At 45.8% G+C, this 982,258-nt stretch overlaps 4 protein-coding genes, 2 long non-coding RNA genes, 1 other non-coding gene and 1 pseudogene across 10 annotated transcripts; 6 read left to right on the forward strand and 2 right to left on the reverse strand.

Annotated features, from left to right (window-relative positions):
* The first annotated feature begins 76,435 nt into the window (after positions 1-76,435).
* Positions 76,436-76,507, forward strand: TRNAT-CGU (transfer RNA threonine (anticodon CGU)). The gene has a single exon. It is a non-coding gene; the product is annotated as a tRNA-Thr (tRNA).
* A 32,505-nt stretch (positions 76,508-109,012) lies between these two features.
* On the reverse strand, positions 109,013-280,560 carry LOC142566219 (putative sodium/potassium/calcium exchanger CG1090). 2 transcript variants are annotated; one of them, XM_075677058.1, is made up of 10 exons: positions 280,284-280,560; positions 250,979-251,079; positions 210,495-210,581; positions 194,460-194,560; positions 146,260-146,582; positions 122,183-122,242; positions 121,034-121,279; positions 114,307-114,408; positions 112,117-112,248; positions 109,013-109,531 (listed from the first exon to the last, which is right to left on the reverse strand). In XM_075677058.1, exons 1-10 carry the CDS (start codon positions 280,513-280,515, stop codon positions 109,332-109,334), a joined length of 1,584 nt encoding a protein of 527 aa, XP_075533173.1. In that variant the 5' UTR covers positions 280,516-280,560; the 3' UTR covers positions 109,013-109,331. The 2 variants fall into 2 exon arrangements, with proteins under 2 accessions (XP_075533173.1, XP_075533174.1); XM_075677059.1 differs by lacking the exon at positions 210,495-210,581.
* LOC142566192 (uncharacterized) lies at positions 184,794-188,005 on the forward strand (annotated as a pseudogene).
* A 21,296-nt stretch (positions 280,561-301,856) lies between the features above and the next one.
* LOC142565780 (uncharacterized) lies at positions 301,857-303,570 on the forward strand. Its single transcript, XR_012824880.1, has 4 exons — positions 301,857-302,067; positions 302,166-302,345; positions 302,542-302,687; positions 303,188-303,570. It is a non-coding gene; the product is annotated as an uncharacterized LOC142565780 (long non-coding RNA).
* Positions 303,571-329,813: 26,243 nt separating this feature from the next.
* Positions 329,814-577,736, reverse strand: Ide (Insulin degrading metalloproteinase). Of its 2 annotated transcripts, none has more exons than XM_075676326.1 (27): positions 577,361-577,736; positions 570,229-570,437; positions 567,942-568,018; positions 567,822-567,848; positions 562,580-562,683; positions 561,712-561,881; positions 549,454-549,576; positions 547,481-547,683; positions 542,589-542,661; positions 529,163-529,255; positions 523,379-523,551; positions 503,085-503,188; positions 492,012-492,114; positions 485,648-485,743; positions 470,730-470,756; positions 470,586-470,668; positions 436,432-436,576; positions 433,234-433,344; positions 428,007-428,127; positions 417,632-417,723; positions 394,370-394,481; positions 378,169-378,336; positions 363,745-363,869; positions 358,251-358,398; positions 347,555-347,616; positions 334,090-334,188; positions 329,814-330,014 (listed from the first exon to the last, which is right to left on the reverse strand). In XM_075676326.1, exons 1-27 carry the CDS (start codon positions 577,459-577,461, stop codon positions 329,898-329,900), a joined length of 3,066 nt encoding a protein of 1,021 aa, XP_075532441.1. In that variant the 5' UTR covers positions 577,462-577,736; the 3' UTR covers positions 329,814-329,897. The 2 variants fall into 2 exon arrangements, with proteins under 2 accessions (XP_075532441.1, XP_075532440.1); XM_075676325.1 differs by having other exon boundaries at positions 570,229-570,455.
* On the forward strand, positions 351,186-356,817 carry LOC142565792 (uncharacterized). The gene is made up of 2 exons (XR_012824882.1): positions 351,186-351,559; positions 356,358-356,817. It is a non-coding gene; the product is annotated as an uncharacterized LOC142565792 (long non-coding RNA).
* A 230-nt stretch (positions 577,737-577,966) lies between the features above and the next one.
* On the forward strand, positions 577,967-871,377 carry LOC142565900 (WD repeat-containing protein 11-like). The gene is made up of 25 exons (XM_075676487.1): positions 577,967-578,400; positions 578,686-578,755; positions 578,853-578,894; positions 604,140-604,293; positions 647,154-647,327; positions 671,882-672,065; positions 688,805-688,925; positions 698,298-698,445; positions 700,414-700,592; positions 710,571-710,751; positions 725,492-725,576; positions 730,924-731,106; positions 753,503-753,611; positions 759,662-759,777; positions 759,837-759,960; positions 764,572-764,678; positions 775,185-775,299; positions 804,970-805,141; positions 810,434-810,638; positions 823,872-824,013; positions 828,390-828,556; positions 864,225-864,417; positions 867,649-867,723; positions 867,786-867,924; positions 871,170-871,377. The coding sequence occupies exons 1-25, from the start codon at positions 578,270-578,272 to the stop codon at positions 871,352-871,354; spliced, it is 3,501 nt and encodes a 1,166-aa protein (XP_075532602.1). The 5' UTR covers positions 577,967-578,269; the 3' UTR covers positions 871,355-871,377.
* A 1,995-nt stretch (positions 871,378-873,372) lies between these two features.
* Positions 873,373-883,992, forward strand: LOC142565904 (uncharacterized). Of its 2 annotated transcripts, none has more exons than XM_075676491.1 (3): positions 873,373-873,520; positions 876,925-876,987; positions 881,995-883,992. In XM_075676491.1, the coding sequence occupies exon 3, from the start codon at positions 882,333-882,335 to the stop codon at positions 883,443-883,445; it is 1,113 nt and encodes a 370-aa protein (XP_075532606.1). In that variant the 5' UTR covers positions 873,373-873,520; positions 876,925-876,987; positions 881,995-882,332; the 3' UTR covers positions 883,446-883,992. Both variants share the same exon structure in this region, with proteins under 2 accessions (XP_075532606.1, XP_075532607.1).
* The last annotated feature ends 98,266 nt before the right edge of the window (positions 883,993-982,258 follow it).

Genomic DNA, 982,258 nt, shown 5'->3' on the forward strand with positions numbered 1-982,258 from the left:
CAACTAGGTGTGTGACACTGGAAACGTGCCGCTCTACAATGACGAAAAAATTACCGACGATTACGTTACTTCCTAATGCGAAATTTGAGCGCAGCAAATAAGCTGTTTCACCTTTTCGATAGATTGAGGCAAAGAAATCGAGCAACACATGTATGCGCTATCACAGAATTTTTTTTTTATATTTCCCGTACTCCTGGATCATCTCGACGGCGGCGACGGTAAGCTTCTGCTTCGGCGGCACGCACCTCTGGATTCTGACGGCGACGGCGCTGGGCCTCTGCTCTGTCAGCTCGTTTAGCAGCAGCAGCAGCAGCAGACGGATGACTTCCATCGGTCGTCTCGCTCATGGCTCAGAAAGAACTGGCAGATAATTTCGCAGTGGCGAACGGCAGCGGCAATTTCGGCTCGGGCGGTGCACATATACAGATCCGCCGCCACCGATCTGGCTCTCTGATTGCCACCGCACAGGGCGAACGGCAGCGGCAATTTCGGCTCGGGCGGTGCACATATACAGATCCGCCGCCACCGATCTGGCTCTCTGATTGCCACCGCACAGGGGTTGCATTGGAGGAGGAGCGAAGAAAGGAATTAAGTTCGAGCCGGCGCTTTGACAACCGGAGACTCGCAGGAAGAGGGGGGAGGGGGGCGGCGTGTACACCCAGCGGCAAACGATGGGGGCAGAAGCGCGCGCAGCAAGCGGACAACACGATAAAGGGAGGAGGGAAGAGATAGCAGCGACTGACTGAAGCCGCTGACGCCGATAGTGAGTCAACCCCAGCTGCGGAGTTGGTTTCAGGGACAACGCCGCCGATGCCGACACAAACAATATGATACCCTCGCTTCCGCAGCGCTAAGAACCAGCGGTCTAGCCGTGGGAAGGTGGTCACGTATTCGTCGACGTGCCGGGGCCTACGTGAAATAACCGGCGCGTCGGCAACTGAAGAGCACCCTATCCGCCACACAAGAACAGGGGGGGAGGACCCTTTCCTCCTCTTTCTGCATGGCGGCGACGGTATTCTATGCAGTCACGTTATCTTGACTCTCTAGCGGCGTCAGCGGCATCCAGCGGTATCAGTCGGTCGCTGCTAGCGCTGGGGGGATGAAAGGGGGGCGGAGCTGGTTACGAGGCCGACGACAACGCCGACGACGACGCGAAACCCAGGAACGGACGCCAAAGAGCTGCGCTCTAAAAGATCGCTTATACTTCTTCTATGCTGAATGGAATCAGAAACACGTCACAAGGGCTTTCCAAGGACAGAAATCCGACTCATTAGCAGGCTGCGCTATGAATGCACTGGGTACGTGCCGCTCTTCACTGAACCAGTCGCCAAATTGCGTCACTGAGCATGTGCCACCGCGTGTGCGCGCCAAGCGAGGGAGCAATTTTCAGCGTTCGCAGGCACCGGCACACCACGCTTCTCGTCTCGGATGCCATGCGCGGACTTCTCGGTAGTGCCACTAGATGGTGCCGTGTGTCCAGAAAGAAGCGCTTAACAGCAGCACGATTGCCACATGATGCGTTTTCAGCGTTCCACGCACCGGCGCGCCATTCATGCATTATTGACTGATTAATTGCCTGGACTAAATTTACTTCTGCCATGGAAGATGCTTGTCGAGAGGGCCTGTCCTCTGGATTAGAGGAAACAATCAAGTCTGCAATGCGAGACGCCACGCGGACGGTCACGGTTTCGTCGAAGCACACGGGTTTGGATATAGAGTTGGAGCAGCTTCGTGCACTACGTGGTCGTGCGGAGCGGCGATATCGGCGTACAAAATCCGTCGATGACCTTAGGACAGCCAGACGATTACAAAAGAAAATTCAACGTCGCATGGATAGATTGGCACCTCGACGTTGGACAATGTTTTTCCAGTCACTATACCCCCAAAAGCCACTTTCCCACATCTGGAGAACTATGCGCGGTCTGTGTTCCCTCCCTCAACAACGCTTCCCATTCAAAGCGCTGGCGCTCTTCCAGAGGTGACTGGATGCTGATGTTGCAGAAGAATTTTGTGGAAGGGTCGCTGTCCAAGCAACCAGTTCAGGCTCTCCAGCCCCCAGTGTCATTGATCTTCTGTTCACAATGGAGGAACTTGAAGCGGCTCTTGCTCTATGCAAGCATTCTTCATCCCCGGGACCAGATGGAATATCCTACCGCGCCTTGAACAACTTGAGTGAAGGCGCACGGAGAGAACTGTTAGATCTCTACAGTGTATGCTGGCAAGATGGCATGGTTCCCGAAGAATGGAAGGCAAGCCGCTTGGTCCCTCTCCTGAAGCAAGGCAAATCCCCACTTGAACTCACCTCATAACGCCCAATAGCGCTGGCCAGCTGTGTGGGAAAGGTAATGTAAAAGATCATCCTTGCCCGCTTGGAGGGGTACCTGGAACACTACAACATGTTCCCAAGTTGCATGGCTGGTTTTCGTCGTGATCGCTCATCAGTAGACGGTGTTGTTGATCTCGCTACGTATGTCCAGCATCACAAGTCACGCAAAAGATTATCTGCAGCTTTGTTCTTGGATGTCACGGAGGCATACGATAACGTATCTCAGGAGGCTATCCTCGATGCTCTTGAGATGGTTGGCCTAGGTGGTCGACTATTTCAATGGATTCCTCATTACTTTTTTATGAGATCGTCCTTTGTGTGTACCGGCGATGGTCAAATCGCACGACACTACACCTACCCAGGTGTTCCTCAAGGCGGTGTACTAAGCCCCACCCTATTCAACCTCACTCATTGGTCTCGTTGAACATCTGCTAGCAGCGATCAAGATATCAATGTACGCAGACGACATATGTATGTGGACTTCAGGTGTGACACGTCTACAGATACGTGCAACACTTCAGAAAGCTGCTACTCTGATACCTATATACCTCCGCAACCAAGGTCTTGAAATTTCGTCGGACAAATTTGCACTGATGGCATTCACTCGCAAACCAATGACACCTACACCATCTCAATAAATGGCCAGATAATTTCTTATGAGAAGTCTCACAGATTTCTTGGCATAATCATTGATAGAGATCTCTCATGGAGCCCGCACGTGACCTACTTGAAACAGCGCCTGACAGCAATGTCCCAGCTTTTCAAGTTTCTGGGCGGAAAGACTTGGAAATGTCAGTTCATGCAATATTGGAATTGTACAGGGCTCTTTTTCTGGGCTTCTTGAGATAGTTTGTCCATACTGACCAACACTCGCCAGACAAATCTTCGTGCTCTACCGGCTATACAAGCTCGGGCTCTCAGGGCTTGTCTTGGTTTGCCAAAATGTACATCGACAGTGGCGACTGTTGCAATCGCGCAGGACCAAACCATACAGACACACATGGCGGTGGAAGTGTTGAGAGTGCACATTAGGCACTTTGTCCATGCCCGTTCCCATCGCTTGGCAACGCTACCGTCAGAAAGGCCAGAGGCATCATTTTGTGCTACTACTTCGGGTTATTACACCTTCCTTCCAACAGGCTTCACCCCCGAAACTAAACCATCGATTCCTCCATGGTGTTTGGCTCGACCTGCAGTGCACCTCACTGTGCCAGGAATCAGGAAAAAATCTGAGCTGGCATCACCTGCTCTTAAACAACTAACTCTGCTCCTTTTGCACGAGAGGTACGCCGACCACGTGCATATCTATATTGATGGATCGGCAACTCCCTAGTGTTCCTCCGGAGCCGTGGTTTTCCCAGCGAAAGCCACCACCATCAGTTTCAAGACGTGTCACCCAACGACACAGACGGCTGCGGAACTTGCAGCTCTTCGCGCTGCACTTTGTCTTGTCAGCCAAGAACAACCTCGAAGATGGTAAATATTCAGTGACTCGAAGGCAGCACTGCAGTCTTTGCTATCAGCCCTGCGGCGTGGACTACACGAACAACTGGTATTCGAGATTAGAGAACTAATCCATACCTTGACTGAGAAAGGACACCACGTGACATTTCAGTGGCTTCCAAGTCACTGCGGTGTCATAGGGAACGAACACGCCGATAACGCTACTCGGTAGGCTCTTCAAGGCGAGGAAGAGGAGCTGATACCTTTATCAAGGACAGATGCCGCTAGAAAACTTTGAATGCTCACCCATGATAGCACGTTCTTCTTGTGGAACGCAGGAAGTTTTCAAAACAACCAGCTGTACAATTTAAACTCCTCTCTACGCCTTTGAAATTCCAGCTGGCCTCTGCCGTCGCGAAGCTACACTGCTTTGTCGATTATAGCTAAGGGTGGCCTTCACTAAGTCCTCTGCATTCCGAATCGGATGGGCCGACGATGCCTCGTGTGATGACTGTGGTAGAGAGGAGGCTCTTCAACTCCTTCCCTGTGACTTCCTCGCTACAATTTACAGAGACGATCGTTCGAAATCGCGATAGTGCAATTCGACCAAAGACCTCTAACACAGGTACTTATTTTAGAATGCTGAAATCACAAACCATCGCAGCGGAGGGCGACGAGGGCACTGTTGCACTTTTTAAGGGCAACAGAATTGGACAAGCGGCTGTAGCCTAAACAGATGTTTATAGTGCTGCAAGTGCTACTGTGTTGTGTGGTGACGGTATACAGTGACAGTATTCGACTGTGATTGTATGTCTATGCTCCTTTCTTTCTTTATCTCTACTTTGCTATCACTTTACTTCCCCTTCCCCTCTCTCCCCAGCGTAGAGTAGCAGACCGGATCAACCCATCTGGTTAACCTCCCTGCCATTCCCCTGTCTTTTGTCTCTCTCTCGTTTCGATGGCGACGATACGTTGTGCTGCTATATTGATTCAATGCCAAAAGTACATTACCGTCACCAGACAACGTGGGATAGGTTCCGATAAATCTTCTATAAAGGATAATATAAAAGCAAGCGCAACTAAACTAATGGGAAGAAGAAGCCGAGGTGCGGACGTCCCTCACATAGGCTCCGTCGTTTTTGAATGCTTGTGCAGCCATCTTTACCACCATCACGGATTCAAGCACATCACTGGATTTGTGAAGTCACCGGGAATTGGCGGACACCTTTCTTTATGGTGAGACTTCCAGGGACTTTTACTGGCCTTTCTTGGTGCAAGACCCAGGTAGGCCTGCTGGCCCCGCCGGGCCGCAATGGCGAAAACGCGCATGGAAGATGAAGACGCTACCGGATTAGAAGAGAATGAGGAAGATCTAGGTGGGCAAATTGTGACAAGCCGAAAATTTCGCTCCACCACAAGGATTGCTGGCGATGGGAAAACATCGCCGCCGAGCCAGCAAGAGCAAGGCAACAGCAGCAAGAACAAGGGACCTACAACCACTATGTTAAAGAAACCGGATTGTCAAGGCATGAAGGATGCCCCAATTGCCTGAGGAGCGCAGCAAAATCATCATCCGCCCACGCGGAGGTCTCCACTTGAGCAAAGTGAGCACCGCAGCGATAGGCGTGGTGATTATTGAAGCATCGGGCCTGACTCCGCAACAAGCCCGAGAGGATGTCGTTTGCCCTAACTTCACTCAAAACATCGTGGTGGTTAGTACACCAGATCCCAGTCATGCTGCCAGGTATGTGCGAATCAGGTCAATTATTATATTGGAAACCAAATATGAAGTTAACGCCTACGAGACAGCTCCACATACCACGTGCAAAGGGGTAATTCGGAGAGTTGACCTCAGAGGCAATCAGGCCACGATAGCGAAGAACATTGTGCATGACTTTAACTCAGTGGCATTGGCAGCCAAACGTATTAAATCGACGGGCTTGGTCATTGTTCTGTTTGATGGGCTCAAGGTACCCAATTATGTCAGATACGGGTCGACCCTTGTAAGGTGCTACCTGTATAGGAAGCAGTTTGATGTCTGCTATGCTTGCGGAAAGATTGGAAATTGATCAGATATATGTCCAACACCGGACATGGTACAGTACAGAGGATGTAGAACTCAAAACCCGGAGGACAGTCACATGTGTGTGCCTAACTGCAAATTCTGTGGAGGGGACCACCCAACTGGGGAAAAGACTTGCCGACAGCGGTACCAAATTCCGTACGTAGTGCGAATTCGACGAAGAGAACGCAACAGATCTGCATTGGGGGCGACATCAGCTCAGCTGCAATGGGATGCCCAAACGGGCACCAGGGGGCGCATGCGCTCAAGCAGCCCCACACGGTCAAGACGCCGCACGCGGTCGAAGGGCAGAAGCCGCTCCTGATCACGTGAAGTGCAGGTGCGCTTCGAAGGAGGAGGGCAAATGCCTGTCGACAAGATGACATCTGAAACAGCCTGGGCCGACAAAGTGAAAGGTACTGTGAGGGCTGCGGAGAGCGGTGTGGGGCTGCCGGTCGGAGATAATGATGCCAGGATAGAACAGCTAATTAAAGAAGTAACATATCTGAGAAAGGCAAATAAAGAACTTACTAAGCAGGTTGTAGAACTTCGCAAGAACTCGCAGACTAGCTCCACAAAAGTAGCAACAGCCAAACCGGTGAATAATGACAACAGTCACGATGGAGAAAACACACCAACTCCAAAGAAGCGGGCAATAAGCCCAGTAGAAACGACAGTGTGCTCTGCTTTGGAAGAGATCAAGGAGGTGAATAAACAACTTAGAGATGCCATAGATAAAACTACCTTGAAAGTTGATAAGTTATGAAAATGGAGACTGACGACTGAAAAGAGGCTTACCAAAGTAGAAGCGCAAGGCGAGGACGACGAATACCTACCCTCAGAAGCAGAAAGCGTCAGATCGCTCCCTGGCGCGTCGGGGGGGTTCTACGAAGCGAACTCAAGCGGGTAGCAGTAAGGCGGATTCCATAAGCAATGGCTAGCAGGGGCAGCTTTACCATGTGGCAATGGAATTGCCGAGGATTTTATCACAAAAAAGCACCTCTCATGCAGTTAATAAAAACCTCTCCAGACAAACCGAAAATAATTACGCTGCAGGAAACCTTGGCGGATGAGATCAGCCTATCGAGATACAAAGCGACATGCAGGGGCAAAGAGCCGGGCAGGGCGTTAGCCACGCTCATAGATAAGAAAATACCATACGTAGAAGATGATTCGCGCCTTGGATTAAACAAATTGGAATAATTACCTGTGGAAATAATTTTGAAAAGGAATAGAAGCGAACCACAAAGCCTCTTTTGTCTCAATGTTTATAGCAGCCCTAGCGACAAGAAACAGAGTTTCAGGGCACTTCTTAATAAGACTATGGCTGTTACTAAGCACGCTCCACTCATTATTGTAGGGGATTTCAACGCCCCACATCAAACCTGGAATATCGTTGGAATAGTAAGACAGGGGATGGACTCTGTCACCTAGCTACAGATCTTAATCTCTCCCTCATCCCAGACCCAGCTTATCCCACTAGGTGTGGTGCATATACATGCAGGGACTCCACCCCAGACCTTACTTTTGTATCAAACTTAGCGAACGCTGGCTGGAACAACTCCAATATTGACCTGGGTAGTGATCATTACATATTACAAATACTATTGGAAACGTCCAGTAATGAGATAAAGCACTTTAACTACATTGACTGGGATCTTTTTCGGAAAGCAAGGAAAAGCAGAGCTGAGACAGAGACAGGACAAAAGAAAACACTCCAAACTTGGACCACTCAGCTCAGGGAAGATGTAAAGGCAGCAACGAAGGATATTACCACAGAGGAGGATATCGAAATCATGGACAGTAGGCTGGTGCGCTTGATTGAAGCCAAACAATCTATGTTAAAAAGATGGAAAACACAACGGCTGAACAGGAGACTCAGGAAGCGCATAGCATTGTTGAATAGGGAGATTGAAGAACACTCCAGAAATTTACAGAAACGACAATGGGATAAGCTTTGTAATTCCATAGAGGATCGAATCAAACGTGGTGGAAATTGGAACTTACTTAGACATTTGCTTCATGAGAACGACACGAAATCTAATAGGAAAACAGCAGTAGCACGACTCGTCCATCGTGAGAGTCATGACACAACGGAGGAGGCCATTCTGGATCGGCTCGCAGCTAAGTATTTACCACTTAAGGATAGCAATGAGAGTACAGACGTGCCTGAATATACAGGGGAAGATTGTGAGCCTATGGATCAAGAGTTCACAGAAAGCGAAGTTCGCGCAGCCCTGTACGACCTCAACAGTAGATCCGCTGCCGGTCCAGATGGCATTTCCAATAGGCTGTTGAAAAATCTGGACGATGATTCTATAAAATATTTAACAGAGAATTTCAACGAACTCTGGAAAAACGGTGATTATCCGAAGGAATGGAGAATTGCTAGCACAATTCTTATTCCCAAACCAGGCAAGAAAATCAGTCTAGATAACCTAAGACCCATATCGTTAACATCATGTCTGGGCAAAACCAAGGAGCATGTCATACTCAATAGACTGACTAAGTATGTAGAATAGAAAGCAGAAATGTTCTTCCGCATAACCTGATCGGTTTCCGTCCTGGACTTTCGACTCAAGATGCAATGCTTTTAATAAAACATCAGCTTATTCTTGCTAGCCCGCTACATACGAGAGCTCTCCTAGGCCTAGATGTAGAAAAGGCCTTTGATCGCATCAAGCACAGGGCCATATTGGATATCCTCTCGAAGATGGGATTGGGTAAGCGATTGCACAATATAGTCAAAGCCTTTTTCTGTGGCCGTTCTGCTTTTCTCAGGTTAGGCGAACTCCAATCGACAACCCTGGAATTTGGGAATCGTGGAACACCACGAGGGTCTGTCCTATCTCCTATGTTATTTAATTTGGCAATGTCAACAGTGGCTCCTGGTCTCGCGCAGATTGAGAGTATCCACTTTGCAATATATGCATATGATGTAACAATCTGGAGTGTCGAAGGTAATATGGGACAAACAGAGACCAAAGTACAGGAAAGCATTTATGTGGTGGAAACTATACTTAAGGGTATGGGACTGAACTGCTCTGCTAAAAAATCAGAACTATTGGTACTACGGAGCAGTAAGCGTGGGCGCAAGCCGAACGGATATATCCCAGAGGAAGAACCCCGCATTGACATATACGCAAAGAATGGAGAACCAATCAGGCAGGTGGAGACTATTAGAGTGCTAGGACTTCTCCTGCAAGTGAATGGATCTAATTGCAGGATGATACAACATATCTCTAACAAGTCAGAAGAAGTCATTATGCTTCTGCGTAGAATTACCAACAAGCATAAGGGGCTAGGAGAAGAAAGTGCCTTGAGGTTGGTACATGCGTTCGCCTTTTGCCACTTCTCATACGTGGCAGGCATGCTACAATGGACACAGGCTGATAAGAACAAGCTAGACGCTTTAATCAGACGACTTATAAAAACTGCACTAGGACTTTCCAACAGCACGGCCAATGATAGCTTATCACGCCTAGGGCTGCATAACACACTAGAAGAGATAGCTGAGGCTCAACAGGTGGCCCACCAGGAGAGACTAGTGGGGACATGACCTGGGAGGGCGCTACTTGAAGAAATTGGCGTAGAAATTAACAACCACACCAACGAAGAAGAATTATTAACAGAATTGCAAGCGGGACTACGAGAAACAATAAAGACGACCCCCTTCCCTAGAAACATGCACCCGACACATAACCTCGAGAGACGCAAGGCAAGGGCGAAGGCACTCCTTCAAGACATAGATCAACATAAGCAGCAGGCGGTGTTCGTTGACGCTGCCTGGGTTAAAAATAAGGATGCGTATACCTCCTTTGTTGTAGACACTCAAGGTAACATACGGGATGCCATCAGCGTCTATACCAAGGACCCAACAGTAGCAGAACAAATAGCAATCGCCTTAGGCATCCGGTCTAATCGGTGGACACATATTTACAGCGACTCTAGAACAGCCATACGCAACTTTACTAACGGATATGTGACACGGATAGCCACAGGATTACTAGCTAAGGTCAACAGTGAGAGGATTGAAATCCGCTGGTTTCCTGCACATCCGGGGGTGGTGGATGGAGCTCGGAGAAACCTCAATGAGGTGGCAAATGAAGCAGCACGAGAACTTTCTAGCCGTGGTCTTCAAGGCCGAGCAACTTATACTTCACCCGGGTAACGCAGGGATCGATTATTAACATATAACGAAATCACGAAGCACTATTATTTAATCAGAAGGAAATACCCATTGCCGCACGGCAAGGTTTGCAGAGCCCAAGCGGTCACATTACGGTTGCTACAGACAAGAACATACCCAAGTCCAGATATAATTAACAGGATCTATCCGGAGAGGGAAACTCAAATCAACTGTATTAAGTGCAATTGCATCATTACTCTTGACCACATGCTTTGGCAGTGCCCCGGGGTCTTCTCAGACTGTGACAAGGAACAAGAATGGTGGCAGCAAATGATACACAGTGAATCACTCTGTGACCAATTACCGGCAGTCCAGGAGGCCCGCGATGTGGCTGAAGGGCTCGGCCTGACAGTCCCAACGTGGGAGCGGCCCGCGTCCACCTAGGGTTGACCTTCAGGACCCAATAAAATTATTCATACCATACCATACAAAACTAATGAACGCTGCCCAATTTTTGAGAGCGAGAGGACAAGCTATATCATAATAATATTATTATTAATACATCAACGTGGCATATGCCTTGTTTTCACCTAATACGTAGGAGAAAACGGGCACATAAATAAAATGTAATATATTGAGCACCTGCCGGCGTTGAGTGAACGAAGGCTTGTTGCTTTTTCAGTTGCCACGCTTACAAGAATACGACAGTGGAGCATTGCACCATATTTCCCGCACGCTGCATACATGTGAACTGCGCTGATGTGCCAGGAAGCGAATTAATGCAGCGATGACGTTGCCCTGCATTGTGAACATTGACCGGGTTTCCCCAGCTATTTTACGCTCAAAGAAGGGTGGTTGGCTCGTCTAGTTGATATTTCATTAACTTTATTGCAAGAGCGTATATTTGGAACCTGTAAAACAGGATGTCAACAGACAATTGTAAAATTGACCCAAAAATGGTTCCAATCTGTATGACAATTTACGTCAACAAGGGGCTTCTAAGATAAGGGAAACATCACACCTACTGCGATACATGCCAGTGTGCACTGCTTCTTGTACGTTCTTCCTTTGTAAAAAATACTACGGCAAACAAAGTAAACAAGGGATCGCCAAACCCGTCTTGATTTGCTCATTTAATACAGCGCAAAATACGACGTGGAGACACGAAACAACCTGCAGGCTCTGTGGACCATGTGTCATTTCTTGTCTTCCCTTCGTCTTCGTAATTTGCGCTGTTCTAGTTTTTAATATTCAAGACAAACTAGCCGAACGCGCCGTTCTCCTTCATTTGTTCTTCTTGTTATTGTGGCTTCCTTCCAACGTACCAATAATGGCTGACAATGAGGATGTGTAGAAATGCATTCGTCACATAATTTGCGACGAGCTCGTTTTCCATTGCATACTTTTGTGAGTGATTGCCTTGTTAAAGTTAAACGTTTGTGTTTAAAAGGAAGCAACTGCTTACGTTAATCGTTTGTAAGCCTTCTCTGTATCGTTCCAATTTTAGTATATTTTAGTATGGCTCAGTGTCACATGTGCGAAAGATTTCCAGATTATCTTCAAGTATTCACAGATGCATCTGTACACTGCGACGGTCAAGGCGCCTCTGCAGCTTTTTTTCTGCCCTTCAACTTAAGTACGGCGTATTTTTCAAATACCTCATCCAACTTCGTCAACAACTGCGGAGCTAGCAGCGATTAATGTTGCACTGAAATACGTGCAAGAGGAGTTAACTACATCGAAGGTTGGCATCTTTACGGGCTCTCGTGCTGCCCTTAGCAGGTTACAACGCAGTGAGATTGATTGTCCACTTGTGCGCAGTATTACCGACTCTGCGAGCAAAATTACATCACGTAGGGTATCTCTCGTTGCTTAATGGATACCTTCACACGTAGGAATCGCCGGAAATGAAGAGGCTGATCGGCTCGCTTCAACTTGCGCTCATAACAACTGTGACTGCCCAGAAATTTTGTGCAAGCTTGATGACGCTCGTCTGCTGATTCGTCGCCACCTACTCAAGCAGCATGCAGACCAGCGCGTCGCAAATGGAACGTTCCCGCCCCGTGTTCGCGGTCGAGGCTTGCCTCGTCGCGCTAGAGCGCAACTACTCAAGCTGAGGGTTGGCTGCGTGAATGTGCGCGAACGTTTATACAGACGAGGACGTGTGGCCAGTCCATCGTGTGCGTCTTGCGGCTGCTGCGATGCACTTCAGCACCTGATATTGTAGTGTCCCGCTTTCAGCGCGCAGCGCATGTCGCTAGTGAGAGGCTATCATCTCCTTGGCCTGCGGTGTACGAGACTCGACGAATGTTCGTACCCAAGTGGTTGTGCGCTTCAACGCGATCAGGCTCATCGCGCTGTACTTAATTTTCTAGAGTTAACTAACTTATGTTCACGTTTGTAGCATCGATACTATTTCTTCTATTTACCATTCTGTAATTGCGTGACCTTCAGTGACCGGCCCTACTGTGTGTGATCTGCACTGTGTGTTCTACTTTATTCTTTTAGATTTGTGCTGTTACTCTTTCTTTCCTCTTTCCTCCCCTCCTTCCTATCTTCTATTTCTGTGTTGCTATCACATCGCTTCTGAAGAGTAGGCAGGCGTTGTGCCCTTTCTGGTGGAAGTTGCCAGCCTGCTCCTCGCTTTGCCTTTCCTGTTAAATGTATATATGTTTTCAAAACAAAATAATAATAATTGTAAACCTTACCAGGAAAATCACAAACTTTTGGTCGCCATGTAAAAAGCAGAACATTCGATTTCTCTCCGGTTTTCCTCTGCAAGAATACCACTCGATTTTTACCCTTCGAATTATTATTATTATTATTAACGCGATAGCGTTAAGGAGCTCGTGTCGCAGAAAAGCCGGTGTCGTCGGCGTCGGCGTCCGCGGCGTTGGCCGTGAGCGATAAATCAAGGCAGGCACTTCATAAATAAAAAGCAACTTCCAAGATGGGCTGGGTGGGAATCGAACCAGGGTCTCCGGAGTGTGAGACGGAGACGTTACCACTGAGCCACGAGTTCGATGCTTCAAAGCGGTACAAAAGCGCCTCTAGTGAACGCGGTGTTGCCTTAGAAACGAGCTGTTTCTAAGGCTCAGGCGTGCGTCGCTTGCTCAGGCGCACATTTCGTTGTCGCGCCGAACGCTGCGTTGCTCGACGCTCACCGCGTCCGATGCGGGGCGCGTAGTCGCTGCGCCGTAGCCCATTGTCTTACACCCCTTGGCGGGTCGACGGGAACGCTGTCGCGTTCCACTCTTGAAGGCAAAGCTTAAGCGTCCTCCAATTTTTATTATTATTATTATTATTATTATTATTATTATTATTATTATTATTATTATTATTATTATTATTATTATTATTATTATTTGTTTTGAGCACATATACACAGTTAACAGGAAAGGGAAAGCGAGGAGCAGGATGGAAACTGTCACCGGAAGGAGCACAACGCCTGCCTATGCTTCTGGAGGGAGGTGACAGCAACACAGAAATGAAAGATAGGAAGGAGGGGAGGAAAGAGGAAAGGAAGAGCAACAGGACAAATCTAAAGATTAAAGTAGAACACAGTACAGATCACACACAGTAGGGCCGGTCACTGAAGCTCACGCTACTACAGGATGTTGAATGTTCACGCTACAGACGTGAACCGAAGTTAGTTAACTCTAGAAAGGTAAGTAGGGCGCGATGGGCCTGATCACGTTTAGACGCACAACCACTGGGGTATAAACATTCCTCGAGTGTCGCACACCGCAGGCCAAGGAGATGATAGTTTCTCACTAGTGACATGCGCTGCGCACTGAAAGCGGGACACTCAAATATAAGGTGCCGAAATGTGTCTCGCAGCAGCCACAAAACGTACACAATGGATTTACCACACGTCCTTGTCTGTAAAAACGTTCGTGCACATTCACGCAACCAACCCTCAGCTTGAGTAGTTGTGCTCTAGCGCCACGAGGCAAGCCTCGACCGCGAAGAAAAATATATATATAAAATTCCCAGAACGAAGGACCCTAAACTGTGTACCCTATTCTACACTCTTGCTGGTGTGCTAATGTTGATAAGTTTTACAACGTTCTCTGGTGCTTTCGACGAACTCGACGACACTCGACGAACTCGACCAACTCTGGGAAGATTGAATCCTCAGACTCTGGTCGACATCAACGTGGGTGTGAGTTGCTTTAAAGAAGCTTTTTGGGGTTTTGTCAAAGGGTTACGACTGGGCAGCACAGGTGCATTCGACCGATTCTTCAACTGGCCGGCCGGTCGGTGACTTCTTACAGCGCGAAGCCAGCGAAGCGATGAGGTCTGCAAGATTAGCGCATGCGCATCAAGTTTACTGGAAGCGCAAGTTTCGTCTGCTAAGCTCTTCCAGCTCGACACAGCCCCTGCCACGATTACCTCGGTGCAAGCTCCCCAGCTTATCGGAGTTCGCGGCTCCCAGTTGGTGCGCATGCGCTACTCTTGCTGATCTCGTCGCTTCGCAAGGTTAGAAGGCGCTAACCGGCCGGCCAATCACCCCTGACACGGTGCTGCTAAAGAATCGGTCGGCTGTACACTGCTTACAGACCAGCGAAGATGGTTGGATTGCAAGTCATGAGGATTAAAAACCATGAGACCTAGACTCGGCTTCAACGTCAAGTAAAATGGGCTTCATTTTCGCTCGCCATGCAGCGTGTTTGCGAATTCTAACAGGGTAGAGGCACGCCGCGTCCATATATAGTGCCAGTGGCAGGGAATTAGCTGCTCCTTGGGTGCCACAGCGGCAAGCAACACGACGATCAGGGTATAAGGGATTGGACCGGTCGGTCTTGCCACCTGAAGTGGTCATGATTTAGTTCTTGTTGCTCTGCTTCTTCATTGCGCCCTACGAGGCAAAAAGCCGTCGTTCCAAATAAACGTCGCAGCGGCATCATGAAACTTTCAGTCGGGAGTCACGTGCGCGATGACAGTGCAGCCGCTCCCATTAGGCCCCGCTCGTCAAGGGTGCGTCGCGCAAATGAAGACGGATGCCGAGGTTGCCAAGGGGCGCGATCGGTGGCCATCTTGGATGGGCAGACAAAAGGCCCTTATCAGTGTTGAAACAAAAGCGCCCGTTAACGAGACCGTCCGCGGCTGAATTATTCACGGGATGGAGATAGCGGCGGCCGGTCTGTCCCCGGGGGTTCCGCCTTTGTGGACAACTTTAATTGGCTGCGGGAAATGACGGCTCCCTTCTGGCGCCGGACACGCCGCGCGATAAGCGGCGCGCGGAAGGAAGCCGATATGCAAATGCTTCCCTTTCGGCCGAAGGCTGTCACGGCCCTTTGTCCTTGCTTCGCCGCTGTTCATCGTGTTCTTACGCTCCGCTTTGTTTAGTCTCTGCCATTGCTGCGGTGCCCGAAAATATGCCACCGTGTTGGAATTGCCCTCCAATGGAGATTTATGGGCGCAGAGGCGGCCCTCGGCGCTTTCCCCGCGAGGTTCGGCCCTTGAGGCGAGCGCGGCTTCGCACGTGAAAAACTACAGCGTCGCCAATCTCGGCTTGGGTCCGCCTCGTAAGTGGCTTTGATGTATGAAACGCGCCGCTTTGGCGCCCATTATTGGAGATCCAATTAAACTACATCCCGTAGGCGGGTGGCGTCTAGACCGCGATCAGAAATTGAAGGCCTCGGTGAGCCCGCCCAAACCGCGCACCAAACCGCGGCGCTGCGTCCCGCAAAAGTGCACGGCTTGCACCGCAGACAAGATTGACTCTCCGCCAAAGGCTGTTCTTTTTCATTGGACGGGAAAGCGCTCTCCTTCACTTCAAAAGCATTTTAACCCATTTTGTTCGACGCGGTGCCTCTTTCTGCTGCCTATTTTCGAGACACTGCAGAGTTAGAAACGTGAGTCGAACACGATAGAGCTGACGTCAGCTTTTGTTTACTCCACATTCACGCTCTCTTCGGTACGAGCAATGAAGTCGAGGGGAGTCGCAATGTCGGCTCGCCGGTACGGCATCGCGTTCGAGCCTCGAACGCTAACGAGGGTACGATGAGCTCACCGGATTGGCCGCAGAATTCCTCGATTATCTCGTTGACATCGCAATATCGAGCGTATATTTGCTACGTATTTCTTAGGCAGTGCGTGCTTTGCACCACGCATGATCACGTGATTTCAGCTATTCAGCAGTTACGAGGAACACACAGGCCATGGATATGATGCACCCTGAGGAGGTATCCAGAATACGTTTTACCACTTGGGTAAAGGTTATTCTTTGCAGTACTTAATAGTTTTATTTATAGCTAACACGTAATATTTGATAAAATTATTGCAATCACTGAACAATACAAAGTTTTCCCGCCGTGGTTGCTCAGTGGCTATGGTGTTGGGCTGCTGAGCACGAGGTCGCGGGGTCGAATCCCGGCCACGGCTGTCGCATTTCGATGAGGGCGAAATGCGAAAACACCCGTGTACTTAGATTCAGCTGCACGTTAAAGAACTCCATGTGGTCGAAATTTCCGCAGACCTCCACTACGGCGTGCCTCATAATCAGAGAGGGGTTTGGCACGTAAAACCTCATAATTTTTTTTTTAAGTTTATAGACTCAGCAAGTTCACTACGGCTCATACATTCCCCGTTGTTTGATGTCCCAAAAGCAAGGCAGGCTCTGTGGCGTTCAACCATAGTTTGGGTTTTTCTCGAACGCGCACCGTAAGCATGGTGAATACGGGCCGCAAATCCAACCTCCGGCTCAGCAATGCCTTCTCAGCGTGCGTGTGCGTGTGTACGTGTGCCGTACTGGCTGCAGTATGCAACGTCAGCGGCTCTCGCAGTTACGCCCTTAGTGTCGCTACGTGCTCCTTTCTTCCTTCCACTCCACCCAGTTTTCTATGCGAAAACGTGCTAGCAATAAACGCTCATCGTTTGCTGGTCGACGTTGTATCGTTCATTTGCCGTACGGACTTGGCTCTGGTGGCGACGGAACGGACCGCAATGAGCCACAGGCAGCGTAAGTTCGACCAAGACGGGTACATGTGGCAGTCTTATCAAAGCTCAAAGCTATGACGAAATTAATGATATTGAAAATAATGATTCAAAGAAGCGATTGCTGCTGGTTACCGCACTTCAAGATAGTCGATATTTTGCGTGGAAGGCTTGCGCCAACAAAGCCGAGCTCCGCGACGTACGATCAAGTTGTGAACGACTATTACGATCAAGTACCCCATGAGATTGTGGAAAGATTCAAGTTTTCCAGCCGGTGTCAGCAAGAACAGGCATTCATTGTACAAATCCGGTGGCCTGCACAACACTAACTTCGCCAAATGATGATTAATTTCGCTGTCCTTGGGAGTCATTTTTTTAATCAAAATTAAAAATGGTCGTCGGAAATGCCCGGCCGAACGTATCTGAACAAAGCAATTCCGCCTTGGCGAAGGAATGTGATGTCAAAGGTGCAGTAGCAGCTAGTATGAATTCAAGAAAGGGTTTTCAAAAGAACTTACTTGTACGGCTATATACATATTTAACGAGTACAACCTGGGTGTTGCCATGATGGGCTGTGGCAGTTGCGCGTGAGAACCCGCGCAAGAGCATCTCGGAAGTTGCGGCGCGTGCCTTCACGCTACCGCATGAGAATCCAGAGAGTATAGGTTCTACGCCCTTCCGGATAAAAGAGGCTACACCGTACCAGACCTTTGAATCTCTTTGAATCCGACAGGCTTGTCCAATCGCACACCAAAATCCTCTTGCCCGCCCTCCTCCTACCCGAGCCGTCTGGTCGCTACAGTTTTTGTAGTCGCCATCGGGTTGTCGCAACGACCAATCCATAGTTTTCTTCTGGTCTTCCTTCATCGTCTCACCGCATGTGAACGCAAACTGCAAGAGTTTCTGCAACCTGGTTGTGGTGTTACAATAGGCGAGGTTAGCCTGGCTGGCACTTGCTCCGCCTGATTGTCTCTTTTCGCGGTAAATGTCACCACGTGTCAATAAGGCCTGTCTTCTCTCGTAAAAATGTCAGAAGAAAGAGCGCCCTATTTTTCACAGCTTCTCCCGTATTTTTCTCCTTAACTTCGGCGTCAGTTGAGCAATAACAAATAAGCGTTCCCCACGCTCTCTTATGCCATGTGGTACTTGTGCTTTCGTTGCAGTACAGCCAGATACGGCCTCAACCGGAGATAAGGTGATCAGTGTCACGGAAGACGCGGATAGCCGCCGGTGGCTTGGGACTGACAGAAAATAGTCGCACAGAAACGGAAGCGCGTCGCCGGCTCAAACTGCTCTCGGCCGGCACAGTACCTCATGCTAGACAGCATTCCTGAATTTTCGCGCAGTGCGCACCTCGGCCCCAGCGCCACCGGCAAAAGAATGCCTGCACAGGTCAGCAGTTGTTCCAAAGCGTTCACCGGCGGCGCTCCTTGAAGTGGCCGATAATCAGATCGCTCGACCGGCGCGCTCCCTCCCCGCGTCACACCACCACCAACAATAGCGCGCCGTGTTGACGGAGCGCGCGCCCAAGAGCAGTTTTTACAGCATAATGAGAGCCCACAAAGCAGAACCCCCCTCCGGCGCCATTTCGCCCCGAGCTCTGCAGTGGAGGCTGCGAGCGGGACCGCCACAAATCGAATTGCATTTGAAAGCACACTTCTTTCATTCGATTATACGCCGCACGCCGCCCCAAAAAAATAAGCGGCGCGCTTTCTATGCCCGCTTTCCCCGATTCCTGCGACGAGGCCTTGAAAAGCGAGGAGGGCACTCCACGGAACGGCTTGCTGCCGAGCTGGTAATCAAAAAAGAAACGGGCGATGCGCCGAGCGAAGCCGCTTATTGGACGATTTAAAACGCATTTTACGAGGAAGGTCATTCGGTACTTTTAGTAGAGACGGGCTGTTTTCAATTGTTTGCAACATCTTATCTCGATATGCATAGTCAACAAGGGCTGATCGACTTGAATATGTTTGCCTCCGTGCGTGCCTGTGCTTCTTTGCTAGTTGCTTCAACTCATGCTGAGTCTCCCCTTCGCCCGAATGTGACCAAAATGGCACCAAATCCACATCAATCCACCATGTCATGATCATGTACTATAAGAATTAGTATTATGGTATTCGCACTACGTCCTGTGGAGATACGTGCCATGACCATTTCCACCGCACCTTCCGGTTATCCCTTGCAATTGTTTCAGTGATATGCTGCTTATGTAGCAAGGACACACCACGGAATTCGGCTCGACGCTTACAACTGTTAACAAGTTCCAGTCGTCGTGGTCTGCCTCAGGCCATTTGTACGTGTCTTCGCATTATTATATGACAGCTGTCACGTGGCGAAAATATCTCCAGCATATATTGCATATACCGTCGAAAACGGACCTAACTGTAGTGGATTATGCACTGTTTGTGTAGACGCGGCGTCGTGGATGTGCGTGATGTGCACGCTCCCACAAATCAGGAGCACATACACACCCATATATATATATATATATATATATATATATATATATAAACGAGAAGAAAGGGGGTTAACCGAGGGTCCCGATTTTTATTAGTCATATCATAAGAAGCCAACAAACAATGACACCAAGGACAACATAGAGGAAAATTCTTGTGCTTAATAAATGGAATAAAGAAACGATAAATTAATGGAAGTGAAAGTGGATGAAAAAATAACTTGCCGCAGGTAGGAACCGAACCCACAACCTTCGCATACGAAGGTTGTGGGTTCGCTGTGGGTTCGCTGAGGGTTCGTGGTAGCACGCTGGCACTCGCTGGGACTCACTGGAACACCAGTGAGAACGCTGGATAAGAGCTGGGTCACACTGGAAGAGACGCTGGTTCCACTGCCATGACGCTGGGGCGCACTGGTTTGTGCTGTACAGGCGCTGGTTCTCGTTGCAGTTCGCTGGTTCGCACTGGAAACTGCGCTGGTTGTGTTTGTGCCGCGCTGGTTCCAGTACGCAAGGACGAGCGCTGCTGAATATTAAATGCTTTATACAATTTCATCGCTTGATACTAGTCTCTTGTCCTAAATAACGCTATATCTTGGGGTTATAAAACCCTATTTCGTGTTGCAGCTTGGAATAAAGGTGCGTGAGCTGCTCTGTTTATTCATGGACATTTGAAACTGAAGATCACTTTCGCTTTTTTTTTTTCGTTTCTCCTTTTTACTGGGCGGATAGCTAAATTCTTGAATGAAACCACGTAAACGAAGAGGGCGCCGCGTTTTTGAGTAGTTCGCACGTAACATATGACTGGGAGTTGTCGCCGTTGTCGGAGTGTTGTGGAGTGGGCATGAAATGCAGAAGTCGTTCAGACGCACGCGAACTGACCCCGAGTTCGAAGCATATCGCTGACTGATATTATCGCACCGATAACAAAGCCGAGGTGATTCGTGCGCTTCCACTTTCCCTATTGTACTAAAAAAAGTTCTGAGGCTCAAATACACACATTTTAGCTTTCGCCAGCTACCCGCGCCGAGATCGGTCCCCACCGAAGCTTAGGCCTAGCGTATCCGCCGACTCCGTCTGCACGCTATCGGCGCGTCTGGGCTCAGGAATCAACAAGTCTAACAAGGATAAATCGCTTTATATTTCAGCTTTCGCATCGGTGTTCTTAAATAAAAAAAAATTTTCATGTCTACAGTGCCAGCACAAGAAGCGATGACCACAGATGTGACGCGTCATAAACACAGGTACATGCGCTATCGCCGAAGGCTCCCAGCACTAGCCTGCGCTTCTCTAACGAAGATATATGACTAGACAGGCATGTTGACTGAAAGGCATCACTGAACTAAGGAAACGTTGCATATCCTTTGCGTGAAGAACAAGAAACGGCTATCGACATCGGCAGTAACAGCCCATACACCGTCCCGGGTCGGCAGATCATTTAGGCCTTTTTTTCGAAGTTAAAATAACAATCGCAAGTGAAAATCGATGTTGTGGCACTTCCAAGAGTACTGCTGAATACGGACAGCAACGTTTTCTTTCTGGTACAGGCGCGAGTTTTAGTTGCTGCGCGATAGCGCATCAACCATATCTGCACGAGACGTAGCTCTGCCAAACAAACTGCTTCTCGGCTTTGACATGGCGAACTATCCATCTGCTTCTGTTTGCTGGCGTGGCGTAGCGGTAAAGTGCCGGCCTCGGGATCTGTAGGTCGGACATCGAATCCTGGTCGGAGCAGTTTTGTTATTACGTTTCTTTTTTATTGCACTAAAACGCTGTTTTATGCTTTGAGTATTCAAAAGAATATATATACGGTGTCTAGGCACCGCATATTTAACGCGCTAGAGCTGTTTTTCGCACGAGCAGCCAGCGCCCCAGCATCCAGCGCGCTGCACTGGGCCCATAATCCGGCGCACTGGGTCCCAGTGGCACTGGGTTTTGCAATAGGGTGTATATATATATATATATATATATATATATATATATATATATATATATATATATATATATATATATATATATATATATATATATATATATATATATATATATATATATATATATGTGTGTGTGTGTGTGTGTGTGTGGCACGCAACTTCAGAAGGCGAATAATGTTCAACGTAGGGACATATTTTGTTAAAAATATCATACAAACCTTATAACGAAGTGGGCACACTGCATTTATTGCAATTTTCTAAAATTCATTTATCCATCAAGAAAGTCGAAAATGGCTTGCCAAGTTTGACAAGGCAAAAGTAGATATTCAGGTGTTTGAGCTTTCGTGTACAGCATGTTTTCATGTTTTCAGTGTGTTTTCACAGATGAATTGCTCCCCAGATCAAACCTGCTATTCCTCACCAACTTTGATTGACCGCCATTTTGTGCCCCAAACTGGCTAGAAGTCGCGGCACATTGCTATTTCCTTTTGTTACGGGCTTGCGTGTGCGGGTGCTGGCACACGAATAATGAATTTCTTTTTAAACTAATTATGTTTAATGAGTGCTGCAAACATGCATGCACCTTCGATATGTGTGTCGCTTTTTTGTTTTATTCGTGCCCAACAAATTTGCTTATTTACGATTACATGTTGCCCGAAGCATTAGAAGCAACAAATTACGAAGCCTATAGTAGTACGCGCACGGTACAGGACCACGTCCAGAGTGTGACGTGCATTCATCGAATTCGTTGATCTCCACGTGCAAGCAAAATAAGAGGTGTTTCTCCAAGTATTGGCGTTGATAAGGAATCCGCCTAGTGGCGTATGTTGAACTCTAAGGTTGATCTTCATAGCAGGAGCAGCGCACAAGGAACGTCCCTGTCTCGGGCTGCCGTTCCTTTTGCGCTGCTTTCGCTACGAAGATCAACCAACCCGCCCAGTTTTACGCTCTATTTTCTCACTATAAGGTGAACGTGTCGTGGGTAAAGCGCACATGTGCCACATTTTTTTGTGGAAGCTGGGGTAAAGTTTGCCTAAGAAATGCGAATACTTGCACGTTGGCAACGATCGCGGGCAATGGTGCGTGCCTGGGTGGTCTAACTTGCATCTCACTTGGTTAAACTTATCGGAACGTTTTACCCCCAATTTAGTTTGCGGAGGCAGGCACGCTTACAAAGGCTTTCATATGCCCACCCCTCATGTAAAACCCCAAATGGGGCATTTGAGGTACCAATAAATAAATAAATAAATAAATAAATAAATAAATAAATAAATAAATAAATAAATAAAAACCAAGCCAGCACCGTTGAAGCCCAAGGTGGCGGATGCCGCATATACGCTCTCTTAATCGCGGGCGTGGTGTCGTGTAGGCCAACTTGGGAGCAGGCAGCCTGGCCAAGGAACGCTCGTACGCTACCTGAAGGCATCGGGGCTGCCACAGTCCATTTGCATTCAATGAGGAGCCCAGGAGCCACATTTTGGTTAGTCGCAACGGGACAATGACGCCAAGAAAAGTACAGGGGAAATTATTTGTTCTTTTTATTTCGAGTGTCCAAGCGATAAGTTGAACGGAAATGAAACTGAAAGAAAATTCAACTTGCCGCCAGTGGCAGCCAAACTGAACCGCACAATTTTTATTTTTATTTTCTGAATTCTAAGAGGAGTAATCCTAAACTTTTTGCTTTGAGGGCGGAGCATTATTGCCGTTATCTCCTAAGCATTGAGTTTCAAGTTGTATATAAGTGACCAGAGATCAGCTAAAGTAAACCCGATCATAACAAACGGGCTTATTGACTAATAATAATTAGATATATTATGCAATTTGGTATACCCAAAGTCGCCTGTAACAAGCATAAACCAAATTTGGTATTTGTTCATCATACGTAACAGCTTTTTTATCTCCAGTGGAGAAAAAATCAAGCAACGAATTCATTTACTGAACCCAAAACTACGCGCATAGTAGCCAGTGTTGAAATATCTGTTGTCTAATATCTTGGAAACGGCGGCCGCATTTCGATGTGGGAGAAATGCGAAAATACCCATGTACTTGCGGCAGTTAATTCCCCGAGTCATTGGGTTCGATATCGAGAATATTCGCTTTATCCAGGTTCCTTATATTTGGGTTCGGCTGTATAACCAAGGTATTATTTCTGTAGTGAAATATGTCAATGCCAGAAATTTCGGCAAGGAATAGACCGGTGTCATAGGCCGCAGTGTGCGGATTCGTAAGTGTTTCTGATTTGAGTTACACAAACAATGCGTCAAGTCTGAAGTAAGTGGCTTTATTGCAGATGAGTAGCCGCAGAAGACGACAAACTGCGTTCTCTGTTGTAGATGTGGTGATAGGAATGAATGAGCTGAGACCGGCGGATGCCATGTCGGTGAAGTAAGAACTTATCATTATGCAGTCTTTTCTGAAATTGCAAAATACAGGCAGTACTAAATTAGTTTTCACACTTATCTCGAATGCAATTATCTTGAGTTAAAGGCGCCAGCTTAGTTTATTTTTCCTGTACCTATATTGCACTGGGATTTTCATGATCTGGTGACTGGCAAATAATGAAAGGCTTTTAAACAGCCTTCGAATGTCTTCTTTAAGAAATGGGTAATACAGGCAAAGGGTGACATAAATTTTATTTCCATCATGCCTATTCAATAACACTTTTGCCTTATTATTGCCTCTAACGCAGGAATACTCCCGCTAAAAGACATGTTATACAGGAGCGTTGGACAATGTGAAAACCAATTTCAGAGATGTCCTAATTGCTTAACCGGCCTTCCTAATGCATACACAATTTTGCTACTATTTTTTTGTTAGTAAGAATACTAAGAACCTCACATCTCCACAAAGGGTAAAAAAGATGCGGTTTCACGCCACCTTTAGTAAACTTTAGGAGGTTAGCGCCTCCAACTTATTTCCAAATATTAAACTGAGTTCTTTTTATTTATTACTTATTTATTGTACCTCAAGGGTCCCTGAACAGCACATTACATGAGCCCTCATACGCCCTCTGCACTTTACCGTAATGAACCGAATAAACGAGAGAGAAAAAATTTTCCTACGCGGAACAGATTCTTTTGGCAACGTGGTTTCCATAAGACATCGCCGCCCTGGGATTCGTGGCTGCGAGGGACAGACGCTAAGCTCATGTTTCATCTTTTAGGTAGGCGATCTTTAAGTTGACTTGATCTGCTGCAATTCTCCGTTCTTTTGTGTCCTTGAGATGTGCAGAGGTGTGCGCGTGGCGCGCACGCTTCGGCTCGTGCTGCCGACGGCGAGAATGTTCGCGCGTGGATCGGCTTGCAGAAGGCTTCTCGGCCCCAAACCGGGGTCACTGATGCTTTCAAACGGCTCCTGCTGTGCAACATCGACGTGAGTGAGGTCCTAAGGCAGAGCACTTTCTTTCACTTGCAAAAGAATGCCGTGACCAAACATTAACAGACCCTCGTGTCCAACATAAAGACAAGCTTTGAAGCCATAGGAAGCTCTGTTCAAGACGCCAAGTGGAGCATTTCCAGAACAAATGAGACGCTTGTTGACATCGTAGAAGACATCAACAACCGTATGAGAAGAAATAATCTTATTATTAGGGCTCTTCCGGAAGTTGATAATGAAGGCTATGCCTAGTCGAAAAAGAAAAAAAGAACAAGCTCTAAAGAATTTTTTTAACCGCCTTAACTTGGAACTAGGAGGCCTAGAGTGTGGCCACCGCATCGGTCTTGATGATCAGCGGCCCATCATTGTCAAATTTTTAAACTTCGAGGCACCCAAGTTAACAGACATCGGTACACCTTAAGTACAGTTATCCCGGAAGCAGTTGCGCGATTTCCCCATGAGGAATCGAAAACGAGCCCTTTTCCCTACGTTACTACATGCTGCCTTCACTTTGAAGGCAACATTTTCCAATATGACGCGGCCTAAAACAAAGTTGTTCGGGTTGCTGCAGAGCACGGCCCTTCCGTCCGATGACAGAATTATGCTAAGCAACTGAAGGGATCATCATCTCGCTTCAATAATGTTTCGGTCCTTTTGCCGAACTTTGGCAGCGTATATACTCCGCACGATCGTGGCGTACATAAACGTTGCTTACTGACGACATATGCAGCAGTGAACGTAGCCTATACCGGTCTATGCCGCCATCGTTCTCTGATTTTCCTAAAGACACGGCCGGCTGCCGAGGAGCGGGTGTAATAATAGCCGCAAAAAATATGTATTATTCCTGTCCTATTGCTACGCAGACGACTTTGAAAAAAAATTATTTGTTTCCCTTAGCATAGGGCTTGTAAAGGACGTCATAAGTGCATGCTATTGCCCACCAGAGAGCCGCCCTAAATTTGTCAACTGCTTCAATGCGACAATCGAAGTAACATCAGGAAACTACCTTAGCTCATTCATTATTGACTTGAATCACTTAACGATCGACTGGTCACATGCATCTTTTACATCGAAATTAATTGAATGGCATGCCTCAAATCTCTTCATCATCAGCTTTCGCAAACCGGCACATGGGAGCCGTGTCTTGCATATCATTTCTACTAAACCTGATCTTGCAGGCACACGTGTCAATCAGCGACTCTTCGTTATCCCTGCCATGCAATAAGAAACCAAAAATAAAGAAACACATCTATGTCTACACCCACGCGAGTGTAGACAAAGTAAGTAACATGCTTTCTAGCTACTTAGGGGATTTCCAGAATAACTTCAGGAATCGCACAATGAATTCCAACTGATGTGCTTTCCGCGATAAATTGAAAGAAATTGAAATTTGCTGCTCCCCAAAACTAACTATTAGTTCCCGAGCAAATGAACCTTGGTGCACAAAGACATCATCATCATCATCATCATCATCATCATCGTCGTCGTCGTCGTCGTCGTCGTCGTCGTCGTCGTCGTCGTCGTCATCATCATCATCATCACCACCACCACCACCACCACCAGCAGCCCTATTTTATGTCCACTGCAGGACGAAGGCCTCTCCCTGCGATCTCCAATTACCCCTGTCCTGCACCAACCGATTTCAACTAGCGCCCGCGAATTTCCTAATTTCATCGCCCCACCTAGTCTTCTGCCGTCCTCGACTTTCCCTTCTCTTGGCACCCATTCTGTAACTCTAATGGTCCACCGGTTATCTAACCTATGCATTACAGGACCTGCCCAGCTTCATTTTTTTCTCTTAATGTCAATTACAATATCGGCTATAGCCGTTTGCTCTCTGATCCAAACCACTCTCTTTCCGTCTCTTAACGCTATGCCTAGCATTCTTCATTCCATCGCTCTTTGCGTGGTCCTTAACTTGCTCTCAAGCCTCTTTGTCAGTCTCCAAGTTTCTGCCCCATATGTCAGCACCAGTAAAATGCACTGATTGTACACCTTCCTTTTCAATGATAATGGTAAGCTTCCAGTCAGGAGCTGACAATGTTTGCCGTATGGGCTCCAACCCATTTTTATTCTTCTGTTAATTTCCTTCTCATGGTCGGGGTTCCCTGTAATTAATTGACCTATGTAAATGTACTCATTCACAGACTCAAGAGGCGGACTGGCGATCCTGAACTCTTGTTCTCTTGCCCGTCTATTCATGATTATCTTTGTCTTCTGCGTAATAATCTTCAACCCCACTCTTACACTATTTCTGTTAAGGACCTCAATCATTTGTTTTAACTTACAATGACAACAAGGGGTGCATTACTACAAAGAAAAGGCTATTCCGGAAGGAATCTCGCATTAAGGCACCCTGTTATCGATTAAGTCATAAAACAATTTCAAATTTATTTGACCCTAATATTCGCGATTCCGAAAATGCCTGCTTTCATTTAGCTCTTCCAAATATCTTAATAACTGATTCCCCAATTTTTTTCCGGAAATGCAATCCCTGTGAGCCGTTTATCACGAGGGATGATGGTATCACCATGTCAATAGCTGAGTACGCAGATGTATCAACGCTTCTCTCGGGTGTTTAGTGATGAATTGTCTGACTAATGTTTTAATTCTGAACAACCCGGTCGTTCAGATTCGTTATTATTCTATTGAAATCATTGTAAACGGTGTAGTTCGTGCCATTGAAAGGCTGCGTAATAAGACGAGTCCAGATGGTATTAGTGCAAAATTCTTAAAATTGACTTACCAGTTTTTATCTATCTTACTTTTATTGCAGCAATCCGTCGGCTCTGGTTTTCTCTTGATTATTGGAAGATGGCTCATGTAACGCCCGCGTTTATGTCTGGTCATGAGAATAGCCCACCTAATTACAGGCACATTTAATTTGCATCAACCAGCTGTCAAGTATTCGGAAACATCATCTACTCACACATTAGGGCCCACCTGAATCACAGTAGCTTACTTCTTGATAACCAGCACAGCTTTCGACATAAACGACCCGACCTGGCGCAAGTATTCCATCTCATTATGAATCTTTATTTCTTAGTGCAAATGTCTCGCTGGATCAATGCGGATTTCGTCGACATCTCAAAGGCTTTCCGCAAAGCACTTCACAAACGTTTATTATTAGAAATTTGAAATCTTGAACTTTACAAACGGACCCAAATTAGTAACGAACAATTCCTATCAAACCGTTCTCACTCAGTTACGCTGGATGATCTCCTATCAAATTATATTCCAATTATGTCATTGATGCCACAACGCTCTGTGTTCGAACCACTTTTCTGTAATATACGCGAATGACATATCTAACTTCAATTCGTCAACACGCCTCTTTGGAGACGATTGTATCATCTATCATGAAATATCAACAAAATCTGGCGAAATTTAACTACAGTCTGACCTGGGAAAATTAATTGAATGATTAAATTTTTTCGTTCTTGGAAGCGGTTAGGAGCTCCTCGGATGGCGCGATTCAATTGGACCAATCGCGTGGCTCTTTTGTTTAGAAATATAATTAATCTAGTTTGCGTAATTACTTATCTTATTACTACACCGAAACATTTCCAAATCTGTGCCTCGGTGGTAAAGGCAACCCCTAGGAAATCATTTAATTATCTCAGTTTCCCTAACTTTAAGCACTTTCGAGCGCATTTCGTGAGAAACCCGGTATTGCTGCTGTTGCGGTATAAAACGATTACAAGGTGAGCAAGTTAGCTCTTTTATTGAGGCACGCTTACATGAAAACAAGCACGATAGTTCCCACAAAACGGCATAATATTGTTAGACTTTGGTTCTCTCTGGTGGCAGAACTCGGCAATGTCTCAAGTTTTTGCAGGCCCTATAATGCGTCGTGATACCAAGAATATTGCTACTGGCCAAGAACCGAACAACAGGGATTGTTTTTTCGCCGTTCGCGCGCACACATTTTAGCACGTGCCGAACTGATATTCCCTAGACTACTTAACATCGCCTTTAATTCCAGTGAACCCCAGCTTGTTCGTCTCATGATCGTGTCAGGATATTTGAGACATACGACGTGGTAGTATGATAGTAGGAGAGTTTCTCTTCAGACGCAATGCTACATAAGCGGCAGGAAGCGTAGCTGCATGCAAGGAATGAATACAGGTCGCTCCGCGGAGTGCCGGCCACCATTGGTAGCGCTGCATGCCAGGGGAGGGGGGCGCTCCCGACGCGAGGGGTTGTCCGCCCGAAGGGGAGCTCCGGCCGGCGCGCAGGGACGGTTCCCCGGGGACTGTCGCGGGCGCAGTCCCAGAAGAGCGACAGCCATCCTCTCCTTCCAGCGGTAAAATAGAGTGCTGCGTGAGACGCAATGCTCGACTCCTCGGTGGCAGCTGTATCTGCCTGACAACGTACAAAACTCGCTGTCGTTTTCTCTCGTTGTCTTTCTTCTTGCGTTTTTACCGATGAAATCTAGAGAGCCACCACCAAAGCGGCCAGCTTTGAGGACTGGCGTACATGTAGTGACGCGTTTTTTGCCTCATGTTTTTCGTACTCGTGTTTTGTTTAAGTAAAAGAAAATGCAGGACCAAGAAACAAAATACAGCCGTAGACTTGCCACACTGTTCGACGTAGTCCACATTCTCCCATTCACTTCCAGTGGTCATCTCGTACAAAATCAAAAGCATCAATTTTCTCTAGCAAAAAAGGCAATGCTTGACAGCACCCGCAGGCGACAAGACGCCGTGACTTGTACATCGCTGATCCGACCTGCTGAATCAGCTGCGGAGCTTATTTTGTATGCGGATTATTCCATTCTATTTGTTCTTTCACAACCTTCGCATCGAGCGCCCAAGCGCGGAAACAATGGCGGGGCGGCGAGATGTGCTACCATGCAACAACGATGGGCAAAAACAAACTCGGCAGGTTTGAGCCGTTTTCCCAACTCACCGAGCATGTTCTGAAGAACAACTCGTGTGTCATGCACAGCCCATCACCTTCGTCCGCTACAGCACAGCCTGTTGTTTACACCGAAGTATACATGCATCGAGGTCACCAGTCTCAGAATTGGTGTGGGGCGCAACCGCAGGAGGAAAATACTAAGCGCCCAAGCTACGACATAGCGCAGGGGTTCGAGATCCGAGCTGCGCATTTTCGCGGATCGGTTTAGCGAATGTGATGAAGATTGCCTGACGGAGTCACGGGAAGTATGGACCCGGCAAACTCAGTTTCGAGCTCTCAATTACGATCGCAGTAAAAATAATATAAAAAATCTCATTGCAATATTCCGCCCCAGAACGCTTATCTTTGGATGACTAGACATAGAACACAAAGGTCGAAGGACGATAAAAGGCAGAATATTGGGGCTGCTGGCTGTGGTCTGGTTTAGTAAGCACTTGGGTCAGTGTGAATGTTCCAATGGCTATATGGACAAATGTGGAACTTGCTGCTCGCGCAGGAGAATGGAGAGATGGGCAAATTCCTGCATTTTTGGATAACTAGAAATAACGCACAAAGGACGAAGGATAGTTAAAAGAACGACACGGGTGCTGCTGGCTGTGGGCTGGTTTAGTAAGCACTGAGGTCAGTGTGAATGTTCCAATGGCTATATGGACAAATGTGCAACTTGCTGCTCGCGGCAGGAGAATCGAGGGATGGGCGAGTTCGTGCATTTTTGGATGGCTAGAAATAACGCACAAAGGACGAAGGATAGTTAAAAGAACGACACGGGTGCTGCTGGCTGTGGTCTGGTTTAGTAAGCACTTAGGTCAGTGTGAAGGTTCCAATGGCTATATGGACGAATATGCAACTTGCTGCTCGCGGCAGGAGAATCGAGGGATGGGCGAGTTCGTGCATTTTTGGATGGCTAGAAATAACGCACAAAGGACGAAGGATAGTTAAAAGAACGACACGGGTGCTGCTGGCTGTGGTCTGGTTTAGTAAGCACTGAGGTCAGTGTGAATGTTCCAATGGCTATATGGACGAATGTGCAACTTGCTGCTCGCGGCAGGAGAATCGAGGGATGGGCGAGTTCGTGCGTTTTTGGATGGCTAGAAATAACGCACAAAGGACGAAGGATAGCTAAAAGAACGACACGGGTGCTGCTGGCTGTGGTCTGGTTTAGTAAGCACTTAGGTCAGTGTGAAGGTTCCAATGGCTATATGGACGAATGTGCAACTTGCTGTTCGCGGCAGGAGAATGGAGAGATGGCGAGTTCGTGCATTTTTGGATAACTAGAAATAACGCACAAAGGACGAAGGATAGTTAAAAGAACGACACGGGTGCTGCTGGCTGTGGTCTGGTTTAGTAAGCACTGAGGTCAGTGTGAATGTTCCAATGGCTATATGGACGAATGTGCAACTTGCTGCTCGCGGCAGGAGAATGGAGAGATGGGCGAGTTCGTGCATTTTTGGATAACTAGAAATAACGCACAAAGGACGAAGGATAGTTAAAAGAACGACACGGGTGCTGCTGGCTGTGGTCTGGTTTAGTAAGCACTGAGGTCAGTGTGAATGTTCCAATGGCTATATGGACAAATGTGCAACTTGCTGCTCGCGGCAGGAGAATCGAGGGATGGGCGAGTTCGTGCATTTTTGGAAGGCTAGAAATAACGCACAAAGGACGAAGGATAGTTAAAAGAACGACACGGGTGCTGCTGGCTGTGGTCTGGTTTAGTAAGCACTTAGGTCAGTGTGAAGGTTCCAATGGCTATATGAACGAATGTGCAACTTGCTGCTCGCGGCAGGAGAATCGAGGGATGGGCGAGTTCGTGCGTTTTTGGATGGCTAGAAATAACGCACAAAGGACGAAGGATAGTTAAAAGAACGACACGGGTGCTGCTGGCTGTGGTCTGGTTTAGTAAGCACTGAGGTCAGTGTGAAAGTTCCAATGGCTATATGGACAAATGTGCAACTTGCTACTCGCGGCAGGAGAATCGAGGGATGGGCGAGTTCGTGCGTTTTTGGATGGCTAGAAATAACGCACAAAGGACGAAGGATAGTTAAAAGAACGACACAGGTGCTGCTGGCTGTGGTCTGGTTTAGTAAGCACTTAGGTCAGTGTGAAGGTTCCAATGGCTATATGGACGAATGTGCAACTTGCTGCTCGCGGCAGGAGAATCGAGGGATGGGCGAGTTCGTGCATTTTTGGATGACTAGAAATAGCACACAAAGGTGTGTGCCGAGCACCGACATTTTGCCCTCGCTGACTGACCTTCGCACAACTAAGGGCTCCTCCTCCAGCGATTCCCTGGTCTCCCGAAGCTCAAGCTGCTTTCAGGACTGCTAAAGAAGCCATCGCCGATTGAATATTTCTCCTGCACCTGAGGACTAACGTGCCTACTCGCATCTTGGTGGATGCTTCCAGCGTTGCCATCGGCGCTGTTCTCAAACAGAAAATTGACTGTGACTGGCATCCACTGGGTTTCTTTTCCCGGAAGCTCCAATCTGCCGAGACTCGCTACAGCATTTTCGGCCGTGAGCTGCTCGCCTTCTACTTCACCATCCAGCACTTCCGGCAGTTGGATTGCCAGCCATTTTAAGTTCCAACTGATCACAAGCCTCTCGCGTACGTCTTTCGTACGAGGTCTTCCAAGTACGTCGCAGGTGAACTTCTTCAAATGTCGTATATGTCCGAGTTCACAACGGATGTCCGGCATATCAATGTCCCCGACAACGAGGCAGCTGACGCACTTTCACGCATCACCTCCCTTGGCCCTTCTTTTTTTTTTCTCAGGTCGCGGGATCGAATCCCGCCCACGGTGACCGCATTGCGATGGGGCGAAATGCGAAAACACCCGTGTACTTAGATTTAGGTGCACGTTTAGCAACCCCAGGTTGTCCAAACTTCCGTAGTTCCCCGCTAAGACATGCCTCATAATAAGATCGTGGTTTTGGCACCTAAAACCCCGTAATTTAATTTACTTTTTTCGCACTTCTACATCTATTGTGAACGGGGATCGCCTAGCTCCGACGGAGATGGAAAACCCTGAGTTGCAAGCGCTGTGCGACCACCCCGGTTGCCTCCGTCTGCGACTTGCTCACCCGTTTGTGTCTGGCCCACTCTGGTGCGACATGTCGGTGGTTGCAATTCCCCTCTTCATTGCGGCTGCCTTTTGTCGTAGAGTATTTAAATAAACTCATGACATCTGCTATCCCAGCATCCAAGCCATGCAGCGCCTCGTTAGACAACGGTACGTCTGGCCGGGCAGCAACACCGTTCGCTTTGGTGCCGCTCGTGTCTCGCTTGCCAGCCCGCCAAAGTGACCCACCACACGCAGACTCTCACGCAGTTTCGCTTGCCAGCTGTCTGTCGCTTTGACCCCTTCATCTCTCCCACGACTGCCGGTAGATTCCGACAATGATTGACCGCTTCGCCAGTTAGCTTTGCCGAAACGGTTGTCAAAGCCTTCGTTTCAGCATCGGCTTCCCGCTTCGGATGCCCCATCATTGTTACAACTGACCGCGGCCGGCAATTTGAATGTACTCTCTTCCCCTCCCTCAACCTCCTGCTTTGCCCTAAACACCGCTGTACCATGGCATACCATCCCTGCGCCGACGGCATGGTTGAGCGGTTCCATCGCTAGCTCATGGCTGCCCTCATTGCGGGCCTGGATCGACAGCTCTCGGTCGACCACCATCGTATGGTGCTTCTTGGCCTACGCGCCGTCATTCGTCCCTACCTTGGCTTTTCTTGGTCGAACTCGTCCACGATGCACCCCTGCGGCTTCCTAGAGACTTGGTCGCTCCATCGGCCCCCTCGCCCCAGCTGCTGCAGTACGTCCAGTGCCTACAGGACTGCATTCAGCAACTGCGCCCCGTCCTGCCTCGACCTTCTGACCACGCCATGTTTATTCATCCGGACCTTGCGTTTTCGACGCACGTCCTTCTCAGACGAGACACTGTAGAGGCACCTCTTACGCCCTCCTACGATGGGCCTAGCGTGTTCTTCGGAACACGCTGAAGTCCGTCACTATCCTATCGAATGGTCGTGATGAGGTCGGCTCGTTAGACCACCTCAAACTTGTCTACCTCGAGACGCCTCCGACGGAGCTCCCTGCGGATGTCGTTGGCGTATCCACCGATCTGCATGTCACCAAGACATCACCGTCTCTGACTCGTCCGCGGGTACATTTCGCCGTTCTGTCTGGCCCTGTTGCGCTTACCGACGCCACAGCACGGGCACGCTAAGGTCGGAACTCTCAGCCGGCGCCTTGGTGCCGGCTGCGAAAGACGAGGAAAATGCACATGGGCCGCGTGTGCCCAAGCACGGGCAGTTCTGTACATGAAGCCTGCTACGCTGGTCCGCTTTTTCTCGCGCTCCGCTGCGACCTCTTGGTTCCTCACATGATTACAGCCGGTCACTATAATTGCAGACTATTACAGTACAGTATCAGTTGAGAGAGATGGAGGAAGACAAGGACCACAGACAAACAATCAGAGCTGGTCACTATAACTGCACACTATCACAGTACAGTAAGGAGCAACTTCGACTAAAACTGAAGCAGCGAGAGATTTCTTCGACGCCATCACTTTAACTAGTTTCAAATCAAATCCTACAAAATTTTGTGGCGTAATTTCGCCTGGAAAAACAGCATGCCAATCCTTCACAAAAAATTATATATCCCCTAATGATCCTGATGTCATTGCAACTGCTTTCAACACGTATTTTCACTCAGTGTTCTCAGTAGATAACTTCAGTATTCCTCCTTTCAGTTCCGACTCAAGGTGCGTAATTAATAACTAATGATTAAGGTGCAGATTTGCCCGCTGTCTCAAACATCGTTTTAAACTTTAGATTTTGAAAACGGTTGTGGTTTAGATAACATTTATAATTGCTTTCTCGTGCGTTATGTGCTTTGGTTCAGCCGCTTCCTTACAGTGATGGTTCATAAATCCTTACACACGAGTTCGGTTTCTTCAGCATGGAAAGTAGTGAAGGTAAGTCCATTGCACAAGTCTAGGAGTAAACATTACCTTCCCAACTATAGACCAATTTTTTTGGCATCTAGCTGCAGTAAACGGTTAGAACATGTAATGCACAAGTATATTATTGATTTTATTGAAGCACACAATATTTTATGAGTTTATCAGCATGCATTTCGCAATGACCTCAGTATAATTACGCAATTGACTGAGTTTGCTCGCGAAGTCTGTCATTCTCCAGAGCTAGGTACTCACGTCGAAGCCATACATGTAGATATTTCTAAGGCCTTAGGTACAGTTGTACATTCTAAGCTCTTGCATAAACTAACTAGTAGTTTAAATAACCTTAGCTCAATGACCTGGATTTCTAGCTTTCTCTCAGATAGGTCCAATGCGCGTCGTTCAAATCAAACAAATCTCCTGCGGTGGCAGTCAGCGTTCCGTATTAGGCCCACTTCTCTTCATCTTTTACGTCATGAACCTGCCTGTCAAGGTATCAACTAAAATACGTTCGTGATGATGTGGATTGTGTGGCCGCGACGATCCGAAGACGCAACGGTAGTGATAATGTGCATTGTGTGGCCATGGCGCGAGGAAGAGAAAGCGCGTGAATACGAGAAGGAGAGCGGCATGCGGCTCGAGCGAATCGAGCATGATGTAAAATTTCGTGAAATTTTGAGGGGCGTGAAAGAAACTGGTTTGTTTCATGTTTTCTTCTCGAAAATACCAAAAATTGAGGAGGACAATTGCGCATAGAGCTATGAAAAACCCAACACATTTACTTCTCTAACACTAAAAAGAATATAATTGTTATTTTATTAAAACACAAAAGACCCCGCAGAGCTTCCGGATTCAAAATATAGGCACGATTTGACGTCAAGGCATTGATTTCACATCAAAGCGCCAAGACGAGCATTTGTACCAATCAGTGTCCGATTCATTTCCGCTTGACCGTTCACTGTGCAGCGGACGAAGCCTTCCGAACATTGAGGTTCGAGTGCATGTACGCAAGTTTTTGCACGCGATCCCCTGCGAGCCTGTTGCCTAGCTTGGTGTGCACATTTGCAAACTCGAACCAGTTTCTTCCACATGTCGCACAAGAAGGGGGAATCTGCAGTACGTGACAGGCGAGGGGGCTCAAGGGTTGGTTGAAACAAAGCGCTTGCCACCACGTGAATGGGTCCAGGTGCTTCGCGGACTCGCAAGCTCCTTCTTTTGAGCCAACATTTAGATACGTCAAAGGGAATTGCATCGCAGCAGAAGAATTTTGCGGAGAAGGTTTCTTTTTCTTTTTTTTCGATATCTTATCCTGGTTGGAAAAAAATCCGGTTTCCGAAATTTTCAATTCTTTTTTCAACCGCTTACATATCTAGGCTCGATTTAAAGTGCAGTTAGCTGACCGACGGTTCGAGTGGCGGCTTTCTCCGACTGGGTGTTCTGCGGCCATGTGGACTGGGTGAGGCCGATGTCCCACTCGGCGCTCGCAGTACACCCGGCGGCCTGCTGTCCGGTCAACCCGGTGCCGTATTTGATGTGAGGGCCTGTTGGCCAGCGGTGTTCGCGGCCTGGGGCCAAGGAGGCACCCGCCTGCGTACCAGGTGATTCGATGTGCCCGCAACCTGCGGCAACAGTATAGCTGGCTAGCCAATGATCTCTACTGCAGAGGCCTGGTGTTCTACCGACCTGCTGTACACTGTAAAAAATATTTCCTAAAAAAACAAATTTCCTGGCAGCTGCCTTGCCAGAAAAGTTCTGTAAAGCTCTGTTTTCTATTTTTGCTTCTTCTGTTATTTAAGAAGTTCTTTCTATTTTACAGTAACAGAGATTTTCTGTTTAAAGACAGTTATCTGTTTTGTATTACAGCAAAAGTTCTGATTTATGTTTTAAAAAATTCTGTTATTTTAGTAATATTTTCTGGTTTATTTTACAGAAAATGTATGCGTAAGACAATTATCAATTTCGAGGCACAGAAAAAGTTCTGTTTTCTGTTTATATTTTTCTGTTACTTCACATTTTTTTCTGTTCCACTGTATCTAAATCTGATGTGTGTAAAGACAATTTTCTATCGTGATGAATAATGGGCGAACCAGGATTTTCACTGAAACCAACGCTTTGAAAGGCCCTCACGAAGAGAATTTTCTTTGGCAAAACGTTGACTGCAGCTGATATTCCTTTTTCGACCACTGTTTTTCACTTCTACCTTCCATTTTCATGTGAACTTCTCTGATGTTTGAATTTCCTATCGCGGGTCACATAATCATTATAAAATAACAAATATCATATAAACATGCAGCTGGACTCAAAACGAAAAATAGCCTGTGTGGTCAACTCTGGAAATATTCAACGGTAGCGCAAGAAAGCCAAAGTTCACACGTAGCGCTCGTGTCTATCTCGGTTTTCACTTAGTTTTCTTGCGCTGCTGTTAAATATGTGTCAACACATTTTCTCTCAGTGGTTGTAAAAAATTATTTCCAGTTGAGAGCATTCTAGGAGAAAATTAATTTCTGTTTTATTTCATGAAAAGATCACTGGACAGATAAATATGAAAGCAGGTATATATGCGCATTAGCTTCAGAAAACAAGCAGCGTGGGTTTCCTTCCAAGTGTTATAAGAGTTTGTGTCAATTTCCCAGGCTATAGATAAGCTTCCGCTTGCCATGTATCGCGTGCGTACGCAGAGAAGGAAGAACAAGAAAAAGTACGTGCCCTTTCAAAGAAAGGCAAGCGAAGTAAGTGAATACGCACGTATTTGTGTAAAATAGGTACTGATGGACATAACTCCCCCGACCCTGTCAGTAAATTTCTTTTGAATTAGTCACGGCATACCGTCATGCACAAATTTGCCCTCCCCCCACGCCCCCCCCCACACACAACAGACACACACACAACACGTACAAAACATACATACACACAACGCACACACAACTCCCTGTCGGTGGTTGATGTTTCTTTCAAAAATGTAGAAGCCCATACAGAAAATTGCACGGACAAACTTCATTTTATTATTGTCAATATGCACTAAGCTAGAGGATGTGTGAACCTGAGGTTAATTGAAGCGTCTGTGGTTTTCTTTATTAAGTACAGCTCAGCATACCAAAGGAGACACATTCAGAGTGACTATTGCTTGATTTCAAAGGAACAACAGACAATGAAGACAAAGAAAGAAAGAAAAATATCAGGTTGGTCTCCACCGGTTCGTCTACAAGTGCAATTACAACCCTCCCGCTATCTTGGCCGTTTTGTTGGCTGCTTCTTTTTGCGTGTCAGCTGTTCATGACAATGTGAACATACCGTTTGTGCAACTATCGTTGAAATATGTTTTGAACCATGGAGCCAGTTACAACGCGATATCAAAAACGTATATGCACATTCTCCCATGACTTCCTCTTTTAGTCTTCTTCTAAACTAATGGTGCCATTCATTTGAGGGCACATGTTTAAATTGCGGAACTAAAACCTATCACTGGAGAAGTGGTACAATGACTTCATTACTTCTTGGCCTTAAATTCGGAATTCTTACATCTGCTTCAAATAGAATACTTATGAAGTTATTCCGTGAATGGTTTTAATTAGGAAACCGAAAACTGCAATCTGTCTTTGAAGTAAAGTCCACTTCTTCATGTAATCCATATCAATAGGCCGAATGGTGTTATATGCTCCATGAACTTTTTTTTTATTTTTTCAACTAAAAGAAAAGCCACACTTTCGCCCGAAAGGCGAAGCATCGATTGCGATAGCAAATTAGCAGACAGCTGTACGAAGTAAGGATAGTAGCATTATCGGCAGCATAAACTTGGAAATATTCGCTTACTAACCGAAGTAACAAACACGAACACATCACACTCGATGAGCGCGGACACTCGCCGTCAAAACGCTGGTGCGAGCAAGCGCCGCAGCAGCAACGAGCGAAGTGGCCTTCGTGCGATCTATGGGCTCAACGCAAGTGCGGCGAGAACACGGCGCGCACAAAGGCACGAGCCGCCTGCGCACCCCTGCTTTCAAGACAAGGCGCGCGCAAACGCGCGCGGCCGGAGTCGAAGCCTCCCGCACTGCGCCCGTGATTGAGCCGCGATGGTCAGCTCCCCTTGCGCCCAGTCGCGAAATGCGAAGTTGCTGCCGGGACGGAAGAGGGCGCGCTTGCTCTGCGCTTTCTTCTTACGCGCGCGCCACATTGCACCGCGACGGTCGGTTTCCCTCGCGTGCGTTCACACGCAGCATACGACGCGCGGCGACTGCGTTGTCGCCCTTGGACCAGGCTTGGACTTCATGCGGAACATCGCGGCGATGGCGAAAATGCGCCTGGAGTGTCCATATAAGTGCTATCGCAATCGAAGACGAAGAACACGGTATATCCTCTGCATAAGGGCAAAGCTGGCTCTTTCCTGCATTTTAAATATAATACGGGAAGTTTGCTTCCGTGAAACGCCGGATAGGTGCGGTCAAAACATGCCGCAGCCGGCAAAAAGGCACGCATGCGTCTGCACGACGCGCGGCCACGCGGAATGCGTGCACACTCCGCGCGGGGACTCGCCGCCGTCTTCACTCCATGGATGGAGAAGCCCATAGAGCCTACCACAAAATCTCTTCCGCTACGGACGCCTGTGCTATCAGCGCTGGAAATGACGTGCAGGAGCACGGGGCATGAACGACTATTTTCACCGTGAGCTCCTCGTAATACGAACTCCCGTGTGTCGCCTGCTATACGTCTCGTCTACAGTACGGTTGAACAGCAACAACGCAAAAAAATTCAGAATTTACTTCCGTATCAGATATTTACGTCAGTTGCTATACGAAATACCAACACGACCCTTGGAGTGCCCCGTACGTACGTCGCAAACATATCACGCATCAGCTATTTTTGTAACAACGTCAAGCAGAATGGCACAAGGTGGAAAATAGTCCTGATAAATTAAACTGGTGGACACATTACGTTAACTGTATACGCCATTAGTTACGTGAAACAATGGCACATAGCTGCATTTTTTACCTTCTTTACTAAATATTATGCTGCCTTTCATTTATGCAAAGTTGGGCCGTTTTTTTGTTCTTTTTTTTGCGGTCCATCATTCCTGCATTTATTTATTCTTTGTCAGAGTCAGGAAGTGAGGCTAGCAGACAACGTGCGAGCGATTCTTCGTGGCCACGAGCGTGACGACACCATATCTTCGCGGCTCGGGTGCTGGCACCTTCCGCGCTGTGCTTTTAAAATGCACAGAAACTACACCAAGCCACACAGTCCAGAGTTTCCGCTAACTATTTTCGAAATGAAACGACGTATTCAGTGGCCAGGCAAAATCATTCCCCTATACGTTAACGCACCAAAACACTCGAACCGCAGCTAACGGAGCGACAAAATCAATAATAGACGCCATGGGCCCTCATATGCGGTGGGCTGATATGCCAGAGTGAAAGCAAATAAAATATTACACAACAGAAAAAAAGCGACATTTTCCGGTAACTTCAATAAACTAAACACTTGATTGTAGCTAAGAGCTAACGTCGTTGAGCGAGCTTTGTTAAGACCTCACGCATACTTTTTTTTTCTCGCAGACACAGCAAAAACAAGTACTTTCCGAAAGGCAACAATAGACATGATACGTTTGTCAAGCCGACTGGCTAGCCCTTACGTGTGCTATAATAAAAAAAAACTAAACCTAAAATTAATACCCAAAGCACACATTGCCTCCCAAAGGGCAACATATGCTGAAATGTCCGAACACGTAGTTGCTAACTTTTGTCACTTCCCGCCAGAATTTATCTTGCGGGATATATTCTAGTCCTGTTCTTTGTCATCAACAGGCGGGAAATATTGGGTAAAGTAATACGTCGTGCACGTTTTGTAATGTTCTTGAAAAGAAAACCACTCACCTCTTACGATTGGCTAAAGAAGAAACGGAGCAGTGCCGACATGCGCTGACTCGAAGAGCAGCCATCTTGATTGTGGCACGGGACATCAAAGGAGTAGCGCAAACAGCGTGTAGTGCGTGTTATAGACAAAAAAAAACGGCTTGTATGAAAAAAAAAACAAAAATTTTATTTTCTAGTGTGTTTATGCACTTACAATAATATAGAACGGTTATATTTTCGTTTTGACTGTTTATAGGCTAGAGACCAAGAAGAACAGGAACAGAAAGTTTCTATTTTTTTATTTTAACAGGTTTCTGTCACAGAGCATTCACAGAAAACTTATTTTACTGTACAGAAAGTTTCCATAAATTGTATTTAAATTAACAGGGTTTTTTTAAAGTGTACGATTCCACTGCTGCTGTTACGTCACGGTACAAGCCCCTCGGGAGGTGCTGGACACAGACTGCCTCGCGGAGCGGCCACAACGACAACAGCCACGGCAACACCGACGACACACCGGCGAGTAGGACAGTCGATGTGTGCTTAGGGGCGATAGGAATTCCAGACATTCTAGACTATTATGATTGTCATTGTTCTGTCGTTTGTTGAGCGTGTAAATTATCGTGTCTGTGGAGTATAGTCTGTGTTGTCCGTACAAAGTGCCTGCATAGCAAAAGAAATTCAACGAGAGGGGACACTCGGCAAAAACGGTCAACAGGAAATACGCGTAACGTTAATGCCATCCCTTAGCTGACGCGAGCATCGGAAGAAAAAAAAAAATGAATGTGAAATTTACTTTGACAACGTTTCATTCTTTAAATCTTTCCCCCTAAAACGAAAAAGTTTTGCGTGAAAATAAACTTATACTTTGCGACTTACTTGCGTCACTTAGCCACAAGCTAGCGGCACGTCAGACGAGCCACCGAAGCGAGCGGGGCCGGCTGCTCATGTGAGCGTTGGCCCGTCTGGCGACCCGAGTGCCTGTTTTTCTGTCTTTTTTTTATTTAACCTGGTTTGTTGGGCTCCCGGCGCATTTTTGTATTCCTTATGCACTTCGACACGGCGCCACTGCACTATTAAGGCACGTCCCCACTTGCGGAAATAATCGCGCGCAAGGCGCGCTTAAAAACGCGCGCCGCATTCCGAAGGCCACACCACTGCGCCACTGCGCATTCGCGGTCGCATAGTGCGGCGGGCAGGCGAGAGCTCTCGTCCTCTCTCGAGATGACTCGGGAGCCCGCGAGAATTCCCGCGCGTTTCATCAGTCCTTCCTCCCGGCTCGCTCGGGTTTGCAGAAACGCGGTGCCGCGAAAAAATTGGTTCGGGAGCCATCCTCGCGCGGCAGAGAATTCTTGCCGCGAGAGTGCCTTTTGCGGCGCGCGTTTTTAAGCGCGTCGTTTTGCGCGCGCTTATTTCCGCAAGTGAGGACGTTCCTTTAAACTGCGGCAAGGTGAGGAATTGTGTTTGACAGTCTGCGACGCATTTCAAGCACCTCAGGCTTTTACGTTACAGAACCGAGACTTGTGACGCAGTTAGCGAAAAATGGCTCATCGTCCTGCGCAGTTAATTTGAGTTAATGAATCGTGCTGGGAGGTGTTTGCGACGCTCTCTATCAGCTAACATTATTTTAACGTTTTTTTTGGTAGTTTTTAGGCACGCTCGCGGCACCCTCCTTTGTTACGCAGTTAGTTTCGCGTGTATACTGAATGTTACTGGGACAAGTTTCGGCGCTTTCTCTTCCCCAACATTATTGTGACTAATTTCGTTACTTTTTATGGTACCCTAAGCACAGTGGCCGCGCCCGGCGTTGTGACGCAGTTAGCGGAAAGCAGCTCGGCCGTGTGGCGCAGTTTTGCGTGTACTGAATCTTACTGGGACCAGTCTTGGCGCAATCTCTGGCCATGAACATTATTGTAATTAATTTCTTTACTTTTCGGGATAATTTTGAGGCACGCTCGCCGCATCTGGATTTGTGACGCAATTAGCGAAAAAGCAGCTCTGCCGAGTGACGCAGTTAGTTTTGCGTGTACTGAATCTTGCTGGGACAAGTTCGTGACGCATTCTCTGACCCCTAACATTATTGTAATTTACCCACCGTTGTTGCTCAGTGGCTATGGTGTTGGGCTGCTGAGCACGAGGTCGCGGGATCGAATCCCGGCCACGGCGGGCGCATTTCGATGGGGGCGAAAACACCCGTGTACTTAGATTTAGGTGCACGTCACAGAACCCCAGGTGGTCAAAATTTCTGGAGTCCTCCACTACGGCGTGCCTCATAATCGGAAAGTGGTTTTGGCACATAAAACCCCATATTTTACATTATTGTAATTCGTTATTTACTTTTACAGTGGAGCTCTTATAACATTGCTGCGTTTCTTTTGACGTTCGCCGCTTCGCCGAGAGAGAGTGAAAGCAGAGTATAAAAATAGCATCGTGCAGGACAGCAACGCGGCGAGGGTGGGTGGAGCCTAGCAGGCGGGAAGGAGCGGCGCGGCGGGGACACAGGTGGTGTGACGTCATTGCTCGCCAATAAAAAAAACCGCGCGCTCGCTTCGGCGGATTTCGAGAAGCTACCAGATACACCAATACACGGCGTCGGAGCTAACATGCATCAGAGCTAGGGCGCGTCGGTGCAGCGTCTGGCACACGACACCGACGCATGTGGTGTTTCAACAAATCGCTTCTGCTTCGGCAGGTGCCTCGAATGACGCGCCGTTCCAAACGAAACCCCCCACAGAGGGAGACAGCATGGATTTTTCTGAAGCCTTAACTTCCCCCAGCTCCGCTGGTCTCTGGTGTTTGCGATAGCAGAGCCACACATATCTTTTAGGGGATACTTTTGAAGTACGCTCACCGCACTTGGCGTTGTTACGCAGTTAGCGGAAAGCAGCTCGGTCGTGGTGAAAAAGTAAGTTTGGCGGGACAAGTTCCTGACACTTTTTTGTAGCCCCGAAATAACATATACCTCCTTTCGGTAGTCACGCTTGCGAAAACGCGACGAGCGATTGCCAGGAGTGATAACACTAGAGTGGGTTGCTTGCGCTGGCAGAACGCGCAAAAGATTTGGCCGGAGAGCTCAAAAACCAGGAAGTAGAAAATTCTGTCTTCTGAACGACTAAAAGCAGGTTCTGCACCCACGCATTTGTCTTGATTACCAGTAGAAGGCCTTCTGCAAGCGTCTAGCATGATCTGGCTGAGAGCTTGTGTTGTGGCCACCTCTGTGTACTTGGCGTACCATCGCGCCGACTGAGGCCAAGTTGTTTTGGAAACGCGCAGTCACACGTATATATGTGCTCTTAAAGTGCGGGAAATAATGCCCGGGATGGGAGGGATGCTTGAAAATCAGATCTTTTCTTTATATTTCATGGAATTGTTTGAGAGGAGTCTATTTGCTATGAAATGTATGTAAAAGTGAATTTATCTGTAATGCTACTCATTCGCCACTTACGCACGTTTCGCCTCTACACGCAAGATTCCTGTTAGGTCATTATCCCAAAATGATACATGCTTGTAATTAACTTTTTTTCAGCTGATGGCATCCGGTGGAGCTTCGTACGGCAACGACTGCTGCTTACCTGGTTAATGTTTACCTTGGATGAATGCACAGAGAGCCCGGAACGAGCATTTATATAGAGCAAAATAAACATTTCATAATTTCAGAAGACTTCTTGCGTTCACTTTATGAAATTGCACGTGGTGCAGATTCGGTGGAGGCTTCTAAAGATCATTCGCAATCATTTTTACTAAATAATAAAACGATTCCGCGCCAAGGCCGCGCGTTGTTCAGCAGTACAAGCGAGAGAGAGAGAGAGAACTAAACTTTTATTTTACGAAACGGTAAACCGAGTCAAAACCCGGTTCACCCTAGGTGGGAGGATTCCTTATTCCAAGAACCCTCTGGCTTGGGCTGCCTCCTTGGCCCGGGCGAAGAGCCTGCGTTGGTCGTCCAGGTCATCGGAGGAAAGCTTGGCCTCCCACGTTTCAGTTATCGTATGGATCTGCGGTGAGTTGGGGCGCTCTTTTCGTGCTTCTATGGGGCGGCTTTCTTTGGAGTTGCCTTGTGGAGCTTGTGAGGTAGGGTCTGCGGATGTGTCACGCAGTGGGCAATCCTGGACCATGTGCTGCAGGGTGTCTGGAACGTCGCAATGGGAGCATGTGTACGAGTACTGCGTAGGATACAGCCTGTGCATGATTATTCCATGCACGTAGGTGTTGGTCTGTAGGCGGCGCAGGATGACTTCTTCCTCTTTGCTCAGATTCTTGTGTGGTGAAGCGTACGTTCTTCTGCTGAGTCGGTGGTGTTGCAGAAGCTCCGAGTACTTCAGGGTGATGTCATCAACGTTGGTGGCCGGCCTAGTGTGGGATGGCAGGAAAGCCCGGCTGGTATGCTCGCGGGCAGCGGCGTGTGCCGCCTCATTTCCTGTCATGCCCTGAGGGCCTGGAACCCAGTTGATGTGGGTGTCGGGGAGAGGCGCGCGTGCGATATGATTTCTTAGTATTTTGAGCGCGGTTTCTGATATGCGTCCTTTTTGATAGTTGCGAGCTGCTGCTTGGGAGTCTGTTAGTATTACTGCGACTTCAGAGCAAGTTGTTATTCCCAGAGCGATTGCCATTTCCTCTGCAGTCTCAGGGGCTCTTGCTCGGATGGTGACAGCTGCAAGTTCTTTGCCTTGGTGATCAGTGACGCTTAGGGCAAAGGCGTTTCGTTTAATATACCGGGCAGCATCGGTGTACCTCGTATCAGGGTCTCTCCCGTATTTCTTGCTGAGGGCGCGGATTCTGCTTTGCCGACGCTCCTTATGATAAGTTGGATGCATTTTGCGCGGTATACTTGCAACGCTGATACAGCCTCGGACTGCAGGTGGGAATCTTGCTTTCTGGTCTGTGTTTGCAATGAAGCTTTCACTGTAGTTGAGGTAGCGCAAAACTGCACGTCTAATCGGTGTGAGCTTGAGCCTCTCTAGCTGGCTGATCTTATGAGCCTCGACAAGCTCTTCCCACGTATTGTGGACGCCGAGCTTGAGGAGCTTCTCCGTTGATGCCATGGGTGGGAGGGTCAAGGCTACTTTGATCGCCTTTCGAATGACAACATTCAGTTTCGTGATTTCTGCCGGCTTGAGCGTCAAGTAGGGAGTTCCGTAGGTGATACGGCTAGTTAGGACAGCTTGAACTATGCTTAGTGTGTCGTGCTTCTTCAGTCCGCTTCTTTGGTTTGTGATCCTCTTGACGAGGTGCGTAACTTGTGATAGTGTGCGTTGGAGACGCGGGAGAGTGGCCGCCCCTGATCCGTCCTTGTGGATGGGAAGTCCGAGTACGCGAAGAGAGTCGACTGTAGGGATCTTGGTTCCGTTGAGCGAGACGCTAGGATCGGGTTCAATATAGTTAGGTGGTCTTCCTCGTGTCCGTGCTCTCAGGACGAGAAGCTCCGACTTTTCGGGTGCGCATTGGAGACCGCAGTCTCGGAGGTATCTTTCGATAGTGTCGACGGCTTCTTGCAGATTGCGTTCTTGTTGTCCAGTAGCAGGTGCTTTCGTCCAGAGCGTGATGTTGTCGGCGTAAAGGGCATGGCATAGATTTGGGATGGCGTTCAGTTGTTTCGGTAGCTTGATCATTGCGATATTAAAAAGGAGGGGTGAAATAACTGATCCTTGTGGGGTTCCTTTGTTGCGTAGCCGAAATTTATCGCTGCAGAGGTTGCAGACGCCTACTGTTGCTGTTCGGTGTGTCAAAAAGCTGCTGATGTAGTTATAGATCCGGGCTCCGCAGCCTGTATCTTCGAGGTTGCGGAGAATGGCTTCATGGCTCACGTTGCCGAATGCGCCCTTTACGTCGATTGCCAGGATTGATGATTTGCGCCTATGTTCGAGGTAGTCAAGCAAGTCTTCTTTGAGGAGCAGGAGTACGTCCTGCGTGGACAGATGTTGTCGGAATCCAAACATGGTGTGCGGCAAGTGTCCGTTGCCCTCGAGGTATGTTGTTAACCGGTCGTGCACCATGTGCTCGAGGAGTTTGCCCACGCAAGATGTGAGGGAAATGGGACAGAGGTTTTCGATGCGAAGGGGTTTGTTGGGTTTGGGGATCATGGTGACCTCCGAATGCTTCCAGGCTGCTGGTAGGTCTCCCTTTTCCCAGCAGTCGTTGTAGTACTGTAGCAGTGCTGTAGTGGCAGATTGCGGGAGGTTGCGTAGGAGCTTATTAGTTATTCTGTCCTTGCCGGGACTGGTGTTTCTTGTGAGTTTGGCTAATGCTGCGTGGAGCTCTGCCTGGGTGAATGGTCGATCGAGACCTGGGTTTCGTGCACCGTCGTACATCTTTCCGCTCGCTGATGAAGTGGGCTTGTGGCTGCTACGTTTTTGCTGAAGCTCAAGAAGGAGATCATCCTCCGATCCAGCATGATTGTGGATCAGTCTGCGCAGATCTTGCCTCGGTTGCGTTTTGGTGCGATCGGTAGCTAAGAGAGCGCGTAGGAGATGCCAGGTTTTCTTGGTGCTGAGTGTCCCTTGTATGCTGTCACAAAAGGCGTGCCAATTTTGCCTGCTAAGTTGCTCCGCGTAATCGTGGGCCTGTAAGGTGAGAAGGGCGATTCGTTGCTTAAGTTTTCTATTCAGCTTTTATTTCTTCCACCTCTTTAGGAGTTCTTTTGGCCTCCCAGAGATGAAGGAGATGCGGGTCGACTGCGGGGGTGTTGGTGCTTAGCTGGATGCTCTTGGTGTGGTTTTCTGCCGTGATGAGAAGGCCCTTGAGCCAATGGTCGATTTCGTCGATTGTTCTGTTGCCGCTGAGGTTGTCTTTGAAGGACTTCCAGTCTGTTAGTCGAGCAACTCCAGTGTTGGTTGGTTTCCGGTTATGGGCGATGTCAAGTTGGATAATGTGGTGGTCGCTTTCGAGTGTCTCCGAGAGTCGAGTCCACTCGGCCCAGTGGACGTTCGCTGTGAACGTAAGGTCCGGGTTTATGTCCCTGGAGACAATGTTCCCGACTCTCGTGGCCTGCAATGGGTCGTTCCAGAGGGTCAGCCTGTGTTGTTGAGCAGTTTCGTGCACTCGCGCTCCCTTCTTCGTGGTGTTTGGATAAGCCCATGCTGTATGTGGGACGTGCAAATCTCCCATTACAACTTGATGGCCTTTCGTGCGTTTCCTGAGTTCACGTACAAAGTTGTCGAATTCCGGAAGTTGATCACGAGGAGGGCTGTATATGCTGGCGATAAAGAGGCTTTGCTGCGTTTTTCTGTTTGGTATGATCTCCACTAGGGTGTGTTCGATGGGAATGACTTCTATTTCGTGTTCCTGCGTTGTGAGAGTTTTCTTCGTAAGGATGGCTGTGCGTTGAGTTTGTGTATGAGCGGTGTATCCTTGAAGTCGGACGTTGTGGGTATTGATTTCCTGTACGGAAATTACATCAAGGGTGGTCCAGTTTGACGAGTTCTTGTAGGTTTGCATACCGGGGACGGAAGGATCGACAGTTCCATTGCCAAATGCGCAGAGTATTTTGCGGGCTCTTTGTTGTGGTTTTAGGTGTCGCCATCATGAGGCTCTTCAGCTTCACAGGCCGCTTCATGGTTGGGTAAGATCGAGCGGGAGGCATTGCGACTGTTCGTCCGAGCCTTCTTCCTACCCTGCTCGGTCGTGTTGAGAAGGCTGTCGAGGTAGGACTTGGTGACATAATTGTTCTTTGCGTGTGCTATGAAATTGTTGACCTGGGCTGTTAGGCCGGTGCCCTGGCTTGTGAGAGTGGCGACTTGATTTGCGAGGGTGGTGAGTTGGGTGTTAAGGGTCGCAATCTTCTCGACGATAGGCTTGGTGATGTTTTCAATCAGGGCGAGGATCTTCTTTGTGAAGACGTCCTCAAAAGCCTGGAGGTGCTTCTGAACTCTAGCTTCGATCGCGGAATCAACTGCCTCCGTGTTTAGCGCTGTAAATGGTTGTTTGCTTCCGTGTTAGTATTCTTTGCATCCTTGGAATAGTCTGTCTATGAGACTTTGTTGATTTTGTAGCTTGCTCTCCAGGGTTCTTACGGCTACAGCTTCTGCCGATCGGACGCTGGCACTGCCTGAGCTGCCGGCCACTTCAGCGTAATTCACGCGTTTTCGGGAACGCCATCGCGATCTTGACGCGGGTCTGTTACTTCTTGTGGTGCTACTGGAGGCGTTACTTGAGTTGGCGGCGCATCCACTGGCCGCTTCAGCGTAATTCACGTGCTTTCGGGAACGCAACCGCGATCTTGATCGTGATCTTGACGTTGGTCTGCTAGTTCTTGCGGTGCTACTGGAGGCTTCACTTCAGTTGGTGGCGCATCCATTGGCAGCGCCTAGTTCACGGAACTCATCGCGGTTCGAGCTCCATCGACTGTCTCGTTCTTGGATCCTGTTTTGCCATTGCTGTCTTACTTGGTAAGGTGGTGGGTTGGGCTTGAGCTTTTTCTTGCATTCTTTCCCAGCCGTTTCGTGTCCTTCTCCGCAAATCTTGCACGTGGGATGGCAGTCATGGTTCGGGGGTTGGTTTGTTTTGCCATATTTGTAGCAGAAATTTGGGGTTGGTTTTGGGCAAACGTCTTGACGATGTCCGAGGTTGCCACAGGTTCGGCAATACTGAACTGATTTGCGGTAGGGCTTGCATCGGTAATCGCCGCTGTGATAAATAATGCTGTAGGGGACGTGTGGGCCCTCAATATAGATGACCGCCGGGGTGGACTGTCCCAGCATGCGGGCGTTGAGGACTGTGCGGGCTGGCACTCGAATTCCATCCATTAGTTCCGTCCTGCAAGTCCCAGGCGTGATACCGGAGATAACACCTTTGCTGACATCTGCGGGTAGACGCAAGTTGGCTTTTACGTTCTAAATGTTGCGTCCAAGCTGTATGTTTGTGACCTTGGCTAAGTTTTGAGCGTAGTTCTTGTTTGCTGTACTCGCAATGATGAGGTTTTCTTCTTTTTGCATTTGTACTCGCACGTTGTCGTGGAATTCTTTTTGTAATATTCCGCTGGATCCTCCGACTACGTGAGTGACTGCGACGAGTGACCATTTGGCGAGTTCAAGGCCAGCTTGTGGGCGGTAGACAATCTTGATGTCGTCCAAAGGTAGCGGTGGCATTCTGGATTTGCGCTGCGGCGGCGGCATCGCTGGATGTTGTGTGGATTGGGTCACTGCGGGGGCTTTGATGCGCGTGATTTCCTTCTTGCCTGTCCTTTTCCATGTCAGCCATTTGTCGTTGAGGTCTATAGTTCTGCCGCTGTTTTTATCGTAGGTCCAAGATTGCGCGACGTCGGCTTCTTCCGCTGAGTCTGTATGCATTGCGCTGGTTTCTTCTTGTCGTTCGCTTGACGTCGCGTCCGTCGCGGGTGTTTCTTGGCTCATCTGAAAGCCTGCTTGTCAGCCGCATGGCCTGCGAGCGCCGAGCCTCCTCTTCGGCTCATAGTGCACATGCAACGCACGTGCGGCAGCGAGCGCTGTCGGCCTCCTCTCACGCGCACCGTGTGTCTGTTGCACGTGCGACAGCGGTTCTCCCCGGCGGGCTGGTGGGGTCTCGCGTGGCGTTAGGCTTAGCTAGGCGCGGGATGGTCGGTGAAGATGAAGCTCAAAATCTTGACCAAAACGCACTCACTTTTAAAGTAGGTGGTATCCGCTGGTTCCTTGGAGCTTGCCGATTCTGTCAGTGCAAAATGAAAGGGGTGAGTGGCCTTTCTGTAGAAATGAGCGCAAGACCAGCAGTACAAGCGAAAAGAAAATGCCGCGGCCATCAGCGGAGCCGGCTTGGCACGTACCAGCTGGCGTTCAAAACGCGCGCCCCCAAAACCAAAACTGGAAGATGTTAACCCCGTCCACTTGGTGCGCTACAGTCACTTCGGCCGCTGGGCTCTATGGGACTATCCGCTCTTGTGGAATCTCTTTCTCTATGCTCCAAGCCTGGAGATGTAGTGTACTGGGGAGGGAAATTCGAATTTTCCACCTTTAAAAAGAAAACGCGATGATTCCAACTTCTGACTGTGGCAACCGAGCATCCAAGCTAGCTCAGTCAGAAAACCCTGCCGGCTGTCAGGCCACCTCATATCGGAGAATTCCAGCCCAGACGATACTACGCGCCTGAAAACATGCTTGAATTATCTGCTGTATACGGGTTTCGCTGATCGCAAGAGGTGGCACAACACAGTATCTCTCAATGTTTCTAACATCGCGGCCTCGGAGTCTCCCGTATGCATGCGGCCATATATATATATATATATATATATATATATATATATATATATATATATATATATATATATATATAGTAATATCATAAGGAGCCAACAAACACTGACACCCACGACAACATAGAGGAACTTACTTTTGCTTAATAAATGAAATAAATAAGCAATAAATTAATGGAATTTTAAGTGGATGAAAAAACAACTTGCCGCAGGTGGAAAGCCAACCCACAACCTTCGCATTTCCCGTGCGATGCTCTACCAATTGAGCTACAGCGGCGCCGTTTCCCCATCCGCTTTCTTGGGTATTTATGTGCCATAGTAGAATCCAGGGAGTGTTAGCCAGCGCCATCACTCACATACCTTGGCGTAGGACGTGGGACGTCCTTTTTGCCGCAGGCGTCACGAGAACGTGATCTTTTTTGCTGTAGGCAACTCGTAAATAAACCCACACATGCAACCTGAAGGCATCAGTGTTCCCGGATTCGAGAACCTCATCATCATCATCATCAGCCTGGTTACGCCCACTGCAGGGCAAAGGCCTCTCCCATACTTCTCCAACAACCCCGGTCATGTACTAATTGTGGCCATGCCGTCCCTGCAAACTTCTTAATCTCATCCGCCCACCTAACTTTCTGCCGCCCCCTGCTACGCTTCCCTTCCCTTGGGATCCAGTCCGTAACCCTTAATGACCATCGGTTATCTTCCCTCCTCATTACATGTCCTGCCCATGCCAATTTCTTTTTCTTGATTTCAACTAAGATGTCATTAACTCGCGTTTGTTCCCTCACCCAATCTGCTCTTTTCTTATCCCTTAACGTTACACCTATCATTCTTCTTTCCATAGCTCGTTGTGTTGTCCTCAATTTGAGTAGAACCCTTTTCGTAAGCCTCCAGGTTTCTGCCCCGTAGGTGAGTACTGGTAAGACACAGCTATTATATACTTTTCTCTTGAGGGATAACGGCAACCTGCTGTTCATGATTTGGGAATGCCTGCCAAACGCACTCCAGCCCATTCTTATTCTTCTGATTATTTCCGTCTCATGATCCGGATCCGCCGTCACTACCTGCCCTAAGTAGATGTATTCCCTGACGACTTCCAGTGCCTCGCTGCCTATTGTAAATTGCTGTTCTCTCCCGAGACTGTTAAGCATTACTTTAATTTTCTGCATATTAATTTTTAGACCCACTCTTCTGCTTTGCCTCTCCAGGTCAGTGAGCATGCATTGCAATTGGTCCCCTGAGTTACTAAGCAAGGCAATATCATCAGCGAATCGCAAGTTACTAAGGTATTCTCCATTAACTTTTATCCCCAATTCTTCCCAATCCAGGTTTCTGAATACCTCCTGTAAACACGCTGTGAATAGCATTGGAGATATCGTATCTCCCTGCCTGACGCCTTTCTTTATTGGGATTTTGTTGCTTGCTTTATGGAGGACTACGGTGGCTGTGGAGCCGCTATAGATATCTTCCAGTATTTTTACTGGCATTTACTGGAATTCCAGTATTTTACTGGAGAACCTCGTCATGTAATAAACGAGAAGAAACGGGGTTAACCGAGAGGCCCGATTTTTATTAGTCATATCGTAAGAAGCCAACAAACACTGACACCAAGGACAACATAGGGGAAATTACTTGTGCTTAATAAATGAAATAAATAAACGATAAATTGATGGAAATTTAAGTGGATCGTTATGACGTACAAAAATTACAAAAATATATTAGAAAGAAGAAAGGAAAGAAACAAACAAACAAGGGAACAGAGTAAATCATCATCATCAGCCTATTTTATGTTCACTGCAGAACGAAGGCCTCTCCCTACGATCTCCAATTACCCTGTCCTGCGCCAATCGGTTCCAACTAGCACCCGCAAATTTCCTAATTTCGTCGCACCATCTAGTCTTCTGTCGTCCTCTACTGCGCTTCCCTTCCCTTGGTACCCATTCTGTCTCCCTAATGGTCCAACGGTTATCTCTTATCTCTTATCTCCAATTTCCCATAAAAAAAGCATATTAACATTCGAAAATATATTTTATAAAAAGCCAGGTACAGTCACCTACAATCAAATTAAATCGAACACGGATATATTTCAGGATACCTACTCCCGGAAAACATACACGTATAATCTTAGGAAAACCACCCATTACAGTGAAAGGATTCGAACCAACTACGGCAAGCAAAAACTAAACACCTTATTCCTTCTTTTTTAAACTCTAACATGACGGCTATGAGCATAGCGAATGAAAACCGATCAGTAGCAATTTAAAAAAAAATACAAGCTTATCTAATGGCGCTTCAAACATGACTTTTTTTCTTCTTTTTTTTCTCTTTCTCTTCCGTGTAAGACTTGCTTATATTGTATACTTTCTTCCAGAACTGTATTGTGCCTCAAAATTCAGCCATGAAAATTTCTTGTCTATAAGCTGTTCATATCAATTGTGTTCTAGTTCACTTATTAAAACCACGGCTTAGTTCTTTTTTTTCCTCCACTGCATTTTTGTATTGCATGATGTATTAGTGTTACAGGATGTATTATTATGTAGTATTATATTTATGTATTGTGTATTACAGGCTGAGTATACTGCTATATTTTTGTTCTTTACTTTTTTTCCTTCTTTACTACATTGATGTCTTACAGTGTGACACGCTGAATGTTGTGCAATATCGTGGTCTGGGCGGGGACTGGTGCATTGTCAGGCATTCAGTTGCCTTTTCGCCACCCCTTTCCGCTGTACCACTGGATATGTATGCTTGAAGTGATGATGCAAAATAAGCCATTCATTCATTAATTCATTTATTCATCTGATCTGCGCATTACAGGACCTGCCCAGCGCCATTTTTTTCTCTTGATGTCTATTAGAATATCGTCTATACCCGTTTGCTCTCTGACCTAAACCGCTCTCTTTCTGTCTCGTAAAGTTATGCCTAGCATTCTTCGTTCCATCGCTCTTTGCGCGGTCCATAACTTGTTCTCAAGTGTCTTTGTCAGTCTCCAAGTCTCTGCCCCATATGTCAGCACTGGTGAAATGCACTGATTGTACACCTTCCTTTTCAGTGATAATGGTAAGCTTTCATTGAGGAGCTGGCAATGTCTGCCATATGCGATGCAACCCATTTTTAGTCTTCTATGAATTTCCTTCTCATGATCAGGGTTCCCTGTGATTAGTTTACATAGATAAACGTATTCCTTCACAGACTCTAGAAGCTGACTGGCTATCCTGAACTCTTGTTCTCTTGCCCGGCTATTCATCATTATCTTTGTTTTCTGCATATTAATCTTCAACCCCACTCTTACACTCTCTCTGTTTAGGTCCTCAATCATTTGTTGTAACTCGTCTGCAATGTTGCTGAATAGAACAATGTCATCGGCAAATCGAAGGTTGCTGAGATATTCGCCGTCGAACGTTACTCCTAAGCCTTCGCAGTTGAATAGCTTGAATATTTCTTCCAAGCGCGCAGTGAATAACATTGGAGAAATTGTGTCTCCTTGTCTGAACCCTTTTTTATAGGTATGGTTTCTACTTTTCTTATGTAGAATTAAGGTAGCTGTGGAACCTCTGTATATATTTTGCAAGGTATTTACGTAAGCGTTCTGTACTCCTTGATTACGTAATGCCTCTATGACTGCGGGGATCTCTAATGAATCAAATGCTTTTTTGTAATCTATGAAAGCCATATAGAGAAGCTGATTGTACTCTGCGGATTTCTCGATAACCTGATTAATGACATGTATGTGATCCATTGTAGAGAATCCTTTCCTGAAGCCCGCCTCTTCCCTTGGTTGATTAAAGTCCAGTGTTGCCCTTATCCTATTGGAGATTTTAGTAGAAATTTTATATAATACTGGGAGTAAGCTAATAGGCCAATAATTTTTCAGTTCTTTAATGTCTCCCTTTTTGTGGAATAGTATATTGTTTGCATTCTTCCAGTTTTCTTGGACCCTTGCAGTAAATAAAATAAATCATACCGTAATTATTTAATTAAAAATGGGTTTTAAGTGTTTTTTTCAATGCAGTAAGATATGATGATGTTTTGATGGGGTCGGGATGTGATTATCACATTTTAATAGCGCTGACTGATGCTGTAATTTTACCGTTATTAGTAAGAGCTTTAGGTAGGAAGAAATTATTTCCCTGAGCAAAACGACTAGGGTTAATAATCTTCACGGAATCTAAGGAAATAGAATTATGTGTGAGATCTTTATTAATCAATCTAGAAAGCATAGTAATGAAGTTGAGTGCGAATAAATCAGTAGTTGTCAGCAATTTATTCTGTATGCGTATGATATTATTATTATCTCGACTAAAGTTGCAAATAATGCGCAGAGCTTATTTTTGTATGTGCTGATCAGATGCTAAGTGGCACTGATACTTGTTGCCATAAGCAGCAATCCCGTAATTAAAATGACTATGAATGAATCCATAATAAAGTGAAAAGAGTGCAGGCGTAGACAGACAAGATCTAGCTTTTATGAGTGCTCGTATACCGAAAGATGTTCTTTTTCGTAACTTGTGCGATATGCTTGTGAAATTCTAGTTGTTGATCGAGATAGATACCAAGAATTGATACACAGTCGCTAGTAGAAATAAAGTGCGAGTCGAGGAGAACCTTAGGTGAAAAGGGTAGTCTTCTGTGAGGCAAGCCAAAAACCATGAATTTAGTTTTCTTTGGATTCAAAATAAAGTGCTTACTGCGGCACCAAGTAACAATTTTATCTAACGCACTGTTTATTTTATGAGTTAACGATGTTAAAGATATATATGAATCTGAGACTGCTGTGTGATCAGCATATAACATGCATTGTGAGGGTGAAGCGTGTTGCGGAAGGTCATTTACGCAGAGAATGAATAATAATGGTCCCAAATTGGAGCCCTGTGGCACCTCATGTTGGTGTCTGAAAACTTGACCGATAAATAAACTTAGTTTTCTGTTCCACGAGTAGTTTCTCAAAAAGAGTAACGCTGGATCTATTATTCCATACGCTTCTAATTTTTTAGTAACATATCGTGATTAATTGTGTCATAAGCTTTCTAGAAGTCTAAAAATACAGAACCAACGATAAGTCCTTTGTCAATAGAATTCTTAATGTAGTCTGTTAATGAGATTTCCGCGAAGTCAGTTGAGCTACCTGAACGAAAACCAAATTGGGACTTATTTAAGAGATTAAATTTTTTTCAAATAATTATTCAAGCGACTAAAAAATAGCTTCTCAGTTATTTTGTTAACAGAGGATAAGATAGAAATAGGTCGGTAATTATAGATAATAGACCTATCACCTTTTTTTAAAAATGGGTGTGACTTTTGTGTTCTTATGTGTGCACGGAAAAATTCCAATTTTAACGATGTGGTTAATTATGGTGGCTAACGTTTGAGAGATTATATTACTTATCAATTTTAAGTGGCGTGCTTGAATGCCATCTAATCCGGGCGAGGTATCCTTAAGGTTGATAATCGCGGTGAAAAGTTCTTGTATTACCGGGAAAAGAAAAAAACGAGAAATTAACGCGATCCATGCTACATTCAGCACCTACGTGATGCTGATTGTAAATTTCAAAAAAAAAAAAAACAATTCACTAGAAGGATTAGCAACTTGAAGTACTTCTTCGTGTGCAGTATCATTACAATTAATTTTACAGACTGGAGTCTCACACGTTGTTCGGTTTAAGAATGCGTTGAGCAACTCCCATTTCTTTTTAGAATTGTTCTGGCAGCTCACAAATTCCTTATAAAAACTTCTCTTAGCTTTCTTCAATAATGAATTCAGATTGTTGCAGTTTTTTCTGTATCCTAATGCCAAAGTTACATTAAATGGCTGTTTTGTCTATGTATAAGTTATCTTTTTTACGCCTACTTTCAAGAAGCTCCTTAGTTACCCATGGACATCGAGGTGAATGGTACCGCCGTTTACATTTGCTATTAATAGTGTTACGAGACATGGCTTCCCGAAATAAGTCACAAAACCTTTCAAGTGTGCTCTCAGGGTCTCGCACCTGATCAATTTCGGACCAATCAATATTATTTACGTCTTCTATAAATTTAGTCTTATTGAAAACTTTGGATAGGTACCGTGAATTATCCGAGCTATTGAACGACTTAAAAATGGCAAAAATAGGATAATGATCACCAATGTCAGTTTTAATCACGCCTGAATTAGGTGTAGGAGTTATGTTAGTTAATGTATGATCTAAAAGTGTTTCTGATCCATGATTAGTACATGATGTTGGTGATCTTATGAGTTGCTCATACCCGAATCCACTAAAGCAGTCAGTGTAGGCTGCACACAGCTTCCTGTCGATATTTAACAAATTGATATTAATATGACCCACTATGAGAACATGCTTATTTTCTGAAGCTAAAATGTTGAAAATGTTATCGAGGTGAATCATAAATTCAGATGAACATGATGACGGCGAGCGGTATGTGCACAATTTTTTTTAGAGTCAATGGACAAAAACGAATGATCTAGTTCAATCCATACCGATTCACACTGCGCAATAGGTATAGAAATGTCACGCCTACTAGTGTAAGTCATATTATTGGAAATGAATGTAGCTGATCCAGCGTGATAATCATTTGAACGGGACCATTATTCTGAATGATAAGACGGAAATCCAAACATGTTATTTCATCAGCACAAATCCATGTTTCCATGATGCATATGAAAGAAAATCGGACAGAAAGGGAAGTAAGAAAGCTACTGATATTATCGTGATTACGTCGAGGGCTTCTTGCGTTGAAGTGGACAAGGCAGCGATTATTGTTTGGCATCAAAGATCGAACTTCCGTAGGTGACAGAGAAGCCATGTTTTCTTTATATGCTCTATGTCACGAGCATCTACGAAAAAATGCGCAGATCTGATTCAGTCAGAATGCGAAACACCCTGCTGTCGTTAGTCTTTCGTGCCTTTATTTGGAAGTTTTCTGTCCAGTGAAAGGACCACTTTTTTCCTTTCTTCAACGCAAGGGCCCTAGAAAACAGTTGTTCGTTCTCAAGGGTCAAGTGATCATTCACACAGACAGCCCGATAATTTGCACCCCTGATACCGATCTGGGATATGTGAATTCGTGCTTCGCGCGCCTTCATAACGAAATCATTTTTCTTCTCGTGGCAAACAAAACGAGCAATGGCATTTTTTAAACCAGATTTTTCAGCAACACGGTGAACACAATCAATGTCATGGGGTGAAATAGGACAGTTAATTGCCTGCCCAACCTGCTTGAGAATGGCAGCGCATGCTTCTCCTTGAGTACTCGGAACGCCCTTTAGTTCAACGTTCTTCATCCTGGAGCACTGATCTAGGTCTGCCAGCTTTTTTTTTTAAGGTTTCATTTTCAATGGGAAGGGATTCGTTTGCAGCAGTGAGCTCGTCCTGCCTCGCACGCATTGCATCGTATTCCCTACAAAGAGATTCCGCTGTGTTACAAAGCGAACCCTGTTCGTCGATACAACGGTTCCCGATGTTTTCCAGAAGCCTTCCTGTTAGGTCATTCATTAGATCTTCCAACTTCTTCTGAAACTTTGTCTCAAGTGAGTCGACCCTCTTTGCACGTTCAGCGTTTGAGGGCATTCTATTAAAGAGCCAGCTTATGGCAAGCAAAATCGAAGAGCAAATACACAATGTCTCAGCAGCAATCCTGTGAAGTCATTACCGAAAACAATTTGAAAATGGAACGCAACCAACCTGCGGACACAAGAAGATCAAGCTTAGGTTGATGTTGGCTTGGTCGCGGACTGCTGCTGAATGTGGCGGCGAAACTGTCCACGGCGCCCGATATATGACCCCTGTGAAGAGGCTAGCTGACTGCGCAGGTCCAGAGTCACGCCCACTGAGGCCTATCAGTCGAGCCGAACACCCCTTCGTCCACGTGGAAACAGATGCTTTCTTTTTTTCTTTATTCCTTTATTCAAGACATTTCTTACAGAAATGCTTGGGGGACGCGAAAAAAGGCACTGAACGTGCCTGAATGGGCCGCGCCACCCTTGGCAGCTGCGGTCACACAAGAACATAAATTATTAACAAAAAGTATGGAATAGAAAAGCGGCAATTTGAGACACGGTAAAACTTAGACATCAATAACTGTTCTTTCTTTCTTTCTATTACATCAATATCATAAATACAGATACAATCAGATACATGATACAGGTATATCGAAGCAGCAGTCGTCCGGGTACAGAAAATATATCCGACTTTCACAATGAAAATCAAAGACTCGCAGAGTAAGCGGAAACCAACTAGGATCAGTCCGGCACAATTTTTAGTCTGTATTAAGATACAAATTTCTGAGCATTTTTCTGAAAATCTGCACCGAGGGAGCTGTAACGAGTGCTTCAACTATTTCCGGATATTCGTTTAGTAAGTCTGGTATCATAAAACTTAGTTTTTGATCGCCATATTTTGTGCGGGAACGTGACCTTGGTATTAAATTCTTTCACAGGCAGTATACAGACTGTCAAAGCGACACCCTGCGTATTCAAGAAGATCAAGCTTAGGTTGATGCTGGCTTGGCCGCGGACTGCTGCTGAATATACTAGTAATTACTAGTAATTACTAGTAGTTCATCCCTAATTCAACTACTACCAGGTTAAGTTCAATTACACTTTTTTTTCGCATGGATTCATATTAAACATTGGAAGCGCGTCGCCCTGCAAGGCACTGAATTTTGGATTAAGCTTTAGCTCATTCCTTCTCGCGCCATACATATGGGAAGAGCCGAAGCGCTCTCACTATACTACCGAACTTAACGTATTTCCATTAACTACAGCACTAGAGGGTAAAAATTGCTTTCTAGCGACTACTAGTAGCATACTTTTAATTCAGGCCATCAATATATGTAACATAAGTTGCCGTAACCACCGACTTCCACTGCACACTCCTTAATGATGCCCACAATATTGTCGTTCATTGCTTCAACACTAAGGTCCTCTTCCTGAGTTAAAGCCGAATACCTGTTCTGTAGCTTGATCTGGAATTCCTCTATTTTCCCTCTTACCGCTAAATCATTGATCGGCTTCTTATGTACTAGTTTCTTCCGTTCCCTCCTCAGGTCTAGGCTAATTCGAAAGCAACATTGGAAGAAAAAATTCAGCCCAAATTACATTATTTTGAATTAATACATGATCCAAATTCGGCAAGCGACATTTTCTAGGATCTCTAAAGCAGCCAAATGATATTATACAGTTACATTTTTTTGCGTATGATACCTTTGCAAGGGCTCACGCAAACAAGGTAAGGATTTCTAGTGAACGTAAACTAACACCATAATGTTATCTGCTGCTTAGACGTTCGGGGAAAACCGTTGCATGTCTATTTTAACGGGGACATCGTAGTTGCCAGCAGGCTAAAAGCCCCTTATGAGTTCAAACACAATGTTTGCGAGGTCACAAGGGGAACGATGGGTCAGAGTTATGAAGGGCGACTTGAACAAAAGGTGGGCACTACAGGTGCGAAACCTGCCGCAGCTCGTTATGTAACGTGTTGTTGGGCTAAGCTGGTCAAACATCATTAGGTATAACGGACACGCACAATAAGAAAGGCATTGACAAAAACTCACTGCCAACTGTTTATTACGATCGGACGAAACCATGAACCACTTCCTTGGAAACCCTCTTGCGCAAGCGTTAGAAAGGGTTCACGGTTTTGCCCCTTGTGCAATATTTCTTCCTTTCTTTTTTATGTGCGCGCTAGTGCGTCTACTTTAGCGCTGAATTCTATACCTAATCATAGCTTAAATACCGGCTGGCGCTACAAGAATTCCGTCTCTTGCAGCGTGTTTTGTATGTGGCCGTTATATGCCCTTCGTCACCCAGAGTGTCATGTCGTCCGCGCATAGAGCGTGCTGCAGGTTAGGAATAGTGGCTAATAGTGGTGTTCTTTTTTTTTTTTTTGACATGGCTATAATAAAGAGCGATAGGGACCGAACGTTGCGGGGTGCCTCTAGGGTCGAACGCAATGCGAGACCGCTACCGACACTAGTGATCCTGAATGCTCATACAGACGCCCTAGCCGGCACTATATACAGTAACTCTAGCCGGCACAAGAAGCGAGCGCCCCCTGGCTTTGGTGTCGGAAAACGGTGCAATACGCAGCGATGTACAAGTGCAGACGCAACATGTCTCACAACGTAGGGTTCAGGCACACTGCTCCACAGAATGGCGGAGGATACAGAACAACCTCGAGATGTGATCGGCTTGCCCAAAGGCCAAACGCACTATTCCAGTCGAAAGCGAGAAAATAGGACAGCATCCGCAGGCAGCTGCGTCGTTGTTGAAACCTCTGTTGTTCCACAACACAGATGTAGATGCGCTAGTTAATCGTGTACAATCTTTGTGGAATTCACCAGTCATACTGCGCGACGCCGATTGCACAAGTAATTTCCCTCGGAACTACAGGAGCTGTCATTCCAAAGAGCGCAGTATCCCAAACATGTCATCGCACTCGAAAGAACAGCGCTACCTTCATAATCTTAATGCGATCTTTTGCCTGCCATACGCGCTTACGAAGAGGGCACCCTCATTGCGCCCGTGCACCGCCGTCAACGCAAGGTGCATCGTGGAGTGTAGTGACGTTCTCAGTGCGCGTGCCTTCAGTATATATTTGGAATACTAAAATTATGATGACCGTGTCACCTCGTTGTCTGCAACGCGCAGGCTTCGTGTGATCCTGCACAGCATGAGGCGCTGATGTTTCATTGAAGCAGTGAGAAAGGTACGAGTTCTCTCCCGAGACCGAACTCATTCACTGCCACATTCCTGCGTCTTCCCTCGAGGAAGGGGCGCGGCAGCCATGTTGGCGACCGAGAGCAGAGGTCGCGAGGAGGAAGGGCCCTCGAGGAGGGGGGGGGGGAGCCAAGATGGATGGGGGCGCCGAATAGCCGACCGGCGAGCTCCCAGGTGGACTGTAAAGCTTCCAGATAAAAGCGCTCTTGCGGCTAATGGCACGAAGGGGGGAATTTGTCTGCTGCTCCCCAGGGGTGCTTTCCGCACCAAGTTTGCCCATCGGCCGCGATCCGGCGCCCGTATTTCACCATCGCCTCCTTCGGGCCGGCTACCCCGTTGCCCCGCATACGTTTGATTACTTCCGCGCCTCCCGGACGGCGCCGCTTGCGCACTCGCCCCCGCTGCCCGATTTATATGGGCTGCGAAAGATACACATTCGTCGGCGAGGCGCCCTCCCCGGCGCGCGCGCGCGCTTGTAAATTCTCGTCGGCCGTCCCTCCTCGTTCCAGTTGGCGGGCCGCCCGCTTTTATTGCGCGCGCCCTCTCGACGCACGTTAGCTGGCCGCCCATTGGCGCGCACGCAGCAGATCGCCTTCCACACTTGTCGCCGCCGGGAAGCCCTTATCAGGCACCCCGCCTAACGAGGTTATCCTGGATACGTGTGGCGGCAAAAGGCTCGTCGTCGCCTGCCAAGGTCGAGCGCGCCGGCACAGTGCGCGCAGGCAGTCGTCAAGGGCGACGCAGTCGGCAGCTTTCATTCGGCGATATGTCAGACCGCAGCACAGAACCGCAAGAGTGCTCACCGCTCGCACTAATCTCGCAACATGGCGACAGTGATTTGCCAACTCGCGACCGTTTCTTACGCTGAAAACGAACCAGCCGTTTTAGGAAACCCCCGAGTGCTAAAACTATAACCAGGCGTGAATTCACTTGCCAGGGCCCCTATTCACGAAAAGTTCTTACGCTAGTATCCTTCTCAGAGGAAATTGTAGCTAATCTTGAAGCTGGGTTAGCGAAGGCGTCAGAGAACACTTGCAAACGAAAAGCTTTGTGAATGCCGGCCCTGATGTCCATGAATTCACGTATAATGTTGCCAACGAGTTGGACACTGTTTCGATACAAACGGAACGAGTATAACTAACCCCATATCGGTGTAGAGAACTTCCCTATTCTACCATTTTCCTGATGTTAGTTTTGTTATTGTTTTTCATCGCTTTTACGTCTTTCCTTTCCTTCGCTTCGTGTATACCTTTCTTCTTAGATTACATTTCACTTGGGATAATCGCCTCCTCTCACTGACACTGCCCTGTTTGCCCGCACCTGCATCGTTGGTGTTTAGAAAGAAAAATGACTCGATCGTCGTCTTATTCCCAAGGTCACGCCATCGATTGGGTCGTCTACGTGTTGATAGCTGGCGTTCTGAAAAATGAAGGTTGGAAGCCTGCGTCCTGCCTCTTTGCCATTACCATGCCGCTAAGTTACCACATGCATTTGTGCGGCAGCTCTTGTTTCTGGAACCAAAGAGAGCGTTTTATTTTCTTGGTTTGTCATCTATTCAATACAATGCATTACAAGGTAAAGCTATGGAAACGAAGGCAGTGAACGAAACAAGCAGGAAGCGAAACAGTCCGCGAGGGTAAAAATAAAAATAAATACAATGAACTGAAAAAGAACGGCCGATTGGGCGAGTAGGTGGTTTTCCGTAATGATTAAAAACAGCGCTAAACACGTACACCGGACAACAGAATAGAGGATGGGACACACGCGGCGCTGACTTACAACTGCGTTTATTGGAAAAAAGTACGATGGCTTTGTGAAGCCTTACATCAAGCTTACGCGCACACTCCATAATAATAAAAGCACTTGTCATTCCCTAAACATTCCCTAAACATTGCCTAAACATTGCCTAAACATTACTTCAAAGTATGCCACATGCTCTTGATGTTCTTAAAAAAAACAGTCCCGGACTCAAATTCACGCATGAAGTCCCAAAACATAGCATACTGCAATACGTAGATTTAAAGCTGACCTTATAGAACAAGACCACCTGTGTTGGCACTACTCCCTTAGGAGCGAGAAGCCCCTGTTAAACTACAGGTCATGTCACTCAGGACTTGTAAAAAATAGGATAGTAGCCGGCTGCATGGGTATGCCAGCCAAGAAGTCTTGTCGTCATAAAATGAGCAGTAGTATTGAGGCACGTGTAAATCGATGTACACGTGCCTGAAGGACTCGGTCCTTGTCTAATGTGCAGGCAAAATCCTCAGGAAGTTAAAACCCTCCAAACGGCACTTGGACCAGCATAGTGGCCTGGTTGAAAGCAGTTAAAAAGTAGCGGTAGTGCCCTACGTTTATCTTCTTTCACACAGATTAAAAAAGTAGAGGCCAGATATGGCGTCAAAGTTTTGTTTTAAGTTCCTAATAAAGTTGGTAAGGTGGGAGGAACTGTGCAAAGAAAGAGAGAATGAATAGGAACGAACACAGGCTGTAAAATAAACCATGGAAGGAAGCCTGTGCCCTGTAAGGTTGTCGTTTACCAAGTACCTTTGTCCTGCGGCCTTTCGTACAATAGGGCAGACAGGCCGATACATTTATGTGAGGATATGGGAGCACCGGAATTATTTCGACAAGAAATCTACAAACCTGGCAAAGCACTGTTTGGAATGCGAGTGTAAACAGTTCTTTGGTGACAAAAAATCATGTTTGTGCACAATGATAGCAACACAAGGGAAGTGGCGGAAGCATTTCACATAATTAGAAAAGGTATTGGGTGTGTTAGTCGGCCTTCCGTATCCTTATCTTTGGAGGAAGTGGGCTTGTTGAACAGTGGTGAACAATAGTGTTAATCTCACCCGCGACCACGAGGCAATGTTTAGGAAATGACAAGTGCTTTTATTCACACGGAGCGTGCGCTCACGCTTGATGTGAGGCTTCACAAAGCTATTGTACTTTTTTTCAATAAACGCAGTTGTAAGTCAGCGCCGTGTGTGTCCCATGCTCTATTCTGTTGTCCGGTGTACGTGTTTAGCGCTGTTTTTAAGCATTATGGAAATAGAATGACTTTAGTGAGTGAAAATAACATGCCTGATAAACAATTATATTGGCTCTATAGTGCCACTGTCATAAATGTTAAATAGTGGATGCCGTTTCAGTTGAAGACGCTGTTTAAGAATGCGTTTGTTCATTGCAAAGGCTGAGACGTGTGAGTTATCCTGGTGATTTAGTTTGGAAACGTATTTTTGACAGAAACATTTCCTACCCTTGCGCTGCGGTATCAGATAGAATCTCTGCGGAAGCCAATTAGGATAGCACCTTGGTCATTTTCGGGATCAAAGAAGTTCGCGCTCCATAAATTTTTGCGCTGACTTGGCTTTGTCCTTCTTGGGTTCAGCTAATCGGCATAACCAGAAATAATCCAGAATAGAGGCTTTTTCGTTGCTGTACACGAGATGCAATTGCAGATTATGTGCATGCCAACAGCTGTGATTGATTTCAGCGGCCGGCTTGAGGACCACCTTTAGAGATAACATGGCTGACCTCAGACCCGCATTGGTTTCAAGCTGGCGAACATATCCTTTCTTGTTCCTGTGGGAAGGTGCGTGGAAGGTTTTTGAACCTGATAAAGGCGTTTGATTCGATTGACCATTATATCTTAACTGAAAAATTGGAAAGATACGGAGTACGAGGCGTTGCAAATGACTTGATAAAAAGGTATATATGTAATGGAAAACAATTCGTGCAGCTGGGAACTACTGCATCTGACATGCTTACCCTACATCAAGGTGTCCCACAAGGTTCAAAGTTAGGACCGTTACTATTTCTAATTTATGTTAATGATGTTACAGATTTACCAGGTTCACAAACGTTGGCAATGTGTGCAGATGATACAAATGTGTTCTTTACAGCTGATAACACAACAAAATTACAGCAGTGTGTAAACTAATATGCAACTTTGTTATCTGACTGGTTGGCGACGAACAAACTCCAGCAGAACGCAACTAAAACAACCTACATTATATTTAGGGCGCCTAATAAAAGAATTGAGGGTAGAATACAAGTAAAATTTAACAACTACCTTTTTAAAGAGGTCAAACAACAAAACTTTCTGGGAATACATTTCAGTGAAGAATTGTCATGGAATACACATGTCAATTCACTTTGCGGTGAATCGTCAAAAAACATCGATGTAATCTATAAAATTGCACACCTGATCCCTCTATGGCTGAAAAAACAGCTGTATAATGCACTTATTTATTCAAAGCTTTGATACGGGATATTGCTTTGGGGTACAACCACCAGAACAAATTACACGAAATTGATCACCTTATAAAAACGAGTTATCCGCTGATATGCAAATTACTATGGCCGTTTTTCAGATCTAAGAACCGGTCCACTACTCCAAAGATATGATATGCTGCCTGCGGACAGGATATATTATATGCAAATTATTCTAGGAATCCAAAAGAGAAATCCAAGCGTTCACTGTAGTGAATGTAACCTCTCCGGATACTCCTTACGACACAGCTCACGACACACACCAAAAGCAAGGACCAATTACAGGAAACAAACATCTCTCTAACAGTCCACAAAAATAATGAACAGTTGCAGTGCATCTGTATCCTTAAACACTTCTTTACAGACCTTTAAAGAAAGAATAAGATATTAGTTAGAGAGGGAAGACATATACTTTAAAATTGAATAAATGCTTGTAATAAAATGAAAACTGTTTCTGCCATGAATTACATATTTTTTTTTCTTTTCAGGATTCACATACGATTTCATTTAATATCTATTGCTGGGTTTTGTATTAACACAAATATGTTTGCATCCACGAGCTGTTCACAGTTTTTTATTATTTTTGGCACACAATTAGGATTTTTTTTGTTTTTTGCGCATGTTGTTGCTTTTATTGCTCCATGAATTCGCTGACGTTCATTTCGTGTATAATTGTACAATTTTAGCGTACCATTAGAATCTCAAATGCTTACTTGTACTTAGCCGTTGCTGTACATTGTACTATACATTTGAAGAATCGAATGTCCATGGACATTCCGACCCCGAATTTTCTCAACCAACGCTGTTGTAACGCGCAAAGTTGTGCATATGTGTGTGATCTGCTGTCAAACCTGTCGTTCGCGGGGGCTGAGACCTTTGTCAGTCTTTATGCCTTTAGTTTCAGTCTACCCTCGTTTGAATGAACGAGAAATAAAATTCAATTCAAATTCAATTCAATCGTCTGCAGGATTTCGCGTTAGCTGCCATTGATGTTTTCGATTTCCGCCATTGCTAAAACTTGATTCTTGAGTTGGGTCTTCTTCTATATTAACCTGTTTCACCGCTACATCAAAATATAAACGTGTAGCCTGGTGAACCCTTTCATGTCCTATGTTCCCTTGATGTCCGGGCATACGGGGAAGTTAAGTTTCATTACAAGAGTTTAAGATAAGTTTGGACATAGTTGTGATGGTTTTGACTCCGTTATTCATGGAGTATCACATGCGGCATTTTTGGCATGTGACATTTTGCTATCTGTATTTAGATTTCACTGATGCATAGGGTGCCCGTTGCAACGGTCTGGACGTAACGGGTGGCTTGAAATATAGCTTCCGCTTTGGGGCCCGAATTCACAAGCTTCTCGTTAGTAAATGATTTTTGCTAATGGCCGGCCGCCTTTTCTAATGATATGTCTAGCATCAGGATTGGCTTAAATTTTCTCTTACGAACAATTCTATCGGAATAGCCTTTTGTGAAAACTGGCCCTGTTCTTTTCATTGCAGCACATAGGGCAAATGGCAAGTTCCTTTGTATATTCATCGTCAACGTCTTACCATGCAACATGTGTTCAGCTAGCTTTCTTGATTGCACCTGTGTAAATAGAGTGGACGTTGGGTCTGCTGCTTGCTGCTCCACATTTATGACAGTCTACGATGTTCTCCTTTCATAGTGGTAAAGTTCCATATGGTTCGGGCACCTTTTGTCTCTGGCCGCGTTGACATGAATGGTGGCGCATCGCACTTGTAGCACTTCGCGTCCATGTGAACGGCCTTAATGCGCTAGGAAGGCGGCAGGGATCGAGAAGTCGTCTCACGCGGTGCATCGCAGGGGGCAACACCGAGGCGGCTCCACTCGCCAGAAACAGGCTCCGGCGGATGAAGCGCGATGTGTTGTCGTATTGGCAGCTACGCTGAGGAATACGACACGCTCGCGTTCACGGCTGCTAACCTGTAAAAGAACGGAAATCATTATACCTATCCATACGCGAGAAAGTAACAAAGAAAATGTCACTCGGAGTCGTCTCGCGGTCCTTGGCAAACAACGACCAGGGGAGGAGGACGCCCTGAGCGGCGGACACGAGACCAGCCCGGAGGACGCTGCACCTCGGCCGCACACTGATCCGCCCGGTCTTCAAGGTTTGAGCTCTTTATGCCAAGGGGCGTCGCGTTACCGAGGACGCATGGAGGTGATTTTCGTCGGAAACATGTAATGCAGTTATAGTTATCACAATAAAAATCGGGCCCCTCGGCTAACCCCCTTTCTTCTCGTTTATATATATGTATATATAATTCTATTCTTCAATTTTTAATCTTCCATTCTATTTGTATTCTATTCAGTGAAGCATAGAATCCCAGGATCCGGCACAGAAATAGTTCAAGGTATAGAAGCCCGTAGGAAAAATAACATGACTTTATCAACGTTTCGGCCGGGGTCCGGCCTTTCATCAAGAGTCTTGATGAAGACTCTTGAAGAAAACTCTTGAAACCCGGACAAATTAACATGTATGTCCGTGAAATTGAGAATCGCATTTTTGTTGTAGTCATTGACACACACGCATGACACATGCGTACACTCCGCCTTAAACGACTTTCTCGTTGTTGACGTGTCATTAACCTAGGACGAGTGTTGTTCACAAATTATTGTACCCGCCGTGGTTGCTCAGTGGCTATGGTGTTAGGCTGCTGAGCACGAGGTCGCGCGATCGAATCCCGGCCACGGCGGCCGCATTTCGATGGGGGCGAAAACACCCGTGTACTTGGATTTAGGTGCACGTTAAAGAACCCCAGGTGGTCGAAATTTTTGGAGTCCTCCAGTACGGCGTGCCTCATAATCAGAAAGTGATTTTGGCACGTAAAACCCCATAATTAACTTCTTTTTCCTTATCAGGTTGTCTACTTTGACTGCGCTAGCTCGGCCTCCACTTGTGCGTGCTGCTCGCCTCTTCTCAGTCGATTAGATAAGAATAGCATGTCAAGATAGGCAATTCCATTTGCTTTGAAAGCAAGCAAAAGGGAGCTCCCATCAACCAGGCGAGAATTTCATTGGCCTGATCAAACAACGCCGCGGGTGACCCAGATGCTTGCGTCGGTGGTTACGTAAATTCGACGTCAGGAGATTGGAATAAACACAGATTGGAATAGTTTTACGTCATAGGGCCCTAGGTGTGATCAGCGAGAGGCATCAGAGCGCCCTTCTACGCAAGCGCGTCGCCGGCATGGGCCCAGTTTTGCTCGGCCGCCAAATGGCACCGCAGCTCGAGGAGCGCGATGAATCGCCGTAATGTAAGGCAGCTGTGCCCTGGAAGGCGCACGTGTGGTGCAGCGAAGGTAATCAGGTATATGCAGATAAAATCAAGCTGGGTCGTCCACCTGTGCAGTGTGTCAAGAAACTGCTGCCTCAATAGGAGGAGTTGTGGAATAACGCAACTTTGCAGTGTTTATTAGGGCAGTTGGCCTTCGATAAGCCAGCACGAAAGATTCTAAAAAAAAACTGTTTTCAACGCAGCTGCAGGCTGTGTTCACTACGTTTCTTTTCTCTTTTTTTTTCTTTTTTTGGGGAGAAGTCTGTAGAATCTTTCTAACTGGCTTAACTCGAAGGCCAACTGTGCTGTATTGGCTGCGATTGCATTACTGCGTCCAAAATATTATTGCACCATCACCAGCGGTGAAGCAGGATTCGCTAAGTTCAACCATTAACACTTGTGATGAAGCCAGCGTTAGTTGGGTTTCGTTTCTACGAATACTGGGAGCATAGCGAGTATCGAAGACAAAAAAAATACAGTGTTTCGACTCGAGGTGCCAGCGTAATCAGTCGGCAGTGACCGAAAGAAACACGAACGCCACGCTTCGAGAAGAGCTCGCCGAGAGCCCGCTTGACGAACACCGGGGCACGCGCGCGCCTTGCCTGCCGGTCCCGTAAAAACGTCGATGGCCAGAAGCGCTTTAACGGGGCAGCAGTAAAACGGCCAAGCGGGTCCAATGACTGGAATCTACATTTATGTGCGCTGTAAAAAACTCAAAGGGCATCAGTATGCGGAACAACGTTTTACGCGCCGCGTTCAGCCGGGTTCACTCACGTCGTCTCTGACTCGACGCGACAAAGTAAAACGCGAGGTGGGATTCCACTCGCGGTCACATCCTACTTGTTCGCATCTTCAGGGAAGGCAGCTCTCGTTCAGGCATGTAGTTGTAATAAGTTGATTTTGAATAGCGAAGACTGCAAGAAGAGCAGTGTCTTCCTGTTCAATATGAAAAATATCTTGCTTTAAACAGGTCTTTAGGCAAGAATTCAGTGTGTATACGTTTCAAAAGTCAACAAATAAATAAATTTGGCAGTTTCACCCTAGGGGCAAAACAGTGAATGTGATAGGAAGGCGCTGAGCTTCCCTCGACGGTGTCCAGCCGGTAGACACGCGGGGGCGACATGTTGGCGCCAGAAAAACTGTACATATTTGTGTTATCTGCGTGGGTAGTAAGTTTAGGCAAGTCCGGAATGTTGCAAAGGTCATTAATATAAGTTATGGATAATAGAGGGCCCAAAACTGAACCCTGAGGCAACCTGTATTTAACACTTATTGCTGCGGAGTGTAATTTTCTAATCTTTACACAATGAGTTCTGTTAGTGCAGTAATCTTCTGTTAGGTTGAAGGCTGTGCCGCGCACCCCGTAGTCAGATAACTTAGCTATCAAGGCTGACAGCGTCGAACGCTTTTCTTAGGTCAATAAATATCCCTATCGCGAACAATCCCTTTTCAAAGTTATTCAGTATGGTCTTTACGAGGGCTAACTCGGTGGGTCCGCTTTTTCTCAAGTCAAATTGTTCATCTTTGATAACGTTGTTCTATAGTTAAAAAAATGCCTTCAAGGCTATCGTACAAGTCCCTTTCAAATACTTTAGTAACCACTGTCCTCTATATGCTGACAACTATCTATGTCTTATTGCAATTTGCTTTATGTAGTGCTGTAATTCTTATAATTGTATCGTTATTCGTAACCAGTGTTCTCTACCGACGAATGACCATATTTTCCGCTACAGTTGTTTTTTGTGCTTGTGTCTAGCGTGCCATTAATGGTTTTTGTTTTAGCATTGCATGATGAAACAATTACAAGCGTAGTCCCTCACCACTGCCTCCTGTACAGGGGGCGGGAACGTCTTAACGCATTAGGTAGTCGCTCTGTTTCTTGCCTCGCCAATCACAATCTTCAGGGATGGAAATAAGCCTTGTTGTTGTTGTTGTTGTTGTTGTTGTTGTTGTTGTTGTTGTTGTTGTTGTTGTTGTTGTTGTTGTTGTTGTTGTTGTTACCTCGCTTTCGCACCCATTTCTCGCTTACTTCGCCCTTTGCTGTACATTCTGTCTTGTCCTATTCTTTAAGTGCATCTGTATACGAAGGCTTGATAGCTGTTCCCACTGAAACAAAAAACGATTCGTTGATTGATTGATATTATTAGTTTAGCGCGATTATCCCCTCTTACTGTAACATGCTCTGTAAAATTTGATCGGAAGGGAAGACTATGACGCAAATGTTTGGTTCCTTCTTTCCCCAATTAGCTAGGCTGGCATGTCATCCATTTCATGGAGCATTCACTCTAAAACTTCTATATCGAGACAGCGCAGCACTTTTCGTTAAGCGCAGGAATTGCATGCCTGGACGAGGTGCACTAAATCACACAACTTGGCCACGAGACCTTACCGTCAAACAATGGCAATTTCGGACAAACAGTCGTACTTCCGCTAGACCAAGTTTTGCGCAAGAAAGCATGAACGCGCATCCTAGCATTCACGCCGATTCCGCTCGATGAAACGGGCTCTCGGCCGACTTCCCGCCACTGGCACCTAAAGAAAGAAATGCGCGCACTGGCTCGCTTATTTCATTTCCCCACTGAGACACGAAAGAATATAAGTTAAGCGTGAGGGAAATGTGAGAAAGAGAGAACACCGCAAAAGATAAGCCCGAATTGAAGGACCCTGCCGAAACGTACGAGAGCGAACCAAACCAAAGGCTTTCACGCATTATCACCTTTCAGGCGTCAGCGCTATAAAGCGAAGGGCCAAGACGATCGTATTTGCGAGGGAGGGAGCGGCCGTCGACTCTGGCTGCAACAGGCCAGACGTCTGATGGAAGAGCCTTCGGGAAAAAGCCTTCGTGTGAAAGGGGGGAAGCATCAATGTACTTACGCCGCTGGCTGCGCCTTGCTGGAGTCGGACAGTGCTCGGCGTTGAGTCGGTGAATGCCCTGAGCGTTAGTTATCATTGACGATAGCTAAAATATTTTCCTTGATCTCTGTCAATTATTTAAAACCAATGTAGGTTAGCTTTTCCTCTACACGGAGATGTGGAGACAAGAGTACTGACATTTATTATGCAGACGGGACGTATGACAAAAGCTCTTTTTCTTCGTCTATTTTATATGCCAAGCACTCTTAGCCTCTTCCGGCACTTTATAGGCCTAATCTGAGCGCCATCGACTGCGCAGGCGCAGACTGACGCCCGTCATGGTCCGTCCGCATGTGAGCGATCGGGGCGCTGCGTTTTGGCGTCAGCCTGCACCGCAGCACCTTTTGCTAGACACATAGGGGCCGAATTCATAAAGCTTTTCTTTCTTAAGTATTCTTCGCCAATGGCCAGCCGCCTTCGCTAATATTATGTCCAGCACCAAGATTGGCTGAAATTCCCTCTCACGAACAATTTGAGTGTAAGAATCTTTTGTGGATATGGGTCATGGCGTCGAGCCCCAATTTTGAAAAGTACAAACTCAAAATGCTCCGCGAAATGTATTTAGTTCCAGTGCCAAAAAGTACAGTACAGGAAAATTGGCACTGAAACAGCAATGCATTTGTTGGCACCATTTTGAGACCGTATTTCATTTTCATTTCATTTATTAATACTGTCAGCCTCATTCAGGGGCTGTAACAGGAGTGGAAAAAACAAACCGAAACTGAAAAGCAAAATAAGTAGTACAGAACATATTGAAAACCATAGTTATACATTAGTTAAAGAAAAAAAAAGATCATCTCGTGAAATGCACACATAAACAAAAACAAAAATGCATTACTCAGAAATCAGAACAGCAATCTTATACAGCAGCAATCTGACCTCATCGCCCTATGCTAGTGCCATAGATGAAGTTATCTAAGTGGCGTAGAAATTCAGCTAATGATGTCGACCGAACAGCAGAATCTGGAAGAGAGTTCCAGTCCCTACAAGTTCGGGGAAAATACCTAAACTTGAAACAATTATTTCTTATAGTCGGTAATGGGATAAACTTACTATGACGATGCCTTGTTGTTTCATTAGGTTTGATCTCAAAGTAATCCGATTTAATTATTTTAAGATAATTATTGATAATGAGGTAAAGAGTTTTTAGTCTTTCATATCTGGTTCTGGTTTCTAGCATAGGTAGTTGGGCTTGTTGGCAGAGTTCTGTTGAAGAATTGTTCCGGCGGTATTTATTAAAGATAAACCTTACAGCGAGTCACTGAATCCTATCACGCTTGTGGCGATTAGTTGCTGTGTGAGGATCCATATTACTTTAGCATATTCGATTATCGGCCTGACTAGGGCTTTGTAAGCGAGGCACTTTACATCCGGAGTAGCACTGTGCATAGTGCGTCGCAGGTACCATAGTGTTTTAAAAGCTTTGGAAATGACAATTTCAATGTGGGTATTCCATCGTAGATCTGATGTAAATGTTATGCCTAGGTATTTATACTGATCGACTCTTTCAAGCATATAACCGTTGATTTGATAATTGTAATCAAGAACATTTTTCTTTCTAGTTACTGACATAAATACAGACTTTTTTAAAGTTTAACTCCCTCTGCCTGTCGTTACACCATTTCACTATCCTTTGCAGGTTTAAATTTAATTTAATCTGATCATCAGCTGTATTTACGGTACTGTACATCACACAGTCGTCTGCAAAGAGTCTTAATGGAACATCAATGTTACTTTGTAAATCATTAATAAAGATCAAAAATAGGAGTGGGCCTAAGACGCTACCTTGCGGTACACCAGAAGCAACGGGAAGTATGTTGGATTGACAACCTCTAACAGTTACACACTGTACACGGGAGGATATATACGCAGAAAACCATTGTGTGAGTGTTTGATTTTTCAAGACCGCATTAATCTTATATAACAGTTTTTGGTGCGAAACTTTATCAAATGCTTTTGCTAAGTCCAGGTAGATAATGTCTGTTTGACCACGTGAATTTATTGTTTCTGCGAGGTCATGAACTATTTCTATCAGTTCGGTAATCGTGGACAGTCCCTTTCGAAAGCCATGCTGACGATAATACAGGATATCATGCTGGTCGAGATAGCCGAGCAGGTGTTTGGATATGATGTGTTCAAGTAACTTCGAAACTGTACTAGTGAGCGAGATCGGGTGATAATTACTAACGGAATTATTTCCGCTTTTATGAACCGGTACAACTTTTGCTCGCTTCCACTCAGTTGGAAAGCATCCGCTACTAAAAGAAGACTGAAAAATTTTGGACAAGTATTTAGATACCCATTCAGCGTATCTATATAAAAACTCATTAGGGATACGATCTGGACCTTGGCTTTTCTTAATGTCAATATGTAATAGCTGATTTAGAGCACCTTGCTCGTCAATCTGTAAATCAGCAATAGGAGGTCTTTCAGTTTCAACATTAAAAGGAGGCAGTATACCATTATCACGTATGCAAACAGATGAAAAATACAGATTAAAATCTTCGGCACGCTTATGGGCGTTCTCCTCGGTCTGAGCAGGATGCAGAACTTGAGACGGATTTATATAGCGCCAGAATTTGTCCCGTGACTCGCGAAGAAATTTTGTGAGCGTCACATTATAGAATATCGCTTTTGATTCCTTAAGAAGTCTCTTTAAATCCTGACTCATGCGGCGAATACATAGTTTACTTTCAGGGTTTGGGTTGGGTGAGTAAGCCTTACGTTTGCGTTTAAGTCTTTGTTTGAGATGAAGTATATCTCTAGTCATCCAGGGATTCTTTTCATTCGTGCGCTTAGTTTTCTTAGGAATAAAGTGATTAAGGCACCGTTCTGCTAATTCCGAAAAGAATTCCCATAGTTGGTCCGTGCTAGCACCTAAGTCATACAGCTGCGTGAAATCTGAATATGAATAATCAAGACAGTCTATCACAGCAGCGTCATCAGCGTCATGAAAATTAAAGAAACTTTTTTTGAACGAAGTACTTATGACATCTGGTGATGCCTTTAATGACAACAAAACTATCCTGTGATCTGACAAGCCCTCCAGTGATTCACATTCGCAGACAGAACTTCGTATTCGTTCGGAAACAAAAATTAAATCAAGTATGGATGATGTTGTAGGACATATCCTTGTGTAATCAAACACAACTTGAACTAAATTATGACAAAAAGCCAATTCAAGTAACTGCTCACAACTAGGCACTTCTCGTGTTCTCGTGCACTTCTCGATGCTGGGCATCCCAGCCCGCATTCAGAAAGCTTTTCGTTGGTAAGCGTTCTTTTTCATTGGTCGTACGCCTATTCAAATGATATGCCCAACATCAAGATTGTATAGCATTCCCTTTTACGAAAAATTCCAGCCTGAGAGGTTTTTGTCAACAAGGGGCACCGTTTCAAGCAAAATGCTACACTTTGAGCACTGGTTGAGTTGAATTCTGCAAATACATGTCCCCTAAAGCAACCATTTTAAAAAGAGCTTATTTAATAACACTTTGTGCATTAGTGACCGTATTGGCATCGACAACAAGGAAGGATTGTAAACAACCGAGAAAACGCTACGTCACGAATTTTCGTTGGCTACCAGGCTGCTTTCATGTGCTCTTCTTCTCACTTAACCATATCATGACAAGCCAACAAAGACACCAACGAAAACGTAGGGGAAATTACTTATATTTACCAATAGAATAAAAGAAATAAGAAATTAATGGTAATGAACGTGGACGAAAGAACAACTTGCCGCAGGTGGGGAACGATCCCACGTCTTCGCGTTACGCGTACGATGCTTTACGAATTGAGCTACCGCGGCGCCGTTTTGCCATCCACTTTCTGGGGTATTAATGTGTTACTACGACAACTAACCCTGGGAGTGTTATGGCGGAGGATGGGGAAAATCCTTTCTGCCGCAGGTGTCACGATTACGTGATCTTTAAAAAAAATAAATTATGGGGTTTTACGTGCCACAACCACTTTCTGATTATGAGGCAAGCCGTAGTGGAGGACTCCAGAAATTTCGACCACATGGGGTTCTTTAACGTGCACCTAAATCTTAAGTACACGGGTGTTTTCGCATTTCGCCCCCATCAAAATGCGGCCGCCGTGGCCGGGATTCGATCAAGCGACCTCGTGCTCAGCAGCCCAACACCATAGCCACTAAGCAACCACGGCGGGTTACGTGATCTTTTTGGGTGACGGCAACTGGCAAACACAAACACACACACACACACACACACATACATACACGCACACACATACACACACACACGTGCTACCTTAAGGCATCAGTGTTGCCGGATTCGATACCCTCGCTATGCAATGAACACGAAGAAAGCGAGTTAACCGAGGGACCCGATTTTTTTAATCATATCATCAAGAAGCCCCCCCATCAAATAAAGACACCAAGGAAAACACAGGGAAGATTACTTGTACTGACTAATTGAAATAAAAAAATAATGAAATTAAAATTGGATTACAAAACAACTTGCCGCAGATGGGGAACGATCTCACGTGTTCGCATTACGCGAAAAAAGGATGTTACACGGCAGAAAGTATGTTCCACATCCGCCGCCAAGGTCTGTGAGTGGTGGCACTGGCTAACACTCCCAGGGTTACTTCTAGTAGTAACGCATAAATACCCCAGGAAGTGGATGGGAAGATGGCGCCGCGGTAGCTCAATTGGTAGAGCATCGCACGCGTAATGCGAAGATGTGGGATCGTTCCCCACCTGCGGCAAGTCGTTTTTCATCAAATTTCATTAATTTATAATTAATTTATAATTAATTTATTTCAATCCCCGGGGAAACGGGAATAACTGGGCAGTTAGTCCTATAAAGCGCGCTTTCGTCCCTCAAAGGACTAACTGCATGAATGTGCGTGTCGTGTGCAAATTTCGGAGAGTAAGTGTTTAGTCCCTGGTCGGAAAGAGAGCAATGGGAGGACGAACGACAACAGTTACTCCCCACGCATTCCGTTGTTTTCGTCCGTTTCGTGGAGTGATGCGGCGAAAACGGTATTGTCTATAAATTGTCAATAGTTCGAAGTTCATGCACTGTCTATTGAATGCAAAGCAGCACTTTGCCTCATCGTGAGAAAATTGGGTGAAACATAAAAGCTGGAATGTGAAGAGTCATGCCCTTTGTGCGAACAGCATAAGTGAGCGGTACACATTAAACACGCGAGTCATCGATAGACTGCTAGATTTTCTTGGTCAACACTACCTAAGTGCTTTCCGTTCCAAGGAGATTACGAACTTAACTGAAGCGATGTGTAGCTCAAATGGGGCACGCTAAGCGACAGAGGAATTGGCCTTCTCTGTTGTCTTGGGTGCCCCCCGTTTGAGCTCGCTGCGTGTATACATCGCGAAGTGCCTCAGTTCAAGTCACCCTAAGAATATTCGGGCTGATTTGTTTTCGCAGTCGCTTATTGTTGCTAGTGCACGCAGTGTTAGACTCTCCCCGCGTAGCACGCACAAAATGCCGAGTCGCTTTTATATTGCCCCACCTGTGTTTCGCTGCTGATAACCTTGTCTTATTATGGTGTCGGGTCAACCGGCCTGCCGTGGTGAAGTGGTTAGAGTGCCTAACTTGCGAGGGCGTGTGTTCGAACCCCGCTTTTGGACGCCTTTTAGTTCTCTTTTCTTTTTCAGGTCAGTAATTTTTTTATCAGGGTATAGATGCCTAGTTTCATTAATTCCACCTTTTCGGAGCATCGGAAAAGGGCAACCGTTAGTCCTCGAAGGAGTAACCGCATGGAAAGTAACAGTTCATCCCCTCGCACTTACCCCCTAAGGGGAGGAACCATTGTGGCAGATCAGTTCGTCCCCTAAAGGAGTAACCTCAATGCCCGATTTACTCCTTTCCTTCCTAGAGTTCTTAGAGGCAGTGCAAACGTCAATTCGCTCGCTATAGCGAGCGAATTGGGGGCGCTGCCCCTCACTTCAACGCCAACGAAGCGGCGAGAACACAGCCGTCTCGGAGCTCTCAGCACACGCCTCCCTCTGTCACTATCGCAGATTCTTTTCAAGATACGGGCCCGCGCCGTCCCTCTCCAACACTAAGTAAGCGTCCAGAACACCGCGCGCGAAGCTATGAGCAGAAGGCACTCTTTGTCAGCATCGCAGATGGCTCTCAAGGTGCAACATGCGCGGCGGTGCCATAGGAAGCCGCCGCCTTTGTGCGTTTGGTCACGGTTCATAATGGCTCGACGCGGATGGATAACGCGCTAAAGAGCGATAACGACTTACAATGATCGGAATGTCATGAGCGCACTAGGTGCCGCCAACTGAGGTACCTTGCTTGCTTCATCAATGCCACTTGCGCCGCCGTCGGCACTATAGCTCGTGTCGCCACTGCGCTGTCGATAGTACTGGCCTGATCAAGTTTCATAACACTGACAATGACATTGGGCTGCATGGAGATGAGCAAGTGGCACAATGCTTACGCATGCTTAGACAACTCGGAGAGGAGTTCCTGCATGAACTTTTTTTTTTCATTTCTCGCGAGTAGTCGACGTGCCTTTGCACAGGCGCCACACGAGACTTATTGAAGGCCAAACTGCGCGAACACTTGCCGGCGCGCGATAGCTCGCGCTCGCGCGCCTTGCGCTTGCCGCGCCTCGCGAGGAATGGCGGTTTCAAACTACAAGACTCGCGGCAGCGCGCGCCCATTTAGCTCATCATTTTCTCCTTGGTAGACATCGTTTCGTATTTTTTTGAGGCAGCCATAGCACCGATATTTGTCTCGCGAAGAAATGTGTGCTCACACCGCGTTTCGACGCGTGCGATCTGTCCCGCACAATCTGCGCATGCGTAGGCGCGCGGGCGCCTACGCATGCGCCACTGTCACCAGATCGATTTATTGGCTACTTCACGTTGAAGGCTCTTTCGCTCAAGCTGTTTTACAGTTCTTTATTTTGTAACCCTTGATGCCCCGTAAACAATGCTCAGAAAATCACACCGCGAGAACATTAGGAGCCCGAAAGTTAGCAAAACGTGTTTCCTCGGAACTTCGCAAGTTATGTCGACCGGTATGTACGCTGGTGCGGGGAACCACATCGCGCACAGTGGCACCTTTGATTACTGTCACACGAGTGATACTATAATAGAGTAATACCTTAATAGAAATACAATAGTAACGCACGTATGTTAGGTATGGACACACTGTAAAATAATTTACACCCTAAAAGTGAAAAAGGGTGTAAATGTGTCTATAACTCACACCCTTACGTGTCCGTTATATAGATGACACCCTAAAGGTGTGAGCTATAGACACATTTACACCCTTTTTCAACTTTTTAGGTTGTGAATTATTTTACAGTGTGTCCATACCTAACATACGTAAATTCGTAAATTGCAATATATGCCATAAAGTGATTCATTAAAATCTTACCCGGTAAATTTTTGTAAATTTGTTTTGCATTTCTAGTTCTCATGCAACTAATATCGACCTCTATGAGTAACCAAGCTCAATGGCCAGAATAATCATCGAATAGTGCCAGAAGCGACTAGAATCTAATGGAATGGCGAATATTTTACATATAGTTTTAGAATAATAAATAGCTGTTATCAAAATTAATATAAAATTATGTTCACATCCCAGTATTTTTATAATTGGCAAGTTTCTGTCATTAAATAGTGCGTTGTGAAGCGTTGTTTATTAACAGCCCAAACAGAGTATTAGGAGCAAACAAGCGAAGGCACAGGGCTCTTCAGAGAGCGGTAATGATCGCAGTACAGCCTATGAAGAATGGCTACCTTAGTGACGTAGACTGTTCCACTAGGCAAGTTCTCAAGTTTTTTGCCTATACTATGCCCGCGGGGGTGAAAACTTACCGTATTGTTGCTCCAATTTTACGTTTATTTGGGCGCAGTTGATGTGTTTACATATTCAAAAAGTATTCGAAAAATATTCGCGCTTAGGAATACTCACTATTCGATTCGAAGGCCGAGTCGAATGGGATATTATGCGATTGGTCACTCAGAAGTTTCGAATATTCCCATACCTCTAAAAAAAATGTCGTATTTCCGCCCGAAAGGCGAAGCCTCGATTGCAATAGCGAACTATTGGACAGTTATACGAAGTAAGGATAGTAGTTTTTATCAGCCGTGTGAAGTAGTAAACATTCACTGGCTAGCTCAATTAACAAGCACGGTGTGACGCGCGCGCAAGCAAACATGAACGCGTCTCTCTCGATGACCGCGCAGACTCGCTGGAGTGCGCGCCAGCAGCAGCAACGAATCGACCTCTCGATTCGCAGCCAACCAAGCGGCACGCAGCGCGCACGCAGCGCTCGGCCGCAGTCGAACCCTTCGCATTTCTGAGCGTCTCTGGAAAGAAGCGAGCGCCAGTTTCGGACTTTCTCTGCGTCGCTGCTGCGTTGGTTGCGTCCACAAGCGCACTCACAGGACAGCAGTTGCGCTGTTGGGGCTATTGACGACCCGACCTTGCGATGGCGCTTGTATTAGCTGGCCGGCTATCAGCTGCGACTGTTGTTCTTGTTGCTTTTTTTTTGTACGTGAAGCAACTGAGTAATTATCGGTGCCAAAGTTTCTTTTGAAATTTAAATTGTTTATTTGCCATCCTGTACATTTACAGATGGAGGGACTGCAGAAAAAAAAGCTATCCTTCAACAGCTCGACGTGTCTACATACAATCCCTGTTTCTGCAGCACAACATATGCGCACATACATATACATACATATATATATATATAGCTGTATACATAACTTCACTGACATGTTTCTCAGTGACACTTTGCTTCATGGCAAGAAACAAATGCAAAAACACAGACACATAACGCTACCAGATATTACATCGAAACCGTATACATCAGTCTCAGTTCCTTGGATGATGACGTAAAAAGATCAAATCAGACCGAATTATAGTAATTTAACAGTGTTGGTATTATGTATTTAAGGCATTGTTTCCCATAGTTTGAACGCGGTGTTGGTACTAACCAATCCTCAAAGTGTCTTGTGACGTAATTTGTAGATTTTCTCTGAAGTTGGGCTAGAGTACGCAGGTTGCTGATATTTCGATGGATTTCCAGTTTGTATACATGACTCAGACGATATCTGTATAGATTGTGAGCTGGGATCACACCAGAATTATTAAAGAAGGTTATTGTCGATGCTGTCCAGGAAGCGTTATATGCGTGGCGGAGATACTTCTTTTGTAACAGGTGAATATGTTCTAAATTGATGGATGTTGTGTTACCCCATACTAAGTGGCAATGTTTTAAATCTGATGGAAATGTGAATTGTAAAGCAAGAGTTTAATAAGTGTGAAAAGAATGTATCTCATACAGCCTAATACACCAGTTATTCTACTTATTTTGCTTAGAACGTATTTGACGTGATTGTACAATGACATTTTCGCTGAAAAGATGACAAAGAGACATTTCAAAGTCCCAACTATTTAAATAGTCCTTGAGTTTAATACAATGTATTGATGGGGAGGTATTTTCTTGTTTTTCGGTCTGAATACAACTGCTTTTGTTTTGTTTTAATACATTGTCATTAAATTTACTTTCTACCATTCCGCTAATGATTTGATTGCATTGTTACATTGTTCTATAAGAACATGGATATTATTACCAGCGAAAAAAAAAACTCGTGTAGTCAGCATAAATAATAAACGTTGCCTGAGCGTTAATATTGACGATATCATTGAGATAGATATTAAAAAACAAAGGCCCTAACATACTTCCCTGGGGCACTCCACAATGGACAGCTCTAGCCTTAGGAGTAAAGGTGTCGATTTTCACAATTTGTGTTCTATTAGATAAGTAGGATTTGACAATAGATAATGCCTGTCCTCGTATTCCATAATAGTTTCATTTCTCTAATAAAATGTTATGATCAACTAAATGAAAGGCCTTAGAAAAGTCTAGGAAAATACCAACAACTCTAGCTTTGTTTTCAAACTCTGTTAATATATATTCTTTATATATATAAGTTACTCGGCCCCCTTCTGGCGGCGTGGATGTGATGCCCAGTAAGAAAGTATTTAAAGCAATCCTCCGCGCTAACGTAAATGCTTGCAGTAGCTTAGTCTAGCAGTCTTGCCTCTGGTCTATTTCCTTTCGAAGCAACCTAGCCACAAAAAATAGGTCATCGGGGCAGATTCTTCGATGGCTCTTGCATTGAAAATGTCACGCCGGAACAAGCGGACACACGGGCGACCTAGGCACTTTTGGAATATTTGATTCAAGCTGCGGAGTTAAAACAATGCGTGATGTTACAGTGGGGTTCCAAGTCACTGGGGGGAACAAATGAATTGAAATAGCGGAGGCGATGGCTAAAGGTGATCGTCACAATTCCGTGTCCAAGTTTGACACACGGATCATATTACAAAGCCTCTAAAGAGAACTGTAGTTTTCGACTGCTTCACAGAGATCAATCAGGAATCAGTGTTAAGTTGACCGACATCTTGAGTACCAACTAGATGCTCTGCTTCCACGACGCATCGATACCTTCTCGCGTCGTCTGCGCCTCGGAACTGCATACACCAAGTACTTTCTATTTTGCATTAAGTGTGTGTCCTCTCCAGCATGTCCGTAAGGCAAGAGAGAGAGAGAGAGAGAAGGGAAGAAGGAATGGCAGGGAGGTTAACCAGACTGAGTCCAGTTTGCTACCCTACACGTGGGGAGGGGAATGGGGAGTGAAAGAGAGCGAGAGAAAAAAAATTAGGTGCAGGTTGTCTATAGTCGGGAACTCAAGTCTGTTGCCTTCAGGTAGAGAAAAAGCGCTCAGACTGCTTTCGGGGCTAATGAACTGTGGGGCCAGCTCCCAAGATCTTCGTTTCCGTAAATGGCCTGTCATCCAGTCTATTCAAGGCACACTGGAGAGTCTGACGTTGATTATCGAAGCGAGAACAGTGGCACAGAAGATGACTGATAGTCTCTTCACACTTGCACTTAGCGCACATTGGTGAGCCCGCCATTCCAATACGATACGTGTAGGAGTTGGTGAATGCCACTCCTACCCACCACCGACACAGCAGTGTTGCGTCACGTCGTGAAAGGTTCGCTGGTAATTTAAGTTTCAGTGATGGAACGAGGCTGTATAAATGACACTTAAAGTTCTGTGGTGCATGCCAGTAACTTAACGTGACGGTACGAGCGAGACTGCGAAGCTCTCTTGCAGCGTCTACTCTCAATAAAGGTATAGTTAGTGTCGGTGCGCCAGCCTGGGCACGTCGGGCAGCGTCATCGGCGAGGTGATTACCAACGACGCCCCAATGTCCCGGCAGCCACTGAAAGATGATAACATGTCCTCGTTCAGAAGCGCAATGGCAAGAGTCGTTGATTTGTGACACCAGCGGTTCATAATTGCCACGTCGGAAACTCCGCAAACTCTGGAGGGCTGCTTTCGAATCACAAAATATTGCCCATTTGTTGGGCGGTTCTTTTTCAATGTATTCGACAGCAGCGCGAAGAGCGGCCAGTTCGGAACCTGTAGATGTCGCTACGTGTGAAGTCTTAAACTTGATGACAACCGGTTGAGATGGAATAACAATGCCGCCCGTCGAATTTTCCGAGAGGGAACCCTCCGTGTAAACATTGATTCGGTTAGCGTATGAACAATGCACAGTTCCAATGGGATCTGCTTGAAAGCCGCGGTGGTCAGGCTAGTTTTCTTCACTATTCCTGGAACAGCAATGTACACAGGAGGCTTTTTAAAGCACCGCAGAGGTTCTTGTTGCGGGTGAGTGCCTCAAAAACAAAGAGTGCCGGTTAGCCGCAATTGATCTGGAGAACGTTGCCTTGGGTCTTTTCTCAGGCAAGCGAGCGAGATGGTGGTCAGGGACTCTGGATATATGGCGAACACGCGCCCGGAGTGCGGCGATAGCTATATAGGTCATTATTGGGTGGTCTCTCGTGGTGGCAATTGTTGCTACGGTTGAAGCATTTCGAGGTAGCCCCAGACATGTTCGAAAGGCTTGGCCTTGAGTGCTCTCTAGGAAATGGATGTTAGTTTTGTCAGCATTGGACAGCACTGGTGTGCTATATCGCAAGTATCCTAGGAAGAGCGTCCTATATAGTTGAAGCATAGATGTCACGGGTGTGCCCCACGTTTTAACGGCAAGAAACCTTAGTATATGGGAGATGGAAGTAAGCCTCTTCTTCAAGTATGAGATGCGGGGGCTCAATAAAAGGTCTATGTCGATAATAACGCCTAGGAATCGGTGAGTTTTTGCGTAGGAAATTGGTTGGTGGTAAATAGAAATGGCGTACCAGGTCATGGGCTTGTGGGTAAAAGCGACTAAGCCGCACTTCTCGGTCGAAATGCTGAAGCCTTGAGCACGCAGGTACGATGATGTTAGGGTTACTGCTTTTTGAAGCCGTGCACGCACTTGGAGACGTGTAACTGCTGAGGCCATATGCATATGTCGTCAGCATATATGGAAAGGTTTACTGTATGTGGTAAAACGTCGGCAAGTCTAAGGATTGCAAGGTTGAACAAAGTGGGGCTAAGAACCCCACCCTGAGGGACGCCACGGCAAGTGTAATGGTCAGCGGTTCGGCCATCTGCACTGTGCACAAAGAAGTATCTTTTGAATGGATAGTTCGGAATCCACCGAAACATGCGTCCACCAATTCCATTATTTCCCAGGGCATCAAGGATGGCTTCGTGCGTTACATTATCATATGCGCGTTTCACATCGAGGAATAGTGCAACCGATATACGCTTCTGGTGTTTTTTTGTTGTACAGACGTGACGAGGTCGATGACGTTGTCATTAGAGGAACAGCCTCTTCTAAACCCAGCCATGGCCTCGGGGTATACGTTGTGGCGCCCAAGATGCCACTCTAGGCGTGTGAGAATCATTCTTTCCATGACCTTCCCAACACAGCTCGAAAGCGCAATGGGTCAGTAGGACGCTAGGTCAAGTGGCGACTTTCCAGGCTTCAGGAGTGGTATCAAGTGGCTGGACTTCTACTGCTCAGGAACGACGCCATCATTCCATGACTGGTTATAACATTCCAGAAGTCTACTTCGGCCATCTTCACCTAGGTGGCATAAAGCAGCGTAGGTGATGCCGTCTGGTTCTGGCGACGATGAGCGCTGGCATGTGGCCAGAGCAGCGTCCAATTCTTCAAGTGAGGACACATTCACTTCTGGGAAGCGTGTCGCAGGAACCTCACCCAGAATTTCGATATTGATGGTGACCACACTGCCCGCAATATTCACACAAATCTTCGGCTGTATCAACCTGCGAGCGGCCTTGATGGAGCGCTAGGGCTGAGAATGGGCGTCGTTGCTGTGGAGACGAGCCAGGGCCGCGCACCGTCCCCCATATGATAGACAGTGGCTTGCGGGGACCAAGTGATTCGCAGGACGTCTTCCACCATTCTTCCTCCAGCCTGTCTATACGACGTTGGATTTCCTTCTGTGTACGTCGAGCGACTCTAAGGTCATGAATTGACTTGGTGCGCCTGTATCGCCTCTCGGCCCTTCTGCGAATCGTTCGAAGTCGCTCAAGTTCCATGTAAAAATCCGTACGTTTTTAGCGGATCTAAAGGTGTACTTACACGATTCCAGTACACTTGTAATAAGGTTCTCAATGCTGCCGGTAAAACCTTCTTTGCATGCGTCTTCCACCTTTGTCTTATATGTTGACCACCTTACTCGTCGGGAAGTAGAAAAGGAGAAGCTTCCAAATCATCATCATCATCATCATCATCAGCCTAGTTACGCCCACTGCAGGGCAAAGGCCTCTCCCATACTTCTCCAACTACCCCGGTCATGTACTAATTGTGGCCATGTTGTCCCTGCAAACATCTTAATTTCATCCGCCCACCTAACTTTCTGCCGCCCCCTGCTACGCTTCCCTTCCCTTGGAATCCAGTCCGTAACCCTTAATGACCATCGGTTATCTTCCCTCCTCATTACATGTCCTGCCCATGCCCATTTCTTTTTCTTGATTTCAACTAAGATGTCGTTTACCCGCGTTTGTTGCCTCACCCAATCTGCTCTTTTCTTATCACTTAACGTTACACCCATCATTCTTCTTTCCATAGCTCGTTGCGTCGTCCTCAATTTCAGCAGAACCCTTTTCGTAAGCCTCCAGGTTTCTGCCCCATATGTGAGTACTGGTAACACACAGCTGTTATACACTTTCCTTTTGAGGGATAGTGGCAACCTGCTGTTCATGATTTGAGAATGCCTGCCAAACGCACCCCAGCCCATTCTTATTCTTCTGGTTATTTCAGTCTCATGATCCGGATCCGTGGTCACTACCTGCCCTAAGTAGATGTATTCCCTTACCACTTCCAGTGCTTCGCTACCTATCGTAAACTGCTGTTCTCTTCCGAGACTGTTAAACAATACTTTAGTTTTCTGCAAATTAATTTTCAGACCCACCCTTCTGCTTTGCCTCTCCAGGTCAGTGAGCATGCATTGCAATTGGTCTCCTGAGTTACTAAGCAAGGCAATATCATCAGCGAATCGCAAGTTGCTAAGGTATTCTCCATCAACTTTTATCCCCAATTCTTCCCACTCCAGGCCTCTGAATACCTCCTGTAAACATGCTGTGAATAGCATTGGAGATATCGTATCTCCCTGTCTGACGCCTTTCTTTATAGGGATTTTGTTACTTTCTTTGTGGAGGACTACGGTGGCTGTGGAGCCGCTATAGATATCTTCCAGTATGTTTACATATGGCTCATCTACACCCTGATTCCGTAATGCCTCCATGACTGCTGAGGTTTCGACTGAATCGAACGCTTTCTCGTAATCAATGAAAGCTATATATAAGGGTTGGTTATATTCTGCACATTTCTCTATCACTTGATTGACAGTGTGAATATGGTCTATTGTTGAGTAGCCTTTACGGAATCCTGCCTGGTCCTTTGGTTGACAGAAGTCTAAGGTGTTCCTGATTCTATTTGCGATTACCTTAGTAAATACTTTGTAGGCAACGGACAGTAAGCTGATCGGTCTATAATTTTTCAAGTCTTTGGCGTCCCCTTTCTTATGGATTAGGATTATGTTAGCGTTCTTCCAAGATTCCGGTACGCTCGAGGTTATGAGGCATTGCGTATACAGGGTGGCCAGTTTCTCTAGAACAATCTGACCACCATCCTTCAACAAATCTGCTGTTACCTGATCCTCCCCAGCCGCACTTCCCCCTTTGCATAGCTCCTAAGGCTTTCTTTACTTCGTCCGGCGTTACCTGTGGGATTTCGAATTCCTCTAGGCTATTCTCTCTTCCACTATCGTCGTGGGTACCACTGGTACTGTATAAATCTCTATAGAACTCCTCAGCCACTTAAACTATCTCATCCATATTGGTAACGATATTGCCGGCTTTGTCTCTTAACGCACACGTCTGATTCTTGCCTATTCCTAGTTTCTTCTTCACTGTTTTTAGGCTTCCTCCGTTCCTGAGAGCCTGTTCAATTCTATCCATATTATAGTTCCTGATGTCCGCTGTCTTACGCTTGTTGATTAACTTAGAAAGTTCTGCCAGTTCTATTCTAGCTGTAGGGTTAGAGGCTGTCATACATTGGCGTTTCTTGATCAGATCTTTCGTCTCCTGCGATAGCTTACTGGTTTCCTGTATAACGGCGTTACCACCCACTTCTATTGCGCACTCCTTAATGATGCCCATGAGATTGTCGTGCATTGCTGCAACACTAAGGTCCTCTTCCTGAGTTAAAGCCGAGTACCTGTTCTGTAGCTTGATCCGGAATTCCTCTAGTTTCCCTCTTACCGCTAACTCATTGATTGGCTTCTTGTGTACCAGTTTCTTCCGTTCCCTCCTCAAGTCTAGGCTAATTCGAGTTCTTACCATTCTATGGTCACTGCAGCGTACCTTGCCGAGCACGTCTACATCTTGTATGATGCCAGGGTTCGCGCAGAGTATGAAGTCGATTTCATTTCTAGTCTCACCATTCGGGCTCCTCCACGTCCACTTTCGACTAACCCGCTTGCGGAAAAAGGTGTTCATTATCCGCATATTATTCTGTTCTGCAAACTCTACTAATAATTCTCCTCTGCTATTCCTAGAGCCTATGCCATATTCCCCCACTGACTTGTCTCCAGCCTGCTTCTTGCCTACGCTGGCATTGAAGTCGCCCATCAGTATAGTGTATTTTGTTTTGACTTTACCCATCGCCGATTCCACGTCTTCATAAAAGCTTTCGACTTCCTGGTCATCATGACTGCATGTAGGGGCATAGACTTGTACCACCTTCAATTTGTACCTCTTATTAAGCTTCACAACAAGACCTGCCACCCTCTCGTTAATGCTATAGAATTCCTGTATGTTACCAGCTATTTCCTTATTAATCAGGAATCCGACTCCTAGTTCTCGTCTCTCTGCTAAGCCCCGGTAACACAGTACATGCCCGCTTTTTAGCACTGTATATGCTTCTTTTGTCCTCCTAACCTCACTGAGCCCTATTATATCCCATTTACTACCCTCTAATTCCTCCAATAACACTGCTAGACTCGCCTCGCTAGATAGCGTTCTAACGTTAAACGTTGCCAGGTTCAGATTCCAATGGCGGCCTGTCCGGAGCCAGGTATTCTTAGCACCCTCTGCAGCGTCACAGATCTGACCGCCGCCGTGGTCAGTTGCTTCGCGGCTGCTGGGGACTGAGGGCCGGGGTTTGATTGTTGTATTCATATAGGAGGTTGTGGCCCAGTACTGCACCAGGGTGGCCAATCCTGCTCTGGTGAGAGAGTGCGTTACCGGTTCTGGTCACCGGGATCAGGCCGCACTCCAGGCCTGTTTGTGCAATTTTCTCAACACACGTTTCAAGTGATTCTTAAGTAGGTGGGAATATGTTCACTGCCATGAGTATCGATGTCAGACAGCCATCGAACATTTTGACCAAGTTGCCGTGACACCAAAGTCAAATCTAAGCAACTGGTATAGTTCGAACCACGCAAGTACGTCGGACTGCTATCGTTCATAATGCTGAGTTCGTGGTCGGAAGCAAATTCCACTAGTTTCCGGCCCCGGGAATATATTCTGGAGCTTCCCCAAGCCAAGTGATGAGCATTAATGTCTCCCGTGATAATTCAGGGTCCAGAAGTCGCCGTCAGGATGTCTCTCAGTCGGTCGCCGTCGAACCGACTATATGGGGAGATGTAGGCGCCGATAAGGGTGAAGGCCACTTTGCTCTTTGTAATGCGGAGACACACGTATTGGTTTCCATCATGAGGCTGCACTGAGTGGGAAATGTAAGTTAGTTCTGTACAGATGTAAACAATTACTTTGCAGGATTGCCCGCACGTCGATGCCATAAAGGCTTCGTATCCGGAGAGCCTTAGCGCTTTTGAAACGTTCGGTTCCACTGGAAAATCGTCGCACTACGCACTTCATCACGGAGTGAACGCAGTGGAAAAGCCACTGTGCTTACGCAAGATTTGCAAGCACTGGGCTCAGGGCATCCAACACTTGCACTGCGCTTCGAGCTGTTGGCATATTCGAGTTTCCCACAAGCGTGCGAATCGCATTTATCAAAGACTTGGGCATTGTTACATTTCGGCGGTCATGCTCTGTCAGCTCATCTGGGTGAGGGGATGAGCATTGTGGTGCCTCTCCTTATTGGGGTTTTTCCACAGGGCTTATCCTTGGCAGTGGTCGTAAGAATGGCCGTAAGGAAAGGTCGAACGAGCACCTATACCATCTCAACCCTTCGCCAGTCCCAAGCAAATTACACCCCACAGACAGCGCCTTAAATAAGAAGACCGCATCTTTTCAATAATAATCGGGAGGATTTGCCGCAAGGCGCATGTGGAATAAAGGAAAATCAAATGACATCTTCCAACTCTGCATCGTGCAGCAACTCCAGTAATGTACCTGCAAACTTACTGTCCATCACTCAACGGTTATAACCTTCAGGTAGGTCTGGCTTCAGTCCAGCTTTTATTAAAATATGAAGCCTGATCCCCCGCCTTCCAAGGCACATCCAAAGCAGGTGTCGAGCATCTGACGTTGCCACAGTGGCCGAGCAGTTGCGGCATGTTCCTTGGTCGTCTTTTGTCGATCTCCAAGCCCAGGCAAAAGATAGTGTAAGTACCACTCCAGCCTGAAGCCTCCGAAGAGATAGTTTCTGCGCCTGGGTAAGGTTTCGGGGAAGGAAGCATACGCACAGGAAATTCAGGGCACGTGTGTCCCGTCGGAGGCGATATTTCAATGCTCGGTGGAGGGCGCGGTGATCCGACTGAACGGATACAGGTGTCTCAGGTGAGGCAGGTGATTGAGCCAGTTCTACCATCTACATAGCCCTTATCAGCCTTCTTCACGTGCCAAGATACTGAGTCCATGACCATCAAAATTAGTGCACCACATAGTAGTAAGTGCATTTGAACGCTTCCTTGACCACATTGGCCACTTTAATGAGTACACGGCGCCGTGTGTGTTACATTGTGCCCCTGCGGGAAACCTACCTGTGTACTTCTGACAACAGTGGACTTTGATTCAACGTAACCTTATCTCGAACACTTCCACCCTTGCGTCGCATCATTTTCTTGCTTTATTTAAACATTACAGTGCAATAATTTATGTTTATTTGTTTATTTATTTTATTATTTCTTTAACCAAGTGAGAATGAGTCTACGACCAGTGACTACCATGCATTTTCATTGCAATAAAAAGACAACTGAGGTACGAATGTGCGTACCAGAAAAAAAAAAGGAGGGGGTGAGCAAAATAATGGCTGTAGTCCGCGAAATGTCTCTCCTACTGTTTGCTTCCTTCCACGCAGCGCCCATTCGGATGGCGGCTCGTCCCCCGCGATGTCAAGGTGACAAGCTGTATACGCGGGGAGGCCAAAAGAGCAGCTCGCGGTGACGCAGCAGGGTCCGCTTAACCTCGCTCCCGCGCACGGCGGCCATCCCCCGCCAACAACGGCGCGAAGGGCGCCATTGTGCTCGGTATGATCACCCGCACATCCCCGACAGCAGGGTGGCTGCGACGCCGCTCTCCCGATAGCTCCACTCTACCCGACAGATGCTCGCCGCGCGCCCCGCACTTGTTGAGATGGAAAACTGATTTGTGTGCTCAGGTTAAAGCCATACGCGCGCCCCCTGCCGCCTGTGTCGCCGCCGCCCTGCCAGCACTCCCTTCGGCAGATCCGGACCCCCTCTCCTTCCACTTCACGACGCATATATGGCTGTTGAATCCACTGTTTTCCTTTCAGATTTTAAAACAATCAAGCCATGCCGCGACCGCACGTCCGACCGGGACGGGTTTTATGCTCCGCTGGAGTTGTTTGTGCCAGGGCATTGCGCCCGCAGCCTGGCGTCTCTTACGTAAACAAAGCACGAGCCCAAGGCTGGTAGAGGCGCATTTAAATAAGACAGAAATGTGGCAACCAGTATGTGCGCACTTAGTTAATTCTCCGATAACGTTGGCTTTTCTTGGTGTTGATGGGAGAGTGAAGGGATCATTTAAAGAAGGAACACCGCATACTGGACAGCAGGAGTACTTGTGAGAAAAGAACACAAATGGCGCTTTCATAAAGATGCGTTAACAGGAAGAAAGGTCGGCTGTCTAAATTTCGACCATTGTCTGAATGCCGCGCGCTTCCCAACAATTGTATGCTAGATTTCCCGCAGTCAAACTGATGTAGAACAGACGCGGCGTTCCCCTGATCGCCGTATGACTTATGCAGGAAATGTATTCAAATACATAAACAACCACTACGATGAACAGCGCTTCCGAATGGTTTGCCTTCTTGTGCGCAGCTTTCCTTTGATGCTGCAGCGGAATCGCAATAATAGTAATCCACAGTTGCTCAAAGACTATCTCTTGTGCCGGGGTAGCTGCTGTCTTTCGCGCCTGATACGTTAGCGTTGTTCGGTAACGAGTTGGAGTCGTTTATGTGTGGATCTCGTATCTGTAAGAACAAAAACATACAAGCAGATGCAAGAACAAGAAGATAGAAGCAGATGGCCAGAAGCAACCGTAGAAAGCGGCATTATTGTAAGAGCTAGGTTACATGGACTTAAGCACTGAATGCATTAAAAAGAAAGAAATTGGCAGTTTCGCCCGAAGATAAACCATGAAAGCGATAATAAGGTTTAGCTTTGCGCAGAAGGCGTCCCAGAACGCTGGCCTCATGACGAGTGCCCTCAGTGATGCTGCAGGCCTAACCCCTCGATGGTTGATGAGACCAAGAGGAAACCGTCGGCGTTAATTACTACCGAGTGCCATATTAGGCAACGCCCAGCTTGACGCTTACTGTCCGTTCCACCCAGCGTACACGCAGCTGCTCAAATCTTGCGTGCTTATGGTGAGCGTGCGCACAGCGCTCGTTGGAGCAGCAGTGAAATTTCTGCGACAAATTGCCAATAACTGCTGATAAGCGTAGGTATGATGGAATACACTGGAACTATGGCAGAGTCTCAAGCTCGACTGACATCCGCTCGACTTGCGTGCAGTTTCTTGTATGCAGGCTAGTGCTGCCCTTTATGTGAATGTGACGGGATGAAAAATAATACAAATCATGTGTTGGTGTAATACTGTACACGTCCCAGTAAACACGCACACACGAGTTACCTGAAGTGAAATGTTACTTCTGCAGGTTAACAACACCACCAGGTATGCAACGTTGACAGAAACAGTAAGTGTTTCACATGCGGATTTCATTTTTATTCGCTCATTTTATCGTGCGTACTGGTAAAAAAACGCCCTAGCTTGTAGGAGCCAATAGCACGGCTACCTTGCTGCGCGCATAACACTGGCAGCACACACCAGATCAATTCCACCGCGTAACATGATCAGCTGCAGCTATGACTTTAGTTGTGCAGCTTTTTTCCGTTAAAGGGACCCTGAAACGATTTTGACGATCTTGTGCAAACGTACTGAGTCGTAAGAGCAGGTCTTTCTCATCATTAAATGACGCATCTAAGTGCTCCCCGTAAAGCGTTTAATATATTATAAGGTTTTAAAATTGTACATTGCTGCCGATCGCAGCACACTGCTCGGCAGAATTTTCAGCCGCCCCTACCCATATGACGTAAATCACCTAATTGACGTCAGTATGGCGAGCTATCCGATTGACTACCCAGGGCACGTCATCGATAATTTTTCCACCTTTATGGAGAACAAATCATGTTCATAATAGTTGGAATGTTAGTTAATATGTTTCTATAAAAAGAAAGTGACAGAAAGAGAATGACCAAGAACAATTTCTCACTACACTTCAGCACTTCCGGCACACAGCAAGCGTCGTCTACTTGTGTTACAACGTACTCCCTTTTGACGAGAGCTCTGCGGTCACAGTCGATCTCATGCTTTTCGCGAGCACTATGATGCGACTATCTATGAAAGCCTCTAACCCCACAGCTAGAATAGAACTGGCAGAACTTTCCAAGTTAATCAACAAGCGTAAGACAGCTGACATAAGGAAGTATACTATGGATAGAATTGAACAAGCTCTCGGGAACGGAGGAAGCCTAAAAGCAGTGAAGAAGAAACTAGGAATTGGTAAGAATCAGATGCATGCGTTAAGACACAAAGCCGGCAGTGTCATTACTACTATGGATAAGACAGTTCAAGTGGCTGAAGAGTTCTGTAGAGATTTATACAGTACCAGTAGCACCCACGACGATAATTGAAGATAGAATAGTCTAGAGGAATTTGACATCCCACAAGTAACACCGGAAGATGTAAAGAAAGCATTGGGAGCTATGCAAAGGGGGAAGGTAGCTAGAGAGGATCAGGTAACAGCTGATTTGGTGAAGAATGGTGGGCAGATTGTTTTAGAAAAACTGGCCATCCTGTATACGCACTCCTTCATGACCTCAAGCGTAAAGGAATCTTTGAAGAACGCCAACATAATCTTAATCCATAAGAAAGGGGACGCTAAAGACTTGAAAAATGGTAGACCAGTCAGCTTACTGTCTGTTGCCCACAAAGTGTTTACTAAGGTAATCGCAAATAGAATCAGGAATACCTTAGACTTTTGTCAACCAAAGGACCAGACAGGATTTTGTAAAGGCTACTCAACAATATACCATATCCACACTATCAATCAGGTGATAGAGAAATGTGCGGAATATAAGCAACCCTTATATATAGCTATCATTGATCACGAGAAAGCGTTTGATTCATTCGAAATCTCAGCAGTCATGCAGGCATTACGGAATCAGGGTGTAGACGAGCCGTATGTAAAAATACTGAAAGATAACTATAGCGGCTCCACAGCCATTGTAGCCGTCAAAAAAAAAAAAAGCGACAAAATCCAAATAAAGAAGTGCGTCAGACAGGGAGATACGATCTCTCCAATGCTATCCACAGCGTGTTTACAGGGGGTATTCAGAGACCTGGATTGGGAAGAATTGGGGATAAGAGTAAATGGAGAATACCTCAGTAACTTGCGCTTCGCTGATGATATTGCCTTGCTTAGTAACTCAGGGGACCAATTGCAATGCATGCTCACTGACCTGGAGAGGCAAAGCAGAAGAGTGGGTCTAAAAATTAATCTGCAGAAAACTAAAGTAATGCTTAACAGTCTCGGAAGAGAACAGCAATTTACAATAGGCAGCGAGGCACTGGAAGTCGTAAGGGGATACATCTACTTAGAGCAGTTAGTGACCGCGGATCCGGGTCATGAAACTGAAATAATCAGAAGAATAAGAATGGGCTGGGGTTTGTTTGGCAGGCATTCTCAGATCATGAACAGCAAGTTGCCATTATCCCTCAAGAGAAAAGTATATAATAGCTGTGTCTTACCAGTACTCACCTACGGGGCGGAAACCTGGAGGCTTACGAAAAGGGTTCTGCTTAAACTGAGGACGATGCAACGAGCTATGGAAAGAACAATGATGGGTGTAACGTTAAGGGATAAGAAAAGAGCAGATTGGATGAGGGAACAAACGCGGGTTAATGTTAAAGAAATGGGGCATGGGCAGGACATGTAATGAGGAGGGAAGATAACCGATGGTCATTAAGGGTTACGGACTGGATTCCAAAAGAACGGAAGCGTAGCAGGGGGCGGCAGAAAGTTAGGTGGACGGATGAGATTAAGTTTGCAGGGGCAACATGGCCACAATTAGCACATGACTGGGGTAGTTGGAGAAGTATGGGAGAGACCTTTGCCCTGCAGGGGGCGTAGCCATGCTGCTGCTGCTGCTGATGAGATGATGATGATGATGATGATGATGATGATGATGAGACTTTGTTGCGTTGTGGACTGCAAATGTAGGGGCTGGTAATATGCCAAGCTGCGGCATCATGTCCCTCTGCAGGGAAGCAGACGAGTGGACTGGCTGCAGCGCATCGGACTGCCGCTATCCGATCGGCGCCAGGATTTGCGCGTTTGCGGCCGTCAGTTTACACCGGAAGATTACTAACGCAATAGCCTTTCTCGAGTACGGTATTAAGGTAAACGCAAGCGCGAGGGGACAGGGTCTGGCCGTTTGACCGTATCGTTTCACGGGATGAGCAGAAGAGCAAATGTGAATGGTCTGCACGGTGCAGCCATTTTGGCACAGAGCTCAACCATAGACAGTAGCAGTAACAAAATGCATTCTTCTTTGCTGCTGGTGTGCATTTTTCGCAGGAGTGTAATCGTTAACACGCTGTTTTTGTAAATGTTTAAAATGTTTTACATTTGGTTAGAACAATATTAGCGCTTTGTTTGGCTGGTTAAGCTCTGCGCCAACAGGTGGCTGGAGCATGCAGACCGATCAGGCCACTCACGTACGTCTACGCTAATGTTCCTTCATCAAGTTGAGTTTATACCTCCAGCCATCATTCGAAACGCCCAGCTCGCCTGTGGTTACCGGAATATCAGACATGTTCGGCGCTGCGACAGAATTCTCGCAACGCGAGCTGCTTCGATAGCTCTCGCTTGGGGTCAACTGCCAAGCAGCTGGCGGAGAGGTTGGAGCGGCTTCGCTCGCTCGCTCCTAGAGTACCAGAAGTCAGCGTCACGACGTGCCATCATGACGCAGAGGCAGTGAAGGCGGAGCTTGGCCCCGATCACTCGGCGAACGAGTTGAGGAGAAATGCATGACTATGAAGGAGAGTAACTTGTAATCGTCCGTAGCTCTCTTAATATGAGACGCTTCACACAAATTGTGGTGCGAATGATTAACTGTAGCAGTACCCTACACGTCTACAAAATTTGTCCGAACCGTTTCAAGGACCCTTTAACTGCGCTAGCATTTCTGCACCAGTGAGGGACAATTCAAAAACTTGCAGTTTCGCTCGAAAGGCGAAGCATCGATTGCGATGGTAAATTAGTAGACAGCTATACGAAGTAAGGATAGTAATTTTATCGGCCGTATACACTTGGAAACATTCCCTTACTAATTGAATTAACAAGCATGACGTCAGCGCGCACAAGCAAACATGAACACATCACACTCGATGAGCGCGGACTCTCTCTGTAAAAACGCTAGCGTGAGCAAGCGCGGCAGCAGCAGCGAGCGAAGTGACCATCGTGCGGTCTGTCTCTTCAACGCAAGAGCGGCCAGAAGACAGCGCGCATGAAGGTATGAGTCATCTGCAGATGCTTTTCAAGATACGGCGCGCGAGTCCGCGTGCGGCCATGCAAACTGCCCACTTGTTAGCGGAGTCGAAGCCGCCTCCCCCTCTCCCTCCCGCGCCTTTCCCCGCTTTCCTCCATATATGGCGCGCGAGATTGAGGCACGCGATCGTCAGTTCTCCTTGCGCCCGGTCGCGAAATGCGCAGTTGCTGCCGGAGCACAAGGCCGCCCCCCTCCCTCCCACCCCCACGGCCTTTCACGCGATGGAAGACGGCGCGTTTGCTCTCCGCTTCCTTTGCGCGCGCCAGACTGATCCGTGACCGTCGGCTTCCCTCGCGTGCTTTCACTCGCGCACACAGCATACGACGCGCGACGACGCTGTTATCACCCTTGGACTTCATACAGAACATCACGACGACGGCAAAAATGCACCTGGAGCGTCCGCATAATTGTTATCGCAATAAAATGACATGGACAAACATGTACGCACGATTCAAGGCGCTCTTAGTAAACGAAGACTATTCAAACTCCGATTGAACTCGATGAAAGCCTTTCTGAGCGAGTTCGGGGTGGCATAGGGGCGGAGTCACTGTGCCCTGCACTCATCGCGCCACACCACGCGTTAGGGGCGTAGGAAGACTACCGAGCTCTTAAATTTCTTTGAGACGGCACTATTTTCGGAATGCGAACACATTTTGGCGTATGATGACGTGTTATGTAATTTTAAATAATTTCCGGGGTTTTAAATTCCAAAACTGTCATCTGATTATGAAGCACGCCGTTGTAGGGAGGGGGGTGGCAGTGGAGGGGGGGGGCGTCCATGGCGCTGTGGTTACAATATCGGGATTCGGTGCTAGAGGTTTCTCTGAATCTGACCACCGGACAATTTTATTGATTTACTTATTTTAAAGACTGGCAGTTTCGCCTGAAACCATTGACAGCGATTGCAAGCTTCAGCATTGTGCTTGGCCTCCTCGGCCGGTGTTCAAGTATATGCGGGTGTGACATCTCGGCCCGACGTGGTACTTAAGGGGCCCCCCTGAAACGCCGTTTTCGGGTCACTATTTGCTCTGTATATTCTCGGCATGTCATAGAACACACAGCGAAAGGAATTATAGAAATTGACACACCCAAACCAAAGTTGTCAGTCAGAGGAAATTCGAAATATAAGCAAAATTGGAGTTACACCTCGACTCGAATTTTTGCAGCTTTAAAATGTACATTTCACTCTCTCATGACGTACCATATGGTGCCACCCAATCAGCAACAGGGCATTAGCTGAAGTCGGCGCGGTTGCCAATTGCCCGCTCAGCCGGTCGATGGTGTTCGCATGGCCTCCGCGTTCGTTGTAATGTCGAAGGCCACGGCATACTGCTTTTTCTGGTTGCACAACAGCTTCCGCGAGGCCGCCATAGGCGCGACAAGGTGCTCGGCCTGTGGTGCGTCCTTCACATTATTGCAACACCAGGCCGTGGCTCTGATATACTTAAAATCGTTGTAAAACGCAATGCCTTAGCTTTTTTTCGCAGTGCTGACAAATATCCTCCGAACGCGAATTTCACATTACATTTTCAGCCAGTCATCATAGCGGCACTCTTTCACGTACGTGACGTCCTGTCCACCAAGTGCGCAAAATCGCCGAATCGATGCAATGCCACCGGTGCCGCTCAACAAACTTTGCCTGGCGCGTTAAAGCCCCTTAAACTTATGGCGCGTTGCATGAAGGCGACTCCAGCTGGACAGAAGTGTAAGCTATGGAACGTATGGCAAAAGTGGTGGCTGCCAATGATGTTGCACATCGACGGTGCACGAGGTGAGACCGACGGGAAACCGTACTAATGGCGTTTTTCACTGGTCGATCTGGAGCAGCCGCCTGAATCCTCGAGCGAGCGCTCGGCTTTCACCAATCCGAGTCTGCCAGTGGAGCGCACGAACGCTCCGCGGGAGATCACACAGGAAGTCTGCGTGCACGTGACACAAACCGGTTCCGCAAACTATGCCCAACACAATGTTGTGCGTACCGACCGGGCATGGACCGGGTACCGATTTCGCTTGAAGACGGAAGTGACGCCATGTGACGCGTTCTATTTCCGCCCGAATCCGCGTCTCGGCGGCGGAGCAAGTGAGAGCGATCCGGCGCGGAGCGAGTTGATCCGAAACGACCAGTGGAACGCGCGAACCCGCTCCAGATCGACCAGTGAAATGCGGATTCGTTGCCGCGGAGCAAAAAATCCTGCTCCGAATCGACCAGTGAAAAACGCCATAAGAGTGGCGACGTGCTGACCTGCACGGGATTCTCCATTCTGCCCCATGAGGTATGCCTGTGTGGCGTAACGGTTAGAGCATCTCTGCTGGCAGCACCGTTATCGAATCCCACCGGCGGACATTTTACTTTGTTTATTCAATTATTTATTTCAACACATACAAACACTCATATATATATATATATATATATATATATATATATATATATATATATATATATATATATATATATATATATATATATATATATATATATATATATATATATATATCCCATGTGTTAGCATTACGCGTGCGATGCACTACCAATACCGCGGCGCCGTTTTCCCATCCACTTTCTGAGGTATTTATGTGTTACTACGACGACTAACCCTGGGAATGTTATCCAGCGCCACCACTCACACACCTTGGTGGCGGATGTGGAACATACTTTCTGCCGCAGGCTTCACGAGTACGTGCTCTTTTTCAGTGATAGCAACTGGTTAATAAACCCACACATTCTACCTGAAGGCATCGTGGGATCGTTCCCCACCTACGGCTAATTGTTGTTTCATCCCATTTCATATAATTTATCATTTCTTTAACTGAATTAGTAAGTACAAGTAATTTCCCCTATGTTGTCCTTGGTTTCATTGTTTGCTGGCTTCACATGATATGATTAATAAATATCGGCTCCCTCGGTTAACCCCCTCTCTTCTCGTTTCTATATATATATATATATATATATATATATATATATATATATATATATATATATATATATGAATTATGGGATTTTACGTACCAAAACCATTTTCTGATTATGAGGGACGCCGTAGTGGAGGACTCCGCAAATTTCAACCACCTGGGGTTCTTTAACGTGCACCTAAACCTAAGTACACGGGTGTTTTCGCATTTGGCCCCCATCGAAATGCGGCCGCCTTGGCCGGAATTCGATCCCGCAACCTCGTGCTCAGCAGCCTAACACCATAGCCACTGAGAAACCACGGCGGGTTATATATACACATACATACACATATATTCTGGGGTTCATGTGCAGGGTGGTCATTTAGGAAAGGGAACAAACGAGCGCGTGGCCTGTCCTCTGCGGAGGTTGCTCAGAGCGCCAGCAATAGGCAGCAAGGGGAAGCACGTCCGCTTGTAGCGCCATCTATTGGCGGTCAAAATAACCAGACGCGGCCAATAGGCAAGCGGCTGTGGACTGCCTCCCACGCCAGGTGGATGCGCAACAGGAGGAGCCTGCAGCCAATGCAGCGTCTGCTGCTATCAAAGCGCACTTAGTACGCTAACACATTGGAAACGTGGAAGGACCAACATTTGCCCGCTAGTTAATAGGCATTCCCAGCGTATTTTAATGCGTTTAATGCGTTTTAATGCGTTCTTTGGCGAGTACCGCAGCATGATCTGTCCGCCACGCGAAAAGTGCAATGCCTTGTATCTGCTCCAAAATGCGTAATGTGCAACGTTACGACATTTAATCATTATAATAGTGTAAATGAAGATGATTGGTAGCTTTATAAGCGATGAGGAACAATTGAAAAAAAATGATTAAAGAGAATAACAATAGAGATACATAGGGTCCACAGAAAATGCATGGGGAAGCCTATAGTAGGGGTGGGCCAACTGGAAATTTGGGTGTAGGCCAACATAACTTTGGGAGTTGGCCAATTTAAATTTCGGGATGCGCTATGGGCCAACTTGAAATTTGGGGCTGGGCCAACATACATTTGGGGGTGGGCCAATTTAAATTTCGGGCTGGGTCAGCTTAAAATTTGGGGGTGGGCCAATTTAAATTTCGGGTTGGGCCAGCTTAAAATTTGAGGTGGGACAACTTGAAATTTTGGTGGTGGGCCGACTTGGAGTTTGAGCGTGGGTCAACTCAAATTTGGTAGTGGGGCAAGTTGAAATTTGAGGGTGGGCCAACCTAAATTTGAGGGTAGGCTTATGCACACTGTGACAACTCCAGTAGAGTTTCTGCGTACTTTTTTGCAGTGCGGAGCCCTGGCTAACCACTCGCTGGCTGGCTGCCCAAGACACTACGGACCAAGTTGCTCGTACCTTCGCCGACTCGGCAGCAGGACGGCGCGCGCCAAGCAAACCTGCAACACAGTCTCAAATCGCGCGTCTTCAGCTATAGCGGACCGTGAGTTCATGAAGCAAACGTGTAACTGCTTCTGTGAAGACAGGTTTCAGTTTCGTATTCGAGTACGGTGAAGCGCGAAAGACGGGACAATGCGAGACGAGACAGACGAGACAAGCGCTTATCCTGTCTGTCTCGCCTTGTCCGGTCCATCGTGCTTCACCGTACTCGAATATGCATCATCAACTGGCCCAAAATCCCACTCCTTTGAAATTCACTTTCGTATTCTACCGATTCCTGTGAAAGAGAGATCTACCATGTGCTGTTGTTTTTTTCTTTTCATTGAACCGGCAGTTGAATATGTACCGGTGCGCGCGGGTCTCTTCTTCGTTCTCGAGCGCCATTTTCGCCGCGCTTCTTGTCATCACGCTTATAGCGTACGCCAACCAGCCCAATTTCCAGTTCCTTTAAGTATGCCACCATATCTGGACGTCCGGTGTGCTTCGAGAGGCCCATACAACGCGCAGCGTGCTTGTTCAGGCCTCTCAGTAGCACCGTTCATGTACTTCTCGTATAATCCTTGGTATGAAGTTATGAAGCATTTCAGTTTTAATTGGGCTTTTTATTACGATGCACACGAGTCTTCGAAACAATGTTGATTATAAGTTGTAGTTGGCATTATTGCAAATACGTCTTGACAATTTCCAGCAGCATTTCAGCCTCAAATACTTCCAAAAAGAAACCTCATACTTGAAATTCATTTCAAAGCGTCATACGACGGTTTATACACATCGTAAGCTCCATAAAACACCAATCCGAACAACTGACTCCTTGCAGTGCTGCTAAATCTACGAGCCTTGTCAGCTAATCAGGGAAGCGAATGCAAAGCCACCCCCTTCCACGGAGTGTCGCTCAGCGGCCATGTATTCATGTCAGTGAATACTCTGCGTCGAACGGACTCCTTCCTTCCGCGGGAAAGAATAAAGGACGCTTGCTCCTCGAATTGCGTCATTTCGTATCATTCATTGAGCGGCAGTGAATGTATAGCGTTGTGTATGTAGTTGCAAAGCGTTATACATATAGTTGCACATTGTCCACTGACTCCGCCAATACAGGGCGTGAACACAAGCACGGTCCTTTTCTTCCTTTCTTTCTTTTTTTCTTCTTTCTTTCTTTCTTTCTTTTTTTGCGTGAAGCGTCTTTAAAATCGTTAAGAGGAAAGGGGGGATGTTTTTCTAAAATCACATGTAATAATAACATGTTATACTATTATCTCTTATATCACTGGAACCTTACTACCAATGTGCTTTACTTTGATATCATTGTGTACAGGAAACAATCGATCATGCATGTGTCGCGTGCACAAATGGCGCTATTGTCGCACCACGCATGGCGCAATCAGAGCTCAATTTAGCTTTTCCCTCGGCATTCAGAGGCATATAGCTCGGTAGTACGCTTGTGGATACGAGTGGGAGGGGTCTCGCTTGACAGAGATTACCCTACCATAGTAGGTATAAGCAGTCAAGCTGAAACCAATGGTCATCAGGCGTTAAACCAGTGCTACAAATGTGCACTATTTTTCCAGACATTTCACCCTTCTTTTTTTATGGCGCGCCCACGTTCGACGCGCTGGGTCCAGAACTAGCGTGAAGAGACTCGAACAGCAAGACGCAGGTTTGCCGATTCGCGACCACCACCTTTGACCCTGCCGGGCCCAATACAGATAGAGAGCGAGCAATGTTGCAAGGTTACACCGTAGGACCCCTAGCTGTATCGGAAGCATGCAAGCATTTTAATGCGTGAATAAATCAACATCATCATCATCAGCAGCAGCAGCCTGGTTACGCCCACTGCAGGGCAAAGGCCTCTCCCATGCTTCTCCAACTACCCCGGTCATCTACAAATTGTGGCCATGTTGTCCCTCCAAACTTCCTAATCTCACCTGCCCACCTAATTCTCTGTCGCCCCCTGCTACGCTTCCCTTCCCTTGGAATCCAGTCCGTAACCCTTAATGACCATCGGTTATCTTCCCTCCTCATTGCATGTCCGGCCCATGCCCATTTCTTTTTCTTGATTTCAACTAAGATGTCATTAACGCGCGTTTGTTCCCTCACCCAATCTGCTTTTTTCTTATCCCTTAATGTTACACTCATCATTCTTCTTTCCATAGCTCGTTGTGTCGTCCTCAATTTAAGTAGAACCCTTTTCGTAAGCCTCCAGGTTTCTGCCCCGAACGTGAGTACTGGTAAGACACAGTTGTTATGCACTTTTCTCTTGAAGGATAATGGCAACCTACTGTTCATGATCTGAGAATGCCTGCCAAACGCACCCCAGCCCACTCTTATTCTTCTGATTATTTCACTCTCATGATCCGGATCAGCAGTCACTACCTGTCCTAAGTAGATGTATTCCCCTACCACTTCCAGTGCCTCGCTACCTACCGTAAACTGCTGTTCCCTTCCGAGACTGTACAAAATTACTTTAGTTTTCTGCAGATTAATTTTTAGTCCCACCCTTCTGCTTTGCCTCTCCAGGTCAGTGAGCATGCATTGCAGTTGGTCCCCTGAGTTACTAAGCAAGGCAATATCATCAGCGAAGCGCCAGTTACTGAGGTATTCTCCATTTACTCTTAACCCCAATTCTTCCCAATCCAGGTCTCTGAATACCTCCTGTAAACACGCTGTGAATAGCATTGGAGTGATCGTATCTCCCTGTCTGACGCCTTTCTTTATTGGGATTTTGTTGCTTTCTTTATGGAGCACTACGGTGGCTGTGGAGCCACTATATATATCTTTCAGTATTTTTACATACGGCTCATCTACACCCAGATTCCGCAATGCCTCCATGACTGCTGAGGTTTCGACTGAATCAAACGCTTTCTCGTAATCAATGAAACCTATATATGATGGTCGGTTATATTCCGCACTTTTCTCTATCCCCTGATAGATAGTGTGAATATGATCTATTGTTGAGTAGCCTTTACGGAATCCTGCCTGGTCCTTTGGTTGACGGAAGTCTAAGGTGTTCCTGATTCTATTTGCAATTACCTTAGTAAATAATTTGTAGGCAACGGACAGTAAGCTGATCGGTCTATAATTTTTCAAGTCTTTGGCGTCCCGTTTCTTATGGACTAGGATTATGTTAGCGTTCTTCCAAGATTCCGGTACGCTCGAGGTCATGAGGCATTGTGTATACAGGGTGGCCAGTTTTTCTAGAACAATCTGCCCACCGTCCTTCAACAAATCTGCTGTTACCTGATCCTCCCCAGCTGCCTTCCCCTTTTGCATAACTTCCAAGGCTTTTCTTACTTCTTCCGGCGTTACTTGTGAGATTTCGAATTCCTCTAGACTATTCTCTGTTCCATTAGCGTCGTGGGTGCCACCCGTACTGTATAAATCTCTATAGAACTCCTCAGCCACTTGAACTATCTCATCCGTATTAGTGATGATATTGCCGGCTTTGTCTCTTAACGCATACATCTGATTCTTGCTACTTCCTAGTTTCTCCTTCACTGCTTTTAGGCTTCCTCCGTTCCTGAGAGCTTGTTCAGTTCTATCCATATTATACTTCCTTATGTCAGCTGTCTTACGCTTGTTGATTAACTCGGAAAGTTCTGCCAGTTCTATTCTAGCTGTAGGGTAAGAGGCTTTCATACATTGGCGTTTCTTGATCAGATATTTCGTTTCCTGCGATAGCTTACTGGTATTCTGTCTAACGGAGTTACCACCGACTTCTATTGCACACTCCTTAATTATGCCAAAAAGATTGTCGTTCATTGCTTCAACACTAACGTCCTCTTCCTGAGTTAAAGCCGAATACCTGTTCTGTAGTTTGATCCGGAATTCCTCTATTTTCCTTCTTACCACTAACTCACTGATCGGCTTCTTATGTACCAGTTTCTTCCGTTCCCTCCTCAGGTCTAGGCTAATTCGAGTTCTTACCATCCTATGGTCACTACAGCGCACCTTGCCGAGCACGTCCACATCTTGTATGATGCCAGGGTTAGTGCAGAGTATGAAGTCTATTTCATATCTAGTCTCGCCGTTCGGGCGCCTCCACGTCCACTTTCGGCTAACCTGCTTGCGGAAGAAGGTATTCATTATCCGCATATTATTCCGCTCGTGAATAAATGTCATACGCTTTACTTCGGTATCGTTGTGTGTGGAGCAAAGAAGCCATTGCTCGATCTTGCAGTTTTCGCTTGCGCAGATGCGCCGTCGTCGCGTCACGCATGGCGCAATCGGAGCTAAATTAAGCATCGCACGCCATGTTTAGAGAGGCACAGCTCGGCAGTACATTTGTCCATTCGAGCAGGAATGATCGCGTTTGAGAAAGCTCGTTATGTCATAGTAGGTATAATTTATCAAGCTCGTAGTCGTACTCACCAGGTATTATAAGTCCTACAAGCGTGCAATTTGTAATGCATCATGTAACCGCGCAAACGACAACGGACGAGGAAGGAAACAAACAGGATAATGTGCAATTTGTCGCAGAAATTTCATAGTTGTGCGGCTATGCACCCCCTCCGTTCGACCCTTATACAGTGCAGAAATGGTGCGAAGAGGCTCGGGCAGCAAGACAAATGGTTAATCAGCCCCTTTGACCACGGCCGAAGATGTCCGTCTCGGGAGCGCGAACGCAGAAGCTCCAACCATCTACGAATTCGGCGGGCTCGAGCAGAGCAGGGCAGTGTCGGGCGTCGCCGGGGGATTGTTTCCTTAGCATAGTGCCCAGACACCATAACATTCCTTAACATAGTGCCCACACACACACACAAACACCCATGTGTGCGTGCGTGCGTGCGTGCGTGTGTGTGTGTGTGTTGTGTGTGTGTGTGTGTGTCATGCGCTCTCAAGGCAAATGCTATGCTGATAACCACTCACCGAGTCGCTGAAAGTTCATCGTTTCCCACCTCGTTCCCCCTGTAAATGGCATCAAATCCGCGGCCATAATTTACTCAAGCGCTGATAAAACTTCAGCAGCGCCACTGAAATGGCGCTCTGACATTTTTGATAAGCAACGCTCGGGTTGCTTAAAACAGTGGGTTTCTGCTCCTTCGCTTAGTTTTATTTTTGTTGTCACCGATGTGCGTATAGTTCCCTTCTCTCGCAGAGATGCTCCGAAGCGCACGCGCCGAAGCGCGTTGGCTCGGGAGAAGAGAGAGAGAAAAAAAGAAAGAAAACAAGTTGCACGTAAACGAGCGCATTCCAGCCGGGAAGGGGCAAGCACCATTCGCAACCGCCGGGCAGGCGCGCAGAAGTGCGCTGCGGCGATAATGGCGGCAACGCACAGAAGCCGAGATGCCTGCTCTCGCAACCACGAGAACAAAATTCACCGAGGCGGCGACGCTGTCTGGGCCGTTCCCCTGTTTCAGCTCGTTATCTCTCGGGACGCTTTCTTTTGCACGCGCAAGGAAGGCCCCTCGCGCGGCCGCGTTGCGAGCCCCGTGTCCCCGGAGACCGAAGGAGCCGCTCGGCCGGGAGCAATCGCGGAAAGATCGGGGGTGGGAAGCAGCGGGGGTGGGGCCATGCGTCTGTCATCCGCGGCCTAGATTTAATACGTCTAGTGGGAGACTTTATCGTGTCGTCGTAGGGAAAGCCGTCCCCCAGCGTCATGGGGAGGACTCCTGAGCTGCTCCTGGCGGCGGGACTCAATTACAGGCCCTCCACGACCCTCGCCACTGCTTTTGTTCTCTTGGAAACATACGTCCCGCTGCGCGACACAAAGCGCGTGTCGCGTGCCGGGTGCGACGCTTCTTCAAACAACTGCTCGCTTCTGCCAGTCGGAAATAAACGCACCCACCGCGGCTTCTTTACTATTTCAGTCATGTAACGAAGCGTGAGGGAGGGCACGAGTGCGTCGGTGAGCGTCTTCGTTTCTCCGTCCCAAACTCGCACCTGGTGAGAAGAGAGCATAGGTGTTGCAAGTTGCAGACAGACCAAGCCTGCAAATATCCGGCGATTCTCTCGCCCGAGTGCCAATTGTAATACGGTGCTGAGCAGTAAGCCAACATAAAAGCTAAGAGAGCACGAACTAAGTATGTGTCAAATGCGCATAAGGAGACCTCTGGAACATGAGCGGCAGAAAGGTAGCGAGTGTTCACACAGGTCCCCCGTTTACGACTTGGAGTACGCGCCACGGATTACGACTCTACCGAGCGCCATGGCCCGACGAGTGTGCGCTCGTGTTACATGGCAATGGGCGAAGGCGTTATTGTGCCGTGCCTTGACCGTAGGACCGTGAACTTTGCTTGAGACAGCAGTGGATGAACTAAAATGCCCGTCTATCTTTAAAGAAGGGGTATAGGGTCTGCACAATGTGAGCATCGTGAAATGAGCAAGTTCCATCAATCCCAGTCGCTCCACTCATCACTGACATGCCACAGCCAGCTTTCTCAGTGGCAGTCTACACGAGAAAAAGGGTCTTCCGGACATGCGCACGGACTCCGAGATCGGACAGCGCACGGTGTCGCGCGCGTCGCGCTATCTCGGAGGTAGCGCTTACGGTAGTGCTGCGCCTTCTCCACTTTAGCGGCTGCGCTGGGGTCCGTTCTCGTTTAAAGGCCAACTCCGATGAAATTTTGCAGTGCGCAAAAGCGTAGTTTAAGACAGTGTAGATATAGTGAAGCCTCCGTGCTAAACTTCACGTTTCGAAAACGAACTGGAGCATCACGAAAACCTCAGAAAATTATCCGTTTTTAAAACTGAAAAAAAAGAACACCGCCATTACCGATCGCCGTAAGTGACGCATGACCTAGTGCGCAAAGCTCCTGGCCATAACCTCCAAGATATAGGCAGCGCGCGCTAATATATCTTGGAGGCGCTGTGCTGGGACTCATGTTGCAGCGACAACCACCAGGAGCGCGATCGGGGATCTTTGTTCGATATGGGTTCTGTTCGGTTGCTGCAACGTCACAAAGTGGCAGTGTGCAACATTTCTGAGAATGGGGCGGAGAGAGCAGCCAATCCGTAAGCGGTGAGCTCCCCGGAAGTTTACTTCCCTCGTTTGTCGTCTCCTGGCAGACAGTATACTACAGAACGAAATATTTCTCGTATTCCAATGAATGAAGTCTTTATCTAAAAAATGTATTTTTTTTCTTCTCAAGCTTAAACACGTTTTCAAATACTAGTACGTCTGACTACTACAATTTATAACTATTAGTTACTCTGCGTCATCCCTAGGTGGTTTCGCACACAGCGAGGTGAAAAAAGAAAAAAAAAAAAGAAACGACGGGAACAGTGGCGCACTTTTCAAGAGGCAGCAACAACATTCCAGTAACTTGCTGGCACCGATGATGGGGTCGATTTCACTGTACAACCAACGCACTATTTGTTCGAGAAACGAAAGCGACGCCGTAATTCGATTTCTGCCATTTCTTCAAACGCGTTTCGCACCGCCACCCGTTCTCCTTTCCTCCTCGAGCAACGCCAGCGCAACAACCTAAGTTCCCAACGCAAGCGCCATTTTTCTCGAATTAAAGCATGGATTGGATCCGAACGTGCTATTCAGCTGCCGAAGCCGCCGTTTGGATCCAATCCAATCCACCAGACGCGCCATGCGAAGCCGGTCTCGAAACGAGCGATGATCGCTCCAAACTTCCCAACTCCCGTCGCGTTCGGCGCCTAGCAGACGACGTGCTCGGTGGCAAGATGATTGACAGGAGCGTGTCGTCATCTTGACGTCACCAAAAACGTGGCCGCGCCCCGCGGCTGGCGACTTCGGCGCAGAGTAGGCCAATCGCGCGCGCCGGTAACCGAACGAACGCGCCGAAAAACGACCTCCAATCGCACCCCAGGTGCTCGCTTCGTCTATTACGTGTTGTTTCAAGGCAGCTAACAAGAAAACCAAAATTACCAGCCCTGCGGTTTTGCCAAGATAGCTTCAGTAGTATATACTACTCCTTTAATAACAAATTTAGACAAGGTGAAATTTCGTTGGAGTTGGTCTTTAATGTCACTGGAACTGAATTATCGATTAGTGTCCGTGCATATACAGAGATACTAATCACGATCGAGTCGAAGAAGAGCGCAGAGTCAAGGGTCGTTTGTGAAACCTGGTGGCCCTGTAACAAGGAACGCCCCCGCAGCTACGAGAGGCACTGTGGCTGAAACAGAATATGCAGCAAATGGGACCGCAGCGCATTCCCGGCTGATATTCCAGGCCTCCCTACTTCCTCCAGGCCGACAGATACAATGCGGGGCACACGCATAAAACTTCGCTTTAAACGTAAGACCCTGCAATGATCGATAGCATTTCGATAGGTGCTTTCTGGGACTGTGCCTCGTCACTACGACCTGATAATCAGCAGGAATAGCAGCGCGCTTAGGAAAGAAGCCTGACGAACGACAATTAGCGTTTTCGCGTGGGCGACCTCTCACCTGTTCCATTGCCGTTCCCCGTCGCACAGTATTAATTGGCCAGTCAACGCTCACACGTTATTAAAAGAACTAGGATGGTGCACTTTATTGACGCATTTCGTGCTAGAGTGTTGCGGCCGCTTTCGATTTCATGTGCTCACCAAGTTCTGCGAGCCATGCTTCCGTGCTGACGCGTTAAACTGACACCCCCTAGGTACGTTTCAGGCCTACCCGTCGCATGACATGACTGTGGTTTGCAATGAAAATCATGCTATGCAAAAACATGCACCCGCCAAGCGTCGTGACGCCACTGTGCGGGACGCACAAGAGTTGCCTCGCAGGTGTTTGTTAAACACGGCACACTTTAGCGCCATGCACTCCATAGTTGCGTTGTTACTCAATAATCACTATTGCAGGAAGGAGGATTGATGTATCCGAAGACGTTGAGCTCGTGGAGGCAGGCTACCACCATAAAGGCCAGGTACCAGCCCATCAGGATGGCGCCGTAGGTCTTGTTCATGCGCCATTTGTTCAAATGCGTCAGCAGCAGTAGAAACACAACAGTCGACAGCAGGCAGGCGGTCGAGTAGGCCAAACCTGCAAACCGCCGGCATCATGCATGTGCGTCAAAAACTACGCAAGGCGCAACCATGGTTGCACGGGCGTGCAACTTCTCAGACTCGTTGGGTCGCGAGCAACGACTGCGGTAGTTGGTTTTTACGCAGGCGAGCTACACAGTCTAAGCTGAGCACTAAGTGCGACAATAGAACGAACCTGGAGGGGCGGGCGACAATTACTGCTCACGTACTGTAGCCTAACAGTCCTTAGCTTTTCTGAACCAGTTCCGGCCACTTTGATTTAAAAAAATGAAAACTCGAGCCCTACCACAGTGCTACTTATTTCTTTTGTTTCAAGCGACGTCGACCCAGGTGGCACTATAAAGGAAAGTGCTCATTTATAAGTTCGAAAGATGACTGAAGGTTGAACCTGGCGCAAACTTTTTGACAGAACTTTTTGACCTGTGCAAATAAGTTACGTGGCCAGGACACAAAGTGCGATGATAATTATCACTGTCAGCAGCCCAATTAAATGAAATTAAATAATTAACTTTTTGCTTCTTAACTAGCAACAAATTGTCGTCCGCATAAAATAAACATGGAAGCTGCCGCTCTACTACCGTACCCGCCTGTCTGTATGAGAGATTAAAGCCGATATCACTTCCTTCTAGCGCCCTCTTCATCCTCACCATGTACATCATAAACAGCAGTGGGGATAAAGGGCACCCCTCCCTCAGTCCCATGTTGATATGAACTTTCTCCTCGCTCCTCATCTCTTCCCATTCAACGCGAACGGTATTTTCTAGGTAAATCTCTCTCAAAATCTGTAGACAATCGTCATCTAAGCTTTCCCCTTCCAGAATATCCCACAAGATGTTGCGGTCTACGTTGTCATAGGCTCCTGTAATGTCTAAAAAGGCCACATATAACGGTCTGCTTTCTACTTTTGATATATATATATATATATATATATATATATATATATATATATATATATATATATATATATATATATATATATATATATATATATATATATATATATACACTGATTTTTCTACTATATGTGTATATATATATTCTTTTACCCATGGTATTTCCTGGCCCTGTATAGCCACTGTCTGTTCACTGTTTTCATTGAATACCCTAGCTGGCGCCATCTCGTAGCCATCGCCGCCGCACCAACGCTTTTCTTTTTGCGCTTTCGCCATACCCTCCTCCTGCGCTTTCCTCCTCAAATCTTTTATCCCCCACTGCGCTCCGCGTTCGTTCTTTCATCCTTCGCTGTTCTTCGCTCGGCTACGCCGACGCTCGCCGCAGACGCTCTAAAATGCCGGTTTCTCATAACATTGTGTTGAAACTAACTGGCTCTTTTTCAAAAATAAATACATGAACTGATAAAAACTTACATACCTACGATCACTGTAACCGGAAAACACTCATCGCCGTGGTTCATCACGGCACTAAAGCTGCTCAACGAGTAAAAGAAAAGGCTTTCACAAGCTGCTAGGCATTCTGACTCTGAGTACACATGGCTTAAATACCACACCGCTGAAGAAACGTACCTATCCCTTGCTAGTCAAGCAAAATGCTCTTAATTTCTTCGACTACTTTACCAAACATTCTGCAAAATAACTCTAAACAATCCTGGAATATTATAAATCTAAAGCGTTCACACCCACTTGCACTGTGTGACTAGGAAAATAAGCCTATTCCTGATCACGAAATCGCCGAAGTGCTTAATCATGCATTCACTTCCGTGTTTGCTAATGAACCCAAAGGTGAACTTTCTGAATTCCCATGTTTAAGCTACCGTCCCATGCCCGCAATCACCTTTAGTTCTGATGGAATCAGGAAATGTATTGATTAGTTGAAGCTCTCATTTTCACCTGGCATGGATGGTATTAATTCCAAAGTCATTAAAAAATACTAAATATGTTACTAGCGAGATTTTATGTCATATTTTGCAGGAATCTTTGTCGTCAGGAATGGTGCCGGGTGACTAGAAAGTGGGTAAGGTTATACCAGTCCCGAAAAAAGGTCCTTCGTCATTATGTAGTAGCTACCGCCTAATTTCTCTAACCAGCGTCTGTTCGAAATTAATGGAACATGTACTTTACTCTCACATTGCTACATTCCTAACCTCTGTCAGTTTCTTCCATCATAACCAACATGGTTTCCGTAAAGGTACATCTTGTGATACCCAATTAGCTCTGTCTATAAATGACATATGCTCTAACCTTGATCCAAACATCCCAGTTCATGCCCTCTTTTCAGATTTCGAAAACTACTTCCGAACCACTGCGCACCTTCATTCCCTTTTGTGAAGGCTGCCCGAGACCGGAATGACCTTTCCGCCAACACCATGTCCCAGTCCAAACCACATCATATCAAGGCTGCCATTGAATCCACATTTCACTGAAGTGATCAGCCATCTCTCATGTAATACCTCACACCAGAGCCTGTGAGGTAATAATAATAATAATAATAATAATAATAATAATAATAATAATAATAATAATAATAATAATAATAATAATAATAATATGTCGCCTTGAATAAGACAGGTCGACTTGTCCAAACGTTGGCTCTCGTTTTGCATAAGATTTGTTTATGTGCGCTTGCCTTTCCCGTGTACGACGGCCGGCGTCCCTGGAGTGAGCAGAACGGTCTTGATAAACCAGGGAAGGCCGAGCCCCACCAGAATCTCGAAGATGTTGCTGCCAAGCGCGTTGCACACCGCCATATCACCGAATCCTGTCAGTGAAGGAACACAGACACGGTCGCTTATCATGCTCAGATAGTAATGAATTCGGAGGAATATATCATCACCACAAACTCAACATGAGTGCCTATTTCTGTGACCTGCATGCTCGCCAGTATTTACGACATCGGCTCCCGCACACCTCAGCTTGTGAATACAGCGTCGAATGCAAACATTTAGCAATGACACGTGTTTTCAAAGCGGCTGCACAGAGACGCGTCACACCTGTCCGGGCTTATTTTACAGCGTCAGGTACTGCGAGAACTGAGCCCAAACCTCGCCTTTCACGTTCACTACGCGTTTGCAATTTCGGTGCCGCGTCGCACGTCCAGCGCCAAGCTCCTTTGGTCATTTCTCTCTGCGTCAACCAACGTATGCACCCTGAGCTACAGTTATCAAACGCAATTGAACCAGTCTCGATACTGTGGCTGCGTCAATTGCCAAGAGGTCATCCACGCTCGTGAAAGAGGGTTGGATTAAGGAGGCCAAGGGAGATCGCGGAAGTCTTAAATAAGACCCCCTTCATCTCAGGCGTTGGGGCGTGGGTATCCCCCCCTAATCCAGAATACTCACGGAACCACAAGTTGATATTTAAACGATTGCCGTAACCAGTCGAGAAGACGCATCAAGTTAAACGTTGCAGGAACCGTGTAGACATTGTGTATACACTTAATGGCGAGGGGAATGGTAAAATATTTCAGTGTGCGACCAATTACCAAATGAACCTTGGTAGAGCGGGTGGCCGGACGGCCTTCACAATGTTACAATGGCATTCATTGAAGCTTCTATAGACGTGACTGACCTCTGTAGAGACATTAGATTGTGTGGTTTAACGCGCAAAAACCCCAATCTAATTATCGGTCACGCCGTAGTGGGGGGCTAGGATCAATTTTGACCCCCTGTGAATCTTTAACGTGCATCCAACGCATGGCATACGCGCGTTTTTGCATTCCACTCCCATCGACATGCGGCCGCCGCTGCCGGGATTTGATCCCGCGACCTCTTACTAAGCAGCGCAACGTCATAGCCGCTAATCACTGAGGCGGGTTCTGGAGGCATAGCTAAAGGTTGTACGTGGAGATCTTCGCGAGCCCTTAAAGTGTTCGCCATCAGGTGGCACTGCTGCTGGTCAATTTAGTTGGGGATGGAGTGGTTGGAAGCCCGTACTTCCTGTTACTTCAATTAACTTTGTCATTGGCGAAGGCTAGTTACAAGCGGGGGAAATTGCTCTAAGAATGCTGATGGCATGGAGGAAAAATTAGGAAGAATTAAATAGTGGAGGGTGTCATGTCACACTAAAGCTCAAGGATAAAAAAGGAAGTTCGGACGCATGCGCACTGCTACCAGTTTGAGGCTAGATAGCATGAAACAAATAAATTCCGCACAACATGTCCTCGTTGCAATGTCTGAGAAGACCGCTGTTTGGGAATAGTCTCAGAAAAGGAAGCGCACTATCTGACAACTTGAAGCGCAATTCTAGCCTTTCCTGGGCGTAAACCGCATCTATGCCTACTAAGAGTGACGAAGAGTTTGCATACATCTGATAAAGTATTTTTTGCATTGCAGTTTATACTGATGAAGCAAGCACAACAAAAAGAAAGCGCTTTTTTTATAATGCACAACAGAGGCAAAGTTAGTGAATAAGCAACCACCTGCAACTAGCAGCTTCAGTTCAAAAATCGCACACATATACACTGAAATACAAAAGAGGTGAGGGGACCTATCATCAAGAATGACGAGGCGTAAGGCGGAAATGCAGCATGACTATTCACGTGACTTCAAGTGTATATATATATATATATCCTCGGGCGAAGGAATGGCAAAGTAACGACCCGCGAAGCGATCATAATATACAACCGATGACTTGCAAGGTATGCACTGAAATGCCACCCACAAAATTGTACGTTAACTGATTTCCCGAAGACAAGCCCCCTTTCTTTTCTTTTTAACTGCAATGTCGTTCACTTGCGAACTTTGTGCGAGGGAAAAGCACGATGTGAACTTTCGTCAGAGATTCGCGTAGGAATGCTGCGTCAAAAGCAGCCGCTCACCCCTGCGCACCACCAACAGGCTGGCAACCACGTCGGGAAGTGTCACTCCGATCGACAGGAACGTCAGCCCCATCACGGTATCTGAGATGTCCAGGGTGAACCCTGTAGGAAAATCAACGTCACGCTCACTGGGCATATTGGAGTCGCATCGCTTCACCAGCGATCTCGCACCTAGATAAGCGGCGGGTCCGCTCGAACCATGTGCTTTTTACGACATTTTCATTTCTGCCGATAAAGCCGGAAAAATAGTTTGCCGTCGATAGTAATATTCGTTTAAGCTGGATTTGCCAAAGTGCACCTAGAATATACCAGAGAGGTCAGCACAACCTTGAACGGAGGCTTGGAAAATAGAGAAAAGTTAAAAACAAAAAGGCGCGAAGCCACTTTGAAGTGTGTGCAGTAGCTTCCAATTACGCCATAATTTTTGACAGCGTCTACTGGGCGGAGGGAGGGGGGGGATGAGGGAGGCTATAGTTAATTATGCAAACAACTACAAGAAATGGTTACGTTAGAGTTCAAACAAACCTTAGACTCAACTTTGCCAATCGTTTTCTCCGTAACCTCGCTTCTCTCGCACAAATAAATGAATATACAGTCGTGAAAGAATATTTCACCCGTTTTAACTGGTCGAATGTGGCTTTTTTGTGCCCCCTTAAAATAAAAAAAAAACGAGAACGTTTGAGTTGTTGTTATGGCTCGGCACTTCAACAAATATATGTGGCTTTTGAAGATCCCAATTATAAGATCACCAAACACAAAGCTTATGAAATTATCATGCCCATTTAGGCTGCGGCAATTAACGTTTCTTTTTAATTTTTGCCATCGTGAGTTGTGCTTTTTCTTTCGTTTTGGCAATAGCTGGCTAAGAGTACCTTATTTAATAAAGCCTTGGGATGGGGGGGGGGGGGGGGGGGGGCATCAAGGGAGAAAATTTATTCCATCCAAATCCGCCCAAAGTAATTCAAATATATGGGAAATGCAGAAAAGCCCTCGTGAAGCAATGATTTAACCAATTTGTATCAAATGCTTTCCATTTCATAGACAGGAGTATAAGTATATATTGCGGAGGGCAGATTTTTACTTAGGTGATGAAATCACTTCCTAAAGATCAAACAAATTCGCAAAGAGCTTTCATGAAACTTACCTTACAACTTTGTAACTGTAACCAAACCGGCATCATAATACTGTACGTCAATACTGATTCCTGTGTTAAAGGAATCAAGATTAGTGTGCTAATGCGCAAATGACATGAAGTTGTCGGTCCTTGCACATGAGCTTGTTTGCTGTTTGTTTACTAAATAAGAATGTAACATGAGAACATATGGCTGAAAGCCGCCCGCGCCGTCGTCAGTGCGTTATCGTGTGTGTCGTTTTAGCAGCACATCAGCCAATGTAGGCCAAGAAGCAGATATTTCGAAGCATCGAAATCTGTGCGCGCTTGGCTTCCGCAGCAAGACCAAGAATTCCCCAGTTTGAGCCAAGTCCTCATTTTTCCGTTTCAAGTACTATTTCCGGCTCCGCACGTGCTTTCTTATTTTCGTTTACAGATGAACTGTGTTGTGGTTTTCTTTTTTTCACAACTATTTCAATTATTTCCTCCCTGTCTGTTTGTCTCACGCTGCGCGCTTTGGGCGCGCAATGCCTGTCAAGCAGGACGGTCAGGAACGCGCAGAGCAGGCAAAGCCGCTCGTACCTTCCCTCCTCAGCTTTGCTGTCAGCACACTCAAGTTAACTGATCTTTAGGAACGTGTGCCCACCGAAAAGCGTCCCTCAATTATCGCTAAACAGAATAACGCAAATGTGAAGCCTGATCAAGGCTTGATCGGCGCCACACGCGTCGTTCCGTCGCCCTTCCTACTGCTTGTACACATCAGGCGATAACTGGAGCAGCCTGTCTGCGTGTATTGTGTAGCGTGCTTGCGTCCTGTCTTATTTATTTATTTATTTATTTATTTATTTATTTATTTATTTATTTATACAATACTGCAGGCCCAAATGAGGGCCCAAGCAGGAGGGGCAGAATGCATAAATATTTACATATGTACGTATATATATACGTACACACGCACACATGAAAAAAGAAATACAAAAGCAATGCAACATATGTAAATATCAGAAGAAAACTAAAATGAAAGCGACGACTAATAAGATTAAGAGAAGATACACTGAAGGAAGACAACCCGACATTAGAACAGCGTCACACGCATATATGAGCACTTGCAACCACTATCGAGAGAGAAAAAAAAAAGTATAGTGCTGCCGTTCATTATCTGCATATGTGCGCCTGTTGAGGGCTCGACTCCCCGCTGAAACAATAGTGGTGATGCTTACTAGAGTTAGCCTTTCACTAATTCCTGCCAACGTCCATCACAATCACGTACAAATTTCTGTTATTTAGAACATAATACAAATTGTACACTATATAGGAAGAGTTTCCACACTGCATGGTGCCGTATTCTAGTTTTATAATGTGCAAGAACACTTTCATAATTGCATGATGTTATAACGTTCGCACGAAATTTAACTTAAGCGACGGGCATCCCAACTACGCGCTCAAAAACTGTGCGACGCGAAAGTAACGCTGATAGAGGCGAGTCATTCGTTTCTAATAGAGTTGCACCGTGCGTTAGTGCTGGTTTAGAATATTAACACGCCCTGAAAACAATATCACCGAAAGTGATCGGGAGTTAGGCTCCTAGGTCGAGTATGTCCACATTTATTTTTAGGCCTGACACTACTGAAGAAAATGCGTTTTGTGATCTAAAGTTACCGGAAATTTTGTAAGTATGGGAAACAATCATGTAAAACGCTTTCCTCCGGTAAAGTTGGGAAAATATCCGAAAATATCCGAAAAAATTTCAGCACAGAAAAAAAAAGACCTGACTTTGAGGGTCCATAGAAGCGCCGATGGCAGACCCTACTTCTCTTGTCGACAAATTTCAATACCTTGCAGCGCTGCGAAAAGGAGAATTCGCTGCGATGGCTCCCGTTCGCTTCATGAACACGTTTGCACAACAAGTTAAAATGAAAGCCGCCTTTGTACGATATCTTTGCCACGCGTGTTACGTGGTTTTCGGACATTGAGACACACGGGAGCGATCACATCCCTCCTCACTTACCTTGAGATCAAAGGGCTGTCTAACACAAACTCGCCTAACAACAAACTGGTAAACTGATGGGACTGCGTTTAAAATCATAGCGTAAGACACGCTTGCCACAAACGCCACTAAAATACCCATGTGCTCGCTCACGTTGCTTCCCAAGACATTCGAAATCAGACCAGAAATTGGAGCAACTTTGTGCGATCCTTCATCGTGCCGCACCACAATACTCACGCACAAAGCCCGCACATGACTTATGAGGATAGCCTGGCGCTTCCGAAAGATACAGCCTCAACGGTGGACGCAATTTTGCCAGCACCTTGAGCTCCACAACAACTGCTGTCTATTGAAGACCCGTGAGAGGCCTGTTTTAGTTCGAGGTTAACGCTTTACGTTCGAAGCATTGGTACTCGTCAAACGCAGACAACATATCGGTATAGCGGAAGATTTCTATGCTATGATTGCGGGCCAACTAAAGCCCACAGCTTCTCGTATTTGTAATTCCATTCCGGACTCATCGGATCTGCATTTCACCAGTGGCCCGGTGCTCGCCTTGGGTAATCGGTCGTCGTCGCCTGGACTTGATCTCATATCATAACGTATATTATGCCTCCTTGGTGACCGGGAACTAAGTGCGCTGCTAGACACTTTCAATTAATCCTGGCAGGATGGAAACGCTCCTCCAAATTAAAAGACCAACTACCTGGTATCGCTCTTCAAACGTGGCAACCTTACGTAATACCATCTCTACAGTATCAGACAATATACAGGGGACTCAAATATGCCGTCAACATAATGATTCAGAGCAAAAGCCTGCGCATAGATTAACCATATGCCGACCAATCACCATGACTATTTGCGTAGGGAAGGAGATGGAATGAATTATCCTCGGCAGATTTCGGTGGAACCTGCAACCTTACAAGATTGACGTTGACGCCAGTTTTCAACGTCACCGCTGCTCTACTGGCAATGTCGTCGGTATGTGGTTGAACATTAGAGGAATATTCAGTGTTTAAAAACAGCGCCAGCGACACAGGACACAGAAAAGAGGATGGGACACACACAGCGCCGTGTGTGTCCCATCCTCTTTTCTGTATCCTGTGTCGTTAACTATGTTTTTAAACACTACGGAAAACCACGAACTCACCCAAGCTGCCGTTCTTCATCAGAGGAATATATCTGTCGCTATGTTGGCTGGTGTATAATGATCGTGTGACAATGCTGTTCATGACACGACACCTTGAGGCTTTTCAATCAGTTGGTCTTGGCGGTTGAGTGTATCTTTGGATTCACCGTTACATATGCGGTTTTTTTTTTGGGGGGGGGGGGGCGGAACACCTACGAAGGCCCAATCTGTCAACACTAGTCGCGCCGTGGAATTCTGGAAGGTGGTAAGCCGCGCACTCTTCGACCTTGTACTCATCAGTATCAAAGAATGTCTAACAAATTCTGTCCAGGTAGCAATGCACCCCGAGTACGTCTGCGTCTTGGTGTCCTGCGCAACACTACTTCTGAAACCCAATATCACTTTGGGTTATCACTTTGGGTCGGCTATCTACGATACTGCTAGATTGTGTAGCCCAATATCTGCAGAACTAACCCCACTACAACCGAAAGTGCTCAAGTCCAGGCGATCGAGACTTGTCTTGAATTGCGAAAGTTTGTGCGCTAACAGTACAAACCATTCAATGCTCACGACTACCTAGTCCCGATTCATATTGTTACGGAAGCGCTGAGAGCACACGTAGGGATAGTCTGGCGCATGCGAAAGATACAGCCCCAACGGTGGACGCAATTTTGCTAGCACCTTGAGCCCCACAACAACAGGCACCTCGCTCACACCGCTTAATCCCACCAACTCTCCCTACTGCCAGAAGGCCAACCCCTACCTCTTCCAGTCAGGCGATCCTGCCTTATCGCGTATGCCTTCCATCGGATTATACAGCTACGTGGAGACTTCCTGTTCCCCACTGTCGCTTGGCTCAGCCATAAATTCGGTTGACAGTATAACAGGGATTCGCACGAAAGCATATATTTTTCATCACCAGCTTACTGCTGTACGAGGCTTGCAACGACAACAATTATAATTACACGGATAGTTAGACCACCATGGGCGGGACTGCATGATGTGTGAGAGTCCACGAAAGAGCCATCACCATAAAATTTAAGACCTGGCACCGTACAATACCGACAGCTACGAAGACTGCTGCACTTCGTAACGCACTTGATGGATTTGTAAAGAGCCACTCTACGATAAAGGGTCTTCAAGCAGCTCTACAGTGTTTGCTATCCGGCTTATGCCTTGGACCATACAACGAACTACGGATGGAAACTCGAGAGCTCATTCCTCACCTCACCAATAAAGGGCGTTAGGTTTCAGTGGCACCCAGGCCAATGTGGCATAATCGGCAACGAACATGCCGATGAAAAATGACGTGCAGAAACATATCCCGCTGTCAAAAACAGATGCAGCAACAAAACTGTGCCTGCTCGCGAACGATGTCACAGTCCACATGGAGCGCCCCATGTTTCCAGTAGACCCATCTGCATCAACTTGACCCCTCTCTTTCATTATCATATTGACTAACACGGGTGCTGCACAACACCCTACCGCACTGTCCATTCGCCATCTTATCAGCTCTGTCAAGACGGTTACGCCTTCCCTGATTGGCTCAGCATGGCGGAATTTGACTAGTGCCCACAATAGGTACTTTGCCGGCTCGGTACAAGTTTCACATTTGCTTTCCGCATCGGAATGGTCGAGAACTGCTGCTTGTGAAAAGACTGCGGCAGCCAGGAAACTGCCGAGCACGTTTTTTGCCATTGTCCTGGATACCCGCAGCTCGCTATGATGCTAGATCGCGACCGCGTTAGCATTTCTCAGTGACCGGTCACTTTCGAACCAGACAACCCTGTAGCGTAGGCCTATAAAATCAACACATCAGAAGTGCATCAAATTGCGACTCAAGTTTTTACGCCCGAGCAAACTATTGGATAGCTCGGATACACCAACTTTCCCTCCCCCAGTTGTTTCGTGTACCGTCTCCTATTTGTTATGTACACAAATGGCTGAAGGCCCCAAACACCCTGCAGAATGCTACCGCATTAACCCTGTAATACCACGTTATCATTTATTCCACACTCAGTTTGATACCTCAAATGCCAATTTAAGCACAGAAAACAAGCATAGCCTACAATAATGTTTTGACACGTTAGAGTCAGTTTTCAGTTGCTGGCAGTTTCAGCGAACCAATTATTACTTATTACTACACTACTTGAGCATTTAAAAAAATTCATTTCTCTGTACAGATCTGCTCTTCATGATCACAAATAAAGTTGAACAAGTTACTCTGATTTTCCTTGATGTGTAAATGCGTTTGGGCATTACAGGGTTAAACAAACAAACCTGCAATTTCTTCTGAATCCACAGCACAGAAATAGCTGTGGTACCGTATCGTGCCCTTCTGCATCCAAATAATTTTATAGTAAAAATTTAATAACATTAGGATTGACCTGTATGAACTTTGTGACATCTTGGTATCAGCCTGCGCGGCTGTTGTCGGTTGTGTTCAACACGACGCCGCGGAGCTTGTACCAGCTACATATGTAAAATGCGAGGTACTCGCCTATGATGGTGATGATCCAGACGAGCAAGTACGAGAAGACCGAGATGTACACGGTGCTCATAAGGAAGGTGAGTGGGAACCAGTTGCGCCAGCGATTGCGCTTACAGTCTGGCACAGTGAAGAACAGCAGCGTGTTGAGCGGCAACAGCACAAGCCACAGGAGCCGCGGGAAGCATCCACGGGGGGGCGCCAACGCCGAGGAGGCCGGTACGTTTGCTCGGCGTGCCATCTCCTCCAGCGCGGCCACTACATGCAATCAATAATGAGGGTCACTTGCGACGAGTATTAATCAAACACACACCAGGTTGAAATTTAGACGAGTAACTTTCAATAGCGTCAGCGCCACGAGGACGACGAAGGGAAACACAGACGCCGCGCAGACTCTCGTTTCTGTTCGACCGTTGTATCTTATGACACGTACCTTAAAACCAATGCACGCGACGTGATTCACACAGTCCAAAAGATAAAATCAGCGGTAAGCACACGAAACCAAGACGAAAACGACGGGTGAGGCTGGAACTTACAACATATGTTATATCCCCTGTACCCACCCCTCATGTAATATGCGTCTTACGGGACCCTTGAGGTACAATAAATAAATAAATAAATAAATAAATAAATAAATAAATAAATAAATAAATAAATAAATTTTTGACTGTAGAAAGACAAAATGTACCTTCCGGCAAGCTTCGTGGCACATACGCAAGCAACCACCGCAAAATTGCCTAATCTACTTAAACTCCCATCGCACCGCAAAGGAAACATCTTTTTCTCACTAAGGCTCAAATAAGTGTCACTGACGTATCTGTTCATTAGCCTAATTATGTGGAAGGACCCCATAATCTCTCTTTATGCATTCGTTTTCCCGTCATTTATGTCGTGCTTTTTGCCCGATCCGAAAAACAAACGAACTCGACAAATAATGAAACGACGCGACTACTTCTCCTTTACGAACTCCTGCAGATGCGTTTAGAACTAATCAACTTGGCGAAGCGGTACGTTAGGACAAGGCCTGGGCATCCTGTGCGCCTTTATAGCGGGAAGATGTTCCAGGGCCCTTCTTTGGCACACGGCTGAACCAACGCTTCCTCAAAAGCAAAAAAAAAAAAAGTTATTCCCCCGAACATGGTGTGAAAAAACGCTGCTTACCGTGGTCACCTTGGGCGTCCGGAACGCCCTTGCTTTCGGCCTCCCGCTGATCGCAGCTGGCTGAGGGAAGAACAAAAGGTGGTCAACGTTATTTCAAGTCGCTCCTTTTCTGGAGAAACGAAAAGTGTGCGTTCTCAACAGCTCAGTTGCTAGCGACGGAATGCCAGAGATCCTGTAAACAAGTTTCAATGGGCTTGACAAAGCTTGTTGGTCAGCACAGCCCTCCCGATTTGTGTTTTAGCAAAGCTGCTGTAGGCGCTGTAGTCCAATTTCGTAATTATGTAAACACGTAACTGTGGAACTCGTACAAGAACAACACGATCGTATGTGCGCGGCGCAGGTGCCTCTGTCTTGTGCACTCTTTGGATTCATGGGCTGCAAAACCCAATTTAATGTACAGTGACAGTTCAGCAGTGTCGCGATGATTTGTGCCCATCTGTAGCGTTCAAACGCGGTCCGCGTGTGCGCCTTCGTGGTTGCGTGCCTGCGTTATGTCACAGTTATTCTGGCGAATGCCGAACACTCGCCGAAACGTCAATAAATCGCTGTATACGCTCGTCTACTTCACCGCATATACAGGATGTACCAGCCAATCTGTGTTGTTCCCATTTCCTTTCTTTAACGCTGCGAGCCCGGTACTTCCCAGTCCCGAACGGCATGCGCGTTATCAGCATGACATAGCATTCCCGACAGGAAAGTAGCGGGCGCGGCGTTTTCAAGAAAGTAAACGCAAGCAAGGCAGATGACGATTATCGTTGTGTGGCAGAGATACACCCCAAAGGGTGCAAACACTTTAGAGTGTTAAAACGGTTGCACCCTTTGGGGTGTATATTTGTCTCACAGCGATAATCGTCATCTGCCTTGCTTGCGTTTCCGTTCCTGAAAACGCGGCGCTCGCTACTTTCCTGTCGAAAATGCTGCGTCACGCTGATAACGCGCATGCCGTTCGTGACTGGGAAGTGCCGGGCTCGCAGCGTTAAAGAAAGGAAACGCGAGCAAGACAGATGACGATTATCGTTGCGAGGCAAATACACACACCAAAGGGTGCACAACTGTTTCACTCTACACTCTTAGAAGAATTTACACCCTTTGGGGCTTATCTTGTCCCACAACAATAATCGTCATCTGTCTTGCCCGCGTTTCCTTTCTTTAATGCTGCGAGCCCGGCACTTCCCAGTCACGAACGGCATGCGCCTTATCAGCGTGACGCAGCATTTTCGACAAGAAAGTAGCGAGCGACGAGTTTTCAGGAACGGAAACGCAAGCAAGGCAGATGACGATTATCGCTGTGAGACAAATATACACGCCAAGGGGTGCAACCGTTTTAAGAGTGTAAAAACACTTTGCACCCTTTGGGGTGTATATTTGTCCCACAACAATAATCGTCATCTGCCTTGCTTGCGCTTCCTTTCCTGAAAACTCGGCGCTCGCTACTTTCCTGTCGAGAATGCGCGTTATCAGCATGATAGCATTTTCTGTCGGCAATGCTATCATGCTGATAACGCGCGTGCCGTTCGTTACTGGAAAGTACCGGGCTCGCAGCGTTAAAGAAAGGAAACGCATCATTGCAGATGACGATTACCGTTGTGTGGCAGAAGGGGCACTCCAAAGGGTGTAAACTGTTCTTAGAGTGTAACACACAAATGGTGTCATTCGTATACAAGATTGGTTTTAACTTGGTGCGTGATAGCTGGGAAATCCTGTATAAGCCACCCGCGCTCGCCAAAAGTAATAGTCTGGCAGCTCTTACGTAAACTTAATTTTCCTGCACTGGAAGTTGGAATGGATAAATGACGCGTAGCCCCTCCCGCGCCATCCCGGAAGATCAATCCAGTGTCGATGCGCTGCGTGAGACGACAAGCAGAGCGTCCTTGCTCAAGTCTAAAGAGCCACGCAACACGGCGCAAATCTAGCCGCGGCTCACTTTCTCGCACCATTGATTTGCGATATTCACGCGATAGCGTTAAGGGCCCCGGGTCGCAGAAAATCCTGCGTCGGCATTCAGCGTCGTTTCAGCAAAAGCTTTTCTAACCCCCCGCCCCCAGGCTCTCCATGGGGCGCAAGGAAGTGACAATGACGGGTAAGTTACAGGGTTGCGTAGCTTTGGTCTTCTTTACTGCGCCAAGTATTCCGGCAGCGTTTTGACGGGCCAGCGTTAAGGAGCTCGTGTCGCAGAAAATCCTGTGTCTGCGTTGGACGTCGTTTCAGCAAAAAGATGTTCGAACCACATATACCCAGGCCCTCCATGTGGTGCAAGGAACTTACTGAAGTAATTGACTTTCTCAAGCTAAAATACGTAAAAAAATCAAAAAGTACGACTTACACACAACCTAAAGACAAGATAGCGTCGTATTGTAATCTGAATATACCAGAAAACAATTCTGTTACACGAAAATTCAAACCCCTTTTGCAGCGTTTCTACCATTCATAGACAGGTCACGGCGTCCACCATTTGCGCGCGCCGGTGCGCGAATATCTCGGAGGCCATGTAGCGGCGCAGCCGTTTCCTTGAAATACTTCCATATGGCGCTCGCCTCCGCCGCATCGCGGCCCACGCAAGAGGCCGCGTTTCTACCAGAAAGCCCGCCTTCGTGCATAGCATTCGCCGCGAGCGTTTCTCGGTAAACATTACGGTTACGCTGCAGTTGTCGGCAAGCGTGAGAAGCAGCCAGGGATCTTCGAATGCTATCGCGTTCCACTCTTACAGGCGAAGCTTACGCGTCCTCCGAATTTTTCTTCGTTTCTGTCTCCGCTACCACTGGACTAGCCATAATCGGCCAGTCCAAGCTTACAACGCTCCACCCTGATACGTTCAGGTAATCCTTCTTCCCCAACGTAATTGAAATGTGGAATAAGTTACCGATGTGTGTTGTGGAATATATTGATCTGTCTACATTCAAACAAATTCTGGATGACTATCTGTACGAGTGTGCCGCTTGATTCCGATGTATTCTTTGTTTGTGAATATTGTACATTTTTCTTTCTTGATTTCATCACTCTCTCTGTAAAGACCCTTTTGTGAATTCCCATTTGTGAAATACCCATTTGTGAATTCTTTCGGTAAAATGCACTGCGAACAGTACTTTACAAGTATACTACGTTGTATACATAGCAGTCAAGGCTATGGAGGCTAGAGAGATTTCTTGAAATGATTTTGTTCGCAGTTGGATATAGTTGGATGTTTTGTGACCGCAATTGTGTGCAACTGTTTTTATATAGGCTCAGCAAGGAATGAAACAAGTTTTAATTCTTATAAACAGACACACTGTGGTATACGGATTCTAATGCGTTGTTTTATTTTTGCTGTCCTTTTCGCGTTTTTTTTTTCATTTGCAACCCGTCACTAGGAGCCTCACGTGCATGCTCGCGTGAGCAAACGCTGTTGGCGCGCAGTTAAGCATGGACCGAGAGCGCGAAAATAAACGTTTATTGTAGTAGAGGTTGTTCGGTTATGGCGGGTGGAGCCCCTCTTTCAGGGCCCCACTGGTTACAGTGGCTTGCCGGGCCTGATCAAGGGTCGCCAGTGGGCTTCCCAATTCATTTATTCCCCAATTCCTAATTCCTTACCAATTCCTTTACCACTCCTTTATTTGTGCAAGTGAATAATAAGACTGTGTTTGTAATTGCCTAAGTGTAACTGCTTGTGCTCTGTTTAGCGTAAAGTGAGGGGGTGGAAACTCCCTCCTTGCCATGTAGTAATGTGTTCTAAGTTCATTGCATGTAATGAGCATATCTCTCTGTAGGTTCTCTAATCCAGCAGTATCAAAACCATATGTAAAAGCGGCCCGGTCTGTAAGTTCGCGGGCGACGCTGTTGGCCGATTCATTTGGATTGACAGGAATGCCATCAAGTGAACCAAGGTGCGCCGGGAACCAATAAATGTAACGTGTAACATTTGTTTGCCTTATGTTAATTATTCTCGCAGCCTGTGGGGCAATCTTTCCCCTATTGAAAGCTCTAATAGCTGTTTTCGAGTCACTATATATTTCTGTAAATCTATCGTCTGTTAGTGCCAATGCAATGGTAACTGGTTCAGCGACTTCAGGTTTGCTAGTGTAGACCGTGGCGCAGTTGGTGAATTTGCCCTGGTGATCCACTACCGCGCCGCGAACTTAGTTCTATCCTTGTAGGCATCCGAATCAGCAAAGCAGGCTCGTCTGCCCCCTTTATCCATTTTCTTGATTAACGCCCTGGCTCTTGCAACTCTCCTGTTGATGTTATGTGTAGGGTGCACATTCTTGGGTAGTGGTGCGACAATTATGTTGTCTGCGAATTCTTGATGAACTTTAGTGTACTGTGCTGGATCCGTAATGGGGTTGCCCATGATCTTGTCCGGTATTGATCTTTCCGTGCTGGTTGTAGATAGTCTCGCTATTTGTGATATTTCTTGAGCATCTGCGATCTCCATGGTCGTGTTGTGTATTCCTAACTTGAGCAATTTTTCAGTGTTGGTTTGAATTGGGAGCACCAATGCGTTTTTAACAATCTTCTTGACCGCTGCGCCAAGCTTCTTCAGTTGAACCTGCGTCCAGTTGTACATGGCAGGCGGCGTATGAAATAAGACAGAATACGAAAGAGTTGATTAGCCTGATGAGGTTATCTTCTTTCATGCCCTTGTGTCTTCCTGCCAGACGTCTGATAATCCTGTACGCGTTATCCGTTTCAAGGGTGATTTTCTTGAGCTCCGTATGGTTTCCACCGTTTGCATAAATGAAAAAGCCTAGTACCCTGATCACGTTCACTTTGGGTATATTGACACCATTTTCGGTAAGTAGGTGTACATCGCTTTCCGATACAGATTTCCAGCCCTTAGGCCTGCCCCCTTTTGAACGTCTCAAAGTAGCAACTCTGATTTATGTGGGGAGCACCTGAGTCCAGTGGGTCTCAGCTATTCCTCCACCATCCTGATCGCTTCAGTCAGTGCGTCCTGTATGTGCCCTTCACTGCCACCAGCACACCATACAGTGACATCTGACATCACCAGCATATATGGTATGGTCAATGCCCTTAATGTTGCCCAGTTTTCAGGACAGACCAATCATGCACATGTTGAAAAGGACGGGAGAGATCACGGATCATTTTTTGGGGAGTTCCTCGATGGCCGAGCTGAACCACTTCCGAGTTTGTGTCTACGACCTTTATCTTCGCCGTGCGTGCTTCGAGAAAGGATTTGATGTAGTTAAACATCCTCAACCCGAGTACAATGTCTTCTATCGTTTTGAGGATGTACTCATGCTTGATGTTGTCGAACGCTTTTTCCAAGTCTAATCCAAGTATGGCCTTGGTATTTCTAGAATATCCGTCGAGTAAGTGGTCTTTGATTTGCTTCATGGCATCCTGCGTGGAAAGTGCGGACCTAAAACCCAGCATATTGTGAGTGTATATACTATTGTCCTCTAAGTGGTCTTTCAGCCTATTAAGGATTGCGTGTTCAGCAACCTTTCCCACGCATTATGTAAGTGATATCGGCCGTAAGTTGTCCAAGCTTGGAGGTTTACCCGTTTCGGTATTAATATAACTTGTGAGGTTTTCCATTCTTCTGGGACTTCGCCTGAGATCCATGCATCATTGATGAAGTCTGTCAGCGATTCAAGTGACGGCTCATCGAGATTGCCAAGTGATCTGTTTGTTCCTCCATCGGGATCGGGGGCTGACTTTCGATTTAGTTCACTTATCACCCTCCGGATTTCGGATGTGGTGAAGGGTTGGTCGAGTTCAGGTTGAGCGGCTCCCCCGTATTCTGATGGAAGTGGTTGGTCCTGCTCATTTGTGACTGGTAGGTATTTGTCAATTAGTTGTTTGCTAACTGTTTCGATGGGCTGATTCTTAAGGGCTATGTGTATAGCTCGGGCAAGGTTGTGTCTATGATTGGCTTTAGGGCCTTCTTCATCCAGCAGATGATTGATCAATTTCCACGCCTTGCCATTCCTTATTTGCCCATCGATCTATTCACAAAAACTCGTCCCACTGTTGCTGTCAGAGGGTGTTACAGTGTTGTTGTATTTGTTTGTTCAGTTCTGCGATTCTTTTTCTCAGGCGACGATTTAGCCTTTGGGCCCGCCACCTTCGGGTTATGGCTTCCTTGGCTTCTATTAAGTGGGCAAGTTTCGAGTCCATTGCCTCCACATTAGTGCCTGTAACAATCCTTTTGGACGCTGTCTTGGTGTCCCTTCTGATGCCCTCACACCCGACTCTGACATTGAGTTTGGTGGTTTCTTTTCCGCTTTGGGCTCTTACGAAAAAGTTCCCAATAGTTTACGACCTCGAATTCTCGAGTTCGGCCTTTCTCAACTTCCAGTTTGACTTCTATTACGTAATGATCGTTGCCAAAATTCATGTTTGTGTTAGTCCATGAAACATGCTCTGTGTTTCTGTGTTCTTAATGAACGTAAGGTCAGGTGTGGCGTCTCTGCAGACAGAATTGCCGACCCTTGTAGGATGTGTCTTATCCGTGATTAAGACCAGCTCCAGCTCATCCGCGTGGTTCCACTGATTCCTGCCCTTGACATTCGTCGTAACGTAGCCCCATAGCTCGTGGGCTGCATTGAAGTTTCCTAATATAATCAAAGGTCTGCTTCCAGCTAGATTAGTAGCCTTTTCAAATATTCTCTTGAAGTGTTGTTTCTGGTGTTTCGGATTGCTGTAGATGTTGAGTACGAATAAGGTATTGTTCCTTTGATTTTGTGTGAAGTTGGTATTACAACCTCAACGATGAGGTACTCTAGGTTTTTGTCCATGATGCCTAAGTCATGTGGGATGTGTGTAAGCTGCTTATTTACAAGCACGTACAGGCCCCTACCGTACGTTTGACACTCTATGGCCCTGTATCCAGTGAGTGTGACATATTCATATCCTATCATAAGGAGCCAACAAACACTGACACCAATGACAACATAGGGGAAATTACTTGTGCTTGTGCGCGCGAAATGCGAAGGTTGTGGGTTCGCTTCCCACCTGCGGCAAGTTGTTTTTTCGTCCACTTTAATTTCAATTTATCGTTTCAATCATTTATTAAGCACAAGTAATTTCCCCTATGTTGTCCTTGGTGTCAGTGTTTGTTGGCTTCTTATGATATGACTAATAAATATCGGGCCCCTCGGTTAACCCCCTTTGTTCTCGTTTATATCCATATCCTGTCTCTAGAAGTGCGATAATATCCGGTTTAGACTGAAGTCACCTAAGGTATTGCTGGATGATGGTACGTTTGTTATTGTACCCCCCGCAGTTCCACTGCTATATTCGAAATTCCCTCTAGTCTGAACCATATTGCATATTCACATCCCCCGCCTGGGGACTTAGTGTAGCTCTGAGGAATGACGACCCGCATTGTTCCCTTACGTCCATTGACATAGTCATAATTTCCAGGGTTGTGATTCTTTCGCCAAAAGCCTTCAGCCACTCCTTAGGGTCATTCAGTGCCGTCTGTATTTGGCCAGCATTCATTGTCAACTGTAAGACACTGTCCATAAGCCTCTGCATGTTGTCTTTGAAAGACGCCAGTGCTGGTCTGTCTCCCTTCTTCCGTGTTTCAGTGTTCTTGAGCTTACTTTCAACATCCCTACGCTTGGCTGACATCGGTCCCTCACCAGCAGGCGCGGGGACTGGGGCTTCTTTGCGTGCATTCGTGCTGTCTTTGTTTTCTGCTTGTTTAGCCTCGCTTAAGAGTTTCCTTTTGCCATTATCTCTATAATCATGTTCTGATTCATTTCCTTTAGATCTGCATTCTCTTTCTTAAGTCTTTCTATTTCACGATCCCTACTTTGCTCTGGGGGTGGGTCACAAAGCATGGCATTTACCGGATCGGTACGCGCGTCGTCGGCCCAGACAAGTCTTGTTTTATTGGTGTCCCGGTGAGGCGGTGTTTTGTCCGCTATGGCCAGTCCCTTGACTTTGTTGGCACACGTGTAACCGTTGCTTCCTTCCCCGGGTTTGATGCAGCCTGTTGGCTCCGATCCGGATCGCGCCCTGGATTGGGATCTGGATCTGGGTCGGGATCTGGACACGCTTCTACCCCTGGATCGTGAGCGACTGCGGGACCTGGACCTGCCGCGGGACCTTGATCTTGGCTGTGGGTCGTTATTGTCCTTGTTGACGTTGGTTGCTAGTGTTCTTTCGTTTCTCCGTTTTCTGACCACGTATGCAGTCTTATAACGCTACTTACTCATTTTGTCCGCCGTTGGGTGTGGGAAACCGCACAGTTCACAGCTGGGTTGGCACTCATGTTCCTGAGTCGGATTCACTGCGCCACAGCCTCGGCATATTCTCTCTTGCGGAGACGGGCATACGTCAGCTCTGTGACCAAGCCGACCGCAAGGGTAGCATACGTCGACTTGTTTCTCGTATAGTGAGCACCTTACAAGGACCGGGCCGTATCTGACGAAATTCGGAACCTTGTGTCCATCAATGACGATGATCACCGTACCGGTATTCTTGATTCTTTGAACGGCGAGAGCCAAAGGGTTTCTTGGATTGACTATGTTATTCTCCAGCTCCGCCGGACCATCCGCTAAGTCAATGTTCCTTATCACTTTCTTGCACGTGTTCTGTGGTGCAGCCTCATATGCATTGTATGAGCTTATTTCAGTGCAGCCTAACAGCATAACACTTAATTCTCTATAACACAACATAACACTAAGTTTTATAGTACTTGCTGTACAGGATCTTTTCTCAGTGCAAGACTTCTTTTGTTGTTGGTTGCATTTCTGAACGTCTCAAGTAAAAGTTTTGAGAATTCGAGCACTGTATCGGAAGAAGTTCCCTTAGTATTCGAAAATCACTCGAAAAGTATTCAATTCGCATTTGAATTCGATTCGATGTCATTGGTGTGCGTGCGTGCACCTTCAGAGTCCTTTGTATACGCAGCCAGATCGTACTTTACGCGATACCGATGCAAACGTATGCGAGACCCTATCCGTAGTAGCCGCGATGACATAGGATGGTGTCATATATCGGTAGCGCACCGTTCACTTAGTATGAGGATAATAGAGAGTTTTATGTCAGGGGGACGCAAACGTTTGGGGCCCCCTAGCGCATGCGAAGATCGTCTGCGCATGCGCAGTACCGTGGCCCCAAGGGCGCCCCAAACGCTTGCGTCCCCGTAATCTAAAACTCTCTAATATGGTGCTCTCCATAGTTTGGCTGCCAGCGCTCAATTGAAGCACCACGTAGGCGCCCTCCTGGACATTTCTGTAAATGCCTTCAAAGCAATGGAAGTTGTTCGCTGCCAAATAAATGGTACTGCGTAATCTGAAAGCACTGAACGCTTTACAGACGCTTTCTCCTCGCACAATGAACAGGTGTCCCTTCGTGCGTTCGTCGCAAGGTAATGCGCCGAACCGGCTTCTTGAGCGACTGAAGAGCACAATGTGAAATAGATTCGCCCTGCACGCTATCCGTACAGCCGAAGCCAATGAACACCCACCGCAGCCATCGCACGGACTCGCAGCGAGAGAGTGCATGTACACCAGTGCACGATGGTGTTTTTATTTCCATTTTTCTTCTTTTAGGATTTCTCTGCAGTTGGTATCTGCCGTGTGTTTCTGTCTTTTGGTTGGAGAAGATATATTCAGATAACCTCCTGATATAAAGCAGATAACCTCCTGTCCTGCGTAACAAAAAATAATAATAAATTCCAACATAACACCTGAACAAACAATATCGGCGCAGAGCTGTCTCTGAAGCACACCGACCTGTTAATGGAGCATATTTAACGGGTATGCTTTGATTTACTTTCTTTTCTTTGATTTAGCTCATTCGGCATGTGTTACTGGGTGTGCGCTCATTCTTGGCCTGTCCTCCCGAATGGGTATGTCCCACTGGGACACAAGAGGTGCACCCTCTTGTGTCCAAAAGCCCGTGTCGTCGTTTTGTGTTCTCTTCCCCTGTCTTCGTCTTTATTAGCGGTCAATATTATGTGCAGAATCGCTAAATGTTGCTTGATACGTGTCGTATTTTTCTGTGCATACACGCCTGTCTACGCCATTATTTCCTCGACGAGCGCCACACGTGACCACCGTCCTCGTGACATAGATGCATAGACGTCTCAAGCTGTGCGTTCACCTGATTTGGACTTTGCGTTATGGTACAGCTTTTGAGCGGTGTAGTGCATAAACATAAAAAACTGCATGAGAGTAAAGCTGACCTTTGTGGTGGATAAACAAAAACATCGTATGAGAGTATACGTTGCATAAGATAGAAGTAAACAAAAGTTTTACGCATCACAGTTAGCTGTACGGGATTTAAATTACCGCTTTACGAATGCATTGTTTCACGTAGGGTCGAAGATGTGCGTTGAATTTGAATATTTCTTTTTCTACAAGATCGCGTGTGAAAGATGACGCAATTGCGCCTGTTCAGGTGAATACCTGAACAAGTAGACATTGCTTTCGCCATGAATTGACACTTTCGAGCAGATAACTAAAACGATTCACTCATAAACTTGTCCAAAAATTCACTTGTTAAAAATACAAAAATGAAACCGATAACTATCAAACTCACATTAGCTTAACGGAAATCATGAAGCCATTATCATTTTCGAAATATCTGTAACTCAAAGTTATTAAAGCGTTGCTGTATCGTTGCGGATTGTTACATGGAGGGTGTTAAGAAACCGTTAACAGAAAGCTGAGATATCCGTGTCCAAACGCGCACCACTTTTTGTACACGGATATAACATAAGTGGCGCTAGTCGTAGGTTTTAGCAAACAGACGTAATTTTCATTCCATTCAAATTAACGATTTCAACACTTCGCATGAAGTGAATAATTAAAAAGGTAATTAGCGAATATTTTTATTAGTCACCTGGACAATGCGACTTATCGTGCAAGTTAAGTCCGTGTCTGCAGACAAACCACCAGAACAGGTTGTATTGCGATCTCAGAGACGATTCTGAAAAATCGCCAATCTATCGCCCATTACCATTCTATGTAAAGAAGAAACAAATCAAAGCATTTCATATTGCACGAACGATGCATATGTGGCTACTCATAGGAAAAACAGTGGGACAGAACAGAGCGGCTGAGCCTACGAGGGCAGCGACTCCGTCTTGAGCGAGCATCTAAGCCAGCCGAGCTGTGGCATTCGGGAAGCCTTTTGTGTATGCGCGCTTCGACAGCCGATATTCACGGACGGCGAAAGCAGTCCCCCAAAGTATGTGGAACAGGCGCCGTAGCAACCGATTTGTGACACTGCAGCTACATCACTAGGCCATCATAGCTGGGCAATCCCTTGCAAGTGGATACCCAGCCGCACCGGTATTTCAGGAAACAAAAAAGCCGATGAAGCTGCCTGAAATGGCCATCAGTGCACAAGTTTTAGAATAATTGTGTGGGTTCTCTTTTATTTCCTCTTTTTCCTTTTCTTTTTTACAAAAGGTGACGGCTTCGAATATGGTAAGAAAAGATACCTATATGAAGAAAGGGGTGGCCTCCGCACTCTGCCCGTTCATCAAGATCATTTCCTGCGATCGGGTGACCCCGGAGTATGATCAAGAATTCCACGGCTACTTCGTCGTCAGTCAGAGACATTATACCATCGGCTTTGACTGAACGGAGCATTCACCAAGTCGTATCTACCGCACAGGGTACCCGCCGTGGTTGCTCAGTGGCTATGGTGTTAGGCTGCTGAGCACGAGGTTGCGGGATCGAATCCCGGCCACGGCGGCCGCATTTCGATGGGGGCGAAATGCGAAAACACCCGTGTACTTAGATTTAGGTGCACGTTAAAGAACCCCAGGTGGTCCAAATCTCCGGAGTCACCCACTACGGCGTGCCTCACAATCAGAAAGTGGGTTTGGCACGTAAAACCCCAGAATTTAATTTTTATCGCACAGGGCGCACCCGCGAACCCTACTGTGGTAGCTGTGACAGTGTACAGAAAGTGCAACACATAGTACGTAATGTCCCGCGTATCGCGAGAGATCTTGTCTTCAACGCAAAATGGACATTGTCAGGCTCCATCAACGTTACATCGCATCGTACAGGTTCCATGCCCTGCCCTTCAAAACAGCGATGGGCCTTGAAATGGTTGTTGCGATACCTCTCTGAAATTGCCCTAAAACGAGTGAATTTTCGAACGACAGAAAGCTGAGCTAGTTGGTAAGGAGTCATTATGCAAAAGAGAGGTGAGGCGTGCAGACAGGACACAAGAGTAGAGACGTGGACAACACGAAGGTTGATATCTTCGTGTTGTCCACGTCTCTACTCTCGTGTCCTGTCTGCACGCCTCAACTCCTTTTTGCATGCTGAATTTTCGCTGTCGTTGTACCTATCAGATTGACTCGTCATTGTATCTTTATCTTTTTCCCACTATGTTCTGGAATATTTTACTCCCCTCTCTATACAGAGTCGCATGTCAGCGGTCGTATGCACGACAGCAAAGGTTCTGCCTTCCAACAAAGCTGTTTTCTCGCTCTCTGACATTAAAATCGTCTGCTCTTGTCCCGCTTCCCACGCAGGTTTTTTTTTTTATCATGCATGCGCGGTATATAAATCACGTACATGTTTGCACTCTGCGCTTTAGGTGACATCATACGAACACTGCACCACAGTGCCTATAAGGCTCGCATGGCGGGGTTAAATACCTTCGTTCTTGGTTCTGCTACTCTATTTCCCACGCGGCCAACACGGCAGCTATGTCCACGTGATATCTCAGGCATATGTCACGCCGACGGAAGCGCCGGTCCTTCTACTAGTGCTCCCAATGTCATGCGTCTGACCTAAAAAAGAAAAAAAAACGCACAAATTCTCTGCAAGGATCTCCTGTCGCATTTATTGAATCCCTAATAGGAAACAACGCGGCGTCACGGGCACCTTGCGTTTGGCGACGACAAATTGAGTCTGGAAACCCCAATGCGGCCCCGGCGCGACTGGCGTTCCCGTCCCCGAGCACGTCCTCGCTTCTACATACAAACACATTCACCGCTTTTAAAAGCGACGGCTTTCTATGGCTCCTTCCCACACTTTGACGATGTGTTTCAATTTCTGGCCGTTTATGTGACCTTGAAGGTAACCTTTACACGTGCTTAATTACATGACCGATGGTTGGTTTCGAATCCGGTTCCCCAAACGCAGAAGCCCGATGCTCGGACCATTGTGCCGCGAACACGTGCCTGACAAGGCGGAATAAAGACCTTCAACGATTTCTCTCGTGCAAGCCAGCGCTTTACGATTTCTCTCGTGCAAGCCAGCGCTTTGAAAGGCTTGGCGCGTAAGCCGCGTCGCATGCGAGCAATTTATTGGTAAAAAGTGAGCGCGCGCGTCTTCTGGCTGACGATGAAGGAAGAAGAGACGTTTGTCATCGTTGCGCGTCTCTCGTCCTCCACTGTGGCCACCAGGCCGAGCATTGCGCCGTGCTTTGGGATTCAACACGCTTTAATGCAGAATAAAATTTGGCGCGTGCTCTGCAACATCCACCGCGGTGGCTGAGCGACGCGTTCGTCGCTGACATCTGCAGCGCGTCGTAATGCACCATTCTGCCTTGCTGGCGCATGGAGGCGTGCACCTATTCCTTAGGTGCGTGGGATCTGTATAAGCGTTCGGTGCTTTGTTTGGGGTAGCTGGTGTAATTCTCAAGCAATGCACTCGATTATCGTGTATGGCTTCAAATGAAAAGAAAAAAGCGATCTCTGGTCTTTTCTTTTAACGCGAAGCTGGTTGTGGCTTGGCTTCCGTGCATTTTTTTTCTTCTGCGGCAACGAAAACTATCTGCATCAGTAATTGCTCGTCCCCCTTTAAGCAAGCAAAAAAGCAGTGGCTCATTCCTCTCGTCACGCAGAGGATATATATATATATATATATATATATATATATATATATATATATATATATATATATATATATATATATATATGTATGTATAGTCATATGACTAAAAGCCAATAAACACTGACACCCAGGAAAGCATAGGGAAAATTACTTGTGCTTAATAAATGAAATAAATAAATTACAAATTAATGGAAATGAAAGCGGAAATTGAAGTGGATGCGAAGGTTTTGGGAACGTTCCCCATATGCGGCAAGTTGTCTTTTCATCCACTTTCATTTCCATTAATTTATCGTCTCTTTATTACATTTATTAAGCACAAGTAATTTCCCCTATGTGGTCCTTGGTGTGAGTGTTTGTTGGCTTCTTATGATATGACTCATAAAAATCGGGCCCCTCGGTCAACCCCCTTTCTTCTCGTTCGTGTTTGTGTGTGTGTGCGTGCGTGTGTGTGCGTGTGTGTGCGTGCGTGCGTGCGCGTGCGTGTGTGTGTGTGTGTGTGCGTGCGTGCGTGCGTGCGTGCGTGTGCATGCTGTTGGAATCTCAGCGCTGACACCCGTTGTTGCACATGGGTTGCAAGCCCCAAGGGTAGCGTTGGCCTGGCGGCCTGGGGCACAACTGGAAGCATCCGAAGGTCCCGGCAAAGCATGAGTCGACTGGTAACAGAACAACTTGTTTATTCTAGCATCGCAAAAGAGCGGGCGGTCAGGTCGACCGAAGTGGAGAGACGGGAGAGCACGTAACTCAACTGAAGAAATCGGAGCCTCCCTCGGCGTCCGGGAGCAGCTGCTTTTATACTCTCGCAGTTGAGGGCAAGAAGGAACGCCTCGATAGACGCGCACGTGACGGCGCCGCTCGGGCACGTTGAGACGAGTAGGTGACGCATCCGCCGGGCCGGCGTCGATCAGACCTCCTCGCTTCACAGTTGGGGGAGCTCCTCTCCCCGGCTGCCGCGCTTTGACAAGCGTGGGCACCAACATGCACACACACACACACGCACACTTGAAGACACGTGGCATTGAAACATGCCTGGACGCGTTTGTCGGGGAGGCGTATCGGCGGCGCTGAACGGGCCAAAATGTCTGCCGCTTTGAACGAAGCCCCGGCGTCCGTTGCATCCGCGCCGGCTATACCGCGCGTTGTAGGCGAAACGTAACAGTGCGTGCGTGCGTGCGTGCGTGTGTTATATAGCTGTCCATGCAAATGTAAATTAATAAATGTGTAATAAAGGAAGATACCTATAAAGAAAGGGGTCACACAAGGAGACACAATCTCTACAATGTTATTCAATGCGTGCTTGGAAGAACTATTCAAGCTATTCATTTGGGTCGGCTTAGGGGTAAGGATCAACGGCGAATATCTGAGCAGCCTTCGGTTTGCAGATGACATTGTTCTATTCAGCAACACCGGGGACGAGTTCTGACAAAGGAGCTCGAAAACAAGTTAAGAAACGCACAGAGAGCGATGGAACGAAGAATAATAGGCGTAACAGAAGGGTTGAAATCTGGGCCAGTTGGTACATACTTGAACGAAAAAACCAGTCAAAAACACAAAGGACAAGAGGAGAGGTTCACACCACAACGACTGGACTATCAACTGAGGTTTATTAGAATTGGTGTTGTCCCAGCAAGGCCAGCAGAGCATGCGCAACTGCATCATCGCTAATCACATAGCATGAAAAGACAGAAAACGCTTCTATCGTGACCGACTTAGAAATTCAAATTCTTTTTCAAGTAAGTGCACCGAGGTTGTACTAACGCAGTCATCACCTAAAATAAACTGATGTAGTACGCTTCCAAGATTTCTCGCTCTTCTTTGCCCTTGCCCCTACCAAGAATCGTCACATTGCTAAACAAAGGATAACAACCACACTCATTGCAATGGCGAGGCAAGTTTGCACTGTTATCTGACCCCAGGGAGGAGTGGTGCTCACGCAGGCGGTCATTAATACATCGACCGGTTTGGCCTATGTAAAATCTTTCGCACGTGAGAGGGAACTTATAGGCAACCCCTGCAGCACATGCCGTAAAACGGTTTTCATGCTGCGTTGTGCCAACGTGGTTCCTTGCCCTGCTTCGAGAAATGCGCGGGCAGCAGACCCGAAAGCTTACAAGGGGCAGAAAACACAACACTTACTCCCTGTTGGCGGCAACCTTCTTGATATTGTGGCTCACTTTATGCACATACGGCATGACTTCAAGTTTCCTACGTTCAGTTGCCCCACTATCTACCAGCTTCGTACGTTCCTTCTTTAGCCTCTGAAGCAGCGATTCAGCCGCCGCTTTCAAAAGAGGCGGAGGGAACCCTGCGGCCTCTAAACGTTGGGAGTGTGCGTCAAAGCTACTTTTAATGGCGTGGTGACAGCTTCTTTCAAGTGCATTGCGGAAACAATTGATTGCAATCCCTCTTTTTACAATCTTCGAATGTGCAGATCCAAATGGTAAAAGAGCTTTCTTGCCCCTAGGTGAAAACATCCAGCACAAATGCCCGTCATCAAAGAATGTTAGTTGCAGTTCTAGGAACCTGATGGAATGATTGCTAGGAAGTTCATGAGTGAAATTAAGAGTGCGTGAAGAAGCTTTAAAAGCAGTCAATACATCGTCTACTGCTGCCAGTCGTTGTGGTGTGAACCTCTCCTCTTGTCCTTTGTGTTTTTGACTGGTTTTTTCGTTCAATAGGCGTAACGTTGACAGGAAGAGAGCGGTGTCGATCAGAGAGCAAACGGGCATAGCCGATATTCTATTCGACATTAAGATAAAAAAAAACGGAGCTGGGCAGGTCATGTAATGCGCACGTTAGATAACCGGTGAACCATTAGGGTTACAGAATTGGTGCCAAAGGAAGGGAAACGTAGTCGAGGACGGCAAAAGACTAGGTGGAGTTACGAAATTAAGACATTCGCAGGCGCAAGTTAGAATCGGTTGGCGCAGCACAGGTGTAATTGGAGGTCGGAGGGAGAGCCATTCGCCCTGCAGTGGACTTAAAATACGTTTATGATGATAATGAAGATGGTGTATGCATACCTTTCGTGACGATAACCACCGATAAAGACAATAAATGCGCTCGTACGTTTGTTCAAAATTCTGTGTGGCTTCTGCGCCGTGTGCTAAACAGCTCCGCTGTCATCCACCTTCGCACAGTGGAATGGCTCATGAACGTTTTTATCCAAAATTTACTACGAACATCAACCAGATGAACACACTTGGAACAATCCACAAAAGCTACCATCGTAAAGCATGAATGTTCTTATAACGACCCCGCTCTGACCACCTTTATTGCCAGCTTTATGCTAAGTGCTGGGGCCGTATTTTGCCGCACACCATTACATTTTTCATTCGTTTTTTTTTTAAATCATCCGTCAGGAATCGATCTCGGCGATAACAGCGGCGTATTTGATGATGCCGCTGTTATTTGATGACGAACCTCATTTTTCCAATCTTGTTGCCCTTAGTCATTGCCCCTGTTATCGCCGAGACTCCGCAGGAGCATTAATGTGAACGGATAATGAAAAGCGTCTCTACAACAAATTAAGCGGATCCCACGCACTGTGGGAAAATGTTTAAACAGAGACTTGCGTTTACGTTCTCAATTGGAGTCGAGTCTGCAAAACGAAGTTCCACACTCGCGGCCAAGCCGACGGGCACGCGTGGCGCTAGGTGTTAAATCAATCTGTTTACAACGTCACACGTTGAAGACAATATTCTCATTTTAATCACTTAAGCAAACCTCCCAACTTTGCCACGAAGTAATAGAAGAGCGTCGTTATTGCTGACAACCTTACTCCTTCTCCTTCATCGCGTACCGTGGAAGGAGACGCAAAGCGTGTACCAACTACTTGCGCACTGGTACGTGCTCCGCCACCGTAAAGTTATTAACGTAAGCGTGTGGCGCTCCGAGTGATCAGAAACGGCCGACCTAAATCAGAGCACACACCGAAACGAACTCATTCCGAAGTGTTTCTCCAAACACTTGCCTGCAGGACACGGTCCGTTGCAATCTCATCACTGCGTATCGATGTTGCCTCGCTTATGAGAAAGTGTTCATCTCGCCTTCCAAGTCACCCTTCGCTGCGTATCGACGCTGTAGAGCACTGCACGGGCCGGGGCCTACCCGAAAGCTAGGGCACGACCCGGCCCGCGGGCCGAGCCGGGCCGTCGGAAGCCTTTTTCGGCGGGACTCGGGCCCGCTCTTTAAAGGGCCTAAATCATGCCTTCGAGCACACGCGAACTTTATGCATTGCATGGGCCATGGAATTCTGTGTCAAGCTGAAGTGACACATGCAAAGGGGGTTGCCCCTTGGTGTACCTTAGCAAAGAAAACAGAAAGACAGATGGAGTTCTGATTTTTTTTCTTTTCCACAAGAACGAACATTGTTTGGCCGTAAGGAAAAATAATTTATACAAAAACCGCTCCTCAAACCACTTCCCTATTACTGCTTTTGCGATTGCCAATCTGAATAATATTATATGATTTTAGCGATATATATATATATATATATATATATATATATATATATATATATAGTGACGATCAAGTTAAAAGGGTGCGCACCCGCGGATAAATAACAGCATAGGCAATGGGCCAGATCGCTGATGTTCCCGTGAGAAAAACAAAGATTTCGGTCTTTTATTGCTTATATACTGTAGCTGCTGGACCCCGAGAAGGTGAGGCTGACACATACGGTACAATCTGGAAGTAGCGAACGCAATTTTAGAGCAGCTATGTACGCGTACTCCAAGAGAGACGAACCTGCTTGAAGCCGGAGAGCCTGGACAACCTGCCGTTTTTCGCACAAGAACATGGACATTTTTGCCTTTTGCTGGCTTTCGCACACTCCTATTTCTGTGGCATCGTTTTCGGGTGCAGACTTTTTGGGTCACTGCGTGTTACTTTAGGCGTATTTGCTAACTTTATTTCATAAACGAGGGAACAACCTTTTATCTGGGATAGCCTCAAGCATGGTTATATGATTTCTATTGTATTTCGTGATTACGTTCTCGTGTCGAAGTCAGAATATGAACGATTTACATTTCATCTGCTTTTTCTTGCAGTTCAACATATATTACAATAAGCTTCTTATCTTTCTGCAGCAAATTATTAATCGAAAGCCTCTTTTAAAAATTTGTGCAATCTTATTATTTCCAACGTGAAATGTAGACTAGAGCCCTAAAGGGAATGCCCTGCGTTTGTTTCTATCCACTTTTTCATGTCAGTTGTACACTTTGTTTCAAAAACCTTTTTGCTACGTCTTATTCTCGCTATACTTTTATTGTAATGAGTTTTCATGTACCGCATAAGCAACATTTCATTTATATTCTGGCGTATCACATGCCAAAACCACGATATGATTACGAGGCACGCCGTAGTGGGGACCGGATTAATTTCGGCCAACTGGAGTTCATTAACGCGCACCTAAATCAAAGTCTACCAGGTGTTTTCACCGCCATCGAAATGCGGCCGCCGTGGCCGGTTAACGAACCCGCGTCCTAGAGCATAGCAGCGCAACTGCTTAACCACGAAGCCGCCACCGCGGGTAAAGCAACAGTTCAATGCATGTACACACCTGATTTTCCGTCTGATCGCCCGCTAGAAACGGCAAGGCACGAATGATAAGAATCATTATCAACAAATTTCCTCCAGCGTGCCCCGGGCTGGGCCAGGTCATGCACACGCGGGCCCTGGCTAAGCTTAATGATGAACAACCGGGCCCGGGCCGCGGGCCCGGGCCGGGCGCGCGATGGGGTAAGTCATGTACGCCACGGCCCGGGCCGGACCCGGGCTTGGTATCGCGGGCCCAGGCTGGGATGCGGCTTCATAATGCGGGACTGGGCCGGGCCCATGCAGTGCTCTAATCGACGCTATCAGCTTCTTGTTGACCACACTGTGCTCATCGCCCCGCAATGCGAAACCACAGAGCTCGCAGCACGCCGCAAGAAACTGAAATTATATAATTTGCCTAAATGCATCGATTTAATAAAAGAGCACCATTCTTCCAGATGTAGAAACCAGGCCATGAATGAAACGCGGTTACTCTATTCTAATCTGCTACTGATTCCGAGAAGTAGTCACCTTGCCTATGGAATGCTACCACTGGGCGCCTGGGCGAAAAGAAAGCAAAAGTATACAACTGCAGACATTTCCCAAAGCGACAACTGCTTCCATGATCACCGCGGTAGCTAGAATAACGCAAGAAGAATTGCTCCAAATAACAACGAGTAAAGAGGCAATTAAAATCTGTGAAGCAGTACTCCCGAATTGGATAATCTGCGGGTTGTCGTACATCCTAACAACATGACTACGGCTTAGACCCCACAGTACTCCCTATCAGTGGGTCCACGCTGACGCATAATCGAGGCGACGGTGCAACGATATTCATTTGACACGCTACACACGAACAGCTAGACACCCACATGCGTCAGAAAAAAAAAAAAATCCTGCAAAGCACTAACTGAGATGTTGCACGATGTTGGATGCCCGCACTGCAAATCAAAACCCTACAGAGGGATAAGTATAAGAAATATCTTCACTTTTTCGATGCAAATAACACGGGTAACTAAATACGCAAGCAGAAAGAGCCAGTACTGCCACAGCAGAAGTAACTTTTGCCGTTATAAGGGCGTTTGCAGCGAAATATTAAACGAAATACGTGAACGTAGCCCATCACGACACTAGCAGACGATAGAAAATGATGACCCCAAAAACGTAGAAACGGAGGAACGAAGCGCGAAAAGGGGAGTAACCACGCCCCTCTACAGACAGACAGCGTCGTTGAGGCTCCCGAACCCGTCTATATTCCAGCGTGGTAGAGAGCTACTAGGTAGTGTAGTGGTGCACTTGTGTATACCGCAAAGAGAAGCAGATGAAGCAAAGTGGAAAGATGACATGTGAAGGATGATGCCAGATGTTGATGTGACTTCACTCTTTAGAACGGGCGAGCACAAACGCTGCGCCCTATCAGTGATCACTAAAAGTAAAACAACAAAAGAAGAAGCAATGGAACAGTCTAACTTCACTTCGTGGAGCGCTGCTCGCTGGCCTCCTCCACTGATGCAGCCTTTTCCTAACGGTGGACACCGCCGCTGCGAGCAGGTCTAGCGCGTCATCGGATTTCTCACAGCCGTTGCTCTTGCGGTGTGGCAACGAGCGCTTGTGGCAAGGTGGTGCCCTCTATGCAGCGCGGCGTCAAGCATTTGGATACTCCTATAGTTCCCAAACTTCTCGCTCCTCGCATGGGTAGCAAGCGGCTCTAACTTTAGCGGTTCGCTGCCATTCACGCCACCGTAGCGCTGCGGTCGACCTTGGCGCTAAGTGCGGGAGAGTCGTCTGCTGTAGCCTGGCGCGGTTTTGGTTGTTTGTCGCGGCGCTCATGAGGCTCGCTGATTAAAGGAGCCGTCTTGCTCCACAACTATTTATTCTCGTATATACGAAGAACCTAACTCGGATGATAGTACACGAGCTGTATCTCGCTGAAATCTTCATAGAGGCGGTGGGTCCTGCAGTTAAATGTCCTTCTTTTAGGTAAAATGAAAGCTGTTTTCGGGAGAGATCTTCGACGCTCCGCGCTTGAACCGTGTAATGCGGATAAACACCTCATCTTGCAGTGACATAAGGCTGTAAAATCAGGCCTTTGTAGTCGCATTGCTACACGCAACAATCATCAATTAGCGCATAATCGGCATAAATCAGAACCTAATTCAATGTTTTCGACTCGTCTTTCTATGTCCTTAACATACAGCGTGACCGACAATGACGACTGACGGTATCCTTGCTTCTGTACTCGATGAATTTCCACTAGCCCTGTGCATTTACAGCCTTCCCATATGATTTGTACTCGGTTGTCCCTGTATGTGTCCCTCAGCAGCCCCACGAAATCGCCATATATGCCCTAGCGCTTCAGGTTGTCCCATAGCAATTCCCTGTATATGTTGTCCTTAGCTCCTTTAATATCTTAGAAATGCTATCAGGAAAGGTCTCTCTTGAGGCATTGAAATCTCTATGTACAAGTTAGTACAAATATTTTGTCTAAGCGTCTGCATGGCTTGAACCCATTCTGTAGTTCCCCCAATATCTTTTTTTTTCTCCATTCACTTCAACAGGTCTGATTTTATGGCTTGCATTGCCATTCGGTATATCACCAAAGTTGCTGCAACTGGCCAGTACGCGCTCGTCTTACGCTCACTCATCACCTTTGCCTTTACAATAGATAAGCTTCATTCTACTTTCACATCACTCAATCGGAATGTTTCTTTCAATTCCTTGCTCGATGGCACTTGTCAGTTGTGTCTTTCTCTTTGTGCCCAGCTGTTTGATCAGCTGTACTGAGATTATATTATTATATTACAAGGAACATATTATAAGGAACATTTTCTTCAGCTTTCTTGCAGCTAAAGCTTACTACGTTAAATTTTGAGCTCCTTTCTGTTGCTGGATCTGATTGAGTATAGGCTACGCTTTCTTTTTTGCCAGATTTATCACTAACAACATCCCTCAGATACAGCAGCACGTCGTCTATTTCAAAGATGTTACCGTCCTCAACCATTCTAGCCGTTTTCGGATCTTTAGTTGCCGCTGCAAATGCTTTTGCGTGGTTCCAGAATGATTCTGGTGCGCCTTTGTCTCTTTTGCGAATTTCATGTACCAAACGTCCACTTCTATCTTACAATTTTTTTTCTTGCACCACCACCGTTTTCTTTTCTGGGTGTTTGTTCCATCTAAGCAGTGCCTCTTCTTTTGTAATCGCAACTTTTTGGCTTCTCCATGATCCCTAGACGCCTAATTAAGCTCTTCTATAGCTTGCTTTATTTCTTTGTTCAACCACTTTCGTACTTTCCTCTTTCCACTCTAATATATATATATATATATATATATATATATATTTGGCGCGTTTCTCGTACTACTGCTGCATGACGCCTATTAGTTCCTTATATTCTCAGATTGCTGTAGGAAGCCCCTCCAGTTTCTCCTGTATGTTATATGTGATCTGATCTGTGCTATGTGTTTTTCATAAAATTTCAGCTTTCTGCTGATAGTGGTTACTGTCTTGCGTCGGTATCCCTTCCCAATTTTAAGGTTATACGTTTATGATGGCTACCGCTATTCTTTCATTGTTTATCTATCATGATTTGGTCTGGTCATTCGTTAACAGTTTCTGAAACCAATGCGTAGTCGGCACATGACTGCCTATTTCCACATTGGCACGCTGCGTTGCCCCCCCCCCCTTCCACATCACACTGTGGAATGTGGAAGGGGGGGGGGTGCAAAAGAAACTTTTTGTTTCACAAACAGCCATTTCCTCCATTCCTTTCTGGAAGGCCCGCATCAGTTTGCCAAGGCCGTTGCAAGCGGCGACGTGACTGTGATGTGTGTAGTGCGCGACACGGTGCGGAAGCTGGAGAGGACAAGAAGCAGACAAGTAGTGCGCGCGCCGAGGCGAATTCCGTGCTGGATGGAAAACGACAACGCCGAAGAGCGTCCGGCACGTGAACACGCGGCGCAAGAAAACAGAGAAAAAGCCAATCCAATCAGAAGAGACCGCGGAACTTCAAGCAGCCAATGAGCAAACGACGAATCGGCCAGAGCGGCCGAAAAGCGAGGCGCTCTGGCAGGAGTGGGGGGAGACGCAGATAAAGTTCCAGGAAGCGACGCCAGAAGAAGGTAGGCCACCGGACCGGGTGTTGAAGACAGGCCGTCGGGTTCCGGACCCGAGCCACCAAGACTTCACCCGACCGGGGCCTCCTGCCAACCCGTTCCTGTGCGTTGCCTCTCTACGCGATCGTGAACTACTGCCGAAGGCAGGCGAGCTTCCGCGCCCGTGCGCAGGACGAGAACAGTCGGGCTACGGGCCCGTGTTCTACGCCCAGCTGCCTGGCCAGAAAGCCGCCGCCGCCAAGCCGCCGACTTTCCCTCGCCAAGCCAGAGCTGTCGCGCTCTGGTCGTCCGATCAACGGCCCAACACCCCGACCTTTGGTGAGACCAGCGCCACTTCTCTCGTCATCTTGTCGCCGCTTCTCCACGTTGGGACTATTATGCGCCCTTGCAGTCGTGGTCAGCCCGGACTCGCGTACTGTTAAACACCATCCTAGCCCTATATGCGTTTCTTGCCGTGATGTCTCTTTGAATGTTTTTTTTTGTGTGTGTGTTTTATCCTCTTTTTAGTTTCATTAAAAGTTTGTGTGTGCTTTAGAAACAAACGGCTTTGTCCTCAATTGGGTTCTCGGAGGCTCCGCCTCAGAGAACCGTCAGAACCTTTGAACACTTCTTTAACATCGCAATGACAAAAGAAGTCCCAAAAAACAAAGCGAGCAGAGCGGTACTTGCCACTTCGGCTGCGCAGTGATATGAGCGACAGGCGGTGCCGGTTAGGGTCCAGCGCGAGGCTGCGCCGCGGCGGAGGCGGCGGCGGCCTGGCGCTCTGCTGCGCGTCCAGGCTGCGCGCCCGAGGCGCTGCCGACGCCCCGCTGCTGAGCACGAGGCCGCGGCTGGCACGGCGGCGCACTGGCGCTGGCTCGGCCGGACTGGATGCCGGGGGCTCGTCGCGCAGGAAAGGCAGGTGTCGCAGGAAGAACGCTTCAGCTTTGCTGTCGAAGCACATGAACACCGCATACACCACGTACGCAGCTAACAATAGAATCGACTCCACTCTGCACCAAAGAACACGGCAACATGAACATGAGCGTACCGCATAATTTGGTTTGGATATAACTTTTTTCCGGCAACGATAAGAGAGGAACCAGATGTTAAACCAGTCATCGAAGTAAGCAAAACAATGGGCAGCACGCAAGTTATTCCGAGTTCAATCACTATTAGACTTAGACTTGGCATTCACTAGACTTAGCAATGATAAGGGTTGACATGATAGTTCAATGCATCAATCATGTGCTGCCAAAAGAAAGCATACACCCACACGTAGCGGAAAGGTTTGTTTATGAAAAGCAGTCTGCACCGTTTTTAACAGCCGATTGTTTCATGGGGTTCGATATCCCACTGCGGCTGTATGAGAGAGGCCACAGTGAAGGATTCGGATTAATTTTGACTGCTTGGGCAAAGTGTAAGCCGCACTTGGTCCCCATAAAAACGCGCCCAGCAATTAATGCCAAGACTGCGTACTCAGCAACACAATACCTGATTACACGTATCCCAAACTCGGTCAGGTGACTGTTGACGTCGCTTTTTGTCTCCAGCATGACAACAATCATGTATTGTGAACAAAATAAATAAATAAATAAAAACAAAGTATTTTAGCGTAGCCAGATATAGAACTACACATTAGGGTTTACATGCGAGGATATGTATTCAGCGATTATGCGAAGATGTCGACATTGTATAACAAATGATCTTTCTTTATTTATTGAGAGATCATCCATAGCTTTTGGAAAATTCTCTCACCTACCGACTATGCAAATACTCTTTTGCTCTCTTATGTATGTAGAGAAGGCTGGTGGCGCTTCCTGTATGCGCTTTTGGGCACTTTAGCTATACGGAACAGTTTTACAGATGCTACGTTGTCAATTTGACGCTTTCCGAATCACGATGGCGAAAACTACAGGTCAAATGCCTGCGGGCCGTTATGGAACGGTGCAAGAGAGGCAGCCATCACAAGCGGAGAGTTCTCATTTTCGCAGGAGGCGGAAGGGGGGTGCAGGGAAGGCGGTCCTGGGGACCGGCAAGCTTTCCAACCCAATCATCTATTATGTGTATATATCAGGCACGCACCCAAGGGGGCCCGCCCCCCCCCCCCCCCCCGCCCTCCTGAAGGGGGGGGGGGTGCCGCCCCGGGTCCGAGGCGGCACCCTCCCCTCCCCGCCCACGCCACCACTCCTTACACACATTCCTAAAGCGCCGCCAAATAAATGTTGAGACTTGACATCTATTCGACGGTCAACATTTTGCTGCCTTTCTCATTCCTTTTGGATGACGATAGTTATCGGCATCTCGTGGGGTGTAAAGGCCAGTTTTCTCATAGATTCAGTGCTCGCGCGATTAACTCGAGATGCGTTCAGTTGTCAGCACCTACTCAATGGTCACGCGCATCGCTCTTGCTTCTAGCTCTATTTTCTTTGCTTAGACTGATCCAGGGACCAGGAAAGGGGTTCGGTTCTTAGTCAGCTGGTCATATGCTCGTGGTACGAGTTGCGGCCGGAGAAAACGCCAGTTACGTTTAACTTTTCCTTTTGCTTCATTATTTCCTCGAGTGACTGCTCGCCGCGACGCTGGCAGATCCCCGGTACCATATAACCAGCGATATGGGTTAGATAAGGTGTAGAATAAAATAATGCGGAACAGCGCCCATCATCAAACCCTGCAATAACCGTTAAACCCATGAGCAATATATGACTGTCACCCGTTACCTCGTGTGGTTTTTCCCTAATTGTACAGCACTTTTCGTGCAAAATTGGCAACTGGAAACAAGAGTCGCAAGGAGTTGAGAAATTAAGCGATCTCCTATTATCGGCGAGAATTTGGAGTGGCGCCCTCTCGCGAGTGACGTCAGGCCAGGACGCCGCTCGCTCCGGCTCACTCGGCTGCCGCGCGCGCTCGTTCCCTTGGTGTATGCTTGGGGTGTGGGCGGCTCGAGCCGTACTTATTGAAGGGAATGTCGGCTTCTTTCTGCTGCCATGCCTGAACCACAGTTCCTTCTCCTAAAGCGCGTGAGTCAAAAAAAATGGGCGGCCTGGATATCGCAAGCTATGTAGCGTTGAAGGAGTCTACTGGCATTGCAATGGATATATGCACCGTGTCTGTCCATAAATTTTGCGTAAAAGGAATGTCTGCAAATTCAACACACGAAGTTGTGTATGATGCTTCGATAAACACTTCACATTCCCTTAGTATTTAGCTATGAGAGACGTTGCATTTTACATGGAAAAAAAAATCTTGATAATTGGCGTCAGCATGTTATCCGTGTTAGACACTGCCCAGCGAAGCTGTCATCATGTTTCTTATTACTCTGGTGAGCTGTTCTAGTCAAATATGGCCATTTATTAATGCGTAGAAGAAAGAGTTAGGCACGCATTCCTTATGAAAAAGTTTGCTGTTACTTTAACCCCTGTCTGAAACAGGCCTCCAAAAAACGAATTGCTCATGGCTGCTAACACTATAGCGCGTCATGTAGAGTGTTTACGTAGTTAATTCACAAATACCATAGTAGCAATCATCTGAGAGAAAAGTTTCGTTGCTAAGATCGAGAACCAATCAATTGGAAGCGAATAAATGTTTCATAGTAGCCCTCAGTAACCTTTATCGACAATATGGCACACCCCTGATCACGCTACGGTAGCAACCGACTGTCGGTATGGCGAGGCACGCTTTGTTCGCGAAGCTCATCAGTTCACTACAACTTCGAATTGAAATCATAAAGCATTTTTTTACAGTGCCAATTGGAATGGCTAAAGTATTTTCGAGCTACCACAGCGCAGCTTAGATTGCCTAGAAAAGGAAAATTCAAGCACTTTCTGTCTCACCATGTCTTGATCCAGCATCGTCTAATTATACAAACGGAGAACTATTCGCTTCGTCGTTATATAAAAGAGAACCTCGCCAAACTGCAGGCAAAATAAAGTTTGCTCCAATCCAATCGCAAACATTTATAAAGAAAACACCACAAGCCTTACATATATTTTCACTTGATTTTTGACCCTCCACAGGGGGGAATTATGATATCTTCAATATGTCCCATAATGATTGACGCTTCGGCTTCTTTCTGGCTGCAACCGTGCGGTCCAACAGGCATATTTCACAAAAACATTTAGTCCGAGCAGCCTGTGTCAGTTCGCCAAATAGATTCGTCATGTATATTCCTCAAGCAACAGGCACCAGTAAATTTCTCAAGTGAGTTGAACGTGTAACCCAGAAAAGGGAATATATATTGGCACATTCCTTTTTTGTATTCTGTAAATAGCTGTGAGCTTCATTAGCTTTACTTCAAATTATCGCCGTTTAAAATAAACACTTGAAGAACCGCCTAATTTTGAAAAGCAGTTAAAGAAGCAAGTGGTGCTTGTATAAGCTAAACTGCAGTATTAGTTAAGTGCTCGTGTTACTGCTGAGCGTTTCTGTGAAAAAATGCAAAAGTTTGATATTATACCATGAACTACTCGTCGTGAGCAAACCTGTTTTAGCGGATTCAAATAAACGTAACTGTTGTAGAAGTCATATATAGCCAGCGTTTGTGGCATACTTGTTGCATCGCGGCAGGTATGGCATCATAACTGGATTCTTATGTGCTATGCTTTTGCGGTTGTCGATCCGCGCATGAAAAACCCGCAGTTCGCTGGTCTGCGCTCCTTCGGCTGGCACTGTAGCGTTGCCTTTGAGAGCTGCATTATCGTCTAAGAAATAAGCTCGTTGAATAAATTTTCGCAAGTGCAGACGTCGCAAAAATATATTTGAAACGACCGCCGTAAGTATACAAGCAGAGAGAACGAGGGCAAACAAACGAAAACACCGCAGAAAGCGCCTTCACACCGCCCGAACTGTAGCAGACGACAGGCACGAGTCCGTGCCCTGACGTCACGCGAGTGGCGCTCGCAGCGCCCCTCTAGGTCGTTCTCGGGGCTAATAGGGAGAGGGCCGAGGCCACAGAGTTTCTCACTACATTACCTAGAGGGAAATCTGGCGCTGCTGCGCTGTGGTATGCATGGGAATGCCGGTATATTGTGACTTCGGATTGGCATCGTTCTCGGAGATACAGAACACCTTGAAGATGCGTTTGGCAAGCACTGTTCCGTCTGTCACAATGATTCATTTTCTACTAAAACAGCACGGGAAATGCTGTTTTGGTTTTATTATTACACAAAAACATGTTTTGTTTAACTATGAGAACTTGTTATTGCGTGTACGATTATATGATCCGTAAAAAGTATCAGCGGGCCGCTAAAGTTGGAGGACAGACGACAAGGTTCGCGATCGCCTTGAAACAGTTTGTCGTCTGTTCTTGCTTTTCTTCGCTTGGTCATGCAGTGTAGGTGAGTAAAGATGTAATATGCGTGAATGGAAACATTTTATAAAGATTTTACTTTGAGAATGCGTTATTTGTGTAGCCATATCCACGTTTTAGACGAAGCCTCGTACAACACCAGCCAACACGAGCCTCGCAGACACATATACCGTCATTCCCATGACGGCACGGTGCCCCCTTAAGAAACTCCCATAGACGGTGGCGCCAGATTTCCCTCTAGGTGTTATAGTGAGAAACTCTATGGCCGAGGCAACAGCCAAACAGGAGGGAAAAGCAAGAATTAACAAATTTAACCGTTGTTTATGAAAACAGTTATGGATCAACATCTCTATTTAAAAACGAAGAAGAGAAAACGCCGCCGCATGTGATGAACAATTCCGTGTTTTGAGGGACACTTCTACAGTTATCGGTTGAGCCGCTTGACGTACCCACTTCTCTGCTGTGCTTATGGATGTGTTTTTCTAACATTCCGCGGTGGGCGCAGTACGTCTAGAACCGTAGCGCCCTGCGCTCTACGCGCTTGTACGGAACCGGCGGCCACGCATCGTTACACAACTTCCCAAATAACATTACGAGCCGGTTTTGGCACTTAACTTGGTAGAGAAGTAAACGAGGGATCCGGAAGAAGTGTGAATGTTAAAAATGTCATGTACATACGATGCAGACCCCAATCCCATACTCATGTATGCCCTGAGGCATGTACCCTCGCATTAAAAAAATAATAATTCAGATAATAAAAAAGTGTGATTGTTACGCAAATATAAACATCTCTATAATTCTTCCAGAGCAAATTAAAAAAGTAATACTTATAGAAATCTTTATTTTACACTTTCGCTTGTTTACTTATTCTCGGCAGTCTTCTTCCTGCACTTCTTTCTTGCGTGAGTCCATTTGATGTCGTTCCTTGTTTGTCAAGCGAAGGAGAAGTGTACCTCACAGGCGTACCTGTGAGATACACCTTATTTCATTTCCCTTTGCGGGTGTATGCATGTTCATTTGGCGTCCGGGGGAGCTGCTTTTATACTCTCGCAGTTGAGGGCAAGAAGGAACGCCTCGTCAGAGGGGCACGTGATGCGCCGCTCGCGCACGTTCAGACGAGTAGGTGACGCATCCGCCGGGCCGGCGCCGGTCAGACCTCCAAGCTTCACAGTTGGGGGAGCTCCTCTCCCCGGCTGCCGCGCCTTGACAAGCGTGGGCACCAACATGCACACACACACACACACGCACACACGTAGACACGTGGCATTGGAACATGCCTGGACGCGCTTGGCGGGGAGGCGTAGCAGCGGCGCCGAACGGGCCAAAATGTCCGCCGCTTTGAACGAAGCCCCGGCGTCCGTTGCATCCGCGCCGGCTATACAGCGCGTTGTAGGCGAAACGTAACACCCGTCATTTGCATAGAAAGGTTACCTTGGGTGCCCCCCCCGGAAAAAAATTCCTGATATATATATATATATATATATATATATATATATATATATATATATATATATATATTGACACGTGTACTTAACTTTATCGGGCGACCACATTTCGCCGCCTAACAAATGTACTCGCATAGCGCCGGACGCGCCTGCATGTAAAAGAAGTTTCTGGAATGTTATCGATGGTTCCGTCCGCTGTCTTTCACCGCAACTTAAGTAATCTGATTGCATATATGCGCGACGCGAATGGTGTAGAACTTTGTGGAAGACACGCGGGTCCCAGCGGTTAATGTGGAACATTCGACGACCGATCTATAAAAGCCAACGCGCTTGACCCGCTGATTAGATTTTCGACGATCACCGACCGTGTTCGCCGCTATCGTTGTGCTATAAGTGTAGCCTGTTTTTGTGGGCACAGGTTCGCCCAATAAAAGTTTTGTCTTTCACAGTATTGCTACTGTGTTCTTCAACGTCACCATCACGTGGCATCTGGTGGAGGTGCTTGTGCGTTCATGTACCGAACGTCCCCGCAAAGCCGCGATCCAAGCTCGAAGCCCGAGGACAAAACCAACATCGCCCAAGACCAGCGTGCTAGCCGCCGACTGCAAGGACTGCCCCCAGAGCACGGACTTCTACCTGAGACGAGCAGGAAGATTGCCACCAAGTCCACCCCAATGGCAGCCCCAGCGTCCCCCGTCGTGCTGCAGCAGCCGACGGGGCACGACGATCGCATACATCGAGGAAATTCTGGAAAACAGCAATGCGTTTGTCCTCTCGGATTCTTCCGCATCTACCCCGACGACCGTAGTTCCCGAGCCAGACTTCGACATAAATCCAAGTCTCCCCACGATTAAGCAACAACAGCTCAGAAGTCTACTTCGACGATACAAAGAGTGCTTTTCGACGTCATCAAGGATTCGACGAACCCCAGTCGCAAAGCATCGCATAATAACCGAAGAGTGCAATCGACCTCTCCGCCAGAGCCCATACCGAGTTCCAACGCGAGAACGTGAAGCTATAAGGCACCAAGTCGACGAAATGCTGCGCGACGACATCATCCAGCCGTCCAAAAGCCCGTGGGCATCTCCTGTAGTCTTGGTGAAAAAAAAAAGGACGGAACCCTACGTTTCTGCGTCGATTATCGTCGTCTGAACGAGATCACGAAGAAGGACGCATACCCCCTCCCACGGATAGACGACGCATTGGATCGGCTCTGCAACGCTAAATACTTCTCGTCGATGGACCTCAAGTCTGGCTATTGGCAAATAGAAGTCGACGAAAGAGATCGCGAAAAGACGGCCTTCATCACCCCAGACGGCCTCTACGAGTTCAAGGTTATGCCATTCGGACTGTGCTAGGCGCCTGCAACGTTCCAGCGCGTGATGGACACGGTTTTAGCAGGATTGAAGTGGCAGACCTGTCTCGTTTACTCGGATGACGTCTTCGTCCTCACCGGAAATTTCGACGATCACCTGAGGCGGCTTGCGACAGTACTAGAGGCCATCAAGTCATCAGGGCTCACTCTGAAGCCGGAAAAGTGCCGCTTCGCTTACGATGAGCTTCTGTTCCTAGGCCACGTAATCAGCAAATCTGGTGTCCGCCCAGACCCGCAAAAGACAGCTGCCATCGCACAGTTCCCGCAACCCATCGACAAGAAGGCAGTGCGTAGATTCCTTGGCATGTGTGCCTACTACAGGCGCTTTGTCAAGGACTTTTCACGCATCGCTGAGCCGTTGACACGTCTAATTAAATGTGATGTTGAGTTCAAGTGGGAAACGCCGCAGTCCGACGCATTTGAAGAACTCAAACGACGCATGCAGTCGCCGCCGGTACTTGCGCACTTCGACGAGTACGCCGATACAGAAATCCATACTGATGCCAGTAGCCTAGGCCTCGGTGGCGTTCTAGTCCAGAGGAGAAACGGAGTCGAACAGGTGATAGCTTATGCTAGCCGGTCGCTGTCAAAAGCGGAAGGCAACTATTCTACGACCGAAAAGGAATGCCTCGCCATCGTTTGGGCTACAGCTAAATTTCGCCCTTATCTATACGGCAAGCCATTCAAAGTCGTCCGCGACCATCGTGCGTTGTGTTGGCTAGCGAATATAAAGGATCCTTCAGGACGATTGGCGCGGTGAAGCCTCAGACTACAAGAATACGACATCACTGTAACCTACAAGTCCGGACGAAAACACTCCGCTGTCGATTGCCTATCACGCGCCCCCATTGACCCGCCGCCGCAAGATGACGAGAATGGCGAGAATGACGACGAATTCCTTGGAATGATAAGCGCGGAAGACTTCGCTGAACAGCAACGGGCAGACCCGGAGCTAAAAGGCGTCGTCGAATATTTGGAAGGGCACACCGACGTTGTCCCCAGGGCATTTAAGCGCGGATTATCGTCCTTCACGCTTGAAAATGATCTACTCGTCAAGAACTTCTCACCAGTCCGCGCCAACTACCTTCTTGTTGTTCCGTCGGCGCTGCGTCCCGAAGTATTGCGCGCCCTACATGACGATCCGACCGCCGGGCACCTCGGCTTCTCCCGGACGCTATCGAGGAAAAAAGAAAGGTATTGTATTGCTGGCCGCACCTAACAGCCGACGTCGCCCGTTATGTCAAGACATGCCGAGACTGTCAGCGACGCAAGACACCACCGACAAGGCCAGCAGAACTACTACAGCCGATCAAGCCTCCTTACCGACCTTTTCAGCAGATCGGGATGGACTTGTTAGGACCGTTTCTGACATCAACTTCCGGAAATAAGGGGATCGTCGTGGGACGGACTATCTCACCCATTTCGCTTAAATTAAAGCTCTACCGAAAGGCAGCGCCGCCGAAGAGGCGAAATTTTTCGTCGAGAACATCCTGCTGCGACATGGTGCTCCAGAAGTCCTCATCACCGACAGAAGAACGGCTTTTACAGCAGAGCTCATGCAAGCCATTCTGCAATACAGCCAGACAAGTCACAGGAGGACAACTGCCTACCATCCGCAGACGAATGGTCTCAAGGAGCGCCTGAACAAGACCCTCGCCGACATGCTTGCAATGTACGTCGACGTCGTGCACAAGACGTTGGGTTGCGGTCCTGCCGTACGTAACATTCGCTTACAACACGGCGGTGCAAGAAACAACACAGATCACGCCATTCAAGCTGGTTTACGGCAGGAACCCGACGACGACGCTCCACGCCATGCTGCCGCACCTCACTGACGAGGAAAATCTTGACGTCGCTACCTATCTCCAGCGCGCCGAAGAAGCCCGACAGCTCGCGCGCCTGAGGATCAAGAACCAGCAGAGAATCGACAGCCGACACTACAACCTCCGACGACGCTTCGTCGAGTACCAGCCCGGCGACCGTGTTTGGGTATGGACCCCGATACGCCGACGAGGACTCAGTGAGAAACTACTCCGACGCTATTTCGGACCCTACAAGGTCATCCGACGTATTGGCGCGCTGGACTATGAGGTCGTGCCAGACGGCATTTCGCATTCACAGCGGCGCCGCGCACGATCTCAAGTTGTCCACGTGGTGCGCCTTAAACCCTTTTACGGACGCTGACGAACTTCCTTATTTTTGTTGTTTTCTTTGCTACGAGTGCTTCTGTTTATTACTTTCCTTTGTTCGCAGCAGCGGGTCGATGCTTTTTAAGAGGGGGTAATGACACGTGTACTTAACTTTATCGGGCGACCACGTTTCGCCGCCTAACAAATGTTATCGCACAGTGCCGGACGCGCCTGCATGTAAAAGAAGTTTCTGGGATGTTATCCATGGTTCCGTCCGCTGTCTTTCACCGCAACTTGTGTAATCTGATTGCATCTATGTGCGACGCGAATAGTGTAGGACTTTGTGGAAGACACGCGGGTCCCAGAGGTTAATCTGGAACATTCGACAACCGATCTATAAAAGCCGACGCGCTTGACCCGCTGATCAGATTTTCGACGATCGCCGACCGTGTTCGACGCTATCGTTGTGCTATAAGTGTAGCCTGTTTTTGTGGGCACAGGTTCGCCCAATAAAAGTTTTGTCTTTCACAGTATTGCTACTGTGTTCTTCAGCGTCACCACCACGTGACATATATATATATATATATATATATATATATATATATATATATATATATATATATATATATGACGAATCCCACAAGGACGGTACGGTGCACTAGAAGAGAACTAGGTAGACGAAGAATGAAAGCAGTGTTAGGGCGACCATGTTTTTCTCCGTCCGCAACCTCCTGCTCGCGTTACACAAGTCGACAGGGTAACGACCTGGCAGCCACCTCATCAGCCGCACATCAACATGGAAGTACTCAACACGACGCCTTGAACCTAGGGCGCACAGCTCCACCACCGATACCGACCAGTATCATGACCGCATCACCACAAGCCATGGACATACCCAATACACCGCAACAGCGGACGATGATCCGGTGGAAGACTGGTTTCGCCTCTTCGTGCTCCACGCATCCGCTGCATCATGTTTAGAACGCGATATGGTCGCCAACTTCCATGACTACGTCTCCAGTGAGGCATTTCGCTTATACCTAACGCACATATTTGATAACGATAATTCATGGGAGAAAATCAAGGAAGAGATGATCAGTCGATTTAAGGTGTACACTGCAGACTCCCTCATTATCCAACAGCTTGAAACATTGCAACTGGGTCCCCGCAGTCACCCGCCGTCTCCACGTAGAAATCATCATCAGTTCCAACCAGTCACGTGTGACCAGAGCGTCGACAACTTTCCCATGTAATGATCCTACCGAGAAGAGGGCCGCAAAACGCATTCCTTGCATAATGATGACGACCGCGGAACCATCTTCACCAACTACGCTCTCGAGGGGAGGAAGACGAAGTGCCTTTCAGGCAGAACACCGAGGCTTCCAGCTCTACTTATTTTGTGGATTTTTTAGACTTTGACAGTGAACTGCTATCTCCTCCTTAACTGCGATGGAGATGGAGTCTCACGCGCGTCCGCCGGAGTCGGCAGTGCCCGCGGCGGCTGCCTCCAGGAAGCGCAACGGCACCGAGAGCGACACTGACAGCGACGACACCATGCAGTACTATGTCAGCGGTGAAGATTCTTGTGACGAAGCGTTCGAGCTGGTGCGGAGTCGTAAAGCCAAACGAAGGTTTCTCAGCGCATCCTCGAATTCGAGTGAGTCCACCGTGAGATCTTCGCGGAATACCGAGGAGCTCACCATCCTGTTCGCGCCAGTTCTCGCTACTGACAACCTGAGACGCCTCAACAGGCAAGCCGTGTCTTCACATCTAGAGGCACTGGTTCCGAATGAAATCAAAGACATCAGAGTGAATACCCGTAAGAACGTCCTAGCGATCGACGTAGAACACGCAGCCGCGTTGGATTCTTTGCGCAATGTCACGGAACTTGACGGGATGAAAGTCCGCCCTCATATTCCGCTGGGCAAACAAACCAGTAGTGGCGTAATTTACGATGTTGATGAAACCATTGTCGACTCCGATCTGTCGATCTTAATCAAGCCAGCTACAGAAAGCACCATCATTGCAAACGCGTTTCGTCTCGGCACGTCACGGTGTGTCAAAATCATATTTAAAGGCGAATCGCTACCATCGCATGTCAAAGTGGGCCACTTCCGACACGCAGTTCGCCCCTTCATACCAAAACCGCTGCAGTGTTGGAAGTGCATGAAGTTTGGGCATGTGAGTAGTGTGTGCAAGAACACTACCGTCTGTTCTCGCTGCACTGGGCCCCACACCACTAACAAGTGCGAAGCCAGTGTGCTGAAGTGCACAAACTGCAGCGGCCCTCACGATGCCTCCTCGAAGGAATGCCCTTTAATTCGCAAGGAAATGGCAATATTGAGGAAAATGGTTAGAGACCACTCGTCTCACCGAGAAGCAGCAATATCCATTAGGCGGCGACGATCGCGTCGCCGACGGCGATCACGAACCTCAAAAGCCTCTGCAGAGCGCCAGCCACGTACACTACCGCCCACTCTTCCGCCCAGGCCAAACGCAGTCAGATCAAAGGAAGAAGATGCAACGAACAGCCCTGCTACTGACGCGTGGCCTGCACTCCCGAGGCTACACGCTCCTACTGAGCGAAATCAGACTTCTACAGCAAGGGGCACTTCGACTGTTCCTGATAAACTGACGGACCAAGATCAAGGCATTGTTGTCATGATCAGCTCTCTGGTGAGTGCTATTCGTGTTTTTCTGGACAAGATACAGACACCAACAGCTCGAAGTGCGTTGCAAGTGCTGGATGCCATCAATCCGGTTCTAGCGAGCCTTCAGAAGTCCAGTGCTTGAGAACTTCTACAGCAGAACCATGGCTCATCGACAGCAACAGCGATCGTTCCGGGATGATGTCAGAAGTGCCTCCATATTCCAATGGAATGCGAGAGGCCTAAGGTCACGTATTTCAGACTTTCGACAGTTCGTGTTTGACTACCACTTTCCTATACTTGTGATCTGTGAACCGAACTTATCAGCCTCCATAAGACTATCAGGATATGAACCTTTTGTTTCAACAACGTGTGTCCGTAGTAGTAAGGTTCTGGTTTACATTCGCAAGGACCTAACGTATTTTTCGCAACCCGTAGCGCCACACGACGGTAACCAATACGTCTGTGTTAGTGTGAAAAAGAAGAGGCTGTCTTTTACTATTATTGGAGTCTACCTATCTCCAACAAGTCAGTTTGACAGCAAAAGACTAGAAGATATTATGGCTACTACTCCCGGTCCTTGGATAATAACTGGGGACTTCAACGCTCACCACCATATATGGGGAAGCTCCATCATAAATTCGAGGGGCAGGTCACTCGTATCCTTTGCATCAGGCCACAACCTGTGTCTTCTAAATGACGGAAGTCCGACATTTCTGCGAGGAACGACGTACAGTAGCTGCCTTGACTTGACTTTGGTGTCACGTTGCCTGACTTCGAGCGTGCAGTGGTTCACTGATATTGAAACCCATGGAAGTGATCATATTCCGACCTATGTGAGAATCAATGGTCTAGACGCCGCATTACCGGATGTATCTCGCCAAATTGATTGGTCAGTCTTTCGAGATCGAGTAGAAGACACCTGCAAGAAACATACCGCACGCAGATTAGAAGACATCATTGCAGACGCAATGCAAGATTGCACGCGTTGCTTCACACATTCGAAAAAGCGTACAGAGAATGACATTGAATTGGAAAGGCTTCGTACAATACGTCGCCGTGCTGAAAGGAGGTACAGGCGCACAAAGTCAATTCTTGACCTCAGAGAGGCTCGGCGCATGCAAAAGAAGATAAAACGCCGAATGGATAAGCTAGCGGTCCAAAGATGGAAATGCTTTTGCGAGTCACTGGACCCCCGCAAGCCATTGTCCTGTGTGTGGCGTACCCTAAGAGGTCTTTGCTCAAGACCCCAACAACGACACCCTTTTAACGCCCTTGCTCTCTATCAAACCCGCCGTGAGATAGACGTTGCAGAGGAATTTTGCGCCCTAATCGCCGGCGGCACAGTTTTAGTCCCTGACATGACTTTAGGCGACGTCCCCGGTCCACGAGATACCAGTATGGAGGCTCCATTCTCCATGGAAGAGTTAGAAGCTGCTATGGCGCTCTGTAGGTGTTCGTCTTCACCAGGGCCCGATGGCATAACATATACTGCTTTGCGCCACCTAGGCCGAGAAGCACGAAGAGAGCTCCTCTGTCTTTTCAATAGTTCATGGCAAGATGGTGTCGTCCCACAGGAGTGGAAACGCAGCCGCCTGGTACCGCTACTAAAAGCAGGAAAGTCGCCGCTCGAACTGGCATCGTATCGGCCTATAGCACTTGCCAGCTGCGTCGGGAAACTCATGGAACGCATGATCCTCATGCGTCTCGAATGGTACCTAGAACACCACAAGATTTACCCTGATTCTATGGCGGGATTTCGACGAGGCCGTTCATCGATTGACAGTGTCATCGACTTAGTGTCATCTGTAGAACAGCAAAAATCTTGGAAACGATTATCAGTAGCGCTCTTTCTGGACGTGAAAGGCGCTTACGACAACGTTTCCCATCAACCCATTCTAGACGCACTTTTGACACTTGAACTAGGAGGGCGAGTATATCGATGGATCAGAAACTACTTGACACAAAGGTGCTTGTTCGTACGTACGGAAGATGGTCCGACTACCGACCACTACATATACCGAGGAGTTCCCCAAGGTGGGGTTCTAAGCCCTATTCTTTTCAACCTCGCGCTTCTTGGGCTGGCCGAATCCCTACCGGAAACAGTGAGTGTCTCAATCTACGCCGACGATATCTGCATCTGGTCGTCAGCGGTCACTCGTCTGCAGGTTCGCGCAAGGCTGCAGAAAGCAGCAACACAGGCATCTCACTATCTTCACACACAAGGCCTTACCATCTCAACAGAAAAATGTGCGTTAGTCGCTTTTACACGAAAACCAATGTCTGGTTATCCAGTATGCATTAATGGCCAGCCTATCTCCTACAAGAAAAATCATCGGTTTTTGGGTGTCATTGTGGACCGGGACCTCTCTTGGAGCCCTCATGTTGCCCACTTGAAGAAGAAGCTCACATCTATTGTTCATGTCTTCAGGTTTATCGCCGGGAAAACATGGGGATCGTCAGTGGGCTCCATGCTGCAGTTATATCGAGCACTTTTTATCGGATTGCTACGTTATAGTTCTCCCGTGCTTGCTAAAACATGCAAGTCAAATCTTCGAGAACTACAGAGCGTGCAAGCACAGGCACTACGTGTTTGCCTAGGACTTCCGCGGAGCGCCTCAACAGCAGGAACCATTATAATGGCTCGAGACCATCCGATCACGACTTACATTAGCATCGACACGCTTAGGGCCCATGTTCGTCATGTTTCACGCATGCAGTCAAGCTCTCTTGCCTGCCTGCCAGAACGACGACCACAGGCGTCCTTCTCCAACGAGGTCAGCATCCATCGTGCCTGTCTACCATCGGGCTTCACACCCTCAGCACGTTCAACCTCAGCTTTGTGGTGTTTAGAACAACCTCGAGTGCGTCTCACGGTTCCAGGTATAAGAAAGAAGACCGCCCTGCCTACCTTTGCCCTGAAGCAAGCAGCTCTGGATTGTTTGAACACTTTCTACTTTGACCGAGTCCACATATATACGGATGGCTCTTCCACTCAGACCAGCTCCACCGGCGCAGTGGTTATACCATCACGATCAATTAGCGTCCAATACAAGATTTCTCACCTGACAACATCGACCGGATCGGAGCTTGTTGCCCTCCGAGGTGCCGTTGATTACATTAACAACCAACCCGCTAATCGGTGGGCAATATTCTGCGACTCGAAGGCGGCCTTACAATGTCTTCTGTCATCTCTTCGTCGCGGGTCGTGTGAACAACTAGTGTCGGAGATACGAGAAGTGCACCATCATATGATAGCGAAAGGACACGACGTCGTGTTTCAGTGGCTGCCTAGCCATTGCGGTATCTCCGGCAACGACCTCGCTGACGAAGCTGCCAGGAAAGCGCACGAAGGAGCAACCCTTGTTTCTGTACCTTTATCGCGGACCGACGCAGCCCAACACCTAAGCAAGGTAGCGCACCGTATGACATTACAGAAGTGGCACACACCTGAATTCACCCACGAACGATTGCATTCCCTCGACCCCTCTATGCAACTGCGGCTGTTACCAGGACTTCTGCGAAATGAAGAAACAATGCTGTGCCGCTTACGCTTGGGCGTCGCATTCACCAATGCATATACGTTTTTGATTGGTATGACTGATAGCGCCGACTGCAATGCCTGCGGTGCCGAGGAAACTATAGAACATCTACTGTGCTACTGCCCATCTTTTCAAAACGAAAGACAACACCTCTGCACAGCTCTCAATCAGCTCGATAGAACACCGTTCACCTTGAAGAAGATCTTGGGACCATGGCCTCGCATATCGCAGCTACAAAAGGCCACAAAAGCTCTGCTGCGATATTTGAAGGCTACTGGATTGAGTCAGCGACTATGATCCAGACTGAGTGACTGAACGATATCCCCGGTGGACTTTCTCTTCTTCTTTTAATCTTTCCGTCCCCTTTTCCCTTTCCCCAGTGTAGGGTAGCCAACCGGGCTCAGTCCTAGTTAACCTCCCTACCTTTCCTTATCATTTGCTCTCTCTCTCTCTCTCTACGCTCTCGACATTTAAAGGGGTTGAGACACCAAATTTTGAGGCTATAAAAAGCATGTTGTAGGCTGCTTCCGTATGCAAGGACACCCAGAACGAGGTATTGGACGCTGCAAACATTTCGAAATAATTTTAATTGAGCTCCAAAGAGTCATTAAAAACTCCTTCTCGTAGTCGTGACCCATCGCTAGCGCGGCAGTTACTACGTCACAGAGGAGGAACGAAAATATTGACGTCATAGCACACCAGCACAAAAACGTGACGTATGATGAGTAGCGATGAAATGCCGATTACGGAGCCTGCTGAGCCGAGCAACCGAGCATAGCCTCCACTACGACCGAGCTACAGGCATATAGAAATCCTTTCTTAATGCAAAGAAGGGGCAAGGCGTCCAGACACGGACACAAGAGGAGAGAAGTGCACAACACGAACGCCGCACGCCGGCCCGCGAACGGCAAACTGCGTGCGGCGAGTTGCCCTGCGGACGGGCCTTTACACGTTTGAGTGTAACACTAGCCGGCCGACTCCGAAAGGGACCAGGATATGCGGCGTTCGTGTTGTCTGCTTCTCTCCTCGTATAGTCGCGTAGTTCGGCAGCTCGGAGCGGACTCTCCTTCGCTTGGCCTTTCCACGTTACCGGCCCGTCCACGTTACCGGCCCGTCCACGTTACCGGCACGGAAACTCGCCGCACTCCGTTTGCCGTTCGCGGGCCCCCGTGCGACGGCGGTTTTGCTAGCGAACGGCGAGATTTCCTTGCCGTAGAGAGGACGGGCCCGGGACCCATTTGAGCCGTACGGCGAAGCGGCCAATCAGCGACCGAGGAGTGGTCGCTCTGGCATCGACGGCAGCTTCACCGCCTCGGATCGTTCGGCGCCGCCGATATCGTCGCTAGGCCTTTTCCGGTTCACTTCAAAGCTAATGCTTACGGCGCTTCGGAATGAATCACCGACTCTCACAAGCCGCAATATTTTCTTACCGTTGTTGTCGCTCTTCGCAATAATTATAATAATCGCGACATGCACTTCGAATCGCCAGTGGTTGACCTCTGCTGGCAGAGCACGCGTATGCGCGAGCAGACGACGCAGCATAGTTTTACGTCACTATTTTTTGTGTGCCACGTGACCAAGCCATGTTGCGTTTCCTCCTCTGTGACGTCATAGCATCCCCCGGAGCCCAGAAACCGAAACCGAAATCGCTCGGTATAATAATGCTATTATTAAATTATTTATCGGATATATATGAATCCCGCTGTGTGTATCGTGCTCCCTGAAGCATGACGCAACGTTTGAATCAACAAACGCATGAACGAAAATTTTGATGTCTCCACCCCTTTAACGCACTCACACCGTTCTCTTGTACGCGCGGTCCGCCGCCGGGTTTCTCGTCACGTGACACTCCACCGGCTGTCAAACAAAGGCCTTTGTCAAGCGCAGCTGTTACTTATTCCGATAAAACGAAGTCAACTTGCTTACTGCCAGGACGAAATCAGAATACAAGTGCCAGCACCAACGCACATACCTTTCAAGGCGAAGACAATTTGGAGCCATATACATCTAGAGATCCAGCTGCTTCGCGACTCTCAAACCTTCTGCGTACTACACCTTAACAAAACGCTACGTGTGCAGAAGTATCGCACACGCAAAGCGGCATCGTGCACTGTGGAATTACTGAAACGCCCATTCCTCATGTCGTTGCGGCAGCCTCAGAAAAGCCTTCTGAGAAGGCTGCCACACTGCGCTCACCTCCAGACAATTCTCACAAAAAGGAGCAGTGTACACACTTTCATCTCTACGCCAATTAGTGCCAGTAATCAAAGGCATATTCCGATAGATACGCTACCTCAACAACTGTCGCAACAACATCACAAAGATCAACGTCCGCAACTTCAAGAACTTCAGGGACCGAGAAGACAACTTCGACATGGGCGACGACGGAGAACGTCGCCGAAAGCACGGATACAAGGAAAACATCAGTGCACAAGGCAACAAAACCCGAGGCGAACGCAACGAATACGACGTTTTGCAAGAAAGAAACGTTGTCGAACACACCTTCAGCACCACCTATCAGGACTGCTCCCACGCCAAGGATTCCCGCGACAACGCTGTGCACAAGGACCAAAAAGACAGGCATTTTCTAAGCGTACTGGACCAACAGAGACGTCGCCTTAATGACCCAGTCCACCGAAGGTTCGAGCAGGAGACATCGCGTGTCTCCAAGTCGCAACGACACCTGAGTTCCCACGACTCCCATGCGTCCAAACCTCCCTTCATCGGTGCATGCATATGTCGTCCGGAGTGCAACAGTCAGCCTCGGTCACCTGAGCACTGCTGGACGTCACCAGACTGACATAGTTCATATGTGAGGATATTATCACGGTATCATCCGCCCTTGTACTTACGACTCTCTCGGCGGGAGGGGGAAGCGTGTGACGAATCACACTAGGACGAGGTACTCGAAGAATAAAAGCAGTGTTTGGGCGTCGATGTTTGTTTCCGTCCGCAACCTCCTCCTCGCGTCCCACACACACATTATATATATATATATATATATATATATATATATATATATATATATATATATATATATATATATATATATATATATATATGGTGTCCCAGCTACTTTTAGTCATGCGAAAAAGAAGAAATGCGGTGCAAACACCATCTTAAGACCTCTGGTGTTCGGTCGTCATACCTCTGAAGACCGCAGGTCTTATAATTGTATCTTCCACTGTGTTTTTAAATATTTTCTTCGTTGAACAGTTAAATCTGGCTAAAGTAAGCTGGGACACTATGTATGTATGTATGTATGTATGTATGTATGTATGTATGTATGTATGTATGTATGTATGTATGTATGTATGTATGTATGTATGTATGTATGTATGTATGTATGTATGTACCGGGTGCTTCTACGAAAACATTAATAGAGAATTTTAGTGCGTCCGGTATTCTGGCAAGCGTGGGCGGTTTGACGGATAAGCGGGGGCGTAAGCGTGAGCGGCCAGATTGGTGGCGCCAGCTGGTGGTTCACAGCTCAGCCACACAAACACAGAGCGAATTACTATATTCTACTTAGATGCTGGTGTAAACTTTCTAAAGCGGCATTATCGTGTTCACAATTACGTCGCTGCCGAAAATTTGTACCAGCAACGAAGCAGAATACAGTAGGTTGCTGCAATTTTAGCTCTGTGTTTGTCTGGTTGAGCTCTACGCCACCAGGCGGCTGCACCACTCCGGCTGCTCACGTTTACGCCCAGACCATCCGGTAATCTGCCCAAACCACCCCCGTTTGCCGGAATAGCGGGGGCGTAAACGTGAACGGCCGGAGCGGTGCAGCCGCCTGGTGGCAGAGAGTTGCAGTAACCCACGATATCAGCGAATTGCAGTAAATTGCAGTAACCCACGATATCCTGCTTCACTGCTGGTGCAAATTTTCTGGAGCGGCGTAATTGTGAACACGATTACGCCGCTCTCGGAAGTTTACACAAGCAGCTAAACAGAATATAGTAGTTGGCTTTGTGTTTGTGTGGTTGCGCTTTGAACCACCAGCTGGCGCCACCAATCTGGCCGCTCATGTTTACGTCCCCGCTCAACCGGCAGACCACCCGCGCTTGCCGGAATACTGGACGCGCTAAAAGTCTCTAATATTTTAAAATAGCCGTTGTGAAATAAAAGGAACGTTCACTTCGGTGACACGCGGTCAGCGGGGCCGACCATGGGGCGAAAGGTTACACGTGCCGTAGTCGTGAATTAACAAAACTCCAATAATTAACTTTTAGACGTTTAGTTTCAGTTGGCTCGTTGTAATTGGGAAACTGAGGCAAAGCCTCCATACAAACCGTACCAAGTTTTCGATCTAGAAAAAGTCAATTACCCGCGGAAGTGTAGCAGGACGATGTTCGGCTATCAGAGCGCGCGAAACCGAAACTGTGAGGCTGCAGCGAGTGCTAAGCCGCACCGCTCGAGTCGACCTTCTGCTTGCGTCACCCAGCAGCGGGCAGCCAGCGCGCTGGTTTTTTCTCGTTTTTGCCCCGTCCTTTAACCATTAGGCCAGGATCGCACGCCACAGCGACCCCTTATTAACCTGTCATGAGATCGTCTCCCACTACAAAGAGGAACGCAGGCGCTTCCCGCCTCCACACCCGAATCTATGCAGATATCAATCGATCACGCTCAGGATGCTTCAGACGAGGTCATATGCCTCGCGAGGTTTCAGCAGGATTTACCCAGAAATTGACCCACAGTGCCCGGATTGTGGGGAGGAGGTTAGCACTCTATCTCATATGCTCTGGCAGTGTCCTGCGTTACGGGATACGTCCTTCACCAGCGAACGGGACTGGAACGAGGCCACATCTAGTACGGAAATCAAGCTCCAGTCCATGGCCGTCCAGAGGGCCCGTGAAAGAGCGGAGAGGCTTGGCCTCCCGATTCCGACATGGGAGCAGCCAGCGGCGAGCCGGGGGCCCCAACGGGTCTCCGGCGGCTAGTCCCTCAGGACCTCAATAAAAGTTCACTGTCTGTCTGTCTGTCTGTCTGTCTGTCTGTCTGTCTGTCTGTCTGTCTGTCTGTCTGTCTGTCTGTCTGTCTGTCTGTCTGTTGCCCCGTCCTTGAGATAACACCGCCGCTGCAACTATACGGACTGCAATATACGGACTTTGTCCCATGCTCGACAAATAGCTCAAGAGCTGCCTTCGCAGCTACCGAAATATAGTCAGATTTTCTGGCTGTGCTTCCGACGAATTCGTATCATCATCGTGAGTGCCTCAAGGTCATTGTTGTTTCTTGTTTTTATCAATGCTTTGTCGATAAATGTTATGAATTCGAAGATTTTGTTTTTGCGGATGATTCAAAATTATTCTGTAAGATTGAGAATTTAAAGGACTGCCGCGGTTTGTTCGTTTGTCTGTTTGTTTCTTGATACTGTCAACCCCCGAAGGGTCATTACAGGAATGGAGATACAGTTAATATTTACAAATGAAGAATCACACTCGCAACAATGAAGGTAATGATAATAATACAAATGAAGGCACTGTTTTTTCACGTATATTCACAGAAGTAATAATCCGAACACAATTGCACTCGTCGCCCCCACAGCGCGGTGTTATTGATCTGGCGAATCAGAACACTTCTTGACCTGAACAAAGAAGAGTCTGCAGCTCGTCCAGAAATGCACTTAAAGAAGAACAGGAAACCAGTGAATCGGGCAGCATGTTCTATTCCAATTACTCAAGGAAAATAACCATATTTAAAAGTGTCATTTCGTGTTAATGGTGGCTCGATATACATGATATGTCTATGTCGGAAGCGTGCGTTGGGCGACAATTTGAAGTCGGACCCGTTAACTTTAAGTTTACTATGAATGATGAGGAAGAAAAATTTTAATCTGTCCACTGCTGTCCTAACTTCTAAAGCAGGAAGATTTGCGTTCCGGCACAATTCGCTAGGGGAGTGACCATAGCGACATGTGTTAAATATGAATCCAGCAACTAAACGCTGTACTCGATCTAATTTGTGACAATTTATTGCCGTGTGTGGGTCCCATACCATTGTTGCATATTCTATAATGGGTCTTATTAAGGTCTTATATGCCAGTTTTTTTTTATTTTAGGTGTACCACAGCGTAAGTTGCATACCATATCAATGTGTGCGTTCCACCTGAGGTCTTCGGTAAATAGTACACCTAAGTATTTATGTTGAGTTACCTTTTTTAATTCAGTGTCGCGAATTTTGTAGCTGTTAGCATGAATAACCTTTTTTCTCGTTATGGACATAGACACAGATTTATCTGGGTTCAGCATCATTTGCCATTGGCCACACCATTCCATATTTTTTTTTATAAACTAGCCTGTATTTCCAGTTGATCCTCTAGTGACGTTATCTTATTGTATAACACACAATCGTTCTCAAATAATCGCAATGGAACAGTTGTACAATTTGCAAGATCATTAATAAATATTAGGAATTGGAGGGGCCCTAGTACACTGCCCTGGGGTACCCCTGACAGTACTGGTATACGAGACTTGATTTACAGCCACCTATTTCAACGTATTGTTCTCGAGACTGAAGATAACATTTGAACCCGTTAGTTATATTAAAATTTTCAAAGAAAGCATCAATTTTCGACAACATTTTTTGGTGGGATACTTTATTAAATGCTTTGTAGAAATCTAAAAAGAAGAGATCTATCTGTCCACGGTCATTGATTGTTTTAGAGAGGTTATGAACTAACGCAACAAGTTGCGTTATTGTAGCCAGACCCCTGCGGAACCCATGTTGAGTTGGCGACAATAAATTGTGTGTTTCGAGATAATTTGAAAGGTGTTCACTAATAATATGCTCCAGCAACTTAGAGCAGGTGCTCGTAAGGGAAATGGGCCTGTAGTTCCCTACGTTTGTCGTGATGCTAACCTTATGAATAGGAAGAATTTTGGCGTGTTTCCAAGCTCTAGGGACGTAACTTCGGTTAATGGATGATTGAAAGATAATCGTTAAGCATTTAACCATCCACTCAGCCTACCGGTATAAAAACTCATTGGGAATGTCGTCTGTACCGAAACTTTTAACATTAATACGCAAAAGACGGTGTAGGACGCCTGCTTCATTAATCACCACATTGTCAGCCGAAGGACGGTCAGGAGAAACAGGCAAGATCGGTGCCGTTCCGTCGTCACGGGTGGATACGAAAGAGAAAAAAGAATTAAAAGCGACTGTGCGCTCCCTTGTGACTTTTTAATTATGTGAAGAATAAGATTTAGTTGATGGGTTAAGATATCGCCAGAACTTAGCAAGTTCGTCCGAGAGAAACATTTTCAGTGTTATGTTATAGAACTTATGCCTCGAATCCCGAACAAGACAGTTCTTTTTTCATTTGTCGTAGAGTATTCAACCTTTCGGGGCTAGAATTTTTGGAACATGCTTTCCTTTTCCGCTGGATTCTTCGTTTTGAATGAACTATATATCTGTTTATCCATGGATTGTTATGCTTTCTTTTTTTTGTTTAGGAATAAAATGTTCTTTGCAATGAGCCACCACTGACGAAAAGTGTTCCCACAGGCGGTCCGTACTAGCCTTGGATTCGTATATTGTGGAGAACTCATCAAAGGAATGTTCAAGATAGTCCAGTATGCTAACATCATCCGCGGCATGGAAATTCAATATCTGCTTCGGTAATTCCTTATCCAAAGAGAGCAGAGACAAGTTAAAAGAAAGCATAACCATGTATTATCAGCTAAACCTTCATCAACTTCGCATTCATTTATATAGCTAGTTTGAAAATTAGGCATAAAGAAAAAATCTTGAATCGAAGATCTTGATGCCCAAATCCGCGTATAACCATTTACGACTTGTACAAGGTTGTAACATAATATTAATTCCAATAATTGTTCACCGAGTACCACGTTTGTTTCACCAGGTAAATATGAGTTCCAATCAATATCCGGAATACTGCAATCGCACAGTACTTTCACCCTGTTTAAAATTGGAATCCATGAATTTACCAAGTTGAAGAATTTGCTCTGTCGTCGTATTTGGTGCTCTGCATACGCCTCCGATAAAAACACTGCGATTACTTAACGTTGTCTTGATCCAATCGCTTTCGATATCACCTGGGACTGCTATAATAGTGAAGAGTATATTCTGTTTAATCAGCACTGCGACGCCTCTTCCGGATCGGTCTTTCCTAACTACGCTATACCCCGGCGGCGTAACTTCTACGTCAGGTATATGCTGTTGTTCAGCCATGTCTCCGTAATCACGATCAGATCGGGTTCATACTCCAAAATTATCAACTCTAGTGCCTCTCCCTTATTTAACATGCTTCTTGCGTTTAGACTGATTATTTTGAAAGATCGACGTTCTTTATGCCGGTGTCAGCCACTGACTATTCTTGGTTCGCTATCACACTTGTATCTTTCGTTCTTTTCCTCCTCGCCTATGTCAGATTTGTAACCTGACATAGGCAACATGGAGAAATGGTGCTCGATGAATAAGCTTAAATTGAACATTAAGAAAACTTCTGTTTTGTCTCTTACTAGAAAGCACAACACAGTTATGTTGACACAGATATCTCGCGTTGCCCATGTGCGAGATCTTGGTGTTATTGTTGACTCAAAGCTAGATTTCCGATTGCATGTATTGAGTTTTTTTGGGTGCATTGAGACATATTGGTATTATTTTTAGGTTAACAAGAAAATTTTCACGATACAAGTGTCTGCGCACTCTTTACTGTGCTCTCGTGAGACCACACCTCGAGTTCGCGTCAGTAGCCTGGAATGAGGTCTCCGTTAGCTATTCTAATCGAACCGAAAATGTTCAGCGTAAGTTGGTACGCGGAGAGTATGATAGATATATTCGTCGCCGTCGTTTTTATAACTATGATTCTCTCCAAGCAGACCTTAGTATGCATGCCCTTCATGACAGGCGACTTGTGTGCGACATGCAGTTCCTTCACAAAATTGTGCGTGGCTCCATTGATTATGACCAGTTATTGACGTCACTGCGATTTCGTGTGCCTCATGCAAAAGCCGCCAAACGTTGTGATAGATTTTATCCTGAGATGTGTGCCATTTGTCCCAGACTTGTTTGCAGATCACATATATAATTAATCCTTTCACAGAACGAACATACTTGCCTACACTGCTGTTTCTCATCGCTCCTTTAGGTTAATTGTTTTATTGTCTATATTGTCCTTGTGATTTTCTTTTTTCTGTAATGTGTCTGTTTCGTGTCATGGTGTTTGTACCTGACATAGTGTGCGCTCGTTTAGGCCAATGGCTGTTGAGACACATTCAAAATAAAATCTTGTTACGCCTACGAAAGGCGGTTATTGACAAGCCGCGTATAGTTTGACGCGACGGCCTTGATCAGCTGCATAACATGAGGCAAAGCGCCAAAACGCGCGAGAACTACAATCTGATTTTGAGTCGCGCCTGAGAGAGGGCCTCCGGAATAATTTCGACAAACGAGGCTTCTTTAAGGCGAGCGCAGTGGCCTGTTGCGTTTCGCCCCCCCCCCCCCTCCATGGATGCAGCCGAGATTTTATCGCGCGACCTCGCGCTGAGCAGAGCAACGCCAAAACCACTAAAGCAACCACGGTGAGTGAATTTTTCAAATGGTCCATCAAAAAATTAACAAGTGAAAAGTTAGAGACAACTCCAAAGAAACATCAAATTTGGGCGACGGAAGCCTGACAATGAAATTGGGGGACGGATCCACAGCATCGCCAAGAGAGAGGGGGCGGGGTGAGGGGGGGGGGGCGGCGGGTCGGCGCCTATTGAAACCATAATTGGATTCTGTTCCATGATCGAGCCTCTTGAAACATCCCAGTTTTAAATTATCCAAAGCATTATTTCCTAATTATTTTATTCATTTTACGGGACAAGCTTGATAAACAGAAGCTGTAACCGAAACTTATTTTATGAATTTTGTGCCGAAGCGTCAACCTCGGTACGTAAATGTGACGTCAAGAATTTATGAAGTACTTTCTTGTATTTCTCATATTTTCTCGGCTATTTTGGCGCGGGAAAAGTTATCAGAACGTGCTAGGCTGAGTCTTTGGTACTCTCCCGGCGTTCTCCTTTAATGATTCGCTAGACTCGTGCTATGAAATTCCATGACCGCCACAACCAATTGGTGCAGGGCAGTGTCGCCACTCGCCTTTCGTCTTACCAAGAATCTCCACAAGTGGCCACTGGGGCAATGCTGAAGCGTAGTTTGCCGATGCGTCTAAATTTAATACCCTTCTTTAATTTTTCTGTAATACTTCGGAATTGCACGCCTGACATCGAGTCTAGTGGGCCGAATTATTCCATCGAAGAATCATTTTGAAAATATAGCTCGAGGAGTGCGTACAGCCAGACCCCCTGGAAGACGACAACCTAATGCTTGGCGGGAAAGTCAAGGGAAGGAAATTCAATGGAGGCTTTCTTTGATATAACGAGAGGGTGGGAGAATATAACGATTCTATTTTAACGCTATGCCTATACTCGCGCCTTGTCATTGGTCTGAGCAGCGATCCGCCTACGTCATCACCACGATTGTGGCAGGTGGACTATGTGTGTTCTTACGGTCTCACAGGAGTACCGACCACCGCGGGTTCGAGCTTAGCGAGCCACAGGGCCGCGCCAGCCGTCAGCCTCTAGCACCGCCGCGCGCGAGCTCAGGCCACAAGGGCTACCGATAGACGCACGCAAGAACACAGTATTGCCTCAAGTTGACGGAAACCGTTTATTGTATCCGACGGCACCCGACACTACACAAACGCCCGGTCCCGGGGCGGCGGGGAACCAAAGGGGTCCCGCACCAAGGGCGGAAAATACAGTCAGGGGCGCCTGTAGCCGTCACAGCGAGAGCACAGGCTCCCCCCCCCCCAAGCTGGGACACGCCACTAGGAAAAGTCCCGGCGGCTCTGCTACTTGCTCTAGCGATAACCAATGGGCCAACTCGCGAGAGCTCGAGCAATCTCCTTCGGCTTGGGCCTCCGATTAATGCGGCTCGGCGTGGTACAACCTCGCGCGAGCACTAGGCACACGTTCTTCGGCTTAGCGTCGGGATAGGATCAACACGAGGTACGCGCTCCCCGCATGGGCAAAGGCACAGTGCGTGAGCTCAGTCCTGGTTACAAAGGTGTCGGCGGACGAGAGGAAGCATGTACGTACCGGGCGCCGTCCCAAGGCGAAAGAGAGACGCTACCATCACGACAATAGCCACCAGGGGCCGCTTCGTGACGTCATAGCTCCGCCCTCACCGCGAACCATCGCGAGTGGAGCCTGGTGGAGCGCCACCGCTGACAACTGGTTCGGAGCGAGGAGACCGTGTGGCTTAAGGACTGCGGAACATAGGTAAAATGCGCCCGCGCAACGGCGCGTCGAATTCCCCAAATCTCCATGTCCTCCTCTCCTTAATTTCCCCCCTACCAGTCGGGCGAAGAAGCTGGTAGGGGCTAATGCACCAAATAGAATTGAGCCTTTCATGCACTATAGCTAATTGCTACCTCCGCCCAGCAAGTACTATTAACACTTTCATGCGCACTATATATACAAAAAAAAAACATGCAAGGATAGTGGTAAAATAACAAATAAAAGATATCATGGTGCGAAGAGAACGCGGCGCGTACAGTTCTGTGGATAAGGCGGTGGCCGCAGTCGCGAGTGTTGAGAGCGTAGGCTTGATTGCAGGTCAGTTAACGCAGGAACGGGCTCACCGTTGGTCCATCGAAGATGTTGGCGAGCTCGATGAGTGCCGGTTTCGTGGTGGCGGTGGTCCCGAACTCCAGCTGAATGGGGCAGGACGCTGCCAGGTCAGCTGGCCACGCCGCCGTAGGCAGGATGAATGGGCAGCCACAACGGCGGCTGCCGGGCGTTCGCAGGGCGTCGGCGACTGAAGAGAGCCGAGCTCTTGGTCTGATGTCATAAGGTCGGTGACCCCGTCCACCATCGGTGTCCACGCCGATCCGATGGAGATGGTGCGGCTCCTACTGGCTGCTTCAACGAGCAACAGGCCCCACGCACGCAGGCACGCGCCCGCACGCACTCTCCTCGTGATACCGTCCTGGCCACGCATCACCCCTTGCCGTCCGCCATGCCACACGTCGTTCACAACGCGCCGTGCCCTGGCAGGCGTTTTCCTCTCCCCGCACCAACGAGTCAAAGGGATCATTGACCCCCCCCCTCCCCCGCACTGCGCGACACGCCAATTATCGACCCCCTTCTTGGCAAAAGAGAACAAAAAAGCGAAAACGATGAAAAAAGAAAGCACAAGAAAGCAAAAAAGTTCAAAGTCTATGTACAAGTAAAACAATGAACTATACAGCTGCACACTTATAACATTAAAACAATAATTACACTCAACGTGCGTACAAAAAATTAAAAAAAATGCACACTGATACAACACTAGCAGAAAGCTCGGCTGGGGCCAGCTTCTTTTCGTGCACTGGCCGCAAAGAAGCTAGCCCACTGAGGCTTAGCAATATTACTGAGAGCCTTTGGTGGCGGAAAGAGTCCGCCGTCAGGCACCAAGTCACACAGGGGACGACGACTTCCACAGGTTATACCGGTGCGTGGTCCGAATGCGGTCCGACGCCCCGGTTGTGCCCTGTTGCTTGCGGGTGGTGCCACTGGACACCGGCGCGAGCTCGTCGGACCGTGACGCAAAGGCCTTCAGGTCGGCGATATGGGCACGGCTGAGTTTTCCCGAAGGGGAGTCCTTCAGCAAGTACGCGAGCGGAGACCAAACTTTCTCTACTCGGTTCGGACCAAGCCACTTAGGAGCGAGCGAGGCTGAGAACCCCTTGCTCGCGTCGCTATGAGCGTGGTTTCCTTCAGGACTAAAATCACCTACCTTAAATGAAAGATAGAAATGCCGGTCGTACTGAGCCTTCTGCTGGGCCCTGGCCGAAGTCAAACTCTGCCTTGCTCTACACAGAGCCCGACAAAGCCTGTTCCGAAGTGCTGAAGCGTAAGCAGAGCAGTCTTCCGGTGCCTCCTCGTCCCCGAGCTGGCATTGAATGGCACTGGTCACCGGATTTGCCAACTCCCTTCCAAAATTGAGGAAGGCGGGAGAGAAACCAGTCGAGCGATTCTCGGCGGTTCGGATTGCGAACGCGAGCCCACTCAAGTGGTCTGCCCAATTCTTTTGACTTATACGGCAAAGGCCGCCAACATTGATTTGAGGGTTCTATTGAACCTCTCCGTTAAATTGGACTGGGGATGGTAGGGCGACGTGGTGCAGTGATTAATTCCCAGGGAACGGCCCGTAGCACCAAACACCCGAGCGGTGAAATAGGGCGCATTGTCCGCAATCAGTCTTTTCTGAAAGCCGAATTGACAAAAAACTTCCTGTAGCCTCTCCAGTACCGCTCGCGCTGTCACTTTCCGAAGCGGAAACAACTCCACCCTCTTCGAAAAATAATCAACGACTACCATCAGGTGTCTGAACCCCTGCTTGCTCCTGGGGAAAGGCCCCATAAGATCGCAGGTGGCCACTTGCCACGGACGCTCAGTGTCAATTGGTTTCATCAACCCGGGCGGCTTGCCACCCCTTGATTTCACCGTTTGACAGACATGGAAGGAACGGCAATAGCGAAAAATGTCACGCTTTATGCCAGGCCAGGTCACAGTTTGGCTTAGTTTCGCAAAAACTTTGGAGCCACTCAAATGACCGGCCAAGGTTTCGTCACGAGATGATCGCAACAGTGCGCTTCTCAGACTCTTGGGGATAACCACCTTAAACGGGTCCACAGCCTCGTCATCGGTAGCTACGTATATCAGCAGGAGCCCATCGTGAACCAGCAAATATGAATCCGCGGGGTACCCAGCTCACACGCTGGTTCCGGCCCCCCTGCGCGCCCGCCGCACTACCAGCAGCGTCTGGGCGCTCCGACTCCCTGAGACCGTCGGTCACTCTGCGACAAAACGGATAAATTTTCTGAGCCTTCAGTAGCTCCTGCCTGCTGAATGCGATTGCAATTCTCCCAAAGGGGAGTCTGGTCTCGCCCCCACACAGGACTGCAGCCAGCGGCGTCATGGGTTTGCTTTCGAGAAGCTCCTCCGCTCGCTCGTTTTGCGGCGCGCTGCTTGCCTGGAAAGCGGAATGAGTGGTTTGCCCGCTTGCGGACTCGCCTCTCTCTCTCCGCTAGTTTCACCCCCGACGCTTGCTGGCGCAAAGGCACCGGCTGTCATACCCGGAGGAATGCTCCTGGGGGGCAATGTGGCACGAGATAGCACGTCAGCTACCACATTGGTGCTCCACTTTCGTAGACATCGAATTTACGTAGTGAAAACACGATAGCGAGGCACTCCTTCTCGGTCACGGAATAGTTCCTCTCTGCCGGAATCAAGGAGCAGCTGGAAAAGGCCCAATGGCTGCAACACACCATCGTATTCCTGTAGGAGGACTGCTCCTAAACCCAGATCGCTCGCGCCGGTCTGGACAACGAACGGTCTGGTCAGTTCGGGGAGTCCGAGATGCGCTGTCTCCGCAATGGCGCTAGACAGTTGGCAAAAGGCCTGCTGCTGCTCAGGTCTCCACTGCCACGCGGCCGACTTACCCAAGAGCTTGCTCAAGGGTGCCTGCACTCGGGCACAGGACGGAATGAATAACCGGTAAAAGTTGGCCATTCCCGAAAAGCGGCGAAGGCCACGTACGTTCTTGGGCGCGGGTAAATCGAGGATTGCCCGAGGTTTCTCCCGGTCCGGCTCAATGGAGCTTCCGCCCAGCGTAAACCCCAGTAACTGAACTCGGGTTTGCGCTAGTTGTTCTTTCGCAGGATTCAAAGTCATCCCGGCGGCCCTCACCCTCTCGAGCACATCGGCAACATGGGCCAACTGTTCTTCGAAGGTTCGTGAATAAATCACGATGTCGTCGAGGTAGCACATGTAGTATGACCACCTTGCTTCTCCGAGGACGCGGTCCATGAGTCTCTGAAAGGTCGCAGGACCATTGCAAATACCAAAGGGCATACGAGTAAACTCAAATAACCCTCTGTGGGACGTGAACGCGCTCTTTCAACGGTCACGCTCATCCATCCGGACCTATGGTAACCTTTGGAGGTACCCAGCGTAGTAAAGTACCTCGCACTGCCCAGGGTTCCTACGATGGAGCTAATCGTGGGGAGCGGATAGGCATCCTTACGAGTCACTCCGTTCAGACGGCGGTAGTCTACGCACAGGGGATGACTGCCACCTTTCTTAGGCACCAACCCAATTGGAGACGCCAAGGCGCTGGACGAGCGGCGGATATAGTGTCGGCTGATAGCATCTCGTCCAGGAAGCCAACGATCACCTGCCTCTTGGCCAGGGTGACGGGCCGGGGGTTACACTTCACAGGAAGCGCGTCTTCAGTTTCGATCGCGTGGCTCGCCAAATCGGTACAGCCAGATTGATCGGCGAAGAGCTCTTCGTGCTGGCATAACAGTGCCGACAAGCGAGCCTTCTGTATTGGCGGCGAGGAGTTACGGAGTCGCCATCTATCGGAAGCGCCTCGCTGGCGTAGTATGAGGGATCACGTGGCGCGCTCCTCATAGGTTTTGCTGTCAGCGCTCACTGAAAACACCACGCGCGAGCTCTCCCGGACATTTCTGTAAGTACTTTCGAAACGAGAGAAGTTTCTTACTGTCTAAATAATAATCTTGGGCAAACTGAAAGCACGCAATCGTTTACAGACGCTATCTCTTTACCGAATACGTACAGTGAACGCCACTGCGCGCAGTCGCCGCGATGGAGTCTCCCGAACCGGCTTCTTGCGTGAAAGGTAGGTAAACGCTGAGAGCTAACTATGTGAAATATGTTCTTATAGTGTTTGTATAACTAAATGGAGCGTAATAGAATGAAGCCTCAATGCAGCGATCGTACAGATTCGCAGCGACCGTCTGCGCGTCTGCATGCATGTCCGCGCACTGTTTCGCTTTCTCCGCGCGCGCGTTTTCGCACCGTTCCATGAGCTTTAGGCCGCAGAATATGAGCATTTGACAGTATACAATTAATCAACCCTTGTTGCGTGGGCGCTATCAGAGCTGTTCAAGAATAATTTCATTGTAGAGACTTCGACGCCTACGGGGACTGTGATGTGCCGTCGCGACGATTCAATCTTTTTTTTCTACTAAATTCTTTGACCTTTCAATACTATTTCTCGAGTTGCGTCGCACTGTATGTTTATCGGTGTTCTCAGCGTGCAATTCCCCGCTGCTCCTTTTTTGTAATCCAGTGCATTAATTCATAACACAAACATGACCATATGCCATGCTTTTTTTAAATGTGCTTCTCACCGCTGCCTTTCCACTCCACTGAACTTGCCAGTATCTATAGCATCGACAAGTTCATAGACCAAACCGTCATGACATTAGTCGGGCAGCGGACTCGGGCGAGCGTCTCAGTGCGCGTTTTCAGAACATCACAGACCGGGCGCCGTAGCAGAAATCTTTCTCGCGTCTGTGCTTGCTGCATACCCGAGTTGTAGCCGATGACTGTTTGCCGGTATTATGTTTCGCGAGCTAAGCTTCACACAGCTTCTTGTCCTGCGGACGTGTGAATAAGGCTGACACCGTGCTTCGTCGCGTGCGTCCGGCATTGCGGCACCGAGCAGTAGCCTACCATGTTGTGCGCCTTCAAAGGCAGCCACTACCTATTGTAGTGCTTTCAAGCGTTGTAAAGGAGACACTCGAAGCGGGAAAATCTCGACACTAAATGAGGACCGCAGCGTACGAGGGAATTTAAACTCTCGTTTTCAGCTCGCTTCGGCGCGCCCAAAGCAGCCGACGCGGCCGCTATGTCCACATGATCCGTCCTAGCACGTCACGCCGACGGTGGCGCCAGCTTTTCCAGTGGTGGAGCTCGAGGCCAATATCATCCAAACGAACCGCACAGGCTGCCAGACTGCCAGAGGATGTCGTGCCGCTTAGTGCCGTGTCGCTAGACTCCAATGGGGACTCGACAAGCGCATAGAGCAGAATTCGGGCCTTTCCTCGAATTCTGCGCGCGACACGGTTCGTGCCGTGCCTCTCGTTCCCAAAGGGGAGTCTGAGCAGGCGAGCGCACCGATCGAGGGCTTGCCCTCGAACTCTGCGCGCGACACGTTTCCGACGCCTCATCTGCACAGGCAAGATCGGACGCCGGCGGGCTGATGAACGGCTTTAGCAGCGTCAACGGCCCGTCGCGATAGCCGCCATTCGCAATGTCCACAACGATTCCTGCTTTAAGGAGAAAGTCCCTTCCGAGAATCACGGGAACACTGAGCCCGAACGAAACGCGTCCGCCTCATTCGCTCTCCCAACCTGACAGTCAGCCTTTGGGCATCCGCCGAATGGGTCACGCCTTTCGCAAGATTGTATGTCGTTCGGCAATCCCGCAAGCGCACTGAGTACTTCTGCAAGTGGGACAACACCTGTTGGCCGAACAACGAAGCGCTTGCGCCCGTGTCCAGCAGCACCGAAAATTCGCGGCCGACAATGGTCACCGGAATAAAGGGCGCGCGCACACCAGCAACACAACCTACTCGGTACGCCGAGGGAACAAACAAAGATTCGGTCACTCGTGCTTTCACGAGCGACCTGCGCTCCAGTTTGCCGACCTCGCAGGAGGCCTGGGCGCGGTGCAGTACCTTGCTATGTGCCCTAGTTGTTAGCGAAAACAGTGCACTCCGCCGCGGTACCTTTCCCGAGGCGGAGCAGCCTGAGCTCCCTGCCAGGGTCGACTCACTGCTTGACCAAAGGGCCTGTTATCACGAGCGGCCTCTGCGATGCGTTGGGTCGAAGAGCGTCCCTGCGCCTGCGTTTCGGGCGGTGGCGCAGCAGCGCCTGCCCGCCTCCCGTACGTGTAGGGATCTAGAGCGCGCGCGCTCAGCTCCCAAGCACACCCGCTTGTAGCCGCAAAGGCAACTTGGCCGGGTCGTTGCCGTTGGGGGAAGGACACAGGTCCTCCCCACGCGCAGCGTGGGTCAAGGGCCTCGCTGGCGGTGGGCGATAGGCGCGCGCGGCGAGAATGTTGCCTTGAATGCGCTTTGCCTCGGCGGCCAACTCTTCTAAAGAAATCTCGGAAGCGGCCGCCGCGCAGGTACGCCGAAAAGGTCGGATGTGTCTGTCTGATCACCCGCTCGACGCGTTCCTCGTTCGAAGCTTTGGGCTCGGCGACTAAGAAAAGGTCTTGCATCACGCGTACGTACTCCTGAAGTGACTCGTCAGGAGCTTGTGTATACCTGTAGCTCAAGCTCTCGCCGCATTCTATATACTCTTGTAGTCAGCGGGTAGGAATTCGCGCAGGAATGCTGCGCGGAACTCCTCGAGGGTTGCTGCATGGTGTCCGGTAAGCTGGTACCACCTAGCCGCCGTGTCAGTAAGTGCTACGGGAACGACGCGTTCTATCACGTCCTGATCCTCCAAACAATGAGCCATCTGGTAGCGTACCAGGGAGTCACAATAATCCCTGGCACTGAGCAGATCACCGTATCCGCTGTAAGTCGGAACTGCCAACCGTACAGGGGTACGTGCGCGCATTTCGGAACAGCCGAAAGCGCCTTAACTGCCCCCGAGAGTGACTGAATCATTTCTGCGGCGTTTTACAACAGCGTCTGTGCGCTTGTTCCAAAAGGAACCGTTGGCGCGTTAGCGGCGTGGCCGAGCAAGGGTGAACAGTCGTCCAGCTCGATCAACGGCGTGGTTTCCACAGGGATACCGGCCGACGCGCTGCCAGCCCCAGAGCAAAACAGGCTCCTAGCGGGGTGCGCCTGCTGTCGTTCACAGCCGCCACTTGAGGCAGCTATACGTGAATTGCTTATGTGACTTGCAGCCAGCGTCGACAACACAGGTGCGTGCGCGAAGGTTGCACCACTGGGCCCTACCGAATGCACTCCAAAGGGAGCCGTGGCAGACGAATTTGGCGGTGTGCACCGATCGGGAAGGGCTCTGGACCCGTTCCCAAATAACGCTACATACTGCTCCAATGGGAGCTGGTACGTAGCGCCTCGTGTTGTCTCCACATCCAGGGGGCTCTGACAGGCGAGGGTGCATGCGTTCGCTGATCAAGGGAAGCACTGGCCACGTTATCGAGCAACCCGGTGTCTGCTCACGTTAACAAAGGGCAAAAGTCACCTATAACAAATGACAACGGTCACTAGGCCTAGCAGACATGACGCGGCGAGTATAATTTGCAAAGGCGTACTAACTCGGCTAAGCAAAAACAAAGGCTTAATGAATCTTTGAATGCGCGTTGTTCGGCGCCAGTGTGGGTTCTTACGGTCTCACAGGAGTACCGACCACCGCGGGTTCGAGCTTAGCGAGCCACATGGCCGCGCCAGCCGTCAGCCTCTAGTGCCGCTGCGCGCGAGCTCAGGCCACAAATGCTACCGAGCGACGCACGCCAGAACACAGTATTGCCTCAAGTTGACGGAAACCGTTTATTGTATCCGACGGCACCCGACACTGCACAAACGCCCGGTCCCGGGGTGGCGGGGAACCAAAGCGGACCCGCACCAAGGGCGGAAAATACAGTCAATGGCGCCTGTAGCACGTCGATGCGAGAGCACAGGCTCAACCTGGGACACGCCGCTGGGAAAAGTCCCGACGGCTATGGTACTTGCTCTCGCGATAACCAATGGGCCAACTCGCGAGAGCTCGGGCAATTTCCTTCGGCTTGGGCCCCCGATAAATGCGGCTCGGCGTGGTATACGACGTCGTGCGAGCACTAGGCACCCGCTCTTCGGCTTAGCGTCGGGATAGGATCAACACGAGGTACTACGCGCTCCCCGCACGGGCAAAGGCACCGTGCGTGAGCTCAATTCCGAGTGACAAAGGTGCCGGCGGACGAGAGGAAGCATGTACGTACTAACCACCACCGCATCTCCTCGCCGCGCCCGCAGCATGTATGCGGCCCGCCTCTGTACCCGCCAGCGCGGCGCTACTGTCGAAGTTTGCGCCAAGGAAGCACGTGGTCTGCTACAGGAGCGTAACGTTCCGTTGTGCTTTCGCACGGCGCTTAACTGAAGGCACTTCTCACGCTTTACGTCGTCATTACTTGCGCTGTACAAGCTTTAGGAGTTATCCCACGTATGCGTACGAACGATCAGTGATTTAGAAACAGGTGGGCATTGGCGATTACATTTCGTTTTCGGCATAATAGTCGCTTTCATGCGTGTGCATTAGGGGATTTTGGTTTTTAATGCGTGTAAATGCTCTAAACTTGCTGTAGAAAACTATCTCTCGCATATATGGCGTATTAATCAACGTTTATTGATCAAAACATCTATAAACAATGGTATAAATTGTGTGAATCTCATTGATCGTCTGTGCATCACGGCGATGGCGTTTCATACCTTCCGTATCTGTATGGCGAAATGAGGAATTTACTTTGCGCTTGCGCTTGAAAGGTGACGCTACCTCTCCGTATCACTCACACTGATTGCGAGTAATTTTATTCCCGTTTTCCGAACGCGAAATCGCGCAAGTCAGGATTTACAAAAATTGAAACAACGAAACTTGAACCTTTCCCCTGATTTTATTAAGGACGAGATGTACCCTCCAGGGTCGTCTAAAGAGGTTCCCATAAAACGACTTCTTAGTTTTCTTATACCGGCGCCGATGGCACCGCTATTCGCCGAACGCTATCATGTGGTGCAAAATGAAGTCAAAAGTTCAACTGTGCCTCTGCGAAACCAACTTTACGGGTGCGGCACCAACTCGTTTCCGTCAGTGCCACCGAAATTGCTATCAGTGGACCGTCGAGCGTGCGTGGCACCAATGGGCTCCAGATTTCAGGTACGGTATTCGCCGATATTAAGTTAATGACTTTGGCGAAGTGATAAGGAACATCATTTTGAGACTTGTATTCCAGTATGACGGGGTGCAAAGCACCCAACTGCACAGACCGCACTGAAGGTGGCAAAGCTTTTTACGCGGTTCCACGCGGGTGGACGAGACCGGCCGCCTCTGAAAGGGACCAGGATATGCGAGGTGTGTTCGCCTTGTTTACAGATGCGAGTTCGGCTTGTTCACACTAAGGCAGCATTTATCTCTAGTAACACTCCTGTACGCGCTGAAATGGGTACGCCTGGCGTGAGAGGTCGTTCGCTTGTGCAGTTTTGGAGTATATGTGCAGCGCGACACAGATGTGGGACAAAGAATGAATGACACGTCTGTGTCGCGCTGCACATATACGACAAGAATGTTAACTTACCAAATCGCCCAATTCACTGCATTGCTTATGCGATTGTTCTGACTATGCGGGTCTAGAACAGCGTGTTCAAAACAGTAAATACTAGCAAATACAATTTTCCCGCTGCACCCTGGTTTTTCTCTACTGTTATTTTTTAATTTTTTCGTCGGCGTTCTGATTTTTTATGTAAGGTCGAGTGATGTGCTGGCGTTCATTGTTTTGTAGTAAGCGAAAACATGGTGCGCTCCCGTTGATGAGACAGCTGTGATAGCTTCAGCATTTACAGCCCGCAGTATGTTGCTTGTTCGATCAGCCTTAGTCGACGTGAGGAATGTAAAATTCCTTTTGTACGTTTAATAAGCACTGCGTTATACTAAATTGACCTGAGTAGTATGAAGAGATAAAGAAAAATGTGTGCTCATATTACAGTCTATAATGTGTGAATAATTACTTTAAAAGTTTGCCATCTTATGTGATAATTGCAATAAAAATAACCTGTTGTTACTCTTAATAACTTGTTGCCTTTCTTGTGGCTTTGAATTTTGCCCCCCGAGGCTCCAAGAACCAGCACTCATCCCCTGCTGCCACCAGCCATTGCTCATCCATTCCCTTGTACGAAATAAATTTGATCTAGAAGCTCGTGCATCTTTAATCTTTTTCCACTTGTAGATTTGCTGCTGCGAAGCTGCTGTTAAGTTTGCGGTATGAATAGTAAAAATAAGCTTTGCATACCATGCGCGCATGTGAACATTTGAAATGCGTTTAAATCTAGGTGTCTGCACCACATACATCGAAAACGTGCAGCTGCTGTGAACGACGGTTAGTGATGAATGACGGTCACAGTTAACGGCCACTGACATAACAGCAGGCACGATAGTTCTCTTGGCTACGATCATTATTCGTCTGATTTCGGCAGCCAAAATGTGCTCACACAATTGTCTACCACACGTGTGTGAATTTTTCTTTAAACACCCTTTAAAACATTTCTTACCTTCCGGCCTCCGCTAGAAAACTTCATATGTATGCTGAAGAACATTGCACCGCTTTTTGTTGCAAGGTACTGCGCGTTTACACGCCAACTTTTGAGCTGTTCGAGCCACGGGCTTAGTGATGATTTTATTTCGAGGGATCGAGGAGAGTCCGCCTACTCCTTATATGCACGTTCGTGCGTGTGTTTGTATATGTGCGTGTATATATGTACATACAAACTAAAAATTTCGGGGGGTTGGCACCCGTCCGGCTACGCCAATCGTTCGAGCTTAGTCTGCATTAAAAAGTGCCATCTTACTCAGCCCTTGCGAACAATTTCCGCATGTAGCTCGCGACCAGCAGACAAAAAATCAAATGGAACAGCGCGCGGCATTTGACTCCTGCGCGCGCGAAGAGTGGCTTCACTGCAGAGCTGGAACATAAAGCGGACCTATGCCCAACTCTGCTCCCTACGGGACCATATTCGCAACTCCAGCAATTCATGCGACACCTAGCGGCAGTAGGGAGAAACGCCATACGGAGGTCCAGTCGCCGTGTGTGCCGTAGAGGCTGCTGTCGCGGACGGAAGAATGGAGCTGCTAGCAAAGAAAAAGCGAACGGCCAAGCAGTTATGCTGTGTTCCTCAGTGCGTGCCAGCGAGATGGAAGGACAGCGATATTTCCGTTCACGCATTTCCCTCCGAGTCGAAAGGCTGAAGCCGCAGAACCAGGTGGATCGCTAACATCCGCATCGGCAAGGCTGTGACGCTGACAGTGACTGTTTGCTCACGGCATTTTGCACGGGATAATTTCTCCTTACCAGGTGAAACACTATTGTGAGCTTTTGAACTCGAAACTAATGGATGACCATTGTGCGTGGCCATTATACATGTCGCTGTGTCACCTTATGTAAACACGTTTCACATTGCGAGCACTGGCGATTGGGCTATGCATTATTTGCTGCATATGTTAGCCGCAACGCGAAATTCGAGCACAGGTTCGAGACTTGTCACAGCGGTTTCTCCGAGGAACGTCTCCTCTGCACTCGTTAACCACATTGGCTGTAATTAGAGCTCATGTTCGACGCTTCACAGCGGTTTCTGAGAGGAACGTCACCTCTGCGCTCGTTGGCTACACCCGGCTGTAACTCGGGAGGCTTTTGATGCCCAGCACGTCTCGCGCAACTTATACGGGCGTCGGAGATTCAAACGTTTACGAATGATCTACTAGCAAGTTCGGGAAGTGTTGAGTGCAAACGTTCCACGTATGTGGCATGCTAAAGCGGAATAAATATCATGCGTGGCGCGGATGAACTTGCAGCACAGGCGCACTGCACACGGGCACTTCCCAGCGCGACTGATTACGAATTTGCCACTTGCACTTGAGAATCTCCGACGCGCTCAAGAGTGGCCATATGACACTGGTATTTCGCACCGACAGCGAGCCTATCACGTTCATTGCAGAAGTTTGCCACTTACGCGACAGCCACATGTCAATTTTACACGCGTTTGCTAGTTGCGAGGAAAATTTACGGCGTCCGCCGTCTACTGACGTGTCGCATATGTATGTGCAGTATTAGTACCTAAGCTAGCTTTATCTGTGTTATTAAATCATCCCCAAGTCAGTGGCAAAACTACTCTGGTCATGTGGTGGTGTTTGCACCTGTGTACTTTGAGTTATGAGCATCTTTCAACTACGTTTTGCAGATGCTACATTCGGTATACAACGTTGCATAGCCTTGCACACTCAAACCGTGCTTCATTTCCTTGCAAATGCTTTCTTTATAAATATTGTGGCCTTGTTTCTGAGGTAAAAAGAAAAAAATTCTGGGTGCAGCCCATATTGAGGCACAATAAAGCATAAACAATTCATTTATTTTTTCAGATGTAGCATGTCAAAGACAGCGGCTGAAAAAAATGCAATACCAACTGAAAACCTACCTAGGACGTCATGTTATGATGAGAACAAGGATGCTCATATGAAAGAGCTTTCACTGGCAAGACTTCGCCGACGTGCGTATCGGTCAGCCAGAGTAAGTTAATTTGACTGCATGGTGCAGCACTTATATGCTTATGGTACATACACCATGTCTACAAGCATGCAATAGATGTCAACACCTTTTATAGCATTACAGAATGAATCAAGCAAAGAAACTGCTGCCTCCCCATTAGAAGAAAAGGTGTTGCTCCATGCACCTGTCAGCACGACCACCATGGTAAATTGGCTGCCTGCAAATTGTGCACACATTGCTTCGCCACTAATTCCTTGGGATTAAACTCTGACATTGCAGGACGATCTCCCATCCCCTGACAGCAACAGCATGGACCAAATAAGTGACAAAGGAAATATGGTAATTTCTTTTTGTATATGTATGTGTTGTGGTAGCTGTCTTTACCTAGACGGTGGCATGCTTTCTGGATTTACATCGTAAAAGCATTGTAGCACGTGGTGTGTGATGGGTGCATATTAAATGCAACTTCTGCACACATTGCTTAACCACTGGTTTCTTGAACTGAACTCTATCTGACATTGCTGGGCGATTTCCCATCCCCTAACAGCATGGACCAAAGCCTTGCAAACACCATAAGGGACAAGGACATAGCAAATATGGCAATTTATTTTTTCTATATATTTGTGATGTGGTAGCTGTCTTTACCTAGCCGGCAGCATGTTTTCTGGATCAACTTCGTGAACGGATTGTGGTGTGTGATGGGTGCAAATTAACTGATGCAAAAAGCCTGGCTTTCCTACTTCCAACATTGAATTCCAACACATTGACATGCATTATTGGAATGACAAAAAGAAGCTGCATCTCGCGTCAGATATGTCAGACATTATAACTCTTGCTTTTGTTTTGTGACAGGAATGTGCTTGCCAACCTGGCCCCCGGACATTAATGGCAGAGTACTGAAGAGAAGAAAAAGACGTGGCAAATTTCCTACTAGAAATGGCTTCAAGGACAAGGCTTACAGAAAGCAAGGCTGACCAAGTGACATCGGGTACTTTTCCACAGAAGTTTGTGAACACGATAAATAGTAGCAACGTAAATACATTCACAGGCCTGCCATCATTCGATGTTCTGAATGCTCGTGTGACGTGCTACACAAAAATTCATCCACTTTCAGGACGGCACCAGTTATGTGTAAAAACAATTGCATTGACATTGGTGATATTGAAGCATAATATTTCCACTGCATGCTTGAGTCACCTTTTTAACTCTTCTCGAACTACATGTAGCAACATAATTGCAGAGACTGCTCAGTTGATGACTGAAATTTTAAAAGTAACTGTGGCTGTGCCACCAAAAGATGATGTTGAACATTTGCCTGTCTGTTTTAAACACTTCAGTAATGTGCGTGTCATTGTAGATTGCACCGTAATTCCTATTAGCCAGCCCAACTGTTTGCGATGTGCATTACAGACCTACCCCTTCTATAAGAAAGGTTTCACGGTTAAATATATGGTGACTGTTACAACAAGTGGTCTTAGTGCCTACATAAGCCAAGGATATGGAGGCCGCACCTCAGACAAGGCCCTGTTTGAGCAAAGCTGCCTCGTCAAGCAACTAGACCCGATATCAGATGCCATAATGGCAGACTGTGGCTTTCTTATTGATGACATTTGTGCGGACAACTTAATTGAGTTAATCAGGCCTCCATTCAGAAAACAAAAGCAGATGTCAAAGGGTGATTCACTTAGGACACAAAAGATAGCATCAGCAAGAGCTTATGTAGAGCGTGCTATGCAGCGAATCAAAATATTCCGTGTTGTCAACAAGAATCCCATGGAGCATGGTGGGATTACTTGACGACATTGTCATAATAGCTGCAGGCATCACAAACCTTTCATCACCGATTTTAGCAACACATCGATTTTTGTGAGTCCTGCATCAATACATTTCCCAAACGTATTATGTGCATCGTAAAAGTGGTTCGTTCTTTCCACGCAAGGAATTTTAAAAAACTTTACAGGAGTGGAAGCGCCATGTTCCTTACCAGCAGAGGTGAAGCCAGAGCTTGCCCTTATTTTACATTTGAAATAGACCTTCGTTGGGTTGTCCTCTTACAGATCAAGTGGTTTGGCTCTGGTAATGTAATTGCGTGGCTAATTAGAAACTAAAAGCATGTTGTTCCTGTCAGAAGTATTATCTTCCTCTGAGTATTGATTACGTTATTTCTGAAACAATTTACCAAGAATTTCAGGCTTCATCTTAAAACCAGTAACACTAAGATGCACGTCAGCCAGTCTCTGTATGGCAAAATAAGTCACGTTAATGGGGTTGAGACATCAAATTTTTGGCTTGCGCGTTCTTTGTTTCAAACGTTTCTTATTGCTCCAGGAAGCATGGTGCACACTCGAATATTCTTATATTCTCAGTAAATAAGTTAATATTGCATTATTTATGTGAACAATTTTCAGTTTCGGTTTGTAGGCGCAGAGTTGGACAGTGATGTAAATGTCTAGAAAGCTTGGTCACGTGGGCCCACCAAGCTGTGACGCGCACACTGCTGCATCATCTGGTCTCGCACACACATTCTGTACCAGTGCAGGCAAACAAAACCACGCCGACAGTTGTCTGGGCTAGCTGCAGCAGCTCCAATTATGACTCTACGACTGACGCTGCTCATTGCCCTCTAGACTCAAGCCTCTCTAGGCTTGCCAGGTGCTGTGGGTCACCACTCATTGCATGTCACTCTAATGTGGTATGGCGTCACTAAAATTTTCGTTGTGCTTCCAACACAGTGACATCGGTGTCAATCGCGGTAGCGATGGGTTTCGATCACGAGAACGAGCATTTAGGCACTCTTTGGAAGAGAATGAAAACATACTTTAAACTTTTCTGTGTCTAGCACTTCATGTTGAGTGTCTTTGCATACAGAGGAAGCCTACAGTATGCTTCTTATAGCCTCAAAATTTGGTGTCTCAACCCCTTTAAACTAGTGGGAAGTGTGAGGAAAGCACTTCTTTTCCTTCATTGAAAAATAATCTTTTATAGTGCTCCTCCTAAAATGGTGTTGTTGGTTCACTTTTGGCACATAAATTCCCCTCCAACAATTTTTTTATATTCCTTGTTTCCATTGTGTACTTCCTTACTATAGCCTGTTCTAATGTTTTGTTTGCATTTTTTTACATCTCCACAATCTTGTGTATTGTTGCAGCCCGTTTGAACTTAACATGTGTTGCTACGTTGCCCGAGTTTATTTTTCTTTGTTAGGAAAACTTAATTGGTGCATGGCCTCGTAAGGGCCCCTCACCAGGCCCTATTGCAAATTTTGGTTATACACTGGTATATGTAAGGTGTCGTCTAGAAAGCCTTTTTTTTTCGAAGATTTTCAAATTAATTAACCCGATAATTCACTTGGACAACCTTGGTTTCTGTAAGCCAAGTACCTGAAGCCATTTCTAACAGGAAATTTGCCACATCTTGGGAAATGGAAGAACCTGTCCTGTTACCATGCTGCCAGAAGGCAAGCGTTACTACCAGCAAACATTTTGTCTCTGCCTCGACTAGGGTGCGCAAGTGTTCTTTCCCTGCCTTCTCCAATACCAAAGCGAAAAGACCATGTCACATGAATGTGTCGTACCCCGCATTTTTAAAAAATTCTTCCCAATTCCAGTGGCACGTTTGCATATTCGGCATTAGGTGATTCACCTGAAGTCATGTGCCATGGCTGGCGATATTGCAAGTAGCCTGTATTGCATAGAGGCATTTGTGCGTGTGACCTTGGCTCCATCAAAGCGTGGCGGCCTTGAGAGTAAGTGCGGTCTTCTGTTTGGAAATTCAGCATTTTTTATGCCACTCAGCCATTTCATACTTTTCAGACACCGTCGTTGCCATGTGATCTACATGCTGCACTTGTTTGCATTGGCCAAACCTGCAGACTTCAACTTCAACACACTTTTTGTAAATTAGCAATGCACATTCTTTTGCAACTTGTATTCTTCATTGAAGTGCTGATTTACGCTACGCATTCTGATGCAAGTTTTCATCTTATGGTATTCCGAGATATTTGCAGTTCACTTATGATCTGTGTGCATAGAGTTGTGGTTATTCTTCAATGGCTGTTTGTTGTCCCTTGCCTTACTTGTATCTTTTCACAAAATAAACCACATGCACTCAATATTTTGTTCCCTGTACTCTGTGTCAAGGTGTTTGCCTCATACGTTTTACTCAAGCTCATTTTTGTTGCACTTTTTAGCATATGAGGGTATATCTTGCCAAACAGAACATGAGAAGTAACATGGAACAGTGTCAAACCTGCATACGATGAGTATTTAAAAAGTTTGGCCACCAGAGTTGAGTACCCTGAAAGAATGGTTTGATTCAAATGACCCCAGCTGGTATATGTACCATAATTTATGCTTCTTCCCAATTTGTTGAATACAGTGCAAATGGCTGTCCTGGGAAGCATAACTAAACCACTGGTAAAACAACATGGGGAGACACTTGTGCAGACTTAACATCAGTGAATGATAATTATTGACCTCCATAGAGCATATAGAGCTGTCCTTACTATCAACATATCAATAAATGGAAAGTAAGTGACATAAAAGTTTAACATGCACTTAAAGCACTTAACAAACACTTAAAGGGGCACTGAAACACTTCCGACTGATCATAGTTACCTCACTGCAAAAGGACATCACCTGCTGCAAAAATTTTTCGAATCACTGAACTGTAAGCGGAATTAGCAGTTATTGCACTGATGCATTGCTTTCTCCTTTCGCCTCAGCTAGTGTGCTGGAAGCTACACGGTGCATGGCAAGGTAGCAAGGTCCTGGTCAAGTTTTTTTTTTTTACACATTGCTACTTGTGGTTCAGGCATGTGTGGCACTCTCTAAACGCGAGATGGACGCCTGGAGCTACATCACTTACAGAGACCAATAAATACACACGGCTGTCTGATCGTCCTGCGAACAGAGCTTGTGGTGGTCGTGGTATCTATATTATGCAGCATGCCAGTTTCAGGGCCCCTTTAAGAAGGGCACAAACAAAGACAACAAAAGTTGTTTCATGAGTTCTGCCTGAGTCGCCACTGATATCACGCAGTTGCTCGTGCACAAATTGTGAAACAATAACGTATGAGCCATAGGAGAACAGTCATGTCGGCAAAAAAAAAAGCAGGATATGTATTGTGATAGGTAACCTCAAGCGCCACAGCACAAGGTGAAGCTAAGTTGCAGTTTGGCACATAATAGGATCTCTTCTGCTTACAACGGTGCACGCACATGAACATTTCACTTTATACGATCTTTGCAATATGAACAGCATTGAAACGCAATGTAGAGATAAAACATTAAAGGGACTGACAACTACACCAAATGTTCCAGGATAAGGTGCCAGGAGAAACAGCCGAGATGTGCTTGCACTTTTGCGACAATCCAGCAGTGCACGAGCACTTTGCCTCCACGATCGATGGGTCCCGGAATGCGTCGGCGATTCTCACCACAATATCGTGCGGGTCCGCTGTCACGCCGGAGGTTTGCACACACGCGCGACCACTTCTACTTAATCACTCACTGTACCACTGGTACCGACTAAAATGAGGTGCTCGGCGTCCACTACCCGTTCTCCCCCCACAAAACAGCGCGAATTAACATCGCAGTGCAACAAACTTAATATTTTCACCAAGGACAGCGTACGCGGGGACCTCCGTAAAGCCGCCATACTGCACAGTGTAGCCAGACCGGGCCAGGCTTCGCAGCGCCCCCTAATGTTGATTTGAGTTGCGAATACAGGGACACTGTGGTGCGGTAAAGCCCCTCAATTTTCCAAAAGTAACGCCATTATGAGAACAAAGAAAAACTGCGCAAAAAAGAACAAGACAGAGAAAGAACCACACGACACAGGCGCACAGACACAGGCGCCTGTGTCGTGTGGTTCTTCCTCTGTCTTGTTCTTTTTTGCGCAGTTTTTCTTTGTTCTCATAATGTCATACCAACTAACCCCTCGCCGTACGCTTCTAGAGTAACGCCATCCTTAGATCTTTCCGCCATCCCGTTCTCTCCGACGTTTCCTCCTCCACGTCTCCTGTCGCCCCAGCCTCCTCCGCTACCCCATTGGCCAATTTGTGTCACGTGGAAGCAGGCGCCGCGCTTTTCCATATATATATTTTTTCTTTCCAGCGTGCTCCGACCGCCATTGTTGGCCCTGCGCGACAAAAGTACGCGCAAACGGACTGATCGAGTGCGTTAGCGGAACAAATCGGGTGTGTTAAGGACGAGAACTTAATTGTGAAGTCGTGCTGCTGCGCCTTCGGTTGCCGCAACCGACACAGCGACAGCAAAAGGCTTCTTTCTTTACCATCCAGCGAGCCCAACGCACAAAGAAGAAAAGTGTGGATACATAGGATCGGGCGGGCTGACTTCGAGGAAGTCGCAAAAAACGCACGGCTTTGTGAAGTGCCACGGTTCCTCACAAGCTCTTCTTTTGAGGTTAGTCCACGCCTGCCACTTCGAAAAAGTGTATGTGTTCAAGCTGTGCGTGCTTTTAGCACGTTTAAGTAGACTCTCTTTATTTCATGTAGTTTCGTCTTGCGGCGAAAGTATACGCATCTGCAGCTGACCTGTGACATAAAAGCGACTTTATTCATGCTATGTTTTGAGCTCCACCAGAAGTTAGCACATTCTCGACTCTTTTGCAAGGCTCACCTTGACTTACGGATGCAGTCGTTTAGCTTCGAATGTACGCCCGCATGTGTTGACTTGATTTGTGGTGATTAACGTTTTTAACGTCCCGAAGCGACTAAAGCTATGAGAGAGGTCGTAGTGGATGGCACCGGACAACTTTATTTAGGTCGCATTGGGATGTTTAACATGCACTTTGATCGTAGTTGTACGTGGCCCGGTAAGTTCCTCGTTGGCGTTTCGCAACTCTCGCGCGGGCGCGGTAGCGCGGCGCCAGAAGTTGGCGCCTCTGCGTGATTGTATTTCTTTATTAGATGTTATTTACTAGTTGTAACAACGTGTCATTATTTCGTATTATTGACGGTGCCTCCAGGGCGCCAAAGCGGCAATGGGAACACTTATAATGTCACGTGCTCTCCAGAGGCCTCTGTTAGACGTTACATGTGGCCTCCTGGAGCAGTACTTGTAAAAAAAAAACACTCTATGGTCGCGATTATCAAAGAACCCCGCAATTAAAAAAGCGCCCCGCGACTGCTGCGACATACCGCGCCCGCGCGAGGAGAATTACGGAACACCAACGAGCAATCTCTCCACGGGCCTCGTGCATTCCGCCTCCATTCCGGCTGCAGCCGGTCGCATCCTCAATATTGGAGGCATGAGCAGGCCGATAAAGGCCGCAAAGGACCGCAGGCCCGCTGATAAGGATTAACATTTTTACGGCTTACCGTTAACAGTTTTATGCGTCCGATTAAGTAAATGGGTATCGCGTGCGTCATATGCCCTGTATGTGAACCTACGAAACCAGGTACACATACTTTCGCTCTGTCAAAACCTGAAGCTCCGGTAATTACACGCGTGTTTGAGCACACCGCGTGCGTGCGTCGTGTTTCAGCAACACGAACTTTCAACGTGCGTGTGCTTTACGCCTTAAATAATGCTCCTTTTCTCTATTTTTTCCGCAATTCCAACACGACATTCTAAAGGCCACTTGCCGACTGACGAAGCAAGATCTCGATAGAAAAAGCTGCTCTGCTGGGCTCGAAAGAACTTCTCCGCAGATTTCCTCCGGTAGCGTGTTAGCCGTCGTCTGCTACGGCAGGGCCAGCACAGGCGGCGCCACCGTCGAGGCCGCGCCGAGCGGAGGGGGAGGGTAGTGGTTGGCTATACTTTTGGAGATTGAAGGGTTTTACGATGGATGGATGTTATCAGCGTCCCCTTTGGAACGGGGCAGTGGGTTGCGCCACCAAGCTCTTGCTATTATATTGCCTAATGTCCTACCTAGGTTAAACAATAAAAAAGAAAAAAACACCTTGGAACTTCTTGGACCCTCTTCTGTATATCCTTCTTGTAATCATGCTTTGAAAAAATAAATAAATTTTTAATGAACTTGTTTTTTAAAGGCTCGAAACCTGGCATAGTTGGTATACCATCTTGTAGTGGAAAGGGCGCGAGAAACGAGGCACAGAACAGGAGCGTGTCCTTGTTCTTCGCGCTGTTTCTACTACAAGATACCGCTGCGAGAGCAGACATACGGCATCCACGTGTAAAATCTCAAACGAGGAAAAAAGGACGCCTTATAAGCATTCTAGATGTTAGAACCCTCGGGAAAAAAATGCGCCCGCACGAAAGTCACGGATCGGACTACGATGGAAGCTTGCGTCTCCGACCCTGCGCTCAAGCGACGGTGAGGACCTGAGCAAGCGTCCTATGGGGCAGCCGCATAAAATGGTTACGACCACTTGACGCTGCACTTACCTGCTGATGGCTTCGTCCTGCAGAGCAACCAAGAGGACAACGACGCTTGCGAAGAAGAACACGCTGTCACGATACATTGGCCAGCGGTGTAGCACCACCACCTGGACACGAACGGCATGCGACAATTCATGTGCAGCTTTTCTGGACACGTACCAACTAGCGCTCCAAGCGGCCGCGGCACGAAGCTATAGCGCGTTTTCAATAGAACGAGCGGGTTTTTCGCGAAATCTTAAAGCTGAAGGTGGATTATTGAAAAAGGCAGGTGACAGACATGTTCTAGAAAACAATCGACACGAGTCAAATGCAATGATCACATTGTGGCAAGCTAGAATTTTGTTTCCAGAGTGGGTAAAGATTCAGCAATGGAATCCTATAGAAACGACGAAAATTTGTACTCGATTTTTGAGACAAGAACGGTACCTGAAATGAAACTGCGCCTGCTATCGTAATAGCCGCTAAATACTGTGAATGTAGTCCGGAGACTCAGCTTTCGATTGATGCCTATCGCGACTCTCTACACATGGCGTAACACTGTTAACAAAAGCTATTTTTGAAACAAAGTCGTGCAAACTCACGTGTTATCTATAAAAACCTGAGCGTATCACTGCGGCAGCGTTGGAAGCCGTGGCCGAGTACTTTAATCGCTTGCACCTATCGTTCCACGTCATGCTGGCAGCGGTTCGATACCGCGGTGCGTGATGTTTTTTTAACGCCGCGTATATAGCTAGGCCTGAGTTCGACAGTCTCCCACCAGATGGCCGGAACACAAAACTCGATTTGGTTTTGGTTTCTTCAGGAGTGCTCTTCAAATATTATATTTTCCATTTTTACTTCCTACAATGTAGCAATGGGTTGCTCATTTGTTAAGTCATCGCTTTTGTTAGCGGATTTTATTCCTTGGACAACATAAGAAGTATGCGAATGTCTTTGTGTTAAGTTCAAAAAAAGAAAAAAGAAACTGTCGTGCCTTGTAGCATGGGCATACTCAAGAATTCTGGACATTGCAGCGTCACCATTATCTGGAACTTCGCGGCCATGCACATGCATAACTGAATGGGCGAAATTTTAGAAAATTTTATTCCAATATACATCGGCCGAGTATCAGCAAGTTTCAAATGACTGCGCCGCGAAGGTAGTCCCTTGTAACAACATATACCTTTATGGCACTTAGTCGGAACATTGGTGGTGCGTTAAGGCAGTGTTTTGGTCGGGAATGGGCGGTTATGTCACACGACAGGAGCAGATGGTTTTGTACCCTATGGGCCGAGGGCACATTGACTTGAAGAAGCGCCATATTTAAACCGCAAAGCAATCTATTACAGCTGGAGTATAGAGAAAGAAATCCTACAAGAGGAGACACTCGGCGAAAACTGGTAACAGGAAATACGTCACAACAGTATTAACGCGGACCGTTTGCTGCCCCGAGCATCGAAAAAAAAGAGCATGTGAAATGAAGTTAACAGATACTGTTTCGTTTTTTTTATTGTTTCCCAGCAAAATTAAAAATATCTGCGTATAAATTACATTATACTTTGCGGCTTACTTTTCTTCCGTTGCCTAGCGACAGGCGAATGACGAGCCAGATGCATGCGTCATTCGTCAGACACGCCACCGAAGCGAGCGAGACCGGCTGCACATCTCAGCGGTGGCCTGTTCGGCGACCCGTCTGCCTGTTTTTCTATTATTGGATTTAGCCTGGTTTGTTGGGCTCCCGGCGAATTCTTGTGTTCTTTCTGAACTTCGACACGGCACCCCTGCACTATTGGACTACGGCAAGGTGAGAAATTTTGTTCGACAGTCTGCGACGCATTTCAAGCAATTAGGCTTACGCCACGGAACCGAGACTTGTGACGCAGTTAGCGAATAACAGCTCAGCAGTCGTGGCACAGTTAAGCTGAATTAATGACTCGCACTGGGAGATGTTTGGAGATGTTTGGAGATGTTTGTAGATGTTTGGAGATGGCGATGTTTTCTATGAGCCCAAACATTATTTTAACATATTTCGGTAGTTTTTGGGCACGCTGGTCGCACAGGGCGCTGTGGCGCCGTTTCGCGAGCACTGAATCTCACTGGGACAAGCTTTGGCGCTTTCTCTAACTCCCAACATTATTGTAACTGATTTCGTTACTTTTTGGAGTACTTTTCAAGCGCAGTGGCCGCGCCTGGCGTTGTGACGCGGTTAGCGAAAAGCAGCTCGGCCTTAGTACGCAGTTAAGTTTCGCGCTTTAATGCACTGACAAGTTTGTGGAGCTTTCTCTGACGCCCAACATTGTTGAAAATTATTTGCGGTACTTTTTATATTGAGGCACGCTCGCCGCGCCTGTCGTGACGCAGCAAAAAGCAGCTCGGCCATGGTGACACAGTTTGGCGGGTACTGAATCTTACTGCGACAAGTTTGTGACAATTTTTTATGGCCCGCAACACTTTAAGCCTTCTTTTGGTACTCACGCTTGTCGAAAACGCGACGAGAAATTGCCAAGAGTGATAACACGGGAGCGTGTTGCTGCGCCGGCAGAACGCGCGAAAGTTAATGCCAAGGAGCTTAAACGCCACGAACTTGTAACTCGAAAAATTCGGTCTTCTGAACAACTGAAGACCGGCTTTGCACGCACGCATTTGTCTTGAGTGCGAGTAGCAGGAATTCTGCGCGCGCACAGCATGGTCTGGCTGACAGCCTGTGCTGTGGCCACCTCTGTGCATTCGTAGCGTACTATCGCGTCGGTTGTAGCAAAGTTCTGGAAACGAGCAGTATATAGCCGTGTATTCGTGCTCTTAAAGTGCAGGAAATAAGGCCCGGTAAGAGGGGAATGCTTGTAAATAGGATGTTTTCGTGGTATGTACGGCATTGTATGGGATGAGTCGGGTATTTTCTACGCTGTGTATGTAAAAGCGAAGTGCTTTTGTGTGTATCACTTTCATCATCACTTTCGCACATTTCGCCTCTACATGCAGTATTCGTGTATGTTAATACCAAAAAACACTTGCTTGTAATTGTTTCAGCTGACGTCGTCCGGTGGAGCTTCCGACTGGAACTACTGCTGCTTACCTGGTGCCACAATGTTCAATGCACAAAGCCCGCAACAGCATTTATATAGAATAAAATAAACTTTCCCTCATTTCAAAAGGCGTCTTGCGTCTTTATGAAATTGCACGTGGCACATGTTAGATGGAGGCTTGTAAAGATCGTTCGCAATCAATTTTAATAATAAACCGATTTCGCACGAGAACCGCGCGCGATTGAGCTGTAGAAGAAAAAAAAACGGCAGTGGCTTAGCTCGGATATGGCAGGATATACGTAGCGAAAGCTAAGACATAGCATGGTTAGCGTTGGTTACGTCCAGGTTAGTCTGGTTTAGCTATGTTGCGGCGTTTAAGCCAGTCGTTCGGAGCGCTGTTCGTCTGTTTCCTGGGCGATTCGTTTCCTCTTCATCTCGTTCTGGTGTCGATTCCAGGCCTCCTCCTGCTTATCGGACTTGTCGCCGTCCATACTGCCACCTCAACTGTGGTTGCGGCGCACGCGAGCTCTCCTTTTCAATCCTCCGACATGTTATCAGGCATGCGACGCAGTTGGCGAAGCCAGCGGAGGCGAGCGCAACGATGAGGAACGCGGTGTGACGTCATGCCGAACGGCAGTCGCGGAAAGGCGCGGCGCTGCGGCGGAACACTCAGCTCGGTGCTACTAGTGGCGCATGTGCAGTAGTGACCAGGAAGCGAGGGAGAGAGAAATGTCCGTGGTGAGGCGCGCGTTGTGACGTCATGTGCCTCCTCAGAGCACCGCCACGGCGAAATCGCAAGTTCGCGGCCAGTAAAGCTTCCGCTTTTAAAAAACCGATCAGCGCAGCAGGCGTACCAGCGAGCGTTGAAAATGCGCGCGCCCAAAACCGAAACCGGAAGTCTGTTTGCACGCGCATGTTTTTGCGAGGCAGTAGAGAAAACGAGGGAGTATATATGCGTGTACACGCCTTGAGCGTGCCTGCGTGTGTACTAGCATTTGCGTGTGTGCGCGTGTTTGTGTCTCCGCATTTGAATATGCATGCACACGAGTGCGTGTATGCGTGTGCGAGCATACGCGCGTTTGTGTGCGCGTGCAGTTGTGTGTGCCTGCGTGCGTACATTTTTGTGCGTGTGTGCACGTGTGGACGCGTATAAATGTGAATGCGGGCGAACAGGTATCGTATCTGTGTGTGTGCGTGTATGAGACAGCATACTCTCCAGGATAAATGGGATACACATTTTCAACCCGTATTTAAATCTACGAGACAAGAACGAATGAATCTGCATTTATAGCACTATCTCTTTCTGAAAGCGAAATCAACGAAAAGAAAACCGCCTGAGCCGTCAATATCGCCGCCCAGATTTCGTCACGATGGCACCGTCACTATCGGCACGGCTCCGTGAGCAGCTACCAAGCTGTTCACCTTCGTTATCTTCGTTTCCACGGCAGCAGCTCGTTGTCTTCAAGCCAGCGATGCGCTAAACCTGTACCATCATTGCGTCATGCGTCGCTTCTACGACCAAGCAAGCTTTCGGCGGCACACGTTCGCTAGTATATTGATATTAAAACTGAACTGCTTGCGTTCGAATAAACCGCGGTAATAAAAATCGAAAGCGGCCTGGCCACCAGGAACACGCTCACGGAGCCAAAGTAAGGACGTCACAAAAGGCTACGTGCGGGCAGGTTGACTTTACAGACTTTCTTTTTCTGCGTCAGTTACGCTTTCCGAGACCGTTTCATCGGAAAATATTTGTTTGCATAGCTCTTACAGAAGCATGTTTAATCGAAATGTCTTCGCTCGGCTAGATAATCTCGAGGATGGGCTCCAAACTACTCATTTTCTTTAGCCGTTTAAGATCAATACTTGTAAATATAATTAACGTAGCTTCGTTAATTAGGCATACGTCTCAACTTACTCCATATCTAAAGGTAACCAATATAAACACTCGTATGATAAAATGATCTCACCAAGACTTATATTGGTTAGTATTTTTATTTGGTGCAGTTAAAAACAGCCGGCATATTGATAGCGCAGTAGGCTTCCTATGAAGCAAGTGTGAAAGCATGGACAGGTTTTCTTGACGCAAATCAGGTTCATGAGCTTAAACGCACGTGCCCAGCCGTGCACTTCTGCCTTTCGGATGGATTTTTCTACATTATACAAGAAGCACCTCAGTGCTACGGTACATCACAGAAGGTGTGTGAGAACATTGTGCGCTCTCCCGATTATATTTCTGAGCGTTGCTGGCATCAGTCTCGATTTCCTTGCGTCATTCGGAATAAAAAGTAGGGAGACGCTTAAGAAGAGGAGGAGGAAAAACATTTATTAAAAAAAGAAACGACATGCAGGTGTCTTTCTGCTTGTGCGGGAGGCGCCCTTAGTCCAGGGCTCTTGCGGCTATTGCTTAAGCTTTGCCATTAAGAGGAAGCATTAGCTCGGGCCCAACTCCGACGCGGCCTATTCAAATACATGTAACACGCAAAAACTTTTTTCTAAGATAACCCCTCGACCGATTTTAATTAAATGTGTTGCATTTGAGAGAGAAAGTTCAGTTCTAGAGACTGTTAGAAGCTGAATTTTGATTCAGGGCCTGAATTTTGTTAAAAGAATTTTCATAAATTCGAAGGTTTGAAAAAAATATAGAAGAACGGAGTTTACAAGTTAATAGCTCTGCCTCAAGAACAGATATCGTGGTTCTGTGAAACGCAGCTCATTAGATCACTGAAAGCGGACAAATTTGATGTCATTTTATATATTACGTGAATGTGTTACGTTGTTCACAAGGGTTCTGCAAAGTATCTCCATATTACTAATTTTTTGAGATTCACGTGTAACATATAAATTTTGTCCGCTTTAGATGTACTATTAGATGGAATTCACAGAATTGTGGTATCGTTTTTCCTTGCTGAGTTGTAGAGTTGTAAACTTGATAGTGTCGTTTTCTGAAAATATTAGATTTTTTCCAAATTTTTAATAAACAATTGACGACGTAGATTAAGAATTCGAAACCAACAGTCACTAGATTTGAAGTTTTTCTTTTAAATGCAACAAACCTCGTCAAATTTGGTGCAGTGGTTGCTGAGAAAAAAGAATTCTCCTTTTACATGTATTTAGATAGGAGCACTCGAGCTAAAGCTTCCTCTTAAAGAGTCGAACGCGATAGCATTCTAAGATCCCTGACTGCTGCGCACGCTTCCCGGCAACTACAGCTTATGTAACTGTAATGTTTGCCGCGAAACGCTGGCGGCGAACGCTATATATGCACGAAGGCGGGCGTTCTGGTAGAAACTCGGCCTCTTGCGCGGACCGATCGCGGAGGTAGTGCACAGCCGCGCCAAGGAAATTACATCATTTTCAGGTTTCTGGCGTTATTTCGCACTTTTAATATTTAAGTTTTAGGAGATTTAACATAAAAGGTATGCGCTGTCGGTATTTTGTTTCATGGCGTTTGTTTGTGCGCTGTCAGTCTCAAAGTTCCGTGGAATAACGTTGTCAAGACTGTAAGCCAAGGTATGAGCAGCTTTAGTGATGAAATGTTGTGGCATCATAACCCGCATATGCCGTACGTCACCTAGCAAGGCATGGCATATACATATGCCTAAACGTGTACGAAAATTTTTGCTCACTGACAACGCCGCCGACACGGGATTTTCTGAGACACGGGGCCGTTAACGCTTTCGCGCTAAAACCGCTGCCTGGGGAAATGCATTGGATGTATTCTTAAGTAGTTTGCAACAGATGGAGCAGCGCGGACATGTGCGTTAGAATGAAAAGTACTAATGTATTAGGATGAGTGTTCGCGGCATATATTTGGCTGCCTAAGGTTAAGACCTAAAAAAAGTAAATACAGTGATTTTGTGACAGTTATTGCTGACGTAAGTAAAGTCATAAGGTGTGCGAGAACATTGTCCGCGCTCCCGTTTAGATTTCTGAGCGTTGGTGGCATCAGGCTCGGTTTCGTGCCATCATCAGGAATAAAAACAGCTGCCTTGGGGAAAGCATTGTAAACATTTTCAGTACTTTGTAACATATGGATCAGTGCGGACATCTACGTTAGAAAGAAAAGTAGTGAAGTATTAGGATGACAGTTTCGCTGCATGTATTTTGGCTGTCTAATGTTAAGATCTAAAGAAAAAATACTGTGATTTTGTGACAATTAATGCTGACATGAAATATGAGCTCCGACACAGTGCCCGTGATGGAACAGTGCCCTGAACTAAACAGAACCCACAACCTTCGGATTCGGTTCCCACCTGCGGCAAGTTGTTTTTTCATCCACTTTGATTTCCATTAATTTATCGTTTCTTCATTTCATTTAATAAGCACATGTAATTTCCCCTATGTTGTCCTTGGTGTCAGTGTTTGTTGGCTTCTTATGATATGACTAATAAAAATCGGGCCCCTCCCTCGGTCAACCCCCTCTCTTCTCGTCTCTCTCTCTCTCTCTCTCTCTCTCTCTCTCTCTCTCTCTATATATATATATATATATATATATATACTTTTCTAAGCGGTCCCGTCTCCTCTCTACCTCTCCCACGTGACCAGCTTCCTAAACTGCACACGCTTACACTTTTTTCTACTTTCACCATCCTAATGCGACGTATTAAGATATCAACAGAGAGACAAAAAGAACGCAGAGGTAGCGAGATTGAACACTGCAGTACACACAGTGCAGGGACTTTCAAGAAGCACAGTTGGTCTTTTGTGGCCTTGTGAATCGAATAATGCTTCGACCAAGTTCCCAGGATATTTTTCTCCGTTAGTGGTCTGCCTTCGAACCAAGTAATGCTCACAGAGTAGAGTGTTGAGTGTGGAAGTAGCAGAGAAGGGGCTCTATACTGTCTCGTCACCCACCGAAAATTGCATGCGCGCTGCTGGACATTCCTAGAAAACTGTATATGTGACGTCCAGCCATATGCAACATAGCAGCATTGTTTTGCGATGGCAGATTCCAGGTGAGAGAGAGAGGATGATTATGGAGATGAAGAGACGCTATCTGCTGCAACAATTTAGGATTAAATGAATGAGTGAATGAATTCATTTAAGAAAAGGAGCGCCGAACGTCGGTGGAAGCACGTCTCCGCACATTGGGAAAGGAGCGAGGAACAAGAAGAGAAAAAGAATAGAGTCCAGGTGGCAGACGAAAGTTTAATTTCAGTGTAGATGTGTGATGTAGGGAGGAAATGATTGGAGTAACCATCCGGCATCCATCCTTTAAGGTAGTATAAGCACCCGCCGTTCTTGGTAATTAACGTTTACCAAATAGCAATCTTGGCAATCACGTATTCATCGGCCATACCTCGCCGCGTATCCCTTGTGAAAGGATCTGTGAATTACAGCTGCGCTGTCGCGACAACTTGCGGCTATACCGTCAGTCTTGTGGCTACAGTTGCCATATACTCGTGACCTTTCCGTTTGCGGGAATACTATAAACATCTGTTTACTGCACAAATTAGAGAACAGACAGTTTAGAACAGCGTTTCTTGCCTTACATACGCTCAACGCAAGCACCATTGCAGCACGTTGCTGTGCGCGTCCCTTCAAGACAACGGAGTTACAGCTCAGCGAGCCAGCAGACCAGCGTGCCCAGTGGGCTAGCGTAGACGCCAGTGCGCATGCGCGCTACAACATGCCCAGTGGCGTCTACGCTGGACCGCTGTGGCCGGTGGCTCGCTGAGCTATTACTTTCTAAAGACGCGAACGCAAACATAGAGCACGTTAGAAGACAGGGTGCCGTCTTGGGCCTCGTGCCAAACATATGCAAGCCAACAATCTATAAGCAACCATGCTGTCGTTTCTATACAAGGAGGTTATATATTTAAGATTCTGGAGTGCAAGTCCCAGCCGTCGCCTACGGGAGCGCGTTGTTAAGAACGGCCAGCTGCAGTGCAAGTTTTGCCGGCCAGTTGCAACAGTGGCGGCAACTTTCCTGGAGCGTCGCCGCAAACCTCTAGCCACGGCATGACTAAGTCGACTGTGTGTGAACAACAATACGTGCTTTCTGGACTCTCCGTCGCTGGAGCCGAGTTTGACGAAGTCGCCATTGTGACTAAACGGGCTCGGCGGACCAACTATTGTTACTGAGCCCGCGGGAACGTCTACTGAGACCCCACGCGCCGACCAAGACGCCAGACAATGGGCAGCCGGCGGGCGCGCTGCAGCTCGGGGAATAAATGCCCCTACAGTGCCGGGTCGTCTCACCTACGGTGCCTCGTCAACTCGCCTACGGTGCCTCGTCAACTCGCCTACGGTGCCTCGTCAACTCGCCTACGGTGCCTCGTCGTCTCCGCTACGGTGCCTCGTCTGCCCTACGGTGCTTGAACGGCCGTTTCCGTCAACTCGGTATCGAGGGAGGACCGAGTGTTTATAAGCCGCTGTTGTGCTGCTGCTCAGGACACTCTCTCTCAAGCAGTCATGTTAGACTGATGTACTTTCTCAAGCAGTCATGTTAGACTGATATAAATACTGTAAATAAACCAATATTCCTCGTTCTCGATGAGAAGCAGTCCTTCCCTTCCTCAACGTCCTCAGCGTGGATAAGTTGGACGATGGCATGGGCCAGCTACCTTCTAATTCATGCCCGGCTCCAATCTTGACAACTGATCACGAGCGATGGGATTGAACCCCCAATCATAACAGCGTGAAGCCGCCGGGAGCCATATTGCCCGAGGAAAAAGAACGCGGCTCCAGCAGCGCTCCCTGCACTTGCGGTTCCGCGCTGAGAACTAAAATTAAACCCCTTTAAGAGGTTTTGAAGAAGTACTTAAGAGGTATTTAAGAAGTATATGATAAATAAATATAAGTCCGCCATTGTGCGTCGCTGTTGTAGAAAAAAATGTGTCATGGTGGCGGGTGCCTTGTGTTTAATAAGTTGCAAGATCTGAAAAACAGCCATATTTTCTGTTTTCATGATTCAGTAACCTGCCGCGTACATCGACAGAGTGATGCCCTTTCGTCGATACGTGGTGCCGGCCCGTAGAGGCAGCGACATCACCTCGAAATACAGCATCTTTATGCCAATTCTCTTAAGAGACCAATTTCTGTAATTGAGTGTTCAAGTCGCAGATGATGAAGCTGTTGCTGCTTTAACGTTAGGAATGAGCGTTCTTGATTTAAACCTAAAAGCAAGCAAAAATACAACGGTATGTCTCATTTTTGTCCAGCGTTTCAGTTTTAACAGGAACGATTCAGTGAAAGCAAGTTAACATAAACCTAAGGCGATAATCTGCATGCAGCCGCAAGCCCACATGCGCTCCGATGAGAGTAGCCTGCCAAAGTTAGTCATGTGTTAAATAGCCGCTCAAGCAATCTTAACTTTTTTTTCGTTTCTGCATCCATTCTGCCTGCGTCAGCGATGAAAACGCGAAGTGGGAAGGCCGATAAATTGAAGGCAGCAGGGAAGGCGGTAGCGTAGCGGTTAGCGTGCCAAGCTCTCAAATGTAGAACGCTGAAGATACAGGGGCTCAAATCACATGGCTTGTTTGTGAAAACACCTTTCTGTGCTCTCTGGTGATGGCGAAGCTGATAATTAGGTGGGCGGCCTGACGACAACGGTCGCCGTCAGCGTAACAGAATAAGCGGGCGTGAAAAGTCACATCTAATGCCGAAAGTATATTCAGAGAAAATACAGTATGCTCCTATCGACAAAATAACGTGATGAATAACGAGCGCTGTTGTTGAGCGAGGTTGTAGACCGATAATGTCACCAAAGACAGGGTAGCGTTCCTATCCCGGTAACTAGAGGAAATGTACATCACGAGCATGTCAACTAGCGTGTAATTGATACTTAATTAAGGTCGTTGCGTGTTTGTGTTGCGTGCAGCACGAGCGGGTAATGTGAGAGATGACACTGAAGAGACAGCGGTGAGGCGAAGTCCGCGGAAAGTAGTTGAGGACAGCCATATTGAACGTCAGCGCCGTGTTGGAGAAAGCCTGCGACTTCAGGTGCTCAGGTCGCCAGAAAGGCTTGAATGGTAGCATACCGTTGGGTGAATTTGGTAACCACACTTTGCGAAAACGAAAAGAGGAAAAGGGCCGAGTGAGTTGAAAATTAGATTAATGAGAGAACTCGTGTGGTGTATGAAGAGATTGAAGAAGACAATCAGGTTAGATTAGCGGCCTTTTCAAGCTAATTAGTATATGCCAACCCAAATGAATCAGCGTTGTCATACTTGCGCGACACGCCATGGTTGCCTGCCACCAGGACACCATGGAGTTACGGTGATGACAGGTTGCATTGGGTGCTTGAGAATAAAAATGAGCACGTCAGAGACGTCCGAGGGACGTTTCTAGGGTACAAGATCACATCCTGAAGAAAAAAAAAGCTTGCGAATAGCGGCATAAAAAATCGAGTACTACGGCCCTTGTTGATTTTGTTCAGGATGACGTCAGCGTTTATTTCTGAGAAAATGAATTCAAGCTATGTTTATTTGCATTACAATGCGGGGCGCAATCAGGCAAAAAGTGAAAGCATTAGAAGGTGCCTGAGTACTCTATGTAGATTACGTACGACAACGATAGCAAGAATACAACATAAGAGAATATATTTCAAAAACAAGTTCACATATTAATACAGTGCAGTAAAAAGGAAGTGCATCCGCAGTATACCTGTGGATGACGCAAATAATGAACATACTGAAAAAAAATCTGATAGGTCTGTAGTAAACTGGATAGAGCATTCGCGTCTTTCATCGCGTCACATGTGCACAGTGCTCTCTGGGCGTCGTTATATTAGCCTCTTTACAGCTGTAATTATCTGTGACCCCCCGCAAAATCATTGTAGAAACCGCAGCGCTTACCGCTCTTCTAACGTGCAAGTCCTGAGGAGAGGTAAATAGAATGGTAGAGAGGAAACACGGAGATGAGGCAGAGAATGGGTAAAACCAACGGCAATTGCGAAACGAGTGAGTAACAGCCTTGCCACTATTCGCTCGCAGTTCCCATACAGGAGGGAAGGTCGTGAAAGTGAAAAGGTTCTGTTATGAAAACGAAGATAAGAAAACGCTACTACTATAGACATGACAACAGCTGGGGGACAAACGGAAGGTAAGGTACTGCACGTTTCTGCTATTTCTCAAAAATAAACACCACGCAAATTCGTCAAGTGGACTATTGACACAGGGCGTGCAGACGCAAATGCACATTTAATCACCGTAGGGTCTATGCAACACTAAGGAAGCGGTCGCACGTCAAATCAACGCTTCTGTGCCCGCCGCAGTAGCTGTGCGGCTATGGCATCGCTCGACGTCGTGGTTTCGATTCCTACTGCAGGAGCTGGATTTCGACGGGAGCGAAATACAAAACAGTCTTGCACTTAGATTTACGCGCGTATTAAAGAACGCCAGTGTGTGAAAATTAATCGGCAGTCCGCCACTACGGCGTGCCTCATAATTCCATTATGGTTCTAGCACGCAGAGCCTCATAGTTCTGCCAGTACTTCTGCCGCGATGCGATGTGCTATGTGAAGCAATGACAATGCTCAACCCTCCCACAGGTTACAAGCAATGGCGCACAACAACGCCTCAAGCAAACACGTCTCGCTGTATGTTGTGCACTACGTTGACAAACAGCAGTGATGCACGCAAGGTAACATTTGCCATCAACTCGCTACTCTCGCGTTGCACTAAACGCTGAGTAAATTATACATTCGCAGTCAGCATTACCGCTAATTATCGTCAATAAAAGCAAACAACACAAAAGCTTCGCGATTCCCACAGTGCATGGGATCCGCATAATTTTTTAGGCTGTGAATTTATATGCCTAAGATTGGCGCTCATTAAGACAATATTTTCATTCGCAGTGAGCAAAAGCGGCTGTCATCTCTACGGTAAAATTGATTTAAACGGCTTCAATCCCATGGCCATTACATCATTGCCAACGTCCGTGGGATTGTAGTCGTCGAAATGGGATGTAAGTGACAAGGAAATCAGGAAGTTGATGAATGGCAAGAAGGCACAAGCTTGCACAAGACTTCAGAAAAATAAAATGAATTTTTAAGCAGCATTGTCAGGGGGCCGTGCTATGGTTTCAACGTCTATTAAAAATCCCCCAAAATATCAACAGAGGCCGACAAAACTGCAGGCATATTGAGAAAGGTGAACCCGCTGGAAATCCCAGGACAGTATACTAGCTTAAATAAAAAAAGACGTCTTAAAGATTAAAAGAAACGTAAAGTTGGTAGCCAAAATTCCGGACAAATAAATTGGCTGTTGAAGGAGTTCAGCCGAAACCCGATGGTGCGAAATAAGGCGAGAATGCCGGCAAGTGTTATGGAGAGGTCAAGTAGGTCCTGTGGCCGACGCCAACGCCCGGCAACTGTCAGGCGACTGCACATATAAGCGAGATGCCTCGTCATCAGTCGTTACAGGGTGATTTGGGTCTGAAATATTGGGCTCGGACTCCATCACATGAAATACAGTGCACTCTACGGCGTCATTCTTTGACGGCTGGTGCCGATTATAGGGCAATGAGGATGAGAAGAAATTATATCACGTGCCGACTGTGGTATAAAGTTTGTAAACAGGGATAAGGTGCCTCAAAAAGGCTGGCCAACGTTTCGATAGAAGGACCTATCTTCGTCAAAGGCGGCCTCGTCATCCTCGGCATGTTAGTAAACAGGGATAAGGTGCCTCAGAATGGCTGGCCAACGTTTCGATAGGAGGACCTATCTTCGTCAAAGGCGGCCTCGTAATCCTCGGCATGATGCCACAGTGCGCTATTCCGTCTGTCAGCCCCTTTCTTGTTTTTGAATCACGTGCCGACTGTCACTTTCCTCGAAATGCCAAGATTCCTTACCCGCCGTCGTTGCTTAGTGGATATAGTGTTCGGCTGCTAAGCATGAGGTCGCGAGATCAAATCCTAGCCACCGCGGCCGTATTTCGATGGGGGCAAAATGCGAAAACACCCGTGTACTTAGGGTTAGGCGCACGTTAAGGAACCCCAAGTGATCCAAATTATAACGGAATCCCCACTACCGCGTAACTCATAATCAGATCATGGTTTTGGCACGTAAAACCCCATAATATATTATTTACCATTTCTTAAGGATGTCCTTGGGAGTCGCACAACTCTTGAATACAAGTAAGTGTCAGGAGTTGTGCGCGAAGTCTTTGAGTATGTGGGTAGCCATTTTGGCGTTCGATACCTGCTAATCTACATTGAGGCTATATTATATAGGCGGAACGGGAAACATGGTAGGCAATATGGAGCACAGAGAAATCCCACATATATTACTGCGCAATAATCTTAAATAACGGTCTTCTTTCACGCACGTGGATAGCCGTGACAGGACAGTACTTTCACAACTATCTGCAAAAACTGTATATGTCATGCCCAAAGGTATACCTGGCCCGGTGGCCAGTAAATGGGACGCAATATTGTGAGCAGCGTCAGCAATAGCGTGTTAACGGACGACCACACAGACACAGTTTGTACAATTCTTGTGTCGTGCCTTTTGCCTCAAGGTGCAAAACCAAATTATCCATGTATCCATTGAAATAGTTATGCACATCTCGACTTGCAGCTGCTGCGTCAGCCCATGAGTGCGGATAGCAAAGTCGCTAGGGAAATAATTGGGGGCACCTTAACGAAATCGATAAGTCAAAATCAAAACCGTCCACGACGGCGTCTCTCGTAGACGCTGTGCGATGTTCGGACATTAAGAATATGTGTCGACTGAAGAAAGCCTGCCGCGGGGTGCTTCCGACAATTACCCTAGCTTGTTTACTCCGTAGCACCAAAAAGAAACATAAAAGAGAAATAAATAAAGGAAAGAACCGCATCAGAAGCACAGAATCAATCACCGCTCTTCGCGACTAAACGCTCTTAAGGCTGATAAGTCATTTCCAGTCGACGAGCGGCTACGCTTTATCAAGAACGCTGATAACCGGCGGGGCAAGCATTGCGGCAAATTTCAGTGAGCAGGGATAGTTTTTAATTGTTTTATTTTTGTTTTACTGACGTCATCGCTACGTCACCGCGGGAAGTTTGAAAAGTTTAAGGTCAGTAGGCCACGTGGTGGCACTCACGCGAAGTAAACCCTCATGTCCAGAAAAGCTGCATACCGTGTGTGTCAGCATCGAGTCGATGCTCTTCCGATGGGAGAGAATAATGGCACACATTTCAAAAGGCGCCGCAGAATTAGAAAGCAGACGAAGACGCGTGCCAGTGCAAGCGCCACGTACCGGCACCTGCTTTGACGGACGCCAGTGAACACTCCAAAACAAAATTACACCATTTGGGTCGTATCTTGCCACACAACGATAATCGTCATCTGTCTTGTCCGTATTTACTTTCTTTAACGCTGCGAGCCCGGTACTTCCCAGTAACGACTGGCATGCGCGTTATCAACATGACATAGCATTCCCGACAGGAAAGTAGCGGGCGCGGCGTTTTCAAGAAAACGCAAGCAAGGCAGATGACAACTATTGTTGATTGATAAAGGGAAAATCAGACATCCACCCGTTCGTAGCAATTGCTACGAACGGGTGGATGTCTGGTGGACTTCATCAAACAACTAATAATAATAATAATATTTGGGGTTTTACGTGCCAAAACCACTTTCTGATTATGAGGCACGCCGTAGTGGAGGACTCCGGAAATTTTGACCACCTGGGGTTCTTTAACGTGCACCTAAATCTAAGCACACGGGTGTTTTCGCATTTCGCCCCCATCGAAATGCGGCCGCCGTGGCCCGTCAAACAACTATTGTTGTGTGGCAGATGTACACCCCAAAGGGTGTACCTTTGTCTAAGAGTGCAGAAGCAGACGAAGATCCTCCGATCCACGCGCCGGCGGTTGAGTATATTGTGTGCTTGGTTGACGGTTATACTCGGGCTCAACGCTTCATCTAAAGTTCGCCTGTTTTCCTAAAGCCTCTGAAAGCGAGGCAATATTTAGAAAACGCTAGAAAGCAAGTTTCTGTTTTCAGGCTTGCACCATGTATTTTTCTCCCCTGTGCGTAGAGCGTTTATTAGCCGCGTCATGCTTGAGTGACATATATGCATAAACAACTCGTAAAGTGCACAGTTCCAAAACTTACCTTTCCAGCAAAAAGTGCGCTCACACTGATGACACCTGCGGCATTCAGCACGGCCGAACCGAGTGCTGTGCTTACACCCATTTCGCCCTGCAGTGGGAAGTATAAAATAAGTGACGTCAAGCATGAGATCGTACACGCAATGCAGGCAGTTTTTGTTAAGACTGTACAAATATTTTAATGAAAAAGCTAGGAGCGTAGAAAAAGTATAGCTTTCGCGGTGGAGTTCTAAGGCGAAGCGGACATAGTTTGCCCCTAATAACGTGAGTTTCTAATGACTAATTACCGAAAGATTGTTAATTAGCTTCTTTTTAGAACCTTGGGGAGCGTCGTTTATTTGAGAATTGATTAAATCGCCACTTAATTCATCCCGCCTTTTTTTTTCTTGTTTTGATGTTGGAGATATTCAGAATCGAATTTCAACCCCATCCATGCAACATAGAAACTGAGCGCGCCACAGAGTGCAGTAAAAGTTGCCCGTCATTACCGCAGACAAAAACGCGCGGAGACGAAGTGCATCACGAAGTTTTAATGATGGCATGTCACGGACAAATACTGGCGTGGCAAGTCGCGGCAGATGCTTGACGGGAAAAAGGTGCCATATCAATCGGCTTTGTCGATTTCCAAAATCCGCTGGCGGTCCGCGGACTCTTCGCTGACAGAAAATTACGCCACCGTCACGCCGTATCTATGTATGGGGGTATGCGCACGACGGCATCCGCTAGGAGCGCTAGCGGCGTCCGCCATAACTTCGGTCGCGCTGCCTACGCGAGCAGGCATGCGTCGCCAAGCAGCTTCCAATATGCACGAACCGTTCTTTTCCAGGTATCTTTCTGACTTGGCCATCGAGGGGTTCGTCATACGTCAACGATGCGTGTGTGGGTTGAGTGAACCAGAAAATGCACGCTACAAAAAGAAAGCGCGCTTGTGCGACTGTGTCGACCCGCTCGAACTCAAAAAGATGATCAGCTTCGGCGCGGTGTCGGACTACTGTCTCGCGTCGACCTCGCAGGCATCAAGAATTACCGTGTGAATGCAACGAGCTTCGTGACCCGCGAACAAATGAAAGCCTCGATGGAAGGCCACAATGATCTCACTAGCGGCTGGCTGCAGCAGCCGTGCGTCAAAGTGCTCGCGTAACATGATCGCCTTCATTACGGAATTTACTGCATGTTGTCCACTCGCGCCGTTAAAGGTAGCGTTAACGTTGCTTCACTGATAACAAAAAGTGGTAGGTGACCCCAATCTTTCATTTAAATGTCTCTTAGTGGCACTCGCGCCTTGGCGTTGGTGTTCAGTTTAGGCGAACGCAATGCACGAGCCGAACTCGGAGGCAAATGTTTTCCAATAATTAGGCGGTTAAATACCATGCCACCTTCTTGTGCGTGACGTCATTAGTGGCGTCATTACTTTCGCTTTATACTTCCGGTTTTCCAGGGATTTCGCCAAATTCGTACCCCCACGTGGCGGGTCTCTAATGTATACAATTCTGTGCTTTGGTGTGCGGTGATCAGTGATTTATAATTATTTCTAATTATTCCAGACATTTCAGTAACTCAACGTGTAACTAAACTTTCAATCTATAACGAAACCCACGAATTTTTCACTGTACTATTTTTCTTTTCTTTTTTTCAGGTTTATTTTGAATTTCCTCCCCAGTCGTCTCGGGAGGTAAGCCGGAAGTGCTGCGCCACAAACAGGAGTGTCACTCGATGCTTGTGCCACTAAAAACCCGAGAACGAAACACTGCGATTACACGGCCTTCGTAATTTTCATGATGCATCAATTCCGCTGGTCTTGCTAAAACTTCTTTTTTTGCCCTCCCAGTTTCTTCATTCACAATCATTCAATGAAAAGCCACTCACACCATGGCTTCTTGTAAAAGAAGACGGTGAGGTGCTGGCTGCTGTTAAGGACGGCCCAGCTGAGGTGCAAGTTTTGCCAGCCAGTTGCGACAGCGGCGGCAACGTTTATTGGAACGCCACCGTTACGCTCTAGCCTCCTCGCCGTTGTGACTGAATGCGTTCGGCGGACCAACTATTGTTACTGAGCCGCCACCGCCGCCCTGGTCTGCCGCGAGCGGGGGAGTGCTCGTGGGAACGTAGTTCGAGGCTCCTTCCCACGCGCCGTCTAAGACGCAAGACAATGGGCACCCGGCCGCGCTGCGGGGGTCAGCTCGGGGAATAAAAGGCACCTTTCCTGACACAAGCCCCGAGTTCTACGAAGTCCGTCTGACGTCGGCTCCGGACCGTGAACCTCGCGCAAGGAAGTGTGTGTGTGTAAGCCGTCCCGCAGAGAGGCGACTGTTTGAGATGACTGGTCGGCCGTTTCCGTCACCTGGGTATCGGGGGAGGATCGTGTGTTTATAAACCGCTGTTTTGCGGCTGCTCAGTGCACTTTCTCAAGCAGTCATGTTAGACTGATGCACTTTCTCAAGCAGTCATCTTAGACTGGGGCACTTTTCTCAAGCAGTCATGTTAGATTGATGTACTTTTCTCTCGCAGTCATGCTAGACTGATGAAATGCATGTAGATACTGTAAATAAGCCCATATTCCTCGTTCTCGATGAGAAGCAGTCCTTCCCTTCAACAACGTCCTCAGCGTGGATAAGTTGGACGACGGCATGGGCCAGCTACCTTCCAATTCATGCCCGGCTCCAATCATGACCACTAGTTACGAACGGTGGGATTTAGCCCCCAATCCTGACACTGCACGCTGCAGCTGCAAGGCAGGCCTTGCAGAGGCGTGCTCGCACGTAGCTGCTGTGCTCTTTTACACTGAGGCTGTAGTGATGAAGATGGATAACCACGTATCGAGAAGGACCCAATCTGGGCAAGATCCCTATCGCCGGGCTTCTTTCTTGTGCGATTGCTGCAGCCAGACACAGCACAGTTCACCATGACACCGAAGCACAGTTGACGCACGCCCACGGCGCGCAGTCTGTTCGGATACGCAAACACTGTACGTAGAGCTGCTCAATAGACAAGTACCAACACCACTGCACACGAAACACTGAAACGTCCGTGCTTATACAGGGGGCGAGCTCCACCACTGGAAAAGCTGGCGCCGCCATCGGTGTGACGTGACACGTGGACACAGCAGCCGCGTCTGCTGCTTCGGAAGCTCCGAAGCGAGCTGAAAACGAAAGTTTAATGTCTCACCTTCGCTACGGTTCAGATTAAGTTGCGAGATTTTCCCGCCTCGGGTGTGTGCTTGACAACACTTGGAATGCCTTTAAAGGCGTCCAGCATGGTAGGCTACTGCTCGGTGCCGCAGTGCCGGACATACGCAACGGAGCCCAATGTCAGCCTTCACACGTAGCCGCAGGACAAGAAGCTGCGTAAAGCTTGGATCGCGAAATTTAAAGCCGGCTAGCAGCCATCGGCTACAACTCGAGAGGGCAGCAAGCACTTCCGCGAGGAAGATTTCTGCTACGGTGTCGGGGCTGTGATGTTCGGTGAGTAGCAGAGTACGCGCACTGAGACGCTCGCCCGTGTGCGCTGTGCAGCTAGTGGCATGAAGCTCTAACTTGTTGATGCTTGATACTGACAAGTTCACTGGAATGGAGAGGGAACCGTAGATGCAGATTAAAAATGAAGGCATGGCATATGTTCATGTTTGTGTTAGCACCAAACAATGAATGTACTGTATTACGAAAAAAAGAAACAGTGGGAAATTTTTTGCTGAGAAAGCCGCTAAACATACAGCGAGAGGCAACTTGAGAAGTAATTATATAGAAATGTTCAATAGTTTAGAAGAAAAGAAGATAAAAAGATTGAATCGTCGCGACGGCACATCACAAGTCGCCGTAGGCGTCGACGTCCCCAATTATAAGAAAATTATTTTTTAACAGCTCTGATAACGTTCACGCAGCAGTGGTTGCACGTGCACTGTCAAATGCTTATATGATGCGGCCTCAAGCTCACGGCACGGCGCGAAAACGCGCTCACAGCGAATATGAAACATTGTGCGTCGACATGCATGCAGACGAGCAGTCGGTCGTCGCAAACCCGTGCGATCGCACCATTGACGATTCATTCTGTTATTCCCATGCATTTGCTTATACAGACAGCCTACTATAGCAACACATTTCACATAGTTTCCTCTCAGCGATTGGCTGGCTTTCACGCAAGAAACTGGTTCGGGGGACTTCTTCGTGGCGACCGCGCGCAGTGTGCGTTCACTGTATACGTATTCGGTAAAGAGATGGCATCTGTAAGCCATTCGGTACTTTCTGTTTGCTCAAGATTATTATTTTGACAGTAAAAGACTTCCCTCCTTTCGAGAGTACTTACAGAAATGTTCGGGAGGGCTCCCTCGTGGTGTTTTTATTGGGCGCCGACAGCCAAACCTACGAGGAGCGCGCCGCGTTATCCCTCTTGCTACACAAGTGAGGCGCTTCCGACAGATGGCGACTCTGTAAGTCCTTGAGATTTTTTGGCGAATGGACGTGCTTTTCGGGGCTCCGGGGCGGCGACGAAATAAGTTTTTGAGCATGCTTTTAGCTTGTTTCTGTTTTTGATTTGCCGTTTTTTTCGCCTTTAAATAGTAATTGGGTGGTTTTCCTTTTTTTTCTTTTTTGTCTCTCGTATTTCGGGTGCGCGGGTGTGTTTCGTGTACATTTGGTTTTGCAGGATGGTCAGAGCGCCCTTTCGCGCCACGTGCTTCAACACGTGCAACCGGGTGGGACGTTGAGTTATTAGACTAATAGCTATTAGTAATAGTCGAGACTACTAATAGCTGAGTTGACTACTAATGGACTACTGGTGGTTGAGCCTAATAGCTATTAGTGGTTTTACTGTGCTTTTTTTCGTAGAAAAGTGAGAGCGTGGGCGCGTGGTTGAGCGCGTGCGAGAGCGTGTCATACCTTCGGTGTCCGCAGCATTGATTGCTTTTGAAACAGTGGTGAGAGTTGCATTGCGACATCTTGAGGATTTGGATCCTGTGCGTATCGGTTTTTGCTAAAAGGCACGTACTCTGCATTATTATATTATTATAGTATTTGCATCAGAAAAAGCCGCGCAATACATGACAAGAAAGCCGGGAAAGCAGGCAGTGCGCGGGGGGTCTCTCAAGGCAGATCAGGGCACGAATGAGAATGGAGAGGGACTCTAGTCAACCGGCAAACATGGCGATGTCAATACTAGGCTGCAGAAAATGGAGGCCTTCCAGGAGGAGCTTGTCAAACAGGTGGAACATCTCAAAAATGAGGTAAGCAGGGAGCGTGATGCGCGGAAGGTAGTTGAAGAAAGAGTTGAAACAGCGGAGGAAAAGCTGAACAGGGCCGCCATTGTGAACGAGAATGTGCGTGAAAATGGATCCCCCGACGTGATAGGAGAGGGAGTGCTAGTAAAATACGTGGAATGCGTGCAACATGGTGAAGGGTTAGCTGGAAAGAGCGGCACCTACCTTGAGGCTGCCACGCGGAAAAAGCTGGGGCACGAGACAATGCCCCTTGTCAAATCGGAACACGCGGAAAAGGACAAAGGAAAGCAGGGAGAGGTAGGAAAGAGTGAAACGGTGATTATCGCTGGCGACTCAAACCTGGCTGGGTGCTTAGAAGCAATTGTGCAGAGGGCGAAAGGCGATAAAAGCGTGGCGGTAGGGACATTTCCAGGGCGGACACTGGGGTCTGTCATGGATCGAGCAAAAGAAAAGCTCGCGGAAAATGACCACGTGCGCAACCTTGTCATAGTAGCAGGTGGGCTAAATGACGTCCTAAACGGGAAAGGGTTAGGACTAGCACAGCGTTTGGCGAAGGGGTGGACGACTTGCGCGAGCTATCCCCTCAGGTGCAGATCGTGGTGTGGACGGTGCTGGAGGTGCCTGTATGTGACAGTCACGTACGAAGAGCCGTAGTGGCTGCTAATGAGGCGATATGGAAAATGAGGCGAGAGAAAGGCTTCGAGGTTGTCGAAGTAAGCGGGGAAGTGAGAAGGTGTGGAGGTTTTAAACGAGACGGGGTCCACTTCAATTACAGGCTGGCACGATAAGTTGGCTGGCGACTTGGTGCTCGCGCTGTTGCTTTTTTAGGGGGCCCACGGGCGCTCAGGAGGCCAGAGTAGGTAGTAATGAAGAAGGTCCCCTAGGGGAACCTCAGTAGAGCATCGCCGTCGATAACAGAAAAAGCAGGAAAGGAAGAAAGAGAGCTCGCCATGCAATAGGCTACATAAACATGCAGGGCGGCAGAAGAAAGGAAAAGTGGGCAGAGATTGAGGAGAAGTTAAATAGCGAACAAATAGGAGTATATGGGGTGACTGAAACGCACCTTAGAGACTCAGAAGAGCGGCCAGTAATTGAGAATTATGTTTGGGAAGGGTGCAACAGAACTAAGCCGGAAAGAAAGCGAGGGGGAGTCGGAATGCTCATCCATCAAGGAGCCAAATGAAAAAGAGTAAATTCAATATGTCAAGAGCATCTTTGGTTATCAGGTACAATGAGTGGGAAAAAAAACTTGGCTGGGCGTTACGTATTTGTGGACCCGAAATATTGCACAAAAAAGAATAAAGGGTTAGTGGAATGCATAAGATTTAAAGGTTTCGGGAATGGTGCTGAAATTATTTTATTAGGTGACATGTCATGTACTAGCACCACCGACGGAGGGCGCGATTCTCAGGGCCGTTCAAGCCTCCTCTCAGCCTAGCCATGGATATTGCGGACGAGAACATTAGTATCTGGCAATGGAACTGCGGAGGGTATCCCAACAAGAAGCCGCTTCTGCAGCAATATTTAAGAACTTTCACGGTTAAGCCCCAAATCATCGCTATTCAGGAAGTTGCAACTAGTACTCCTATCAAACTCGCAGGTTATCTGGTAGTATCCTCACATTAAGGAGGTAGGGGAGTTGCTACCCTTGTCAACAAAAGGTACAATTGCCTCTCTCGCGACCTCGGCGCAGTTGATGGCATCGAGTACGTCATGACTGAAATCCTCATGAACCCACGCAGAAAGGGCCTCAGAAGAAACAGCCTCTTTATCCTCAACGTATACTGCAGCCCCAGCTACCGCAGGGCGAGGGCGAACTCTCTCCTCAAGAGGGCCGTCAGCCTGGCCGGTGGGCACCCCCTTGTCGTCGTCGGGGATTTCAACGCCCCACATAGGGTGTGGGGGTACACCCATGACACGCCCAAGGGACGCGAACTTTGGCAGACTGCGATGGAACTGGACTTGACCCTTATCACCGATAAGGATTTCCCCACTAGGAGAGGCAACTCCGCATGCCAGGACACTACCCCAGACCTCTCTTTTGTTGAGAACGTAGGGGAGGTCAAGTGGGTCAACACGGCTCCAGACCTCGAAAGTGACCACTACGTCATCGAAGTCTCCCTCCCGATTGCCCGCTATAAGACGAGGAAATTCAAGCTGATCGACTGGGAAGTTTTCCGCAAGATCAGAGCCGAGCGCGCACCGATGGCCGAGACAGATTTTGAAGGTTGGTGCAAAGGAATCAGGGAAGACGCCGCGGCGGCAACCAAGGCGGTCGTCCCTGAGCTCGACGTTGACAGGATGGATAGCAGGTTGGCGCACCTGCTGGAAGCCAAGCAAGCCCTCCTCACGAGATGGAAGGGGCAGAAGCATAACAGGAGGCTCCTCAAGAAGGTTTCGGAGGTTAACAGGGAGATCAAACACTGCAAGAACCTGTGTAAGCAACAATGGGATGAGCTCTGCGAATCCATCGAAGGTCAACTCAAACACTTTCTCGATGAGGGCAGCACCAGATCCAGCCAGAGACGATCCCTCCCGCGAGCCATCCACCTCGCTACGGACTATCCGGACGAGTCGATTGTCGACAGACTCATAGACAAGTATCTGCCGGTCGCGGATAGCTCTGCCCCTACCCAGTTCCCGGACTACGCGGAGTGCGCGGTGCCGGAGTTGGACAAGGACTTTACCGCGGCCGAGATCCGAGATGTCCTCTTCTCACTCAACGTCAAATCTGCCCCTGGCCCAGATGGCGTCACTAACAGGATGCTGAGGAATCTCGATAATGAGTCGATCGACTTCCTCACTGAAAGGATTAATGAAGTCTGGCGTAGTGGACAGGTTCCCACACAGTGGAAGGCGGCCTGCACGGTACTCATCCCCAAACCCGGTAAAGCACCAGGAATAGAGAATCTAAGACCAATTTCCCTGACGTCGTGTGTCGGTAAGGTTTCAGAGCATGCCCTGCTCAACCGGCTCAAGGTTCACATCGAGGCCAATGACATGTATACCCACAATATGATTGGTTTCAGAGCCCGCCTCTCGACACAGGACGCCATGAAGCTGATAAAGCATCAGATCATCGACCGGAGCACGGGTGATACCAGAGCCATCCTTGGATTATACCTGCAGAAGGCGTTCGACAACATCTCACACGAGTTCATTCTCCAGTCTATTGCCGGCCTCGGGCTCGGAAAGAGGGCCTACGACTTCGTCCGATCCTTCCTTAGCCAGAGAACTGCCAAGCTCAAGATCGAAGGATACCTTTCGCAAGAGATCACCCTCGGTTCACGCGGCACGCCTCAGGGCTCAGTCATCTCGCCAACATTATTTAACATCGCAATGATCGGGCTTTCTAAGGAGCTCACGAAGATTCAAGGAATCAACCATACGATCTACGCAGATGACATCACCATCTGGTGCGTCGGCGGGAGCGACGGCCAAGTTGAAGCCACCATGCAGAGCGCCATCGATGCGACCGAGCGCTTCCTCCGCCCCACTGGGCTCAGATGGTCTCCATGGAAATCTGAGCTACTTCTCCACAAGAAAAGACCCAGAGGCGACGGCCATCGTGATTGGAAACCGGCGTCCGAAAGCGAAATACGGCTTTTCACTGGTGACGGGTCTCCGGTGCCCAGAGTGGACTCGCTCCGAATATTGGGGATGTATATCAAGTCTAACGGTGCCAATGGAATCGCACTCAGAAAGATCACGGCCAAGACGGAGAGTGCTCTCGGCCTCATTCGGAGGATCGCCAACAGGCACCGGGGAATCAAGGAAGACAATCTCATTCGCACTATACATGCTTTTGTTCGCTGCCACCTTTAATACTCGGCGGCCATGCATAATTGGCATGTTGCAGTGAGGGACAAGCTCAATTCACTCATCAGAAAGGTCTTTAAGCTTGCCCTCGGCTTACTTGCAAGCACCCATACCGAAAACTTGTTGAAGCTCGGAGTCCACAACACGCTCGAAGAAATTATCGAGGCACAAGAGCACTCACAGCTGCTCAAGCTATCCGGCACCCCGACGGGCCGCAAGTTACTCGGCGAGATGGGCCTCAATCCTGTCGACCAGTGCCCCGACGCCGTGCGGATTCCCAGCGACATCAGGTCTAGCCTGCACATCGCGCCCCTTCCCCGCAATATGCAACCCGCAAACAACATCGGCAGACGTCGGGCCAGGTGTACAGCTCTACTCGAGCATGTACGCAATAACCACATTGAGGCAAGCTTCGTGGATCCCGCCGCATATGTCCAACAAGAGGCATTCGCCGTCTCCATCGTAGACTCCTATTCAAGGCTCACTTGCTGCGCTACGGTACGCACTTCGAGGCCCGTGGTAGCCGAACAGGTTGCAATCGCGCTGGCTGCTCTCGATGGTCGCAGAGAGGCAATATATGATTCCAAGGCAGCCAATAAGGCCTACCAAACCGGTATGGTCTCCCCCCAGGCCCTCCGCATTCTCCAAAGCGCCAAAAGTATCTCTCCGCATTCTCTCATTTGGTTTCCCGCTCACTTGGGGTCGATTGAGGGTTCTCCCTCTAACCCTAACGAGGGCGCACACGAGGCCGTGCGAGGACTCACTGACCGCGCCGCCTCAGCAGACCCCTGCCCCGTGGGGAACCCTTGCTTACGTTTAATGAAATCACCACACACTACTATCTGTCAAGACGGGTATTCCCCCTCCCGCACCCCGCCTTATGCAGGGTGCGGGCGGTTACCCTTCGACTTCTACAAGCCCGTGCGTACCGTAACCTCGCGGTTCTTCATGCCATATACCCTGAAAGATATCCCAGTGCGGACTGCCCTGCATGTGGATTAAGGGCAACATTGGACCCTGTGTTGTGGGAGTGTGAAGCCATCGGCTCCTCCTTTAGCGAGGATAGGTGGGCTGCGCTCTTGGGCAGCCCCGAACTCAACGACCAAAACCTGGCCGTCCAGAGTGCCCGCGATCGTGCCGTCAAGTTCGGCTTGGCGGTCCTTACGTGGGACTAGCCGGGTGGCGCGGGGTCTTCCCTGCGTCTTCTCTGGACCGAAATGAAGTTACTTCACTCACTCACTTAGGTGACATGAATGCCCATATACAGCATTTAGATGGCGATACCGACAACAACGGGAAGTCAATGCTAGACCTCTCTGAGCAACATAACCTCGTTATCGTGAATACAGGAGCTAAATGTGAAGGGCAGATCACGTGGGAAGTGGTAAACCGGCAATCAACCATTGATTACTCTGATGACAGAAGGAATTAATGATAAGTTGAGAGAAATTGCAATTGATGAGGAAGGGTATAGCAGCATAGGGAGTGACCATAAACACATCATTTTGAAAATGGGATATGTAGTTGGGAAAGAGAGCAAGGATTGCAAAATGACCACTCCAAATTTGAACGCAGAACAAATAACAAATATAGTCACTAGAGTCGAGTAAGAACTTGGCAAATGGGAAAATAAAGAGTGGGAATATAGTGACCTTCTAAGTGTAATAACGACATAAATACGGAAAAAGAAACAACATGTTCATTGGAAAGGAAAAAAGAAACCGAAAAGCTGGTGGAACAGGGAGATACGAGAAGCTATCGCCGAACGATAGAAACCACCTCGACAGCACAGGCAGGCAAAGAAGGCGCAGTTTCCGCAGGATGAAGTAGCCAGTAAATGGTAAATATACCGGGAGAAAAAGTTTATGGTTCGAATACTGGTGCAAGCAAAATTAAAAGGTGAAAGTGAACGTTGGTTGTCAGAAATACGTGCGAAAAAGAAGGCCGCACCTAGAATATTTTCGAACATAAAATTATTAGGCAGGAAGTCAACAAAAATACAACATATCATTAACGAAGATGAAAACAGACTGGAAGGAGAAGCGGCAATAAATTACATCCGAAAAATAGCAGCCGAATCTTTCCAATGCAGTGACGAGGTTGTATCCGAAGTAAAAGAGCATGAAAGAGACCCAGGTGCAAAAGGAGCTGGTGCTGACAAATGTCAACCGGAAGAAAGCCGAACAGAAAATTCCTAAGCGCACAGTCACAGGGCTAGACGAGGTTCCCGTTAGCTGATTAATGAACCAAAAAGTAAGGAAGCTCTGGTGAAAGCAGTGGAATAAACTTTAAAAGATAGACGAATACCAGGCAGTTGGCGACAAAGTAGAATGAATTTAATTTATAAAGGCAAGGGGGAGAAAGAATTCACTCGTGTAGACCGTTGACCATACACATCGGTAATATACAGGCTAGCAATGCAGGCAATCAGGTTAAAGCTTCAAGCATGGGCTGAGAATAATGGCATTTTGGGAGAACTTCAGAATGGCTTCATAATAGGTGGGCGTTTAGATGATAATTTATTTCTTCTTACTCAATGTATTGAAATGTCAAAAGTAGAAAGCAGACCGTTATATGTGGCCTTTTTAGACATTACCGGAGCCTATGACAACGTAGACCGCAACAGTTTGTGGGATATTCTGGAAGGGGAAGGCTTAGGTGACGATTGTCTCCAGCTTTTGAGAGAGATTTACCTAGAAAATACCGTTTGCGTTGAATGGGAAGGGATGACGAGCGAGAAGAAAGTTCATATCAACAAGAGACTGAGGCAGGGGTGCCCTTTATCCCCTTTGCTGTTTATGATGTACATGGTGAGAATGCAGAGGGCGCTAGAAGGAAGTAGTATCGGGTTTAATCTCTCATACAAACAGGCGGGTACAGTAGTAGAGCAGCAGCTTCCAGGTTTATTTTATGCGGACGACATTGTGTTGCTAGTTAACAAGCAAAGTGATTTGCAACGTCTCGCTGATATTCGCGGACAGGAAGGCAACAATTTAGGTTTGAAATTTGGTGTTAGAAAATCAGGTGTTATGGTATTCAATGAAAACAGTGAACATACAGTGGCGATACAGGGCCAGGAAATACCTCGGGTAACAGAATATAAATACCTTGGTATATGGATAAACGAAGGCAATAGATCTATGGAAACGCAGGAAAAAACAATGACAGTAAAGGGGAAGCGAAATGCAACCATAATGAAGCACAGAGCGCTATGGCGATTTCAATAGGTACGAGGTGCTTCGAGGTATGTGAAAAGGTGTGATGGTTCCAGGACTTACTTTTGGAAATGCGGTTGTTTGCTTTAAATCAGGGTTAAATCAAGCAGGACTGGATGTTAACCAAAGGTCAGTGGGTCACCTTGCATTGGGCGCTGACGGGAAGACTACAAATGAAGTTGTGCAGGGTGATATGGGCTAGACTAGTTTTGATGTGAGGGAAGCTCGCAGTAAAATTGAGTATGAAGAACGACTGAGGAATATGGAAGAAAGTAAATCAGGTACAGCGACGTTCCTGATCTGGAGTGCACATATACAGGGAAGCACCGGATTTGGCACGTCGCTAAATCTACTCTACTAAAAGTACCTGCTTTTGCAGTGACAACGAAGGGAGCCATATCTCGGGCTGCAGCTGATCCAGGGAACCAAGTGTATCTCGGACTGCAACTGCGCTGTTACGAAGCTAGCGCCGCAGATCGCCGCAAGGAGCACCCTCTGTTCAGCGCATGCCAGCTGATCAGTGTGACAAGCATCGATCAACCAATCGGCGTGGTCCAGCTGTCATCCTGGGTCTTTAAAAGCGACCTCGTCTGTCCTTTTAGTTGGCAGCAGTGCGCAGGCCGCGCGATAATCTACTAAAATATCTGTTTTTGCAGGTAAGCACCCGCTGAGAGCAATTTCTTGTTCTTTTTGCGCGCTGCGCACTGCTGCCACACTTCTTGCAGTTCTCACTTTTTATTGTTCAATTTGTCATTTTTTTTCTCTAATATGTCTAAGAATTTCGCAATAGTTTTCGACGATTTTAAGCGTGAAATGAGATTAGAACTTCGTTCTGTGAAAGACAGCATGAAATTCTGCAGCGACACTCGCGATGAGACAAAGAAGATCACCTCTGAGGTTATAGCACTGAGAAAGGAAGTCAGCGAACTTGTAAAGTGTAATGAAGGTTTGAGGAGCGAGAACAAGCGGTTGACACGACAAGTTGAAGAGCTACAGCAGTACACGAGACTCAACAATTTGGAAGTAAAGGGTGTCAAGGGGAATGCAGAGCCCGTTGACGTCATAAAACAAATTGGTGAAGTTGTTGGCGAACCAGTCAGTTAATTAGACATCGATACATGCCACTGCATTCCCACTCGAAACTCGGATGACACGAACATTATAGTTCGTTTTGTTCGACGAGAAAAAGGAATACGTTCCTTTCTAAGACAAGGAAACAGACTTAATAACAGTGTGCTTGGTTCCTCGGATGGAGGGGCTATCTATGTTAATGAGCATCTATCTCAGTTTAATAAGCAGTTGTTAGGTGCCACCATAGCTCGTAAGAAATTAGTGTCATGGAAATATGTCTGGACTGGTGGGGGGTAAAGTGTTCGCACGTCAAAGTGAACTGATGGACGCTCTGAGGATCACTGATCACGGCGATCTGGAAAAAGTGATTAGGTAAGGTCCGTTCCCTAAGATGGACTGTCGCACCGCCATGAACTGCGAGCCAACTTGTGCTGGCTATAATGTTGAAGGTTTCAGAACGAAGCTCGGCTTTCTAGAGAAAGGGCTCAGGGCTATTCATTTTAATTCTCGTAGTATCAAACACAAGGGTGACCATCTGACCATGTTTTTTGCTTCCATAAAGCATAAATTTGATTTATTGGTGTTTACAAAAACATGGCTAACATCCCATGAGGATCATCTCCACTTTGACAATTATACTTACAATGGATTATAAAGGCTTCACAGCAAGGGTGGTGGTCTCGCTGTGTATATAAATAAATTGTACAAACACTCTGTAATAAATGAATTTAGCGTGATAGATTCTAATGTGGAATGCATTACTGTATCTACTAAAACTATAGTGGTCGTTGCAATATACAGACCTCCCACCGGTAACAAACGGCACTTCGACTTCCTAGAAGATTTACAGGTGTATCTGACGTCTACCGGACGCGTATTTATCATTATGGGTGACATAAATGTTAACTTATTGTCGAACGATTCATGTGCAACGCAATTCAGTAATACCATTGCATCTTTTGCCTCCTGGAATTGCATAACTTTACCCACAAGGGTAACTGTTGAAACAAGTAGTCTACTAGACGTATGTATTACAAATCTAGTGTCTAATAACATTCTCTCTGGTGTCCTGTCCTATGCCATCAGCGATCATTTGCCAATCTTTTGCTTCCTGCCGTTCATGCACAACATGGATGAGAAGGTCCCACGGTTATACAGAGTAAATAATACTGACACGACGATTATGTTCAAAACATTAGTCGAAAGTTCACATTGGGATAATGTGTACGATACAACTGACGTAAACAAAGCATATAATACATTTATTCAACAGTTTTTTTTGGTGCTACAACAATGCCTTTCCAATAAAAGAAAATAAAACTTGCAAAAAGTTTAAGAAACCTTGGATGACACAGCAACTATACAAAAGAATTAAAATGAAGAACACCCGCCGCGGTTGCTCAGTGGCTATGGTGTTAGGCTGCTGAGCACGAGGTCGCGGGATCGAATCCCGGCCACGGCGACCGCATTTCGATGGGGGCGAAATGCGAAAACACCCGTGTACTTAGATTTAGGCGCACGTTAAAGAACCCCAGGTGGTCGAAATTTCCGGAGTCCTCCACTACGGCGTGCCTCATAATCAGAAAGTGGTTTTGGCACGTAAAACCCCAAAATCTAATCAAAATGAAAAACCATTTGTATCACAAGTTCATCAAGAGCCGTGATTCCAACTCTCATTGAATTTAAAAAATACAGAAATAAACTTAGCCAGGATGTTAAAATAGCTAAATCTATTTACTATATTGTTCGGTTTGCCAAAGTACATTCTGACAGTAGAAAAGTTTGGCGTGAAATCACCTTTTTAACTAATAAATGTATTCCAGACCCGCCGCTTACTATTATGACAGTCAATGGTGAACTTACAGGCTCTGATTTCGGAACCTCTTTCAATTATTTTGTCATTAATGTAGCAGATTCTATATGTACATCGGGGACCACATCAATGCCAGACGCACTTTCTACTCCCTTACAAAATTCTATTGCCCTTATGCCAACTACTACTCATGAAATAGCTTCATTAACAGATAAGGTAAACAATTGCGCTTCACCAGGGCATGATGGTATACAAGCAGTACCTTTGAAGCGCGTGTCTTCTTTAATATGTGACGTCGTAAGTCACATCGCAAATCGTATGTTAGAAAGCGGAGTGTACCCAGACCAGCAGAAGATAGCACGTGTATGTCCAGTTTACAAATGTGGAGGAAAGAATAACATGTCTAATTATAGACCCATTTCTGTTCTACCCGTTTTATCAAAAGTCTTCGAAGGTGTCATTAAATCTCGTCTCGAAAACTTTTTCCATAAGCTCAATGTTATTACTACCTCGCAGTATGGATTTCTGAAAAACAAATCAACAGAGCAGGCCCTATTAACAGTAAAAGAAAAAAAATTAAGAATATCGAAATGAAACAGCACACTCTTGGTCTTTTTCTAGATTTCCGAAAGGCATTGGATTGCGTTCATCACAACACCCTGCAAGCTTAACAGTTACGGAATACGTGGTATTGCATCTGACTTGCTAAGGAGCTATTTAAACAACAGATTGCAGTATGTTCAAGTTAACGGCGTACCCTCAGAGAAATTGGCAGTTCAGCATGGTGTTCCTAAAGGATCAATATTAGGACAATTATTGTTTTTAATATACATAAATGATATCGCTAACATATCCGAATCGCCTAATTTGGTCATGCACGCTGACGATACAAATATATTTTTTTATCCCACTCCTTGTCCCAAATGGAGGCTACGGCAAATGAATATTTAAGAAAGCTACATAACTGGTTATTGACCAATAGGCTAAGCCTCAATTTATCAAAGACAAACTACATTATTTTTCATCCTATTAATACAGTAGAAAGTATCACTCGGAAAATTTTCTACGAGCATACTGAAATAAAGCGAGTTTCAAACCAGAAAGTTCTTGGTGTTTGGTTCAATGACAGACAGACAGACAGACAGACAGACAGACAGACAGACAGACAGACAGACAGACAGACAGACAGACAGACAGACAGACAGACAGACAATGAGAATCTTTCTTGGAATTTTCACACCACCAAATTAATGTCTGATCTAAGTAAAACCGTCGGTTGTTTGTATATCTCATTTGTTGCCCCCTGCAGGTTAAAGATTTCCATGTATTACGTACTTCTGTACTCAAGGTTATCATACTGTATCCTTGTTTGGGGAACTACGACGTCCAGCAATTACCTTAAATTAATTTCAATTCAGAAACGCGCTTTGCGTGCTATTCAGGGGTTTCATGGCAGACCTTCAGATTTACCTACGTCACCGCTATTTCAGAAACATGGCTTCCTTAAAGTAAAAGAAGTATATAATTTCTGTCTGCTTAAGCACATCTATCACCATAAATTGTTTTTTTCTTGTCCAGATAATTCCAGCATCCGATATGCTTTTCGGACGAAACGTAATCTTGTTCCAATCACACGCACCAATTATGGCAAGCAAACACTACACTACCACATTCCCACGGTAATAAATCAATTCCCCTTTGAAACTCAATATTCTTTTCCACGGAAACGTTTTAAATCTACAATTAAAAATACCTATCGGAACAAACTGAATGAGATATTTATTTAGTCGACAGACTTTGTATTTATTTGTGTTTATTTTACTACCTTTCAAATGTTTTTTTTTTCTATAACGCGCATGTTGTAAGCTTTTTGATATTGTTTCTGTGTTATAGGACTGACAATTTTATGTTTGTAAAAAAATTATGTATCTTTATACCGCTCATTCAATAAGTTGTGTATGCGATTTATTCTTTTTTAGTACAAATTTCATGCAGGTTAATTTACTGTGTCTTGCTTCTTACAACGCTTGAGAAATTCATTGTGAACTTGTTGTGAAGTGCTAGTGCACAATGCCAGCTGTTCTTCGGGTAACCAGGACCTTGTCAGGCTCTCTCCTTTTGTCTTGGCGCCCTCTTTTCGTTGAAAAGAAAATAAAGTTTCACTTTCACTTTCACCGCTGAGGTTTCAACCCGAAGGGACTGCAAGGGAAGAGTCAAGATTGAAAATTACCTCTAGGATCCGCATTGTTTGGCGAGTACCCCAGCAATTTGGTAGCAAAATCGTGTCTGTAACGCCAAAAATCTTGACGCATTTCCCATATAAATACATAGGTCTTCATAAAAAGGGTTGGGGTGGCCAACTTGAAATTGGAAGTGGCATCAGCATAAATTTGGGCGTGATACAGGGATGGGCCAAGTTGAATTTGGTAGTGATATGCGAGTGGACCAACCTAAATTTGCGGTGAAATGGTAGTGAGCCAAGCTGAATTTTAGGCTGATATGTGGGTGGTCCAACCTAAATTTGAGGTGATATAGGGGTGGGTAAGCCTAAGTTTGGGGGAATATGGGGGGTCCGCCAGCCTGGATTTGGGGATGATATGGGGGTGGGAGAACCTAAATTTGGGAAGATATTGGGGGTGAGCCGCCCTAACCATGGGGGTGATATGGGGCTGGGCCAAGCTGAATCGGTGATATGGGGGGTGGGTTAACCTAAATTTGGGAGTGATTTGTGGTGGGCCATCCTAAATTTCAGGTGATAGAAGTCTGGGCCAGGCTAAGTTTGGGGCTGATATGGGGGTGGGTCAACATGGATTTGGGGGTGATATGGGGGTGGGCCAACCTAAATTTGGGGGTGACATGGGAAGGGGCTAACCTAACCGTGGGGGTGATGTGCGGCTGGGCCAAGCTGAATTGGGGGGGGGTGATATTCTTCTTATCTTAGAGGTCTGATGAACAGCGATCGGACATAATCTGGCAGAAACTGAATTGCTTATCATCATCATCAGCCAGGTTACGCCCACTGCAGGGCAAAGGCCTCTCCCATGCTTCTCCAACAACCCCGGTCATGTACTAATTGTGGCCATGCCGTCCCTGCAAACTTCTTAATCTCATCCGCCCACCTAACTTTCTGCCGCCCCCTGCTACGCTTCCCTTCCCTTGGGATCCAGTCCGTAACCCTTAATGACCATCGGTTATCTTCCCTCCTCATTACATGTCCTGCCCATGCCCATTTCTTTTTCTTGATTTCAACTAAGATGTCATTAACTCGCGTTTGTTCCCTCACCCAATCTGCTCTTTTCTTATCCCTTAACGTTACACCTATCATTCTTCTTTCCATAGCTCGTTGTGTCGTCCTCAATTTGAGTAGAACCCTTTTAGTAAGCCTCCAGGTTTCTGCCCCGTAGGTGAGTACTGGTAAGACACAGCTATTATATACTTTTCTCTTGAGGGATAATGGCAACCTGCTGTTCATGATTTGAGAATGCCTGCCAAACGCACCCCAGCCCATTCTTATTCTTCTGATTATTTCCGTCTCATGATCCTGATCCGCCGTCACTACCTGCCCTAAGTAGATGTATTCCCTTACGACTTCCAGTGCCTCGCTGCCTATTGTAAATTGCTGTTCTCTCCCGAGACTGTTAAGCATTACTTTAGTTTTCTGCAGATTAATTTTTAGACCCACTCTTCTGCTTTGCCTCTCCAGGTCAGTGAGCATGCATTGCAATTGGTCCCCTGAGTTACTAAGCAAGGCAATATCATCAGCGAATCGCAAGTTACTAAGGTATTCTCCATTAACTTTTATCCCCAATTCTTCCCAATCCAGGTCTCTGAATACCTCCTGTAAACACGCTGTGAATAGCATTGGAGATATCGTATCTCCCTGCCTGACGCCTTTCTGTATTGGGATTTTGTTGCTTGCTTTATGGAGGACTACGGTGGCTGTGGAGCCGCTATAGATATCTTCCAGTATTTTTACATATGGCTCATCTACACCCTGATTCCGTAATGCCTCCATGACTGCTGAGGTTTCGACTGAATCAAACGCTTTCTCGTAATCAATGAAAGCTATATATAAGGGTTGGTTATATTCTGCACATTTCTCTATCACTTGATTGATAGTGTGAATATGGTCTATTGTTGAGTAGCCTTTACGGAATCCTGCCTGGTCCTTTGGTTGACAGAAGTCTAAGGTGTTCCTGATTCTATTTGCAATTACCTTAGTAAATACTTTGTAGGCAACGGACAGTAAGCTGATCGGTCTATAATTTTTCAAGTCTTTGGCGTCCCCTTTCTTATGGATTAGGATTATGTTAGCGTTCTTCCAAGATTGCGGTACGCTCGAGGTCATGAGGCATTGCGTATACAGGGTGGCCAGTTTCTCTAGAACAATCTGTCCACCATCCTTCAACAAATCTGCTGTTACCTGATCCTCCCCAGCTGCCTTCCCCCTTTGCATATCTCCTAAGGCTTTCTTTACTTCTTCCGGCGTTACCTTTGGGATTTCGAATTCCTCTAGACTATTTTCTCTTCCATTATCGTCGTGGATGCCACTGGTACTGTATAAATCTCTATAGAACTCCTCAGCCACTTGAACTATCTCATCCATATTAGTAATGATATTGCCGGCTTTGTCTCTTAACGCATACATCTGATTCTTGCCAATTCCTAGTTTCTTCTTCACTGTTTTTAGGCTTCCTCCGTTCCTGAGCGCATGTTCAATTCTATCCATATTATACTTCCTTATGTCAGCTGTCTTACGCTTGTTGATTAACTTCGAAAGTTCTGCAAGTTCTATTCTAGCTGTAGGGTTAGATGCTTTCATACATTGGCGTTTCTTGATCAGATCTTTCGTCTCCTGCGATAGTTTGCTGGTATCCTGTCTAACGGAGTTACCACCGACTTCTATTGCACACTCCTTAATGATGCCCACAAGATTGTCGTTCATTACTTCAACACTAAGGTCCTCTTCCTGAGTTAAAGCCGAATACCTGTTCTGTAGCTTGATCTGGAATTCCTCTATTTTCCCTCTTACCGCTAACTCATTGATCGGCTTCTTATGTACCAGTTTCTTCCGTTCCCTCCTCAGGTCTAGGCTAATTCGAGTTCTTACCATCCTGTGGTCACTGCAGCGCACCTTGCCGAGCACGTCCACATCTTGTATGATGCCAGGGTTAGCGCAGAGTATGAAGTCTATTTCATTTCTAGTCTCGCCGTTCGGGCTCCTCCACGTCCACTTTCGGCTATCTCGCTTGCGGAAGAAGGTATTCATTATCCTCATATTATTCTGTTCCGCAAACTCTACTAATAAATCTCCCCTGCTATTCCTAGTGCCTATGCCATATTCACCCACTGCCTTGTCTCCAGCCTGCTTCTTGCCTACCTTGGCATTAAAATCGCCCATTAGTATAGTGTATTTAGTTTTCAATCTGCCCATCGCCGATTCCACGTCTTCATAGAAGCTTTCGACTTCCTGGTCATCATGACTGGATGTAGGGGCGTAGACCTGTACAATCTTCATTTTGTACCTCTTATTAAGTTTCACAACAAGACCTGCCACCCTCTCGTTAATGCTATAGAATTCCTGTATGTTACCAGCTATATTCTTATTAACCAGGAACCCGACTCCTAGTTCTCTTCTCTCCGCTAAGCCCCGGTAGCACAGAACGTGCCCGCTATTTAGCACTGTATATGCTTCTTTTGGCCTCCTAACTTCACTGAGCCCTATTATATCCCATTTACTGCCCTCTAATTCCTCCAATAGCACTGCTAGACTCGCCTCACTAGATAACGTTCTAGCGTTAAACGTTGCCAGCTTCATATTCCAATGGCGGCCTGTCCGGAGCCAGTGATTCTTAGCACCCTCTGCTGCGTCGCAGGTCTGACCGCCGCCGTGGTCAGTTGCTTCGCAGCTGCTGGGGACTGAGGGCCGGGGTTTGATTGTTGTGTTCATAGGAGGTTGTGGCCAAGTACTGCACCAGGGTGGCCAATCCTGCTCTGGTGAGGGAGTGCGTTACCGGTTCTGGTCACCGGGATCAGGCCACACTCCAGGCCTGTTTGTGCAATTTTATCAACACGCGGATTTTTTTTTTTTTTTTATCCGGTGGAAAATTGCCGGCACCGGGATTCGAACCACGGACCTCTTGCACGCGAGGCGGGTGTTCTACCTCTACGCCACCGCGGCACCTATATGGGTGAGCTAACCTTAATTGGGGGGTGATTTGCGGTGGGCCGTCCTAAATTTGAGGTGATCGAAAGGTGGGCCAGTGTTAGTTTGGGGCTGATATGGGGATGGGCCAACCTTGATTTGCAGGTGGTATTGGAGTGGGCCAATCTAAATTTGGTGGTTTGTGGAGGCGGGCCAATCTGTATTTCGGGGTGATATGGTGTTGGTCTTACCTAAATGTGGGGGCAATCTCGGGGTCGGCCAATATGAATTCGGGGGTCATATGGGGGTGGGCCAACCTAAATTGTGGGGTGCGTCGACTCAAAATTTGGGGGGCGATTTATTGAAATTCGTGGGTGCACCAACTTGAAAATTAGGGGTGGACGAATTGAAATTTGGGATTGGGCCAACTGAAAGTTTAACACCCGTGTCACACGGGCAACTCGGATCTCCTTCAAACTTCCTTCCCTTAAAGGACCGCAAAGGAGTTTCACCTCAAAGGAGTTAGCTCCGTCTCACACGGCCTATAAGCGAGCTTTTGAAAGCTGCCGCTGGGGGCCCATTAGGCGCTGCTCATCTCGTACGCAGTCATGAAAGAAACACGTTATATATTGCTAAAAAGTTTTGGTCACTTGTCTTTTCCTACAAAATACAATTATTTATGCATTGCATTTTAAAAATGTCATCTATATTAAAGACAAAAAATTCCGAGAACGCCCGGTTCGAGAGTCGAATGTAGCTGCTCAGCTCAAATACCTTTGACAGTGCTCAAATACTATATTATATGCAATAAAAACAGTTATAATTGCTGGTAAAAGTGAAATTAATAAAAATGAGGGCGATTTCTTGACTCGAAATTCAAGTACGCTGGGAACAAGAGTACATCCCTTCAGTCTGCAAGGGAGATCTTCCGTCTCCTTTCGCTAGGAGCTTCCTTAAACTTCCTTTGCTAAAGGACTGCCGTGTGACACGGCGCGCATCTCCCTCGAGATAAAGACGTCCTTGGTTGAAGGGAGTTAAAAGGACTTTAGCCGCGTCCGTGTGACAAGGGTGTAAGGCTGGGTGAAATGAAAATCGGGCGTGGCCGACTTTAAACTTGGGGGTGGGCTAATTTAAATTTGAGGGTGTGCCAACTTGAAACACCAGTGGTGTTTCTGCATCCTTTTCATCATCGCAGAGTACGTATATTAATAATTGTTAGCCAAGACCCCTCAAGGTGAGCTACCACTCGAGCCTTCCCAGCCCACTGGGCTAATAATGTCACAAGAGTGCCCTCATCATGACGACGGCGACGTTCAATGTGGAGATCCACAAGAACTTATCACAGGTCGAACTGACCATTTTCACACGAATGTCATCGCTAACACTACTCGCTCGTGCTAGACGCAACACAAGCTTACAACGATCATAATTTAACTTTCAATCGCACGCTAGTCGACACGCTCTCAGTGCACAATTTCGCCAATCATCTGGATAGGAACCTTGCTGGATGTTTTACTCTTATGTTCCGTCATTTTTCACGAAGGCCTTCTCCCGCAAAGTGAGTACATTTTTGAGATTGACGTGGCAAGCTAGTATATAACTCATACGAAGAAAATGTATAAAGGGTTATTTATAGTGATTTTTCAAAAAAAAATATAAGTAAATAAGATTTCAGATGGTATTTTTTCGACCGGCCATAACAACGATTTCTTCCCGCCTGTTACAGCGCTTTGACCGAAAACCTAATCATTTTGCTCAAACGTGTTGCCCAAATACTACATGGGCTAAATGTACAAAAGTGCGGTGCGTGGTCACAGCTTCAAAGCCAGTCTATTTTGTGTACTGTTGTTGATATTGTAGTAATGTGTAGTTTTCCTCGTGATAAGAGCACAGAAAGAAAAATATTACAGTTGGTAGCTAAGCGCAAATACATTGGAAGATCTGAAACCAGCGATTTTTTTTTTTATTTGCGGGTTGGTCTTCTCGGCTGGTAGATCGCTGTCCGATCACTTCAACGAATTTTGTTTTTGTGCAACTGCAGCAAAAACGTCGATACTACCATTTCATTGCCAGGACCTTTGTGCCCTCCACATACACAAGAAGGACACCCGATAATTGGCACACGCACTTTTATAAACTTATATTGTTTTGCTAATTTCAATGTAGCGAGGTGTCTGCCAATGGAGCATTTTCTTAGTATCAGTCCAGTGTTAGCAGTGAGAAGCAGTTCGTTCGACCATGCGCATGAGGGCATACTAGCCATTGTAACGCTTTACTATAGGACAAGGGAAGTGCTAAAAACTTCGTGTGCCTTACCCTTTCCGCAGGTCGTCCATCCATTATGTTATGGTGACGAGCAACGTCAGGCCTCCTCCTTATTTTTAGCTTCACCATCGCGAGAGCGGACAGAGAAAGGAAGCTTTCTTCACAATCAGCCCCAGCGGGATTCCACCACTCGTAACTGCTGCAATTTGCATTCAGTGACTGGGCATGCTAACCACATCCTTAGTTTCACAATCGCTAGAGCGCGCAGAAAAAAAGAGAGCTTTGGTCGCCATCCCTACCATGAACCCATGTCAATGCAGATATGATTACGTGCAGGGGCTGGCATGCTAACTTCTGCGCTACCACCTGCCGCCGCCACCTTAGATTTCCCACGCATACCTGCTTCTTGTTTTCATCACAGACGCATGCAGGACAAACGCGGATAAGAAAAAAGTATAAGTGCCCTTCTACTATGTGAAGAATGATGACCAGCAAAGCTGTGTATGTGGGCCCCGTAATGGCGAACTTCACATCCGCCGCGGGTCGGCCCGCCATTGCACTATCTTCAGGATCGGCCCACGCATGGGGAGTGCTTAACGCCTTCTCCACCTCCGCCGCGAGTCGATTTTGCACAATTTTCGGGATCGGCCCACGCATGGGGAGTGCTTAACGCCTTCTTCACCGCCGCCGCGAGTCGATTTTGCACAATTTTCGGGATCGGCCCACGCATGGGGAGTGCTTAACGCCTTCTCCACCTCCGCCGCGAGTCGATTTTGCACAATTTTCGGGATCGGCCCACGCATGGGGAGTGCTTAACGCCTTCTTCACCGCCGCCGCGAGTCGATTTTACACAATCTTCGGGATCGGCCCACGCATGGGGAGTGCTTAACGCCTTCTTCACCGCCGCGGCTTAGGCCTTCGTTACGTCAAACGATTAGTTTATTGTCACTTCTGGCAAAGCTACTTGGACACCTCTGAAAAGTCTGTAATCGTATTATCTTTCTGCAAGCACGTGGTCAAGGCGCCTAAATATGTAAAAATAAAAGTGAAATAATAAACAAGCGGCATTAGTCCAGCTGTGCCGTCGTTTCGTGTTCTCCTCCCCTGTCCTCGTCTTTATTAGCGGTCAATATGATATGCTGTAGCCAGTGCATCGATTCGCAAGTAGAGCAAGGGACCCTCGGTGCGAATTTTGTTATTTTGTTTGTTAGTTCGACAGTGCACCTAACCTGGTATGGATGTAACTTCAGTATAGTGCGCCAGTTGCCCCGCCCAGTGGTCGACGCACTTCATGTGACGCTTGGTGGCAACCTCTGGCAGCGCAACTCTCAGTTAAACCATAGAGAAATAAATTCAACAAGAGCGGATACTCTCAGCGGCCGAATTGACTGTGGCCCACCAAGCGGCTGGCATTAAAACTTGAACCACACTTCCGATTTCGGTTTTGGGCGCGTGCGTTTTGAACGCGAGCTGGTAAGCATTACGCCGGGTGCGCAGATCGATCGGCATGGCATGTTTTCGCATCAACCGCACGCTGTCTCGGTGAGGAATTTCTTTCTAGTAAAATATGACTGCGAGTGATCTTTACAAACCTCCATCGAATCTAGCTGTCCTCTGTGTCAGTTTGGAATTAACACCTTATAGAAATATACTGCGTATAGAGGCGAAACGTGCTAAAGTGGTGAATGGGTGGCATTACAAACAAAACAAATTTGCTTGTACATACTTGGCGTAGAAAATACCTGACTCATCCCAAACAATACCATACACAAAATATGACGAAAACATCCGATTTCCAAGCATTCCCCCTTTCCCGGGCCTTACACTCTAAGAACAGTTTACACCCTTTGGCTTGCCCCTTCTGCCACACAAAAATAATCGTCATCAGCCTTGATACGTTTCCTTTCTTTATCGCTGCAAGCGCGGAACTTTCCAGTGACGAACGGCACGCGCGTTATCAGAAGGGGCACTCCAAAGGGTGTAAACTGTTCTATGCTGATAATGCGCGTGCCATTCGTTACTGGAAAGTTCTGGGCTCGCAGCGATAAAGAAAGGAAACGCATCAAGGCAGATGACGATTATTTTTGTGTGGCAGAAGGGGCAAGCCAAAGGGCGTAAACTGTTCTTAGAGTGTAGTTCCTGCACTTTAAGAGCACAAGTACACAAGTACATTGCAGAATAACTTCGCCTCAGCCGACGCGAGGGCACGCAACGTACAACACTCACATCTAGAACGACGGAAGGTCGCGCTCGGCACTCCGTGAGCGACGTCTGCAGCACAGAGAAAGAAATTCAACAAGAGGGGAAACTACAAAAACTAGCAACAGGAAGCACGTCACGCCTAGTTTCAACTCCATTCGTTAATTGACGCGAGCATCAGAAATAAAGAATGTGAAATAAACTTACAGACAACGCTTTATTTTTTATTCTTCACCATTAAAACTAAAAAAAGTTTTGCACGTAAATGAACTTACACTTTGCGACTTATTTTTCTTGCGTTGCCTAACGACAAGCTAGCGGCACGCCAGACGCGCATGCATACGTCATGCTCCAGACAAGCCGCAGGAGCGAGCAAGGCCGGCTGCACATGCGAAGCTCGCATGCTCGGCGACCCGTCTGTTTTGGATGTAGCCCGTTTATTGGGCTCCCGGCGTTCTTTTGTGTTCCGTCTGCATTTCGACATGGCACCGCTGCACTACTGGACTACAGCAAGGTGAGGAATATTGTTCGACAGTCTGCGACGCACTTGGAGCACATTTAGGCTTACTGCACAAAACTGAACCTATATATAGTAACGCAGTTATCGTAAAACAGCTCCGCCGTCCATGCCTAATTGATTTGAGGTAATTACTCGTACTGGGAGATGTTTGCGACGCTTTCTATGAGCCAAACATAATTATAACTTATTTCGGTAGATTTTGGGCACGCTCGCCGCGCCTGGCTTTGCGACGAAAAGCACCCTGGCCGTCTGACGCAGTTTCGCATGTACTGAATCTTACCGGGACAAGCTTTGGCGCTTTCTCTGATCCAAGACATTATTGCGACTAATTTCGCTACTTTCTGTGGTACTTTTCAAGCACAGTGGTCGCGCTTGGCGAAGTGGCGCAGTTAGCGAAAAGCAGCTCGGCTGTGTGCCGCAGTTAGTTTCGCGTGTACTGAATATTACTGGTAGAAGTTCGTGACGCATTCTCTGACCTCAAAAGATATTGTAATTCATTTGGTAACTTCTTGGGATACTTTTGAGGCATGCTCGCCGCGCCTGGGGTTGTGAAGCTGTTAGCAAAAAAGCAAGCCGGCCGTAGTGACTTAGTTTTGCGTGTACTGAATTTCAGTGGGACAAGTTTGTGACGCTTTTTATGGCCCTGCAACAACATATACCTTATTTCGGCACCCACGCTTGTCGAAAACGCGACGAGCGATTGCCGAGAGTGATAACACGGGAGTGTTGCTTGCGCCGGCAGGACGCGTAAAAGATGACACTGAGGTGCTCAAGAACTTGACATTTCTATATACTGAGCGACAGAAAACGGGCTTTGCACCCACGAATCTGTCTTGAGTACGACTAGAAGGCATTCTGCGAGCGTGTAACATGGTCTGGCTGAGCCTGTGTTGTAGCCACCTCTGTGTACTTGGCGTACCATCGCGTCGACTGAGGCCAAGTTGTTTTGGAAACGCGCAGTCACCCGTGTAATGCCCGGGAAGAGGGGGATGCTTGAAAATCGGAGGTTTTCTTCAGATTTTATGGCATTGTTTGGGAGGAGTCCTTGCAGCGAAATGTACGTAAAAGTGAATTCATCTGTAATGCCGCTCATTCACCACTTACGCTCGTTTCGGCTCTACACGCAATACTCCTGTTGGGTCAATATACCAAAATGATAAATGCTTGTAATTTACTTTCTTTCAGCTGATTGCATCCGGTGGAGCTTCGTACGGCAACGACTGCTGCTTACCTGGTGCCACAACTTTGGATGAATGCAGAACCTCGGAACGAGCATTTATATGCTCACTTATATGTTCACTTGACGGCAGCCGCGGAGCGCATCGCACACGTTTCTAAACTGCTCTTCTGCAATTCTCAGGTTTTTCGCCACGGACTTACAAGCAAATGAGGAGCGTACAACGTTTGCGGGACTTAACCACGCCGGCGCCAAACCACGCCGACATCGCGCGGACCAGAGGCCTTTCTTCTTTGAAATTGGCGCGGCAAGAAATTGGACACTGACGTGTGCATCCCCTGCTGGCGTGGATCAACAATCTTGATCATTTCGTGGGGCGTTTCCCTTCACTTGACGGCAGCCGCGGAGCGCATCGCATACGTTTAGTTTCTTTCGTTTTTTTCGTTTTTCGTTTTTCGTTTTTTTCCCCTCTTTCTTTTTCTTTTTTTTTCATCTTTCTTTTACAAAGTGTTTCTTCTACCGAAATCTGTGCTTGTTGCCTTCAGTCATTTTTATTACAATATCATGTGTGAATTGTATCCTCCCCTATGTAATGCCTCTCGGGGCCTTTAGGGTATTGAAAATAAATAAATAAATAAAATACGTTTCTAAACTGCTCTTCTGCAATTCTCAGGTTGGTTGCCTTACCTCCCCCTCTTTTATTTTTCTTCTTTTTTGCTCCGCTGCTGCCGTCGAAGTGTATCAAACGTTTGAACATTTCAACGTGTTTTTGTGTCTCTTGAAGTGCCGCAGTCTTCTTCCTTTGTAAAGTGCAAGACGTGAGAAACGGGCCGTTGTAGTGCTTGCCGAGTTTCGTGGGACGATGCTGACCGGGTTCTAGTTTGCTCTGAGTGCGAGTTTGTTTTTCATGTAGGGGATTGTTCTGGAGTATCTGAAAAGGCGTTTAAGAGCAACCGCGAGACATCACTGAAAACGTGGAAATGCTTTTGTAAGCCTGTAGGCGGCAAGAGCCATGTTCCCGCTGCAAATCAGGCATCTGATAACAACATCCTTGTTAAGTTGGCAGAAATTGACCGCAAGCTAAGTTCTCTTCTCGAGCTTCCGGCCCAGGTTTCATGCATAAAAAAATCTGTTCAGGTCTTGTCTGTTCATCTCGACGCTAATTAACAGCAGCTGGATACTCATGATAAAGATATAAAAGACGTTAAGAGCCGGTTGGAGAAAATTGAGAAACAGGGCGCATTTCAGCAGCTTTCACAGCTGGAATCTGATGTTGAGGATCTTGAGAGACGGAGCAGGCGATTAAATCTGGAAATTCATGGTGTGACTGAGGATGACTGAGAAGACCTGTTGAGTAAAGTAAATGGAATCTCCAGAAGATTACAGGTTGCTTTGTTGTGCAGGCAAGATGTCGTAGCCCTACACAGGTTACCTGGAAAGCCCGGGAAGCCGCGAGGAATCATCGTACGTTTTGCACGCCAGGAATTGGCCGCTGCTTGGCTCGCTAACAAACGAAACCTGAGAAACAGTGAGGATAGGGTTTACATAGCTGAAAACCTGACCCTTCGTACAAGAAAGCTTCTATTTTTTGCTAAAGAATGGGCAAAAAGTTCTGGCTATAGGTATGTTTGGTGTTGTAATGGGAAAGTCCTGGTACGTAAAAATGGTGGTGATCCTCAATTATTATTTGTTTTGAACACATATACACAGGTAACAGGAAAGGGAAATGCTTCTTCTGTGATTCTCAGGTTTTTCGCCACGGACTTGCAAGCATATGAGGAGCGTACAACGTTTGCGGGACTGAACCACGCCGGTGCCAAACCAGGCCGACATCGCGCGGACCAGAGGCCTTTCTTCGTTGAAATTGGCGCGGCAAGAAATTGGAGAATCTGCAATCTGCGAATAATAAAACAGAACTGGAAACCTTCTTTTCAGACATAGAAAACTTGTGCGATGTAGTTATGCTTACTGAAACGTCGTACACTGACGCTAGCAATATTTCTCAGTTACCTAATAAGAAAATTTTCTATTTAAAGGGACACTAAAGGTTACCAGATAGTCAAGTTAAAGTGGTAGAGCAATGTTCTAGAATGTCTAAGGCGTCAATGTAATCGCAAACAGAGCTTTAGTAACCGAGAAATTGAGGTACATGCATGACACGATTTGAGACCCCCCAGCGACATTCCGGTACTAGCCCGATGACTAAAGCACTCCTCATAATTTGTGTTACTAATGCTCAACTGCTCATATTGAAAATACCATTTCATTCGATTATAAGACGGAAGAAAATGCTTCTTGTCTACGTCTATTCGATTCTAAGAAAAAAATATTTTCACGTTACCCTTCTGTAGTATGGGTGGTCGAAAGGTTTCGTTTTCGCTCGGCTCTGCGCCGCGCACGCTTTGGAGTTTCAGTAGTTTCGTTATCGCGTCGTGCTGTGCGGGTTCTGCTGGCTCGCGAAACTTTCATTTCGAACAAGCAGTGAGAATGCCACGTCCTTGTGATGTGGGAAGCCCTCGTTGCTTTCCCGCTCCGGAGAGCCAGTGTCGAGGCCGCCGTCGTAGTACGCAACGACGCCGGCAGCGCGAGCCCTCAGCAGCAGGTCGCGCTCGTCAGTGCTCAAATCGCTGAAGTTGAGCCCAGCATCGCGAGCCAATTTGTCGTTGTCAGGGTCCATTGCGAAGAGCGTCGAAGTTTGCGTCATAGAATAAAGTACCAGCTTATGGTCGCACGTTTCTCCTTCCGCTGGTCACCATACTCCCGCTTTCGCTCTGCTGTCGGCTCTGTCTTGGCTCGGTTTCTGGCCGCGCGTTTGCGTTTTGCGCGGACGCCGTTCTACTCACCGATGGCGCAACGTCACTATGAGACCATGATGTCAGTACTCCTCGATCGGAGGGCAGGCAATTTGAACTGCGCTAGAGGTACGCGGACGCTTCAGAACGCATTTTCTCTTAAAATAAGTCTCTCCTTGGCACGAAACAAGCGTTTCGAGGTTTCTGGGATGGTATTTCAACAGTCCACGTTCACTTAATAGTAACCTTTAGTGTCCCTTTAAACAGAGAATCACGGCGTGGAGGAGGTGTTTTCCTGTTTGTAAATGAGTCTATATCATGTGATCTATCTGGTCACTTTTCGTGTACAAATGAAAATATTGAGGTGCTATGTGTGGAAACCAATCATACGTTATTTGCTGTTTGTTACCGACCACCTGATGGCAGTTTGAATGCTTTTTTCATGTTTATGGATAATCTGTTGTCATTTGCCAGTGAAAACCGAAAATGTGTGGTTATTGGTGGAGACACGAATATTGATATGGGTTCTGAAAACGCAACGACGCACGAGTTTGTAAACACATTTGTCCAGAACGGTTGCATTAATGCCATAGAATCAGCAACTACGGTTACAGCTACAAGTGAAACTACGCTTGATCTCCTTTTTGACAAGTTATCATCCTTCATGTATTAGCAATTGTGTTTTGGCGCATTGCATGGGTGATCACATGCCAATTTGTATGTACGTTGAAAGTGCACATATCGCGATACGTAGCAACGCATCTGACATATTTTATCAGGACATTTCTGAACAAGCGCTGCAAGCATTTCAGGCAGAATTAAGTGAGGTAAGCTGGGATAATATCCTTCAGGAAAATAATGCGGAAGTGGCTTACACTAAGTTTATCACAATGTTTGTTGATGTGTATTCAAAACACTTCCTCCGCAAAAAAAGTAAACATAAAAATTTCAGAAAGCCTTGGCTAACAAAATACCTGTTTAAGAAAATAAAGAAGCGTGACCAGCTTTATGGCAAATTTGTAAAATACCGTGACCCTGCTGACCTGAAGGCTTTTAAAAAGTATAGAAATAAACTAACCAAAGAGTTATGAAAAGCAAAAGAAGCATATTATTTCCAGATGTTTTCTTCTTGCTCTCAGAGCCATAAACTTTGGAATAACCTGAATTTTGTATTGGGGCGACAAAGAAGGAGCGAGTCTATAGAACAAATTGCTTACAAAGGACAGAAGTTATCACGGCAAGAAATGGTCGAACAGTTTAATAAACATTTTGTGTATCGCGATACCTATGTTACTTCTGCAAAACTTCCTGACCTTACTTTCCCTCCAAATCAAAACACGCTCTTTTTCCAGCCTACAGATGTTCATGAAGTGCATAGAGTATTTTCTAGTTTTAAAAACTCGTCATGCATTGATCCTGATGGGATACAAATAACACCCGTAAAATTTGTGCTACATAAAATCACTGAGCTACTTGCACACATATACAACTTACGCATCTAAACTGGTGTTTTTCCTGCAAAGATCAAGAGTGCGAGAGTAACAGTACTTCATAAGAAAGACAACAGGCTAGACATAAATAATTACCGGCCCATATCTGTTCTCCTTATCTTTTACAAAGCTTTAGCGAAAATAATATTTGTACGTTTAAACTCATTCTGTAATAAGCACAACTTAATTAGCGAATCTCAGTATGGGTTTCAAAAAGACAAGTTTACAGAGAGCCCTACTGCATCATAAAGAATATATCCTTACCAATTTCGAAAACAAGCTCATAACTCTCGGTTTATCTGTAGATTTTAGTAAAGCGTTCGATTATATTAGCCACAATATTCTTTTTCATAAGCTCAATCGTTATGGAGTTAGAGGACTTCCTCTTGAATTTATCAAGTCGTATTTTCAAAATAGACGCCAACATGTACAGATAAATAATTTCAGGTCCCAAGAGAGGTTTATACTTTCTGGAGTACCTGAAGGCAGCATTCTAGGTCCTTTGCTTTTTAATCTATATGTTAACGATATTGTAAATATTCATTTCAATGTAAAATTTTTAATTTACGCAGACGACACCAATATATTTCTAACATCACGTTCTTATACCGAGCTTTTTACATCAAATGAAGTGCTCCTGACACTTAGTACATGGTCTAAGCAAAACGGTTTATGTGTCAACCCAACCAAAACGAAAGCTATAATTTTTCGTGCAAAAGGAAGCACCTCCAGTTTACTACATGGCATAGCCTATAATAATGCTCCGATTGAATTTGTAGAACGCATCAAAATTCTAGGCGTGTATTTTTCTTCATCGCTGCTATGGAATGACCATGTAAACTTTGTATCGCAAAAACTGAGTCAAATAACAGGTATAATAAGCCGTAACCGTTACCTTCTTCCTACATCAGTTAAAGTACTATTATACAACGCCTTATTCGCCTCTCATCTCAATTATTGTCACCTCGTATGGGGCACTACAACTGATACGAATTTAAACAAATTATTTTTATTACGGAAAAGGATAGTACGCGTCCTAGCAAATGTTCCGTATGATTCACACACCGAGCATTTATTTGACAAGTTTAAAATTATCACAGCTCACGAAATCTATAGGCGTCGACTTTTGCAGAAGTTTTATTACATGAACAGGAAAAACGATCTATCCCTTGTTAAATTATCATGCTTAGAAGAACGTGTCCCCTCACGTTTCACAAGAAACACAGAACCCTGGACTGTGCACCATTTTAGGACTAATTACAGCTCACAAATGCTAAAAAACAACTTACCAAGGCTTTTAAATGCTTACAACAAATCTGGCATTGATATATGTGCCCTTACCCCATCAGAATTTTCTCGACTAATTCAGTGTGACTAATATTAATGTTTATATGGCCAGCTATTTTCAGAAGTGCAGATTAGATGAGTTTACAGCTTTTTGTTCACATTTATATTACATATATGCGTGTATATAGGTCTTCTTTTTTTTCATCTGTCATATGTGAAACGTTTTGTGACTTCATTACGCGCAACTACTCACTTTTCACTGAGCGCTTCTCATGCATTCTTGCAAAACTGTGTATTTTTGTATTGTCAAAAACACGCGGCAGCTCCGCGCTGCCCATGTCTTGTGGTCACAGGGGGCAGGGTGTTTTTTCAAGCTGCACTTGCAGCTTTTCTTCCCTGTCTCGCCCAATCTGTTGGAAATAAAGATATATTCAAAATATAGACCAAAACAAACATTTCATCATTTCAGAAGACGTCTTTCGTTTTCTTTATGAAATTGCACCTGTCGGATTCGGCGGAGTCGTGTAAAAGTCGTTCGCAATCATTTTTACTAAATAATGAAACGATTCCACGCCAAGGCCACGCGTGGTTCAGCAGAAGCGAAAAAAATAAATGCCGCGCCGAAAGCGGAGCCGGCGCGGCGTGTACCAACTGGTGTTCAAAACGCACTCGCCCGAAACCGGAAGATGTTAATACCACGCGCTTGGTGTGCTACGGTCAATTCGGCCGCTGGGCTCTATGGGAGTGTCCGCTCTTGTTGAAATTTCTCTGTCTGCAGTTTGAAATAGGCCACATCTGAGCATGCGCGGTGCCAACGGGGCGCCGGCCTTGCAGTTTTTATCCTTTACCATCGCGGCTGCAACGACTGCGTCGGCCGTGCGCTGTCGACGGTGTAGCGCAAGAAAAAACGCAGCGAATCGTTCTTCTCGGCGCCCAATGCAAGCTATGCTGTAAACTCATTTTTCCGGCAGCAGATTTACACGCACTTGTCAGATGAATAAAATTTCCCGTGGTTTTTCGCGGCTGCTCGGAAGCGGGTGCTTGGCCGCTCCTGAATTTAGCGTTGGGAGCGTGCGCGAGTGGGCCAGCTGCTGCAGCCATGCCTACATATTCTCTATGCGACTTTACTGATGCTGCACTTCAACAATGGCACCGCGCTTGACACTCGATGAAATAAAAGCCATCACGGTGATGGAACGCACGATGACTCAAAGAGCCATATTAAGGCTACAAGGCGTCGATTGGCAACTCAAAGTGCTCCGAGTTTTTACAAGGAAGATAGGCTTGCTGATGCTGCCTGTCGTCGACCAGACAGGGCTACAACCGATGAAGGGGGCCGAATGATCGTAGCAGCGTCTGTTGAAGACCCCTTGCCCGGGAAATTCAGGATATTCTGGGATCGAAGGTTTCCACGCAAACCATACGCCGGAGGCTTCATTCAGCCGTGATAAAAATCAGAATTGCTGCTCACAGGACCCAGCTTGAAAAAATGCGCAGAGATCGGCGCATGGACATCGCTTCCGTTGCCAAAAACTGGACAACTGGCGGGCCATTGTATTCAGCGACGAAGCCACCTTCTGTACACGCCGGGACCACAGGCAACGTGTGTGGCGTCCAGAGAGCAGCCTGTAATATTGGTCTTCCAGCGCGCGTTATGCTGCAAATATTCCTTTAGCGCGCAAAAATTGTCCGCACAATGTTCGAGACAGAGAGATAGAGAGTGAGAATTAGTATGTTCGTTTATGAAAGACAAATATTACATACAGCCATGCTAACAGCGAGACAGATTCTTAGTACTACATAAGGTAACTAATTAAAATTTCACATTAATGACAATATATGTGTTTAGGTTGTATTTGGGTTTGCGAATGAGGAATTATGATGGATACGCCTCTGAACAAGAGTACTGTAGCAACGTTAATTAAATGCTTGGCATTCTTCCAATGCCGCGGTTTATCAGTGCTGAAGGCAAGTTTTAATTTTTTTATTAACCGAGTACGCTTTATCACGAAGAGATGACGAAATATAAGTCTGGAATGTTAGCTCCAGTGGGCCCACGTCAGTCACCGTGTGGGGAGCAGTGAGTTATCAAGGCCTAGGACCGCTCCACAGGCTTAAATGACGGATGACGGTAGTAGCCTACGCGGAAGTAATAGAAGCGGTGCTTTTAACTTATGTACTGGACTCTACCACTTTCAGCAGGATGGGGCGTCCGTCCACACAGCCACTAAAGTTTGAGAGCTTCTTGACAGCCTCGCCGTAATGCCCTTAGACTGGCCTGCCAGAAGTTCGGACCTCAATATTATTGAAAATGTATAGGGTATGATAAAATATCGCCAAACAGCCTGGCCTGACAAGACGCAATTCACACGATCTGTGGGGGCGCTGTTAAAAAGGAGTCTGCGGAATGACCCAACTCGTGTGGACCACCTTTACAAGTCTCTCCCTGCGAGAATTCAGAGCGTACAGCTGTCTGGTGGAGCTGCAACGGAATATTAGTTTGCCTCACTGCAACCTTCTGCGGCAGCAATGATAAACACTATGACGAGGGTTCTGCAGTGTAGTCGCCTCTTCCTCGAACTTTGCAGTACTGTGAGCATTGACAATGTTCGCTCACGAAACGCACAAGGAAATGCTTCCGCTTACCACTCATGTATGTTGTGCTTACACTTGACAACGTTTTTGAGGTACCTACATGTGTTGATTTCAATAAATCGCCTAAGTTCAGGATATCTAGGCAGAATTTTTCTGTATGTGCGATCGAAACCTACAATTATTTGCAATTAACGCATCGTTGGCTAGTTAGAGACCAATAAACGATCAAAGTAGGTTGGTAAAATTCACTCCTAACAGACGGCAATAAGCGCAATGCGCTGTGAAAAATACACGGCGCGATGCGCGAGATATGTGTGCGACGCAATAGCGGTGTGATGATACCGCGAACTGAGAATAAGCCTGCAGTATAAGGGCTCCGAGACGGGCGAATCCACGCGTTTCTTTCTTTCTTTTTTTTTCTTTTCGGCGCTACACCATTGACAGCGCTTCTGACGGCCAAAGCAGTTGTTGCAGCCGCGGCGATAGACATGGTGAGAAAATGCTGGCACCTCATTGGTGCCGCGCAAGCTCTGATGTGGCCTATCTCAACCTGTAGATGTCGCTCGTGCAATCGCGAGCGCGACGCTCCGATGTTCTAGACATGAGCGTTTACCTCTGCACACAGAGGTGGCCACAACACTTGGCTCCCAGCCAGACCATGCTAGACGCTTGCAGAATGCGTTCTACTCGCACCCAAGACATATGCGTGGGTACAAAGCCTGTTTTCAGTCGTTTAGAAGACAGAATTTTCGAGTTGCAAGTTACTGGTTTTTGAGCTCCTCGACCTTATCTTTGCCGCGTTCAGCCAGCGCAAGCAGCACACTTCCGTGTTATCCCTCTCGGCAATCACTCGTCGCGTTTTTGACAAGGGTGAGTACCGAAAGGCAGTGGCGTCGCAACACGGGGGGGGGGGGGAGGGGGGGGAGACCGTGGGGCCGTGGGCCCCGGGTGCAAGAGGCCAGTGGGGTGGGGGGGGGGGGTGTCATATACGCCTGAAGACACCCCTCTTTCCGCCGGCTTGACCGGGCGCAAGTTGCGAAGAATGCTCCGGCATCCAGTAGCCCGAGCTCATGCACCCGATGCGTTGCGCCGCAGAATTGTCGGCTGCAGATCTATCAACACCCCACGAAATAATTGCACGAATGCGCGGGCTAAAAAAAAAAATTAATTCGCGAAATGGTCGCTAAACTACTCGCCTTAGCGGAACGTTTAATGTGGGGTGCGCTCATGCTGTGCGTTCATGCTGGGAGCAGGAGTCGCTAAACATACAGTGAGGCGTTGTAAGGCGTTGGGGCTCTTGGGTCCCTCTTCCGTTCAGAACGCGCAGCGAAGGCGAACAAAGCAGCAAGAGCGCGTTCAACCAGCACGCCCGGCGCTCGCGTTTACGGCGAAGCGTTCGTTGAGAGCGACGTTGCATAAGTGGGGCCGTCAAAAGTCGCGAATGGGATTCTCTGGATCGTCTTCAGACTCGGTTCGGCCGAAGAGTTTGGCGGCTTATGACTCGACAGGCTGTAATCGCGGGCCCGCCGCGATATCCGGCTCGCTTTTACTTCCCCTCTCCCGCTCGCTCCGAGAAGTCGCTGCGAAACCTGCCGTTATGTTTCACGCGTTCCTTCTTACCCTCGAAAGTTTCAGAAAACTGTTGTTGTTGTGTGACTTCATGTCACAAGTACAGTGTCCGTATCAGCCGCACAGAATTTTATTTTTTTTTAAAAAGTGAATTTTGTAAGGATATTTCCCGATCGAGATTCTATGAAGTTATGTCTTTTTGTGATTACGAGGAACTCGGTAGCGCGAAAAATATGGCAGATAAGTAATAACTATATCCTTAATAATCCCGTAATTAGTACTTATAGAGGAAGCACTTCAATTCGAGAATTGAGGACTCAAAGTCATATTATTAACTCAACAAAAACTTCTTAAACAAAATCGTTTTGGGTGCTACAACCTCCAGTAAATCCGTCACAAACTTCGCCTCGAAAGATTCAATCAGCGCGAAACTAACTGGGTCAGAAAGGCCAAGCTGCTTTTCGCTAACAGCGTCAGAACCCTGGATGCGGCGAGCGTGCCCTAAAACAGCCGAAATAAGTTACAATAATGTAGGGGCCCACAGAAATCGTCGCAAACATGTCGCAGTACGATACAGTACACGCCAAACTAACTGCGCCACAACAGCCGAGCTGGTTTTCGCTAACTGCGTCACAATGCTCGGTCCCGCGCCGTAAGCCTAAATTGCTTGGAATACAGGGCAGACTAGCACACAATATTTGTTGGGCTGCTGAGCACGAAGTCGCGGGATCGAATCTCGGCCACGGCGTCCGCATTTCGATGGGGGCGAAATGCGAAAACACCCGTGTACTTAGATTTAGGTGCACGTTAAAGAACCCCAGGTGGTCGAAATTTCCGGAGTCCCACTACGGCGTGCCTCATAATCAGAATGTGTTTTTGGCACGTAGAACCCCATAATTTAAATTTAACAATATTTCTCACCTTGCCGTAGCCCAATAGCACAGTGGTGCCGTGTCGAAGTGCAGAAGGAACGCAAGAATACGCTGAAAGCCCAATAAACCAGGCTACATCCCACCCCCCCCCCCCCTCAAAAAAAAAATAAGATAAGACAGACGAGTAACCGAACAGGCGAACTCTATAGCATGCTCAGCCGGCCTGTCATTGGCTGGTCGCTAGGTAACGGAAGAAAAATAAGTCGCAAAGTATAAGTTCGGTTGTACGAAAATCTTTTTCAGTTTTAGCGAGAGAGAATAAAAAATCAAACGTTGTCAGATTCGTTTCACATTCTTTTTCCTCCAATGCTCGCATCAGCTAACAGCTGGAATCAATACTAGCGTGACGTATTTCCTGTTGCCAGTTTTCGCCGAATGTCCGCCCTTGACGAATTTCTTTCTCTATGGTTAAACGTTAAACGTGCTACTTACGGCGGGGACGCTTCACGCCTGGGGAAACTTGCATCATCACCGTCGGCATCAGGGGATCGTGGCGGCGCTGCAGGTTATATGGCACCGCGTTCCCTTATCCGAATGCCAATGCACGTTTTGTTTTTTTTTTCTCGATAATTGCGTTCATCATCATCATCATCATCAGCCTGGTTACGCCCACTGCAGGGGAAAGGCCTCTCCCATACTTCTCCAACAACCCCGGTCATGTACTAATTGTGGCCATGCCATGCCTGCAAACTTCTTAATCTCATCCGCCCACCTAACTTTCTGCCGCCCCCTGCTACGCTTCCCTTCCCTCGGGATCCAGTCCGTAACCCTTAATGACCATCGGTTATCTTCCCTCCTCATTACATGTCCTGCCTATGCCCATTTCTTTTTCTTGATTTCAACTAAGATGTCATTAACTCGCGTTTGCTATCTCACCCAATCTGCTCTTTTCTTATCCCTTAACGTTACACACCTATCATTCTTCTTTCCATAGCTCGTTGCGTCGTCCTCAATTTGAGTAGAACCCTTTTCGTAAGCCTCCAGGTTTCTGCCCCGTAGGTGAGTACTGGTAAGACACAGCTATTATATACTTTTCTCTTGAGGGATAATGGCAACTTGCTGTTCATGATCTGAGAATGCCTGCCGAACGCACCCCCGCCCATTCTTATTCTTCTGATTATTTCCGTCTCATGATCCGGATCCGCCGTCACTACCTGCCCTAAGTAGATGTATTCCCTTACGACTTCCAGTGCCTCGCTGTCTATTGTAAATTGCTGTTCTCTTCCGAGACTTTTAAGCATTACTTTAGTTTTCTGCAGATTAATTTTTAGACCCACTCTTCTGCTTTGCCTCTCCAGGTCAGTGAGCATGCATTGCAATTGGTCCCCTGAGTTACTAAGCAAGGCAATATCATCAGCGAATCGCAAGTTACTAAGGTATTCTCCATTAACTTTTATCCCCAATTCTTCCCAATCCAGGTCTCCGAATACCTCCTGTAAACACGCTGTGAATAGCATTGGAGATATCGTATCTCCTTGCTGACGCCTTTCTTTATTGGGATTTTGTTGCTTGCTTTATGGAGGACTACGGTGGCTGTGGAGCCGCTATAGATATCTTTCAGTATCTTTACATACGGCTCGTCTACACCCTGATTCCGTAATGCCTCTATGACTGCTGAGGTTTCGACAGAATCAAACGCTTTCTCGTAATCAATGAAAGCTATATATAAGGGTTGGTTATATTCCGCACATTTCTCTATCACCTGATTGATAGTGTGAATACGATCTATTGTTGAGTAGCCTTTACGGAATCCTGCCTGGTCCTTTGCTTGACAGAAGTCTAAGGTGTTCCTGATTCTATTTGCGATTACCTTAGTAAATAGTTTGTAGGCAACGGACAGTAAGCTGATCGGTCTATAATTTTTCAAATCTTTGGCGTCCCCTTTCTTATGGATTAGGATTATGTTAGCGTTCTTCCAAGATTGCGGTACGCTCGAGGTCATGAGGCATTGCGTATACAGGGTGGCCAGTTTCTCTAGAACAATCTGTCCACCATCCTTCAACAAATCTGCTGTTACCTGATCCTCCCCAGCTGCCTTCCCCCTTTGCATATCTCCCAAGGCTTTCTTTACTTCTTCCGGCGTTACCTTTGGGATTTCGAATTCCACTGGACTAATTTCTCTTCCATTATCGTCGAGGGTGCCACTGGTACAGTATAAATCTCTATAGAACTCCTCAGCCACTTGAACTATCTCATCCATATTAGTAATGATATTGCCGGCTTTGTCTCTTATTGCGTTAGCACTCTTCAATGCTCACTTGCGTGTCGACTCGCAACAAGGCAAACAAGCAGGCGGACAGAGCGAAGTTAACGAAGAGGAACGCGAGCTGTTAAAGCCTGTGCGCTGGCAAAACTGGATTAGAGCCCAAGTCTACACAGGGCACGGCACTTGCCTTGGCCACCATGATGGCGATTATGGAGGCGGCTATGGCGGGAACCGAGCTGGCCGCCGCCATGAACGTCGCACCAGCCACGTCCGGGTCCACGTGCAGCACTGCAATGGTATGATTATCATGCATGGCGGTGTAGCACTGCAGTGGGATGATTATCATGCATGGCGGCACCGGATACCTCGTGTCGTTATTGTTGTTGTTGTTGTTCTAACAATTATATGGGCACTCAGCTGCATTTCTTCCCTCGTGGTCACCGTCGCCATGATGTTCAGTATAAAGTCCAAAGACGTTCTACACCGGCGGCTGCTGCATATGGTGCGGCCGCGCGCGCCCTATCATGAAAGCAATCTATGATGGAGACAGTGTACCGACCGCTGATAGCTTCGTGTGTACTGTGTTTTCACCGCTTAGTTCGCACTGAAGCGAGAGGCAACGCGAAGGTCCATTCGCTCGCTGCTGCTGCGGCACTTCCTCACGCCAGCGTTTTAACAGCGAGTGTCCGCGGTCATCGAGTGAGTTGTGTTCATGAGTGCCTGTGCGCGCGTGATATTACGCTTGTTAATTTATTTAATAAGTGAATGTTTACAAGTTTATACGGCCAATAATTCTGCTATGCTTACTTTGTATAGCTGTCTACTAATTTTCTCTCCCGATCGATGCTTCACCTTTCAGGTGAAACTGCGGCTTTTAAGCGAGGCTGTTAAGGGCTAGTTCCTCCAGTGGTGCGATATTGTAGGAATTCTATTACTTTTTTGTGCCTTTCCCGTCCATCACCGCGCTGTCATTGGTCGGAAATGACCGCGCCGAGCTCATTGTGTCTGTCAATCACGCGATGTCAGGAACCCGCAAAAACCTGAAACGCCAAAGTGACGCTGACGCACTCATTGTGCGTCATCGGAATAGAAATAGAAAATAGGAATAGAAAATGGCTGCCCCTCTCATCGCTATGGCGGTGGCTCTTTGCCGTCGCTGACGTGGACACGGAAAGCTAGACGACGCGTTTGACGTGCCGGATGACCAATTTCGACGTCATTTTCATATCTCGAAGGAAACGGTGCCGTTGTTGTGCGAGGAGCTGGCGGGGGAGCTAGAAGCGGTGCGAGCGACGGGACTGTCGTTGGAGCGGAGGTGTGTGCGCTGCGCTTCTTCGCCACCGGGAGCTTCCAAACGTCCGTAGGGAGCGACGAGACGATCCATGTGTCGCAGCCTACTCTGAGCATGTGCGAGCGACGCATGGCAGAGGCTGTCGTAAACGCGGGGGCTCGCAACAAGTGGGTCCATTTTCCGAAGACGGCAGAGGAAAAGGCAGCCGTGAAGGAGGGTTTCCTTCGGCGCGGTGCTGTTACCGGCGTTATCGGATGCGTGGACGGCAGCCTCAATAGCCATTGTCGCAGCCAAGGGTGAGCGCAAGGCTGCATTCATGTACCACAAGGGATACTACGCCCTCAACTGCATGTTCGTAAGTGCACCTCACGTTTTCTTTAGTGCCGATACTTTTTGACAGTTACGTTGCTCTTGTCAGCGGGCACTTTCTCTGTTCACATATTTCCTCAGATCTGCGACGCGGACATGAGGATCCTGGCCGTGGACCCTATACGACCAGGGTGGGACCACGACTCGTTCATCTGGCGGACATGACTGTGCCAGCGGTTCCAATTCTGGGGATACCTCCTCCGTGAGACGAAACATCTTTTGGCGCAGTCACGCTTCAGTAGCGAACAGAACGCCGTGTCCGCCCCAACACAAACTTTTAACTGAATTACAAGCACATGAGCAAGTTCCAGGAGTAGAAAAACTGAAAGCATTTACTGCCACCATTGGCAATGTTCAAAGTTTTAAGTTACAAGGATGTTATCAGGTGCCTGCCAGGAGCAGACGAAAGTAACACGTATTAGTGCTGCTACTGTACCTATTGTCTACCAAAAGCAAAAGAAATTAACACACATTAGTGCTACTACTGTGTCATTGATAACACCAACAAGTGTCGATTTCTTCTGCTTCTGGCAGGCACCGACTGGTGCGCTTGTAAATTGATTAACAATTTGTGTCGGGTACGGACATGCCCAACTAATGCTTTTACTTGGGACTCACGACCTTTGAACTCTACCTTTGTTGAATGATGTTGTAACTTTCCTTAGTTGCCAACTTGCCTCTTGTCAGAGGAGTACTCAATGCACTATATCCATCTTCGTGCAGGTGACAGAGGCTACCCCTTGGAGCCATGGCTCCTAACCCCAGTTCGCGGCTACCCTCCAGTGCAGATAGCTGAGGGGACGTACAAAAAAGCACACGCCGCCATGCGTTCCGTGGTGGAGAGGTTCATTGGGCTGAGCCGTTTCCGCTGTCTGCAGCGGTACCGCACCCTCCTCTACGAGCCGGAACGTGCGGCCAACATTGTTGCGGCATGTGCTGTATTGCACAACCTTCGCCTTTCTGAGGGCGATATAGAATCAGACGATGACGACAGCAGCAGCAGTAGTAGTGAGCTCGACGGTAACGGCGACCCCATTCCACGCGGTCTGCCCCAAAACACGGCGTCTAGAATGCATTATTTGAGAGGGCGGGCTTTTCGAGACACTGTTATTGGCATGTTCGGCACAACTCGCGCGCAGCATATGCGTTACTTGAGGAGTGTGGGGCGGCAGCTGCGACGTGTATACACACTGTTGTAGTGTCAGTAAGATGTGGTGGTCTAACAGATGCCAAATAATTGCATTGTGCATTTAGTGCTGTGAAATTGGTGACACATTTTCTAGACTCAGCTGTAGTTGGTGTGTACGTAATGCAAAGCATTCATGATTTTACGGGAAATGTTAAAGCAATTGTGTAGTGAAGGCTTATGTAAAGCCTAAATTTATAATAAGTGAAACAGTATCTTTGGTGGTGAGATATAATATTAAAAGCAAGCTCAAAATTAAGGGCGTTTTCATAGTGTCTGCCATGATATGCTTGTTGCTGCTGTCGTCACCTGGATTCCCTGTGTGCCATGCATGTAGCCTGCAGTTCTGTAACTTTCATTCTTACTCGTATCGCTGTGTTCTCTTGTCCCCTTGCGCAATGATGGACATCAGCGCCTGTCTCCTCGCTTTCTACCCGCGCAGAGAAGTTCACAAAAGCCAAAATGCACACTGCACGTCACACCTTCCTCTCCATTGAACGTGCTGTCACACCTTCTAGGTCCTCCACCATTTTGTCTCAGAACAACCGCAAAGTTCCTTTCTAGTGACGAAAATGCCGTCCAACTGGTCATCCGACATGTCAAACGCTGCGGCACCCGTGAAGTGTGTGCACGCATGAACAATTGATAGATTTCAACAAAGTACCCTCGATTGTAAATAGCAGAACTCAGTAACTGGAATATTAACAGTATAATATTTCTACAGTGCAAGCTAGCGCTACAAATGTAAATAAAAGCACTAGAGGAAAACTGCAGCTTTCTGTACTATTTCAACCTTCAACTTCATTCAGACCTTACACGTACTTGTGCATGAAAATGCTTCTTCCTAGTATGATAATGCATAAGTCTGCCCAAGCTTTTGCTGCATAGCAGTATGAAAGGAACTTGGTGGGGACATCATAAAAATAACATGCTCCTTGTGGGCGGACAAATACTTGGGCACACCACCATCTGTATACCTTATATATGCATTTCAGGCAAGTTTACTTCTCACCCTAATACTTCGTTAGCATTTTTGTAATTGTTACTATATTTAATTTTTATAGCTCGGTCCAGCCATAGAAAGCCTCCATGTCGGCTAACACTGCCCACGACCCTTGATGTGATGGAAGACGTTATTGGAAAACTTCTTAAGCAATTTGTCTCCACATGTCTCCGCATCTATCTGCGATGGCTTAACACTACTGAAAAGCCGGCTGAGTGTTATGCTAGCAAGACTGTAGCAGGTACGAGCCTGCACTAGGGTAACCACACTTTAACCAAATAACCTCGCTGAAAGCTTATAAAGTGAATTAATTACTGCTTGCTTTTGTAAATAAATTGTGCTTGATTGTTGAAAACTGTTCTCAGTGCATTTTTTCTTCTTCAGTAGGCACCTGAATTGCTGCAGGCCTACCCACGCGACGTCTCCCAATTTCTTTTACTACTTTCATAAATACGATAGGAAAACCATTAGAAACAATATTACTATAAAAAAAGCTTCAAACTTAAAATTTCATCCAAGTGTACAATTCCAGTAATATTTGTGGGACGTTTACGAATGAAATGACTAAATAAAAAAGGGGGTAACCTCGCGAACAAATCATGCCACCCTCAAGGTGCGATACTCGCGAAAAGTGTCGAACAGCCTCTTTCGATTTGACGTAATAGTTCTGCGGAAACCCGCAAGGTGGAGGGAAGTAATTAATAAAGAGAAAATGAGACATCCACCCAATCGTAGCAATTGCTACAAAGCAAACCCTTACGCGTTCCTCGAAAGAAAAGCCCTGCCATTTGCTAGCCGCGTCGTAAGGTAAGATGGTAGAGCGGATGCCCCGGAAATGCGGCGGTCCCGGGTTCAAGTCCCAGACCAAGACGAATTTTTCTTCCCCTGCCAGGCTTTTCTTCCGAGGAACCCCTATGGGTTTCCTTTGTAGCAATTCCTACGATTGGGTGGATGTCTCATTTTCCCTTTATTAATTTCTTTTGAAACGAGCAATTTATTCAAGCAAACTGCTTATCAGATGGTAAAGCAGAAAATCTGCATTTAAATCACGGCGCTATCGCGCTTAGCACGCCCGCCTTCCCTTTCTTTCTGCCCGATGGTTAATCTGCAGCCGCCACACGCCCAGCGCCTCCGTATTGGAAAGAACCAAGATGAGGTGTCCCCACCTGAAAGAGGCCCTATGCATCGAGGAACCCTACCTGGGAGTATTAGCCAGCGCCACCACCCACAACCTTGGCGGCGAATGCAGGACCTCCTTTCTGGCGCAACGCGTCACGTGATACGTGAACTTGGGAGAAGGCTGCAGCGATGGCGTAGAGGTAGCGCATCCGCCTCGCTGCAAAGAGGACCGTGGTTCGAATCCCGGTGCCGCGCAATTTTCCACCGGATTAAAAAAATCCGCGTGTTGATAAAATTGCATAGACAAAGCCTGGAGTGCGGCCTGATCCCGGTGACCAGAACCGGTAACGTACTCCCTAACCAGAGCAGGATTCGCCACCCTGGAGTAGTACTTGGCCACAACCTCCTATATGAATACAACAATCAAACCCCGGCCCTCAGTCACCACCGGCTTCGAAGCAACTGATCATGGCGGCGGTCAGACCTGTGCCGCAGCAGAGGGTGCTAAGAATCCCTGGATCCGGACAGGGCGCCATTGGAATCTGAACCTGGCAATGTTTAACCCTAGAACGTTATCTAGTGAGGCGAGTCTAGCAGTGCTATTGGAGGAATTGGAGGGCAGTAAGTCAAAATACACTATATTGATCGGCGACTTCAATGCCAAGGTAGGCAAGAAGCAGGCTGGAGACAAGTCAGTGGGGGAATATGGCATAGGCTCTAGGAATAGCAGGGGAGAGTTATTAGTAGAGTTTGCAGAACAGAATAATATGCGGATAATGAATACCTTCTTCCGCAAGCGGGTTAGCCGAAAGTGAACGTGGAGGAGCCCGAATGGCGAGACTAGAAATGGAATAGACTTTACACTCTGCGCTAACCCTGGCATCATACAAGATGGGGACCTGCTCGGCAAGGTGCGCTGCAGTGACCATAGGATGGTAAGAACTCGAATTAGCCTAGACTTGAGGAGAGAACGGAAGAAACTGGTACATAAGAAGCCGATCAATGAGTTAGCAGTAAGAGGGAAAAATTGAGGAATTCCAGATCAAGCTACAGATTAGGTATTCAGGTTTAACTCTAAAAGACGGCATTAGTGTTGAAGCAATGGACGACAATCTTATGGGCATCATTAAGGAGTGTGCAATAGCAGTCGGTGGTAACTCCGTTAGACAGGATACCAATAAGCTATCGCAGGAGACGAAAGATCTGATCAAGAAATGCCAATGTATGAAAGCGTCTAACCCAACAGCTAGAATAGAACTGGCAGAACTTTCCAAGTTAAACAAAAAGCGTAAGACAGCTGACAGAAGGAAGTATAATATGGATAGAATTGAACATGCTCCCAGGAACGGAGGAAGCCTAAAAGCAGTGAATAAGAAACTAGGAATCGGCAAGAATCAGATGTATGCGTTAAGAGACAAAGCCGGCAATATCATTAATAATATGGATGATATTGTTCAAGTGGCTGAGGAGTTCTATAGAGATTTATACAGAACCAGTGGCACCCACGAAGATAATGGAAGAGAGAAAAGTCTAGTGGAATTAGAAATCCCACAAGTAACGCCGGAAGAAGTAAAGAAAGCCTTGGGAGCTATGCAAAGGGGGAAGGCAGCTGGGGAGGATCAGGTAACCGCAGATTTGTTGAAGGATAGTGGGCACATTGTTCTAGAAAAACTGGCCACCCTGTATACGGGCCACCCTGTATAACGCCAACATAGTCTTAATCCATAAGAAAGGGGACGCTAAAGACCTTAAAAATTATAGACCGATCAGCTTACTGTCCGTTAACTACAAAGTACTTACTAAGGTAATTGCAAATCAAATCAGGAACACGTTAGACTTCTGTCAACCAAAGGACCAGGCAGGATTCCGTAAAGGCTACTCATCAATAGACCATATTCACACTATCAATCAGGTGATGAGAAATGTGCGCAATATAACCAACCCTTATATATAGCTTTCTTTGATTACGAGAAAGCGTTTGATTCAGTCGAAACCTAAGCAGTCATGGAGGCATTACGGAATCAGGGTGTAGACGAGCCGTATGTAAAAATACTGAAAGAGATCTATAGCGGCTCCACAGCCACCGTAGTCCTCCATAATGAAAGCAACAAAATCCCAATAAAGAAAGGCGTCAGACAGGGAGATACGACCTCTCCAATGCTATTCACAGCGTGTTTACAGGAGGTATTCAGAGACCTGGATTGGGAAGAATTGGGGATAACAGTTAATGGAGAATACCTTAGTAACTTGCGATTCGCTGATGATATTGCCTTGCTTAGTAACTCAGGGGACCAATTACAATGCATGCTCACTGACCTGGAGAGGCAAAGCAGAAGAGTGGGTCTAAAAATTAATCTGCAGAAAACTAAAGTAATGATTAACAGTTTCGGAAGAGAGCAGCAATTTACGATAGGTAGCGAGGCACTTGAAGTGGTAAGGGAATACATCTACTTAGGGCAGGCAGTGGCCGCGGATCCGGATCATGAGACGGAAATAATCAGAAAAATAAGAATGGGCTGGGGTGCGTATGGCATGCATTCTCAGATCATGAACAGCAGGTTGCCATTATCCCTCAAGAGAAAAGTGTATAACAGCTGTACCTTAACCGTACTCACGTATGGGGCAGAAACCTGGAGGCTTACGAAAAGGGTTCTACTCAAATTGAGGACGACGCAACGAGCTATGGAAAGAAGAATGATAGGCGTAACGTTAAGGGATAAGAAAAGAGCAGATTGGGTGAGGGAACAAACGCGAATTAATGACACCTTAGTTGAAATCAAGAAAAAGAAATGGGGCGCATGGGCAGGACATGTAATGAGGAGGGAAGATAACCGATGGTCATTAAGGGTTACGGACTGGATTCCAAAGGAAGGGAAGCGTAGCAGGGGGCGGCAGAAAGTTAGGTGGGCGGATGAGATTAAGAAGTTTGCAGGGACGACATGGCCACAATTAGTACATGACCGGGGTAGTTGGAGAAGTATGGGAGAGGCCTTTGCCCTGCAGTGGGCGTAACAAGCTGATGATGATTATGATGATGATGATGATGATGGTGGTGGTGGTGGTACCTGAAGGCAGCAAAGTTTCCGGACCCTCGCATGTAATGAACAAGAAGAAAGGGAACCGAGGGGCCCGGTTTTCCTGAGTCACAACCAATTGAAACCAACAAACAATAACAGCAAGGAAAGCATAGTATGTCTGTTTAATTTGAGTTAAATAAACAATTAATTTCCGCTATGTCTTCCCTATTGTCATTGTCTGTTTCATTCATGTGGTTGTTACTCAACTAATAAGTGCTATATTCATAATTTAGCACCATAATAGACAAATCAGGCCAAGTATATATATTGCTTCTTAACTTCATTAAGGCTTTTGATAAAGTTCCGCATAACAAACTTCTTTCAATCTTCATTTCATGGGATTACCCACAGATATCATAAACTTGATTGATGCTTAACGCACCAATCTCAATTTGTGGAGATGAATGGTGGTTGCTTGCAGACTGTGTCTCTTCCTGCATGCCTCAGGGTAGCCTACTATGACCTTAGATTTTTTTTAGTGCATGAAAATGACATTATGATTGCCATCGGTGAAGATGTAATTATTATTTCTGCGCAATGTTGTATAAAGAAATAGGCTCAGCTTCTGACCAACTTCCTGCGTAACAAAGCATTTAGCAAAGCGTCATCCTGGTGTTCAGTCAACGGTACGGTAATTAACGAAAAAACTGTTTATATGAAAATAACAGAGAAGAACCCACTCGTCGTGATTGTTTAGGGATTCTACTTCCGGCTACCGTTCGGTGCGGACGCCGAATGTGTTGCTCCTCAGGATCGGTTACGAAGGCCCAGCTGGGTCACGGCATCAGGTAGAGCGATACGACAACACAAGAATATCAGATCATTTTAACGCAGTTGCCTTCAGGTACTACCGTTACTACTGTTCTTTTTTTTGCACGCTGATGCAAAGGTAAGGCCACATCGAATCGAGCATTTCCGAGATGCTTCAGGCCGTCTGCAGCTCATGCCGCAAGTTGTGGCCCTTGGGGCCTATCAAATAAATCACGTCTGGACGATAACATTCCAAGACGGAAAAACCAAGCAGAAGATTTTGTCAGCCCCTGCCTTCAGTTTTAAGGAGCACCGGTGTGTTGTGGTAGACCCTTGAAACCAAGACATCAGGATGAAGCTGTACTGGCTTTTGCACACCACCCCGGACGAAGACGTGAAAACAGCCCTGGCGCCCTACGACACTATCACCGATATATCGAGGGAGAAGTGGCGTGTGGCAGGTTGTAATGACAAAGCTTCTCACGCGCGTCTATAGTGTACCTGCGCCTGAAGGCTGCCTACACCGTGGAAGACCTGCCACACCAGCTCCGCGTCGGTGAAGACCATGCACTAGTGCACGTACCAGGCCGACCAGGCCGATTCAATGTTTTCTAAATCAGCGTCAGCGCTTCGGATAGGTACGCTTAATGTTAATATAAGAGGGTTAACGAAAAGAAAGCGACAAGTACAGTTAAAGCGACTGTTAACTGAAAATGATATCGACATCTAAGCGTTACAAGAATCAAAAATTCAGAGCGAGGAGCAGGCTGGGACTGCATGGTTGATAATTATAAAGCAGACGTTAATGTCTGTGTATGCCAAACCATTGGAAAGTAGAGAGGATGTGATATCTTTTTAAAACGGTCTCTTGGCATTATTGAAGAAAGTGTCATAACTTCACAAGGTGGCAGATTAGCGCTTGTAATTTTTCTCTGCATAGTAAAAAATGGCGAATTATTTGTCTATACGCACCTAATACATGTTCTGACAGATAATGCTTTTTTGCTTATTTAGCTATTTTCCTAAGCTGTGGCAGAATTGTCGTGTTACTTGATGACTTTAACTGCGTTTGCATGCCTGAAGACGCGGTTAGTAATAATCCAGTTCGTGACAAAAGTACACTACAGCTTTGTACTTTAACAGAGGAATGTGATCTTGTGGACGTTGATGTTCTTCGCTGAAATCATGCGCAGTTTACACACTTTCAGCTTCAAAGTCACGCTAAATTAGATCGCGTGTACATTTCCCAAAATATCTTGGCTTTTTGTAGCAACTACATAGTGGAGCACGTTAGCTTCAGGGACCATATCTTGTAATGTTCCAAATAGGTAATAAAGGAAAAACGAGTGCACTTAACTGAGATCTGTGGAAATTAAACGAAAACCTTTTGAAAGACGAAGCGTTTGTTAAAGTGGTCAGCCAAAAGTGTAAAGAAGCTCTGCCTAATGGCACCACAAGCTTTACCGCGGTTTGGGAGAATTTTAAAACTAAGGTAAAAATGGGCGCAATTGAGAGGTCACGCATCTTACGATACTAAGAAAAACAAAAAAAAACGAGCTACAAGTCACACTTGACCATCTTTTAAATACCGATAGCACGATATCCGCATTGTTTAGAAAATAAATTAAAGAAGTGAAAAGACAAATGGAATGCATTGCTGAGGAAAGACATAAAGGCGCCGTGGTAAGGGCACGTGCGGAACGGTTCTTGATGGGAGAAGCACCCACCAAACGCGCGCTACCTGAAGAGGTATGCTACCAAAAAGAAGATCAAAGAAATACGGTATCAGGGCATGGTTTCGTCGGACCAGAAGGTTATCGAACTGACTTTTCTTGAGCGGTATAGGAGCTTGTGGGGCAGCGAGGCTGAAGTGCAAGGTGCTTAAGATTTTCTGTCACTTATGCTCAAACTGCATGAGCACGTTAAAATCAGTCTTGAAAGACCAATAGCAATAGAAGGAGTTCAGCAAGCTTTATCAATGGCAAGACACCTGGACCAGAAGGCATCGGGGCCGCCTTTTATAAGTTTCTCGAGGCAGAAATTTCAGAAATGCTTCACCGTATTATAACGGAGGCATACGACGTTAAACAAATGCCGATAACTTTTAGGAAAAGCCATATTATACTTATACCGAAAACTGAAGACGCTGAAAGATTGCAGTTGGTGGAAAATTATAGGCCCATAAGGGGGGGGGGGGGGTCTCACAAATGTGGACTACAATGTGTATATGAAGGTTATTGCAAAAAGACTTCAATCAGTAATTACCGATATTGTTGGCGCACACCAAACGTGTGGAATAAGAGGAAGAAGTATCTTTAACACTATTCATACTGCAAGAGCGATTTTAGAGTTCTGTGATGCGTCATGTGGCCGTATAGTCATGATTCAGTTAGATTTGAAAAGGAAAGCATTTGACAGGGTGTGTCACAACATACTTTTTGCATTGCGGGATTACGTCAATGTAGGCGCGGTATTATGAGATGTGTGAAATAAGAGTGTGAAAACGGCATGCAATAATTGCCAGGCTAAACTCGTAATTAATAGAAAACAGCGAAGATATAGCCGTGCGTTCTAGTGTCCGTCAAGGATGTCCCGCCTCAGCCTTGTTGTTTGCAATTTACTTAGAGCCCTTTTGTTTGACAGTGTTTAACAATGAAATAATAACGGGTTACCAATTTTTATCGCATGAAATAAAAGTTTTGACCTATGCAGATGATAACGCGATTTTTTGTGAAAATAAAGAGAGCATACAAGAGGCAGTCAGTGACGCAAGAGCCTTCTGTAGACTAAGTGGAAGTGGCATTAGTTGAAAAAAGCGTCTAGGGGAGTGGGAACATGGGGGATTCCAGACCAGAACAGCTTGAAGGGATCAACTTCTCCGTCCAAGTATTTTGGCGTCCCTTTAGGGTGTTATCAGGAAAATACCGAACAGTGGACTGATCAAATGGAACACGTTAGGACATAGACAAGAAAGTAGGGCGGATGTGACCTGTCGATACTTGCGCGCGCAACAGTTTGCAACGTGTTTCTCGTGGCGAAAGCGTTTTATATGCTACAGGTGCTATGCATGTCGCGAACGTGCGTGCAAAAGATGCATATAATTTTTGCTATCTTTATCTACCAAGTGGTCCACTTGGTAGAGGACTGGCAGAATAAATCTGTTCCATTCTGTCAAGAAGGTTGGGCTTGGCCTTTCGCACTTGTTCCTTAAAGGGACACTAAGGGTTACTATGAAGCCAATTTAAAGTGATAGAATGTCTAGAATGCTCTAGAAATGCTCTAGAATGTCTAAGGCGTCAATATAATCGCGAACAGAGCTTTAGTAACCGAGAAATCGGGGTAAATGTATGGCACGATTTGAGACCCCCCTGCGACAATCCGGTACCAGCCCGATGACGAAGGCACTCCTCATCATAATTTATGTCACTACTACTCAACTACTCGTATTAAAAAGATCATTTCATTAGATTATAAGACGGACGAAAATGCTTCTGGTCTACTTCTATTCGATTCTAAGAGAAAATAACATTTTGACGTTACCCTTGAGTAGTATGGGTGGTCGAAAGGTTTCGTTTTCGCTCGACTCTGCGCGCTCGACTCTGCGCCGCGCGCGCTTTGGAGTTTCAGTTGTTTCGTTATCGCGTAGTGCTGCGCTGGTTCCGCTGGCTCGCGAAACTTGCATTTGGAACAAGCAGCGAGAACGCCACGTCCATGTGATGCCGTGGGATGCGCGAACGGTCCGCGGAACTTGGCCAAGGGCAGTTGCAGCGGCGAATCCAACCTTACTTATCACTGTGTGCTAACGAGTGAACCTCTCCGTTCGAAGTGGTTAAGTGCCGTACCTCTGCCACAGCGCGTTGGCAAAGAGCCGACAAATCGCACAGTGTGCTCGCTGCACTTTCGTCCAGAGGATTACGAGTTCCACGCCGACTTACTGAAGTCGTGTGGAGTGCCTTTCAAAGCAATGCTTTCCCGTAGCGCTGTTCCGTCGGTCTTGCCTGCATTCTCCGACGCGCAAGAACAACTGCAGGTCGAAGACGGGGCGGTGAGTGCGACATTTGGTTTCCACGAAGGAAAAGCTACAAATGTGCGAATATGTACAGCCATGACATACAGTTGCCGTCGTAGTAGTACGCAACGACGCCGGCAGCGCGAGCCCTCAGCAGCAGGTCACGTTCATCAGTGCTTAAATCGCTGAAGTCGAGCCCAGCATCGCGAGCCAATGTGTCGTTGTCAGGGTCGTCCATTGCAACGAGGGTCGAAGTTGGTGTCATAAAATAAAGAACCAGCTTATCGTCGCGCGCTTTCCCTTCCGCTAGCCACCATAGTTCCGCTTTCGCGCTGCTGTCGGCTCTGTCTTGACTCTGTTTCTGGCCGCGCGTTTGCGTTTTGCGCAGAAAAGCCGTAGCGCCGTCTGCGGGCGCCGTTTTACTCACCGACGGCGCAACGCCACTATGAGACCATGACGTCCCCACTCCTCAATCGGAGGGCGGGTGATTTGAACTGCGCTAGAGGTACGCGGACGCTTCAGAACGCATTTTCTCTTAAAATAAGTCTCTTCTTCGCATGAAACAAGCGTTTCGAGGTTTCTGGGATGGTATTTCAGCAGTCCACGTTGACTTAATATTAACCTTTAGTGTCCCTTTAAGCAAGTTGTTCCGCGATATTTTTTCTTGCGTGATCAAAGTGACGGCTTTCTACGTACGGTCATGCAAGTGCGCCTGCGTGATGCACTAACAGAGTGCATTGTACCGTCATTTTACGCACCACATGTAGCGGCAAAAGCATTCTTGAAGGAAGTTGTTTATGCTGCTCGTTTTCTTGAACTGCGTTTTTCGATGGATCATTTGTCATCAGTAACCAAAAAAAAAAACAATTGTATAAGGTTTTAGTTGATGCGCTATGCCCTTCACCTTTATATCGTGCAGCGTATGCATTAGGACCCGAACGGGATGTACTGAAACGCGTAAAGAAAATGCCTATTAGAGCGTCAACTAAAACTTTTTTTACTTCACAGTGGCACACTCCCTGTTAAACCATGGTTAAAAAAAAAGGTATCTACCTGCCTTGGGGTGTAAATTACATGATATGTAACAAGCAAGAAACAATTTAACATATGTTTTTGGATTGCTCTAATTCAATTTTCTTGTGGGACGTCTTACAGAGGACGGCTAAGAAGGTTTTTTCTCTGACGCCATTCGCAATTCGGTTCTTGCCTTTTGCACAAAGAGGGGACGTGCCATCTGACGTCATGATGCTGGTTACAATGCACAGTGTCTGGAAAACAAGAATGGATGTCAGACCCGAGCATGTTCATCCCAAGCTAGCCAAAATATATTTTGCTGAAAGTATTTCATCTGTCAGAGATGTTCTAAAGGCTCTTAACGAACCCCCTGAATGGTTACCCATGATTGAAAAATTATTGGTGAATAAATCTTACTAACCAAGCTACACGGGACGACCTGACAGTCCCATTTTTAGTATGTATCGAGATGTCTCCAGTTATGTTGAATTCAGAGATACGAATTCTTGTGTGACTTCTAATTGACGAAATCAGGAAATAAATAAAAAAACGTGATTGTTTAGTGGCTATGGTGTTGGGCTGCTAAGCACAAGGTCGCAGGATCAAATCCCGGCCACATTGGCCGCATTTCGATGGGGTTGAAATGCGAAGACAACCGTATACTTAGATTTAGGTGCATGTTAAAGAACCCCAGGTGGTACAAGTTTCCGGAGTACCCCACTACAGCGTGCTTCATAATCAGATCGTGGTTTCGACACGTAAAACCCCATGATTTATGATAGAATGTGTAAGCGCGACTGAATGAGGATGTAGAAAGAAACAGGCACACAGAGACAGCTATACTTTGGACTATAGGTTTTATTTTCGCACGCATCAATAAATATACACCGAACGAGCGGAAACATGTCGATGAACCATACACGTGCCTCCGACATGATCAAGACATACACTGCAATAGTTACAGCGATAAACCGAGGAATCGCATCTCTCTCTCTCTCTCTCTCACTCTCTCTTTCTCTTTTTTTTTTTGAAGCCTTTTCTAGATCCCTCGCAATCAATCTCCAAGCGCACGCTCCTGAAGTTTACTTATCCCTCCTTAGGTTAGTTCTCACGCTCAACTATTTCGAATTCGATTCTATTCATTACCTGCAAACTTTCGGCACTAGCATGGGTACGCCATTCACTCCCACGTATGCGAACATTTTCATGGGACAGCTTAAATCAGACCTGTTGAAATTCTACCCTTTAAAACCCCACACCTATCTTCATTACATTGACGACATATCTATAATATGGGAACACGGCACAAGTGCCTTAACGGGCTTAATTAGCCATTTCAATCGCTTTCACCCGGGTATTAAATTTACTGCTCACCACTCTCCTAGTGAGATCAACTTCCTGGACACGACAGTCTACATAGAAAACGGAAAACTGAGAACGACACTTTACCGGAAGCCTACGGATAGCCAGCAATACTTAGACTACAACAGTGATCACTCCGCGACATTGCAAGCAAGGAATTTTTGACGGACAAGCGAAACGAATAAGAAGAATCTGCACCGAAGACCACGATTATATCCACCACCTAAATGGCCTTAAAACAATGCTAGCAGAAAGGAACTACCCCCAAGTTGCTCTCGATAGAGCTTATGATGCCGCGTCAAGATTGGAGAGACAGTCGGAAGTGGCGAAGAAACAGCCCACACTAGAATCTGACAGACCGCCGGTCTTTATAACAAAATATTCTAATGCACTCCCAAACATAAACAACATCCTACGAAAATACCACCCAATATTATCAAGTAACGGGCGTCTGAGAAAAGCGTTCCCGGATGTACCTACGGTTACCTATCGCCGAAACAGGAACTTTAAAGACATGTTAGTGCACGCGAAAGTCAGCCAACAGCATTCCCCCGCAATAAAAGCATGTTGTCGTCCCAGGTGCAAAACCTGCCGGCAGCTTCAAAGTGACATTAAAATCAGAAGCACCGCAAATAGTTATACACATGAAGTCAAATCTAGCTTCACTTGTACAAGTTCAGATGTGATAGATGTGATTTATATGCTTGAATGTTCCTTTTGTAAGAAACAATATACCGGTGAAACAGGACAATCAATGAACGTCAGATTAAACGGACATCGCGCGGACACAGCTAAAAATCTTCCCAAAGCCGTCGCGAGCATTTCAACCAACCAGGTCATAATTATGATCAACTTAAACTCTACATCCTACAATCCAATTTCCGTTCTGAACGAGAAAGAAAATACAGAGAATCATACCTTATCCATAAGTTCAAGACATTGCAACCAATAGGCATAAACGTTTCAAAGGGAGCTTTAGAATCTATTCGCTATGCTAAATTTCAAGCTATAGGCAACAACACTAAGTTTGGTTTCTTGGAGTATCCTTTTTTTTTTTTCCTTTCCTCTTTTTTTTTTTCAGCCGGCGTGTCAGACGCCGTTGACACGCCGGCTAACACGCGGGCGTTGACACGTGGTTGACAGACGGATGAGGGGGGGGCGCTGCCCTGGCCTTGGCCTTGCGCACGGCATTCCTTTATTCTCAATTCGACACGCTAACATACCTTCCCTCGTTGCCGCACCCACCCGCCTTACACCCTCTCGCCTTTAGAAGAACTCCACCTATAAATATTGTGGCGAGGAAAGCATACGTCGCCTTGACGAAGACAAGTCCACTTGTCGAAACGTTGGCTCCTGCTTTCACCTTGTTCTCGTTTTGCTCATCGTCTTGAATTTCCATCTCCCGCATTCCCCGTGTTTTCCCTGGATTTTTTAGATAGCGACACTCATGGCTTGCTCAGCGCTTTCTCATTTTTACACTTTCACAAGCCTTCACAATCTCCCCTGTCATCCTTTTATGAGCCCTATACAAAATAGGCGTACATTCAAACATGGCTTTGCAGGGACAATCTTGACAATGAATGCCCAATTGGCCCGAGATTGCTCTAGTGACGTTACATTAATGCTCTTTTAGTCTCTGATTGATGCATCTGCCAGTATGACCCACATACGTTCTTCCGCACGATGCAGAATGGTATCGACAATGTTACGAGTGCAGAGGCCATATAACGTAAAACTATTCCAATATGTTTTTATTCCAATCCCCTGACGTCAAACTTGCGTAACCACTAGCGCAAGCATCGGGCGGTGACTCTCAGGGTTTTCTAAACGGACCAATCAAATGCTCTCCTCGTTTATAGGAGGTCACTTTCGTTTGATTTAACAACGAATAACATTGCCTACACTGAGTGGCTTATCTAATTGGCTGATAAGAGGCGAGGAGTACGCTCAAGTGGAGAGGGATGCGATGGGGCCGAGCCAGTGCACTGAAAATTGATAACCGGATGAATAGGGTGGTGCCGGCGTCTGCGATTGGTCCGTTTTCCCTTACTTAGCTGGCGGTGGCTGGTCGAAAATCGCGGCGGCATGCAACGGAAGGTTAAGAATGCCGCTAAAGAGGATCCTCAGCAAAGCAAAGCTGGCTGAGCGAGGTCGTAAACGTGGCGCATGTGCTCGAAAACGCTACACGGCCACGCAAAAAGGTTTATTGTATGCAAACCCATGCACTCCGGTAGGTGCGAGTAGCCAGTGCCTGAGCGATCGGCGGCAGCCATCTTTTATTCCTTTCGGGACGGGGCAGCCTGCGGCTATTCAGAGAAATATTCAGTTTTGTTCAGCACAATAATGCATTTTTAACGCGTTCACGTCACTTCTACGCGGTGAGTTTTCGCGGTTTTCTGACGTTAGGCAGGTGAAGTGTGTGCAGCCCGAAAACTTTTGACCAATAGCTGGGGCTAATGGTTAAAAGGCGTCGAACCAGAAATAACTATTTTTCTTTTGTTCAGTCCAATCATGCATAATCAGACTGTACACGCAATATCAGATGGGGAGCTATCGCTATTTCCGTGACGTCGCGGGACTGACAGGCGACTTGGGGGTGGCCCAAAAAAGCTTTTGACCAATCGCGGAGGGCTGATTGCCGAATTGGAATATAAAAGTTTGGAACAGCTTTACGTTATAGCGCTCCAGGTTACAAATTGTTTGCGATGTTGAGTAGAAAATGCGTTCGTTTTGTTATTCTTTGAATTAATTTATTTCCGTAGCTTCTATAGACGCTCAAGGTCAGAGAAAACCACGTCCACATCCGACTTTGGCGCTATTCTGAGATTCTGTGAAATACAATGACTGTGTGGTACCACAGTAACCTTCTTTGCTCAAGCAGTACTACTGCTTCCCTGTCATGCGTTTTTATACTTCCTGCTCAAGCCATCCACGACCCATGTGAGCATGCGCATGGGCTAACCAGAATCTCCCAGGCGCTCTGTCTGATCCCGCACTATTCACTTCAATGCCAGGGTAGGCAAGAAGCAGGCTGGAGACAAGTCAGTGGCGGAATATGGCATAGGCTCTAGGAATAGCAGAGGAGAGTTATTAGTAGAATCTGCAGAACAGAATAATATACGGATAATGAATACCTTCTTCCGCAAGCGGGATAGACGAAAGTGGACGTGGAGGAGCCCGAATGGCGAGACTAGAAATAAAATAGACTTCATACTCTTCGCTAACCCTGGCATCATACAAGATGTGGACGTGCTCGGAAAAGTGCGCTGCAGTGACCATAGGATGGTAAGAACTCGAATCAGCCTAGACTTGAGGAGGGAACGGGAGAAACTGGTACATAAGAAGCCGATCAATAAGTTAGCGGTAAGAGGGAAAATAGATGAATTCTGGATCAAGCTACAGAACAGGTATTCGGCTTTAACTCGGGAAGAGGACTTTAGTGTTGAAGCAATGAACGGCAATCTTATGGGCATCATTAAGGAGTGTGCACTAGAAGTCGGTGGTAACTCCATTCGACAGGATGCCAGTAAGCTTGAGAGCCATTATCGCAGGAGACGAAAGTTCTGATCAAGAAACGCCAATGTATGAAAGCCTCTAACCCTACAGCTAGAATAGAACTGGCGGAACTTTCGAAGTTAATCAACAAGCGTAAGACAGCTGACATAAGGAAGTATAATATGGATAGAATTGAACATGCTCTCACGAACGGAGCAAGCCTAAAAGCAGTGAAGAAGAAACTAGGAATAGGCAAGAATCAGATGTATGCGTTAAGAGACATAAGCCGGCAATATCATTACTAATATGGATGAGATAGTTCAAGTGGCTGAGGAGTTCTGTAGAGATTTGTACAGTACCAGTGGCACCCGCGACGATAACGGAAGAGAGAATAGTCTAGAGGAATTTGAAATGCCACAAGTAACGCCCGATGAAGTAAAGAAAGCATAGGGAGCTATGCAAAGCGGGAAGGCAGCTGGGGAGTATCAGGTAACAGCAGATTTGTTGAAGGATGGCGGGCAGATTGTTCTAGAAAAACTGGCCACCCTGTATACTCAATGCCTCATAACCTCGAGCGTACCGAAATCTTGGAAGAACGCCAACATAATCTTAATCCATAAGAAAGGGGACGCTAAAGACTTGAAAAATGGTAGACCGATCAGCTTACTGTCCGTTTCGTACAAAGTGTTTACTAAGGTAATCGGAAATAGAATCAGGAACATCTTAGACTTCTGTCAACCAAAGGACCAGGCAGGATTCCGTAAAGGCTACTCAACAACAGACCATATTCACACTATCAATCAGGCGATAGAGAAATGTGCGGAATATAACCAACCCTTATGTATAGCTTTCATTGATTATGAGAAAGCGTTTGATTCAGTCGAAACCTCAGGAGTCATGGAGGCATTACGGAATCAGGGTGTAGACGAGCCGTATGTAAAAATACTGAAAGATATCTATAGCGTCTCCACAGCCACCGTAGTCCTCCATAAAGAAAGCAACGAAATCCCTATAAAGAAAGGCGTCAGACAGGGAGATACGATCTCTCCAATGCTATTCACAGCGTGTTTACAGGAGGTATTCAGAGACCTGTATTGGGAAGAATTGGGGATAACAGTTAATGGAGAATACCTTAGTAACTTGCGATTCGCTGATGATATTGACTTGCTTAGTAACTCAGGGGACCAATTGCAATGCATGCTCACTGACCTGGAGAGGCAAAGCAGAAGAGTGGGTCTAAAAATTAATCTGCAGAAAACTAAAGTAATGATTAACAGTCTCGGAAGAGAGCAGCAATTTACGATAGGTAGCGAGGCACTTGAAGTGGTAAGGGAATACATCTACTTAGGGCAGGCAGTGGCCGCGGATCCGGATCATGAGATGGAAATAATCAGAAGAATAAGAATGGGCTGGGGTGCGTATGTCATGCGTACTCAGATCATGAACAGCAGGTTGCCATTATCCCTCAAGAGAAAAGTGTATAAGAGCTGTGTCTTACCAGTACTCACGTACGGGGCAGAAACCTGGAGGCTTACGAAAAGGGTTCTACTTAAATTGAGGACGACGCAACAAGCTATGAAAAGAAGAATGGTAGGTGTAACGTTAAGGGATAAGAAAAGAGCAAATTGGGTTAGGGAACAAACGCGAGTTAAAGACATCTTAGTTGAAATCAAGCAAGAGAAATTGGCATGGGCAAGACATGTAATGAGGAGGGAAGATAACCGATGGCTGTTAAGGGTTACGGACTGGATTCCAAGGGAATAGAAGCCTAGCATGGGACGGCAGAAAGTTAGGTGGGTGGATGAGATTAAGAAGTTTGCAGGGACAACATGACCACAATTAGTAGATGACCGGGGTAGTTGGAGAAGTATGGGAGAGGCCTTTGACCTGCAGAGGGCGTAATCAGGCTGATGATGATTATTCTCTCCCGCAGAATGACGTGATGAAATGTGTAATTGATAGCACTGACAAGTGTCGAACAGTTCGATATCAAAATACTTCTCGTTTGACTTCCGACAAAATTCTGGAACTTCTTAGCTTTTATTTTAACTCGACTTACGCGTCTTGAGAGGGATGTGTTGTTAAAAAAGGAGATGGCACATGCATTGGGTCATGTATTGCTCCCTGCTGAAGTGACTTATATCTAGCTAACCATGACCAGGTTCTTAATGAACGCCTGAAAAATAACACGGATGTCGTGAAATTGTTCAGATTTTTTGAAGATTTCTTAGCTATTTTGAATAACGAATCGAGTAATTTTGAATCGGCAGTTTCAAAAACCCTAACCTCGTTCACTGAAGTATTGTTTCCTTTGTCGTTGACGTATGAAGTCCCCGTAGACAATTTCATAAGGTGTGATTTGGGATTGTACTTTTCACCACAAAATGTATGCTGGAGATATCAACCGAGAGGCAACAAGCCAGTCCTACCATTTCATTCCGCTCATTCAAAACTCGTAAAACGCGCAATAGTAACATCGCGTTCAATAATTCCCTCATGAAATCTTGTGACCACAAAGTGGGAACCAGTTTCAGAGATCAGGCGAAGCGCCTAGCAGATTCTGGTTACCTTATGCGTATGCTCACATGGGTCGTGGAGGGCTTGAACAGGAAGTATAAAAACGCATCGCAGGGAAGCAGTAGCACTGCTACAGCAAAGAAAGTTGCCGCGGTATCATACATTCGTTGTATTTCATATAATCTCCGAAGAATAGCGGCAAAGCCGGACGTGCACGTGCTTCTCTCTGCCCTTGAGTGTCCAGAAGCTGTTGTTGCGTACTCCAGGGTAGCGTATCGTACTGCTCCCGAGTTGTAGCGACGCCTGCCTATTGAAGCTCGACCGACGTTACTTATTGGGTAGCGTGGCGTTGTCGGCGGGCTGCAGGCATCCAGTAGACTATGGCCACGAAGCAAGGGCGAGACGATTTCTAGTGCGAAACTTGCACAATTTATTCGAAGGTAGATGGAGGAAAATGAGAAGAGCATGAAGTGATCAAAAGTACTTTTCGGAGCCCCTTAAATAGGCTCTCTAAAATCGTGAGCGGGATCATGCTTCTGTCGACGTCACGTGAGCGGCACAGAAAGAAGGCCCCTCCTACTCTGGTTATACCGAGCCTGCTGAAAGGAAGAGGTCATCCCGCCTCCTGGAATTGTAGACGCCTGTCCGCCTCTTCTGAGCGTTGCGGGTTCGTGGAAGTTCTCCTCTAGGTCCAATTCGAGAAAAGGGCCTCTCTAAACTCGCACATACACACACACATACGCACACAAAAGAGGCCTGTACACTGCGGGGCTTCCGGCAGACAGGCAGACACTCGGAATGGTCATGGCGAATTAGAAAGTCACGCTTCATTTCGACGAGGCCTGGTGGAAGAAGGTCGGGTGAGAGAAAGTTCTTTCTGGACGTGAAGCGGGACGCCAACAATAGCAGGCGAAGTCACGGCTCATTTCGACGAGGGAGGGTGAGATGGTCGGTTGAAATTCCTTTCAACACGTGGTGCCAGACGCCAACCCTAACAGTATCTCCGGCGGGGGAGGAAGATCCCGACGTGTAGGGACCAGCAGCCGCTGTAAGAGGGATCGGCGTTTCGGTAGCAGAATTCCCCTTAGAGGTGACGAACCCTTAGTTCATAGCTGGTAGATTCCTGGAGTTGTCATCAGACCCCGTGGCCGCTCTTGTGACTTTTCTCCCTGGTCCGGTCCGGTAAAACTGGTTTTGCAAGCAGGTCTCGCAACTTTTCGTCTCCTGCGAGGGCAAGCAATCACCCCAGAACAGTGCCGGACCCACAACCACAAAGCAGCGAGCACAAGGCCACCCTCCTCCAAGACACACCAGGCTTTAAAGAAAAAGAAAACCCGCTACACCTTTCCCATTCCTTACGCGCGTCCCTCCCCCCGGAACACTAAAAACAGCCATTTCTTGAAAGCGTTAAGACGTGGTTATTAAAATCAGCTAACAATCGGCTACACTTCGCAAAACGTACGAACGAACGTACAAATGCCACGGAAACCCGGGTGAGCATGAGGCTTTCGTTACTCTAGGGGCAACGACTCAAACCGTCGGCATTGCCGTTAAGCTTACCCTTCTTGTAGCGAATATCGAAGCTGTACTGTGGAAGGGCCAAGTTCCAGCGCAAAAGACGACCGTTTTTTGTAGACATGGACTGCAGCCATGTGAGGGGACAGTGGTCAGTCTCTATGGTGAACCTTGAACCAGCGATATAGCAAGCTAGGTTCTGCACCGCCCATACTACGCAGGCGCATTCCTTTTCTGATGCACTGTATGCTTCTTCACGAACTGAAAGATTTCTACAGGCGTACAGTACAGGGTGTTCGTCCTCGTCACCTCTCTTTTGACAGAGCACCACCCCCATACCCCTGTCGCTGGCATCACACTGAAGAATGAATAGCTTAGAGTAGTCGGGCGCCTTCAACACTGGCTGACTCGTTAGTGCGTTCTTCAGCATACTAAAAGCCTTTTCTTTTGCCTCATCCCACTTTACCGTTTGTGGTTCTGTTTTTCTGAGAGCATCCGTTGAAGGACTCGCAATCTCGGAATACCGCGGGATATATCTTTGGTAATAACCCGCGAAGCCAAGGAATGATCTGATGTCCCTCTTGGTGTGTGGTTGCGGGAAGTTGTCTATTGCGGTCGGTTTAACCTCGGAAGGCCGACGATGGCCTTGCCCTATTACATGACCTAGATAAGCTACCTCTGCGCGCCCTAATTGGCATTTGGGAGCCTTAACAGTTAAGTTGGCCTCTCGTAGACGACACAGCACGGTTCGCAGGTGTTGCATATGGTCCGCCCATGATGAAGAAAAGATCGCTATGTCATCCAGATACGGAAGTGCAAAGTCCTCCATTCCTCGTAGCACCTGGTCCATAAGGCTAGAGAAGCAATACGGCACATTCTTCAATCCAAAGCTCAGAACTTTCGGACGAAAGGTTCCCATTAGGGAAATAAACGCCGCAAACCTGCTTCCCTCAAGGTCAACGAAACCTGCCAATACCCTCTGACTAAATCGAGCGTAGAAATGAAATTAGCACTGCTCACTTTTTCAAGCCTTTCCTCGATATGCGGTATTGGATAAGTCTGGTCCTTCGTGATTAAATTGAGCCTGCGGTAGTCGATACATGGTCATGGCTCCTTTCCTGGGACCTTAACCAAGATAAGAGGCGAGGTATAATCACTCTCCCCTGGCTCGATTACACCTAGCTCTAACATCTTGTTTATTTCAGCGGTCATGACTTGACGCTGACGAGGCGAAACGCGATTAGCTTTCGAACGAACTGGGTCCGACGAGGTTAACTCGATATCGTGAACGTTCGCAGTGGTCCTGGCCGGTGTGTCTGAAAATACGTCTTTAAATTCAAACACGAGTTCCCTCAGTTCGGCCCTTTGATTGGGATTCAACTCCGCCTGTTCTACTAACTTGTCAGTGGTCTCGTGAATGTCTTTTGCGTCCGTCACTGCTGTTAACTCTGGAAAGTCGACAGGCATTTCCTCGGGTTGGTTATTCAACGAGGGTTTCACGATCATTACCTTTTCCCCAACTTCAAAGCGTCGCGTGCGAGCCGTCCTGTCATAGTAATGCTCAGCATTGCTTTGTGCCTTACGCATTTCCTGCTCAGCGATCATTGTGGCAGGGCTTACGTTCAATAACTTTCTGCATTCTGCCTCGCGAGACATTTCCGGATCCGCTGCTTTCCTGACCTTTTCCTTAGCTGGGGCACATTCCGCATTATCCCCTATAGGGCTGTCCTGTTTAGTGCTGGTTGAGGAATCCTCCGTCAAACTTGTTTCCTCCATCTCTGGACATTCGTACACTGCCTTGGCCGCGAGCTCCCTTACCTTGGAACGAGGTAGGGCTTGCACTGGTCCCTCACTAAACCCGATTCCCTTGCGTCGTAGCAAATCCTCTGATTTGTTAGAAAACAAATATGGATACTGAGGCGGGAGATGTGCCGAGACGGCGGCTTCAGTGTCCAGTACTCCAAAAGGGCCTTCGATACGAATCTTGCCCACAGGGAGACAAACACTGGAGGCCTCTACGGCTTGCCTTAGCGAAGCACATTCTCCTGTGAATTGGCCTTCCTCTACGTACGACGGATGCACTACGTCCATTGTTGCTGCCGAGTCGCGAAGCACTCTACACGGTTTGCCGTTTACCACGAGGTCTCGAATGTATGGTTCTAGCAAGTTCACATTTTCTACGTTACTACTTAGTGACATCAATACTAGTTTGGGATTTCTGCACCCCACGGAGATATGCCCCGTTTGTTGGCAGTTGCAGCAAACTACTGGTTTCTTGGCGTCGAAAGTTTTTTTCCTTCTGCCTTTCTGCGCTCCATTCGGGTGGTTCCTTTTCTCCCTCGCTTTCCTCGTCACTAGCTTTCATCGAATCTGACCTTCCCATTGTTTTATACTGACTCGACTTTGACCATCGCTGTGGCTTGTCGGGTCTGTATTTATTCCTCTCCTTCTTAGGAGCTTCGTTGCTTTCGTCCGCACGGCGAGTTATGTACTCCTCAGCGAGATCGGCCGCTCTCGTGATAGTGTCTACGCCTGTCCTATTCTGAACCCAATACGTGATGTTTACTGGCAGCCGGCGGTCGAACTGTTCTAAAGCAACGCACTGCATTGTCTTTTCAGCGTTGCCGAGTGCATCCCCTTCTCTGAGCCATTCCTTCAGGTTTACCTCCAAGGTGTATGCAAAATTTGAGTATGACTCATTTGGTTTTCTCGACTTCCCTGAATTTTCACCTGAATGCTTCTGCTGACAATCTATACTTTTTAAGCCGGTTCGCTTTACTTCATCGAAGTCCTCTGCTTCTTCTTTCCCCATGTAGGCAATAATATCAGCTACCTCACGTGGCAGTAACGTAAGCAAGCGTTGCGGCCACGTGTTTCTCGTGAATTTCGCCTTCTCACACGTGCGCTCAAACCGTACCAGAAAAAGACCTATGTCCCCTCCTACTACGTAGGGTGCCATTAAGTCTGTCATTCTGCGCTCGCTTTCACGTACCTCTGGGCTAGGTCTTTCAGAATTTTGAGCTTTCAAGAGCTCAATCTCTAGGGGCTTCATTTAGAGTGCGTCGCGGGCAACACGCTCTACGTTTTCCTCTAGGCGCTTACGCTCTTCTTTTTCCTCTTTCTCTAGGCGCTTACACTCTTCCTCTTTCTCCTCAATGCTCTATAAACATTCCGTCAGTTCATCGTCGTCTGCCCCGGTCGCTTCGATCGCCTCAATGATCTCCGGCTTTCTCTTTGATTCGGCAATTTGGAGGCCCGACTCTTTGGCCAAGCTCAAGAATTCCAGCTTCTTTAGTGCCTTCAAATTCATGGCTGCCCTTAGTGCTGCTAACTCTTCACTCTATAACAACCTTGACGTACTCAAAACTTCCGTCAACGGTTAAAGAAAAATCGCTGCACTGTACTTTCCAAAAAATACACAAAAGCCAAGTGATATCTCAGTGAAGAAAAGCCGTGCACTCACCATATGCAGTCATGAAACCAAACACCTTCCTTCCGAACGTTGTCACCAGGACGAAGAGGCCACGATGTCGTAGTTGTCGTCCAAGTTGGGGTCTCCAGGGTTCCGTATCCCAATCGCTGCCAGTCAGTTTGTTGCGTACTCCAGGGTAGCGTATCATACTGCTCCCGAGTTGTAGCGACGCCTGCCTATTGAAGCTCGACCGATGCTACTTATTGGGTAGTGTGGCGTTGTCGGCGCGCTACAGGCATCCAGTAGACCATGGCGACCAAGCAAGGGTGAGACGATTTCTAGTGCGAAACTTGGACGATTTATTCAAAGGTAGATGAAGGAAAATGAGAAGAGCATGAAGTGATCAAAAGTACATTTTGGAGCCCCTTAAATAGGGTCTCTACAATCGTGATCTTGCTTCCGTCGACGTCAGGTGACCGGCACAGAAAGAGGGCCCCTCCTCCTCTGGTTATACCGAACCTGCTGAAAGGAAGAGGTCGTCCCGCCTCCTGGAGTTGTAGACGCCTGTCCGCCTCTTCTGAGCGTTGCGGGTTCGTGGAAGTTCTTCTCTAGGTCCAATTCGAGAAAAGGGTCTCTCTAAACTCGCACACCCACACACACATACACACACAAAAGAGGCCTGTACACTGCGGGGCTTCCGGCAGACAGGCAGACACTCGAAATGGTCATGGCGAATTAGAAAGTCACGCTTCATTTCGACTAGGCCTGGTGGAAGACGGTCGGGTGAGGGAAAGTTCTTTCTGCACGTGCAACGGGACGCCAACAATAGCAGGCGAAGTCACGCCTCATTTCGACGAGGCAGGGTGAAATGGTCGGTTGAAATTCCTTTCAACAAGTGGTGCCAGACGCCAACCCTAACACTGTGCAAGCAAATTAATTCAGAGAATAACAAAAGGAACACATTTTCTACTCATCATCACAAGCAATTTGTAAGCTGCACTCATAACACTGTCAATGTCCCGTTAAGGGATCTTTGAAGTATAAGAAATAAATAAATAAATAAATATGCCAATCCGCTTTCATGCGGAAGAACATACGTTGGTCAAATTGGCAGATGCATCAATCAGAGAGTAAGAGAGCATCAATATAACGTTCCTAAAGTAATCTCGGGCCATTTGGGCATTCATTGCCAAGATTGTCCCTGTAAACCCATGTTTTAAAGTACTTCTATTTTGTATAGGGCTCATAGCAGGATGACAAGGGAGATTGTGGAGGCCTGTGAAAGTGCAAACATTAGAAGTGCGTGAGCAAGCCAACAATCTCACTATCTGAAAAAGAGATGCGATTCATAGGTTTATTGCTGTAATTATTGCAGTGTGTGTTTTGATCATGTCTTAGGCACGTGTACGGTTCATCGACATTCTCCACCGAACGTTCTTTTTTGTCGCGTTTGTTTTCGCTCTTTCGGCCTATATTTATCCATGCGTGCGAAAATAAAATATATAGCTGAATATAGCGCTGCCTCTGTGTGTCTGTTTCTACGTCCTCGTTCAGTTGCGCTTATACATTCTATCATTGACTAACTTGCCCGCCAACGTGTTTTAACCCATAACTAAATTTTTTAGGAACCCCTTCAAATTGCACTCCCACATTCTATCATGGATTCAAACCAACTAGCCTGCCAACGTGTTTAACCCATAATTTAATTTTTTAAAGAATCCTTTCAATTTTTTTATTCCAGTATAGTTCATCTATTGCCGAATTTGAGTTATAAGTACCGAGTACTAACTTTAAATTCACAGTTGAACTGAACAGATCACAAGAACTATATTACTTCAGGTGCTCCAAGAAATGTTGGCTTACTACTACACAAGCTAAATGTAGCGCCTAGCAGCGTGACGCTTTTGGCTTACAATACACTAATCCGATAAAAACTCGAATATGCTACAATTGTATGGGACCCCCCCCATTAAAAAATATCCTTTTGGAGATTGAAAAAATTCAGAGGCGAGCAGTGCGGTTGACTTCAACAAATGTAATAAAAGAAATTCCTTGTCTGCGTTAATGACCAATGACAACGTTGAGCCACAGCATCTCAGAATCAAAATAAGGATATTAGCCTTTCTACATATACTACTCCACATAAAACTGTAGGTCGTTCATTTACACAATTTAGCACACCTGCACTAACGACAACAACCCGCCGCCAACAGCTGCAACCTTACCACGCACATTGCAAGCACTAATGTACATAAGTTGTCTTTTTTTCCACGAACAAATGTTGAGTAGAATAATTTGGCAGAAGCTGCTGTTACTTTGAAAGCTTTGAACATGCACTACGCACCCTATTCAGTGTCCCTTCATATTAATTGAACTGATTGCATGTATACGAATTCTGCGAACCATGTCTTTCTTTTTGCGTGAATTAGTAATGTCATCTTTCTTGTTTCTGGCTCATGATAAAATTACAATGGTCGTGAATGTTCTGTGGATTTTGTAGTATTTTTTCAGCTGTCCCTAGGTCTTAGACTGTTTAAACCATGACGCATCGTTGTCATTTTTTTTAACCTCCAATATGCTATTTACAATTGAATCTTAGTGAAAGGTCCTCGTATTTTGTAAATAAATAAATCCTTGACAACGCTTGGGCCGCTGCATATGAATATTTATACATGTATGTTTCACATGTTTGAAGTTTTTCATCTGATGCAGGCGTGCAACTTGTTTCCCTTTTTTTATTGTATACTTCGCGTCGCTTTCACAGCGAATTTCAACCGCAGTTGTGCTCAGCTGTTCGAGCCTCAAAGTTCGAGCCAACAGCGGGAAAAAAATGTGGCCCAGCAAAAGGCAGAAAGAAAAAATAGAATACAGGGATGTTGGCCAGTGTAAGTATACCTGCTGGATACCCTGTGCTGGGGAAAGAGGTGAAGGGAATAAAAGGTGGCTCAGCGAAGCTTTCAAAGCAACAACATGCGATCTCGTTGAACCACGAGATATAAATATTAACGCGCGCAGCAGCGACTTGACGTGTTGCACACTTCAGTTACTCGTGCGACGCAACATACGGCACAGGGTATGCACACGTGAGAACACAAGAGATGGTTTCACTAGCTCTCCTATGTCCGCGTGTGACGTGACAGGCGCAGTAATGCAGGTTTGTTGTTACACGCGCGTGATGTGCACCTCGACGGCGTTCGCGGCAGGTCGAACACAGGCCCCAACACAGGAGTCCCCATTTCGAAACGCGAAGTGGTACGCTCGTAACATCTGCAGATAAGGTTTGGGACGACCGAGAGTGCTTGTTCGAACTGGTTGAAAGGCGAGCGAGCACTCTCCCTCGTGCAGTGTGTGAGAGAAAAACGCGTGGACCAACCGTCGCATATGACCTCCAGTGAAGGCACGAAGTAGTCCTCGCAGATTATGGACAGCGCCGCGAACATGTAGAGAGCGGCTAGCACGTGCACCACGATGCCTCCCTGCTTGCGCAGTTCGGGGCTCATGAGGGGCCGCGGGAACTGCTCGATGGCGGCCACAGTGCAGTTGGGGGCCGCCGCCGCCGCCGCCGCTGCTGCACACACCAGAGCCGGGAACAAGCGTCCGACCATGTCCACCGACCGCGCTCTCAGACTCTGTCATCGGCTTGACGAGTGAACGCTGCGCAGCAGGTCAGCTTATCAGTGCATACGTGCGTAAGTGATGGCGCTCATCAACCCATTACGGTTCAGCGCATGACCACCCGGCAATTCGTCCTAACGACGACTCCTTATCGCCTCGCCTGGGCCTTTGCGGGGGTACGCGAGGATCAAAACGCCGACGTGCTTTGTACACCTTCTTGTGACGACAATTTCTGCCGCCAAATCGTAAAATAGCTCTGCGATTCGAATGCGGTATCATCTTTAGGCCTGCAGAAAGTTAGACGAACCTCCTTTAAGCCAGTTCAAGCACCCTCTTCATGCTGGAGCAAGAAACGCTTGCTCGCTCTCTTCCCATCATAGAGAGGGCGCGCTGCATATGCCCACAATTCGCGAACCCTTGTTGTATTTCGTGGTTATCGATGTCTGCGCTGAGGCGTATCGCACATTACTGGCTATAGGATGCATGCCTTGGCCCTGTGATGCCCGTTATTGGCAATCTAAAGAAATGCCCCTCAATACAGCTGGAAATTGCTGGCCACGTAAGTTAGATATAATGTCGGCAATTTACTCCTTGTATATGACAGGAAAATGACAGTCAAAGTGAAAAAATACACTTTTAAGAAGAGGAGAAAGAAAGAAAGAAAGAAAGAAAGAAAGAAAGAAAGAAAGAAAGAAAGAAAAGGTAAAGCGAGGAGGTCGCTACCCCACACATTGAGGCAAGTGAAAGTGGGCAGCAAAAGAATCGGAGAAGGAAAGAAGGAACAAGTTATGCGGGCTTCCGCATAAGGGCGTTCACCGCGTAATCATAGGCGGTCGCAGATTCCCACTTCAAAAAGCACTCTGGGTACGGCTGCTCGAACAAAATGCGTTTTCATCGAGCGGCCGTCGTCTGAGTAACTCAAGACGAATAAGAACAGTACACAGTTGGTCTGGTTTGTCTAAGCTGCACAGCTCATTGTTAAAATTTAGTCCTAGTTACACGAACACATAGTACAACAACAGCCCCAACTAAATGTGGTCATGATAAATACTCAAAATATTAGTTAGGCATGGAGTGTGCAAGTCAATAATGAAATCAATAGGCTCAATTTTTAAGCAATTTATGAACTCGCCTTTAGTTCTCTTAAAGTTCTTAAATATGTTAATTCCACGTGATCGGTTGACTGAATGTACTTTTACAATGAATCTTTGAGGGCAGCAAGCAAACAATTCAAAGCCTCATGATCGTGAGCACTCTGAGACAGCGACACAAATAAACAATTACACTGACGTCGCCCGCTCTTTTGATCAGTAAAGTTTATTGCTACTACTGTTAGCAACCAAGGCTTTACCTTTAAGAAAACGTCATCTCAAGCTTATCTATGCAATAGGCAGGTCGGTCTCCTCGTGGATATGACGCAGTTTAACCTATTACACATTTGTTTTACCTCAACTATACCCTAAAACGGAGAAATAGTAATTACACATTGCTTCCCTCAGCATTTATACTGCGACAGCAATTGTGTGGCTACTGCAGGCGAATTTCCGTCGTCAGCGTCGGGGCCGCCGTGAGGGTGCGCGGGAAAGCATGCGAGAGTGAAGCCTGTTTCACATGATGCGATTTTCGTCGCACCGGAAGTGCAATTTCCGTCGTTTGCGACGAAAATCGCAGTCGCAGTGCCGACCCCCCGATTTTCGGCTGCGACCAACCGGTTGGTCGCACAATCGCACAGTCGCAGCGATCGCTGCGATTTTCCGTCGAAACTGCGTGAAGAGCTATTTCGCCGGTTTGTTTTGGGAAATGGCGTCTCGCTCAACAAGTGCAATGCGCGGAGACGTGTATTACCGAATTCGGTAATCGAAGGGAGAATAAGGGAGCGAAGGGAGAATAAGGGAGCAAAGGGAGAATAGAAAACTTGTACCGCAGATTCCATTCTCCCATTTCTACGCGTTCGGTGACACGCTACGCAGCAAATGAAGTGCATTTTCGCGTTTGCTTCGTACACCTTTGAGAGTTGCCACGAGACGACATGGCCTCAGGGGTCATCACAATTTTCTTTTGTTGAACAGCATACAAAAATCGCGCGGACGGAGCAGCTTAAATAATTTCAACCTCCGCAAGGACAAATGACAAGCCAACAAAGTACCCGAAGTTTCAACACTGTGCTGAACGCGGTACCGTTCAGTTGTATTTTCTTGACGGTTTTCAAGCGTGAATATCCCGATGCATTTGCCGATGGTAAGGCTACCTTACCCCACTTATTAAATTTGACAGAGCAAAAGTGTAGGCTATCGTAATGAATTTTCTACGATAGCATTAAATCCGAGGCTTGAATAAACAGCGTCGTTAATTTGTTTTCGAAAATTACATGCACATTAAGTTGCACCTCTTCGCTGGAGAATTTTTTTTTCTTGCACAGAAACCGATAAACATTGAATATGTTTCGGACTTTGTATCCTTACTGCACCTGTATTAACATTTGCTTTGAAAGGTAATTAACTCTACAGCTAGTAAATTAAGTAACTTATTCGCTTGCTATAGTGGCACAGTGACAACGTACCCTCCCGCACCGTCATGTAAAACTCGTTCAACAATGCGAAAAGCAGGCAAACAGCCTGTTCTTGTGGGGATGAAACAGTAGAAAATGACACGTTAAAGAAAAGTAAATCAAAACTGTACAGTGAAGTCGGCTAGTTGCATCCCTTGCTGTAAAACTTTGAATCTTTTAGGTACAAGCAGTTGCACGTTCACAGCTGGTCAAGTGTGCAGAAACATTCATGCCTTATATGTTTCTAATAAGTTTCTAATAAGTTTGTGATCAAATATATTAGTGTGTAAAGCCATATAACGATATCCGCTGTGATTACTATCTATATTAGTAATCAAATACCATGCTACTTGCAAGAACATATCACCTGGGGATTTTAGAACAAATTTCTGAATTTCAACTATATACAATATGTGGTTTATTCAATAATTGACCATAAACTTCTTTTTTGCAATGACAAACTTATTCCAAATTTTACTTGCATACAGGCAAGAAAAAAGATATATAGACAAAAATATTGTTCTTCAATTTATTCACCTGCTACTGTGGCTATAGCATTCTGCTGCTAACACAAGGCGAGGGGTTCAATTGCCAGCCATGGAAGTCGCATTTCGATGGGAGTCATAGGTAAAAAAAAGCTCTTACACTTAGATTTAGTTCACCTTTTACTGAACCCTTAAACTTCCATATACTATTGCATAGGGGGCATGCTTATGCAACATCTAAGACCAATCGAAAGCAAAGAGCACAATTGTAAAACAACCATCTTTCGTGACAATTCGAGGGTGCAAACATTCACTGCATCAATAGGTATTGTTCAAAAGCACTGTACAAATAAGCATAATCAGGTATATCAAGTACTCTGTCAGGAAGCTGGTTCTACAGATGTATAAATGTCAAGACATGAATGCTCATACTGCATCACACACACAGCACAAAAAAAATCCTTTTTGAGAGTTGTCCCTTCTAGCAGATATGAGTGGGTCATAAGCAGCAGAAACATTATTGCAGGGCATTGTGTAATACCGCCTATGAAATAATGAAGAGAGTGAAGAGGCTTTTAACAGCAGTACCTCATGCTACCCTAATAAGAGGGACGATGAGCGAAAAAAAATTTCTGGTAGAGCTCTTACGTTAAACAGTAACTTTTTGAGAGACAGAAAATTCCAGGTGAGAGCTGGAGGCATATTTGGCCCACCCACACCAACAACACAGGCATACTACGAGAAGTACTACAGCCTATGGTGTACTACAGTCTATGGGAAAGCTATCTTATACAGAAATCAAGAATGATGCACCAAGCTCTCGACAACACTGCAGATTTTCTTGGCCAGTTTGGCCCCTCGATTTCTGATAAGTCAGCTTACATCGACGTTGGAAAAAAGACTAGAACCAAGAACTACCCCAGATTACACATTGTGCTCCACTAGCTGGACAAACATACCCGCAAGTCAACATCCACAAATGCTCAGCTAGTGTAAGACCATGACGGCAGAGCCAGCGCGTGGGTGAAACAAATATGCCATGCCTGGACGCAAATCCTACACCTGGTGAAAAGAATAATCTTGAAATCATGGGGGGTGAACAAGTGGATACTACGGAAAATCGCAGATGCTGTGTTTGTGTCCAAGGTATTGTACGGTATGAATTAGCAGCAGCGCACAAAAAAGACAACTCATCGAATACAGGCATCGGGTAATAACAGGTCTTTCCGACTTTACCATGCTTGAAGACTTCTACGAAAAAGAGCAAACGAACAAGCACCTAGACAGAGTAGAGTTGCAGCCTGCAGCACAAATTTTTTGCCTCAAGAGCTCAGAACCTGGTCCCAAGATACTATGCCAGCTACCATATGAGCTGCAAAGACGACTACCCCTCCCTTCAGAAACAACCTCGGGAGCACCTGAACTTGAAACACAGCAGGCCCATACCGTGCAATATGGGGGCAAACAATTAGGCCAGGAGACTATATGCAACTGCCAAACACAGAGAGGAGGTTGCTAATCATGAAGACGCAAGCAAACATCAGGCACGTATAGTACACTGATGTGGCAATAGCAGTGTAACAGTAGTATGACACTACATAAAATTAAACCCCATATAAGTGACTACCATTCCAGGTCATCCTACACCTAGAAAAGCTGAACTGAAAGCAATCAAAGCAGCACTTGTAGTGCAGATTACACCCTGCACACTTGCATGGATTCACCAGAAGCTGTCTGGGCCTGCGCATTACACAAGATTGTCAGGAAAAGCAGGAGATTGACACGCGACTTGTAAGCGCATGGTTCTGAAAGTGAACAGTTTCATTCCATGACTGTCAATGAGAGGGAGAAAGAAAACTCCCTCTCGTTCGTGGAACAAAAACCCATTGATAAGCTTAGAGATATAGCCATTGCTTAACACTTTCGAAATGAATAATTATAGCATCCTATCCACATTGAAGCAGCCTTTCGACAGCAAAAAAATCATCAGTTTTTCCAGTTCTGAACATTGAATATGCAGGAATTGGAAGCAGAATATTCATTCTTATTCTTCTGATTATTTCCGCCTCATGATCCGGATCCGCCGTCACTACCTGCCCTAAGTAGATGTATTCCCTTACGACTTCCAGTGCCTCGCTGCCTATCGTAAACTGCTGTTCTCTTCCGAGACTTTTAAGCATTACTTTAGTTTTCTGCAGATTAATTTTTAGACCCACTCTTCTGCTTTGCCTCTCCAGGTCAGTGAGCATGCATTGCAATTGGTCCCCTGAGTTACTAAGCAAGGCAATATCATCAGCGAATCGCAAGTTACTTAGGTATTCTCCATTAACTTTTATCCCCAATTCTTCCCAATCCAGGTCTCTGAATACCTCCTGTAAACACGCTGTGAATAGGATTGGAGATATCGTATCTCCCTGCCTGACGCCTTTCTTTATTGGGATTTTTTTGCTTGCTTTATGGAGGACTACGGTGGCTGTGGAGCCGCTATAGATATCTTTCAGTATTTTCACATACGGCTCGTCTACACCTTGATTCCGTAATGCCTCTATGACTGCTGAGGTTTCGACTGAAGCAAACGCTTTCTCGTAATCAATGAAAGCTATATATAAGGGTTGGTTATATTCCGCACATTTCTCTATCACCTGATTGATAGTGTGAATATGATCTATTGTTGAGTAGCCTTTACGGAATCCTGCCTGGTCCTTTGCTTGACACAAGTCTAAGGTGTTCCTGATTCTATTTGCGATTACCTTAGTAAATAGTTTGTAGGCAACGGACAGTAAGCTGATCGGTCTATAATTTTTCAAGTCTTTGGCGTCCCCTTTCTTATGGATTAGGATTATGCTAGCGTTCTTCCAAGATTCCGGTACGCTCGAGGTCATGAGGCATTGCATATACAGGGTGGCCAGTTTCTCTAGAACAATCTGTCCACCATCCTTCAACAAATCTGTTGTTACCTGATCCTCCCCAGCTGCCTTCCCCCTTTGCATATCTCCCAAGGCTTTCTTTACTTCTTCCGGCGTTACCTTTTGGATTTCGAATTCCTCTGGACTGATTTCTCTTCCATTATCGTCGAGGGTGCCACTGGTACTGTATAAATCTCTATAGAAATCCTCAGCCACTTGAACTATCTCATCCATATTAGTAATGATATTGCCGGCTTTGTCTCTTAACGCATGTATCTGATTCTTGCCAATTCCTTGTTTCTTCTTCACTGTTTTTAGGCTTCCTCCGTTCCTGAGAGCATGTTCAATTCTATCCATATTATACTTCCTTATGGCAGCTGTCTTACGCTCGTTGATTAACTTCGAAAGCTCTGCCAGTTCTATTCTAGCTGTAGGGTTAGATGCTTTCATACATTGGCGTTTCTTGATCAGATCTTTCGTCTCCTGCGATAGTTTGCTGGTATCCCGCCTAACGGAGTTACCACTGACTTCCATTGCACACTCCTTAATGATGCCCACAAGATTGTCGTTCATTGCTTCAACGCTAAGGTCCTCTTCCCGAGTTAAAGCCGAATACCTGTTCTGTAGCTTGATCTGGAATTCCTCTATTTTCCCTCTTACCGCTAACTCATTGATCGGCTTCTTATGTACCAGTTTCTTCCGTTCCTTCCTCAGGTCTAGGCTAATTCGAGTTCTTACCATCCTGTGGTCACTGCAGCGCACCTTGCCGAGCACGTCCACATCTTGCATGATGCCAGGGTTAGCGCAGAGTATGAAGTCTATTTCATTTCTAGTCTCGCCGTTCGGGCTTGTCCACGTCCCCTTTCGGCTATCCCGCTTGCGGAAGAACGTATTCATTATCCGCATATTATTCTGTTCCGCAAACTCTACTAAAATTCTCCCCTGCTATTCCTAGTGCCTATGCTATATTCCCCCACTGCTTTGTCTCCAGCCTGCTTCTTGCCTACCTTGGCATTGAAGTCGCCCATCAGTATAGTGTATTTTGTTTTGACTTTATCCATCGCCGATTCCACGTCTTCGTCGAAGCTTTCGACTTCCTGGTCATCATGACTGAATGTAGGGGCGTAGACCTGTACAACCTTCATTTTAATTGTACCTCTTATTATGTTTCACAACAAGACCTGCCACCTTTTCGTTAATGCTATAGAATTCCTTTATGTTACCAGCTATATTCCTATTAATCTGGAATCCGACTCCTAGTTCTCGTCTCTCCGCTAAGCCCCGGTAGCACAGGACGTGCTTCTTTTGGCCTCCTAACTTCATTGAGCCCTATTATATCCCATTTACTGCCCTCTAATTCCTCCAATAGCACTGCTAGACTCGCCTCACTAGATAACGTTCTAGCGTTAAACGTTGCCAGGTTCATATTCCAATGGCGGCCTGTCCAGAGCCAGGGATTTTTAGCACCCTCTGCTGCGTCGCAGGTCTGACCGCCGGCGGGGTCAGTTGCTTCGCAGCTTCTGGGGACTGAGGGCCGGAGTTTTATTGTTGTGTTCATATAGGTGGTTGTGGCCAAGTACCGCACCAGGGTGGCCAATCCTGCTCTGGTGAGGGAGTGCATTACCGGTTCTGGTCACCGGGATCAGGCCACACTCCAGGCCTGTTTATGCAATTTTATCAACACGCGGATCACCCTCAGTCAAATAGTGTAGAAAGGTGGCATTCAGGGCTTAAGCGACTTTTTCGGGCGCTCTGTTACGAGAACAAGGAGGACTGGGTTATTGTCTTCCGGCCACTTTGTTTGCTTTGTGAAGGGTTCCTCATAAGGCTACAGGGTTCTCGCCAGCACAACTAGTGCATGGGCGGACACTCCGTTCTCCACTGAGAATGTTAAGAGAGATGTGGGAGGAAAGAGGAGCGAGTCGAACAGTGGTAGAATACGCGCTAAATCTGCTGGAACGGCTAAGTGCAACCCAAGAACTAGTCGAAAAGAACATGGGAATAGCTCAAAAGAACGCCAAGTTCATTGGGACGGACCCGTTAAAGTGTTGCACAACTTTCCGATACTGACTATGCTCTGAAAGTGCCCGGTCGCAGGAAGGAGGTGAGGATATACCACTGCAATTTGATGAAGCCGTACGTAGAGCGGATGTCACTTATCTCGGGGCGGTGCGGATGTTGGGAGAGATGGAGTCGGGAGACGCAGGCGAGCACAGCAAGCAGACTTTACTATTAACAACCCCAAAATAAAACACACTCGAAAAGGAAAAGTCAAAACTCAATCGGCAAAAAATAAAAATCTACACTTGCTTAACCAAAACAGTGTCCTTATCTTCGCCTACGTGCGTCCTTAGCGCGTTTCGCGCGAAAGTCCGGCAACCTTGGCCTATGGCTACACGCTAACAAAAAAGAACGCTCTTACAAGGTTCCGTTGGCGCACGTCGCTCCAAGTCCGATGTGCGTCGGTTCTTGGTCACCGTCAGTGCTCCCGCCGACTCCGCAAGTTTTGTTTCCTTGGCAACGGCCGGCCAGCTCCTTCGTCTCGGATGCCGCGGCGTCCCGAACTATGTCGGTGACGTGGCACTCACGCCTGCCTGGCTAGGTCTAACACGGGGTTCCGCTGCTTCTTCTCCGAGTGCCGGCGGGACGCCCCGGGAACTACCGTCCGTGCTGGTCTGCCGAAGAAGGGGGATCCAACTCCTGGAGTGCCCGGCACTGTCGTGGGAGGCTGCAGCAGGTCCAGGGAGCCTCGCTCGAACGTCGTCGAGGTCGACGGCTACACCCTAGGTCGCCAGCGTCACGGGCCCGTCCGAACTTCCCGGACTCTCGTCGCCAGTGCGAAGCTGGCGCTCCAACCTTCCTGGACCAGAGCCACGTCGATAATCCCAGCTCAACGCCGCTTCTCCTCACCTGGGGTCACGCGCCTCGAGGACTCGTGCCGTTCGGACCGGTCAGCGCACATCGTCCCCTTCTTTTCTTGTAGTGTCTCATGCCTCTTACATATGACATAGGCCCCCTTTTCAAGAGTTTTTTTTTTCAAAAAACTGCCTTCTGTCGGTATTCATGGTGGCGAGTTTGGCTCTCCGGCTGTGACTTGGGTGCTTTTCCTCGCGTCGTCGTGGCTCACAACACATCACCACACTGTCATGCACATTTCACCACATGCACAGTTCACAACGTTTGCGAGTTCATTGTTCTCACCACTTTACACATGTACACTTAATTGCCCGCATTACACTCTTTTTTCATTTCGTCACTCCAACGTTCTACTCCTGACATCTGCACTACTACTACTATCGTTCACATCGCACTACTTCTGTCCGTCCTGGGAGGTCTGCAAACACTTCCTCGAACTTATGAATCAACTCCCTTAACTTCTCTACTGGTATTGCCGCTAGGGCTTGTTTCAATTGAACCCTCTCTGCTCCCAAGGTCTTTTTATCGATATCAGTGTCCACCTTCTTGTGGTTCTTCTCTTCGGCAATCTCCATGCAAACTCTAGTCTTCTCATTTTTGCCCCTTTCTATCTCCTTTCCCTGTTCATACTTTTTTACACGTCCCTTAGCCACCTTCTTTTGGCATACGTCACATGATTTCACATACTGCTTCCCGTCATTCTGCACCCCGATCCAAAAGAACTCTTCCATGACCCTTTCTAATGTGTTCCTTACTCCTCTGTGGCCTGCTGTGTCACTCTCATGCCCTATCTTCACTACTGTGTCCCTCAGCTCCTTCGGGATCATCAACTGTAGTACCTCCCGACCTGAACTAAACGTACACTTCCGGCATAATAGGTTATTCTTCTTTATAAACTCTACCACTGTCCTACTCCTTTTCCTTCGCATCAGTTTTCCTACCTTTAGTTCACACTTTCGTATTGATTCATCCTTGTTCGGAAGTTCTTTATATTCTGCAGCCGCCACATTTAATCCCTTAATGGTTGTAAGCTGCAAAGCTGTGGGGGGTTTGGTACTACTACTGCTTCCTCGTGTTTTTACTGCAGCTTCTACATCTGTCTCTTTCACCTCCCTTTTTTGCACTTCTGAGTGTTCTTTCTCTTCCACGTCCTTCCCTTTCATCCTTAAACTTGGGTCTGCGTCGTCTGCTCTCCTTACCCCAGGTACATTTCCCACAATCAAATCATAAAGAGGGTCCTCCACACATCTAGCTGTGACTAGTCCTGTAAAAAAGGGTGTCGATATTTGAATCCGTGCCTCTGGCAGATATTTAACGGACTTATCTACCAAGATCACTGTTTTAAGGTGCCCGGTCATGCTTTCTGGTGGCACTAGACTCCTCCTCACTAAAATGGTATTGGTTCCCGTGTCTCTCAAGACTGTAGCTTTGCATCCTTGTACCTCGCCTTCCACTACAGGCATGTCCTGCTCTATCTGTCCGTCCTCTCTTGACCTCACAAAACATGCCGTCTTATCCATGGACCTAGTCCTGCATTTGTGTGCCTTGTGACCTTTCTTTTGGCACAACTGGCAAACCACCAGTGTTTCGGGAGATTATCTCTCACTCGGCAGTTCATCGCTACATGATTTACCCGGTTGCATAGAAAACATCTCTGGGGTTCTCTTTGTCTACTGATTTGCCCCTGATTCTTCATCTCTCCATCTGCTGTCGTGTGCGCATCATTGTCGCTTTTTCGTAAATTTCTCAATCCCTGTGCCTCTACGAACTGACCTGTTTGTTCTGTCATCTGCTCCACAGTCTGTAGTTTCCTTTCCTTAAGGAATATCGCCAAACTGCTGCTACACCTGGCAAGAAATTGTTCAGCCACGACTTTGTTGCGAACCCCCTCATACGTTTTGTCAGCTCTATCCACCTCTCAAAATAATTTGTGAGCCTACACGCGAACTTCTTGCCTGTTTCTAAATCTTCAAGTTTACAAGACCGAAACTTCTCTGGGAACCCTGCTGCGGTCAACTGGAATCTTTGCAATAAAGTTTTCTTGACATTGTCATAGTCTGGATGGTAGGCAGATTGTTCTAGAGAAACTGGCCACCCTGTATACGCAATGCCTCATGACTTCGAGCGTACCCGAATCTTGGAAAAACGCTAACATAGTCCTAATCCATAAGAAAGGGGACGCCAAAGACTTGAAAAATTATAGACCGATCAGTTTACTGTCCGTTGCCTACAAAGTGTTTACTAAGGTAATTGCAAATAGAATCAGGAACACCATAGACTTCCGTCAACCAAAGGACCAGGCAGGATTCCGTAAAGGCTACTCAACAATAGACCATATTCACACTACCAATCAGGTGATAGAAAAATCTGCGGAATATAACCAGCCTTTATATATAGCTTTCATAGATTACGAGAAAGCGTTTGATTCAGTCGAAACCTCAGCAGTCATGGAGGCATTGCGGAATCAGGGTGCAGACGAGCCGTAAGTAAAAATACTGAAAGATATCTATAGCGGCTCCACAGCCACCGTAGTCCTCCATAAAGAAAGCAACAAAATCCCAATAAAGAAAGGCGTCAGGCAGGGAGATACGATCTCTGCAATGCTATTCACATCGTGTTTACAGGATGTATTCAGAGACCTGGATTGGGAAGAATTGGGGATAAGAGTTAATGGAGAATACCTTAGTAACTTGCGATTCGCTGATGATATTGCCTTGCTTAGTAACCTGGGGACCAACTGCAATGCATGCTCACTGACCTGGAGAGGCAAAGCCGAAGGGTGGGCCTAAAAATTAATCTGCAGAAAACTAAAGCAATGTTTAACAGTCTCGGAAGAGAACAGCAGTTTACAATAGGTAGTGAGGCACTGGAAGTGGTAAGGGAATACATCTACTTAGGACAGGTAGTGACTGCGGATCCGGATCATGAGACTGAAATAATGAGAATAAGAATGGGCTGGGGTGCGTTTGGCAGGCATTCTCAGATCATGAACAGCAGGTTGCCATTATCCCTCAAGAGAAAAGTTTATAACAGCTGTGTCTTACCAGTACTCACGTACGGGGCAGAAACCTGGAGGCTTACGAAAAGGGTTCTACTTAAATTGAGGACGACGCAACGAGCAATGGAAAGAAGAATGATAGGTGTAACGTTAAGGGATAAGAAAAGAGCAGATTGGGTGAGGGAACAAACGCGAGTTAATGATATCTTAGTTGAAATCAAGAAAAATAAATGGGGGGCACGGGCAGGACACGTAATGAGGAGGGAAGATAACCGATGGTCATTACGAGTGACGGAATGAATTCCAAGGGAAGGGAAGCGTAGCAGAGAGCGGCAGAAAGTTAGGTGGGCGGACGAGATTACGAAGTTTGCAGGGAAAACATGGCCACAATTAGTGCATGACCGGGGTAGTTGGAGAAGTATGGGAGAGGCCTTTGCCCTGTAGTGGGCATAACCAGGCTGATGATGATGATGATGAATGACTCCATAGCTGGCATACTCCCAAAGACACTCAGAGCCTCGCCCACTAAACACAGACTCAAAGCGTTAGCCCACTCGCTCCTCTCCCAGCCTTGCCCGATTGCTATTCTTTCGAACCGATGCAAATACGCATCCAGGTCATCCCTCCGCTCATCGAAAGGTGCCATCAATTTCCTAGGGCAAATCTGTCTTGGCCTGGAAGAAGGTGAGCCGGATGACGCCGATCCGGGAGTACTCGTGCCTTCACGAGAGCCCGCGCCCATCTCTGCTGGCTTTATCTTCAATTCTAAAATTTCCTTTTTCCTTTTGTGCTCTTCGCACGCTTGTTCGTGTTGCTTTTCGAAGAACACCATTGTCTCTTCCTTCGACATGTTTAAATCTTTCGCTATCGCCGCCAAACGTTCTCACTCCATCTCTAAACCAGCAAGATCACTGACAGGGCCGAAATAGAATCCTGGAAATATCCTGGGACAGATCCTATCCTGGGGCGTATCCCAGTAAGGATTCTATCCTGGGACGTATCCTGGTACGGATTCTATCCTGGCAGGCTCGCCAGTTTGTGTCACACTGATATCGGGGCCGTGCGGATGTTGGGAGAAATGGAATCGGGAGACGCAGGCGAGCACAGCAAGCAGACTTTACTAAGAACAACCCCAAAATAAAACACACTCGAAAAGGAAAAGTCAAAACTCAATCGGCAAAAAATAAAAATCCACACTTGCTTAGCCAAAACAGTGTCCTTATCTTCGCCTACGTGCGTCCTTAGCGCGTTTCGCGCGAAAGTCCGGCAACCCTGGCCTATGGCTACACGCTAACAAAAAAGAACGCTCTTACAAGGTTCCGTTGGCGCACGTCGCTCCAAGTCCGATGTGCGTCGGTTCTTGGTCACCGTCAGTGCTCCCGCCGACTCCGCAAGTTTTGTTTCCTTGGCAACGGCCGGCCAGCTCCTTCGTCTCGGATGCCGCGGCGTCCCGAACTATGTCGGTGACGTGGCACTCACGCCTGCCTGGCTAGGTCTAACACGGGGTTCCGCTGCTTCTTCTCCGAGTGCCGGCGGGACGCCCCGGGAACTACCGTCCGTGCTGGTCTGCCGAAGAAGGGGGATCCAACTCCTGGAGTGCCCGGCACTGTCGTGGGAGGCTGCAGCAGGTCCAGGGAGCCTCGCTCAAACGCCGTCGAGGTCGACGGCTACACCCTAAGTCGCCAGCGTCACGGGCCCGTCCGAACTTCCAGGACTCTCGTCGCCAGTGCGAAGCTGGCGCTCCAACCTTCCTGGACCAGAGTTACGTCGATAATCCCAGCTCAACGCCGCTTCTCCTCACCTCGGGTCACGCGCCTCGAGGACTCGTGCCGTTCGGACCGGTCGGCGCACATCGTCCTCTTCTTTTCCTTTAGTGTCCCATGCCTCTCACATATGACAGCGGAGCGGAGTTGTTAACTGTACCATCAAGGAGCAGGATGACACTAGTACCGAGTTTAATGAGTATAAGGCAACCTCCAACTCTAAAATCAGCCTGGAACAAGTTGTAAAACATTCGGTGAGGTCGCACTCTCTTAGACCCGAACAGCTAGATAAGCTAAGAGGGCTGTTAGGGGAATATCTCGACAGATTCAGCGATAGGCCAGGTAGAACCGAACTAATAACGCATGAAAATGAGCTGACATCAACCGAACCCGTAAGATCAAAGCCTTACACGCTGTCCCCCACGAAGGAGAGAAATTATGGAGGCAGAGACACAGCGATGCTAGAGTTGGGAGTTATTGAGCCCGCTGAGAGTGACTACACGTCACCCCTAATATTTGTAGAAACCCCTAATAAGGACCCTCGTCCATGTGTTGACTACAGAGAGTAAATGCCATCACTAGGGATCAGCTGTACCCTATACCCAACATTGAGGAACGAATCGAAAGAGTTAGCACTGCTAAATACATTTCAACTATAGATCTCGTGCGGGGAAACGGGCAAGTTCCCCTTTCAGAAAGTACAAGCCGCTATGCCGCATTTATCTCACCTGCAGGCGCTTTTCACCCTCTCGACCTCAGCTTTGGGCTGAAGAACGCGCCTTTTAGCTTCTCTAAGTTAATGGATATTGTCCTAAAAGACTTGCAGGAGTTCGCCTTGCCATACCTTGATGATTTAGCAATTTTTTCGAACAGCTGGAAAGATCAGGTATCCCACCTCAAACAGGTGTTCTCACGGTTGAGGGAAGCAGGCTTAACGATGAAGACGGAAAAATGTAGATTTGGCTGCTCGCAGGTTACTTATCTGGGCTATGTTGTCGGCCAGGGCACGAGACGGCCGGCCGAGCTGAAAATAGCTACGATTGGAGAATTTTCACAGCCGCGCACGAAAACAGACATTCGTTCATTTTTGGGACTTGTGGGGTGCTATCAACGGTACATTCCGAATTGCTCGCAAAAAGCAAGTCCTTTAACGGACGCCCTCCTAAAGGGAGCACCGAGTAGCGTGCACTGGGTAAGGACAAAGAGAACGCAATCCAAAGTTTGAAAACGCTATTGGTTTCTCGTCCTGTGCTTCGCACGCCAGACTACACAAAGGAATTCATAGTTGAGTGCGACGCAAGCGACAGTGGTATGGGCGTGGTACTTAGTCAGGTCGGCGACGATAATGAGGAACATCCTGTCCTCTATGCCAGCCATAAACTAAATTAAGCGGGGAAGCCTACAGCGCTTCAGAGAAGGAATGTGCTCGTTTAGTTTGGGCAGCCCAGAAGTTGTCGTGTTACTTGTACGGAGCGAGGTTCATCATCGAGACTGACCACTGTCCTCTGACCTGGCTCAATCAAATGTCACACAAAAATGGCCGCTTGCTCCGCTGGAGCCTCACTCTTCAAGAATACAACTTCTCCGTTAGATATAAGAAGGGAAAGTTGCATAGCAATGCGAATGGTTTGAGCAAGCTAATCTGAATTCTGCGTTTAGGGATCCTGCCTAAATTTTGGGGTTGTTATTGTTAATTTTGTTAAGCCAAGTAGATCCCTTCTCATTTAGCAGGACTCCCTCCATGATTGCCCAATTTGTCAGCACGAAATTCCTTCCAAATTGGCGTGGCGAAATGCAGCATTTTTTGTTTCTGCACTTATGTTTTCTTTGAAGCCTAGCGGGTATAAATTGAGATCCAAGATACGTCATCTCGGCGCAGAGCCCTGTCGTGAGGTTCACTTTGCAGTTCCCTGTCCTTGTTGGATGTTTTGGGGGGTTTCATCATTTCACAGCTGGTCGCTGCAACCCAAGGCATCCCCCCCTTGCCACCAGCCGTTCTCTTCCTGCCCAGCGGTTATCAGCACTCGCCAGTCGAGGTTTTACGGGCAATTGAGGAGCTATCACGTTCGACCTGCGGGGGCTGGTGATCTTCGGGGAAGCGACCGTCGAAACCTGCCCGGCCCGCTGCGGCGACTCGCTTTGTAAAGACGACAATGCGCCTCGTCGTTGGCGCCGGCATGTCTGCTGCAGCGTATCGCTTTGTAAGGACGACAATGCGCCGCGTCACCAACCCGTTGGCGCCGGGATGTCTAGACGCAGTCGGCGGACCAAGTATTAGTGGATTCGCCGTCACCGTCACGGTTTGTTTGGAGCGGGGGAACTCCTGGAAGATGTTTTGTGGCGCCGTCTCACGTGCCTTAGAAGTCGTCAGTCAATGGACAGACGCGGCGGCCGCCGTCTGCGGGGTCAACTCTGGGATCAAGAGGCGCCTGCTCAGGGCAAGAGCCGTGTCTGCGAAAACCCTCTCACCTCGGTGTGGTCAGTGAAACCTATACGGGAGTGAGTGTGTAAACACTCCCCCTCAAAGGCGATTCGGCTACGATGACTTTGGACGCTCCGAATTGGACGAAGGTTGAACGGCCGTTTCCCCTCCCCTAGGGATCTAAGGAGGATTGAGTGTTTATAAGCAGCCGTTGTTGGCTCTTCAGTGTGCATTCTCTTTCAGTCATGCTAGACTGATGAACTGTAACGTTCTCATGTAGAAACTGTAAATAAATTCCATATTCCTCGTTCTCGATGAGAACAAGTCTCTCCCTTCAACAACGTCCTCAGCATGGATGAGTTGGACGACGGCATGGGCCAGCTACCATCTATTTCATGCCCGACCCCAACTCTTACAGTCTGCAAAATACTTTTGACGAGTACGCAGTCGCGACGTTATATGCTCAGAAAGAACGACTTTGTTCTTCAACTGAGGGTAGGGAAGTATTGGCGAGGTTAGGCTTTCCCCTGAGACCCCAGTATTGCGGAGAGGAAAGGGCATAGGTAGACCGCAACGTTTGATCGCACATCGCAGTGGCCCCAATTCCCAAAAACATGCACCCCAAGTACCATCCCGGACGACGCAGGGCAAGAGTAAAGTCTCTTCACAAACGTTTTGGCATGGGACCAGGAGTGTATTATACGGATGCCAGTCGAACCAGCTCAGACACCTTCACCATAGTCTCTACATGCAAGAACAACATAACAACGGCATCCCTCAAAACCACCTCGGCATGCGCGCGGCAGAGGCTGCAGCCATCGCCTTGGCCATTCAGGACGCCGAACGCCAAACCAATTCGGCTGTCATATTATCCGACTCACAAGCGGCTTGCCGCCTATTTCTACATGGAACGGCACCCCAATAAATACTCAAAATTTTAGGCAATCAACTAGAAGGGCACCACACTATCATATGGTGTCCGGCACACGAGGAACTGGCAGGAAACGCGAGGGCAGCTCGAGGATGAAACGTCCGAGCAACGGCATGGCCTAGCGACGACATCGTCACCCCGATTTAAACAGCCAACAGGAGGACTGGCGTCGTATTCAGACAAATACATAGCCCAACCTGCACCAGCTACACAGAATACATACCCCACGAGCAGTGGCGTAGCAACAGGGGGGGCCGGGGGGCCGTGGGCCCCGGGTGCAAGCGGCTAGCAGGGGGGGGGGGTGTAATATACGTCTGAAGGCACCCCTCTTTCCGCCGGCTACACCCGGGGGAGGGGTGACAGAAGACCTATGGGCCCCGGGTGCCAGACGACCTAGCTACGCCACTGCCCACGAGGTTCACTGACGAGTGCCCGTGGTGCACAGACACCCACACTAAAACACATCACATGGGAGTGCCCCAGAAGGCATCCGCACATAGACAGCCCCATATTACACCAGCATCCACTAACGAGGAATAGGCAGTGGGAGGCATGGCTCGTAGACGAGGGTCGGGAGAGCCAACTGGCTCTTCCGGACCAAGCCCAGCGAGCCGCTCGTGCCAGTGGGGCCCTGAAATAGGGGCCCCAATCATCGTGCCTTATTTTATTTATATTCTATAAAGTTTTTTACTCACTCACACACAAAAAGCCCCGCACGAGCATTTATATAGGGCGAAATAATTATTTACTCATATACAAGGTGTCTTGCGTCTACTTTACCCGCCGTGGTTGCTCAGTGGCTATGGTGTTAGGCTACTGAGCACGAGGTCGCGGGATCGAATCCCGGCCACGGCGGCCGAATTTCGATGGGGGCGAAAACACCCGTGTGCTTAGATTTAGGCGCACGTTAAAGAACCTCAGGTGGTCAAAATTTCCGGAGTCCCCCACTACGGCATGCCTCATAATCAGAAAGTGGTTTTGGCACGTAAAACACCATTATTATTTTTTTTTCATCGTAGCGATAAGGCCCACGAAATAGAGATGTTGCAGACGGCAGCAGGGAACCGTAAGCCCAGTTCGAACGCGCTGGTGTCTCGGCTCGACGCTGTGTGCCGTCGTTGTCCGGACTCGTCAGAAGCGAGTTCATGTAAACGCGGTCACGTCGGGCTCAGTCAGCTCGATTACCGACTTGACCCGCTCCCGTCGGGTTCGTGTCAGCGTGGCCTTTGTCGTGCTACTCGGGCAGTGGTCGGTGTGGTCACTCGTGAATGATACCGCGGCACAGTAGACAAAAGGAAAGCCCACGAGGTCACCGTGCACGAAATGTTGCGTTATGAGAATAGTTTGCAGCAGTTAGGGTAGCAGAACGCAGAGGCTACTTGCCACGCCTATGGTGGCTAGCCGCGCCGCAAAGGAAACACATAAGCACAGGGCGGCTAATGTCGCTTCCAGCAATGCTATGTTTAGCGAGCGCACTTTGATTGTTTATGAGGTGTACGTATGTCTTTCGCATCAAATGCATTGAATAATATTCCATAAGGAGCATTACAATCGCTACGAGCATAAATCGGAGTTACATTCTTGTGCTTGTACAAAAAACGGATGGATGGATGGATGGATGGATGGATGTCATGAGCGTCCCCTTTGGAACGAGGCGGTGGGTTGCGCCACCAAGCTCTTGCTGTTATATTGCCTAATGTCCTACTAATGTCCTTCAATAATACAAAAAAAAACACTATGAACTACCACACCCAAATGTTCTGATCGCCTATTGCGAACTGTGCTTTTGTACGTCTCCGTCTTTTGTCGTTTCCCTACTTTTCTTCCACCAATCCGCCAATCGCCTCTTACTAATGCCTATTGCGGACATGTTTACTTTACCACTTCACCACTAGACGTCTTCACATTCTAATAAAACATGCTCGATAGTTTCCCTAGCTTTACCGCAGCAAGCACATGCTTCTTCTTCCTTCTTATATCTCGCTTTATAGGTGCGTGTTCTAAGGCATCCCGATCTCGCTTCGAAAAGTAATGAGCTTCTCTTTGAGTTATCATAAATGGTTTCTTTCCTGATTTCGTTTTTTTCCTTTTAGGTAGTTACTCATGGCAGGTTTCTTTTCCATTGCCGCCACCCATGAAATTATTTCAGCCTCTCTGACTTTCCGCTTGACCTTTGTTGCTGTGTTGCCCACCCTACAGGCCGCATACTTGCTGGTAAGCTTCCTAGTTCTTTTCCTCCACTGTGAATCAATGTTTTTCCTGTACAGGTACCTGAACACTCTCCCAGCCCATTTACTTTCTTCCATATTCCTCAGCTGTTCTTCATACTCAATTTCACTGCGAGCTTTCACGCAACTCTGCTACCGCAGGTAGCAGAGCTGCGCGTCTGTTTTATCACACCGCTAGCTCCTCTATTGGCAGAACGTCATCACGTGGTAGCCAAGCAACCGTGCATTGCGGAGAAGCAGATGTTTGGGCCAATTTTTGTATTTCCCGACGCCGCCGCTGCAGCGAACTGGATTGACACAAGTTATCGCCAGTCAAATTCAAATCCAATCCGGCCGATCTTGCCGTTCGCTGCCCACGTCCGTGCTAGCTGCGTAGCAACAACGCAACGTGCGCAGCGCATCTCACGTTTGTTTCGTCAACTTGCCTCGTGACACCTTACTGCAGTAATTGTTTTTCTTCCTTTGTAAAACTAGTGAAGGGTGTTCAGGTAAAGACACCTGAACAAACAAATTTTCAGCCAACTGCCTATTGCGTCAAGTGTGTATGAGATGAAATTGCTTGACTAACAGCTACGTGCTTTTTGGGCTGTGCTAAAAAAATTCACAGCTGGAATATTAAAAGCTACTGCAAGTCTGGATATTTTTAAATAATGGAAGCACGTAGAGTTATACAGAAGATTTAGCTGGAATTACCAGTTTTCTGCATGTGATGCACCACACTGCTTTTACAGAAGTGTCGTAAAAAAGCCAGCTCACATTTTCATGATTATGCACTGCTTGGGTTGTTTCTGAATATGAAAGAGGTTACTACTAAGTAAAGATATTTAATCTACTACAGCTTATGTGAACCAGGATGCAAGAGGAATGAATGTCGTCATTTAACATACGGTAAGGGCCTAACTGTGTTTTGAATTATTCCCTATAATGTAGCTATGTCAATCCTGTGAGAAAAACTTTCGCTACACTCCCACAGAAGGCTACTTTTGGAATCCCTGCAGTGAAAAGGCACATAATGAAATCACACTTGCAGGTGTAGCTGATATCCACTGCTTGCTGGTAGATGGATATGTTCCTACACAAGATCTAATGGGGTACCAGAGTCGAAATAGCAATGGTTGGTCATTGATTCACCAGTAATATTTTACACTGGCTACATGTTGAGAGCTATGGCACATAAGCAAGTATGAGCCTCATTATATTTAGTACAGTTCCCTTTGTAAAAGAGCACCACTTGATAAAGCTCACTATATCAAAATATTTGCACGCGCATATATACTAGTGTTTGTTTTTTTCTCTGAAATTCGCATTGTGATTTTATTGCCAAAAAAAAAAAGAGGTAGTTGCGGCTCGGTGCTTTTTGTTACTGTTTACATGCTAAAAGAGCACTGCACTGCTCTTAGTAGCGTATTTATCTCTGTTGAAACAAAACCTGAGTGCCAAGCAGTATTCAAGCGAAGGAAAATTATTAAAGTATCTGATTGTTTACCTCAATTACTAAAGTTTGTCCAGTTTTTAATACGCTATCTTATTTCGAACCTTATACTACCTTGTGAAGTAGCTTTTTCGCACGAAAATTTTGTAGGATTTCCGGAATCTATAAAATAACATCACCATATTCCCTAAGTTTATTCGGTGCGATCTAATCGCTACCGTCGCGGTTCACGAATGCTGCATCTGATCGGCGTATATAGAATACACAATCTATTCTAGATACGCGAGTGCCCATACGTTATTAGGGCGGAGAAAGTGCACAGGTGAATGCAACTCAAGAAAAAAAAACTGATATACGCGCTGCATCTTACGCCGCGCGCTAAAGAAGGGCAGCGCCTTTTTCTTCACAATCTAATCAAGTCAGCTGTTTCGATGCGCTTTGTTTGCGATTTGGCGGAAAAGCGGTGCACAAGCGATGCAAAAGCGCCCACGGTCGATCGACGATACGCTAGGCATGTCGCCTGTAAAAACGGAGTGCAGCATCGCCGCATAGACTTGGTTGCTTCTCAGGCAAGATGGCGTACCTACGCGCAACTCTGCTACCTCCGGTGGCCTCGAGCGCTGCTGTTTCAAATCAGACCTGCAGCGCCACTGCGGCGGCGGCTGGCGAAATGTCCCTGTTCCATCCGCACAGCCGCGCCTAGCCGCAGCAGGTGGACGATGGCCCCTAGCAACGCAAGCGTGTGTACGCGGCGAAAACAGTGGACCTCTATCTACTGTTGCGTGTGCGGATGTCATAACAGCTACAAGAACACGGCCAGGAAACTGCCGAAGGTGCAGTTTTATCATTTTCCTTGGAAATCGTACGAGGCTGATCGGCGACAACGTTGGATCGCTGCCGTTCGGCGCACCCGGTAAGCCAGCGCGTCCTGTCTTCGCGCGGTTTCTATCGCTTTCTCTCCAGGTAATATTAACATATTGTTGGTTCCCTTGTTTTCTTTTATTATTTTAGCCCGAATGGAGATTTGTGGCAACCAGCGCAACGCAAGACAGTCATCTGCAGTGCTCACTTTGTCGGTAACAAAGGGAGCACGATTGCCGGCCATCCCGCCTATGTGCCAACTGTGTTTCCGCCGCGTTACAGAAGAAGTGATGCAGTGCTACCGGTATAAAAGCTCGACAGGTATGAGAGGTGAGTGTTATTAGTAGAAAGGTTACCCGTGAAGTGGTTAGAGTCGGCTGTGAGAAAAAATTGCTGCGATGCTACAGTTCTTTACGACTTTGAAGCGCGGCTGAACCGATAGTTCAAAGAAATTGTTGCGCCTCCATGAAAACTGAAAATGTGTTGCAGTATTCATTAAGCGTGCTTACAGCTGTTTTTTTTATAGGGTTCAGCGACGTCGCGCAGTGCTTCAAGCGCCGACATCCAAGAGCGCGATCACGGCGACTACGGATTCCTTTGAGAACTCCTCGACTGACTTCGCCGACGAAATCTATTGCATCACCGGAAGAAACGGGCACATCCGCATCCGTGGTGAGCAAAAGTGTTATATATTTATTATTATCATGGGAGACTAGCCTTCAGGCGTGTTTCGTTTGCATCAGTGGCCTAGCCAGAAATTTCGAATGAGGCACGCCCTTGACACAGAATAGGGGCTGGGTAGACAGGTGTTTACCTCTCGTGCTCGGTGTCCCATAGTAAACAGAAAAAAAATTATTTGGGAGTGACACTTGCCCTGATGTACCACCCTCAGGCCACACCCCAGTTGTTTGCTGGAAGCACTGTGTTATGTCTGAATTCAAGCAGTCTTTCGAGGCATTTCATTTCATGCACCAATGATCATAAGTGGTCCTAATGGCAGGGAACATGTAGTCGATCGCGACTCCATTTAACTAATATCTCATTACTCAATTGTTCCTGTCAACCAAGACATTATTCTTTTGCTTGAGATTAACGCAGCATTTCAATGCGTTCAAGTTCTTCCCAAGCACTTAAAGCAAAGCTTGACGAGATGCTCTCTTACAACTTTTCAGATGACCCAGACAGATGCTGATTTTAACGGAGGTGTTTGCACTCTGTTACTCTCTGTGACAGCAGAAGGCACCGCATCTACACAAGTTTGCCATACCAACATTGTTGAGAAAGGTGTAAAGGTGTAAAGGTGTAGAAAGAGCAAATGCCTCTGTGAGATCGACAGCTATTGGACCGAACGGACGCAGCTGTGCATTACTTGGCTACAATTCTCTGATCCAGAGAAAGGATGCCTTTCGTGAACTGTGTGACGTTAGCGCAAACGTCTTTTCTCTGTTATTGTCTGTGTTTTCACCCATTGCTGTGAGAGAAGTGGACGTGCCGATTTCCCAGAAGTTGTCCATATTCCTGATGAAGATAAAGTTGGGCGTTTCATTTGCCGGCATTGCAGTGCTTTTTGGCCTTCATCGCACGACAGTTAGCCGCATATTCTACTTCGTATTAACTAAACTGTTAAATACAATGCAGAAAAGGATACTGGAGCCATCGCTTGGAGCAGTACAAGCCACGATGGGGGCCCTCATGTTTTAAGCTGCACTTCCCACGCTGCCGCTACATAATTGATTGCACAGAGCTTCGCACAGAAGAACCACCCACCACAAAACAGAAACGTGCCCTGTTTTCGCATTACAACGCATTACACGTCGAAGTTTTTGATAGGTATATTGCCAAATGGTACAGTCACCTTTGTGTCACAGGCGTATGGTGGCCGCACCTCAGACACTCACATTACGCTGGAGTCAGGGTTTCTTGATTGTATAGAACCAGGAGATGTTATTTTAGCGGACAAGGGTTTCCCTGGAATTAAAGCACCCACTGAAAGCCAGAAGGGAATTATTGTGCTACCGCCATTTTTTAAAGAAAATGTTCAGTTCACCCACGAAGAGCTGGAGCAAACCTATCATGTCGCACAAGTGCGTATACACGTTGAAAGAGCAATACAGAGTCTGAAAATGTTTGGCATAGTGAATTCAAGGGTGCCTATTGATCTAACGTGAACGTAAAGTAAACGTGATTAGCGGCGTACAAGGACATCACGAAGCAAACTACTTCGTTTGAAGTATTCCTGAACGTTCGTTATTCGTCTGTAGCCGCAAAACAGCAAGCGGGGCTCGTTTTGCGTTGCCACTTTCACGCACCGACGTTCACCGCACACAACGTGACACAACTTCGTGCTGCGCGCCGGGAAAGGAACAGGGACAAAATGCGTGATGTGGCCGCATTGGCGCTGCGCACTTGGATAGCGGTGGCGCCACCAACTGAGCGCACGAGGAGTACACTCACATACAAATTTTCTACCCCAGAGCTGCAGTGCCACCCAAAGCATAACGTTGCAGGCTCATTTTCCAGCACAATTCGGCTGCAGCGGACAGAAGGCAGTGGAATGTCACTGAATGGGTGTGGTCTTGCCTCTGAGAAGCTTACATTGCCGTGTTCCTGAGCTTTGCCGTCTTCCAGGAGGTGGTTTCGCGCTCTGCGCTTCGGTGTTCGGGCGTAACTATCTGCGAGATAGCTCTTTTTTCTCTTTTTCGGGACACTCTTAGACATAGAGGCGGGCGCGTCAGGGAATATTGTGGGAACGGCGTCGTCAGTGAGCGCTGGCCGTTCACACTCTATTTCGACGACCTCACCATTAATCATACGCTTGAAAGTTCTTTGGACATAGCGATCGTCAAAATGACGGGAACACACCACACTTGTCTCATCCAGCACTTTGTCCTCTCGTTTTATGTTCCTTGCCCATTCTTCTCGACGAAGAGCGTCTGTGGGAGCACGAAACAGCGAAACCTTTTCGGCACATGTCTTATACCCCCCTTTGCACAGGGGCACAAAACACGTTCTGCCTTTCTTTGCAGGCATGCGCTACACGCACAAATCACATTCACGGCACTGTTGAATCGCTGCGCACAAACATGCCAGTCAATCACGAGCGAAGCGGAAACACGCCAGAAAGACTGCGCTTTCACTCGACGAGCGACACGAGGAGCGGCGGCGGCTGCATCGGTCTTCTCTGCTCGCCCAACCCGCCTGCCGCGAACAGCTCCACCTACGCTAGCATCGAAACACGTTTCGGAGCGGCGGCTGGCGAGAGAGAGAGAGTAAAACATCTTTATTAATAATATTTGAATGCCGAGAGCAGTGTGGGAGGAACCCTCAGTCCAGGGTACCTAAGATGATTCCGGCGATGTTTTGAGCCCGTTGTATCACTGCTCGGAGGACCTCGGGAGGTCCGTCGCGGAGGGCATCGTCCCACAGCTCTTCGTTGCGTAGGGGGTAAAGGAGAGTTGGCAAGGGAGGAAAGAGGTTTGCAGTGCACTCAATCGTGACGTGGAAGATTGCGGGCGAGCTGCCACAGCCAGGGCAACGATCTGCATAACAGTGCGGGTAGAATTTATTGAGAGAGACAAGATTAGGAAAAGTTGAGGTTTGTAACTGGCGTAATGCCACTGTTTCCTACCGCGAGAAGGACGGCGGTGGTGCGGCGTGGGTGCGACGAATGCGTGTATAATGACGGAGTATGTCTTTGTAACGGAGCAAGGGATCCCCCAACTCTGAACTAGTCGCCTCACCACGCCGAGTCGCCCGGAGGGAAATTTCTCGGGCAACCGCATGTGCGCGTTCGTTACCCGGCAGCGAGAAGGGAGCCAGCAATGGATGAATACTTAGTGCTTGGCGTATCGCTGACGACACGATCGTTGGACGGGTTTCAGACTCAAGGGGTGGGACAGAGTATCCTAGCCGTGTGAGAAGATGGCGGCCAGTAGGAGTGAGTAGGAGGCGCTGGCGAGGGCTGACCCAATGTGCCTCTAGCAGCTCGCCTAGTGTGTTATGTGTACCTAAGTTAAGGAGACGGTGTGTGGAAGTATAGTTCGGGAGGCCATGGGCCGGCTTCGTCGCTTTGCGAATCATTGCGTCTATGCGAAGTTGTTGCGCTTGGGTCAACCGCTGAAATGGTAGATGGTATGTAAGGCGGCTGATCACGCATGCCTCCACCAAGCGCAGCAGGTCCTCTTCTCGCAGGCCCGAGCGCCTGTTGGAGACCCTCCGGATCATGGCCAGAATTTGCTCAATCTGTCTGGATATAAGGGAAACAGTGTAGTTTGACCTGCCATCCGCTTGGACGTGTAGGCCGAGGATACGAGCACGATTAACCTGTGGTATCGGTGTGCCATCCACGTGCACAGTGGTAGGGGGAGTAGAGGAACGGCTCCGGGGGCGAATGATTATGAGCTCCGACTTTTCTGGAGCACATCTTAAGCCGCATTTTCTTGCGTACTCGGAAACTGTATCGACTGCTTGCTGAAGTCGGTCCTGGATGGCTCCGTCGGAACCCCGTGTCGACCAGATAGTAATGTCGTCCGCATAAATAGCGTGGGCGGCGTCACGGATCTGGTCGAGTAGCCGGCGGAGCCCTGCGAGCGCGATATTGAATAGAGTAGGGGAAAGAACTGAGCCCTGGGGTGTCCCACGTCCTACAAGGCGAATCGTACCGAATCGATGCGGTCCCATTCCTACGGTGGCTGTGCGATCTCGAAGAAATGCGCGGATATAGTTGTACATACGAATTCCACATTATGAATGTGCTGCATTGCGAAGGATGAGGTCATGTTCAACATTATCGAATGCCCCCTTTAGGTCTAAGGCGATGAGTGCTCTCGTTTGGGCGGACGACGGAGGTCCTATGACTTCCTCCCGCAATTGTAAAAGCACATCTATGGCAGACAGATGAGCCCGATATCCGAATTGAGAGTTAGAAAAGAATGATTTTTCTTCGAGGAAGGGCTGCAGACGCCGCAAGAGTACATGCTCCATGAGCTTACCAATGCAGGATGTTAGGGAGATGGGTCGTAAGTTTTCAACCTTAACAGGCTTGCCCGGTTTGGGGATCAGTGTGATGTCGGCGTGTCGCTATGCTTGGGGAAGCATGCCCTTGCGCCAGCAATCATTGAAGATATGGGTGAGGTTGTTAATATCCGCGTCACTGAGGTTACGAAGGGTGGTGAATCGGATGTGGTCGGCTCCCGGTGCCGTGTTGCGGCGTAGGTCTTGTAGGACCACCCGCACCTCGTCAGATGTGATGTCTGCATCGAGCAATTCGTTCGCCTCGCCTACATAAGGATAGTCAGGGTACTGCGGCGGCGGGCCTGTGGGTATGAAATGCTTCTCTAGCTCTCTGAGGAGTGTCGAGACATCGTCCCTGTACTCGTGCATTAGGATGTGCAGCTGTTGAAATGCTTTTCCCTTTGTTGTGGTGGGATCTGTGAGTGAGCGAAGAATCGACCACGTTTTTGCTGTGCTCCATGTGCCTAAGAGGCGATCGCAAAATCCTCGCCAGTTATTCCTCGTAAGGATCTCTGCATACTCCTGATATTCCCGTGTAATTTGAACTATACGTTTCCTAAGTTTGCGGTTGAGGCGTTGTCGTTTCCATCGTCGTGTCAACCCTCTGCGGGCGTTCCAAAGATGAAGTAAATGCGGGTCTATGTCTGGTGTCTCGGTTGTGGTGCGCAGTGTGCTCGTGGTGGCCTCTAGATCTTGTGCGAGAGAGTCAAGCCAGCGTTCGTACCCTTGGCGCTCAGGTGGGTCCTGGCGACGTTCCCTGAATTTCGCCCAATCCGTTATACGCACATTTCGCTCGGGCCTGCGCGCACCCCGTAATGACAAGGTGGTCGCCACAATGTAGTGGTCACTACGAAGGTGCTCCTCTAAAGGCCCGTGCGCAACGACTGGGTCAGTATTGCGCACGAAGGTAAGGTCAGGGCAGGTGTCACGAGATACGCTGTTGCCCATCCGAGTGGGGTGCTCTGGGTCGGTAAGGAGTGTGTATCTCATGTTACAGATGGCATTCCATAAGCGGGTCCCTTTAGCCTGCGATTTGACGTAACCCCATGCAGTATGCGGAGCGTTAAAGTCGCCGGCCACCACACAAACCCGTCCAAACCTACCAAATTCTGTTAGTAGGTGCTGAAAACAGTGCGTTCGCGAACGGGGGGAACTGTATGCATTGAGTATAAACAGACTCTCGCTGCGTTTACCTTGCGTAATTATTTCCAATATTTGGTGAGGAATGTCAATGTTAGTGGTATGCATGCGACATGTAACATGTTTCGAAACTAAGGCTCCCACAAGAGGAGAGACACCCGAGAGCGTGCTGTAGCCGGATAAAGAAGGGGTGCAATTGACTTCCTGTAAGAGGATGACATCGGGAGGGTTCGTCGATGTCGCAATATACTGCTGTAGGGAACCTCGTTTTCGGCGGAATCCCCTACAATTCCACTGCCACACCACTAGTTGCTCCGTGTTACGCGGCGCCATCATCATCGCGAGAGGAAGCAGGCGGTCGTGCATAGGGATGCGGGCGCCGGGTGCCCACATTTGAAGGTTGCGGCCGAGAGCCTTGGTCGGAAAGCGCGCTTTCGTTGTTACCGCTAAGCTCAGGAACTTGCATGCGTGCGAAAGTGCACTCTATACATGATTTCACTTGCTCCGTAATCCCTATTTGAAGGGCCTCCATTTGGCGTTCTATCCTGTCCAGAGCCGCCTGCATACTAGTGCTCATTTCTGCCACCAGCGCGTCCATTTGTTTTTGTAGGCGCTCACAGCGCGCCTCCATGTCACGACGTAGGCGGGCTATTTCTATTAGAGGATCGGGATTTGGTAACGAATTGGTAATAGGGGAAGGGGTAGGAAGAGATTTACGGGGCGGAGCGAGCTGTGGGGGACCCTCCGCCCGACCTACCACCCGAGGCGCCTCCATTGCTGTTTTCTTTTCCGGGGTCCGCTGCACCCCTGAAGCGACCAGGGTCACCTTGGCTGGGGCGTTGGTCTGCAGGGCCTTCTTGTAGGGTTGTTGGGAAGATGGGGAAGGAGGGCACTTCTATGGGAGGCGCACCGATGCCTCGTGGGATCGGGACCGAGACTTGGAGCGGGTCCGGAACTTGCGACGGGATCTCGAACGGGTCTCCGTCCGGACTTTTCTGTTCTCCTTCGTTGGGGCGCGCGACGTTCGGGTCTCCGCCGTATCTGTGGTAGTGGTCGGGTCGCTGGAGGGTTGGAGTTCACGCTGCTCTTTCTCGAGAGCTTTCCGCACCCAAGCTTTGTTCAGTGTCTGCCTAGCACGCCGCGGGCACTTTGGATCCGCTGTAGGGTGGGTTCCGTCAAAGGATCTGCAGTGTGGGGTGCACGGATGTGACGGGGTGGGGTTGTCAGTCCCGCACGTCGCGCAAATGAACACGTGCGGCGTAGGACAGTAATCAGCCCAATGGCCGAGCTTGTGACATATCTTGCAAACCAGTTGGCGGGGTCGATGGGGGTAGCAGCGGAGTTCTGCACCATAGAAACGCACGTAGCGAGGCACTTTCCTTCAAATGTTACCAACGCAACGTTGGTTTGACCCATCATTCGTGCTTGAAGTATTTGAGTTCTAGGAGCCACAAGCTAATCCACTAGCTTGGATGACGATGTACCGGGCAAAAGGCCAGGAACAATTCCCTTGCATGAGTTGTCTGGGGCCGCAAAATATGTCGTGATGGGATAGACCCGCTGACCAAGGTTCAGCTCCCTCACCTTGTACAATGCGTCGGCTACGTGTGACTGGGGTGTGCTGATGATTGCCAAGTTCTGCTGAGGTCGCAGTCAGAATATGATGTCCTGACGATCCTCGGTGGTCAAGCCGGCTGCACTCCATAGAGCACTGGCGAGTTCTGGGCGCGTCCACTTATCGAGACAAAGTCCTCCGTGAGGCCGCAGAATTATCTTTTCAGCGTGCAGAGGAAGTTGAGGCAGGTTCTGATTCCGAATGCGCTTGCGTACGGTAGGCTGGGAGGCGTCCGGAATGCCCAAGATGTTCTCGGAGGGTTGCGTCTTAGCGCGCGTTTGACGGATGCGTCGCTTATGTATGACTGTCTTCCAACAGCTACCTGTGTCGTCGTCAGTTTTGTCGTCGTAAATGTTCGGGGCAGCATCTTCCTCCATCCTTTCCCCGGTCGGAGTGTCCACCTCTCGCTGTTGGGAGGGAAAATTGGCGACAATGGGATCGGCGGCCACTGCCGCGGTATCCACCTCGGGCGTCTTTGTTGTTGTTGAGGAACGCGCGGCGGCGTTCTCTGTCGCCGATTGCGTCTTCTGCTCGTTGGAAAATGACGTTGCGGTAGATAAATGCTCCATCGAAACAGAGCGGTGAATTGGTCGAAGGCCCTTTGCACGCCCGTTTAGAACATGGGCCTCGGAAGAGCTGGTCGCTTGGCGCTCTTGGTTCATGGTGTAGAAAACACGCCAAGGCAGCTATGGCCCCGGCAGGGGCAGCCGCGTTGGAACTGCTTCAGAGCTGTAGAGGCGTGGGGAGCGGCAACAAAGTCCCGGGAAGAAAAGGCGGTCGGTGGGAAACGGCGAGAAAGCCGCTTCCCATATGACTCCCGGCGAAAGCAGCCCGGGCAAGGGCGGTCGGTGAAGGTCGCGTAGTCACGGTGGTTGCGGAGCGCGCCGACGACACGTCCGTTCACTTCGGCCGACCGATTAGAACTCGCGGCTGGCGAGGGCGCCTCCTCGCGATACTAGTCAAATCTTCTAGTTTCTATAGCCGTAGTTTCTCGTGGCGTCTGCATACCTCCGGGCGGGTAAATGATTTGATCGCGCTTAGTTTTTCCCCTTGAAAGGTCTCATGCTGACAGAGGGAGAAGAGAGAGAGAAATAAACTTTATTGTGAGACCAGGCCTCTTGAGCCCAAAGGTGGGTGGCCTCTTCAGTCCAGGGAGCCATGGCTCGCTGCCGCCGCCCGAGCCCTAGGGCGCGATCGGAGATATTTTGTTCGATACGCCTTCTGTTCAGTTGTTGCAACGTCACAAAGTTGCAGTATGCAAAATTTGTGACAGCGGGGCGGAGTGAGCAGCCAATCAGAAAGCGGTGACCTCCCCGGAAGTTTACTTCCGTCGTTTGTCGTCTGCTTGCAGACAGTATACTACGAAACGAAATGTTTCTCGTCTTCCAAATGATGAAATCTTTACCTAAAAAACATGTATTTTTTCTTCTCAAGCCCAAACACGTTTTCAAATAGTAGTACGTGTGACTACTGCAATTTATAACTATTAGTTTCTTTGCGTCGTCCCTATGTGGTGTCGCGCACAGCGAGAAGAAAAAAGAAAAAAAAAACGACGGGAAGAGTGGCGCACTTTTCAAGAGGCAGCGACAACATTCCAGTGGCTCGGGGCACCGAGGATGGGGTCGATTTCTCTGTACAATTAACGAATTATTTGTTTCGAGAAACAAAAACGACGCCGGAATTCACTTTCTGCCATTTCTTCAAACGCGTTTCGCACCGCCTCCCGCTCTCGTTTCTCTAGAAACGCTAGCGCAACAACGAGCGCAACAACCTAAGTTCCCACGGAGGAAGGAAACTAAGGAGAGGCCCTGACGTCACTCTTTGTGAAGCAGAAGTGAAGCCGGAAGTTGGCGTTGCTCATAGCGATGCTCCGCCTTTTGTGCCACCCTCCTCTCTTGTTTACATCTTTCGCGAAACCACGCTGCGCTGCGCGTGGTTTCGCGCACGCTCGCGCAACATCCGGCAGAGCACGGTGCAGGTAACACAGCGCAACAAGACACGGTGACTAACGCAAACCCGCCCACACAGCGCCTTTGCCACGGCACGAAACCTACCAGAGCAACACGTGTGAGCGCTCAAAAAATCAGAACGCCGCCGCCATTGTGGCCCAAAAGGCGTGGCCATGCAGCAAAAAAAATAAAAAAGCAGCAAAAAAAATGAGAACCTATACGTCATTTCCGCCACACTTTTTTCCTAGCGCGCGGAGGGGGTAGGGCCTCTCCTTAGTTTCCTTCCTCCGTGTAAGTTCCCAACGGAAGCGCCATTTTCTCGAAATAAACTATGGATTGGATTCAAACATGGCATGCCACAGCCGCCTGTTGGATCCAATCCAATCCACCAGACGCGCCATGCGAAGCCGTATGATCGCTCCAAACTATGGTGGCTTCTAGCCACCATATCCAAACTTCCCAGCTACCGTCGGGTTCGGCGCCTAGCAGACGAAATGCTCGGTGGGAGGATGATTGACAGGAGCGTGTCGTCATTTTGACGTCACCAAAAACGTGGTCGCGCCCCGCGGCTGGCGACGTCGGTGCGGAGTAGGCCATTCGCGCGCGCCGGTAACCGAACGAACGCGCCGAACAACCATCTCCGATCGCACCCCTATTCACAAACCGCAGCTGGCTGTCAGGGTCTTGCGTCACCAGCAGAGCCTCCCACTGGTCTTCTAATTCCAAGTATTTTTTTTTTTCGGCATTGTAGATGCCGAGAGAATTTAATGAAGTGTTTCACTGCTCTCATTGCACGTAGAAACTGCGAGCACCGACCGCGCAGCCGATACAGCGAGGAGCGTTTTTGCATCCACCTCTTGCCGAGGTTGGCGCGCTTATGCCTTGCCTAAAGTACAGTTCATAGGAATCACCGTGGACGGACAGCGTGTTGGAACAACTTTTAATGTGTCGTCCGCACATTAGTCACATATTTGCGATTGTAATAGCACTTTAAAGGGAGGGAGTTAATGCAATATATCACCAATGTGGTAAAAAAAAATCTAAGAAGTACAAAATGCTGATAACTTAATACGAGTTTAATGCAAATAGCACAGTCATAGCACAGCAGAACATTTTTTACAAAACACGTGGCTTATAACCCCCTTGACGTTCTTGTGAGTACCCCACTGGTTTAGCCCTCTGAGCAAAAAGCGAACACGTGATGCAGTAAAACCTAGCCACCGATCCTGTTACAGTAGTGTAATGCTCGGTGCAGCCAATCTGTGGCACATGAGCTGCTAGAACAAAAAAAAAAAAAAAAAACACTTCAGCACTTTTGCATGTAGTTGTGTATTGCAAAATGCACTATTGAGCCTGTCCTCGAGGGTCTAAATAAGGCTGTAGAGGCAGAATAATGGGTACAGAAGACCCCTCACCCCCCCCCCAATGTCCCACTGTTTGCAAGCTTCTGCTGGCAATTGGTGGGGTACACTTTCTCTTGTCACAAGGCAGGCATCCCTGCATGCCTTGCAGTCAGTTAAAATTATGCGCTTCCTGGCTACATACCCCACAATGCAATAAACCAGGCGTGCATCACTGTGCTTCTCCACATAGTCCACATGGTCCAAGGCAACTTCTGCCGCTTCTGCTGCTTCGGCAGGTAGTGCAGTATCGTCCTAGGCCGTTTCTTCATTTTCTCGGAGCAGCTGCTACTCCGCTAGCAGGGACTCCAAAAGTCCAGGGAACACATTTCTTCCCGTGCTGCTCTTTCTCTGCCAAGCTGTAAAAGCTCATACACTACTGTAAAAGCTTAACACAGCTGGACTACGTACATCACGAGAGCTACCTTGCGCAGCGCCGTGGCCTACGAGACAGATCGACGGGGGCACCAAATTTTCCCCCAGTGGCGGGTACGCGCAGCGGGGCCTCGCTAGGCAATGGTGGCGGCGCCGCTGTCTTCACACCTCTCCATTCTAGCCGCCCTAACATGACCACAATTTCCTGGAGGTCGAACTCCCTTAGGAAGTCTCGCGCTCCGTTATCATAAAGGAGTTCGTGGGTGTTCATGTGACACGGGTATAAACTACGTCCAAACGGCACAAGCAGCATACATGGTGCTTGTTCTAAAAGCAAGGCTAAATATGTTAAATTATAGGGTTTTACGTGCCAAAACCACTTTGATTATGAGGCATGCCGTAGTGGCGGACACCGAAAATTTTGACCACCTGGGGTTCTTTAACGTGCACCTAAATTTAAGTACACAGGTGTTTTCGCATTTCGCCTCCAACGGAATGCCGCCGCCGGGGCCAGGATTCGATCCCGCGACCTCGTGCTCAGCAGCTCAACACCGTAGCCACTGAGCAACCACGGCGGGTCAAGGCTGAATATGTATTCCAAGCTATCCGAACTGTCCGCTCATGAATTGAATCAGGATTAGTGTGTTTTGCTCTTTGTTCTTTATTTGGCAAAATATTCTGAAGCAGCGGCTTGCCATGTTTCTGACTCAGGAAATCTTATTTTCAGCCTAATCGCGCGTGGGTGTGCTCAGTTCAGACATATTTGTTCTTGCAGTGCACAAGTCTTGAAACGTAGCTGTTTGTACATTATAGCATCTTGTAGCAAAGATGTACAGTAGAATCGCGTTACAACGTACTTTGCAGGACCGATGAATTTAATTCGTCAATTTCCATTATCGTACTACTGAAAAACCAATATTTTCATGTCAGTAATGTAACACAACACCGAAAATTACACACCTTTGCAGCAGATGCGTGTGTTCATATTTAAATAATAAACGAGAACGCTGGGCACAGTTTAAGTACAATTTATTGCTTGAAGAAGTCTGTAATCATTTTCTACCGAGTAGACAGTGTTTGGGATCGGACTGCTGGTACGATCTGTTGGGAACTCGGCGCTGACGCCCGTGGTTGTACCTGGGTCGCAAGCCCCAAGGGTAGCGTTGGCCTGGCGGCCTGGGGTACAACTGGAAGCATCCGAAGGTCCCGGCAAAGCATGAGTCGACTGGTAACAACGAAACAACTTGTTTATTTTAACATCGCAAAGAGTTGGCGGTCAGGTTTGACCGTAGTAGAGAGACGGGAGAGCACTTCACTCAACTGAAGAAATCGGAGCCCTCCTTTTGGCGTCCGGGGGCAGCTGTTTTTATACTCTCGCAGTTGAGGGCAAGAAGGAACCCCTCAAAAGACGAGCACGTGAATGTACAATGGGCTAATGGTGACGCACACTGTCGTGGCGCTGCGCACGATCTCGTAGCACCCTGTCGTGGCGCTGCGCACGATCTCGTAGCACCCTGTCGTGGCGCTGCGCACGATCTCGTAGCACTCTGTCGTGGCGCTGCGCACGATCTCGTAGCACTCTGTCGTGGCGCTGCGCACGATCTCGTAGCACCCTGTCGTGGCGCTGCCGGTCGGACACAATGACTGTAATGAGAGGCTGGTCCCTGCTTTGGCATCGCCTGTTTCGGGCACAATGACTGGAACGAGATCCCTGCTTTGGCATCGCCTGTTTCGGGCCCAATAACTGGAATGAGATCCCTGCTTTGGCATCGCCTGTTTCGGGCACAATGACTGGAACGAGATCCCTGCTTTGGCATCGCCTGTTTCGGGCCCAATAACTGGAATGAGATCCCTGCTTTGGCATCGCCTGTTTCGGGCACAATGACTGGAATGCGAGGAGGATCCCTAGGCGGTCGCATCGCCGCAGACGCGCCTGGAAACACCTGGCGATGAGTGTTGCGGCGACGACGATCGGGCCAAAATGTCTGCCGCCCGCCGCAGTCGCGCCGGCAAAACCACGTGTCGCAGGCGAAACGCAACAGACCGCCCCGCCGGGGGAAGGAGATCCCGATGGACAGGGGACTGCATCCGCTGTCCGGAGGGATGTCGCTCGATGATGCTCATAACCGAAGTCGGGCGTCCCTTGACGTTTCTTGAGCGCAGCGCACAGAGAAGGCCTCGTTCTCTCGTTCAGGTTCGCACGGGACACTGCAAAGTGACTTCGGGAGAGTTCACATTTTTGTTCTCGTTCCCGGCAAGCGTTAGAACTACGCTGAAAACTCAACCGCTCAGTCAGCAAGCACGGCACAACCCTCACTAAGCCCTGCCAGGCTCTTTCCCCTTTTTAGACCACTGCCTAGTTCCTTACAGTAGTCTAGCATCACTCAGAACGCGTCCACAAATTGAAAAATTGCACTAGAAAGCATATCATCACTTTGAAACACTAAACAAAAGCAATATGTTAAAAAAAAAATCCTGCCTCAGGAAGAAAAACATCAGTAACAAACAATTTTGAGGCTGATTCCTACGTTAGGGGCTTCGACTTAAGCCATCGGCGTTACCGTTGAGACTCCCCTTTTTGTAACGTACCTCAAAGGAATATTGTTGTAAAGCGAGGCTCCAGCGCAGGAGGCGGCCATTTTTGGGAGAGATGGTCTGCAGCCATTGGAGAGGGCAGTGATCCGTCTCAATGATAAACCTCGAGCCGGCTAGATAGCATGACAATTTCTGAACGGCCCACACGAGACATGCACACTCTTTCTCGGTGGCGCTATACGCCTGCTCACGACTGGTCAGCTTACGACTAGCATACAGGACGGGGTGTTCTACTTCTCCATTTTCCCGTTGGCACAGTACAACGCCCATGCCTCGCTCACTAGCATCGCACTGAACAATGAACCCTTTTGTATAGTCTGGCGATCGTAGCACAGGCTGGCTTGTTAGGGCACTCTTTAGGGCGCTAAAAGCTCTTTCCTTGGTCTCGTCCCAGACGACTGTTTGAGGCTCTGTCTTTCTTAGAGCATCCGTCAGGGGAGCCGCGATATCAGAGTACCTAGGGATGTACCTCTGATAGTAGCCGGCGACACCCAAGAACGACCGAATATCGGTCTTTGTGCGCGGTTGCGGAAAGTCTCGCACAGCGGCCACTTTTATTTCAGAGGGGCGGCGACGACCCTGACCAATCACGTGACCGAGGTAGACAACCTCGGCCTGTGCTATCTGGCACTTAGGAGCCTTGACTGTCAAGCCCGCTTCGCGCAGGCGGGTTAGCACTGCCCGCAAGTGTGTCATATGCTCCGACCAGGATGCGGAGAATATCGCTACGTCGTCTAGATACGGTAAAGCGAATTCTTGCTGTCCCCGCAACACTTTATCCATGAGGCTTGAAAAACAGTATGGCGCGTTCTTCAAACCAAAACTCAACACTTTAGGACGGAATGTTCCCATTGGTGAAATGAACGCCGCATACCTACTAGCCTCTTCTGTAAGTGGAACCTGCCAATAACCCCTGACAAGATCTAGGGTGGAAATAAACTGAGCGCTACTAACTTTCTCAAGGCGCTCCTCGATGTTAGGGATCGGATAAATTTGATCCTTAGTGATGGAATTAAGCCTGCGGTAGTCGACGCAAGGACGAGGTTCCTTGCCCGGTACCTCAACTAAAATCAAAGGGGAGGTATAATCACTCTCACCTGCCTCAATAACACCGAGCTGTAGCATTTTCTTTACCTCAGCCTCCATAATATCGCTCTGGCGGGGTGACACCCGATACGCCTTGGATCGTACTGGCTCTGTGGAGGTAAGTTCTATATCATGAGTAAGTACAGAAGTCCTACCAGGCCTCTCAGAGAACAGACCCTGAAACTCTTGTAATAGCTGGTGTAGTTCGGTTTTCTGCTCGGGCGACAGCGGTGCTTTACTGATAAGGTCACTAATGACTTGACCGGTGTCTTCCCTGTTCGTCACTGAGCCTAGTCCCGGAAGCTCGACTGGAAGCTCTTCAGGAACGTTTATCATCATGCACACCACTGCTTCCCGTTGTCTATAAGGTTTGAGCAGATTACAGTGGTAAACTTGCTGTGCTTTCCGCTTTCCTGGCAGACTTACCACGTAGTTAACTTCCGACAGTTTCTGAACAATTCGTGCTGGGCCCTCCCACTGCACGTCTAGTTTGTTGTTTAGCGATGTGCGCAATATCATGACCTCATCGCCAACCTCAAAACGACGGGCCCTGGCTGTCCGATCATAATAAACCTTGGCCCTCTGCTGGGCCTTTGTCATTGCTTCACCTGACAACTCCTGTGCCCTTCTTAAGCGTTCGAGGAGCTTAAGCACGTACTCCACCACGACTGGGTCGTCGCCCCTACCTTCCCATGATTCTCGAAGCATGCGAAGCGGAGATCGAAGCGAGCGACCGTACACCAGTTCAGCTGGCGAAAACCCCGTAGCTGCATGCGGCGCGGTCCTTAAAGCAAACATCACCCCAGGCAGACACAGCTCCCAGTCAGTTCGATGTTCAAAACACAACGCTCTCAACACGCGCTTCATGACGGAGTGGAGCTTCTCAACGGAATTCGACTGTGGGTGGTACACTGAGCTGTGTAACAGCTTTACCCCACACCTTTCGAGAAAAGTTGTCGTCAAAGCGCTAGTAAACACTGTGCCCTGATCTGATTGGATTTCCGCAGGAAAACCAACTCGCGCAAATATGGACAGTAGTGCATTAACTATCTCAACTGAGCTGAGTTCTTTAAGCGGCACTGCTTCAGGGAACTTTGTCGCTGGGCAGATCACAGTCAAAATGTGTCTGTACCCCGTGGCTGTTACCGGCAGAGGTCCCACAGTATCAATAACGAGCCGTCTAAAAGGCTCCGTAATGATAGGTACCAATTTCAACGGCGCCCTCGATTTGTCCCCTGGTTTGCCCACCCGCTGACAAGTGTCACATGTCCTCACGAAATGGTCTGCGTCCCGAAAACACCCTGGCCAATAGTACTCTTGCAAGAGACGGTCCTTAGTTTTCTTAACTCCTAGGTGTCCGGACCACGAACCCCCATGTGACAAGCGCAACAGATCCTGACGATAGCATTGAGGCACGACCAGCTGATCGAACTCCACTCCTCGGCGGTCTAGATACTTCCGGTACAGGACTCCACCTCTTTCCACAAAACGCGCAGTTTTCCTGGCGATACCTTCTTTGACATTGCAGCGCACGTTTTCCAGGCTGCCATCCTTTTTTTGCTCGGCTATCAAAGCCGACCGGCTGACTTTTAGCAACCTATCAAGTCCGTCTGACGTAGGCGCGATGAGCAAATCAGTAGATAGCTCTTCTAACTTTCCCGCGTCGGGCGTTTCCTCTCCAGTATCTGGCGCCTTTAACGTTACAGACTCTAGTTTATTCAGTTCGGGCGTGCTCTGAATATCAGCTTGCTGCGCCTCTGACCCTTTTTCGTTGTTTGATAACGTCGGCCCCGCAACTACCGCCTTTGCAGCGAGCTCCCGAACCTTCGATCTGGTTAAGGCCTGAACACTAGCTTCACCAAACAAAAGCCCCTTCTCGCGCAGGAGGTGATCGGACCTGTTTGAAAATAGGTACGGGTACTGGGGTGGCAGCATAGATGACACTGCGGCCTCCGTCTCAAGCGCTCCGAAAGGTCCTTCAATAAGCACTTTTGCTACCGGCAGACACACGCTATGAGCTTCCACGGCTTGCTTGATCCACGCGCACTCGCCCGTGAACATATGGGGTTCTACGTAAGACGGGTGAACTACATCCATCGTAGCTGCGGAATCGCGAAGCACTCGGCACTCTTTCCCGTTCACGAGGAGGTCTCGCATGTAAGGCTCGAGAAGCTTCATGTTCTCGTCAGTGCTGCCTATTGAAAAAAAAACAACTTTTGGTGTTGTTTCCGGACACTGCGCCGAAAAGTGACCCGGCTTCTGGCACGTATAACACAAGCGCGCTCGCCTCATCTCGAACCGCTTTCTGCGTTTGGCTGCCGCCGTCTCTTTACGTTTGGTCGGACTGCTTTCGCTCGCATCCGCACTACGCGTGTCCCCCTTTGCTCTCATGGGTGTGAACTTCGGCCTCTCAAATTTTGAGCCAAATTCACCCTTTTGACCGTCCTTAGCTCCGCGAGCCCGACGCGTCACAAACTCCTCGGCTAGCTCAGCGGCTTTAGCCACCGTACAAACGTCTGGCCTATCCAAGACCCAGTATCGCACGTTCTCCGGTAACCGACTGTAAAACTGTTCTAGCCCGAAGCACTGCAGAACTTTATCGTGGTCACCAAACGCTTTCTCTTCTTTGAGCCACTCCTGCATGTTCGACATAAGCCTATACGCAAACTCTGTATATGACTCACTTTTGCCTTTCTCATTTTCCCGAAACTTCCGACGGAACGCCTCCGCAGACAGCCGGTACTTTTTTAGCAGACTCGATTTTACTTTGTCGAAATCCTCTGCCTCCTCTCTATCCAAGCGAGCGACTACGTCGGCCGCCTCGCCGGGTAACAAAGTGAGCAAGCGCTGTGGCCACGTTTCCCGAGAGAACCCCTGCTTCTCGCACGTTCGCTCAAAGTTAACCAGGAACAAACCAATGTCCTCTCCAAGCTTAAACGGCCGCATCAGGTCAGTCATTTTGAACAATACTCGTTCTCCTGCACCGTGTGCCTGACTTCCATTACGAGCGCGTTCCATTTCTACCTCAAGACGCTTCATTTCCAAAGCGTGTTGACGGTCACGCTCTTGTTGCTCTCGCTCTTTCTGTTCTTTAAGTTCACGCTCTTCTTTTTCTTTCTGTTCTTCACGTTCACGCTCTTCTTTTTCTTTTTGCTCTTTAAGTTCGCGCTCCTGTCTTTTTGACCTCTCCTCAATAGTCTCAAGGCATTCCGACAGCTCGTCATCCTCAGCCTCTAACTCAAGAATAGCCTTTAGCAGTTCAGGTTTTCTTAGTTTGTCTGAGACATCCAGACCCAACTCTCTTGCAAGCTCCAACAATTTCGGTTTGCGCAACGACTTCAAATCCATGGCTGCTCTGAATGCTGCTTTCTCTACTGCTTACTATTGTCTTGCCGCAAACTAACCCGGCAGCAACGACAACCACAATTACCAGCTCTGTTTCTGACACTAACAAAAGCCTGGCAAAGCTCAGAAGAAGAAAGTCCCGCACTCACCAAACCTCGCAGGCAGGAATTCCGCGCAGTCGTTCCGCTGCAGGCAACCAGTCGTCACACAGGGCTCGTTGCACTGCTCCCGGATCGTCGTTGAGCTGCTCAGCATACTGTCAACTGCATCTCTTTGCTGCTGGCCTCCGTTGTCGCGATCTCGCCGCTGGCAGACCGTTGTTTGAAGTCGTAGGCGATCTCACCGCTGCCAACCAGATGTTTGGATCTGACTGCTGGTACGATCTGTTGGGAACTCGGCGCTGACGCCCGTGGTTGTACCTGGGTCGCAAGCCCCAAGGGTAGCGTTGGCCTGGCGGCCTGGGGTACAACTGGAAGCATCCGAAGGTCCCGGCAAAGCATGAGTCGACTGGTAACAACGAAACAACTTGTTTATTTTAACATCGCAAAGAGTTGGCGGTCAGGTTTGACCGTAGTAGAGAGACGGGAGAGCACTTCACTCAACTGAAGAAATCGGAGCCCTCCTTTTGGCGTCCGGGGGCAGCTGTTTTTATACTCTCGCAGTTGAGGGCAAGAAGGAACCCCTCAAAAGACGAGCACGTGAATGTACAATGGGCTAATGGTGACGCACACTGTCGTGGCGCTGCGCACGATCTCGTAGCACCCTGTCGTGGCGCTGCGCACGATCTCGTAGCACCCTGTCGTGGCGCTGCGCACGATCTCGTAGCACTCTGTCGTGGCGCTGCGCACGATCTCGTAGCACTCTGTCGTGGCGCTGCGCACGATCTCGTAGCACCCTGTCGTGGCGCTGCCGGTCGGACACAATGACTGTAATGAGAGGCTGGTCCCTGCTTTGGCATCGCCTGTTTCGGGCACAATGACTGGAACGAGATCCCTGCTTTGGCATCGCCTGTTTCGGGCCCAATAACTGGAATGAGATCCCTGCTTTGGCATCGCCTGTTTCGGGCACAATGACTGGAACGAGATCCCTGCTTTGGCATCGCCTGTTTCGGGCCCAATAACTGGAATGAGATCCCTGCTTTGGCATCGCCTGTTTCGGGCACAATGACTGGAATGCGAGGAGGATCCCTAGGCGGTCGCATCGCCGCAGACGCGCCTGGAAACACCTGGCGATGAGTGTTGCGGCGACGACGATCGGGCCAAAATGTCTGCCGCCCGCCGCAGTCGCGCCGGCAAAACCACGTGTCGCAGGCGAAACGCAACAACAGCAAGTGCTGCAGGACGAACGCCTCCACATCCTTCACCTTCCTCTGAACGTCATCGGGGACATCTTTACAGCGCCCGAGGAATGATAGCGTCTTCTCTAGAAAAACTAAAACATCCGAGCTGGAAACATTCTCTTTCTCTTCCTGTGTTGATCCAGTGTCGGCATCGTCTTCGTCACTACTGCAATCTTCTTGCTCATGCACTTTATTCACCATGTCTTCGTTGGTGAGCTCCACGGACGTAGCCACCATGCTGTCACTGTCAATGTAATCATTGAAGGTCACCATGGTGTCGATGGGGAGCTTCTCGGTAAGCTCATTCCACAGTTCTGGGTTGAGCTCCTCTGTGTCCTCGCAGTCTTGTGGCATAGGTGAAGCCTTTAAAAGGCCTGCCTTTTGCCAGCAGTTGCTGATCGTGCCTGCCTTCACGTTCCACCACTACCCTGTAAGCATTTCTGCAGCTTGACTGATGTTTAGCTGTGTTGGCAGCTTCAGTCGAATATTGATCAGGAGACGGTGCACAAGACACTTCCGAAATTCGACCTTCACACATATGACGATACCTTAGTCCGAAGGTTAGAGCAAAGAAGTACAATTCAGGGGCATAAATTCAAGTTGCACATTGCTCAATCGCACGTTCACTATATGCGCCGAGCAGTTGTCAACGATGAGAATTTTTCTGTCTTTCTTCATTGTGTCGTCGAGCTGCGGCAGCCACTAATTGAGCAATCCTCGCGTCATCCACGCTTTTTTGTTAGCTCGGTAGTCGCAAGGCAACGAGACAACGTTTTTCAAGCAGTGCGGCTTTGTAGCCTTGCCAACAACTGGCGGTTTGAGTTTTTCCGTGCCCGTGGAGTTGCAGCAGAACAGAACCGATACGCGGAAATATGATTTCTTTCCTCCCTTGCACCTGTCACCTTTGAAGTTCATTATTTTATCAGGCAACAAACTGATAAAAGAACGCCGTTTCATTGCCTTTGAAAACGTCGTCTGGAGAGAAAGACTTGATGATCTCTTGAAAGCGCTCGTTCCATCAGGCAACCGCGCTATCGGCATCTGCTGCCTTTTCTTCGCTACAAGCAACCTGCCACGCAATGCGATTCCTTTGCTGGAAGCAGTAAAGCCATCCGGCACTTGCATCGAAACCGGAGATGTCCAAGGCAGCTGCGAACTGTAGCGCCTTCTCTTGAATAATCGGGCCTGACAAGGGTACATCGTTTTGTCTGGCATCCTTAAACCACGTGAGGACGGCGGCGGCATTCTGGTAGTTGCCAAGTTGCAAGCGTTTTCTTGAGGGAGCCAGCTGCGACTCTCGATGCAATTTCAATAGCTTTTCTCCATCCTTGAGCATCGTTGCCATTGTTGACAGGGGAATATCACGCTCCCTGCACAGGTCGACTTGCTTTCTTCCAGCATTCAGCTGCATCAAAATGTCCACTTTTTCATTGAGCGAAAACTGGCATCGCTTCTTTTTAACGCAGGGGCCAGGAGAACTCATTGCCAGCAAAGCCAACGCACAACACAATCACAGCACGAAATATAGGCATTTTGGCAGGAATTTTAAAAGAATTCGTAAATATGAAACCTTCGTTAATGCTGTGTTCGTAGTAATGAGATTTTACTGTATTATCACTAGTAACTTGCTTACTCTTGTGGACCGTCGCGAAACATTCAGCTTCGACCATTCGTGTGCTATCGTGTAGTACTACATCATTTATTGTGCATATATTCAAGTGTGCACCCATTCACTCATTGACACGTTGGCGATAGAGTGGGTGCAAGTTTCTGTGCCAGTTGGGGTAGATGTGTGTAGATACTGTGCGCGAAACTTACTATGACAGGAAGTGGCACTACTCCCTTTGTCATTGTTTAACAAGCGGTACTCACTCTTGCTGACATTCCAGGGCTGAAGCACTTTCTTTGAAAGTTAAGGATACAACGCTGGCGGATGAGCAAATTTCTGTATTCTCGAGAAAAGCCGAACATCTTGAAGTGCCGGTAACAGGCACTGACAGTTGCAGCAGCGGTATATGAACTTGGCCACACAGATTCATTCCGTTCCTTAATATGCCAGTCACTTCCCTTCACTTAATAGCCAACTACTTCACACATCTTCAATCCACAAGATTCAATCTAGCATGATTGGAGCACAAATGTGTTAACGAAAACTCAGTTGCATTTCTGACAGTTGATCACACAGAAGCAAGGTGGACGCGGTAATGGTTTTGTATGCATGTGCTGTTGCCGACACTACGTGCGGCGTGCCGCCGTAAGCACCATCTGGATTTGCTAAAACTAAGTGCTTCGTGAAAAGGGTCAGTAGGACGTAAACATAAATATTGACAGAAGCTTATCTTGCGAGCACCTTCCCAACTGAAGCAAACGCACGCACGACATATGAGTCCTGCGCTGACGAAGTGAGCTTAAGTTACAAGTGACACATTACACATGGTGTCGTCATTACGAGTCTGGTGCAGCTGTGACCTACTGAGGTGTTGCACTTCCCTCGGAAACCATACCACAATCAGTTAAACACTGTTGCAAATGGGCACAACCAATAAACATGTCGAACATACTGTCTGCTATGCAACAGGGCAATTCCAGATTCTTAATTGCCTCTAGTGAGATTGCGGCAAATGACTTCACCTTTGGTGAACCACCTCCACTCCACGCAGAAGTATACAACTTCCTTGCTCGTATGCTGCTACCCATAGTGAGAGCTGATGTAGCAGCAAAGCAGACAACTGAACGATCCAGAGCGAGCGTTAAAATGTCGCAATGTCTTGCGCCCACATGACCACATATTGTGGCTTCACGTCATGACACAGTACCTTTCTGCGAAACAAAACTGAAACTGGCGGTGGGAAAGCTGTTATATTGCATTATTTATGGTGCTCCGAGGCCTGGCACTACTTTTTCTAGGGTTTAGAGCTCTAGGACCTTCACTTAACGAAATGCAGAGCCGAATATATGTCAGTACCCATTTAAAGATGTCAGGAATACATCGGTCTACATTAGGAAATAGTAGAAAACAACATTTCGCTCAAATACAAGTTTACGATTGAGGCTGAAAAACTTCATTTTCTAAAACTTTATATTCTCCTTATTTTAGAACCATTATGAACCGGTTTAAATCGTTATATTTTTGCTCCGGAACTGAACCTGAACCAAACCACAAAATATGCAGAAGACTAAACCTGAACCAAACCCAAAAACTTTCCGGTTCGATACCTTGGGGAAAAGGAATATTGACAGTGTAACAGTTTATGCTTCTTAAGTTTTCTTCTGCATACAATGAAGGTCCTAAACTTTGAAACCCTAGAAAAGATAGTGGCAGGCCTCGGAGGACCCAAAACAATTTTCTATAAACCAGTTGCAGTAATGTTTCCAGGAGAGCATAGAGAAAAACAGCGTTGAATGTCTCTATAAGGAGAGTATGCCATGACATCACGACACAGGTCATCACGTGAAAGAAGACATCGCAGTTTTAGCACTCGCTCCTGCTTGCTCGGCTATGTTGATGTGAAGCAGGCGGTGACACTGCACTGCTTGTGTTGAGCATACGAGAATTAAATTGCATTTTTATTCCTTGGCCGAATTGTGTATGATGGTCACTGCTTCACATTCCAGCATATCCGTACTCACGACCAGCTTCCATCGTACTCCACAACTAGACAATGTTGGTCTCGTGGTGCGCAGGTAGCAAGTGGGGTGCTTACCAGTGTAAGCTCTCAAAGTTTCCATGAAGTTTATGAATCGTGCTCATTTTAGGAATGTTGCGTCAAGCTTTACGAAAAAAAAAAAAAAACATTTGGAGGCCCAATCCACTCTGTGAAGGTGGATTGCCAGCGAAGCTGTTACTATCCACTTGACCTATTCTAGTCTAACGAATGAAACGAGTACGCCGTAAAATGCATCGTAAATGATCGACATGAATGGGATCTGCGGTGCAACCAGCCGTTCTTTGACAACGTTCAGCGGCGGCAGATGCGGCGGAATCGGAGGGTACGAGTTGTGGGGATGTGCGACTCTCATGCGTCCCCTGATATGTTGTTTTCCCGCATACCTCCTCTCTCCTGCAATCCGGCTTCATCGCGTGGCTTGGTGCCCGCGGCAGTCGGTGCGGTTGAAGCGCATTACGAGAGATGGCGCGAGCGTTGCTCTGTTAACGCCACCTATCAGCGGGGTTACTTGGGCGCGAAAAGGAGAAGGCTCTTCCTCTTTGGGTCGGGATCGGCAAGCGGCGTGGAAGTTCTGCATGTGCGCCGATCCATGCTTCTGCGAGACCGTCTCGCGAGGCCTCGTTCGAACGCGCCACCATTTGCGTGACAGTATGCGCGAACGACCAGGCATTGGTGTCCAGCATGGAGCGAACATATTCGCTCGTTATCCGGTAGCGGTGAGTCAGACTTCCTAGATTTGTCGCGCACCCATCGTCATGTTTTGTGGATAGCAACTTGGCTAGCAGGCATTAGTCTATCAAAGGGGCAATAAATGCCCTTACAATTGTTTGCACTACTGTGTTGTCGTTCCTTTGTCCCAAAGCATGGGTGAGAATTCCACAGAGTATCCACGAGTCTTGGAAAGGAGAGGCAGTTTACCTTCGAGTAGAGAATCCTTGCAGATTCACCAGCACAAGCACACATGCTACAAGAACAGGAACAAGTGCTGGTTCGGTGCGCCCTTCATGCCGAGTGAGAAGACCATGATCGTGATAACGTACTCTCACCGCGATCCATCACGCACAGCGACACTATGCCGCCCGTGTGTGTGTGCGCTACACTCTAAGAACAGTTTACACCCTTTGGCTTGCCCCTTCTGCCACACAAAAATAATCGTCATCTGCCTTGATGCGTTTCCTTTCTTTATCGCTGCAAGCCCGGAACTTTCCAGTGACGAACGGCACGCGCGTTATCAGAAGGGGCACTCCAAAGGGTGTAAACTGTTCTATGCTGATAATGCGCATGCCATTCGTTACTGGAAAGCTCTGGGCTCGCAGCGATAAGGAAAGGAAACGCATCAAGGCAGATGACGATTATTTTTGTGTGGCAGAAGGGGCAAGCCAAAGGGTGTAAACTGTTCTTAGAGTGTACATGTGTTTTTTGCGCTAAATCGTCTATTTCTAGAAAGCAGAGTTTTCTGTGGACCGCCATGAAAGAATTGCCGGATGGTAAAGGTAAACAGCTTTGCTGTAAAAAATTATTGTTTGTGAACTTTCACTTGTTCGTCTCCACACCTTCCATTGGAAGTCTTCTCATACCCGTCACAGTTGCTTAGCGACTATGCTGTTGCTCTCCTAAGCACGAAGTTGAGGCATCAAATCCCGGCCATGGCGGCCATATTTCGGTGGGGGCGAAATACTAAAACATCCGTGTCCTGTGCATTGAGGGCACATTAAAGATCTCCTGGTGCTCCCAATAATTCTGGAGTCCCCCACTACAGCGTGCTTCATAATTAAGTCGTGGTTTTGGCACGTAAAACCCCAGAATTCATTCATTCAAGTATCCTCATGGTTAAAGGATGCAGGAAGGGTGCTTGCTGCAAGAACGTTTATAAAGACAAGTTCCTGAACCAAGCAAAATCGACAACTGCAATGTTTCTGAGCGAGCTTTAAAGAAATGCATGCTATACTCCCTTAATTGGTGTTGTGTCGACAAAATTTTACAAATACTCAGTTTCAGTAGTTCCTCGCAACAGAGCCAAGGCTACGAGACCTACGAGCTCAGATGCTTGAGCAGCAAGTTGTAGTGCCCTAGTTCGAAGCCTGTTCCTTGACTAAATGGCCTTGACAAGTGGTCTTATCCGCAGGTGTTTAGTATGAACCTTCTCTGCAAGTCGCAGTTACAGTTTCTAGCATGATTTTGTTTTGTTTTCTAAAATATTTATAGAATCTATGATACTGAAATTAGTGTTTTCCATTAGTTCAAATGAAAACATTCAAAGAGCAAATAAATCAACGCAATGCAGCCATTCAGACATTAATTTGCATTTGGAAAGTACAAACAACTGCTTTGACAGTGGTTAAACTCATATGTGTTGTCAGCAGAGCCACAACACTGCAGAAGACACCTTCCTGTGTAGTACTTTGTCCTTCACAAAAGATGGCATGTGCAGACTTGCTTGTGTGGCATTGCTCCAAGATGCTCTTTTATGCAAAAAGAACAAACAAGTCGGCATTGAGCATGCTTGGAACAGTGCCGTAAATGTGCACAAGCTCTAAGAAAATGGCTGCACTTACAAATGTCAGCAAGTGCACCGTGTATGTATATGGATTTTACAAGAGGATTCAAGAGTTGGTGCCACCATTCCGTGCAACATAACGCCCCTCAATGTGTGATACGCTGGCCGAGTGCTTCTGAATCCTCTGCTTCTGCCGTCTCCGCAACCCACCTTCTCCTCTTTATCTCGAAATATCTTCAAAATTTCCGAAGCACGTTTTCGGTGTCGGAGCGAATACTGCGCGAATTTTCCACCACTGCTATTTGACCTTGCTGTGCAGTTGCACAGTGTTTGTAGATGCTGCCTGCGCTGCAGCGGTCACTGCCAGCAGACGACAGGGTGCAGAAGGGCACCTTTGAAATGTGTTCGCCCTCCTGATTGGTTGAAGAAGCCTACAGCTTCCACAGTGCTGCGATGAACTACTGAAAGACTACTGAAACAGAGTATACACAACTTCCTCCCTAAACTCCTCTATCCTAGAGTCTCATCTATGTGTCTGCGCTATACAATGCAGTTTTTTCCCCCCTCTCCATCAAGACGCAAGTGCCCCTTTCCACACCATTCCGACGCTAGCGCGACGGCTGTGCGAGACTCTCCATTAATTGTCTAATCAGCGAGACACTAATGCATATCCACAGAAAAAGGAAAACAAGCCAGATCCACGTCCAAGTCTTTCATAGCACTGCGTCCAGGATCGGCCTGTGTAACGAACTAGATTGCGGACGCACATCATGCACTGGAGTCAGGATCAGCCCTCCAAGTCCCCACCTTTGATTACACTGTCTCCGGGATCGGCCCATTTACTGTGTGAGAGACTAATGCCAAACCCAGGAGAAGAGGCAAAGAAAGGTTCACTTAAAAAAAAAAAAAAAAACGCTGGCTTAGTTTACCGTTTGTCTAAGTGCCGGAAGGGCGCTGGTTCGACCCACCAACTACAGATGCACAAATTACACAAACATTTTTGAAAAATAAGCATATATAACAACATATACATTGTGCATGCACAATATATGTGTTGTATGTGGTTTATACCATATAACATGCCATGTACATTTACAGGTGCATATATGATTGTACCGTATATATGATGGTATTGCTAGTACCAAGCATGATGCAAATGTGGCTTCATTTATTTTCTTCCCTCGCCACTGGTACAGTCAAACATGCAACATTTGCATGACATGTGCCATGCTCTACCAACTGAGCTACGGCAATGGCTATCCCTCCGTTTACCTTTGTATTTTCATACATCTATATAATGCCAGAGTAGTCATTTTGTTTACTTTCAACATTAGTGATTACGGATTTCTCTTGTGCATGCCATGGCTTTGAGACACATGAAGCGTTATCCATGTCGCATAGCAACAGTTTACCAATAAAAAGTTAGCTCGTGCACCTTCTAGATGACGATGAAGAATAAAGTTACAGGGCTTGTTCATTGCTGGAATTCTCTGCGCACATCTCTCATTGTGCTGTGGCTCATTTCTACGGGGTCAAGAATGTTGTGTCGTATGATTCAACACATTTTAATGCTGAATAAGGCTTTCCCTTGCTCTGCAACGTCCACCACAGTAAGCGAGGGTTGCATTCGTCACTCAAATCTGCAGTGTGTCTCTTGAAGTAATGTCACATTTTGTCTAGTTGGCTCACGAAAGCTTTGTGTACGCCAATTCCCACACTGCGTGGGATCTGTGTAATTTTATTGGCAAATTGTACTTATGCTACAGACACTTAAGGGCATGTTAACACATTATCAAGGCACAACCTTTTTATTGATAAAAAAAATTTTCCCATATATCTGCAAATTCCTTTTGCCACTGGCTATAACTTCGATTTAGCTCCAGTCTGAGGTGGCTGCACATTGATACATGCCTTTGGTAATGGGTACAAGCCCATGCTCCTTTTGAACTCTGTGATGTTCTTTATCCACATGGGTCCCTGCAACAGTTAACACATCGCAATACACATTAATTTGCTGGTAACCAAGAATCATGCTCATGGATGGCGGATGTGCAAACATTACCACCCTTCGAAGTCAAAAGTGACCAAAGTGGTCACCCGCGTTGCATATCTCTAGAAGCCAGTGCTCTGGTAATGGAACGTCAAGCTATTCACAAGGATGTGCAAGCTGTCATTTCTAAGCTGTCTACAGTGAGACACCTGGATCTTCACAGATTCCTTAACAACCATTGAAGAGCTCAAGGAGGTTTGCCAGACAATATACATTCTTAGTTGCAATACAGTTACAATGAACTCAAGTCCATACTGTGAACTTTAACCCTTTGACGGTCAATGACGTAAACATACAACGCCGCGCGAACAAGTCCGAAAATGGTCGATGCCGTATATTTACGGCACCGTCTGTGCGTTTAAAAAGCCCGCCAAATTCCTAACTTTTTCTTTTCTGTCATGTGCTGCCTCTATGTGGGGATACAGGGAATTTTTTTCGCATGCCTCCTTCTCGCGGTTTTCGTTGCATGGTTTGTTTTAGTGCTAGTTTGCTCCCGCGCGTCTATATACTACCGCTTGCGCATTGGCATGCGCGCAGGTGGGCAGCCGTTTGGATTTTGTTTCGCGGGCGGTTTCGGCTTCTTGCGCTAGCGAAACTGATGGCTATCTCGTTCCTTGGCGACCACTTGTTTCTCGCTCATTTAGTGCTCACAGGGGTGCGCGTAGGAAGGATGCCGCCGTGCATGCGTTTCTGTTTTTTTTTTCTCTTTTTTTTTTTTTTAAAGACTTGCGAAAACTAATTGCCCTAGCTGGTTGGACATAAGATGAAGATTAGCAGAAGTTTGTCACACATGTTGCTTTTTTTGATGGGCACACAACCAAACAGTTTTCTTGAGTGCGCGCACCTACGCAGTTCGATTACGCTATGAACGTATGTATGAGGGTAAGAGCAGGAACATTTGAGACTTGCGAAATATTCTAGTGTGCGGATTTTCAAAGCCTTGAACTATGTGCATAAAAATACATAAAATTTTTAATTCTGATAGGTTTATTTCTTTTTTTGTTGTTGTTATTCATGAATGAAGAGTGTATATATACGAATGCAAAATATTTTTTTCTCACTTTACGGTCACCCTAAAAAAATTACGGTAAATTTTTTTTGAAACAAGTCCCTAAGAAGAATTGGAATCTGCAATAAAAAAAATTGACCCTGGGCGGTCGCCATATGAGGAAAAAAATCGACCCTCAAAGGGTTAACAACATTGCTGCTGACCAGAATGCATGCAACCCATCTCCCTCGTGGCTCTGTCTCGCACCTTACATGCCACTTTTAAAAATTCTCTCTGGCAGGACACATGCGATCATGTGTCTGCTTCCTCCATTGTCACACTACTAGGGAAGCTGTTAGAGCCAGTGGTGGCCCTTACACGAGCTTTCACCAGTACATGGAATGGGCTGCACTGAACGCATGTTAAAACTGCCCCCTTCCAGTGACAGAAGCCTGCCACTTTATTAGACCTGTCCAGCCTGACAACCAGAATGCCCCCATCTCCTTCTGCAAGCCAGCCACAGCTACATGACACATCTAGCTATGACTGTTCTAGGTACATTACAACAGATACCACAAAAGACTGAATTTATATACAACACATGCTTTACACCACACATAACAAATATGTAAAACAAATATAAAACGACAAGCCTTCCTCTAAAAAAAAAGTTTACTTCAGGCTTTGCAATACTACAGTCAAGAGGAAATTGCTAAAATGGGTGATACTATAACTGTTTTCCAAAAATCTTATCCAGTTCACTTGGAACAAGACTACTATATCAAAAAATCATATGCAAAGTAGTATGCAAATGAAGCTGAAAAGCACTGTTCATTGAATTTTTTTTCAATGATCATTACGAATTTGCAAACACTAATGGCTTATTTTTAAATACGTATCTCTTTAAATGCAAAACTTTCCAAGCAATAGGTGAGCATATGAAAAAGTTAGTATCCCATTGTTTCCATCCAGATAGTTCTTGCAGCTTAAATTTTCTTAACCCAAGAGAAAGCGCACAAGATTTTGAAATAATTATGTGTTTTACTAAATGGAACACTGACAGAATTCTAGGCTCGATTTTTTGCTTAATATATAGCAGTTGGCACATTAATCATGGCATGCACCCTCAACTGCTTTAGCATGCAAGAAATTACAACAGGGACTGCTAAGAAGGGAGAAAAGTTAATTCAAGGCGTTTCCCATCCCAAAGATGCACAGTAACATCCCATGGCGAAGGGCTCCAGATTCATTTCCGCACCCTCTGGCTCTAAATATTTCGGCGTCGTTCGCTACCATGCATATGCGAATAGATCGCCAATGATCAACGATGTCGATTAAGGATTTCAGCACACTGAAACCAGCGTTTCAGATACATAATGCTATCTAAAAGGATTCCCAGGAAAAGGACTCGGAATAAGTTTCAGTTTTGTTTCTGCAGTATAACTGTGATTTCTAAGGCAACTTTTAGTAAATTGAAGCATGTGAGTTGTCTAAATTTGCATGGCGTTTGACCTTTGTTGCTCCCGAAAAAATAAAGAAAAATAACATCATGCAGCTTGTGCTTGCACCACAGCAACATTTTTGTGATCAGAGCGCTAACAGTAAGTTGGGGAATGACATTACATCATCAGATTTGCAATCTCGCAGCACTAAACGATGATAATTACATTACGAAGTCTGGAGCTGTCATCAAGGTTTCGACTCTGTGCAGTTTTACTCATTCCAAGTAAACATCACAAAGTCTACCGCATCTCAAACAAGCAGAACTTGCCATTTTCACAATGTTTAGAACAGTTTCAGTACAAGAGAGTTACCAACTTCATCCATATGTTCAGAACTGAGTCCACATGCACAACATTTATCTGTGAGATGTATATTCTAAATTTCTTATGACATTTCTTTTTGTAGCTGCATGCTTTTGTATAGTATTTTTTTTTTAAAGTGACCAAAGAAATGCCTGCATCACAAGCTTTTTAATTATTTATTAAGGATTTCAGTCTTGCCATTGCTAAAGCATTGCCTATGACAGCAAACAAATCTTTTTAATATACACCAGCAATGCAAGTGGTTCATAAAAATGCCATCATTGGGATGGCGTGGCCCGAGCTACTGCAGTGGGCTGAGCTGCACATAAGTGGTTTATGACACAATGTAACCATCAGCTGGGATCACCACATGACATGGCTTGTGGCCCACAACGCCAAGCCTCGCTGTGAATGATGAGTTTTGAATGGTGCCACTTATTTGCTATGCGCTCAGCAGTTGTCGATATACTCCTAAAACATGATTACTGGGTTAATAGCTACCTATTAAAGTTGATAAGCAACAAGATTTTTTAGCCAGTATTCCCTTGTACTACTAAACCATTTTTGTAAAGAGTTTTGCATTAGAAACTACAAAGAACCTCTGCACATTCTCCTAATTGCTAAGCTAGCTTCTCCACATTGCTTTGTTACACAATAAATGACTGAATCAGCCATTGCTAAACTGAGGAGAGCCTGAGTGCACAGCAATGCTTGACGACTTCACATGGTTTTACCATGCAAACCTCATGGACACCTTTCATACCAATGGGGTAAAAAACTTTTGAACTGTTTGCGAAATTTCTATAAAATTTGGAGTGATTTTAGCAACAATATATGTCTATGTACCAAATTTAATTCCATTGTGATATAGCTTTTATAAGTTATGGCTTATTGACCTAGCAGTCTCACTATGGAACTGCAATTGCTCACACTCAGTTGAGCTGAAAACAGACTAGCACAATACATAGGTCACATAGTAACAGTCATGTCTGCAAAGTATTACGCTGATGTGTTCTATGAGAACAGATGAAAATTGGAACAAAGACCAACATGTTTTTCTCGGAGGAACCACTTAGCCTGCCAGCAAGATCAAATCCCATGTATGGCATGCCGATGTCACAGATAAAAGCCAAATGTAATGAAAACAGCACAGTAACTTCATATAAAGTCGCTCTCACCAAAAAGCCATCTACTACCAGAACTACATACATTAGTTGGGCTTGTATCTGCAGTGGTGTCGCCCTGACCACTGCACTTGATGTGTACAGACAGTTTCTTTCTGTATGGTGCTCCAGCAGCAACATGCTCCTAGTCAGAAAAAAAAAAAAAGGATGCATGAGTTATATACTCTACAAGAGAGTTTGTTGTTGAGCCATTGCGAAGTATATTGAGTGCCAAACAGTATGGTGGCCAGACAGTGCAGTGAACTGAGCAGGATAAAAAAAGGGGTGGAATTTCACAAAAATGAATATGTGGTTACTGTCAGTGCCAGGCCTTGAACACCAATGTGTGAAATTTTAAAGGGAAGTAGCAAATACAGGGTTTCTACAGAACACGTACTCAAAATTTGAGGCCAATTTAAGGACTACATGGATGCTGCAGGCCAAAATTGAAGTAACAAGAAAAAATCTTTGCTCACACATATAAACTAACAAATACAGTAAAATCTCATTACTACGAACACCACATTAATGAAGGTTCCAGATCTACAATTTTTTTTAAATCCTCATCAAAATGCCTATATTTTCAGTGTAAAAAACTTTCAGTACTACGAATTTCAGATTACCGAATATTTCAGAATAATGTACGCAACTTAATCCCGTAATCGCCAAGATGCTTCGTTATTACGAAGTTCTGTTGAAGTTTTGGTACCAAGTCCCTGAGGCTTACACCTATCATCACATCATCATCTGCAGCAGCAGCCATGTGCTTGGGAACTCCCAAGAACCGTTGGGAACCGTGACTCTCCTACTACATTGTAGGCCTAGCGTCACCACGTTGATAGCGATCGGCAGGAGCTGTAAAGTTATCGGTGCTGTGATTGTGTTGTGCGTTGGCTTTGCTGACAATGAGTTCTCCTGGCCCCCGCGTTAAAAAGAAGCGGTGCCAGTTTTCGCTCAAAGAAAAAGTGGACATCTTGATGCAGCTGAATGCTGGAAGAAAGCAAGTCGACCTGTGCAGGGAGCGTGATATTCCCCCGTCAACAATGGCAACGATGCTCAAGGATGAAGAAAAGATATTGAAATTGCATCGAGAGTCGCGGCTGACTCCCTCAAGAAAACGCTTGCGACTTGGCAACCACCAGAATGTCGCTGCCGCTGTCCTCACGTGGTTTAAAGATGCCAGACAAAACAATGTGCCCTTGTCAGGCCCGATTATTCAAGAGAAGGCAATACAGTTCGCGGCTGCCTTGGACATCTCTGGTTTCGATGCAAGTGCCGGATGGCTTTACTGCTTCCAGCAAAGGAATGGCATTGCGTGGCAGGTTGCTTGTAGCGAAGAAAAGGCAGCAGATGCTGATAGTGCGGTTGCCTGATGGAACGAGCGCTTTCAAGAGATCATCAAGTCTTTCTCTCCAGACGACGTTTTCAAAGGTGACGAAACGGCGTTCTTTTGTCAGTTGTTGCCTGATAAAATAATGAACTTCAAAGGTGACAGGTGCAAGGGAAGAAAGAAATCATGTTTCCACGTATCGGTTCTGTTCTGCTGCAACTCCACGGGCACGGAAAAACTCAAGCCGCCAGTTGTTGGCAAGTCTACAAAGCCGCACTGCTTGAAAAACGTTGTCTCGTTGCCTTGCGACTACCGAGCTAACAAAAAAGCGTGGATGACGCGAGGATTGTTCACTCAGTGGCTGCCGCAGCTCGACGACACAATGAAGAAAGACAGAAAAATTCTCATCGTTGACAACTGCTCGGCGCATATAGTGAACGTGCGATTGAGCAATGTGCAACTTGAATTTATGCCCCGAATTGTACTTCTTTGCTCTAACCTTCGTACTAAGGTATCATCAGATGTGTGAAGGTCGAATTTCGGAAGCGTCTTGTGCACCGTCTCCTGATCAATATTCGACTGAAGCTGCAAACACAGCTAAACATCCGTCAAGCTGCAGAAATGCTTACAGGGTAGTGGTGGAACGTGAAGGCAGGCACGATAAGCAACTGCTGGCGAAAGGCAGGCCTTTTAAAGGCTTCACCTATGCCACAAGACTGCGAGGACACAGAGGAGCTCAACCCAGAACTGTGGAATGAGCTTACCGAGAAGCTCCCCATCGACACCATGGTGACCTTTGATGATTACATTGACAGTGACAGCACGGCGGCTACGTCCGTGGAGCTCACCAACAAAGACATGGTGAATAAAGTGCATGAGCAAGAAGATTGCAGTAGTGACAAAGACGATGCCGACACTGGATCAACACACGAAGAGGAAGAGAATGTTTCCAGCTCGGATGTTTTAGTTTTTCTAGAGAAGACGCGATCATTCCTCGGGTGCTGTAAAGATGTCCCCGATGACGTTCAGAGGAAGGTCAAGGATGTGGAGGCGTTCGTCCTGCAGCACTTGCTGTCTACTCGGTAGAAAATGATTACAGACTTCTTCAAGCAATAAATTGTACTCAAGCTGTGCCCAGCGTTCTCGTTTATTATTTACGTACGAACATGCGCATCTGCTGCAAAGGTATGTAATTTTCATTGTTGTGTTACATTACTGACATGAAAATATTGGGTTTTCAGTACTACGATAATTCAAATTAACAAATTAATTTCATCGGTCCAGCGAAGTACGTTGTAACAAGATCCTACTGTATTCAGATCTACTTCTTAGCTGCAATATTGTGCAAATAAGCAGTCACTAGGTGAGTCATATGCTTCAAGATGTTCAGGCGGCTTTACAAAGCCTACTTGCCCATCGTAGTGACATTAGTTGCCTTCAGGTACATTGCATATTTTGCTCGATGACTGAAGCTTGATATAATAAATACGGATGTAACAAATTATCGAATATAAAGAAGTAAACATGAGACTTGGTCGGTCAGGCTGTATTTCGACGGAGTATATTCCCCTGCTATAAGAAGAAGCATCGAAGAACATGTAGTAAGATCGGCTCCCGCTTTCAACATCGGTTTTGATTCGTTAATCAGAATGTACCCTTGGCTGGATTACATCAATCGACGCTTCACAACCAGAGGATCACGGCGACACCACCCGCTCGAAGTAACAGTTGTCTGGCTCGCTGTTATCTGAACCCGTCAGTGATACCTCCGCCCGGCCTGCTGCCAGCGGCCATCACTGCTCGTCGAAGTTTCGTGCTTTGATGGCCTTGCCGGAGCAGCCCGTGCTCCCTAACGATGTACCACTGCCCGATGACATGGACCCACAGGCTCCGGACAACCAGGTTGCCTCGTTTGTGCCACGGACTTTAACGAAGAACTCGGCCGCCGCTGTTATACCTTCAAGGGTGCTGCTGCTGCCGGACACCAACCCCTTCGCCCCACTCATGGACCTAGAGGAACAGCATGGCATTGAAGGCAAGTCTACGAATACTTTTTACCAAGCTCGCGTCATTTCCACCGCACCGAATGGAGACAAACGTGCACGAGGCTCGCTCATGCTGACGCCCGAACGACAGTACACGAGCATACCCAGGAATTACCCCTGTGCGAGAGGCGCACGTCGCATGCCTCCTGCTCCCGTTAGTCGCCAGGACGAAGAGGACAACTGGGTACTTGTTCGTTCTCGACGGACAAAGCAGAACCGTACGACGGACGCGGCGAAGACGAGCTCAGGTGCCCCGCGTAAACATCAACACACCGCCATCCTTCGGCCTAAGCAGCCGTGTCGCATTATATATGGTTATATAATGGCAGTTATATGGCAGTTCATATGGTTAGACAAAGTCATAACCCGCCACATTTCGGCTCATCTAGGTCTCTCTAAGGAAGACCAAATACCGGAGTTCTCAGTTCGCTACTTAAGTCAGAGCAATCAGCTCGCTGTCGACGCGTCCGCACCCGAGGTGCGCAACGCACTTCTCGCAATAGCGTCCCTGCCAATCCGTGGACAGGATGTGCCCTTTCAAACATACGAAGCCATTGGTCCTAATCAAATCAGAGGCATTATTAGAAATGCTGGAGACATGACTTCTGAGGAACTAATGAACTCCTTGCATTGCCGCAAGTACAAAATCCAGCAAACACGCCCACTTGGTAACAAAGGTACTGCCATGGTCACATTTGCAGGTAACAGCCTACCCTACAAGGTCGGCCTGCAGTCATTTACTATCTGCGTCTTTCCCTACCGTGCACGAGTGGCAGTTTGTGACATATGTCACAAGATCGGGCACCACAAGGAGCAATGCCCCAACACTCTGGCAGCGATATGCTCTACATGCGGTCTGCGGCAACACGAAGTGGGAACACAGTGCCCGAACACAGAACCGAAGTGCCGTAGCTGTGGTGGTTCTCACTTGGCCACAGCCACAAACTGTCCAAAAAGACGACAAGTCAACAAGAAAATTGAACAAAAATGCAAGCCGGCTGCCCAAAGGCCACGTAGAAAATGGCAGACAGAGGGGCGTCAGCACCGCTGTCCCGAGAGCGGAACTGAACAAAATTCATCTAGACCCATGCTAAAGGCAATGCGCCAGAATTTCTACACCGGGCCACCGGTATCCCCAGCTGCACAGTCAGAAGCCAGCGGAAAAGCCACCTTCGCGGATGTAGTTAGACAAGCGAATGCACACCTAACAATCAGTTCCAGCAATAGTACAGCGCTGCAACCACCCTCAGATGGAGTGGCGCAGCATACTCGCAGGGACCCAGCTCAGTTAACGGTGCTTACACCTCCCAGCGATAATCCATATCTACTCCCCCCCCCCCCCCCCCCAACGACACTTCACGATCTCGAGCGGCGTCTTGAAAATCGTATGGCACAAATAGAGAAGTCCATCTATCAAAGCGTCCAACAGCTTATTAACAGGGCCATAGAAACATGCGTCCACACCATCATGGAGCGTATCATGCTTTCCGGCACTCTCCCTTTTGGCAAAACCTGTCCGACACCTGCAGGAGCACCAGCAATGCGTACGCCTTGGGTACCACCAAGCCTCAGTGCTGCTGAAACAACACAGCCTCACCATGTCTAGCTCTTCAAATTCATCACCATGGGCAACTGTCCTGCAATGGAATTGTCGTTCTCTTCGTAACAAGAGGGCTGACCTGATCACCCGGTTCTCCAGCAAGCAAGACAACACCAGTCCCTTGGTCATTGCCCTTCAAGAAGTCAACGGCCCTGTGCTGAGCATAATTGGCTATGACGGCTACGCCCCGCCCCGCCTGTAAAAGTAGCTGAAGCCACGAAGACAGCATTGTACGTGCGACGGGGAACTACACACGTACAATTAGACACGCAACCGTAGTGCAGCGCTACTCTTAGCGTTGTCGGATGCCGGTTAGAAGTCTCATCACAGCGTACAATGCTCATATTTTGTGTCTACGTGGTTCCCGAGAACACAAGGAATAAGGCAACTAGGGCCCCACTCGTTGATCTCACCTTCATCTCCCACTTTAAGAAGATTTATCCGCAAGAGACACCATATTGTTGTGCGGGGACTTTAATGCTCAGCACATCGCCTGGGGATACAACAAATGCAGCCCGCGCGGTCGGCGCATCATGCAAGATACCTCGGAGTACGGGCTGACACTCCTCAACATGCCTCAAGCTCACACGAGGCTGGGACAGACAGTTCACCAAGCAGACACATCACCAGATCTTACCTGGAGTACTCGTCCGCAGCTTTTTCGATGGGAGGTGCTGGACGATTGCATGGGGAGCGACCACTTTCAAATCCTGATACGCTTTTGCACAGGCCACGCCAATCCGAAGATGAAGTCACACGCCACTACACGGCTAAGCCACATAACACACTGGGATAAGTACCGCGAGTTACTGCAGCAGCAGTCTCCAGCCAAGAACATTGACCATCTGGTATCACAGCTGTGCGTAGCGAAGCGAAGAGCCACCAAACACTTACGGGTTCCCTCTGACCACCCAGAGCCTGATAGACATCTGCTCACCTTATGGAATAGAAGGCACCGGATACTCGCTCAGTACAGGCGGTCTGGTCGCACTGCTCACCAAAAAGCACGGTTGTGCGAAATACAGCGTTTGATCGAAGAATATACGACTATGCTTGCGTCAGACCGCTGGATGGGAATTTGCGAATCCATCAATGGACAGACTCATACGTCCAAGGTTTGGGCCATCCTGCGCTCTCTTCTCGGCCAGCGCAAGACCAACAACGGCGCGGCTCGTGTGGCCCTCCGCTCAGGAACTTGCCGAACAGGCCGCTGAACTGTTTTTCCCACAGACGTCTCGCTCCACAGACACCACATACCAGAAGGATGTACATTCTGAAGATAATGAACCACTTAACAGCCCCTTCACCATGATCGAGCTGGAGCACGCCTTGCAGCGTGCTAACGTACGTAGTGCTCCAGGGGTCAATGAGGTGGGCGTGGCTCATCTACGCAATCTGCCCCTTGAGCACAAGCACGCTCTTCTCGAAGAATTTAATCGAGTCTGGGATACCAGGATACTGCCCTCCACTTGGAAGTTTTCAGTGGTCAAGCCCATTCCGAAGCCTGGTAAACCACCACATACCTTATCCAACCTCCGTCCAATCTCTTTGACCTCGTGTGTCTGTAAAGTAATGGAGAGCATGGTCAACACACGCTTGATGTGGTACCTTGAAGATCGCGACCTTTTGGCTCCTACACTGTATGGATTTCGCCGTGGGCTATCAACACAGGATGTGCTAGCCCGCCTAAAACAGGACGTCCTTGACTCTAATTCGGTGCACCCACGAGCCGTTGTCGCAGTGGATATACGCAAGGCATTTGATTCCATCTCACATAACACTATCATGATCAAAGCATGTGCTCTTGGCATCAGAGGGAAGATGTACAACTTCATAGCGGGTTTCCTTGAAGAGCGAAGCTACCAAGTCGAAGTTGGTCACGACGCCAGTGCCATACGAACCAACCACGTAGGCGTCCCCCAGGGCTAGGTTATTTCACCGACGCTGTTTAATATAGCTATGCACCAGCTACCTAAGCGCCTTGCCGACGCATTGGGCCTGAAACAAGCGGTGTACGCGGATGACGTCACCGTGTGGACGCATCAAGGGTGCATCGGGGAGCAGGAGGACGTCTTACAACGAGCTCTCGACATTATTCACGCCTATGCCACGGAAACGGGTTTACACACTGCCCCAGACAAAACAGAGTTTGTCGTCATTCATGGTGGCAGGTCTACCTTTGGAAAGCAGGAAGAAAAGCAGTCTTTTAAACTGTACATCGGTGACCAACCCATCACACGGAAATCTACTATCCGAATACTCGGTATGCACCTAGACGAGAACTGCACAGCGAACACTTGGTTCCAATGTGTTACGAAGACCAGCAAACAAATCCTGCATGCTTTACGCAGAATCTCTACCCGCACCCGTGGAGTAAACGAACGTGAAATGTGGCAGTTCGCTCAAGCTTTTCTTGTCACCCCTATCGTGTACGGGCTGCCGTATTATCCAGTCAACAGCACACAGATGCACGCGCTCGACCGGTTACTTAACGAAGCCAAACGCATTGTAACTGGACTCCCAAGGTACACAAGCCTCGAAGCACTTAAAAGTTGTAGCAAACTCAACAACCTATCCGAGCTCGTAGACATGCACATCTATACACAAGAGACGAGACTTCGCGCCACAAAAGCCGGGCGACACACACTCATGCTCCTCGGGTATGACGTCCACAAAATGCCCATTTTGCCCAACAACACGCCGCCGTGGGAAATCACGGCTCTCACCGATGGCAGGCCACTTCCTCTCAATATGGACCCTACTCAGAAAATGTGGCGCCTTGCATATGCCAAGAGGCATGCCAAGGCTACGAGTTCACTCTCCTCGACTGAACGCATCGTATACACGGACGTTGAACTGCCTGCAGACGACGTTAGTAACACCTGTTATGCGACTGCGTGGTACGACCAGACAAATGAAAATCAGAACCGCTGCCATCATATATCAGCAGAAGCAATGTCCAGCACCCGCGCAGAGCTAATGGCCATCCTAGATTATTTGGAGTGGGCCCTCGCAACTTCGTCTCAAACTGACCCTGTTCACCATCATGTGTACACAGATTCCCAGGCTGTCCATCGGGCGTGTGCTAATGTTATTTACACAGATCCCGTACTGCAGAAGATCCGGCACCAGGCATGCCTGCTCCGCGAATGCGGTTACGATGTTACCATTCACTGGGTCCCTGCGCACTGCGGTATCCCCGGAAACGAGAAGGCTCATAGACTGGCGCGCGCTCATCTCTCTACCGCACTAGCCAGAGCCTCCGATAATCCTTATCCTCTCCTAGCTACCACACCTGAGGTAGCAGACCCACTGGCAGACAAGCATGCGACCAAACAACGATGTGCTGCCTACCTCGCAGCAGTGGGCAATCCACTCTCTATACTTTCACTTCCACCGAAGGTATTCCCACGGCGAGAGTCAGTCTTGCTTCGGAGAATCCAGACAAGCACCCTCCTTACTCCTCACTTGTTGAACCGTTTCCACAAGGGTGGCACACCACCACCCGTAAGTGAGTTCTGTTCCATCAGCACATGTCGTGCTGATCTGTTGGGAGTGCCCCCTCTACATCCCACCAAGGCTTCGTGCCCTGGCCACCATACAGCGGGGACCCTGGCCTTCTTCTCTACGGACTTGGGCTTGCCCGTATACCACATCTCCGGACCATGCCATCGAGCTCTGGCGAGCACTGCTGCTGTTCCTTCAGGACCCTACAGCACTACCCGTCGGCGATTAGCTCCACGACAGCCACAAGCGTCATGCGGTCCCCACTTAGCTGCCTCCAGGACGTTCATTAATAAAACGGAGGCAGCCTTACCCTTCCCCTTTTGCAATAACGCCCCTCCTCTTTCCGCCGCAGCGTCTTCGGCACATTTTAATGTGGAATAAACGTGGTTTCATTCATTCATTCATTCCCCTGCTATAATGAAATCGAAAATGCAGGATCCGACCCGGTACTGGCTATAGCAAAGCAAAGTTTTGCTTGCACGTGCCTATAATATGTATTCTCGTAGCAAAAATGCCAAATATAGTCAAGTGACTTTTCAGATGCCCAATTTTGTGGACCTGCACAATTTCTGTAGCACTATCACCTCCCACGTGCAAATTTAAAACGGCAATAGCAAAAATTTTAGACCCCACATGGTGCTTCAGGCATGAACCATGCGAGTGATGCCACAAGCATGGTGGACATGAACAAAGTTTCCGCAATGTCGACGGGGACGAAACCAGAACTTTGGTTGCCGATTCCTGACAATGGGAAGCTGGTTGGGCCTAGTGGCCTAAGCAGTGCGGCAAGTAGAATGGCTGGTGACAAGCAGTCATGGGAGCTCGTCACCAATATGTTCAAACTCGTAGACCTTATCGGACACCAAGCGTGAGATCAGACCTACGGGCCATAGTAGCGAGGTACGGATCCATGCACAGTACCCTTGGTGTCTGAAAAGTTTGCTGGCAGCATGCTCGTTTTTATGCTCACACTTGTAGACCTCATTGGCTATCGATCGTAAGATTAGATGAATGGGCTATAGACCAACACCCATAGTAGCAGAGTATGGATCCATGTATGGTCTAAGAAGTCCGTTAATGGCACACATTTTGGCCAGTGGCTTGGCTTGGTTGCACTGCAGTTTGGAAGTCAACGTGCTGTTCCTGTGCCTCGTATCGGCACGGCAAGGTGTGAACAGGTTATCAAAATCCGCAGAATGCCCTATTCTAGCCCTTTGGAGGCACCCCACTTGCATTTACATCGCATAGGCCTGATTGCAATTTTTTTTTTCTGATATCTGCACGTACGTTTATAAGGAATATCAAATACAGTTACACCTCAATACAACGAAGTCAGAAAAATTGGCGATTTGCTTTGTAATAATGGAATTTCATTAAATTAAAATTCTACTTTTTATGCAAATAAGTACAGTCACTGATGGATTTTCGTAACGCAGAAGGAGCTGCAAAATTTTCTGAATAATCGGGCCATCAGGTTAAGCAAACTTGAATGAGAAAAAAAATGATTTTGTTGAAATTGAGAGTCACCGACGAAATATATGATTTCATCATGCTTAGGCGATATCTTCACATCGGTGATATGAAGCAAAGCCAGCCATGCTTTTGCATCCACTCTGCCCCCGTGGCTAAAAGTGTTGCCTGCAGTGGGAAGACACTAACATGAAAAGCGTTGGCAACAGGGAGTGAACGTTTCGTCTGCCTCTCCCTTCAATGCATCTCCGAAGCTCAAGACTATACAACGTGCAGTACTAAAGGCGCGAGAAGACAGCGTACATGATGCCACGCCATGTCGATACACCCACGTGGCAGATTACCGCAAAAGCAGGGTGCGCTGTACATCCGCTCAGCTGCACTGACAGCAATGCACAGCCACGGCTGCGCTAGGAAAGGAGATGTGCACCAAAAATATGCAGCTCCCACACACTATGGGAATCAATGTAAGCGAACCTTTCTACGTTATTTGGTTTGATTGATGATAATTAGCGGTGAATATGACAGTGAACATGTAACTTCTTCGGCGTCCAATATGAGAGCGGTGAGTTGATGTTAAATGTTACCTCATGTGTACCACTGCTGTTTGTCTGCGCAGTACACAGAACACACAGGGAGACGTGTTTACTTGAGGGGTTGTTGTGCATCATTGTTCATAATCTCCGAGAGGACTGAGCTTTGTCATTGCCTCACATGGTACATCGCATTGTGGCAAAAGCGTTAAAGTTTAATTGAACTATGGGGCTCTACGTGCCGAAACCATTATCGGATTATGAGGACTGCCATAGTGGCGGACTCTGGATTAATTTTGACATCTTGGTGTTCTTTAACCTGCACCTAAATCTAAGTGAACTATCATTTATATATTTCGCTCCCGACAAAATGCAGCTGCCACGGTCGGGATTGAACCCGCAACCTCGAGCAATGCCATAGCTGCCAAGCTACCTTGGTCGGCACAGAAGGGTTGAAGTGATGTGCGACCACTTCCGTAGTGCCTTCTAGACCCTATCGTGTTTTATTGCGGCTTTGCATCTGTATTCCCTGCGTCAGTTGTCCGCTTGACAAATTTGCATGGTGTTTATTTTTCAGAAATGGCAGATTACCGTACTGTAACTTCAGGTTGCCCACAGCTGCTGTTTCCTTACCTTCTCACGTCATCTTTTCCCTCTTCCACCCTCTCCTCATGTATGGGAACTGCGAGAGTGGCAAGGCTGTTATTCAATTGTTTTGCGACTGCGTCAGTTCTACCCATTCTCTGCCTCCCCTCCCCCCTCCTCTCTACAGTTCTATCTATGTCCCCTCTGGACTGTTAGTAGAAAGGTAAGCGCTGCATTTGTGCAATGTTTTTGAGGGGGGTCACGGACAATTACAGCTGTCAAGAGGATAACGTGGTGACGCCTAGGGAGCTCCAGAGGGTATTGTGCACATGCCACGCGATGGAAAGGTCCAAATGAGTTTCTCATGTTATCTATCCTATCTGCCATGCTCCTGCTATGTATATACATGCTCTGAACCACCCCCGTATGTGGCGTACAAGGAAACAATGCAAAAGTCGAAGAAAGAGGCAAAGAAAGCTTCGTTAAAAAAAAATGTCACACTTTCAGAATTGTTCACTACCTTCAGAAGCCACCACAGGCAGTCCTCCTTTTATTGCCGTGACATGACCGGCAAGATTAGTGATAGTGTGTGACATGCAAAGTTGGCTCACAATCCTGAAGGGTGTTTCATAAGGATATGTGGGACGTGAGTGTGCTAATTAAGCTCTGTAGCTTTTGATAGTGTATAAAATAACGTCCGAAATTTTTTTTGAGGGGGGCAGCCACCCCCTTGCCCCCTTTCCAGACACCCATCGGTGCGGTGAAATTAGAAAAGAATTTTTCAGGCAAAAGATGGAATCAGCTACTGCAAGACAGGGGTAGAGATTGCTGGGAGAGGCCTTCATTCTGCAATGAACATAAATAAGCTGATAATGATGATAAATGTAAACATACTATTTCTAAATATGTAAAGATTTGCATCAGAAAAAAAGTCTACTAAATGCTGCCAACTCATTTCTTCAGAAGGAGATACCTAAGCAGCTGCAGAAACTTCTGACCCCAAAGCTTGACCTGCCATAACTATCGCCGCTACTCATGAAATAGCCACCAACTTGCCAAGGTTGACGACTGGGCGTGTTGGTATAGCATATTAGAGGTTGGATTGCGCAACATTTTCACGAGACACACAGAAGAGACACACACCACAGAGCGCTACTTGCAATGTGCGTGAGCACGCCCTCAGTATCCCTTAGTGCAAAGGAATTGGATTTCCTCACGCGCTAATCTGAAATTTCGTATCCTGGTCTCTTTTGTGTGATGTCGAGTGCAGCAAAAACGATCACATGACAAAGCCGACTTGGCATTGGTAGATGGCAATGTCGGTCAAAACTATTTTTGTTTTTTTGTTTATTTGTTTTTCGTCGCTACCGCCCTACCCCCCTGAGTATCTTCGTGTATTTATTCCACTGACAAGGGAATAAAACGATAGTTGCAAGTAGCGCTCTGTGGTGTGTGTCTCTTCTGTGTGTCTCGTCAAAATGTTGCGCAATCCAACCTCTAATAAGCCACCAACCTTACCATAACTTTACATCCCTACAAAGATAAGGTCTACAAGAGTTGGAAGCACTACTGCATGCCCACAGTGCAATATTTTACGAAGGTGCTAGATGGGCTTGGCGCACCGTCTACCTAGACAGCAATGATCAGAAAAGAACCGATTGTTCGCCGACAGCACAGACAGTATGCTGCAGCAGGGCCAAGGCTCCCAAAAGAACTATCCACAGCCACTGCACTGGGCTTACCATGTCATGGTTCATCTAGTATGAGAAGTACGAGAGAAAAGGCCGCATATGTCCAACTCCAAACAGGCACTCAGCAGTTCAGAAACATAGTTTTGGTTAGCTAAAGACACAGGAGGGAGCCCAAAAGGCAGCTCCCAGGAGGCACTAAAACGAAGAGATCAACTGGTATGCACATTTTAGTCCTGTGCCACACATCACTCAAGTCAGGAAGGAAAAGCACGGAAAGTGTGAGAGGTATGCCCTAGCCATATCCACCACATTACTGTGGCAACAGCAGCTCCTGGATATTGAGTTCCGCAAATGACAAGTCTAACTGGCGGACAAAATGTGGGAAGGCCCCCTATCCACAGCTGAGAGCTGAATGGAGGCTGAGTGGTGGCCAAAAGTATGCGATAAGGGCACTCTGGAGATTGCATTTGTGGGCCTTACACAGCAGTGATGCATGCAGCCCTTTGAGTTTTCAAGGAAAAAAAGGACTAGAAGTCCAATGCAGTTTGCAGCAACATCGCCAAAGCAACACAACTTTGAAGATTTGTGACACTGCTCTATTGACCTTTGAAGACAGCTATTCATGCTTTAGCCACAAGATATACGAAAATTTATATTCAAAATATTTCACAAAGTACGAATTTAAAAACACTGCACTGAAATAGTGGTTTGTTAGAGTCACACAGACAGGAGAGGTGAGTGAAGACATACCTTGAAGAATGTAAGCAAATCAGCCTTTGTCAATGCTTCCAGGCAGGCCACTTCAATCTTGTCTGCAAGAGTTGAAAATTGCAAGCTGTAAAGTACTGGCCTTGTGCAAGACCAATGGCGAAACAGAAAACAACACTCTAGTGACAGAGATGCGACGTGTCTCTGTGATTTTGGTGAGAGATGCATTTCAATGGCATTTTTAGCGCTGTTCTTCACTTGCCTTACGCCACTTGAAGTGAAAATGGTAAAATTGCAAAAATCTCGAACTTCAACTTAATAACTTTGAAACTCTGCAATCAAAACAACATCACAGTTCTGTAAGCAGCCCCTAATAATACATCTAAAGTGGACAAAAAGTGATGTATTATAGAACACTCTGAAATATGCCACTAATTTGTGAGTAGGACTTCTGCAAGCCCTCATAAACACTAACAATTTCACATAAGCTGTAAATTTATATATCAAATCAGTCAGTTTGAGAAGCTCTAACAAGTGCAGTTTGCAGAACTGCGAAGTCTGTTTTTAGTGCAGAGTTAAGGGCTTGCAACCTTTGTGCTTCCACTTTGTTTTTTATGTTACCAATTTTCAGCAATTTTCGCAAATGATACTAAAGTCCTAAGTCCTAAATCAATAACCTGCTTCCTAGCAATGTTAAAATTTATCTTTCTTACCCACCTTTGGGCTAAAGTCAAAGAAGCCTGGTCAAATAATAAAGTTTATTCTCTAACTATCTATCTCTCTCTCGAATGCAACCAATTTCATTCAGATCGGTCCAGTGGTTGTCTCGTAAAGCATTTATGCATTTGGTACGTATTTGAATGGGGAAATATGAGTTCGCACCTAGGTAAAGCTTCCTCTTAATCCTTTCAGGCATTGCATGCACACAAAAACATGCAAAGATAATGCACCAAAATCAAAACCTGATTAAAATTATGGTATATAAACAGCATCGCAAACATCTTGAGGCACTTCTGATTGGACCTGTGATGCAAGTTTGATTAATACCTGCAAGTTATTTAGTAAAATGAGTTGGAAGGGAGATGGCTAGACGTTGGCCCTTGGTGACAGGTCGTCTTCATGTAGCAGGTTCACTTCTTTCATTGTTTTCCATCAAGCATATATTTCAAGTTTCTTGATAGGTTCCAAATTTGGTAGGCATGTAATAGTTGATATTCTCATCACTGACATTCCTGTAGAGAGTTCTCACATGGAGTCCATTACTTGTAAACTTCACGAAACTCACTGAACTAATGAAAATTCGTAATTTATTCAGCAGCTGCACTGTTTTTGTAATCCTGAAGGTGCAAGAAATGCAATGAAACAAAATTTTAAATGGACAAAATTAATTGGCAGCTGAAAGGGTTCAGCCATAGAATAGAGCTACAATATCAGAAGCTTGAAAAAGTTATGCATAAGGAACACGCCTGCTAAACATGATGAATTCACTTTGTCAGTGACAGTGATAGCGCGCAGATGCTGAATACTCAAGCGCATTTATTTTTGCAGTTGGCGGCCTGGCTTCTTCCTGGAGTGCTGGAAGAGGCCTTCTTTCACGCCAATGACGCATCCTCGATTTCCTGGCCTGTGAGGCGACACTGCATTCGTACCACGTCAGTGACGCCATCTGATACAGTCGACTCCCGTTAATACGAAGTTCACGGGGACCGCAAAAAACTTCGAATTAAACGAACTTCCAATTAAGCACAAAACACAAAAAACAGCACTTTATTTGTGGCGAAATCGAGTATTTTCTCTAAGAAAAATAGTCGGTCATCTTGGTTTGCTTCTTCTTGCCGAATCGCGCTGCTGAAAGCAAGTTCTGCAGGCTGTAGATGTGGCGGAACGCTTCTTCCGCGTTACCTACAGTGGCAAAGAAGCACTCCGCAAGAGCAAGGCCTGCAGCTACATCGGCAGCCTTAGGTTGCGGCTCGCCTTCAACATCATCGTCGCTTTCCTGGGTCGCTTCCTGGGGCCAAATAATCTCTACAATTTCGCTATCCGTCAGCGCACCGCACGTTTCGACCGCCTTGTCTACGGCGACGTAATCTTCAAAATTGACGTCCCCGAGAACATCACCAAAATCAGTGCCGTCAAGCTCGCTTGTTGACACTTCCTCCGCTGAAATTTCAGAGGCATCCTCCGAAGAAGCTGCCACAAAACCGCAAGCCCTGAAGCAGTTTGCGATTGTTTCTTGCTTCACACGATCCCATGCTCGCGCCAACATGTGGATGGCACTAAGCAAGCTCACCTCGTACTTTGTGGAGCTATCCATACACAAAATCATGCGCTCGAGGAGGTGCCGCCTGTACAGGACTTTAACATTCTTGATGATGCCTTGGTCCATTGGCTGCAAAACAGCCGTTGTGTTTGCAGGCAAAAATGCGAGGCGTATTGCACTCAAGGCTGGCACATTCACGTGAGCACTGCAGTGATCGACAAGGAACAACACCTTGCGGTTCGAAGCAGCAAACTTGCGGTCCAATTTGCTTATCCAGCTCTTGAAGATTTCGGCCGTCATCCACACTTTTATGTTCGCCTCATAGTCCACAGGCAGCGTCTTCACGCCTTTAAAACATCTCGGCTTCGCGGCTTTCCCGAACACAAGTAACCGTCATCGTTCCGTGCCAGTCATGTTTGCCGCGATCAGCACCGACACTCTCTCCTTGCTGCGTTTGTCCCCAGCACAGTCGTCATCCTTGAATGTCAGGGTCTTCTCTGGTAGAAGCCGATAGAAGCGTGCAGTCTCATCTGCATTGAAGATGTCTTCCGGTCTGTATTCGGCGAGATATTCACGCAGCTTTCCGTCCTTCCACGTGGCGCATGTTTCCTGGTTAACGGACGCCTTTTCACCACACACGCTCTTGAAAACCAGGTCATGGCGATCTTTAAAGCGCGTCAGCCATCCATCTGACGAAACAAAATCATCGATCCCCAACATTGCTGCAAGCGTTCGGGCTTTCATCGCAACGATGTCTTCGCTGAGAGGGAGTTTGTTGCTCCTGGCCTCCCTAATCCAAACCAGCAGAGCCTTATCCAACTCTGGGTAAGCGCCGGTGCGCATTCGCTTCCGGGAAGTCTTGAACTTGTCGTTCTCAAATGCATCCATTATTGTGCGCTTGTTCTTGATGTAGTTAGAGAGAGTGTTCGGCTTGATCCCGTACTTCCGCGCTATATCTTGTTTGGCGGCACCTCCCTTCTCAACTTCCTTCAAAACCTCGACTTTCGTTGCCAGGTCGAGCGTGCGATAAGAGCCACGGTTTGCCATGGCTATAAACTGCGCGACTAGGTACAGTCAATTCCGAATCCCTCGTGGAGCAACCTAGCCTAGGAGCTTCCCGCACAAAGGCGCTCGACCAACACACGCCTCGACCAATGCCTCGACATACGCTGCGCACGCTGCAAGACTAATCTCACACAATCTCGCCACTGCCAGTATGCAGCGCTGCGTGCACCTATGGCACCCGCGCGGCCTCCGCGATCAGCTCCGACCACACGCGGCAGCCGCGCGTGGCCTCCGGCGGGAGCCGCTTCGCCTCCCGCCGGAGTTGATCGCGGAGGCCACGGCAGCCGTAGCAATGAATAATCGCGCCGCTCCAAGAAGGATGGCGTTGCGGGCGGCTGCTGTGGCGATGACACCAATGCGGAGCACGGAACTGTTGCAACACTTGAAAAATTGCACATTCTACCAAAGAATGACGGTCACCTCTAGGATCCCGGCTGAAAATTAACTTCCAATTAAACAATATTACTGGATGAGGACTTCGAATTATCGAGCGATTTCTTCTATAGGATTACATGCAAAACTGACGGGACCAGCACTTCACTTCTAATTAACCGAAAATTCCAATTAAGCGGCTTCGAATTATCGGGAGTCGACTGTACAAGAGTTAAGAAACTTGGAATTGCCGCGACGGGTAGGCGTTGTTTTCGTGCGGCAAGCATCACTTTGGCAGTGACGGCGATGGGGTGCGGACGCTGAATACTCAAGCGCATTTATTTTTGCAGGTTGGTGGTTATTGCTTTGTCTTCTTGTAAACGGCATCATCGCAATGCTGTTGCTGTTGCTGCCGAGTGTGTTGTGGTTTGCTGGTTGTAGTTTGAATCTGGCTGTCGTTCGATTGTCCTGGCCGAGTTACTAAGCGCTAAAATGGGGGACCGTAACACGAGACCACTAAATGAGGTCACTAAGGCTCTTACGGAGAAACCCCCGAGTAGCATCAAAGAAGTTGCGAAAGTGCTAAATGAACTAGTAGCTAAGCTGGATGTGTTTGCCTCTGGTATGATGACTAATGTAGAAAAAATGGGGAGCTCCAATACAGAAATTTGCGCTGAACTTACGGGCATAAGGCAATAGATCGATTTCATGAATGAAGGGTTTGAATGTTTTAAGGGTGATGTTGAAACCTTTCGTCGCGAGCTTGCCGAGGTGAAAGCGCAATATGTTCAGTGTCAAAACACAAATGAACTGCTCCGCACAGAACTGCAGGAAGCTAAGAAAGAAATCCTGGAATTAAAACAATTCAGTCGGAACTCAAACCTCGAGATCATGGGGCTCCCAGTTGTTCAGGGTGAGAACCTTTTAAATGCTGTACAGAAAGTGGCTACTTCCCTGGGCGCTGAGATTGCCGAATACGATATTGACATTGTGCATAGAGTTCGCTCTAAAGATAAAGACAAGCCGAATGTCGTGGTCAAGTTTGCAGTCAGGTCAGCCCGGGACAGGGTGCTCAGTGCCGCTAAAGAGACTGAACTGAACGTGGGCCTCCTTGGTTTCGGCGGGGAGCAGCCACTGTGTGTTAATGAGCATCTTTGCATTGAAACAAAGGTACTCCTCACTAAAGCAAAGCAAGCAAAGCGGAACACAAAGGATGGAAATTTGTTTGGGTGACGCAGGGGAAGGTTTTGATGCGCAGAACAGAAAATTCCACTATATTACATGTCACATGCGAGGATGATCTGATGAATGTTGTGCGAGTCTGCTTTTCCCTTTATTTTGTGAGGTGGAATTTGCTTGTCCTTCACCATGGCTTTTTCATTTTCTGAAGTTGAAGAATTGATGCGCGATAAAAAGTTATTTTCAGTTTTTCATTGTAACGTACGCAGTGTTAGAAAAAACCTAAATGATTTGGTTGTGCATTTGTCAAGGTACGAATCCTCTTTTGATGTCATTGCATTGAGTGAAACGTGGCTCAAGGATGATGAATCAGTCTGTCTTCCAGGTTATAAATTCTTGTCACGACCTCGTGAATCACATACGAGAGGAGGCGGGCTTGGTCTCTTTGTGAAAGATAACCTTGTCTACCAAGTGTTGACGTGGCAACTCTTTGTGATAATTGTATTGAAACACATTTTATAAAGCTTTCCAATGGACTTATAGTTGGGGTATTATACCGGCAACCTAACTCAACGATAATGGTCTTTCTTGAGAAATTTGAAACTATCCTTGCAGAAATATTTGGTGGGAAATGCAATGCAATCATTGTGGGAGATGTTAATAATGATCTATCATCTGGCACACAGAATAACTATACCCTTCTCCTCGAATCGTTCGCATTGCGTAATCTCATCTCAGAACCAACCCATATAACCAGTACCTCATGCACTTTAATAGATCATGCCCTATGCAACATTGACACAGGTGTGAGAGCTGGTACTTGTGCTGATATGATTGCTGACCACCTGCCGATTTTTGTCTTATTTGAAACAGAGCTACGCAAGCAAAAACAGACATCACTCAGCAAAATGCATACTAAAATCAATTATGTTTTACTACGCAAAATGCTTAAACAAACCACTTTTGCTTCTGCCTATGACAAGGATGTTAATGTTGAGTACGCACAATTCTTAGCTCTTCTGAAAACCGCTATTACCCGGAGCTCTACAGGGGCCACTAAAAAATTTCTGAAAACCGCTATTACCCGGAGCTCTACAGGGGCCACTAAAAAATACAGCCAGCCAACATGTCCCTGGATGACAACTGATATCTTAAACATACTGAAGGAAAAGGACAAATGGTACCATAAATGGAAGCAACTAAGAACAAACGACTATTATCTAAGCCAGTTTAAACGCTACCGCAACCTATCTTTGTCTCTCATGAGGAAGAGGAAAAATAGAATATTTTTCGTCGCTTGTAGAGGAGACTCAGGGTAATACGAAAAAAATGTAGGACATAGTTAATGATGCAATTGGCCTTCGTTCAAGAGTGGATGTTTTGCCTGAATCGGCTAATGAAGACATGGCTGAATTATTTAATGCCCATTTTGCCTCCATAGGACCTTCGCTGGCCTCACAGATTAATATTGATTTAGCCTCGTTAAGAATGCCTGAGCGTGTTGACAATACTTTCGCACTGCCTGACTTATCAATAGAGGAAGTGACAGCGGCAGTCAGCAGTCTCTCAATAGGCAAAGCAGCAGGCTTAGACGCAATACCTGTGAGACTTATAATAAACAATATTGGTATTCTAGGTACCCATTTGTTGCATCTTTTTAATAATTCCCTGAGAAGTGGAGTGTAGCCTCATGAGATCAAAGCCGGTAAGGTCACGCCTGTCATTAAAGGTGGTGAGCGGTCCATTCTATCAAACTATAGGCCAATTTCGGTATTAAGTGTAATTAATACAGTATTCAAAAAGGTGCTCTGCAAGCGAATACAGAGCTTTTTAAGTAAGTACAATGTCTTCTGTCCAAATCAGCACGGTTTCCGACCCCAAAGATCCACTTCCTCGGCAGTTCTGGTCCTTAGACAGCTGATAAACACCGCATTACATAGCAACAAACTGGCCGTAGTTGTTTAGTTAGACATATCAAAAAGCCTTTGACATGGTTAACCATTCAATATTATTACAGAAAATAGAGACTTATGGTTTAAGGGGGAAAATTTATGATTTAATTAAGAGTTACTTTTCTGGTCGAGAGCAATGCGTTGTTACCCGAGACTATACCTCCGCTCCTCAAAAAATCACACTTGGCATGCCACAGGGCTCTGTACTCAGGCCCCTCCTTTTTTCTATATACATCAATGACCTTCCATTGTTTCTGAACTATTCTGAAGCTGTTATATACGCTGATGACACTGTGCTATTTTTTACAGGAGATACATTTTTACATCTGGAGGGCAAAATTAACGAGGAACTTAGTAAAATTTCGCAGTGCTTCGTAAACAATCGGCTCACACTTAACACCGAGAAAACAAAGTATACTTTATTTCACTCAAGGAAAAAGAATATTAGCTGTGATAATTTATTTTTAACCTTAAACGGTACATATTTGCTTAATGTCTCCCACACCAAGTACTTGGGTATAGTCTTTGAATCGGACATGCATTGGAAGCAACAAATTAAAAATGTTTGCTCCAAATTAGCTTATGGCTGTCATATTTTATTAAGGGCGAGGGAATGTTTTCGTGCACCGATCTTACGCATATAGTATTTTGCGGTTGTCCATATTCACTTATGTTACTGCCTAGACACATGGGGCGGTACCTATAAAACATATTTAAAATCAATTTTACGCTTGCAGAAACGTGCTGTTCGTACCATAACCTTCGCAAAGACAACCGACCCTAGTCGACCACTCTTTCAAGAACTGCGGCTATTACCGGTATCAGTTGCATACAAACTAATAAACACAGTAATAAGAACTAATGATCCATTTCCTCTTACACTGTTTAGATCGCCGCTGAGACAAACAAGAGCTACCACTAATAATAGATTTAACCTACCTATTGTCATAACACTTACGGCCAAAGGCCATTAGAGTACAATGGTGCTCAGATATGGAATGAGATTCCCGATGACATCAAACTCAAACAATTTTTCAGCCTTATCGAAAAACATTTTTCTTGTCTGTCCAGAACTGTGGGACTAAATACCTTTGTGCTTGGTTTTGTATACTTACAAACCCATTTTCTGTTGTTTTTCAGAATATGTATGCGCTTTACATATCTGCAACACTGCTATTGTAGTATCTCACGTCTTTTTGTACACATAGTTTGAATGTCTGCCATTTCTTTAGTGAATATTTTGTATTTGGACCCTTCACTAGCTGAGCTGGCTATGGGTCCAATCATGTTTTGATGTATTGGTTTCACAACGTAAAATGATGATGATGATGAATTAAGTACGCAGTACACACACGAAAAAAAAAAAGCTGCTTCAAAAGTCGGCATGTGTTCCACAGAAAATCATAGAATGTGTGCCTGCCATATGTCTTTGATCGACAAGTCATCTGGTGGCGTGCTTTGGCAGTTCGGACTTTACCTAGTAGTAGTTGTGGAATGTATGCTGTCCTCATCTGAAAAGTATCTTACATCGAAAATAGTATCTTACGTTGAGCAAACTAACATGCAGTAACTGAGCTGAGTCATACTGAAAGTAGTCAATTCTCTGTTTTCTTGTACTGCAACACATCTATGGAACTTTCCTTTGCCATTTAATTTTATCCACCCTTCTACCATAGGTTTCAGACATTTCATAATCACTGAAAATCACCATAGGAACATGTTCAATCACCAACTCGCCTAGCTTTCAGAAATTCGCCCAATTCAGAAATGAAAATGCCCAAGAAAGGGAGTGGGGAAACGGAGATGCGGTAGCTCAATTGGGAGAGCATTGCACGCGAAATGCAAAGGTTGTGGGATCGTTCCCCACCTGCGGCAAGTTGTTTTTTCCTCCACTTTCATTTCCATTAATTAACGCTTTTAAACATTAAAAAATGGTGTACTCATTCTATTATCGAATAATAATAGGAAAATTCGAACATTTGACTAGTTTCCATGTTGTTTTTATTTAACGATGCAGGCATGGATACTTCGTGAGCAGGGAGCAACCTTGCGAAGTGCTGCGACGGAAACTGTGCTGCCACAGACGCATGAGAAACCTGTCAGCGAAAATCGATCTGCGACGTGAGCAGCAGAACGATTTTTTTTCGTCCCAATCGTGCCATGTGAAACAGCCTTTTGGCTCCGGGTTGGCAAGCGGCATGGACGTTCCACACGTGCGCCGATCCATGCTTCTGCGAGACCGTCTCGCGATGCCTACACCGAAATGGACGAACACGATCGTTCGAACGCGCCACCGTTCGTGTGACTGTACGCGCAAACGACCAGGCATTAATGTCCAGCAATGGATGGGATGAACATATTCGCTCGCTATCCGGTCGTGTTTGTCGCGCGCCCATCGGCATGTTTTGTGGATGGCAACTCGGCTAGAAGGCATTAGTCTATGAAATGTACAATAAATGCACTTGTGATTATTTGCACTACTGTGTTGCCATTCCTTTGTCCCAAGAGTACATGTACGGGTGAGATCCCCCCAGTGTATACAAGGAATTTCACTTTTTCGCTCCGTAGTCTCTGGTTTTCATTCTATGGCTTCTCAATGCTGGCATTTCAGCGATTGCCCACGTATCTACGCATGTGTGGGCGCACGGCGGTTAGTTTGTTTCGTTTCACAGGCTGTTTCCATTTGTTGCACTCATAAAAACTGATGTCTATCTGGTTTCTAACCTCTGAGGTCCCTGCTAGCTGCTTGCTCGTTTATTTTTCACAGGGATGAGATTACATATGTTAACAGGCGGGTGCTCGTATATACAAACAATGCTACCATGCCTGCGTTTCTTTTCTTGAGACTCATGAAAACTGATTGCCCTGTGCTGGCAATGGGATGAAGGTTTACAGCAAGTTTCTGACTTGTTTGGTATTTCTGATAGGTGCATAACCATCGTGTTTTCTTGTGTGCGCGTTTGATTATGCTATGGGTGCGCACACTGGTTGCTCTGCTACAAGTGAGTTGAGTGGCTATTCCTCCGATGCGTACTACATATTGCCCAAGTGCCGAATCGGAATATGCCTATTGGAGTGCATTTACTTTGTTATTCTTATCATAGGTATTTATGCAAGCCCACCTGTGTTCCTGAATAAGCAATGCATGTTTACCTATAGAAAATATTTTGGTCACTTTATGGTCCCTAAAAAAATTGCAGTAAATTTTTTTTAGAAAGGTCAGCCTGATTATTTTAAATGTGCAATAAAAGAATTCTATCCTGTGGGATCACATTTGGCTAAAAAAACAATTAACTCTCAGGGGGTTAATACTTATGATCCACCACTTACCTAATGCCACATTATGCTGCTAAAGAATTTCATGCATTAATGCACTACAGTGAACACTAATTTCTTGACACTGACATAAAAACGACTTTCATGATATGTTGAAGTGCTGCGTGGCAAAAAAATTAAAATGTCTGGCCATTGGAGCCTGTGACCAACTACACAAGGCACACTGGGCACAATCAATCAGTGAATTTACTACAGTGCAGCCACAGCAGCTCATGGCCCTATGCTGCAGCTCATCGTCAAAAGGGGCGGCAAGCTATTATTAGTGCACCACAACCATGGAAACAAGTTAACTGTTAACTAGCACACAACTCCAGGAGCAATGCTATGTAAGTGTGGTCCTAAAGACGACTGTGCTTGATTGTATATGGGATATTGTTCTAAAATATTCCGTACATTTTGTACAAACTTGGAAACTCATCAAGTTTTGAAAACTCAAGCAGTGCTGGTCAACATCACGAAGCCTTCATGTAGTAAGCATGCACGCAATTAGGCCGTGGTGTGCCCAAGCCGAAATCACAGGCGAGAGTGTACCACTTGAAAAGCAGGAAGTTCCAGTCAAATGAATTCCACTCACCTCGATCAAAGTTGTACTGTTGAGACAAAATCTCCATCCAGTATTTGCTTGCCAACTGAGCTAGCTTCTTGGGCTTTTCAAGGCGTCGGGCTGCTAAGGCAGTCTTGTTAGACTCAAACTCCGGGTCACTCATTTCTTGAATGTAATTCTGTGGAAATTATGGTGGATTTACACCCAACAAAAGCAAAAATACAGGTGACATGTGGACATGTAAGCTATATTGCAATGCCCAAGCCCTGCAAAACACAACTTCAGTCAAGGTTAAAGATAAACATTATGAAAAAGCACTTACGGTAGAGATGTTTTTTTTTCATGGGTGCTGCCATGTTGCATAGAGACACCGTTTATCTTTTTCAGGTGACCCCTTTTCACCGTCTGACAAACATAACGGCTCAGCATGGGACGCGCCCGCATGTATTGAAAGTTTCTCGAGTAGCCAACAAACAAAGACACTAAAGACAACATAGGGGAAATTACTTGTACTTTCTAATTGAATTAAAGAAACGATTATTTAATGGTTATGAAAGTGGATGAAAAAGCAACTTGCCATAGATGGGGAACGATCCCACATTTTCGCATTAGGCGTGCGCATGCATGCTTGCTTACGCATTACGTGTACGTAATGCAAAGACGTGGGAATATTCCCCACCTGCGGCAAGTTGTTTTTTCATCCACTTTCATTGCCATTAATTTATTGTTTCTTTAATTCAATTAGTAAGTACAAGTAATTTCCCCTATGTTGTCCTTGGTGTCTTTGATTGTTGGCTTCTCATGATACGATAAATAAAAATCGGGCCCCTTGGTTAACCCCCTTTCTTCAAGTTTCTCGAGTGTCATTTATTTTTCTACCCGTTGTCTGTAGTCATCGAAGTTTGTGTAATCTGATTGCATGTGCGACGTGAATTGTGTAGAATTTTCTGGAAGACACGTGGGCACCAGCGATTACTCTGGAACCTTCAATGACCCATGTATAAAAGATGACGCACCTGACCGGCAGATCAGATTTTTGCTGATCACCAGCTGTGTTCACTGCTATCACCTTTCTTTGAGTGTAGCCTGTTTTTGAAGGCACAGGTTTGTCCAATAAAGTGTTAGTCTCGTCATTCCCAGTTTTGATGCTTTCTTTAGCGTCACTACTATGCGACATCTGGTGGAGGTGCCAGTGTGTTCATGTACCAAACGCCCCTTCAAAGCAGAAATTCAAGCCCGAAACCCGACGACAACACCAACGTCGCCAAGGCCAGCAAGCTAGCCGTAGGCAGCAAGGACTTCTACCGGAATACGGACCTCTTCCTGAGAAGACCACAGGGATCAAGCCCAAGCCAGACGCTGCCACAGCCGCCACCACCACCTTGCCCACCTGTCAGCCAGCGAATACTCCAAGGAAGAAAGACATTTGGCACGGCACCGACCACCGACCACTCTGCTACCATTGCAGGGAAGCTGGCCATGTGTACTGCCGATGCCCATACCGTGACTTGGGACTGCAAGGGTTCGCCGTCAAGGCGCCGTGTCCACAGCTTGGAGAGCGCCCTCATGACATCGCCGACTACCTCGCCGCCACTCAGTGGAGTTCTCGACGACCGTCCGATTTGCCATCACCAGGCTGCAACCTGTCGCCACAATGCTGACCATACACTGGCCCAGCTCAGGGCTGGTTTGCGAGCCTATATCCAGAAAACTAAAAGCAGCAAACGATGGAGGTACAGTTGCTGTTCGTCGAACTGACAAAGATCCTCCGCCGAAGATGCAGAAAAGACTATCTCGACGATATATCAACGAGACGCCACCATCCTGAAGAAGCTTAGAAGCAAACAATACACTGACAAAAGACTTGACAATGCGATGTTCCAGCCACACGTCAACACGAGGCACCCGTGATCCGACGCCAAGACCTAACTGCAATGCAAGACACAGAACCACAGACCTCGACGTGCTTCTCGATGGCCACAGTCACCACCTTAGCAGACGCAGGAGCTGACTACTCCATGATGAGTGGAGCCCTTGCACCCAGTTGAAGAAAGTTAAGACTGCATGGGAAGGCCCTCAAATCCGGACAGCTGGAGGACACCTAATAATGCCAACTGGAATTTGCATTGCAAGATTTACGGTTTATAACCAGACCTACCCTGCCACCTTTGTTATCCTCCAACAGTGTTCACGAGATGTCGTTCTCGGCATGGACTTCCTGAGCCAACACAGCATAATTAAAGACCTGAAGTCAAAGTCGATAACGCTGTCGGAATGTCAAGTGATACCGCCGGAGAGCTCTCGTAGTCACCATGCCTTGAGTGTGCTAGAAGATTAAGTGAGCATCCCGCCTCGCTCCAGCATTGTTATTTCCGTCGGTACCGAAACACCCGCAGATGTAGAAAGCGTCATCAAGAGTGATCGATGTCTACTGCAAATTTCACGATCAAGCAGTTATCGATCGAGCAGATTGATCATTATTGCCGGTAAGAACGAACTTGCAGGCTCGTTGTATGAGGGAGGAGCCCGCGAAAGAATTGTTGTGGTGCATCTTGCTGGCGGCCCAGACCTCTCGGTTGCGGTCGCAAGTTGTTGCTTTCCAGACGATCAGCATAGGCGCTGCAAGGTTCTCAGTAACTCTGACGTGCCGAAGTCGCCGGTGGCACGTGAGAGCGATCGTCAAATGCACACTGATGGCACATATGAGCGCAGTCAACAACTTTAAGCCATTCGAGCTCTTCTTCAACCACTTGCTGTATCCCCGAGGACATGTCGCCATGGGCTGGGACGGACACACTTGCAATAGTGGTGACATTGTCCAAGCGTACGAACTTTGTTCCAATCCTTCTCATTTTCAGCACTTCAAATGCCCGGCAGTGTTTCTTCAAATCAGATGGAGTACTAAGATCTTCCTTCGTTATAAGAAAATTATAAACATCTTCAGCGATTCCTTTAATCAAATGTCCTACTTTGTCTTCATCTGTCAGGGTGGCGCTGACGATTCCCCGTCGTTTCAAAACAGCCTCTATGTATGTTGTACAAGTTTCATCAGGTAACTGAGTTCTTCGGGCAAGCCGTCTGCTCAGCCTTCTTCTTAGAGATCAGGTCCCCGAAGCAATTTGTGAATTCTTCTACAAGATTATCCCAGCTTGTCCGCACATTCTCGTGGTTTTCAAACCAGAGGAGAGCTGTTCCAGCGAGAAAAAAAATAAATAAAAACATGTTATCAAGCTGCTTCGCAGGGCTCCAGTGTGTTGGTGACTCCCTCTTTTGTAGTGTTTCATCCAGCCGTCGATGTGTGCATTCGCCTTCCCCGAAAAGGTAGGTGGCTCCCGCAGCGGTGTCCAGTAGCCAGCCTGCCCAGGGCGATTGCTGCCTGGTTCGCCGCCGGTGGGGTCGTCATTGCCTTCTCCGGAATTAACCATGTCCGCTGCTTGTGGTTGTAAACCAGTCAAGTGTCTACTCTGTCGGACAATCGGTAGAGCTGGATCGTCCAGGATTTACCCCGCACCTCCACCAAAGATGTTATGGAAGATTTTTATTTACAGAGTGAAACAAGGTCGGGGGGGAAGCCACAGGGAAGGACCAGACGGCGCAGAGTACAGGCTACAACTGAGCCAATGCGTGCACACTCTACTTCTTCTTTATCTGCCTCAGTCGCACAGTGCTGCGAAATATCAAAATCGGGAAAAATGCAGAACAATTCTCAATTATCCACAGATGAATTTAGCCATGTTTCAGTAAGCGCAATTATCTTAGATTCAGTTGTTTCGACGTGTATGGTCACTCAAATGGTGGTACTTCGAAATGATAATGTTCATCCATTATTACGCCCTGTTGCTAAGCCTTTCACAGGATGGTCCCACAAACTGCCAGTGAGCACGTGAAACGTTGACGCAGCTAGTTGAACCTAATCCTACTACCTCTTGTGCCCGAGTAACCCGGCCATTAGGTTTAACTGCAAATTTAAGTGCAAGCACTACAGTTGGGCGTGCCAGGCTGTGGCTGCGGTTGTTCCGAGCTGGTTTGAATCGTCAGCGCTCTCAGAGTCAAAGTCTGACGAACAGGCAGCATCCCAAGACTCGCTGAAGCTCTATCTATTGATAAAATCAGCCGCAGCGGAATCTCGACGTCTACAATATTTCGAAACGCGCGCCACTCCCAGAGGCAGCCATTTTTGCTTTCTACTTTAACGATCGCGAAACTTCGGAGCGCATTCAAAAATTAGCACCTGGCCTGAAAAAAATCTAACTGCTTAGAAAACAAAACTATAGTTATTCTCCTTCGCATCCAATGGTGCAGTGTGTACGTGAGCAGTGCGTAAGGTCTCTAAAGCGGCGTTTCAAACAATCAATAGTGGGTGGCCATTTTTGCTTTCTGCTTTGACGATCGTGAAACGTCAAAGCGCGTTAAAAAATCCCCGCCTGGTCGGAAAAAAGCGAACTGCTTAGATAAAAAAAAGTATATAGTTCTCCTTCATGTCCGATAGCGCAGTGTGTCCATGAGCGGCGCCGGGAGGCCTTGAAAGCGACGTTTCAAACTATTGTTAGCGGCCTAACTATGCCCAATGGGCATGATAAGGAAAGAGTTCAGTCGAGTTATACGCCTGCTGCGGGACGAGTTTATCTATTCACAAAACGGAAATGCTGATCGCACACCGACTGATAAACTTTGACATGCTGATGAGCAGGACGGTCGAGGAAAGAGACGCAGACAGCGTGCTTGTCAAAATAGGTGTGTGCTTCAATGTGATGCTTGTGATAACGGCATACGGCCACGGAAGCGGCTGCAAGGACGAACTCAAAAAATAGCCCAGCACATGCACAGAATGCACCATATAAATCAGCTCTAAATGCTTTTGTATGCGAATGATGCCCTCTGTGGCACAGTGGCACCAAGTCGCGGCAGCTTCGAGCAGCGTATGAACCTCTCCCACAGCGTGATGACGGAGTTTCATGACCAGAAAAGCATAGAAGGATTCTGGTAGTAACTAGGCACAGCCTCCAAATTTTTCTCTTGCAACTCACACATACACACAAGTGCCGGGAAAAGGGGGCACAGCTCTCATGTGTCTGCTCCCTTGAATGAATTAAAATATGTCCCCCGGCCCACATAAACCCAGTGCCATCGCAAGCTCGTTGGCACGGATAGAAACACTTGGAACAGTGCTGCCAGTACAATGATGTAGATGAAATGGCTTTCTCCTTGACAAGGCGTCATGTAAGATATACATATGGCACACTTGCCAATGCCACGCTGTCAAAACTGCACTTGCACATTAACAAGAAAATGCAAAAACATGCCTATGTCACAGACACCACATTTACATAAATACAAAGGAAGATGGAAATTCAAAGGGATGGACGGTGGTCAAACCAGGGATGTATCTGCAACCAACATTTCGACAAGGGGACATGTCTCTGTCTGGGACCTAGCAAGAACCCTGGTCGAAATGCTGGCACCAGACACTTGTTCGGCCACAGCTAAACATCATCACTGCATTGCCAAAAAATCATTCACCTACCTCAATGTACACAAGAAAGGCCTCTATACGGCTATCCAAAAAGAGAGGTGGCCTGTCTGACTGGACAATGATACGGATGCCTTGAACACCATTTGATCGACGCGGTCCACTTGCAACCAAGTAGCCTTGGGAAAAGAGGGCAACAAGAATTTAGGCAAGACATACCATTTTATTGATGTTTCATGGATACAGCTTCTAATTACTTAAAATTTAGTATAATATACCAGCTTACAATTTCGGCACTGTTTTACAACGGTGGATGAACTCACTCTTAAGTATGACAATTTCGCTGTGAGACAGGACAACAGTTCAAATTGCAGGGATGAATAAATAAACTTGAACAGTCAAACGTCTGAAACTGGAACTAAATGACTTGAGCAAGTACAGCAGAAGGTTAAATCTTTAATTACATGGCATTAAAAGCAACATGCAGAAAGCTTTGCTGCTACTGGTAACTGAAATAGGTAAGTCGCTGAGGCTCAGTGTGGTTACAAATGACGACCTCCAAACATTTAGAGACTGTCAGCACTTGATAGGGTTCACCTCATCCTTCGCAGATTCTCTGCACCCAAAAAAAGGGTGAATTTAAAAGAAAGGTCAAAGAAAGTAAGAGAAAAACACAAAGTAAGCTTCTTTGAAAACCTAATAGTCTATAACAAATCCCCCCCCCCCCCCCCAAAAAAAAAATGACTTCAGAGTAAAATTAAGTTGGTTTGAGAGAGAAATGGCAAGATCTTCGGCACCGCCACCTGTTCTGTGTCATTTCATTTATTATAAGCCTCAGGGCTTGACAGCATAACAGAGTGCAGCACTGTATTGAATCACTGTATGACGGTGATCAATGTTTCGGATGCTGTACAGTGTTGTTCAATTTTGCAGAATATCATTTGCACGCACGATGCCAGAAAATGATGCCATTAAGGTTTCCCCATATTCTCACTTTTATTGGTGGGTGTTTTCTCGACTTTCAGAGGGCCATACAGGCTGTACATTTGCTGTGAATATATATCCATCAACTCATCGCCGAACCTGGTTAAGCGTAACAGGTGGCGGGCGGAAATCGGCACGAGAACTTTGTCGCTCATTAAGGCGAAAGCCCCGAGTGCCTCATGGGTCGAAGAATCCGTTGTCCGGCATTATAGAAAAATTGACTGCATGGTGTTATGGCAACAAAATTCAATTAAATCAAAATTGATGTGTTACCCATGACCATTGGTGGGAATCAAACCCACAATCTTTGGTGTTAAATAAGGCAAAATTACTTAGGGCACTCGAACCCATGAACTCTTGTGCGAGTTGGACCCTTGACCTTCCGTGGGACCAAATTTTAATAACCAAAATTGTCGGTGCCACCACTGATGTTCGAACCCACGAGCATTGGTGGGAGTCGAACCCACAACCATTGGTGTTAATTAAGATGAAGTTAAGGCACAGTTAATTAAGGTAGTCTCAATTAAGGCACTCGAACCCAGGACCTTTGGTGGGGGTCGAAGCCACCACGTTTGGTGTTAAGGCAAGGATAATTAAGGTAGAGTTAATTTAGGCACTCGAACCCAGGCCCTTTGGTGGGAGTCGAACCCATGACCTTTGGTGGGATCAAAATTCAATGGCACCAAAATTGATGGTGCCACCATTGATGGTCGAAACCACAACCACTGGTGGGAGTCGAACCCAAGGCCTTTGGTTTTAATTAAAGGGCCCCTCACTAGATCTGGCCATTTCGAGCTGACAAGCGCAGAGTATACATTGTGCGATAACGATCGTGCCTGCAAAGTATTAAATCACTATGCGCTGCGGAAAGATCTGAAATTTTGAACTGAACGCTGTTTTTCCTTCTACTCACGGCTGCCGCGCTCCAAGCCGGAGGATGACATACTCGTGTGCCTGCGCCTACATACTGGTGTCCGCAGTGTGACGTCGCTTGTGGTTACACGTGACTTTGAGAATTATTCAAGACAACATCTGTTATCGGTGCGATCGGTTGCTTGAATTGACGAATCGAAGTTTAGACAAATAATAAAACACACAAATGGAATGTCTCTGCATTTTTTGGTTTACTTCATACCAAAGGAAGAGAGATGTACTACCGCTTTGTCTGTTTGTTCCCACGGTCGTGCGGTCACGTGCGTAGGTACCGAAACTATGCCATTTTCTACTGTGTTCCAGCATGTGATCATGCTCTGCAATCCACTTATTCTGGCTCAGTATTCGTGTAGCACTGAATTATACTGCTAGTCAATGTTCCTTGTGCACAGCGCGCAAAATCATGTGCTGTGCAAACGAGACACCAGCTCGCGTGTGTCGGCATCAGCGGAAGTGCGTAGCGCCGAAAAAAAAAAAAGATATGAGAGAAAAAAAAAAAAGGCGGGGCATGTGACGTATGCGTCACGCGATCATCGAGGTCCGGTATGGGAGAACACAGGGAAGGAATTTTGCTCATGGAGGCTAGACTGGGCGAGTGCAGAGAGTGTCTTGCTTGGCAGTGGAGCCCACCTGCTGAAATCATGGGTTCGCGGCACTGAAATATTTCTGTCGGCTATTAATAAGCTGATTTGAACAATTTTTGCGGCAGAACGCTCCCTAGAGGACACGTAACAACTTCCAGCATATAACCAAAATTTGCTATGGGGCCTGGTGAGGGGCCCTTTAAGGCAATGTTAATTAAGGCACTCGAACCCTCGATTTTTCGTGAGACTAAAGTTTAATAACCAAAATTGATTGTGCAACTATTGATGGCTGAACCCACAAGCATTGGTGGGAGTCGAACCCACAACCTTTGGTGTTAAGGCAAAGTTAAAGGGACACTAAAGGCAAATACTAAGTCAATATGTACTGTTTAAATACCATTCCACGAACCTCACAATGCTTGTTTCGTGCCATGAAAAGACTTAGTTTACCAGAAAATTGCATCCGAAGGGTCTGAATACCCCTTCTTCGAAATTCAAATCTCTCGCCACCCAACTGGGAGAGTGGTGACATTGCATACGCCATCATCACCCTGTGCTGCCGTCGGTGAGTGAAACGGTGTTCGACAGATGGCGGTACTGAGCCAAGACACGCACTGTGGATTCGACGCTGCAGCTGTTGTTTGGTCAAGTGGCACAGACTGTTCGGGCATCCCGCGACATCACATGGAAGTTGAAATCTCTGCTACATGCAGTTTGTGTAAGTTTCGCAAGCCAGCAAAACCACCACAGCACTACGTGATAATGAAACTACTGAAACGCGAAAGTGTGGGCAGCATGAAGTCGAGTGAAAACAAAACCTTTCGACTGCCCTTGTCATTATCAAGGGTAATTTCAATGTTTTTTTTTTTTAATTATGGGGTTTTGTGTGCCAAGAACACTTTCTGATTATGAGGCACGCTGTAATGGAGGACTCCGGAAATTTTGATCACCTGGGGTTCTTTACCGTGCACCTAAATCTAAGCACATGGGTGTTTTCTGTATTATCTAGTCTCTATATCAGAACGAATTGTGTTAGCTTTGTTGGTAACCCATGCACACATACTTCCCTTTTTCTGATGTATCAAATATGTTTTTTCTCTTGGTTTCTATATTATTTTCGGTCTTGTTATTGTGCATTTATGTAATTAATTTGTTCTGAGTGTCTAACAATGCTACGATTTTGATGCAACCCCCATGTATGCCTTGTAACGGACCATTGGCCTAGTCAAGCTGTTTTTCCAACAGCTTTTAGCCTTTGGTATACACCAGAACACTTGTAATTCTTGAAATAAAAATAAATTGAAATTGAATTATCGCATTTCGCCTCCATTGAAATGCGGCCGCCATGGCCGGGATTCGATCCCGCGACCTCGTGCTCAGCAGCCCAACACCATAGCCACTTAGCATTTGAGTTATTATTATTTTTTTTCTGAAAATGAAATAGAACTGGACAAGTAGCATTTTATTTCATCTTATAATACAATACAAGGATGTTTTCTGCAACAAGTGATTGAGTACTAGTGACAGAATTTCACTGAGGAGTGCTTTCGTCATCAAGCAAGTGCTTGAATGTCCCGGGAGAGTCTCTAATCATGTCCTGCATTTACTTCAATTTCTCGATTATTTAGGCTCTATTCACAATAATATTGACACCTTAAGAGATTCTCGGGCACTACCCTATCACCTTAGCTTGATTTAGTACTTGCCTTTAGTGTCCCTTTAATTAAGGCACAGTTAATTAAAAAAGAGTTAATTAAGGCACTTGAACCCACAACTTTTGGTGTTAATTAAGGCCCTTTAGTCGAGGACCTTTGGTGGGAGTCGACCCCACAACTTTTGGTGTAAATCAAGCTAAAGTTAATTAAAGCACTCGAACTCGCGACCTTTGGCGGAGTCAAACCCTTATCCTTATGGGATCAAAATTCAATGGCACCGAAATTGATGGTGCTACCAATGATGGTCAAAACCACAGCCGTTGGTGGGAGTCGAACCCAACACATTTGGTTTTAATTAAGCCAAAGTTAATTAAGGCCCTCAAACTTGCAACCTTTGGTGGAGTCTAACTCTTAACCTTTGGTGGGATCAAAATTCAATGGCACCAAAATTGATGGTGCCACCATTGATGATCAAAAGCATAACCATTGGTGGGAGTCAAACCTAACAACTTTGGTTTTAATTAAGGCACTCGAACCTAGGACCTTTGATGGGACCAAAAGCCAACGGCATAAAATTGATGGTCGAACCCACGACAATTGGTGGGAGTCGAACCCATGACCTTCGGTGTCAATTAAGGCAAAGTTAATTAAGATAGAGTAAATAAAGGTACTCGAACCCATGACCTTTGAGGGGAGAAAACAAGTAAAAGGAAGTAACATAGCATTCGAATGAGTGTCAAGTAATTTAATGAATGTCTCATGAACGCACAGGCTTTCACGTTCATCCTCTTTTGTGTATGCTAAAGTGACAACTTTTTGGTGATGGGCCTGGGATTACGCACAAGGGCTAGACTGAAGGCTGTACAAGCAGCGTTTAGATCTACAGGCAACCAACTGAAAACTACATCAAGTGTCCCTTCCAAGTTCATTGTCTGCACTTATTGGATGGAATGGGTTAAGCTCACATGTAGGCAGAAAGCACCGAGCTTAATTTGCACAGCATTGCCTAAACATCCGCCATCATGCAGTCAAGGTCACATGCAGGATTTGCACTTTGCAGAATTGTGACAGTGTGCAACGCACTTTGCAACACACGGCTCTGTTACTGGGGAAAGTGAAACTCCCTTGTGGCCTTGACCAACATGAAACTTCAAGTATACTGGACCACAACACTGAGAAAAAGTCAGTAAATAAATGTTCTGTGCTGTTGGCCATACTGCTGGCATCGTAAAATATGTACTTGTGCTTCTGGGTGAAAATATCTCCACAACGCACACACACAAAAATATATAAACTGTTCCCCATAAATAAAATTTTTCATGTTTGCGAATAAAGCCTTTTTCCTCCCCCATTTTCAGTTTTAACTTGTCAACTTCTGGCCACTGTGTCAAGATATTTATGCAAATACCACAACTATTCGTTTCAAAATCATTCTCTAATATACAATTCACTTCCTAACAAAAAATTTGAATTTGGACCAGCCTAACTACAAGTGCTTTGGCATTTTCTTCATCAAAATATGTGGTATAGAAGAGTACCAGTATTCGAACTAGTTGATTCAAAATTATTCGACCAGGATTATTATTCACTTTGGATGTGATTCAAACCTGAGGTTTACTATTTACCTGTCACTACTGCACACCTCTTCAACAAGAAGACAAAATGGTGCACACATGTGCGCACTCCAACGTCATGAAGCAGACAACAGGTAAGCTGCTCGGACAATAGGATGCTGTGCTTCCCTCATACGTGCCTGGCAGTCAACAGCGTTGGTACTTTCTTTTGACGAGTGTTTTCCAGAACACTACAGAGCAAAAGGACCCACTGATAGGGAGAAGTTGAGCTTTTCTTTCAAGTACAACGAAGTTGACTTCAATAGCATGTGTGCAATGACTGCTGCTCATTTCAGGGGTTTTGGTGTAAATTTTGGCTTCAGCTCAGAGAAATACTAGCGCAAACTGATTTTGTTACAACTGATACAAGCATGAGGTAACAAACTTTGCAGGTTAGTGTTAAATGAGCTCGAGATTCCAAAATGAGAAACTTTTTTCGCAATTTCTACCTATACTTCCAATCTACTTAAGTCAATGCTTGCACTTGTCGATTCCTTTGCCATCCTTGCTATTCATGATTCTACCCATTATGAGTACAGAAGAAAATGCACTTCAAAATTCAGCTTCTCCGCTCCAGCAGAAGGAAGGAAACAAGTCCCAAATGCTTTTTAATGCACTTCACTTTTTTTTAGCAATATATAGAATAATGTCAATCCAATATTTATAATAGTAGTCAAATTGATTTATATTCAGTTATAGACCAGAACCAAGCTCAACATAAATAAATGGTTGCAAGAGAGCATTATGAAAGGGACACTAAAGAGAAAAATTATATGGGTCACGCCAAATCAACCAGCATTTTTTTCGAACATCACAGATATAACTAAAAAACTTTCCACATATGCTCTTAAGTTCAAAAATCGTTCTCCAAGTTTATTTTTATTGCAAAAAATTTTCTAGCATTTCAGGGGTAATTTATTTTTCCAGTTGAGCTAGAAGGCACCAATCAACATTTTTTTTAAAAGGCACATTGTATGATCCAGTTGTTCAAATGGTGTGTATGCCAAGACAAAGAAGTGGTGTGGCTACTAAAATAGCCAATTTTTCAAATATCTGAATACTTCCGAGTGCTTTCGGCACCAGAAAAAAAGGGAGGAAAATTGCAAAGTTTGAATTTTTGTTTCAGAACACAGAAAAATTTGGAATGCACAAATACAGAGTTGTAGCCCAGTTCACATAGTATAGCCTAAAAATATTTGAAGCTTTGAAGGTTTAGCCGGTCGCCTGAAAAAAACAACCAAAGTTCAATTTTTTTCTGCAAAAATATTTCTGTCCAAGGTCAGAAAAGTAGCCTTGGTGGTCAGTCTAAAATATGTGTGATACATCATTAGATAGCTCTACAAGTGTGCTATACATGTGAGAAGATACAAATAGGTATTCCTTAAACACTAAAAAAATATTTTTCGTAATATTTTTTGTAAATATTTTTCGCAACAATAATAATCTTTACTGGGAGATGTATGCGGGGAGCGCTACGTGCTTTGCATTGTTATCAAGAGCTGCTTATCATCAATTATGTGGTTTGGAAGCTTGTTTTGTGCTTGTTATTTATTGAAACGAATGCGGTACGCGTGATTCCAAAGAATATAAGCACTTTTTGTTTCCCTTTGCTGGGTGCCTGAAGCCTGCTTCACCTCCACCGCAGGTGGTACTGGATCATTCTGGAATAGGCCCACATTTTTTTCCCCACGAATGCAGACGCCTACTAGCTAGAGGCTAACAGATTCGCTGTAAAACAGCACAAAAATTAAAGGCAGATGGCACTGCCATCATGAAGTTTCTGCGCCAGCTCACAGAGACATCATCAATTTTGATGGCAGCTGCTCATACCTAGTTAATATGTTTTATCACTAAACATAAACTACACTGTATTATAAATGAGATGACTGAATTTGGCAAGTTTCAAGAACTTTTACAGAGTCCACAACGGCCCAAATACAGAACACATGCAGTCAACGTCAGACTTTTTCAGACTCCCTAGGGACCGTGAAAACATCCGAAAAAATGAAAGCATGACTATAAGTGCCCTCAAGGACTGAAATCTCCACAGCCATGTCTGAAATATAACTCTGAAGGCCAGCCAGTACAACAATAGGTGTCTCAGTGCTCATACTGCGACAGGAGATGGCGGGTGCACACATATATAATTAAGGAACACATAATGTCCTGTGACAGTGGCCCCTTTCCACTCCTGGTATCACTGCAATCAGGGTTTGCACATCACATTTGACCCGAATTCAAGGACAATTCAAGGAGTTCAAGGATGCCAAAGGCCAAAATCCAAGGAGGGGAAACTCATAGACATACAATGAAAAATAGTTAAATCTCCTTGTTTTAGTAGTTGCAACTTTTTGCAGCTAAGCAGCTGCTAAATTGGACACTTCAAGCTCTTTAGGTCGCTTTTCTAAATTGACTTTCCCATTGTAATGATGCCGGTCGCATTCTGGCATGATGGTTAGTAGTGTCTTACTTCAGTCAATTTAAGATACTTGTAGTACTAAATCCAAATGGCTAAAACTGTGCGCCAGGCATTTCTATAGCCTGTGGCTCAAAAATCAAAATGGCGGTAGCAGTGGCTTCGATTGATGCTGTTTTGGACCTGCGGTTACGGCAAATCTGATAAATCAGACGGCGAAGGGTGTCAGCGTCTGAAAATCCAGACAACAGTACACAGGGGCTCTATAAGGTACGTACGTGATGGCACTGCAAATGTGTCCAAATTATCAGGCATGTCTGAAGAAATCGGTCATTGACTGTACTTTGAAATTTGTGATGTCACACTGACATACCGGTGCTAGGGTTTTGCCACAAAATTCAGAAAATTGGGCTGTGACCTTCATTTTCTTTTATCATAATCAATACATTACCCAAAAATTAAGAAAAATACCAGCCTCGACAGACTTGTTTCTACTAGAACTTGCGTACACCTCAGAGTATGTGCAACATATTCCTACTACAGCCATTTTCTTTAAAATACTTTCTCTAAAAAGCAGAACTGAATTACAAATGCAGTGGGGAAATACGATATTGACAAGTGTACTTGTTTAACTATATCGGGTGACCGCGTTTCATCGCCTAACAAATGTTATCGCACAGCGCAGGACACGCTTGCATGTATCGGAAGTTTCTCATGGTTCTATCCGAAGCGGCTTACTACAAACATTCAAAACCGTTGTGCGTAAAGAGCGTGCCCAAGCTCTACTGGAAACTCGAGTACCACCTCCCGATGAGACCATAGCGATCTTCACGGAGGAGGTGGCCCGTCCTTTCCGGCAAGCCGACCCGGAAATGTCGGAGGAGAAAAAAGTCCGCTTCCTGATGCGAGGCGTCAAGCAAGAACTTTTCACTGGATTGATTCACAACCCGCTCAAGACCGTAGCTGAGTTTTGTACAGAGGCATCGATGATTGAGAACACTCTGGAAGTGCGCACTCTACAGTATAACTGACAAGTGCTCACGCCGCAGTGCGCCATCCAAGAACTGGGTTCCAATGACCTTCAAGAGACCATCAGGGCCATTGTGCGCGAATAACTGCGCAAGGTCTTGCCTTTGTCGCAGCCTCAAGTGGCCTCGATCGCCGACATCATGAAAGAAGAGGTTCAGCGATTGCTTGGAGTTCCTGAGGTGAAATCACAATTATCGCAGCCCCAGCCGGAAGTGATGACCTACGCCGCCGTCGCACACCATCACGGTTGTCCTCCGCAACCGTGCCAGAGCCCTGTAACGCCGCAATTCAGTTGTCTACCATCGCCGCCGCCAGCACACGCACTCGTCGCCCAGCGCAGATACGCGAGGAAGACGGACATTTGGCGAGCCCCCGACCACCGCCTGCTCTGCTATCACTGCGGAGAAGCCGGCCATGTGTACCGCCGATGCCCATACCGTGACTTGGGACTGAGAGGGTTCGCTGTCAACGCGCCGCGTCCACAGCTTGGGGAGCACCCACATGACAGCGTCAATTACATAGCCGCCATTCAGTGGAACTCTCGACGACCATCCAGTTCACTGTCACCTGGTCGCGACCTGTCCCCACAATGCCGACCACACATTGACCAAGCCCAGGGCCGGTCTGCAAGCCGATATCCAGAAAACTAAAAGCAGCAACCAATTGAGGTGCGGTTGTTGTTCGTTGAAATGACGAAGATCCTCTGCCACCCACGAAGATGCCGAGTCTATCTCGACATCACAACGACATGCCACCATCCCAACGAAGCCTGAAAGCAAAGAACGCGCCGAATAAGGACCTGATGCCACAACGTACCAGCCACACATCAATGCGACGCAGCAGTGATTCGACGCCGAGAGCTAACTGCAACGCAAGACAAAGAACCACCGATCTCGACGTGCTTCTCGATGGCCACGCAGTCACCGCATTAGTAGACACAGAAGCCGACTACTCCGTCATGAGTGGACCCTTCGCCGCCAAGTTGAAGAAAGTTAAGACTGTGTGGGAAGGCCCCCAAATTGGGACCGCTGGAGGACACCTAATAACACCAACTGGAATCTGCACGGCAAGAATTACGGTTCATGACTGCACTTACCCTGCCAAATTCGTTATCCTCCAACAGTGTTCACGAGACGTCATTCTCGGCATGGAGTTCCTGATACAACACAATGCAGTCATCGACCTAAAGTCGAAGTCGATAACACTGTCAGAAGATCAAGCGATACCACCAGAGAGCTGCCATAGTCACCATGCCTTGAGTGTGCTTGAAGATCAAGAGAGCGTCCTGCCTCGCTCCAGCATTGTTATTTCCGTCAGTACCGAAACACCAGCAGACGTAGAAGGCGTTATCGAAGGCGACCAGCATCTACTGCTTAACCATGGAATTGGCGTCACAAGAGGGATCGCTCGACTGCACGGAGGGAAAGCAAAAATGATGCTGAAAACTTCAGCCAGGAGTTCAAGCATATCAACAAGGGCATGACGATCGCATACATCGAGGAAATTCTGGAATCTAGCAATACGTTTGTCCTCTCGGATTCTGCTGCATCTACCCCGAAGACCGTAGTTCCCGAACCAGACTTCAACATAAATCCAAATCACCTCATAATTAAGCAGCAACAGCTCAGAAGTCTGCTCCGACGATACAAAGACTGCTTTTCGACGTCATCGAGGATTCGACAAACACCAGTCGCAAAGCATCGCATAACCGAAGAGTGCACTCGACCACTCCGCCAGCGCCCTTACAGAGTTTCGACGCGAGAATGTGAAGCACTAAGACAACAAGTTGACGAAATGTCGCACGACGACATCATCCAGCCGTCGAAAAGCCCGTGGGCATCTCCTGCTGTCTTGGTGAAGAAAAAGCACAGAACCTTACGTTTCTGCGTCGATTACTGTCGACTGAATAAAATCACAAATAAGGATGTATATGCCCTACCACGGATAGATGCATTGGATCGGTTCTGCAATGCTAAATACTTCTCGTCGATGGATCTCAAGTCTGGCTACTTGCAAACTGAAGTCGACGAGAGAGATCGCAAAAAGACCACCTTCATCATGCCAGATGGCTTCAACGAGTTCAAGCTCATGCCATTCGGACTGTGCTCGGCGCCTGCAACGTTCCTGTGCGTCATGGACACGGTGTTAGCAGGATTGAAGTGGCAGACCTGTCTTGTTTACTTGGATGACGTCGTCGTCTTCGCCAGAAATTTCGGCGATCACCTTAGGCGGCTCACGACAGTACTAGAGGCCATTAAGTCATCAGGGCTCACTCTGAAGCTAGAAAAGTGCCGCTTCGCTTACAATGAGCTTCTGTTCCTGGGCCACGTCATCAGCAAATCTGGAGTCCGCCCTGACCCGCAGAAGAGAGCTGCCATCGCAAAGTTCCCGCAGCCCATCGACAAGAAGGCAGTGCGTAGATTCCTTGGCATGTATGCCTACTACAGGCGCTTTGTCAAGGACTTTTCACGCATCACTGAGCTGCTGACACATTTAACTAAATGTCATGTCGAGTTCAAGTGGGAAACGCTGCAGGCCGGCGCATTTCAAGAACTCAAACGACACATGCAGTCGCCTCCAGTACTTGTGCACTTCGACTAGGATGCCGATACCGAAATCCACACTGACGCCAGTAGCCTAGGCCTCGGTGCCATCCTGGTCTAGAGGAAATGTGCATTTGAACGGGTAATAGCTTACGCTAGCCGGTTGCTGTAAAAAGTGGAAGGCAATTATTCTACAACTAAAGAGGAACACCTTGCCATCATTTGCTCTACAGCAAAATTCCACCCTTACCTATATGGCAGGCCATTCAAAATCGTCAGCGACCATCACACATTGTGTTGGCTTGTGAACTTAAAGGACCCTTCAGGACGGCTGGCGCGGTGGAGCCTCAGACTATAAGAATACGACATCACTGTAACCTACAAGTCTGGACGAAAACACTGTGATGCCGATTGCCTATCAAGTGCCCCCATTGACCCGCCACCACGAGATGACGAGGATGAAGACGCTTTCCTTGGAATAATAAATGCGGAAGACTTGCTGAACAGCAATGAGCAGACCCAGAGCTAAAAAGCCTCGTCGAGTATTTGAAAGGGCACACCGACGTTTCTCTAGGGCCTTTAGGCGAGGATTGTCTTCGTTCTCACTTCAAAACAACCTACTTGTAAAGAAGGACTTCTCACCAGTCCGCGCCAACTACCTTCTTGTTGTTCCCTCAGGGCTGCGTCCAGAAGTATTGCACGCCCTACATGATGATCCGACCGTTGGGGACACCTCGGATTTTCCCGGACACTATCGAGGATACAGGAAAAGTATTGCTGGCCAGGCCTGACTGCCTATGTCGCCCGTTACGTCAAGACATGCCGAGACTGTCAACGACGCAAGACACCACCGACGAGGCCAGCAGGATTACTACAGCCGATCGAGCCTCCTTGCCGACCATTTCAACAGATCGGGATGGACTTGTTGGGGCCCTTTCTGACGTCAAAAACCGGAAATAAGTGGATCATCATGGCGACGGACTACCTCACCCGCTTCGCTGAAACGAAAGCTCTGCCAAAAGGCAACGCAGCCGAAGTGGTGAAATTCTTCGTCAAGAACATCCTGCTGCGGCATGGTGCCCCAAAAGTCTTCGTCACCGACAGAGTAATGGCCTTTACAGCGGAGCTCACCCAATCCATTCTGCAATACTGCCAGACAAGCCACAGGAGGACAACTGCCTACCACCCGCAGATGAACGGTCTTACGGAGCGCCTGAATAAGACCCTCACCAACATGCTAGCAATGTACGTAGACGTCGAACACAAGACCTGGGATGCCATCCTGCCGTACGTAACCTTCGCTTACAACACGGCGGTGCAAGAAACAACACAGATCACGCTGTTCAAGCTGGTTTACGGCAAGAACCTGAGGACGACTCTCAATGCCATGCTGCCGCACGTCACCGACGAAGACAATCTTGACGTCGCCACCTACCTCCAGTGTGCCAAAGATGCCCAACAGCTCACGCGCCTGCGGATCAAGAACCAGCAGAGAAGCGACAGCCGACACTCAACCTTCGACGACGCTACGTCTCGTACCAGCTCGGTGACCGCGTTTGGGTTTGGACCCCAATATGCTGACGAGAACTTAGTAAGAAGCTTTTATGCCGTTATTTCGGACCCTACAAGATCATCGGACGCATTGGCGCACTCGACTATGAGGTCGTACCAGATGGCACTTCACTATCATAGCGGCGCTGCTCACGACCTGAAATAGTCCACATTGTGTACTAATGAACTTTGGCACTTTGTGTCAAAGTCCTTTGGACTTTCTTTTTTTCGGACTGTGTTACTTTGGAATTTGTTTCTTTTCGTTGTTTTGTTACTTTTAATAAGTGTCCTTTTGTGTTTCGCTCTCCTATGTTTGTAGCCTCGGGACAATGCTTTTTAAAAGGGGGGTATTGACACGTGTACTTGTTTATCTTTATCGGGTGACCGCGTTTCACTGCCTAATAAATCTTATTGCATAGCGCATGACGCGCTTGCATGTATCGGAAGTTTCTCGAAAGTTATCAATCGTCCTATTTGCTGTCTGTTGTCACCGAACCTTGTGTAATCTGATTTCACTGTGTGACGCGAATTATGTGGAACTTTCTGGAAGACACGCGGGTCCCAGCGATTACTCTGTAACCTTCGATGACCTATGTAAAAAGCCGACGCGCTTGACCCGCTGATTGGATTTTCGACGATCGCCAAGTGTGTTTGCCACTATCGTTGTTCTTTAAGTGTAGCCTGCTTTTGAGGACACAAGTTCACCTAATAAAACGCTAGTTTCGTTAATCACAGTTTTGCTGCCTTCTTCACCGTCACTACCACGTGACAATATATACATGCAACACTATAACCAATGCTTGTCTAAACAAGCAAAATGTTTGTATGCCCAGAAAATAGCTTATACAATTTGGAGCTCTCAAGTTATGAGGTGAAATGGTGCATCATCACAATATACAATAACGATTCTCTGGCATTTTGACATTTGCAACCAAATCCAGCAAAATGAAACTTTACAAGGAAATTTCATAAGACCAGCATGCATTTCAATCATGGCCTGATGTTTTGAACATGCCATTTTGGGAACAGCAGATCATTTAAGGTAATTGCAGCCACTTAGTTCTGCAGAATATGATTATTTAATAGTCACTTTATAAATACATATCGCTACTAGCTGCCTTCTGGATTCACACCATCTAATTTAGAAACAAACAACATCAAAAGCCCCACCTAGCTGCTCTTGAGTGCGCAGGATGTTGTAGCAAGGTTCAGTGATGAGTTGGCATAGTAGTTCCACTAGCATGTTAGCTCGTGTCTCCTGGGGCCCACACTGGAAGTACGTCTGAATTGATGACGTGTGGTGCACTTCATTCACCTGCTCGTAGATGTACTCGCCTCCTGCATCATAATGACCATCATCATGATCATCATGCAGGAACCATGAAATCATAGCATAAAAATGTTCACTAGGTGCAGCCTGCTTTAGTAATTAGGAGAGACAAAAGGTCAATATTCCACACACTAAACAGTACAGAAAGCTGCTCAGAGTTGTTAGTTATCCCTACACAAATGCTTCGTTGAGGTAAACATGCAATTTCATTGTGGCTCAAGTGCTGTGAGATGTACAGGCTGTTTCACACTTAGGGGAAAACTTGGAGCACATTGCATTGCGATGCGGTGAGAATTGAAAGGTGGGCACTGCATCTTTAAACTGCTTAAGATAAAAAGGAAATGATTTTGAAAAGCCAACATGCAATGTCATCTCCTTCCTTCGGTCATTGGTACAACGAATGACTGAGGCACTCAACAATAACAACACTCCACAGTAGTAACTAGGCATTCAACAATAATAACTATGCGACTCTCTACAGATACAAGCAGCTTTACAGGATTCAAGATTGGTTTGAATAAAGGTGGTGCTCGTTTGTCTTATCTCAGTCCATCTTTTTCATCTGACCAGAACAGTGCTAAATCATTTGCCTTGTTCACATGGCCCGTGTACCAGAGAAAGAATGAGTGGAGATTATTGAACTGCGTTTTAGGAACTATACTAAAAAAAATATGGCAGAGATGACAAGACGGTCGCTTAAAGCTGTGAACAGGATATTGCAATCCTACAAGAAAGAAGGGTGCATCAAGGATGCCCCTTACGAACGTCCACAAAGAGCCACAATGAATGAGGAGGATTTGTTCATTGTTTCAGCTGGTGTGACGCCACCCGTGCCTCGCTTTAAGAGTTACGATAAAGCTCGACACTGAGGGCTTCGAGGTCTACCATTAGGCAGCAGCTCAATGAAGCTGGCCTAAGGAGCAGACCAGCTACACAAAAGTGTTTACTTAGGGTCACAAATAGAGTAAAGCGGCTCGATTTTGCACAAGAACACAAAGGGTGGACTGTAGAATGAAAAAACATTCAGTGATGAATCCACGTTTACAACTGATGGCGACCAGTGAGAATGAATGTGGCACCCTGCCAAGATATGGCAAGTTATTTTCTAAAACCAATTGTTATTCATTCATACAATTAAGATACTAGTTCTTAATATTTCGGTTGGTTTACCTCACATGTGGGTTCAGCCTAATTTTCTTGGCTTTGGGGAGACTAATAACTCAGTGTTGAAATATTTCTCCACTAAAGAAAAAAACTGCGCAACTGTACCATGCTAACATATTTGTGTAATAAAGTGGGCCAGTGCACCGAGATGAGACAACTTATTCCGTTCAGTATTGCAGTTTCACCATCGAGCCTGAGGCAGTACATGTGCTTGCGATTCAAGCCAGTGCTCGCAATCCATGCTGTGAACATGAAATTAAGTGAGGTTGGCCCAGATTCTTAGACAAGTTAATTACCTAATGTAAAATATCAGTACTCAATATATGCTTTTTTTCTTTGTCCCAGCTACATGCCGCAATACCTGCAACGGGTATCAGCGAGCAGGCACACTAATGTCAGGGTATTTCATTAAAACTTCTATCTAGGCGAGTTGGTGCATACTTGATTTGAAAATTATAACAGCACTAACACATGCAACCACGAAGGATTAAGGACGAGAAACAGCGCTTGTGCCTCGTCCTTGTTCCTTTGTGGTTGCATGTGTTAGTGCAGTTATAATTTTCAAATCTAGAGTGAGGGTGTGGGCTTGCATTACCAAAGATGGTCTTGGCCCACTGATACGCCTCGAAGGCAAGCTCACTGCTGAAAGGGACGAGGCAATCATAGACTGCCTCGTCCCTTTCATACGGAATCACGGAATACTTTCATACGGAACATACGGAATCATGTACTGATTCCGTATGTTCTTGATGGCCCGTTCCCGGAAGGCGACTATATATTCCAACACGATCAGTCGCCAAGCCACACTGCTTGTGTTATGATAGAACTGCTCGAAGAGTGGCGTCACTATCCTGGAGTGGCCGCCCCAATTCCTGGACCTCAACATCATCAAAAATGTCTGGGGCTCATTGAAAGTATCACTGGTGCACTATCCTCTGCATGGGTTGTACCAGGATAGGCTCTGGTCCACCATCGTCAGCGAGTGGGTTGCGCTGTGAATGAACACATCACTGACTAAATCACTTTACACCTCACTGCCCTCCAGAATGAGCGCTGTCATCGGTGCCACTGGGGACCTGACAAGGTACTAAGTGAAGTTCAGAGCGTAATGCGTGCATTTCCCCGCCGGCAGGCAGGGCCTGCCTGGTGTAATGAACCGTTGTCGAGAAGAATCACTTCAACCTGATTGTCTTAAACTAAAGCATTCCTTTATTTGTGTCCATTTGTTTCATCGTGTTTGACTCGCATAGTTATTATTGAGTGCTTTGTTTTCCTTTCACGTCAAATGAAGACCTAGCACATTGCGCGCTCATTTTGATGTCGCTTTCTAGTTGCTGCGTATTATGGTAGCATGCACAGTAAAGAAATATATGTGCACGCACTCAGTACCCTGGCCTTTCGAAAGAACAAATGAAGCATGCTGTCAAAAGAAGTTTGTAGAACCCCATTATCACCAATGAAGGCTCAGAGGTTGGCATTGCACAGCGCTTATTACCGGCTCAGTTCCTGCAGTAACAATGAAATCCGCGCACTGCCCCTGACAGTAGCATGCTTCCTGAGAATGTGGCCAGCACGCACTGCTGTAGCAGACGACATGGTTCAAGACTCCGCCCCTCGAGCGTCTGCATCTGCGCAAGCTACCGCGGCCGCCCGATTCCAGCGCTCGCCGCATTGCGTTGCAATGCACTTCGAGTTTCCCCCTAAGTGTGAAACAGCCTGTACATACATTAGCTTTGAACCTTAACGTCTGGCAAAATGGTATGGTTTGTATTAAATCTTTCACAGTAAACCATGCATCTAAATTGCCTAAACTACAAGGTTTGACAAGAAAGTTCTGCCTTAAAATTGAAATCACTGCAGCAAACTGTGTTGAGGATTATTCAAAGCAGTTTCTCTTATATTTTCATGCACAGCTTTTCCAGCTTTAGGAGGCCTCCAAAACTGGTTTTGAACTCATTCTTTGGGATGTCCTTGAACTGTGCCATAATGGATTTCTGGATGTCCTGAACAGTCCCGAAATGCTATTCCTTCCAAGTGCCAGTATAAGTTTGGGAAATAGGAAAAAGTCAGCAAGGCCCAAACCTGAGGAATAAGGCAAGCCCTTACGCTTTGCCAAGAACTGTGTCGCAATTAAGGCTAGGCTGACTGAGGATAAGCACTGTCATCAAGGAGAATCCACCTTCAAGCACTGCCATCAAAGAAACACACCCTGTGGCTACCAACACAGGTCAAATGCAGCACCTGCTGCCTATACGTGCAGCTCACTTTGCACAGTGCGCCACACATATACACAATGGAAGGAGAACAAAAGAGCTCTTCTTATAGCATCTTTCTCCGGCACTGTCTGAGATGTGCAGACGCTCCTTCAACCAGCAGATTTACCACAGCACTTCTGGCGATTGACACGCACCTGGTCCGAAACCCAAGTGGGCAGGGCCCTTTGTAGAGAACCCAGCTTGCTATAACACTGCATCAATGAGCATAGTCCTTGCAAGCTTACACCCATGAACTGCAACTATTAACCCAGTGCTGCAGTCCTTAGTAGTAGCAGCTTTTGTACATATCACAGTATAAATGCTTTCGTTGACTAAAGTGATGTAGCCCTCCCTATGCCTTGCCAGCAAGTTCACGAACCCACTGCAGTGCCCCTTTTATGTGCAGCAAAGTGGGGACCAGCTCTCACTTTATAGGTCCTAGATAGCAGACACCATGCACTTTAGCACTTGACTCGCGCAGCAAATAATGTAATCTTCATACAATGTGTGCGCCCTATTTAGTCGTGTGCCAGCTACACATTTGCCAGCTACAATACTTGTTGCCAGTATGCATGCTACATCCTGAGGCAAACTCTTGACCTTATGGTGTCTATTTCCCAAGTTCGAAATCACAAAAGCGTCCATGGAATCTAGTATTCGCCACTCGATTGCAAGCTATCAGCATGCACACACCTGACTGCAAAAGCTTTTGGGGCCCCAATGCCAGGAGAAGTGTGAAGAAAAAGAAATATAAAAAGGAAATGGCACTTCACTACAGCTTACACATACACATTAAAATTGAAAGCTGCAACATGAGCACTGTGAAACTGCTACACCAGAGGGCCAAATTGAGTGGTGAACTGCAAAAGAATTCAGTTTTTTTTTTTGCCTTTTGTGTTCCAAAATACTTTTGGACCGGTTTCAGGCCCCCAGTAATTGTGCAGTGTCCTCACAAGTGAGGTAAAAAATTAATACCGTTTCTTCCGTGAACATCAATAAACTGCGGAAGATAGTTTCCACCATGAAAGCTGCTAGTACCAATTTCCCTTTTTAGACTTTCTAAAAGACAAACGAAAGTGAAAGAAAAGGACCTGCTTTTAACCCATTGGCTACCAAGTGACATACACGCGACACGGCACCCCCTTTACAATTATTTGGCTCCACATGCACGCTATGCAAAGTTTCGCTGCTGTCACGTTCGTTTGATAATGCTCCACAGAAACAAACGCTAAAAGAAATGTGAACAAATAAGTAAAAGTGTGTGAATACTGGAATATCACCAAGTCAAATCGAATACTGAATGTTCGAATAATTTGATTTGCAAATCTAGTATCTACTGTTTTATTTTTCGAATATATGATACATTCGGTGTACAGACCCGCGCAGTGCCACATGTTGCGTGTGCAATGGAGCCCCTCATGCTTGATGCTGCCCAAGCGAGCATTTCCCTTTGTTTTCTACACAAAAGGAGCATCGAGCGCACCTCAGACAAACCACCCCGGCTGACGCGATAGCGAACTGTTATTTCGAGCGCTCCATGATGTCGGCGCGATGCAGGGATCGCACACACCTTGCCCAAACAATGCAATTCGCACAACAGTGCTGCGTCGACTGGGTCAGCCTCTGTTGGTGCAAGGTTCGACGGGGTAGACAGGATTGATCGAAATGATAACGCGATGCCGGACAGAGGGAATGGCACCGAAGGCAGCGTACATGTAAAGTGAGAAAGCATGCGCTCAGATCGAGCCAATTAGGCGCCAACAGGCTGCATATTGTGTGGCATATGCGGCACCGAACTCTACGCCGCTTCAATAGCAGTCAATCTAAACCACATGCCTGATCTCAAGACTAATCACCGATAAGCCACCCACATGAACATATTAGCAGCAAGCATTCCACGACGGTCTGCGACCCATTACCACATCAGCCAATGGTGAATTTTAGTCATGGCCCCACTGCCTAGGCCTAATCGGTGCTGCTTTGTTGGGCGTCAGTGAATAAAGTTACCAGTTAGTGCCAAATCGATGAAGATTTGCAGCAGCCGCATGGCATTCAGAAAGCTGACAAAACGCCTCACAAATGAAAGCGAATGTACGGGATGGCAACAAAGTGGCTCACGCCAGCCATCATGCCAGCGACACACCATACAGCGGCCTCTCATTCCTGACACTGTTTATAGGCACACATCTGTCTCTTTTTGTAACTCGAGCAACCCATCACAGGAACAGCTTTGGATTTACAGAGAGGGCGTGACAGTGTCATGGCCAGTCGCATGGATTTGCACGGACAGTGGATGAACGAGGGTAGAGGAAGGGCGGGGGGGGGGGGGGGGGGGTGAGCATTGCGTGAACTTGGCGCGACTCTCCAGATTTCAGAACCTTTGACCAGTGGCTAATCACGCTGAACCTGACAATGGAACAGTGCGAACAGCGCATGCTTTTTACCATAAGAGTTGGTTATGCACAGAGCTGTCATCGAGTCACGTGATGTGGCTCAGTGACTGCACCTCGACACAGCCATCTAATCCGCTAATCTTTGCGATGCAGGCAATGCTCCGTTTGTTCGCCAGCCTGCTACTGCCGACCTTGGCCGGCATTTCTGTCCGTGCGTCACCGAAGTGCACACTTCCGTGCTCCGAAGCAGCGTCAGTATGTGTCTACTTGCCGCTCGTCAGCAATACGCCCGGGGTCACCATGCTGCAAGGGGAACAGTGGCTGCCGCTGACAACAGTTTCAAGGACGGCCGCTTCATCATCGACATCAACCACCTTGCCCAATATAAAAGTGCACCTGCCGCTGACACTGCTCAGTGGGCTCGGTGACTGCACCTCAACGCAGCCCTCTAATCCGCTAATCTTTGCGATGCAGGTTAGTCAATCATATACCCTGTTTGCTAAAAAATCAAGTAACTATGTTCTGGTGTAGTTCCCAAGCCTGCAGTGCAGTTTTGCCATTGCCGCTGAGTGTGCTTGTGTAATTCATTCTTTGCTCTAGTTGTCGGGAGTCATTGAAGTTAACCCTGGTCCTGACGGAAATGATGCTGTACTGGCACAACTTCAAAAAATAACCACAGGCCAAACCCAGCTAATCACTGAAGTGCAGAGCCTCAAGGCCCAGGTAAGTACCACTGATAAAACAGTAACAGACTAATGCAAATGAATGTCTGATCTAGAAACACACTACCAAGCTCTCCTTCCCCTCCAAAATGACATTGAAAAGATTCAAAGAGACACCAGCAGCATGACTCAAATTGAAGAATTAGAACCCTGCCTAGATGATGCCAAAAACAGATTACGTCAAAATAACATAATTTTCTATGGTATATCTCACCCTAATGACAGCGAAACATAGGCTGAATCTGAAGAAGCAATCATTAACTTTTGCCGTGGAACCGCCGTAGAACCGTGGAACCTCGCGACATAGAAAGAGCTCATTGCCTCGGTCATCATACTGTTGGTAAGAATCGTCCCATAATCATGAATTGCACGCGTTACAAAACTAAAGAAGCAATCTTATCAAATGGCCATAAACTAAAATATACTAACTTTGGCATTGACAAGGAATTTTCGCATTGTGTTCGACATGTGCGCAAACAAGTAATTGCATTTGCAAAAGCTAGAACTGCCAAGTTTCCTTTGATTTAAAACCCTTCACACTGGCTTGAAACGTTACATCTTCGATATTTCATCCAACACCATTAAAGAAATCGCATAGCAATTGTTCCATCACCATGCACCAGCAAAACGGCAGCGCATGGCACTAAACAATCTTCTCTCGTTTTCCATTATATTTTTATTTTTATTTATTTATTTATTTTTATTCAGAATACCCCTAAAGGTCCTCTCACAGGAGGGTAATACATGGGAGGGGGGGGGGGGAGCTGCAGTGATGCATACTTATGTAACAAATGAGCAATAAGTCGAGAAAAAGAAAGGGAACGGATAAACAATAATCACAAAAAAATAAATAATAATACAAGGCCAATAAGATTGCCGTAGTACTAATAATAATCAGAAGTGTACAAAAAGAGCATACAAATCACAAGCACAGAAAAATGTAGGGTAATCTGGTTGATAGAAAGCACACACGCCTTTAATGTATAACAAATCAGAAAACAACACAACACATGAACTTAAAAGGAAAAGGCAAATCACCGCAATAAAAATAGGAACAATAACCATAAAAATATGCATGTTACACTGAAGCCAGGATCATTTTTTAACACCGTTGTACTGTAAAAAAAAAGTGGGGGGGGGGGGGGGGACATAACACAACAAAGGTTTACGCAACTTCACTTATGATTAGAAGTTTCTGAAACTCATTTATGTCGGTGACGGTTGCGATGTCTGATGGCAAGTTATTTCACTCAGTTATTGTGCACGGTATGAACGATCTGGCATAAGTTAGTGTGCGACCCGTGAAGCGTTCCGATTTTAAAAGGATGATCACAGCGGGGAAAGATGGCAGGGGGTGGCCTAAAGAAGTCTTTACAAAGTGATGCGTGATGGTAGAGCTTATGAAGAAGTGATAAGCGGGCGATTTTATGGCGACATGATAACACATGCAATTCAGCACGATTCTTCAATGAAGTGACGCTGGTGTGACGTGAGTAATCCGAGAAAACAAAACGCACAGCATGGTTCTGCAGGGCTTCGATGTTTTTAATAATGTAGTCTTGATCAGAATCCTAAATGGCTGAGGCATATTCTATTTTAGGATGGATTAAAGTGATATAAGCCAGTTTACGTAAGTGCGATGGAGTGTGTTTCAAGTTACGTTTAAGAAACCCAAGTGAGCGATTTGCTGAAGCAAGGGTGACGTTAATATGGTAATACCAGGACAGGTCAGACTGAAAGTTAACTCCAAGATATTTGTACGTGGTCGTTAGTTCCACTGAGTATTATTCAGCAAGTAAGACGTTGGAATGCGAGAAGCTTTTTTAGTGGAAGACATCAACTTAGTTTTTGAAGGATTTATTGTCATCAGCCACGTTGTGCACCAACATCGTCAGTTTTCTTTCAAAGTGTGAACTCGTATCGAACGTAGTTTAATAATCTGAGAGCAACATATTGATACTAACTGAAACTTGGTTGAACACTAACATTTCAGACGCAGAAATCTTAACCTACTTATCCGAATTCCACGTGCACCGTAATGATCGAGAGGGCTTGTGGAGGGGTGTTTTTATCGCAGTTAACCGAGGTATATCATGCTCTGATGTACACGTCACATCAGAAATCGAATCATTATGGCTTATTTGCCATGCTGCCCCCGAAACAGTGCTTCTTGGCATTCGTTACAGGCCACCACAGACTGATCCTGATTTTTGTTGACATCTGAACAATAGCCTAACCCAACTTGTTGCCACTTACCCAAATGCGCGTATTCTCTTCTTCGATGACCTTAACTATCCAGACATTGAATGGCAGAACCTAGGTACTTCTTCAATAACACGTCACGCGGAGGCCAAGAATTTTATTGATGTATGTTTAAATTTTAACCTCAGTCAGTTAGCCTCAGAACCAACTCGCGTTATGCAGGAAACCGCAAAAAACCCTAGATAAGAACTAATAGCCCTGATAACCTATTATTCATTAATTACCTCCCGAAAATCAGCGACCATAAAATCATACATGCTCTGTTCTCATTTAATTCCACTTCAAAGCAAACATTAGCGAAAACAATGTCTTTAAATAAGGGAAACTATGATGCAATAATGGTTAACACTTTTTCCGATTACAAATCGACAGTTCACACTCGCACTATACATGAAAACTGGTCCAAAAACAGATTAAATATGCTCACTAGCACGTTTATTCCGAGGGTCCCCTTTCATAGGAATCGCAATAAGCCCTAGTTTACTACACATCTAAAACAACTAGAACACGAAAAGAAACGGTTGTTCCTTTCAGCCAAATGCAGTGACGCTCAGACCGCTTGGGAAAAATACCTTGATGGTGAAAAATCATACTTACAGTTCGGAATGCCAAGCACTTATTTTATAACAATGACTTACCAAAACTACTAATCAGAAATCCCAGGCGATTTTGGCAAGTATTAAATCCTAAGTACGCTCATGATATTACACTAATTAACAACTCTCACGAACCTGTCACTGACAATGAGTGTGGGGAAATATTTGCCAACGCATTCGCATCTGTCTTTTCTAGAGAACTTGACGTGCCATCACAGTTATCTTTTAACACAGAAGCATCCATGCCATCTATCACATTTTTCAAAGAAGGCATTTCATCCATTATTGATAATATGAAACTGTCAGCATCAGTTGGTTTGGACCTGATTAATTTAAAACTTCTGCGAAAAGTAAAATCAATTTATGCTGCATACTAATCTGATTTTTTTCACAGTCACTTTTCTCAGGAATCATTTCAGATGACTGGAAAATGGGGAAGGTCATTTCAGCGTACAAAACAGGTAACAGAAACTCACCCTTAAATTATCGCCCCATTCTGTAAAATTATGGAACATGTCATATATTCACAAATTATGAACTTTTTGGACTAGTGCAATTTTTTCCACCCTTCACAACACGGCTTTCGTAAGGGCCTCTCCTGCAAAACGCAATTAGCACTTTTCTTTCACAATGTGCACACTAACCTTGACCATAACATGCAGACTGATGCCATCTTTCTAGATTACGCGAAAGCTATCGATAAAGTATCCCACTGCCGTCTTTTACTAAGACTTTCACAGCTCAACCTACACCCTAACATTCTTCAATGGACTGAACAATTTCTAACGAATCGTTCTCAATCACTCTTTGTTAATAGCCACCTGTCTAACACCCTTCCAGTCACATCAAGCATGCCATAAGGAACTGTCCTCGGTCCTTTTTTATTCCTAATATATATTAACGATTTACTTGATCATGTTTCCTGCAGTATTCGAATGTTCGCCGACGACTGTGTCATTTACGACACTATTATTAACGTTCATGATCAACTTACTCTTCAGGAAAATATTAACTGCATACTTAATTGGTGCGACAACTGGCTAATGTCCCTCAATCTTACTAGATGCAAACTTGTGTCCTTTTCTCATTTCCATAGTCCGCATTGCTTCCAGTATTCCATCGCTAACACCCCAATCGAATTAGCACCATGCTATAGATATGTAGGGGTAACCTTGTCTTATGATTTATCATGGCGTACCCACATTACTAACATCATTTCAGCATCAAATAAAATGCTTGGTTTTCTAAAGTGCCATCTCCACCTAGTGCCCCCAAATGTAAAACTGCTCGCTTGTAAGTCACTCATCAGACCAAAATTAGAATATTTATTCGTCATCTGAAGTGCGCATCAAGCGTATTTAACCCTTTGAGGGTCAATGACGTAAATATACGGTGCCGCGAACAAGTCCGAAAATGGTCGATGCCGTACGGGGCCGTCTGTATGTTTAAAAAACGCGCCCATTTCCTAACTTTTTCTTTTCTGTCATGTGCTGCCACTATGTGGAAAACAGGGAATTTTTTTCGCATGCCTCCCTCTCTCGGTTTTCGTTACATGGTTTGTGTTAGCGCTAGTTCGCTCCTGCGCATCTATATAGTATCGCCTGTGCATTAGTGCACACGCGGGCAGGTGGCGGTTCAAGTTTTTGCGGGCGGTTTCAGCTTCTTGCGCTTGCAAAACTGATGGATATCTCGTTACTAATCGCTAAAAAGGCGACCACCTCTTTCTCGCTCGTTCAGTGCTCACAGGGGTGCGCATAGGACGGATGCCGCCGTGCATGCATTTCCGCTGCTTTTTTTTTTGACATTCGCGAAAACTAACTGCCTCTGGTTGGCGATAAGATGAAGATTAGCGGAAGTTTGCCACACATTTTGCTTTTTTGACGGGCACACAACCACACAGTTTTCATGCGTGCGCGCACCTACGCATTTCGATTATGCTATGGATGTACATATTAGATATTAGTGTAAGAGCAGGAACATTTGAGTCTTGCGAAATATTCTCGTGTGCGCATTTTCGAGGCCTTGAACTATGTGAATAAAAATGAATCAAATTTTTAATTCTTATAAGTTTATTTCCTTTTTTATTGTTGTTATTCTTGAATGAAGAGTACATATATACCAACGCAAAATATTTTTTTCTCACTTTACAGTCACCCTAGAAAAATTGTGGGGAATTTTTTTTGAAAAGAGACCCTAAGAAGAATTGAAATGTGCAATAAAAAAAATTGCCCCTGGGCGGTCGCATATGTTGAAAAAAATCGACCCTCAAAGGGTTAATAAATGCATTAGAAGCAGTTCAAAATCATGCCACTAGATTCATTCACTCTTCATACTCGTATGACATCAGCATTTCAGCTTTGAAAGCTAAATCCGAATTACAGCCCGTTTTTCGTTACGTCACTACATTGCCAGTCTCGCTCTTTTTATCATAAAATATTTCATTCTTCACTAAATCAGCCACCTTATATAACTGCAACACGCACACCTCACTGCATCAGTCAGCCATTTCAGGTTACCCGCCCATCATCGCGTACCACTACTTTTCGTGCCTCATTATTTTATCGAGCAGCGACAGACTGGAAAGGCCTTCCCCGGGACATCGCCATCATTGCTTCAACATCTACTTTTCAAGATTATGTTAGTGATTATTTTAAATGTTAATTAATCTTCCTTGCTTGTTCGTTATATAAATAAAACACCCACCCCTTATGTAATGCCCCCCAGAATGGGTCCTTTAAGGTAATAAAACTGAACTGAACTGATGTGCAGTCATTTTGTCTGTTGCACAGATTGGCCATCCATATATTTGGAATTCATCCTCCATAAATTTGGAATCAACCTTCTGTATTTTAGAGAAAAGTTGGAAAGCAAAACTTTCTATGCAAGAAATAAAAGAATTCTCCAAAACACAGGTCCTTATTAAACTGAAAACCTCATTGATATTCAGTTCAACAGAACGTCACTATTTCATTAGTTCCAGAGGGAAAAGAAGCACTTGATTTTATTCAACACAAGTTCTATTAATAAAAAAAAAATTTCCAGACTTTCATATAATAGAACTGAGCTGTAATCAGTGCTGGTATCCTAACTGGGTGTTCCCTTTAATAAAAGTAGACCACATTGTATATCTTGATTTCTGCGCACCCAAGTTACTGATAGCTTGCTACACTCTTGTTATGCAATGCTAGGAGACTCCCGAGTATGTGCAGCACCGTATTTTCTTGTCCAAAATTTGTACACATTAAATATTGTGAAACATTTTCTAATGTTCAAGTCAATATTCAATTTGAAAGCTACTATTCAGTATTCACACATCCCTACAAATAAGCTTTATTTACAATACACGAAGCAGCACTTTTTAGTTCAGAACCCTAATTGGTGGTCAAATTATTTTTTTTTGTGGAAAAGATAGAAACAGTCAGGCTTATACAGAACAGCACTACCACCTACCGTCGCTTTTCCTTCTTACACTGCACACTTTGCACTGCCGCATTGGATTTTGGTTGCCAGAATTTGTCGGAATGTGATGTGGGAAATGGGCCCACTTTGCTAATTCAAGGGACATGGGCATCGAGATATGCACACAAATGTTCTACAAATAAAATAAAACTAAAACCACCCTTGAAAACCACCCGATAACAATAAAAAATTCTGACAAATGTAATGCTCAAGCTCTTCAGTTGCAATGCTACATTGAATCCTCCAATGGAAGCAATGGAATGGTTTGCAAGAGGTGCAGACTTCCATAGAAGTTAAGCAACTTCAGAAATGTATTTATTGTGAAGACCTGACATTTTCCTGAGCTGCCGCACCGCAGCTTTTGCAATGAAAATAAAAATTGCTTTACATATTGTGAGACTAAATATGTTGCTTCTGTGGTTTGACTACCTCATCATCATCATCATCATCATCATCATCATCATTTATTGGCCCTTAAAGGCCCCTGTTGGGGTATTACATAAGGGGGTGGGGGCATATGTAAGAAAAAGGAATGCAGAAACAGTAATTTCGAATTACGAAATAAAAGAGACATTCAGCTAGACACGATAGGTAGGATACAGCGACATTTTAACAAAAAATTCGCAGTTACAGCTTTTCACGATTCGCCGGGTTTATGAACGAGCGGGGCTCGAGGCGGCCACCGTTAGAGAGATGCTCCACAGCGTGGTGGTGATGAACGATGACTGACCGCGTAGCAGCTGTGCTCGTCGGTGTTTATTTGGTGTGGTGACCAATGCTGCCCACCGAGCCTGGCAGGTCAACGAAGATTATGCCCGAGGGGGCGTCACATGCTTGTCACACTACTAATACACTCAAAGTAAAGAAAAGGTATAAAGACAAAAAATACATCTAAATACATTAAACATTAATACTCAAGCTCTTTGTTACTATAAGCCGAAACTTGGAAGGGTTTAAGGTCACTGTTTAAGGTCACTCACTGTTTAAGGTCATACCTATGCTCTCACGTGCAAGGCTTGGTTTTTCACCTAAACAAATGGAGATATCATCATCAGTCTGGTTACGCCCACTGCAGGGGAAAGGCCTCTCCCATACCTTTCCAACTACCCCGGTCATGTGCTAATTGTGGCTATGTTGTCCCTGCAAACTTCTTAATCTCATCCGTCCACCTAACTTTCTGCCGCCCCCTGCTACGCTTCCCTTCCCTTGGAATCCAGTCCGTAACCCTTAATGACCATCGGTTATCTTCCCTCCTCATTACATGTCCTGTCCATGTCCATTTCTTTTTCTTGATTTCAACTAAGATGTCATTAACTCTTGTTTTTTCCCTCACCCAATCTGCTCTTTTCTTATCCCTTAATGTTACACCCATCATTCTTCTTACCATAGCTTGTTGCGTCGTCCTCAATTTAATTAGAACCCTTTTCGTAAGCCTCCAGGTTTCTGCCCCGTAGGTAGTAAGACACAGCTGTTATACACTTTTCTTTTGAGGGATAATAGCAACCTGCTGTTCATGATCTGAGAATGCCTGCCAAACAAACCCCAGCCCATTCTTATTCTTTTGATTATTTCAGTTTCATGACCCGGATCCGCGGTCACTACCTGCCCTAAGTAGATGTATTCCCTTACCACTTCCAGTGCCTCACTACCTATCGTAAACTGCTGTTCTCTTTCTAGACTGTTAAACATTGCTTTAGTTTTCTGCAGATAAATTTTTAGACCCATCCTTCTGCTTTGCCTCTCCAGGTCAGTGAGCATGCATTGCAATTGGTTCCCCGAGTTACTAAGCAAGGCAATATTGCGGATCATGACTTTGATACTGATTGCATATATTTAGATTTTGCCAAAGCATTTGACTCCGTCTCACACAAACTACTTATCTTCAGGCTTAATCAACTTAACATAGACCCCAGTGTACTTGCATGGATTAATGAATTTCTCTCTAACTGTAGTCAGTATGTGACAGCTAACGACTTCTCTTCACCGAATTCTGCCGTAACATCTGGTGTCCCGCAAGGGTCCATTTCGGGCCCTCTGCTCTTCTTGATTTATATTAATGATCTTCCTACTTGCCTTTCTTCCTCAACTGTCCAAATGTTTGCAGATGACTATGTGGTTTACCAGAAAATTACCAACCATGCCAATTATCTCAACCTGCAACGTGATCTAGATAGGGCATTTGAATGGTGTAGTCAATGGCTCATGACATTTAATACAACTAAATGCAAAAGTATGCAAGTTTCTCGCCACAGCACTAATCATTGTCCGCGTACTTACTGCCTCAATAATATTCCATTACCATATGTTGACAGCTATAAATACCTTGGTGTTCACATTTCTTCTAATCTATCGTGGAACACGCATGTCGAATATGTAATGAACAACGCGAATCGCATGCTTGGTTATCTGCGTCGAAACTTTTTTGATGCCCCATCGTCCTTGAAGTTAACACTTTACAGAACCTTGGTACGTTCTAAATTAGAGTACGCATGCGCCATATGGGATCCTACTCAGACTACACTCACTCAAACTCTTGAAGCCATTCAGAATTGCGGAGCACGTTTCACATTCCAGTGTCACATCTATGAAGAAAACCCTACACTTGCCTGACCTTTTGTTGCATGGAAAGTCATCTTACCTTAGGCTTTTTCATAAAATCTATTATTATAACAACGAGATGAAGGACGTTCTGTTTCAACCACCTCATTACATATCTTCAAGGACCGATCATAGCTTCAAGGTGGGTCTACCTTCTTGTCGCACAAAATTGTATAATGACTCTTTTGTTCCTAGAACGAGTGTCGCATGGAACCACCTTCCCTCCACAAGCGCCAGCATAACTGATGACCACAAGTTCAAGATCGCTTTACAAGATGCCTTGTAATATTTTTTTTTTTTGCTGCACGCCTTGCCATTTTTTCCCCACTCCTTTCTGTAGTGCCTTTGGGCCCTGAAAGTATTTTAAATAAATAAATAAATAAATAAATAAATAAATAAATATCATCAGCGAATCACAAGTTACTAAGGTATTCTCCATTAACTCTCATGGGTGCAGCGGTGTCGTAGAGGTAGAGAATCCGCCTCGCGTGCAAGAGGACCATGGTTCGAATCCCAGTGCTGCGCAATTTTCAAACGGATTAAAAAAAATAATAAAAAAAAACGCTTGTTGATAAAAAAGAAATATACATACTTTCAAGTAACTGGTGCTCCCTGTGTCCCACCAGCTCGCTTGGAAGAAGAGGCTTGGTACCCACAGAGGTGTGCAGGCTTCTTTCCACAATACCAACCAGCTCCAAGGCATGCTGCATGTGGCAACACTTCAGTCAGACAAAACTTTATCCAGCTGCAGGGGGAAGCCTCTGCACAAGGCAGCAGCAGCTACCTAAACCTCTCAAAGAATATTGACAAGAAATAGTGTGCACAAGTAAGGGAAGTGGAGGGGAGGGGGGGAGGCTGCTCCTTGCAAAAAATGGTAGCAAAATGTTACAGAAGGGCCACACAATGAATATGTAGCATGTTGCAAAAGGCAAAACTAAAGATTTAAATATAAAAGTGAAGATATATATATATATGCATTAAAGGGGCCCTGCAACACTTTTTGAACATGGCGAAGGAACCACAGCAAATTGATGCAAGACAACGCTTTCATAGTAGCAGTAGTTTTGTTGTAATAAAAGAGGGAAAGGAGCTAGGGAATGAAGGGCCGTGAGCATCATAGCGGCCTCACTTCTCGGTAGACGCCTGAATTGTTCCACGACTATGCGAAAGATGTAGATGAAGAGAGAATAGGTAAGGGAAAGTTGCAATAAATGTAGAAAAAAGTGAAAAGGGAAGTACACTAAAAAAAGAAATGCATGACAATACATGAAATACATGACTGTACATAAAGGTCATGTTCTTCTTATATTTCACATATTGTCATGCAAGTATTATATGCACATAGCTGGGAACATGCGAGATCCCTCCACAGATCGTTCATGTTTTCCTCTGACTTCGTCAAATCCCTGCCTATCTTCACTCACCACATGGTGCAATGGCAACACTCTGCAATTATTTTATTGACTGTATTTCAGATTATGTTGTGAGAAGTCATTACCATGGCAAAAACAATAAAACTTCCAGCAGTGTGTTGGTCTTCAAATTAGTTTGCTCTATAAAGATTACAAAAAATCCCTGCATTGAAAAGTACATTAAACATTTTCAAATTGCACATCTGGGTTTCAAGGACTCCCACCTGCTCAAGCTGTGCTACCTTTTCTGTTGTGCAAAATCATATTATTGCTAAAGTTTTAATGACTGGCTTGTTTAAATTGTGCTTGCATACTCTGGTACCAGTGAAGCCAGTGCATGCCAGTGACGCATCTGCAATCATCTAAAAGTAGGCCAAATTGTTATCTTTAGTTATTCTAGATGAGTTTTCTGCTCTATAAAAGATAAAAAACCAAACGACTGCATCAAAAACTGTAATGAACATCTTCAAATTACACATCTGGACTTTAGGGACTTCTATCTGCTTAAGCTCTGCCACCTTTTCTGTTGTGCAAAATCACATCATTGCTAAAGTTTCATTGACTGCTTTGCAAAAATTATGCTTGCACACTCCAGTGCCAATGAAGCCAGTGTGTGCCAGTGAAGCATCTGGAATCATCTAAAACTAGGCCAAAGTATGATCTTTGGTTATTCTAAACTCATCTAAACATTAGGCATGAATGGTGCATTTAGGCATCTCCCTTGCGGTTACTATACAAGCAGAATGGAATGTACTCCACCAGCTACAGTGCTGAAAATGCATGTTACATTACAAAATGCCTGTGCACTTATTGGCTGCAGAAGCAAAGACAGTCTACACTGAGTGTGGTAAGGTGCTAATCTCTGGCAAACATAACATTGGGCTGCCAGCATCCATAACCCACAATGTACCACCTGCCGAGCGCCCCGGGCAGATCTTTTCCACTGTTTGTGGAGCTGCCCCAAGGCCATGGCGGCAGAGCCTATTCCCAACCCTTCCTTTTCCTCGTGGAAGCCCGCTCTTCGGGCCACTTGTTCGGATGACCAGCTCTGGCTGGTGGACCGTGCTTGCTTAGAGGTGTTGGCCAGGGGGCTCCCGGACGTCTAGGGGCCCAACCACATTTAAATAGATCTAATAAAGTTTTATCCATCCATCCGAAGAGCCACTCAGGAAATGGGTCATTTCAAACAAGACAGGTGTGTTTGCATTACTGCTTTATGTCGCACACAGCCAGGCCAAGTCCATGGCACATGGTGGGTAAAGAAATGCACAAGCTTCCGCATTTAGTGCATCTCTGTTGAGTCATGCAAGAAATGTGCAGTTATCTCTTGAGCAGATACACAATATTCATGCCTCGCTCAGCTATGAAAGCCAGCGTCCCAAAAGTGCGACGTGTTGTACTGAAAGCGACTCCTTTCATTCTACACACTGTGTGTTATGGTGCTGCTGTTAGCCTAGAAACTTCTAGTGCTGCCTCTGCGTTAATACATAAACACCTATAACGATCAACTGTAAAGTAAGTTAGAGCCTCCAAGTTCAGTGAGTCACAATTGCAAAAGCAGAAGTTACTAATAAAAAGAAATATAAAAAGTCTTCTTCTGGCAGAAGAAAGAAGCCTGCCTGCTGCTCACATCCACTTGCTGCCTTGTAGCTTGCCAGCATTGCACCCCTCCTCAAGGATGCTTGTGAACGATCACTTGTGTTTTTGCAAGTGCACTACAATAAGCGTATACTGTAGAATATGCGAGCATTGCACGTAAACTTCATTTTGAAGCCACAATCACCTCAGTAGCAAGAAAGAATGCATCAGAAAGAGATGCAGGAATACACTAGCTCCAAACTAACCAAAAGTAGAAAACATGCACAGATGAAACCAGACGACACTGGACATGAGGCAGGACATAGTGGCCACATGGAACATGAGTTGAAGCCAATCACTCCAACATGCGAGGAGAGCAATTTCTAACCACATGCACCTATAATACTACAGTAGCACCTTGTTGATATAATCCCATTACACACAATTTTCGCGGCATCAATGTTCACAATCGGGAACACAAGAAATTACATAAATAGTTACACTCATATTTTAGCAGCTCATGCATTCCCAGAGAACACGATCTTTCAGCACCAATGGTCAGTATATCGCCGAACTATAATCGCATAACAGGTTTCTTTCTGGCCACTAGATACTATGCAAACAAGAAAAGGCAGGATGCACATGCGACTGAGAACCACAGCTGGCCACCACAGCTGCTTCCTCACATTACTCACTGCCCCGTCTCACATGAAAACATGTTCACATAATATTTCCTATTCCGGTACCAGCAAATCTCCTCCTGGATTGCGATACGCCGCATTTACAGCTATTGCCAACAACCCTTTGCGATAAGAGTCTTCTATCTGTTTTATAGCCCATAGTTCAGTCTGTCAAACTTTTAGTGACTTTGGATGGTATGTTTTCCTGGTTAGCATATTATTTCTCACATTTTTGCCAGCACATCTCAACAAAGTTTTATGGTGTAGCATGCTGTCATGAAATTTTTGTGAGAACATTCCGTGAGAGAGAGTCTCTATGTCTAAATGATTCCCTTAGATATGATGTAAATGTAATTTCAGGGACCCTTCATGAACATCTTCAAAAGTACAGTATCCTGTGGTGCTGCAAAAGCAAATTGTTGCTTATGCTGCCTATGCTGGCAGCAACGGCTCAGGATGAATCTGCTAGATGCTGAAGGCATTAAAGTTTGGCATTGGTATGTCAAAAAGACTGGTAACACTCCTGATGCATTTGAAGCTATTCGGCACTCAGTAAATGTATATACCCTTTTCTGTAATGTCATATGATGTGCTAGCTTGCTTAAAGGGACACTAAAGGTTACTATTAAGTCAACGTGGACTGTTGAAATACCATCACAGAAACCTCGAAACGCTTGTTTCGTGCCAAGGAGAGACTTATTTTAAGAGAAAATGCGTTCTGAAGCGTCCGCGTACCTCTAGCGCAGTTCAAATCGCCCGCCCTCCGATCGAGGAGTACTGACATCATGGTCTCATAGTGATGTTGCGCCATCGGTGAGTAGAACGGCGTCCGCAGACGGCGCTACGGCTTTTCTGCGCAAAACGCGAACGCGCGGCCAGAAACAGAGCCAAGACAGAGCCGAAAGCAGAGCGAAAGCGGGAGTATGGTGGCTAGCGGAAGGAGAAACGAATTACGTCCCACATTACGTCCCACGGCACACGGAGAGTCCGTTTTCGTTAAAATATAGGCTGCGGCGAGCTCGCAGCGTGGTCGGCGTGGTCTATGAGAAGCGACGAGCCTTTTCGCACTCGCAACAGGGCATAAAAATGTGCGAATCGACGCAAAACTCGGCCTAGAAATGTGCTTCGCCACAGCCAGGGCTCAATACGACCCAAGCTGGCACGACCCAGATGTCGTTTCCCGCACCGCCACCAGGCGCCGCTACTATACCTCAAACTCCAGCGCAAGACGCCCATAAGCTGGTACTTCATTCTATGACGCTAACTTCGACACTCATCGCAATGGACCCTGACACCGACAGATTGGCTCCTGATGGTGGGCTCAACTTCAGCGATTTGAGCACCGACGAGCGCGACCTGCTGCTGAGGGCTTGCACTGCCGGCGTCGTTGCGTACTACGACGGCGGCCTCGACCCCGGCTCTCCGGAGCGGGAAAGCAACGAGGGCTTCCCACGACATCACATGGACGTGGCATTCTCGCTGCTTGTTCCAAATGAAAGTTTCGCGAGCCAGCAGAACCCTCACAGCACGACGCGATAACGAAACTACTGAAACTCCAAAGCGTGCGCGGCGCAGAGTCGAGCGCGCAGAGTCGAGCGAAAACGAAACCTTTCGAACACCCATATTACTGAAGGGCAACGTCAAAATGTTATTTTTTCTTAGAATCGAATAGACGTAGACAAGTAGCATTTTTTTCCGTCTTATAATCGACTGAAATGATATTTTTAATACGAGTAGTTGAGTATTAGTAACACAAATTATGAGGAGTCCTTTCGTCATCGGGCTAGTACCGGAATGTCGCTGGGGGGTCTCAAATCGTGTCATGCATTTACCTCAATTTCTCGGTTACTAAAGCTCTGTTCGCGATTATATTGACGCCTTAGACGTTCTAGAACATTGCTCTACCACTTTAACTTGAGTTTCTGGTAACCTTTAGTGTCCCTTTAAAGGACCCCTCACCAGGCCTTGCCATTTTGAGCTGACGAGTGCCATGCATACAATGGGTGCTAACGATTGTGTCTGCCAAGTATTACATCGCTATGCGCCGCGGAAAAAGCTGAAATTTCAAACCGAATGCTGCTTGCCCTTCTCCTCATAGGCACTGCACTCCAAGCCGAAAGGTTGACGTATATGTGCAAGTGTGCCCATGTTTGTGTCTGTGTTGTGACGTCACTCATAGTGACACGTCACTTCGAGAATTATTCAAGACAACATCAGTTATTTGTGTAATCTGTTGCTTCAATAGACAAATTAAAGTTTGAAAAAATAATAAAATACACAAACTGAAAATCTGCGTTTTTGCTTTACTTCGTACCGCAGAAAGAGAGATGTACTTCCGTTTCATCTGCTTGTTACCCTGTCATGCAGTCCCGTGCGCAGACACCAAAACTGTCGTTTTCTACTGTGTTTCAGCACGTGATCATGCTCTGTGATCTGCTTGTGTCTGCCTCAGTGTTTGTGTAGCACTGACTTATATCGCTGGTCAGGTGTTCTCGTGCACAACGAACAAAATCGTGCCCTGCGCGAATCAAGACAAATGCAACAGCTCACGCATGACCAACCCCACCTAGATAGCACAAGGCCTTTTCACTCTGACCCATGACGTCATGTTACCTGGCCTGACTGCCATAGAATCTAATGGGGATGCTCCCAAGTAGGCAACACTGTTTTTCACGTCACCGCATCCATCACTCCAGCCTTGTCAATGGCAATTTCGGGCCAGGTAGTGTGACGTCATGGATTGGAGTAAACAGGCCTTGTGCTAAGTGGTGTTGGCACGACACTATAAGCGGAAGTGAGCTGCACAGCAAAAAAGTTGGGTAAGAAAAATGAAAGCAGGGCCTGTGACATATGCGTCACACGATCCTTGAGCTCTGGTATGGGAGAATGCAGGGAAGGGATTTCACTTGCGGAGTCTAGATGTGGCAAGTGGAGAGAGTATCTCTTTTGGCAGTGGCACTTGCCTCCCGAAATTGTGGGTTTGCAGCACTGAAATATTTCTATCTCGGCTATTAATGAACCAATCTGAAATATTCTTGTAGCAGAACACTCCCTAGGGGGCAGGTAACAACTTACAGTGTACAACCAAAATTTGCTATGTGGCCTGGTGAGGGGCCCTTTAAGCGCTGGGTTACATTAGAAGTGGTACACACTTGATTTCACTCACCATCGTTTACATTCACTCTACCCTTCTATGCAACTACCCCTGCTACCTGGTCTTCCCCAAAGTAAAGAAAAACTACCTTGTCACTTACACCTGGGCATTGCTACCATTGCTACCATAAATGCAGGCCGGCTACCTCGTCCTGCTTGATGTACAGGGCGCCTTCGATGGGTTGCCGCATTCTACGATCGTCAGTGCGCTGCACGAGCTCGGCATCACCGACCGGCTACTCGACTACGTGCGAGCCTTCTTGTCTGATCACACGCTTCAGGTGCGCGTTGGAGGTGCGCTCAGCCGGCCACGCAGTGTGTTTTCTGGTGTTCCGCAGGGCAGTGTTTTGAGCCCCTTTTTGTTTAATCTTGCCCTCGCGCAACTTCCGGACTACATCCCAAAAGCGATGCCGCACGAAGTACGGGTGGCAATCTACGCTGACGACATCGCCCTCTTTGCGACTGGCCCTACTCAAGACGACATCGCCCTCTTTGTGACTGGCCCTACTCAAGTCGGCTATCAGGTGCGTGCATCTGTCCAGACTGCAATTGACGCGGTGGACCAGTACATGGGAAGCATCGGCCTCCAGCTGTCGGCGACCAAAACAGAGGCACTACTGGTACACCCACGAGGAACGCGAGCACGTTCCGAAGTGCCACCGCTGACTCTGCGCCGTTGCCCTCTCCTGTGGCGCAAGAGCGTCCATTACCTCGGCCTGCAGATCGACTGCCGCGTCAACTTCAATGCGGTCGTCTCCCACATCTGCAAGCCATCAAGGAAAGTCACCAGCGCCGTGGGCTCTCTTCTCGCGCGTGGACACAGATGCACGCCGCAACTCGCACTGCGCGGTGTACAACTCTGTGGCCACATCCAGGGCACTCTACGCCCTCCCCACCACCAACGCTCGAGCAGCTAATTGGAATGCTATTGATATGGCGCACCGTACTGCGGTGCAAGAACTATGCGGTCTCCCTCGCTCCTCCCAAGTAGGGGCGACACTTGCGGAAGTGGGCAACTGGCCGCCATTGCTTCGTGCACGAAAGCAAGCGCTCCACCACATTGAGCGCCTGCAGCGCTCACCACAGGGCCAGCAGCTTGTCTGCAGACTCCACTCCCTGCCGAACTCAGGAATGGGCAAGCACGCCACAGAGTTCTCAAAGCTCATCGGGTCGTCGCCACAGTTCGTCTCCCTGCCGTACTACTCCGGTCTGCTCGACGTGAACATCGCGGTGCCTGGCGTCGCATCGAAGCGCCGAACTGCGGTGTGCGCCATGAGACAGGAGACCGCCTCCCTACTGCACGAGCGACTGGCAGCGCGATTACTCGTCTACACCGATGGCTCGGTGACGCCGGACGGGTCCGGTGCTGCGGCTAGCACGGCACCGGACATCTCGGAAACGCGCCAGTGCCGACTGCGCTTTGCCGCGTCGTCGACAGTGGCCAAACTCGCCGCCATCGATCTCGCTGCCGACCTCCTTTTGGAACATCCGAACATTGTGTCAGCGGCCATTCTCACCGACTCTCGTGCGGTGCTTTGCATTCTGGCCAGGGACTACGCCGGAGTGCCTCTTGTTGTTTGAGTTGGCTGCAAGCTGTGACACATCGTGAATCAAGGCTGCGACCTGGCACTTCAATGGATACCCGCACACATTGGATTGCCAGGCAACGAGGAGGCTGACACCCTCGCCAAGGCGGCGCACGGTGAGCGCTTTCCCCTCACCCACTTGGTGACGAGCTTCGACGCGGCCAAGACAGCGGTTTTGCGCAGCCTCACTACGCAACACCCCGATCGGCGCGTCGCGGCAAGAACGCCCCCGCGCCTGCTCCCGCGTGTGGGCCTCTCTCGGGCTGACTGCGCCTTCCTTCTCCGCCTGCGCATCAGCTGCTAAAAAACAGCGGCGCGCACACACAGGCTTACGGGAACCGGCAGCCCCGTGTGTGGTAGGTGCGACGACGTGGAGACACTGGAACACCTTCTGCTTCACTGCCCAGCCTTCGGGACCGAGAGGGAGGCTCTGTACACCTCCTACCGCCGATGTGGCTTGCCATCCACCACCCTGCAGTGCCTACTCTTCCCCAATGCTCACAGTTCCATCACCAAGTGTGCATTTTCGGTATTGATGGAATTCTGTGAAGCAACACACCTCAGAGCGCGGTTGTAGGCCCCGCAAACGCTTAGCTACATTGTCATTTTTTCTTGCTATTCCAGTCTCTCTCTCCTTTTTACTTCAGGTCACTATCTCCATCTTTTTCTCCCCATACCCCTTCCCCGTGCAGTGCTGTTGAGGTGTCCTCCTGTGAGAGACAGTTACGGCACTGCACTTATCTCTTCCATTTCTCTTTAAATATCACTTCACACACACCATAAATGCCTAATAATTCTTGTAAGGACAGACTGTACCAATTAGAATGCCTGGGGTTGCAAAGAAACAGTAGAACATCTTCTGGTGCTGTCCTTAGACAATAAAAGGCTCGTCCTCCACACCACACTAAACCAGTGAGATAGAAGACTTTTCTCATCGAGCAAGATCTTGGGAGCATGTACTCGCATTTAACAGCTGCAGAAGGCCCCAAAAGCGCAGCTGTGATTCGTAAAGGTAACTGGATTGAGTGAACACCTGTTATACAGCGCTCCTATTACATTGCCAACCCTATTGCATATGAGCTTTTGACTTTCTTTCCATCTCTAAATCTTTTTCTCCCCCTCCCCCTTGTGCAGGGCAGCCAACCACGTTCAGTCCAGGTTAAGCCCCCTGCCTTTCACTTATACTTTTCTTTATATGTACTACATTAGGGGTGTGCAAATAAACATATTTCTGAATCAAATCAAATATTGAGTCAAAATACCAAATATTTTCTCCTTTCATGAGAAAGTGAAATACAAAATTCTTGCGGTGCTTATTTATATCTAATACATGCATGTAATGCCGTTCACAACTGAATGTCCGGTCAACTGAGAGGCTTGTATATGATAAACTTCTTTCAGTTATTTGGTCCATCATGACATTGGCAGAATTAAAATAAGTAAACGGCATGTCACTATATGCCCGACTTGTACATGTTACAGCAAGAAAGTAACTGATTACAAGTGCAATTACTTCATTCAAAAATGTAACTGATTACAGTCACCAATCTAATACAGTCACCAATTACTGCACCACGGAAGTAACTGCATAATAACTCAATGGTAATCGATTACCTGATTACCTCTACATTACTTTTCTTCGAACTTCAGCATAGATGCAGTAAACAGAATGAGCTGGACTGGCACTTTCACTGCGTCCTCTGCAGTCATTTCATACATTGATTATCTGTACTAGAAATTGCTTTTAAAATATTTTGTCAGTCATCTTCCTTATTTTTTGTTGTGAAGACTTCAGAAGCGACACTGAAAACTTTATTGAGGAGGAAAAAGTGGGAACGACGCAGAGCTTAGCCAGTTCGTTTGATGTGCATGCGGTAGGGCGGTGTATACGGATTTTGCAGACAAGATTGTGGCTGCTCAGGATCTGTGTCCTCTATAATGCGCAACACTTCATTGCTGCTGGGATTTGGAAAAGACACTCCCGGGTGGGCCAATGAAAAGCTGAAAAATCATCCATATGTGATTTCGTGGCTATAATATCCTAAGTGGCCTTTGCTATGGAGACATCGCAGCACCTGTTCAATGCATCAATGAAACAAAATAAGGAAACAAATACTAAGCTGCCGAGCTTGCCTGTTTGAACATGTGTATTTGCGAGGCTTCTGCCTGGCACCATCTCGGGCATTTTACTTTAGTTTTCACCAAAATCAGGTCCTCGAAGTGTGCATCGTTTGTTACACCTTAGTTATATGTGATTGGTTACTGAAAACAGTAACTGAATTATGGTGAGCGTGACCCAGTAAACATTGTAATGGTTAAATTACTAAATTACCAAGAAATGACTGATTACAAGTAATTGATGATGATGATTAATGGGGTTTTATGGCGCAAGGACCAAGGAAGGCCAAAGAGCGCCAGACAATGGTTTAATGTAGTAGAGTTTGTGGTCAATGTCAGAGTGAATATGTGCATGGCTGTATAGAAGCCTAAAATCATTTGCTGTGGAGTGCATAAATTATATGTTTAGGTAAAATTATGACAAATGATATATAGGGTGTACAGTGACAACTTGGTCAAAAATAAAATATATGCTGTGAAAAGATGGTATACAAAAGTATGTGGTTGTCAGTAGCTATTGCCTTATCGGGGCATTTCGGGAGTTAGGCCCTGGAGGCGTGCGCTATCAAAACGCTAATATCGCAACAGCGACTTCACAAGAGAAGCCGCCTTATGAACTTTTGGATTTGATAACATGCAACAAACTGACTTCATTGAAAAAATCTACTATTGATTTCATGTTCAATAGCGGTTCATTACTCAAAAGCATTGCTGGATGAAGAGGGATGGATTGTGTGTACACTAGAGGAAAGTGTTTTTTCCTTTGACCGTCTACTTCTTGGCACTCCAGTAGGACATGGATGACAGTCAGCCTCTCGCTACATTTAGCACAGACTGGAGGTTCATCGCCAGTTAACAAGTAGTTGTGCGTGCCGTACGTATGTCCTATTTCCAACTGTGTTAAGAGGACATCGGCTGCCCGTGATTTTGGTGTTGATGGCCAAGCACCTAATTGAGGTTTTATTTGTGGTCAATGTCAGAGTGTATATGTGCATAGCTGTATAGAGGCCTAAAATCATTCACTGTGGAGTGCGTATTGATGGCCAAGTGCCTAATTGAGGTTTTTTTAGGTGAAGCTTGTTAGAGGCTTCAGCATCCCAAAGGTGTTGCCAATAGCTACTCAGTTTTCTTCGCAGGAAAGGTTTCAGGTCTATATCTGTGACAGTTATAAGAGTGTTGCGAGGTTTCGTTGCTGTATATGTAGCGAGTTCGTCGGCAAGCACATTCCTCTGAACACTTCTGTGGCCAGGAATCCTGCATATTACGATACATTGTTTAGAAGCATAAACAGTGCTCAAAAGTGAATAGAGTTCCGTTACTACAGAATTTCTGTACATTGGTGGCGACAATAAAGCCTTGACTACGCTTAATGAATCTGTAACTATAACTGCCTACTTTAATTTTATGCATAACATGCTTTACAGCCGACAAAAATGCATAGGCCTCCGCAGTAAAGATGCTTGTTAGTGGGTGCAGAACGTCCAATTCCGAAAAAGATGGTCCAACTGCTGCATAGGACATGCCCGCATGCAACTTTGATCCATCCGTGTAAAATTCTGTGCATGAGTATTTCGCTTGCAGTTCTAAAAAGTGCATTCGAATGTGTTTCTGTGGAGCGTGCTTCGAGACTTGTACAAATGACGTGTCACATTCTACAATTACCCAATGCCACGGCGGTAATGGCCTTGCTGGGGTCTTTAAACTGTGTTCTAGAAGCGAGATACCCATTTCTTCACTAAGCCTCCTAACACGCAGCGAGAAGGGTTCTCTGAATGTTGGGCGATTATGAAACAGTGTAGCACACGTCATGTCATTTATACTTGCGTAACAAGGATGCTCAGAATTCGAAAGCACTTTGAGGAAATACGCAAAACTAGAGTACGACCTTTGCAAATTTAGTGACCACTTATTTGACTTCACGTACAGACTTCGTACACGGCTCATCCTGAAAGCACCTGTAGCCAGGCAGATCCCTAAATGATGAACGGCATCCGGTATCTTTAACGCACTTGGTGCGGCGGAGTGATAGACTACAGCACCATAATCTAAACGGGATAGTATGAGGATCTTGTACAAGTTAATGAGGCACTTCCTATCGCTACCCCATGTTGTATGTGACAGAACTTTAAGAAGATTCATTGTTTTTAAGCATTTATTCTTAATATATTTTATTTAATGTGGGATATGAAGGATAGTTTCGAATCAAGTATGACACCCAAAAATGTGTGCTCTGTGTGCAGAGGGATGCAGGGTCCATTGAGTTCAATATCAACATCTGGGACTAGGCCTGTCCTCCTTGTAAAAAGGACACAGGAGCTTTTCTGCAGTTTTAACTTGAACCCATTTTCACTTGCCCATTTTGACACCTTGTTCAGGCCAAGCTGAACTTGTCGCTCACAAATTGCGAGATTGCACGACTTAAAACCTATTTGCACGTCATCAACGTATATCAAATAGAACATGGTACGAGGAATTGATGAGTGTAAAGAATTCATTTTACGAATTCATTTTTACGCCACCCTGTGGTACCCCCATTCCTTGCAGAAATGGCCTAGAGAGAGCACTTCTAACTCTAACATGGAATACACCCTTTGACAAATAGCCTGTTATAACGTTAAGCATGTTTCCACAAATGCCACACTCCGACAAATCTCGCAATATCCCAAAGCGCCATGTCGTGTCGTACGCCTTTTCCATATCCAGAAATATGGACAAGAAGTACTGTTTGTGTATAAAGGCATCACGGATGCGTGACTCTATGTGTACTAGATGGTCGGTTGAGCGACCTTCCCTGAAGCCACACTGATAAGGGTCAAGCATTTTGTTAGATTCGAAGAAATGTAACAAACGGCGATTTATCATTTTCTCAAATAACTTGCAAAGACAACTTGTAAGCGCTATCGGACGATAACTATTTACAGAGGATGGATCTTTACCTTGTTTTAATATCGGAATTACAATAGCTTCTCTCCATGTGGAAGGCACGTGTCCAGAAGCCCAAATGGTGTTAAAAAGTGCGAGAAGTGTTATTTGTGTATCTTTGTGTAAGTTTTTGATCATGTCATATACAATCCTGTCAGCTCTGGGTGCTGAGCTCTGACATGTGTTTAGAGAATATTTCAGCTTAGCAACGCTGAAAGGACGGTTATAGGCTTCATTCAGTCTGCATTTTCAATCTAATATCTTACGTTCAGCTATTTCTTTTATCTAAGGAATGGCCTAGAGTAATTAATTGAGCTAGACACCCTCGAAATGCTCCCCGAGTGCGTCTGCCTGCTCCTCCAAGGTATTCCCTTGATCATCGATTAAGGGTAATGGCTGGGTCTACTGTCCGTTAAGTCTCCTAAGTGCATTCCAAATTTTGCCTCTAGTGTGTAGGAGTTTACACTTGGAAATAAATTTCTTCCAGCTCGTTGCCCTTGCTTGTCACCTTGTCTGCCTTCCCTGCGATTTGATGTGCTTAAATTCCACGAGATTTTCTGCAGTTGGTGTTCGACGCAGTGTATTCCATGCCTTGTTTTGCTTCTTCCGTGCCTGTCTGCAATCATCATTCCACCATGGAACGCATCATTTACATGAACGATCATTTGTTTAAGAGATGCATTTTTCTGCTGCGCCGATAATAAAAGCTGTAAAATACTGTACTGCATCATCTACAGTAAAATCATTGATAAAATTTTGTGTTAAATAAGTCAATTCATTAAATTGCTTCCAATCAGCCGTTTCTAGTTTCCATCGAGGCATTTGTGGTGAACGGTCATACTGCACTGCTAGCTTCAGTAATATAGGAAAATGGTCACTCCCTAGTGGATTTTTGATTACCTCCCATTTCGGGTAATGAATTAATGAAGCGGAGCCAAGAGCCAGATCAATAGATGAGCACGAGTTATGCGTGAAGTTGAAATATGTAGGTTCTTTCTTATTAAAGAGGCATGCACCAGAGCTTACAAGAAAATTTTCAATGAGTTGCCCTCGAGTGTCGCACTGGGCGTCTCCCCAGAGACTGTTGCGGGCATTCAAATCACCTACGATCATGTAGGGTTCAGGAAGCTGATCCACTAGGCAATAGAAATCCATTCTTTTTAGCTGTTGATTAGGTGGAACGTACAACAAGCAGATTGTAACTAACTTGTTAAAAATGATTGCTTGTGCGGCGACTGCCTCAAGATGCGTCCGAAGTTCAAATAAGCGACATGCTACACTCTTGTCAACTACGATGGCTACACCACCGGATGAAGCATTAACATCATCACAATCTTTCCGAAAAATAGTGTATTGTCAGAGAAAGTTTGTCTCTGTGGGCTTCAAGTGCATCTCTTGAACACACAGCACTTTCGGATTGTAGCTATGGAGGAGTTCTCTGATACATGTATCGTCAAGGTTATGGAGAAGTCCTCTAACATTCCTTTGTAGTGTCTGTGTTTGCATTATAAGAGAAGTGTTATAGCTGTGTGTTGTAGAAAGAAGATTTAGGTCACGGGGCCTTTTACAGGCACCATGACACGAAGTTTGTCTTTTCTGGAGCGGTTGATAGAATCGCGCCGCTCTTTAGGCACCGAATGCGCCGTCACAATCGGTGTTATGTCCATCACTTCCTGCGAGGCGCTGGGCACGCGCTCTTTCGTGCGCTGTGTTTGACGACAGGGCTTCGTCTCAATGGACAATACCCTTGAGGCCACCAGCCCGGAGGCCGATGGCCCCTTCTGGGACGGCAGAGCAGCGCTGGCTGCAGCCGCCAAGGGGACAGATGGCGTCACTGCTGGCTCACTCAATGTGGGCCGGACAGGCGCCGGGGGCCGTTGTGGCACTGCCCCTTGACGCGCCCCATCGGCAAAGCTGACTTTAGGAAGGTAGGACACCCGCCTGCGTGGTGCCTTGAATGAGATGTTTTCTTTTGCTTTTAAAGTGACAATTTCTTTTTCTTTTTTCCATGATGGGCACGACCGCGAGTACACTACCTAAAAGTAAACAACAAGGGGAACCAAGGGCCATATTTTTGTTAGTCACGATCAGACGAAGTCAACAAACAATGAAACTAAGAAAAGCCTAGGATAAATGACTTTTTTTATTGAAATGTAGAAACAAAAAAGTAAAGAAAAATAAATGCGGATGAAAAAAAAAAAAGCTTGCCACAGGTACCAGCTTAATCCACAGAGTATTTGCATCACTTCGCATTACGCAAAGATGTGGGTTACTAAATGACTGGAAGTTATTGTAAAGACATTGGGTGCTCTTTCTGTTGACTGATGTGCCTCTCTGCAGCATCCGCAGCTGCCCGGCAGCAGAATCGTTTGGACCAGTCCCTGTCGGTCATTCTCTCTCAAGAATCATCTCAAGTACTGTTATCAGTTGCACTTGAAAAGAAATGAATATTTGGTGATTTTGAATAGTGAATTATCAAATCAAATAGCAGACTATTCGATTCATATTTAATATTCTCACACCCCTAATATATATCCTTTTCAATGGAACTCATCATGCATCTTGAGCACTTGGAACTCTGTAAGGGGCAACAGCTAAGACTTCGCACAAACTGCTTCATTGGCATATGTGCAATGCATTGTAGCCAGATAACGTCAGTAATCAGTCATTTGATTTTGTTGTACCCAGTGTGTTGAAATGAAATGAAAACAAAAACGAAAAACAAAAAAGAACATTTTTTACTGGAACGAAAATGTAACCGATAAGTTATTATGTTGTTTCAGAGTGAAAATGAAGTATTTTTTCTCGACATTTGCTTCAAGTGGAAAGTTAGCAAGCCGAAACAACAGACGTCGGGCAACGTCAGCATTAGGGCGCGTCTCAGGAAGTCCGCATAAGGGTGTGTCTCAGACAGGGATAGTGCGAGAGTGATAGCAGGCCGAGCGCTCTACTAATCTAAACGTGCCGTTCGGTGTACTAGCAGATCGGCATCGCAGCAAAACCCAGAGCTTGTGTGCTGAAGAGCCTGTCATCTCGCTTTCTATGGGTACAATGCTTTGTTACTGAAGTTTTATAATTCATTACTGTTTGTTTATGTTGGTTTTATCAGAATGGAATGGCGGCCTGAGGTTTCGGCGAGTACACTCAATGACGTGCTGCTTCCAAGGTTATGCTTGTGCCTTGACACATGGCACTGAGCATTATCTCAGAATTCATAATTCACTTAAAGAAAAATGAATACTGTTCTTATCGTTACTTTGTTTAAAAAATTATTGCATGAGAACTAAAACCGTTATGAACTGTCATGGATTATTTATTTTCTTTTTTGGTTATGAAGCAGATCCAGAACGGAACCTTTTTCAGTAGACCAAAACTAAAACCAGAATGAAAAACATTTCGTTCCTACACACTGGTTGTACCACAAAGGATGCTACACTTTAGCCGTCGACACAACTGAGATGAAAAAAGAAAACAAAACGAAAAAAGGGCCTCAGTGAGCTGGCCTAGAAACACCACCATTTCAATCATGGCGTTAGCCTTCACCTCAAGATTTCCTTTAACCAGATTGAAACCCTACATCTATGAAGAATAATAAGGTGAACAAAACACAGCAAATATTATTAAGAATTATTGCACCCTGGGTGAAATGAGATTTTGTGGTATCTGGCCAAGGTCCACAGTTAAATTTATCACAGCTCCACTGGTAGTGCAAGCAATGATAGCTGCCATAAGTGTCGGTGTAGGCAAAAGAGATGGCCATTGCCACAGCTTGGCATGCGCAAGTAAGTTTGCAGGCAGAACTAGTGGAATTATATCCCCTTTATGCACAAATTATGTGATGGACTGCCAATAAATGTGTCAATTACACAACTTTACTCCAAGGTAGTGGACATTCCATTGCAACAAAAAAAAGGTGGTAGGATGTTTCTTTGGGCATCTTCTAGTGAGTCATCATAATTACAGAATAATTAGATGTATATTTACTGTGAAGTCAGTCACATTACATTTTTCTGCAAGAAAAGTTGGTTCACCGCCTCAAAGTGCACAAGTTAATTATTGACTGCAAGAATTAACACAAAGGAAATATTATTCTTTCACCATTGCTACTGGGCCGCAGTATGTTGAATGTCCCCTCAAAAATGGTAGTGCCTTCAGCAAATTCGTCGTCATAGCAATACACAGCACACTGAGGAAACACAGAGTATGGAGGAGGTTCAATTCACATGAAGCTCAATGTACGCTGTTTTATTTTTACATAAGATTGCAAGGCAGTTTTAAAGCCTTGATATCTTTGAAATGGCACAACCGATTGCCGGCTTCCTGGTCTCCTCAGAAAGGGCATATCCCCTTCTTCAACTTTGCCACTTTAGCTATCTCCTCCACACATAAAACATGTGCATAAATTTGAGACTTGAACTATCTCCTCCACACAGAAACATGTGCACAAAAAGTAAATGAGTGAAGGTCATTCTGAAGTTTCTGATTGGCCGCACCCACCATGCGACTCCAGTGCATTTAGCCACTGGTTCAGTCCTCGTATTAGATTCTGTGAACAAGCACATTGTGCATACTCTATGGACCCGCAGCTAAGCATTTCGGCACCAGCACCTCGAACTCGGCGATCAAGCCCATCGTACGTGAATGCCTTGAACTCACGGCTAAACATTTTGCACAATGGTGCCTCGGGCTCCGCGATCAAGCACATCGCGCCCCGAGTGAGTCGGTCTTCTTTATTGCACTGGCAATTATATAGACACTCCAGGCGCATTTTTGCCATCATCGTGATATTCTGTATAAAGTCCAAGAGCCAAAACACCGTCGGCATGCATCATATGCTGTACATGCAAGTGAAAGCACACAAGGGAAGCTGTCGATCGCAGCTCAATCTGGCATGCGTTAAGAAAGAAAGCGGCAAGTAAATGTGCCGTCTTCCGTCGTGTGAAAGGCTGTGGGGGCATGGGATGTAGGGAAAGGGGGGGGGGGGGGATTGTGCTCTGGCAGCAACTGCGCATTTCAAGATAGGGTGCAAGGGGAACCGACGATTGCGGCTCAATCTCTCGCACCATATACAGTCAAACCTCGTTAATACGTAGTCGGCTGGGAATGACCTTTAGGTACACACTAAACAATGTACGAATTAACTGCCAATGCCAGTTTAGAAGCTGCTTAGCGGCTGGGAAAGAACTACGTCGGATACTCTCAAACACACACACTCAGACAGGCTTTATTTCTAGTTAGGCAGCAAAAAATCAGCGATCTTCACTTGCCGCCATGGTGGCCTTGCCACGACATCTTTGAACTTTGCAAGGCCGCGAGCAAGTTTGTCCACGAGGCCTCGCTTCTCTGCGAAAGCTCGCATGATGCTGAAAGCACGCGCCGTGTCAGATAATGAAGGGCCGTTGTCCACTTTCACATCGTGGTTGTCGTCCTCACTTTCGCTTGAAAATTGGCGAGGTGCGATGGCGGCAACAATGTCACCATCCAAGAACTCCGTGGATGTAACAATGTCGGCTTCTCGATAACATAAACTAGACACGCCGCAGCAAAGACCTTAAACACCATGACTGCAAACACACTGGTGGAATGAAGAAAAAAAAAATTCATGCAGGAACTTTTCTGGGAGTTGTCTAAGTATGCGTAAGCATTGTGCAACTTGCTCATCTCTATGCAGCCCGGTGTCATTATCAATGTTATGAAACTTGATCCAGCCAAACAAAGGACAGCGCACAGCGCGTGGTGACACGAACTGGTGTGCACGGTGGCGCAAGGTGCACTGATAATGCATGCAAAGTACTGCAGGTGGCGGTGTCCAGTGAGCTGATGACGTTCCGATCATTATAAGCCGTTATCGCTCATTAGCGCCTTATCCATCTGCGTCGAACCATTATGAACCGTAATCAAACGTACACTGGTGGTGCCTGCGTATATGGCACGGCCATGCGCACCGTATCTTGAAAACAATCTGCGATGCGGATAGAGAGTGCTGACTGCTAATAGCTCCACGTGCTACGTTTCCACCGCTGTGTGCTGAAGAGAGACGCGCGGGTCCACATTCTGAAAGCGATCTGTGAAATGGGCGCTGCAATCGGGAACAGCTGTATGAACAGGAACTACGTCATGGTGGCCATGTTTAAATGTCACTATCGCTGGCAGCTGTCGTCCGAGTGTCGCAACTCGAGAACCGAACGTCTGCACACATGAAATTCTGCAGATTTTGGGCCTGTGTGTGTAGAACAATAAAGAAAATAGTACGCACTAACCGTATGGTGGGTACTGAGCGATTACGGCTTAAAGGCGGTCAGCCAATATATGGGGTTCAATGGGGGCTGGGTGGGGGAATCTTCGCAACTACGTTTAAACTGCAATTACACGTTAAGTGGGTATGTATTAACGAGGTTTTGACTGTATGGAGGAAAGCAGGTAGGCAGCACGGGAGGGAGGGGGGGGGGGCGGTTCAACTCCACCAACAAGTGCATACTTTGCACTTTTCGCGCATGCCCTATCTTGAAAGGGACGCTGCATTCTCAGCACTCTTGAGTTGAAGCAGTAGACCACACGAAGGTCACTTCGCTCGCTGTTGCTGCTGCGCTTGCGTACACCAGCGTTTGGCAATGTGTCCGTGCTCATAGGGTGTGATGTGGTGTGATGTATTCGTGTTTGCTTGTACACGATAACACCATGCTCGTTAATTCAGTTAGTAAGCAAATGTTTCCAAGTTTATTCAGCCAATAGAACTACTATCCTTACTTCATACAGCTGTCTACTAATTTGCTGTCACAATCGATGCTTCACCTTTCAGGTGAAATGGCGACTTTTTTTATTATTATTTTCTTTTTTTCATCACATTCTGAGTTACAGTGCAGGCCGGAACATTCTCACCTTTTTGGCTTCATTATTTCAATTCGTTCGCAACCAAAGTGTGCGTTTGATGCGAAAGTGGGAATAAAAAGGAAAAGTACAAATTTATATGTTCACAAGAAAGAAAAAAAAAAAGAAATCTAAGAATGTCATGACCTTCAGCATGCATCTGGCTACGCTCACAATATTCAACAAACTTTCCACTGCATTCCATAAGCTCTCCAGGCTTTCACAAGGTTCAAAGGAGAAAAAGTTTGTAGAACTTTGAGGACGCTTAAGCTTTGCCTTTAACAGTGGAATAAATCAGCCTTCAAAGATCCCTGACTGCTTCTTACACTTCCTGGCAACAGCAGCTTATGTAACCATAATGTTTACTAGGAAATGCTGGTAGCGAACGCTATGCGCGAAGGCGAGCATTCTGGTAGAAATGCTGCCTCTTGTGTGGGACGATCCCGAATGTAGTGCACAGCCACGCCAAAAAAAGATATATCATTTTTAGGTTTCTGTTATTGTTTTGCAATTTTAATATTTAAGTCTGAGAAGATTGCACACAAAAGGCACGCACTGTCGGTGTTTTGTTTCATGACGTTTGTGGGCTGTCATTCTCAAAATTCTGAGGAATAACTTTGTCAAGAATATCAGAAACAGCCAACACTGACACCAAGGACAACATAGGGGAAATTACTTGTGCTTTAATAAATGAAATAAAGAAACGATAAATGAATGGAAATAAAGAGGATGAAAAAACAACTTGCCGCAGGTGGAAACCGAACCCAAGACCTTTGCATGTTGTGGGCTCGGTTCCCACCTGCGGCAAGCTGTTTTTTTCATCCACTTTATTTCCATTCATTTATCGTTTCTTTATTTCATTTATTAAAGCACAAGTAATTTCCCCTATGTTGTCCTTGGTGTCAGTGTTTGTTGGCTTCTGATATGACTATTAAAAATCGGACCCCTCGGTTAACCCCCCTTCTTCTCTTTGTCAAGAATGTAAGACAAGGCATGAGCAACATTAGTGATAGAATGGTATGGCAATATAACCCGCATATACCGCATGTCATATAGCAAGGCGTGGCATATACATATACCTAAACATATATGGAAATTTTTGTTCACAGACAACTCCACCAATGCCGATGCCAACACTGGATTTTCTGCAACATGGGGCGCTTAAAGGGCCCCTCACCAGGTTTGCCCATTTTGAGCTGACAAGTGCAGAGCATACATTAAGCGATAATGATCGTGTCTGCAAAGTATTACAGCACTACGTGCCACGGAAAAACCTGAAATTTCAAACCGAACGCCGTTTTTCCTTCTCCTTGCAGCCGCTGCACTTCTAGCTGGATGGTGGAGTAGTCGTGCCCGCAGTGTGATGTCGCTTGTGGTGACACGTGTCATGGAGAATTATTCAAGACACTTGTTATCTGTGCGAGCTGTTGCTTTAATTGACGAATTGAAGTGTAGAGAAATAATAAAACACACAGACTGAATGTCTGCGCGTTTTTTGTTTTACTTCGCACCGAAGGAGAAGAGATGTACTTCCACTTCGTCTGTTTGTTCTCACGGTCGTGCGGTCACGTGCGTAGGTACCGAAACTATGCCATTTTCTACCGTGCTACAGCGCGTGATCATGCTCTGCGATCCGCTTGTTTTGCCTCAGTATTCGTGTAGCACTGAATTATAGTGCTAGTCATGTTTCCTTGTGCACAGTGCGCAAAATTGTGCGCTGCCCGAATGAGACAACAGGTCGCGCGCAACGCCGTCAACGGAGATGCGTAGCACCGGGAAAAAAAGAAGTGAGGAGAAAAAAAATGAAGGCGAGGACTGTGATGTATGCGTCACGCGATCCTCAAGGTCCAGTATGGGAGAACGCAGGGAAGGAATTTCGCTTGCGAAGGCTAGACGGGGCAAGTGAAGAGAGCGTCTTGCTTGGCAGTAGAGCCCACCTGCTGAAATCATGGGTTCACGGCACTGAAATATTTCTATCTCGGCTATTAATGAGCCGATTTGAAAAATTTTTGCGGCAGAACGCTCCCTAGAGAACATGTAACAACTTCCAGTGTATAACCAAAATTTCCTATGGGGCCTGGTGAGGGGCTTTCTAATGCAATCGCATAGATATAATGCTCTCAATACACGATAGCTGGTGCAAGCACTAGGCTTGCACCTCTGCATAAGCGCTGGCCTGCAAGGCATGCATGTTTCAGCTGCATTGCAGTCCATGCGCCAGCTCCTTTCTGATGTGCAGCTCTTCAGCCGTTGCCTAGGGAAAAAAATAATCAAAATTCTGCCAAAAGCCTTGATTCAGTCATCTGGCAAAAAGGAGTAAGAATGTGATGGAGACATTATGTGAGTGACGCTAAGGAATAAGCCACTAGAGACACCCTTCAACGAGGTAATATAAAGATACAATGCTGGAACATGCTGTGCTTTCATGGAATATTGTACAGCACTTGGTCTGCAACACGGCCAACATGCTCTTCACAGAGCAGCGGAAAAGGATGTTTCGTGGAAAAGAAAAGGTAAGCAAAGCACTTCAGACTAAAGTGAAAACACTCCAGAAGTGCTACATTCAACAGGACATAAATTAGTACAACCTTGGTGCCTTTTGATAACGTAACATTGCTGTAATGCCCTCAGTGAATGTAGATATTGAAATAAATTAATAAAATCTCATGTACAACCTTGAAAGCTATTTTCTCAAAACTGTTTTACTTGTCGCTTCCTCAGCTTGTTCCGCTGGTTTCTTCATGACTGCTAGGTCTATTTCATTTCAGCTTTTTTACTATATTCCTATGCGACAGTCTTGCTTTTCTAGCATGAGTGTCTGAATTAATGATTCAAATAATTGTTGTACAGTCACCTCATAATAAAAATCCAAGAGCATCATGACCTCAACCATTCATTTTGGAACAAACAGGGCTTTGAACAAGTCTTCTCATTTTTGAAGTCGTTCAGGCTTGGAACAAACTCAAAAAGAAAACAAATTGTAAATAAAAAATTGTTCAGATCAAATTTTGACATTTTTATGACAGCCACCGCAAACATTACGAATATCTGTCAATTTTCATCACCATCCATAAAGAAATAAGGAAGTTTATTTTGAAAGCCACGATCCCCTTAAATAACTGGCAAAAGGACGTCATATACACAAATGTGTACACTGCACCTGAAGGGAATATATGAGCAAGCTGACTGACACAAGTCTGGGTGAAAACCAATGTTTAAAGTTGAGGAAATATTTCAAAAGCTTTCTGCCATCGAATGTCGTTCAATGCAGTAGACAGCCATGATGCATCAAAAAGTCCACATGTTTATCTGCTGCTTTTGCCTATATCCCTTGCAACACCGTAACTACTTTTGCTTTTCTACACCGTGCATTATAGTGCCACTTAGTTTACAAATATTCAGCTTCTATATAGGCAATAATTCATGGATATTAGAGAAAGAGACCAAAACAAGTAATGAAAATATGAGAAGCTGTTTCATTTTCTAGCTTACAAGCTGTGAAGAACTTGCATAAATATTAAGCCTAAATTCACCATACCTGATGAGTCAAATTTCCATGCATAAGGCACTCAATATGCATTCGAGACAGCAACTTCGGAATCATTTCTTGGACACTCTCTCTGGTAAGCTCTGAAAGAAAATGACACACGTACTACGTGATAAGCAAGAAACAGTCATAGCCACAAAACAGTCAAGAACAGTTACCAGTGCCACTAGAAATTTACTTGGCATGCGAGATGCAAAAGTAATGTGAGCAGACAATGTACAGTAGTTTGTACTGATAGTGACAGCTTTCCACAAAAAATCACTCAGGACATGCTTGCCATGGCATAGCTAATCATTCAAACAATCCCCCGAAATAATGACCTTGGGCATACAACCCTAATCAATACACGGATGAAAGCAGCCAAGAGTGTTTTGGAGCAGCTCTGCGAACAGGAAATTTGCCACTTGGAGCATGTCTGAAACAGGAATTACTTATTTTGGAGCAGAATATGTGCATTGTGAAGTGATTTGATAAAGCTCAACATGAATGAAATACAAGCAGATTAGGAAAAGGTGTTATTTGATTTTGCAGAACAGTATTAAGTTACATATTTTGTGTGCCAACTAAATGTAGCCAAGAAATAAAAAATGTAGGGCTTTACGAGAATGGCACTCACTATGTTGGCAGTATTATTCATGCTAGTAATAAGTGTTTTGTCTATGTGTGTGTGCACGCAATAATAAGCAAATTATATTCAGGTTTAATTAGCTAAGTTTTATAAACTAACCTAATCATTAATGTGTGATTGCAAAGGTTGTGATAGATGCCAAGAAATGACCAATAACAGAATTTAAATCAACCTAGGTACTGTATTAACACGGCAAGCTGGGCGAGTTGGTGATTGAACATGTTGGGGAGGGGGCTATGGGTGGGCAGCGCAACTCGGATGAAAGACAAGAGGAAGTACACGATACAAGAGCAGTGTCAGCTTTCTAGCTGTCTGCTGTCAGCTGCGCTCATATCGTGTACTTCCTGTTGTCTTTCGTCCGGGTTGCGCTACCCACCCATAGCAACTAGGTACTGTGTGGTCTTTCTTTTTTTTTTTTTTTTTCTGACAAAAAAAAGGAAGGAATGGGTGCAAAATTTAATAAATACTATGTGACAACGTGCCACTGCACTAGCAATATCAGCGGTTGCAAACATAAGCCTTGTCATCCAGTATGTTGCACATTTTCAAATAATGGCTTCGTGTTTGATAAGGACTAAAGATACATGCCAAAAGTAACTGGCATGTCAGAGAAAGAGCACAACCACTTGTTCGCAATGCGATGAATGATTGCCATGCAATGGCCATTCGTGTAAAGCAGTCCATTATTTTTTATTCTTGATGACATTTTACTAGGACAGCCAGATAAAACATTGCAAAATACACCTGTAGTTAGTTTACCCGTTGCCTGTTTGCCAGTTTTCCACATCCCTTGGAGGGAAAAACACTGATAATTTTTTACGAAGAAAAAGAGAGAAAAAAGATCATTGATGTTTCGCACTGGTTACACACCTAAAAGTGTGGGCTATACAGTTTTTTACTTTTTAGACAAGCTCCAATTTATTCGCAGCCTCACCACGAGCTCTATAAACCCAATGTACTACAATGGCAACAGGTATGTTGAATACCAAACTATGGTTTATTGAATTTTTCAGGCTTGTTCGCGCAAGTCACGGCATAAACATTGTTGCTACAAGTGCAGTTTCTGGAGTTTACATTTTCTTCAGCTTCTTACAACTGCTATTTGGCCAGTGGAATCAACTAAAAGCATGACTAAAATCAAAACTTTACATTCCTGGCTTGCGTTCTGCGGTGACAAAAGTATGATTTGGCATCGTGCGGTTGTGCAGAAAATGGCATGGACGCAGAATCCAAATTTGAGTGGCAATCACTGTTGCAACTTTGGATTTGTGGTCAAGAAGTTTCACGAGAGCAGGCAGGTGGTTTGTCACCATGCCGCATTGTCAAATAGGCAACCAGACATGGTGTGGGGGCGAAACAGATTGTTAACGTTACACGCATGGTGCTCACCATTAATTGACACTGATTTAGCTAAAGGGCATACAGGCAAGCAATAAAATGTATCAGTATAACTGAAGTGAGCTACATGCTGAACAGATTGTATATGAGTTATTCACTCAATTGACAGTGCGGCTTTCCTTCATGGCTGCCCTATAACAATAGCACCAGTTAAAATTTTTCTGCATAGTACACAAAGAAGCAAGAATTATAAACATGAGTAATACATTCCTCATTTCCCTATGGCTCAGTTACAATGTGCCACTCAACACCCACACTCCAGATGCCACATCTGAATCTAATTTAATTGGCTTGGACGAGTTCAGGAGTGTTATTCTGGACGTGGTCACATTTGGCAATTCCCGAGCCAATCAGAAGATGTAGCAGCTCTCTGGGCCGATCAGAGCTGACAATATGGCAGAATTTGACGATACAGTCAACTCTCGTTCCAACAAAAAAATGTCCGCTTTATCCAAAGTCCGTAATATCTGATACGCCACACTTCTGAAACTTTTGTCGCGATGTCTAACAACTTAATTGCAAAGAGTGAGTGACGAACGCCCAAAGTAAAAAACAGACGAAAAAAAAAAAGGTCACAGTTTCACCCGAAAGGCGAAGCATCGATTGCGACAGCAAATTAAGCAAGACAAGTGCGGCAGCAGCAGTGAGTGAATTAACCTTCATGCTGTCTCTCGCTTCAACGCGAACTAAACGTCAAAAGCACAGCACATATGAAGCTACCGGCACTGGGTGCACTTTGTCCACATTGCAGATCACTTTGAAGATGAGGCCCGCGCTGGCAGGCACTTTGTTCACATCGCAGATCGCTTTCATGATATAGCGCCTGCACGGCGCTGTTAACAGCAGCCACCCGAGTAGAACCTCCCCCTCTTTCCTTTGCACGCAAAAGACGGCATGCTTCCGCCCCCCCTCCCACCTTCCTCCCTCCCTTGCAAGATATTGAGCTGAGATCGTGGGCCGACCCTTGCAAGTCAGTTGCCAGCCCATGTCAACGTAGCAAAAGTGCGTTTTATACACCAAATTTTAACAAAAATTGCCTATAATTTAGTCCGCTGCAGCCAATAGACCGCTGTAGCAAGGTGTGTTAAAAGGGAACTTTGTTGCATTAATAAAACAGGTAGAACAAACTAAGGCTGAAATATGGTCCGTTATATCTGAAAGTCTGTTGTACACAGGTCCATTGTAACGAGCGCAGACTGTATACAGAATAACACCCCTACACGGCTAAGGCTGTGTCGTTGCCAGGGGATGCCGCACATCCCGCTCAATTTTATTACTTCGCTCAAAATTTGTGTTTTGGCACACGATGGCGCAACTGGGGCAGCACATCGATCTCTGTCAATAACGTTTCTATCAAAACCAGTTCAGTGAAATGTTCCAATACCTAACTGCCATAGGTAAGAAAAATGAACACAACTCACCAAGACTCTACAAAATATGCTTTTTTTGCTTACGACTCAAACTCACTCGGCTCCAGACTCGGACTCACCAAAATTCTGATCAGCCGGGCTCACTTGGACTCGGTCTTATGGTTGGTCCGAGTCTGAGCAAGTATGAGTGAGTTTGCCGACCAATGCTTACTGGGCCCATTTTGTTCTGAGGCACAGCACAAGGTGCTCATAAAAAATTCAGCTGACATAGTAATGAAAAAAAGAAAATGGACAGGGTGATCCAGAAGCAAAAAAAGTAAGGCTTTATTAATTTCAAAAGTATAAACAGTAGCAAGATGCAGTTTTCACAAAAATCCACAAAACATTTTTTTAAATAAAAAATTTTACAGCCAAAGTAGAAACATTTGTCACGCAGAGGTGGCACTGTTGTGGCACTGTTGTGGCACTTTCGTGACTCAGGAACATGGATGAAAATAAATGGGCAGCTAAAGTGCACAGGTATCGGTACCTCAAAAGCGTGGATGCAGAATGGAGGAAGAGGTCAAGCAAGTCGGCATCTAAGTACAGGGTAACTGAAAGCATAAACAGGCAACCAGGGCTCATCAGAAAGAAAGAGAGACAAACAGAGACAGTAAATTCGATGCAAAGAATGAAAACAGAAAAAGACCATGGAGATTTACAAGAATGGCAAGAAAGAAATTAGAGGGCAAAATCTGTACGATAACACAAAGGACAGTGTCTTGCTATTCGAGGCTCGAGCTGGTTGCATAAGGACAAAAACATACCGGAGCAAATATCTGCAACAAGATGAGACATGCGTTTGCTGTAGCAAAAATTCGGAGACCTCGCATGCTAGCGGAATGTGAAGGTATTCACCCAGCGAGACCCGTAGGTAATGTACGCCTTCCAGAAACACTTGGATTTGAAGTGGATGGATGCATCAACCAGTCAGCAGTTGCAATAAGAGACGTTTAGACTATTGGTGGGAAGAAACAAACAGATATTGATAGGACCGAATCAGTTACAGGCATAGGTAGCAGTACACGGTATGGTATGGTATGAAGAACTTTATTTAGGTCCTGAGGGATCAGTCTGGGACTGATGCGGGCCGCTCCCACATCGGTAGAGGGAGGCCGAGCCCCTCTGCCATCACATGGGCCCTCTGGACAGCCCTGAGTTGGTCCGCCAGCACTTCAATGTGTAGCATCTGCTGCCACCACTGTTCACCTCGAGCACCATCACCGGCCAACGCCAAGCAGCGCCAAAGCGTGTGTTCTAAATCGAGCAAACCCCCACACTTACTACAATAGAGTGAAACCCCGCAGTCCGGATTAATTTTATTCATGATGACCGGGTTAGGGTACATTCGTGTCTGCAGAAGCCTTAATGTAACCGCCTGTGGCCTATTTAATTTAGAATATGGTAGGGGGAATGCCCTGCGTCCTAAGTAATAGTGCTTGGTGATTTCGTTGTAGGTTAACAGTTGGTCCCTGTACTCAGGAGCGGGAGATCCAGCCCCTTCAGGGAGTACACGGCATACTAATCCTCGTGCCTCCCTGTGCGCCACCTCGTTGAGGTTACGCAGGGCTCCCTCCACTGTTCCCATATGCATCGGAAACCAAGTAACCGTGTGCAAAGTGACATCCCTACTCTGCAGCAGTCTGTTAGCCGGTTCTGCAACAAGTCCTCTCGAGAAGGCTTTAATTGCAGATCGCGAGTCACTAAACACCAAAACTCTTCTTGAATCAATTAGTGCTAGAGCAATAGCCACCTATTCGGCAACCCCCGGATCTTTGGTATGAATGGAAGCGGCATTTCTAACTGTCCCTTTGCCATCTACTACCACCACCAAATAAGCATTTTTACCATTAATCGACGCGGCGTCAACAAATGCACATTCCTCCTTCTGATCCTTTGCCTCTCGCAACAAAGCCCTAGCTCTCACGACCAGCCTCCCTACATTGTGCACGGGGTGCACATTCCACGGAAACGGACGAACCATGGTATTTACCCTAACGTTCATGTTCAACTCGTGTAGGGGCGCCCTATCGTGCGACACAGCCACTGATTCTTCAATTGACTCTAAAATATACTTACCTGCTGGTGTCAACCGATCCCTCTGTGCAGTACGCTGAGCCTCGGCAATTTCATCTAAAGTGTTATGCAAACCCAGTCGTAACAACATATCGTTTGACGTAGTCACAGGCAGACCAAGCGCAGCCTTGATGGCTTTTCTGATGAATGCTTCCAATTTATTTTTCTCCCCTTATTCCAATTTAGCATAGCTGCCACATACGAGAAATGACACATAATAAAAGCATGAACTAAGCGCATCGCACCTTCTTCTCCTAAACCCCTATGCCTATTATAGATCCTTCTTATAAGTCTTATGGCCTCCTCCGTCTTCTTGGTAATACGCTGAATGGTTCTAATGTGCGATCCGTTCACTTCGAGTACACCCAGCACCCTGACTGGTTCAACTTTGGGTATCACCGACCCTTCCCTAGTATGAATTCTAATGCGAGGCTCAACTTCCGGTACCAAACCCTTCGGCCTACGACCTAGCTTCTTAGATTTGAATATCCACAACTCCAACTTTTTAGTGGAGCATTTGAGCCCCATGAGACCCAGATACTCCTCCGTAAACGTTACCACCTTATGCAGCCTAGCCTCAAGCTCTCCATCACTACCACCGACACTCCATATAGTAATGTCATGCATTACTAGTCTAGAATAGCCAATATCCTGGACAGTGTCCAGTGTATTAGTCAACTTCGACATCACCAGATTGAATAACAGTACACGGTAGATATAAAAGTTTGATGGAAGAGAAAAAAAGATTAAGGAGATGCATACAAAATGCAAGAATGAATAACTTGTATAGCATACATGATTAACTCAAGCAGGCTAGGTGACTTTGTCACCCCCCCATTTCAAAGGGGATGCCTTTAAATTATCATAATCATAATCATCTTCATTGCAGGTGGCAGATTCAAAGAAGATGGAAGGATTAATTAGTCAGCCGTCAAGATAAGAGACAATTAGGATATTGAGGGAACAAAAAGCAGGGAAGAGATTGATAGAACAAGAGTCATTGCAAGTGTAGTTAATGGTACAGTATAGCCATAGAGCTTTTAAATGTGAAAATTAAGATCGAGATCAGATAGGCAAAAGGCTAAATAGGGATAGATGTAGTAAAACCTGATTAAAAAGTAGGCTAGGAGACTATATGTCCCCTCCCCGTTTCTGAGGGGATGCCAATAAATGGATAATCGTAAAGCAGAAAAGGTTTACGATAATTCAAAGAGCAATGCAGACCTGTCTGAAGCCAGATAAAGGTATCTTATAACATGATATTACAAAAGACAATTCGTTGATGATTATTATACATGCAGAGCATGTGAAAATAACCCAGCAACCCCAGGGCATATTCTATTAGCATGTTGATGCATCTATTCAGTTGTCAAATAAGGCTGTAGTACTGATTTACTCGCATTATGAGCATCCCCCCCCCAACCCCCTAAAAAAGTAACAAAATTTGGGGGTGCATTCATGATGCTGTTTCCTTATTCCTGCTGCACCCATCACCCCTGCACACCAGGCACTCTCTGCTCGCTGCTTTCTTAGCCTGATGTAATTTCCTTTACACCACAGCAGCCCTCACTGCAGTGAATTAGTCTCAATGGGAATTCATAAAGGAAGAGAGAAAAAAAAAATAAAAATGATGAAACAGCTAGCAGCATTGTCATCAAGGGGCTGCATCAACAGGACATTGCTTGAACCAAGGGAACCTATAACACAACCAGATGCGAGACTCCTCATCCTTGCTGAATACCAGACAGACAGAAGTGGGCTGAGAAAAGTTCCTGTTGTAGAATCAACTTACGAGTAGGGGTGTGCGAATACTGAATAGTAGATATTGAATCGAATAATGAATTGAATCAAGAAAAACAGATGAATATCAAGCATCAAATATCAGAAAAATTTTTCACCATATTTAATGCTCATTTTGGGTAATACAGTGCTGCACATGCTCCTAGCACAGCATGACAAGAATGTAGCAAGCTGTCTGTAACATAGGCACACAGAAATAAAGATAGATAGTACTGTCTATTCTTAACAAAGGGAACACCAAATTAGTATGGCAGCACTGATTGCAGCTCTGTTCTAGTATATCAAGGTTTGAAAGTTATTTTTCTTTTATCAAAGGAATTTCCATTGAATACAAGCAAGTGTTTTATGTGGTTTTCCTCTGAAACTAACGAATTAGTGACATTCTGTTGTACTGAATACCCATGAGATTCTCAGTTTAATAGTTGGCCTCTGTTTTGCGGCAATCTTTTATTTATTGCATAGAAAGTTTTCCTTTCCAGTTTTTCTCCAAAATGCAAAAGGGCTATCCTAACTTTAGCCCCTTTTTAGTACTTTAGTAACTTTTTTTTTTCTTTCATGCATTTATAGACCATTTTTTCATGGGTGCCACCATATTGCTACACAGTGGCACCATCTATGGGCAGTTGGCATGCTGGCTTGGGCGAGCGCTCCGTTTTACATGGCCGGTATACACTCAGCGGTACTTTCCGGCGTTTGTTTTCGCGCTCGTGCGGTCTATTTAGTATGACGTGGTATCTGCAACGTGGAAAACGGTTCTATGAGATGCACTGAAGTGGTTTAAGTCGGTATGGCCGGGCTTTCTGCTGGCGTTGAGGCGGACGGAGCACGCAGCGCGATGTGTGCGCGCATGTGTGAGGCTACACTCAGCCTTGGAGATCAAGTGTGTATTTCTGAAAGTTCCATTCACTAATGTGAGCTTACTGCAGTATTATCCTCTAGTTCTAAGGTGCAGTTTAGGAGCAATGAAACATACGGGACGATCATAACAGTGTGGGTACTGTTCTGCGACGATGGGAGCTGTGCTGTTATACTTTGACAAGTATTCAAACTGTTAGCTACAGATTACATTGTGACTACTTGGTTCAGTGGATAAGGTTTCCCCGCATGAATAAAATAGTTTTGGTTAGTAATAACAGCATACCTTACACTGTGAACTATAATCGTCCAGCAAAGCGACCATTTACGAACTGCACGAGCATCCTAAGCAGTGGTAGGTGCTAGATTACAGATACATTTGTCCTACATAGCGCATGGTCCAAGTACGCGACATCAACGTTTATAGATCTATAAACGTTGTGCGGCGTGACTATGCGAAGTTGAACTGTGGCGTTAGCCCATTTTCTCTTTCTTTTTCAAGAAAGAGATGATAACCGAATTTTTTTTTTCAGTTGTGTTCATTCCATTCACTACGACGCACTCACACATATTATGGAAATATTGTTCTCAAAAAAAGCCATCACATTCTTTTTAAGGGATCCATCTTGGATATTGTGGCACATAGCTTATATATGTATTATGCTGGTTCAACAATCGCAGTGATCGCTGTGTTAGGCAATGCCATCGGCCTCATGCAGGAGGCTAGCGTAGACATATAGTGATTTCAAGCCTACTAAAATTGAAATGCGTGAAATGCGTGAGAACTATGCTTGTGTATCATAAATATTTGATAGCGCCTGCCGCTTAGATGTTCCACGGTTGCCTTAGGTTGGCTGTACACGAGCATGCGCTCTCATGCTTTATGTTTTACTCCCTGCGCCAAGCTATCATATAAAGAGCAGATTTACCATTTCATGCTGGTAATACAGAGACGCCGGTTCTCTTTGTTGAATTAAAACCAATATACGCAAATACGCACACCGTGGCTGATGATGCGCGTCACATGCTTGCACCCCCAAGAGATATCTGCATACTGTACGTAGTTACCGATGCACTGAAAGGCTTCCCTGACAAACTTATATAAATGGACATTGCGTAAATTTCACAAAGTATGATCTAAAACATCTCAAAATTGTCCCACAGTACGCAACAGCAATACTTTGAAGCAGCATGGCGCCGGATCGCACAAGCCAGAGAGGAGGAAAGCCTCGGCGCACACCCTTTCCTTCTCACCCAATAAAGGTCGACATGTGCTGTAACACTGCTATGAAGAATGCATTTCCAAATAGCCTGCCAGCAAACATTACTGAATGTGCATAAGCCCAGTGGTGAAGTCAAATGGCACAAGAATGACCCAAAGAGCTATCCTACTTTTTTTGCAGGGGTAAAGCCACTGACAGTTGATGTCAAAAAAGCTAAATATCAAATGAATTCTTAATATCAGAATATTTTTTCACAAAATTTAATGCTTACAGATATTGCGCAATATGGTGCATCACATGCTCAGGAGTCTCCTAGCATCGCATAACAAGAATTTTGCAAGTTACAAGCAACTTAGGGACATAGAAATCTATGTACAATACGGTCTACTTTTAAAGGGAACACCAAATTAGTATGGCAGCACTGATTGCAGCTCAGTTCTAGTAGATGAAGGTTTGACAAAATCTTTTATCAATAGCATTTCAGCTGAATACAATCAAGTGTTTTGTTTTCCTCTCAAACTAATGAATTAGTGATGTTCTGCTGTACTGAATGCCAATGGGGTTCTGTGTTTAATAGTGGACCTGTGTTTTGTGGCAATCTTTTATTTGTTGCATGGGAAGCCTTCATTTCATTTTTCTCCAAAATGCAGAAGGGCCATCCCAACTTTAAAGCAGGTAGGTTATCGCAAGGACAATATACGTGAGAAACGAAATAACCATGCATCATGCGACTCTAGTAGCTGGTGCCGACAGTAAAGTGCCGGCACCGTTTCATTGTCAGGTACAGTGTGATTTGCCACCTGTCAAAGGTTCTAAGACATGCAGGGTCACAGCAGATTCATACAACATTGAATATTCAATTCAATTCGGTGATATTTGATATTTGCACACCCCTACCCAAATGGTTTGGTTCGAAGATAAAGGAAGCTCTGAACTTTTATTTTTTTCCAAAAATTGGTACATCAGCACCAACTTACCTTCTGTGGCTTCGAGCATTTCATTGTGCGACCACACTTTCTGGGCCAGCAGCATGTAAGTGTAGTAGACTGCATGCTGATGAGGTTGCTCAGCACTGAAGTTCTTGAGGCCACGGATGTACTGCAGCACAAACAGTTATTTGCATCACCGTCAAAAGTACAGTTAAAACCTCAATATAACGATGTCGGTAAAAGCAGCAGCTTACTTCGTTATATCGAAATTTCTTTATATTGAAGTCGAACCTTTTATGGAAGTAAGTGCAGTAGCCAATGCATTTTCTTTATACTGAAGGGGCCGTAAGATATTCCAAATTATCAGGCAATTGCAAAAACTAATTTCAATAAGAAAAAATACATTTTGTGGAATTTGAGAGTCGGCAACGAAAGATATAGTTTTGAGCCATGTCAATGATTTGTCAACGCCATATCAATGAATTGGCTCTATAAATTAAGCGAAGCTAGCCACGTTTTCACATGCACTCACCCCCCCGGGGCTGATAGCATCGCCCGCACTAAGACGACGCTATCATAAAAAGTCCCGGCAGCAGGGAGCGAATGCTTCATCTGCCTCTCCAACAAATCCGGTCGCAAAAACTCAAGATTACACAACCCCCAATAATAAACCCGCGGTGGGATAGCTTACATGATGCCACGCCGTCTCGCTCTTTGCACATGCGGCAGATTACCTCTAAAGCAGGGTGCGTGGATGCGTATGCACTCAGCCGCACTTACAGCTCTGCGCAGCTACGACCAAGATGCACGCCAATTTACTGCCCCCCCCCCCCCTTCACGATACCTAAAATGTCTGGGTCGAATGGTAAGGGCGATCTTGAACTATCATTATACTCTCGCCAGGCTAGTCCCTCTGCCTCTCTTGTGCACTTGATCGCGTTACCGCAAGCTTGCACCCCTTCCCCTCTTTCCCTCTGCTCGAGCGGGAAGGCAGCTCATCAGAAGCCACCACCTCTCGTTTCACCCTCGCATACTTTCGGTCACACCTAAAGCACAAAGTGCGCGGGGCCCGATAGGATCTTACCGCACTTGGACTTTATACCAAACATGATAAGGCTCCACTTAGGCATTCGCTCTTGTGGTGCGGCGAGCTATTTGAGAGGTGCGTTTGCAAGCAGCCGCTTGTAATTTAACCATTTGACCATCTGCATCCACAGAAGCGAAATTTCGTTATACTGAAATCGCATACAAACACACTTCGTTAAGTTGAGGTTCTAAATACATGGTCTTCTACGGAAAAGAGGTTATGAAAAGTTAAATACTTCGTTATATCGAGAATTTCGTTATACTGAAGTTCACTATATAGAGGTCTAACTATATACGTCGGGAGCATCCAAGGACACGGTGACGTGACAACTGCTTGACGGTATTTATTTTCCGGTATTGCTAAAAGAGCCAATTAGCACGCAACTTTGGCAGAGCCGTGGCCAAGGCGATAGTATCGCCGAAGTGGATCGTTTCAAAATAGGGCCCTCTTGTCTCCATCGCAGATCTCTTTCAAGATATGGGCCGCACGTCTGTGCCGTACGCAGCAGCCGCCGGAATAGAACCCCTCTCCTGTTTGTGCCAGCCTCGCATGCAAGTTTCAGGAACTCTGAATGCCCATAATGCGGCCCAATTTCCGTCGGTCTCCGCACACGTAATCACTTTCCTTTGAATTGTGGCATTGTGATGAACTCGGTGTGTCTTCGCAGTCGACAATTCCATGCTAATAGAGCAAATGCAGAAAATTGGAAGACGGACGGTGGACTAGCCTAAGCACACGTACTACAGCCCATGGAGGAAGCTACGGTAGCCAGGCTCGAAGCGCGTACAAGGTGGCCATTTTGAAATGCCAATGGCGATATGGTAACGCAGATTTAGGGTCGTGCTCAGTTTTAACACCCACACAATTTTTCTACCTGCTTTATCGGAAAAATATGCACTATCGATTAGAGTAAATACAATAATTTTTTTTGCATTCACCTCATGATAACACAAGGAACGTGTTGTGATGCAAATCCTAGCGGGTATAATATAGTCGCAGCGCCTCTTTAAGTCCATCACAATCACTCTCAGAAAGCCCTTTATCACTGTCTATGAAGAATCACAACATGTCCTCTGCACAGTCCATAACACATTTGATATTCTGCAGTTAAAATCGCAAGCAGAATGGTGGCCTACGCCTCGACTAGGACCCTACCTGGACTAACTATTTCGCTAGTTTATCCTGTGATGCATGCAATTCTCTGTAATGAAAAGAACATGCAATGCGACTTCTTGCTGCTAGTGTAACGTGCTGAGCCATCAATCCTTTTCGGCTCACCCTCACAAGTTTTCACTCGCACCCAAAGCATACAGCGTACGGGGTGTAATAGAATATTATCGCACTTGAACTTTATACTAACACGACGCTGGTCGCTCTCAATCGCATTTGACCATCTGTGTCCGCAGAAGTTTCCTTTCATTGTCTCGGTATTCCTTCCCGGTGGCAGTGAAATTTAATTATAGTGAAATTGTGTATAAACACACTTCATTATATTGAGGTTCTAAATACATGGTGTTCTATGGCCAAGTTATGAAAAGTTAAATACATTGTTATATCGAGGTTTAACTACATTTCATTGTGAGCTACTGTTTTAGCTTTAAAATATTCCTGGGGCAGGCAAAAAATAGTTTTCGCAAGAGATGACATGTATTTGATGCATTCACTGTACCCTATGCGCCATTAAGAGAGATGCTGCCGCTACTGAAGTCGCCATTGGCATCAGAAAGATGTGTGATGACCAGCCAAGTTTGAATTATCTGGCGAGGGCTGATTTCAGGATTGAAATAACGAAAGTTTGGTCCTATAGAAATGTATGGGCACCAGGCAGGACCTTTGGTTAGGATCGAATAACTCAAAGTCAAATTAACAGAAGCCTACTGTACACACCTGCCAACACATGAACTTCAAAATTAGTAAATATCCAGCGGCCATGACACCGAGTGGGGAGGGAGAAAAGGAGACAGGATTATTTTTTTTTAAAGCTTGTTCTGAAGGCACGCCTTTTGTGGGATACATACGCACTCCATTAACGATGATTTATACTCCTGTCAAGCGGGCAAGTTAAGCACACTTACGGGGAGTGCACTTCGGAACCTTGAGTGACACTTTAGGCTATGCGATGCTAAATGGAAAAACGGAGCGCACTGCAGTAAAAAAAAAATTGACAACAGACAAAGAGCGTGTTTTTTGAAGACGTAAATTAAAAAGAAAAAGCTTATAAAAATTAATTGTTTTACTTTGTATTATAAATAAAAACAACCTTAATGTATACTTTTTCAACAAAAAACGAAGATATTATGAGAGTGTTGCAAGTCAATGCCAATCAAGACAAATCTAACCAATCCAGAACAGCATAATTGCATGTGATGAGGCTGCATTTGATCCTGATAGAACAGAATATGAGCAAGTTCTGTTCCGATTATATAGTTGAAAGCTGTTCAAACACTAAAATGAACTTATGTGCCCTTTTTTAACGCATTAAATTTTGTACCATTTAAACCACTGGCGGCGAGGCTACGCACTTGGCCAGCAAAGTTCATTCCATGAGCGCACTCTGACCGGAGTGTAATCTTTTGCAAGTGACACTCCACTTGCGACGTTTAGATTTGGCAATGTGCACTTTAACTGAGTAAGTGCACTTAACCTGCCCACTTGACAGGGGCACAGTACATATCACTTTTACACCAGCAGACAAGCCCCAGATAACATGGTACTGCAGAGACTGAGGAGCAGCACATTGTATTTTGAGATCACAGTGACTTTACTGTTGCTCGTTTTGCCTGCTCCAGGAACTTGTATAAATAAAACTTGTTCTTAGCATGCTACTCCCTCTAGTGTCCTTTCACCATCAGAAGACTTTCTACAGAAGGTGTGGAGACCACCGAGTGAAATGTTTTCACGCATAGAATCCATTTTTTTGTAAAACTTGATGCAACATTAGTAAAATCATAGCACAAGCCCCAATGAATAAAAAATAAGAAAAATTCAGGAGAGTCCACAGGTATGCATAGAGCAATAACAGGCATCTTGAGGACAGTGTGCACTTTTTGTTGCCGTGAGTCACCATTTATGAAAGCCACCTGTTATTCGCACAAGCCTTCAGCCAGTGTGAGACGCGGCTGTATAAGAACTATTCAGTTATATTGCAGAATAACTTAACTGTGATAACCTTACCATCCATCATACAACATGAAAATAACCTCAGATAAATTGCTCTAGACCAGTACTTGCTACTAGTCATATTCAACTGAACTTCGAACTTTAAACTTTATTTGCATGAAGTAGCTTTACGTGATGCGGGAATCCAACGGAAGAAGCTGTCACAGATGACAGCTTGACAAAGCCATGGGCACTCCCTTTACTGGCAGAGAGGCAGTGTACAAACATTCACAATTTAAGAGGAAGCTTTAGCTCGAGTGCTCCTATTTAAATACACGTAAAAGGAGAATTCATTTTTCTCGGCAACCACTGCACCAAATTTGACGAGGTTTGTTGCATTTAAAAGAAAAGCTTAAAATCTAGTGACTATTGGTTTCGAATTTTTTATTTATGTTGGCAATTTTTTATTAAAGATTGGCTAAAATCATAAATTTTCATAAACTATCAAGTTTACAACTCTAACTGAGCAATGAAAAATGATATCACAATTATGTGAATTGCATCTAATAGTACACCTAAAGCAGACAAAATTGATATGTTACACATGAATCTAAAAAAATTTAGTAATATGGAAATACAGCTTTTGCAGAACCCTTGTACAGAACATAACGAATTCACACAAGCTATAAATTGAGATATTGAATTTGTCCGCTTTGAATGGTCTGACGGGTGCCATTTACAGAACTGCGATATCTGTTCTTGATGCAGAGCTAGTAATTTGTAAACTTCGTACTTCTATTTATTTCGAACGTTTGAAAATTTTCTTAACAAAATTCAGGCCCTAAATAGAAATTCCCCTTCCAACAATCACTAGAATTTACCTTTCTCTCTCAAACGCAACAAATTTTGTTAAAATCTGTCCAGGGGTTATTTCATAAAAGTGTTTCTGCATTTTACATGTATTTGAATGGGCCGCATCGGAGTAGGGCCCGAGCTAAAACTTCCTCGTAATATCGCTATCCAGACAAAGCTACAGCTTTTCTATTCACAAATGTAGTTCCTTCACCTAAAAGAACATGTACCACTTACAGATTCCTTGAGAATGTCAAAGCGCTGCTGGTCAACCACAAAGTTCGTCAACTTGTCCATAATCTTGGACAAAAGTACATGCTGCTTATCATTGTAGCCCCTAATGCTCAGCTGAGAAAAAGAAAAAATAAAGTGCAGCAATCAATAACCAAACAAATGGTTCCACTCTAATAATGTCAACACAAGACTCTCACGGAAAATGTTAGCATGGACAAGAAAAAAATGTAACCAATGTGACTAATGCTTCCTGCTATCTATTATTTCATTTAAATTTCATCAACCTAGGACTATTTTTCCCCTAAGGTATACCACTGTAAACATAATAAACTCTGCGATTTTACAAGCCAAAACCACCATCTGATTATCAAGCACGCCGTTAGTGGGAGACATGTGATTAATTTTGACCACCAGGGGTTCTGCACGTGAAGTACAGGAGCATTTATACATTTCACCCCTGTCACAATGCGGCCGCCGCAGGTGGGATCACATGTGCAACCTTAAACTTAGCAGCACAATGCCATAGCCACTATGTCAAAAGACCACATCAAAATACCTGCCAAATGATGAAAGTCACATTCTACAGTACTGCCTTTGCCTTCTAGTACTGCCTTTGCACACATTTCACGAATTAAAAAATTAAATGCTAAGTGTGCACAAAGTATGAAGTATGAGTGAAATCTTATTCACGAGGTTAAGGCAAGACTGTGCCTCTTAAAATCATTTTCTTTATGAACTTACACAGTGTTTACCTATAATTTTTATTGCCTAGCATAAAAGGGGAAGTAGTAAAATTGTCCACCGTCCGTGGCCAGAAAATGTGAGCCAATCCCGGAGATAGTGCAATACATAGCTGACTATGGCCCAGTATTGAACACTTTTTCCAATACAGGAGAAGAATGCAGTCTAAGCCCATTGCATACGTGCTTGACAGCAGCCGGCAGGTGTGGCGTGGTAACGACTCGCTGTCCGTGCAAACATTATGCACATCGGCGCAAAACAGCCTAGGCGACTACTAAACAGCCTACTAAAACCCTCTACGGATGACTACATGCCTACCACAAGACAAGGAGGAGTCAATGATTGTCTATGTGGTATCTAAAACGTGGAAACACTAATGTATCATACTTAACACATTAGTACATAGACCAGTACTCAGTATATTGGGACCAAACACATACAAAAGGAAACACGAGGAAGTAACACAAGACGAACATGAGAGGGAAAGAGAAGACTGTATGTGTATGGAATGTGGAATGTGAAATAGAAGTCCACATGGGTGTAATATGCATTGCTTTTAATTCCACACACATACGCGAACATTACTGTTTCTACAACACATGTACAAAACATCCATAACAGCAGTAGAAGTATGCTGAAGCCAAATATAACATATGCGTATCTTGGATAATTCCCGTTCAGGGAGGTTCCACCATATTTTTTTTTAAGTCAACATCATGTGCTTCTTCGTTTTGACTCATAACCACAACTGCAAAAACTTGTGCATTTTGAGGTGCAATGTCTGCAACACATGCCACGTCTCGTGTCGTGTGAACTTTTATGGTTACCTTTTTAAAAATGTTTTGAAAAAAAAAAACATTGTTAAGTATTAGTACTTGTTAAGTATTTTCCACAAACGTTTGTTGGGTCATAACTTTGGTATAAAAAAATAGCACGAATTTCTCATTTTACTTCTCATGCTCTAAATTACAGATCTGGTATGCCAATATATTTCATACTACCATTTATGGTTTCTTCCATATTACCTGAAAAAAAAAAACTTCTTTAAAGAAATTAGCAGTTTCGGCTGAAGAGCGAAACATTGGCAGCGACAGCAATGTCCAGCAGTGCACTCAAGCTTGCTGATCAATGTTTTAAAAGTACATGAGGTGACACATTGACATGATGCCAGAGTAACAATACTAATGCATGGCAATAACCCCAAGGTAACCACTGCCGCAGAGCAGTAACGGCACCCTGGCAGCTGCCTGACACCTCATGATGCCAGCAGCACTGGAGGTGACTTGCATTGATGTTGCATGAGATACATTCTATGAAAAAATGTCTGCGCTTGTGGCTTGAACTTTACCGTCTTCTCAGACCGCTGTTAGCACAACTGTGTGAATTTGCCCATAGCTACAAAGCAGGAACATTTGTGCACATAAAGCTCCTGTCAGAAGCGGCAGGCAGAATAGTTGCCCTTGCAGCCAAACACCCTGGGCATCTTTCACATCGGACCATGCGGGCTGTGAATGCACAGTGAACACCATGACATCATCACGGTGCCGATGCCAGCGGTGTTAATGTGTCTCAAACGTCTGTATAATTACTACTGCAATAAATTGCAGTAGTAATTACACAATAATTGCAGCACTGCAACTGCACAAGAAAAATGAATACAGAATTACATTCAGCACATTAAAATACATAAGGAGAGCAAATTTCATCACATTCACAAACACACACACACAAAAAAGAAGACCAAGGTTCCTTTTTAAGGTCAAGCACAATGCACTACTGGAATGCTCATCTACATGGCGCATACATAGGGGCCACTTGGCATTATTAGCTGTACGAGGGTCACCTATTACTGCGCTTATGGGATGTGCACTCATGGAGTATGCCAGAGCAACACAGAGGCTATGCAAAATGCTGAGGGCACTGCATTAAAGTCAACCACCTGGGTTTCTTAAACATGTACACATTTCTTGGTACAAGTCTCCTTCATTTCTGCCCCTGCTGGAATTAAACCCACGCCCTTGTGCACAGCAAAAAACATCATAGTCACATAGCAACTGAGCCACCTAGGTATGTTAAATATCACCCAGTTCATCATGCTTATGTTTTTTCTCAGACCTGTGCCTCTCACGGTACATGCATGTATGCATTTCAGCAGCTCAGTCAATGTGTGTACTGAAATGCTAAAGTTCCAAAAGACAAAAAAAAGAATGTGCCAGATTTAGAGTATGGTTGCAAGTAAAGCACAAGGTGCTTTTACAAACTGCCAATTATGCACATACATATGCATGCAAAAGGAAATAGTGTTACATTTGTGCAAATGTTACATTTTGCACCTGCTCCTCTCTATAACAATTGGACTTTACATTTTAATGAAATCAAAATGGCAAGCCACACAAAGCAGCTATACACAGGGGAAGTTACTACACAAAGACAACCTGATTAAGAGTAAGCTGCACATACCACAATGCCATATATGGTGTTGTCAAGGGAGTAGCTGAGGCCGGCCTGCATGGCTGCATATGTGTACTCATTTAGTGCATCTGTGAAAAGCCGCACGAACATGTGCGTCATGTTGGTGTGGTATGGGTCTTGGTATGCAACTGGGCTGGAAAGAAAAAACATCTACTTCATCTACAAGTGTAAAGCACTACTGCTTTGCAAAAATGCACAATTCACGCGGAACATTCAAGATGAGTAATACAAATAGATTACAAACAGAGGGATTATCAGGGAGGGATCAAAACACGGTTTATCGTAGAAGCTGCAAAGATTCAAGACATTAAAAGATGCATCAAACCCCTAGTAAACACACCCAGATTTATCGCATACAAATAATGTTAATTTTTAAAGAGCACATACAGCTTATAAAACTATCTTCGTTAAGGATCAGCTCCAACTAGCAAATCTGGCATATCTGTTGTGTATTCACGTTAACAAAAGCATCAAAACCTTTTCATACTCTCAGCAGGTGGAAGTGAGGTAACACATCCTTGAATTTCCGGCTGAATACATGTTCCAGCAGTAAAGTGGGTTGATCTAAAATGGCCACTGGACACACGAACCTGCTCTAAATCAATCAATGGAATTCAGTACAAGCCTATGTGATCGCAAAACCTGGAACTGCCAACATGCTTTTTAAATAAAAATTGGTTGCTCAATACCCAATTCTTCATGAAGACTACATGTAGGAACAGAAGTAAGTTTATTCATGGACAGAGATCAGTAAATAACATTTTGTTTGTATTGCTTCAAATGGAGCCCACATCATCATCATCATCATCATCATCATCATCATCATCATCCCATTTTATGTTGCAGTACAAAGGCCTTTCCCTGCAATATTACCTCTGTCTTGCACCAATACAGCCCATATAAAGGCAGGTTACTTAAAATACATAATACAAGACTTCCACACAGTTATGTTTCAAAACACCAATGTTATTTAAAATAAACTTACAGCATATATGAATGCACATATATTTTGGACCCTTCATATTCAAGCTTCATATTTTTCAAACAAGTATTTATTTTTTACTCTCTCACTGTGCATTTGTAGGTGCGTCTGTGAAGGAAGGGGATATGGGAGTAGTGGCAAAAACTGCACTATTCTTCGTGTCATCATCATCAGCCCATTTTTATGTCCACTGCAGGACGAAGGCCTCTCCCTGCAATCTCCATTTACCCCTGTCCTGCACCAATTGATTCCAACTTCCGCCTGCGAATTTCCTTATTTCATCACCCCACCTAGTCTTCTGCCGTCCTCGATTGCGCTTCCCTTCCCTTGGCACCCACTCTGTAACCCTAATGGTTCACCGGTTAACCTACGCATTACACGGCCTGTCCAGCTCCATATTTTTCTCTTAATGTCAATTAGAATATTGGCTATCACCGTTTGGTCTCCGATTCCCACTGCTCTTTTCCTGTTTCTTAACATTATGCCTAGCATTCTTCGTTCCATGGCTCTTTGTGTGGTCCTTAACTTCTTTTCGAGCTACTTTGTCAGTCTCCAAGTTTCTGCCCCATATGTCAGCACCAGTAGAATGCATTGATTGTACACCTTTCTTTTTATTGATAATGGTAAGCTTCCAGTCAGGATCTGACAATGTCTGCCAAATGTGCTCCAGCCCATTTTTGTTCTTCTGTAAATTTCCTTCTCATGATCAGGGTCCCCTATGAGTAACTGACCTAGGCAAGCATACTCCTTCACAGACTGTAGAGGCTGGCTGGCAATCCTGAACCCTTGTTCCCTTGCCGGGCTATTGATCATTACCTTTGTCTTCTGCATATTAATCTTCAACCCCACTCTTACACTCTTTCTGTTAAGGTCCTCAATCATGTGTTGCAATTCACCCCGAGTGTTGCGGAACAGGACAATGTCACAAGCAAACCGAAGGTTGCCGAGCTATTCGCCATTGATCCTCACTCCTAAGCCTTCCCAGTTTAACAGATTGAATAGTTCTTCCAAGCATGCAGCGAGTAGCACTGGAGAGATTGTGTCTCCTTGCCTGACCCCCTTCTTTATAGGCATCTTTCTACTTTTTTTGTGGAACATTAAGGCAGCTGTGAAATCCCTGTAGATATTTTCCAAGATACGCAAGAATCACGCACTCCATGATTATGTAATGCCTCTACAGCTACTGGTATACTTACTGAATCAAATGCCTTTTTGTAATCTATGAAAGCCATATGGAGAGGATTGTACTCTGCAGATTTCTCGATTACCTGATTGATGACATGGATGTGATCCATTGTAGAGTATCCCTTCCCGAAGCCAGCCTGTTCTCTTGGTTGACTGAAGTCCAGTGTTGCACTTATTCTATTGCAAATTACCTTGGTGAATATTTTATACAATACTGGAAGTAAGCTAATCGGCATCTAATTTTCAATTCTTTGTCTCCCGTTTTGTGGATTAGTATAATGTGGGCATTCTTCCAGTTCTCTGGGACCCTTCAGTCATGAGACAGTTCGTATAAAGGGCGGCCAGCTTTTCAAGCATGGTGTCTCCTCCATCTTTGAATAAATCGACTGTTATTTTACCTTCTCCTGCCGCTTTTCTCCGTTTCATGTTTTGCAAGGCCCTTCTAACTTCATCGCTGGTTGTAGAAGGAGCCTCTGCAACCTGTTCATCACTACTTCGAATGGAGGTATCGTGGGCTCTGGGTACTGTACAGGTCAGCATAGAATTCTTCCGCTCCTTTTACTATACATTCGAAATTGCTGATATTACCCTGCTTATCTTTCAGTGCACACATCTTGGCTTCTCCTATGCCAAGTTTTTTTGTCACTGATTTCAGGCTGCATCCATTTTTTACTGCCTCCTCAGTCTTACACTATAATTTCTAATATCCATTTTCTTTTTGTTGATTAGTTTTGACAGTTCTGCGATTTCTATCTGATCTCTTGAGTTCGACTCCTTCATTCTTTGTCGTTTCTTTATGAGGTCCTTCATTACTTGGGAAAGCTTACCTACTGGTTGCCTTGATGCCTTACCTCCCACTTCAATTGCTGCTACTGAAGCCAGCCTAGTTATGGTTTCATTCATTACCTCTATGTCATCTTCATCTCTCTGTTCTAAGGCTGCAATTTGTTTGCAAGTACCAGCCTGATTTGGTCTGCTTTTACATTTACTGCATCTAGGTTGGCCTGCTTCTTCTTGACCAATTTTATTCTTTCTCGCTTTAAATTGAGGTGAATGCTAGACATCACTAATCTATGATCACTGCACTTTACCCTACTTAACACTTCTACATCCTGCACTATGCTGGGGTCGGCAAAAAGTATGAAATAAATTTCATTTCTTGTTTCCCCATTAGGGCTTTTCCAGGTCCAATTTTTGTTCTAACACTTCTTGAAGAAGGTATTTATTATTTGGAGCTTACACCTTTCCGTGCATTGTACCAAAATCTCTCCTCTAGTGTTCCCAGAGTCGATGCTGTAGTTGCCGATTGCTTGTTCATTAGGCTACCTTTTCCCCACTTTTGCACTGAAGTCGGCCATCAGTACAGTTTACTGAGTTTGCACTTTTCTCATACCTAATTCAACATCTTCATAAAACTGTTCAATTTCATCACCATAACTGGAGGTTGGAGCACAGGTTTGTACTACCTTTATTCTATACCTCCGATTTAGATTTATTAACGACTACTGCTACCCACTCATTAATGCTGTAGAATTCGTCGATGTTGCTTGCTATGTCCTGCTTTGTGACCGAATGATGTCCCCAGTGGACTTTCTCTTTTTCTTTTAATCTTTCCTTCCCCTTTTCCCTTTCCCCAGTATAGGGCAGCCAACAGAGATCAGTCCTGGTTCACCCCCTACCTTTCATTTATCATTTGCTCTCTCCCTCTGTCCCCAGTATAAGGTAGCCAACCAAGCTCAAACCTGGTTAACCTCTCTACCTTTCATTTATCATTTGCTCTCTCTCTCTCTCTCTCTCTTTCTCTCTTTCTCTCTCGGGTGGTGGCAAAGTCTTTCTCCGGGCTGGGGCGCTTGACTGGGATTCTTATAGTAGATGCGCATTGCTGTCTCAGCCAGTGACATCGACATCACACTCCACACGTTCACCCCCACCAGGCCACCTGCTGTCTGACAACCTTTTTAGCCATTAGCACTCCGTGCCAACAGCCACACATGCCACAGGGAGGGGTCTTTAGCCATTAGGAGACGCTATGCTAAATGTCTGAGCCGTGGGTTAGCGCTAACGACGTCTGTTTGTCCGGCAACGGAGTGGGGAGAAAGGGAGTTGCTTCCTCACGTAACGAGGTTTCTGGTGTTCGGGCCTGCTGCCCCGGAAGTGAGTCGATTTACGGGCGGCAAACGACCCGATATTTGCGCTAGGGAAGCGAGGCGCTTGGAGGGATGATGACGTCGCCTTGTCTGCGTCGTAAGATTGCTGGGTAAAGTGTGAGCAACATCGACAATCACGGCCACGCGGGGCGATACTCATCGTGGTACGACATCGCTCCAACGAAAATGTGCTGCCAGAGAAACGCCCGCGTGTTCACGTCGATCGGAGTGCTTAGGCCCTTTTTTTTGACATCTTAGACACAATTAGCGAGAGTACTTTTTCTGTAAATATGCCATACAGAGGCAACGTTCGGTTTCATATGTGAGGGAGGACTGTTCCGTTGTCTGGCCGAGCGAAACAATCGTAATTCCCCCCCCGGCAAATGACCCGCAATCGCTGCCTTGCTGACACCTCGGAACCGAGTCGCCGGGCCTAACAAGCCGAGAAATCAGGAAAATTGACGCGGAATCGGGAAATTTGCCTGCATAGGTCACAGTCTTCGAAAACAAGGGGGCGTGGACGTTGCTGGGAGGGGCATTCGTCGTGGCACGAGGCGGAAACTTGTGCGCCGACGACGAAGGTGATGAGGATGATGGTGAGGAGGACTTCTTAAACTATGGATTGATCAGTCAGGCTCCACCTTATTGGTAAAATTATCGAGCCCAAACCCTCTGCTGAAACTTTACACTATATGAAATACGCATACGCATAGCCTATTTGTTCGCTCCGTCGGATGCTCTTTGATTCAGCCAACTTCCATGCCCAGCTTCCCTTATACCCCCTCCCCTGTGTAGGATAGCAAACTGGACGTGCCTCTGGCTGACCTCGTTACCTTTCCTTCCTTCCTTTTCACCCTCATCCATGCTCTGGCGACGAAAAGGGAACAGGTAGCAGCGCGAAGTCAACACCGACCGCATGAATGGAGATATGCGTGCATTTTGACTTCACGTTCGCATGCTAGCGATCTAGTATTGCACTCTCTGAGTGCATAAAGTATAAAAGGCTATGCTTCTCAATTGATGCTATGTTTCATTCTTCCTATTTCCTTCACTTCTGCCTTCGGGTTCTTTATAGAGCCTTTTTCTTTCACATTTCTTAATCACTGCAGTTTATTTTGTCATGTTCGTGAAATAGCCAGGCCTTCCGTCGGGTATTTGCCTGGGCTCGTAGCATTTAAACAAGGGCCAGCACCAGCGCAACAACATCTACTGTGAAGAGATATTTTTTTATTCTCTTTTCTGCGTTCTATATTCAAGACAGGAGCCGGACTTGGCAATCGGAAATTGTCTGTTGTCGTCGAGACCGGGGTGGGGGGCCCCGCCGCAAGGCACGAACACGCCGCCAGCCACCTCTAATTGCTGCCACCATTTGGTTCGGCTGTCGTGTTTACTAAACAATGGCGGAAAGGCGCCGGTCGCACCCCACGGGAGTTTCATGCAGATGTCAGTTGCTGGCTACTTCATTCTTTCTGGCCTTTCTCCTTTGAAAAATGGAAGCAAGGGCCCGGCACACCTTCTCTCACGCTCGGCTATTCTTGGTCGCACTTCTAGCTTGCAGGTCCGGAGAGAGAACGCCGCCCCACAGCAAACGTGTGGTGCGACGACAAGGCGAGAGAGGCGCGGAGCGATGGACGATCACGCACGGGTCGAAGCTCGCGCAGCTTCGCGGGGTTTTCGGGGCTATAGTTGTGTGCATTGCGGCTGACAAATGTAGCAATATAGACTACACTTGACCACCATAAGGCGTGTTGAGCTGGCTACAGGCTTCCTATGTGCGTGCAATGATGCTGTATACAGAGGAGCGCCTACCGTTGGCTTACCAACCACCTACTTTTCTATTTTATTGAATTGAAAGTAAGAGAAATAGATGCAGTCGCCCTGTAATGGTGAGGGCTACTACTTTTCGCATAGCAATAACAACAATATAAAAGAAATATGTAGTAAGAAAATGAAAAAGCAAACCACGTCATAGGGGAGTACGGTAACGCGATTAAAAGACTGGACAAAAGAAGACACATAGGACACTTTGTCCCGTCTTTTAATCGCGCTACCGTACTCCCCTTGAAGATGCACTACCAACAAGCCCACATTGCAAGCCATGTCATAGGGCCGGCAATCCACAGCACACAGTCCTATACAACTACAAACATATAAATATAAAAGGCAAAGGCAAGTCGCACCACAATGAGTTTGTAAACAAAGTCACAAACACTCGCAAGCGGCCGTGATGTATGGCCCTATAACGTAACACTATTTCAATATCTTTTTATTCCAATCTCGTGACGTCAAATTTGCGTAACCGCCGACGCAAGCATCGGGGGACTACCAGCAGGGTTGCCTGAACAGACCAATCAAACGATCTGCTCGTTCATCGAGGTCACTTTTGTTTGCTTGAAAAACGAATAACATTGCCTACACTGAGTGGCTTATCTAATTGGCTGACAAGAGGCGAGGAGCACACTCAAGCGAAGAGGGATTTGATGGGGCCAAGTCACTGCACTGAAAATTGATAACCGTATAAAGAGAGTGGTGCCGGCATCTGCTATTGGCCCGCTCTCTTTCGCTTAGCTTGCAGTGTCTGGTCGAAAATCGTGGCGGCATGCAACGGAAGCTTAAGAATGACGCTAAAAAGAAGAGTTGGCAGAACGAGGTCCTAAACATGCCGAAAGTGCTCGAAAACGTTACACCGCCACGCAAAAAGTTTTATAATAAGCAAACAAACCGATGCTCTCCGCCAGGTGCGACTAGCCAGTGCCTGAGCCATCGGTGGCAGCCATCTTCTATTCCTTTCGGAACGGGGCAGCTTGCGGCTATTCAGAAGAAAATCCAGTTTTTTTCGGCATAGTAATGCATCTTTAACGCGTACATGTCATTATGACACTGAGAGTTTTTACGGTTTTGTGACGTCGCGTGACAGGCAGGTGAAGTAGGTGTCGCCCGAAAACTTTTGACAAATAGCCGAGGGCTAATGCTGGAAAGGCGTCGAATGAGAAATAACAATTTTCTTGCGTTCGGTCAAATCATGCATATTCAGTGTGTACATGTCCATCAAATAATTAAACACACCTGAAATTCTGATGAATACAACAATCAAACCCCGGCCCTCGGTCGCCAGCAGCTGCGAAGCAACTGACCACGGTGGCGGTCAGACCTGTGACGCAGCAGAGGGTGCTAAGAATCCCTGGATCCGGACAGGCCGCCATTGGAATCTGAACCTGGCAACGTTTAACGCTAGAACGTTATCTAGTGAGGCGAGTCTAGCAGTGCTATTGGAGGAATTAGAGGGCAGTAAATGGGATATAATAGGGCTCAGTGAAGTTAGGAGGCCAAAAGAAGCATATACAGTGCTAAAAAGCGGGTACGTCCTGTGCTACCGGGGCTTAGCGGAGAGACGAGAACTAGGAGTCGGATTCCTGATTAATAAGAACATAGCTGGTAACATACAGGAATTCTATAGCATTAACGAGAGGGTGGCAGGTCTTGTTGTGAAACTTAATAAGAGGTACAAATTGAAAGTAGTACAGGTCTACGCCCCTACATCCAGTCATGCTGACCAATAAGTCGAAAGCTTCTATGAAGACGTGGAATCGGCGATGGGTAAAGTCAAAACAAAATACACTATACTGATGGCAGACTTCAATGCCAAGGTAGGCAAGAAGCAGGCTGGAGGCAAGGCAGTGGGGGAATATGGCATAGGCACTAGGAATAGCAGGGGAGAGTTATTAGTAGCGTCTGCGGAACAGAATAATATGCGGATAATGAATACCTTCTTCCGCAAGCGAGATAGCCGAAAGTGGACGTGGAGGAGCCCGAACGGCGAAACTAGAAATGAAATAGACTTCATACTCTGCGCTAACCCTGGCATCATACAAGATGTGGACTTGCTCAGCAAGGTGCGCTGCAGTGACCATAGGATGGTAAGAGCTCGAATTAGCCTAGACCTGAGGAGGGAACGGAAGAAACTGGTACATAAGAAGCCGATCAATGAGTTAGCGGTAAGTGGGAAAATAGAATTCCAGATCAAGCTACAGAACAGGTATTCGGCTTTGACTCAGGAAGAGGACCTTAGTGTTGAAGCAATGAACGACAATCTTGTGGGCATCATTAAGGAGTGTGCAATAGAAGTCGGTGGTAACCCCGTTAGACAGGATACCAGTAAGCTATCGCAGGAGACGAAAGATCTGATCAAGAAATGCCAATGTATGAAAGCCTCTAACCCTGCAGCTAGAATAGAACTGGCAGAACTCTCGAAGTTAATCAACAAGCGTAAGACAGCTGACATAAGGAAGCATAATATGGATAGAATTGAACATGCTCTCAGGAACGGAGGAAGCCTAAAAGCAGTGAAGAAGAAACTAGGAATTGGCAAGAATCAGATGTATGCATTAAGAGACAAAGCAGGCAGTATCATTACTAATATGGATGAGATAGTTCAAGTGGCTGAGGAGTTCTATAGAGATTTATACAGTACCAGTGGCACCCACGACGATAATGGAAGAGAGAATAGTCTAGAGGAATTCGAAATCCCACAGGTAACACCGGAAGAAGTAAAGAAAGCCTTGGGAGCTATGCAAAGGGGGAAGGCAGCTGGGGAGGATCAGGAAACAGCAGATTTGTTGAAGGATGGTGGGCAGATTGTTCTAGAGAAACTGGCCACCCTGTATACGCAATGCCTCATGACTTCGAGCGTACCGGAATCTTGGAAAAACGCTAACATAATCCTGACCCATAAGAAAGGGGACGCCAAAGACTTGAAAAATTATAGACCGATCAGCCTACTGTCAGTTGCCTACAAACTATTTACTAAGGTAAGCGCAAATAGAATCAGGAACACCTTAGACTTCTGTCAAGCAAAGGACCAGGCAGGATTCCGTAAAGGTTACTCAACAATAGACCATATTCACACTATCAATCAGGTGATAGAAAAATGTGCGGAATATAACCAACCTTTATATATAGCTTTCATTGATTACGAGAAAGCGTTTGATTCAGTAGAAACCTCAGCAGTCATGGAGGCACTGCGGAATCAGGGTGTAGACGAGCCGTATGTAAAAATACTGAAAGACATCTATAGCGGCTCCACAGCCACCGTAGTTCTCCATAAAGAAAGCAACAAAATCCCAATAAAGAAAGGCGTCAGGCAGGGAGATACGATCTCTCCGATGCTATTCACAGCGTGTTTACAGGAGGTATTCAGAGACCTGGATTGGGAAGAATTTGGGATAAGAGTTAATGGAGAATGCCTTAGTAACTTGCGATTCGCTGATGATATTGCCTTGATTAGTAACTCAGGGGACCAACTGCAATGCATGCTCACTGACCTAAAGAGGCAAAGCCGAAGGGTGGGTCTAAAAATTAATCTGCAGAAAACTAATGTTTAACAGTCTCGGAAGGGAACAGCGGTTTACAATAGGTAGTGAGGCACTGGAAGTGGTAAGGCAATACATCTACTTAGGACAGGTAGTGACTGCGGATCCGGATCATGAGACTGAAATATTCAGAAGAATAAGAATGGGCTGGGGTGCATTTGGCAGGCATTCTCAGATCATGAACAGCAGGTTGCCATTATCCCTCAAGAGAAAAGTTTATAACAGCTGTGTCTTACCAGTACTCACGTACGGGGCGGAAACCTGGAGGCTTACGAGAAGGGTTCTACTTAAATTGAGAACGACGCAACGAGCTATGGAAAGAAGAACGATAGGTGTAACGTTAAGGGAAAGAAAAGAGCAGATTGGGTAAGGGAACAAACGCGAGTTAATGACATCTTAGTTGAAATCAAGAAAAAGAAATGGGGGGGGGGGGCATGGGCAGGACACGTAATGAGGAGGGAAGATAACCGATGGTCATTGAGAGTTACGGAATAGATTCCAAGGGAAGGGAAGCGTAGCAGAGGGCGGCAGAAAGTTAGGTGGGCGGATGAGATTAAGCAGTTTGCAGGGACAACATGGCCACAATTAGCACATGACCGGGGTAGTTGGGGAAGTATGGGAGAGGCCTTTCCCCTGCAGAGGGCATAACCAGGCTGATGATGATGATGATGTCCTGCTTTTTATCTGGGAGTCCTTTATAGCAGAGGACATGGCCATTAGTCAGCGCTATGTAAGCCTCACCAGTTCTAATCTCACCAAGGACAATACCCCACACAATGCCTGAGAGAGCCTCAAAGAGTCCTGCTAAGCTAGCTTCACTTGAGAGAGTTCGTGTGTTCAGCATTGCCAGGTTCAGCTTCCAGTAGCAGCCTCTCCAAGTCCATAGATTCTTAGCACCCTCTGCTGCATTACAGGTCTGACCGCTGCCTTGGTCAAGTGCTCTGTAGCTGCTGGGGACTCGGAGAACTGGTTGATCGAATGAGTCATTCTTAATGTAATGCAGTTTAATTAACAACCCAAAACGACACGCAGGCAGGCCTGTTGATCAAACATCAGGCACCAAGCGCGCGAGTCCTATCCTCAAGTAAGGCATTGATGATGTGCCCAAAGGACACGGCTGTCTTTTTCACAAGAACTTCCCCCGGAGAAGAGAGCACCATCCTGGGAACTCGAGGAGAGGATGACTGGGTCGTAGTACAGCACAGTCTCGTGCATGTGCTCAAGTGAACAGACGGCACGGGCGGCTTGACGAGGTTATTTACAGGGGACGTCTGTAGCACTAGGCAGCAGGAACCGTGGTACTTGGCGAGGAGTTTAGAGGAAAGACCGGGAATGATCGAAGGTACCGTATTTACACGATTGTAAGTCGACTCGAATGTAAGTCGACCCCCCCATATCGCTTGACCGGAAAAAAAAAAAAAAAAACCGAGGGCGCATTCGATAACGAAAATTTATTAGTAGCTGACATGGTCATTGGACTACTCGTCTTCACTAGTGCTGCCATCGTCATCGTTGCTGCGGTTCCACAGCGCGTCGTGGTCCAGCGAAATTTCAAATTTGGCAAACGACCGCACCAGGACATCTTGCAGAACAGCAGCGCACGCCAAATGCACCCACCCACACGCAGCCATCAGGGAGGCTCTTTTGACAGGTCCGGTTGGCGTAATTTCGCAGTCTTCTGCCGCCAGCCACTCGTTGTACTCACGACGGAGCAGAACCTTAGAATTAAGGCGGAGGTCCGGGCTTATTTCATGACGGCGTCGCACTTCACTGGCAGGGACCGATCATGCATTTCAGCGACGTACGCCGCAAGCTTAGCCTACAGCTCCGGAAAGCGTCCATACTTCGGCACGTGGGAAATTTCTCACTTGCCGTCACACAGGTGAAAATTTTGCTTCGCTGCAGTCGCCACTGTCGCACCACCCGTTTAGAAACATCGAAATTGCGGCCCGCTGCGCAGTGATTTGTTTCTTCGGCGTAAAGGATGGCAGCCCTCTTGAACGCTGCTGTGAACGAGTGCCGAAAGATTAGTGGGCCTGCAGTACTCATGACGACTGGGGAAGCGTAGAAGTAGCACGTAGCCGAAGTGGAGCGCGTCAAGAAGTTAGTCAAACCAATACCAATGCCTTTAAACAGAGAAAGAGAAACCCGCGAGCGGTGTCTGCTCTTCCATGAACTACCGGATGGATGGATGGATGATTGTGGCTCAACCCTTTGAATCGGGCGGCGGCGGCGCGCGCCACCTAGCCTTTAATGGTTCTATATGCATGCATACCTATGTATTTACTCCTTTACTTTTGCGTTGATATTGTCCACCAATCAGATAGCCTCCGTTTAGTTATTTCTACCTTTTCAAAGTCTATTCTACTTTCACTGTCTTTAAAACCCAAGGCTTTGAATAGTTCCCCGTTAGATTCAACTGCAGGGTGAAGTTGTTTACAAGCAAGTATCAGGTGTTCCGCCGTTTCCTCCTCCTCTCTACACGCCTCGCACACCAAATCTATCTCCTGGTATCTGGCTCGGTACGTTTTAGTCCTCAGTACACCTGTCCTGGCTTCGAACAACAATGAGCTTCCCTTAGAGTTATCGTAAATATTTTCTTTGGCTATTTCTTGCTTAAACGTCCTGTATGTCTCCAATGCCGATTTGGTTTGCATCTCTGTACTCCACATACCCCTCTCTGCCTCCTTAACCTTTTTCTTGACAGATGATTCCTTACTTGTTCCCCCGCTACTGCCGAAGTATTTGCTTGTCAATTTTCTAGTTCGCTTCCTCCACCTCGTGTCAACATTCCTCGTGTATAAGTAACTGAAAACCTTCCTAGCCCACCGAATTTCCCCCATTTTTCTCAATCGCTCCTCAAATGCTATCTTGCTACTAGCCTCTCTGCCCTCGAAAGAAGACCATCCCAGATCCCCCTGCACTCCAAGATTTGGTGTCTTGCCATGTGCTCCCAGAGCGAGCCTACCCACACCACGTTGCCTAATTTCCAACTGTTGCCGGGTCTCTGTTCTAATACATAAAACTGCATTGGCAAAAGTCAGGCCTGGTACCATTACCCCCTTCCATATCCCTCGTACTACCTCGTACCTATTGTAGTTCCACAGTGCCCTACTCTTCATAATCGCTGCACTTCTGTTACCTTTAGTCGTTAGATATTTTTCGTACTCTGTCAGATACTCAATGCCATTATTTATCCACACCCCAAGGTACTTGTATTTATCGACTATCTCCAGCGTGGCCTCCTGTATCTTATGCTCGCCACAACTGTTATCATTAAAAATCATGACTGCTGATTTTTCTTTGCTAAACTTCAAGCCTAACCTGTCTCCTTCTGTACCACATATGTCCATTAATTCCTGCAGATCTTCTGCATTGTCAGCCATTAATACAATATCATCCGCGTACATCAGTCCTGGTAATGACTGTTCAATCAGTTTTCCTTGCTTGAGGAATGATAGGTTGAAGCCGAGTCCGCTTTGCTGTATTTTGGCCTCTAGACCTTGTAGGTACAGCATAAACATCAGAGGTGACAATGGGCACCCCTGCCTAAGCCCCCGCCGAATCATCACAGGCTCCGAAACCTGCTTTTCCCATTGTATAATCACCCGGTTACCTTTATAGATATCTTTTAAGAAATTGGTTACTCCATCTTGCACTCCTAAAGCTTCCAGAATGCCCCACAAGCCCTCTTGAAGTACGCTGTCATAGGCTCCCTTGATGTCCAAAAAAGCCAGCCATAGGGGTCTGTGTTCCTTTTCAGCTATTTCAATGCACTGTGTTAGCGAGAACAGATTGTCTTCTATCCTCCTATGCTTCCGGAACCCATTTTGTAGCTCTCCAAGTACCCCCTCGTTCTCTACCCATGCCTGCAGTCTGTCCTTTATAATCTGCATAACCACCCTGTAAACCACTGACGTCACTGTTATAGGCCGGTAGTTATTTATGTCAGCTTTGTCCCCCTTTCCCTTATATATCATTCTCATCCTACTTAGCCTCCATTCGTCAGGTACTTTACCATCCACTAGCATTTTGCTCACCATCTCCCTCAATGCTTTCTTAGATTTCGGGCCCAATTTCTTTATTAACATAATTGGAATACCATCGGGGCCTGCCGATGTGCTACTTGGTACCCTCTTCTCCGCCCTTTCCCACTCTATTTGTCCAAGCGAAAGCAGTGGGTTGACCGGGCTATCCCTCTCCGACGTACTGCATGTACCATTTGTCTGTTTTGTAAATTTTTCCCTCATCATGGTTCCTATATGCTCCATTGCCGCCTCTCCTTCTAACCGAGTACCTTGAGCTGTTACTATATACCTCTGCTCTAGGCTTGTCCTATTACCCAAGGAGTTCAGATGTTGCCAGAATTTTCTAGCTGCCTGTTTATCTTTTTAATTGCTTATTTTTGACAGCCATTGGGACCCTTTTGTCTTGATTTTCTCGTTGATCAAATAAGATGCTTCCCTTTTGCATTTTATGTAGTTTACCCATTTCCTCTCTACTTCTGCTTCAGGTTCTCCCTTACTTTTGGAATACCTGTGTTCCCTGGAGGCTTCCTGACGTTTCTTTATGGCCTTCTTAACCTCTTCATCCCACCAGCTCTTGAGTTTTCGTATCCCTTGCCTTGTTTTCCTGACTCTCGCCTTACCTAGCTCACGCTCAAATAGTCTCATTAACTTTGGGTAAGTCCAATCAGTTTCAGTACTCTCTGATATTTCCTCTTCAATTTGTTTGGCCGCTATTTCCACTTCGTCTTCCGAGTAAAAAATCACATCTGGCGTTTCCTCGCGCGTCGTTCGTGCTTTAGTTTCCCTCTTAAAACTCAACTTGATACGTTTGTGGTCGCTACCTATACTTCTGGAGCCCTGTTCATCTATAATCATGGCTCCTAATCTATCGTACATCCTATGTGACATCAACGCATAATCTATTGTCGAGTGTCGACCCCCTACCTCCCATGTTATGATCCCGTCACACTTTTCAGTAGAGTTACAGACAACTAAGTTAAGCCTCTCACACATATCCAGCAGCATGTTACCTGTGGAGTCTGTGTACCCATCCATATCTTCAACATGCGCATTCATGTCTCCTAATACAATTACTTCACATCCTTTTCCTAGCTCATTGATGTCCGCTGCTATACAGTCCAACATTTTTTTGTTTTCCTCTTTAGCATTTGATCCTGTCCAAAGGTATACAAAGCCCAGAAGTGTTTTCGCCCCTGCTACTTTTCCTTCTAGCCATAAATGCTCCTTGCATTCCTGTTTGACCCTTTGCCAATTTGTATTTTTATGAATGAATGCTCCAATTCCCCCACCCTTTCCGCTACCCTGCACTCTGTTGCAGTATTCCCATGCATAATCAGGGTTACAGGGCGGTTGTTCCATGTCCCTAAGATGTGTCTCTACAAACCCATAAACCATAAAGTTCTCCTGCCTTAGTTGTTCTTCGATTTTCTCCCATTTTAGCCTATTTCTGCCACCTTGCATGTTAATGAACCCTATGTCTGACTTAATTTGGCTCTTGCGCTTATTCCTGTCACCTCTCCTACAGTACCGATGTTCGCGTGTTTGTGGCTCCTGCCTCGAATCGTCCACGCCTACACTGCTTCTTTCAGGGCTCTGGGTCCCCCTAAAAAAGCTGTTGCCTGGCGACCCATCCTGCCCCCCTATCCTTTTGCCAGTGGCACCACTGTAGTGAATACCATCCTGCACAAAAGGTAGGAAGCCGGTTCCGTACACGTCCCTGTTGACCTCCATCACGCTGTACCCGAGTCGTCCGCTCAGACTCCTAATGACCCGATTGGCCTCAACCACCCTCCTTTCTACCTGGTAAGCCTGGCCCTGGACCTCTGGGATAGTGCATATGGTCACATGCACCCTCCCGGAGGCCTCTCTAAGCTTACTCAGCCCAGTCTCAATGTGCCTCTCAAGGTCCTGGCTTCTCCCCTTAAAGGGACACTAAAGGTTACTATTAAGTCAACGTGGACTGTTGAAATACCATCACAGAAACCTCGAAACGCTTGTTTCGTGCCAAGGAGAGACTTATTTTAAGAGAAAATGCGTTCTGATGCGTCCGCGTACCTCTAGCGCAGTTCAAATCGCCCGCCCTCCGATCGAGGAGTACTGACATCATGGTCTCATAGTGACGTTGCGCCATCGGTGAGTAGAACGGCGTCCGCAGACGGCGCTACGGCTTTTCTGCGCAAAATGCAAACGCGCGGCCAGAAACAGAGCCAAGACAGAGCCGACAGCAGAGCGAAAGCGGGAGTATGGCGGCTAGCGGAAGGAGAAACAAATTATGTCCCACGGCACACGGAGAGTCCGTTTTCGTTAAACTATAAGGCTGCGGCGAGCTCGCAGCGTGGTCGGCGTGGTCTATGAGAAGCGACGAGCCTTTTCGCACTCGCAACAGGGCATAAAAATGTGCGAATCGACGCAAAACTCGGCCTAGAAACGTGCTTCGCCACAGCCAGGGCTCAATACGACCCAAGCTGGCACGACCCAGACGTCGTTTCCCGCACCGCCACCAGGCGCCGCTACTATACCTCAAACTCCAGCGCAAGACGCCCATAAGCTGGTACTTCATTCTATGACGCTAACTTCGACGCTCGTCGCAATGGACCCTGACACCGACAGATTAGCTCGCGATGGTGGGCTCAACTTCAGCGATTTGAGCACCGACGAGCGCGACCTGCTGCTGAGGGCTCGCACTGCCGGCGTCGTTGCGTACTACGACGGCGGCCTCGACACCGGCTCTCCGGAGCGGGAAAGCAACGAGGGCTTCCCACGACATCACATGGACGTGGCATTCTCGCTGCTTGTTCCAAATGAAAGTTTCGCGAGCCAGCAGAACCCTCACAGCACGACGCGATAACGAAACCACTGAAACTCCAAAGCGTGCGCGGCGCAGAGTCGAGCGCGCAGAGTCGAGCGAAAACGAAACCTTTCGAACACCCATATTACTGAAGGGTAACGTCAAAATGTTATTTTTTCTTAGAATCGAATAGACGTAGACAAGTAGCATTTTTTTCCGTCTTATAATCGAATGAAATGATATTTTTAATACGAGTAGTTGAGTATTAGTAACACAAATTATGAGGAGTCCTTTCGTCATCGGGCTAGTACCGGAATGTCGCTGGGAAGTCTCAAATCGTGTCATGCATTTACCTCAATTTCTCGGTTACTAAAGCTCCGTTCGCGATTATATTGACGCCTTAGACGTTCTAGAACATTGCTCTACCACTTTAACTTGAGTTTCTGGTAACCTTTGGTGTCCCTTTAAGCACGTCATTGAGCCCAGAATGCATAATGACCAAGCTGTCGCTCTCCGTGCTGACCCCAATTACTTCCCGCGCCTTGGTCATTGCTTCCGCCATACCCTTGCCCGCTTGCACCTCCACCTGTACTCGCCCGTCCGCCTTCACTCTCGCCATCACGCCCTGTTCGGCCCTCCCCACATTGGAGTCCCCTATCACCAGGACCCTTCTACGTGTAAACCGTTCGACTGCAGCCTGTGCCTGCTGCCCCTCCCTTTGCGCCCGCTGGCGCCCCTGTGGCTGCAGCATCGCCTCACTCGGGGCGCGTTGTGCAGCTTCACTATAACTACGCCGTTTCACCGGCGGCGAGCTGACGACGGCTTGCTTTGGCTCCCTGCCTCCCACTTCGCCTGTAGGGTCTACCCTACTTTCCGAGTTTTTGCCAACACTTTGTTTTCCTGACCCGACCTTCTCCGCTGCCCGCGTCTCCAGCGCGTCGAGCCGCCTTTCCAGTTCGGCGCTCCTTTCTTTTTCTGCCTCAAGCTCGGCCACGGTCCTTACTAACTGCGCGGCCTGGGCTGCCTCCACCTTGACAAAATTGTCAACTTTCGCCTGCAGTGCTACCCGCTTCTCCTGTTCCTCCCTCAGTTCTGCCTTAAGCTCGTCGAACTTAGCCGCCCAATTCCCTTCCAGTTTTTGGACGGCTTCCCTGGCGCCCTCGCACGACCTGCACGTGAAGCTAGACCCCTCCGCGTCTGCTAAATTCTGGAACTTAGTTTCGTCGAGGAAGCACCATCGCAGGCACTCGTCGCACTGCACTTGCTCCCCGTCCCCCGCGGCCTTCGCGTTCTTCGATTTCATCGCTAGGCCTACGTCCCGAGGCCCAACGAGGAACTTCGCCAAATCACTCAAGCAAAGCCGACCTCGACCGCTATCCCAAACTAAAATAAAGAATTGTCACTCCCTACCCCATGCAAGAATCTGAGGAGCTAGCTGAAATAATTAACGAAGCCTATCAATAGGTCCCTCCTACCAACTAGGCCTAACGGGGGAGCCGCCAGACCTAGACAAAGCCGGTGCGTTTGCTACTCTTACCAAGAATTCAAAATTTGTGCCCCTACTCCATGCAACAGAAAATACTTCAAAACACTAGCTAATAAAGATAAAAAGGTACTTAGCTACGAACGAAGTCGCTGAAGCCTCGACGACAGGAGCGTCCGTACCGCCGTCCGCACCGTCCGCCAGACGAACACCTCGCCCAATACCGATACACCTCGCCCAACCGATACTCCCCGCAAGCGCCGCCGTTCTGAGGGTGCCGCCGCAAATGGGAACAGCGGCGCTTTTATCAACTATCGACACCCCCCCCCCCCCCCCCCCCCCCCCCTGAGTGTTGCATGCACTGTAAGACTCTCAAAAATGTTGAAAAACCCTTCCGAAAAGCGAACAAACACGCGGGATAGCGAAAAGATACGGGTAGGGCCATAGAGCAAACATAAATTTGTAACTACGTTGTAGCTCTCGTTGGTATGGCTTTTTTTGGCGGGGCCATGTTTTGGTTTCGATTGTAAGTCGACCCCCCGACTTCAGACTTTCAAATTTTAAAAAAGGGGTCGACTTACAATCGTGTAAATACGGTAGCCAGACCAAAGAGTCCAGCTGATGAGCGAATGTGGGTGGGTCATCACAGTGATGAAACTTTTGCTGGCATTAGTCTTCAGTTGTAAAAGAGTGGGCGAGCTGGCAGCATTTCTCGACGTTATCTGGAAGCTTCGGACAGTGGCATGCACCCAGACAGGTGTCAATCATGTCAAGTGTAAAGGAAGGTTCATGGCTATATACGTGGAAGAATGGGGAAAAACTCATCGTGGCCTATAAGGTGGTGTTGTAGGCATGGTAAAACGAGGTCCCAGTTGGTGTGATTGGATGCAATGTATATGGCTGGCATATCACTCAGAGTTCAGCTGATAGGCAGTAGCAGTACAATGGACAGTACGGCATGTAGTAAGGAGTGCGTTAACTACCTCGTAAAGGAAGACACGTCCTCTGTCACTCAGAAGTTCACGAGGCGCGCAATGGTGAAGTACAAAGTGTTGCAAGAGGAAGGACACAACATCACAGGATGTTGCGGTTATTAGGGCAGCTGTTTCTGCATAACACATCAGATGATCTACAACAACAATCCAGGGATTCCCAGCAGCTGTGCAGGGTAGAGGGCAGTAGAGGTTGATGCTGACATGGAGGAATTGTCGAGAGGGGCACGTAATTGGCTGCTAGAGGCCACAAAGACAGCGAGCAGGAGACCTGCAACATTGGCATGCTGAACATGAGCACATGCACTACTGGAGAAAAGGGCACATCCCCTGCCACTAAAAGCGTAAGCGCAGCCTGGTGTAAATTTTAATAAGGCCAGCATGGGCACATTGTGAGTCTGCATGGAAAGCGGAGCACACATCTACACAGTGGCAGCAAGGGACGACAAACAACTACTTGCAGCTGTTGGAAGTGTAGTTGCTTCGATAGAACAGTCCGTCCCGCACTGCAAAGTAAGAAGCTTGACGCCAAAGAGCATGGTAACAGAGTCAAGGTAACAGAGACAGGTGGTCCATTTGTAGCCTCGCAGAAGAGAGTCCATCATACGTTCAAATGTCGCAGGAGCATTGAATAGGCCAAAGAACATGACTTTGAAATGATATAAGCCATCCGGCGTGATGAAGGCCATCTTCTCGCGATCCATTTCATCAACTGAAATCTGTCAGTAGCCGGATCGAAGATCGATGGACGAACAGTATTTAGCTCCGTGCAAGCAGTCCAAGGCATCATCGATGCGAGGTAGCGGGTAGACGTCTTTTCGCGTGATCTTGTTTAAAGGGTTATAATCGATGCAAAAATGCCAGGTACCATCTTTCTTTTTCACAAGGACGCCAGGCGAAGCCCAAGGACTGGCTGATGGCTCGATGACCCCTTTAACCGCCGGAACATTTTGTCCACTTCTGATTGGATGACTCGACGTTCAGCATGCGATATACGATAGGGACGCCGACGAATAGGATTCCTATCTCCAGTGTTTATATGGTGCTGAACAACAGATGTTTGGCCTAAAGGCCTGTCGCTGAAATCAAAGATGTCGCTGTACGATGCAAGCAGGAGACGTATGCAAGCCCGTGACATTCCCACAGGGCCGATGAGGCCGATATTTGCAGCAGACGCTAGCATCGCCTGGATTCTGGCGGTAGTTGCACTCATACCAGAAAAATGTTTACTTACTAATAATAGATGATGTTTTGAATATTATTCACTTACAATCTAAAGTTAAAAATGACAATTGACATCTGAATAATTTCTAGTTGCTTAGAAAGTTAAATGTGTACGGAGAGCTCAATGACGCTTGTGAGGAGTACCGCACAGCAGACGACCAACGCCGTCTGCTTCAGCTATTGCTGTTCAGCTGCCTGCTTGCTTTGGTCAGGTATATCCCAATTATATATATATATATATACATATACATTTCTTATTTAGGACTCAGAATTACCTTGTACATTTACCTTCGAAGGTTGGCACTGCTGCATAGGCGGAGCGAAATGACGACGCTTATCACATTAACTTGCTGCCAATAAACAGCTTTATTATAACATCATCGATGTTTACATGAAATAAAAAGCACGTGAGGAGCGTTTCAGATATGCTGGTGCATAACATGCATAGTTGTTTATGTGCAAAAAGATACCACGTACAGTCTCGCCACACATTTTTGGTGAACACAAGCTGTCCGCTGCTAAATGAAGAAATACATCCGACAACATAAAGCCATCGCACACGTTGCTAAAGTTCCTCCACTTTTGTAGCTGAACATGTCGTGCCCCTTCGGTCACAATATTCATAAACTGCAACTTGATTTGAGCCAGTGCCTCCTGTTCGAGCAGAAACACATAGCTTTCACAAGGGCGAATTCTGCAGCGACTGTTCGTCTTCTGGTCCAGAATGCCTGCTCTCTTTCTCTTGCAGTTTACCATTCGAGAAGTCACATTAGAAAAATTTTCAGCATTTAAGCTGAATTTGCTTCGAAAAGTTTATAATTTCAGATAAAAATGCTTTTCTGTGCATGCTGGTTTGATGCGTTGCACATTAAGTTTAAATAATAAAGGCTTAGCTGGCATTTCGATTACCGCTGCCGGCAGTGCGCTGTCGTCGTTTTGATGGTGGCACCACCCTAAGGCTTGGACGCGAAACACGCCACAGGCTTGACGTATGTCCATGGTCTGTGCAGAGGTGAGGACAGGTGCAATTCTTTTCGCGAAGTCATCCGTTAAGGAACCACAGCTGTGAGCTGCAATTGGCGCTAAGAAACCACTCTCGGCATTCAGACTCTCAATGTCAAATTCGGAACCACTAGAAACACTGGCCAAGAACACGCCAGCCGGAATCACTTGAGGGCACAGGCTGAAATTCAGAAGTGGTAGAATGATGTTATTAGTAACCGTGACCAGAGTATGCGGAACAGCAATGTTACGGTTCAAAAGCATGTCAATGATGGGGCGAAGCAGTCACCGTCAGGAACCTGTGGCTGGGCGGTCAAAGTGACGTAAGTAACTGCCTCGGATGACAGACGAACATCATGAAGCGAGCACAAGTGCGGTGGGGCGGTGCTCGGATCATCGGCGAGTTGAGGCAGTTCTAACTGAAGAATACCGGTTGCGCAGTCGGTGAGAGCAGAATGAATGGATAAAAAGTCCAATCCAAGGATAACATTGTGACGGCAGTTGTCGATCACAGCAAAGAGAACAGAAGTAGGGCGGCTGGCTATAATTAAATGTGCAGTACACATTCCAAGTACGACCAGCACATCACCGTCGGCCACACGAAGCACTCGGGCAGCTGCTGGGGTGAGGACCTTCTTTAAACGTCTACGCAGCTTGTACCCATCACAGATACGTGGGCTCCAGGGTCGAGGAGTGCTTGGACAGGTAAGCCGTCTATTTTAACGTCAATTACACTTCACTTTGTGGGCACAGACAGAGGATTTGCTGCAGTAGTGGGCAATGCAGCACCACCAAGAGGGCTGCATTTTTTAGTTTTGCGAAAGGGTGCGGCCAAAAACCACAGGGGACGAAAGACGACGTGGCTGCGGCAAACGGGAAGATGGGCGACGTGTTTGCGGTGAGCGAGACTGGTGTCCGCGTGGCGAAGGTGAGCGGCTGTACCACGTGTTCCCAGCAGAGTAGTCGGCGCTGTTAGAGTTGGTGGTGGGTGAAACATTGCACGTATTTCCATTAAAATGGCTCAGGTTGGTCGGCGTGCGAGGTATTGAGGGCCACGAGCTGCGACAGTATCGGGCGACATGACGAATGCGGCGACAGGTGAAACATATCGGCTGGTCATCCCACTCCACTCAGTCAGGTTGCGATAACGCAAAGAGAAGCGTCGGGATGGAGCGAAAATAGTAGAAGGGTGTTCGTGAGCTCTGGGATTGGCGACAGCACAGACAGAATGTAATCAAATGTTTTCAAGTTCCTGAAGATCTATGGCTTGTACGAGGGGAAGCGAAGAAGTGGTAGCATCAGGGCTACACAAACAGAAAGCTGCGGGCGCAATCGCATCCAGTTCACATCTAACAATTCGCACCACATCCTTTGATGGCAACGCATGCTTCTGTGTAGGTTGATCTTCACACGCTGACATTTCAGCAGTATTGGGAAGTTGGGCGAATGGTTGCAAGACGCATCGGCTTTTGGCCTGCTCGAATTGTCGGCACTCTTTAATGATTGCATCAACTGTAGAGCAGCTTTTTCACATGAGCAGATCTCACCAATATGTTACGGGGATGTTGGGAGCATAGAAGATTGTATTTACAATATATATACAAAATGAGTCAGATTAGATAAGATGGCTGAGCACCAACAACACGCAGCAGCCAGCGTCCCATGATCTTCTTTCTCTCTTCTTTCATCCTTCCGTAACAATATTATCTTGGTGATGCTGTTTGTATTTTTGATTTTATGCTGCTCACAACCGATGACTCCTGAATGCTGGAGCTGGCGAAGGGGGGGGGGGGGAAATACCAGAAGCAGGGCATCCGCCAGTTGTTTTGACCACGGCCGCTGCACTTCAAGCTGAATTTTTCACACACCAAATCATTTCGTCGGCCCTCTTTGAGCAAGTCATTTTCTTCACTGGTCTACAAATACCCATTCTTCAGCTGTAGAACACGCAACATTTCATTGGCATCCTATTTGCTTGAAGGTTGCGCAAGTTTGGCTCGCTGTCTCTTCAGGATTATTTCAACGGTCGCCAGCCTGTCGGAGCCTTGCCTTTTCCTTTTCTAGGAACTTTCAATATAAGCCACAGCGTTGGGCAGCATCACAGCGAAAGTGTTGCTCATTAGGCATACATATGCCATTGGAGTCTGCACAATGATCCTGCCGGTCATACGCTCGATGACATGCTCCTTGAAGTGGTGCTAGCAAATGAGTGATGCGGCTGGAACATTTTGTCAGCACAGCGAAGGGCAAGCTTGCGTCTCCCGAAATGTTCTGGGTCTCAGCACATCGAAGCCAATGATATTTTTGTCCGTGACTTTGTATGTTTGTAGCCGAACTTACAAATTGGCGCAAAGCAAGTGGTGTCCTTCCGGCTTGTTTTCTTTTGTCCAGGGACACTTTCACTCTATCTCAACATAATTTAACCATTTTCTTTGAGGTTTCACTCTGAAAACCAATTATTTTAAATATAAGAACTGTGCAACAACAACACACTCATGGCAGATAATGCACGCTTCGTGACAGGCCTATGACCACAGCGCCACTCCTGCTTTCATGATGCGGAGAAGCAGTGGACTACGCCGGTAGGCACACTTACCCATCTAGCCATCATAGCCACGCTACCCGACCTTGAGGGCCACCATGTTGGATTTTCCACTGGCTTGGCTTCGAGTGGCCCCCTCTATAGCCTTCAAGATTGCGACCTGCACAACATTCTTCAGTCTCGGAGGCCATGCCCGCTTCCCCTTGGATGACAAAATGCTCTAGGGGACGGCACTTGTTTCTTTCTGTCAGCACTATCATCATAATCACTTGATGCAAGATCCATTTTTATTCATTTATTTATTTTGAAAGTTTCGGATGCTATTTGCATGTGTTGTGTCCACAGAGCAGGTGTGTCTTAGAGACATCCATCCATGTGTGTGTTCGTGCAGCTTCGCATTTATGTGGTCGGCACCACCTTGTGTGCCTTCTCGAGAGCCAAGTTGTGCGAAGAAACGTGGCTCGTTTCTACTATTTCAATGGCAATCTCCGGCACCAGAGATCGCAGATCGCCAACGCGGTGACACTCTTTTCAGACTGTATACGGAGACGACGTCACTCTTGCATCAATCCAAGCAAATCTGATCGCCTCCAAGCGTAGTACGAGGCAGGATGTTATCAAAGGTTTTTATAGCCACTTTAAGCCTAATAAATTGCTTTTTTTTGTCTGAACGAATTTTTCGGACTGTTCAACTTTTCGGTCTCTGCGAAGGCCGTAAAACTGGCCAGCGACTGTATCATTAGCTGCTTGGCTCCAAAGCGTCATTCCTTCATACTGAGCTGGCAGCCTGCATCAGTTAAAGAGACACTAAAGGCAAATACTAAGTCGACGTAGGCTGTTTAAATACCATTGCAGAGACCTTACAACTCTTGTTTCATGCCAAGAAAAGACAGTTTACGCGAAAATTGCATCTGAAGGGTCCGAATACCTTTTTTGTAATTCGTATCTTCAACCACCCAACTGGGGGAGTGGTGACTTTGCATACGCCATTACCACCCTTGGTGGTGAGTAAAACAGTGCCTAACAGATGGCGGTGCCGAGCCATAACAGAGCAGTGGATTTGCCGATGCAGATGCTTTTTGGTTGCAGCGTAGACCATTCGGGCATCCCATGACACCACATGGATAGTGAATTCTCTGCTACTTACAGTTTGTGCGAGTTCCGCAAGCCAGCAAAACCAGCGCAGCACTATGCGATAACAAAACTACTGAAACGTGAAAGCATGGGCAGTGCGGAGTCAATTTAAAACGAAACCTTTAGACTGCCCATTTCACTGTCAAGGGTAATTTCAATAATTTCTTTTTTCTAATGAAACAGAACTGGACAAGTTGCATTTTATTTTGTCTTATAATACAACACAAGCATGTCTCTTGCAATGTGTGGTTGAGTACCAGTGACAGAATTTATCAGTGTAGATATCTGTCCTTGTGCTTTTTGTGCTACAGGAAAAACTGCAAAAAGACAGAATTTAACTAAGGAGTGCTTTCGCCATCGGACAAGTACACTAAAACCTCGTTAAACTGCGCCCGCTTAAACAGTAGTTTTGTTTTAAAAGTAGTAAAGTCAAATCCCTGACTCAGCAGTGTGTTTTGTATCCGCATAAACCGTATCAGCTTATTGCATACGTGTCGGTTAACATGTAGTGTTTCCACTTTTTGCCGAGCAAACACGGCGGAGCGTCGTCTCCATCGGGTGGCCCGGCAGAACAACAAGCCTCAGAGATCGGAACAACGGCCTCCAAGCGCCCTGTGCGTTTCCGTATGAAGCCACATCAACATCATTTCGGCGCCGTGCCAGAGAGCGTTGTGGCGTCATGCAAGTGAGCACTCGCGTCATGCCAAAGCTCGGATAAAAAAAACACTGGGTGCTCAGCATAGAAGAAAAATTAGACGTCATTCGTGCTATCGAAAGTGACACAAAAAAGTCTGCGCTGGCATGCGACAGGGGTCTGCTGTTGACTACGGTGTGTGGCATTTGGAACGCAAAGAAGTTGCTCGGCAGTGCTGCTGCGATCGCGAAGAGATGTCGGCCACGAGGTTCGACTTTTCACCATCGTTCCCTCTGTTGTTGCCGAAGTGTCGACTAGTGGAAGTGATGAGGGTGACACGGAAAGCGGCAGCATGGGCTATTCAGGCCCGACAGTGGCAGAAGCTGCACATTACGTCAGCCTCACGAATGCAATCGTCACGACGAGAACAGCACCCCGCAATGAAAACAGCGCCCCGCGACTTCTGCAGCGCTAACGCGCGCATACACGGAGAATGCGTAACGCCAACGAGGAATCTGCCATGTGAGTGTTTGCCGAGAAGAGGGGGCTGGCTGAAAAGCTGGCTTGCAGCTTCATTAAGTTTGAGGCCGCTGTCGTCACTGCTAGGCCGCCGTGGCATCAAACGAAAATAACACTTCTGTCGTGCGAAGTGAATAAATACTGCACGTTTTTTTTTCCCCCTTTCATCGCACTCTCTCCGAGTTCCGTTTTTGACAGGTAAGTGGGCGATCTCATGCTATTTCGGTTAAAAGTTCAGTACATACTTTTTCCGAGCTCCGGTCAACTATGGTTTAACGAGGTTTCACTGTACTTGAACAACCCTGTACTTGAACGTCTCTGGGGAGTCTCCAATCATGTCCTGCATTTACCTCAATTTCTCTATTAAGGCTCTGTTCACAATAGTATCGCGATTCTCGAGCTTACCTTATCCTCTTAGCTTGATTTCATATTTGCCTTTAGTGTCCCTTTAAGCCTTGCAACACATGCTCGAGACGGCACGGATGAGTGGCAAAATCAGCAGAAAAGACGACCACATCATCAAGGCAACGTAAGCACAACTTCCATTTCAGCCTACGGAGGAAATTGTCCATCATCCCTCCAAAAGTAGCAGGGGAATTGCAAAGCCCAGATGGCATAACATTAAATTCATACAGGTCATCTGGTGTTACGAAAGCTGTTTTTTGGTGATTGGCCAGAGCCATCGGCACTTGCAATACAACAGCATTACCCAGATGATTCAAGGGCACCCAGCATTGTGGGTTATCATTGAAAACTGTTAAACAAAGGGCAGTAGTGAAAATGAGGCCTATGAAACAACTGGAGAGAGTACTTCACTTCTTGTTTTATATAAGGCAGTCTTAATTGACCTCCCAGATGAGGAGTGTACAATATGATGTACCATTTAGCCATTTTTGCTGGCCATTTTTGTGTGAAGTGCAGAACCAGGCTTGGTGGACGTGGCAACGCCAAGTGATGGTGGTTGGCAGACAAGTCTGTAGCAGGTCTTGTGCATCCAGTAGCTCATAGCCCTGATGGCAAAAGTGACATGAACTGGTAGGTTGGTTTGATTTATCAGGGTCACTTCGATGCCTCCACTTGTTTGTAATGCGAGGTGTTAGTGCAACACCCAAGCCTGTGCAAAATCATCTCTTTCTTTGTCAAGCCACCAGGGATGGCCACAGAGCACAAGGAAATTGGTGCATGTGTCTGCAAACAAAAGCAGATTTTGCAGACTAAAAGGCATAATCTGAGGTTGTCATTGATTGAAGAATGAGAAGCACCCATGGGGTCTGGGTTATTGATGGGTTGCTTTGACAGTAGGTCAGCGGTCATGTTCCCAGCTACAGCCACATGACCAGTAACCCATTCAACAGTGATCTTGTGCTAGTGTGTCTTGCTGAGCCGATTAACTTTCTGCACTATTCACAGCTTTGAATGGACAAGTTTCAGTTCCGTGAGGGCGTGTGTCGAATCTATTTTTAGGACTAAAGCATCACTCCTACTGATTAGCTGAACTGGGATAGCTTCTACAGTGTCTCAAATGCCAAAGTACAGTCTTTGGTGGAGCTGCGTGGAGGTTGTAGGGTTTGGGAAGGAAGTGGTATTGGTGTCCGACGCCACACTGATGGTCGCTCTACAGCCTACGCTGCTGGTGAGCCTCGAAAACAAGTACCTAGCCTATGCTACCAGCACATCACACGGAGTTACCTAAGCAGGCTAACACTGTTATCCATACCTTTACGATGAGAGTTGCTAGCTTAGTGACAAGTTGCAAGGACAAGAGTTGAAGGAACTGAACAGGGGGTTTATTCATAATGGCAGGGGAGAATTAAAGCGGCAACCATATGCATGCGATATTCAAGCAACAAGCGGAATGACAGGCATACCCCATCACACTGTCATGTCACGGTGTGAAGTGACCACATGAGCATGACATCACGAAAAAATTCAGCAACAAATTTTTATTGTCAGAATAAATAAAATCGTATGCCCATAAAAAAATCGCAACCAGGCTACGAGGCGAATTTATTAATCAAAATTTACTCAATCTTGTTTTAATATGCCATCATCACCGATAAAAATGTATGTCCCATATCGCCAACGTGAAATGCCATGGTGCCCCCTCTGGGGGAAAAAAATCTAAACACTTCTGCTGCTCCCGGTGGCCCCTCAGGCCTAACCACATCAAAACTAACTACTGATATCAATAACAGCCTCAAAACATCGCCGATACTTTCTCGTCGGCAAGAGATGAGACGAAGCGATGGCCGATTTTACCATTTATTACTTTCTATTATGCTGGAGAGCAAGTGGCAGGAGCGAGTTCAGATTGAAGCATAAGGACTGGTTGCTACCACACTTTTCTGCAATCAAGCAGTACATGGTGGAAGCTGGTACATGGAATTCTTGGTGACAAGCAAAATTTTCTGGCTGGCAAAAAAAAAAAAAAAAAAGAAGGCGACGTGACCAGCGAAGGCGGTAGATTGCCCTCTGAGACGGCAAAACCTGTTGCTCGTTGCAGTCGTCGTCACTTGAAAATCGCGTACATGTGGCCGTTTTTAGGGCAAACTTATTCACAAGTAAATGCATACTCGTACTGGCAGAAGTACAGATCACTGTACATATTTACTAGTAGCACACAGCTACAGCAATCTGGAAGCACAAGCTACATCATTATGGGAACACACTACATGAGGACGGAGCACATGTCTACATTCTGGCAGAGCACATCCGCTTGCCTGCAAGATGGTTCGTTAAATCCCATCTGTCTTGTCAAGGTCGCTTGCTAGGGAAACAGCCAAACAGATGTCATAATTGGCCAATCCAGTGGTTTTTAGACACTGCAGAACTCTGCCTCTGAAGAGGAGAAGGTTCACAGAAAGCACATGCGCCGCCCCCAAGATGATTGTGGAAAGGGGAAAGAAGTACACTAGTCACTTTGTTCCAGTGATGACAAGAAGGAGGTTAAAAAAAATTAAATTATGGGGGTTTTACATGCTGAAACCACGATTTGATTTTGAGCTACACCATAGTGGGGGACTCCAGATTAATTTTGACCACCTAAGGTTCTTTAATATGTACTTAAATCTAAGTACACAGGTTTTTTTTTCACATTTCGCCCCCATTGAAATTCGGCCACCATGGGCGGGATTCGACCCCACGCCCTCGTGCTTAGCAGCCCAACCCCATAGCCACTAAGCAACTGCGGCGAGTTAAGGAAGAGGTCAACGACACAAGCTCACAAAAAAGGAAATCCACTCCCCAAAATGCTGAAGCACTCCTTGACTGGATGAATGCGTTGGCATGAAGCTCAAGATGCTGCAATGGCAATCAGCCCACACCTTAATAAGTATGTAGCCTCGGAAGACTGCTTTGCAGCGACATCACGGACAAGCTGCTTGGGTAAAACAGAGATTCTTGTAGGAGTGCAGAATTTGTCATAATCTCAGTGCCCACGTTGACTCAGTGGCATGTTGTTTAACGTCGATACCACAACGACCCTGGCCTCCACGCTTGGGCTGATGCCCCAAACGTAACAAGGCGAAGAGGAATAAAACAGCTCAAAAGGTGAGGAGGAGACAGGCACCGGCGATTACGTATACGCCCTAGGAGACCATGGCATCAGCCTCTTCCCTTGCTGGATTATGCTGGTCACATTGCCATATGCAACACCCTTGCAGGAAGGCAGTCATGTCCGAAGAGCAGGTACATAGCTGCAGTTGTGGTGGAGTGACAGCGCCACCAGGTTGAAGCCACATGGAAACATTAAACTGCCAGAACACCTGGGCGAAATGTCGTCTCTATGGAACTCACTTGGAAATTGAAGATGCATAATTTGGGAAAGGCAATGGTGCAACATAAAGCTTTTCGTCATGCTAAGACAGAAGCTGAGAGGCAGCGATGTCAATGCAAGACCCTAGAGCCGCACAAAACTAAACCAAAAACTACCTGAACCTGTTGACATGTGTTCAATGTAAGAAATATAATGTACACCTCTTCTCTGTACAAACATAGAATGCTTCTTGCCACATAAACCAATAAAATCTTCCATCTCAGACCCTTACCTACTTCAAATACATTTTAACAAGGCTATTCATAGTACTAACATTATAAAAGGATGCTTCCTGCTAGGTTCCCGTTTCCTGATCATGTATGAAATTGCTGCCTCAAATTTTGTATCAACATACACATTCTTAATTTGTGTTGAGTCGTAATGCACACAATTGTTTATACGACATAAAATCCATGCAATACTAGGAAAATGTTTCTAGAGTACTTAATCGGCAACCTGAAACTTTGTGGTGATGGAGATTTTTTTTTTCTTCTTTTTTTTTCCCCATTTGTAATTCAAGCACAGTAACCATGGTTCGCTTAAGCCTTTGTGGTTATGTGCTGGGCCCACCCGACACTTGAAAATATCCGTTCCGTTCCAGTTCAGCACCTGACAAAAGTGCATGCCCCTGTTCACTGGTCGAGTTGGTAGCACCAGCTTTCGGGAACTTGTTCAGCTAAGAGGTGCACTTCAAATGCCTCCAGACTAGGCTAGCACTTTTCTTTCCTCCATACTTGAAGGAATTTTCACACAATTTGCGGAGTGAAGTGTCGACAGGATGGTGACGTTTTCTCCCTATGTGTTTTGTAAACAAAATTCACACGAGTTCAGTGAATCAAAAGATGATCTCAGTGCTGTGGCTGAATATATTTCGCCTTAAAATGGTTAGCAAATGACCTAAAATAAGAGAACTTTAGAAGAAAATGACAATGTGAATCTTACAAACTTGCAGTGCAAATCCTGGCCTCCAGCCAGGACAGTGCTTTGAACGCTACCACACAGTGCTGAAGTACCGCTTAGAGTATAAGGAGTAAAAATTCTTAAATAAACCACTGAAGATGAGTTTGTTTACCTGAGAGCGTTTTTTCCCCCATGAAATGGTTCCCGATTGGAATAACCAGATACATTGGTAATTGCGCATGAATGCAAAGGGTTAAGCCATGTGCAACTGAATTAACTCTTTCCTTAGTATGGAAAAAAATGGCCTTGTCTTGAAGGCTTTAATAATAAATTTTTTTCAATATACTGTTGTTGTTACAATAGCATGCTATAAATCAATAGAAACCTAAAGAATATGTACTTTCCAAAAATAGAGACTTCAAGAACACACATTAGGGCCTCATCATCAGCCTATTTATGTCTACTGTCCCCCCAGGACGAAGGCCTCTCCCTGCAATCTCCAATTACCCTTGTCCTGTGCCAACCGATTCCAACTTGCACCTGCATATTTCCTTATTTAATCACCCCACCTAGTCTTCTGCTGTCCTCGACTTCACTTCCCTTCTCTTGGCACCCATTCTGAACCCTAATGGTTCAACGGCTATCAATCCTATGCATTGCATGGCCTGCCCAGCTCCATTTTTTTTTCTTAATGTCAATTAGAATATCGGCTATCCCCGTTTGCTCTCTGATCCACACCCGTCTCTTCCCGCCTCTTAATGCTATGCCTAAAATTCTTTGTTCCATTGCTCTTTGCGCGGTCCTTAACTTGTTTTTGAGCTTCTTTGTCAGTCTCCAAGTTTCTGCCCCATATGTCAGCACCAGTAGAATGCATTGATTGTACACCTTTCTTTTTAATGATAATTGTAAGCTTCCAGTCATGATCTGACACTGTGCGCTGAAAGCGCTCTAACTCATTTTTATTCTTCTGTAAATTTCATTCTCATGATCAGGGTCCCCTGTGAGTAATTGACCTAGGTAAACGTACTCCTTCACAGACTCTAGAGAGGGCCTAATAGTATGTAATATAATTTGTGAAAAACAGATGTTTACTGAAAGGTACAAAAAATTTTTGCTACATTACGCTGATAACATGAAAAGAAGAATGAAATATTCTGAAACATACAAAATGTTTCCGCTTTAATTGGCTACAGTGCCTGAAAAATTTGATGTTCTAGAGCAAAAGGGGCATGAACCACAAAAAAAAAAATGTTTTCTTCCTAGTGGAAGCTGCCTCTTTCTGGCAGGTGCCACAAATGTTGAAAAAAAATGTGGAGGACGCTTAAGCTTTGCTTTGCAAAGCTTAAGCTTTGAGTAGAACCCGGTAGCATTCAAAAATGCCTGACTGCTCCTCACACTTCCCGGCAACTGCAGCTTATGTAACCGTAATGTTTTTCTGGAAACACTAGTGGCAAATGTTATGCACGAAGGCGAGCTTTCTGGTTCTTCCAGTTTGTGCTTGCGTTTCCAAGTAACAGAATTATGTTTTATCATGTATCAAGTTACAATCCCACACTATCCTGTCTGGAGATTGTGTGTAAGTCGTACTTTATGAATTTTCTGACGCAGTTTACTTAGACAAATTCAATTTCAAATAAACACCGCTTCAACAGGCATTAAACTAACCCATACGTGTGATATCTGGACCGATCACTGATGAGCCACCCGTAAGAAAATATTAACAGAAAGCAATTTCTTCTTGACTTCTGGCCTGTTACTACATTGGCCAGCATTGCCTAGGCTATTAGGCCTCATTCGGCGCTGTGTCGTCAAGCATCGACAACACCGGTGTCACACGGCCACTTTTGATTGCGATCAAGCCCAATCCAGATAAAAATTCATGACTGTGATTGGCTCCCTTGCACAGTTTACGCAAAGGAGCCAGTCAAGACCGAGACATTCGATCCACATCAGGCTTGACCACGATCAAAAGTGCGCCTTGTGACACCCATATAAATTTACAGCTTGGTGCCGAGTATACGCAGTTCTATTCGCAGCAGCCGCAAGACACCTGGAAAGCTGACGAACCGACTTGCAAATGAAAACAATTTTACAGGATGGCAACAAAGTTGCCCACGGCTGTAATCTTTGTGACACATCGTATGGTGACCTCTCAATCTCTGATGCCATTTGTAGAGGCACATCAGTCGCTTTTTTGCATCTTCAAGCAATCCGAAACATGACAAGCTTTCCATTTACACGGCTACTGCAAAAGTGTCATGTGACTAGTGAGCTGACTAATCGGCTGCATACATTTGCATGAACCGCAGATGGACGGAAGGGTGGGGCATGTCGTACAAACTTGCCGTGTACTTCCTGATGGCATAGGGGGCAACCAAGGAGCAAAGCTATCTTTGCAATAAAAGATTGCCATAAAACACACATTCACTACTAAACCAAAAACCTCACTGGTATCCAGTATAACATAACGACACAGGGAAAAGGGGTACTTGATTCTAGTCAACAGATATTCTATTGAGAAAAAAAAACATTTTTCAGACCTTTATATATACATCTGATCTGTAATAAGTGTTGGTATATTAATTTGAGGTTCCCTTTAACAAGAGTACACTGTACTGCATATCTTCATTTCTGTATACACAAGTTAGTGATAGCATTTTTTTTTTTTACATTTTTGTTATGCAATGGTAGGAGACATCCAAGCAGGTGCTGCACCGTCTTTTCTTTCACAAAACTTGTAAGCATTAAATTTTGTGATATTCGAATCAACATTCCGCTTTTCTTCTTGATTTGATTCAATATTCGATTCAAAAACTACTATTCAGTATTCATATAACATTACATTTTTTGCTCTTCACACAATCCTGACAACTATTTGAGCTCCTGTGTTGCTCCACACTTTGAGATAGCATGCATTTATTTTGTGCTTTTTGTAAATGACATCAAATGGCGCAAGGAGCTATTAAGAGTGAAGTTAGGAGCATAGACTCACTTGTGTGCATTTAAACCCACCTTCCTTATAGCTTCACATTTCTGACAAATTTCTTTCCATGCTTTTGCTTTACATGATCAACGGAATTATTTGCAAGTGAAGTTGGGAACCTAGACTCACTTTTGTGCAGTGAAGCAAATCTATGTTCCAGTATGAAAAAATTTATTCCCTAGTAAAATTCATCTTTCTGACAAATTTTTCACAATGTTGCGTTATATCATCATGTGAATCGTTGGGACGTGAAAAAATAAATTCCATCTTTCAGGCAAGTTATTCTCATTTTTTTAACCGTCCTTAACGGTTAAAACAGGGTTTCAAAGTGTCAATGCGTGAATCATGAGAAGATGAAGATAGTGTGCAATTATTTCCCACATACAACCATAAGTAATAAAAGTGTCTTTGCATACCTTTTGAACTCAAAATGAAGCACAGCTTTGGGGAGGTCATATGTGTGGTCTTGAACAAACCACACACGAGTGCTTTCTGTGTTCTGAAATTAAAATGTTTGTTATAGCCATATGCAAGACCGTGATGTGCTATTCATAACTTACCTTGATCATCACAGGCAGTTGTTCTCCCTGCATAAAAAGAATTGAGACCAGGCAGATTATATTTAAATATAAACATGCATATTGACAACTACAAGCCATCAATTGCTAAACAGCACACATTGTAAAGATTAATTTTTTAAAAATATGGCGCACAAATAAAAATTAACAAAGTACAATAAAGATTGAATGAGAAGAAAGGGGGTTAACCTAGGGGCCTGATTTTTATTAATCATATCATGAGAAGCCAACAAAGACACCAAGGACAACATAGGGGAAATTACTTGTACTTACTAACTGAATTAAAGAAATGATAAATTAATGGCAATGAAAGTGGATTAAAAAACAACTTGCCGCAGGTGGGAAATGATCCCATGTCTTCACATTATGTGTGCGATGATGTCATCCCACGCGTAATGTGAAGACGTGGGATCATTCCCCATCTGCTGCAAGTTATTTTACAGCATTGCAGGTGTAATGCTAAGACGTCTGATCGTTCCCCACCGCAGCAAGTTGTTTTTTCCTCCACTTACATTGCCATTAATTTATCATTTTAATTCAATTAGTAAGTACAAGTAATTTCCCCTATGTTGTCCTTGGTGTCTGTCTGTTGGCTTCTCGTGATAAAGAATGAATGTTATTTACTGAAGACAGACAAGGCAACTAAGCACCCTAAGAAGAAATTTACTCGACAGCTGCTCTTAGAGCCTAAGAGATGAGGTAAATACTGCCTATTAGCAACCATTCATTGCAGCTGGTCTACAGTAAGCGAGGCAGGCCACTGTAATTACCATAGAAGGAATTCTGTAAGACACATTGAAACACGTCATTCTGCACAGACTAAAAGTACAGCTTAATCCTGACTGAAGACAATTTTAGCAATTTTTTACCACGTTATGGTATAGTGTGCTAGAATACAGTCAAACCTCTATATAACGAACCTCTCCTTCATGATGTAATTAACTATTTTCATTTATCGCTTTTAGTTCCATTAAAAACCGTGTATTTTATTTTCGCTACTTATAATAATTTCGTGACACGGTTTGGTTTAATGAGTCCCTGTAAAGGTTTAGGCAAATTTTGTAGACAGGTAGGGTACAGCTGCAGTAAGGCATTTGTGCCATATTTTAAGTCAAGCATCTCGTATTAAGAGAGTTACGGCCGATTACAAATTACCCTCCTCCCTAGACATGCTTTTTCTCCTCAACTCGTTCACCGCGAAATCGAGGTTAGGCTCCACCTTCACTGGCTCTGCGTAATAATGCGATGTCGTGTCGTCTACTTCCTGTGTCTTGGAACCAGCGCGCGTAGCCTCTCCAACCTCCCCGCGAGCCGCTTGGCTGTCGATTCACGGCAAGAGCTATCCAAGCAACGTGCATTGCGAGTGTTCTGTCACAGTGCCGATAGTGCCTGGTATTCAGGTAAACGCAGGTGATCTGGGTGTTGTGACGGATAGGTGGAGGCATAAAATGAAACCCCTCCATACTACTACTGCGGTGACGAAGCGGTTACGGTGGCTAGATGGGTAGGTGTGCCGATTGGTATAGTTCACTGCTTTTTCACGTCATAACCGAAGGAGTGGAGCTGAGGTCAGAGGCCTGTCGTGAAGCGCGCATCATCTGCTACCGAGTGTTACTATGTGCCTGTTATATTTAATATAATTGGTGTTTGCAATAAAATCTGAAAGAAAATGGTTAAATTATGTCGAGAGAGTGCATAAAAGTGTGATCCATCTTGCCTCAATGAGTAATATTTAAAAGCGGTCATTTATTTCATCTGTTAGCAGGCTGATACCATTGTGCACTGTGCTCAGTAACGATAGTTCTGAGCACAGAGCACAGAGTTTCAGTAATTCACTTAGAAGTTTAAGGAGTGAAATGAATACTGTGGATGATGTTAATGAATATGAAACGTTTCATGCTTCAAGAAAGAGTGAAAGTGTTCCTGCACAGAAGAAAACTAGGCGGAGGGACACCACTTACTCTGTGTCGAATCTCAAGTTTGGCTATAAACATGAAAGCCACGGGCTAAAATACAGCTGATTTTGATGCCATGAGACCCAGAAATGTGGGCTGGCACATCGCCATCCTGAGAAAATGATTCAACCGCATTAGCCGTGTGCAAGCGCTACTTCGAGGAACACTTCATTGCGCGTATTGTGCAGATTCTGAGGGTGTATCTGCAGCTAATGAGTGACATTGTTCCTTCGATGCTACCCAACATTCCAGCTGAAGGAAGCTTTCACAAAAAGAACAAGCAAGACTTTGACGAGATGCCGCTCACTGAAATAATCCTGAAGAGACAGTGAGCTAAACTTGCACACCTTGAAGCTGTTTGACATGTACGATGACAAATATCAACCGTCATATAGCAGAATAAGATTCAACTTCAAGAGCAGTGGCTGCAGTTCACAAGAAAATAGCTGCTGCGTGCACTGCAGCTGGCAGATTTTTCTTCTTTCCAGCTCAAGCCTTCTGGATAGGACGCTTGTGAGCAGCACAGACTTGAACTTACAAACAGCATCATCAAGCTAATTCATTGCTCGCCAGCACTTCCGTGCGACGAGCAAGAACTTCGCATCTGAGCGTACTCTAGAAAAGAAAAGCACCTTACGCTACACTAAATTCATTGTGAGCACTGTGATGCAGTGCCAAGTTTTATTTAAGGCTAAAGTTTACTGTAAAAGCTTGGCATTGCTGGTTTACGCATACAACCTGAGAATTACCATATACATTTGAATATATGTATACTACCATCAATAGTCCGAACTATTATATTGCATGCGACAAGCTGCTACTCTCATCACAGATAACACAATTAATCAAAGATTATCAAACAAGGTAAGAAATAGAATTTAAAAAATAAAATAAAAAGCAAGTTTAATTCTGTTGCCAAAAAAGGTTGTTGATTATATAGTGAACATGTTCAGCTCGACACAAATTCCCATATATATCTTGTTCATAATTGCACCCATACAGGCAAAGAAATAAAGCCAGTGAGTTTAGTTGTGCAAATATCAATATTTGTTCGATTGTAGCTTACATTTCTCCAGACAAAGTCATTTTCATTATGCATTTCATGGTATAAGAATACTCCCTGCGTGAATTACGTTCAGACACCAGCAGATATCATATTGATTCGTAAAATAAATTTCAACTCTAGCTCTCCTTTTAGAACCAACTAACGAAAGGCTATTTCGTATGAGCAGAATTTGTACTGCTTTTTGTAGACTTTGACGGACTTCGTCGCTTTTGACGGACTGGATGTGCCTTATCAGGTCCACTACTGTTCCACGTTACTCCCATGCTCGCTATATCGGAAGCAAATTGACATTTGTTACCAGTGTGGCCGCCTCGGACACCGTATGGACGTTTGTCCCTACCCAAATAACAAGATATGCCGGGGCTGCGGTGTCCGCAACCCCCCCGCCGACCATAACTGTAACCCTAAGTGCTCGCTCTGTGGTGGTCCCCATCTCACCGCGGACAAAAGCTGTGCCGCTCGATATAAAACCCCGTACGTCATCCGCAAGCGTATCGGAGAACGACGAACAACCAGCCAAGCCACCTATAAACAAGCCGGCCCCTCCACCCTCAGCACCAGAACCAGGCCACGCTCCCGCACACCGTCAAGGGCGTGCCGTTCCCGCTCCAGAACTCCATCTCGATCCAAGCAACAACGCTCAAGATCCCGGTCTGCATCGGCTTCATGCATCACATCTACCAACAACAGCAAGGTGAGCTTCGCAGACGCTCTCATGGGCACCTCGTGAGAGGGTCGTAAGATCGCCAACACACAAGTCACCTACCCTCCTCTTTCACCAGAACACCCAGAAATAGCTCAGCTTAAGTGCGACAACGCCATCCTATGCGATCTCCTAACTAAACTCTCACAGGAGGTTAGAGACATCAAACAGTCCCAAACACCAGCCCCTACACCTATCGCACAGAACGTCCCTGCCCCTAGTCAGGAGGCCCCCTCGACTCCCGCCCCCAAGAAGAGAGCCCTGCAAGATGGAGCCACGGGCCAGGTCCGCTCTGAAGTTAAAGACATGCTCATCTCACTTCAAACAACTATTAGCACTTCCCAACATGCACTGGACTCCATCCAGCAAGCCTTCATTGGTATTGTCCAATGCGTGACCAACCTGGAAACTCATATTCTCACGCCTCCTAGCCATGCCGCCCCCGTCTGCGACCCTTCCGGGACGCCGATGGCGACATCCACCATCTCCCATCATGGCTCACACTAATCAAGACGCCCTCATTTGGCAGTGGCACTGCCGAGGCTTTCGCCATAAACAACCGGTACTCAATCAATACCTACGCCAACATACCCGCCGCCCGGATGCTATCCTACTTCAAGAAACCAACAACGCCCCGACCACACTCCCCGGTTATCAAACCTTCCATACCACCCACCCTCTTCGCCGGATCTCCACCCTAGTACGGCATCGTATTCCTGTTATTGAACATGATCTCAATAGTCCTCACATCAAACACCTATTCCTCGAATTAATTCCCAATCGTAAACGGAAAGAATGCATCTTCCTTCTGAACATTTACAATAGCCCCAAGGATAAAGCAAGGTGTCGCTTCCTCACCCTCTTTAAGAAGGCTCTTCACGTAGCTGGAACGCACCCCCTACTCATCGGCGGTGATTTCAACCTCGCCCATAAAGGCTGGGGCTACGTTCGCACGGAAGCTGCAGCTCGCAACCTCTGGCAAGATTACCACGACTTAGGCCTTACGCTCATCACAGATCCCTCCTTTCCTACACGCCTCGGTACTTCCACTACCCGGGACTCTACCCCCGACCTCACCTTCATCAAACATATCAACAATGCACACTGGACCAATACCCAGCAAGACCTCGGCAGCGACCATTATATCCTTGCTCTCTCTTTACCCCAACTCGCTGCCGCCCCTGCCCCCACTAAAGAATTCACCATTACCGACTGGGATGTTTTTCGAAAAATACGCATCGGTTCTACCTCAGCAGAAGGCATTACCGACATTAACACCTGGATGCAAGCGCTACACACTGATGTTCAAACGGCCACTCGGGTGGTAACTACAGATGCCTCAGTTGAACGCATGCATAGCCGCCTCGCCCATCTTCTGGAGGCTAAAGCCTCCATCCTAGCTCGATGGAAGGGGCAGCGCCTAAACCGTCGCCTCAGAAGTAAGATCTCCAAACTGAACACAGCCATCGAGGAGCATTGTCAAACCCTCAGCCGGCAACAATGGACTGCGCTGTGTAACACGGTGGATGGAAAACTTCATCGCCCTTCCTCGTGGAAACTCCTCAAACATCTGCTTGATAATACCACCACCCGCACCACCCAACAGGATCGGCTGCAGAAGCTCCTTTATACGGAGACCCTTAAGCAAGGTCCACAACAGGTGCTTGACTACCTCTGCACCAGATATATCTCCAGGGGACAAGTCAGTCCACACAGCAATTACATCGGTAGCCCCAACCCTACACTAGACGCAGATTTCAGCGTATCTGAAATACATGCCGCTCTACGCAAGCTTAACGGTCGTTCTGCTCCAGGGCCAGACGGGGTCACTAACAAAAGCCTTCGCAATCTCGATGACGAGTCCGTGTCCCATCTGATTGACTACATCAACGATTGCTGGCGCAGTGGTGCCCTTCCAGCCGCCTGGAAGACTGCCAACGTTATCCTAATCCCAAAGCCTGGCAAACCATCTAGCCTCAATAACTTAAAGCCCATCTCCCTCACTTCATGCGTAGGCAAGGTGATGGAACACGCCTTCTTAGCACGCATCAACAGTCACCTCGAGGACAACTCTCTCTATCCCCACGCCATCATTGGATTTCGCCCTCACCTTTCTACTCAAGACGCTATGTTGCAGCTCAAACATCAAGTGCTAAACGATCGTTCCCGTAACATGAAAGCCATCCTCGGACTCGACCTCACTCAAGCCTTTGATAACATTTCCCATGCAGCTATCCTTGACCAGGTCTCCAACCTCCACCTGGGAGAGCGAGCATACAATTACATCCGTGACTTTCTCTCCAATCGCACGGCTACCCTCTCGGCCGGGGATTTACGATCAGACCAGCTTCCCCTTGGCAGCAAAGGCACCCCGCAAGGTTCAGTTATCTCTCCCATGCTCTTTAACTTAGTCATGATTGGCCTTGCCAAGCAACTACAGCAAGTCGACAATATCAACCATACCCTCTACGCCGACGACATCACCATCTGGTCGTACCGAGGCAGTGATGGTCAAATGGAATCAGCCCTCCAAACGGCGATTGACACGGTTGAAGCCTATCTCCAAGGGACCGGACTGCGCTGTTCGCCGGCTAAATCGGAGCTTCTGCTATACAAGCCCATTCAGTGGGGTCGCCCTCCCAAACACCAATCTGATCACCGACCCTGTGACGCCATCACCCTACGCCTTCAAGATGGCAGTCCTATCCCACACGTCCCTAGTATCCCGGTTCTCGGTCTCACCATCTCTACCAACCGCTCCAACGCCTTGGCTCTCAACAAGATCTGTGCCCAATCGCAAAACACCCTACGACTTCTTAAACGTATATCTAACCGAAGAGGAGGACTCAAAGAAGAAAGCCTTCTCCAACTCGTCCAATCCTTTGTCATATGCCACATTACCTATGTTGCTGCGTACCTCAACTGGTACCGGGCTGAGCAAAACAAGCTCGACACCCTCATACGAGGGGTCTACAAGCAAGCACTTGGGCTCCCGCATTGCACCAGCACTGAACTCTTCAACCAACTGGGAGTTCACAACAACCTTTCCGAACTCATTGAAGCCCAACAACGCTCTCAGCTTGAACGGCTCACCCTTACTAAAACGGGGCGCTTTATTCTGTACACGCTTGGCTTCACCTACCATCAGCAACAGGGCCCCAAACAACCGATCCTGACCGACATCCGTAGCTGGATCTACATAGACCCTATCCCTAGAAATATGCACCCTAAATATAACAGGGCCCGGCGCCAAGCTCGGGCCGGAGCTATCATAAAAGCACTTGCCCACGTACCTGGCGTCACATTTGTTGATGCAGCCCAATACTCCCATGGCACACGATTTGTGGCCGTCGCCACACGCGATGGAGTCCTACACCATGCCTGCAGCGTCACTACCCCTACTGCCGAGACGGCTGAAGAAGTGGCCATCGCCCTGGCCACTTTAGATCCCACCTGTCACACCATAGTGTGTGACTCTCGCTCAGCCGTTACTAACTTTAGCAAAGGCCGTATTTCTCCCCAAGCTCTTCGGATCCTCTGCCAGGCACCACACTCTAAAGACAGCATAATCTCCCTAACATGGATCCCGGCCCATGCGGGCCCTGTCCACCCACACCTCCCCAATCTCAACGAGGTCACCCAATCCAGTGCGCGAGGCCTAGTCAACCGCGCCGGAGTCACTGGAGATGAGTTGGACACCAGGGACAGTCTGACAACTTATAACGATCTCGTTAAGGCCTTTTACCTCAGTCGCCGACTCTTCCCCCCGCCTCACCCAAAGTTCAGCCGGGCGCAGGCTACCACCCTGCGTCTACTACAAACAAACACGTACCCTTCATCCGCCCGCCTCCACCTTATATTTCCGGACGTCTACACTACCCCCAACTGCCGGTGCTGTGGAATTCACCCGGCTGCGCTTCCGCATATGCTATGGGAGTGCCCAGCACAGTACACAGACTAACACCACAACTCTCTTGTCGAGGATGCATGGGGCTCTGCGGAGCTCCGCCCTCGACGACCAAACCTGGGCGACCCAGCACGCCCGCGAGGCGGCGGCGAGGCAGGCCCTCGACGTCCCTTCGTGGGAGGCTTAGGCCCGGCCATCATAAAGTGCTGGTTCTACAATAAAAGTTTATTCCTCCTCCTCGTAGACTTAATTTTAATGTGTTGACTGAATAGACCGCGTTAAGAGCTCTATATTTTTGCCTCTCAAACAGCTGACGGACAAGAAAAGTATGTTACCTTGGTAAGTGACAGACCTTCGCTGCACTCGTAAATCTGTACCTGTTGTGAAACTGTTCACCAGTTTACATACAGTGATAAATATGACCGCGGCAGCACATGATGCACGCCTCTTGTGTCAGGCCTCTGACCGCAGCGCAACATTTGTTGTCATGAATCTGGGAAGCGCTGAACTAAGGTTACTAGTCAGCAGATGGCACGCCTACAAAACTAGCCACTATAAAGGGGCTTTGGTGTAAACGCCAGGATGTGCTACGAATTTATTGTGCTAATAACATGCAACACAACATCGTTCAACAAACCTAAGACTGCTTTGGTGACAAAAAACTGTGCTGGACTGAGAAACATTACCGGGTCAAGAGGGATGTGCTACTGGTATGTTAGAGAAAAATGTTTGTTTCTCTCAGCTTCGGCTTCCCGGCCTCTTTAGCCTCTCCCCACATCTACCACAGGTAGGAGATTCTTTTCCAGTACCTAAGTAGAAAATTATGATTTCTATATGTGTGTCCTATTCTGAGATGACAGAATAGGATATCAGTTTGCTGTCTTCTCGGTTCAGAGGGCCAGAAACCTAAATGTGGTTTAATCACGTGAATCTTATCATTTGCTTCCACATACCACAAGTCTGGCCAGTGACTTAACAGTTTTGTAAGAAAGGCTTCAGATCTGTGGCAGGGACAGCAGCGGTAGGATTAATAGCTTGCGATATAATTGATGTGGCCATTTGGTGTGCTAGCACATTACCCTCGATGCCTCTGTGGCCAGGTACCTAGGATATAATGACCATGCTGGTTCGATATATAAACTCTATACAGAACTGAATTAAGCGCAATAAGTACAGGATTTTTGTGTTTACAGAGTGACATAGCTTTTACAATGCTTAGGCAGTCTGAAAATATCATTGTTCTTCTTTTTGAGTTTTCATTTCCTTATATGCTTCATGGCTGACAATAGTGCACAGGCCTCAGCCATAAAGACACTTGTTTCCAGGTGCAGCACACTGGATTCCGAGAAGGATGGACTGACGGCTGCATAAGATACCCCGGCAGGTGACTTAGCAGCGTCTGTAAAACTCTGTGCATGAGTGCTTGCACGGAAGTTCTAGAAAATACATTAAAATTTCGAGCTCTGGAGCATGCTTTGCAACTTCTAGAAAATATATTCTACCACCACATTCTGCCACCTACCACTCCCAAGGTGGTAACAGCTTGGTTGGAGGCATTAAGCGATGTTCGAGGAGTGGGACGTCCATTTCATCACTAAGCTCCCTCATGCAGTGAGAAAGGCTGTCTTACAGAGGGATGATTACGGAAGAGTAGCACACGTCATATCGTTAACGGTATTGGAACACAGACGTTCATGATTAGAGTATTTTTAGAAAATATGTGAGGTTCCCTGCAGATGGAGTGACCAGTCGTTTGATTCTACGTACAAGCTTTCAATAGGGCTTGTTCTGAAAGCGCAAGTGGCCGGGCTGATACCTAGATGGTGAACGGAATTCAGCATCTTTAGCACGCTTGGGGCAGCAGAGTTATATACCATGGCACCATAGGCCAATCATGATTGAATGATACATTAAACACTTCCTGTCGCTCCCTATGTTGTGTGGGATAGAATTTTTGGTAAATTCCCTGTTTTTAGACATTTCGCTTTGAGATATTTTATGTGTGGAATAAAAGTAAGCCTAGAGTCAAGTAGAATACCTAGAAATTTGTGCTTTTTGATTATAGGTATTTGTTGTCCACACAGTTCTACACAAGGATCTAGAACAAGGCCTCCCTTTCTTGTAAAAACAATATGAGTACTTTTGTGGGGGTTAACTTTAACTCGTTTTTGTCTGCCCACTTGGACAACTTGTTCAAGCTTAGCTGTACCTGTCTCTCACACACTGCGAGGTTACAGAATTTGAAGTCTATCTGTATGTCATCCACATAGACGAAATAAAAAATAGCCAGCGGTAATGAAGCGCAGAGTGTGGTCATCTTAACGATACAGTGTATGCAGCTGAGCACGCCTCCCTGGGGTACACCAGTTTCCTGTATAAATGGAAGTGACAATACATTGTTGATTTTGATGCGGAAGGTACGATTAGATAAACAGCTTTTTATTAGGTTTAGCCTATTTCTACGGATGCCCATTTCCGACAAGTCTCGCAAGATTCTGTAACGCCACGTTGATTGTAGCCCTTCTCCATATTGAGGAATATCGATAGGAAAAACTGTTTATGTACAAATGCATCAGGGATATTTCCCCTTCAATGCACACAAGATGATGAATTGTGGACCGCCCTTCTCTAAAGCCATGCTGATAATGATCAAGCACTTTGTCCAGTTCAAGGAAATGTATAAATGGATTAATAATTTTTTCAAATAGCTTACAAAGGCAACTTGTGAGAGCTATCACGTGATAATTTACCAACCAGGAAGGGTCTTTACCCTTCTTCAAAACAGGGACCACAATCTCTTCTTTCCATGCAGATGGAAGGTATCTAGCAGCCTAAATAGTCTTGAAAAGTGCGAGTAGTGTCAGTTGTGCATCAGTGTGTGCATTCTTTACCATGTTATACAAGACTCTGTAAGGTCCCGGTGCAGAGCTTTTGCATGCGATCAAGGCAGCTCTCAACTCAGCAATACTGAAAGGACGATTATTTGGTTCTTTCTGTCGGCATTTATGCACAATTGGCTTACATTCTTCTATATGTTTTGTATTTAAGGAAGGACTGTGAATAATGGATTGAGCTTGCCACGCGCTCAAAGTGCTCCCCGAGAGAGTCTGCTTGGTCTTGCAAGGTATTCCCTTGGTCGTTCGTAAGACATAACGGATGGATTTGTTGCCCTTTTACCTTTCTTAAACCATCCCACACTTTTGCCTACTGTGTGTATTACTTTATACGCTAGAGAAACCTCATCCAGCTCTCCCTCTTTGCCTGACGCCACGTCCGCCTTCCCTGTGATTTATTGTGTTTAAATTGAATAAGATTTTTTGCATATTGCAACCTATGCAATACGCCTCATGCCTTATTCTGCCTTTCTCACACTTTTCTACAGTCTTCATTCCACCAGGAAACACATCTTGTAAGTGAACCGCCATTCATTTGCAGGATAAACCTTTCAGCTGTATCAATAATAAAAGCACCAAATTTTGTGCAACAGCATCATCTATACTAAAATCGTTTATAAAATAAGTTGCTTCTTTAAAATGCTCCCAGTCAGCTGACGCTAATTTCCATCACGGAATATGGGGCGGATTGTCATGCTGCGTTATTAAGTTTAAAGTTACAGGGAAGCGGTCACTTCCAAAAGCACTGTTGATGACATTCCATTCCAGGCAAGGCAGAAGAGAGGCAGAACCAATGCTAAACTTATCAATGAGCACGAGTTGCGTTGGAAGTTGTAATAAGTGGGCTCCTTCTTATTAAATGGGCATGCACCAGAGGTGGTAAGAAAATTTTCGATAAGTTGACCCGTTGTGCTACAACGGGGGTCTCCCCACAAAGTGTTGTGAGAGTTAAAACTACCCACGAGTACGTATGGTTCAGGCAGTTGATCTATGAGGTCATATAAATGTTTTTTCAAGTTAATAGCTAGGTGGTATGTATGAAGAACATGCACCGACAGACTTATTTAAAAAAATTGCCTGAAGAGACACTGCTTCAAGAGGCGTCTCTGAAGGGCAACATGTCGACAAACTACAGACTTGTCTGCAGTGATCGCTACACCGCCGGAGGCATCTCACAGTCTTTTAGGAAGATGGTGCAATTACGAAGAAAGTTTGTGTTTGTAGGTTTCAGATGTGTTTCTTGAACACACGGCAACTTTGGATTATGTTTGTGTAGGAGTTCTCTAAAGAGATCATCATTGGAGATGACTCTTTTACGTGTGTTATGTACTGTATATGTCTCATCAGTCAGTCCACCTTGACCAAAAATGCCTCGACAAAAAGAAAGGTACAAAAAGGCTACGAACCCTCGACCTTTGGTGAGAGTCGAACCCATGACCTTTGGTGTTAATGAAGACAAAATTAATATAGAGTTAATTATGGCACCAGCACCCACAACTTTTGGTGGGAGTCCAACCCACAACCATTGGTCGAAGTCAAACCCTCAGCCTTTTGTGGTAATTAAGGCAAAGCTAATTAAGGCAGACATAATTCAAATAGAGTTAATTAGGGCACTCAAACCCACATTCTTTGGTGGGAGATGAACCCACAACCTTTGGTCACAGTCAAACCCTCGGCATTTGGCAGGAGCCAAACTCACCACCTTTGGTGGTAATTAAAGTGAAGTTAATTATACACAGGTAATTAAGATATAGTTAACTAAGGCACTCGAAGCCACGACCTTGGGTGAGAGTTGAAAGCTCTACCTTTGGAAGTAAGAGAGATGACTAAGCAGAGTACACTAAATGAATTAAGGGGGATGAGTAAGCAAATCAAGAGGATGAGCAAGCAAATTAAGAAGGATGACTAAGCAAAGTAGACTAAGCAAATTAAGGGGGATGTGTACGTCAAGCGTCTGTCTTTAATGCATCAGCAGTTGGGCTTTCGCTTTCATGTCTTCTTAGGGATGACATAAGAGACCCTGTGAATTTTTGGCACATTACCAAATGCTACAAGCTTTGCTAGTTTACTGTGTTGCTGAGTATCTGGCATTTCAAAAAGTAGGTTGTCACTGCTCATTTTTGACACTTTGTAGCCAGCATCTAGTATTTCAATGAGACATCTGGCCACAGTGAAAGGAGAGATAGTTCTGATGGTCTTTTAATGATGTCGATTGTGTAGAACATGGAAGTGTGGGAATAGTTCCTTTATTATTTTTTTATTTTTTTTTTTGCTGGCTGAACAGTTGAAGTTTCTTCGGTGCGTCTTCTTTTCGAAAGAGAACAAATGGGAAGGGGGGGGGGGCGAAGTCTTAGCCATACAGAATTTATTTGATTTTGGCAGCTACACCAGCCCCCCACCACCGAACCCAACAAGGGGATGCTACAAGTCTCAAAGAAAATGCAGATGCCAGCTGTATGTAGCTACTATAACCTAATATAAAATACCCACGGTTTGATAGGCAACATCAAGTTAACCCTTGCTGCCCGTGAAATCTGAAGTAAAAGGAAGAGAGGACGATAAAGGAAAGACTGGAAGTGAGAAAGAAAGACGAAGATCAGAGAGGTGGATAGGAAGATGCAGCTACCGATTTCCCCCAGTTGGGTCAGCCCGGGGGTGCTGTCTACATGAAGCCGAGGCCAAAGGGTGTGTTGCCTCTGCCGAAGGGCCATAAAGGTCCAATTACTCAGCATGCCAAAGAGCATTTACTCAGCAGGCTCAATGCCAAAGAGCACCTTTCCCCCGACATGGCAAAGACGTGCACGGCTACATGCGGAAGGGTCCAACTTCTATGTGCTCAGGTTCGTGATGTCGCAACACACCAAATGCCTGCTAACACAGATGCCCACCAAATGCCTGCTGACGCAGATCCCCCTACGCGGAAACATTTAAAAAGGCAACATGTTTACGATTACATTGCTACCGAAAGTTTACACCAGCCACAAAGTAAAATACATTTGGTTACTCCTATATTAGCCCTATGCTACCAGGTAGCTGTACACTGCAGGCCGCTCATGTTCGTGCCTCCACCCATTCGGCAAAATGCCTAGTCCGCCTGCGTTTACCAGAATACTGGACATGATAAAACTCTCTATTGTGGTAGTAATCCTCCGGCGTGAAGTGATGGCTGCAAGTGCGTAGATTCTGGCATCGATAGGATATGGACAGCCCGATGCACTGCAGCCACTCCGCTGGCCTGTTGCCTTGCAGAAGAACATGATGTCACAGTTAGACATGTCCTCAATCACTAAGTTTGGATCACAGAATGTGACAAGGGCGATTCATGGTCCTCGCGAAAAGAAACCTCAAGAGCAACACTGATTGCCCAGCTCGTGTCAACACGGAGCACATTCTTACACAAGGAGATTACACATGCTGTGCGCCGGAAGTGCTTGAGAGTAGTGATAAATTGTCATTGTGTATTCTTTTTCTGTCACTTCCTTTTAAAGGGACACTATAGTCGTGGACACATGATGGACCTTGTCATGTTGCCAATTGCTATGTTTGCAGTCCACAATGCAACAAAAGACAGTGCATCTTATTTACTTATGAGGCAATAAATCAAATTCATGTGGCATACTATTTCGCTTACGAGGCAACTTCAGAAAGCACGGCAATCAGTGTCAGCAAAAAAATTGTAAAAGCGAGTTAGCAGCTATTTATATGGCGTTTCTTTACTTTGGATAATTTTAGATAAATATAATTTTTCTGTAACATACTTTCTGCTGTACACTGAAGTGAAGTGAACTCTGGAGTTTTACATGCCAAAACCCCAATTTGATTATGAACGGCAAGTGCCAGCTCACCCTTACATGCTTTCACTCACACATACAGCATACGAAGCGTGGCAATGATTTTATCAGCCTTGGACTTTATATGGAACCTCACGGTGACGGCGACGGCAGAGATGTGCCTGGAGTGTACGTACAACTGCTATCGAAATTAAACATTGATTGGTCTTTCCCATATGTCAGGGAGTCCATTTCTACCTCCTCTGGAACTTAGACATGTGCCACACGTACAAGTGAAAAAAAACTATGCAGCATGTCGCCATGAAAATAATATGGACTGCCCTGAACCAGTTAAGTGATGTGGACTGGTTTGCAAACTGTTATAAAATTTCGTTTCTCCAAAACAGATTTGAACCAGAACGAAATCAGAGCCAGTATATTTTTTCCCATTGAACATCCTGGTTACTGCATTTGTATTAAAAGGATATAAAAGCAGCTAGTTAGAGTTAAGAGTTAGCAGCTGGTTAGAGTTAGAGTAACTGGACTTTCTGATGTGACTAAACAACGCTATAAATAAACTCCAAAAGACAAGAAAATCAATTTACCTCTCCTTCACGTGGACATCGGTCAAAGTTGCTTGGGATGAACTCATTATGCGGTGGCAACTTGAGGTTCTCATTTGTACCAGCAGCACGCCACACCTATTTGCACAAAAATGCAGTCCAAGCATACATTAAAAAAATATATATACATCTCAAAATCAGGGATGCACAGCTGAAGGGTCAGCTTTTCAACAGTTTGTGATTTTATTAAAATTTTGCAGATTCATTTATGTTGTCTTCATTAGAATATATTGTAACTTTCATTACCCTGGCTCTAACATGAAAGAAGTTGTGGCCATCATACTGAGCAGTGCAGTGTGTCACCTTAAAAAAAACTGATTTCAAATATAATAGAGATATATTCGCTGTACTTGAATAGATACCTTCTAGGTGGACTACAGTGCAGGATAAGGGCAGCCACTTGTTTGTTTATGCTCTTTGTGTAAAAATTCTGTTCCCTTGAAAACCAAGCCTGATGTCGTCATCATATGTCAGATAGTTGGTATTTTCTTTGTGTTAGAAGAAATTTAGAAAATTAAAACATACTTTATTTCATTTTTGACAAAATTTCACTCTATAAAGCATCTCGAAAGCAGATTTTGGCAGAGCAGTTTGGAAATGATAGTTTTTCAGAAAGTCATGTTTGGCCCAAAAGTGCAAACTGCGAAAAATCAGTTCAAAGATTGCAGAACATGCCACTTTACTGCATGGTGAATAGTGATTAATCAAAGACCTCTGCTGCATAGGTTGGGTCCTCTTTCTCAACACAACACACTGCACGGTGGCAATCGCTTAAGGTCTTCCCTTTTTTTCTCTTCCCTTTCCTGTCAAGAGCCCTTGTTTGTGCTCATGAAACGCTCCGATTAGTTGCTTGCTGGACATGTATCCTTGTCTGGACAACCCAGCTCCAGCTCTATGACCCCTCTCTTGATATGCCGCATGCACCCGCATTGCTTTAACACAACCAAGGCTGCTGCAGCCTCCACTATTCTATGGAATGCAAACTGTCTTCGGGCACCTCTGCCACCATAACGCATTGAATGCTCCATTTGAATTCTGCATTTGCATCCTCAAACCCTGTTTGAGAAGCTCTGGCTTACTAAGCTTGATGCATAGGGACACTAGCTCTTTTGGCAATTACTCTACTGACGGTGAGATCTTGGCACCAACGACTTGCCAGGATCAACGAGGGCATTGCGGCAATCATACTCGGGGAATTCACTTCTTTTAATTCAATTATAATCCACCAATCTGGATTTCCTTATCAGTTCGTCAGTCAATTGAGGTTCGCTGCAATTGAAAATAAACAATTTTTTTTTCTTCTAATAGGCGTAGAAGCAGTTCTTTTTTCTCATGAACCACCAAACTGAGTTTAAGTTTTTGTTTGCCACTCAATTACAGCTTGCCAAAGCAAAAAATATTAGTTCTTTCTGGCACTTTTTTTTTTGCATGTTATGCTGCAGCATTGGTAGGTCTCTTAAGGCTAAAAAGCACAAAGAATTATCTTTTGAGAGAGGGCATTTATTCTGCAACCCGTTCTCCTCACGCTCTGCAGCTGCGTATCAAAACAGTGTTCAATAGCCCTTTCGAGGGCAAAGTGCATGACACCGTCGCAAGAGGAAAAAAGTTTCCTTTTTTTCTACAGCGCAGATAGCAACAAAATTTGGTGAGAAGCCTCATTAGCTGAGAGATCTAACACAACATCAATCTAAATATGCACATTCTTGATGAAAATCACTTTAGTTCTGCATCTACCCCTAAATAGTCACTCCGTTATAAAACAACATTTACACAATATTACTTATGTATTATATCTACTGCATTGTCTATGAGAGATGCTGCATCCATAGGTCAGCAAAATAAATCAAACTCACTCAGACTCATTCCCAATATGTATATAATTTATACTTGGGGCCTCACTCAGGCCCACTCTCACCAAAATTCTACTCAGCCATGCTGATCTGAGTGAGTTGGTCTGAGTGAGTCAAATCATGAGTTTGCCAACCTATGTACGAGGCAAATAAGTAAAATAAGTAGTGCATAATTACGTCCGCATTTAAGTAGTGAACAGATCTTCATGAAATAAGAAAAGGAGGAGATATTTGTCTGCAACCAGCTGCCTATGACAGGAATGCCACACCTATGCACAACTGGAAGGAACAACAAAGCCTGAAAGCAGACACAAACATGCATCGGGTCACACTGTCACAACTTTAAGCAAGACTGAGTACTAACATAGATGCATCACTCTCGTTGTGGAGCTGCACTGCTCAGGGAGGCCGTACATCTATATGCTGTACCCACAGACAACACAAATGCAAAGAACAAAAAAAATATGTTCCAGGTGAGCTTGCGTGTCAGAGTGCTAAAGGTGAAAGGAATGTTACTGCTTCCTTTTTGCACACAGTTACAGAGGTATAAAAATCCTGACTTTCACAGCGCGCGACAGCCCGGAAAAGCACTCACCGCAAGTGGCGCCAAAAAAGGTATTTAAAAAAAAAAAGACTTTCCGCTGCAAAGATCGGTAGTCGTGATGACATGATGACAGCCATAAGAGCAGCAGTACTACAGAGAACCTTTTAGTTTCATCGCGCTTCACTTTTCCCACCAATTTGCTGCCGCCCGTGAGGGTGGGTAGCCGCAGCAGTAGAAGGCTGCAATATGGTGTGTGCCGCTAAGCTGCAGCAAAACATTGCATTTGAGCGTCAGTGACGTTTCTTGAAAGCGATCACTTTTTTTTTTCATTCTGCACAACCCTCCACTCTTTTTGTAGCAAAGCAGTCAGTAGATGTAGTGTAGAATGTCTGCTGTAGGCATACATGAAAATTGGAGACTGGACAATAAAATATAGGGGGAATGTTGGCGTGGTCATGTTAGCTTTGGTATCTGTGGAAAATAGAAGCTTGTGAGGTAACTAGGCACATTTCATTAATTTATCAGAAGCCTAATAATTACACTTTGTAGCAGATGCATTTTTTAAAATTGTGTCAGACCAAACTATTAAGGTGTATGAAGTTTAAATTTGGTGCGAATAACCTCTATCTTTGGTAGGATGAGGCAGAGGAATTTAGGTGTTGTAGGTGGTTTGTGGCTGCTATAAGAAATTATTGAATTCGTGCTAAGAGATGCCGATGTTTACTGGGGGAGTGAAACCTTTGTTGCTTGCAAACAGCTGAGCATATCCAGTTGAACCTTTGTAGGAATACCACGTGCATTATGGAAAACACGCTGAATAAACTGAGAATTTCTAGGTGCTTCTAGGTGTGGGATAGGTCGGCAAAACAAACGGAACTCACTCAGACTCACTCATAGAACATACATCGAACCTTCATTATAACGAAGCAGTTTTACTCGAATTATCGCTTTATTTGAAAATTTCTTCCAGTCCCAACCCAAATACATGCGTTTTAAACTGCGGTAGACTCAAAGCATGCCGATAAGCTGCTCCGCTTATAGTGAACTAGCAAAGGGAAGGGACTCAGTACCTTTCATGCCAAGTGAGCGAGCGACCTCCTGTCCATTGCCAGCTATTGTTATCACCATGCCTGAACATGCTTTTTATTTATGCTGTGCAGGCGTGCTATTAGCGGGGAGTGCCGCCACCACGGCGTCATGCAACTAGCAAGAAGCGGGAGCGCACTTACGGCGGCACTTAGCAACTTTTACTCTGAGCAAGCCTCTCCATCACCAGCCATTGCCGTCGTAGTGCCTGTGCACCCAGCGGGCTCGATCACAATCGAAAACGCGCTGAGTGACACCCTATTAGACTTGCAAGGAGTAGTGCTACTTCAGCTATACCTCGTTAGCATTTTTGGAGTAGACACTTACAGAATTACTGCTTATACTGAATTTTTTTGCCATCCCATTTACTTCAATATATCTAAGGTTTACTGTATTTTTTGCTTAGGGCAGCTCAGATTCGCCAAAGTTCTGCTCATATGGGCTCCCATGAACTCGGGCTCACATCCCTAGGGCTCATTTGGGCTGCCTCAGACTCAGACTTGTGGGTTAGTCTGAGTCTGAGCAAGTCTTATGTCCCTGTCACACAGGCACCCGCGAACTCCATTTAACTCCTTTGTCTTTACGTCAAGGGAGCTGCGCTTTGTGTCACACTGTCTCCCTTGCGCCAAGGAAGTTAAATGGAGATTTTGGCGAAAGGAGTTCGGCAATGACGATTACGGCTGGATGGAGTACTTTCGTTCTCAGACAGCTACAGCTACAATGAAAACCATGCTAATAAAATAGTTGTAACTGGCTCACTTACAAATTTTAGCATTATTGTTTTTTTTTTGCCTTGGTTTACACGCCACGTAATGGGAGTTTTCAATTTGTTTTTAAGGCCATAGCACCTGTACCCTCTACACCAATGCTTTCCCATGCTGCATGGGGAAACGTTGTTCTGCCATTTCGTTTGTTTATCCACTTCGTCACTCATCTGGAAACAGGTGAGCTCACTGCAAACACATGCACACGCACGATTACACAGCATAGAATCACAACTCGAAGCGCACCGGTCGAACAATGTGACCCATGCTGCCCATGCACGGAAGGAAGAGCGCAGTGTGGCCAGCATCGCTTTCAACTTCACTATGCTTGGAAAACAAGTCTTGCAGTAACATACAGCAAACTCTCGCTGTGATATTATTAGATTACCATATTACATTTAAAAAAAACTACCTTTAACGGCAACTATATAAGTGGGCAGTTGCACGTGAAAGTAAGCGCAGCAATGCCATTTCTGTTCTATAAGGCGCCCGTCGAAAGTTCGCAATGTGCCATGTAGCACGGCCGCAACTCCATTGCCATAAATCTCCATTAGGGAGTTTTATGTCAATGGAGTTCGTGGGTGCCTGTGTGACTGTGGGTCAACTCATGAGTAGGTGGGTCAACTCATGAGTAGTTTGCAAACCTATGGCCATACTGGAGGGCTACAGGTTCAAGTTGGCACACTAGTTCTTTACACGTATATAAGATTACCGTACAATGAGCACATGCAACATTAAAACCACAAAACCTGGCACGTCAGGACAGCATGACATTTCTCTTACTGAAAGACAGTGAGTGAAATCCTGCTGAGCAACGGAAGCATTAACAGCCTTTGCAGAATAAGGGGCTTCTATGTTTTAGGCATACAAAACAAGCACCAGCAAGCCACCAATCATTGCCTTTCGAAAGTGCAAGAAGAGCTGGATATTTCAAGAAAACAGATATAGATCTGGACATTAAAAGACTTGCAAAAAAAGAAAACTGAAAAATGAAGTCGGACAACAAAGCGGCACACAGCTACACTCACGGCTGAGCACATCATAGAAAAACATGCCACATGAAAGCTGTGCCCTTAAAGTCTTGCTAGCATTATTGCAGGATTTCAAGAGCCAAGAAAGGAATTGACCTTTCTGTTATACCTGAGTGCCTTATGTCCAGCTGCCATCCCTATGCGAAGCCATAGAAGAAGTCATGCACCCATTATTTCTGCTGTGGTTGAATGATCATAGTGCCAAATTACCCTCCAGCAAATATTTGTGTGAAACTCTGTGGCTCACAGTACATATAAGAAACACAGAAAGTGACCCTACTATAGTTTTAGAACGAGAAGAAAGGGGGTTAAACAAGGGGCCCGCTTTTTATTAATCATATGAGAAGCCAACAAACAAAGACACCAAGGACAACATAGGGAAAATTACTTGTACTTACTAATTGAATTAAAGAAATGATAAATTAATGGCAATGAAAGTGGATGAAAATAGTTGCCGCAGGTGAGGAACGATTCCACATCTTTGCATTATGCGTGCGATGCTCTAACCAATTGAGCTACCGCGGCACCGTTTTTCCATCCACTTTCTTGGGTATTTATGTGTTACTACTAGAACTAACCTTGGGAGTGTTAGCAAGCGCCACCTTTCACAAACATTGGTGGCGGATGTGGAACATTCTGCCACAGGCGTCACGAGTACGTGATCTTTCTGGGTGAAGGCAACTGGTCAATAAACTGACACATCCCCCAATGAGGTTTGTGAGTGGTGGCGCTAGCTAACACTCCCAAGGTTAGTTCTAATAGTAACTCATAAATACCCAAGAAAGTGGATGGGGAAACAGCGCCGCGGTAGCTCAATTGGTTAGAGCGTAGCATGCGCAATGTGAAGGACGTGGGATCGTTCCCCAACTGTGGCAAGTTTTTTCATCCACTTTCATTGCCATTAATTTATTTCTTCAATTCAATTAGTAAGTACAAGCAATTTCCCCTATATTGTCCGTGGTGTCTTTGTTTGTTGGCTTCTCATAATATGCCTACTATAGTATAGCAATACACAACCTGAAACACCTTGCACACTGAACCTCCAAAATTTTTAAGAAACTGAAAGTTTACCTGCATTACAGAGTCGGGAATGTTCTCCAATTTGTACTGCGTGCCGTACCACTTTTCCACAGAATCCGTCTGCCCCATGAAGCGTTTGGCAACCACAGCAATCCTACAACATCAATAGCAGTGCCTTCAAGACAGCCATATTACCTCATCAGTTCCCATTTCCCATTGCCGCCTTACAAATGGTAAGGCTGAAATAAAAATACTATGCAGTAGACTTTTGTTCATTTGACTATGGTTAATTCCATTTTTCGGCTAATTTAATCCCAACTGAAGGTCCCAGCCCGAACCCATGCATTTCCATGAGCCCAAACTTTCATTATTTCACTCCTAAAATTGGCCTTCGTCAGATAATTTGAACTTGAAAGCACACACCTGACCACTATGGTGACCCAAATAGCAAACCCTTTGGTGGCAGTGCCTGTCTCGGCAGACCTTTGGGAACAGTGAACATGTTGAACACATGCCACCTCCTATCAAGAACACCCATTTTCAGCCTATCCTTGGAAGATTTTCAAGCAATAACCCCAGCTCAAAATGTCTGATTACGGTATTTACCTGATTCTAACATACACCTTGGTTTGTTTGTTTTTTCAGGAAAATTGGGTCGAAAATTGCCTGTGCAGAGCAATAAGGTACGAAATCAAAACACCCTTTGAGGCATTCAAGTGCATTACCGCATAACACAAACGTCTCATGGCGAAGCGAACTTTAAAAACAATGAAACAAAGATGACTTAAAACTGGCCACCATTCTGCAACACACAATTTTCTTGCTAAAAATTCGGGTGCGCATTATATTCCTACTTGGTTCAGAAACTTTAATGTAATTTCTACTTTAATTAGTTTTCTACTTTGGGCACACAGAAAGTGGGCGCGCATTTGATTTGGGGTATGTTTGATTCTGGCAATTACTGCCAGTGTAGTATGTTTTCGTGTGTTAGAAGGTTACGCTAGAAGAGCGGTTTCTGTTTCAGCCGGCAGAGCATGTGGTGTACTGTCGCACGTCACAACAGCCAAAAGAGACCACTCTCCTAGCATAATCGTTTGCACTCACCATGATTCTGACAGAAAACAAAAGGATGTGCAATGCCATATCTTCACACCAGACACTTACTCCATAAGAGGGCAAACAAATGTGGTTTTGCATACGCTTGCGCAGATCCCATAATATTTTGTCCCTGCCTGTACTTATGCAATATTCCGCCACAGACACATGTCACACTCTTTGACCATGAACGCCGTAAGAAAGGTATACGAGGTGCTGCTAAATAGCTGCATTCTAAAACAAAGACAACTTGTGAAAACTGTGCACCTTTGATAAATTATAAGCAAACTGCCACTGGAACAGTCAATGCTCTGTAAAAGGGCAACTCCGGCAATTTTTCGGTGTCAGCGGATGCCGATGAAATTCACTGGGTACGTTCTTCTGAACACTTCTGTCATATCCTTAAAAAAGCAGGTTTGAGAGTTGCATAGATTGTTTACAAATGAATTTAATTAATTGCCTTGGACACCCTACCTTGCCACCTCCTCAGTCACAAGCCACATTGTGTATAACGTCAGGAGTGTTTAATGCAAAGCATGGCAGGATTATGCAGATGACAGTGACGAGAGCATCGAGGAATCGACGATCGTGAGCTGCTACATGGTGTGAGAAGTTGCAGTCGCGAGAAGTTGCGTTCCCTGTAGACGTAAGCTGCATGAACTTCAGCCCTCGCTATCAACACACACAGTCTGAGCCAATGCTGATTGTGTTCAGCCGAGGTTAAGCCTATATGTCACAGTCGCGTAGCTCATGCGTCTGCTGTTGGCGGGCCTGAGCAACTGACATGAAGCTAATCCATCAGGATGAAGAAAACTCCTTCTGCAGTTCAGTTTTGACCATACGGATTTGAAATAAACCATTTCTCATTTCGCACAGTGCAGACACAAAAGGCGGCAAGCGATGGCATGGAGCAGTATCGACATCGGTACGTCGTCCTATGTTTTCGACAGAAAGTTGCCCGCCGGACTTACCAGCACTTCCCTAAATGAACTGCGACCACGAACATGGGTGTATTTTTACGTATTGCCATGCAGACTCATTATTTAGCTTCCGAGGTGCACTGCTTGCCTCGTATCCCAAATGGGCAACAAGCGTAGGCCCCTCAATACAGCAGTGTATACAACCACCTCGTTAAGCTACCAATGGTGTCTACACCAGCACCGGCTTTTCCACGAGAAAACTACGCATTCTCGCAAAGCCTTCATCTATGTACACTTTACGGAACATATTGTGTGCAGGAAAAGAATACGAAGAATGATAAGTAGGCAGCTTAACAACGCTCCCATACTACGGTCTCCTACTCGCTGTTTTTGAAGGTGTGTGGTCACTCATATCAGTGCAATTCAGATTGATGCAACGGTGTTTACATGCACAAAATCTGCTTGTTTTGATATGTTCTGACAGTAATTGATGTCACCGATGAGCGGCTATAGCACGATATCTCAAGTGAACGAGGAGTGGTCGCTGCACGTGCCGATGTAAACAAATTTGCACCGTTCGGTACTTTGGACTGTCAGCAGCGTTTATGCAGGATACAAATGCGGGAAGTCGTGTTCCACATCTTACAGTGAGCATGCGAAGCGCTTCCTTGAGAAGGGGTAAAACACCTAAAAATAGCAAGCAGCACGTATAAAATCAGTGGTTAGGGCTACCCTTGGTCTGCATGTTGCAGCATGATATGTAGAGCATGGCGCTGGCTCTCGTGGTGGTGGGTCGAAGGTGAACAGCGATTCGTAACTATTGAATTCGTCAGAATCATAACTGCCAATATTTGACAACAGATCCGAAGAGCTGGTGTAGCTGACATATTGTCACCCGAAGGTCCGGTGCGGTCACAATTTAGCTGAGCGTCTGCTCTTTGCTGCCAGCAGGCGAGACCGGCATGCCTTGTGCACCTTTCCTGGTGGAGACACTTGTGACGTCACACGAAGAGGTTTGCTCGGCTGCTTGGTCAGATTTCAGTTTCGTTATTGTGTTTTTTTGCTTATTTAAAATTATTTTCGAATTTGCGTAACAATTCTATCAGATGCGTGACAGGGGGGTCTCGGGAACCTAAATATTCCATTATTTTGAAATGGTAAAAAAATCGCTAAAAAATCATTACAATACTGAGTACACTATGACTTACATAATAATCACCACTTTTGCACATTTCTGAGTTGTATTTGAAGATTGCAGGCAAGAACAAGTGTTGACAATTAAATTAAAAGTTCACTTCATCTCCTGCATTGAATACATTGCATTTTCTGTAGAATTACTTGCAATTATGGCTCAACAACACAATAAAACATCCACATTTACCATAATGAAGGGCAGAAGGAACCAATTGCATGGTGCATACACGGAATTTTTGTACTTGGCACATTACAGGCTGTATGTTATGTCACATGCTATCAATTTTATAAAGATCTTAAAAGTTTGTGTTAACGAGAGAGTAACTGTTACAGTTAACTACACAAGCAGTATTAAATGGCCTATTTTGCCAAACAGCATGCACGTAAACTAGCACTTACTTTATTATAAAGATATTACAATAGACTTTAGGACACACATGCATGTACCTTGTAGATTTGTTGAACTCCTTCGTTCACATTAAAAAAAAGGGGGGGGGGGGGGCACCCAGCTGGCTTTCCAGCTTGCGCAAAGGATATAGGCACTAAATATTAAGCCAGAAAATAAACAAACATTGCAAAATCTGCAAATAAAGTTGTTTTTTGGCATCTTGTGAGAAAAATTATTTTCATCATGATGCACCTACAAGAAATAACTAGTCTGTCAGTGATATTGAGAACATGCCCTACTATATGCGGTGTTTTATTTTAATGTTAACAGAATATTTAGAGATCACTTGTGACATGTAGAAAAATTCAACTTCTTGAGCTAGATTATTATCAGAGGCCAAAATTATTTACACTAAAAATGATAGTGAATATTTGACTAATTAGAAAAGTTTGGCCAATTCACATTTAAACTAATTACTTTACACCACATATCGCAATTTAAAAATTGTAGGTGACGACTTTTAAAGTCATATCACTTGGAACAAATTTTGAGAATGACGCCTTACAAGATATACATTCCCATTCAAAATGTATTGGTGTTCCAGTAACTTTTGAGCTTGAATGCATAAAAAGGCATGTTAAAACGGTGGAAGAGTCCATGTTTATGGCAAGTTTGACTGCGTTTATCTCAAAATTAATGCTAGTTTCAAAATTTGGCCCAAGTGGATATGCCTTGTGAAATCATTGCCTTGCAATTAGCGTAGTATTGCTATATATTTAGCTAATCAAACTTGTGAATGATTACTCTAGTGCATATATTTCAGTTAGTGTATTGCAATATATGTGCTAGAGTAATCAGGAGTTGAATTAGCAACATTTTTTTAATTATTCCATTATGCAAATTTGTTTCCAGTGTAAGTAATGTATACCTCTTAAAGTATTCAACCTCAATAAGTAAAAAAAATTAAATTAAATTATGGTGTTTTACGTGCCAAAACCACTTTCTGATTATGAGGCTCGCCATAGTGGAGGACTCCGGAAATTTCAACCACCTGGGGTTCTTTAACAAGCACCTAAATCTAAGTACACGGGTGTTTTCGCATTTCGCCCCCATCGAAATGCGGCCGCCGTGGCCGGGATTCGATCCCGCGACCTCGTGCTCAGCAGCCTAACACCACAGCCACTGAGCAACCGCGGCGGGTCCTCAATAAGTAAGTTTGTTCTAAATGCCACAGGAAATTTTAAAAAATTGTGTTAATGTTAAAATAAAACACCTGAAATACGACATAGAAAGCAACCACTTTGTCATTGCAATTCACCACAACTCTACTCCCTCTTAATAAATGCCTCAATAGCAGTTCTTTTTAAATGAAGTTTCAGTCCCTGCATGCGTGATTAGACCTGGAGTCACAGCATCATTCAAAACGAAGTCTTGCCTATCTTTTATTCTCCAATAACTAATATAACACTTGATCAGGTTTAACACTGCAAAGGCGCACGTACCTAAATATGTGTACGTGAGCACTTTTGCATTTTGTCCCCAATTGAATTATTTATTTTCAGGCTCATATAGCAGAGGGTATATGATAAAAAATGTGCATCTCTAGCTATAATATCACACAGCAAATAAAAAAACAGGAAGAGAGCACAAACAAAACTAATGAAAAACAGTGGTGTATTCATGGGCAGAAAGTTCATTTCTCCCAGGGACGCACTTTAAACATTTGCCAATTCGCTTTTGTGCTGATAGCTTATGTGGCAAAAAAAAAAAAAAAAAAACCATCGGTGCACTTTATCTACGTTACAACAACCGCTACCACAGCTTGTTTCTAACACCAAATGCGATGTGTTGCTTCAGGAGGGTGCAGATAAGGAACTAGCTCAATCACGATGTTTTTCTTTACTTCCTTTATTTCCTTCTGGCTAACTCAGAGGGAGCTTATTCGAGGGCACTGCTTTATAATGCGAGTGACAGCGCAGTCACATGGTAGTATTTAATATTTTGCAAGGTTTATTTATCAGTCAGAAAAATTAGTACGTAATTAGTACGTCACTGAAAATACCGAAATTAGATGTCCCTTGGCTCTGCCTTCAAATGCCTCATTGACACTTTGATAATTAGGATAGTATGTCTCGAGTTGGACAATTAAATCTCAGTAACAATAAAATTACTGGCAGCTACTTCACTGTACTGTAAACAATATGCACTAGGTTTTCTTCCAGTAATGCATTGCTCTTTCTTTAAAATCTTGGTGCATGATAGTTAATTGGGACACCCTTTATATATTTATGATCTCTGCATGCAAGTGACGATGTTCCCATCCCCAGTAAATGTTCTAAACAGGCAAGTACCCAGGATTTTTTTCGGTGTATCTCACAGGTACTCCGGTGGGATACACCTCCCCTTTACTTGGCAAAAACAAGGAACCAGATCACATGGACTCGTGCAGGAAAGAAGCACAGGAAGAACACTGCCAAGGACAAGTAAACTAGCGAAAGTGTAAAATGAAGATTTCTAGTTGTGTTTTTCTCAATTAGCTCTGAAAGAATTGTAGAGAAACACATATTTGCGGAACAATCACAGTTCTTTTGGATCCCTCGTTTTCCGCTTACCAAGTAAAGTACCAAAACCGACTCGTAGTGTTACTTGGGAAGTTGCCTAACGATGTGTGGCTGCCCTTCCCGTACAAGCGCGTAGTTCGCAAGACGCCGCGGTTCTAGACGTACTGCGCCTACCGCGGAAGGTTAAAAAAACACCTACATAAGCACAGCAAATAAGTGTCTTCGTCAGGCGGGTCGACTGATAACTGTGCCAGCATCATTCAAAACACACGCAATCATTCTCTAGTTCTGGCGGGGTTTTCTCTACTTCCTTTTTAAATAAAAAGATGTTGATCCATAAATATTTTCACAAACAACGGTTACATTTGTTAATTTGTGCTTTTCCTTCCTGTTTGGATGTTGCCTCGGCTCTCTCCCATAAGTAGATTGCTTAATTTCTCAACTCCTTGCAACTCTTGTTCCCAGGTGCCAATTTTGCATGCAAAGTGCTGTACAATTAGGGAGGAACCAGACGAGGTAACTGGTGACATTCATATTTCTTGTAGGTTTAACGGTTTTTGCAGGGTTTGATAATGGACGCTGTTTCGGATTATTTTATTTTGCACCTTATCTAAGCGATATTACGGGTATATGGTTCCGAGGATCCGCCAGCGTCGCGGCAGTCCGCCACTCAAGGAAATAATAAAGCAAAATGAAAAGTTAAACGCAACTGGCATTTCCTCCGGCCGCAACTCATACCACGAGCATACAGACCAGCTGACTACGAACTGAATCCCTTTCCTGGTCCCTGGATCAGTCTAGGCAAAGAAGGTTGAACTAATGAAGCAAGAGTGATGCATGTGACCGTTGCAATACATGGTGGCAACTGAACGCACCTTGAGTTAAATGTGCGGGCACCGAATCGATAGAAAAATGGCCTTCACACCCCGAGAGATTCCGATAACTACCACTATCCAAAAGGTGTGAAAAAGGCAGCAAAATGTTAACCACCGAATAGTTGTCAAGTCTCAAGATTAATTTGTAGGCGCTTTAGGAATGTGTGTGGTGGCATAGGCGAGGGGGGGGGGAGAGGCCCAGGCCCCCTCCTGGCCCCCCCTTGTGCCTGGTTCTAAATTATTAGAAATCTTTTTTTTTTTATGAGTCGTTAGCATTGTTTACTGGAAAGACAAGCAATACTGAGACACACAACAATGACATGCATTTCACACGCCATTGATAAAAGACTCTGCCCGAAGGAAGGGGGTTAACCAAGGGGCCCGATTTTTATTAGTCATATCATAAGAAGCCAACAAACACTGACACCAAGGACAACATAGGGGAAATTACTAGTGCTTAATAAATCAAATAAAGAAATGATAAATTAATAGAATTTAATTTAAGTGGATGAAAAAATAACTTGCCACAGGTGGGAACCGAACCCACAACCTTCGCATTTCGCGTGCGATGCTCTACCAATTCAGCTACGGCGGCACTGTTTCCCCATCCACTTTCTTGGGTATTTATGTGTCCTAGTAGAACCCTGGGAGTGTTAGCCAGCGCCACCACTCACATACCTTGGCGGCGGACGTGGAACGGCCTTTTTGCCGCAGGCGTCACGAGAATGTAATCTTTTTTGGGTGAAGGCAACTGGTCAATAAACCCACATATGCTACCTGAAGGCATCAATGTAGCCGGATTCGAGACCCTCGTTATGTAATGAACGAGAAGAAAGGGGGTTAACCGAGGGGCCTTATTTTTATTAGTCATATCATAAGAAGCCAACAAACACTGACACCAAGGACAACATAGGGGAAATTACTTATGCTTAATAAATGAAATAAGGAAACGATAAATTAATGAAAATTAAAGTGGATGAACCCACAACCTTCGCATTTCGCGTGCGATGCTCTACCAATTGAGTTACCGCGGCGTTGTTTCCCCATCCATTTTCTTGGGTATTTATGTGTCCTAGTAGAACCCTGGGAGCCTTAGCCAGCGCCACCACTCACAGACCTTGGCGTCAGACGTGGAACGTCTTTTTTGCCGCAGGCGTCACGAGAACGTGATCTTTTTTGGGTGAAGGCAACTGGTCAACAAACCCACATATGCTACGTGAAGGCATCAATGTAGCCGGATTCGAAACTCGTTATGTAATGAACGAGAAGAAAGGGGGTTAACCGAGGGGCCCGATTTTTATTAGTCATATCATAAGAAGCCAACAAACACTGACACCAAGGACAACATAGGGGAAATTACTTGTGCTTAATAAATAAAATAACGAAACGATAAATTAATGGAAATTAAAGTGGATGAAAAAACAACTTGCCACAGGTGGGAACCGAACCCACAACCTTCGCATTTCCCGAAGGTTGTGGCTAACACTCCCAGAGTTCTACTAGGACACATAAATACCCAAGAAAGTGGATGGGGAAACAGCGCCGCGGTAGCTCAATTGGTACAGCATCGCACGCGAAATGCGAAGCTTGTGGGTTCGGTTCCCACCTGCGGCAAGTTGTTTTTTCATCCACTTTAATTTCCATCAATTTATCGTTTCTTTATTTCATTTATTAAGCACAAGTAATTTCCCCTATGTTGTACTTGGTGTCAGTGTTTGTTGGCTTCTTATGATCTGCCTGAAGGGGTCACTGAAGTCTGTAGTTCAAAACTAGGAATTTTTGTTTAATTTGCCTACATGTTGTGGTCCTACTATGGCAATCTGCACGTTTGAAGTGCCATCTGACTAAAGAAGCATTAATTATTTACCAAAACAAACAGCTAGGTCATGCCTGTGGCAGCAACAGCCGGTAAGCACATATAATTTTTTTTCATGCATTTCTCGAATGCCATGCGACATCTACAAATTTATCAAATGTATCAAATTTTTCAGACTGCACATATAACAAGGTATACAGCCTTGCTCCTAAGAGTACTTTGGCAGCAGCGAAATTAGTGCATGGTCACAAATGTGTACAAAGCGCGAAAATGGACATGAAGTGACACCCAACCGATCCTCATGAAATAGCGGCCAGCGTGCGTTGTTTCTCCTCCTTTTGGCTTCAAATATATCCTGTGTACCATGCGTAACATTCAAGAGGACAAAGTCTTACAATGTTAGGATCCATTCAGCAGAAAGGACATTGCTCAAGAACGTTGCTTCTGGTAAGAAATCAGATTTTGTTGAAAGCAACGGAGATGACATTGACTAGTAAATACTTATTCCACTAATATTTTCATCTCTGCGTTCTGACAGCAAAGATTAAAAAAGCTGCCGGATGCATTACTCCAAGAAATACCTTCGTCAGCAAATGTTCAGAGGAACTTCAAATAGAGAAGGAAATTACATTTTCTTCAACCTAAGACGGAGTTATGCTGCCTCACTAACAGCAAGATAAATTGTATACTCCATACAAATTCTTTGAAATGTATGTGCCCCAATCTTTTTTTGAGTACGTCACAGAGCACACGCTGCTCTGCGACACAGCGTCCAGACATCCCGAACACAAGCACATCTGAAGAAATAGGAAAGCTCTTTATTGTACATCAAGGATTATCCAGACGGACAGAGGACAAAGCTTCAAGACTTGACGCACTTTTGACTAGAGTTTATAGAGGCATTCATTACATCTGTGCCAAACACAAGGAAGTGTTGAAAACTATCAAATGAAATTGAAGACTGCTGCCTCAACTCTTCTTGGGAAAAACAAGTTCAGTGGCTCAACATAGATACCCTGTATGATGCTGTTGAGCAATAGCCTGAATGTTGGAAAACAAGTAGATTCGTCCAGTTGGAATTGGGAAGGATGCAAGGGTGACTCCAGAATATTTTGCTGAAGTGCCAGGTGTCACTGTGTCGTGGAAAGAAGCGGAGTTGATTCTTCAAAGATTTCACAACTAAAATCCCTCTGCTCGTTACATGACCATTAAGGTGCTTTGTACTCAATAGTGTACCCTATTGTAAAAAACAAACCTTGTTTGTTTTTTCTCAACTGTGTCATTTGCTCTTATCTGCTCACATAGCGGAGGTTTAGAGCGAAAAAAAGAAAAATTCTTTTGGTGGAAAATGGCGAACGTTGTCTGAAAGGGTTGAGCAAGCCATCTACCATCCATTAGCCAGAGTTGGGATGCGGCCACACTGACTAGAATTTGTACCCATAATCTCATAATCAATAGCCAGATATTTCTTTCCTAGAGTTGTGCCCTGGATAAACAATTTTATAACTAAACTGGCTTTTAAAGTAAGGTGTTATACCTTTTATTTATTTTTAACAATACTGGACTACACAGTATTCAGGACATCTATAAAACTAATCCACTCTGCACAGAACATACTGGTACACTATAATCCTGAAAGCAAGATTTATGGGGAAGCTCGACTCTCTTGCACACACTTATGTTGTTTTCTCTGCATGGCTCTTGCATCTCTTGCAGTACAGCTTCGACGCATAGCTAAGCACCGCTGGCGATCAGTGTAGTTACAGAAAAGTACGAGACATGGCATGAGTGTTGCGCTGCTAATGCCACCTAACAGCGGGGTTACTTGGACGCAAAAGGGAATATAGTCTCTCTCTGGCTTGTGGTTGCCTGGGTGTGCATACATTTCGTGTGCGCCGGCACACTTTGTGGGATTGTCCAGTGGAAGGCTTTGGAGTAAGGCACCAGGATAGACAAACACGATTGTTCGAATGCATCACCATTCACTTGACTGTACATATGAACAATTAGACGTTGGTGCCTGGCATGGGGCGAATGTACTCGCTTGATATCCTGTCGTGGTGGGTCGGTCGGACTTGCTTGATTTGTCAGCGTCAATTGACATGTTCCATTGGTTGTAATTCGGCTAGCTGGCATTGGTGTATGAAAGGCACAATAAATGTCCTCGTGATTGTTTGCACTAGTGTATTGTCATTCCTTTGTCCTAAGGGCATGTTTGAGACCCCACAGAGTTAAGATTCCAAAGAGGGGGAAAAAACTGACGGTCAGCACTCACCGTACATTGTCAGGCCTGAGGTAATGCAGTAAATCTTTAATCAAATCTGGTCGATACTCTTCTAATAAATATGGCCCAGCAAGAACATCTTGGAATGGAAAAAGCTGAAAAAGAAAGTGAAACTGATCAGAACTGCAAAAAAGCTATAAACGACCAAAAGGATTTTATGGCTGCCAGAGTGTGCTGGACCACATGGAAAACAGTGCTACCAGTGGCAGGAATTTTATCTATGGCATGTGAAGCAGACAACACCCCAAAAAGGAGTGCTGGGCAGATCGTGTAATCAGTGTACTCTGCTGCACATATAGACAGTTTAAATTTCATAAGTAACTCTTCAGAGCTTCAAACATTGAAAATGCTGCCATTTGCAGGAATGATTATGCACTTACGAGATGAAGGAATGCAGACATTGAATGCAGTCTCCGCAAAAATTTTGCATCCTAATTCCCCCCCCCCCCCCCCCCCCAGTGTGAACTAAACGAAATCTATGGATAAAAGTCAGACTTGCAGCACAGTCTCTTGAAGCCTCTGTAGACAGGCACATATGACCAACTTGTTGCTTTCGGCTCAACATAGGCTTAATGAAGAGGAAGAGGATGCAATGGGCTGCAAGTGGGTCTAGCCTTGCAATACATGGCATCAATTTCTCTGCCCTACACACTAATTGTGCTGTTGTCACTTTGTTGTTTTAGGTACTGATCCCTGTGATGTGTGTAGTGCTTGAGGCAGTGCGTGGTTAGAGATGAAAAGAAGACAACAAACAATGCGTGCATGGTGTGAATACCATGCTAGGTGAAAGACGACGACGTCTAAGAGCGCCAAGCACGAGAACGCGTGGCGCAATAAAATAAAATAACAGGAAAGTGATCCAATAGAGAGAACCCATGGAGCTCCCAGAGGCAAATCGCTGGTGAACATGGGGCTCCGAGGGTCACCAATCTGGAAGAGACAAATGGGCCAGAGCGAAAGAAAAGCGAGGTGCACTGGCAGAAGAAAGGAAATTCCAGGAAGCGACACAAGGCGGAGGTTGGTCACTGGACCGGGAGACGAAGACAGGCCATCGACTTCCGGAACTGCGCCACCAGGATGTCACCAGACCAAGACCTCCTGCCAGCCAGTTCCTATGCGTCGCAGCTCCACCACGCCACGGACTCTTGCCAGAGGCCTACAGATTCCTGTGCCCGTAAGCAGAGCGGGCGGGTGCAGTCGAGCTACGAGCCTGAGCTTTGTGCACAGCTGCCTGGCCTGAACACCCTATTGTGCCGCAGCCTCCACCTGAAAATGCCGCCAAGGTGCTAGCATTCCCGTTCCAAGCCGGCGCTGCTGCGTTCTGGTCACCAACTCATCACTCAGTCCCATCGACATTTCGGGCGAGACAAACACCTCGTCCTTCATCGCTTCGCTGCCACCAGTCAATGTCAAACTGCTGCTGCATTGAGTGTATAGAACGCTTTTTCTCGCAATGTGTCACTACTATGCTTTGCATGTTACTGCTAAGGCATTTTGCTGTCAATATTTCAGTGAGTGAGTGTTCTATATTCTTTCATGCTGGTTACATTAAATGTTTTGTGTGCTTCTTGGAACAAACGCCTTTGCCCTCGATTGGGCCCTCTGGGGTTCTACCTCAGGGACTTGTTTGAAACAGTAGCAAGAAGAACCTGCATCACAATCACTTATTAACTGTATCCTGACGAAGTCTGAATACATCTATTGTGCAGTGGGACGCTTGGGCGGCAAAGCAAACATAGAAAGAAGGTCAATAGAGCCCAGTAGCACCAATTTCCTTCAAGGTGTGGACTTGAACGCCAAAAGCTTTGCATAATCACTGCTCAAGGGCCAAAGTATATGAATTTTCAGTCTTGTCATCTGAAGAGATGAAAGCTTCCATGGTACCTTTATGCAACACAAGCTTTTCCATCCAGTGAGTTTCAATCAGTCAGAAGCAATGCAAGGTCACTGGCAACAAAGCTGTACTTTCCATTTCACTGTGCATTTAGTGTGACCTTCGCTGGTGTAGGCATGTTATCTGAAGTAGCAGTCTAGGTTTTAAAGAGCAGCAACAAATCAGCTTAGAGTGGTAAAGTATTCTTTTTAAACTATATGTTCATTCATCTGGTGGGAAGAAGTTGTTTATTATTGTAAAAAATAAAGGAAAAGCCTTTGTGCCAAAACCTCTGCACCTGTATGTCATTGCGACATCATGAATTCAAGTACTTTCTCGCATTTGGGCCATTTTGGTGCAGGAAGAGGTCTAAAATATTGCTAGGTTGACTCTCTGGTTCCTTTAGAATGCAATACAGTCCTCCTTTACTGGAAAAAAAAAAACAATAATTAGATGCTGTCAAAATTATGATGTCGTGGCAAGTCAGTTTGGCAAGTTCAGGGTGGCATCACTGCCTATCTCATTTTCATAACAAACAAATCAGTATATTGAAGTACTAATCGTAGTTCCCTGTGAAAACCCCATAGAAACCCATGTATTTAATATTTCATTTTAACCGAAACTGAATGCATATAGTGAACCTTTTTTTTAATTCCGAATGAAGGTTTACTGATCATGTTAGGGGAAGAGCCTTCTCTTGCCTCATCACCCAGCACATTGCGATGGCCATTTGACGAGCCCCATCTCCGGGAACCCTTGCCCCAATGACAACATGGCAGACAAAGCTTGTGCGCTGGAGATGCTTTCCCGCTCAAACGTGGCTTCTCCCATGCGGCGTCAAGTCACCACATGAGAGCATGTCCCCGTAACACGCCCTGATCAGCCTCCCATCCTCTAAACCAGAGTTCTCTCCCAAGTGCTTGTTCACCCCAGCAGATGCTCACAGGCCCGCAACGAGTTGGTTATATGGGGCCTCTGCTCCAGCAACTTCTCGTTCTCATGCGTTGTGGCCCCCTACCCGGTTAGCCTAGTGTAGCGGGCGCATATACTCGATCGGTCTTGCAGTGAGCCTTTGCCTGCAAGCACGATGACTGTCACACTGTGGTGTGTCTAAGGTTAACAATGGTTATGGACAATTCAGGGAACATGATAAGTGGTTGTCAAGAATGCAAACTCTGCCACAAGGCAAAATTGATGCCTGGCTAACACATGTTGCACCTTTTCTTTTGATGTGGACAGCACTGATCTTTTGATCTCAAATACCTTGATAATTATGTGCAATATCTGATTATGATGCCTAGCCACAATGGTTTTGAAAATCAGGATCACAGCTGCAGGCACTGCAGTGTGCTGCCAAATGGAAATGAGTGGATGTTGTTGTTGAATATTTGTGTTCCCTTAGGCACCTGTAAATGTATCGACTACTTTGGCCCACATAAGTTTTGCCACATGTAAAGAGTATCTTGTACACGATTGCTGTACTATACATGGAAAAAAGTTTAGCGACAAGCTTTACCCAACAATACTTGCTTAACCGTTCTTGGGCTCTCTGCCTACAGTTTTACACTTTTGCACGTACAGTCCCCAACCGCCAGAAATATTGAATAATTTGGAGCCCAGAAATATGAGACTTTATTACACAAATGGCTAAAAAAGGTGTACGTACCATATTCTCAGATTGCCACTTGTGGAGATACCTTCAATTTCACTTGAATAGCGCAAGACTCAGTGGCGTATACGAGTGACGACATCCTTTACATACTGCCAAGAATGCTATTTTATCACAGTACAGGAACTCGTCAGCATCTCACATCAGGCATCTCACATCAAAAGAAAAGGCCTCACATGTGTTGTACAGGCATCAGTTTCACTGTGATAAAGAGCTTGCATTCTCAAAACCACTTCTCATGTTCTTTAAATACGTTCTAATTATTGTTACCATGTGGTAAAATAAGTTATCATGTGACCATGTTATTTACCTATCACGACTGTATATATTCTGTATTTCTTTCAATAAAAAACTAGTCAAGGTGCGCTGGTGTCATCGTCTTTTCTTTGTGTCCCTGTTCCGTTAGCATTCTTTTGTTTATTATGACACCTTACCAACTCACCCAAGTGCACAAAAACTGGTGTTTAATGCACTGACTTCGCCTGCAGAGATGGAAATGGCAAAGGGAGATTTGTAGCAGCTCTGGGAGCAGCAAATTTGGCACATTGGAGCAGGTTTGGAGAAGAAATTGTTCATTTTGGAACAAAAGATATGCGTTTCGGGGCATGCTAGGTACAGCTCAACATGAGTGAAATACAGACAAATCAAGAAAAGACATTCTTCACTTGACTTTTCAGAAAACCATTAGGCTATGGCGAATCAGTTCTGCAGAAGCGCGCACAGTGGAGGAAAGTTCACTCAAGGGAAAAAATGTCATACACCCAACAAAGAAAACCCATATGCATTCCTTGGAAACCACTATTAAATTACATATCGGACGTGTCCGGTGTGTAGTGGCCAAGAAAAAAAAAAATAACCAAGGGATTTACACAAACAGCACTCGTTGTATCTTGATAGGCTTTTGTTTATGCAAGTCAAGAGTTTTCTTATTTTCGTTGTGCACAAGCAACTAATATTTAAGTTTATTAGCTGACGATTACGACACTCATCAGACAAGGATATTGGATAATGAAAATTCTAGGTTGCTTTAAATCCACTTATCACTCATGTTTTAACATCCTCAACACCTTTTAAAGTGACGCTGTTAGCTTCCCGTCGGTCAGCATTTTTTCTGTCAGCGTCCGTGAGCAAAAATGTGGGCTGATCCGGACGTAGTGCAATACGAAGCCAACCCATGGCAGAGGTGAAGCAGGATTCAAGCACTCACCAAAGTGAAGCGAAAAGTGCACACATTCTTTGGAATCTTGCATGCAACATACAGAACAGCATTCATTTCAATAAATAACAACTATAACACAAGCATCCGAACTACATAACTGTTGATAAGGCGCTCCTGATAATGCGAAGCACGCAGCGCACTCTGCATACATTTCCTAGTAAAGATTACTGTAAAGATTAGTAAAGATTACTTTCTAGCTAGCTAGCTGCTGTTCGTGGCCACAGCTGAAGCACAGATGCCAAAGCCATTATGGTGCAGCATGGTACAATTTCAGTCAATTTCTGAGTATGGCCCAGTTTGGTGCAGGAATTTGATTTTGTATCAAAATGGTGCAATTAGCACAGGAGTACCTAAAGTCAAGGCCACTCACCGTTGGTGCTTTCACATTTTTGTAGTCAATAACACATTCATGATGCAAGCGCAGGAACATGCCTACGTATTTCACCTATCCCACTGCAGTGAACCAAGCTCACATTTGCAGGGCCATGTTATACTTAATAAATATTTAACTTTGAGGTTTTATATGCCAAAATCACAATCTCATTATGAGGCATAGTGAGGGACTAATTAATTTTGACCAACTGGGGTTCTTTAATGTGTACCCAATGCATGGTACGCAAGCGTTTTGCATTTCTCCCCCATTGAAATGCAGCTGCAGTGGCTGGGATTAGATTCTGCAACCTCGTGCTTAGCAGCACAATGCCATAGCCACTAAGCCACAATGGCAGGTGCCATGTTATACAGTGAGCACACTGCACATTTTTTATGCGGGTCTTGCACTCACCTGCAAGTACCGCATACGCGAGGTATTTTAGGACATAATGACAACTTCATGAATATCACCGATATTTCTGACAAGTTTCGATATACTCTTTCCAAATATCTTTCAGTGTTTCTTTTGCTGCTTTTCTATAAGACTGTTAAATAAAACCATCTTCAACCTCAATTATTGACTGAATTCAGCTTTGACAATATCTATACACTCTCATCAGATAGTGCGCAGTGATGTTAGGCAGCACTTCCACAATAGCAGGCTTCAGCAAGTTTTTATCATTGCGTGGCTGTTTGTTAGTCTTTCTCTCAGTGATGTTCACCATATATAATGGCGTACAAGTTTAGCCACTAATAACTAGGGCGCCCTATAGAGGGTGACATGGTAGGTGATGTTCGAAACCAGACGTTCTTGTGTGCCACGGGCACTGTGGGCTCAAGCAAATCCATAACTTAGGAGTAGTGCCTAACAATATCATGCACATGAAGCTTGTTTTTTTTATTCTGCCACCTGACGTTGATCATCAATGGCCATAATCGGATCTTCAGGGTTCCCACTCATCATGACCTCCACATGCTGAAGAAATTTAACTGTGGTCTGACCAGTGACATCTGACCACTTAATTGTCTTGGTCACCGACGATAACTGACCACGAATTCTTGTCTCACCCAGAAAATAAACCATTCAGAGGCATTCAGAAAAATGGTGACGTCCAAGTTGGTGTGGTCTGCATGCAAGGTGTCTAGGGGAATATACTGCTTCATCATTGTTGTAAGACCTGTTACACCAATATTTGTGTACGCATGACAATGGCAAAGATGGATTAGTGCGCACAGTTGCATTAGAAAAAGTAGTCACTTCACTGACAAACACACGGCAGAAAACAATGCAAACTTCTGCACAGCAAGTTTTTGCATCAGCTTACCCAGAGGTAAGCTGATGCAAACCCCCCTTCCTGGCAGCCAATGTTGGCCATGAGGGCCAACAACCATTGAAACAAAACAAATTAATTTATTGAAGTGCCGCTCCTCCTTCAACTTTGTTATACAGTAAAACCTTGTTAATTCGGATTTCACTGGAGTGAAAAGAATGTCTGAATTAACCGAATGTCAAATTACTGTGGGTATCAAGAAAACAAACAAATGCTTACTATGTCAACATGCTTTTTTTGCTGACTGAATAAGCAGATCCCGTTTCTATTTTGCAGAAAAGCAGTGCAGAAGCTGCAATTTTCATCAACTCGTGACTGATTAGCACTCACAGCTGCGAAGGCCTCACAACTTCCTTTGCAATGTGGCCACTGCCCTCATCTTCATCTAAGACAAGCTTTTCACTACTATGCGCACATCCTGATTATTTGTGAGCTGGTCGCCAACAGATCGCCCGTTCGTCACGATGCAGCCGGCGCTCTTCATCCTCAAAAACTTTGCATCGCGTCAGAATGACACTACTGTTTGCCACAACAGCTGCGGACAAAACTGCAACCACTATCTACGCAATCATGGACAGCAACCATACTGATCTCAAGGGATGCGGGTGACGCTTGCGCCGAGTCAAAACGAAACTACTGTACACAACAGCTGCGTACCAAACCGCGGTCGTTATCGATGCAATCATGGACAGTAACCATGCAGTTCTGAAGGCACGTGGCTGATGCATGCACCGAGTCAAAACAATACTAGAGAGTAATAGCTGAGTGGGTTTACAGGCCAGTGGAGATCGAAGCGGAGCACCGCACGAAAGGAAGAAGTTTATCTCAGCAATCCCTCGCTTGGTCGAGCACAGCACTTTGCTGCAGCGCCTGTTGAACAAGGTTCGAGTTACTGTGAAAAGATCTGTACACTAGCTTCTGGTTCTCCATCATCCACTTCAAATAGTCGCCAACTGGCTTTGTTGCTGTTGATACAGAGGTCCTCTTCAGTGGTGAAAATTCTCCAAGGCTTCTTCACCTGCAGGAGAGTCAGCACCGCGTTTGAAGACAATGCCGACGACATGCTGTTGTTCGTGCGGGTGGTCGCCGTTTGTTTTGCAAAAACGCTGGTCTGCTGCATGCACTCCGCTGGGGAGAGGATGCCAACAAGCAAGCGGCTTACTACATAAAAACACTGCCCCTCCCAATGTACCGCACATACGTAGTGGCGTCTCCGCTCACCCGCTGGGGCCGCTGGCCTGTAAACATCCGAGCTATAACCATCTACTGTTTGTGTTTGTCGCAACCGCTGTGGATGAAACTGTGGTCACTATCGATGCAATCAGGGATGACTACGCAGTTATAAAGGCACGTGACCAATATGGTGTTATGCACAGTGGTAAACACAAGAATAAAGGCTATATGCGAAGCGGCCACCTAGCTTGTGCTTTCGAAAGCACGCTCAGAAGCAATAGCAGACAACAACCCTTTGCAGCAACGATGGCCGATCTTTGCAGGTGCGATTTCTCCTTTCTCACAATTTTTATAAGGCCCCTTTCGGGGCCACCAAAGTGATGCCTTGGCGGTGCTCGCATATCGCGTGCCACCCGTTATAGAACCAGTTGTCATAGCAGTACCATTTTTTAACGCCGACAGCCGCGGCTTGTTACACATGCTCGGAGCTCCCAAGAAGCAGTTAAACGAGTGAACACAATCAGCAGCTGGATGGAGAAAGGTGCTGGGGAGGGGCACCGACCTCCCTGCTATTATAGTTTCCTCACATCAGCTCTGCCATTCCCCTATTTTGTTTTCATGCAACCCGGCTATAACAATTATTGGTTATAACTATGGAGTTTTCGTGGCACTTGAATATTATTATAAGTGGGTTCGACTGTAGCTACAGTTATCATGAAGACATGCATAAAATAGATCCAATAACATGAACTGCATGACAGCTGGTGAACGATTTAACGGGCTGCGCAAAACCAACAAAATCTGTGCTTGCAATCCCCAGCCGTTTATCATACAATGTGACGCACTCGTGCACCCTATCTAGAGCAACACTAATAACCTAGAGCAACACGTTATAAATATGTTCATAATACAGCACCATCAGTCCTGCCTCTTGAAAGTCCTCGTTAAAGGTCACACCGGCTGTACAATCAGTTCAATTTCATGCGCATCTATGGAAAGACTAATTCATTTAACTACTTCGCTCTTCCAAGAGCCATTCGCCTTTGGAACAATCTTCCTAACGCCATCGCTTATGAGAGTGACCAGGAAAAATTCCGGCACCTTCTAGCAACGCATGTTTCAAGCTCTGCATAACCTAACGTGTTGTTTTTTCTTGAGTTTCCCGTTATTATTGTGCTACTACCCCTTAAATACTGTTTTATTACAGCCAAATATTGTCCCACTCGCTCTGTAATTCTACTGGTTATATTTTACTTCATGGAAATTTCTTGTTCACTGACCTCTCGCATTCAAAAGCATTCGGTTTGTCTTTTGTACAATTTTTAACACCACATTACAGCATGTTAGCGCATTTCTTACACTGTATTTTTTGTATATATATTCACATATGAGTTCTAATTATTGTATAATCTTTGAGTGTACTCTCCCCCCCTTACAGAATGCCTCTAGGGGCCTGTAAGGTATCCTTAACAAATAAATAGAAGTGGCCAACGGTAGAAGCGGCAAGCAGCATTCAGAACCTAAATGGAATGCCTTAAACCCGAATGCTGCACGGCAGACAAACCGAACCAAAACAAGAGTACATCATGATCAACTTCATCACTTAACCATGTATACATCAAGTGTAACAAACACCGAGATGATAGAAAGGAAGTGCGAGAACGAGAATTTTCCCACAGAGTGGCGACAATCCATTGATGCCATTACTCCCACAAAGGTCTTGTGAAAAGTGAGTAGAACAGTGTTGCCAGCAAGTTTTTATAGGTATATGAGCACCCTACCACACAACAATCCGCCTTTTTCGTTTTCCTGTGCTGCTCTCTGCCACACGCCACTGGAAACATTTTGGAAGGGTGCCCGGGCTTTCACCGGTTGTGTACCTACACTCACGTTGAGTGCGCGTAGGTTATGCGTTTTGTGGATGGGAAATAGTTATTAACCCTTTCAGGGTCGATTTTTTTCACCATATGCGACCGCCCAGGGTCGATTTTTTTTATTGCAGATTACAATCCTTCGGAGGGCAATATTTCGAAAAAAAAATTACCATAAATTTTTCTAGGATGACTGTAAAGTGAGAAAAAAATATTCTGCGTTGGTATATATGTACTCTTTATTCATGAATAACAAGAATAAAAAAAATGAAATAAACTTATAAGAATGAAAAATTTGATGCATTGTTATAGTTCAAGGCTTAGAATATGTGCACACAAGAATATTTCGCAAGTCTGTAATGTTTCTGCTCTCACAGTAATATTTGCATCCATAGCGTAATGGAACTGCATAGGTGAGCGCACTCAACAAAACTGTCTTGTTGTGTGCACGTCAAAAAAGCAAAACGTGTGACTAACTTCCGCTAATCTTCGTCTTATCGCCAACCAGAGGCAATTAGATATCACGAGTGTCCCGAAAGAAGAAAAGAAAAGGAAACGCATGCATGGCGGCATCCTTCCTACGCTCACCCCTGTGAGCCCTAAACCAGTGAGAAACAGGCGGCCGCCCTTCGAGCGATTAGTAACGAGATAGCCATCAGTTTTGTGAGCACAAGAAGCTGAAACCGCCTGCGGAACAAAACCCAAACTGCCACCCACGTGCGCGCATGCCAATGTGCGAGCGGTAGTATATAGACACGCCAGAGCAAACTGGCTCTAAACAAACCATGCAACGAGAACCAAGAGAGGGAGGTACGAGAAAAAATTCCCTGTATTCCCACATAGCGGCAGAACATGCCAGGAAAGAAAAAATTAGGAAATTGGCGTGCTTTTTAAACGTACAGACGCCGCCATAAATATACGGCATCGACCGTTTTGGACTTGTTCGCCGCGCCGTGTATTTACGTCATTGACCGTCAAAGGGTTAATGGCTTCTCCGGGGAAGCATGTCATCCCTGGAAGTGATGTAGCACTCACTGACTAGTGGGTGAGCAGGTCTGAATGTGCTGTTGTGCAAACAGTGCGGCCAACAAAGGCACAATGAGTTCCATCTGCCGACGCGGCTGTCTTGGAGTTTATTGTCGCTGATTTCTTCACTTGGAGGTAGCTTTTTGTATACATATTACACATTCTTTAGACATTTCGCATATTCAAGAAGCCTTCGAGCGCAGCCTTCCACGTCGGATTCACCAAAGCGGTGCACTTGTTTACATCGACATCTACAGCCACAGATCACTGTTAGCGTCAAATATTGCGGAAAAGCTGCCCGCCGCAGACATGAAATAATGTCAAAACATAGAGGGACGTACATATCTGCGCATATGAGCCATGTTGTTCCACTCCGAGACAAGTCAATATGAGCGGCCAAACCACTTGAACAACAGCAACTGAGATCCAGATACACATATTACGGGCTGTTAATTTATTACTGATTCCTGCTTTTCTTTAACTTCATCATACTTACAGTTTGCGCATGCTATAAGCAATATTAGAGAAAGCTGTGCCCACATGAGCGCTCATATACAGTCGCCGACCGTTTGTACGGACCTCACGGGGATTGCGGAAATGTCCAAATAAACAGGTGTCCAAAAAAGCAGATCAAGAAAAAAAAAATGAAACCCTTTATTTCCACACACTTATTCGGGCTCGGCAGTAGGCTTGAAGAAATTGTGAATGCACCATTGCACGCTGTTCCGTTTACGCGCAATCAGATAAGCCTGAATCTCTCAGAGGGTCGTACGGTCACTATAGGCAGCTGAAAGCACAGTCACTGCTTGTACACGCTCCACATGTGACGGCAGCGTAGCACATGGTGCGTCATCTTCCGACTCAGAGTCATCTTCCGACTCAGAGTCATCTTCCGACTCAGAGTCATCGTCCGGCAGTGCAGCAGAAACCTGACGAATGATCTTGCCGTCGTCGAGTTCTGCGCATGTCAATACAGCAGTGTCCGCACCTATGAAACTGTCAAATGAGACGGTGTCCGGAATCGCAATGCAACCACTGCGCAGGTCTCGGCAGAACATTTTCCGCGTCAGTAGGGAGCACATTGGAAGGCGACAAATCTTAGGCCTCCCGGCACCCGCTTGCCGGCATTCCCCAGCCCAGTCTGCGCAAGCACTGTCGGCGCCATTAGACCTTTGACGCGATGTTTACGTATGCCGCGTTGGATCACCGAAACCTCGACACAGCACACAAAAGGTCTCCTCGATTTGGCTGCACTTTTTGAACTAGTTCAGAAAAGTGTCGTGCCTGTGCAGCGCCAGTTCTTGAAGTGCGAGTGTAGTGCGACACTAGCGCTTTCAGTGCAGCGGTCAAATCGAGGACAAAAGTGCAGAAACCTTGGCAGCAGGTATTTATTCCTGTGTCAAGAAATAAAATGCTCAGTTGTTCGTGCACCTACGTGGTTGTCTCGTGTATCCTTCCTTGGGCCGTTGATTTATTTGGCGCCTTCGTTGTAAGCGTACAGGCCTTCGTCTGCTGCGGCTGTGGCTTTTCTTTTGTTGGTGTGCGCCGCGAGCGTAAACGTGTGCCTGGAAATTACCGTATTTACACGATTGTAAGTCGACTCGAATGTAAGTCGACCCCCCCATATCGCTTGACCGGGAAAAAAAAAAAAAAACCCGAGGGCGCATTCGATAACGAAAATTTATTAGTAGCTGACATGGTCATTGGACTACTCGTCTTCACTAGTGCTGCCATCGTCATCGTTGCTGCGCGGTCCCACAGCGCGTCGTGGTCCAGCGAAATTTCAAATTTGGCAAACGACCGCACCAGGAAATCTTGCAGAACAGCAGCCCACGCCAAATGCACCCAACCACACGCAGCCGCCAGGGAGGCTCTTTTGACAGGTCCGGTTGGCGTAATTTCGCAGTCTTCCGCCGCCAGCCACTCGTTGTACTCACGGCGGAGCAGAACCTTAAAATTAAGGCGGAGGTCCGGGCTTATTTCATGACCACGTCGCACTTCACTGGCAGGGACCGATCATGCATTTCAGCGACGTACGCCGCAAGCTTAGCCTACAGCTCCGGAAAGCGTCCATACTTCGGCACGTGGGAAATTTTTCACTTGCCGTCACACAAGTGAAAATTTCGCTTCGCTGCAGTCGCCACTCTCGCACCACCCGTTTAGAAACATCGAAATTGCGGCCCGCTCCGCAGTGATTTGTTTCTTCGGCGTAAAGGATGGCAGCCCTCTTGAACGCTGCTGTGAACGAGTGCTGAAAGATTAGTGGGCCTACAGCCCTCATGAAAACTGGGGAAGCATAGAAGTAGCACGTAGCCGAAGTGGAGCGCGTCAAGAAGTTAGTCAAACCAATACCAATGCCTTTAAACAGAGAAAGAGAAACCCGCGAGCGGTGTCTGCTCTTCCATGAACTACCGATACTCCCCGCTAGCGCCGCCGTTCTGAGGGTGCCGCCGCAAATGGGAACAGCGGCGCTTTTATCAACTATCGACACCCCCCCATGAGTGTTGCATGCACTGCAAGACTCTCAAAAATGTTGAAAAACCCTTCCGAAAAGCAAACAAACACGCGGGATAGCGAAAAGATACGGGTAGGGCCATAGAGCAAACATAAAATTGTAACTACGTTGTAGCTCTCGTTGGTATGGCTTTTTTTGGCGGGGCCATGTTTTGGTTTCGATTGTAAGTCGACCCCCCAACTTCAGACTTTCAAATTTTAAAAAAGGGGTCGACTTACAATCGTGTAAATACGGTAGTTCAACTTCGGCATCATTATTAAGGGGGGGCGCGGCCCTTGAAAACCGAAAAATAGCGAAAAAGTCGATTTTTGAAAAACCATATTTTTGGTTTGTATGTCTCATAAACTACCTGTTCTGTAATTATCAGCACCTAATTCAACCGTAAAGTACCAAGAATAACGCTACTTTTGAGGCCACCGCGGCCCAAAAAACACGCGCAAATGACGAAATGAAGTGAAAGTTCGCGGGCGCGCCATTCCCAGCCCATGCGGCCTGCCCGCGCCATCTTGGTGTCGTTTTGACCGTGGATTCTTTGTCTCTATTTTGCCGCCTTGCCTTGCGCGCTGCTCATCGCCTTGCGCTATCTTTTAGATTATTTGTTCAGCTTTTCTTTTTTCGCTAGTTCTTCGCTGCACGCGATGCCGGCAAAGCCCAAGACAGTGCAGATGTTCGGCGCACGGGAGCGCGATATGCGTCTTGTACGAGCATCGAACTTCCGATCTCCCGCAGCGAGTGCCGACTGCGTAGACGCTTTTCAGCGGCGGAACTGTGCTTTCGGCTGTCGCCAGTCGAAAATCCGACACACTGAGTGTGCCTGGAGCCGCAAGAGCTAATTAGAAGCTCCGCAGGAGCTTTCTAATAAAAAAACACATGTGTTCAACTTTAAGGCCTGTTTTCTCGGAATGGATTTTTTCGCTAGTAGTGGTGCTGGGGAAGGCGATATCTCAAGAACCGCTCTTCAGATTTGCGTGCCGTTTTTTTTATTCTGTTCCTGAATGACTTTGCCAGGGGGTAACAGGCTTCTTTTTTTGAAAGCTGGTGCAGTTAATTTATAATAAGCAATTAATTTTTGATGGATGTGGTCATTACTGGCTACATCAAATTCAAAGTTGTCTTAAAAATTTTTGGAGGGGAAATTAAAGAAAAGGGGTCTTTAGCCCCCTGGGATATCTATCAAGGGATCATCACAGTGAATTTCAGCTTCCTACAATGTCCTGGCATTTCTCCAGGCTCTTCCTCAGGCATATACATGAATCACCTAGTTAGACCTCAATAACTCTGGAACTAATAAACATATCTTCATGAAACTTTGCAGTTCCTCATAGTTCAGTGGTGTGAACGTACCCTGAAAGTTTCATCTGGATATCTTAAAAAATAAGAAAGTTCGGTCTCCAGGGTGGCCTCCCCCCTTAAGAAAGCATGGCCAAGCACGGTTTACACCTTTCTGAATCATATATGGCACAACGTTTCAAACGATGGACTGATGTGGTTTCGTGTAAACTTAACGTCGAGGTAGCGGTAAGCTCGTGAAAATTAATACGAACGACTGTGACCTGTGGAAAAATCCCGGTCTTCAGTGCACTTAGCAGCAGCTGAAACTGGAAAGCGCCCTTAAAAAGATGCTGCGTACACATCCTGAAGAAAGCTGGCATCCGTGCTGCGTTACTAATAACAGGCGTCACCCGTCTACCAACACCCGCATGGCCACGGAACCGCATGTGTCGTCTGCTATCAAGAGCCTTGCACTAGGTGCACGAGAAAAGAACTTGCGGAGAGTCTAGTGCCAAAGTGTACATGAACTCGTGCAGCACGACGTCAAATCGAGTGCCGAAGTGCAGGTGGCGCTAGCTGCACTGGCAAATCGAGTGCTAGAGTGCTGACCCCTGAACTAGTGGAGAAAGTTCAGCCAAATTGAGGAGACCTAAAGCAAACACCACCGTGCCGACACCAGTCGCACAAACGAAAAACGTGGCCTGCTCGCAGCGTCTTGCGCGAAGAAACAAATCAGCTGCTGGATTGTCTTGACATGGCTTACTAAGCTGAAACCGGAACTGCTGTAGAGCCAATCTATCGAACCAGGCAGCAATGATGATGATGAGCGGGGATTTTCAGTAGCGCCACTTCGTGGGGCAGCAAGGAGGCTCCGTACAAAACAAAAATGGCGTTCAGCAAGTCGAACCATGCACCGGTCAGAGTCGGTGCATGGTGCTCTCGATCAAGTTGGCTCAAGGAGTGTCCGAAAAATCAGATGAGAGGTTGCAAGGTGTCCGAACTTTTGGCAGTTGTCATACATTATGGCCTATGGGGAGAATGACGGTGCCGCAAAGCTGACCGAATAATCGGGCATGTCCGAATTTTTGGAGTCTGGAAAATCAGTCGGTGACTGTATAGGCCATGTTGTTCTCTCCCGAAAGTGCAGATGCCATCGCTGACAGAGTTGGTATAAGTGAGCGAGATGGTTGTTTATGCTGCTATATGAAATGCGCCCATTTCTTGTTTCCCATGTGGCACATTCCTCTCGAATTGAGAAATGTGCCAGCACAACAACACGCACAGATCCGCCCCTCTATGCAGCGAATGCGACAGGCAGCCTACGGGTATGGCGACGTACAAATGTTGGCACAGTGCCGTGTCATCACTTGGTGCTTATTGTGTATGCACTGTGAGAAGTGAATGGTAGTTGATTTTGAATTACTAAGGTCAGAACAGAACTATAAGAGCAGTTTCCTTCATCCTAACTGTTGACATTTCACTTGAGGTCCGCCGGTAGTGGCTGCATGAACTCGACGGTGCCAGGCATTGCCAGGACGGTGCCAGCATAACGGCATTCATGTCGTTCATGTACGATTTCCGGTGATGAATATGGTGATGCAAACTCCATGTTTCGGCTGGACACTAGCATCGTTTCTGCTCTTTTGCGTTGCTCTGCACTTGCCAAGCTCCAAGAGCTGTACGAATTAACTGGTGTGGCCAAATGCGTCCAAATTAACGAGAGTTTGATTCCATGAAATAACGTGTGCAAGGCCAGGTGACGTATGCATACCTGCCAAACTGGCGAGATCAAAAATTGGGATGGGAGACTTTTTATTCGCGCCAACAACGGGGAGGGGGGGGGGGGTTTGTTCAAACTTTCAGGCAGTATTCGATGAGTCCTTTTGCACAGACCTTGCAGTAGCAGACTTTGACCACTTCAAAAATTTGTTGGTCGGAGTAGCTTTGCTCACAACATGGTCCAGACTGACAGCCCTTCGCTAGCAGCAGATGTTGGAGGGTTGTGTTACACATTGACGAGCGGAATTCAGTGCTAGTTTTTCACGCCACGCTAAAGATCCTCTCACACTCTGCCTTGCTATGCGGTATCACGGGTAAATCGAGCATCACCTTAGCAACTTGGTGAAACATGTTTTCCATCAGTGTTTTTCATTTTGCCAACTATGGACCACTGCACATCCCATCTTTCTTCATTCAGAATGTCCTCTTGAACACTACCCCTGTAGTGTGGCAAACTGAGCTTGGAGAGCATCTAAAGCGTCTTCAGCAGATTCATTGGAATCTCGGGGCAGCAGCTGAGGGAAACTGAATAAAGAAACGAAGACTCGAGAGAGATGCCTGTGAAATAAATTTCAGGTTGGCCAACTCCGCATTCTCCAGAGTTACGTTTTAGAGTTGTGTCCACATCCAGAATGCTTCGCCTCATCACATTTCGGAAACATTTTTCGTAGTAGAGGCCCAATGTGGTCGCCGACACTAAACAGGCACTCCACATCTATGACACTGTCATCGCAGTTCTTCCGGAGAAAGTTCACTATCTTGTCTTGCTGCTCAGCAGTGCCAACATAGCTTTGATGCTTCGCCGTAGAAACATGCAGTTTCCAGTCGCCTTTGCCACCATGAGACACGCTGACGTCGCATCCACAAGTTGTACAAAATGCAAAATGTTCTGCTTTTCTTCATCTCAAAAAGCACGGAAATTCAGAAGTATAGGATCGCAAAAACTTCTGCAAATAGCTTTTCATGGGCTTTGATAGCACCATGGCATCAAGCACACGAGGATTGTAACTTTACACGGTGCACCGCACACACACGGCCTAGCCAACACTAATCATACAAGCAGCAGCAACAAGATGCGCCATGGAGGAAGGCATATGTACATCAAATGCAAGAGCTACATTGGCTCTTACTTCGGTCGGCTTACTAGGCACCGTAGTCGGCTGCTACGTCGATGATATTGATGGTGCTAGTGCGGCCGTTGTTGGCGATGCTGACGATTATGATGTGGCTGTAGATTCCGCGGTGCTGCTTTCGCAAAAACCATTGTTGTGCGAACATAGACCACTTTTTGGGAGATATAAGCCAGTGATTGTACAGCCGGAAAGTTCAGTAAAAAATTGGGAGCCTCCCGGGCGAATTGGGAGGGTTGACAAGTATGCGTTCACTTCTGCTGCTCTCTGCTCAGGGCACAGCTCTCCCCACCAGGGCACAGCTCATGGTGGGGTCACTGTTGGTAGATGTCACGGGATTATAAGTGGCCATGACAGATTTCTGCATTACAGCAACATTGTTAGTGTTCTTGCTGATAGACAGGTTATAGTAGTTGGTGAGCTTTTTCATTAATTGTTGTGTGACCCCACCTTTGCCACCCAGTGGTTCCCCTTTCTTGGCCTTGCTCACAATGGAGTGAAGGCCAGTGCCCATTCTTTTTTACACATGGTTTATGCAGTCTTCTTTTGCGACTGCTATAAGCCCATATGGCTGCTACTCTCGCAACGCCTGGAAAACACGGCTGTCTCCATCAGAGACGACTGCAGTATATTGCAGGTCGTTCTTGGTCAATGTGAACGGCCAAAAAGCTGCAATGCGGCCTCCACTTCCATTCGCCCCGAGCCAACTTCAGTGTTTTTTTGACAGTGATGCTGCTGCCTCCACTGAAAGTATGTGGGGTCACTCCCTGTGTGGAATTCTGTTATGCATCCAACCCCAATGTGAGAGCCATGACCATGCATGAGCCAAATGCCATCATAAACAATGGTCACATCATAAACAACGGTCACACTTTTAGTGAAGCCAACCTCCATCTCGCTGTACACCTTTACAGCAGCTACAGCATCCATAAAGATGTTGGCAGCCTCCTCTGCAGCAGGCTTGAACAGCTCCTTCAAATGGCCCTGGCATGTTTTGTGGTGTAAACCACAATGGGACACATTCATTGTGGCACAGAAATCGTTCAGAGCTGTCTGCTCTGTTCACATCAAACACCCTTGCACTTTCCTTCCTTCGAGAGGACCACTGGGACTCAATAGGGCCACAAGTAGTGCATGAAAGCACCATTTTCACTGCCAGACCGAGCCTAGTAACGCAGTGTACACCCATAGAACGCTGTTGGCATCTTGGGCACAGAGTTTTAGCGATCAAAGAGTTCATCACGGAAACCTGCACAATAATGAACTCACTGTCACAAGGGGCTGAAATTTGTTCTTTGCCTTGCTGGTCCATCAAACTGAACTCCTGCTCAGTTGCGGGCACTGTGCGAAGGGAGTCGCGAACGCTGCATGCCTGTACTTCTGCCGTCACCACTGACACGAAACGCGGCTCGAGGCACACCTGAATCGTGCACCATTCAGGCGACGATTCGTCAGGTGAACATTGAGTCACCATACTGTAGCTCGTCAACGGTTGGGGCTCACTCGCAGGCTGCGTGTCCTTGTCACATGATGCAACGAAAACAGGGTACACCGTCTGTGCCGGTGATGGTGACCTTTGACCCACATCACCTCCAATGACGCGATCTCGTTTGCTGACTCGCACGGCAGGTGCGAGAGCCTCCATTGACACCTCTTCCGGTGGCTTGGTTATCAGTGTCAATGACACAGGGTGATTGTCGGCTTCGCTGCTGGAATCACATGGTGCAAGATAACGCGGCACGTTATCTGCAGGTTCAGTGGGGTGCTCCGCTTCTCCCGCTGGCTGCCGTCTTTTTCTCGCTGTAGGAGGCTTGCACTTCCATTTTCCGAAGGCGTGCTTCATCGAAAATTTATTTTCGAATGAGCGACGATCCATCACTGACCTGGGAGCTTTCAGAAATGTGAATTCTACGAGTGTCAAATGAAGAAAGACGCCGACGTGGTTTCCAAAGCAGACAACTGCAGTCTGCTGTGGTTGCCAGCTTGCCCGCTGCCGCAGCAGCAACTAATGGCAAGACGCCTTTAAGCATGGAAATCAATTGGAGGCCCGCTTTCATCGCTGGGCCCATATGACCAACTCTAGCAGACCCGAGCTTCTTTTGTGTTTGTGTGTTTGTTACAAGATGGCGATGACCGAAGAATTCAGAAATGGAATGGCGAAACTTCCGAGCTTTCGAAGGATACCCAGATGGCGGCATTCGGTGGTGGGAAAGACAAGTTAGGGCTCCGTGCGGTGATTTTACACGATTTAAAGCTGTTTTCTCGCTCTGCACACTGATAAATAAATTTTTTTCAGGCACTTTTAGTTCGTTTTCAGCCAAACCATTTTGATACAACATAGATTAGGCGTTGCAGATACTGAAATTTTTTTTTGAGATTTTCGCGATCTGATCCCTGCATCGCCCCTTAAATGGAATTTCGCCATATGTGCCACAAGCATATAAACTTAGCTATTCCAGGGGCAAAGCCAGGAAAAACAGGCCTGTGCACCTGGTGTTGCTTCCATCGTGCTTATGTTTCAGGATGAGTAATTCTCTCTTTGTGCACAGTAAAAGTCAAGCCCAGAGACCAGAATTTTTGGAACAAGTGCTTTTTATTAATAGCTTGCTCAACATTTTGTGTACCTCAGACTTTGATTGTGGCTATTTTGTAAAAATTCATAGCCCTTGAAGCGTATTATATGGTGCAAGACAAAACCAAATGGTATACTGCTTTAGAAAACCATGGCTAGCAAACAACATGTGGGCTGTTGGTGCTTTATTATTTAATTATGCTGTATCATTCATTGCCTGTTTTCGTTTTAGACACTTGCAAAACATGACAGTTGCCACGAGGTAGTGTCAAACTGTAACATGTTTATATGTGTTCACAAGTGTTCACATGTGCTCACATCCTAATATATGCTAGGCTTTCTTCAGCCCCTTGGTTGTACTGTTGGACTTAAGGAGCACTAGAAGGTGTATACATCTGACAAAAGACTTCATTGAAATGCTCTTAATTAGTTTTAGGCTTTGCAGTGCACATCACATGCAGTTATATGCATGGTTATACTCACATGAAGCATGCCAGCCAAGTCCCGTACATAGCTCTGTGGCGTGTCTTTACCCTTGAAGCGGAAAGCAATGCGCCACAGCTCTTGCAGCTCCTGGAAAATCCAGTGCTGGGGGCCTTCTGTGCGCAGCATATTCAGGTACTGGAACACCAGCTGAACTATGTCGTCTGTGTGTTCTGGCACAAAAATAGGGATGGAACAGTAATATTACAATTCATAAAGGGAGTCAGAACACTAACAATGCAATCTGTAAACATTTGCATCATGAAATAACTGTACAGGCTAAAAGACACATCACAATGCGAAAATGCTTACACTGTACACAAACAACACATTTTCTGAAATACCAGTCGGTATGCGCAATTCATTAAAACAAAAGTGGTTCCATTATAAGGAATCTGGCATGCATTGCTTTTTTTGCAATGCCTTGGAACCGCTCATCTCACACACAGATGCATTCAACCATAGCCTTTCATACAAAAATCATTAGGGAAATCTTGCACTGCAGTCATTCAACTGCCATAGGAATGACGTCTAGCACATGACATTTTTCTACCATTAAGCATAGCTTTGTTAAGAAAGAAAACTCCAACTTCTTTCACTATTCTTTGCACTTAAGGTATGTTGCATGCTAGTTCCACAACATTTCTTTGAAGCAGTGAACTGTTTTACTATTGACAACTACTTCGTTCTGCAAAGTCACCTCGACTACATAAATAAATTTCGACACTTATGATTATGTGTGCTGTCAGACCTAGATGGCTTCTGAACCGACATGCTCATCACAAGGGACCATTTCAGATAGTATCTCAGAGTTGTTTTTTAATTGTAATTTTCTGATCATAACATGATGATAGAAATAAAAACAAATTTTGCTGAACCGAAAGAACAGATGCACAACTTTAGGCGTACTGTGGAAAATATGGCATCTGAGCGCTTAGTGCAGCATGAAAATACTGATCAATTGCAAGCCACATTGCAATCGTTTGAACACATGATGTCTTTTCAAACTAAAAAGCTAACAGACCTCGAAGACCATAGCAGATGTTCTAATTTAATTTTTCATGGTATACCTGGGACCTTCATAGATTCAGAAGAGGAACTAAAGATCAAGGTTGTGAAGGGTATTTTTTATGACAAACTTGAGGTTAAATGCGAATCTGTTGGGCATATTTATCGGCTTGGTAAGCAAATGGGAAAGTGGCCTGTAATAGTACACGTGCAAGACTACAAGGGGAAAAAAACAAATACTGAAAAACGCAAGCAAACTGAAGGGCTCGAATATTTTTATTAAGAATGATTATTCTAAATCACCGTTAAGAAAACAATCTGCTCTGGAACAGCACAAAGGCTGAGATAGAACAAGGCAAAAGAATCAACCTGATACACGACAAACTAAAGATCGATAAAGATATGTATTTTTGGGACGAAGTGCACAACAGGTGGGTGAAGATGACCAACTACAAAAACACCACCCCTCAGTCGTCAAAAACTTGACGTAATGTGCATGCACATGACAAGTAACTAGGTTTTTTTCTTATTATCAGCATCCCAAATTTTCGCCTTATACTATATGCGGATCCGAACTAAAATTTCAGTCAGAAATTTGGGCTAGAAGTTTTGGTTTCATTATTGCTACGTGGCTATGGCTTGAATTCATTATTGCTGCCTGGCTACGGCTGGGCTTCCTTATTGCTGTGTGGCTACGGCTTGGTTTCTTTATTGCTGCATGAATACAGCATCGTTTCTTTATCGTTGCATGCGCACCTTGATAGCATATGCGCCAACCACGCTTCGCGAAGTGCATCTTTTTTATTATGAAGGTCCAAGACATCTGGACCACGAAAACAGTACTCAGCTGCTTTCAAGAGAAAGGTTATTTTAGCCGCACAGGACATGGGCAACAGTGCGGCCGGGAGGTAGTTTGGCATCAACGAGGGAAGCATTCGCGGATGGGGTTGACAGAAGGAAGCCCTTTTCGCGTGCAGCGGAACGCGAAGAAGCTTTCATGGCCCGAAGAGTGGTACATTCCCGGAAATAGAACTCGCCCTGACGGAGCTCGTACGCCAACAGCGAGCCGCACGTCTAGCTGTGAGCGTGAAGCTTATACAGGCAAAAGCTAAGGAGCTTGCAAGAGGGTGATTCCACGAGAGATCAACACGGGTCAAAAATTTCATATTTTAGATTTCATTGAATATTTTATATTTTATGCGCATATCACCATGGCCGAGAGTTCATCTGGTCCTGCCAATACTTCAGTGAAGAAATAAATGCTCTACTTGAGGCTTTGCACACAAGGCAATTTCCTCAAGAGTGCGCGGACCAGGTAATGTTTCGCAAAAGATTCAAGTATCTGAAAAAAGGAAGTCTCGTGCTCCTTTCCAGCTTTTCTAAGAAACTGTGAACTTTCCGATAAGTGGTGATCCTTAGGGACTGTGAAAAACTTTTGATTATATAGTATACTAACAGTTCCTTTTTTTCTTTTTCTTCAAAGGCGGTAAAATAAGCAATCGCTGGAACTATCTGCCAGCTAACCATGCCTTAACCAACACCATCGCCACTCCCACCGCCGCCTGTTAGGTTGTATAGTGACGTTCATGTAATGACCAGTACGAAATTTTTAGAGGCATTTGCCTGCCGTACATTCTGTTACCTGGGTACATTTATACAGAGTTAACTGTTAATTCTGTTGCACACAAAGAAATAAAAACCCTGCATTAACAGAAGTCCCAAATTATCTACGCTGCAAGGTGCACGCACTTGCTGTTAAATAAAATGAGCCACGTAATGGTTACGCTGACGCTCGTTATTCCCATTCAAGCGAATAAGTAGTGTTATAAATGCACTTTTATGAAGAAGTATTAATCATAAGGTCAAAACTGGCTTTACGTCGCCATTACGGTCAAGTTTAGGCAAGTCGGAGTCTTATGCACGCTCTTTTTACCCCGATGTTCCTTTTCCTCAGCACCTTGCTGCATTCTGGCAAAGCCCTCATTTCTACCACCTGTATTGTGATTACAAACAAAATAATGCAACATGTTTTTTAATATTCTTTTTCACGTGCCTGTGAATAGTTGTTTACGAGATTTTGAGAAAAATTTACGATGGGTTTTTTTTATTTTCATTTTTAAATAGTGTTCATTTTTGTCAAAACTTCAAATTTGAGGCGAATTGTAGAAATGGTAATTTGTGATACAGCAAGAATATTCAGCAGAATTGTTGAATAGGTTAAGGTCTCTCAGTCCAGCAAATTTCAAAAGGCTACATGTATTGGTTTAGTTGATAAAAAATCGTAAATATAGCAACTTTTGAAGATTGTAGCAAATTAAGCAATTTTGTAAAAACACTTCCGTTTTGCACGGAAGCCTGAAACAGTGCTAGCTGACCCTTCTTTACGTCTAGGTTTTACACACAAGAATGTATTCTTTGTAGCTATAACATATTGTATTTCACATCGTTGTGAAATTGTGAAAATGCCTTGTGCATTAAATAGGCACCTCCACACTGAAGAATCTCGTAATTTTTTTCCTCCTAAAATATTCATTTGGCAAAGAAGCCACGTTCACTTTAGTGCTACCTGGTGATATGCGCATAAAATATAAAATATTCAATGAAATCTAAAATATGAAATTTTTGACCTGTGTTGATCTCTCGTGGAATCACCTAAGAGAAAAAGGGCTACCGAGCTCCGCCTTCAAAACGAGCAAGCACTGTTTTATCGCTACACATGCCGTGCTGGTTTTTCCTTACGCTGCCAAACTTCGATTTTGCAAAAGCTACCCGAATCGTTCGAAGAACTGCTTGTGGCTTTACAGCACCATGTTATTTCGCTGCACAAGTCCAAGAACTTCCAGCTACGGCAAATCAGTAATTCTGACCAAACGCCGGTTTATCTGGAGATGCCATCACCCCTCACCGTGCATGAAAAGGGCTCTAAACAAGTTTATGTCCGGTCCACTGGCAACGAGAAAATGCGAGTTACTGTCATGTTGTCGTGCACAGCAGACGGACGCAAGCTTCCGCCCTATGTCGTCTACCAAGTGCAAGACAGTGCCTAAAGGTGAGGAGCTGCCAAAAAATGTGGTGGTGGATAAAGTCCGCCTGATGTAGGCGGTCCGGCGCACTGTTTGCATTCCTGTCCATCCTCGTGCTGGATGCACTTCGTTGCCATTTGGCCGACTCAGTGAAGAGGCTGTTGCGTGAATCTGGCACTGAACTTGTCGTTATCCCGGTTCGGATGAATTCTTAGCTGCAGCCCTTAGATGTTTGCGTGAACAAGCCGTTCAAGGACGCAGTCAAGAGGTGTTACACAGATTGGATGCGCTCAAGTGAGCATGCAGTGAAGCCGACTGGGCAGCTGAAGCAGGCTTCGCCAGCCGCGTTATGCAAGTGGATTGTGGACACATGGGCCAGCATACCAGAAGAACACCAGCATCGCGCATTCAAGAAGTGCGGCATCTCGAATGCGCTTGATGGCACAGAGGACGAGCACCTCTGGGAAGATATGTCCGACAAAGAACTATCGGAAGAGAGCGCAGCTGAGCAAGAGTGATTGAAGAGCGGAATGCAATTTAAATAAATGTTTTCCTTGAGTTTTCCTAACTCGTATTATACGCGGATAAAACTTTTTTTTTCCATTTCGCGTCCCAAAACTTTTGCCTTACTATATGCGGGTTCGTATTATACGTAGGTTCTTATGGTATATTAAATGACAATCTTGAAAAGACTGGTGTTGTCCATCATTTATTCCTTTTTCACTTCTTTCTTTCTTTTCCCCTACCCCACTTATTCTGTCACGTGTCCAGCACAGACTGCTTCAATTAGTATTTGTGTAAACTGAAAAAATGAAATAAAAGGATACTCGTGACTAGTATGAACGATACCCATCAGCATACAGTGATCACAGTTTGCATAAAGTCCTTCATTATTTATTCATTCTTGGCAACAATTAATTTGGACAGCCAGTATCCAAAGTTAAATAGCCATCATCAAACGTGTCTGTTATAAACAACAGTCAGACATTGTGGGGATGGAGGTAGCTTCCTGTGTCTCATCGCCCAGCTTGTAGTGGCGCCCAGTTTCATCTCCAGGAACCGCCATCCCAGTAGCAACATGGACACTGCTAGTGTGCCGGAGCTGCTTTCCTGTGCAAGCCGTGCTTCTCCTTCTGAACGTTAAGTCACTGCGCAAGCACACGTCACTGGGACATGCCTCTATTGACCTCCCAGTGGTGGCCCCTGGGTGCCCTTTCCACGGGTGCGCTCTTCCATTGAGCGCTACCTGGTTAAACTAGTACAGCAGGCGCATGTATTCGATCAGTCTAGCAATAAGCCTTTGCTCCCAAGCCATGACTGTGAATGCTGTGTTGTATCTTGGGTTTAAAAAAGTAGAGTTTGTTGGTAATCGACTCTGAAGCCATCTCTGCGCAGCGTCGGAGGGCCAACGAACCCTGCCTTTGTGCATTGTGGAATGGAGGAACATCATGCCTTTTCTTGACTGTCAAACAGAGAGTAAGCCTTGTGAAAATCCAACTCCACAACATCGCAAACAAAAAGTTAATCCAACCTTTTGCATCAGGGATTCGTTTTTGTGGAGCACACCAACAACACACTTCATATTTTTCTAAGCACAAAGCCTGGTACTCTGGGAGCCAACCTTTTGTCTACGAGTAGTGCCAGCCAATGCGGCATTGGCAAGGCCTTCGTTCGAGGAGACAGTTACCAGCAGCATAGCGGCACTGCAGTAAATCAAAGTGGCCCATCAAAAGATAAGAGTGCCTCTACTTACCTATGCCTTCTTCGGTGAGGTCGACATTGACAATCGTAAAACTGAAGCCTCGTGCCCCGTCTTTCGCTCCACCCACCAGAGAATTAACCCAGCCTGCAAAGACAAGTTACAGTCTATGTCCATCAAACAAGTTCATATTCAAATACTTGAGGTGAAGCTTTTCAAGAAATTTGGACAAAAAATTTCTCTGAAAAGCATTAACACCATTTTTCACATGTATGCTACATTATATCCATAATTCCTACATAATATCCACATAGCCTTTTTTTTTTCTTCCTTTAGTAACTCACTGCAACCTTCTGAACACATCTAACTAGTGTTTCGATTTTGTCGAGATTAATCATGTATATTCATAATAATGCAGGAACGTGCCTGCAATCCTCCTAACTAGTGTATTATGTGTTTACTTAGAAATTTTTAATAGCATAACATGCTCTTCACTATTTCGCATTTCATTCTGTACGCTCGTGCAATTTAATGGTATGCAACAAATACGTGTATGCACGTGATGTATCTTACTTGCTTTGTACTTGCAATTGTTATTCATTTTTCATTGGACCCGCAACTAGCCTGTGGCTATGGGTCCAACCAGTTTTGGTATTTCTGTATGTTCTATGTCTGCAAATAAAGAATTGAATTGAATTGAAAAAAAAAATTCTTAGAATCTGCATGCTGCTTCTGTCCACTTAAAGGGCCCCTCATCAGGTCTGGCCATTTTGAGCTGACAAGCGCAGTGCATACAATGCGCGCAAACTATCATGTCGACAAAGTACTACACTACTCAGTGCCGCAATAACAGCTGAAATTTCAACCAAATGTCACATGCCCTTCTCCTTGCAGGTACCACACTCCCAGCCGGAGAGTCGAAGTGAGTCGCACAAGTGCGCCAATGCAATTCACAATGCTATGACGTCGCTCACAGTGACATATGACTGAGAATTATTAAAGGCAGCAGGAGTTACTTGTTTGATCTCTTGCTTAAATAGAACAATGAAAGTTTAGAGAAATAATAACACATACAGACAATGCCTGTGTGTCTGTTATATTTCGTACCGTACCAAAAGAGATGCATTTCCATTTTATCTGCTTGTTCCCATGTTGTACAGTCGCACGCGCAGAGAACGAAACTATGTAATTTTCCACCCTGTCCCAGCATGTGATCATGCTTTTCGATCCGTTCGCGTCTACCCCAGTGTTCATGTGGCACTGACTTGTCATACTGCTAACCTCGTGCCAGCAGTACAATGATGCGGTGTATTGCGAGCTGCCAGGCCAGCCTCTCCAAACATGCGCACACTGAGGGATCCATTTCGCAGAAGCAGCCACACAACGCAAGTGTGCTTGTGCACAGTTCGCAAGATCAAGCACAGAGCGAAACGAAACAAACGCATCAGTTCACAGGCTCGCAAACAATACATGTCAGCGGAAGTGTGCCGCGCAGTGAAAATTAGAAAAAAAAAAAAAAAGGTGGGGACCATGATGTGGATGTGATGCAATCCTCCAGCTCTGGTATGGGAACATGCAGGGAAGGATACTTTGCGTGTGGAAACTAGACGGGGCTAAGTGATGAGAGTGTCTATGTTGGCAGTGAAGCTTGCCTTCTGAAATCATAGGTTCACGACACTTCAAACATTTTTATCTCTGCTAATAATGAAGCAATTTGAAAAGCTCTTGCAATAGAACACTATAGGAACGTACCAATTTACAGCACACTATAACCAAAATTTGCTATGTGGCCTGGTGAGAGGCCCTCTAAGGGAGGAGGCTGCACTTAAGGAGGAATGCGGGCTAAAATCTTAATTTTCAGAAGAAAAACGCATTTTATAATTTTATTTATTCTGGATTCCTAGACGTATAGAGAAGCTCATCACCAAGTTTGTTTGCAATTTGCGTCCTAGAAAAGAAGAAAATTAATTATTTTCATGAGACAGTGGTGCGCATTTGCCGTGGAAAGCGCCTATAAACGCTCTTTTTAAGACACAGCTGCAGAGCGGGCAAGAAATCGAACGCGAAGTGAATGCCCCAGTTAGAAAGTTTGTTTTTCAGACTTTTTAGTCACGGAAGACCTTCTGTCGAGAGTACACCAGACCACCAATGAAAAACTAGACAGAAAGACATTTTTTCGCATAGCAACTGCAGAGTGGCAGGCAAACCAAAACAGAAGTTCAAATTGGCGGAAACATATCACGTGACCATCCAACGTTGGTTTCACGCCACTCGGAGTTGCTCTTGCTTTGGCTGTGTTCAACACTGGTTATCTATTTATCTATTCTTTCTCCTGCAAGTTTATTGCAATCAGCAGGTGGTTGGTGGTGTGACCAGAAGATGCCCGCGACTAAGTCTTCGATATGGAGAAGCTTCAAGAAGTGAAAACACCCCCCGACGGTGAGCGGCCTAAACAGCATTGGGTGACCACCAGCAAGAGAGGGACTGCCAGCAAGTGAGCATCCGCCTGTGCATTCACCAGGCCCATGCCTGCCACCGGCGATTGACACAAACCCTTTGAACTCCAATTATGGTTCATCTGCAGAAACGACTACTGGTTCTACCTAAGGGAACGAATGCCAATTGACATTTGAAAAGAAGGTCACACTATTTTGCCAGGGTCGTAATTGTGATGCATAGAGCGAGGAAATGCCGGAGCTCAGTGGGTATCGCATTTCGTAAAGGTTACAGTCATCAAGGCGTTGGTAAGATTGCTTCTGTGCCCAGATTGTCACTGACAGTCGTTAGACTTAAAAGAAACCGGTAGGGGTATGAATCTAGAGTTTGTTGTGATGTATAGGTGCTGTGGTGAAATCAACAAGGCCGCAAACACTCCACCTGTGAAGTCTAGTTGGCAGCCTGAGCTTTCAGTGCACTGGCTGCGGTATGAACTACACTTGCCGTGTTTTCCACTTAAAGTCGATGCCAGCTTTTGTGAGATTAGTTATTGGTTCCACAATGCTTGAAAAATCATTAACAAATGCCTGTAATAGGCACACAGGCCAAGGAACCTGTGCACTACCTTTTTGTCGATGGGCTGCAGGAACTTAGCAATGGCAGCTGTCTTCTGCAGGTCGGGACCGCTTCCAGATTTTCTGATGACGTGGCCTAGGAGCAGAAGTTCTTTGTAAGCGAAACGGCACTTCTATGGCTTCAGGGTGAGTCTAGATGACTTGATCGCCACTAGTACTGCCTGAAGTCATCTCAGGTGATCTTCGACATTTGCGGCAAAGACTACAACGTCATCCAAGTAAACGGGAAAGGTCTGCCACTTCAGTCCTGCCAAGACTGTGTCCATCACACGCTGCAATGTTTCAGGTGCAGAGCAAAGTCTCAATGGCATCAGCTTGTACTCGAAGAGGTAGTCCGGCGTGATAAACGCGGTATTTTCTCTATCCCTTTCATCGACTTCAATTTGCCAATAACCAGTCTTGAGATCCATAGACGAATGGACTTAGCATTGCAGAGTCGGTCTAATACATTGTCTATCCACGGGAGAGGTATGTGCCCTTCGTTATTTTGTTCAAGCGGTGATAATGCAGAAGAATAGAGTTCCATCCTTCTTCACTAAAGCCACAGTAGACACCCATGGCAGTTCGAAGGATGGATGATGTCATCGTGCAGCATTCCGTCGACTTGTTGACTTATACCTTCTCATTCTTGCATCGGTAAGCGCTCTCGCAGAGTGGTTGAGTGGACTCTACGGTTATTATGCAATTATTTGCAATGCTTTGCAATGTTTGCCCAATCCTCGACAACATAGAAAAACAGTCTCTGTATTGCCAGAGAACACTTTCGAGCTGGTGTTGCTTACTCATAGGGAGGCTGGATTTATGTCAAAGACTGGTTCGGGAACTATAGTGTTCGAGGTAGATCCGGCAGAATCCAAGACGTTAAATACACTGCTGCTTTCCACAATTTCCTCGAGGTATGAAATCATCGTGCCCTTGTTGACATGCTTGAACTCCTGGCTGAAGTTGGTCAGCACCAGTTTTGCTTTTCCTTTGGGCACTCAAGTGATCCCTCTTGCGATGCAAATTTCATGATCGAGCAGTAGACGTTGGTCACCTTCGAAGATGCCTTTTACACCTGTGGGCGTTTTGGTAGCAACGGAAATGACAATGGCGGAGCGAGGTGGGATGCTCACTTGACCTTTGAGCACATTCAAAGCAAGGCGACTACAAGAGCTCTCCAACGCTATCATGCGATTTTCAGATAGCGTTATCGACTTTCACTTCAGGTCGATGATTGCGCTGTGTTGGTTCAGGAAGTGCATGCCAAGAATTACGTCTCGTGAATACTGTTGGAGGATAACGAAGGTGGCAGGGTAGGTTCGCACATGAACGGTAATTCTTGGCATGCAGATTTCTGTCAGTGTTATAGGTGCCCTCCTGCGGTCCAGATTTGAGGGCCCTCCCATGCAGTCTTAACTTTCTTGAACTGGGTGGTAATGGGTCTACTCATGATGGAGCAGTCGGCTCCTGTGTCTACTAAGGCAGCGGCTGCGTGGCCGTTGAGAAGCACGTTGAGGTCGGTGGTTCTTTGTCTTGCGTTGCAGTTAGGTCTTAGCGTCGGGTCATGGCTGCATCGCGTTGACCTGTCGCTGGTACATGGCGTCATAAGGTCATCTTTTGTCAATGCATTCTTCACCTCCAGGCTTGGTTGGGATGGCGGTGTGTCGGTGCTATGTCGTCAAGCTAGATCTTGAAGTGTTATTGCCATCAGCGGAGGATCTTTGGTATTTCGACATACAGCAAGCACACCTCTATTGGTTGCTGCCTTGAGTTTTCCAGATATGGGCTCGCAGACCGGCCGCGGGCTGGGCCAGTGTATGGTCAGCGCTGCAGTGACAGGTAACGGCCTGGTGACAGCAAAAGTGACGGTCATCAAGAGCTCCACTAAGTGGCGGCAAGGTAGTTGGCAATTTCATGATGTTGCTCCCCAAGCTGTGGATGCGGTACGTTGGCGGAGAACCCTCGGAATTGCCAAGTCAGGGTTTGGGAATCAGCGGTACACATGGCCACCTTCTCCGCAGTGATTGCAGAGCGGACAGTGGACGAAGGCGCGCCAAACGTCAGTCTTCCTTGGAATACTGCACAGGACGACGGATTGGCATGCTGGCGGAGAACAGCGGAACTGCGGCATTACCGGGCCCTGATGTGGGTGCGGAGGGGGGACGTGATGGCGGACTACGACAACATACGTCATGGCTTCCGGTTGAGGCTGCGACTATTGAGAGACTCCGAGTAAATGTTGGATCTCCTCACATACGACGTCGGTAATCGAAGCCACTTGAGGCTGCAATGAAGGGAAAACCTTGCGCATTTCTTCACATACAACGGCTCTGATGGTCTCTTGGAGTTCGTCAGAGACTAGTGCTTGAATTTTGCTCTTTGGCGAAAGCACTTGGTGGTTGTATTGCCGGGTACATATTTCCAGCACCTGCTTGATGCCCGTGACTTCCGTTAAAAATTTGGCGACGGTTGTGGTGGATTGCGAATCAATCTGCCGAAAAGCTCTTGCTTCACAGCATACATCAGGAAGCGAATTTTCTTGTCCTCAGATATGTCCGGGTTGGCGTGGCAGAACAGGCAGATGATTTCTTCTGTGTAGATCACAGTGTTCTCATTTGGGTGTTGCGCATGGGATTCCAATTTCACTTCAGCTTGCTCCTTGCGGAAGACGCTTATGAAGGTCTTCAAAAGGGTGCTGTGGAACAGGTCCCACGTTGTGAGGGCAGATTCACGATTCTCAAACCATGACCTGGCAGCTTACCAGCCTTACCGGCTTACCAGAAGTAAACATCACATAGCTTGTCGTCGGAGTTTTAGTTGTTGAATGCAGCGACCCTCTCGTGTTTCCAGCCAGTTTTCCGGTTCTTCAAATGATGAGCCTGGGAAGGCCGGTGGCTCCCTGGGCTGTTGCAGCACGATGAGGTATGCTGGGGCTGCTATTAGGGTTGTTGACTTGGCCACAATCTTCTTGGCTGTCTCAGGCCGAAGTCTGCTCCAGGGGCAGGTATTGTAGCCTGTGGCTTGCTCGATGGTGCGGGGCGAAGTTGGTATGGTTTTCAGGTTGTGGGCTGGGATCGCAGCTTTGCGGGGGCATCCAGAACATGAACGCACAAGCACCTCCACCAGATGTCACGTAGTAGTATCGAGGAAGAACGCAGCAGCAAAAGTGTGAATAACAAAGTTTTTATTGGGTGAACCTGTGCCCACAAGAGCAAGCTACACTCAAAACACAATGATAGCTGCGAACACAGTCGGTGAATGTCGGAATCTGATCTGTGGGTCAAGCGAATCAGCTTTTACATATAAGGGGGGACACGGGTTTTAAAAGACCAAAAATCGCGAAAAAATTGACTTTTGAAGCTGACATTTTCGGAATCTAGAACCATTTTTGCACTAATTTGCAAAATTTCTAGCTTCACTTATTATTTTCGCTGCAAATTCAATTTGTAACCTGCCTGTGAGGTGAATCTGAGCACAAATTTAAGCAAAAATGGCACTTTTACTGCGTCGAACGGTTGCCATCGCACACAGGTTATCATGGCCGTCTTGGTCTCGTTTGAAAGAGCCGCCCTTCCCCTTCAATTTCCCGCCATCGCTCGCTGTCCTTGCTCATTGTCTTTCTAGAAAAAATGCACCATCGAGACGTACGAACGCGTGATTGTATTGGCTGCTCGGTGCACGTGACAAAGTCTAGGCACCCAATTGGTCCAAGGAGGTTAAAGAAAAACTTTAAAGAAAAAGTTTTCCTTTAACCTCCTTGGATTGGCCTAGCGGCCTTCCCGTCGTCGTCTTCACGCTGTCGAGACGCGCACAAGCGCGCCCCATTTTGTCTTGCTGTTGTCGACTGACTGCAGCCGTGATTCAGCCGATCAAGTTCAGCACCAAGAACAAATTTGGGAAGCGAGTGAGGCGATCGCTATTGGAGAACTTCAATAAGCGTCCCACAACGACTCGGGACAAGACGACTTCACTACGATCGGCAGTGCAGACGCCGAAGCGGTTGCTGCTCTCGCCACGGTAGGCCTAACTGACGCCAGACCTACGAGCTTGTCAGCTGCCGACAGCATCGCGGAGAGCGGCTGTGTGCGTCTTGACACGCAAATTTTGCTGCCATGAGAAGAAGGAAGCAGATGAGAAACTTTGGGAGAGAGAGAGAAACAACTTTATTTGCCACTGTAGGGTAGGAAGTTAGGGCAGGTAGGCCTAGTGTGGCTCCCAGGTGGGGGCTACGTCTTGGGCCCACGACACGAGTGCGAGTTGCGTTTCCTTATCTGCCCTTGTCAGCAGCCGGTTCCAACCCTCCTCGGAGGGAGCTGGCAGTGATGATTGTGAGGGAGGGTTACCCTCGCATCCCCAGAGAATGTGTGCCCGAGTGGCGAACACTCCATTGTCGCACTTAGTACAGACGGGGTCGTAATCGCCTCCAGTGATTAGATAAAGCCTAGAATGACTGAGAATTGAATCCGTCTGAAGTCTGCGAAGCATGGTGGCTTGCGCTCGTTCGAGGTCGGGGTGGGGAGGCGGGTACATGCATCTCGTCTCCTTGTAGAAGTTGGTAATGTCAGCATAGGATTTGGGGGCCTCTGCGAGCGCATCTGACTTCAATAGGCCGGCCTCCCGGTTTGCTAGGCCTCGGGCTAAACGGTCAACCCCTTCGTTCCCAGAGTTCCCCGCGTGAGCAAGTACCCACACTAAGCTTACAGTTCTGTCAAGAGCTCAACCGCGGAGGATGTGTGCGGCGGGGAGACGGAGTGAGTTTTTTGATAAATTTTGGATGGCTTGTTTAGAGTCACTGAGACCCATGCTTGTGTGGGGATCCGCGATAGCTAGCACGATCGCGACCTCTTCGGCAGCGGTGGAAGAGTGTGTGCACACTGTAGCAGCACTGATGAGAGTGGTGGTTGGTGTCGCTATGCAGGCTACGTATGTGTTAGAGTCGCATTTCACCGCGTCCACATACATGGCATGTTCGTCGGCGGAGTAGATGACGTCTAAGGCTTGTGCCTTCAGTTGGCAGCGCCTATCGTGGCAGCCGGGTAGCATATTCTTGGCCATGAGTTTGATGACCAGCCAACTGTAGACTCCAGTCGGGAGGGGAGCAGTGGGGTGGATGTCACCTGTAGGGTTGATGCTAAGACGATTAAGAATGTAACGACCGTGTTCGGTGCGAGAAAGACGGTGTATCTGTGCAGTCTTGTGTGCCTCTATCAGCTCTGTGAGGGTGTTGTATACTCCAAGCTGGAGAAGACACTGTGTGCTGGCGGACTGGGGCAGTTTTATTGCCGCCTTGTATGCCGAGCGGATGATGCTATTTACTGCCTCTTCGTCTTTGCGGTGGAGGTGGTAATAGGGGTATGTGTAGACAATCCTACTAATGAGGTAGGCTTGTGTGAGGTGGCAGTGGTCGGTCTCCCGCGTTCCCCTGCGGCGAGTGGCAATGTGGCGGATTAGGTCGTTGATTTGGTGGGCTGTGGTTCGGAGGCGTTGGATGGCTTCTAAGTTTTGTGTGTTGTTCTGCACCAGCATGCCTAACACGCGGATGGTCTGTACGGGGACTGCGGGGTGGGTGGCAATGTGGAGCATGATCGGCTCTTGAGGGTCGGGGACGGGTCGGCGTACACGTCTGTCTCGTATAACTAACAGTTCAGACTTGGTGGGTGAACAAACGAGACCGTTTGCCTGCACGTAAGTGTGGATGGTGTCGATTGCCTGTTGAAGTGAATCTTGTATCTCCCCGTCCGAGCCAGAGTTTGTCCAGAGGGTAATATTGTCAGTGTATATTGAGTGCTTAATGTCGGGTATGGTGTCGAGCAGTGTGGGAAGGCCTCGCATAGTAATGTAGAATAGGAATGGGGACAAAACAGCTCCCTGTGGTGTTCCCCGGGTGCCCATGGTGACTGTCAATGCAGAGGTCTTCAATGTGGAGTTCAGCAGTGTGGTTGTGAAGAAAGTTGGCAATATAGTTGTAGGTGCGAGTGCCTGCATTCACCTGCGAGAGGTTGGTCAGTATAGAAGCGTGCAACACGTCGAACACATTACTGACGTTGAGGCCGAGAATGGTGTGTGTCGCCCGAATGGGACCCGGGTCGAGTATATCGTGTTGTATCTGCCACATGATGTCTTGGGTAGAGAGTCAAGCCCGGAACCCAAACATGGCGGGGGGGGAGGAGATCCTCCTTCTCTGCGTGAGTGTAGCCTGTCCAGAACTACGTGCTCCATAACCTTCCCCAGGCAAGAAGTGAGCGAGATGGGCCGGAGGTTGCCCAGATCGAGTCGTTTGCCTGGTTTGGGTATGAAGATTACCTTGGCATGCTTTTAAGAGCTTGGAAGGCAACCTTCATGCCAGTGGTGGTTGAAAAGGTCCGTAAGTGCTGTGACCGACTGGTCGTCGAGGTTGCGGAGCATTTTGTTGGTGATAGGGTCATCACCGGCGTCCGCGGTAGTCTTGATGCGGTTGAGAGCGGCGCGGACTTTCGACGCCATGATGTCTCTGTCCATGTCTGGGTTCTGGGAGCCTTTGTAATTTAAAGGGGTGGGAATGTCGGTGGAGGTGTTTATGTACTTGTCTTTCAAGGTAACGAGAAGTCCCTGGTTCGTGCCTGGAAACGCGTGTATGACACGGTTGAGATTCTTGTGTGATGCGTACTTGGTGTGGGTCGGATCAAGCAAGTGCTTGAGCAGAAACCATGTGTTCTTGCATCCCAAGTGCCCGTCGAGTCGGTCGCAAGTCTGATGCCATTGTTCCTGACTAAGTTTGGTGGAGTAGGCTTCGATCTCTCGTTCAAGGCGAGCGAGGCGAAGCTTGAGAGGGCGGTTGTGTTTGCGTCGGAGCCAGAGAGCGTGGAGGCTGCGCTGGGCCTCCCACATATGTATGAGTTTAGCATCTGGGGTGGGGCCACCCTCCTCCTGGGCGACTGTGAAGGTGGCGTTGGCTGCGTCGCGGAGCAGAGTATCTGCCCATGTGTCGAGGTCGTCTATGGGGCTTTGCGGACGCTGAGCTCGTACATACCGGAAAGTGTCCCAGTTGGTGTGTTTGAATGTGCGGCGGGGGCCCTTGCTGTGTGTGGCTGTGAAGGTAGGGCTGAGAACATAGTGATCGCTACCTATGTTCATACCGAGATTTTCCCAGCGCGCATCTGGGATGTTGCGGGCGAAAGTGAGGTCGGGGCAGCTGTCTTTTGTGATGCTGTTACCGAAACGGGTGGGCCGTTCGGGGTCGAGGAGGAGCATCAGAGCCAATGTCTGGGCAGTGTCCCAAACCTTGGCTCCTTTACGATTGCAGGCTTTGCTGGGGTAGCCCAACTTGGCGTGTGGTGCGTTAAAGTCACCCACTATAAGTAGCATCTCGGTCCGCGCGGTCGCACACGCCTTGCGGAGGAGAGTGGCTACATTAGTGCTCTTGTCACTTGGGGGGCTGTACACGTTTAGGATGTCGAGTGGGAATTCGGTTCGGCTGTTTGGAAGGACCTGCACGAAAGTGTGTGGGTCTTCGGAGTAGTCAAGATCAAATTGATTGGCAGTGAGGTTGCGATGTACAAGGATGACAGTGCTCGGGCGGAGATCCGGCACCACCAGTTGGTTGTAAGCGGTATAGCTGGCGAGTTTGGTGTCGGTGTATGTTTCCTGGAGCGCTATAATGTGGGGTGTAAATGGCTGTGCCTCCAGGGTATACTCCAAGGCTCTCCGCTTTGCCTTGAAGCCCCTGCAGTTCCACTGCCACACTGTGATGGGCGCGCTAGCCATCGCGTTTCCTGTAGGGTTCGGGATGCTGCAGAAACGCTACGTCGGTTTTAATAATACCGCCAGCAGATGCGCGCGCGGCTGCACTCTCGGTAGAGGGAGGTGCACCAGGCGACTGAGGGGGCTTTGGTGTAGTGAGGGCGTCAGTTTGCGGAGGGCCCGTGAGGCGGTCGAGGCATGCGGTTAGGGTGTGAATATTGGCTGCCATTTTGGTGCAGCCTTCAATGAGCTGGTCGATAGTGGGGGTCAGCCGTTTCAGGACACCCTCTATTTTAGATAAGCGGGCGTCAAAGGTTTCGAATTTTGCATCAAGGTCGGAGGTAGAGGAGGGGGGAGGTGCCTTGCGCTTATTGCACTTGAGCTGGTTGGTGTCCATGTTGGGATCATTGGTGGGGTCGGAGGTGGGAGCGCGAGCCACCTGCTGCGGCCGCGGTTGTGGGTGCACCTGTGCAGACTCAAGGCTATGAATTTTAGCATTTGCCTGTGCTAACTGTAGCTGCAGTTGTTTAACCATTTCTGCCACTTCCGTTACCTGGGGGTTGGGCAGTTGGCTTGTGGCTGGTGGAGGGGCCTTCCACGGGACCTGTTTGGTCGACTTCGTATCCGGCCCGTCCTGGGAGGTTGCCCGGAAGTACCGAGAGCGCGATTGGGAGCGGCCAGGCCTGTTGTGACTGGAGCTGCTGCTTCGCAGTGGTGGGAAAGCGTCATCTCCTGGGGGTCGTTGTTGGCGGCCGCGGCTTCGAGAGCAAGACTGATGCCCACATGACAAGGTGCTGGGGTCAGTTTCAGTGTCCGCGGAGGATTTGGAAGATTTAGGTTGGTTGGTAGGCACGAAACGGTATTTACAGCTTCTACTGCCAGTGGGATGTGGGCCTTTGCATACGATGCACCTGGCTTGACAAGTGGGTGGTTGGCCGACTGGTTGAGGTTCGTGGGCCACACCGCAGCGGCGGCAAGTGGGTTGGCGCGGTTGTGGGCACACATCTGTTCTGTGACCTAGCTTGCGACAGTTGAAGCAAGCCTCCGGGCGCCCCTTGTAAGGGAAAACTTCGAAAGTGAAGCCCAAATACCACATGTATCGGGGCAGCTTGGTGTTGGCGAACGTGACGACAAAGTGTTGTGTCTGGCCCATACACCGCGCAGCAACAATAGGGATGTCGGGATTGTGAGCACGAAGCTCAGCGAAGATTTGAGCATCACTTTCATAGCTGTAAGCCTGGTACAGAATCCCCCGCACGGGAGATGTGCAAATCGTGAGAGGTGAGTGGGAATACGGTCTTGTAATCAAGCTTCAGCTCGTGTGTACAAACTGCGGTGACGTATCGCCAAAGTGGAGTTCGCTGTACGTTCTGTGGTTTCAGCATGTAAACGCTCATCTGCTGACAACCTGCAGCGCACCTTGAAGAAAAGGCACACGGGTGCAAACAGTCAATCTGACTACATGCCTGGTGCATATTAGCCCATTAGGAGTGTACATACCATGATGTTTTTAACTGTATAGAGCTAAATAAAGTATCAACCATTTTTCTCGTTTTCTCAGAACACAGATTTTGGACACTTTCTTTGTTTGCTGCTTTGATATCTTTGGACCTAGGACAGCTAGGGCTATAATTTTTTTTGCAGCATGAAGCTAAATGTGCAGGTAGTGCAGCGCTGAGAGCAGATTTTTCATTCATAGCTCGAAAAAAAAAAATTTTTTTTAGTTAAAAAATTTCTTGTTTTTCATTATGCATAAACAATGAACTCATTGTACTGTAAATTGAGAAGATGTTCAATTTTAAATCTGCTTGCAGTGCTGTATTCCTTATGCATTCTAGTATCTATCCATGCGTTAATAACAATGTCATGTTAAAAATATATTTTTTTTGTTTCAGCAAACAATAGAATGTGATTACTAATTAACTCAGGAAATAATCGACCTATTTAAAATATAATTACATATTAAAAATCAGCTCAAGAAACTGAACAAGTCTGTGCAGTTTCATCTAATTTGTTTTAAAAATAAGTGACGTTGTCTTTACAACCCATGTCCCCCCCCATAAGTCATCGAAGGTTCCAGAGTAATCAATGGTGCCCGCGTGTCTTCCAGAAAGTACTACACAATTCGTGTCATGCATACTATCAAATCACACAAGGTGCCGTGACAACAAACAATGGACAAAACCATCGATAACATTCGAGAAAATTCCGATACATGCATCGAAGGTTCCAAAGTAATCACTGGTGCCCGCGTGTCTTTGAGAAAGTACTACACAATTCGCATTAATGTTCAACATTTGTTAGTTGGTGTAAAGCAGTCAACCGAGAAGGATATACAAGCACATGTGCCAATATGTTTCAGTTTCACAAGTCAAGACTGCATTTTTTTCAGGATTCTTGTGCGAGCCCTAACTTTAGTTCAAATTGAACTAGGTCACCGGGCTATACCTTAGTGCATACCTGACATTTTAGTTTTCTATATCCTAACCACTGTGTGTTTTTATGTTGCTCTCTTTCTCCAAACAAAAGAACCCAGATTTTACGGTATATCAGGAACTACTTGTCAAAGGACTAAAACAAATACATTTTTGGAATCAGCGCATAGGAATGCCACATGTGACGACTAAGATCTACCATAAATAAGAAAGTTGGTTTTGAAGTGTAGCTACCCCCCTTAAATAACCACCAGAGATGTTTAAAAAGCTCACCTCGTGCCTTCAGCTCTGAAAGCAAGCTTCCTGGGCCTTCATGTCCAATAAGGTGGGCAACATAGTCTCCTGGCTAAAAAGATAATGAAACATACTATCAACACAGTATCAACACAAAACCTCACACAGCTTGAAGTGTTGTTCTGGCAAGTATGATAGCACCATTCTGCAAGCCTAGAGACCTAACTGTGGCTTTATCATGCACACGTGCAGCTTATTATTTGTTTCCGCATCCCACAAGCGATGCCAGTGGCTTCCCAGTTTCTTTCGTAAGAAAGGCCTCAGATCTGTGGCAGGAACATCAGCGATAGGATTACCATATTTACTCTATTTTAACATGCCTTCGATTGTAATGGGTACCCATTTTTTGTGACCAAAAAAAAAAGGGGGGGGGGGGAACGCCCTCGATTGTAATGCACGCCCGTTTGCTGTGACCTATAGAAAGAAAAGACCTTTGCAGTACTGCGCACCTCATTCATTCATACAGAAATACAGCTTTCTATCATTTGGAAAAAACAAAGATTTACTCCCAATGCACTAAAGTTGCGATAAATAAAAAAAGTTGCAGTTTCGCTCGAAAGTTGAAGCATCGATTACGATAGCAAATTAGTAGACAGCTATACGAAAAGTAAGGGTAGTAGTTTTACCGGCCGTATAAACTTTAAACATTCGCTTGCTAACTAAATTAACGCACATAGTGCCACGCACACACAAACATGAACGTGTCTCGGTCAATGACCGCGGAAACTCTCCAAACGCTGGAATACAGAAGTGCGGTAGCAGGAGCAAGGGAATTGGCCTTTGTGTGGCCTCAAGCTTCGACGCGAACTAAGCGACGAGAACACAGCACGGTGAGCCTAGATGCAAAGACTCTTGTCTCCGCCGCAGATCGCTTTCAAGATAAGGGCCGCACAGCCACCAGTGTAGAATGCCTCTCCTGTTTGCGCCAGTCCCACACGCAAGTTTAGAGAATTCAGAACACTCGTGATGCAGCCTGATTTCCATCCGTCTCCACACATGTGATCGCTTTCCTTTTAATTGCGGCATCGTGATGAACTCGGCATGTCTTTGCAGTCGGCACTTCCATGCTGATGGAGCAAACACAGAAAACAGGAAGACGGGAGGTGCACTAACCTAAGCCAAAGGAACAAGCACTGCCTAAGCACACGTACTACAGCACATGGAGAAAGCTACAGCAGCTAGGCTGGAAGCACGTACGAGGCCGCCATATTGAAATGTCAATGACGATATGGCAATGTTGATTTAGGGTCGTATTCGATTCTAACGCGCAAGCAATTTTTGGACCAGTTTTATGTGAAAAAAAGTGTGCGTTAGATTCAAGTAAATGCGGTAATAGCTTATGATGCAATTGATGTAGCCATCTGGTCTGCCAGAACATTACCCTCAATGCTCCTATGGCCAGGCACCCAGCATATGATGACATGCTGGTTAGATATATACACTTTACAGAGGATGGAATAAAGCTCAATAAGTACGAGATTTTTATGTTCACGGAGTGACATCAAGGCTTTTACGATGCTCAGGGATTCTCTAATTTTCATTGTTTTTTAAAGTTTTGATTTCCTTATATGTTTCACAGCCGACAATAGCGCATAGGCCTCAGCCGTAAAGATACTTGTATACGGATGCAGTACATCGGATTCCGAGAAGGATGAACCGACGGCTGCATAGGACACTCCAGCATGTGACTTCGAAGCGTTTGTGTAGAACTCTGTGCAGGAGTGCTTGCACTGGAGTTCTAGGAAATGCATTCGGATTTCGAACTCTGGAGCTCGAAATTCTAACAGGCCGATTCCAAAAGGCCAAAAACGTGATGTGGTTCTATTGCTGCTAGCTTAGCACATGCTTTGTAAGTTGTAGAAAGGACATGTTACATTCTACCACCTGCCACTCCCAAGGAGGTAACAGCTTGGTTAGATACATTAAGCGATGTTCAAGGAGTGGGACATGCATTTCATTGCTAAGCTACCTCACAATTAACAAGAAAGGCTGTCTTACAGGGGAACGATTACAGAAACGTGTAGCACACATCATATCGTTAACGGTATTGGAACACTGGCTCATGGCTCATGATTAGAGTGTATTTTGAGAAAATATGCGGGGCTGACGTGTGTTCTCTGGCTAAGTGGCTAAGCAGACACCTAGATGGTGGACAGGATCTGGCATCTTTAGTGCGCTCGGGGCAGCAGAGCTATACATGACGGCACCATAGTCCAATCGTGATCGAATTAGGCTCTTATAAAGATTGATCAGACAGTTCCTGTCACTACCCGATGTTGTGTGGTATAGAATTTTCAGTAAGTACATGGTTTTTAGACATTTTGCTTATTTTATGTGTGGAATGAAAGTAAGCCTGGAGTCATGTGTATTATCTAGAAATTTGTGCTCTTTGTTGACAGGTACTTGTCCTTACAATTCTATACAAGGATCTCGAAACAGGCCTCTCTTTCTTGTGAAAAGAACACAAGAACTTTTGTGGGGATTGATTTTAAATCCATTTTTGTCTGCCAACTTGGACATCTTGTTCAAGTCCTGCTGTACCTGTTTCTTACACACTATGAAGTTACAGGATTTGAAGCCTATTTGAATGTCTTCCACATAGACGGAATAAAAAATGGCAGGTGGTAATGAAGCCCGGTGTGTGGTCATCTTGACGATAAACAGTGTGCAGCTGAGCACACCTCCCTGGGGTACACCAGTTTCCTGTATAAATGAATGTGACAATATTGTGCCGATTTTGACGCGGAAGGTACGATTGGACAAACAGCTTTCTATTAGGTTTAGCATATTGCCACAGATGCCCACTCCCGACAAGTCTCTCAAGATTCTATAATGACATTTTGTGTCGTACGCCTTCTCCATATTGAGGAATATGGATGAGAAAAACTGTTTGTGTACAAATGTCACTGATATTTCCTTCAATGCACACAAGATGATCGTTTGTAGACTGCCCTTCTCTGAAACCACACTGATGGGGATCAAGCATTTTGTTCATTTCAAGGTAACGTATGAGTCACCAATTAATAATTTTTCCAAATAGCTTACAAAGGCAATTCGGGAGAGCTATCGGGTGGTAACTTGCCACCAAGGAAGGGTGTTTACCCTGCTTCAAAACAGGGACCACAATCACTTCTTTACATGCAGATGAAAGGTATCCGGCAGCCCAAATAGTGTTGAAAAGTGCAAGTAGTGTAACTTGCGTATCATTGTGTAAGTTTTCAATCCTGTCATGCATGACTGTCGGGTCCCGGTGCAGAGCTTTTGCATGCGATCAAGGCAGCTCTCAACTCGGCAACACTGAAAGGCCAGTTACATGGTTCGTTCTGTCTGCATTTACGTACGACTGGCTTACATTCTTCTATTTGTATTCAAGGAAGGATTGAGAATAATTTATTGAGCTTGACACATGCTCGAAGTGCTCCTCAATAGAGCCTGCCTGGTCTTGCAAGTTATTCCCTTGGTGGTTCACTTGAGGCAATGGATGGATTTGCTGCCCTTTTAGCTTTCTTAATTAAGCCATTCCACAATTTCGCCTCCTGTGCGTATGAATTAATGCCCGAGAGGAACCTCACCCAGCTTTCTCTCATTTCCCAATGACATGTCCGCTTTCCCTGTGATTTAATTTTTTTTTATAATGAATTATATTCGCTGCATTTGACAATCTGCGCAATATGCCCCATGCCTTATTCTGCCTCTTTCGCGCCTCTCTACAGTCTTCGTTCCACCAGGGAACACGTCTTTTAAGTGAACCTCCATTTGTTTGCGGGATAAACTTTTCACCTGGAACAATAATAAAAGCAGTAAAATTTGCAACAGCATTACCTATACAAAAATCGTTCATAAAATCTCATGGTAGATAAGCTGTATTTTTAAGGGGGCAGGTGGGGATCAGAGCTAACTTTTTTGTTCTTTGACCTAGAACAACGAAACTTGGCAGCCACATTCAAAAGTGTCTTAAATAAAGAAATATGCAGTTTCATTAAGATACCTTGACTAGTTTTCAAGTTACAAAATATTTCATGTGTTCCGCTTGTGGAAAACCTGGCACTGTAACAGAACATGCCAGGGAGCTGCCTGTAGTTTTAATCTTTGCTCAAAAGAGCACTACAGGGTACAACAGTTCAAAAAAATTTTTCACTGCTTTATCTTTTTTTACACAGAAGATCATGTTCACATTTTCTAATTGTACCAGAACTTGTCATTCACAAATTAGCATGCAGAATAAAAACTAAGCCCTCAGTAAGATATTGAAGACTGCCATGCCCTCAAGCACACTTCAGGGAATACATAAAAACAAACAGGATCAAAATTGGTCCAGGGATTCCCATTCTACCCTTTTCACAGACAACGCAGAGTGCCCAAAAAACACTTTTGAGAAAACGTCTCTCAAAGTTTTTGGAGCAGTTCACATCTCTCAAAATGTACCAGGATTGTAGTTTTTGCTGTCTTTGCTTACAGGTGACTTTTTGGGTCTCTGCCCTTTGATTCGCACAGTACGAGGTGCCGACGCGCGAAGTACCTAGCCGCGCAGTCCTAGGTGCCGATGCGCGAAATGCCTAGTCGCGGGCTCGAGGAGTCGACACTTTTGATGTGCTTAGTCACGAAGTTCGAGGTGCCGATGCACAAAATTAGTAGCCGCAGGCTCGAGGAGTCGACACTCGGATGGGCTTAGTCGCCTTGTATACACCATGACTGTATACACCTTGGTGTATACAGTCATGGACATGTTCTATGCTATCACGGTAGCATCACAGCGTCAAGATATATGATATGGCCACTTTTGTCACAGGCAACTGTGCACTAAAAGGCACTTGGTTTTCAATTGCAACTACAGGACAGCATCACAGCAGGAACGATAAGCAAACTCTTACTCCAGCTTTGTAGTACTGCCTCAGATCTGGAGTGGGAAATGTCATGTACAGGAACCGGTTGTCCTTGACAGGCACCACATGTGCCATCAAGCCCAACTGTTCAGGACCATAAGGGTGTTGCGGCCAAGTTGGTCGTTCCACACCTTTGTTGGGCACAACTGAGAACAGCGGCACCACCATGCGCGCCAGCTCATCCAGGGACTCTGCAAGCGTTACCATGACACTTTATTTTAGGTAGGCATGGCTCAACACTTCCTTAATATTGGCAACATATGTGAAGAGAACGCACTAGAGCTCAGGCACAGTGCACTAGTTTAAACCCTGTGATCAAAACTGCTTTCTTAAAAGGAGCATTAAACAGCTGCACTAAATTAGATCAATCACTTATTCTATTATAGTTTTTGTTCACTTCACATACAGGGTGTCTACCAAGTTGACATTTCCAAATTCCTTGAGTTTTCCAGGTTTTCTCTGGGTGCCTTTGCAGAATTCCATGAGTGATGCAGAACTATGTTTTATGTCAAGAGGGCCTGAAACCATATTGCCCGATGCTGTCACTCTCTAATAGGCATATGAAAAAAAAATGTTTAAAAACGATTTAATCCAATTTGAATACTAAGGAGTAGTGTTTATGTTATTCAAAAAGAGAATAGAAGGGAGGGGTTAAAAAATGCACAGCAGATAAAATGTCTTCGAAAAATATTACAAATGGAGTCTGACATTCTCAAATACGAATAAAAAGGAGAAGCACACAGAAGCAAATATTTTCGAATATGAGCTATTTCTATCAACTGATAGCAAGCTCAGCAGTATGAAGCCCAACTTTGTCACAATTTAGATTCTCTCTCAACAGCTCGTAAGTCAACCTCAACTGTGCTGACATTATGATGCCTTAGTGCTGTGTTTAACTGCTTTAAAGAGTTTATTTTGGTATGAGGGACACCTGCATCTCGGCATCAGCCAACACTTTGTTTTTTGAGCTCAAGCTCCTTCAAAACGGCGGCAGCACGCTTCCTTTCCCATTCATTCCTGAATGCGTAGGTCCTTTCTGTTCTTGTCCTCCTTCTGCCACTCGTTTGCCCCACGGACAATTTGAAGCATCTTCTTGGTCAGTTGCACAGTCTACGTCCGATTTCCCGAAATCCCTAGGGGCCACGATTGGTGGTCGAGATTGAACCCATGGCCTTGCTCTTAGCAGTGCAGTGCCACAGCCCTTTGGCATAAAAGCAGTTCTTGAAGCTCTTTGGTTTATTTAGAATGAAATGCTCTACCAATCAACTCAGCCAAAGCATACAATGCCAAAATTAGTACCATCACGGCATGCTGGTGTCAAAAATTCAGTTATAGCACCACCATGCGTTTGTTTCTTCATCTTTTCTGGCTTAGCAGGCCTCCTTCCATGATAAGAATGGCTACATTGCTATTGCTAAAGCATATTTTAGTAATGAAGCTGAACTTATTATTGCTTTTTAGTGTCCGTTTGTTTAACTTGCAAGAAGGGAAAACAACACTGCTACCACAGCCTGTACTGCTGGTAGTAGAAGGTCCTTAGAGAATTTAATGCCATGCTCAATTCATTTGGTTTGTCCAGTGACAGATTCCCTTAATAAAATCCACCGAGCATTTGTACCCTCTATGACAAGAACATTATCAATAACCAAGGTCCACAATGTGCCTAACCTGGGCACTCGAACAAACGCTGCTGCTCACTAACATTGCTGCATAGCAATGAGACGACTAGCCTATTGGCAGTGTCACAGTACCAGCAAAATCCATGCACACACCACGTGGGAAATTGTGAGATCCGTCTCTTGAAACACACTTGCAACATAAAGGTCTCGGCCCAACGCAAGACACACATGAAACAAGGTGGCATATCCCTTTTTGTTTGCTTGGAACTTTGATCTATTATTCCAAAAAGGGATCACCAGGACTGCATAGCACGACAGAATTGCTCAGTGAGACAGCCTCACCTTTGCCAAGAACGACGAGTGACATGATGTTGGAGGAGTACCACTGCTGGTGGAACTTGAGCAGTTCGTCCCGCACCATCAGCCCTTTTGACTTAGGAATTGTGTCAAGTGTAGTCAAGTTACCTGTAGAGAATGATTACACAACTCACAAGTGCAGCCAATAAACATTTTATAAGAGCTTCTTTCCAATTTGCATGCCTTTTTTCTTTTGCTAACTACTGAACACAACCTCTACAGTAGCACTAATAATGTGGCACAAGAAGATACAGCTGTGTACATTGAAAAATTGGCTTTTCCCAACTTTCTACATGGTCCAATGTTGCCTGGCAGTAATCAACTTCATGATAAAACACCAGCCCTTCATATTGACAAAGACGTCATGCCAGGCTGCTTCAAGTAGCATTAAAACGCAAGTCCCTACCCTACCCAATCTCTACCTGAGATGTCTCATTTTCTTTTACTTTCTTTAAATTGATTATGCTAAGTAAGAAATGCCCAAAAGTTACAGGCTGCTTAAACATGCATGCAGCTGTGTCGCTTTTTTAGCCTTCTCGGTTATACCTAATCGCACGTTGGTTACCCATTAAAAGGTGGCACATCAAACTGCGGGATCATACAATCAAGATGATTAAGGGGAGCCAAGGGGCTTCACTTTTTTGTTAGTAACAACCATTTAAAGCCAAGAGATGAAACCAACAAAAAGCTTAGGGGAAATTAACTGCTTTTCAAATTGAAATTTAGAAAAAAGGAAGGAAAAGTGGGAAAAAATAAACTTGCTGCCGGTAGAGGTCAAACTCGTGTAAGTGGTCAATGGCCTACAGCAGCAGTTCTCCCCTCATCCACTTTCTTGAGTACCTGTGTACAAGTACTAAAAAGTTATATAATGCATTTTTTTTTTACAGCGAAGCTGTCTATGGCTTGGATCTGGGAGATCATGTCTGCATGTAGACCAACCATTTTTCATATGTGGGCCGATCGCAAAGATAGTGCAATACTGGGCAGACCCAAGGTGAAGTTGAAGCAACGCACTCCTCATACATGGACCAATCTCGAAGATAGTGCAATACTGGGCCAGCCCGCAACGGAGGTGCAGTTCGCCATTAAGGGGGCCCACATACACAACTTCTCAGGTCATCCTTCTTCACAGAGTGGAAGGGCACGGAGATCTTATATTACTGTCTTAATTTTCAATTTTTTGCTGTTTAGAAGAAGTTTCCATAAAATTTACCCCACATAATAAATGCATCCCCAACTTTGCTCTCGCTTTTCGAAAAAAGAAGTGCATTCATACAAGAATACCCGAAATCACACTATGTGCTACTAAAACGACAACATAAAGTGTCCTTTCGACTCGGCCATACCAATGCAATAGCGCATGTAAACAGCCACACTGCATACATTAACTCATCTTTGTTTCCTAATGCAACAGTGTTGCGGAATTTCCTCCCAGAACACACAGTGGCATACACCGAACGCAAAGAATTCTGCGAAAAAGTAAGAATGCACTACGCAGCCTCTACCTGCTCAGATATATTTTTTTTTCTACTGTTTACCTTTATATTTTGAATGTATTATCAATTATATTTCTTTTACTTCACGGACTATTTCTGCTGTATTTTTTGCATTTTTGTTCAAGTCACTGAAGTTCACACGTCTTTTGTCCCCCTTATGTAATGCCTTCAGGCATTTAATAAGGAGAAATAAATGAAATAAAATGAAATATTGACACATGTACTTGTTTATCTTTTTTGGGCGACTACTTTTTACCAGATAAAAAATTTTAAACATTACCACTCAGCGCAGGATGCACCTGCATGTATTGTAAGTATCCCAAATGTTATTGATGGTTCTCCCAGGTTTGTAAAAAGTATTGGGAAAGGTTTCAGAAAAATAGATTTATTAGAGATATTGCTACAATGCCTCAAAAGTCTTCTAAGTACATCCCTTGAGCATATAGACACATCTGCCAACAGCTTTTCTACAACAGGTGGATTCCGGAAGGTCCTTAAAGGCACATGTACAAGCTTCTTTGATGGCACTTAGGGTCCTATGGCGGTATCTTTTGAGGGAGGATTTCACTTTTGGGAATAGGAAATAGTCTGCTGGTGCCAAGTCGAGACTGTAAGGGGGTTGGGAAATCGTCACGATGCCGTTTATCGTCAGGTAGTCGCCGCCCTTGGTGCAGATGCGGCTCGTTGCATTGTCGTGATGAAATTTCCGATTTGCAGCGATAGCTGGCCTCACCCGGATAACCCTTCTCTTTAGTCTTCTTAGCACTTCTAGGTAAAAAGCACCAGTCACTGTCTACCCCTCAGGTACAAATTTGTAGTGGACCACCCCCTTTGCATCAAAGAAAACGATGAGCATGGCTTTCACTCTGGATTTGCTCATTCGAGCCATATTTGGATGAGGTGATGCCAAAGTGTGCCATTCGAAACTTTGCCACTTTGTTTCAGGCCGCATTCAAATATTTAAGTTTCGTCTTCCGTAATTATGTTGTCCAAAATGCCAGGGTCTTCTTCAACATGTTGCAGAAGGTCTTCGCAAGCAGACACTCACTTCTGCTTTTGCTTGTCTGTCAAGACCTTCAGGACAAGTTTAGCACAGATCTTTCGCATCGCCAAATTTTCTGTGATAATGCTGTGCACTGTCATCTTATCAATGCCAATTTCATCTGCGACCATTCGAACACTTAAACAACAGTCTGAATTCAGCACTTCATGCACATGTTGCATGTTGTCGGTTCTTGATGTCGGCGACTGTCCAGCGCGGTACTCGTCCTCCACACTTACTCCACCATCTTTTAAGAGCTTGTGCCCCTTAAGAACTGCAGTTTGTGACATGCTTTCATCCTTGAACATTTGGCGAATCATGCCGAACATCTCCGTACCTGATTTCCCCAGTCCAACACGAAATTTGATGGCATACTGCTGTTCGATCGTTCACTGCATTTTGTGCTTGCACCTTATCACTGGACAGGGGTCCACTAAAACCACCATCTAGCCTGAATGAACGCTCAGAGGCAACTGGCACTTGGTGCATCTTGAAGGTCACATCCCCTACCAGCGCGCAAGCGCAGTGCAAGTGCGCTGCGATATACAGTCACGTCAGGAAACAATTGATGCCCGACAGTTTTTATACAAACCCTGTATCCATTGTATGTTGTCACCGAAGCTTGTGTAATCTGAATGTATGAACGACACAAATTGTGTAGAATTTTCTGAAAGACACGCGGGCACCAGCGATTACCCTAAAACCTTCGATGACCCATGTATAAAAGACGACGTGCTTGGCCGGCAGATCAGACTTTCGCTCATCGCCGACAGTGCTCCCTACTATCGGAGTCATTCAAGTGTAACCTGGTTTTGAGGGTACAGGTTCGCCCAACAAAACGCTAGTTTTGTCATTTTAAGTTTTGCCGATTTCTTCACCATCACTACTGCGTGACATCTGGTGGAAGTGCTAGTGCATTCATGTACCGAAGCCCCCGCAAAGCCGAGATTCAAGCCCGAAACCCTAGGACAACACCAACGTCACCAAGGCCCAGCGAGCTAGCAGTAGGCAGCAAGGACTGCTACCGGAATATGGACCTCTTCCCGAGAAGACCAGAGGGATCAAGCCCAAGTTAGCAACCCCAATGGCTGGCCCCATTCTGCTGCAACAACCTCTGGACCCACCAACCCACCGTGGATTATCGTCTGAAGACCCAGAAACCTGGCTGGAGACCTATGAACAAATCGCAACTTTCAACAACTGGGACTCCGACGACAAGCAGCGGCATGTATACGTCGCCTTAGAGGACGGCGCTAGAATATGGTTTGACAACCAGGAGTCAACCCTGACAACATGGGACCTGTTCTGTAACGGCCTACTGCGGACCTTTGCGAGCATCGTGCAGAAGGAAAGCGCCGAAGCTATGCTAGAAGCCCGCATACAATTATGCAATGATAGCATCACGATTTTCACGCAGGAGATGACTCGCCTGTTCAGACACGCCAACCCCGATATGCCAGAAGAGAAAAAAAGTTTGCTTCTTGATGAGGAGTGTCAAGCAAGAGCTCTTCCCCGGATTGATACGCTACCCGCCCAAGATTTCTGCTGAATTCGTTTCCGAGGCCACAACCATTGAGAAGACGCTCGATATGCCGACAAAGCAATATAACTGCCAAACACTGTCTGCAAACTACACCAATGTTCAAGCATTTGGCAGCGACAACATGCAAGAGACCATCACAGTGGTCGTTTGCGAGGAATTGCAGAAGCACTTTTCAAGGTCACAAGGCTTTAAGTGGCCTTAATTGATATTGTCAAAGAAGAGGTTTAGCAATCACTTGGGGTTACTAAAGTGCAGCTGCCATCGCCACAGCCCCAAGCGATGACATACGCCTCCATAGCCCTCCGCCAGTTTCCCCCTCCGTACCCACACCAGGGCATGGTAATGCTGCGGCTCCATCATCCACCAGCCCCGCCGCCAGCACACCAACACGTCACCCTGTGCAGTATTCCAAGGAAGACTGACGTTTGGTGAGCCCCTGACCACAGTCCACTCTTCTATCACTGCAGAGAAGCTGCCCACACCTACCATCAATGTATTTACCACGAGAGGGGATTGCGAGGGTTCGCTGTCAACGCACCGCGCCCTCAGGAAGGTGAACGCCCTCGTGATATTTCCGACTACCTCACCGCTACTCAAAGGAGCCCTCGATGACCGTCCCGTTCGCTGTCACCAGGCTGCTACCTGTCACCATAGCGCCGACCATACACTGGCCTAGTCCGCGGCCAGTCTGCAAGCCCATATCCGGAAAACTAATAGCAGAAACCGATGAAGGTGCAGTTTCTGTACGTTGAAATGTCAAAGATCCTCCATCGACGGCAACAACAGTTCAAGCTCTAGCTCGATGTCATAGCCCCCTCACGCCGCCAACAAAGCCTGGAAGTCAAGAATGCACCGACAAAAGATGATCCAACGACACCACGTACCAGCCATGATCCGACGCCAAGACCTAACTGCAACGGAAGACTAAAGAACCACCGACCTCAATGTGCTTCTCAAAAGCCACGAAGTCACCGCGCTTGCAGACACCAGAGCCAACTATTCCGTAATCAGTGAATCTTTCGCCGTCAAGTTGAAGGAACTCAACACCGCCTGGCACGGCCCTCAAATTCGGACAGCTGGATGACACCTCATAAAGCTGACGAGAATCTACACGGCAAGAATTACAGTACATGACTGGACCTACCATGCAACGTTCATTGTCCTCCAACAGTGCTTGCGAGACATAATTTTCGGCATGGACTTCCTGGACCAACACGATGCAATCACTGGCCTGAGGTCAAAGTCCCTAACACTGTCCACAGACCGAGTGATACCAACTAAAAGACCTTCCAGTCAGCATTCCTCGAGTGTACTTGAGAACCAAGTCAGCATCCCGCCTCGCTCCAACATTGTCATTTATGTCAGCTGCGGAACACCCGCAAACACAGAAGGCATTATCGAGGGTGACCAACACCAACTGCTCGACCGTGCAATTTGCATCACATGAGGGATCACTCAACTGCACTGAGGAAAAGCGAAAGTGATGCTAACAAACTTCAGCCAGGAGTTCAAGCACGTCAACAAGGGCTCAATGATAGTATACTCTGAGAAGGAAGGAAGGAAGGAAGGAAGGAAGGAAGGAAAAAGTGGAGAAGGAAAGGCAGGGAGGTTAACCAGTTTAGCTCAACTGGTTTGCTACCCTACACATGGGAGTGGGATGAAAGATGGGGAGGGGGGAGAGAGAGAGCACATAGCACAGCACACACATCAGTTACAGTCTGTCACTCTTGCGTAGTACGTGACACTCTTGCGTGGTATGTGACAAACTCGTCTCTTTCAAAAACCGAAGTAGTCCCTTCGTTGCCTTCAGCTGCGATGTCTTCTGTCGGCGACATGTGAAAATCGTTTCAACTGACAATGGTCTATTTCAAGGTGCGGCAGAACGAACGCCAGGGACTGTCTCTGAACATTATATTCAGGACAGTAGCACAGAATGTGTTCTAGCGTCTCCTCACAAAGACAGGCATTTCAAAGAGCGTTTTCAGCCATTCCAATGCGAAATGAGTAAAATTTCGTGAATGCCACCCCTAGCCATAAGCAATAAAGCAGAGTGGCCTTTCTTCGGCGGAGTCCAGTTGGCATACAGAGGTGCATCAAAGAGGGCAGGTGGTATTGATGATTGCTCAGTTTGGTCTGGCTGCTTGGTGTGCACCATAGAGAGAGCGTGATCTCCTGTGAAAGTACTCAAAGTCTGCTGGCTGGTGGTGGTGAAAAACTTTTATTGCTCTCACAAGAGAAGCACATGGAGGTTCGCATATGGACCGGTCTTTAAGGGCCCTACCCTTAAAATACTACGTGGAATCCCTAGTACGGGACCACAGTGGCGTCAGCCGCTGCCAGGAGGCGCTCGACCAAACCCCTTTGGGCCTGCAGGTCATAGCAGCCGAGCAGGGTCGTCTCCCAGTCCTCCCGAGTGGGGGTTGGGGTGAGGGGCAATAGCTGGGTTAGATGGGCAGGCCCACACCATGTGGTAGAAGTCCGAAGACTTCTCCGCACAGTGCGGACAACTGCCCGTGAAAGAACAATAAAAATGTTTGAGTGCTGCCGGGCACAGCAGAGTGTTCGCATACAGACAGGGTAGAAGCCGCTCATCCGTCTTAGATAGTCCTTTACTCGGGAGAGAGTAAAGGCTATGGCTAGATTGATAATGCAGGACAATGTCTTTAAAGAATATGCGGGATTGAATTCGAGATCCTGATCTAGGGGGTCGAGAAAGGAAGACTGGAGAGAGAGCGCGCGGGCGGCGGCATTGGCTGCCTCATTCCCCTCGAGACCCACATGAGCAGGAGCCCATACTATGTACCGGTGAGCGGGGTCCCCGGTGTAGGTGCAACTTTGAAGTAGTCGGTAGGCTAAATATGGAGCCCAGCCTTGCTCGACGTTCCGACAGGCCCCTCGCGAGTCGGAGATAATTGTTTTGGAATCAGAGTGGGTAGCAGCCAGTGAAATGGCGACCTCCTCCGCATGAGTTATGTCGCGGGCGGGAAATGTAAGCCCGTTAACTATTTTGGACTGGTGGACGACTGCGGCCGTGTACCATCCCCCATGGTGGGGGCCGGAGGCGTCCACGTAATAAGTGCCGGGTTTCGACCCATAATGGCGGCCCAGGGCTTCCGCCCGCGCCAGGTGCCGACCATTATGGTCCTCAAGTGTCATGTTGTTCAGAAGAGGGCGTACGTAGAGGGCACACCTCCACTCAAAAGGGAGTCGTACTCGCTCTTCCATAAGGGTGGTGTGTTGGATGTGTAGTGGGGCAAGGAGGCGGCGACCCAACAGCGTCTTAGAGAGGCGTGTGTATTGGTTAGTTAAGTGAGCCTCTCGGAGCTCCCAGAACGTGTCCACCATGCCTAGACCCAGGAGACGCTGGTTGGAGGTGGTCACGGGGAGATCGAGGGCTCTCTTAATAATTTTGCGGAGGATGACTTCGAGTGGATCCTCTTCTTGCTTCCGAAGGTGGAGGTAAGGAGTCGAATATAAGATTCGACTGGTCACGAATGCATGCGCCAGCTGCAAGGCATCTTTGCACTGCAACCACCCGCGTTTCTTGGAAACCCGGTGGACCATGCGGCCCACCTGGTCCCCCACCTTACGGAGCTTGGCCAGGGTAGTGTTCGACCGTCTATGTTGATCAATGAAAAGCCCCAGTACCCGGACTTCTGTGTGTTCAGGAATTGGTCCTGTCTCCAGAAAGAGCTCAATTTTGGTGGTACACTTTGGTGAGGGGCGTATGTGCACAAATTCAGATTTTTGAGGGGAGCATTGCAGGCCACAGTGGCGAGCATAACGGTCCACTATGGTCGCCGCTTGTTGCAGGTTGGCCTCAATGTCTCCGAGTGAGCCCTGCGTGGCCCACAGGGTGATGTCGTTGGCATACAGCGCATGCTGCACACCAGCGACAGCACCCAATTGGGCCGGCAGGTGCATCATAGCCACACTGAATAGGAGAGGAGACAGCACTGCACCCTGTGGTGTTCCTCTGGTTCCAAGTCGGAAGGGGCCATGTTCAGTGTCCTGGATTTTAATGTAGGAGTCACGATCTGTCAAAAATTGCCGAATGCATCTGAACGTGTTGCGTCCGCAGCCGGTTTCTGAAAGATGAGTGAGTATTACCTCGTGAGTAACGTTGTCGAAGGCGAGTACGACCTTATCGTTGTGGGGGCATTCGACCGGGTCAAGGATGTCCCGATTGAGTTGTAACAGAACATCCTGTGTGGACCTGTGAGGGCGAAATCCTAACATGGAGTCTGCAAAGATGTGTTGATTTTCCATGAACTCGGATAACCTGTCACGCCCCATCGTCTCCATTAGTTTGCCCACACACGAGGTGAGAGAGATGGGGCGAAGGTTGTCCGTGTTGATGGCCTTGCCAGCTTTGGGAATGAAAGTGACCAGAGCGGTTTTCCAATCGTTGGGGAGTGGCGCGTCCCCGAGCCAGATTGAATTGATGTAATCCAATAAGGACTGGTAGGCTGGGTCGGGTAAGCTAGCGAGTAATTTGACTGCAATTTTGTCCCTACTCAGGGCTGTGCCATGTTTCATTTTTACCAGAGCTGCCCGCAAATTGTGGAGCTGGAATGGCTGATCCAGCTCAGCGTTCTCTGAACCTGCATAAGAGTACGCTGATCCGCAGGAGTCCTGGGTAGTGCACAAGTATTGGTCCCGCAACTTGTGCGCTAGCTGAGTTGTGTTGCCGTGAAAACTGTGTATGGCACGTTGTAGATGTTTATGAGTTTCTGTATGTGTCTGCGTTGGGTCGATAAGGACGCGGAAGAGCCGCCAGGTATTCCTGCTGGACATCTGCCGCGCCACCGTGTTGCAACGATCCACCCAGTTGGCGTCTGCAAGCTGGGCCGCATACTCGGCCGCCTGCTGGGTGAGCTCGGCAATTCGAGCCTTAAGCTTGCGGTTATGCTTTTGTCAGGGCCACCGGCGGACGAGGCAATGCTGTGCTTCCCAGAGGTGGAGGAGGTGGTTATCCACGTCCGATACCGCCTCGGAAAGCTGAATTTTGGTTTCGGTGGAGCGAAGGCTAGAAACCAATTGTTGGTAACATGACTGGTAGCCTTGCCTGAGTATAGATGTCGCTGTGTTGTAATTTTGCCTAAACATGGACCAATCTGGGAGTCGGGCCTGTGTTGTGGGTTTTGCTAATGGTTTGGTCCGAATTGTAGTGTTTAGAAAACAGCGGTCGCTACCAAGGGTTTCCTCGATGTTGACCCAGTCTGCATACTGAATGTTGCGGGTAAAGGTCAAATCCGGACACGTATCCCGAGTCACGGAATTGCCTATACGGGTTGGGTGGATGGGGTCCCGACCCGCAACTCTTAGCTCTGCGGGAATGCGCGACTCTCACGCGTCCCCTGATATCTTGTTTTCCCGCATAGCTCCCCCTCCTGCAGTGCGGCTTCCCCGCGTAGCCTGGCGCCCGCGGCGGTCGGCATGGTTGAAGCGCAGTACGAGAGATGGCGCGATTGTGGCGCTGCTAACGCCGCCTGCAGGCGGGGGTTACTTGGGCACTAGAAGAATAAGGCGCTTCCTCTTTAGGTCGGGATGGCAAGCAGCGCGGACGTGCCGCGCGCGTGCCGATCCATACTTCTGCGAGACCGTCTCGCGTGGCCTCCTTCGAACGTGCCACCGTTCGCGCGAACGACCAGGCATTGGGATCCAGCATGGGGCGAACATATTCGCTCGTTATCCGGCGCGGTGAGTCGGACTTGTAGATTTGTCGCACGCCCATCGGCATATTTTGTGGATAGCAACTCGGCTAGCAGGCATTGATCTATGAAAGGTGCAATAAATGCCCTTGTGATTGTTTGCACTACTGTGTTGTTGTTCCTTTGTCCCAAGAGCACGGGAGGAGAACCCCACAGCGCACGGCTAAAAAGGTCGGAGAATGATACATTCGGCAATTTGGGTGTGCAGTAGACATTTAGAATGTGCAATGGTGAGTCCTGTTTGCGGAGGGGGAGAAGAGTCACCATTACATGGGAAAAGTCAAGGTGGAGGTCTAAGTCGACCATATTTGCGGTGTAATTTTTATGAACGCCTAGACAAGACAAGGGGTCCTGTTGAGACATCGTATCGTTTGTTAAGGTGGCGCCCTTTCCTGGCTCTTGAAGGGCCACCACGGTGGGCATATGCTCGAAAGTTGAAAGGAAAAGCCGAAGGTCAGCCCGTTTAGTACGAGACCGTAGTCCTCGGCAGTTCCATTGAGTTACAGCGACAGGAGAGGCCAATTTAGATAAGGGGAAACGCCTACACCGAGGTTGCCTCGCCATGTTCGGATTTAGGGGTTAGAGGAGGGAAGGTAGGTGTCCCGGAGCCAGCAACCAGGGGCTGAAATTCAGCTCCTGATAGGGGGCAGCTGTCCTCATCATCTTCCAGATCAATTGTTCAATGCGACGATTTGGAGGGTCGGCCGGATACATCTTTAAGAGGACCGGTCCAGTGAGAAGTGCCTTTGAGTCGCTGAAGATTGACCATTGTCGAGGTGGTTCCCGATTGACGGAACAAAGTGCAGTGCGAAAAGCGGCTAGTTCTGCAGATGTCGATGTCGTTGGGCCGCCAGAGCATCACCCACTCGACGCGGGTCGGCGTCTCGTGCCGTAACAATCTGCACGCTTCGCATTACGTCGACGTCAACAGTTGAGTCTCAAATATGTTTTAGTTACTTCAGATCATGCATTTTGCCGGTTAGTACGTTTTTTCTCGCAGTTTTTTCCAAAACATATGAACGAGGTTCTACTGTTGCACCCATAGGCGCACCACGCACTTGCAGGTAAAAAGTTCGCTTAGAAGACTAAGTATGTGTTTGACAAACAGAATTTAAAGAGTTCGAATAGGTCCGGAACATCAAAATGGAAACCTGTCGGGTAGCTATCAGTCAGTTTCAAGGGCAGCGGTGCAAACCTTTATAGCCAATTCTACTGGAATGCTTATGAATATCAATTTAACATCAAATGAGACCATGAAGTCATCATAAGCAGTGACAATGTTTCGTACTTATTCAATAAAGTCTCCGAAATTGCACACATGGGTATTGCTTCCGACAACAAGCAGTGAAATAACCTGGCCTGAGAAACCGGATAGCTTGCACAAAGTCGAACAGGTGTAGTCAAGAATGGGTTGCATAGGAACAACTTGCTTGTTTATTTTTGATAGACAGTAAAGTGCAGGAGCTGATTCGATGTTACAGAGTAGTAGGTAATAATGTGGCTTGTGCTGCAGCGAGATCAATAGAACACTGGTTTTTCTTGTGAACAAAGCTCCTGTAGGGGAAATCGAAACATCATTAAATATCAGTTTTTTTCTTGGTTGGTGCATAAATGTATGTTTTTCCAATATGTAGTATTTTTTTAATAATTTTTCTTCTATGTTGCTGTCTGCTACATGGTTCACATAGCTGGTGTGCACAGATTTACTAAATAATATTCCTACCAGAATGTCATTCAACTTAAAAAAATAATAACCTTCAATTTAAAATAAAGTCCACACAGCCGCTTCAGCTTTAATGAAACCGATCGATGAATGTGGACCAAATTTACTTGCACGTAAAAAAAAAGCCAAAGCTGAAAGGTTATCTAAAATTTACTTGTGCTATCTTTTCTGTCGATAACTTCTGGCTTGTTTTGCTAGTCTCTCTTTGTGTGAACACTGGCTCTAAAATTGTTTTTCCATGTTGTTGGTGCCTGCCACCACAATGTATGTAGAGCTAGCAGCAGCACTGTTCCCAGTGAAAGTGCACAGAAAGCTAATATACCCTTGTTCATCTATCTGTGTGAGGATGCATGCAAGAAACGAGTCTTTGTACTATTTACTTGTTTTTCATGCATCTCTAGCATGCTTTTAGGTCAGCAATACTGAATCAATTGAAAGTAACCAAAAATTTACAGGATAGTGCCAAAAATGAACAGGTAGAACCCAGCATTCTGCCAGTCACATCTCTGCACTTTTTCTTGCTTTTTTTTTCTTACACTCTGGAATATGATTTTCACTAAATATCAACTAGCACAACCTCGTTCTTTAAGGAGTCACATCAAAGCTTTCTTACTTCACCAGAAAACTTTTTTTTTAGCACTTACATACAAGTCAACATAAATGCAGTTTAAAAAATATGGTGTCAAAATGAACAATTGAAGCATTGCCTCATTACACCTAATTACCTGTGCCAAATTTGCAGAAGTCATGTTGAGGGTCTGCGGTAGACATTTCTAGTTGTTTTAAACGCCAGGAGTCATTCTGGATGTTCTTGACATGCTCAGAGTGAATGGCATTTACTTCTCGATCAGTTGCATCTTCATTGAATAAAGGGCACACAAAAAATGCCGCAAACCTGCAGAGACAACCATCATCAGCAGCCAACAAAAAATTACACAGAAGAGTGCACTACCGGGTATGGCTCATTGGGGCACTTAAGTTTTCAGTAATGCTGCCCACGTGTTCAGTGCCAGTGAATTCAGAAAGTGTACTGGCTTCCGTTCAGAATTATCCTACACCTGAAACCAGTACTCATGCTGTCTGTTTGAAAAGTTGCATTATGAAACCAAACATACTTGATGCCATTGTTTCTATCAAGTTACCTAAATGGAATTAAATGTCAAGCAGCATGCTGATGTATTTTAAAAAATATACTTGTTTTAAAGTTCATTAGCCTCTGCTACATCCAGGCATACCCTTCTACCTCTGAAAAAAATTCCTGCAGCTCTTGTCATCAATACCCATTGCTTTGCTGCTTAGTTGTGCACAATGCATCATTTGTCATCACTGAGCAGACTTCCACTTCACTGTTGATGTTGACAAGATCTTATAATACAACCAACAATGCCTCTCCAATGGAATCAACATGTCCCAAGCCATCAAGAGTTCATGACTTCTCCAAATAACTAGAAGTCTACTGCACTATCACTTTTTAAAATGATACAAGTTATGTAAAAATATGGCACATCAGCATAATACATACATGGCATAGTGAGGAATAGTGAGGTAATAATAGTGAGGTAATAAATAAAAGATGCACACAACAGCTCTTACCTGTCCAAGGCTGGTTCCAAGTTCTCAGGTGCAACATCAAAGTAATAACATGTGTGGTCACTGGCAGTGAATGCATTACTGCTACCCGCATGTTGACACAAGTACTGAAACCACAGAAATCAGATTAGAGCAGGCCTTACACTAGAAATGCCTTAAAGTACAAAATTACCATACTTGCAGAAATATAATGCATTATGTTTTTTTTTTTTTTTTCAGAGTTCTCAGCCTGGAAAAAATGTATACTCCTCGATCCTAGCACAAGGCGTGATTTTGCTTCCTCAATTTCGAGCTGCAAGACAAGCTCAGCCACCAAATGACTAAGCTATGCAGAAAACTAACCTCGCAGGAGGCACAGTGTGTGTATAGTTAATGCAGTGACAGTGAATGAGGGTAATGGTGTGAATTACAGTTAGGAGCCTCATCTCTAGACTTGTGGTCAATGATATGACCAGCTACAGAAATGCACATCTATTTGGCACCAAAGTGCTAGAGCACATACATGGGCACTCATGCAACTGTTGCATGACACCTGAGGGTGCAGAAAACAGTTTGTGCAAATTTTTCTCGTGGCATTAGATGCAGACATCACTTGAAAAAAATATTCCAAGCACAGTGGACCGTCAGCATACCATATTTTTTTCGCTTATAACCCATACCAAGGAGGTGGAGTAATCTTTAGTTGTAGAAATGAGCTGAAAATTCAAAACATTTAATAGCAAAGACAGGGTGCAATTTATATGCGAGTTTCATCTTGAGGTGTGGCTTCATGTTGGGCTTCCAGGAGACAACAAACTTTGAATGGAGATAACAAAACTTTGAATGGTAAAAACCTTGCTTTGAGGTGTGGCTTCACGGCAGCTTGGCATGCGCTGCATTGAAGCCACACCTCAAAGCAAGGTTTTTACCATTCAAAGTTTTGTTATCTGCAAATAAACCCAACCCTCTCCCCACCCCTTTGCATTGAAGCTCCCTTCTCTCCTCCTTCATAATTGCTAATTCTCATTTACGTGTTGCCATTCTGCATTAGCGTAGTTAGCCAATAGCGCATGCAGCACCAGAGCAAATCGCGACTTGAGCTTGCAGATTATGCATCATGTGATCATACGTCAGCCATTCCCGCGGTGGTCCTTCTGCCCGCACGAAGCCCTTCATGGTATGATGGAGAGATAAATCACCATTGCGATTTTCAGCTCAGTTGCATTTGCTCCATCGTCGTTGCCCACATGAGGGCTGCTCCGTCCGTAGTGTCATCCTCCGTCATGTGAATGCTAGCTGCGAAGTGATCCGATTCATGTCACGTCATGTGACTGGTTTGTTCACAATCCCATTCCTCATGCAAGTCCAGCTATATCAGCATCGTCAAAGAGGTGTGGAACAGAGCCGTTGGCCCAAGATATAACTTGCACGAGTTCTGCATTCGCAAATGGAGACTGTTTCTGCAAAGATTTGCGTGTTGTTGTGTGCAGTTACTTGTGCGAGTTATACCCCCCCCCTGTTTTTTGCAAGGTTGTTGTAATCGGGGGTGTGGGTTATGCACAGAAAAATACGGCATTCTGCTGTGGTTTAGAAAGTTTAGAAGTTGGTTTCTGGAATATAATGATGTACGCATGGCTCATTGTCTATAGAAGATCAGGCCAAGATGTGCAAGAGCCATGGAATAACGCTGCGAGCAGAAAATTGCATAACAATTCAAAGTCTCAAATGAAGAAACTGAAAACCTTCTCTCTGTACTGTGGGGCCTCTCCTCCGTACTCATGGGACAAAGGAACGACAACACAGTAGTGCAAACAATCACAAGGGCATTTATTGCACCTTTCATAGATCAATGTCTGCTAGCCGAGTTGCTATCCACAAAACATGCTGATGGGCGCGCGACAAATCTAGAAGTCCGACTTACCGCGACCTGGTAGCGAGCGAATATGTTCGCCCCATGCTGGATCCCAACGCCTGGTCATTCGCGTGTACGGTCACGCGGACGGTGTCCAAGGCAGCCACGCGAGACGGTCTCGCAGAAGCATGGGTCGGCGCACGGGCAGACGGCATGTCCGTCCCGCTTGCTTCCCGAACCCCAAGAGGAAGCTCCTTGTCTCTCGGCGCCCGAGTAACCCCGCAGCGTCGCGACGCTCGCGCCATCTCTCGCACCGCGCTTGTACCACTCTGACCGCCGCAGGCGCCAGGCCACGCGGCGGGCGAAGCCGCCCTGCAGGGGACGAGCCATGCGTGAAAACTAAATCTCAGGGGAGGCGTGAGAGTCATGCATCCCCACATCCCCCCAACCTTAAATCACTACATATTCCGGCGAGACATGTGACACGGTCTAACATCAAACTGTGCTTTGCAAACAAGGTAGAACATTAAACAATGGCCGCGCCGAAGAGATGTCCACACGCTGTCCATAGCATGCGAGCCGACATTGTCCCTGGGTACACCGCTGGCGTCCGCCGGTCACAGCAGCAGCTTTGAGACTCGACAGCACGATTCCAGGCCAGGACTCCGGAGACGACGACGCAGTAGTCGGTACGAGCAAGCGTCGCTCGCGCCCTGCTGGGAAGAGCCGCCATAGCTGTCGGTGACCGCCGGCTCTTTTGTCCGCCGCCGAGGGTTGTGAGCTGGATACAGGAGGCCGCCGAAGTCGCTGCGCCGAACTGGCCACAGCATCACCATCGCCCGGATTGGCTCGATCGTAGTCTGGGGCAGCAGCGCAGACGATGTGCAGGTGACGGCAAACCAGGGGTGACTCCAATCACGCTGCGTAAACTCAACACACTCGGCAAACACTAAAGTAGTGCAAGGGAAAGGAATTCTGCATGCGCATCGCCCACGTGGTACGATGTTCAACTCGGCTAGCAAAAGATCGGGCAGCTACTCAGATGCTAAGTTCATGTGAATGAAGCTCGCTTCCTTGAGTCGAACGAGTAATTTCAATTCGTGCGAGGCTAAATAGAATGAGGGAAGCAAATTGCAACACCTCAAAGCCACGGTCCACCAGGTTGTGTCCCTCCACGTGCGACAGGCAGCTTCGTAAAGCCTTTGGGCCTAAAGCGTCGCTACCCTGACAACAACCGGCATCCAAAAACAACACCCAAAATGAGCGCAAAACAGGCAGCCGCGAGGAGACGTCAGCACTGTGAGGTGGTCCTACTCCGCTCGGTGCACACAGCATCCGAGTTGACGGCGCCCACCGTCCTAGACGGTGTCGGAGCGCCCGGTGCCAGGCCGCAATACCAGTCAGCCCGTAGTGGCACCCGTGGCCCGCGGCCACCCGGCTCCCAGAGCCGCGACTTCATCCGAGTCAAAGAGATAGAAGAAGCTATTTACGTAAGAAATTCGGACCACCCACGAGGCTTCCGTACTCACTCGCTTCAGGCTTGCCACTGCTTCGCGGGCGCTCAGCCTCGCTCTCCCAGGATGCAGACCACGTGGCTCTCGTACTGACGAATGTCATTAAAAAAAACACTTGCGAAAAGGCTTAGCATGTTGACATGTTCAAACACACTACAGCCACCATCACCTCGCTCAAGAAAGCACGCCGCCGACGCTAGCGATCAAAATTCACGCTAGGCCTACGCTTCGGTTCAAACAAAGGTCTCGAACGAAGCAAACTGTTAAATCTATCGTCCGATGTCCCAAGAGTCCCACGTTGGGCAGCCAGATGTGGGGTCTCTCACACCCGTGCTCTTGGGACAAAGGAACGACAACACAGTAGTGCAAACAATCACAAGGGCATTTATTGCACCTTTCATAGATCAATGCCTGCTAGCCGAGTTGCTATCCACAAAACATGCCGATGGGCGCGCGACAAATCTAGAAGTCCGACTTACCGCGACCTGGTAGCGAGCGAATATGTTCGCCCCATGCTGGATCCCAACGCCTGGTCATTCGCGTGTACGGTCACGCGGACGGTGTCCAAGGCGGCCACGCGAGACGGTCTCGCAGAAGCATGGGTCGGCGCACGGGCAGACGGCATGTCCGTCCCGCTTGCTTCCCGAACCCCAAGAGGAAGCTCCTTGTCTCTCGGCGCCCGAGTAACCCCGCAGCGTCGCGACGCTCGCGCCATCTCTCGCACCGCGCTTGTACCACTCCGACCGCCGCGGGCACCAGGCCACACGGCGGGCGAAGCCGCCCTGCAGGGGACGAGCCATGCGGGAAAACTAGATCTCAGAGGAGGCGTGAGAGTCACGCATCCCCACAGTACTTAATTAGCACCTTCAGCATATCAGAGGCTTACGTTACTCTGCAACTGTTTTCTTTGGCAGTGGTCTTGCATGTATTGCCAGCATGTCTTGAAGGAGCCCATTTATTCTGTCATGGAATGAGTGGCGAGTTTTACCCATTTTGGTCACAGCTTTGTAAACTCAAACATTGAAAGCCTTGAATAATCATTTCTTACTGCCAAAGGTCCATTCATGCAGTTTAATAGCTATGTCTTGGTCAACTGTTGCCCAACAACAATGTTCATGACATGGTTGTTAATTTTCATAGTTATGTCACTCTTTATATATCACATGTACAAGCACTATGCAGAGCTTATTATATGAGGTGAAACTTGCAAAAAAGTGTGTGACATGTGTGATAGTATAAAGGCGCACTGGGGCGAGCCGCATAGTTGATTTCTGCGGATGGCTATACCCAAAAATGTAGCAAGTGATGACAGTAAGAGCTGACACACAAACCACAATTGAGCATGATGTATCTGAGAGCATCAGATGGCTGACTAACATTTCCGAAGCTTGAGCAGACATAGTTGGACCAGGACATGCATTTCAAGAAATCCACAAAATGCTGATCTGGGCACTGTCTTGCAACATGGACAGCACTGCCTGGTTCTTAGGCTACTGATCACGGCGGAGGATGAGGACCACCAGCAGAAAAGTTAACGATAAGTTCAATGAGTTGTACAAGACCTTTAAAAACAAAAGTTCATGACACTGACCAAGTCAATGAAGGAATACACAACAAGAACTACTTGGAGATTCTGAGGGTGTCCCATCAAGGGCTCTACACACAACAATGGGACAGCAGAATGACATCAATGCAGATGCAGTGCACCACACCAGAGTGCAATGACTGCATGTTTGAGAGCTCCACTCTGCAAGTGCTGCTGTCAAAGCTGAAAACTTGTGGACTCCTTAGTATTCATGTAAACAAGGTCCTCCTTTTTCCCTAAAATCATCTTAAGTCCCCCATCGTGTTGTATTTGTGCAAATATGGTATGTCAGGAGCACTTTTTGATGCACCATACCTTGTGGTATTCATTCTCAGCTTGGTACTGCAAAAAAAAAAAAAGAATAACAGTGATGTCCACATGCTCAACATGCCTCAAAAGCCTACACTAGAAATGAATGAAAATAACAAAGCCCACCTTTTCAGTGCCTAAAAACAGCATGTGCTCGCAGAAGTGAGCCAATCCAGGCAGCTCCCAAGGGTCTGACATGTAGCCTAGACAATAAGCGTTGAACGTCAAACTCATTTGCTAAGACAATGCTATACAGCAATGTTTATTCATTACAACATCATTTGCTACAGAAATTAACTTACCATCCAAAAGTGTAATTATTGGCTGCAAAATAAAGCTGACTAGGTATATCCCACAGACCTACTGGCAATAGCGTTATAGAATATGGTCAATATAGCGATATATGTATTTGACTAAAATGACAATGCATTATGGCATGTTCAGTAATTTCCCTACTTATCACTTGCAAAGGACATACAAGCATAAACTTTCTTTCAAAATATTTATTTCATAATACTGCTATCTCATTTAAGGCCACAAGAGGCGACATTAAACAGGAAATTGTTATTAAATACAAAAAACACCCAAATAGTGAACAACAAAAAAAAAAAAGCAAAGCACACTCTTCTAAATTTTTTCACCCCAACAAGTTACTGGTTATAATGATACTACAACAAATACATAGCAACACACAAAAACACATAGAAAAATCTGTTAATTATACATTGATCACAAGTATGTACATATGCTAATGCCTTATGCAATACAATTTAATGCAGGGATAGGCTCTTTGTTTAAAAAAAAATGAAATAAAGGTGGCTCATAAGAACTTAGTCTATCAGTCAGCTTGTTGTAGCGCCTTCCATCTTTATGCTGGTGAAAGCAGATAGTGACTCGGTACTAGCAAGCCAGTTTCAATTTTTTTTATTACAAGAGGAAAAATAGATATCTTAGCATAACATTACTATAACACATACGCTCAGAGTGTACATATGTTTGTGGCACATTGTATGGGAATGTAGAAGATAATTAGATTTTGATGGCTTAATCTTAAGACTGTAACAAGTTACATTTAGGACGTTTTGTTGAGTTTGTTACGCTATAAAATATGCAGAGTCCCATTTGTGTTAAGCTGCCACATTTGTACTTCTGAATCTGACAGCTTTTCTTTCTTTTTTTACACACTTTCTCAATTGTGTCAGTTACTGTACAAAATAATCATGCTACAAAATAAATATAATCTAGAATGGGCCTTTTTCAGATGTGCCTTCTACGCTGCTGATTTCCATGCAGTGTCTCATGGGAAGAATTGTTGGCCCTCGAACACTTCGAGGTCACATTTTGTGGCTTTTTGTTCCAGTGGCTTTCCATGCATTGCCAAGAGAATGAATAAATGAATAAATAAATAAATAAATAAATAAATAAATAAATAAATAAATAAAATTCATTCATTTATTGCAATGCCATTACTACTGTGCAATTACTATTGGGGGTTGCCCACTCCACCAGCACCACCCTTCGCAACAAAATCCACTGCTGGAGATGAAATGTATATGTCTAATGGTTAAAGTAACTTGAATGTTGGTGACAAAGCAGCACTCATTAACACTTGCATCAGCAAGGGTAGCGAGGTCCCCTGTCAAGTGAAATATCTTTATCTACACCAGTACCTGCCTCATCAATGAGAAAAGATTCGGTTTAGTCAAGACACTGAAACTACCTTTAAAAGTCCAACGGCCTTCAGAGAGTCATAAACATGTTTAACCATTTACTGATGACACATATAAATGCCTAGAAAATAATCTTCATTTTCTATCTAAGTGTGCACAACACATCCGAGAATAAGCATAACCACAGAAAAGAAAAGATATTTTGCCAAAACTTGTTTAGCAATAGGGGGGAAACATCCCGCAGAAAACTGCAAGTGTTCTTCACTCCAAGCCATCTGTGGCTTCGTTTGGAATTTGTACAGACAGTTCTCATCAAACGTGAACCATAAGTATACATTTAATTTGCTTTACATCATGTGTACAGCAGCACTGCACCCGGAGATCTTGCATCAGTCTGCCTCCTCACTGACCATGCTTTCAAGAGAAAGCGAGATGTGTGCCAAACTTATTCCTCATCCTGTGTTCCTGCTCTAAACCAACAAATGACACTTGTGTTCCATCAGGACAGAGGCGCAAGCGCTCATGAAAAAGGCTAATTAGCAGCAATATCACAAATAAGCACCAACACAGAATGACAGGGTAGAAATTCTTTTCTGCTGAAAGACATACACTTGTACTGGGATCAAAAACATATTTTGAGGCCAACAGGCAGCTGCAAAAAATCTTCGATTTTTTAAAGAAAGTAAAGTTTAACAATAAAGAGAAAAGCGTTCACCATAAGACCATAAAGAAGCACCACTAACCCACTTGGACATTCAGTGCAGCAGCAGACTTGTCAGTGGTTGGATCGCTTATCAGCAGCACTTTCAAGCCATTGCTAAGCTCAAGGCCTTGGTAGAGGTTCTTGTCCGATTCAGACTGTGTGATATGGTCATACACACGAGCTCCCTGGTCAGCATCGACGGATGGCATCGTGAAGGTTTTTGACGAGGCTCTTCTTATGGGCAAAAACCTGGAAAGATACCAGCCACTGTTTTCACAAGTATAATCAATTGCAGTAGAATTTTGACAAATGAAAATCACTCAAATGGAACAACATCCGTTAAATTGATTGATCTCGTGTTTGAGTAATGCAAAGAAAAAGCTCCCACTAATCAGAACCAAAATTTTCACAACTCTCTGTAAACAGAACCACAGAAGCGAGCTCTAAAGAATTTTTTTGGAGAGAGGCAGGACCTGAAATATATTTTTTGCAACCTGTCTCCTATCCAGAAAGCCATCCTTAACCCTTTCAGTGTCGGGTATTTTAGGGGGTTATGCACCCCAAGCACCAGGTTTTTTTCTCAGATATAAAACAAACACACTGGTTCATTTTTGGTTGTGCAGAAATGAAAAAGTGGCATGTATAATGGCAAATGCTTTCTTGGTGTGGTCATCACATTCCTATCTGACAAAAGGAATGTCAAAAGGAAGACGGCAGGACAGAAACGTGGAAACATCCTGTTACACAAGTGATGCTGAAAGGATTAAAAGTTGCAGCAGAACCCATCTAACAATGACTGTCAATTGTAATGCATTAGCACTGAATCAATATAACGACCCAACATATTTCTACTATCAAAATGAGTTATGTATGAAGCAGTATAGCGGCACTGCTCTTTCGTGCTTCCCTAAGAACACTCAGCACCATCTAGCATTGCCACCACAAAGCCTGCGCGTGGCCTCCGAAATGCATGGAATGCCGATGCGTGTGAATGCCAAGAAATATGTCATGCGGCAATCGGACTCCTCTTTCATGCTTCTTTTTGGATGCTCTGCGCCATCTAGTGGCACCGCCGTGAAGCCCACAAGGGACCCATGACACTAGAAGCATGGCTCCAGTGCCTGCAAATGCTGAGAATTATTCCCTCACTTGCTGCACACTCAGTGGCACATACTCAGTGACCCAAGTTGGCGAAAGGTTCATTGAAGAGTGGCATATATCCAATGCATTTATGGTGAAGCTAGCTGAAGTGTTGGCGTAAAAGGTGTTCATTGAAAAGCGGCACATACCCAGCGCATTTCAGGCACAGGCTGCCAAGTGCATCGAGTTGCTGTCTTTGAGGAACCCTTGCGACAGTGGTTCAATTTCGCTCAGCCTTGGAGAAATTTAAGGCATCTTTCTCATCATTGTGCAGCAGCACACTCTCAGTGGCACATACCTAATTACCTAAGTTGTCGCCAAAGATGGTCATTGAAGAGTGGCACATGCCTAGTGGCACGCACATACCCAGTGACCCAAGATGGCATCAAAAGGGACAGACCGAGTGGCAAGTCGAGGGCAAAGAGTTTCTACGAACAGTGGTACCTACCAAGTCCCACATCTACAGTGTTCCATGTTCACAGTAAAGAAGTTCGATGAGGAGCGGCATGCATGCACACATTGCCACATGCTCAGCGACCCAAGTTGGCCCGAGAGTTGGTTTCGAAGCCTGTGCATGTGGCCTCCTCGAACACTCATTGTCATGCAAGTCGTTACGGCCTTTTGCGAACTCAACACCACCACCTCACTTCTCAAGTGAGACACCTTTCCCCATACGTTGGCTGCATTCCCTGTGAATTTTGATGGGCATTCGTCTTTTGCTCCATAGAAAATGGATCACACTTTGTTGCTCGTACGCCATGGATGTGTGCAGCACAACCACTATCTTCAACAACTGACAGCAGTGCCATGCCGCAGAGCTGCTGACAAATAAGGCCCGGCCGGTCCAAGAAAGGTCCACTACTGGGAATGGATATGTTGACTTCGTATTTACAGCCGTAATTTGGTTTTTAAAAAATAGGCACAAAGACTTTCTGATTTGCGCTCATACATTAGCAAGCAAGTAGTAAAAGCTGAAATTGGTGGCAAATGAAAACAAAGCTAACCTGCAAAAAAGGCAGCAAGACACGAGAAAGGCTGGTCACAAGGCCAAGATGTGTAGGTAACTAATAGGTAAAGTTGAGGAAATGCCTAAAAAAAGCAACCCTGCACACATGAGCTACAGCCATTTTGCTTCCATTAAAGCTGTATTCACATGATGGAACGAATCACCGGTTTGGTCTGCAGACAAACATAAAGAGGCTCAGTGCTGCCGAACTACTAACTACTACCAAGGAAACTACTAACAAGCTGCTTGAAGCATGATTAATTGCAGCTCAGCCACATCACACACATCTGCTGACCAATTAGGCAATCCGTCCCGTAGGACGAATCAGCTTAAGAGGAAATCCAGGAGGTGAACATGCAATTTTTTCTAGCAAAATGACAGAACACATTCCCTACACTGTTGTGTGGCAAATGCATTTTCGTTGTTTGAATAATTATCACTCTATGCTAAGCACATACCCCTAAAATCTGCGAAAATGCATGCCACACACAACAAGATTCCCAGACAAACAATATAACGATATCTGATATGTAAAGCATCCATTATTCTCATGAAAGACTAAATATGTTTCTGTATTGGGGAAAAAAGGAAGATCAGTGCACACAAACAAGAAGCAAGGATAGATTCATGCTTTTGCCCAGTCCTGCAGAATAAAAACAAATGTTTGTGGCAGTGCAAGTCCTTGAAAGAAGTTCAATCTAATGTTTTCCTGTCACACAGTGACAAGCCACAATACACATAAGGTAGTAAGGCCCACCAAATAATAGTAAGACCTACTTCAATTTGTCCGCAATCAATTTTGTCCGCTTTAAATGTACTATTAGATGCAATTCACAGAATTGTGATATCATTTTTCATTGCCCAGTTAGAGTTGTAAACTTCATAGTTTTGTTTTACGAACTTTTTCGATTTTTGCCAATTATGAATAAAAAATTGACGACCGAAATCAAAAATTCAAAACCAGCAGTCACTAGATTTTGCGTTTTTCTTTTAAATGCAACAAACCTCGCCACATTTGGTGCAGTGGTTGCCGAGAAAAACGAATTCTCCTTTGACATGTATTGAGATAGGAGCACCCGAGCTAAAGCTTCCTCTTAAGGGTTGACATCCCTGCATGCTTCTGCTTTCTGTAGCTGAAGGCACGATCAGAAATCTAAAAAAGCTAGCTCCCTAAGAAAGAAAACTAGCTCCTGAAATAAACGTGATTGGCTCAGATCGCAGGAAAAAGGTATCAGTGATTCCCTACCTGCATGCCATCTTTCATAACCTCAGGATGGTAGGAAAACACAGTTTTTTAGAACACATAGAAGTGGTCTTTTCAGCACCGGAAAAGTTATCTAAACTCTGCAAGAAGGTCAACTCTTGCGACAGTCAGAATTGAAGCTGCACCATTAGGCACCAGCGGCAGTTTGCTCCATGCATAGAAAAGGTGGTCTACTCAATTCCCAAGCCCTGTGACCGAGCCTACATCGGTGAAACTGGCAGATATTTAAATGAAAGGCTCAGGGAGCACAACAATAACGTCACTACTGCCTCTAGACACCTAGGTATACATTGCCGGGACTGCAAACGGTGTAAGGAAGAGGAGCCTTTCTTTGAGCAGACCACAATTCTGCGCAGGTGTGCCGAAATATCCATGCGGGAAATAGTTCAAGCAGGCGAGATTTCAAAGCTTAAAGAAAATTGCGTCAGCATGCTGGCAGTGTTTTTAAGTGATAAGGAGCACCTCTCTTTAGGCATAGTGACCCAATAATGGCTGTTTCAAGGCTGCTGGTTCACGTGCTAACTCTGTCTGCAGAGTACATTCGTAGTACAGTCTTGCTGTTGTTTTGAATGGGACGCGGCTTTTATTCGCACTGCTATCAAGAAGGGGCTTCACATATTTCATTTCATTTATTTTCACCTTAAAGGCCCAGAGGCATTACATAAGGGAGGGCTTTGATCCTTGTGACAATGTTAGAACAAATGTACAGAACAGTAAAGAAACAACAATAAACAAAAACAAGCCAGGAACAATTGTGAAAAAAGAGAACATCGTGTAAGAGTAAGGGTAGGTGGGATCGGTAATTAAGCAATGTGGTTATTTAACATTTCGCGGAACTTTTTACAGTCAGTGCATGACATGATATCTTTTGGGTGATGGTTCCAATGGGTTACTGCGTCAAGAATGAAGTGTTCATGGCAGATGATCGGGTGTTAATGTGTGCTATGGGACGACTGTGGCTTAAGCAAGAAGATGTACGTAATGGTGGATTTAATATGGAATGCCTGGAGTGTGGATGGTAATAAAAGGTGTGAAGCAAGCAGAGACGAGAGATGATCCAGCGGGAAGCAAGTGATGGTAGTTCAAGTATACGTTTTAGTGCGGTTATGCTGGTTTCATGAGAGTAATTGGAAGTTATAAACCGAGCAGCGCGATTTTGTATTGCTTTTATGTCATAGACGATGAGCAAAATGAGAACAAGGTGAAAGCAGGAGCCTCCTGCTTCACCTGCTGGCTCCTGCTTTCACCTTGTTCTCGTTTTGCTCATCGCTTTGAATTTCCATCTCCGGCATTCCCCGTGTTTTCTATGTCATAGGTAAGATATGATTGGGAAGGGTGCCAGACAGATGACGTATATGCTAACTGCGGATGTACGAATGTATCTTCTTAGCTTTGTTGTTTCTGCGTGCACATATGTGTCGCTGTATATTTACAAGCACTTCGCGTGTCATTGAGCCAGTTGCAGTCAGTGCTTCGTGGTGTCGTTAATCTGTCAGTCCCTGTCAATTTATTGTGTTCTGTGTTCAAGTAGACATGTATAACCAACTAGCCCACCAGTTCGTCCTGAATAACTACAGTATTTTCGGACGAAAGTTTCCCAAAATATTGCATGCCATTTTCAATATTTATCTGCAGCAAAAAATATATTTTTTTTTTCAGTGACAATAGCTTGCCAAATGAACTTTTGCTGACTTTTTCAATGGATAACTTCTCGTTTCAGGCTACAGACATTTCTTTTTAGAGATTATCATGTTCAATAATTTTGTCAACACTGAAACATGCTGTATAACAGCAGACTTCTCTTCAACAGTGCAGTTGCACCAACTACACAGAATAAAGACTTACACATACAATATAGCAAAGCCCCAATGCCATACAGCAATGTGACAACAGGAATAAAGAGCATCTGAACGTGAGATTAGAACACAATTAACATGAGACTATATTTGTAACATTATTTGGGTAGAGAGCTACAAGGAATAATCTAGAAAAAGGTTTTATAGATATGACTAGGTGTTATCACCCATTTCGAAAAAAAGAACCAAACCTTAAACATTAAAGGACGAGAGGAGAAACAAATCTTGAAATAAGCTACATGTCACGCCATCAGTGTTTTAATTTGATTGAATGGGCAGCAGGTCGATGCATTACCTTGACTTTGCAAGGCTCCTTGCATCAGCACCTGTCGGCTCACAGCTGCATTTCCGATAGCTGTCTTAGCATTTTAGAAAATGTATTTTCAGTGACTCTTAAAAAAAAAAAAACAAGATTCCAGAAAAAAATTGGGTGCTACCTTTCCTGTTTAAAATGAAAACACTGACCTCTAGTTTGAACTATTAACTTAGTGAAAACAAAAACAGCATGACTGTCGTAATTTTCTTGCAGTCAATGGCCCCATGTCTCAGAGCTAATGAACTGAATAAAGAAAATAATTATTGCAAGCGTTAAGTTTTATAGTATTCAATTAACCGCTTCACACATGCTTCAGTTCATATAAATTCCAACATGTGCATCGGATCTACATAAGTCACACGTCTCATGTGTCTGTTTGCATGCAATTATAACATTTAAGGAATGCTTTGCATAATGTTGATTCTAACAAGCATGTTGGATCTGCTATAATCTTTTTTCTAATTTGTAGAGACTCTGTACATGCATAATTTCACTAAATTTCTGCATAATCACATCATATCACGCTGTGCCCTTACTAGTGATGCTTTTAACATCACTCTAGTACGTGCTACCATATTTGATCACATTATGATGTGTCCATTCCTTGCATCAGTCAGTACCCGCCACAGTTGCTCAGTAGCAATGGTGTCGGGCTGCTGAGCACGAGGTAGCGGGATCGAATCCCGGCCACAACGTTCGCAGGTTGTGGGATCGTTTTTCGTACCTGCAGCAAGTCGCTTTTTCATCCACTTTCATTTCCATTAATTTATTGTTTCCTTGGTTCATTTATTAAGCACAAGTAATTTCCCCTATGTTCTCCTTGGTGTCAGTGTTTGTTGGCTTTTCATGATATGACTAATAAAAATCGGGCCCCTCGGTTAACCTCCTTTCTTCTCGTAAACCAAAAAGGTTATATGGTATAACCTCCTTGCTGTAAACATTAAAAAGCACTTCCAAGTGTGGCATGAGACCTCATACTGCACACATAAAGAATAGAAAAAAAGACTACGTGCAACATATTTCAAGCGGTGCAAGTACACGCAACTGGCATAAAATGCATCGGCGACAATGATAAGCCTGCAGACATGTCACCACAATTATTCTATGTACCTCCGCGATAATCTTGCTAGTAACAGCGCAAAATGTAGACAAGAGACGAGACATGGACGAGCAGGATGGAAAACCAACAAGCCCAAGCAGCTATTGAGCAATAATGAGACTCGAACTACACACAAATGTCAGTGCCACTATTAGAATTAGCCACGATAGCGTTGTTAAACAGGGTTGAGCATCCAGTGCGCGTTCATTAATTCGTTACAGAAAATGCGTCTGTCCATGAAGGTACTGGGGCTGTTGTGCTCTGAAGAATGATAAGCGCTTTGTAGCTCTAGTTCTACGCGACGACATAATGCACCTAAAAATCGCAAGAAACCACCAATTGTGTTAAAGCGCCGCTTTTTCAGCATTCCTTCAACTTGCTTCTTGCCAACTTGAACAAGGTATGTGTATCCCATCTGGCAGATGTGGAAAATCATTGAATCATAATTACAGATGCAATTCTATTTCTTATCAAAAGATGTGGCACGGTACCTTCGTTCACGCAGTCCGCAGCTGCTATAGTGCCTTCGTAACGTCGAAGCTGCGCTGGCTGTGCGTCGGCTCAAGAAGCTCCAGCCGGAGCAAACGAACATCACAGGGGAGCCCGCTTAAAGAAGGAACGGGCGGACAGCCTGCCACACGTTCATTTATCACTGCCACAATGCCGAAGCCTAGAAGCAGCGGCAAGTAGCAAGGACAATTTGTAGAGAACTTGCGAGGCAGCCGGTCTGCAAAGTGCGTTTACAAGCTGACCGTTTACCCACTGCAACTGTACTATCCCACAGATAACTGGACAACCTACCACGCAGGCACTGTTCATCCACACCAACCCACACCCCACACTGCCCACACCATACAAGACCAACAAGACAATAAACACACACATCTTGGCTAGTGGTGGCTACTTACGGCCACTTCAGGACTTCAGTTGCTAAAATCCGAACCCGCTAAAAGCACATCGTTTATTCAAGAATTATGCTGCAATTCTTAGTCTAACAAAAGTCTGTAGACCTAATGACGATTGAAATAGTTAATTTTTACAGAATGTTTCACTCGTTAGGTCCAGACTAGCGTACAAATCGATCCGATCCAATCTAGTCCATTGAATCCGCTTTAGTTATCGTCCGCTTTAGTGTGGCAGTGTGGCTTTAGTTATCAACGTTGCCATTGCATCCGCTGTAGCGGCTGTTGTGCTGAAGCATCGGTTAATAGTAGTAGATAACCACCGATGGGATGTTTGCTCTTGGTTCACAGATTTTCTTCATCGCAAAGCGGTGATCTGTAAACCGGAGTGCAGCGACACAAGCTATGGCTAAATGTGCCTATGCGAAATGTGAACTCGGTCAGCAACTCGGTTGAGGAGCACATAGTCATTCGTGTGTTGTACTTTCCAATGAAACGATGTCAGCATTAAAGCGCTGCTTCTCAGAGAAGCGCATTGACGATTCCGCGGTTAATCCTGTAATTAAAAGGATATCTTCGAGAGTTCTGCCTGGTGCCTTAACACCTGCGAATAAAGATGCTGTTGACTGGTAAGTTCCCGGCATGCTTAAATGTATCCTTTTTCTCTGGTTTACACTAAGCCCTATATTGCTCGCACTTCATAACGAGGACGTGAAGACTTTGTGCCAATTTGAACAGGGTAGGTTTTTTATCGGCGTTTTAAAGAGGTGCCTTAGTTAACCATGTTTATACAGGTCATGGTTACCATGGTTATACACTGTCCCCCTAAGCTCCCCTCCACTATTTTATCGTTAATTTTAATTCTTTGATTTAATGAATGGTGTGAATAATTGTTTCTGTTAATTCGCTTTCAGGGACTTCCAGTCGCTGCTGGCGTATGGTTGTCACAAGCACGTAGTTGTTATCGACACAAGGTATACGCAGGTAAATACGAAAAGTGCCACGACTAGTAAACTATTTTCTCGCAAGAGGACTGCAGCATACTGAACAGCCTTGCTTGCTTGCTTGTAAATACTTACAGGTCTTCCAGACTCTTACCGGGCACAAGCACTATGTGACCAAGGTATGGCTGAGTGAAATATGAGCATTCAGTTCGGTTCACCGAAAGACTCGGAAGTGATTAACAGTGGTCGAAGCAGCTGCGTGTCTCTTGAGCCAACAACACCCCTTTTTTGACCACTGTTGAGCATCAGTGCTGACACACCAGTTCATTAGATATTTTTGAAGGTCTTGATTCAGTGATCACTGCACTGTGATTACTATGGTCTGCTGTGGTGGGCTCAGTAGAAGCAGAAAATCTTCATTGTAATTTTGTACACAACTTTAGAGCTTTTCAAGTCAAGCAGTTTTCATGCTATAAGAGTAGGGTTTTTAACTGAGCAAGTATTTTGTTAAGCTCAAGTGCTTCACTGCTTTAGAAAGACATGTATGAAACCTTGTCGCATCATCGTTCAGTACCTGGGCATTGTGGGCACATTTATTGAGCATTAACTAGAAAAATATTCGTGTGGTACTATTTTAGTCAAAATACAAACCTTCAGGTTGTCAATGTGATATGTACACCTGTGAGCAAAAGCTTACAGAACAGGGATTCCACAATAAAACTGATATTCTTCACTGCCTATGCATGTAACTTGAAATTGACAACTGCAGTCTGAACTTAGTGTTCCGAACGTCTCTGTGTGCACTTGTTAATTTCAGTTTGTGCATCTCAGTTTTTTTCATTTATTATTATTATTATTATTATTATTATTATTATTATTATTATTATTATTATTATTATTATTATTATATAAACCTGTGGTCTGTATACTTCTGCTCATTGGCGTACCTCCGGGAGGCATTGTGGCATTTCTGGTAGCCAAAGTTGTGTTGCTTCGGAGCCTAAAACTCTGTTGATTTTCAGGTCAACAGTTATTGGGACTGCTGACATGAAAAATAGAAGTGAAAGATGAAATAAATTAGCAATCCAGAAAGCTTTTCAGTATGCTTATGCCCTACAAATAATTATTCAGTATAAGTCAGTAAATAGGATACTTAAAATCAGCACAGGAAATGACACCAACATGAAACCAGCACATGTCTATGGGCAAATTTGTGCTTGTTCTTTGAGTTGCGGAGCAGCTAGCACTGCTCTGCCAACGAGACACTTCTTCTGGGGCGGCAGAGCAGCTAGCGCTGCTCTGCCGCCCCAGCAGAAGGGGCCCTCAACCTCCAGGCCGGTTGCCTCAAAGGTCTCGTCTGCCGAGATGAAGCCTTCACGTCAGATGCAGCGCTTGCAAGAGCGAATGTCCAGCGCCTCACAAGAGGCGATGGGCAAAACAATCAGCCATATGGCGCCGCCGGAGCCTCAGGAACGGCGAGACTCTCGCGATCGCTCCAAAAAAGACAAAACTCTTGTACCTGGAAACCTGGTACCTGGAAAGGGCCTGTGAGCTAATCTTCATCTCTTAAACATACAGTGCAAAACACATTTATCATCATGGAGACACAAATAATACAATGGAATGTTGGAGGACTTCATAACCTAGACGACATTACAGAACTTCTACACAAGCATAATCGAAAGTTGCTATGTGTTGAAGAGACACATATGAAACCCACACACACAAACTTTCTTCATCAGTACACCATTTATTGTGAAGACCGCAACGAGGCGAATGCCTCGTCTGGTGGTGTAGCAATAGTTGTCAAGTCTGTAGCTTGTCATCATGTTGCCCTTCAGACGCTCCTTGAGGCAGTCTCAGTTTGGGCGATTCTTTTTAATAAATTAATCACTGTATGTTGCATATACATAACCCCAAATTATAATCTCGGAAGAAGCGATATTTATAACCTAATTGATCAGCTCCCGGACCCCTACATACTCGGCGATTTTAATGCCCACAACACCATGTGAGGAGACTCGCGATGCGACGCGAAAGGTCGTTTTATTGAAGATTTTCTTGTAAACTCCGGTGCTTGTCTCTTCAATAAGGAGGATTCAAAGTATTATAATATTCATCATAATTCATATTCATCAGTAGACCTGTCAATTGGCTCTGCTTCAATTTTCCCCGACTTGCAATTGCATGTAACCAAAAATCCTTATGGAAGTGACCACTTCCCTGTAATGTTAAATTTAATACGTCAACATGAATGGCCTCCACATGCCCCCTGGTGGAAACTAGCCTCTGCCGAATGGAATCATTTTAAGGAATCCACCTACTTATCATGACATCACTGATTTTAGCATAGATGAAGCAGTAGTTTATCTTGTTTTATACTCGCCACAGCAAAAAAAAATTAATTCCACAAACACAAGGTCTCTCAGGTAAAAGATGAGCAGGGCAGACTGGCGTGAAGGAAACGAAACAAAGCGTGGGGTTTGGTGTGTCGCACCCCGACTGCAGAAAATCTCATGGAATTTAAATTGGTAAAATCACAGGAAAGGCACACGCGAAGACAGGCAAGGAAGGCTAGTTGGGAGAGGTTTCTCTCGGGCATCACATCCTACATTCAAGAGTCTAAAGTATGGAATGGCCTACGAAAGCTAAAGGGGTAGTAAGTCCACCCATTGCTCTTAGTTGACGACCAAGGGACTACCTTGGAAGACCAGGCCAATGCTCTGGGGGAACACTTCGAGCACGTATAAAGCTCCACACATTATGCAAAATCATTCCTTAAATATAAACAAGTAGCTGAACTTCAGTCACTGGATTGTGAATGCCGTCCGAATAAACCATACAATCGTCCTTTTAATATTGCCAAGCTTAGAACTGCCTTGAGCACATGTAGAAGCTCTGCACCGGGAGCTGATAGAATCACATATGACATGATTAAAAACTTACGCACCAACACACAGGTGACACTTCTGGCACTTTTCAACTCTATCTGGACGGCCAGATGCCTCCCATCCTCATGGAAAAAAGCTATTGTTATTCCTGTCTTGAAGCTGGGTAAAGACGCTTCCTTGGCGGCGAGTTATCACCCGAGAGCTCTTACAAGTTGCCTGTATAAGCTTTTTGAAAAAATGGGTAATCGTGAACTCATACATTTCCTTGAACTGAACAATATGTTTGATCCCTATCAGTGTGGCTTCAGAGAAGGGCAGTCCACAACTGACCATCTTGGGCACTTTGAAGGAAATATCCATGATGCATTTATACATAAACATTTTTTTCTTATCAGTATTCCTTGATATGGAGAAGGTGGATGACACAACGTGGCGTTACGGGATCTTGCGAGACTTGTTGGAAATGGGCATATGTGGAAATAGGTTAAACAGTACTAGAAAGCTATTTGTCGAATCATACCTTCAGTGTGAAAATTGGCAACATATTGTCGCGACCTTTTATACAAGAAACTAGTGTACCCCAAGGAGGCGTGCTTAGCTGCACGCTCTTTATTGTGAAGATGAACATGCTTCATTACCACCAGCCATCTTTTAGTCCATCTACGTGGACGACATACAAATAGGTTTCAAATCCTGCAACCTTGCAGTGCGAGAGAGGCAAATACAACATGGCTTGAACAAAGTGTCCAAATGGGCAGACGAAAACGGATTTAAAGTGAACCCCAACAAAAGTTCTTGTGTGCTTTTTGCAAGAAAGAAAGGGCTCACTGCAGATCGCAATATCAAAATGTATGGGCAACAAATACCTGTGAATAAAGAGCACAAGTTCTTAGGCATTATACTTGACACTAAACTAACTTTTATTCCACACACGAAATATTTCAAGGTGAAATGCTTAAAAACAATGAACTTACTGAAAATTCCATCCCACACAACATGGGGCAATGACAGAAAGTGTTTAATGAATCTTTACAAGAGCCTCATTCAATCACGACTGGACTATGGTGCCATGATCTGTCATTCTGCCGCCCCAAGCGCGCTAAACATGCTAGATCGCGTCCACCATCTAGGCATCTGGCTGGCCTCCGGCGCTTTCAGAACAAGTCTCATTAAAAGCTTATATGTAGAATCAAATGAGTGGTCACTCCATCTGCAGAGAGCATACATCAGCCTAACATTTTCTGAAAGTTCACTCTAATCATCATCATCCGTGTTCTAATACCGTTAACGATATGACATGTGCTACACTCTTTTGTAATCATCTCTCTGTAAGACAGCCTTTTTCACTGTGTGTGAGGGAGCTTAGCATTAAAATGGATGTCCAACTCCTCGAATATCGCTTAATGCCTCCTGCAGAGCTGCTACCGCCTTGGGAGTGGCAGCTGATAGAATGTCATATATCTTTTCTACAACTTACAAAGCACACTCCAGAGATAAAATCTGAAAGCGTTTCCTAGAACTCCAGCACAAGCACTCCTGTACGGAATTCTATGCAGACGCATTGAAGTCGCATGCAAGGCTGTCCTATGCAGCCATTGGTCTATCCTTATCGGAATCCGATGTACTGCATCCAGAAACAAGTATCTTTACGGCTGAGGCCCATGCGCTATTGTTGGCTATGAAGCATATAAGGAAATGAACACTCCAAAACGCAGTTATATATACAGACCCCCTAAGTGTCGCGAAGTCCTTGATGTCACTCTGCGAGCACAAAAATCCAGTACTTAACAAACTCTATTCTTTCCTGTGTAAAACGGGTATATCTAATCAGCATGTCATCATATGCTGAGTGCCTGGCCATAGGGGCGTCGACGGTAATGTTCTGGCGGATGAGATGGCCGCGTCAATTGTATTACAAGCTATCAATCCTACCGCTGCTGTCCCTGCCACAGATCTGAGGCCTTTCTTACGAAGATAACTGTGAAACCACTGGCAACACTGGTGGGACGCGGAAACAAATAATAAGCTGCACGTAATAAAGCCACAATTAGGTTTCTGGCCCTCAGCAACAAAATCACGCCGAACATATGTTCTATGCAAAAAAGAGGTGAGGTGTGCAGACATATGTCCTATTCTGTCATCTCAGAATAGGACACACATTTGGTACGCATAATTTTTTACTCACTGGAAATGAATCGCCAACCTGTGGTAGATGCGGGGAGAGGCTGACCGTTCTCCACATCCTCCTGGAGCGTTGGGAAGCCGAATCTGAGAGAGACATTTTCCCCTATCATACCGCAGCACATCCCTCTTCATCCTGTCATGTTTCTCGGTCCAGAACCATTTTTTGATTCTAATACAGTCCTAGGCTTCCTGAAAGATGATGTCTTACATGTTATTAGCTCCATACATTCGTAGCATTTCCTCTCCTCAGAGCATGCCACTGCGATAGTAGTATTGTATAGCACATGCCTCCAGGCCCTTGTTTTTCAAGGGCCCTGGTGAGGCAGTAGTGCTCTTGCCAATTTTTTGATCTGACATATTTTGTATGTTGTATCATTTTTTATCAGTTCATTTTAATGCTCATACTACACGTCATTAGTCACCGTCATAATCTTATTAGACGTAGCTTTTACGCACGTTACAGGGGCTATTTTTCAGACCCCTTTACAGCCATGTCACATCAACTTCATAGAACTCATCACTCCACAGCGAAGTCACTTGACACTGACATGGTGCTCTTTGGTCATAACTGCCCCTTGCGCCAATAAACAACGCACATTCATTCATGTGTGCGGGTCTCTTGCTCTAAAGCAAAAAAAAAAAAAAACGCATTTCTTAAGTTACTTTTTGGGCCATTCATTAATTGTAAAACAATCCCATCGCTTTCACTTGTATTAATTCCATCCGCACAATATGCCCACAGGGTTTATAAGTTTTCACAGTCAGCTTCATTATCTCAAAGATGACCCGGCGCGGTGGCTTAGCAGCTATGGTGTTGTGCTGCTAAGCACGATGTCGCGGGATCAAATCCCAGCCATGGCAGCCGCATTTGGATGGGGGCGAAATGCAAAAACACCTATGGGGTCCCGTGCATTGGGGGCACATTAAAATCCCCTGGTAGTCAAAATTAATCCGGACTCCCCCGCCATGGCATGCCTCATAATGAAATCCTGGTTTTGGTATGTAAAACCCCAGAATTCAATTCAGTTATCTTAAGGATGCAGGTTATTGTGTGCTTATGTAGTCCTTGATGTCTGAGAAACTCCTCAGAAATATCAAATCCTGTCCTTCAAATGACACATGTGGAAACAACAAGCAAAATCTTAGCAAAATAACTGTCCTGCCACACATCCATGGATCGTCCCATCATTTTATAAAAATTGCGAAGGATTTTGATGTGTTTTTTTTTTTGTTTTGTTTTTGTCAGATAACCAAAAAATTATGTGTGGCTCTGCTATCACCAACACCGAAGACCAGTGGAGCTGCGGGAAGGCCAGTATAGTAGTGCCAAACCACACACTTAGTCATGGGTGGCTCTGCTATCACAAACACCAGAGACTAGCAGAGCTGGGGGAAGTTAAGGCTTCAGAAAAATCCATGCAGTCTTCCTCTGGGGGGGTTTCAGCTGGGACGGCGCGCCATTTGAAGCGCCAACTGCAACAGAAGGGATTTGTTGAGACGCCATTTGCGTTAGTGTCGTGTGAGACGCGCTGCACCAATGTGACGCGGCGGCCCCCACCGCGCCTTAGCTCTGATGCATGCTAGCTCCGATGCGTACACCTGGTAGCTTCTTGTAATCCGTGGAAGCGAGTGCACAAGTTTTTATCGGAGAGCAATGACGTCACACCACCTGTGTCCCCACCGCGCCGCTCCTTCTCTCCTGCTAGGCTCCACCCACCCTCGTCCCATAGCTATGCTGCGCTATGCTATTTTTATACTCTGCTTTCACTCTCTCTCAGATCTCTCTCCCCCAGCTCGGCGAATATTTTTTCATGCGTGCGATGCTATTTTTATACTTTGTGAATGTCAAGAGAAACCCAGCACGGTTCTAACAGCTGCAGTGTAAAAACTGGAAAGGGTTGTGCCACAATAGACATCTTCTAGACCATGTTACACAGCGCTGACGACGTCACTAGCATACGTGTAGTGGTTGTAATTGTTAAAATGCATCTGTTGCCAGTTCTTGGCAGGGTGCAGTTATGCAACGTTTGGAGTGCGTGTAGATCATGAAGGCAAATTTTTAAAATTTTTTTTCTTCCGTGAACCTCTACAATCATCCTGTCAGCCAGCTAGATATGTGTATTGGAGAACATTTATCTTTTCTTGCTCTACTTAAATGGACAAAAAATTGAGTTTGAGGATTTTCGGGCACTGATAACGTTTGTTGGCATAGGAACTAAAGGAAACATCAAGATGAATAAAAAACATTTCAGTAATATGTTGGTAATAAATGTTGAACATAAAGACCAAGAAAAGCATAGCTAAATTAATGGCCAAGATCAAGCATGAGAATATGTGGCTCTGTGCCGCAACCGCTATTTCCCCCTCCCCTTCGAAAACACGTGCCTCCACTTTTACCTGTGTCTTTCACGGAGGGCTGGTAGCGACAGTTGGCACCGCGGTGTCCCGACTACTGGCGCCGCCCTTCCACCCACACCCCTCCATGTATTTCCTCTGCTTGGCATTACGCAGGCTTGGAAGGGAAGTAGGGGAAAAATCACTGCAAAGCATGAAGTACCCAGGCACTTGTGAGTATAGTGCATGCCGCGTAAGCATTCCATTTCTCTCTTGTGGCCAAGGTCAAACAAGGCATGCCATGGGCTGCGTTCCAAGAAGCGAGTGGGTTCGATGCTGACAGAGTTCCTCCAGTTTAGTAGGTTTCGCCAGCACACTTACCATTCCCGTTCAGTGTTCATTCAAACCCTCAACTGTTTTGCTCTGGCACTCAAGCCTTCATGCGGAAGCAGTGGTGGCTGCCATTCAGTGTGACTTGACACCATGGCACTGCTCATTCGCTGGTCGTGCTGCTAAACTATGCTTGTGGGATTAGCTATGATGAGTGGTACTGCTGTTGCCCCCTGTGGAGCTACTGGTCATTTCAAAGGCTCAGTGCAGCCTTTGAGAAGAACAAAGAACTTTCACCATTGCTCTCCTGAGTCTTAGTTCGATTGAACGCCACCAATGTAGCTTTTGCGCAAATACTTGGTGCCTTAACGGATGGAAAATGCAAATAGCCAAGAGCATGATGCTGAACAGCTATCCTCGGCAAGCCAGCCTCCTACGATGCCATCCCACGACATCCTCTCCGTGGCGAATCTGTGCAATGGGTCTTCAGGAGTACGCCCTGCACCAGGAGTAGGCCCTGCACGGTTATTGGGCTTTTTCAAACACTGTATGGTACGCGGTAGGTTTTAGTGGCACCCTTGTTGCGCATTCTCCATTCCATGCGCTCAGTGGCTAAAAATTACTGTTTTCACATTACGTTGTGAGAGCCTATTTTTTTTAAAAATATTTTTATGACTATGCTTCAAGATAATCATGTGACACTCCTGCTTAGATCTTTTCCATCCTCCGTGTTTGATGCTCACGTTCAGCTCAATTGACAGCAAGTACGGTTGTCGGCAGTGGCGCTGCGGACACGTGGTACGTATACGGTGTACACATGGTACATATATGGTGTCATGGACGAAACTACGGTTGATTTTGTGGACCAAACAGGACTTAAGAAATTCTCAGCGCCTAGCGTTATGTGCAACACATCGAAAAGCATTACAGCAAGCCGGACCTCCTGCGGTTCTATAGTAAATCATGGATAAGTGGCGTTACATATTGTCAAGCTTCTTTGCGCACAATTCCAGCAGCAAAATCTTTTGTTAATGAGGCATGCTTTCATTTGATACATTGCTAAAAAGAAAGTACAATGATCAATTCCGAACTGCCAAAAATGCACATGCGCCACAGAAACAAGAGCATTCAGGAGTACGCCCTGCACCAGGAGTAGGCCCTGCACGGTTATTGGGCTTTTTCAAACACTGTATGGTACGCGGTAGGTTTTAGTGGCACCCTTGTTGCGCATTCTCCATTCCATGCGCTCAGTGGCTAAAAATTACTGTTTTCACATTACGTTGTGAGAGCCTATTTTTTTTAAAAATATTTTTATGACTATGCTTCAAGATAATCATGTGACACTCCTGCTTAGATCTTTTCCATCCTCCGTGTTTGATGCTCACGTTCAGCTCAATTGACAGCAAGTACGGTTGTCGGCAGTGGCGCTGCGGACACGTGGTACGTATACGGTGTACACATGGTACATATATGGTGTCATGGACGAAACTACGGTTGATTTTGTGGACCAAACAGGACTTAAGAAATTCTCAGCGCCTAGCGTTATGTGCAACACATCGAAAAGCATTACAGCAAGCCGGACCTCCTGCGGTTCTATAGTAAATCATGGATAAGTGGCGTTACATATTGTCAAGCTTCTTTGCGCACAATTCCAGCAGCAAAATCTTTTGTTAATGAGGCATGCTTTCATTTGATACATTGCTAAAAAGAAAGTACAATGATCAATTCCGAACTGCCAAAAATGCACATGCGCCACAGAAACAAGAGCATTCAGGAGTACGCCCTGCACCAGGAGTAGGCCCTGCACGGTTATTGGGCTTTTTCAAACACTGTATGGTACGCGGTAGGTTTTAGTGGCACCCTTGTTGCGCATTCTCCATTCCATGCGCTCAGTGGCTAAAAATTACTGTTTTCACATTACGTTGTGAGAGCCTATTTTTTTTAAAAATATTTTTATGACTATGCTTCAAGATAATCATGTGACACTCCTGCTTAGATCTTTTCCATCCTCCGTGTTTGATGCTCACGTTCAGCTCAATTGACAGCAAGTACGGTTGTCGGCAGTGGCGCTGCGGACACGTGGTACGTATACGGTGTACACATGGTACATATATGGTGTCATGGACGAAACTACGGTTGATTTTGTGGACCAAACAGGACTTAAGAAATTCTCAGCGCCTAGCGTTATGTGCAACACATCGAAAAGCATTACAGCAAGCCGGACCTCCTGCGGTTCTATAGTAAATCATGGATAAGTGGCGTTACATATTGTCAAGCTTCTTTGCGCACAATTCCAGCAGCAAAATCTTTTGTTAATGAGGCATGCTTTCATTTGATACATTGCTAAAAAGAAAGTACAATGATCAATTCCGAACTGCCAAAAATGCACATGCGCCACAGAAACAAGAGCATTCATGCACCACACATGCGCAAACAAATAAGACTTGCCATATTTTTTAGAGATTCCTTTTGCACATTTTATCTTTAGGCGAAATAAACACCAGCACTGCCAAGGTAAAGCGCCATACTTATTTGGTTCTTACAATACATTGTGATGAACAAGGAATAAGGAAATTTCTTGTATATTAACGACTCTCATATATACTTTTCTAAATTATTAGTGTTTTTAATCCCTCTGCATTCCCTATATATTAGCCTGGTATGAAGGTATTTTTGTCATTCATATGTTCAAGAGAAAGTCTCAGTTTGTGAGATCTGTGGGCCATGAACACCTTTCTGGGTCTGATTGAGTGAGCCCGGCTGAGTATAATTTTTGTGGGTCTAAATGAGCCTGGCTGATTATAGTTCTGGTGAGTCCGAGTCAGAGTGAGCTCTACTGAATAGTATTTATGTGAGTCCGTGTGAACCCAGCTGAGTAGAATTTTGGGGAGTCTCAGTCCGAGTAAGCCTGGCTGAGTTAGTTCTCATGAGTCTGACTCTTAGTGTTCCCAACTGAGTGGGATTTCAGTGAGTCTTAGTCCAAGTGAGCTTCGTTTATTTTGCCTGCCTATGGTCAAGCGCCTAAAACTAAAAGCAGTGTGACAAACTTTGACAATAGAAATGGCGCTAGAGAAATCACTTTTGTAAACTAAGCTCGCAGGTTGAGCAAATTGTTTATTTGAAATTGTAGAAATCTAAAGGTAAGATAAGGATGGTAGCCTTTTCAGGGTAGGTAGGGTGGGTAAAGCTTTTTGTGCTGAGGGTGAGGGTGTGTGGGTAATTCTTTTATAGGTGAGGGCAGTGAAATTTTTCAATGTGAGGTTGAGGTGAGGAAGAAAATGAGGACATTTGCCTACTTGTGATAGTTGGACATAAAGTAGCTTGAAGTCTATGCAATGAAAATCTTTCATCAAAAACCCACTGTTGTATGTATGTTGTAAGTGTATGTTTAGCACTAGAGATGGGTGCATCTCCTATGGTAAAGCGGTCATTTTTGAAAAGCAATAACATTTTTGCGGTTGTGAGATTTGTTTGTGTTTGCAACAAAAATACTTCATTGTTATACCAGTAAAATGAGAAAGGTCCAATTTATAAGCAGTCTCATTTTCTCAACAATTGTAGGTTGTATCACTTCAAGAAATAGCAATGCCAGAAAACTCAATTGCTGCAATTTTGATACAAGAACTGCTCCAATGCAGAGTGATCCAGCTGGCTGAACATTTTTTTGCAACCAGCCACCACTCCACCAGCCCAGAAGATAGGCAAGGCACTTGTAGTGTTATCACGCTGTTTGCAAACGGGGAGAGGTCTGTTGAGAGGAAGGCAGGCAGCAAAACAAGACCCATTTTCACTGTAAAAGATAGAAACTTGTGGCATTTGTGGCATTTACCTGATCACCCTCTCATGTGTGAAAGTCTACATTGAGCAGACTGGCAGTTGCATCGCTGAGTGCCTATGTCAGCATAACAGTACATTAAAGGGAACACCTACCTCACACCCCTTAGCATACTGTTCAGCATCTGATCGCAAACCTTCCTTTAATTGAACAGAAGTTATCACCAGGCACAAGGATCGAAAGCATGTGAGCTTATTGAAGCTCTTCCTATACAAAGGCAACATGAGAATTACATATCTGAGCTATCAATCTCTTTACTTGATTGTGAGATGCTCGCTGATTTACCTAGCTCAGTGGCTGTGGTGTGGTGCTGCTGCTGAGCATGGGGTTTGTTTCCTGGCCGCAGTGGCTGCACTTTGCTGTAGGCAATAACTTTCATGTATTGTGCTTTAAGTGCATGCTAAAGAACCCTAGGTGGTTGAAATTAATACGGAGCCCTTGACGGTGTTCCGTGTAATTCACTATGCAATTTGGAGATATTAAACCCCATAATTTTTACTGATTTATTCCCTGTGTCTTAATGATGTGCATGCACAAGTGGTTTTTTTCCTTTATTTCTGTTGCTTCTTATAAAACTTAGTTGTTAGACAGCATGGTGTCTTGTGTCTGTCCTTTCGCATTGTTTCTATGTTGATTTTAAGTATACATCTATTCCAAATGGCCCATTGCTCCACCCTACTGCATCAATAAATAGTCGTTTTGCTTCTGCTTTCTGCAGCACTGTGGTATGCTGTAAAATTTAGAATGAGTGTCCCCTTTCCCCTCATGTCTTCAGGAACTTCCACTGGTATTTTTCTTTGAATCTTGTTTCCTGAGCACTGCTGTTAAGCTTTCGATACATACAATTTTCCTTTGTTTTAGCATGCTCATTGTATCTGTTAGAGCAGTGAAAGAAATTCCAGCAGGAATCATCTCGGGATGAATGTCGACGTTAATGGGATTAGCATTTACACAATGTAGTGACACGTTGAATCGCCATCTGCGAATGAGGCATGTACTGCAGCCATGCTTCTCTATTGTGCACCACACGCTGCGCCATCTAATGCCGCTTTGAAGTCCATGCGTGATGTGTGCCTGAATATATATTCAAACTAGATTGAATATACATGGCATGGACTCGATTCTGCGCAGCATCAAAGAAATTAAAAATAAAAATCTTTTGGTGGATAATTGAAGTGCAGCCTGTACCCTGTGGCACATATCCAGTGGCCCAAGTTGCCGTCAAAGAGGTTTATTGAATAGCAGCACATACCCAGTTGCACATAGCCCGTGACCCATATGAGTCTGACAGCTGGTTTCAAAACATTCCCTCAGCACAGCAGCCCCATGCTCTGCCCATTAGACATTGGACTACCCAGTGACAGAAGTCAAGTAAAAGAAATTAGATACTAACAAACAAACAAAGAAAGACAGGCAAACGTACCCCGAACTGGATGAAGTTCCCAAAGAATACCAATCAAGTTAAAACAAGGTTTCCTCCATTTGTTCATTCCATTGTGCCATGGCCTGTGTCACCTTGCTGCTGTTGTCATCATGCCACCATTGTTGCTCTCATAATGTTATCGTCATGCCCTTGTTATTGTGTTGCCATCTTTGCAAACGGTTGGAGGAGTTTGCATAGGATTGCTCGAGTTTTACACAAATTTTGTGGGGCTGATAGGTGTTGGGAAGTACCTGCTGTTACAGTAAACAAGTTCAGAACTAAGGAATTGCTGGAGTATACTGATTCTTTGCCTCTCTTGGAAAGTGCAGCATGAATAAAGTAACTTGTTTCCAAGGCGGTCTGTCTTCCACACCTTTATATAGTTTAAAGCAGTTTGGAAGTGATGTTGACAGAATTATATTGAAAGGCTAGTTTAAAAAAAACACTGTTCATGATCATGAAAAAGATGTCTGTAGATTTTGATAGCACAGATATGAAAGATTTCACATTGTATAATTGCATCACCACACATTGCCCACTCATCAAGTGAATTGAAAGTACACTAAGAGGAATATCAAGTTAAGCCTCTGAAATAGCAAAACAGGCATTCTTTCATGACAGGGGGGATCATAGGCCAGAAGGGATGCAACAACAAGAGACAGGCAGCAGCGTGTCACTGCAGCAGCTCATCTTGATATTGTGGATTCTGACAGCATTTGCGTGGGTAGCGTTCAGTATGTTTTGTTAACCCCTTTTGTGCTTTGGGTCAACTGGGTTTGTCTACGCATTCTTGGTAAAAATGGCTGAGAACGAGCTATGCTCGTCGACAGTACTTTTAATTTTCTAGCAATGCAATAGATGAGTTGCTTTTATCTCGGTGCTTCTCGTAGATGGCAGCACACAATCTGTGGGGCAGCGTAAGCAGGAGAGTGAGTTTATTCTGCAGAGGAATAAAACAAGTTGGCAACTGCAGTCTTTAGAAATAGAGCCACTAGCAACATGAGCTTCATTAGCTTCTTCACAAAAAGAAAAGCTGAATTCAGAAATGAACTAAGTGATTTCAAAGATTAAGTGTACTGTTGTTTGAGTGAAGAAGACGCCGAGATTTTTGGTGCACTCAGCTCGTCTTCTGAAAGTGACATAGGCAGTGGTGTGAACTTGACATAACCATAGCCTGTGTTCCTACCTTGCTTTCAGTTTTTGGCATCTCTAGTTAAAACGTTTGATGTGGAGGACGCAGGTGACCCATTGGAGTATTTCAAGGGGGCGAACGTAGTTTCATGTCCTCTTTTGATACCTATTGCACTGTATATTGACACGTGTACTTGCAGCTAAGTGCAGTACAGTGCAGTTAAGCTTCACTTTTGCAATAATGCTTGATATTTTGTATAAATGAACACTTCAATCATTGTCTGCAATGTTTTCCATAAAAAAATCCACAATAAAAAGATTCCAGCCATTTTGGTCAGAATTCAGGATGATCGCGTCGCACAGAAGGAGTGAAAGAAGGATTACTTTGCATTCTAAATGAAGCAAAGACTCAATCTTGCAAGTGTTGAGTGCTTATTGCTCCATCAAACCAGCCAACATACAGGAAAATACATTGAAATGTGTGGCATTATGCTGACATACCAGCAGTGAGATTTCAATGCACAATAAAGTTTAGCTTTCATTTTTTTAAGTAACAGTAACTCTTTTCGCCAAGTCAGTGACAATAGAGTTTTGAAAGAGTGCTTAAGTAGCTTGAACTGATTTAGTGTTGCTTTTTAGAGCCCATTAATATACAGTAAACTCTGGTTATATTATAATTTCATTTGGAATATTGCTTTAGTTGAAATTATTAGTGGTTGATAATAGCAATGCATGCACCTTAGACTGGGTTATTCAAAGTAAGGTTAGTATGAAGTGCGAAGCAGAATATCTGCGCAGGACTGCCCAGTACAGGATCGATGGTACATAACCCTTTGCTTTGCCTCAGATTAATCTGGAAAGGTAGAGAGCACTACGAAGGTCACTACACCCTGTGGCATCAGCTCCTCTGGACTGACTGCATCATGTAATCATAACCAACAGAAAAGGCAGCACCTCACAGTCATAAACAGAGTATTGCCACTGTCATGTTGCTACCACCAAGTACAGTTTTGTTTCAGTACATGTTTCACAAGCTCCCATGCTACTGATACTTTGGTTGATACCAGCTTAATTTTGTTGACAGTGCCATAATTCAGTGCAGTGGGTTTTATCTACAAAGCATGCTGCAGTTTTTTAAGTATTTGTATATACATTCAATCAAACCTCATTATAACAAATTGCATCCTTTCACAAAATTACCTTTATTACATTTTATATTCGTTATAGCATACATGCTGATATTGGTAAAAAAAAATCTTGATCATGTATGTGAAATGCAAGCGTGATGACTGCAAGAGGCCAGCAAAGGGTCTCTGGTAGATTTTAGTAGCCCGCTGATGATTGGCCGTGCCAGTAAATGGCATGACAGCAATAAATTACACACATTTGATCGGTTTGAGCTCATATTAGCAGCTTGGCTTGATGGCCACAATCCAACCAAGCCAAGCCACTGGCCAAAACGCACATGCACCATCCGAATGTTCCATTTAAAATTATTCCTGCTGAATATATTCGCAGGCCAGACACGGACCCAAACTCCGCTAGTATGGCCAGCAGTATAGCTCAAGCGTGTGATTTTGCACTCGATAGCTGATGAGGTCTATAGGTATGAACCTATTGACAGCAAACTTCCTGTGATGGCTTGGCAACAATTTCCTGCGAGGACAGGTGTTAATTGCAAGAGTCGTGAAGGAGGTAGTGGCTGAATACTGCACCAGGGAGGCCATTTCCTCAGTATGTACTGCATTGACGGGCGCCTTAATAGCAACAGTGGAGAAAAAGCTGGCTGGGGAAGAGGCAACTAGATTACGGCACTGACTCTAGGATTACTAGAGGAGAGATGTTGATAGAATTTGTGAAAAGAGATTGACTCTGAATAATCAATACTTCCTTCTGAAAGCACAATAGCAGGGAGTAGACTTGTAAAAGCTCTAACGGAGAACACGAAATGAAGTAGGCTTTATACTCTGTGCCAATCCCAACATAGTGTAGGATGTAGAAGTGTTACATAGGGTAAGAGACAGGGAAAATAAGTTACGTCTAGGATTACTCTCAATTTGAAGAGAGGAGGAGCCAAATTAGTCAAGAGGAAACAGGCCGTCCTAGACACAGTCAGGGTAAAAGCAGGTAAATTCAAGCTGGTGCTCATAAACAAATATGCAGTTGTAAAACACTAAGATGAAGATAACACAGAGGTAATGCATGAACCCATAACTAGACTGCTTTGAGAAGCACCAATTGAAGGCGCCAGGCAGCAAGTAGCTAAGCTATCCCAATAACAAAGGGCCTAATGAAGAAATCACAAATCATGAAAATGTCCAACTCAAGAGAGCAGATATAATTTGCTGAACTGTTAAAGCTGATAAACAAAAAGAAAGTAAGGGATATTGGAAATTATAACATTGCAAAGATTCATTAGAAAATGAGGGCAGCATGAAATCAGTGAGAAGGAAACTTGGTGTAGAAAGGTAAAATATGTATGCAGTGAAAGATAAGCAGGAGACTATCATCAGTAATTTCAATCACATATTAAAGGCAGCAAATAAATTTTAGACAGAACTGTACAGTACCCAGAGTAGCCACATAATTTTGATTGGAAGTGGTTGCATATAAGGGCTTTGCAAGACATGTACCGGGGAAAAGTGGAAGAAGTTGGAATAACAATAAGCTTGGTCAAAGATGTAGGGGATATTATACTCTAAAAGCTTGCGACCCTTTATTCGTAATGCCTGAAAACTTCAAGTGTACCAGAGAGTTGGAAGAATCCCAATACTACAATCCTTAAGAAGGGAGACAGTAACAATCTGAATAATTATGGGCTCATTAGCTTGCTTTTCAAATTCGGTACTGAGCAAAATGTTCCCGAAGGTAACTTCCAATAGAACTTGGACAACACTTGAGTTCAGTCAAACCAAAAAATGAGTGGGCATTCTATATTGGATCACATCCATGTCATCAGTCGGGTTATTGAAAAATCAGTGGAGTATAACCAACCTCTTTATATGGCTTTCATAGATTACAAAAAGGCACTTGATTCAGTGTAGAAAGCAGCAGTCATGGAAGTGTTGTGTAATTAAGGAGTACAGGAACCATATTTGAATATCTTAAAAAATATCTGTAAAGACTCCACAGCTACCCTTATTCTCCACAAGAAAAGCGTAAAAAAATATGGACGAAGGGTCAGGCAAGGAGACACAATCTGTCCGATGCTATTCACTGCATACAAAAATGGGTTGGGGTGCATATGGCAGGCATTACCAAATCATGACCAGCAGCTTACCACTATCCTCGAAAGAAAAAGTGAGCAATCATTTTGTTCTCCTGGTACTAACATATCGGCACAAAATTGTAGGTTAACAAAGAAGCTTGAAAAGAAGGATCGCGCAACAAGTGATGGAATAGAAATGTTGGGCATAACGTTAAGAGACTGAAAGACAACATTGCGGATTAGTGAGCAAATGGGAATAGCTGATATCAAGTTGACAGTAAGAGAAAAAAAAATGGAGCTGGGAACCCCATGGAATACTGGGGCAGGTAACCACTGGTCTATTAGAGGCCATGGGAAGGAAAGTGCAGTCGAGGGTGGGAGAGGGGTATGTGGTCTGATGAATTGAGAAAAGTTGAAGGCATAACTTATAATCAGCTAGTGCATCATCATCATCATCAGCCTGACTATGCCCACTGCAGGGCTAAGGCCTCTCCCATACTTCTCCAACTACCCCGGTCATGTGCTAATTGTGGCCATGTTGTCCCTGCAAATTTCTTAATCTCATCCGCCCACCTATCTTTCTGCCGCCCCCTGCTACGCTTCCCTTCTCTTGGAATCCAGTCCGTAACCCTTTATGACCATCGGTTATCTTCCCTCCTCATTACATGTCCTGCCCATGCCCATTTCTTTTTCTTGATTTCAACTAAGATGTCATGAGCTCCCGTTTGTTCCCTCACCCAATCTGCTCTCCTCTTATCCCCTTAACGTTACACCCATCATTCTTCTTTCCCTAGCTCGTTGTGTCGTCTTCAATTTAAGTAGCGCCCTTTTCGTAGGCCTCCAGGTTTGCCCCGTACGTGAGTACTGATAAGACACAGCTGTTATACACTTTTCTCTTCAGGGATAATGGCAACCTGCTGTTCATGATCTGAGAATGCCTGCCAAATACACCCCAGCCCATTCTTATTCTTCTGATTATTTCAGTCTCATGATTCAGATCTGCGGTCACTATCTGCCCTAAGTAGATGTATTCCCTTACCACTTCCATTGCCTCGCTACTTATCGTAAACTGCTGTTCTCTTTCAAGACTGTTAAACATTAGTTTTTTGCAGATTAATTTTTAGACCCATCCTTCTGCTTTGCCTGTCCAGGTTGTGTATTTTCAATTGCTAGTAGGTACAGCAAGGCGTGGCACTTACAGAGACGACAGACATTTGCGCGCATGCGCGAGTAAGAGTGGGTGTGAGAGAGGAAATGTGGGGACTTTTGGTCCTTGAATATACGACTCTGCCTAGGCACTACAGCCATCTACTGCAAATACTATTTTTATGCATCCATTTCTTTGCATGGGAAAGGAAGAGAGTGGAATAAAGGGGCTATTTCAAAATATTAGGCTCTACTGTGTGGCTGTGTTAGCAACAGCTCATTAAGTGTGCCCACATGCTCATAAAGGAGTGGAATGATGAAAAGCATCAAGCTATTCCAGCTAATGTGCGTCATCTGAAATAAGTGGCTTGTTTAGCTATCGTCAGATAGTTGTTTTCATGGTTGGATGCACTCGAGTTAGTAACCCAAGTAGTCCGACTCGTAAACCGTTGCGTACCCATTTGTCTACTTTAATGTTTTTTAAATCAAACAGCCCTAAAATCTTTTTCGTTCCTGGTGGTATTTTCTGTATATGTATTATTTCTTTCACTCTCCCCTGCTTTATTTTGTTTGGACAATAAATCTTTTTCTCCTCATTACCCTGGAAATTGCCATTGAAATCATTGCTGTATTTTGTTGCAACAAAAAACATGTACACATCTTCGACTGCATATATTCAGTTGACAAACGAAAAGCTTTGCCATTGTAAAGTCTTCATATTCAAACCCTTGCATGAAAACTTAGCCGGTACTTTACAGTGCTCTTCAAATTATTGAGATGTTCACATAATGAGAATGTTTACAAACTAGTGCTAAAAGAGAGACTCTTGCTTTTTAGTCGCTGAACATGTTTACGTCATTGCCCGCCACCCTTGTGAGAAACAGCATAACTGTTCCTGGCATACTTTTCTGTGCACTGTTGTGATTTTCAACAGAGTTCTTGCCGCTGGAACAAGGGCTCATAATGAAGCTGTTACAAACATAACCTTTTTATAACATGGCTCTGCTGCACCATGAACATACTGGTAGTGTACTGAAGAAGAATGAGCAGTAGGCACTGCCTAGAGAAAGACGACGACAACGAGTGCTTGGAAGCCTTGTGCCTGTGTTGCCGAAGCTCTGTGTCCTCTCGCTGCGGTGCTCTGCTATCTGAGCGTTTTAGCAACCGAACTATAACGCCTCTTGACATTTGGTGGAGGTGCTGGGCCCTTCCCAAACCTGGAACTCCGCAGCCGGACGCTCCCTACCCTTTCTGCCATGCCTCAGGACGCCGCGCAGCCTGATTCTCTCCTGGTATTGCCTGTCGTCTGCTCCGGTGCTCTACGCCAACGAAATCCTCCGGTCTTCAGCGGCAACGACGACAATGACGTGGAGGATTGGCTGCCGTCATACGATCGCGTGAGTGCGCATAACAAATGGGATGACAAAGCTAAACTGACTAACGTCATCTTCTATCTTTCTGGAGTCGCTAATCTCTGGTTCCGGAATCACGAATCCAACCTCTCCACCTGGACAGCATTTACCCATTCTTTCAAAGAAGTCTTCGGTCGCCCTGCTGTGCGCAAGCTTCGCGCAGAACAACGCTTGCGTAGTCGCGCTCAGCAAAAGGGTGAAAACTTCACAAGCTACATTGAGGACATAGCTGACCTTTGCCGGCGCATTAATCCCGCCATGCCCGACTCTGAAAAGATCAAGAATGTCATGAAGGGCATAGAGGATGACGCCTTCCAAATGCTCTTGGCGAAAAATCCTTAAATGATTGACGATGTCATTACACTGTGTCAGAGCTACGATGAGCTCCGCAAACAACGCCTTACTACGCGCCGAGCTGCCGTGCCCGACACCATTTCGGCTTTAACTGACACTTCCAGTGCTGCTCCCGCCCACTCTTCGTTCCTCGACCAAATCAAGCAATTCGTTCGCGAAGAAGTCGCGCGCCAACTGTCACTGCTGCCTGCTACCCAGTCGTCTGAGTCTTCTTTGTCACCGGAACTCCGATGCGCCATACACGAACAAGTCAGCGACGCACTACCTCTCGCTAATCAGCCACCCTCAGCGCCGGTTCCGCTCACGTACGCTGCCGTCGTCGCCAAGCCAAGACCACCGCCTGAAGTTGCGCACTACACCCCCACAAGCGGCTTCTACGCCTCGCCTTCTCCAGCTGCGAACTACTTGCCCAGAAGCGGCTTCTGCACGCCTCCGCAGCCCCTACGCCCAGCTCATAACAGTGCACCGCTACCTAGGCCCCCTGTTGACAATCCGTGGCGTACCCAAGACAACCGGCCGATCTGCTTCGCGTATGGCTTTGCTGGCCACATGGCACGGTTCTGCCGCCGGCGGGGTTGGTATCCTCCCGATACTGCGAGATATCAAGGGAATACTACTGACTCCCAGTCCCGCTATTCGCCACCAGTTCCGCACTTCGCTCCTTCATCTCCTGTTCCCCGAAGCTTCAACACACGTTGGTCTCCATCTCCCCGTCGACGTTCCCTGTCCCCCATGGTCCGCCGCCCTCCAGCTATGGAGGAAAACTAAAAGGCGCAGTTCCGGAGGCAAGAACTGCGATCTCTTCGAACTGCTCAAGCCCTCGTTTATTGCCTACGAACATCATTGAAGTTTTTGCCGAAGGTGTCGCCGTTCACGCGCTTGTCGACATGGGTGCCGCAGTGTCCATGATTGCCGACCAGCTTCGCCGTACACTCCGAAAAGTCGCGACGCCGTTTCCTGTCATTTCGCTACGTACAGCAAGCGCTGAGCCAATTGAGCCCTTTGGAACATGTAGCGTCCGTATCGGCATACAAGACAGTCTACACCACATTGAGTTTGTTGTTCTTCCCCGCTGCTCTCATGCCATCATTCTAGGATGGGACTTCCTCTCATCTCATCACGCTGTTATTGATTGTGCCCGTGCGGAACTTGCGCTGGCTCCATTTTGCGGCAGTCCTTCTGAAGATTTGCCTCCACCTTCTGCTCGGGTGTTCGTCGCCACCGACGCTGATATCCCTCCTTTCTCTGCCGCCCTTGTGCCCGTTTCCTGTGCTGCTTTCTGCGATTCCACAGTTCTTTTCACGCCATCTCAACTTGCTGCACGCCGTCATCCCTTCTTGCTTCCCTTTGCCCTCCTTCCCTTTCACCACGGCTCCAGCGCACTATACGTTTCGAATCCGTTTTCGTGTTCATCAAGCTTACATCGTGGCGAGTGCCTTGGTTTTGCTGACGAACTTGTTGGGCTGAGGTCTCCTAATGACTTGCACTGCTGCTAGATTTGCCCTCATTGGCTCTTAGAAGTGCACAATACCTACGATGAAAAAATGCAATACACATTTTAATGCAGAACATTTATAAGGTAACTCCCTGCGTTTTGTTACATTGTCTGTCCAGGTAGCCTCTCTGTCCTTCAGCGCCACACATGTGCATGCGAGTGTTCCCTCATTCTCTGTGTGCTGGTGTGTTGTGCATTATATTCCAGATTGCATTAGGCATTCTATTCAGTACACATTGCAAAGCTTTTAAATGACTACTTGAGATCACATGTGCTTTTCAAAAGATCGCTTTCTCTGCTTCCAAACGCCAGCTCACCTATATAACTTTCATCCAGACGAAACTTGATTATACCTGACCTATTGGAATCCTTACCAGACTGACCTTATTAACTCACTAGAAGCAGTGCAGAATCACGCAGTACGTTTTATCACATCTTACTATGACTGGCATACAAGTTTAAGTAGCACTGGCATTCAACACAAGACACTTCTTTTGTTTCTCATGAATCAAGGAATAACAAAAGGTGCTCAAAACAATTGCAATATTAGTCGTATAACATTCTTGTAGTTATCGGGGATCAATAAAACACCACTATTCAGCACATTCAATATTTACATTTGAAATCATAAGGCAGTATGCAATCACTCGTGCACTAGTGTCCAATCATTCAACCAACTCATTATCTTTAAACTATGCGCTCAAATACTTTCATGAGCAACCAAAATATGGCTCCAATTTTGTGGCAAAGCCATTCACAGAATCTGATTCTACAATTTCCTTTGGCAACTCATTCCAGATTTCGATTGTCCATGGGAAATATGAATATCTAAACATGTTGCACTGTGTCGGATACTGCCTGATGTGTTTATTATGACAGGTTCTATTGGAGTGTCGGTGTGGTGGCTGCACGTAATCTCGCTTATTTATATTAATATTGTCATTACATAGCATAAAAAGAAACTTCATGACAGCCACACGGCGCCGACAAACAAGGGTAGGCAGTGCTGCTTGGTTTTTAAGAGCACTTACGCTTTCATGTCGAGAATACTTATGGTATATAAATCACAACACTTTATTTTGAATACTTAATTTCTCACATAATTTCTGTGAGAGACCTTTCTGGTACGAGTTCCACACTATGCTACCATACTCAAGAATTGGCCTTACTAAAGTTTTATATGCTGTTAGTTTCACATAGGATGGTGCTGCTGTTAATTTTCTTCGCAAGAAACCGAGTGTTCGGAAGGCCTTTGTACGTGTATTATCGATATGGGTATTCCATTTTAACGCGCTTATAAAGGTTATGCCTAAATATTTTACTGTGTCAGTTTGTATTAAATCGTTACCCATTAATGTATAATTGAACCTAAAGATCGACTTTGTATGAGTTATGGTCATATACTGTGTTTTCTTATGATTAATTTCCATTCCCCACATGTCAAACCGGCGGGCTATATTGCTTAGTGTAGTATTTAGTCTAAGCTGGTCATCGATTCCTTGCACGCACGCATAAATTACCAAGTCATCGGTAAGTCAGTTGGTGTGAAACAGAAATAAACTTTACGCAAGACTCCTTGTGTGTTCTGTAATGCATCTCGTATGTCCAACTTCCTTATTTTCTAGAATCTGTAGCATCTTACTGTTGCATTGTTTTTCATATGACTTGTAGATGTCCATACAAATTGGTAGTATCAGCTAGCAGTGCTGCTGCACATTGGCTGACGTTCCACGAAACTTTTTCTCCTCTCCATCGTGAAACAAACCTTTGTACAATGTTATATCACAGTAAAATAGAGTTGCAGAATCTCATTTACCTATATCCCAAACACAGTCGTACTAAATCAGTCACTATAAGAGTGTGTTTGGAATAATGCTGCATATTTAATTCTTAACACATCGCCTAGTGTAGCATCTGTTAAACGTCATTACAAGTTTTTTTACATCTTTTCCTGCCAGAAATGTATGCGTCTCGAGCTGTTTCACAAATATATTTCCGCAACTTCGTTCTGCATGCTAGCCTCATACCTACCCCAGCTTATGTCTTGCCATGCACAGAGCATCATCACAGGCTGGCATAGTGTTGTGTTACTGTCAGTCATTTATTCCTAAGATTCCACATTAGTTTCCACACACTACCTTGGCTTGATTGTTGCTATCTAACACGACACCCAGTTTTGTATTGCTACAACACTCTCTCTTGTATTTATCTAGAAATCTGCTTGATTATTCTCAATTAGTGTATCTGTTTCCCACTTCCTTTTTTTTAATGCCACTGGTTTTGAAAGTACAACAAAGAAATAAACAAAATGGGCTTCCTGGCCAACAGGTCTATCATCTCAAATATATGTGAATATATAGTCTAGCCACATTGTCTTTGTCAGCATATAAGGAATGTGGCTCCGAAGTTGACCGTCTTGTAGAGGAAGAGTAGGTACAGTTATAATGTTTATATTGGTGGGTGGTGGTGGTTTTTCGTCTAGATTTCTTTTAATCAATGAGTTGTGTTTGGTCTCCCCATCCTTCCACTCTCCGATTTTGGCAATGAAGGGCATTAGGTCTGTAGTGTGCATTGGACTATGTGTTGTTTTCCCCTCGAGTCTGCCAGCTTGCACAAGAAGAGGAGCTTGTTATTTATTTATTTATTTATTCATTTATTTATTTATCTATATGTGTACATGCATGCATGCAACCCGCCGTGGTTGCTCAGTGGCTATGGTGTTGGGCTGCTGAGCACGAGGTCGCGAGATCGAATCCCGGCCACGGCGGCCGCATTTCGATGGGGGCGAAATGCGAAAACACCCGTGTGCTTAGATTTAGGTGCACGTTAAAGAACCCCAGGTGGTCCAAATTTCCGGAGTCCTCCACTACGGCGTGCCTCATAATCAGAAAGTGGTTTTGGCACGTAAAACCCCAAGTATTATTATTATTATTATGCATGCGTTCACACTGTAGCCATACAGGACTGGCTCTCAGTCTTCAAGAACATAGAAGATGGACAAAATACAAATTTTAACAACTCTTTAGATATTAAGTCAAGCAAGTCTTTGTCCACAACTGAGGTAAACGAAACGTCAAGGGTCATCATGGCCCAGTGCAGAGCATGAGAGAACTCCCATGACGAGCAACACTTGCATCGAGTGTCCACTGTGAGTGAGGTGCTTCAGCCGAAGACGGACAGCATGGCAACAGGAAAAGCAGAGAGGCTGTGTTTCGTGCCCTGCTGGACATTGCTATGACGTACACCAGCTTTAGACTTAGACTAAAGGCTCAGGAGCTCCTAATATAAGTGGGAGCCCTGATCTTAGTTCAGCATACTGTTTCTGCTGTCGTGGTTGCCCTCAGCTTTTGGCTTGTTTTTCACAATGGCGGCCTGCTCCCCATTTCTTGCTTGTGCCACGAGGCTTTCCAGTGTCCTTTCTGTTCTTTATTTTAGGTCTTTTTTCTGTACTGTTTCATGAGTGCACACATTTCTTTATTGTTATCGCCTTGTTTGTGACACCAGCATGTGCACTCATGACAGTGTGGTAATGTGCATCAATAAATAGAGCAAGCATAAGGGACACAAGTGCAACAGTATTTAGCTACTAAAAAAAATAAAGCTCATTAAGTAACTAGATTATGACTGTAATGTGTTTTTCTGATGGCAGTAGTAGCATAATTATTTTTCGCATATATGCAGGTTAACTGGTCCCGCAACTTGCATTACCACGACCTGGTAAACCCATATCATCTGAAGCTGGCCAGTGCAGATACTTCTGGCACAGTGCTGGTCTGGGATGTCTCCCTGGCCACAGTTCGCAGCACCCTCGTGGAGCCGGATCGCACACTTCTCGGCAAGTGCTTGTGGCAGTCTAAGGAAGCCAGACATTTTTCAGTGCTTGATGGCTTACTGTAATTATTTCCATCCTAGGAAACAAGCTTTATTTTAAAAAAGCGAGGAAGAAAGGCAACTCCTTCAAGGTTTCCACTGAAATGCCTAAATTAATTAAATCTGTCTTTTTCCTCAGCAGGTACAGTGGTAAACTGTTGTCGAGAGTATTTTAGTGGACACAAGTCCCACTATCATAGATCCAGTTTTTGATAGTTACGACTGGATGTAGTGTAATCATTGATAGTGCTAACAATGTAATCATTGCTCCAGAACTTGCTTCAGAAATGTTATAAAGGTCCACACACCATGTGCCGTCATTATTTACAGCAGTGGAATATTACGCATTCTGTTTTGTTATGCTTATTGCGTAATATACTAGCTTGTGAGCTGCAGCAAATAGGTACTTATAAGCTTGTTTAATTTTGCTCATGCCTGTGCATAGATGGGTATATTCTGACATCTGGAAAACGAAGAAAATGTTTTCATCCACCTGTCTGAAGCATAATGCCTCATCATTGTCATGAACCTGTGTCTTGAGAATTTTAAACTGTGGAAAAAGCAGCCAATGAAATAGCAAACTTGTGCACATTTGGTGCAACATGAACTGTTCCAGAAGAATGCAGAAGGTCTTGCTTGTGGGAAAACATACCTAGCAAAAACGTGAGCTCACTGGAAGCTGGCCATTTCTGAATGCCCATGTGCTGTCTCCTAACAAGACCATGTATTCAGCACATGTTTCATTAGTGTGCACCAGAAGTCAGCCAAAAGTCTTCATGTTTCAGAAAATAACAGTGCAAAACAGAAAAGGACGAAGGAAAAGAAGAACACGACACTGGTGCTGACTCACAACTAAATTTTATTTTGAGGAAAGTCACATTTATATACACAGGCCAACGCCGGCCAAGATGTCAACAACTAAGCGACTTTGCATGCGCATTAGGAGCCATCCTGGTGACTTGTCGAAACACATGTGGAAAACATCAGTGCATCATTACATGGATAAAACCAGTGCGTCAAAAGATAAAAAACCATAAACCCAATAGAAAATGTCCCTATCAAACTTAGCAGCAATCTACTGCGAAACACTTTTTTGACCAAATATCTTTTTTATTTTTATTTTTACTAAGAGTGACGGATGGTCTACTGATGCACCTTTCCCCTTTCCTATCAATATGGAAAGCTTTAGTAATCTTCCTTGTGGTTTGATCTTTATACCAGAACAAGCAGACAATTTTTTCCTCTAACGGTTGGCACCCACACACTGTACAATGCAAACACAAGTGTAAAGCCCCCGTGCCTTTTAATGATGTCAAGTGCTCCTCTGATCTAATGTTCACACAGCAGCCAGTCTGGCCCACATAGACCTTCCTGCATGATAGGGGCAGCCTGTACACAACGGAAGACCTACATATAACGTATCTATTTTTTAACTTTTTGGAACAAAAACTGCATTCCTTGCCATGGCCCAATAATTTTTGTGCAAACGAGAACAAATTGCGAAACATCTGCGGGAAGTTTTTTAGAGTTGTTGTCGTTTTATTTGCGCTCTATGTATGTTGAATGGAAAGGGAGCACTTACAGAAGTCAAGAATTTGTATAGGGTCGAGGGTGGCCCCAGCCTTAAGCCATATTTTCCTTAGTCAAGTTGATAATTCTGTTGCCAGTAATTTAGCAAGTTCGGCCCTTAATGTCTTTAGTTACATTGATGATTTCTTGATATCACAGAAAGAGAGAACCTAAATACTAAAGTAGCTGGTGTTTTAAAGATTTTTCAGGAATGTGGTAAAGGCTTAAAATTTACTTTTGAGTTGCCTGCCAAAGATGAGATTCAATTCCTGCATATAGAATGAGCTTTCGGGAGTACCATCTGTGTTGGGTATATAAGCCTCGTTTGGCAAAGGCGCTTTTAAATTTTTTTTCAGGACACTCAAAAATAGTAAAAACCGGCATTGTTTACGCTGCGCTGTGTGCTGTGTTTCAGAATACATGTGAGCATTCGTTGAGGGAAGGTTTGCCCAGATTCAGAGAACAGAATGCTGGTTGCCCGGAAAGTGAAATCTTGAAAGCCTGTCAAAGTCTTATTAAGTGGGTAAAGGGTATTAATAAGGTAAAGGGAAAATCAAGGGATTCCATGCACAATGAAAAAAGACCGGTGGTGCTACCATATTTGCACAAATTTTCGCATTGCTTGAAAAATGTGGCTAGTAGGTACGGGGTGTGTGTGGTCATGTCTGCACCCAACAAACTTGGTGCGATTTGTTCTGGTTGGCACAAAAAATTATTGGGCCATGGAAAGGAATATAGTTTCTGTTCCGAGAAGTTACAAAATAGATGCGTTATATGTAGATCTTCTGTTGTGTACAGTCTGCCCCTGTCATGCGGGAAGTTCATGTGGGCCAGAACGGCCGCTGTGTGAACATTATATTAACCTTTTCAGGGTCAATGACGTAAATATACGGCGCCACAAACAAGTTCAAAGTGGTCGATACCGTATATTTACGGCGCCGTCTGTGCATTTAAAAAGCGCGCCAATTTCCTAACTTTTTCTGTCATGTGCTGCCACTGTGTGGGAATACAAGGAATTTCTTTCACGCGCCTCCCTCTCTAGGCTTTAGTTGCATGGTTTGCTTTAGAGCTAGTTTCCTTCCGCGCATCTATATACTATTGCTTGTGCATTGGCGCGCGCGTGCAGGCGGGCGTCAGTTTGGGTTGTGTTCCGCAGGGGGTTTCGGCTTCTTGCGCTTACAAAACAGATGGCTATCTCATTACTGATCGCTCAAAGGGCGATCACTTGTTTCTCGCTCGTTTAGTGCTCACAGGCATGCGCATCATAGGAAGGATGGCGCCCTGCATGCTTTCCATTGCTTTTTTTTTTTTTTTTGGAGACTCACGAAAACTAATTGCCTCTGTTTGGCAATAAGACAATTAGCGGAAGTGCTTTTTTGACGGGCACACAACCACGCAGTTTTCTTGAGTGAGTGCACCTACACCGTTCGATTACGCTATGGATGTATGTATTAGTGTAAGAGCAGGAACATTCTAATCTTGTGAAATATTCTCGTGTGCGCATTTTCAAAGCCTTTAACTATGTGTATGACAATGCATCAAATTTTTTATTCTTATAAGTTTATTTCCTTTTTTATTGTTGTTATTCATGAATAAAGAGCACATATATACCAACGTAAGATATTTTTTTCTCACTTTACAGTTACCCTAGCAAAATTATGGTAATTTTATTTCAAAACATTTCCCTCAGAAGAATTGGAATCTGCAATAAAAAAATCGACCCTGAGTAGTCGCCTACGGTGAAAAAAATCGACCCTCAAAGGGTTAAAGGAGAACTTGTCATCATTAAAAGGTGCGGGTGCTTTGCACTTGTTTGCATTGTAGAGAGTGTGGGTGCCAACCATTAGTGGAAAAAACTGTTTGTTTGTTCTGGCATAAAGAACAAACCAAATGGGAGGTTATGGAAGGTTTTCGTATTGATAATGAAGGAGAAAGGTGCGTCAGTAGACCGTCTGTCACTCTTAGTGAATGAGTGAGTGAGTGAAACAACTTTATTTTGTCCACTATAGACGTAAGCAAACTCCACGTCACCTGGCTAGGCCCACTCGGGGACCCTCAGGTGAAACCTGACGGCCCTCTTGCGAGCCCTCTGGACTGCCAGGATTTGAGAGGTCTGATCCTGGGCCCTAATTAGCTTCATCATTTCCTTCTTGAGTGAAAGGGGGACCAGCAGTAAAAAAAGAATTGAGATATTTGGAAGAAATTGTTTCACGGTAGATTGTTGTTAAGTTTGACAGGGACGTTTTCTATTGGGTTTATGGTTTTTTATGTTTTGACACACTGGTTTTATCCATGTAATGATGCACTGATGCTTTCCATGTGTGTTTCAACAAGTCACCAGGATGGCTCCTAACGCGCATGCACAGTCGCTTAGTTGTTGATATTTTGGCCTGTGTATATAAATGTGGCTTTCCTCAAAGTAAACTTCAGTTGTGAGTCAGCGCCAGTGTCGTGTTCTTCTTTTCCTTCGTCCTTGTCCGTTTTGCACTGTTAATTTCCAAAACATGAATCACCACCAACTCGCCCAAGTTTCTCTTCTAGTACAAAAGTGTTCAGTTTGCTTACAGCACACTTTGGTGACTCAAAAAAGCATGAGCTCTTTAAATTAGGTGCCCATAGTTAGTGTGGGAAAGTAGTGCTCACTATGTCAGTCACATTGCCAGTTCCCAGAGATGCCTAGAAGATCACATGGTGCCAAAGAGTTTCTTTCTTTTTCTTTTTTGATGTGAATCTTTGTTCAATAAACTATAAATTAGTATGTACAAAACACTGTGGACCGATAGCTGCAAAGGCTAGTGGCCAGTCCAATACAAAAATTACAAGCAATTCAGCCGCAGAGCATGAAGGGCTGAAGAACAATTGAGATGTATACAACACTATATTATGCAACTGTAATAGAAAATGTTTACAAAAAACATACAATGAATCCAAGAGAAAATATGGAACAAAAAAAAAAATTCGCATAACAAGAGTTCCAGACAGAGTTTCATCACACTTGTAAGCAGTTTGGTGGTCATTTTAAAATTTCTCGCTGCTTTAACCTCTATCGGTAGTTCATTTCATATTTTGATACCACTGAACTCGATCAGACATTCACCATATACATTGTTACATTTGGGCTGGTTAAAATCGCAATTGGACGCTTGCCTTGTACTACGAGAAGGTAAAACGAAGAGGCTTAATGGAAGGGGAGAATTAGTGTTTATGATAGTGTTGATAAAGAGTGAAGTTTTATAGTTGCGCAAGGACCAAAATGATAGTACCTGATTATCATGAAAAACGTAGCTCCCAGAATGACCCGAATTAGTAGTTATCGCAGTAAATGCTCGTTTTTGCAGACAAAGTAAAGGCGATAAGTAGGTTTTATATGTTTGCCCCCAAGATTCACAACAGTAACTGATATGTGAATGACAGAAAGCATAGTAGAGGGAGCGTCATACGTCGTACGGAAAATATCTTGCCTTAAAGAGCGCGTGGCATCCAAAGGCCAATTTTGTACATACGTTGTTAATTTGTGCTCACCAATGTAAATGACTATCAAAAATAACTCCAAGCAATTGCCTACAGGGAAAAGTGGCGCTGTAGTGCTGTTCTATGCATGGGAATGCCAGGAATGGGAACTTTTGATTCACATCTGTCTTCGAACACCTTGAAGGTGCATCTGGTGCACAATGTTCCGTCTGCGACAGTGGTTGAGTCTCTACTATAATGTGTAAATGCCAATTTTTCTGTGTTATGTAAGAATAGTGCCCTCGTTGAGATGTTCAGTTATATCAGATGTGAAAAGTTTTGGCTCCTTTTAAAACAAGGTGTGCACACATTGGGCATCATGTCCAATCTTATGTTCATTTTTTTTTTTTTTTTTTGACTAATTGTACTGCATGTGAGCTCAGCCATATATGCGTGGCATTTTTGTCTTCGTGCTACACTGGCTTTGCCACAAAGCATCTCCCACTTTTTGTGGTGCAGCCACCCAGATGGAGCTGGCAGTGCACAACAGCATCATTTTTATGTCACCTCTGTGCAGTACGCAAGGGGCACTTGTTTCCTTTCATTCACCTTTTTGCGGAAATCCATGGTGTGCTATGGGTTACTGCAAAGTGCAATCTGAAATTATAGATGTTCTCGTCTTTTCAAGCTTCCAAAAGACCCATTGTTAATAAGCAAAGACTGTTTTGGCTTCTGAACTTCGGCGCCCCAAATGATATGTCAAGGAAAAAAAAAGGGTGCAGAAGAGCACTAGCATGTTGATTTATCCACTAAATTTATGGCTGCACCCAAATAACACCAATGTTTAAGCTCGCTTGTTTCCTTGTTACATGTGTCATGGATATGTGCAAAAAAAATGCTTGATATGAAAATCAAGAATTGCAAAGTAGGTAACTTTCTTTAATAAGTAGCTAGCACATGACCTCAAGAAGGAGCAGGCTTTTTTTCTTTTCAAGTTGATCTAAATATACCAGACATCAATGCAATAGGTTGCATGTAGTGCAACCTATTGTGAAAATGAAGTGAAAAATGCATGTTACTGTATGCTACTGCATGAAATGAACGATACATGCTACTGCTGAGGCAACATATGTTGGATGCCTGAAGTGTGAAACAAGGAAGTTACACAGGGGTTCTTAGATGCAGTGGGACTGTGAGAACTACTGCTTAGTGATGTAAGTGCTTGTGCTGATGCTCTGCAAATGTTCAAATCAAAAGGCAAATTGGAGGGAAATGGTCCACATACTGCTTACATGTAATTGCATTTCTAATGGGCAATCCATTTTTATTTACACTCGATCTATCCAGACACGTATACTAGCAATACCTGCCCTCAGTACGGTGATTCAGCCAACTTAGTACATATGTTCTGGCAATGCCCCTCGTTACGAGGCAGAGATCAAGCAGACCAGTCAAGATAGAATACCTCACTGCGAAGCCTCGACTACGGGGAGCAAATCTGGGCCGTCCAGAGAGCCCATCATGCAGCGGCCAGGCTTGGCCTGCCCGTCTCAACGTAGGAGTGGCCTGCTGTGCGATAATCACATATCTCAGGACTGTCAATAAAGTTTTTCTATCCATCTATCCATCCACCCTTAGTTGCCCAGTTGTTTGAAGCACTGCATGTTGCTTCCATGTCTCAGTTATGCTAAGGTTGCACACACACGCATGCACTCAAATACACCTCGTAGGGGCTTCTGTGTTAATAGGTGTTTCGTGTGTTGCAACACCACAGACCCAAGCACATGGACGTTGGACCATCCTATGTGTCATCATGCATGGCTTAGCCATGTCCGGGGAAAAAAGCCATGTCTCGCAGTTGAGTCAATGCTGAGTGCTTGGACCTTTATGGTCCCTCAGCGAAGGCAATACATCTGCTTTATGGCCTCTGCTTCACGTAGACGGCACCCTCTGACTGACCCACCCAGGGGAAATCGGTAGTTGTCCTTTCCTGTCCTCCTCTCAAAACTTTGCCTCTCTCTCTTACTTTCAGCCTTGTCTGTCTTCTCTCCTCTTCATTTCCTGCCAATTTCACATGCAGCAAGGTTAACCTGGTGTAGTCTATGTAACCTTGGGTATTTTATATTAGGTTATAGTAGCTACGTACAGTTGGAGTCTGTGTTTTCTTCAGGACTCATAGCATCCCCTTGTAGGGCCTGGTGGTGGGCTGCTGGCATAGCTGTCAAAATTAAATAAATTCTGTTTGGCTAAGACGTCATTCCCCCCACTTCCAGATTGTCCTCTTTCCAAAAGAGGATGCAGCGAAGAAACTTCAACTGTTCAGCCAGCGCAAGAAAACATTCCCATGCTTCCATGTTCTACATAGTCAAGATCCCAAGAAGACCGTCCAAGCTATTTCATCTTTCACTGTGACTAAATGTCTCACTGAAACACTAGGTGCTGGCCACAAAGTGTGAAAAATGAGCAGCGGCGACCTCCTCCTTGAGGTGCATTATACTCAACAACACAGTAAACTAGCAAAGCCCGTAGCATTTGGTAATGTCAATAACTGTTACCCACATCGATCACTCAACACAAGTAAGGAGTCATCTCTGATGGCGATCTCTTGAGCCTAAGCGAGAAAGAGCTCCTGTAGTGCTGGAAAGTGCACAATATGATTCATGTAAAATAATAAAGATCAAGTGAGACAGACAACTAGGATATTCCAACTGAACATCTGATTCTCATCTTTGCGTTGAGTATGCTACCAGAAACCCTAGAAATAGGATCCACCAAAATTCGAGTCATACCTTACATTCCAAATCCCCGAAGATGCTTCAAGTGTTAGAGATACGGCCATGGTTCGCAAACCTGTCGAGGCTGACAGACCTGTGCCAAATCTGGTTAACACAAACATGCACCCGACAACTAGTGACACACTCCACTCTCCCAACTGCGACGGTGGACATGCAGCATACTCTCGAACTTGTCCCACATGGAAAAAGGAAAAAGACATAATCACATTGAAAATAAAGGAAAACATCTCGTTTGAAGAAGCACAGAAACGTTTCTTTTTTCCATACCTCAGGGTATGCTGATGCAGCGCACCAGGGGGCAACGTCGCAGCAGGCTTTGGCATCGGCCTGGCCCACAAAGAGTGTGGCTGTGGCTGTGCCACCAGCCCCCTTGGTGACAGCAACCAGCACTGCTTTGCCCTCCATAAAGGAGGGCCTATCGACCTCTGGGTTGATGGGCTCCTGGGTCTCGTCTCTCGAGGCGAGGCTCTCAAAATGAACACATCGCTTACAGGAGTGCATATCCAGCGCCCCAAAAGAGGTGATGGACGTAACACCCATTCAGATTATGCAATCAGTGCTTAAGGAGCGGCGAGAATCTCTCAACCACTGCAGAAAAGACAAACCTTGAGTCACTGTTCCTGGAAAGAGCGCCATGAGCAAATCTTTGTTTCCTAAACACACAGCACAAACACTTCCCTCATTTTGGAGACACAAATACTGCAATGGAATGTTAGAGGAATTATTCATAACCTCAACAATATTACAGAATTCTTGCACAAACATGATCCAAAGTTGCTGTGTGTTCAGAGACACATCTGAAACCTACAAGCACAAACTTTCTCCATAATTACACCATCTTCCGAAAAGACTGTGACGAGGCTTACACATCCGGCGGTGTAGCAATAGTCACAGACAAGTCTGTAGCTTGTCAACACGTCGCTCTTCAGATGCTCTTTGAGGCATTGTCAGTTTGGGTAATTCTTTTTAATAAATTGGTCACTGTGTGTTCTATGTACATACCTCCAAACTGTCATCTCGGGAAAAACCGATTTCTATAACCTCATTGATCAGCTTCTAGACGCCTACATACTTTTGAGTGATTTTAACGCTCACAACACGTTTTGGGCAGACTTGTGATGCGACGCGAAAGGTTGACTCATAGAAAACTTTCTCACAAACTCTGGTGCATGCTGTTTCACTAAGAAGGAACTAACATATTGCAATCTCCATCATAATTCATATTCATCAATAGTCCTGTCAATTGGCTGTGCCTTCCTTTTCACTGATTTAGTATGGCATGTCATCAAAAATACATTTGGAAGTGACCACTTCCCAGTAGCTCTAAACTTAGTAACACAACATAACTCCCCCTCACATGTCCCTCGCTGGAAACTAGCCTCAGCTGACTGGAAATGTTATAAGGAATCCACCTACCTATCACAAGATTTTACAAGTAATTTTAGTATAGATAATGCCGTATCATACTTTACCACTTTTATCATTGACACAGCTGTGAAGTTCATTCCTCAAGCAAAGCGGATTTCATTCAAAAGACAGGTCCCTTGGTGGAATGGTGATTGCAGCCAGGCACAAAGAATACAAAATAAAGCCTGGGGCAAACTACATTAATTTTATATATTACGTAACAAACTACATATTTGTTAACAAAGGACACGAATTTTTAGGCATCATACTTCATTCAAAACTAACATTTATTGCCCATATTAAATACGTTAAGGAAAAATATTTAAAAATGATAACCCTTCTTAATATTTTATCACACACAACATGGGGTAACAGAAAGTGCCTCATGAACCTGTACAAGAGCCCCATACGTACATGTTTCATTCGGTGGGGGGTCTAACAATCCAGCTCGGCCTGCTCCTTATAAAATTTATAAAATTTGTAGAGGGATCAAATACATCAACGATAACTGCATTGCCATTGCCAAAGATGTTGCAAACGAATTCTTGAGCACTACGCACTGTCAAGACATGTAAAATATGTATTTTTTCATAAAAGAATATATTCGTATGTCCAAGAAAATTATGCCACAAATAACTGATATCAATGCTTCCACCTTTTTTGTCTATTTAAAAGAAAATATCGCACAACATTTGCAATATATTTGTTCGAAACCAGCAAAGGAGTGCATGTCGCTCATATGAGAAACGTGAAGCCATGAAATGAACTTTGTTGAGGACAAATACTTTAATGAAATTTTGTAATTCAAGAACCTTCTTTACAATTTTCTATATATGCAACAGCCAGGGAAAAATCTCAATGGCGCTGTCCTTGGTTCCAATGTATTGCGCAGGAGCAGCTGTCAGCAGTCACATATTGTGAGTAATTGCACCAAAATTATAGTCGCAACGGAGAGCATATATAGAAAGCACGCGTTCTGCAAAATATATATTAGAAATTTGAAGATTCATTGGAATATACAAATGCAAAGATACAGCTTGATAAAGGGCAATAAAGTGTCACTGAAAACAAAGTTCATTGCATGTGTACACATTGTGTATACATGCAACACTCACAACAAGATATTTATATATACGTATTAGTCTCCAGTAAATCTACGTATGTAAACAAAGTCGCTGTATATAATGCATCAAACAAGGGAAATAAGCATGTTGCACAATCACAGATCACAGAATCCTGAACCCCTCCCCCTCCTCCATTCTCCCCAATGCATCGCGCACGATGAAAGGCGGCGCACTTCTTCCCCATTTTTCTCCCTTGCGCACACAAGACTGATCCACCATAGTCGGCTCACCTATCTCCCCTCCCCCCTACGCTTTCACTCACCCGTACAGCTTGCAGCGCGGTTACGATGTTATCACCCTTGGAAGTTTTATCAATAAGCGCAAAAAGATGCACCGACCAAGATAACTTGACATTTCGGCTCCCCATATGGGAGCCTTGTCCACAATGAAACCGATAACAGAGATACAACGTATTTAAAGGGAAGCTGAAAGGTTTTCCAGAAAAAATGAGTGAACATGTGTACATAATGGTTTTCAACCCTCCGAATTCGAATATCGTATAGAAATTGAGCGAAAGAAAGCGCAAATATATTTTATTTCGACGAAAAGTGCAGCAGCGGACACGCCCAGCTCGCGCGTCTCGTTTCCGCCTGTGGTTGGTCGGGCGCCTCGTGACGTCAACTCTAGTGACCGACCGCTGCCGCTACACATGAAGCGCGGTGCCAGGTAGTTTGGTGCTGTAATGGAAAATTTAGAGAGACTGCGTTTTTCTGAGGAGTTCGGCGTTACTCCCTACATGTACGAGCCGATTGCGAAGAGCCGGCCTCTCGAAGAAGCAAACGATGCTGGTGCGAGCAGTGCTTTCGACGCGAACGAAAGCGAAGTCTTGGGATCTCCTCGTGTTGGAAATGCTCTTTGGTGAGTATGTTTTTTGCAAAGCGATCTAGTGATCTCGCCGATCTTTCGCCAATCTTTCGCCGATCTAGTGAGGTCGTTTCCGGTCAAACAACTGTAGTGTTGTGTTCCTGCATGCCTCCTCGTGGAACGTAAGCGGGGATGCAATCGTCGGCATTTGTGCGCTGTCCAAAGCTGTCGGCAATCTACAAAGACGGTTTAAACGCGTGAAAAGCTTCCCGGTTCATGCAATAGGTGTAGTGACCTTCATCTGTGCGTCATCCGCACACTACTCGTAACCGAAGTCGTAAAGACGGCGAATTCCGTCGGCTATGTAAGGCGGTCGTGTCTACGTGAGACGGTCGTGTCTACGTGAGACGGTCGTGTCTACGTGTCTTGTGGGAAGCAATGGAAGACAATATCGTCGCTGCCGCTGGTGCTCGTGCAACCGTAGGCTGCACAGAAAGCTGGCATGATCCTCCCACCACTTCAGTTGATGCTGCGCACGTTGACTACCACTCTACATACACGCAGACACACCAACAAAGGAATGCAGGGTCGATCGAAGCAGATTATGATGGCACGCACGCAGAAACAAGCACGGTCAGGCACGGTCGCGCAGGCTGCGAAGGAACAAAACACTAGAATTGACGTCACAACACCGCGGTTTCCGGTCTCCGCTCGCATCGTCAGCGTCAGCATCAGCACGCGGCATTCGACGGGGGGCGGAGCTACAGCGCAATTTTAACCGACGATTACGTCGCTCCTAATTGAAAAAAAAAAAAAATTTTACCTACATGGTTTATAAGGTTTCCGCATCCGTATATGAGCGTCTTATTGAATTCGACAGACTCTTCAGCTTCCCTTTAAGTACGTTTCAGTACGTGATGCAAGCAGCGAGTGTGCACCATTGGAAGTGTCCCGTCATGCCTATTCAGCTTGTGCGCCATGGTCTGTATGTGCAAGGATTCTCAATGCAGGCATGACGCAAGCTTCTCTTCTTTTGCCAGGACATGTGCACTTGCCCAGTAAATATTGTGGCCTGTAGATTCCATATGTTCAGCAAGGGCAGTCGAGGCCACGTGCCGTTTCATGACGTCATACTCATGCCGTTTCACATGTTTCTTGAAGTCACCTGTCTGGCCGGTATACTTGTAATCACAGTTCTCGCACGTTATGGCATAGACTACATCTAGGAAATTTACCTGTGGCAATTTGTCTTTTACATTTACTGAAACGTTTCTTTGTTTGTGGGTTAGCACATGCGCAATTCTGACATCGTACCTGCGCATGATACGAGTGATGGTCTCGCTTGTGCCAGGAACATATGGTATGGCAGTTCACTTCTTCGGAGCCGACGTAGGACGCTGTCTTCCTGAGAGTGACACTCCTTTCCTTAGCGGGGACAAAAAGGACGGAGGGTAGCCACAGGTTCTTAAATCTTCACAGATGCTCCCATTATCACGCATGCAGTCCTCCTGTCTTGTGCAAATGCTTTGTGCTCACATAGCAGGAACAGACCTTCTGTGTGAAAGCAGATGTAGCGACTTGAAATGCAGGTACCGGCCTGTATGTGTGGTCGTCCTGTAGACGATGAAACGAGGCTAGAGTCACTGTGCTTGACAATAACATCAAGAAATGGTAGACAACCGTATACTTCTTGCTCGACAGTAAGCTGAATCGCCTGTTCCACACTGTTAAGACGAGCAGTGAAACCAGAGAGAGTATCCTTGTGAATTATGCACAAGCAATCATCTACATATCCCAGGAAAACCTTTGGAGAAGGGGGTAAAAGATGAGAGTGCCCGACGTCCTCCATGACCAGATTCACAGTGGAAACTGATGTAGATGCACCCATAGCCGTAGCATACGTTTGCAGGTAAAAATTTTGTTGTAAGACGAAGTATATATTCGACAAACAGAACTTAAGGAGACGGGACAGGTCTGAAACGTCAATCAGAGACCTATCGGGCAGCGACCCGTCAGCTTCGAGGGCAGCGGTGCAAACCTTTACTGCCAGTTCTACTGGAACACTTCTGAATAGTGACTTAACTTGAAATGAGACCATGATGTCATCATGAGCAGGAACAACATGCCGTATCTGTTCAGTAATGTCGCCAGAATTCCGTACTTGAGTGCCGACATGATCCGGTGTAAGAAACCGGAAAGCTTGTACAGAGGTGAGGGAGTGTATTCGACAATGGGCCACATAAGAACACCTTGCTTGTGTATCTTTGGTAAGCCATGAAGTGCAGGAGCTTATCCGTGGTCACAAAGTAGCAGGTAATAGAGCAACTTATGCTGGGGCGGAGCCAAATGGAAGTCGTCAGCTAGAAGCTCCTGGAAGTCCCTTTGGAGTTTTCCTGTTGGATCACCTGTCAGGTGACTATAGGTATTGGTGTCACTAACCTGTGCCAGCAATTTTTTGGTGTAGTCACCACTATCAAGCAAAACAGCTGCATCTCCTTTGTCAGCCGGAAGAATGACAATGTCAGGATTGCTTCGAAGCCAATCGATAGCCTCATGTTCCTCTAGCGACAACACTGAGTTTGAAGAATGGTTTGAAGCCTAGAAGGCACATTAATAACATGCGTGCGAGCTTCGTCACGTCTAGTGGCGTCGACTTGGCTTAGAGCCTTTTCAACAGCATAAATCAGCTACTTCGTATCTCATGTGGGCCCTGTGCTAAAGTTTAGACCAAGGCTCAGAACAGAGTTCCCCTTTGTCAGGTTTATAGGAAGAAAGATTATGTACAGCCTCTCTTGGTAAACTTCAGGACGTATTGTTTCACGATAGTCTCAGCCTTTCCAGCTTGGCATGGTGCATGACGTCATTATTTTGTGTTCTCACGCTTGCTTGAAAGTTAGCACGTAGCTGAATTAAAGCAAATTCGGCAGGGCACGGGAACTCTAGTCAGAAACAAGCATAGGAGGTATGATTTTCCAGCATACAGACCTTAGCATTGCACTCTGATATTCTTGCTTGTAGTAGTAGGCGTTCAGCCCATGAAACCACTGTCTTTTTACGTTTATTCAACATGTATTTTTCTGGCCAGATGGGCTGCCGTCAAACTTTCGATTTCAGCTCTTGGAGTTCACATGGCACCTGACGGCGACGGCAGGAATGCGCCAGAAGTGTCCATATAATTGCTATCGCAGCAATATAATATGAATATCAGAGTCCCGTGGCCCATCACTTTCCAGAAAAGAAGAAGTAACAGAATCGAACTTTCACCATGCAACAATTCGCTGTGTCGCAACAATGTCTTCTGTTTTTTGTTGGGCAGGGGCACTGAAGTGAAAAAAAAAAATGCAAAGGAAAGCATGTTGGCCACAATCGAATGCCTACTTTGGGCACCTAATGTGGTTACCGAAGGAATATCAAAGAAAATGAGAGACGCTTGGTCCACAGAGAGCCATACGCATACTGACCGGTATCCTACACTGGTGAGACGAAGGACGTTCCGGAGAGGTTGTAATAACATCACAGCGAAGGTGATGTTTTCAAGCGGAGGCGTTGAAATCCATCGAATGTGCACGGTGATGGTGGCGAGCGACCATTGTTTATTTTTCTCGTCTGCTAGCCACAAAACGTCCAAAACTCTGGCAGGCCAAAATTCAATCAGCCCAAGAAAAACAACGCAGGCCAAAGTGTGCCGCGCGGTGGTCGGGGAAAAAAGCAAAAAAGGCATGCATTCTGGCTGGCTCTGGTAGCCCGCTAGTAGCAAGAACAAGAAAATTGAAGAGGCTGGCTCTACTGCCTTGACATCGATGCTTTGGCGCAGGTGAAAAACATGTTGATATTTTTTTCTCTACATGACGTTGCATATGAACCGCCACAATGCTTCGTCTCATAGGACCTCGCTGCGTGCTCTGCCCACTTGTATGATAGTGTGTTGATTTGGCTTGTCTCATTGTATGGTCCGATGTACGACTTTAGAATAGTCAATGCACTTTTGGTATCAAATGTTTATGAGAATTTTATGCCCATAAAGTTTTGCAATTGAAATCCATGCACTCTGTAGATTCCGCGGCCTCCGCGCAATGCCGCGACGAGTCCACTCGCCATCGAAACGCTCTTGAAACTTTGTGCTAGGATGGCGCTTCTTGCGTTATGTGACTCCAGGTGCATGGGAGCTGCCGCGAAATCCAGCCCGAGTTCGCAATGTTCATGCCTTTTGCCGCGTTTTCGAGCATAAAAAACGACACTCCAGACAAAATCCAGAATGATTTCCGGTGCCAGGGTTGTTTTGGTCGGCGGTGCATGACAGCATGAAAAAATTTCGAGGGGGGGGGGAGGCGCGGGGCATAAGCACCACACTGGCTACGCCCCTGGTCTGCTACACCAAGTTCATTGGAGATGCTGGACACTGTTCACTATTTAGGTATCCGCCAAGCGACAGGTGCCTTCTGAACAATTCCATTACCAAGCCTGTATGCTGAGTCTAATGAGCGGTCTCTGCATCTACAGAGGACATATTCTAGTTTTACATATTTTGTAAAAGTACAATAAAATTGCAACCACACCTAATATCCTACGACAAATCACACGTAATCTGCCATACTTCTTTATAACCAACCTCTTGCAAGGTAGCCGTTCTCTCTGTATGTGAGTGAACTCAGTGAAAGAATGGGAGTAAAACTCCTCCATTTTCATCAAATGGCTCCAGTAAAGCTGCCATTGCCATGGCAGTGGCACCTTGTAGAGCGTGACATGTCATTTGTTTAAGTCACAAAGCACGCTCCAGAGTTTTTAGAACACCAGTCAAAATATAATTGCATAGAATTCTACACAGATGCATTGAAGTAGCATGTCAGCATCTCTTATGCAGCAATAGGTCCAATGTTAGTTATCAGAAGCCTATGCAGTGATGGTGGCTGCAGGGTGTCTACCAACCGGAAAAACCGGGAATTCTCAGAGATTTTGAGTAGTCTGGAAAAACTCGGGGAAAACTCAGGGAATTTGTGCCTCTATCAGGGAAAATTAGCTGTAATTTTATTGAAAGAGTCGAAAGTCGCGGTAATGCTGGCTCAAGTAACAGACACTAATCGTAATGAATCGTCTTTGACGCCCTGTCGTCAGCTGGAGGAGTTGCCAGTGTACAGTCAATGACCGACTTTCCGAATGCGCGATAATCTGGACAGCTTCGCGACACCACCACCCACCTCATAGAGTCACTGTATCAGAACGTCTGAAATTTCGGACGCAAGAACCCTCTGCCATCCGATTTTCCGATAGCCACTACTGTGGCAACGCTAGACCTAGCTGCTTCGATGTTCGCTATTAAGCTTCTTGCCATTGGGTGCCGTGTTTTCTATTGAAAGAATTCGCTGCTGTCAGCAATGGCACTGACTCCACCTTTTTGGTCCTCGTGATTGGCTTAGAAGCTTAGAAAGCTCAGTGCGTTGCATAATGCCATTTCCCGAGCCAGCTTCGCCTCTGTACAGAAATGTTCCTTGGTGAAGCATATGCAAAAGTATAGCAGTGAAGCATAACAAGCATTGGAAGGGGCTATTGCCACTGGACACAGTATGTATTCCTTAATTATACACGTGTGCACCCGGTATCTCCTGTCAAAGTACAAGCACTCATATGTCTAATATGTGTACTGACAGGCCTTCAGAGCATTTTTAAATGTGCCTGGAGCGATTGAGCCCTTAAGGGCAGTAAATGACATTCATTTATTTTTTCCAACTGGCTGATTTTCCGGACGTTTTCGCGGCCCTTAGGGAGTTCGAAAAATCGGACGTGGACTGTGCAACTGACCAAGAGGATGCTTCAAATGGTCCATGGAGTGAACGAGTGGCAGAAGGACAAGAACAAAAAAGACCTACGCATTGAGGAATGAACGGGAAAGGAACCGTGCTGCCGCCGACTTGAAGTAGCTTGAGCTCAAGAAACAGTGTTGGCTGATGCCGAGATGTAGGTGTCTCTCATCCAAACCAAAATAAACTCTTCAAACCAGTGAAACACAACACTGATGCATCGTACGCGGGCTGAGAGTATGTCAGGACAGTTGAGGTTGACTTAGGAGCTGTTGAGAGAGAATCTCAATTGTGACAAAGTTCGGGCCTCATACCACTGAGCTTGCTACCAGTTGATAGAAACAGCTCGTATTCGAAAATAGTTGCTTCTGTATGCATCTCCTTTTTATTTGCATTTGAGAATGTCCGACTCGATTTGCAATTTTTTTCGAAGACATTTTATTTGCTCTGCATTTTACTAACCCCTCCCTTCTATTCTCTTTTTGAATAACATAAACACTACTCCTTAATATTCAAATTGGACTAAGTCATTTTTCTTTAAATTTTTCGTATGCTTACTAGAGAGTGACAGCATCGGGTGGTTTCAGCTCGTCTTGACATAAAACATAGTTCTGCATCATTCAGGGAATCTTGCAAAGGCACTCAGGCAAGACCTGGAAAACTCAGGGAATTCGGAAAGGTCAACTTCGTAGACAACCTGTGGCTGAGAAACATATTAGGAAAATGAAGCTAGAAAAAGCCGTTGTATTCACAGACTCCCTATGTGTTGTGAAAGCTTTAATATCACTACGAATACATAAAAATCTTGTAATCAACCATTGTTATTTGCTGCTATGCACAAGTTATGCATCTAAGCAACATGTTGTAATATGTTGAGTGCCTGGTCGAGGAGGCATCGAGGGCAACATTCAACATGGCTAGTTCCATATCAGCAAAACCTATTAATGTGTCTATTCTTGTTACAGCCACAGACCTGAAGCCATTCTTCAGTAAAAAACTGAAAAGTTGCTGGCAACACTTGTGGGACGCAAAACCAAGCAAATATGCTCCATGTAATTAAGCCACAGTTGGGAAATTAGGCATCAATAGCAAAGTCACGACAATGTAATGTCCTCTTGTGTCGACTGAGAATAAGGCATGCATATGGAACCCATGCTTTGACTGGTGCTAAGCCTCCTGTCTGTGGTAGATGCGGCGGGAGGCTAACCTAGTCCTTCACATGCTACTGGAGTGTTGGAAGCAAATGCTGAAAATCAGTTTTAAGTTTTTTTAAATAAATTCCACACTACATATTATCAGCCCATGAAATTCGTAGCACAATTTCTCTTGAGAGGCCGCTGTTGTGTTGGTAGCATTTAGTATAGTGCATTCCTCCAGGCTCTTAAGTTTTAAGGACTTTGGTAAGGCATTAGCGCTACTGCCAGTGATACATTTTATTGTATCACCCTTTCGTAGCACATTTTCTATGTTCATCCTACGAATCACTCTACGCCTCGCACATCACTGTCATAGCTTTAATACATATGCATTTTATGCACTTCACAGTGAAAGTATTTAGGCCCCTATACAGCCATGTCCCATATACCTGTTGCCATTGACCACACCATTGACTATATCATGCCAATTCTTGGCGTTCTTTGGCCGTTACTGGCCCTTGTGCCACAAAACCCTATCCATCATCATCATCATCATTAACCTGTTCAAATGCACCTTCTTGATCCGACAAAAGCAGCAGATGGTACGAATACATAATTTAGTTCATTGCATGAATCCATTGTAACTTATATACGAGTATCATCACTGAGGCAAATGTAACAGAGTGCACAATGCAATTAGCCAACACTGGCCAGGATGGGTTAAACTCATCTACTTATCAACAATGTAGACAAGTGCATCTTAAGAAATGAGCAGCTTAGCAGACAAAACTGATATATAAATTTACAGCTTATGTTATTTTGTTCCATTATTTCCAAGGGTTTCGCAAAAGTCCCACTCAAGAACTGGTGGTATATTTCTAGGGGGTATAATAGAATACATCAATGTTGTCTTCTTTAAATATATTATTAGGTGCAGTTTACAAAAATTTAATATCGTTTTTTGTTACTGTGCTACAGAATTGTAAGCTTGATAGTATTGCTTCCTGAAATTTTGCAATTTTCTGCAGTTTTTATTAAAATATTGACAGCCTAAATGAAAAGTCTGCTTCTACAACCACTAGATTTTAGCCTTTTCTCTTAAATGCGGCAGACCTCATCAAATTTGGTGCAGTGGTTGCTGAGAAAAACAACTTTGTTGTTTTTCTCAGCAACCACTGTTTGTTTGTTGCACAGCTCGGAAGAGCCTGTGCAGCGGAGTAGACTTCCTGGGAGCTTCCAGCCGTAGTCTGCAACTGCCACCCTAGTGTCGTAACTCCTGTATTGTACACGCATTTTGTACATAGTAGAGAATAAACCCCCATTCATTTGTTCCATGGCGGGAGTCATCTGTACGCCTTGCTGGTGAGTCAGCGAACCCGTCTCGGCACCCCTTTGCGTGGGCTGCGGAGTGGGGACAAACTACGTGTTTCCTTAGACTTTGGCTAGCTGGTTCCAGGCACATTAGCACAAACCCCCACGATGTGTATATACAAGGGCGAATCAGAAAGTATTTGCCCCTATTTTTTATTAGCCAAAATAAGATGCATACTGGTGATTACAAATAAATGTACTAGTATTCTACGTACTTTACACTATTTTTCCACATATTCACCGCACCGGTTCAGTCATTTGTTTTATTGCAGCACTAAATTTGAGATGCCCTTGTGGTCAGTCAGTGATGCACGCGGCCTCCCCAAACGCTCATTGTCGTGGAAGTCTTCATGGCCTTTTGCAAAATCGCAACACCACCACCTCACACTTTTCAACGCGAGACACCTTTCCCGACACGTGGGCTGCATTTCCCTGTGGATTTTGATGGGTGTTCATCCCTTGCTCCATGGAAATTAATCACACTTTGTTGCTTGTACACCGTGGACATGTGAAGCACAATCGCGATCTTCAACTGACAGCAGTGCCGTGCCGTGAAGCTACGGGCAGATAAGGCCGGGCCAGTCCAAGAAAGGTTCACCACTAAGAATGAATATGTTGACTTCACATTTCCAGCTGTAATTTTGCTAAAAAAAAAATAGGGGCAATGACTTTCTTATTCGCCCTCATAGATATCTTTAAATAAATAAATATGTCAGCCGGCTGGATTCAAACAGAGAACCTCTAGCACAGAAACCTGATATTGTAACCATTATGCCACAGATGCTTTCCCCATTACTCACCTTCCCGTTGCCATGCTGCACCCAAAGAAATTGCTAGCCGAAGCAGACTTTCAAGATTTGAAAAAGTCATTGAAAAAGTCATGTGCAGAGGGCTGCCAGGCGTTGCTATGTGGTGAAGAAACTTGCTGAAACTTCCAAGAAATGGGAATTTCAGCTCCAGAAGGTTAGGAATGCTCAACATGCACGAAAAACTACCAAGACGCCCAAACAGTGGGAAGCACAACTTGAACCTCTGAGAGCTGCAAAGGAGAATCGAGTGCGTGGAGAAACGCCCAAATAACAAATGCTGTGCCTGGAGCATCATAGAATCGTGGAAGGAGCTGTTAGAGACATGAAGCTGCGAAACAGGGCGATGCTCCTAGACAAAGTGTGAGCAGTCACACGAGCACGGAGAAAGACCCAGAAGACCGCAGTGTTGTTGTATATGCTCTGGTGGACTGTTACTTTGACAAACACTGCACGCAGAATCCCTTTGGGACTATGTGCTCGGTATGCGACAGACCGGTTTGCAGACAATGTGAGACGCACGCAGTAGCACCATTGGGACATGCTTGCACCCGAATTTCCCGGAGAGCAGGTGAAGGACCTTAAGGCATGCCCGACAGCAGAATATACATCATGTACGTCTCTTTAATTTCAAATGCACATGCATGTGCTACGAAAACTTAGATGCGATCGAACGTGTAGTTGACATCTATCAAACCTTGTCGCTCCAGTGCAGCTCTCGGGATCAATTGTATACGTATTTCATACACCCCAAACTCACTCAAATGGACTTTGTCTTGCATCAATTTCAACTCGAGGTTGAATTGCCTTTGAACTTTTTATCCTTTTTTTTAGCAGATTGCCTAACGTTCACTGTGACACCCTATATATATAGGCAAGTAAACTTGTGAAGGAGCACAAAACATGCATTAAATATTTATTTGCAGCTGCTGTCCATCTTTCTGTTTATAGCTTCGTTTTTACCGCACCAGACGAACATGAAATGTCCCACAGGTAGGCAAAAGATGCAGCAACAGGATGCATTGGCAGCCGTAGATGAGAGTTCAAGCTCAACTATACATATAGTATTTTCTTCAATGATGTAACAACATATACGCTTGCAGATTTCGGAGGCGTTAACTTATTTATTCAATGAGAAGATGGCATGATGATTAAACTACGCCAATCCATCTCCTACCGAAGCATCATTAACAGCATGACCAGCATAGCAGCACTGCCTTTAAAACAGTTCCCTTTTGTTTTAAAAGATGTTTTATCCCATGTTTGGCTATTGGCTTCACATCAAATTTTTCATAATTTGGGACTTCTCCATAAAGGCGGAGAGAACATCATCAATACTGGCTGGATGTTGGTGATTGGACATGACAGCCAGCCGATTAAGTCACTCTTCAGCCATCATGTTCTGCAAAGATGTCTTTACTCTCTTTGGTGTGGGAACATTCAGGAGTGATTCTAGGTCACATTCAACTAGAGCATCTGTTGCATTGCGTGAGAGCTCTTTTCCTTGCATGGTCTGCCGTTTTGACTTCCAGATCTCCCACTCGCCTTTTAGCATAGGGACACGTGCCTTTCTCATATTTTTGACGCAAAACTCAAAGGAGGCCTGCGCAGACATTGTACAGATTGCGTTTGTCCATTTCATTGTGGGACCATAGTGAAGCGCGTTTTGCGCATAGGGGCCGCATCACGGCTTAGTCACTTTTGAACTTCGCGCACGTGGGCCGACACTTTCCCTCTCTCTTTCCTTCGAGGGTGCCATACAGCAGTAGGATCGTAAAACACTTGCTGCTGTCCACCCCCAAGCAGACCAGGGGTCACCCGATTGGTCTGTTTGGGTGGGAACCCGCGCCCCCTCTCTCCTGGCGGCTCAAGCCAACCGGGGAACGAGTACATGGAGAGCAGCTCTCGGGTAGCGAAACGGAGCCTACTTGATTCCGATTCTCCCAATCACCCCTTTGGTTGGCCGGCCTTGCTGAAGGTCCTTGACCCAAGGCAGTGCACACCTGTTTGCTGCTCCTGTTCTAGAGGCTATGCCAGAAAGAGGCGGCTCACTTCACATGTGCGGTCGTACTACACCAGGTCGCCCTCAGAGGACATAGCGAGCTGAAGGAACGTTGCCTTGGTAGCATGATCGTTGGGAGCCATCCTCCCATATAGAACCCGCCGTGGTTGCTCAGTGGCTATGGTGTTGGGCTGCTGAGCACGAGGTCGCGGGATCGAATCCCGGCCACGGCGGCCGCATTTCGATGGGGGCGAAATGCGAAAACACCCGTGTGCTTAGATTTAGGTGCACGTTAAAGAACCCCAGGTGGTCAAAATTTCCGGAGTCCTCCACTACGGCGTGCCTCATAATCAGAAAGTGGTTTTGGCACGTAAAACCCCAAATATTATTATTATCCTCCCATATAGAGGCAAGCTACAGCATTTTCTGATACTGTTGTGCCACCCTTGATTTGCATGAGCTTCGGTTCACGTACGCCGTTGTGATAGATAGTCATTGCTAAGGTAGTCGTCTAATAAATGCCTTCCTTGTGCTCTGGGCCTCATCCTTGCAGCGCTCTGTCTCGCTCCCAGTGGAGACCGAACGAGCGTCCGCTTCAGGCACACACAATACACAGGGCTTAGCTGATTGTCCCCCTGAGGGGCTCGGATCCTCAGACCCATGCAGTTGTCTAGGTAGCTCCCTGGGGAGCACCGCAAGACGGAGTCCATAACGTAAGGTTACACTTGGCAACAGGCCATGGTAGGACATATTGTAAGTTCTGTATATTGTATTTGTGTGGTGTCCGGTGCTTTGCAAAGTGACACTAGAGAGAGGTTCACAGATTGTCGTTATAGTAAATATACGACACTCACCTGTAGTGCTCCTCTACAGAACTAGTACAATAATTGGCCCAATATTTCTGTGTGCCAACGATACACCCGTGGCACTTCACAGTTCACACCCAACTCAGTCGCTCTGCTTGGATAAAAAAAAAATTTCCCCTGCTTGTATCGAGGGGAAAAAGAAACCGCAAAACTGTCACTAGACTTTCTTGCTCAACTTTAGCTGTAATGTTTATGCCTGCCTATGATAATATGGTGGGGAAATCTGCTTCTTTGCATGAGAGGAGATGCGTATCTTTTGCAGTAGAGAAATAGTGCGTCACTGCTTGTACTTTTATACCTCTTTTGCTTGCAAAAATGGGCGAACAGTGTCCTTTCGAAAGGAGACTCTGGCCCACCTGGGGCCCACGTACTCCCCACCCCCTTCCCGTGTCTGCAACGTGGCCTGATTAGTGTAGCCTTTACGTGAGCTCTTTCTGCTGCAAATAAAGACACCTGCTGTTCATTAGCAAACAAATATTTGAAGAAGAGTCGTGGGTCAATGTTACTGAGTGCATTCAGCCCTTTTGCACTCTGCAGAGTCTGAACAGACAATTTTGTTGTGTGGTTCTGCTCTCTTGATCAGACGCAGATGATAAGCAAATACTAGTGGATATCGCTGCTCGCAGCTCACTTTGAGTGAAAAGCTTTTATGTCAAGATGTACTGGGCCAGGCTTGTTACAGCAACAGAGAGCAAAACTTTCCTGGGAAAGTCACTTCGCCCGCCGAGCGCTGTGTCTGCTAAAATCATTGCATTTCATTCAAATACAATCGTATTTCCCTTACTTTTTTCTGTCTTTTTGAGTATTGCTTCCTTATTCTAAGTTTCACAGTTTTATAAGGCTTGTTTGTGCAAACAGAGCATTTACAGTTACTGCAAATGTGACGAAATTCCGGTAATGTGTGGGCCGAGGCATTTTAAAACTGCATTTGGCGAAGCATTGGTCAACCAGCCCTATCTAGTGGTAGTTGACCATGTTACTAAGATTGTGTTACTAAGATCAACTACTAAGATCATGCTACTGCGTGAAAAGTATTAAGAAGGCCTGAGTGGCACAAAATGCCCTTGCAGGTTGAGCTTGAAAGCTGTTTTCCCTTTTTTAAGTTCCTTTTTTTTTCTTTTTTTTTTACTGCCATCATGCTATTATTAAACACCTCAATATGTTCCTTTTGTTTATTCAACTTTGTATACTCTCCCCCTACACTACTTTGCCGCTCAGTGTTTATTTTACTATGCTTATGCCGACAAGTGATACACCAGTCTATGTGCGCTTCATGCAGAGAGCATAAACATGATAGTCTATGTGGTTGCAGGGGCAGTATGGGCCACCTTATAATGTCACTACACCTCCATCTCCTATTCCATGCTATTCCATTCCTGCTCATGCTATTTACCAAAATTGCGAAGTATATATCCATGTGAATAAGCGTTATTGCAAGATGTATTACAGGAGAACCAATAATTTTTATGAAGATATCATTTCAACAAAGCCTTATTTGTGCAGCTACAATGATGCTTTATGCAAAGCCACATTCAATAAAAGATGAGCATTCTGGCATTCTGATGGTGGCACCATGCCCATTAGAAATATCACTTAAAGAGGTGGTGCCATTTTACTTGCTAGGTAATAAGAAACTATATGCCATGAGCAAACAGGATATGGGTTGTGAGAAGGGGCCGCGTTTCGCACAATGTGAATGTATTGAGGAATCCTTCAAACTGGGCAATGCTGTAAAACAGCACTGTAACAAAATATGTGTTGATAAATTCACTGAAATCTGCTAAAATGAAGAATGAAATAGCATAAGGAAGAAAACAAAGTGAAAAAAAAAATTTGAAAATGCTTTTGTCAGAAACATTTTAATTTTTTTTTTAGAATCTAAGCAGCAGTAGACGTTAAAATTACCCTACAAATTTGCACATTTTCACTTCCTTGCACTTTCTGTCTTGTTGCTCTGACAACTGAAGTCACTTCCCTAGCTAGGGCTATTATTGAGAAAGATCAAGCACCTATGCAGGAAAGAGTGCGTAATTGTTGCTTATGATTTGTTATTGAAATAAGACCACATGAAGGCAAAGACAAACCAGCATCTGTATGTACGTTGGTCACAATCTGGAGATAGTATGAATCGTGGCACTTGGGTCCAGCATCCCAGGAGAGATGTTTTGATAAACAAAATGAAGTAACGTGTGCTGAACAACATAGTTTCATTACCAATAGGTCGACTACCACAGATGTCTTTACTCTGGCCTCACAGGGGCATCTGCGTCAGTAGGCGTTTGGTGTGTTGCGACACCACATATTTGAGCACACGAGGGTTGGACTCTACCACGTCTAACCGTGCACGGCTTAGCCATGTCTGGGGAAAAGGGGATCCTGGTGGTTGAGCCGATGCAAAGAGTTTCGACCTTTATGGCCCCTCGGTGGAGGCAGCACACCCCTTTGGCCTCGGCTTCACGCATACAGCACCCCCAGACTGACCCACCCGGGGTAAATCTGTAGTTTCCTTTTCCTGTCTTTCTCTCCTTCCAACGTTCGTCTTTCTCTCTCACTTTCCAGCTCTCCTATCTTCTCCACACTTCGTTTTTCTTCTAATTTTCCAGACATCAAGGGTCGACCTGGTGTAGTTTATCCAACCTTGGATCTGTTATATTAGGTTATAGTAGCTATGTGCAGCTGGTGTCTGCATTTCCTTTGGGTCTCATAGCGTCGCCTTGCTGAACTCAGTGGTGGGTGGCTGGCATAGCGGCCAAAATTAGGCATCTATTTATGGATCCGTCGTCCTTGCCCCGTCTACCTGATTGCCCCCTTACCAAAACAGTGCGCACCAAAGAAATACTGCAGTTTTTTCGACAACGCAAAGAATCCTTCTCACAATTTCACGTCATACATATGAAAACCTTGAGAAGACCATTAGAATGATATTGTCACGTAGAAGAACACACTAGCAATACTGTGAACGACAAAACTAACTTTTATTGGGCGAACCTGTGCCCACAAGACAGGCTACACTTATAGCACAACGATAGCGGCGAACACGGTCGGCGATCATCGAAAATCTGATCAGCGGGTCAAGCGCGTCGGCTTTTATAGATCAATTGTCGAATGTTCCAGACTAATTGCTGGGACCCGCGCGCCTTCCACAAAGTTCTACATTATTTGCGTCGCGCACACATGCAATCAGATTACACAAGTTTCGGTCAAAGACCGTGGATGGAACCATCGATAACATTCCAGAAACTTCCCACACATGCAAGCGCATCCTGTGCTGTGCCATAACATTTGTTAGGCGGTGAAACATGTCGCCCGATAAAGACAAGTACACGTGTCAATGCCCCCCTCTTAAAAAGCATCGACCCGATGCTGCAAACAAACGAAAGTAATAAACAAAAGCACTCGTAGCAAAGAAAACAAAAATAGGAAGTTCGTCAGCGTCCGTAAAAGGGTTTAAGGTGCACCACATGGACCACTTCAGATCGTGCACGGCGCGGCTGTGAATGCGAAATGCCGTCTGGCACGACCTCATAGTCCAGTGTGCCAATACGTCGGATGACCTTCTGGGGTCCGAAATAGCGTCGGAGTAGTTTCTCACTGAGTCCTCGTCGGCGTATCGGGGTCCATACCCAAACATGGTTGCCATGCTGGTACTCGCGAAACGTCGTCGGAGGTTGTAGTGTCGGCTGTCGGTTCTCTGCTGGTTCTTGATCCGCAGGCGGGCAAGCTGGTGGGCTTCTTCGGCGCACTGGAGATAGATAGCAACGTCAAGATTGTCCTCGTCAGTGACGTGCGGCAGCATGGCGTCGAGCGTCGTCATCGGGTTCCTGCCGTAGACCAGCTTAAATGGCGTGATCTGTGTTGTTTCTTGCACCGCCGTGTTGTAAGCGAATGTTACGTACGGCAGGACGGCATCCCAGGTCTTGTGTTCAACGTCGACGTACATTGCTAGCATGTCGACGAGGGTCTTGTTCAGGCGCTCCGTAAGACCATTCCTCTGCAGATGGTAGGCATTTGTCCTCCTGTGACTTGTCTGGCTGTATTGCAGAATGGCTTGCGTGAGCTCTGCTGTAAAAGCCGTTCCTCTGTCGCTGATGAGGACTTCTGGAGCACCATGTCGCAGCAGGATGTTCTCGACGAAAAATTTCGCTACTTCGGCTGCGCTGCCTTTCGGTAGAGCTTTAGTTTCAGCGAAGCGGGTGAGATAGTCCGTCACCACGACAATCCACTTATTTCCGGAAGTTGATGTCGGAAACGGTCCCAACAAGTCCATCCCAATCTGCTGAAACAGTCGATAAGGAGGCTTCCTGGCCTTGTCGGTGGTGTCTTGCGTTGCTGACAGTCTTGGCATGTCCTGACGTAACGGGCGACATCGGCGATTAGGTGCGGCCAGTAATACCTTTCTTGTATCCTCGATAGCGTCCGGGAGAAACCGAGGTGCCCAGCGGCCGGATCGTCATGTAGGGTGTGCAGTACTTCTGGACGCAGCGCCGATGGAACAAGAAGGTAGTTGGCGTGGACTGGCGAGAAGTACTTCTCGAGTAGGTTGTTTTGAAGCGTGAACGAAGACAATCCACGCTTAAATGCCCTAGGGACAATGTCAGTGTGCCCTTCCAAATATTCGACTAGGGCTTTTAGCTCCGGGTTCCCTCGTTGTTGTTCGGCGAAGTCTCCCGCGCTTATTATTCCAAGGAAGGCGTCGTCATCCTCATCATCTTGCGGCGGTGGGTCAATGGGAGCGCGTGATGGGCAATCGGCATCTGAGTGTTTTCGTCCGGACTTGTATGTTACAGTGATGTATTCTTGTAGTCTGAGGCTCCACCGTGCCAGCCGTCCTGAAGGGTCCTTTAAGTTAGCTAGCCAGCACAACGCGTGATGGTCGCTGACCACTTTGCATGGCCTGCCATAGAGGCAAGGGCGAAATTTCGCTGTAGCCCAAACGATGGCGAGGCATTCCTTTTCGGTTGTAGAATAGTTGCCTTCCGCTTTTGACAGCGACCGGCTAGCATAAGCTATCACCTGTTCGACTCCGTTTCTCCTCTGGACTAGAACGCCACCGAGGCCTAGGCTACTGGCATCAGTATCGATTTCTGTATCGGCGTACTCGTCGAAGTGCGCAAGTACCGGCGGCGACTGCATGCGTCGTTTGAGTTCTTCAAATGCGTCGGCCTGCGGCGTTTCCCACTTGAACTCGACGTCAAATTTAGTTAGCCGTGTCAGCGGCTCAGCGATGCGTGAAAAGTCCTTGACAAATTGCCTGTAGTAGGCACACATGCCAAGAAATCTACGCACTGCCTTCTTGTCGATGGGCTGCGGGAACTTTGCGATGGCAGCTGTCTTCTGCGGGTCGGGGCGGACTCCAGACTTGCTGACGACGTGGCCTAGGAACAGAAGCTCATCGTAAGCGAAGCGGCACTTTTCTGGCTTCAGAGTGAGTCCTGATGACTTGATGGCCTCAAGTATTGTTGCAAACTGCCTAAGGTGATCGTCAAAATTTCCAGCAAAGACAACGACATTATCCAAGTAAACGAGACAGGTCTGCCACTTCAATCCTGCTAAAACCGTGTCCATCACGCGCTGGAACGTTGCAGGCGCCGAGCACAGTCCAAATGGCGTAACCTTGAACTCGTAGAGGCCGTCTGGGGTGATGAAGGCGGTCTTCTCGCGATCTCTTTCGTCGGCTTCTATTTGCCAATAGCCAGACTTGAGGTCCATCGACGAGAAATATTTAGCGTTGCAGAGCCGATCCAATGCGTCGTCTATCCGTAAGAGGGGGCATACGTCCTTCTTCGTGATCTTGTTCAGTCGACGATAATCGACGCAGAAATGTAGAGTTCCGTCCTTTTTCTTTACCAGGACAACAGGGGATGCCCATGGGCTTTTCGACGGCTGGATGATGTCGTCGCACAGCATTTCGTCGACTTGTTCTCTTATAGCTTCACATTCTCGCGGGGAAACTCGGTAAGGGCTCTGGCAGAGTGGTCAAGCGCACACCTCGGTGATTATGCGATGCTCGGTGACTGGTGTTTGTTGAATCCTCGATAACGTCGAAAAACAGCCTTTGTATCATCGGAGCAGACTTCTGAGCTGCTGCTGCTTAATCATGGGGAGACTTGGATTAATCTCGTAGCCTGGTTCGGGAACCATGGTCGTCGGCGTAGATGCGGTGGAATCCGAGAGGACAAATGCATTACTGGTTTCCAGAATTTCGTCGATGTACGCGATCGTCGTGCCCTTGTTGATGTGCTTGAGCTCCTGGCTGAAGTTTGTCAGCAACACTTCAGTTTCCCTCCATGCAGTTGAGCGATTCCTCTTGCGATGCAAATTTCACGGTCTAGCAGTAACATTGGTCGCCTTCGATGACGCCTTCTACATCAGCGGGTGTTTTGGTGCCGACCGAAATAACAATGCTGGAGCAAGGCGGGATACTCACTCGATCTTCGAGCACACTCAAGGTGTGGTGACTACGAGGGCTCTCTGGCGGTATCGCTTTATCTTCCAACAGCGTTATTGACTTCGACGTCAGGTCGATGATTGCGCCGTGTTGGTTCAGGAAGTCCATACTGAGAATGACGTCTCGTGAACAGTGTTGGAGGATAACGAAGGTGGCAGGGTAAGTCCAGTCATGAATGGTTATTCTTGCCATGCAGATTCCAGTCGACGTGATGAGGTGTCCTCCAGTGGTCTGAATTTGAGGGCCTTCCCATGCTGTCTTAACTTTCTTCAACTGGGCGGCGATGTGTCCTCTCATTACGGAGTAATCAGCCCCTGTGTCCACTAAGGCGGTAACTGCGTGGCCGTCGAGAAGCATGTCGAGGTCGGTGGTCCTTTGTCTGGTGTTGCAGTTAGGTCTTGGCGTCGGATCACGACTGCGTCGTGTTGAACTGAAGTTGGAACGTCGCGTCGTCAAGTCGTCGTTCGTCGGTGTAGTCTTGCCTTCCTGACTTCGTCGGGGCGGCGACGTGTCGTTGTTATGTCGTCGAGGTACCGTATTTACACGATTGTAAGTCGACCCCTTTTTTAAAATTTGAAAGTCTGAAGTTGGGGGGTCGACTTACAATCGAAACCAAAACATGGCCCCGCCAAAAAAAGCCATACCAACGAGAGCTACAACGTAGTTACAATTTTATGTTTGCTCTATGGCCCTACCCGTATCTTTTCGCTATCCCGCGTGTTTGTTCGCTTTTCGGAAGGGTTTTTCAACATTTTTTGAGAGTCTTACAGTGCATGCAATACTCATGGGGGGGTGTCGATAGTCGATAAAAGCGCCGCTGTTCCCATTTGCGGCAGCACCCTCAGAACGGCGGCGCTTGCGGGGAGTATCGGTAGTTCTTGGAAGAGCAGACACCGCTCGCGGGTTTCTTTCTCTGTTTAAAGGCATTGGTATTGGTTTAACTAACTTCTTGACGCGCTCCACTTCGGCTACGTGCTACTTCTATGCTTCCCCAGTCGTCATGAGTGCTGCAGGCCCACTAATCTTTCGGCACTCGTTCACAGCAGCGTTCAAGAGGGCTGCCATCCTTTACGCCGAAGAAACAAATCACTGCGCAGCGGGCCGCAATTTCGATGTTTCTAAACGGGTGGTGCGAGAGTGGCGACTGCAGCGAAGCAAAATTTTCACCTATGTGACGGCAAGTGAGAAATTTCCCACGTGCCGAAGTATGGACGCTTTCCGGAGCTGTAGGCTAAGCTTGCGGCGTACGTCGCTGAAATGCATGATCGGTCCCTGCCAGTGAAGTGCGACGTGGTCATGAAATAAGCCCGGACCTCCGCCTTAATTTTAACGTTCTGCTCCGCCGTGAGTACAACGAGTGGCTGGTGGCAGAAGACTGCGAAATTACGCCAACCGGACCTGTCAAAAGAGCCTCCCTGACGGCTGCGTGTGGTTGGGTGCATTTGGCATGGGCTGCTGTTCTGCAAGATGTCCTGGTGCGGTCGTTTGCCAAATTTGAAATTTCGCTGAACCACGACGCGCTGTGGGGCCGCAGCAACGATGACGATGGCAGCACTAGTGAAGACGAGTAGTCCAATGACATACTAATAAATTTTCGTTATCGAATGCGCCCTCGGTTTTTTTTTTTTTTCGGTCAAGCGATATGGGGGGGTCGACTTACATTCGAGTCGACTTACAATCGTGTAAATACGGTAGTCTCTTTGTAGTCTTTGTAGGCGGCAGAGGATCTTCGTCAGTTTGACGAACATCAACCGCACCTCCATCGGTTGCTGCTTTTAGTTTTCTGGATATGGGCTCGCAGAGCGGGCCTGTGCTGGGCCAGTGTATGGACGGCGCTGTGGCGATAGGTAGCAGCCTGGTGATGGCGACTGGGACGGCTGTCGAGGGCTCCGCTGAGTAGCGGCGAGGTAGTCGGCGATGTCACGAAGGCGATCACCTACCCGAGGGCGCGGTGCGTTGATGGCGAACACTCGCAATCCCAGGTCGCGGTATGGGCATCGGCGGAACACATGGCCGGCTTTCCCGCAGTGGTAGCAGAGCGGGTGGTGGTCAGGAGCGCGCCAAGCGTCTGTCTTCCTCGGGTAGCTGCGCTGGGCGACGGGTGGGCGCGCTGGCGGCGGTGGCAGTGGTCGACGGAATTGCGGCGTTACAGGGCCCTGGCGCGGTCGTGGAGGGAGACCTTGACGGCGGGCGACGGCGGCGTAGGTCATCGCTTCTGGCTGGGGCTGCGATGATTGTGATTGTACCTCGGGAACTCCGAGCAATCGCTGGACTTCTTCTTTGACAACTTTGGTGATTGAGGCCACTTGGGTTGCGATGAAGGGAAGATCTTCTGAAGCTCCTCTCGTACGACTGCTCGGATGGTCTCGCGCAGGGCGTCGGTGGCCACTGACTGAACGCCGGCGTAGCTTGTTGGCTTGGTGCGTCGGTCAAATTGCCGGTTCCGCAATTCCAGTGTCTTCTCGATGTTCGTCGCCTCACGAAGAAACTCATCGAGGGTCTTCGGTGGGCTTCTTACCATTCCGGCGATAAGTTCCTTCTTTACACCACGCATCAGTAGGCGGACTTTCTTCTCCTCTGACATTTCCAGGTTGGCGTGGCGGAACAGATGGATCATTTCCTTGGTGAAGATCGCGATCGTCTCATTCGGCAGCTGCGCTCTGGTCTCCGGTAGAGCTTGGGCTCGCTCTTTTCGCACAACGCTTGTAAATGTTTGCAGGAAGTCGCTTCAGAACAGGTCCCACGTCCTCAAGGTGGCTTCTTGATTCTCGAACCACGTCCTGGCGGTGTCCTCCAATGCAAAATAGACATGTCGCAGCTTGTCGTCGCTTGCCCAGCTGTTAAACATAGCGACCCTCTCATACGTTTCCAGCCAGCTTTCCGGGTTTTCAAATGTGGAACCGCGGAACGTCGGTGGTTCTCTGGGCTGGGGGGGGGGGGGGAGCGCTGCAGCACGATGGGGGACGCTGGGGCTGCCATTGGGGTTGCCTTGGCCACAATCTTCTTGGTCTTCTCAGGTAGAAGTCCGTGCTCCGGGGGCAGCTGTTGAAGACGGCGGCTTGCTCGATGGTCCGGGACTACGTTGGTGTTCTCTTTGCGGTCCGAGCTTGAATTACGGCTTGTCGGGGGCGTCCGGTACATGAACGTAAGGCACCTCCACCAGATGTCACGTAGTGGTGATGTAGAAGAACACAGTAGCAATAGTGTGAACGACAAAACTAACTTTTATATGGCGAACCTGTGCCCACAACACAGGCTACACTTATAGCACAACGATAGTGGCGAACACGGTCGGCGATCGTCGAAAATCTGATCAGCGGGTCAAGCGCGTCGGCTTTTATAGATCAATTGTCGAATGTTCCAGACTAATCGCTGGGACCCGCGCGCCTTCCACAAAGTTCTACATTATTCGCGTCGTGCACACATGCAATCAGATTACACAAGTTTCGGTCACAGACAGTGGATGGAACCATCGATAACATTCCAGAAACTTCCCACACATGCAAGCGCGTCCTGCGCTGTGCCATAACATTTGTTAGGCGGTGAAACGTGTCGCCCGATAAAGACAAGTACACATGTCAATATCACCTTTCACAGTTGCAAAAGGTCTCACCAAAACAATTGGTCTAGGCTACAAAGTTACAAAGATGGTGAGCGGGGACCTCCTGCTTGAGACCCACGATAAACAGCAGCATGATAAACTCCCAAATCTCCTGATAAACTCCCAAATTTGGTGGTGTGACCCTTACAGTGACTCCTCATCGATCCATGAACACAAGCATAGGAGTGATTTCCGACAATGATCTGTTGAACCTGACCAAGGAAGAGCTCCTAGAGGGTTGGAAGGAGCAGAATGTTATCATACTAAAAAGAATCGTAATCAAATGGGAAAACAAAAAAGTTCCAGCTAAGCATCTGATCATCACCTTCAAATCCAGTGTGCTGCCAGCAATGTTAGAAACAGGATACACGAAAGTCCAAGTCCGACCATACATCCCGAATCCTCAGAGATGTTTCAAGTGCTGGATCTATGACCACGGTTCACAAAGCTGCCGGGGCTGACAAACCTGTGCGAAGTGCGGTGTCCAGGATCACCCTTCAGATGACTGTAATGGCACACTCCACTGTCCAAACTGTGAACGTGAACATGCAGCTTACTCAAGCCTGTTCTTCATGGCAGAAAGAAAAGGATATTGACATGTGTACTTATTTATCTTTTATGGGTGACTGCTTTTCACCGTCTAACAAATGTTATCGCTCGACGCGGGATGCGCCTGCATGTATCGGAAGTTTCTCGAATGTTATTGATGTTTCTACCTGTTGTCTGTAGTCACCGAAGCTTGTGTAATCTGAGTGCATATGTGGCGCGAATTGCGTAGAATTTTCTGGAAGACATGCAGGCACCAGCGATTACTCTGGAACCTTCGATGACTCATGTATAAAAGCCATTGCGTTTAACCTGCAGATCAAATTTTCGACGATCGCCGACTGTGCTTGACGCTATCGTAGTTCTTTGAGTGTAGCCTGTTTTTGAGGGGACAAATTTGCCCAATAAAACGCTAGTTTCATCATTCACAGTATTGCTACTGTGTTCTTAACCATCAGCACCACGTAACAATATAATCAAACTCAAAGTAAAGGAAAACATTTCCATCCAGAAAGCGCGAAAGTGCATATCATTTCTTCTTACCGCAAGGTATGCTGATGCAGTGCGTAAGGGAGCAACACCGCAGCAAACTCCAGCACCTGCCCGGTCTGCAAAGAGTGTGGCCATGGCCATGCCAACAGCTCCCCCGGCGATTGCAGCCAGCACTGCTTTGCCATCCCTGAAGTAGGGGCCATCGACCTCTAGATTGATGGCCTTCAAGGCTTCGCCTCTTTAGGCGAGGCCCATCCCGAAAACACCCTGCTCGTGTGAGCGTAAGTCCAGTGGCTTCCAAGAGTCGATGGACACAACCCCAAGCCAGGCTGCGCATTCAGCGCAACGGGAGTGGCGCGGTTCTCATAACCGTTCCAAGAAAGACAAACCCGGATTACGGGGCCTGAAAAGGCTCCGTAAGCCAACTTGACTGATCTTGACATGCAGCACAAAAACACAAACGGTATGAATACACAAATATTGCACTGGAACATGAGAGGGCCTATGAACAACCTTGATGACATTAAAGAACTTTACACATATATAATCCAAAGGTGCTTTGTGTTCAGCAGACACATCTTAAATCTACATAAACATTCTACGGCAATACGCTCTTTTCCGGAAAGATTGAGACAACACTGTTGCATCATCCGGTGGTGTAGCTGTAATAGTCGACAGAAACATTGCCTGCTGGCAACTGCAACTCTGAACCCCTCTTGAGGCAGTTGCTAGCAAAGCAGTGCTATTCAATAAACTAGTTATCATCACGTCTGTATACATTCTCCCAAGTTATGAACTCTCTAGAATGCTTCGTTGATGTGCGCCATCGCCCTTAAATAGTCGTCAGTGATCTAAATGGGCATAGCACACTGTGGGGCAACTCTCGCTCTGATGCAAGAAGATGAATAATAGAAAACTTCCTATTCTCTTCAAGTGCCTGCTTGCTTAACAAGAAAGCATCAAGATTCTATCGCCCTATGCACAAAACATTTTCTTCCTTAGACCTAAGCATAGCGTCCAGTACATTTTTGCCATATCTGGAGTGGGATTTGATTAAGAACCCTTATGGAAGTGGTCACTTCCCAGTCGTTCTAAACCTTACAAAACAAGATGAGGGCTCTACACACGTTCTTCAGTGGAAAGTCGATTCAGCTGACTGGATGACGTTTCGCGAGCTAACACACTGCCCTGGATATTTATCCTACATATCATGAGCTAATTCCCGTTCACCCAGCATTATTTCTGAGCCACCTGCCACATTTTGGTTTTGAAGCAGTACTAAAGTTTCTAGCAGATGTAGACACTATACAAATCATTTGACCTGGTTATCTGTGGCACAGCCTCTCTTGGTAGGCTTCAGCTGCACTGCAATATGTTTTCACAGCACATGCCTCTTGGTCCTTGACTTCAAGGACTCTTGAGGCACTAGCACTATTGTATAGGTTTTGTTATATCATGTCTTCCTAACGGAACTTTTATGCTCATAGCACATATCATTAGCCATTGTCATGATTTTGATTCTCATATATTTTACGCGATTTTTGGCGGATTGTTTTTAGGCTCTTATACAGCCATGGGACATCTCCCACTTGTCACTCATTCATTCATTTCATGCAAAATAGAAAATTCATTACCATATGTCATGGTACTCTTTGGCCATAGCTGGCCCTTGCGCCATTAAACACCACACATCATCATCTTTACTTTTCCACAGTTAGTCAACTCTACTCCAAACCAATGAAATAGCCGTTGTCATTTTCTTAGGCATAAAAAACACATTCAATATGATCTCTCATTCCATATTACTAAAAAAGTTAGAATCTTAATGGCTTTGCTAACAAGACACTTCAGTTCTTTTCTAGCTATCTCTGAGATCAGAAACAATGTGTTGTGTTTGACCACATAACCTCCAAATTTAAAAATATTACCTGTGGGATACCCCAGGGAACCCCTAGGCTCTATACCGTTCTCCTTATACATAAATGACCTCTCGTATGCTCTGTCATGCAAAACTGTAATGTATGCTGATGACACTACATTAATTTTTCAAAGTAACTTTTTCTACATACTACAAGAACAAACCACGACAGAGTTAGCAGCAATTGCCACGTGGTTCTCTCGTAACAAACTAACATTAAATACTGACAAAACTAAAAACGTTATAATTCATACCAGGAGAAAAAGTTTAGATTATAGTCTTCTGAACTTGCATATTAACAGCAAACCCATTAAGCGCATTTCCAATTTAAGTATTTGGGTGTAGTAATGGATGAAAACTTGCATTGGAAAGAACAGGTTAATAATATATCGAAAAAACTCGCATTTGCATGTTTTACACTCATTAACATTACTTCAATACGTAATTCCAAAATAACAAGCTTCGATCATTATATTTTTCCTTATTTCAGTCACAACTGAGTTATTTCAGCAAAATATGGGGCTTCACTTACGTAACGTACATAGCGCTGGTTATACGGTTACAAAGACGCACTCAGAATTATCACATTATCGTCTCCTCATTGCCCAAGCACACAATTATTTGCACATACTCAGACACTACCGTTCATGTTACAATGAAATTATAAAACTGCAGTTTTGGTGGATGCTACACAGTCAAATCTCGATATAACGAATCATACAGGATCGCTGAAAATCGTTCGTTATTTTGAAATATTGTTGTAATTAAAAACTTGTGGTTATAAGCCAGTGGACAAACCTAGGAATGAAAATCACGTACCTTGGCAGTAGATGCGTATGCAGACAAGCACACTCTCAAATAAAAATGTTTCACTTACTTCAAAGCTGCTTTATTTGAAGAAATCAGTGATTTTCTTCTGGCGCGTGCAGCACGCACTACCAATCAGCAATGCGTCTACATCTTCCACTTAGCACAATACCTCATCAGGTATGTCAATGCACCGAGCGATGAAAGTGCGGACTTTGTTCATGTGCATTAAAACATCAATGTTCGACACGATCTCATCTTCTGTGATCGGTGACCCACAGTTGTCTTCCTTCGGGTGGTCATCATCACTGGAGAAGTCGTGAATGCAGTTAACAATCTCTTCGGTTGTGAGGTCTGCCGCCATTAGTGCTGCGCTGTCATTCTCCACGTAGTCGTCGTAGGAAAGGACGGCAGGCAGCAGTTCAGCAACCTTGGTTCGCAGGTCTCCTGTGTTGTTGTCAGTCACCTTCAGGTCATCTTCAAGGTGCACAGGCACTTTAACAAGCGCTGCTTTTTGCCACCAGTTGCTAATGGTGGATGCCTTCAAGTCCCACCAAGCTCCTGTAAGAATTTCTGCTGCCTGACAAATATTGATTGCAGTCGGCTGCTTTAGGCAGATGTTGATAATCAACCGCTGCACAAGGCGCTTAAGAAATTCTGTTTTCACACTCTTTATAATGCCCTGGTCTAGGATTTGCAGCAAGGATGTATTGTTTGGTGGCAGGAACTCCAAGTGAACGTGCGTCAAGCGAACATTCACAATGTGGCCGAGCAGTTGTTGACAACCAGTAGAATTCTTCGGTCATCCCTCCTCATTTGGTCGTCGAGTTTGATGAGCCATTCGGTAAACAGGTCTCTGGTCATCCAAGCTTGTTTGTTGGCGTAGTAGTCGTATGGTAACGACATGACGTTTTTCATGCAGCGAGGCTTCGCGTACTTGCTGATGATGACCAGTTTTTTCTTTGTGCCTGTTGCACTGCAGCAGAGCAGGACTGTCACGCGAAGACGTGACTTCTTCCCTCCTTTGCACTGCTGCCCTTTGAAGTGCATTATCTGGTGCGGCAGGAGCTGATAAAACATGCGGTCTCATCCGCGTTGAAAATGTCGTTCAGAGTACGATTCAGCCACTTCTAAAAAGCTATCACTGCGCCAGGACTCTGCACCTGCTCTGTCATCATCATCATCATCAGCCTGGTTACGCCCACTGCAGGGCAAAGGCCTCTCCCATACTTCTCCAAGAACCCCAAATACCTGTTCTGTAGCTTGATCTTGAATTCCTCTATTTTCCCTTTTACCGCTAACTCATTGATCGGCTTCTTATGTACCAGTTTCTTCCGTTCCTTCCTCAGGTCTAGGATAATTCGAGTTCTTACCATCCTATGGGCACTGCAGCGCATCTTGCTGAGCATGTCCACATCTTGTATGATGCCAGGGTTGGCGCAGAGTATGAAGTCTATTTCATTTCTAGTCTCTCCATACGGGCTCCTCCACGTCCACTTTCAGCTATCCCACTTACGGAAGAAGGTATTCATTATCTGCATACTATTCTGTTCCGCAAACTCTACTAATAACTCTCCCCTGCTATTCCTAGTGCCTATGCCATATTCCCCCACTGCCTTGTCTCCAGCTTGCTTCTTGCCTACCTTGGCATTGAAGTTGCCCATCAGTATAGTGTATTTTGTTTTCACTCTACCTATCGCCGATTCCACGTCTTCATAGAAGCTTTCGACTTCCTGGTCATCGTGACTGGATGTAGGGGCGCAGACCTGTACGACCTTCATTTTGTACCCCTTATTAAGTTTCACAAGACCTGCCACCCTCTCGTGAATGGTATAGAATTCCTGTATGTTGCCAGCTATATCCTTATTAATCAGGACTCTGTCTCCTAGTTCTCGTCTCTCCGCTAAGCCCCCCCGGTAGCCTCGGTACCTGCTCTGTAAACAGCCTTTTTTTCGCCCGAGACCACCTGCCAAGTTATTCCGTTCCTTTGGCGGAAACGAAAAAGCCAACCAGCACTGGCGTCGAACCCAGTTATTTCAAGTACATCGGCAAATTCGCAGGCTTTTTCTTGGAGCATTGGGCCAGACACGGGAAGATTTTGCAGTCTGGCATCTTTGAACAACGTGAGAACAGCTTGGTCCACATTTTGAAAGTTTCCCAGTGCAGCCGTTTCCTCGTAGGAGCGAGTTGCGATTCTCGGTGAAGCTTGACAATCTTGTCTCGGTCTTTCAAAATGGTCGCCACGGTTGATGGGGCAATGCCATGCTGTGTGTACATGTCGATTTGCTTTTTCCCTACGTCGATTTCCTGCAATACATCCAATTTGTCCTGTAGCGAAAACTGCTTTTGCTTCTTGGTGCCGTGGCTAGCTGCAGTCATCGTTGGATCTCGCGCAAACATTCCCCAACCTTTGTCGCGAAGTTCTTTGTGAAGTTCGTGCTGACGCAGTTGGCATTCGACGTGGTGATGATGATAGCTACTGCAGTCGCTGTTTCTGTTTCACACGAGAGTTGCGTCGCTGTTACTTTTAGTCGAATTCGTAACTATGATGTTCCTCAGTTATAAAGGGGAAAATAAACTACGTGCGTTATTCTAAAATATGCGCTGTATTGAAATTCGTAGTTCTTAAATATTTTTACATTGAAAATATAGGCAATATGGTGGGGATATTTAAAATATTTCTAAATTTGAGAAATTCGTTAATGTGGGATTCGTAGTAACAACGTTTGACTGTAATCAACACTATCGTATTTACTTGCATAATGACCGCACTTTTTCTAAAAAAAATTGACCCAAATTCAGGGGTCCGATCATTACGCGGGTTAAATTTCCCACAAGAAGAAACATTTTCTTTTTTCATCTCGCATTTACAGCGGGATGACAAACAAGTGGTTGCCGCTGTCAGTGTGGGACACCAAAACAAAAATGGCAGCCAGCGGAGCAAGCCGAACGTGCCGAACTCGATTATTTTTCTTCTCCTGAGTACATTACATGCATTGAAACAGTTTTTTCATATTAGTAATGAATAATATTGTTAATATTGGCAAGTTTGCGACAATAACATAGCCATGTCCACTTTGAGGGGACGGAAACAGATGGGCGCGCTTAGCTGCCAGTGACATAGACATATGGCGGGCATGCTGCGGAAACTACAGCATTTGTCTTCACTGCTATCCTAATACAGCACATTTCCGCTAAGGGTGGGCAAATATCTTAACTGCGTTACAAGCGTCGGCATATGAATAGGGTACACTTCTAAAGTATCAGTGTAAACATGGTCACTATCGTTGCTGCTCGCGATTTGTTGCGTGCCCATGAGTGCAGACGAGAAGAATCGAAAGGCGCCCTTTATGTTGTTGTTGTTGACCAAAACTATTATGAACCCTACAAATAATATAGCCGAGGCAAGTTTGGTTATAGCTTTTTTTTTTTCATGGAAGTGCGGAGAGTGATAAAAGAAATGAAATGGGGCACCTGCTTAAGAATGTTGGCTGCATGCAGACTGCTTGGTATGTCTTCAAGAGTCGTTCGCAAAGCATTTGACAGATGGTAAGTGCGATCATCATTAGCTAGACTTTGCACGCGACATATCACTGCGACAAGTTAAAGGTGCTATCATTACACAGGAAAGAAAAAAATCGAATTTTGACGACAAATTCAGGTGTGTGATCATTATGCAAGTAAATACAATAATTTTCCACTACCCTCGAGTTTCCTGTGTTTACCAACCCATAACGCAAGGCACGCAGCGAACAGTAACTTTAATCTCCCAACCTGCCGAAACTTACATGGGGAAAAATTAATTCAATACATTGTTGCTAAAATTAGGAACTCCATTCCCCTCGAAATTAAACTTGCACGCAACGTTAATTTCTCTTGTAATATACATTTTTTAAATCAGTCATGTAGCACTTGAACTTGCAATCAGAATGCTGCAAGTCTACGTTCTTCGTACACTATTTCTAGCATGTTATTTGTATTTTTCTACTGGAAAGGTTTGTTGATTCGAATGTACATGGCGCTTTTGTAATTTTCTTTGTATGTTTGGCACTGCCTTGTTAGTCATTTCTATTATATACTTTTTTTTTCACACATACAACACGACTTTGTATTTGTAGAGATATTGAATTGTATTGATTGCGATGTGTTTCTTTTTGTTTTTGTTTTCTGTACGCTGTTTAAAAAATGAATGAAAAAAAAAGACTACACTGCTATTTATCTGCATCGCTATGTCTAACCTATTCACTGCACCTCTTCTTTCAAACCTGTTTACATAAACCTATGTTCATGGTTATATTGCGCTTAGTTTTACACTGACACTATTAAGTGAAAGACAGGACATGGACGTACGTCCTTCTAAGCGCAAACTAAGCGCAAAACTAAGTGCAATGTAACCATGAACGTTCACCAACTAGCCCCCTTCATTGCTTTACTAAACCTGTGTATTAGATTTGACCTATAACTAGCCATAAAGGCTAACGGTCCAAATATTTCTGTAAACATTTTATCTTGGGTTTATTGACAAACTCTGATTTGATAATTTGATTATATATGCGAGGGTTTTGGCTAGAGTAACCAGCTGGATGCTCTGATGAATATTGAGAATTTTACAAGCATAGAGTTGTTATTGCTGCCAAACATATAGTGTGAAACATCTAATAACTGTTACAAGATACCGTGTTCACTCGTGTAAGGCCCACCCTTGTGTAAGGCCCGCACCTTCACTTTGGAGTACGAAAATTTGGAAAAAAAAGTTTGGCACTAGTCACAAGATGGCACTAGTCCATATCCAAAATATCTCTCAGCGACTGTAAATGTGTTCATAATTGGCCGACAGCGGTTACGTTTATTTGCATAGCAATCTGAGTGCAGTTTGAGGCTTCAGTGAGTAGCCATAAGCCTGCCTTGATTAAGGCCGCACCCAGTAAAACTTCTTAAAAAAAAAATTCTGTGTCTTACACAAGTAAATACGGTATACTTAGAGTTTAATTTTTTATGCTGAGGTGCCAGATTCCAATTTCAAGGCCATGATTTGTTCCACGGACAAATCTTCCAAGTCTTTTTTTTTTTGTATTTCCACATCTGTAGTTAACACGTGAGCCAACTACAAGGTCTAATGCTAGATTGGTAGATTACATTTAAAGTTTACTTAAAAGTCACAGCTCATTAGACGAGGGTCCGACGACCCAGTTTAGTACGCTGAGATTTACCCATTATGCAAGACCAACTAGTCTGAATTTCCGTTTGAGCCACTTTTACTGGTGGTAGAGGCTTGGTTCTTCAAGAATGCAACATAAGATCATAAGACGGATAGCAGAAACACCTACAAGGTTTCCCCACTACCTCTTCACAATGTCTTAAACTGTCAGAACATCTGGCCAAAATTTGTCCACTGTTAATTTACAAAAAAAAGAATGGTCACACTGTATTCATCGATAATGACATTTCAGTATGGCAACTTTTGCTGGGTTTTCCTGTGCAAAAATGATCGACATAAAGCGGGGATGGAACCCTTCAAATCGTGATGGTAAATGGGCTTCGTGAGCAATGCAGTTCGGGTGCGAAATTTAAAGGAGGCTATTTATACGTTGTTATTTTTGCTGGCAACACTTTTTTTTATTGTTGGACAGTAGCAGAAAGAGCTTCAAAGTAGTTGTGCACCAGCTGAGCATCATTTACTGTCTCCTTTTAACCCTTAGTGATCTTGAGCACTTACCTGATTTCTGCGTGTCGGGCACTTCTTTACATCTAACTAGAACTGACCTTTTTGTGGGCGGGAGGGGTCCACTGCATGACTGCAAAGCCTTCTAAGGTAAATTATAGGTCCTTCAAAGTGTGGACATCACCATGTATGACTGTTTCAAATAAGAATGTTTTGCTCTGTGCAGAGCTTGGTTGGCTCCTAGGTGGAGATAGCAATCACCACCTGCTGCTTGCTCTCTACTCTATGGGAACCCTGGTTCTCTGGCATGCGGACACGGGTGCCCAAGTCTGGAGGAAGTGCTATACTGAGCCCCCAGTTTCATTCTCCTTGGACCCATTCTGCGAAAGCAGAGTTTTGTGTAAGTGGACCTTGTGCCTGTCTTTCGAGTTAGGGATTTCTTTGTAGGCAAGCTGCAAAGTGTGATGCCGTGAAGATCCAGTGGTAACACTGTTACATTTCATGCATACAGAAAAAATTTTGACATGCTCTACTGGCTGAAATTTTTTCACAGAACAAAATTAATATCGCCACACATCCCATTGTTGTACTCCTTGAAGGGGACTACTTTCACCGCATCATTACTGTTATGTTATTGTTCTTGTACAAGAATGCACTTGCTATGCCAGGAACTTTCAATACATTGTTGTTACTTTGGTAGCGAGATGGGCCAGTCATCAGATTGTACGCACATCGTGAACAGTGTAATATGTTCTTAAGATGACTCTAGAACTGCCAACTGCTCTGGAATGTATGATAAAGAATGTATGAATAGGGACCAGACTCGAGCATACAAGAACTGAAATTTTGGCGAGTTTGTATGTATGCATAACTGCCTTAACTATGCAAGGAAAAGTACAACACAAGAGAAAGTGACAGGACAAGTGCTAACTTCAAACTAAAGTTTATTCCAGACAATAAGCACTTTTTGTAACCACCGTCACAAAAACACAAAAGCAAAACAAATCATGGCACCTGCCCCTGGAGAATACCAAACATCTAAACTTTATCTGTCATACCACTGTACCCTGAGAAAACAAAACAAAAAGATAAAATAACCATAATGTCAAAGCAAAAAAATCACGCTGGAGCTCAGGCACTTGCAGCAAAGGCCTAGACAGTATCAACTTGATACTACTACAGATGACTCTATTTGAGAAATTCCAGTTGACTGTTGTCAAGACTTGTAAGAAGCGAGTTCATGTAAACGCGGTTAGGTCGGGCTCAGTCAGCCCAGGTTTCTGACTAGACCCACTCGCGTCAGGTTCATGTAAATGTGGCCATTGCCGTGCAGTGGTCGGTGTGGTCACTCATGACAGACATCAGCACAATACACAAAATAAAAGGAAAGCTCAGGAGTTCACTGTAGATGAAATGTTGCGTTTTAGTATAGTTTGCTGCAGTTCAGGTAGCAGAACACAGGGCCAACTCACCACACCGCAAAGGAAAACACATAAGTACAGGGTGGCTAGCGTCGCTGTCAGCACTGCTATGTTTAGCCTAGTGCACCTTGATTTTTATCAAGGTGTATGTTTCTCACATAAAATATATTGAATAATATTTTTTATGGCAGGCACATTAATTATAATAGCTACGAGCATAATTAGAAGTTACGTTTTTGTACTTGTACAAAAACTAAACATCGCTGAGTGCACCTCTGGCAGCTACTTTCAAAAACACCTTATTGGCCATGTGACCTGACCACAACTTTCATGAGGTCGAACTCCTTTAGGAAGTCTCGCACTCCTTTATCCTAAAGGAGTTCATGGGTTCCCGTGTGACATGGGTATAAATTTCGTATACTATCAAAAGCAACAACAGCAGACAAAACAGACAAATGAAAACCACAGCGACGGAGCATTCTGCACGGCTGTGGCAGGAAAAAAAAAAACGCACAAAGGGGGAACCACACAAGAGACTGATTCACCTAGCATAAATCAGCACTCGGGCCCTGGAGTGGTCAGTAGCTCACAGAGGCCGGGCGCTCCACAGGGACGGGGTGTGGCGGTCTCCGCGGCTCAGCTGAGTTGCGGCCAGTTGCAAGCACGTCAGCCCAAAGACAAAAACCCAAAGGGCGAATAGCGCTTCTCCCAAGCAGCGGAGAGGGAGTCTCCTCGGTTCAAATAAAGGGGAAAGGAGGGAACGGGGTGCCTTGGCTGTGGCGTTGCAGCCAGGCATGAAACGCAGCGGCAGTGGCAAAACACGCCCTCTCCCCACTACCCTCAGCGAGTGAGCACGTGATCATTGCGTGATAACCGCACGGCTGCTCCAAACATATCGAAATGCACATGCATTCCCACAACCGATACTGTGTCGGATCCACCATTTTCTGTTTCTTTATTAGAAGATAATACTCCTTTCAAATAAAGCATGACCCACCAAATTTTATATTTAATTTGGTCATTTATTATACCCATGTTCGTTATACAGTTAAGCCTCGATATAATCAAGTCTGTAAAATTAGCAATTTGATTCTCTATATCAAAATTTTGCTATATTGAAATTAAACCTTTTATGCAAATAAGTAGTCACTGATGGGGTTTTCTTACATGGAATGGGCCGCAAAACTTTCTGAATTACCAGTCTATTAGAAAAAGCAAATTTGCATTTTGTTGAATCTTAGAGTCGGCAATGAAAGATACGGCTTCATGCTGTGTCGACAATATCTTCACATTGTTGGTACAAAGCGGAACCAGTCATGCTTCCGCGTCCAGTCTGCCCCTGGAGCTGATAGTATCACCCGTAGTGGGACAATGCTATCATGAAAAGCACTGGCAGCAGGTAGCAAATGCTTCATCTGCCTCACGCTTCATCGCATCTCCAAAACTTTCGATCCCTCCGCCTTCATCCAAACGCTCCCTGTCCCCTTCACGTGAAACACAAAGATCGCATCCCTACCTTCGTCCTGCCCGATTACCGTCACCGGACCGAAAACCCGCCTCACTGGGCCCGGACCACTCACTTCCCGGCACCTCCCAGGCCGATGAGCCACCACCCGGACAGTCCCCGGGTATAACACACAAACAAATAATACTCGATCATGGCCAGCAACCGTAAAGGGACACGCGCTACCCCCCAACCCCTAAGCGTGTGGCAATGGAATTGCAGGGGCTACTGCCGGAAACGCGGATCCCTTACGCAATTCATTGCCACACAGCCCCATCCCCCCGATGTAATAGCGTTGCAGGAAGTGCATTGTACTCCTACACTTCCCGGCTACAACACGCACACAGACACAATAAATAGCAACACACCACACCTCACAGCCACTTTAGTGTCCAAACATTTGACCGTTATCGAACACACCCTCGAAACCTCACCCATACCGCATGTACTTCTCGAATTGGTCCCGTGCTCTTGCTCCCATAGCAGCCTGTTTGTGCTTAATATCTACAGCGCACCTAATGCGAGGAAGCATGAGTTCGGACATCTTTTTGCACATCTATGCAAGGTGGCTAAACAGATGGTCATTGTAGGCGACTTCAATGCCCCGCACCTGGCCTGGGGTTACCAAACAGAAACGCCGAAAGGACGCCGGCTTGCTCAAGTTCTTGCGTTACATCGCATGACTCTGCTGACAGAACCAGATCAGCCAACATGATTAGGCAACAGCGTAAGCAGAGACACGTGCCCTGATCTCACCATGGTCAGAGGGGTAGGTCAACACTCTTGGCGCAATCTCGTGGAGAACTTGGGCAGCGACCATTACATTCTAGCTACTGAACTGCAGGTACAACCAACACGCACTCCTGAACGTACTGTTAAGCTAATCAATTGGGATAAATTTAGGCGTAATCGGTCCTCCCTAGCTCCTCAGGACACCCTCTCCCTTCAGGAGTGGATCAAACAACTCCAAACTGATCTAAAAAGGGCAACTCAACACATCACTGCGACAACAGAGACACCCGATGTGGATCTCCATTTGCTCCATCTCTGGGAGGCCCGTAGAGGCCTGACCCGGCGGTGGCGCCGGCAAAAACATAATCGGAAACTTCGTCTGCGTATTGCCCGCCTAACTACGGAGGCAGATGACTACGCGAACACCCTCACTAATAACAATTGGCATAGCCTTTGCGATCGCCTCAGCGGCACGCTAAGCACACCTCGGACCTGGTCGCTACTCCGCGCATTATTCAACCCTACGCAAACCAAAATACACACTAGCAACAGAGTCCGCACCATCCTCCACAAATCAGGCCTCGATGACACTACTCTACTTCACACTCTACAGCAACGCTACATTGCTACAGGCACCCGCTCCACCTACAGAGACTACCCACACATAGACGCCACCTCCCTAGACGCTGATATTACAGAAGCCGAGGTTAGGGCGGCCTTACAGGGTATTAGGCGCAACACTGCACCCAGGGCTGATGGGATTCAATACACACTCCTACGCAACCTAGATGATGGGGCCATTAAAGACTTAACTGCATTCTACAATGACCACTGGAGGAATGGCACGCTTCCACAGGAATGGCGCCATGCGGACATCATGCTAATTCCTAAGCAAGGCAAGCCACTGTCCCTCCAGAATCTCCGACCTATATCCTTAACTTCATGTGTAGGTAAACTCTTCGAGCGCGTTGTACTTTCGCGGCTACAACCCTTCCTCGAAGACAGCCAATTCTTTCCGGATACACTCTTCGGCTACTGCCCTAACCTCTCTGCGCAAGACATTTTGCTGCAGCTTTAGGAGGACGTTGTGGATGGCCCCACTACGGCACAAACCAGAGCTATTCTGGCCCTGGACCTCAAAGGGGCTTTCGACAACGTCTCCCACGATCTAATTCTCGACAATCTGGCTTCTTCCCAATGCGGCACACATACCTATAACTATGTCAGAGCTTTCCTGTCGGACCGCACAGCCACTATTGGGATAGGAGAGCTCCGGTCGGACGTCATCGCACTCACAGGTAGAGGAACACCACAGGGCTCGATCTTATCGCCCACCCTCTTCAACGTGGCTATGGCTAAGCTGCCCCCCTTACTAGACCAGATACCCACCATCCGGCACGCTCTCTATGCCGACGACGTTACGATCTGGGCAACCCAGGGATCCGATGGGGCCATCCAGGATGCTCTCCAGGAAGCTGTACGTGTCGTGCAGAACTATGCAGCCACGGGAGGCCTTTCCTGTGCAGCTGAAAAGTCCGAATTGCTCCTCGTGCACAGGCGGCGCCGCAGAACCGACGAATCCCCTAATATCTCCCTGTTCTTACACGGCAGCCCCATCCCTCAGGTAGCTAGACTCCGCATCTTGGGCCTCCACATTCAGTCGAATGGCAAAGCCTCGCACACTACGCACCTTTTGGGTCAGCAGATAGCACAAGTCACACATATGATAAACCGCATTACTAATCGTAGAAGAGGCCTTCGCGAGAAAGACGTCCTCCTCATAGTACAGGCTCTGATAATCAGCCGGCTCACATATCACCTCCCCTATCACAATCTCACCCTCACTCAAACTCAGAAGATGGACGCCCTTCTGCGGAAGGCAGTGAAAGCGGCTCTTGGGCTGCCTCCACATGCTTCCACAAAACGGCTTCTTCAGCTTGGTATCCACAACACCGTAGGCGAGCTTTTGGAGGCTCATCGCAATGGTCAGCTCCAACGTCTCAGACGCAGCCGTCAGGGCTGCGCTATACTTTCTCGCCTTGGCTACCCTGTCCCTGAGACACCCACACACGTCCCACAGTATCGCCTCGCTCCTGCTCTACGTGCTAGCATACAAGTAGCTCCAATTCCCCGCAATATGCATCCCGAGCGACACGCCGGCCGTAGACGCGCCCGAACTCAGGCCCTGGCACGCATTTTTGGAGACCGCACCACAATTACACCGGTTTTGTACACGGACGCGGCCCGCTACCCAGAGAGGCGGGCCATGTGTTTAGCTGTAACTGACAATACAGACGCGCTTAGGGTGTGTGCCACAGTTCTAACAACGCACAGCTGCTCAGCAGAGGAAGGGGCTATAGCCCTGGCCATTGTCCATGCCTCGACCCTCTCCGCACAAGACACCCCCATCACCATAGTGACAGACTTGCAGGCTGCCTGCCGGGCCTTCGCGCAAGGATTCGTGACTGCACATACACATTGAATTCTCTCCTCTGTCCCCTCTCCCACGTTACACAGGGTGCGTATCGTCTGGACTCCTGGACACGCCTCTCTCCATGGTAATGAACGCGTTAATGCGGTAGCCCGAGGTCTGACTGGCCGGGCACCATCGGAAGAGCTGTCCAACCCAGACGACGCACCGCCAGAGCCCCTACAGTACACTGAGACGCTCGAGTACTACCGACAAAGTCGCCATAACTATCCCCCTCCTCATACTTCGCTTAATAGAGCAGATGCCGCTGTCTGGCGGCAACTGCAGACCAATTCATTTCCTTGCCTCCACATGCTACATATCTTTCATCCCACCCTGTACCCTTCCTATTGTCCCCACTGTGGGGCCAAACCCACGGTGTATCACTCCATATGGGAATGCCCTAACCCTTCAGGTGTTCCTCCTATACCCAACCCTACCCTTTCCTCTTGGAAGTCTGCGCTGCTCAGCACAAGCCAGCAGGAACAGCAACGGCTGATCCAGCGGGCTCGCGAAGTCGCGCATGGCAATGGAGCCCTGGACTGAGGGCCCCACTCATCGAGGAAATTTTCTACTCGCTTTATGAAATAAATGTTTATTCTCTCTCTCCCCCCCTCACACGTGCTTGATCATGTTAATCAAGAGCCCAGACACACAAGAGATATGCCGTGTTTTCCTGATGCTTGTGTGCATGCGTGAGTTGTGATGTGAGGAAAATCTGCGGAGAGTGCCTAGGTACTGCAGAGAAAGGATGCACTTTGCTCCATTTGCCCCTAGCCGACCTGCACCTACGTGACTACGGATAAATACTCCCGAATAAGCTGTTGCTCCACTCGTAATTTCATGGTGTAGCGTTGTCGTAGCACTGCGCTTATTATTGAGAAGCCCATCATTCTAATTGCACACACATTTTTTTTTCCCGTAACTGCATTATTATATAATACTTCCTTGTGGACTAGTTCATTCATACTTGAATTATAAACATGCTACGCAAGATGCACAAGAAAAGAAAAATTAGGACAAGACAGAGTGCTCTGTCCTGTCCTCTTTTTTTCTTTTCTTGTGCATCTTGTGCAGCATGTATATAATTCAAGCATTATTATATCTTTTGCCCCCTTTGACTTCTTCAGCAGTTGTTTGTTACCTGTGCTTCACCACCAGACCTGACATGGAGGGTTCCTGCCAAGGGGAATGAAGCGACCCAGTGCAAAGCACAGCTTGAGGGAGGAGGGTTTAGCCCAGACCAAGGAATTGTACCCAAGTTGTTAGTACAGATTTGTTGTATTGTGTGCCTCGCCATTACGGATCCGTATCAGCCACTGTAATCTCGTTTGGGCAGAAATTAAGCCCCCATTCTTGTTTAGTGTGCATTAACATCGGCTAGGGTGAACAGAGCAAAGTGTGTCCTCCTCTGTAGTACCTAGGGGCAGCCCCCAGATTTCTCTCTCACAACTCACACTTGCGCACAAGAGTCGGGCAAAGGCGGTGCAGCTCTTGCATGTCTGCATCCTTGACAAAACATAAATACATCGGTGCTCATCAAACCACCATCCTTCTCAGCTCACCCATGCACACTTTCACTCGCATCCAAAATACACATCGAGCAGGGCACAATAGTATCTTATTGCACTTGGACGTCATACTGAACATGCTGCTGCTCTGCTTTGGTGGTTTCTCTTGGTTACGCAGCGCGTCTTTTGAAATTTCAAAGCTGCGTTCACAAGCAGCCACTTGTAATTCAACCATTCAACCATCTGAGTGTGTGGAAGTTTCCATTTATTGTCTTGGTGTTTCGTCGCGGCAGCAGTAAAATTTTTTTATATTGAAATCATGTAGAAACACACGTTGTTATATTGAGGTTCTAAATACATGGTTTTTTATAGACAAGAAGTTATAAAAAGTTAAATACTTCATTATTTGTTATACTGAAGTTCGTTATAATGAGGTTTAAAGGGCTCCTCACCAGGTCTGCCTATTTTGAGCTGACAAGTGCAAGCATACAATGCGCGCCAACGATCATGTTTGCAAAGAATTGCATCACTACGCACCGCGGAAAGGTTTGAAATTTCAATCCGAATGCCGTTTTTCCTTCTCCTTGCGGCCGCTGCAGTCCAGGCCGAACGGTGACATACTCGCGTCCCTGTGCCTATGTACTCGGGTCTGCAGTGTGACGTCACTCATGGTGACACGTGACTTTGAGAATTATTCAAGGCACCATCTGTTATTTGTGTGATCTGTTGCTTGAATTGACACATTGAAGTTCAGAGAAATAATAACACACACAAACGGAAGGTCTGCGTGTCATGCGATCAGGTCATGCAGCCACGTGCACAGGTACCGAAACTGTGCCATTTTCTCCCGTGTTCCGGTGCGTGATCATGCTCTGCGATCCGCTTGTTCTGCCTCAGTATTCGTGTAGCACTGAGTTATACCGCTAGTCGTGTGTCCTTGTGCACAGCGGGCCAAATCGTGTGCTGCGCAAAACCAGTCAGAAAAGCTCGTGCGCAGTGCCGCAAAAAAGAAAGAAAAGCGAGGAGAAAAAAAATGAAGGCAAGGCCCTGACGTATGTGTCATGCAATCCTCGAGATCCGGTATTGGACAACGGAGGGAAAGAATTCCACTTGCGGAGGCTAGACGGGTCGAGTGGAGAGAGTGTCTTGCTTGGCAGTGGAGCCCACCTGCTGAAATCATGGGTTCGCGGCACTGAAATATTTCTATCTCGGCTATTAATGAGCCGATTTGAAGATTTTTTGTGGCAGAACGCTCCCTAGAGGACACGTAACAACTTTTAGCATATAACCGAAATTTTTTATGTGACCTGGTGAGGGGCCCTCTAATTGTATTGAGGTTCAACTATATTATAATTGTGTGGTTGTGCAACTCATTGAGGAAGAAGAGTCGCAGTTTCTCCCGAAAGGTGAAGCATCGGTTGTGATAGCAAATTAGTACGCAGCTATATGAAGTAAGGATAGTAGTTTTATTGGCCGTATAAACTTCAAAACATTCGCTTAATAACTGAATTAATAAGCATGGTGTCATTGTGCACAAGCAAACATGAACACATCACACTCGATGAGTCCGGACACTTGCTGTCAAAATGCTGGTGTGAGCAAGTGCAGCAGCAGTGAATGTAGTGACCTTTGTGCGGTCTATCGCTTCAACGCAAGAGTGGTGAGAACATGGTGCACACAAAGGTATGAGCCGTCTCCAGATCCCTTTCACATACGGCGCGCACATTTGTTACACATTACACAGTACACATTTGTTGGCAAAGCCAAAGCCACCCCCCCCTTCCCTCCTGTTCTGCCTCCCTGCGTTCCTCCATATATGGCGTGTGAGATTGAGCTATGATCGTCAGTTCCCCTTTCGCCCGGTCACGAAATGTACACTCGCTGCTGGAGCACAAGGCCGACCCCCTCCCACCCTCCCTCCCTCCCTCCGATCCTTCCTGGGCCTTTCGGGTGACGAAAAACGACCTGTTTGCTCTCCCCTTTCTCCTTCATGCGTGCCCGATTGAGCCGCGATTGCCGGCTTCCCTTGCATGCTTTCACTCACACATACAGCATACGATGAACGGCAACGGTGTTATCGCCCTCGAACTTTATATAGAACATCATGACGACGGCGACGACAAAAATGCACCTGGAGTGTCCATATAATTGCTGTCGCAATAAAGCATTGTTGTATTCTTACCAGCTTGACAGTAAATTGTTTTTGTCAACATAGTAAGTATATAGTGTCTCAATTTAATATATTTCTTTTAAAGTTTGACAACAGAATGTTATGTACTGGATAAAGTTATCCTCATCTATGTTCGTGTAAATGCTTTTAATCTCTCGACAACAAAAAAATATTGTGTTTCAGATGACAGCACATGCTAGTTGAAGCATGCGTAAATTCATGCATGATAGTTAGTATTTAGTTTTTGTAGGCTTTTGAGGTTCGCATTGAGGCTTAACATGGAGCTTTTGAGGTTAGCATTGTGATAAATATATCGAAGATTATTTTACAGCGCGAGTGACATGCAACATTTATGTGTAAAAAATAAAATTACGTACAGTAAAAATCGTTAATTCACAACTCGTTAATTCGAAATTACTGATAATTCGAAGTAGCCGCCGCAGTCTGTCCAACAATGTATTGAAAGCAACATGTAATGCATCCCACTAATTCACACTGAAATCCACACCGCCACTGATAATTCAAACTCCGTGCCATCGGGGATAGGGAGAGTGCTAGTACGCAGGAGCACACTGGTGACAATCGTCACCACACAGCTTTGCTTTTTCCATCTGCAGCCATCTGTTGCAGGTCGGTTCTCTCCCTGTCTCATGACTTTCAAGATAAAAATGCGGTCACGACACTGCATGTTCTTTTATTTATTTATTGCGATAGCTATTATTGCGCACTCAGAGCGCATTTCTGCCGTCGGCGAGGGCTTGGCGTTACTGCAAGGTTCTGTATAAAGTCCAAGGGCGAGCAACTGAAAGCATCTACATTGGGGGCAGAGTCTAGTTGCGCCAGCGGCTTATAGTGTTGTGCTTGCTGTGTGTTCTCGGCGCTCACTTTGCACTAAAACGGTAGACAGCACAAATGTCACTTCGCTCGCTGCTGTTGCCGCGTTTCCTCACGTCAGCGTTTTGACAGCGAGTGTCCGTAGTAATCGGGTGTGATGTGCTCATGTTTGCGGTACACCTTGAATGTGAATGTGAAACAGTGAATGTTTACAAGCTCATATGGCCGATAAAAGTACTATCCTTACTTCATACGGTTGCCTGCTAATTTGCTATCGCAATTGATGCTTCGCCTTTCGGGCAAACTGCATCTTTTTTGCTTTCTTTCTTTCATGTTACATCTTAACGGCTATGCTCTTTATCTACAAGGTGTTCTGCCGAGAAGCGGCACCATGTAATGTCTATAACACGGCGGCTGTGATGTTTATCGGCGCTCGCAGTGCGAAAAAGCCTAGCCTTTGAGATTCGTGGCAATTACTCAAAGGAAAGCATCGCTGGGATACGTGTTTGGATGCCACTTATGCGTACAGTGGAACTCAGCAGCGTGCAACCAGTGCGTCTACGAAAGTACAACGGATACCAACGTCGCAGCAGGTTGTGATGCATTTCGAGAGTGCATTAGAGTGCAGGTCTTCTTCCTGCGGCGAGCGTCGGTGTGTGTCGTGTGCTGCCAGTCACACTACGGCACTTCCACTGCGCCAGCCAAAATGCCGTCCCCTCTAGACTTCGACACGCGTGCCGTCGGCTGTTCTCTTTGGAGCATGCGCAGAATGATCCCCTACCCGCGCGCCGCTTTGAACGGATAGCTGTGACTGTCAGTGAAGCAGCGCAGGCACCTTTTATTTCCCCGCCGTGCACTGTGGGACGGCACAGTTGGCACGACGAACACGTGGTTGGAGCAAATACCATCTTGACGTCGGGCACGTTAGGCCACATTGGCCGTGTCCGGTTAGGCTGGCTGCGTCGTGCTTCGAAATTTAGACGTTCTTTTCGCCAACATGATGTAAGGTGTGCGCACATGTTCACTCTACATCAGACTATATATTTGCATTTTCATAACATCCCCGTGGAATTCGAACTAATGAGCTTTGACCGTAAACTGTGCGTCCCACACAGCCTTGGAGAAACAAATCTGTAAGTTACCGCTTGTCACGATATCAGAAATCTGTCTGAGACATGCGTAGTTTCCTGATAAATTTTGGGTATGCATACTTTACATTTCAAATTGTGTATTGTGTAGTGAGTGTATTCGACAATGGGCCACATAAGAACACCTTGCTTGTGTATCTTTGGTAGGCCATGAAGTGCAGGAGCTTATCCGTGGTCACAAAGTAGCAGGTAGTAGAGCAACTTATGCTGGGGCGGGGCCAAATGGAAGTCGTCAGCTAGAAGCTTCTGGAAGTCCCTTTGGAGTTTTCCTGTTGGATCACGTGTCAGGCGACTATAGGTATTGGCGTCACTAACCAGTGCCAGCAGTTTTTTGGTGTAGTCACCACTATCAAGCAAAACAGCTGCATCTCCTTTGTCAGTCGGAAGAATGACAATGTCAGGATTGCTTCGAAGCCAATCGATAGCCTCATGTTCCTCTAACGACAACACTGAGTTTGAAGAATGGTTTGAAGCCTAGAAGGCACATTAATAACATGCGTGCGAGCTTCGTCACGTCTAGTGGCGTCGACTTGGCTTAGAGCCTTTTCAACAGCACAAATCAGCTACTTCGTATCTCATGTGGGCCCTGTGCTAAAGTTTAGACCAAGGCTAAGAAAAGAGTTCCCCTTTGTCAGGTTTATAGGAAGAAAGATTATGTACAGCCTTTCTTGGTAAACTTCAGGATGTATTGTTTCACGATAGTCTCAGCCTTTCCAGCTTGGCATGGTGCATGACGTCATTATTTTGTGTTCTCACGCTTGCTTGAAAGTTAGCACGTAGCTGAATTAAAGCAAATTCGGCAGGGCACGAGAACTCTAGTCAGAAACAAGCATAGAAGGTATGATTTTTCAGCATACAGACCTTAGCATTGCACTCTGATATTCTTGCTTGTAGTAGTAGGCGTTCAGCCCATGAAATCACTGTCTTTTTACGTTTATTCAACATGTATTTTTCGGGCCAGATGGGCTGCCGACAAACTTTCGATTTCAGCTCTTGGAGTTCACATGGCACCTGAAGGCGATGGCAGGAATGCGCCTCAAGTGTCCATATAATTGCTATCGCAGCAATATAATACGAACATCAGAGTCCCGTGGCCCATCACTTTCCAGAAAAGAAGAAGTAACAGAATCGGAACTTTCACCATGCAACAATTCGCTGTGTCGCAACAATGTCTTCTTTTTTTTGTTGGGCAGGGGCACTGAAGTGAAAAAGAAAAATGCAAAGGAAAGCATGTTGGCCACAATTGTATGCCTACTTTGGGCACCTAATGTGGTTACCGAAGGAATATCAAAGAAAATGAGAGACGCTTGGTCCACAGAGAGCCATACGCATACTGATCGGTATCCTACACCGGTAAGACAAAGGACGTTCCGGAGAGGTTGTAATAACATCAAAGCGAAGGTTATGTTTTCAAGCGTATGGGTTGAAATCCATCGAATGTGCACGGTGATGGTGGCGAGCGACCATTGTTTATTTTTCTCGTCTGCTAGCCACAAAATGTACAAAACTCTGGCAGGCCAAAATTCAATCGGCCCGAGAAAAACAATGCAGGCCAAAGTGCGCCGCGCGGTGATCGGGGAAACAAGCGAAAAACGCATGCGTTCTGGCTGGCTCTTGTAGCCCGCTAGTAGCAAGAACAGAAAATTTAAGAGGCTGGCTTTACTGCCTTGACATCGATGCTTTGGCGCAGGTGAAAAACATGTTGATATTGTCACGTGGTCGTGACGTCAAAGAGCACAGTAGCAATACTCTGAAAGGCAAAACTAGCTTTTATTGGGCGAACCTGTGCCCACAAAACAGGCTACACTTAAAGCACAACGAGAGCAGCGAACACAGTCAGCGATCGTCGAAAATCTGATCAGCGGGTCAAGCGCGTCGGCTTTTATAGATCAGTCGTCGAATGTTCCAGATTAACCAATGGGACCCGCATGTCTTCCACAAAGTTCTGCACTATTCGCGTCGCGCATACATGCAATCAGATTACACAAGTTGCGGTGAAAGACAGTGTACGGAACCATCGATAACATTCCAGAAACTTCTTTTACATGCAGGTGCGTCCTCCGCTGCGCGATAACATTTGTTAGGCGGCCAAACGTGGTCGCCCGATAAAGATAAGTACACGTGTCATTACCCCCCTCTTAAAAAGCATCGACCCGATGCTGCAAACAAACGAAAGTAATAAAGAAAAGAAGCACTCGTAGCAAAGACAACAACAAAACCAGGAAGTTCCTCAGCGTCCATAAAAGGGTTTAAGGCGCACCACGTGGACCACCTCAGATCGTGCGCGGCGCCGCTGTGAATGCGAAATGCCGTCTGGCACGACCTCATAGTCCAGTGTGCCAATACGTCGGATGATCTTGTAGGGTCCGAAATAATGTCGCAATAGTTTCTCACTGAGTCCTCGTCGACGTATTGGGGTCCATACCCAAACACTGTCGCCGGCTGGTACTCAACGAAGCGTCGTCGGAGGTTGTAGTGTCGGCTGCTGGGTCTTGATCCTGATCCGCAGGCGGGCGAGCTGTCGGGCTTCTTGGGCGTGCTGGAGATAGGTAGCGACGTCAAGATTCTCCTCGTCAGTGACGTGGGGCAGCATGGCGTCGAGCGTCGTCGTCGGGTTCCTGCCGTAAACCAGCTTAAACGGCGTGATCTGTGTTGTTTCTTGCACCTCCGTGTTATAAGCGAAGGTTACATACGGCAGGACCGCGTCCCACGTCTTGTTCTCAACGTCGACGTACATTGCTAGCATGTCGGCGAGGGTCTTGTTCAGGCGCTCCGTGAGACCATTCGTCTGCAGATGGTAGGCAGTCGTCCTCCTGTGGCTTGTCTGGCTGTACTGCAGAATGGCTTGGGTGAGCTCTGCTGTAAAAGCCGTTCCTCTGTCGGTGATGAGGACTTCTGGGGCACCATGTTGCAGCAGGATGTTCTCAACGAAAAATTTCGCCACTTCGGCTGCGCTGCCTTTTGGTAGAGCTTTAGTTTCAGCAAAACGGGTGAGATAGTCCGTCGCCACGACGATCCACTTATTCCCGGATGTTGACATCGGAAATGGCCCCAACAAATCCATCCCAATCTGCTGGAATGGTCGGCGAGGAGGTTCGATCGGCTGTAGTAATCCTGCTGGCCTTGTCGGTGGTATCTTGCGTCATTGGCAGTCTCGGCATGTCTTGACATAACGGATGACGTCGGCGGTCAGACGCGGCCAGTAATACCTTTCCTGTATTCTCGACAGCGTCCGGGAGAGTCAGAGGTGCCCAGCGGTTGGATCGTCGTGTAGGGCGTGCAGTATTTCTGGACACAGCGCTGACAGTACAACAAGAAGGTAGCTGGCGCGGGTTGGTGAGAAGTTCTTCCTCACGAGCAGGTTGTTTTGTAGCGTGAACGTAGACAACCCGCGCTAAAATGCCCTAGGGACCTTGTCAGTGTTCCCTTTCAAATACTCGACGAGGCCTTTTAGCTCCCGGTCTGCTCGTAGCTGTTTAGTGAAGTCTTCCGCGCTTATTATCCCAAGGAAGGCGTCGTCATCCTCGTCGTCTTGCGGCGGGCGATCAATGGGGGCGCGCGATAAGCAGTCGGCATCAGAGTGTTTTCTTCCGGACTTGTATATTACTGTGACATCATATTCTTGCAGTCTGAGGCTCCACCATGCCAGCCGTCCTGAAGGGTCCTTTAAGTTAGCTACCCAACACAACGCATGATGGTCGCTGACGACGTTGAATGGCCTGCCTGCCATAGAGGTAAGGGCGGAATTTAGCTGTAGCCCAAATGATGGCGAGGCATTCCTTTTCAGTCGTAGAATAATTGCTTTCTGCTTTTGACAGTCACCGGCTAGCATACGATATCACCAGTTCAAGTCCTTCTTTCCTCTGGACTGGGACGGCACCGAGGCCTAGGCTACTGGCGTCAGTGTGGATTTCGGTATCGGCGTCCTCGTCGAAGTGTGCAAGTACGGGCGGCGACTGCATGTGTCGTTTGAGTTCTTGAAATGCCTTGGCCTGCGGCGTTTCCCACTTGAACTCGACATCACATTTGATTAGATGTATTAGCGGCTCCGCGATGCGTGAAAAGTCCTTGATAAAGCACCTATAGTAGGCACACATGCCAAGGAATCTGCGCACTGCCTTCTTGTCGGTTGGCTGCGAGAATTTTGCGATGGCAGTTGTCTTCTGTGGGTCGGGGCGTACTCCTGATTTGCTGATGACGTGGCCTAGGAACAAAAGCTCATCGTAAGCGAAGCGGCACTTTTCCGGCTCCAGAGTGAGCCCTGATGACTTAATGGCCTCTAACACTGTCGCAAGCCGCCTAAGGTGATCGTCGAAATTTCCGGCGAAGACACCGAAGAAACTACCTCGACGACATAACGACACGCCGCCGTCCCGACGAAATCAGGAAGCCAAGACTACACCGATGAAAGACGACTTGACGGCGCGACGTTCCAACTTCAGTTCAACACGATGCAGCCCTGATCCGACACCAAGACCTAACTGTAATGCAAGACAAAGAACCACCGACCTCGACGTGCTTCTCGACGGCCACGCAGTCACCGCCTTAGTAGACACAGGAGCCCATTACTCCGTCATGAGTGGACCCATCGCAGCCCAATTAAAGAAATTTAAGACTGCATGGGAAGGCCCGTTAATTCGGACCACTGGAGGACACCTCATCACGCCGAGTGGAATCTGCACGGCAAGAATTACCATTCATGACGGGACTGACCCAGCACCTTCACCAGAAGTCACGTGGTCGTGACGTCAAAGAACACAGTAGCAATACTGTGTCAAAGAACACAGTAGCAATACTGTGTTCTTTGACGTCACTACCACGTGACATCTGGGTGGAGGTGCTTTGCATTCATGTACCAGACGCCCCCACAAAGCCATGACCCAAGCCCTCACGCGGAAGACACCAACGTCGCAAAGAACCAGCGAGTTAGCCGCAGGCTGCAAGGACTGCCCCCGGAGCATGGACTTTTGCTTGAGACGACTAGGAAGATGGTCACCAAGTCCACCCCAATGGCAGCCCTAGCATCCCCCGTCGTGCTGCAGCAGCCGAGGGAGCCTCCGACGTTCCGCGGTTCAACTTTCGAAGACCTGGAAAGCTGGCTTGAGACGTATGAGAGAGTCGCTAAGTTTAACAACTGGAACAGCGACGACAAACTGCTATATGTCTTCTTCGCATTGGAAGACGCGACCAGGACCTGGTTCGAGAACCGAGAAGCCACCTTAACGACCTGGGAACTTTTCCGTAGTGGCTTCCTGCAAACATTTACAAGCGTCGTGAGAAAAGAGCGAGCCCAAGCTCTACTGAAGACCAGAGCGCAGCTGCCGAATGAGACGATTGCGATCTTCACTGAGGAAATGAGCCGTGTGTTCCTCCATGCCGACCAGAAATGTCTGAGGAGAAGAAAGTCCGCCTGCTGATGCGTGGTGTGGAGGAGGAACTTTTTGCCGGAATGGTATGAAGCCCACCGAAGACCGTCGACGAGTTTCTTCGCGAGGCCACCAGCATTGAGAAGACACTCGAGATGCGAAACCGACAATTCGACCGCCGCACGAACTCGACAAACTACGCCGGAGTTCAGTCACTGGCCACCGACGACCTACACGAGACTATCCTAGCTGTCGTGCGGGAGGAGCTACAAAAGCTGTTCCCATCATCACAGCCTCAAGTGGCTTCGATTGCCGACGCCATGCGTGAGGAGCTCCAACAACAACTTGGAGTAGCCCCTGAATCACCACAGCCTGAGCCGCAAGCGATGACCTACGCCGCCGTCGCACGCCGTCAAGGTCCCCCTCCGCGACCGCGCCAGGGCCCTGTCACGCCGCAGTTCCGTCGTCCACCGCCGCCGCCGCCGCCAGTACGACCACCCGTCGCCCAGCACACCTACGCGAGGAAGACGGACATTTGGCGCGCTCCTGACCACCGCCCGCTCTGCTACCACTGCAGAGAAGCGGGTCACGTCTACCGACGATGTCCATACCGGGAGATGGGACTGCGAGGTTCCGCCGTGAACGCTCCGCGCCCGCAGCAAGGTGAACGCCCCCGCGATATCACCGACTACCTCGCCGCTACTCAGTGGAGCTCTCGATGACCGTCGCGTTTGCCATCACCAGGCCGTTACCTGTCGCCGCAGCGCCGACCATACACTGGCCCAGCCCGGAGCCGGTCAGCGAGCCCATATTCGGAAAACTAAAAGCAGCAACCGATGGAGGTGCGGTTACTGTTCGTCGAACTGACGAAGATCCTCCGCCGCCGACGAAGACACCGAAGAAACTACTTCGACGACATAACGACACGCCGCCGTCCCGACGAAATCAGGAAGCCAAGACTACACCGACGAAAGGCGACTTGACGACGCGACGTTCCAACTTCAGTTCAACACTATACAGCCGTGATCGACGCCAAGACCTAACTGTAACCCAAGACAAAGAACCACTGACCTCGACGTACTTCTCGACGGCCACACAGTCACTGCCTTAGTAGACACAGGAGCCGATTACTCCGTCATGAGTGGACCCATCGCAGCCCAATTAAAGAAAGTTAAGACTGCATGGGAAGGCCCGTTAATTCGGGCCGCTGGAGGACACCTCATCACGCCGAGTGGAATCTGCACGGCAAGAATTACCATTCATGACGGGACTTACCCAGCACCTCCACCAGATGTCACGTGTTCATGACGTCAAAGAACACAGTAGCAATACTGTGAAAGGCAAAACTAGCTTTTATTGGGCAAACCTGTGCCCACAAAACAGGCTACACTTAAAGCACAATGAGAGTGGCGAGCACAGCCGGCGATCGGCGAAAATCTGATCAGCGGGTCAAGTGCGTCGGCTTTTATAGATCAGTCGTCGAATGTTCCAGATTAACTGATGGGACCCATGTGTCTTCCACAAAGTTCTGCACTATTCGCGTTGCGCATATATGCAATCAGATTACACAAGTTGCTGTGAAAGACAGTGTACGGAACCATTGATAACATTCCAGAAACTTCTTTTACATGCAGGTGCGTCCTGCGCTGCGCGATAACATTTGTTAGGCGGCCAAACGTGGTCGCCCGATAAAGATAAGTACACGTGTCAATACTTTTTTCTCTACATGACGTTGCATATGAACCGCCACAATGCTTCGTCTCATAGGACCTCGCTGCGTGCTCTGCCCACTTGTATGATAGTGTGTTGATTTGGCTAGTCTCATTGTATAGTCCGATGTACAACTTTAGAAAAGTCAATGCACTTTTGGTATCAAATGTTTATGAGAATTTTATGCCCATAAAGTTTCGCAATTGAAATCCATGCACTCTGTAGATTCCGCGGCCTCCACGCAATGCTGCGACGACTCGCCATCAAAACGCTCTTGAAACTTTGTGCTAGGATGGCGCTTCTTGCGTTATGTGACTCCAGGTGCATGGGTGCTGCCGCGAAATCTAGCCCGAGTTCGCAATGTTCATGCCTAAATGTCTTTTCGAGCATAAAAAGGACACTCTAGGCGAAATCCAGAATGATTTCCGGCGCCAGGGTTGTTTTGGTTGGCAGTGCATGACAGCATGAAAAAATTTCGGGGTGGCAGGGGCATAAGCCCCACACTGGCTACGCCCCTGGTCTCCTACACCAAGTTCATTGGAGATGCTGGACACTGTTCACTATTTAGGTATCCGCCAAGCGACAGGTGCCTTCTGAACAATTCCATTACCAAGCCTGTATGCTGAGTCTAATGAGTGGTCTCTGCATCTACAGAGGACATATTCTAGTTTTAAATATCTTGTTAAAAGTACAATAAAATTGCAACCACACCTAATATCCTACGACAAATCACACGTAATATGCCATACTTCTTTATAACCGACCTCTTGCAAAGCAGCCGTTCCCTCTGTATGTGAGTGAACTCAGTGAAAGAATGGGAGTAGAACTCCTCTATTTTCATCAAATGGCTCCAGTAAAGCTGCCATTGCCATGGCAGTGGCACCTTGTAGAGTGTGACATGTCATTTGTTTAAGTCACAAAGCACGCTCCAGAGTTTTTAGAACACCAGTCAAAATATAATTGCATGGAATTCTACACAGATGCATTGAAGTAGCATGTCAGCATCTCTTATGCAGCAATAGGTCCAATGTTAGTTATCAGAAGCCTATGCAGTGATGGTGGCTGCAGGGTGTCTACCAACCGGGAAAACCGGGAATTCTCAGGGATTTTGAGTAGTCTGGAAAAACTCGGGGAAAACTCAGGGAATTTGTGCCTCTATCAGGGAAAATTAGCTGTAATTTTATTGAAAGGGTCAAAAGTCGCGGTAATGCTGGCTCATGTAACAGACACAAATCGTAATGAATCGTCTTTGACGCCCTGTCGTCAGCTGGAGGAGTTGCCAGTGTACAGTCAACGACCGACTTTCCGAATGCGCGATAATCTGGACAGCTTCGCGACACCACCGCACACCCCATAGAGTCACTGTATCAGAACGTCTGAAATTTCGGACGCAAGAACCCTCTGCCATCCGATTTTCTGACGCTTTTTGCCGTGACCACAGGTCCAAAAGGGCATTAATCAAAGTCACCACCACTGCCTTTTTATTACCTCACTGCTTCGAACCAGCGCTCTCGCATGCAGATCCGCTGGCACCCGTAGCCTCTACTGTGGCAACGCTAGACCTAGCTGCTTCGACGTTCGCTATTAAGCTTCTTGCCATTGGGTGCCGTGTTTTCTATTGAAAGAATTCTCTGCTGTCAGCAATGGCACTGACTCCACCTTTGTGGTCCTCGTGATTGGCTTAGAAGCATAGAAAGCTCAGTGCGTTGCATAATGCCAGTTCCCGAGAGTCTGCTTCGCCTCTGTACAGAAATGTTCCTTGGTGTAGCATACGCAAAAGTATAGCAGTGAAGCATAACAAGCATTGGAAGGGGCTATTGCCACTAGACACAGTATGTATTCCTTAATTGTACACGTGTGCACATGGTATCTCCTGTCACAGTACGAGCACTCATATGTCTAATATGTGTACCGACAGGCCTTCAGAGCATTTTCAAATGTGCCTGGAGCGATTGAGCCCTTAAGGGCAGTAAATGACATTCATTTATTTTTTCCAACTGGCTGATTTTTCGGACGTTTTCGCAGCCCTTAGGGAGTTCAATGAATCGGACGTGGACTGTGCAACTGACCAAGAAGATGCTTCAAATGGTCCATGGGGTGAACGAGTGACGGAAGGACAAGAACAAAAAAGACCTACGCATTGAGGAATGAACGGGAAAGGAACCGTGCTGCCGCCGACTTGAAGTAGCTTGAGCTCAAAAAACAGTGTTGGCTGATGCCGAGATGCAGGTGCCCCTCATCCAAACCAAAATAAACTCTTCAAAGCAGTGAAACACAACACTGATGCGACGTACGCGGGCTGAGAGTATGTCAGGACAGTTGAGGTTGACTTAGGAGCTGTTGAGAGAGAATCTCAATTGTGACAAAGTTCGGGCCTCATACCACTGAGCTTGCTACCAGTTGATAGAAACAGCTCGTATTTGAATATATTTGCTTCTGTATGCATCTCCTTTTTATTTGTATTTGAGAATGTCCTACTCGATTTGCAATTTTTTTCAGGGACATTTTATTTGCTGTGCATTTTACTAACCCCCTTCCTTCTATTCTCTTTTTGAATAACATAAACACTACTTCTTAGTATTCAAACTGGATTAAGTCGTTTTGTTAATTTGTTTTTCATATGCTTACTAGAGAGTGACAGCATGGGGCGACATGGTTTCAGCCCATCTTGACATAAAACATAGTTCTGCGTCACTCAGGGAATTTTCCCAAGGCACTCGGGGAAAACCTGGCAAACTCAGGGAATTTGGAAATGTCAACTTGGTAGACACCCTGGTTTAACTATTTCGCAATCCCTCTTGGATTCTAGATATCTAGGATTGACAGTATGTGACCTTATTAAACATTAAAAGAAGACGACACCTTTGCATCCCACCAAACTGCTCTGCAGCCCTGTATTTGAAGAAATAACTAGAAAACAGCCACAAAAAATTTTCTTCATGTGCAACCTGCAACTTTTTTGCACATAATGTGACAGCACTTTTGGTAGCCACTTCTTATTTCAATGTGATGGCCTTTTGCTTCTGCTTTCCAGTTTGCTCGTTCATATTGTCATAAAACTGGTGAAATGGTGATGCGGTCAAGCAGATGAAGTGCCCCAAACGAAGTTCACTGTAGTCAAGCAGCATGTGGCACTCTGCATAACACAGTGCATCAACTACACAGTAGCTGTTTCAGCACACTCACATGGCCGCGCTGTGCGAGTGAGAAAGTTATGCACCCAGCCAGCTGGTAAATGAACCTTTCCTGCTAATTTGGCTTGGCCTTGCCAGCTATGCTTAGCTGTACCAGCTAATTTAGCACACCATAGTGAGAGAGAGAAGTGCGATGACGAGCCGCTGCTTGCAATCTGCTACATGTGGAAGTGAGAAAGGCCAGTGCTGCTTGACAACATGTTCGACAGGGGAGTTTTTAACTGCCACACCGAATGAATGTCAAGCCCCTCAGAAACATATATACTTGGCGCAGAATGGTGTGCACTAGTGCCGTATGCGGCAGCCAACTGTGGTCTTCTGGCTGAGTCTTCCTACCATGAGTCTTCCAAAGAATAGTAGACATTCAATTGGCAAATTGAATTATCTGAGCATTCACTATTCAATTAATCTTTGTCTATTCTAGTATTCACACATCCCTAAATATTTCTCTATGCATCACAACGAGCTAAACAAACTAGCAGTCAAAAATATTTTGCGCTTACTTTTATAGGCCAGTAGCTGTTTCCTTGAGCATGCACTGATGCAAGAGCAAAATATTCTTTGTGTACTTTCAGGCGAGGTGGCATACTGAATTGTACAGCCACATGCCAGTACCTCATCCCTTCTGCTGTACACATTTAGCTGAGAAAAAGCTTGTAGAGGACTGTATATGTGAAAGGCGTCAGCTTGTGGGGCAAATAGTAAATGGAGATGTATAACAGCATCGCCAAAAAACACACACAAAAGAAAGTAACACTGACAGACAGGGACAATCGCTGCACTCACAACTGATTTTAATCCATGAAAAGAAGTTGAATATAAAGGCTGCTTCGTGCATGCGCGTTCGGAGACAAACAATGTGTGCCACCACAACACCCCACAAAGTACATCTTATCTTCTTGCTGAGAAAAGGTCACATTCTGAACTATATAACACAATTGACGTATCACTAATGCAATCGCTGCCATTGCTCTTTATATGGAAGGCTTCCGGTAGCTCTTGTGTGGTGTGGTCTTTGCCCCTACCTAATATCTTCACACTCTCAAGATGCGGCGAACACTTCTTGCAGGAACTTGAGAGCTGTACTAAGTGCACAACTTCACTGTTCTCTAAATTTCGTTGGTGCTCCCTCAGCCGATCGTTCAAGCATTGGCCAGTTTGGCCTACATAGGCTTTTCTGTGGGACAGTGGTATCTCGTATACCACTCCTGATTGGCACTGCACAAATGGCCTGGCATGCTTTTTTCCACATCCACCTTGTTTGTATTCCTTGCCGGAGATACAAGAGCATAGCTTGGATAGCTTTTCCAGAGCGGAAAAAATGTGCGGTATCCCAAGCCTGCCCGCACCCTTCTTCAAGTTGTGCAAAATTTCGTTTAGGTAGGGTACCACTTCCGTTCGCAAGCTTCTTTCCTCTTCCCTCGTCTTCATGCTCGTCGTGCGCTTCTTCACTTTTTTCAGGAGGGTCTCAGCAACAACCATCACGACTGACTGAGGGTAACCAAAAGCTAAAAATCTTTCCAATCGACTATTAAAGCTGGTTTGCATTTCATGTTCACATGATTTTTTCAGTGCTGACACCAGGCATAGGTTCACAATACTTTGTTTTACGGCCTTTGAATGGGCGGAATCGTAAGGCAAGAGCTGCTTTTGTACAAGCGGAGCATAGGTCGAACACACACATTCCTCACCAATGTTGACACGTATGTCTAAAAACTGAAGGGCATTCTGCTTCGGTGACTTGCAAGTGAATGTCAGTCCTTTCCATGCTTTTTAAAAGCATCTAAAATGTTATTAACACTAGCTCAGTAGTGTAAAGGGCTCTGTCCAGTATGATCAAAAAATCGTCGAGCCTGAAGACGAGGGAAGAGGAAAGAAGCTTGCGACCGGAAGTGGGTACCCTACCTACGTAATATTTCACACAACCTGAAGAAGGTTGCGGGCATGTTTGGGGTACCGCTCTGGAAAAGCTGTCCAAGCTATGCCCTCGTATCTCCGGCAAGGAATCCACAAAAGGTGGATGTGGAAAAAAGCATGCCAGGCCATTTGTGCAGTGCCAATCAGGATTAGTATACGAGATACTGCTGTCCAGCGGAAAAGCCTAGGTAGGGCAAACTGGCAGATGCTTGAACGATCGGCTGAGGGAGCACCAACGAAATTTAGAGAACAGCGAAGACATGTGCTTAGTACAGTACTGCAGTTCCTGAAAGAAGTGTTCGCCGCATTTTGAGAGTGTGAATATATTAGGTAGGGGCAAAGACCAGACCACACAAGAGCTACTAGAAGCCTTCCAATATAAAGAGAAAGCCCAGTGATTGCATTAGTGATACGTCAATTGTGTTATATAGTTCGGAATGTGACCTTTTCTCAGCAAGAAGATAAGATGTACTTTGTGGGGTGTGGTGGTGGCACATGTTCTTTGTCTCCGAATGTGCATGTGCGAAGCAGCCTTTATATTCAACTTCTTTTCATGGATTAAAATCAGTTGCGAGTGCAGCAATTGTCCATGTCTGTCAGTGTTCCTTTCTTTCTTTTGTGTGTGTTTTTTGGCGCTGCTGTTATGCCTGAAATAAGTGACCAACTTGCCCAAGAACTCATTTTACTGAAATGGAGATGGGCTGCAATGATAAACACAGCATGCTCTTCAGTCCTTCTGAGTTGTAAAATTATATTTTATCTTGTTTAAAAGCAAATGCTAATATGCTGTCACATCTTTGCATAGGCAAATAGTGTGTGTATAAACAGGGGTGAAGGAAATTGAGCATTTGTGTAATTTGTAACTGTTGTTTACCCTTTTAAAAAAGTGTTCTGCTCATTTATTTACTGCAAAAAGTATTTTTGATTTTCCACGATATTTGAAGAAGAAAAGCATTTGAAGACCTGATTCCTTGCAGTTTTGGCAGCTGACCATCTGCTTCTTGTGGAGGACCTAAATGGGCAGCAGGCACCAGCGGGTAGCGGCCACAAGTGGTCTCTGTGCAGTGTGGCATACAGCCCAAGTGAAGAGAAGAGCAAGCCCAGGAGTCGGCTCATCAGTGGAGTCAAGTCGCTCATACGCACGGGAGACATCCGAACAGGGTCAGCACATGAAGCTTGAAAGGCATTTAACACATTGCAGGCAGGCTTGTGCAGTTGACGTAATGTCTACACTTTATTTCATACTCAGCAGGTGACATTGCTGAAGCTACGTAAGTAGAGCAGTCATATAAATTTATCACTCCTTGTATTTTTCTGCTGTGCTGGATCGTATTAACGATGTGTTCTGTGAAATGAACTTCATCATTAACTGTGATGCATGTTGTGGTTATTACATTGAGCTGATATCCTTTCACTTTCAATGTGGTAAGCAGTATATACGTTTTGGTTGCAAATGTAGGCACTGTGCTGTGAAAGCCAGTTGCAATGTTACCTTTTGCTAACCATCCAATTAGAGTAATGACATTCAGATTGCAATTCTTTCTAACAAGAGTTATGAATCCAAATGAGGGCTTTTTCAGAGTATGTCAATATATGGCAGTGCAAAACGACTTGCAGTTGCCATAATGAGCATCAAATTACAGCTTAATATGTCAATATATCTCTAGTTCAACAGTCCCGAAACAATGACAAGCAATTGAAGAATTTTGCAAGCAACTCAACGAAAATATGACAAGCTGAAATAACCTTAAACAGAACTCTGACACATAGTCCCACTCAAAATGTGGTGGAAATACTAACATAGCATGTAGCTAATGCTCTGTACCAGTATTTTATTCAAATGTGTGCACCACATTTGTGGCTGATAAATATATAATAAAGTTTGCTTTCTCATTTAAATATGTGACAGTAGCTAAGCAGGGCACTGTTACCTTAGGTGTGGAGTTAGCAGAGAGCAAACAAGACAGCATTGTATGCTTTTGGATTTTTCAGTCGTCCTCATCATAGTTTCTGCAGCACATGTATTCCTGAAAGTACAGGTTCGTCTAAACTTGTGTGAGAGCAATTCCTTCATGATTCAACACACGAAAAGTACGTATATCCACATGTTACTGGGCATTGAACCACCCTTATCGGGGGGGCGGGGGCTTTTTTATACCAATGCAAATTCTTGCACCAAACTGCACCAAACACAGAAAATTGACCAAAATTGCACCACGCTGCACCATAATGACTTCAGCATGTATACTTCAGCAGTGGCCACAAACAGTGAGTGGATTCATTCTCTGAAAAAGATTGCAGCCGTTCACATCCGAATTCGCACACCACACGAGGGCGCTTCCCACACAGTTTCTCGTAATTCTCACACTTATAACACTGAACTTTTTGGTGCTTCTGGTGGCCTTCAGCAAGTTGCCGGTGCATGCGCAGCCACTCCCAGCTATCATCGCTGCTTTCGGAACAGAGAGGGCGGGTGTATTTAGAGTGTATTAGAATACGGTTGGAGCGGGCCAAGTGGCGCGGCGCTTCCTAGCTGAGGTGCATGAACAACAAAAAGTAGGCTGAGGGTGCTGTGAATAAACTAGATATTAGGGAGGTGCGCTGCAGCGGGTTCAGCGGGCACAGCCGTTTCTGTCCCCAGGGCCTGTTTAACGTAAAACTATTCCAATCTGTTTTTATCCCCGTATGGGTGAGGCCTGAGCCATTTTGACCTATCACGAAGGGCTAATGGCTCATCTGGAATATGAACAGATTGGAATACTTTTACATTATAACAGAAAGTTAAGCATTAGGTACTTGCAGTTGGAATTGCCCTGGTCTGTTATGTAAAAATGGCTTTCAAAAAAAGTCATAAACTACTATCGATTGCGATAGCAAATTAGCATGCAGCTATAGGAAGTAAGGATAGTAGGTTTATCGCTCTTATAAACTTGTAATCGTTCACCTACTAACTAACTTAACAAGTGCAGTGTCATGCACACACAAGCAAACGGGAACACATCTTACTCGATCACCACGCGCACTCGCTGTCAAAACGCAGGAGTGATGAACCATGGCAGCAGCAGTGGGTGAATTGATTTTCATGCTGCCTCTTGCTTCAACGCAAACTAAGCAGTGAAAACAGCCCACATGAAGCTATCAGCACTCGTTTCACGCTCTCGGTCCCCATTGCAGATCGCTTTTAAGATAGGGCCCGCATGGCTACACCATATGTAGCAGCTGCCGAAGCAAAACACCCCTCCTCTCCCGCTGGTGCCTTGCACCCAACGGAAGATGGTGTGCTTTTTGCCCACTTTCCTCTCTTGTGTGCGCGAGATTGAGCCACCACCGTCAGCCCACCCTCGGACGCTTTCACTTGCACATGCAGCATATAGCACAGCGACAATGTTGTCACCCTTGGACTTTATACAGAACATCACACTGACACCAATGGCGCCGGCATAAATACACCTGGATTGTCCATATAATTGCTATCCCAATGATAAACCACAGTAGTTCATAACTCTGGCTTCTCTGTATGGTCTGTTGGTAAAGCACATATCCAGACGCTTCACTTACACTGTCAAGACATTAAAGAAAAAAGCACTTATAAAAAATTTCTTGAGCTACTTTTCGAAATTTCGGACTCACTATTACAGAATGCATGTTTTTGTGATTGCTATCACTAATTAAAAATTTACAGGTACTGTTACTAAAATTTGTGTGCACTAGACGGTTTCAGTATCAGAGTGATCTGCTTCAAAATTCAGCTTAGGATAGTTACAGTACAACGCTCTTGTTGGCTTATTCTGTTTCGTCGTAGTTTCGAACTGCACTGCCATATTCCATTATTCCTGCAAAATTCAGATGGGCCTGCTCCAAATTGCTTCTAAATGAAATTTTATCTGCTCCAAATTGCTCCAAAAGGAAATTTAGTCTGCTTCAGGCTGCTCCAAAATGTTTTGTCGGCTCCAGAGTGCTCCAAAGGCAAATTTTGCTTCAAAAATTCCTCCACAATTACTTTGGGCAGTCCCACCCCGGCCTTATGAATGTAGTGGTCATTTTGTTAATTGCTCTTGGGTCCTTGCAGGGTTCTATTGTACCATTCAGAAACTTAGCCCAACAAATGCCAGAGGTCTTAGCATCCCAGGATGTTTCAAGTATTCTTGATGAATTACCACTTATTTCTGTTAGAGAGTTATACTCTGACATTTATAACTGAGGCCATCTGGCAATTTTTCACACAGCACATCTAATTTCGGTTATGCAGCTGAACTGCAACAAGCTGCACTGCTAGCACTTCAGTGCCCTTGTATGAGGCCTGATTCAGTGTCACTGGGCTATGTCATGCTTGACTATGAAATTAGTCTGTAGTATAAATCCAGTTTTAAGCTCCGTCATTGATACTTTGTTCGTGCTCCAAATTTGCCAAGCTTTTGAACTGGCCTTGCAAGCTCTATATTTCTGCTTTTTACTGTAACAACAGTTAACAGTGTGAAACTGGATTTGCTGTGTCTGTCCAACCGCCTGTGCATCCTTTCCATTACATTGATGTCATCATCATTACCACCTCATCCTCAGGTTCACCCAGGGACGGGTTATCCAGGGTTCAAAGGGTTCAAATTAACCGGATCCTCCGGGCTTAGGGGGCCCCCCTAGGGCTTGACCATCGAGGTGAACGTGATGTTACCTTGTACTCTGATGTCGGCAAGAAAGGACCAATTTTTGGAGCCAGATGGGTTCAGTTCATGGAACAAGGCATATACGAAGTTAAAGGCACACGAAGAAAGTGAGTGTTGTAGACAATGCATCGTTGACCTGTGTAAGCGATGTTCTCTTAGAACCTCAGTCATTCGATCCCTTGAAGAGCACTGCTCGGAATGGGCAACTTACTGGAGAAATGTCCTCCAGCATGTGGTAGTTGTTGTTGTAATCTTCCTGGCAGAACAAGGGCACTCTCTCAGGGGATCTAATGATCTAGTAGTGTCTCCCCTAAATGTCAACTTTGTTGGGTGTCTTGAACTGATTGCCGAGTTTGATCCTTTCCTTGCTGACCATATAATGAGCTTTGGGAACGCAGGACCTGGCAAGACATCCTACCTCTCCTCAACCATTGTGGAAGAGGTTGTAGAAGTTCTTAGAAATGAAGCCCCCCCCCCCCCCCCAAAAGAATCGCTTGCGAGATTGCAAGTGGAAATCATTTCGCTCTTTCGGTTGATTCTACGCCTGATTTGAGTCTCAGGGATCAACTTACAGTGGTCATTTGCTACGTCGCTAACAATGAGCCTGAAGAACATTTTCTCGGCTTTTTACCTATAACCAGTCAGAAAAGTGAAGATCTCGCGAAGTCAACGCTCGACTTCTTAAAAAATCTTGGGAGTTAACTTCCAAGATTGTCATGGCCAGTCATATAACAACATGAGCAATATGGCTGGCAAATGCTCCAGCATGTAGGCTCATTTGAAAAAAATCAATCCGCAAGCAAATTTTATCCCTTGCGCTGCTCACTCTCTTATCGTGGTCAGAAAACATACTATAGGTTCTTGTGGGCAAGCCGTTAGTTTTTTCGGGCTTGTACAGTGTATATACGTTTTCTTTGCTGCGTCTATGCATCGCTGGGCTGTACTCCAGGCTCACTTGAAACAAAATGCGACAGCGGTAATCCCAAAGCAAGTCTCAGACATGCGGTGGCCAGCGCAAGCAGATGCAGCGAGGGCTGTCATGGCAGGTTCTAAAGAAATCAAAGCCACCTTGATGGAACTATCCGAAGATCATGATGAATGAGCAGAAACAAAGCACAAGGCAAATTTTTTGCTGAAGGCAATGACAACATTGGAAACCGCGCTGATGGCCGAGTTTTAGGATAGAGTTTTGCTTTAACGCCACCAGCAAGGTACTTCAGAGCCCAACATTGTCATTGAATGCTGCCGTAAGCCTGATGAAATCTTTGTGTGATTATGTATCCGGCTTAAGAGAGGGGTTTGATAAAATTGAAAAGCTTGCGAAGGAAGTGTTAGACAATGCTTCGTACAAAGCAAGCACCCGGAGAAAGCGAAAAGAATCGACACGATACGACAGCGCTGAAGGCACGAGCCCACCAGAGCCACAAGATCCTTCAGCTAAGTTCCGCTGTGAAACCTTCTTCGTCATGATTGACACTCTTCTGCACGCTCTCACAGCTCACTTGAGCACTTACACCGAAGTCTCCTCGCAGTTAGCGTTTGTTACAGATTGGAACTGTCTCTTCCTAGCACAGAGGCACCTGCAGGCAATGCACCTCGTGAAAAAGTGTCCTTCTGATCTGGCTGGCACATTTCCCGATGAGCTTTGTGGGGCTTCGGGCTAACGTGCCCGGACCCGGCTAGCTAAGGTCTAAGGAGACATGTAGCTCGTCCCCACTCCGCAGCGCACGCAAAGGGGCGCCGCGGCGGGTTCGCTGACTCACCGGCAAGGCGTAGAGACGACTCCAGCCGTGGCACCAACGAATGGGGGTTTATTTCCTGCTATGTACAAAATGCGAGTACAATACAGGAATACGGCACTGGGGTGGCAGTCGCAGACTACGGGTGAAAGCTCCCGGGAAGTCTGCTCCGCCACGCTGGCTCTTCCGAGCTGGTTCGCCACACCAAAGGGGGCCGCCTTGCTCAGAGGGGCGCGGGACCAAGGGGGTCCGCACGTCCGACAGCCATGAGCACCGAAAGTCAATCTGTCCGGGCGAAAGCGCCCGCGCACCTCCGATGCTGAAGGAGAGAGAAACCGAAGAGAGGGCGAGAGGGGCCCGCTCCTCAGGCACTGTTCTTACGCGCGGCGCACGGCGTAACGTGAGCCGCGCGCGCAAGCAGCAGGCTCCGCGTCGCGCCGGCGCCCGCGGCCGCGGGGAATGTACGCTATCCAAAATGAGGCTTGGAACTGCGTGTCCCCAGCGATCGCGCGGCCGAATGGCCCAAGTCGCGCGTGCACAGGAGACAGGGGTCCCAAAAGGGGTCCCCACATCACGTAGCTAGCCGGGTCCGGGCACGTTAGCCCGAAGCCCCACATATCTGGCGCCCAACTAGGTTTCGGCATGGCGTCGGAGCAGGCCCCTTTGCGGCCCCCGTCGCATCCTGAGTCCTTGGTTGCGGACCTTCTGTCGTTTGAGGCAGCGGACAATGCTGTAAGCTTCAGGGATGCTCTTCGTGGCAACCCCATGCTATCAGATGCCAAGTGCGACCCCCTAGGGACGCCCATTGGTCAGTCCGTTCGCCCAGCGGCACTCTACGGTCCAAGCAGCGTGAGCCCTTTAACTGCTCAGCTGCTTCGGCGTTCTGCCGAGCAGGAGCCATCCCGCTCCGCCGGTGACTGCAATCCGCTATCCGGCCTCAGTTGGCCTGGAGGGCAACCTTTTCGCAGCACCGTCGGCCGGCCTCCCATAGGCCCGCACGACATTTCTCCGCCGTTCGCCGGTCCCTTAGGACCACGAGCGGGCACATCCCGGCAGGCACCCTGTGAGCCTCGCCCGGACCAATTGCCGCTGCACAACGCAGCCGCGCAGTTGCTATCATCGCTGATGGAAATGGCGCAATCTCAGGCTAGCGTCAGGCCTCCCGTGGTGGACCCTAGTCCCCCTAGGCCTGCCCTGCCGAGCAACTTCAAGGTACATATTCCGACGTACAGCGGTTACTCAGACCGCATGAGCGCTACGGAATACCTGGAGTCTCTATGCCAATACCAGAAAGCGATGAGGCTGGAAGACAGCGTGATTATAGGCACCATACTGCCTGTCTCGCTGACCGCCCAAGCTGCGCGGTGGTACCGCCTAGTCGGACAGCGCGCTCGTAGCATGGAGGAGTTTAGGACGCTGTTCAGCCATGAATTCCTCCCTCCTGACTATGAGCGACGCATGCGGCGCGAGTTGGAGCTTCGAACCCAACACAGGGACGAATCTCTGCTCGAGTACGTGAGAGCCATGCAGGAGCTTTATCTCCTAGCAGAGCACTCGGCGTCGAACTCCGAGAAGGTGGAGCGGGTGATTCGGCAAGCCCATCCAACCTTCGCCGCTTACCTTCGAAACGGCCGGTTCCACGACCTGGACGATTTGGCCGCTGAAGCGAAGCGTATTCAGGGTGACATTCTGGCCGCGCGGGCCTACCGCCCGCCGCCGCCAGCGTCGTTGTCCCTTGAACCCCGGTGCGCTTGGAACGGCGGCAACGTGCTTACGCCCGCCCCTTTCCGGCTAACCGACGCAACGGCAGCCCTCGTTGGAGAAACGGAGCGAGGCGCGTGGGAGCTCTCTGACCGCGCTCTTGACCCGTACTCGTATGCCAGGCGGGCGCACACAGTCGCCCAGCCCGGCCGAGCACGAAACTGGGACCGCCGAAGCGGCCCGGCGGTGGAAACTGATACCAATGCCCACGCGGCGCAACAGATACCACCGCCGGCGCGCAGCGCGCCGCGAGCAGCTCCGCCTGCACGCAGCGTCGTCTGCTACAAGTGCAATGAGACGGGCCACATTGCCCGGGAGTGCACAAACCGCCGCGCTACCGAAGGGCACAATCGCCCGACGGGAAACGGCGTGCGCCGCCGGTGACTCTGCCTTCGCCGGCGGTGCCTGAAACAAGGGGTTCCTTAGCCCCGATGGCGTGTAGGGTCGGAATTGATGACCCGTCGCCAGCCCCCTTCCTGGCGCTCACGATCGCTGGTCGAACGTTTGCAGCGCTACTGGACAGTGGCGCCACAGCCTCGCTGTTCGGGGAGGAAGTTTTGGCTCACTTACGCCGGCACTCAGTCCGGCTGCGAGCCTGCAACACCACCTTCCATCTCGCGAGCGGTGCGGCTACCTCGTGTGGCTCGGCGAGATTGGTTGTGCGCTGGGAGGAGCGTGTACGCCGTCACAGGTTCGTGTACCTCCCTGGTCTGTCCGTACCCGTGATAGTAGGCCGAGACTTTCTGGCCCGCACTGGGATCGTGATAGACATTGCGAACAAAGGATACAGGGAGGGCCCTGGTGCGCCCCTGAAACCTTTTGCGCATTTCCCTGTCGCTACGGTGGCACCTAGAGCCCCAGGCGCGGCACCACGGCAGGAGGAGGGGCGAGTCCCATTCACCCCCCAGACTCCGGCTGTCACAGAACCCGCTGTACGCGGCCCCTCGTCGGCCAGCGAAGCGGGCAGAGCTCGTTGCGAGACTCATTCTCCCGAGCCGAGCGCAGCGCTAGCGGATCGGATTTCATGTAATCCTACGATCGCAAGCGCGCGTGGCGAAACGAACCGCTCGCTGCCGCCTTTGCCTGGCAGTTTGTCGGAACGTGAGAAGGCGCGCCTGTCATCGCTGCTGAACCAATTTCACGCGATGTTTACAGATCGGCCGGGACGCACCACTCTTGTGCGACACCGGATCGACACAGGCGACGCGCTACCGTGGAAATGCAATCCCAGGCCCGTGAGTGTGGCCAAAAGGAAAGCTATCGACCTCGCAATGGACGAAATGATCGAGACTGGCGTAATCCGCCGATCTAATAGTCCGTGGGGTTCTCCGGTAGTGCTGGTCCCGAAAAAAGACGGCTCCTCTCGTCTTTGCGTGGACTACCGCCGACTCAATGAAGTCACTCGGAAGGATGCTTACCCTATGCCGAGCATTGACTCAATCGTGGCGAGCCTAGGTGGTGCACATTATTTTACCACTCTAGATGCTAGCCGCGGTTACCTGCAAGTGCAGATGGAGCCAAGGGACGCGGAGAAAACCGCTTTCACCTCACATAGAGGCTTGTACGAGTTCACTCGCATGCCCTTTGGCTGCTCGGGCGCTGCAGCGACTTTCCAGAGATTGATGGACAGGGTTCTGGGAAGGGCAAAATGGCAATACGCCCTAGCCTACCTAGACGATATTGTCCTCTTCTCTTGCACCTTTGAGGAACACCTCCGCCACTTGGAGGACATCCTCGGAAGGCTGCACGCTGCCGGGATCACTCTGAACCTGAAGAAAGCTCAGATCGCAGAGACCCGTGTCTCACTGCTGGGCTTTACAATAGAGCGAGGCCGTGTTTTGCCGAGCGAGGACAAGGTCCGAGCTATCCTCGAGTACCCAACGCCGGCTAACATACAGGCCCTCAGACGCTTTTTGGGCATGGGGAATTACTACCGCCAATTCGTGCCCAACTGCGCCGCTCTACAGGCTCCCTTGACCTCGTTGTTGAGGAAGTCTACAAGCTGGAGCTGGGGTCCGGAGCAAGATGATGCCTTCAGGGCTCTCTCTAAAGCTCTTGTGGACACAGCCGAGCTGAAGCTGCCCGACCTGAACAGGGAGTTCGTAGTCCAAGCTGACGCGAGCGACCTGGGTATAGGTGCGGTGCTGCTCCAAGAACATGAGGACGTTCTTCGGCCAGTGGCCTTTGCCAGCCGGTCGTTGACGCCCGCAGAGCGTAACTATTCCGTGACCGAACGTGAGTGTCTAGCGATAGTGTTCGCTCTGCGCAAGTTCGATCACTACGTCGACGGAGTGCCTTTTGTTGTTGAAACGGATCACATGGCGCTCACCTGGCTGAAGCGCTTGCGCGAGCCCTCAGGCCGCCTCGCGCGCTGGGCATTGACGTTACAGCGCTACAACTTTGTTGTTCGCTATCGGAAGGGGAGCACAAACGTGGTGGCCGACGCCTTGTCGCGCGCCCCCGTTTCAGACCCGGACACCTTTGACGGGCACCCCTCCGCGACAACGCTTCCGAACGAAGCCGGAGCCCTGGTCTCCAAAGGCACGGAAGGAGCGAGTTCAGGCGGCTGTGCGGCCTATAAGCCGCCGTCGCCGGCCGAAAGTGCGTACCTGCTGGACCCTGTAACGTCCATGGGTATCACGTACAGCAGACGGGAGCTGCTGGAAGCTCAGCGGAAAGACCCATTTTGTCAGCAAATCGCTGACGAGCTCGAAAAAGAGCACAGCTCCGAGAGGGAGCGAGGCGGCAACACCGATGGGCGCAAATTGACAGCTGGTATTGCTGTTGGCGCCGGGTGCGACGCAGCTGGTATTGCTGCAGGCACGTTGGATTCGTATCTGCTGGATGCTGATGGAGTGCTCCTGCGCTATCTCCCAACTGAAGAGGCTCCTAATGAGTCCTTTAAGGTGGTGATCCCCCGCAGTCTACGGAGGGCCACATTGAGCTATTTCCATGACTCGCGGTTGGCCGGACACGCGAGTGGCCGTAAGACTTATCTTAAGTTGTGCCGCTCCGCAACCTGGCCAGGCATGAAGCGTGATGTACTTCATTACTCTCGCTCGTGCCGCGTGTGTCAGAGTGTGAAGCCCCGTGGTGGCAAACCCCCCGGCCTCATGCAGCCGATCGACAGCCAGCTACCCTGGCAAATCGCGGCCTGTGACGTTATGGGACCTTTCCCAAGAAGCCGGCAAGGTCACACATTCCTGCTGGCCGTCACGGATCATTTCACGAAGTGGGTGGAACTATTTCCCCTTCGGAAGCTAACGGCACGCGTCATATGGGACAAGTTGCTCGAAGTATTCACCCGCTTTGGCTTTCCGGCGGAGTTGATCACTGACAACGCGTCCTATTTCACGGCCAAGGTGTTCGTCGATGTCTGTGCAGCCTTTGGCATGAAGCACCGCAAAACAACGACTTATCACCCTCAGGCCAATCCCACCGAGCGGATGAACCGAAATGTGAAGCCCTTGCTCGCTGCCTTTGCCCGGCAACACAGGGACTGGGACGCCTGTCTCCGCGAGATAGGTTTCTCTTTGCGCACATCGGTGAACCGTTCGACTGGGTACACGCCCGCTTTCCTCAATTTCGGGAGAGAGCTGCCAAACCCTATGGATCGCGTTCTGCGAACCGGCAGCGGGGCGAGCGCCGTTGCGTCGGGTCTCTCCGACTACGCGGTGCAAGTGCGCGCTAGGATGAGCGAGGCCCTTTCTCATGCCCGCACCAACCTGGCGAAAGCACGCGCTGGACAAAAAGCACAATACGACCGGTCGCATAGAGAGGTACATTATCAAGTAGGTGACCTTGTCCTCAGGCGCAATCATGTGCTGAGTGACGCAACAAAGGGCATCTCAGCCTCTCTGTCGGCCAAGTGGTCGGGCCCATACCGAGTGGAGACCAAAATGTCGCCTCTTGTGTATAAGCTGGTGGACTCAAACGGTAGACCATCCGGCGGTCCAGTGAACGTTTCTGACCTCAAACCTTTCGTTGCCAGAAGCAGCAACTGGGAAGAGGAAGAGACACAGCAAGCGCAACCGAGCAAGACGGCGGATCTCAATCCGCGCACTCGCCGGTATAACTTGCGAAAACGCCCTTAGTCGCCGCTTCTCGCTGGTAGGCAGAGGGACCTTATTCCCCGCCGAGCTGGCAAGCGGAGAGGTGTGACTATAGCGTCAATGCACGCGTTAAAGCGGAAAAAAGGCACTCATTAGCCGAATAAGACGCTTTTTCGCAGTGCGCAGCTTCTGCTGAGGGCCGTGGTGAACCAAAGTGATCCGTGAGCCCGCCGGCGTGAGCTGTGAAAGCCGACCTAGCCGTTGCCTTACTGCTCGCGCCCGGTGAACTTTATCCTCCAGTGGCGCTCGAGTGCCATGAAAGGCACGGTTAGCGTTTCGGCGCTGGCCGGAGGGATGCATGAGGCTACCATAAGCCCAATATGCCCCTTTCCGGGAGCCTCCTCCTTCCCTCTGGCAGCCGCCTCCAAAGGTGAATGCGCCAGAACGATGCGTGATTGGCAAGCAGACGGATGCAGTGTGAGCTTCGTGTTCCGCGTGTTCTGTCTGTGAACATTGTCAGCGGAAGGGGAGATTTGCTTGTAGTGTTGTTATTATAATCGGAGTGCGATTAGTTGTGTGAAGCGTTGATTGTCAGTGTGGTGCCAGACGGACGCCAACAATGAAGCCGTCGCAACACGCCTCGAGGACGACGACCGACTCGCCCAGGTCTCGCGGGAGCCGTCGCCGCCGCCGCGGGCGCCTCCAGTCGCAAGCCGTTCGAGAGGCCACTGCTGTCACACTCGCTCCTGAGACCACAGCACGACCCGCGGTGCAAGCTGGCGCTGTTACCACCTCCGCATCCTTCCAGGTGCGGTCGTTGCCAGTGTCTCCACAGCCAGCTGCCCGTTTGCCTCCACGCCGCCATGTCGCTACCTGGGCCTTCCAATCCGGTTCCGAAGCACCACTTTGCTTCGTGTCGACGAAACGGTGGAAGGAGCAAAGAAAGGTGGAGAACCACATGAGCGGGCGAGAGATACCACGCATTTTCCGCGGCCGCACGCTGTCAGCCATGGTCGAGGCCTCGGGTGGAGCCGTCATGGCCTCGGACCCTTCGGCAGTGTACTGCAGCGTGTGCGGTGTGCTGCGGCTGTGTGCTGCCCATGACTCCAGCGCTGTGCACAAGCTTCGCGTGAAGGGGACGGAGCCAGCTGCCGAGGAGCCCGGGACGGAGCCAGCTGCCGAGGAGCCCGGGACGGATCCAGCCCCACAGGTGCTGCAGAACACGGACCCGGACGTCAACCCGGCCCTGCTGCGTTCCGTTGTCGGCGCTCTCGCTTCGGACCCTGTGTTCGCGGCGACCATCGCGGCAGCTGTGCAGCAGGCGACGGCGGTGGCGCCCCTCCACAACTCCGTCCTTTCTCCGGAAGCCGGAGGCACCGACCCCGCGAGCGAGAGTCTCGACTTCGACATTTTCGCTTGAGAAAATAAAACAGGTCAGACGTCAGCTTTGCCTTTGATTCCGGTCGGCTCCCTCATGGGCCGGCCCGAGTCTTCAGGAGGGGGGGGATGTGGGGACCCCTTTTGGGACCCCTGTCTCCTGTGCACGCGCGACTTGGGCCATTCGGCCGCGCGATCGCTGGGGACACGCAGTTCCAAGCCTCATTTTGGATAGCGTACATTCCCCGCGGCCGCGGGCGCCGGCGCGACGCGGAGCCTGCTGCTTGCGCGCGCGGCTCACATTACGCCGTGCGCCGCGCGTAAGAACAGTGCCTGAGGAGCGGGCCCCTCTCGCCCTCTCTTCGGTTTCTCTCTCCTTCAGCATCGGAGGTGCGCGGGCGCTTTCGCCCGGACAGATTGACTTTCGGTGCTCATGGCTGTCGGACGTGCGGACCCCCTTGGTCCCGCGCCCCTCTGAGCAAGGCGGCCCCCTTTGGTGTGGCGAACCTGCTCGGAAGAGCCAGCGTGGCGGAGCAGACTTCCCGGGAGCTTTCACCCGTAGTCTGCGACTGCCACCCCAGTGCCGTATTCCTGTATTGTGCTCGCATTTTGTACATAGCAGGAAATAAACCCCCATTCGTTGGTGCCACGGCTGGAGTCGTCTCTACGCCTTGCCGGTGAGTCAGCGAACCCGCCGCGGCGCCCCTTTGCGTGCGCTGCGGAGTGGGGACGAGCTACATGTCTCCTTAGACCTTAGCTAGCCGGGTCCGGGCACGTTAGCCCGAAGCCCCACAGCTTGAACAGTTTATTTCATTTGTGAGCAACGAAGGCTGTTCTGTGGCAGACATGCTGAAACTTCTAATTCGGGAAAAGCTTGAAGGTTCATTCCCAGATGTTCATGTTGCTGTTAGAATTTTTTTGTGCTTGATGGTCACATTGGTGAATGATCATTCAGCAAGCTGGAATTGATCAAGAACAATCTACGATCAACGATGACTGACAGCCACGCCGCCTCAGTGATGTCGCTGTTGATCGTGGAGACTGAGATTTTTAGGAGGGTCAATGTTGAAGATCTCATCAACAAACTGTCCCAGCAAAGGGCACGAAAATGCTTGTAGAAACGTACGCACCTTTCTTTCTTTTCTTAAAAGATGAATAAAAAGAGAAAAGATGTTAATACGTATACACACCCCATTTAAAAGTTGTATTTCTGTGAAACGCTTAACCTATTTTCTACGCTGTATTGAAGTAGAAAATTTTTGTAAAAATGTAAATTTAATAGAAAAGGCTTGTGCAATATGAATGTGTTTTCTTCTCTTATAAAAATGGGTATTGCCTGCAAAAATGTAAGTTTATTACCTGTGTAAAAGTTAACGATCTGTGCATAAATGAAACTATGTATGATTGTTTATTCTAGAATGTTATTAAAAGCATTTACCCTTCTTTCAGCATGAATCAACTAGCCCGACAGATCTTAATGCTGTGTATATCTTTTTGTCTCCTAGTATAGTTCAATTCCTATGACAGCCTCTCCACGTGCTCTGCGAGATAGTAGACGCCCAGGCAATGTTCATAAAAACTCCGAAGATTCTTCAAGTGAATGAATACGGCATGTGTTCTTTGTAGCGAATTCTAAAAAGCGTCAAGTCTCAAGAATGACAAGAGAGTAAGGCAGGAGGAAAGGAGAGGAGAGAGGGGCCCCCCTTGCTTTTTTGAACCGGGCCATCAGCACTGTTAATCTGGCCCTGGGTTCACCCTCCCCATAGGGATAAGAAAAACAAAACTTTGGCCACCACCACTGATAATTGCAGCTCATGCACTTGGGAGCTGTGTATGCTGATCGCTGTGCTTGACAATTGTCAATTGTGGCACTCGGTAATTTGCCAGGAGTTTTGCACCCCACACACTCTCCTGTGTCTGTGCATGTATTTTGTAGGCCACAATAGGCAGTACTATAGTAGATGGGGGCAACGATATGTACATGCAAATAAATTTTCATCCAACACAGGCTATAATAGGGGTAGCATTGGCACATATATTTTATATGCATGTAAGAAACTTTTCAAAAGATAGAAGGGTTGAGAGCATGCTGCTGTTGCAATAAAGAAATTCAGAGCCAGCAGAATCGCTGAACTCTGATGTTCATCACTTTCTTCATTTCAGAGAGTTTTGTAGGGAAATGCATTTTTTTTACATATCAAAAAATTTTCTCTTTTTTTCTACCATTACAGTTTTTGTACCATTCAATGCATTTCGTGCTTTGGGGATAGTCCATTTTGAAAAGTGATACCCCATATTATGTGCAATTATGCGAAGGCTTGCTGATGCGACGTATTCTAATACATTGGCAAAGCAGCCAATTCTTACATCGAATTATCAATAAGTATAGTAAACATAAAGGTTGGTGCAGCATACACTTTGTCGCTTTTGCACCATATAACAAACCAAATAGGAACTATGAAAGTGCCATGCAGTATACCTGATGTGACTGGTGCTGCTGTAGATCCAGTATCATGAAATCAAAGAAATTAAGACTGGGTAGTCAAGTAATTCCATTTAACAATGGGACCAGCACCAAGAGTCAACTACAGTTTTTGTTGCTGCCTTCTCATGTAAAACGAAGTCAAATGCTCTAAGGAATCTAAAACAAGCAGCATAGTTCAGTAATTCCTCTGGCTCTGAGCTCGTTTACTGTGACAGCAGCAAGCTCTCACCGCTGAAAGCCTCCATCTTCTGGAGAACAACTTCTTTGCAATGCACATCCTCCTTGTCCACTACAGTAGTGCATGTTTTGATCTCCGAAATACACACACAGATGCCACCATCCTTAGAATCTGTGTGGGGCACCACACCTTACACGAATTACCAAGTGTGAATGTTCTGTTATAGTACAGTGGTTAGTGCAGTGATTAGTGCTTCCTGCTCCCAACTGCACATTGCTGCAGGGGCATGTCTTCGAACACCAGGCGTGGCACTTGTGAACAAGATCCTATTTTAAGCACATGATCGCCTAATTGGCTATTCGCCGCACATTTTGCTGTTGTCCATATATATGTAACACCTAATGTGTTAAAAGAATGAAACCATTCACTATCAGGCACCATTCTTTTAACAGGTTTGTGTGCTTTTGAGACATCTATGAAACGGACTATTTATGAATGGAGACTCAAAGTAACAATAACTGGTTTTTTTTTTTTAACACAAAAGTGTTTTATGCCGGCATCCACAATCAGCTTCCTGTAACTGATGCGACGTCGCCGCGAATGCATGCAATATGCTCTCTTGACAGGGATGGTGCCACCATCGGCACATTGTTTTATTTATTTGGCACACATTGTTAATGTATTATGCACCAAGCTTTAAAAACCAGTGAAGCCTTCTATGCAGATGAAACCAATTGTAGTATTTTAGCAGAAGCCTGATGAAACCAATATTTTTTTGTTCTTGTTTCAGTAGTTTATAACTTATTTTTAATTTATACATTTGCAGCAAATATTTAAATGCTTTGTTGTGGAACATATAAAAATATCAGCATCATGTGTTTGCTGCAAGCTATTACGTGGCTCTTTTTTCTACATTTAAAAGAAAGCCTACAATTTCTTTTTTTAAAGCAGTGGGTACCTCCAGGTTGCACGTACACAAGTTTTGCTCTGCCATTAATCCACAGTTGACTTAATTCAAAATTTCTTCTGCTTCCTTTCTAGTTTTGCCATACCTTTTTTCTTTGTTTCTAACTCATGATGACTCAAGCCGTTGGCAGATTTTTGGCATGGTTTTTATAATCATGTTTTGGCATGTTTTTTGGCATAGTCTGCAAGCCTGAGAATTGTCAACCATCTTTTATTAATTCTAGTCTTCCCTAATCTGTCTAGTATATTTTAAATCACTGTGGCTCCAATATTATAAATGTCTTGAAATGTTTTCTTCAACTATTTTTTCTAACATGTTACCGATTTCTCACTCACTTTTCGAAACACCATATGTTATAAAGTTGTTTCTTGTTTATTTATAAAGATTTTATATCTGTGATTTGAGAGGGTTTGTAACTCTAAGGTTTGATGGTTGATGGTTGTAGGAATTTTTGACAATCAAGAACTAAAATATATCAATTGTCTTTAAGAAATGGTTGAGGTATAATGTTTTATTGTCATTTACATGTTTGGTTGACGTGCTCAAAAGCTTAGGGTTACCCTGCATCTGGCATGTCTTTTGGTAACAGGCTGCTGCGTGTGAGATGATGTGAATGTATTTGTGTTGAAAAATTTACTACTTTTCATTTTCTGACCAATCTTTTGTCCATCTTTTAACAGTATCGAAGAAGCGCTTCCCCTCAACGAATGTTTGCAGCTATGTTATCACCGAGCAGTACGGCACCAGCTCTTCCTAGTTTACCCAAAAAAGATATTTGTTGTGGACACTGAAGTGCAGCAGGTTTGTAGCCATTATATTTTACTTTCATAGAAGCTTTAAGGTTGTTGTAAATCTTGCTACCCAAAATTAATTACAGTAGACTTTCATTAATTCAATTTTTCAGTTAATTAAATTCTGACCGAAGGTTCCTGCCAGCACCCATTCATTTCTGTGGGTCAAAACTTACGTTATTTCGATCCTGAAATTGGCCCTTACCGGATAAATTGAATTTAATTGCCTCACATGAGCATGCCTGACCCAAATGGTGACCCCCCGTTTTGACCCAAATGGCTGCAGCATCTGTGTTGGTGGCATTAGGGAAGAGTGAACACGTCGAAGACATGTTGGGTCTGCGGCAGAAAATGCCTATTGTCGGCCTCCCCTAGGTAGATTCCTAAGCAAAAACTGGAGCTATTATGAATGATTACTGTATATACCCAATTCAAATGTGCACTTTTTTTTTCTTTCTTTTTTTTTTCTCTCTCTCTCAAAGAAAATTGGTCCTGAAATTACTTGCACGGTGCATTCAGATACAAAACCAAAACTGTGTTTGCAACAGAGTTTACCGTTAGAGACTGCATTATCATCATTGTTATCACAAGATGGCGATGGAACAAGTGTTCTCGCGCATGGTGGCAACAACAATGCACCACTTTCAGTGTCATTACAAAAGCTTGTAGGAAGACGACACAATGGCAGCCTTTGAGGCGTGCTACTATTCCTAGATTTATTTGGGAAGGTGGAAAGTGGAGCAGCAGCTGTGGCGACCAGCCTGGTCCAGAACGAGAGTGCATTCTGTTCAGTGCTCACAACTCGGGACCCGAGCCATGCAATATGCGCAGTGCGATAATGACTGATGATGATGTGCAATGAAAATGCCACTAAAGATTACTCCCCGTGGCGAAGATGAAACCCAAATAAGTATATGGCGTGTATATACAGGGTTGTAGACACGGGGCAGAAAGGTCCATGGGCAGCCAAGGTTGTCAGCAGAAAGGGCAGCAAAAAAATTGGCTGTGGCTTAGCTCAGCTAACCCTTAATATGCGAAGTGAAAGCTTGGTTTAGCCTGGTTAAGTCTTGGTTTCACTTGGTTAACCCTTGATGTAGCTGTAATTATTATACTTCGGTATACAATCATTGTTAAGGCAGGTATGATGGCTGTGCCTAGGTCAGTGGCTAGACATGACTGTGAATAGGCTTGGGTAGACACGCATCGTTCAACGATGCGATGCCTGTTGTGCCACAGGGAAAGCACAAGTGCTAGACATGCAAAGAGACACCGCAAACATGCGCAGCATCGAAGCACAAGCAGACAGGGTGCAAATGCAGTCGCTACATTGATCTCGACGGTGTGACGCCTGTTGCATTCTGGATCCTCTCCAGTGAAGCAGCTCGCCGGGCAATATCCGCGAGGTGGTGAGACGCCGCTTGACGACGACGGCTCAAAGCCTCCCACTCCCGTGCAATGCTCAGAGAAGATGGCCCGGCCTCGCTCTCATCCATGGCCAAGCTCACACTGACTAGGCAAGTGCGGCGCTCCTCTTAGCCAGGTGTGCGGCGAGTCACGTGATCAGACGGTGACCTAGCTGCAGAGAGCGCATGCGCCAAGCTGGCGGCGGAGCTCAGCGCGGCGAGTCATGGGATGCGTTGCCAAGGCTATGACGCATATGAGGTCAAATGAAGGTCAAATTGCTGGCGACGGCGAAATTCAGGTTTACACGGCTAGTAAAGCTTTTGCTTTAAAAACATTAAATCTCCAGCGGGCAGGTATGGGAGCCACACAACGAACAAGGAACGCGACAAACGGGTTCTGTGAGCAAGAGCAAGCTAATCTGACGAGGTCTTGGTCGGAAGTACACGGAGTCACACGAGCAGATGCCATTGGGCGAACTGTACACAGAGGGTGTTATGAGCGGGAGTGCACATGATGCGGTGCAGGTGGCATGAACGAACCATTGTGAAACACTACATAAAGCAATGTCTGGTGATGGCAGGGGTGGGGCACGAGGTAGCATACACAGCACTGACTTGCATATCGATGCTGATGCTTCATCGACAGAGTGAAACCTAGCGATGGTACAGCTGGGCTGGGATGACCAGCCCGGTCCAGAACGAGATCCTATTCTGTTCGATGCTCGCCCAAGTTGTGCAAGATGTGCGGTGCACTGATGACTGATTATGATGCACAGTGAAGAAGATAACACTACTAGTTCATTCAAAAGATAAATTTTTCTTTAGGCTAAGCTAGTGGCAACAAAGTTGCATGTAGTGTTTTTGCCATTCTTGAAAGTGGAATGCGTCACAGGACGAACTAGTGAAGTGGTTAGTCTAGGCATGGGTCACCAAGCCTTTTGCTGTTGTTGTGGATTCGTTCGATAAAGGCAGAATACAAAACACACATTGGACCGTATCGAAGATGACATTTCGTAGCCCACAGACAGCGATAAAGTGCTCTCTGAGAGATGATGATGAACATTAACGCTTGACAATTGACAATTGAATTCGCTGGTTTCATCTTTTCTGTTCGGTAGAACCATAGGCACGCTACATTTTTCTTGCCAAAAAATTAGAGTGCATGTGCTCTAATGCCATTTCTCTGTTAAGAATATTAGCTCCAATGTAGTTAGGTTAATTTTCTGCTTTAAACCCATAAAAATGGGCTGAGTGTTATGTTCGGGGGTCTGTTAGTTTCTGGCAAATACTGCAAATTGTAGAAGAGGTGAGCTTGGGTGTTTCTTTCTCCTCCTTTTTAGTTTGACCTGCCAGATAATTCTATCAATTTCTTCGAACTCTTCAAGGCTGAATTAGCAGAAGTACTTATTAAACTTTTGTGCGCACAAAGACAGGACGTTGAACGAAGAAGGGACACACAACATGCGCAAACTTCAACTGGCTTTTATTGTGACAGCGACATATATACAGTCAATCCTAGATATATCGAATTATTGCCTATATCGAACAGTTGAAAAATCCCCTTGGGAATACTATGCAAAAGTATAGCGCTATTGTTCACGTATATAGAACTCCTGTTCACCGGCATATCGATGTATCGAACTCCGTGCTGAGCTGCACCCAGGCAAGTGCGCTTCTCCCACTATACCCCACACCCGCAAGTGCGCTTCTCCTCATGAAGCTCTCGCGATGTTCCCGTGATCTCATGTGCGCCGCCCCGCACTCTGAGAAAGGGGCGTGTGAGTAAAAGGCACGTGACGAGGAGCACTTGGAGTGCGATTGGGTTTGAAAAGGAAGTGGGAGGGAGAAACCACGCTGACCGCAGGCACCCATTTCCTGTGTTATGGTTGGCTGACACCGCTGGCGCAGCGAGACGAACGAGGTCAGTGCAGCTTCGGCTTGTGGTAGTGCGGAGACGTGGAGCGGTGCGTCTTTCGATTCGCTTTGTTCCTTTTATTCACGAGGCCAACGCGAAGGCTTGAGACTCGTGTGGTGCAGTGCGTTTTTCTTTCCGCTTTTGGCACGTGTTCCAGAGCCATGGCCGCGAAAAAACGCAAGAATTTTGATTTTTCAACAAAGGCGGACATCATTTGACGGGTGGAGGCTGGCGAGAAAAAGTCGTCGGTCACCACGGCGTTCGGAATTCCTCGCAACACCCTGAGTACGATCCTCAAGAACAAAGCTCTCGGCATTCCCAGGCGGCGTTACAGCACGCGATTTCGTCAGCGCTGACAACGGCGTGCAAGCTGTAGCGGATCATGCTGATGCAGAAATTGTGGATGACATCATGGGTGACGAGGATGCAGACTCGAGCAGCGGCAAAGGTTCCGACGAAGAGGACCAACTACCATGCACTGCAGCTGAACTTGCATCAGTTTTCAGCGTGATTCGCCACGGTTGTGGCACAATGGAAGGAGCTGGCCTTTCTCATTTGGACACTGTCAACAAGCTTGAGGACAGCTTAATGAACTTGATGGTGCAGAAGAAAAAGCAAGCAAAGGTCACAGATATTTTTCTTCCGAAATAAAGTGCTCTGGTCATCGCGCTGTGTTTTTGTTTTTTTACGCACCTTGGAGGTACAGCTATGTAAGTTCCCATTAGTCACAACATCAGGAAACTGCCTTGAGATGTGTGGAGTTGTTGGAGAAGCTTTTGACATGCATATTTTATATTTCGAATTATTGATATATCAAACTATTTCGTGATCCCCTTCGAGTTCGATATATCCGGGATCGACTGTATATGCTTCGACAATCAGAAAAAAGCAGGATGGCAAGAAAACAGAAGTAGACTGTATAAATTCTGGGAACTATAATTAGCTGTGAAATGGGCCCACACTTCTAGAGGGGTCCTGAACCATCCCTCAGGCTTGATGACAAAACACATCCCACGGATAACAAATGCAACTGTGAAATTCTCAGCCATATTGCAGTCGCATGGAGTTCATGGTGCATGGAGTTCACACGTTCACAAGAGCGAAGTCACCTTTTTCTCAAACATCTTCTTTTCCAACAGCCTCCCGTTTCTCACCCATTTCGAAGCTGCTGACACCTTGCCTATTTCATCATACACAAGATTCCCATAGATGGCTCGGCTCCTATTTGCCAATAGCTTCCAGGGCCGGCTACGGGCTCATGTTACTCGCACATCCAACGAAGGTATGCGCCAGGGAGGGGCATACATCCCATAAAGTGGCAGTGTCTGGCTGGCACTTTCTATGTTACAAAAAAAGATTGGTGCTACGACTGTCCCATCACGACTTCGCTGCTATGCTCACGCAGCTACAGTCGCCAGATTTCTTGAAAGGTACCAAACGTGACCTCTGTTTCTCGGGAGTCGGTAGCAGGGACCCCACAGAATGTTAAAGGGACACTAAAGGCAAATGTTAAGTCAGTGTAAACTGTTAAAATACCATTCCAGAAACCTTGCAGCACTTGTTTAGTGCGAAGAAAAAGACAGTTTAGGAGAAAATCACGGCAGATGGGTCCGCCTACCTTTAGTACAATTCAAATCTTCCACCTCCGAGTGGGGAGGGATGACATTGCACACGCCATCACCATCCTTTACTGCCGTCGTTAAGTAAAACATATCCAACAAATGGCGCTATGCTTTTTCGCACAAAACAGAAATTTGCAGCCATGGAGAAACTGAGCCGTGACAGAGCACTGGATTTGCCACTGCAGCTGCTCTTGGTCAAGTGGCGTGAACCGTTCAGGCATCCCGCTATATTACGTAGCTGTGGCATTCTTTGCTACTTTCATTTTGTGGGAGTTTCACGAGCCAACAAAACCAGCGCAGCACTACACGATAACGAAACTACTGAAACGCGAAAGCGTGGGCAGCACAGCGTAGAGTGAAAATGAAACCTTTCGACTGCTTATGTCGTTGTCAAGGGTAACGTCAATGAGTTCTTTTTTCTAGAAATCAAATATCCATCTTATAATGCAATGCAATGAACTTTTTATTACAAGTGGCTGAATAGTAGTGACAGAATTATAATGAGGAGTGCCTATGTCATCAGCCTAGTACTTGAATGACCCTGGGGAGGCTCTAAATATGTCCTGCATTTACCTCTATTTATTTATTTTATTTATTTATTTACAGAATACTGCAGGCCCGAAAGAGGGCCCAAGCAGGAGGGGCAAAAATACATAAAAATAAATCCAAGCAACGCATGTAAATAATAGCATATAACATGATCATATACCTAGCAACAAAGAGCAGTAGTAATTGTAAAAGCGGAAAAATGAAAAGAAAAAGGCACGAACTGTACAAACATTAGCAAATAGCTACATTGTGTGCAGGGCAATGAATCGTAGCAACACAATGATATAAATTTTTTTTACACACTTGAAACATAACCTAATTGTCAAAATCATGTCACACATGCAGATACACACACAAAAAAAATTAAAAATTTCGAGGCCATTACTGCAGCCAACGAGGCACAGGATAACCGAATACAAGAAAACAGATAAGTGTAGGTATAAATTCGCAGTACATTAATGCCAGTGATGTTAAAGACTTGTATGTTCTAAAAAATAAGCATTAGATAACTGTGAAAAAGGTAGGTTGTTCCAATCTGTTATGGTGCGTGGAAAGAAAGAATACTTGAAAAGGTTAGTTCGGGTGTTATAAGGTGTTAAATGAGTCAGCATGACAATGCCATATTCGACGTGCTGTTAGTGGTTTTAAATAAGGATCTGGGTTTATAGATAAGAGATTATTCTTGAGCGAAAACAGAAATTTTTGGTCTTTGTATTTCTCTTCGTAACTTCCGTAATTTCTCTATTACTAAAGCTATGTTTGCGATAATATTGATGCCTTAGATGTTCCTGAGCATTACTCTATCATTTTAGTTTCACTTAATATTTGCCTTTAGTGTCCCATTAAGAGGTCGAGTTTCCACTGGCAGTGGCAGCTCCAGCATGAAATTCACAACCTGACAACTGATGTGGGGTCCATCAGCGGACTGTTATGTGCACTACCGATGCACACACACAATCAAAAACAGGTCACGTACAGATGACATACAAACCGCGGATTGTATGAATAAATGTGTGGGCTGATGGCCATTGGTGGCCATGTAGCCATTGGTGCTTCCCCACTCCGTCGGAATGAAAGATGTTGAGGGTGAATGAGAAAGGTTAATATGGTGCTCATAGTACCTATGCTCCTACTAGGTCACTTTGAAAAATTATTTTGATAATATTGACACGTGGACTTGTTCATGTTTTTCGGATGAGCATTTCTCACCATCTATTATCGCTCAGCGCAGAATGCACCTGTATGTATCGAAAGTTTCTGGAATGTTATCGATGGTTCTATCCGCTGTCCGTTGTCACCGAACTTTGTGTCATCTGATTGCATGTATGCACGACGCGAATGGGGTAGAACTTTCAGGAAGACATGCAGGCACCAGGGATTACTCTGGAATGTTCGATGGCTCGTGTATAGAAGCCAATGCGCTTGAGCGGCAGATCAGATTTCGCCGATCGCCGACTGTGTTCGCCACTATCGTTATGCTTTAAGCGTAGCCTGTTTTTGTGGACACAGGTTTGCCCAATAAAAGTTAGTTTCGTCATTCACAGTGTTGCTACTGTGTTCTTTACCATCACTACGCGACAATATATTCCTGGCAGGCAAAAACTTAATACAAGTTGTTTTTGAGGCTTCAAAAATAGTGCCTTGTAACACTAGTATAACTTATCAGATTCCACTTAAGTGCAGGAAAATTTATATTAGACAGCGGCAGGTGTATTAATACTAGACTAAATGAACACAAACAATCTCTTAACAACCCTAATGCTCCACATCTAACGTTGCATTGTTTCGATTGCGGTTGTAAACCTTTGTTTGGATACACAAAAATTCTTTCAAGACACAAATTCCAAACCAAAAGGGAAATAATCGAGGCATTTCACATTAAATGATTAGGAGAGACTTGCGTTAGCCACGCATCATTGTCTCCGCTAGAATGTGAATTTCAATATCTTCACAGCATGTGTGTTAATCTCAAGTAGTGTCTTTTTGTTGTTTGCTTTTCTGGCTTCCCTACCTCTTGATATGTTTAAACTGTTGTCTTTAGACCTTGTCATGTTCATATGCTGTGGTATTTGCAATCACCTATATATATGTTGATAGTTTCAATAAAATGTAGTTGAGAGTTAGCACTCGTCCTGTCTGCTTCTAGTCTCTGTCTGTGTCACTTCGCGCTACAATTCAAGATCACATGACTGCATGTCAAATTTGTAATGTGGCAATGTTGACTTTAAAGACCATGCGGCGAAGCTGACGAGAAACCCGGCTGCCATTACGAAAAATTGGGTGTGCGATAGAATTCAACTTCGCTAGAAGCGTAATTAAGGAAAATTCCGCAGTGGGCTAGTTGGTATCGACATAATTTTTTTACACTGTTGCTCAAAGCGACGAAGGGACAGGACTTAAGTGAGAAAACAACACGTAACACCTGAGCACAAACTACCAACTGGGCCCGTATTTTGAAACGTTCACCTTCCGCGAAAGTCACATTCAATAAGCCAAGCGAGTGCTTACCCGTGATGTCAGCGTGCACTACCAATGCGCACTCTCGAACGCTTCACATAGCATAAGAGATCGCGCCCAGCGAGTGCAGAGCGGCTCGGGTGTGTTGTTTTCGAGTGTAGTGGCCGCAGTACGGGTTCTGCGCACTGACTATGTTTGCTTACGGCCTCTTTAGGTAAAATAAATTGAATGAGGAGGTGCAAAATGTTTTATTTTATGTGAATCAACAAACATTGCTGCGAAACAGCGCGTGTAAAACACCACCAAAAAGGCTACTATAAACTACGACCTATCTTATCTCTACTGCACTCCACCACCAACCGAATGCCAAGAGACGCCAAAAGACATGTTCATTTATTCAATACATGTCGAGAGCACCCATCGGCACCATGACGTTAAAATGACGTAGGCCGGAACTACTAGATGGCGCTGTTTTATTTCCTGTTTTGCTAAAATATTCAGTCAGCGCGCGCCGTTGGCGTAGGCATGGCCAGGGCAAAACTTTCGCAGAGGTGAACGTTTCAGAATACGTCCCCTGTTTTATTTTTCAGAAAACGAGACATACATACAGCTTACCCACATGCGAGTATGCTATATATGCGACCAGGCTTGCCCAGTAGTGTTAATTAATTTAGTTAGAAGCTTTAAGTAATTTCTACATTAGTTTTCTACTTCGGACACACAGAAAGTTGCTGCACATTTGATTCGGAGGTGTGTTAAACTCAAGCAAACTGCAAAATGAATCGTCTATGTGTTTCTATGTTTTTTATGCATGTTGTTTAATTTGACCCACCACATAATTCGTTCAATTTCGTCGGTCCCATCAGGGTTTAATTAACGGAAGTCGACTATATTTGTTTACATGTTGATATCAGCAAGAAAGGTTTTAGACTTACTTGGTTATATCCAATAATATATCTGTGTTTGTTATATGGAGGTTTAACTATTCTGATACACTGACACAACATGAAGCTGGAACTACCTGCTTGCCTCCATCATTGCCATGACCTCCACCCATTTTTGATTGTGTATTGATCGACTACTTCAGCAGCGTAGCTTTTTGGGCTTGTTGGTGCATGATTTGAATAGCAATGAGTAGCGCACAGAGGACAAGACAGTAAAATTCAGACACACATGAACAGTGCGAGCACGAAGAGTGTTGGAAGTTAGCACTTGTACTGTTCGTGTGTGTCTGAATTTTACTGTCTCATCCTCTGCGCACTATTAATTGCTATTAAAATATTTATTGACTAGAATGCTCTTAATTATTTTTCTTTGTACACTGAACCGCTCCTCCGTGTAATGCTAGCATGGCTTTTAGAGTAATGTATCGATGAATACAATAATGCAGCTAAGTGGTGTTGTCTGTTGACTTTCCGTCATTGGCGTGACTGCAGGTGTTGGGCATCATACCTTTGGAGCGTAATGGTTCAGCATTTGTGCGCTGCCATCCATGCTGGGAGTGCGACTTCCTCTTGTGCCTGCACGAGTCTGGTTCTGTTAGTGCACGCTATCGACATGAAGACACTGAGTCACTAGCTGGAGGTAAGTGTGCATGTGAACTTGGTTGGGAAATTATGTAATTTTTCAGTGAAAGGCACTGAGATCAGAGCTGGGATTAGTTTAGGAACAGCAGTGATGACAAATTCTTTCTTTATTGTGCCAGATTGTTTTCTTTATCATTTGAATGTCGAATCAAAAATTTTTTACAGTCGAACATTAATAAAATGAATGACAGATAACTGAAACTTAAGAATAACATAAGTTTTTCTCTTTTGTTTTTACGCTATTCAAAAGCTGTTGCACAAAGAGAGCATAAGTGTTTGCTGACTGCCAGTGGAGGCAGTTTCACCAGTAATCACGGGACATGTGTCCGGGCACTCTCGAAGTGAAACAAAGGTGAGGTCAGCGAAGTGGCTACTCAGATCACGATGCAATGAGGGAACACTTGCCATGAGATTTTTCATATTAAGCAAGTGTGCTAAGCAGAAGCATTGGCTCCAAGGAGGCAGCTGAGAAACGCACAGTGACAGAGCACAAAGGCTCAGCCACACTTTCATGCAGTTGAGGAGATGTGGCCAGTCTGTAATGAGAAGGCTACAGCGAAAAGATGATTGAGGGTTCTGAAGGGTTGAAACCCATCGAGTACAGAATGCTCTTGAACAGAGTGCCCTGTACAAGCAGCACGAACCAGTTCTGAGATTTTAAGTAGCCACAAAGAATATGTGCAAAGCTTCTAGTAGTTTATTTATTATCGACTTTGTTTTTTCAAAAATCTCACTACAGCTTCAGTACAGTCAGTGTCTGTTCTAGCTGCCAAGTTTGTGGGTGGAATTCTGAAGGCCCTTGATGTGATGTGTGACTCTTTGCTTAAGGGCAACATTCCACCTCTTTCTGGTGGCACTGACTACACATATTCCTCTATTCTACCAGGTTGCTCACAGAACTGAATTAGTGAGTGGCTGTTGTCATTCTACATTCCCTTTATGCAACTGAAATGACTTATGTATGGTCGGGCTCATGTACCAGATTGTGGTGACTTCTGGTTTAGTTTTACTCTAGGGTGAACTGTCCTCTGCAGACCCTGGACAACAATCAGGCTACTTGTGAGACATCAGGCACCCACTTGCACAGCCAGTTTCATGTCTGGTAATGTAACCAAGCCTAATTTGAAAACATGGTTGCACATTTTGTTTCTAACTGGTACATACTTCGAACATGTACTACATTTGTGAATGAGGTAGTTCTCCAGGAATGTGATGACAAGGTCAAATGCCAGATCCAAACTTGATTAAGCATATGCTTTCGTCCAATGATGTTGTTAATTCCACTGATGTGGGCTTTGTTTCTTGGAAGTGCAGTTGAGAGCGCTGCAGACAAACAAGTGTGCATTGACATTTTATTTTCCCCTCACAGGCTTTCTTTAGGGCCTGAAAAAAAAAGGTAACATCATGAGAGCATCCTTATTTGGTGTTTCTGAGCATACTCTGCAATTTTTCTAATCAAACTTTTGTTTTAATATACATTTGAACCTCATTGTAGCAAAGTTGCACGCAACATGAAAATAGCTTTGTTATATCCAATATTTATTATAAGCACATATTCAGTACATGCCGATATTCGTTAGGAAAAATTTAGATTTATTTTGTTATGTCCATGTTTGTCATATTGAGGTTCAACTGTATTTCAAGGTTTCAAAGTAGCTCTGGACAAGTACATAAAATATGCCATTGAAGTCCATTGCCTGGTTAAAGTTGCGTGAAATATGTATCATAGAAATTCATGAAAGGGAATGTGGGCAGCAACCTGGAAGTAGCACCTGGCTACAAAGGAACCCATTTGGGTTCTATTCGTAGCTACATGGCTACTTTCAGATGGACGCCAATTTTTCATTATGTGAAATTTTCTCCAGCTTATGTAGAACTGATTTGGTCAACATAGGAATTCACTTTTTGTGTTGTAGACGTCGAAACTTTTTCTAGATTCTTACTTCTTTGCTTCTCCCACCACCAGAGTTGGATCAAGCATCAGGATTGATTACCTACGACACACTCTGCATATCTGAAGCTCTGCGATTAAGTAAGCATTCCAAAGTGAATGGCATGGCTGTGTGCCATAGTAGCCAGTGCAAGGTGGCTCTTCTTCTGGGTGATGGTCGCATTGTCTTCCTGAAACTGGCCTTTACTGGGAAGGTGTGTGCATCTTTCAGTTTTGCCGTGTGATGTGGCCATGTTGTTATGTTTCCATGAGCAAGTGGTTTTTGGAAACGTGTAGGAGAACTTCCTGTGTATTAGAGATAGCATTGAAAGACTTGCCGTTAAATCTTGTCCTGTTAATGACACATTTCTGCAGAAAGCATGTCTTCTTATTGTCATCATTTATTATACCTTTAGGTATAAAGGTATATAAAGGTGTTTCTAAAGGTGGTCACCTTTAGAAACACGTTTTTAAGAACTCAATTTCTATGTATATATCTTTTACTTTTGAAGCACCCCTATACATTTAAATATGTGTTGCAGAGTTACATCTCTACTTTGTTTTGTTCAAGAACTATGCACAATTTTCAAACTGTTGCAAAATATTTCCTAAGGTGCTTGGACATTTCTGTTGTTGTTTTTTATAAATTGAATTTTCTGCAGTTTCTTGTTACATAAACATGGATGACTCCAATACGAGTAAATATTTTTTAATGAAACTTTACATGCTCCTTTTGCACATATTGATAGCCTGTGCAATAAACTATGGCAATATAAGTTAAATAACCTGATGTTATGATGCTTCATTTGAAAAGTGACCATCTAAATTGCCATTTTCTTTGTCTAGTTTTAGTTTTTTGGCTAGAGCACAGCTTCACACTTAGCAGACGGCAAGTATTTTAATTCATTGCATAGCTTGCTTACTTTACTACACTTAGTATGAAATTTTTTCCATTCATGTACTCTATTTGGCAGTCCGGACTGTTCAGTCATTATTCATCAACAAAAAGAAAAAATAGGATTTTTAATTTTTGCTGTGTAATACACTTAAAGGGCCTTTAAAACCACCCTTTACCAAGATAGACACAAAATTGTTTTTAAGATCAAAATCGCAAAAAGATTTTCTATAAGGTGGTGACATGCAACTTAAAGCGACCCTGAAACAATTTTGACGATATTGTACAAATGTACCGAGTCGTTAGAGTAGGTCCTTCTGATCATTAATTGACGCATCTAAGCATGTAACTTATTATAAAGCTTTAAAAATGTTCATCGCTGCCGATCTGCCGATTGCAGCACATCACTCGACTGAATTTTAAGCCGCTCTACCCATTTTCAAATTCAAATTCAAATCAAGTTTATTCATTACAAACAAAGAAACGGTTACATTTTCGTTTTACAGACGAGGGTCCCAAAGTCGAAGACTGTAACCGGGACCCTCGGTGGATAATTATAAGAAAAAAAAATTACATAGGTGGCAGGACAGAAATAAAATTTATAGAATGTACACTAACAGAAACGAAGAGCTCTAGTGCAACAACAGAAAAGTGATTATGATTACAATGTACAGTACTGCTAACAAAAAATAAAAATAATATCGGCGTACAACAGAACCTTTAAATTATGTAAAGAAGGAGCAGAACGAAATAGAGAAAAATATGATCGGCAGGCCAAGATGAACATGAAGTAAAAATATAAGTGTGCTAGAAATATACATATACAAAATTTCAACAGACACAAAAAACATGAGAACACATAAAAAGAAGCATTATGAACAAAACGACTAAAGGCAACAGCAAGCATGTGAACAGCAAAACATAAGAAAAATAGTGATAATAAATAAAACATTTGGAACCATAATTGCATCACTGCGTCAAAAGAAACCCTTTAAGGGATTTTTTGAAGGCATAGAATGATGTGAGTGATTTTATGTTTGATGGCAAGTGATTCCATAAAGATATGCCAGCGAAAGATGATGTTAGTTTATCATGGTTGGTACGGACACGAGGCAGTAAAAAATTTCTGTTAAAGGCAAACCTAATTCTATTGTAGTTATGTAAATCATTTAGGTTAACGAATTCGTAAAGCAATTGGTTGTTAAGTAACTTGAAAAATAAGATTGTTAAATTATATTGAAACAAGTTCACGGTCGTTAAAATGAGGTTTTGATGGAGCAAAATGGATGCATTTGACTGACGAGGACTCCTAGTAATGATACGAATGGCTTGATTTTGTAAATGCTGAACTGATGACAGGTGGCAATTGTATGTGTTGCCCCAGGAAGCGATTCCATAGTTAATATGACTATGGATAAAAGCAAAGTAAAGTGATAAAAGAGCCTTGCGAGAAAAGAAGGCGCGTGCTTTTATTAGAGCGCAAATGCCAAATGCCGTTTTTTTTCTTAATATTGTTAACGTGGGAGTCAAATTTGAGGTTAGCGTCCAGGAAAACACCGAGGAATAGAACCAAGTCACTGGATGGAATTTGATGAGCACCAAGTGTTAACGCTAGTGGAGTAGTTAGGACCCTGTGACCACGATTGAATATAATATATTTAGTTTTCTCTGGATTAATAATTAGGTAATTACTGAGACACCATTCTATAACGTCAGTTAGCGCAGCATTTAACTTCGATGTTAATGAGATTAACGATGTGTCTGATAATGATATGGTGGTGTCATCGGCGTATAAAATGCAGTGAGATGAATGTAAAAGGTCGGATAAGTCATTAATGTAAATAATAAATAGTAATGGACCGAGAATGGACCCCTGGGGTGCACCTAAGTTAATTATTTTAGTTTGAGAAAGGGCACCCGCTACAGAAACCACGTACTGCCTATCCAACAAATCGCTTTTTAATAGAGTTAAAGCGGGACCAGTAATACCGTATGCTTCAAGTTTAGTGAACAAAATGCTGTGGTTAATCGTGTCAAAAGCTTTGGTGAAATCCAAAAAGACAGAGCCAATGAATTTACCACAATCTATAGATTTCTTAATAAAATCGGTTAAAGAGAGCAATGCTAAGCAAGTAGAACTTCCGGAACGAAATCCGAACTGACAGGGATTAATTATACTAAATTTTTCAAGGTAGTTATTGAAACGTTTAACTAATAAATGTTCAATAATCTTACTTAAAGACGAAAGAATAGATATTGGTCTGTAGTTAGAAATTAGGTCTTTGGTACCCTTCTTAAATACGGGAATAAGCTTAGCCTTCTTTAGACATAGAGGAAAAGTGCCGGATTCTAAAATGCGATTAGTTATGATACGTATTGGTTCAGAAATAATATTAGCAACTAACTTTAAATGGTGTGCGCAAATGTTATCTAAACCTGGACTTGTGTTTTTAAGGCTACAGATTGTTAAATACACCTCTGGAACAGTAACAGGGGAAAGAAAAAATGAGTGAGGTAACCTAGACAAGGTTGGCTGAGTGACTGGGTTGTTATTTATTTGTGTCAGAGCAAAATAGTCGCTAAAGGCATTGGCAAAATGAGTGGGCTCACGGTATGTTGTACCATTCAGGTTAATTTTAGAACATTGTTCAGGCGTAGAAGATTTATTCATGAATTCGTTCAGAAGCTTCCATTGCTTTTTTGGATTATTGCTGTGTTTATTAAATCCATTATCATAGTAGTGCCTTTTAGCCTGTTTAAGTAGCATGTTAAGAGCATAACAATATTTTTTATAACGCAGAGCCAGCTTAGAGTTAAATGGTTGCCGCTTAGTTTTCCTGTATAGGTTATCTTTATCCTTAAGCTGGTCAGTAATGCGGACGTCATCCACGGGTTGCAGGCATATTTATATTTATTCTTACACCTAACGGTCCGGGTGCTTATTGATACGGCATGTAAAAACAATGCAGAGAATTTGTCAACTGCTGCTGCCAGATCTTCCAATAGATTGACCTGAGTCCAATTAGTATTGCTAATGGTATCAATAAATGTATCTTGGTTAAATACTGATGTACTGAAAGAGATGTTGGGGGTTGGCACTAGACTGTTAAATGTAACGAAAATGGGAAAATGATCGGTTATATCAGTACGCACTACTCCCGACACAGGGGACGGTGTTATGTTAGATAACGCATGATCAAGAAGTGTTTGCGTTCCGTTATGGCTACATCTGGTATGGCAGTTAATAAGTGACTCGTAGCCATATCCGAAAAAGCAGTCCGAGTAGGCAGAATATGCGCTGGTATTTGTATCGAGTAAGTTGATGTTAATGTCGCCAACGATTAAAACATTCTTGTTTTCGAACGATAATTTGTTAAGTATGACGTCAAGAGCAAGTAGGAAGTCAGTGACAGAAGATGACGGGGAGCGATAGATGGAACCAAGAATAAGATTTTTCCGATTATGTGCAAAGAAAGGTTGTTCAGCCTCAATCCAAATAGCCTCACAGGAACTAACATTTATTGAAAGATCGTGCCTACGGGTGTAAGTGACGTCCGAAGCAATGAAAATAGCAGCACCTCCATGATTATTGGACGAACGATGACAGTACTCAGAACTGTAAGATGGAAAACCGTATAAATTGAAATCGTTGTCAGAAAGCCAGGTCTCAGAAACACAAATAAACGAGAAAGAGTGATCAAGATTGTTGATAAAGTTACTAATGTTAGCATGATTCCTCCTAAGGCGTCGAGCGTTAAAATGGATCAGTGAACGATTATTATTTGAAAGTTGATACTTAAATCTTTGTGGGGATATCAAAGACATGGCAGATTAAGGTGCGCACGTGCAAGGAAAAGATGAATGAAAGACGGTTAGGTGAAGATGCGCAGGTCCGCCTCAGATGAAATGCGGAATACTTTGCTGTCACTTTGCGTTCGCTCGGTTCTGCAAATCTATAATTCATCGCTCGTCACCCGGAAGTGCTATGAGTGACTAGCCAATAGCGCGAAGCCGGAACTGGATGTAGTACATAACTCAAGTACTTCTGATTTTCGCACGGAACGAGCAAACGATTGAATTTTTATACGTGCAAGGATAAGAACCTACTGCAAGACTTTCAAAAGTATTTTATGCTGCTTTTTACAGTAAAACACACCAACTTAGTTAATAAAGCACGCGTCATGCTAGTTTCGGCGCCTATATTGCTGCCCTCATACCAGCAGCACTGGGGAGACGTCGCTCGAAGTCGTCGCTCGCATGGGGTACGACTTGTAGGCGATGAGCGAACGCGACAGCCATCTCTATCGCATCGTTTGTCGCTGTCACGTGCAAGATCGCTTGCATGGGGTTTATACTTTAAGCACTTCCGGCACACAGCAAGCATTGTCTGCTTGTGTTACAACGCGCCCATTTTGACGAGTGCTCCACGGTCAGAGTCAGTCTCAGTCTTTTCACGAGCACCATGATTCACCTTTGTTGCATTGTGGGCTGCAAACGTAGCGACTGGTTATATGTGAAGCTGCGACATCATGTCCCTCTGCAAGGCAGCAGATGAGCGGACTGGCTGCAGTGCATCGGACTGCCATCAGCGCCAAGATTTGGCGTTTGCAGCCGTCACTTTACACTGGAGGATTACTACCGCAATAGCGTATCGCGAGTCCGGTAGTGAAGGCGGAGCTTAGCCCCGATCACTCGGGGAACGAGTCAAGGAGAAAATGCATAACTATGGAGGAGGGCAACTTGTAATCGTCCGTAGCTATCTTAATATGAGACGCTTCACACAAATTGTGGTGCGAATGGTTTACTCTACGCATCTACAAAATTTGACTGAACCATTTCAGGGGCCCTTTAAGAGCATCACATTTGACATATTTGACAAAAAGTATATGCCCAGTAGAAAGGCTAGGGTGACTAAAAGTGTAAGGTGTCAAAACCAGCTGTTTCAAGCTAACTGGGATTCCCATCACATTTGCGCTGCCATCAGAGAAGTTGTTGCTGCCTGTAGTGTCTAGTTGCACATGCGAGGGCAAAGTTATATTCTCATTATGTAATGCTTTCTTGTGTGCATGCTTTTGGTCAGTACAAGTATTTTATTAATGTTAACATTCAATAACAGTACTTATTGTACACTCAACAGCCACCAATCACGCAATCAATGCGAACCTTACATCAGTTGTCAGCCAGCTGTGCATATTGCAAGCATTCTTCCACAAAGCTTTGTTTATTTAGACCATAGTACAAATTTCTATGTTCCAAGAAGGTGGAAGGTTCACTACATCTGCCTTTTTCTAATTTATTGCTGTTTTTAACACACATCCTCACAGCAGTTGTCTTTAGGGCGACTGATTTTCTGCAGGCGGCACTCACCAATATTTATATATGACTGGGACTCACTGCTCTGAAATAGTGTGTGCTAACCTGGTGGCACCTATTACCACAACACTTGCTGATGCACACTCAACATTTAGTGGTGTTAATTGCGAGTAAGCTTTCCCCTTTTATGCCTTAACTCATTTATTTTAGATCAGATAATGGCACCTTTAATGTTATAGCAATTTAGTCGTCCAATCACTTAATCAATGTGCTCAAAGCCATATAGAACCTGATATCACCCATTGTTTCACACAAAGCTGTGTGCCCCTGAGCACACAGCCTGATTTTCAAGATATCATTACACCAGTGAATTACTGGTAGAGGTTGCTGTGCATTCATGCAGGGCTTTGGCCTCCTGATCTTCAGCTTCTTTTCATCTCAGAGAGCTTTCTTTCTGTGCCACATGTTTTTCACACACTGGAATTTCCCAGTAGACATTTGTTGACCTTTGGGATGGCCAGCTCTCACTTCACACATTGCTCTTAGCACGCTGGTGCATGGATGAGGAACACTTTATCAGCACACATTTTGTAGCACGAATCACAGGAGCAAAACACTATTGCCCAAATTTAGTCTACGAAGCTGGCCTTCATGTTATAAGCACACTACTCCTTCAGAGCTAATTCTAAGTACATTGAATTGATGGCCTTTGCTTACAGTTTTAGAATATTTTATGAAAGAGCAAACAAAACATGCATGCTAGAGAGTTGGAAACCTACTACAAGAGTTGTCCGAAAAGTTATCAGCTTCAACCAGAAGGAAGTTGCTGTTTTTAGCCATGTGTTACTTTTAAATGAGGCCCCTCAGTTGACCAAACACTTGGCGCTGCGATTTTCCAGTCCACAACTTTTTCTATGGTAGATGTGCATTTCAAAAGTTATGCGACAAAAAAAGTCACAGTTCTGCCTGAAAGGCAAAGTGTCATTTGTGATATCAAATTAGGGGACAGCTATACGAAGTAAGGATAGTAGTTTTATCAGCCGTATAAACTTGTAAACATAGGCATACTAACTAAATTAACAAGCATGGTGTTATGCATGTAGAAGCAAACATAAACACATGTTTAGCAGCAGAAACTTGCTGTCAGAATGCTACAGTGAGGAAATGCGGCAGCAGCAGTGAGCGAATCTACCTTCGTGCTGCTGCTCGCATCAATCTGAACTAAGCCGTGAAAACGTACTAGCACAGTCTGGACTCTATACCCATCGCAGATGGCTTGCAAGATATAGTGGCCCGGCCGGGCGCACGCGGCTGCTTGGACCACCCAGAGTAAAATGTGCCCCGCCTTCCCTACTCTCCCCCCAAAGTATGTGCTCGCACATACAGCATTCCGTGCACAGCGACGATTTTATTGCCCTTGGACTTTATACAGAATCTCACGGCAACAGCGACACCAACGGCAGAAATGTGCTTGGAATGTCCATATAATTGCTATCTCAATAAAAGTTGCGTATGTGAGATGTACACATTGATTTCGGTGGGCATCAGTAGGTGACGACGCATGCAATTAAAGTGAACTGGAGGATGTAAAATCACGTGTAGTTATTGAATTTTGTAGGAATTGCGTTCATCTATATCATTACCGTGACACAGCACAGCGTGTTCTTAGCATAAGGGCGCTCTCTGGTGGTGACTGCCATCCATTCCTGTGGCTTTTCTTTGCTTCAATGCCTGGTGTACTTGCAAGCTCTTAGCCCATCAGACTTTCACCTTTTCTTTAAAACGAAGGAGGAACTCTCTGGAGTTCAACTTACTCCTCCTTTCCCTTTCATTTCTTTTTTTTCTTTTTCTGCAATGATCCTAGCACACTGTGCACAAACATTTTCTGTGTTGGGCTGAGGACTTATGGGACAACCCTTATATATCAAGAAAAGGGGGCATGTCTGTGTTAGCAACACCACCGTATATATCTCTTTAGCTGCAATATATCTGTCATGAAGGATGAGTTGCCGCTTTGATAAATTCTGTGAACATGCCCCTGTGTATCCACCAGTGCACGTACCATTAAACTTCAATTGCAGTTATATAATGTTACACTGAGCTTCAATAAACCAGCTGTTAGTCTGCAGAAACACTCTTTTGTGTTCCAGGAGTGGTGCTAGAATATTTATGTTGAGCAGGCAGAACATGATACTCCATTTTCTTTCAGGTTGCCTAAGGGAACTTCATTTATTTATTTATTTATTTATTTATTTATTTATTTATTTATTTATTTATTTATCTATTTATTTATTTGTTTATTTATTTGTTTGTTTTTATTTTTATTTTTTAGCTCTCTATTCCAGATAGGGCATTACAGAGAAGAGTGGGATTTGGTACGAAACATAGTGATTGCACTTTTGAATGATAATGCATCTGGTTTGCTGGCAGTGGAGGTGGGGAGATTGTTCCAGCTGGTCACTGTTCTTGATATGAAGAAAGCATGCAGGTTTTATGTGAACTGGTGGCGTGAACTTTGAAGTTGTGGTCAGTGCAGTCTGAAATGTAATGAGAAGCAGCGAGCAATGTGTTCTTAAGGTGATAATGGGTGTAATATGTCTTGTGGAATAAGACGAGTCATGCTATTTTTCTTCATACTACCAGGTCAGGGAAGTGAAGATGGGTTTTCATCACAGTTAGACTAGCGTTGCAAGAGTAAATAGTTAGGTTGAAACAAGTGGCTCAGTTTTGGATAGCTTCAAGAGAGGAGGCAAGCAAGGCAGAGTGAGGGTGCCAAATACAAGCTGCATATTCAAGTTTGGACCTGACACTTGTTTTGTAAAAGCTGTAGCTTTAAGGAAACAGGGGCTAGCAAAAAGTTTTGGCACAGGAAACCTATCATGCATAGCATTGTTAGCCACAAAAGTGTGTATTTGCCATGCCAAGATGTTGGAGATATCAACGCCAAGGTATCTATATGAACTAACAGTCTTCAAGGCAGCATTTTTGAGTAAATATAGGTAACAGGCAGGAGTATTACTGTTAAGACGTGCTCTCATTACATTTATTCACGTTTAGTTTCATTGGCCATTCAGGACACCATGCTTGGACGTAGTTAAGGTCAGCTTGGTGCAGCATTGTGACACCTGATTTAGTTATCTTTCAGTATATCACGCAATCATCAGCAAAAAGGCTAATTTGTCAAGAAACATGGTTAGGAAGATTCTCTTGTGTTGTCTTCTTCCCGGCTTCGCACAGTTAACATACAATAATTAACACCATTGTTGATTTTTCTTCTTGTTTATTTTAACTTTTTTGTTGATGGAATAGCTCAGGACATGGCACATTAAAACCAGTAAACTTTGTAGAAGAACATGCTACTGCAGAAGCTTAGTGGCTATGGCATTGCGCTGCTGAGCTCACACTGCTTCACACTTTAAACTTCTAGCCACCCTTTAAGCTTTTGGCTGTAGCCAGAAACTTTTCCTTTGTTCTCTTTCTTGCTGTGTTCTGTGCATAAATTGTGGTACATTGTTACATTGCAGATTGTTGCACTTTCCAAAAAGCGCAACAAACAGATCTTGCTCAAAAAGTGCTCGCCTCTTTCTCATGAAATAGCAAACAGAAACAGGATTTGGCATGTTTGCTAGAGTGGCCTGCTCAATGCCTTGCAAATGTGTAGATATTTAAATGTGTTGAATTTCAATTCACATGTAATTCAATACCACAAGCAGCTAAGTGGTAGTGCTACATTAGCTGTCTAGCTAGTTATTGTGGAGTAGACTGTACTTGACCAGGCCTTTTGTCCTGATAATTTTTGTATAGGCAGCTGGCAGTTATTGCATCAGGTGCAACACAATGTTGTGGCCACATGCATGTATGTTGTGTGTAAGTTTATTTGCACATGTTTATGAGTGCATTTGTGTGCATATGTGTGCATTGCACATAGTGTTTTTATTTACATAATGCTTGCTCGCTCTGCTAAAAAAAGAAACACGACTTGCAGGTTTCAGTAGTTGAGCAGACTGCAAAATTGACCTCAATGATGAAAGGCAGCAGCACTGGCACCTTGCGCCTTTTAACTACTGGACTCCTAGAGGCCCTGGCTCCTGGACCGCACCTGAGTCGCATGTGCCCACCAGTAACATTTGGCAACTGGAGCACCTACAGGCCCTTGCTGGCTGTTGGTATGCAATGTTGGTTTGAATGTTTTAGTTTGTATTTTATATTGTCCTGTAATGTTGAAAAAGAAGTGTACCCTGATGGGTCAGAGTGTTCATGACGTGGTTGGCGCAGTGTAGTGCTTTGCACAGATTCGTGCTAAGCAGACCCAATAAATTTTAGCTCTTAAACTTGTGCATTGCATTGTCTTTAATCATTGTGTGATGAAAAGCAGTAGCATCAGCTCTACTCGCTCCGCGAAATAGCAACAAGTTACAAATGTTGGTACTAGTTGCACATGCAGGCAAATCGCAATGCTCTTAGCATAATCAGAACTAGAGTACTTCCTAAAGTCGTGGTGAACTTAATGTTGTTTAATATATTTGTTTATGTGTACTGTAGTCTCAAATAAAAGAAAATGCAAAAAAAGAAGGTATTGATAGGCTTAAGAAAGTGGTGGAGCGCTTTGGCATTGGGGTACTTTTTTTCGCCAAGTACTATATTCAAGGGATCTGTTCAGCTGTTAACAAACATGTACAGGCACATACATCAAGGAAAGGATGCCAGATGAAACATGTTAAGTTTGTTGCTTGCAAGCGTGGCATAGTGTGCAAGATACCATTGACATGTGGCAGAGATGCTGTACCAGCCAAGTTGCCTGTATGCCTGTATTTGTTATGATGTCCCCCTTGTTCCTTTTTGGTCTAGCATTGCTGCACATATAGATGCCAGCCATTGTTTGAAAGAACCACTGTGCTCTATCAACATTGTGACTCGACCACTAAGGAGATCGCTGAAGCATACTTCATACATCATAGGTCCAATACATGTCAGCCAGGCTTCTATATTGTTGCTGAAAGTAAAGATTGATTTAATTTATGGTCCACAATAATGTTTCTTCACTTATAGTTTTTTCGCCTGTTTGATAGTACATACTTAAGCTTTGTGTTTTTGCAATAAACCTCAGTTGCAGTGTAGCGCTTTCAGTGCCTCCCTTTTTCATGCTTGTGCGTCATTTTCGTCGTGCTACTTATCATCGTGCTTAGTGTAAACTATCAAAACTGAGAGCTGGGCGAGTTGGTGTGGTTCCATCTTAACAAAAAACTGTGTGAAAAAGACATGGACAAGATAGAGAGAAACAACAAACACGAGCGCCCGTGTTTGTCGTTTCTCTCTATCTCGTCTATGTCGTTTTCACACAGTTTTTTGTTAAGTTAGTGTAAACCAACCAGCACAATTTTTCGTTTTATTATGGAGACCTTAATTTATCATCCTGCAAAATAAATCCAAAATTTTTTTGCACTTTTCTGTGGAAGTTACCTGCACAGCCAGTTGTGTGTGAGGATCATTTTAAATGGACTCTCTTCCCCACTCTTGATTACTTGCTCCAAATTTACTAGCCCCAAAATCTACAAATTTAGGGCCATATCTTCTCGCATTAATGATACTGAAGGAAAACTGGCATTCCTGCCAATGTAGCGGGAAGCTGTTCCGCATCACCACATCATGAGTAGTGTTTTTCATATTGCAGTGGTTTACATCATTTTTTTTTCTTTTCATTTATAGCATTTGCATCAAACCTTTTTGTTGCATTTCTTAAACACCCTTTTATGTTAGGCCCTTTGGCACATTTTTGTTTGCTGTTATGTTTTTATGCTATTTACCATTGATGATTGGCTTTTTACTGATTATTTGTTCTATCCTGGCATGGGGAGGGGGGGTATCTTTTACATCCCGGCCACGGCGGCCGCATTTCGATGGGGGCGAAATGCGAAAGCACCCACGTACTTAGATATAGGTGCATGTTAAAGAACCCCAGGTGGTCAAAAATTTCCGGAGTCCTCCACTACGGCGTGCCTCATAAGAAGAAAGTGGTTTTGGCACGTAAAAGCCTATAATTTTTTTCAATGTATCTTCTGCAAGACCATTGTTATTACGGTTTTTGTGCTGTACCTTTCTATCACAGTATTCGTTGGAGCTGTTTACACACATTTTTTTTTATATCGTCCTTATTGCATTAGTGCCTCTGAGCTAAAGCTGTATTTTTTTTTTTCATTCAGCTTCTGCCCACTTTTTGCCTTTCCTTGACTTTTATTGTCAAATATGTGTTGTGTGCCTTTGTTTACAATCACTTTCTTGTAAAATCATTTTGCAATCACATCATGTGAGTGACCATGGTGTTCATTCCTATACAGTTGCATTGATACCAATTATACTATGTACTTAATACCTAATGTGATAATAGTTATGCAGATGATTGGGGGCCCTCTTATCATACCTGTGTACTTAAGAAGCAGGTATTTTCCTATGCACTATATTCCTTGACGAAGGCCGAACCCCGGTCAAAACGTTGGAAAAAAAAAACATTTTGCATGTTTGTCCATTTATTTTTGATGGCACGCATGCACATGCACCCAATAGAATCTCAATAAACAAAACCAAAATTTTCGCAGCTCTATAAACAGAACCACAGAAGGAAGCTCTTTTTAAAGGCAGTATCTGAAATATATTTTTTGTGACATCTTTCTTCTATTCAGAAAGCTGTCTCTACAAAGCGGTGGCAAAGACTCAAGCAGGCAAAAATTTGGAAGATTTTTAATACTTAGCATGTAGGGACCTGGACAGCTTTGCGGTACTACCACTTGCCCCATAGATTAGCAAAATAAGGGCAACCAAAATTTTGGACGCCTTGCAGTGAATCGCTCAGTGATTTAGACTCTCCCTGCACAATCGCGTGTTGTTCGGCCAGCAACTAGAGCAGTAAAAGCTATGTTTTAAAAAGTTTTGATGTATTGCCAGTGCCTCCTCGAAACTGAAACTAGTGAAGCCTAGGCAATCCAGTAGTCAGCGGCGGTGCCCAAACCACAAGACAAGCTAGCTGGTACATTCACTCCTGTATGCTTAATGTATCTAACAGTGTTAAGATGGTGTACGACATATAGTGCTTCACCTCTGCACATCTTTCGCAGTAAACAGAGCTCACATTAACCTGAACATATTTGTCCACTCTCTTGAGGATCCGATTAACAACATTCCACTGTATAAAGTAGGCTTCCATTAATTTGACTCAAGGTAATTGAATTTTTTTGTTAATGTGATCATGACCAAATGTCCCAGCTGACCCAAACTTTGATTATTTCAACCCTAAAATTGGCCTTCATTAAATAATTCTAACTTGACCAATCAGCATGCATTCGTCTCACCCCTATGGTGGCCACCATAGCGTCCCCTTTACTGGCAGCGTCTTTCTCAGCGGAGCTTGGGCGACAATGAATGCATTGAACTCACATCACCTCCCACCAAAAACTTCTGTTCTCGGCCTGCCCTAAAAAGATTTTCAAGCAATAGCCGTAGCTTTGTTACTGATTATGGTAGTTACCCAATTCCAATGTGCACCTTTTTTCTTTTTTTCAAGAAAATTGGGCTGGAAATTGCCTGCACGATGCAATCGGATACGAAACCAAAACTGCCTTCATGGGGGGGGGGGGGGGGGGGTCGTATGCCTTACTGCATAATGCAGATGTATACTATACTGCATAATACAAAAGTTACTTTAGGAAACTGGCTAATAATGTTCAACACATCTTGGCCCTTGCCCATTTTTCTCGCTATAAAAATTGTGTCTGCATTAGATTTGTACCTTGCTTAGGAGCTTGAACGTAATTTCTATGTTAGTTTTCTACTTTGGACACATGGGAAGTGGACGTTCATTTGATTCACAGGCATGTTAAAATCGAGCATACTGTCACATCGATCAGTGGTGTGTTTTGGCATTTTTTTTTTACATATTCTTTATTCGACCTGCCAAATAATTAGATCAATGTCATTGGTCCTGTCAGGGCCGAATTAATGGAAGTTGATTATATTGACGCGAAATAAGTTTGCACGTGATGACACAGGACCCTTAAGGCGAGAACGACGAAGTTCGTGGTTACGCGCGTGCTCTCCGAGGACCAGCCATCGCTAAAGGCAGACGTTTCTTTACCAACCTGTTGGTGGTAAACTGTTTTAGTTGTAATAGCTGGGTGACATTTCTGGTGGAGGTGCTGGGTACGGTCGATGTTAAGATCTCCGGAGCCCAGACCTAAGCCCAGCGAGTAGTTCAGCCGAGCTTACCCCTGTGCACGTACGTGCCAGCTGACGTCTCCAGGGACTCCAGCCACAGCACGGTCTGCTACCCGAACGAACTTGAATGACGAACCAGCCACCTCCTGCCACTCCTGCAGCATCGCACGTTGTCGTCAATCACATCCGGACGCCGAATCTGTTCCACGGAAGTGCTTCAGAGGACGCTGACGACTGGCTTGACCATTTTAACCGGGTTGCCAACCTCAACGACTGGAACCACGAGCGTAAGCTACACTACATGTACTTTGTTCTTGAGGATTCCGCGAAAACATGGTTTGAGAACCACGAGGCGACACTGACGCCATGGGAAGAATTTCATAGGCAGTTCGTCAATGCCTTCGCCAGGGCGGACAGGCAGGAGAGGGCGGAGTTAGCATTGGAGGCAAGAATTCAAGGCCCGAATGAGCGAGTGACGACGAACACAGAAGACATGAATCGGCTTTTCAGACGTGCAGACCCCTCTATGACTGAAACAAAGAAGGTGCGCCATCTCATGCGCGGCGTCAAAGAGGAAATCTTTGCTGGCCTCATTTGAAATCCGACGACGACACTTGCAGAGTTCCATGACGAAGCCACTACTATGGAAAAGTCCCTTCAACAGCGGGCCAGGCAAAACAACCGCGACGCCATGATTTCAAAAGAGCTCTCTGCCCTTACCCTCGGTAACGACGTTGGCGCCTTGCGAGAACTCATCAGGGCTGTCGTCAAGGAGGAACTACAAAAGATGCAGACGACCACTGCCCCTGTGGGACAACTTTCCATTGCGGAAATGGTATGCGCCGAGGTCCGACAGGCCGTCCATATTCCTGGACAGTATGAGGCACCACAGCAGGGACCGCACACCGAAATGAGTTACACTGAAGCAGTACACCGTCCGCCACCCTCAAGTGCATGCAGCATGGTACACCCCACTTAACAAATGGACATAAGCTTCAGGCCGTCTCGCAGCCCACCGCACATCGCCGAAGCAAGGACTAGGAAGAGCGACGTCTGGCGCACCACAGACTACAAGCCCCTTTGTTTTCATTGTGGCGAAGCTGGACACATCTACAGAATGTGTCCTTATCGTCATGTGGGGCTCCGTGGATGCTCGCCGAATGCACCTCGTCCACGACCTGGTGAGCGGCCGCCGGAAATGGAGAGTTTCGTCATGAATCGTCGCAATGTTGATCAGCGATGGCAGGAGCCCCGTTCATCGTCTCCTGCTCGTTACAGGTCACCATCACCAAGCCAAGCCTTTACTCGTGGCGCTCTGAGACGCCGCTCGCCTAGCCCGGCGGGTCGGGAAAACTGAGTTCAGCGACCTCCGGAGGTGAGGCCGCTGACGAGGACCGTACGCAAGATCCTCCACTACGACGACAATGACGAAAACAGAACGACGCAGACGTACAGACGGACTCAAACACCTTACGAGAGGTAGTAACGTCGAACATTACCGTCACCATAGACGACGAAGAAATAACGGCGTTAATCGACACTGTAGCGAACACCTCAGTTATGAGCATGGACCTTGCCTGCAAGCTGAAGAAAGTTTCTACCCAGTGGACTGGGTCGCAGATTCGCACTGCAGGAGGCCATCTGCTAAACCCGGTAGGAAGATGCACAGCGCGAATGAGCATTCGTGGGTTTACGTACCTCGGAGATTTCGTTATCCTCAAGCTGTTCGAGGGACCTAATTCTGGGAATGCACTTTCTGCAGGCTAATGGAGCTGTGATTAACTTACAAAAGTCGCGGGTAACATTTTCGACGGCGCAGGCCTTAGCAGGCAGCAGCACTGACGACACGTATGTCAACGCCTTGAGGATTGTTGACGAGAACATCACGGTGCCACCAAGGAGCAGCGTAATGACCCTCGTCACCTGCGACGCATTCGACGGCTGTGAGGGTATTGCCGAGGCAAATATCCCGCTGCTGCTCGAAAAACACATCTGCATTGCCCGGGGCCTTGTTTGAATACAGCATAAGTGCTCGCAAGTTTTGTTGACAAACTTCAGCCATGAGTATCAGCACGTCCCTCAAGGTACAGCTGTGGCATTCCTGAACGACATTGCTGACTTCTCCGACATCGGCATGTTACAAGTGACTTCACCGTATGCAACAACTCACGCCAGCCTGAATACCCACATCCACATTAATGCTGACTTAGCAGATGTACAGAAGGATCAGCTGCTGGGCCTACTGACAGAATTCGTCGGTTGTTTTTCCATGGTATCATCCAAAGTCCAGCGCACTTCCGTTATGCAACACCGGATCGTTACAGAGGAGTCGGCGCGGCCTGTTCGTCAGCCTCCGTATCGCATGTCACCTATGGAGCGGGAGGCGATTAAGCGTCAAGTTCAAGTAATGCTAAATGATGACGTCATCCAGCTGTCGACAAGTCCGTGGGCATCGCCTGTCGTACTAGTAAAAAAGAAAGACAACACACTCCGCTTCTGCGTTGACTACAGACGGCTTAACCGTGTCACCAAACGCGACGTTTATCCCCTGCCACGGATCGATGACGCTTTGGACCGTCTGCGTCATGCTCAGTTCTTTACTTCGTTAGACCTAAAGTCAGGCTACTGGCAAATGGAAGTGGACTAGCGTGACTGTGAAAAAACCGACTTCGTGACTCCCGATGGGCTGTACGAATTTAAAGTGCTGCCTTTCGGTCTCTGTTCTGCTCCTGCTACGTTCCAACAAATGATGGACACTGTACTTGTTGGACTAAAGTGGCAGACGTGTCTAGCGTACCTAGACGACGATGTTGTGTTTTCCAGCACGTTTGATGAACATCTCGCCTGGCTACGAAGTGTCCTTATTGCAATACGCAAGGCCAACCTCACCAACAAGCCTGAAAAATGTTACTTTGGCTTCCAGGAACTCAAGTTTCTAGGCCACGTGGTCAGTTCCCAAGGAGTACGACCAGACCCAGAAAAACTCGCTGCCGTTGCCGAGTTTCCTCATCCTAAAGACAAAAAGGCTGTTCAGCGGTTCCTGGGCCTCTGCGCTTACTACCGTCATTTCGTTGAAGGCTTCTCAAGGATTGCTGAACAGCTCACGAGACTGACGTGACAAGATGTGCCCTTTGCGTGGACGGAAGACCAAGAGCAGGCCTTCACCAAATTGCGTAAACGCCTTCAATCCGCTCCAGTGCTGGCACATTTTGATGACACCACGGCAACTAAAATACACACCGACGCCAGCAACGTAGGACTCGGTGCCATTCTGGTTCAATGGCAAGATGGCGCAGAACATGTAATTGCGTACACGAGTCGTAGCCTGACAAAAGCAGAAGCTAATTATTCAACGACCGAAAAAGAATGCTTAGCAGTCGTGTGGGCCATCAACAAGTTCCGACCCTACTTATGCGGCCGGCCATTTCGAGCGATCAGCGATCACCACTCGCTCTGCTGGCTTGCCAATCTACGAGACCCGTCAGGTTGCCTCGCTCGTTGGAGCCTCCGCCTCCAGGAATACGACATAACTGTTGTCTACAGATCCGGCCATAAGCATAGCGACGCTGACTGCTTGTCACATTCTCCTAATCCCTTGACATCCTCCGACTTGGAGCTAGATTTGCCGTTTCTTGGTGTCATCGACGTGGTGCGCATGGCTGACTATCAACGTGCAGAGTCTGAGCTGCTTCCAGTCATCTGATATCTCGAGGAAGCTGACGTTGTTATCCCACGCCCACTTTCACGAGGATTGACGTCGTACTGCCTGCGAAACAATGTCCTGTACAAGAAAAATTTCGAGAACAGCCAGGAAACGTTCCTTCTCGTCGTTCTGACGTCACTGCGCGAGGAAGTTTTACAGGCGTTTCACGATGATCCCTGTGCCGGCCACTTAGGCTTCGTGAGGACATTAGCGCGCATACGGCAAAAATACTATTGGCCACACCTATTTTCGTCGGTTCAGCGCTATGTGCGAACGTGCCGTGACTGTCAGAGGCGGAAAGTTCCACCCGTCAAGCCTGCCGGCCTCCTTCAGCCTTTGGATCCGCCTCTGGCGCCGTTTCAGCAAGTGGGAACGGACCTTCTTGGGCCGTTCCCCACGTCATCCTTGCAAAATAAGTGGATAATCGTGGCAACTGACTATTTAACTCGCTATGCGGAGACGAAAGCTGTGCCGTGGGGAACTGCTGCTAAAGTCGCCAGCTTCTTCGTCCACAACATCGTGCTTGGCCACAGTGCACCCGCTCTACTCATTACTGACCGCGGTACAGAGTTTACAGCGGAGTTATTGCAACAAGTCGTCACACTGACGCACACCGACCACCGAAAGACCACAGCCTATCATCCCCAAACTAATGGCTTAACAGAGCGCCTAAACAGAACATTAGCCAACATGCTCTCCATGTACATTGATGTAATACACAAAACATAGGATGAAATTTTGCCATATGTCACGTTTGCTTACAATACCGCTGTGCAGGAGACCACCAAGTTTACACCATTTTCGAGCTTGTTTACGGACGTCGCGTTACAACCCCTTTAGACGCCATGCTCCCGGTAGACCATAGAGCCACAAGGAATGACACCACTGAAGATTTCGTCGAGAAAGCCGAGGAAGCTCGCCAGCTTGCTCGGAATCGCATCCGCACCCAGCAGAATAGCGACGCCTACCGTTACAACCAGATCCGACGGAATGTCCAGTACTTACCAGGCAACACCGTGGGCTCTCAGAGAAATTGTTGCGCCGCTATTTCGGCCCCTATGAAGTTGTACGCCGCTTCAGTGATGTGAACTATGAGGTGGTGCCTCAAAACTCTGATCCTGGTTCGAACCAAAGCTGTTCCCGTGCTGAAGTCGTCCACGTAGTACGGATGAAGCCGTACTACGCACGCGAGGGATAAGCAACCCTCACAAACCGCTTCAGCATTGTGTACATTCCTGTATGGTTTTTTTTTTTTTTTTTTGTCTTTTCATGTTGGCACTCTTGCCCATAGTGCGCGCCCGCTGCCCTTGAAGCGGCTGAGCCGGTCGCTTTTGAGAGGGGAGCAATGACACGAAATAAGTTTGCACGTGATGACACGGGACCCTTAAGGTGAGAACGACGAAGTTCATGGTTGCGCGCGCGCTCTCTGAGGACCAGCCATCGCTAAAGGCAGATGTTTTTTTGCCAATCTGTCGGTGGTAAACTGTTTTAGTTGTAATAGCTGGGTGGCAATATATATATATCTATATATTGTGACCATTATTCATACGTTTCATGTACTCATATGTACATACTCAACATCACTGTTTTGGGCCTGTGTCGTGGGGCTCCCGCTCAATAGAATAAAGAAGAGTGTGACAGCTTAAACGTTATGTTACAAGTGGTGGAGTGTGCTGCCCGGTTCCTCAGTCCTCTCGCTTCCGGTCCCTCTCCAGCTTCACCTACACTACATCCCTGAAGCTCCGCTTGGGATGCCACCTCTACCAACTGCACTCGACCATGTCTCAAGTCCAGCAGGCCAATACTGCGACATTCACCTTGCCTGCTTCGACGGGAACCCCTTCTTTGACGGGCACCACCCCTCTGAAGGATCCACCGGTGTTTGCTGGACTTCGTGGGGACGACATTGAAGATTGTTTGTAGCAGTACAAATGTGCGAGTTCCTTTAACCACTGGGACGAATCTCCAAAACTTGTGCATGTCACATTCTATCTAACAGGCGTCGCAAAGACTTGGTTTTACAACCATGAGCTCGATTTCATCAACTGGATTATGTTTAAACACCACTTACGCATTTTCACACACTCTTCTGTCCGCTCATATATCACCAAGAAGAAGCTTTCTGAGCGGGTTCAGCACATGGGGGAGTCATACACTTTGTACATAGAGGAAGTTCTTACCCTCTGCCACCGCTTGAACACCTCAATGGCAGAAAGTGACTGTGTACACCATCTGCTCAAGGGTATTGGGGCTGTGGCATTCAATGTTCTGGTAGTGCAGAACCCCACAACCGTCGCAGATATCATCAGTACGTGTCAGCGCCTCGATGAACTTCATACGGCCGGTCCTTTTGTATTGTCAACGACCATCACGCTCTCTGTCGGCTTTCGTCCTTAAAAGACCCCACAGGGAGGCTTGGATGATGGGCTTTGCAGCTGCAAGGGTATTCCTATTCAGTGGTATACAAATCGGGGCGCCAGCACACCGACACCGACTGCTTGTCCCGTTACCCTGTAGGCACGCCCAACGTCAATGACATGGATGCTTCCGCCATCGTTCTCTCCGTCTCCGAACTTTTTGACATGGCTACTGAGCAACACCGTGACGCCACTTTGCAGACCTTTATTGAGTGAGTTGAATCTGTGACTACAGACTGATCTTTATGGTGGTCAGTCCTCCAGAACGGCATTTTGTACCGCTGTAATTTTCACGTCGACAGTCCCTCCCTTCTCAGTGTTGTCCCTCGACACTTTCGCTCAGCCGTTTTCCATGAGCTTCATGACGCACCGATTGCAGGCAAACTTGGTGTCGCTCACACCTACAACCGTGTCCGCCGTCGCTTCTACCAGCTTGGCCTTGCTCACTCTGTACAGCGATACGTTGTGGCAGGCGAGCCCTGTCAGCATCAAAAAAAAAAAAAAAAAACCAGTGGAACTTCCTCCCGGGTATCTTCAACCCCTCGACATCTCAACTGAGCCATTCTTTTGAGTGGGCTTAGACCTCGGTCCTTTTTCCGAGTCCAAGTCCAGCAACAGGTGGATTGCTGTGGCTACGGGTTACACGATGCGCTATGCCATAACCCGAGTGCTTCCGTCCAGATGTGCAATTGACATTGCGGATTTCCTCCTCCACGAGATCATTTTAGTGCATGGTGCCTTACGACAGCTGCTCACGGACCATGGTTGTACCTTCCTTTCCCAAGTCATTGCTGACATTTTGCAGTCTTGCCCTACCAAGCACTACCTCACCACATTGTACCATCCTCAGACCAATGGCTTGACTCAGCAATTGAACCGGACCATCACTGACATGCTGTCTAAGTACGTTTCGCCTGACCACTGTGACTGGGACATTGCACAATCCTACATTACGTTCACTTGCCATTCTTCACGTCACAAAACTGCCGATTATTCACCATTTTACCTGTTGTTTGTTCGCAACCCTGCATTGCCCTTGGACGTTTCACTTCCCTCTGCTAATGCCTCGAGGAGCGAGTATGCCCGCGACGCCATTGCCCATGCTGACCACGTGAGGCAGCTTGCCCATACTCGTTTATTGGCATCACAAGAAAATCAAAAGTGCGTTTACAATCAGCGGCACCATGACTTACACTTTTCACCAGGCTCCCTTGTGTTCCTTTAGTCCCTCCCATCGAGTGGGGCTCTCGGAAAAACTCGTTACTTGCTACAAGGGCCCTTACCGCATCTTACGTCAAGTGACCTTCACCTATGAGATCGTCCCCGTTGGCTCTACCATGTCACCTGGCCTCACCACATGATGTTGTTCATGTTGCACGGCTGAAAACTTACCGTGCTCTTCTTGACAGTCCCATTTGCTGCACCATGGTGGTGCTTTTTCCAACGGGGGTCGTGTTATGATGAGGCGAAGAAAGGAATGACGACTGTCCTGAAGACTATGAAAAGTGGACACAGCTGGGCTGGGCTCTCTTCTGTCTCTGCGAACGTTCACTGTTTGTAAATATATTGTAAATAGTTTTATATGTGTAACAATATGATCCACTTACATGATTTCAGGGTGTCCAATGATGGTGAGCTACATGCACTGATCCATTCCATCATCCAAGAGGAACTGCATGCACAAAATTCATCAATCCCTCCTGAGGTCCATGTGATGCCTCCTGGTGGTGGCCTACACCGTATTGTGAGGGAAGAAAAGCTGCCATGATGCAAGTATCGAGCCCACACCCCATACCTACGCCATCTTACCCTCAGGTTGCCTCTTTATTGCCACCTTCCCAGAAGCCACCACAGTAGGCACCTGCAATGCACGTCTCCCTGAATCCTCTCACAGCAAGACCACCACCGCTTCAGTCTTACAATGCCTGGAGCCCACCTTGACCTGTGTGCTACTATTGCGGCATCCGTAGCCACATTTCAAGGTTTTGCCGATGCCGTTAATAAGGTGAACGACAGGCTATGCCAGGTTGGAAAGAGATAAGTTTTCTGGCCCTGTACCATAACGTCTGCACTCCTACTACAATTATCCACAATGTTCCCCATCTCCACAGAAATGTAACACCACCAGTTCATTGTGTTTCCCTTGTCGCCACTCTCCATCATCGATGCCGTGCTCCTCTTCCGCCCTTTGACCGGATACTTTGACCTCTGATCACCGCCTGGAAAACTAAATAGTGCAGCTTCAGGAGGGAAAGCTGCATCCTTCGGACAACATGAAAGTCCTCCGGAGCACCATGTCAAATGTGCTTTTGATGTGTGTTGAAGAGCACAGACCTTGGTTGACACGGGTGCATCACTATCCGTTATTAGTACTGACTTGTGTTCTCGCTTGTGAAAGTGAAGACACCATATAATGGTGCTCCCCTTTGTTGTGCTAATGCAGTTCTTATTCAGCCTTCTGGTGTATGCACTGCGCGGGTTTTCATTGATGGCATGCTTTACCACATTCAGTTTATCGTGCTGTCTCGTGTACCCACGCACTGATTTTGGGATGGAACTTCCTGTCCTCAGCATCAGCTTTAATACCTTGCCGTCAGTGAATCATATGACGGACACTGAGTCTTCATCCGATGTCAGTGCTCACAGCTTGCGTTTCATCACGTCTACCGACTCTTCCATTCCCCCTGGCAATAAGCATGTTCTAACACTGACTTCCGACACCATTGTTAATGGTGATGTGTTTCTTGCACCGAGCGGTCGCTGCCTATCTGGTGGGCTTAGAATTGCTCCTAGCCTGGTGCAGTTTCACGAAGGTAGAGCGTTGATCGCTGTACTTAACCCTACTTCTTCGCCAGTTGTGCTGTCCCAAGGCACCAACCACTGTGACTTGCTTTACTGACACCGAACCTCTTTCACTAGTACCTGTTAACACCAAATCACCACCTTTGTCTGCCACAACTGATGGTCATGCTGCGACCAGTGCTTTAACGGCCACGATAAATCCCGATCTGACTGCTGTACAGAAAGAAGACCTTTTGGCCTGACTGCAAAAACACAGGGCATTATTTGATGTTCACTACAAAATCCTGGGGCGCACTTCCGTCGCAGTGCCTCGCATCGAAAGCGAAGGCAGTTCGGTTGTTCGCCACCGATACCATGTGTCTTCTGCTGAACGGAAAATTATTGCAGACAATGTTGATCCCATGCTCAAAAGAGACATCATTCGGCCGTCGTCTAGTTCTTGGTCATCTCCTGTTGTGTCGGTCCGGAAGAAAGACAGCTCTGTACGATTTTATGTTGATTATCGAGCACTTAATAAGATCATGTGCAACAACGTATATCCGTTGCCTAGAATCGATGATGTCATTGACTCCCTCCAGGGTGCTGAATATTTCTCATGTCTAGACCTCCGGTCCCAGTATTGGCAAATACCTATGCACAAGGCGGACAAGGTGAAGACAGCTTTTACAACACCCGGTGGGCATTACGAGTTTAACGTAATGCCCTTTGGTTTATGCAACACTCCTGCAACATTTGAACGAATGTTTGTGTTATTTAGATTACATCTAATGAGAAGCCAACAAACAGACACCAAGGAAAACATAGGGGAAATAACTTGTACTTACTAATTGAATTAAAAAATGATAAATTAATGACAATGAAAGTGGATGAAAAATCAGCTTGCCGCAGATGGGGAACGATCCCACGTCTTCGCATTACGCGTGCGATGCTCTAACCAATTCAGCTACTACGGCGCGGTTTCCTCATCCACTTTCTTGGGTATTTATGTGTTACTACTAGAACTAATCTTGGGAGTGTTAGCCAGTGCCACCACTCACAAACCTTGGTAGCTGATGTGGAACATCTTTTCTGCCGCAGGTGTTGCGAGTATGTGATCTTTCTGAGTGAAGGCAACTGGTCAATAAACCCGCACATGCTACCTGAAGGCATCAATGTTGCCGAATTCGAGACCCTCGTTATGTAAGAATGAGAAGAAAGGGGGTTAACTGAGGGGCCCGATTTTTTATTAATCACATCATGAGAAGCCTACAAACAAAGACACCAAGGAAAACATAGGGGAAATTACATGTACTTATTAATTGAATTATAGAATTGATAAATTAATGGCAATGAAAGTGGATGAATAAGCAACTTGCCACAGGTGGGAAACGATACCACGTCTTCGCATTACGCATGCGATGCTCTAACCAATTGAGCTACAGCGGCGCAGTTTCCCCATCCACTTTCTTGGATATTTATGTGTTACCACTAGAACTAACCGTGGGAGTGTTAGCTTCTCAGCTTCTCAGGAAAAAAATACTTTCAATTGTTAACAGCATTAGTGGTATCAAATAATGCAAATGAGCCTTTTGTTGGTAGTGCAAGTCCACGCAACATTTATACTTCCCTTTGTTTAGGAATTCCAAATGTTCAGTATTTGAAGCCTGTTTTTTTCTGATATTTGTATTTGACTCGATTAGAAAATTTCACTATTTATGCATTCTTGAATAATAATCATTACTCTTTGTGGACAAAAGTTATAGTTTACGAAATAATACCATTGACTGACTTAATTTTCAGGGAACACAACAGGAAGTGTACAAGTGTTCGACTTGTCTTCTGGCACCTTGGAGAAAGAGCTCAATCTGCATGCCACGCCTGTGAGGTGAGTGTGTGATCCAGGTTCTTAATTGGAACAAGAAATTCGGCAAATAAATGTAAACAAACGTCTTTTATTTTTGTGTGGTAAATGTACTTGCAAGAACTTTTCATTTTGTAAATGTATATGCCCTTTTGCAGCAAAATATGGCAACTTACTGCTTTTTATACTTTTAAAAGTGCTGACGTTTCTCTTTGTCCTGACATTTCTAAAAGTGAAATTGTAGGTACACAAGTAATTGTGTAAGTGCAAGGAAAACAGCATTTTTGTGGTAGTTGTAATGTTTTTACTCAGGAAATTCTATTGTGGATGTTAAGTGTGTGTGTAGTCCAGCTGTTGTTTAGGATTAACTTTTCTTCTGTTACAGCTACATTGTTTGCCTTTGACAAGCTGAGCTGTAGCCTTGTTTCTGATCATTTTGTTCATCTTATTTTATTCTATTCTCATGCACCAGACTGAATGGCAGTGCAGCAGTATGTGAGCTGACTAATTACGAATTGGCTAATAGAATGGATAAAGGAAGGAAATTTTACTAAATTTGAGTCCTGGTTTATTCATAGTTATGTAAAAGCCAAACATTTTCCTAACTATACTTGCTCATCATTGCATATATCCACTGAATACAATGCAGTAAAAGGCTTAATACATGCATCACAAATCACATGCGGTACACTCCATTTATAACAATACCAATGTGTCACTCAGCAGCACCAGGCAAGGTCAAATTGTAGTGCCTTTTTCCACTATGGTATCAAATTTAGGTGTACCATGCTAAAAAATATAAACGTCATGTTGTGAGGCATTATAGCAATATTAATAGAAAAAGTTAGCACATAGATTTCCGGGTATAATTTTATTAATGATCAGTCATGAAAATGGAGTGAATTGTAAAACAAAGCGGAGTTCAATTTAGATCCAACATCACATCCAACAAAATCTTACATTATCTGTAGTCTGCTGGTGAAATGTACTGGTGAAGCATGGTTAGGGGTGACGAGGTGCACTACAGTCTTCCCAAAGTGCCACCCTTGATGACCGCCTATTCCATCGACAGGACATAACGCTCCTGATGTCACTGATAATGATCAGCCACTTTCACAAGATCACCTTTTGAATTAATGCTGTTTAAAAGTGAACTTCATATAATAACATCACATTAAAGGCTCGTTCACACCACCAACGTACCACATGTCATGGCGCTCTTTGGCCAAACCTGGCCCTTGCGCCACAAAACACCACATATCATCATCATCATCATCACCACCAACGTGAAGAGTTCGCGCGACCATTCGCAACTGGCAACCAAAAAGCGACTCAAGGCGACTGATGCTCAAACCGGCAAGTGCGATCGGCCAGTTGCCATCTGCGCACAATTGCATTGCCATGTAAAATAAGTATAAGTGTATACAGACATCCTGTTCCTGTGCATCTGATTGGTTCAACAGTCTTGTGACTGCACACACGTGACTGAAAAATTGGGCAGCAAGCAGATGGCCCAAAATGGTTGCTTTTCTTTCTTTTTTTTTTTTTTTTGCAGCCATTTGCGATTGGTCGGTTTGCGAGTCGTCGATTTGCGACTGGACGATTTGCGACCAACTTGGTCGTACGATTGCAGTCAGTCACAGGTGTGAATAAGCCTTAAAGGGTCCTCAACCTGGCCTTAAATGAGTGAATGAGGATGCAGTGAATGAGCCTTAAAAGTTCAGGGTCCTGAACCACCCTTCAGGCTTGATGAACAAACACAGTCTGCACATAGCATAGGCTGCTGTGCACATCTCAGCCAAATTTTGCAGTCGTGCACGGCACGTGGAGCTCGTAAATGGAGCATGAAGTCACCTTTTTCTCTAACGCTCTCTTTTCCACAAAATCCTGGTGCCCACTCTTTTCTGGGCGCTTTATTTTGTAATATAGCAGATTCCCATATGAGTCTGTTGTTGGCCATATGGCAATAGCTGACATTGATCAAGAAGGGTGTTTGGATCAAAGCACTTCTTCCTACTATTATTGTGTATGTTTATTGACACTGTTTTAATAAACAGGCTGAAGTAAGCAAAAACCTGCTTTCGAATTTCGTTAATAATTACATACTTCCAAAAGAAGCCAACTATCGTCTGCTCAGGCTTTGCCGTGGCCACCTGCATAGGATTTAAACTTTTGCAACTCTGCTTATCGATGTCATAGCCATCGGGTCTCGCTAATTTCTACCAGTTTTGAACACGCAGGTAGCCTTGAACCATGCGAAACTTCAGGTAAGACCACATGTACGCTTGCCAGTGCGTGCTCATTCCTGGACACTCCGGGTTAGTTGCCTTTGAAGACTTCACTTCATGTTGCACTATTGATAGCACTTCAAAATGAGCAAGTTGGATGTGGCTACTATCCTTTGGTAAAGCTGGTGCAGGACAGAGCTGGTCTGCACCACATAGCAGTTAGACAGTAGCATATGAGCTTGAGCGTGTACTCAAGCCTTGTCATGCACAAAGCAAACGCAAACGCTGCACATATGCATCACAATTGCATGTAGCTGTGATCTGCTATGTGGCGTAGATACCGCGGCCGCCGCAGAGTGCACTGCAGCTCGCTGAGGGCAACCATGTTTGGCACGTCGTAGGTGCCAAAATCGGAAGTAGTGACATCTGTGTGAACACTCAAAATCAAATTTGAACTGCATACCATAGTGGCGTTCAGTAGGAGCAGCATTGTGGGCATGCCACACTCTGCCGTAGCCTTCACAGTGCAAGTCATTGAAGGACTCGAAGCACCCTGTAGGGAACATTTGACTGCCAATAACTCCGCTTCTGCTGAATGCATTGAAGTCCTTTTTGCACCAACTTGTTTCTGAAATCTGTTTTAACTTCAAGTGCATTTCTCTACTTTGATAAGAAGTAGCTCAGGGTCCCTTTAACACTATGCAAAATTACACTGCATATATATGGCAATGTGAACACCTTGTGGGATTGAACGACGAAATTATATTTTTTTAAAAGCTGTTTTTCCTGTAAATTGGGGATCAGACGAAATATATTAGTGAAATTTCACAGAGAAACAATGCCAGTGCACGCTGGAGCATTTGCAGACAGTTCTATAAGCACATGTAGCATTTTGCAGACAATTTCATGCAGTCCTAGAAACCACCATCAGTTTTGTGAGAAGCACAAATATTTTAATGGAGACACAGAAACAAGAAGACAGGAGGAGGAGCGCTAGAACCATAAATGTAACTTCATAGCTTAACTGATTGACCTAGTTGGTGTTAGATTGTTACTTTTTTTTCATTTCTTGTATCTTGTTATTGTATCTCCATTAAAATGTTCGTGCTTCACACAAAGGGATGAGGAAAGAGTGCCACACACCTAGTAGTGCGGCCCTCGAGCAGCTATGAGGACTGAATGCAGCCCAGTGTCAGAGATGAGTTTGAGACCACTGCAGGAAACGATAAGGTCATGGTTATTTCTTTCTTAATTTAGTGTGCAGTGTGGTACTATAGACACAAAATATAGGTTTTTGCACGTACTCTTAGGTCTGAACCATCATAAGAAGTATACAATTTTGGCGCTGCACCCTGCCAAGTACCAACATGTGCCCTTGCTAACATGCAAAAGTAAAAAATTAAACAATAGCACTTGAAAGACGGAAAAATAGTGCCCACCTTCTCATGACTCTGACCTAAATAATGCTGGTCAGTAGAGTAAGTACTTCAGTGATGGCACTGATTGCATGCACCACAGCAGCAAGTGTCAGCACCAGCTGCTTTATACCCATGTTGTTCATATTTTGCTCCTGTTGCAATACTATGCCCAAGCTTTTTTGATGGGATGCAAAGCTTTTTCTTGGAAAATGAGAGGCCAGCATGGGTTGCATGAAGTTAAACAAGCAGCCACAATATTCCTTGCAGTATTCCATCAACAGGATCTCTTCATGCTGTAGCTTTGGTAGCAACAGTGCATCAGAAGTTGTGTCCAGTGTCCTTATTTTGACTTTGTGATGTTGAAAATGAAGTTCCATCTGATTGCATCGGGTGTATCAAGCTGCCTTCCTAGTACGATCTTCATGGCAATCTTTGCCTGAATGGAGTGGGCTTGTTTTTGCCACAATGGGTTCACCTTGGAAAAAATTGCCATTTCAGCATTATTACATTGCTCCAAGACCTAAGGTACTAAACTGCACCATCTAACAACTTAAGCCCATCCTAGTTACTCCAAACCACTTCGAGCAGAGGCATCAGAGCCACTGAAGGGGAGGTGTAGAAGGTTGTGTGAACCAATTCCACTGTCTTCTTCCTCACTCTCTTTTTGAAGGGTTTGAATTTTTAGCACCTGGCTATGGCATTCTTCTTTAAAGCACAAGCTCATAGGTTCGATTCGTAGCTGCTGCAGCAGCATTTCAATGAGGCGTAATGCAAAAACATTTGTGTGCCAGGCTATGGGAGTTGGTCAAAGAACCCCAGATGGCCGAAATTGGTGTCTCAAGTCTATCGCACCTCTCGCGACCCATATTTAGTTCTGGGTTGTTAAATTTTTTTCAGATTTTTCAGCACAGAGAGTTGTTCTGCAGGTGCTCCGACTGCTCCCCTTGGGGGCTGCATTCACTGAGTCATCAGTGTAGCCACTCTAGACTTAGTAAACCCTTTGCACTTCGATAGCACCAAAGAGGCAATATCTGCAGTACTTATTAACTTTGTGGCTCACAATCTCTTTCATGGATCACAGCACAGAACCAACATTTTATTGTTATGCAGGGCAATGAAAGAAGGCAAAAGTAAGGATCTGCCCTGTTTTTGACTGCCTGATTTGTAGTGAAAATTTCTTACAATGGTCGACATGTCATTAAGCTCAGTATTTAATGTGTGCTGCATGTTTTATTACATAGGGCTGCAAATGCACAATTATGTCTGTGCAAGCCACAGCAGCAATGAGGGCACAAGAGAAAAAAGTACAGTTGCAGCTGTGACTGTGCCAGTAAACAAAGAGCCCAAATGTGCAGGCAAGCAACAAAAATATAGTGCAGCAGCAAGCATACGCACACATAGCAGATGGCACTGGACACCTGCCACATTTCATTTCCACTGTACCATTACCATGACGATGCAGTTGCCTCTTATTCACTTTACATTTTTTTCATCTACCTGGTTGATGCGGCCTAATGCTAAAGCCATAACTTATGGGAACTTTGGCACTAGTTTCTGTTTTTGGTAGAAATATATGCAAAATTATAAGCTCTGTGGCTGTCCAGCGCAGTTGAGAACAGCCACATGCCTGAGCATTGAGTATTTCAGGGTTGTTAAACTTAAACCATTGTAACCATTTTCTTTTGTAAAGCACCATGCTTACTCTTGCACTGACTGTTTTTGCAGAGGCATCGAATGGGTGAGCCTTACCTCATTTCTGTCGTTTGCCTATGCCAACCTTATTACGGTTGGCAGCAAAGTGCGGAATGAGATCGTCCTCACCAGCATCCAGTCAGGCCGAGTGCAGCAGGTTCGTGCAGATGCCAATGAGGAGTCTCCAGTAACTTGCATTAAGGTCTCCCACTTGAAGTAAGTCACTATTACAAGCACAATCAGTTTATTAATTTTGTCATGCATATCATTAATAGAGACCGTAACTTTTAGCAACATGCCTTTTTTTAAAATTATGTCTTTATCGTGCCTATTTAACATATAAGCATGAACTCTGGGTCTAGGAACATTTTAATGGCACTTTTATTATGTCTATGAATGGCTATTTTGATGTCGGTACCTATATTATAGTTTGAGTGCCTAAAAAATGCCTTTTTGCGTGTTTTGTCCTAGCGTTACCACATTTTTTCGCATATAACCCACCACTGTATGTAACCCGCACCACCAATTACAACAGCTAGGACAGAAAAATAAAATCTGCGCATATAACTCACAGAAATAACTGCACACAACAAAATTCAAATCTTTGCAAAAACAGTTTCCATTCACGGTCTTGACTCCTCCACATCGTATGTTTGGCCAGTGGCTCTCCCCCCCCCCCCCTCTTCGCTGATGCTGGTAAAGCTGGATTCACACAACAGCTGTGATCACGGATGAATCAGTCACCTGACATGTGACGTGAATTTGATCACTTCGCAACTACCATTCATCGACAGAGGATGACTGAGCATGGACAGAGCCACACTCGCATGATCAGCTGTGATAGAGCATGCGATCGAGCCGAAAATCCTAACAGTTATTTGGCTCTCCGCTGTATTGCGAAGTGCTTCACGTGGACTGAGGGAGCACCGTGGGAACGAAGTTTGCCAGCGTTGCATACACTATTTGCCAACTACTTAACACAAGTCACTGCTTTCCTTTTCACAATCAAATTACGAAAGACTTTAGGCAGGATGCGCTATACTATGCATACTACACTGCAGAAGTGAAAGAAAGTGACAGTTAAACACTTTGGAAAAAATTTCTCTCAATAGTGACTGTTTCATTTGAGTACCTAATTGAATAGGACAATATTTGAGTCATATAGTATTCAAGTTTAAAAGACTTTACAAACCTACGCAATTGCTCTTGTTGAAAAGTGATATACCTGTGGCCTTCATTATTGACGTCTCTATATGAAAAAGCAGCAGCTGGCACTGCCAACATTCCCTACACATCATGTTTTTTTTTTCTTTTTTAAGTTATGCTTTTTTACCCCACTCACAACAACCTGCATTCTTACTTCTACAACCTTACAAAAACATTTTGCACTTACTGGCTCTTTCTTTTTTCCCCAAATTAAAAAAAAATGAATTTTTTGGTCAGCATTGTTAATAAAGCTCTTGACATTGTCATTTGCATGGTCAGTGCATACTTTTAGTTGCTGCCATGCAATGAAATCAATTCGGGTCTCTGCAGCTACCGTATTTTTCAACGCATAAGTGGCGTTTTTTTTTTCTGAATTTTTTGTTGGTGCGTCTTGTAGAATGGTGCGACTTGTATTCATTTTTTTTTCCCCGGAAAAAGCTGCCATCAAAATCGAATTGGATACTATGGCCACGCAAAGCGCACTGGGTTGACCTCCTCTGGCAGTTGCTATGAGTTGTGTGTGCGCTATGGAGCTACTCAGGTTCCTCTCGTGATCGAGTTGCCGAGCGCCATGTGAGAAGGATGGAGTAGCAACGGAAGTAAGGAAGTGACGGCACGCCAACCGCAAGTTGACCAACTCTGAAGTCGTTGCATCTGCAGATCACTTTCAAGATACAGCGCCTGCCACTGCGCAAACTACGATGCCTTCCCACTTTCCTCTCTTGTGCACATTTCGGCTCACCGTTGCAGGCTTTCACTCACACATACAGCATACGGCACGCGGGGACAATGTTATCACCCTTGGACTTTATACAAAACATCGCGGCGACCACGACAGCAGAAATGTGCCTGGAGTATCCATACCATTGCTACCGCAGTTATGTAGGAATGGCATAGATATGCTTGCTTGTGACCCAGATTCATGAAGTGAAAAATCACTGTACTTCTTTAAAGTCACTTACCAAATGAACAGGTGCATCTTATACAGTGGTGTGATTTATATAAGGTTTGTTTTTGTCTTGTTTTGGGGGGGGGGGAGGATTGTCGCGAAGGGGTGCGACTTATACAAAGGTGCGACTTATAGGCGGGAAAATACGGTACTTACTTCACGGACATTGAGTTACACATACAAGAAATGCTACTTTGTTATGAAATTTGAGCAATAATAAATCGGTGACGAGGCCACAATCCCCTTTTAAAGTTAAAATAAAAGTGCATGTCACAGCATTTTTCATCACCTCTACACGTGGCACAGTGCTTATCACTGCCCACTTGGCACCTCAGTTGCATGTTTCCTGCTTGCTTCCCTCTCCTGTCACCCTCTTGGTTTCCTTCAGGAATGTAGTTTACTCTCTCTTTTTCTTCTAAACACTTCTCTCTGTATATGGCAAATCAGTTCTGCAAAATGCAGAAGATGAAGTTTCATAAAAGGGAAAATTGTCATCCTCCCAAGAGTAGCACGAAAGCTATGACGGGTTGTAGCTTCAACCTAATCTCTGGTTGATCTCAACTTTCCCTTTCATCTGTCTCTGTAGGTCCAGTGGATAGTGAGCACTGCTACCATCCTTCCTAAAATGGTGCCAGACTTGACAAGGGAAGACAATGTCTGCATATTAGATGATGAGCTCGTACAGAAACCTGTCAGAAGTTCCGGACATTTTTAAAGTGACGCTTTCTTTGCAAATCCTCCTTGACTTTCTTGACCGTGGCTGCTGGCTGTGTGTTGCTGCTGCCTCTGTCTTGTGGAATAGTACATTCTTAAAACAAAGTTGAATTACATGCCTGATGCTACAATTGAACCTCTGGAACAGCAGGTTGATGCTCTAACCATTAGGCCACAATTGCACTTTTATCGTTCCAAAGCCAAGGAAGTTATATACTTAGGCTTCTGGAGTAAAGGTGGCTCTCCAAAAGCAAAGCCGGTTGGCACCATCTTGCAAGAGGCAAAAAGCCTAAGGCAGTGCAGCTGCCATAGCACAGTGCCAAGGTTGTTCATCATGCTTACTGATTGTACACGAGTGGGACAGTGTTTAACTGATTGTGGCATGCTCTCCGAGGGCATTACAACATCTTAGTAGGTCATGGCTGCACCAATCACGTAACGTAGATGCCCCTGGCATAACATTCCAGCTGTAACATAAGCCCTTACTGTTCGCTCACGTCCTAATTATGTGGTTACATTTGCTTCAGTTTAGAATGGTTAGGAACATGCTTGTACGTATACATATTAAATTTGAGCTTCAAGTAGTCACTGACACATCACTGCGTGTGGTATCATGCAGCGCAGCTGGCTCGGGTTGTGACGTGCAGTGTGCATTTTTCGCAACCTTCCCTATTTGATTTGTACACATAGCGCAATGCCCAAGTTTGTAATCATGAAACCAATTATATGCGTGCACAAGAAAGATGAGCGTTCAATTTTTTAAAAAAGGGGGGGAGGGGTTGCAAGTACAGAGCTCATCCAGCCAGAACCACCTGGTAAAAAAAAAGTGAATAAAGTCCAGTTCTTCCGTTATGTATGCGTCTGCATGTCTGACTGGCTTCCTGTTTATTCACAAATGTGTACCAACTCTCTCAGCAAGACATTTTGTTGTATTATGGCTTAAACACAAGAGCGATAGTGCTCAACTCCAATTACAAGATCGCAGAGTACTATGATATTTTGGATATACCACATCACTCAGACATTTAATCAAGCACATTGTGAAGAGCAGTAACACTGCTTTTGAGACTTGTATTATTTAAATATCAATTGAGACAGAAAATGTGTTCTAAACTCAATTTGTAGTGAACGAATGTACATTTTGAAAAGCTCAAGTGTCACTGAAAATTCTTTTCTGCTATTTCTACATTTGTGTAGCATTGGTGACTGATATTTTTATGTTGTCTGAATACTTACAACTGGGCCAGCAATGCATAAGTTACATTAACAGATATTCTCACCGGGATAAATGAGTGGCATCAATTTCGTTAGGCGCATATGAATTATAAGAGATCTTCCGTAGCAAAAGTCAATGACACAACCTCTGAATTCACTACACAAATATCAAGTGTTTCACAATGCTTACCGCATGATTTGCAGTACCTTTATTGAGAAAACCAACTTGGCAGAGCTCTTAACAGACATTTGTGAATAAAGTAAGGTCTCCAATGACGTGAGGCTCATTTTGGAACTACCTGGAGCAGATAAAAAATATGAAGTGCAGTTTCTTCACATGTCCACAGCCATGTAATAGCACTCACGAGAGATGCAGCATACCAATAACTGAAGATAGTGGTCATGCCGTATAGTCAGAAGTTGCTGGTGGAAAGTGCATTGCGTCTTTACAAAAAAGAGCTGAAAATGTTTTTTTGCCAACCAGCAGGTAATCAGTGGTGAATATTATGCAGTCGCACCACACGAGAGACCGGTCATAATTTAACACAGCTAAGAAGTGTGAAGAAGTGCAAGGTGGGCTGGGTGGCTGTGCCACAGAAAAGTGCACTAATCCACTCTTCCTGACAATGCAGGTGCTTGTCACGATCACCGTCACATTCCTGCCCAGCCTAACGACTGCGCCGTCGGGTCCGTCATCACTCCGTCCGATTAATCCCAGCTGCGATGAAGTTGGGGCGGCCTGCGTCAACACCAACATCACCCCTGGCATGCCGCCACGGATGTACCGATGCCTCGCTGCCACCTGGATCACCCCATCACAGTCGACATTACCATATTCATCAAGTATAAAACCGCAGCAACAGTCAACGGCACTTTGTGGGCTTGGTGGCTGTGCCACAGAAAAGAGCACTAATTCACTCTTCCTGACAATGCAGGTGCTTGTCATGATCATAATCGCATTCCTGCCCAGCCTGACTGCGCCGTCGGGTCCGTCACCACTCCATCCGATTAATCCCAGCTGCGATGAAGTTGGAGCTGCCTACGTGAACACCAATGTCACCCCTGCCCCTGACATGCCGCCATGGATCTACCAATGCCTCGCTGCCACCTGGGTCACCCCATCACAATCGACATCACCATATTCATCAAGTATAAAACTGCAGCAACCGTCAACGACACTTCATGGGCTTGGTGGCTGTACCTCAGAAAAGAGCACTAATCCACTCTTCCTGACACTGCAGGCTAGTAAGCAGTGTAGCCTCTTTTTAAAGAAAACTAGTAATTACTTATTAGTGCAGTTACCAAGCCCATAGTGTCTGAGTGCTATCGCTACTGATTGTGTTCACGCTATCTGCTCCCTTCTGCTGTTGTTATCCGGTGACATTGAATCTAGCCCCGGTCCAAATTCTAATGCCATTCTCGCCGAACTGAAGAAAATTTCCACAGGCCAAACTCGCCTTATCACCAAGGTTGACGAACTAAAAAGCCAGCTTCTAACGACAAACGAAACATTTTCTGATCTGAATGAGAGAATGGCCAAACTCGAGAATCACTGCCAAACCCTTATAACAGACCTTGACTCCATCCAAGCTAACGTCACCCAGACAGCCTGCTTAGTCTCTGCACTTGAAGCACGTTTAGATGATGCTGAAAATCGATCCACACGGAATAATCTAATATTTTATGGCCTTGAAGACACTAATAAAACTGAAACATATACCGAAGCTGAAGATATAATCATTCGTCACTGTCAGGATCGCCTTAACATTACAATTGACCCTAAAGAAATCGAACACGCACATCGTGTCGGACGCCATTTTGATAACCGTCGCTATGCAATAATAGCTAAATTCACGTTCTACAAAACTAAAGACGCTATTCTTTCTAATGCCTGGAAACTAAAGAACACATCTTAATAGCATCGGTGAAGACTTCTCTTGTCCTGTCCAATCTGCACGCAGTCATCTTGTAGCATTCGCCAAATCCGAAGGTGTTAAATTTTCACTTCACTACAAGACACTACACATCGGTACAAAACGCTTTGTGTATGATGACTCATCGCAGATAGTTAGGAAAATATCATAGCAGTCGTGTTTCGCAAAATTAGCCAATACCCGTCCCAGTACTTCAGCAAGCAACCCTCTTTCGTTCTCTGTAACCTTCACTAATATTCGCAGTTTTATGCCGAAACAAGAACTACTGTCAAGCATAGTCACGCCATATAACAGTAATATGCTGATACTAACCGAAACCTGGTTTACTAACGATATCGCTGACGCTGAAGTTGTTGCCGACTTGCCAAATTTTACCATTTATTGAAACGATTGCACATGTTCACAAGGGGGCGGCGTATTGATCGCTGCTGGACCAGAATTATCATGTTCACCCATCAGCATTACATCCGACTTGGAGATACTGTGGCTTCTGTGCCGCACTTCGCCACACTCCATTCTAATCGGCTTATATTATAGGCCTCTACATGCTAACCCAAAATTTTCTCATGAGCTTAGCAACTTGCTAATCCAACTTACAACATCATTTCCAAATGCACATATTCTTTTCTTCAGTGATTTTAACCACCCAGGAATAGATTGGCGTAACCAATCTCGCAACTAATCAGCGTAGAATCATGGGATTTTCTCTGTTTGTTTGAACTTTAACCTTAATCAACTAGTAACCAGCCCAACACGCGTTGTAGGCAATTCCAGCAACATTTTAGGCTTAATACTGAGCACTCATCCTGATAGTTTATCATCCATTACGTACTTAGGGCCCATTAGCGACCATAAAGTTATTCAAGCAGATTTTTCCTTCCGTGCCAAGCGCCATGAAACACGAAGCAAAACTGTCACTTTGCATGACAAAGGTAATTACAATTCCATTAATCATGAATTGAGCAACTTTTCCCCACTCTTCGAAGCCAGTTTTAACAAGAGATCGGTTAATGACAACTGGTTGATATTTAAGAATAAACTACAGGATCTAACACAAAGATTTATCCCCAGAATAATGTTTCATGAAAATCGTTCTAAACCTTGGTTTTCCAAGACACTAAAAAAACTCGAAAACAAAAAAAGCGGTTTTATCGCACTGCTAAACTAAAAGGAAACCTCGAGGCATGGGAAAAATGCTACTCAGCCAAAAAAGAATACTTGACTGCAATCACTGACGAAAAACACTCTTTCTTTAATAACAACCTGCCGCACATACTATGCAATAACCCAAAGAAATTTTGGCACATTATCAACCCTGCACAATGCCCTCAATCACTTTCGCTAATGCATCGGGTGAACCAGTCTCCAACAGTCTCCGCATTTTCAACAGTTTTCACGCAAGAGCGCAACCCGCCTTGATGGATACCACCTACTAATACCACGTCATCGATGGATAACCTTATCTTCAAGCGGTATCTCATCCTTAATCGATAAAATAAAACTTTCCTTGTCAGCTCGCATCGACGAAATCAGCTCAAAACTACTACAGGGAGACAAAACCGGGAAAACCGGGAATTCTCAGGGATTGTCAATAGTCTGGAAAAACTCAGGGAAAACTCGGGGAATTTGCGCTTCTATCAGGGAAAATTAGCTGTAATTTTATTGAAAGGGAAAGAAAGTCGCGGTAAAGCTGGCTCAAGTAGGAGGAGTTGCCACTGTTTAGTCAACGACCGACTTTCCGGACGACCCGACAATTCGGACGGCTTCGCGGCACCACCACGTACCCCATAGAGCGTATGTATAATAACGTCTGAAATTTCGGATGCAAGAACCCTGCGCCATCCGATTTTCCGGACTTTTTGCCGTCATGGCAGGTCCGAAACGCCATTAATAAAACCACCACCACCGCCGCCGTTTTGATTACCTCGTCGCTCCTCGAACCGGCGCACTGGCACGCAGATCCGCTGGCAGCCGTAGCCACCACCGCAGCAACGCTAGGCCTAGCTGCTTCTGCGTTCGCTATTAAGCTTCTTGCCGTTCTGTGCCGTGTTTTTCATTGAAAAATTCGCCGCTGTCAGCAATGGCACCGACTCCGCCTTTGTAGTGCTCGCGATTGGCTTCGAAGTTTGGAAAGCACGACGCGTTGCATAATGCCGGTTGCCGCAAGTCAGCTTCGCCTGACAACAGTAAAATTACGCGGTGAAGCGTGCGCAAATTACTGCGGTGAAGCTCAACAAGCGTGGGAAGGGGCAATTGTCACGGGACACAGTATGTATCCCTTAATTAAACACGCTTGCACCCGCTGCCTCCTGTCACAGGATGAGCACATATATGCGTAATAATAATGCAGGCTTTCAGAGCTTTTTCTGATGTGCTGCGGCGGTAAAAGACATGCAGTGGCGTACCAACAATTTCTAGTGTGTGTGTGTAGGGGGGGAGGGCAAATCGCAGATGGTCTGATCTTTCACTTTCTCTCTGTGTGTGTGTATATATATATATATATATATTGCCAATTACTATTACAATAAGTGAAATAGCCTGGAAATGCTTCTGTTATATGTATATTTAACCGACAGGGACCTATTTATCAATCACACATGGTGAACCTTGAGGGCCCAAAAAATGAGCTGAATTTGCATTTATCTCTTGCAACTATATAACATCTGAAGATGATACAGGGGCAAAAGGCAATGAATGTGCCCACAGTGGTCTCGGATCACACCCAGTAGCAGCAGTACAGTGTACATAAAAAGGCACATTTGCTACAAAGAATTTGAATAATCCAACAAAGAATTGTACTTGCTGCTTAAGTCTGCAACATAAATGCATCTCTAATTTAGGTAATAGTACTGTCGAGGTATGCAATGACGTACAGTCAACATAAATTACTTGTAATATCCACATACACACAAAAAAAATGGACTTGCCATCCTGACCCTGCGACAGTGGACGTCCAGCGAAGCTGTTAAAAACCTCCACTACAACTTCTGAGGAGGGTATGCAATGCTTTAGTGCTTTATAACGCCCCCCCCCCCAACCCTTTCCACCACTCAATTTCCACTAGATTTGATATCTGTTGAGTTCACAGTTATTCCAGGGCAATTGGGTAAATTCTTTGTTCGCAAAACACATTCATAAAGCTATGAATAGCTTACATGCGTAATATACCAAAAATATCATAATTAGTTCTCTATCTTTGAAGTTTGCCTTTATTTTTGCCAAATATGAACAAAATGTATTGTGTAGTTCATGGAGGACATTGCTGAAAGTAAGACAGAAGTTGTTATGACACATGAAAATAAGGAAAGAAAAATGACGGCTCATTATATGTACACTTTTAACCGGACCAGGAACGTAAAAATTTTGTCACATTGTAGTTACAATGGCCCCCCTCCACTTTCCACAAAATATGAACCTGTTGTAAACTACAGCTATGTAGAGACACTGGGAAGTATAGTTGATAGCGGTCATATCACACGCCCTAATGCTTAAATAAGAAATTTTTACAAAGGCTGTATTTGATACAACCACTTCGCACAGGAAGTTTCCATTGGGCACCACCAATTTTCGCTAAATTTGGTCTTTGTGGCTTGTATAGTGCTGCCAGAACAGCGGTCTCAATTCTTCCCCTCTCATTCGACATGCTTAAACATGCTGGAGTGCTTGCATACTTAATTTATTACGAAAGCCATCTATTTTGAACTTCACCTCCACTCCATCCATTAACTTGCCCTTATAGTCACCAAACCTAACGAAGCTGCCTTCTTTAGTTCAGTGAGGACACCAGCTGAAATTAATATGTCACGCATGACAAAATAATAACAAAAAAATGAGGGTTCAATGATTATTCGTAACCCTTCACAATAACCCAGAAATATTAAAACTATGCGACACATTGCACTTGAATTGCTGCCTATTCCTTCAAAGTATAAACTATCGTAAACTCTCTTGGGACAATAGCAATAGCGGGATAATTTCAAACACTTGTTCACAATTTTTTTATGCTGTATTTCATCAACACGCATTTACCATCGCACATAAACTTGGTGTATTGTTCCCCTTATGTTTATCTCAGTTGTTATTGTAATTATGCAAGCGCAGCTGTCTAAGTCTTACGCCACTCGTAAAACAGACTAATAAGGCTATGGACCACTTGCATACCTATTCTACTTGAAAATGCGCATTTAACCCATCCATTAGGAGCATCGCCTAGACCTTATCCATACCATGCCCCTAATTTCCCCTAGAAATAAACAAGATGCCTTGTTTAGCTCACCGAGAACAGTGGAGAAACAAACTACGAATGTCGTAATATCCCCTTCAGTCACGGCATAACATTTGCGAACGCAACTTATTTTTGTCATTACTGTGTAGTGGTTACAAGGAATAGACAGTGAACATTAGGCTTTGAGTAAATTGCACATTCTGCTTTCTTAAGGTACACCCATTCCATGTCTCAATGAAATGTATCACTTCAAATGACCGCTTTCACGAAGGCATTGCCCTCTTTGACGTCCCTTCAAAGAGGGTAATGCCTTCGGGAAAGCGAAGTTGGGGTTTGGGTAGTAATCACAAAAGATTATTTCTCCCTTGTTGTAATGCTTGGGCCCAATAATTAACCTTTGCAAGTAATTTGAGTGGGTGATTCAATATATTTATTGAAGAAACATAACATGTCTGACTGTACAATTAATGAATATTATTTACTATGTATTTACGATGGGTCACTATAAAATTCAGAGGCATTCTCCTGCCTTGACTTGCCTTCTATATAGAGTCTCCAGCACCTTGGGATAAAATTGACAGAAATAGCTCATCTTCAAAAATATTTGCTTCTGTTGCATCTCCTTTTTATTCATATTTGAGAATGTCTCACTAAGAGTTTTACGCATTTTTTTCAATATATCTTTTTTTCGCTGTGCATTTTACTAACTCCTCCCTTCTGTTTTCTTTTTGAATAAAGTAAACACTACCCCTTACTATTCAAGCTGGATTAAGTTGTTTTGTATTTTTTAGCATGCTCACTAGAGAGTCACACCATCGGATGACATGGTGTCAGCCCATCTTTTGACATAAAACAAAGTTCTGTGTCGCTCAGGGAATTTGGCAAAGGGACTCAGGGAAAGCCTGGAAAACTCAGGGAATTTGGAAATGTCAACTTGGTAGACACCCTGTACTAAAAATCCGAAGTGCAATACTGCAGTGTATTTGAAATTGTTATTTTCACAGTCACTTTCCACAGGTCTCATTCCTAAAGACTGGCAAATGGGGAAGGTCGTTCCGCTTTACAAATCAGGTGATAAAAATTGTCCTCTTAACTACCGTCCCATATCCATAACTAGCGTCCCTTGTAAAATCATGGAACATGTCATATACTCTCACATTATGGACTTCTTAGGCGCTAACAATTTCTTCCAACCATCCCAGCATGGGTTCCGCTAGAGGTATTCATACGAAACACAACTAGCCATGCTTCTCAATGATTTACATGTTGACTTTAACACTAACCTTCAGATTGACGCTATTTTTCTGGATCACGCTAAGGCATTTTATAAAGTTCCACGTCAACAGTTAATACAACTCTCTCGGTTAAACCAACATTCTAACATACTAAAGTGGGGGATCAAAACGTTCTTAACTAATCGCTCTCAAGCTGTCATCATAAATAACCAGTCCTCCAATCTTCTTCCCGTAACATCAGGTGTCCTGTAAGGCTCCATTCTCGCCCCTCTTTGGTTTCTTATATATATCAGTGACCTCCCACTGCATGTATCTTGCCAAATTCGAATGTTTGCTGATGACTGCGTTATATACCACCAAGTGACGCACACTGTAGATCAAGAAGCCCTCCAACAGGATCTTAAAGGAGTACTGACACAAGCTTTTGAAGTCTAGTTAACGTGTGAGGTTGATTTATGTGGGCACACACACATCGTCTGCAAAATATCAACGTTGAATACAGCTCGAAACATATTTAAAATAAATTTTAAAATACATACGTGCAGTCAACTGCAAAACGCAGCACCTCACGACATTGACATCAAGAAAGGAGTGTAAACAACGGTCTAAACGCTACGTTAAGAGATTGTGCTGCCGTCAGGGTGGGCCCTGCAAGCAAGTTTCTCGCCGTTCCTATCGTCCCGATCTTTTTTTTTTCTCTCTCTCTCTCTCTCTCTCCCTGGTCGTGACGCTGACCTCTTCGTCTCTGCGAAGCGGCTCGCCTGGCTAATGAGTAGTCTCATCGCTACCAACGGCGACAAGGAAACTATTTGTATTCTCACTTATGAGCAACATAAATGTGCAGACGTTGATTGTGTTGACGAATGTAGATGCTTTATTACCAGCTGCGGACGGGTCGCAGGGGCTGTTGGCCTCGGATCCGACGGCCAGCAAGCTAGGCCTATAACCATTTCCCAGCGATCGCCAGCTCGCCTAGCTTGCTTGTTGGCTATGCCGTCGGTGTCGATAAGCAGCAGAAGTGGTCGGAGTTCGTGCGCGCCGCTGGACGCTTAGAATTGACTTCATTGAAGAGAAGCCAGATTTAATTTCGAGCGTGCCTGGTATAAATAGTCGGACTGCTCTAAGCTCAGTCGGTTTTATCTTCCACCAAGACTACGTACGCCCAAACCTGATGCTGTGCCGATTTTTACCTTGCCTTGTGTTCTGCTCCAGAATATGCTTTATTCCCAAAGCGCCCGCGCCGAATGGCTCGTACTACTTGTGCCAGTGTGTACGCATATTGATAGCTGTCACCAACCACACTTTCCGAGTCACTGCTTTGTAGTGGATCCAGTGAAATGTGGTTAGTCGCGTCTAATTCAGCGGCGACTATAGCAAGCGGGAAATAGTCACTGCTGTACATTGAAAATGAGGACAATGGTGATGGCGAGGACATCGTAAAACATGTGCAGGCGTAGCAGACAAACTAGCAACACGAAGCTTGCGCGCCGGCGAGTGTGGCTCGTCACAGTTTTGTGCGATCACGTGTCCAGCTGTGTTTAAATTCCTTCTTTGGCCCAACTCGTTGCTCTCTCAAACTGAAACTTGGACTGGTCGCTACAAACAAGACTCCAAATAATTACCTGCCGCGATTTGAAGCCAATGATGTTTCGTGCCATGATTACTGGGTCATTAGCTACTTATTGCAGCAGTAAAAACAAGATAGAAAATTTTTGTGTCATTACTCCTTTAACTGCGTCCAACAGTGGTGTAAAGATTGGCTCATGATCCTTAATCCTAGAAAATGCAAGCTTCTTTCCATTACCCGTTGACACAAGATTCATACCTTTCAATACACAATCACTAACAAGTCTGTAGAATCTGTATCGTCTTTCAAATACTTAGGCATCACATTATCTAATGATCTAACATGGAATGAACATATCACTAACATGATATCATCAGCCAATAAAACACTGGGATTTCTCAAACGTCATCTTCACCTTGCCCCACATTACGTAAAATTGCTTGCTTTCAAATTGCTCGTTCCACCTAAACTAGAATATGTATCCGCCATATGGAACCCGCATCATGTTAACCTCATAAATGATCTAGAAGCAGTCCAAAATCGTGCTACAAGGCTCATCCATTCTTCTTATTCATATGATGTCAGTGTTTCAGCTCAGAAAGCTAAATCTGCCTTATCTCCTCTCTCAGTTCGGCATCGCATAGCCACCCATTACTGTACAGCAAGTTCTATTCCTCATCACTCAATCGTGTACCTTACATCATGCCAGCATCGTACATTTCTCACTGCACCAACCACAACCTTCAAGTTTTTCGTCCACATGCCTGAACTGTTACTTTTTCAGCTTCCTTCTTCCCATGTGCAGCTAAAAATTGGAACGGCCGTCTCCAACATATCGTTGATATCACCTGTGTATCATGATTCATTGAAAATTTAAATAATGTTTTTTGTATATAAACACATGTGGCATTATTGTTCATGTTTTTTTAGCTGAATCTACCCCTTATGTGATACCCCCTCGTGGGGTCTTTAAGGAAATGAAATGAAAAGTGCAAGAAGTGTGTTTTTCTCTAGGCCTGTGGCAAAAGCTCGATGCAGAAACTTTTTTTTCGATAGCAGCACATCATTGTGAACTGATATGCATCTTAAAAATGTTTCTTCTCAAGTTTTTATCGTGGAACTACAAATGGAGCAAAATCCTGCATGTATTCCACAGCTGCCTATGCTGGGGATGCTTTTGGCTCTACAGTACCAATATGGCCACCACGACTTCACTCGCTCCCATAGGCGACTGCAGGGAGGGCCACCCCAAAAAGTTTTATATAACCTCCTCGGCCAAAGCCAATGACTCTTTGAGATGATCACCTCGCATTGATCATGATGATGATCTCCATTGTATGGCACATAGCCACCAGAGGGATTGGCCAAGAAGCAGCTGGTACATATTGTGCCAATGCCAACTAGCTCTTTGAGGTTGATCAGCACATGTTAATGATGGTGATGATTCCTATACTATGGCACATAGTACGTGCCATAGTATTTGTCATTGCTATTGGCTAAGGAGCAGGTGGTACATTTCAAATAAACAATAAGAAATGAAATGCAAGCCAATATAGGAGTTGTCACATGAAATAGCACAAGTGCGCGAGAGAACGTGTGTGTGCTCCAGTTCCCTTTGTGCCAAGAACATAGGAAAGAAATGGGCAAATTTATAGCATGTCATTAACCACTTCACGAAAGCTTCGCTTCACATAGATTCAAATGTGCGCGTTAGATTCGCTTCTTTAGTCTTGCATGTTTCAAAAAAAAAAATTTTTTGCATGCTGTTGCTATCACTCTAGGTTATGCAATGAAGTAAAACTCCCGCATGCAATAAAGAAAGTTCATATTGTTACGTAGGAAGACGCCAACGAAAAGCTATATACACATATATTTACGAGGCAATACGCCGCACTTGGCCAAGAGGCAACAGCCCGTGCTAGCCTCTAATCGTCGTCATCGTCTTCACCCTGCTCGCCTCTTTGTCATCGCAAATATTGTTCCGTAGCACTACCCCCAGCGGAAGAAGCGCCGTCCCGGAGCGACTAAACACCGAACTCGGAAGCAGTGTACTAGGCCTTGAGCCTAGTGACATGCACAACATCACTAGATGCCAGAGTAGAGGACGAGGTTGAACGCACAGGAGCAATTTCATACATCACAGGCGTAACCTGGCAGAGCACGCGGTAGGGCCCTGTATATTGTGAAAGGAGCTTCTCTGAAAGTCCGACATGACGAGAGGGCGACCACAGGAGCACGAGCACACCAGGCGAAAACTTTACGTCACGGTGACGGGCGTTGTACTGACGCTGCCGAGTGATTTGCGAGGCCGTCAGTCGAGTACGGGCAAGCTGGCGTGCGTGATCCGCGAGGGCGATGGCGTCGCACGCATACTCGCTTGTTGAGATTGCAGCAGGAGGAAGTGCTGTGTCTAGGGGAAAGGTCAGTTCGCGACCGTACAATAGATAAAATGGAGAAAATCCGGCGGTGTCGTACTGGGAAGAATTTTACGCAAATGTGACGTAAGGAAGGGCAATGTCCCAGTCGTGGTGGTCCTTGGAAGCATACTTGGACAGCATATCGGTAAGAGTACGGTTTAACCGCTCTGTCAGGCCATTGGTTTCAGGATGGTATGAGGTAGTCACCTTGTGTTGAATGGAGCAGGAATGCACAATGTCGGCGATAACTTTCGAGAGGAACTTACGACCATGGTCAGTAAGCAGCTGTCGCGAGGTGCCATGAAGTAAGATAATGTCATGCAAGAGAAAGTCCGCGACATCAGTGGCGCAACTGGTAGGGATAGCCCACGTGATAGCGTATCAGGTGGCGTAATTAGTAGCGACGGCTACCCATTTGTTCCCTGAGGATGACATGGAAAAGGGACCGAGGAGGTCTAATCCAACACGAAAGAATGGTTCCACAGGGACGGTGATCGGCTGGAGATGACCGGCAGGTAGCACCTGAGGTGTTTTCCGACGCTGGCAGGGATCACAGACAGCAACATGGCGTCGGACGGAGCGAGCGAGACCAGGCCAATAGAAGCGGCGGTGGATGCGGTCGTACATGCGGGTTACCCCAAGATGTCCTGCAGTGGGTGCGTCATGCATCTCAAAGAGCACAGTCTGTCGTAGATGTTTTGGCACAACAAGAAGAAGATCAGGGCCGTTGGAGGAAGTTCCTTCGGTACAGAATGCCGCCCTGGAGGACATATCAGCGAACGGATGCGTCGGTAGGTGTAGAGCGCAGACGCTCGATGAGTACTCGCAGCGATAGGTCTCAGTACTGCTCATCGGCGATGTTAGCGAAGGCAGACACAGAGAAAATGCCGTTGGCGGTATTACTGTTGGCGGCATCAGGCTCGTCTACCGGGTAGCGAGACAGGCAGTCAGCGTCCTTGTGTAGTCGGCCAGATTTGTAGGTGACAGAGTACGAATATTCTTAGAGGCGTAAGGCCCAGCGACCAAGTCTTCCTGTAGGATCTTTCAGTGAGCATAACCAGCAAAGCATGTGATGGTCTGTGACAACGGAAAAAGGTCGGCCATATAAGTATGGGCGGTACTTCGCAACCACCCAAACTAGGGCCAGTCACTCACGCTCAGTGATGGAATAGTTGCGCTCCGAGGGTGAGGGGAGCCTGATGGTGTAAGCGATAACATGGTCGTTGCCGCACTGGCGTTGTGCCAGTATGCGCCAATTCCGTGACCACTGGCATCAGTACGGACTTCGGTAGGCACAGAAGGATCGAAACGGGGCAGAACGGGAGGCGTTGTGAGAAGGTCGATTAGAAGCGAGAATGCAGAGGCCTCGTTATCGCCCCACTGGAAAGGGGCGTCTTTTTTCAAAAGCTCTGTTAGTGGTAGTGCTATGGCTGCGAAATTTTTCATGAAACGGCGGAAGTACGAGCAAAGGCCAATGAAACTGCACACATCCTTGACACACTTCGGAACAGGGAAGTGCGTAACAGCATGGATCTTGCCTGGGTCCGGTTGCACTCCGTTCGCATCAACGAGATGTCTAAGAACAGTAATCTGGCGACGGCCAAATTGGCACTTCGATGCGTTGAGTTGCAGACTGGCTCGCCGAAAAACATCCAGGACTGCTGAGAGGCGCTCGAGGTGCATAGCGAACATTGGGGAGAATACTATAACGTCGTCCAAGTAGCACAGGCACATGGACCATTTGAAACCGTGAAGAAGGGAGTCCATCATGCATTCAAAAGTGGCAGGGGCGTTGCATAGACCGAATGGCTTCACTTTGAATTGATAAAGACCGTCGGGTGTTACAAAAGCAGTCTTCTCACGGTCGAGATTGTCCACAGCAATCTGCCAGTAGCCGGAGCGAAGGTCAATAGAGGAGAAATAGCAAGCACCGTGGAGGTAGTCAAGGGCGTCATCAATCCGAGCTAGGGGATACACGTCCTTTTTGGTAACCCTGTTAAGGTGCCGATAATCCACGCAAAAGCACCATAATCCATCCTTCTTTTTTACCAGTACAGCAGGTGACGCCCATGGACTACATGACGGTTCAGTAATGTTCTTGGCAAGCATTTTGCGAACTTCGACGTGAATAACTTGACGCTCAGTAGGTGATACTCGATATGGGCGGCAATGAATAGGAGGGGCATCGCCGGTAATAATGCGATGTTTAACAGCTGTAGTTTGGGCCAAAGGACGATCGTTAAAGTAAAAAATATTGTGGCAGGAAAACAGAACGCGGTAGAGCTCACGAGCATGCTCGGACAGCATGTCGGGCGCAATCATTTTCTGTAAGTCGGCGATGGTACAAGTTGCTGACTGCGATGGTAGAGGAGGATCGGCTGAATTGTGTACTGCAATAGACGCTATTGAGTGATCCTCGAATGAGCAAAGCAAGGCCAGAGACATCCCGCGTGGCAGCACTTGTGTCATCAGGCCAAAATTGGCCACTGGCAGGCAGACGCAATTTGCCGTAATAGATAAAACTGTATGAGGTACTGTGATCCCTTGTGTAAAGAGGACGTCTTGCATTGGAGCCGCGATGTAGTTACCGTCTGGGACTGGTGGGGGTGACACGAAGTCAACGTAAGTCAGTGCCGAAGGTGGCAAGCGAATGAAGTCGACGGAACTGATGCAACTGGGGTGTGGTTCAGCGGGATCCAGAACAGGCAGGTCAAGGCGAGAGTACTGGCGGAACAATCGATGAGAGCAGAATGTGCGGAAAAGAAGTCTAAACCGAGGATGATGTCGCGGGGACAGTGGGCGATGACTGTGAATAGCATGATAGTGGAGCGATCGGCGAAGGAGACACGGGCAGCACACATACCAATTACAGGGGCTGTTCTGCCATCGGCGACACGGACAACAGGCGTTGTGGCGGGTGTGATTATTTTCCTCAGCCGGTTACGAAGGTCAGCACTCATTACCGACAAATGCGCCCCAGTGTCTATGAGAGCAGATACAAAAACACTGTCGACTTGCACGTCAAGAAGGTTCAGATGAGTAGGCAACGTCAGTAGAGGATTTGGCGGCGTAGGGAGCAATGCAGCGTCACCTCGAGACGCTGCATCGTCTAGTTTTCCAGCTGAGAGCGGTGTCCGAAGGGAGTCGGCGAATAGGAGCGATGGGGCTGTAGGGAGCGAGATTGTCGTTGTTGGGGCGAAGGCAAACGAGAATAGGGGTGGTTCGGCGCAGGAGAATCTGTGGCGGCATTATAGGAGCGGGGACGAGAAGGGCCACCTGGGGGGCGAGAGTAGGCAGTATAAGTAGACCGGTTCGGGGAACTCCAGCTACTGCAACAGTGCCGAGAAATGTGCCCGATTCGATGGCAGTAAAAACAAATGAGCTTGTCGTCTGCAGTGCGCCATTCAGACGGGTTGCGGAAACGTCGTGGGTAAGAAGACGCGGGACGGGGCGGAATCGAAGAATCCGGGTGGGTATCAGGGCGATGGGCCGAGCAGATGGTGTGAAGACCCATGTTTGCGAACTCCTGGCGGACAACTGCCTGGATCAGGGAAACCGTGACTGCAGGTGCATTGGAGGGACTGGAGTCGAAGGCAGCCGGATAGGCAGCCTCGATCTCATGCCGGACGATTCTGGTAACATCGCCAGTGTTGTTGGGACGAGGAGCGTCGGCACAGGAAGATGTCGCTGGGGTGTTGGGCAGACGGGCAAACTGCTGGTCGATATGTCGACTTTTAGCGAGTTCAAGGCGGCGGCACTCTTTTATAACTGCATCCACCATCGCCACGTTGTTAAAGACGAGCAAGTTGAAGGCATAATCGGCAATGCCTTTGAGTATGTGGGAGACCTTGTCGGACTCAGTCATGTGTGCATCAACTTTGCGGCACGGAGCCAAGACATCCTGAATGTACGTGACATAGGGCTCTGTTGACGTCTGCACATGGCCGGAAAGCGCCTTCTGCGCGGCAAGTTGGTGACCGTAGGGGTTGCCGAACAAGTCTCGGAGCTTTTGCCTAAGCGAATCCCAACTGGTGAGCTCATCTTTGTGCGTCCGAAACCAAACTCGAGGTGTGCCAATGAGATAAAAGACTACATTGGCGAGCATGATAGTAGGGTCCCACCGGTTATTGTGGCTGACATGTTCGTACAGGCTGGTCCAGCCCTCGACGTCTTCCCCATCTTTGCCCGAGAATACGCCAGGATCACGGGGAGCGGGGAGAGCGATGTAGGTCGTCGAAGTGGCAGCAGGTGTCGGAGCCGGCGGAGTCGAGTTGTCATCGCCGGGAGCCATGAAGGAAGGCTCGAGGTACCGTCCACTGCAAAGCTCCGTGATGAGGTACAGGAAACGTCCGCCTCCACCAGATATGTTACGTACGAAGACATAGACGAAAAGCTATATACAAGTATATTTACAAGGTAATACGCCGCACTTGGCCAAGAGGCAACAGCTCGCGCTAGCCTCTAATTGTCGTCGTCTTCACCCTGCTCGCCTCTTTGTCATCGCAAATACTGTTCCGTAGCAATATCTAGATTGAAAAATTAAATTTTTAAATTTTTACATGCTTTTTTATATAACTGCCTTGGGTCTACATATCACATTAGCCTGTGTAAGGGTTGTGCCTGTGCAAGCTAAGGCTGAACCCTCCTTGCCAGCTGTCAGCCTTGACATCTTGTCAGCTGCGGCCATACTGCACATACTACGCTATCTCCGCATGCTATCAACAGGGAGCATGGGGCATAAAACAATGTATACAGCTCCTCTTTGACCTGTTTGTCGTTATTTTTTTACTGCTGATATTCAGCAAGAAGTCTGTCAACTAAGTGCCAGTGCCAACACAAAATTCGTATGTCCACACCCAGCGGCTTGTACCATTGCACTTTTCACCTGTGCATACACGTTCATGCAGTGTGACAGCCTATGCCATTTTCTGTAGATAGCACATGCTGCTTCTTGTTGCGTTGTGCACAAGTGTACGCTGAGGTCTCTTAATAAGCACAGTACACATAGATTTTCCCCACTTCATATATATATTTTTGCTGTGTTCTTTCATGGCTCCCATGCCACCTCAAACATATGCAGGTACTATCAACTGTAATATTCAATTTAGTTTATGCTTCATGTGAACAGTTCTACAGTTCCTTTTTTTTTTTTAACACAAAGGCTTCATTTGATGCCACTTTCTTACTTGAACCGCACATTACCACAGTGAAATATTTCTAGCTGCTACAACTTGTGGGGACACTCAACTTACACGCGTCCCCTGATGTTGTTTTTCCCATATGGCTCTTGCATCTCCTGCAATCCGACTTCTCTGCTTAGCTAAGCCCTGGCACTTGTTGGTGTGGTTGCAGCATATTACGAGAAATGATGCAAGTGGTGTGCTGCTATCACCAACTAGCGGTAGGGTTAGTAGGTGCGAAAGGGAGTACACTCATTTTCTTTGACTTGGGGTCGGACAGCTGCATCGACATTTCACATGCTCACCAGCTGTTCACAGGACCACCCTGCAAAAGGCTTAGGAACAGGACACCAGAATGGATGAACACAATTGTTCGAAGGTGCCACTGTTCTCATGGCCGTACACGCGAACGATTAAATGTTGGTGTCCACCAAGGAGCGAACATGTTCACTCGCTATCTGGTCATGGTGAGTTAGACTTCCTCGATTTGTCACGTGCCCATTGGAATGCTTTAGCGGTAATAATTCACCTGGCTAGATTGGTGTATAAAAGGCACAATAAATGCCCTTGTGACTGTCTGCACTACTGTGTTGTCATTCATTTGTCCAAAGCGCATGCTGAAGACCCCACAAGCTCCACTCTTATGCACCAGCGATGACAGATGAGATAGCAAGTGAAGCTAAAATAAACGCCTTCCATTGTTGTCGCATGCGGTGGCAAGCACATCTGTTTTTTGATTCAGGTACACATTTACTTACTTTGGACCCATATATGGACTGTCGCCTAGAAATTCGCACCCTAAATAAAAAAAAAAGGGACTGTAGCCCTTACATGGCAATGTGCAGTATTTTCAGTAACAAGTTTTACAAGGTGAAACAGAAAAGACAGTTTTTAGAAATCAATTAATGGTCCCTTTACGTGGGAAAGAGACAAGTAGGTTTAACAGTGCATTAACCTTATTCCTGCTTAAGTTTGGAAGCATTGTGTGTAAAATAAAGGTATGGCTTTTATTGCGATAGCAGTGGTATGGACACTCCAGCCGAATTTCCAATGTTGTTGCCATTGCAGTGATGTTTCGTATAAAGTCCCAAGTGTGATAAGATCCTATCATGCTGCACGCGCTGCCGTATACTGTGGGTGCAAGAGCAAGCATATGAAGGTGAGCCTAGAAGTATGGTGGCTTGATGTGTGCCATCTTCCTGCACAGCCAATGTTGGAGGTCACGTGTTCAAGCGCAAGGCTGCTCCTTTAGCCTAGCTGTGGCTGCGCATGGCTGTACGCACAGCTTAGTGTGTACCCAGCCCGCGTACCCCACTTGTAAGTAATCTGCCACATTAAAGTGACAGGCAGCTCAAAATGTTTGCTCCCTGCTGCCGGCACTCTCCCTCACGCCAGCGTTGTGACAGCGAGTGTTCGTGGTCATCGGACAAGATCTGTTCATGTTAGCCTATGGAAAGACTGGGTGAGCCAAAATGACTGGGTGGCTTCATGTGTTCTTTCCTATTGTGCACGTTAGAGGTCACATAATCACAAGTTTCAGAGATGTGTTGAAGCAACAGGCAGCACAAACTGTTGGATCCCCGCTTCCAGCACTCTTCATTACGCCTGCGCTATAGCAGCAAGTGTTCGTGATCATCGAGTGAGATCTGTTCACATTTGCCTGTCTGTGCATGACATCATGCTTATTCATTCAATTAGTAAAAAAATGCTTACTGCAATTCAGGGCCAATAAAACTGAACCATGCCTCATGTAGTTGTCTAATAGGTTGATATTGCAATCAATGCTTTTTAGTTTGTCAATTCGCCGTTGGCTAGATGCACCTAATTTTTGGAGTGACACAACCCCAAATGGGGGGGGGGGGCAGAACTATTTTCTGCTTTTTTTTGTTTTGTGTGCTTTATATTGGCTTTTTCTACTCTGCCACAAAGTTTTAAGTGGTTCTGTCTTTTTATGTGCAACACTATTTCAGACAGTACTTTGTAGTACTCTTCAAAGATCAGCCTTTTGAACTGTGGGATCTCCGAAGCTTGATACTTCTACGAACCATGCCAGACAGCTTTCCCTGTGTAACAGCATTAGTAAGTATTTATGAACTTCTAATACAAATGCATTGCTCTCTTCAAAAGCAGATTATTCTCCTATTTCTATATGCTGTCACAGTGGTTTATCATCTATGTTTAGAATTCATATTTTTGTATGCAGACTAGGTTGGTTATAAAACCAATGGGAGTTAGCAATGACTTCATGATATTTTATTTCATAAAATATTATGCACCGACTGCAATTTTTTCTGCACATAAATCTCAAGGGTTCCTTAAACTTACTTTGCCAGTGTGTGACTTGGAATAATGGATTAAAGTGGAAAGTTGGACGAGTTGGTATACATTCATAATGGTAACAGCGCGGATAAAACGACAAAGGAATGAAAGGAAACAGGACGAACGCTGACTCACAACTGTTGTGAGTCAGCACTCGTTCTGTGTCCTTTCACTCCTCTTCATTTTGTTCGTGCTGTTACCATTATGGGATAACGGCTAGGACATCGCTTTGTTTAAAGAGACACTAAAGAGGGTAGTCTTTGTTTTTTTTTTATGAAATGCACCTTACTCAAGATTGATTTTTTTTTTTTATTGCAGATTTAGTCTTTAGAGTGACATATTTTTTTTTGGGGGGGGGGGACTAATATTTTTTAGGTGACAAAGGAACAAAAATTATATTCATGTGTGCTTTATACATAGTTTATTTTTCCAACTATGGATACACTGTAATAAATATTTCTTTACAGTAATAGTAAACTTCACCCAACCTTTTTCTATCGTAAAATAGCTTTGAAACAGTCAGCATGTGTGGTCATAGTGAAAGTGAGACATGCTAATCTGAGAGCCCACAGGCAAGCTCAATAATTTAGCACTTGTCAGAAAAATGAAGTCAGCGAAAAATTTGCAATAGTTATTTGCTGATTAAGATGCAATTAGTTCTCATGCACCTCATGGAATAAGATGCCCATGCAGCAGTATCACCTGCAAGCACCTGCCTGTAAACAAAGCACTGATTGAGTATCAAGCAAGCAAGAATCCTGTGATAACCATTTGAGAGACTAAGAATGAGATGTAAATAAGTTTTTTGCAATGCCAATAACTTGAAATGGCACATGCAACAATACCAAATTTAAAGCGCAAATAGTCTTAAGCCATCATGGTGGCAGCCAGCACGGAGTGAAGTGGAAAATCAGTCCTGGTGATAGCCAAGAGGATCAGGAGTGCACTTGGTGCATGCCGAAGTGGATCAGACAGCACAAAAGACGGGATGTAAAGGGATATGTGGGGCGTAGCACTGTCTGTTGCCTCCCCTTACTTTGGCATTGTTTCATCCGCTTTGCCAATAGATGGCAGCATAGTACAAAATTTTGTAGAAGAGGCAGCAGCAGCTTCAGAGCATTGCTAATATAGTGCTTCGTAATGGCACTTCGTTCCAGAAAGGCTAATTCTTCCAAACGGTTGGTCATCACTGTACATGTACAGCAGTGACTCTCAAAAGGGTTAAGTTAGTCCGTACTAGTAAATTATGACTCTGCAATAGCAGAACTGCCACTGTTACCATGGCAAGTCAGAAAAATATACAATATATGTGTGTCAATGTCACCCTGAAGTTTCTGCATGTCATAAATTTTGCCATTATCTGCTCAGGTCTAGTTAACTAAATGGGGTGTTTTTTTTTTTAACTATGCAGGATTTTTAAAAATCACCTGTGATATTTTAGTACAAGTCTAGTCCTTGGAAGAAGAAGAACAAAACTTTATTTGCAGAAAGGACTTCGTTGCCCTTAAAATGGGGTAACGCCGTGTGGTTGGGCCCCTATTCTAAGGCACCGCTGGCCCTCGCCATCCTTTCTGCCCTCCGAGTTCTTGCACTTCGGTGTGAGCCGTGCATTCCCATGTGATGTGGTAGAGTGCCAGTGTGCTCCCACACCACGGGCATGTGTCCTTGTATGCTGTTGGGTAGTATATGTGCAATTTATGGAAGTTTGTATATGTGTCTGTTGGAGCCTGTGTAACGTCGTTGAGTCCACGGCTGAAAGGTTCCTATGCGGTGCTGGGTAGAACCTTCTCAATTCCCTGTAGTATCGCAAGATTGCTTTATAACTTGGATCGATGGGTATCAGGTCCTCCACGATGTTGCCATGGGCAGCTCGGCAATTAGTGAAACCTCGAGCCGCCTCATCTGCATGGAGGTTCCCAGTAACACCCCGATGTCCCGGGGCCCATGTTATTGTTTGGGTATGCCTGACGTTGTATATGTGTTAAGGTATATGTTGACGTTGTATACCTGACGTTAAGTTCTCTGCTGATTTTGGTAAGTATCCAGTGTGCCTCGCGCCGATTTGTCCCCTCTGATAGTTGCTACATGCGGCCTGAGAATCTGTGATTATTGTCAGTGGAGCATTGTGCTCTATGCCTTCTCTTATAGCTAAGGTGATGGCTATCTCTTCGGCTTCTATAATGGTTGCTCGGGAAGCCGAAGCACAGGCCGTGATTTTACCTTTACGATTTACCACAACTGCCACCATATTCTTTGCGTTGGCCCGATATGGTGAAGCATCCTTGAACCTTGTAGTGTCCAAATACTTTGTTGTTTTGTCTATGTATTCTGCTCTAGCTTTTCTCCTTCCTGCGTGTAATGTCGGATCCATGTTTTATGGTAAATCTCTAATCTGGCACGGTAGACCCTTGGCGTTTTGGTAATTTGTATGCATTCTCCAAGGCTGACTCTTTGAAGAAGAGCTATGCTAACTGTCGTTTGCGCCAGTCGGCTCCTCTGCACTATGAGTTGGGCCTCAGCCAGCTCATGAAATGAATTATGGAGGTCGAGGGTTAGAAGCTTCTCGTATGAAGTGTTGTGTGGCAGCCTCAGGGCTGTCTTATATGCCATCCTTATTATTTGATCAGCCTTTTCTTCTTCCTCCCTATTCATGGCATCGTAAGGTAAGGAGTACATTCGTCTGCTAATGACCAGGATTTTCACCATTCTGAGGGTGTCTTGCTCCGCCATCCCTGTCCAATTATGAGCCACACGGGCTATCATCCGGTTACTCTGTTGCATTGTTTTTCTTGTGTTTAAAGTGTGGAGACATCTGACATTCGATTGCAGACATGTCCCCAACACTCTTACTATTGAAATCCGAGGAATAATTTTATTTTCCAGCCTGATCTCGGGTTTGAGTCTCGGATCAGTTCTTTGTTTTTTTGTGAGGTGAAGGAGTTCTGATTTCTCTGCCGACCACAGGAGTCCTCTTTGTTGGGCATAGTTTTCTATTACTGGTTACAAAAAATCTAAAAGAATAATAAACTAATTAATACAAATTCACAAATTATGTTTTCACTTAATTACTTTATGGCACATATTGCAATTTATGAATCATAGCCAGTGAGTTTGCAATGCATATCCACTTGGAACTAATTCTGGGGATGACACCAGTTTCGAGATCTGTGCCATTAAACTTGTGGTAAAAATGCACTGCTGTGCTACTTACTTTTTCAGCAAAACACTGTTTTCTGCATTGAAACAGCAAAGTAACTGGAACACTCATGTATTTCATCACACAGTTTGGAAATTAATATCTCAAAACTAGTGTCATCTTGAAAATTCATTCCAAGTGGATATGTATCATCATGCAGACTTTCCATCTACAATTGCATTGCGTGCTGTAAAGTACTAGTTAAGAACTTAACTAGTGAATTTTTGTTGATTAGCCAATTATGCATTAGGATTTCGTATGCAAGTAATGTCCACCTCTTTGAGTAATCCAGCTCAAGGACTAGAATTGTGCTATCTGCCACAGGCAACTTTAGGCAGATTAGGCAGACAAACATAAGGCCTGCACCGTGTCTGCACGTCAGCATTCGTTACAAGTGTTGCATTGTGCCTGCTGCACCACTGAAGTTGAGCTGCACAATTTCTTAATGTCTCATGTCCTGCCATGAACTGGTTCACAGTGGTGTAAGTAAATTGAATGGAGCTGGTGCCAGAAAAACATGCACTCGCCAAGAATAAAAGAACAATGAAGAACATGACATTTTTTGCCCTGTACGGGTCCCTTGATCACAATGAAGATATAAGCATGAGCACACAACTATTTATGAGCGAGGTGGCACAGCATGCAGGTGTATCTCTCGGGAAGATTACCCCACGTCCTGTTTATCGTGTATCTAGTTGATTGAATGTAGTAAGATTATAAAAGCAAACGGGTAGATAAGTGTTTCTCGTTTGCGGTCATGGATGCCAAGTCCCAACCAATGCTGTGTCCAGTTAGTTTGTGATGTTCCGCCAGGGCCTTCGCGGTTGTGTGGCCTTTGGCGATGTCATTCATGTGTTGCTTCAAGCTCTGTTTAAAATTTCTGCTCTCACCGATGTATGGCACGTCACAACTCCTTGCATGGTATCTTGTAGATCAGATCTGTGTAGTCTGTGTGCTTCAAAGGGCCTTTTGCACGAACCACCTGTTGGCCAAGTTTTCGGGAAGGCACGTGGTCGATTTGCACACCATAGCCCTTAAAAGTTCTTGCAAGGGCTTCACTTGTTCCAAGTGTATGAAGTACGGCTGCGTGCATCAAGGGACCCATATGGGGACTGAAATGTCATGTTCTTTAGTTTTCTTGGTGAGTGCATATTTTTTCGGCACCAGTATGTTTCCTTGCCAAAAGAGTTTTTGTTGAACACTTGACTATACTGAATGGAGCTATATATTAAGTAAAGTGATTTTGTTTCGATAGGGCTTTGTAAAGCACCTTATCAAAGGTATGGAATGTGTCTGACATGAAATTCATCTTCTCGTAATCTTTCCTAACAAGTCATTTTTTAATGCCTTGTATGAATAGGTTTACTTAGTCAGATGCTTCCACTGCCATATACTTGCATCCTTCCCCTTGTTTTAATTGTTCCTACCATTCTTGATACTGTGCTGCAGTACTAAAATAGAGAAATTCATTTGATGCTCTACCCATCATCTTGCTCATATCTGGCATCAGCATGACTTTGAAAATTGGGGACATATTCTCAATTGATAATTTTCTGTGTGACAAGGTGTCCAGTGCAGTGCTTCGTTGAAGGCCATTGATCACTGAACTCCCATTCTGGACTTTGGCTGAGCCTGTCAGTGTTCACTTAAAAGTGATATAGCTGAAAGTGATAGGCCAAGTATACGGCATCTGCTATGCTGTCTAATCTCTCGGCTGCCATATCACCAGCTGAGTGAAGTTTCTTTTCTTATCAGAAATGAGATTTCCTTTTTAGTCTTGTCATAGCCACTCCTGAGACATGATATCTGAAGAAATCTGGCCAATAGCCATCAAAGAAATGAACACAAGAAAGCTGGAGGGATTTCAGCAGGTTGAAGGAAAGAGCAGGTTGTCTTTTGAGTGAAACTGTAGGCTCTCTGCCACGTGTAGGGGAATAATATCTTGTTCCAATGTTCATGCCCACATTATATAATGACTAAGCAGGTTTACTTATTGTTCTCTAGGAGTGTTGCTGGGTCCCTGCAGTTTGATCATTATTTTTGCTCAAAGCTTTGGTTTCCATTATTTTGACTCCAATGCAAAATGCGTTCAATTATATGATGTTCGAATTAAAAAATGTTTAACATGGATGGGTGCCTTTCAAGACTTGTCAACATAGTTGAGTCAGTCAGGTTAAATTAACTGACACTCTATCAGGGGCCATATTCTTAAAAGATCCACTTCGGCGATACTATCGCGTCGGCGATAGTTCAACGTCAATGGTTCGCTGATTGGCTCGTGGAGCAAAATCGGATGACGTAGCTCATACGATTTTGGTAAAGCAACCAATCAGCGTGCGCCTGACGGCAAGTGGATCGCCGAAGTGGATCGTAGAATATGGCCCCAGTAAAAATCTACTGCATATGACTGCAATGATGTACTAAGTTATAATCTAAATGTAACTTATGACATAACTTATAAGCATTTCTGCCTTGTAGAATTTATGAGGGGTTACAAAAAAAAATGCGAACAGCATAACAATGACAGTGGGCAGTAAATGTGGGAAGGATGTTCAGCTTGTGCCTCATATGAAAGCTTCATTGTTCACAATGCTACCTCGTGCCTCGCTCATAGGAGTGGTCTCCCCTGGTGAGCAGCAAAGCTCAGCTTCGCGCACGTCATCTGGCCAATCCCAAGGATGTGGAGCCCATTTTTGCCAACTCAGCCACAGAACAGCTTGAGAGACAGCTGTAAGTGGACCTTGAGAGTAGTCTTCTGCTCTGCACAGCTATAGGGGCTTTGTGTGCAGGGGACAGCAGGCAGCCAGCCCGCTGTTACGGGAGCAGCTGGTGTTCACCGACACGGAGGCCCAGCTGTATTATTTCAGCGTTGAAGGAAACGTTGTTCGAGACTGCACTCGAAACCCTCCTGAGGTACACACAACCTCCATCCCTTTCTTTCCTGCTTCTTTATTATTTCATTTCCCACTCGGCAAAGTCTTCTTAGGACAGGCTTACATTTCAAATTGTTTGAAACTTAATAGAAATAACTACTGGCTAAGCAAGCATGAAACACACCTGAACCTTCGCAGCAAGCTTAATGATGGGTGTTATGACTGTAGAGGTGGTGTCACACTTTACCCATTCCACGCAGGCACGAGAAATGACATTAAATTGTAAATGCCTTTAATTTCAATGCATATTGTGTGGTGCTACATGGGTGAACTTACTAATGTAATTTATTACTTTGTCTGCCGCAACTAATTTTTCTGAGAAATGTATTCTCCTGTCACTTGTGGGGACGCTTGACTCTCGTATCCCCTGATGTTGTTTTTTCCCTGCATGACTCGCGTGTCCTGCAATCTGGCTTTGCCGCATAGCCTTGCAGTGGTCGGTGTGGTTCCGGACTAGTGCGAGAGATGGCGTAAGTGTTGCACTGCTAATGCACCTAATGGCAGGGTTACTTGGGCACAGCAGAGAGTAGGCTCTTCCTCTTTGGCTTGAGGTCAGTGTGCTACAAGGACGTTATGCACGCTCGCTCCCCCCATTGCTTCAGGAGACCGTTACGAAAGGCTTAGGAGCGGGAGACTGGAATGGACGATCACACTCATTCAAACGCAACACCGTTCGCGTGACTGTACAAATAAACAACTAGGCGTTGGTGTCCAGCATGGGAGCAAACACGTTCGCTCGCTATCCAGACGCGGTGAGTCGGACTTCCTCTATTTGTTGCACGCCCATCAGTGTAATAATTGGGCTAGCAGGCATTAGTGTTTGAAAGGTGCAATAAATGACCGTGTGATTGTTTGCGCCACTGTTTTGTTGTTCCTTTGCCCCGAAAGCATGTGTGAGACCCCACACACTGTAGGTGCGCCATGTAGAGTAGTTGAAACATTACTGCATTAGCAGCTGTGCTCACCAAGCAGCTATAGGTGGAGGCTGTCGACCTTGATGTTGTCAGCGTTTTTCTTCTTGGCTTCTGATGATACTTGTTATGGCCATTTGTGAAAGACAGCAACCAACCCAGGCTGACCACATTAGCCATAGTTAATGTATGATTATATTTAAATTAGCTCTCAAAAATTGCTTGCTTAAGAGGACAGCTGTCATGATCATGTCAAAATTACATTAAATTTGCTTGTGTAGCAACACCTCCAAAAATAATTTTATTTACAAACTCCAGGCATGAACCATTTTATGTAATTTTTCTTGCCTGTGTGGCACAAACCAGTAAAAAAGTTCAAGGAAGAATTTAAAGGGGCACTTTCAGACAAATTTAGGAACACAATGAGTGAGGGCACTTTGGCAGTGCACTGTGCTGCTGCATGGGTAAGAAAAGTGTAATTTGGGATTAAATGGTGGGTAAATCTTCTGGCACATTATATAATTGTTACTTTTAGCACTATTTTCAAAATAAAAATGTGATCAATCATCATCTTCTTGACAAGGACAACAGGGGATGCCCATGGACTGCAAGATGGCTCGATAACACCTTTAGTCAACATCTTATCGTCTTCTTGTTGTATCCCTTGTTGTTCAGCATGTGACAGATAGTATGGCTGGTGGCATGTCGGAGTGGTGTCTCCGGTGTAAATACGATGAATGACCACTGATGCCTGGGCTGGAGGCGGCCGTCAAGGTAAAAAATTTCGCAGCAAGTTTCTAAGAAACGATGGAGGTCAGCAGCTTGTGCCAGAAGGTCAGGTGCAATCATCTTGCTAAGTTTGTCTGTGAGAGTCGGTGAATCGGAGGTTGCTGTAGAGGGCAACGGAATATCGCTGTCAAGAGCCGATATCTCGCAATCGTTCACCGGCAAGATGTCGCCCAAAGACATGCCCCTGGGAAGAATTTGAGTTGAGCAGTTAAAATTAAGGAGAGGAAGCGAAATCTGATTGGCCTGTAACAGTGAGCACGGTAAGGGGGACAGCCAAATTTCTTTCAAGCAGTATGTCAGTGGTGAGACATAGTACATAGATGCCATCAGAAACAGATGGGAACGACAGTATAGTGACATACGTAGTGGCTTGAGGCGACAGGCAGATGTCTTCGGAAGAGCACAGCTGTGGTTGTGTGACTGGTGGACTATAGCCAAGCGGAATGACACTAGGCGCGCAATCAAAGAGGGCTGAATGTGACGATAAAAAGTCTTAAGCCAAGTATAACGTAAGGGCATTATTCCGAAACGGCAAACAAAACAGTCGTTAGGCACCCCGCGATGCCAATGCGAGCGGTGCACATACCAAGCACGGCAGGCGTTCCTCTGTCGGCAAGGCGGAGGGTGCGTGATGCAGTGGGTGTGAGACCTTCTTTCAGGCATCAGTGCAATTGGGCACTCATCACGAATACATGCACGCCAGTGTAAATGAGTGCTGGAACACTGACGGCATCGGCTAAAACGTCCATAAAGTTCTATTTGGTCGGCAAAGTGATAAGAGGGTTTTGCAGTTGAGTCGTCAATGCAGCATCACCTCCAGGAGCTGCATTGCTTAGTTTTCCAGAGACGAGTGTCGGGGCTGCAATGGTGAATGTTGGGTGACGAGCCTGCGGCGATAGCGACGATGGTTGACGAGCTGGCGGCGGACAGGACTGGTGATATCAGAATGATAACGAGGAACTGTTCCAAGGAGCACGAGCATCATTGTTCAGCTGTTGCAGTGCGAATGGAGGCTGGTAACGACGCTCGCTCTGTTCGGGGCGATAATAACTGGTGAATGGCAGTCGCAGAGGGGAGGAGACAGTACGGTTGTTACAATGGCGAGCAATGTGACTGATACGCCAGCAGGCAAAACAGATTTGCCAATCGTCTAAAGTTTGCCACTCGGGTGGATTTCGGTAGCGTGCAGGATACCGTGGACCAGTCGATGCACCTGGAGCATGATATAGCTGTGAAGCAGCAATGGCACATACAGAATGAACTCCGAGATTAGCGAGTTCTTTGCAGACAAATGGTGCAGTAGGCAAGTTGTTCAGTTCACTGAGGCGGGAAAAAGGGCTGCAGGAGCCATGGCTTCAAGTTCTCACTGCACTATCTGCATCACGTCATCTGATGATGATGGTCGCTGCACTCCTAGCCTGTCGTCACAAGAGAATGTTGCAGCTGTGTTCGGCAGACATGTGAACGGCGTTGCAATGCGGTGGCTCTTGGCCTGCTCTAACTGTTGACGCTCTTTTATGAAGTCCTGTACTGTTTCACAATTTTTGCACATTAGCAGGTTGAAAGCATCATCAGCAATCCCCTTCAGTACATGCCCAACCTTCTCTAACTCAGCCATATCGCTGTCAGCCTTACAGCACGAAGCCAGCACGTCCTGGATGTAAGAGACATATGATTCTGTGGATGTCTGGGCGCGGGTCGCTTGTTCTTTCTTAGCAGTGCTCTTTTGCCCAGTGCAACAGCCGAACGAGTCCCTCAGCTTCTATTTGCACATGTCCCAGTCGTTAATTTCTTCCTCGTGGTTGTCATACCACACCTTCGCCGTGTCTTGTAGGTAGAAGACCAAGTTAGTCAATATAATCTTCGGACCCCATTTCTTATGGGCACTTATACGCTCATACATGGCGATCCAGTCTTCCACATCGAGGTGGTCGGTGCCGCAGAATGTTACTGGATCCCACGGCTGAGCCAGCACAACCGTCAGGGTTGTAGGCGTTGATGTGGGCCATGCCACATCGGGTCCTGTTTCGTACGTCATGTTGTCCAGTCTGAGGTGACAACCACTGCTGAGTTCCGTTGTTGTTTTTCATGGGTACCCCTCACCTCCACCAATTTGTTACATTGCAGAAGTCACATATAAAGATGTATTTACAATATTTACAAGAGAGACAACGATGCATAAACAAGATGGCTGTCAAGACCGATTCCATCTCTACACGTCAAATCGTCTTCTGACTGGCGCCACTCTTGGTTGGGCCGTAACAATATAGCATTGTGCAGAGAAATTTACTACACAAAATTTTGTGTGCAATGAGGGATTGGATCTCATTTAAATGTAGTTCATGCAAGCTTTTCACTGGCTTAGTGTATCACAACTGCCATCACCAACTGGTTTCCCATAGCAAGGAATTGTCATTGTCGTAATCTTCAGCCAGTAACTATTGCACCCATTGTGCAGATAAACTGGAAGCACATAATCATCTCATAGCAGTGTTAAAAGTCTCTAGAATAACTCTGTTTGTCATTGTGTTACCACACTGCTGTTACTGTTATCACTCCTGGCATCCTTTTGAACACAGCTAATCTGTGTTACGCATCTGTAGGTTGATCTAGGCTTGGATGATAATACTAATGGTAAAGGGGTAATGCTGTGTGAAAGTGTTCTAACTTTCCTGACCATGTCGATTCAAGATTTTCTTATGCCTTCTTGAAGGCTTGAGTTTAGTGGCATAAACCATTTCCCATTTAAATCAAAACTATCATTTCAATAATTTTGGTGGTTTTGTATGTTTTAAGAATTCCTAGATCGTGGAAGATTCCTATGTTTCCTAGGTCTTACTAATGTCTGGTACAACCCTCTCTTTTGACTTAAGCCTTTGTTACTTATGCAGGCAGGAATGGCCAGTGTTACAAGCATCGCCTGGAAAAGTGATCACATCGTACTTGGTGATGCTGAGGGTACACTCACAGTCTGGGATCTCAAAGGCAAAGTATTGAGGTAAGCCAGTATTCACCCATTGCTAGAACATGCAACACTTAGCTTTGCTTTCACTAAAAGGGTGCATGCAGAAGTGAGTTTGTTTTGTAAATGGTCCTAATATGTTTGGTAGGGTGATACAGCACCTACACCCAATTCCTTTGTGGGGCATAAGTTTGTGGCGTTAGTGGAGGAATGAAGAAGGCAGGCCACAAATAAAATTGCTTGTACTGGGGGACAAAAAGTGGGCAATGTCTGGCCACAGTGGTCTGCACTGCATCTGAAAAGGAGAGCTCAGCTTTGACGGTGCCACGTCCTCGAAGAATCCCTGGTTCTTGCCTTCTGGGTTGTGCCACTTGTGCCACACGGTCGTGACAAGCGGACGCACTTTGTTGAGGTTGGCATGTTGTCTGCTGCCCGGTGAATCGCTGGTGCTACCATCTGCTAGCTAGTGAAGGTTGTCCAGAGATTAGGGGCCCGAAGGATAGTTGTTTGGCAGAAGGTAATCGTGCAGCAGGTTGAGAAAGCACCTGCATGGATAAAGCCGCAGAGGGGAAGCCGAGGAGAAGAGGGTAAGTTGGGGTTGTGCATGGGGCAAAGAAAGCTTGATGAATACTGGTTTCAGCCTGTTAAGAGAAATGGTGTCAGTGCACCTGTTTATGTCGAGGGTGAAAGTCAGTACAGTCCTCCTTCACTACCGAAAAAAATGTGGGCAGGGAAATTACTACCTGTTTTTTAAAGTTTATTTCACACAATTTCAGGAGCTCAGAGAAAAATAATTGACCTAAAAAGTATTTTGAAGCCAGAAAGCCGTGTTCACAAATGTGAACACAAGTTGTGAAGGCATCACTTGAGCTGCTCACAGTCATTTTCTTTTAAAGTGAAGCTCTCTTTTCCCCTTCCTTCTACTTTTCCACTGCTGCTGCTGCTGTTTTGCATGCCACGTTGAGAGGTGGTTCAGAGCATGCATATACATGGCAGGAGCATGGCAGAGAGGGAAGGCGACGCAAGAAACTCATTTTGACCTTTGCACCGCGTTGCATGCGCACAATGCCGTCTGGAGCTCCCTGGGCGTCGCCACAATATGCAGAAACTGCAGCACTTACCTTTCTACTAATGTGCAACCGTCCAGAGGGGACCTATATAAACTGGAAGAGAGGAGGTAGGGAAAGCAGGCAGAGAACTAACGCATCCATGGAACAAGTGAATAACAGCCTTGGACCTCTTTGCTTGCAACTTGCGCACATGGAGGGAAAACGGGAGAGAGAAAAGGAGACGTGAGAAGGCAAAGAAATGCTACTATTAGACATGACAGCGATTGCACACAAACTCGATAAGTTTAAGTTCAAGATATGGTACTGTACGTTTCTGCTATTTTTGAAAAATAAGTGCCATGCAAATTTGTGAAGTGGACAACTGACGCACAGTGTGCAAACTCAAAGCCGCATTAAAGCACCATAGTGTCTAGGCAACATCATAGCACCGTAACATCAAGGCATCACAGGTTAATTCAACACTTCTGTGCCTGCCATAGTAGCGTTGCAGCTATGGCATTGCTTGAGGTTGCGGATTTGATCCCAACCGCGGTAGTCACATTTCGACGGGGACGAAATAAAAAAACCGTTCGTGTACTTAGATTTAGGTGCTTATTAACGAACCCCAGAAGGTCAAAATTAATCCATTATGTGCCACTACAGCATGCTTCATAATCTGATTGTGGTTTTGGCACGTACGACCTCCCAACTGGTGGCGCCACAGCAGATGATAGCATTTTCGATGCACATGGCAGGCCGCAGCTGTTTTTTATCCAACAGCCATTGTTCTGTGTACTATGTACGCAAGCAGCAGTGGTGCATGCAAGGTAACATTTACCATCATTTCACCACTCATATTGCACTGAGAAATCAAACATTTGCCATCAAGATCACCGCTGATTACCGTCAATCAAAGCAAACAGCACGGAAAGCTTTGCTTATATGTCAATTCCCATAGTGTGCGGGATCCTCATAATTTCTTTTTTTTTAATGGCCACCTTTGCCAACGTATGACGCTCTCCTTTGGAAGCAGGGCAAACCATGTTGCGGTTTTATGAACGCATGTGATTTGAATGCCTCTGAACAATTCGCTGAGGGGTAGTTCACTTTAGAAAAAATGTCTGCAAATGTAAACACTGCTAGCAAAGAGGAAAATTTTCAAGAACGCTCGCAGCCATCTCATCATTATTATTATTTTTTTTTTCTTGGGTGGCCACCTCAGTCAATCTATCATGTCCTCCTTTGGAAGCTGAGTAAATCATGGCCCAGACTGAGATATGTGCACAATTTTAATGCCTCGCAACATTTTGCTCAAGAGTACTTGTCTTCTGAAAGAGTGTCAACAAATGTAGACACTGGTAGCAAGAAGACTAAGTGCACAATGAAGCATGTTCTAAAGGAAATCATATAAGCTTTGCAGGGGTGTCCACACTGACTCTCTGCGACCAAAGGTGTAAGTCAACGTCTCTAAGTCGGGTGGAGTGTGGTGAATTGTGTCATGCGCGAGCTGCAGGTGGTTGAAGGCACTGACAAAAACTTTGCAGCTGGGCAATATAGTCTGCGGGGTCTTGGCTTGGTGGTGTAGTCGCTGAATCAAAGAACTTGCCTGGAAGGTTGAACCAAAAACAAATTCTGTAGGTGTCCACTGAGTGTTTCCAGTGCTCCCTGAAGACACCTCTCAAGGCCCAACCAACGCCATGCACTGGGCTACGTCCCTGCCTCTTGTCTTGCTCAGTCTCTGCGCTACACTGAAGCGAGGGCTGCAGTGCACGCCCACAGAATTTGTTTTTGGCTCCACCTTCCAGGCAAGTTCTTCGATTCGACCACCGCACCACGAAGCCAAGACCCCACAGACTTGTATTGTTGCACGTGAGGCGCAGGTGATCGAAGGCACTGACAAAAACTTTGCAGCTGGACGACACAGTCTGCGGGGCCTTGGCCTGGTGGTGTGGTGATCAAATCAAAGAACTTGCCTGGAAGGTGGAGCCAAAAACAAATTTTGTGAGCATGCACTGCAGCCCTTGCTTCAGTGTAGCACAGAGACTAAGCAAGACAGGGGGCAGGGACGCAGCCCAGTGCGGCGTGTTGGTCGAGCCTTGAGAGGTGTCTTCAGGGAGCGCTGGAAGCACTCCATCATGCCATTGGCAATGGGGTGGTATGCCATTGTGTGAATGCGTGATGTATCGAGGAACATCACAACATTGGAGAAAAGTGACGACTTGAACTGATGGCCGTGATCGGGTGTGATGGTAGAATTATAAGGGACACTGTACCAGGACACCCCTCCTGCAACGAAAGCCAGAGCGGTGGTCTCACTTGAGCTTTCGGGTAGCGGGAACACTTCAACTCACTGCGTGTAGTGGTTTATGCAAGTTACCTAGTAAATGTTGCCATCTGACAGAGGTCATGGTCCTAGGACATCCACATGAATCTTGTCAAAAGTGTGGGATGATGAAGCAAAAGTCTGAAAAGGTGATGCAATATGGCAGTGGATCTTGAATTGCTGGCAGGTGAGGCAGCAGTGCGTCCCAAGCGCATGCGTCCTTTTTAACTCCTTGCCATACAAAATGCTTCGTGACAAGACGCTGAGTAGCATGAATCCCGGGGTATGACAGGCCGTGTAGTGAGTCGAAGACGACAACAAAACGGTGTTGGAATGAGGGACCACGGAGAACCAGTTATCAGTCACAGATAATGGGAACTCGTCGGGAATAGTCATCCATACTCTGCACTTGTATACAAAGTTTCTCCAAAAGCGGTGCTCTTTTTGCAGCCAATTTTTCGTGGCATTGGGCAACATTACACAAGCAGTCATGCTAAGGAGGGGTGTAGGGTATGGACTAAACCCCCCCTTGCCCTTGGGACCACCACTGTTCGACTGCTCATTTTTGAAATGCTCACATGGCATCACTCGATTCATGTGTGGACATTCAGAAAAAAATTTGTGGCTTCAGTTAGTGTGCATATGTAAAAATACGAGAAACCCTTAACCCTTTACCTTGGGAAACTCTGGCCCTGACCCGCCCCCCTCTACGTAATCAATACCTAATCTATCACCCCACCCCCAAGAGATGCTATGTAACAAGTCCTTGACTTGGTATGTCTGTTGCTTTCATATATGGCTGTGTCTAAAAAAAAATTTAGCCCCTTAGTTGCCCTTGTTCTCGTAGCCTCCTTGTATAGTTAGTTGTGCAAGGCACTATGTTTTTGGTGCGATGTACAGCCACTCGATTGCCGATGTCGTGCTGTTTGGGGAATGACTACAAAAGAGGTCGTGGCTTAACTGTTGGCATTGTTAGTGCACTCACAGGAAAATTGAAGTGGAAAGTGCAAGGCTGCCGTTAATGAACATGTTTACTAACAGAAAGCTCCAGAGCACATGACTAAGCGTATCATGCTTCCTTCTCGTCGCGTGGCCTACAGCTGTCATTCGTATGCGGTTTCGACAGACTGCAGCCACAGCAATAATTTCATTGCTTAGTTGCATTGCTCGGCTCTTTATTCAAATGGCACGCTGCAGCGGGATTTTCATCTCAGGAACTATGTTTGGCTGTGACTGCTGCCTTTCTGGCCAATCGCAAATTGCTAGTGAGTCATGTCACACAAGAAATTGCAGGGGCAACTCTTGTTGTGCTTGTAGCTCGTTAGAAACAATACCTTTAGAGTGTATTGATTATATTGCCATAATTGGCTAGGCTTGTGCATCTTGTTACATCGTCTGATTACAGCGTCTGATTGTGGAAAAAGCAACTATTATTCATCCTCGTTGGAAAATAGAAAGGAAGAGAATTCTGCTGACCGTACCCATGACGGCTGACACCTGAACAACAACCAACAAGAGAGCACAAAAATTTGCAGGGTCTTGACCTTTATTGACAGGTTTGTGTGGAGGCATTTTTTAAGTGGACAAACAACTTGCCTGCATCTTCCCCAACATCCCAGGCAGGCAGGCGAATTGAAACTTCCATTCAACTTCTCAGAAAGAAAAACAACTGCGCCAGTGGGCTGATTGTGCCATTTTGCTTGCAGCATGTTACATCTCCGTCAACATCCGGCTTAGACCTTATTCACTTGGATAGGGGATGATAGTGTTTCACTGAGGCTCAGATTCCTTGTCACATGACTCCATTCAACTTTAACTGCTGTCTAGAGCCTTTCTGCTGGTGCACCAGGGATGCTTAAGCACATCTTATCACACCATGCTTGAGCAAAACAGAGTTTCTTTAATTAAGCGTCATATATTTTCAGTTATGTTCCTGGTAAATGGGACTGCAATGGTCATGTGAGAACAGCAACAGTTATGGTCTGACCACTGCGATGGCCACATGAGGACAATGGCATTGTTCTGCAGCAGTTACTTCACTGTGTATCGGCAACCTGTCCTGTCGGAAGATGAACTCGTTTCCAAAAAGATACCGCAGTACTTGTCTACAGTAAGTTTTCCTTGTTTCCAGATGAGTGGCCCGAGGCCTTCCCTTGTAATGCAGCCCCATACTACCGTCCTAGCTTTTTTTCTTGCTGTAACATGCTGCACATATTCCAGATTGTAACCAAAGGAGAAAGATAAACATTATGGCTTTTCTAGCCTAGCTCTTTCAAGAGACCAAAGAAAACATTTGACCTGCAAACAATTTGCACTGGAACACATGGAATCATTCCTAATTACTTCAAGCAGTGCAATGTTACAACCAGTTTTGTGTTTCACCTTCACTTGAACTAACAACCATCACCACCTACAATCTTACCAGCGAGCTCTTGCTTAATAGGAAGACATATTTTTTAGTGAACCATTGTGAAGCGAGAATCAAGCTTGACTGGCACTTGATCTAACGCACTGTATATGGCCGTGATTTGACAGTGTGCATGTTTACATCTATGTTTCCTTTGCTGGTAATTTTACGTAAAAGCTATAAATTTCAACTAAGTTATGATGCCTAAAACCTTTTGTGCGTTTGACGTGTTAGTAACATTGAGAAAATTACCAGTGAATTGGTATTGTCACGTGGTGGTGACGTTGAAGAACACAGTAGCAATACTGTGAAAGACAAAACTAACTTTTATTGGGCGAACCTGTGCCCACAAAAACAGGCTACACTTATAGCACAACGATAGCGGCGAACACGGTCGGCGATCGTCGAAAATCTGATGAGCGGGTCAAGCGCGTCGGCTTTTATACATCAGTCGTCGAATGTTCCAGAGTAATCGCTGGGACCCGCGTGATTTCCACAAAGTTCTACATTATTCGCGTCGCGCACACATGCAATCAGATTACACAAGATTCGGTCACAGACAGCAGATGGAACCATCAATAACATTCCAGAAACTTCTGATACATGCAGGCGCGTCCCGCGCTGTGCGATAACATTTGTTAGGCGGTAAAACGTGTTGCCCGATAGAGACAAGTACACATGTCAGTATTTACCACGCACTATCAGACTCTCTGCTGTTGGTGGCAGCCTTTAATAAAATTTAACCTTTTTTCACAGCTTACCACTTGTTTTCATTCATCAGCAGTCTAGTTACTATGTTACTGCGCAAAAGCAACTGTTTAGTCTTTTGTCAAAAAATAGCTTTTTGGCAGTGGTATGGCACTTGACGCCTGCTTGAGGACGCTTCCACTCATTTGGCCACCCAGATTTCTTTCACAGAAGTGGTTGGCTGGCCGGCAATAAATAGAACTAGTATTTGGCAATCTTGCTACTGCGTTGTCACCCAAGACTTAGGCTTACGAAGAGCATCCTGAATTCTTCGCTGGCCTCCTTGTATGATACTGTAGACCATCTAGACTGGTCAATTCAATGTTGCTGAGACGGCATACTGACTGTAATTTTGTAGAGAAAGGTCCATTATCAATTATCTTTGCTTGTCGTGCACCTTAGCCATTGTATATGCCTCAAGTTCCAAGGATTTAAAAGTCCATTCACAAGCACACACTCTCTCACTGGCAATTCAGAAGAAAAAATTCAGTAGCGGTTTAGTAGCAAATGCGAGAGAAATGCATTGCGTTATGTCGCACCTCTTTGAGGGCCCAGATTCATGATTTAAACTGCATTCCCCACATTGCTAAGTGTCTTTCAGGAGCTCACTTGAAACATGTCCTGCCTCTTTGAGGAGCGAAGTGAAACTGAAAGTGGTTCAAAGCAGACCACCGTCAGTTGCACTATATATTTATGCACATGCATATACACACGCATGCTGTTCTAGGCTCTCCCATCCCCTCTCTACCTATACCAGGTGACCGGCTTCCTGCACTTTATACATATAGACTTTTTCCCACTTCGACACTCCTAATGCTAATGCATTAAAAGTGACACCCTCAAAAGCCTTTCAACTATGTTTGCTTTTTCGATTTGGCAATGGCAGATACGATACACGAGGAAGTCAATGGGGTGATGAATGCATTTAACAGGAATACCGGCAGTCTACAGCTTCTTTGGGCAGAGCATTATGGCAGAAAGTTTTGATGTGCCCGCTCAGCAAGAGAGAGAGAAAATAAACTGAATCAGGGGGGGACACACCTTGTCCAGGCTTTACCACTCGGCGAGAATTGTTACGGCAGGCACGAGATGTTGACGCGTGTCAAGCTCATGGGGCCCGAGCAACCCACCCGAGGCACATGTTGCCATTTTAAAACAGTGGTGGCAAAGCGAAACGAAATTGAGCTGGTGGGAAATGCTGTAATACGATAGCACTATGCCACCAGAGTGAAACATGATGCTTACTTCGCACCACTTGCAGAAGGGAATGGCAGCACGTTTAGGTTATCACATATTCAAAGGGTGCAGTACACTTCCTACGCCACATGTGCTGTGAAACTGATTGGTGAAGATGCTTATCGCAATGGGTTGGGGGTGGGAGATGTAAATGCCAACATGCAACAACCCATGAGGAGATTTTCTGGCACTGGAATAGGAAACATAGTGCATGGTGGCATTTTCACATGACACAGGCTGTCGACTGCAGGAAAGCTACCGTTTGGGGCGCCTACTGCTCTCGATTGCGCATGAGCCTCTCGCCTTTTCTTGTTTACATGGGATCTAAAAGCCCAAAAACTTATCACACTATTGCAGTTTTGCAATATAATGAATGTTGGTGCTGAAAGATAGTGTTTTCCAGAAAGGTCATTTTTGCATTCTCAACCACGAACATTCATGCCAGGAAATCATAAGAAATGGGATCATATCAAAGAGGTTCAACTGTATATATAGCTCTAACTCTTCTCACTGCTTACGCATCTCCGGGGAATATCAGTCTCGTGCATGTTCAGAATAACCGATGGTTGCATGAGGCTGTGAAAACAAACATATTTAATGGCACTGAAAACAATATCGATAGATTGTTTGCACATAACCACTCTCATGACGTAGGGCACAGTATTGAGATAGTTAGAGCTACCTGCTGCTACGAGGAAATAGAAGAAAAAGAAGTTCGTGCAGACAGGTATCGCTTCGTCGAGGGACGCACATGTGCCAACTTGGAGTGTTCACTCTCCACCATCAGACTAAAATAAGGCTGTATGTAAATTACCACCAGCATTATTGTACCGCTTTTGGTGGAAAACTTTGCATCACTGGCAAGTAATAATTCACCCAGAAAGCAAAAACAGTGCTTTTATCCATTTACTCAGGACGTCATTCGCTTTCAGGGAAGGGAAGCCAGAAGGCACTAAGCGGTGGTGTGGTCTCGTGTTCAAAGATGGCAATGCCCATGTACCAGTGCTGTAAAGGATTGACATGTGTGATGCCTGCAGCATGTGGTAACAGGTATTTAGATGAGTACACTTTGCCATTTGCTGTCATTGTGAACAAGGCTCCCTTGAGGGAGCCGGAACATATTTTAAATTAAATAAATTCTACCTTGGTCAGCACTGTGTGTATTGTTTACTAGATTTGCATGGTAGGTCAAATTGACAAGTCATTCCACAGGTCCACCATGACATTGCCAAGAATAACCTAACCACGCCATGCATAACAATGCTGAAAATGAGTAGTTCCGGGCACGACTCGCTAGCAGTGAGCTATGCCACACTCCACCTGTAGAATGAATCAGCATTTTGGTCTATCATGTGAAAATGTGTGCCTTTTAGGTTGCCTGTGGATAGTTCCACTTAGTCCAAAAAATCAAAAGTATTCGAAAAAGCAAGTGTCCAAGAAATCAATCTGCACCTGTTTTCTACCGTGAGCATGATTCGTCTAGTAACAGTGCCTCAACCTGCCTATTTGAAAACATAGACACTGTAGTAAAATATTTGTGGTTGAACTTATCTATGTCAATACTGTAATGGTTTAAGAAAATAATTCAACATGTTTTTAACATCATGATAAGGTTTTACTGTATGCTTATTGGACCTCTCACTGTTACTATAAGCATTGTATTTATTGCTACAGCAGTATGCAAAACATTGTAAGTTGTCATGCTAAATCCGGCCAGTACCATACTCATTTGTAACAAAACAAACAAGCTTCATTCTATCAAAAACACACAAACACAGTAAAAGAAACTACAGTAGCATTTACAATGGGGGAACAAAAAGCATATAAAGCTCTATCATTGACAATAATGTTCCTTTGACATTATCTTTTGAACTTTTACATAAATTTGCCAACACAATCTGCAGAACAGATTGTGTTTGGCACGGCATGTTCGCTGATGTGGCCCACGAACTCCTACTGCTTGGTGTTTGCCTGAAGTGGATGTGGCCAGATGGTAAACCGAGCACTAGTCCAAGCTGTCGACAGTGGCACCTCACTGAGCCATTACCTCAGATGGGACCACTTGGGTGACACCAGGCGCTGGGTTGGGACCTAGACAAGCACACCAAGGCCTTGTTAAAGTTTCCAGGATGCAGCGCTGACATGTGTGATCTTCTTATGTTCCAAAATCTGCTTGTGCCACTCGTGCTGCCACCTCTCTTTTTCATGTGTGGTTAATTTTTTGTTACTTTTATGTTCCGTACGTTTCTTTTCCTTCTTTATCTTCATTGTTGTCCCAGGGACCAATGATGTTGTCTGCTATACTTCACTTGTCAGTTTTGACATGCATATATACAGTAGCACTCGGTATCTGCATGAAATAGCAACCAGATACACTGTACCAAGTGAGACCAACTTTTGGCACTGCATAACTTTCAATGATGGGTAATTGTGACGTGTCTTTTTTCAGTTACTTTTATTTTTTATGTTTTAGCATTGAGGACTGTGTATGCTGGCCACTCACTAACATCCACTTATATTTTGAATGCAAAGTTTTCACCAAGCCTTCTCACTATTCAATTCAATTCAATTCAGTCTTTATTTTTCTCTTGGACAGAGAAGGAGACAGGACTAAAAGCTCGTAAGCTAGCCACACCATCAAAAGCAAGACACTTTGTGCAGTGAAAAATTTTGGCGCACTTGGCCTTAAATAGGAATATTAATTTCTTATTGTATTTAAAGCCTGTTCACTGCTTTCAAGGCTGTTCATAAACATGAGAACCTGGCTGCTACTTGTGCAGGGCTCTCCCAACTCAGCGTGGGCATGTCAAGAAACTGAAGTTTGCACCAGGCAAGGGGAACATGAAAATATTGGCCCTTTTCACGGATGGCATCAGTGCCTGGGATGCTCAAGATGCAAGTAGACATATGCACTTCCTTTTGTAGGTGCAAATATTGTTTTAATCTTTACCATTAAGGAATACAAGGTCTGTCCAGAAAGTTTGTGAGCATTGCATAAATAAATTGCTTGCACTTATGTAATGCCAGCTAGCAGTATACTATATTCTGGGTAGATGCACTGAATCCAATATCTGCCATGAAAGGGACATTTCTGGAACACTTCCTTGCTTTAGCATTTCAGAAATGAAGGGAAAGTAACTTGCTGCTCAGTTCGGAAATATTCCCTGATGGCATCAATGGATTAAATACAGCATTCCTGTAAGTGGACATCAGTTCAAAAAAAAGAAGTATGTTTGGGCTAAGTCCAGTGAGTACATAAGTTAGGTAACAAGTGGCGTTATGTTCTTGGCCAAAAATTATCATTTGAGCTGCGATGTGTAGGCAGAGATACTATCATCGTGGAGCATTGCACATTGTTCTTCCCAAGAACATGGTCTTTTCTTGCTTATTGGTTCACGAAGACTTTTCAGATCTTCCAGATAGTATTAATCGCCAACTTTTTCTTTTTGAAGAAGAAACTTGTGGTGAATAATAGCTTCAGAGTTTGGGAAAATTGTGACTAAGGCCTTGTCAATGGATAGAACTTGTCACGGCTTCTTAGGTCATTGTGGAGTTTTTTTATTTATTTGTTTGCTTGTTTGTTTGTTCTACTCTTGGGGCTTACATGTGTCATAAGCATTTTAGAGGAGAAGGGCTACATTGTTACAACGAAGAAATGTGGAGAAATGCATTGCCACCGTTTCATGCACTAAGCACACAAGTAACTGGAACGCCAATGTTGAACTCCACAAAGTTCGGGAATTTATATCTCGAAACTGGTGTCGTCCTGAGAATTCGTTCCAAGTGGATCCGCCTTGCAAAGTCCACTGCTAGTATTTGTAAATTGCAATATGGGTCACAAGATAATTAGCTAAAGAGTTAATTAGTTAATTCTTGTTAATTAATCAATTTTATGTTTCAATTTTTTTTGCAAGTAGTGTCCGCTGCTTCGAGTAGACCGGCTCATAAACTAGAATTGAGCTATCTGCCACAGGCAACCTTTAAAAAATTTTAAAAGTGTTCGCTGAAACATCCTGTATAACTGTGTCTTCAGTAACCATAGTGTAATAGAAAAGTTAGCTGTGGAGGTGGGTTTTTGTGAGGCTCTTCCGCTCTGCAATGCACAACAGTGCTGTGGCAGGGTTCGTCAACTCTCCGACGCTGCACAGAGAAGCCTCCAGAATCAGATCACCAGCAAAGACGGGTTTATTAACCCAAGATACAACACTGTGCAACAGTCATGCCACTTACAGACAAAGGCTTGTAAGACCAAATGACTATGTGCGCCCGCTACGCTAGGGCTAACCAGCTAGTCAAATAGCAGGACTGTCACGCGAAGATGCGACTTCTTCCCTCCTTTGCACTGCTTCCCTTTGACGTGTATCGTCTGGTCTGGCAGGAGCTGATAAAACATACTGTCTCATTCGCGTTGAAAATATAGTCTTCAGCGTATGATTCAGCCACCTCTAGAAAATGATCATTGCGCCACAAATCCGCGCCTTCCCAGTCAAGCTGCCTTTTTCTCGCCCGAGACTACCTGCCAAGTTATTCCGTTCCTTTGGCGGAAATGAAAAAGCCAGCCCGCACTTGCCTCGAACCCAGTTATTTCAAGTGCATCGGCAAATTTGCAGGCTTTTTCTTGGAGCATTAGGCCAGACACGGGAACATTTTGTAGTCTGGCATCTTTAAACCACATGAGAACAGCTTGGTCCACGTTTTGAAAGTTTCCTCATAGAAGCAAGTTGCGATTCCCAGGTAAAGGGCCCCTGAAACAATTCGGACAATTCTTGTAGATGCGTAGGGTACAGCTAAAGTTAATTTTCGCACTACAATTTGTGTGAAGCGTTTCGCATTAGGAGAGCTACGGACGCTTACAAGTTACCCTCCTCCACAGTCAATCAATCAATCAATCAATCAATCAAAAAATTTTATTCCATCCACAAATCTGTTCTTTTGTGGAAGACGAGGGCTCGAAAAAAAGTGGATCTATCCACTTGAGGAGCTTCGAGTCCCCGTTTACATGGCATAGAGTGAGAGAGTGGAAATACAAAAATGTGTGTACACGTTGAACAATGATAATTCCCTCAGGCATTCATGACAACAAATTCATCGATGCTTTATACAATTGTAACACTGCAAAAAAATAACAATTTGGAAATCTGGAACAAAATTGTACATAATATGTAGCTATCATACAAAAGAAATAGATCAATCTTTCGCAACAAAAAATGCCTTGATTGCACGGTTCCCAGTTGTTTCTAATTTTATTCCGTATTGATGAAGTTCATTTAACAGCTTTGGAAGCGTGTGACAAAGCATTTGTTTTGGTAAAATAAGGCGTGCAAAGGGCATTTTCCAGGTATCATCTCTGCGCAAATTATAAGACCTTGTGAGTGGTGTGAACTCTGAAAGTGTACGTAGAAGGCCGTCTGAATCATATTTATATTTTCTGGCTAGATTTAGAGGGTACAATTTATGCACAGTTACAAGATTGTATTTTAAAAATAGAGGTCTTGTGTGTGCAGTACTTTCAATGCATGCAATGTGACGAAGTGCTTTCTTTTGCAACATAAACAACTGGTTCAGGTTCGTTAACGTGGTTGTGCCCCATACTAGACAGCAATAATTCAAATGTGAAAAAAGTAGTGCGTTATAAATATGAAGTTTGACAGCTGTTGGTAAGTGGAACTTGAATTTCGCCAGAATTCCTACTGCCTTTGCAATTTGCGTAGCAACGTGGTTAACATGGATGTCCCAAGATATGTGCTTTTGGAAAACTACACCAAGTGACTTTACTGAGTCAACAATTTCTATACGTGAATTCCCTAAGATTAGATTCAAAATGGGTGTTGCAGGGGACTGTCGAGGTGTGAAGATAATAGCTTTTGTTTTATCTATGTTAATTTCAAACGAATTTATTATGCTCCACTTGTGTAAATTGCGGAGAGCTCCATTAATTTTACTTTCAAGAGTTTCATAATGATGACTGTGAAGAAAAATTGTTGTGTCATCTGCATAAGTTATGTACTCTGCGCCGTGGTTACCTTGTGTAATGTCATTGATATAGAAATTAAATAGAAGCGGTCCAAGTATGCTCTTTTGGGGGACACCTGAGGTAACTGCTTTGCACGTAGATAAATTTTCCCTGAATGCAAACACATTGCATTCTATGTTGCAGGTAGGATGTTATAAGCGCGAGCGGTGTGCCTCTAATTCTGTATACTTCTAGTTTTTTAGTTAGTGTTAAGTGGTTTAGACGGTCGAACGCCTTTGAAAAATCGATATATATACCAGCTATCAGGCGTTTTTCATCGAATGCTTTCAGAATGATTTCTTTTTGCATGACAAGGGCAAGTTCTGTAGACCTGCCTTTTCTGAATCCAAATTGGGTGGGGCTAATCAAATTGTATTTGTTGGCAAACCCAATTATTCTAGCATACATTATTTTTTCTAAACCTTTGGAGAACACGGGTAGTATGGATATCGGCCTGTAATTTGATAAGTTATTTCTTTCTCCGCCCTTGAATATCGTAATAACTTTTGCTATTTGCATTTTCTTTGGAAAAACACCTGTCGAGAAAGCTAGATTATAAATATGCGTGAGCTGTGTCAATATGATGTCAAGAACGTACTTTACTGGCCTGATTTGAATATTGTCGATATCACACGTTAAGCTGTTCTTGAGAGATTTGTACACGTTATTTATTTCACTCTCAGTTGTGGGATTCATATATATGCTGGTAGAATTTCTCGAGATCCCATTTACTGCCTCCGGAGAATGAGAGCTAGTGACTAGATTTGTGAAGTAATGATTAAATTCTACTGCTAATTCAGCTCCTTGTTTAAGTTGATTGTTCAGCGTTATTTCACCAACCTCTGCATTTTTTGGTACCCGATTTAGCATCTCATTAATTTTCCTCCACATTAAGTCCAATTTCTGTTTTCTCCCGATATCGAAGTAACTGTAGAAATAGTTTCGCTTTGTATTCCGTAATAAGGCATTAGTTTTGTTTCTGTGTGTCCGAAATATGTCCCAATCATCAGTGTTACGCATTTGAAGGAACCTGTTAAAAAGCTTATCTTTCTTTTTAATCATTTTAAGGTATTCCTTATTTATCCAAGGCTTGTGCGCTTTTTTACTTTTCTTATGTATGATATATGGAAATGACTTCATGTACGCATCAAGAAATAGGCGCAAGAATTCGTCATATGCATCGTCAGATGTATGAGACATGTATCCGGCATCCCATTTTATTTTGATAAGGTGATTGCGAAAGTTCTGCAATGTTTTTTCGCAAATATCTAGAATTTTCTTGGTTTGTGGAAGTGTCGTACGGTCTCTATAAGCACTTTTGCCAACAAAAGTAGGCAAGTGGTCGCTAATGCCTGATGCCAATACACCACCAATAACTTTGTGCTCTGGTAGGTTTGTTATAAATAGGTCAATTGATGTATTCGTTGTGTTTGTCACTCGTGTAAAATCTCTAATTACATTAGTTGAACAGTATGAAGATAGCATTGTCTGTAACTTGTTTTAAGCATTTGAGTAATTCAGCATGTTGATGTTAAAATCACCCCCCAGTATTAGTACCAGGTCGTTTTCACTTGCATAATTCAATAAACCTTCCAAATACACAATGAATATATCCAAAATTCCATCTGGAGGGCGGTACATTACAGCTACAATATATTTCTGTGATACAATAGCAACACACTCTGCATCACGTGTTATAAATGAAAATTCAGGAAGTAGGTCACAAGTAATGCACTTCTTGATATTCAGTAACACTCCTCCACCACGTTTATCTTGGCGGTTTAGACAAAAAGTCTGATAATTATCAATCTGTATGGCATCGTAGTCCGAATTAAACCACGTTTCGGTCAGCATAATTATGTCGAATTTAAACCAAAATTGGTCCAGGAAGACGTTTAGCAAGTCGTGTTTATGGTAGGCAGATCTGATGTTTAGGTGGAAGCATGTTAGTCCAATATCGTTTTCGGAAGCTGCAAGACTGTTAACGTCTTCAGGTTGTGCAATGCCATGATGAATAGGAGTGATCTTCAATAGCCTGACGCCATTCACCTAAACTATTTTTTCGATGTCACTTTCAGTGCTTACGTGAATCACTGCGGACTGCTCATCCTTTCGAGCAAAAATCTTACCATCTCTTGTCCATACGAATTTACATTCGCATGCCTTTTTCTTACTGATTGCCATTCCAAGCAATTTCTTGAGAGTAGGGCAGAGATGCTCATTAACAAATATTGGCTTACTGCTTGAGCGACCAATGTCATTTGCCGAGAGCCTAGTTTTTCTTGCTTTAAGCAGAAAGGCGTCACGCTTTGAGCGGTTCTTAAATTGCACTATTATGTTTGAACAAGAATCATTCCTGGTTTTCACTCTGTGGCAAACATCAATGTCGCTCACGGTTACTGGTTCATTCAGAGCTGTACCCACTTGATTCAGTATTTCATGCAGATTTTCATTCCTATCGTCCTCTATCCCCTTGATTTCCACATTGCGGTTCCTAGAGTATTGCTCACTATTTGTGATTCTTGATTCATGATCTGCAAGCTTTTTCACAGTCTTATCACATTCTTCTTTGAGCATTTGGTTCCCTTTTTTTCAGAGCTTCATTCTCTTTTTGCAGCATATAGTTTTTCACTTTGCTTTCTTCAAATTTTAGACTTGTTGACTATGTTGAGGACTCCGTGTTTAAGCACAGGGTTGCCATTAAGAAGCAGGCTACACTGCTGCAGGGCTTTCAGCTAAATAAATAAATACTTTGTGTGAAGCTTCAAACGAGTATTTATTGCGGCACAATTGGGCCACAATCTGGGATCGTTGTTCGGAGCTCACGTTTGGTTGCGTTGCACCGACTTTGCGCAGCGGATGCAGTCGGTGCAGCATAGGCTCAATTGACCGCGTGCTCCCGTCTCACAAAGTTGGTGCGGCCTAGGTAGAGTGTACTAAAATGGGGGAGTAGGTCCAACGGAAGCTGCGGCAAGCGGCGAGTGAAGCAAAAAACGTTGAAATTTGCGGCGGTGCTGTCGTCGCCTTCTGATGTTCCGGCCAATCTGGTGCCTCGGTCAACTGCTTGACACGCTGTCGTGCCTGTGTTCTTTTCATCACTTTTTGTACCTAGTATGTGCAAAAAAATAATGCAATAAGGTTACTGCTTTGCCATGAATTGAGGTTCCTCACTTCCGTCTGCATGATGTACACCATGCACAGATGGCCCTCGCATATCTCTATAATTTGTCTGGTAACTCGGTGACTTGGCAGAGTGTTCGAAGAGTGAGAAGATGAGCACACCATGGTGAAAGAACTACTCTTGTGTAGTGGGTTGCAAAACCGTATACAGTAGGTTGAAAAGCCAGGCCAAGCTCTCGCTCTTCGACGTCCCTAAAGATGAAGAAAGGCACCAGGTGTGTGAGCTCAATCTTCACCGCACCAATCGGCCCTTCAGAAGCCACCGACTCTATTTGTGAGCTACTTTAATGCAAAGTACATACTGAGGCATTATGTGCATATCATTGAAGGCCAGGAAATATCTACACAGCGTGGAAAGCCTGCGCTTGGGTCTGATGCGGTACCCACACTCTTTTGCTGTATTTTCCGTAGTATCTCTACGAGCATCCCACACGCGAGCAGCGCACATGAAGGCCGGTCATCAAAGATAATGCTCCTGCTCTCAGTTGAACCATCATTGACATTGGAGGCATGTGACAATGGACACCTGCACGAGCTCGAAGACATAGACAGCCGATAACATGCTTCCCAATTCAAGCAAATATAAACAATGTGTTTTGCTATTCACCCAGGGATCCTGAGAAACTAACTACATCTCAGGCGTATGGCGCATAAAAATAGGGGAAAAAACGGCTATTCTGTAAATATTTTCAAAACACGCAATTAACTTACAAAAAAATGTGTGCTGCACGTAACGAATAATGTGGCCTACATTCCCCCTAAATGTCAAATTGCTGCAGTTATTAGAGCATTGGGTAAAACTTGTTAGCATTCAATATATTGCCTTGAGAACGGCAGAAAACAGCAGTTTACCAATTTTAATTAACACCTAATTAAGCCACACAGTTCATTTATTCCTGTACCTCATCCCATTCCTGTACATGAACCCCATTTCTTCGCAATATGAGCTCTGAATTTCGTTCCCTCACGACACAGCGAAAACACGCACATAAGGTTTAAAACGGAAAGCAATAAATGCGATCCATCTGATTACGGCCACGCTCGAACGCAAATGCAATGCTGCGTTCGAGCGCAGCCATGTTTCTGTTCAACACGCTCCGACGCTACCGGCCGGCGCCTCTGGCACGCGCGGTCATGGTGTTCAAAAGAAGGTGACAGTGGGGCCATCTGGATTTTCAATAAAGAATGCCTCAGCACGAACCCTTCGTTGGACCCACTCTCCCAATCTAGTACACGCTAGCCTAAGCCAACCCCCTTTTTCATGGCGCGACGGTGCATGCACCCTTCCCTACCGGATTAGTGGCAAAACGTTTTGGAAGAGACACACGCGTGGCCCAACGGCTAGATATCGGGGGAAAGTATTAAAAAAAAAAAAGTGCACGGATGCTCACTGCAGCAAACACGCGTGCCGTGTACCGCGTTGCTACTCCACTGGTCTATAGCTCTACGTCAGTGTGGTGCCAAAAAAGTGCGTAACGTAAGCGGAGATCACAGGGAGAGGCCTTCGTCCTGCAGTGGGCATACAACCATGCTGCTGCTGCTGATGATGATGATGTAAGGCTGCCACTACACTTTTTTTATTTATTTATTTATTTACCCTCAGGGCCTTTCGGCATTAGAGAGGGGAGTGGGTTATACAACAAATAAGAAGGAAATAAATCATGAGCTTATACACAATATTTGCTAATTATACAATGTTAGCTGAAAGTATGATAAATGCAGTAATAGAACATGACATATAAAAGTAACATTAAACAAGAAAAAAGGAAAACACCAGGAGCAGTTCGTACAAATGTTTGCTATTGTACATTGTTAGCTAGTGCTTTTCGAAAATGATCATTGTTATCAATGGAAACAATGTCAGAAGGAAGTTCATTCCAATCTTTCGACGTACGTGGCAAAAATTAGTGTAAAAAGTGTGTCGTGTTACATGTACCAATTCTAACTTTATGATGATGATCAGTACGGTGAGATAAGTAATATGGTAGCGACATGAATTTTAAATGAAGTATAGGGTGGTGATACAGCTTATGAAAAAATGAAAGGCGGGAAATTTTTCGACGTGTTGCTAGCGGTTGAAGACCCAGATTCGATTTCATTGAAGAAACGCTCGCACCACGGTAGTAATTCCAAAGAATAAAACGAGTGGCGTTGTTTTAGATGAGTTCAAGGGAATGTATTAGGTTTTTGTGGTAAGGGTCCCATATAGCTGCAGCGTATTCTAATTTTGGCTGTAACAGGGTTTTATAAAGTAGTAATTTTAAAGGAGAGGGAGCATGAGAAAAGTTACGGTGTAAGTATCTCATCAAGTGGTTAGCTTGATTAATTATGTATTCGACGTGATGATTCCATGTTAATCTAGATGTTATATGTAGGCCTAAGTACTTATATGAGTTAGTAGATTCTAAAGCAACGTTATTCAAGTAGTACACAGGTAGATTATCGTTAGATCGGGATACTCTCAGAAATTTGCATTTGTTAATGTTGAGTTCCATTCGCCACAATCGGCACCATTTGCTGACGTTATTGAGATCGGCCTGAAGCAGGGAGATGTCGTGTTCGTTAGTTATTTCTCTGAGGATTACACAGTCGTCTGCAAATAAATGTACGTCAGAGGTTATTGCTGAAGGTAAGTCATTAATGTAGATAAGGAATAATAGAGGTCCCAGGACGGAACCTTGGGGCACATCGGACTGAACGTCGCTATGAGGTGAGTCATGGCCATTAGCTGTTACGAATTGAGAACGGTTAGCAAGAAATGACTCAATCCATTTGAGAACGTTATGATCGAGGTTTAATTTGCTGAGTTTATAAAGTAAAAGTTTATGACACACTTTGTCAAAGGCTTTCGAAAAATCTAAAAAGATGCAATCGGCAAGAGAAGAACAGTCAAGTATTTGGTGTAGTTTGTGAGTAAATGTTAACAATTGTGATTCACATGAGAATGATTTTCGAAAACCATGTTGTGATGACGAAAAAAATTAATTAGATTCAAGAAAATCCGCAACTTTAGTGAAAATAATGTGTTCTAGCAGTTTGCAGCAGGTACTGGTTAATGATATCGGGCGATAATTTGTAGGTGATGTTTTGCTGCCAGATTTGTGCAAAGGAATTATTTTTCCTGTTTTCCATTCTGATGGAACAGTAGATGTGTTGAGTGATCGTTGAAATATTTTGGTTAGTATAATGGAACTATAAGTGCAGGTGTTTTTCAGAAATTTAGCACTGATGTTATCAAAGCCGGGTGACGAATCCATCTTCAATGAATCTATTAGTCGAATAACTCTGGGAACTTCAACAGTCACTGGAGGCATAGTTAAGAAGTTATAGTCATTCAAGATAGGTAGTTCAATATCAACTGTGCACGAGAAATTTTTAACAAAGTTATTATTCAGGAGAGTTGCGCATAGGTTTTTCGGAACAGGGTTACCAGAGCAAGTGTTAAGAGTGATAGAATCATCGGAAGGTGGATGTATGACACGCCAAAATTTTTTTACGTTAGTTATCAGCATAGATGGTAATGTGGTTGATAGGAATGTTTCTTTAGCGCATTTGAGTGCGGCTACATAGGTGTTAGATGCTAATGTGTAGGCTTTCCAACGTGAGTCAATGGGTGATTGCTTCGCGAAACGATACAGTCGTCTTTTTTTGTTAGATAGTCGTTTTAAATGATTATTGTACCAAGGCGCGCGGGGGTTGCATGTTATAGTACGGGTTGGGATGTGTTTTTTGATTAAGCGATCTACCTCTGCCGAAAACATGTTCCAGTTTGACTGCACACTACGATTTTCAAAATCACTCTGAATATGTTAAGAAATAGACTGAGTTCATTATTTATTGCTTCGAAGTTAGCTCTCTTATAGTCTCTAATTACTTTTTTAGTCTTCGGAAGTTTCACAAACGCAGTATTAAAGTGAATATTTAGCAATAAGTGGTCACTGATACCCGGTAAGTAATGGATGGTAGAGGCATAATCGGGACGATTGGTTAGGATCAAATCGAGAATGTTTGCGGAAGTGGATGTTAATCTCGTGGCTTGTGTGACTAATTGAGTTAATGAAAATGTAGTACAAATACCCAAGAAATCTTTTAAATCAGAAGAAGAAGATAATAAGTTAGGTATATCACTGTTCCAAACTATATTAGGAAAATTAAAGTCACCAAATAAGAAAAGAGGTGTAGAAGGAAACTTTGTCGTAATGGTACTAATTATATCATGCAATTCATTGGTAAATGCGGGTGACGAGGAAGGTGGACGATAGCAAACGCCTAAAATTACCTTTTGATGGTTCAGAGTTGCTGTAGCCCACACTGATTCTAGATTGGTGCTGATGTGAATGGGGGACGATGGGATGCGTTTCGAAAGGGCAAGAAGTACGCCGCCACCACAGCGCTCTGTTCGGTCACAGCGGTATATCGTGAATTGTTTGCTATCATGAAACAGTTCTGAGTCTTGAATGTCATTCGAGAGCCACGTTTCAGTTAAAGCTATTATATGGGCTGAACACGTGCCAATTGCGGATGATAATGAGTCACTGTTTTTCAGAACACTTCTGATGTTAGTATAAAGGATGCTGACTTGATTATTTTGCGCATGCCCACTGCCCCTCACGTGTCCCTAAGTAGGAACATGTTGCGAGGCAGCTGAAACATGGTTTAGGCCGAAGTTGCGTCTTGGCATCTCCTGAATACTATGCGAGTTATAATGGTACATGTAGCATTTGTTGTTTAGTAGCAGTTTCTTGTGGCTTAGTTTAAACAGTGGCAAGTCTGGTTGCGATTTCGCAAACTCAATTAGTTTTTTACGATCAAGTCGAGTTGCGGGTGAAAAGTCCTCATTAACTGCAATGTTACTAAGTCTTAACTGCGCGCGTGATGAAAGTACCGATTCTTTCGCTCTGTAGTTAGTAAATTTAGCAATTATCGGGCGACATTTGTTAGCTTGGTAAGTGCCGAGCCGGTGGGCTCGCTGAATTGAACTGCTGGGAAAAGATCCAAGAGCAGCGTTAAGTACTGAGGTTAGTTTCTCTTCTGTCTGTTGCCAGGTTTCTTTCGAGTCGGGTAGGCCATGAAATATTAAATTATCGCGACGAGACCTGTCCTCCAGATCATCCAGACGCGATAATAAGGAGCTGTTCTGAGCAGCGAGGCTATCTACGTTGTCTTGCATGCGTGTTAGGTTAGTGTCGAAACGGTCTAGGGATTTTGATTTTTCTTCTAAATCGTCAAGCCTTTTCTTGATACCTGCTAGCTCAGTTTGTATGTTTTTCTGCCCGTTTTTAATGGCTTTGACATCTGAAAGAAGTTTGGTTTGACACTTCGAAGACTGTAGTGAACGAGAGTGTACATCCTTAAGCAGTTAAAACATGATCTTCATTTGTTCTGCGGGATCATCAGGTAAATCATCCAGTTCAGATAAGGCGACAGTACGTGTGTTAGGTCCAGGGTTAGATTCAATGTCTCCAGCGCATAACAATAAAATCGCCATTGCATAGCACTCTAGCAACGACTCGCACAACAACCGTGGGCACGGGAAGGCAATCAGGCAGAGTTGATCAGTTTTTTTAGTGTATAGCAAGTACCGGTGTACGTACCTGCATCGAAAAAACGTGCCGATTAAGCACAACGCTGCCAACGCTGGTCCCGTGCCCACTGAAGAGTGTGCCAGCTGTTTAAATTCGCAGGCAGAAGTAATGACGTTGACGATGGTGCTGGGTAGACTGGCGGGAGCTGTGCGACGGAAGTTGAATCCAGAAATGGACCATCAGGGTAGGAGCCATTAGTACACTTTAAAACAGAAAGTGGCCAGGGCTTCGACCAGACTGCACTATGAGCCATGTAGTTGCCACCTTCTATTGACGGCTATCAAACTTATAAACAAACCCCTGCATTACACTTGGGCGACACTTCAAAAACATCACCTTGCTGACGCAGTCTTCTTGCAGCGTCGGCCCACTCTTGCTGGTGGTGGCAGCGCGGGCCTGACTTCACGTACTTGTTTTAGGTGCGGTAACACTGGGTCGATATGCGACCGACAAGACATTGACGCCAACGATTGGGACACCTATTCAGCAATGTCGCTGAGACCATTTCATCATAATAGACTGACAACGACGCAGCCGACAGGCACAAGTTCTTGTAGTGCAACGGGCTTTCTTGTCGACGGCACTGATAAAATCGGCGTGCCTACCATGATCACTCGAACGAACCCCACGCAATCAGCCGTCAAACCGACAACGCAACAGCTGCAGCTCATTCACTTGTATATATAATTATTCGCACTCAAAATGCGTCAACGTGCCTTTGAAGTTGAAATGCGCAAGCTTCGGTTCTCTCAAGCCGTGCACGTGACGTTTGAGCCAATATTGATCCTGTTTAGCAAAGGTTGGGTTAGGCCTGACTCTGTCTAGTTCATGCACCTGCTACCGATGGGCCTGAACTTAAAAAATAAACAGTCAGAACAAAGGAAACCACTCTTATAGTTAAGTTGTGACCCTATAGCGATTCGATATCAACTACTCTTCACTTCGCACGGCACGTACACAATAAGCGGCAAGCGGCGACACAGCGTTGTGCCAACATCTTGTACTTTGGTCACCGTTCCCGAACGATGCCAGTCGAATTCACTACGTAGATGGTGGGTCTGTACGTGTTCTTATGCTGACACATTTCTTAATTCCAGAGGAGCACTGTTTACCTCTGAAAGAAGAGACAGTGCATTCGGTACAGCAGCACAAACTCGCTCAATTACCAGCAATGTCAGCGATGGCCTCCACGTTTTCACGAGAGAACTACACGGCCTATGATTGAGGGCTTATGCCAAGCACAGTTTTCTCTTGCTTTGTGGCACGCGCAAACTGTAAGTATGATGAAGTTAAAGGGAAGCTGAAAGCTTTTCCAGAAAAAAATGAGTGAAGAGTAGTACGCCGTGGTTTTCAACCCTCTGAATTCGAATATCGCATTGAAATTGACTGAAAGAAAGCGCAAACATATTTTATTTCGACGAAAAGTGCAGCAGCAGACACGCCCAGCTCGCGCGCCTCGTTTCCGCCTGTGATTGGTCGGGCGCCTCGTGACGTCAACAATGGTGTTCGTCCGGACCGACTGCTGCCGCTACACACGAAGCACGGTGCACAGTAGTTTGGTGGTGTTTTGCTGAGACGGTCATGGAAATTTTCGAGAGCTTGCGTTTCTCTGAGGAGTTCAGCGTTAAGTCCAAACTCTACGAGAGCGATATTGCGCGCGACGGTGACGGGCGACGGCTTCGAGCGACAAAACGGGCCGTCGCTCTAACAAATCGCTCGGTGTTGTCGCTCGATCGCTCGTTTATAGAAATCTGGAACTCGTTGCTCGTCGCCCGGAAATGCTATGAGCGACTAGCCAATTGTGCGAAGCCGAAACTGGATGCACATAACTCAAATACTACTGTTTGTCGCACAGAACGAGCAAACTATTGAATTTTACACGTGCAAGAATAAGAACCTAGTGCAAGACCTTCAGAAATATTTTATGCTCCTTCTTCAGTAAAATACATCAACTTAAATTGATAAAGCATGCGTCACGCTAGTTTCGGCGCGTATATTGCTGCCCTCATACCGGCAAGTCGTCGCTCAAAGCCGTCGCTCGCGTGGAGTTCGGCTTGCAAACGACGAGTGAACGCGACAGCCATCGCCTCACTTGTAGCGCTGTCGCTGTCGCGTGCAAGATCACTTATAAGGGGTTTATACTTGTACATACTAGACGTACTTACATATTTGTACATACTACATGTACGAGCCGATTGCGAAGAGCCAGCCTCTCCAAGAAGCAAAAACTGCTGGTGCAAGCACTGCTTTCCACGCGAACAAAGGCGAAGTGTTAGCAACTCCTTGTGTTGGCAATGTTCTTTGGCGCGTATGTTTTTTGCTAAGCTGCATTCAGCGTTCCAGTGAGTACGTTTCCGGGCAAACAACTGTAGTGTTATGTTCCTGCATGCCTCCTCATAGGACGTAAGCGGTGATGCGATCTTCAGCATTTGTGCGCTGCCCCAAAGCTGTCGGCAATCTACACAGACGGTTTAAACGTGGGAAAAGTTTACCAGCTGTTGTAGCACGTGTAGTATAGAACCTTCATCAGCGCACCATCCGCACGCTACTCGTAACCGGCGAATTCCGTCGGCTACGTGAGATGGTCGGTTTCTTATGTGTGCGAGAGAAGGGGGATTGCAGCGTCTTGGCGTGAGCAGGCTTTCCAAAACATGCAAACTTTACGCTTGCACTGCGTTATGGTAGCTGCATGCAGGCTGTTTCACAACACACATGCGAATAGAAAATTTGCGGCGCTTGGCGATGAAACCTGCGTCAAGGGTGGGCGATAAACATGCACCTTCCGTTCAGCATGCTAAGTATTTTTTTTTAGGAGAACCCAAAGCACGCATTATTGATAAACTCCGGTAGTAATCGCCACGGAATTGTTTAGAGCACAACACTGTTGTTCTTGAGCGCTTGAAGTTGTTTTGCTTCACGGCAGCCTCCCACTTAGCTGAAAGCTTCTTGTCTTGCAGGAACTATTGGAACATCGGAACATCGTCGCGGCTGCTGGTGTTCGTGCAAGCGTAGGCTGCACAGAACGCCGGTATGATCGGCCTACAAGTTCAATTGATGCTGCGCACGTCAGCTACCACTCCTATATACACACAAATAAAGGAATGTAGGGTCGAGCGAAGCAGATTAGGATGGCACGCACGCAGAAATAAACCCGGTCAGGCATGGTCGCGGAGACTGCGAAGGAGCGGAACACCAGTGTTGACGTCACTAAGCTGCAGTTTCCGGTCTCTGCTCGCATCATCAGCGTCAGCAGCAGCGCGCGGCGCTCGACGGGGGGCGGAGCTACAGCGCAATTTTAACCGACGATTGCGTCGCTCCTAAGTGAAAAATCCCCCCCAAAATTTTACCTTCATGGTTTATAAGGTTCCCGCATCCGTATATGAGCGTCTTATTGAATTCGACAGACTCTTCAGCTTCCCTTTAAATAAAAGCGAGAATCAGTAATAACCACCTGTAATATATGTGTTTGGATCGCATTTGCAGTTGTTTAAGTGGCGCGGCCGCTCATATTGACTCGTCTCAGGGTAGAACACTGCGGCTCATATGCGTAGATATGTATGTTTTGCTACGTTTTGAGATTATTTCATATCAGCAATGCGCCGTTTCCGCAATATATCTGAAGCTAACAGCGATCTGAAGCTGTAGATGTAAACAAATGCACCGCTTTGGCAAATCCGACATGGAAGGCTGTGCTTGAAGGCTTCTTGAATATGCGAAATGTTTAGTGAATTTGTATAAAAGGAATACAAAAAGCAATGCGCAAGTGCAGACACCAGCGACAACAAACTCCAAAGCAGCTGCGTCACCAGATGGAACTCGGCGTGCCTTTATCGGCCGCACTGTAAGCACAACAGCGCACTCGGGCCTGCTCATCCAGTAGTAGATGAGTGAAAGACATGCTGCTTTGGATAAACCATTAATAATTAATTGCAATCCACGAAACGCACAACCAATGCACATTCAACATAGGCACAGGTACACAAATCAACCGGAGAAATCCCCGGCACCCTTCCAAAACATTTCCAGTGGTATGCGGCAGAGGGCAGCACAGGAACATGAAAAAGGTGAATTGCGCACAGTGCAACTAAGGCGCGATCCGAACAACGATCCCCAATAGCGCCCTTGGTTCATTGATTGATTTGGAGAAGTTTTTGACGTATTTTTTACGTGATGTATATATCAAATTCTGGCTATATCGAACCATTTCATGATCGCCGCACTGTTCGATATATTGAGATTCGACTTATTCAGCAGAAAAAAAAAAAGGAGAAATAATAGAAATAACGAAGTGATACATAAAGGAGAGCAACAGCTGAAGGTCCAAAACACCATTATCCTATAAGAAAAACAATCTGAAAACCACCAATACGTTAGTACAATGATAAATTGTGTAAGAGAAGCATGCAACCCCCTGCAGCAAAAGGCTTAGCTTCTCCATAAAAGAAAAATTAGGAACACAGCTGTTACATAACTAAAAATTGATTTAACATATTGTTCTCCCTCTTGAAAATGACTTTTGCAAATGGCACAAGGCTGTTATAATTAGAAAGTATCATCATTTTTTTCCCCATTTTCCTTGAATAAATAAGCAGCATGCAGTCGAAGTACAACCATGGTATGCCATATGAATTATTCGAGTAGAATAACTATACCATATTTCCGTGTGAGTTAGACTACAGCCAATTCATGTATAGATTCATGGATCATAAGGAATGTCAGTGTAATTGCAGTTAGTGGTTACCAGGTACCACAGCACACTTGGCATGCACTATAACGACAGAAAGCTAAGCTAGTTGGTAAAGATTCATTATGCAGAAAAGAGGTGAGGCATGCAGACAGGGCACAAGAGTAAAGAAGTGGAACACGGAATTTGTGTTGTCCACTTCTCTACTCTTGTGTCCTGTCTGCGCGCCTCACCTCTTTTTTTTCATAATGGCATGCACTAGTCAACCAAGTGCAGTGGCACTGGGCCACACCATCCTGCTGAGAGTGCTGAGCCACTCATAGCAGTGTCAAATCGGCCCTTTCCTTTTAAACCATCTCAATGCTTTTCACACACTCAGCCTGACACCAGGTAACAGGATTCTACATTTCTCGCATTTTTGAAAACCTACAGCACTCCTTATAATGCAATCAGGCACCACGAAAGCCCAAAGCGTTGATTCAGGTGATGCTGGAGACAAGCTGCTACATCTATATCTCCGTAGCGTTATCTGGTTCGTGTTAATACACTGGGCTCAACATAGCAGCAGTGGTTAATTGCATTGGCCCCTGCAGCTGTACTACCTAGGAAACATGTTGCAGTGAGTGCACATCTTAAAGTGGCCACTTCAAGGGGAATTTTTGTTTTTTGCACACTGAAGACAGTGAGGTTTAGCCTTGTAGATGCAAGTTAGACCCCTACATGTTTCAAAAGAGGAAAATTTGTCAGCCCTCCTGAAGGCACATGAGACGATGCTATGTGGGGCTGAAGAGTGAATCGTACTTGGAAGATCACTCTCTTGCTGGCTGGCTTGAGCATCCTAAACGTGAAAAAGAGGACAGAATCTTTACAACTACGCAAACACATTGCTTATTACTTACCCCGCATTCAGAAATGTGCCCTTACTTGAAGCCCATGCTTGACTTTGTCACTATAATGACAGGCATGAACATGCCCTAGACACTAATTTCTTTTCCTTGGGCACATTCACATTGGCCTTTATCTTGACCAAATCAAGCACGGGCTTCAAGTTCAGGCACATTTATGAATGAGGGGGTAAGACATAGGGAGTAGTCCAAGCTGCCTAATGTAACTGGTTTTCAGCTTCTCTAAACTCAGTGATTAGGTTAAAATCACAGAGTTGAAATCCACAGCTATAGCATCTCCTTTATCATGGAAGCAAATCTAAGGCATCTGCTTAAACAGTAGCACTGACAATGAAATGTATCCTCGCAAGCAGTAGAGCACAGTGAAGCTTTATATAATGTGCAAAGGGAATGATTGTTCAAGAACACGTGAAAGTACATGGCTTGTGCCTACATATGATACAAGCATGTAATACTGCACGCTCTACACAGGAGCTATGTAAACTTACAGAGGAACAACAAAGCGCACAAAAGATCACTTAGCTCTACAGACAGCCCTTATTACAAAAGACCTCCACCGGCAGACAGAACAAAAGCAATACATGAATGGGGACTACCTCACAACACCGAGCATCACTATCGAAAACGTGTGCCCGAACCACTGAAACTATTGTGCCGTTATGCACGAAACCTGCAGACTGCAAGAAAGACCAAGACGAGTATGAGAAGCTGAACTGAAACACGGGACAAAGGGAGAAAGACAAGAACGTCGCTTTTCTATCGCCATTTGTTTCAAGTTGCAGTTCAGCTGTTCAAACTCATCTTAACCATGCACCAATTGGCTCCAGTTTAATACTATTCCAACAAGAAACACAGCCCACATGCCTTGAAAGGTATTGCCACAACCGTTGTGCATTTGCATTATGCATCAGCTCTTCTGGCCCATGCTAAGCACTCATTACCGGCATAGAAGAGAAGAAAGTTTGAAAAAAAATTGCCGGCATACCTTGAAAAGCATGTGCCTCCTGGCGACCGTACACCACTGCAGACACAGTGAGAATAAGAAGTGAAGTGTCACAGCACATCAGCACCGCAACATAGAAGTGGTTCGTTGTGAGAAAGGAAAGGTTGCTACTATCTTGCTATCTTCTGCAGCCCTTGAGGGAGCACGGCATAGAGGAGCACAGCTCAGCGCCAGCACTGGAACACCAGCCCGCACATGCCAAGCACTCGCCAAGCACATGCCCGCATACGCTTGCTTGCTGTGCCATTGCAATGGCTGCGCTTATGGCAGTTATGGTGACATATGGCAGGCGACTGTGAGACTAATTGATAATTGGCAATAATGCTATGGAATGCAGGCTTGGAGGGACGCCTGACACCGGCGAAAGATGCGGAGAGCGAGTGGGGCTATACTAATCCAGGTACAACCAAATTAGGAAGGCCCACTAAGCTTGAACAAAGACACTCCCACACCAGAACAGGAATTGGCCTCCCTGGTGCAGTATTTGGCCACAACCTTTCTAATGATATCTTCAATGAACCAATGGCCCTCAGTGCCCAGCGGCTGCGGAGCACCTGACCAAGGCAGCGGTCAGACTTGCAACGCAGCAGAGGGTGCTAAGAATCTCTGGGTCCAGACAGGCCACCAATGGAAACTGACCTTTGCAACATTTAACACCCGAATCCTCTCGAGTGAGGCTAGCTTAGCAGGACTCTTTGAAGAACTATCAGACTTTGGGATATTATCGGCCTTAGTGAGATTAGACGAACTGGTGAGGCTTACACATTGCTGAATAATGGCCATGTCCTCTGCTATAGAGGTCTCCCAGATAAGAAGCAATACTGGGTAGGATTCCTAATCCATAAGGACATAGCAGGAAACATTGACAAATTCTACAGCATCAACGAGAGGGTAGCAGTAGTCGTAATCAAACTCAATAAGAGGTATAGATTAAAGGTAGTACAAACCTATGCTCCAACGTCCAGTCACGACGATGAGGAAGTAGATCAGTATTATGAAGATGTTGAATTAGCGATGAGAAAAGTACAAACGCGGTATGCAGTAGTAATGGGTGACTTCAATGCAAAAGTGGGGAAAAAGCAGGGGGTTGAACAGGCAATTGGCACTACAGTGTCGATTCTAGAAACGCTGGAGGAGAGATGCTGGTATAATTCGCAGAAAGGAATAAGCTGAGAATAATGAACACCTTTTTCAGGAAGCGTAGCAACAAAAAATGGACCTAGAAAAGCCCTTATGGTGAAACAAGAAATGAAATTGATTTCATACTTACTGCCAATCCAACATAGTGCAGAATGTAGAAGTGAGAGGTAGGGTAAAGTGTAGTGATCATTGGTTAGTGAGGGCCAGGATTCATCTCAATTTGAACAGAGAAAGAGTAAAATTGGTCAAGAAAAAACAGGTCAACTTAGAGGCAGTAAGGGTAAAAGCAGACAAATTTAGGCTGGTACTTGCAAACAAATATGCAGCCTTAGAACAGAGAGATGATGATGATGACATAGAGGTAATGAATGAAACCGTAACAAGGCTGGCTTCAGAGGCAGCAATTCAAGTGGGAGGCAAGGCACCAAGGCAACCAGTAGGCAAGCTCTCCCAAGTAACAGAGGACCTAATAAATAAACGACAAAGAATGAAAGTGTCTAACTCAAGAGATAAGATAGAATTCGCGGAACTGTCAAAACTGACCAACAAAGCGAAAATAAGTGATATTAGAAATTATAATGTGAGAAAGGCTGAAGAAGCTGTAAATAATGGACGCAGCCTGAAATCAGTGAGAAGGAAACTTGGCATAGGACAAACCAAGATGCATACACTGAAAAATAAGCAGGGTAATATCATCAGCAATCTCGAAGGTGTAATAAAAGCAGCCGAAGAATTCTATACTAACCTGTACAGTACCCAGAGGACTCGGGAGTACTCTATTCGAAACAATAATGAACAGTATACAGAAACTCCTCCTATAACTACAGATGAGGTCAGAAGGGCCTTGCAACGCATGAAACGGGGGGAAAGCGGCAGGAGAGGATGAAATAACAGTTGATCTAATCAAAGATGGAGGAGACATAATGCCAGGAAAACTGGCGGCGCTCTATACGAAGTGTCTATCAACTGCAAGGGTCCCAGAAAACTGGAAGAATGCAAACATTATACTAATCCACAAAAAGGGCGATGTTAAAGAACTGAAAAATTATAGGCCCATTAGCTTACTCCGAGTATTATATAAAATATTTACCAAACTAATCTCCAATAGAATAAGGGCAACATTAGACTTTAGTCAACCAAGGGAGCAGGCTGACTTCAGGAAAGGATACTCTACAATAGATCACATCCATGTCATTAATCAGGTTATCGAGAAATTCGCAGAGTACAATAAGCCTCTCTATATGGCTTTCATAGATTATGAAAAAGCATTTGATTCAGCTGAGATACCAGCAGTCATAGAGGCATTGCATAATCAAGGAGTACAGACCGCTTACGTAAATACCGTGGAAAATATCTACAGAGATTCCACAGCCACCTTAATTCTACACAAGTAGGAAGATACCTTTGAAAAAATGGGTCAGACGAGGAGACACAATCTCTCCAATGCTATTCACTGCGTGCTTGGAAGAAGTGTTCAAGCTATTAAACTGGGAAGGTTTAGGAGTAAGGATCGACGGCAAATACCTCAGCAACCTTCGGTTTGCCGATGACATTGTTCTATTCAGCAACACTGCCGACGAGTTACAACAAATGATTGAGGACTTTAACAGGGAGAGTGTAAGAGTGGGGCTGAAGATTACTATGCAGAAGATAAAGATAATGATAAATAACCAGGCAAGAGAACAAGAGTTCAAGATCGCAAGTCTGCCTCTAGAATCTGTGAAGAGTATGTTTACCTAGGTCAACTAATCACAGGGAACCCTGACCATGAGAAGGAAATTCACAGAAGAATAAAAATGGGTTGGATCGCATACGGCAGACATTGTCAGCTCCTGGCTGGAAGCTTACCGTTATCATTGAAAAGGAAGGTGTACAATCGGTGCATTTTACCAGTTCTGAGATATGGGGCAGAGACTTGGAGACTGACAAAGAAGCTTGAGAACTAGTTAAGGACTGTGCAAAGAGCGATGGAACGAAGATTGCTAGGCATAACGTTAAGAGACAGAAAGAGAGCAGTTTGCATTAGAGAGCAAACAGTTATAGACAATATTCCAATTGACATTAAGAGAAAAAATGGCGCTGGGCAGGTCATGTAATGCGCAGATTAGATAACCGTTGGACCATTAGGGGGACAGAATTTGTGCCAAGAGAAGGGAAGCGCAGTAGAAGATGGCAGAAGACTAGGTGGTGAGACGAAATTAGGAAATTTGCGAGTGCTAGTTGGAATCGGTTGGCGCAGGACAGGGGTAATTGGGGATCGCAGGGAGAGGCCTTCGTCCTGCAGTGGACATAAAACAGGCTGATGATGATGATGATGATGGTGATGATGATGATGATGCTATGTAAAATCTGTTTAACTCATTTAACTTTTCTAACATCTCAAAACGTCATTTCTCATTTATTGCAACATTTGTGGCATGCTTCCGGCTCCTTGCATTTGACGCACATGGCCTCCAAGACTTCGTGTCAAGTATTGGAGGCCACACAAAAACTTGCACATGTGAGGTTTGTCGCCGTTTTACAACATTTGGTGGTGCTTAACAAAAGTAGAGTCCCTTCATATAATTTCCATGAGCTTTTTTTCTGCTATATATCAGTTAATTCGTGAATATACTCTACCCTGTTTTTCAATTATCAGTTAATTCCTGAATATACTCTGCCTTGTCTTTCAATTACTTTTCCGAAGTTGAAAAAAGGTCTACAATACTCAGAATCTGCAAGACAAAAGTTTTGGGCGCATGTAGTACATTCTTCTTTCACTTCGCCCACTGCTTGTGCATTTTGTTGTACTGAAAAAGCATACATTTCATGTGCAAAATCCATTTTTTGAAGTAGCAACGATCGATCGATGTCCAGCAAGAGGATGGGACGTCTTATAGACATCCATTACATGTGAACTGATTATACAGCGTGATATAGTCGCACCAACTACAGGCACCAACTGTGTAGCATCATCCACGTCAAAATCATAGAAGGGCATATATAATGCAAAAGTTTTGGGGGGCCTACAATGCACGTCTAAAGTACAAACTTTATGGGGTTCCATGGACATCTAAAACTTTGTGCAATGTACGTCTAAAGTACTGTTTGTAGAGACGTTCTATAGACATCCAAAATTTTGTCCACTGTACGTCTGATGAATGAACTAAATGGATGTTCAGTGGACATCCAACTTTGATGCCATTGTATGTCCCTTAGATGTATGTGCATGTAAAGGATGTTCATAGGACATTCCATTTTTTCCTGGATGTTTGAATCAATCTGGTACATCTATTGGATGGTTGTGGCTATCTGGGATCGCCCTTGCAACTTTATACGGGTCTCTCCTAAGCTTTTCTTCTATGGAAGGGTCAGAAATGCTGATCGGGGCGCTGCTGCATGATTTGGCACGCTGCTGAGAGCATTGTTGGGGTGCGGTATGTTCGAATTCGATTCAATTCCATGTTTGATTGTGTACAGTAAATGACGTAAAGTATTCAAAAAGTATTTGAATAGTATTATGATTTTCCAATAGGGACAATTTGATTCGGGTTCAAAATTAAGCATCGACTGTTAGAGTCGATTTTCGAAAATTTCGAACCGAAGTTGGTGACAAGCAACTAAGAACGGTCATTACTAAGCTGTAACACACTCCTAGTCGCACAAACACCTTGTGTCAGTAGATTCAATAAGTTGCTTTCTGCGACTACTTCTCCTTCGCGCATTCCACTACACATAACTTCGACGAGGACACTGGTTCGTGGAGGAAGCATAACGCTTTTGGCGGAAACATGAAGCGTGTCATCATGTCAGTTGTTGTAGTACCCCTCCATTGCTCAGTTGGCTGAGAAGATGACTACACCTCCCCGTAGGTCAATAACAGCGCCGTATTCTTGCAGAAAGTCGACCCCAAGAATGACGTCACGGGAGCATTCGCTTGGACAAGGCAGCTGGCCATGAATGTCGATCCTCAAATTCAAACTCTAGTCGCGCAGGTTCTCAGTGGAGTAACAACGTGACCACTAGCCATCTAAACCTGTAAGCCATGCCAAGGGGGTAATTACTTTCTTCAGAAGCATCACCCTCTTCCCACTTAAAATAGAAAAGTCAGCACCGGTATCCACTGAAGTGCTAACCGCATAACCATTGATCACCACCGGTATGTCGAGCGAAAGCCAGTCATTCCATTCAGTTGCAGTTGACATCGGATCAGTGCCCATCTTTGTTCGCGTCGATTGGAGGTCTTCAACACGTCGACTACCAGCAGCCTCACCTCCGAAGATCGCTAAAGTTTGTTTTCCCAGTGTGAACTTGGCAATCGTGCACTCAAATATCGCTGGGGTCGTGGTGAGTAATGCCTTGGTGACTGCGAGCGTGACTGTCACCTGGTAGGCGGTGGCATGCGCTGTTGAACCAGACAATCTTCAATATCCCGGGGTCGTTGGCCAGGTCGGGGTGGCGGTGAGTAGGAGGAAAAGCCCCGCAGCCCGAGACGACAGTATGGGCACTGGCGGTACAAATGATCTGCTTCACCACAGTGGAAGCACAGAGGATGGCGGTCCGGTGTGTGCCGAACATCTGACTTCCGAGGGGTCATGCATCGATTGTCGGCATAGTGTATTGGCTGCTCCGGCTGAAGCACAACAGGAGGAGCAGCAGAGGAAACGCTGGAGGCGTGCGTCATTCTGCGATGTATTGTACCAGTTGGGCTGGTGAAAGTGCAACTTGATGAGCGGCGTGAACCAACAGTGGAAGTGATGAAGCAGGGAGTCTCAGGGATTCTGCGTAGGTCGCATGGCAGTGTTCAGTAGGTTCAGGCGTGGCGTTAGCAAGAGGAAAGGTGGACTGGAGTGCTTGGTGCACTTCATCTTTTTCAACACTCGCAATGGAGCTCACCGTAGCTTGCAACGCGCCGTAAACCTTCTGCATTTCTTCATGTACAACACTGCAGATGAGTTCTCGGAGGTTGTCATTGTTGCTTCTGGCGGCCGTGAAAATATCAGAAATGGATGTCACATTCACTTGCCACTCGTAGAAGTTCGATCGCTGCTGAAGCATCATTTCCATACTTACAGCCTCAGATAAAAATCCGGCGACAGTCTTCAGGGGGCTCTGCACAAGACCATTGAAGAGCTGCTCCTTCACTCCTTGCATCAGGTGATGCAACTTCTTGTCTGCAGTCATTCCAGGGTCTGCTCGTGTGAAGAGGCCTGTCATGTCTTCGACGAATGCGGTAACACTTTCGTTGGGAAGCTGGACATGTGCCTCAATCATGCGTTCTGCTCGTTCGTGGCGATCAGCACGAACGTACATGCACTACGTACACGCAAAAACACACGAAAAGTGCCACACGATTTCGTGTTTTGTAGGCTTTCTTTAATGCTTGAAAAGAACTTTTGCAGAGATTGAGCATCCACTGGAAATTTGTCGTAGCCCAACACAGTATGGGATTCTTTTTAGTTATAGCATTATATGGACACAACAATATGGAATATTCTTGGCATACTAAAATACGGCAAGATTCAACCTGAATACCACAGTTTTAAAAAGCTGGCTCTCACTGCAACGCAAGTTGTTGTATTGGAAATATGCGTGGCATTTTGTAGCGGTATACGACTACTAGCACCAACACTGGCAGGACTGGCACGATGCAACAGGCCGCACCTGTGCATTTTGATCAAATGGTCATGATAGGGCAATCTTCGTCTGCTTGAGCCTCTGATAAGTGCAGCTTGATGTAGTATGAGCACATACGAGCACTAGGCACTGCTCTTCAGCTTGGCAGAGGGGCAACACAAGGTACGCACTTGCTGTTGGTGCAAGGCACTGTAGACAATCTCGCATCTGAGTGATACCCAAAGTGACTGATGTACGAGAGGGAAAATGTGTGCGCACCTTGTGATATCCTAGGAAGGTCTCTCTACACTCACTCTCGCAGTCACACCAATTGCACTGCCACGACCTGAAATGTGAAGGCGCGATTCCTGATAACACAGTCAGTGCCCACTGGCTCTTCCAGGGCACAGCAACAGGTGACAGCCTGGCTGTCTCTCCATGCTGCCGTATGTGAAAAAGGCAAAGGCACAGGAATGGCAGAATAGGCGAATAGCAATGGGGCAGCCCTCAAACCTCAAAAGCTTTAGTATGAGCAGTTGATTAACCTTATCAAGTGTTGTGTGCCATGTGCTGCTAGTCCACAACTGACTTAGTTCGTGTCACAGCATGCAAGCTGTTTTCTTTGACTGTGTCCCCTGTTTTGCTTCAAAAGACCATCACATTGGAACAGAAGGCAGCCATCATAAAGGCTATCACATCAGATGCTAAAAAGTTGTGTTGTGCATGATGAAAATTCTTTTTCTGTCTTATTAAAATTTCATTACATATGTGGTCGTCTGGTGGTTCCACAGGCCACAATGCTGTCTTCTATGCATGTTTAAAGTTGTGTGCCTCATTGAGCATATATTGCAGTAAAAAGCAATAATTGATATAACAAAGTCATGTATATAGCAATGTAATTTTGGCTTTCTGTTCAACTTCTTTATAATAAGGTTTTACTGTATCTTGCACAGTACTTATGTAAGGAAATTAGAGCAATGGATGGATTACTTGAATTTCCAGATTTGTGAAGTGGAATCACCTTGCCTGTTTTTCCATCTACGGGTAAATAACTGTCGTTCAGTGATTTGTTGAAGATGTATTTTAGTATTATTTACCTATATTTATTAGTATTCAGCGAGAATTTAGAAGTAATTCTGTCTATACCACCACATGAGGATGACTCACCAGCTGCAATTGGTAAATTGCAACGTGTACTGTTATTTAACTAATTAAGAAGTGAATTACTGAATGTTTTTAATTAGTTACATGTGTGATTCGATTTCTTGTCCCAGTAATGTCCACCTCTTCGAATAATCGAGCTCAATGACAAAAATTATGCTATCTGCCACAGGCGATTTTTAAAAAATTATGTAAAACTTAAAATATTATCAAATCGTATGTTAGCAGGGTGCTGTAACCATCTTTATTTAAGATTCAAACATTGTCCTCCGTGACAATGGGAACACTGGCCAGAGTCCGTGACATAGTAGAGCAAATAATTAAAATGGATACCATAATCTTGCACCCTAAGGCCACCTGGGTAAGTAGGTCATACTTTCCGAACAGACCTGTATTTGGTTTAAAGGAGTATTGAAATGAAATCTTGTCTCTCTAGTTTTTCTTATTAGGTAGCTGTGATCTTTTTAATTTCAGTATGAAATTCTCTATTTTCAATTTTCAATTGATTATGTGACCCTAAATGCAATTAGTTCAAGACATATTCCAAGTGCGACTTTAGCTGTGAAGAATCATGGAAATCGGAGGTAGTGGATGCATCACTAACCAGTGGTGTGCATGCCAGCCACCCAGTATGGGGGTTGAAGGCCACACTGTGACCATGTTGCTTAAAGCCTAGCACACACCATCAAGTCGACACATCCATTGTCCTTTACTCTGTGCTTCTTTGTATTTGGCAGAGGATAAGCTTGGTCTTCTGCTGTCACCTCCTGGAACACAGTAGTAGTGCTATAACCTGTTTCATTCCCAGACACACACCGCACTTAGTGTGCATTTTGAATTTGTTGCATTCAAAGCTGTTGCAATTGCTTTGCTCTCAAGCAACTGAGGCTTCATTCCGTACTTGCTACGTTGACAGCTTGACAGCTATTCATTAAAAAAAAAAAGACAAAAAAAATTTTGTGTCCCTGTCTCTGCATTAACATGCAGTGTATTTCAGGACTGAATGCTGTATACTAATGTTGCTACAGTTGCATTTTTATGCTGTGCTGTGTATCATGCCAACACAGCATAGAGCAGGGTTCTCTCAACGGTGAGCAGCAGTGGAAATGCCACCCACTACTCTGGTTTACCACCCTCCGCTCTGATTTACCATTTACCGCTCCGGTTTACCATCCACCGCTCTGGTTTACTGCCCACCACTCCGGGTTTGCCACCCGCTGCTCCAGTTGACCGTTCAATATTTCGAATTCCTTTTTAAAATTTTATTATTTTAAAAATTTTGTTTCTTCTCTCTCTGTCTTTCCTCCACGATCCTCAAGTTTTTCTTTATCACGTGGAGAAATATTAGAAAGAAAAGTGCCATGGAAGTTCAGAAAACCACAATTTCCTAGTGCGCTGTTGACAAAAATTGGGTTAAAAACCTGCCATCTGGCTGTGCCATTGCACAGTGGAGCGTGCAACTAGTGCAACTCTCCGTCGACGCAATGCCACTATTTTGGAACTATTGCAAAAAGGAGAAATCTGAGCTTTAGATAGCCACAGCAACGTATTTCTCCATGCAGAAATAACAGCAAACCAAGCAAACATAAAAAAATTTAAAATAATAATGTGATTCATTATTGCTGCCACACGGACACAGGAAGTGCTCCAATTGGCTGATGCAGATTTGAATCACTGCCACTTGTTGCGCCCACATTTTGACAGTGGCAAGCAGTAGAACTTTGTGTCCAGGAAAAGTTTGGCGAATGCACTAGGATGCATTGCTGACTTGTATTAGTTTTGTTAATGCATCCAAAATACAAAATTGATGAATTTACATATCAAAATAGCAGAATGGTCATATTGCCGCAGAGAGCTCTCCACATGCCAGTTACGAGCACTCTCGTGAGGCACCTTTCCAAGCGTCTCATCGCTAAAACCCATTACTTGTCGCATCGCCATTAGAAGAGTGCCAGCAACGCCTCGCGCATGGCGATACAGCGCGTGTCTCCCGTGCACGCGCTCACGGGAGCGCCCGAGTCTGCTTTCCAATGAGAAGCCACGGCGTGGCTCTTGGCCTTCGGGGCGCGTGAAAAGTGCGTTCGGCGGAGAGACGCGGTTGGCTGTGGAATAGGCTCCTGTTAACTCTTCCTTTAAAGTGTGTGAATGCTTAATATTGGAGTTTCCGGGCACAAGTTCGTCCAAAATAAACCAGTGTGTTTAGTCTGCTTCATTGAAGAGTGCTACACTATCGAAAAAAAAAAAGCGAGAGAGGTTTCGTTCATCTTGCAACCGCTCCCCAGTTGCAAGATGTCCACTCCTCAAAAATTTCTGGGGAGAACACAGGTATAGATAATTCATAAAACATAGCTGATCAGCACAAATACAGGGGAAAAAAAAACAGTTTTCTGCAAACATTTTTATTATTATTATACAAAACACGTTACAGTTACACTTCCAACCCACCATAGTAGCATAGTGGCTTTGGCATTGCGCCGCTAAGCCCGCAGGCACGGGATCAAATCTCAGCCATGGTGGCCATATTTTAATAGGGGCGAAATGCAAGAACGCCCATGTATAGTACATTGGGGGCACGTTAAGTAACCCCAGTTGCTCAAAATTAATCCAGGGTCCCTCCACTATGGCATGCCTCATAATCAAATTGTTGTTCTGGCTCGTAAAACCCCAGGCAATATTAATTTATAGATCCATTACATCTTCACGAAAGCGTGACAATATTCCACAATTGCATTAATTGTGTAAAATCATGACAATGTAACAGATTACGTGTAAAATTACAATTATGCAATAGATTACAAGTATTGTGATTTTGAATTCTGCTTCTGTGTATACTTTGCAACCTGTTGCATTGCCTTTGTTTTTTACCACACTGCTGCTCTGTAGGGCGTAGGGGGTCAAGCTGCATTCGGCAGCTTTTTCCCTTCCGTCCTCTCTCTCATTTCTGTACTTTGTTTTGAGAGAAATAAATCTATCTATCTAACACATATAACTAATTTATGCATTTATAACTTTGCCCACACTTTGTTTGCATCTTGTGGCTCCGTAATTATCCTGCAACTCTGAAATTTTTGCCAGCATGTTTTTCGAAGTATCTACTCCATATATACAAAATTTTAACCCTATACACCAAGAAGTTCTTTGTGGTGTTTTGGTATCAAATGCACTTTTAGCATTTATGTTTCTGGGCAATTCTGGTCACAAAGACATCTTAGCTGTTAAAGTTGTTAAACGAAATAGTGTAGCTCTGCCTTGTTTTTGACACACAGAGTAAGAGGATAAATTAACCGTGCTGTTTGTAGGTGCAGCTGTTTGTGCAGGTTCGCTGTCCCCAGGACTTGCCTGGCATAACTGATGTTGACTGGGCCAAGTCTGACAAGCTGGTTGTGGCTACTTCTGATGGCTGCATACGTATCATGGACATGGAAATGAAAAGCTGCTCATCACCTGTTTCCAACCACCTACAGACCAACCGTAAGCAGCTGCTTTTTACACAGTAAAAGCATAAAAGCATATTTTTGATGGTTGCTTCTGCTTGCCTTGACTGGCCAAAACCTGTTTCTGATCAGTGGAATACAGTGCAATGAAATGTGAACGGGAAAAACTGGAAAAACTGGAAAAACTGAAGAATGACACTTCTTATGCCTGATTACTTCAAAGTGAGATGGGGGTTCAAAACATGACCCAAACCGTAAGTGGGCTCCGGCCCCAAAACTTAAGCATCTGGGAATGAATCACCTTGGTGTCACATGCATAGCAGTGAATTTTGTAAGGAAAATTTGCCTTCTAGTTCACTTTGTAGTGTTTGCGTTTCATTTCGTCATGACTGTATTTGTCATTTTGAACTGAACTTACAAATGTGAACTCACCTGAAGTACACAGTCCGAGTAATTAACAAAGAGAGTTGGGCTAGTTGGTGTTGACGCAATTGCTGTGACATATTTATTAGCGCAAACAGTGTTTGCTCCTTGCTGGACACCAACGCCTAATCATTCGTTTGTACGGTCATGCAAACGGTGGCGCATTCGAACGATTGTGTTCAACCATCCCGGTTCCCCACTCCAAAACCTTTCTCGGCACGGTCCTGCGAAGCGTGCCGGTACGCACATGAAATGTTGATACACCCAGCCGAACCCAAGCCAAAGAGGAAGAGGCTACTACTCCCTTTTGCGTCCGAGTGACCCCGCCATTAGGTGGCATCAGCAACGCAACACTCGTACCATCTCCCATGCTATTCTGCAATTACACTGACCGCCGGCGGCTCACAGCCATGCAAAGAAGGTGGATTGCATCATATGCAAGCCATGCGGAGGAAAAAATATTGGGATGCGTGAGAGTCGAGCATCCCCACAACCTGCAGCATTTGTACGTCTTCTGGAGCGCAAGGAGCAGGTCCAATGTATCCCAAGAGACTCATTTAATTTGGTATCACAAAGTGTATGTTTGCATTTGGGCATGACATTTCTGCTTTGGGGAGGACTCCAGTGCCACCTAGAGAACAACTCCTGTACAATGTTGACACCTTATGTAAAGTCTAGTTTCCTTCAAGTAGCTGCATGTAACAGAAACACTATATTGCTTTCATTGAAAGCAGATGCTGGTGCAGGTGATTTTCTTTAAGTAGCCACTGCATCACGTTCACTGGGAGCAGGTTCTATTTGTATAGGCTTCTAAAGCAGGTGCTGCTATGGGTGCTGGTTGCATTTGTGCCTACCCTGCAGCTTACATGCCATCCACTGGCAAGCCACTCATATTTTGGACACCCTTGACGGTCTTTTTTTTTTCTTGTTTTTTTCAGATGCAGCCCCCCAGGGTCACATTTTTTTCATTATCATCATTAGCCTGTTTTATGTCCACTGCAGGACGAAAGCCTCTCCCTGCTATCTCCAATTACCCCTGTGCTGCGCGAACTGATTCTAACTAGTGCCCGCGAATTTCCTAATTTCATCGTTCCACCTTGTCTTCTGCCGTCCTCGACTGCGTTTCCCTTCTCTTGGTACCCATTCTGTAACCCTAACCGTCCAACGGTTATCTAACCGGCACATAACATGACCTGCCCAGCTCCATTTTTTTCTCTTAATGTCAATTAAAATATAGGATGTACCTGTTTGCCTTTTGATCCAAACCACTCTTTCTATCTCTTAACGTTGTGCCTAGCAATCTTCGTTCCAGCGCTCTTTGCACGGTCCTTAACTTTTTCTCAAGCTTCTTTGTCAGTCTCCAAGTCGCTGCCCCATATGTCAGCACTGGTAAAATGCACTGATTGTACACCTTCCTTTTCAATGATAATGGTAAGCTTCCAGTCCGGAGCTGATAATGTCTGCGATATGTTATCTAACTCATTTTTATTCTTCTATGAATTTCGTTCTCATGATCAGGGTTCCCTGTGATTAATTGACCTAGGTGAACGTACACCGGTGCCGCAGGTTGCAGCTTCACTGGTTAACCATCTGTGCGGGGCGCTTGGGCGGGGATTTTTGTCTTTTTCCTTAATTTTGTTCTGACTAACTCAGAAGGAGCCTGTTCAAGGGCGCTGCCTTATGATGTGGGTGGGAGCGCTGTCATGTGGTATGCGCCGTATTTCGCAGGGTTTATTCACCAGTCGAAAAAAATTAGTACGCAATTAGTACATTGCTGAAAATACCGCAGTTAGATGTCCCTTGACTGTGTCTACAAATGCCTCATTGACAGTTTGATAATTATGATAGTATGTCTCGACTTAGATAATTAGTTACAATTACCTAATTAAATCACAGTAACAAAAAAATTACTCCACTGTAAGCTGCTTCACTGTACTGGAAACAATACGCACTGGGTTTTCTTCGAGTAATACATTGCTTTTTTTTAATTCTTGGTGCATGATAGCTAATTGGGACACCCTGTATATATTTATGACTTGTGCATGCAAGTGACAATGTTTCCATACCTAATAATTGTTGTAAATTATTAGAAGTGTTTTTTTATTTAATCGTTAGCTTTGCTTACTGTAAAGAGAAGCAATACTGAGAAAGATGTAGTTCACGTGCATTTCACATGCCATTGATAAAAGTCTCTGCCGAAGAAATCACTAAAGGTTTTTCAGGGTCAAAAAAGCACGCAAAGCATTTTGAAGCAAGGTGAACATACAGCAACATATTCATTCTCTAGGCGTAAGCTATCCATAACTTTAATAATAATTGTTAATTGGCTACCTCCTTCTCTTTAAAGATATAATAAACTTTGTCCTGTGTATATATCTAAATATATTGTGTATGTGCATGGTGTTTACAGTGGAAATTTAAAACATCAAGTGAGAAAATACGGATGGGGCAGCCACTGATGGTACTTCTAATGCACTTGTTCTCCTATTATCAGGATTTGCAGAAGTAAAGCAAAGTACGAATTAAAACCTGTGCACGTCCGTGCAACAGTGATGCAGTAAGCTATTAGCCCCCACAAAATCTTAACTGAAAAGGTCATGGCAAGTCAAAAGAAACCTCAAATGATGTGGATGACAAAACTTTGGCAATGACACGTTAGTGGGGGAGAAGGAGGGAGGGGTCAGGCCCCCCGGAAAACTCCGGAAGGGGCTCGGGCCACGGAGCCCCCCCTAGTCAGCGCCTAGACGCTGCTTAGACATTACATCACAGTCAATGTTATAACGGCGGCGAAACGCTGCCTTCACATCAGCCCAAGTAGTGATATTGGCCATCTGGCAAGGTTCTGACTGGTGTTCTATAAGTCGCGGGCCGCTTTTTTCATCGCGAGGATAGATTGGATTTTTTACAAGCACTGCTCCAAGAGGGCACATGTAACCGGCAAACGGAGGCCTGCCATCTTTGCGTGGTGGCGCATCCATGTGAAATCCTATAGCTGGGAGCCTGGAGATAATAGAGAGCTTTAGTTTAGGGGACGCAAGCAGCTTGCGTACGTAAGAACTAGGGGCGACAGTACTGCGCATGCCCAGACCGCTACGTCTACTTGCGTCCTTGGGTTGTTTGGCCGACCGAAAACATTGCTGCCCCTAAGTGTCACGTTACTTACATGACTCTCGCGATATACGAGAACTTACGAGTAGCTAGCGGGTAGATAATCTAATAAATCTAATAAAAGCAATAATAATCTAATAAAAGAAAGTGTTGAGAGAGGTCGTTTTTATAGAGGTTTAGCGTGTCCGGTATTCAGATAAAGGCAGTTGGGGCATTGGGGCGGAGCCATAAACAGGAGCGGCCTGCATGGTGCATCCACCTGGCGGCGCAAAGCTCAAACGGACAAAAGCAGCTAATATTGCTGTAACCAAGTCTATTCTACTTCGCTGCTGGTGTAAATTTTCGGCACTGGCGCAATTGTGTTGCTGCCAAAAATTTATACCCGCAGCAAGGTAAAATACACTTGGTTAATGCAATATTAGCTGTTTTTGTCTATTTGAGCTTTGCGCCACCAGGTGGCTGCACCATGCAGGCCGCTCTCGTCCATGGCTCCGTCCCAACGTCCCAGCCTGCGTTTACCCAACTACCGGACACTCTGAACCTCTCTATTAACTGCTTTTAATAAGAATAGTTTTATGTGCTTTACTTCACATGCTTGATTTCATGTTTTAAAAAATGATAACGCAGCAAAGATAAGACGTTGATGGCGCTGCGAGCGCATGCGACCTCATTGCGGCTTGCGTTTGGGGCCCCATACCTATAACATGTTTCTGCTTGCGTACGCAAATGCACGCAAGCGCTAGGGGCCCCAACGCCTTGCGTCCCTTAAACTAAAACTCTCTAATGAAGGGTATCGCGACCTCTTCATGAGCGCTGAAGGTTCTGAAACAAAAATCAACTTGATGAAACGAGGTGGTGACATCTTTCCCAAGCTACGGTAAGGAGCTTGCCGCGAAACTTGGAAGTCGGTCGCGAGCCGTTACCGAGATTCACCCAAGCCGTTAGACACGCTTGAAGTAGCTTCTTCGTCTTTAGCTTTGCCACGTTGGTTTCCCGAGCCGTGTTTAACATTTATCGACGCAACGCTCATTGCCGCACTCTTGCAGGATTCGGCATCCGAGTCCGCGCATTTTCGACTTCAAGCTCTCGATGCGTTCCACAATCGGAAGGAGTAAGTTTCAATGAAGTCGTGACTTGCCTGCAACTGTGGGTCAAGAGTTGGCTTTAGCGGCGGCGCGTCCCTCCGAAAACATTAATTTGAGCCCTTCCAATTCGCGGAGTACCTGCTTCGGACACAGCTGCCCTGTAGACTTGCATCCGGGCAGCGTCATCCAGCTGTTCGAACACATCTATAGAACACTGGGCGGTCGCCATCTTGGGTTTACGGAGCCGACGCTGTCCTGAAATCAGTGGTTCGACCATATTAGCGCGTAGCGAGGGACGTCCCCACATAAAAAAAAAAAGGAATAAACGTCTTGGTAGCTCAGCTCACTCCGAGCCATTGGGTGCCAAATATGACGTGCCCTTGTGACCGTCCGTTTCCATGGGTTCCGGGGCGGCGTAAGACGCATCCAGACACCAGGGACTGCCTCGACGTTCTTTATTCCTCGAGCCCTCCTCGCGAGCGCGAGCTCGGCGCCGATTTTTTTTTTTTTTTTTCTTCTCCGCGCTAAGGCGAGACACGTACGCACAAAGCGTCGTCTGCTATCGCTCGTGACAGTAATCTTAGTTTCAACTGTCACCTGAGTGTACCTTACAGGTGCTTCGTGTCATTCAGAAAACTATAACTCGAGCTTGTGTCTACTGCTTGGCCCTTGTGAGATATTGAGATCTCGGCTGGCTTGTCGACTGTGCGCAGGAGTGCCCTTTGTTCCTCAGTTGCTGCCACCGAAGGCTGCCCTGCAGCTCAAGTCCTTGCTCCAACACCCTGACATGGGGCCTTCCACAGTACCTTCACCCCTGCCTGAAGAAGCCAGCCTTCATGAGCGTCTACAGCAAGCTAGCCTCCAGTGCAAGGCTCCCAGCAAGGCTGGCGTCATCGAGCGGAGTGTAGCTGTGTCCAGGTCCTTATGAATCTTTATTGTTTACTTAGGTTGGAGACTTATTGCAGAGAGATGCTGGCATGTCCCAATTATAGCTTCATTGTTCTAGCAATATACATAGTATGCACGTAAGTCATTCAATGATACTCCGCGACTTCCGGTTTACGGAAGCGCCATCTTGGAGAACCTTGGAGCCCTTGGCCTGTTGATAAGGTACCCCAAGATGGCGGAAGGTAGCGGAAGCAGCGCATGTGACGTCACATGCATACTATGTATAGAAAAGTGAGAGAAACAGGGCATGCAGATGGCATACAATTAAATGAACCTTAGTTTAACAATCATTGATTAAAAGTTTTTATCAAATAAGATATTTTCATTCCGTTATAGTTATTTTATGAAATTTATAATGAAACAATGTGTGCAAAGGACAACAGTATGCAAAGTAGCGACAGAAAAATACCCATTGTCTTCGTTTGCTTGCTCAAGCTGTTTCATAAGTCATGCACCAACTAGCTGAGCAAAACAAGGCCATTTATTTATTTATTTATCTATTAATTGTTGTTGTTATCATTATTTTAATACCACACATTAATATTTTATGTTTACTAAAAGTATTTAAGTGTTGCATGAAATTTCAGTTTGACAAAGCCTTTGGCACATGGCTGTGCACCCATCCACACAAGAAAGCAGCACCCTCGAACAGGCTCACTGGAAATCGCTTACAAAAGAAAAAGAGAGAGAGAGAGAGACGAAATTGATGGATGATCTATCACTTTATCAGTCATGCCTCACCTGAGACAGCATCTCGCCCTGGTGTTGGTACAGCACAGGTACTGATAGCTGACGCATTGTGGAAAGAGTTTGTCTGCATTTTCGCATAGCAGTACCTTTATGCAGTTGTCATGAGAACTTCACAGTGAGCTTGTTCAAGGGCACTGCTTTCTAATGTGGTTGGGTGCATGGTTAACTGGTATTTTTCACATTTTGGGGGTTTTCTTTTACAGCGAAGCTATTAAGGGCTAGTTCCCCCAGGATCGTGTCTGCGCGTAGACACAAAACTCTCCATGTTAGACACAAAACTCCCTATACGTGGGCCGATCCCAAAAATAGTGCAATACCAGGCTGACCCATGGCAGAGGTGAAGCAGGCGTTAAGCACTCTCCATACGTGCGCCGATCCCGAAGATAGTGCAATGCTGGGCTGACTCACGGCAGAAGTGCGATTTGCCATTAAGGGGCCCACATACACAGCCTCGCTGGTCATCCTTCTTCACAGATTGGAAGGGCACTGAGTATTTTTTCTGATGGAAAAAGAAAAGGCACACAATTGGCATCTTGCTGAAAACATCCCTATTCGATGTTTTGAGCTTCTGAATTGACACCTTGACAATCGGAACTGTAATTCATGAGTTATCCCTGTATTCAGAAATGCATCTTGACTTGAAGCCCATGCTTGATTGGACCTAAATGACGCATGTCGTGAATGTGCCAAAGTAAATGCAATAAGCGTATTGGGCATGTTCGTGCCAGGCATCATTTAGATCAAGTCAAGCATGGGCTTCAAGTTAAGATTCATTTCTGAATGTGTCACATGTAAGAGGCATGGGACACTATACAAGAAAAGAAGAGGACGATGTGCGCCGACCGGTCCGAACGGCACGAGCCCTCGAGGCACGTGACCCAAGGTGTAATCGGAGGAGAAGCGGCGCCAAGGTGGCATTATCGACGTGGCTCTGGGCCAAGAAAGTTGGAGCGCCAGCTTCGCACTGGCGACGAAAGTTCTGGAAGTTCGGACGGGCCCGTGACGCTGGCGACCCAGGGTGTAGCCGTCGACCTCGGCGACGTTCGAGCGAGGCTCCCTGGACCTGCTGCAGCCTCCCACAGCGCTGCCGGGCATTCCAGGAATTGGATCCCCCTTCTTCGGCATTCGAGCACAGATGATAGTCCCCGGGGCTTCTCGTCGGCACACGGAGAGGTAGCAGCGGAGCCCGGTGTTAGGCCTAGCCAGGCAGACCTCAGTGACACGTCACCAACATAGTTCGGGACGCCAGCATCCGAGACGGAGGAGCGAGACCGATACCAAGGAAGCAAAACTTGCGGAGTCGGCGGGAGCACCAACTGAGATCAAGAGCCGACACACATCGGACTTGGAGTGACGAGCGACAACGGAACCTTGTAAGAGCGTTCCTTTTTGCTAGCGTGCAGCCATAGGCCAGGGTTGCCGGACTTTCGCGCAAAACGCGCTAAGGACACACGTAGGCTAAGATAAGGACATTGTTTTGGTTAAGCAAGTGCGGAGTTTGATCTTTGTCAGTTGAGTCTTGAGTTACATTTTGAGTGTGTTTTATTTTGAGTTTGCTCTTAGTAAAATCTGCTGTGCTCGCCTGCGTCTCCCGACTCCATCTCTCCCAACATCCACACCGCCCCGAGATCAGTGTGACACAAATTGGCGAGCCTGCCAGGATAGAAGCCTTACTAGGATACGTCCCAGGATAGGATCCTTCTCAGGATATTTCCAGGATTCTATTTCGGCCCTATCACTGATCTTGCTGGTTTAGAGATGGAGTGGGAACGTTTGGCGGCGATAGCTAAAGATTTAAACATGTCGAAAGAAGGGACGATGGTGTTCTTCGAAAAGCAACACGAACGAACATGTGAAGAGCAGAAACGCGAAAAAGAAATTTTAGAATTGAAGATAAGGTTAGCAGAGATGGGCACGGGTTCTCGTGAAGGCATGAGTACTCCCGGATCGGCATCATCCGACTCACCTTCTTCCAGGCCAAAACAGATTTGCCCTAGGAAATTGATGGCACCTTTGGATGAGCGGCGGGATGACCTAGATGCGTACGCATTTGCATCGGTTTGAAAGAATAGCAATTGGGCAAGGCTGGGAGAGGAGTGAGTGGGCTTACGCCTCAAGTTTATGTTTATTGGGCGAGGCTCTGAGTGTCTTTGGGCGTATGCCAGCCGAGGAGTCATTAGACTATGACAAGGTCAAGAAAACTTTATTGCAAAGATTCAGGTTGACCACAGAAGGGTTCCGAGAGAAGTTTAGGTCTTGTCAACCTGAAGGTTCAGAAACAGGCAAGCAGTTCGCGTGTCGGCTCACAAATTGTCTTGAGAGGTGGATAGAGCTGACAAAACGTATGAGGGGGTTCGCAACAAAGTCGTGGCTGAACAATTTCTTGCCAGGTGTAGCAGCAGTTTGGCGATATTCCTTAAGGAAAGAAAACTACAAACTGTGGAGCAGATGACAGAACAAACAGATCAGTTCGTAGAGGCACAGGGATTGAGAAATTTACGAAAAAGCGACAATGATGCGCACACGACAGCAGATGGAGAGATGAAGAATCAGGGGCAAATCAGTAGACAAAGAGAACCCCAGAGATGTTTTCTATGCAACCGGGTAAATCGTGTAGCGATGAACTGCCGAGTGAGAGATAATCTCCCGAAACACTGGTGGTTTGCCAGTTGTGCCAAAAGAAAGGTCACAAGGCAGACAAATGCAGGACTAGGTCCATGGATAAGACGGCATGTTTCGTGAAGTCAAGAGAGGACGGACAGATAGAGCAGGACGTGCCTGTAGTGGAAGGCGAGGTACAAGGATGCAAAGCTACAGTCTTGAGAGACACGGGAACCAATACCATTTTAGTGAGGAGGAGTCTAGTGCCACCAGAAAGCATGACTGGGCACCTTAAAACAGTGATCTTGGTAGATAAGTCTGTTAAATATCTGCCAGAGGCACGGATGCAAATATCGACACCCTTTTTTACAGGACTAGTCACAGCTAGATGTGTGGAGGACCCTCTTTATGATTTGATTGTGGGAAATGTACCTGGGGTAAGGAGAGCAGACGACGCAGACCCAAGTTGGAGGATGAAAGGGAAGGACGTGGAAGAGAAAGAACACTCAGAAGTGCAAAAAAGGGAGGTGAAAGAGACAGATGGAGAAGCTGCAGTAAAAACACGAGGAAGCAGTAGTAGTACCAAACCCCCCACAGCTTTGCAGCTTACAACCATTAAGGGATTAAATGTGACGGCTGCAGAATTTAAAGAACTTCAGAACAAGGATGAATCAATACGAAAGTGTGAACTAAAGGTAGGAAAACTGATGCGAAGGAAAAGGAGAAGGACAGTGGTGGAGTTTATAAAGAAGAATAACCTATTATGCCGGAAGTGTACGCTTAGTTCAGGGCGGGAGGTACTACAGTTGATGATCCCGAAGGAGCTGAGGGACACAGTAGTGAAGATAGGGCACAAGAGTGACACAGCAGGCCACAGAGGAGTAAGGAACACATTAGAAAGGGTCACCGAAGAGTTCTTTTGGATCGGGGTGCAGAATGACGGGAAGCAGTATGTGAAATCATGTGACGTATTCCAAAAGAAGGTGGCTAAGGGACGTGTAAAAAAGTATGAACAGGGAAAGGAGATAGAAAGGGGCAAAAGTGAGAAGACGAGTTTGCATGGAGATTGCCGAAGAGAAGAACCACAAGAAGGTGGACACTGATATCGATAAAAAGACCTTGGGAGCAGAGAGGGTTCAATTGAAACAAGCCCTAGTGACAATACCAGTAGAGAAGTTAAGGGAGTTGATTCATAAGTTCAAGGAAGTGTTTGCAGACCTCCCAGGGCAGACAGAAGTAGTGCGATGTGAACTATAGTAGTAGTAGTGCAGATGTCAGGAGTAGAACGTTGGAGTGATGAAATTACAAGAGTGTAATGCAGGCAATTAAGTGTACATGTATAAAGTGGTGAGAACAATGAACTCGCAAACGTTGTGAACTGTGCATGTGGTGAAATGTGCATGACAGTGTGGTGATGTGTTGTGAGCCACAACGACACGAGGAAAAGCACCCAAGTCACAGCCGGAGAGCCAAACTCGCCACCATGAATACCGACAGAAGGCAGTTTCTTGAAAAAAAAAACTCTTGAAAAGGGGGCCTATGTCATATGTAAGAGGCATGAGACACTACAAGAAGGGGACGATGTGCGCTGACCGGTCCGAACGGCACGAGCCCTCGAGGCGCATGACCCGAGGTGTGATCGGAGGAGAAGCGGCGCCAAGGTGGCATCGACGTGGCTCTTGGCCAAGAAGGTTGGAGCGCCAGCTTCGCACTGGCGACGAGAGTCCTGGAAGTTTGGACGAGCCCGTGACGCTGGCGACCCAGGGTGTAGCTGTCGACCTCGGCGACGTTCGAGCGAGGCTCCCTGGACCTGCTGCAGCCTCCTACGGCGCTGCCGGGCACTCCAAGAATTGGATCCCCCTTCTTTGGCAGATTAGCACGGACGATAGTCTACGGGGCTTCTCGTCGGCACACGGAGAGGTAGCGGCGGAGCCCGGTGTTAGGCGTAGCCAGGCAGACCTCAGTGACACGTCACCAACATAGTTCGGGACGCCAGCATCCGAGACGGAGGAGCTGGCCGACCGATACCAAGGAAGCAAAACTTGCAGAGTCGGCGGGAGCACCGACTGGGATCAAGAGCCGACGCACATCAGACTTGGAGTGACGAGCGACAACGGAACCTTGTAAGAGCGTTCCTTTTTGCTAGCGTGCAGCCATAAGCCAGGGTTGCCGGACTTTCGCGCGACACGTGCTAAGGACACACGTAGGCTAAGATAAGGACATTGTTTTGGTTAAGCAAGTGTGGAGTGTCAGTTGAGTTTTGAGTCACATTTTGAGTTACATTTTGAGTGTGTTTTATTTTGAGTTTGCTCTTAGTAAAATCTGTTTGCTATGCTTGCCTGCATCTCCCAACTCCATCTCTCCCAACATCCGCACGGCCCCGAGATCAGCGTGACAGAATGTGGGAGTTAGATAATTGATCATAAGTAATAGAGTGTTGTCAACACAAAAACTACTGGCAGGTGCTCAAGTTGACTATGAACAATATCTACTTTGTTTTGTTCATATAAAATGCTCCCATCATGCGTCACCCTGTATCACACGTCAGCATACGTCATCATGCCTCACTCACCTTGTACCTTGTATACATCACCAGTGGGGGCCAACCATCCTTCATTGCAGTGCTGTGCACTGCCATTCACAGGTTTCATTCACACCTCAAAAGAGCACCTGCATGTTGTCTTTTTAATTTGTTATTTTTGTGGTTTCAGTTTGTCAGCCTGAGAGAGAGAGTAAACTTTAATGATGACCAGCAGTTCAGTCGGCTGGGCCTAGGCCTCCCACGATGGGACGTCGAGGTCTTGCCTCTTCGCCGCTTCGTAGGCCTGCTGGGTCGCCCAGAGTTGGTCGTCGAGATGGGAGCTGCGCAGGGCGGCGTGCCATCTCGACGAGAGGGTCACGGGATTAAGGTCTTGGTATTGATCTTTGCACTCCCATAGCATGTGGGGGAGTGTTGCCGATTCAGTTTTACAGACCTTGCACGTCTGGCTCGGGTAGATGTCGGGGTATATAGTGTGATAGCGTGTGAGGGAGGGGTATATATTCGTCTGTAACAGGCGAAGGGTGGTTGCCTGTGCCCTGTTTAACTTGCGGTGAGGGGTGGGGAAGGTTCTTCTTGCGAGGTAAAATGACTGTACAAGGTCATTGTATCTTGTAAGGCGGTCGCGTCCTGCGGGTGCACCTGCACCGTCTCCGGCACGGTTGACTAGTCCTCGTGCTACGGAGTGTGTAACCTCGTTGAGGTTGGTGAGGTGCGGGTGGACAACGCCGGCGTTTGCTGGGATCCAGACGAGGGTGATTTGATTTTCAGGCGAATGCGAGGCTTGTCGTAAGATACGGAGTGATTGATGAGAAAAAATAAATTTTTCAGTTAATCTGCAACACTACAATGCCAAATTCCTTCCTAGGTTTAGCTTGTTGTTGACTTATCAGTGGTATGGTTTGTTTATTCTTCAAGAAGCTTCTCATGCCACAATCCCTTCCAGCTCAAATTATAGCTGGGATTTTGGGTTGGCAGACTTGTTGCCAGAGGTGGTATTAGAAAAAGTGCCTTCTCTTTCATTATGTTCTATGTGGCATCTGTGACCTTTTGAAATAATCAACCTATGCTTTGCTTGGTCTTTTCAACACTGGCTCCTTTGGTGTATTCTTGATGGAAGCACATCACTTATAAAATTGGTTATATATGAGCAGCACAAATAAACTGCAAATAATGCTGTGGCTTCATTAATGCATCACATACTATGGATTAGGAGATGCATGAGCTCGTGTGCAATGGTGCGTATGAGCCGAAAGGCTGGGCAAGTGCACTTAAACCACAGTCTAAGCTTGTTATGCCATACATATGCTTCAGTCAAGGCTGGGCAAAGTGCTTTGGAAAGGTACCATGATACAGATACAAGATACGGAGGTGATAAGTATTTGAGATATACAGAATACAGGCAGATTAATTGTATTTGATATGATACTTGCCATTTGTATCTTAAGATACTTCTACACATTAGTTAATTCCTCATCATAACTTTTGCGATGAGATGCCATGTCTCCAAGAACACAGTCAGGATGCTGTGCCTTCAGGTGATAGAGGAAACCCCGTTTATTCAGCCAACACTTCTTATATAGGCTCCCCGCATCACGTGGTCAGCCATGCAGTCACAGATGCTGTTGTCACTGCCTCTCTCATGTACCATCAAGCGTACTACATGTATACATAAATGATTCCAACACATCTCCCTTTTCAAGCATTTATACAACGCTACACGGGGGCCGGCAGGTCGAATACACAGCAACAAAAGACAACAAAAACAAAATTACTTTATACATCACTCATTTACACCAAGCCCTGTGGGTTTTTGAACTACTCTCCCGGACCTAGTAGTCGTCACAATCTTAGTCTGAGAATTGTTAACATCTGTTTCCTTTTGAGTCAGAGGCATGCAAGATTCATTCCTTTTGTAGCCTGTACTAGTGTTCAGTGAAACACTACTGACTATCTGGAAACTCGTAACTCCCACTGTTTATCCCAGCTTTCAAGAGACGGTTGAGCATCCGCCTATTTCGGCGAACTTCAACCCTGTTCTCCGTTTGAACATGGTATGAAAGTGGTGGTGGCGCTGCTCCAAGCACGGTACCTTTTGTACGGAGGTCAGTCACCCACACCACATCGCCTCTTTCCAGCATGCGGAGACGTTCAGATCGGTGACGTCGATCAAAGTATCAGCCTGCCTCTTCCTGACCTTCCGGCCATTATCCACCGCCTTTTCGGGCGGCATTCTCCTGGAGTGTGGTGCTCAGGCAACATTGGGACTGTAGTCCTGAGCCTTCTATTCATTAGGATCTCCACTGGGATGACTCCTAAAATGCTAGGCTTTGTTCTATAAGCTAGTAAAGCCAAGTAAGGGTCCTTCGATTTTAAAATGAGATGCTTAACCATCTGTACTATACGCTCTACTTCTATGCTTCGCTGGGGGTGACTCGGGCTCGAGGTAACATGACAGAAACCATGTGATTTGGCAAATTGCTTGAACTCTGCGCTTTCAAAGTGGGGACCATTGTTGGTCACCATACATTCAGGAATACCATGTCTAGCGAAAATGCTTTTTAGTCTGTTTATCACAGTAGCAGACTTTGTAGATGGAAGAATGGCTACTTCTGGGTAGTGTAAAAGATAATCTACTACACCAAGATACGGTTGTCCGTTAACATGACACAGATCCACCCCCACTTTCATGGAAAAGAGGGTGTTGGTGATGCCATCATTGGTTCCATCCTGTCAGGGGCATGCATCGCACAAACACTGCACTGTTTCACGAAAGACGCTATTTCAGAGCTAAGTCCTGGGCACCAGATGGAACCTTTAGATATACTAAGGCATCATGAGATGCCTTGATGATGGTCATGCAGCTTACTTAGTGCTTCCTCTCAAAGAGACTGAGGAATAATTAACCTCATTCCATTTAGCAACAGCCCATTCACCGACGTAATGCATGCTCAATTCTGCTAGTAAGGTGCAAGATAGCCAGGAACATTTTGTTTCTTTGGCCAACCTGCAATGCACAGTTTTCACAGGCTTCTACACACTGCGTCACTCGCTTGACCCTCTCGCACCCTTGTCAGCGAATCATCTCCTGTTTCCATACCTAATAAACAAGCTTTTGAGTAGCCTGTAACTTAGAGACCATCAGGTAGCTTGCCAGACTTGTGTGAGCCAACGGAGAACGTGAGAAAGTGTCTGCAGTGATGAGCGATTTGCCGAGAACATTTACAACAGAAAGATTGTGTCGCATCAGCCGTTAACGAAAGCGCTGAATTCTTGGTGGCATAGCATCGATTGCCTTGTGACCCAACAGTGATACTAAAGGTTTATGGTCTGTTTCGAAAACTACGTCCAAACCAAAGGTAACTAAGTGAGCAGTAGCTGCCGCTGCTAGTGGTCTTTCCATACACGCATCTTGATTTTACTTTGTACTCTTATAAATAAATCAAGTAAATAAAAAAAAAATAATAAAAGGTAGCATGCCGAATATCATTAGTTGTGGTCATGTCTTATGTAGAAGCTCCCATAATATATGCTGGCAAACAGGTGTGGGAGATATTGATGATAGCCTGAATATGGCAACAGACTTCTCTTTAACATTCTCATGAGGGTATTGGAATAATATGGGGAAAACGTTCGCAACTTTAAAAAACAGTTGACTCACTGCAGTGTATAAAGATTGCAAATGTGGCAAGAAACTGACTGGTACATATTACTTTAACAGGTGTGTTGACAGCAGCAGAGGAACATGTGTTAAACCTAAAATTTAATATAAAGAAACAGCATAGCGGGTATGGGCAACATAGAGGAAGCTCTGGAACTATATCGAACAGCAAAGAAAGAAATCAAAAGAGAGAAGATTTATGATAATTTAAAGCATTGAGCACATCTCTTCGAACCCACAAAAAGTAATATTATTATCTCAACGTGGTGTTGTAGGAGAAAATTTGCCGATGAGGTCTATTCATTTGTAGTGTCTTGAAATAGCTTAAAGACGATTGAGCATGTTCTGTTATAATGTCAAAGCATCCATATAGATGTAAATAAGGACTTAGCTAATTTATCGAAGGCCTTGAGTTTTAAAAATAGTTGGAGAAAAGTAAATGAACGAAAGAAGGAATGAGTCAGAGTTATTACACAGACAATAAAGCAAAAGCAAGCTCCGCATTACCTTGTACTCCTTCTCATGTTGCTCTGACAGCAGCCATATTGTTATTACTCATGTTATCCAGGCCATTCCTAATGGTGAACAGCTGACCAAATTTCACACAGCTGCCATGAAATAATCTGGCAAACACTTCTTTGTGGTGACACAACTTCCAACAGCATGCCGGCGTGGAAAGGAAGATGTGTGACACCTGAGGCCGGGTGACTGTGGCGAGCAGAATAAGTCCAGAAAAACATTGCTCTCTGTCAGTAAGATGGACAAGCGAGTTTGTTGGTCGGCATTCATTTTCAAGACTTTTTAAAGCGTAACATAAAGATAGAGGAATGACAGGACAAAGTGCTTACCCACAAATGAAGAATGTATTGTAGAAGTTTCACATATGTACACATAGAAGTGATTACGCATGTGGAACAAAGCAGGTGTAACAAGTGAGAAGCAACATACTGGAAGTTAATTGTACAGAAACCTGAAAGTTAAAGTCGAACATGCACATCTGCTAACGATTGCAAAAAGCAAATTTCTTGTCATGTAGCGAGACGTAAGCATGCCTGATGCAAGCATTTCCTCATTTTCAAATAAGAAAGGCTTCTGCTTCTTCTCGAGTGAGCTGGTTTCTGCTTTTGACAACTGCCTTTGTTTCGTAAGCATCAGATAACACCTGCACTCTCTGTGGTTGGCTACCAGATGCTCGGGTACAGATGGTTTTAGTGACACCTGACGCTCCCTTATACAAACATATGTTGATACAATAAATTTGCTCTGTATGTCCAAATATAAAATTACTTTTATGTGTATATATGTGAAGCTTCTTCAATAAATTCTTCAGTTCAGGGTTGCCTCTTCTGGTCGTTCTTGTCTTTAGTCTTTTTGTTGCACTGTAAAAGGGTCTGAATATAGCTCTCTTTGTTAGCTCCAACTTTTACTGCTTCAAATTTCATTAGGGAGCATCTATGTGGGTGTTTAGCAGTGAGTTCATTAGTGTTCGTAAAGTGTAAGTACTCCAAGTCTAAGGCGATATGTGTTTCTGCATTGTGCAAAATGCTAATATGTAAAGCTGTTAGCTGGAGCAACAGTGCTTTTGACGACTTTTATTCGGAATGTACTTCTCAAAACTGTTTTTAAGCACACTTTCTAGCAAAACGTTATGCTATGGTGACTGGCTTGACTTCCATTCAATGGTTGGTGCATAGCAACTAAGAATTATAACTTAAAAGTGAATTTGTAAAACATTATTTATTAATAATATTAGTGCCACAGATTTCGACTTTCTTAATCGTGATTGGTTATACTATACTATAGAAAAATGAGTTAGCATGACTGTGATGTTTAAACTTCAACTGCCGGCTGTGACACAAGACATGTTCGTGGATTTTGACATTGGTGCAGGTGTATCTCGTATCTTAAGATACATAATGCTTCATATAATGTATCAAAAATACAGATACTGATACATGTCTTGCTGAATGTATCATGATACAGATACAGGATATTGACAGAGTATCTTAAGGGTACATGTATATTCGATACTGTCTGCTCCTCGCTTCAGCACAAGCTGCATGCACTTGAGGAGCAGAAGATTACTGTGAATACAATCTGTAGTTTTATGCGCTGTTGAAGACACAAGATGCAGTTGAAAATAATAAGTTTAGTGTTTTTGTGCTGGAGACACTTTTGTAATATGAAGTTTTTGATATGAAGGTACAGAGCTTATCTTCATAGTCAGTATGTGTATTGCTTTCTGCCATGAAAGTGGTAGTAGCAGCAAATTGGCATAGTATATATCAGGATCTGTAGCTCAGGTTTCAAACTTTTGTTTCTGTTTGAAATTTTGCTAGTACAATCCATGGCTATTGCTATAGAATGTGAAATTTGTTGGGCAGAAATAGAGAAAGGGCTGTCAGAACAAGGCTCATTTTGTCACAAGTAAATTATGTCCACAATATTTTATTTGCTAACTGCATGAATAGTGAGTTGCATGCTGGATGCTAAGTGCTGCAATCTTTCTTTTGCTGCTCCACGTATATTGAGACTCTGCATGCATGCTCACCAACTCCACTCTACATTGTTATAATTTGCCATTTGTGATAGTGTCACTGTGCCTCCCAACCTTCATACTGCTACACATGGTACCAGTGCATCATCAGTTAGGCTGAGGTCAAACTAATTGGTTAGTGTTGTGGTCACAGACAACACTGCAGTCTGCAGTCAAAGAACATGCATCTAACTAGCTATCAATAGTGATAGAAAAATTTTGCATGTGCATGGATACATATGTTTCTTGATGGCTTCCTTATGAATGAGGGAATTTGAGCACCAGTAGGCACCTGACTGACACCATGAACAGTTTTACACGTTTTGAACAGTTTTACACATTCTCTTTTTGTTATTTGAAGCCGTAATTCTTAAAAGCCTGTTTCTTTTATTGTCACACGCTTGTTATACTGAACTGCTCAAAGAAGCACAGGATTTGTAATGGTCATCATCACAAAGTTGCAAGGTTTCGCAAGTTAGCATGCCACGACATACTATAACCATGAGCAAAGCTGATGTTTCAGTTTGCTGCCCTGCAGCATCTCTTACTTCTTTCAATAAATGCAAATACCCCCTCAAAATGATTTGTAATTATTGCAGTGATCACTTACACTTTCCAACTGACCCTTTACTGGTTTTTGGCAGTACTTTCTGCTGCTCAAGAAGGGCTGGATAGATGTTTTGTCAATCGGTTATTTTATGTGCTGTCTAAAATAATGCTTACATGTCAGAATATTGCATGTAACATTGTTAAATGGAAAGCTCCAAAAAGCAAGTGTGTTGAATGCAACTAAGTGCTCACTTGGATTGCAATGGATGAAAAATGGGGTTGAAGCAACAGTCGTCTGTGTTGTCACAAAAGTACAACTTGTCAGGAGCCTGTGCTTGTAGTTCTTATGCTAAAAGAGCTCTCTTTTTTGGTTTTACATCTAAGGTAAGTTAGAAAAAAGTCTAATGTGACCAGAGACAAAGAACAAGAGCTAGCACCATGTTATCTCTGGTTCTTTTCGGTTATTTCTGGTCACTCTACACTCCTCGCTGACACGGAGCACCCACTGACCTCAAGTTCTGCATTGCTAAAATAAAGTCTTGGTCTTTTTGCATGCCTTCTGTATAGCTGGTTTGGAGATGAAGAAGGATTCTACTTCTGGAGTGTGACTCAGTACTACCTCACTAAAAAGCAGCGAAATCTCAGCACGAGTGCTGACACGTCATTGCCACTTTGCTACGATATGCTGTGCCCTGATGCTGAGTATAAGGCAAGTTGAGCTGTCTGGTCACTACATCATTTTTCATGGTATCTCACAACTTACACACAGGCTCATGTGCAGTGTACAAAGTTGCAGATTGCACAGAGAGATGGCAAGCCAATTTTTCAGATGGCAGGACAATAATCTACCTCAGGATCATGGAGGTTTGCCTGCAAATAAATTGCCACTTTAATGCAGACAGCTATCGGAAACACTTCCACCTGTTGACAAACTTTTTCTTTTATTTCTTTATTTATTTGACAATGCATCATTGTCATGGCACCAAGGCAAAAGGCAGCAGCAAGTCGCCTGACTAGGCCCCTAGCACCACTCACTTAAATCGTCTCACATATGGTAGCTGTTAACCATGCTTGAAAAGCATGTAGACAGGTCTCAATATAGGTTGCCAATAAGGGTCTTGGATTGTGTGGATGGTTTATCTTAATCATTGTATAGCACGAAGAATAAAAGGGCATGGGGCACCATTAGGGATGGGCATGTGATAAGCAGTCACTTATCCAGTAAAAGCTCTTTCACTTGGATTTCACAGGACTGAGAAAAAAAGTTTCCAAGTTATCTGAATGTAGATGATCTGATGTACCAAGAAAAGTGTTAAGCTTCAACATTATTTAGCAAAGAAATTTGTTGCTCTAGTTTGCATTTTGCATGAAATCTGCAAAAGTTGCAGTTTCATTTGTGGAAACAAGAAGAGCTTGTAACTTTTAAGGATAACTTCTATGAAATAGCCCCAAACGATCAGGACCCAGTGAACTCCTTTGCAGCTTATTTGGGTGATATGAGGCATTCACACAGAACATAGACAAAAAAATGGACAAGATGATATACATTGCTATGCTGGCTTTTACCATTGCATTCATCGTTAATGATACTTCCACTGATGCACAGGTTTCTTTTACAAGGCTTGCTTTGTATAGTAACCGTCATCTAGTCACAATGTAGCATTTTTTTTTCTTTTTTGCACCTGCAGGCATTCATTGACGACACAGGCTAGCTTCTCACTGAAGATAGAATGCTCAAACCTATTGCAATAGAAAAGCTGAAACTTTGTAGCTGCTATTGCAGTTTTCTAGTTTGTCCAAAAGGTCTTGCAGTGAAGCAGAACTGAATCAAAAACTGCAACTGGATTGTTTTCGCTGAGCTCAAACCAAACTCGAGCTGTTCTTTCCAAGAATTTAGAAACAAACTTGAACTGAAATTTTTAGGAAGGACAGCTAAGACCACTACTATGTATTTGTTGCTGCATCGTAAATGTGAATGCTACAAGTTTGTCTTGCCTTAGATAGTTCACTTTAGCCTGACATACAGCCACACCTCAAAAACTTTACATTCAACAAAAGGAGACAGGACACAATGCATCATTGCCATGCAGCATCAGGAAGGAGTCATGTGTAGAGGGCCAATCAATCATGACACTGTGAGAATATCATGAGAAGCCAACAAAGACACCAAGGACAACATAGGGGAAATTACTTGTGCTTACTAATTGAATTAAAGAAATGATAAATTAATGGCAATGAAAGTGGATGAAAAAACAACTTGCCGCAGATGGGGAATGATCCCATGTCTTCACATTATACGTGCTTCGCGTAATTCGAAGACGTGGGATCATTCCCTACCTGTGGCAAGTTATTTTTTCATCCACTTTCATTGCCATCAATTTATCATTTCTTTAATTCAATTAGTAAGTACAAGTAATTCACCCTATGTAGTTTTTGGTGTCTTTGTTTGTTGGCTCCTCATGGCATAATTAATAAATATCGGGCACCTCGGTTTACCACCTTTCTTCTCACTCTGAGGATATAATGTACAGCCAGAGACTCTGGCCACCATTTTAGCACTTTCATTTTTCACAGAAGGCCTGAATGGTGATTATTTGCTCTCATGGCTTTGCTGTAGTGCTGCCAAGTGTTTGCCTCATCATACTCATCATCATGCTTGTGCTGCTTCTTTTTTTGCTTGTCCGTTTCAGTGATTGTGAATACAAACTGATGCTGAACTGATGTCAGAAAGCTGTCAGCAGAAACTTGCAGTTGTTGTACTGCTCAAATGCAATTGCTCATTTTACAAAATCGCACATCTCACTCATCATGCAATCATGCAGTGGATTTCTTCTTTCTTTTTTGCAAAAATAAATACTTCATTTTAAAGGAGCATAAGTTAGGGTATTTTAGTACAATTTATGGACAACATCATGATACCAAAAAAATCCCGCTGAGTGTGCAGGGTGGGACCAAGAGGTGTTTGAAAAAGTTAAAAAAGAAATGGGCAGAGTAGATATTTGTGTGATTCTTTTGAGATAACTTGAGCCACAGTGCGAGACACTTTAAAAGCCAAGAAATTCATTATGAGAAAACTAGTTAACAAAAATGCACCAATTAACTTTTTAATAGTGCGACATAGCTGCAATAAAATAGTAAACTTGTTGTAGATCATTTTGACTTTTTACATTTACAAAATTGTACCACATCTACTGGCTGCTTTTGACATGGGTTCTGGCTTATTCGGTGGGCCAAGCTAAAACTGGAGGTATTACAAGTACAATCGATGTGCTCAAAGGAGATGCTGCTTGGTGATGTCAAACATTGTCTACATGTGCATCCTCTGGCCCAAGATTATTGTGTTAAAAAATAACCACAAAGCTTCTTGCTTCAAGGGTGGCACTGCTGTGCTGTCGCATGCATGGAAATGCTGTGAAGTTATTTTGGAAGAGCCAAAACCCATTGGGCCTGGCGACTAATTTTCTGCCTGTCACAGTGGGTTAATTGGTAAATGAACAGCACATAAGATGGTGGTCTTGCTGTACATTATTATAGAAAAATGTGTTAATAAAACCTAAGGACTTAGGCTAATGTGTACAATTATATAAAACATGAATACTTGAGCGTGGGTCTCTGCTCATTATGCACCAGTTTCAATCACATGTTTTTGTTTTCCTCATTTACCGTGGAGCTTCACATCTGAGGCCTCCATAGTGAAATGTAATTAGCCCCTGACGTCCTCCCTCCCTGCACAGGCCAAGTCATTGTCCCTTTTTAAGCAGAGATGTTTCTCGAAACAACTTTTTTAAATTATTTGCACTAGAGGTTTCAAAATTCAGCCAATTATAAGTTTTCTATGTAGATTTCAAATATGTCATTACTTTATTGTGTGGCTGTTATAGTGTTTGAGTTATGTGATGGGCACAATGGCAAAAATATAGTCATCTCTGTGGGCACTTCTTTATGTACTAAATTTTAGAAAAAGCATTGTGCTGTAGCTTGTTTGGCTCTTTGTAGATCACAAAGTGCCGATATCTAGCCAAACAGCATGTACAATTACTGGAACTAGGCAAAAAGATTAGAGCATTTCAAAAAATTTTTTTCCTCGATTCCCAGAAATATAACCTTGTACTTTTGCTACTACTGCTGGGAGATATTGCAATTTCAAGTAGGTATCAGCACTGTACAATCTTCAAGAGTATGTATGCCAAATTTAATTAGTATTAAGACAATTCTAAATGTACAAGGTTATTTTCATGTGAGTGTGAAAAAAAATTTGTTGAAGTGTCCTCATGTTTTTTCATAGCTGCAGTAATTGTAGATGCTGTTTGAATAGATATTGCCACTTAGCAGTCTACAAAGAGCTAAATAAGCTACAGAACAAAGCTTTTTGTTAAAATTTATTGCACAATAAAATGCCCACGAAATCACTTTATTTTTCCATTGTGTAAGACATAACTCAAGGATTATAGCGGCTACATAGAAACGAATCACATATTTGAAATCTGCTTATAATGCTCTATAAGTGCGTGGATTTTCAAATCTCTAGTACAAATATTTAATTAAAAAGATGTTGTTTCGAGGAGCGTCTCCCCTTCATTAATATAATGGTCTCTCTCTCTCTCTCTCTCTCTCTCTCTCTCTCTCTCTCTCTCTCTCTCTCTCTCTTAAATGTTGTATTATGAGAGAACCAAAACTTGTTATGAAGGCTGTATTCTAAGAAAGGTTTATCCTGATAAATTGTTAATACTGATGTCACAGAGCATAAGAGGGATTACATAAGGCTAGTCAATTCTTGACTATAAAAAACAATTGTGTTGCATTTACAAATAAAATCAAATGTGACAGCTTTTGTATGCTTCACTAGTACTATAGAAAGGACCAAATATGTGAAAACACTGTAATATATGCGACATAACATAATGTCATCAATGCTGTAGTTTCAACGTATAGGAAGTTGTAAAAAGAAAGTTGGGCTTTCTTTCATTTTTAAATCGAATAAGTAGATAATAAAATTCTTTTCCAGACAGCAATTTTCCCATGTAGCCTGGCTTGTTGTTCTGTGGTGTCTAAGAAACTAAGGTTTGGATACCACATTCTGTGCAGACCTTACAGCTCAAGCGGCTGCTTTTTCATGAGCGACAACGCATGGGGCACAGCCACACGCAGCGATGCGTATGCCGTTTGCTCCTGCTGGGTCAGGCTGACCAGGCAGTACAGCTGCTGCTTGAAACTGAGCCGGCTAATGAGCACTTCTACAGTGATTCACTGCGGTAAGTATCATTTCTGCTGCTTACTCAGGTGGCACACCTAGCTTGATGTACTGGTGGAGCAGCGACAAAGCTGGGACGCATAATAGAGGGAACTAGCAGAAAGAATAAAAGCTGGCTGAAAAGAAAGGAGATGAGGTTGAAGAAGAAAATGAATAGCAGTGGGAAACAAGAAAAAGCTAGAAAAGAGATAGAAGCAGGACACGGAAAGGATGAAAATAAATGTAATGAAATGGAAATATAAGTACATTCAGTTTTGCCCAATGTAGGAAGCAGTGATTATGTAAAGCAAGTATGCAGTTCCATGTAAATAAGTTGCTGATCATCACCTGAGGTAGGGTTTTATATGTTGGGGTGTCTGGTATCTCACAGGAGTATCAACCACTGCCAGTTCAGGCTTACTGAGCCGCAAGGCCGTGTCAGCCGTTGCCTAGCTTAATCTGGCATGCCATTGTGCATGTGTGCTAGATCAAGTGACACAAGCGCTGAGCCACAAGAAACACACTAATTCGGTAGAAGCAGTGACATTTTGGCGAGTTGGTACTGTTTGAACATTGGAAGGGGCAGCGAAAATATGACTAAGACAATAAACAGGAAAGACACAGGACAGCGCTGAACTCACAACTAACTTTATTAGAAAGCACACACATACTTAAGTACTACCACCTATATCCACGTGCTCTCCCATCGAAGGGTATAGGTAGTAGTACTTAAGTATGTGTGTGCTTTATAATAAAGTCAGTTGCAAGTTCAGCGCGGTCCTGTGTCTTTCGTGCTTTCTGTCTTAGTCGTATTTCGCTGCCCCTTCAAGATGTTCAACACTAAATCAGGTTTATTTGCCTCTGGCAGCCCCCAACACTACACAAACTCCCAGTCCCAGGGCAGTGTGAGAAGCTGAGAGGCAAAGAGGTTGTAGCGCCCACCGACGCCCCTACGCGCAGGCGCTAAAGGTCGGTGCTGTCGGTCAGCACTGCGAACAATGACAAAAATAAAGTTGGTGCTTGCGCCGCGAGCAGGCACTAGTCCATAGGCCTGCTATGCTACTCTTGTCTGGCACTTCGCTGCAACCTTTTGGTTTGCGGCATTTGGTGACTCCGGACTATGATATTGCTACGCAAACGAAGGAATAAGAACTGGAGACTATTTACAAAGTGTACTTACAAAGGATAATGCAGCGCTAGCCAGTTCAGCCGACAGCTCGAGAGCCAGCGAGCGTTCGTCGTCTTCATCGGGGCACCCGCGTGCATCGGCCACAAGAAACAGGCAATATGCATGTATCATTATCCCCAGCAGCGGAAACACCATCCTGGTGCATCTAAATATCGGTGATAACAGGAGTGTAATATGGTTTCAGGCGTGTGACATGCACAACATCAGTGGAATTCAGGGCAGATGAGGCACTGGTACTGAGTGGGGCGATTTCTTACGTAACTGGGGTCATGGCACGCAGCACTCGATATGGGCCTGTGTACCGAGACAGGAGTTTTTCTGACAGGCCAATGTGACGAGTCAGGGACCACAGGAGTACCAGAGATCCAGGCGAAAAGTGGACGTCTCTGTGTTGGCGATCGTACAAATGCCGTTGCTTCTCTTGCGAGGTCAGGAAGCGAGCGTGGGCCATTTCGGGCGCTTGGGCTGCCTTGGTGATGGCATCAAGTGCATACTCGCTGGTCTCTGCTGTGGCAGATAGGAGGGATGCGTCCAGTGGCAATGTAAGTTCTTGGCAGAACAACAGAAAGAACGGGGAATAACCAGCAGTGTCGTGATGCGAAGAATTATACGCAAAAGTGACATAAGGTAGGGCAGGGTCCAAATTAGTATAGTCAGATGAGACATACTTTGCAAGCATGTCTGTTAGGGTACGATTCAGACGCTCCGTGAGACCATTAGTCTGTGGATGGTAAGATGTAGTCAGCTTGTGCTTGGTTGAGCAGAACTGCAGGATGTCGGTGATGAGAAAGAAACGTCCGACCACGGTCAGTGAGCAATTGGTGTGGAGTGCCATGCTGCAGAATCACGTCTCGTAAAAGAAAATCGGCGACATCTGTGGTACAGCTTGTTGGAAGTGCTCTGGTGATGGCGTAGTGTGTGGTGTAATCTGTCACCACAGCGACCCACTTGTGGCCAGATGTGGATAGAGGGAAAGGGCCAAGTAGGTCCAAGCCAACGCGAAAGAACGGCTCCAAAGGAATGCTGAGCGTTTGAAGGCACCCAGCAGGGAGCGTCGATGGTGTTTTTCGGCGCTGGCATTTCTCACACGCCGCAACGTATTGTCGGAGCGGGCAAGGCCTGGCCAAAAGAAGTATCGGTGAATCCGGCCGTAGGTATGGGAGACGCCAAGGTGAACTACCGTTGGTAAATCGTGAAGTTCTTGGAGAACAGCTGACCGGAGGTGCTTAGGAATGACGAGGAGAAGGGCAGGACCGTCGGGGCGTACATTGTGGCAACATAATACACCATCCCAAAGAACAAACAGGTGAAGGGACGAATCACAATATGAAGATTCCAAGCCATCAATGATGGCGCGCAAGGCGGCATCGCGGCGTTGCTCGTCGGCAACGTGTAGCAGCTGAGAAATGGAGAAAACGCAAGGGTCGGCATTGGGGTCAGGGTCGGCAGGTGGTTCGTCCACTGGATAGCGAGACAAACAGTCTGCACCTTGATATGATCGGCCCGACTTGTGCACTACTGTATAGGAATATTCTTGCAGCCACAGAGCCCAGCGACCAAACCGGCCGGTAGGATCCTTGAGTGAGGAAAGCCGGCAGAGCGCGTGGTGGTCAGTGATTACAGAGAAGTGCATGCCATACAAGTACGAGCAGAATTTGGAAACCGCCCAGACGAGAGCCAGGCATTCACGATCTGTATTCAAATAGTTGCGCTCCGCTCCTATGAGGAGGCAGCTAGTGTAGGCGATAACACAATCTTGACCCTGTTAGTGCTGGGCTAAGACGGCTCCGTATGCCGTGACCACTGGTATCGGTACATGTCTCTGTAGGAGAGGACGGGTCAAAGTGGGCCAGTATAGGTGGTGTGGTGAGAATTTTGGTGAGCTGGGCAAGCGTGGCAGTTTGAGCAGGGCCCCACGTAAACGGCACGTCCTTCTTCAGAAGATCAGTAAGCGTTCGGGCAATCGCTACAAGAAGTCGTTAACGAAGTGTTGGAAGTAGGAACGTACAAAATAAATGAAGTGCTAATAGTGACGGCACCCAAGAAAAAACCAAGACAGGACAAGGCGCTCTGGACAAAGCGCCTTGTCCCGTCTTTGTTCTTTCCTAGTGTGCCGTCACTATTGGCACTTCATTTATTGAAAGCTATGCACCAACTAGCCCCACGATGTGTTTTACTGTCCTACAAAACTTCGGACGTCTTTGACAGACTGAAGTACAGGAAAAGACGTGATAGCACAAATTTTCTCCGGGTCTGGTTGAATACTGGAAGCGTCGACGAGGTGGCCCAGCACTGTAATCTGCCGACGACCGAAGTGACACTTCGATGAATTTAGTTGCAGCCCAGCCTCGCGGAAGACTTGAAGAACAGCTGGTAAGCGCTCAAGGTGTGTCTCAAATGTGGGTGAAAATATGAGAACGTCGTCTAGGTAGCAGAGGCATATTGACCATTTGAACCCTTGTAGCAGAGAGTCCATCACACGTTCGAACGTTGCTGGGGCATTGCATAGACCGAATGGCATAACTTTGAATTGATATAGACCATCAGGGGTGACGAACGCTGTCTTCTCTTGGTCCTTTTCATCCACAGAAATTTGCCAATAACCAGACCGAAGGTCTATTGATGAAAAGTATTTGGCACCGTGGAGACAATCGAGTGCGTCATCAATGCGAGGCAAGGGGTAGACATCCTTCTTGGTAATGCAGTTTAGATGACAATAATCAACACAGAAACGCCATGTACCATCTTTCTTCTTAACCCTTTGAAGGTTTTCGCCGTACATGTATGGCGGCGGTTTTCTGTCCCGCAAGGTCTTAGCCGTACGGGTACGGTTCCGACCCTCCGTTTGAAATTTCACGCCATAATGACGATGCGGGTTCACCGAGAGGTGCTGCCACCTCTTAGCACTTACAAGAAGCGTTTGAAATTTGCGCTACCTTCTTGGGGAGATAAACAGAACTGATTGCTAGCTTCAGCACATCGCTCAGACTGCGGCAACGCCCCTTTGGCGGTTTCGGTTTCGCCGCGTGATCGCAACGGAGGCGCGCGAAACGTCATTTTCTTTGTCGGCACTCTCTTGCAGGGCGGTGGAAGTTAATTTCTATCTTGATTGGCGCTGCTCTTAGCTTGTTTATCAGCGACGTTCGCGATCGTGAGGTATTCTCGCTCTCAGTGGCAACGCGCTTTCGGTTCCGCCGCGTGATCGCAACGGAGGCGCGCGAAACGTCGTTTTTCTCTTTGTCGGCACGCTCTCGCAGGGGCGGCAGAAGTTGATTTCTATCTTGATTGGCACTGCTCTTAGCTTGTTTATCACCACGGCTCACAAGGTATTCTCACTCTCCGCGGCAACGCGCTTACGCGAGAGGGTGCATCAGACCTCTGCCCAAGGCAGCCGCACGCAGAGATGTCATGTGTGCGCCAACACAACTCCTTGCTCCAAGAGAACCGACACGCATTTTAGGTGTGCAGACTGCGATAAGGCACTGTGCGTAGACCCGTGTTTCAAGGAGTACCACGCTCGGAAGTACTATTGACCATTTTGCAGTTCTGAGTGATGCCGACACCAAAATACTGTTCCTAATTATTTTTTAGTATTTATTCCCGACTTTATACATTTTGTACATTCAAGATCCGCAATAAAGTAATTTGACCACCTGGGAAAGTTTTTTTCAAAATAATTCGACCCTCAAAGGGTTAACAAGTACCACGGGCAACGCCCAAGGGCTCAGCGAAGGTTCAACAATACCTTTGGCAAGCATCTTGTTCACTTCATCTTGAATAACCTTATGCTCTTAAACAGAAACTCGATATGGCCGGCGATGAGTAGGATTGGCATCACTAGTATTTATGTGATCCTTAACAATTGAAGTCTGGCGCAGTTGGCGATTGTTGCGGTCGAAGATGTCGTGGTAGGAACCCAAAAGGCGGCACAGAGCTGCTGCTTGTTCAGGCAATAGGTCCGCAGCAATTATAGGACGAAATGTTGCGTCGGGGCAAATAGTATCCCGTGGACATGGTGAAGAACCTGAGCAGACGTCAACTGAAAACATCGTGATGTGGTCATCTCCTATATCACACAGCATTGCAACCAATATGCCTTGGGGTCGAACTTCCTTTGTCAGGCCAAAATTGACGACAGGGACGCATCTACAGTTATTAGTGACGGTGGCAATGGAGTGGGACACAGTGATATTGCGCATTAAAAGGACATCAGGAACAGGTGTGGCGATGTAATCGCCATCGGGCAAAGGAAAAGATGATTGATAGCAAATCGACGAAAGTCAAGGCTTTAGGCGGGAGATGGACGAAGGCGGTCGTACTAAAGTTGTTCGGCAGTTCGGCACGAATATGCACGAGTAGAGGAAGTTCTGCGCAAAGGGTATCGGCAGAACAGTCAATCAAAGCTGAATGCGCCCTAAAAAAGTCGAGTCCAAGGATTAGGTCATGGGGACAATTGATAAGCACTGTAAAGTAAAGAGAACAGGAACGTGGCAGTCGGCGATACTGATACGGGAAGTACACATTCCAGTGACACCAACAGTGCTACCATCGGCCACACGAACGGCTCGAGTAGTAGGAGGCGTGAGAACCTTCCTCAGTCGACGATGGCCTGGGCTCCAGTATCTATTAATGCCGTCAAAGGGACACCATCGACGTGAACATCAAGTGAGTTATGGTTCCTTGGGAGCATCAATGGAGGATTTCTACGTGACAAAGATAATGGAGCACTTCCCCCAGGAGCTGCACGATCTAGTTTTCCGTCTGGGAGGGTCCATGATTGATTGGTCGGCGATGAATAGCAGCATGGCTGGGGCGACGGGGACTTGCAGTGCTGAGGGGGCGGCGAGTGAGCACGACGGCTGTCATCGACGGATACGCCTGAGGCATACGGTGAGGCGAGTAATGGCACAGGTCGGCATATGGGCGAGGAGATCGGGAAAAGGACCTCAAATACGGCGATGTCCATGAGGTGCGGCAGTGGCGAGTGACGTGGCCAATGTGGAGGCAACGGAAGCAAATGGGCTTGTCGTCCGGAGTTCTCCACTCGGTAGGGTTGCGGTATCTGAGAGGGGAATACCGACTGCTGTGAGGCGTAGGTTTCGGCACCGGTTGGGCGTCAGGTCGGGAGACTGAGCAGGCAGCAGGAAAACCGAGGTTGGCAAATTCTTGCCACACAACTGCCTGAATGAGAGAGATCGCTGAGGCTGGTTGGTCAATGGTTGGGTAAAGTGGGCGTGGATGGAATGGCGCAGGACTTGTAGCCATGAGCTCACAGTGAACAATACGGGTGATGCACTCATTTAAGAGTGGTGAAGCGGTAAGGTCGATTCAAGACAACGTCGCAGCCGTGTTAGGGAGCCGGGAGAAATGCGGAATGATGCGGCTGCTTTTGGCGAGCTCAAAGCGGCTGCTTTGTTTGACAATGACGTCGATGGTGGACATATTATTGAAGACCAACAAGTTGAATGTGTCTTCTGCGATCCCCTTAAGTACATGGCCGACTTTATCAACCTTGGCCATTTTGTCGTCGACTTTCCGGCAAAGAGCTAGCACGTCTTGTATGTACGAGACATATGATTCAGTAGAAGACTGAACTCGGGTAGCAAGCTCTTTTCTAGCAGCCAGCTGCCGACTGGTGGGATTTGCAAAGAGGTTGCTGAGCTTCTCTTTGAAAGCATCCCAGCTAGAGATCTCGTCCTCGCGTGTCCGGAACCGGACACGAGGAGTTCCGTCCAAGTAGAATAGGACATTCACGAGCATAATGGTAGGGTCCCAGCTCTTGTTTTGGCTAACACGCTCATACAGGGTGAGCCAGCCCTCAACGTCGACATTATCTTGGCCGGAAAATATGCCAGGATAGGGGGGGGGTTGGTAACCGTAACGTACGTGGTTGGTGAGGTTGCAGACGAGGCAGGACAGTGCGGCCGCTGTGGAGCTCCGTGGCAAGGACGGGGAACGGCACCCTTTACCAAAATGCTACTCGAACGAAGGAATAAGAACTGGAGACTATTTACAAAGTGTATTTACAAAGGATAATGCAGCGCTAGCCAGTTCAGCCGACAGCTCCAGAGTTAGAGAGCGTTCATAGTCTTTGTTAGGGCGCTCACATGCATTGGCCACAAGAAACATGCAGTATGCATGTATCAATGTGACCAACTCCAGCAACCTACTGCCCTCAGGCAACCTTCGGCCTGACGCTACCTCGCGCCCACAGGACATCACAGCTCCACGGCTTTACGTGCCCACGTTCTGGCGCAAGGACCCACAGGTTTGGTTTACCGAGCTTTAAGCCTCCTTCGATCTACACCACATCACCTCGGAGCCTTTTCGGTATCACCACTTACTTGCCAACCTGTTTCCTGAGGTTGCTCACGAGGTGGTGGATGTCATCGCTGCCCCGTTAGGGGACGCCCCATACCACCAACTGAAGCAGAGTATTTTGGACTGCACCACGGCGTCTGAAAGCACGCGTTACCAGAACCTGCTCACCTCCGAGGTGCTTGGAGATCGCCGCACTTCCAAACTGCTCAACAGCATGTTATGGCTCCTGGGCTCTAGCAACGCGGACACAAACAGTGCACTGTTGAAGGAGCTCTTCCTGCAGCACTTGACACAGTCCACCTACCTTCTCTTGGCCGCTGCAGGTGACTCGACCCTCGACCGCCTTGTCCAGCTCGCTGATCGAATCCACAGCGCAACTTCTCCTTCTACCGCTGCCCTCTCTTCAATACCTGAATCCTCTATAATGGCTCGCTTAGAGTCCCAAATCAACCAGCTCGCCGTCTCTATTAATGCCCTTCGTATGTCCTCTCATGACCAGCACGACTCCTGCTCACGTCCCGGCCGCCGTCCCTCTTCCCTGAGCAGTCCCTGCTCGCACAATCCTCGAAGCTCACCTATTTGCTCGTACCATCGCACTTTCCAGCACCATGCCAGTGGTCAGGAAATGCAATGCGAGATCACTGACGGCGGCATGTGACCTTGCCTTACAACCCAGCTACCTTTTCATCCTCTTGAATCGCATTTCGGGCCTGCGCTTCCTTGCAGACATGGGTGCCGAGGTCAGCACACTGCCGTCCTCCAAGCGTGACTGTGCTTGTAACCTCCATCGCCACGTATAGTCTACAGTCCTTCACTCTCGACCTTGGCCTGCAGCACACAAATTCCGGTGGGTCTTAATCATAGCCAACGTCTGTCAGCCTATCCTCAGCTCTGACTTCCTGACCCATTTCAACCTCGACATCAGCATGTGCCGCCATCGCCTGATTGACAGCAAGACTCGATTCTCCATCTATGGAGTTCTGTCAGTTGTCGCTTCCACTGGCATCTGCACACTGATTCCACAATGCCCGTACGCTCAAATCCTTGAAGACATTCTGAGGTGACGAGGCCCTGCAATTTAAATCAGCCACCTTCTTCGATCTTTGGACCATAGCACCTTAGTGCATCTGGACCTTGCATCTTCGACCTACGTTTTTTTTTCAGACAAGACGCTTTAAAGGCACCTCTTACACCCTCCTACGATGGGCCATACCGTGTCCTCCAGAAGACGCCGAAGTCCGCCACCATCCTATTGAATGGTCGCAAAGAGGTAATTTCATTAGACCGCCTCAAACCGGCCTACCTCGAGACGCCTCGCACGGAGCTCCCTGCAGATCTGCATGTAACCAAGACAGCACAGTCTCCATTTCATCGACGAGTGCATTTCACCATTCCGTCTGGGCGGGGGGCCCTTTAATGCCCACTGACTCTGCTACGTGCAGACGCTAATGGTCGGCGTTCTCGGTCAGCACTAGTCAGCACACGCTAGTCGGTTCTAAGAGCCTGTTACTCTGCTGCCATGCCAAGGGGAAAAATGCAGAAAAAGCGCTGCTAACAAGTCGCTGCAGGGGGATGGTTCCCTGTGACGTGACACTGAGTGAGATGTGAGATGTGTCCCCGCGCCTATGCTGCGTACTCTCATAATGACCACTTGGCCTGCTCGCAAGAGCGTAGTGCAATCTCCATCAACTTCAGCCTCCAATGAGTGCAGCTCAGCTAGTAGGAGCACGCACGTGCACTAGGCACCACTCTTCAGCTTAGCATTTGGTAAAGGATCAATGGAAGGTACATGCTCGTCGTAGGTGCGTGGCACTCAATCCAAGCATTGCGCAAACAAAAGGCTGGTAGAAAAGGCGACGTCTCCATCGCCTTTTCCTATGGTCTTTTTTGAATGTGTAACTTGGTTCTTCAAAGCAATGCACCAACTGGCCCAGTAAGAAGTTCTTCTAAACAACAGGTGAGCGAGAGCCCAGCTATCTCTCCGTTCATGGCTACGGATGTAAAAGGAAGAGGCACAGGAATAGCAGAATAGACGAATGCTGCACAAAGGCGACAGCATGTGCCTCAATCCACACAATGTAGTCCACCCATATAATGGGCATTTCCAACGAAAGCACCCTGGGTGTTATCATAATGTCCTCTGGACTGTTATGAGCCTGCATGTGAACCTACACCCCCAGAAAACACTAGGAACGTTGGTATCATGTGCACTTAGCACCTACACACAGTTGAGAGAGGACGTGCTCTGAGAGATTCGATTGCGCAACATTTGGACGACACACGCAGAAGAGAGACACACACCACAGAGCGCTCTGTGGTGTGTGCTCTTCTGTGTGCATCGTCCAAATGTTGAACAATCGAACCTCTAATATGCTATACCAACACGCCCAGTCTTCAACCTTGGCAGGTGTGCACTTGCACATTTATGGAAATGTTCATACAACGACACTTTAGTCAAATCTTATCTCAAACTTCAAACAAAGGTGAGTGGGTCGGAAGAAGCCCTTGTATAGTTGTGCAGTGTAGGCACAGCTACATTTGCTCAGGCACCTGGTCTTCCACTGTTTCCCCATGAATCAAAAGACAAGATCAGATGGATGTTACTACCTGGTTAGAACTTTAGAAGAAAGAAACAGGTTCTTTTTCACCACTAGGCATTGTTGATATAGTTAGTGTGTGTGGGCGGGAGGATTGGGGTGGCAGCTTCACAGCATTTCGCACAAAATAAACTTTGTGTGGGTGGTAGGGGTGGCTCTCTGTCAAAAAGCAGTGTGGCTTTGAGTTAAGGTTATTTAGATAAATAAGAACACGATAATAAAAATAATTGGGAACGATGAAGCCGCTTATAAAGGTGCACAACAGACAAGCTATGTTTAAAGCACACAGGGGAAGCAAACGATGAATATACACAAGAAAGAGAGCTGAAATTCATGCAAGTGTTCAAGGTACACGAAGAGCGTTCACCAGTGGAGTGGGCACAATGTACAGCCAGGGTGATGAGTGCACGAAGAGCAGATTGGAGCACATCCTGGGGATAGAGCTTGGCACTGCGTCAATCCTTGTGTCTGTTGGCAGTGGCCTCATGCCCTGTCGGTGTTCACCTGCCAGAGCTTGGCTGAGGTATTGGAGACACCGGACAGGCCCAGCTGGACGCCCTTATGGCATTCACCAGCCACAGGCTTCGGGAGGGACTAGATGAGGTGCCTGCTTCGAGTTAGGAGCCTGTTGCAACCACAGGCTTAGAGCTAGAGTGGCTGCTACCGCCACGCTCCAGACACCATCTTCCATCTCCAACCACATCTTTCATGATTGCCAGCGTCTCCCTGAATCCTCTTTGCTTCTTTTTCTACGTCTCCACGTAGAGGCTGCTGATTCATTTAGATTCTCATGTAGCCTCATGCTGTGCGCAAGGTTCGCGCGCGAGGTCAAGTTGGCACGCGCCTCAATTTTCAGCACCTGTCTTGGCCGTGGCTGTGCATGGCTGTAAGTGCAGCTGAGTGCATATGCAGCCACGCACCCTGCTTTAGAGGTAATCTGCCGCATCCGCAAAAAATTGGCGTGCCGAAATGGCATGGTATCATGTAAGCTGGCTTACTGCACGTTTAGTATTAGAAGTTATGTAATGATGAGTTTTGGTGACCCATCAAAGCGAGAGGCAGACAAAGCATTCGCTCCCCGCTGCAGGCGCTTTTCCTGATGGCATTGTTCCAGCGTGGGCGATGCTATCAGTTATGAGGGCGGAGTGCACATGAAAGCATGCCTGGCTTCGCTTAATTAGATGAGATGAGATTGTCGACATAGGTGGCATGAAACCGTATTATTCATCGCTAACTTCCAAATTTATCAAAATAAATTGTTTTCTCATTCAAGTTTTCTTTTTTCGATTGCCCGATAATTCTGAAAATTCTGCATTCCCTTTCCATGTAAGAAAAATCATCAGTGACTATATTTATTTGCATGAAAGGCTGAATTTTAATAGAACGAAATTTCTATATAATGAAGCAGATTGCCGATTTTACCGACTTCATTATATTGAGGTTTAACTGTAATATGAATCAGCAATGTCTTCTTTGTACAAATGGGCCACCGTACATTGACGGATCCCTTTGGCTGTTGGCCAGGCTATAATTATATACCAGCACTTTTATTTCTGCCTTTATGTACACTGGTGGGATTTTGTTACTGTTAGTGACTCCGAGATCAAAAGACATGTTTTTAACATTGTGAAAAGTTACACCACTTATACTAGCAGCTTCTTTTGAAAAGATGCGAAGTTTGAAATAGGCTCGTGTGGTCTTTGAAAACAGGGTACTTTGTCACAAACCACTGATGACTCTTCAGTCGATTTTAACAGACAAAATCTTATTGGTCTTTTGGCAGTCAACATACACTGACCTATTCTCCATAGCAATATCAAGAGGCTCTGAAATAACTCTCAACCCTTTGTTGACCGGCATATTTACTTTCTCCATCATGGGAGATAAGTCATTCCTGTTGACTTGCACATACTATCTAGGTAAAGGTATACCGGGGCGAGAGAGGGTGTCTCCATCACTGTGGGGAAGATTAGAACAAGCGTGAGGTTTCGTCGACATGCCCCCAGATGCGTCTCCCATGCACTGCTCGGTAGTCGGGTGTAATTGTTTTTCATTCAGTAAACGTTTTCTTTCTTCTAATTGTCCATCATAGGACGATTTGCTCATTCTCAGTTACACAATCTGTTTCAGGTATCGCATGAATCTCAGAAAGATCCTGTTCTAAGCTGACACCTAAATGATCTATCTCATCAAGAGTTCTATCAGCGTACTGTGCTTCAAAGGCTGCTATCTGCGCTTCTAGGATGCAACCCTCTTCTGCCTAACAAGCTTGCTCAGCTCGAATCTGCTCTTTTTCAACTAGAAACTGCTTTTTCTAATGAACTCATTCAGCTTCCATTACCACAGCACGCTCCTCGCATTCTATAGCCCATTGTTGCTGCACCCAAGCTCTCATCTTCATCATCATCATTTATTGTCCCTTAAAGGACCTCTTTCCGAGTATTACGTAAAGGGGGAGGGCAAATGCATTAATAAACACTATGGTCATTATTATACAATGGTTAACTTGTTTATACAACAATAAACAACACTTTAAATGCTAGAAGACGATGGGCAAAAAAGCAAAACAAAGACTAAGGTACAAACCTGCAGTAGAACTGGCAGCACAACCGGCAGTATAACAGAGCATTAAAAAAGGTAGGACATTAGAGTAACAGCACAGTATTGACAGGTTAAGGGTTTAAAAAACATGACAGTAGGTGCCTAAATTTATCTGAATCACTTTCATTTACTATATTATCGGGTAGCGCGTTCCACAGGTCAATAGCAGCAGATAAGAAAGACTCGTTGAAGGCATTAGAGGTACCATGCAGACGTTGTAGACTGAAGTTGTTAAACAGACGTTGAGAAGTGCGGAATTGGGTGGAAGTAGAATAGTGTTCCTGAGGTGTGGGAAATTAGCATACAGTTTGTGGAAAAGAGAAAGACCAAGTGTTAGACTAGGGATGCTGAGGGATGATTTAGTGCCACTTATAATTGTATGCCAGTTGTAGTTTGAAGTGATAAAACGTGCCATGCGATTCTGCACTGCTTCAAGCGAGCTAATAAGGTAAGTCTGGTGAGGATTCCAAATTGCTGAGGCATACTCAAGTTTAGTCTGAATGAACGTTTCATAGGCGAGCTTGCGTACGGGAACAGGAGACAGAAAAATCTATCTTTTGAGGAGGCCAAGTGATTTAGAACATGATGAACTTGAAAAAAGTGGGTACCAGCGAAACACAAAGGACGTTCATCATGCACCAACTGGCCCAAGAGCTTGCACTAATGATTTAGAACAGTCGTTACAAGTTGCGTTATGTGTGTACACCACGTAAGCTGATTAGTGATAGGAATGCTGAGATAATGGTAAGAGTCAACTTGAGTGAAGGCTGTAGAATTAAGAGAGTCCTGGTGGTTAATGATTTGCTGCTTGCGAGTTACACACATGTGCTTGCATTTGGAAATGTTGAGGGACATGAGCCAAAAAGAGCACCAATTTACCATTTTTCTTAGGTCTTCCTGGAGTATTAGTTGGTCATTATGGGAGGATATGCACCGATACAGGACGCAGTCATCAGTGAATAACCGGATTAATGAAAGAATGCTGTTAGGGAGTTCATTTATAAAAATGACAAACAGAAGAGGCCCAAGCACAGAGCCCTGTAGTACACCTGACAAGACTGAACTACTTGACGACACGAGGTTATCGATGACAGTGTGTTGTGAGCGGTCTATGAGAAAACACTCAATCCAGGACAATACAAGGGGGTCAAGATTAAGGCAAGCAAGTTTTGTGGCAAGAAGAAACCGCCTTCTGAAGGCCCATGCTTTCACCTCTCTCAACAAGCTCTCTGAGGCCAATCAAGTTTTTTTCCCCTCTGTTGTGCGCTTACAACTGGCCTAATCCTATCGTGGATGCCATTATCATGATGCTGTGTGGCTTCAAATTAAGGTGATATAGATAAGTAAAAACACGATGATAAAAATATTCAGAAACGACGAAGCCACTTGTAAAGGTGCACAACAAATAAGCTATATTTGAAGCACACAGGGGAAGCAAGCGGTAAACATATACAAGAAATAGAGCTGAAGTTCATGCAAAAAGTTCAAGGTACATGAGCATTCACCAGTAAAGTGGGCATGATGCACAGCCAGGGTGATGAGTGCACGAAGAGCAGATTGAAGCACATCTGGGGATGTAGCTTGACATAGCATCGATCCTTGTGTCTGTTGGCAGCAGCCTGACGCCCTGTCGATGTACATCGGCCAGAGCTTGGCTGAGGTATTGGAGATGCTGGACAGACCCGGCTGGACACCTTTACGGTGTTTGCATGCAGGCTTTGGGAGGGACTAGAGGAGGCGCCTGTGTCCAGGTGGAAGCCTGTTGCAACCATAGGCTTATAGCTAGAGTGGCCACCACTGCCGCGACCCAGACGCCGTCTTCCATGATCACCAGCTTCTCCCCGAATCCTCTTCGCTTCTTTTTCTTCCACTCCACGTGGAGGCTGCCGATTCATTTGGATTTTCATGTAGCCTCGGGCTGCACCTTTGTGCCAACTTCTTCCTCGGCAAATTTTTGTTGATGCACACATGCCAGCATTCTGTATCGTCATTTTCTTAGTGTCAACACCGCACTCCACCTGCACACCTCATGACATTCTCAAACCTGGCATCGCAAATCCGTGCATATGTTTCACACCAAGTCCTACTGGCGACCTCCCCATATCTTCTTTTTTCAACCCCATCATAAGTTCTTACTGACTGCTGGCAGCACCCTATAGGCTGCTCTGCAGTGAATATATATTTTATCAATAAAGGTGAGCTGGTACTACACAGTCATTATGTTGGAACGTGCAATTTCTAGACAGCCCTTTCAACGCGACAGCACTGCATGGATCAAAGTTAATATTTTTTATCGTGTGTGGTTATTAAAGGGCCCCTGAATCGGTTCGGACAAATTTTGTAGACGCGTAGGGTACAGCTTAAGTAGAACGTTCGCACCAAAATTTAAGTGAAGCGTTACGTATTAATTACGTCCGGACAGGCCGCCATTGGAACATGAACCTGGGAACGTTTAATGCTAGAACGTTATCTAGTGAGGCGAGTCTAGCAGTGCTATTGGAGGAATTAGAGGGCAGTAAATGGGATATAATAGGGCTCAGTGAAGTTAGGAGGCCAAAAGAAGCATACACAGTGCTAAAAAGCGGGCACGTCCTGTGCTACCGGGGCTTAGCGGAGAGGCGAGAACTAGGAGTCGGATTCCTGATTAATAAGAATATAGCTGGTAACATACAGGAATTCTATAGCATTAACGAGAGGGTGGCAGGTGTTGTTCTGAAACTTAATAAGAGGTACAAAATGAAGGTTGTACTGGTCTACGCCCCTACATCCAGTCATGATGACCAGGAAGTCGAAAGCTTCTGTGAAGACGTGGAATCAGCGATGGGTAAAGTCAAAACAAAATACACTATACTGATGGGCGACTTCAATGCCAAGGTAGGCAAGAAGCAGGCTGGAGACAAGGCAGCGGGGGAATATGGCATAGGCACTAGGAATAGCAGGGGAGAGTTATTAGTAGAGTTTGCGGAACAGAATAATATGCGTATGATGAATACCTTCTTCCGCAAGCGGGTTAGCCGAAAGTGTACGTGGAGGAACCCGAATGGCGAGACTAGAAATGAAATAGACTTCATACCCTGCGCTAGCCCTGGCATCATACAAGATGTGGACGTGCTCAGCAAGGTGCGCTGCAGTGACCATAGGATGGTAAGAACTCGAATTAGCCTAGACCTGAGGAGGGAATGGAAGAAACTGGTACATAAGAAGCCGATCAATGAGTTAGCGGTAAGAGGGAAAATAGAGGAATTCCAGATCAAGCTACAGAACAGGTATTCGGCTTTAACTCAGGAACTTGACCTTAGTGTTGAAGCAATGAACGACAATCTTGTGGGCATCATTAAGGAGTGTGCAATAGAAGTCAGTGGTAACGCTGTTTGACAGGATACCAGTAAACTGTCGCAGAAGACGAAAGATCTGATCAAGAAACGCCAATGTATGAAAGCCTTTAACCCTACAGCTAGAATAGAACTGGCAGAACTTTCAAAGTTAATCAACAAGTGTAAGACAGCTGACATAAGGAAGTATAATATGGATAGAATTGAACATGCTCTCAGGAACGGAGGAAGCCTAAAAGCAGTGAAGAAAAAACGAGGAATTGGCAAGAATCAGATGTATGCGTTAAGAGACAAAGCCGGCAATATCATTACTAAGATGGATGAGATAGTTCAAGTGGCTGAGGAGTTCTATAGAGATTTATACAGTACCAGTGGCGCCCACGACGATAATGGAAGAGAAAATAGTCTAGAGGAATTCGAAATCCCACAGGTAACGCCGGAAGAAGTAAAGAAAGCCTTGGGAGCTATGCAAAGGGGGAAGGCAGCTGGGGAGGATCAGGTAATAGCAGATTTGTTGAAGGATGGTGGGCAGATTTTTCTAGAGAAACTGGCCACCCTGTATACGCAATGCCTCATGACTTCGAGCGTACCGGAATCTTGGAAAAACGCTAACATAATTCTAATCCATAAGAAAGGGGACACCAAAGACGAAAAATTATAGACCGATCAGCTTACTGTCCGTTGCCTACAAAGTATTTACTAAGGTAATTGCAAATAGAATCAGGAACACCTTAGACTTCCGTCAACCAAAGGACCAGGCAGGATTCCGTAAGGGCTACTCAACAACAGACCATATTCACACTATCAATCAGGTGTATAGAAAGATGTGCGGAATATAACCAACCTTTATATATAGCTTTCATTGATTACGAGAAAGCTTTTGATTCAGTCGAAACCTCAGCAGTCATGGAGGCATTGCGGAATCAGGGTGTAGACGAGCCGTATGTAAAAATACTGAAAGATATCTATACCGGCTCCACAGCCACCGTAGTCCTCCATAAAGAAAGTAACAAAATCCCAATAAAGAAAGGCGTCAGGCAGGGAGATACGATCTCTCCAATGCTATTCACAGCGTGTTTACAGGAGGTATTCAGAGACCTGGATTGGGAAGAATTGGGGATAAGCGTTAATGGAGAATACCTTAGTAACTTGCAATTCGCTGATGATATTGCCTTGCTTAGTAACTCAGGGAACAAACTTCAATGCATGCTCACTGACCTGGAGAGGCAAAGCCGAAGGGTGGGTCTAAAAATTAATTTGCAGAAAACTAAAGTAATGTTTAACAGTCTCGGAAGAGAACAGCAGTTTACGATAGGTAGTGAGGCACTAGAAGTGGTAAAGGAATACATCTACTTAGGACAGGTAGTGACTGCGGATCCGGATCATGAGATTGAAATAATCAGAAGAATTAGAATGGGCTGGGGTGCGTTTGGCAGGCATTCTCAGATCATGAACAGCAGGTTGCCATTATACCTTAAGAGAAAAGTTTGTAACAGCTGTGTATTACCAGTACTCACGTACGGGGCAGAAACCTGGAGGCTTATGAAAAGGGTTCTACTTAAATTGAGGACGACGCAACGAGCTATGGAAAGAAGAATGATAGGTGTAACGTTAAGGGATAAGAAAAGAGCTGATTGGGTGAGGGAACAAACGCGAGTTAATATCCTAGTCGAAATCAAGAAAAAGAAATGGGCATGGGCAGGACACGTAATGAGGAGGGAAGATAACCGATGGTCATTAAGAGTTACGGAATGGATTCCAAGGGAAGGGAAGCATAGCAGAGGGCGGCAGAAAGTTAGGTGGGCGGATGAGATTAAGAAGTTTGCAGGGACAACATGGCCACAATTAGTACATGAGCGGGGTAGTTGGAGAAGTATGGGAGAGGCCTTTGCCCTGCAGTGGGCGTAACCAGGCTGATGATGATGATGATGATGATGATGATGATGATGATGATATGTATTAATGGAGCTACAGGCGATTACAAGTTACCCTCCTCCCTAGCCATGCTTTTCCTCCTCAACTCGTTTGCCGAGTGATGGGGCTAAGCTCCGCCTTCACTGGTTCTGCGTCACGATGCGACGTCACACCGTCCATTTCCGGTTGTTTTTGGAGCCCGCCCCCGCCCGTGAGAAACCTCTCCGCTAGCCGCTTGGCCGTCGACCCCAAGCGAGAGCTATCGAAGCAGCGTGCGTTGCGAGCATTCTGTTGTAGCGCCGAACATGTCTCGTATTCCGGTAATCACACACTACTTGAATATTTCGACGGAACGATTGAGGCATAAACTCAAGTGGATGAAGGAACTTTAGCGTAGACGTACGTGAGCTGCCTGATCGGTCTGCACGGTCCAGCCACCCGTTGGCGCAGAGCTTAACCAGCCATAAAAAGAGCTAATATTGCTCTAACCAACTGCAAAACATTTTAAACATTTACGAAATCAATGTGTTAACGATTACACTCCTGCGAAAAATGTACACCAGCAGCAAAGAAGATTACATTTTGTTACTGCTACTCTGTGTGGTTTAGCTCCATGCCACCAGGTGGCTGCACCGTGGAGACCATTCACATTTGCGCTTCTGTTCATCGCCTGAAACCACACGCAAGGGGACACGGCCAGGCCCTGTCCCCTTGCACTTGTGTTTACCCTAATACCGGACTCGCGAAGTGCTATTGCGTTAGTAATCTTCCGGTGTAAAGTGACGGCCGCAGTCGCACAAATCCTGGCGCCAATCGGATAGCGGCAGTCCGATGCGCTGCAGCCAGTCCGCTCGTCTACTGGCTTGCAGAGGGACACGATGACGCAGCTTGACATATTGCCAGTCACTACGTTTGCAATCCACAACGCAACAAAAGTCGAATCATAGCGCTTGCGAAAAGACAAACCGACACTGACGGCGGAGCTCTTGGCAAAGACGGAGCACGTTGTAACACAAGCAGACGACACTTGCTGTGTGCCGGAAGTGCTTAAGTGTACTGAAAAATTGTTCTTGTGCATTCTCTTTATGTTACTTTCTTTTTATAAAACACAACTTAACTAGCATTCCAACTATTACGAACATTATTTGTTTACCATAAAGTTCGAAAATTTATCAATCACGCGCCCTGGTCAGCCAATCGGATAGCTCGCCCCACTGACGTCATATGGGTGATTTCGGTCATATGGGTAGGGGCAGCTTAAGATTCCGCCGAGCAGTGTGCTGCGATCGGCAGCGATGTGCATTTTTTAAAGCCTTATAATAAATTGCACGCTTTACGCGAAGCACTTAGATGTGTCAATTAATGATCAGAAGGACCTACTCTAACGATTCAGAACATTTGTGGAAAATCGTCAAAATCGTTTCAGGGTCCCTTTAAAAATACCGTATTTATTCAAATCTAGGCCGATAGTTTTTTTCAAATAATTATATTCCAAACTCTAGGGTCAGCTTAGATTCGAGGATTTAAAAAAACGCGCCAGTTTTTCATTGAAACTGCTAAATATGGTGCATTGCTAGCGCCATCTAGAAAAGTCAGTATCGCAGCCACTACTAGCTGTGCCAGTAGCGGCTGCAAGTGAGGTTGCCATTTTGACCTGTGTTGCAAGGTCGATCCAAATAGGTCGCGAAGCTTCGGGCGAAAAGCGGTTCAGTACAGATTGTCACCGACATCAGCAAGGGGGGTTATGGGAGCAGCTATTGAAGCGCGACTGGGGTTGGATGGAACAAACATTGGGAAAAAAAAACAGCGTTTTTTTTTAATTCAAGCAAGACACAGTTAGACTCATGCAACGAAAATAATATCCCTGGTCAATTTTATATATTCGTCACGAGTTAAGAAAATACAAGTTTATTCCATTTTATTCTCATTAATAAATGCATTTATTTTCAGCGCCCACCGTTAGAAGGGGCGTTGACGCCACTATCACTCGCGATGCAATGCACGTCTTGAAATGGGCAGAAAGGCGCACTCGTAAAGTTCACCTGTTGAAATATGCCCCCCTCACAGTTCGTGTTTTCTTGCTTGTCGAAGTTTGTTTGAATTTGGTGACGCGGGTAGCTTCATCGCTCCTTAATCTGTTCAGTCAAAAGTAGTGAGTTACGACTGCCAGATAATTGTGTAGTTGTTTTCGTGCGACTGCGCCAGCCGACGGGCTTGGCGTCCGACGACAGGATCAGCACTCTAAACCTAAAGCTTTCATCGGCCTCCAAAGAAAGTATGTTCTGTGCAGGGGTGCGATCTCGACAACCGTACGGCTGGCTTTTCCTGCATCACTTTCCGCGCTGAAAGCTCGAAACGCCCATCAAGTCGAATGGCGAGGCATTGAATATATAGCTCCAAAAGCAGGCCAACAAAACAAATTTCGCACCTTCAAAAACAATGTGACGTAACTTCTGCTTTTAATGGACATGGCGTCACACTATTTTTTCTTCCGCCGGAAGTGTTCCCACCACATACAGATGGTGCTAAGCCCCATGAACCGCCGATGGACCGCCATGTTTTGAACGTATGGGCTCCTATGAAAGCTTCGCTACCAGGTATACAGTGGACTCTCATTAAACGGAACCTCAAGGGACCGGGAAAATATGTTCCGTTTATCAGGAATTTCGTTTAGAGAGAGAAGGTTCAGGATTTCGCAATCCGTTCCAGACTGCTTGGTAGTCTGGCATTTGGCAGTCTCCGCTGAAGCGGATCTCATATGCAAAATCTAGGTATTAAAGAGGACGGTACGCTATGGGCACAAACTTTATTGCACAAAAGCGGTAAGCAATAAACTTTTTTTCAGAGCACTACTAAAATTTTTTTTAAAATCTCAATAGTCCACTTATTCCGCGGAAATCAGTGGGAACTGCAATTTATTGGTTCGTGAAAAAGGACTTTGGAAATGTCGCAGACGACGCTAAACAGCGGATGTAAGGCTTAAGCCTAACAACAGCAAGCGCACCGTGACAGAAAGCAAGCGACGCGGTTACAGTGTGTGAGAAAGAAGTAGCAATGCGTACTGCAATGGGGCTCTGCGTGAACGTCAAGTTGCGGTTTCGAGTCTATTTTCGGTTCCGTTTATACGGTGGTCTGAAAATTTGAGTTTCGATTAACGGGATTTTTTTTACATTGCCGTAATACAAAACCAACCAACTGCGAGGCGTTTGTTCCGTTTAAGCGTTGATTACATTTAACCGATTTCCGTTTATCGAGATTCTACTGTACTTACCTTGTGTGCTGTGTCGGCCATATCGGTGTGCGGCGTGGTGTTATCGCGATGGCACCAAGCAGGAGATGCCACTGCAGTGCCGCTTTCAAGCGAAAAGTTGTGATAGCCGCAGAGGCATCGTTGAACCTTCAAGCCGGGCGGGACTTCAGCGTCGACAAGAAAAACGTCCAGCGTTGGAGGGGACAACGACAGCAGCTTTTTGCGTGCGCTGCAACGAGGATGGCATTTAGCGGACCAAAGAAAGGTCGTCACCATGAAGTGGAGACAGTTTTGGCCGACTTTGTTTGGATGCAGAGAGCAGCTGCCCTTCCAGTGGCAACAGAAGTGCTCCAAGCAAAAGCTAGGGAACTTTCGAGGAAGCGAGGCCTAACGCCAAAAGATTTCAGAGCCAGCCGGGGCTGGCTTCAGTAATTCATGAAGCGCTTCGGCTTCAGCCTCCTACGTCGCAATTCAATCACCGGTTCTCCCGGCTCCCTAACATGGCTGCGACGTCGTCTTGCGTCGACTTTACCGTTTCACCACCCTTAAATGAGCACGTCACACGTATTGTTCGCCGCGAGCTCGAGGCTACAAGTCCTGCCCTGTTCCATCCACGCTCACTTGACCCCACCATTGACCAACCAGCCTCAGCGATCTCTCTCATTCAGGCAGTTGTGTGGCAAGAATTTGCCACCCTCAGTTTTCCTGCTGCCTGCTCCGTCTCCCGACCTGACGCCCGACCGGTGCTGACACCTACACCTCACAGTAGTCGGTATTCCCCTACCAGATACCCCAGCCCTACCGGCTGGAGAACTCCGGACAACAAGCCCATTTGCTTCCGTTGCCTCCGCATTGGCCACGTCACTCGCCACTGCTGCACCTCATGGACATCACCGTATTTGAGCTTCTTTTCCCCATCTCCTCGCCCATATGCCGACCCACGCCGTTACTCGCCTCGCTGTATACCTCCTACCTCTGACATATCCGTCGATGTCGGTCGTCCTGCTCGCTCGCCATCAACTCAGCGCCGTTGGTCCCCGTCGCCCCAGCCACGCCGCTATTCATCGCCGACCAATTATCGACCAACCCAGATGGAAAACTAAACAGTGCAGCTCCTGGAAGTAGTGCTACATAATCTTCGTCATGTCGAAATCCTCCATTGACGCGCCCAACGAACCAGAACTTACCTGATGTTCACATTGACGGTGTGCCCTTGACAGCGTTAATAGATACTGGAGCCCAGGTGTTCATAATGAGTTCTAACCTCCGTCATTGCCTGAGGAAGCTCCTCACACCTGCTACTACATGAGCTGCATGCGTGGCCGATGGCAGCACTGTTGACGTCCCTGGAATGTGTACTTCCCATATAAGTATCGCCGACTGCCACATTCCTGTTCTTTTTACAGTGCTGACCAATTGTCCCCATGACCTAATCCTCAGACTCGACTTTCTTACAGCGCATTCAGCTTTGATAGGTTGTTCTGCCGGTAGGTACCCTTTGCCTCGAACTTCCTCTACTCGCACATATTTGTGCCGAACTGCCGAAAAACTTTAGTACGACCGCCTTCGTCCATGCCTAAAGCCTTGACTTTCATCAAGTTGCTATCATCTTTTTCTGTGCCTGATGGTGATTACGTCGTCACAACTGTTCCTGATGTCCTTTTGATGCATAATATTACTGTGCCACACTCCGTCGTCACTGTCGCCAATAACCGAACCTGCCTCCCCGCCATCAATTTTGGCCTGACAAAGGAAGTTCTACCCCAAGTCATATCAGTTGCAACGCTGCATGCTATCGGAGATGACCACGTCACAATGTTTTCCGTAGACGTCTGCTCAGATTCTTCACCATGTCCACAGTATGCTATTTGCCCTGACACAATATTTTGTCCCAGGATTGCTGCGGACCTATTGCCTGAACAAGCAGCAGCCCTGTGTCGCCTTTTGGTTTCCTACCACGACATCTTCGACCTCAACAATCGCCAATTGTGCCAGACTTCAATTGTTAAGGATCACATAAATACTGGTGATGTCAGTCCTATTCATCGCCGGCCATACCCAGTTTCTGCTTCAGAGCATAAGGTTATTCAAGATGAAGTGAACAAAATGCTTGCCAAAGGCATATTTAAACCTTCGTCGAGCCCTTGGGCGTCGCCCATGGTGCTTGTTAAAAATTAAATTAAAATTAAATTATGGGGTTTTACATGCCAAAACCATTTTCTGATTATGAGGCACGCCGTAGTGGAGGGCTCCGGAAATTTTGACCACCTGGGGTTCTTTAACATGCACCTAAATCTAAGTACACGGGTGTTTTTGCATTTCGCCCCCATCGAAATGCGGCCGCCGTGGCCGGGATTCGATCCCACGACCTCGTGCTCAGCAGCCTAACACCATAGCCACTGAGCAACCACGGTGGGTTGCTTGTTAAAAAGAAAGATGGCACATGGTGTTTCTGCGGCAATTATTGTCACCTCAACCGCATTACCAAGAAAGACATCTACCTCTTGCCTCGCATTGATAACACCCTCGATTGTCTCCCCCGTGCCAACTACTTTTCATCAATAGACCTTCGGTCTGGTTATCAGGCAAATTTCTGTGGATGAAAAGGACCAAGAGAAGGCAGCTTTCATCACCCCTGATGGTCTATATCAATTCAAAGTTATGCTATTCAGTCTATGCAACGCCCCAGCAACATTCGAACGTATGATGGACTCTCTGCTTCTAGGGTTCAAATGGTCAACATGCCTCTGCTACCTAGACGACATTCTCGTATTTTCACCTACATTTGAGGCACACCTTGAGCACTTATCAGCTGTTCTTCAAGTCTTCTACGAGGCTGGTCTCCAACTAAATTCATCGAAGTGTCACTTCAGTCGTTCGCAGATTACAGTGCTGGGCCACCTCGTCGACGCTTCCGGTATTCAAACAGACCCAGAAACAATTCGCGCTGTCACATCATTTCCTATATCTCAATCTGTCAAAGACGTCCAACAATATTACACAGACGTAATAATATTATACTCGACAGAGATTTCAACCTGCCTGAAATTGATTGGTCTCAAGAAAGTAATAATGCTCGCATTAACAGTGGTCCTGGAAAAGAATTGCTATGGCTGTGTAGCTGTTTTTCGCTCCGGCAACTTGTTTTGCAACCTACAAGAGGAACTAGTGTGCTGGATTTAATATTCACTGATTTGCCTTCTGAGGACCAGACAACACTAGTCGTACCTGGTGTAAGTGATCATAGCACTGTCCTTTGCGAGCTCAACTTGCACCATGTTAAGGTTACTGATAGTGGGACAAGGCGAATACATAGCTTAAAGAAGGCCAATACCCGGATGATAACAGTAGCACTTGACCGTTACTATGATGTTCTTGAGACGCGATCAGAAACATGCAATATAGAAGATATGTGGGTAAGATTCAAATATAAATTGATTGATTTACATGAACAACATGTTCCCTCATGGCTGATGTCACCTAGACGCAGCAAAAGTAAGCCTTCATTCACAGGTGATGTGCAAAGATTAGTCCGCAAAAGGCAAAATGCATACAGTAAAAAAAAAAAAAAGGTTGAAGGGCAAGAAAAACATTGAAGTACTTACAACTAAAATGAATGCCATCATAAAAAGAGCAAAGGCCAGTTACTTTGAATCCCTAGACTTGAGAATAAAAGAACGCCCGGAAGAACTGTGGCAGATCTACAAAACAAACGGAAAGGATGATCTAGCAATACCGACTATTGATGACGACGTCACGTTAGTGTATGACAATCGCCAGAAAGCTGACTACTTTATCTCGTTTTTTACATTGGTATTTTCTACTCATGCACACACGTTCGCGAATTTTCCTAGAAGTTGTGAAGTTACTATGGAAAAGGTCATGATTAGTCTGAACGGAATCGAAACTATTTTAAAGAAATTAAATCCTACAAAAGCCTGTGGTCCAGACGAAATACCAAATGCTTTGTTATCATCATGTGCACGCTCAGTTTCAAAATATTTATATCTGCTGTTTACTAAATCGATTGAGCAGGGCTGCCTGCCCTCTGATTGGAAAAGGGCAAATATAGTACCTGTGCACAAATCTGGACCACGAAATTTGGTGACCAATTACCGTCCTGTGTCGTTAATATAGTACAGTGTGCCAAGTGGTGGAACATGTTCCTTTCTCTAACATAATTAAAAATTTAAATGAGAATCTCCTGCTAAACAATTGCCCGCATGGTTTCCACAGTGGATTTTCCTGTGTCACGCAACTCACAAAATTTACTCATGATCTGGCAAGTGTATTGGATAAAGGCGGAACAATCGATTGTATATTTCTTGATTTCAAGAAGGCTTTTGATGTTGTGCAGCATACTTTTTAATAGAAAAGTTGTCATGGTATGGGTATTGACATTACAGTAATCAATTGGATAAAAAATTATCTGCAGCTTAGACATTTGAGGGTTGTTGTATAAGGACAGAAATCGGATGAGGCTGATGTCACTTCAGGAGTACCACAGGGATCGGTGCTTGGCCCGGTGCTCTTTCTGATTTATGTGAACGACATTGTTGGTAATAATAAATCTTCTGTGCACATGTTTGCAGATGACTGCATATTGTATAGAGTTACTAATAATTTAAATGATTGTGCAACATTGCAAGGTGACATTGACAGGATCACACAGTGGTGTTGAACATGGCATATGAACCTTAACGTAATAAAACGGTGCACATGTGTTGAACTAAAAAGAAGAAGAAACATTTTCAGTCTAATTATAACATTAATGGTATACAACTGTTGACTGTGTGAGAATTTAAATATTTGGGAGCATATTTCACCACTGATTTATCTTGGGCACGTCACATTGATTACATCACTGCCAAAGCATGTCACGTTCTAGGTTTAATGAAAAGAAACGCAAAACAATTTCTATTCAAAGCGAAGGTTCCACTCTTTCCAGTGTCCAAGCAATACTTGAATATGCCAGCATGGTTTGGGATCCTTGCACACGAGTGAACATAGACAAACTGGAAAGAGTACAGAGTAAGGCTGTATAATTTCTATTTAAAAATTACAGACGAAATTTTATATCATAAGAAGCCAACAAACACTGACACCAAGGACGACATAGGGGAAATTACTTGTGCTTAATAAATGAAATAAAGAAACAATAAATTAATGGAAATGAAAGTGGATGAAAAAACAACTTGCCGCAGGTGGGGTATGCTCCCACAACCTTCGCATTTTGCGTGCGATGCTCTACCAATTGAGCCACTGCAGCGTCGTTTCCTCATCCACTTTCTTGGGTATTTATGTTTCCTAGTAGAACCCTGGGAGTGTTAGCCAGCGCCACCACTCACAAACCTTTACGGCGGACGTGGAACATCCTTTCTGCCGCAGGCGTCACGAGAACGTGATCTTTCTGGGTGAAGGCAACAGGTCAAGAAACCCACACTTGCTACCTGAAGGCATCAATGTTGCCAGATTCGAGACCCTCATTATGTAATGAACGAAAAGAAAGGGGGTTAACCAAGGGGCCCGATTTTTATTAGTCATATCATAAGAAGCCAACAAACACTGACACCGAGGACAACATAGGTTAAATTACTTGTGCTTAATAAATTAAATAAAGAAATGATAAATTAATGAAAATGAAAGTGGATGAAAAAACAACTTGCCGCAGGTGGGGAACGATCCCACAACCTTTGCATAACTGAACAATCGCACAACCTTCACAACCTCCGCCATAAAGGTTTGTGAATGGTGGCGCTGGCTAACACTCCTAGGGTTCTACTAGGAAACATAAATACTCAAGAAAGTGGATGGGGAAACGGCGCCACGGTAGCTCAATTGCTGGAGCATCGCACGCAAAATGTGAAGGTTGTGGGATCATTCCCCACCTGTGGCAAGTTATTTTTTCATCCACTTTCATTTCCATTAATTTATCGTTTCTTTATTTCATTTATTAAGCACAAGTAATTTCCCCTGTGTTGTCCTTGGTGTCAGTATTTGTTGGCTTCTTATGATATGATTAATAAAAATCGGCCCCCTTGGTTAACCACGTTTCTTCTCGTTCACACGAAATTTTAGTGTGACAGAGGCCAAAAAGAAAATTGGGTGGGACTTGCTACAAAAACGACATTTAATTCATAGATTAAAACTGTTCCACGATATCTTTCATTCAAGAACACGTATCAATAACACGAACTACTTGCATTTGCCCGACTATGTGTCTGTGAGAGCTGATCACAAACTCGAAAGTGAAGGAAACTTTATGTAAAACTAATGTGTTTAGTAAGTCCTTTTTTCCCAATACAACTCGAGATTGGAATCGGTTACCAAGTGATATTGTGAACACAAATTTAAATGAAATGTTTGTGCGGTCACTTCATGATGTAATATTATAGACATGAACATGTTGTGGGCGTTTTATATCCTATGCTGCCTGAAATTTGTATCTTTTTTCTTTTATGTAATACCCCCCCCCCACTGTAATGCCTATCGAAGCTGCTATGGGTACTTTGGTAAATAAATAAATAAATAAATAAATAAATAAATAAATAAAGTAACCTAAAGAATGGCTGCAGATGTCATTTAGCAGGGCAAGTAACAAATGTCGCTGCACTCCCATATTTGAAAAAAAAAAACAAAATTCATAGGGAAAGGGAAACAATAGAGGCTTATTACATTACAAAGGAAGGAGATAAATGTCTAAGCGCTCCCTTTCTTACCTTGTCAGAAAAAGAAATGGCTTTCTTGCATGAAAGATTATGCTGTCGCTGATTTTGCAGATGTATTTGCGACTTGTATTCGCATGTCTATGCTGGAAAAGATATAAAATGGCTGAAAAATTTCAAATAAACTTCCAGTTGGTAGTCAGCACTTTGTCTGTGGTATTTGTTTCCTCGTGTACTTGTGTTATTCACGCTGTTCAACCTCAGTTCTAAATATGAACCAACTAGCCCTCATCAAGATAATAACGATCATCATCATCAGCCTGGTTACGCCCACTGCAGGGCAAAGGCATCTCCCATACTTCTCCAACTATCCCGGTCATGTACAAATTGTGGCCATGTCGTCCCTGCAAACTTCTTAATCTCATCCGCCCACCTAACTTTCTGCCGCCCCCTGCTACGCTTCCCTTCCCTTGGAATCCAATCCGTAACCCTCAGTGACCATCGGTTATCTTCCCTCCTCATTACATGTATTGGCCATGCCCATTTCTTTTTCTTGATTTCAACTAAGATGTCATTAACTCGCGTTTGTTCCCTCACCCAATCTGCTTTTTCTTATCCCTTAACGTTACACCCTTCATTCTTCTTTCCATAGCTCGTTGCGTCGTCCTCAGTTTAAGTAGAACCCTTTTCGTAAGCCTCCAGGTTTCCGCCCCGTACGTGAGTACTGGTAAGACACAGGTATTATACACTTTTCTCTTGAGGGATAATGGTAACCTGCTGTTCATGATCTGAGAATGCCTGCCAAACGCACCCCAGCCCATTCTTATTCTTCTGATTATTTCCGTCTCATGATCCGGATCCGCCGACACTACCTGCCCTAAGTAGATGTATTCCCTTACCACTTCCAGTGCCTCGCTACCTATCGTAAACTGCTGTTCTCTTCCTAGATTGTTAAACATTACTTTAGTTTTCTGCAGATTAATTTTTAGACCCACCCTTCGGCTTTGCCTCTCCAGGTAAGTGAGCATGCATTGCAATTGGTCCCCTGAGTTACTAAGCAAGGCAATATCATCAGCGAATCGCAAGTTACTAAGGTATTCTTCATTAACTCTTATCCCCAATTCTTCCCAATCCAGGTCTCTGAATACCTCCTGTAAACACGCTGTGAATAGCATTGGAGAGATCGTATCTCCCTGCCTGACGCCTTTCTTCATTGAGATTTTGTTGCTTTTTTATGGAGGACTACGGTGGCTGTGGAGCCACTATAGATATCTTTCAGTATTTTTAGATATGGCTCGTCTACACCCTGATTCCGTAATGCCTCTATGACTGCACAGATTTCGACTGAATCAAATGCTTTATTGTAATAAATGAAAGCTATATATAAGGGTTGGTTATATTCTGCACATTTCTCTATCACCTGGTTGATGGTGTGAATATGGTCTATTGTTGAGTAGCCTTTGCGGAATCCTGCGTGGTCCTTTGGTTGAATCCTCATCAAGATATTACTATCTATACCATTAGAAAGAAGGCTAGTTTGCTACATCATCATGAAGTTTTTCCTTTATATATAGTGCATACATGCGTGCATGTGTGTGTGTGTTCACAGTTAAAATTAAAATTAAATTGGGGGGTTTACCATACCGAAAATGCACAGTGCATTGTGAGCAGCACTGTAGTGGGATAGCCTCTAAATAATCTTGACTACCTGGGGTTCTTTAATGTGCACCCAAAGCACGGTACATGAGCATGCTTGCATTCTGCTCACCTTGGAATGTGACTGTCACGACTGGGATCGAATTTGTGACCTCCTGCTCAGCAATGTGACACCATAGCCACTGCACCACTGTGATGGCTACGGTGAAACTAGAATAATATTTAGGCTAATATTTAGGCTAATTTAGAATAATACATATTATTAGCCAGCCAGCATCACTCCAGCTAATGTGTCTTTTCCTGTATTGTCAGGGCTCATAGAAATTTTTTAAAAAATGTAAATAAAACGCCAAGCACACTGGCGAGAACAAAGGAAATTAACAGCTTTTAGACAACTGAAAAAGAATAACAGGTGAACAGCTGGAGACAACTCAAAATAAACCTCAAATGTGGATGGCAGAATCCTGGCAATGACAAATTCGAGGGGGTGAGCTGGCTTTGGCATCGCCAGGAGGGGCTCAGCCCTCCCTGGAAAAGGTTGGTGGGACAGTAGTTGACACTTATGGAACAAATATTCAACATGCTCTGCACCCTTGTGGAACAACATTATTGTAAAACATGGGTATTTTTACACCAGTGTTCCACAAAGTTCAGTGCTAGGACCATTGTTTTTCATCTTATATATGAATGGCTTACTGTACACACAAGAGTATTCTAATGTACTGATGTACTCGACGGTACATGCATTATAATTACAGCTAACAATCAAAGTGGTCTTGAAGCAAATGTTGAATTAGAAAAAGCTGCTCAATGTTTCCCATATAATCGACAAAGTATTAACACTAAAAATAAAGAATTGCACCTTTGGCTCCAGATGGAAATCGGTAAACACTAATGTCATAAAGATAAGAATAAGTGGAACTGAGATCTAACAACGAAATATCTTGCAGTCACGGTAGATAATCACTTACACTGGCAACTGCAGGTTTAATGTGTTGCTCTAAATTGGCTGTAGAATGTCATGCACTAATTAAAGCTCTTAATTACTTTGATACAATGACACTACAAATACTTTAAAATACTTTATTTTTATTCATTCATAGTCACCTCTTGTGTTGCATTGAGTTTGTAGGGGCACATACCAAACTTATCTGGATCTGGTAAAGTGACTGTATTACCGTGCTGTGAGAATTGTAGCCAACTTGAAACATAATGACCCTAGCAAACCTTTGTTCTACAGATTGCAGTTGCTACCCTTTGGCCTTTTATGTAAAATGACATGTATGCATTGTTGTCTATTATAATCAAACTTTTCATGTGTTGTTTCATGTGCCTTCTCATAGTACTATACAACAAACATTTAGTAATTTGAATGTTCCTCTCGCTAATAATGTATACGGTGAATGTCTACTTCATTTTATATTTTTCAAGTACTTTAACTTGGGATGACCATATCTGCGAAACTCATAAAAAATTGTGCAAAACTGCGGGTATGCTAAACAAATGTAGACATATCATTCCTCAACGTATAAAACTACTACCATATAACTCGTTAGCCCTTTCCCAGTTATCCTACGCCCACCTAGTATGGGGCACAACAACAAAAACTAATCTAAGCCGACTGTTCCTACTTCAAAAGAAGTTTATGTGAATAATTGCAAACGTCCCATATGATTTTCACATGCAGCAACTCTTTAAACAATTTAATGTTATAAATGTCCATGATTTTTATAATTATCGTTTACTCCAGACATACTGCTCGGCCACAAAAAAGAACAACTCTTTTTACAGCGAGATTTCAGAGTTAAGAGAAAATATTGCCGTATACACTATGCGTCACCACAATATTTGGCACATACCTACTCCTCAAAACAACTATGCGAAACGATCAATCGCTTTTACTCTTCCAGCTCTGCTCAATAATCTTGCCAACAAATCTGTAGATGTGTCACAGTTGTCTAAAAAAGCAACGCGAGATCAGTTCCTGTGAATTATGATGTATTTATTTATCTATTTTCATATATTTTGCTCATAAATGTGAAGCTTTCTTTTGTATTTTGCAAAATGCTTATGTTCCGTTGTGCAATCATTGTCCGTACATCTGTATGAAAGTAGTCATTTGTATGAAAATTGTTTCATAACTACTGCTGTTGCTGCTGTGTAAAGGGGCAGCCACCTCATCAAGCTACTAATCTCAGTAGCTTTTTGTGGCTACTCCTTCCTTGTGTATTTGTTCAAGGAGAATAAAAATTCAATTCAGTTTCCATGGTATTAAAACCTAGAACACAATTCGTTTTGTAATAAAAATGTCAAACAATTATTTAATGTACTAAAATAAACTTCTTAGAACAATTAAGAATCTGACGTAAATAATATATATATATATATATATATATATATATATATATATTTTTTTTTTTATTGTATGTTTATCTCTTTGTTGTTTTTTGTTTTGTTTATGCTTTTGGGGGGGCTGTCTGTACTGTATGCATGCAGAGCCAGAGCATGCACTTTCTGTATATTTTATTATTGTCCAGTGTTGTTTATTCCGTCTGAAATGCATTTGTATAGATTTATTATTATTATTATTATTATTATTATTATTATTATTATTATTATTATTATTATTATTATTATTATTATTATTATTATTATTGTTTTGGACTCAACTAGCCTAGAGCTATGGGTCCAATCAGTGTTCGCAAACTCTGTATAAGCAAAAGAAAAACAATAATATACAATCAATAATTCCTGGACAGGCATGCGCTTTCAAAAGAGAATTGGCTAAATCTGAAACTCGTGATTGACTCTTTCAGGCACTCAGTTGATCACAAGTTGAACAGATTTATAACAACTGACTGTTAAAGAGCTTCACAACTGTCATTTGTGGCTGTTTCTCTTTCTGGCCTCGGAGATTCTTTGGCAACTTGAAAGCTATGAGGTGGAAGACTTGAGATACTTCTCTTGTTCTATCACCAAAGTTGCGATATCATCAAAACAATGTTCCTGGTCTTAAAGAGATACTGAAATGATTTTGATGATGTTGTACAAATGTACTGAGTCATTAGGATCGGTCCTTCTGATCATTAAGTGCTGCATTTAAACACTCTGCATAGAGTGTTTAAATTAGAGTGCATTATAAGGTTTTAAGAATGTGCATCGCTAACGATTGCAGCAGCACCACTCCCCTTAGTTTTGAGCTGCCCCATTACAATCTACATAATTAAGCACAATTGAAGTCAATTGTGCGAGCTATCCAATTGCCTCCCCAGTTTGCTTCATCGATAATTTTTCCACCTTCGAACAAATGTTGTTCATAATAGTTAGAATGTTCGTTAATTTGTTTCCTTAAGGGACACAAAAGGCAAATATTGCAAATATTAAGTCAAGCTTAAGTGATAGATTAGTGCTTGAGATATTCTATATCTATATCTATATTCTATATCTACATCTATATTATCACAAACAGAGCTTTAGTAATGAAGAAATTGGGGTAAGCGCAGCATAGAATTGGGGACTCCCCTGGGACATTCTAGTACTAGCCCAATTATGAAGGCACTCCTCGTTATAATTCTGTCACTAGTACTCAACAATTCGTAATAAAAGATTGCTGTATTACATTATAAGACGAAAGATAATGCTACTTGTCCAGTTCTATTTGATTTTTAGAAAAAAGAACTCATTGACGTTAACGATGCGGGCTGTCAAAAGGTTTCGTTTTCGCTCGACTCTATGCCACCCACGTTTTCGCGCTTCAATAGTTTCATTTTCATGCAGTGCTGCGCTGGTTTTGCTGGCTCGTGAAACTCGTACAAACTGCAAGTAGCAGAGGATGCACTGTCCATGTATGGTTGCAGGATTCCCGAACGGTCTACGCCATTTGACCAAGAGCAGTTGCTGTGGCTAATCCAATGCTTTGTTATGGCTCGATTTTGCCACAGGGCTGCATTTCACACTTTGCACAAAAAATTGTAACACCACCTCTCAGGCGCTGTTTTGCTCACTGACAGAAAAGGACGATGATGGCATATGCAGCATCACCACTCCCTCACTCGGGAGCGGGCCATTTGCATTTCGCTAAAGGCATGCGAACCCTGCAGATGCAATTTTCTCGTCAATTAAGTCTTTTCTTGCACAAAACAAACACTGCCAGGTTTCTGGAATGGTATTCTAATAGTCCATGTCGGTTTAGCATTTGCCTTTAGTGTCGCTTTAAAAGGAAGTAACAAAAAAAGAATACACAATGCCAATTTATCACTACACTCAAGCACTTCCAGCACACAGCAAGTGTCACCTGCTTATTTTACAACATGCTCCGTGTTGACGCAAGACGCGCAGTCAGTGTCGATCTCGAGGTTTCTTTTCGCGAGGACCACGAATCACCCTTGTTGTGTTGTGATCTGCAAACCTAGCAATCGGTGACATGTCAAGCTGTGACGTCATGTCCCTCTGTAAGGCAGCAGCGCATCTGGCTATCGGTATCTGGTCAGTGCCAGGATCTATGCATTTGCGGCCGTAGCTTCATATCGGAGGATTAATACCACAATAGAGAGTTTTCCCATGTCCGGTGTTCCGGTAAACACAGGGGAACTGGGTGTTTGCCAGATAGGTGGATGCGCAAATGTGAGTGGCCTGTAGCGGGTGCAGCCACCTGGTAGTATAGAGATTCACCAGTGACACACACAGCTGATATAGCAGTAACCAAGTGTATTCTACTTTGCTGTTGGTGTAAATTTTCGGCAGCAGCATAATCATGAACACATTGTCTTTTTTAATGTTTAAAATGTTTTATACTTGGTTTCAGTAATATTAGCTCTATGTTTGGCTGATTAAGCTCTGTGCCACCAGGTGGCTGCACCGTGCAGGTCCCTCAGGCTGCTTACGTTTACACTAAAGCCCCTTCATCACAGAGATAGTAGCATGGAGGGGCATTATTTAATGCCTCCGGCCATCTGTCAAAAGGCCCAGCCCACCTGCATTTACCAGAATACTAAACAACGCATGCTGCTTGGATAGCTCTCGCTGGGGATCGATGGCCAGGCAGCTAGTGGAGAGGTTGGAGAGGCCTCACGCACGCTGACTCTAAGACACTGGAAGCAGACAACACGGTGTCACATTATCATGCAGAGCCACATCATGACATGAAGCTTAGCCCCGATTTCTCGGCAGACGAGTTGTGGAGAAAAAGCATGGCAAAGAAAGTGGGTAACTTGTAATGGTCTGTAGCTCTTTTAATATGACATGCATCACTTAGCATGTGGCATGATAATTTTACTGTAACTGTACCCTACACATTTACAAAGTTAGTCCCAACCATTTCAGGGACTGTCTAAGTGCAAATTGTTGTGGTTGAACTTTTGGCTGCTTCTTTGGTTGTATACACTTGTGCTGGGGGAATGAAGCTTTGTGTCTTAACTTGTAGTGCTTTGCTTTGTTAACTTGCAGTGCTAACTGTAGTGTATTTTCACCACCTTTCTTCTCATAATCAGTCTGGCATACATTGCCACAATTCTCCAGGTTCTTTGCAACTTGTTCTGTCTTGGGAAACAGAACTTTATGCGTAAACATTGTTCTTTGATGTCTGCCATCACAAAACCGAGAAAGGCAGCAACAGAGGCGTAAAAGAAAGCAGTGCAATGAGCATACAAAACGCAAGGACGATAGTGTAGTGCGTGCTTAGTGGCACACGTTAATTTGAACTTATCTTCCACCTTGCTACGTTTGGGTCCCCTCCTACCTAAAATCAAGCCTATTCACCTTGTTCCTTATCAGCTGAATTCGGCCTTTTATTAAAAAATTTTTCTTTGCTACTGTTAAGGCATTTACATTTTACCATTGATTTTTTATATTGCCTGACCATCTACTGAATACTTGGTCCTTTGTTGTTGGGTGCTGTCAGCATGTGGCTAGACAATCTTTATAATTGCGGGCTTGTTTAGTATTTTTCGGTGACTAGTAAATAACAGCCTGAGATCTACTAATGTCCTAGCAAATAGTAGCTCTCAAATATAGTGTTTCAGATGTATCGCTGAACAGCATACTGGTCTTAGTTATATATACTAATCTGTTTATTTCTGTGGCACTTATGGAAATTCCCACAATTTCCCTATTTTAAATATTGTGTGCTTGCAATCTATGCAACTGTTTTTTCTGCTGATTGGCCAGGGCTTGCTTGGTGGCATCACTCAAAACTGAGAGCAAAGCACAGTCAGTTGTGAAGCTGGTGGCCACCAACCTGATCGCCAATGGCCGCACATGGGATGGTGTCCAGCTGCTATGTCTCATTGGCAAGGGTCTTGATGCCTGTCGCTACCTTCAGGCAGCTGGCCAATGGGAGGACTCAGTTTGGCTAGCAAAAGTGAGTCTGTAGGATCATTCAGGTACATGATGTATTCACTTTACCCTGCCCTTCAAGATGGCTGCACCAATAGTGTACAGCGATGACCAGAGTTAAGGTGAATGCATGAGCACATAGCCATGGATTTATGAAGCGTCAGTGTACTCAGCGCGGCTGCTCTTACCAAGTTGTCCATCCAACAAGCGTTCTAATTAACAAGCATAGTGGCACACATGCACAGGCCAACATGAACAAATCTCACTCAATGACTGCAAACACTCACTGCCACAACACTGGCGTGATGAAGAGCACAGGCAGAGGGGAGTCTCCAAAGCTTGAGATTACGCAACCTCTAGCACTAGCAAGATAACTTCTTCTTGGGAGCGTCTTCTTGGGTGAGTTAGTGTTTACTGTAAGACATAATTTTTGTAGCACAAAAATTCAGAATAGGAAAAACTAGTGAAAGGAAAGTGCAGACAGAAAGACGGGAACAGGAAAGCATCAGAATAAACAGCTGTGAGTGTAGCGGCTGTCTTTCACTAGTTTTTCCTTTTCTGAATTTTTGTGCTGCAAAAATCATGTCTTACTACTACAGCACTAGACCTGTGGGAAAGCAGTGCACATGAAGCCACCACTTATCTCAGCTCAACCACTTCCTGCCACTGATTACCCCCAAAATAGGCTGCGCGAGCCGTGTATGCGCTCAGCCACGCTGACAGCTATGTGCAACCACAGCCGGGCTAGAAGAGGATACGCATGCTACCAGAAGTCATCTGTTAGGTTCTGCTCCCATGGTGCTGACATTATGGTCAGGGTGGGTTTACTTCTTAAAACACAACATAGCTATTGATCAGAATGTACAAAGTTTTTTTGTACACTCCCTTCTCGTGTGTAGTTTTCTTTTTTCACACAAGTGCACACACTGGATTTCAGACTGACTTTTCAGCGAAGCTTGAGTAGCACTCTGAGATTTTCTTTTTGAACACCATCTATGCAAATATTCTCATTCATTACTGTACGAAGCACACGGAGGCTCCAGCTTCAGGTCGAGGTGCACAACTACGTTAACGTGCTTACAGAGCGAAGCTGATCGAACATGATAATCAAGTATGAAGACACTAGTGAATGTTCCCCAACCTGGCAACTATTGCTGCAGGAGCCTAAAAAATGCAGAATGAAAGGAACCAGGTGCTTGCAACAAGCAGTCAAAACAAACGCTCCCTGAACCCCAATAGGTGCATACCCGTTTTCACATTTGCAAAGCCACGGTTTTCCCACATAACATACAAAAAGCAATATTAATGCATAGCAGTATTAATGCCACCAAATCTGCATACTTTTTGACGTTATCAAACTTGGATCTTAGATCTTGGAAACCAGAAACAAGGCACATATTTTGTAATTTCAGGTTATCTTATTTTTTATTTGCTCTTGGTAATATTGGGAAAAATTGCTATTTATTCTTTCCATTCACACTCCTTGATGTGCTTGTTTGAAATTTCACTGAAGAATTCTAAAAAAATTTTAAGTGATTACTTCCGCTTTAAAGCTTCCATTCAAAGTACCAAATAAGGTTTCAGTAGGATCGATAGTTGGGCAAGTTGGTATGGTTACATAATTTTGTTGCAGTGCAGAAGGACAAAGGCATAGACGAGATACACAGTACGAGTACTGACTCTCAGCTGAAGATTTAATCAAATACGATCGTATATAAGTGATTGCAACATACACAGAATCCAAAGGAAGGCATGGTCAGATACAAATGTGAAGGTTAACAAAATATAAAAGTTGAAAGAAAGCAAGAATCAATTATCGAACAATTGCCTGAAAAGGAAAACCACAAAGGCAAAAGAAAAAGATTATGTAGGGGTGAGCACTCACGCTAAGCTGATATGCATATTCCTTGTCCGACAGCGAAACCGAACCCTGTCTGACGTATGCGTCCCCCATTCTTTTAATATGGAAAGTTTCGATTATTTTGTAAGTTGTTCGGCATCCATGTTAGAAAGGACTTCTGATCTTGGTGTGCATTGGTGTGCAGCCTCTTGTGTGACCAGTGTGACGTTAGATGCGACGCTGCAACAAAAGTATGTTACTGTACCAACTTCCCCACTCATTAGAAGAAAACTCGAGCGGCGCGATAATAGACAAGATGGTTGCAATGTAAGACACTTCACAACGTTTGTACCTTGTAAGACTGGGATTGTTTACCAAATTCCACTCACATGTGGAAAATCATATGTGGGACAGAGTGGCAAGTGCCTCAATATCTGATCAAAAGAACACAATCATTAAAGAAGTCTAGTGCATCGCATCTAACGTTGCACTGTCACACATGCGGCTGTACACCTATAGAAGTCCTTTCTAGACATAGATGCCAAACAACACAAGAAATCATCAAAAATTTTCATATTACAAGAACGGAGGACGCATTCGTCAGTCAGGCTCCGGTTTCCTTGTCAGACAAGGAATATGCATATCTGCTTAGCACATGCGCTCAACCATACAATGAGCTTTTTTTTATTTTGCCTTGATGGTTTTGATTTTTCTGGCAATCTTTTTATATTCGATTATTGCTTTCTTTTAACTTATATGCTTTGTTAACCTTCATATTTTATCTGACTACGCATTTTTTTTTATTATATGTGTGTTTCAATCACTTATAACAATCTTTTTTAATATCTTCAGTTGGGGGGGGGTGGAGTCACCGCTCATCCTATGTATCTCATCTATGGCTTTATCCTTTTGCACAAATGAGCACATATCTGGAGGTAAGGGAAGAGTTAATAAGTTTTTATTATTAAATGGGATATCACACACATCATAAGCTTTCATGCTAACACTCTTTCTTGGCTGGCACTCACATTAGTAATACCAGTGAAAGATCACAGACCTTTTAATGAAAAAAATGTCATTTTTCCTAGAAATTTGTTATTTATTGTACCTCAAAGCCCTCACGAGGCATTACATGTGGGGTATGTATGTACAGTCGTCATCAGTATGAAAGGGAAGAGGAAATTTTTTTTAGATGGCCGTAACCCATGATGCATGAGTTCAAATCTAGGAACTTGATACTTACGAATAAGTTTTCCTGTTGAACGTTTAGTATCATTGAACACTTTTATGGAGTGCATGTTTGTTTAGCGTCTACTGGTATTTGAAAAAATGTGGGTGTTGCCTTTCACATTGATGACGACTGGTAGTAAATACTTCAATGTCTTCAGTTATGAACAATGCCATATTCTTTTACAGTGCACTCTCAGTGATGCTGCTAGCTGCGAGGTTATTAGCAAGTGGGCAGAGCATTTGATCCAGCTGAACCAGAAGGTAAACAGTCACTGACAGCCTTCTTTCAATTTGTCAACACAATGTCTACAATTTTGCTACAGGGCAAAGCGGTGCTCGTGTTGCTGAGTGTGGGCCAGTATGCTCGTTGTCTCCAGACTCTCCACGCTGCGCGAATGGTGGAAAGAGCTGCCCTCTTCCTTGATGCTTGCTTAGAGCATGGATCGCTGCCACGAGAACACTGTATCCTTCGTGTCTGTCTGTACTTTCATCAGTGGTGTTTGCTATGTTGATAAAATTGCCACAATTAAATTTTTTTTGTGACACTGGACAAGCACACATAAAGGAGATTACAACACCCATACTAGTATCATATTAAGAAAAAAATATTTGCAATAGATGACTCATGTTCACTCAGTGTCCGTTAACTTGACCAAACTATTCCAGAAACGCACCAGAAGTAGATGAGTTGTCAGCAACCCTACAATGGTTGTAGTAGCACCTCTTTTCTGAAGTTCTTTATGCATATAAAACAATTTCATATATCTAAAAATAAGGCAACAATTTAATGGACTGATTAGGAACACGGATGACACACTTCTGGTTTAACGAGTAAATGGAGGATAACAGCTGATTTTACTTAGTCTGGAAACCATTACTGTGTGGTGATGTAGTCATAACTAATGTCTTGGTTTCTTGGACAGGTTACAATAGCTTGATATCATTGCTGCATTAAACTCTGAAAGCATCTCCAAACACTGGTCTATACAGCCAACAAAAGAAAAGCGGACCCTTAATTTGTGTTAGACAGCCCTTTTGAGCGACATAGCTGTGCTATTTTGAGTCGCTCAACATGTACCAAGCTAATTTTCAATTTCTAACTCCCGTCTTTAGCAGCAGCTTCAATGAAGTAATGTTGCTGAAGTGGTACTACTCATCAGGCCAGTCAAGACCACTGCTTCAAATAATGCTCTTTATTGTAAACACTACTTGTGATGTTAGCTGAATTTAACACTGCTTTGACGTTTCCTAAACTTTTCCATCCATCACTTTCAATCATTGTAAGCCATAATTTTTTTAATTATGTCAGTACCTACTCTCCTTGTTCTACACTTTTTTGTGCCTGTGCTATGTTCCAGCAGTCGGACAGAAATCATATAGGAAAATATGCTAAAGTAACAGCAATTAATCAGAAATCTTGCTAATATATTCAAGTCTATATGCAAATATAGAAGCTGACAAATCACCACAGAATTTTAAGTTGATATTTTGCTGTAGCACAAGGCCAAGCAAAAGTATTTTAGGGGCTTTAAAAGGCAGTTACATCTGTTCCAGATTGCTATACTGTTCAAACATTTTTATGCTCCATGTCCAAAAATCAGTCAGCCACAGTATCAAATATCATAAAGACCTTGAGCAGGCTCAGCATAGCTTAGGTATTTGGAAGCCAGAAGAACCCACAATAGGAAAGAGTAAACATGTCATAGGTGCAGGGAAGAACACATGGCATTGTAGGTAATGGCAAGGCAGGAGAGTGTTCTGTGTTACATTGGCTTTGCTTGAAATGTTAAATGGTGTAGTGGTGGAACAGCTGCACACTATCTAATCATCATCATGGAGGTGAACGGAGTGGCCATAGCCATGGATATAGCCAAAGCCCTCGATCCTCCATTTGCTGTTTTCGCTCTTTCGTTGCATTTCTCCCTGGCAGCAGTTTCAATGTTTTGTCACTGTGTGGTCTCATTGTTTGTATGTCTGTAGTGCAGTACTGTATTCTTCGTGCTACATACTGTGACATGGAGCTCGCTCAAAGAGGCTGTCGGATCAAAGAGCAGCTTTGATAATGTTTGGTAGCACTTTTTTTTACAATGTTTTTGATGGTACCACTCTAGAGATACATTATGATATGTGTACTCAACTGCTGGCTAGAAGGAGAAGGAAAAAGAGAAAAAGATAGAGAGAGATTAGCAACCGCTGGCTGATAATTGGTTATTAGTGGGGACCTTCCTTGCAACCCTGCACAATTGAAAGAGCAAATCCCATGGTAGTAATTTAAACAGCTTTTAGATGAGCCAGTGCACAGTCATGCAGAAGATACTTTCAATGTTTGAGAAGTAAAGGAAATGTCTGGACGTCTTCACTGTAACTTCACGGATTTCAGAGTGTTCCTTATATTTGGACTTGATTTGACAAATCTAACAGCGCTAACACATGCAACCACAAAGGAACAAGGACGAGACACAAGTTCTGACTGTCAACTAAATTTTATAGACTGAAGACGGACACCTTATATAACGCGAAAGGCAGAGGTGAAGTGAGAGGGAGCGATACAATCGGGGAAATGACACCGCGCATCGATGAACATACGTGCAGGCAGCCAACAGAAAAAGGCAAGAGATACTAAAAGACAACCAATTCAGTATTCGGTCGCTTCTAAAAATTCAAGCTCTGCAGCAAATAGTGATACTGAAGGGGTGCTTACGGCACTCGCTGCCATATTTTTCTATGTGGAATGCTTCCAAACTGACGCACGCCGTCTTGCATCCCCTTAGTATCGCTATTTGCTATCTCCTGCCTTTCTTTTTTCTGTTGATTGCCTGCATGTGTGTTCATTGATGCGCAGTGTCAGTTTTTCCGATTGTATCGCTCCCTCTCACTTCACCTCTGCGTTTCGCCTTATATAAGGTGTCCGTCTTCTGTCAATAAAATTTAGTTGACAGTCAGCGCTTGTGTCTCGTCCTTGTTCCTTTGTGGTTGAATGTGTTAGCACTGTTGCATTTGTCAAATCAAGTATGCACCAACTCGCCCAGAAAGAAGTTTTAATGAATATATTTGAACTGTCAGAGTGTTTTGAATGGTTTAGTCATGCACATCCTACAGGGTGTGGTCTTCCTTACGCATCCTTGGGTCTTTTTCTTTAGTTTTAGTTTTGCATCCACCCCCACCGTTTGAAGCATGGCAAACGTGAAAATGCCTGTTGCAAGTCCAAGTGGTAGAAGTGGCTTTATACTGTGATATGCGCACAGGGAAAGGCATTCTATTAAAAATTAATGAAACTAGTCAGATTATTTTTATCCTGTATGCTGAATTGATATGCTTAAAGCTGGCTCTGCTAACTTTGTTGATTATTTCATTTAATATTGAGAGTATGTGATGTATAGCTGTACGTTCAACACCGTGCTGAAAGTGCTTATTGCTGCACCAAATTAGCTTTTTGCCTGCGCCAAGATCTGTACTAAAAGGTCAAACGGGTGTTCAACTACTGATGGTGTTGCCCCATGTAAAAATATCTGCTGCAAGTTTCTCTGAACTGTTTTGCATACTTGGCTGACTAAATCTAGTGTTGTGCTATCTGACCTTCCACTAATCTGAAACATACAGTGAAGATAAGGTGTTATTCACATTCTTCTTGTATGAGAACTGAATACCAGCTCTGGCTGTGACTGTTACAAAGCCCTCTAAAGCAAGGTTCCTTAACATATGTGTAGCAAGCCTCTTCCAAAACGTGTGGCTGGATTATGCTAGGTATCTTCACTCCTTGGGAAACAAGAGAGCCAGCTTGCACTACTGTTCCCTAGCTGGAGAAGCAGCAACCGACCTGCGCAAAGAAGTGGAAATGCTGCTGGATGAGGAGGAAGGCCTTGCCATTTCTGAACGGGAGCAAGAACCATAATAAAACTGTCTGCTGTAACTGCAGTTCAGAAGCTTTGTGAATAATTCAAGCATAGCGAAGAATGCTGGTGCGTAGAGACAGAGAGAGAGAGAGAGAGATGATGCATAGAAAAGCAGGGAGGTTAACCAGAGGTAGTTCCGGTTGGCTATCTTGCATGGGGGAAAGGGTTAAGGGAGATAAAAAGAGAAAGAGAGTGGAAGGGGGGACATAGAGAGAAAGAGAGATGAGCACAACCAAACCGCGTACACTATGGAGCGGTAGGGGACGGCGTTCTTAAAGTCTATCATGAAGCATTGTAGACTATGACTTGGCTCATCTATGTTTCTTGCATCTCTATAGATGTGTGAAAAGCTGCCAAAAATGTTCAAATGTCCTAGGCCTAAAAACATAAGAAAGAACAGTGCAGTGAAATCGAGGTCTGCAGGTAAGAAATGCCAAGCTGATGTTGATTCAGAAGGAAAAGGTACCAAAGGCTACGAGGCTAGTTAGTTATGCCAAGCTACATGACATTTGTTAAAAATTTGGCAAAAGAAATTGTCACTGCAGATCAACTTGGGTTGAAAAAATACAGTAAAACCTTATTCATACGTTCTTGAAAAACAAAAATATGAGAAAAACGTACTAAGCAGGCAAACATACAATTCGAAGCAACTAAAAAATCCACCTCCATTCCATCCTTTGAAAAGCGGATGTACAATGAAGCCAGTACGGACATTAGACAAGTACCACCACCCCAACTGATATTAGACGATGTTATGCAAGCACCATCACCACAAATGACATATGTCATGCATGCACGCATGTGTGCAGAAGTGCAGCACACATCCTTATTCTTCTAGGCCCAAGTGCAAGTGCCTTATTGAACTGATTGAATTTTTCAAAACAAATTGCATCAGAAAATTCGTAAAGTAGTGTGTTCAAAGGGGCATGTTGGTTCATCATTGGAATAAAACAGAAACAGCGCGATACAGGACAAGCGAATGAAGAGCACAGGACAGAGCACTGGCTAACAACCAAATGCTTTATTTGTAGAAGCAGCACATGAAGACATCACTGAAGGTGACAAGAAAAAGAAGGATAAGTGTTAGCCACAGAGATAATCCAGTTCTTTTGTTGATAGCATGAGTCACACAGAACTCACGCATGCGTCGTCACTTGTGAATATCCAAAAGGTCTCAAAGATTTCCCACGCGCGCTGTTCACTATATCGTCCATTGATTTCCACTTTAAGCTTAAAGATCGGAGTGCAACCACATGTGTTACTGTGGGCAGCCAGATGACTGTACGGGTTTCCTTTTAGTGAAGTGGCATGCTAGCGCAGCCGATCATTAATGCACCTCCCCGTTTGCCCGATATAGCAACGTTTACAATTGAGCGGGATTTTGTAGATGACAAAAATTGCGGCTAAGGCAGGAGGGATGGTTGTGTGCAATGCCCCTAATAAACTGAGCAGGTTGTGCAAAATAGTCAACAGGGTGGATACTGTCGCGTTAAAAAACTGCTATAAGACTCACGTTCGCGGACTCATTGACTGTACGCACATCATCTATAAATCCCACTCGATTGTAAACGTTGCTATATTGGGCAAACGGGGAGGTGCATTAATAATCGCTTGCGCGAGCATGCTGCTTCACTAAAAGGAAACCCGTACAGTCATCTGGCTGCCCACTGTAACACATCTGGTTGCACCCCGATCTTTAAGAAGTGCGAAATAATTGGAAGATATAGTGAACAGCACGCGTGGGAAATCTTTTGAAGCCTTTTGCATTTTCACAAGTGGTGACGCATGCGTGAGTTCTGCGTCACTCATGCTATCAACAAAAGAACTGTATTATCTTTGTGGCTAATGCTTATCCTTCTTTTTCTTTCTTTTAGGTCACCTTCAGTGATGTCTTTATGTGCTGCTTCTGCAAATAAAGCATTTGGTTGCTAGTTAGGTCTCTGTACTGTGCTCTTTACTCGCTCATCCTGTGTCGCACTGTTTCTGTTTTATTCGTAAAGTATGACTTACACGTAGCAAGCTGCAGACATAACAGCTTTGGACTATAATTTGAATATATGAGAAAACATAATTCTGTTACACAGAAACTCAGACAGAACTCTTTTCCAGCTGCCATTTGAGGTCTGTCTGAGTTACCACGGCCGCACGGTGGCGGGACAGCTTGGGTGAGCATGAACCCACGAAAAATCCTGACCAACTATAGGCTAACAGCTTCGCTATAAAATTTGACTAAACTCTAGTGGACATTTAAGACGATGAGCAAAACAACGACAATCTAAAAGCAGGAGCCAACGTTTTGACAAGTGTAATTGTTTTCTTCAAGGAAAAAGACGAGACAAGTGGACTTGTCTTGAAAAAGACAAGTCCACGTGTTGAAATGTTGGCTCCCACTTTTACCTTGTTCTCGTTTTGCTTATCGTCTTGAATTTCCACCTCCCACCATCCTCGCATTTTCAGTGGACATTTACGTAATATGAGACATTGCACGAATTGTTGTAGCACGAGGCACAAGACACCAATGTGCGTCAAGCTGGTGGGGCTCCAGTGGCCAGAGATGCATTTAGTTGTTTTCCTATTGCGTAGTGTTTTAAGACAGTGACAAGAAACCAGAACAGAATCGAGCTGGCGAGTGAAACCATATAGTTTCATACAAGAATTACTAGAGGGAACTCTGGCACTAGTGTCTATGGAAGCTGCAATGGGCGTGGTTCAGCCAGCATGGGAATTATGGGAAGTACGTGGATTTGCCTGAACTTCATCCTTCTGGCTTCAAACAGCTGCTAGTAATTTTCAACAAGGTACTGCGTAAAAATAAACATTACTAAAATTGTTCGACAGCAAGATTCAAACACAGGACCGCTAGCACAGAGGCCCGATATTGAAACCATTATGCCATGGATGTGTGATTCGACAAACAATATAAAATGCCCTTATGAGTTTATTGCAGGCAAGCCAGTGCATTGAGACGCTTTGCATGTTTTGATTTGGCCACCTCGACAAGCTGAACCGTTGCAGTTAGTAGTGATTTTGCATGTTCACAGCGTCTTCTGCACTTCAGAAAGTATAGATTGCTTTGAAATTTATGAGGATGAAGGCGTATAAAGCATAATAAACAAAGCCACAAGAACATCTGAATCCACAAGCACAAAGATCGGACAAATCCGTGTACTTCCCATCATTTACATGGTGGTGGAACGATTGCAGTGCCAGAGTGCCCTCTTTAAAGAAACTCTGAGTGAAATGTGACGCTCGCATCACACCACCTGCAGCAGGGAACGTTGGCGCATTTGGGTTATCGCCTACTAAAAGCGTACAGTATGCTTCCAATGGCACTATGCCCCACGCACTGTAATACACATAAGTGAAGATGCTTATCACAGTAGAGTTGGCGGCGATCCAAATCTGTGGTATCAGGATATGTGCTGGTACCGGATTAAAAAACTGAGTGTGCGCCGGCATTTTCACGCGAGATGTGCAGGTGAGTATTGCAGCGAAGCTGCCGCGGCAGGTGGCTACTGTTCTCGATCGCGTGAGCCTCACTCCTCTTCATGTTAACACGAGATCTAGTGGCCAGAAAATGTACCATACAATTGCAATTTGTCAATATGTTGAATGTTGGTGCCTAAAGGTCGTGTTTTCCTGCAACTTATGAACCAGTAAAAATATTCGTAACTCAATTGGCTCTTTTTTTTGTTTTCAGTCACAATCATTGGTACTGGGAAATTGTACGTAACAAGATCATATCAATGAGGCTCTACAGTATTTGACAACACTATCAAATAAAAAAGTTATTTGCAGTTAAGCCGCACCCCATGTCTAATTTACATTGTCTAGGAATTTTTTTTTCTTTTAACAGCATAGGGGCCATTGGGAGTCAACGCTATTGTAAAATAGTTACTGAAGTATAAAGTGAAGTTTAACCATGAGAAACTCATGCATCTAGAATGTGTTTAAGGAGTTGAAATATTTATAAAATTGATTTCACATGTTTGAACATTGGTGCATGAGCAAAGTGAGCATATAGGCTGGTGTATGCTGTCTGAAACAATGCCAGTCCAAGGCGATGGCAAGGGTATGCCATCTGCAGTGATACAGCTCAAAAGCAGCATTACTGCAGGCCATAAAAAATTGTAATAGATTTTGCTTGAAAATCTAGAAATTCATACATTCTTTATGCTGGCAAAAGAAGTGTTTTAAACAAAGTTTTGCCACCATGGATCCAGTTAATTTTTGTTAGTAGTTCTACAATCTCCAGTCTGCAAAGCAGTAGCACAATATGACTTCCAAAATTCTTGGTGGGGTGCATGGTTTGCAAAACCACCCAGTGCACAATGAATGTCCAGCACCATAAACAGATGCCTTGCCCCAACCTTCAAATCAGTTTTATAAGTGCCTTAGATTACATTTGGTACATTTAATGTGTTCTGGACTATGCTTAATTAAGCTATTGTCCCTAGAAGTATGGCTAGTCTACCATCCGTGTGCCGCACCTATAGAGAGGGTAGGAAACTTTGGGAATGAACGTGCAGGGGCTGCAACATGCAGTCAGAATGTTGGGCAATTCACTATTCCCCTCTCTGGCCTGGCTTGTTTGACAGCAGATTCGAACACAGGACCTCTAGCACATCCTGTGCTATGAATGTCCTGTGTACAGTGGATGTCCACAGGACATCCACTGTACATTCCTTTTGGGATTTTTGTAAATCCACTGAATGTCCAATTTTTTTCACAAGGACATTTGTGCTTGTCCTACGAACAATCCGGCTACCCACAGACAATCCAGCTAGTGCAAAACCTGCACATTACATGGGCATCCCGAAACACATCTGAAGGTTAGCTTAATATGGCTTCTAGACATTTAAATTTAAGATTCATTGGACCACCAGAATTTAACACTTCTTCAGGTGATTCATCAGTGTGACTGACCAAAACTTTAATGTACCTGAGAAATCTCTCATGAGCTCATTTAAAAAGTTCTGAAACATTAGCCTAAATCCATATGCAAAATGGAGGTCAAAACAGTTGTATGTTCGATTTGCCTGCACCATCTGAACCAGAAGAGGTGCTGCACCCTGCCATTGGTTTCAGCGGTGCAGCAATGGCGCCCACTGAACCACAACAGCCATTTCAAAAGGTGCAGGAAAGGTGCAGGGCTGGTTCATGATTTTGCTGCAGCACCCCCTCCGCTGTCGGTGCCGACTTGATGCAGGTATACAGGTGCAAAGCAGCGGCGCAGCAGATAACGCAGCATACCTCACTTATGCACGTCTGATGTGTCTATGCAAGTGTGGTGTTTATTTACACCCCAGAAACCGATCATACCTGCAGTTCAGGACCTCTCAAACTTGCACACTCCGTGCACATTAGTCTGACATAACATAACGCCTCTATTCTGCCTGCACCTCAGGAATCAAGTTGCACAATTTCTGAACTGCTCGTGAACTGCCATGAACTGGTTCACAGTGGTGCAAGCAAATCGAACAGACCCTATATTTTATAGGTATGAATAACATCAAACTAATTTAAAGGAGTACTGAGACAAAAATTTTCGATCTTGTTTTTTCTGCAGCATTAAATAGCTAATGACCCAGTAATCATGGCACGAAACATCATTTGCTCCAGAGCACGAAAGGTAAGTACTTGGAGTCTTGTTTGTAGCAACCAGACCAAATTTCAGTTTCAGATCGAGAGCAACAAGATGAGCCAAAGAAGGAATGTAAACATAGCTGGGTACTTGATCGCACAAAACTGTGACATGCGCATGACAGCGCGCTGGCCGGCACGCAAGCTTCGTGTTGCTAGTTCGTCTGCTACCCCTGCATGTGCTTTGTGATGTCCTCGCCATCACCGTCATCCTCCAACGGTGACTATTTCCTGCAGACGGGAGCCGCCGCCGTATTAGACATGGCCAACCACTTTTTACTGGATCCACTACAAAGTAGCGACTCGGAAAGTGTGACCAGAGACAGCTATCAATATGCATACACACCGCTACAAGTAGCACGAACTATCAATCGAGGGTGCTTTGGGAATGAAGCATATTCCGGAGCAGGACACAAGGCGGGGTAAAGGTCGGCACAGCATCAGCCTATTTATAAAAGTGGGGACCCCAACGATTTCGGTAATTATCGACCTATATCGGTATTGAACTGCATAAACATAATTTTTGAGTAACTACTGGCTAGTAGAATAAGAAAATTTTAATACAAAAATAACATCCTTTCCCCGCGTCAACGCAGCTTTCAGAAGTCCCGATCGACAACTACGGCTATTCTGTCTTTAACTAATGTAATCAATGTAGCCTTGAACAACAACGAAATATCAATAAGAGTATTTTTAGATATAAGAAAGGCATTTGATACTGTCGATTACCGCATATTATTCATGAAACTGGAAAGACTTGGATTTCGAGGCATTTCCTTAGACTTTTTAGAAAGCTATCTCGATAACCGTAAATAAGCAGTGGTCATCGGTGAGCACACCTTAAGTCTCTCTGACATTACTATGGGTGTACCACAAGGATCGGTACTTGGGCCAATATTATTTACAATATGCATAAGCGACCTTCCGGACGGCCTAAATGAAGCACATGCCTTCATGTATGCTGATGACACAACTCTTGTGGTCAGTAGTGTGCTCGATAACGAGATGCAACATGCCATTTCCTGCCACTATCTTCAATGAATCGACATTTAACAGTCGCTCAGCCTTTCTCGAGAAATTTCTCGCGCCGATATGTCACAACCAGTATGGCCAGTGACACATACATTATATAGGTGTCAAAATATTGAACTCTCTTCGTGCAAACATTAAGCAGTCAGCAAATTTTAATACTACTGTAAAGGAATTCTTTCTTTCCGATCTAAACTGATTAGTCTTTTAACAAAAGTTATAATGATGTCAACAACTGGATACAGCGTTGCTGTTACACTTTTTTGTTGTTTCTACGTACGTATGTGTTCATGGATTTACTGTATAGTAACGTATGCCAGTGTACCCTTGTTTTTACTCTACACACTGTGCATCAAATGTATATATAGCATATCAGTGTACATTCTTGCTGTGTTGAGTAAATAATAATTACATGTTACCGTTCTGCAAACGGCTAAAGTCACAAATGTTCAACCAATTCTTTTTGTGTAACCGTTTCATGTATTCTTATCGCTAGCATGTATGTGTGCGGGCTGCTGTGGGAGGGAGGCCATGGGTCTTGTCTTGGATACGTGCTGCCTCACTGGTGGTGTGGGGCTCCTGTCGTGGGTGACAGCAGTTTGGACAGAAACTAAGCCTTTTCGCTTCTGTGTGCCGATGGCTGTTTCCTCGGCATGCGGGGAATGGTGCGCCCGAGCCGGCGGGGGCCGTGGCTTTTTCTCTCCTGTGGTGGTCTGCACCTTAGTTTATTGGTTTTTGTTTGGTTGCATTTCCTTCTTTCTTTTTTTGTTTGTTTGATCCAAAACAAATGATTGTGCTCGTGTCTGAATCGTTTACTTTTCTTTGTATAACTGCATGGATCCATAACTAGCCTATGGCTAAGGATCCAGACGTTGTCGCATACCAGTTTTGATTATTTGAATTATTTACTGTTGAATCGAGGCTTGGGCATATGTAGTCTTGGTGGAAGATCATCGGACTGCTCTAAGCTCGGCGGGTTTTGTTTATAGTACATAGGCACGCTCGAAATGAAACGAGCAAATCTGTGCTCTTCAGCAGGATCCATAAGCGTCCAGCGGCGTGCACTAACTCGGACCACTCCTGCTGCCTATCGACGCCGACAGCAGCGAATGCGATCGCTGGGAAACGGCATAGACCTAGCTCACTGGCCGTTGGATCCAAGGCTGACGGATCCGTCCGCAGCTCGTAATAAAGCACCTATATGCGTCAACACAATCGATGTCTGCACATTTATGTGGCTCGTAAGTGACAATACAATTAGTTTTCCCGACTGCATTGGTAGCAATATGAAAACACGTCAGCCAGGCAAGCCGCATCGCGGAGACGATTGGCGGCGCTGACCGCTTGCGACTCAAAATCACACCAACGCAATTTACTATTTTGCGCAAAGTTTTATAACATGCACACTTTCGAGGTCACTTAGAGTTATTTTGTGTCGGAAACAAATTTTAGCTGATTTTCGTGCTGCCGTCAGCGGGGAAAAAAAAGGAAAAACCAGGGCGATCGGAGCAGCGAGAAACTTGATAGCAGGGCCCACCCCGGCGGTAGCGCCAACTCGTGACGTAGCGTTTTCCAGGTTGTTTACCATCCTTCCTTGATGTCGATGTTGCGAGGTGCTTCGTTTTGCGGTTGGCTGCGTGCACATACTTTAAAATTGAGTTTAACTATCTTCTAAGCTATATTCGCCGTTAATATTTTGCAGACGATGTTTGTGTGCCCACATAAATCTATCTTGCACGTTAACTCGACTTTGAAATGTTGTCTCAGTACTCCTTTAATGATAGTTACTATTCAAGCAATTGGTGTAGGATGCCTATTTAAAGCACACGAATGATACATATGTCCATGTCTTGCTTGCATATGCACTTTATTACTTTATAACACTAGCTGTTTATTAAGCATGCAGCAAAAGTTAATTACATATAATTAGCAACATAATAATCAGTTTACTCTAATAAACATGTCCAGCAAAAGCCGCATAATTATAGTTGCTATGGTGGGAAAAAAACTGTAGACTGCCTGCACATCTTAATTATTATGTGGACAGAGAGGTCTTAAGAACTTATTGCTTTCTTATGTCACTTCACTTAGGGTAAAGTAACCAATAAAAGTAAGACATTAACAATGTCCTATAACTTTTAGGAAAGTCCCGTGCTGCCACACTAAAAGCCATATATCGTGTGGTTGCCTAGATGCTTCAGGTTATGTAGCCTGCCATGATCAAGGATGGAAAATCACTAGTGATATGCATAGTGAAGTTTTACATTCTTCTGTGACTGGAAGGTTTTATGAAATGTATAATTAATAATTAAAGACAGACAAGGAAGCACAGCTGCACCTTAGTGGTGAATGCTCAGCCTCACGAGGAGACTGTTTGATTGTACGGCCTCTATTTTCATGTCGTTGCTTTGTTGTGAACTCTCAATAAAATATTTTGTGTGACTAAAGCTCCAGTAATGGTTCTACTAGCTGTCATTTGGTTTTCCAGCACTCGAGGAACAAGGTTGAAGAGATTCTCATGTATTCCCCGCTACACAGGCCATTCTTTTGTTGCGGCTTGCAAAGAAAAAAAAGCTTTGGCCAACTAGAACCGATAAATATAATTTTGTTGTAAAATGGCGCAAGGGCTTGGCAACAAAAAAAAAAAGTATGCAAGAAGATATTGGCTGGACTATGCCTAACGCACATGCACCGGCAACACATGCACCAGCCGCACGCCACACTGTTTGATGCTAAGTTTGATGGATGGCAATTTTTATAAAAAACTCCCTCCCCTTTGCAGTTCCACAGAACTGTGCTTCCAAAAATTTTATTTATGAACTGCAAAACTGTTCGTATGTTTGGATATCAGCCAAAACTGCTGATACTGTGTGTTAGTTGCATTGTTTCACTAGATGGTTTGGTATTCCAGAAGCTATTCAAAGCTGTTCCACATAGCAAAATGCAACGACCTATGCCATTTGCCAAACAGCAGTCGCCTGGTTGAAAAATTGCACTTTTTGAGTGGGTGAGAAGTTGACATGTTATGTTAAGCTTATTGTTCAGTTAGTTTTTATTCAGAAATTTAAACTACACTAATGTTATTGGCTAAGTCATCATTGTGCAGCATGTTTACATCTCAATAAAGTTTACTGTTGGTTCTACATAAGAAATAAGTGCATGGTGTATGATTAATATTTTGCCTTAGGGTTCTAAACTCTACTTGCATCAACTGTCGCATCTAATCTTCAAATACCTATTGACAATGACCAGATAACGTCCAAGGACCATCTAAGCATGCTGTTGCGACATCATGCTTTACTGTGGTCATACAGAAACTTGTATACATTATGATATATTCTACTTTTGATGCAATAAATTTTGGGAACACTAAGTAGAGTAAAGCATGCAGTTATTGCACTTGTAATTGGTGTTCTGGGCCGCTTGCCAATAAGATGCAAAGTAAAAGAAAGTTATAATAACTGTTAAGTTCCAAGCAGCAAAAGAACATGGGAAATGCTTTGGGTGAACCTGACTAGGCATTTTAAATTATAGAGTGAATTATACTGGTCTTCTGGCCTTCACTTTTCTATTTTTGGTCCCTTAGTTATGGTGCTTGTTAGTATTGTATTTGTTTTTATGCCATTGTTCAGTCTTGCGAGGACAGCCCCTGAAAAGCGAGGCTTAAAACAAGCAACTATGCATTGTAAGTATTAATTGAGGTCCTAAAATGTTGTAATTTCATAACTAGCATGGAATCAGTCCTATAAGTATTGCTTGAAAATGGCGAATGCATTACAGAAAATATAGAGTTATAAACATACACTTGACAGCTGTCAATGGGGTACAGTATCTTTTTAGGTAGTGCCATCACTATTTTCTTTAATATGTAGAGATTATTTCTTATGTTAAGTATTCAACTCTTATTTGCTGGTTTTACTCTAAATGAGTCTGCTTTTCTTTTTTTTTGCTTTCTTTACTGACACAGATTCTTCAAAAGCCACTGGGCCTGCCACCAGCTAACATGCCTTTCTTCATGCTCCTTAGTCCTGTTAGTCCTGCTTCATCTACTAAACCGCGGCCTGAATTTCAACATTGGTACCACGCCAAGTATGCGAAAAATGGCTTGTGCAGTTGAGGAGGCAGTACGCCATGCCGAGCCGTCTCTGCAAACGAAGCACGTACCCGCGCTGTTGGGGCTCTTTCAAAGCTTCGTAATGCTAGGACCTCAAGTATCAGCCACCTCGATAAAGTAGCCATGAAAAGACTGCAAAGTAACAAAGCCATTGTCATCTTGCCTGCGGACAAGGAAATGCCACGGTTGTCATGAATCGGGATGACTACGCTTCGAAGATGACGGAGCATCTCCAGGACCTGACCACGTATTCAAAGGTCAACCGGGACCTCTCAAGAAAGACCGAGTCAGAACTTCAGAAGCTACTGACTGACGTTTCCAAGTTTGTGCCTCCCAAAAAGAAGCATCTGTATAACCAGCTGCTGTGCCACAACGACTCAGCTCCTGCAATATACGGCCTGCCCAAGGTTCAAAAACCTAATGTCCCGCTGCGGCCTATAGTAGACTACACTCGCTCTCCGTTGCACCGTCTCTCTGCCTATCTTCATGGTGTGCTCCAACCCCTCGTTGGACGAATGCTGACGTACATAAAGGACTCCGCTGATTTTGTCGACAAGGTCAGGAATGTGAAGTTAAGGAGCGAAGACGTCATGGTTTCCTTTGACGTTAAGTCTATGTTCACACGCATACCTGTGGATTATGCTGTTGACTGCTGCCGAACAGCATTACAAAACGACACATCTCTGCCTTTGCGCACCCCATTCGAAGTCGACGACGTGTGCCGCCTCTTGGATTTTTGCTTACGCAACACATATTTTTCATTTAATGGATCATTTTTCAGGCAGGTGTTCGGAACGGCAATGGGAGCATCGGTGTCAGTGTCTTGTGCCAACATTGCTTTGGAAGCCCTCGAAGATAAAGCCCTCACGACGTTTCAGCCCGCCCCAAAATTGTTCCTGCGGTATGTCGACGACTGTTTTTCTATTATCCGCCGCGAAGACGTCGTTCCTTTTCTGCAGCACCTAAACTCTTTCCAAAGCACAATAGAATTCACCGTTGAAGAAGAAGTTAATGGTCGCTTGACCTTCCTTGACGTTGAAGTCATGCACACTGCATCCGGCCTTTCCACAAGTGTTTACCGAAAGCCTACCCACACAGGGAAATATCTGCACTTTGATTCGGCCCATCCCCTTGTACAAAAACGATCTGTTGCCTCCACATTGTTCACCCGTGCATTCCGATTATGCTCGACTACTGACGCACGCAGAGCTGAGTTGAAGAGAGTAACGCAGGATTTGGTCAGCAATGGCTACCCCGGCCAGATTTTAAAGACTGAAGAAAAGCGTGCAGCCGAACCCCTGTAAGGCCGATGAAAACAAGAAAACGGGCCTCTCTCCCCTATGCACGAGGCGTGAGCGAGTCAATATCAAGAATTTTCAAAGATTATGATGTACAAATCTGCCACGTCCCTTCAAGCAAGCTAAAACAACAACTTGTCCGAGTGAAAGACCGCCTCGAAAAAGAAAAATTCCCGGGTGTCATCTACAAAATTCCTTGCCAGGACTGCCATGCGTGCTACGTAGGTGAGACGGGCAACGTTAAAAGAAGGCTACAGCAGCATCGCAATGGTGTAGCCAAAGGACACACGGTCTCCAGCGCCCTGGCTGAGTATCACGAAAAGACTGGACACAGTATTAACTGGAATTCGGCTTCTATCATCGAAAGAGAGAAAAAATTATCATCCCGATTGCTCCTTGAATCATTCTGCATACAATCTACTACTAACACGATAAACCGGACATGGGGACCCCTCCCTGAGTTGTACGCAAGCGCATTACGTCTTCCAACGCGTATATAATAAAGACCACCATGCATTCGTTCATTGTGAACAAGGCACCCGTATTGGGCGCCCAAACGTCAATCTGTGTTTTGAATTTTTTCAGTTGGCGAGTGTACGTTTATTGAGCCATGTTCTTTCCTAGCCAGACGAGTTTTCGTTAAACCCTAGACTTCATATATTTTTCTTGTGTTAGCAGTACATATACCCAAATTTCTAAAGTGCTGTTCACTTACAAAGTGTTATGCTGTTGCGATTATTCATTCGTAAGAATTTCATTTTGGTGCAGCAGTGACATGGCTGCCATATGTGCACATGTTTGTGTGTCAAGCTGCTCTCAGCATTATACGTTCACAGATTTTATTCCAAACTGGAATGTATGCAGGTGCTTTTAACAATGTATGCATGCCTTTGCAAAAGCAGATAGAGAAGACGAAGTGCCTTTCAGGAAGAAAGCCGAGTCTTCCAGCTCTACTTATTTTGTGGATTTCTTAGGCTTTGCCAGTGAACTGCTGTTTCCTCCTTAACTGCGATGGAGATGGAGTCTCACGCGCGTCCGCCGGACTCGGCAGTGCCCGCGCGGCGGCTGCCTCCAGGAAGCGCAACGGCACCGAAAGCGACACTGACAGCGACGACACCATGCAGTAATATGTCAGCAGTGAGGATTCCTGTGACGACACCTTCGAGCTGGTGCGGAGTCGTCAAGCAAAACGAAGGTTTCTCAGCGCATCCTCGAATTCGAGTGAGTCCACCGTGAGATCTTCGCGGAATACCGAGGAGCTCACCATCCTGTTCGCGCCAGTTCTCGCTACTGACAACCTGAGACGCCTCAACAGGCAAGCCGTGTCTTCACATCTAGAGGCACTCCATGGTTCCGAATGAAATCAAAGACATCAGAGTGAACACCCGTAAGAACGTCCTAGCGATTGACGTAGAACACGCGGCTGCGTTGGATTCTTTGCGCAATGTCACGGAACTTGACGGGATGAAAGTCCGCCCTCATATTCCGCTGGGCAAACAAGTAAGAAGTGGCGTAATTTATGATGTTGACGAGACCATTGTCGACTCCGATCTGTCGATCGATCTTAATCAAGCCAGCTACAGAAAACACCATCATCACAAACGCGTTCCGTCTCGGCACGTCACGGTGTGTCAAAGTCATATTTAAAGGCGAATCCCTACCATCGCATGTAAAAGTGGGTCACTGCCGACACGCAGTTCGCCCCTTCATACCAAAACCGCTGCAGTGCTGGAAGTGCATGAAGTTTGGGCATGTGAGTAGTGTGTGCAAGAACACTACCGTCTGTTCTCGCTGCACTGGGCCCCACGCCACTAATACGTGCGAGGCCAGTGTGCTGAAGTGCACAAACTGCAGCGGCCCTCACGATGCATGCTCAAAGGAATGCCCTTTAGTTCGGAAGGAAATGGCAATATTGAGGAAAATGGTTATAATAGAGACCACTCGTCTCACCGAGAAGCAGCAACATCTATTAGGCGGCGACGATCGCGTCGCCGACGTCGATCACGAACCTCCAAAGCCTCTGCAGAGCGCCAGCCACGTACATTGCCACCCACTCTTCCGCCCAGGCCAAACGCAGTCAGCTCAAAGGACAAAGGTGCAACAAACAGCCCTGCTGCTGACGCTTGGCCTACACTCCCGAGGCTACATGCTCCTACTGAGCGAAATCAGACTTCTACAGCAAGGGGCACTTCGACTGTTCCTGATAAACTGACGGACCAAGATCAAGGCATTGTCGTCATGATCAGCTCTCTGGTGAGTGCTATTCGTGTTCTTCTGGACAAGATACAGACACCAACAGCTCGAAGTGCGTTGCAAGTGCTGGATGCCATCAATCCGGTTCTAGCGAGCCTTCAGAAGTCCAGTGCTTGAGAACTTCTACAGCAGAACCATGGCTCATCGACAGCAACAGCGATCGTCCCGGGATGATGTCAGAAGTGCCTCCATATTCCAATGGAATGCGAGAGGCCTAAGGTCACGTATTTCGGATTTTCGACAGTTCGTGTTTGACTACCACTTTCCTATACTGGTGATCTGTGAACCGAACTTATCAGCCTCCATAAGACTATCAGGATATGAACCTTTTGTGTCAACAACGTGTGTCCGCAGTAGAAAGGTTCTGGTTTACATTCGCAAGGACCTAACGTATTTTTCGCAACCCGTAGCGTCACACGACGGTAATCAATACGTCTGTGTTAGTGTGAAAAAGAAGAGGCTGTCTTTTACTATTATTAGCGTCTACCTATCCCCAACAAGTCAGGTTGACAGCAAGAGACTAGAAGATATTATGGCTGCTACTCCCGGTCCTTGGATAATAACAGAGGACTTCAACGCTCACCACCATATATGGGGAAGCTCCAGGATAAATTCGAGGGGCAGGTCACTAATATCCTTTGTATCAGGCCACAACCTGAGTCTTCTAAATGACGGAAGTCCGACATTTCTGCGATGAACAACGTACAGCAGCTGCCTTGACTTGAATTTGGTTTCACGTTGCCTGACTTCGAGCGTGCAGTGGTTCACTGATATTGAAACCCATGGAAGTGATCATATTCCGACCTATGTGAGAATCGATGGACTAGACGCCGCATTACCAGATGTATCTCGCCAAATCGACTGGTCAGTCTCTCAAGATCGAGTAGAAGACACCTGCAAGAAACATATCACACGCAGATTAGAAGACATAATTGCAGACGCAATGCAAGATTGCACGCGTTGCTTCACACATGCGAAAAAGCGTACAGAGAATGACATTGAATTGGAAAGGCTTCGTACAATAAGTCGCCGTGCTGAAAGGAGGTACAGGTGCACAAAGTCAATTCTTGACCTCAGAGAAGCTCGGCGCATACAAAAGAAGATAAGACGCCGAATGGATAAGCTAGCGAATCAACAATGGAAATGCTTTTGCGAGTCACTAGACCCCCGCAAGCCATTGTGTCGTGTGTGGCGTACCCTACGGGGTCTTTGCTCAAGACCCCAGCAACGACACCCTTTTAACGCCCTTGCTCTCTGAGATCAAAACCGCCGTGAGATAGACGTTGCAGAGGAATTTTGCGCGAAAATCGCCGACGGCACAGTTTTAGTTCCTGACATGGCTTTAAGCGACATCCCCGGTCCACGAGATACAAGAATGGAGGCTCCATTCTCTATGGAAGAGGTAGAAGCTGCTATGGCGCTCTGTAGGTGTTCGTCTTCATCAGGGCACGATGGCATAACATATACTGCTTTGCGCCACCTAGGCCGAGAAGCACGAAGAGAGCTCCTTACTAAGCATTTTTAATAGTTCATGGCAAGATGGTGTCGTCCCACAGGAGTGGAAACGCAGCCTCCTGGTACCGCTACTAAAAGCAGGAAAGCCGCCGCTCGAACTGGCATCGTATCGGCCTATAGCACTTGCCAGCTGCGTCGGGAAACTCATGGAACGCGTGATCCTCATGAGTCTCGAATGGTACCTAGAACACCACAAGATTTACCCTGATTCTATGGCGGGATTTTGACGAGGCCGTTTATCGATTGACAGTGTCATCGATCAAGTGCCCTCTGTAGAACAGCAAAAATCTTGGAAACGATTATCAGTAGCGCTATTTCTGGACGTGAAAGGCGCTTACGACAACGTTTCCCATCAACCCATTCTAGACGCACTTTTGACAATTGAACTAGGAGGGCGAGTATATCGATGCATCAGAAACTACTTGACACAAAGGTCCTTGTTCGTACGTACGGAAGATGGTCCGACTACCGACCACTACATATGCCGAGGAGTTCCCCAAGGTGGTGTTCTAAGCCCTATTCTTTTCAACCTCGCGCTTCTCGGACTGGCCGAATCCTTACCGGAAACAGTGAGTGTCTCAATCTACGCCGACGACATCTGCATCTGGTCATCAGCGGTCACTCGTCTGCAGGTTCGCGCAAGGCTACAGAAAGCAGCAACACAGGCATCTCACTATCTTCACACACAAGGTCTTACAATCTCAACAGAAAAATGTGCATTAGTCGCTTTTACACGAAAACCAATGTCTCATTATCCAGTATGCATTAACGGCCAGCCTATCTCCTCCAAGAGAAATCATCGGTTTTTGGGTGTCATTGTGGACCGGGACCTCTCTTGGAGCCCTCATGGTGCCTACTTGAAGAAGCAGCTCACATCTATTGTTCATGTCTTCAAGTTTATCGCCGGGAAAACGTGGGGACCGTCAGTGGGCTCCATGCTGCAGTTATAGCGAGCACTCTTTATAGGATTGCTACGTTATAGTTCTCCCGTGCTTGCTAAAACATGCAAATCAAATCTTCGAGAACTTCAGAGCATGCAAGCACAGGCTCTACGTGTTTGCCTAGGACTTCCGCGGAGCGCCTCAACAGCAGAAACGATTATAATGGCTCAAGACCATCCGATCACAACTTACATTAGCACCGACACGCTTAGGACCCATGTTCGTCATGTTTCACGCATGCAATCAAGCTCTCTTGCCTGCCTGCCAGAATGACGACCACAGGCGTCCTTCTCCAACGAGGTCAGCATCCATCGTGCCTGTCTACCATCGGGCTTCACACCCTCAACACGTCCAACCTCAGCTTTGTGGTGTTTAAAACAACCTCAAGTGCGTCTTACGGTTCCAGGGATAAGAAAGAAGACCGACCTGCCTACCTTGGCCCTGAAGCAAGCAGCTCTAGCTGGATTGTTTCAACACTTTCTACTTTAACCAAGCACACATATATACGGATGGCTCTTCCACTCAGACCAGCTCCACCGGCGCAGTGGTTATACCATCACGATCAATTAGCATCCGATACAAGATTTGTCACTTAACAACATCGACCGGATCGGAGCTTGTTGCCCTCCGAGGTGCCGTTGATTACATTAACAACCAACCCGCTAATCGGTGGGCAATATTCTGCGATTCGAAGGCGGCCTTACAATGTCTTCTGTCATCTTCGTCGCGGGTCGTGTGAACAACTAGTGTCGGAGATACGAGAAATGCACCATCGTATGATAGCGAAAGGACACGACATCGTGTTTCAGTGGCTGCCTGGCCATCGCAGTGTCTCCGGCAACGACCTCGCTGACGCAGCTGCTAAGAAAGCACACGAAGGAGCAACCCTTGTTTCTGTAACTTTATGGCGGACCGACACAGCCCAACACCTAAGTAAGGTAGCACACCGTATGACATTAGAGAAGTGGCACACACCTGAATTCACCCAAGAACGATTGCATTCCCTCGACCCCTCTATGCAACTGCGGATGTTACCAGGGCTTTTGCGAAATGAGGAAACAATGCTGTGCCACTTACGCTTGGGCGTCGCATTAACCAATGCATATACGTTTTTGATTGGAATGACTGATAGCGCCGACTGTAATGTCTGCGGTGTCGAGGAAACTATAGAACATCTACTACATGTGCTACTGTCCATCTTTTCAAAACGAAAGACGTGACCTCTGCACAGCTCTCAATCAGCTAGATAGAACACCGTTCACTTTGAAGATCTTGGGAACATGGCCTCGCATATAATAATATTTGGGGTTTTACGTGCCAAAACCACTTTCTGATTATGAGGCACGCCGTAGTGGAGGACTCCGGAAATTTCGACCACCTGGGGTTCTTTAACGTGCACCTAAATCTAAGCACACGGGTGTTTTCGCATTTCGCCCCCATCGAAATGCGGCCGCCGTGGCCGGGATTCGATCCCGCGACCTCGTGCTCAGCAGCCCAACACCATCTCGCATATCGCAGCTACAAAAGGCCACAAAAGCTCTGCTGCGTTATTTGAAAGCCACTGGATAGAGTCAGCGTCTGTGATCCGGACTGAGTGACCGCACAGACTTTCTCTTCTTCTTTTAATCTTTACGTCCCCTTTTCCCTTTCCCCTGTGTAGGGTAGCCAACCGGGCTCAGTCCTGGTTAACCTCCCTTCCTTTCCTTTATCATTTGCTCTCTCTCTCTCTCTCTTTGCAAAAGCATGCATTTAGCCCATAATACTGAATGTTTTTCAGGTTAGTAGGCTTTGGCGTGTTTTAATTTTGAAGTTACAACCAGTCATACTCAATACATGTACATTTACTAGAAATTCTGAATTATGACAATGGTTCCAAGAAAAGCATACCAGTGCCAGTGATCTGCATTAAAGGGACACTAAAGCTTGTTACCAGAAACTCAAGTTAAAGTGGTAGAGCAATGTTCTAGAACGTCTAAGGCGTCAATATAATCGCGAACAGAGCTTTAGTAACCGAGAAATTGAGGTAAATGCATGACACGATTTGAGACCCCCCAGCGACATTCCGGTACTAGCCCGATGACGAAAGGACTCTTCATAATTTGTGTTACTAATACTCAACTACTCGTATTAAAAATATCATTTCATTCGATTATAAGACGTAAAAAAATGCTACTTGCCTACGTCTATTCGATTCTAAGAAAAAATAACATTTTGACGTTACCCTTCAGTAATATGGGTGTTCGAAAGGTTTCGTTTTCGCTCGACTCTGCGCGCTCGACTCTGCGCCGCGCACGCTTTGGAGTTTCAGTAGTTTCGTTATCGCGTCGTGCTGTGAGGGTTCTGCTGGCTCGCGAAACTTTCATTTGGAACAAGCAGCGAGAATGCCACGTCCATGTGATGTCGTGGGAAGCCCTCGTTGCTTTCCCGCTCCGGAGAGCCGGTGTCGAGGCCGCCGTCGTAGTACGCAACGACGCCGGCAGTGCGAGCCCTCAGCAGCAGGTCGCGCTCGTCGGTGCTCAAATCGCTGAAGTTGAGCCCACCATCGCGAGCCAATCTGTCGGTGTCAGGGTCCATTGCGACGAGCGTCGAAGTTAGCGTCATAGAATGAAGTACCAGCTTATGGGCGTCTTGCGCTGGAGTTTGAGGTATAGTAGCGGCGCCTGGTGGCGGTGCGGGAAACGACATCTGGGTCGTGCCAGCTTGGGTCGTATTGAGCCCTGGCTGTGGCGGAGCACGTTTCTAGGCCAAGTTTTGCGTCGATTCGCACATTTTTATGCCCTGTTGCGAGTGCGAAAAGGCTCGTCGCTTCTCATAGACCACGCTGCGAGCTCGCCGCAGCCTATAGTTTAACGAAAACGGACTCTCCGTGTGCCGTGGGACGTAATGTGGGACGTAATTCGTTTCTCCTTCCGCTAGCCACCATACTCCCGCTTTCGCTCTGCTGTCGGCTCTGTCTTGGCTCTGTTTCTGGCCGCGCGTTCGCGTTTTGCGCAGAAAAGCCGTAGCGCGGTCTGCGGACGCCTTTCTACTCACCGATGGCGCAACGTCACTACGAGACCATGATGTCAGTACTCCTCGATCGGAGGGCGGGCGATTTGAACTGCGCTAGAGGTACGCGGACGCTTCAGAACGCATTTTCTCTTAAAATAAGTCTCTCCTTGGCACGAAACAAGCGTTTCGAGGTTTTTGTGATGGTATTTCAACAGTCCACGTTGACTTAATAGTAACCTTTAGTGTCCCTTTAAAGGGCCCCTGAAATGGTTTGGACAAATTTTGCAGACGTGTAGGGTACAGCTAAAGTTAATCATTCACACCACAATTTGTGTGAAGCGTCTCATATTAAGAGAGCTACGGACGATTATAATTTACCCTCCTCCATAGCCATGCATTTTCTCCTCAACTCGTTCGCCGAGTGATCGGGGCTAAACTCCGCCTTCACTGGCTCTGCGTCATGATGGCACGTCATGTCGTCTACTTCCGGTTTTCTAGGAGCGAGCACGTGAAGCCTCTCCGGCAGCTGCTTGGCAGTCGACCCCAAGCGGGAGCTATCGAAGCAGCGTGCGTTGCGAGCATTCTGTCGTAGCGCCGAACTTTTCTGGTATTCCAGTAACCACAGGCGGGCTGAGCCTTTCGACGGATGGCTGGAGGCATAAACTCAAGCTGATGAAGGAATTTCAGCGTAGACGTACGTGAGCGGCCTGATCGGTCTGCACGCTCCATCCACTTGTTCGCGCAGAGTTTAACCAGCCAAACAAAGATATAATATTGCATTAACGAAGTGTAAAACATTGTAGACATTTACAAAAACAGTGTGTTAACGATTACACTCAAGTGAAAATTTTACGCCAGCAGCAAAGGAGAATACACTTCGTTATTGCTATTGTCTTTGGTTGAGCTCTGTGCCACCAGGTGGCTGCACCGTGCAGATCATTCACGTTTGCAATTCTGCTCATCCCGTGAAACGGCAAGGTCAAGCGGCAAGGCCCTGTCCCCTTGCTTGCGTTTACCCAAATACCAGACTCGCGAAACGCTATTGTGGTAGTAATCCTCCGGTGTAAAGGACGGCCGCAAATGCGCAAATTCTGGCGCCGATCGGATAGCGACAGTCAGATGCGCTCCAGCCACTCTGTTCGTCTGCTGCCTTGCAAAGGGACACGATGTCACAGCTTGACATATTGCCAGTCGCTACGCTTGCAGCCCACAATGCAACAGAGGCGATTCATGGTGCTCACGAAAAGACAGACCGACACTGACTGCGGAGCTCTCGTCAAGACGGAGCACGTTTTAACACAAGCAGACAACGCTTGCTGTGTGCCGGAAGTGCTTAAGTGTAGTGAGAAATTGTTCTTGTGCATCCTCTTTCTGTTACTTTCTTTTTATAGAAACAAATTAACTAACATTCCAACTATTACAAACCATTTGTTCACCATAAAGGTGCAAAATTATCGATGACGCGTCCTGGAGAGCCAGTCGGATAGCTCGCCCTACTGACGTCAATTGGGTGATTTACGTCATATGGGTAAGGGCGGCTCAAAATTCCGCCGAGCAATGTGCTGCGATCGGCAGCGATGTAAATTTTTAAAACCTTATAATAAATTACGCGGAGCACTTAGATGCGTCAATTAATGATCAAAAGGACCTACTCTAACAACTCGGTACGTTTGTACAAAATCGTTTCCGGGTCCCTTTAACGCATGATTAACATATGCTATAGTTAACCGTTTTTTTACAGTGCAAATTGCATATTTTTTTCGGTCAAGCAAAATAAGCCTTCATATGCAAGTTGTACACATAGTCTAACAAACAGCGTGCCAAGAATTCCCCAAGACGAATACGGAGGGAGCATTAGCTTGGCTTCAGGAGCGCTTGCGGAGTTCTAAGGATATTGCTCAGCTTGTACAAGCCGAATTGTAGATGACCGTTTGGCTTGAACAAGCCCAAATATATGTCTTCTAGATCTCTTCTAGATGTCTTCTAGATTCCCCGTCTTTTTTCTAGATGGGCTACGTACCTATTATGGAGAGAGCTAATGGCGGATTTGGAATAAAAACAGATTGGAATAGGTTTATGTTATCCTGGCCCTAGCAGCATAAAACATAAATACAAAAAGAAGAAAAATATTCATTTCGTAAAATAAAAAGCCTTTTTAGTGAAGCAACCACTTTTCTCCAGCGTGAGTGCATTATGCGGGCATTTCTGTGCTACCATCAGAAACGTTAGGCAAACTTGCAGCTCACCGAGATTTTCGACACAAAGCAACCAAAGCAAGCTACAACCACGGTAGAGCTACACTAACCATGGCACAAACAAAAGCCAGCAAAAGTCACCTTGGCAATAATGCAGAGAACTGGTTAGGAACCTTGTCAAGGAAGCCTGATGCGGTGCTGGTGAGATTGGCCACACAGTTTCGTTCACGATAATATATTTAGTTTTAAAGCGAAAGCTTTACTGGCCGCGAACTTGCGATTTCGTCGAGGCGGTGCTCCGAGGAGGCACATGACGTCACAATGCGCGCTTCGCCGCGGATATTTCTCTCTCTCGCTCCCTAGTCACTACTGCACATGCGCCACTAGTAGCACCGTGCCACAGGTGTTCTGCCGCTGCGCAGCGCCGCGCCTTTCCACCCCCGCCGTTTGTTATGACGTCAGACCGCGTTCCTCGTCGTTGCGCTCGCCTCCGCTCGCTTCGCCAGCTGCGTCGCAAGCCTGATAACATGTCGGAGGAATGAAAAGGAGAGCTCGCGTGCGCCGCAACCACAGTTGAGGCGGCAGTATGGACGGCGACAATTCTGATAAGCAGGAGGAGGCCTGGAATCGACATCGGAACGAGATGAAGAGGAAGCGAATCGCCCAGGAAACAGACGAACAGAGCGCCAAACGACTGGCTAAACGCCGCAACATAGCTAGACAACCAGACTAACTTGGATTTGCAATCAAGATTAACCAAGGCTAACCATGCTATGCCTTAGCTTTCGCTACGTATATCCTGGCATAGCCGAGCTAAGCCAATGCCAATTTTTTGAAGGAGCGTATCTGAAACGGCAGTCAAGATCGAGGCGGGGATCCCTGCAGCCAATAGACGGCTTACCTGATCATCAAAACTGGGCTTAATATGATGTGGGAACGATTTTTGGAGAGCCGATTCCATACACAACACCGCTATTCCTCCCTTAATTGTCTTGGAGTGTGCCGAGTCAAAGGGCAGCCACTCCTTAGCCCGTGAGTAGTAGCACCAGCAAGCGTGTCCATCACAGTACGTGGTTTCAAAGCGAAGCTTTCTTTGCCTCTTCATTGGACTTTCCCACTGCTGCTGCTGTGGCTGCTACCCCCCCCCCCGACGCGGGGACACACCGCGTCTGGGGGGGGGGTGTTCAGAGCGTGCGTACATGTGAGCGCGGAAGAGAGGAAAGGCGACGCGAGTAACTCGTTTGGACCTCACCGCGTCGAATGTGCACAATGCCCTCCGGAGCTCCCTGGCCTTGGCCACATTAGCCTCTTAATTGAGAGCTGTAATTATGCCTGAATCCCCTAAGCATTGCAGAAACTGCAGCGCTTCCCGTTTACTAAGGTGCGAGTCCAGAGGGGACGTAGACAGAACTGCAGTCAAGCTGCGAAAGTGCAGCTTTTTTCTCCAACCACCTTTTTTTTCGCTGTACATAGCGCGAAAAATAAACTTCCTTGATTGGTTGATTGATTGATTGATTGATTGATTGATTGATTGATTGATTGATTGATTGATTGATTGATTGATTGATAACTTTAGGGAGGAGAAGAGGTCGTTCCCATACAAGGGAGGGGAGGTGACGTGAGAAGGCAAGGAAACCGTACTATTTTACGACAGCGGCTGCGGGGAAACTGGATAAGCTTAAGTTAAAGGTACGGTACAGTATGTTCCTGCCATTTCTGAAAAATAAACACCGTGCAGGGCTGCAGAAGCAGAGCCGCATTAATTAAAGCGCACCGCAGGGTCCAGGCGACACTACGGAAGCGATCGACCGTCAAATCGAGACTTCTGTGCCAGCCGCGGTAGCTTTGCGGCTATGGCATTGCTCGAGGTAGAGGATTTGATCCCGACCGCGGCAGTCGCATTTCGACGGGGGCGAAATAGAAAACGCAAGTGCACTTAGATTTTGGGACACGTTGAAGAGCATCACGGTGTCAAAATTAATCCGGAGTCCGCCACTACAGCGTGCCTCATAATCCGATTGTGGTTTTGGCACGTATGGCCCCATAATCCAATTCAAGTTTAATACTTCTGCCACAATGCGATGTACCATGTGAGGCAATGACAATGCTCAATCCTCTCAGATGTTATGAAATATGGCTCACAACAACGACGCAAGCAAACACCTCTCCCTGTGTGTTCTGTGTACTACGACGACAAACAGCAGTGGTGCCTGCAAGGTAACGTTTAACATCAACTCACCATTCTCATGTTAGACTAAACGTTGAAGAAATTAAGCTTTCACCGTCAACATTACCGCTTGTTATCGTTAAAGCAAACCGCACAGAAAGCTTCGCTTACATCGATTCCCACAGTGCGTGGTATGTGCATAAATTTTTAGGTTTAAAAACTGCAAAATTGAAAGCTACGGGGTTCATGAGTGAAACGCAACCCACGTCCATGGTTGCTAAAGATAGATAAAACTTCGCCTACTGTAGAGAGGTAGGTGAAGGCGGGCTGCTTTTTTAAAAGCACTGACAAATCGTCAAGGTACCTAAAAATTTTTAAAACCGTACCCCCATAAAAGAGCCCTTCACCAGGCCCCATAGCAAATTTGAGTTATACGCTTGAAGTTGTTAGGTGTCCTCTAGGCAGCGTTCTGCCTCAAAAATTTTTCAAGAAATATTTCAGTGCCGCGAACCCATGATTTCAGCAGGCGGGCTCCACTGCCAAGCAAGACGCTCTCTCCACTCGCCCCGTCTAGCCTACGCAAGCGAAATTCCTTCCCTGCGTTCTCCCATACCGGGCCTCGAGGATCGCGTGACATATACGTTTCATTTTTCCCCGGTGCTATGCACTTCCGCCGACGGCGTCGCGCGCGAGCTGTGGTCTCGTTCGCGCAGCGCACGATTTTGCGCGCTGTGCACAAGGAAACATGACTAGCGGTATAATTCAGTGCTACACAAATATTGAGGCAGAACAAGCGGATCACAGAACATGATCGCGCGCTGGAACACGGTAGAAAATGGCATAGTTTCGGTACCTGCGCACGTGACCGCACGACCGTGGGAACAAACAGACGAAGTGGAAGTACAACTCTCTTGCTTCGGTGCGAAGTAAAACAAAAAACACGCAGACATTCCGTTTGTGTGTTTTATTATTTCTCTAAACTTCAATTCGTCAATTCAAGCAGCAGATCGCACATAGAACAGATGTTGTCTTGAATAATTCTCGAAGTCACGTGTCACTACGAGCGACGTCACACTACGGACACGACTACGTAGGAGCAGGGGCACTACTACGTCACCGTCCGGCTTGGAGCGCGGCGGCCGCGAGAAGGAAAAACGGCGTTCGGTCAGAAATTTCAGATCTTTCCGCGGCGCGTAGCGATAGGTAATACTTTGCAGACGCTATCGTTATCGCGCAATGTATGCTCTCCGCTTGTCAGCTCAAGATGGCCAGACCTGGTGAGGGGCCCTTTAAACACCTGTTTCAGTGTGTTGTCCACCTTGGCCAGAAAAATGTCACAAAGAATAGGGGCTATGTTTTACTCACCGACGGCAGCAAAGGGTGATGATGGCGTATGCAACGTCACCCCTCCCCCGGTTGGTTGGCAGGAGATTTGAATTTCAAAAAAGGTATTCGGACTCTTCAGGTACAATTTTCTCGTAAACTGTCTTGGCGCAAAACAAGTATTACGGTGTTTCTGGAATGGTATTTAAGCAGTCAACATTGACTTAGCATTTGCCTTTAGAGTCCCTTTAATTCATGGTCGCACTGCCAAGCAAGGTCACTGGGCTGCCCGAACGATGAAACGCAACGAATGAAACTCCCGGGGTAACCGCACGTACTCTGAGCTAGCGTCCTGATTAGAGCAAATTTTCCGGGCTCGCTGTAAGATTTTTGTTTTAATCCTGACGACCAGATCTCTGACCGTGACTTGAAAAGATTACGTCGGAGTGAGCATAAACCGAAATTTCCATTCGTTCCATGGAATATTGTTGAGGCCTGCCCCATCATAGGCCACGCGCCCTCAAGCTCGCGCCACCATTCCCTATGTCCCTCGAGTGAGCGAGGCCTTGGCACATGTTATGAAAACCTATGAAGTCCACGTTTCGGCCCACTGGTTGCAGCATGAACTGGCAGACGTGAAGATTCAGAAGAGATGTTTCCTAGCGTTGTGTACAGAATACCCTGCGCGAATTGTGGTAAACTTAACGGCGAAAGCAGTAACATTGAAAGCGTTGAAGCAACAAATGTGTGATGTCAAAAAGAAGAACTAGAAATGAATCATAAGTGAAAAATAACATCATTTCCAATGCACTCGCGGAGCACGTGGGAGTGTGAATATGCTATTGACCGAGACAATTAAGGCTTCCTTAATTGCCAAGGAAACTGGATTTGAAGGCAACATCTGACTCTTGCTCTCCAGACTACAGAAAAAACGCTGAATCGTAACGCTGACATTCTCCCGCCTGCGTACGCAGAATGCTGTCGTTTCGAGCTGTTCTGTGAACAAGACTTCCGTACAGAAGCCTAAAAACGTCTAATTCTCATTAACACCATTTGATCGGCGTCCTTCCTTTTTTTCTTGTAAAATGCATGAACTGCAGAATCAAGAGAACGTGTAAGCCAGATGAAGCATTGCATTTGAAATGTTTAATCCTGTTGCAGAGTATGCAATTAAATGTCAATAAAAAGTTGAAAATGCAAAAATCTACTTATTATACATTCTTGTGCTTTAAATTAGTAGGGCAAGTAGATTAGGCAGAAACCAAGTGCGGCAGCGGAAAAAAAATATTGCCACCGCCACAAACGGTTCTGGAGTCGCAATACTCATTCGGTCCGAAACCTGCAGTTAATCAAGACTCAAAAATACGTATGCCGCGCATAAAGGACACACATATCAATTTATTTATTTAAAGGCGCAAACATAAGTACACACAATAGGACGTTCCATCCTTGTGTTTTCTGAAGTCCAACTTCATTGTAGAGGCCGCAGTGACGTATTCACCTTCTCCTGGCATCCTCCCTCAATGGTAAGCTCAACCTGCTTAGCGGTCTATTTAGGTTTCCGGTAACAGCATGCTCAATTGAGACTAAACGTGAACATGCGCAATGGGACAGTCATATCACTGCTTCAAGCCATTACGTTATTAAGCTGCTTTCTATGTGCACTGGTAGGAATGGCCAAGAGCTTTGTAGCTGATTTTGTAGCATTCAACAATAGTTTGAATGGTTATCGGCTGGACACTAATCATGCGCATAAAAAATGGTTTCAGAGTACCGGCGCGCACCATTACTATTGTTCTCGATGAAGATAATCGACGTCCGTGACCATGTACATGCGAACAAAATACAACCATCCGCGGTCGCACTGAGTCAACCAGCGCACTCGAAAAAAGAAAACACTGCGCGTCCGGAGCGGTAAAGCGAGCCACATAAAGGCACAAAGAAACTCACGGCAATACAGTCACGTGGAATGCTAATAGCCAATGGAGCAATTTCATTTTCGTCCTAAAGTCGTTCAGCTAGTAAAATGGCCGAGCTACAAGTCCGCTGCGTTATGAGCCCACACGGATAAATGTAACGCAGCAAATCAGCTGATAAGACAGGGAGTAAGTTTCAGTTTGCTGAGTGCGCCGTGACACAGCTGCCGTGCCGAGCGCGCGAAGTGCGCGTCGTCGGTTAAAGAACACCTCCACCAAAGCCACGTCGCCAGTACGAAGTACGAATGCGTGGGGCACCACCAACGCATAATGGACCGAGCACGCACTACTAGGCCCGAGAGACCATCCTAACCTACGCACAACTAATTATTATCGCGCACAGAGCTAAATGGCGGAGCCCTCATATGCGCGATATGGAAGTTTCTGAAAGCCTGTGACGTCAATGCGACGCATATATGTAGCTGCCTGCGCGTTGCAGCATATGAACTGGTACATGGGAAGGACATGCTATAAAATGGTTTTTCGGCGTGTTATTGGTAGGCCGTGCGTGAACTGGTGACTACGTTTACCTGAACAAAAGATGTCTTTTCGGAAAGTGCTTGAAGCAGCATGTGTATGATGTGAAAACGAAAAATGTCGCTTGTGACATAGTTGCGCAGGACGTGGCAGCCTCTAGCCATGACATTGGCCTTCTTGAATGAGCTTTTCGGTATCGCAAAGAATCTGGATTTCACGTCAGTATCCCGGGTGCTTCCTATCAGAGTACACAAAAGGCCTGAGCCTCGGTCACGCTAAATGTGATAGCCCTCTTGAGAGAAAGCTGAATCGCAGCGATGGCATTATTCCGTCTGCATACGCAAGATGCCTAGGTCACTTACTATTTGCAAACAAAGCATCCGCACAAATCAGTGGGAGCTCTTATCAGTCATATGCTATTAAATCTCTTTATAACGACGTTGAAGGAAGAGTCGAAATTAATTCATAATGTTCATTACTGCCCTTCACTGCAATGCATGCGTAATGAGTGCAAAAATTTGAACTTCGAGAGAAGATGACCTTCTGGCCAGTAGAACCGCTACATGGCCACGTGCGCTGAACAGAAAATAGCAAAAGAAATTTAGGCGTCCTCAACACACAACTTCTTAGACAGCTGCCTTCTGTATCAACATTATGGTCTTTAGATTCCGCTTTCAGTTGACTTGTCTCTAGCATCGCAAAATGGCGACGCGGTTGAATAGGTTACACTGCGACGCCAACGTCTGTCGCCTTCGAGCGGCACGTGCCACACGGAGAGGCGTGGTCTCTGAGATTGCACCGGCACAATCTTTGAGGCGACGCCTAGCTGCACTAGCCTGAGCGGTGCCGCAGCGAGAGAAATTGCGATGGCGATAATTAGCCTCTGCTTATGCGCAGCTAGTCAGAAGGATAACTGTTCGACGGTGCATTCAACGCAAATACCCAAAAGTTTTCGCACCGAATGTGTGCAGAACCCCGCGGAATGCGATTGAACCTGCAAAGGTCGGGTATTTCTTGTTTCGGAGGCAAATCAAGTTCGTATTTCAGAGACAAATCAAGTTCGGCAAATATATTGGCAGGATAATTTTACTTCCTTGGAACAAAGTTTTAAAACGTGGATATCTACGGAGATTTCAAGGGGTATTTCACTTTGTTACATCCAATAATTCCTTATGCTGTTTCGTTATAACGAAATTTCACTGTAACATGTATTTGTTAATATCTTGTCTTACTTTATAATTACAGGTGACAAATCTGACCTCAAGCAACATTAGGAACAAGCTACATTGTCTGCGGGTGCACAGACTGTGGAACTGTCTAAGCTAGCTCCTGAATCATGAAGTGACCAATGTGTGATAACAGACAGTCACAATGCACATCTCTAGAAAGTGCATCAGAAACATTTTCCTTATGTAGTGGCGTTATTGATTCGATTTATTAAAAATTAGTTGAACCCTTTGGCCACTTTAGTGCTTCATTTGTGTGATTAATCATGCTTTATGCTAAGTGTGGCCTTAACATGTGTTATCACTTTTGTGGCGGTGCCAATATTTCAGTTCTGCTATTTTTGGTTGTAAGAAATGGTCCATAGGCATCGGTGCTGTCGGTACAGCCATTTTTTCCAATATTGCGAAGATTAGGAACATTCCCATTGTTTGTTTATTTAGCAAGTATCAGGAAACACTCGATTCCTTTATAATTAATGCAATAGTACAAGGGTGTACTGAGTTCCTAAATTCATGTGTGCGCCATCAACGTAAGAAAAACTTCCGTGATAGTGTTGCTGGAGTCCCTGATATTATTTCATCTGCAAAGCTCGAGCAATGTTGACAAGGTAAGGAAAATAATATTGGGTTTTCCCAGACCATCGTATACATGCAGCGTACTCCGTTTCTGGCCAGATCACTGAAGCTCAGCATCATTTCGTTGGACAGTTGATATGGAAAAAAATTATGGGGTTTCACGTGCCAAAACCACTTTCTGATTATGAGGCACGCCGTAGTGGAGGACTCAGGAAATTTCGACCACCTGGGGATCTTTAACGTGCACCTAAATCTGAGTACACAGGTGTTTTCGCCCCCATCGAAATGCGGCCGCCGTGGTCGGGATTCGATCCCGCGACCTCGTGCTCAGCAGCCCAACACCATAGCCACTGAGCAACCACGGCGGATAGTTGATATGGAAGGAGACACACTCTGGATTGCAATGTTATGACTGAATTTTAGCGTCTAGACACTTAAAATATCATCTTTGTGCTAGTGCTTCCCCCGACATTAGTGTTCCCGCTGTTTGGTGGTCATTTTTGCAACTACTCCCTAGCCCAATAAACAAGTGGTGCTTTTCGATACAATTTCAAGGTGCTTATGCTTGCCATGAATGTTAAACATTCCTTACTAGAATTGCCGCCACTTTTTGAAAGAGCTTCGGATGGTTTGTACGCATGTCAGCGTGGGGCCCTAAATGACCTGTCACTCACAAATTTACAATTGTCACTCAGCAAATTGTTTTACTAAATTATAGGGCTACGTTACACAAATATTGACTAGAAGGTATCGTACCTTGCTCTTCAAAAATCTAATCTGTTGCGAACACATTTTCAAGATGGCTACAAAACGTCTTGCAAAAGTTCTTACAGCTGTTTTTAAAATGGCTATAAGACACCTATCTTCGTTACATTGACGACATATTTATCATATGGGAACACGGCACAAGCGCCTTAACCGATTTAATTAGCCATTTCAATCGCTTTCAGCCGAGTATTAAATTTACGGCTCACCACTCTCCTTGTCAGATCAACTTCCTGGACACGACGGTCTACATAGGAAACGGAAAACTGAGAACGACACTTTACCTGAAGCCTACAGATAGCCAGCAATATTTAGACTACAACAGTCATCACCCGCGGCATTGCAAGCAAGGAATTTTTATCGGCCAAGCGAAACGTATAAGAAGAATCTGCAGCGAAGACCACGATTATATCCACCACTTAAATGACATTAAATCAACGCTAGCAGAAAGGAACTATCCCCAAGTTGCTCTCGATAGAGCTTATGATGCCGCATCAAGATTGGACAGACAGTCGGAATTGGCAAAGAGACAGCCCACATTAGAATCTGACAGACCGCCGGCCTTTATAACAAAATATTCTAATGCACTCCCAAACATAAACAACATCCTAAGAAAATACCACCCAATATTATCAAGTAACGAGCGTCTGCGAAAAGCGTTCCCGGATGTACTCAGGGTTACCTATCGCCGAAACAAGAACTTTAAAGACATGTTAATGCACGCAAAAGTCAGCCAACAGCATTCCCCCGTAATAAAAGCATGTAGTCGCCCTAGGTTCAAAACCTGCAGGCACATTCAAAGTGACATTAAAATTAAAAGCACCGCGAATAGTTATACGCATGAAGTCAAATCTAGCTTCACTTGTACAAGTTAGGATGTGATTTATATGCTTGAATGTTCCTTCTGTAAGAAACAATATATCGGTGAAACAGGACAGTCAATGAACGTCAGATTAAACGGACATCGTGCGGACACAGCTAAAAAGCTTCCCAAAGCCGTCGCCGAGCATTTCAACCAACCAGACCATAACTTTGATGAACTTAAACTCTACATCTTACAGTCAAATTTCCGTTCTGAACGAGAAAGAAAATAGAGAGAATCATACCTTATCCATAAGTTCAAGACATTGCAACCAATAGGCATAAACGTTTCAATGGGAGCTTTAGAATCTATTCGCTATGCTAAACTTCAAGCTGTTTGACGTAGTAGTTCTGCGGAACCCCCCCCCTTTAAACTTCAAGCTATAGGCAACAACACTTAGTTTGATGTCTTGGCGTATCCCCCCTTTCTTTTTTTTCCTTTCCTTTCCTTTCTTTTTTTGTCAACCGGCGTGTCAGACGCCCTTGACACGCCGGCTAACGCGCGTGCCTTGACAGACCGGGGGGGGGGGGTTGTGCCCTGGCTTTGACCTTATACACAGTGTTCCTTTACTCTCAATTCGTCACGCTAACACATTTTCCCTCATTTCCGCATCCTCTCGCCTCACACCCTCTCCCCTTTAGAACCCCACCTATATATACTGTGGCGAGGAAAGCATACGTCGCCTTGAAGAAGACAAGTCCACTTGTCGAAACGTTGGCTCCTGCATTCACCTTGTTCACGTTTTGCTCATCGTCTATAACACGTTTTGCAAGACATCTCATAGTAGTTTTTAAAACGGCTACAAAACCCCTCGCAAAACGTCTCATATCCCTTATTTGGTGGTGCATTAGACGGTCTTCACGACTGCTACAAGACGTTTTAAAACCAACAATGTTTTGCTAAGACGGCTTCAATAAGTCCGAAGTATCTTGTCAATACGTCTTCAAGATGTCTTGTAAACGTTTCGAATTATTTTCAAGACGTCCTGCTGATCTTACCAAGGCGTCTTGTAGACGGCTAATAGGCCAATGTGTGTTCAGTGGGCCCACTGAACATAAGATGTTTTGAAGACGTCTTGGACCAGAAGACATCTTGGACCAGTAAAAATGGACTAAAACGTCTACAACTATATTGGACGGGTTCAATACGCCTTGTTGCACACGTTTGGAAAACATTTTGCAAAAGATGGCAAGGAGATGTCTTGTTAAGATGTTTTTGCTTACATTTTGCTAAGACGTCTTTGAAACGTCGTCAGAAGACGGCTTGAGAACGTTTTACATAAATGTATGGAAGATGTTACTATGGTTACGTATGGAAGACTAAGCATTTTTGCGCGAGTGTACCAGGGGCGTAGCCAGGAGGGGGGCTTATGGGGCTTCAGCCCCCCTCCCCAAAATTTTTTCGTGCTGTCCGTGCATCGCCGACCAAAGCAACCCCCGGCGCCGGAAATCACTCAGGATTTTGTCTAGAATGTCTTTTTCACGCTCGAAAAAACATTTAACCGCGAACATTGTGAACTCGGGCTGGATTTCGCGGCAACGCACATGCACCGGGAATCGCATAACGCAAGCAGCCCCAACCTCGCACAAACTTTGAAGGGCGTGTTGATGGCCAACGGGCTCGCCACGGCATCTCGCGGAGCCGGCAGAATCTACGGAGCGCATGGATGTAAATTTCGAAACTTTATGGGTATGAAGTTATCATAAACTTTTGATGTGAAAGGTGCATTGGCATTTCCACAGTTGTGCTTTAGATCTTCAATTGCGGAACTTTGTGGGTTTAGTGTTGTTTTAAACATTTGATGCCAAAGGTGCATTGACTTTTCTAACGTCGTGCATTAGAACATAAAACGAGACAAGCCAAATGAACACAATATCAAACAAGTTGTCAAAGCACGCAGCGAGGTCCGATGAGACGAAGCGTTGTGGTGGTCCATTTGTGCTGTCATGTCACAAAAAATATCAACATATTTTTTTCACTTACGCCACCGCATCCATGTCAAGACAGTGAAGTCAGCAAAGATAACTACGTTCTTATATATTGTTTCTATTTTGACTTTTATTCGCAAGGACGCACTGAGCCTCTTCATTTTTTTTTTGTTCTCGCTCCCCTATACCCGCGGGCTGCCAGAGGCAGCCAGAGCGTATGCGTTTTTTCTGGTGTTGTCCCGACCGCCACGCGGCGCACTTCGGTGCGCGTTCGGTTTTCTCTGGCCGAGTGGATTTTCGCCTGGCAAAGTTTTGGACGCTTTCTGGCTAGCGGACGAGAAAAAAAGAAGCAATGGCCGCTCGCCGGTATCACTGTGGGGACTCGACGAATTGCATCGTGTTCGCTTGAGGGCACCCTCTCTGGAATGTCTTGTCTCGCCGGTGTAGGATACAGAGCAGTATGCGTATGGTTCTCGGGGGGAGTGGATGGAATGGGGGTGGGATCCAGGATTCTGTGAATCTGTGATAGCGCAACATGTTTGTTTCCCTTGTTTGACTCATTATATACGGTGATTTTTTCTTAGATACGTACATTTATTGGAGACATACGTATATTTGCATAACTTGTTGCGAGGTTTTATGCATACATGCAGTGAATTTGTCTCCAGCAACACTTTTCTTGCTCTTTATCAAGCTATATCTTCGCATTTGTATATTCCATTGTGTCTTCGCATTTCTAATGTACGAGGGCGAGTCAAATGAAGGCGAGGCTACCCAGTCCGCACAATAACGGTTCCGTTCATTATCTGCGAGGCATGCGCGTAGTACACAGGTATCTCTCATTTACAAAAGTAACATGCAGGTGGGAGAATAAATGTTCTTTAATGCTCTCATACACTGGATTGAACATGGTTGCATGACGTAATGGACGCTCCAGAAGTTGAGCAGCGTGGTGCCGTGAGGTTTTTGACAGCTGAAGGTGTTTTCTCAAAAGAAATTAGCCGCCGTATGGCTGCCGTGTACGTTGAACATTGCATTTTATTGGCCACTGTGAAGCGTTGGAACAAACGGTTCAAAGAAGGACGTGAATGTTGTAAATACGATCCTAGACCGGGCCAAAGCCACCGTGCAATCACCCCCAACAAACATGCAAAGGTTGATAAGCTGATGATCACAAAAACGGAAGATAAGCATCAATGAACTGGTAGAGCATGTGATCAGTCACGGTTAAGTTGAAGCCATAATTCATTAATATATCGGTTATCAGCTCTTGTGTGCGCTATGGATGCCCAAGAGTTTGAACCACCGCCAAAAGACGGAGAAGTTCAGCGCTGCCTTGACTTATCTGATCCGGTATCACAGTGAGGGTGACGACTTCTTGTCTGCAATTGTGATCGTGGACGCACCATGGTGCCACTACTACGAGCATGAAACACGACGGCAAAGGTTACAGTGGAAACATTCGTACTCACCCCCCCCCAAGAAAGCAAAGGCCGACGTTTCCACCGGAAAGGTGGTGAATTTTTTTTTTCGTCAGGGGCCATTACTGATAGACTTTGCTAAATCTTGAGAGACTATCAATTGTTTCCGATATCGTGAAACGCCGGATCGGCTGCGTGTCGCCATCAAGGACAAACGACGTGGAAAATTGACGAATGAGGTCATCTTGTTCCACGACAATGCCCGTCGCCACGTCGCTGATGTGGTTAATATAAAACTGGCAAAGTTCAAGTGGGAAACGCTGCAACATCCGCCATACAGCCTAGACCTGTCGCCTAGCGACTTCCACATTTTTTGGCAACTGAAAAAACAGCTCAAGGGAACCAGATTTATGTCGGACGATGACGTGAAAGAGTCAGTAGCAGATTTTTTGAAGCAGCAGCCCAAGCAGTCCCAAGACGGGAAAAACGTCCCAAGACAACACCAGAAAAAACGCATACGCTCTGGCTGCCTCTGGCAGCCCGCGGGTAGGGTAGTGAGAACAAAAAAATTGAAGAGGCTCAGTGTGTCCTTGCGAATAAAAGTCAAAATAGAAACAATAAATAAGAACGTAGTTACCTTTGCTGGCTTTACTGTCTTGACATGGATGCTTTGGCGTAAGTGAAAAAAATATGTTGATATTTTTTGTGACATGACGGCACAAATGGACCACGACAACGCTTCGTCTGATCGGACCTCGCTGCGTGCTTGGTCAACTTGTCTGATATTGTGTTCATTTGGCTTGTCTCGTTTTATGTTCTAATGCACGACGTTAGAAAAGTCAATGCACCTTTGGCATCAAATGTTTAAAACAACACTAAACCCACAAAGTTCCGCAATTGAAGATCTAAAGCACAACTGTGGAAATGCCAATGCACCTTTCACATCAAAAGTTTATGATAACTTCATACCCATAAAGTTTCGAAATTTACATCCATGCGCTCCGTAGATTCTGCCGGCTCCGCGAGATGCCGTGGCGAGCCCGTTGGCCATCAACACGCCCTTCAAAGTTTGTGCGAGGTTGGGGCTGCTTGCGTTATGCGATTCCCGGTGCATGTGCGTTGCCGCGAAATCCAGCCCGAGTTCACAATGTTCGCGGTTAAATGTTTTTTCGAGCGTGAAAAAGACATTCTAGACAAAATCCTGAGTGATTTCCGGCGCCGGGGGTTGCTTTGGTCGGCGATGCACGGACAGCACGAAAACATTTTGGGGAGGGGGGGCTGAAGCCCCATAAGCCCCCCCCCCCTCCGGCTACGCCCCTGATTCGCATTGGCTCACTTTTATTTGACTCGCGCTCGTATATTTGGTAGAACTCCTGCTTTTTAAAGGTGATCTCTGTCGCGACTATAATTTCGGTGCAATTACTCACGATACACGACCGGTGACAGCTGTTCCTGCGTAATACATTGGAACAAATGACAGCGTCATTGATATTTTTCACTGGCCGTTGGATGTGTACAAGAATGTAAACAAGGTTCTTGAACGACAAAGTTTCATTAACATGTTTGTCCTCAACTTGGTCATTTCATGGCCTTTACATTTTTGATATCAGCGGCATGCACATGCTTTGCCGGTTTCGAACTGATATAATTCTGAAGTTCGTGTGATATTTTCTTTACTTATTAAATAGGCAAAAACAAGGAAGCATTGATATCAGTTATGTTGGGCACAATTTTTGGCACATACGAGTATTCTTTTAATAAAAAGTACATAATTTACTTGTTTTGACACGGTATAGCGTTCAAGAATTCCTTTGCAGCATCTTTGGGAATGGCAATGCAGTTATTATTAATGTATTTGATCGCTCGGCAAATTGTTTAAGAGGAAGCTTTAGCTCGGGCCCAACTCCGACGCGGCCTATTCAACTACATGTAAAACGCGGAAAGGCTTTTCTGAAATTACCCCTGGATCGCTTTTAATGAACGTTGTTTCATTTGAGAGAGAAAGTTGAATTCTACTGTCTGTAGGAAGCGAAATTTCGATTTAGGGCCTGAATTTCGTTTAAAATTTTTTTTAATGGAAAGTTCGAAAAAAGAAATAGAAGCACGACGTTTACAAACTAATAGCTCTGCATCAAGAACAGATACCGCGGTTCTGTAAACGGCATCTACTATAACAGTCAAAGCGGACAAATTTGGTGTGGCAATTTGCATCTTACGTGAATTGGTTACGTTGTGTACAAGGGTTTTGCAAAAGCCGTATTTCCATACTAAATTTTTTGAGATTCATGTGTAACATCAATTTTGTCCGAACCAGCCGTGGTTGCTCAGTGGCTATAGTGCTAGGCCGCTGAGCACGAGGTCGCGGGATCGAATCTCGGCCATGGCGGCCGCATTTCGATGGGGGCGAAATGTGAAAACACCCGTGTACTTAAATTTAGGTGCACGTTAAAGACCACCAGGTGGTCAAAATTTCCGGAGTCCTGCATTACGGCGTGGCTCATAATCAGAAAGTGGTTTTGGCAAGTAAAACCACATAATTTAAATTTCGTCCGCTCTAGATGTACTGTTATATACAATTCACCGAATTGTGACATCGTTTTTCATTGTTGAGTTATAGTTTTATACTTGATAGTTTCGTTTTCTGAAAATTTGCGTTTTTTGCCAATTTTTAATGAAGAGTTGACAACCTAAATGAAAAAATTCGAAACAAATAGTCACTAGAATATAAGTTTTCTTTTAATTTAAAAAATGACAGACCTTGTCAAATTTGGTGCAGTAGTTGCCGAGAAAAACTAATTATCCTTCTACATGTATTTACATTGGAGCACCCGAGCTAAAGCTTCCTTTTAAGGAGGAGGCCGAGCTGCAACCTCAGCCACCCCCCCCCCAAACTAAATTTCTGGCTACGCCACTGGAGTGTACCGATTCCCTTTCATGGTCCTTTCCGAGTCTCGCGTCGACGAGCAGTTTAGGATAAAGAGTTATTATTTTCATCATTCAAGGCGACAAAATAGAATTAGCCGACTGCTCGTTGGATTTCGCAACGACATACCTGACTCTGCGATTGACGTAGCACCACATGACAAGAACGAATATATTTTCGCAACCACAGCGATTGCATCCATCGTGTTTACCCTGATCGGCGTCTAATTGGAACCAGGATCACCTTTCGACGTGACAAGATTGGAAAACTTATTGACAAATACTCAGTTTCCGCATATTATTTGTGGCGATATCAACGCACATAACGAGATCTGGGGCAGTTCACATACATGTGCTCGGGGTGCTAAGCTGGCGAAGCTTCTTGCAAAATACAATATAGAGCCCTTGAACGATGACAGCATAACATACCTGAGAAATCCTAAGACTATTAGCTGCATTGACGTCACATTCGTATCAAGTCAAGTGGCCCCTATGTTCGGATGGTGTAAGATTTCGAGACTCGAGGTAGTGATCACTACCCGATCCTAATCTCTGCCCTTCATTTTCGGACGTCGCCCAGAAAAGTGAAACTGCAGTCGGTAGACTGGGAAGCTTACACAGCAGCCGTAGACAAAAGGATCACAGGCTCGACTACGAATGCAGAATTAATATCAACAATAGCTCATAGCCTCAAACAAGGTACCCGCCCTGCCACTAAACATTGTAATGTACCAACTAACGACGAGGAATTTGAAAGGTTATGTGCCATTCGAAGGCGTGCCGAAAGGAAGGCTCTACGTACTAAGAATATCGAAGACCTCAGAACTTGTCGACGGGCACAAAGACATATACGACGTTATCTCACCAAACTGGACTGAAAAAGGTGGAGGGACTTCTGTGGGACACTGGACATACGACAATCGCTGAGCAAAATCTGGCGAGTTGTCAGAGGCATTCGCAAAGAGCCGCAACAACTCTATCCTTTTATCGCCCTCTCATTACATGAGGGCGCATCCCTGAAAGAAGTGGCAGAGCAGTACTGCAGGCTCCTTTCCAACGGGGCACAACCTTTCCGGCAAATTGCAAGTGATCATCCTAGTCCACCTCGAGCTACCCTTCCTGACTTAGAATTACCATTCACCATCGAAGAGCTCACGGCAGCAATCGGCGACGTAAACAAGCGATCATCACCTGGCCATGACGGCGGTGTGCATTATGAAGCGCTCGCAAATCTATGCCACACATCTCGCGTACGCCTTCTGGAGTACTACAACGCCTCATCGGGGGGGGGGGGGATATCTGGGGAAGTTCTTACGGAGTGGAAGCTTGCGAAAGTTATTCCTATATTGAAGCCAGGGAAGCAGCCAACAAATTACGCCTCCTTCAGACCCATATCTCTGCTAAGCTGCGTAGGGTAGCTATTCGAAAAAAATGATCTACAAACGACTACATTGGTTCCTGGAAACTACAAAAGTTTACCTGGAGGAAACGAATGGCTTCCGGCAAAATAGGTCCGCAATTGATAATGTCATTGCCTTGGTCTCATCAATTGAAGAGGAACTGGTCTCTGGAAACATACCTACTGCATTATTTTTAGACATTAAGGCAGCATATGATTCGGTCTATCATAAAGCCGTATTAAAAAAAGCAATACTTGACGCTTTGAAAACCATTGGTCTTGGAGGACGGCTTTACGCATGGATTGAAGACTATCTTCAAGGACGCCAACTTTTCATGTGTACCCCGGATGTCCCCACGGCACTTATATGCCGTTGAGAAGGGAGTGCCACAAGGAGCTGTGTTAAGCCCGGTATTATTTAATTTAGTCCTCATCCATCTGAGAAGAAACCTGCCCCGCGGCGTCAAAATCACGCTGTATGCGGACGACATCTGCATTTGGAGTGCGGCGCGTTCCCGCAGTACCACCCAACAACGTCTCCAGAGAGCGCAAGCAAATATATCGGCCTACCTAAATCCAAAGGGTCTGAAATTGTCCCCCGACAAAAGCGTTGCCATGGCTTTCACGCGAAGGTGTATGAAAAAATACCCACTAGTGTTGGGTGTTCGTGTCCTTCCATACGTCAAGACGCAAAGGTTTCCTGGCGTGACGATCGATAGGAACCTCACATGGTCGCCCCAAGTGAAAAAACTGAGTGAGAAGATTTTCTCGGCGTCACACGTATTCCGAGTGGGGCAGCAACTGTCGATCAATTGTGCTCCTCCATAAGGCCTACGTCGATGGAACACTACGATATTACCTCCCGATCCTGCACAAAATGTCTCCCACAAGCAAGAGAAAGCTTGAGGCAGCACGAAACAACTGCCTTCGCGTATGACTCGGCCTTCCGAAGGGGTCGTCCCGCTCAGGAACTGTAGCAGAAGCTGGATGCCTGCCTCTCGAAGTGCTGTCTTCGCAGGAGACACTTCGGATTCACCTCCGCCACGTCATTCATACGAAGACTCACTTTTTAAAGGATATTTCTAGAACCCGTGCTACATTTAGCTTTGGGCAGGCCGTTGGAAGCATATCTATTTCGATTCCTGCTCAGGCGTCACAAATTATGCCACGAAACATTTCACCATGGACACTGTCCCCACTGGAAATCGTGCCATATATACCTGGAATCAGTGCGAAAAAGAAAATGCCTCAAGCAGCGACTTATCAGATAGCTTTGGAATATATGCATAAAGAATACGCAGCCGCATCGCACATTTTCACAGATGGTTCTACAACTCCACATCGTTCATCATGCGGACTTTTTGTTCCCTCTACAGGGCAACGATTCTCGTTTCGTCTTGAGCGAGCGACATCATCTACTTCAGCAGAGCTATATGGGATTAAGGAGGCCCTTGTGTATGTACTTCGACAGCAGCCGCCAAAGACATGGGTGATTTTCACAGATTCAAAAGCAGCCCTACAAAGTATGTGGAACAGGCACAAGCGTTGCAATAATCAACCTGCAGCATTTGACATTGCTTATCTTCATTCACCACAGGGCTAAGATTGTTGGGCATTCCATAAAATTCCAGTGGATACCTGGCCATGCGGCATGAAGCTGCCAAAGAGCGGATGAAGCTGCCAAAAATGGACTCCAATAACGCAAGTTCAAAAGAACATTTTTTTTACAAAAGCCGACGCTTCAAACATGGCGGAAAATATGCCTATCAAGAAAAAGACCGCATCTGGAATCTGCCGCTTCACCAAGATAACTTCCTGCGTTACATTGACCCAGAAATGAGACCGAAAATTCCACGACCATTTCCTCGACACTTAGAGACATTGTACCATCGTCTTCGACTGAACGTGGCATACACGAACAATTATCTGTACCGCATAGGGCTTACCACTAACCCATACTGTGATAACTGTCGCAACTTAGAGACAATTGAGCACATATTACTGGAATGCCCCGCGTACCGCGACGAGAGAAAATTTTTTGAGCAACAAATGGACATGACTTGCCACGAACCGTTAACGTTACCGAGCATCTTAGGTCCAATGCCCGGCCCTTCAAAACAGCGACGGGTTTTGGATTTATTGTTCAAATACCTTTCAGAAATTGGTCTAATAGGAAAGCTTTAAAAATTGCACACTTCATATACAAAAGCCTAAATTTACCCACCATGTCACCTGTAAATATTAGTATCAGGTCCACTCGGACATTTCATATTTATTTTTATCCTTTTTCTCCCACTCTCTTCTGGAATCTTTTAATCCCATTCCCCATCCCTATACAGAGTAGCATGCCAGCGGTTATATACGCGCCGGGAAAATTCTCTGTTTTTATAATAAAGAGCTCTCTCTCTCCCTCTCTCTCTCTCTGTACACTGTTCAACGCGTGGCTTTAGCAGTGTTTCAATGTTTATTTAAAGAGAGGTGTATATAAGTGGCTGGTTTTATCGTTTGTACTTTTCATGAGAATGTGAAATAATTCTACATCGATGCTATATGACTATTTATCGACACTATAGCTCTTGCTGCTCAAAGTTGAAACATACAAACGGACCCGAGTATAATCGCGGCATAGTTAACACGATAGCGTTAAGGGCCCCGTGTCATATAAAATTCGGCGTCCCGTGTCCAGCGACGTCGCTTCGGCAAAAAGAATTTCGACCCCCGCATTCCCAACCATGCACGCAGGCCCTACATGTGCGCAAGGAAATTACGGAACTAATTGAATTTCTCTAGGTGAAATACGTAAAAAAATCGTAAAGTACGACTTACACACAACCTACAGAAATGATAGCGTCGGATTGAATGTACGAGAAAACATAATTCTTTTACGCGAAAATTAAAAAAAATCCACAAACCCTTTTTTCCAGCGATTCTACCACACATACAGCGGTTATTTGGCCTCCCATATTTGCGCGCGCAAATCTCAAAGGCCATAAAGCGGCGCGCCCGGTTCCTTGCAACATCTCCAGATGGTGCTCGCCTCCACCGCATCGCGGCCCACGCAAGATGCCGCGTTTCTCCCAGAAAGCTCGCTTTCGTGCATAGCGTTCGCTACCAGCGTTTCGCGGTAAACATTACGGTTACATAAGCTGCAGTTGCCGGGAAGTGTGAGAAGCACTCAGGGATCTTTGAATGCTATCGCGTTCCTCTCTTAAAGGCGAAGCTTAAGCGTCCTTCAAATTTCTTTACTGTCACCCAAAGTGGCGACTGCACGATCGTGGCGCCAGCTCATCGAGGCGAGATATGCGCACTTTTTCTCGCGACAATATGTAGGCTTTGCCTTTGTGCATAGCTTTCCCACTGGCAACAGGAAGTACGGAGGTTGGTTGGAGTAGAAAAGTCGATCGTCGGAACGCGCAGTATAATCGCCCTGCATGCCAACCAAACAATTCACAAAATACAATAACTATTTATTGGTTTATGTAGAAAAGGCATTCAAGTAAATGTTATACTGCTTATGGGATATTGAATACGGTATTTATCCGCGAACATAAAAATACATACGATCGTATTAATCAGCCCGCTTCAGCTTACCAAAAAAAGTCACCTTTGTGTGGAGCAATACCGTCCTGCTTGACTGCAACTGGTGTCATGAAAAACAACCCATAGGCGTCGACTACAGGGGGGGGGGGCTCTGGGGTTCGAACCCCACCCCGAGTTTTCTGGGGGGGGGGGGGCTGAGCCACCCCTGCGATGCCGACACCTACCCCCCCCCACACCTCAAGTGTCATTACTAGAGCTAATTTTCACCCACATCATTTAAGGTTTCTTTTGACTCGCCTCGACCTTCTCACTTAAAATTTTATTGTGGCTAGCTTACTACGTCATTGTTGGGGCTTACGTGCATGGCTTTAATTCATACTTTCGCTTTATTTCGCTCACTTCATCATTGTTCGAAATTTACACTCTAAACACGTACTATGCACATACGCAATATATTTAAATATATACACAGGACAAATTTCATTATATTTTTGAAGGAGAAGGAGGTAGCCAATTAACAATTATTTCTAAAAGTATGGATAGCCTATGCCTAAAGAATGAAGATGTTGTTGTATGTTCACCTCGCTTTCAGTTGCTTTGCGTGATTTTTTTTTACCTTGAAAAAGAAACCTATAGACTTCAGTGACCCCTTCGGCAAAGTCTTCTATCAATGGCGTATGAAATGCACATGAATGATATCTGCCTTAGTATGCTTATTGTAATATTCTGTTTCGGTTTCGAATCATTACGCCAGAGCGCCATTCAGCGCCAAACGCTGTAAGCATACCTGCTGCGTTTCCCCTCGCTTGACCAGATCAGATGTTTGAGATCGACGTTGATCGCAGGGCAGTTGGGGCATTCCACTTGTGTTCCTCTCCACTTGCTCAGAACATCCGGTGTAATGGGTGCCTTAGCTCTTGCTTTGTGGATGAGAACCTGAGCTGTTCTGGGAAGGCGGGTGGGAATGGGAGGAACAATGCTAGGAATGGGGGACTAAGGAGGCAGGCATCCTTCCTTTCACCTGATCCTTTACCCCCATCATAGGCCATGGGTCATCCCTCCTAATAATAGTTTCAATCAATCAATCAATCAATCAATCAATCAATCAATCAATCAATCAATCAATCAATCAATCAATCAATCCCTCGCTGGAATAAAGTCCTTCTTTGTCTGGTCCCCGACTCGAGTAGTCCGACTCTTCGCGGCGCTTCGCGCCCCGGCCGTTAGGCCTCATGCCGTAGGTCCCGCATCCGGCCGTCCCGTCGAAGCTACTACACTTCTCTTTCCAGTAAACAATGCTAACGAGTCATGAAAAAAAGCATTTCTAATAATTTATAACATTTATTAGGTATGGAAACAATGTTACTTGCATGCAGAGGTCATAAATGTATACAGGGTTTCCGAATGAACTATCATCACCACGATTTAAAAAAGAGCAATGCGTTACTCGAAGAAACTCTAGTGCATATTGTTTCCAGTACAATGGAGTAGCTGCCAGTAATTTTTTTGTTACTGAGGTTTAATTAAGTCATTGTAAATATTTATCCAACTCGAGACGTACTATACTATATTTATATAAGGGTCCATGAGGCATTTGTAGCCACAGCCAAGGAAGATATAACTGCGGTATTTTCAGCGACGTACTAATTGCGTGCAAATTTTTTACAATTGATAAATAAACCCTGGAAAATATGAAGAATACCATGTGACTGCGCTCCCACCCGCATCATAAAGCAGTGCCCTCGAACATACGCCCTCCGAGTTCATAAACAGTTCATCGTTTCGCGGCGACTGAAAAAAAAAGAGAACTTATAGAAAGCCACGATCCACCTGCAACCGCACATACATATACGTACACCCATTTGTACCCGCGCATGCCGTACGACGCACCTGTACAAACAACCTCACACTGCACAGTAAATGCAGCACAGGAAATGCAACACCAGTACGGGTCCTTTGCTTCGACACGCAGCCGTTCCGAAACGATAGGTTTTTCCGCTTTTTCGTTCCAGGTGCTTGTCGTAGCCAATCCCTCGAAGAAAATGCAAGTACCGTCACTTCTACAGACACTCAAGATGCCCATCCGTCGAGCAGATTGGTCGTTTCACTGATTTATCCAAAAAGAAGTATAAAATATGAAAATGCGAGAGCGAAGCAGCATCTGTCAGTGCTAAACAGCACCGCGTCTTGCAGACAGGGAGGGAGAATGCCATTGAAATTTGCTACTGTCCCCCGTGCCCAACGGCCCTGGCTGCATCTCGACGCTGCGAACTATCACATGACCGAAAGCCTTGAGAGAGCACGTTGCGTAAGCTCGCCCTCGCTCTGCCTTGAAGTTTTCTCTCCCAACCTGCGCTTCCAACTTTCCCCTTTCCGCATCTTTCTGGAGGGAAGCAGCGCGGCGGCGGCTTTAACACGTGTTATCACTTTTGTGGCCTTGCCAATATTTCAGTGGTGCTATGGTGGATTGTAAGATACTGCAGTAAAACACGTTGTGGGGCTAGTTGGTGCATAACTTACAATAGAATAAGCGCCAAAATTGACGACACACAAGAAGGAATACGGACAGGACAAGGCGCCTTGTCCTGTCCGTATTCCTTCTTGTGTGTCGTCAATTTTGGCGCTTATTCTATTGTAAGGATTGTAAGAAATGGGCCATAGGCAGTGGTGCTGTCGGTACAGCCAAGCTTTTTTTCAATTGCGATGATTAGGAACATTCCCATTGATGTGTCCATTTAGCAGGTATTAGGAGACATTCAATTCCTTTATAATCAATGCTGTAATGGAAGGGTGTATTGTGTTTCTAAATTCATGTGTGTTCCAAACATTCATGCAAGGAATACTTCCGTGATAATGTTGCTGGAGTCCTTGATATCCCATTCGCAAATCTCGAACTGTCTTGACAACGTAACTAAAATGATATTCGGTCTTCCCACACCATCGCATACGTGCTGTGTATGCCGCTTCTAGCCAGATCACTGAAGCTAAGCAACATTTCATTGGACAGTTGATATGGAAGGGGAGACATACCATCTTTATTGCAATGTTATGACTGAATTTTAGTGTCTAAAGACTTAAAATGTTATCTTTGCGCTACTGGTTCCCCTGACAGCGGCGTTCCCGCTTTAAATTGACAGGTTTGGTAGATCTTGCTGTCATTTTTCCAGCTACTACCTAGCCCAATGAACAAATGCTGCTTTTGGATTAAGTTTTAAGGTGCTGACGCTTGCAATGAATGTTAAACATTCGTGACTAGACGTGCCTTCACTTTTTAAAGATTTTAGAATGACGTACGTACGTCACCTTATGGCCCTAAAGGACCTGTCACTCAACAAATTGCTTTACTAAATTACACGGCTACATTGCACAAATACTGGCTTGAAGGTATTGTACCTTGCTCTTCCGAAATCGGTTTATTCTGTTGGAAAAACGTTTTCAAGACGGCTACAAACGACTTGCAAAATTTCTTACAGCGTTTTTAAAACGCCTACAAGACGTTTTGCAAGACATCTCATAGCCGTTTTTAAAATGGCTACAAGATGTCTTGCGAACCATCTTGTATTTATTATTTGGCGGTGCATTAGACGGTCTTCACGACAACTACAAGACGTTATAAGACATCCCACAATGTTTTGGTACGATGTCTTCATGAAATCAAACATGTTGCCAAGCCGTCTTGAAAACGTTCATAGTGATGTTCAAGACGTCTTGTAGACAGCTGATAGACTAATTTGTGTTCAGTGGGACTTGTTCCTCTTAACCTCCAATAATTGCCTTGATTCCTTTTCTCGGGAAGCAGATCGGTTCACGTTAGGCTGGTGCAGCTTTTAAAGGGTCCCTGAAACGGTTCCGACAAATTTTGTAGACTTGTAGGGTACAGCTACAGTTAACCATTACCACCACAATTTGTGTGAAGCGTCTCACATTAAGAGAGCTACGGACGATTACAAGTTACCCTCCTCAATCACCATGCATTTTCTCCTCAATTCGTTCGCTGGGTGATCGGGGCTAAGCCAACACCACTTAGACAAGAGAAGGCCTGAGCGCTCGGCGAGTGACGTCACGGAGAAGACGCCGGCGGCGTGGTCGGGGATAAGTGTTCAATGAACGGATCGCACCCTTATAAACAACGTTAACCAGAGTGCAGGTATTGTTCTTTAGGCATAGTTGAACAGATGGCCCGCAGAGAACAGAGGGTGTTCCAAGATTATTTTATTTATGCAAAACTATTTACGCGCTGCATTATGAAAAAGCCCGTCCATAAAAAATAAACGGTTCAACCTCAGGATTGAGAACGAATTTCGGGTAAATGATGACAGGGAGCATGGCTTATATTGAAAAGCCACAGTGCTGCCCTCTTCTTCAGGCTAGCTTTCTTGCCTTGATTTATCGTCGGCGTCAAAGAGTTTGCCGTTCATGCGACCACAAAAGTTCTTCAACAAAATGTTAGCATTGCACCATAACACATATCTCATGACAACTTCACTGGTGTGTCGTTCTTCACATTCGGCGCACGTGTATTTATTCCAGTCTAGATTAGGCTCTAAACGAATAATTTCGCTTTCGAGGCATTATTAGATACAGTACCGCAGTCCACATATTTACAGCACCTCAAATGAGTTTAGTATGGAGATACAAAGCATTCGTGCAACTATTTACAAAGGAACAGCTGCCTTATTCCGCAGAATTCCAGCTTTTCTCTTCTTTGCCTTAGCACTGGCACCCAATATTCTGTCATTGATCTTGCGGAAACATGAACGTATGATTTTTCGGCCCCGATTTGTAGTTCTCCAGCAATTGGGCACGCAACATTTATTAGGCATATCCTGACATGAACGTAATCCGCATTCCGCGGCAATGAAGGCTTGCCGGACATATAACCGCAATCGCAGCACAAGCGCAGAGACTACCTTGGACGGTTCACGTCCAGAAAAAAGTGGGCTCGGAAGCATGTCGCAGAGTGCCAGGACTTTTCTAACCCCGAAGCTATCCAATGAGTGGCAGGGTTCCCGGAACTAATCGAATTGTTATCGCCGTCGTCGCCCACTCGGTCTTCATCGTCTCATTTTCAATACAGGTGCGCCGCTCGTAGCTTCGTAGCACGCTGCAGGGAACTTCTATGTGGGCCTCTATTGCGTGACGTAGTTCAGTGGGAGAGGGTACAGCCAGAAGGCCTTAAGTTCTATAGAGGGTGTTGGCTAAGCTCCGCCTATAGCACGTCTGGACGTCTACTTCCGGTTGACAAGGAGCGAGCGTGGCAGTCGACCCCAAGCAAGCGTTGCGAGCATTTCTGTCGCAGCGCGGACCACAGGCGAGATGGGCGTTTTGACGGATGATTGGAGGCATAAACTCAAGGTGATGGAGGAGCTTTAAAGGAGTACTGACACAAAAATTTGAAGTCGAGATAACTTATGAGATCGATTTAGTTTGTCACACACACATCGTCTATAAAATATCAGCGGCGAATATCGCTTAGAACATATTTAAAATCAATTTTAAAGTACGTGCGCGCAGCCAACCGCAAAACAGAGCACCTCGCGACATTGACATCAACCGGGATTGTAAATAGCCAAGAAAACGCTACGTCATGTGGCTACGTCACGAATTTTCGTTGGCTGCCATGCAGCTTACATATGCTCTTCTCCTCTGTTGTTGCTTGTTCTAGCTGTTGTACTTGTAGTGGGACGCTCTCCGTGTCGCTGCAACTGCAGTTTTTGTCGTGTCCATCGGGATATTTTCGACACTATCAGCTTGACTGCGCTGCCACAACGTTCAACGCCGATTTGTGATTGTGGCCGATGCGAGGGTTTTGTTGAGGTTCGTCCTCGCCATCGCCGGCCGCAACATCTGAGTCGCTAAGTGATTGGCCACGTCTACACATGGCGCGATTTTCAGTGCGATCTGTAGAACGGCGCGTCGTGTGCGACTTGCCGCATGCGGCGATTCGGGACACATGGTACTAATGAGCGAGCGACGGCCCAGAACCGGCGCCCCTGCGTGGAAGTTCGGAATGCTGCGTAACTTCGAACAGAAAGTGAAAGCAACCGTATTTGCACAGCTATCTTGTTTGAAACAAGCGATGACAATATAAACACGTCTATGCGAGCACTGTAGACGTGTTTCCGCAAGGCCGCGTTAGCAGTATCGGATCCGTTGACAGCCGCCGATGGCCAAGAGCCGACAGGCATAGCTCGCTGGGCCATAGAATCCGACACCGGTTGCGCTTGTGACACGATCGCTTGCAGCTCGTATAAAGAAGCGCCTATGTTAGTCGGCACGTGTACACAGTTATGTCGTGCACGCTTAAATTGCAGCAAATTTGATTTCATTGGCGCCGACAGAAGCGAACGAGCATGCCAAGACGATGTAGGCCTAGCTCGCCGGCCGTCTATCCGGGGCCGAGGGTCCTTGCGATGCGTCCGCAGCTCGTAATAAAGCGCCTAAATTCGTCACCACAATCAATGCCTGAACATTTATGTTTCTCTTAAGTGAAAATACAGTTAGTTTTCCCGGTGCCGTTAGTAGCGATGAGTAAACAGGCCAGTCAGGCGAGCCGCTTCGTATACAGACGATTACTGGCGCGTCTGCGCTTACCGCGTCCGAATAGAAATCACGCCAACGATTTACTATTTCGCACAATTAACCTTTTATAACTCGCACCCTTTCGAGGTCACTTTATTCTAGAAGTTATTTCGTGTCAGAAACAAATTGTAGCCCATTTATGTGCCGCCGTCAGCGGCGAAAGAGGCCCGCGTTTCGACCAGGGAGAGAAAAAAAAAACACATGATCGGAGCGGCGAGGCGCCCGCTCGCCGGACCCGCCCCGCCGGGTCTACCACGTGGCCATGACATTCACGCTACCGGCGCTGTCATTGGCTGCGGTCGTCCGACCGATGCGAAAGTCGCACGACAATATTCAGCAAGTTGGTCGCGCACGCTGGCTGCGCGTCGGAGCATACGTCATGGCTTTTTGCGAACACGTAACCACTTTGTTTACATTCCCGTTTGTCCCGTCTCGTTGCTTTCTGGAACCGAAACTTCGACTGGTCGCTACAAAAAAGACGGCAAATAATTACCTGTCGCGCTCTGAAGTAAATGAGGTTTCGTGCCGTGATTACTGGGTCATTAACTACTTATTAAAGCAGAAAAAACCACGCGGATTTTTTTTTGTGTCAGTACTCCTTTAACGTAGGCGTACGTGAGCGGTGTGATTGGTCTTAAACCCCTTAAACTACTTAAAGTAGCGACACTCTCCTCCTGCACCTTCACTCCTCCTCGTTTGTCCTCTCTCACGCTTCCTCCCGGATCGTGGCGCCGCCTAGAGGGTGCACGCGCAGAGTGCACGCGTAGCAAGGCGGTGCGCTTTAAGAGTTCGCATTGGCTTTCTAGCTCCGAGTAACTTCGTGTACAGCATAGAATTTCAATATGGACGATTATAGAAATTCAGTGACGGCATCTTTTTTTTTTGTTTTGATGACTATTTTCTTTAAAGTATCTGAACGAGCGCAAACGCTGTGCCATGACGACCCAGAATAATGTATCGCGCGCGCTGCAATTAGGTACGCAACATTTGGCAAGTGCATGTCGCAATATATTGTTGCGGGTGGTTGTAAAAATATATTTACGATCGAATGCCAACATCCTGACCTCCAGCAAGCCATCTGCAGCCTAAATAATCCGTGCCGTCCTTACCATGCAAATTCGCGGCGCGTATCAGCTATGACGCATAAAGGCTGGTAGAGGGCACGGACGATCGCTGCCCTGAAGGTTCCAAAGAATATTACAACATACAGTGCCGCCAGCGTGCGTGCTTGCAAATCTACTAAGCACGCGCAAAGGCTCAGCAGTGGGCGCCATGTTTCTCGGTCCTCAAAGTCGACAGAAATACGCGCGGCCGATCGAGTCGGGATTCTGCGTAAATACAAAATGAAATCAGTTTTTTTAGAATTCGTTCGCGAAGCGGGAGCGCTGTAACGGCGCTTCATTCAGGCTCAAACAAGTGCATTATTTTTTCAGGTTAGCGAATAATCACGAATAACATTTCATCGTGGTCGTCCCTTCACGAAGTGACGTACTTGGTGCGAACCGAGCGCAACTCGGTTAATTGCGCTCGCTCCGAAATAACATTTGCGATATATGACTTCATTGGAATGATGACCGCGCAAAGAATCGCCACGCTATCACGTGGCCGAAATTGCGGTAAGTGAAGTGACGCAGTCGTTCATATCGATGCACCATTTGTTGTCTCATTACGTGTGTCTCAGAGACATAGTGGTCGAACGAGCTAATAGTTCAATTAAATTATGGGGTTTTATGTGCCAAAACTATTTTCTGATTATGAGGCACGCCGTAGTGGGGGACTCCGGAAATTTCGATCACCTGGGGTTCTTTAACCCGTTTTCGCATTTCGCCCCCATCGAAATGCGGTCGCCGAGGCCGGGATTCGATTCCGCGACTTCGTGCTTAGCAGCCCAAGACTATAGCCACTAAGCAACCACGGCGGGTGAGAGCTAATAGTTGAACGTAAGGGCCCATACATGGTCAATCCGCCCGTTTTCCGCCCTAGCCCGCGCGCGTGCGGACGCCCAAAAAGCGCATGGTGCCGCAAAATTCGATGCACGCTCATCGTCGTTCGCTCGTCCGTTTAGCCGTTCGCTTAATGAGCGAGCGGGCGACCGCAAGTTTTCTTTGCGAGCGCTCCAATGCCACTGCATCTTAACCTACGCACACTTTAAAGCTGACACGAATTAACACGTACAGTCGCGGACAGATTAAAATGGACCGCGGCGAAGGCGGCCGAGTGGTTGCGGGGCCGGCGCTGCTATCGCGTAAGCGACTTTAGCTTCGCGCGCTCACGACGAGAGTACCCGACATCACCTAGAGTCTTCTAGGTGGTGGAGTACCCCGAGTGACGTCAAACGTCTCCGCACCCTCGCTCTCACGCCGGTGTTTGTCATGCTTGATAAATTTCTAGTGCCGCGTTCGGCTGCTCTGCTGCTGACGGTCGGGACAAAGGGGCGCGTGAATCGCCAGTAGTAGGCGGACGATATTGTACTGTTAGCAGATAGCCAGGTAAATCTGCAAACTCTGGTTAATTACTGTGGAGACAAAGGAGACAGTCTAGGTTTCAGTTTTAGTGCAGCTAAATCCGGTGCGATGTTTTTCAACGATACAACGGATCAGGAGCTTACAAGGCCATGAAATACCCCGAGTGGCCGAATACAAATATCTCGGGGTATGGATAAACAAAGGGCAGATGTACACGGAAAAGCACGAACAGTATCTCAAAGCAAAAGGGCGAAGAGATGCCGGGATAATGAAACATAGGGTATTGTGGGGGTACAACAGGTGTGAGGTACTGAGAGGTATTTGGAAGGGAGTAATGGTGCCGGGGCTTACTTTCGGGAATGCGGTTCTGTGTTTAAGGGCAGAGGTTCAGTCGAGACTAGAAGTAAATCAGGGAGATGTTTGAAGGTTAGCACTAGGTGCCCACAGGGAAACCACAAACGAAACAGTACAGGGGGATATGGGCAGGGCATCGTCCGAAGCACGGGAAGCTCAGAGTAAAATCCTATACGAAAAACTCCTCAGGAAATTGGACGATAACAGGTGGGCAGCTAAGGTATTTAAATACCTATACAGAAAGAGCGTTGACTCACAATGGCGGAAAAGAACTAGGAAGCTCACTAGTAAGTATTCCAGACACGAGGATGAAGAAAGACAGAGCATTAAACGACAGGTTAAAAACGCGGAAGGTAAAAATTGTATAAATTAAATGGAAAAGAAGTATACTGTGGAACTATGTATCGACACTGCAAACAGCAGATCAGGAAGGAAGCGTTTTATGATAAATCAAGACGCAGTGGCCTTCTCTTTGAAACCTAGGTCAGGATGTCTTGGAACGCGGAGCTATAAAAAGATACTTAACGAAGAAGAAGACACATGTACTGTGTGTGGTAAATCTGTAGAAACAATAGAACACCTCATACTAAAAGTTGATGGCATCAATCCCGATGTCGATGCGGCCACAGTCACGCTTCCTGAGGCCCTAGGGTTCAGAGATAATAATAGTCATGTAAATAAATATGCGGTGGAAATTAGCAAAAAGCGATTGGAGGATTGGTGGTTCAAAAGCAGAGAGGTGACATAAGGTTAAAAGGGTAGGAAGGCGTACTTAAAGAAAATCGAGAATTTTATTAACACACAGCACAGGTTAATAAAAATAAAAGGCAAAATAAAAAGCTGAGCATGGTGGCAGCTGCCATCACCCCGTTTCAAAGGGGACGCTCCTACCTTTCATCCATCCATCCATCCATCCAGCGGTGTTTGGATCTTGTGGCGAATGGACGTGGTTTTCGCGGCTCCGTGGCGACGACATGCTTTGTGCATGCTTTCAGCTTGCTTCTGTGTTTTATTTGCTGCTTTTTTGCATTTAAATAGTAATTGGGGGTTTTCATTTTCTTTCCTTTTGTTTGTCTCTCGTATTTCGGGTGCGCGGGTGACTTCGTGTACATTTGTTTTGCAGGATGATTAGAGCGTCCTTTCGTGCCACGTGTTCCAACACGTGCAGCCGGCTGGGACGTTGAGTGTTTGTAGTCTTTAAATGGGAACTTGGAAGTGGCAAGACAAATAGCTATTAGTGGTTTTACTGTGCGTGTTTGGTAGAAAATTTAGAGCGTGGCCGCGTGGTTGAGCGCATCCGAAAACGTGTCATACCTTCGGTCTCCGCGGCATTGATTGTTTTTGAAACAGTGGTGAGAGTTGCTTTGCGGCATTTTGAGGATTTGGATCCTGCGCGTGTTCTGCATTGATATAGTATTATAGTATTTGCAAAAAGCCGTGCAATACATGGCGAGAAAGCCGGCAAAGCCTGCAGTACGGGGGGGGGGGGAAGTCCCTCAAGGCAGATGAGGAGACGGATGAGAATGGAGAAGGCGTCGAATCAACCTGCACACAATGTGATGTCGATACTAGGCTGCAGAAAAATGGAGGCTTTCCAGGAAGAGCTTCTCAAACAGGTGCAAGAGCTCAAAATGAGCTAAACAGCGAACGTGAGACACGGAAGGTAGTTGAAATGAGACTTGAAGCAGCCGAGGAAAAGCTGAACAGGGCCGCTATTGTGACCGAGAATGTGCGTGACAATGGAACGCAGACCCCCGACGCGACAGGCGAGGGAGGGTCAGCGAAATACGTGGAACGCAGGCAGGGTGATGAAGGGTTAGCTGGAAAGAGCAGCACCTACCTTGAGGCCGCTACGCGAAAAAAGCAGGAGACCAGGGGACAATGCCCCTTGTCGAGTCCGAATCACGCGGAAACGGACAAAGGGAAACAGGGAGAGGTAGGAGAGAGTGAAAGGGTGATTATCGCCGGCGACTCAAACATGGCTAGTTGCTCAAAAGCAATTGCGGAGAGGGTGAAAGGCGACAAAAGAGTGGCGGTAGGGACATTTCCAGGGCAGACACTGGGTTCTGTCATGTATCGAGCAAAAGAAAAGCTCGCGCAAAATGCCCACGTGTGCAACCTTGTCATAGTAGCAGGTGGGCTAAATCATGTCCTAAACAGGAAAGGGCCAGGACTAACCCAGTGCTTGGCGAAGGGGGTGGACGACTTGCCCGAGCTATCCCCTCAGGTGCAGATCGTGGTGTGCACGGTGCCGGAGGTACCTGTACGTGACAGTCACGTACAAAAAGCCGTAGTGGCTGCTAATGAGGCTGGAAAATGAGCCGAGAGAAGGGCCTCGAGGTTGTCGAAGTAAACAGGGAAGTGAGAAGTTGTGGTGGTTTTAAACGAGACGGGATCCACTTCAATTACAGGCTCGCACGAGAAGTGGGCTGGCGACTTGGTGGTCGCGCTGTTGCTTTTTTAGGGGGCCGCGGGCGCTCAGGAGGTCAGAGTAGATAGTAATGAAGAAGGTCCCCTAGGGGAACATCAGAAGAACATCGCCGTCGATAACAGAAAAAGGAGGAAAGCAAGAAAAAGAGCTCGCCATGCAATAGGCTACATAAACATGCAGGGCGGCAGAAGAAAGGAAAAGTAGGCAGAGATTGAGGAGCAGTTACACAGAGAACACATAGGGGTGTATGCGGTTACAGAAACGCACCTTAGAGACTCAGAAGAGCCGCCAGTTATTGAGAATTATGTTTGGGAAGGGTGCAATAGAACTAAGTCGGAAAGAAAGGGAGGGGGAGCAGGAATGCTCATCCATCAGGGAGCCAAATAGAAAAGAGTAAATTCAAAATGTTAAGAGCATCTTTGGTTATCAGGTACAACGAGTGGGAAGAAAACTTGGCTGGGCGTTACGTATTTGTGGACCCGAAATAATTGCACAGAGAAGAATAAGGAGCTAGTGGAATGCATAAGCGCTGATATTAAGGGTTTCGGGAATGGTGCTGAAATTGTCCTATTAGGTGACATGAATGCCCACATACAGGATTTAAATGGCTATACCGACAATAACGGGAAGTCAATGCTAGACCTTTGTGAGCAACGTAACCTCGTTATCATGAATACAGGGCCTAAGTGTGAAGGACAGATCACGTGGGAAGTGGGAAACCGGCAATTGACGATTGATTACTGTCTGATGACAGAAGGAATTCATGATAAGTTGAGAGAAATGGTCATCGATGAGGAAGGGTTTAGCAGCATAGGGAGTGACCATAAACGCATCATTTTGAAAATGGGATATGTAGTTGGGAAAGAGAGCAAGGAGAGCAAAATGGCCAATCCAAATTTGAACGCTGAACAAATAGCAAATATAATCACTAGAGTTGAGGAAGAACTTGGCAAATGGCCAAGTAAAGAGTGGGAATATGGTGAGCTTCTAAGTGTAATAAGGACAGAATACGGAAAGAGAAACAACATGTTCGTTGGAAAGGAAAAAAGAAACCGAAAAGCTGGTGGAACAAGGAGATACGAGAAGTGATCGCCGAACGATAGAAACCACCTCGAGAGCACAGACAGGTAAAAAAGCGTAGTTGCCGCAGGATTAAGTAACCAGTATATGGGCAATTTACCGGTAGAAAAAGTATATGGTTGAAACACTGGTGCAAGCAAAATTAAAAGGTGAAAGTGAACGTTGGTTGTCAGAAATACGTGAGAAAAAGAAGGTCGCACCTAAAATATTTTGGAACCACATAAAATTATTAGGCAGGAAGTGAACAACAATACAACAACATATCCTAGACGAAGGTGAAAACAGACTGGAAGGAGAAGCGGCAATAAATTACATCCAAAAAGTAACAGCCAAATCTTTCCAAGGCAATGACGAGGTTGTACTTGAAGAAAAAAAGAGCATGAAAGAGACCCAAGTCGAAAAGGAGCTGGTGCTGACAAATTTAAACTGGAAGAAAGCTCAAGAGAAAATTCCTAAGCGCACAGCCACATGGCTAGACGATGTTTCTGTTAGGCTGATTAATGAACCAAAAAGTAAGGAAGCTGTGGTGAAAGCAGTAGGAAAATCTTTAAAAGATAGACGAATACCAGACAGTTGGCGACAAAGTAGAATGAAATTAATTTATAAAGGCAAGGGGGAGAAAGATAGAATTCACTCGTATAAACCGTTGACCATTACATCGGTAATATAAGACTAGCAATGCAGGCATTCAAATTAAAGCTTCAAGCTTGGGCAGAGAATAATGGCATTTTGGGAGAACTTCAGAATGGCTGGCGTTTAGATCATAACTTGTTTGTTCTTACTCAGTGTATTGAAATATCAAAAGCAGAAACCAGACCGTTATATGTGGCCTTTTTAGACATTACAGGAGCCTACGACAACGCAGACCGCAACATTTTGTGGGGTATTCTGGAAGGGGAAGGCTTAGGTAACGATTGTCTACAGCTTTTGAGAGAGATCTACCCAGAAAATGCCGTTTGCGTTGAATGGGAAGGAATGAGGAGCGAGAAGAAAATTAACATCAACAAGGGACGGAGGCAGGGGTGCCCTTTATCCCCGTTGCCGCTTATGATGTACATGGTGAGGATGGAGAGGGCACTAGAAGGAAGTAATATCGGGTTTAATCTCTCATACAAACAGGCAGGTGCAGTAGTAGAGCAGCAACTCGCAGGTTTATATTATGCTGACGACATTGTGTTGCTAGCTAACAAGCAAAGTGATTTGCAACGTTTGGCTAATATCTGTGGACAGGAAGGCAACAATTTAGGTTTGAAATTTAGTGTTAGAAAATCAGGTGTTATGGTATTCAATCAAAACAGTGAACAGACAGTGGAGATACAGGGCCAAGATATACCTCGGGTAACAGAATATAAATACCTTGGTATATCGATAAACGAAGGCAATAGATATATGGAAACACCGGAAAAAACCATAACACTAAAGAGGAAGAGAAATGCAGCCGTAATGGAAGCACAGAGCGCTATGGGGGTAGAATAGTTACGAGGTCCTCCGAGGTATGTGGAAAGGTATAATGGTTCGAGGACTTACTTTTGGAAATGCGGTTGTTTGATTTAAATCAGGGGTACAATCAGGACTCGATGGGAACCGAAGGTCGGCGGGTCGCCTGGCATTGGGCGCTCACAGACTACAAATGAAGCTGTGCAGGGTGATATGGGCTGGACTAGTTTTGAAGTGAGGGAAGCTCGCAGTAAAATTAAGTATGAAGAACTACTGAGGAATATGGAAGAAAGTAAATGGGCTGGGAGAGTGTTCATGTATCTGTACAGGAAAAAACATTGATTCACAGTGGAGGAAGATAACTATAGGAAGCTTACCAGCAAGTACGCGGCCTGTAGGGTGGGCAACAAAGCAACAGAGAAGGTCAAGCGGAAAGTCAGAGAGGCTGAAATAATCACATGGGTGGCGGCAATGAAAAAGAAACCTGCCATGACTAACTACTTAAAAGGAAAAAATGAAATCAGGAAAGAAACCATTTATGATAACTCAAAGGGAAGCTCATTACTTAGCTCATTACGCTAGTTAGCGCCGTGCTTGCCCTGCCGGCTATATGCGGCATGCCTCAATACCTTGGCTGCCGCGTAGCTTAGCTGGTGCGTTATAATTGCCAGAAGACCAAAGAGCCTCTACTGACGCCCATAAAACAAGGTACAGGTGAGTGAACAGAACGTGCGACTTTATTAGCAGAAGACAAGCAGTGTGCATTCTCGTGCAATAGCATAAATAAAATTTGCATGTCGAGATACTCTGGAATCATTGATGCGAGCTCGTAAACGGGTCACCGTCGTCGTCGCACATAGCGGTCCAGTAACGCGCGACAACCAGCGGCGCAAGCAGATTGAACAAAGTGTCCCGACTGTTTGCAGCGGCAGTCGCCGTTAAAGATGAGCAACTTGCATTGCAATGCGATCGGGAGATGCGGGCATCTGCTGCAGCAGCCAACACAGCGACATGGACTACCCAGCATTTTAGCGTTAACTCCTTTCCAACCTGCACTTTTCTTTCGGGGGCCGCTAATGCGTGGCTCACACTTGGTGTACCACATTGTCTCAATATGGACAAGTCGCTTTCGTGGGCATCACCTTCATCAGCCACTTTTGCGGGCCTTTCCACCCAACTTCATACACGTCGGACCATGTAAGCACGTATGCTGGTCCGTTCGTGCTTAATCGCGGCCGAGAAAGGCCGCAGGCACAATTTGTCCATGGCTGCAGCAGGAAAGGGTGAACGGAGAGCACGAATCACGGTGTGTGTAAATTGAGAGCCAGTGTCGCTGTGCGGAATGCAGGAGCAAATGCTTACTTCGATAGACTGCTTCCCAATGCAACTGACCTGGCTGCCATATTCGAAAAACATACCACGGCGACCGTAACCAAGTAAGATAACAGCGAAATTAAACATCAATCAATCAATGCATGAGGTTCAGAGAATACATTATACATTGGCTACTAACCATATGGCAACAGTGAGCATTCACATACACGGGTCTCTTAGGATACATTCAGCCACCTACTTACAGGCATAATGCTTGCCTTCGTCGCATGTAGTGGTCTGGTAACGAGCGACAACCAGCAGTATAAACAGCTTGGACAGAGCGCCGCACCTGTTTGAACCGACAGTTACCTTTGAAGATGAGCAATTTCCATTGCAAAGCAATCAGGTGATGCAGGCATCTGCTACCGCAATCAACACAGCGAAATGCTGCACGTTTCTTTTCTGTCGAGGGCCGCTAATGTGTGGCTCACATTTGGTCTCCCACTTTGTCTCAATGTGGACAAGTCGCTTTCGTTGGCATCACCTTCAGCAGCCATTTTTGCGGGCCTTTCCACCCATACGACTATCAACTTCATACACTTCGAACCATGTAAGCACATATGCTGGTCTCCGTTCTGAGCAAATCATGGCCGAAGTAGGCCACAAGCACAATTTGCCCATGGCTGCACCAGGAAAGAACGAACGGGAGCACCAGATACGGTGCGTGTATAGTGGGAGTCCATGTCACTGTGCGGACTGCAGAAGCAAATGCTTACCTCGAGAGACTGCTTACAAAACACAACTGACCAGGCCCCCGCATCCGAGAAATGTAGCACGGCGACCACAACCAAGTGGGGCAGCAAAACCAGATTTTGCAATCAATCATTCAGTGTAGCTACAATCATTCCGGTACTGCTACAGATATGGTATGCTACTAGACAGTGACTGGTATTAAGTATCAGCGAAGAATCGGTTGATCTTTATGTTTGGATGAGGATGAATGATCTGTAACGAGAATGGGCAATGAAAAAGCTTGCATTTATAGAAGAAAAATAACACTCGGCACAAATGGAATTGACATGGCCAGGAAGCTGATTAAGGGCAAACTGACGGAACTCTTTTCGCCAGCGTCGTCCGTGCTTGATCAGAAGTTGCAGGTGCATCTGAAGACGAAGAATTTCTAGAAAGTCCTTTTTGAGTTACCTGGATGACTCAGCCAATTTGTCCGTGCTGGTGGAATGGTGGCTGAAGCTCTTTTCAGTCTTGACACAGTGCTCTGCAGACTTGATATCTCATGCAAATTCTTCTGCATGCGCTTCTTTGTTAGTGGTGTAAAGCCTTGCAGATTTGGCTCCAGCCCCTTTCTGTTGGTGTAGATAGGAGCTCCTGTGATGACAAAGATATGCTTGGCATAAACTCTGTTGGGGCAGAACAGTGACACATGAGATACAGCACAGATTAGCCAAACTCATGTGTGTTTTATTTTACGTTCGAACAAATTATACTGAACCATAAACCTGAACAAACATTCATTTCTGCTGCAAACAAATGACATGTATCTCAAGACTAGCAAGACAATACAGCATATATCAGGCATATTTATTTCTGAACCAGGTGTTGTTTACCTTGTAGTAGCAGCCAATGTCCACACAATGGCCTTGTTGTAGTAGGCAGCAGGTTTTGTTTAGTGCGTGGAGTGTGTTGCTTTATACTGGTGCCATCTTTATTACTGCATGTCTGGAACAGAAATTTTGACTGAATCAGAAATTGAAAAAAGCACAATTTTGCAATATGAAATGCAAAAAGGTGTGACATATATATTGTAATGGTTTGCGACTACAGAACACATGCAAATGTACGCTGTCTGTTCTAGGGTGCTTAAGCAGCATGTTAAATAAATATTGCTATTGTCCATAAAATTGATGTCTGCCTAACTAGAATGCATGTCAACAGCTTAAGTATTAAGATCACAAATGAGAATATTTGTGCATTCATTTATACACTAGAAGAGATCACACTGCTGTTTCCACAAGCAAATGCATGAAAGTCATAAAGCTATTAGAACTGCTGCATTATTTTTCTGCACGAACGTGATGCACCGCTTCCCTACTGCAAAAATAAATGCCCTACGGTAAACCAAACTGAACAGCAAGGACATTTGGAACCAACAAGTACGAAATATGGATGAATTATCACGCTTGCAACTATTTAATACATTAAATTCTGTACTTTCACATCATTTTACCAAAGGATTATTCGGTTTTGTGGACGAAAGAAGTTGCCGGTGGACTCGAAAAAAAGTTTTATATGTATATTGTTAAGGCTACTCAGTCACCTATGGCCACGGCTACAATAAGATGAAAAATGAGACGCGCGTTCCGATATCGCTCTTTCTTTCCTGATTGTGTGTGCATAATGACAGCCTCGCAAGTAACGGTTTATTTAGGCAACAGCAACGGAGGATCCTGACTGCCCAAATGTTGTGCAGGATCTAGTTCGTTAACTTGTCTCCGCCTGTAAGTTAATGAGACGAGTATTATATAACGATTCAAGCAGCGGTGTTAAACGACTCACCGTTATTGCCGTTGTCAGCCGCAGCAGAGAGAGAGAGAGAATCAACTTTTGTACTTAGCCGTTAGTGACGGTTGGTGCGCGCTGGCACCAGATGGGGTGGAACCTTCTTCTCAGGTCCCATATGCGTCCAGCAGTTCCTGGCCCCTAGCCGCCAGCGCGAGCTGGGTCGGTAGGTCGGGGCTGGACAACAAGGTCTCCCATCGCTCGGGGGGGTTGGGGCTGGGGAGGCTGGGGGGTAGGGATGGTGGGGGGTTCTTGAGCTTAGTGCACTCTGCAACGATGTGTGCTAGAGTGCCTTTTGACCGTCTGCGAAAAGGACATGAAGTGTCATGCTCTGTTGGGAACATCTTGTGCAAGAGCACGGGAACGGGATGCGCTATAGCGACCCCGCTTGCATGCATCGCACGATCGTTTGCTGCATTCGGCTGAGTTGCGGATGCGGACGGGGAAGCCTACATCTGCCGCTTCTGTACATTTGCGTGATTTCTTTGTAACTTGTCACGGGGTGCGGTAGCTCTGGCTCGTCCTCGGCCCGGATTGACAGTTCTCGGGCATAGTGGTCGGCGAGTGCGTTGCCTTCCACTTGCGAGTGAGCCGGGACCCACACGAGCTCAACGTCCCGTCCCGGTGATTTGCATTTGGTGAGGATCGCTAGTGCCGCGGGAGAGATGTTCCCCTTGCGGTAGCTTGCGTAGGCGGTCTGGGAGTCTGTGACCACGGTCCTCACTCCCGGTTGTGCGAGCGCGAGGGCCACGGCCACTTCTTCTGCTTCGGCTGTATTCGTCGCGCGTATCGACGCGCCTGTGACCAGTTTATCGATGGTGGTGACGACCGCCGTTGCTCTGGTTCCGTGTTTGGGAAGCGAGGCGTCCGCGTAGAGGACCTCGGGGAATCCAGCTCCCGTTTCTATGCAGGCGTGTTCCGAATGGCTCACGACCGAAACCAAACTTTCGGCTTACATGTCCGCTTGCAAACACGTCACTTCACCCCAAGTTATATAACGCGAGACATCGAAGCGCAATAAACTAGTTTTAGCAAAAAAGAAGCAACCAGTCTGAGTGCACGAACGAATGAATCCGTGCCGCCATGCACTCGAAAATACCGGTAAAAATTTTTAATCCAGGCCACAGGTCACGTGAAAGATTGATGATGCTGAACGCTATTTGCGTTTATAGTGACAAAGAAACAATAAACTTATAAATAGAACATCTAATTAGCAATGATAATGTTCCCTCTTTTTTATGTAATAAAGATGATTCGGTAATTGAAATGGATGGATGGGTGGATGGATGTTACGACCGTCCTCTTTGGACGGTCATAACATCCACCACCCATCCACCACCCACCACCCACCAAGCCCTTGCTATTATACTGCCTAATGTCCTACCTAGATTAAACAATCAAAAAACACTGCGTACTACCACACCCAAATTTTTTGATCCCCTATTGCGCACTGTGCTTTTGTACATCTCCGTCTTTTGTCGTTCCCCTACTTTTCTTCCACCAATCCTCCAATCGCCTCTAAAGGATGGATGGATGGATGGATGGATGGATGGATGGATGGTCGGATGGATGGAAGGTAGGAGCGTCCCCTTAGAAACGGGGTAATGGCAGTTGCCACCATGCTCAGCTTTTTATTTTTGTTTACCTGTGTTCTGTGTTATTAAAATTCGCCATTTTCGTTAAATATGTCTTCCTACCCTTCTAACCATATGTCACCTCTCTGCTTTTGAGCCACCAATCCTCCAATCGCCTTTTGCTAATTTCCACCGCATATTTATTTACATGACTGTTATTATCTCTGAACCCTAGGGCCTCAGGAAGCGTGACTGTGGCCGAATCGATATCGGGATTGATACCATCACATTTTAGTATGAGGTGTTCTATTGTTTCTACATATTTACCACACAAAGTACATGTGTCTTCTTCTTCGTTAAGTATCTTTTTATAGCTCCGCGTTCCAAGACATCCTGACCTAGGTTTCAAAGAGAAGGCCACTGCGTCTTGATTTATCATAAAACGCTTCCTTCCTGATCTGCTGTTTGCAGTGTCGATACATAGTTCCACACTATACTTCTTTTCCATTTAATTTATACAATTTTTACCTTCCGCGTTTTTAACCTGTCGTTTAATGCTCTGTCTTTCTTCATCCTCGTGTCTGGAATACTTACTGGTTAGCTTCCTAGTTCTTTTCCGCCATTGTGAGTCAACGCTCTTTCTGTATAGGTATTTAAACACCTTAGCTGCCCACCTGTTATCATCCAATTTCCTCAGACGTTTTTCGTATAGGATTTTACTCTGAGCTTCCCGTGCTTCGAATGATGCCCAGCCAATATCTCCCTGTACTGCTTCGTTTGTGGTTTTCCCGTGGGTACCTAGTGCTAACCTTCCCACAGCTCTCTGATTTACTTCTAGTCTCGACTGAACCTCTGCCCTTAAACACAGGACCGCATTCCCGAAAGTAAGCCCCGGCACCATTACTCCCTTCCAAATGCCTCTCAGTACCTCATACCTGTTGTAACCCCACAATGCCTAATGTTTCATTAACCCGGCATCTCTTCGCCCTTTTGCTATTAGAGACTGTTCGTGCTTTTCCGTGTACATCTGCCCTTTGTTTATCCATACCCCGAGATATTTGTATACGGCAACGCGGGGTATTTCACGGCTTTGTATTGTAAGCTCCTGATCAGTTGTATCGTTGAACAACATCCCACCGGACTTAGCTGCACTAAAACTGAAACCTAAACTGTCTCCTTCGTCTCCACGGTAATTAACCAGAGTTTGCAAATCTTCCTAGCGGTCTGCTAACAGTACAATATCGTCCGCATACATTAAACCCGGTAGTCGTTGTTCAACAACCTTTCCGCCTTATCTGTACGACAGATTATACCCTAGATTGCTTCCTTGTAACCTTATTTCCATACTTATCATGTGAAACATGAACAGCAGCGGTGATAGAGGACAACCTTGCTTTAATCCTTTGTGTACCTCGACAGTTGTCGTACTCTTAATTCCTTCCCATGTTATTTCAACATTACTTTCTCGATATATTTCCTGTAGAAACTCAATTACATCATGACCGATACCTTCATCTTTTAATATGTTCCACAGGAGTTCTCTGTTCACCTTGTCGTATGCACCGCTTATGTCTAGGAAGGTTAAATACGGAGGTCTATTTCCTCCTTAGCTATTTCTATGCACTGGGTAAGCACGAACAGGCTGTCATCTAAGCGCCTACCACTTCTGAACCTGTTCTGAAGTTCTCCGAGTATTCTATTACTTTCTACCCATGACTGCATTTTTAATTTCACCGCCTGCATCGCCAGCCTATATATAACTGATGTTATCGTAATTGGTCGGAAGGATTTTATGTTCTTCTTATCACCTTTCCCTTTATAAATCCAATTTATTTTACTCAGTTTCCAGCTGTGCGGATTTTGCTTATTTGTTATGGCTGCCTCCAATGCTTTTATCAGCGTTTCCTTGATTCTTGGGCCAAGTTCATTAATTAACTTGATTGAAATTTCGTCTATCCCTGCGGACGTGCATTTTGGAACATTTGCTTCCGCCTTTTTCCAGTTAAGATCGGTCAGTTCTAAGCCGTTTTCTATTTTGCAGTCCTGTGTTGCTCCCTCATTTGGGGCGATTACCCTATCGTCTTTCCTAAATGACTCTGCTATAACTGAACCAATTTAGTCCACAGCGTCATCTCCCTCTAAACAATTACCCTCGGCATCGTGAATCTGTTCCTGCTTTCTGTGATTCGCTTTACCCAGCCAGCTTATATGGTTCCAGAATTTTCCTGACCGCCCTTTATTAGTTGCATCGCGAACTTCAGCCAGCCAACGATCAGAGGACTGCTTTATTTTAGCCTGGACGAACACCTGCACTTGTTGTTTTTTTTGTTGATAACATTCCCATTTTTGGCCTATTTCCTCTTTAGATAACTGCGCCCTCTTTGCTTCTCTGAGGTCCCGTGATGCCAACCGTCGTTGTTCGATGGCCTCTCTAATTTCCTTATACCACCAACTTCGTGGCTTCCTCTTTCCTCTCCAGCGGTTCACTCCTTTTACTTCTTTTTGTACTAATGAGGAGTTCTAATTGATTAGGATCCCACCTTTCAAAGCGATATTTCTCTATTGATTCCTCTATGCCTTCCGGTATTTGCGCTATTTGTGCGCCATTCAATTTTGCGTACTCTTTTTGACTTCCCGGCATTTCTCTTTTGAGCAGGGCTCCCAACTGTAGACTAATACGCTTATGATCACTTCCGAGGCTGTACTTCCGCTCTTCGTCTATTTCCATTATTGCGAGCTTGCTATACTTCCCCTGCGACATTAAGCAGTAGTCAATGGTCGTTTGTCTGTTACGGGATTCCCACGTGATTTGTCCCTCACACTTAGTTTCTCTATTTACTATAACTAGGTTGTGTCGCTCACAGAAGTCTAGCATCAACTTCCCATTACAATCTGTGTATCCATCCAGATCCTCGATGTGGCCATTCATCTCCCCCAGCAGACAAATATCGGCACCTTCTCCAAACTGCTTTATATCGTCATCGAGACACTTCACTAGATCCTTGTTCTCTTGCCTGCATTTGTCCTCAGTCCCTAAATAAACTACTCCTAGCCATGTCTTTTTACCGGCAATTGTACCTGATACCCCCATATGTACTTTGCAAGTTAACTTTATTCTTTTCCAATTGTTCCTTGATGTATGAGTATACCTATACTCCTCCTCCCTTCCTCTCCGTTATTGTTCTGGTGCTCCCTTCCCAGACGTACCCAGGTAGCACAAAAAGTCTTGAAAACGTCGTATTAAGGGATTCAACATCTGAAAAGGATTTTTGACCAAAATCGACGCATCAAAGACGTTCCAAACAAGATAGCTTAAAAACGAGGGGTGAATACGTTTTGATAACGTTGGATGCCAGGCAGCTTAAAAACGAGGGGTGAATACGTTTTGAAAACGACTCAAGGCGCCACCGCCACGGCGCGTCAGCCTCTTTAGCGGGTTCTACAATATTCAACAACCCATCAACGCGATCCAACCTTGCGCAAGGTGGCGATACCGTCGTCAAATCATGTGACCAAGGTGGCCACGTGATTCGTGATGCCGGGCAGCCGGGCGAGCCGGGCCTGTGGCCAGGCATAGTCGCGTCGTCATGGCGTCGTCACGTCACCGCACCCGCATTGCGCTGTGGTGTGTTTGCGGCTGTTCTGAATGTGCTGCCGCTGCCCTTTGCTATGTAAGTGTTGCAGTGTTTTGCTGTCAAGAAAACGATATTCTGTGATCAGTTTGGGTTGTGCGATATGTTTGTGTGGTTTTAATTTGGAAATCAGTAGTGTTTTCAATTGTTATGTGACCAAGGCGGCCACATTATTCGTGAAGCTGGCATAGTTGCGTTATCGCACTCGCATGACACTATGGTCTGTTTGCGACTGTTCTGAATGTGCTGCCGCTGCCCTTTGTCATGTAAGTGTTGCAGTGCTTTGCTGTCAAGAAAACGACATTCTGTGATTAGTTTGGGTTGTGCGATCTGTTTGTGTAGTTTAATATGGAAATCAGTGTTTTCAATTGGAGGGCGCGGAGTGGAGGGCACTAATCAGCTCTTCAAGTTCATTGTCATGTTATGGGAGGCGCCTTTTCACTGACGCTGTAATTAAGGCGTTAAGGGCAGTATAAGGACGAAAGTTAGAGGGACGAAATCGTGCCTGTGTGTCCCTAGCGTCGCGATCGGCCGCTATGCGTGATCCTAACAAAGCATTTTGCATAATGCGAGGAAAGGCAGCGAAATTTCTGTCTGTGCGCACCTTGCCGATCTCCGCAATAGAGCCGTCATCGTGGTATTTTAGGCTCCCGTTTATCAAGAGTGTTGCAGACAAGGAAACTGGTTCAAACAGGCTTTTTTTTTTAATGATTCAGTACTAGTGCGGTATCCCAAAAGGTGAGGTCAAGTGCTCGCCCAATTTTCTTCTCTCGCGCTACAGCGCACTGACAGAATTTTGCGTGCACCATACCGTGCTTTTATCGCTTGTGCTTCAGGTTCTCGATTGTGTTTTCGCCCCCTTTACCCACGTGATGGGTATTTCATGGTATTACCGTGTACCACGTGTCCATATATTGTGTCCAATATATGAAACTGCCAAATTCGATTTTATTTGATGCCTCAAATGGTAGTAATGTATTGAGTCCCTTGTCGCTTTGTGCTTGTTATCAATTTTACTATTTGGCGAATGGATACAGCATGTACGCTGCATAATTCGCCTGTGGATACTGCATACGTGAGTCGAGTATGCCCTTGGTATAAAATAACTTGCATGCTTTAGGTAGTACGATTGTTTGCAGTTTGGGACATGTGTCGGAATGTACGCTGCGCGCCCTTCGCGCTTTACGGCGGCCTGCCGAGTTCGTGCGGGTGCCATGTGTGCGCATGGAGTTCGCGAAGCGCTCTCGCAGTTTTTTTTTAATATATATATACATGTGTTCTGTTCGCGCGCTTCGCACAACAGGGCATGTCGCAGTTCTTTGTCCTTGTGCAACACATTTTCCTAGCGTACGTCTGTGCATTAATTAATACCGGTTTCACACGGGGCTCTTTTAGCCGCTATCCAGTCCGTTACGAATCGAATTTCTCGGTCGTGATTCGCTCCTCTGCGCAAGCTACGACAGTGAGGCAGTCGCGTCGATAATTTCGATCCGGATCGGGCTTGATCGCGATCGAGAGTGGTCGTGCGACACCGGTTTTACACATGGCTCCCACGTAGGGAACACATTAAGTTCAATGCTACAAAAAAAAAAAAACTGAGTGAAGAGCAAGTGCATAATATGCCAGTGGTGGTATGTGGGCAAGTCTTTCTGGTGAAGCCAATACTTGTGCATTCAAAACATTTCAATCACCAGCGTAGTGCATCAATGTGTCTACTTCGACAAAATGGAGCACCAGTGCAGATATCTGAGCATACATGTCCAGGGCAGCAAGTGTGTCTACATTGAAACCACTACCAGCATGTGCGGCAGTTCTATTTGCAGCAGCGGGACTGCACAATAATCAGTAGGGTGCTCTCAAGCTGTTTATTGGTAAACATCAGTGGAGCTGTGCCTGGACTTTGTGGCAAATGTTTTTGGATGTGAAAATGTGAGTGAACTGGCAAAGAATTTGCTCTGGGCTACATGTGTTAAACGTTTTTCTCATTGGGAGTGCTTTTTTTTTTACTTTAGGAGACTGGAGATGTGCGCAAAGTGTGCCATGTCAGTGTGCTAATTAATGTATTTGCTGGTTTGCAAATTATTCGTTGCAACTTTGTTTTTCCCAGAGAGGTACAACTTTGCCTCTTGTAAAGGGCTTCTTAGATAAAACACTTACTATTTATTATGACCATTGCTTCCTTTGTTACACAAATGCAGCTTCCAGTGCATTCCAGTTTATTTCCATGTTTAAGTAAATTTCTAATATGAGGCTTGCATATTCATTTCTCACGTTGTGGAGTGGCAAGATGCAGCATTACTGTCTCATCGTTCGCTGTACTACAGTAGCGTTCACTTGTTACACTGAATCCCCCGTTTAAGTATTCTGTACGAATTTCACTTTATTGCTTTTTTGTTGTATGGTTATTTTTTCTCGCCATTACCTTCTTTGATATATCCTAAAGGCAATATTTCCAATTTTGCATTGTTCTCATTTTTTTTATATCTGTCACAGGATTGTTTTATGATGGTATGCGGTGGTATTTCTTTTTGTGCTCTTTTCAAGCATCTAGCTGATTGGTAACATTGCTTGGAGGCAGTTACCATCCGATTCATACTCTTGCATTTTTTAGTCTACTTCTTCCATTCGCTCCGATGTCACTTCTGCATAACTCTAGTCCATCTAATAGCACGTGCACTTTACTATGATAAATTACACTTTAGTACACTCCAGGTTTTTCTGTTCATTTTTGTATGTGTACTTGGAATTTTGTTTATGTGCTAGTGAATGTTCACTTTCGAGTTCATTACGAATCCTTTCTGCGACTTTTGTCATTGTTGATGTACTTTTACTTCTATTTGCATTTCTCACACAGTTTGTTCGAACCTTGCATAAGCATTACATTTTAATAAAGTCTTTTTGCTTTGTCACAATGTTCTCATTTCATGCACTCTTGGCATGAAGGGCTTGGTCTGGCCACCTGCCAAGACGTGGCCATTTGTTCTTTGCAGGATGTCATTCCCATTGTGGTTGTAAGCATCGTAGCTTACTAAAGGCGGTATTAAGGATTTATCATTCCTAGCAGGCTCATTTTCGTGCGACTTGGTAGAGGATGCGCCGGCCATGCGGGGAACAGTGCTTGGCACTGCGCCATGGCTCTTACAGTCAACACCGACGCTTCTACTCATCTGGGGTGCGATTGGAGATGGTTGTTCGAAACGCCCGATCAGTTTCACCTCACGCGATTGGCCTAGGCCGTGCCAACGGGTGCGGCTGACGACGTCTGCGCGGCATAGGCCAGTCGCGTGAGGCGAAACTAAACGCGTGTTTTGAACAACGATGTCTGATCGCGCCCGTCACCCGCGAGAATTAGCTTCAGATGATCGTAAACCTTTCAAGACCGCTTCTAGACCAGCTTTTTGATAACGCCCTAAAAACGTTTAGAAATTGGTTACGAATAGTTTTGACCAAGGGATTACTTGTGTCTTTCCCAATCCTATTTCTAGACCAGCTTTTCGAATACGTCTTGCAGACCTGTTCTAGATCGTCTCAAGAAAGTAATTAAGCCGGACATTAGCAGAGATATACGACGTTTTCCCGCCGAAGTTCTCTCATTCGTGTCTTCTTTAACCCGTTTTTATCGTCTTGGATAAACGCTACGGAAACGTTACGTATCTCTTTTGTGCTACCTGGGTAGCCTTCAATAAACGGTGGGTCTTCTAGCTCCCTGAGGTGTGTTTCGCATAGCGCGTATACACCTACTTCTTCGTCCTGTAACTGCTGTTGCATTTCTAACCACTTCGCTCTCTTTCTACCGCCTTGCATGTTTATGTACCTGATCCTGGTGTTAAATTTCTTTCTTGTAGTTCTCTTCCTGGACCTCCTAGTGGCCATTTTATTGGCGTCAGCCTCTATTGTTGCACTTTCTACATTGTTTCTACCTACCCCTACGCCCTCAGCCACAGTGGACCCCCTAAAAAAGCTACTGCCCGACCTGCCAGGCGCCAGCCGATCTCGGCTCCTAGCCTTCCATTAAAGTGGATGTCATCGCGTGTAAAGCCTCCGCCAAAGCCTGCTCTATGCACTTCTCTGTTTATGTCTGCCAATTCAAAACCTTTCTCCTGGCTTAGCTTTCTTATCTCTCGAATAACAGCCGCAACGTCATTAGTAATTTCTCCGTTCCGTCCTTGCACCTCCGGCACTGTGCATACCACGATCTGGACTTGCTGTGCTACCGCGCTTAAATCGTCAGCTCCCTCTGCTAATCTTTCCACTGCTTTTACGGCTTAAACATTCAGGACATCATTTAGCCCTGCCGCTACCACTACCAAATTGCGCTCTGCACATTCTTAGAAAGCTCGTTTTTTGTCTCTTTCAGTACTGCGTCCATTGTCCTGCCTGGGAACACCCCGACTGCTACCTGCTTATCACCCTTTGCACGCTCCATTATAGCTCTTTTGCACCTTCTCATATTTGAGTCGCCACCGATAAGTAAGTAAGTAAGTAAGTAAGTAAATTTATTTTCCAGGTTCAACTGGAGGGTTTTCTGGCAAAAAGCTGCATGAGCAGCTTGACTATGTCAAGCTGCTCATGCAGCTCTCCCTCCTAACTTCCAGATTATACTGCCTCTTATCATTGTCTATGACCTCATTCCTTGGGGTTAGCTTGTTCCCCTCCTCTCTTCGCGCCCGCTGGCGCCCCTGTGGCTGCAGCGTCGCCTCACTCGGGGCGTGTTGCGCTGCTTCACTATAACTATACACTCTAAGAAAAAAAGGACTAAAAGGGGTAGGGAGGTTAGTCCTTCTGGGGACTAACTGATTTGCCACAACCATTAGTCTTTTTGGGGACTAACTGACATGGGGTGAACTGTTACTCCCCATGCGCTTACGCCTTCGAGGACTAACTGTCGACCTTTTCCGATGCTCCTCAAGGAAGTAACGGTAATTCTTTCCGGTGGTCAGCAAACGTGGAATTAATTAAATTAGACATTTATACTCTAATAAAAAATTAATGAGCTGAAAAAGAAAGTTCACGAGAGTAGGATTCGAACTCACGCACTCTCGCTCACAAGTCAAGTACTCTAACCATTTCACCACGGCGCTCCTTTTTTTTTATTTATTACATGGAAAAGAAGACTGAAGGTGTCTTACAAAGTGGACACAACTACGCACTTAATCCAACAAGTGCATCCAGTCTGGCGGAGGTTCCTGCGCAGCGTACACACTTCTTACATAGGACTTTGTAGATCGCGGGCGTTCGGCATGGCGATCACACAGTCTACTTCTCCATAGGCTATGTAAACCAAGTACTATGAACATGTCATAGGGAGGACCACCCGTAACCTTAACCCGTAGAAACCTAATTGTATATGGAGTCATGTCAATGTCCTTTTTAAGCGTCCGTTGGAGAATGTCCCAAAAAATACAGCGTCCCTACAGTCTATGAAGCAGTGATCTATTGTTTAGGCACGTGGACAGAGCCGACAGTTTGTTGACCACGGCACAAAGCAACCCCTCGAATTCAACCAAGTTTTAACAGGGAGTGTTTCCGAATGTAATTTAAAGAAAAATGTTTTTTACTCCAAGAGGTACACACATTTTTCGGACGCGCTTAAGTACATCCTGATAAGGTCGGCTTAAATAAGGTGCACGATACAAAGGATCTGGGAAAATAGAGTCCACTAGTGCCGCAGAAATTGCTTTTCGACTCGCAGTGAATATGTACTCCAGACTGAATCTGACTTTCAAGAAATGTGTCAACAACCTCCTTGAGAAAGCCCCAGGGATCCTGTGGGACATCTTTGGCGTTTGATGACACTACTATATTAGGAACATAATGAACTAAACGGAGTTGCAGCATTTCACGCAAAAATAGATGCTCATTGTCTCGAAAGAAAAACAGGCGTGAAACAATTTGCCTGACGAAGAGGTGGACTAATCCTAGACCACCACGTTCAAGGGGGAGGAACAGATTGTCGCGTCGCATCGATTCACAACTCGAACTCCAAATAAATGTTGCAAATACGCGATGCAGTGCCTGAAGGCGAAGTCGTGAGCAGTGCAGTACTTGCAGCACATACATAAGACGGGAAGCTAAGAAAACGTTACTCACTTCAGCATGAAAGAACATTGACAAATTCCGCTCTCGCCATGAATTCACTTTACGTTGAATTTTGCCAACTTCTCCCGACCAATGAGCGTTGCTATTTCTATACTGTGAGAGAGGCACACCTAAATAACGCAGATCTTCTCTCCATTGAATGCCTGCGTAATGTGATGGCATTGTGGCCCATAATCCAAACCAAAAACCTGAACTTTGTTCAAAGTTAACGCTTACACCAGAAGCCGCACAAAATTCTTCTGTAATTGCAAGAGCAGTCTTTACACTCTTTTTATCTGTACAAAAAAGGCCACGTCGTCTGCATACGCAAGAACCCGAAGCTCATTAGTCAGTAATTTAAACCCTTGGAAATTTTGTTCTTTAGCAATGCTCATACAAAGTGGTTCTAAATACGAGCAGAACAGAAGCGGTGACAAAGGGCATCCTTGCCGTACTGATGATGCAAGCTTAATCGAATCGGAGAGAGAGCCATTCACTATCAGCCCCGCTGAACCATTAGCACAACATATCCTGACACCTCTAAGGAGCAGCGATCCGATATTTATATGCTCTAGTACAGTAAACAGGAATCCCTGTCGAACTTTAGATCTAGCCGTAACATTGCCACCTGTCCAAACCCCTCAGCTACACACTCTAGCACCGATCTCGCAACATGAATGTTCGTCTGAATGGACCGGCCCCTGATGCCACATGTTTGATGATCACCGACCACAGATCTTATTACAACTTGCAAACGGTTAGTTAATACCTTAGCAAAAATTTTATAATCAACATTGCATAAGGAGATAGGCCGATATCCGTCAAATTTTTGCAATTTAGTCTCATCATCGCTTTTGGCTATAAGGACGGTGTGGTCCTTCGTACATTGTGGCGGTTAGGTACCCTACTTTCAAGGCCTCACGGTACACTTGAAGTAATAATGGCGATAAGAGGGAACGAAAACACTGATAAAATTCGGCAGTAAGGCCATCCGGGCCGGGCGTCTTGCCCTTCGCTAACGAATCGATGCATGCAGTTACCCCATTAATATCAATGTTTTCATTTGTATAATCGTAATCATCCTGATTTAACTGGGGCAGCAACGATACAATTCTTTTGGCAGCATCTGTATCCAATGGCTTATGGTCTCGAAATAGTTCTTTATAATGCTCGAAAAACGCTTTAGTTATTAGAGTAGGCTCATTAGCAATGATTCCGCCATACTCTATATCTAGTGTTTGCTTCGACAGCGCGTGTCGGCGTTCATCACCAAGGGCCCTACTGCAAGGCTGTTCTTCCAGGAAACGCTGCTCTGGCGCACGCACTAGTGCACCTCTGTATTTTTCTACGTTCAAAGTTTGTAACTGTGCCTTGACCTTATAAATATCATCAATATATTGACCCGGATGTAGGCATTCAAGCTCATGCAATTCACTCAGAAGTCTATACAATGCTTTGTAATTATTCTTTTTTTCAAAGGTCAATATTGATGATTCTTCGATAGCTATCATTTTAACTTCCTGTCTGAATAATTCCCACACAGCAAAGAGTGGCAAGTCCTTGCGGCATGAGACATGAGCTATAAGCTCAGCTTAACACGATTTAAGAAATACTCACGCGAAAGTAATTGGTTATTAAACTTCCACAGCTCCCAGCACATACTCCACGGCGCTCGGTTGACAGAATAGGTTAAGCATCGGAACGCAAGTGCGGCATTATAAAAGCGACTTGGCATTTTGTGCAAGCTGTGCAGTGAGAGTCTAACGTTGAGTGTACTTGCCACCATAAGGGACTGCGAAAAGAAATCAGCCCTTGTATTCTTAGGGTAATTTAAACTGAGGCACTACGTGATGTACGTGTAGCGAGCTCAAACGGGGCACCGAAGACGACGGAGAAGGCCAATTTCTCTGTCGCTTAGCCTGTCCCGTTTGAGCTACACATCGCTTCAGTTCGCAACCTCCTTGGAACGGAAGGAACTTAGGTACTATTTACCAAGAAAAGCTAGCCGTCTATCAATGACTTGTGCGTTTAATGTGTATCGCTCACTTATGGGGTCTGTCGATCCATCTCGGAAGAATTTAAACGAGATGGCTAACGCAGCTGCACGAGGACTTACTATCCGTGCACTACGCGACCAGGACCTTAATAATATACAGGAGGAGAACAATTACTTACATATAATGAAATCACGAGGCATTCCCAGGTAGCACAAAAGAGATACGTAACGTTTTCGTAGCGTTTATCCAAGACGATAAAAACGGGTTAAAGAAGACACGAATGAGAGAACTTCGGCGGGAAAACGTCGGATATCTCTGCTAATGTCCGGCTTAATTACTTTCTTGAGACGATCTAGAACAGGTCTGCAAGACGTATTCGAAAAGCTGGTCTAGAAATAGGATTGGGAAAGATACAAGTAATCCCTTTGCCAAAACTATTCGTAACCAATTTCTAAACGTTTTTAGGACGTTATCAAAAACCTGGTCTAGAAGCGGTCTTGAAAGGTTTACGATCATCTGAAGCTAATTTTCGCGGGTGACGGGCGCGGTCAGACATCGTTGTTCAAAACACGCGTTTAGTTTCGCCTCACGCGACTGGCCTATGCCGCGCAGACGTCGTCAGCCGCACCAGTTGACACGGCCTAGGCCAATCGCGTGAGGTGAAACTGATCGGGCGTTTCGAACAACGATCTCCAATTGCGCCCCAGATGAGTAGAAGCGTCGGTGTTGACTGTAAGAGCCATGGCGCAGTGCCAAGCACTGTTCCCCGCATGGCCGGCGCATCGTCTACCAAGTCACACGAAAATGAGCCTGTTAGGAATAATAAATCCTTAATACCGCCTTTAGTAAGCTACGATGCTTACAACCACAATGGGAAAGACATCCTGCAAAGAACAAATGGCCACGTCTTGGCAGGTGGCCAGACCAAGCCCTTCATGCCAAGAGTGCATGAAATGAGAACATTGTGACAAAGCAAGAACACTTTATTAAAATGTAATGCTTATGCAAGGTTCGAACAAACTGTGTGAGAAATGCAAATAGAAATAAAAGTACATCAACAATGACAAAAGTCGCAGAAAGGATTCGTAATGAACTCGAAAGTGAACATTCACTAGCACATAAACAAAATTCCAAGTACACATACAAAAATGAACAGAAAAACCTGAAGTGTACTAAAGTGTCTAATTTATCATAGTAAAGTGCGCGTGCTATTAGATGGACTAGAGTTATGCAGAAGTGACATCGGAGCGAATGGAAGAAGTACACTGAAAAATGCAAGAGTATGAATTGGATGGTAACTGCCTCCAAGCAATGTTACCAATCATCTAGAAGCTTGAAAAGAGCACAAAAAGAAATACCACCGCATACCATCATAAAACAATCCTATGTCAGAAATAAAAAAAATGGGAACAATGCAAAATTGGAAATATTGCCTTTAGGATATATCAAAGAAGGTAATGGCGAGAAAAAATAACCATACAACAAAAAAGCAATAAAGTGAAATTAGTTCAGAATACTTAAACGGGGGATTCAGTGTAACAAGTGAACACTACTGTAGTACAGCGAACGATGAGACAGTAATGCTGCATCTTGCCACTCCAGAACGTGAGAAATGAATATGCAAGCCTCATATTAGAAACTTACATAAACATGGAAATAAACTGGAATGCACTGGAAGCTGCATTTGTGTAACAAAGGAAGCAATGGTCATAATAAATAGTAAGTGTTTTATCTAAAAAGCCCTTTACAAGAGGCAAAGTTGGACCTCTCTGGCAAAAATAAAGTTGCAACGAATAATTTGCAAACCAGCAAATACATTAATTAGCACACTGACATGTCACACTTTGCGCACATCTCCAGTCTCCTAAGGTAAAAAAAAAGCACTCTGAATGAGAAAAACGTTTAACACATGTAGCCCAGAGCAAATTCTTTGCCAGTTCACTCACACTTTCACATCCAAAAACATTTGCCACAAAGTCCAGGCACAGTTCCACTGATGTTTACCAATTCACCCCCACTTTCACGTCCAAAAATATTTGGCACACAGTCCAGGCAGAGCTTCATAAATAAACAGCTTGAGAGCACCCTACTGATTATTGTGCAGTCCCGCTGCTGGAAATAGAACTGCCGCACATGCTGGTAGTGGTTTCAATCTAGACACACTTGCTGCCCTGGACAGGTATGTTCAGATATCTGCACTGGTGCTCTATTTTGTCGAAGTAGACACATTGATGCACTACGCTGGTAATTGAAATGTTTTGAATGCACAAGTATTGGCTTCACCAGAAAGACTTGCCCACATACCACCACTGGCATATATATGCACTTGCTCTTCACTCAGTAGCATTAAACTTAAAGTGTTCCCTATGTGGGAGCCATGTGTAAAACCGGTGTCACGCGACCACTCTCGATCGCGATCAAGCCCGATCCGGATCGAAATTATCGATGCGACTGGCTCACTCTCGTAGTTGCGCAGAGGAGCCATCACGACCGAGAAATTCGATTTGTAACGGACTGGATAGCGGCTAAAAGAGCCCCGTGTGAAACCGGTACCAAGTAATGCACAGACGTACGCTAGGAAAATGTGTTGCACAAGGACAAAGAACTGCGACATTCCCTGTTGTGCGGAGCGCGCGAACAGAACACATGTATATATATATTTAAAAAAACTGCGAGAGCGCTTCGCGAACTCCATGCGCACACATGGCACCCGCACGAACTCGGCAGGCCGCCGTAAAGCGCGAAGGGCGCACAGCGTACATTCCGACACATGTCCCAAACTGCAAACAATCGTACAACCTAAAGCATACAAGTTATTTTATACCAAGGGCATACTCGACTCACGTATGCAGTATGCACAAGCGAGTTATGCAGCGTACATGCTGTATCCATTCGCCAAATAGTAAAATTGATAACAAGCACAAAGCTACAAGGGATTCAATACATTACTACCATTTGAGGCGTCAAATAAAATCGAATTTGGCCGTTTCATATATTGGACACAATATATGGACACATGTGGTACACGGTAATACCATGAAATACCCATCACGTGGGTAAAGGGGGCGAAAACACAATCGAGAACCTGAAGCGCAAACGATAAAAGCACGGTATGGTGCACGCAAAATTCTGTCAGTGCGCTGTAGCGCGAGGGAAGAAAATAGGGTGAGCACTTGACCTCACCTTTTGGGATACCGCTAGTGAATCATTAAAAAAAAAAGCCTGTTTGAACCAGTTTCCTTGTCTGCAACACTCTTGCTAAACGGGAGACTAAAATACCACGATGATGGCTCTATTGCGGAGATCGGCAAGGTGCGCACAGACAGAAATTTTGCCGCCTTTCTTCGCATTCTGCAAAATGCTTTCTTGTTAGGATCACGCATAGCGGCCGACCCCGACGCTAGGGACACACAGGCACGATTTCGTCCCTCTAACTTTCGTCCTTATACTGCCCTTAACGCCTTAATTACAGCGTCAGTGAAAAGGCGCCTCACATAACATGACAATGAACTTGAAGAGGTGATTAGTGCCCTCCACTCCGCGCCCTCCAATTGAAAACACTACTGATTTCCAAATTAAACTACACAAACAGATCGCACAACCCAAACTAATCACAGAACGTCGTTTTCTTGACGGCAAAACCCTGCAACACTTACATGACAAAGGGCAGCGGCAGCACATTCAGAACAGCCGCTATCATACCACAGCGCAATGCAAGTGCGATAACGTTATTATGCCCGGCTCAAACAGATCGCACAACCCAAACTAATCACAGAATGTCGTTTTCTTGACAGCAAAGCACTGCAACACTTACATGACAAAGGGCAGCGGCAGCACATTCAGAACATTCGCAAACAGACCATAGTGCCATGCGAGTGCGATAACGTAACTATGCCCGGCTTCACGAATAACGTGGCCGCCTTGATCACATAACAATTGAAAACACTACTGATTTCCAAATTAAAACCACACAAACATATCGCACAACCCAAACTGATCACAGAATATCGTTTTCTTGACAGCAAAACACTGCAACACTTACATAGCAAAGGGCAGCGGCAGCACGTTCAGAACAGCCGCAAACACACCACAGCGCAATGCGAGTGCGGTGACGTGACGACGCCATGACGACGCGACTATGCCCCGGCTCGCCCGGCTGCCCGGCATCACGAATCACGTGGCCACCTTGGTCACATGATTTGACGACGGTATCGCCCCCTTGCGCAAGGTTGGATCGCGTTGATGGGTTGTTGCATATTGTAGAAGCCGCTAAAGAGGCTGACGCGCCGTGGCGTGGCGGCGGCGTTTTGAGTCCTTTGCAAAACGTATTCACCCCTCGTTTTTAAGCTGTCTGGCTTCCAACGTTATCAAAACGTATTCACCCCTCGTTTTTAAGCTATCTTGTTTGGAACGTCTTTGATGCGTCGATTTTGGTCAAAAATCCGTTTCAGACGTTGAATCCCTTAATACGACGTTTTCAAGACTTTGTGTGCTACCTGGGTTACTACATGAACAGAAGGGAATTCCCAGTGCCACACGCTAAGCTTAATAGAGCTCAAGTAGTGACTCTAAGATTGTTGCAGACAAGAACTTATCCAAGTCCAAACTTTATTAATAAGCTATATCCTGAAAGAGAGGTACAAATCGATTGCGAGAAGTGTAATGGCATCATTACTCTGGATCACATGCTTTGGCAGTGTCCTGTGACTTTCACAGACTGTGACAAAGAGAGAGACTGGTGGCGGCGAGTCCTACACAGTGGAGTTCTTTCCGATCAAGTACAGGCCGTCCAGAAGGCCCACGATACGGCGGTAAGGTTAAACCTTACTGTCCCGACGTGGGAGCCGCCTGCGTCAACCTAAAGGTTGATCTTCAGGACATTAAATAAAGTTCATCATACCATACCATACTTATGGTGTGCGCACTAAGGGCATGGCTCTTCACATTCCAGCTTTTAAGTTTCACGCAATTTTCTCACGAAGAGGCAAGGTGCTGCTTTACACGTAGTTCAATAGACAGTGCACGAACTTCGAACTATTCACGATTTATAGACAATGCCGTTTTCGCCGCATAATCCACGAGACGGACGAAAACAGCGAAGTGCATGGGGAGTAACTGTTGCCGTTCGTCCTCCCATTCCTCTCTTTCCGACCAGGGACTAAACTCTGCGAAATTTGCACACGGCACGCACATTCATGCAGTTAGTCCTTTGAGGGACGAAAGCGCCCTTTTTAGGACTAACGGGCCAGTTACTCCCGTTTTCCCCGGGATTTTTCTTAGAGTGTATGCCGATTCACCGGCGGCGAGCCGACGACCGCCTGCTCAGCCTCCCTGCCTCCCACTTCGCCTGTAGGGTCTACCCTACTTTCTGGGCTTTTGCCACCGGCTTGGTGTCCCGACCCATCATTCTACGCTGCCCGCGTCTCAAGCGCATCGAGCCGCCTTTCCAGATCTGCGCTCCTTTCCCTCTCTTCTCCAAGCTCGGCCATGGTCCTTACTAATTGCGCGGCCTGAACCGCTTCCACCTTGACCAACTCGGCGACTTTCGCCTGCAGTGCTACCCTCTTCTCCCGCTTCTCCCTCAGGTCTGCTTTAAGCCCTTCGAACTTGGCTGCCCAAGTTCCTTCCAGTTTTTGGACTGTTTCCCTGACACCCTCGCAGAGCATGCACGTAAAGCTAGACCCCTCCGCGTCTGCTAAGCTCTGGAAACTGGTCTCGTCGAGGAAGCACCATCGCAGGCACTCGTCGCACTGCACTTGCTCCCCGTACCCTGCGGCCTTCCCTTTCTTCGGTTTTATCGCTAGGTCTACGTCCTTATAGGCTCAACGAGCAAGTCCGCCAAATCACTTCGAAAAGCTAGCTGAGATAATTAAATAAACCTATCAAATAGGTCCCGTCTACCACCTACAACTAACGGGGGAACCGCCGGACATAGTCAAAGAAGGTACGTTTACTACTCTTACCAAGAATTCAAAATTTGCGCCCCAACACCATGCAAAAGAGAACACTTCGAAAACATTAGCTAATAAAAAGAAAAGAGTACTTAGTTACGAACGAAGTCGCTGAAGCCTCGAGCACAGGAGCAAGTTTTGATTGATGTACACTCCCAACACCACCTATAGAGCAGCAATTCAATGATGGATGGATGGATGGATGGATGTTATGAGCGTCACCTTTGGAACGGGGCGGTGGATTGCGCCACCAAGCCCTTACTATTATACTGTCTAATGTTCTACCTAGGTTAAACAATAAAAAATGAAAAAAAAAACAATATGAACTACCACACCCAAATTTTCTGATCCCCTTTTGCAAACTGTGCTTTTGTACGTCTCCGTTTTTTGACGTTTCCCTACTCTTCTTCCACCAATCCTCCAATCGCCTCTTACTAAAGCCTATTGAGGACATGCTTATTTTTCCGCTGCTCCCGCTGAACCCAAGGGCTTCAAGGAGGCCATTGGTGCCTAAATCGACCGCTGAGTAGACGTCTTCACATTCTAATAAAACATGCTCCATAGTTTCCCTAGCTTTACCGGAGCAAGCACATGCTTCTTCTTCCTTCTTTTATCTCGCTTTATAGGTGCGTGTTCTAAGGCACCCCGATCTCGCTTCGAAAAGTAATGAGCTTCCCTTTGAGTTATCATAAATGGTTTCTTTCCTGATTTCATTTTTTCCTTTTAAGTAGTTAGTCATGGCAGGTTTCTTTTTCATTGCCGCCACCCATGTGATTATTTCAGCCTCTCTGACTTTCCGCTTGACCTTCTCTGTTGCTGTGTTGCCCACCCTACAGGCCGCGTACTTGCTGGTAAGCTTCCTATAGTTATCTTCTTCCACTGTGAATCAATGTTTTTTCCTGTACAGATACATAAACACTCTCCCAGCCCATTTACTTTCTTCAATATTCCTCAGCCGTTCTTCATACTTAATTTTACTGCGAGCTTCCCTCACTTCAAAACTAGTCCAGCCCATATCACCCTGCACAGCTTCATTTGTAGTCTGTGAGCGCCCAATGCCAGGCGACCCGCCGACCTTCGGTTCCCACCGAGTCCTGATTGTACCCCTGATTTAAAGCAAACAACCGCATTTCCAAAGTAAGTCCTGGAACCATTACACCTTTCCACATACCTCGGAGGACCTCGTAACTATTCTACCCCCATAGCGCTCTGTGCTTCCATTACGGCTGCATTTCTCTTCCTCTTTAGTGTTATGGTTTATTCCGGTGTTTCCATATATCTATTGCCTTCGTTTATCCATGTACCAAGGTATTTATATTCTGTTACCCGAGGTATATCTTGGCCCTGTATCTCCACTGTCTGTTCACTGTTTTGATTGAATACCATAACACCTGATTTTCTAACACTAAATTTCAAACCTAAATTGTTGCCTTCCTGTCCACAGATATTAGCCAAACGTTGCAAATCACTTTGCTTGTTAGCTAGCAACACAATGTCGTCAGCATAAAATAAACCTGGGAGTTGCTGCTCTACTACTGCACCCGCCTGTTTGTATGAGAGATTAGACCCGATATTACTTCCTTCTAGTGCCCTCTCCATCCTCACCGTGTACATCATAAGCGGCAACGGGGATAAAGGGCACCCCTGCCTCCGTCCCTTGTTGATGTTAATTTTCTTCTCGCTCCTCATTCCTTCCCATTCAACGCAAACGGCATTTTCTAGGTAAATCTCTCTCAAAAGCTGTAGACAATCGTTACCTAAGCCTTCCCCTTCCAGAATACCCCACAAAATGTTGCGGTCTGCGTTGTCGTAGGCTCCTGTAATGTCTAAAAAGGCCACATATAACGGTCTGGTTTCTGCTTTTGATATTTCAATACACTGAGTAAGAACAAACAAGTTATGATCTAAACGCCAGCCATTCTGAAGTTCTCCCAAAATGCCATTATTCTCTGCCCAAGCTTGAAGCTTTAATTTGAATGCCTGCATTGCTAGTCTTATATTACCGATGTAATGGTCAACGGTTTATACGAGTGAATTCTATCTTTCTCCCCCTTGCCTTTATAAATTAATTTCATTCTACTTTGCCGCCAACTGTCTGGTATTCGTCTATCTTTTAAAGATTTTCCCACTGCTTTCACCACAGCTTCCTTACTTTTTGGTTCATTAATCAGCCTAACAGGAACATCGTCTAGCCATGTGGCTGTGCGCTTAGGAATTTTCTCTTGAGCTTTCTTCCAGTTTAAATTTGTCAGCACCAGCTTCTTTTCCACTTGGGTCTCTTTCATGCTCTTTTTTTCTTCAAGTATACAACCTCGTCATTGCCTTGGAAAGATTTGGCTGTTACATTTTGGATGTAATTTATTGCCGCTTCTCCTTCCAGTCTGTTTTCACCTTCGTCTAGGATATGTTGTTGTATTGTTGTTGACTTCCTGCCTAATAATTTTATGTGGTTCCAAAATATTTTAGGTGCGACCTTCTTTTTCTCACATATTTCTGACAACCAACGTTCACTTTCACCTTTTAATTTTGCTTGCACCAGTGTTTCAACCATATACTTTTTCTCCTGGTATATTCCCCATTTACTGGTTACTTCATCCTGCGGCAACTACGCCTTTTTTACCTGTCTGTGCTCTTATTGTCTGTGCTCTGTGCTCTTATCCGTCTTATTGGATCTCTTCGCCCTTCTGCGTAAGCTCGGAATGCTTGAAGGCCTGAAGGTTGCTGGGTTGGTGTGCTCCGCGCTCTCACACGTTCAGTTCGCGCGCTTTCTCTGAACGTGGTGGTTGTATCGTTGTGCCATGCGCTTATGAGTTCCAGGGTGAGCGTTGTTCCGCTCCAGGTGAACGTTTTTGTCATGCGCTTTGGAGCTCCATTTCTGCGGCGCCTGTACGTCTTACGCCTATCAAGAGGTAAGTGACAGTTCATGAAGTCAATGTTTTTCTATTAGCAGCCCTGCAAGTGTCGTGTCTGCGCATAATCGAATGACGGGCATTGTAGTACATCCCCATCTTTTGCAGCGACGGTAACGTCAATCGGCGAATGACCATGCGTTGTGTTACGTTTGGTCGCATCGTACTACTTTTCTGCAAATTTCCGAGCTTATACTCTGTCCTATATTTCTGCGCAGCGCTGAGATCCGCAAAAAAAAAAATTGAATTCGAAACTTTAGAACCGTTAACCCCCATGTGGCCCACAGGATGAGTCCGCAAGAGTTATCGTTGTCTTTACTGAACAGCGGCGAATAATAAGAAAATGAATAATAATTATAATAGCTTGCCGACACACACTGTCCAATAGCCTTGCTTCAGCTTTGTGTGCGTTTTCTTTGCGTAACCGTCATTGCGAGAGTAATAAGTTGTACAACTGGATAAGTTGAAATAGCTGAAATTTTGTAGGCATTTGTATCGCGGTCGGGGCACTTGCTGCACGTTATGGCCGGCAACGCTGCTGAATTTTAATACGCCTGTCTTTAGGGCTGCTATATTCTTACTAACAGTGCATGCACTTTTCTTGTAATAAGTAAACTTTAGGGCGACTTGTTAGTCTTCAAGACAAGTTTACTCCTCGGCTGCCTGTGACGAACGAAACGTTTGCGCCTACTTAATTGCTCGTTCGCATGTGGTCGTATTTTTTAGTACGTAACAGTGAAACTTTTTCTAACTATAGACTGATTCTTTCGCATGCTTGTAGTGATAATCGTGTCGCTTAAACTTCTGTACGTGTGCTGTTCGCGTTTTGTTTGCGTAACAGCGATTGCCAAAGTAATCGTAAAACTGCGTACGTTCGGAATCATAGAACTTCGTTGGCGTTTGTATCGCGATTTCAGAATTTGCTGCCCGGGACGGCCGGTCACGCTGCTGAATTTAACAGCTCGTGTAATTACGGCTGGTATTGTTTTTGGCTAACAGTGTCGTGCACGTTCTCGTAATAACGAGACATCTGGGCGACTTGTTAGGTTTCTGCTTATTTACACGTGAACGGATGCATGCTAGTATGGTGTCAAGGTCAAATTCACGTCTCAGCTCTGTAACAACGAAACTGCGCGCTGATGAGCTCGTTCGCACGTGGTCGCAATTTTTTTTATATATATAAGAGTTTGTGAGGGTTGACTCCACCACACGCTCTTCGTCAGTAACCGTGTCGCTTAAGCTTCGTCTGCCATTGCTGTTTTGTTTGCTTAACGATCGCGATAGCAATCGTAAAAAAGTGCGTAAGGATGGATTAACTGAATTTACTTATTTCAATACTCTTAATGTCACGCAGGGCGTTACAAAGAGGGGTGGGATTCTATGTAACAAGTGGAAATCGTGGTTTTGATGATGATGATGAGTATGATGGGACAGCTTGTCGCTGACCTTAGTAAAAAAGAAGGAATAACTGTGCACGTTTGTACGTGAACTTGGGGCGTGGAATACAGATGTAGGCATCTGTATCACGATCGGAGCACTTGCTGCGCGTGATGGCTGTACTGCTTAACTTTACCACGCTTGGTAAAGCGTGGTAAAAAGTTACTTACCGGCTACTTAACCATTACGTACAGCATACATATATGTGACAAACAGTGACCTGCAGATTTTTCGAAAAAAACGAAACTTTTGGACTTGTTAGGCTGCTGCCTATTTGCATGTGGTCGGATGCATGCTATTATGAGGGCAGTAAGATCAAGCTTAGGCCTCAGCTTCCTGTAACGATCGACACATTTACGCTACTTATCTATAGCTCGTTCGCACGTGATCGTATTGTTTCGTATTAATGGGGAACGTTTGTCAATCTTCGTTGACTGCTAAATTTGCGTCACGCGCCGGCCGCACTCACTGATGAGCCATGTCGCTTGAGCTTCGTCTGCCGTACGAAATTTCTTTTTTCTTTTTTTGCGTAATCGCGACTGCTAGAGTGATCGTAAAAACGGCGTGCGGTTGAAATAACTAAAGATTTGTGGGCATTTGAATCACGATCGCAGCACTTGTTGCACGTGATGGTTGGCCGGCCGCGCTGCTGAATTTTCCCACGTGTTTCTGTCATACAATGCCGTACACGTTTGTTTCTAAAAATAACGAAATTTTGGGCGACATCTTGTGAACTGCTGCATATTTACACGTTCTCAGGTGCATACTAGTATGTTGGTGAGGTCAAGCTTACGTCTCAGATGTGGTTAACGATCGAAACGTTTACGCCTATTAGACTATTGCGCCGAATTTGCGCGTTGTCGTATTTTTAGTAATGGAGTCTCGGCATAGGCGCCCGCATTTTGATGAGGGCGAAATGCAAAAACACCCGTGTACTTAGATTTGGGTGCACGTTAAGAACCCCAGGTGTCCAAATTATTCCGGAGTCCCCTACTATGGCGTGCTTCATAATCAGATCATGGTTTTGGCACGTAAAACACAACAATTAGTTTTTTTAGTAATGGTGAACGTTTGTCTCTTTTGACTGTTAATTACCCGTCGTGGTAGCTCAGTGGCTATGGTGTTGGGCTGCTGAGAACGAGGTCGCGGGATCGAATCCCGGCCACGGCGGTCGCATTTCGATGGGGGCGAAATGCTAAAACACCCGTGTAGTTAGATTTAGGTGCACGTTAAAGAACACCAGGTGGTCGAAATTTCCGGAGTCCTCCACTACGGCGTGCCTCATAATCAGAAAGTGGTTTTGGCACGTAAAAACCCCATAATTTAATTTGACTGTTAAATAAATTTCTGTCGGGTGCGCGTTTTATCGCGTTTTGCTGGACCCAATAAAATTTTTTTCACTCACTCACTCACTCCCTCTGTCAGGTGATTTACCGTGTAGCCGAAGTTTCGTCTACCGTTTGAGTTTTCTTTGCATAATCGCGTTTGCAAGACAAATACAATCGCGGAAGTTTCAAATAACGGAACTATATTGCAGACATTTGTATTTCAATGGCAGCACCTAGCACACAGGGCGGTTGACCAACCGTGCTGCTTCAGTTTTCTCGCATTTGCTATCATTTGGGCCAGCGTATGTGCTGACGTGTGCGAGACGCGCTGGACAAGATTACGAGACTGTTGCATCTCCATATTGTCATATATTTACTGGAGTTATATAGTCGACAATCGCCTAATTTTGTTCTATTGTTGCGATAGAAATTGTAGAAACACTCCTGTCGAAATTCCGCTGATGCGAAAGTGCGCTGCGGTTGGTTGTGGCTTCGTGGGCGCTGTTCCCGCGCAGCTTAGTGTCGAAGTTCGCGTAAATTTGGCTCTGGAAAGGCATTGTGGCTGAAAGCAGCAAGAAGCGATCGCTTCTCGCTGCTGCCCCACTTCACGCCAGTGTTCATACAGCGTGTTTACCGTCAGGGAGATGTGTTCATGTATGGCTTTGACGACACTGTTTGTTAATTTAACAAGGAAGCGAAGGTTTACTGTAATTTAAAGTGGCGATAACACGTACAGCTGTTTAAATATAGGCGTTTGGTAATTTGCTGTCCCAATCGCTGCTTCGCTTTTCGGACGAAACTATGCTATGCAGACGCAGTGACTAGAATTCCTTTTATCTTTGTACAAGGGTGAAATCATTACTTCTTTTCTGATAACTGTTCGCTCAACGAGTTTGTATTAAGTCACAAAGAAGCAAAGTTGCTGTCAGAACCAGCAGATTGCTGTTAAATGTGCAGGTTGTTAAGGTATCAATTTTTGTAAACAGTTCTAACACATTTTTATTGCATACTTTACAGTCATGCTGTGTTCCTGCCATCAGCCTGGTGTCACTTTGGGTCGACATCATTCTTTGTTGAGGATCATCACAGAAACAAGCTCACGGAAATCTGCTTTCTTAGTACCTCTGATCTCAACAGTGTATTTTCGTGCCTGCGACCACTGGAACCGATCCTTCAGGATGACTAGTAAATTGTGTAGCGTACCCGTGATCTTTTCTGTTCGGCATCTGAAACTATGGACGAAAGGCTTCACTCAGCGTGTGGCGACTTCCTTATGGACCGATGTGCCTGTGAACTCTGGGTTAATTTTTGTCTCTGTGACTGTTCAAGCAAGTCCACAGAAATGCCCCACTAAATTTCTTAGTACACGTGAACTGCAATGTAGTCGTCTTCGACCGCTGAGCCAGCCTGCAGTGAGCTTTAGTGAAATGTTTAGTCGCCAAGATACCTGTGATCTTTTCAGAAGTATTTGTAACTGCTGCCATTGAAGAACAGTCATGCTCTGCCTCTGGTAACTTCCATCGAGGCTGTCTGATACCCGTGAATTTTTAGGATGAAATTGTGTTTATGTGTGGCCACTGAAGCAAGCCCACACAAATCCTCTATTAGCTTTTCATATAGGTGAACTCATATAATGGATTTTTCTGTCTATGACTGCTGAAGCGAGCAGGCTGCAAGCACTGAAGCAAGCCCACACAAATCCTCTATTAGCTTTTCATATGGGTGAACTCGTATAATGGATTTTTCTGTCTATGATTGCTGAAGCGAGCAGGCTGCAAGCTCTTAGTTAATTGTGTAGTTGCCAAGGTACCTGTGACGGTTCAGCAATATTTGGTTGACCACGGAAAGGTCGCATTCAGCTTCTGTTTACTTGCTTAGAGGCCTTCAAGCCTATGAACACTTATGGTGAATTTGTGTTTGTGACCACTCAAGTGCAGCAAGTGTCTTGTGACTCTAGTACCTGTGAAATCAGTTTGGTATTGTGTTGAAACAAGTGTCTTGTAACTGCTTTTGTATCTGTGAACTCTCTTGTAATGTTCGTGTTTGCAACTGCTTAAGTGATCCTTTAGTAATTTTTTAATGCCCAGTGTGTCTATAATATATTTAGTACTTTTACTGTGTGCAACCACTGAAGGAGGCCTGCAGAAAGTGAAGTAGCTTCCGTCTTGGAAGACACCTCTGATCTTTCCAGCAAATATTGCATTTATGTGCCCGCGACCGTTGAAGTGTGCCAGCCCAAAGTAGCCCTCTTACTAACTTCCTTTGTACCCCCCACACTTGCATAGGGCTTTTAAAGTTCTTTTACTGGCCGAGGCGCATCTGCGAATTAGCTCAACTGAAATGGTCTTGTCACTACACACGAAAGTGTCGATGTTTGCTCTGGTGACCTTTGCCAGAACTTGTTATGGATGCACAGCGCATTTGCTCTACACTCTAAGAACAGTTGCACCCTTTGTGTTGTAAATTTGCCACAGAACAATAATCGTCATCTGTCTTGCTTGCGTTTCCTTTCTTGAAATCCCTGCGCTCGTTACTTTCCTGTCGAGAATGCTCTGTCATGCTGATAATGCGCATGGCGTTCGTGACATGGAAGTACCGGGCTTGCAGCGTTAAAGAAAGGAAATGTGGGCAAAACAGATGATTATTGTTCCGTGGCAAATATACACCCCAAAGGGTGCAACTGTTTTTAGAGAGTAAGTGGATCATCATACAGCAGCTGTTTGTATATATATGGCCACTGAACTAGTCTCGAGTAATTTTGTTAATGCCTAATGTAGTTGTGACATCTTAATTTAGCATAACTCGTGTTCGTGTATGTAACTACTGAATATGGCCTAGGGAAAGGCTCTGGAAACATAAAGTGGCTAACAATATATCTAAACTTTTCCCCAAATTTTGCATTGATGTGCCTGCGACCACGGAAGTGAGCCCACTGCGAGTTTCATGATAAGTTCCGTAGTGGCCCCACTGCGAATTCTTAAATTTTCTTGCTACCCAAAGTGCATTTGTAAAGAGTGTGATTAATATCCACTTTTACTAACCATGGTGCGGTATAAATAACTCCTAATAGCTGAGCTTGTATGATGAAATTATTGAGTTTTATTTGTTTGCATTGATTGGTTTCACTGAAAACTGCTGAGTGCATTTTAGGGTTCGAGTGATCTTCCTGCAACTGTTTTATTGAAATAAATGCTGTATTTTTAATGAGATTGTCAAATGATTCAGCAGCCTTCAGAACTTAGTTCTGTAGCTTCGTCCCTGGTAGCACAAAAAAGTATAGGTTGCATGTCTATATGTTCTGAATTAATGCATTTTTGTCAAGTTGTATGTAATGTATTTGCTTAGCGTAGCAGGGAATCATGTGCACAATGCTTCTGCAGCCTTCATTTAACGTGCTTTGAGATGCGGTGGGCTGCATTCCTGGCTTGTCTCCTGGTTCTTCAGCATTTGCAGGACAAAAATATTTGGTCGCCTTATTGGACCGCTGTGATGGATCTTCAAGAGCCATGCAGTTTCTTTTCATCATTGCCCACAAGTCATCACAAAACCAGGCCTAGTTTTGTTAATGGTATATGTAAATTGCAGCAGGCTTGCTGCACTGTAGGGTCCATTCGGAGGAACGTCCCAATTATGGTAATTTATAATCAATATGGACGCCCTGTGGATATCCTAAATCCCCAACCAAATGTCCCGCAAACGTCCATTGGACGATTGGTAAAATATCCCAGAAGCATCCTACATCCTGATAAAAATGTCCTTAGGATGTACTCTGGGTTATGCAATAGGAGTGATCCGTATTCAAACATCTCTTGGACGTCTAAATATCCCATTATGACGTTCGGGGGACGTTTCTATGAACGTCAATCCCAGGGACGTCCGAATGTCCCGTTTTCGATCTCTGCTGGGCATCTGTAGGACGCTGGTGCTCCAATGGGTTATTTTCAAAGGTCCTGCGGACGTCCGAATATTTGATTTCGATGTACGAGGGACGTTCGTTGGATGTGCAATTCTCTTGCGTCGGACGATCCTATGGACATCCGTAGTACATCATCGGGACTTCTAGGGATGTCCGACGGACATCAAGATATCCTTTGTAGGACGTCTTTTGTACATTCACTGGAGATGTGTGGTCCAATGGGTACGTACGTTACATTGAGCTCATATGCATTCATCACTTATTTATCAGTTGCTAAAGGGACAGATGGCCGCTACTACAGTGCAGGCATAACTTTTGTCTAGCGGCATGCAATCAAGAAAGATTGCAGGAGGCCCACCGTTTCGCGGCATGCTGAAAGACCGCTGCCGTCGCGGTGCGTACCGTCTAGCGCTAGAGCAGTTCCGTACACATGTCAGCTTATCGCTGGGTTCCAATCGGTCGGCCGAAGTGAACGGACGTGTCGTCGGCGCGCTCCGCAGCCACTGAGACTACGCGACCTTCACCGACCGCCCTTGACCGCCCTTCCCCAGGCCGCTTTCGCCGGGAGTCGTATGGGAATCGGCTTTCTCGCCGTTTCCCACCGACCGCCTTTTCTTCCCGGGACTTTGTTGCCGCTCCCCGGGCCTCTACAGCTCTGAAGCAGTTCCAACGCTCCTGCCCCTGCCGGGGTCATAGCTGCCTTGGCGTGTTTTCTACACCATGAACCAAGAGCGCCAAGCGACCAGCTCTTCTGAGGCCCATGTTCTAAACGGGCGTGCAAAGGGCCTTCGACCAATTCACCGCTCTGTTTCGATGGAGCACTTATCTACCGCAACGTCATTTTCCAACGAGCAGAAGACGCAATCGGCGACGGAGAACGCCGGCGCGCGTTCCTCGACAACAACGAAGACGCCCGAGGTGGATACCGCGGGAGTGGCCGCCGATCCCATCGTCGCCGATTTTCCCTCCCAACAGCGAGAGGTGGACACTCCGACCGGGGAAAGGATGGAGGAAGATGCTGCCCCAAACATTTACGACGACAAAACTGACGACGACACAGGTGGCTGTTGGAAGACAGTCATACATAAGCGACGCATCCGTCAAACGCGCGCTAAGACGCAACCCCCCGAGAACATCTTGGACATTCCGGACGCCTCCCAGACTACCGTACGCAAGCGCATTCGGAATGAGAACCTGCCTCAACTTCCTTTGCACGATGAAAAGGTAATTCTGCGGCCTCACGGAGGACTTTGTCTCTATAAGTGGACGCGTCCAGAACTCGCCAGTGCTCTATGGAACGCTGCCGGCTTGGCCACCGAGGATCGTCAGGACATCATATTCCGACTGCGACCTCAGCAGAACATGGCGATCATCAGCACACCCCAGTCACACGTAGCCGACGCATTATACAAGGTGAGGGAGCTGAACCTTGGTCAGCGGGTCTATCCCATCACGACATATTTTGCGGCCCCAGACAACCCATGCAAGGGAATCGTTCATGGCATTTTGTCCGGTACATCGTCATCCAAGCTAGTGGATCAGCTTGTGGCTCCTGGAACTCAAATACTTCAAGCACGAATGATGGGTCAAACCAACGTTGCGTTGGTAACATTTGAAAGAAAGTGCCTCGCTACGTGCGTTTCTATGGTGCAGAACTCCGCTGCTACCCCCATCGACCCCGCCAACTGGTTTGCAAGATATGTCACAAGCTCGGCCATTAGGCTGATTACTGTCCTACGCCGCACGTGGTCATTTGCGCGACGTGCGGGACTGACAACCCCACCCCGTCACATCCGTGCACCCCACACTGCAGATCCTGTGACGGGACCCACCCTACAGCGGATCCAAACTGCCCGCGGCGTGCTAGGCAGACACTGAACAAAGCTTGGGTGCGGAAAGCTCTCGAGAAAGAGCAGCGTGAACCCCCAACCCTCCAGCGACCCGACCACTACCACAGATACGGCGGAGACCCGAACGTCGCGCGCCCCAACGAAGGAGACCAGAAAAGTCCGGACGGAGACCCGTTCGAGATCCCGTCGCATGTTCCGGATACGCTCCGAGTCTCGGTCCCGACCCCGCGAGGCATCGGTGCGCCTCCCAGAGAAGCGCCCTCCTTCCCCATCTTCCCAACAACCCTACAAGAAGGCCCTGCAGCCCGCGCCCCAGCCAAGGTGACCCTGGTCCCTTCAGGGGTGCAGCGGAGCCCGGAGAAGAAAACAGCAATGGAGGCGCCTCGGGAGGTAGGTCGGGCGAAGGGTCCTCCACAGCTCGCTCCGCCCCGTAAATCTTTCCCTACCCCTTCCCCTATTATCAATTCGTTACCAAATCCCGATCCTCTAATAGAAATAGCCCGCCTACGTCGTGTCATGGAGGCGCGCTGTGAGCGCCTACAAAAACAAATGGACGCGCTGGTGGCAGACATGAGCACTAGTATGCAGGCGGCTCTGGACAGGATAGAACGCCAAATGGAGGCCCTTCAAATAGGGATTACGGAGCAAGTGAAATCATGTATAGAATGCACTTTCGCACGCATGCAAGTTCCTGAGCTTAGCGGTAACAACGAAAGCGCGCTTTCCGACCAAGGCTCTCGGCCGCAACCTTCAAATGTGGGCACCCGGCGCCCGCATCCCTATGCAGACCGCCTGCTTCCTCTCGTAATGATGATGGCGCCGCGTAACGCGGAGCAAATAGTGGTGTGGCAGTGGAATTGTAGGGGATTCCGCCGAAAACGAGGTTCCCTACAGCAGTATATCGCCACATCCACGAATCCTCCCGATGTCATCCTCTTACAGGAAGTCAATTGCACCCCTTCTTTATCCGGCTACAGCACGCTCTCGGGTGTCTCTCTTCTTGTGGGAGCCTTAGTTTCGAAACATGTTACATAATAATATTTGGGGTTTTACGTGCCAAAACCACTTTCTGATTATGAGGCACGCCGTAGTGGAGGACTCCGGAAATTTTGACCACCTGGGGTTCTTTAACGTGCACCTAAATCTAAGCACACGGGTGTTTTCGCATTTCGCCCCCATCGAAATGCGGCCGCCGTGGCCGGGATTCGATCCCGCGACCTCGTGCTCAGCAGCCCAACACCATAGCCACTGAGCAACCACGGCGGGTCAAAAACATGTTACATGTCGCATGCATACCACTAACATTGACATTCCTCACCAAATATTGGAAATAATTACGCAACGTAAACGCAGCGAGAGTCTGTTTATACTCAATGCATACAGTTCCCCCGTTCGCGAACGCACTGTTTTCAGCGCCTACTAACAGAATTTGGTAGGTTTGGACGGGTTTGTGTGGTGGCCGGTGACTTTAACGCTCCGCATACTGCATGGGTTACGTTAAATCGCAGGCTAAAGGGACCCGCTTATGGAATGCCATCTGTAACATGAGATACACACTCCTTACCGACCCAGAGCACCCCACTCGGATGGGCAACAGCGTATCTCGTGACATCTGCCCTGACCTTACCTTCGTGCGCAATACTGACCCAGTCGTTGCGCACGGGCCTTTAGAGGAGCACCTTGGTAGTGACCACTACATTGTGGCGACCACCTTGTCATTACGGGGTGCGCGCAGGCCCGAGCGAAATGTACGTATAACGGATTGGGCGAAATTCAGGGAACGTCGCCAGGACCCACCTGAGCGCCAAGGGTACGAACGCTGGCTTGACTGTCTCGCACAAGATCTAGAGGCCACCACGAGCACACTGCGCACCACAACCGAGACACCAGACATAGACCCGCATTTACTTCATCTTTGGAACGCCCGCAGAGGGTTGACACGACGATGGAAACGACAACGCCTCAACCACAAACTTAGGAAACGTATAGATCAAATTTCACGGGAATCTCAGGAGTATGCAGAGATCCTTACGAGGAATAACTGGCGAGGATTTTGCGATCGCCTCTCAGGCACACTGAGCACAGCAAAAACGTGGTCGATTCTTCGCTCACTCACAGATCCCACCACAACAAAGGGAAAAACATTTCAACAGCTGCACATCCTAATGCACGAGTACAGGGACGCTGTCTCGACACTCCTCAGAGAGCTAGAGAAGCATTTCATACCCACAGGCCCACCGCCGCAGTACCCTGACTATCCTTATGTAGGCGAGGCAAAAACGAATTGCTCGATGCAGACATCACATCTGACGAGGTGCGGGTGGTCCTACAAGACATACGCCGCAACACGGCACCCGGAGCCGACCACATCCGATTCGCCACCCTTCGTAACCTCAGTGACGCGGATATTAACCACCTCACCCATATCTTCAATGATTGCTGACGCAAGGGCATGCTTCCCCAAGCATGGCGACACGCCGACATCACCCTGATCCCCAAACCGGGCAAGCCTGTTAAGGTTGAAAACTTACGACCCATCTCCCTAACATCCGGCATTGGTAAGCTCATGGATCATGTACTCTTGCGGCGTCTGCAGCCCTTCCTCGAAGAAAAATCATTCTTTTCTAACTCTCAATTCGGATATCGGGCTCCTCTGTCTGCCGAAGATGTGCTTTAACAATTGCGGGAGGAAGTCATAGGACCTCCGTCGTCCGCCGAAACGAGAGCACTCATCGCCTTAGACCTAAAAGGGGCATTCGATAATGTTGAACATGACCTCATCCTTCGCAATATTGCACATTCACACTGTGGAATTCGTATGTACAGCTATATCCGCGCATTTCTTCGAGATCGCACAGCCACCGTAGGAATGGGACCGCATAGATCCGGTACGATTCGCCTTGTAGGACGTGGGACACTCCAGGGCTCAGTTCTTTCTCCTGCTCTATTCAATATCGCGCTCGCAGGGCTCCCCCGACTACTCGACCAGATCCCTGATGTCGCCCACGCTATTTATGCGCACGACATCACTATCTGGTCGACACGGGGTTCCGACGGAGCCATCCAGAACCGACTGCAGCAAGCAGTCGATACAGTTTCCGAGTACGCGAGAAAATGCGGCTTAAGATGTGCTCCGGAAAAGTCGGAGCCCATAATCATTCGCCCCCGGAGCCGTTCCTCTACTCCCCCTATCACTGTGCACGTGGATGGCACACCGATACCACAGGATAATTGTGCTCGTATCCTCGGCCTACACGTCCAAGCGGATGGCAGGTCAAACTACACTGTTTCCCTTCTATCCAGACAGATTGAGCAAATTCTGGCCATGATCCGGAGGGTCTCCAACAGGCGCTCGGGCCTTCGAGAAGAGGACCTGCTGCGCTTGGTGGAGGCATGCGTGATCAGCCGCTTTACATACCATCTCCCATTTCAGCGGTTGACCCAAGCGCAACAACTTCGCATAGACGCAATGATTCGCAAAGCGACGAAGCCGGCCCATGGCCTCCCGAACTATACACACCGTGTCCTTAACTTAGGGACACATAACACACTAGGCGAGCTGCTAGAGGCACATTGGGTCGGCCATCGCCAGCGCTTCCTACTCACTCCTACTGGCCGCCATCTTCTCACACGGCTAGGATACTCTGTCCCACCCCTTGAGTCTGAAACCCGTCCAACGATCTTGTCGTCAGCGATACGCCAAGCACTAAGTATTCATCCATTGCCACGTAATATGCACCCCGAGCATGACAAAGGGCGGCGCAAAGCCCGTGTACGATACATTGGCCGCACGCTTGCAAACATCCCGGAAACACACACTTTATACACGGACACATCACGCACTCAAGAGGGCTATACCTCGGTAGTTTTGGATGGCACCGAATCCCTGAGAGACTCTGCTGCAATGCGCGGAACAAATGCCGCTTAAGGAGAAATTCTCGGTGTGGCTCTTGCAATTCGTTACGCCATCCGTGTTCCTGAGGAAGTGTATGTATTGACGGACTCGCAACAGGCATGCAGAGCGTTCCTATCAGGACATGGCATCCCGAGAGCGGCGCACCAAATTCTCAAACAGATCCCGCAAAATACACCAACCACACCTGCCCGCATCCACTTACTCTGGACCCCTGGTCATACCTCGCTACCGGGTAACGAACGCGCACATGCGGTTGCACGAGAAATTTCCCTCCGGGCGACTCGGCGTGGTGAGGCGACTAGTTCAGAGTGGGGGGATCCCTTGCTCCGTTATAAAGACATATTTCGTCATTATACACGCATTCGTCACACCCACGCCGCACCACCGCCGTCCTTCTCGCGGGAGGAAGCAGTGGCATTACGCCAGTTACAAACCGCAACTTTTCCTAATCTTGTCTCTCTCAATAAATTCTACCCACACTGTTATGCAGATCGTTGCCCTGGTTGTGGCAGCTCGCCCACAATCTTCCACGTCACGATTGAGTGCACTGCAAACCTCTTTCCTCCCTTGCCAACTCTCCTTTACCCCCTACGCAACGAAGAGATGTGGGACGATGCCCCCCGCGACGGACCTCCCGAGGTCCTCCGAGCAGTGATACAACGGGCTCGAAACATCGCCGGAATCATCTTAGGGACCCTGGACTGAGGGTTCCTCCCACACTGCTCTCGCCATTCAAATATTATTAATAAAGATGTTTTACTTTCTTATCGCTGCTGTGAATTCATTTATAGCAAGCATTTCCTCTCGTTTGTGCGCCTGAATCTAGCAGCGTGCAAACTTTACCTGAAGTTAAACTTCGTACGCGACTCGCTTCACTTGCGATTGACACCGCGCTAAAACTTCGCCGCTTATTTCTGGAACGGCGTACACGTATTCGGCGTCGCATAATTTATTGCCTTTACGCAGCGTACCACCCCTGAAAAAATCTTCGGCGCCCGATATTCGCTGCAAGTCGTGGTACAACAAAATCGAAAGTGGCGGGTCCTTATTGTAAACGTGCTTTCCGAAGGAGACGACCGAGCTTGGTACTACCAGTTCAGGACAGAGGGCGCCTTTTAGCGCCATTTTAGCAGCGCCCCCTAGGCAATGCAAGTGCCCCATTGACATAGGCTTAACGTCGGCCGATCGTCGGCAATCGATGTCGGCCCGACCATAGAGTTTCTCACTATAACACCTAGAGAGAAATCTGGCGCCACCGTCTATGGGAGTTTCTTAAGGGGGCACCGTGCCGTCATGGGAATGACGGTATATGTGTCTGCGAGGCTCGTGTTGGCTGGTGTTGTACGAGGCTTCGTCTAAAACGTGGATATGGCTACACAAATAACGCGTTCTCAAAGTAAAATCTTTATAAAATGTTTCCATTCACGCATATTACATCTTTACTCACCTACAACGCATGACCAAGCGAAGAAAAGCAAGAACAGACGACAAACTGCTTCAAAGCGATCGCGAACCTTGTCGTCTGTCCTCCAACTTTTGCGGCCCGCTGATACTTTTTACGGATCATATAATCGTACACGCAATAACAAGTTCTCATAGTTAAACAAAACATGTTTTTGCGTAATAATAAAACCAAAACAGCATTTCCCGTGCTGTTTTAGTAGAAAATGAATCATTGTGACAGACGGAACGGTGCTTGCCAAGCGCATCTTCAAGGTGTCCTGCATCTCCGAGAACGATGCCAATCCGGTCACAATATACCGGCATTCCCATGCATACCACAACGCAGCAGCGCCAGATTTCCCTCTAGGTAATGTAGTGAGAAACTCTATGGGTCTGACCACTGTGGTCGACTTGGCCGTCGGCGTCCCATACGAGGGCCTACCAAGGTTTTAGGTACGTAGTCAGTCGGCCAGCCGTAATGCCATTCTATTTGGCCAACGCAGCCGAGCGCATGCCACACGCGGGCAAGCCATGGCCCTGACGACAATAATGGTCGGCATTGCATCGGCCCGTTGCTGAAAGCCGACGTTGCTTTTGACGCTCCGAATAATCGTAGCATTTGCATCATGCACTTACAACAGCATGCGCATCATGCATCATGCTTGTGTGGTGGCCGGCATAGAAGTACCACACGAAAGCGAACGCTTTTTTGTACTTTTCATGCCACATAAATACCAGGCAAAATATTCTTATACAGGTCTTTATTTCTTGTATTTGCCTTGGATATATACACCCACACGTTCACAAAAGTTTCAAACGCTAGTTCATGGTGGGCTTGAAGCGGGGTCACGGCGCCTTCTCTCGTTCCGGCCTCCATCCCTGTCAGCTGTCAGCTGCTCCGACTAACCAGCGTTTCGTGACTCCAGCCACTGATGCCAGTGAAGCGCCTGGGAAGGTGCTCCTCACAGATGCTGCAATAAAGCGACACATAAGAAAGCCCCCCCGCTTTATAGTTCAGTTGGTTAGTCGCATTCCATTTGAAGAATTAAGTGAAACAATCAAAAAGATCATAAGCCAGATATTCACGAAACATTAAAGAAACGATAACAAAGCAATATTAGGGACGTGCAAATCAGGATCGAAGCTGTCAGGAAGAGTGGCTGGACGACACAAATCGTGTAAGTACCGGATAGTTGGTAATTTATATGTCGTTAGCAATAGGGGGAACTCAACACGGAACCATAACAAAACACGCATACACAGTCGCTACTGTGTCTATAGGTAGCGCGGTTATTTACGCCACGATCGGTTTTGTTGCTTCCCGTGAGCACTGCATGAAACAGCCAAGTTGAAACGCTGAGACAAAGAACGCGTCAAGCGCCAGAACAAGAGTGCCAAGCGGCACAAGGAGGTGAATAGGTAAATGTCCGGAGAGGCAAGAGGGGAAGTTTATGGCACATGATTCATAGACTTGCTGACATGATGGCAACGATGATAGGTCTATGTTTTTGCAGAAACAGTCAGCATACATGGGTTAAAGCAGAAACAGCATATACAGCATATATTATATGGTGAAGCAAAACAAACACCTCAAAAGCAGTGACAAAATATGTACGCCGCAAGTAGAACTCACTTATTACGGCATTATTTTATTAAAGAAAGTGCTAATACTGGACACAGCAAGATGCATTAAGCAGCAGCTTGTTTGAATGAAGAAAAAAAAACGAAGCATGCAGTTGGTACCGATGTTCGCAACGTGCACAAGAAAGCTGATTGTTATGTCATATTTCTTACTTAGAATGAGATTAGTGATGCACCGTGATCTTCACGAAGGCGTTCTTCCTCCCCTGCGACCCTTTCCAGCTGAACTGCAGTGCAGCTTCATTTGTAAGTATGCCCTGCAGAAGATTGCGCACGGCATGAGCGGTGTCCGTTCCTACGTATCTGGAAAAAAAGTTCACCTGCACGAACCAGCGCTTGTAGAGTTAAACCAGACATCCAAATACGTGGTTATCGTGGTCTGTAAAAAATAATGGTCAGGATAAGAAATATGATCGCTCTTGTTTAAATGTTTTAACCACATAAAACAAATATATCTAGAAACAACGTTATATGACAGAACGGCATATGGCTGCGGTATTGTATGAATGACAAAATGAAATTCAACCAAAAATTAAACATGAATGCATAGTTTCTCTAAAAAGAAAACACAGCATGTCACTCACCATCTGTTCCATGCGGGAATCTGAAGCTAAATATTCCTCTGAAATACGCTTTAGAGCCACCCAAGGAAACATGAGGACAGGAAGGATAGATTTACTGACTTGGCTCAGAATATCATTGAAAAAAAAAACATCCAGGCAGCGCGATAAATGAATGCAACACATAGTTGCACAAACATAATAGCACGCAGACTGCCACGAGACAAATGTATAAGTATACATAACGTCGAGACCGCGGTGACAAAGTATTACACGTAAACTACAAAAATGCAACAGAAAAATTGAGGAACAACTTACATATGGGCTGTCCGCAGGGTTTCACGTACGTGTCTCCTTGTCTGATGTTCCTAGATCTACTCTAGTCCACATGCGGTGAAGCGCCACACACAATCCATTCTTACCTGCAATGCACCAGACGTATATCGTACAGGTATTTACAGTTTTGTTTTTTCATCTGTGGGAAGGAACGAAAGCAACTTCTAATTATTTATGACTTTTCCGCAATGACAACCAGACAAGCGTCTTACCTGATTTCTTCCCGAATGGTGATAACAGTTCCGAGCGTAGCAGGTCATTCGCACACTGTGCTTCAATTTAAGCAGTGTCGTTCCAGTGTTTCCTAGAGAAAAATTAAGGAAAATACAAGACGAAAAAATAATATTAGAAATATATACATGAAAGTACGTCTCACATTTCGCTGTCCCAACTCTCGAACGCTTGATCCATTCTCATATAAAGCCTCTTTTTTTTTCTTCCTGTCAGAAAAAATTAACACAAAAAACAAGGAGTTTATCATACGTTGCAAAACCATTTACGCAATACAAAGCGAGTTTTGTTCACTTGAAAAAGACAGTCATTCATTACACAACGTGAAATTAAAATGCCACTTACGAGTACGGATATCTTGAACGGCGAGATACGGCGGCTCCACTGCATGGGAAGGGCTTGCGCTGTTCTTGTACATGTCACTATTGAGTAGTTTGCGTTCATATGCGCAGTCCATGATAACATAAATGCACCAACTGGTCTACCAAGAGACGCGGAACGAGCTGGCATTCAGAGCTAGCGTTTGGAGGCAACTCGCACCACTGCTTGCGTCCCCGCGCCATATGGGTGACTCTAATGGATGGAAGGTAGGAGCATCCCCTTTGAAACGGGGCTAGACACCATAACGGGGCGATGGCAGTTGCCACCATGCTCAGCTTTTTATTTTGCCTTTTATATTTATTTACCTGTGCTGTGTGTTATTAAAATTCTCGATTTTCTTTAAAGACGTCTTCCTACACTTTTAACCTTATGTCACCTCTCTGCTTTTGAGCCACCAATCCTCCAATCGCCTTTTGCTAATTTCCACCACATATTTATTTACATGACTGTTATTATCTCTGAACCCAAGGGCCCCAGGAAGCGTGACTGTAGCCGCATCGATATCGGGATTGATACCATCACATTTTAAGGTCTATTCGATTCAGCCAAGTTTCTCTGCACCTTCTGCACCTATTCACGGTGCACGGCACCTAGACCTTCGATTCCCCGAGGTGCAGCAGTGCACCCTGCACCCCCGTGCTCGATTGAACGTGGTGCAAGGCAAGGTGCCGCCGTGGTGCACTGCGCCCTTGAACCTTGCAGCGAGTGGGTGCAGCCCGGCACCCCCTGCACCTTTTCGTTTGAGGTGCCGTGCACCTTTTTCTGAATCGAACAAACCTTTAGTATGAGGTGTTCCATTGTTTCTACAGATTTACCACACACAGTACATGTGTCTTCTTGTTCGTTAAATTTCTCTTTATAGCTCCGCGTTCTAAGACATCCTGACCTAGCTTCAAAGAGAAGGCAACTGCATGCCTCTTGAGTTATCATAAAACGCTTCCTTCCTGATCTGCTGTTTCCAGTCTCGATATAGTTCAACACTATGCTTCTTTTCCATTTAATTTATCCAATTTTTACCTTCCGCGTTTTTAACCTGTCGTTTAATGCTCTGTCTTTCTTCGTCCTCGTGTCTGGCATACTTACTGGTTAGCTTCCTAGTTCTTTTCCGCCATTGTAAGTCAACGCTCTTTCTGTATAGGTATTTAAATACCTTAGCTGCCCACCTGTTATCGTCCAATTTCCTCAGGCGTATTTCGTATAGGATTTTACTCTAAGCTTCCCGTGCTTCGAACGATGCCCAGCCCATATCCCCCTGTACTGCTTCGTTTGTGGTTTTCCCGTGGGCACCTAGTGCTAATCTTCCCACAGCTCTCTGACTTACTTCTAGTCTCGACTGAACCTCTGCACTTAAACACAGGACCGCATTCCCGAAAGTAAGCCCCGGCGCACCATTCATCATCATCATCATCATCATCATCATCATCATCATCATCATCATCATCATCAGCCTAGTTACGCCCACTGTAGGGCAAAGGCCTCTCCCATACTTCTCCAACTACCCCGGTCATGTACTAATTGTGGCCATGTTGACCCTGCAAACGTCTTAATGTCATCCGCCCACCTAACTTTCTGCCGCCCCCTGCTACGCTTCCCTTCCCTTGGAATCCAGTCCGTAACCCTTAATGACCATCGGTTATCTTCCCTCCTCATTACATGTCCGGCCCATGCCCATTTCCTTTTCTTGATTTCGACTAAGATGTCATTTACCCGCGTTTGTTGCCTCACCCAATCTGCTCTTTTCTTATCCCTTAACGTTACACCCATCATTCTTCTTTCCATAGCTCGTTGCGTCGTCCTCAATTTCAGCAGAACCCTTTTCGTAAGCCTCCAGTTTCTGCCCCATATGTGAGTACTGGTAACACACAGCTGTTATACACTTTCCTTTTGAGGGATAGTGGCAACCTGCTGTTCATGATTTGAGAATGCCTGTCAAACGCACCCCAGCCCATTCTTATTCTTCTGGTTATTTCAGTCTCATGATCCGGATCCGTGGGCACTACCTGCCCTAAGTAGATGTATTCGCTTACCACTTCCAGTGCCTCTCTACATGATCGTAAACTGCTGTTCTCTTCCGAGACTGTTAAACAGTACTTTAGTTTTCTGCAGATTAATTTTCAGACCCACCCTTCGGCTTTGCCTCTCCAGGTCAGTGAGCATGCATTGCAATTGGTCTCCTGAGTTACTAAGCAAGGCAATATCATCAGCGAATCACAAGTTGCTAAGGTATTATCCTTCAACTTTTATCCCCAATTCTTCCCACTCCAGGTCTCTGAATACCTCCTGTAAAGACGCTGTGAATAGCATTGGAGAGATCGTATCTCCACGCCTGACGCCTTTCTTTATTGGGATTTTGTTGCTTTCTTTGTGGAGGACTACGGTGGCTGTGGAGCCGCTATAGATATCTTCCAGTATTTTTACATATGGCTCATCTACACCCTGATTCCGTAATGCCTCCATGACTGCTGAGGTTTCGACTGAATCAAACGCTTTCTCGTAATCAATGAAAGCTATATATAAGGGTTGGTTATATTCTGCACATTTCTCTATCACTTGATTGATAGTATGAATATGGTCTATTGTTGTGTAGCGTTTACGGAATCCTGCCTGGTCCTTTGGTTGACAGAAGTCTAAGGTGTTCCTGATTCTATTTGCGATTACCTCAGTAAATACTTTGTAGGCAAGGGACAGTAAACTGATCGGTCTATAATTTTTCAAGTCTTTGGCGTCCCCTTTCTTATGGATTAGGATTATATTAGCGTTCTTCCAAGATTCCGGTACGCTCGAGGTCATGAGGCATTGCGTATACAGGGTGGCCAGTTTCTCTAGAACAATCTGACCACCACCCTTCAATAAATCTGCTGTTACCTGATCCTCCCCAGCTGCCTTCCCCCTTTGCATAGCTCCTAAGGCTTTCTTTACCTCTTCTGGCGTTACCTGTGGGATTTCGAATTTCTCTAGGCTATTCTCTCTTCCACTAACGTCGTGGGTGCCACTGGTACTGTATAAATCTCCATAGAACTCCTCAGCCACTTGAACTATCTCATCCATATTAGTAACGATATTGCCGGCTTTGTCTCTTAACGCACACATCTGATTCTTGCCTATTCCTAGTTTCTTCTTCACTGTTTTTAGGCTTCCTCCGTTCCTGAGAGCCTGTTCAATTCTATCCATATTATATTTCCTGATGTCCGCAGTCTTACGCTTGTTGATCAGCTTAGAAAGTTCTGCCAGTTCTATTCTAGCTGTAGGGTTAGAGGCTTTCATACATTGGCGTTTCTTGATCAGATCTTCCGTCTCCTGCGATAGCTTACTGGTTTCCTGTCTAACGGCGTTACCACCGACTTCTATTGCGCACTCCTTAATGATGCCCATGAGATTGTCGTTCATTGCTTCAACATTAAGGACCTCTTCCTGAGTTAAAGCCGAATACCTGTTCTGTAGCTTGATCCGGAATTCCTCTAGTTTCCCTCTTACCGCTAACTCATTGATTGGCTTCTTGTGTACCAGTTTCTTCCGTTCCCTACTCAAGTCTAGGCTAATTCGAGTTCTTACCATCCTATGGTCACTGCAGCGTACCTTGCCGAGCACGTCTACATCTTGTATGATGCCAGGGTTCGCGCAGAGTATGAATTCGATTTCATTTCTAGTCTCGCCATTCGGGCTCCTCCGCGTCCACTTTCGGCTAACCCGCTTGCGGAAAAAGGTATTCATTATCCGCATATTATTCTGTTCTGCAAACTCTACTAATAACCCTCCTCTGCTATTCCTAGAGCCTATGCCATATTCCCCCACTGACTTGTCTCCAGCCTGCTTCTTGCCTACCCTGGCATTGAAGTCGCCCATCAGTATAGTGTATTTTGTTTTGACTTTACCCATCGCCGATTCCACGTCTTCATTAAAGCTTTCGACTTCCTGGTCATCATGACTGCATGTAGGGGCATAGACTTGTACCACCTTCAATTTGTACCTCTTATTAAGTTTCACAACAAGACCTGCCACCCTCTCGTTAATGCTATAGAATTCCTGTATGTTACCAGCTATTTCCTTATTAATCAGGAATCGGACTCCTAGTTCTCGTCTCTCCGCTAAGCCCCGGTAGCACAGTACGTGCCCGCTTTTTAGCACTGTATATGCTTCTTTTGTCCTCCTAACCTCACTGAGCCCTATTATATCCCGTTTACTACCCTCTAATTCCTCCAATAACACTGCTAGACTCGCCTCACTAGATAACCTTCTAACGTTAAACGTTGCCTGGTTGAGATTCCAATGGCGGCCTGTCCGGAGCCAGGTATTCTTAGCACCCTCTGCAGCGTCACAGATCTGACCGCCGCCGTGGTCAGTTGCTTCGCGGCTGCTGGGGACTGAGGACCGGGGTTTGATTGTTGTATTCATATAGGAGGTTGTGGCCAAGTACTGCACCACGGCGGCCAATCCTGCTCTGGTGAGAGAGTGCGTTACCGGTTCTGGTCACCGGGATCAGGCCGCACTCCAGGCCTGTTTGTGCAATTTTCTCAACACACGGTTTTAACGCGATAGCGTTAAGGAGCTCCTGTCGCAGAAAAGCCGGTGTCGTCGGCGTCGGTGTCGGCGTCGACGTCCTCGGCGTTGGCCGTGAGCGATAAATCACGGCAGGCGCTTGATAAATAAAAAGCAACTTCCAAGATAGGCTGGGTGGGAATCGAACCAGGGTCTCCGGAGTGTGAGACGGAGACGTTACCACTGAGCCACGAGTTCGATGCTTCAAAGCGGTACAAAAGCGCCTCTAGTGAACGCGGTGTTGCCTTAGAAACAAGCTGTTTCTAAGGCTCAGGCGTGCGTCGCTTGCTCAGGCGCACATTTGCTCAGGCGCAACGCTGCGTTGCTCGACGCTCACGGCGTCCGATGCGGGGCGCGTAGTCGCTGCGCCGTAGCCCATTGTCTTACACCATTTGGCGGGTCGACGGGAACGCTGTCGCGTTCCACTCTTGAAAGCGAAGCTTAAGCGTCCTCCAATTTTTTTTTGTATTTTCCGGTGGAGAATTGCGCGGCACCGGGATTTGAACCACGGTCCTCTTGCACGGGAGGCGGATACTCTACCGTCCCCGCAGGAGTTATATTAAAAATTAAATTATGGGGTTTTACGTGACAAAACCACTTTCTGATTATGAGGCGCGCCGTAGTGGAGGACTCCGGAAATTTCGACCACCTGGGGTTCTTTAACGTGCACCTAATTCTAAGTACACGGGTGTTTTCGCATTTCGCCCCCATCGAAATGCGGCCGCCGTGGCCGGGATTCGATCCCGCGACCTCGTGCTCAGCAGTCTAACACCATAGCCACTGAGCAACCACGGCGGGTCCCGCAGGAGTTGTGCGCCTCATTTCACCTACCGTGGTGCCCTATTTGATCAGTCAAGGTAGACCAATTTGAGCTCGGTTATACCGCACGGATGGCACTCGGCTAGAGAACCTGGTATTTATGACCTGCACATGTGTGGCCATATAATTGACCATATATATATATCTTCTTTTTTTGAAGGAGGGTTCCCGTACAGTGATAAAATAAAGGAAAAGATATTAAGAAGAAAAAAAAGAAAGAAATTTTTGGGGAAAAAAAGGAACATAAGAGGTGATTTAAACTCGTGACCCTTGGATGTTTCCCGGAAAGATAGCTCAGACGGTTGGTTCGTCAAGCACCAGGTTACTTTCAAGCGCCATAGCTCCCTCTCCGAGCCTCATACTTACGTGGAAAGGGACTGATGTTGTCCGCGATAGTCGATTTCTTGGTCGCGTACTGTTGTCGCATACTGGTAATGTTGTCCGCGATAGTCGATAGTCGCATACTTTCTTGGAAAAATGGCCGCCCGAGGAGAAGAGCGAACTTGAGCGGCTTTAGAGACTAGGAAAACTGCCTTAAAATATTTAGACTTGAGGGAAAGCTTCGTTAACAAACTATAACACGGCAATCAGCACTCGAATACGACGAGAGAAATTATTGAGACGTGGAAAACTCCCTTGAAATAAATATGGTTTGCGAGACAAATGCTTGTAAGTATTGAACCTCTTAAAAGATGAGGGGGAATAAGCGCTCACCGAGAGGGCATCGTCCGCGCGAGACCACCACCAGGCACCTTACTGAGACGGGGACGACTCTGCGGTCGGAACAAAGCCTCCCTTCTCCGCCGGCCAAGAGGGGAAAACGCGCTTTCCGATCGCTCAAGGTTGCGCGGACCTAGTATAACTCTGGCGTCTAGGAAAAGCTTAAACAGGTGCGAGGGCGGCACGCATAGCGTGGGAAGCTAGCCGCCAGAATAACTATATCTCAGGTGCTGCTGCTGACGAGGGCGAAATACCTTCGTGTAATTATAGTAACCCTAATAGGACTATTTTCGAAAAGAAAAAAAAAAGGAAACGGCCCAGAGGGCCGTTTCCTTTTTCATGGCTGCATTGCAGCCATGAAAGATTTCATGGCTGCATTGCAAAATCATTTTTGTGCAAGTTGGCGATGTTGACGTTATCATTTGTGCTTCTTTAGTGCATTATGTTCATTTCATGTTGCATTGTATACGCTTTTCTGTGTTTTCTTGTTTGTGATATGCCCCTCCTGCTTGGGCCAAAGTATTGGCCTGCAGTATTATTAAATAAATAAATAAATAAATAAATATATATATATATATATATATATATATATATATATATATATATATATATATATTCATCTCATCTATGGGATCGCATGCGCGCGCTGTTGCTTTGTCTCTGCGTGTAGTAGTTAAGAGAGCCAGTTTAACGGCGGAGAAGGAAGGAAAGGAAAGCAACATTGCAGCGCCGTGGTTTTAAAGCCCACCCGTGGTAGAGAAACGGAAGGCGATATAAGCGTGCGTGGCCATGATACGCACACAACAAACTGCCTTAACATATTTAGACTTGAGGGAAAGCTTCGTTAACAACGATAGCACAGCCATCAGCACTCGAATATAATTATAACCCTAATAATTATTGTAAATATTCATCTCATCTATGGGATCTAATGCGCGCGCTGTTGCTTTGTCTCTGCGTGTAGTAGTTAAGAGGGCCAGTTTAAAGGCGGAGAAGAAGGAAGGAAAGGAAAGCAAAATTGCAGCGCCGTGGTAGACAAACGAAAGGCGATATAAGCGTGCGTGGCCATGATACGCACAGGACAAACTGCCTTACAATATTTAGACTTGAGGGAAAGCTTCGTCAACAAACGATAGCACAGCAATCAGCACTCGTATATAATTATAACCCTAATAATAATTGTAAATATTCATCTCATCTATGGGATCTAATGCGCGCGCTGTTGATTTGTCACTGCGTGTAGTAGTTAAGAGAGCCAGTTTAAGGGCTGAGAAGAAGGAAGGAAAGGAAAGTCTCTGAAGCAAAATGCAGCGCCGTGGTTTTAAAGCGCAACCGTGGCAGAGAAACGGAAGGCGATATAAGCGTGCGTGGCCATGATACGCACACGACAAACTGCCTTAAAATATTTAGACTTGAGGGAAAACTTCGTTAACAAACTATAACACGGCAATCAGCACTCGAATACGACGAGAGAAATTATTGAGACGTGGAAAACTCCCTTGAAATAAATATGGTTTGCGAGACAAATGCTTGTAAGTATTGAACCTCTTAAAAGATGAGGAGGAATAAGCGCTCACCGAGAGGGCATCGTCCGCGCGAGACCACCACCAGGCACCTTACTGAGACGGGGACGACTCTGCGGCCGGAACAAAGCCTCCCTTCTCCGCCGGCGAAGAGGGGAAAACGCGCTTTCCGATCGCTCAAGGTTGCGCGGACCTAGTATAACTCTAGCGTCTAGGAAAAGCTTAAACAGGTGCGAGGGCGGCACGCATAGCCTGGGAAGCTAGCCGCCAGAATAACTATCTCAGGGACTGCTGCTGACGAGGGCGAAATACCTTCGTGTAATTATAACCCTAATAGGACTATTTTCGAAGAGAAAAAAAAGGAAACGGCCCAGAGGGCTATACTACGAGAGCTATGACTGATAATTTTCTATGTATATATATATATATATATATATATTCATCTCATCTATGGGATCGCATGCGCGCGCTGTTGCTTTGTCTCTGAGGGTAGTAGTTAAGAGAGCCAGTTTAAAGGCGGAGAAGGAAGGAAAGGAAAGCAAAATTGCAGCGCCGTGGTTTTAAAGCGCACCCGTGGCAGAGAAACGGAAGGCGATATAAGCGTGGGTGGCCATGATACGCACACAACAAACTGCCTTAACATATTTAGACCATTACACGCTTCCAAATACCTCACAGTACCTCATACCTAACGACGACAGCGCACCGCCGGCGGTGGTAATCGAAACGCTAGCTAAGCCTTTATTATGTAAATTTTATTTGCAACGCATCAAACCAGCATGCGCAGAAAAACATTTCCATCGGAAATTATAAACTTTTCGAAGCAAATTCAGCTTCAACGCTTAAAATTTTTATAACGTGACTTCTCGAATGGTTAACTGCAAGGGGGAGAGAGAGAGCAGGCATTCTGGACCAGAAGACGGACAGTCGCGACAGAATTCGCCGTTGTGAAAGCTACGTGTTTCTGCTTATACAGGAGGCACTCGCTCAAATCAAGGTGCAGTTTATGAATATTGTGAACGAAGTGGCGTGACATCTTTTGGAGGAACTTTAGCAACATACCAGCGTGGGACGGCTTTATGTGGTTGGATGTATTTCTTCCCTCAGCGGCGGACAACTTGTGTTCACCAGAAATATGTGGCGAGACTGTACGTAGTATCTTTTTGCACATAAACAACTATGCATGTTACGCACCAGTATATCTTCTGAAACGCTATTCACGTGCTTTTTACTTCATGTAAACATCGATGATGTTCTAATAAAGCTGTTTATTGGCAACAAGTTATTGTGATTAGCGTCGTGATTTCTCTAAGCCTATGCAGCAGTGCCAACCTTCAAAGGTAAATGTACAAGCTAATTCTGAGTCCTAAATAAGAATATATATATAGTGGGATATACCTGGCCAAAGCAAGCGGGCAGCGCAAAAGCGATAGCAGAAGCAGACGACGCCGGTGTCGGTCGTCTGCTGTGCGGTATGCCTCACAAGCGTCATTGCGCTTTCGATACACATGTAACTTTCTAAGCAACTAGAAATTATTCACACGTCACCTTTCATTTTAAAATTTAGATTGAAAGGGAATAATATTCAAAACATTATCTATTATTAGTAAGTAAACATTTTCCTGGTATCAGTGCAACTATCGTTAGAATCCAGGCGGCGCTAGCGTCGCTTGCGAAAATCGGCCCCATTGGCCATAGAGTTTCCTACAAGAATTACGAAACTCTATGCCATTGGCCTTATGGGAATGTCACGGGCTTGACCCGGGTATGGTGCCTTTCTAGCCACCATAACCCGGGTAAGACTCCCATTCTACATGAGTGAGAACCGGGGGACGCTTCTGCGATGACGCCACTAGAGACGCTGCGATCGACCAGCCTGCCTAGCGCGAAATTTAAACAGGTTGTGCAAAACTTCCTGCATTTACAAACTAAAATGTTCTCAATACACAATTGAAATTATGTTAATTTGCAAAAGATAAATAATACAAATTGTTAGGGTACATCAATAATGACGTCTAAGCTTGCACGTTGCCAATCACAGATTGGATATTTCGCTCTGCATAAAGGCACCCAAGGGCAAGATTACAGTCAATGTTCTCAATGTGCACGATCTGAAGCAGCCCGAAGTTGGTCTGATTGTTGGAACCGCAATGCAAACACACACACACACACACACACACACACTTACAAACCAAGCGCTTGCCCTGCAAATAAAAAATGTGCGCGAACACTGCAAGACCTAAACGACTACCAGACCACCATAACTGCCAATCCCGGAGGCCCTGTGTTGCTGCATTATTTTTGCTCTTGCCAGCAATGACTCCAGGCTGCAGCGACAGATGGCGCTGCACATAGAGTTTCTAAGTAAATACCCTAGAGGGAAATGTGGCGCTAGTGTCTACGGGAGTTCTCATGAGCGTTGCCTCAACCTACATGGGAATGATGGCATGAGAAGCCAACAAACACTGACACCAAGGATAACATAGGGGAAATTAGTTGTGCTTAATAAATGGAATGAAGAAACGATAAATAATGGAAATTAAAGTGGATGAAAAAACAACTTGCCGCAGGTGGGAACCGAACACAACCTTGGCATTTCGCGTGCGATGCTCTACCAATTGAGCTACCGCGGCGCTGTTTCCCCATCCACTTTGTTGGGTATTTATGTGTACTAGTAAACCCTGGGAGTGTTAGCCAGCGCCACCACTCACAGACCTTGGCGGCGGACGTGGAACGTCCTTGTTGCCGCAGGCGAACTCTCTCACTCTTTCGAAAGGCTGCGTCGGCTGTCACGATTGCTGAATGTCTTCAAGTACTTTTAAGCAAATCTGATGCAGTGTAGCTAGGACGCAAGTGGCCTCCTACGAGTATTTCATCATCATATTTTACATTGACGTACCGCTTCCGAAGCGTTATGGCGTAGCTTTGCACTTACCCATTTTGCGACACTAGACTACAGCCAGGAAGCAGCAACCTTTCCACCACAAGTAAGTTTGTGTTCTCAAAGTCCTAAAACACGCATTTCAATGAGCACATAAACGAGCAATGCATAATGAAGCTCTCAATAAAATTTGATTGTCAAGCCACTAGAAGTACAACTGTATATGTCTTGTATCAGTAGTGCCTTCTTTGTCCTATTCTGAAGTTTCATAAAGCACGTAACGCTACAGTGCCAACCTAACGCACTTAACAAACCTAGGTCCAAACGCTCAAAACATGTTCTTTCAACGTTTACGATGCCGTCGCTTTCTCGTCAGGGCTTCGACGCCACACCGCGACACAGGAATCGTCCCAGTCGCTGGCCCAGCGCGCTATCGTCACTCC

This window comes from Dermacentor variabilis, unplaced genomic scaffold (genome assembly GCF_050947875.1).
Source record: "Dermacentor variabilis isolate Ectoservices unplaced genomic scaffold, ASM5094787v1 scaffold_12, whole genome shotgun sequence".
Lineage (NCBI taxonomy): Eukaryota > Metazoa > Arthropoda > Arachnida > Ixodida > Ixodidae > Dermacentor > Dermacentor variabilis.

Excerpts from the sequence above, each read along its gene's own strand:
- LOC142566219 (XM_075677058.1), bottom strand. The coding sequence starts at position 280,515 with ATGGTCGGACGCTTGTTCCCGGCTCTGGTGTGTGCAGCAGCGGCGGCG. Across the intron at positions 194,561-210,494 it reads GCGCACTTTTTGCTGGAAAG|GTGGTGGTGCTACACCGCTG; the intron begins GTAAGTTTTGGA and ends GTTCGTGTCCAG. Across the intron at positions 112,249-114,306 it reads CCTGTTGGTGGTGCGCAGGG|GATTCGGTGATATGGCGGTG; the intron begins GTGAGCGGCTGC and ends CTTCACTGACAG.
- Ide (XM_075676325.1), bottom strand. The coding sequence starts at position 577,461 with ATGTTCGTTTGCTCCGGCTGGAGCTTCTTGAGCCGACGCACAGCCAGC. Across the intron at positions 470,757-485,647 it reads GATGTCCACGTGAAGGAGAG|GGAGAACAACTGCCTGTGAT; the intron begins GTAAATTGATTT and ends CTTTTTATGCAG. Across the intron at positions 436,577-470,585 it reads CTTCATTTTGAGTTCAAAAG|CCCAGTTGCATACCAAGACC; the intron begins GTATGCAAAGAC and ends TTTTCTTTCCAG.
- LOC142565900 (XM_075676487.1), top strand. The coding sequence starts at position 578,270 with ATGTCAGCATTAAAGCGCTGCTTCTCAGAGAAGCGCATTGACGATTCC. Across the intron at positions 828,557-864,224 it reads TTCTACAGTGATTCACTGCG|GGCTTGCTTGGTGGCATCAC; the intron begins GTAAGTATCATT and ends CTGATTGGCCAG. Across the intron at positions 867,724-867,785 it reads TGATCCAGCTGAACCAGAAG|GGCAAAGCGGTGCTCGTGTT; the intron begins GTAAACAGTCAC and ends ATTTTGCTACAG.
- LOC142565904 (XM_075676491.1), top strand. The coding sequence starts at position 882,333 with ATGAATCGGGATGACTACGCTTCGAAGATGACGGAGCATCTCCAGGAC.